This window comes from Lynx canadensis, chromosome D1 (assembly GCF_007474595.2).
Source record: "Lynx canadensis isolate LIC74 chromosome D1, mLynCan4.pri.v2, whole genome shotgun sequence".
Taxonomy (NCBI): domain Eukaryota; kingdom Metazoa; phylum Chordata; class Mammalia; order Carnivora; family Felidae; genus Lynx; species Lynx canadensis.
This window is the reverse complement of record NC_044312.2, coordinates 48,384,635-49,538,067: the sequence shown is the minus strand read 5'-3', so window position 1 is coordinate 49,538,067 and position 1,153,433 is coordinate 48,384,635. Positions and strand designations below refer to the sequence as shown.

The 1,153,433-nt window shown below is 38.1% G+C and overlaps 5 protein-coding genes and 1 long non-coding RNA gene across 13 annotated transcripts; 4 read left to right on the top strand and 2 right to left on the bottom strand.

Annotated features, from left to right (window-relative positions):
* The first annotated feature begins 49,209 nt into the window (after positions 1 to 49,209).
* PCF11 (PCF11 cleavage and polyadenylation factor subunit) lies at positions 49,210 to 73,256 on the top strand. 4 transcript variants are annotated; one of them, XM_030333416.1, is made up of 16 exons: positions 49,210 to 49,710; positions 53,428 to 53,553; positions 55,463 to 55,651; positions 56,005 to 56,199; positions 57,140 to 58,257; positions 58,645 to 58,825; positions 58,932 to 59,415; positions 59,959 to 61,523; positions 63,063 to 63,162; positions 66,409 to 66,528; positions 67,038 to 67,140; positions 69,282 to 69,465; positions 69,982 to 70,137; positions 70,388 to 70,480; positions 70,989 to 71,024; positions 72,139 to 73,256. In XM_030333416.1, exons 1-16 carry the CDS (start codon positions 49,519 to 49,521, stop codon positions 72,352 to 72,354), a joined length of 5,058 nt encoding a protein of 1,685 aa, XP_030189276.1. In that variant the 5' UTR covers positions 49,210 to 49,518; the 3' UTR covers positions 72,355 to 73,256. The 4 variants fall into 4 exon arrangements, with proteins under 4 accessions (XP_030189276.1, XP_030189275.1, XP_030189278.1 ...); XM_030333415.1 differs by having other exon boundaries at positions 67,035 to 67,140; XM_030333418.1 differs by having other exon boundaries at positions 49,211 to 49,710; positions 58,932 to 59,022.
* Positions 73,257 to 80,945: 7,689 nt separating this feature from the next.
* ANKRD42 (ankyrin repeat domain 42) lies at positions 80,946 to 153,444 on the top strand (the record flags this gene model as incomplete). Its single annotated transcript, XM_032595069.1, has 12 exons — positions 80,946 to 81,969; positions 85,287 to 85,450; positions 97,627 to 97,734; positions 100,901 to 101,020; positions 102,359 to 102,494; positions 112,062 to 112,262; positions 116,075 to 116,200; positions 120,262 to 120,367; positions 123,791 to 123,966; positions 146,429 to 146,555; positions 149,617 to 149,758; positions 153,316 to 153,444. Coding segments are annotated over 12 exons (2,529 nt in total), but the record flags the coding sequence as incomplete, so codon positions are not given.
* A 3,931-nt stretch (positions 153,445 to 157,375) lies between these two features.
* Positions 157,376 to 207,372, bottom strand: CCDC90B (coiled-coil domain containing 90B). 4 transcript variants are annotated; one of them, XM_030331796.1, is made up of 9 exons: positions 206,897 to 207,372; positions 200,793 to 200,912; positions 198,536 to 198,639; positions 179,445 to 179,546; positions 178,895 to 178,936; positions 178,731 to 178,802; positions 178,583 to 178,629; positions 177,225 to 177,339; positions 157,376 to 157,886 (listed from the first exon to the last, which is right to left on the bottom strand). In XM_030331796.1, exons 1-8 carry the CDS (start codon positions 206,994 to 206,996, stop codon positions 177,273 to 177,275), a joined length of 654 nt encoding a protein of 217 aa, XP_030187656.1. In that variant the 5' UTR covers positions 206,997 to 207,372; the 3' UTR covers positions 157,376 to 157,886; positions 177,225 to 177,272. The 4 variants fall into 4 exon arrangements, with proteins under 4 accessions (XP_030187656.1, XP_030187655.1, XP_030187657.1 ...); XM_030331795.1 differs by having other exon boundaries at positions 178,583 to 178,636; positions 206,897 to 207,371; XM_030331797.1 differs by lacking the exons at positions 178,731 to 178,802; positions 178,895 to 178,936 and having other exon boundaries at positions 178,583 to 178,636; positions 206,897 to 207,370.
* LOC115524972 lies at positions 166,952 to 175,463 on the top strand. Its single transcript, XR_003972274.1, has 3 exons — positions 166,952 to 169,333; positions 175,017 to 175,030; positions 175,115 to 175,463. It is a non-coding gene; the product is annotated as an uncharacterized LOC115524972 (long non-coding RNA).
* Positions 207,373 to 209,228: 1,856 nt separating the features above from the next.
* On the top strand, positions 209,229 to 237,941 carry LOC115526233. Its single transcript, XM_030333701.1, has 5 exons — positions 209,229 to 209,304; positions 211,203 to 211,332; positions 212,388 to 212,479; positions 214,912 to 215,102; positions 237,278 to 237,941. Exons 1-5 carry the CDS (start codon positions 209,229 to 209,231, stop codon positions 237,902 to 237,904), a joined length of 1,116 nt encoding a protein of 371 aa, XP_030189561.1. The 3' UTR covers positions 237,905 to 237,941.
* Positions 237,942 to 313,356: 75,415 nt separating this feature from the next.
* On the bottom strand, positions 313,357 to 1,094,182 carry DLG2 (discs large MAGUK scaffold protein 2). Of its 2 annotated transcripts, XM_032595102.1 has the most exons (24): positions 1,093,853 to 1,094,182; positions 1,036,562 to 1,036,615; positions 959,901 to 959,951; position 955,191; positions 901,294 to 901,417; positions 867,439 to 867,608; positions 808,596 to 808,732; positions 795,523 to 795,667; positions 793,155 to 793,293; positions 760,610 to 760,765; positions 704,042 to 704,110; positions 663,710 to 663,866; positions 617,877 to 617,979; positions 464,231 to 464,345; positions 380,095 to 380,271; positions 371,231 to 371,306; positions 343,878 to 343,977; positions 339,794 to 339,835; positions 332,400 to 332,450; positions 331,324 to 331,425; positions 328,459 to 328,631; positions 325,968 to 326,077; positions 320,899 to 320,990; positions 313,357 to 318,070 (listed from the first exon to the last, which is right to left on the bottom strand). In XM_032595102.1, exons 1-24 carry the CDS (start codon positions 1,094,159 to 1,094,161, stop codon positions 317,964 to 317,966), a joined length of 2,760 nt encoding a protein of 919 aa, XP_032450993.1. In that variant the 5' UTR covers positions 1,094,162 to 1,094,182; the 3' UTR covers positions 313,357 to 317,963. The 2 variants fall into 2 exon arrangements, with proteins under 2 accessions (XP_032450993.1, XP_032450992.1); XM_032595101.1 differs by lacking the exons at positions 339,794 to 339,835; positions 617,877 to 617,979; positions 663,710 to 663,866; ... (9 more) ...; positions 1,036,562 to 1,036,615; positions 1,093,853 to 1,094,182 and adding an exon at positions 517,594 to 517,814.
* Between the last annotated feature and the right edge of the window lie 59,251 nt (positions 1,094,183 to 1,153,433).

Sequence of the window (1,153,433 nt, the reverse complement as noted above, 5' to 3'; positions counted from 1 at the left end):
GGCAGAGGGAGAGGGAGACACAGAATCCGAAGCAAGCTTCAGGCTCTGAGCTGTCAGCACAGAGCCCGACTCATAGACTGAACTCATAGACTGTGAGATCATGACCTGAGCCGAAGCCGGATGCCCAACCGACTGAGCCACCCAGGTGCCCCTAAGCCCTACTCTTGATCAAGTAATAATAATAAAATATATGGAGAAGTGGGTGGGACACAAGGTGTACTTTGCCTCCCACAAGGAAACCACCCTCCTGTTCCTCTTCCCACATAGCCACCATTGTTTCAAGCACAAACTACTGGATCTCAAAGGCCAGGCATTCCTTAATTGTCCATAACCAAGCATTTCAAGCCATCTCTGATAGGTACATCAAAAAGACCCCATTTTGTGCAGGTGGACTCTTTTTACATTTGTTTTTTATCCTCCAGTATCCAGTCAGACTATTCAGAGGGAGAAAAGGATCTTGTAAAGAAGTTGACTCTAGAGGAATGCTGAGTACGTCATTCTTGGACTCTTGATGCATCAGGACAAATGTCCTTTGTCCTCTGGATAGTGATGGCCCAACTCCTTTATGTCTATTTGAACCCTCTTTAAACACTGAGAAAATTGTTTTCTTCATTTATTTATTTGTTTATTCATTCATTTACTTAATAGACGTTTAGTGACCACCAGCTATGTGCAAGGCCTGTGCTAGATCTTGGGGATATATCAGTGAAAAAGAGACTATACCCCTATCCTCATAAAGCTTGCATTCTACCAGGGTAGACCACCATCAAAAAAAGTCATCAAATAAATTAGGAAAATTGTGATAGATGAGTACTATGAAGGAACTAAACAGACAAATGTCTAAAAGAGTAATTGGATAGAATGGGAGGTGAAAAGTGACCAGAGTTGGCCTTTCTGAGGGGAGAGTATTTAAATTGAGACCTGAGGTGCCAATTATGTGAATAGCCAGGAAAAACTTTCTTTGCAGAGGGAACAGTAAACGCAAAGGTCTCTGAGTGGGGGAAGGGCTTGATATGTGTAGAGAAAATAAAGAGGTATGAAATGAGAGTGGAGAGGCTGTCAGATGACAAATTAAGCAGCGTTTTAGAAGCTAGGATTATAAATTTTACTTTAACTGTAATTCATTAAGTATTCAGCAAATACTGATTGAGTGCCTAATGTATGTCAGGCACTGTTCCAGGCTCTGGGCATGCAGCAATAACATTGAAAGTAACTTTTTTAAATGGAAGTATAATTGACACACAATGTTATATTAGTTTTAGGTATGCCAAAAGTAATTTTTGAAAGTTACATTGTACTGGGAAAGGCAGGCAGGAAACTAAGAAAACAAAATACCATTTTTAGATAGTTCTAGGGAGAATATTTTATTTATTTACTTTTGAAGATTTTATTTTTTTAAGTTTATTTATTTATTTATTATGAGAGAGTCCACGCCTGTGGGGGAAGGGAGGAGATAGGGGGAGAGAGAGAATCCCAAGCATGCTCCACACTGCCAGTGCAGAGCCTGATGCAGGGCTTAAACCCATGAACCATGAGACCATGACCTGAGCTGAAGTCGGATGCTTAACTGACTGAACTACTCAGGTGCCCCTGAAGATTTTATTTTATTGTTATGTTATGTTATGTTATGTTATGTTATGTTATTTGTATTTATTTATTTTGGGGAGAGCACAAGTGGGAAAGGGGCAGAGAGAGGGGAACAGAGGATCAGAAGCAGGCTCTGAGCTAACAGCAGTGAGCCTGAAGTGGAGCTTGAACTCACCAACCACGAGATCAGGACCTGAGCCGAAGTGGATGGATGCTCAACTGCCTGAGCCACCCAGGTGCCCCAAGATTTTATTTTTTAAGTAATCTCTACATCCAACATGGGGCTTGAACCCACAACCCCAAGATCAAGCATCACATGCTTTACTGATTGAGCCAAACAGACACCCCAGGAAGAATATTTTAACAAACTAAGAAAAGGAGTTAAGAAGTGTAGGGTTGCAACTTTAGATAAAAGTGGCCAGACAAGGCCTTGCTTAAAAAAAACTTACATTTAATTAAAGATATGAAGTGTCCATATGTTATCCATGGGCAAAAAGCCCCAGGCCACTTCAATATTTAGAAGTCAGGGAAGATGAAGAAGAAGAAAATAAAGGAGAATGACAAGAAATACCTGGAATAGTAAAAAAAAAAAAAAAAAAAAAAAAAAAGCAGGCAAGTGTCCTGAAAGCTGGAAAATGTGTCAGGAAGGAAAGACATCAATGGTGTAAAAATGCTGCAAGTATATAAAGATGAGGACTGAGACATGATCATTGGATTTAGCAACATGGAGGTCATCGGTGACCTAGAGAAGAGTTTCCTGCTGTAGTGGAAGCAAAACCTTGGTAGAAATACGTTCAAGAGACAGTTGGAGGAAAGCAACTGGAGACCCTGACCTGAGATACTTTCAAGGAGCTTTGCCATAATGTAAGGGGATGAAATGGGGCAGTGACCACAGAGCCACCTAGATTAAAAGAGATTTTCCTCCAATTGTTTTTAGTTTTTATTTTTTAATTTTTTTAATATGAAATTTATTGTCACATCGATTTCCGTACAACACCCAGTGCTCATCCCAACAGGTGCCCTCCTCAATACCCATCACCCACCCTCCCCGCCCTCCCACCCCCCATCAACCCTCAGTTTGTTCTCAGTTTTTAAGAGTCTCTTATGCTTTGGCTCTCTCCCTCTCTAACCTCTTTTTTTTTTTTTCCTTCCCCTCCTCCATAGACTTAATTTTTTTTAAAGTAGGCTTCAAGCACAGCACAGAGTCCAAACTCATGACCTTGGGATCAAGGCCTGAGCCAAGAGCAAGAGTCAGACACTTAACCAACTGAGCCACCTGGGTGCCCCTGTTTTCAAATGTTCAAACCAACAGAAAAGTTGGAAGAATAGTGCAATACTCTTCACCTAGTTGCAGCAATTGTTGACATTTTGCCACATTTGCTTTCTCTCTGGAGAAAGCTTTTTAAAAACTGTATTTCAAATTGTGAAATATAATACATGTACAAAAGAGTCCACAAAGCAACATGTTTTAACTCAGTGAATGATCACAAAACAAACATCCAAGTAACCACCAGTGATGTCAAGAAAATAGAACACTGCTAGCATCCCCAAAGCCTCCTTATGCCCCTTCCCTCCCATCAAGATGTAACCACCATTCTGAATTTTCATGGTGATAACTTCTAGCTTTTCTTTATGGTTTTGTATATTGTCTTTCCTTTTTTAAGCATATATATCTCTAATAACCCAGCACTATTTATTTATTTATTTAAAAAAAGTTTTATTTATTTTAAGAGAGAGTGTGCACCACTGGGGGAGGGGCAGAGAGAGGGAGACAGAGAGAGAATCCCAAGAAGGCTCTGTGCTGTTAGCACAGACAGAGCCTGATGCAGGGCTTAAACCCATGAACTATGAGATCATGACCTAAGCCAAAGTCAGACACTTAACCGATTGAGCCAGCCCCCAACTCCCCCCACCCCCACCCACCCCACCCACCACCAGCTCCATTTATTAAAAAACTGTGTCCCAGTGTTTTCAAGTGCCACATTTGTTATAAATCAGGTGTTCATGTGGCAGTTCATTTCTGGGCTTTATGCTCTATTTTATTGGTCTATTTTCTTTCCTTGCAACATTAATACACTGGCTAATTACTATAGCTTTATAATAAGTCTTTTTTTAAAAAAATGTTTATTTAGTTTTTGAGAAACAGAGCATGAATGGAGGAGGGGCAGAGAGAGGGAGACACAGAATCTGAAACAGACTCTAGGCTCTGAGCTGTCAGCACAGAGCCCGACCCGGAGCTCGAACTTATGGACCCTGAGATCATGACCTGAGCTGAAGTGGGACACTTTACAGACTGAGCCACCCAGGCACTCCTATAATAAGTCTTGATATCTGATAGAACAATAACTCCTACCTTGTTCCTTTTCAAAAATGTCTTAGCTCTTATTGATCCTTTCCATGTCTCTCTAAATTTTAGGATCAGTTTACGGAGTTTATATAAATAAAACAAATCTTCTTGGGATTTGGATTGGAATTGAATTGAATCTACTGATAATAAGGGGCAAATTGACATCTTTAAAATCATGAGTCTTCCAATCCATGAACATAGTAAAGACTTCCCTTTACTTAGTCTTTAATTTCTCTCGATAAAGTATATAGTTTTCTATATAGAGATCTTGCAGATTTGTGTGTGTGGGTGTGTGAATTTATCCCTAAGTATCTGAAGCTTCTAAATGTTATCTTCTAAATATCTGTCTAAAAATTTCATTCCTGTTTGTTGTTGGTATATAGAAATACAGTTGATTTGTTCATTGGCTCTTTATCCAGCAAACTTCTTAAACTCACTTTTTAATTCTAGTAATCTATGTGTAGATTATTTTGGATTTTCTATGTATATAACCATTTCATGTATGAATAATGATAACTTATTTATTGCTTTTCTTCATTCTGAAATTATAAAATACATCCTCTCTCTCTTAGTAATTTTAGAATTATGATTAATTCTTTAATTTACCTGGAATTTATTTTTGGTATACAGTATGACATATACCTTAAACTAATTTTTTCCCAGATGGATATCCTGACTTTTTAGGTAACAATTATTGAATAAGCTATTTTTCTTCAATGATTTGAAATGAGACTTCACTATATATTAAATTCTTACATATATTTGGTTGTATTTTTTTTTTAATTTTTTTTAACGTTTTTATTTTATTTTTGAGTCAGAGAGAGACAGAGCATGAACGGGGGAGGGGCAGAGAGAGAGGGAGACACAGAATCGGAAGCAGGCTCCAGGCTCTGAGCCATCAACCCAGAGCCCGACACGGGGCTCGAACTCACGGAGTTCGAGATCGTGACCTGAGCTGAAGTCGGACGCTTAACCGACTGAGCCACCCAGGCGCCCCTATTTGGTTGTATTTTTAATAGTTTTTCCTTTCAGGGCTCCTGGGTGGCTCAGTCGGTTGGGCGTCCGACTTCGGCTCAGGTCATGATCTCACAGTCTGTGAGTTCGAGCCCTGCTCTGTGCTGACAGCTCGGAGCCTGGAGCCTGCTTCGGATTCTGTGTCTCTCTCTCTCTCTCTCTCTCTCTCTGTCCCTCCCCCACTCACACCCTCTCCGTCACTCTCTGTCTCTCAAAAATGAATAAATGTTAAAAAAAAAAATTAAAAAAAAATCCACTGATTAAAAAAAATCATCACTGATTTCTGTTTTAGTTATTATAACTTTAAAATGTTTTAATATCTGGTAGGAATTTACATTAATTTTTGGAATATTTATTGCCATTCTTATTTATTTTATTCGTATGAATTTGAAAATCAGCTCATCTATTGCAAAAAGAAAGTTCTGTTAGAATTTTTACTAAGTGAGATTTATTTATTTATTTATTTATTTAAAGTAAGATCTATCAACTTGGGGCTCAAACTCACAACCCTGAGATCAAGAATCGTATGTTCTACATACTAAGCCAGGTAGGTATATCAGGTGAGCTTTAAATTATGGATTCTGTTTTTGACCTTGAGTCTTTGGATCCATGAACAGGGGCTGCTTTTCTAATTGTTCAAATCTTTTGTGTTCCTTAGCATTTTAATATAGACCTTGTGCATTTCTTAACAATTTCTTCCTAGACATTTATCCTTTGTGCTGTTATTGTTAATGAAAATATTTATTCCATTGTATTTTCAAACTGGTCATTATTTGTTTGTTTGAAGGTTGTATATTAACTTTTCTATGTGTTAATTTTATAACCTGACCACCAAACTAAATTCTCTTATCTATAAAAGCTACTCAGTTGATTCTCTTGGTTTTCTTTTTCTTTTTTTTTTTTTTTCAACGTTTATTTATTTTTGGGACAGAGAGAGACAGAGCATGAACGGGGGAGGGGCAGAGAGAGAGGGAGACACAGAATCAGAAACAGGCTCCAGGCTCTGAGCCATCAGCCCAGAGCCCGACGCGGGGCTCGAACTCACGGACCGCGAGATCGTGACCTGGCTGAAGTCGGACGTTTAACCGACTGCGCCACCCAGGCGCCCCTCTCTTGGTTTTCCACAGGTAAGCAATTATATCATCTATAAACAACATACAATTTACTTCCTCTTTTCTACTTTTTATTTCTTTTATTTTTTTTCCATCAAGGAGTTTTAAGCAGGAGGGCTATCTAATCAGATTACAATAATAAAGATTACATTGGTTGCAGAAGTGGAGCTAAGGAAATGTTTTAGAAGTTCAGTACAGTAGTCCAGATAGCAAAAGACGGTGCCTCGGCTAAGAGAGTTTCAACAGAGATGGGCAGAAATGGGTAGACTGGAAATATATTTTTAAGTGTGTCAGATAATGGTCTGATTATATTATGGTAATGATTTGTAAAATTCTTGGGAACCTTAGAACATAAGAATCATAGTTAGAAGGGACCATAAATATAATCAATTGTGTACCCTAATCCTACGTTTTCTCGGATTCATTCCAATTTCTTAGCCACGTCCAGTGATGGAGAACTCACGAACTCCCACGATACCCATTCCATTTGTTCATTTCTCTCCCATAAACTCTGGTCTGTCAGGTACTGTACGGGGCCCTAGGAAATAAGAATAATCACCCCTTCCTCCCCTCCCTGGGGAAACTCAGAGAAAGAAACAGCTCTCTTAGAAAGTCTCTTTCCAGGCAGATCTTAATCTCTAGTTTCCTGTCTGAATCCTCATACAGAACAAGGCTGACCTCTCCGTAGGCTGCTTACTCCTCAGGTGTTTGCAAAGATGATCATAGCTTTTGGGGGTTTCTCATCTTCTCTTCCTTGTTTTTTGTTTTTTTGTTGTTTTTTTTTTTAGTCTGATCTGATATCAAATTCCCTCTTTATCTTGGTCCAAATTTGGGAAATTTGCAACTTGTACTTTTGTGCTATTTTTCTGAAGAGTTATTATGTCATTTCTTTACCTTTATAATTCAATACCTGGGAAGTTAATGTTCATTTGTTAGATATCTTTGTTCATATTTTTGGTTTTCCCTTAGTGTTTAATTTTTTTAAAGACTGTCTTCAGGGCACCTAGGTGGCTCAGTCGGTTAAGTGTCCAACTTTGGCTCAGGTCATGATCTCACAGTCCATGAGTTCAAGCCCGACATCAGGCTCTGTGCTGACAGCTTAGAGCTGGAGCCTGCTTTGGATTCTGTGTCTCCCTCTCTGCCCCTACCCCCCTCTGCACTCTCTCTCTCTCTCAAAAATAAATAAACATTAAAAAATTAAAAAAGAAAGACTGTCTTCCTTAAGAACTTAGTGTATGAAGTGTATAATTAGCTTTGGAAATGAAAAACTAAACAGCTGTACAATCATTTACCTTGCTAGGCTCAGCAAACACTAGCTGGTTACAAGGCTGAAGGCATTTATTCAATGGAAAGACTGAAAATAAACTAATAATGCATATGGAAGGAAGCTAGCAAGTTGATCAGTGTTGAGTGAAATATAAACATATGATTTCTTCAAGGCGAGCAGTAACATAGAGTCTACTTTTACAGATACTATATAACATCCAGTTCCAAACAATCAGGCTTTTTTTCCCCCCTCAGCAGCCCATTACTCTTCCAAAGTAATTATGTTAATTATGTGTTCACAATCCCCGTCCAATTTAACGGTCAATATATTTAATGAACATGTTATCTTCTTGGTGAGACATTTTTGTGTAACATTTGAATATGACTATATTTACAGTGTCAAAAGACATAATACAATTTGACAGGGTTTCCCAAATGACTTACAAAGAAATGACAGGGGGGAAGGGAAGAGGTTTTTGTTGTTGTTTTTTTTCTCCTGTAAAGAGGGTAACCCTGGTCAATTCAGAATGGAGACAAGTATGAATTATAATGGGTTCCTCTGAGAATTGTCATATTTAAACTAAACTGATGATATGGTAGCTCAGGAAATAATTCCTGGTGCTTTGCAAGTGTTGTGGGCAGTTTGCTTCCCCGCATGATGCAAGATTATTTTGTCTCCCTAAATTTTGTCTCTAAGCATAGGTAACTTGGGATAGCATAAATAGCATTTGTCTTGCAGTCAGATATGTCTGCCTTTGAATTCTGATATGAATCAGGACAACCCAACAGGTTTTTTAACATTTTGCGTATGTTACTTAACTTTTCTAATTTGGTTTTTTAATATTTAAATGAGTTATAATATTTTCTCTATTAAGGGTACTGTGAAATTGAATAAATGCAATGTGTGTGTATTTTTTTTTAAGATTTTTATTTTTAGCAATCTCTACACTGTTTGTGGGGCCTGAACATACAAACCCAAGATCAAGAGTTGCATGGTTTTTTTTTTAAGTTTTTTTTTTAAATTTTTTTTTTTTCCAACGTTTATTTATTTTTTTTGGGACAGAGAGAGACAGAGCATGAACGGGGGAGGGGCAGAGAGAGAGGGAGACACAGAATCGGAAACAGGCTCCAGGCTCTGAGCCATCAGCCCAGAGCCTGACGCGGGGCTCGAACTCACGGACCGCGAGATCGTGACCTGGCTGAAGTCGGACGCTTAACCGACTGCGCCACCCAGGCGCCCCAAGAGTTGCATGTTTTACCAACTGAGCCAGTCAAGCACCCCCAGTGTGTATGTGTATTATTTTCATTTATTTGATACTCATGTATATATAAATGTATGTATAATAAACAAAACCTTTACTTAGTGTTTCGTAATATCAGAGGCCAAATTCTTAACCACGTACTCCCTTTCTTTGTAGTCCATTCATTTCCCTAAATGGCTTCTTTCTTTCATATCTGAAATTTACTGGGTTATCACAGTTCTTTTGATTCTGCCCCCAAAAGCCTTCTCAAATTGGTTTCATCATCTCCGTTTTTTCTGGCAATGCCTTCGTTCAGGATACTATTGTCTCTTGCTTAGATTATTGCAACAACTTTTTAATTATACCCTTTGCTCCAGTCTTGCTACTTCTAGCATATCTTCTATGCTGTCCAGAGCTCCTCAAAACACACTTCTGATTATGAGTCAACTTTTCTGGCCTAAATGCCTTTTTATTTATTTTTTTATTTTTTTAATGTTTATTTATTTTTGAGACAGAGAGAGACAGAACATGAGCTGGGAAGGGGAAGAGAGAGGGAGACACAATCCGAAGCAGGGTCCAGGCTCCGAGCTGTCAGCACAGAGCCCGATGCGGGGCTCGAACCCATACACGAACTGTGAGAACATGACCTGAGCCTAAGTCGTATGGTTAACAGACTGAGCCACCCAGGAGCTCCCTACTCCACGTGGGGCTCAGACTCTCAACTCCCAGGTCAAGAGTCACATGTTCCACCAACTGGGGCAGCCAGGTGCCCCTTGCCTAAATACTTTTAATGCCCAATCTTTATTGCACAGATTTGTCTCCTTCAACTTTTGTCTTTGATGTCAAACAGGGTTCTATGTTAACCACTGTCTTCTATTATCTTCTTCAATTTTCTGTTTTTGGATTAAGTTATGGCAAACTTTCTAAACAAAAGGATCTCTAGGTGGCTTTTAAACACATGACAAAAATATTCAACTTCACTTAAATTAAGAGATCTGAATATTAAAATTAAGTAAGATATTATTTTTCATCAGTTGGCAAAGATGAAAAAGTTTGACAATACATTATTTTGGCTAGGGTGTGGGGAAATATTCTAATACATTGTTGATAGGAATGTAAAGGAGTATAATCTTAATCTTTTAATTTTTATTTTATTTTATTTTTAAAGTTTATTTATTTTAAGAGAGAGAGAGAGCACAAGCAGAGGAGGGGTAGAGAGAAAGGGAGAGACAGAATCCCAAGAAGGCTCCATGCTCCCAATGCAGAGCCTGATGAGGGGCCCAAACTCACGAAGAGTAAGATCATGACCTGAGCTGAGATGAAGAGTTAGATGCTTAACTGACTGAGCCACCAAGGTGCCCCAAGGAGTACAATCTTTTTAAACAACCAGTTTGACAGTATCTATCAAAAATGACCATAACTTTGACCCAGCATCCCATTTATCCTGCAGAAATACACATGCAAAGATATACATGAGGAATATTCCTTGCACCATTGTAACAGCAAAAGATAGAGCATAACCAAAAGATCTATCAACAGGATAATGGTTATGTAAATTGCAGCATGTCCCTAAAATGTAATTCTACAGAGCCACAAAAAAGGAATGATGTAATCTATGTGCACTCATATAGAAAGATTTTGAAAATTAATAAAAAGTGAAGTGCAGAACAGTGTATATAGGATGCTATCATCTATATGGAATTTTAAAATATATGTATGTGCATATATGTTGTAAGAATTAAAACATCTCTGGGGTGATATAAAAAGGCTGGAAGAGAGTGGTTCCCTCTGAGGAGGTGAATTTGGGACAAGATGTAGAGAGCTTACACTTTATACTCGTCAGTACTGTTTGCATTTTTTTTTTAATCAGGCACACATATTCGTTTTCAAAAATAAAAACAGAGCAGTGGTTAAGCAAATTATGGCCTATCACCTTGATAACATAGGCGACTGCTACTGTACAGCATCTCACAACAGTCCTATGAGATGTTTAGCTCTAACAGAGGAATAAGCTGCTGATTGATGAGAGTAACTGATCAAAGTCTCAGTGTCATTAGGAAGCATAGGGACGTAAGCCCAGGTTTACCTGGCACCAGCACACTTCAACCTTCCTTGAAAATACCTCAGTTGTGAAAAATACTCCATTGTATTCTGAGTATTACTCTGCATATCTATGCTTTTTCTCCACTAGACTAGAGGCTTCCTGAAAGCAGGAGCCATTCATCACTTTATCATCAGCCTGGCACATATTAAGAACTCAATAAAAGTTTATTGACATGAAAGATTTTCTTTAAGCAATGAGATATTTATGGAGAGGTAAATTCTTTTCTGAAAGGTAGACTATCTTTTTAAAAAATATTTATTTATTTTGGGGAGACAGAGAGACAGAGTGCAAATGGGAGGGGCAGAGAGAGAGAGGGAGACACAGAATCCGAAGCATGCCTCAGTTTCTGAGCTCTGATCTGTCAGCACAGAGCCTAACGTGGGGCTTGAACCCATGAAGCGTAGGATCATGACCTGGGCTGAAGTCGGACGCTTAACCAACTGAGCCAGCCAGATGCCACAAAGGTAGACTATTTTGATTTGTGTCTTCATCATACCAAGCAATGTAAGAAGGAAAAAACAAGATGGTGATGGTCAACACTGCAGCCACAGAATTGAAGAGCAAGCTGGGGTTTTTGATGTTTGTTTTCCAGCGCGTAGGAGAATAATTCAAAATATTCTAAAAACATGTGCTTCTCCACATAGCTGACAGGGGCGAGTGTAAGACTGACCCTGTGGTTTATCTCGTGAAACATTTTTACTCACTGCCTCTTGTTTCTAGCTCCATTTGGATTGCTCAGAGCACTGCCTGGCCCCTAGCCTGTTTGTGCCTGGAGAATTCTGTCACACGTCAGTGAAGAAGCCTGTGTCCCCACCAGCCGTAGTGACCTGCCTCTGAGATGTGCATTCACTACACTCACTGCAAAACTTCCAGCCTCTGGGAAACTGAGGTATTTAGAGAATTTCCAAAGCAATCAGCAATGCCTAAACGGCATTTATTTCTTCAAAGCCAAATTCAGAGTTACTGAAAATTTTACAAAATAGTGCTTCAAGAAACGCTTAGTTTCCTGAATCCGTAAGAAAGATTTCTTACAGAAATCTTTTATTGGTCTCCCCTAATTTCCCACCTTCTCTGGAAGTATGAGTCAACCAATGGAAACCAAAGGACAGGGGAGCAATTTGAATGTATCCATTGGGACTTAAACATGGGCTTGCCAACTTAGAATCTCAAAGGATCCTTTCCCATCATCACCTGGGCAAAGCAGGAAGGTATGATGAAAATAGCACACACTGAAAGTAGTCTGACCAGAGTTTGAAACTAGGTTCTGTCAACAAGTGATCATGTGATCTTGGGCAAATTACTTCACTTTGAGGTTCTGCGACCTCATTTTGCAATGTTGTGGCGAGAACTTGATAGATCATCAGCAGCACAGTTCCAAGCAGAAGCAGATGCTCAAGAAATCTTATTGAGCAAAGTGAGTGAATTACATATTTAAGATGACCACATATAGAAGAGTTTAATAAGTATTAATTCCCTTCCCACTCTCTAACTTCTCACTTTTAGTTCAGTCTATGTGTTGCTCTTTGGTGAATTTTTCCCCTTCAGTGTTGCTCCTAAAGATCACCAAAGCCTGTGTTTACCCAGGAAAAAATTAATTAAGGCTAAAAGGGAGCTTGCAGTGGAAATTACTTTAGCTTCCAAGCGCCCAAAGGATGACCTTGTTTTTCTACTTGTTTGATCAAAATAAATCTGTTGAATATTGTTTAACAAAGAAAATGATAGATTTTAATTTTTAAACCTATCCATAGTGTTGCAGAATGTATTAAAGAGAACCAACAGAGAGCAGCCATTGCCAAACCGTGCATTCTAATATTCCTGTACTTTTGTTATGAAAACACCATGGATCACTAGCCGAGTACATAGCTTGAACCTCTGACCAACCTATATTAGAATCCAAACTTTTGTCACTTATTTGTTTATGTGTAAGCTTGGGCAGGTTACTTAACCAGTCTGAGCCTCAGTGTGCTTATCTGTGAAATGTGGCCAAAACGCAAGGACCTACCTCATGGGTTTGGCAAGGGTGGAATGAAATAATTACCACACCTACCATGGTTCCTGGTATGGTGCTCACTCTCAACAAATTGTAGCTATTATTATCATCTCATTTAATATAAACCCGAGAGGTAGCTAACTTTATTGCCTCTGTTTTACAGACAAGGAAACAGAGTTTTAGATGAAGAATATATAACTAGCACATCACCCAGCAAATAGCAAAAGCTCAAAATATGTGAACTTGAAGAAAGAAAAAAAAAACCCATGGTCTCCAACTGGCAGATCAGGATCTGTGATTAGAACTTAAAGTGGGGCACTGATCCTTTATTATAGTCTGCATGCATTTTGTGTAGGAAGAGGAAACCTGAAATGACCTATTAACTTTTCTGTTTACCCCTATGTGCTGGGAGGGTATGGCCAGGGTCCCTATACAGCCAGCACATAGGCATCGTAGGTGCTCAGTATATATTTGTTAATCAACCAAGTAGAAGGGGTGAGCATGCAGGGACTCCATTCTGGATCTTTCTTATCAAGAAGGTACCAGCCCCCATTCCTGCCCCAGACCCTCTCTCTTCTTTGTGACTTCCTCTCTCATCCTGAAGCTTAGAAATCAACACAGGGACCTCCTCAATGAAAGGTAAGAAGACGTATGCCTTAAACAAAAAACCTGGGGCACCTGGGTGGCTCAGTTGGTTAAGCGTCTAACTCTTGATTTGGCTCAGGTCATGATCTCTTGGTTTGTGAGACCAAGCCCTGCCTGTGCTGACAGTGGGGAGCCTGCTTGGGATTCTCTCTCTCCCTGTCTCTCTGCCCCCCCCCCCCGCTCCCTCTCACATGCACACTTTCTCTGTCTTTCAAAATAAATAAATACATTAGAAAACAAACAAGCAAACAAACCTCTGACCCTTCCTTGAAATGACAGTCCTGTAAAGTTCACCCTAAGTTTTTTTTTTAATATTTATTTATTTTTGAGAGAGAGAAAGAGAGAGCATAAATGGGGAAAGGGCAAAGAGAGGGAGACACAGAATCTGAAGCAGGCTCCAGGCTCTGAGTTGTCAGCCTAGGGCCCAATGTGGGCTTCAACCCACAAACCGTAGGATCATGACCTGAGCTGAAGTCGGACACTTAACCAACTGAGCCACCCAGGCACCCCCACCCTAAGTTTAAAAAGTGGGTCATTCACAGGGCGCCTGGGTGGCTCAATCAGTTAAGTGTCTGGCTCTTAGTTTCAGCTCAGGTCATGATCTCACAGTTCCTCAGTTTGAGCTCCCCGAGTTGAGCCCCGCATGGGGTTCTGCACTGACTATATGGAGCCTGCTTGGGATTTTTTCTCTCCCTGTCTGCCCCTCGCCTTCTCACTCTCTCTGTCTCTCTCAAAATAAACAAATAAACTTAAAAAAATTGGGCCATTCATATGTAATTGAGAAACTGTGGTAGAGTCTTTATTAAAGGTAGACTCTTGAAAGACTAGAACATTGCTGGAGACAGAAGGACTCACGTTTTGGAAAAACACGTGGTTAAGCCTGAATAAGTCAATAGTTAAGCTTTGGAGATGTTAAACAAATATTTTTGACACACGGGATAAATATAAACATGACCCTAAAACTGTATTCACGAATGATTGTTCTTTACCAACTAGTAAAATAAAATCCAAATTGAGAGTCCTTTGGGAGATTACAGCTTGTTCTCTTCTTATATCTGTGACAGAATAAACATGTAGAAAAGAAATGTGAAAATTTAAAAATGAAAGCATGTTTGATTGTCACTTTGTGCATTTCAAAGATGAGAACAACAGTCTAGAAAAGGAACGGGAAAGTATATAACATAAAGTCCATGCAATAATAATAAAGTATAAAATGCTAGAATTCTGCCCCACTCAATTACTAGTATGTGAGGTTGAGCAAGTCACACACACACACACACACACACACACAGTGTATATGAGTATACACATATGTGATGGTAGTGGAGATTAAATAAATGGAGACTGTAAACTACTTAGCATGATGAGGTATGGTACACAGAATGTGCTCAGTAAATCTTAGCTTTTATTACCAGAGAGAGAAAGGTGAGAATTAGAGGCAAATCCCTTATAAGTTCTCATATCCAAGGGCTCAAGTCCTCAGAAGATGGGCCCCAGGAACAGGGTTTTACTGGTATGTTTACAAGGAATTGCCTAGAAGACAGGCAGCTGTGATGTGAGCAAAGTGTGAGATTTACCATTAGAAGAACCGACGCCCCAAGTCCCAAGCCTAGCATTTCTCAGCAGCGCACACTTGGACTAATCACCTATTATCTCTGTGATCTGGGTTCCCCATCTGAAAACAAGTAACAAGGAAATGCATGGATTATAGCCCTTTATAAATTGTGAAGTACTCTTAAAAATATTAGACCCTTTGTTGCTGATCCTATACTAGTTGTGCCCTAAGAAAGGAGATGTGGTGCCATCAGTAAGGCGCCAGGTTTCCCTCTTATCTGTATCTGTATCTGTATCTGTATCTGTGCCTGTGCCTGTGCCTGTATCAGGCTGATAGAGGAGGACATGAAAGAGAGCTCTGGCAGAAGGAAAGGCTAGTCAGTTTTTCCAGGTCTGTCAAGCAAGGAATCCCTCACCAATGTTCATCCTCATCAGGAAAACTCATCCACACTCTCAGCTTCCTCACAGAAGAAATTAGTCTCACAGAGAATCCAAGGTCTTGGGAGTAAGGAGGAGGCTGGAGAAGAGTGCTCCTGCTTAGCACTTTCTTCTCAGAAGATATTCCTGTGAGGACAGACTGCTCATCTTCCTGTGGGGACAAACAACTGGCATGTTTCATGAGCTCTTCCTTATAGCAGCAGTGTTGTGTCCTGGAAAGAACTTTAGAGTGACCCAAGACTTGGCTCAGAGCCCCTGTCCTTTAATTAATATGTGACCTTCAGTTGATCGCTATATCCTTTGAACTATGGCCGCCTTTTGAAGCTAACTAAGGAAAGCCCTGAAGATAGAGACCGCACTTCTTAGCTCACCCGGTTGCTCTTAGAAGCCACACATTTAGATGTCAATTAGATTCCGTCTTGAATTGGTCTCCAAATGTTTTTTCCTTATTCTAGTCTCCCTATCGTTGTAAGTTCCAACACTATCTTCCTCATCTGAGAATTTGGTGCCAAGTCCTGAACCCAGCATATAGGTTCTCAATACCTGCTTGTTAAAATGACTAACTCTAGGAACGAATTTAATGTTTATTTTGAGAGACAGAGACAGAGACAGAGCACATGCACAAACACGTGAGTGTGGGAGGGGCAGAGAGAGGGAGACAGAGAATCCTAAGAGGGCTCCATGCAAACAGCAGAGAGCCAGATGTAGGGCTTGAACTCACAAACCACGAGATCAGGACCTGTGCCGGAGTTGGTCACTTAACTGACTGAGCCACCCAAGCACCCTGGGAATTAATTTGAAATTCAAGGGTGCCACAGTGGCTCAGTTGGTTGAGCCTCCGACTTTGGCTCAGGTTATGATCTCACGGTTCACGAGTTGGAGCCCCGAATCAGGCTCTCTGCTGCCAGTGCAGAGCCTGCTTCGTATTCTCTGTACTCCTCTATCTCTGCGCCTCTCCTGCTCACTCTCTCTCTCTCAAAAATAAATAAACATTAAAAAAATAATAATAAAATAAAATTCAGGGGCACCTGGCTGGCTCAGTTGGAGGAGCATGCTACTCTTGATCTCAGAGTTGTGAGTTCGAGCCCCACATTGGATGTAGAGATTACTTAAAAAAAATAACATAATAAAATAAAATAAAATAAAATAAAATAAAATAAAATTCGTTGTAAGCTCCTGAGTGAAGCCCCTGTAGTACCTAGCACACTTCCAAGCAAGTACTCAAGAAACAAGAATCTATTGATTCATCAATTCAGCATTTATCATCCTTACTCCTGCTTGATTGGCATCTTCTCTTCTTTAGGCAGTTGAAATTTCCTGCCATGTTTTCCATTTCCCAGCTGCCAACAACCTCGGGTAAAAATTGCCATATTCTTGGAGGCTTCTGGAATCTCCTCTTATAGGAAGGGTTTCCAGATTTAGTCAATAAAAATACAGGACACCAAGTTAAATTTGAATTTCAGATAAACGGTAAATATTCTGTAATTTTTTTTAATGTTTATTTTTGAGAGAGAGCAAGGCAGAGTGTGAGTGGGGGAGGGGCAGAGAGAGGGGGAGACACAGAATCTGAAACAGGGTCCAGGCTCCAAGCTGTCAGCCCAGAGCCTGACACGGGGCTTGAACCCATGAACTGGAGATCATGACCTGAGCTGAAGTCAGATGCTTAACCAACTGAGTCACCCAGGCACCCCAATAATTCTGTAGATATAACCATCTCCCGTATAACCTTTGGATCATACTTGTACTAAAACATTTTTTACTGTGTATCTGCAATTCAAATGTAACTGAGATCTGTATTTCATCTGGTAACCCTTCTTAGAGGGTCTTACCATAAGCAATGATACCAACATGGATATTGTCATTTCATAAAATTACACCTTTTAGGCTCTGTGCTCATTAATCAGTTGGGTTCCAAACATCCCTAAGGAGACAGAAAGCTGCTTTATCTTCCTTTAAGCAAAGGTCTTACTCATAGTCGTGTGTTGGGGAAGAGAGAACCAAACCCCTGTTTCCTGCTTGACATCAAGCCTCCTTCATTTCACCAGTAAGCCATTGGATAGGTGCTTGCGGATGTGCCATCAGCACCCAGAAGTTACAGCGTCTGTCTTTTGTATGTCTCCTGATGTCCTGGGTTTGTTCTTGTTGCTGTTATGCATTTTTTGTTGTTTTCCCTACAGAAACATTTCTTGGACCTGCCTCTTCCAGTCCACTTCTCCAGCCGGCTGTGCCAATTTAGTATGTCATCACCTGGGGCTTGGATTGCAGCAATTGTCCCAGCCCTTCTGGCTGCCGTATCTGCGCAACTTTCTGCAAATTTATCCTTATTTACTATTCTTTTCCCACTGGGATTCCCCTTTGGGAGAAGCTGGCATGAGTCTCTATTTTCTGTTTAACAAGTCAATACCAGGCTCCACGACCTGGCCTTCAAGGCCCCAAGCCTATAAGTTTCCTTGCCTTGCCTACCTTCCATAGACTGATGCAATCCCATTTCTATTTGCCAATCCCTGGGCCTCATTCCTCCTCCTGCCTGCATCAGCCCCATCATTGCATCTGCCCTGAGTCCTTAAATCCCCTCCTCCTCCTCTGGGTCAATCCATGTCCCTTGCTTCCTTCAAAACCCAGCCCATTAGAAGATAACAAAGTCAACTGTGGGATGGAGAAAGCCTTTCCACAGGGAAGAAGGCAAAAGAGGAAAACACAAATTGTTCAATAGATTTGCTTACACAAGAATGAAAAGCTTCTTTGTGTCAAAACGTCCCACAAACAAAACAAGAGAAACTGGGAAAAATAAAGTTCATATTCTTTGCTACATAAAATAAAGTTCGTATTCTTAGTATAATTTTACAAATCAGTAAGAAACAGACATTCCAAAAGAAAATGAAGAAAAGATGTTTGTGTGTCACACACAGACACAAAGCAGAAGAGGCCAGGAACATAAAAAGCCATAAAACCTCAGTAGTATTAGAGAAATTAAAATTACAGTAAGCTTTCTTTCCCTTTATCAAATGGGTATTTAAAAAAAAGAATGATAGTCAATGTTGATGTGAGTGCAAGAACAGGATCTTTCACACACGTTTTTAGCAGGATGTTTCTTATACTTCTTTTTTTATTTTTTTTAATTTTTTTTAATGTTTATATCTGAGTCAGAGAGAGACAGAGCATGAATGGGGGAGGGGCAGAGAGAGAGACACACACACACACAGAATCCAAAAGAGGCTCCAGGCTCTGAGCTGTCAGCACAGAGCCCGACGTGGGGCTCGAACCCACAAACCGTGAGATCATGACCTGAGTTGAAGTCGGACGCTTAACCGACTGAGCCACCCAGGCACCCCTTTTATACTTCTTTAAAATAGCATGGGTTTAAAAATCTTACTGCCTTTCTATCATATTAACAGTGTTTTCCAGTTTTTCTATAACAAATATGTATCCCTTTTACAAGTAACAATATACACAAATGCGTTTTTAAAAATCCCATAAAAATTAAAGAGAGATGAAGAGAGAGGAGAAGGAAGGTATCTTATCCTTTTTTTAAATGTTCATTTATTTATTTGAAGAAAGGGACAGTGCGAGTGTGTGTGAGCCAGGGGGAGGGACAGAGGAGAGACAGAATCCCAAGCAGGCTCTGTACAGTTAGCACAGGGCCTAACTCAGGGCTCTGTCTCATGAATAGCCATGAGATCATGACCTGAATCTAAATCAAGAGTTGATGCTCAACTGACTGAGCTGCCCAGGCCTGGTTTAGGAATCCACGATTGCCAGTAACTAGCTGTGATTAACGGTTTAAGCCTAGAAACTTCAGCTCACAGGGCAGTTGTTAAGATTAAAACAGGAAAAAAGGGTGTAACTTGTTACCATAGTACTTGATATTTTGTAGACATTCAAAAAATGGTGGTATCTGTTATTATTCTGTTGTGTCCTCAGCAGATAGTTTCAATGTTCTGCATATAGTAGTAGGTGCTAAATTAAAATATGACTGATGGTCTGCTCTTTTTAATCTGTACTTTTAATATTCTTCTCTACTGACCCCATTCTCTTTTTCCCTTCTTCCTTTCATCTTGCCTATTCCACATCTGTTCTCTTAATCTCCTTTCTGCTTCTCATTAAACTCCTTGTCTTATATAACAATCTTTCATAAGTAGTCTGAACAACATTTTTCAAAACCCAACTCCAAAACCCACTGTTGTGTCTGATGTGTCAGTCTTACCTGAAGGTCAGCAGCATTGACAATGGGTCCCAGTCTTCTCTTCACTCCTGCTTCTTATTTTATTAATACCTACCTTGAAACTCAGCTGTCCTTGGAATGCTTCCTATGCTTGACTGCACTTGAGTCGGTTCACATGGGTGCTTCCTGGTGGCCCGTGATATGCTTGTGTGTTGGCTTTTTCTTTCCTCCAGGCAGAGTCTAATTTTATGTTCCTTATGATCCTTCCTGCATGTTTGTGTTCATCCATCTTAGAAATTAAGTTTATAGCATTTATTAGTCAGCAAACTATCCTCCCTCCCTTCCTCTTTTGCCCCCTTTCCATCCCTTCCACTCCTTTAACACTCCCCCCCCCCAACGGGAATATAATTATTATTCTTTTCTTTTTCTCTCACATAAAGTTGTATTTATTTCAGGAAAGCAGGATGAATGCTTTTGTGCTTATGACCTATTGGCCCGTATTGTCTATGTGTCCTTGTGTTTTTTTCAGAAACATACACTAAATGCTGTAGGGCAACTGATATGAGATAATAACAAGAGCAGAATGTGATCATGACAGCAGCACAAGATCCTCCCCTCCATATCCTCGTAACTATTAAGGTGGTGAGCATGGAGTTTGTCATTAGACCAGATTTGAATCTGTTGCCAGTAATGCACTCGCTAAGCTTTAGCTTCTTTGACTGTAAAAAGATGATAACATCTGTCTCAGGAGGTTGGAATTAAATGTGTGTAAAGCATAAGATACAATCTAAGTCAAAGTAGATTTAAGGGCATTCTCTAGCACAAAGGGAAATTTGAATTTCCCCTTCTCTTTCCAAGATTTATTCATTCTGTGGGGATTTATAATTCAGTGGGGAGAAAGCCAAGACATATATAAATAAACATTACACACAATCGAAATGAATTTATCAAACACATAGTACTTACTACATGCCACATAGTCTACTAACACACATTGTAAGCATCACTTCATTTAATCCTCATAGCAGGGGCTATTATAACCCTAATTTTAAGATGAGAAAATTGACCAGGGTGCCTGGGTGGCTCAGTCGGCTAAGCAACCAACTTCGGCTCAGGTCATGATCTCGCGGTCCGTGAGTTCGAGCCCCATGTTAGGCTCTGTGCTGACAGCTCAGAGCCTGGAACTCCTTTGGGTTCTCTGTGTCTCCCTCTCTCTCTGCCCCTCCCCTGCTCGCACTCTGTATCTCTCTCTCTCAAAAATAAATAAATGTTAAAATAAAAAATGAGGAAATTGACATCCCTACAGTCTCACAGTGAGTAAGAGGTGGAGCAGGCAATCTAGTACCAGTGCTCATGCTCATTAACTGCTGCATTGTACGCTTCTCACTCATGCCTTGCACATGTTAGGAACTGGAGAAATCTCTTCACATCTTTCCTTCTAACCCCTTTGACCAAAGCAAAGAGAACCACCACACATTCCCAGGAAAGCAGCCCTTACCTACCTATTCTTTGATCAAAACAGTTGGCTACTTTGCACGTAGGATAAAATTCCAACCCAGTCTGGTGCAAAGGAGCCTTGGGAAAAATGGGGTATTTTTTATTGTCAAAGGTCTATTTCCCCCAGGGCTAGTGACTCTACAATGATAAACACCCCAGGGTGTGAAGAAGATGACATTTAGAGTAGGTCTTCAGGACATCAAGTTAGTAGCTACAACTTAAAGTCATTATAAGGGCCAGGAAGCATTTTGTTCTAGCTAGTCTGTGACTCTATCAATCAAATTAATGATATGAAAATACTTTGAAGATTCAGACTCCTACAGAAAGACTACTTGTAAAAGCCCTGGACTCCAGTTGTATTTAATTCTTATTCATTAATGTTAACATTTCATCTTGCCCAGTAGGTTTTGCTGTGTGTGCATTAAGACATTCAAGAGTGTGGCTAGAATATGGTTGACACCTTTTACTTTGGTATTTCTTGTTGAAATCATTATGGACACTGACTTTTCTTGAAGTAAATGATGTAACCACTAGAAGTTCCACAAATTTATATTTTCAAGCATAACCTACATTCCATTCAAAAAGAAATTTCAAAATGATTCCATTTCAAGGCGTGTTTTTAATGAGAAAGGTGTCAAGTTCCAAGGTGAAGATTGCGTGCTTAGTGTAAGAACAAATGAGTTCTGAACACTCATTAATCTAGATTTCGTCTATTTAGACTCGTGGTAATAATTTTGGCTAGGTTTAGGATAAATTTACCTTAGCTTAGCAAACACTTTTTCCCTAAGACTAACTCACAGTATGGGGTTCCTGGGTACTCAAGGGGTCTGTGAGAGTGGTAACTTTGGGTTTGTAATGGTCAAGTCAGTAGGACAGATCAGCCCTGATGGGCTTAAAACTTAACTATTTAAGAAATAATGAAACAAGTAATTATTGTGAATTAATATAGTTTGGTTAACAATATTTTTCAAAATTTGGGATCCATGATGGCAAGGGGTGAGGTCTATGTGTACTTAAAAAAAAAAAAAAAGGCTTGATAGTGAAAAGTATTATTGTCCCAAAGTATAAATTAATAAAATCAGCAAGACCAAAGAAGATGTTCAAAATATAGTATACTTTTATGTATATAGTAAAACCTTGAATTGTAACTTCTTCTGCGAGTGTTCTGTAAGATGAGCAAACATTTCTAATAAATTTTAACTTGATAAACAAGCGATGTATTGCAATATGGTAGTACGTGACATCAAATGTCACATGATCACAACTGAGCTTATGGTTCTTCTGTCTCTCTCACTCTCCCTCCCTCTTTCTGCAGGATTGTGGATGATCATCTCCCATGCTTAGATGCTCGGTCTGAGGCTATGGTGTTTGACAGAATCTAATTTTTCAGAACGTTGGAAGGTGCCCACAACTGGCACCTGTGTATTTTTTGTCACTTCAAAGCACCCATGGACAATCCTTTGCTTTTCCATACAAGAGTAAGCTTAGGAATGCTTTGCTTCATTTTAGGTCAGGCTGCCTGCAGATATAGACCCCTTCCTCTGCTGCCTTATTGCCAGTTACATTAAATACAGTATATGACAAGAGTTTATTAATACCGTATGGTAGTCAACATTCACATGAGTGTATACAATGGTCCCATGCAGAAACAGGTTGAAAAGAAAGGCGGTAAGAAGAAAGAGATGATTACGGTGGAAGTTAAAAAGGAAATCATTGAGAAGTACAAACGAGGTATGCGAACGGCTGAAATTGCAAGATTTTGTAAGAAGTCTATACCTGCATGGGGCACCTGGGTGGCTCAGTTGGTTGAGCTTCTGACTTCGGCTCAGGTCATGATCCAATGGTCTGTGAGTTCGAGCCCCGCGTCAGGGTCTGTGCTGACAGCTCGGAGCCTGAAGCCTGCTTCAGATTCTGTGTTTCCCTCTTTCTCTGACCTCCCCCATTCATGCTCTCTCTCTCTCAGTCTCAAAAACAAACATTAAAAAAAAATTTTTAAAAGAAGTCTATGCCTGCATATCGTCTGCAGAGGAGGAAGAGAAAAAGGTGGAGGAATCTCTCACTTCAAATGAGATTAGGGAGATGTGTAAAATGTGGGAAACAGTGCAAAGTTTTGTAGAAAAGCACCACTCGAATAAGGCTGTAGCAGTGCGAGTGATGAATCTGTTTAATGACAATTCAATGTCACATTTCTGTGAAATGCTCAAAAGGAGGCAAAAGCAAGTGTCACTGGATAGGTTTTTTGTTAAAGTTGCACAAAAAGAAAATGATTCCATTGAGCCAATAGATAGCAGTGATTTCATTAGTGATAATGGAAGTTGTTCTACACAATAACCTTCCTCTTTCTTGTCTCCCTCACACCAGTCACAAAGGTTTTCAAAGGCAAGTGCAGGTTAATTTGTTTATTTTTCTTTATATTTTATATTTTCTTTATTATTTTTTATTATATGACAGTATTGTAATAATTTTTATATGAATATTTTTGGGTTGTGGAACAAATCATCTGAGTTTCCATTATTTCTTCTGGGGAAATTCACTTTGATATACAAGTGCTATAGATTACGAGCATGTTTCTGGAACAAATTATGCTCGCAAACCAAAGTTTTACTGTATTACCAAAAACAAAAAACAAAATAAAACAAAAAGGATGGAAATGACTGAAATGTAATAGTGGTTCTTTTTGATTTGTAGTTAATGGGAAATTAATAATTTTCTTCTTTTCTGTTTTCCCAAATTGTATTTAATGAGTATGCATTAATTTATAATTGTAACTACATATAATTTTTGTAATTAAAAGGTTTGACCGTTGATTTCTAAGTAATTTTTTAATTTTTTTTATGTTTATTTATTTTTGAGAGAGAGAGAGCATGTGAGTGTGAGACACAGAAAAAGGGAGACAGAGGATCAGAAGCAAGCTCCACACAGTGAGCACAGAGTCCAACACAGGACTTGATACCACGATCCACGAGACCATGACCTGAGCTGAAAACAAGAGTCAGCCACTCAGCTGACTGAACCACCCAGGCATCCCTCTAAAGCCAGTATTTTAGAAAATACTAATCTAATCTATACAGACTTATGCACTATCCTTATGTTTCATTTAATCAGGGCTCTTAAACCTCTACCTTTCCTCTATTTCATTTAGTTTAAACCTACATTCCTCATTTAATGCTTTAATGGTGGGCATTTATGTATCAGGAAGGACATTGGGTTTGAGGTTGATGTTGAGCTTTGGTGAAACCTCAGAGGCGAAGCTTCTTGCCAAGCATCTGCGATTTCATATTGTTGGAACTTTCTCTATATAGCTGAAGGTTGCATCTTTCTATATGTTTGCTATGACCAAACAAAGCAAGAAAGAATATGCAGTTTTCTACAGAAATTATGATTCCACGAAAGATTTTGAGGAGATGAAGGAGGTTGGTATCTTTCAGAGTGCAAAGTGATGTTGGAATGTAAAGAATTTTTCTCGGTTGAGTTCCATGCAAGTTTGTCACTAACCTATGTTCCTGAACTATGACACATGAATATTGGGTTATGGAATAGTTTCTCGTGATAAATAAACAACTAACAATAACAACAAATTAACAATAGAATGAGTGACTGGGACCTAAGCCTTGTGGTATTGACTTGCAACTTTCAGAAAATGCTGTCAAATGTGTCAATTGATTGGGAGTAATCTAAAAGGGGATAGGCCAAATAGTGCACCTCAAGAAGTCTCAAGAAATAACTCAAAGTTTGCTTCAGTACCCAAGAGAATGAGTCAATTAATCCTCTAAACTCTATGCTGGGACATAGCCAAAAGCTATTTTTCCAGGACACAGCCTGGAAGATTTATTTAAAAAAAAAATAAAGTACTAGTTTTCTTTCCCTATTTAAAAAAGCAATACACAGTCAATGTAGAAAAATTAGAAAACAAAGCTATAAAGCAAAATAATTTTTTAAAAAATCACCCCAGAGAAGCTTTTTTTTCTTTTTGGGAATATCTTTTAAAATACAGATTTAAGGGGCACCTCAGTGGCTCAGTCTGTTAAGCGTCTGCCGTCAGCTCAGGTGGTGATCTAGCAGTTCATGAGTTCGAGCCCTGAGTCGGGCTCTGTGCTCACAGCTCAGAGCCTGGAGTCTGTTTCAGATTCTGTGTCTTCCTCTCTCTCTGCCCCTCCCCTGCTTGTGCTCTCTCTCTCTCTCTCTCTCTCTCAAAAATAAATAAACATTTAAAAAAAATTTTAATGCAGATTCAAAAAAATATGTACACAGATTTCAGGGTTTTATCCTCAACTACTTGAATCAGAGTATCTGGAGTGGAACCTAGAAAGCTGCATTTTTAGCCAGGATGCCAGGGGAACCACTGTTCTGGTGAAGACTAGTTAACATGTAGCCCACCTTGGACAAAGCAGCTATGGGGTGTTGGACTCAAATTACTCACAAAACATACACTCAGCTTTCTGATGAATTCTCTTGCTATATAAGGTAATTTAACTTTACCTCCCTTTGTTATGTGTGTCGTTTGGATTTATTAGCTTTTTCTTTTTTTAGATATTCTGGCTCAATATAACTATGGAAGCCATCTGAATAAAAATTTGAGACATCTGATACAGGATTCTATCATCATCGTCGTCATCATCAGCATCATTATTACTAGTACTATTATTTTGATTGGAAGCATCTTATAGTAGTAGGAAAATAGTAAAGTTACATTTATTGAAAAGAAGGAAATTGAAGCAATCCTGACAAATGTTGAACAAATGGCTTTAACACTGTAATAAATTGAAGTATCCTTAGATGAAGTCATAGGATGAAGTTAATTGCAAAGATAAAGTAAGTATACAAATACCACTAAAATAAAATGTAAAACACTATAAATGTCAAAAGAGAAACACAAAGCATATGGAAAGATGCTCCACATCATAAGTCCTCAGGAAAATTCAAGTTAAAGCAACGAGTTTCCAATTCACACCGATGAGAGTGGCCAAAATCCCGAACACTGACAACTCTAAATGCTGATGAGAATATGGAGCAAGAGGGGGCACCTGGGTGGCTCATTTGGTTAAGCATCCGACTTTGACTCAGGTCATGATGTCACAGTTCGTGGGTTCGAGCCCCGCATAGGGCTCTATGCTGACAGTGCAGAGCCTGCTCGGGATTCTCTCTCCCTTTCTCTCTCTCTGTCCCTCCCCCACTCTCACTCTCCCTCACTCTCCCTCTCCCTCACTCTCCCTCTCCCTCTCTCTCTCTCTCTTTCAAAATAAATAAACATAAAAAAAAGGGGGGGGCACCTGAGTGGCTCAGTCAGTTAAGTGTGGGACTTCAGTTCCAGTCATGATCTTGTGGTTCAAGTCTCTCTTTGGGTTCTGCAGTGACAGTGCAGAGCCTGCTTGGGATTCTCACCCTCCCTCTCTGTTCCTCTCTCATTTGTGCTCTCTCTCTTTCAAAATAAATAAATAAACTTAAAAAAAAGGTATATATATATATATATATATATATATACACACATATGTGTGTATATATACATATACATATAAATACACATACTTACCTATGTATGATTGCTGGATTGTAAGGTAAGAGTATGTTTAGTTTCTAAGAAACTGCCAAACTATCTTCTAAAGTAGTGGCACCATTTTGCAAGAACAAGAGGAACTCCATTCCTTGCTGGTGGGAATGCAAAATGGTACCACTACTTGGAAGATAGTTTGGCAGTTTCTTAGAAACTAAACATACTCTTACCTTACAATCCAGCAATCATACTTCTTGGTATTTACTCAAAGGAGTTGAAAATTTATGTCCTCACGAAAACCTACACACATAGCAGCTCTATTCATAATTGCCAAGCCTTGGAAGCAACCAAAATGTCCTTCAGTAGGTGAATGGATAAATAATGTGTGGTATATCCAGACAAGTGGAATGTTACTCAGTGCTAAAAAGAAATGAACGATCAAGCCATGAGAAGACATGGAAGAAACTTAAATGTGTATTTCTAAGTGAAAGAAGCCCATCTGAATCCTGTATGACTCCAGCTATGATTCTGGGAAAGGCAAAACTAAAAAGATGGATTATTGCCAGGGGTTAAGGGGGAAGCAGGGATGGGTAAGCAGAGCACAGAAGATTTTTAGGCATGAAATTACTTTGTATGATACTGTAAGGTAGATACATGTTATCATAAATTCAAACCCACAGTATGTACCACACCAAGAGTGAACCTTAATGTTTACTTTGGATGGATGGACGTTGGGCTTTGGATGACAATGATGTATCAGTGTAGTTCATCAACCATAACAAATGTACTGCTTTGGTGGAGGATGTTGATAATGGGGAGGCTATCAGTACGTGGGGCCAGGAGGTATATAGGAAATCTCTGTACCTTCTCAGTTTTGCTGTGAACCTAAAACTTCTCTAAAACATAAGGTATATTTTTTGGGTGCCTGGGTGGCTCAGTCAGTTAAGAATCTGACTTTGGCTCAGGTCACGATCTTGAGTTTGAGTCCCACATCAGGTTCTGTGCTGACAGCTTAGAACCTGGAGCCTGCTTCAGATTCTTTGTCTCCCTCTCTCTCTCTCCTCCTCCCCTGCTCATGCTCTCTCTCCCTCTCTCTCTGAAAACTAAATAAAACATTACAAAATTTTAAATAAAGTCTATTTTTAAAGATGAGAGAGAAACACAAACAGCATGATACAGGACTTCAAAGAAGAAAGAATTCTGTTATGTATTCATTCATTCAACATTTATTGAATACCTATTATCTGCCAGGTATTGTGTTAGTAAAGAGAAGGAATGTCTGGAAGAATTTTTTTTTACTTGGGGTATAATTGACATATAACAGTGGAAATTTTAAACTTAATATTGTTTGCTAATAAGTTCTTCCAGAATTCAAAGGCTATCTGCCCAGACCTGGTAGGAAGTAGATGTGTTGTAATTACAGAATTTTTTTATCAAATGATAGTGTCATGAAGGATGGAGGAAAAAGAGCTCAGACATTTGTTAAATGCCTACTAAATGTTAAGCATTGTGATGCCAGCTTTACAAACTTTGTCTCACCTAATCCTTATAACCTCCAGGGAGGTAGATGTTTTTATCCTAATTTACAGATAAGGAAACTGAGACTTAGGAACTGAAGTAACTTGCCTGGAGTCACACATGAAGTGGTTGGCACTTTATTGAAACTAATTATACTAATTCTGTTTTGAGTACATTACTACTGAAGTTTTAATGGGGGTTTCTCTATAGAAACAGGATAATTATGATCTAAGGATTTGTTTAAACTTTTTAAAAATAGACTTCTCACAAAAATCAAGCACAAAAGAGGAGACTCCTGGAAATGCTTGATCTTTACTTAACATCCAAGGTTTTTCTCCAGGATTTACAGTTACTTCATACGCCTTGATGCTCCTCTCATAATCAGATATTGTGCCTGGGTTGACTGTCCTGTTTCAGGGTTTAGTTATTAAATTGGTCATCAGTATCTTCATCATAGAACATTAAAACAGTTACTGTGAAGCATGAGGAACTATTCTGTATTTCTATTATTAGCAAACACCTAGATTTAAACTAGCTCAAGCACAGAGACCAGCAGAATAGCCCAGTTAATAGCAGATTAGGAAGAAGATGGTAGGTGCAAAATTGATAACTAAAATTCTGAAATCACCATGTTTGAATTTGCATCATTATTCATGAACTGTCTAGGTTTCAGACTTTGTGTCCTACTCTCAGAACAGAAATAGATTGAAGTGGGAGCATGCCCTATGAGAGTAGTTTCTTAGTAAGAGAGTGTTTAGTGCCATGTGGAGAGGTAATCTAATAAAATGTGGTCTGTTGGAAAGGTAGAACCTTCATCAGGAAGAGTCCAAATAGCATGATTAGAAAAAGGCAGGGAGAAGACCTAGGGGTCACCAGAGAAAAGAATAAAGAGGAAGAAGACCTGTGTGAGAGAAATCGGACTGAATGTAAAACTCATGGTGGAAAGGGAAGTCTGGTGTTTCCAGACTTGCCTCTGTGGCTGGAACTGCCACTGTCTCTTGTGCTTAATGTTTCCTGTTTGTCCCTAGATCTGCTCTTCACTTTCCTTCCCCATTGGCATAAGGAAGCCCTAGGACAAAAGTGGAGGGAGGGCAGCAGGGGAGGGCAGGGCATTTATTCTCTTGGCTTCCTCCCAGCGGAGCCACCTCTATCTGGCTGAGTCCCTCAACCAAGGCCACAGTTCCTCTCTAGGCCATCAGATGTATCCATCCTTATCTCCTTCTGGGTTCTGAAATCCTTCACTTTGTCTCTTTGGACTTTGGGTTGGTACCAACACAGATGCTATTAGCCCCCAGGTTACTGCATTGTACCTTGTGCAGTAGACCTTGATCTTCACATCAAGAGTCTCTCTCTCTCTCTTTTTAAAGTTGTTTATTTTTGAGAGAGAGAGAGAGAGAGAGCATGAGTGGGGAAGGGGCAGAGAGAGAGGGAGACAGAATCTGAAGCAGGCTTCAGGCTCTGAGCTGTCAGCACAGAGCCCTATGTGGGGCTTGAACCCATGAACTGTGAGATCATGACCTGAGCCAAAGTAGGATGCTTAACTGACTGAGCCACCTAATAGTGCCCCTATAATAGTCTCTTTTAGGTGAAAGACTCGTACTCTGAAAACTATAAAACACTGATGAAAAAAATTAAAGATGACACAAACAAATGGAAAAATATTCCATGCTCATGGGTTGGGAGAACAGATATTGTTAACATGTCTATATCACCCAAAGCAATCTACAGATTTAATGCAATTCCTACCAAAATACCAACAGCATATTTTACAGCACTAGCACAAATAACCCTAAAATTCGTATGGAACCACAAAAAACCCTGAATAGTCAAAGCAATCTTGAAAAAGAATAACAAAACTGGGGGTGTCACTCTCTCAGATTTCACGATATACTGCAAAGCTGTAGTAATCAAAACAGTATGGTACTGGCACAAAAACAGACACATAGATAAATCAACAGAACAGAACAGAGAGCCCAGAAATAAAACCATGATTATATGTCCAACTAATCTTCAACAAAGGAGGCAAGAATATGCAATGGGGAAAAGACAATCTTTTCAACAAATGGCATTGAGAAAACTGGACAGCCACGTGCAAAAGAATGAAACTGGACCACTTTCTTATACCATACACAAAATAAACTCAAAATGGATTAAAGGACCTAAATGTGAGATCTGAAACCATAAAAATCCTACAATAGAGCACAGGCAGTAATTTCTCTGACGTTGGCCTTAGCAACATTTTTCTAGATATGTCTCCTAAGGCAAGGGAAACAAAAGCAAAAATAAACTGTTGGGACTATATCAAAATTAAAAGTTTCTGCACAGCAAAGGAAACAATCAACAAAACAAAGACAATGGGAGAAGATATTTGCAAAAGATGTAGCTGATAATGGCTTAGTATCCAAAATATAGAAAGAATGTATGCAACTAAATGCCACAAAAATAAATAATACAATTAAAAACTGGGAAGAAGACATGAACAGACATTTCTCTAAAGAAGACATCCAGATGGCCAAGAGACACATGAAAAGATGCTCAATATCACTCATCATCAGGAAAATGCAAATCAAAACCACAAAGAGATACCACCTCACACCTGTCAGAATGGTTAACCTCAAAAACACAGGAAACAAGTGTTGGTGAGGATGTGGAGAAAAGGGAACCCTTGTGCCCTGTTGGTGGGAATGCAAACTGGTCCAGCCACTGTGAAAAACAATATGTAGATACCTCAAAAAGTTAAAAATAGAAATGCCATATGCTCCAGTAATTCCACTACTGGGTTATTTACCCAAAGAAAATGAAAACACTAATTTGAAAAGATATATGCACCCCTATGTTTATTGCAGCCTAATTACAATAGCCAAGATATGGAAGCAACCCAAGAATCCATGGATAGGTGAATGGTTAAAGAGATGTGATACACACACACATACAGGAATATTACTTGGCTATAAAAAAGAATGAGATCTTGCTATTTTGTACAACATAGATGGATCTAGAGGGTATAATGGTAAGCGAAATAAGTCAGGCAGAAAAAGACAAATACCATGTTTTTTTTTTTTTTAATGTTTAATTAGTTTTGAGAAAGAGACAGAGTGTGAACAGGGGAGGGGCAGAGAGGGAGGGAGACACAGAATCTGAAGCAGGCTCCAAGCTCTGAGCTGTCAGCACAGAGCCTGACATGGGGCTTGAACCCACAAACCATGAGATCATGACCTAAGCCAAACTCAGATGCTTAACCGACTGAGCCATCTAGGCGCCCCTCATATAATTCCACTCATGTGTGGAATTTAAGAAGCAAATGAACAAAGAAAAAGGAGAAAAACAAACAAACAAACAAACAAGCAAACACAGAGTCTTAAATATAGAAGACAAACTGGTTACCACAGAGGAGGTGAATGAGGTGATGGATGAAATAGGTGATGGGGATTAAAAGAAAAGTCTCTGAAAATAAATCAGCCTTATTTTGAGATTAACTCTTCTGTTGGGAACTTGACTGTTAATACTTCCTACTATTAATTTCCCCCCTCTTCAGAAGCAGAATGTCTTTTTAACTGAGTCCATTGCTACTTAGCTAATATATATATTTATATATTTATATATATTATATTTATATATATATTTATAAAATATACATATATATTTCAAGGTTCCTTGTAGCTAGGTAGAACCACAAGTAAGTAGGAGTGATATATTATTATTCTGAATAATATCTTTTGAAAAGGAAGAGAGGCTTCCCTTCTCTATTCCTCCATCCTGCTGTCTAGATGATGATGTGATTCCTGGAGCTCCAGCTCATGTCTGGGAACGTGAAGATTAGAGCCACACCTTAATGATGGTGGAATAGAGAGTTAGAAGGGGCCTTGATCTCTGACAACTTAATAGCTTGAAATAACTGCCATAGATTACCTTTTTTACATGAGAAATGAACTCTATATTGTGTAAGCCTCTATTATATAGGGTTTTTCTGTTATAGATAGCCAAACACATCTTAAATTATGTATTCCTGGAACTGAGAATCTATGCTGTGGTGGCTACCTGTTTACATAACCTTTATTACCCCCCAATATTTTGGTTTTTTTAATTTCCTTTTCCCTCCACTAAAATGTAGGCTCCCTAAGGGCAGATATTTTGCTTGTTTTGTTATATCTCCAGCCCCTAAAACAGAGTCCACCATACAGCAGGGGCTCGTTAAATATTTGCCAAATGAATGAAAAAATGAATGAATGTTACCTGGTGCAAAATGCAGAGATGGGCGCTGCTGATTGAAGGAGTTACACCAGAAAGTATAACTCTTATGCTGAATAGCGTGGTATGATTACACTGAAGCAATATGGTTTCGCACCTCCACACTTTGGCATGAGCTGTTCATTCTGCCAGGAATGCCTTTTTTCCCTTGTCCACAAGGCACACTCCCACTTATATCTTAATTTTAGCTTAATCATTACTTTCTCTGGGACACTGTCTTCCATTTGTAGGCCTCTGATTTCGAATGCATCCTTTCCGCTTGATGTAGCCAGTCCTAGAGATGTACCCATTTCATTTAGGATTAATATTTAAGACAAGACCTTTTCTTGCCCCTACAAAATCCAGCCATAAATAGCAGCCAAAATCCGAGTCCTCCTTGTGCTTGAAACCTGGGCTACCTGGCTTCAGCCTGCCTCAGCCTCTAAAACTTGGGCCTCTTGTTAATACAGCGAGAAAGAGTGTAACTCTCATTTTATTTCTCTCTTGTCCTTTGAGTCTCACCTTGATTTGCTCCAGCAGGCTAAGGAATTTAACAACTCAGCCAATAAGAGGGAGTCATTATGAGTTAGTGGGGAGGGTGGAAGAAGGGCAGGGATGTTTTCGTGGGCCTCACCTAGAGCTGTACTTAAGGATCAAATGGAAAGATGGGATCACTAACTCAGCCCTGGAATGCAGTCTAGCAGCACTGATGAGGTGATAGCTACAGTCTGTTTCCTCTGGGCTGGCCGCATGCAGTGGGTCCGGGTTGTTGTTGGGAGATCACGAGCATTTTGCACGTTTCTCCAGTGCTCCTACTGCTTCTGTTTTCGTGATAGTTGTGACCACCTTTTCCCATTTTCCCTTAAGGTGCCTATAATCTCAGATTAGTTGTTTGGATCGAAAAACTCTTCCTTTCCAGGTCACAGATGCCCTCATGAACACTGGAACAACTATGGAATTTAGTTTCTCAGACTTCTCTGTTTCATTCAGACGACTTCTATCACTCTCGCCATATTCAATTCTACTTCCTCACCCTTGCCCCAATATCACCCCCACTTAGAGTGCTCTTCCCTTGTTACTCTTAAAAAAAATTTTTTTTTAATGTTTATTTATTTTGGGGGCTCCTGGGTGGCTCAGTCAGTTTAGTGTCCAACTTCGGCTCAGGTCATGATCTCATGGATTGTGGGTTCAAGCCCCACGTCAGGCTCTGTGCTGACAGCTCAGAGCCTGAACCCTGCTTCAGATTCTGTGTCTCCCTCTCTTTCTGCCCCTCCCCCATTCATGCTCTGTGTGTGTGTCTCTCTCTCTCAAGAATAAATAAATTTAATTTTTTAATGTTTATTTTTGAGAGAGACAGTCAGGGCATGAGCATGAGCATGTTATTTTTGTGTCACAACAAGATTCAAGCCCTTGGAATTTAAGAACTAAATTCTTTTGTATCTCACTCATGGCACATAACATTAATAGTTATTTGGCTTAATAAATTGGTTTCTTGATTTGGGGTAGAATGGGGCTGGAGAAAGAGCTTAGGTCGGAGAATCAGACCGTGCTTTGGTCTAATTTTAGCAAAGGCATTTGTTAGTGATAGACTTTGGCAAGACATTTAGCCTCTCTGAGTCTCAGTTCTTCTTCTTAAAATGGAGATGAGAACATCTTCCTCTCAAGTTGTTATGATTTAATTAGATAGCTTAAGTGAAGTGCCTGGTTTTAAAATAAAATTCTCTTCCTTCTCTTTCTGAGAGGACTATTGGGAAAGTTTATATGATCCTTTGCACCTCTTCATAGCTAAAGTGACCATGTATTTTTTTTTAATTTTTTAAAAACATTTATTCATTTTTGAGAGTGAAAGAGACAGAGCATGAGTGGGGGAAAGGCAGAGAGAGGGAGACACAGAACCTGAAGCCGGCTCCAGGCTCTGAGCTGTCAGCACAGAGCCCCACGCAGGGCTCGAACTCACAGACCGCGAGATCATGACCTGCGCTAAAGTCAGACGCTTAACTGACTGAGCCACCAAGGCACCCCTAAAGTGACCATATTTTTTAAAATGAAAAATGTAGACACAAGCCTTAAAATTTGTTTTTCTAGTTTGTGAACTTACTCATAGACAAACTTGTATAAAAGCATAAAAATTATACCCTATCTAGTGGTTCGTGTAATTACAAGGTTCTAAGCTCCACGAAGGCAAGGATCCTATCTGTCTTGTTCAATATTGTAACTTGCTTTTCTCATAATAGGTATTCAATAAAAATCTAAAGAAGGAAGGAGTAAATTGGTAATAAATTTATATGAAAAAATATAACAAGTCACAAAATCTTTGGATATTTAAAATTTGGACTGTCTCAAAAATTCTGGATCAAATATCTATACTTTTTGTTATGTTTTATTTTGAAATCTCTGTACTTCTGACCCCAATCTGACTGCGTGTGGCACAAACAATTGGCCTGGTGGAGTCTGATTCAGGATAACTGGCAGTAGGAGTCCACACTGAAGCAGTTGCTCCCGACAGATTAGTGAGGCAACCGGAAGTAGGAGAGGGGAGGAAATGGCAGTTTCACACAGAGTGAGGTCTAAAAATGCCTCTAACTATTGATTTTAAGAATATCAGGAAAAGTGACACCCACTTAGCCAACTATTCTCTGAAAATAAAAAGTGAGGCTTGTGACCAGTCAAGGGTTAGGTAGGTGACAGGTAGCACCACATTTCTACAGTATTTTCTAGTTTTCAAAACACTTTTATACACATCCTGGCACTTTGTCTCTACAACAGCTGTGTAGATTAGGTAATTCAATTCAATAAGCATTTGAGCATTTTCTAGGTCCCATGTACTGTGCTTGGTACTATAAGACATAAGTATGATAGGTCATTATCCTTTCTTTCCAGTAATAGTAATAATTACTCTTTATTGGACTCTCACTACTCACCAGCAATGTCCTAAATTGTTTTTTTAAATGATATCATCTCATTTAATTCTGTGAAATTGGCATTATTTTTTTTTGAAATTTTTGGCTTGTTTTATGTTTTTAAGTTTATGTATTTTGAGAGAGAGAGAGAGGTAGAGAGAGAGAGAGAATGAGTAGGGGAGGGGCAGAGAGAGAGAAGCCTAAGCAGGCTCCATACTGTCAGCACAGAGCCTGATGTGGGGCTTGAACTCACAAACTGTGAGCTCATGACCCAAGACGAAATCAAGAGTCAGATGCTTAACCAACTGAGTCACCTGGGTGCCCCTACTTTAGACATAAAGAAAATGATGCTTAGAGATGTGAATAACTTGTCAAGGTCACATAGTTAACAAGTGAGATTAACAAGTAAGCTAGTAAGTAGATCTGGGACTCCAACCTGGGCTTTCTTGACTCCAAAGCCCTTGTTCTCTTAATAAGCTACCAAAAGATCCTAGTAAATAATTCAGCAAACAGTTGCTCCCTGCTAGAAATGTGTCTCAAATTCTATATGAAATAAAATAGGATATATGTTTTAAAAAATTAAAATTTTAAATGGTCCTTGTTACATAGGAATTCCTTACACCAACTTTTTTGGAGAGCCATTGAGCATTATACATCAAAATTTAAAATGCTCACCCCTTGAGCCAGGAGCCTACCCCTTAAGCCAATTAGTTTAGTAGTTATCAAGTGAATATAAGCAAGCAAATATATGACAATATTTTGGGTTGGGTTCTTCCTGAAATAGTCCCTGAGACAAAGATTTCAGTGTAGTGGCTTCTTTGGACAGTGACCCCAGAATCACTGGTGTGGGCATAGGGAAGTGAGAGGAAAGGGATGGTCACCACACAGGGTGCAAGATTAATTAACAGATGACTACTGCAGCCAACTGGGGCTCAATGGTACTCAGGAGGACTATACAGAATTTGCCTCAGAGGTGTCTTACCCAAGAAGTTGAGGTCATTTTCCACAAATACTCATCACTGGATGGTGGGCTGCTGGGTTGTTAATGCCCTGTCCATGCATGGACAAAACTCTCTCCTCCCACTGAGAAAGCCTAAGGTGGAGGACTCACAGGCACTTGAAATAGAGAACCCCAAGTATAAGGAAACAGGGAAGGCCAAGGGAACATCTTCAGGGCACTTGATAGCATCTGTTGGAGTATACTAATAATGTACAAAGGTGTTAATTGTGTCATTGCATATAATAGTTAAACACAATAAACGACCTGAATATACTTTAGAGGGGATTGGCTAAATTTCCCTGAACAACCTTATGACAAAGAGGTGGTTTCTATTGAGCTTTTTCAAAGGCTTACACCCAGGAGTGCTTAACCTAGTCTGGAGGTCAGAGAAGGCCTCTTTGGGAAAGTCACAGTAGCCAGGCACATCCTCGGGCTAGGGAATACTGAGGGGAGTTATCCAAGCAGATGATGGCATTGTTAAAGCCCTGAGAAAAGAAGAGGCTTGGAGCCTTGTTTTAGTGGCTGGAATATACAGAACCAGGACAGACTGGCTTCCAGTAAACAAGCGCCAGGAGATTAGGGACTTGAACCTGAGGGCAATGGGAAGCTTGGAAGGGTGTAAGTTTTTGCAGCAGATGTTTAGAATGATGGCTCTGGCTGCAGAATAGAGAAAATAGGAACCTACACCATACTGCTTGGCCTCTAAATTCTTTGGCAAAGTGAAGAAAGTCAGGCTGTCAAGAATGTACTGCAAGATTTCTAACAGGCTGATTATTGTGCTATTTAAACAAAAAAATGATATATCCATTTCAAATAATCAGAGATAGTTTTAATTTTTATTACCTAACCTAGTTCAACACATGGCTTTATTAAAGAGAATTTTCAACTGTCCAAGAGTCACTCTATATATAGAAGAGAATTTTCATCAGTATTGAAGTTTTTAAAAATTAATATTCAATATATTAAGATGGCAGTTAAAGAAACGTAGTATTCTTTATGTCTTTAGGTTAAAATAATAAATTTAATTACTTTATTTATACACCTAGAAAATGTTACAAATTGCCTGATTAATGTTCAATCAACTCCACTTGAGTAAATACATTTTCATCAGACAACTAAATCTATTTCCAACATGGTTAGTTGCATTTATTTAAACTTTTAAACTGCATTTGTAAACTCAATACATTCTATTTTCTTTCAAGCACTTTATATGCTTGATCTCATAGGTAACCTTTCCAAGTTCTTGAGTTCTTTTAAATATTGGAGTAATTTATGAATAGTAAAATTGTTTCATAAGTCTAAAATCACTGAGTTACATATTTTGTTTGAAAATTATATGTCTGATTCTTTAAAATACTAAATTCTGTAAAATTATAAATAGTATCTTTTAAAAGTGACTTACTGAAGTGATATAATATTCAATTTATTTGGGGTGCCTGGGTGGCTCAGTTGGTTAAATGTCCGACTTCAGCTCAGGTCATGATCTCATGGTTCATGGTTTCAAGCCCTGCGTAGGGCTCTGTGATGACAGCTCAGAGCCTGGAGCCTGCTACGGATTCTGTGTCTCCCTGTCTCTCTTCCCCTCCCCTGCTTGTGCTTGCTCTCTCTCTCTCTCACACACTCTCTCTCAAAGGTAAATAAACATTAAAAAATTTTTTTTAATATTCAATTTATTTAAATAATACTATTCATCTCAAAACAATGAGAGTTCTATTGTCATGTAGAGTATATTATCTGAGGCATAGTATTACAATTCTGGTTTAGAAGCAGATGTTCTTTTTTTTTTTTTAAGATTTTATTTTTGAGTAATCTCTACACTCATGTGGGTGGAACTCAACCCTAAGATCAAGAGTCACACACTCCACTGACTGAGCCAGCCAGATGCCCCTGGATGCAGATGTTCTTAGAAAAGGCTTTGGTTGTTGAGGCCTTTGATTTGTTGCAGGGAGAGTAAAAATATTTTAAGGATGGTAACAATAAAACCATGTAAAATGTCTTACAGTCAGAATTTTTCTTTGATTTAAGATGAATTGAGGGGCACCTGTGTGGCTCAGACGGATGAGCGTCCGATTTCAGCTCAGGTCATGATCTCACTGTTCGTGAGTTTGAGCCCCACATCAGGCTCTCTGCTGTCAGCCTGTCAGCGCAGGGCCAGCATCAGATCCTCTGTCCCCTTCTCTCTGCCTCTCCCCTCCTGGCGCTCTCTCTCTCAAAAACGAAATAAAACATTAAAAAGAAATGAATTGAGTAAGACGCATGTGAAAATCCTGGCTCCTCTGAGATCGTAGGGCAGCTGAGTTTTCTGGATTAATCTATAAACATAAAAATAATTTTAAAAATAAATACATGTTATTTGTTTGTTTGTAATAGAACTCTCTCTGAAATGTTCTTGGCAGTAAATGTGTGTACGAGGTCATGAGTCCAAAACAGGGTGCATTCACAGAGTTCGGCAAAAAGTAAAATATTCGTTAACATAAAGAGAATGAAACAAATCCTCTGAAGAAATGATTTACTTTAGAGCTGACATGTTGCTGTTGAGATCAAGGTGTTTCTCAAGGCTAGATCAGCTGTCCCAAACTATTTCACAGATTGAATCATGGTGACTAGGAAACAATGGTAGAAATTTACTGAGTAGCATTTGTAACTTCATTTTTTTTCTTTTTTGCTGTAATTTCCTTTTCTTAGAGATTCATTTCTCTGTTAAGACCTTTTATCTTTTATTTCATTCTGTTCATTTCTTACCTCTAAATTTTTTTTTACATATTTATAATAGCTATACAGGCATACCTCGGAGATATTGTGGGGTCGGGTCCAGACCACTATAATAAAGTGAATATTGCAATAAAGCCAGTAAAATGAATTTTTTGGTTTCCCAGAGTGTATAAAAGTTATGTTTATATCATACTGTAGTCCAGTAAGTGTGTGATAGCATGATGTGTAAAAAGAAGTACATACCTTAATTAAAAAAATAATTATATTGCTAAAAAATGCTAACCATCATCTGACCTTCCAATGAGTCATAATTACTGGACACAGATCACAATAACAAGTATAATAATAACAGAAAAGTTTGAAATACTGTAAGAATTACCAAAGTGTGACACAGAGACACAAAGTGAGCAAATGCTGTTAGAAAAACAAAGTTGCTCAACACAGCATTGCCACAAACTTTCAATTTGCGCAAAAGATATCTGTGAAGCAAAATAAAGTGCAATAAAACAAGGTATACCTGTATTAAAATCCTTTTATTGAGGCACCTGGGTGGCTCAGTTGGTTAAGCATCCAACTTGGGCTTAGGTCGTGATCTCGTGGTTTATGAGTTCAAGCCCAGGGTCGGGCTGGGCACTGACAGCTCAGAGCCTGGAGCCTGCTTCAGATTCTATGTTTCCCTCTCTCTCTGGCCCTCCCCTGCTCATGCTCTGTCTCTGTCTCTCTCTCAAAATTAAGAATACATTAAAAAAAAAAAATGAAGTGTGAACATAACTTTGGGATACAATAAAAATTACAAAAAAATCCTTTTATTTTAATTCGATGTCTGGGTCATCTGTTTCCATTGGCTTTTTTTCCCTCTTAATTTTGGGTCACATATTTCTGCTTCTTTTCAAGTCTTTTAGCTTTTAATTGATGTCAGGTAGGCATTGTTTTTAAAAAACCATAGAGATTGGAGTACATATAACCTCCCCACCTTTTCTTTCGTTAGGCCTTTAGGATGAGTTGCTGATCACTTTGGTCCAGTCAATGGTTGAGGTGGTCAGGAATGGGTTACATCTGTAATTAGTTTTGTCTTGAGGGAAAAATAGATTCTGTGTATATTAGAGGACTCTCTTCTAGTAGCATGTTGAGAACTTAGTACCACAACACCCTGTCTTTGCCATTTAGCCCAGCCTTCAATTTCATGCTCTGCCACACACAGCAAATATCCTGCTGCTGGACCTTCTTGTCTTTCATGACAACCCAGGTTGTGATGGCAGAGGCACCTTGAGCTGCTATTCTCAGCAAGGTTGAAAGCTGAGGAACCAGCCTGGGGCCAGAGCAAGGTGGCAGCTCATACTGGCCACAAACTCCTACTACTGCCACTAATTTGGTTCCTTCTTCCCTAAATAAATACCAAACAGGTATAGATTATTCCAAAAGCGTTTGATTTACTTCATTGTCTCTATGTTTACCACCCCAAGGAAACCTAGGTTACCAGTTCAGCAGGGTAAGACTGTTTATGGACCAGAGATGTTGTACCTTGGGCTGCATATACCTAGCCATTATTCTTGAACCATTAAGGAACATATGGAACTCTTTCAAAATGATATGATAGATTGAATCATTATTCCAAATACTTCATGACCTTCCTCTATTGGAATTCTACATTCATGTTTTTATCACATGACTTTTCAGTGTCTCCCACTTGAGATTGCAGAAGACATCTCCCCTCACCCCAACGGATGACATGTTTGGCCTTATAACTTGCTTTGGTCAGTGAGATGTGGACCAAAGAGACAAGCGTGCCAGTTCCAGGCCCAAAACCTCAAGAGGCATCTTATGTTTCTGCCTACTCTCTTGGACTCCAGTAATCCCCCATGAGAAGAACACGTCCCAGGTAGCCACTGGTCCAAGGAGAATGAGGAAATACGTGGAGTGGGCTTGTACCCAACCAGCAGCCTGGAGTCAAGCCTAACTGATTCCAGTCAAGCCTAGCAAAGCTGCATCCAGCCTACAGACCTGTGAGAGAGGAAATCAACATGTGTTGCTAAAAGCCCCTGAGAGTTTATTTTTAATTAAAAAAAATTTTTTTTATTTGAAAGAGAGAGAACAAGAGGAGGAAGGGAAGAAAGAGAAGGGGACAGAGGATCCTGACAGCAGAGAGCCGGATGTGGGGCTGGAACTCACGAACCCACAAGATCATGACCTGAGCCAAAGTCTAACGCTTAACAGACTGAGCCACCCAGGTGCCCCCAAAATTATTTATTTTTTTAAAGTTTATTTATTTATTTATTTATTTACTTATGCATTAGTAATCTCTGTACCTAATGTGTGGCTCAAACTCACGACTAAAAGCCCCAGAGTGTTTAAAATTGATTGATATGCAGGAAAAACTGTTTCAAACCAATGGTTAGTATTAGACATTTACAAAAATTATTTTTAATGTTTATTTATTTATTTTGAGAGAGAGAGAGAGAGAGAGAGAGAGAGAGAGAGAGAGTATGAGCAGGGGAGGGGCAGAGAAAGAGAGAGACAGAATCCCAAGCAGGCTTTGTGCTATCTATCAGCACAAAACCTGACCAGGAGCTCAAACTCAAGAACCTAAGCTGAAATCAAGAGTCAGGTACTTAATCAACTGAGCCACCCAGGTGCCCCAGATATTTTTAAAAAGTTTAATGCTGATTTGTCTCTATGAAGTTTTCTAATTTGTCTGAGGTTTCTCTCTCGTAGGTCATCTATTTGCTGCATGATTGAATTGGATATTATCTTTACATACTTGTTTGCTTATCTCAATGATCATTATGATCATTTTATAACAGATTTTAAATAACCACAATTATCAGGCTGTTTAGATTTTGTGTATTTATTTATTTAAATGTTTGTTTTTGAAACAGAAAGAGAGAGAGAGAAAGCGAAAGCGAGCTTAGCAGGGGAGGGGCAGAGAGAGAGGGGGATAGAATCTGAAGCAGGTTCTAGGCTCTGAGCTGTCAGCACAGGGCCCAACATGGAGTTCAAACTTGTGAACCCTGAGATAATGCCCTGAGCTGAAGTTGGACGCTTAACAGACTGAGCCATCTGGGCGCCCCTAGATTTTGTGTATATAATCTAAGTCAGTTTAATAAGAGTATGTATATCCAGAATAAAATATTTTCAGTTGTTTTATATTTTTTCCTATTGTTGAAAAGCTTTTAAAATAATTGTCTTACCTCAGGGGCACCTGGATGGCTCAGTTGGTTAAGCGGCTGACTTCGGCTCAGGTCTTGATCTTGTGGTTTGTCAGTTCGAGCCCCACGTTGGGCTCTGTGCTGACAGCTTGGAGCCTGCTTCGGATTCTGTGTGTGTCTCTCTCTGTGCCCCTCCCCTGCTCATGCTCTGTCTCTCTCTGTCTCAAAAATAAATAAAATATTAAAAAAAATTATTTTACCTCAGAATAAAAAGGCACTATGTATAATTTATTAAGCATCTGCCAGGCACCGTGGAAAGTATATATATCATCCCCGCTTTTAAAAACAAATTTAATTTTTTGATTAGTTAATACTTTCATAAAGTAGATAGTTCAAAAGACAAATAGGGGAACGAAGTGAAAAGATTCCTTCTCACCCCATTTCCTAGGTTGCAATCTAGAGACAATTAATTTATCAGATTTTTGTATATTCTTTCTGTGATATTACCTGTACATACAAACGTAATACGTATTTATATGTATATAGTTTCCCTGACTTTTTAAAATAAATTCACTGTTAATATACGATTACAGGGTTCTGTACCTTTTTTTTTTTTTTTTTTTTGAGAGAGAGAGTGAGGAAGCACAATTGTGCATGTATGCACACATGAGGTTGGGGAGGGCCAGAGGGAGAGAGAGAGAATGTATTTAAACAAAAAAAATTTTTTTTAATGTTTATTCATTCTTGAGAGAGAAAGAGCATGAGCAGGGGAGAGGCAGAGAGAGAGGGAGACACAGAATCTGAAGCAGGTTCAGACTCTGAGCTGTCAGCACAGTGCCTGATGTGGGGCTCGAACTCACAAACCGTGAGATCATGACCTGAGCTGTAGTCGATGCTTAACCGACTGAGCCACCCAGGTGCCCTTCTTTTTTTTTTTTTTTTTAATGTTTATTTATTTTGAGAGAGAGAGAGAGAGAGAGAGACCGCAAGCAGGGGATGGTCAGAGAGAGAGGGAGAAAGAGAATCCCAAGCAAGCTCCACACTCAGCACTGAGCAGAAATCAAGTCAGATGATTAACCAACTGAGCCACCCAGGTGCCTGAGAGAGAGAGAGAGAGAGAGAGTGAGAGAGAATCTTAGGCAAGCTTCATGCTCAGTGTGGAGCCCAATATGGAATTTGATGCAGGGCTTAATCTTGACTATGAGATCATGACCTGAGCTGAAATCAAGAGTTGGATGCTTAACTGATTGAGCCACCCAGGCACCCCTGTAACTTGCTTTTATTTATGTATATTTTCACTTAACAACATATCTTAGAGCTTGTTCTACAGCAACACATAAAGAGGTTCCTCATTCTTTTAAAAAGCCATGTAATATTCCAGTGCCATGGTTCTCAAAATGATAGGAGTGTGTTGAGGTTGACTTTATTTTTATACGAACACTAAGATATTATTTTTCGTTTTTACTCTCTTTCACCAGAGTAGTTTTCCAGAGCCTATATGTCCTGTGTCATTGCAACAGAATGAATGCAGAAGCAGACCTAAAAATCCAGCTGTCTTCTATTAACCCAGGCATTAAAGAGATTTGCAAAAATATAAACCATACCACTTTTTAAATTGATTTTTCTGTGTGTTGGAAAATAGTTATTTTTTAAAAATATGTTGTTTAAATTCCATGTAAAGGATTTATTATCGTTATTTTTAAATGAATAAATATTTTTATTACTTCTAAGTTCTAATTTCTAAAATGGTAAACAATGATAGATGTAATCCATATTAACTAAAACTATTTGGGGTTCTCAGTCATTTTTAAGAGTGTAACACGGTCCTGAGGCTAAAAGTTTTGAGAACTGCTGTTCTGTTGCCCAGATGTACCTTAATTTAACCTGTTCCCTCTGAATGGACATTTCATTTATTTTCAATTAATCGCAACTTCAAGCCATGCTGAAATGAATAAAGTTTTACACATTTTATTTTTCACATATGTGACTAACTTTGTCTTGTGTTTTTCAAAGTGGAATTGCTGCGTCAAATATACCTTGGTAGACTCTCACAAAAGTGTATATGGTCTCATTTCATCCTTGTAATAACCTTATGAGGTGAGAGTGTCATTAATTCTTTTTTAGATATGAGAAAATGGGGCCTTAAAGAAGTGAGGTAACTGTCTTAGAGTCATCAGGCTAAGAAGCTGTTGCAGAGACAGGAGTGAAACCATTTTAGCAGACTGCACGCTTTGAGCCACTGTTCTGAGCTATGGTTTCTCCAAGCAATACATGTACATATTCAGTTATCTGATAACAGGCTCTATTCTCCTTGGCCCAAGTTATTTCCTGGCATAGAACAGTTTTGGAATTAGATGCACTGGGCCTCTCAAAGCGAAAGTCCATACCAGAAAACTTCTTAAGTGATAAGAAGAATAGAACTTTTTATTTTGACTCACAAGAATTTCAACCACCACACAATCTCGGAAATAAATTTTAGAAGGCAATGCAGTTAATTAAAACTAATTCACATAATTCTGAGTAAACTTTATAAACAAACCTACATGTCAAAACAAAATATTATGATGTATATCCACTTTAACCCCCATGAAACTTATACTGTACTGTTACCTGTAATTAAGCTACATCATCTTCCATTTAAACACACAAAGAAGAGAAACCTAAGTGTTTTTAAAGAAATGTAATTTAATTTTTATCAAATCTGGCACTGCCAGAAATCTTTTTGATACAAAAATCTGGCCACTCCCCATAAAAATCCTTCAGTGGACTCCCATTCCTTGTATTATAAAGCTCATAAGAGGTTACTCATGATTGGTTCTTATCTCATAAACTCTCCTACACACATTTTGATCTCTTTTGAAATACAGATCTCAAAGATCTATTTCCTTTGAACAAGCCTCTTCAAACAAGTGGATATACAATGAAACTTCCCTCACATGAGCCATAAAATTTTATATTTATAATATTGTATTCTTTTTCCCCAAGAATATCTTCCAAATTGTATATGCTTCGAGCCCCCACAAAACCTAGATCTACTTCTGGTTTTTTGTTTTTGTTTTTTGGTCTGGAATACCCTTTTTTCCCTTAATCTAGGTAATCCAATTCATTCCTTTGAAACCTGCCAACTGTCAACAATTCAGGGAAGGTTTAGTTGACCACTCCAGTCTGATTTAGAGGCTTCCTTCATGCTCCCAGTCTATGCTGCTATCTTGTCACATTGTGTGTGGTCTGACTCTTGTCATCCTGTAGGGTAATTGTTGGTTTACTTGTTTATCTCACCCAGCAGACTTGAGCTCCCTGACAGCAGGGTCATGTTGAATGAACTAATGAAAAAATGAACACTTTTTTGTGAGAAAATCTATCTATTTATACTTTGTTATGAAATAATATTTGGGAGGTTTTCTGTTAGTATTAATTCACTGCATGTCTTTCTGCTCTTTCATCCACAACTACAAGGAAATGAAACATGGTTAAGATAAATATATGGGAGCAAAACTTAAATTGAGAAATTATTTTCGCTCAGTCATATTTTTCTGAAAATATGTGAAAAGATTGCTAAGACTAGCACTGCTGGCAAAATAAAAATTTTAAGGCCCCGAACTATGAATTGGTTTTTGGAACATGGTGATTGCATCATTTGAATTGTCAGTCAGCCTCCCTCCCTGATAATCTCTGTCTCTAAACTCTGTAATGTCAAGTCCAATCTTTAGTCTAGGTTCTCGGCTAATCCTGTATTTGTCTATTTGAACTAGAGGAATACAACAGGGACAGGCAAGGTGAAATTGAAATCAGAAGGTCTGGATCAGTCAACAAATATTCATTGAATGTTTACTACAGGACAGTTTTAGAGTCTCCTTTTGAGCTAACACCAGAATGGCCCTATTCTTGTGATAGCTATCTTCCTAAGCCACACACTTGAAAAAAAAAAAAAAAAGATTGAATTATATAGTTTTAGGACTGTTCATGAAAGAATGTCCATGATACCTTGAATTTAAAAAGCAAGTAATAAACTATTATATAATGATCCTGTTTCAGTAAAGATCAAAAACAAAAAGCTATACACACCCTGTTTGTGTGTGTGTGTTCATTGAAAAAGGCACAGAAGGATGCATATTAGACTATGAACTGTAGATACCCTGTTCCCAAGGGCAGAGAGGGAGAACGTTCATTTTTTACTTATGTGCTTGTACTTGAATTTTTTAGAATAAGCACGAATTATTTTGTAATTATAAAATGTGTAAACAATAAAGAATGTTTAAATAGGTAAAATGCTTGTTCATGTTTTAGTAAAAATATATATTATATATAATGTGTAAATATTTTATACATATATACATATACATACATATGTACATGTATACAGTTGGCCCTTGAACAACATGGGTTTGAACTGCCTGGGTCCACTTATTGGTGGATTTTTTTTTATAGTACGATGAATGTATTTTCTCTTATCCATTTCTTAACATTTTTTTCTTCTAGCTTACTTTATTGTAAGAATACAGTATAGAATACATATAACATACAAAAGTGTGTGTTGATCTACTTTATGTTTTGGGTAAGGCTTCTTAGTCAATGTAGATTATTAGTTAAGTATATGGAGAGTTAAAAGTTATATGTAGATTTTCCACCATGCTACTGGTCGGTGCCCCAACCCACCATGTTGTTCATGGGTCAACTGTGTGTGTTTGCAAACTTGTGTGTGTGTGTGTGTACACAGTATATATGTGTGTGCATAGTATAAAAATATAGTATAAATATATATCAATACATGTAAATATTTTTCCTGCATATTATTTACACACATTGGATTCACATATTGAAGGGGAAATACCACCTGCTGGCAGTGCTAATTAATTATTTACATCAGAAGGGTACTTGATTGTCTAGAACAGAGGTTGTTTTGGGAGGAATTAACTCCTCTTGTTAACACTTTGTGAACCAAAGGAGGAATATAGTTATTTTCCTCAAAAAAATGGAAGACTTCACATTTTGTGGAAACACAAGAATCAGTGGGTTTGATTTTTGAAGACAGCTCTGGAAAACCCACTGTCAGATGCAGTACTTTTTCATACTACTCCATGAGATTAGACTGTAAATTTCATGAAGGTCAGTCCATGGGCCTGCCATGCTCACCACTGCACCTAGCATAGAGAGGGCACATAACTGGGGCTTAAGGTTGGTACAAAGAGTGCATTAGCTGCATATTCTGATGAAAGAATTGGCGCTGAAAATCATGGGAGAAGTTTCATTCATTTGTATATTTAAAAATAGTGATGATCTAATTTGTGGTCGGTCCTAAGGATATAAAAAAAGAAAAATTCTTGGGGTATCTGACTGGTTCAGTTGGTAGAGCATGGACTCTTGGTTGTGTGTTCAAGCCCCAGGTTGGGCACAGAGCTCACTTAAAAATAAAATAAATAAGTAAAAAAAATAATAATAAAGGTTCTTGTTGTAGTTTAGCACATGATTTTAAAGAGATTGCTACAGCACTTGAGTTTTTCATGTCTTTTGAGGGTACACAGATTTGTTGATTTAAATCCTAAGCATATATTGTTTGCTCTGCAATGTGTTAGGGATACAATAGAAGCAAAATTAGAGCTTTGAAAACTCTTTTTAAAGTGCACTTGGTTGTTAACAGAACATAAAAAATAACAAAAGGTGGACAGCTTTTATAACTCAAAGTTTAGTAACTAAATTCACTTTTAAAATTACAAGGAAACCTATTGGAGGACTGCTTTACCCGGGACATTACCCTCCAGAAAGCAGGGACTTTCAAAGTTCCTTAATTTTAACTGTGCTTACTATATCTAAATATCACCACTAACAGTGGTATGAAATTACTGAAATCAATAAAACCTATGCAACAATATTTCCTAGCTTCAAATGAGAAAAGACAGGCTTTACTTTACCCAGACTTTACTTCTCATTCATATGTGGTAGCACGTCAAAATAGTCTCATGTCAAAACAATCTTGTACGTTTTACGTATGTGCAGTTTACTATATACCTCAATAAAGCTGCTTTAAAAAACTCAAAAACCGAACAAAAATAAGACATGATAAGGTTACTTTATATGGGACAAATAAAGGAATTCACTTAATTCTTAAGAGCGGTTTCCACTGGAGAACAAGGTATTTCTTCAGGCCCTAGTAGCCTAAGGAGGACAATCGTGAATCAAATTTTACGTAATTAATACCTGTTGTTGTTTTTTTTAACTACATTTAGGTTACCATCTCTTCAATGAAAAAAAACAAAAACAAAAAGCAGTCAACCCTTTTAGTTTATTGTGTTATGATGCAGCTCCAGGGCAGAACTATTTGAATGCTTTGTGTTTCGAGAGCATCACTTCCAGCCTCCAAATAGGATTTTAGAAGTCTGGGAAAAGACGCTCGCACGAAGAGACTCTCTCCTACGTGCCCCAAATAGCGTATTCTAAGGCTGTTTCGAAGTGAAGATTGAGACAGAGGAGATATCAGGCTAGAGGCTGGGTGTGGCTTTTGAGAAACCCTTCCTAGAGATCTGAGTCGGCTCCCCAAAGATCTCCAAATCCCTACGGAAAAGCCTTTCGCACACAACTCTAAATAAAAGCCTTTTCCCGGGGATTCGACTCAAGAAAGCTGGCCTAGGTGTTTTTGTTTGTGGATGTTGGAAGCAGCGTGGAGACCACTTCCCCAGGTTCCGGGTAAATTCGGCGTCTCACTCCCTGTGTCAGTTCCAGGAGGGACAATCTGCCCCGCAGCTGGACCCGCCCAGGCTCTCGGGAGCACCTGAGTCGCCAGTGGCGAGGTGGGGTGTGGCGGGCCGAAAGCCTTCGCTCCCTTCAGCCCCCATCTCCTGGCCGCGGCCGCCAGGCCAGGCGGGAGGGAGGATGATTGACGGAACCGCTCAGTGGCTAGGGGATTGCGGAGGGAGGGACGAGGGGAGGGAACGGCTGAGCTTTCTCCTTAAACTGGTTGGGTTGGGCCTCGGGAACAGGCTCCCCCAAGCCTATTGGCCTCCCTGAATGGGTTGTTATGGTAACAAATGACCGAACAGTCCCTTATGAATCAGCCAATGAGAGGGGCCGTCTTTTTCACCGCACCTCTGAACAGTAGGTGTTGCGAAAGCCCGGGTAGGGCCGGGAGAAGAAGGCGGTGCCAGGACGCCCTGCGGAAGGGCCGAAGGCGGGGCTTGTGACGTTACTGGATGAACCAATCACCCCTGGTTTTCTCAACGGCCCCGCCCTTTTACCGCACATTTCCCCTCCCCTTGCTCATTTCGCACGACGCAGCGGTTGGGAACACAGACATTTTCGGAGCTGGAGCCGCCACTGCCGCCGCCATTTTGTGTCTGTGGAGAAAGAAGCTTCTGTGGCGGCTGGAAGTGGACGGAGATCACCCTTGAGACGGCGGCGTTTCATACCCGAGGTTCCCCCTGTGTCGTCCCCTAACCCCCCTCCGCGGTCAGCATGTGGTGAAGCCGGAGCCGCGAGAGACCCGGGGAGAGGAAGAGGAGTCGGAAGGGAGGCGGGGTATCGAGAGCGGCTTCAGCTTCAGCTGCGGCGGACCTCGGAGGGGGGCCGCGGCGCAATGTCAGAGCAGACGCCGGCCGAGGCCGGTACTGCGGGGGCCCGGGAGGACGCCTGTCGGGATTATCAATCATCACTCGAAGACCTGACCTTCAATAGCAAACCGCACATCAATATGCTGACCATTCTAGCCGAGGAGAACCTGCCCTTCGCCAAGGAGATCGTCTCTCTCATCGAGGCCCAAACCGCCAAGGTTTTTATACACCCCGCAGCCTCCTATTCTTCTAATACTCCCTGATTTTAGTGTCAGCCTCATCCCAGGTCTCGCTTCCATCCAAAGGGGGACAGTGTTCCTCCTCTCCAACCCTCCACCTCCAACTCAGGCTCGGTCTCTGGCCCAGGCTTCGAGCGTGGGCCTCTCTTGGGGGGGAGGGAGTGGGGAGGATAAAGGGTGGAGTCCCACTTCCGCTTACCAACTCCCTATTTAGGCCACCGCATTGTATATCCCGACACACACGTTTTGAATAGAGCCCTTTGGGGAGGGGGGTACTTAAAAGGCAGTTTGTGGTGTGGGGAAGTAAGAGTTAAAACCATTTTAACCCCCGGGAAGGTGGGGAGTGGTGGTTCTCCCATTCCCCGCCCCCACCCCCACCCCCTTACCCTTTTGGGTAATTGTGCTCTGTGGGTTGGAAGGAGGTGAAGGGGGACCTGGGAGCGAGCTGTTGGTGGGTGGGAGTAGGGAATTGGCCCCGAGTGGAGCAGCCGCCTGTTAGGAGCCCAACATGGCGCCTGAAAAGCACATGATGCGAAAGGGAAGAGAGGAGAATCCATTCCCTGCCAGCCAGGCAGCTGCTCACACCCGTCAGCCCCGTTTTGGGGTGGGGGCGGCCAGATCGAACTTTTATTCTCCTATCGGAGGGTCTAATTTGCCCCAAAATACGGGAAATTGGGGGTTCGGGCGGGGTTCGGGTGGGGGGAGGAGATCTTATCCAACCTGTAGGTGGAGAACTGGCCCAGTGGGTAACAAGTACTTGCAGTTTTTTTTTGAAAAGTTCAGTCCCTCCTCCTCTTCCTTTTCTCTTTTTTTCCTCCCTTCCCTGATAGTGAAGACGTGCTTTTCTTCACCCCTTGACAGAAGTGGTCCTCTGCCACCCTATATTTCCCTGTAGTCCTCCTCTTCTGTGGATTCATGTGGGAGCGATGTCATTTAAGTTACTGTTAAACTTCGTTATCATAATGAGTTTTAATAGCTTCCCAGTATTACGTTTTAAGTTATTTTTCAAGCTTGTACTATGGTTCAGTTTTTTCTAGTTGTTAGTGATTGAAATTAACAGGATGAGCCTCCTTTTAGCAGAGTGAACCCCTTTTAAAAGGCCACTTTAACAACAACCACCAATATATTGTTTAGAGGCGGTTTCTGTCTAGTGTACAACTGAGTGGTCTGACTCTTAATAAATGGTTTTGAAATGTGTGACTGGTATTATAAAATTTGTGAATAAAACATATAAAATATGTATTTGTCTTTTTTATTTACCTTTGTAAGGTGTAGAATCTGTTTCCAAGACTTATTTTTATCTACGTGGTTGTGTGTTTTAAACAAAAGTCTTTAAGTGACTTGGGTTCATTCTTTAGGTTCCATCCACTCTTTTGGGTAAATCTGTTCACAAGATACACGGTTTCAGGTGGTCCTTTCATACCTTAATTTAAAGAGGACAAAAAAGTAAAGATGTTTTGTTTTGTTTTTAAGGGCCCAACAAGTTTGTCATGCTCAGTCTGACAGCTAAAATACAAGTCTTCATTCACCTTTTCCTGTGAATGTCTGTGAAACAGCTATTGTTCTTTTTTTAAAGTATGAGACTTAAAAAGGAAGCATTCCTCATACTCAACATCCTTTTTATTGATATCACAAACATGTTGGACGTGAAAACTTAGTTTTTGCCTTGTTGAAGGCTTACCTTGACATTGAATGCCTTTTTTAAAAAACAAAACACTTGCGTTTCTTTCTTTCTTTCTTTTTTTTTTTTAAATAACATTGATTTTTAAAATCTAATTACCTAGTAGTTTGGGGATTACTAATATTCCACAGAGTCTAATATTTAGCAGTTCAGGTTGTCACTCAACAGTTTCCTTGCTGGTTTTTAATGGATCCAGAAGACCTTCGAGAAGTGAAAACTAAATGCTGACGATAGTGACCACATTAAAATTTGTATTTGTGTATGGCGACACAGAGTGGTGAAAATAGATGGACTATTTGCTGATAAAAGCTGAAATTTTTTTGGCACACGTTTCCTGGTTATTTTTGGAAAGCCAGGTTGAGGAAAAGATGTAAAAGTCACTGGGGAAATAATCAGGGTTGGGGTTGAGGGTGAGGGGAGGGATTTTCTGTCATTTGGTAGCAAACTGGCTTGGTTTTGTGTTTCTGGAGGTGAATGTTTGTGTCCTTATTCTCTAGCGTCTCGGCATTACTAAAGGATTCACACCTAATTTGACTCTTCCCATGAGGCAGTAGTAGTGAAAAAATATTACATACAGGATTCACTTGTACAATAAAAAAATTAGCCTACTGAACAGATTTTGGTTTTAAAGAGAGCCTGTCTTCATAAGTACAACAATGACTAAAATGGTATAAAACATGACATGGTAAGATAAAGACACAGCAATAAAGCATTGGACATGTTGGTACTTACTAGTATACCCACATGCAGTGGCCTTGTGAACCCTTTTATTAGGACCCTAAAAGAAATTTTTCATACAAAGTTACTCAAAGGTTTCCTTGGCCAACTTTGGTTGTAAAGGTGTTATCAGAAGCAAGAGCACTTCCACACACTTGTATGGGCAATTGGTTTTGTGAAATATGATGGCGTTGTGTACTGCAGAACTGTGAGCCTACCCTAGCTACAGATAGCTATGGGTAAGTGTTGTTCAGGGTTAAGATTCCGATACACATGGGATGGGTAAATGGGGATAATTTTTTTTTTTATTTTGTCTTTAAATCATGGGTGCTCCTGTGGAGTCGGAGTTAACACTTTTTATGGTGTGTCTTAATGCTCCTCAAGTCTGTGAACCTGCTGATGCTTTCTGGAAACTTGCTGTACATTCTAAAAGCCAGTGGTGGGTTAGGCATTGCAGTTGAACTGGGGGCAAATTTCTTTGCTTTGGAAAGGGCCACCTGTATCAGCATCACCACACTGGCTTTGCACAAATTTAGAAACACTGGTTTGTGCATGTCAGAGGAAAAATATTTCGACGGAGAGTCCATGCTGTGAAGAAAATCTTCAGGACAAATCCTGGTTTCCAGAGTCAAGTTCAACCTGATTTACATGACTCAGCAGCTGCTCCATCCAGTTTTTCTTGTATCAGTAACAACTTGCACCTTCCTGCATGTCCTTGTGCAAGTTTCAGAGTGTTTTTTGCCATTAACTTCATATGTGAAGTGTACTTAATTTCTTTGTTCATTGGATTATAGAAAAGTAATCCTAATGATTTTACAGGTAACAAAAGCGTCATAGAGTCTAACATATAAAATATGCCTATGAAAATTAGGGTTTCTGCCAGAAGTCTGGAAACTTTACTTCGTTGAGTCTAGGCACACTATTCTAAGTTAATGGGAGTCACAAAGCTTACACTTGGGTTACAGAAAATACCCTTTACCCCTTTTTGCTCACTTAAAACACAGGTCTTTTTACCGAATGAACCTGAAATTACATCGAGTGTTAAATGAATGTGCTAAAGATTACGGTTTGTCTTTCTGGTATTTCTGAGCTAATTTTATATGCTCAACTAAAGATCATTGTAAGAGATGACACCTTGATTGAACATTTAAGTTTCATAAAGGTTAATATTAATTCGAAAGTATTTAGCGTCAACAAGAATAGAAATCTGTATTGTATGTTTGAAAACTCACTTTTAAAGTAATTCTTTGGTGACAATTCATTATACTAAACTTCTCAGTTTCTTTTTATCACTTCAGGCTCCTTCCTCAGAGAAGCTTCCTGTTATGTACCTTATGGATTCTATCGTGAAAAACGTTGGAAGAGAGTATCTCACTGCCTTTACTAAAAATCTAGTTGCAACATTTATTTGTGTGTTTGAAAAGGTATATATGCATTTAGAAACATTTGAATTTTTAAAGAATGTGTTCCTGATTAAATAAATACTTGTGTTTGTGTTGGGTTTTCTTGGGTGGTGAAATGTTTTATTCTCTTGGATATTTATCAAGTACCATGCTAAAGTTAGTGTTTTATGTTAGATCTTTAAAGCAGATTCTAGGGCTTTTCCATTATCCATTCAAGAATAGATAGGGTTTGCTTTTAGAATTTTTGTTTTTAATTGAGTTCATTTGATTGAAGGTCTGTTCCATCACTAGAATATGGGCAAAAATATCTGAAGCTATCAAGAATACTTCAAATTTCATTGTTGCAGTTTTTGGTGTTAGGATGTTGACTATTCCTATCTGGAAAAGCATAATCTTCCTGTGTGTCCCAGCCTGTGATTGGTGCCTGAAACTTTTGTGATCCCCCCCCCTCCCCCGCCCCCGGAAATGTTTCCTGTTACTTTGTTCAAGTGTGTTTTCTGTGAATGTAATAGGTATGTGTGAATGGTGGACCAGTTAATTGCTTTAAGTTATTTTGGAAATACTTTTTATCCCCTCTTAGTGTTTAGAAGAAAGGCTTGTTAGTTTCTATACCCAGAGATTGCAACTTCTTCCTTCCATAACATTGTATCTGGTAGTTTGTTTAATACAGTATTAGGCTGAGGAAGACAAGGGATTTGCTGGAGTAATCCATTCTCTTCCTGTCAGACTTGATCTTTCACACTTAGCAAAAGGACATTTATAAGTAATTTAGTTTTAAATCTTGTTACCTAACATAAAAAAAATGGTAGTTCTTACCTTTTATTAGCTGAACCTGTTGTGTTTGGAGAAATCTTACAGTTGTCAGACTTGGAGAATTGGAATTATTTTGAAAGACATACCAGATTTTACTTGTTTGTTAGAACAGATTTTACTTGTTACTTGTTTGTTTTACTCAAGTAGTTGCTACTTGAGTAATTTTTTTCTTCTCAGTTCTTAGAAAAAAATACTGCTAGTAAGTACATGCAGAAGAAATTTGGAAAGCTGGGTTTCAAATTGTATTAAGGGGCTTGTTGATGAATAGTGTATTGTAGACCTTGGCTAAATACTGCTTACCTGAAGCTGTAGTCTAAGAAGCCAACTTTGCATTACAGGAGTTGGGGAGCTAAACCAGCTTCTTGGTTTCAGTTTCATTATGTTCAAATTTAGTTGGGTGTTTGGTAGAATATTACTGAATCTAACAGGGCTTTGACCCTGCAGTTGATGAAAATGACTATAATAAATATAATTCTCTAAAGACTTGAATATAGGCCAGGCTTTATTATCCTAAAGTTAAAATTCTAATTCAGTTTTCCCAAGTACTAGGTGTCTCTGCTAACTAGTTTCTGAGTATCATTGTTATTGTTATTCCTGTCATAGTTAGGTAACACTGAAGCTCAACAGTGGGTAAGATACCTGTGAATTTCAATTTTTATGGTGCCTTCCATACCACAAATAACTTGTTCATAGGTGCCAACCATATTGTATTGCAGAAGATTGGTTAGGGAGACAGATTTGTCTTACAGGTTCAACTAATTTCTAGTTGTTTTATACTTTTGTCCAGAGTAAGAGTAACATAAGGAATACTATATCAAGCCCTAAAATTTGGAAACATTTTGTACTGTTAAAAATAGAATTGCTTAGTTGTTTGCTTTCATAAAGGCCAGGGGACAATGACTTTAATTTTTCTGAATTTTTTTGAAGGAGAAGTTTCTTATTTAACTTTACATTTTCAAACCAAATATACCTTTAATAAGTTATTACTGTTGTACATATTTATGAATGAGTAGTATGTTTGCTGTATTGAGAACAGAGATTTATATAGCTTTAATTCTTAATAATTAAAACATTCTATAGTAACTTAACAAGCCATAGAATTGTTCTGTTGTTCTAGGTGGATGAAAATACTAGAAAAAGTTTATTTAAATTACGTTCCACATGGGATGAAATATTCCCTTTGAAGAAACTTTATGCCCTGGATGTCAGAGTCAATTCGTTAGATCCTGCTTGGCCTATTAAACCTCTGCCCCCCAATGTGAATACATCTAGCATCCATGTGAATCCTAAATTTTTAAATAAATCGGTAAGTTTTAATATGAATGGTATATAATACTTTATCAGCTTTCGATTTACCTAAAATTTCTTGTTTGAAATCTCAAGAATACCCCGTGCTAAATTAGTCTCGTTACAAAAAAACTTTTTTTTCACTCAGGTTCACAGTGCATTTAAAGTACATTCTTCTTGTTGAGGTGTTACATAATATCCTTATTTCGGTTTTTAAATTTTTGGAAGATTTTTTGTGTGCTTTAAACATGACAAGCCATTTATGATTATGGATAATATTTATTAAGAGGTCAGCTGATAATTTTTAGTTCCTCCTTAGCTTCCTTTTTAGCCGTGAAATATATATTTTTAACACATTATTTTCTCTTATAGCCCGAAGAGCCTTCAACACCTGGCACAGTGGTCAGTTCCCCTAGCATCTCCACTCCTCCAATTGTTCCTGATATACAGAAGAATCTTACTCAAGAACAACTAATAAGGCAGCAGTTACTGGCAAAACAAAAACAGTTGTTAGAACTTCAGCAGAAAAAGCTGGAGCTTGAGCTAGAGCAAGCTAAGGCACAACTGGTAAGTAGAGGAGCTTTGGCATTTTAAATATTTTAAACCTGTCTTCAGATAGAGAAGTAATTATTTTGTATTTGAATTGTATTAGCATGTTATTTTTATTAGTGAGTGTATTCTTTTTCCACATTTATTTTGTAAATTATGGTACCTTTATTACACCAAATTTTTATTTCCTTATTGTAAAACTCACTTGAGTATAAACTATACACTAGTTTCTTTCAAGTACTTTTTTCTGTTAAATTGCTATCTTTTAAGATAACACCTTAGTTTAATTAACATTATATCAAGTGGACTTAAGACCTGTCCCAAGATGGTTAGGTGTGTTGTGAATGTTTTTGCGTAGTCTTTAATGTTTTATGAGCTTAGGTTTCAGGAGTAGAAATCCAGTTCCTAAAGCCTATGAAAGAAAAGCCATCACAAAATTAAGGAGGCCAGGAAGATTACCTACTTCCATGCATGAATGACCTTTTACTAAGTTATTTTACTTAGCACTTGAATTTGAGAGTGAGGAAGTGCAGGAAGGCAAGATTTTATCAAGTTCATTATGTGACATTAGGAGGAACTAAATTTTATGACCTAAAATTTAGCTGGAATGACTCTGATTCTTGTGCACCTAGGGTGCAGTGATTTATTTGGTAATTTCTTAGTAGCAGTCTGGCTCAGAATCCTGCATAATTAGGAAGAGGGAGGATGTTTTTTTCGTTCTCTTAAAGATTACATTACAAAAACCCAAAAGTAAAGGACTAGTAAGAAATAACAAGCCCCATAAGTACATGAACTTTCTCTCTTCATTTTAATCTCCACTTAAACACTAGAAGTATACAGTGTAACTGTAGTATTGAATGGATTTATTGAAAAAACATTACATTCTTTATTTTTTGTTTTCCTGACAGATAATCTGCATGTTTTATGTATTAACATAAACGTTTATTTTGTATTTCAGGCAGTTTCTCTTAGCGTTCAGCAGGAGACATCCAACTTAGGTCCTGGATCTGCACCATCCAAATTACATGTTCCACAAATTCCCCCTTTGGCTGTTAAACCTCCCCATCAAGTTCCTGTGCAACCAGAGAAAAGCCGTCCAGGTCCATCCTTACAAATTCAGGATTTGAAAGGAACTAATCGGGATCCCCGTCTTAATAGGATGAGTCAACATTCTTCGCATGGAAAAGATCAGAGTCACAGGAAAGAATTCCTAATGAACACATTGAACCAATCTGATATTAAGACAAGTAAAACTGTACCCTCTGAAAAACTAAATTCATCCAAGCAAGAGAAAAGCAAATCAGGTGAAAAAATAACCAAGAAAGAACTTGACCAATTAGATTCTAAATCTAAATCTAAATCTAAATCACCATCACCTTTGAAAAACAAATTATCCCACACAAAAGACTTGAAAAATCAAGAATCCGAAAGTGCAAGGGTGTCGGATATGAGCAAGAGAGATCCTAGGTTAAAAAAACATCTTCAGGATAAGACTGATAGCAAAGATGATGATGTAAAAGACAAGAGAAAAACTGCAGAAAAAAAGGACAAAGATGAGCACATGAAATCATCTGAACACCGACTCGTTGGAAGTCGAAATAAAATCATCAATGGCATCGTACAAAAGCAGGATACAATAACGGAAGAATCAGAAAAACAAGGGACAAAACCAGGGAGATCAAGTACTAGAAAGCGGTCAAGATCACGATCACCCAAGTCTCGATCACCAATTATACATTCTCCAAAGAGAAGAGATAGGCGGTCACCCAAACGAAGGCAGAGGAGTATGTCTCCAAGTTCCACACCCAAAGCTGGAAAGATTCGCCAATCAGGAGTCAAGCAATCACATATGGAAGAGTTTACGCTACCTTCCAGGGAAGAGCGAAATGCTAAAAGGAGTAATAAACAAGATATTCGAGATCCGAGGCGAATAAAAAAGACTGAAGAGGAACGACCACAAGAAGCTGCGAATCAGCATTCTACAAAATCCGGCACTGAACCAAAGGAGAATATAGAAAATTGGCAAAGTTCCAAGTCTACCAAAAGATGGAAATCTGGTTGGGAAGAAAATAAAAGGTAGGATGTTAACGTTTTTAATTAAGTAAAATAACGTATGTTTTAAAGACAGTCTTAATTTTAAAATTGGGTAATATTTATTGGATGCTGTAATTAGTGCTTTATTTTTCCTTTTATTTTTCAGTAACTGGGTGAAATACCATTAGTATTCCTATTTTACAGATAAGGAAACAAGTTTAGAAAGGTTAACTAGTCTACCTAAAGCTGCACGTCTAGGACATGCAAGAAGTAGAATTCATGTCTGATTTTCCTGACTTCAGACCTTGTGCTCTTAATCATTTAGTTAACTTTTGTAGTTACATGTATTCATTTTTACCAGATCCTTTGGAATATGGTCCTGAGTAATTGAAAAAATTTTCATGAAGTAACATGTTTTTGTGGTTTCAGCTTACAACAGGGTGATGAACATAGTAAATCTCCTCATCTAAGGCATAGGGAGAGCTGGTCAAGCACTAAAGGAATCTTGTCACCTCGAACCCCAAAGCAGCAGCATCGATTAAGTGTAGATGCCAATCTTCAGATTCCTAAAGAGTTAACTCTTGCAAGCAAAAGAGAATTACTTCAAAAGGTAGTTACTATGACCACATGTAGTCATTATTCTCTTTTGTCTAAGTTTTTTTGTAAGTGCTTTTTATCCTTAAAATATTTGATTTCCTTTTATCACCCCTACACAGACGAGTGAACGTTTAGCATCTGGTGAAATTACACAGGATGAGTTCCTTGTTGTTGTGCATCAAATTCGACAGCTATTTCAGTATCAAGAAGGTAAACATAGATGCAATGTACGGGATAGTCCTACAGAAGAAAATAAAGGTGGATTAAAAAAGAAACCTCTCTTATCTGATGCTGAATTAACCTACTATGAACATAAAGCAAAACTGAAAAGGACACAGGTTCAGCATTCATTTCCAAGACTTGATCTCTTAGATCCTGATATTTTTGACTACCCTTTGACCGATGCCTTGTTGTCTGGAATAGAATGTGAGCCATCCAAAAGTAAACATGCAAGTAGGAATAGTGGAGCACAGTTTGACAGAAAAGAACAATTTAGTGAAAGAGCAAGACGTCTTTCTCCTATATCTGGGAGTCGTACTTATGCTGAGAATCTTTCACCCCATGAGGGCCGGAGAAGACATGACGAGCAAGTCTCTGCTAAAGGTAGAAAAAGTTAAATCAGATTATGCCTATTGAATCAGCAGTGAAGGGAAAATGAACAAGCTAAGTGGGGATGGATTTCTGTGACTATTCAGACTACCTTTTGTTTATTTTGTTTCATTTTTTTTCCCCTCAAAGGGAAGGGAAGGGAGCTAATACTTAAGGCCACCCTATGTGTTAGGTACTTGACTTAGGTTCTTTATATATGTAATCTGATTTAATCCTCACAATAACCCAATTAAATATATTTTATCCCATTTTACAGATAGGAAGCAAGACCAGAGAGGTTAAATAACTTGCTCTCAAAGTCAAATAATTAGTTGACAAAATGGGGATTTTTTTTTTTTTTTTTTAAACCCAGGTGTGTCTGACTGTAGAGGGCATCCTCTTTCTTGCTGCTTGATATGCTGTCTTTTCCTTCCCCTCTAATAAAGTGAGATAGTTTTGGATATTTTTGGCTAAACATTTACATGAAAATAAAAAGATTTAAGATAATTTAATAAAAATTCAGATTCAGGGAAAATAACATCTTTTTCTTTTTAAAAGGTGTACGAGAAGAGCAGAGGTCACCATTCAATGATCGTTTTCCACTTAAGCGACCTAGATATGAAGATTCAGATAAACCATTTGTAGATAGCCCAGCATCAAGATTTGCCGGCCTTGATACAAATCAGCGACTTACAGCTTTAGCTGAAGACAGACCATTATTTGACGGACCTAGTAGGCCATCAGTAACAAGAGATGGCCCAACCAAGATGATTTTTGAAGGACCTAATAAATTAAGCCCTAGAATTGATGGACCTCCTACACCAGGTTCTCTTCGGTTTGATGGGTCACCAGGACAAATGGGGGGAGGTGGCCCTTTGAGATTTGAAGGACCACAAGGTCAGCTAGGAGGTGGGTGTCCTTTGAGATTTGAAGGTCCTCCAGGACCAGTAGGGACGCCTCTGCGGTTTGAGGGGCCGATTGGTCAGGCAGGAGGAGGTGGTTTTCGGTTTGAAGGTTCACCTGGTCTGAGGTTTGAGGGATCTGCAGGTGGTTTGCGATTTGAGGGACCAGGGGGCCAGCCTGTGGGTGGTCTCAGGTTTGAGGGACATCGGGGTCAACCTGTGGGTGGTCTACGGTTTGAGGGACCTCATGGTCAGCCTGTGGGTGGACTTAGATTTGATAATCCCCGAGGTCAGCCTGTAGGTGGACTTAGATTTGAAGGGGGTCATGGTCCATCAGGGGCTGCAATTAGGTTTGATGGACCTCATGGTCAGCCAGCAGGTGGGATCAGATTTGAGGGCCCTTTGCTACAGCAGGGAGTTGGAATGAGGTTTGAGGGTCCCCATGGTCAGTCAGTAGCTGGTTTGAGGTTTGAAGGACAACATAATCAACTTGGTGGGAACCTTAGGTTTGAGGGTCCACATGGTCAGCCAGGGGTTGGGATCAGGTTTGAAGGACCGTTAGTCCAACAAGGAGGTGGAATGAGGTTTGAGGGTCCTTCTGTACCAGGAGGTGGCCTGAGAATTGAAGGGCCTCTAGGTCAAGGTGGTCCAAGATTTGAAGGTTGTCATGCTTTAAGGTTTGATGGGCAGCCAGGTCAGCCATCACTCTTGCCAAGATTTGATGGATTACATGGGCAGCCAGGTCCTAGATTTGAAAGAACTGGTCAGCCAGGCCCACAGAGATTTGATGGACCACCTGGACAGCAGGTTCAACCAAGATTTGATGGTGTACCTCAAAGATTTGATGGCCCACAACACCAGCAAGCATCAAGGTTTGATATTCCTCTTGGTCTTCAAAGCACACGATTTGACAATCATCCTTCACAAAGGCTTGAATCAGTATCTTTCAATCAGTCTGGTCCATATAATGATCCACCTGGCAATGCTTTTAATGCCCCATCCCAAGGACTACAGTTCCAAAGACATGAACAAATGTTTGATTCACCTCAAGGACCAAATTTTAATGGACCACATGGCCCTGGAAACCAGAGTTTCTCGAATCCCCTTAACAGAGCTTCTGGACACTATTTTGATGAAAAGAATCTCCAGAGTTCCCAATTTGGAAACTTTGGCAATTTACCTGCTCCAATAACAGTAGGAAATATTCAGGCGTCTCAACAGGTAAGTCTGTTGTAGTTACTCTAAAATGATGTTCTTTGCAGATGTGGACCATTTTAATGTTTCTAGGGTTTGAAGATTTTTAGGAGATAATTTATTCTGTAGATTGACAGTTTGTAAGGTACTCCAAAAGTCCACATGCTAGGCAAGTGGGATGAGAGTCTTGAGCCTTAAATTTGCAATTTAAATCCAAAAGTGATTTTAGCTCTCCCAGGATCTGTAGAAATCTCTCTGTCTCTGTCTCTGTCTCTGTCTCTATCACACACACACACACACACACACACACACACACACACACACACACACAGTGTTTGTTTTTTAATGGACTTTATTGTTTTAGAATAGTTTTAGGTTCACAGCAAAGTTGAGCTGTGAAATACAGAGATTTCCCATATTACCCCTTACACATGCATAGCCTCCCCATTATGTTTTTTCCTTTTTGGTTTCAAAGGTAGTAGAGTATTACACAATTGTGAGTTTGTTTCATAGACTCGTGCTACATTGTAGAACTGTGGAGTCCCTTAAAGTTATAGGGAGCTGGATTTTTAGACTTTTAAGAACTTCCTTAACCTGAGTTAAATAAAATCAAACTGCTCATGCTTTTACAGCCTTTCTTTTTCTTTTCTTCCTACTTTTCACCACCTTTCCAGTGATTCCAGTTGAATACAGTTGTGTGATATTAATGTAAACACAGGAAACTTGTGACATGTCTCCCAAATACATTCAGTGCATCACCTCAACTTGCACAATCATCTGTTGGTATTCTTTTGCTTTTGTTCTGCATATATTTTAAAATGCATATTGAAATAATTATAAAGCAGTGTGCTTACATTGTGTGATTAATGACTACTTTGCTTGCCTGCTGAAATTCTCCTGGGCTAAATTCACTTTTTTTCTAGGCACTGACATTTTCTTACTAGGACAGATTCATTTTATAGTAGTAATGTCTCATGGAAGAAAACGTAAAACAAAAAGATTTTAAAATGTGTTATAAGCATTATTGATAGCAAGCAGTCTGTACAGTAGTTGTTTGTCTTTTACAGTCTACTTTGCAACCCAAAGTATGATGTTCAAGCAGGATGATCAAAAAAGAGTTAAGAGATTGCTGATTAAAGCAGGCTTTTCATATCTGTGGGAAGGAGTCTGGTCAGCAGTTCTGGCCTCAGCTTTGCTGACAGCTAGTCATTATGATTGTGTACAGGTCCTATCTCTAGATATCAGTTCTATTTGTAAAATAAGGGAAAGGATCAGTAAGGTAAAGTGATTTGTGTAAGGTCACACAGACTGTTGGCTATCTTATGTTTGCATGGTATCTTAAACTTCTCATATATCTTATAACCCATGAAACAGGTAAGGGAGTATTGTTTCATTTTTGTAGAAAGTCTAGAAATGAAGTGATCCAGTTAAGTTACACTTGTACATTTTTATTGTAGAAACCAGACCTTATGATATCTGTCGGTATTTTTATATGATCAGAATGTTAAAGTTTTAGTTAAAATACAGAAAGGATGTTCTTTTTTAAAACCAAGGTTTCTCTTAAAGGTTCTTACTGGTGTTGCTCAGCCAGTAGCATTTGGCCAAGGACAACAATTTTTACCAGTTCATCCACAAAATCCTGGAGCATTTGTTCAGAATCCTTCAGGTATGTACTTTCTGAACTTAGCGTTTTTTCAAAAAACAAATACTGTTTTGTTGAGTAGCTATTTTTGTCAGTTTTAGGAAATGACAATTTTGAGAGGGGATATGCAGTTTAGAGAAATTTAATCTGGCTAGAAATTTGTGTTCCCTTTTTGAGTTTGTTTCCACTGTTTATGTGTATTCACTTGGATCCTGTTTATAGCTAGACATGGTCAGCCAGGGTTTTGTAGACCATAAAAAAGAAAGAAACCTGTGGAGGGTGGAGTAAAGGGTGATGTTTGTGTTGAGGTAAAATGAAATAAATGACAAACCTCAGAAATCTCAGTTATTTGATATTTTGAGTTTTTGTTTTGTGTATATGTGATGATCCAGCAAACACGAAGTGAATACTAGGGACTTTGCTTTATAAAGTTGATTCATTCATATGTCTTTATGGGCACTCAAATAATAATTGTACACAACATGTTAAAAAAGTAGAAATAGGGTGCCTGGCTGGTTTAGTTGGTAGAGCATGTGACCCTTGATCTTGGGGTTGTGAGTTCAAGCCCTGGGTTGGGTGTAGAGCCTTCTTAAAAAAAACAAAAAAGAAAAACCTGAGTCCCTAGCCAGGTCCCCTGAGAAGCTCTTTTGTTACTGTGAGATGAGGCATAACAGTATTGTTATGGATACAGTAACTGTATTGGGTATGAGAGCTTTAAAAGCGATTTTTAGTTTTGGGGTGCCTGGGTGTCTTAGTTAAGCATCTGACTCTTGATTTTGGCTCAGGTCATGAGTTTGAGCACTCCATCAGGCTCCATGCTGCAGAGCCTGCTTGGGATTCTCTACCTCTCCATCTCCCTCTGCCCCTCTCCTGCTTGTTCTCTCGCTCTTTCTTTCTCTCTCTCTCTCCTCAAAATAAACGGAAAAAAAAAAGTGAATTTTAAATTTAATTTGAAAACAATGGGAAGTATATAAATTATGGTATTTTATAAAATAACTGCAAAGCTTTAGTGTATTGAGAACTAGCCCAACCAAATTGTAGTGGTACTTGCTTTATTTTTTTAATCATTAAAATAGGCACTTTCAGAAACATGCTGTAGCGTGGCACTATTTAGTTTACAAATTTAGGGAGTTTTCCAAAACTTCTGAAGTAACTAGGGAAAGCCTAGTCAGTCAAGTTCTAGTTTATGCTTTAGTTCTTAAATTGTATCATCACAAGTATTTCATGTAATTAATTTGAAAAACACTTGTGTTTTTAGTTCCTAGATTGACAATTAGGGTAAATTAATATTTTTTAAATGTTTTTTTGTTGTCACCGTATTGAAAAGGGAAGAAAGAACTGGGATGTAAAGTCAGAAGACCAGTATTAGAAGCTATACTTTACTACTTTATAGGTAGGCAGGGTATAAGCAAATATCCTCTCAGGGATTCAGTTGCTTCCTCTTGACAGACAATAAAGTCAGTATTTGCTTGGGAAGTTTGTTTTTTAAGAGTCAAATAAGGTAGTATATGCAAAAGTGCTTCATAACATGTGCTGTATTAACGTATTCTTTTTAGAACTCAGTGTTTTTTTTGTTGAGTAGAGGATTTGTTATGTTGGGGTGAGTAGCACGAGATAGTGTGCAAAAACTGCAAATTTTCTTTTTGTTTTTACAACCTTGGGGTGCATGTGTATACACACAGGGCATAGCAATGTCACAGAGGAAATCACATCTTTTTCCTGTAGGTTGGAGGAATTGAGTGAGATGTTAAGTATGCCTTACTTCAGGTTCTGCTCACTCCTACTAAAGAGGTGTGAAAAGCATCCAGTGTTCTATATTCAGCTTCTCTTAAGGTTTCTTCTTGAAAATGAAAGTAAAAACACCTCCTAGTAGTAAATATTTAAACATATTGATCATTTGCTGTATGCTAGGTATTGTTCTAGGATGACTCTTCTTTACCTATAAAACTGAGGCACAGATATGCAACTTGGTTATGTCACACAACTAGAAAATGGGATTTCCAGTTAGAATCCCAGGAGTCTGTTTCCATAGTTCATGCCCTTGATCACTCAACTCAGCTGCTCACAGGCTTGTGAATAGCTGGTTACAACTCTGAAACATAAATAGCTAATCCCAGTGAAATGTAAATGTTAAACTAGGGTGTGAAATGGTGTTGTAATTGACTGTTAAGGTTAATTTATTCATTCATGTATTCAGACATTTCAACAAATATTAATTAGCCCGCAGTGTACAACGGACTGTGCTAAGGGTACAGTATGCAGTGGTTAAGAGCAGGGATTATGTATATTGTGGATGCAAACTGAATTTCCTGTCATGAAGAGAAATTTTTAGTAGTTCAGAACTTTTTTCTAGAGGTATAGTGAGATGCATAATAGATAATAGTGACATACAAATACATTAAAATACTGTGTTTACAGTTGATTTAAAGAATAGTAATTGGGGCGCCTGGGTGGCTTAGTCGGTTAAGCGTCCGACTTTTGATTCTGGCTCAGGTCATGATACCCTGTCGTGGGTTTATCCCTGCTCAATAAAGTATTTATAAAGTACTTATAAAGTTTCATAAAGTATCAGTGTTTTCAGTGTTAACTTTTAACATTTATTTATTTTTGGGACAGAGAGAGACAGAGCATGAACGGGGGAGGGGCAGAGAGAGAGGGAGACACAGAATCGGAAACAGGCTCCAGGCTCTGAGCCATCAGCCCAGAGCCTGACGCGGGGCTCGAACTCACGGACCGCGAGATCGTGACCTGGCTGAAGTCGGACGCTTAACCGACTGCGCCACCCAGGCGCCCCCAGTGTTAACTTTTAATATTTGTCCTAGAATATATTTTTAAGAGATGAGGACTTGCTGACCTAAATGAAAAGTTCACTTTAGGAGCTTCTGTGATAATTACACTCATCCTGAATAAGATTTTTTCAAATTTATTTTTATTTTTTTATTTTCTTTAATGTTTATTTTTGAGAGAGAGAGAAAGAGAGCGTGCACATGCGCCGCGTGAGCGAGCATGAGTGGGGGAGGGGCAGGGAGAAAGGGAGACACAGAATCTGAAGCAGGCTCCAGGCTCTGAGCTGTCAGCACAGAGCCTTACATGGGACTCAAACTCACTGACCAGACCTGAGCTGAAGTCAGACGCTTAACTGACTGAGCCACCCATGCATTCCCCAAATTTATTATTGATAGGGCATCTTGAAGAAAACTTTGAAAAATGCATAGTATGATTTACATCTTTGAGTTCTACTTTCATTTTAAGAGTGCTATTTTTTTAAAGGAGCCCTTCCAAAGGCATATCCTGATAATCATCTCAGTCAGGTGGATGTAAATGAATTATTTTCAAAACTGCTAAAAACAGGAATTCTCAAATTGTCCCAGCCTGATTCAGCTACAACACGTGAGTATGGTTTTTCTATACTGCATGTACACAAAACTTTATTAAGTTTTAAAGGTGTATGTATGATTTGCTATAATGTTATAAGTTATGATAAAAGTCATTAAAATTTTGCATTTTTAATTTTTTTCTGGAAATGAAATATAATTGGCTTATAATGAAATACTTTAAAAATTTTCTAAGATGGTACTAGTAACTTTATAGTGGGCATTGTTTCATTTAACGTTCGTGCAAATGCCATGTGCAGACTTTTTACTAGTTATTTTATATTGATTTAGTTTTTAAAAATAATTTGAATATTGATGAAATAAAATTTCATGAAAATTGACTTTTAAGAAATCAGACTTAATTTCAGTTATCAAAACAAAGAATTGTATTTGTTTCCTTGGTCAGTAAATACAGTGAATAGACAAGATGGGGTTCTCTGTATGTTTATGACACTTTAGTATTCCTCTATAATGAATGCTTAGAGAACGGTATTGAGAAGTTTGTTTTTTTTTCAATTGAAGAAGTAAATGAAGTTGCTGCTCAGCCTGCCCCTGAAGAGGAGGAAGATCAAAATGAAGATCAAGATGTTCCAGATCTTACCAATTTTACAATTGAAGAACTGAAACAGTATGTAATCTAATTTTCTTTCTAATTTTCCAAGATAAATGGGACAATGACTTTAATTAAACAGTGGATGTTATTATTAGTGCTATTCATTTTACCCCTCTTTCAAGTGTTTATAAAATTTAGGAAGCATGTTTTCTTTTTCTTTAATGTAGTGAAATATACATAACATAAACTTCAAGAAGCCTTTATGTTTTTAAATTTCGTTTTATTTATTTATTTATTTTATTTATTTTTTTTTTTCAACGTTTATTTATTTTTGGGACAGAGAGAGACAGAGCATGAACGGGGGAAGGGCAGAGAGAGAGGGAGACACAGAATTGGAAACAGGCTCCAGGCTCCGAGCCATCAGCCCAGAGCCTGACGCGGGGCTCGAACTCCCGGACCGCGAGATCGTGACCTGGCTGAAGTCGGACGCTTAACCGACTGCGCCACCCAGGCGCCCCTAAATTTCGTTTTAAAATATGTCTGCTGCACAAGTATTTAGGCCAAGAGACCATCCCCAAATTTCAATTTTTTAATATCTGTATTTGGTATAGGAAATATAAGGAGTTACAATAATAGGTATTAATCATCATGTATTCCTTTTATCTCCATTTCTCTTAATCATTTTTTCTGTATTTGATATTCTTGTGCTTTTGAAGATAGGAAAATGAGATTTTTATAGTCTAGTATTTAAGAACTTAAAAAAAATCTATTTCATTTCATAAGTAATGCATATTCATTGTAGGAAGTTAGAAAATTCCTACATGCTCTGTAGAGCATGTGACTCTTGATCTCAGGGTTGTGAGTTTAAGCCCCATGTTGGGCATGGAGCCTACTTAAAAAAAAAAATTTAAGGAAAAAAAAAAGAAAATTAGAAAATTCAGTTAAATCAAGAAAATAAATTTAACCTACAATTCCAACTTTACTGATAACCACTCTTTTAACATTTGGTGCATATTTTTTCCTAATATTTTATTTGTGTGTATTACTCCTATAAAAAAAGTTAAAGGTGCTTTATGGACTTATTATATCCTTATGAATACTTCATAAAAATATAGACACCTAATGGATTACACCTTTTAAAACTCAATTTTTTTTAACTGTAATTCATGGAATTAAAGCTTTATAATGAAAGTCTTCTAATAAAGGCTTATAATAAAAGATAGTATCCCTTTTTCCTGGCTTTACTCTTTACCCAGAAGCATTAAAAATAATTGTTTTTAAGTTTATTTATTTATTTTGAAAGAGAGAGAGGGAGTGTGAGTGGGGAGTGGCAGAGAGAGAATCCCAAGCAGGCTCTACCCTGTCAGCGCAGAGCTGGATGCGGGTCTCGCTCTCAACGAACCCTGAGATGACCTGAGCCAATATCAAGAGTCAGATGCTTAACTGAACCATCCAATACCCCCACCCAGACGCTTTTTTTAAACCATTTTTAACTGTTAGTTATGGTTCCTTGCATTTCTCTATTTCTTAAAAGATACATATTTTTCTTGATTTCTTGATTTATCACATTTAGACAATCTTTTGATTTCCTGAAAATGAAGATTTAGCCAGCTCTTTTACTGTCCTACCAACTCTTCCCCATATAGTTATAAAACCATTTTTATTAAATCATTATTTAGTATTAACAGTTCATAACTGCCCTATTTATTCAGTTAGTTGGTCTGTATACCTATTTCTTTCCAAATAGGAAGCTCAGAATTGTAAGAACTGATGGTGACCTCAGTTTACCATGAGTCTAATTTTTCTTTTTAGTTATGTATACTATTATTTCTTTTGTACTACTTTCACCATTCTTTAGATGAGGGTGGGGTAGTTGAGTCATTCAGAACTCCAAAGATCTGAAGAGGTGAAATCCATTTATTCTGCCATACCCATCTGCCATGTCCACCTTGATGTTGACACTAATCTAAGAGCAGGCCAGCTATTGGCTTATTAGTTAGCAGATGATCATTCCATTTTTAGCTAGAAAGGAAATAAGTGGGCCAGGCCTATCAATAAGAGGATAGACTCCATGTTCTAAAATTCACCAAAGTTGATTTAAAGAGGGTCAGTGACATGATATTAGAGAACAATATTGATCTTAGGTATTGTTTCAGCCAGCTTTTGGCCATTTTTCCACATTATCAGAACTAAAGATGATTTGTTTTTCAAAATAGGCGTTATGATAGCGTTATAAATCGACTGTACACTGGTATTCAGTGTTACTCTTGTGGAATGAGGTTTACAACATCACAGACAGATGTATATGCAGACCACTTGGACTGGCATTATCGGCAAAACAGAACTGAAAAAGATGTTAGCAGAAAAGTCACTCATAGACGTTGGTACTACAGTTTAACAGTAAGTAATCAGTATACCTCTAAACCATCTTTTAACCCTTAAATCTTATCATTCTAAAAAGTGTTATAGTTTAAATAATTGCTGGGAGCTATCTCATCAATTTTCTAAATAGAATTTGATCCCTAGAATATAAAACGTTTTTAAAATAAATTTGAAGAGTATGTATTTGCTTTTTGTTAAGATAAGAGTAGGACGTAAGTTTCTACTAGCTGTAAAATTCCAATTTCCTATGACATTATTTTTTTTGTCAAAAATTTTATGTGAAATTTATCTTGTTTAAATTAGTAGTTGTAACTCTAGAGGTAATGGAAAATGAACATTAAGAACTTAACTGTTCAGTAGTTGCTTTGTATTGTCTCTAAGTTGTGGGGTTCACAGAGAAAGTATAATTTTAAATAATATTAAAGCATATTATAGGTAAATGTACCCTTATCTTTCAATGCTATTATATTGAAGATAAGCAGTAAAAGTTTAGAAACAAATGAAAATATTCCTTTTAAATCAACTCCTTTTAAGGACTGGATAGAATTTGAGGAAATAGCTGATTTGGAAGAACGTGCAAAGAGCCAGTTTTTTGAAAAGGTGCATGAAGAAGTTGTGCTCAAAACTCAGGAGGCTGCAAAAGAAAAGGAGTTCCAAAGTGTACCTGCTGGACCAGCTGGAGCAGTTGAGGTAAGAAAAGAATATTAAATTTTCTACCTCTGGTCATCCCTGACTTCCTTATCAGTGACCAACAACAGCAAAATAAATGTTAACTATTTTTGCATGGAAGAATGCAAAATCCTTAGAACTTATTTTGTATTTATATATTGAACTTCCAGATAACACTTAAGTTTTCTTCCACTTAATAAAATGTTTATATGTTTTTACCTAAGTTGATTGAATGTGTTCTGTAAATTTCATTTTTATGATTCTATTTTAGAGTTGTGAAATCTGTCAAGAACAATTTGAACAATACTGGGATGAAGAAGAGGAGGAATGGCATTTAAAAAATGCTATTAGAGTAGATGGAAAGGTAATTTTCAATTCTTTATAAGTGTTAAGATTAGATTTTTTTTGTAGGGGCTAGCTCACCAGTTGGAAAGAAGAATTTTTGTTTTTTGATTCTTATAAAAAAGGTATAGAGTGTTTGAGTTGGAAGTTATTTTAGCAATTGGTTCTATACTCATTTTATATAAGAAGTTGCAGAATTAGTTAACGATAAACCCAGAGTAGATCTGAATCTAGTCAATCTTCTTTTTACCTAAACCACATCATTTTAATTCTGAATTTATAATTCATCATAAAAAAACTGTTACTATCTTAAAAGTATACCATGTTATCTACTTAAATGTATAAAGCAAGATTATAGAGAAACTGGACGAAATTTTTGTTTTATCCACATATGTGACCAAGTGATTTTTGCCACCTTTCTAAGGTAGCTATTTTTTGGTGTAAATTAAAAAAGACAATCCTATCAGAATAGTCTATTGGAAATGAACACACATGTGAATACCTACTTACTGTTTTTCTTTTTGCTTCAGATTTATCATCCATCATGTTACGAGGATTATCAAAATGTAAGTTCTTTTTGATTACTGTTTTTTCTCATGTACATTAATAAATTCTATTTTCAGTTTTTTTTTTTTTTTTGCATCAGAGCAATATTGTTTAATTTTATTGAGCTGTTTTGTGTTTTGATGTAGCATTTAGGTTGTTCACTAAATATTGGTGCTAGATTGATAGGATCTGATTTAGATTTTGAAATTTCTGTATTCCTTGCATTCTATTCACTTGAGTCTTGATGTTTTTTACTAAAACAGTAGGCCCAGAGAAATGTGAGGGAAACTGAAGAGGATGATCATAATGTGAACAGATTTCTAGAGTTATGGGTAGTGTTTACGGCCCTTTTTTTTTTTTTTAAACTTAGCATATTATAGCATAGGAATAATTTTAAAGTGATCACATGTGAAATGTGAAATCTGAAAGACCTGTCTTGACTTCAGAAGTTCAAATTTTCATATTTGAGAGTAACCATTTCTTAAAACCAAACAATAAACACTAACTGGTTCAAGAGGGAGTTTGAGGGGCACCTGTGTGGCTCAGTCAGTTAAGCGTTAGACTCTTGATTTTGGCTCAGGTAATCTTGCAGTTCATAGGTTTGAGCCCCACTTCAGGCTCTGTGCTGCCAGTGTGGAGTCTGCTTGGGAAATTCTCTCTTCTTCTCTCTGCCCCTCCCCTGCTTATTCTCTCTCAAAACAAATAAACTTAAAAAAAACTAAAAAAATAAATAAAAATTAAAAAGGCAGTTTGGAAGATACATTTAGGTAATCAAAAGAGAGTAGACATTCTAGGACATTTGATGGTTTGTGAGGTCAGAGTATTTGAAATTACGATAGTCACAATTCCATAGTATATGTAGGGGTTACTATCTCTGTGGGGTTAAATATAGAAGTATATCTAATCAACTTCTTTTGGCCTGACAGTGGTTACTGCTTTTCTTAGCTCAGATCACTGCTGAGGATGTATTAAACGCTCAGTATATTTATTTGCCTGCTTTTATAATGTATGGGGAAGCAGGTATTATTTATTTGTTATGTGTATGTTTCTTTGTCCACACAAAGGTCTTATAAATAAAACTAATGTGGTACTTTTGAACTTGAATTAGAACTCACAGGGCTTTTCATTTTGTAGACATCTTCATTTGATTGTACACCATCTCCCAGCAAGACACCAGTTGAAAACCCTTTGAACATTATGTTGAACATTGTCAAAAATGAATTGCAGGAACCCTGTGAAAGTCCCAAAGTTAAGGAAGAACGAATTGATACCCCACCAGCTTGTACAGAGGAAAGCATAGCAACACCCACTGAAATTAAAACAGAAAGTGATACAGTCGAGTCAGTTTAAATAAAATGAGAAAGGTATGTTTTTCTTTTTAAAAAAAAGCTGCTGTTGGATCTAGAAGGTGAAGAATTTTTTATGTATATATAGACATATATCTATATAAATTGTCTAGCTGAGGCAGGGCCTTCAGCTATCATTTGGTTAATAAATACATTTTAGTATTTGCATTTCCTACTGCCTGCACAGTTTCAGGTGCTTGTTGTGTGAAAGTTCTGTAGATGTGTGCAAATTTAACAAAATGAAATTGTATGTGTAAAAATGTACGATTTTCACTTGTGAAACTGTAAATTATAAATAAAAAATATTTTTGCTATCCATGGAGTGTAATATTTATGCACACCATCAAATAAAGACAGTGTTTCTGTACTTTTTATTGGGTGAAAATGGAATTAAACAGCAACCTCAACATAAAAGATTTTTTTTTCTAGTAGCTTCACATGATTAAAGAAGCAAATTCTGGTTAGTTTTATCCTTCAAATGAGGGTTGTGAGAGAGCACTGCAGGACTTTTCTCAAATAGAAAAGCCAGACATGAAAAATTTTTTAAACCGAAATAGGACTTTGCATATATATCTCTCCAGCTATAGAGAACCATCCAGATGTCCATTTTTGAAAAGTATCTAATGAAGCAACTTTTATTGAACTTGGACACTGATACCATCAAGCGATTAACAAATATATTTAAGTACTAAAGGTGATTTTTTTTTTAAGTGACATTTTTCAAATTTGTCAAACAATTTAATGCAGATGAACATATTTCTATTTTAAGTTACAGGGGGATCTGTAAGAATGTTCATTTGAAACATGGTTAACCTTTTTCCTTTGTTGGTTTTGACTGAATTAGATGGATACCATGAGATGTTAATATTCATACATGTAATAAATAGAATGATGAAGAAACTTCAAGTTTGTATCTTTTTTATTTCTTCAATGGCTTTAGAATGGCTTCTTTTTCTTACGTCTTTGTTCATCACTCTGTTCTTTAAAACCTGAGCATGGCACCTGCTATATATAAGGCAGGATCTCTGAGATGCAAGATTAATCTTTCCTGTCATCTATTGGAGATGGGCATACAAAACAGTGAAAGTCAGTTTGTTGAGCACTTGCTATGTGGTAGGCATTGGTAAACTTTTTACATATATTTTCTGTGGTATTTACAGATACTACTACATAGTAGAGTGTGTCCCCCAGTGTACAGATTGAGTCACTAAAAACAGTTGAACAATAATGTAGATCTGGCTTTGCTTCATTTTACTGCGATTACTACTTCATTTCTGCAATTAAAAAAATAAGTAGGTACACTAAACTACCTGAAGTTGGTTAAGGAAGACTTAAAGGTGGTGGTATTTGAGTCTTGGAGGATAACTAGGAGTCCACATATCTATGGAGAATGAACAGCAAACAAAATCTTGAAAACACGTGCTTTCAAATGTTTTTTATGTGGTTAAAACCAAACAACTTTGAAAATTGTAAAGTCTTCTTTGTCATGCTTAGTTGTATTACACTGGGGAGCATGGGAGCCACTAGAAATTGTAAACAGACCCTATCTGCATGTTTTTCTTTTTTTTTAAGATTCAAATGAATACAAGAGATTGTCAAATGCTATTATAGAGAGGTTCAGTCAGAAAACTTAGGTGTCCAGTGGATTTGAGAGGTAACATATTTGTGATAGCTGAACTTAGGAATATACATGAACACTGTCATGGAAGAAAGGCTGGGGTCTGCATCCAAAAACATAGGCAAAATTTTCTGTTGTACCTTCCTTTGGGGAGACCATAACTTTTATCAAAGGCTTAAAGGTATGACAATCAAAAGAAAGGTGACATTCAAACCTACCAGTGTACCAAAAGTATCCATACCAAGGAAGAAGGTCAAGGACAGGTCCCTGGGGAGCAAACATTTAGACTCCTAGGTGGGAAGGTGAGAAAGAAGCCCTATTGAAAAAATAAAACCAGTAATGGTAAAATGGTAAGACAAAACAAAAGTTTAAAGACTGGGTAGTAAACAAGTCAAGAAAATATGGAATGACTGAGAAACAATTGACTGAAGAACAGCTAGGTATGGGTGCCAACACCAGTAGCAATGGGTTGTGTGAGAGGTAACACAATAGTAAGAGCTACTCTTACGAAATTTAACTAGAGATTTAATTGTAGTTAGAATGAGGCAAAAAAGAGATGTTAACATGTATATTAAAAGGAGTTCATTGGAGAGACATGTTGAAGACAGATGATTGACCAATCTCAGAGTTGGAAAGAGATTATCAACAGCACAAAAGGAATTAGCTTTGGAGTGGCAGATGGACAATACTTGATGAGATGATTACAGGTATTTACAGTTGGAATTGAAAATTTAGTTCCTAGTTTTTGACACAGGAGGCTGGATGTTGGATAGTGATTTAGGTGTGTGGCCCTGAAATTTCACTGCATTAGAATCAGTGAATATTAAGAACAGATTGTTTGGAGGGTCTCATTTAGTAGATTCTCATTCATTCAGGTGCCTCTACCATTTAAGAAGCTCCATAGTTATACCTGAAAATAATGTCAATTAAATCTTAATTGAAAGAAACACCATAGTTGATTTTTAATGAACAGCTAGATCTGATAACTTACCTAGAAAGAAGCAACACTGAATTATAGGCCCCCAAAATGGAAAAGTAAGTCAACACATACCCCTGGGAACTAGAACTAGTAAGTAATCTACAATATGAAGTGTAGCAAAGAAAGCCAAAGGAAGCCTCAGGGAAGATGGAATATTGTCTTTTAAAGTAATAGTTGAAGTTTGTGAGAATAAAAGGGTTATTTCCTAAAACTTACAAATTTTTTCTTTACAATGTTCTGATTTTAACATAATTTGCTTACTTAAAACTTTGAATTTCAATGTTCTGGAAAATACTAAAATACAACCTTATTCAGCTAAAAATAAAATAAGCTGGGGCGCCTGGGTGGCGCAGTCGGTTAAGCGTCCGACTTCAGCCAGGTCACGATCTCGCGGTCCGTGAGTTCGAGCCCCGCGTCAGGCTCTGGGCTGATGGCTCGGAGCCTGGAGCCTGTTTCCGATTCTGTGTCTCCCTCTCTCTCTGCCCCTCCCCCGTTCATGCTCTGTCTCTCTCTGTCCCAAAAATAAATAAACGTTGAAAAAAAAAAATTTTAAAAATAAAATAAGCTTTGGCAAAAAAAAAAAAAAAAAGACCTAATTATATAATAAAAATTCTAAGATTTCCATGTAACAGCTTAGCCTAAAATAGAACATTCTAGCTTCCAGTTTTGCTTTCCTGGCTGACTTTGTTTTTACAAACCATTTAGCATCTATTAAATGCTGTAAGAGGTTTATACAGAATATTCAGAAAAAATGTAAGAAGACATCTATCTAATCATTCCTGCAAGTGGAAAGATTTAGCAGACTAAAGAGGAATCTGGACGTAGAAATGGAACGTCAGGTTACTGTCAAGGCCTGAACTTCTGTAGAAGTAGGGTTTGCTCCTAATCCTATACGGGGTCACTTTGCTGTGCAGGTGGGAAAGAGCAAGAACCAAGGCACCCATGGAGTGTCTAGTCAGTTTGCAGGTGTGCACCAAAGGGAGAGCAAGGATGCTGGAGAAGTAAGAGAGTGCCTACACAGAAGGGAGAGGATTACCTGGTGTTGGCTTTACTCCCTCCTCTGGAACTAGATGCAGAGTTTATCTATGGGGGATTAGGCAGACCCCTCTTTGGAAAACCTGAGAGGTGGAACCATAAGCTTCCACTTCTCTGGAATGCTGAGATGCCCACTTCAGTGTTCTGGAATTTCACTTGAGAAATTTCCTTCAGTCAGTCCCTCACTTACCTTGAAATCCTGTGCATTCTGAGTTTTTACATCTTGACTCCTAAGTATTCCCAATGACTCCTTGCCAAAACAAGTGTTTTTCTTAGTCTCTTAATCTCTCCTGGCCCATATACTCCTTAAAAGTACTTTCTTCTGCTTTATACAGCAGTGCATGTTTTCCTACCCTTTTGTACTTTTACTTAGGAAGACATTTTTTTTAATTAAAAAAATCAAATAACAAAGTCTCCTTTCACATCTTTCTTATTCTATAAAGTAACTACTGAATTTATCTTCTGTAGATCCTTTTTTTGAAAAAACTGAGATTGCATGTGCAGTTTGCCTTTTTAAAATTCAGTGTATCTTTTTCCATGTTGATGTAGATCCTCATTTCTACAACTGTGTAATATTTCATATGAATGCAGCCTAATCTACCCATTCTTTCACTGATACTCAAGTGTCTATTCACAACTATAATGTGTCGCAGCGACTATCCTACTGTAACTGATTTCTGAGATTTTTACAACTGGATAAAGTTACCAAGTATGCAGTGTACATTTAGAATTTTGACAATGCCAAATTGTCCTTCTTGGGTCACACCAATTTAATCTCTCACCAGCAGGGTGTTTTGTTTAAACCTCTTCCAATACTCATTATCCATTTTTTTAGTTTTTACTAGCGATGTGCAAAGAGCATTCTTTCTTGTGCATTTGACTATCTTTCAACTTGCTTTTTTTTTCAAATTGATGTCAACTAATACAACATACATTAGTTTCAGGTGTACTTGCTCTTATTTTTAATTACGTTTTTTTGTGCATTACTTCTAGAGTTATTCTTTTTCAGACTTGATAATAAAGCTGGTCTACCTTTGATCTCAACTGCATGTTAACATACCTTGTAGCCTTTTATGTTTATAAATTTTTTCTCTGTGGTCTTCAGGGTTCATATTGCTTAGGAAGGCCTTCGCAATATGCATAAAACCATTAATTCTTAAATTTTTGTATATAGAAATGAAGAGCCTACATTCCTGTATTTGAAATGCTACCTCTATAATGAACATACACATGGGATTATTTCTGAATTCTAGTTCAGAATTCAGTTCAGTTCGACAATTAATCGAATTGTCCAGTCCTATTCCAATACCTCCCTGTTCTAAATACTCTAGCTTTGTACTTGTGATGTGTATTTGGGTTATTGTATTTTTTTAAAAAACATTTTGGTTAATCTTGCACATACATTCTTCCAGAGAAACTTTAAAACCATTTTGTTGGGTGCCTGGATAGCTCAGTCAGTTGAGCATCCTTCAGCTCAGGTCATGATCCATGGTATGTCAGGTTCTGCACTGACAGCACAGAGCCTGCTGGGATTCCTTCTATCCTCTCTCTCTGCCCCTCCCCCATTTGTGCTTTCACTCAAAATAAATGAACTTTAAAAAACCCCTAAAACTTCAGATAATAAAAATCATCTTGTTGATTTCCACTAAAAATTGTTAAGTATTTTTCCTCAAAATGCAAAAAATTTATAATCTGAGGTGAATCTTATCTTTCCATTGCTGAGCCTACTCATGTAGGGGCACAGCATTCTTTCCATTTATTTTGATTTTCTGTAACATACATAAATGAAATTTTATGTTTTGATGTAGGTTTTCCTTTTTTCTTGATAGATTTCACCATTGTTGCTGCTCATGTGAATAGTTCTTTAGAAGTTGATTATTTGGTTTATAAAAAATCTCAATGTTGCTCTGAGAGCTTACCATCTTCCAATGTTTCATAGTTTTTTAGTTGTTTTAGATTTCCAGGTAAACATTATCATATACCTTAATTTCTTCCCTTCCAATTTCATACCTTACCTTACTACAGTGGATCCCTAATTCTCAGAACAATGTTTAATTGTAGGAATGACAGCAGATAACCTAAACAATGCCATTAAGTGTGCTGTTTATCTTTGGTTGATACCCTTCATCCAGTTAAGCAAGCTTCCTTTTATTACTTAATATGAACTGTATTTTTAAGAAATCAGTAATTTTCAGTATCAATTAAGATTATATAGTTTTTCTTCTTCAACGTAGGAAATTTTCATTACATGTCTAATGCTGATCATCCTTGACCATAACCCAACTTGGTTATTATGTTATTTTCTAAATGCACTGGTGGCTTCTTAGTTTCCTTAATTTCTTTGCAGGTATATTCCTAAGCGGCACTGAGCTGGGTTTTTTTTTTCCAGTATCCTTGTTTAGATTCTGTTACAGTTCTGCTACCTTCATATCTGGGATATACTACATTCTTCTCTATGCTTTGTTCCTGGTGACTTTTGTCAGGGGTATGTAGAGCATTCTTTTATGCTTCCTTTATTAAGGTTTTCTAACTCTTCAATTTTTTGAAATCTGTATTTTCCTAGAAAATTATCCAAGTCAATTTTCAAGATTATTAGTATATAAGGCTATGCTAGGGGTGCCTGGGTGGCTTAGTTGGTCAAGCATCTGACTTCAGTTCAGGTCATGATCTCATGGTTAGTGGGTTCAAGCCCCACGTCGGGCTCTGTGCTGACAGCTCATAGCCTGCAGCCTGCTTCAGACTGTATCTCCCTCTCTCTTTCAAAAATGAGTAAACATTATAAAAAAAAAAAAAAAGGCTAGGCTAAATTCACTTCTAATTTTGGAGGTCCCTAATATCCATAATATGTTCCCTTTGTTTCCAAAATTGTTTTCTCCTTTTCTTCTTTAGATTTGCTAAGTGTCTACTCTTTTCAAACAACAGCTATTATTACTAATTTTATTTTCTATTTCATTAATATCTTTTATTTTTAATTCCTTTTATTTTGGGAGATCTTATTTTTTCTGCTTCTTTGCTGTTTCTGTTTTCTTTTCTGATCCTTCCTGCCATGTGTGTATCTTTTAAGGATGTGCTGACCCTCAGTGAGTTTATCCACACAACATAGCAACATATGAAGCCTTTACCATTAGCCTATGTAGCCTATGCAGGCTACAAAGTCTGTATTAATCTGGAGTCAGAGTGGGTTCCAATTCCCCACTTCCTACTTATGAGATCTCGGCCAAATGTGAGCAGTTTCTTCATCTGTAAAACAGAAATAATAATACACATTAAGTTTGAAACTATTTGCAAATCATTTAGCATAGAAACTTGCTCCTATTAGTAACTCAACAGGTGTTTGGCAAGATAAAACACCTCAGTTGCCCTATTTCTAAAAATAAGGGGATTGGGATGACTAATCCCAAATTCCCTCCCAAGTGCGAAAAAGTTTATTTTCAGTCTATCAGTTCATCCACCAGACAATCAACTGATCAAGCCACCCACGAACCCCCACCACAATTACTAAGCCTTCCACTTGAACTAAGTATTCCAAATGTCAGGAACACCAAGATGAATAATGAAAAGGTCTTTACCTTCCAGAAGCTCAGAGTCCTTGGGGAGTAGGGGTGAAGATCAACTATTAAACAGTAATTATAATGTAATATGGTAAGTGGTTTAATAAAGTCTGTGGAAATTCAGACTTTGAAAAGTATGTGCAGCAAAATCAAAGACCTAGGTTGAAAACCTAATTGAGATACTTAATACTAGCTGTGAACCTTCAGGCAAGTAATGTTGATGCTTTATTTCTCTTTCTGTCTCTATACCGTCCTGGTAGGTTAAGGATTGAATAAGAAAACAAATACAAAGTATAAAGTGCCAGAGTCACATGAACTCAGCAAATAGCAGTTGTTAACATTACTAATATTACAAGAGGCTATGGAAGTTAAAGAAAGCCAATTCACTGTACTTCAAGAGAGGAATGATAGGGTCTGGGGAATATCCCAAACGTGTTTACGGAACAAACACTGAGGATGGAAAAAAAAAAAAAAAAAAAAAAAAAGAATGAAAGGGCAATTAAGGTGGGTGATGCTCTTAAAGGGCAGAGAATTCTAATTTTTGTATTCTCTGCTGCTAGCATTATATCCAACCCACATATTCCTTCTCTGTCTCCGTTTTTTAGTAGGCTCCACGCCCAAGGTGGGGCTCGAACTCAAGACCTGGAGATCAAGAGTCCCGTGCTCTACCGACTGAGGTAGCTAGGTGCCCCGTGAACCATGTATTTTCAATAAAGAGTGAATGGAAGAATACCCGTTAAATAATAAGGTTGGAGAAATAAAAGATTTGAGCGAAACTGTTGCAAGTGTCATTTTACATTAAAGGGAACCTAGGAGTTAGAGTCAGGAATCATGGAGCAGTCTTTTGACTACTGACCTGTGTTTATACTGGCTCCACAACTTACCTGCTGTTTGGCTTTAGCAAATTACTGATACCTTGAATCGCCTCACATACAAAACAGGGCTAACACCTACCTTACACAATTATGCTCAGAATTAAGTACCAAGCAATTATCCAAGAGCCTGGCACTAATAAAGCATTCAATAATGAAAGCGGCTGCAGCTAACTTCTCCTTTGGGTCTTTCTCAGTACCTGTGAAATGACAGGATAAGAACAAATTTCCTCCAATGTTCCAACAAGCACTGAAAAATTATACTAGGTTTGCCAAGGACGAAGAAAGGCCCCGCCCGGCCCGCGCCACACAGGTCACCTACGCAAACTGCAGTCCTGGAGCCCGTATCTGCGTCGCTGAGCCATGGAAGGCGTGATCGATGCCAGGCCGTTAGAGAGACGGGGCCTAGACAGGCTGCATGTGAGACCCCGCGGAATCTCAGGAACACCAGCCCACACCACCGTCCGATTTCTCTAGAGGCGAAGCCTCGAAAAAGGTTGAGGGGAGGCCGGAAGTGACGCAAGGTCGTGAGGAACCGGAAATGACCGCAGCACGCCGGAAGTTTACCCGTTTCCAGGGCAACGGCTCCACCGCAACTACAACCGGTTAGCTGTAGTCGGGACGCTGGAAAGCACCTCCGAGGAGAGGGTAGCGGCTGACGGCGGCCGCCGCCAGAGCGACTCTTGGAGAGTAGCAATCGAAGACGGCGGCCGCCTCACTAGTCATCGCGTTTGGAGGACAAACGGCCGACATGGTCAAAGCGGCGGCCAGTTAAGGGAAAGAGTTAGCGAAGACAGGGGAAGTATCCGTGAAGACGGCGGCCACCTCTATAGGGGCTCTAGAAGAGTACGTGAAGACATCGGCTTCTCCCGCAGTGACTCGAGAAGAGTCAATGAAGACCTTGGCAGTGTCCCTCTGGAGAGAGTTAGGGGAGATGGTGGCCGCTGTTACAGCACCTCCTGGGAGACATTAAGGGGAGACCGCGGCTTCAGCAGCAGCGACGTGAATTTAAGTGAAGTCGGTAGTCACCAAACTAGTGACTGTGAGGGACCGGTCCGAGAAGACCGCGGCCTCCGCTTCAGTGATTCTTGGGAGGGGGTCAGAGAAGTCCCCCAAACCAGCGACTCCGGGGAGAGAAGCAGTGACTACCACAGCCGCCGCCTCAGTGACTCTTGGGAGGAAGGGAGTGCCGATGGCGGCCACAGCCTCAATAATTCCTGGGACGGAGTAAGTGAAGATCGCGGCTACGCGGCCAGTGACTCCTCTGCGGTGAGCGTCAGCATAGACGCCAGCCGCCGCCTCAGTGGATTCTGGGAGGGAGAAAGTATAGACGAGGGTTCCCGCTGCGGGAGCTCCTGGGAGGGAACCAGGGAGGACGGCGGCCCCGGTGCTAGCGACGACGAAGGCGGTAGCCGCTGCAGTGGCTCGTGGGTGACAGCAAGTGAAGATCACCGTAGCAGTAGGGGCCTGGACTCGATTCCTCCCCGAAGTCCGCGGGATCGCACCATGCCCGGGGTGTCAGATTCAGGCCCCTCCACTTCCTCTAGGGAGACTGCAACCCCAAGTGAGTCAGACTACTTCTCTTGCCCCTGTCTCTGCCTCTCTTCTCACTTCACCCACATCACCGTTGGCCCTTTCTGGTAGTTTCGTTTCTCAGCTGTTACTCCTAATTTCCCTCTGACATATTTTAAGTGGGTCCCAAGGCTGTTCACCTGTTTCTCATCCTCCCTCCAGGTTTCCTCACTTTCTTTCCACCTGCTATATTCCCGAGACTTCCTACCCAGATTGACATCAACGCTTGTTAAATCTTATGGACCCTTGGCTTCTCTGCAGCATTTGACCCTGTGGAGATGACTTTAGATTTACCTAGTTTTCTTCCAATCTACTGACGCTCCCTTTCCCTTTGATGACTTTTCTACCATCCTCTCCTTAAATGCTGTTCCTCCCCCCGCCCCCGTGGATAGTGCCATCACTGATGCTTTTTTTTTTTCCTGGTCGTGTACTATGACTTCAACCCCTTTGAAATCTTTATTATTCAACCATCCAGTAAATATTTACTGAGGGCTTACTATTTGCTGTGTCTTAAGGATATATCAGTGAAGACGACAGACACATTCCTTACATTTTAGGAGGAAAAATAAATACTGAGCAAATACTGACTAGTGTGATGAATATTATAAAGAAGAGTACAGTGTCTTTGGCTTCAGAATGGGGTGAGGGTAGGTATCAGAAAAAAACTATGTATGAATACTGAGAGACACCTACCACTGAGATCTGCTGCAGACAAGTATATACAGCTCCCTCTGGAACTCTTTGGCACCTCAAGATCAACATGAGAAAAATAGGATTTTGTGTCCATATGCCCTCTCCGTCCTTCTTGGAATTATCCCATTATGCCTTCCTTATTTCACCCACTGTATGCATCCTATTTTCATATTTGTTGAATCTGTCTCCTTTTCTGTTCCTGCTGTTACTCTCAGTTGAGAGTTTCAGCCTCTCTGGTGTGGACCACTGTAGCTTCTTACAAGGTCTTCCTGAGTCTCTAGTCTTACCTGTTTGCTCCCCTTCAGCAATAGGATGGGTTTGTGTGTGTGTGTGTGTGTGTGTGTGTGTGTGTGGTTTCTTGACCACATCCTACAATTCATGCTGTCTAGGATGCCTTTCCCTTGTCCTCATTTTATCTGGCAAACTCCTGTTAATCCTTGAAGATTCATCTTAGAACTCACCTTCCCCAGAAATCCTTTTCTTTCTCATTTCCTTCTATCCTGGCTGACTTAGAAGTCTTCTGTGCTTCCATAAGTTCTTATGAATATTTGTCATTGTTCTTATTGCATTATTTTATAATTTTTTTGTTTGTATCTCTCTGTGAGTTCTTTGAGGATAGAGACCATGTTGCCTTCATCTTTTTATCTTTATGGTAGAGACCAAATTAATGTTGAGTGGATACATGGGTGGATGAATGAATGAATTGGGATGGAATGTGGTGGGGGAGAAAAGGCTGTAAAGTTAGATGTAGCCAAGTTAGTGGAGGGCGTACATTGTCCTACTGAGGGTTTGGGCTTTGTTCTCTAGACTAGCAGTGGATAACCAGATGCAGTTAGTGGAATAGTGGCATGGAGTGATCAGGATAGTGTCCTTGTACATGATGGATTAGAATGTCCTGTATAAAATGGATTAGAGTAGAACATCATTTGTAGATCTTGTATTACTAGTTTAAAGGAGAATAATGAAAGTCTGACCTAGGGGATTACGTCATTAAACATCATTAAGTGGCTTGGTTATTTTTGGTGCCCTCCTTACTCCCTTCCCCATATGCATATTTCTTAATTGTTCTTCAAGATCTTGCTCACATGTTTATTACTCCCAACGTCTTAATTTCACCTATACTCAGGGCAATACTGTCATTTTTTTATTTTATTGAATTTATCCAAATACATTTTAAAGTGTTGGTGGAAATAAAATGCATTAAATCCCTGTTCATTTGCCATCATATTATCTTAGTGCCTGGAACGTGCTAGATGCTCAGAAAGGATTTTGTTTTTTTGTTTTTTTTTAATTTTTTTTTCAACGTTTATTTATTTTTGGGACAGAGAGAGACAGAGCATGAACGGGGGAGGGGCAGAGAGAGAGGGAGACACAGAATCGGAAACAGGCTCCAGGCTCTGAGCCATCAGCCCAGAGCCTGACGCGGGGCTCGAACTCACGGACCGCGAGATCGTGACCTGGCTGAAGTCGGACGCTTAACCGACTGTGCCACCCAGGCGCCCCAGGATTTTGAATAAAATGTTATAGCATTTTGCTAAGGGGTGGCATGAGATGCAATTCCATCCCTCAAAGAAATTAACACTTGAGTTATTGAGAAAGGACATACACATGGATAAGTAGTAGTACAAGGTTGCCTAGATTTTCTACCAGAAATGTTGGTGAGTTCTTTTGAAAACAGTTTGAGGTCAGGAATCATGCCTTTTTGTTTAGGAAATGCTTTGATTAAACTCTGTACTCTTCCTCCCCCAACATCTGTTCATGCTGAGATATCTGTATTGCTTCTGGCTTACAGTACACATTAAATATTTCACAGTCACAATGCAGTCTTGTGATGTTTGGAACATTAAATTATAAAACATAAGACCCCTAGAGTGTATGAAGTAAAAATTGTGACCTGCCATTCCTTTCTTAGTGTAGTAGTATGAGAAAGATAAGAAAAGTATATTGATAGAATGTATCAGCCTATGTGAGGTGAGGCTCTTGTAAAGTCTTTATCACTGGAGAGTAGGCCTTTGTTACAGAGAATGCACTGGGTATATTTCAGAATCATTACTTTCCCCCTTCCCCTGCCGAAGACATGAAAAGAGTCTTCTTGACTTTTCACAGTGATAACCTGGTGGGATTTACCCTAGTGGGGTAAAATCTATGAAAATGTGGGGGCCTTCTAAGACTGTGGCCTCAAGAGTTTCTCACTAGTAGGCTAATGCTTTCCAGACATCTAGCAATTTGTCACAGTTACCATTTCAGTGCTTCTAGGAGTTTATGGCTCCAGTGGCTTCTGCTCCAGGTAAGCTGAACTTGTTTGTGTTTCTGTATTTGTGTGTCTCTCCAGACTTGAGGCAGTTGGCCTTGAGACCTCAGTTCTCTGATAAGTCCAAGAAAAGTAATTGATTTTCTGTCTGACAGCTTTTTTCCTGTATCTATGCGAGTGACAACTTCAATGCTCTTTATGTGTTAGAGCTGAAATGGAAGTCTGATTAAGATGTTAACCACAAATATCTTTGTAATAAATTATTTGGAAAATCAAAGTGATTTTGTGCTTTCTATTGAATCATTGCTTTAGGCTTTTTTTTTTTTTTTTTTTTTTGTAATATATTTTAAGCAATTTTTCAATAGGTGCCCAGAAGAAAGTGCATTTTGGTAACACACATGATGCAGTACGGGCTGGAGATGTAAAGCAGCTTTCAGAAATAATAGAACGTGGAGCCAGCATTAATGAAGTTGACATTCTCCATAAGTTTTCCCCTTTACATTGGGCAGCACATTCTGGAAGTTTGGAGGTAAGAAGCTGTATAAATTATTAAACTGAAGTAAGTTTACAGCTGTTAGCAATTTTGAAGATTTAGCAAATAGGACTGAGACTTTATGCTAGGTATTTGAAATATTTTTCTTTTTCCTCTTTTTTTAAAGTTTATTTATTTATTTATTTATTTATTTATTTATTTATTTATTTATTTATTTTTTTGAGAGAGAGAGAGCGTGAGCCGGGAGGGGCAGAGAGGGAAGGAGAGAGAGAATTCCAAGCAGGCTCTGCACTGTCAGAGCAGAGCCCCAAGGGGGCTCAAACCCACGAACTGTGAGATCACAACCTGGGCTGAGATCAGGAGCTGAATGCTCAGCCGACTTAGCTACCCATGTGCCCCAGAAGTATTTTTCTTTTTCAATTCATCGTGATATTTGTTGTTCTGGTTACTGTACCTTTGTAACAAATTATCCCAAAAGTTAGTGGCATAAAATAAGCATTGATACTCAGAAGCGAATCAGGAATTTGAATCTCATGGATAGCTCGTCTCTTTTTCATGATGTCTGGGGCTTCAGCTAGAAGATTGAAATACTGAGGCTGAAATCTTCTGAAGGCTTGTTCACGCAGATGTCTGGTGGAAGATGCAAGCTACAGGCTGGCTGCCTTAATTCCTCTCCATGTGAACTTTTATGTGAGGCCTCTCCACCTGGGCTAATTTGTGATTCCTCACAATGTGGTGGCTGAGTTCCAAAGGCAAGCCTGGAGGGTAACTTACAGAGGGTAACATATGAATACCTAATTCTATCAAATCTTAATATTTTTGCTATGGTTGCTTTAGATTTTTAGAAAATAAATGGAACCTCACAGATGTATTTGAAGTCCCTTAGCACCCCTCACGGGTGCCATTCCTCCCCTAACAACTCCAGAAGTAACTATTACCCTGCATTTGGTGTTTGATATTCCCATGTAGGGGCACCTGTGTGGCTCAGTCAGTTGAGCGTCCGACTTTTAATTTGGGCTCAGGTCATAATCCTAGGGTCATGGGATTGAGCCCCATTCACTGTGGAGCCTGCTTGGGCTTCTCTCTCTCTCTCTCTCTCTCTCTCTCTCCCTCTCTCCCTCTCTCCCTCTCTCCCTCTCTCCTTTCTCTCTCTCTCTCTCTCTTTCTCTCTCTCCCTCTCCCTCCCCCCTGCCCCCTCCCTTGCCCTTGGGCATGCTCTCCCTTTCTCTCTCTCTCAAAATAAATTAAAAAAAATTCTATGTTTTATGTTGTTATTAAATGATTGTATCATTGTTTTTAATAACATTTTATATAAATGACATTAGACTATGTTCATCATCCTGCAGCTTTTTGTGTTCAACAATGTATTTTTGAGGCTTAACTATGATGGCATTTATGTACTGCATTTCTTTCAGGCATGTTATAATTATTCTTAGACTAATATCCATTTTTCAATGGCTATTTAGTTGGTTTTATTTTTTAGCTAGTACAGGCAGTGCTTACTGGATATTTTTATGCAAAAATTATTCTCAGGTTGTGTACAAGGCCAACTGCACTTTTTCCTCATGATTGGAGATTATGTGTGGAGAACTTATTTTAATTACCACATTTCCCTAGCTGGTAGGCTGCAGGAGGTCTGCTATGAAGTGTTTGTTTTTTCCCCCTACCACACAGAGACTGCTTTCTATGAAAATGGCTTCTCTGTGTGATTTCTTGTTTGTTTGGGTTTCTCTGCTTCTCAAAACTGAATCTGGCCTGGAGAATCTCTCTGCCAGTTGTGTGCCCCACTTGAACTGTTGTAAACAAGGATTTTTTGATTTGGCCTATTAGTGACTTCCTCTCATCTAGGAAGTATGTGCCATGATGGTTCTTTCTCAGTTTGTAGCCCTGGGTGGGTATGTTCTTTGTTTCCTTCCATATCCCTATTGGATCTACACTTTGGCAGCTTTCCCATTTGTTTTGTAGCTTCAGATGTTTCTTAGTTTCATCAAGGATAGAGTTTTATTCCTGTTTTTCTTGCTTTTTTTTTTTTTAATGATTTCAAAGAGAGTGGGGTTTCCTCTCTTTTGTGGTATCCTTTCAGCCTTTCTGATTACTCCCAGTCTTCTTTGGTTAACCTCCTCTGACTACTCTATAAATATAAGTATTTTTTATATTTCTGCTAATAGCCTTTTCTCTCCTACTTTATGTACTCTCTCTAGACAGTCTTTTAGCATTCCTTGGTTTTATCACTACTACATAATTATTGATTTGCTTTCTCTCTTGAACTCTGCTTATGTATCACGTGCACATACACATCTGACTGGATCTCTAATTGGTCTGAAACTAAACTAGTACTCTTTTCCCTCCCTTTCTTAGTTTTCCAGGCTATTGACTTGGCATCATTATTGCATTGTCTCCATTTTTTCCAGAAGTGAAACACAATATCAACATTTGTCTGAAGGTGCACTTGATAATGCAGTGAGAACTGATCATTAGGTCATTGATTTTGTTCCATCTTTGTCTCCTGAGTTTGTCCTCTCCACCCTTTTAGCCACTGCTTTAGGTCTAATTGATTTTCTTCTTTTGAAACCTTTAAGTCTGTGTAGTGACTCTTTATCCCCTATAGGATAAAGTTCAAGCGACTTAATATAAGAGACTTCTCTCTGCAACCTCATCTCCCATCATACTTGTTTTATTCTGTAATACTGGTGACTACTGTCATTTCCCAAACTAGCCTGCTGTTCTTTGTTATCCTAGACTTTACACATACGGTTTTATCTGCCTGGTTTCACTCACCTCTTCCTACTGGTTACTTGGTTGAATTCCAGGTCAGGCAGCACCCACTTGGCAAAGCTTTCTGTGTACCCCCCCCCCCCCAACATCCCTTAGTAACCTACCTAGGAGCTACACCTAAATCTTACACATATTTTTAAAACTATATTTATTTGTATTTATCACATTGAATTGATCACTTTGAATCTCTTTTAGATTTTGAGCTCTTTGAAGGTACCATTTGGGTTTTGTTCCTCTTTTTTTCCACATTTGGCATATTGGATTCTCAATAAATGTTTGCTGTATGGCTGAATTTGCTGAACTAAATATATATACATTAAAAAAAAAAAAAAACAAACCCCACATATATATGTGTGTGTGTGTGTGTGTGTGTGTGTGTGTGTGTTTAAGATTTATTTTTGGGACACGCCTGGGTGGCTCAGTCAGTTGTGTGTCTGACTTTGGTTCAGGTTATGATCTCATGGTTTGTGGGTTCGAGCCCCGTGTTGGGCCGTGTGCTGACAGATTCTGTGTCTCCCTCTCTCTCTGTCCTTCCCTCCACTCATGCTTTGTCTCTCTCAAAAAAAAGTAAATGTTAAAAAAAAAAAAGTAAAAGATTTATTTTTAGAGAGAGAGAGAGAGAGCAAACAAGTGGGGAGAGAGGGAGGGAGAGGGGGAGAGAGAGAATGAGAGAGAGACAGAGAGAGAGAGAGAGAGAGAGAGAGAGAGAATCTCAAGCAGACTCCATGCCCAGCACAGAGATGACATGGAGCTTGATCCCACAACCCTGAGATCATGACCTGAGCCAAAATCAAGAGTCAGATGCTCAACTGACTGAGCCACCCAGGAACCCCTTAAATTTATATTTTAAGTGTTAGCATAGTGCATAACAGATATTCCAGAAATGTTTGTTGAATTTTAACAAAAATAAGTTAAACCAAAACATTTTGGTTCCTGTCTACCTTTCCATTTAAAGATCATCTCCTCATTCTCTACTTGCCTACTACATTAATGCTCTCACATTTTGTTATCCTTTCTGAAATTTCTTAAGACTGTGGTACTTATGTTGGTAATATAATCACTAGATAAACAACTAGTGAAAACTATGCTTCATTAGACTTCATTTTTTTTTTTCTTCGTGAGATGAAATCAGCTCTTGAGCCCCTATGGTAAACTTTTTATTTCAGATATATTTTTTACTTCCAGAATTTCTTTTTCTTCTTTCTTTTTTTAAAAATAACTTGTCTCGGGGCGCCTGGGTGGCTCAGTCGGTTAAGCGTCCGACTTCAGCTCAGGTCATGATCTCACAGTCTGTGAGTTCGAGCCCCGCGTCGGGCTCTGGGCTGATGGTTCAGAGCCTGGAGTCTGTTTCAGATTCTGTGTCTCCTTCTCTCTCTGACCCTCCCCCGTTCATGCTCTGTCTCTCTCTGTCTCAAAAATAAATCGTTAAAAAAAATGTTTTAAAAATAAAAATAACTTGTCTCTTTGTGTATATTTTCTTTTTTTCATTTTCTGCAATTGTATTACTACTTTCACATTTTAAAGTTAACTTGGAAATATAATAGTATTTCATATATTTGGATAGGAATCAATATTTTAATATTCATGGACACAAAATAATTACAATTATTTGAAATTAAAATGAATCTTAATAATCTATAATTGAACAATAGTCTCAAAAACATAGATACTTATAGTTTTATTATAATTCATATAATTCATTTTTATCCACAACTTTGAAATTGAATTGTTTGCCAAACATAGCATGAATTAAGCAAAACTTTAATTCAATTAATACATTTTTATGAGTGTGTATTTATTTCTATTAAAGATTTTATTTAAAAAATTTTTAATGTTTATTTATTTTTGAGAGAGAGAGAGAGAGTGTGAGCTGGGAAGGGACAGAGAGAGGGAGACAATTTGAAGCACGCTCTAGACTCCAAGCTGTCAGGACAGAGCCTGATGTGGGGCTTCAACTCATGAACCACGAGATTATGATCTGAGCCTAACTAAGATGGACACTTAGGCAACTGAGTACACAGGTACCTCCCTCCTTTTTTTTTTTTTTAATAAGTGCACTCTTTTTTTTTTTTTTTTATATGTTTATTTTTGAGATAGAGGCAGAGCATGAGCGGTGAAGAAGCAGAGACAGAGGGAGACACAGAATCCAAAGCAGCCTCCAGGCTCTGAGCTGTCAGCACAGAGTCTGAGGTGGGGCTCTAACCCATGAACTGCAAAATCATGACCTGAGCTGAAATTGGACACTTAATGAACTGAGCCATACAGGGACCCCTTTTATGTTTTTAAGTAATCTCTATACCCAACATGGGACTTGAACTCACAACCCTCACAGGGTCAAGAGTTGTATGCTCCGCTGACTGAGCCAGCCAGGCTCCTATATGTATGTGTGTTAAAAAAAAATTTTTATAAGTATACTCCTTAATCGCTGTTTCAGCCACTCCTCACTCACCTCCTCTCTGATAACTATCAGTTTGTTCTCTATAGTTATGAGTCTGTTTCTTGGTTTGTCTTCTCTCTCTTTTTTTTTTTTAACCTTTGCTCGTTTGTTTTGTTTCTTAAATTCCACATAAAAGAGAGATCATATGTATTTGTCTTTCTCTGACTGACTTATTTCTCTTTGATGAGTCATTGTCATCATACTTTCCTTTAATTTTTTAAAATGTTTATTTATTTTGGGATAAAGAGAGAGCACTAGTGGGGAAGGAGCAGAGAGAGAGAGAGAGAGAGAGAGAATCCCAAGCAGGCTCCACATTGTCAGTTCAGAGCATGACGTGGGGCTCTGTGATTGTGATATCATGAGCTGAAATCAAGAGTCAAATGCTTAACCAGCTGAACCACTCAGGTGCCCCTCCTTTAATTCTTTAAATATAAATTCTTTCATTTTTATTTATTTTTTAAAGTTTATTTATTTTGAGAGAAACAGAGACTGTGTGAGTGGGGGAGGGGCAGAGACAGGAAGGCAGAGAATCTCAAGCAGGCTCTGCCAGTACAGAGCCTGACATGGGGTTTGAAGTCACAAAACCTCGAGATCATGGCCTGAGATGAAACCAAGAGTTGGATGCTTAACTGACTGGGCCACTAGGCGCCCCTAAATATAAATTCTTTGAAAAAAATTCCTTTTAGTTATCCCAAACTGTTTATAATAACTGCCATATTAAGTCCAACCCTGGGCCCTTTCAGATATTGTTTCTGTTGATCATTGTATACATCTCATAATTTTTTTTTGTTTGCCTAGACATTTTGAAAACAGCGCTTTTTTTTTTTTTTTAATTGAGAGAGGTAGAGAGAGTTCGAGTGGGGCAGAGGGTGAGAGAGACTATCTCGAGCAGGTTCCACGCTAGGCCTGGAGCCTAATGTGGGGCGTGATCCCACAACCCTGGGATCAGGACCTGAGCCAAAATCAAGAGTTGGATGCTCAACTGACTGAGCCACCTAGGCGCCCCAGAAAACTGCACGTTTTAGATTATATATTGTAGCAGCTTTGAATTCTGATCTTATTCAGGTGTGCTTGTTGCTATGTGTTTGCTTGTTGACTTACCTGGACTAAGTGTATGGAATCTGTTCCCCACAGTGTGCAGTCGCTGCTTAGTTTTTTTGTTTTTGTTTTTTTAAATGCTTATTTTTTTAAAATTAAAAAAAAATTTGTTTAAATGTAATTTATTGTCAAGTTAGCTAACATACAGTGTGTACAGTGTGCTCTTGGCTTTGGGGGTAGATTCCCATGATTCATTGCTTACATACAATACTCAGTGCTCATCCCAACAAGTGCCCTCCTCAATGCCCATCACCCATTTTCCCCTCTCCCCAGTCTCCTCATCAGCCCTCAGTTTGTTTTCTGTATTTAACAATCTTTTAAGGTTTACCTCCCTCTTGTTTGAAACTATTTATTCCCCTTTCCTTCCCCCATGGTATTCTGTTAAGTTTCTCAAATTCCACATTTGAGTGAAAACATATGATATCTGTCTTTCTCTCTTACACTTAGCATAATACCTTCCAGTTCCATCCATGTTGCTGCAAATGGCAAGATTTCATTCTTTCTCATTGCCAAGTAGTATTCCATTGTGTATATAAACCACATCTTCTTTATCCATTCATCAGTTGATGGACATTTGGGCTCTTTCCATAATTTGGCTATTGTTGAAATCGCTGCTATAAACATTGGGTACATGTGCCCATATGAATCAGCACTCCTGTATCCTTTGGATAAATTCCTAGTAGTGCTATTGCTGGATTGTAGGGTAATTCTATTTTTAATTTTTTGAGGAATCTCCACACTGTTTCCCAGAGTGGCTGCACCAGTTTGCATTCCCACCAACAGTGCAAGATGGTTCCTGTTTCTCCACATCCTTGCCAACATCTGTTGTTTCCTGAGTTGTTAATTTTAGTCACTCTTACTGGTGTGAGGTGGTATCTCAATGTGGTTTTGATTTGTATTTCCCTGATGATGAGTGATATTGAGCATCTTTTCATAAAATATCTAGGAATAAACCTAACCAAAGATATAAAAGATCTGTATGCTGAAAACTATAGAAAACTTACGAAGGAAATTGAAGAAGACGCAAAGAAATGGAAAACCATTCCATGCTTATGGATTGGAAAAACAAATATTGTTAAAATGTCAATACAACTGAAAGCAATCTACGTATTCAATGCAATCCCAGTCAAAATTGCACCAGCATTATTCTTAGAGCTAGAACACACAATCCTAATGTTTGTATGGAACCACAAAAGACCCTGAATAACCAAAGTAATGTTGAAAAAGAAAACCAAAGCGGGAGTCATCACAATCCTGGACTTTAGCCTCTACTACAAAGCTGTAATCATCAAGATAGTATGGTTTTGACACAAAGCAGACACATAGACCATTGGAAGAGACTAGAGGATGCAACCTGGGTGGCTCAGTCAGTTAAGTGTCGGATTTCAGCTCAGGTCATGATCTCATAGATCATGAGTTTGAGTCCTGCATTGTGCTGTGTGCTGATAGCTGAGCCTGGAGCCTGCTTCTGATTCTGTGTCTCCCTCTCTCTCTGCCCCTCTCATGCTCTGTTTGTCTCTCTCAAAAATAAATAAACATGAAAAAAAAATTAAAAAAATAGAGAATGTAGAATTGGACCCACAAATGTATGGCCCACTAATCTTTGGCAAAGCAGGAAAGAATAATATCTAATGGAAAAAAGACAGTCTCTTTACCAAATGGTGCTGGGAGGACTGGACAGCAACATGCAGAAGAATGAAACTGGACCACTTTCTTATTACCATACACAAGATAAACTCAAAATGGGTGAAAGGAAATGTGAGACAGGAAACCATCAAAACCCAAGAGAGGAGGGGCGTCTGGGTGGCTTAGTCGGTTTAGCACCGACTTCAGCTCAGGTCATGATCTTATGGTTTGTGGGTTCGATTCCTGCATTGGGCTCTGTGCTGACAGCTCAGAGCCTGGAGCTTGCTTTGGATTCTGTATCTCTCTCTCTCTGTCCCTCCCCTGCTCGCACTCTGTCTCTGAAACATAAATAAACATTAAAAAAATTAAAAAAAAAAAACCCGAGGGGGGAAAATGCAACAACCTCTTTGACTTCAGCTGCAGCAACTTGTTACTTGACACATTTCTGAAGGCAAGGGAAATAAAAGCAAAAATGAACTATTTGGACCTCATCAAGATAAAAAGCTTCTGCACTGCAAGGGAAACAATCAACAAAACTAAAAGGCAACCAATGGAATGGGAGAAGATATTTGCAAATGACATATCAGATAACGAGTTAGTATCCAAAGCAAACTCAACACCCAAGAAATAACCCAGTGAAGAAATGGGCAGATGACATGAATAGACACTTTTCCAAAGAAGACATCCAGATGGCCAACAGACACATGAAAATAATTCTTATCATTTAAAAAAGATTTTTTTTACTTTTTTAAATAAATTAAAAAAATGTTTTATTTTTGAGAAACAGAGACACAATGTGAGTGGGGCAAGGGCAGAAAGAGAGGGAGACGCAGAATTGGAAGCAGGCTCCAGGTTCTGAGCTGTCAACACAGCGCCTGATGCAGGGCTCGAACCTACAAACCGTGGGATCATGACCTGAGCCGGAGTCAGATGCTTAACTGACTGAGCCACCCGGGCCCCCAAACTTTTTTTTTTTATAATTTTTTTTTTTTTTAAAGAAAATTCTTATTATCTTTAAGCCTGGCTTCCTAGGGGTTACTATTGCATCAGTGACTGATCAGAGGTTGTGCTTAGGTACCTTGAGCCCGTAAGGTTTCTGTCTTTCGCTGATGAGTCTGTGTGTGGCTTGGGGAATGTTTTCCAAGTCCAAGCAGTTTATTATAAGTCAGCTTGACTTTGCTTTTTTTTTTTTTTTAATTTAAATTTTTTAAAATAATGTGTTTAGCCAGGGATATATAGCCAACTTGGGCCCTCTTCAGTCTTTCCTGAGAATAAGCAGCTTTGTATATGTAGATGGCCTTTTAGATTACAAGGGATAAGTGGAATCTTAGCAAGGCCCACTGGCTCTCTAATTTCTTGGGTGTTTCTATTAGTTTTATGGGAGGTCTTTTGTTTTTTTGTCTTACCCAGTATTGTGACTTCAGGTGAGCTCTAATATTGGCTTTCCCAGATTATTGGCCACTTGGGTTTGGAATTGTTTTTGACTATGTGCTTGGGCATGAAATTTTCAGTCCCTCCAGCAAGACAGTGAGCTGTTCAGCTGGGGAGAAATTCTGTACCCTATAGCTGTGGGGTAGGGATAGTTGTAGTCTCAGGCTAATCTGCCACAGATTCCACTTGTTGTTACTGAGATTCAGAAGATTTTCTTGAGTAAATGCTTCTTATTTTGCTATATGCCTCTGATGAATTCCCAGAGTCTTTAAATTGTTGTTTTTGAAAACTTTATCTGGTTTTATCATTGCTTCTTGGGGAGGATTTGCCAAGCTCCTCATTTAGCCATTTCTGAAATCTTATTGATTGGTCAGTTGATTTTTGGCAAAGATACAAATGCAATCCAATGGAGAACAGATGGTATTTTCATTAAATGCTGCTGGCACAATGGAACAGTCGTATGTGAGAAAATGAATCTCAACTTATATTTGGCACCTCATGTAAAAATATACTCAGAATAGATCACAAACAAAGGTAAAACTTAATCTTGTATGACTTCTGGGAGAAAACATAAGTGAAAATATTTGCAAATCATATATCTAAGAACTTGTAGCCAGAATATATGAGACTCTTATAATTTGGTAGTAAGAAAACAAAAAACCCAAATAAAAAATGAGTGCATGACTTCAATAGACACTTCAAAAGTACCAATTGAATGGCAATTGGATGGCAATTGAGCACATGACATGTTCAACATCATTAGCCATTAAGGAAATGCAAATTAAACCCACAGTCAGATGCCACTACATACCTATTAGAATGGCAAAACAAAAACAAAAATGATACTACCAAGTATTGACAAGAATAGGGAGCAACTGGAACTCTTGTACATTGCTAGTAGAAATGTAAAATGGTATAGCCACTTTGGAAAACAGCTTGGTAGTTTCTTATAAAGTTCAACATATGCTTTACTTATGTTCCAGCAATCCTGCTTAAACATATTATCTAGGAGAAATAAAAAACTTATACATGAATGTTTGCAATGATTTTATTCTCCTGTAACTGAATGGTGTTAGCATACAGTAGTCTGTCCCTAAATATTTGTTGATAAATTGATTAGTAGTGCATTAGTAGTGTAATAAGTAAGTAGTGCATTAGTAGTAGTGCATTAGTAGTGTAATAAGTAAATCACTTACTGTGATTAGTAGTGAAGTTGAGCCTTTTTTTTGTCATCATATTTTATTGGCCTTTTATCTCTCTGACAGGCAAATGATACCTAAATGTTTAAGCCTTTTAACAAGTGATGCAGCTATAACTGATGTGACGGTGTATCCCAATGATACAATCAATTCATTCATTCATTCTTTCTTTTCTTTCTTTCTCTCTTTCTTTTTTAAATTTTAAGTAGGTTCCAACCCAGTGTGGTGCTTGAACTAATGACTCTAAGATGGAGAATCTCATGCTTTACCGACTGAGCCAGTCAGGTGCCCCCATACAATAAATTCTTTTTTTTTTTTTAATTAAAAATTTTTTTTTAACATTTATTATTGAGAGACATAAACAGAGCATGAGCATGGGAGGGGCAGAGAAAAGGGGAGACACAGAATCCGAAGCAGGCTCCAGGCTCTGAGCTGTCAGCACAGAGCCCGATGTGGGGCTTGAAGTCACGAACTGTGAAATCATGACTTGAGCTGAAGCCAGTTGTTTAAGCGACTGAGCCACCCAAGTGCCCTGACAATAAATTCTTTAAAAAGAAACTTCTTGCAGATAGAATCTCCAAACTTGAACCTACGAAGACAGTAATACCGTATGTGGCTCAGACCTCTAGTATTGTAATCTATTGAGACTTATGTTAATTAAAATATTAAATGAGGATGCATTTGACCCTTGCCCCATTTTTTTTTCTTTTCTCTTCTTTTCTTTTCCTTCCTTCCTTTCTTTCTTTCTTTCTTTCTTTCTTTCTTTCTTTCTTTCTTTCTTTCTTTCTTTCTTTCTTTCTTTCTCTTTCTTTCTTTCAAGTTTGAGAATGAGAGCCAGAGCGAATCAGTTGGGGGAAGGGCAGAGAGAGGGAGAGAGAGATTTCCAAGCAGGTTCCACACTGTCAGCACAGAGCCTGATGCAGGGCTGGAACTTAGGAACCGTGAGATCATGACCTGAGCTGAAATCAAGAGTTGGATGGTTAACCTACTGAGCTATCTAGGTGCCCCAACCCTTGCCTCAACCATTTTTTAAAGCCACTTGAAAAAAATTTCTTTTGGGGCGCCTGGGTGGCTCAGTCGGTTAAGTGGCCGACTTCGGCTTAGGTCATGATCTCATGGTCTGTGAGTTCGAGCCCCACATTGGGCTCTGTGCTGACAGCTCAGAGCCTGGAGCCTGTTTCAGATTCTGTGTCTCCCTCTCTCTGACCCTCCCCCGTTCATGCTCTGTCTATCTCTGTCTCAAAAATAAATAAACGTTAAAAAAAAATAAAAAAAAATTTTTTTTAGTGTCATCAAAATAACAATGTTTGCTCTGACAGAAGCTTTTGGCCTCCTTTAAAGATCTATGACAGAGGTCGCAAATTGGCAGCCATTGAGTGAAGTTGACTCACAGATGTGTTTTGTTTGGCTTACACAGTATTGGTGAAATAAAAGATTTGGATCAGCATTTCACTTACAGCAACAACTGGCTGGGATTAAGTAGCATCTACATTTTATGGACAAGGAATGTGATCTTCACTTTGCCATAGCTCCCACCATTCCCTAATGTTTACCCCCCAAAAACCCCACAAAAAACAAAGATCTAAAGATTTAAAAAAAACAGTTTTGCCTTATCACTTGTTAACATGATTATCTTCTTAATTTAGTGTCTTCACTGGCTCCTCTGGCATGGAGCTGATATCACCCAAGTAACCATGAGAGGTTGGACAGCAGCTCACATAGCTGCAATCAGAGGCCAAGATGCTTGTATGCAGGTAATAATAACTTTGGTTACTTTTTTAAAAATTGGTAAGTTTAATTACTTTAGCATAGTTTGGTTGGGTTGTTGCTTTTATTCTAATAATTTGATCCATAGATTTAGTTCTTTGTCCTAAACAAGAACTTACTGAATTCTATGACTCAGATATTTTGGTATCAAATACAACTTAAACAAATTACGTGAGACTGGGGATCCTTTTATCTCTGAAGTTATTGGCTATCTGATAGATTGTTTTAAGGGCTGTCATAGACATGCCCAGATTATCTCCTTCATAGCTTGCCACGTCTAAAATTTCTTATTTAATATATTTTTTTTTACCAGAGTTACACATTAATATATGCAGGATCTAGCTTATTAGAGTAACTAGATATAATCAGTGTACTGAAATAAACTGGAATTTGGAGGAATACAAAATTGTATAAGCAAACAGTTCCTGGGTATAAGAAGCCTGAGATTCTATTTGGGAATGGTAAGCATTTACTCAGTGAGTTATAAAACAATACAGAGCACAGTCTATGGTTAAGATTCTAATGATTGGAAGGTGATAGAGGAATCATAAATGGAGGAAATAAAACTTCATCTAAGTCTAAAAGAACAGTTTGATTTCAGAAAGTTAAATAGTGAGGAAGCATTGTAAGTAGAGTTTATATCAGGAGCAAATAAAAATAATGATCATCACTTTTTATGTGTCAATTACAGTTTTCCATGCATCGCATCATTTAATGTAACAATCTTATGTGTTCCCCTTTTTATAGATAAAGAAACAGGTTCAGAGAGTTAAGTACCTTGCCTAAGTAAGTGACAAAGCCAGGACTGGAACCTGAATAGATTCTATTCTAGAATAGATTTTATTCTATTAACCTCTATCTATAATTCTATGTGAAATACTGGAATTGGAAAAATAAGGGTGTTCAGGGGATAAACTATTATATGAGTTTGAATTGTAGATGTTTTGTTGTTATATACTATTATGAATTAAGTGTGCATAGCCAGGTATGCAGAATATCTTAGAAGTAGAATAAAGATTAATTTGTATAAGAGACAGAGTTTTTATATGCATACTAATATATACTCTTACACATACATATAATACATGCATACTTATACACACGTACACATGCACATGAGCGTTAATAGAGGAATGAAGTAATGAAAGCAGTTTTTCAGGAGATTATTCTAACAAGATTTATCAAGGATTACCTAGGATGAGGAGATGATTTGGAGGCAAGAAGACCAGTTAGAGACTTTTGGTGTCATCACTACCCATAGAGGGAGAAATTTTATGGTGGCACTGGGAAAGAAAGAAAATGATTGAAGACATCTTGCAAAGCAGGCATTGATAGAATAGAGTGAAAATTTAAATTTGTTTAAAATTTATTTTAAAAATTAAAATTAAATTTAAATTCATTTAATTTTAAAGACAGAATGACAGATAAGTATGACACTACAGATACATAAATCTGAAAGGCAGGGGAGATATGGGAGCAAAAATGTTGAGTTCAATTTGGCACATGTTGTTTAGGGGCCCTGTAGGTAATTCATGTGCAGAAGGTCCAGGCAGCTGAAAAGTGTGCTGGAGACAAAGATTTCAGGAGTAATAAAGTATAGAGAAGAAAAGGGAGTATTGAGGATTGAATTTTGAAGAATGTTACTAGCAGTGATGGTAGGAAGTGGAGAAATGAGTAAAGAATTCAGAGGAAGAAGTGGGAGATAGGAGAGCCAGGGTTCATTAGGGCTGTGCAAATAGGGAAGGAGGAAGTATAAGAAGTTAGGTAGAGTATCACAGTTACAGGATGAAGCTAAGGAAATGCTGTTGGACTTGAGAGCTCACTATCAGGCGAGATTGCTGTATTTCCATGTAGTGTTAGGGGTGGCACATGGTTTGCAGGGGAATCTGAAGTTGAGGCATTGAGGTATTAGTTTGAGAAGTAGGCAATGGAAGAGCAAATACCGTAGTAACTTCAGGGAACATCAGGGTCGAATGAAGCTTTACTTGTTGCTTTCCTTCCTCTAATCATTAGATGAAACCATTCCCTTTGTTCTCTTCATTCTCAGAGATTTTTCAGTACTTTTTTGGTACTATACTGTGTAGTTGTTGCTTATCAAGGACTTCTTTGTATAGTTGATGATCTTTGTCTCTATGTACGTCCTAATTCCCTAGGTTGACATGTCTTCATATTCTTTGTAGTAATTTTTAAAACACAGCAAATACTCAGAATATGGTTTGTGATGATTATTGACTAGTTTGTTAATTATGGAGACTATTCTTAAAACTTGATAAGAATTATGACTGAGTCTTTTGCTAAGATACTGGTAAATACAGACTGGTTAAAAAAGAAACAAAGTCTGAGGGAGTATAACTAGGGGCACCTGGGTGGCTCAGTTGGTTAAGCATCTGACTTCAGCTCAGGTTGTGATCTTAAGGTTTGTGGGTTTGAGCCCCTTGTTGGGCTGTCTGCTGTCAGCACAGAGCCCGCTTCAGATCCTCTGTCTCCCTCTCTCTCTGTCTCTCTTTCTCTCTCTCTGCCCCTCCCCCACTCATGTTCTCTCTAAAAAATAAACAAACATTAAAGAAATACAATATTAAAAAATATTAACTAATAATTCTTTTAAACCAATCCTTGGTATACTATATAGAGAGATGGGCTATGTATATGATATAACACATATACAGAAACTAGGCCAATTGTAAATTATGATGGGATTTCCTCAGATGCAGTTAGAAATTTTATTTGGAGCTAGAGCTAGTTACTTTAATAAATAATCCTTTTACAGTATTTTGAAACTCAGGTAATAAAAGATACTGCTTTTGAAATAGTGGAAGTTTACTTTTTTAGTTTATTAGCTTAGCATTAACGTATTTAATTTAGTGATTATTAATCTCTGTTCCTGAAAGCGTGCCTTATAAATTATATGTACGTGCTCAAATCAGAGTGTGAAATCAGGTATTATAAATATCTCTTAGGCAAGGTTAAAAAGGATCTCAAGTGTTTTCTTAGTATTAGCTAAGAATTTCTCATACTTTGCCTGTGGCACATGTGTAAGAATTTATATAGTAATCTAGCTATAGATTGGTAAATTGCTTGCCTAATAATCTGAATCTGCATTTATGATTTAGCATATATATATATTTATGTAAACTCTTATATATCTATTTTGAGGCTCTCATAATCAATGGGGCAAATCTGGCAGCTCAAGATGATCATGGATGCACTCCTTTACACCTTGCTGCAACACACGGACATTCTTTCACTTTACAGATAATGCTTCGAAGTGGAGTGGTAAGAGATTCTTGTTAATATGTGAGAATGTATAATCAGATATGTAGAGTAGCATTTGGTATCCTGGTTATCTTTTCCTGACTTTTAAAATCTCTTATATGACTTTGGAGAAGTAATTTGATATATCTCTTTAACTTTTCTGTCTTTAAACATGGGAGCAATAATTTAGATAAAGCTTCAAAAAAACCCAGTTTAGGGGCGCCTGGGTGGCTCAGTCAGTTAAGCTTCTGACTCTTGATTTCGGTTCAGCTCATGATCCCAGGGTCATGGGATCAAGCCCTGCATTGGACTCTATGCTGACAACATGGAGCCTGCTTGGGATTCTCTCTCTCTGTCACTCTCACTCTTCCCCTCTCTTCCTTACGCCCTCTCTCCCTCCTTCCCTCCCTCCCTCTCTCCTTCTCCGACTGTGCATGTGCACTTTCTCTCTCTCAAAATAAAGAAACTTTAAAAAATAGAAACCAACTCCAATTTAGCAGTGCAAAGTATTTCAGAGGCTGTGGGTTCTTCATGTCAGTTCAGAGTTTAACTGGGAAGATTCTGAAGTTTTCAAATACATCTTAACCAGTGATTGTAAATCTTTCTGAATTTCTGTGTGCTTGCCTGTTTGTTTTGTAACTTATTTCATACACTAATTTAGAAAGTGATTTTTAATGTTTGTTTATTTTTGAGAGAGAGAGAGACAGAATGCAAGCGGGGGAGGGGCAGAGAGAGAGGGCGACACAGAATCTGAAGCAGGCTGCAGGCTATGAGCTGTCAGCACAGAGCCCAACGCAAACCACCAAACCACGAGTTCATGATCTGAGGCGAAGTTGGCCGCTTAACCGACAGCCACCCAGGTGCCCCAGAAATTTTCTTTATTGTAATATTTACTTTAATATTTCCCAGTGGTTGTTAAAAAAAAAAAAAAAAAAAAAACTTAAAAGAACTAACCATATTGAAGACATTGTGGTAAGAGTTGAGAAAAAGTTAAAGGACTATTAAGCATTTTTATTTTGTCATTAACTCTTTGTTTATGCTCTCAAAGATATGATTGGATCATTTGAGTACATCCCTTTCATTTTATTGGTCAAGAACACAGGTTCTTTTTAAGTCCCTTTTTAAAAACTATTTTTATGAAACTAGCTATTGTTTTTTTAAAAGACTATTTTATAAAATTTCATTAGTATTTTATTAGCTCATATGTTTAAATCAGTAGTAAATTTTTCTATTAAATTTGTTGTTTGCCTTATATTTTTAAGAACAGCCTCCAATTTTCATTTGCAGAATTAAGCTGCTTGACTTATTGTTTCTTCTACAAATGGAAAAAAACTGAGTTCTTGTGAATGTTACCTCTAGGATCCCAGTGTGACTGATAAGAGAGAATGGAAACCTGTGCACTATGCAGCTTTTCATGGGAGGCTCGGCTGTTTGCAGCTTCTAGTTAAATGGGGATGCGGCATAGAAGATGTGGACTACAATGGAAACCTTCCAGGTATTCTTTACAAAAGCAACTTTTAAATGATTGATTGTGCTTAAGAGATTTAAGCTTGTCATCATTCTAACAGTCCCTCAAAAACCAAAGTAGTAAATACATTGACATGAACATTTTTTACTCTTACACCTATGTTATATACCTGTCATATGATAGATTTTTTTTTTTTTTTCTGGAACCGTATCAGCAAAAGAGAAATTGGCAAAATTAAACTTGGATTTACTCTTCCCACCAGCTGTTTTGTTTATCTGCTGTCTAGGGTTATTATTATTATTTTTAATGTCTATTTATTTGTGAGGGGAGAGAGCAGGGAAGGGGCAGAGAGAGAGGAAGAGAGAGAGAATCCCAAGCAGACTCCACACTGTCAGCTCAGAGCCTGACGCTAGGGTTATTATTTTTTAACTTCATACAGCTTCACTTCCCAGACTACTGTTTATAAAAAAAATCATATAAATAGTAGATACTCATGTATTTGAGTTAATTTTCTAACTGCAGTTGGCTAGCCTGCGATTAACTGGCTATTTGAGACCTGTACCTTAAACACTCTGTCTTCCTCTAAGAGGTGCTGTAGAAATTCAGAAGAGGAATAGGTCACAGAGTGGAGTGCAGGTTACTAAAAACTATACTCGAATTATGTCTTAAAAGAATCTTAAGTAGCAAAACAAGTGAAGGGGGAAGCCTAGGCAAACTTGTTCATATCTGAATAGCTTCACTCAAATCACTTTTTGGCTTAAAAACTTCTTAGATTGCTATGGAGCTCTGATTTCTTAGCGTGGTGTGCTGTATGCTCATAATTTGACTCGTACCTTGGCCTCCTCTTCCACCCCTTTACCCTACTCTCTGGGATTGTTTTGCTTCTTTCCAAAGTACATCCTTTAGTGTTCATATAGAAAAGATCTGTTGGTATGGACTCTCAATTTTTATATATCTGGAAATTGTTTTGCTCTTATTCTTTTTTTTAAATAAATTTTTAAACTGAACTATAAACAGAAGTACCCAATTTCAATGCACAGCTCATTGAATTTTCACAAATGAGTAGTTTTCTGTAACCATTAGCCAGATCAAGAAATAGCCTCTTTCATGTCCTCTTTTTGGTTACCAAGAAAGAGTCTCCAATGTTACTCATCTCACTTCCAACATAAAAATTAGTACTTGTTTCTTTCTGAACTCTATGGGATAAAATAATACACTGGTATTCCTTTTTGTCTGACTTGACTTTCCAAGGTGATTGTTATCAGTTCATACACTGTTGAGTGGTATTTAAGACTTTGAGTTACTCTACTCTCTCATTAATACTTGTCGTTATTACTTTTTTTAGTTTTAATCATTCTTTTGGGTGTAATACTTTATTGTGGTTATAATTTGCATTTTTTTGATTAAAAATGTAGAACAGCATTTTTTTTTTTTCCTGGAAGTCTATACCTCTCTTTAAAATTTTTTTTTCACATTTTTTAAATTGAAGTATGTTTGACATACATGCTGTATTAGTCAGTTGTACAACATAATGATTTGACAGTTCTATATATTACTCAGTGTTGACCATGATGAGTGTAGTCACCGTCACCATACAACATTATTAGAATATTATTGACTATATTCCTTATGCTGTACTTTTAATCTCCATCATTTATTTTGTAACTGGTAGTTTCTATCTCTTAATCTCCTTTACCTGTTTCTCCCATCCCTTCAAGCCTTCCTCATTCTGGCAGCCTTCCGTTTATTCTTTGTATTTATGAATGTCTTTCTCTCTCTCTCTCTCTCTCTACCTCTCTCCTTTTTTTTTTGTTGGTTTGTTTGGTTTTTAGATTCCACATATAAGGGACATCATATGGTATTTGTCTTTCTGTATCTGACTTCAGTCACTTAGCATAATACTCCTTAGTTCCATCCTTGTGGAAAATTACAATATCTCATTCTTTTTATGGCTGAGTAATACTCCATTGTATATATATACCACTTCCTCTTTATCCATTCATCTATGTATGGACACTTAGCTTGCTTCCATATCTGGGCTCTTATAGATAAGGCTGCCATAAACATAGGGTTGCATATATCCCTTTGAATTACTTTTTTTTCCATTTCCTTTGGGTAAATACCAAGTAGTAGAATTACTAGACCTATGGTATTTCTATTTTTAATTTTTTGAGGAAACTCTATACTATTTTTCACAGTAGTTGCACCAGTTTACCTTTACACCAATAGTACATGAGAGTTCCCTTTTGTTCACATCCTCTCCAAAACTTGTGGTTTTGATTTGCATTTCCCTGATGATGAGTGATGTTGAGCATCTTTTCATGCGTCTATTGGGCATCTGTATGTCTTCTTTGGGAAAATGTCTATTGAGATCCTCTGCCATTTTGAATTGGATTATTTCTGTTTTTATTGTTGAGTTCTTTATATATTTTGGATATTAACCCTTTGTTGGATATAATTTGCAAATATCTTCACCCATTCAGTAGGTTACTTTTTGTTTTGTTGATGGTTTCCTTTGCTGTGCAAAAGCTTTTTATTTTAGTATAGTCCCAGTAGTTTATTTTTGCTTTTTTTTTTGGCATGAGAAGATATATCCATAAATATGTTGCTAAGGCCCATGTCCAAGAGATTACTGCCTGTGTTTTCTTTTAGAAATTTTATGATTTCAGGTCTCACATTTAGTTCTTTAATCCATTTTGAGTCTATTTTTGTGTATGGGGTAAGAAAGTGGTCTAATTACATAATTATGTATATAGCTGTCCAGTTTACTCAGTGCCATTTATTGAAGAGATTGTCTTTTTTTCCATTGTGTATTCTTCTTTGTTGTAAATTAGTTGACCAAGTAATTGTGGATTTATTTCAGGACTCTCTATTCTATTTCACTGATATATGTGTCTGTTTTTGTGCTAGTACCATACTGTTTTTATTGCTGTAACTTTGTAGTTATTCTTGAAATCTGAGATTGTGATATCTGTAGCTTTGTCCTTGTTTTCCCAGATTACTTCAGCTCTTTAGAGTCTTTTATGGTTCCATTCAAATTTTAGGATTATTTGTTACAGTTTTGTGAAAAATACTCTTGGTATTTTGATAGGGATTGTGTTAAGTCTGTAGATTATTTTGGGTAGTATGGACATTTTATTAATATTAATTCTTCCAGTCTGTGAGCCTGGTGTCTGTTTTCATATGTGTCATCTTCAATTTCTTTAATGTATGGTTTTCAGAGTACAGGTCTTTCACCTCCTTGGTTAACTTTATTCTTAGGTATTCTTTTTGGTACAATTTTAGATGGAAATTAAAAAAAATTTTTTTAAATGTTTATTTTTGAGAAAATGAGAGACAGAGCAGGGGAGGTTAGAGAGGGAGGCACCGAATCTGAAGCAGGCTCCAGTCTCTGAGTTGTCAGCACAGAGCTCGATGCGGGCCTTGAACTCACGAACTATGAGATCATGACCTGAGCTGAAGTTGGCCACTTAACCAAATGAGCCACCCAGGCACCCCTGGAGTTGATCTCTTAATTTCTCTTTGTGCTGCTTCATTATTGGTATATAGAAACACAACTGATATCTGTATATTAATTTTGTGACCTGCCACTTTACTGACTTCATTTATTACTTATAGTAGTTTTTTGGTGGAATCTTTAGGGTTTTTTTATGCATAGTGTCATGTCATTTGCAAATAGTGATAATTTAACTTTTTCCTTACTGATTTAGATGCCTTTTATTTTTCTTGTCTAATTGCTGTGGCTAGGACTTCCAGTACTATGTTGAATTCAAGTGGTGAGAGTGGACATCCTTGTTTTATTCCTGATCTAGAGGAAAAGCTGTCAGGTTTTCAACATTGAGTATGATGTTAGCTGTAGCTTTGTCTATATGGCTTTTACTATGTTGAGGTATGTTCCCTCTACCCACTTTGTTTAGAATTTTTATCATGAATGGATGTTGTATTTTGTCAAATGATTTTTCTGGATCTAGTGAGATTACCATATGGTTTTTATCCTTCCTCCTGTTAATGTGTTGTATCACACTGATGGATTTTTGAATATTGAACCATCTTTGCTCCCTGGACTAAGTCCCATTTTATTGTGGTGAATGATCTTTTCAGTGAATTATTGAATTCAGTTTCTAATATTTTGTTGAGAATTTTTGTATCTATGTTTATCAGAGATATGGGCCTGTAGTCATTATCATCATTATTGTCATCATCTTTTTTTTTTTTTGTAGTATCTTTGTCTGATTTTAGTATCAGGATAATGCTGGCCTTGAAGAACAAATTTGGAAGTTTTTCTTCCTCTCTGAATTTTTGGAATATTTTGAAAAGAATAGGTGTTAACTTTTCCTTAAATGTTTGGTAGAATTTATTTGTAAATCCTTCATATCCTGGATGTGTTTGTTGAGAGGCTTTTTTTTTTTTTAAATGTTTATTCATTTTTGAGAGACAAAGAGCATGAGTGGGGGAGGGGCAGAGAGAGAGAGGGAGACACAAGATCTAAAACAGGCTCCAGGCTATGAGTTGTCAGCACAGAGCCCAATGCAGGTCTCGAACTCATGAACTGTGAGATCATGACCTGAATTGAAGTCAGATACTTAACCAACTGAGCCACCCAGGCTCCCCTGTTGAGAGTTTTTTTTATTACCAATTCTTTTTTTTTTTTTTTTTTTTTTTTTTTAACTAGTAAACAGTGTGCTCAGTTTTTTAATTTCTTCCTATTTAAGTTTTGGAAGATTTTATGTTTCTAGGAATTTATCCTTCATTTTTAGGTTGTCCAGTTTGTTGGTATATGATCTTTCATAGTCTCTTATATTTCTTGGTATTTCTGTGGTGTCAGTTGTTATTTCTCCTGTTTTATTTCTGATTTTAATTTATTTGAGTTCTATTTTTTTCTTGATAACTCTGGCAAAAGATTTATCAATTTTGTTTTGTTTATTCAAAGAACCAGCCCTTGGTTTCATTAATCTTTTCTTTTACTGTTATTGTTGTTTTTGTTATTGTTTAGTCTCTGTTTCATTCGTTTCCTCTTTGATCTGTATTATTTCCTTCCTTCTGCAATCTTTGGTATTCTTTTTTTTCTTTTTCTAGTTCCTTTAGGTGTAAGGTTAGATTGTTTATTTGAGATTTTTCTTGTTTTTTGAGGTAGGCCTGTATCACCATAAACTTACCTCTTAGAACTGCTTTTGCTGCATTCCAAAGATTTTTGATCAATATGCTTCCATTCTCTTTTGCCTTCATGTATACTTTGATTTCCTCTTTGATTTCTTCATTGACCTGTTGGTTGGTGAGTAGTAGGTTGTTTAGCCTCCACATGTTGTGTTTTTTTCTGTTTTTTTTCTCTTGTGCTTGATTTCTAGTTTTATATTATTGTAATTGGAAAAAATGCTTGATATGATTTCAGTCTTCTTAAATTTATTGAGATTTGTTTTGTGGCCTGACATGATCTGTCCCAGAGAATATTCCATATGCACTTGAAATGAATGAGTATTTTTCTGTTTTGGGGTGGAATATTCTGTATGTATCTGTTAAGTCCATATGGTCTAATCTGTTATTCAAAGCCACTATTTCCTTAGTGATTTTCATCCTGGATAATCTATCCATTGATGTAAGTGGAGTTTTAAAGGCCCTTACTATTATTGTATTACTATCATTTTCTCCATTTATGTCTGTTCATATTTGCTTTATGTATTTAGGTGCTCCAGTGTTGGATGCATAGTTATTTACAGTTGTTAAATTCTCTTTTTGCACAGATCTTTTATCATTATGTAATGTCCTTATTTGTTTGTTGTTACAGTCTTTGTTTTAAAATCATTTTGTCTGATATAAGGATTTTTACTTCAGCTTTTCTTTCTTCTGCTTCCATTTGTTTGTGAAATATCTTTTTTCATCCCTTCCTTTCAGTTTGCATGTGTCTTTAGGTCTGAAATGAGTTTCTTGTAGGCATCATATAGATGGATTGTTCTTTCTTTTCTTTTTTTTTAAGTTTATTTATTTTGAGAGAGAGTGAGAGTGGGGGGAGGGACAAAGAAAGAGGAGAGAGACACAATTCTAAGCAGGCTCTGTGCTGACAGCCCGGACGTGGGGCTCAATCTCAGGAAACCATGAGATCATGACCTGAGCTGAAATCAAGAGTCAGGACATTTAATTGAGCCACCCAGGTGTCTGGATGGGTCTTATTTTTTTTAATTCATATAGTCACACTGTATCTTTTGATTGGAGTATTTAATAGTTTATTTACATTTAAAACAATTATTGATTGGTATTACAGAACATCATTTCATATGTTCAATGGCCATTTGGTTGTTTTTTTTTTTAGTGTTTGCTGTCCTTTTTTAATTTTAAAAATATATTTATTTTAAGTAATCTCCACACCCAACCTTGGGCTTGAACTCACAACCCCGAGATCAAGAGCTGCATGCTTTTCTGACTGAATCAGCCAGGCACCCCTCATTATTTTCTTTTGTGCAGTACCAGTTCAAATGTTTTGACTATTTTTTTTTTTTTAGTTTTCTCTGTGTTTAAAAATTAACTGTATGGGTTCTCTATATAATAGATACAAGCTCTCTGTTATGTGTTGCACATATCTTTTATTTAAATATCTTTTCCATTCTGTCTTGCCTTTTCATTCTTTTAAGATATCTTCTGATGAATAGAAGTTTTCACTCTAATGTAGTCAAGTTTAATAAGCTCTTCCTTTATGGTTATTCCTTTCTGAATCTTGTTAAAAAAAGTCTTTCCCTATGCTTTGGTCATGAAAACATTCTTTTATATTCTAGAAATTTTATTATTTCACTTTCACATGTAGATCACCAGCCCACCTGAAACTGACTTTTCTGTAATACAAGGTAGGGGGTAATTTCATTTTTAGTTGGTTCTTTATTAAATGTGCCTGATCATTTGTTAAAGTCTTTTTGCCTGCTCATTAAAAAATTCCAACTTTTATTTCTTTAAGCATATAAAAACATTTATGACTATATATAGTATATTTTTTAATAGTATAATATAGAGATTAGGAATGTGGCTTTAGTATACACTGCTTGTGTTCAAATCTCTATCTTAAATTGTTATTTGTTTTTGTTTTAAGTTTTTAAAATGTGTATTTATTTTTGGGGGGGGAGGGGCAGAGACAGAGGGAGACACAGAATATGAAGCAGGCTCTGGGGTCTGAGCTGTCAGCACAGAGCCCAGTGCAGGATCATGACCTGAGCCAAAGTCAGATGCTTAACTGACTGAGCCACCCAGGCTCCTCTCTGTCTTAAATTATTAATCCAACATTTATTTCCTGAGCATCTACTATGTGTCAGTCCCTCTTGTGTGTTGGGGATATCACAGCAAACAAAACAGGCAAAAGTCTCTGCCTTCATGTGATGCTGGTCAGAGGGAGACAGGCAATAATCAAAAGAATATAAATTATATTAAGTAGGGATATGTGTATGGATAATCAGAGAAGAGAGTAAAGAGGATGAAGTTTAAAAAAGTGTGGTCAGGGAAGCCTTCACTGAGGGGGTGATAATTGGATAAACACCTGGCAGAGTTGAGGTAGCAGGTCTTATGACTACCGTGGGGAAAGAATATTATAGGAAGAGGTGATAGCAAATATAAAGCTCCTGAGGCAGGAGTGTTCCTAGTGTATTTGAGTAACAGCAAGTAGTAACAGTGAGTCAGTGTGGTTGGAACAGATATCAGAGAGTGAGTAATAGATGATGAGGTCAGAGAGGTAACAGGAGCCATTGAAGAATTTTGAGCACGGCAGTGACATGATCTGAATACATTTAAGAGCATCATTTTGGCTATTTTGTTTATAATAGATTGCATTGTGGGTGTGGGTGTGGGGATGGCAAGGGGAGAAATAGACCACTTGTGAGACTGATATAATAATTTAATGCTGCTCTTTGGTTGGAGCAGTGCAGAGGCAGCAAAGATTGTGAGAAGTAACTGGGGTCTGTGTATTTTGTAAAGATAGAGCCAATAAGATTTGCTGATTGATTGGGGCGCCTGGGTGGCGCAGTCGGTTAAGCGTCTGACTTCAGCCAGGTCACGATCTCGCGGTCCGGGAGTTCGAGCCCCGCGTCAGGCTCTGGGCTGATGGCTCAGAGCCTGGAGCCTGTTTCCCTCTGTGTCTCCCTCTCTCTCTGCCCCTCCCCCGTTCATGCTCTGTCTCTCTCTGTCCCAAAAATAAATAAACGTTGAAAAAAAAATTAAAAAAAAAAAAAAGATTTGCTGATTGATTAGACATAGAGAGTGACAGAAAGAGGAGTCAAGGATGGCTCCGGGGTCTTGGGCATGAACTACATGGAAAAGAGACAGTTCCTATTAAGTGAGATGGGGAAAACTATGTAAGGAAAATGTGTGCAAGAGGGATGAGGAGTTGAGTTTTTGATGTGTTAAGTTAGAAATGCCTGTAAGACATGTATGTGTATATATGATGAGTAAGCTGTTAGAGGATTCTCAAATTTTAGGGGGAGTTTTTTGGTGTTTTTCCTGGAAGGTCAGCTGAGAAAGTGTAGATGGCATGTGCCAGCAACTTCTCTTTTGGGTGTTGTTACATCTTGTTTCTCCTGCATTACACTGGTCATTTCGGTGCTGCCTTACTTCTCCAGTGGTAAGATTTGCGTATTGATTGGGCTGCTGCCCAAATACTTCCTTCTCCAGAGATGTAAAGGCACTCTTGTTCTTCGTAGTCACTGCCCTAAGCTTGTAATCCCCCAGAACCATTCTTATTTTTTTGTGGATTTTGGGTTGTGGCTCCCCTTTAGCCTGCTTCAGTATATTTTCTTTCAGGGATTCCTTAACATTTTTTTGTCTGTTCTTGGAGTTCTTGTTTGTTTTTCTAGATCTTTTTGGCTTCAGAAAGTCTCTTTTCTATTGTTTTCAAGGATTTAGAGTAGAAATGGTGAGGCAGTATGTGCGCTTTGTCTGCAGTTTTGATCCAGTCTTCCTGTTTTTAATAAAAAGAGTAAATGTCTATGGAAAAGTGACAAAATACATAGTGATAAAAATAACATTCGTATTTGCATAGTGACTATTTTTTTTAATGTTTGTTTATTTTTGAGTGTGCAAGCAGGGGAGGGGCAAGAAGAGGGGGACAGAGGATCCAAAGTGGGCTGTGCACTGATAGCAGCAATCACAAACCGTGAGATCATGACCTGAGTCAAAGTCACACGCTCAACAGACTGAGCCACCAGGTGCCCCCATAGTGACTATTTTGGTTTATTTCTTCCTTTTTTTCCAAAACATTAAAATAAATATATCTATCATCTGTCTTACCTAGCAAGTATTTTCTCGTGTAATTATAAGCTGCATAATTGAGATTTCTCTTTTCAAGAAAATGTTCTGGGGCTTGCTCTTTGGTATCTCTCATCTGGCCTTTGCACTCTGACAGTAAGTGTAACTCCACTTAGTCTGTTGCTTTAGCATGACTTGAAGGCTGAGTAAGGACTTGTGGGCTTGCAGAGAAGGTGTTACCATTGCTTACAGTATGTCCCTGTTACATGGGGAAGGGACAGTCATCTCCTGGTGAGGATTAGAGCCAATATTGTTCTTTGTTTCTTCAAGTTATCTTATTGTCAATTTAAAAATTAAATTCTTTTTCTCTCTCACCTACAGTTCACTTAGCAGCCATGGAAGGCCACCTTCACTGTTTTAAATTCCTACTCAGTAGAATGAACAGCACCACACAGGCTCTAAAAGCCTTCAATGATAATGGAGAAAATGTACTGGATTTGGCCCAGAGGTTCTTTAAACAGAACATTTTGCAGTTTATCCAAGGGGCTGAGTATGAACAAAGTGATTCAAAAGATCAGGAAAGTAAGTAATAAACCTGGAGTGTGGTAGCATTTAATAAGTAGATTAAGTGGAAAAAGAAAATAAGTTATAAGGAAAATGTTGTATTTAAATATGTTACTTATAATTGTCTACCCATTCATTCAGTTTGTCTTTGGTATTATAAAATATTTTAGGCAGAAATATATAGAGATTAATGTGATGAACATTCTTTATGCCACTAATTTAAGGATAAAATGTTATACATATAGTTAAAGTTTCTTGGTTCTGTCTCCTTCATATCATTCTTTTTCTTCCTTCTCAGAGGTATATATTGTTTTCAATTTAGAATTCCATTCTACAGGTTTTAATTTTAATTTTTTTAACTAAGTTTATTTATTTTGAGAGAGAGCACAAATTGGGGAGGGGCAGAGAGAGAAGGAGAGAGACAGACAGACAGATAGAATCCCAAGCGGACTCCATGCTGCCAGTGCAGAGTCTGACACAGGGCTTTAACTCATAAAACCACAATATCATGACCTGAGCTGAAACCAAGAGTCGTATGCTTGACTGACTAAGCCACCAGTGTCCCTACATGTTTTATATTTAATGTATATGTACTTACAAAAATATGCACTACTCTGTGTTTTTGGAGTAAGAGACTTAACCTGTTCTAACAAAGAAATCATAAAATTCAGCAGCTTAAGGATTTATATGACAGCCCAGATTGGAGAGTGAATCTATGCTGTGCAGTCATTCAAGAACTGGCTTTCTTTCCAACTAGCTCTCTCTGGTTGTAGCTAATTCAGTAGGAGGTGGGGAGAAGCAAGACTGTAAGGTTAGGACCAGAGATTTTAAAGGTCTAATTTGTATCCATCACTTTTGCTAACAATTCCATTGGCAAAAGTTTAGCCACGTGGGCATACTAGCTGTGAGGAAACCTGGAGAATTCAGTATTTAGCTGAAAAGACTTACTCAGCTACAACTCCCTTAATATTGAAGGAAGGGGATTTTAGTGGATGACTAGTAGTCTTTGAAACTTCTCTTAAAATCTTAAGGAAATGACATAAAACAGTATTCATTCTTCTATTCCTTGCTTTTTTCCAGAAAATACTATGTTTTGGGGTTTTTATTAGGCTGATAGATATACCTATTCTTTTTAAGTGTTTGTATAGTATTGTATTTTATGAAAACCATTATTTATCCATTTTCCAATTTGACATTTAGATTGTTTTTCACTATTATAGTAATGTGGTTGGGAATGTTCTTGTATGTGTCTTCTTATATACACATATAAGAGATTCTGTGGAGAAGTGCTTTTCTACCTTTTTAACACAGAGCCCACATAGAAAATATTTTTATGGCACATTGGGATTGTTGGATGAGGCTGCTGGTGGAACTGCCTGTCTTCTCTGAAGACTGAGAGTTAAGAGCCCTGTTTGGGTAAATAGGTGTGATATTCTACTTTAGGGTTTGCTTGGTGGGATATGCCCTTCGTCAGTATAAACAGGCATTGCTACATTCTTCATCAGGTGCTTGTAGAAGTTTGCACTCTAATCAGCAACGTTTGATGGGAATTTAGAGAAATGATATTCGATATTGTCAGACTTTAAAATGTTTGCCAGCTGATTGGATATGAAAAGGTTTAATTTGTATTTTGATTTGCATTTTCTTGATTGCGAATGAGGTTGAACACCCTTCTGAAGTTATTGGTTCTTCTAGTTTTTTTCTTCTATGAATTGCCTGCCTATACTTTTCTCCCTTTTTAAAAACTGTATTCTTTGCCCTTTTCTAAATAATTTGAGTTCTTTATATAGTCTAGATTCTAATCCTTTATTAATTTTATCAGATATAGATATTTTCTCTCACACTGTGGCTTGTTTTTTCACTTTGATGAGGATATCCTTTATTTATTTATTTACTTATTTAATTTCTTATTTATTATTTATTTATTTATTTTTAAGGGGATATCCTTTTTTTATTAAAACAATTTTTTTTAAATATTTATTTATTTTTGAGAGAGAGACAGAGTGTGAGCAGGGCAGGAGCAGAGAGAGAGGGAGACACACAATCTGAGGCAGGCTCCAGGCCCCGAGCTGTCAGCACAGAGCCCGACGTGGGGCTTGAACTCACAAACCGTGAGATCATGACCTGGGCCGAAGTTGGACTCTCAACCGACTGAGCCACCCAAGCGCCCCCTCCTTTTTTTTAAAATGAATTTTATTTAAGTATGATTTACATGTAATAAACTGTACTCATTTAGTGTGCTGTTAGGTGAGTTTGGATGTATACACTTATGAAACCATCACAATCAAGATAGAAAACATTTCCACCACCTCTGAAGGTTTTTTTTATAATACCCCTTTATATTTCACCCCTCTTTTCACCCTGGCCCACTTAGTTGCTTTCTGTTAGTATAAATTAGTTTGAATTTTCTTTTTTAAATGTTTTATTTTTGAGAGAGAGAGAGAGAGAATGCAAGCTAGGGGAGGGAGAGAGAGAGAGAAGGGGACAGAGGATCCAAAGCAGGCTTTGTGCTGAGAACAGACGGCCTGACGCCAGACTCGAACTCATGAACTGTGAGATCATGACCTGAGCCAAAGTCAGATGTTTAACCTACTGAGTGACCCACGTGCCCTAAGTTTGAATTTTCTAGTAGAACCATTTTAAGATTCATCCCTGTTATGTATATTAATAGTTCATTCCTTTTTATTGTTCAACAGTATTCAACTGTATGGATGTAGGCCCCATACAACCTCTGATTTGCTTTATGTCATTATAGATTAGTTTGAATTTTCTAATGGAACCATTTTGAGAATGATTCCTCTATATTAATAGTTCATTCTTTTTTATTGCTCAATAGTATTCTATTGTATAGATGTACCATATTTGATATATCTGGCAATACTACCTTGATTACTCTAGCTTTATATAGTAAGATTTAGAATCAGGTAGTGTAAGTCTCTAACTTTTTCTTTTAAAAATATTCTTTGGTTGGGGCGCCTGGGTGGCTCAGTCAGTTAAGCATATGACTTCAGCTCAGGTCATGATCTGTTTGTGAGTTCAAACCCCACGTTGGGCTGTGTGCTGACAGCTCAGATTCTGGAGCCTGCTTTGGATTCTGTGTCTCCCTCTCTCTCTGCCCCTCTATGGCTCATATTCTATCTCTCTGTCTCTCTCCAAAGTAAATAAACATTAAACATTTTTTTTTTAATATTCTTTGGCTATTCTGTTTCCTTTTCAGATTTAAAAATGAGAATAGGGACACCTGGGTGACATAGTTGGTTAAGCATCCAACTCTTGATTTTGGCTCAGGTCCTGATCTTGGAGTTGTTATCAGTAAAAACATCTTATCAGGTATTTAATGTGTAGTTAGGAGCTAGGTCAGCCCCTTTTACACAGGCATGTGTATATGTGTATGTGTTTGTATACATACTTATGTATACTTTATCTGCTTCCACTTTATTTTGCTTTCTTCACTTCCTTGCAAACAGAGAGTGAGTGTTCTGTGCAAATGTAGGACTTTAGACCAAAAATGTCTTTATGTGAAGGGTTGAAAATGACCATCGTGTGTTTTGTGGTGGCCTGAGGGAAGAATGGAATATAGCTAAGCATAGTTCTGGTACAATATTACTTGGCATGTTTGAGGTCCTGAGGGGTGGAAGGGCTACACAATTAATAATAATCTTACTTTATGATTGTCCTTTTTATTACTTGTTATTGCATCAATCAAACTAATTCCAATATAACATTATCATAATTGAGTTAATATTGAAATCTGAAATGTGTGACTGCTTGAGTCAAGAAAAATAGAATGAACTCATGTGTTTACTGAAATACTGAATTTCTATTCATAGCCTTAGCATTTCCAGGTCATATGGCTGCCTTTAAGGGTGATTTGGAAATGCTTAAGAAATTAATAGAAGATGGAGTAATCAATATTAATGAACGTGATAATAATGGATCAACTCCTATGCATAAAGGTGAGTTATTCCTGGTTTTGTTTTCAGTTCTGACATAATTACCTTTGAATTATTTACCTTTTAAAATAATTATACTTCAGAAACATGTGAAAATGTAAAACTTTTCCTGATATCCTAGGACATTTAAGTCTTCCTTATATGGTACTCAGAGAGCTTAATTTTCAATTGAAGTGTGATATTCCTTTTATGATGTCAGAAATGGTCACATTTAGGGTAATTCCAATAGAAATTCTCTTGTGATACTGACATGTTTAGATATGAAATTGACTGCTAGAGAAATTTCTTAGGGCTGACATTTTCTTTGGATTAAAAATGGTCTATTAATTCATGCTAAGGCATGAAAAAGGTATACCAGAACTTGAGAAAAAGGTGTAGCAAATTTTTCTTCTGTCTTAGACTCTGAAAAAATGTTTTTACTTCCATAGAAATATCAATGAATGTTTGATTTGAACATATCTTCAAGATGTCTACCACTTTTCTCTGCATTCTCTCCTTCCTTCTATGTGAAATTCTAACATGTTAACTAGCTTTTTGGTTTTTTAATCAGACTGTCAGATTGTCAGTCCTCATTGAGAGTATGTACTCTAGGATTTATTCTTGCCAATCTTCCTTGTATTTATAAAATCAAAAACCAAATCTTTACCCCATCTGAAATTTCCATTCTGCCTCATTTGTGATTTATAAGTTCCTTCAGAATCTAACAGCAGGTAATTCTTGTAAAAGTGTTAAAGGGCCTGCCAAGTAGCTCAGTCAGTGGAGCATGCAACTCTTGATCTTGGGGTCGTGAGTTGTAGCCCCATTTTGGGTATAGAGATTTCTTAAAAAGCCCTTAAAAAATGTTAGAGTAAAAGACAATAAGTAGTCTAGTTAATGCAGTCATGTGTTTTTTAATTTTTTAAAAAGTTGTTTATTTTTGAGAGAGACAGCATGAGTGGGGGTGAGTGTGGGGCAGGGCAGAGAGAGAGGGAGACACAGAATTCCAAGCAGGCTCCACACTGTCAGCACAGAGCCCGATGTGGGGCCCAAACTCATGAACTGTGAGATCATGAGGTGAGTTGAAACCAAGAGTCGGGTGCTTAACCAACTGAGCCACCCTGACACCCCTGCAGTCATGTGTTTGGATTAGGTTTTTATTTTTATAAATAACTTCTGCTGGTCCTGATCACAGACTATGTTCCTGTCGGTTAGGTTCTTAGTTTAATTATTAAAGTTGGTTTAATTCATAAGGAATCTCCAGTATAGAATCTAAGTACCATGTGTACCAGTAGTTTTGGAAGAGAGAGCTTAGGTGGCATAAGAAGAAGGGGAATGCAAAGAGATTTCCCCTACACACAAAGAGGTTTCTACTTTGGCAAACACTCTACCCTAGACTTGGAAAATCTCACTCCTTTGTCTCTACGGGCTGTCTAGGGGTTTAACTCTTCACCATGGGATTTGCGAATGGGGAGGAGACTTAAAATGTGCTCTATATACGGATAGTTTAAAATGTGGTGCCCTGGAGCAAAGCCCTCATTTCATATCCTAGATATAAGCACTTCTTATTACTAATATTATGATAATGTGGAGTATCATTTAGACACTGTAGCAAAAGATAGGCTTGCTCATGATGCTTAATATGCATCTTTCCAGGAACAGTTAAGTTTCATTGAAGGCTGGTTTTCAGCCTTTCTCAGTCACTTCTTCACCACTGGAACTAAGATGGAAATGAGAGATCTGGAAGAAGGTTCTAAAGGGACTGATGTATAACAATAGGGTGTTTGGGATGCAACCATTGTGAGATGGGAGGGTGAAAACTGAGGAGGAACCAGTAGTGTTTGCTCTTCACCCCTCCTCTTGTCAGTCTATCCACTGAGGACACCTAGGGCCAGGAGTGGATCAGGTGGTGTGGTAGAGGGGTGAGAGGTGGCTATAATGGGGAGAAGGGGCATTTTGTGTACATTTGCCTTTCCTGGCAAACATCTGTATGTTTAGATTATAGCCAAATTGGTCAAATAAAAGTTGATGTCTCCTTATGATTTAATTCACCTTTCCCACATTTTATCAATCTTTCTGCTTCTTTTCCTTTATTTTATATATTGATTCAGTAAATAAGCTGCTGTGTTTATTATTGAGGCTTTCTTCTTAATCATTTAATGATTTTTAAATCCACCATGACTGCTCCTTCCTTTCATTTGCTAAGCCATAAGTATTGCAAATAATTTCTTAAAAATTTCTAGCCACTGCATATTTTATCTGTTCTCTTATAAAACATGGATTAAATTCTTAAACATATCCTAACCAGTATACAATAAGGATCTTGGGTAAAAATCCTCTTATTGTAATTCATTTTAGAGAAATTCTTTTGCCTCCCTTTCCCTTTTTTGTAAACAGTATTTGTGTAATAACATGGAAATGTTTGGTTAAGCTCATTCTGTCTTATAAAACTGTTATCCATGATACATAAATACTATTTTGTAAATCTTAAAAACAGAGTATGTTGCCATCTTTGTCTAAAGTGGGGTTATTTCTAAAGGTCTGGGAAATCTTATAGTATTCTTTGTTAACTGGTTTTGAGTTTGCTGTAGGAGACAGGAAGAAGGCCCAGGCTTTTCAGGGGCCAACTCTGAGTTTGGTAGACAGCTCTGAGTGAAGAAGAGAATGGTGGAAGAATTCGTACAGTAGTGATGCGGTTATTCTGTCACTGTTTCTGACTTTCTGTCCTCTTTTCTCTGTTGCCAATATTGGAGGTGAATTCACTTTTTGGGACGCCAAAGATATACCAGACGTTCCTAGTCTTTGATTTATTTTACAGAGGCATTTATATTTAGCACCAACCATATGCTTGCACTGTGTAGACTCTATGAGATCCAGACCTTCCTGTTAAGGAGCCACATACTTACAATATGAACAACTAGAGATTTGTAGAAGTTAGGATGTAATAAATGGCAAAAAGGATTTGGTTGTTAAAATACAGGCAATAAGAATTCAAGAGTAGGAACTGAGGAAAGAAGAATTTGGTAAGGGTTAAATTATTAAAGGAGAGTTCATGGGAATTCAGAAATAATATCTTATGTGATATTTAATGGGATGCAAAACTGTCATCACATTTAATCCTTGTAATTTTATGAAGCAGCAGAGTACCCTCCTTATAAATATGAAATCATCTTTGTAAAAGATAAGGAAATTGGGGTCCAGAGGAATCAGTTTTCTTGACTGAGGTTGTACAGCTAGCTGGTAAGAGCAAAGCTGACATTTTATTAATATTGTCATTCATTTATTCACTCATCAACTTTACAGACTTTATTGAGAGTCTTTATGTGCCAGCCACTTGCTAAGTTCTGTCCTGTCCTCCAGTCTCATTGTTTAGTAGACCTAAAATCAGGTCTTTTAAGTTTATTAAGTTTTTCTCCCAGTTTCCCAGAGTCTTGAGATGAATCTAGAAGGATGGATAGAGGTTAGATGAGCACTGGTTGAGTGCTGAGTACTAGGTGAGAAGACATGTAAACAGAGCTATGGAGGTGAAAATTAGTATTGAGTGCATGTGTTAACAAGATTTTGAAAAAGGTGGTAAATGGTTCTGATAATCAGGGGCCTGCAAATTTTGAGTTTTGAGAGTCAGTAGAACAACCTCTTTACATAAGATGATGCAAGATATCTGAAGTCCTTGTGGGTCCCTGTGGCTGGATTGTGCTCACGTTCTGGTCAGATACAAGATTAGTCAGGACCTATAAATAGCAGCAGGCAAACACTGGATAAGGATTGGGAACACCTAGATTATAGTTTCAAATCCATTCCTTGCTAGCTGTGTGATGTTAAATAAATAACCTTGTTGAGCTTCAGCTTTTATATATGTAGGGAAAGTCCTCTGTATAGAGACTAGCACAGTAGATATTTGATAGAATATTTGTCTAATGAATATGTAAATTAACAGAGAAAGTAACATCTGCCCAACTTACTTTTGTTGTTTATTATAAGGATCAGTATTTGTGAAAATACTCTGTAATGGGATTGTCCAAGATTTTCAGATAATTGTTACTACTAACTTTTTTTGTCTATATTTCCCATTTGTATTTTTGAAACAGCTGCTGGGCAAGGCCACATAGAGTGTTTGCAGTGGATAATTAAAATGGGAGCAGACAGTAATATTACAAACAAAGCAGGGGAGAAACCCAGTGATGTGGCTAAGAGGTATCCCTATCTGCTTTACTACTTTCTTCTGTTTTTAAACTTTTGTATATACTCTATTATACTCAGAAAACTCTGAGGATTTAATGGAATTTTAGGACTCTGTCAAATACTGATGGAATGACAATTTTCAAGCTGAATTGACGTTGGATGAGACATCAACTGTTCTCTCTAAAGTGATGATTTTCAAGTGGGAGATAATATTGTCCCCTTTCCTGGGGGAGGGAGGAGATTTGGAAATGTGTGGAGGAGTGAGTGTCACAATGATTGGAGACCAACACTGATATATAGTGAGGTCAGGTCCAGGAATGCTAAACATTCTACAGTGCTTAAAACAGTGGTACACAATGGAGAGTTGTGTCCCACAAATGCTCATACTGTGTGAAATACTGTGTGATAAAAAGGAATAATCAATTTGGAGTCACATAGGTTTTGAAACAAATTTTGATGTTTATGTTTGAATTAAATATAACACCTAATATTGAACACCCCCTCATTCAGGTCAGGTCCTCAAGGAAAATTCAGTCAATCCATTTGTTCATTTCGTTGTTTTTCATTCAATTTCCTGCATACATAGTGTGTCCCTAGTACTATGGTTAGTGTTAGGATTACAAAGATGAAAAAACATAGTCCTTCCCCTCAAGTTTGCAATCTTGTGAGGAGACAATGTACATAATAATAATTATTAACTATAATCATTATAACATATGTGTAAGATACAGTAAGAACTTAGGAGAAAAAGTACCCAGATCTTCCTATTTGAAAGTTGTGGGAGAGAAATGTTAACACAGATGATGGTAAGAGTTATGAAGGAACCTGAAGGGAGATGGAATTTATATAGAGGTCAGGGAAAAAGCTTTTTTTGGAGGAAGCAATGTTTATGCTGGTGCTTTAAGAAGGCAGAATTGTAAGATAGTACCTTGTGTGTTTGAGGAGCTGTATGTGGTTCAGAACTGCTTGAATCTAAGGTAGAAATGTGGGCTAAAAGTTGCAAATGAGGTTTGACAGGATGCCAGAACGTAATCATTCACTGAATTGCTCTGCAATTTTTGTGAGTTCATGTTCCTTAAAATTTTGAGGGATTTCTTTGAAGTCCCGGAGCATGGTTTTGCAGTTCCACATACCTAGGATCATAATCAACTCAGGCCCACTTTATTTTTATTTTGGAAGATGGCTTTTCCAAGATATAATTGGCATATGACAAAGTATGCATATTTGTATAGTACCAACTGATGAATTCTGATAAACGTATGTACCCGTGAAACCATTACCACCGTCAAGAGAGTGAATATATCCATCATCCTCAAAAGTCTCTTTGTGCTCCCTTTGTATCTCTCTCCTTCCACTGCTTTCTGCTTCCCCTTCCTCCAGCAGATGCAGATCTGCTTTCTGTCACTGTAGTTTAGTTTGCATTTCCTAGAGTACAGTACAAACTCTTATAAATCTGGCGTCTTTCTCTCTGCATCATTATTTTGAGATTCTTTTATGTGTATTGGTAGTTCATTTCTTTCTTATTGCTGAGTAATACTCCATTAGATGTAGAATTCCATGGTATTCTAATAGTTCTATAATCCAGTAGCCTATCGATGGATATCTTGATTATATCCATTTGTTGTTTATTATGCATAAAGCTGCTTTAAACATTCACATACAGGTTTTTGTGTGAACATAAGTTTTTAGCTCACTTGGGTAAATACTTGGGAGTAGGATTGCTGGGTCATGTGCGAAGTTTGTGAGTATGTTTAATTTTATAAGAAGCTGCGAAAGTGCCTTCAAAAGTGATCATACCAATTTGCATTCTCACTAGCAGTGAGTTTCTTTTGTTTTCTTTTTCTTGCAAGCATTTGATACTGTTTATTCACCAGAGGAAAATGTACAAATGGCAAATATGCATTTAAAAAATGCTCAAAATCATTTACATTAGGAGAATGCAAATTAAAACCACAATGAGATTCCACTGTATACCTATTAGAATTTTGTAATTCATGCACCAAAAATTTAGGTGTATGTGTACTATTATAGAAATAACCTTGAATAAATTGTAAAAAAAAAAAAAAAAAAAAAAGTGGGGTGGGCGTGGTTCCTGGGTGGCTCAGTGGGTTAAGCATCTGACTCTTGATTTCAGCACAGGTCATGATCTCACAGTTTGTGAGTTTGAGCTCCACACTGACAGTGCAGAGCCTGCTTGGGATTCTCCCTCTCTCAATCTCTCTCTCTCTCTCTCTCTGTCTCCCTCAACCCCTCCTCTTTCCCAACTTACATGCATGCATGCACGCTCTCTCTCAAAATAAACTTAAAAAAAAAAAAAACAAATACACTTGAATCTGGCATAAAGCAAGTACTCAGTAAGTGATAGCTGTTAAATTGCAACCTAGTAGTAGAGATAATGAATTCTGTTAACCTTACAACTTCCTAAAATATTTGTTAATGTTTGCAGTACCTGGTGAAAGGGGAGGACATATGTGTGCATATGGTTATGTAAGTATGTGGAAAAAAATAGGATTTGAGATTTTGTATTTAATGAGTAGTTCTCCATGTGATAAGAAGAAACATTAAGCACTTCAATTAGCATGACTGAGAAAAATATGCAGATTACATACAATCATGTCAGCTCCAAAACCTAGGGTATATTACTGGAAGCTTCATGGAGATGTGGGCAAGATCAAAGAAAATAGAAAACATGGATAGAAAAAGTCACTGTTTTTCCATTACATTTCAAAACCATGCCAAGTATTTTGGGTTGAGGAAGGATGAAAATTAAGCGGGTAGATATATAGTTACCCTAAAACTGGAAACAGAACTAGTTCTGCAATCTAAATTAGGCCATCAAAAAAGGTAGTAAATATAGGTAACAAATAAGGTGGTTCTGGGCTTTCTATACAGTTGACCAGCTGTGTCTAGGGCACACCACATATTGTCTTGATATTGGGTCTCCTCTCCCATTTGGATTTTTGCCAATACAAATGATGAAATAGCCTGTAATAGGACTGTTTGTCCTTAGTGTCCAGTAACTCGTTGAGCTGGATGTATGTCAAATTGTCACTGACCTTCAGGTACACTTGTGTTTTTTTGTATTTTTTTTAATGTTTATTTATTTTTGAGAGAGAGACAGAGACAGAGCATGAGCGGGGGAGGGGCAGAAAGAGAGGGAGACACAGAATCTAAAGCAGGCTCCAGGCTCTGAGTTGTCAGCACAGAGCCTGATGCAGGGCTTGAACTCATGAATCATGAGATCATGACCTGAACTGAAGTTGGATGCTTAACTGACAGAGCCACCCAGGCACCCCCAGGTACAGTTTTGCTCCTTTACTGGTAGATGGGTTGGTGGCATAATGTACAGAGTGTAATCTGCTAAATTAAGTTCAAACTGTCATTTCAGTTTGAAGAAGATTGTGGATCTTATTAATTTCTGATTCTTTCCCACAGGTTTGCCCATTTAGCGGCTGTAAAGCTATTAGAGGGGCTACAAAAATATGACTTGGATGATGAGAATGAAATTGATGAAAATGATACAAAGTTTTTCTTAAGACATGGTGTTGAGGGAAGCACTGATGCCAAGGATGATCTATGTCTCAGTGAGTTGGATAAGACAAATGCTAGAAGTAAGTGTGCCAACTCTATGTTGATTTATTGTTTAAGAAATATCATAGCCAGTTTTTACCACAAATCTGGAAATTATTCTAATTAACCATCTGCAAACAAAAATACTTTGATATTTTTTGGGGGAAGCCAGACTAGTACAAATGTTTGTGCTACGGGTTTGTGAACACATAGAGTGTAAGAGGGGTGCCTGGGTGGCTAAGTTGGTTAAGCATCCGAATCTTGGTTTTGACTCAGGTCATGATCTCACAATTTGTGGCTCTGTCTGCACTAACAGCATGGAGCCTGCTTGGGATTCTCTCTCTCCCTCTCTCTCTGCTGACCCCCCCCCCCATTCTCTCTCTATCTCTCTCTCTCTCAAAGTAAATAAACGTTTAAAAAAAAGTAAGACATAATCTCTGTCCCTCAGGGAGGAAAAAGTTATAAGGAGGAAAAAATACTTAAGTGGGTCATAGGAAACAGGGAAGTAAACATCTCGAGGATTTCCATGGTTAGTTGGCAAATGATTTTTACAGATTAATAATAGGAAATATTTATTGTCTACTGTGTGCCAGACACTGTTGCACATATCGATGAAACAGTGAACAGCACAAAATCCCTGCCCTGCCAGCAAATTTCATTCTACTGGTGGTGGTGGTTGAGGGAAGGTGATGACTAGCTGATAAGAAAATAAGTACACAAAGAAAATAAGGTATAGTAGTGCCAAAGATAAGATAACCAGTAGAGGAGGCCTCTCTGAGGGGGTGACATTTGAGGAGAGACCTCTGAGTGATGAGGATGAGCCATATGAAGATCTTGGAAGAACATTCTAAGCAGAAGGAGCTGTGTGTTTAAAGGCTATGGGGTGGACTTGAGCTCAATAAGTGTGGCTGGAGTACAATTAGCAAGGAAGTGGTAACAGATAAAGTTGGGGATGTAAGCAGGGGCACAGTCAGATTGTATAGGGCCTAATTAGGATTTTATGGGTTTTTAAATTTTTTAAATTTTTCTTATTTTAAATAGAAGCCACTGGTTGGGTTTGAGATGGGAATGATCTGATCTATGTTTACAAGTAGTATCACTCTAGCTGCTGGGTAGAGAGTAGACTGGGAGGTAGGGGAGAGCATAGCATTTCAGGTGGGTTATGAATGGGCAGGAAGAGAACATACTCACCTGCCAGTCTAAGGTTAGATGAAGTTTTTAATATAATTTAAATTTGCTAAGGACACCAAATTAAAATTGTACAAGAGCAGATGCAGAATGTCTGCACAGATTTCCTGGGCTCCAGGGGTCTCTGATGTGGACCTGGAACTACCAGTGATGCTACAAAGAAAGCTCCATTCTGGTTTTGCAGCCTTTTTTTTTTTTTTTTTTTTAATTTTATTTTTTATTTTTTATTTTTTACATCCAAGTTAGTTAGCATATAGTGCAACAATGATTTCAGGAGTAGATTCCTTAGTGCCTCTTACCCATTTAGCCCATCCCCCTTCCCACAACCCCCCCAGTAACCTTCTGTTTGTTCTCCATATTTAAGAGTCTCTTCTGTTTTGTCTCCCTCCCTGTTTTTATATTATTTTTGTTTCCCTTCCCTTATGTTCATCTGTTTTGTCTCTTAAAGTCTTCATATGAGGGAAGTCATATGATTTTTGTCTTTCTCTGACTAATTTCACTTAGCATAATACCCTCCAGTTCCATCCACGTAGTTGCAAATGGCAAATTTTCATTCTTTTTGATTGCCGAATAATACTCAATTGTGTGTGTGTGTGTGTGTGTGTGTGTGTGTGTGTGTGTGTATATATAAATTGTATATATAATACATATTATACATATATATACATATTATACATATATACAATATATATAAATAAATTGTGTGTGTGTGTGTGTGTATATATATATATATATATATATATATATAAAGATGATGTGGTGTATATATATACCACATCATCTTTATCCATTTATCCATCGATGGACATATGGACATTTGGGCTCTTTCCATACTTTGGCTATTGTTGATAGTGCTATTATAAACATGAGGGTGCATGTGTCCCTTCGAAACAGCACACCTGTATCCCATGGATAAATGCCTAGTAGTGCAATTGCTGGGTGGTAGGGTAGTTCTATTTTTAGTGTTTTGAGGAACCTCCTACTGTTTTCCAGAGTGGCTGCACCAGCTTGCATTCCCATGCAGCCTTTTTTTTTTTTAAAGAATTTTTTTTCTTAAGTTTGTTTATTTTTGATAGAGCATGACTGAGGGAGGGGCAGAGACAGAGGGACACAGAATCTAAAGCAGGCTCCAGGCTCCTTGCTGTCAGCACAGAGCCCTCTGTGGGACCCAAATCCATGAACCATGAGATCATGACCCGAGCTGAAGTCTGACGCTTAACCTACTGAGCCACTCAGGTGCTCCTTAAAGGAATTTCTTTTTTAAGTTTATTTATTTATTTTGAGAGCATGAGAGTGGGGGAGGGGCAGAGAGAAAAGGAAATAGAATCCTAAGTAGGCTCTGTACCATCAGCATGGAGCCCAACAACGGGGCTTGAACCCATGAACCATGGAGCCTGCTTGGCATATTCTCTCTCTCTCTTTCTCCGTCCCACCTTTTCTCTCTCTCAAAAATAAATAAATTTAAAAAAAAGTGAGTAGAGCTTGGGCACTGAATTCAGACATCAGAATTTCACCACTCTTAGCTGTGTTAATCCTTGCACCTCAGTTTCCTCATCTATAAAAATGAGAATGTTATAATGTCATCCCCACAGAGTTAAAAAGATTAATACACTAGAGAATGGAATGTGCCTAGCCCTTAATAGAGGCTCAGTAAATGTCTGTTCCCTTCCTCTTGATCTGTGGAAAGTATTTTTGGTTTGTTGGGCAGGAAGAACTAGTTAGACCAAAACTACATTCTCTAAGGAAAATTTCTAACTCCCGTCTAGATTTTTAAAAATTAAAAATTAAAAAATTCTAATTGAAGTACAGTGGATGTGTAATATTAAATTAGTTTCAGGTGTACAACATAGTAAGTCAACAATTGTATATGTTATGAAATGCTCACCATGATGTGCATTACACTATTATTGACTATATTCCCTCTGCTTTACTTTTCATCCTGGTGACTTATTTACTTTAGAACTGGAACTTTGTGCTTCTTAATCCTAAACACCCATCTTCCCACCCCCCTCCCCTTTGGCCACCACTAGTTCTCTGTATTTATGAGTCTGTTTCTCTCTTTGTTGTTTGTTTGCAGTTTGTGACAATGTGAATATACTTGGAGGGTATTACACTAAGTGAAAATAATCTGGACAGAGAAAGACAAATACCATATGATTTCACTTGTAAGTGGAATCTAAAAAACAAAAGAAATGAACAAAGAAATTAAAAAAATGTTGTTAAGAATTTCCAGAGCATTGTCAGGCAGATCATTACTCTCCAGGGTATGGTGAAAGCCTCTTCCCTGGCAGATGCAAGCAAGTGAAGACCTGAAGATGCTGATATCAGGGGCTCCCCACAAACAGTCCACCTAGATCACCCTGTAGTGAAGCTCAGAGTTAATGATCCCTTCAGAATTTCAGTAGCTTTATTGAGACATAATTCACATACCATTCAATTTACCAACATCTAAGGTACCCAGCTTAATGTTATTTAGTATATTCATAGATTTGTGCAACCATCACTATAGTAAATTTTTAAACATTCCCGTCATGCCCAAAAGAAACCCCACATTTGTTAGTGGGGTCCCTTCCCCCCAGACCCCATCACTAGGTAACTAGTAATCCATTTTCTGTCTGTATAGATTTGCCTATTCAGGGTATTTCATATGAGTGGAATGATACATTATGTGGTCTTTTGAGACTGGCTTCTTACTCTTAGAACAATGTTTTCAAGGTTTATATATCCTGTAACATGGATCAGTACTTCATTACTTTTCATTGCCAAATAGTGTTCTTGTATGGATACACTACATTTTATTATCCGTTCACCAGTTGATGGATGTTAGAGTTGTTTTCATATTTGGGCTATTAAGAATACTGTTGCTGTGAACATTCATGTACATGTTTTTGTGTGTACATATTTTTTCATTTCTCTTGGGTATAAACCTAGGAGTTAGTTGGGACTGCTGAGTCATTTGGTAACTCCATGTTTAACATTCTGAGGAACTTCCAAACTGTTCTCCAAAATGGCTGCATCATTTAACATTCCCATCAACAATGTTTGAGGGTTCCGTTTTCTCTACATCCTAGCCAATACTTGTTATTGTTTGATTGATTAAGGCTAGTCTATGAGTGTGAAGTGGGATCTCATGGTAGTTTCTTTTTTTACATTCTGTAATTGAAGTATAATTAACATACAATGTTTTGTTACTTTCAGGGATACAATATATATACTCGACAATTTTATATATTGCTTACCATGATAAATGTAGTCACCATCTATAACTGTCAAACATTCTTATAATATCATTGATGATATTCCCTATTATACTTGTCACCTCTGTGACTTACTTATTTTATAACTTGAAGTTTGTACCTCTTGGTCCCCTTTATTTATTTCACCTACACACCCACTCGCATACCATCTGGCAAACACCAGTTTGTTCACTGTATTTAAGTATCTGTTTTTGATAGAATCGGGGGGAAGATGGCGGTGTAGGAGGATGCTGGGCTCACCGTGTCCTGCTGATCACTTAGATTCCACCCACACCTGCCTAAATAACCCAGAAAACCGCCAGAAGACTAGCAGAACGGATTCTCTGGAGCCAAGCGCAGATGAGAGGCCCACAAAAGAGGGTAGGAAGGGCGGAGAGGTGGTGCGGGCTACACAGACTGGCGGGAGGGAGCCGGGGCAGAGGGGCAGCCCGCTGGCAAAGCAGAGCCCCCGAGTCTAGTTTGCAAAAGCGGAGGGGCCGGACGGAGTGTGTTCAGACAGCAAGCGGGACTTAACATCTGGAAGGTTATAAGTTAACAGCTCTGCTTGGAGAGCAGGAAGGCTGGAGGACAATGGGAGGGAGAGTTGTTGAGCCCCAGACGACAGAACTCAGCTTGGCGGGGAACAAAGGCACTCGCCAGCGCCATCTCCCTCACTCATCCCCCAGCCAAAATCCCAAAGGGAACAAGTTCCTGCCAGGGAATTCGCTTGCACCATGCAAACACCCAACACTGTGCTTCTGCGGATCTGTCCCTCCGGCAGCAGGTCTGATTCCTTCCCGGTGCCGCAGGGCCCCTCCCGAAGCGGATCTCTGAAGGATAAGCGAGCTGAGCCTGCCCCTCCCGTCCCTGTGCACCTTGCCGATCCACCCCAGCTAATACGCCAGATCCCCAGCACCATAAGCCTGGCAGTGTGCAAGTAGCCCAAACAGGCCACGCCACCCCACAGTGAATCCCGCCCCTAGGAGAGGGGAAGAGAAGGCACACACCAGTCTGTGGCCCCAGTGGTGGGCTGGGGGCAGACATCAGGTCGGACTGCGGCCCCGCCCACCAACGCAAGTTATTCAAGACAGCACAGGGGAAATGCCCTGCAGTTCTGCACCACTCCAGGGACTATCCAAAATGACGAAACGGAAGAATTCCCCTCAAAAGAATTTCCAGGAAATAACAGCTAACGAAGTGATCAAAAAGGATGTAAACAATATAACAGAAAGTGAATTTAGAATAATAGTCATAAAATTAATCATTGGGCTTGAAAACAGTATAGAGGACAGCAGAGAATCTCTTGCTACAGAGATGAAGGGACTAAGGAGCAGCCAGGAGGAGCTAAAAAATGCTAAAAATGAGCTGCAGAATAAAATGGAGACAACCACAGCTCGGATTGAAGAGGCAGAGGAGAGAATAGGTAAACTAGAAGATAAAATTATGGAAAAAGAGGAAGCTGAGAAAAAGATAAAAAAATCCAGGAGTATGAGGTGAAAATTAGAGAACTAAGTGATGCACTGAAGAGAAATAATGTATGCATAATTGATATTCCAGAGGAGGAAGAGAGAGGGAAAGGTGCTGAAGGTGTATTTGAAGAAATAATAGCTGAGAACTTCCCTGATCTGGGGAAGGAAAAAGGCATTGAAATCCAAGAGGCACAGAGAACTCCCTTCAGACGTAACTTGATTCCATCTGCACGACATATCATAGTGAAACTGGCAAAATACAAGGATAAAGAGAAAATTCTTAAAGCAGCTAGAGATAAACTCCCTAACATATAAAGGGAGACCGATAAGACTAGTGACGGATCTCTCTACTGAAACGTGGCAGGCCAGAAAGGAATGGCAGGAAATATTCAATGTGATGAACAGAAAAAATATGCAGCCGAGAATCCTTTATCCAGCAAGTCTGTCATTTAGAATAGAAGAAGAGATAAAGGTCTTCCCAAACAAACAAAAGCTGAAGGAATTCGTCACCACTAAACCAGCCCTACAAGAGATCCTAAGGGGGATCCTGTGAGATAAAGTACCAGAGACATCGCTACAAGCGTGAAACCTACAGACATCACAATGACTCTAAACCCATATCTTTCTATAATAACACTGAACGTAAATGGACTAAATGGACCAACCAAAAGACATAGGGTATCAGAATGGATAAAAAAACAAGACCCATCTATTTGCTGTCTACAAGAGACTCATTTTAGACCTGAGGACACTTTCAGATTGAAAGTGAGAATGGAGAACTATCTATCATGCTACTGGAAGTCAAAAGAAAGCTGGAGTAGCCATACTTATATCAAACAAACTAGACTTTAAATTAAAGGTTGTAACAAGAGATGAAGAAGGGCATTATATAATTACAGGGTCTATCCATCAGGAAGAGCTAACAATTATAAATGTCTATGCACCAAATATGGGAGCCCCCAAATATATAAAACAATTACTCACAAACATAAGCAACCTTATTGATAAGAATGTGGTAATTGCAGGGGACTTTAATACTCCACTTACAGAAATGGATAGATCATCTAGACACACCGTCAATAAAGAAACAAGGGCCCTGAATGATACATTGGATCAGATGGACTTGACAGATATATTTAGAACTCTGCATCCCAAAGCAACAGAATATACTTGCTTCTCGAGTGCACATGGAACATTCTCCCAGATAGATCACATACTGGGTCACAAAACAGCCCTTCATAAGTATACAAGAATTGAGATCATACCATGCATACATTCAGACCACAATGCTATGAAGCTTGAAATCAACCACAGGAAAAAGTCTGGAAAACCTCCAAAAGCATGGAGGTTAAAGAACACCCTACTAAAGAATGAATGGGTCAACCAAGCAATTACAGAAGAAATTAAAAAATACATGGAAACAAACGAAAATGAAAATACAACAATCCAAACGCTTTGGGATGCAGCGAAGGCAGTCCTGAGAGGAAAATACATTGCAATCCAGGCCTATCTCAAGAAACAAGAAAAATCCCAAACACAAAATCTAACAGCACACCTAAAGGAAATAGAAGCAGAACAGCAAAGACAGCCTAAACCCAGCAGAAGAAGAGAAATAATAAAGATCAGAGCAGAAATAAACAATATAGAATCTAAAAAAAACTGTAGAGCAGATCAACGAAACCAAGAGTTGGTTTTTTGAAAAAATAAACAAAATTGACAAACCTCTAGCCAGGCTTCTCAAAAAGAAAAGGGAGATGACCCAAATAGATAAAATCATGAATGAAAATGGAATTATTACAACCAATCCCTCAGAGATACAAGCAATTATCAGGGAATACTATGAAAAATTATATGCCAACAAATTGGACAACCTGGAAGAAATGGACAAATTCCTAAACACCCACACTCTTCCAAACTCAATCAGGAGGAAATAGAAATCTTGAACAGACCCATAACCAGCGAAGAAATTGAATCAGTTATCAAAAATCTCCCAACAAATAAGAGTCCAGGACCAGATGGCTTCCCAGGGGAGTTCTACCAGACGTTTAAAGCAGAGATAATACCTTTCCTTCTCAAGCTATTCCAAAAAATAGAAAGGGAAGGAAAACTTCCAGACTCATTCTATGCAGCCAGTATTACTTTGATTCCTAAACCAGACAGAGACCCAGTAAAAAAAGAGAACTACAGGCCAATATCCCTGATGAATATGGATGCAAAAATTCTCAGTAAGATACTAGCAAATCGAATTCAACAGCATATAAAAAGAACTATTCACCATGATCAAGTGGGATTCATTCCTGGGATGCAGGGCTAGTTCAACATTCGTAAATCAATCAACGTGATACATCACATTAACAAAAGAAAAGATAAGAACCATATGATCCTGTCAATCGATGCAGAAAAGGCATTTGACAAAATTCAGCACCCTTTCTTAATAAAAACCCTCGAGAAAGTTGGGATAGAAGGAACATACTTAAAGATCATAAAAGCCATTTATGAAAAGCCCACAGCTAACATCATCCTCAATGGGGAAAAACTGAGAGCTTTTTCCCTGAGATCAGGAACACGACAGGGATGTCCACTCTCACCGCTGTTGTTTAACATAGTGTTGGAAGTTCTAGCATCAGCAATCAGACAACAAAAGGAAATCAAAGGCATCAAAATTGGCAAAGATGAAGTTAAGCTTTCGCTTTTTGCAGATGACATGATATTATACATGGAAAATCCGATAGACTCCACCAAAAGTCTGCTAGAACTGATACATGAATTTAGCAAAGTTGCAGCATACAAAATCAATGTACAGAAATCAGTTGCATTCTTATACACTAATAATGAAGCAACAGAAAGACAAATAAAGAAACTGATCCCATTCACAATTGCACCAAGAAGCATAAAATACCTAGGAATAAATCTAACCAAAGATGTAAAGGATCTGTATGCTGAAAACTATAGAAAGCTTATGAAGGAAATTGAAGAAGATATAAAGAAATGGAAAAACATTCCGTGCTCATGGATTGGAAGAATAAATATTGTCAAAATGTCAATACTACCCAAAGCTATCTACACATTCAATGCAGTCCCAATCAAAATTGTACCAGCATTCTTCTCGAAGCTAGAACAAGCAATCCTAAAATTTGTGTGGAACCACAAAAGGCCCCGAATAGCCAAAGTAATTTTGAAGAAGACCACCAAAGCAGGAGGCATCACAATCCCAGACTTTAGCCTCTACTACAAAGCTGTAATCATCAAGACAGCATGGTATTGGCACAAAAACAGACACATAGACCAATGGAATAGAATAAAAACCCTAGAACTAGACCCACAAATGTATGGCCAACTCATCTTTGACAAAGCAGGAAAGAATATCCAATGGAAAAAAGACAGTCTCTTTAACAAATGGTGCTGTGAGAACTGGACAGCAACATGCAGAAGGTTGACACTAGACCACTTTCTCACACCATTCACAAAAATAAACTCAAAATGGATAAAGGACCTGAATGTGAGACAGGAAACCATCAAAACCCTAGAGGAGAAAGCAGGAAAAGACCTCTCTGACCTCAGCCGTAGCAATCTCTTACTTGACACATCCCCAAAGGCAAGGGAATTAAAAGCAAAAATGAACTACTGGGACCTCATGAAGATAAAAAGCTTCTGCACAGCAAAGGAAACAACCAACAAAACTAAAAGGCAACCAAAGGAATGGGAAAAGATATTTGCAAATGGCATATCGGACAAAGGGCTAGTATCCAAAATCTGTAAAGAGCTCACCAAACTCCACACCCAAAAATCAAATAATCCAGTGAAGAAATGGGCAGAAAACATGAATAGACACTTCTCTAAAGAAGACATCCAGATGGCCAACAGCCATATGAAAAGATGCTCAACGTCGCTCCTCATCAGGGAAATACAAATCAAAACCACACTCAGATATCACCTCACGCCAGTCAGAGTGGGCAAAATGAACAAATCAGGAGACTATAGATGCTGGAGAGGATGTGGAGAAACGGGAACCTTCTTGCACTGTTGGTGGCAATGCAAATTGGTGCAGCCACTCTGGAAAACAGTGTGGAGGTTCCTCAAAAAATTAAAAATAGACCTACCCTATGACCCAGCAATAGCACTGCTAGGAATTTACCCAAGGGATACAGGAGTACTGATGCATAGGGGCACTTGTACCCCAATGTTTATAGCAGCACTCTCAACAATAGCCAAATTAATGGAAAGAGCCTAAATGTCCATCAACTGATGAGTGGATAAAGAAATTGTGGTTTATATACACAATGGAATACTACGTGGCAATGAGAAAAAATGAAATATGGCCTTTTGTAGCAGCGTGGATGGAACTGGAGAGTGTTATGCTAAGTGAAATAAGCCATACAGAGAAAGACAGATACCATATGTTTTCACTCTTATGTGGATCCTGAGAAACTTAACAGAAACCCATGGGGGAGAGGAAGGAAAAAAAAAAAAAAAAAGAGGTTAGAGTGGGAGAGAGCCAAAGCATAAGAGACTCTTAAAAACTGAGAACAAACTGAGGGTTGATGTGGGGTGGGTGATGGGTATTGAGGAGAGCACCTTTTGGGATGAGCACTGGGTGTTGTATGGAAACCAATTTGACAATAAATTTCATATATTGAAAAAAAATTATGAATGCAAAAAAATGTAAAAAAAAAATCTGGTTTTTTTCCCTCTATATTTAAGAATCTGTTTTTGTTCATTTGTTTTGGTTTTTAGATTTCAAAACTAAGTAAAATCATATGGCATTTGTCTTTGTCTGACTTATTTCACTTAGCATACTACTCTCTAGGTCCATTCATGTCACAAATGGTAAGATCTTACTCCTTTTTATGGCTGAGTAATATCTCATTGTATATGTAAATTATACCTTTATCCATTCATCAGTGGACACTTAGGCTTCCATATCTTGGCTATTTTAAATAAAGCTGCAACATACACAGTGGTGCATATATCTTTTAATTAGTGTTTTTGTTTTCTTTGGGTAAATATCCAGTAGTGGAATTACTAGATTCTATGGTATTTCTATTTTTAAATGTTTATTTATTTTTGACAGAGAGAGAGAGAGAGAGAGAGAGAGAGAGAGCGAGCGCATGAGCGGGGGAGGGTCAGAGAGAGGGAGACACAGAATCTGAAGCAGGCTCGAGGCTCCGAGCTGTCAGCACAGAGCCCGATGGGGGGCTCGAACTCACGGAGTGTGAGATCGTGACCTGAGCCGAAGCCGAACGCTCAACTGACTGAGCCACCCAGGCGCCCCTGGTATTTCTATTTTTAATGTTTTGAGGAACCTCCATACTGTTTTCCACAGTGGGTGCACCAATTCACAGTCCCACCAACAGTGCACAAAGGTTCCCTTTTCTCCACATTCTGTCAACACTTGTTATTATTTGTCTTTTAAGTACTAGTCATTTTGACAGGTATGAGCTGATATCTCATTGTGGTTTTGATTTGCATTTCTCTGATGATTATTGATTTTGAGCTTTGCCAACCATTTGTCTTCTCTTGAAAAATGCCTATTCAGATCTTCTGTGTGTTTTTAAATCAGATTTTTTAACCAGAGCTTTATAAGTTCTTTATATAGTTTAGATATTAACCCTTTATTAGATATATCATTTGTAAATATCCTTTTTACTAGGTTGTCTTTTTATTTTGTTTATGGTTTACTTCACTGTGCAGAGGTTTTTATTTTGATGTAGTCATAATAGTTTATCTTTGCTTTTGTTTCCCTTGCCTTAGGAGACCTATCCATAAATATGTTGCTAAGACTGATGTCAAAGAAATTACTATGCTGCATTTTTTTAGGAGTTTTATGGTTTTATTTAGGTCTTTAATACATTTTGAGTTTTTGTATATGATATACTAAAGTGGTCCAGTTTCATTCTGTTGCATGTAGCTATCCAGTTTTCCCAACACCATTTATTGAAAAGAATGCCTTTTCCCTTATTGTGTATTCTTTATTTCTTTGTTTTAGATTAATTAATTGACCATAAAAACATGGATTTATTTCTGGGCTTTCTATTCTGTTCTATTGATCTGTGTCTATTTTTGTGCCAGTTCTGATTTCTACAGTTTAGTAGTTTATCTTGAAATCTAGGATTCTGATACCTCCAGCTTTGTTCTTGTTTCTCAAGATTGCTTTGGCTACTCAGGATCTTAGGTACTTACATACAAATTTTAGGGGTATTTGTTCTAGTTCTGTGAAGAATACTATTTGTGTTTTGATAGGGATTGCTTTGAGTCTGTGGATTGCTATGGGTAGTATGGGTGTGATAGCCAGATTAATTCTTCTGCTCCATGAGCATGGTATGTCTTAACATTTGTTTGTGTCATCTCAATTTCTTTCATCACATAGTTTTCAGTCTTTTACCTCCTTGGTTAAGTTTATTCCTAGATATTCTTTTTTGGTTGTAAATGGAATTGTTTTCTTAATTTCTCTTGCTGCCACTTTATTGTTAATGTATATGGAACTGATTTCTGGGAATTAATTTTGTATTCTGCAACTTTATTCCTTTTTTTTTTTTTTTTTGAGAGAGACCAGGAGTGTGCACACATGTGGGTGCCTGTACATGTATGCAAGCAGGGAAGGGGTAGAAAGAGGAGAGAGACTCTTAAGCAGGCTCTGTATCCACTGTGGAGCTCAACCCAGGCTGGATCACAGGACTGTGAGATCATGACCTGAGCTCAAATCAAGAGTTGGATGTTTAACCAGCTGAGCCATACAGGCACCCCTGCAACTTTTCTGAATTCATTTATTAATTACAATATTTTTTGATAGTCTTTAGGATTTTCTATGTATGGTATCATGTCATCTGTAAGTAGTGACAGTTTAACTTCTCCCTTAATCAATTTGGATGCCTTTAATTATTTTGTTGTCTGATTTCTCTGGCTAGTACTATGTTGAATTAAAACAGTGAGAATGGACATCCTCATCTTATTCTTGATCTTAGAGGGAAGGCCCTGAGTTTTTCACCATTGACTGGTGAGCTAGGAGTTAGTCATATATGGCTTTTATTGTATTTAGGTTTGTTCCCTCTATACCTATTTTATTGAGAGTTTTTAAAATCATGAACAGATGTTTCAAAATCATGAACATTTTGTCAAATGCTTTTTCTGCATTTATTGAGATGACCATATGGTTTTTATCCCTTGTTTTGTTGATGTGGTGTGTCATGTTGCTTGATTTGCAAATATTGAACCACCCTTGCATCCCAGAATAAATCCCACTTATCATGGTGAATGATACTTTTAATGTATTGTTCAATGTGGCTTGCTAATATTTTGTTAAGAATTTTTGCATCTATGTTTATCAGAGATGTGGGCCTGTAGTTTTTGTTGTTGTTGGTGGTGGTGGTGGTTGTTTGTTTTTTGCAGTGTTTCTTTTTTGTTTTGGTGTCATGGTAATGCTGGCTTTGTTGAATGTGCTTGGAAGTTTTTCTTCCCTCTATTTTTGGGAACAGTTGGAGGAGAATAGGCATTAACTCGTATTTAAATGTTTAGTAGATTTTAACTGTGACTCCATCTGGTACTGGCCTTTTGCTTATTGGGAGTTTTTTGATTACCATTTCAGTTTTATTACTAGTATTTGGTCTGTTCAGATTTTCTGTTTCTTCCTGATTTAGTTTTTTTTTTAATATTTATTTTTATTTTGAGAGAGAGATAGAGATAAAGATATAGAGATGAGAGAAAAAGAGAGAGAGAGAGAGAATGAGCCTAGAAGGGGTTGAGAGAAGGAGAGAGAGAATCCCAAGTAGGCTTCATGCTGTCAGCACAGAGTCCCATGTGGGGCTCGATCTCACCAACCATGAGGTCATGACCTGAGCTGAAATTAAGAGCCGGATCCTTAGCTGACAGAGCCACCCAGGCTGTTTTCTTCCTGATTCAGTTTTGAAAGTTTATATGTTTCTATAAATTTATCCATTTCTTCTAGGTACTTTGCTGGCATGTAATTTTTTGTAGTATTCTATTATATTCCTTTATATTCCTGTGGTGTTGGTTACCGTTATTTCTCCCCTTTCATTTCAAATATTACTTGTGTCCTCTTTTTTTTTTTTTGATGAGTCTGGCTAAAGGTTTATCAATTTTACCTTTTCAGAGAACCAGCTCTTGGTTTCATTAATTTTTTCATTTTTTTTTAACTTTCTGTTTCATTTATTTCTGCACCAATATTTATTATTTCCTTCTGTGTACTAACTTTGGGCTTTGTTCTTTTTCTAGTTCTTTTAGGCACATAGTTAGATTTTTTATTTGTTTTTCCAGTTTCTTGAAGTAGACTTGTTTCACCATGAATCTCCTTTTTAGAATTGCTTTTGCTGCATCCCAAAGATTTTTGACTGTTGTGTTTTCATTTTCATTTGTCTCCTTTTTTTTCTTTTTAAATTTCCTCTTTTATTTGTTGACCTGTTCGTAGTTTTGTAACATACTGTTTAGCCTCCATGTGTTTGTGTTTTTTTCCAGTTTTTTTCTTGGGATTTGTTTTTAGTTTCATAATGTTATGGTTGAAAAAGATGATGTGATTTCAGTCTTCTTAAATGTATTGAGACTTGTTTTGTGGCCTAATATGATCTATCCTGCAAAATGTTCCATGTGCACTTGAAAAGAATGTGTATTCTGTTGTTTTTGGAAAGAATGTTTTGTATAAACCTGCTAAGTCCATTTAGCCTAATGTGTCATTGAAAGACAGTGTTTTCTTACTGATTTTCATCCTGAATGATCTATCTATTGATGTAAGTGGGGTTTTAAAGTCCTCTACTCTTAGGAGTACCTGGCTGGCTCAGTTGGTAGAGTATCCAACTCTTGATCTCAGGGTCATGAGTTCAAGTCCTACGTTGGGCATGGAGGCTACTTAAAAAAATCCTCTGCTCTTACTGTATTACATCTCTCCCTTATATCTGTTAATATTTGCTTTATGTATTTAGCTGCTGAAATGTTGGGTGCCCAGATACTTACATTTATTATATCTTCTTGACCTGTATTGACCTGTGAATTATCATGTAATGCCCTTGTTTTTCTCTTGTTACGGTCTTTATTTTTTGAGAGAGAGCAAGAGAGCATGTGCATCAATGGGGGCGGGGCAGAGAGAGAGGGAGAGAGAATCCCAAGCAGGCTCTGCACTGTCAGCACAGAGCCTAACATGGATTTCATCGTGTGAACTGTGAGATCATGACCTGGGCCGAAATCAAGAGTTGGACGCTTAACTGAGCCACCAAGAAGGCCCAAGAGTCCGTTTCTTGGTTTGTCACTCTCTCTTTTTACCCCCTTTGCTTGTTTGTTTTATAAATTACACATATGAGTGAAACCATATGGTATTTGTCTTTCTCTGATTTACTTCACTTAGCAGTATACTCTAGCTCCATTTATGTTGCAGATGGCAAGATTTCATTGATTTCAATGATTAAATAATATTCCATTGTGTGTGTGTGTGTGTGTGTGTGTGTGTGTGTGTATACATACTACATCATCTTTATCCATTTATCAATTGATGGACACTTGGGCTGTTTCCATAATTTTGCTATTGTATGTAATGCTGCTATAAACATAGGATGGCATGTATCCCTTTGAATTAGTATTTTTCTATTCTTTAGGTAAATATCCAGTAGTCTGATTGCTGGATTGTAGGGTAGTTCTGTTTTTAACTTTTTGAGGAATCACAATACTGTTTTCCACAGTGGCTGTATCAGTGCACATTCCCACTAACAGTGCACGAGGCCTCACCTTTCTCTATATCCTTGCCATCCTTGTTTCTTGTGTTGTTGATTTTAGCCATTCTGACAGGTGTGAGGTGATATCTCATTGTAGTTTTGATTTGTATTACCTTGATCAGTTTCATGTTTCTGTTGGCCATCTGTATGTCTTCTTTGGAACGATGTCTATGCATGTCTTCTGCCATTTAAAAAACAATGTTTATTTATTTATTTTTGAGAGAGAAAGAGAGCAGAAGCCAGGGAGAGGTGGAGAGAGAAGGAGACACAGAATCTGAAGCAGGCTCCAGGCTCTGAGCTGTCAGAACAGAGCCCAATGAGGGGCTCAAACCTACGAACTATGAGATCATGACCTGAGCTGAAGTCAGACTCTTAACCAACTGAGCAGGCACCCCTCTTCTGCCCATTTTTTAAATTGGATTATTCATTTTTTGAGTGTTGAGTTTTATAAGTTCTTTATATATTTTGATACCCTTTATCAGATAGATATGTCGTCTACAGATATCTTCTCCCATTCTGTAGGTTGCTTTTAGTTTTGTTGATTGTTTGCTGTGCAGAAGCTTTTTATCTTGATACAGTCCCCAAAGTTTATTTTTGCTCTGTGAACCTTGCCTCAGGAGACATATTTAGGGAGGTTGCTATGGCTGACGTCAAAGAGTTTACTGCCGGTGTTCTAGGATTTTTATGGTTTCAGGTCTCATATTTAGGTCTTTAATCCATTTTGAATTTATTTTTGTGCATGACGTTAGAAAGTGGCACAGTTTCATTCTTTTGCCTGTTGCTGTCCAGTTTTCCCAGCACCATTTGTTCAAGAGATATTCTTTTTCTCAGTGGATAGTCTTATTTTGTTGAAGATGAATTGACCATATAGTGGGTTCATTTCTCCGTTTTCAATTCTGTTCCATTGATCTGTGTGTCTATTATTGTGCCAGTACCATACTGTTTTGATCCCTATAGCTTTGTAATACAACTTGATGTCCAGAATTATGACGCCTCCAGCTTTACTTTTCTTTTTCAAGATTACTTTGGGTATTCAGGGTCTTTTGTGGTTCCATACAAATTTTAGGATGGTTTGTTCTAGTTCTATGAAAAATACTGTTGGCATTTTGATAGAGATCACATTAAATGTGTAGATTGCTTCAGGTAGTACAGACATTTTAACATATTTTAACAATATTCCATGAACATGGAATGTCTTTTTTTATGTCATCTTCAATTTCCTTCATTAATGTTTTGTAGTTTGCAGAGTACAGGTCTTTCATCTCTTTGGTCAGGTTTATTCCTAGGTATCTTATACTTTTTGTGTGCAATTGTAAATGGGATCCTTTCCTTAATTTCTCTTTCTGATGTTTCATTATTGGTGTAAGAGAAATGCCACAGACTTCTGTACGTTGATTTAGTAACCTGTGACTTTACTAACTTGGGGTATCATTTCTAGTAATTTTTTAGTGGAGTTTTTTGGGTTTTCTATATATATAGTATCATGCCATTTGCAAATAGTGAAAGGTTTACTTATTTCTTACCAAGTTAGATGCCATTTCTTTTTTTTATTATTTTTAGGGTGTACTTATGAATTTATTCAGAATTCAGCACTTATAGACAAAGATAAATGAAAACTAATAATAGAATAACTAGTACTCTATAGCAATACTATCCAGGGTAGTAGTCACTAGACACAGGTGACCATATTGAATAACGCACATAAAGAACATTTTTACATCATCATGAAAAGGTTTTTTTGGACAACACTGCTATACAAATAATAGATGATAAAATGAGACTTTCAAATATCCATAAACCAGAATGGAAAGATTGGTGGAGAAGCAATATTTGAGCAAATGATTCTGAGCCTTTTGTTATCCTCAGTCTTTTTTTTTTTAAGTTTATTTATTTTGAGAGAGCACAAGCAGGGGAGAGGCAGAGAGAGAAGGAAAAAAGAGAGAATCCCTAGTAGGCTCTACACTGTCAGCACAGAGCTTGATGTGGGGCTCAAACTCAGTAACTGCAAGATCATGACCTGAACTGAAATCAAAAGTTAGATGCTTAACCAACTGAGCCACCCAGGTGCCCCTAAATGCTTTTTAGGTTTTGTTGTTGTTGTCTGATTGCTGTGCCTAGGCTTCCAGTACTATATTGAATAAAGGTGGTGAGAGTGGACATTCCTGCCTTGTTTTTGACTTTAGAGGAAAAGCTCTCAGTTTTTCCCCATTTAGGATGATATTAGCTGTGGGTTTTTTCATATATGGCCTTTATTATGTAGAGGTATGTTCTCGCTAAACGTACTTTGTTGAAAGTTTTTATCATGAATTGATGTTGTATTTTGTCAATGGTTTTTTCTGCATCAAAATGATCTTATGGTTCTTATCCTTTCTTTTATTAATCTATCACGCTAACTGATTGTGAATATTGAACCACCGGTGTAACCCAGGAATAAATCCCATGGATTCAGTTTGCTAGTATTTTGTTGAGGTTTTCTATATCTGTGTTCATCAGAGGTATTGGCCTGTAGTTATCTTTTTTTTTGTGGTGTCTTTATCTGGTTTTGGTATCAGGCTAATGCTGGCCTCATAGAATGAATTGAGAAGTTTTCTTCCCTCTTCTGTTTTTTTGAATAGTTTGAGAAGAATAGGCATTAACTCTTCTTTAAATGTTTGGTAGAATTTGCCTCTGAAGCCATCTGGGTCCTGGACTTCATTTTTTGGGAGTTTTTTGACTACTGATTCAATTTCTTTGCTATCAATCTGTCCAAATTATCTATTTCTTCCTGTTTCAGTTTTGATAATGTATTTATTTCTTGGAATTTATTCATTTCTTATAGGTTGTCCAGTTTGTTGGCATATAGTTTTTCATAGTATTCTCGTATAATTGTTTGTAGTTCTGTGGTGTTGGTTGTTATTTTTTTCCTCTCTCATTTGTGATTTTGTTACTTTCTTTCTCTTTTTGCTAAGTCTGGCTAGAGGTTTATCAATTAATTTTTTAAAGAAACAGCTGGTTTTATTGATCTTTTCTATTGTTTTTTTTTTTTAGTTTCTATATCATTTATTTCTGTTTTGATTCTTATTTCTTCCTTCTCTTGGCTTAAGGCATCATTTGTTGTTCTTTTTCTAGCTCCTTTAGGTATAAGGTTAGGTTGTTCATTTGAGATTTTTCTTGCTTCTTGAGGTAGACTTGTATTGCTATACTCCTCCCTCTTAGAACTGCTTTTGCTACATCCCAAAGATTTTGGATCATTGTGTTTCATTTTCATTTGTTTCCATGCATTTTTTAATTTATTCTTTGATGTCCTCATTGACTCATTTATTGTTGAGTAGCATGCTGTTTAGACTTTGGCTGGCTGACTGGAACTTTGGCTGAATGGAGGTCCTGGAGCACTCTGTGCTGGGGCTCTCCTGGTGTCATGGCCAGAGCAGAGGTTGGTGTAGGTGGGGGCATTCTTAGGGCTGTGCATACAGAGGGCACCCTGGCTGGACAGCTGAAGCTGAAGTGAATATGGCTCAGGGCTCTGTGCATTGAAGGCACCTTGGCAGGATAGCTAGAGCTGAAATGGGTACAAATCAGAGTGTCCCAAAGTGCTTAATTCAGAGGGTTCCCTGCTGATTGGCTAGAGCTGGGGTAGTTGCAGGCCGGGGGTTCCTTGTGCTATGCTGGGGATGCTCTGGCAAGTTATCTGGAGCCAATATGGTATGGACCTCAATGTTGCATGGCACTTTGAGCCTGTGTCACCTTGGCAAGATGGCTGGAACTATTGTGAGTGCAGACCAGAGGGTCCCAGTGTGCACCTCACTGAGGCCTGCCTTGGTGGAACTGATGGGGCTATTGTGGGCTAGGGGCCCCAGGATTACTGAGGGGATAGGCTGGCTATGGAAATCAGACCCTGCATCTATCTGTGCTATCAGGGTAGAGTGGGAACATGAACTGTGCAGGTCGCCAGCCCTTCTGATTCAGAGAGAGTTCCAACAGCTCCCCTGTTGTTTGGCAGGGTTCTAATGGTGGTTCCTTTATGTTCTAGTTGCCCCTTTAAACTCTGTTTTTTTTTTTCTGTGCCTCTGGGCAGACGAATCTGTTCATGGTCCCTTCCTACTGTAGTTTACAACATCGGGAGTGGGAATTCCCTTCATTACCATGTCTCTGTTTCTCTTGCTGTTTTCTATGTGGTCTCTCCATCTTTTGTTGTGCAGAAGCTGCTCAGTCAGCCCTCATTTGTTATTCAGAAGCAACTGCTCTATAAATAGGCATAGATTTGATATGTCTGTTGGACTGAAATCTTGCAGAAGCTTTTAATTTTGATAAAGTTCAATTATCTACTTTTTATTTTGTTTGTACTGAAATTAATTTTTGGTGATTCTTTTGGGAAGTAGCATGAACTTAGAGCCTCAGAGAATGAGTAGTTGATTTGTAGACTTTCAATTTACTTCTGAAATTATTTGAGTAAGAGAGATTTGTAAGGGGATCATTGTCAGTGAATCACAACATTTTGAAAAGATGTTTTAGGACAGACCAAGAATGTGACTAGAACCATTTCCTACTGTGGTGTGTTTGATACAAATGCAGTCTTAAACTCTTGCCGTACAGTGAAGCTCACTGGTACCTAGCTGGCGTGCTTGTAGCTAGTGAAGTTATGAAACCATGGGCTTTTTTCTCGTCCTTATTTAATTTTATTCCAGAACAAAACCTGAAGGACAAGACGACCTCTTCTTGGGACACTGCATTTTGCCAGAGCACCTGTAGGGGACTGATTGGATTTCTTGACATAGACAATTCCTGGGACTGAGCCTCAATTTAGAGCATTCTTTAGTAAATTATATTTAGGACTATGGCATCATAGAACCCTATACCCATTTGAAGTTTGGCTCTTGACTCAACATTGCTGTCACATGTCATCCAGCATCCACTGAGTCACCTTCAGTGACAAGACACTCATTGTTTTCCAGGGATCCCATTTTCATCTGACAGCATTCTTGTGAGGATTAAAATGTGTAAGGAACTTAATGTAATGTCTTGCACATCACAGGCACTCCAGAAATACATAATAGCTCTTACTGTTTTTGTTGACAAGTTTCTCCTTGTTGAGTTAAAAATCTCTCTTCCTGGAGCTAATCTCATTTAATCCTAGCTCTTAACTCTGATGACCCCATAGAACAGCTCTTTTAAAACATAGCCTTTGGATATTAAAGAATTCTTATATGAGCTAAATAGCCACAGTTCTTTTGATCTTCTTTAACCTCTCTTTTCTTAAATTCTACTTGTTGCTGCTGGTTATCGTGGTTCCCAAACCTGTCTGCCCATCAACATTGTCTGAGGGGCTTAGTACCAGTACCTGAAGTTGTAAGTCTGGTATGAGGCACAAACACATACATTTTTAAAGAGACCCTGATTCTGATGTATGTAGCTTGGAACCTGCAGCTCTATAACCTATTGAGAGAGAAATCCGCGTGTTAAGTGTTAGGGAGAAGAGGCTGTGACTTGCTAACCTGGTCCCATAAAGCAGGGTTTTTCAACTTCTGCACTATTGATCTTTTGGGCCAGATGCTTATTTGTTGAGGGAGATTTTCCTGTGCATTTTAAGATTTTAGTTTCATCCCATGCCTCTAGCTGCCAACAGTCTGTTACTTTCCAAGTATGACGAGCAAAAATGGCCTTTGGAGGAGACAATCACCCAAGGTTAAGAACCACTGCCACAAGGATAGAAAACTCAGTTTGGGGGGCGTGTGAGTGGCTCAGTTGGTTACGTGTCCAACTTCGGCTCAGGTCATGGTCTTGCGGTTTGTGAGTTGGAGTCCCGCTTTGGGCTCTGTGCTGACAGCAGAGAGCTTGGAGCCTGCTTCAGATTCTGTGTCTCCCTCTCTCTCTGCCCCTCCCCTACTCACACTGTCCCTCTCTCTCTCTCTCTTAAAAATAAACATTAGAAAACAAAATTAAAAAAAAAGTTTTGGTAGTTGGATAATAGCTAAAAGCAGCTTTCAAAACTTCCTTCCCTCAGTATTCTCTTGCTTAAATAGATATTACAAGTGACTAATGATAAAATTAGGGGGCTGGGGCTCCTGGGTGGCTCCGTCTGTTAAGTGCCTGACTCTTGATTTCAGCTCAGGTCATGATCTCATGGTTCATGGGATTGAAACCCACATGAGGCTCCTTGCTGACAGTGTGTACCCTGCTTAGGATTCTCTCTCTCCCTCTCTCTCTCTGCCCCTCCCCTGCTTGTGTGCTCTTGCTCTCTCAAAATAAAGAAATAAACTTAAAAAAAAATTGGGGGGCTGGGTTAGATCTGGTTTATTTTAAATCAAGCATATTTCTGGGGCGCCTGGGTGGCTCAGTCGGTTAGGCGGCCGACTTCAGCTCAGGTCATGATCTTGCGGTCCGTGAGGGCTGTGAGTTCGAGCCCCGCGTCGGGCTCTGTGCTGACAGCTCAGAGCCTGGAGCCTGTTTCAGATTCTGTGTCTCCCTCTCTCTGACCCTCCCCTGTTCATGCTCTGTCTCTCTCTGTCTCAAAAATAAATAAATGTTAAAAAAAATAAAAAAAAAATAAATCAAGCATATTTCAGTTTTTCTAATTTTCTTGCATATAGTAGATTGTGCATGGTCTTCAAATACACCACTAATCCTAAGAAACCAGGGTGTTTTTTAAGCCTTCCTGTTTGTAGTATTAGTAACCATAGCAATTTGATACATCCTCCCATAGCAAGAAAAGGATCCTCAATTCAGGTATTTCACTGCTTGTTCACCCTAATCTTCTGTTACTGATATTTATCCTCTATGTGTATGCCATCTTCCCCTCACCCCCTTCCCCAGAGCGTTGAGGCACTGGCTCTCAAAGAAGCATGTTTCAGGACCAGCATCCTGTGAACACATGAGCTGTTATCTGTCTAAACAAGGTTCCTATTCAACTTTGTCTTGCAGTGAGAGCTTATAAGAAAATTGTTGAATTGAGACACATGCTGGAAATTGCTGAGAGCAACTTTAAACACTTGGGAGGGATAACAGAAGAAGATCTAAAGCAGAAGAAAGAACAGCTTGAGTCAGAAAAGTAATGTCCTCCGAACTATTATGGTTTGCTTTTAGTTACCTTTCTAAATGCTGTGTAAGGGTTTGTTGACCACCTGTTTTTCCATCCTCACCAAAGGGTGTAAGGTTCCAGCCAGTTTTTCTCTTAAGCCCCCAGATGGAGAAGATGTTAAGATGATTTTTGGTTGTGGTAAAATACACATAACATGGAATGTATCATCTTTACCATTTCTAAGGGTACAATTCAGTGGTGTTAAGTACTTTCACAGTTTTGCACAACCGATCTCCTGAACTCTTTTCATCTTGTAAAACTGAAACTCTATTTTTTTGAGACCACACCTACTTTGAGCTTATCAACCAACAGTCTCTACCTGTTCCTGTCAAATTGGACTGATTGCTTGTAAATCTGAGACCCGGTCCTGGGCTCCCCGACTGTCCTGCCCAATCAGAGAATGTGGTCGTGTCCAGGGGCAGTGAGGGGTTCCATAGCTGCCCTCACCTGTCACTGCCTACACCCTGAATCGCCTTGCTGCACATTTGGTGTTGCTGGAAGAGAGGGTGCCTCGTGCTCACTTCCTCCCACCAGATGGGGAACAAGGGGAGACAGGACAAGGGATTCTGGCCTAATCAAAACATGGGTCTGTAAAGAGCAGCCCACATGGACTCTGCTTTCCCTTTCCTTTGCTTGAGTCCCTCACACTCTTAGGACCTGTTTCCTTTTCCTCCACCCTCTTCTCAATGTAGCCTCAGGTACTTGGGAATTTAAACTGAAGTCAAAGCCGTAAGCCAAAATGCCCTCTTAGTGGGATTTTAGACACTAGGAAGCTATGGCAGACCAAAACAAAACAAAACAAAACAAAAAGAAGAATTGCTTTTTAATTAGAGATCTTTTTGGTATCTCAGGTGTTCACTGCCTCTACATTGATTAAAGTGTTTTGAGGTGTAGAATATTTTTAGTATTGGCCTTTGCTTAAGAGCCTGGGTGAAAACCCTTGTGGTCTGGAAAAGTTCTTCACACTGGAGCATTTTTTCCCCTAGATAATGAGCTTTAAACTTTGGTTTTCTTTGCTTTCCTTCTAAGGTAGCTTAGTACTTCTATGGCTGTTTGTATAACTTCTGAGCACTACTGTATGCTGAGCACTAGATAAGCTTCTTAGATACATTATCTCATGCAGCCTTCACGGGGCCAGGAGCTATTGTCTTACTACGTGTATGGGAAACCAAGACTTAATATAGAGGTTAAGTGAGTCTCATGAAATCACAAAGGCAGGAGAAAGGATGGGAAGTGGAGCCAGGATTTGAGCCTGAGTCTATTTGACTCCAAACCTGTTATCTGAGATGATTATGATTTTTAACAGTCCTTAATGGAACTTTTAATGCTAATATTCACATTTCATTGTGAAATGGTTATCCTGTTGATGTGATTTTGAACAGATTCTCCCCCAAAGATTGCTTTAGCCTTTGTGCCGAGTGTAGTTTCATGTCAGCTGAGACTTCAGTGTCTTCTGAGTGAGCTTTAATTCTTCTGTAGCATTTGTTCACCACTTTGTGTTGAGTACATCTTAAGACATTTATTCTTTAGGTACAAACCCGTGCTTTTAGGTCTAATTGGAAAGAAACACTGGATAAGTATTGGTTTGAGGGACGTCCTTTTGATTTTGTTGTTATCACTTAGATCAGAGTCACAATACAGCAAAGCACCAGTGGTGTTACTCTGTCCTAGGAATGAATTTCCCTTCTTGTTTGCTGAATCTTGTTTGCTGAATCAGTTGACATTCTTCTTCCCTATTCCCAGTCTCAACCCCGCTCACTTCCATGAGAGAGCTACTACTGATGCTCTTAGATCGCCCTCACAGGAACCTGACATCCCACCCAGCCTGCTTCGGAAATTCTGTCCCCCCCCCCACTATCCAGCAACAAGGCAGAAAAATATCCCGGTTCAAGTGTCATCATCTCTTGTCTGGATTTATTTTAACATCTCCCTGATGCATTTCCAGCTTCCTGTCCCTGCCCCCTAATTCTCTGTCCCCAAACCCTGAAGTCTTTTTCAACACAGCATCCAGAGTAATCATGTTAAAATCTGGGTCCAGTAAATCTCACATACTGTTGACTGAAGGAAGTCAAGCACACAAAAGTATGTAATATGCAATTTCATTTATAAGCATAGGCAAAACTAATCTAACGTGATAGACATTCAGAATGTGGTTATGTATGAGAAATGAAGATCACTTGGGAAGGACACGAGGAAACTTTCTGAGGCAATGAAAATAGTCTGTATCTTGGCAGTTGTGGTGATTACAAGGTTTACACATTAATCAAAACTCCTTGAATTGTTCAGTTAATATTTGTATTTTACTCAAATTGTAGATCATCAAAAAAATACGAAAGCAAAACAAAAGTCTAAGCTCATGCTGTTTCTCTGCCCAGACCCTCCAATGGCTTCCCCACTTCATTCAGGGTGAAAGCCTAGATTCTTGCTGTGACTTAGAAGGCCCTGTTTATTCTGGCTCTCTTTTGACTCTGTGACCTACTAGTCTTGCTTTTATACTTTACTCCAGCCACGTTGGCTTCTGGTTTTCTTCCAGTTCGCCAGGCATACTTCTGCCTTAGGGCCTTTGCACATGCTATTCCCTCTGGAATGCTCTTCCCCCAGATGTCTACGTCATTACCTCTCTCATTTCCTTTAGGATTTTTTTCAGAAGCCCCCTTCTCAGGAAGGCCTTCCCTGGCCACTGTGTCTGAAGTATTAATCCCCTCCTTGGCGACATTTTATATTACTCTTTCTTGCTTAAATTTTTTCTCCCTTGGCATTCATCACCTTTCCCCATACCATATTATTTACTTGTTTCTTTACTGTCTTCTTCCATAGCTAAGATAAGCCTGAGGAAGGCAGATTTGGCCTGTTTCGTTCCCCAGTGTCTAGATCAGTGCTGGCTCATACTAGACTCTCAGTACCTATTTGTTGAATAAATTATTTCTTTGTTTTATTTGCCTTAAATACAATGCATGTATGCTTTTTGCTATTGCCAAAAATAATTGGTAGCTCATATTGAAGACTGACTGAAAACAACTTTTTTTGATAGGACAATCAAGGAGCTGCAGGGCCAGCTGGAGTATGAACGGCTACGCAGAGAAAAATTAGAAGGTCAGCTGGATGAGTATCGCGCAGAGGTAGATCAACTCAGGAAGACACTGGAAAAGATTCAGGTCTCCAGCTTTGCTGTGGTTGGTGTCCTTCTTAACACATTTATCTCTCTCAAGAAGTAGTATATAAGAGTAGCTAAGAGTCTAAGCTAGGGTTTGAATCTTGGTCATAACCCTTTTTAGTTTGGACAAGTCATTTAACCTCTCTGTGCCTTATTTTTAAGCCATAGTTAATAATTTGTACTTGGTAAAGTGTTGTAAAGATTAAAGGAGTTATGTGTATAACAGTATAAAACTTTATATGTACACACACATACTTACATATACATATATACTGGCTAGTATAGCATCCTCAGAGGTGTGCAGTGTCATTGTTTGTGACACACGAGGAAAAAATGTATTTTTTAATATTTATTTAGAGGGCTTCAGCAGGGGAGGGGCAGACAGAGAGGGAGTCACAGAACCCGAAGCAGGCTCCATGTTCTGAGCTGTCAGCACAGAGCCCAATGCAGAGCTCAAACTCATGAACTGTGAGATCATGACCTGAGCCGAAGCCGGAGGCTTAACTGACTGAGCCACCCAGGTGCCCTGAGGAAAAATATTTTTTTATAAGCAGAGTAATAATAATTCTCAGACAGCTGGAATCTGTATACTTTAACATTCTAAATAGCCAAAATAATGATTCCATGTAATAAAGCTTCAGCTCCTCAAAAGAAATTGTTAGTATATGTGCTGCCGATGCGAGCAGTTGGATGCAAAAGCAGTTGGAAGAGTAGAAAGGAGCCAGCGTGGGAGTGGTCATAGCATCCCTTTGTTCAGATTGCAGAGTAGTAAAAACTAACATCTGTAACGCTTCACCTTCACAAAGTTCTTTCATGTGTTAGCATATGTCATTTGATCTGCCCTCATTTAATGTGAGGAAACCGAGGCTCAGAGACTTTAAGTGACTTGTCTAAATTCACACAGCTAGTAATGGTGAGATCAGTAGTTAATCTCTACTTTTTGATCCCATAGTTTTAGCTCTGCTTATAATTCTCGGCTAGAATTATGAATTTGGAATTCAAAATGTAGCTCTAAAATCTAGAAAAATGCTTTAGAGTGACAAATAAAAAGGACAAATGTGTAGGAGGAAGCTGAAAAGAAATGGATATAAGAGTCAAATACAAAGAACAAATACAGAAAAGCAGGTAGAGTATGGAAAATAGAGTGAAAGTGACAGCAGGTGACCCACAGTGGTGCTCATATCACGGCCCTCTGGTCTCAGAGCAGAGCAGTCAGAATGCAAACTGGGGAGACTCTGTGACCCTCACTCTCTCTTGTGAACGAAGACAGCTTGATGTAGCCCTTGTGGAAGCTCATGTGACACAGGGTAGCGATTCAGGTGCATTTCGTGTTTTCTTTCCGTAGGGAAATGTTTTCTTTGTTCATCGTGGGTGAGTTAATTCTCAACTCTGATTTATAAGAAGAACTTCCTGGCTCCTTTTTATTTTGTACAAACTTATCATTAGTCTCTTTAATAACCACTTTAAAAATATTAACACGTGCTTGTTATAAAATGTTAAAAGCAGGGCAGTCGTTCCTTCCCATACCAAGTCCAACTCTCCAGAGGAAGCTACTGGTAATGGTTTGGTGTGTCTCGTGTCAACAGCATTCTATTCATCTACAAACACGTGTGTGTATTTCTCTGCATGCAGGCATTCACACACTTTCTCTCAGTTTTGGTATCTTACCAGCCCTTACTTTTCCAAGAGACAGAATTAATTATAACCCATTCTCTTCATTTTTGCAGTGCTTACCTTGCACCACTCCTAGCCACTATGGGAAGCTTTTGTGTAGAGAGGCCAGCCTGTGCGGTCACTGGGTATTGGCCGGGGACCTGAGGACACACACATTTCATAAACTACCCCCTACAGTCTGAATCCTGATGTGCCGCCTCAACCTGCGGCAGGAGATCCGCCGCCTCCGCCTCCTGGCAGCACCAGATCCTACATCTTTTGGAGATGACCCAAGCCTCACCATCTTTGAGTCATTCCAAATCGATTTGTCTACCTAGAAAATTTTTATTTTTTAGTAGCTATTTAAAATATTATTTTCTTACCCCAGAACATCTGTTCTCATGGTTGGGCTCGATTCCACATGCTACCGCACATCCCCCCTAAAGCTCTGCTTTCTACCAACCATGTGGTTTTCAGGAGAGCCGACTCAAGCTCACTGTACTCTGGGCTCACCATCTTTTGCAGTCCTACTTTAGGTTAATCGATTTTTCATAAATGAGCAAATGTCACCAACCTTTTTTGGCAGCTGCAGTCCTGCCACTGCTTCTCTTCTGCAAAAGCTTCTGAGTCTTCAGTTCATCTTTGAAATGGGAATAACACCGGTCTCACAAAGTTGTATTGATGTTAAATGAAAGACTAAGTGGCAATACTGAGGTATTTTCTGTCTCGTAGTATTCATAGGAGTACATTCACGCTTTTTCTTTCCTTTTCATTTTCCATGTTCAAGCTGCATAAACATTGTCGGTAGATAAATAAATGTGTGGAGCCCTATACTTGAGAGTAGGAAGAATTAGTTTATTTGGGAGTCTAAATACATAACGTATAAATAAAATGAACTTCCCGTTCAGTGCTCGTTTATACAGATTTAAGAAATTTTGACCAAATCTCCTGCCACCTTCTGGTCAGGACCTATGATTGCATTCAGCTGTGCCTTGAAGACTTTTCTCTGCAACAGTCTGTAATAGTATAATTTTTATCCAGGAAAAAATTCTCAGGGTAGTTTCTTAGGATCGTCTGACATCTGTAATGTACTTAAATAGTTTTTGATAATAGTAACAATAGCAGCAATTGGTTTTGATAATAGTGACCATATTTATAGTGCAAAGGTGTGGGCAGGAACACCTGGTGGAATCCTAACCCCAGCCACGAGCTCTCCCCATGGACATGTATGTGCCTTGTGTGGTTCTTGGAGCCCCTGCATTCAGCTGTGTCCTGACCAGCTGGGTGCAGAGCATTTTTGACTGGGAGAATTACTCATGGATGAGTAGCATCTGCTGAGTGTCACCTTATTTCTAGCTCTCTCTTGCTCCTTGTGGCATTAAGTGGATCTTCTGTGCTAGGTCCTGAGAATACCATGATGGATGAGAAATATTTGGAAACAGTGGTGGCAGGCAGAGTGGAGAGTGAGACAAGGGCAGTAGAAGGATGTTGTATGAACACAGAGGAAGGAATGGAGTGGATGTGGAATGAAGGAATGGAAGGAACTAGATGTGGTTTCTACTACTACCAGGCTTGCAAAGAATCCAGGCGATGACATTCTAACACTGTGTGTGTCATTTAGTAGTATATTGAGAAGTGACAGGCTAAGAAAAAAAAAGCAGAAATAGGGCTGTTCTCTTTTGGGGATGTATCAGGCAGAGCCAGCACTGGTTGGTTTCTCTAGGTGTCTCCTACCTAGTCCATGAATCAGCACAGTATGATGGACTGATACTTCAGATTTGAGAATTTATTTATACAAAAGCCTAAATTTTAACCCAGAGTTGAAAATAACGGTTTGGCTAAATTTCTTCTTTTGGAACAGATCATGTAGAAAGATGAAATTGTGTCTACTGCAGATCTCTCATTTGGCCTTTTTCTTTGTAGAAAGAGGACTCTACTGACTCAAGCAAAGATAAAAGGCGAGTGAAGAAAAAGGTGTCTTCTGGGGGAGTTTTTGTGAGAAGGTATTCATCAATGAAATAACTTTAAATAAACTTGTTTTTCATTTTTAAATTGATATAAAACCTATATAAGTTCTCTTCAGAGTTACTCTTATATATGCTATCCCAGTTATGAAGGCAGAAATATAGACTATCAAAGGGATTGCTAAAGTTGCATGCACTTAGCTATACTCCCTCTCCCAATATACTTTTATATATTTATGTAGGCAAGACTCCACATTTATGAGTAATTAATTTTGCAAGTAATCACACAAACTTTAAAATATAAGGTGGTACAAGTCAGTAATCAAAAGAAATGTAGACATTAAAAATTATTATGAAGCCATAAGAGAATTTTCTTTAACTTTCTAGAGACTATCATTTTTTAACTTTTCAAATGACTTTTAGAAAGCATGTGGATTTAGGAGAAAATGCAGCATCAGACAAGTAAATTTTAGAAAAGGACGTCTTTACAGTAACAACCAAGTATCTCAGGAAAGTTTTATGTAAAGTGAAAATCTGTTCTTGTAAAAGAAAAAAAAATCATAGTATGTGTTTGCTAAGGATACCTATTTAAATAATCTGTTTTAGAATTCAACCATTGCCTTGTCTCACAAGCTTTATAAGAAAGCAACACAGAAATGAGGCAGACTGGACAGGATAAAAGACACATGGTTTTGTTATTCTTTCTTCCTCCTTTCCCCCCTGACATTGCTGACCAAAAAAAGAACCCAGCATTTCATTTCAGTTCGGACTTCATTCCCTCCCTTCCTACCTCTACCTGCTCCCTCCTTGATGTAGCCGATTTGGTCGTGGGGCAGTTGTCTATATCTTGCCTCCTCCTGAAGAGCTGATTGTTGGCTTTGGGCTTCCCAGGGAGCAGCTTTCTCACCATTCACCAGATGCTCACCCTCTGGGTCCTGGCATGTGCTTTATTTACATGGATGCTGAACGCCATTCTGACACAGTGTCATCAGGACCAGTTTGCCCTGACATGGGTGCATCGGAGTGCTAAGATCAGGCTGATCAAGGGTTTGTAAACAGGTGTTAAAAAATGCCTGAACTATCCTTTTGATAACCTTTATAGTCATTAGTGTTAGTTTCTCTGTGGTTTCCAATAGGCCTTCAATCTATAATAAAACATTTATTTGGTACTTACTATGTGTAAGTCCTTTCCACATATTATCTCTTAATTCTCACCACAGCAGTGGGAGACAGGTATATTTTATAGCTGGAAGATTGATTTGCTCAGAATCACACAGCAATGTGGAAGACCCTAACCTTAGTGGGGAAGGGTCAGCATCTGCATTCTTGACCACCACAGGAATTCCCAAATCCATTATTTCTCACCTTCTGGGACTACGTACAGCCTTACTTCTTCCTTCCCGCCCGGTGACCCTAAGTTAATGCTTTATACTCTAGTTTGTTATTCTTGCTCTGGTTTTCTCCAGGCCACATCTCGCGTCTCTCTCTGTAGCAGAGAGGTGGGGAAGAACTAGATGAGTGTGGTCATAGAAACGTGCACCCTTGAGGCAGAGGTTCCCTGGTTGCCCCCCAGTACCTGTTCTCCCTTTTTCCCCCACAGTGTTAGGACTTACCTGGCTTGTGGCTGCTCAGGATAAGGGCTAACTTCCCAATCTCCTTTGCAGCTAAGACACCAAGTTGTGGTCAATAGAGTATGAACCAAAATGGCGTATAAAACCTCAGGGTCTTGCCCTTAAAGGGAAAGGGCTTGCCTACATCTTGCCCTTTTCTACTTCTGGAATGTGGATATGGTGGTGAGTCACAGGACCTTGTGAATGAGGGCAACACCAGGAAGGGTAGAGTAATAAGATGAAAAGGATCTTGTGCCCAGATACCACGGAGCTGGCATATTAGCCCTGGAATGCTTACACTTGGACTGCAGGTAAGTGAGAACTAAACCTCTTTGTTCTTTAAACAACTATTATTTTGGGTCTTAGTAGAGCAGCTAGTTCAAGATTGTAATACCCTCAAATTACATGTATTTAATCATAAATCGCATACATGTATTGTCATGTGTGCTGTTTCCAGCACAACCAGTTCTTGGATTTTCTGACACTATCCGGATGTTCAACGGTCCAGTTCTGACATTACCCAGAGTTGGCATCAGACTCCACAGGTTAAGAGCTCAGTCCCACAAGAATGCCCCCACTTCAGACATCCTTTTGCAAGTCCCAGGTTGTCATTGGTACTTCTGACTAATCAGCGGTACTTTTGGAGGTTTCAGGAACCCTCTCCTCAGGTTCAACAATTTGCTGGAAGGGACTTGGAGAAACACTTTACTATTAGTTTATTAGAAAGGCTACGTCTCAGGAACCACCAAATGAAGGAGAGGCAGGTGGCAAGGTATGGAGTGAGCAGTGCATGAGGCTTCCATGCCTTCTCCCGTTGTGTCACCAGTGGCCTGATGTGTTCCTTGGGTTGGCCAGTAGTGACTGAACTCAGTCAACCTCCAGCTCCTCTCATGTCCTTCTCCCTTCCCCAAAGGTTGAGTTGAGTTGGGAGGTCAGGGAGGCTGAAAGTTTCACCCTCTAATCATGCCTTGGTCTATTTGGCAACCGGTCCCCATTCTGAAGTTATATAAGGGTTCCCAGCCACCAGTCATCTCAGCATACAAAACCCACTCTTATCATTCCAAAGATTTAAAGGATTTCAGGAGCTGTGTGCCAAGAAAACGGAAAGAAGCCTGTAATTACCTCTATCAAGAAATGGTAAGGGTTTTAGGAGATCTGTGCCAGGAACTGGGGACAAAGACCAAATATATTTTTATTATGCCAAATTATGTTAATGAAAAACAAAAATAGAAGTGAAAAAAAGATGTTAGAGATAGAAGTAGAAATATTGTTGTGTTTTTTAAAGTTTATTTACTTTTTGAGAGAGCAAGTGAGCATCTCAAGCAGGCTCTGCACTGTCAGCACAGAGCCCAGCACAGGGCTCGAACCCACACGTGAGATACGATGTGAGCTGAAATCAAGAGTTTCAACCTTTTATTTATTAGTCCATAAAATGACAATCAGTTTAGTGTTGGTGACCATAGCTTTTTCAGTTGCCTCATTTTTTCTTTATATTAAAAAAAAAAATACTGCTAACTTTTATATATCTAAATTCTTAAAGACTGACAAAAGGGGAATTATAAACTTTGATTTGCTTTTTAAATACACTGAAGGGTTTTTACTGACTCTCAACTGATCCTTATAAAACTCTGCCTGATCTACTTTGTCACCAAATGGAAGTTTACTGAATTTAAGGGAATCATAAAAAAAACAAACAAAACCCTTCATTTTATGTAATAAGTTTAAGATGAATTCCTAAAAAGCAGGGATAAATTGGCTTTTGTGAATCAAAAAAAGTGTATGTAATACTCAGAGTTCAAGACATTGGCAACTCTTTAGATTTCATACTGTCATATAATTGCACTAGGGTACACATGATTTTAAAGGTTATTGTTTTAATCCACTACCAAAAAACCCCAAATCTCCAGTTAGATGGTAAGTTGCCTTTAAAATCCAAACAATTTTTTATGACATTTTATTTATTTAATTTTTAAATTAAAAAAAAACTCAGTTCTCAGTTTTTTTATTTATTTTTTATTAAAAATTTTTTTAATGTTTTATTTTATTTTTGAGACAGAGAGAGACAGAGCATGAGCAGGGGAGGGTTAGAGAGAGAGAGGGAGACACAGAATCCAAAGCAGGCTCCAGGCTCTGAGCTGTCAGCACAGAGCCCGACGCGGGGCTCGAACTCACAGACAGTGAGATCGTGACCTGAGTCGAAGTTGGAAGCTCAACCGACTGAGCCACCCAGGTGCCCCTGTTCTCAGTTTTTAAGAGTCTCTTATGTTTTGGCTCCCTCCCTCTCTAACCTCTTTTTTTTTTTTCCTTCCCCTCCCCCATGGTCTTCTGTTAAGTTTCTCAGGATCCACCTAAGAGTGAAAACATATCTTTCTCTGTATGACTTATTTCACTTAGCATAACACTCTCCAGTTCCATCCAGGACAACATTTTATTTTACATGAAAAGGTAATGGTGCAGTAGTTACCAGGAAAGTTGAGTAAAGTAACAAGTATGTAGGCTTAGGAATAGTTTTTAAATTTGCAACAGACATCAAAGAAATCCTATATGATATACAGTTGTTCAAGCAAACACAAGAAAGCTCAGGCTCAGCTTCTATGAACTATTAAAAGGATAAAGACAAAAGGCCTTTTATCTCAATCAGACTTTGAACAGCTTTTCAACATGATAAAATAAAGACACATATAAAATACAAACACAAAATACATCTTCCCATTCTAAAACATTTCTTTTTAGTCCATATGTGCTTTGAATAATCTTGTTTTACTAAGTACCTGCTGCAAATTTCACTCCAAGTAATCTCTCCTAGTGTAGTGTTCTAAGAAGTCAATAGCAGTGGCCAGCAGAAGAATATAGTAGTTTCTCTGCTATTTCCAGATTCTGTAAAATCCCAATGCTATTGCCAGGCATGTGAACACTGAGGCTGTGAAAAGAAACCAGGTTATGGGTCATGCATTTGTGATTATTTTACAGAGACAAACACAACAATGTCATCTTCAATTTAAATGAAGAGCAAAAGACAAAGGAAATCCAATCTTTTTTCTACCTTACGTTTTTTATTCCCAGAAAATTAAGCTAAGGATAAAGGCTATCCTTTAGGGCAGGATTAATACCAATTTTTAAAAGCTTCCTGTATTTAAAACCTCAGTAAGGATGATAGTTTACAAATTATGTCAGATTCTGTGAACAGTGTTTAAAGTCATTATAATTAGCATTAACAATGCTACTTTAATACTTTATTAAATACTTTATTTAATGACTACTTTAAATAATTATGAAATTGAATTTTAGATCTTGTAAGTGGAAAAACTTTCTTATATATGAAAAAATGATGTAAAGCTAATAAAATAGACATCTGTATTATCCATGAAAAAATTTTAATTGCTTTTTCAGTACATTTAAAAACAATTTCATGATTAACAAATTTATAAATGAAATTTTAATGAAAAGCCTATAAAAAAATCTCAGTGAGGTAGATGAAAAGGCAGAAAAGGCATCAGGCTTTTCAAGTAGTTAACATACTACCTATTCTTTGTTACATCATTCTAGGTAGAAAACCTTGTTCTCCTTTAACAAGTTAAATCTAGGTGAGGCTTTTAGTGACTCCTTAGTTTTTCTAGTGTGTTTTAACAGCCTTAACTTTTAAAATAGAGACTCTGAGATGAGTGGCAAACTTTTTTGACTAAAGATGCAAGAAACAGCCTTTCATGATAAAGCTACTGTAATTTTAATATATAATATATATCCATGTGATCCTAAGATTAATTGAAACTTGGTTAACGATAACACACAGGGAGGCTGGATATTTGAAGAGGAAGAATAACACTTAAGTTTCTTGTCTTATTGCCACTGGTCAATTCAATTATACATTCACCTACTGGATCCTGAAACTATTTGCCATGTTCCAGGCAGTGTGCTGAACAATTATAAACATTATCTTATGTAGCCACGATTAAAACCATACAAGATTGGTGGTGTCCCACTGTATAGATAAGCCAATAAGCTCCAAGTTATATTGCTGGCAAGTGGTGGACAAGGAGTCAACATTATGTGTACCTATGTCCAAAGCTGTTTAACGTTTATTTATATTTTGAGAGAGTGAGCATGAGAGAGATAGCACGAGTGGAGGAAGGGGAGAGAGGAGACAGAATACCAAGCAGGCTCTGCATTGTCAGCGCAGAGCCTGATGTGTACAATATACAACATAATGGTTCTGTATTTAAGTTTCTCATTTCTCTTGTCAGCTGTTACTTCCCATTACTGTTACCCTGCCACCCAAATAGCTTTCACATTTGTTATTTTCTATGGCCTGTAAAGAACACATCCCTATACAGGATGCTCAGGTGACCTTGTACCTGGTACCTCTTAAATACTCTGTAAATGTTAGCTCCTGTTATTACTTGTCTGCCTAGAACAGAATCTACCACATTAACTATATAGATCAAATGGAAACTGCCACTGTCTTAACAGTTCTTATCTCCTTGGCAACAGTGATCTGGGTCAAAGGTTGGTGTTTGACCCAAGATGGGCCATAGAGACTCCTCCTGGGGATTTTCTGAATTGGACATAAGGAAAGGGGTAAATTTTCTTGGTTGGTGAAACTGGTACGATAGGAGTCTGGAAGCTATTAGTAGCCATGTTTCCAACCCAGGAAGAAAGATGGATAAGGAAATGAGGCAGATATTCAGGGACAAGATAATGAGTAAACTGTGATTCTAATTATCCTGGAGTTCAAGCTATACCTCTGCCCTTCCAGAATTCAATATGTAAACTAATGAATTTCTTTCAATGCCTAAGCTAGTTCAAGTTGGATGTATGATCATTGAAACTAAGAGTCTTGATTGATACATGATGGGAAACCAAATTATCCAAACTGATTACAATTTATAAGGGTTTCTTCTCTAAGGGAAATCTAACATCTTTAACGCTGGGGCTTTATTAGTATTTTTTTCCTTTTTTTTTCCTTCTGCTCAAGACTGAATTCAGTATGTGAATCTCAGGTAAGTGGAGTATTACTGTTTTATGTGCAACATCTCAGGTATTCTATGCCCAACTGATCTACTCATGACATTATCTCCCCACCTGCTGAGTATGAGATTCTAATTTCCTAAAAGGCTTAACAATAACCTCAGCAATAACATATATTTGAAGGAAAAGGAGGAAAGAAAATGCCTTCAAAGAGGATGATTCCAAATCCTCAGTGAAAAGAAGGAAACGAAGGTAACTTAGATGTATTTTTGTAAACAATGACTAATTTCTTTTTTCTTTTTAATTTTTAAATATTTATCTTTGAGAGAGAGAGAGGGCGAGAGAGCACGTGAGCAGGAAAGGGGGGCAGAGAGAGAGGGAGACACAGAATCCGAAACAGGCTCCAGGCTCTGAGCTGTCAGCAGAGTCCCACGCAGGCCCAGAACTCACAAACCATTAGATCAAGACCCGAGCTGAAGTTGGATTACCAACAGACTGAGCCACCCAGGTGCCCGAATGACTGGCTAATTTCTAAACAATAACTTGTTAATTTCTTTTGTCACTGCCAATAAATCTATACAAGTCTGTCTTATATACAGCCATCACTGAAAGAAAGCTTTCTGGAGATGACCACCATCTTCAAACTGAAGGTAAAAGGGACTTTATTTTTAACTAAGATACTGATCTTTGGATAAATATTCTAGAGGAAGCTGAGTGGAATCTGAAGCTCCTCCTAACCTGGCTTGCTCGGAGATCTGTTTTGAAGGTGGAATTGAATGCTGCAAACTGGGCTATTTTGTAATTTCCCCTGAACATCACCAATGAACTAAAGATGTCTGGTTCCAGAGACTTTGCTCGAAAAGTGGTTTTCAAAACCTGTTTTAGTCTTAGAAGTATTTTTCAAATGAATCTTCAACAGAAGCTCAGTATTTTAAAAAGACAAAACATTGTAAAAGATTCAAATTGAAGAGAGGAAGGGGGTATGTATCAACTGAGGGCAGGGGAGCGGGGCAGGCTCCACTTCTACTCCTGCCAGGTCAACATAATTAGTGGCTGCCCAGAAAACCACTGATGGTATAAATCAGCAATTTGATTTTGGGAAATAATATAAATGATTTTAAATGTGCATTATCTCTTTGACCCCCAATTTTAGATGTTCATAAACAATTTATTATATAGAAATACTAGCATAAAGACACAAAGATGTGTGTCTGTGAATGTAATGTTTACACATACATGGCTGTTGGATGCACTATTTCTCATAATGAAAAACTGGCAGAATGTTAATAGAGGTTTGGAAAAATAAATTATGGCTTTTTCATATAATGGAATACTCTGCTTTTGAGTAAAAAGATACATATGTTTTGCCACGCAAAGATACTTAAAACATTTCGTTAAATTTGAAAAAGTTGTAGTCTGTACAATACAATCTATTGTTTTTAATAATCTGTAATGTTTATATACATAAGAAAAAGCCTAGAAAGAGATCTACTAATAGTAAATATATGTGGGGAGGGAGTGGAAGGCTTTCACTTCAACTATATTGCTTTTGGTTATAGGACACAATTTATGAAAACACATTACTTTTTATAAAAAGAAAGTACTATGAATGTAGGGCATTTTTCTCATTCCTTCGGGCCCTGTAACTGGGTCAGGTCACATGGTACCTGAGCTCAGTATGTGACAGTCTAATTTTTGGGTAGTATCTGTGCTCAGCTGGATTTAAGGTAAAAAGGTAATTTCCCCCCCTATACTTGTTATCATTTTTGCCTGTATCTATTTTAGTGATCGTTCTCTGGAGGTCCACTCAAATCCTTATGGAAGAATGTAGGAATAAAAATAAAATTTTCATTTCTTTCCACTGTGGAGCAACCAATTTATCTTTTTTGCATCATTCTGTACTTGTTTTTATACATTTCTTAGACATCTATATGCTTTTTCCTATTAGTAGGTTGCAGAGTTGCCCGTTAAACTTATATACTAACTGCTTGTTAAACTTCCACTGCAAGTAATAAAGGAAACCTGTTATACTTCCTCCTTTTTTTCTTTTGTGCTCCATAGTTACCCTGGGAGATAGTAGCTAACAGATCTCAAAATCAAATGTCAGCAATTACTTTCTCTGACAAACACAGTATTAAAAAGGAAAAACCACACACCCCAAATGTCACTTAGGCTGGGTCCCCAAACTGAAGCTTATTACCTAATCTAATTGCAGTTTAAACCTGCCCCAGAAGTGTAGTCTTAACCAGTCAGTGGGAATTTTGCGGTCATCCGCAAGGGTTCCCTCCATCCCCTAAAAGAAGATGAAGTAATTTGCATGATAAAACTACCTGCACTCCCACTAAGGGAAAGGGACTTTGCCCGGAACAGTGTGGGGCTCAAACTCAGGGCAAGAGTCAGCATGCTTTCCCAACTGAGCTAGCCAGGTGCCCCCAAACCTTCCATTTTGTACAACTTCTGAGAGTGCGCCTCTACTTGCTAGATGAGATGCTGCCCAATTCATGAACTGTTTAATAAAGCCAATTAGATCTTCAAGTTTACTTAGTTTTGTTTTTTAACACATCCGGTGGCAGCGAACATCTGTTGGCATTTGGGGACAATGAGAAATACAGGTGTGGCACCCAGAAAACCTTAGAGTGTGCTGTCCTTGCCATTTCTGAAGACCACTGGTAAGTCCCTCTCAGTTTCAGCTCCACTTTTTGTGTTCAAGTTGCGGATCTAATTGATTCTCCAGTCCTGGGTTCAGGAGTCAGTTTAGACCTACAGCAGAGGCTCTAATGGAGTGCCCTGGTTCAATCTATAATTCCACATTGGAATCCTTCCCCCAGTTCCAGTCCACAGTCTCCTTGAATCTGCTGGAGTCCACTTTAGGAGTTGCTGGTGGTGTGCATGGCCTTCTTTTGGACAGTCTGCAGGGACATTATTTTGGTTACTACTGGTGTGCTGAGGTGCATGTATGTCTGTCTTGTGTACATAAAGGCTACTGCTAGGATCTCGGAGGCCAAAAAGCTGCAAAAATTGGTGGGCACAGATTGACATTTAAGAGCTATTAGGCTACTTGCCCACCTGACCCAAAGACTCTTGTGTTTGAAAGATGGTCATGGAAGAGGTAGACTGATACTAGGTCAACTGCCAAAGTCAAGAAAACTGTGTAACGAGGCACACTGTAACACATGTATAACCCCCAAAACAGCAGCAAGTCCCTCTTAGGTATTAGTTTGGCTCTGAGAAACCCAAAGGCCTAGCTAAAGAAATGAGATTCTTGGGGCGCCTGGGTGGCGCAGTCGGTTAAGCGTCCGACTTCAGCCAGGTCACGATCTCGCGGTCCGTGAGTTCGAGCCCCGCGTCAGGCTCTGGGCTGATGGCTCGGAGCCTGGAGCCTGTTTCCGATTCTGTGTCTCCCTCTCTCTCTGCCCCTCCCCCGTTCATGCTCTGTCTCTCTCTGTCCCAAAAATAAATAAACGTTGAAAAAAAAAAAAAAACTTTAAAAAAAAAAAAAAGAAATGAGATTCTTTATGTTCAGAGAGTTGAGTGTGCCACCTTCTGGCACAGCTGCTTATTTTGTGTCTAAAAACTTAGTCCTAAAAGATGCAGATAACTAGTAAAATGAATAAATTTTACTGAGAACAATGTGGAATTACAATGGCCATTATGGGGGAACACTCCAATTAGACAACCTCATTCATTTAAGAAGAATACTTGAAAGCAAGGGCTCTCAAATTAAACAGAACAAATGGTCCAATTAGCAAGCAGAATCCTCTAAAAGGTTTTAAAATTCTATAATAGTTTCATTAAAAAAGCTAATGAAAAAGAGAAAAGGTATCTAAAACAAGACTAATAAGATGTGCTGTAACTCCTACTTCTCCCCTCTATCCTTTGAGTACTCATCCCAGTGATACTCTGTCTACATTGCCTTTCCACTCTAAAGAGACTGTGGCAACAATTACCTTTTAAAATAAGACCACCTGAGGTTATAGAGGATCTTTCACCCTTTGGTCAAAGGCCAAATTAAGGGCTGTAGTTAGAGAATTTCTTAAACTCAGGGAGGATCCTTAAGAGTTTCTCTGAACACCTTACCTCCTGAGCTCACTTGAGAGAGGGTAATAAAATTTCACACTGTCACTTCCTTTCCAAATCTAGATCCACTGATTATTGATCTTTTGTGGGAAGAGCTGTTTCCTTCTTGCTTGTTATTTTTACATCCTAAATATGGCTTGGTTTTCTGCCTGCCTAGGACTTGAAGGTTGTTGGTTCTTCTTTTTGCTCTCTTTGGGAGTGACTCTAGACCTTGTGAAGGTAGTACCTTTTACACCCTCTTTGAGGATGCCTGTTGGGTCCCTGAAGTTCTTTAATACTGCCAGAAATATTTACTATTTGTCCCAGATGAAACCTGACAGACTGACTCAATAACCAGGAGTTTAAACTGAAAGCTGACATTGATACTTGACAGAGTACTTTTAGGCCTTCTCCCCTTAGTTATATGTACCAGAGGGAAAGAAGACATTCTCATAGGTGGATGGGTTTGTCAGTCCTTTGGCATCACTGAGGTGGCAACCCAATTCTTGGAGGAATTAAAAATAGCTGTCCTATTTTATATATCTAGTCTTTACAGGATCAGGACCGTGATTCCAAAACCAATTCAAAGACCTCCAATCTTTTTTTACCACCCCCAAAACCTCCCCTATTTATCTCAAAAGTTTTTAAATGTAAAAATTCTGGCCTTAAGGAAACAAAAATTTCTTCTATGAGAAGCTTGTACTTTATTTCCCTGTGCCTTTAAAATGTTCTACCAGGTCTTCTCCAGGAACTCTTACCTAGTCCATCTCATTAAAATGCAAATTTCAGGGAGGTAATTCTTACCAAGTAAAAACAAAAGGGAAGAATCTTGTGGAACTTGACTTGCTAAGGACAAATATAAATCTTAAGTGTCTTCTCCACTCATACTAGAAACAGCTCTAGCCATCTAGACATCTGCCAGATGTCTATTATTCCATCTACCAGAAAAACAAATTCAGACCCAAGTTTTATAACTAGCAAATTTAGTACCTATTTCATGGCAGTAATTTTAAAACAAGCTATAAGATCTCTATAAGCATTGGTATGTTTACATAAGTCTATATATGTGCATTGTAATTATGTGGTTACTTCCTACCTCTGGACAGTATTGCTAAAATTAATTTGTAATAGAGCTCTATTTAGTTGGTTTGAAGGCAAGCACTTACAAAACTGAGGACTCTGAAACTCTCAGATAAAAACGAATCCAAGTATTTTCCAAGTTCATATAATCTGGAAAAATATTTGATAGGAAAGCTAGTTTAAGGTTGATGGTTTAATTAAGACAAACATGTTTTGGGACGCCTGGGTGGCTTACTGGGTTAAGAGTCTGACTTTGGCTCAGATCACGATCTCACAGTTCATGGGTTTAAGCCCAGCGTCGGGCTCTGTGCTGAAGCAGCTTGGAGCCTGCTTCAGATTCTGTGTCTCCCTCTCTCTCTCTCTGCCCCTCCATAATCTGTGCACGTGCGCACGCTCTCTCTCTCTCAGAAAATAAGCATTAAAAAAAAAAAAAAAGACAAACATGTCTTTAGAGTTATCAACATTATATATAAAACTTTTGAATTTACTAGCCAAGTAAGTAAGTACATGTTCTTTTATAAGATCTGTGAATAAAAAATAATAGCTTCAGATAATGGCTGACTTTGCCTAATGTTTCAATGAGGTTTTAGTAAGTAATTTAAATATGATTTTATTTTTTAAGCACTTTTAAATTAAAAAAAAATTTGTGTGTGTGAGAGAGAGACAGACAGACAACATGAGCAGAGGAGGGCAGAGAGAGAGGGAGACACAGAACCCAAAGCAGGCTCCAGGCTCTGAGCTGTCAGCCCAGAGCCCGAAACAGGCCTCAAACTCACAAACTGCAAGATTATGACCTGAGCCAAATTCAGACGCTTGACTGAGTCACTCAGGCAGACACCCCAGTAATTTAAATATAATTTTAAAGAACGAGTAGAGTAAATAGAAAGTTTTAAGGAAACTTTTAAAAAAGTTTCTCCAAATCTTTTTGGTAACTTGAAACCTTAAAGTTTTGCTAAGTTAAATGACTTAAATTCATTAAATATCTAGATTACTTCCAAATAAAACAAAGTACTAAAACATTAATTTACTAAACATAGGTTTATCTACTTTTGGTTTTCTACTACAGGGAAACTAAAAGACATCTGGATGTATTAAAGCTACATTAGAAAATTTTAAATCATTTAAAATGATTCTAGAAAATTTGAAATGTATTCATGAATTTGCAAATTAAAAGCATGCTGGTAAACAGATGTTCACAAATGCTTAGTTTTCACTAGAAATTAAGGTTTCTAAGGGTTAAGAATTATTTTTAAATTTTTTTATTAACAATTTTTTTTAAAGAGTATTTTTTTATTTAGAGAGCATGGTAGAGGGAGAATCTTAAGCAGGCTCCATGCCCAGTGGGGAGCCCAATGCAGGGCTTGATCTCATAACCCTGAGATCCTGACCTGAGCCAAAATCAACAGTTGGACGCTTAAATGACTGAGCCACCCAGGCGGCCAAAAGTTAAGAATTCTAATTAATATATGTAGTTGAAGCTACTAAAAATAATAAGGGAGGGGCGCCTGGGTGGCTCAGTCAGTTGAGTGTCTGACTTCAGCTCAGGTCATGATCTCACAGTTTGTGAGTTCAAGCCCCGTGTCAGGCTCTGTGCTGACAGCTCAGAGCCTGGAGCGTGCTTCAGATTCTGTGTCTCCCTCTCTCTCTCTGCTCCTCCCCTGCTCACATGCTGTCCCTCTCTCAAAAATAAATAAAGATTAAAAAAAATTAAAAAAAATAATAAGGGAAACATCTCCATATGCCAGGAAAACAGGATGTGTTTTCAGCAAAAAAAAAAAAAAAAAAAAAAAGGTATGAAAAACAGAGACGTATTTTGTATTTTTTGTTGAGGTAAAAGAGAGTAATTTTGTCCTAAAGTGAGCCTGGTTGTTTAAAGAGAAAGAACAGGACAAAATCAGAATGCAGGAAAAAAGAAAATGTTGGATAGAAGGTTTGTGAAAAAGCAATCTTTAAAAAGGAGTTTTATGTGTGGTCAAGGTGGTTAAGATAAAAATTATTTAAAATGTTTTAATATCAAAAATAAGCTGGTACAAAATTAGAAAGTAGTGTTCCCTCTGTAAAAAAGGATGAAGTTTTCTTACACTTTTGGTCTGCTTTTGATAAGACTGTAAAAGTTTCTTTACCTTTTATATTTAAATTTCATAATGATCTGTGATCCTTCAGGCAAGTGCTTTAAAAACTTTTTTTGACAGCGCATACACCAAAGGATTTGCTAAACCAATTAGGCTTACTTGATATGCATATTACATGGAAAGCACTGGCAAACAAGTAATACAAAGTCTTGCTTATATTTGTAAGATGTGGCACATGTGGATGAAGTCCATTTGGTTGCTGCAAAAATGGTCCCTTATTGCCAGACTTTTGCCATCCTAATGTCCTTGTAACATGGCAACAATGTACTCAAATCTGAGAAAGTAAGAGGGGATAAGCAATGGCTGTAAATTACAGTTGGGGCAAAAGAAACTGAAGACAGCAGCTTGGTTCTTTCTGGCTCCCTGACAAACCCCATTTCCCATTTTTTGCACACCTTCACCTACTGTACGTTTAAGAGGACTCAAATTATGAAAAGGCATTGGTGTGAGGCTTGTGTAAAATTACAAAAACGGTCTACCAAGACCTGACCTGTCTGGTCCATAATCATGGAAAAACTGTTTGTATTTGGAGGCTTCAGATCTCCTTCTGGACCCTTTTTATACCTGCAGGTGGACTTTATTCAACTCTCACTTCGTATGGGTTATCAGTGTTCTTGTTATTGTATGTGTGTTTTCCAGATGTGCTGAAGCCTTTTCCTGCTGTAAGGCACACTGAAAAAGACAAACTGCTAGAAAATGTGAAATACTCTCTTGGGGTATACCTTCCATGGTCTCTAATAATCAAAGCACTACGTAAATCACACTTCACTGGGCAAATCATATTAGCCTTAATGAAAACCTCACCAACTTCTTGGAATTCTATTAGAATTGAATCCAATTCTATCGTAATTCTACACAACGTTCCACTGAGTCTCTGTTGTCTCACACTGGCATGACCAGCTACAGTAAGTCTCTAATGTCTTATGCTCAAGCCTGTCATCAACAGGTTAGAGAAGCCTTCCTGGATCCTAATTCAAAGGAAACCTTCAGTCACAATCTGTAGCCTGGTGACTGGGTATTTTAAAAATATCACCAGAGGAAGACAACCCTTGAGCCCTACTGGAAGAGACCTTCCTTCCCAAGTGCTCCTGGCACTGTTGCAAATCTAGAAGATGCTAACAACCTCAAAATCAAATTGACAAGAGAAGTAGCTGACATCATAGAATGCTTCTGCCCAAGATGACAGATCAAGACTTCATACTCTAAGTCAACATAAAACCTTCTTCCTCTTTTCCTTTCCTTTATTCTACATTGGCCTGTAAAGATAACACCCTCATCTGTAGCTCCCAGGCCACTGCTAAAGTGGGGTAACCTCTGGAATTTAAACAACCTTTTATTTCAGGGTAGGAGAAAATCTAACAACTGTGCCTCCAACTTTTCACAAGCAAAGTAAGACATTTCATTGTTTTAGCTCCCCTAAATTTAAATTGTTGAGTTAAAAAGGACCTACACTGGATGCTTTTGTGATTTGGGATTCACTCCTTTTGGCAGATCCCTGTATTTCCCTGGTTAGGGATAAAGGTAAATGAGACGGCGATCAAGAACTTCTCCTTAATTCTTAAATTATAAAATTTGCTGCTAAAGAAATAGCAGCCCAGCAAAGATCTTAGATTCTGCAGCCAAAGTTGTCCTTGATAATGGAATACCTCTTACGTTTTAGTTGAGCAAAGAGGTGTCTATGCTGTGGGGGCTATCTGCTATGCCTAGAGTAATACTTACGGGGAAGCAGAAACTCAGTTATATAAGATCGAAGAACAGGTTGCTTAGCTTAAAAAGTGAGTCTTTGAGTTATTTGCTTTTGACTGGTACTAATGGTCTTCCTCTCCTTTGTATCCCCACACCCCTACCCCTCTCCTTAGCGTAGGATGTCACGTACCCTCACATTGCCTATCTTCGTGATTTCATATCTGTAGGGACTCCCTGTGTATATATGAAACTAAATCTGATTTCCTCCCGTTAAACTGTCTCATGTCAATTTGATTCTTAGTCCAGCTAAAAGAACCTTGAAGGGCAGAGGACATTCCTTCTTCCAGACAGCTGGCATAGTTGGTGGGATAACCTGCTGATGGCATTATCCCTGGGTGCTGCTGCAGCAGAGAGCTCCCCAGGAAATCTGAAATGCAGCCCGCAGGAGGTAAGATTTCCTATCTTGTCTGTCTCCTGGAATCTCTATCTTTGAAGTCTGAGAGAGTGACACTGGTGAGAACCCTTTTTCTAAATTTATACGAGCAGGAGAAAATATCTGTGGAATTAGTTCCTTGGCCTTAGTGACTCTTGATAAATTTGTCAGAGAACTTTTTGGTTACTGATCCATTTCATCCTGGGAGTGGTCTTTGTATTCTTGTGTCTTTTATGTCGTTTGTCATACATTAGGTAAAGACTGTTGCTAAGGGACATCTTGGAAGCCAAAGTTGCAAAATTAGTGGGCACAGGTTGGACACTTAAAAGCTGTTAGAGTGCTTGCCACCCAGCTCAAAGACTCCCAGGTTAGGATAAGCTGGTCATGGAACAGGGGAGGCTGGCACTGGGTCACCTGTCAACTTCAAGAAAACTTCTGTGCAACAAGGTACACTGTAAAACACACAGTCCTTAATCCTCACAATCCATAGCATAAGCCTCCTATGTATTAATGTGGCTCCAAGAGACACAGGCTTAGCGAAAAGAAAAACCAGATGGTTTTTTTCCTTTGTCTTACTGTATGTCCTAAGAGCATAGCTTTGTGACCAATGAGTATATCCTTTTTGGTCTCCAGCATCCAGGGTGCACCCTAATGCACCATTAGGTTCTGAGTCTCTCTACCCTGCCATGCCAGCTCAGCACAGGTGTCTTATGAGAGGTCCCAGGCCATAGGGACCTTTGTCATCTCAACCTCTGTTGCTTATTAGTAATTAGAAAGTTCCATTCTAGTAGGGCCTGCCTGGTGTTAAGAGATTAGTGAGTTTGTCGGGGCGCCTGGGTGGCGCAGTCGGTTAAGCGTCCGACTTCAGCCAGGTCACGATCTCGCGGTCCGTGAGTTCGAGCCCCGCGTCGGGCTCTGGGCTGATGGCTCAGAGCCTGGAGCCTGTTTCCGATTCTGTGTCTCCCTCTCTCTCTGTCCCTCCCCCGTTCATGCTCTGTCTCTCTCTGTCCCAAAAATAAATAGACGTTGAAAAAAAAATTAAAAAAAAAAAAAAAAAAAAGAGATTAGTGAGTTTGTGATGGGAAGAGTCTCATTTTTGTGGGAGACCAGAGACACTGTTTTCATTGCATTATCCTCACTACCTGTGCAACAAAGGGCTTTGCTTCCTTCGATTAATTTTGGGAGTGAACCTTTGGATCACAGGGGCTACATTATCTACATGTTCTCTGGGTGCCTCTTGTGGCTTTGGCTAAGCTATTAAAAGGCTTATTGGTTTGAGTTGCTATTAATAGATATTATTTGTCAATGGCCAATTTAAATTGGCTGTATTTTAAAAATGTATATTTTATAGTGAGCTTTTCAATTATCTTATTAGTATAATGACTAGCCTTAGGGACTTCCCTTACAAGATGAACAGAAATCAAACTGAAGACAAAAATCAATGTCCACATCCAACATAATGCCCCTTCTTAAAATCTAGCCTTATCTGCCTCTTTAAACTTCCATTTCCCTATAAGATTTACAGAGAAGTCTGGCATAATCTCTAGGTTAAAAGTATACAGGTTGCTCACGTGAATGCTGAAAGCCAGAAAACGAATGTTAACTAAAGTGCCCAAGACTGTCAGTAAGGCTCTCTTTGCTCCTACCTTCCAGGGCTCTGTAATCGGGCTCCACCAGCTTCAGGCCTTTCTATGCAATGTCCTTTACAAGTATATTCCAGACCACTCACCACAAAAGAAATCACATGAAAGAAATCTGGCCAGCGGAAAAGTCTTTTAAGTTATATAGCCCTTCTACCTCTCAGAGGATCCTACCAAATTTAGAGAATTGAAAAGGTTAATGACTATTCACAAACCCTCTTCAGAGAGAAACAATGACCAAAATTTCTCCTAGACCCTCCTACAAATGGGCTGTGAAGAGCCAATATTCAGGGGCTGATAGGGGATAAAGCCAAGGTTGAATTGTATACCCAGAAAAAAGGCTTTTGTTATAAAGTGCTTTAGAAAGATTTTACCAAGGCATAAAGCTTTTGATTCCAATTTTTGTTAAAAATCTGATATAAAGAAGCAATTTAGTTAAAACAGGCCAAGCCCTTGATATTCAGGCTATAATTCCATTCTTTGGGAATTGGTAACAACTGTCTTTGTCTTAAAAATCTCTAAATGGCTCAGTGGGTCATGATCTCGAGGTCTGTGAATTCGAGCTCCACATCGGGCTCACTGTTGTCAATGCAGAGCCTGCTTTAGATCCTTTGTTTCCCTCTCTCTGCCCCTCCCCTGCTTGCTCTCTCTTATTTATTTTTTTTTTTTTAATTTTTTTTTTTTCAACGTTTATTTATTTTTGGGACAGAGAGAGAGAGAGCATGAACGGGGGAGGGGCAGAGAGAGAGGGAGACACAGAATCAGAAACAGGCTCCAGGCTCTGAGTCATCAGCCCAGAGCCTGACGCGGGGCTCGAACTCACGGACCGCGAGATCGTGACCTGGCTGAAGTCGGACGTTTAACCGACTGCGCCACCCAGGCGCCCCTTGCTCTCTCTCTTAAAAATAAACATTAAAAAAAACTCTATAAAGCCAGAAATGCAAATACAGAAACAAATCCTATCCATTCCTCTCACAACGTCTGTAGGTGTTAGAAAAGATCAGGATATTGGAATGAAATTGTCCTGCTTAAAGAAAGAAAAAAAGCTAAATCTTAAATAGGAGTTACCCTGAAACTGAAAGAAAAAAAATAGTTTTGTATTCTTTCAGTCTCTCGAAATTATAAATCTTACCATGTCTTTAAAATGGAAATATAGTCCATAATTGCCTAAGACTGAAAATTAAAAATGCAAACTTCTAAATGGGCTCTTGTGTCCAGACTCTAGGACCATTGATAATGGAGTAGATATGTCCCATCTCCACCTTGGAGAAAACTTGGATAATATCTCCATACCTTTGGGATATAAAATTTCTACCCCCATCATCTCTAGAATGTCAGAGCCATTCTTTGAAATACAAACATTAGGGAGAAGCTTTTTATCAGGAGAAAAAAGGGGGAAGTATTTGGAAATTGGGACTGTAATGTCCTCTCCACAAATACGAGTAAAAACAGAAGTTAAGAGTTTTCTTTGCATCTTGTCTGGATATATGGGTCTGTATATGTTGTAAGTGTGAGATATCTTCTCTACCTAGGAATGGTAACATTAAAATCTGTAATAGCTCTATTTCAGTTGGTGTGAAGGCAAGTGGTTATAATTGAGTGTTCTAAAACTCAGAAAGCTAGAAACTAACCCTAATTTCAAGTTCATATGATCTGGGAAAAAATTCAGTATTAAGGCCAATTTAAAGTTATTAAAGACACATCTTTAATTAAGAGTTATCAGTATTAAAAAAAAGTCCATGTTATCTCTGTTGGAAAATTTATCAGAAAAAAAAAAAACTTAGAGGACAGTGGGTAACTTTACTGCCTCATGAACTTTTGTGGGTCAACATAATTGTTAAGAACAAGTAAATTTAGATGTAAGTAAGATTAAAAAAAGGTTTGTATGTAAACTTTTGATTTTTTAAAAAATTTGTTTCTTCTGAGAGAGGGGTAACACGAGCTGGGAAGGGGCAGAGAAAGGAATTGAAGCAGTTCCATGCTGTCTGCACAGAGCCTCATGTGGGGCTCGAACTCAGACACCTAGCTGACTGAGCTACCCAGACGCCCCTGCATATAAACTTTTAAATTGCTTCCAGAATCTTTGGTAACCTGAAACTTTAATGTTTTTGCTAAGCTAAACATAAATTTATCTACTTTTGTTTTATTACAGAGAAACTAGAGATAAGTTTAGATGTTAGAAAACATGTTTTGGAATTCATTGTGAAAAAGCACATGTTTCTAGAAATTATGAAATGTACTCACAAAACAGTTCACAATTGTTTACTATTTAGTTTTCACTAGAAATTAAGGTTTCTAAGAGTTAAGGATTCTAATAAATGGTAATAATTAAGACTCCTAGAAATAAAGGAAACAACTGTGTATGCCGGGAAAGTAAGATAGGTGTTTTGGGTGAGACAAAGTACGAGGAATAAAAATTGTGCACTAAAATTGCAGTATGCAACTGATGTCACCCTTCTCTGACTTGAGGTCTCAGGTGACCTTAAGGAGGAATCACACAGGTAGAACTGGCAAATTGGAAGCAAAATTGCAAGCAATATTTTCAAACAATCAGATATGATAGAAACAATGTATTAAGATGACCTAAGGGTCTTTCTTGTGTCTATCAGTAAACCTGAATTTTAAGGACTGTAACAGATTATACCTTGTGACACCCAAGTATTTGGAGAATGCTTACAAGCACATAAACTCCTTCCTTTTTATGTATATAATCTGTAGCTCACAAGTTTTTGAGCAGTTCTTCAGAGCAATCTGAAAGACCGTCTCCCAGACTACAGTCCTCAGTAAGAAAAAAAAAAAAAAAAAGCATTTATTAGCATACTTTGAAGTTGGTTTTCTTTCACTTGACAAAATACAGTTTTGCTAAAGGAAAAGAAAATAATTTTGTCCTAAAGTGAGTAAGGTTATTTAAAGAGGGAAAGTTGTAGAAGGTTTCTGGAACAAGAAATTTGAGAAAAGAATTCTATGTGTGGTCAGTACTGGCTAAGATTAGGATGAAGTTAAGTAAATAATTTTGTCACTTTGTTAAAAGAACAAAATTTTCCTGAACTACTGGTCTGTTCTTAATAAGTAATTGCAAACAAAGTTTTTCTTTACATTTAAAGTTACCTGCCTAGAAAACAAGGATTCTGTGTTTGGTCTTCAATGACTTAAGAAAACTGAGTCTTGATATTAAAAGGGCTAAATTTTGGGGCGCCTGCAAGTGTCTGACTTTGGCTCAGGTCATGATCTTGCAGATGACATGTCAAGCTCTGTCCTTACAGCTCAGAGCCTGGAACTTGCTTCAGATTCTGTCTCCCCCTCTCTCTGCCCCTCCCCCATTCACTCTCCCACTCTAAAAAATAAACAAAAAAGCGCTAAATTTTGCTCACAACTATGTAACTGTCTCTAATTGCCTTTGAAATCTTTTACTGTCACTTTGGCTAAATAAATATGTTTCAAAATAATTTGTGACCCCATTTAATCAAATATACAAACCTTTTAAATATTTTTGATAAACTTCCAAAAATAAAATTCTGAAGTTTTTGGACCATAATCTTAAATGTAAAAGATTTTGTAACAATTTGGTATATTAAATTGCATGGGAAGCACTGCCAACACTAAACCCTCTTAGATTGTTTATATAGATATGTTATTAAAATGGGTGAAACTCCTAAAAATCTGTTATCTTTGAAGTGTTGTATACCACAGAAATAACTAAATTTCCTTATCAACTGTAATCAGATCTAGAACTATGGTCATATTTAAGTCTTGTCATGTTACTGTTTTAGTCTGATGCTATTGCAAATGTCTTTAGTGACTCATGCAAAGAACTCTGAGTACAGGTTTCCAATAATTTTAAGATAACTGAACCAGGTAAGAATTTTTGAACTAGTGAAAAAACCAGATCTAAGCAGAACAAGAATTATTAAACAGGACTGAATGAATGGAGATTTATTTTTAAGACTTTATTTGAAACAATGATTTTTGTTTTTCCAGATATATGGAAACTTTTTTTCTTAAGCTAACTAATAGCAATTTGAAACATTTATCTTTTTATCCCTACCTGATCCCTCCAGCATTCAGAAACCCAGTGAGTATTCTATTTTCATGACAGTATATTTGCATAAGTTAACTAAAAATCTCTTCTCCTTTTGACTAGAATGTTGTATTTTAGACAGATCTGCATAGATTCAGATATGAGCAGACAGCTTTAAGGAACTAAGATGGACTTTATGGGGCCTAAAAAGCCCCTTTGGAAATATCATCCTGATTGATACCTTGCTTACAGAGTACCCAGCAGCTTTACCAGGTGAGTAAAGAAGGTCACTTCCTGGTCAGTGCAGGAACCTTGAGAAGAGAATTCACCCAAATATATAGGTATTGCAGGTGAAGTCTGACCACAAGTATTTGGCTTGGCTTCTGGCCTTGAGATGCTGTTAAAAGTTCAATCTGGAAATCCTGATGAGTAGTTGCAGCAAAGGAGATCTTAAAGAGCCTACAGAGTCAACTGCACTTATGTAAATAATCAGGCCAAATTTTTTTGTTTTGTTTTTTGTTTTTAAATTAAACTTACTTTGCAATACAATTAGTGTCAATTTGGCTATGAAGGTGATTACAGAAAGACACACCTGTGTCTAACACCTGTGTATTAGATTTTAATATTATTCATCAAACTGGAGTAGAGCCTGATTGCCTCTAGTTTCCTCCAATGACTGGCTACAACTGTCTAAACTAGTATTTTCAATTTTTCTCCTACCTTTCTGACTTGGAATCATGTTAAGAACTAAAACTTTTCTTTTCCCTGAAACCCTACAAACTAAACTTCAGAAAAATCACACTAGCTCACACCTAGAGACAACCTTCATGCCTGTCATTCTATGGGTCACTCAAAAGATCAGAGACGGTTGAACTATAAATGAAAATCCGTCAGACTCACTGCTTGCTCTGACTCAGTCTGAAAATGCTTCCAGCCTGACAACTAGAAGTCATGACTACCCTTGACCCAATCATTAACCGTTGTTTTCTTTTGTTCTGACAGAACCAAAACACCCGATTACTTATTTAATACCTGATTACTTAAATCACAAGCCTAGCTTTGAGAATATCCCTACCTCATGGCCTTCTGAAATGAGTTTAACTGAGCTGATCTATTGTCTGATCTATTGTACTAGGTGATCTGTTGTACAGACTGGTTCAATGAGACAGAACAATCTACCAGTGCTCAACTTTCATGTGTGAAACTTCAGGGAAGTTTCCTTCAAGTGCCAAGGGCAGACTGCCCCAAGACAGGTGATTTTGGCATGAATGTTACTTTGAGTTAAAAGCAGTCAAACCTAGCAGATTAGGAAAAGCTTCTTACTCCCATTCAACTGCCTAAATTTACATTTACATAACGGACAGCCTATATACCAGGAACACAACTATTAGTGGAGATTCCTCTTTACCTAAGATATCTAGTATTTGCATAACAGCAACTTTTATTTTCCAAACATCTCCTCTCACCTTCCTGCCAATGGCCATCCTTCTCTATGTATCCTCAGACCCCTAAACCCCTTTCCTTAGCTCAGGATGTCATATAAGCCTTATGTTGCTTGAATGTCTTTGGAATTTCATGTCTGTTTTCTCCTGTTAATCTGTCTGATGTCAACTGCAAAGGACATTCTTCCTCCCTGATAATACCGTAGAAAAGAACAACAAAATAGTGGTAACTGAGAGTAGCACTAATGCTTTAAGTTTTGATCATATTTTTTAGTTAAACTGAGACTTAACAAAGGGGGTGAACTGTTAAACTGAGATTGAAAACCAGGGCTTAATGGCTAATCTAATTGTAGTTTAACTGGTCCAAACTGGTCAGTCAGGAATTTTCCCATTAGTTATAGTGGGTCTGCCACACAGCCCTCTCCCTTTCCTCAAAGTGTAATCTGCGTAAGACTTCTTGTTTTTTACCCTTAAGAGAAAGTGACCTTGCCTGGAACAATCCTTTTCTTTCGCTAGTAACTTTCTTGTCCCACCTTCCCTCTACTTGCTAGATAAGAGGATGCTCAAATCATTCAAAAACAAAAAAAAAAACCCCAAACAATTAGAGGGCACCTGGGTGGTTCAGTCAGTTAGAAGTCTGACTTTGGCTCAGGCCATGATCTTGCAGTTTGTGAGTTCAAGCCCACCATCAGACTCTCTGTTCCTCCCCCACCTGTGCTCTCTCTTGAAATAAACTTCAAAACAATTAGATCTTCAGATGTACCCCACTGATTTTTGTTTTTTAACAAAATATGGAATTACCTTACCTGCAAGGTAACGGATAGTCTCAAGCTTGTTAGACTCCATCAGTGTTTTTAAAGAAGCAATTTCAGTGTCAATTTTATTACAGGTCTCTGAAATAATACTTCTGGTTTTGGTATCCTGCAGTAAATAAGAATGAGAAAATTTTGTCCATATGACATAAATATTTACATTAGAAACCTTTACTTATGGGCTGTGTATTGCAAAAATTTTAGTGGTGATAAAAAAACATTACATGAACATTATAAACTGACAAAAATTCCTTCTATTTTTAATATTTGGAGATTATTTATTAGGATTATCACATTTTGAGTACATTCTATTAAAAGCCTCATTAGGAAGAAATTTGAGACCTAAGAGGGAAAAATTTTAGTCCTAGAACTTAAATTCCTTAGGATATCACAGTTAAAACTTTCAATTGTGTAAAAGAAAAAAACTCAACCAGATTTATAATGTGAACTGGCAGAAATGCTAGCTGGGTAAAAACAAATGCTATGTGTAGAGGGGTTAAGGGGTAGAAGAGCTCAGAAATTAGCCCTGAGAGAATTTGTTGATTTCCTTGTTCATCTCCTCTATCCTGACAAGAAGTAAGAGAATATAACAGAATACATGGAAAGGCAAATGAGACCCTCCCTTCTATTTAAGAACGAGGTCTCTTCTGTTAGAATGTAGACCCAATGGCTTTTATTAAGACGATGGCTGAGTAAAAAAAGCTACGTTTCACTCAAACCATAGAGATTAAGCAATGATTACCATTTAGCATTAGGAGAAAGTAAATAGTAGTGGAGTATGGAGTTTAGAATCCGGGCTCACATTCCAGCTCCACCATTTATTAGCTGTGTGACCTTAACTTCCTGTGTCTCATTTTCCAAACTGGTAAAATGAGAAAAAAGAGGGCCTACTTCAGAGGCTGATAAGGAGAATTAATAGAAGTAAAGCAGGTAGAACTATCTGATGTATAGTAAGCACTCAATAAATATTCACTATTTAAAAATTTTAAAGATAATTTCATTGAACCTGTGCCCTCATTTAAATGTGAATCCAGGTCTTCCAAAAAATAGTTATTTTCTATATAAAAATAAGCTGGGGGGGGGAGGGAGCGGGGTGTGCACCTGGGTGACTTTGTCAGTTAAGCACCTGATTCTTGATTTGGGCTCAGCTCATGATCTCACGGTTTGTGGGTTTGAGCCCTATGTTGGGCTTAGTGCTTGGAATTTTTTTCTTCCTCTCTCTGCCCCTCCCCTGCAGGTGCCTTCTCTGTCTCCCTCAAAATAAATAAATGTAAAAAAAAAAAAAAAAAAAAAAGATACAACACATAAAATACATGAGTGGTATAAAAGAGAATTTTTACATACTAGCTTACATTTTTGGTAAATTCTGTGGTTGCTTCCATAAGTTTCTTTTCTTGATCTGTAAACTAAAGGATATGACAAATCAGGAGGTTAAAAAAAAAAAAAAAGACTAGAAGGAATTAATAAGTTACCAAGAAAGTATATTTAGAAGCACATTACCATATCAGTTACTCTGCTCCTTTCTAGGTTGATGTCCAGTTTATTGTCTGCTCTGATCTGACTGGTTTCATTCTTTACAGAAAATCAAAATATTAAAAAAGCAATCTCATAATGTTTGTTCTGAAATTAATAAAATATTTTAAAGTGAGAAAAGTAAAACTTACTATCAGTTGCTGCTTAACTTGTTCCAATTCAGTTTTCATTTTCTAGGTATAGGAAAAATCACATGCAATTGCCATTAAGCCAAAAGCCCATAGCATGATTTATTCAACAAATCTGAAACCTTGCATTAGCAAAAACTGGAAATTTAAAAATATTTAAAATTAAAAAAAATTAAAACTCCAAATGAATTACAGAAGCAGTTTTCTCTTAACTCACAAAAATTACTGCAGATTCATATAAAATGGCACATTGCTTTCAATTTTGAGAACATTATATTGAGCTATATTAGAAATTTTATATATAATATGAAACATTTTATATATAAAGATTTCCCCTTACATTTGACTTTTACATGTGTAAGATACAACTCTTATTCTTTGGTCTAGACTATGATTGATACATAGAAAGATTAGTTATAGGTTAAACATCTAGCATACTTTGATCAAAAAACTCGTTGAAAGTTACTGAATGACCACATAAAATCATTACTTGGTCCTATTAGAACACATGTGAAATCAGTTATTTTATTAGTAATAAACAAACTAGTATCACCTGGTTCTCTGCTCTCAGATTTGCAAATTCACTTTTCTCTAGGATGACCATGTCTTTCCTGATGGAGTCCAAATGAGCCATTAGTTGTTGTACTGTTATTTCCTGGAAAGCAAAATTGAAATAACCTAGTGATATATGGAATGCTTTCACCTTACACAGAATTGTTTTCATGGAATGTAAAAGAATCTGTTGTTATGCTACAAGGTGTAATGTTGCTTGGCTAACTAAACAAAACCATATGAAACCTATATATAAAAATGAAAAGGAGGTTCCAGTCCAAGGTTGTGACACAGGAGGACCCTGAAGTCACCTCCTCCATGGATACACCAAATCTATACCTATTTATAAAGCATTTCCTCCTGAAGGACACCTCAGGGCTAACCGGCCAGCTTCTGCACAACAAAAAATATACCACAAAGAGAAAGGCAAGAGAGACAGAAGCACAGTAATGAAGGGAATCCCTAATCCTGACACTGAGAACTGCAGACACTGAGAACTGCAGTAAGAGGGACAGTACTGAATGACCATGAGCAGATTCATCTGCCCTGGGATAAAGAAAAAATGCTGAGGTTTAAAAGGGCAACTAGAATATAAAAGATCCAGCCTTCGAACTCTTCCAGAGAGTGCTGCTGGGACTCTCTAGTTCTGAGGGGCTGGTGAGCATCACTGTTTACATTCCCCTTCCATTTTTAGAGCACAGACAGGAGTAGGGTCTGGGCACCATAGCCAGCCTACCACTTCAGCAAACACTAGGCCCCCAGCCCAAACCAGCACAGTGTCGTGGCCCCAGCGTGGAGACACCAGAATACCCCTGGTCAGTGTTCACAACAGCTCACCTTCCGAGGTGAGGCAGGTACAAAGCACCCCAGAACACTCCAGGATCCCAGCACTTAAACTCCAGATGATGTGGCATGACACCCCCAGCTCAGAGCATCCTGTTACCTTTCCAAATTAGCTCGTGGCTAATTTGACTCCAGACAACTCATCAGGGCACACTCTGTGGAGTGTGTCCAGGGATCCAGTGGTCCATACGCTGCAGCAGCTGCAGCAACCTGACCAGGGTGTGTCTTGGGCTTGCACTTACCCCTGGCTTGCGCTCATTTCAGCACCAGGTACTCTCTTATGGTGCTGTCTATGCAGAGAGCCCCTGGACCACCCTGGCTCATGCTCACTTCAGCTTAAACTGTCCTGCCAGGGCACTAATTCCACAGAGAGTCGCAAGACCTCCCAGATTGGAACCTTTTCAGTTTCAGTTATCTTACCAGGGTATGTTCCATAGCAAGAACACTGGGCTTGCCCCCCAAATGATACCCTTTATAGCACCAGTTGTCCTGCCTGGGGGCCCTCTGCACTGAGAGCCTTGGGAACCTCCAGCTTGCACCCACTTCAACTTCAGCTGTCTGGCCAGGATGCACCTCTATGTGGAAAGCCCGAAGACAGTTCTGGCCTGTACCCACTTTGGCTCTGGCCATCCCACCAAAGTGGCCCTAACATGAAGTGCCCCAACACCCATGACAGCCACATATTCAGAAAGCCAGCTAATGTCACCAGACACACATTCTCCACAGGGGATGACTTGACTATACACAAGATCATCCTACTTTGAAAAGGTAGCTGTTGTGTGTAACTCACAAAGTAAAGCAAGAGGAAGAGACAAAAGAATTTGCTTCAAACGAATGAACAAAGCCTAAACCTCAGAAACAGAACTAAATAAAATGGAAATAAGTATGCCTGATAAATACTTCAAAATTATGGACATAAAGATGCCCACTGGACTGGACAGCAGAGTGCATAAACTTGGTGAGAACTTGAACAAAGAGATAGCATATAAAAAAGAACCAAGTTGGGGCGCCTGGGTGGCTCAGTCGGTTGAGCGTCCAACTTCGGCTCAGGTCATGATCTCGTGGTCCGTGAGTTCGAGCCCCGCGTCAGGCTCTGGGCTGATGGCTCAGAGCCTGGAGCCTGCTTCCGATTCTGTGTCTCCCTCTCTCTCTGCCCCTCCCCCGTTCATGCTCTGTCTCTGTCTCAAAAATAAATAAATGTTAAAAAAAAAAATTAAAAAAAAAAAAGAACCAAGTTGAAGAACACAATAAATGAAAAATAAACTGGAGGGAATCAACAGATTAGAGAATGGAAAAGAACAGATTAATGATATGGAAAAGAGGATAATGGAAAGCACCCAAGCTGAACAGTAAAAAGAAAAAAAACACAGGGATAGGTTAAGGACTCTCGTAGACAAAATCAAGCAAGAACATCTGCATTATAGAGGTCCCAGAAGGAGAAAAGACACGGGGTGCGGGGGGAGGCAGAAAACTTATTTGAAGAAATGATAGTTGAAAACCTCCCTTATCTCTGGGAAGAAAACAGGTATCTAGGTTCGATAAGTGCAGAAGTACCAAACAAGATGAAGCCAAGGAGGTCCACACAGTAAGTAATAATTAAAATACCAAAGATTAAAGATAAAGAGAGAAGTTTAAAACCAGAAAGAGAGAAGCAATGAGTTACATACAAGGAAACCCCATAAGACCATGGGCTGATTTCCCTGCAGAAATTATACAGGCCAGAGGAAGGAGTTAAGATGGCAGAGAAGTATAGAGACCCTGAGCTTGTCTCATCCCTGAAACATAGCTAAATCAGCACCAAACCTTTTGCACACCTAGGAAATTGATCTGAGGATTTATGCAACAATCCGTATAACCTGAGCTACGGAACTCGGCAGATGCATGGTGTGCAGAGGTGAACTGGGGGAGAGAAAAGCCACAGAGGGTAGGGAGCTGTTTTTGTGGAGAGAAGACTAAGAAAAAATAAAGGGGTAGAGTGTGGTACATCAGGATTGTGCACAAGAAAAGCACTTGCCCTGAAAGTAGTTTGAGAGAGAAAGAGTAAAAATACTTGCAGGGGACTGAACAAGAAATCTGTTCCCCAAAACCATTGACAGGGAGAAAGGAAAGGGCTTCAATACCACCAGGATTCTATACACAGTGGAGCGCAGAGTCTGAAGATTCAGAGCCCCGTGCCTGGTGGTGCTCTGGTGAGGAAGTAGGGAGAATCCCCAGGAGTAGGCAGTGGGGTTTGAGGGGTCCATATGCCACATAGGGAAAAGTGGTTCCCCTGCATGGAGTGCATTTGGTAGACACCATACGGCCTCCTGGTGGGCAAAGGTCCCAGAGGACCCCAGAGAGCAGCCATGTTTGCTGGTATTGGGACAAAGATGCCAGAGTGCTGTGAAACCTGGCGTCAACTGTGTGTTATGGACTGCCATAATCTCTGAACCTCTGCCACTGTGTGACCACACAAACGTTTTCTGGGGCAAGCTGGCTTCCGGCCAATGCTCAGTGAGACCCTCCCCAGAGAGTCGGTGGGGGTTTCCAAAGTGTGGGGTTTTGAAACACAACCCCATCTGAGATAAATCTCGAGAAGGAGGTTTGTCTCGCAGGCAGACAGCTTAGACAGACAGGGTAGAGGCAGGGAGTGAACAAGACCTGAGACAAAGGAGCGGTGCTTGACTGTGGGTTGGTGAGATTGCAAAGTTCCTGAGCCAGAGATTAGGGAGCTGGGTGAAGTCAATTCCACCTCAACCGCACACGCACAGGTACACAAACACACAGATCCAGCCCAGCAAGCTAAGCAGCACCATCTAGTGGAGAACGGAGCTGTTACACCAAGCCCTGCCCAACTGTGCCCTCCAAGCCATCCCCTAGAAGACCAGCACAAGTCACTCCACCTGCTTAGTATATGGACTATAGAGTGCTTCATAGTTTCAGTTCTAGGGAAAAGTGGATATAAATTCTTTTGGGTTTCATTCTATTTGCTGGCTCATTTATTTGCTCATTTTCTTTACTTTGGTTTTCTTTTATCTCTTGAATACAGAGAAAAAACTTATTTATTTACACTTTTCCCCCCCTTTCCTTTTCCTTTATTTTCTACATTCTATAAAGTTTCTTTCAACAAGGAGATTGAAACAAACCTAGGATCTGGCTTCCTTTGACTTTGTTTTGTTTATAATTTTTATTTTATTAATTTTTATCCTTCCTCCAAAATGAAAAAAAACAAAGGAATTCACCCCAAAAGAAAGAATGGGAAAAAATGACAGCCAGGGATTTAGTCAACACAGACATAAGTAAGATGTCTGTACTAGAATTTAGAACCACGATACTAAGAATACTAACTCAGGTTGAAAAAAGCAAAGACACCATAGAATGCATTTCTACAGAGATAAAAAAATAAAATCTAGTTAGGCCAAAATTAAAAAGCTATAACCGAGATGCAATCTTCAATGGATGCCACAATGGCAACGATGGACAAAGCAGAACAGCGAATCGGCAATATAGATGGTAAAATTATGGAGAATGATGAAGTAGATAAAGAGTGAAACAAAGCAGATAAAAAAAAGAGTGAAACAAAGCAAAAGATCACAATACAGGACTTAGAGAACTCAGGGATTCATTAAAAAGGAATAACATCTAAACCATAGGAGTCCCAGAAGATGAAGAGAGAGCAAAAGGGACAGAAGGTTTATGTGAGCAAATTATAGAGGAAACCTTGCCTAATCTGGGGAAGCACACAGACATCAAAACCCAGGAAGCACAGACAACTCCCATTAGATTCAACAAAAACCCATCACCAAGGCATATCATACTCAAATTCACAAAATACACAAGACAAGGAAAGAATTATGAAAACAGCAAGGGGGAAAAACATCCTTAATCTATAAGGGAAGACAGATCAGGTTCACAGCAGACCTATCCACAGAAACTTGACAGGCCAGAAAGGAATGGCAGGATATATTCAACATGCTGAATTGGAAAAACATGCAGCCACGAATTCTTTATCCAGCAAGACTATCATTCAAAACAGCAGGAGAGAGAAATAATTTCCCAAACAAAAACTAAAGGTGTCCATGACCATTAAACCAGTCCTGCAAGAAATTTTAAGGGGGACACTTTGAGTGGAAAAAAGACAAAGAAGACCAGAAGCAACAAAGACTAGAAAGGACCAGAGAACATCACCAGAAACACCAACTCTACAGGCAACACAATAGCACTAAATGATTATCTTTCAGTACTCACTCTAAATGTCAATGCACTAAATGCTCCAATCAAAAGATGTAAGAGAATGAATAAGAAAACAAGACCCATCTATATGCTGCTTACAAGAGACTCATTTTAGACATAAAGACACCTTCAGATTGAAAATAAGGGGATGGAGAACTGTCTATACTGCTAATGGTCATCAAAAAAAAGCTGCAGTAGCCATACTTCTATCAGACAATCTAGATTTAATGTGTTTTAATGTTTATTTATTTTTAAGAGAGAGCATGAGTGGGGGAGGGGCAGAGAGCGAGAGGGAGACAGAATCTGAAGCAGGCTCCAGGCTCTGAGCCGTCAGCACAGAGCCCGATGTGAGGCTCAAACTCATGAACTGCAAGATCGTGACCTGAGCTGAAGTCAGATGCTTAACCGAATGAGCCACCCAGGTGCCCCCAGACAAACTATATTTTAAACCAAGAGTGTAACAAGAGATGAAGAAGGGCATTATATCATAATAAAGGGGATCTATCCACAAGAAGATATAACAATTGTATTTATTTATGCCCTCAACGTGGAGGCACCCAAATATATAAAGTAATCACAAACATAAACTAATTGATAATAATACTATAATCGTAGGGGACTTCAATACCCCACTGACAACAACGGACAGATCATATAGGCAGAAAATCAACAAGGAAACAATGGCTTTGAGTAACACACTGGACCAGATGAAATTAACAGATATATTCAGAACATTTCATTGTAAAACAACAGAATACACATTTTTCTGGAGTGCACATGGGACATTCTCCAGAATAGATCACATCCTGGATCATAAATCAGCCCTCAACAAGTACACAAAGATCAAGATCATACCTAGCATATTTTCAGACAACATCACTATGAAACTGGAAATCATCCACAAGAAAAAATTTGAAAAGACCATGAATACTTGGAGATTAAAGAACATCCTACTAAGGAATGAATGGGTTAACCAAGAAGTTAAAGAGGAAATTGAAAAGTAAATGGAAGTGAATGAAAATGAAAACACGACTGCCCAAAACCTCTGGGATGCAGCAAAGGCAGTCATAAAAGGGAAGTATATAGCAATCCAGGCCTTCCTAAAGAGGGAAGCAAGGTCTCAAATACACAATCTTATGCCTAAAGGAACTGGAAAAGGAACAGCAAATAAAGCCAAAAACCAGCAGAAGAGAAATAATAAAGATTAGAGCAGAAATCAAGGATATTAAAAAAAAAAACAAAACAAAACAGAACAGGTCAACGAAACCAGGAGCTGGTTCTTTGAAACATTTAACAAAATTGTTAAGCTAGCCAGATGGATCAAAAAGAAAAAGGAAAGGACCCAAATAAGTAAAATCATGAATGAAAGTAGAGAAATCACAACCAATAGCAGAGAAATATAAACAATATTAAGAGAATTTTATGAGCAATTATATGCCAACAAATTGAGCAATCTGGAAGAAATGGACAAATTCCTAAGAACATATAAATTACCAAAACTGAAACAGGAAGAAACAAAAATTTTTTAACAGATCCATACCCAGTAAAGAAATGGAATCGGCAATCAAAAATCTCCCAACAAACAGAAGTCCAGGGCCAGATGGCTTCCCAGGGGAATCTACCAAACATTTAAAGAAGAGTTAAACACCTATTCTTTTGAAGCTGTTCCAAAAATACAAATGGAAGGAAAACTTCCAAACTCATTCTATGAAGCCAGTTTTACCTTGATTCCAAAACCAGACAAAGACCCCACTAAGGAGAAATACAGACCAATTTCTCTGATGAACATGTATACAAAAATTCAACAAAATACTAGCAAACCGGATCTAACAATACATTAAAAGAACTATTTACCACCATCAAGTGGAATTCATTCCTGGGATGCAGGGCTGGTTCAATATCTGCACGTGAATCAATGTGATACATCACATTGATACAAGAAAGGTTAAGAACCACATGATCTCAACAGATGCAGAAAAAGCATCTGACAAAATACAGCATCCTTTCTTGATTAAAACCCTTAAGAAAGTAGGGATAGAAGGAACATACCTCAAGATCATAAACACCATATACAAAAGACCCATTGCTAATATCATCCTCAATGGGAAAAAACTAAGAGCTTTCCCTCTATAGTCAGGAACACGTCAAGGATGTCCACTCTCACCACTGTTATCCAACATAGTGCTGGAAGTCCGGCCTCAGCAATCAGACAACACAAATAAATAAAAAGCATCCAACTCAGCAAGGAGGAAGTCAAACTTTTGCTCTTCGCAGATGACATAATACTCTATGTGGAAAACCTGAAAGACTCCACCAAAAAAACCCCAAAAATAAATAATCCAGTGAAGAGATGGGCAAAAGGCATGAACACTTTTCAAAGGAAGACATCCAGATGACTAACAGACATATGAAAAGATGCTCAGCCTCATGTAAAACTGATACATGAATTCAGCAAAGTAACAGAAATAGGTTGTATTTCTATATACCAATAATGAAACAACAGAAATAGAAATTGACGAATTGATCCCACTTACAACTGTAGTAAGAACCATAAGACACCTAACCAAAAAAGTGAAAGATCTATACACTGAAAACTATAGAAAGCTTATGAAATGGAAAAACATTCCATGCTCATGGATTGGAAAATCAAATATTGTTAAAATGTCTATACTACCCAAAGCAATCTACACATTCAATGCAATCCCTATCAAAGTAACACCAGCCTTATTCACAGAGCTAGAAAAAATAATCCTAAAATTTGTATGGAACCAGAAAAGACCCCGAATAGCCAAAGCAATCCTGGAAAAGAAAACCAAAGCTAGAGGCATCACAATTGCGGACATCAAGCTGTATTACAAAGCTGTAATCATCAAGACAGTATAGTACTGGCACAAGAACAGACCCACAGATCAATGGAACAGAAAAGAGAATCCAGAAATGGACCCACAAACGTATGGCCAACTAATCTTTGACAAAGCAGCGAAGAATATCCAATGGAAAAAAGTCTCTTTAGCAAATGGTGCTGGGAAAACTGGACAGTGACATGTAGAAGAATGAACCTGGACCACTCTCTTATACCATACACAAAAATAAACTCAAAATGGATGAAAAGACCTAAACATAAGACAGGAAGCCATCAAAATCCTAGAGGAGAGAACAGGCAACAACCTCTTTGACCTTAGCTGCAGCAACCTCTTACTTGACCTATCTCTAGAGGCAAAGGTAAACAAAAACAAAAATGAACTATTGGGAGCGCATCAAAATAAAAAGATTCTGCACAGTGAAGGAAACAATAAGCAAAACTAAAAAGCAACCAATGGAATGGGAGAAGACATGTGCAAGTGACACATCTGATAAAGGGCTAGTATCCAAAATCTATAAAGAACTTATCAAACTCAACACCCCAAAAATAAATAATCCAGTGAAGAGATGGGCAAAAGGCATGAACACTTTTCAAAGGAAGACATCCAGATGGCTAACAGACACATGAAAAGATGCTCAACATCACTCATCATCAGAGAAATACAAATCAAAACCACAATGAGATACCACCTCATACTCGTCAGAATGGCTAAAATTAACAGCTCAGGCAACAACAGATGTTGGCGAGGATGTGGAGAAAGGGGAACCTTTTTTTCCTTTTTTTTTTAACATTTATTTATTTTTGAGACAGAGAGACACAGAGCATGAACAGGGGAGGGTCAGAGAAAGAGGCAGACACAGAATCCAAAACAGGCTCCAGGCTCTGAGCTGTCAGCACAGAGCCCAACACGGGGCTCGAACCCACGGACCGTGAGATCATGACCTGAGCCAAAGTCGGACGCTTAACCGACTGAGCCACCCAGGCGACCCTAGAAAGGGGAACCTTTTTGCATTGCTGGTAGGAATGCAAAGTGGTACAGTCACTCTGGAAAATAGTATAGAGGTTCCTCAAAAAATTAAAAATAGAACTAGCCCTAGACCCAGCAATTGTACTACTAGGTATTTATCCAAAGGAGACAGGAGTGGTGGTTTGAAGGGGCACAGGCACCCCAGTGTTTATAGGAGCACTATTGACAATCGCTAAATTATGGAAAGAGTCCAAATGTCCATTGACTGATAAATTGATAAAGATGCGGTATATATATATATATATATATATATATATATATAATTATATACATAATGGAATATTACTTGGTGATCAAGAAAAATGAAATCTTGCCATTTGCAACAATGTGGATGGAACTAGAATATATTATGCTAAGTTAAATAAGTGAGTCAGAAAAAGACAAATATTCTATGATTTCACTCATATGTGGAATTTAACATACATAAGAGATGAACATAGGGGAAGGGAAGCAGAAATAAGATTTTAAAAAGTAGGGGGAGCAAACCATAAGAGACTCATATATAGAGAACAAACAGGGTTGTTGGCAGGGTGTTGGGTGGGAGGTTAACAAAATGCTACTAAACAACAAATTTCTTCAATGAAGAAATCAAAGAGGAAATAAAAAAAAAATATATGGAGACAAATGAAAATGAAACACAATACTCCAAAGTCTGTGGGACACAGTGAAACAGTTCTAAAGAGATGCATAGTGAAACAGGCCTACCTCAAGAAACAAGAAAAATTTCAAATAATCTCACCCTATACCTAAAGGAACTAGAAAAAACAAAACAAAATAAACCCGAAGTTGGTAGAAGGAAGAAAATAATAAAGATGAGAGTAGAAATAAAGGAAATACAGACTAAAAAACAATAGAAAAAGATTAATGAAACAAAAAACTGATTCTATGAAAAGATAAAACTGATAAGCTTTTATCCAGATTCATTGCGAATAAAATAAAGGACACAAAATCAGATGAAACAGAAGTAACAACTGACACCACAGAAATAGAAAAGCGTATAACAGAATACTGCAGAAAGTTACATGCCAGCAAAGTGGACAACCTAGAAGAAATAGATAAATTCCTAGAAACTGATACAAACTTTCAAAACTAAACCAGGAAGAAACAGAAAATCTGAACTAGTAATGACACTGAACACATAATCAAAAAAAACCTCCCAATGAACAAAAGTCCAGAACTAGACAAATTCACAGGTGAATTCTACCAAACATTTAAGGAAGAGTTAACAGCTCTTCTCAAAATATTCCAAAAAATAGATGACAGAAAACGTCCAAATTCATTCTATGAGGCCGGCATTACACTGATACCAAAACCAAACAGACTTTACAAAAAAAAAAAAGACTACAGGCCCAACTCTGATAAACACAGATACAAAATTCTCAACAAATATTACCAAACTTTGAACTGAACAATACATTAAAAGGATCATTTACCACCATTAAGTTGGATTTATTCTAGGGATGCAAGGATGGTTCAGTGTTCATAAACCAATTGGTGTGGTACATCACATTAACAATAGGAAGGGTAAAAACCATATGGTCATCTTAATTGATGCAAAATAAGTATTTGATAAAATACAACATCCAGAGGGAATATAACTCAACATAATAAAAGCCACATATGAGAAACCGACAGCTAATGTCATACTCAATAGTGAAAAACAGAGAGCTCTTCCTCTAATATCAGGAACAAGATGAAGATGCCCACTCTCACCAATTTTATTCAACATAGTACTAGAAGTTCTAGCCACAGCTATTAGGCAAGAAAAAGAAATAAAAGGCATAGAAATTGGTAAGGAAGAAGTACAATGCTCACTGTCTACAGATGACATGATACTATACATAGAACCCTAAGCCCTAAACTCCACCAAAAAAAAAAAAAACCCAAAAAACCCTATAATTCAGTTTTTATGTGAATTCAGAATATAACTGAATTTTTGAATTGAGTGTACTTAACAGTATAGTCTTTCTGCAGTGATCAAGTACAAGGTCCTGAGCCTCAAACCCATCTTTCATGACATCTTTGGGGTGGGGGTGGGGTCAACAATTGGATTAGGCTCAATGACGGAATGAGATGTTAATTTCACACACTAATCATAAAAACACCAAAATTTAGCACTTTGAATGTAGGATTAAATGGTATTGCCAGCATAAAACTTCCTTAAGCCACAATTTTAATTCACTGGTTATAGGTAAACTTAAAAATCTAATTTAAGAATATTATAAAAAATGTCAATAGCTTGGACTTTTGAGGAAGACGGCAGAATAGGCAGCCTTTAAATTTTCCTTGTCCCATGAATACAACTTGGTGACACTCACATCAATGCAAATAACCCAGAAAATGACCCAAGATTAGCAGAACAAACTCCACAAGTAACTGTAGAGAAGAAGCCACATCAAAGAGGGTAGAAAGGCACAGAAATTGTGGGGAGCTGAACCCCATGGGTCTGGCTGTCAGAGGAAGGGAGCTGTGAGGTGCAGAGAGGGGTGAGAAACAGAATATCACATCAGGGAACCTACACAGGGAAGACGAATCTCCACAGGATTTGGCTTTGAAAATGAGAGGGGCTAGATTTGGTGATTTCTTAACCAGGAGGACTTAAAGCCTACAACTTTAAAAATCCCTGAGAGCAGCAGAACGCTGAGTCCCACACTTAAAGAGACACTTAAATAGATAGCCCCCCAAAAGCCCAGGAGATACAGCTTAGAACCATCAGTTTGTTTAAAAAAAAAAAAAAAAAAAACCTAAACACACACAATAAAAAAACTGGCAGCAGTTTGAAAAATGAGAGCATTTGAGAAGGAGAGTTAGTAATCTCAGAGTTCCTTAAGGGACATCTCCAGGGAAAAAGGAGCTGGCATGTACCATTTCCCTCCACCAACCCCAGCACAATCACCCTTCCACTGGTGGGAACCAGCACCTGTGGGCATTCACTGCCTAATTTGCTTGCACTGCACCACCCCAACCTTCTCCAGCTAAACCTGCCTCAATCCAGCTGCTAAAGGTCCTCTCCCCCAGAAGACTAGCACAAACCTTGCCAACAATGTGTTCCGACCACCTGTGGGGGATGTGTGCGCCTTGTTAAAACTGCATCACCCACCCACGTGTGCTTTGTGGAATGTCCTTAAGCCAACTCCAGTACCCACAGCAGCTGCATAAAAGAGGACCAGCCAGCTTGTTAAGAGTGAGCATCCCACCAACTACTCTCAAGAGCAGATGTAGCTGAATTTCCTAACACACAGAAACAGACAGAGTTAGGTAAAGTGAAGAGACCAAACCAAATTAAAGAAAAGGACAAAATCACAGCAAGAGACTCTAGTAAAACAGAGATAAATAATGTGCCTGATAGAGAATTTAAAGTAATGACCATAAAGATACTCATGGGATTTGAGAAGAGTGGAGGACATTCTGTGAGACCCTTAAAGACAAAAAAGAGCCACTCAGGGACGAAGAGAGCAATAAATTTAAAACAAAAATATACTTGACAGGCTAAATAGCAGGCTAGAGGAATTAGAAGAATGAATTCATGGCCTGGAAAACAGAGTAAGAGAGAGTAATCAGGCTGAGCAAATATAAGAGACAAAAAAAAAAAAAAAAAGTGCAAAGTGAGAACAGACTTAGGGATCTCAGTGACTCCAACAAGTGTAATTAATGTTCACAATACAGGGATCCCAGAGGAAGAACAGAGAAAAGGGGGCAGAAAATTTATCTTAAGAAATAATAGTTCAAAACTTCCCTAATCTGGGAAGGAAACAGATATCCAGATCCAGGAGGCACAGGGAACCCCCAACAATATTAACCAAAGAAGGTGCACAAAAATACACATAGTAATTAAAACAACAAAAAGTAGTGATAAAGAATTTTAGGGATGCCTGGGTGGTTCATTCAGTTAAGTGTCTGATTCTTGATTTCAGCTCAGGTCATGATCTCAGGGCTATGGGACTGAGCCCTGCATCAGGCTCTGCATGGAGTATGGAGATTGAGATTCTATCTCCCTCTCTCTCTGTTCCTCTCCTGTGCTCATGTGTGCATGATCCCTCTCTCAAAAAAATTAAAAAAGTTAAAAAAAATAATTTAAACACAGTAAAAGACAGTTACATAAATAGGAAACCCCATAAGGCTATCAGTGCATTTTTCAGCAGAAACTTTACAGGCCAGAAGGGAGTGGCATGATATGTTCAAAGTGCTGAAAAGAAAAAAGTCTGCATCCACGAATATTCTATCCAGCAAGGCAATCGTTTAGAATAGGAGACATGGTTTCTCAAAAAAAAAAAAAAAAAAAAAAAGTAAAGGAGTGAACAATCACTAACCCAGCCCTACAAGAATTATTAAAGGGGACTAAATGAAGGGCTGTATAAAAAGCAGGAAACACAAAAGAAGTGAAAATCAGTGTATCAGTAAAAATCAGTCAAGGAAATCACAAAATAAAAGGATGCAAAATAGGACATCAATACATAAAATGTGGGTGGGCGGGGTTGTAAAGAATGGGTTCAAGCTTATGAGACCATCAACTTCACATGGAGATGTTATATGCAAACCTAATGGTATACAAAGAAATCAAAACCAGTAACAGATATGTAAAGACTAAAGAGAAGGGAGTTCAACTTTACCACTAAAGAAAGCCAGCAAACTGTGAAAGAGAACAAGAAGAGGATAAGAGAAAAAGTACAAAGAACAACCACAGAAAAGTAACAAAATGTCAATAAATACATATTTATCAATAATTACTTTAAATGTAAATGAACTAAATGCTCCAATCAAAAGATATGGGGTGACAAAGTGGATAGAAAAGACCCATTTATATGTTGCCTACACAAGACTTGTTTCAGATCTAAAGACACCTGCAGATTGAAAGTGAGGGACAAAGAAACATTTACCATGTAAAGGATATCAAAAGAATGCTGAAGTAGCAACATTTATACTGGACCAAATAGAATTTAAAACAAAGATGGTAATAAGAAACAAAGAAGAACACAATATTGTAATAAAAGGGACTATCCAACAAGAAAATATAACAACTGTAAATATGGACCCAACATGGTGACACCCAAATACATAAAACAGTTAACAACAAACACATAGGAACTAATCAGTAGTAATAAAATAACAGTAAGGGACTTTAACACCCCACTTCACCCCACTTATATCAATGGTCAGATCATCCATACAGAAAATCAACAAGAAAACAGTGGCTTTGAATGACATAGTGGACCAGATGGATTTAACAGATATATTCAGAACATTCAACCTTAAAATAGAAGAATACACATTCTTTTCAAGTGCACATGAACATTTTCTAGAAGAGATCACATATTAGGCCACACAACAAGTCTCAACAAATTAAAAAAAAATCAAAGTCATTCTATGTATCTTTTCGGACTACAATGCCACAAAACTAGAAATCAACCACAAGAAAAAAATATAGAAAGAGCACAAATACACAGAGGTTAAATAACATGCTACTAAACAATGAATTGATAAACCTAGAAATCAAAGATGAAATAAAAAATTATATGGAAACAAATGCAAATGAAAACACAAAGGTCCAAAATCTTTGGGATGTAGAAAAGTGGTGTTAAGAAGGTAGTTTATAGCAATATAGACCTACCTCATAAAGCAAGAAAAATCTCAAATAAGCAACCTAACCTCATACCTAACGCAGCTAGAAAAAGAACAAAACCTAAAACCAGCAGAAGGAAGGAAATAAAGATTAGAGCAGAAATAAATGACAAAGAATCTAAAAAACAAACAAACAAAAAAAAACCAAACCAAAACAAAAAACCCCAATGAAAGAGATCAATGAAACCAATAGTTGGTTCTTTGAAAAGATCAACAAAACTGATAAGCCTCTAGCCAGACTCATTAAAATAAAAAGACTGAAATAAAATCACCAGTGAAAGAAGAAAATTAACCCACAGAAATACAAACAAATGTAAGAGAATATTGTGAAAAATTATATGCCAACAAACTGGACAACCTACAACAAATGGATAAATTCCTAGAAACAAATCATCACCCAAAACTGAAGCAGGAATAGAAAATCTGAACAGACCAATTACCAGTAATGAAATTGAATCAGTAAGCAAAAACTCCCAACAAAAATCTAGCACCAGATGGCTTCACAGGTGAATTCTACCAAACATTTAAAGGAGAATTAATATCTACTCTTCTTAAACTATTCCAAAAAACAGAAGAGGAAGAAAAACTTCCAGATTTATTCTAGGAGGCTAGCATTACACTGATAACTAAAACTAGATAAAGATATCATAAATAAAGAGAACTAGAGGCCAGTATCTCTGATGAACATAGATACAAAAACCCTCAACAAAAATATTAGCAAACTAAATCCAACAATATATTAAAAATATCACTGACCACAATCAAGTGGGATTGATTCCCAGGATGCAAGGCTAGTTCAATATTTGCAAATCAATCAACATGAAACATCACATTAATAATAAAAAAAAGGATAAAGACCATATGATCATTTTGACAGATGCAGAAAAAGCATTCAAGATGTACAACATCCATTCATGATAAAAACCGTCAAAAAAGTAGGTTTGTTTGTTTGTTTGTTTAGAGAGTGCAAGCAGGGGAGAGGCAGAGGGAAAGAGAATCTTAAGTGGGCTCTGTTGCTGACTTGGGGCTCTGTCTCACAACTGTGGGATCATGACCTTACCTAAAATCATGAGTTGGATGCTTAACCGACTGAGCCACCCAGGTGCCCCAACAAAATAGGTTTAGAGAGAACATAATAAGGGCCTTTATGACAAACCCACAGCCAACTTCATACACAATGGAGAAAAATTGAGAGCTCTTCCCCAAAGGTCAGGAACAAGACAAGAATGTCTACTCTCACCAGTTTTATTCAACACAGTACTGGAAGCTCTAATCACAGCAATCAGACAACAAAAAGAAATAAAAGGCATCCCAATCAGTAAGGTAGAAGGAAAACTTTCCCTATTTGTACATGACATGATACTATATATAGAAAACCCTAAAGATTCCACCAAAACCCACTAGAACTGATAAATGAATTCAGTAAAATTATAGGATACAAAATCAATGTATAGAAATCTGTTGCACTCTATACACTAATAATGAAACAGTAGAAAGAGAAATTAATAATCTCACTTACAATTGCACCAAATATAATAAAATACCTAGAAATAACTTTAATCAAGAAGGTAAAAGACCTGTACTATGAAAACTCCAAAACAATGATAAAAGAAACTGAAGACAACACTAAGAAATGCAAAGATATTCCATGCTCATGGACTGGAAGAACAAATACTGTTAAAATGTCTATACTACCCAAAGCAATCTACAGATTTAATGTAACCCTATCAAAATACCAACAGCATTTTTCACAGAACTAGAACAAACCACCTTAAAATTTGTATGGAATGACAAAAGACCTCGAACGGTCATAGCAGTTTTGAAAAAGAAAAACAGAACTGGAGCTATCACAATTCTGGACTTCAAGTTATATTACAAAGCTGTAGTAATCAAAGCAGTATGGTATTGTCCCCAAAATAGAACAGAATAGAAAGCCCAGAAATAAACCCACAATTATATGGTCAATTAATCTTTCACACAAGAGGAAAAGAATATGCAATGGGAAAAAGACAGCCTCTTCAACAAATGGTGCTGGGAAAACTGGAAAGCTACTTGCAAAATAAAGAAAGTGGACCACTTTCCTACACCATACCAAAAATAAACTCAAAATGAGTTAACCACATAAATATGAGACCTGAAACTGAAAAGTCCTGTAAGAGAGCACAGGCAGTAATTTCTCTGACATTAGCAGTAGCAACATTTTTCTAGATATGTCTTCCAAGTCAAGAGAAATAAAAAAAAACAAAAAACTACTGGGAGTACATAAAAATAAAAAGCTTCTGCAGCACAAAGGAAACAATCAACAAAACTAAAAGGAAACCTATGAAATGGGAGAAGACACTTGCAAATGACACATCTGATAACAGCTTAGTTTCCAAAATATATAAAGAATTTACACAACTCAACACCAAGAAAACAAATAATCCAATTAAAAAATGGGCAGAAGACATGAACAGACATTTCTCCAAAGTAGATATACAGATGGCTAACAGACACATGAAAAGATGCTCAATCAGCATCAGTCCTTGTTAGGGAAATGCAAATTAAAACTACAATGAGATTTTGCCTCACATACTTGTCAGAATGGCTAAAATCAACGACAGAAGAAACAACACATGTTGGCGAGGATGTGGAGAAAAAGAACTCTCCTGCACTGTTGGTGGGAATGCAAACTGGTGTAGCCACTATAAAAGACAGTAGGGAGGGTCCTCAAAAAATGAAAAATAGCCTATAATCTAGTAATTGCACTATTGGGTATTTAACTCAAAAGATACAAAAACACTTATTCAAGGGGCACCTGGGTGGCTCAGCTGGTTAAGCATCCAACTTTGGCTCAGATCACGGTCTCATGGTTTGTGAGTTTGACCCCACATCAGGCTCTGTGCTGACAGCTCAGAGCCCAGAGCCTGCTTTGGCTACTGTGTCTTCCTCTCTCTGCCCCTCCCCTGCTCACACTTTGTCTCTCAAAAATAAACAAACATTAAAAAACAAACAAAAACACTTACTCAAAGGGATGCATACACCTCTATGTTTATTGCAGTATTATATACAATAGTCAAATCATGGAAGCAGCTCAAGTGCTCATCGAATGATGAATGGATATAGATGTGGTATATATACACAATAGAATATTATTCAGCCAAAAAAAAAGAATGAAACCATGCCATTTGCAATAACATGGAGGGAGGCAGAGACTACAATGCTAAGTAAAATAGTTAGAGAAAGACAAATACCTTATGATTTCACTCAGATGTGGAATTTAAGAAACAAATAGGTAAAGGTAAAAAAAGAGAGACACAAACCAAGAAACAGACTCTTATAAAAAAAACTGTATAGTGACAGATAGTGACTACATATATCATGGGGGAGCACTGAGTAATGTATAGAATTGGTGTATCACTACTTTGTACATTAGAAACTAATGCAACGTTGTATTAACAGTGCATCACTTGGGAGAGGAAGAATAAAAAAAGAAGGAAAATCTTAATTCCTAAGTAAAAATGAAGTATTTGTCAAGTCCAAGGGAAAGAAAATATACATGTATGTGTGTGTGTGTATAAAATTACAGAAAGTAAACATTTTTAATCATAGTGATTAATTCACGATTATGAGTTTTATCAATTATATTCCACAGTCAAGCTCATTTAGCTTATTCTATGTTTTATATAAAATTATTCTTTTTCTCCACAGCACCACAATGACAACTGTAAAAAATTAATCTGATTCTCCCCTCAGTGGCAAAGTAGAATAATTCTATCTACTTTGCAAGGTTGTTAGAGGGATTACCTAAGATAATATGTGAGAAATCCACAGCCCTGTGCATCTCTCACTGTAAGTTCTTAGTAAACGGCATTATCTGACTTTAAGAATTTGTGTATCCAAATTTAAAGCATCTTAATGAAATCCTTTCCAGCCATGTTTAATTAAGTCTCTTCCGTTTGTGAAAGTTAATCACAACATACACCTGACTGCAGTTAAATGTTTTTATCTAATAGGTCAGCTTTTCGTTTTTTTTTTTTTTTTTAATTTATTTTTTGTGACAGAGAGAGACAGAGCATGAATGGGGGAGGGGCAGAGAGAGAGGGAGACACAGAATCGGAAACAGGCTCCAGGCTCTGAGCCATCAGCCCAGAGCCTGACGTGGGGCTCGAACTCACAGACCGCGAGATCGAGACCTGGCTGAAGTATAGGTCAGCTTTTCTACTGTGGTAGGTATTCTGTGGGGAAGAAGTTGTTTCACTCATCACCTACCACCACCTCAAATAATTCAAATAATATATAATTATCTCACACAACGAAAGCTTTGACAAAATTTCATTCTCTGTGTGACCATAATTTTATTACGACTCTTCTAACTCCTCAATCTCTTTAGATACTAACTTTACTGAAGAGTTTTGCTTTTGTTCTTTGGTCCCTTTGTAGAGAGAAAGATGCAGGTATGTTTGGCAGGTGGGTGGGTTGACAGAGATGCCATATGAAAAAGATTGTCTAATGAAATGGTCACAATTGATAATAATGAAAATATTACCTGTTGAGCTCGAGTGACCATCTCCTTATAGATACTATCCAGGCTGACATTTGATAAAGTGGTTAATGCTGATACAATTGTTTCTGCTTGTGCTTTGTCAAATCCTGTAGAGAGCAAATACATATGTGTATATATATATATTTTTTTTTTTTTAATTTTTTTTAACGTTTATTTATTTTTGAGAGAGAGACAGAGCATGAACAGGGGAGGGTCAGAGAGAGAGGGAGACATAGAATCTAAAACAGGCTCCAGGCTCGGAGCCGTCAGCACAGAGCCCGACGTGGGGCTCCAACTCACAGACTGCGAGATCACAACCTGAGCCGAAGTGGGACGTGTACCGACTGAGCCACCCAGGCGCCCAACGTATGTTTATATTTTTAAAAAATGATATCCATATCAACATAGACAGCTAGAATAACTTTCCTCATCATTTAAATTTTTTACTTTTTAAAAAAATATTTGTTTATTTTTGAAAGAGGGAGAGATAGAGCATGAGTGGGGAAGGGGGAGAGAGGGGGAGAGAGAGAGAGAGAGAGAGAGGGAGAGAGAGAGAGAGACAGAAATCTGAAGCAGGCTCCAGGCTCTGAAGTGTCAGCACAGAGCCCAACGCGGGGCTCAAACTCACAAACCGTGAGATCATGACCTGATCCAAAGTCAGAGGCTTAACCGACTGAGTCACGCAGGCACCCTTAAATTTTTTACTTTTTAAAAAATGGTTACAATAAAAAATTTCAGATTATGCTAAATTACTCTCTAAAAGCATTCTGCAATTTTAATTCCCACTGATCCATTTCCCCATATTTATATCAACACTGGATACTGCTAGTTTTTTTTTTTTTCAGTTTATAATTGGCATTAAAAAATGAAATGGCATAGCATTGTTATTTATACTTAAAATTTGCATTTCCTTAGTTAAGCACCTTACATATATTTACTGCCTATTTATATTTTTCTGTGTGCTATTTATGGCCTTTACCCATTTTCCTATAAGATACTGAACATTTCCTTATTGGTTCATATGAATTTTGTGTATTAAAGCAATAGGCTCATTATTATGTCTATTCCTAATATTTCTAACTTTACAGATGACACCCTTTGATATACAGATTTAAATATTTCAGTAGTCACACGTCAGTCTTTAGTTCACTGCTTTTGAGTTTTATGTCGTTTCCTCAATCTAAAAGTCTTAAAGTATTCTAGCATTTTTTTTAACTTTTCCCTCATATTTTTACATTTGACTTTTTTTTTTTAATGTTTATTTATTTTTGACAGAGAGACAGCGAGAGAGAGAGAGAGCATGAGTGGGGGAGGGACGGAGAGAAAGGGAGACACAGAATCCAAAGCAAGTTCCAGGCTCTGAGCTGTCAGCATACAGCCCGACATGGGGCTCCAACTCATGGACCGCGAGATCATGACCTGAGCCGAAGTCGGATGCTCAACTGACTGAGCCACCCAGGTAACCCATAGATTTGACTTTTAATCAACCTGGAATTTATTTTTTCAAATGGCTAGTCATGTATCTTATCAATTTATTAAATAGCTCTTCCTTTCCCTAATTTGTAATGCCTTATTGTTAGCTAAAAATATCTATGTTTACCTATCTGAATACAACTCTATTTCATTAATCAACTTTTCTTATTTTTTATTTTTTACAGTGTATTTATTTTTGAGAGAGAGGGTGACAGCATGTGCATGAGCAGGGAAGGGGCAGAGAGAGAGGGGGACAGAAGATCCAAAGCAGACTCTGTGCTGACAGCAGTGAGCCTGACATGGGGCTCGAACTCATGAACTGTGAGATCATGACCTGAGCTGAAGCTGGACACTTAACTGACTGAGTCACCTAGGTGCCCCATTTATCAACTTTTCTATTCCTGTATTATCACACAATTTAAATTATTGTTTTGACAACTGGTTATTTTTTGTGCTTGTTCCTTTTTCTTTTTTGCTATTCCTAAGCAGTCCTTGTACTTACACATGAACTTTAGTATCAGCCTAGAAACTCTGCAGTTTTTTTCTACATAATTGAAATCATACTGCATATGTAATGTTATATGTTAGTTCTCTATCTTGAGTATTTTTCATTATCAGTAAATATTCTTCAAGCAATACCATTTTCATGACTGTAAAATATTCCACTGTATGGATAGCACTTGTATTTCAACGGATTCTTAATTGTCCATTACACTGTCTTGACTAGGTAATTTACTATGACTGTTGTTAAGTTGTTAAGTTCTTTCAAGAGTTATCCGTTTCTTACCATGAGTTTCCAAATCCTGAACCAGTGCATGGGTATCAAACGTTAATTTCCTTTGTTCTAAAGGAGTTAGGTCCACTCGCCTCATATCATATCCTTCCTTGGTTGTGGTGGTGAAAAAGTCTGAAAAGAGAAGACAGGGTTTTTTCCTTGTAGGAACTAACACAAGTGTGCCACTTTAGCTTCTCAAGCATTTCTCTCATCTATTTACAATACAGTTCTAGCTCTTCTGCTTAGGAATTCTGTAATTTCAAGGAAGAAAACGGGTTCCTCTGAGCCTTGGACTCTTCTATCTGAAAAGTGTCTAAAAGTACTCTGTACACGGCAAACATTCAATAAATGCTCCCTTTCCTTCTTTCAGTATGATGTTTTATTTGTTAAGAGTCAGTAAAAAGTTGTAATGTAATATACATCAAAAGCTTTGGAGATCACTGTCATGTCTCTCATTACTGGAAGAGTGGAAACCATCCAACTCTCCTAGGTGCTAAGATGTCTTTCACAGAGCTATGATAATTATTTATACCTACATCCTCACATAAAGTAGCTTTTTGAACTCCCACCCTCCTACATATCCAGCTTATTTCCATCACAGTCCTCAGTTCTAATCTGAACTCGTCTTGTTCGTCTCTCTGAACCAGAGTACAAGCTCTAGGACACTTTGTGTTTTTCATCACTGTATCTTCGGTACCTAGAACGGTACTCGGCAAATAATTGGGTCACAATATTTTGTTGAATCAATCAGTGAATCTGATTTTAAATCCTGGAGTATTTACTAGAGGCAACACAAAAGCCCTAGCAAATTTCTTATCTTTGAAATAAATGTACCATTTCAATAAATTCCCAATTTTTTTTTTTCAACGTTTATTTATTTTTGGGACAGAGAGAGACAGAGCATGAACGGGGGAGGGGCAGAGAGAGAGGGAGACACAGAATCGGAAACAGGCTCCAGGCTCTGAGCCATCAGCCCAGAGCCCGACGCGGGGCTCGAACTCCCGGACCGCGAGATCGTGACCTGGCTGAAGTCGGATGCTTAACCGACTGCGCCACCCAGGTGCCCCAAATTCCCAATTTTTAACCTAGACACAGTATGGTCCTTTTCCATATATTGCTGGTGAATTTCATTAAAAAGTATTCTCTTTCAGCAAGAACTCTGTTTACATTCAACTTCATTACTATTACTATATATTAAGTAAAATAACAGCTAATTAGTATAATTATTAATTGAACACAAGGTACTGTACTAGATGTTTTATATACTACAAAGGCAAGGTGGCATTATCCATTTTAGATAAGGTAAGTGAACCTAAGGTAAAGCATTTTACCTCCAGTCACAGAGTCATTAGTGAATGCAGACTCAGGTCTTCTGACTCCAAAGCTCAGGCTCTGTCACCCTATGCTGTCTCTCTTTTTTATCCCAAACCACTTAATACATGTAGGTACTTAAAAAGACACAGCTGCAATCTCAAGTATTGCTTTTCTGGTAGGTACTGTAGGGAAAATGCAATTCTTTCCTATATCCTTCCAGCAATATCCTTCCAGCCAACAGACACTAGAGCACCAGGTACAGAGGATGATGAGAAAACCAGACAAAACTGATGTCTTTGCTGACTTTGTGGACTAGTAAGTGGGCAGGAAAGATAGGTTTAAAAACAGTATCTATCTAAATATAAACTCTAAATTCAAATGATGAAAAAGTGATGGCCAGTCCTTTAGATCAATTTATTTAAATACTCAGATAAATTGTTTAGAGATAATGGGAATCAGATGTAAAAGTGGATCAATTTTGAACACATACACACACATATTAGCACAGCAGTCAGCAATCTTTTTGGCTTTGAGTGCCATCTAGAAGAGTTCAGCAATGTGCCTGTGTGTCAATATTAGACCTGAGGAGGAAAAGAAAAACTTGGAGGAAAAAGAGGGGCAGGTTTCAGCAATATTTCCAGTAATAATTGTATTAGGATTGATTAGTACCTGAAGTTATCTCTCCTTGATTAGAAGTTTAGTATTTTATTCAAGGTTTACTTGGTGGGGGAGGAGAGAGGGTAATATTTATATGACATGATACTGCTTTCACACCTAATACTTATCCTTAAAATTCTCATGTTATGGATGAGGAAAACAGGCTCAGAAGTGCTAAGTAACTGCCTGAGATGTTATGGTCTCAGAGCTAGGCAGGTTAGTGCACAATTCCTCTGATTTCAGTCAACAAACATTTGAATGCCTTTCACAAAAGGCAGCTTCCTAGTGAATATGGGAGAGACACCAAATACCTAACACAGCCACAATCTGCAGGGTGCAGCTGCAGTCTCCTGTCTCCCCTCTTTGGCTCTCTGCTCTTAAGGATTCTTTTAACTCTTTAATTCTCTGAAAAACTTAAGAAAGCTCTCCTTTTCTTTGCCTGCTCATGTTTATCCTTCTGAGTTCAGTTTGAATGTCTCCTCCTTCAGAAAGCCTGCCCAGACTCTTTTACGTCAGGTGTTGCTTGTTCACAGGATCCTAGAACACTGTTTTGCCACACCTCATGAATTACACATTTATATGACTGTTAACTGCTTACCTTTCCCACTAGGTCAGGAATCACATCAGCAAACTACAGCCTGCAGGTCACCACCACCACCTGTTTTTCTAAATAGCTTTACTGCAACCCAGCCATGCTCATTGATTTACGTATTATCAACGGCGGCTTTCATGTTAACATGACAAGAGTAGTCGCAAGTGACCGTATTGCCCACAATGTCTAAAATGTAACCTGGCTCATTACAGAAAAACTTTGCTGACCACTGCATTAGACTATGAAATCCCTGTAAGCAAGAACCACACCTGTTATTGCTCATCACTGAATCCCCAATGCCTAATACAATTCTGAGTGTTCTGTAGAAAGCTGCTCATTGAAAGGGAACTGTGCTAGGTGTTATGGGTACAATGAAGATAAAGGCTGTGGTTTTAAATCATGTGCTATCAAGGTATATCCATAAGGGAATACAGGGAAGAGACATTTGGCCCTCAATGAGAATAAAGGGTTAAGAATGGCTATCTGGAAAAGATACTAATGATAGTAAATCTTAAAGAGGAGTTATCCAGGCAGGAGGAACAGGATGAGCAAAATTCACCAATGCGTGAATTACCTTTGCTGTTCCTACCTTGGGCACTATTTACTATGGGGATGAGGAGGGCAGAGAATTCAGAAGGATCTGTGGACCATTCATTCCTTTGGTGTACTCAAATAGTCATGTAATCTTTGGTTAAGTCTTCACAATCCTAAGAGGTGGGTGCTGACCCCCTCCTTTGCAGTAGGACTTTAGACAGCACTCTTCTTTAGAGGCAATAAGGAAATGGAAAAGCCATTTGATATCCATAGTAGGGTGTCACAAGTACTTCAACTCATAAGCACTTTTAAGAGTAAGTCTTTGAAAGCACATTAATAGGTAGAGGAGACAAATAACCAGAATCACTGTTCTTAGCTCAGGGTGGGATAACAGGTCCTTAATACCTTAAAAGTTCCCAAAACGTATGCAATTGTACAAAACCCCAAGCCCTTCATTTCATTATTATTTCTTCCGATTCTTTCATATCTTGTAGTTTTCTTTTTTTTTTTTTTTAATAATTAAAATATCAAAGTTTTTTTTTTTTTTTTTATATATGAAATTTATTGACAAATTGGTTTCCATACAACACCCAGTGCTCATCCCAAAAGGTGCCCTCCTCAATACCCATCACCCACCCTCCCCTCCCTCCCACCCCCCATCAACCCTCAGTTTGTTCTCAGTTTTTAACAGTCTCTTATGCTTTGGCTCTCTCCCACTCTAACCTCTTTTTTTTTTTTTTTTTCCTTCCCCTCCCCCATGGGTTCCTGTTAAGTTTCTCAGGATCCACATAAGAGTGAAACCATGTGGTATCTGTCTTTCTCTGTATGGCTTATTTCACTTAGCATTACACTCTCCAGTTCCATCCACGTTGCTACAAAAGGCCATATTTCATTTTTTCTCATTGCCACATAGTACTCCATTGTGTATATATACCACAATTTCTTTATCCATTCATCAGTTGATGGACATTTAGGCTCTTTCCATAATTTGGCTATTGTTGAGAGTGCTGCTATAAACATTGGGGTACAAGTGCCCCTATGCATCAGTACTCCTGTATCCCTTGGATAAATTCCTAGCAGTGCTATTGCTGGGTCATAGGGTAGGTCTATTTTTAATTTTCTGAGGAACCTCCACACTGCTTTCCAGAGCGGCTGCACCAATTTGCATTCCCACCAACAGTGCAAGAGGGTTCCCGTTTCTCCACATCCTCTCCAGCATCTATAGTCTCCTGATTTGTTCATTTTGGCCACTCTGACTGGCGTGAGGTGATACCTGAGTGTGGTTTTGATTTGTATTTCCCTGATAAGGAGCGACGCTGAACATCTTTTCATGTGCCTGTTGGCCATCTGGATGTCTTCTTTAGAGAAGTGTCTATTCATGTTTTCTGCCCATTTCTTCACTGGGTTATTTGTTTTTCGGGTGTGGAGTTTGGTGAGCTCTTTATAGATTTTAGATACTAGCCCTTTGTCCGATATGTCATTTGCAAATATCTTTTCCCATTCCGTTGGTTGCCTCTTGTAGTTTTCTTAAGACTGAGAAAAAACTCACAGTTTAAAGACTTAACCAGCATCACAAAGCTACTAAATTGTATATCTTGGATTAGCACTCTGGCCTACCTTGCACCAAGACTACCAGAAAAGGCCAGATTTTACTTTTGATAACACAAGTAAAATGATGTCTCATTAAATCTAAGCTACAAGTTTTATATTAACTTACTAACATTCAGAGTTGCAACACTTCAGTGACACAGCTGGTTACTAATACATTATTTCTATATGCTGGTCAGATGACATGTGCTTTGCTAGCTACATCAGAATTACCAGAATTAAGTAACACAGAGATCCCTGGGCTCCACCCCTGAAGATTGACTCAGTTATTCTGGAGTGGGACTTAAAATTAAGTATTTTTAAAAAGTACCCCCAGGATTTCTGTTCTGCCTAGTTTGGGAAGTAGTAATGGCCTAGGAATCCAGCACTATTAAAACTTAGACAAACTGCATCACCCTCCCATGCCTTCTCTTATTCATCTTTAAAAAAGAAACTGAATAATAAAGGAGATCCCTCTGTGGGTCAAGGTCAAGGCTTTCAAATTAGTCCATCATAATGTGTATGTATGCTAAACACATTTAGTATATATAAATATATAACCAAATACCTTGTGACAGACCCTGGCAGCTAAACAGCGGTCTCACAGATCCAAGATCAACCACTGCAATCTTACTGTGTGAGTAAAATGAAGCAATTAGCAAAATGGAACAAAGTATAGTGGGTACAGGGTGGCTCATTTCTCATGGCACTGAAGATTTAAGAAGGGGAACAGAGAATGCTAAGGTTAGTCCCAAGTGCCCATTCCGCGGACAACCTTAAAGAGTTTTTAAAGAGTGCGGGGAGACTCTGGAATCATCTTTCAACCTCTCAAGTCAGGTTGTCCTTTAGGACACAATGCTAACAGGGGTGCTAACAAGTTCAACACTTGCAGGTTCCAGTATTCACGTTTTGTTTTGCTTTGAAAGGCTACAATGTGATTGCCGAGTACTGGAAATAACAGCGAAGTACAGCTGGCCTGACCTGAAATGCATGCTGTGTCTACCAAAAACCTGGGTCCGAGACAGCACCCAAATAACAGCTTAAGTCTGAACAAACAACGAAAGAAACCAGAACTCTCAGCACACAGATTACTCCAGACAGACCTCGGAGAGGGCGGGGATTGCCAGCCTCATTTGATAATAAAAAGGAACCAAGCGCTGAGAAAGAAAAGCCCGAGGGACTCTAGTGGTGGAGCCAGGTGGGAGCCCCAGGCTTTCACGGGCTCGCTCTCAAAAGAGGAGAAGCGGTTCTCTACTCAGTCCTAGCCCCTCCCGCCCCAATCTAAGCTGGCGAGATGCAGCGGCGGGGTCACCAGCACCAGGGACTGGGAGGGGCGTGGCACTCTTGTCTACCGCTCGCCGGAGCAGGCACGAACCACCCGCAATATCCCCAAATAGCACGCAGGCATCGACACCAAGCCGTTTCGTCTCACCTCTCCGCAGGGCCGGCGAGAAACGCCCGCCGAGGATGGAAACCCGGCGGCCGGCACGGCCGTCAGAGCACAGGAGCCGCCAAACGCTGCGACTCCACATTTCCTGTTTTCAGGCTGGCGGGTGGAGGTGAGAGGCTGGCTGAATCACGCTCAGGCTTTCGGGCAACGTAGTTCTGGCACCACGAGGATTCTGGGAAGTGTAGTTTTCGGCCTGCAGCGAAAGTCCCTCCCAGCGCAGATTCTAACCTCGGTACCTTTAAGACGGGCCTCTTTACAGACGGACCCACAGTTCGCGAGCATGGTTCACAGAGGCTCCGCTCCTTCCACCGCCCTTTCCCAACCGGCGCACGACGTTACCACTCTAAGAAAGCGGGACCTTGTCTGAGAACCTTCTGGCTCCCGTTTCCTAGCAATGAGGTACAGCTCAACAGCGGAAGTCCCCCGGGAAAACCCAGAGGCCATTACGCCCCTGAGTGTGAGATTGCGTAACACCCTACCGCCCAGCAACCTGGGACCTGAAATCCTCATCCGCTGAGTAGTCCGGGGAATCGCGCAGAAACCTGGGAAACGTAGTCCAGCGAGGTGCTCATTCTTGCTGCTTCATGGCCTACTCCTTTGCCCTCTTGTGTACAGGAGGATGAACTGCAGTTAGTTTAGTTTCGGTCTTGAGGGAAACAATTTCTCCGTTTCCAGAGCGGTGCTGCTTTTCATCACTTACCCTCTGAGACCTGTTACCTCAGACTTTGTTCCACACGGAAAAAATGTTAAAAATAACAACACACAGTAATTCTGGTGTTCAAGTATGTTGATATGGTCTTCGTAAATTCTAAAGTGGTACACAATGGTTGGGTTTTAGTGGCTTAATTATTCTCACAAGGATGTAAACAGTTACTCTAATAAGATTTTTCTAGCTCTTTGTTTTCAAAGCTTTGTCAGCATCAGTTGCATAACAAGCACCATTGTAAGCACTGAGGCACATTAAAGAACAGCACTTGATTCCTGCCAGCAAGGGCTTTAACAGGCAATTTATGGAGAGGGAATATAAATGGTTATTTAAAAATTGAAAAACAAAACAAAACTCAGTTTAATCTCACCAGTTAAATGAAAAAGCAAACATAAAGATATACCAGTTTTACTGATTAAAATTTAAAAAAAATTATCGACGCCAGCAAATATGCAATTACATCAGGTCACTTACACTGCTGGCAAGAATGTAAGTTAGTACCTTTAGAAAGCAATTTAATAATATACATGAAATTCTAATAAAAATGAATAGCCAGAGGTTCACTTCTAACAATCTGTTCTGAGAAAAAATAACCGTAACTGTAGCTAAGATTTTTAAGAATTAAAACCCTGGAATGTTATTTATAATAGTAAAACTTAAGAAATAATTTAAATATTCAAGGTGATTCAGCAACTTGCACAAATGTTCCAAATTGGAATAGTATACAGTCATATAATTGGAATTATTATACAAATGGGAATATTATAGAATCATGGAATATTCTATGAGCGTCACTATAGATGAGGGAGCATGGGGCGGGCTAAGGACAAAGTGCAAGCTAGCATCCCCCCTCCCACCCCCAAGGTGGGATGTGTGTGATATTCCTCAGGCACTTCTGGCTGACCAAGGACAAAGGAAAGGAAAGAAAACAAATGGCCAATTGATAGAGATCACAGTCATACAGACCATGGGTCTCCATCAGTTTGCAAATATCTTAGTAAGTTGCAAGAAAAAGGCAATCTTATCTATTCTGCTAATCTCCAGAAGCCTGTAGACTGTTTCCTGGACCCCCAGCATCACCCCTCCATAGTGATATGGGAAACAAAGGCAAGAAGGAAATGGCAGGTAAAATTAAATTCTCAAATACAGAGTATAATATTTCTCCAGGAACCCCCTACTGTCTTAATGTTAATGCCTTACTAGAGGGACAACAATCTTAGCTTGACAATAGCAAGTTTTTGGGTATTTTAGGAGTCGTCTTTAGCAATATCAAAGTCCCTCTGGAGGCCTCCCTTTTGACTTTACCTTCCCAACTCCATAGTGTAAAACCAGCCATTCTTCACAGCACCGACGTAGCTCTTTCTGCCCACGGGTCGTGTTCTGTGCGTTAATAAAATCACTTTTTTGCACCAAAGATATCTTCAAGAATTCTTTCTTGGTCACCAGCTCCCGAGCCCCCACCATCACCCCAAAACCTCATCGGTATGATATCATTATTTAAAAAAATTCTTTATATATACACACATACATCAAAGTTATGACATATACACATGCATATATGTATACATATGTATACATATATGCACATCATGTATATATATATCCAATATGACTGTAATTCTGCCTAATGTTATGATGATTACTGTTCTGGAGGAGCTTACAGACTACTGGAGGATAAAGACCAGTAAGTGGGACCACAATATTTTTAATTACCTAAAGTAATGATTATGAAAAAAGCTACACCTCTTTATACATTAATATTTATTGGTTACTATTTACATTACTGTAAAACTCCACGACAGAAATGAAATTTTGATTAGTCACGTGACCAAAGCTGCACCAATCATTCTCTTTCATGGAACGAGCAAGCCGAGTCAGGAATTCTTAATCATCTTCTGAAGCTGGTTGGCACTACAGCAATTGAATTTGGGAGCTGGGACAGCCATACTCTGACAGTGGGCAGGAGAAGTGCACAGAAGTAGAAGCAGGAATAGCAGATAGAGCGAGAGTCCAGACAGTATTCAGCTAACAGATCTAACCACTCCCTGAGACCTCCCTGATGTACCTGTGTGTGTTTCCAAACTCTCCATTGTTGCTTTCCATTTGTATGCTGAAAGCCTTAATTTATAAAAATATTTTCACATAGATTTGTTAATATTTCCTCATAAGTTTGTTGGCAGGAATAAAAGACGTAATGCATGTAAAATAATTAGCACAGTGCCTGGCGCATATAAACACCCAATAAGCAAGAGCTACTTTTATTAATAATGCCTGTTGACTTTACTCAATATTGGGAAGTAATTCTCCGTGAGTCTCTCACATTTCTGCATGCCTTGCACACAGAGGCCCTCCCTGCCTTTTGCTATGGACTCTCTTTTTAAAGAATTTTGTATAATGAGGAGCCTTGGGAAATTCAGTGTCCTTCTGGAGCAAAACGTCCCATGCTTACTGCCTATTATAAAAGATTTGGGTTTTTCTGCTCAGAGTTCCTCTCTGTGATGTAGTGCACACTCAGGCACACGCCTGGGCCTGTGTATGTCACCACCATGGGAGTGGGGGCTAGGGGAGCTGCGTAATATGCCGAGGCTCAGGCCGCTGGCCATGCCTTAAGTAATTACATCCTGTCTCTGGCCAAGGAGTCTCGTGTCTTCCGTCAGCATTCATGAAATTGTGGCTGGCTAACTTGTTATTTGCAAATAGGGTAAGATCTCAGACCCTTCACAGTTCTTAACAATCACTGCCTTTCTAGACTTGAAGACAATTTTCATTTTTTCAGTTTCACTCACAGAAATCTCTGAGTGCCAGCTAGCTTTAAGGCTAGATGTTGTGAGGAGTGCAAAGAAACACAGCTCAGGGGCGCCTGGGTGGCTCAGTCGGTTAAGTGACCAACTCTTGACTCCGGCTCAGGTCACAATTTCCTGGATCCTGAGTTTGAGCCCCGCATCAGCCTCTGTGCTGACATTGTGGAGCCTGCTTAGGATTCTCTCTCTTTCACTCTCTCACTCCCTCTGTCTCTCGCTCTCCCTCTGCTCCTCTCTTGTCGTGTGCATACACATGCTCTCTGTCTCTTTCTCGAAATAAAGAATAAATTAAAAAAAAAAACTTAAAAGAAACATAGCTTGATCAATTGCTTGTGTTCCTACTATTTGCAAAGATTTCTGCTCTCTGAGAACTTGTAACCTAGTTGGGAGAATAGAACAAGTATACCAATAACTTCCACACAATGCAGTGATGGACTAGTGCCATCTAAGTGTTATAGAGAAGAAATCCTTCAGTTCAATTGTGGATGATAGTTCTCAGTCATGGTTATCGAGGAGAGAGAAGATTTAAGCCCTGTGTTAATGGCTTTTCTTAGGCACAGATTGTAGGGATAAGATCTAGGAGAAAGGATTGGCATAAACAAGGATAATTTAGTAATCTCAACAGTCCTCACTTCAGGGCTTTTACAAATGGTATTTCCCTCATCTTGGAGCACTTTCTCCTCCTCTTTACCTGGTGAATTCTTTCCTATCCTTCAGACCCTAGTTTAAATGCCAGCTCTTTTGTGCCCCCGGTCACATGTAGACTTTGTGTTTTTGTTAGGAACTCCTGTTGGAACCCGTGTCCCTGCCCGTGCCCCTGCACTTCCTATTTGTATCCTCCATGATGGCCGAGACACATCTGTCACTTTCTCCAACACCTGGCGTCATACCTGGCTCATAATGAGCCTTCGGTAAACGTGCGTTGAATGAACCAATACATGTTCGAAATATAGTCATAATTTGGTGAGGAGATCTGATAGACTGGGGCACAGGATTCATTTGGAAAATTGGGTGGGATGGGTGGAGATAAAACTGAAAACAGGAATAAAAAGACTAAGGAAGTGAGTTTGTACAGTAGACTCTCAGGAGATTTGGATAGTTTTTTAAAAAAAAATCATTTATTTTAAAAACATGCTTATTTATTTATTTTGAGAGAGAAAGAGCACATGGAAGAGCAGGAGAAGGGGAGAGGGAAAGGGGGACGGAGAGAGAAAATCTCAGGCTCCATGCTCACAGTTGGTGAGATCATGAGCTTAGTCGAAATCAAAAGTTGTACACTTAGCTGACAGCACCGCCCAGGTACCTCTAGACCTCAGAGATTTCCAAACAAAAACAGGAAATGAAAGTCTTGAGGACAAAATGTTGATATTGAAACAGGACTCTGGAAGCGTCTCAGAGAAGTTATTACACGAAATGAGATACTCATTTTTATCACTCACAGATATTCTGCAGACCTGAGCTGAAATCAAGAGTCAGGTGCCTAACCTACTGAGCTACCCAGGTGCCCTGATTTTGAGTTTTTAAACCCAAACTGATAAAAGCCGGTTTGAGTACCTTTCCAGGAAACACTTTTTGCCATTCAGTAGTACAGGCTTATGAATCATTGCTCTTCTCAGTGTCTGAAGACGTGGCCTGGCCATGAGAAGTGCTCTCTCTCAAAGAGCAGCCTAGTTTATCCACACCTCAGAGGCCAACAGTGTAGCAGGGGAGTGGGTCTTACCTTTTTCATTGTGAAGGACCACTGTTAATTCTGTTTTTATTCCTATGAATCCCAAATTTAAAGCTATCTTACACTCTTTACCAACTGCATACATGAAGCCATTACTTAATTTCCTATTTTTTATCATTTTAAGACATAGATAACTACCACTTAGTGAGTGGGACATATGTAGTGCTGATCCAACACTTTGCTGATGATGTCCAACTAAAGGCGAAAATACTTGCCTATTTTTTTGGTGGTTTTCAGTTTCATCTCCAGTGATGGTACAATTTCCTCAGGCATTGTGAAATTCCAAGTCCCTCCTGAGGACCCCAATACTTTTCTTCTGAGGCCCAGAGGTCTGGGAACCCAGGCTGGACATAATTGCAAGAGATGACCAGTAGCCTTCCAGTTCTGTGAATGTAGCTCTGGTGACCTCAGGGAGAGAAGATGCAGCTTGGGCCACTCCTTGCATTATCCTTTTCTCTCAGAATAGGTGATCTGAAGGAATCCAAATGCATTTTTTAAAGCAGGTGAATGAGGATTTGAGACACAGATGGGACCCAATGGGCTCCTTTTCCTTCCCTAGTTTACTCTGAGTTTTTGACACTAGAGGGAGTATGTGGACAGAACAGAAGACCATCCTTTGTCTTTATTTCTGCAACTAATTTTACAGTTTTTGTGAATCCTTGAGTCAGAAGAGCCCATTGTCACAAAAGTTGTGTGCTATTTTATATTTCATTTCACACTTTCATGGCTTGAAAGTGACCATCGTCTATCCCCTACAAATCTGGGACCTTTTTTTCCTGATTGTACTAGGGAGCTGGCACTGACACAATGACACCCAATACAAGTTTGCTGATTACAGCAAAGAGAAAGATGAAAAGAAAAGGAAAGAAAAAGAAAACAAAAGAATTGGTAAAACATGATTATATTTTGCAATGTTACATCACACCTGACAGTGTCTCTCATTGATTATTCATTTATTCCTTCAACTAATCCGTATTGAGCACTATTTATGGTATCAGACACTGTGCTAAGCCATGAGAATCCAGACATAAGACACAGTCCTACCCTCACATTGCTATCAGCCTAACTGTAGTCAATACTATGATGAAGGACAAGGGTGCCAAGGGGATGTGTAAGAGAGGCTTATACTACCCAAAGCAGGAAGCAAGCCCTGGGAAGTCTTTCATTTGCAAGGATGAGTAAAAAAATTAGTTAGTTAAGTGGAGTTGGTGGATAGTGGTATGAAGTGTGCAACAAGCAACAGCACTTGCAAAAGCCCAGAAGTACACGTGGGAGAGTCTGATTCTTTTGAGAGAATGGCTGGTGGAGAGAATGGGCTGAGGATAGAGGGATTCAGAGGCTGGGGTTGGAACAGGTGGGGCTGGCCCTCAAGCTCTCTTTGACTCCTTTTGTGGCTATGGAGGATTCGCTGAAGGGTGTTAGGCTGGGGAGTGTCATTAAAAAGAAAGGGTGTTTGCCTGTTCTTTACTCAGTCCTTTCGTCTAGACTTCTGGGAGTCAGGGCCATGCATTTCACCTAGGTCTCTTGTCCTAGACACCAACCTGGAGGATCTCCGAGAGCCAGGATCTTTCCTGGCCAGAGATAAACCCTTGCCTGGCAGAGTCCATAGCTCCAGCCTCAAGGTGCCTGATCAGAGAAACCTTCCTCATGGGATGGCTTGGCTGCCTTGAATCTCAAAGGAACCTGCCTGGGAAAAAGGACTTCAGGGTCTCCTCATCTTCAGGGCCAATTTCTGCACTGGTGTTGGCAAATCTCGCCAAAGCCTCATGTGGCTCATGTCCTCCCTTCCCTAACCATGGAGTGGGACATTCGTCTCCAAAGAACTCCTGATACATTGCTTTATCTCTTCATGGGAGCCCATTCATATACATGAACGCATTTGAGCTCCTTAGCAACTCCATGGGTTGGGGATTATTGCTCCTATTTCACAGATGGGAAAACTGAGGTTCAGAAGACTGAAGTGACCTGTGTCTCAGTTCACAGAGCAAGTAAGGAGTGGAGATCAGAACTGAACGCACTGCACACGGTACAGAGAAGTCGCACCATCACTGTCCCCTCCACCATTTATTTTCATCGGGCACAGGGCACAAACTGTGAAATAATGGCTACTGTTAGGGACACATGACCTCTCATCCTCCAAGAGGCTATTTCACATCTTTTTTCATTCATTCAGTATGTAAACTCTCTAAGACAGGGGTGGCAAATAGGTTTCATCTTCATGACAACTCTTTTCGATGGACCGCTCAGAAGAAAGCATTGGATTGTACAAGGCCACATCCCGGTGCAGTAGGAAAGAACACTACTGTTGATTGGCAATGTCTGCTATGGATCTAGGAGAGGGAAGGGGCAGGACGTATGCCATTTCTAGTAGATAAAGATCATGCTTCCCTTGGGTTTCCACAATCCTGCGCTAGGTCGTGACATGTCCACTGACACCCACCTTCACCCCCAATATTCATTTTGCTCACTTTCCCTTATTCTTTCCCTTCCCTGCAGGACCTGTCCCTGCCCATTTAATACTAGCTTCAATGGACTGAGCAGGTAGGGTGTGAAGCTGTGCACATATTATTGCCAGGCCTCACAACAAGCCTGCAAGGTAGGTAGAGATAAGAACAAGGTTTAGAGAGGTTACATAACTTGTTCAAGGGGCACACTACAAGGAAGTTAGAGTTTGAACCCTGAACCAAAAAGTAAGTGCTGTGTATTTGTGGTGGGCCACGAGTCCCTTCTTATTTACTGTTTGTTCTGACCCCCACAACAGCCCTGGGAGGTAGTTCTCTGGGTTTGCGGCTGAGGGATCCTGAGGCTCCGAGAGAAGTCAAGCTGGCTCGTAAGCTGCGGAGCCCTGACTTCAGACTCTGGGTTCAGGGCTTCACCTGCCTGCTCCGCCAGGCTCTCGAGAGAAGCCCTAGACTCCACACAGCCCTTGCGGAAGCTGATCTCACCACTGTGGTGAGAATTTGGGGGCCCTTGATTAATTTTGCCAAGTCATCCTGACCCTGTTTTCAGCTCTCATCATCAAGAAAGTCATTCTTTTTTTTTTTTTTTTAAATTTTTTTTTTTTCAACGTTTATTTATTTTTTTTGGGACAGAGAGAGACAGAGCATGAACGGGGGAGGGGCAGAGAGAGAGGGAGACACAGAATCGGAAACAGGCTCCAGGCTCCGAGCCATCAGCCCAGAGCCTGACGCGGGGCTCGAACTCACGGACCGCGAGATCGTGACCTGGCTGAAGTCGGACGCTTAACCGACTGCGCCACCCAGGCGCCCCAAGAAAGTCATTCTTTAACTAGTAGCTTCTTCTTCTGTAACTTAGCCTCTTTCCTTTAAAAACAATTATCTTTTTGAGGTGAGATTCACATAACATAAAATTAAGCATTTTATTTTTTAATATTTAAAAAAATTTAAAGTTATTTATTTATTTATTTTGAGAGAGAGAGAGAGTACATAAGTGGGAGGAAGAGCAGAGAGAGAGAGGGAGAGAGAGAATTCCAAGCAGGTCCCACACTGTCAGCATGGAGCCGATGCAGGGCTTAAACACACAAACCACGAAATCACGCCCTGAGCTGAAATCAAGAGTCAGACACAACTGACCTAGCCACCCAGGCACACCCAAATTAAGCATTTTAAAGTGAGCAATTCAGTATCATTTAATACATTCACAATGTTTTACAACCACCGCCTCTATCTAGTTCCAAAATATTTCCATCACTGCAATGTAAAACCCTTTACCTAGTAAGCAGGGTTTCTCTGCCCCCTGCTCTTCAGCCCTTAGTTACCATCACTCTGCATTCTGTCTCTGTGGATTTGTCTATTTTGGGTGTTTCATATGAAATCGATTGAATTATACAACATGCAACCTTTTGTGTTTGGCTTCTTTCACTTAGCATAATGTTTCATTCACGTTGTAGCATGTATCAGTACTCTATTCCTTTTTATGGCTGAATAATTTTCTTTGGATATACATACCACAATTTGTTTATCCATTTATGCACTTTCCACCTTTTGACTATAATGGATAGTGCTGCTGTGAACATGTGTGGGCATGTACTTCTTGAGTATCTGTTTCCAATTCCTTGCTATAAATACCTAGGAGTATTGCAGGGTCATATGGTAATTCTGTTTAATATTTGGACCCAACAAGACCCATTTCTTGTTGAAGTAGATGGGGAAGTCCTTATGAAAGGGAACGTTTGCTTTTGGAAGATCCAGAGATGAAAAAGGGTATCCTCTACAGATGAACAGAACAGGTGTGGCTGGATATGAGAGAACTGGAAGTGGAGAAACTATAGTACCCCAAAGTGCTATGGGCAGGAAGGGATGTTTGTGAGGCATGAAAAGTAGCCTGGGGTAGAAAGCCTGTGGGTGGTGGGCATCTCTTGAAGATGGCCCTTCACCTGGAGGTGGTACTCTTCCCAAGGCACACTTGTGACACTGTTCAGCTCTAAGCAGCTGCAGAAAGCACAGCAGGATTGTGAACCTCTTTAAGTTTGAGCATCTTGTGGATGTTTGTATTGGCATATTAGGAATGATGGCCATAAATGCGAACCAAAAAAATAATGATGTAGTGATTCTATCAGCACTTAAGGCATGAGCTCGGAACTACAGTAAAACTTTGGTTTGCAAGCATGATTTGTTGCAGAAACATGCTTGTAATCCAAAGCACTTCTACATCAAAGCGAATTTCAAGAACCATTGGCTCTGTTGTGATCATGTGACATTCGGCCTCACAAACTACTCATATTGCAAGACATTGTTCGTTTACCAAGTTAAAGTTTGTTAGAAATGTTTGCTCGTCTTGAGGAACACTCACAGAACAAGTTACTTGCAATCTAAGGTTTTACTTGAACTACAGAAAGGGTGACTGATAATTCTCAAAACCTCAACACTAAGAGGTGGACATGAAAGGCAAGTACATGCAGAACATGGGCTGTGTGGGCCTAGAAAAGGATCGTAAGGCAGAATCAGGATGACAAATGAAGACTTTCTGGACAGGAATAGGGAAGAAATATTTCTTTAGATATACCTGGCTCAGGATCAAATGGTTTTGCCATTCCTGAAGATAACTTCCCATCCCACTATGGTGGTTATAATTGATTTCATATATACTTATGCTTTAAAAATTTGCATAGTAATTTCTATGTATTTTATTTGATGGGTTAGGTTTGTTTATTCCCAACTTTTTGTGGCCATGATCAAGGTTTCAAACCTTGAGTCATGCAGATAAGATTCTGATGTCCAGAATGGGCAGATCATTTATGCAACTTACAGGTACAAAATGTGATCTGAATACAGTTTTTTTTCTGTATTCAAGACCTTGATAAAAACACTATTTATGGGGCGCCTGGGTGGCTCAGTCAGGTAAGCATCCAACTTCAGCTCAGGTCATGATCTCACGGTCCATGAGTTTGAGCTCTGCATTGGGCTCTGTGCTGACAGCTCAGAACCTGGAGCCTGCTTCACATTCTGGGTCTCCCTCTCTCTCTGCCCACCTTCCCCCCCCCCAATTGCAGTCTTTTTCTCTCTCTCAAAAATAAATAAAACGTTAAAAAACGCCACTATTTACGTTGCCACCTTGGTCAAATGGATGTTAAGATGTCAGTATGGTGTCTGACAAGACAGCTAACTCTTAAGTTGATGGGCAGATGCAAAGGGTCTAGCCTTTCTGGTTTAAATTATCCAGACAATTGCTTTGGCTCACTCCTAAAATAGCAGCACAGCACCAAAGATAAACATCAGAATTTATGTCCTTTTGGACAGGCAGGCACATTCACATCTGGATCTGAAATATGAAGCCTGTGGCCCTGAAACATAAACAGTTTCTTCACAGAAAGTTCCAACAAGGAGGAGAAAATCTTGGAACTAATCTTGCCTTTGCCTACAAAATGATCAAACTGTAATTATCACATTTAAGGGGTAATTGTTCCAATTGTACCAGAATGGGATGCTCCAGCCCTCTTTCTTCTGCTGACACAAATAGAATTGCTATGAAGATGGAATGGTACTTCCGGAACAGCTTGCTTTGAGCTTGTTCTTTTTATAGTGACTCTAGGGTCAGGGAAAGGTGCTGTGTGGGCAGGCCCTATCGAGTCTGCTGGGGTGTCAGCTTCTGAAGCTCTTCCCTCTGCACAGCTAGGCTGTTTGGTGCCCACCTGCAGCCACAGACCCAGACCCAGAGTAGCACCCACACTGACCTAAAACAATGGGATTTGAACCATTCTTATCAGACACTAGGACTTGGACAGGAGGCCTGATAGTTCTTAGATATGCCACAGGGCAGATGAAGTGGGGAGTCTGGTCTGAGTTGCTTTCACAGGGGCAGGATGAGGACAATAGCCCTTCAATAATAGGGATCTCAGGACATGACGAGAGGAAAAATGAAGGATAATATCACATACTGAGCAACTACTATGTTCTAGGCACTGTGCAGGGCACTTACTCATATGTCATTTTAATTAGGTAGCAAAATCTCAGGCACAGTAGGCAGAAATGTTGACGGGGGGTGCTTGGGTGGTCAGTCGGTTGAGCATCCGACTTCAGCTCAGGTCACAATCTCACAGTTCATGAGTTCAATCCCCGTGTTGGGCTCTGTGCTGACAGCTCAGAGCCTGGAGCCTGCTTCAGATTCTGTGTCTCCCTCTCTCTCTGCCCCTTCTTCACTCACACTTTGTCTCTCTCTCGCTCCCTCAAAAATAAACATTAAAAGAAAGAAAATGTTGAGGGTACAGTGTTTGAAAGTCAGCCAAGGGAGCAGTCCTTTTTTGGGAGTGCAAAGGTCTTGAGCTTCTGTCTTTGGCATTCTGTCCCTGGATAAATGTATAGTAATAGGACAGAGAGCAGACACCAATCCTGCAAACTACTTGTGAGCAACTGAGGTGAGCTTAGATAAAATGGTGGTGGGGTTGGGAGAGGACCCGAGAGCATAGAAACTCATTTTCCTCTTTCTAGTTGTAGATCACCACAGGAAAGGGGCAAGGGCAGGGGACTGGTGAGAGGTGAAGCAGGAGCAAGACCCTGAAGGACCTTGTTTGTTACGTAGAGAACTTTTGACTTTCTTCTGGGGCACTGGAAGGCTGTTTGTAGGTTTTAAAATTATGATTTTATTTGAACTTGGAATCTCACATTGATTGTCCAGTTGAGTGGGAAGAGTAAGATTTAGAGTAAGAAGGTGGTGGACACCATGCTACATGTTGGGGAGACTCTACCTTTTTGTCAGGAATTTTTTGGTTGCTAGAGGCACCAACTCACCTTGACAGCCAATTGCATGTTGGTTGCACATGCTTCCTTCTCTACCCACACAGGGCAGAATGGTTCCAGATGCAGTCTGGAACATCGGGAACAGGGGCTTGAACATGACCAGGCCTCTTGCTATCTCTTATTTTCACTCTCTAATTTTTGCCAGTTCTGCAAGGTAGAGTCGTGGTTATGATGATGGGCTCTGGAGCCAGCTGACCTCAGGCTCTGTTACTTACTAGCTGTGTGATATGAAGCAAGTTACTTAGCCTTGCTTTACCTCAGTTTCCTCATTCATAAACAAGGATAATCATATTATTTACCTCTTGGGGTTGTTGTGAATTAATGCACATAAAGAGCCTGGCATGGTCCCTGGTACATAGAAGGTGTTTAAAAAGCGCTAGCAATTATTACTATTTTTCAACTGCAGTCTGGCTTTTCCTATATGATAGGAAAACAGCATCTGACAGCTCAGAAGTTTTACATCTGACTTTGGCCATCAGAGAGAGACTGACTGAGTTTTCTCTGGTCCCAAGTCCAAACATCCAAAGGGAAAAGATTCGCAGGACAGCTTTAATTTGATTTTGCTCCCGGACCAATCAACATAGTCAAGTGGACAACTGCCATGATTGCCCCACTTTGATCTGTGGTCTCATAGAGATCACAAAAGACCATCAAGATAAAGTCCCTGGCCAGTCTATTGAAGAAGGCTGGATCCCAACCTCCCCCAAGTAGTAGGCACAGTGATGGAAGCAATCACCAAGTCCCACGGACCTTCATATTTCAGAGGGTACCAATGTCTTTGGGGTCTCTGCACTTGAGGAATCCTCGATAGCTTCATATTACACATGGAATTCAGAAAAAATATAACAGAAATATTGTGATCCTATCAGGCTCTATTTGTAGATATGATGAAGGACTATGGAAATACAATTGATGCTAGATTCCTGGGGACTTGGTCAGCTCTCTGGTCCTAAGGCCTTGAGCTTCTCCCTGACATCTGGTGCTTGAGCCCTGATTTACAATCAGCAGTGCCTCAGTTCTCCCCTTGGTCCTTGGCTATCCCTCCTACCCAGCCTTCCCCTTTTCTCTTCTTAGAGAGCCTGGCTTGTATCTCCTGATGCCTCCAGATCCATTTGTTGGGGCTCACAGACTAGATTCTAATCTCTTACCAATCCTCTTATAATTTTTTCTCTAACAGAGTGGGATAAAGGTGATGGTGGAAATAGAAAGCACCACCATTCTCTGCCCTCTTTGTCCTCCAGGGCCTTGTTTATATCAATCTTCTCAACATCCTTTTAGCTCAGTGAAACCTTCCTGTACACTAGCCTTACAGCAGCTGTGATTCAAAATCTTCTTAACAAAATTTCAGAGAAGCCCATGTCTTAGACCTTTAGGGTGGTTTGAAAATGTTCAAAATGGAAAATGTTAAAATCTGTAAATGTCAAGGGTCTACAATACAGACGTGGAAAAGTTCTTCCTGTCTATAGGGATCGATTGAAGTCTTTTTGATGCAGGTGGCACTCAGATGAGCTATGGAGGATGGGTAGGACTTTAAGAGTTAAAGGGGAAAAGGCACAGGGGACAGGGCAGGCCATATTTTGGGGATGGTGAAAGTTGGATGTTCCCAAGCCTCAGGGTGAATGGAGAGGTGGCAGGAAATAAGGTTGAGATGGCACAATGTGGACACTGGAAGCTCCAAGACAAGCAGCATACTTTTTTCCAGCAACCACAGGTGGGTAAAATCTTGAGTGTCCCTTGCACTGTTGTAAACAATGGGCAGGAGCTTATATTATGAAGAAACAGGGTAGAGTTGGTGGGGCACGTGTGTGTGTTGTCCTTATGGAAGTCAGTGTCACTACGGTGAGCAAGTGTTGTTTTCACGTGTTAGATTTAAAAATTCTTCATCCTGTAAAACATTTCCTCATCTTTGTTTCACTTTCCAGAAGATGCTCAGAGTGGTGTGCAGTGAACACTTGTGCATTGGAGATGTGCCGCCTTCCAACTGAACTTTCCAGAACGTACGTATCTCCCATGTAAAACCTTCTTGGAGTCCCTATCTCTGATGATACATATGTGAATACATAATTAGCTGCCTCACTAGACTATAAACACCAGGAGGGCAGTGACTAGGTCCTTGTCATGCTCATAACTCCAGTGTCTAGCCCAGGACCCTTAGCAAAGTAAGTTGTTAATATGGCTTAGGGAAACTGAGTCATGATGAAGCATGTACGAGTCTGAATCTGGGGAATAATCATGGAAGGTGAAAGGCCAGGATCAGTCTGAGAGGGTGTATGGGTAGGTCATAGAAATAACAGACTCTGTTCACCTGGTTAGCAGAAAAGGGTTTGTGAAAAAGCACGTATGGCTCACAGAATTACTGGGAGGGTCAAAGAAACAGAATATAAAACGAGCTTCCAGAAATGACTCCCCCAATCACACTGCAGGGTTCCTCCCTTTGCCAAAATCAGGAAGCTGCTGTCCCGGCTGTGGTCTCTGAACCTAAGGAGGTTCAACAATGTTCTACTCTGAGAACTGATACCTCATACTTTGTCTCTCTCCCCAGAATTTAATTCAAAATTAATTTCTGAATTTAAGTCTCAGGACAGGGCATCTGATTAGGGAAACTAAATCACATTCAGAACCTCAGTGAAAGGAAGTTTGGGCAATTATGTTTTCAGTTTTGAAGCCCCTGTTCAAAGACCCTTGGAGGGGCCTGCACAAACCAGTGCACCACTGTGTCTGCCCTGTGGCTGCTGGGAAGGCTGCCAGATGTGGATGAGGCATCGGGAACTACACAGCCTTATTCATTCAGCAAATATTCTCTGAGAACGCACTGTGTTTAGGGCATGCACTGGAAGAGGTACAGAGGCCTGTTTCCTGCCCCTTGGGCAAGATATTACCCTGTGCGGAGATGTTCAGGATGAAACTCTCAGACCTGCCTTTGGACAGGACCAGCTCTAGAGGCCGGGTGAGGACGGTGATGCAGGCAGGAGTCAAGGAGCACCCCTAGCGCCCATCCACTGGAGGGCCGGGGATACAGATCCTGGCAGTAAATGAGGCTGGGCCTGCTGGCATGAGATTAACCTTCCAGGCAAAAGCCACTCTTCCAAAGATTCTCAGAGCTGGAAGGGTCTTGGTGGTTAGCTGGTCCAACCGTGGTGGTTACACAGGCTTCCTCCTCTCCAGCATCCCTGAAGAGTAGTTAAAATCATTTTCAGCTTTCTCCAGACTCTTGGTTTTATCCTTTAGTTTTTAGGTTCTCATTTTATGGGTCAATATGTGGCAAGCTGCCATCCAGATGAAATATGTGAACAGGTGTAAGAATGGAAAATTAGATAACAGCAAGTTTAAAAATGTTAACGAAATCAGGACACAAAGGAATAGTAAGAGCTTGCTTCCCACTGCAGCTTAGTTACTGCGGCAGATCATTGTGAATACATATGTAAGGCTGTGCTCTTGCATCCTCTCTGAAGGGTAGAGGATGGGAAAATCATGGTCACAGAAAGAGCTGGAGAGGATACTGCTTAGGTCAGAAGAGAATATATATACATGAGCTTCCTTTTAGTAACAGGACCTAAATTGCTCCTATTTCATTTATTTTGTCTCCTTGATAACAGTATGAGGTCTCCTGGCCCAAATCTGAATCCTCATCCTCTCTTCCTTCTGACGGGCTAAGCGCTAAGCTAATGGGGGCTGCAGCAAAGTGCTTTTCTGGCTCTAGGGGCCACCAGCAGTGTGTGGAGGCCTGTCCTCCAGGCTCTTGGGCATTGAAGGTGGTGTGAGGACAACAAAATGGGACATTTATTGAAGAGATATGTAGTAGTGAGGAAAACAGATGTGTGAGCCCAGCACTGGAAAGTTGAAAGACAGGCCTCACCTTGTGGGAGACGAGGTATCCTTAGCACAGTCAGGCATAAGGGAGCCCAAGAGGCACAGGAGGATGCATTATCAACAGGAGGTGCATTAAGAACCCAGGGCCTCAGGAGCAGGACTGTGTAGCTCCTCACTCTATTGCTAGACCATTAGGGTGCTATTTCTTTGTTTCTCTTTGTAAGGCTTTGGATCCGTCCAGGTCCCAGAAGGAGATGGCTGGCATTCCTCAGCTGGAATTTTTGAAACAAGTGTGAAATGAAGGGATTGTTTGTAAAGGTGTAGAGATAAGGATCCCACAAGGAGTCCCTGGAAACTAGCAAGGGAAGGAAGCTATTTAATCACTCCTGGGCTGATAGAAGCAAGGAGAAGAGATGGTGGTCTTGGAGGCTGGATGAGAGTTGCTGCCATTTAAAGACTGTCTCATGGGGAACTGTGGCTGCAGGGGAAGGCAGATGTCACCAGACCTGGGGTGTGCAAAGATTAAATACTGTGACCTTTCTCTCCTCCAGTCTCCAATCTCCTGCCAGTTGCCCCATTGGCTGATCTTCAGGGCCGTTGTTAGGAGGATGGGATGCTGTGTCCAACCATCTGCTTTGCTAGGTTCTTGAAAATGCACACCTTTTCTCATTTATTCCTTATGATACAATGCCTCTGTAACTAAGTATTCTTATTCCCACTCTACAGATGAGAGAACTAAGGTTTAGAGAAGTGAAGTAACTTGCGCAAGGTCTTATTATCTGTCAGCATTGGGGTCAGAGTCCCAAGTGGGATCAGAGGGTCTCTCAGATCCTTTCCACCATAGGCAGCAAATGAAATGGGTAGAGCCAAATGTTCTCAAGGAGCTGTTTGGGAAGTTATTCCTAACAAGATATTACCCTGGCTGTCCTTTTAATATTTTTATCTACTTCTGGTAAAAACAGCACAGATTTATAATTTCAACTGCAAGATCTGTTCCCAAATGAAAATAGCCATGACATTTTTTTTTTATACAAATATATATGCATCCCTCACGAACTGATATGTTTTTTTTTTTTTTTTTTTACCAGCCTCCAGATACTGGAGTAAAGTGGTTTTAGGAAAATTGTTTTTGGAAACACTTGCTTTTGAAATAAATGCATTATTGTGATTTTAAAAATGCTTTTGATAAAATTTCTTAGTCAAAGCAAAGATTCACTGAACTGAATTTTCCTGAAGAGGTGTTAGATATTTTTGCTGGCTCTCAGAGTATACCAGACTACAGTCTCCGTGTATCTCCCGGCTAGAGTGTAAATAAAAAAGTAAAAATAATTCCACTATCTCAATAAAACAATTATCTACATTTTGGTGTATTTATTTAGTCTTTTTTCTTATGAGTTCTTTTCTTTAAAGCATAGTTGCAATAAATAACAGTGCATGTATAACTTTATAGCTTACTTTTAAAAAAACTTAATATTAACTTTTATTAACTGTTTAATATAAGTTGTATATTATTGTCATTTTCTCATGTGGGCACAGAGACTTTTAAACCATTATATTAGACAATGTAGGTTGGATTTTTTTTAAGTTTATTTTATTTATTTTGAGAGAGAGCTTGCATGTGCATGCGCCTGAATGGTGGAAGGGCATAGAGAGAGACAGGATCCCAAGCAGCCTCCATGCTCTATCAGCACAGAGCCCAAGGAGGGGCTCGATCCCATGACCTGAGCCTAAACCAATAGTTGGATACTTAACCGACTGAGCCACTCAGGTGTCCTTGTAGATTGAATTTTTAAAACCAATCTCTTGGTTTTAAACTCTTGGACATTTGAGTCTTCTTTTATAAACAATATACAATATTTTCAATTAAAAAAACATTTTTAATGTTTATTTATTTTTGAAAGAGAGAGACAGGGTGTTAATGGGGGAGGGGCAGAGAGAGAGGGAGACACAGAATCCGAAGCAGGCTCCAGGCTCTGAGCTGTCAGCACAGAGCCAGATGTGGGGCTTGAACTCATGAACTGTGAGATAGTGACCTGAGCTGAAGTCGGACGCTCAATCTACTGAGCCACCCAGGCGCCCCAGAATATTTTCAATTTTTAAGACTGACTTCCAGAATTGACTTTATGGGATAAGAGCATATATATTATTGCTTGTTTTATATATTGTCAAATTGTTTTATAAGCAATTGCATACATTTATCCTGGTATTTGTACTTTTGAATTCATCTGCTTCCCTGTACCCTTAATACCACTGAATGTTATTGTGACAAAAAGTTCTTTTCCTTTATTAATTTCACATATAGGATGGAACCTCATAATCATTTTTAGTCTTTATATTTTTAATTAATGAGGTTGATTATTTCTCTAGATGTTTGTTTACTAGTTGTAAATCCCCTTGTATGAGTTTTGGCCTGATATCTTTTGTCCAGGTATCAATTAGGTTCTTAAATTTTTAAAAATTATATATTGTATATATATGGTATAGATTTTTTTTGGCATTTAAATACTAGAGAAATAGTTATCCTTCCTCTAACATATGCTATGAATATTTTTTCATAATCTGTCATTTTTTTCTATGTTGACACTTTAATAATATGTATATTTTAAAAGAAATAAAGCAGGAAACAGATTCTTAACTATAGAGAACAAACTGATGGTTACCAGAGGGGAGGGAGTGGGGGATGGTTAAACAGGTGAGGGGATTAAGGAGGGCACTTGCTGTGATGAGCACCAGATGCTGTATGGAAGTGTTGAATCACTATATTGTACACCTGAAGCTAATATTACACTGTATTTTAACTGGAATGGAAATAAAAACTTAAAAAACTAAAAGAGAAACATTTTACAAATGGCATTTTCAACAGGATGACTGGGTTCATGAGGTTCCAAAAAATCATGTCACAAAAAAATAGGATTGAAGGGACTGTGCAGTTTAATCTGGGAAAGACTTGGGTGAAGTGCATTCTTCACTTATGTGCAAATCAAACGTAGTCTGCATGGTTCAAGAAGTCATAACCAAGGAAGTAGACAAGATGGAAGTTGCAAGTAGTTAATAATAAATGATATTTCCTGGTTATGTTATTTTTAATATTTATTTATTTATTTTGAGAGGAGAATGAGAGAGAGAGAGAGAGAGAGAGAGAGAGAGAGAGAGAGAGAATTCCAAGCAGACTCCATGCTAATCACGGAGTTGGACTTGGGGCTTGATCATGAGAACATGACCTGAGCTGAAATCAAGAGTTGGTCACTTAATCGACTGAGCCACCCAGATGTCTCTAAATGCTTAAAATTTTTTTTTTTTAACTAAGGAAAGCTGCTTCTCTTTTCAAGTGTTCCCGTTCAGCCTTACCCCAAACTGAGATGTTTGCTTTAAAAGGGAAAGCCCTATTTAGCACCTGAAATAGTCTGAGGGAGGGGTCCAGTCTTTAGGTTCTATGAAACATTAGAATTGCCTTTCAACACAGAGAACCCAGTGCCTAAAACAGTACTGGCCTTTGTGGAGTTAAGTATATTGAATGTTTCTACTTGGAAAAGTGTGGTGCAGTTTTTGTGCACATACTTAATTAAAAATGAATGAACAAGCAAAAAACCAGCTCTAAGTGTGGGATGGGGATGGATGGGGAAACACAATCCACACAGGATGTTTCCAAGCCAGAGCATGGAAGAAATTAATAGAGGGGAAGCGGCTTAAATCTAAATAAACTTCAGTTTTCTTATCTATACCATGGGGATAATAGCATCCTTCAGTGATTTGAAAAACATTTCCTTTTTTGATTTTATTGGCTCTGACATTGGGATGTATAGATGAAATGGTGGAGATTTTTCTTTCTTAGTGATAAATAAAGAAATGGTACTTTCTATAACTGAAGGGGTCTTATAGAGAGATGCATGAATTACATGAGATAATGTAAATCTTTTACATTCACACAGAGGGTAAGGTATATAATAAATATTAAATAGGCTATGTTTATTTTATAAATATAATGAATTTTGTTTCTTCTTTTGCAAAATAGTAGTCCAATGAAGAAACCTAATTGCTTATGGAAATAAAGAGAATATAAGGAAGTGGTGATTTTTAACTAGAAAACACAGGTTTTATAAAGAAAATTACAAGTAAAGGTGATATTTGGATTGAAACGATTAAAGGCTTAAAAAGGGTTTTTAGTGTATTCCTCATTCTTTCCAAATTCTATTAAAAATCCAACTGAAATTATCCTTGGAAAAAGAATTATATTTATAGATCAATTTAGGGAGAATCAATATTTCATAATATCAAGTCTTCCAATTCAGAATATGGTGTGTCAAGACCGATGGTGTCATTCAGTAAGTTTTATTGTTTTTTTCATATTATTAAGCTTATTTCTAGGTATTTGATAGCTCTTTGTTGCTGTTGCCTTTGATTTATTCCTAAAGGTTTGGTAGAACTCTCTAGCAAAACTGTCTGAACTAAGTGTCTTTTGAAAGGGGATATTTTGAAACCCTTCTCAGTATCTTCCTTGGTTATTGGTAGCTTATTCAGAAATTCATCTTTTTTTCTTGAATCATTTTTGGCAATTTATATTTTCTAACAGAGTAGTATTTTTCATCTAGACTTTCAAATGTATCAGAAAAGAATTATTCTCATGATTTTAATAATCTTTGCGTCTATAATATCTCCCTACATTTAGCTTAATATTCATTTTTGGGGTCTTTTCTTTGACTAAACTTGTTAGAGATGCACCGTTTTCCACCATTTAAAGCAGAGACAAGGGACACATCCAAAGAGAAAGTTTAGATTAGGCAATTTACCAAATCATGTAATTCACTCAGGGGTTGTATCCTTTTTCTTTTCAAGGAGCTGTGTCCCTGTCTTCTGCAGGCAGTGCTGGGTGGGCCAGCCTCTGTGTCTACAGAATTCTCTGCCATGGGTGACACTGCCCTGGATGTGAGGGATGAGGGGTGGGGGGTGGGAGATGAAATACCTCTGAAAGTGAAGGTGGAGGATTATTTTTGCAGTTAGTTGATGTACCTGAAGTTCATTTCCTTTCTTATTCTGGTGTAGACAAGGCAGCCTTGAGGGGATAGAGAGGTAGAAGCAGCTTTTGATGTCACAGTTCTCCACCAACCTGCCTCCTGTTCAGTTCCAACCACTCTCCTTCCCTTTGCCCATCCCCCCATGTTTAAGCACAAAAAGGGGGGACTTGATTGGCAACTGGGAGGGAGCATCAGTCCCAGCTGTACCTCCTTCTTGGAGCACCTGCAGAAAAGCTTTTCTGATTTGTGAATAGCCCCAGGCTTATCTTCCAGTCCATCCAGTCTGAAAGCTGGAGAGGAAGTGGGGAGGCTTCTGCTTAAAAAACAAAAAAGGTATGGAAATCTATAGAGTTCAGAATGAAATTGTTCTAAAGATGGAAATGTCTTAAAGATAATCACTGTTCACAGTTTGGGGTATTTTTCTTTCCACGGTGCTGCAACTTGATTTCCTGTCATATCTCAGATGTCTTTCTGAATCAGTACATACAGGTCTATTTCATTCTTTTTAGTAATTGCATAGTGTTACATGGTAAAGGTTAGGCATTATCCTTTTAGCTGCTCTTTCTATTAATGGAACTTAAGTTGTATCTTTTTTTTTCTGATATCAACAAAACTCCACTGAATATTCCTGTAGGTATTTCTTAGTGCATGTATGTGAGAATGTCTATAGGAAGAATTTCTAGAAGTAGAATGGCCTAGTCAGGGTTTGCACATTGAAAATGTTGAAATATATTGTTATATTGTACCCTAAAAGTCTTCACTAATTTGCATACTCTTATGAGGGCATTCCTTAACTTTCAGTAGCTCTTACCAGCCTGTAACAATTGCCTGAATCAATCGTTCCCAAGTTCTCCAGAGATGTGGGCAATCAATAACTCTTTCAGTGTAGGTCAACACACTTTTGTGTGCCTTTTATGAGTACTAAGGTAGGCATGGGGACTTCAAGGATGCCTAGAGGTTGAATAACACTCCATCTTGCAGAAGTTTACAAGCAGAGGAAGAGACAAGTAAATGAAAAGTAAAAGATAATATGCCAGGTATCAGGATATACGTAAGATACTGAGAGAACATGGAGGAGAGAGAAACTGCCTCTTTCTGGGGCCCTTGGGGAAGGCTTCCCAGAAGACCTGGGTCTTGAAAGATGAGTAGGAATTCTAGTAAAGAAGTAAAGAAGGGCATTGTAGGCAGAGGGACTAGCATGAGCAAAGGCCCAGAGGTGAGGCTGCATATCATGTGCTACATCTGGGGCATGGTTCCATTGATCTGTAGGATGATCAAGCAAGGAAAGAACAATGAGAAAATCAAGCAGGAGAGGTGAGCCTCATTGTGAAGGACCTTGAACGCCACACGAGGGAGAAATGTTGAGTCAGGTGCAGAAAGGGCAGAAGACAGAGTGCTTGGAGCCCTAGAGAGTGATTTAGAGACTGTGCATAAGTTCAGGCGGAGTGATAAAAGATGGAATCAGGATGACTGTGCTGGGAACAGAGAGGAGAGGGCTGGAGGTGTAGACAGTATTTACACATGTTCCTTTGGGATCTCAGACTCAGCCTGGATTGAGCCTAGAGGCTGTCATCTGGGTCAAATTTATTACACTAGATGGCTAATAAAACTGTATTGATTTCATTTTGTTTTGCAGCAAGAAATCCCTCTGCTGGGGGAAATGTCAAATCTGATGTGTCTGAGAGGAATGAACAAGAACTGCTGGCTGGTTCAGCTGAAGGCTGCTGTCTCAGGACCAGGGATGCTTGCACTATTTAATAGGCTAAAAGAGCGCAGACACCACCCTGGGCTAGAGAGACTAGGGAGGAAGTGGGTAGAAAACCAAAGCTGATGGCAATGACCTTAAAATAGAAAATCCAGGAGTTATCATGGACATTTTAATCAATCAATCAATCAATCAATCCATTCATCAAACCTGTATAAGAATGTACTCTGTGCTTAGCAGAGTGCTGGCCAGTGGAGACATAAAGTCCCTGTTCCCCAGGAACCTGATCTAGGACCAGAGCCCAAAACGTTTGCAAATGGGTTGGTCTGGCATGGTCAGATCTTGTCTTCAATAAAATGATGGAGTTTGAGATATTGGCTCTAGCAACTCCTCTCTACACCCCCTTTCTACATCCAACCCCACCCCAGGCTTCCTTGTGATAGTAGGTTTGTGTACTATTCTTGTTCTCAGCTAACTGCCAGTTCATCTCCATTAAAGCAGCAAGTGATGATCAGAACATTTCTAACAGTAGCTTAAAGCAGGATCCATCCTGAGCTTTTTTTTTTTTTTTCAATATGTGTGAGAGATAGCCTGGTTCCAGCTAGTTTCAGCCTGATTGCTCACTAGCTTTGTGATTTTGGAAAAATCATTTGGCCTTTCTGAGCCTCATTTTACTCACCTGAAAGTGTGAGGCACCATAATTCTGTTCTGCCCTCCTCATGGGATGGTTGGAAGATTCAAAGGATGTGAATGTGCTTTGAAAATTGTCGGGCGTAATACAAAAGCAAGAGTCTACAATTACTCCCTGTGCTCTCAGTTGCTCAGAGTCAGAAACCCAGATTGTGACTGCAGGGTGTTCACAATTTATAGGCTTCTCCTTTCTTTACCCTAACCCTCAAGGGAGTGAACATATCACACTTTGGTCCACCTGCTCCCATTCAAAGATGGCTGGCTCTGAGGTTAGTGGGATTGAACTACTTTTTCCCAAGAAGATATCTGTGAGAAGGGAAAGGTGAGTGAGACTTAAAAAGGAATTCCTGAAGATTTGTATGTAGGTGGCAGGATAAGATAAATTAGGCTTAGACTACAGAAGAAGAGATTAGGTCAAACACTGGGAAGAATAACCCAGCTTTATGGTTTGGGAGACCCTGGACTGTGCAACTTTGAAATTTTTAAGACCTGAGTGTTGTCCTTTCTAACAACATTGCAACTTTGCAACTTGGGGCAAGTTACCAACATGACTCAGTTACCATTTACTAAGTTATCAAAGGTCTCTGGGACTAAGTTACTTCCTAGGGGTTGTACTGAGGTAATATAGTATGTATGCCAAAATGTGAGCTGATTGAATCTCCTTTTCTGGAACTTGTTCTGATATGAAAAATGGAGGTGGCTCTTTCTATATAATTGGTGGGGCAGGAAAATACATTAAGTAACTGGAATCCTAGTATTCTGCAAAGCCCCTGTGGAGAATCACATTGCAGATAGTATGAAAACTTGGTGAAAATATAGTAATTCTGAACTGAATGTAGCTGTGCAACACCTGAAATGCTATCATTTGTGCTCTATTGAAGGAGATAAAAACGAAGTTAGCAGGCTGCATGTAAACATCTTGAGCTTTTCTGTACACATTTTGAAAAAAAATGTCCTTAGCCAGGACAAAGAGAACTAGTAAGGAGTTAGAGAAGTTTAAATATGAGAAACCTGAGTTTACTTGCCCTTGATGAGTGTATGTTTATGGAAGGAAAATGAAGATTTCAATTCATTATTCACGTCAAAGAGAGACAGGCTCCTGTCCTGAGTGTTTGTGTTGGGACCTCCCCAAGTCACAGTCCTTGGGGGACGTATTAGAAGACACGACTGAAAGATGGTGACAAAGTCGATGATGATGGTGATGGCGGCTGGTTTTCTCTGGGAACAAGCCATGTGCTAGGCTATGTGCCAAGTGCTTCTCGTGGGTTATCTCACTGAATTCTCATCACTACATAACACATTGTTATCCTTGCTTCACAGATGCAGATACTCAAGTGAATGAAGGTAAATTCCTTGCTCCAGGTTGTCTCTCTAGGGAATGAGCCAAGACAGCAGACTACCCCCCCAAACCCAACAACTAAATATATTGTTTCTTAATTTGAATTATTTTCTAGCTCCTACTGTAATCATTACTATAAGCTATAAGAAATTTGAATTAAATTAAAGCAGTGTATCAAGATTTCCTTTATTGTAATGTTGCCAGGTGGCTGAACTTTAAATCTCCTTGAAAAAAATCTAAACTTTTCAATCAAGGCATCTGATGGTTTGCAAATTACCTTACTTATAATTTTTGGAACAATCTCACAAGGTAGGTACTATTATCCCATTTAACAGATGAAGAAATAAATAGAGGTTCAGATAATTTAAGTCCATACTTTTCTAACTTTAATGTGTATGTACATTGCCTGGAGATTTTGTTAAAATAAGATTCTGTTTCATTAGGTCTGGTGTGGGGCTTGAGATTCTGCATTTCCAACAACCTCCCAGATATTGCTAAGGCTGCTGGTATGGAGGTCACACTCTGAAGAGTGAGGTTAATAACCTGCTCACGATTTAGGGGTGCCTGAGTGGCTCAGTCAGTTGGGCAGCTGACTTTGGCTCAGGTCACTATCTCCCACTTCATGGGTTTGAGCCCCACATCAGGCTCTGTGTTGACAGCTCTGAGCCTGGAGCCTGCTTCAGATTCTGTATCTCCCTCTCTCTCTGCCTCTCCTCTGCTCATGGCCTGTCTCTCTCTGTCTCTCAAAAATAATAAAAACGTTAAGAAAATTTATATAAAAAAAATAACCTGCTCAGGATCTCATAGCATGAAAGAAGGAAATCCTTAAAGCTTAGTGTCTTACCATTATCTGTGCTTCTAAGGGGTGGTATTGGTGGCATTGAAAATACATGGTTGCCCTTTTTCTGGTGGGACAGGTGGTTAGATAGGAATCTAGACTTGAATCTAGCTCTAACAGCTCTACTTCTGGTCATGCCCCACTGTCTCTCTGAGCATCAGTTTCTCTCTATACAAAGTTGGAGATGAATTACATGGCTTCCAAGATCTCTGAATACCAGGATAAATCATGAAGTGGTTCCTATATTAAGGTCCCTCTGTTGGAATGCTTAGAGTGGCCAGACCAAACCCAGACAGATACACAGACTGATATAAAAATGGATCTGTAGACACGATCCGGTTTTCTTATTGGTTAGCTGAGAAGAGTAGATCCTTTTGTCTAAAAATTCTTATCATCCTCCTTGTTACGCATCCTCCTGATATAACACATGATTCAGTAAATTTTAGAATGCACAGTTTTTCAGAAAGGCCAGATGGTACCTGATCTGAGAACAAATGGTAGTAAGCAGGGATTTTGACTCCTTTCCCTTACTGTTCATCTTTGGAATCTGGCCCCTAGAAACTGAGGAAATGAACTTCTTCTATATAGTTCCATAGTCTGTTTCATGTGATGAAAACCCAATTCAAATTAGAGTAAGCAAAAAAGAGACACTAGTCCATGTACTGGAAGACAATAGTCCATGTACTGGAAAATCTAAGATCAGAGTTAGCTTTATGTACTGCTAGATTCTGAAGTTCAGACATATTAAGATACAGTTCCTGTAAGTATTGGTTAGATTTCATCTATTGGCTTAATTCTCAGCCAGGGTCTTTCTATGTGGGAGTAAAGATGGCTATCGAGTTTGTTTTTAGAGTCTTATGTCATTCTTAGAGCTTATGATTCCAAAGAAAAGTGAGACTTAATCTCCCATTTTCCATTTCCAAACCTTATAAACATTGAGCTCATTTGTTATACCTGGGCCTTATGCCCATTTATCAATTACTGTGATCAGAAGGAAAGGGTGGGACAATTGACTGGGTCTGGTTATATGCTCATCTACCCCTACATTTGAGGACAAAGAGAGGTGAATGATGCTAATAGCTACTCTTGTTTATCTCATTTAATAAACAAAATTACCCTGCTATGGTCTGAATGTTGTGTTCCTCCAAAATTCATATGTTGAAACCTAATGGCCAATGTGATATTTGGAGGCAGGACTTTAAGGATGGAGTCCTCAGGAATTGTATTAATGTCCTTATAAAAGAGACCTTAGAAAGCTCCCTAGCCCTTCCATCATGCGAGGACACAGCAAGAAGTCTCCATCTGTAAACCATGAAGTAGGTTTTCACCACTGAATCCGCCAGTACCTTGATCTTAGACCCCCCAGCCTTCAGAACTACAAGAAATGTTTGCTGTTTATTAGACACTCAGTTTATGGTATTTTGTTGTAGGGGCCTGAATGGACTAAGATTATCTATGGAGTAGATATTATTAAATCTGCCTTAACCCAAAGCCCCATTCTGATATACCGTTTATCCTATAAAACCGTGTTCAAGGGGGTGACATTGGAGAAGTCATATTTGTTTTTAGGCCTTTCAGGTCTGACCTTGGACTTAAAATAGAAGACACAGTCAAAAGGAATAGAGCAGAAGTGAGGAGTCAAAGTGGGAATGAGATGTGGGAGTTCAAAGTTTTAGCTGTACACGTGGCTGGGATGCCCAGAACTCTGATCAAAGACTCTTGATGTAAAGGGCTTATTACCTCCCGGGTGATGCTTGCCCAAGAGGTACCAGTGAGTTGCTTGGCTCAGGGTGAGCTGTTGCTTTTTGGTTCTAGATAAAGCCACAACTTCATAAAGCTCTGGCTTCAGTTTAGTCCCAAGGTACCTTCTGAAACTCTCTTCTTCTGCAGAGGCTTTCCTCCTTCTGACTCTCCCTGCCCTCATCATCCATTTGAGCATCAGGATGAAATATAATCCTCTTGGAGAGTACAGATGTGTGCCTTTCTGAGACGTGTACAGGTTAATCACAAGAGATATGCACTCCATCTCTCTTGAATAGAGTGGACTTTGTTGGGTAGACTCACTCGGCCTGATTTTCAACAGTTCACTATAACAGGTTCAGGGATAGGTTTTGGTATAGGGAAGCTCTGATTCAGAGAAAAGAATACACAAGAAAGGTGTAAAACTTATTCATCATTTGATCAGAAAGCATCAATTAAATCCGTAGCATGTATCCAACATTCTTCTAGACCTAGGATGGGTAGGGGGAAAGAGGATAAAGAACAACAAAAAAGTAGAAGACTAGTTCATACCAACAAGAGCCTTTCTACCTAGCTGAAGACTTCGGTAAAAGACAAATTGAAAGAATATTTGAGATTGAGATGATGAAATTTAATAGCAAAGGTGCTCATTCATTGGACAAATCTTTATTAGCTGTGTCCTATGAACCAGGCACTATGCCAAAAACATCAGGTAAACCAAACAGACACCATTATTTTTCTCATTTTTTAAGGAGCTTAAGTCTAAAAGGAGATGTTTACAAACAAGTAAAAAGTCCATTGCAAACATTTGTTGGGTGTTTGCTTCATGTTGGGCATTATACTGGGCATTATCTTTGTCTTTTGAACTGTGGGTACAAAGATAAAGACTAAAATCTAATCTTTTAACAAAATCACTGATGACAAGCATATAAGTAGATGTATTATGTGTGTATGAAATGAGATTGATAGAAATATGAACGAAGTACCATGGGAACTCAGGGAAAGGAGAACGTAACTATGCATGGTATGAGGTGTGGGTGGCGAAGGTGGGCATGATCGAGGAAGAAGGAAAATTTGGGACGTGAGCATGGAGGAGTAGGCATTTGCCAGATGAACATGACATTACTAGCAGAGGGAGCAGCATGTGAACTGTCACCACAATGTGAAAAATTCATGGAGTATTTGGCATCTTCAAATAGTTGTCCAGGTTTGGGGTAAGATTAAGAGGTAGGAGATGAAGCAGGAGAAGTAAACAGGGGCCAGATCATGAGGGACCTGTAGGTCATAATTTAGGGAGCTTGGATTTTCTTTAGAAAACAATGAAGAATCACTGAAGCATTTTAAGAAGGGAAAGGAGTCTAATGATTTCAAAATGTAAGAAGAGGAGGACATTTGAGGCAAGAAATCCTATTAGGTGGCCATTTTAATAACTCAGGTAAGATACATGTGTTCAGTGGTAGGCATGGGGTTGAGAAGGAAGAAACTAAGTCTAAAAATATTTGGGAGTTAGTCTTTTTTTTTTTTTTTTTTTTTTTTAATTTTTTTTTTTTTTTTCCACGTTTATTTATTTTTGGGACAGAGAGAGACAGAGCATGAACGGGGGAGGGGCAGAGAGAGAGGGAGACACAGAATCGGAAACAGGCTCCAGGCTCTGAGCCATCAGCCCAGAGCCCGAGGCGGGGCTCGAACTCACGGACCGTGAGATCGTGACCTGGCTGAAGTCGGACGCTTAACCGACTGCGCCACCCAGGCGCCCCAAGGGAGTTAGTCTTTTTAGAACTTGCATATGTGGGGTGAGGGAAGACAAAGGATCTAGAAGATTTCGTGTTTCTTACTTGGGCAGTCAGGTGCATGGTGCTGCCATTTATTGAGATTTGGGATATGGGAGATGTGCTGGCTAATTTTATGTGTTGACTTGGCCAGGCTGTGGCACTCAGTTATTGGGTCAAATGCCAGTCTGGATGTTGCTGTGAAGGTATTTTTTAGTTATGATTAACATTTAAATCAGTAGCCTTTGAGTACAGAAGATTACCCTCCATAACGTGGATGGGCTTCATCAGTCGAAAGCCTTCAGAGAAAAGACAGGTCCAATGAGGAAGGAGGAATTTTGCCTCCAGATGGCCTTCAGACTCAAGACTGCAATATTAATTCTTCCCTCAGTCTCCAGCCTGCCAGCTTGTCCTACAGATTTGGGAGTGCCAGCTCCCACAATTGTGTAAGCCAATTCCTTAAAATAAATGTCTCTTTCTCTCGATATACACCCTATTTGTTCTGTTTCTCTGGACAACCTTGACCATTACAGGAGGGTGTCTTTTTATTCAAGCTTGTGATTCAGAAATGTTTTGCTGAAGTAAATCTTCAGAATTTTTAAAAGAGAAAGTAAAGGCTTATTTTTGTTGTTTATGCCAGGGGATATTGTGGTTCGATATCAATACTGTTTATTTATTCCCTTGAGCTGTTGGACGATGTTCTCTCTGGGATTCTGTTGTTGTACATTGGAGAAAGTGGGATATATTTGTGTAACTCTCACCAGTAATAAAATCCACTGCACACAGTAACTTCTTGATTATTTTATTGAAGCTAGCGTTACCATCTGGTGGTTTCCTTGGAACTTACACAGATTATTTTGTACCTGTAAGGAAGTGATGGAAATGCTTCTCAAAAATGTGCATCACTTAAGAGTGTAAAAGAATACAAGTTTAAAACTATTACTTTATTCTGATTACATTTACACAAGGAGAAGTGGGTCCTTCTCCTGCACAGCCGCTTTGTGGAGCTGAGCGAAGCATACCGAGTGATCAGCCGGGAGGAGAGCCGCCTCAGCTATGATCGCCAGCTCTGCTCAGCCACTTCTCCAAAGTCTCCAGGAAGAACAGCCCGTCCTGGGTCTGCTCAAGCACACAGCAGCTCCTGGGAATCCCCCAATGCCCAATACCGGGCCCAGTTTCACAGTGTGAGGCCTCAGCGACCAGAGTCGAGGCAGCAGCAGCACAAGCACAACCAGCGGGTGCTGGGGTACTGCCTCCTGATCATGTTGGCGGGCATGGGCCTGCACTATGCTGTTTTCAGGAAGCTGGAGCAGATCCACCGCAGCTTCATGGATGAAAAGGATCGGATCATCACAGCCATCTACAATGACACACGGGCCCGGGCCAGGGCCAACAGAGCCAAGCTCCAGGAGCGAGTGCAGAGGCAGCAGCTGCAGCCCCGACCTGGAGGCCCAGAGATCCCAGAGATCCTGCCTCCGGGCACAGGCCCCGCCCCGGCCCCGGCCCCGGAGCGGCCCGCTAGGACGGGGCCTGCTCTGTGTTGTTACCTCCTTGCTACCCCGGGGGACTCCCACTCCCCAAAACGCGTGCAATAAAATGATTCTCAAAAAAAAAAAAAAAAAAAAAAAAAAAGATTAGATTCTCCTACACAATTACAGTTAGAGAGATCCAGAACAGCGAGAGCTTTATATGACTTCTTAAAGCTTTTTACTATTTCTTTCTTAATTCATTTCATTTTCGTCAGGAGCAAAGCCTTGAGATCAAACAAAACTAGTCCTTCCCGTACTATCTCTGTGACTTTGGGCAGGTAAATTTATTGCTTTGAGCCTCAGTTGCAACGTCTATAAAGCACACCACTTGCAGTTTTTGCAAGGGCTCACTGAGATGTTATTTACAAAGTGCCCCATCTAGGGCCTGGGGGCAGAGCGGGCACTAAAGTAATAGAAACTATTTTTATTATTCTTTACATTTATTTGTTCCCACATAGGCTTTCAATTCCAGATTCCCCAGGATAGTTACCTATACTTGGTCTGTTGGACCTTCAGGAATTTTTCCTTGTCCAAATGGAATTTGCAGATTTATAACCTAAAAAATCTTTAACTTAAAATTTCTCAAAAATGAAGGGAACTGACAGGAAGTAGACTTGATATCTTCATGGTCAAATAATTCAAGCTAAAGAACAAACCTTATTTCATGAGGAACAAAACTGTTCCTTCATGCTTCTCTCCCATTTTCCTTCTTTCACATGGCTGGTTGCTACTCATTCTTCAAAACTCAATATCACCTTCTAATGGAGCCTTTCTGTCCTTGCTTAGCACTTCCTTATATTTCAGCAGCACCTTTGGTCCTCTTAATGCATGCCTCCAGAGAGCACAGTTAATTTTATTCCATAAGTAAATAGCAGTCTATTTATTCTATAGAATTGTCCAGTGGTTGGCTTTGTGTTTATTCTGTAATAGCACTTATTATATTGCTTGTAATCGTCTGTTCTCTTGTTTGTATTCATTTTTTTAATGTTTAGTTATTTATTCTGAGAGAGAGAGAGAGAGAGAGAGAAAGAGAGAGCGAGCGAGCGAGATGGGGGGCCAGAGAGAGAGGGACTCCATGCTGTGAGCCCGATGCAGTCTCAGACTCATGAACTGTGAGAACACGACCTGAGCCATAATCAAAAGTCAGACACTTAGCCAACTGAGCCACCCAAGTGCCCCTGTATTCATTTCTAATGGGGAGCATTTTTTAAGAGCATGGGCCATATTCAACTTTCCAACCTGCAGTGTCTGGCACAGTGCCTGGCTAAGGAGAGAATGAATGGATAAATGGATGAATGAAAATCTGCAGTAAGTTACAATGAAGGATATGTGATAAATATTATTCTCTCACATCCACTGTTCCCAATCAGGTTTACATCTTCCCCAAGAACTAGTGAGGGCACTGCCATCTGACTCTAAAGTTTATAACATTTAAGAATTCTACAATTTTATCTCAGGCTCTACTCATCAGTCAGATCCAACGAGGCAGCCTCTGTGTGCAAAAGTAGAATGAGGTAGGGGGACTGTGAGTAGAGATTGTGATTGGTTTTTAATGAGGCTAACTGTTCTAAATATCAAATTGGTTTGCATTCTCATTAGCAATTTTCATAAATTGTTTGAAATGCTCATAACATCAGGAATGCAAACTTAGAGATGAATCAATTATACCTTGGCTTCCTGTTGAGTGGAGATTATTAACTGCATACTTTCTCATCAGAGCTCCCCACACAACTGCAGCCTTTATTTTTATCGTATCCCCTATTGCCAGCTTCTATCTGAACCAACTCCACTTTAGTCTAATCAGGGCATGTGAAGTTAAGACTAGGGCAAAGAGAAAGGAGAGCCTAGAAAAGTGAGTCACTTGTCTGGTTAGGTATGGGTTCAACACAGTAACTTTGCAAAGAAGTCATTGTAGGAGGACTATAACAGCCTCCCATTAGCAGAGCACATAACTCCATCTCACACCCCACTGGCTCTCTTCCTATGCTCTCTGGCCCCAAGTGGGGACCCTGCCTGAATGCCTTCATCAAGCATTTGTGCCAGAATGCTGCCAGTGCACCAACTGCTCTATCACTTTTAAACTGAGGGCCCCTCACAGAGGAACCACCATTCACAATCTGTGTTTATGAGTCCTGTGCTTTTAGTTACAATTTTAAGTACTGGCAAAATATGCATACTCCTAAGCAATATAGTGTTAAGTTTGTTAGGATTTGAACTTTAGCAAACACGTATCATACTGAATGTTTTGTTCTGTGACTTGCTTTCTTTCATTCATCATGTTTTTGGAACTCAATGATGTTATATGTGACTCATTCATTGTCATTGCTGATAGAATCCCACTCTATCAGTACACAGGTCCTCGGGCTTTAGTAAAAATCCCTGGGGCCAAATATGTTTTCACATATAGCCATTCATTCATTCATTCATTCATTTATGTAAGCTATACACCCAGTGTAGGGCTTGAACTCACAACCCCAAGATCAAGAGTCACATGCTCTACCAACTAAGCCAGCCAGGAGTCCCCCAAATACAGCCTTTTTTGCTTGTTTTTATAAAGATAATAGGATATATATTCCATCAATTACATAATGTCCCCAGTAGTGTCTTGAGAGGCATTTGGTAATCAAACACATGAATATTTCTGGTTAAAAGGTAGAGAATGTTCACTTTAAGAGGAATAATACAGATATTAAATAGCTTTGTGTTAGTTCATATCAGGCTCTGCTACCAAGTAAGTTATGAAGTCACTTCCAGTTTCCAAAGTTTAGGGATTATGGGTCTGTTCCATAATTGCTATTTTTTCTTGGAGACATTTAGTTGGTGTCCAGTATTTTGTTAACACAGATAATGCTACCATACCATCTTTATGTGGCTGCCTCCACCCACTGGGCTATTTGAAGCCAGGAGCTATTTCATACTCATCTTCATGGCTTAACACAGGGCATCAATAAGTGGGTTTTGAATGAATGAATAAGTGCTCACTTTGCTCCTCTTGAAAACTGTACAGCTACATCAAAACTGCAAAAATGAGTCCCAAAGAAGGAGCTCAATTCACTAGTGCCATTAAACAAGGGACTGGAATAAATGAATAAAATCCTCAGGCAACTTTGGGAGTATTTCTTCTCTTGCTGGTTAGGTAGAATGCTCACATGTGATCTCTGTATTATGATATCATAATGGGTCTTTCAAAGACATTCTATTAAGTATAGTCTTAGTATAATTCACAGTGGTACATCCAATTCACCTCCCTTCTCCCCCTGAGTTCAGGGGACATATATAAGGTTTGAAGAGTCAAACACAGACCAAAGAATGAGGAAGCGGGAAAGTGGCCTCTCCGAATTTGTTGGACAAAATCCAGCACTCTATCAATTACTATCTCTACCGGTGGTTCATGTGGCTTAAGAGTAACAGCAATGGTAGAGAAGGTGCAGGCTGTGCCTAGGGATTAGTTTGAAAGTTCTTGCTGTATGTATTTCCATTTCTACTCAGGGCCCTTGAAGGAGAAGGACCATGAGAGTATACGGTCTCAGTTTTAAGGGCAGCCATGACATACCCTTTCTTATTCCTGAACAGAGGCTTATTTTTCTCTTAATAGGATTTTTTTTAATTAATTAATTAATTAATTAATTTATTTATATATATATGAAATTTATTGACAAATTGGTTTCCATACAACACCCAGTGCTCATCCCAAAAGGTGCCCTCCTCAATACCCATCACCCACCCTCCCCTCCCTCCCACCCCCCATCAACCCTCAGTTTGTTCTCAGTTTTTAACAGTCTCTTATGCTTTGGCTCTCTCCCACTCTAACCTCTTTTTTTTTTTTTTTTCCTTCCCCTCCCCCATGGGTTCCTGTTAAGTTTCTCAGGATCCACATAAGAGTGAAACCATATGGTATCTGTCTTTCTCTGTATGGCTTATTTCACTTAGCATCACACTCTCCAGTTCCATCCACGTTGCTACAAAAGGCCATATTTCATTTTTTCTCATTGCCACGTAGTATTCCATTGTGTATATAAACCACAATTTCTTTATCCATTCATCAGTTGATGGACATTTAGGCTCTTTCCATAATTTGGCTATTGTTGAGAGTGCTGCTATGAACATTGGGGTACAAGTGCCCCTATGCATCAGTACTCCTGTATCCCTTGGATAAATTCCTAGCAGTGCTATTGCTGGGTCATAGGGTAGGTCTATTTTTAATTTTCTGAGGAACCTCCACACTGCTTTCCAGAGCGGCTGCACCAATTTGCATTCCCACCAACAGTGCAAGAGGGTTCCCGTTTTTCCACATCCTCTCCAGCATCTATAGTCTCCCGATTTGTTCATTTTGGCCACTCTGACTGGCGTGAGGTGATACCTGAGTGTGGTTTTGATTTGTATTTCCCTGATAAGGAGCGACGCTGAACATCTTTTCATGTGCCTGTTGGCCATCTGGATGTCTTCTTTAGAGAAGTGTCTATTCATGTTTTCTGCCCATTTCTTCACTGGGTTATTTGTTTTTCGGGTGTGGAGTTTGGTGAGCTCTTTATAGATTTTAGATACTAGCCCTTTGTCTGATATGTCATTTGCAAATATCTTTTCCCATTCCGTTGGTTGCCTTTTAGTTTTGTTGGTTGTTTCCTTTGCTGTGCAGAAGCTTTTTATCTTCATAAGGTCCCAGTAATTCACTTTTGCTTTTAATTCCCTTGCCTTTGGGGATGTGTCGAGTAAGAGATTGCTACGGCTGAGGTCAGAGAGGTCTTTTCCTGCTTTCTCCTCTAAGGTTTTGATGGTTTCCTGTCTCACATTTAGGTCCTTTATCCATTTTGAGTTTATTTTTGTAAATGGTGTGAGAAAGTGGTCTAGTTTCAACCTTCTGCATGTTGCTGTCCAGTTCTCCCAGCACCATTTGTTAAAGAGGCTGTCTTTTTTCCATTGGATGTTCTTTCCTGCTTTGTCAAAGATGAGTTGGCCATACGTTTGTGGGTCTAGTTCTGGGGTTTCTATTCTATTCCATTGGTCTGTGTGTCTGTTTTTGTGCCACTCTTAATAGGATTTTTTACTAACATTTTTGCCTACAGGTCCAGATTTTCCATCAATTTCTAAATAGAATACTGCTACTTTATAGAGGATATTTTAAAAAATTCTATTGATAAGTCAAAAAGAAATGTGTGGGTCACATTAAACTGGATGTTTCAAGTCTCTGAGAGTTGTTTCTCTAATTATTGGACATCATTCATTCAACAAAAATCCTGTCTATTAAGACTTTGCTGGGTGCTGAGGATGTCAAAGACAAATGAGACAAAGTTCATGCGATATGTTAATTTTATGTGTCAACTTGTCTGGGCCACGGAGCCCAGATATTTGGTTAAACATTATTCTGTGAGAGTGTTTTTGGATGAGACTTACATTTAAACCAATGTGCATAGGGTAAAGCAGAGTGCCATCCCTAATATGGGTGGGCCTCATCCAATCAGTTGAAGGCCTTAATAGAACAAAAGGCTGACCTCCTCCCCTGAGCAAGGGGAATTCTCCAGCAGACTGTTAACATACTTCATCTGCAACATCGCCTCTTTCTGGTTCTATAGCAGACTGCCTTTGGACTTGAACTGCAAATCTTTCCTGAGTGTCCAGCCTGTCACCTACCCTCCTCCCCCATCAGATTTTGAACTAGCCAAGCTTGTACAGTAACATGAACCAATGTCATCGAATAAATTAATTTCTCTTTCTATACACACACACACATTCTGTTGGTTCTATTTCTCTGGAGACCCTAATAGAGTCCCTATTCTCTAGCACCCAGCATCTCTTGAAACAGAGATGCAAACAAGCAGTTGTATTCCAGTGTGAAGATTGCCCTAAAAGTTGCTTTCATGTATAAAATATGATGAGAGCACAAAGAAGCATCTGTACTCTTGTGGGCATACTTAGGGAAGGCTTTCCAGGAGTTGTTTTCTAGGAGGGTAGGGTCTTAGAGAGATCAATGTGAAAATGTCCAAAGGTGTGGGAAAAGTGTGTCCTGAGGACCGTGTGTGCAGGACAAAGTGGTGACAAATAGAAATTCAAAATGTAGCAATTGAACAAAATACTCAAAAGTTAAGAAAAGCAATAATATGCCTGTGTACACCTCTGGACAGACAGACTCTCCTTGGGGAAAAGAGTTCATTGTACACTAGAGTCCAGTGATGGAAACCAGGCAAACAAATGCTGAGATAGCACTCATGTCACGCCCAGAGAAACTGGCCTGCCTTATCCAGAGCTGGAGGGAGCTCTGAGTTCAGAGTGGTCTCCCCATAAGCACCTATGACTAGGACAGTCTTCTGTGTGTGGCACCCCCGGTTTGACCCTCATGGTGAATATGTGCTAAAAAGCACTGACATTTAATATACTTTGCTCCTTGTCTCAAATCCATTGGTGTAGGATTTAGAGAACAAATGGCTTGTGCTTATAGGTATGATTATATAATGTAAGTAAATAGGCTTAAAAACAAGAAAAAAAGCAAGAGAAACAGGAGTCCATTAAGATACAGAGTCAGCTGAGAATTCTGCCCCATTTTCTGAGAGAAGTTGAAGAGAAAAAGCTAAAAATAGAGAAGAAATGAGCAGGAAAGGACAGGAATGTGAATCAAACAATCCACACCTCTATGCTAAAAATTGATTAGGATTGAAAGTAGGTACACTTAACCTAATTGGGACGAAGTAACTGTAATTAGGTTAAGGGAAATTTGGAGTTGAACATTTCAAGGATACCTAGACCTCTATCAATTTTCCAAGTGGAGGTGTTGAGTGGAGAGGGAGTAGGGCTTTGAGAGTCTTATTCATCATAAAGATAGTTGGGAGGTGGGAATGGAGACTGGGAGGGGTGTTCTGATTTACTCTGGTCCCTTCTGAGCACCTTACCCACCCCTCCAGTGCCTGTTAGCCTCCCCACACCCTTATATTCATCCCCTGTTGAAAGGCTCTCCCTGTGCCCAGCTCTCCACCTTGCCCCGTTTCCATCTGTGGCCTAAAACAGTGATAGCCCATCAGCTGCAGCAACAACCAACAGGCCTTTCTCATTTCCAAGGTCTGTACTCTGACAGGAGCAATTTTTAATGACATTTCAAAGTAAATTGAATGGAGCTTGTAACAGCAACATTATGTGATTGTGCCTTGTGTGGTCATGTTTTCAGAGCCTGTGGCATATGGAAAAGGGATGTGCTTGGTAAACGACATCCTATGGAAAAGTCGAGGAGAAAATTCAATTTGCCTTCAACTGTCAGTACCAACAGTATCTGTCCTGCCTACATCACACAGATGAAAGTTCAAGCTGCACAAAAAATCCATGCTGACCTCAGACTAACTCTGTGTGTGCACATGTGTATGTATTTGTGCACGTGTGTAAATATGTGTGTTGGTGAGGCTGAAAACGACTCCAGGTATATGGATATCAACTTCTCCTCAGCAAGGCATCACAGGGGAAGATGGAAGCACTGGCTGTTAAACATAACTATTTGGTCTGTGTGAAGACTGAGACTTACTGACAAAAAGTTTTGCAACTAACTGGCTGTTTGGTCTTAAGCCACTTAATTTCTTGGAGCCTCTGTCCTCCTCTGTAAAATGGGGATACAGGAATTGCCCACCTAATGGGGTTTCTGAGAGGATGAAAAAGGCAGCATTTGTGACAGCATCTAGTCTGGCATTCAAAGTCCATCATGAGCTGGCCGTTAGTGCCCAATCTCAACTTGCATTGCATTGTTCTTCTAAACAAACCTTTTGCACTTCCTTCAAATGGGAAACCTTACACACACGCCATTGCTCACCTGGTTTTCCCTTCCTGCAATGTTAGGTTTTTCCATTTGTCCAAGGAATATAAAATTTTAAAAATTCAGCCTGAATCCCATTGGTTTCAGGAAGCCTTCCTGGATTATTTTTACCTTTGATGATTGTTCCCTCCTTGAACTCCTTTGAACTTTACAGCACCTTATCAAGTGTTTAACACAACCCCCTTGACAGCTTAATGGTGTGTGTCTATGAAACAGAGAAAATATTTTCAAATAACTCCTGTTGCATTTTCCTCTCTTCTTAATTTTATTTTCCCCAAAATATTTTCTCTAATAGGACTAGACCAAAAGACCAGAATGAGGAAAGGAGTCTATGATATAAGGAATGTCCCTTCCTGGAGGGAAGATGAAATCAGAAGACCTTCTGGTGCTGGGTGAAAGAGGGGAGTCAGGAGAGGAGGCAAAATGCAGAAATAAATGATGTCCCCCCCCCACTCTGGGATCAGATATTGGTGAATAAGAAGATAGACATATAAAGATAGAAAACATGTAATCTCCTGGCCTGATGTCCTCACACATGATCCAAAGACAGTGTAAACCCCAAAGAGAAATACGAAATTTAGCATAACATTCCTAACTATGAAGTGCTTAGATGGTAGAGTAGGAATTGCTGAAAGAAGTGCCCAAGAGTTTGGCCTTAGTTTTCTATGGTCTGTTCCCTAGGGGATCCAGAAGTTCTGTGTGGTCTTGGGGCATTGGGATACTTGGGAGATGTTGGGTGACAAACTGAGAAGGTGAAGGGGAGTTGTCCATAGTAGTTAAAAGTGAAGAGATACCACAGCAAAGAGCAGGGCCAGCTACCTGCACTGGTGACCTCAAAGCAGTTGCAGATGTCTTAGAGGACCAGTGGTTCCAGTGAGAACCAGGGTAGGGCCACGCTAGTGAGCAAGACATCAGTCTTTAACTTCAGTGAGAGGCCCACAGGATGCTAGTCAGGGACCAAGGAATAGCAGAGGCAGCAGGAACTGGAAGGAAACAAGGCGAAGAAGCACATCTTCTCTTAGGTTTTATGTTTTCCAACTGTCTCCCTCCCACGTTCTCCCCCATCACATCAGTGGGATGAGTGCTTGAGAGCAAGGTGAAATAAGTGATAGGAAATGAGAGCTACAGGCTCCTTCTCTCTCCCTCCCTCTCCCTCTCCTTCTCTCTCTCCCTCTCCCTCTCCTTCTCCCTCTCTCTCTCTCTCTCTCTCCTCCCTTCCTCCTCTTTTTCCTTTGCACATCTGATAAGTAGTGAGTAGATTCTGGCCTACTTCTGTGTATTTTATCTCCTCAAATAGATTAGAAGTTGCTGATGGGGGCCACCTGGGTGGCTCAGTCGGTTGAGCCTCCGACTTCGGCTCAGGTCATGATCTCATGGTCTGTGAGTTCGAGCCCTGTGTCGGGGCTCTGTGCTGACAGCTCAGAGCCTGGAGCCTGCTTCAGATTCTGTGTCTCCCTCTCTCTCTGACCCTTCCCTGTCCGTGCTCTCTCTCTGTCTCAAAAATAAATAAACATTAAAAATATTAAAAAAAAAAAGAAGCTGCTGACGGGAGTGACAGAGTTCTAGAACTGTTCCTGACATTGTGTTCTGAACACAGTGGGCACTTAGTCAATGTTGTCAGTTTTGTGGAGTTACAACATATACATCTTCATCTGCAGAAGTGGTGGTGGTGACGATAATAAATGCTCCTGTTTGCTATAAGGGAGATATAGGGTAGCAGATGAAAAGAAGGTTCTGGATCCAGACTGTCTTGGTTTGAATCCTGGGTATGCAACTGAACTAGCTGTGGGACCCTGGGGGGAAATCATTCAACTTCTCTGTAACTTAGTTTCTTTAGCTGTAAAATGATCATAGTTCCTAGGACTGTTCTGAGGATTAAAAAAATTTGTACACATATACCTAGAGTGCTTGGGTCATATAAAACACTTGAAAACATTTTTGTCTTATGTGCCAGGCAATTTAAATGCTTCTTGGTCTCCATTTTATTTATTTACTTTTTAAAATTAATTAGTTGTTTTAGCTTATTTTTTGAGAGAGAGAGTGAGCAATCAGGTGAGGGGCAGAGAGAGAGGGAGAGAGAGAATCCCGAGCAAGCTCCTCATTGTCAGTGTCAAGCCTGATGTGGGGCTCGAACTCATGAGCCATGAAATCACGACCAGAGCTGAAATCAAGAGTCAGATGCTTAACTGACTGAGTCACCCAGATGCCTCTATCTATCTTTCTATCTATCTATCATCTATCTATCATCTATCTATTTATCTAGTAGGCTCTACACCCAACGTGAGGCTTGAACTCACAACCCTGGGATTGAGAGTTGCATGCTCTACCAACCGAGCCACCCAGGCACCCCTTGGTCTCCATTTTAGAGATGAGGTGCAGAAACGTTAAGTGACTTGCACAGGAGCACAGAGCTAGCAAGTGATAGAACCCAAATTCCAAGGCAGTCAGCCTGAGCTCACAGGCTGCACACATTCATTACCCTTCTCTGGTAGAGAAGAAGTAGGATGGAAACCACTCACTTTCCTATTAGTCCTCAAGTCCCTCACTCTGTGAGCACTTTCTCCCCTACTAGGGCCATTCTGTTAGTGATTTCTTCTCTTCCACACCCACTTAGATAGTGACAACCCACAGCTCTTAAGAACATCTTACTTGGTGTATTATGGTTAAGAAAAAGAGAAATATAAGGTTTATTTTACTGTACTTATTCTCTCCTATATTTAAAGTTTCTTAAAATTAAAAATTTAAGTTCCTATTATTCTCCCAGGCTATTAATAACTTTATTAGAGTGAAAAATTTGGGGCCATTTCGAAAATTTAGATTTAATAGATTAAGCTGAAACTATCACATTAGATGCCATTTATTAAGTGTATACTGGTGACAAACACTGTATTGTGTCTAGTCTTCATAATAATCTTGAGGGTTTAGTATTGCTATTTAATTTTAAAGGTGAGAAAGCCAAAAGTTTTTAAAATAGGAATCCTCAGGAAAAAAAAATATATATATATATTTACATATAAGTTTATACACATAATACTAGAAATCCTTTGAAAAAATTATAAGCAGATTTAAAAATACTTAATAAGATGGAGCTTATAAATTATGAAAGAATAATGTCCATGACTGTGAATATATGATGACACATTACTCATTTAATTTTCTGGAGGCCACATCAATATGCTGCCTAATTTAGCCTTGAAAAATGCATGGAGTTAACCTGGTTATTTCCTGGAGGGATTCTTTGCAGAACCTTTCTGTAAGGCAAGACAATAAAATTAGGAAGAAAAATCAAATTATACACCTTGAGTTTAGAAGATCAGGGTTCATGAACACATGGAGTAAAAGGGTAGATACCCCAGGGTAAGTGTTTGCTAGAGAAGTTCTATTTGAATTTCCTTTCCTAAAGCTTCAGATGTAGTTTCAGTATCAGATTTTAAGCAGCATTCATACTATTCTGTTAGAAGTAAATGCAGCTGACTTGAGAGCTGCTGGGACTTCCTCAGCTGGGCTAGAAAAGGGGCACAGTCTTGGGAAGATAATGATTTAAGACTCTGTTTCTCAAACTCTGCCTTGTATCAGAATCACCTGGAGGGCTTCTAAAAACAGGTTGCCAGACCTACACCCAGAGTTTGATATAATAGGTCTGCTGTGGGGCCTAAGAATTTGCATTTCTAATAAGTTCCCAGATAATGCAGACTCTAATAAATCCAGGGACCCATTTTTGAGAACCAATGATTTGGGAGAAGCTTGATTGCCTTTATCCATTTTTGGTAAGTTTCCTTCCTTCTTCTTCTTACTCTCTGCCTCTTATTCTTAGGAATGGAGAAACATCACACTTCCCTCTCTGAAATCACTTGGACTCTGGTTTTGGAGACATCATCAAGGTATACTGGAGAGATTACAAAAGATGGAGAAGGAGAGTCCTGGGTATGAGTGTAAGACTTGTCATTCACTACCTGCGTGACGCAGGACAAATCATTGAACTTCTTTGAACTTGAATTTCCTTATTCATGGAATGGGAAAAATGATGAGAGCTCCCTACCTATGTAATGAGATTGCTGTGAGAGTGAATCAAAGGACAGGTATGAAAGCACTTTGTAAATCATAAAGCTGTTTGATATGATACGGCCTCGAACAGACCCGTGTTTGAATATTGGCTTAGTCCAATGTGATGTCTTGGACAAATTTACCCTCTCTGTGCATAAAATAGAGGGATAAAATATGTATCTCATAAGTTTATTGTGAGAATTAAATTAGATAATGTTAATAAAGTACCTAGTATATAGTCTTAATAGGGCTTAATAAAGGCTAATTGCTGCTCCTAACTGTATGAAATTGTACCACTTTCTACCCAACTGCTCAAGCTCCAAATGTAAGAATCAGTCTTGATTAACTTCTTTCCTTCATTCTCCACTTCTGTTTTATCTACTGGCATACCTCTAGCAAATGGTAGACACTAATACTTAATAGACAAAGGAATAAAATTCTGTTAGTTTTGACTTCCAAAATATATCCTGAATGGGTTTATTTTCTCAACAATGCCCTTGAGGCCAGTCTTGTCCAAACATCTCTTACCTGGACTACATCACAGCCTCTTAGCCATTCCTAGTTTACACTTCTGCCAACCAATTCTCATTTTCTTGTAGACTTGAATACTTTTACTTGATCTCTAATCTTCACAAATTTTACTAGACTGTATCTAGTAGTATGTTTTTGAAAAAATCTTGTTTGTCACTTGAACTTTTGAAATGAGAGCACATAGATTTATTAGATTTGGGAAAAATTTCAACCATAATCTTTTTGAAGATTTCCTGTCTCCATTTATTTTAATTTCTTTTTGAATATTCTATTAGATCCATGTGAGACTTTGGTGTGTATTCTCCATGTGTTCTTATTATTTCTTTTATATTACTCATCCTTTTGCCTCTCAGTGCCACATTCTGGGAATTAAAAAATTTGGTTTTCTAGGGACACCTGGCTGGCTCACTTGGAAAAGTTTGTGACTCTTGATCTCAGTGTTTTGAGTTTGAGACCCATGTTGGGTATAGAGATTACTTAAAAAAAAAAAATCTAGGGGCGCCTGGGTGGCGCAGTTGGTTAGGCGTCCGACTTCAGCCAGGTCACGATCTCGCGGTCCGTGAGTTCGAGCCCCGCGTCGGGCTCTGGGCTGATGGCTCAGAGCCTGGAGCCTGCTTCCGATTCTGTGTCTCCCTCTCTCTCTGCCCCTCGCCCGTTCATGCTCTGTCTCTCTCTGTCCCAAAAATAAATAAACGTTGAAAAAAAAAAAATTAAAAAAAAAAAAAAATCTAAAAAAAAATATTCTGTCTTCTAATTTACAAAGTCTCCTTTCATCTGTGTCTAAACTACTTGGTTTTGCTTTTTATTTTTGGTTAAAATTTTTTTTTTAATTTTAAAAATTTCCATTGGATTTTTTTTAGAGTCAGAAGTTATCACTATGTACAATTTAAGTAAAGTTCTCGTTTTCTCCAGAGCAGTGTGGTGGAGGAAAAGATCCTCAGCACTGGAGCTAAACCAACCTGGGTTTTGAATGTTGGCTCTACCCCTTCCTAATTGTGTAGCCTTGGGAAATATTATGAACAATCTCTAAGTTCCTCATCTGAAAAAAGGGAAAAATAATAGTACTTGCTTCTTTTTGGAATCAAGTGGGAGAATACATTGAATGTATTTAGGTATGCAATAAAAGGCAATTTTTTTTTTCTTGGTGGAATGATAATAGTGGTCAACATAAAATAATCTCCAATGGTTAGAATTTGACCTATCACAAATCTTGGGTCTTGAATGTATGTGGTTTTACATAGTGTTTCTTAAACCATCTCCTTGTTAGGCTCACCTGAGTGTGGAGTGTTGGACAATATGATAGGAACCCAGGAGCCTATGTTTACACTAGGGACTATTTTTGCTCACTCCTGAGAGTTTCTATTCATATGACTGCATTTACCTGATAAAATGCATAAATAAGGGAAAGATAAATACTAATACCTCAAAATTCAAGTAGGGGTGGGGTAGGGTGTAAGAAAAGAAAGAAATTGACATTCTTTGGATGGGCTCTTCTAGCATAACAATGCTATAAAATTATGTTGCTTATTTATTTTGTAGATGCTCCACTCTGAAAATAAGGAAGCTCCGGGGAGCCTGGGTGGCTTAGTCGGTTAAGCGTCTGGCTTCAGCTCAGGTCATGATCTCACAGTCCGTGAGTTCAAGCCCCACATTGGGCTCTGTGCTGACAGCTCAGAGCCTGGAGCCTGCTTCAGATTCTGTGTCTCCCTCTCTGTCTGCCCCTCCCCCTCCCCCACTCATGCTCACACGTGCTCTCTCTCTCTCTCAAAAATAAATATTTAAAAAATTTTAAATATTAAAAAAAAGAAAAAAAAAACAAGGAAGCTCCAGGATGCAGGACACTTAGGGATTTCACATGGTGGCTGTAGCAGTGGTGAAGTGGTATAGAACTTGTCCCCATAAACACAGCAGACAGAGCAGGATGGAGCTGAAAATTTAAGGAAGGAGAGAAATAAAGGAAGGGGGGCAAAAGAGAGACTCTTTCTGACACTTTCAGGAGGGAAGATTCTGATCTTTTTTTCTCATGTGATTTGTCTTTTTCTTCTCTTTCCACCTTTAGCTCAGTCAACTCTCATTTAATTTCCCCCATACCCCTTTTATGTTCTTAAGTTTTGTGTTTCTGAATCATGGTGTCTTCCATAGTCTTAAATACTTGTTTGAGAATATTACTTCAGCTTGGAGTTCTGTGTTACAGATTTCTTAAATTTTTAAATTTAAGAAAATTTAAATTTTAATTAAATTTTAATTAATTAAATTAAAATTAAAATTTTAATTAATTTAATTTAGTAAATTAATTTTAATTCAATTGAATTAAAATTAAAATTTTAAAAATTTAAAAAATTTTTTTAAAAATTTTATTTTAAAGAGAATCTGTGAGTGGGGGAGAGGGACAGAGGAAGGGAGGGAGAGGGAGAGAGGAGAGAGGAGAGAGAGAGGGTGAGAGGGAGAGAGAAAGAGAATTCCAAGCAGGCTACACTCTCTGTACAGATTTCTTAAGTTTTGTGATTGGTTTTAGAGTGAATTTTCATCAGTAGAAAGGCTTTGATTTGCATTTTCTCATTTTCATTTTTATGTTAGTTTTGTATGGATGTGTCTGCTTCTATCCCAATTAACTTCATGGACAAAGTTTATAGTGTAGGAGCACCCTCTTCTATGAATTTTATCCTCTTCTATGCAGTTTCTTTTATGGAAAATAGTGTCATCTAATGGTGCTCTGATGGGGGGGATGGGCATGTCTTATATTTTGTTTCTGTAGGATCCTTAACTTTCCTCCATTATTTCTTTCCTATTACTGATGGCCTTGTCTCCAATTAGTCCACCCCTTTTCTTTGTATCTTGTACTTCTCCCCAAAGCAATGTTTCCTGGGGTTACCATTTCTGGTCTCATATAGTTTTAAGCTCCTTCCCTGCAGATTTCTTGCCTCAGGGGGTAGGGGATGCAGTGGGGGGCATATGAGGAAGTTTCAAAATTAGGTAGCCACCATTGTTCTCTAAACCTTGATGATCCTGGGAGACAGATTGTTCTGACAGAAAGTTAACCCAAGGATATCCATCCATCCATCCATCCATCCATCCATCCAAAATATTTGCCCTATCCTCTGAGCTCTGTGTGTATGTCTGATTGGTTCTCAGTTTATTCTGATGATGGACTGAATTCAGCTGTATCAGGATGAAAAGTTAGTCTTATGTCTTCAAGTGTTATGTGTTCAATCTTCCTGTGTTGCCTTTCTACCAAGCAAATAGTTCCCCACTTTGCATTTACTCTTTTTTTAGGTCCTTGTTGAGCTCTCTTCAGATCCTTCCTGCTTCCCTCCTGATGTAATACAATTATCAAAAGCAGGCTATGCTTTTAGAGCTTCGTTGTTACCTGACAACAACTCTAAGTTTTGTCAATCTCACACCCTTACTGAGGACTGTTTCATGGATGAAGATTCTTAGTTGATTGTCAGACTAGTCCAGGGACTTAAACTTATGGTCCTGCTCTGCATTTTATTAATACAGATGTGTTTGTATGTCTGACCTAGGAATGAGTTTTGGCCATTTTTGACACTTTCCCAAGGCCAAGACAAAAATAATAATTTAGAATGACCAGCTTCAAAACACTGTAGACACAAATGGTGGCTTATGACATTATTTACATTTCAATACAACGAATAATGTAGGATGTTCAGCACAATTAAGCCTCTGGGGACACAATCAGCCAGTGCATCCTTTGATTCAAGTAAGTTGAATCAATATACAGTGAGTTCCTGTATTAACATGCAGCTTAGGAGGCATTTATGCTCAGCTAAAAAAAATCTAATTAGTGGTTTCCTGTTTGGGGTATAGTGACTGTTTATTTCATTTCCAGTTCACCTGGGTCTATAATAAGTCCTCATGCTTGATTTCCATTCAGACCTTGACACTTTGCCTTTCACATTCCCAGCCTTTTCACAAAAGACCCAGGAACCCAATGTACCAGAAACAAATGGCAGAGAGGATTAAAAATAAGGACTTTTGATTGAGTTGGTTAGGTCCTCACATCATTAATAGAAAAGAGTTAATAAAATTCATTGTATCAATCAGAAGAGGACAACTGCAACAGACTTTTCTAGAAGCTTTTCTCTTGAGATGCCTGATTTCATTTCTCACCAAGGGCTCAGCTACTTTCTGTGGCTCTGAGCGTCTCCTAAGACTATGAATAATAAACTGCTATTGTTAAATTATGCTTGGGTTCACAGAAAATTAGATGCCACAATTCTTTTGCTGCCTCAACTAAGTCCTGTTAATGTTTGTGGGTTTTAAAATTTCTTTCTTAATCTATTTATCTCTATGAGGTCATTTAAAGCTGAGCTTATCTGCCTAGGGGCAGGGTTAATGGGTATAGGAAGTTGTCCTACAAATGGCTGTGGATACCATGTGGTTACCCAATGGGGGACCCAATAGGTATGGGTTGTTACCTGTAAAGCACCTAAAGGAAGCAAATTGAGATTTCTGGTGTGCTCAAATAACTGGGCCTACAGAATATAGCATATATATTTTTGAATTGTGTAGCTATATGCTACAGGAAAATGATTCAATGTCAATGACTACCTCTTAGGAAAATATTGATAACTCAGTACAAAATAAGCCTAATGGTCTCTCCACATGTTTAAATGCTTAAAATCATATTCTGCCATTCAAAAACTGAAACTTTGTGGCACTCAAGTTTGTGTTAAAAGTTGCAATGGTGACAATAGGATTGTATATTTCTATTTAAAAGCATGTTTGGTCCTGCATACTTCTGTATGACATTAGCAGTCATTGATGATCATTGACAACTTTTATATCAACTCAAGTTACAAAATGGTGATTTCTCATTGTATTATTTATTCTCCATCTATTTATTGGAATTCTTCTATAAAGGAACACTTCTTATCAACTCTTCAGTTACCTTTACATAAGTCACCAAAAGGTGACTAATAAAATTTTTTAATGTGTCATAACTCATGACTTTAAACATATATGAAGTATCCCAATCAATTACAGCTATTCTTTTTTTTTAATTTTATTTTTTATTTTTTAAAATTTACATCCAAATTAAATTTTGGAAAAGTTAGCATATAGTGCAACAATGATTTCAGGAGTAGATTCCTTAGTGCCTCTTACCCATTTAGCCCATCCCTCCCCCACAACCCCTCCAGTAACCTTCAGTGTGTTCTCCATATTTATGAGTCTCTTCCGTTTTGTCCCCCTCCCTGTTTTTGTTTCCCTTCCCTTATGTTCATCTGTTTTGTCTCATAAAGTCCTCATATGAGTGAAGTCATATGATTTTTGTCTTTCCCTGACTGACTAATTTCACTTAGCATAATACCCAGTTCCATCCACGTGGTTGCAAATGGCAAGATTTCATTCTTTTTTTGATTTTGATTGCCGAGTAATACTCCACTGTATATATATATATATACCACATCTTCTTTATCCATTCATCCATAGATGGACATTTGGGCACTTTCCATACTTTGGCTATTGTTGATAGTGCTGCTATAAACATGGGGGTGCATGTGCCCCTTCGAAACAGCACACCTGTATCCTGTGGATAAATGCCTAGTAGTGCAATTGCTGGGTCGTAGGGTAGTTCTAGTTTTAGTTTTTTGAGGAACCTCCATACTGTGTTCCAGAGTGGCTGTACCAGCTTGCATTCCCACCAAGAATTACAGCTATTATTCTTCTTAAGCTTGAGTTGTCCCATTTTTGTCCAGTGGGAGCTGCTTCAAGTTGGCTCCTGATTCCTTTTGTCACAATTTAGAGGAATCTCTCTCATCCCAAGCTGTACAGGATTCTAAGAGCAAAGCCTGGCTGGAGGCAAGCTTAAGATAGCAAACTTTCAAATCCATAAGGAAGCAATGAGCAAAAATGAACAAAAACGAGAGAGCACCAAGAATTTCATAACCAAATGAGAGACTATAAGTATTGCTTAGAGATAGTTAAAGAAGCACAAAAAAGAAATTGAAATTCTAAGAAAAAGGCACTGTGCAAAAAAGAGCAGGTAGATTTGAAAAGTACTAGGTAGGGTTTATAAAACTAAAACAAAAATAAACAAATCATGATTTATACCTCTAAAAAGGAAAGCTACTCCTAAAAACTGAGAACAAACTGAGGGTTTATGGGGAGTGGGAGGGAGAGGTGGGTAGGTGATGGGTATTGAGGAGGGCACCTGTTGGGATGAGCACTGGGTACTGTATGGAAACCAATTTGACAATAAATTTCATATTAAAAAAAAGATGCAAAAAAATAAAAATAAAAATAAAAAGGAAAGCTATAATAATTTTAAAAAGTCAATAGATAGGTAAAGCTGATTCTTTAAATTACTTTTAAAAAATATCCACTAATGGCCAACAGGCACATGAAAAGATGTTCAGCGTCGCTCCTTATCAGGGAAATACAAATCAAAACCACACTCAGGTATCACCTCACGCCAGTCAGAGTGGCCAAAATGAACAAATCAGGAGACTATAGATGCTGGCGAGGATGTGGAAAAACGGGAACCCTCTTGCACTGTTGGTGGGAATGCAAATTGGTGCAGCCGCTCTGGAAAGCAGTGTGGAGGTTCCTCAGAAAATTAAAAATAGACCTACCCTATGACCCAGCAATAGCACTGCTAGGTATTTATCCAAGGGATACAGGAGTACTGATGCATAGGGGCACTTGTACCCCAATGTTCATAGCAGCACTCTCAACAATAGCTAAATTATGGAAAGAGCCTAAATGTCCATCAACTGATGAATGGATAAAGAAATTGTGGTTTATATACACAATGGAATACTACGTGGCAATGAGAAAAAATGAAATATGGCCTTTTGTAGCAACGTGGATGGAACTGGAGAGTGTGATGCTAAGTGAAATAAGCCATACAGAGAAAGACAGATACCATATGGTTTCACTCTTATGTGGATCCTGAGAAACTTAACAGGAACCCATGGGGGAGGGGAAGGAACAAAAAAAAAAAAGAGGTTAGAGTGGGAGAGAGCCAAAGCATAAGAGACTGTTAAAAACTGAGAACAAACTGAGGGTTGATGGGGGGTGGGAGGGAGGGGAGGGTGGGTAATGGGTATTGAAGAGGGCACCTTTTGGGATGAGCACTGGGTGTTGTATGGAAACCAATTTGACAATAAATTTCATATATAAAATAAATAAATAAATAAATAAAAATATCCACTAAATCTAATTTATAGGCACAGAGAAAATGAGCACTGAGAGATAAAGATATGGCAAATTTAGTGAAATATTAATTAAGTGGGGGAGGATAGGAGAAGTTTAATAGGTTTCATAGGAGCTCAAAAAAATAGTTAACATTCAAAAATAATGACTGAGAATTTTCTAGAACTTATGTAAGACATCTTCAGATTTAAGAATCCCAATGAGGGGCGCCTGGGTGGCGCAGTCGGTTAAGCGTCTGACTTCAGCCAGGTCACGATCTCGCGGTCCGTGAGTTCGAGCCCCGCATCAGGCTCTGGGCTGATGGCTTAGAGCCTGGAGCCCATTTCCGATTCTGTGTCTCCCTCTCTCTCTGCCCCTGCCCCGTTCATGCTCTGTCTCTCTCTGTCCCAAAAATAAATAAACGTTGAAAAAAAAAATTAAAAAAAAAAAAGAATTCCAATGAGTCCCAAACAGTATTAAAGATAATAATAACAATTTAAAAATAAATACTGTAGGTAGGCATTTTATAGTGAAAATGTGAAACCCCAAAGATCAAATCTTTTTAACCAAAAATCTTAAATACAGCTAGAAGGAAAAGCAGAGAATCTGCAGACTTTTCTCTGTCAACAATAAAGGCCAGTAGATGATGGAATAAGCATCTTCTAAGCGCTGAGAGATAAAGTAATCCCCAACTACAAATTCTACACATAGTTAACTTTTCATTAGAGAGTGAAGGAAAAATGAAGACAATTTCAGATAAAGGCTGAGAAAATGTATCACTCATAGACTCTTTCTGAAAGAACCTCTAAAGGTTCTGAAACCTTTGGAGTACTGAAATTGAACTCAGGGGAAGGAGTGGGGTGCAAGAAGCAATAGCTAAAAAAGAAACTGGTATGGAAACTAAAAAAAAACCCCACATTATTAAATAATTTATGGATTAAATGAGAAACCATAATAGAAATGAACATTTATAATAGAATTACTGTAATTTTTTTAAGGTTCAGATAAATCAGTAATTAGAAATTTATAAAAATAACTATTATAATAAGGGAGAATTTAATGAATAAGTGCCTGATTTTAGACTCAAAAAAGTACAACAGAAAAGAAATAATTGATGTGAAAGCACTTTGGAAAATGCAGTGGAATGTATGAGGGAGCAGTTATTAGTAGATGCCAGAACTTAAAATACTGTCAAGAAATGATGTTCTATCTCTGTGAGTATGAGATAATGGAAGTTCAGTGATATGGAATAAATGATGTTTCAAGACCCCTACAATCCTCATAGAGAAGCTGAGTCTTGCTTTCTTGACCACTGTCCTTGTCAATATATATGTTTGAGAGCAGAGACGTGGTCAATCTGGAGATTTCTCCCAACTTGTCAGGACTTGAGGTGAGCAGAGCATTGATAGAAAAGTTGACCAACTGCAGCTACTTTTGATGCACAAGGTCATGGCTGGTCATTCTTGAAACAAAGCTTCCACTCAAAAGCCAATCTGTGAATAGGAAAAAGATTCCCAGAAAGTTGAGGAGCTAAGAAGTGACAGAGTGGTTCCTATCAAGTCATCTTCATCTAAGAAGCATGAGTGTCGCAAATCGGTGGCCTAGTTGTTGGCAGATGCGACGTGAAAATGAGGCACTCTAGACACCAGGCGTCACCTACAAGTCCGGCTTTCAGAATTCTGCTCATGGGTCATTGCTAGAGCAAAACAACTGGTGGTGATAGCTGGCAGCTGTTTAAACCCATCTTTGCCATTCCCGTCTCCTGAACCAACCTACAGAATCTTTCAGCTGGTTGAGGACAGAGGGTGGGAAGACAAGGAGAAGTGGCTTGGCAGTGGAGTGAGGAGGGAAGGGAAAGAAGGGATGTAAGGATATACATTTTGTTTGTCCATTCATCAGCTGACTGGCTGTCTCCACTTGTGGCTATTTATGAATAATGCTGTTGTGAACATTCATATACAATTTTTTATGTGAACTTATGTTTTCATTTCTCTTGAGGACATATCTAGGAATGAAGGTAAATGCTAGGTCATGTGGTAACTCTATATTTAAACTTTTGAGGAAATGCCAGACTGTTTTCCAAAGCACTCACACCATTTTACATTCCCACCAGCCAGTGTAGGAAAATTGCAATTTCTCAACACTCTCTGTAACACTTGTCATTTATTATTATTTTTTTTTACTATAGCCATGCTAGTGTATGTGAGGTGGTATCTCCTGATTTTGGTTCACATTTCCCTGATGACTAATGATGTTGAGCATCTTGTGCTTATTGGCCATTTGTATATCTTTTTCTGGAGAACCACTTATTCGAGTCCTTTGCCCATTTTTTTTTTGTTAAAGTTTTTATTCTTTGCAAACACTTTATAGCAACAAACATATGGAAGAAAGTCACCCACAGCCTAACCCAATGTAGCAAATGTTTTTGTGTTTCCAAGTTTCTTCTCTATACACACACTTTTCTTAACCATACTGTATTTTTAAAATTACGATTAAAATATACATAACGTAAAACATATTATTTTACCCATTTTTAAGTGTATAGGTCAGTGTCATTCAGTACATTCACAATACTGTAGAACCGTCACCACTATTCATCTGCAGAACTTCTCCTTCCCAAACTGAAACTTTACATTCACTAAAGATTAATTCCAAATTCTTTGTTTGCATCAATTAGGTCAGAACGTTGGGCAGTTATGGCCTTAGGGCCAAATCTAGCCTGTAGCCTGTTTTTGTAAAGTTTAATTGGAACACAGCCATGCTCTTTCATTTAGCTATTGTTGATGGCTACTTTTACACTACAAAGGCAAAGTTGAATGGTTGCAGTGGAACCATATGTGATCCACAAAGCTTAAAATATTTACTATTGTCTGGTCCCCTACAGAAAAAGTGTGCCACTCCTACATTACATAAAGTTTTTTAATCACCCAGTTACCTCTTCCAGAAAGTTCAAAATGGTTACACATTTTGGGTCTTCTTACACTGGAGATGGGGTACAGAGAGGTGAGGAGGGGGCAAATAGGAACAAATGACCACAGACCATTGCAAGCTGAGAATCAGAGAAGTTTTAAAGGTTTAATAGCAAATTGTTTTTGTAGAGGATTTTATGACTGCAAGCACAAGTGTGGAAACATTGTCTTGTCTTTGAACTTCAGAATTGGAAGGATCCCTAGATATTGCTGATCAGACTCTTTGATTGAAGCTGGACTCTCAGTTCCTATTTCAACCTGCTTTTTTCTCTGGAATGCAGTGTGGGAAATAATGCAATCTGAGGCCTAGGAGACAGCAGGAGATAGTTGGAAAGAATACACAGGCTTCCTTCAAAGCTGAGCAGATCCAAGTTTGTATTCTGGCTCTACTGCTGAGCAGCTGTAGGACCTTGGGCAAGTTAATTTTAAGTTAATTTAATTCCTCCACACCTTAGTTTCCACATCTACAACATGGAGTAATGGTAACACTGTTATGACAGGGCTATTATAAGACTTAGGAGAATACAGAACACCTGGCCCATAATAGGAACCGTCACCATGATTACAATGTCCTGCAAACAGTCATCTGGCTCTGTTGTACCTTCGGAGATGAGAAACCACTTATAGATCCCAGTATCAGGAAGTTATATATGTTCTGCTAAAAGATGCCCAGGGTAATTATTTAGATGAGTTGCCACCTGGGCAATTGTTTAGATAAATTGTCCCATTTGGAGGTGGGGTATTTTTCCAGGCTCTTGTCCCTCATTGGTTGAAGACGGTCCTTGGCTGGTACTTCTGGGCTGCCCTATGGGCTGAACAAATTTTAGGTGCTCCTCCACAGGTGAGGGACTAGAGAAATGCAGAGTCAAAGCTGCAGTGTCCTGGAGATTGTATACTGTAGCTGCTGATGGACCGGACGAAGGGTGTGTGGGCTGGGTCCCGATGGTGGCTATTATAGAGCAGGACCCATATCAGAGCTGCTGTGCTGGGCTGTCTTCCTCTCACCCCTCTGAAACTTTGCAAGCTACTCCTGGCCAAAGCACTGATCATGGGTATTGTTTTCCTGGTATTGGGACAAATATCTGCTAACATGATTTATGTGAGAGGTTGGAGGATAAACTTAATTCTATCTTGTTTTTTTAAGTGAAGAGAAAAGCTGCTAAGACTCCAGAGGAGACAGTTAAACAAAGGAACCTGGTTCCTTTGGATTTAGTGTATCTCTCAGCAGCAGGACCAAAACGGTGTCTGGCACAGCTGGGCAGGTGACTTCTTGGCATCCCTACTCTTGGCACAGTTGACAGCAACACAGGCCCCATGCTGTCTGTTCTCCTGGCCTTTTATCATCGATTCCTTGCCTGTCACTCTGTCAGCACCAGCATCCAGGTCAACTGGACCAGTACCCAGATATGCAGAGAGAGGCTCTGGATGCTGACCAGGACCTTAGGTGGGGCTGAGAAGCGAGGGTCTGGGTTCAAGCCTCCATCCTGCCACTAACCAGTTCTGTCTTGATCTCCCTGCCCACAAAGCCAGGGAGTCAGACCAGAGATCTCTGTCTCCTCTCCCTCATCAGGAGGTGATATTTTCTCATTTTATTTTTCCCTAGGAAGGAAATCTGAGATTAAAGTTCTACTCTGAGTAAAGTCTTTGTCACTTACTCCAGTTGCTCCTTGGGCCTTGCTGAGGTTGCTTTCTCATCTATAAAATGGGGTCAATGAAACCTGCTTTTCCTAATTCACCATGTTTTAGGGAGAAGATCACGTGAGATATTGACTATAAAAATGCTCTATAGGGGCACCTGGGTGGCTCACTCAGTTAAGCAACTGACTTCAGCTCAGGTCATGATCTCATGGTCCGTGGGTTCGAGCCCTGTGTCAGGCTCTGTGCTGACAGCTCAGAGCCTGATGCCTGCTTCAGATTCTGTGTCTTCCTCTCTTTGCCCTTTCCCTGCTCACTCTCTGTCTCTTTCAAAAATAAATAAACATTAATTTTTTTAATGTTATATAAACTGTCATTAATTTTTTCATTCCTTCCTTCATTCACCAAACGATTATAAGCATTTATGTCTGTGTTAGTTCCTGAGAATCTAAGGATGAAGTATACAGTCCCTGATCCTGTGTGGTTTTCAGTTTGATGTGGAGATCAACAAGTAAGCACATAATTAAGTTACTGTGACTCATCCTAATATAGCAGTTATAGGTTACCATGCTATGAGAACACAGAAGACTTGGTGGCCCCCAACGGCAGGCTGACACACACACACACACACACACACACACACACACACACGTAACAAGAGAGGGATATATTTATCCAGTCACCACACATTTATAGAATTCCTGCTCACTCCATGTGTATCTCTCTCCTGGTTGAAGCATGAATCTCCCTGACTTTTATGTCACCATTTGTTCTCTCTGTCCCCTGTCACTTGACATGTCCATTTTTGGCATGCTTTTCTTACCGGGCCGCAGGGACAGACCAGGTCTGCTGTCCTTTCTTGGGCAAGCATCCCATAGAGGGAATGGGGCCAACTTCCCAGGAAATACAGGCTGCTCTTGCATGCACACAGCTTCAGGGACCAGAGGTCTGCCAAGCCTAACATGCTTCTTTATGTATATATTATTTCTGAAGGCATGGCATGCCATGAAAAAAGAGCACAGAGACCCCAATGCTCCCCCTTTCTCCATAAAATGCAAAACTCCCTTCTATCTGCCAGGTATATGCAGAGATGTGCTCTGGCCCAGCTCCATGGCTACCACCACCTCCTACCAGATGGCAGGAAGCAAGCCTGCAGGAGATCAGAAGAACTGTCTCTTTAAGAACCATTGCACTTTGGGAAAGGCCAGATTGGTGGTGACAGGCAGTGGGACTGCCCACTAGTCAAAGGAGTATGTAGAAGAGAGGACCTCCCCTAGAAGCATTCTGTATCTAGCCCTGGTCACTTCTGGCAGTGCTGTGGTATCCAGTGTACCTTTCTTCCAAAGAAATGCATCCCTGTGTCCTTGGTTTTTATAGAAGTTCTTTTAACTAACCTTCACGTTGTTACCTTCCCAAGTTAGCTGGGGCTCTCTGTTTCCTCTGTAAACGTTCTCACTGATGTCTGTGGAAGGCCGAGTTCTTGCAGGTCAGAGGTTACTCTCTTGTTTGTGTGCAGACTTTCAGTCCCACTGAGTTACTAGTTAACAGTGATTGCTTAATGAGAGTCAGTTCTATATGATCTTATTACCACTGTAGTTATTGTTAATATATAATTCACTAAAACATGGTGTAAATTGATGAGATATGAAATAGACTTATTTCCATAAAGTTGAGTTGCATTTTTTTTGGAAATCCTCAACAGAAGTGAGGAATTTATAAAAAGTGTTGTCAAAGGTGTAGGAGAGATGATTGGATGTTGTGTGATGGAAAGTGCAAAGGCCACCTCTGCTCACATGCCCCTGCCTTCGTCCACCTTTTGCCTTCCGCCTAGAATGCTTTCCCCATCTTTTCCTCACACAGAGCCTCTGGCAGATAAGCCTTGCTCTGGGCATGCTTCCCCAACTCTCCCCACAGGACTAACCTACCTCCCTTGCCTTTGGGCTTCCCTAGCATTTATAGACTCCTCTAGAACACCACCTATGACTATGATGGTTACAAAACCATATTTCAAAATGCTTGCCACTCCTGTGGCCACCTTACTGGGACAGGAGTTGCTGGGCTTTGGATTGTGACTTTGCAACTGTGGTCATGACTATGAACTGACTGGGCATGAGACAGGCCAGCAGCTTCTAATGTGACCTGGCTGCAATCTGTGCCTTAGGGAAAGGGAGCCATGAGGGAGAAACTATACCAATCAAGCCCTTTCTGTTGAGGAATTTGAATGCAGGTTACTGTTGTTGAAGAGGCTTAAGGACAGCTGCAAAGTCAGTGACAGAAGCCAGGTGGCTGACAGAGGACAGAGTGGGGAGCGAGGAACAGGGACAGATTCAGAGGTTGGGGGTGCTGTTGGATCTCAGGACAGTTGTGTTGTGAATGACTGTGCCTTTGATGGTTCCCTCTCTTTCTTTACTTCCCACGTGGCAGTTTAGATCATATAGGACCTCTCTGCAATTTAACAGACACTGTTCTAAGCATCTCATAATCCTTATAATATAGGCACTGCCATTATTTCCACTCTCCAGGGGTGGAGCAGAGAAGATAAAATGACTTTGTCAAGTGCACACTAGTAATTGTCAGAGCCCGCATTCAATACTAGGCTGCCTGGATCAGACTCCAGGGACTTAGTTCTTCTACTACAACACTTCTTACAGGCAGCAAGCAGTTTTTGAGCACGTACCACATCCCAACCCCCCACTAGGTACTTTAGTTATTAATTGCAGTTAATCCTGTGTGCATTATCTCATATAATTTTTGCAAAAAACTCTACAAAGTACATATCGATATACCTACTATACAGAAGAGAAAATAGAGGCTCAAAAAAGTTAAACGTGTTGTCCAAGACCAAACAGCTGGCTGGTGGCAGAGCCAACCATGCCTACCTGGAATGGTAAAGAAACAACTCTTGGCAGTTCCGCTCTGAATGATGGAGGCAGCTGAGCCCCCAGCCTTCAGATCTGCCACTCACAGCAACAACCTGTACAATATCTGTCATTTCAGGAACTGTGAAACATGAGACCGAGCTTCAACATGTTAAGAATTCACAGGCATTTCTAGAGGCTGCAGCTAAAGTGGGGTGTGGGGGAAGGGAAGAGGCAGCACAAAGAATATAGCTTGTTTTAGTTTGAAATGAGATATTTTTTTCTCTCTCATCTTTTGTGCTTTCTACTTAATTGCCTATGGAGATAAATAAAGCTGGGGAAAATTACATTTGGCAGCCCTCAATAGGGCTTGAATTCATGGTTCTTTTCTTTCGCTAACGGTAGATTTAACTGAGATTTCCTTCTTCTATACTTGCATTCTTTTTTTTTTTTTTTTTTTTGAAGACAATGATATGCAAGTGATGCCATAGCCCTGGGCAAATAAAAATGCATAAAAACATATGCACAAAAATATGCAAATAGAAAATAGACCTCTGGGCTAACTAGCCTTCTTGTCTGAAACCATTTACTTAACCTGTCTGGGCTTTCGTTGAATCATTCATAAATCGAGAGATAAGAAATCCAGCCAAAAGCAACATGGTTGCTGGAAAGATCCAGTCAGATGATAATACTAATTTGATTTTCTTTAGACTGTTGTGTTTTCAGATTTTCCTCTTAAAGTCCTCTCACTGGGTCAGGGAGGTGGACCGTTTTATCCTCATTTTACACATAAAGAAACAAAGTTCGTAATGTTAGGTGGCTAGACTCTCCCCACCAGCTAGAATATGGCAACATCAGGACTCCAAGTAAGTCCCTGCCCAGGGACAAGGAGTTGTTAAAATTCTTACAAAACAATACTATACCCAGACAAGGTCACATTACTTATCTTTTTATCTCAATTGGTTTTTTTAGTACAAAATTTTTATCAATTCATTGTTTTAAATTCAAACATGATAGAAATACAAATCTAAGAAAGTACCTTTTAATCTCACCTTTTATATATAAACACTGCTAGCAGTTCGCTGTTATCTTTTTCCAGATTTTTTTCCATAACACCACCACTATTAGCAGTAATATAGTAAGTCACATTCTGATGGCATGTTATAGTTGCAAAAAAGCTTTTACATAAATGATCTCAAGGCATGAATCTCTACCATAATTTCCTTTTCTAATGATTAGCAGGGATGTTGAGCCTATGCCTTTGAGGACAATAAAGACCAAGTGAATGAGATTTGTATCTGCCTGAGGTCATAAGAGTAAGCATTCTAACTGAACTGACTGTTCCCTTCAGACTGGGGAATTGGCTGCCCTCCCTTCAATCAGCACTGATGAGCTATTTGACAGAGCTCAATGATTATTTTGACATTTCATAGACATAGCCTCAGCTGCTCCAGACAGAAAGAAATCAGCCATCTACCAAACTCTCAACAGCTGGGATCCACAGGTTTCTAATAAATTAATTTGCAAATATTTGGCTTGAACTGAGCCAAAAAGCTGAATATTCTTTATAAAGTTTATTTATTATGATAGAGCAGGGGAGGGGAAGGAGATGGGGGGGAGAGAGAGAGAGAGAGAGAGAGAGAGAGAGAGAGAGAGAGAGAATTCAAAGCAGGCTCCTCTGTAAGCACGGAACCTGATGTGGGGCTCGAACTCACCAATGCAAGATCATGACCTGAACTGAAATCAAGAGTCTGATGCTTAACTGACTGAGCCACCCAAGTGGCCCTGATTCTTCTAAGAAAGTATGCAAGGTGCATTCAGATTGTTGGCACTAGTGGACCTCAGAAATTACCTGGTCTAGTCTATACCTTTTATTTTATAGTGAAGAAAACAGAGGTCTAAAGCTGAGAAGAGCTTTAACTTCTATATATAATTCCATCTGGTTAGGAAAGTGTTTTCTGAGTACCAATTATGTGCTAGATTCATTCAAGGTGCTTGGGTTAGATCTGATTCCAGCCTTCAAAGAACTTCAAAGAATCTTGCAAGTCCATGATTCACTGTCTAAAATATCACACAAGAGGGGAAATATTCTAAACATTTTCATGAAAGAGGTGAACCCAACCTCTTTCCATAGCTTTGAAGTATATACCAGAATGAAAGAACCAGTTGAATAACTGACATCCCGATATTACCCTCTGTGACCGCCATCCCTCACAAGCCCTCTCCCTGGTGATCTCCCCCAACCTTCCACCCAGACTTTGTAACATATGAACTCGCTACCTCACATCATAGTCCCTTCCTTCACCAGACTGTGGCTAATTTCAGAGTAAAGGTTGTGTCATGCTGGTATTTTTATTCCTAGTGCCTAGCATGCCTATTGAATAAATGCTTGCCAATTAATGAATGAATTTCTGCCTCTTTAAGACACATTGCACTTTTCATGGTGTTATACCTGTCTTCCTACATATAATTATAGGAAGAATATATGTATCTGGAGTGTTAGGTCAGATAAGAATTATAGACTTGGGAATATAAATTCAATATACAGGCACACTGACCTCCACATTACATTCTCCCTTCCAGGATGTAGCCCATATGTTCATGCTCTGATTTTTGGCCATGTCCTTAGTGTTACCTACCAAGATAACACCTGGCACTCTTCTTTGTGGAGTGCCTATAGAAGCAATATTTGGTCTATGGTCTGTTGACCACTGCTAAAATGTGTAGATTAAGTCCCTGTAGTGTATATTTACGACATTCATGCTGCCTCACATCTAAACGCCTAGAGACAAGTCCATGTGAAATCACAGGGAAAATAACCATCCACAAGCTGAGGAGAGAGGCCTCAGAAGAAACTAAGTCATCCAACACCTTGATCTTGGACTTCAATTCTTACACAACTATGAAATGATAAATTTCTGTTGCTTAAGCCACCTAGTCTGTGGTACTTGTTATGGCAACCCTAGCCAAGGAATACAGGGATAATACATTTTATCTCATGGAGATCTTGTCAATATTCAAAGAGATAATGTATGTAAAGCATTTGTCAAATAATAGGTGCTCCAAAAAAATGTTAGCTTTCCTTTTCCTTGATTTTTCACATTTTTTCTTGTTAACAACTTCCATTTCATCCAATCCCATTATATATCTATATTTTAAATGGGTGAGATTTCAAGTTAAGCAAATCTAAGAAGTGTTTTTGCTTTCAGAGATCTGGGTCTTTTCCCTAAGGAAAAGATAAGGAATGTAAGATGAAAACCTGACCTGTTTAAAAACATTGAAAAAAATATGAAATCTTAGAGGAATATCACTAGTGTTCTGAATTTTTTGCTTTATATCTAATGTCTTACTAATGACTTCTCTCCATGTTTCTGAATGTGGAATGTTTTCTCCTGATATTGAATTTCACCCACTGAAAATGACTATTTAAGATATCTCACACTTAGTCTAAGAAGGAGCTTACCCACAGTAAATGGGTTAAAATCCTGCCCTTGAAATTTTTTTGTTGTTGATAATATTATCTCTGTGCCATGGAATATGTGTTGACTTAGAGGTGCAAATCACAGGAGTACCAGAAACATCTAAAGATAAAATGTCTTGAGATACGTGCTGACTAAAAGTGCTCAGGAAAAACCACTGAAAATAAAAGCGTCTGGGCCTGGGTGGCTCACTTGGTTGAGCATCCGACTCTTGATTTCGGTTCAGGTCATGATCTCATATGATCCTGCATGTTTGAGCCCTGCACAGAGCTCTGCACTGACAGTGTGGAACCTACTTGGGATTCTCTCTCCTCCCCCCACCCCTCTATGCCCCTATTGTACTCATGCTAACTAAATAAATGAAACTTTAAAAAATAAAAATTAAAAAAAAAAGCATCTGGTCCACAGCCAACCAAAGCTCTGAGTAATTCCTAGAAAAATACTTTGTGATTTTTACTCATGAGATAGGCAAAAGTTTAAGTTTATTAACACTTAGTGTTGGTGAGGTAGGTTAACAACAAGAACAAAAAACCAACAGGCACTTTTATATACTGACAGTGGAATTGTAAATTGTTTCAATAATTTGAAGAGGAATTTATTAATATATATATTTTTATGTTTATTTCTGAGACACAGAGAGACAGAGGATGAGTGGGAGAGGGGCAGAGAGAGAGGGAGACACAGAATCAGAAGAAGGCTTCAGGCTCTGAGCTGTCAGCACAGAGCCCGACACGGAGCTCAAACTCACAAACTGTGAGATCGTGACCTGAGCCGAAGTCGGTCACTCAACCGACCCAGCCATCCTGGCGCCCTGAATTTATTAATATTCATAAAACTTCAAATGTACATGCTTTTAACTACAATTTCACTGCTAAGAATGTTTCTATAGACTTACTGACATATGCAAGTCATTATAGCACTAGTTTTAAGAGTTTTAAAAAAGAAGGAAAGCAATCTAAAGGTCCAAAAGCAAGGAACTAGAAAAATTATGGTATAACCACAAAACAGACTACAAAATAACCATGAACATAGGTATGCATGGACTGGCAAAGGAAGATCTCCAGGGTGAAAGGGGTCAAAAAATTAACTAACAGTATGAATAGTTTATTTCGATATGTGTACATGGAAAAGCATGTATGTGGTATATGTGTGAGAGATTTACTTCCTAGAAAGATTAAAAATGTGTTAATAGGCATTATTTCTGGAAAGTAATACTAGGACTAGCAGGAAAAATGTCTTTTGCTTTTAATTCTGCACGTTCTCTGTATTTTTAAATCGTTTACTTGTGTTACTTTTATTTAAAAATATATATGCCCTATTTATTTAAAATTTTTTTTTAACATTTACTCATTTTCAAGAGACAGAGAGAGACAGAGCATGAGTGGGAGAGGGGCAGAGAGAGAGGGAGACACAGAATCCAAAGCAGGCTCCAGGCTCTGAGCTGTCAGCACAGAGGTCCACGCAGGGCTCAAATCCACGGACTGCGAGATCATGACCCGAGCTGAAGTTGGACACTTAACTGACTGAGACACCCAGGCGCCCCATATGCCTTATTTATGATGAAATCTTCTCGGACTCAAGATCTCTTTCATATGAGAATCCACCAACATCTCTTTGAGTCACCCTGATCACTAATGGGAGGATGAAAACAGGTAAAGATGTTAAAATCAACATTTGAGATACCTGTTCTAATTCAAAATTAAGTTGAAATATTTGTTTGGCTTTTTTTATATCCAAAATGGGAATAAAATATTAAGGAAGAGAAATTTATTGGTTATCTATGGCTGCATAACAAATCACCCCAAACTTAGTATCTAAAAACAATACTTATTACTTCACAACTTCTGTGGGTCCCTGGCTCCACTGGATGGAGAATTCCTAACAACTTCCAGTTTGGTGCTGCCCAATTAGAATTGACTTTGCCTCAAATAACCTATTAAAATTTTCAATATGTGATGGGGTTCAAGGTAGGCAGTCCCCAAATAAGCAATTTTGGCATACTGATTATTTTGAATTAAGGTTACTTAAGAAATAACCAGTGCAAGAAGAATGCTCTGGGGGCACCTGTGTGGCTCAGTCGGTTGAGTGTCCAGCTCTTGGTTTCAGCTCAGGTCATGATCTTGCAGTTCATGGGATTGGGCCCCGCATTAGGCATTGCACTGACAATGCAGAGCCTGCTTGGGATTCTCTCTCTCCCTCTCTTTCTGCCCTTCCCCTGATCATGCTTTCTGTCTCAAAAAATAAATAACCTTCAAAAGAAAAATTTTTAAAGAAGAATACTCTGTTCTCCTGAGACCAGGAAAAAAATTCCCCATGTGAAGGGTACCCTCCCTGCACCTGGAGGGGTAGAGGCATCCTTATTGCCAGGGAGAGAGAACTCAGGGATGAGAAGGCTGTATAAACAAACCTTCCTACTTCTTGATTAATTTGCTGCCTCAAGCCCAAACATCTTTATCTTGTCAACTCTTCACAAATTTATTGTTTTTTGTCTAAAATGTGTGAAAGTGGCCTGCTTTGATCATTTGAGTCTCATTTTTTTTTAAATTTATTTTTGGGAGAGAGAGTACAAGCAGGGGAGGGACAGAGAGAGAGATGGAGACACATAATCTGAAGCAGGCTCCAGGCTCTGAGCTGTCAGCACAGAGCCTGACACAGGGCTCAAACCCACAAAACATGGGATCATGACCTGGGCCGAAGTCGGATGCTTGAACAACTGAGCCACCCAGGCGCGCCTGAGTCTCATTTTTATGAGTTCACTTACATATGAAATTAAATTTTTCTTCTGTTCATCTGTCTCAGGTCAATTTAATTATTAGGTTGGCCAAAGAACCTAGAAGGGAAGGAGGAAAAAATCTTCCTCCCCTACGTATGCCTCAGTTTATCTTTTAACAATGCTAACGGGAGATAGGAAGGATATTAATGCTTTCTGAGGGCCTTCTTTGTGCAAGAGGTACTACCTTCGTCATCAAGTCTCCCAATAACCCTGTGCAGCCTTATGGATGAAGACAGAGAGACTCACATTAGGTAATTAGAATAACTCCTCACAACTCAAAGCTACAAAGTGATGGAGCCTCGGTGTCCACTGACATCAATTCCACAGCTCTTTCTTATGGAGGTTTATATTAAATGATTTTGGCTTCCCAGCACCTACATAATCCTTTTTCCTGCTTTATTTTTCTTAACAGCCTTTATTACCATCTTATACACTTGTTTTCTGTTCATCTCCTTCTTTAGCATGTAAGCTCCCCGAGAATGAGGGTTTTGCCTATTTTGTTCATTGTTGTATTCTTTTTTTTTTTTTAAATTTTTTTTTCAACGTTTATTTATTTTTGGGACAGAGAGAGACAGAGCATGAACGGGGGAGGGGCAGAGAGAGAGGGAGACACAGAATCGGAAACAGGCTCCAGGCTCCGAGCCATCAGCCCAGAGCCTGACGCGGGGCTCGAACTCACGGACCGCGAGATCGTGACCTGGCTGAAGTCGGACGCTTAACCGACTGCGCCACCCAGGCGCCCCCATTGTTGTATTCTTAATACATAACAACAGTGCCAGGTGCTTACAGGGCACTCAGTAAGCATGTGTTAAATGAATACATTTTTTTAAAGCCTTTAAAACATTTTGTAGTTATTAAGTGAACAGAGACACATTTCCAAACTGTGTCTATATATTATTGTAACTCAATAAGTCTACTTTCCTCTGGAGAAAATGTAGCTGCATTGGCTGCAAAATGTATTTAAATAAATCTAGGATAATTTGCCTTTTCATTAAATTTTCTCAGGCTCAGGTTTTCAGGCCACTGTGTTTTAGCAGACCTGAACCTTGAGTCTGAGAGACCTGGGTTGAAGCACCAATTCTGTGTCTTGCTAACTCTGGATCTTCTGAGTAGGTCACAAACCTTCCCTGACCAACAGTTCCTCACTTGCAAAATGCTGATTAGAATACATCCCAGAGTTCTTGCAAGGAATTAAAAACTATAGTGCCTTAAAAACTGCAAAGTGACTTGTAAACTGTAAGGTGGCTTTGAACTGGGAGGTATACAAAGCCCTTTGGGGGCTTTGCAAAGAGCCCAGACTGTTAATTCTGCATCTGAATAATTTGCCTTTTTGTCCTCTTTATATTCCCCACCAGGAATAGAAATCACCTAATAAAGGATGCCTGAATGACTGACATTGAGAAATCACAGAAGTTGATAAAGGAACAATTGAGTATTCTCTGCGAAGATGGCGTCTCATTTGAAATTCTAAGTGAGGCTGAGCTGGGAACACATAATCCTTCAAGGGTTTATGAAGTTTAATTGGTTTGTCTGAGGTGACTAGAGCTATAAAGAGAAAAATCAAAAGAAAATTGAGAAAGGTTAGGTGTCGCCATATGATTCAAATGAAACGTCTAATTTAATGATTTAACAGTTTCCTGCGTATCTTCCCTCTTCTCCAACTCCCACCCAACATTTTAAGAATCTGACCTTCAGGGACAGATAGAGAGCTACAAAGAAGACGGTGGCACAATTCCTTTTAAAGAATAAATGTGTTTCTGGAACACCCTGGGTAAATTGAATTTTTATATGTTGAACACCCTAAATTAAGTCATATTTAAATGTACTTGGGGTGCTGACTCTGGCAAATTAAAATGAAAACAGTAGAATAACATAGATATCATTTATCAAGGTAACTTTTGTTTTTGAGAGAGAGAGAGAGAGAGAGAGAGAGAGCGAGCGCGAGTGAGAGCATGCATGAGTCAGTGGGGGAAGGGCGGGGAGGATCTTAAGCAGACTCCATGTCCAGCCGAGAACCTGATTTGGGGGTCAGTCTCATGACTGTGAGATCATGACCCAAGCCAAAATTAAGAATAGGTTGCTCAACTGACTGAGCCATACAGGCACCCTTCAAGGTAACTTTTGAACATGCAATCTTTTATATACATTATCCTAATCACACAATAACTCCACAAGTTAGGAAAATTGTCATTATACAGATGATGGAATTGAGGTAGGGAGTTTCAGAAATCTGTCCACTTCCACATATATAGAAAGTGAGAAAGCCAATATTTAAACTAGGTTCAAGTCTAGCCTACTAAAACACAGCTGCCTGGAAAGAGGAAGCTTTTGGAAAAGTGATTAGTTTCCCTCTAAATTTTAAAGAAAAATAACCAAAGTTTTGTTCCTTTCAGGTGACTAGAAATGTCCACAAGTTTGCGTATGATTCGTTTTTATCTTCTCTCTCTCCCACTGAGGTCCATCTCTGAGTGTCAGTAGGATCTACCAGAGAGCAAGTGGATGGATTACTTCCTCACTTACCTGCACTGGCTTCTCACTGCCTATAGGGTTAAGTCTTTTCCAATTTCATCCAAAGCCTTTAGGATCTCCTCCTGACCACCTATCTCTGGTCTTATCTCTTCTACTTCCCTATAAATCCCTAACTAACTGTGGTTTCCAAAATGCTCTAGGCTCTGTCTCACCTCTGCCTGGAATGATTTCTTCCTCTTGTCAGTCTGATAAACTCCTCTGAAGACTTACCTTCAAGATTCAGCTCTAATATCACCTTCTCTGAGAAGCCTTTGTGATCTTCCCACACAGAAGCACCTTCCCTTCCATGACATCTCTGAGTACTCATATCTTTCCTGGGACCATTGTTGTGTCTTCTCTAGACCACAAACAACTTGAAGGGGACAAGTATGGATGTCTCCAGTACCCAGTGTAGTGCTGGATTAACCAGTGATTTAGGAACCCTTTCAGAGCTCACCACCAGCCCTGTAGACTCCATTACCTCAATAAGGTATAGAGAAAAGAAACCTGTGCCTTAGGCCTCATTCTAACCCCCAAGTGTTTTCATTTTTTTTCTTCCCCTCCAGAGGTCTGGCAGGTCTTTTTGTAAATAGTATATCCTCAATGTTCCTTGGATGCAAGGATGAATGACTGGGTTGACCAGATGTTCCAGAATTCTTGAGCTCCCCAGTGTAGATGGACACTTTCCTCAGTCCCTCTTCACTTATGCATTCCTTATCTTTCAAACAAATATATGAGAAAACCAAAGTACACTTTTTGTAGGTATCTCAAATTTGGTCAGTCCCTCACCGCCCTCTTGTTTGATGTTGCCCTGAGCAGCTCTTAACCTTAGAAGAGTCTCCTAACTCTCTGGCCTTTTAGTGACCTCCCAAGATAAAGGTAAAAACCAGCTATTAGGCCGCTAGGTGTTTTACACACAAAAACCTCATTTTATTGTTACCATCTTCCCAGTTTTGCAGATATGGAAACTGGAAGGTTTGGAAAGGTTTTCCTGACTTATAAAGGGTTGAGCTAGAATTTGTCCTCAGGCTCCTTGATTCTCAAATTCATGCTTTCCCCCACTGTATCCATAATATTGTTCTAGTCTCAGGGGCTAATGGTGAAAACTGAGAGAGATAATGACAGTGGAATTGCTCTGGAGAGTGTAAAATGCTATAGAGATGTTAGATTAAAAACAATTCATAAAAACATCAACAATATGTAATATCTTATATAGAGTGTGAATCTTGAGTAAGATCACTCCCTCAAAGATGAAAAAATATGAAGGAAAAATGGTATCTTAGAAAAAACAAATTCAGCAGAGAAAACAAATTAATAACTGACCTGGGACATTTAATGTGCCTTACTTAATCCTCTGTAAATGCCCAGAATTAATCCCAGGTTTATAAAATATGCTTTTGGCTAGAAGAGACCTAAATGGTCAGAGAGCCCAAATTTCTCATTTTATTGAGCTACAATTGAAATGCAAAGAGGGAAAGTGGCTTGTTACATAGCAGTGTCTGGAACTAGAGATCCAGAGTTTTGATATGGAATCTGTGCCTCTTCACATGAAGTACTGCACTTAGAGGACTGTAAAGGGAATCTAGTCTGCACCCCAGCCCATCAGAGCTCAGCAGGAGCGCCCTCCCGCTTCGGTTTTCAGTTACAACGGACTGAGCTTACCTCTTAAGTTTTAGAAATTTGAATGTGGGTGTGCTGAATCTTCCCTTCCCAAGGGCAATTATGTCTCAAAATTGAGTTATTGCTTATGAAAATATCTTGATTCGTAGTGAGAAAGACACTCAAATGGTTTTGTACCTGGAGCAGATGAAGTATGCAGCTTGGAATGCAAAATTTCATCTCCAAGGGAGAGCAGCTTGATGTTTTACGTAGATGCATCTGCTTTTCCTCATTATTCCTCTGCTAGTCAAAAAGGCTGCCTTGAGCTAATTTCTTTCTAAATAAAATCTTTCTAATCTGATTTTCCACCCTATATGGATTTCAGATGGAAATGATCCCTATCCTGAAAATTAAAAATGCTTTTCCCTGTATTTCACTGTGCAGTGGAGCTAATAACCTAGAAGGCCTTTGAACAGAAAGACTGAGAGCTGATTTATTTGAATTTGTTACAGCAGACAATACCAGAAAGCCTATTGTGTATTAGACATGCCAGGGGTGAAAAGAGGCAGGAGACAGGGGTCATGAACTAAGAGCTCAGGATTTGAAATCAGATTTGAGTTTATGTTTCAGAAGTACCCCCACTAGCATTGTTACTAGGCAAGATCTTTAACTTTCTGAGCCTCATTTTCCTCTTTTATAAGTAAGGATGATCAATCTCATAGGGCCATTGTGAGGAATGAAAGAGAAGAAAAGTGGCTAATATTTAATGAGCACTTACTATGCTCCTGGCATAGTGTTAAGTCCTTTACATGCATTATCTTATGAAACCATCACAATTTTATGAGGTAGGTGTAATTATGTCCTTCATTTTATAGATTACAAAATCAAGGCTTATGTTAATTAATGTACAAATTTGCACTAAAATTACAGGTAAAAATAGGACTTGAACTTGGATCTAATTGACTCCAAAGTCCATGCTTTTTCTAAACCACTCCACTACCCATTGAAAGTTTGTATTTATATCTTTATTTATAGCTACATCTAGATTATTCATATCCATACCTATATCCATTTTCATGACCCAGATATGTCTATCCTGCTATCATCCTTCTACCTTTCCTATCTAGCATGATAGCTGGCACATAAATAATACAGAAGCTAATACAGTGCATGCTAAAAACCATATCGGTAAGTGTGATAAGGGTTCAGAGAAGGGTGAAATCACATTACGCTTCAGTGGTCAGAAGAGCTTCAAGGAAGAGATGAAACTAGTGTTGAGTTTTGTAGGATGGTCTGACTAGCACTGTTAGTTTCCACATTTCCCTTCCTCCTTAGTAACAGAATGCCCTGTTGAATGATATGGTTGCCAGCCTCCCTAGCAGATAAGTGTGGAAGCTAGGTATGACTAAGTTTGGCCAGGGATAAGTGAATGCATATGTTATATAGTAATTCCAGAGAGTTTGTTAATGGAAGGCAGTACACTATTGTCCATCCCTTCCTTTATCTTATTGTTTGGAATTTGAGCACGGTGGCTGGAATTCGGACAACCCCTTGGACTCTAAGGGTGAGGAATACATCCTAAGAATGGCAGAGGAGTGTACTGGTTGGGGCATGGGTTCCTGATCATTTTGAAGTTGCCATGCCATCCCTGGGCTGCCAATCTCTGGGACTTTCTTGTGTGAAAGAAAACTAATATCCAATCATTAAGCTATTATTATTTTGGGTCACATGCAGCGAAGACACTGATACAGACAGAGCTTGCTAAACTGAGGAATCTATCAGTGTGAGCAAGGTGGACAGAAAGTAAATTTTTGCCAGTTCCTTACAAGTCTGGGTTCCATCTGGAGGAGACTGAGTTGAAAATCACCTGCTACCAGTTACATTCTATGTGATCTTAGGTAAGTTCTTTCATAGAAAGTTCTGAGCACCCATTTGTGTGTGTGTGCTCACGTGCGTTTCTCACACCAAGTAATTTCTTCAACACCTGCTGGGTGTTCCATAATTCCACTCAATTCTGATACTAATTTGCTGGAGATAACATCAGATTCCACAGGTTAAGGGCTCAGTCCCACAAACCACCCTCTACTTCAGATGTCAGTCACAAACCCAGGTTGTTACCTGTACTTCTGACCAACTGGCTATAAATCACAAGTTTCCATATTCCCCTCTTTGTGTTGGATTAATTTGCTAGAGTGGCTCATGGAACCCAGGAAATGTGTTTACTCACCATTGATTTATTACAAGAGGTATTAAAGGATACAAATCAAAAGCCAAATGGAAAAGATGCATAGGGCAATGTATGGGGGAAGGGTGCAGAACAACGATGCCCTCTTCAGGGGCACCATTCTCCCACAAATCTCCACACGTTTACCAACGTGGAAGCTCTCTGAACCCTGTATTTTGTTTTCTTAGAAGGCATAAACGTGATTGATTAAATCAGTGGTCATTGGTGACTGAACTCAATCTCAAGCCTCTTTTCCTTCCCCAGAGGTCAAATGGTGGGACTGAAAGTTCCAACTTCCTAATCCCTCCTGACAACCAGCCTCCATCCTTAGACATGGTCCCAAAACTCATCTCATCAATGTAATGAAAGACATCTTTATTGTTTTCATTGCTTAGGAGATTCCAAGGGCTTTAGGAGGTTTGTGCCAGAAATAAAGACTAAATAAATATTTCTTATTACAAATCACAATATTATACTTCACCTATCCTCAGTTTCCCAGTCTATAAAGTGGGACAGTCATATCTACCCCCTGGGATTGTTGTGAGAATGGGAGAGAATATTTAACATTAGATGAGTCCATTAACTTTCTAGCCTTTGGGACACATAGTTCTCAATAAATGGTGGCCGTTATCATTATCCTCTAGGCTGATGATGCCTTCTGTGATTAGGGATGTATAGGAGCATTACCAGCACTGGCTGCATCTTTGGCCCTCTATCTTGTCCAGGTCTGTGTAAAGACCTCCGTCAGGGCTACATGTTCCAAGCCCCTTGGAGGTTAGTATGCCCTGATGGGAATGCAGGAAGGCTTGTTCTGGTCTTCTCTTTGGCACACAGACGGCACCACTTTATGTGACTACTGTTTAACCTCACTACAATATCCCTCGCTCTATAAAAGCTGTAGATTAAGGTCTGGGCTTTGTGGAGAATAGCTGCATAGCACCTGGATGTCACCTGCTCCATCCCCTAATGTCAGTAAGTAACCCTGAATAAAATGACTCCTGGTATGGAGTCATTTGCTTCATTTTTCAGTCTTAAAGTGACTTCTCAGTTTGGAGGATACTTTACTGACTCTTCTCCACCTTCTAACAGAATGATTAAAATTCTAGTGCTTTGGACACTGGGATTCTAATCAGAAGATCTAGGATACACTTTCTTTCTTCCTTTCTTTCTTGCACATGCATGGTGCATATGCATGGTGAGGGGCAGAGAGAGAAGGAGAGAGAAAATCTTAAGCAGGCTGCCAGCCAGGTATGGAACCTGATGTAGGGCTTGTTCTTGATCTCACAACCTTGAGATCATGACAGGAACTGAAATCAACAGTCAGATGCTTAACCAAATGAGCCACCCAGGCGCCCCTAGAATAAGCTCTTTAGGTGACTTCCTTGTTATTTAGCTTTGGACAAGTCACTTTTTGAGCTTTACTGTCTCTATCTGTAAAATGGGCACAATAACCTGCCACTCATAGATTTTTTTTGAGAGAATTAAATGAAGTAAAGGTGACACCTAGGGCGTTGGGAAGCTGTGGTTGTCCTCACAATCCTGTAACCTTGCATTCTTCCAGGGTCTGGTATATTCAAGGTTCTGCCTTATCTAGTCAATTGGACATTGAACGAGCTCCAGACAGCCTTAAAGTCTCTTTTATAGTTGGGAGCTTGGACTGCTGGTGAGGCCCTGATATCTCGCCAGTTCCAGGAATCCCATTTTTTGCAAGCATATAGTGCTAAGGTCTCACTGGTACCTGCTTGACTGTGAGGCAGTAACTGCCAGTGGTTAAGAACACAGGGGCACCTGGTGGCTCAGTTGGTTAAGTATCGGGTTCTTGATTTAGACTCAGGTCTTATGCTTTGTGGGTTCAGGCCCCATATTGGGCTCTGTGCTGACAATGCAAAAAACAAAAAGAACACCAATAACAACACAAAAGAACACAGGCTTTCAAATCAGACTTGTCTTTAAATCATTCTTTCCTCAGTCTAACTTTGTGACCTTAGGAAATCCTTTTAATTCTCTGAGCTAAGCTTCGATTTCCTCATTTGTGAAATAGGGATAACAACAATAGCTTTCCCTGGTTGACATGAGACTCAGCTGAGCTGGTGTAAGTGGAAAGCTCTCTACAAATGCCATATGTTATACTTAATGTGATTTCCTGGTTCCCCCCCTTTGAGTCAGCTTTTATTAGGACTCTGTCTCGCATTCAGCAGGAACTAACCTGAATATTCAGCAGTGGTGGGCACAGAGAGGGGAAAAGCTTCCTGCAGGCATGCTGCTTCTATAGCACCTATCTGCTAAATCTCTGGGGGCCTCAGAAACAGACCCCAGATGGAAGGGTCAGCTAAGAGGTGAAGACAGATCATATAATCTGCCTCTGGGTGGCCTCTGGAAGAAGGGAGGACCTCTGAAATCTCCTAGTGTCTAAGGCATTCAGGTAGAAATTCTGCAGATCTGGGCTAATGGAAGCTGCGGTTGCCATAGGAACTGTTTGGCATTTGGTAGCTGTAGAGGCTTCTCCCTTCTACACTATGCAATGATGATGTCTGAGGTCTGGAAGGAACATTACAGATCACTGAGCACAAATGGGGAAACTAAGGCCAAAAGAGGGAAAGTTTTGCCAACGACATAAGGTTGCTCGAGTTCTATAATGTCTAGTCTAGCGCTTCTTCATGAATTTATTCTTAAAACAAATATTCACTGAACACTTACTATGTAGAAAGACATGTCTAGGTACGGAAGATGCAGAGATCAATGACACACAGTCCTTATTATCTAAGTCAGGTCTAGGGGACAAAGACATAGGCCAGGTGAAGGAAAAGACTCCTCTGCTCCTTCTACTCACCAATTAATGGAAAACTCCTGTTTTTCCTCTGCTTCTTTCAACACCTTTGATACCGGATGTATGGATTTGCCACACCAAGGTATTTTCCCATTGTCAGTAGGCCCTGATTCGGTATCCTACAATTTAATTCAATTCTGATGCCACCTTAGCTGCAGTTAGGCTCATATCCCATAGGTTAAGGACTCAGCTTCACAAGACTTCCCCCCTTTCCCCTCAAATACCAGTTACAAATCCCGTTTGTCACCTGTACTTCTGATCGACTGATTATATATTGAGGGTTCCCACAACCCCTCCTTAGGTTTGATAATTTGCTAGAATAGCTCATAGAACTTGGCAAACAGATTACTTACTAGATTACCAGGTTTTTGTTTTGTTTTTTTGTTTTTTGTTTTAATTAATAAAAGCATACAACTCAGGAATAACCAGATGAAAAAGATGCATAGGGCAAGGTATGTGGGAAGGGGTGAGTGAGGAGCTTCCATTATGCCCTCTCCAGGCACACCACCTGTCTAACATCTCCACCTGTTTACAATTCCAGAAGCATTCTGAACACTTTCAGTTAGTTTTTTTTTTTTTTTTTAACAGAGGCTTCATTATGTAAACACGATTAATTAAATCACTGGCCATTAGTGACTGATTCAACCTCTAGCTCCTTTCCCCACCCCAGAAGTCAGGGATGGAGCTGAAAACTCCAACCCTCTAAACCTGGGATTCATTCACCTAGCAACAAGCCTTATTCTGGAGCCCCTAGACCCCAGCCTCATTAGCATACAGACTGGTACTTATCAATTTGGAGATTCCAAGGGTTTTAAGAACTGCATGCCAGGAAAGGGTGGCAGAAACCACTTTTTTTTTTTTTTTTTAATTATGGCACTCCACGTTTTAAGAACTCTGATAGGAGGACCAGGGGAACAATGGTGGAAGCTTCTAAGCACTGGACTTGTCAGGAATACCTGGCAGAAGGGGAAGATACTTACATTCAAATGCAAAGTACAAATAATCTAGATGAAGGCAGGTGGAGGTAAAATGTACCAAGTAAAGTGAACAGCATGTACAAAGATCCAGAGGAAGGAGAAAACTGGATGTGGGTTCTAGAATTTAAAGCAGTTCAGCCTGGCTAGAGAAGAGTATACAGTGAAAGGGCAGGAACAGATAAATCCAAAAAGGAAAGTTAGTAAGATCCAGATCACAAAAGGCCTTGAAAACCTGTATCAGGGATCCGGATTTCATTTCGTAGGCAATAGAATGATCTTTTAAAGAAAAATTTTTAATGTTTTTTAATTTATTTTGAGGGAGAGGGAGAGAGAGAGAGAGAGAGAGAGACAGAGAGAGGGTGGGGGAGGGGCAGAGAGAGAGGGAGAAAGAAAATCCCAAGCAGGCTCCCGGCAGTCAACACAGAGCCAGATGCTGGCTGAAACTCACCAATCCTGAGATCATTACTTGAGCCGAAATTAAGAGTCAGATGCTTAATCCACTGAGCCACCCAGGTGCCCCAATAGAATGATCTTTTAATAGCTTTGCTTTAGATGTTCTATGAAGACTTTCTTTTTATGAAACATGATAGCTATTTTAAAAAATATCTAGAATTTTATAGATATAAGCCAAATATGGCTAGACATTAACGACTGTCAACATTTTGTTACTTAGCTTGTATGTGTAAAGATGTTCATTATACTACTGTTTGGGTAACTTTTCTTCATGTATGAAACTTTTTTATAATAACAAAGTTTAGGGGAAAATGACTATGGTTGTTCCACTATGACCTTGAATGGCTTGGGCCAGGTAGTCAATGCACTGGTAATTTATGCCTAATTTCCATAAACAAGTGGCCAGTTCAGTTATTTTTAAGTTACTGCTGATCTTCTTGGAACCCATGATTTTTAAATCCAATAATGCCTCTATTCCAGGCAATATTTATTGAGCACCTTCTCTGTTCTAGGCATAGAAACTCAAGTGAAAAAGAAGATATGGCTCCCGCTCTCCTGGCTATTTCAGTCTAGGAGGAGAGGTAATTAAGTAAACATATCATTAGAATTCAGTGGAGTAGAACACAGAAAAATGTTCAGACTGGTGTCAGAACACATGTGAAAACCTGACATGACTAGAGCCATTTTAAAATGGAGTCTGAGTGGCCATAGTAGAGAAACCAGCCTACTTACTTTTGTTTGAACTGGGTTGAAATTTTTGCACTGTGCAACACAGTGACTGTTGTAAAAAATTTTTTTTAATATTTATTTATTTTTGAGAGAGACAGAGCACAAGTGGGGGAGGGGCAGAGACAGGGAGAGGTAGAGACAGAATCTGAAGTCTGCTCCAGGCTCTGAGCTATCAGCACAGAGCCTGATGTAGAGCTCGAACCCACGAACCATGAGATAATGACCTGAGCCAAAGTCAGATTCTTAACTGACTGAGTCACCCAGGCGCCCCAAAATAGTGACTGTTCTAAACAGAAATTTGAGAAGTCAGGAGGCAAATACATTTTAATCACAAGACTGATAGTTATGGACTTTCTGAAGATAAAATCAGCTGTTAGCTACCTAGGGTTGCTTAGCTTGTTAACACCCAGAGAAAATTTATTAACACCCATAGAAAAACTATTAATTTCTCTCAACTCATGTAATTGCCCCCTTTATTTTCCTCATAAAAACCTTGTTTTCACCCTATAAGCAGGAACTTTATTTTTTTTAAATTTATTTATTTTGAGAGAGAGAAAGAGAAAGAGAACAAGTATGTGAGCAGGGGAGGGGCAGAGGGAGAAAGAGTATTATTTGGATATTTACCCCAATTTGTGATCCCTGAATTGCAATTCTTTGATTCCAAACAAACTCTCTTTTGTCTCTCATTGTGGCTCTTTTGTTTTGCAGGTTGTCCTATCCAAGGCTGTGCTGATTAAAACAAGAAAACTTGGAGTTCCTGGGTGGCTCAATCAGTTGAGGGTCTGACTCTTGATTTTGGCTCAGGTCATGATCTCAGTTCGTGGAATAGATCCCCAAGCTGACCGTGGAGCCCACCTAATAGTCTCTCTCTCCCACTACTCCTCTTCCCCACTCGCTCTCTTTCTAAAATGAAATAAAATAAAATAAAATAAAATAAAATAAAATAAAATAAAAATAAAACAAGAAAACTTTACCCCTTCTATGATCTGGATGATTGGAAGAGGCACACACATCAAGGGTCATGTCAGTGACTGAAGTTGGGAGTGGTTAAATAGCTCTGAAATTTCTGAGCCTAAATGAGTTAGCATGTATGTCATGAAATGAGATAGTATATTTTACTGATATCCCCACTCCTCACCCAGAAAAAAAAATCCCAAAAAACAAATAGTAAGCTAGCGTCTCTCGCTGTCATTCATCTAATGATTTTTCTGTTTATTATGGGATATAAGTTGTTATGGTGATGCAAGCTGGGACTGAATTGAGAAGGGATTGTAGAAAAATAATGCTGACTGGGGTTCAATTATAAAATATATGTGGTGTTTTAATTCTCTGTATCTGGCCTAAAGTGACACCCCGGATACTCCAATGTGGCTGTTTAGCTTTTTTAGGACAAAATTAAGTTTCCTAACTTGCCACCAGTTAAGAGAAATGGGAACAGAGGCAAAGAAGTGGGTAGGAGAAACAAGGACACATTAAAACATTTCTTTACCTCTACTTGTGATTAACTCTGGTGGCAATGTTAAGTTTCTTGGGAAGTTTTCATTATTATTTAAAAGGGAAGGATAAAAAATGTATTTTATAGTTTAAGAAATCTATTTCCTTAATTCATAAGAAATAAAGGAAATCCCTCAAAGGCCATGTAGATGTAGTCATTTCTGTAGAAATCCTTTGTTGAAAGAGGCCAAGAAGAAGTCAAGAGGACGGAGGGATGTAGCTCCATGGGCGTGCAGCTAGAGGGTGGGGAACGTGAATTGAGCGGAGATAATACAGACCAAATTAACATGACAGCCTTTTGCAAGAGAGGCATCTAAATCAACAGCTGCTGTTTCTGTAAGTGTTAAAGTTTAGAAAAGAAGGCAGGAAAGCTGGGAAGATGGGTTTCACCAAGTGAGAAAGGGTATCCAATGGAGAGCAACACATGTCTGGCTTTGCCTTAGCTTCTTCATGCTGTTGATGCTTCTAGTTGGGTCAGAGACTTTTGCTTTCATTTTTTTTTTTTTTTATGAAATTTATTGACAAATTGGTTTCCATACAACACCCAGTGCTCATCCCAAAAGGTGCCCTCCTCAATACCCATCACCCACCCTCCCCTCCCTCCCACCCCCCATCAACCCTCAGTTTGTTCTCAGTTTTTAACAGTCTCTTATGCTTTGGCTCTCTCCCACTCTAACCTCTTTTTTTTTTTTTTTCCTTCCCCTCCCCCATGGGTTCCTGTTAAGTTTCTCAGGATCCACATAAGAGTGAAACCATATGGTATCTGTCTTTCTCTGTATGGCTTATTTCACTTAGCATTACACTCTCCAGTTCCATCCACGTTGCTACAAAGGGCCATATTTCATTTTTTCTCATTGCCACATAGTACTCCATTGTGTATATATACCACAATTTCTTTATCCATTCATCAGTTGATGGACATTTAGGCTCTTTCCATAATTTGGCTATTGTTGACAGTGCTGCTATGAACATTGGGGTACAAGTGCCCCTATGCATCAGTACTCCTGTATCCCTTGGATAAATTCCTAGCAGTGCTATTGCTGGGTCATAGGGTAGGTCTATTTTTAATTTTCTGAGGAACCTCCACACTGCTTTCCAGAGCGGCTGCACCAATTTGCATTCCCACCAACAGTGCAAGAGGGTTCCCGTTTCTCCACATCCTCTCCAGCATCTATAGTCTCCTGATTTGTTCATTTTGGCCACTCTGACTGGCGTGAGGTGATACCTGAGTGTGGTTTTGATTTGTATTTCCCTGATAAGGAGCGACGCTGAACATCTTTTCATGTGCCTGTTGGCCATCTGGATGTCTTCTTTAGAGAAGTGTCTATTCATGTTTTCTGCCCATTTCTTCACTGGGTTATTTGTTTTTCGGGTGTGGAGTTTGGTGAGCTCTTTATAGATTTTAGATACTAGCCCTTTGTCCGATATGTCATTTGCAAATATCTTTTCCCATTCCGTTGGTTGCCTTTTAGTTTTGTTGGTTGTTTCCTTTGCTGTGCAGAAGCTTTTTATCTTCATAAGGTCCCAGTAATTCACTTTTGCTTTTAATTCCCTTGCCTTTGGGGATGTGTCGAGTAAGAGATTGCTACGGCTGAGGTCAGAGAGGTCTTTTCCTGCTTTCTCCTCTAAGGTTTTGATGGTTTCCTGTCTCACATTTAGGTCCTTTATCCATTTTGAGTTTATTTTTGTAAATGGTGTGAGAAAGTGGTCTAGTTTCAACCTTCTGCATGTTGCTGTCCAGTTCTCCCAGCACCATTTGTTAAAGAGGCTGTCTTTTTTCCATTGGATGTTCTTTCCTGCTTTGTCAAAGATGAGTTGGCCATACGTTTGTGGGTCTAGTTCTGGGGTTTCTATTCTATTCCATTGGTCTGTGTGTCTGTTTTTGTGCCAATACCATGCTGTCTTGATGATGACAGCTTTGTAGTAGAGGCTGAAGTCTGGGATTGTGATGCCTCCTGCTTTGGTCTTCTTCTTCAAAATTCCTTTGGCTATTCGGGGCCTTTTGTGGTTCCATATGAATTTTAGGATTGCTTGTTCTAATTTCGAGAAGAATGCTGGTGCAATTTTGATTGGGATTGCATTGAATGTGTAGATAGCTTTGGGTAGTATTGACATTTTGACAAGATTTATTTTTCCAATCCATGAGCAGGGAATGTCTTTCCATTTCTTTAAGTCTTCTTCAATTACCTTCATAAGCTTTCTATAGTTTTCAGCATACAGATCCTTTACATCTTTGGTTAGATTTATTCCTAGGTATTTTATGCTTCTTGGTGCAATTGTGAATGGGATCATTTTCTTTATTTGTCTTTCTGTTGCTTCATTGTTAGTGTATAAGAATGCAACTGATTTCTGGACATTGATTTTGTATCCTGCAACTTTGCTGAATTCCTGTATCAGTTCTAGCAGACTTTTGGTGGAGTCTATCGGATTTTCCATGTATAATATCATGTCATCTGCAAAAAGCGAAAGCTTGACTTCATCTTTGCCAATTTTGATGCCTTTGATTTCCTTTTGTTGTCTGATTGCTGATGCTAGAACTTCCAGCACTATGTTAAACAACAGCGGTGAGAGTGGGCATCCCTGTCGTGTTCCTGATCTCAGGGAAAAAGCTCTCAGTTTTTCCCCGTTGAGGATGATGTTAGCTGTGGGCTTTTCATAAATGGCTTTTATGATCTTTAAGTATGTTCCTTCTATCCCGACTTTCTCAAGGGTTTTTATTAAGAAAGGGTGCTGGATTTTGTCAAAGGCCTTTTCTGCATCGATTGACAGGATCATATGGTTCTTCTCTTTTTTTTTGTTAATGTGATGTATCACGTTGATTGATTTGTGACTGTTGAACCAGCCCTGCATCCCAGGAATGAATCCCACTTGATCATGGTGAATAATTCTTTTTATATGCTGTTGAATTCGATTTGCTAGTATCTTATTGAGAATTTTTGCATCCATATTCATCAGGGATATTGGCCTGTAGTTCTCTTTTTTTACTGGGTCTCTGTCTGGTTTAAGAATCAAAGTAATACTGGCTTCATAGAATGAGTCTGGAAGTTTTCCTTCCCTTTCTATTTCTTGGAATAGCTTGAGAAGGATAGGTATTATCTCTGCTTTAAATGTCTGGTAGAACTCCCCTGGGAAGCCATCTGGTCCTGGACTCTTATTTGTTGGGAGATTTTTGATAACCGATTCAATTTCTTCGCTGGTTATGGGTCTGTTCAAGCTTTCTATTTCCTCCTGGTTGAGTTTTGGAAGAGTGTGGGTGTTCAGGAATGTGTCCATTTCTTCCAGGTTGTCCAATTTGTTGGCATATAATTTTTCATAGTATTCCCTGATAATTGTTTGTATCTCTGAGGGATTGGTTGTAATAATTCCATTTTCATTCATGATTTTATCTATTTGGGTCATCTCTCTTTTCTTTTTGAGAAGCCTGGCTAGCGGTTTGTCAATTTTGTTTATTTTTTCAAAAAACCAACTCTTGGTTTCGTTGATCTGCTCTACAGTTTTTTTAGATTCTATATTGTTTATTTCTGCTCTGATCTTTATTATTTCTCTTCTTCTGCTGGGTTTAGGCTGCCTTTGCTGTTCTGCTTCTATTTCCTTTAGGTGTGCTGTTAGATTTTGTATTTGGGATTTTTCTTGTTTCTTGAGATAGGCCTGGATTGCAATGTATTTTCCTCTCATGAGTGCCTTCGCTGCGTCCCAAAGCGTTTGGATTGTTGTATTTTCATTTTCGTTTGTTTCCATATATTTTTTGATTTCTTCTCTAATTGCCTGGTTGACCCACTCATTTGTTAGTAGGGTGTTCTTTAATCTCCACGCTTTTGGAGGTTTTCCAGACTTTTTCCTGTGGTTGATTTCAAGCTTCATAGCATTGTGGTCTGAAAGTATGCATGGTATAATTTCAATTCTTGTAAACTTATGAAGGGCTGTTTTGTGACCCAGTATATGATCTATCTTGGAGAATGTTCCATGTGCACTCGAGAAGAAAGTATATTCTGTTGCTTTGGGATGCAGAGTTCTAAATATATCTGTCAAGTCCATCTGATCCAATGTCTCATTCAGGGCCCTTGTTTCTTTATTGACTGTGTGTCTAGATGATCTATCCATTTCTGTAAGTGGGGTGTTAAAGTCCCCTGCAATTACCACATTCTTATCAATAAGGTTGCTTCTGTTTATGAGTAATTGTTTTATATACTTGGGGGCTCCGGTATTCGGCGCATAGACATTTATAATTGTTAGCTCTTCCTGATGGGTAGACCCTGTAACTATTATATAATGTCCTTCTTCATCTCTTGTTACAGCCTTTAATTTAAAGTCTAGTTTGTCTGATATAAGTTGGCTACTCCAGCTTTCTTTTGGCTTCCAGTAGCATGATAAATAGTTCTCCATCCCCTCACTCTGAATCTAAAGGTGTCCTCAGGTCTAAAATGAGTCTCTTGTAGACAGCAAATAGATGGGTCTTGTTTTTTTATCCATTCTGATACCCTATGTCTTTTGGTTGGCGCATTTAATCCATTTACATTCAGTGTTATTATAGAAAGATACGGGTTTAGAGTCATTGTGATGTCTGTATGTTTTATGCTTGTAGTGATGTCTCTGGTACTTTGTCTCACAGGGTCCCCCTTAGGGTCTCTTGTAGGGCTGGTTTAGTGGTGACAAATTCCTTCAGTTTTTGTTTGTTTGGGAAGACCTTTATCTCTCCTTCTATTCTAAATGACAGACTTGCTGGATAAAGGATTCTCGGCTGCATATTTTTGCTGTCTAGCACCCTGAAAATCTCGTGCCAATTCTTTCTGGCCTGCCAAGTTTCAAAAGAGAGATCAGTCACGAGTCTTATAGGTCTCCCTTTATATGTGAGGGCACGTTTACCCCTTGCTGCTTTCAGAATTTTCTCTTTATCCTTGTATTTTGCCAGTTTCACTATGATATGTCGTGCAGAAGATCGATTCAAGTTACGTCTGAAGGGAGTTCTCTGTGCCTCTTGGATTTCAATGCCTTTTTCCTTCCCCAGTTCAGGGAAGTTCTCAGCTATGATTTCTTCAAGTACCCCTTCAGCACCTTTCCCTCTCTCTTCCTCCTCTGGAATACCAATTATGCGTATATTATTTCTTTTTAGTGTATCACTTAGTTCTCTAATTTTCCCCTCATACTCCTGGATTTTTTTATCTCTCTTTTTCTCAGCTTCCTCTTTTTCCATAACTTTATCTTCTAGTTCACCTATTCTCTCCTCTGCCTCTTCCATCCGAGCTGTGGTGGTTTGCATTTTGTTTTGCATTTCCTTTAAAGCGTTTTTCAGCTCCTCGTGACTGTTCCTTAGTCCCTTGATCTCTGTAGCAAGAGATTCTCTGCTGTCCTGTATTCTGTTTTCCAGCCCAGCGATTAATTTTATGACTATTATTCTAAATTCACTTTGTTATATTATTTAAATCCTTTTTGATCAGCTCATTAGCTGTTGTTATTTCCTGGAGATTCTTCTGAGGGGAATTCTTCCGCTTGGTCATTTTGGATAGTCCCTGGTGTGGTGAGGACCTGCAGGGCACTTCCCCTGTGCTGTGGTGTATAACTGGAGTTGGTGGGCGGGGCCGCAGTCAGTCCTGATGTCTGCCCCCAGCCCACCGCTGGGGCCACAGTCAGACTGGTGTGTGCCTTCTCTTCCCCTCTCCTAGGGGCGGGATTCACTGTGGGGTGGCGTGGCCCGTCTGGGCTACTTGCACACTGCCAGGCTTGTGATGCTGGGGATCTGGCGTATTAGCTGGGGTGGGAAGGCAAGGTGCACGGCGGGAGGGGGGGCAGGCTTAGCTCGCTTCTCCTTAGGTGATCCACTTCAGGAGGGGCCCTGTGGCAGCCGGAGGGAGTCAGATCCGCTGCCGGAGGTTTGGCTCCGCAGAAGCACAGAGTTGGGTGTTTGCGCGGAGGGAGCAATTTCCCTGGCCGGAACCGGTTCCCTTTGGGATTTTGGCTGGGGGATGGGGGGGGGGAGATGGCGCTGGCGAGCGCCTTTGTTCCCCGCCAAACTGAGCTCTGTCGTCTGGGGGCTCCGCAGCTCACCCTCCCTTTGTCCTCCAGCCTTCCCGCTTTCCGAGCAGAGCTGTTAACTTATGACCTCCCAGACGCTAAGTCGCGCTTGCTGTCGGAACACAGTCCGTCAGGCCCCTCCGCTTTTGCAAGCCGGACTCGGGGGCTCTGCTTGGCTGGCGAGCCGCCCCTCCGCCCCGGCTCCCTCCCGCCAGTCCATGGAGCGCGCACCGCCTCGCCGCCCTTCCTACCCTCTTCCGTGGGCCTCTTGTCTGCACTTGGGTCCGGTGACTCCGTTCTGCTAATCCTCTGGCGGTTTTCTGGGTTATTTAGGCAGGTGTAGGTGGAATCTAAGTGATCAGCAGGACGCGCGGTGAGCCCAGCGTCCTCCTACGCCGCCATCTTCCTGCGCCTCCCGAGACTTTTGCTTTCAAAGCACAGTTGTGTTGATAGGACAGATCCATTATTCAGAAGAGAAAACTGCCTTCATAGCCATCCCAGTGGATCCTTCTCGATCTGTCATTCTTTATCAACTAGCCCAAGGTCAACAAATAAACGGCTCATTGGGGTTAATTGTGCAGTGAGTGTACCAGGCAATGTGATGGCTGTTTCTCCACTCTACCCTCCAGGAGGCTGCCCCAAACTCAGCCAGATGCTCACTCAGAAGTTTCAGCTGTTCATAACAAGATTCTAAGAATTTGGAATGGTTCTAGATGGGCCCCAAGTGTCCATAGAAGGCTGTCTATATGGAATGGGGGTATTAGACCTCAGACTAGCTGTCAGTTTCCGGCTGGATGGTTGTAAGAATTGTCATATTTTAACACCTCCTTTCTGTTTGTTCTGCCCATCCCATCCCTGTCTGGATACAGACAAGAATGGCAGGTTCTGTCATGCTCAAGGCCTGAACAATCCTGGGTCAGGCTGAAATGTAATAGAAACATCACCAAATGGAAGCAGGAATGGTCTAGAATTGATCCTTTTGTTCAAGCTTGTATCCATTTGGGTGGCTGGGGGCCAGCCATGGGACCTGTGTACCAGCCAAGTAGTTCTATCCGAGCAGTGAGCAGGGCCACGCCCAGGGATCGGATCAATTACTACAGTTTTTAAGCAAAATACCTTCTTGCTCAAAATCAATGCTTATCAAATATTCTGGCTATGATTCAATTCACATCCAGGGGCCTGGAGGGTGAGCTACTGTGATGATCTTGTCCTCTAAGCAGCCAGGATTTTTATCACCACTATCCAATTCCACAACATTTCTACTGACCCACAAAGCCAGCCTGCACCTGCTACCAGTCACTCCCTATTTCTCCCTCCTCCCCACTCCTGACAACCATGAATCTACCTTCTGTCTCTGTGAATCTGCCTGTTCTGGACATTTCACATAAATGGAATCCTACAATATGTGACCTTTTGTGTCTGGCTTCCTTCACTTAGCATAATTTTTTCAAGGTCCATCCATATTGTAGCATTTATCAGCACTTCATTCCTTTTTATCATCCAGTAATATTCCACTATATGGACAGATCACCTTTATTTATCCATTCATCAGCTGATTTGTTTTTCCTTTTGGATTATTATGAATAATGCTGCTATAAACATTCATGTACATATTTTAGTGTGGGTATATACCCAGAAGTGGAATTGCTAGGTCATATGGCCATAACTCTATATTTAATGTTATTTTAATTTTCAATTAATGAGTTGGCTTTCTCATCACCTATCAGTCTCTTATGAGCTTATTTGTTTGAGTTCATATAGGAGAGACGGGGCTATCTGGTGAGCTGACAAAAACAGGCCCTCAACCTCCAAGACTCGAGTCCCCACGTTCTTCTGGCCAGCAGCCATGTTTTCTGGAAACGTTTATAGGCATATTGAAGATGATCATGTTGCCCACAAATTGTGCTTCATTAAAAAGAAGCTTTAAGATAAAGACTGCATTTGTTTCCATGGAGATACAGCAGCCAGATTTAGCTTTGTGTAGAGATGCCCTTGATTGTGTGTCAGAGGAGACTTCTCCAGATGCTGTGCTCTACCTCCTTACAGAGGCAAATGTGACCATGAGCATCTTGCTGTCATTTGCTACATAAAATGAGCCCAGTCACTTGCTTCTTCTCCCTACCTGCCTTGCCCTCTGCATAGCTGCTGCCTACTATAAATACCCCCAAAGTCTACATCTTCCCTGAAGTGCAAGGTGTTGGTAGAGTTAGGACCATGGGAACCAGTGCTGGTCAGAAAGGAGGAAGGGCTGATGGGGTGAGCTGGTGAGGACCCCATGGAGCAGTTCCAGGAGACTGGGGAGTATTTGAGGGCATAGGTGAGTCTGAATGGTGAGGTCCTTGAGCACCTGTGGGCCACTGGAGACATACTCACTGTCTGGATTATGTTTTACTTCTTTTTCTAATTAAAAAAAATGTTTATTTATTTATTTATATATTTATTTTTTAATTTTATTTTTTATTTTTTAAAATTTACATCCAAATTAGTAGCATATAGTGCAACAATGATTTCAGGAGTAGATTCCTTAGTGCCCCTTACCCATTTAGCCCATCCCCCCTCCCACAACGCCTCCAGTAACCCTCAGTTTGTTCTCCATATTTATGCATCTCTTCTGTTTTGTCCCCCTCCCTGTTTTTATATTATTTTTGTTTCCATTCCCTTATGTTCATCTGTTTTGTCTCTTAAATTCCTCATATGAGGGAAGTCATGATTTTTGTCTTTCTCTGGCTGACTAATTTCACTTAGCATAATACCCTCCAGTTCCATCCATGTAGTTGCAAATGGCAAGATTTCATTCTTTTTGATTGCCGAGTAATACTCCATTGTATATATATACTACATCTTCTTTATCCATTCATCCATCGATGGACATTTGGGCTCTTTCCATACTTTGGCTATTGTTGATAGTGCTGCTATAAACATGGGGGTGCATGTGTCCCTTCAAAACAGCACACTTGTATCCCGTGAATAAATGCCTAGAAGTGCAATTGCTGGGTCGTAGGGTAGTTCTATTTTTAGTTTTTTGAGGAACCTTCATACTGTTTTCCAGAGTGGCTGCACCAGCTTGCATTCCCCAAAAAATGTTTATTTATTTTTGAGAGAGACAGAGCGTGAGTGGGGGGAGGGGTAGAAAGAGAGGAAGACAGAGTCCGAAGCAGGCTCCAGGCTCTGAGCTGTCAGCACAGAGCCCCAGGCAGGCTCCAAGTCATGAACCGTGAGATCATGACCTGAGCCGAAGTCAGACGCTTAACTGACTGAGCCACACAGGCCCCCTACTTATTTTTCTTAATTTCTAAAACTTTTACTTAAAATGATAACATATTAGGATATGCAAAGAAGAACAAATAAAAGGAAAAAATCATCTAGCTCCAGAGATAAATGTAGCTAATTTTTTTTTCCAGGTACATACTCTTTCTCTCCAAACAATCAGGATTATGCTTATAACAAGCTACACAATTTGTATCCTACTTATTTTGTTGTGAGCATTTCCCAAGGTTGTTCAATGCTGTTCAAAAACACCATTTTAGGTGGCTGTATATGCAATTTTGTATCCACCATTTTGAGGGTCACCGGTTCAAAAGATTTATTCTCCCTTCCCTGACTGGACCTGTTAGTCCTCCCCCATTATGGTATCAGAAATAAAATTCCAACCTCTTTGTCGGAAGGTGGCGGGGAGGGAGACTTACAGGTTTAACAAAGCAGACACACATAATAGGTGTAAATTGCCACCAAAGTAGTAATCCTGTTTGGCTCTCCTGGCAACCTGACCAGACTTCAGCCTCCTTGCTCCCCCTCCCTCCTTGCTCTGTCCACCCTCCTGGATTGCAGCCAGAGGAGCAAAGTGGAGACTGAGTCTCCTCTGATGTTCAACATGAATCCCTAGTCTTTCAATAAGCAACTCCAAGAGAAACGTAAGCATTCCTGTTCAACAGCATCTGCTAAGAGCTGCTATTCAAAACACCTGCTGGTTTCATCTATTGGCCAAACTAGGTAAGAGTTCTGGTGACTCCACTGATAGATGAGATGCATCTATCAAAGTATGAAAGCTCCCAACTGGTACCCTTCCCATTGAGCAGGTTCTACTTGCCTTACCAGTTGTTGGCCTTTTTTAATGGAGAACCTGGAGGAAAAGGGAAGAGAGGTTCATAGGAAGTATGTGGCAAGGAGGCTGGCTGGAATTCAAAGGAAATGTTGCAAGATATAGAAGGGACCAGTTGCCAGATGGGAGGCAGAGGCTAGGAGAGATGAAAGGGGATTTAAGAAAGGTTCTGACTTTGTGGTCCTTTCATGGTGTTTGAGATATACAAGTAATAGACTTGAGTTTTTTTTGAAATCACGTTTGGTAGCATGGACTGTGCTCTTCACAACATTTTGCTAGAAGTGAACCATGAAATTTTATAAATACAACAGAAGTAAATAAGGAGTGAAAGGAAGTCCATTACCAGTCAGACAAGTAGAGTCCAAAAGCAAGTGAGGTTTGGGGCTGGCTATGTTGATACTTTTGGGGGCCCCGGGAGAAAGGTAATAAAATTGTCAGTATAAGGTACATACACAAGTTTGGCAGATTCACGTACTTAAAAAGTTAGGGCTAAATTCCCATCTCATTGTGTCATCTTGCTAATTGTTTTGTTCCATCGTTCAAATATCCATGAGAGAAAATTTTCTCTTGGTAACTATCACATCATGCATCAGCATACATTAATAAGTGTTTATAATCTCCTTCTTCTTCTGTCTTGTAGGTTTTGCAGTGAAAGGGTAATGGCTTAAGAATCAGAAGAACCAGTTTACATTTGGCTCATTTCTGGTATAATCTTAAAAAAATTTAATTTCTCTGAGTCTTAGTGCTTAGTGGCTAGTGCATAGTGGGTGTGGAGTCAGATAACCAGGGTTCAAATCTTGGTTCTGCTATTTATTATCTGTATGAACTTGAGAATACTTAACTGTTCTGGATCTCGGTTTCCTCATTTGCATATCAGAGATCTGTATTTCATGGGAGGTGTTGTAAGGAGATTATACATATGAAATGTTTAGTACTATGCCAGTTATATAATAAGCGCCAATATATATAAACTTTTTGCTATTTAACATGAGAAAGTAAGGTTACATAAGCTAAAATAATCATCACTTCCAGCTGTAACATTCCAGGATCACAGGCAGAATTAATGTAGAAACAAGGAACAGTGACACTAGGGTCAGAATTGTTTTGAATTCTGGTCTGACCACTTATGGGTTGTCCGATTTGGGCTCTTGTATGAATTTTCATTTGCTCATTTATAAAATGGGGATACTGATACCTCTTATAATCCTTAAATCAAGCAAATGTGGCATATAATCAGATACAACTTAATTTTGTTTTCCATAGTTCCTTTAAAATTTATTCAGTAGATGATATTTTTAGCTTTCCACTGAATGAAATTGGTCAGGTTTCATAAATGCTATGCTTACGTTTAGGTGATAGAAAGTCCGAACGTCATATTAAGCCAAAAAATACAATCTCTATTTGGTAATTAAGAATGTTTACAGTCTTACATAATAATCCATTCTATGAACTTAAGTTAAATCTTCTCCCCTACTTGCAACTCAGTCTGGGGGTGAGGTAGCTGCCTGGCCTGCTTTCTGTTTGTATTCACCGTTTCCCGTTTCCTCTGGCATCTCTTTCAGTCCCTTCCTGGATCAGATGCAGCAGGAGAGGGGATCAAGGGGAAAGGGAACATGGTGGGTGCTACCGCTGTTTCTTTGGCATCTCTGAGTTACAGGTGTGCAATTACTGATTCTTTCTCCTGTGGGCCATTTGTGTATCTTTGGAGGCCCTCCTGCTGACTTCTCTCATCTGCAACTCTGTTTCTCAGACCCTGCACTCCTAGTTTCCTGTTCTTTAGTGGTGCTCCAACAGACTACCTGCTGGGTCCCCTCGTACCCACTAGGAGGTTCTCTTGGACAGAATTTAGAATGCCTCCACAATGGCATCTTCTGTATGTTTGATGTCTGGTACTTAGGAATGCCTACTCATCAAAAATCTCAGGGAATTCAACCTGATCTCAGAAGCTGCAACTTTGCCAGGCGTGTTACCAAAGGAATTGGTCAGCCATTTCTCTTGGCTGCTAGATTCCCTGGATTGGACTCTGATGCCAAATTCCTATGCCTCCAAACTCCAGGAGACAAAGCTTAGGATCTGGATGTAGTCATACTGAAGTGCTCCACATTAAGCTTGAGTTGAGAGAGCAAGAACACTCCCTCTCTGTCCCCACAGAGGGGGCTCCCAGCACTCCATTGAATACAAAATCATCTTCACAAAATCAGTACTCAAAATCTTGTCTCTCTTTCAACAACCTGGTATTTGATATGTGCAGGTTGTCTAACTATTACTTGGCCATCAATTTGAAAACTTCCTTCTCGTGGTGGGGCTAGCACTATTTTGTATCTGATATTTATCATCTTGGCTCTTCACTATCAACTTCAATTTTAACATGCTGTTTTACACTCTTTTATTTTGGTGATGAAATAAGATAATATATGGAAAGTCCTTGGTACATAGAGGCACTCAGAAATTATTAGCTGCCTTCCTACCTGCTTCCTTTAAAAGATTCCATAATAAACAGTACTGGGCACTGAGGAGAAGTGAGAGTACATCTATTCAACAGATATTTATTGATTGTTGATCATAGTTTCTGCTCTGTTGGGGCTTGTCATCTAATGGGAGAGAAAGACTATCTTCATTAATAATAGTACATTGCACACTGATGTATAATTTATTTATATAGCTCTTCACTGGGCTGTGGACTTCTTGAGGGAAGGATGTTCAGCATAACAATACATTTTTGTTGAGTTGAACTGACAATAATAGAGAATGTTCACTGAGCCTCTGTTATGTACCAGATACAGCACTGTTTTACCAGGTAGGATATTCCCCATTTGTCCTTCCATTTGACCGAGTCACTCCTGTACCCCACTCTCTGTTCCAGGATACTGGCCTGTTTGGGCCCCTTTGCCATCTGAGATCTGGTTAGCCCTCATTGGAAGGAGGTGGGAGAATGAAGCAGTAAAGGGAGGAGGAGAGGGAGGTCAGGGATTTATGCCTCTGGCTCTCTTCTTCCCATGTCACTTCTGTTTGGTGGTGTTCCTTGACCAAAGAGGTTATAGTACCTGTTGTAGTACACCTCTCTTCACAACTTACTCTTTCCTAGAATCTGGGTAACTGCTTCTTCTTGTCGTCTTTTTGAATTTAGAGGTGATAAAAGCCAACAGGTAGTGTAAGATCTCTTGTGATTTCCCTATACATGCTCCTGATGATAAATATTTTAACAGCCAGGTCTCTGGGGGCAGGGGAGGTGGGAGGAGAAAGTCCTGATTTGTATAGCATTTGCCACTTTCTCTGATGTGAATATTCCCGCCATGGCTGATTTCAGAGTGCCAATGGCATGTCATTGGGAATGAATTTGGGAAAAGATCCACTGTAGCATACATTATATAATATTCCTACCACACAGATACAACAGATGTTAAATATCCACAAGGGCATTTATGATAGCAAAATGTAATAATTAGGGAGTAATGGATTTTAAGTATTTATTACCTTTGTTCTAAATGTAATTTATTTGAATTTATACAATTTTTAAAATAATGGCCATATTTAACAACTGGCTTGCAAAAAATTCCTGAAAATCTAACTATCTCATCTTATGAGCTGGCACCAACATACTGCTCCCCGCTCTGCCCTCATCTCCCAGAATTATCTTACTATGCTTGTGTGGTCTGGTTATTGCTGGGACCCTGACTAATTCACTTCTGATCACTTTCTTATTTAATCCATACAACAGTCTCTGTGAATCAGGTGCTATTACCTATGTTTCAGAAATGAGGGACCTAAAGTCTAGAGAGATTAAGTAACTTGCCCTAGGTTACATGTGTAATAGATTCTAGAACTGAAATACAAACCAGGGCTAATTCCAGAGTTGGTGGTCTTCACCAGGATAGCAATACAAGGGAGAATATTTTAAAGTGATTTAAGAGTGGGGCGCCTGGGTGGCTTAGCTGGTTAGGCATCCGACTCTTGATTTCAGCTTGGGTCATTATCTCACAATTGGTGAGATGGAGCCTAGTGTAGGGCTCTGAGCTGACAGCACAGAGCCTGCTTGGGATTCTCTCTCTCTCTCTGCCCCTCGTCCAGTCATGTACATGCTCTCTCAAAAAAAAATAAACATAAAAAGAAGAATAATGTGCTTTAAGAGTGTTCAGAGTCAACATGGAAGAAAAAAGGATACAGATACGTGGGACTTGTACAAATGAAGATTGAGGAGGGTTAGAAAAGAAATCAAATACTGGGGGGTGCAGTATGGGCAAAAGCAGGGAGGTGGGAGTTTTCATAGAGATTTAAGCACAGTGGATTGAAGCTATTGATGGATAGCTTTAGAGTGATAGTAATGGAAAGTTAATAACCAAGCCTGTGGAGGCTAACAGGTTATTTTGAAATTGCAGAAAAAAGACTATCAAGTTTAGTCAGAAAAACATCTCTCAAACAAGAAATGCAAAAGACCTTGAAAACAAATGCCAAATCACAAATATCAGAGAGTACTTCACTCTGGCATTTGAGTCCCAAAGGTGGGGGGGAATCTTGTTACTTCCTGAAAAAATGTAGGTATAGGGATATTGATGGGGCAACTTTCATTTAAAAAGGTTATTTTAAGAGGCTGTGGTTGTTAATGGATTTTTTAACCTGCCCTCTTACTGGACACTTAGCAACCAGGCTGTTACTCACCCCTTATCCTTGAGATACTGTCCTCCAAATCCCCTTTACTTGGATAGTACTTACTTATCCTTAAAGATCATCTCTGGTACAAAGAGCAATGGATCCAAATGGCAGACTGATCACATGAATTTATACCTGAAAACTGGGCCATAGATCTGCAGGCTGTCCTTCCACCATCCATGCATATGGGGTTACCTCACTAGGGAGAGTCCTGTGCAGCCCATGGAGGGATGTGAGCCTTTTGGAAGTTGTGGCACCTTTGACAGGGAATTTTGGGGGGAAGGAGGATGTCTATATAATTTTAGAACATCAAAGCTGGAAAGGGTGTTCTCTTGGCCAGTGCTTCTTTAGGGGTCACTGTAAATAACGATAGACCAAATTCTTTCTAGTATCTTCCCAAACCCAGCAAACAGTAACTATTTACCTGCCAAAGTCCACTCAGGTGAACCAAGACATCAATCTTCTTATCTTTTAGCAAAAATTATTTTAGCTCACAGGGGTAACACTGATTATCTATCTCAAGTTCTGATTGGTAGTTTGACTCTGGTTCACAAAAAATGGAAAAAAAAATCAGTAGTAATAAAACAATAGCAGTGGAACAAAATAAAAAGTACTAATAATTAAATAATTGGCAGGCATTTTTATATCCTCATTTGTTGATGAAGAAGTTGAGACTCAGAGGGCTGAATGAACTTTTGTAAGCCAGTAAGTTGTCTAGTGGACAATAAGTGGAGTGAATTGAATTCTGAGTGAATGATACAGAACTTGAGTTCTTTACTACTATTTAGATGTTATCAGGAGGGGAAGAGGGCTTCTATGTAAACCACAAGAATAAGTGGAGACTTCTTAGTGGGAAAAGTTAGGAAAGTAAATAAAACTGCAATAATGAGTCTAGAATGAACTAGACTCAAGTTTCTAAGAGTCTCTAATGACTTAAAATCCCAATGTGTTAACATGAATAGACACTTCTCTAAAGAAGACATCCAGATGGCCAACAGGCACATGAAAAGATGCTCAACGTCACTCCTCATCAGGGAAATACAAATCAAAACCACACTCAGATATCACCTCATGCCAGAGTGGCTAAAATGAACAAATCAGGAGACTACAGATGCTGGCGAGGATGTGGAGAAAGGGGAACCCTCTTGCACTGTTCGTGGGAATGCAAATAGGTGCAGCCACTCTGGAAAACAGTGTGGAGGTTCCTCAAAAAATTAAAAATAGATCTACCCTATGACCCAGCAATAGCACTGCTAGGAATTTACCCAAGGGATACAGGAGTCCTGATGCATAGGGGCACTTGTACCCCAATGTTTATAGCAGCACTTTCAACAATAGCCAAATTATGGAAAGAGCCTAAATGTCCATCAACTGATGAATGGATAAAGAAAGTGTGGTTTAAATACACAATGGAATACTACATGGCAATGGGAAAGAATGAAATATGGCTTTTTGTAGCAACATGGATGGAACTGGAAAGTGTTATGTGAGGTGAAATAAGTCATACAGAGAAAGACAGATACCATACGTTTTCACTCTTATGTGGATCCTGAGAAACTTAACAGAAGACCATTGGGGAGGGGAAGGAAAAAAAAAAAGTTAGAGAGGGAGGGAGGCAAACCATAAGAGAGTCTTAAAAACTGAGAATAAACTGAGGGTTGATGGGGGGGGGGGGGGGGGGAGAGGAAAGTGGGTGATGGGCATTGAGGAGGGCACCTGCTGGGATAAGCACTGGGTGTTGTATGAAACCAATTTGACAATAAATTTCATATTTAAAATAAAAAAAATCCCAATGTGTTGAATTAAACCATCCGTGAGATCAACAACAAGCTCTCTGACAGGCAGATCAGTGGTATCAAACACAGAGCACTGGACAGGGAATCAGGAGAGCTGGATCTGGCCCAGGTAGCTAGGTCATGCTAGGAAAATCATTTCCCAAATGGACTCCTAGCTAGACTTCTCTCTCTAGTCATGTAGATGGGCTTTTTCAGGGTAACAGTTTCCCAGAGAGCAGAAGAATCTGTCATGTCTCTTAAGGGCTAGACCCAGATTTGACACAGCATCACTCTTACCACATTCCATTCAACAAGGTAAATGACAAGGCCAGCTTACATTCAAGGGGAGAGGAGATAGACTATCTATCGATGGAGGGGCACAGCATGTGCATACAGGAATGGAGGAAGTATTGGTGGCCAACTTTGGAGACCATCTACTACACATACTGTGAGCAAGGAGTTCCATGCTGAAGTAAGTTTGGGAAATCTGGATTAAATAGAATTTAAAAACGTTTCTTAACAGTAAGGCTTCTTAGAGTTGTTAACACACTAATTGAAGTGCCCAAAATGATATAAAATTGGTAGCAAGTGTAAAAGGAAGTAAAGGGAGGCATTTAATTGTTACTTTCTAGCCTAGCTTTGCCCTTCCTGACCTTACACAGATCAATATGAATGAGGTGGATAAAAATGTAACCATCTAATGGGAAATATTTGTGGTTAAACTGGCTACCACAGACAACTGCAATCTTTGAGAGATGTAGAATGCCTTTAGAAGTCGCAAAGGACGGGGACCAACTTCCGTATTTTCTCTATCCTTCACAGAAACAGCCACTTTTCTTGGTAATTAAAGCCTCCTTCAGCATAAATTGAGATTCTGGACTTGTTGCTGAGGAGGAAAAGTCTATCTCATTGCTAATTAAAATGATTTCTTCCTGCCTTCAGAATCAGGTTTTTTAATGAGTCCCAATTAGCTGGGGGAAGATCATGAAATCTTGGATGACTTTTCAATTCTTTGCCTCCTATTAAGCAACAAGTGTTGTTTTCTTGACTTTCTGGTCAACTATAAAGCACAAAAATGACCCATTGGGGTGACTGATGGCCTGGAGAGATGTGGAAGCAGCCTAAAACTCTCTGATCCTCAGTTTGCTCATCTATAAAATGGGGATAAAGATACTAAATTACAAGGTTTTTGGGAGAAATTAAATGTAAATGTTGTATGTTTACCTTTTTTGTTTTGACCCATAACTCAACAAACATTTAGTTACGGAGTACCTGACAAGGGGCAGGAAGTTTTACGTATATAAAAGCTCTTATAAAGGGACTGACTGAGCTCTCTCCCATCTTCTGCTTGGATGGCAGACAAGATGATGGGGACTGCAGTGGCCGTATCACAACCAGGAAAAAAAACCTGAGGACAGAAGCCCCTGCTAAGGAGGCAGAACAGAAAGACTGGGCAGTAGACTATAGCATCAAGGGTATTTTTATGATTGTTGAATCAGTATATAGTACATATAGAATTACTATATGGTACATTAGAAACTAGTATAATACTGTATGCTAAACTGGAATTTAAAAAAATTAACTGAAAAAAAGAATATTTTCAGAGAAGAGAGATCCCCGTGTGTCTGCACATTGGTGTGAGCCAGCAGGAGGAGGACAGACTGGTGAGGAAGAGCCAGGGTGTAATGACAGGGCTGCGACCCATGAAAAGGCAAAAGTAGAGAGATCCTGGGTGTCTGCTGATGAGTTGGCCTTTGACAGGGTGCTGCGGAGAGTTAAGAACCCTCGCCAACACCCTTTTCTGGGGAAAACTCCTCCAGCAGATCTGACAGTCCATTGCCCTCTTCATCCTTTGTCCTTTGATCCACGGACTAGAGGCTTCCATCTCTTCCTTCCCAAACCCGCTCCCCACACCGCTGCCGGAGCGAACATTCCAAAACACAGATCTCATCTTAAAAGGTGAAGTAGCTCCCCGTTGCCCGCGGGGCGAAGCCACGCTCTCTTACCTTGCATTCACGACGCTCTCTTTCTGGCCTTTCTTTCCCGCTTCTTCAACATTTCATCAAGCCTTCTGCGTGGCAGCCACGCCTGCCTACTGGCATTTCCCTAATGGTGCATGTGCTTTCCAACTTGTCTGCTTCTCTTCAGGCTTCCTGCCTTTTCCCTACCCTCCTTTCCTCTTTCACTGCTCTGCTTCCTAGGCACAGCTCAGACGCCAGGCTTTCCTGACACCTCCAATGAGAATTCACTGCTCTTTCCTCCCATTATGAGGATGCTCCACCCTCCAGGCAGGTGATAGAGCTCTTCCCACTGGCCGTTCCCACCGGACTGTAAACTCTGGAGGTCAGGGGCCACGGCTGATTCAGTTTTGTAGCCCTGTTCCTCCACTCAGCTCAATACGTATTTGTTGAATGAATGAATGATTGCTTTCTGGACCAGGCCTCCCGTTCACTAACAGGAAAGCCGTGAACATCTGCTGTGTTGCCCGTTTAGCTTCCCTTCCTTCTGTGTCTAGTAAGAGTATCCCTCGTTTCTTGAGGGCCTTTCTCTCTTCCGTTCCCACCAGCTGGAGTTATTTCCCCCCCTCCCCCTCCATCCCAGGCTCCTGCTGCAGCTCCTTTAATTCTGTGAGTTGCCCAGCTGACTTCCATAACACTGGTTGATTAAGTTGGTTGGAGTTTACGGTCAGAGGTGAATGAGACAGGGTGTGGCTCACTGTGTCCTCTTGGCAGCAGGAAGAAAAGGGTTCTTTGGGTTTATGTGATATCTTCTGACCTCCCTGCTTTCCATGATACTAGTCTGTTATCTCCAGGATGTTCCTTGTCCACTACAGCGATGCTTGCCCTGCTGACATTTGTGTCTAAAGTCAAAGCTGGTGTTACTTGCAGTCTGGTCTCTCTAGGCTGGCAGAGGCTGTGGTACTTCTTGGCTGCCAATCCCACCTCTAAAATCTCCACTGCACCTCTGCATATCCTCCATTGGCTACTGGTTGGGGTGGGATGGGGTGTGGGGTAAAGCCCATCATTCTTTGCTGAGTCACCTCTCACTACAGTAGATCTCAGGGTTAGAAACCTGGCTCTCAGACTCAGTTACCTCTACTTCTCCAGCCCAGGGCCCAGTGGGAGTTGCTGGCTTCCAATATATCCATGGAAGAAGAGGGAAGTCTGGGAGAGTTGAGCTTTGGTCATCCTTTTCTGACCATGCTGGACCTCAAGCTTTACTTTGATGTGGCCAGTCCCCAGGTTCTTATGGACACATTGGGGTGACTAGCCCACCAAGTGACCTCCTCTTAGGATTCCAAATAGGGAGTGGGCTGGGACCCCTCTGTCCTAATTGTTTTCTTCATCTTGCCAGGGTTTCATCCCAGGGAGAAGAACAGTGCACAGTCTGATTGTCTACCCCTTCACCTCTTTCTTTTCTCTGCTTCTAACCCACCTTCTGTCTTCAATAGCCTTGGATTATAAGGGGTGGGCTTCTCTTTTACTTCTATTTTATATACTTCCTTTTCTGTCTCTAGTTTTAAGGCCCTCTTATTTATACCATGGGAAAAATTCTATATCAGGCTGATATGTAAAATAAAAACAAAAGAAATGTAGACTTTCAAATCCATTTGCCTGGTTTTAAAATGTCAGCAACTGATTACCACCTTTCTTTCTATTCCTTCTTTAAGAACCCAGTTCCCCCTCTGTCAACCCCATCCCCTACCTTCTGCCAAGAAAGGTGAGTAACTTGGCTATGGAGAGGACCAGGTTATGTGGATGTAAATCTACATTAATATTTTCCAAATATTTTTTCTTACACCTTTGACTAAAGAAGCCTAACTTATACAAGCAGCATAATACACAATTCACAATTCGCTTGTGGATAATTTCATCTTTCCTTTTTGCTAAAGCCTTTTCAAGAATGATCCAAAAGGGAGTTGGGCCAGAGTATAAAGAGAGACAGATGGGACCATCATATTGGCAGTGAGTGGGAGCAGGAGACTCTGGTCAGGTTTGGGGAACAGAAGCTCACCCATCCTCATGATGCCATCAAGTGATGTAAACACTCTGGAACCCAGGTGCCATCTGTGGAGACTGTGGGAAGCAGGGGCAAGAGAGTTGACAATTCTAGATCATTGTATAAATTACTGTATTTGAGTTCATCTAAACATGATTAGGATACAAGGCAAGTCAAAGGCTAAGAATTAATCAGTTGAAATGGTGATAAAGAAAGAAACAATATGAACCCTCAAATTTTTGACTGAAATTCTCTCTCATATGAGGTGGGATTTGTTGCCCTTTAAATCAGTTACTTGCTATTTTTCCATGCTCTGGATGGGAGAGAGTCTAGATGTTTATCAAGTTTGGAAAGAAGTAGCGGGAGCCTGAAATAATCAAGACACTAATAAAAAGCCACAAGGTGAGAGATTAGAAGGTTCTTTATGACTTTCCTGAGCAGAGGTCCTATCCTGGATCAGCTAGTCAGAGTGAAATAAAGAGATGAAAAAATGATTGACATTAGGTTTCTCACTGTTGTGAGTAGGGGAGAAGCAAGGGGAGAAGGCTGGAATAATCCATGTGGTAATGGATAAGAATGGAGACATCAGTATGAACTCATGCTTAGCTTAATATAGATACAGATGGTTACATTTGGAAATATTGTAGGTATGTGTATAAATATAATGTATACACATTTATCCCCTTGCTCTGCCAGCCTGTGAAATGACACCCTAGTAGCTGTGAGCACATTTAGTTCCAAGATTCCAGTTTCTAATATTATTCTCCAATAAAAGGAACCAGGGTACCTTAGAAAAGTGGCTCATTTTAGGATACAGGCAAAAAAATATACAAAATGAGCCTGGACCTCTCATAGAGCCAGAAAATAAGGAAGAATTAAAAAAAAATCCACATTGATGGGGATATGTGAAGGGAACCCAGGAGCCAAATGAAAGCACTCTCAATGGCCAAAGCTGAAACAATTTGAGTAACAAAATAAAGTTGTATTGAGTTATAACCCAAATTATAAAACATTCATAACGGGATAAATGTGACTTTACAGAGAAAAACTTGAAAAAAAATACCTCAACCAGGAGAACATGGTTAATAATATCAACAGTGATCAGGTCATGTACCCTAGATATGATGTGATGAGAATGACATTTCAGCTCTGTAGTTTTCTTTCCCCAAACACATTACCCCAGTCTAATCATGAGAAAACACCAGACAGAGCCCAAGTGAGGGGCATTCTATAAAATACCTGACCAGTACTCCTCTGCACTGTCCAGGTCATCAAGAACAAGGGAAATCTGGGGCGCCTGGGTGGCTCAGTCAGCTGAACTTCTGACTCTTGATTTCTGCTCAGGTCATGATTCCACAGTTCGTGAGATCGAACCCTGAGCTGGGCTCTGCGCTGACAGTGTGGACCCTGCTTGGGATTCTCTCTCTTCCTCTACCTCGGCTCCTCCTCTGCTCATGCTATCTCTCTCTCAAAATAAATAAATAAACTTAAAAACACAAAACAAAACAAGGGAAGTCTGAGAAACTATCATGGCCAAGAGAACTAAGGAGAGTTGATGACTAAATGTAATATGGTATCCTGAATGGAATCCAGGAGGAGAAAAAGGTAAAAATGAAGGAAATCTGAATAAAGTATGGACTTGAGTTAACAACACATTATAAGCATTGCTTCAATTAATCAGGACAAGTAGTTAGCAATACAAGAAACTGGTTGATGGATATATTGTAGCAGGATTCTTGCACAGAGTCCTGACACCGAGGCTTTTCTTTCCAGGAAGCAACTTTATTCCTGCCAGCACCACTCAGTTGGGTTAGTACCGGAAGAATTGAGACCCGAACGTCACGTGGTGTAGTTTTTTATATACTTTTTACTTCTTTGTCTCCCATATATGGTAACATGAACAGGCAGTCTGATTAAGTGGTCTCAAGTTACAAGGTCACCAGGGATGTTGTCACATCCGTGTATAGCCAGGTTGCCTTGAGGTTTTTTTCCCTTTGGGAGGGGACCCTGCCACAACATGGGAATCCTCTGTACTGTTTTTGTACTCTTTCTATTAATCTAAAACTATTCTAAGATACGGAGTTTATTTAAAAATGACTGGCATTGCAGCTTGTGGTGTGGTAGAAAAGACTGATAAATCGGCATCATTTTTTGTCCCTCTCATGTCCCAGGAACCGGGAAGGTTCCTTTACATTTTCAAGCCTGTTTATTTATTGTCTGGGGGACAATAGTGCCTTTGTCACAGAGTTGTGGCAATGATGAAATGAAATAATGCATCTGAGTTTCTACACCCAGCACAGGGAAAATTCTTGATAGCTCCCTTCCCTTCCCTTCCTCTATCCTTCTCCCCCCACGTCCCTTCTTCCCCTTCCTCTTCCCTCTTGCCACAGAAGGCCAGATACAGTGCTCTGTGGCCTTGCTTTAAGTATCACTCATCCACTCTTGTGGTGCCTGGGTGGCTTGGCTGGTTGTCTGACTCTTGGTTTCTGCCCAGGTCATGATCCCACCATGTGTGAGATCAAGGGCCCCTATCCCCTTGGGCTGGGCACTAAGCATCGAGCCTGCTTGGGATTCTCTCTCCCTCTCTACCCCTCCCTACTCATGCTCTTGCTTTAGCTCTCTCTCTCTCTCAAAATAAATACATAAACTTAAAACTAAGAATAGTTTACCCACTCTTAAAAGCCTTCCTTTTCTTGCCTTTTGTCCCTCAGTTCTGGTCATGTCATTTAACAAGCTAATTCCTGCATTCATCCTTTTTAAGAGGTCCTTTCCTGATAATATCTTTGCCTTTTGACAAAGTGACTCATTCCTCATGGGACAGGGGTACAGGTAACCCATGTAGGAGGCAGATGGCTATCTGCTTGTCCATCAGGCTAGCCTTCTGGACCTTTCCTGGTAATCACTGCTCCAAACCAGATCCTTAATTAACGTTCACAGAGCCTGTCTGGTGCAGCCATAATGGACACTGAACAAGAGAAGCTGAAGCCTGAACTTGAGACCCAGCTCTGCTGCCAGTGTGTCAACTTGGGGAAGACTCCCTCCTTCCCTCAACCCTGATTTATTCGCCTCTAAAATGGGGAAGCAACTGGCCTAGTCTCTTTCACAATGTCCAAGAATCAGTGAATACAATAATGACAGCTAACACTTGCTGAATGCCTAAGCTATACCAGGTGATTTCCATGCATTTCTTCCTAACAGTTTTCTCCTCATAGCAGATGCTATTATCACCAAGTTTCAGTGAGAACATTGGCCCTTGGATATAAGGCCCTCATCAAAGGTCATGTGGCAAGTAAAAAGTGGAGTCAGAATTCAAACCCAGGTCTCCTGGATTCTCACTTTACTGCCCTTAGCGGTTCGTGCCAATGATTGCCTCCTTAGTTGTAGTGGAGACAGTCCTGGATTTAAACCTCGATCAAGTACGTGCATAAGGTATTTTGTATGTATGACTTTTGCAATCCCCCTTCCTCCATCCACATGGGGGTAGTAAGAGACTTGGTGGATTCCTATGTTTGAGAAGGATGCCACCAAGTTAATTGCTTATTCCAAGAGGTATCTCTCTACCCTCCTTTTCTGCTATTTGATTTTTTTGTTTTCACCATTGTAGTTAGTAACTCACTTTATTAAAATGAAGTATTTTTTCCCCAATGCTCCTTTCTTCACAGTTGATTTAGTTTTGTAAACTAGTGTGTCATAAACTTTAACTTGCATGCACTCACTGGCAAATCTTATCAAAATGCAGATTCTGACTCAGGAGGTCTAGGATAGTGCCTGAAATTCTGTATTTCCAATAAACTCCTGGCCTTGCCCACAGAGAACCTCCACAGACATTTCTTTTTCTGAACCAATGTTGAGGTTGACTGTTCCTTGTGGTATGATGATTGCAAGATACTGTCAGTGATAACCATCAGGAAACTTTGAAAGGACAAGGTTTAGTACTCACCTATCCTGGAAGGTGTGGGCATGCCATCCGCCACACAGGGAGATTATGAGGAGGGAGGGTGAAAGGGTGGGGTGCCTAGAGTTTTGCAGGTTCACTCTTTATAGATTAATTTAAAACCTAAGAGCAGGAATTAAAGCTCTGGAAGGGAGACACAACTGGTCAAAAGATCAGTTATCTAAGACAATGAGAGATGTCTCAAAGGAAATTTGGGGGGTTGGGCCTGGCTTTTTATCTAGTGGTGTAGCTGGTAATGTGTTTATTGGAGACAGCTGTCTTTTTCTTTTAATATATGAAATTTATTGTCAAATTGGTTTCAAGACAGCTGTCTTTAAGTGGATGCCTTTGCAATCTAAAACCTTAAAGCCACGTACTTGCATTATAACAAAAACAAAACAAAACAAAAACAAAAACAAAACAAAACAAAACAAAACCGAAAACCAAAAAACAACAAAAAAACCCACAACTGTTGTGTGGGGCTTATAGGGGGTGGGGAGGAATGCCAGAGAAGAGACTCAATTTTGCCATACAGTTTCTTTCCAGGGTGTGAGAAATGGGGCAAGTCCTGAGCAGGTGTACATCTGACTCCTAGATGTCAAGGTCACCCTTTCCACACTGAATGGTCTGTTTAAAAGCTTCTCTGCTTTATCTTTTTTTTTTTTTTTTAAGTCTCAGCTACTAAGTTTGCATTCTTTTAGAAGACAGGCTATGCCCTGTACATTTATATTTTTATTCTATCATCTAAATAGAACCTGGCTCCAAGCAGGAGCCTGTGTAAGGAATGATAACTAGATAAATAATACAAGATGCCAGCTTCTTTGAAAAGGTTTTCCTTGTAGGGCATTTTAAATTAAGCAATTGCTAGCCTTTCTTGCATGAAATGTTGGCTTAAATACTCCAAAATTTAATGTGTTTATTGACCCAAGTTTAAAATAAGATATACATTCCTATAACTTTATACTGTGAAGAATTTTTTTTTAAGGTAGCCTCCATGCCCATTGCAGGGCTTGAATTCATGACCCTGAGACCAAGAATCGAGTTGAGATCAAGAGTCTGATGCTGAACCGACTGAGGCACCCACAAGCCCCTGAAGAATTTTAAATAGTCAAAATCAAACCACCAATTATTAAGGAAAACGATTGTGGACTCAAAGTCAGATTTAGTGGCTATAGTTAATTAGGATAAGTAACATTGTAAAGTCCAACATTGTAAAGGAAACTTGTTTGTAAAGTCCAAGGGGAGAGATTTCCTTCATGGGAGGTGGGGAGGGAGCCGGCAGGTTATTTGTACCAGAACCGCCAGATAAAATACCATGGCGGCACAGAATTTCTGCAGAAAGGATACTGTCAGTGAAACAGGTGTGGCCCATGAGAAGTCAAACAATCCATGTAGGATCTAACTTTTTAACTTGCTGTTTTTATAATTTTGTTGAATCAAATCAACTGGTTTTTTTCTGAAGGACTCTAACTCCATTACTAAGAAAAAGTTGGTTGTAATTTGTTATTTAGAGTGACTAGAACTTTGACTTTTTTTTTCTTTTAGAAAGTGAGTGAGATTGAGGGAGAAGGACAGAGGAGGAGAGAGAGAGACAGAGAGAGAGAGAGAGAGAGAGAAACTTAAGCAGGCTCCTCAAGGAGTGTGGAGCTTGATGTAGGACTTGATCCCACGACCCTAGGATTATGACAGCCAAAATCAACAGTTGGATGCTCAACCAACTGAACCATCCAGATGCCCCATGGATTTGACAGTTAAAAAAATACTTTATTTTTGAGAGAGAGAGAGAGCACAAGAGCAGGGGAGGAGCAAAGAGAGAGGGAGACAGAAGATCTGAAGCAGGCTGTGCACTGTCAGTGCAGAGCCCGGCATAGGGCTCAAACCCACAAACTGTGAGATCATGACCTGAGTGGATAGACATTTAACTGAGCCACCCAGATGCCACAACACATATTTATTAATCACTTACTATGCATAATGCAAGTGGCAGGATACCTACTATTCTGCTCTGTGCAAGTCCCATCAATAGGAGAATGTATGAAGAGAAAGTGGAAGTATCTTTAAAACTGAAGTGAGTCAAAGTGGGAGGTACTTATGAGGTCCTAGATTGGTCTGCGGAATATTTACATCGGTAGGGAGCACAGAACCCTGCAGGTATTTGGAGAGAGCTGTTGTATGCCTTGGCCTGAATCTCCTCCTCCTCCTCCTCCTCCTCCTCTTCTTTTCTCCTTGTCCTTCTCCTCCTCCTCCCCTTCCCCCTCCTCCTCCTCCCCCTCCTCCTCCTTCTTCTTCTTTCTTCTCTTCTTCTGGTATTAATATGGTATTTTAATTTTCTTAAATTGAAGTATAGTTGACATAATATTTGTTTCAGGTGTACAGCATAGTGATTCAACAATTATGTACATTATGAAATGCTCACCATGATACATGTAGTCCCCATATGGAGTTATTACAATATTATTGACTATATTCCCTATGCTGTATTTTTCATCCCTGTGATTTCTTTGTTTTACAACTGGAAGTTTATACTTCTTAGCTCTCTTCATCTGTTTTCCTTATCCCCTCATCTCCCTCCCCTTCTGGCAACTACCGGTTTGTCCTCTGTATTTCTCCTAATATGAAACAGTATTTATCCTTACTGTGTCCTTAGAGTGTGTCCTTATCCTTGTGTCCTTAGAGTGACACAAGAGGCACTCTAATTTCTATTTCATTTTTAAAAAGTGCTAGTTTATGACCTTCTGGTGGGTGGTCAGCATGAGTTTGAAAAACAGAGCCTGGCCACTCCAGTATCAGTAGCACTTGGGAGCTTGTTAGAACTGTGTAGGCTCTTGGTGTCTTCCCGCACCTCCAACATCATAATCTTCATCTAAGGTGATTTTACAATTACACAGTAATCAAAGTATTCTAGCGTTGTCCCAGCTGTGCTGAGAGGAACTGGGGACAAAGTAGGGACTTGACATAGGTTGTAACACTGGAAGGGGCAGGGGATCGGTTTCATGAGAGCAGTAGTCTTCTGAGATGTCCCTAAGGGACAGGTGAGTCACAGAAGCTAATGGGATTATGAGACCTGGCATTCTTGATCCATAGACGACATTGTGCCTGACAACTTCGGAGACTCTGGGTCTGGTTGTGCTGGGAAGGGTTGTGGCCCCTCTGCAGATGTTCCTTAGCTTTGTTCCCCACCAAGGCTTTTAAATTCTGTCACTGGATGGTTTAGTCTCAGAATACCTACAAAGACCGTAAATTTGAAGCAAGACCCTCTTAGGTTCAGAGGTGTGCAGTCCACTTTTTTTCTTTAATGTTTATTTTGAGAGAGAGAGAGAGACAGACAGTGAGCAAGCGTGAGTGGGGGAGGGACAGAGAGAGAGGGAGGCAGGCTCCAGGCTCCAAGCTGTCAGCACAGAGCCCAACATGAGGCTTTAACACACCAACTGTGAGATCATGACCTGAGCTGAAGTTGGAAGCTTAACCAATTGAGCCACTCTGGTGCCCCTTAGAATGGTCATTTTTTTTTTTTTAAGATTTTTAAGTAATCTGTATATCCAATGTGAGGCTTGAACTCACAACGCCAAGATCAAGAGTCATGTGCTCCACCAACTGAGCCAGATAGGTATCCCTAGGATGGTCATATTTTTAAAATACTTAGAAACAAAAAGTCATGAGCTCCTTTAGCTTCCCCCACCTGGAATTAACATACCCATCATTGGAGCAAATCTGGCTTTCGTGTAGTGTTACTATGAATACTAAACCTGGTGAGTCTGTGTAAATGTTAAAAATTGAATAATTGTTGACACATGAGGCTTGCACTGGGCTTGCAGCCTCAGTCAATGCCTTCTTATGCTGTCTTCTCACTGCTGCCAAGCCCCAGGGACAGCAACAGGACACCTGCTGGAGACTCGTGTGGGCTCACAGTGATGGCCAGGATGGTAATCCAACAAGTCTGGTTTCCCAAATGACTGACCCAGTTATGTGATAGTTCATTGTGAAGCAAAACACACTTCACAGTGGTGGCTTTAATGGGGAAATTCCACTCTCTGCACAGGAGGACTTTGTTTCGGCCCTTCAGCTGTCAGACCTTTGCTGTCTAAATGTCAATACGACAAGGCATATGTTTAACCTAGCGGGAAGAATTTAGAATATTATCTGGCAGATTCAGGTTCCTAAACCTGACATTTGGGGCATGTTCAGATCTTTGGAGCTGGCATATTTTGTGGCCCAGGGTACATGAATAGTGACATCTCCTTTCCAATCTGTGCCTTTCCTTGCATCATAAGTATTAGATAAGAAAAAAATATATTTTTCTCTATTATTAGCATCTTCTGGAATCTCACAGTTTGGAAACTGGGGAATAAATTCTTTCCACACAAATGTGAGGGTCTTAAAAAAAACCTGTCTTTTTTTTTAAAAGAAATTTAAAAAATATTTATTTATTTTTGAGAGAGAGACAGAGTGCAAGTGGGGGAGAAGCAGAGAGAGAGACGGAGACACAGAATCCGAAGCAGACTCCAGGCTCTGAGCTGTCAGCACAGAGCCCGACATGGGGTTCGAACTCACGGACCCGCAAGATCATGACCTGAGCTTAACTGAGCCACACAGGTATCTCCCAAAAAGCCTATCTTTTTAATTCATTGTTCACTCTTGGTAAAATCCTGATGAAAGCAGGCAAGATAGTAACCACATATTTAAAAATGTGCAAAAGTACCACTTTCAGCTCCTCTCAGCAGTTCCAATGTTTTTCAGAGCAAACCTCCTATAACTATACTTTAGCTCTGAAATCAGATAAATTTGATGACAACAGAAATGATTGATTCTATTCTCTATGAAACAAGACAAATTATGCTTTGGGAGAAAATAATTTGCTATAAAGTATAAAATGTTTTAATATTTATATCTTATAATAAAACCATGACATGTTTATAAACACTCTATCAAGCATTTTTACAATGGGGCCACCGCTGACAACTAGAAATACGCAATAAATATGCACAGACACACTGAGTATGAAATATACATCTCGATTTTATAATTGTGTGTGCTTTATTTTTTACACAAATGGAATGGAAGTGTCGAATATTTACACTTAACAGGAGTGTAAGCTGTGCAGTGTCTCTGTAAACTCCAGCTCAGGCAAGGAGTATTTCCCCCCTCCCTCCCATCCTGCACTACAGCTCGATGGAGAAACACCCTGTCAGAGAGAAGCACAAAACTGTCATTTTGAAAGGATCTAACGGGTACAGCCTGGTGCACTCAGAAGTTAAGACACGCTTAGGAAACACAAATTCAAAAAGGAGAGAAGAAAAGTTTGCCATCCCATTGGGAGTCAACTTTGCCATTTGGTTGTCTGTCCTCATGAGTTGCTAGGGAGATTCTGTGTTCTGTCTCCTAGGTGATCTTTGTCTAAATCATCCACCTGTCTCAGCTCGTCCTCAGCTGCTACAAGAAACTGCACAGCTGTACAAGAAATGATTTCCAAAGCACAGTTTTCAGTGAGGAAGGATATTTACAGACTGGAGTGTGTGTGTGGGTTTCCATCCACATTCATTCATACCCGATGTGGTATGTGTGTAAATGATGTACATACCACATAGACCATACATACACATAAGTAAAATGCATATCCACAGAATTCTGGAGGGAGATCTCTGGCAAATCGGTTGTCAGCATGTCACTCCACATGCTTTAAGAGAAATGTCCCCTTTGCCCCCTAGGAGTGACAAATTACTATGTATGATAAACTTAGGAGCTAGCCTGAGTCCTTGACTTAAATACTTTTGTAGGAATTTAGGCAGGACCAAGACAGGAAAAAAAGAGATGTTAGTTCACCAGCAAGTCCATTCAATCTCACCAGAGCAATCACCAGCTGAAAAGCAGAGGGGGCTTCACATGAAAATGGGGGGAAAAAAAGCTTATGAGTGGGGGAAAAATGTCTCTCTCCAAACCAAGGTGATGGCATGGCTTCAATGAGAAGAAAGAGGTTTGCTGTCAGAATGATTTTGGGGCCAGAGTCTGCCTTTATAGAGAGGAAGTGTCCTCAGAGCCACGGGATGATGCTGGGAGTGGGCTCACTTTGGACCAGCCTTCAGGCAGAGAGGCACCCAGGTGCCGGCAGGGCCCAGAGCTCATGCATCGTCGCTGCCAAGGCAGCGGTGCAGGCTGGCTCAGTGAGGCGTGCTGGAGCTGGCTCCAGTCTGGGACCTCATGCTCAGCTTTGCTTTCTGGGCTGCGCGGGTGAAACGGTGACCCAAAGGAATTGTGTCATCAGTCCAGTGTATGGACTTGCTGTCCGAATCAGCCATGAGCCCTTATAGGACAGAAATATTACGGAGTGAGGTATGGGAGAGATGATCAGAGGTGTGAGGAGAGGAGAAAGGACAGGAAGGGAAAGGGGAATGGGAAGGGGAGAGACTGAAGGAGACGGAGAGATAGGGGAGTGAACGGAGGGAGTAAACGAGAGAACGCAGAAGAAAGGCAATACTCAGGGAAGACAGGCCAGTAGGAGAAAGGGAGAGGTGTACACAAGAAGAGGTGGAATGAGACACGCGTGGAAGAGGGTGGGCAGAGGAGAAGAATGAGGAAAAACCAGAGGCGAGAGCCAGAGGAGCGGAGAGAGTTTCCCTGGCTCAGGGTCCTGAAGGGCTGGCAGTAGGATCTCAGACAGCTCACAGGCACCTGAGTGCGGCTTCAAAAAGGTGGGCTCACTGGGCAGAAGGAGCCACACCGAGAACTCGGGGCTGGGGGTGGGGAGGTGGGAGGAAGGCCGGCAAAGAAATGGCCAACAGATCCTGTGGGAGGAGAGCAAAAAACAAACGCCCCTGCAATTAGCTGACAAATGCGATTTTGATTTTGGTAAAGCTGAGACCCCCGTGGTGCTACACATTGTACCAGAGCATGAAAAATAGCACCAGTGACACGATCTGGCACTTTTCTGAAAGGGCCCAGCATGTGAAGGTGACATTGCGCCCCCAGCAAGCCTTCAGATTGGAGAGAGCTCCGGACAAAGTTTGCAGTGTTAGCACCAGTCTGGCCCCAGGCTCCAAGTGCATTTGCACCAGATGTAATCTGGGTAACTTTCCTGCCGTGTCCATACAAGTCATCAGATTTGCTGCAAAATACACCAGTCGTTGGAGCCATAGAGACCTCAACATTGGGAAGCGCAAGACAACAAAACAAATGGAGGTGTAAATTCTATAGGAAAAGACCCTCTCACCAATTTGCTTGGTGATTCTTCAAGCAAATATATATGTATATATATATTTATATAAATCTACATAAAAAAATCAGTGCAAATGCCGATTCTAATCTGGAAGCATCTACACTAGGAAAATAAATAATTATATTACTACAAAACCAAGGGTTGGTGGATCAATTTGATTGTACTCAGCCACAGCAATACTTAATATTAAATGGAAAGCACATCACACGACCCGCGGAAACATCTACTCATTAAGGACAGTCCTTTAAATAAATGGTTGCATGCTCAGTTGAGAAACCAAAGAAGTTATTATGGTGGCCTAAAAATAGAGCTGGGATCAGGAATGGCATTCTGGTGGCAGAAAACTTCTGGCAGCAATATTGATGAAAGTAGGCCTTGACCTGAAACTGGCGGATCGCAGCCACGGACATATCTCAAACATTTTGAATGCTCTAAGGAAGTCTCCGAAAATTTAACTTTCATCATAGGGAAAATGCATTGCTAGCCCTTCCATTGGCAAAGGCAGCCTCGAGACTATAGGTAGATGCATAATTTTGCATTTTTGTGTTTGGTTTGGTGACTGCAGGGAGGCAGACAGTGGTAGTGTAAGATGAACAACACTGGTTTTTGGAAAGAGACCCTCATCCTGAACTCTGATGTTCTTACTGTGAAGAAGCCCCATCACTGCTGATGGCTCTATCTCTTGCTCTCCTATCCCAGCCTGCATGCTGGTTTGCTGCACAGTGTGGCAGAATCCCTGCCAGGTCTGGATGTACCCCAGAAATAAGGCGATGGGGCTTAGTCTGGGCATGCAAAGAACCCAGAGTTGAGTGGTTATTGAGATCACTGAAAAGTCTCTCTCTAAACACCTTGGGCACAAGCAATGCTGATGTCATCATCAGCTCTAAAGTGGGATATAGGCTTCGGGAGTTTTTTTTTAAGTCATCATTATTATAATTGCTAAAAAATAAACTTGGTCCAGGTGCAGACCCCAAGAAAGGCAGTTCAACTGGTTGAGCTCAAAGTTGTTAATTGTCTTTCCTTGTGTTCTCTTTGCCCCGTACACAGAAACAAAAGTCTGCACCCCTCACCCCCAACCAGATACTTCCCTCTTCCTCAAAGAAATAGTGCTTCTTGGGACAGATCTCTCCATGGCTCTATACCATCTCTGGGTATTACAAAACCCTCAGTTACTTGTGAAACAGACAAAAAGAAAAGTCCTAATTACTCATGGTTGGCTAAAATACTAAATGATCCTTTAAGAATTGCATGTAAGTATCTAGGAACCAAGTTATTCAGCTATCTATTTGCATGGCAGGCCCAGGTTGTTTAACAAGATGAAAACAAAAACTTCCCTTTAGATCATTTGCATGAGTTTGTGTCTGAAAGCCATCAGCTTAAGAATACACTAATCAAATGTCTTCCAAAAATACCCACGAGCGCAACTCATTAAGGGATGTGCTCCATGAGAGTGTGTCACTAATATGGAAGGGAGATCATGGGAGGTAAGTGAGGGAGAAGTCTTTCTCAGACTTTGGAAGGAACTCAGATGCTCTTAATGGATCATTGGCAACAAAAGGGAGAGTGCAACTTTCAATTCTTGAATTTGATCATCTGCTGATAGTGCATACATTTAGTCTTTCAATTAGTCTTTACAAAATATTTCACAAAACTTTTTTTAACCTATAGAAATTCGTTTCTATACATTTGATATATTTTTATTGTATAAATTATTCTCATCTTTAGTGCCTTCTTTCAGCTTATAAATGGCAAAATAGACAATAAACAATCATAAAGCTAACCTCAGGTGGAATCCCCTCCTCTCAGTGAGGTCAGTCCTCCATACACTTGTGAATTTTATGAAATGCTCGTCTTTGTAGATGCCAGTCAGAGAAACTACACACTTATCCTTCCCTGATATTATGCCGTCTCCAAAGGGACTCCTTTCCTTTTTCCTTCTTTCTTTCTTTTGCTTGTTAAGAAATCAAAGGGTGTGCATAGTTATAAAATTCGAAGTGTACCAATTACAGATGTGGGTAATGGGAAGGTTGGTGAAGTTCAAGTGCTGGCAACTTTTCTTTAAAGCAAAAAACACAGAGAGCTCAGCAGCTAAATCAGCTCTGGACATCTGCCGGGGTGAGGAGGCTGCCCATCTCTTGGCCAGAAAGCCCGTCAGAGGTTCATCCCTACACCTGGCACTTTGAGCAAACCAAAGCCTTCCTGCATACTGCAGTGTCTTTTCTGTCCCACCCTTTGGGCCCTCCGTTTCCTTCATGGCTTCACACAGTTTGTGTTGTACATTCATAAGAATTCACATTGACTGCAAAAACATAAATGCAACAAAAACATAAAAGCCTCCAAGTAGTATATTATATATATTTTGTTCTTCTAAATGCTCTTCTGTCATTGTTGGAGGTGCAGTAGCTAATTTATAACTTCTCCTTTGAGGGAATCCAGATGAAAGGCCCAGATTGCTCTTCAATAACAAGCTTGCATTGATTATATATATCTTCTAAGGTGTCTCCTTGGACAATAGCTAGAACAAAAGCAAACACAGCAGAGTCAGGAATCATTCCCCGGTTGGTGAAGAACAGCCATCAATCACACTGCAGAAGCTCGAACCAGTGACAGACAAACTCATCTGGAAGCTTCATATTACCTTTCCTTAGTAAGAAAAAAATGGAAAATTTACTTAAGCAAGATCACATCAGTGATTAAAAGAAAAGAAAATGCTTTCAGTGCATGTCTTAGATCAGGTAACAAGTGTACCACAGTCTTTCTACTTTTCTACGTGTCTGTCTGTAATTCTGGAAAATGAATCATTTATATATTTAAATTTTATGGGCGCCTACACTGGGCTAGGCATTGATCAATTTTCAGACTGATATCTCCCTGCTCATCAAAGAAAGTTGGTCTCATGTTCTGTATGCTGTAATTACTCTGGCAGGTGCAGAAATTTAGACATTTTAGACACAGAGGAAATAATAAGGTTTGGAGGCAACTTTAGTTAAACCCTTGAACCCCAAACCCTTTAATAGGAACCCCCATTCATTCTCCAAGTGATCCGGTAAACTGATATTTCACCATCACAGGGCTGCTTGTATTGAGAATGCCTTATGACAACTACTTATAAGAAACATAAATAAGAGGAAATATAAACACCCTGATTACCTGCATATTACCTAAAACACCAAGTCACCCGACAGTAGATTGAAGTACCTTTCATAATCTCCTTTGAACTAAAGTTATCTTACAGATAGATCTCCAAAACATGTCAGCACTATCTATAGGACATTAGGGATTAAAAATGAATTGATACTGAAAAATAGTTTAGATCTTCAAAAACAACCCTGAGAATATATTGACTATTGTATTTTATTTCTTTTTTTTTAATACTTTATTTTTATTCTATTTTATTTTTTTCTTGGTTAATCTTTTTTTTTTGAATTTTTTTTTCAATATATGAAATTTATTGTCAAATTGGTTTCCATACAACACCCAGTGCTCATCCCAAAAGGTGCCCTCCTCAATACCCATCCCCCACCCTCACCTCCCTCCCACCCATCATCGACCCTCAGTTTGTTCTCAGTTTTTAAGAGTCTCTTATGCTTTGGCTCTCTCCCACTCTAACCTCCTTTTTTTTTTTCCTTCCCCTCCCCCATGGGTTTCTGTTAAGTTTCTCAGGATCCACATAAGAGTGAAACCATATGGTATCTGTCTTTGTACGGCTTATTTCACTTAGCATAACACTCTCCAGTTCTATCCACGTTGCTACAAAGGGCCATATTTCATTCTTTCTCATTGCCACATAGTACTCCATTGTGTATATAAACCACAATTTCTTTACCCATTCATCAGTTGATGGACATTTAGGCTCTTTCCATAATTTTATTGTATTTTATTTCTGATATGAACCACTGCTCAAAATGTGAATAATTTTGATCTGATTTCTATACCTAGATGTTCTTTTAGGGTGACACATAATTAATACTTTTGTTACTGATAGAAATTTTACTTAAGATTACCTGATTCAACATATTTGCAAACTGCTAAGCCACTGGCATTGTCATATTCTGATTAAGATGAAAAATAAATCATGTAACTTCTCACAAGGAAATTCAGGAGGAAATTTCCTGCTTTAATTTTTTTTTTTTTTTTGAGAGAGAGGGAGGGAGAGAGAGTGAGGGAGGGAGAAAGGGAGAGAGAATCTTTTTTTTTTTTAAATTTTTTTTTCAACGTTTTAATTTTTTATTTATTTTTGGGACAGAGAGAGACAGAGCGTGAATGGGGGAGGGGCAGAGAGAGAGGGAGACACAGAATCGGAAACAGGCTCCAGGCTCTGAGCCATCAGCCCAGAGGGGAGAGAGAATCTTAAGCAGGCTCCACGCTCAGGGTAGAGCCCAACTCAGAGTTTAATCTCCAGATGGTGAGATGGTGAACCACCCAAGGAATTTCTTGTTTCTAAGCCATTTGTTGTTGTAAGGCAAACTCCACACAGTTTGATTACTCTTTGGATTCGGTCAGTGTTTCATGAAAGTAAGGATAGAGAACCCAGGATACCTGGGGCAAGAAAATCTTCCTCTATTCCCCAAACTTAATGTTTCTAAGGAAATGTTTAAAAAGAAAAAGGAAAAAGGGGCATGTGGGTGGCTAAGTCACTTAAACATCCAATTCTTAATTTCAGCTCAGGTCGTGATCTTAATGGTTGTGGGAATGAGCCCTGGGTCTGGATCTGCACTGAGCAGGGAGCCTGCTTGGGATTGTCTCTCTCTCCCTCTCTCTCTGCCCCTCCCCTGCTCGTGTACACGTCTCTCTCTCAGAGTAAATAAACATTTAATAAAAAAGTAAAGGAAAAAAGTCTTGCATTGGGACTTGATGTAGAATTAATGGAAACACTGGGAAGTGTTTCATGATCATGTTCAAGTGCTGCTAACGGGAACACAGACCTGCAGGTCACTGAAGCAGAGAATGGAGCCCTGAGACTGCTTCTCATGAGTCACCACTTTGGATGCTGCCTATCTGAGCCCTAAAAGTTTCTTTTTTTTAAAGTTTTCTGTTGATATCAGGGAGATAGTCTAGTGAGGTACCAAATCCCTAAAATCTTCTTAATAGCAGGAGATAGCTCAGTGCCATACGTGACTCATGGTTTTGGGTAGGGCCAGTGGGAACCTGGAAACTGGCTGCAGGTGAATCCAGAGAAGAGAGAACCCAAAGTTCTGGATCAGATAGGTAAAGCAGAGGGAAATTAGGGCTTCTCTGTGGGAAGGTTTTAGGGCCAGGTATACCAAGCCTGGACTCCTCTCTAAATGCCAAACATCAGACCGTTGATTGTTTCTCTCAGAGTACAAGGGTAAATGAACTTACCTGTAAAATATTCTCCAAATTCTTGTTCTAGCTTAATTGCACGATCATAGGTTTTCTTCGCTTGTTCCTCTGTTAGACGTTTATTCATCTCCCTGGGAAAATGAGGTTTTGGTATTAGAACATATGGGGAAGTACCTGACAAATCCTGACAAACTAAAATATGTGGCAAAAATGAATCCTGCAGGAGGCACAGTAATCTTAGCAGCTTCCTAGTCCTCATTTGGGATTCTTCTTTGCGGAAATAATTTCAGCAATGAGGACCCCCTCCCAGAGAGCTCACTCTCTTGGTTCCATCCTGGAACCGAGATTGATGCAGAATCTATCTGTTTATGATTTCCTGTCACTGGTTCCTGTTCTGTTCCTGTTCCTGTTCTGTCCTCTGCAGTCACACAGAGTGGGATGAAACCTCTTCCCCCCATGACAGCCACCGGGTCTTAAAATCAAGTGCTCACGTGTCCTTTGAGGCTACCACTCCTTCAGAATAAACTGTCCTACTTCATTCATCTGTTCTCTCATTGGATGTGATTTCCAAATCCTAACCTTCCTGGTCACTCTTTGGACTCTTTGACTGACTTGATCTGTCTTAAATATGGGACATAGATTCGAATGAAATCTTCCAGGGGTGGTCAGAAGTGGGAGAAGAGATGGAGAGAAGGGAAGGGACATCACAGCATTTTGTACCTCATCACATCTGACAGAACTAGACTTGATTGTTGGCAGGTCCTGCTTTCACAGAAACCTTTGATTTCTCCACTCTCTGTCCTCCCCAAGGGCTGTGGCTCATCATCAGTGTGTAACAGGAAATGTGTGGAGTGGAGAAACAAAGTGCTTCCTGAGAAAATATTACAGGCCCCTTAGGCATGTGTACTTTCAGGCCAAAGAAGCATTCTGCCACTCTCCCTGCTCAACTTCTGCAAAGGGTGAGTCCCCTCTATAGAAACAAGAGCCCTGAACTTCTCTGTTTTTGTAATCAGTTGGCTTTACAAGTATCTGCTGAAGGAGGTGTGAATAAATGGACAGAGAGAGAATGTAACAATCCAATGTGCTGGGAGAAAATATTTTCAAATAGATTATAATCAAGCAACCTACATAGGGAGCCAGGGTAGAGGATCTTGGTAAGAATCTCCAGTGTTGACTTGGTCTTGTTGCTCTTCTGATAGGAGAATGGGCTATAAAGGCATTATGCCTGGGACTCTCTCTCTGTCCCTTTTTTTTCTGTCAGTCTCTCAAAGATGGTGTATATAAGTGATCCTTAATCATTGTGAGATTATTTAAGTCCAACTTAGGCTCAAGGATAAATTCAGTGGGAAGAAAATGGAAAAATAATCCAATCTCCTGATTCCTACTTAGCAGCAGCTTTATCTTTCCATGTCATCTAGGTGTTAAAATTCTTTGCCTACCCAACAAGCTGTACTTCACTAAATAAAAATGATATTGTCTTCCCATTTTTTCTTAATCAAAGACATTTTATTAACCAAAGACTGACCATTCTTTCCTCTGATCATCATATGAATACCAGTGTGGCTGCGCTGGGCTGATAAAAGTCTAGCCAAGAGTGAAGATACCTTGGTTGGCCCACTGGGATGCATCACAGGGGCACATAGAATATTGAAAGCATTGCTGCCTTTGCATGCCACTGAAGAAGCCAGAGATTAGGGTATGGGACAGGTGGATTTAGAGCAAGTAGCTGTGGCCTGAAGTAATAAAGGGACTTGTAAAGGTAAAAGAGGAGATCTGCTGTCTGAACTCAAAGTTTTGGAGTTCTTTTAAAACAATTTTAGTCAAATAGACTTTCCATTATACCAAGACTTTCCTAAGAGGCTTATTTGGAAAAAAAAAATAAAGAACTAAAGTCAGACATTAACATGATTTTAGACATGATCTGATGGCTGCAGTATAAAAAAGTAGCAATTTCCTGAACTCTTGATGTTGAAATAAAGTCATCTCATCCCGAGGGATGGTATCTACAATTCTTCTCCCAAACAGCACGAGCCCCAGAAGCTGAGAGTGCATGTCACCCTTGGGTACAGAAGATGCTGGGCTAATCCCAGGGATACTTTTCATAGAAAGATAGGGTTTTGTTCCAGATGTCAAGAAGTCATGTGGCTCTGGACCTCCTTTGACTTGCCTGCCTCATGCTAGCCTATGTTCTTAAAATTCCCTTTGCACTTACTGTAGCCATGACTGAATTTAGATTTTTATCCTCTAATATATCATCTATTATATACTTTGTCTCCTTGCCTAATTTGCGAGTTCTTTGAGGGCAGAGACCAGGGCTTGTTCATTAGCACGTGTCATGGGGTCTGGCTCAAGACTTATTTGTTGAATGAGTAAGTGAATGGATGAATGGAGAACTGGACAAATAAACATAATTATGATACAGTTGAAGACAGCAGTAAACATGGGTCACTGTGGGAGCAAGAAGGCAAAAACAGATTGGGGGTGGCAAGGTAAAGAGACACAGGAAGCTTCACACTGCCATGGCATGGGGGTGAGGAACAGAAGTGGCACAGCGGCACGCTATAAAAAGAACATCTCTTTTATACACGCCCTTGATTTTATGCTCCTCTGAAGAATCAGCTATGTATGTACTAATAAGCTCTGTGGTTTGATGTGGATGATGTACTTGAGAAATAATGTGTGTGATGATGTGTCAATGCCTAAATGTGACAGCCGCCATGCTTTTGTTCCAGTTGACCTAGCATTCACTCCTCCCCGGGGAATGGGCAATCCATGCTAGCTTTGCTCCTAAAGTAAAACCCATGGAAAAGAGTGAACGGGAAAGTAAACATCCAGCCTTTAATAATAAGATCACATTGGTTTGAATGTCACCATTACTGCACTCGAGATTCATGAATATGGCTGCAGCAAATTATGTCGGATTCACTATCTCATTGTGGAAGCCAGCCTTCAGTATGTTTAATTTTCCTTGGTGATAAGTGTCTGTGACAGCGCCCCAGGCAAAACTAAATAAGTCATCTCATAGTTATGGAAGGAAGTAGACCTTCTCCCACCGAGCACCAGATGGGAATGTCTCCCAATATCACACTAAAGCAAATGTGCCAAGGCTGTTTCTCCCTCAGGCTTCACTTCCCTGGGAAGCCATTTATCTCACTGTGTATTTATGATGTGAAAAATTATTTTTCTGTTTCTGAAACAGGACTTTAAGATGTTATTCCCCAAAGGTGAGGGCCATTTTTCTATTCTTCATAATGTTGGCATTGCTAATAATATTTATGAAGCTCTTTGCAGATTATAAATCATTTTTACATCATGAAATTCATGGTTGCTTAATTTACTTTGTTCACTACCCAACCTGGTATCCCATATGAAGAGAAATGTGATGCAGGTTATCAAGGATAATACTATCAAGAACTAGTATCTTATCATCAACACATGTTTTTCCATGTACCAGCTATGGGCAAAGCTCTTTATGTTATAATTTAACACTTAAATTCTTGGGGCAGAAGGCACTTCAATGACCTCTTGATTTTATTTCTTCATCCTGGGAAGAACTTTTGTCCATCTTTTATTTATGGGAATAAATACGTCTCTGGCGATTTCCCCAGAGGCTGACTGTGTATTTAACTTAATTCTCTTAGGTTGCAATTCTAGCTACTGCAGCTTGCTTTGCTTCTTCACTCTTCGAGAAGACATGGAACAGCTGGCTGATACCTTTTGCAAGTAATTGTTTCACCTCTGGGATTATGTAATTTCCTTTTCTTTGGTCTTTCCACACACCCTGTTTTCCAGTCTCTGGTTCACTTCTGAACCTGGTCAAATGCTCTAAGATCTCGAGGCCCAACTGGAGGCACATTTGAGCAAAATTGTTGCAACAGACACACCGGCATTATCTCTTGTGGCCTCTTGGAAAAGGTAGTTTATGAGTTTTGTAATGATAAAATGGTTTTATTCCTTTTACAATAAAATAACTTAAAATTTTTAACAGTTATAGTAGCTACTATTTATTGAATGCTTACCACATGCTAAAGACCAAATGGAGAACTTTGCATTCATAATCATGTTTAACCTTTGTAGTAGCTGTGAGGTACACATTATTACCTAGTTTAGGTAATAGGTACACATTATGCCTAGTTTAGAGGAGAGGAACTAAATCTGACAGAGGTCAAGCAGCTTGCTGAGGTCACATAACTGATCAGAGGCCAAGGGAAAAAAACCACACCTAGCCTGACCCATTTTCAAGTCCCTGCTCATAGCCTCTTTGCTCTTCTACTTTTTTTGGCTGCCACAGCCTCGCATTTGTTTGAGAGTTGTCTAGAAAGCAAAGCCAACAATTTGTATCAAATTGCCACTGAAAATATGTTACTTTATAGTAAGGTTGTGAGTATTTGCCCAATTTGTTTACTGATTTTTTTGAAGGAAGATATTTTGTCAGTCCTCTGAAAAATAAAAAGAACAACAAAAAAAATCTGAGTCATACAGATTTGCCTGATTCATAAACATGCACTGGTATGGAGCCATTGGTGTGAGTTACAGAAGTGTTACTGCCATGTTGCTAAGAAAACTCCCTTTTAAGGATAGTGGTTTACAGACATGAGGTTTTAAGAAATAAAAGAATTATCTGCTAGAAAAAAATGAAATGTCAATAGAAAGAGTCTAAAATACTGTCTGTTCCCTCTAGAAAAACCCACACATTTAAAAAGATTTACTAATGGAACTGCTTTCAGAAGAAAGAGACAAGCAAAGATGATCACTTCCTCGCATTTGAAAACCAAACTGAACCAACATACCTTTAAAACAACAAAACAAAACAAGCCAAAGAAAAAAAAAATCACACACACACACACACACACACACGCACACACACAACAACTTGTGAAATGAAAATAAAAATCAAGAAGCATTAGGAAAGACATGTTAGGGAATTACTGACGTTATGTCTCTAGAGGTCCAAAAACATTTTAATGTATTTTTTAAAAAGGAAATGCTTTAAAAAATCAACAATGGAACTTCTGACTTATAAGCATTTGTGACAAAGAGCTGTTAGCAATTTGCTGTGTTATGTGGAACAGGCAGCTGGGTGACAGCCTCCTGTGCACTCCACTTACATGAGAGGTTCCAGAGATTTGGGCTTAATGAAGATGGCAATGGGATAGAGCTGGGCAACTTGTAACCGCTTGATAGCATTTCCTGACACATCAAGTATACAGTGTTTGCCCTGGTAGAAAGAGAAGAAAAATATGGAGTTAATCCAGAAAGAATGATCATAATCCAACCAAAACAAACAAACAAACAAACAAACAAACAAAAAAAAAGTAAGTGTGTCTTAGAGGAAGGTAAGGGATACTGAATTCCTAAAGGTTGATAAAAGGTCATTGCAAAGCATAAATGAAAGTTGACATACAGGGTCATCATCGAATACTTTTGATAACTCGTATTTATGATTCCTTTACTAAGCGCCTGCCACTGGGATAGAAATTTTACATGTGTTATCTCAGTTAGCTTAATTTTCTGAAATAAATATCTGATGTTTCACACAAAGAAGATATGTGGCATTATGTAATGTGACTGGGTCCACGCTCATGGAGCTGTCATAATCCGTCTCTGAAGACAACTACCAACAAGAAATTCCCAAATCTATGAGATAGGTATTACCAGCCACATTTTTACAGAAGATAAGACTAAGGCTTAGAAATAATATGTAACTTGCCAAAATCTTAGTGCTAGAAGAAATCAAACCCAAGTCTTGAAGCACTGACAGAATTGTTGGTTGGAATCAATAGATACCTCATTGCTTTACCCTGACCAATGTTGAATCTAAAAGAATGGTAATCACGTGAATTTGGAACAATTCCATAAACATTTGTTGAGCGATTTTATGTGTCCTGCCCTGGATATGCTCAATCTAGTATAGCCAAGGACAGACACCTAAAGAGTTACCTTAACTATTTTATCTTAAGTGCTGAGAGAGAGTGTATGCACTGTGCATATAAATTTCTTGTTTGTTAAATGAAAACCCTATTACATATAGCACACCTCATTTAACTTGGCTTCCACTGCAATGAGTTCCCAGAGCAAGGAGTTGCTTGCTTTATAAAGTATTTCTGGAAAAGTAGATATATTTGCCAAATATGATATTCTAACTCCCGGGGAGAAATGGCCTCATTATGCTGAGGCCAGAAGAACTTTACAAAAGAAGAGAAAAAACATATTGTGCAGATAGGAACAGTCCTAAATCAATAACGGGGGATTAAAAACTGTATAAGAGTTTCACGTGTATTACCCACGTGAAAACAAAGAGACCCCAATGAACACTTGAGCTCTTCTAGGAGAAACATACTAAGATGGTTCAACCCTATATCACTTAAGTAATTGCAAGTTTGCTATTTGTGAAATACAGCAGCTATACAAGATGTCTAAATGCTGTTTGATTATTCACTGGCCAGAACTTTTCAAGTTAACAAAGGTTATAGCTACATTTCAAAGGGGAGAACAGATGTAATAATCAGGAAAATGGTTAGAAACAATATGATGAAGCTCATAGAACCTAATTTTTGAGAGAGAGGAAGAGACACAGCTTTCTTCCTGTATTCTCAGATAGACATTAAAATTTCTTCTTTAATTTTTTATCAGTACGTCAAAAAGTTGTGTCAAATCAAATAAAATCAACCCAACAAGTATGAATTGTATAACAAATGTATTGGTTCTTAACTCTTTTCTTTTCTCTCATAAAATAAATCCTCTGTGTTGACAGATTAGGAACACTCTATAGGCAGTTCTTTTTTTTTTTTTTTTTGATAGAGAAAGAGAGCTTTTGCATAAGTAGGAGAGAAGGAGGAGAGATGGGGGAGGGGCAGAGGGGCAGAGAATCTTAAGCAGGCTCCACACCTAGCACAGAACCCAAAGTGGGGCACAAACTCACAAACCATGAGATAATGACCTGAGCTGAAGTTGAGTTAGATGCTTAATTGACTGAGCCACCCAGACACCCCTCTCTATCTATAGGCAGATCTTAAAGCCACATTCAAGTGCCTTCCTATCCTGTTCTCTCTTGAACATTCTCTTCTTTTCTAAGCCTTCGATATTACCAGCAAGAAGGGAATTACAGTATTCAAACCCCACTAAGTTGAAATTTCTGCCAACAGTAGGCTAGTCCCTAGCCCTCTTCATCTACCTACTCCTCCACCAAGAGAGTGTCAAGTTTTCAGGGAGATAAAATGTAACTCCTGCTAACAAAAAGAATTGAGGTTCCTGATCTAAACAACCAAGAGTAACAAAGCTTCCTCAATAAATTCAAAGCTGTTTACTGGGGCCAAAGATGAGTGAGTCAAGGACAAAGTGAATTTCCATAAACTTCAAGCTGTTAATTGCCTTTAGGTTTATAACACTTTCCTCCCCACAAGTCAGTCAGCATACTTTACTGAGATTAGAACAAAGATTAATGACCTTGTTCTACAGTGATTGTCTGCTTAGAGGTCTTAAAAGGAATATTTAATCAAAAATTTACACCTGCAATCAGGAAAGAGTAATGACCAAACAATGCAGATTGCCACCTGGGAACCTTCTTTAGGGGAGGCATAAGATGATTGGTGAACATACCCTTTCTGCTACAAATCTCACAGACTGCACACTAGTTCCATATAAATTGTCATTGTACTGGCCAGCTTCTATAAACTTGTGCTCTTGGATATCTTTCTCCATTTGTTCTCTGGAAATGACAAAGTGATAGTCTCTGCCATCCACCTCATAGTCCCGCTTTGGCCTCGTAGTATCTATATAAAACAAAAATAATAAAATTAAGGTAATTTATATTCATAAATGTCCTTTACAGTTATTTTCTTTACCATACCCCCAACACAGATACACAAAAATATGTAATATGACATAGTAACAGGTACCAGTTAGCCTCTCACTGTAAGCAACTACAAAATTAGACAAAGTATATGGAACAGCCATTGCCAGGCATCAGACAACAGGCAACACAAGGCTGTGATCTTGAGAGAGGAGAAACCCACAAGGGGAACTCTATATTCATTCCACCTCCATTTCCAAGAGGGAGGTCTAGGGCTTATATAGTGCTAGGAGACACCAGAGTTCACTCAGAACTGGGCATTTGGTTGAGTACCTGAAAAGGCCAAAATTTAGAAGGATACTCTAGATTTATTCTAAACCTATCTTCACAAAGTGTGTAACCAAGTCATAACTGAAGAAGCTGATTTGCCAGTAAATTATTATCAGCCGGAACAAAAACAATATTCTATAAAGAAAGATAACCAAATCTGGACTGTCAGTAATGTAGTGTCACAATGTCCAATACACAATTAAAGATTATAGGACACACAAAACAACAACAACAACAACAACAACAAAAACAAGAAAGTGTGTCGTATAACCAGTAGGGAGAAAAAAATGGATATACAGTAAAAACACATTTAGGGATTTAAAAAGATGTAAAAGGTAAGACTAAAAGTCTTAAGGTAAGACTAAAAGTCATCAACTCTAACCATGGTTAGAGGTGGTTAAACTTCTTGGTAGGAAGAGAAGGGAAAACAACTTAACAGTATAAGTAAAAGTTGTTAAAATATTTCCAATCTTTGATTCAGGTACTCTCTTCCTAGGAATCTATCTTAAAAATTATCAAAGATTCAGGGGCGCCTGGGTGGCGCAGTCGGTTAAGCGTCCGACTTCAGCCAGGTCACGATCTCGCGGTCCGTGAGTTCGAGCCCCGCGTCAGACTCTGGGCTGATGGCTCAGAGCCTGGAGCCTGTTTCCGATTCTGTGTCTCCCTCTCTCTCTGCCCCTCCCCCGTTCATGCTCTGTCTCTCTCTGTCCCAAAAAAAATAAATAAACGTTGAAAAAAAAAATTAAAAAAAAAATAAATAAAAAAAAAATTATCAAAGATTCAGATATAGATTTATCCATATAGATATTCATTATATTAATTTATAAATTACAAATAATAATTACAACATAATTACAACTAGAGAAAAGTAGAGACATCCCCAAATACTCATAAATGAGGAATGATTAATTATTATATAATAATATAAAATATTTATATGAAATTTCAAATACTTTAAAAATACTTTTAAGCCAAAAAAATTGTATACATCCAAAATGTACCCAATCAGAGGAGAAAATGTGTGCATAGAAAGAAGGACTAGGTAAAAATCTATGAAAATATTAACAATGATGTTATCTCTGGATCCTATGTGAAATTCTGTATATTTTTTATTTTCTTGTTTAACTTTCTTTTTGGCATTTTCCAAGTTTTGTACAACGAACACACATTAGTTATCGTAAAAGTGCTATTAAAACAAGAGAAAGAGCACAAGGTAGAGGGAAAAGTAGGAATGGTGTTTAAGGACCATCTGGGTTTTTTTCTTTCCAAAGTGGGGAAACACACTGGAGGCTGCTATGAATGGAGTAGGGTTTGTCTGGATCGTTTATGTCTGGACACCTTCTCAAGATATTCTCTGTGGCAGGATCCTTTCCCAGAGTCCTTGCTGGAGTAGTTTCATGACATACAGCAATCACCCTAGCTCCCCTCTGTGAACTCACACACATGCAACTCCTGCTATTGTTAGGTATTCTGGGTGACATCTGCAGTGCTGAGGTGTTAGAGACACTTCAAAGCATACAAAAAGCTTAAAAATGTGGAATGAGAAAAAATATTTGTTGGAATCAGATTTAAGAGCTCAATTATCTAATAAATTGAAATTACTTGGTGGGGGGAGGTTCCGTTTACACACACACACACACACACACACACACAGAAGGCCTCTACACATATCTATGTGACACAGTGGCAGTAGTGGGTGAATGGGAAGGTGTGGTGCATGGGAGGAAGTAGAGCAGATGGATCCTTAGAGGGCTATAAACAGAGGGACCAGAAGACCTGATGATTGTCCATAAGGACGAGAAAGCAGATTAAAGTCCACAATGGCCTGCAGCATAGATTAAGGTTTTATACACCTTCTTGTCTTCATCCTCTCAATACCTTAGACTGTTATCACACATGTTTTGGGATTGACACATGGCCCTAAGTCATCCTGAGATGATTTTAATATATGGCTTTGTTTCTGATCTCTCTTATTCTATGGGAAAAGATGCTTCCATGGCATTTCAATCAATTTATAAGAACATACTGATGACTATCAATAATCCATGCTATTTAAATGCTATGGGAGTTATAAAGAAAGTATTTATCTTGCCTCCTAGGGACCACAGTCAGTTTGGAGAACATATTATGTTCACTAAATAGAGAACAATATATGGCAGCGCTGATGAAAAGTGTTAAGCAGAGAAAATTAAGTAAGGTGCTCAGATTAAAAAAAGATGCTCAGATAATAGGTAACTGACAGTATTGCATCAGTGGAGAGACCATCAGAGGAACAGAATTATACCTTATCATCTCAAAAGGAGTCGAGCTTTTCTTCTAGCAAGATGAGAAATGATACTTACGAGGCACACAGGAACCAAATTTATCAGGGAATTCAGATATCAAGTCATCATTGATCCGATCCTTCATGGGACCCAGGATAATCACTGGCCGGGTATAGTTTACTGCAAAGAGGAAAGGGAAGAGGCAAATGAGGAGGAAGACTTGGACATGACTGCAAAACTGTTCTGCATGGGTGAGTGCTAAGGCAAAAATGCCAAACAGAACTGGTGAGGGCGTTACTTCATTGGATGAATTGCCCATACAGCCCTGCATGAGAAATTGATGTTCAACATTCAGTATATTGGCTGTGCCTACTTTCTGGAATTTACCAATAGGGAAAAGCAACTGCAGTGTCTGTCAATGAAAAGAAGAATCTGGAAGAGTTTTGCTTACTCTCAGGTTTTGCCTTACAATGTCAAAACAACTACTGAATTTAGTCAGTTGAATGGGTGAAAAAAGATTCCAAAGCAGCTGTTTGGCCATTGTTTAGATAATGACTTTAAGAAGTAATTGTTAGTATAATGACACCTTATGTTTTTATAATTTCTTTTCCTCAGCTCCAAATGCTCTCTATTCTCTTCTGGGGTTTTCCTAATTCCTTTGTATCATGACGTTAGAAAGAACTCTAAAGTCCATCTCCTCCTCGATGCTTGAATCTTCTCAGCAATATGCTTGTCAATAGCCATTAGCCTCCCAGAAAAAGAAATACAGGCTTCTGGAGCAGCCCAGAAGATGGCTTGTATCTTAGGACAGGTCTGCTAGAAAGCCTTTCTCAATTCTAAGTGGACATCAGTCTCCCAGGAGATTTTATCCATTCGTCCTTTAGGTGGGGCTTTTTAGTGATTTGATGGGCTCCTTCCACTTAGGACCACTCATCTGGAAGGTAGCTCCATCCTCGTGGGAGCTGTCACTGCCCATGCTTAGCAGAGAAGTTGTTTATTTGATGATAGAGCCAATGAGAGAGCAGAGACTAGTCTGGGGACAGTGGAGGATTAGGCTGAGTTTATCATCCTTAGTCCTTCACTCTTTGGCTGCTATAATGATGTCACCTGATGTGGCCTGGAAATCAGGAACCAGAGCATGCTGGGAGACTTACTTTCCTGCCTTGTGACAGGCTCATAAGAAAGAATGAAGTCTTCTTGCCCTCCTGAGAAGAGAAGAAAGGAAAATTACAGTGAACTAACAACCAGTCATATACCACACACCACAGCTACAAGCCCTGCTCTGAAACACAGGAAATAGACACAGTTCAGGGGTCATTTTCCTTGCTCTCTCTCCTTGAGCCATCCCCCCAAATCCCTTCATCATCCTCATAAAACTCTTTAGCACTATTATAGTATCAGGTTATTGATGGTCATAACTCTAAGCAATGACTGGAGGCTAACTACCTACAGTTCAGCAGGGCAGTGACCTATGAGACTGCCTTCTTTCTGATGCTGAGAAGTGGAGTCCCTATTACTTATACTTATAATGAAACCATTCAGTTCTAGGAGAGGTCCATCCAATAGTTTGTTTCCACATTATCAGAATTCCTGGACCTGATATTTCATCTTGTATTTAATTTCCCAAAAAAGCACATTGTTCAAAAGCAAGTGTCTGCTTGGTTCATTTATGTTGCAAAAACGTCATCAGCATATACCATGGGACACGGAAGATTTTACTGTAATGGTAATTCATTAAGAAAATGCTGGATCAGTTCAAGGAGATAAAAAATTGAGGAGGCCTCTAAATCACTGATTAGAATCACTGCTAAATCTAGCCTTAAAACTTTGGAAAGAGAACTAAGGAAGACAACGTAATAAAAGTGTCAGCCCCTCCAATGACATTTACTACAGGCCTTCTGATTCACAGTGAGCCTCAAGTCAACAAATAACTATGGAAAGTTAATTGGTTTTAGGCTATTACTTTTTCAAATATGTGTTTCACCCAGTTGATGAACTGGGCATGGGATTAGCCTGATTCAGCTGTGAACCCAGAAGGGTCTACTCTTTTCTCCTCATTAGGCCCAGTACTGATAGCCTTTTGATACAGAAATAGTTTAGAGCTATCGGAAAGGACTTCCTGTATGCTGTTCTGTAGAGGAGTGTTTTAGGAGGTATTTTTTCCTGAGACCAAAGGGCCATGCATCTCATTGCTTTCTCTTCTCAACCCCCTAGATATACATTCCATCTGTCAATATCATGTGCTCCTCCTTCAATAACTACAGAATCAGGAAAAGTGAGTTAATTTCATAAAAGGAATTAATATATACAAACAGTTTTGATGACAACTAATTTAGGAGGTATTAGGCAATATATGGATAAAGCTGTGAAGCATAGACGTCTTCCTTGGAGACTAGGTAGCTGGGATGAGGAAGGGGTTGAGAGTATCTTACTTTTTCAAGTGTGAGAAATGGCACCAGGCCAGAGTCATATCTCTTTTCACCTTCAAGCAAGTTTACCCTGAGAGTGGCACTGCTAGACTAAGCTACTTCCTCATGACATGGAGAATGAGCTTTGATGTTCCTTCTCAGTGACATCTACTCATGGCTGCTCCAGGGATGATCAGGGACTTTTCCACACCTGGTCACAGGTTTAGTATGTGAGGAGTCAGAGTCACAATTATTATTTTTTATTCAGTACAATATGATTCCCTTTTATAAACTAAACAGCTGAAATTTACACAGTCTAGGCCAAAAAATAATGAAAGTGATTGACTTCAGTTGTCTAAAGCCTGAGACAGGTAGAGGTCATAGGAATTCAGAAGGTAACTGTTAAAATGGTTGGGGACAAAGTATAGCTTTGGGGCTAGCAACATGGCAGACTAGTACTGCAGTGTTAGACTGTAACTTTACGGGGAAATCTTTATGGAACGATTAATATGTGAGAGGAGAATCCTGATCACTGGGCAACAAAGATTTTAAACACCAGGAGATACTTAGCCTCTCTACTACTAGACAAGGAACTACATAAAGGCAAGGACTGGGTTTCATTTACCAATGGTGTCCCAGTGTTCATCATAGAAAAAAATGTCAATGAATTTGCATTCTGATTTTAGTGGTAGGAAATGGGATGAGTAATGAGGCCAAAGATAGGTTTTACTTTATGTTTCTGTCTGGATGCTTTCATTTTGGGAAGTGTGGTTTTCTCAAAATAAATATAACACGTCATGTTCCCATAGGAATCTTTTTCCAATGTCCTTACAGATCATTCTGATGGGACAGTCTAAAGGCAAACCTTAAATAAGATATTTGGTGTCAGGATGTTTAATTTGTGATTCAGAAAACTAGGACAAAGCAACACAGCTTTGATTAACTTTGTTCGAGAGTTCTGTAGTTCTTTTGTTTATCCACTGCTTTCTGGTTTACTTTCTAACTTACAAAATGCATTGGTTCTTGTTCACAGCAGGAAGACTGGTGGTAGCATCCTTTTGTCAGGGTCCATCCCACTTCCAAAGACCCTGTACCAATCAAGTACTATGTTAGGAAGCCTGCAGGGAAGCTGTCATGGATGGGATTACATAATAGCTGTGATTACAGCACCTCAAGCCAATTTTTACTTTCATGTGTGGGAACGAAAAGGTCTACAGGGAATGTGAAGGAGACTAAGAGAAGGGGGGATAAGAGTCACAGTAATAAAGGAAAGACAATTCACATCTGTATGGCCATAAAGGGCTTTCACACCCATTGTTTTCTATTTTTCACAGCCATTTCTGTTGAGGTCGGTGTTCTAATGAACCCCATTTTACAGGTGAAGAAGCTGAGGCTTGGAGATGTTAATGGGGCTTGTTTCCTCAGTTATTAAGTAGTGGAGTCAAGATTTAAAACCACACCTTTTTTGACTACTCAAAGGGATGTAGAATTTTCTGTTGGGATGGGGATAAAAGGGACACCTTACCAATGAACGAAGAATGGGTGGCAAACTTAGGAGCTGAACCCAGGTCAGAGTTACTGGGAGGCCATACAGTGCTCCATCTATAAACACCAACTGTTTTCTTTGTTAATGCTGCTGTGTGTCGTCTCTGTACAATAGTCATTCTTAGTAGTTTTTCTATTTTTTTCTCAGGAGGTGTTGGCACTTAGAAATAACAGCTAACAAAAAGGTACAAACTATTACTTGGTCTTGTTTTGGCAAGTGCATGGCTGAAAGTGGGAGAGCAGCACAGTGCTGTGTGCAGAGAGCTGCAACTGTCAGGGAGTCAGCAGAGGCCTCTGTTAACAGTCTCCGTGAGACCTTTGTGTTTAAACTGGAAGCAAGTCACAACTAGAGGGACTCAGAGTAAGACCTTCAGATGTCCTCATGATCTAGAAAAGCAAGTTGGTGTTTGTTAGGAGTTTTTAGAAACTAGAAAAGAGAGAGGAGGGAAGGGAAGACCAGGGGCAGTACACTTAATGTTCTAAATTTAGTGTGTAGCATCTGCATTTGATGATTATTAAAAATAAATTAGGTTCTTAGAGGTATGGAACATCAGTGCCAAGAAAGGGTTTGGAGCTCATGTGATTCATAGATGGCAAGTATGGAGCACACGCTGTCACTCCCCCATTTCGTGCCCTTGATAAGCATCACAGATTGATCTTTGCCCCATTACTGCTGGGCTTCAACTTGGCCTCAGTACTTTTCAATACAATTCTTCTGGTGGCTGTTACCCATGGGTCAGCATTGGGATCTTGGTTAAAATCTGCCTGCCATCTCTGTTGTAACTCAGGCTACTCAATTTATATAAGAGAGAACTGAGGTTCAAAGATGATGGGTGATTTCTTCAAGGTCACATAGTGAATTGGTGGTTCAGTGTCTCCATAGGAGTTCAGAAGATTAAATCAGTTAATGTACACAGAAAGCCAGGCTTAGTGCACAGTTAATGCTACATAAATGTTTCTGCTTGTATTAATTCAGTAGCCGGTATGGAATAGTTGAAATGTACTGTATAAAACATAAAGAGGCTTGGATTACAAACTATATGGCAGAGTGACAATGTATGGAATTCAGAAGTAAAATCTCTTGCAGGTCTTATAATGCCACTATATTATGCAGCCTCTTGAAGCTTTAGCTTCCTCATCTGTAAAATGGAATGTTAATATAAGACATATCTCACTGTTTTATTGCAGAAATCAAGTAAGAAAATATATAATGAAAAATTGCTTTACAAAGTCCAAACAACTAGAGGATTTATAAGGGCAATCCTTGAGCAGAGTGGAGAAAGGAGAAGAATATGGGCTTTTTTTGATGGATTCCAGTGGAAAAGTTTTGGGTCTCCTCATATCAGCACTCAGTTACATTCAGATCATTTTGAAAATCCTACTTAACTGATGAACACCAATAGAATAGAAAGATAATCATCAGTTCCCCTCTACCAGTGATGACATAAAGAACTTTATGAGCTTTGGGGAAGGCAGGTCTCAGCTGTAGAGACTTGCAGTCTTCATTATGCCTACATGGATGGTCTTTATTGCATCCTAATATGAGGACGTTTGAAAGCTAAGATACAAAAACCACCACAGATACAAGCCTTCACTGTACTACTCTGTTGACAGAGAGAAATCTGGAATTAGTCCTTAATTAAGAGAGTTTTGAGGGGGTATTTTGCAGAATTACACAAGGTGTGCTGTAGTTAACTGCATTATAGCTAGTGCTAGTACAGTTGGGCTTTGAAAAATTCTTTTTTTATAATGCTTGAGATGGTGCAGGAAATGTCTGAGCTGTTTATTAGAAATTGAGGTTTGTGTAAGTGTGTGTGCATGTGTGTATATCTCAGGAAATACATGTGGCTTCACTTAAGGTTGTCACAAAACATATGAGTCCCGGATGCAGTGTGAATGGTACCTCTGGGGCTCTGAGACATCCTGGTCTGGGACTTTGTTTTGACCACTGACCTTTTAAAGCCACTGTGTCCCAGAGTGGACACAGAATGGTTCTAAGAGTAAAAAAATAATACCTGGACAACAGTGAACGAGGGTCTTTAGAGTATTTGTCTATACTACTGTTCATAAACATAAAAGTTAGTCATAATTACAGCAAAACCCAGGAATTCAATACAAAAATGCAGTTATTTTGATTTCAAAATGGCAATTTTCTGAAAACAATGTCTGTTCCAACCATGGCATGTTGCAAGTCTCCATGCCTTCTTTCCTGCCACTGCCCTACCTGGAAATTTCTTCCTCAACTTGTCTAGCTGGCAAGCACCTCATCTTTCCAAAACTCAGCTCAAAGGTCACTTCCTTTGAAATCATCTCTGAAGTCTCTCCTATTCTTCAGCAAGACTTTTACCCTAGAAACTGCTGCACTTTGTGTATTTTGTTGTTGTTTGAGTGCTGAGTTCTAGAGTTGGTTGAGATTCATACTGGCTCTCATGGTGCCTGTGAAGAGAGCATGGCATGGTAGATGTTGACTGAATAAATGAATAATCCTCCATAATTCCTCATATTTCCATCCTGGGGAAAGGTGGAAATTTTTCCTCTGAGCTACAACAAAGGCTGTTCTTACTTTTATTCATTTGTGAAGAAAGCAATCTGAGTGGCTGAACTGTAACCTCAGATGAGACCCAGGCCAATATAGATTATTGGACTCTACATTTGCTCTCCTAATGTCACAGAGTCCAGCTCCAATTCTTCTCTCTTCTCATAGATAATTCAAGCTGCTGCAAGTGCTTATTTTATTCACCCAGTAAATATTTATGTGCACGTACTATTTGATAATGAAGACTTATTGATGTCATCTTAGAGCATCACCACCAAAAACTTAAGCAGCTGAAAGCATTGGGCCAATTTTTCTAACTTAATTATTCTGGGAAGAATATTCCTACCCCTGAAAGAGAAAACAGGGGCCTCTAAAATACTCTAAGAAGGATTTACAAAGAAAAGCATAGTTCTTACATCTACTTTCTGTAAAGAGAATTGAAAGGAGAAGGTATGATGTTTCCCCTTTCTATACCTGCGTCTGCAGGATGGAAGCACAACACTTAGAACTGAATATCAGAGAAACTAGGGCCATTGGTCCTGTGAAACCCTACACACAAGTTATATTTTTCCTTATACTAAATTGAGGGTACCTCATGTGTCAGGAAGGCAATTTTTGGTCACTTTTTCTTGGCCTGGTTTCTCTTTGTTTTAAAATTCAATGAAGGGAAGGGGGAGGCAAGTGTTTTGCCAATTTGGGAAAATCATAAAATTTTAAGAGTGGGAAGAAGGGAAAAACATTAAGGCTCATGTTGAGAACAAGAACCCTTTGATACCTTTCACCAATAAGACTTGCCATTCTGTTGTGGAAGAAAATTAGGTAGTTCTAATATTATCTGATTGATCAAAGGTATCTGTTTTCATTTCATCTTCCTCCTCTGGTCCCTCCCTCCATCTGGCACTTTTCTTCTTTTGTGCTTTTTTCTATTTGTTACCAATCTGATTCTATGAAGTCTTTCTCAAAATCCACATTGAATCTGTCACATTCCAAGAATACCAGTGGGTACTCCACCACAAAAAAGGCATGGTTTTATAACATAACCATGCTGTAATGGAAGGAAAAAAATAAAGAGTGTTTTAATTTTAATTAATACACGATTCAAAGGGGAAAAAAACCCAACCAATTTCTCTCTTGGTAGCTGTGGATCATTTGTATTGGGCCTGTAGTTTTCTAATATCCTCAGTAATTGCTTTTGAGTAAACCCATTTTATGAAGGAGGGCAAATAAATATTATAGAAGTTGTGAGGTTCCCAGTAGTATTATGTACCTACGTTGGTCACCAAAAACCAGTAAGAGGTGGTAAGAAACCACAAGAATGCATCACAGGGATTGCTTGGTGTTTGGTGAAAATTTTTATACACTAAGCAAATGGCTTGAGGTGACCCAAAAAAGACCAGAGATAATTTTTATCACCTACCTTTTCAGAAAGTTAAGCTTTCTGATCCAAGATTTGTTAACTTAAAAAAAAAAGTGAGTTCCTTCAACATTAGAGGATGAAACTTTTTCATCACTTCCCAACCATCAAAAAAAATAAAGTTAGATATATCACAGTATCTACCTTAAAATATTAATCAAGGAGAGAAGAGATATAAAAGTTCACACTCAATTTAAAAGGAACACTGTAATTTCTCAAGCTTTCTCTCGCAAAGGGGAGCCAGGAACAGAAAGTAAAGGCAAAATGAGAAGGGAAATCAAACTTTTCATCCCTCCTGCAGGGAGTTTTAATTACGTTAGGGGGCAGAATGTCAAAGTCCACCAGGTTGAACTTTCCCATCTTCTCTGGGAGAAGTGCATCAGCAGGCCGCAGCCAACAGAGGCTGGAATTGTTTACTAGCAAGACTGCTACTGCCTGCACAGATCACAAAAGAGTCCACAGATGGCCCTAGTGTCTTTTGTATCTTTCCACATCAAACGACGATTTCATTTCAAGCCATTTGCTTTGGATGAGGATGATAAAGGGCAGCAATTGGAACACGACAACAGCAAAAATCTGAAGTGACCACCACAGGCAATGGAGCAATTGCAAAGGAAAGAACTACAAACCAAAGCAATAACTTACGGTAGCTACTTTCGCTATCGCTGGCATTAGAAGAAACATGTTCTGCAAGAACAGCACAGCAAATTAAAGAAATACCAAGCATTGGAGAGCAGCCAGAACGCGAAGGAATACATTCATGCATGGCTACTACAAGTGTAAGCAGAAGGCAAGGGAAAGGCTGCAGAAGAGACGGCATTAAGAAAACTCCGTAAGATACAAAAGATGAAAACTTTATCTCCATTTTATAGGAAGCTGCTACTTGATTGCTGGGGCTTCTTTTTAGTAAACAGGAAAGCACCTTTAATCACAAAAAATGTATAATGTCCATCTAAGCACTTTTCTTTTTATAAATACTTTAACCCCATTCATACGGGACTGATTTTCCAGTTTCATGTTACAAAGGTCAATGTGTCTCAGCTGGACCGTTTCCTGACTCTAAGTTCAGAAGCTTCTGGTGTGTAGACATTGTTTTCTTACAAGCTTTTTGTTTCTCTATTTTAGGCTTTAGGTATTTTGCTGGAATATTGCATTTCACATTGCCAGTTGATCCCTTGAAATTTATTTCTACATAGATGCTTCCTAAACTAATTCTCAGGATGAAAAGGGACTATTGAAGACTTTTCCTGCTTCAGTGAGTGAGGAGAAAATCTTGGAGGAAGAAATGAGTCACTGAAAAATGATTTATGAATCAGCTTAATATCTTCTTGATTTTATTTTTAAGATTCTTGCTTGGATAGCTATTAGGTTCTGGAGGAATGAAACAGCCAGGGGATAAATGGTCTGATACCAAACACAGGTCCTGGCATGAAATATGCTTTTAGTTCATGTTAAATAACTTGCTTGTACAGTGATATGCCAAATATTTTTTTTCATGAAAACACAGTTTAGCTGATGTAACAGGGATATATGTGCCATATTTAGAGACTTTATGTCCCCAAATCATTTTATTTGCACTCTGTATTAAGTTATAGAAGATAAATTCATTAACTTATCAAATTCTTTGTATATCAGGTTAATTAAATGAGGAATACGTGACTGACTTCTGATGCTCATCAGCAATAAACTCAGGCTTTTAAAAAGTGGCAACTGTTGTACATTTTTTCAAAAAGGAAAAAAATATATAACATTATTCTCTAACAGTAAAAAAGTGCTTTAAAACGTATTTGTACGTTCTCACAAATTGAATGGATTTTTTTTGTAGCTTTATTGAGGTGTAATTGACAAATAAATTGTAATACACTTAAAGTATACAATGTGATAATGGGATATGTGTATATATTGTGAAAGGATTCTCAAAATTAAGTTAATTAATACATCCTAGAAGGATTAGTTTTAGAGAATGAAATCAAGGAAAACCAAAACATGAGTTAAAATCACAAAATCACATGAATTATTTCTCTTTGTGTTGGTGCATGTATGACCAGGACTACACTGCTAATTTAGGCACACATTTTACAAGTGCAAAGGGGCACCAGGGAAAGAAATGTGAATTTGTTTTCTGTTATTGAAAAAAGTCAAGGTACACACCCAACAATGGTGTATCTTCATGTACATGATTATCTCAAATACCTTGAATTGGGGATGACAGGGGTTTTAGTCTTTTTTTTTTTTTACTTTAAGAATGAAGCTACACTATTCAGTGTTTTGCTTAGCCAATCTCTCTTATTATCAAGATATTGTATAACAGAATTTTTCCACTTTGTATGTAAAGAGAAATTGAAAATATGTTCAAGCTAAAGTGCAAATTATGGCTAATAATAGCATTAACTGGCAAATAAATTTAGTGAAATCTGTTCAATTTTTAAAAAGTAAACAAACATTTGCATATTCTGAATTTAAAAGGTCATCACTCAAATTTTTGACATTCTAATAACAGCTACTTTTTAGTGATGTTCATTTATTAACAATATACCAAAATGCTTCCCCTCCCCCCACCGACCCCAGTTGAAAATCTAGAAACTGGTGGTACTTGATGCTGTCCAGGTAATGTTGAAATCAATACCTGAACTTTAGCCACTAATTCAAGAAAAATTTTATGACATACTCCATATAGAGACTCACAGATAAAGTTTTCATCTTTCAAAAAGATCAGTAGTTACTCTTGATCAGATTTTGTTTTCTACATATATATCTAAAAAAAGAGTCCAAATTAACAATCTGAAGGATGAAGCATATCATTACACAGGGTTATAGAAACAGCTCTTGAAAACAAAGTCCAGCTCAATGCTATTTTGTTTAATACAAATGAAACGAACAGCTTCTAAGAATATTGCCCATAGCTGTTAAATTAAAACAAAACGAAATCAACCAAAAAAATGAACATGTGATACAGCTGCAAAAGACACAATACTGTTCTTATTTCATTGGTGCCTATACAATGGTGTTAGTATTACAGAGAGAAAAATTATAGCATAGTAGATTAACACAGGATTATTATTTTTTACTGCTCAGTGCAATGAGACACAGACTAAGGCATTAATAACTAGAAAATTTAAAGGTTTAATATACTTTATTTTGCACTCTATACTATAGAATGAAGACCTGATGATGTAATACAGCTAATAAATGACTGATAGAAAAACATATTAATACATATCTAAAATTTTATCATACAAACGTGCCAAGCAGGATCACTGCAAGTCGGGGAAAAAAATCAACCGTAGTTAATAACAAAGAATTACCCATGGAAGATCAAATAGCTTAATGTTTATTTTTTGAGAATGCATGTTCCTTTTGACAATAAAGTAGCTCTTTTACTAATAGCAAAGTACACCCCAATTATGGAAGTTGGCAAGGTCATTAAATATTTCTGGGTAAAAAGGCAGAAGAAAGGACATAAAGTACATTTCTGCTTTCTTGTTCTAGACATTTAGCTCGCCCTTTCTTTCAACATGGCTTCTTGCTCTCTGGGAGGTGTTAGGCGGTAGAGCAAGGGATGCCATGTTGGCATCAGGACCATGTTGGCCACATCACACGGTCAGAAAGGGAAGGTGTGAACTGCAACAGAAGTTACAGTGCCTGACACACTTTGCTTTTCAATGCTGACATGCAGAACAAAACGGTTGAAATTACTCTGGAGGAGCATTCACAGCTAGGTAACATAAAACTCGTATCTTGTGCATGCTAGGAGTGAAAGGCCCTCAAGAAAAGGAACAAAAGCCAAACTCAAAAGGAAAGGAAAAGAAAAGAAAAGTTACAGTGACCATTCCTGGGAACTTACTCAGAGTCTTTGTTCCATAACCGTCGTCACCTAATCCGGGGATGTCCTGCATGGAAGTCCCCAGAGAGAGCAATGAGAGAGGAAGAACAGCCACGGAAGAGGAAGGAAGAAGTCAGTGGAGTTGAAATGGATACTACCATGACAGACCATGTTGCCTAAGCAATCTGGATCCCACTCTCTCTTCTTTTGAAACGACTTTCACCCCAAACTCCCCGGGCTGAGACTCAAAGATTTGTAAAGCAACTCAAAAGATTGTTAGTTAAAAAAAAAAAATCAGAAGACTGTTATAAAAAAGAGGAAGATTCGCCAAAAGCCATTTTTGCCCACTGTTCATGTTGCCACAGAAATGTGCCACTTAGAGCAATGGTCCACTCCAAGTTTCAAAACAAATTCTTAGATTTAGTATCCACCAGGACAAGCCCGCTGCTCAGTAAGTGTTTAACACTGGCTGGGAGGAAGAGTGTAAACATGGTGCTAGCAATCAGTAGAGAGAATTTAATCACTCCCAATGAGCTAGAATTCCAAAACATACATGTGGCAATGGAATATGGTATTTCTGTTCAGAAAAGAATTCGTCTCAAGCCCTCAAGAGCTGTATGATAGAAGAGACAAACCCAGCCCTGGTCACAGAAAAATTCTGGTTGGAAGCAAAGTCCAAGCTTCCTGAAGTCCCTCTCCCATGCATTCTGCAAAGAAGAGCCACATCAAGGGAAGGATCCAGACTGCAGCCAAACACTGGTCACAGTAGTAAGCCCTGACCTGCCTGCCTGCCGTGTTTGTTTGCCTAGGCGTGTGGCGTGGGGGGAGCCTACATCATGCGTGTTGCCCGTGAAGAATATTTTTCTCTTGTGTTGCATGTGACATTCTCTTCGAGAATCTACTTACGTTCAGGATCACTGGTTTCCTGCTCACTCTGCTCCTTGTTCTTGTAGAATGGGAATTTTCGTGAAAAGATGAAGCTCTTTTTACGCTTGTCATTGAATGACTGTGAAGGAGAAAAGGCATGGGGCAAAAACAGGGGACGTCTAATTGTTGTCACACTCATGCTGACAAAACAACTAGTTTGTAAAAGCAGAGAGAGCTGTAGTGACGCAAGGGGATAGTCTAAAGAGGTGTCAGAGGGTCCTTAACAGTAGATTTTATTTTCAAGGAGTGTAAATTCTGAATGATGACACTTTGGAAAAACTGCCTCCTAATGAAAAGACTGGTTGCAGGTAAATGATGATGGAGGAAAAGAGCCTTAAATTGGAAGCAGAAGACCAGGAGCCTCTGTCCTGGCTCTGCAATGGGCTAGCCCATCACCTTAGATGGGTAACTGAATCTCTCTAGACCTCAAAATCTTCTTCATCTGTATAATGAGGATAATGATAGCAGCTCTTAGGATGTGAGACTTAAGTAATGCGGGAGAAACAAAAGTGCTATACAAATGAGATCTTTATCGTCATCATTACTATCAGGGAGAAAAGACTTTCTTAGAGATACTAGACACATCAGTGCCTGGACATCATTTCTAATAAGTTGCATTTGAGTTACTTCAGCTTGGACTTAATTGAAAACACACAGACAAGTGTGTGGATTTATGATATATGACAAATATAGTGTTACACATAGATATATGATAATTATTCTTTCAAAAGAGATTTTAAAGACATATGAGCCCCATGCCCTCATTTTGTAGACAGGGGGCTAGAGGCAACAGCAAAGCTGAGTCCCTTGCTGATATCACAGAGCTAGTTGGTGACAACTAGGACACTGTCAACTAAAATCCGATATTGGAAAATAGTAACTTGATATTCACTCAGGCGAGGGAGAAATCATGGTCATTCATCTACATTCTGACATGATAAAAAATACTTTAAGAAGGACCCTTCTTAAAAATGTAAAATGAGGCTGAATTAAAAGTAATACAGATATACATAATAAAATAAATTTGAAGTTATTCATTTGCTTGCCTAGAAAACTCTTTAAGAAAATTTCATTTATTCCCACTCTTGCTGTTATGTAGAAGCTTTGTGGGGTTCTTCTTTGGGACATGTGTTCACCATCATTTTTACAAGCTGTAGGTGATGCAGGTCTTTGTAATTTCACGTTCACATATCATTTAAAAAAAATGTTTCACCAGCTTGATTATCATCCTTATTTGACTGGCTTTGTGAGTCACTCTCCAAAGAGCGAGACTTGTTACCATGTAGGTATTAAAAGGAATGCGCCAAAGACTACAAAGGTAATCTGGCAAGGGGTATTCTAAAATAGTTTTAGCAATGGCAGCTGGTAGTAATAAATGTAGGGACAACAGGGTGACTACTTGGAAGAAAAAGTACGTGTTTGGATGTATGTATTTTGGCCCATTGGTGGGAATTAGTTGCATGCCCTATTGATCTGAAGCTTGACTAAATAGTGTAAATAACTCATCTTCTTTGTATACTAATGCACTCTCAAATATCCATTTTGGTAGTCATGTTTACTTAGGAAACATTAAAGTGCTAAAATTTTGGTGCTGTCATTCAGGAACTTGTTACTTTTTTGGGTGCTGGGAACTTCACCAAAATCAGTGGAGCTTAATTTTATGTTCCATTAAGAGAGCTTTAAGAAAAAACAATAAATCAAATACTTAAGAATTTTTGAAATTAGGGAACATATTTTATACTTATTATGTCAAGTATTAGAAATACATTCTCAGGATAGAAAGAAGTATTGCTTCAGAATTTATTACTCTGCTGACAGCACTTAGGTTCCATATAGTTTTGCCATAATTTGTGTCCAAAGGATTTGTGTCTGAAGACAAGGCTGGGAACTCCCCCCAGATTTTCCCAGCTAAAAAATGGCAAGTCCTTAAAGGAACATTAAACATTCTTGCATCACTCCAGTTTCATGCCACTTTTACATTTCAAGCATATTTAAACTTCAGTAACTGAAAATAAAAGAAAAAAATTATGTAAGAATTAATGACATGTGATATTGCAAGATATGTTAGACATTTAACTTCAACATCATGGATGGCTTGTCATGCAAAAAAAAAATATTTTACAGACTTTCATGCAAATATGAAACAATGCCCAAAGAAGTAAAGCCTGGGGCTAAAATGTAGACACAGATGGACAGTGTGGAGGCGTTTGAGGGCCAAAATGGGGCCACATGCAAACCACATCATTTAGCTTGTCTCATGGGGTCAAAGGAAATGAAAATGTGTTATCTGTGATTAATTCTTTTCTCTTTTCAAAGCAAGGACTGTAATGTGTTAACATTTCCCAAGTATGAAAATGTTGTATATCATGAGTCACCTGATTGGGATATAATAATATTTAGCACCACATCTTAAAAGAACAGAAAAAACATAACAATTCCTCAAAATTAAATTATCTAATGCATTAGTCTTATTACCCACAGTCATTTTGTGTTAGAATTAAAGAGAAGGTAATAGAGTCATCGGTGGTTAAACCGACTTACATTTACGGATACAAAACCAAATCACAATTTCCATTCACACTCAAAGACTTAAAAGTCACACATTTAGGGTCTTAGTTAAACATTTCAAATCCAAGAGGTTATATATGTGGTTTATAATGCTCTAACACTAGTCTTTATTTTTTATTAGACATGTATAATACCATTATATAAACTTTTGTTTCTGTTGATTTTTTTTAACTTAAAAAAGGAAATTCTGTTACATGATTGTTAAGTGAGAATAATAAATTAGCACTTTTACTATTTATAGAACACATGGCTCTAAAGCAGCTGAAGGCTGGTTTGCATCTCTGTATATCATAGTTGGTCAATGCTATTTTTTTCTCTACATTGCAGTATCTTAAATCTCGATCTAATGCTTTCATGGCAGGAAACTTCTTTGAACAGAGACTTTGAAAATACCAATCACATGTGTAAAGTGGCAAGTTGGCATATCTAAGAATTCCATTTTAGAATTTGACCTGTGAAGTATTGAGTTCTTATGAACAAAAGTGATACAACAACAACTACAATTTATGGAGCACTTATTATGCTCCAGGGTTGTTCTAAAAGCTCTGCATGTGCTAATCTCCACACTAACTTCATGAGGTTGGTATCATCATTATTCTCATGTTGCAGAGGAGGAAAATGAAGTTTGCAAGTCTTCTGTTACTTGTCCAGAGTCGCATAGTCAATGAGAGGTAAAGTCAGGATTTGAATTTGCAAATATTACTGATTTCCAAAATTGCTGTTCTTATGAGCCAGAAAACCTTCTGTAACTCAAGCCTGTTTCAAATTGATATTTAAAATTATTACCATTTGACTCTCATAATACTATAATTTGTCATCATTCCTACAGGTTCACTGCTTGGCAGTTATTTATTTAAGCCATCAGGTGCTATTGGATCCAACAATAGTTTCGTGGGTTATTCTGTTACAGTTTTTTTTTTTTTTTTTTGGATACCCATTCATGTTTTGGAGGACTCTATGCTATTGTTCTTGTTCTTATGATAATGTAAAAAATGAAATAAAAGAAGAATTTCAGTGGGACAAGCTATGAATGGCAATTTAAAAGTTGATTGTCCATAACAGGCAAATCTATAGAGACAAAGTAGATTAGTGGTTGGTTAGGGTTGGGGATGGGGTATACAGAGAGTGGGTAGTGAAAGCTGATGAATATGGTGTTAGTTTTAGGGGAGATGCAATGTTCTAAAATTAGATTGTGGTGATAGTTGCATAACCCTATGAATCTACTAAAAAACATTGAATTGTACACTTTAAGTGGGTGAATTGTATACTATGTGAATTATATCTCAATAAAGCCTTTAGAAAAAAGGAACCTCTCCCCAACCCCTACATCATGGAATGGGAGGAAACAAACACAGCATGTTTGAAATTTTATTTGGAGTGAATATTTCTTATCTTGAATTGAATGAGAGGAAAACACACTCCCCCAACCCTTGCAATCAATCTGATACACATGCCTTGTTTATCTGATTCTGCTCTTCCTCTGTTAAATGAATACCTTTCATGTTGTGACAGACATTAGAGCAGCCATACAAGGAGTCAGCATATTATCACTGTCACTTAAATATCTCTGAGTTGTTAGGTCAAGTGGTATGAAACTGCCCAGCATGACCCTAAGTTGTAATGGCATTGCTGAAAGAAAGAAAGGAAAAAAAACCCAAAAAACTCAAATTGCTCCTTCTTCCACTTGAATCCCATGTTCTTACAGGCACATGAGTGAATTGACATATTTTTTATTCTTTTCATCCAGAAAACTTTAAAATGAGGGGCATGTTTCAGTTTCTTTTCTCATCTTCCTGTTCTAATTTTTCAAATCTCAAATGTTTCCTAGCTCTAAAATGTTGCCTTTGTGATATGAATGTTCCCCAGGAAGAATTTAGATTTAAATTTATACGGAGCCCAGATACACACTTTTTGTGGCCTCCTTATCTTTTATAAATGCTTCTTTCCTCTTAATTCATTCTTGTCTTCCCTCCTCTAAGATAACTGTATTCCCTTTGGAAAACTGTTACTATAAATTTGGGCCATCATTTTGTATTACATATATATCCTGGTTTTGTACAGAAATGAGAACTGTATATAACAAAAGAGGCTCAAGAATGAGTAAGAATGAAACAAATAGGCTGTTAAAGGAAAGCCAAGAGTTGGCTTTAGATACAGCTGTTCCCAGAAATGTGTCTATATGGATGTACGCATACATATGTGTGTCTATAATATTGTCCAATTCAAAAAGGGTTCCATTTTCAATCCTAATGAATTAATGGATCTAGGCATTGAGCATCAATAGCTGGTAACATCACACATGTAAATAAAAGACAACCAGATGATATATGCTTCCTGAAGGGAGAACAAAATACTACTACAGAGTAGTTTTATAAACCTCTATTCTCAGAAGAAAAGAAACCAAAACAAAACCCTTCTCTCCCCAGTGAATCTGAATATAATTCAACCTTTCATCCAACTACCAGTTTATAGAAATAAAGAGACAGAGAAACGTGATAGATTACGCTATCAGGAGAATCTGGAACAAATTCTATAAAACAAATGGCCTGGTTTCTTAAACACAGAAATTGAAAGAAAACGAAAAATAATGGAAGGAAAACATATAAATCAGAAGAGACTTAGGATGGATCAACTACAATAGATTTCATTCTGGCTTAAACAAACACATTTTAAAACAAAACAAAACAAAACAAAACAAAACAAAACAAAACAAAACAAAACAACAAAAAAGCAATTATTGTATTTATGAATCAATTTGAGACCTGAAAAAAGACAGGATATTTGTTAATTCAGTAATTGGTAAATTTTATGTGTGATAATGGCATTGTGGTCATGCCATATTGATATATTTACAGTTGAAATGATTTGACACACTGCATTTGCTTCAGAAAATATGAGAGGACCATAATATTGTGAGTACCCTCATAATATATTCTAAAGATAGAATTAAGAGTGAGCTACAACTGTAGGATGGAGGAAGGAGAGGAAGAATCATATGATGGTGAATAGTAATTAAAGGCATCCAATATGAACTTATGATTTTCCAAAAAACTTTATTTCCTCTCTTTGTCCACAAAAGGAGCCTAGATGTAATGATACTCTAGGAGCAAAAAGCACACTTGGTCCTCAGATTTTGATTCCTAAATAAGGAAGTTTTTGTTTCCCCAAAAAAGGAACTAATTTTTTTTTTTTGAAGAAATGGTTTATTCCATCAGCAGGGAAAGTATAAGGTGAGTCTGAAACACTTTGTTGGACTAGAAAGTAAGAAGTACTAAACATAAACACAAAATCAATACAAAGTTTAAAAAACCTAAAACTAATGATGCCATGTCAAAAGGACACCTAAGTCAGTTTAAAAGGATCACACCAGTGAAATCTAGACAATTTGAATATTAAAATGAATAGTAACAGCAATGGAGTACTACACATTGAATTAAAAAAGAAATTCATGAGTCCAGGCAAATTACCAAAAATAACTAAATTAACTAATCCAAAATGAGAAGGAAGAGAAAGTTCTTTGTTATAGTAGAATAGAATGACAGCTATAGAAGGAATGGTAAAGTCAGGAAATCACCATTTTTCAGCTACTGTAATAATTGATTCAGGCAAGAATCATCCACGGTTGACTATTAATTGAAAATTTTTTGAGGAACATGATATTTATCTCCTCACAGGTATTTAATTATGAAAGAGGTGAGTAAAGGTGCCTTTCTAGTAGAGTTATCTGGCAGATATCACCTTAACCAAGTGATCAAACTTAGCATCACCAAAAAGTGAGATAACCTGACACCATGTGCCTCCTGATGGAAAGCACTGAGATGTATGCAATATCACTGATGTAGCATTCCTGCCAATAATGCATTAGAGGGAACTAACCATGAAGAAATAATCCAAAAAATTAAAATTAAGAGACATCCTCTTAAAATGCTAGTATCTTGAAAAACATGTAGAGCTAAGGAACCATTCTAGATTAAAGGACATTAACGAAGTGTGGCCCTGGATTAAATTCTGGATCATAACAATAACTAAAATGATTGTAATTTTACAAATATACATGAGAATATATAAAACAAGACTGTTCATGGTTTGTTAATTGTTGAAGGTGAGTAATAGGTACAAGAGGTTCATAATTATATTCTTCCTATGTATTTATATGGAATAATGAACTTTGATTCATAACTTATGCCACACACAAAAATTCTCTAGAGATGAATTGCAGACCCAGTTCTAAAATCTTAAATTATAAAATTTTTAGAAGAAAATATAGAACATATTTTTAATTTGAGATAGGCAAAAATCCCTTGGATATAACATAAAAGCACAAATGATAACAAAAAAATGATAAATTAGATTTCATCATAGTTAACAACTTCTGCTATTCAAAAGAGGTCATTAAGAAAGTGAAAAGACAATCCACAAATGGGGAAAAAATATTTACAATACATATACCTGACAAAGGATTTTTATTCTGAATATTTAAAAACTCCTACAACTGAACAATAAAAAGAAAAAAACATCCAATAGAAAATGGGCAAAAGACTTGATAGGATACTTAACATAAGGTATACAACTGGTCAAAAACATATGAAAAACATCCTTAGTCATCAGAGCAAAGCAAATTAAAGCCAAAGCAAGATACCATCTCATACACACTAGAGTGGATAATATTAAAAAGACTAACCATATTAAGTGTTGGTAAGGATGTGAAGCAAGTAGAACTCTCTTAAAAATTGTTGGTGGGAATGTAAAATGGTATAGTCACTTTGGAAAATAGTTTGGCAGTTTCTTATAAAGTTAGTCATATAGCTAACCTATGATTCAGAAATTCACCCATAGATATTTACTCAAGAGAAAAACATATGTCCACAAAAGGCATGTACAAGAATATTTATATTGACCCCAAACAAGAAACAATCCTAATATCCACCAACAGGGGAAGTCATAAACTGTGGTATACTCATACACACAATATATTGTTATTGCTACAAAACAATAAAGAAGATTGAACTACTTCACCAATAAAAAGCAACAACATCGATGAATCTCAAAAGCATTATGCTGAGTGATAGAAGGCAGACACAAAAGAGTACTTATGTATGACTTCATTGATAAGAAGTTCCAGAACAGGCAAACTATGACGATAGAATTCGAGTCAGTGGTTGTGGAAGTATGAACTATGTCTTTATCCATCTATCTTTATCATGGTTAGAACCAGAACCACGACACTTACCCAAAATACATTTTTAACCTAGGCTACTCTCTTAAATATATAGAGATATATCAACTATCTCTTGACCCAGGTGGTAGTTATGGGGACACTTTCCCCTTTCCCCTTCTCATGAATAACTGGTCACAGTGAATGCCACTCTGATCTTAGAACACATACCATATCATTTTTGTTTCTGTATCTCCAGGATCTAGCTCATAGTAGGTACCCAAAAAATATTCATCAAATGAATGTATGAACCAAAGTTTTGAGTGATGACTCCCATTGCTAATATGGGGGAAACTTCTGGCAAAAAAAGGAGAGGGAGGAGAAGGAGGAGGAGGAGCAGGAGGAACAACAAATATCTGGAAAAAGTGGGGGGGGGGGGAAATAATGGAAGGATAAGGCCATAGTCAAATGAATGATATTTGAATTTTTTGCATTTCTCTGCAGTTATTATCTCTTAGAATTTGTTTTTCTCATGAATTTCATCACATAATTCTATGCTCTATAATCTGATTTACTTTTATTTGCTGTTTATTACTAGTAATAAAAATGTGGTGGCTCAGCTATTCATATGTTTGCATTTTTGCATAGTATTACATTTTTAGCTCTATGGTCCATAATTGAATAAATAGAAATTTTAAAGGATTTTAGTAGTATTAATACCTTCAATAAAATTTACCATTTGATTTTTCTTTTCTAACTTTTCCCCTTAATTAAGTTTTATTCCTTTTCCTAACTAATAGGCTAGTTTGTTAAAAATACTTTTTCTACCAACAAATTAAGTATGTCTCCTTTAGAAAAATTTAAAAGGAAATAGAGAGAAAAAGTTACTTGTCATCTCATTATGAGAAACAAATCACTTTTAACATTATTGTTTCTTTGTTTTTGAAGAAATTATTCTGCTTAACTTTAGTTGTATGATATGGTCTACAGAATTTTAAATTGATTTGTTTTTATTAACTACGATAACATATAGTAAAGTCTTATGGGAAAGTGTTTTGAAATTTAGCTGTATGACCTTAGCAATGCTATTTAATCTATGGGTCTCAGTTCTGAGTATTTAAATGCGATAATGTGATATGCTCTTATCATAGTGCCTGACACTTAATAAAGCTCACTAAATGGGAGTCAATTATTGTAATGAGGACAGAAGCAACTTCCCATATTGTTAGGGAGTCTTTGGAAGCATCAGCTTTAATGAATGTATAACAATGGAAAGACAGTAGAAATTAATAACAAAAAGAAATTTAGGAAATCCCCAAACATGTGAAAATTAAAAACAAAAGAAAACAGAACAACAGTACTCTTCTAACTAGCCAATAGGTCAAGAAAGAAATTACAAGGGAACTAGAAAATATATTTATTTTTATATTTTTAATTTTCATTTATTTAGGGAGATATATATAGAGAGAGATAGAGAGACAGAGTATGGGGGAGGGGCAGAGAGAGAGGAGAGAGAGATCCCATGCAGGCTCTGAGGAGACAGTGCAGAACCTGAAGCGGGGTTTGATCTCATGAACCATCATGACCTGAGCTGAAATAAGGAGCAGACGCTTAACTGACTGAGCCACTGAGATGCCCCAGAAAATAGTTTTAAATGAATGAGAATAAAGAGACAAGATATGAAAATTTATGGGTTGCCACTAAAGCAGTACTTAAGAGGGAAATTTATAGCTATCCTGAGATCAAGAGTTGCATGCTCTACTGACTAAGCCAGCTAGGCTCCCCATAATAGCATTTTTTAAAAACTAACATTTGTTAAATGCTAACCTACATGGCAGGTACTTCTTTAAAAAAATGTTTTTTAAATGTTTATTTATCTTTGAGAGAGAGGCAGAGTGCCAAGTGGGGGAGGGGTCCGAAACAGGGTCCAGGCTCTGAGCTGTTAGCACCGAGCCTGACAAGGGGCTCTAACTCATGGACTGAAAGATCATGACCTGAGTCGAAGTTGGATGTGCAATCGACTGAGTCACCCAGGCACCCCATGGCAGGTACTTTTATAAGTGATTTACATGGATTCGCATTCTAAGTGCTTTACACATATCATGAACTCCTATTTAGTGGCTTCAAATTGTGTCTACACTTTATATATAAGGAAATTGAAGTATAGAGAGGTTGGCCATTTGCTCCAGGGTTTACACAGCTACGATTGATGAGCAAAGTTTCATTCCCAAGCAGTTAGCTCCAGAGTTGAGTTTTTCACTACTATGTAACACTGCCTTTCCTATCACTGCAAAGATTCCAAGAATTCATTCCACTCTGCTTCAGGATACGGTTACGGTCACGGTCATGGTAAGCATTGCTGAGGACTTCTGCAGGCAAATTATTTTCTGTGGAATTTTATACTTTATTTCTGAAAACAAATCTCTGTTGCTTTATTCTTTTCAAATGGCTCAGGCAATTTCTGTGACGGGTCCACTAGGGGCTTTGATAACAGTGAATGTTTTGTAGTAGTACAAAGTATTATGTTCATTTGCAGGGACCACATCACTCCTCAGTTTTATTTCTTCATTCTCAGGAATGCCAGTTCTTCTGCAACTTCCCCAAGGCTCCTCTCCTTTGTGGTAATCCCTTAGGTCAGTCTTCACTAGCTGGTTCTACACACTTACGCTGAAGGTGATATGATCCCAGGAGGCCAGCAGGGAAGCTGTAAGCTGATTTACCCTACCTGGGTGAGGAGAAACCCCATTTTAGCAGGATGGAGTCACAGGGGGCTGAGGGTTAGAACTCTCACTGGCAGTTAGGTAGTGTGTTAGAGGAATGGAAAGGTGTTTCTGTCTGGGGCACTTTTGTTCGGCCCACACAGAGCCTTCCATCTACACATTTCCTTTGAGGTGCACTTCATATGCTATATGCTAGTGGACTGTTTTCTAAGACAGGTAGCACTCGTGAGGGGAGGGGATCGTAGTTCCAATGTGAGAGATATGTGTGGCCCAAGGATTTCTCAGTAATACATTTTTTTGGGGAAAGAAAAATTGAACACTGCTTGCTACACTTCACATAGTAGCTGATAAAATTGCAGATTTTCACTTGGCGAGGATCTGAATTTCTCTAAGATTTTAGAGTGCACAGATAAAAGCCATGAAACACACACACACACACACACACACACACACCTCAAGGGAATAAAAACACCTTAAAAACCCCCAACACTTCTATTTACACTCTCACACTCTCTCCCTCTCCCTTCCCCCACCCTCCCCACAAACCTTTCCTATTCATGTTCACTGACAGCCAAGCAGGTTCATTGTTATTTCTATAGGAAACACCAGGTGAGTCTGTCACTGTAACTGATTGTCACTTTAAAACCAAAGAGCATGTTTATTGTGCTTAGGGAAGAATTCTTCTCCTCAGCTTTCTCCATAAACTTGGCAATCATCCTTCATTCCTTACTTACACATTTCTGTCACTTCTTCTCCATTCTTCTTGCTACTGTCCTGGCTCAAGGGAAAGAGTATTTTCACCTTGTTTGGACATACCATTCACATAGCAGTTGTGTTCTGCTTGTGAGAAAATGCATTTGCATCACATAGCACAGTGCCAGGAAATAGCATGTAATAAACAACATTCTTAATTATTACCCATTCTCATTTCAGGGGCTGGAGAGTGTCAGTCCTGGTAGGAGATACTACATTTGACAGCAATATCCATTACTTGAAGACTCCAAAGGAGTGGGATACCAATACCTCCACCATGGGCTATTGTAGTGTTGAATACAACCAGGTATGTATGGGCTTAGCCATGGTAAGTGTTCAATAAATGATAATTATTTTTTGTTCCAAAAGCATTTATTGTTTTTGCCAAATACTATATTCAGGCATCCAATGGCAAAAGGGTCTGGGAAAGGGAATTGCAAAAGCTCACTTTATCAGGCTTGCTCTTGCTGAATGGTATGTGGGATGAGTTTTGTCCCCCAGGTGTGTCCCTTCTGTGGCAATATGGCTACAATATGGAATATGGCCATATGTGGCTATAATTGGGAACACAAAATGAAGAGCTCACAGTTTAAGAAAATCATTACCATGTTGTGTTATAATTGCTACCATGGAGGTGTATATAAGAGGGCACTGAGGAGGGAGCTAGGATCACTGGGGAAGCTGGAGAAGGCCCAGGGGCACCGCTTTTAGTGGGATTTAAAGAATGAATAGGAGACTGCAGGTGGAGCTAGATAGCAAAGCTCGGTTCAGGCAGAGGAAAGTCCTGCCCAACAGGGGGCGCAAAAGCCACCTGGTTTCCCCTCCACTCTTCCCTAATCCTATGAAGCTTTCTGGATGGAGTGTAGGATTTAGGGGAGAGTGGGGATCAGACAAATGGTGGGAAAGATGCTCAAGAGGCAGGTCTGGCCTGCACTGTGAACCCCTCAGTTACACTCAGTGCTACTGAATGTTTGCTTGTGTTCAAGAAGTAAGCAAGCAATAATTGATCAGTATAAATCATTCTACAGAAATCACATATAGAGTTCAGAATGATTCTTTTATCACTTTATCAGCAACTTCAAGTATTAGGATTATAAACGTTAAAGAAGGAGAATTTTGCAGCTGACAGAGAAGTTGCAGAATCTCCCCATCAAAGTCTTATGCATTTTCATCACAGGGGAGATCCTACTATTAAATGAAAAAGAAATAAAGAAAGCTTATTCCTTGGGTTTCTCAGTGCACAGTATATTAAAAATAGCATAATTCAGTTTGTATGGGGGATAGAGAGAGGTGTTGCTCTAGGCACATATCTGCACACAATGCCAAGGGAGTACAGCTGAGCATTGCCTAGGGAGGCAGGCAAGGAAAACTGTCGAGACTGAATTCAGCCACAGAGGGCATCTGTCCTGTGGTAACCCAGCTCCATAATCATTCAGTCAGCAACTCCTGGGGGGGTCTGAGTTAGGGGTAGGTAAAAGGTGAGGAGTGAGGGCCAGCCTGAGCCCTCATTGGTTTTGCAGTGGGTATCCCTTAGAGAGACAGTGGTGTGAGAACCGAGTCTTGACCTCACACCCAGCCCAGACAACTCAAAAGAAATGTCCATACAGCAGCCACTACCAGGTTTACACAGCAGGTGAAGATTTAGTGTTACTGAAGCATCACCAACGACATCAACATTATGATTCTGAATTTTGTTGTTGTGATATATAAGTACTAAATATATATAATTTAACATTTTTTAACATTTTTTAATAATTTTAATAATTTTTTAAATTTAATAATTTAATAATTTAATAATTTTAACATTTTTTCTTAATGTTTATTTATTTTTGAGAAAGACAGAGAGAGAGGAGGAGAGAGAGAGAGCAAGCAGGGTAGGGGCAGAGAGAGAGGGAGACACAGAATCCAAATCAGGCTCCAGGCTCTGAGCTGTCAGCACAGAGCCTGACGCAGGGTTCAAACTCACAAATTGCGAGATCATGACCTGAATCAAAGTTGGGCGCTTAACCAACTGAGCCACCCAGGTGCTCTTAAATATATATAATCTAATTTTTAAATTTATTTTAATTATAGATGATAAGAGCTATAAGCATATGGTGTTTTTACTTAATTTTGTTTATATATATTTAGGAAAAATTATCATAAAAAGACTTAGTCAACACTAGGGGAGACCAGAAGGATTATTTTCTTTAAAAGAGGCCCTTTTAGGGGCACCTGGGTGGCTCAGTGGTTTAAGCATCCGATTTTTGAGTTTGGCTCAGATCATGATCTTACAGTTTGTGAGTTCAAGCCCCGTGTCAGGTTCTGTGCTGAGTATGGGATTCTTTCTTTCTCTCCCTCTGCCCCTCCCTCACCTCTCTCTCTCTCAAAATAAATAAACTTAAAAAAAAAAAAGAGGTCCTTATGTAGTCCTCATCTAATAGGGTTGTTGTGAGGAATGAATGAAAAAAGTCCTTACAATTTATTTACCAAAATGCCTGGCTTATAAATAACCTTCAGTAAATGATAGTTATATTGTTTTCACATTTTAGAAATAGTGATCCAATTAAATCCTTTATGTGCTAAATGTGCACTTTGTCCTTTACTAAGAAGGGGGTAAACACAGAAGTTCAATCAGCTCTTGGGGATAAGTTGGGGGAAAGAAGAGCTCCTTACCTTTAACAAAACTACAGTATCCCTTAGTAGCAATCATAAATTGGTGTATTTATTTTCTGACTAATTTGGGCTGTTGTTTCCAGGGCTCCCACCTCTACAGGGGCCTGCGGGTTTAGGCTTGGGGGGCGCTCCCAGAACACTTTCTCCAAGAATGATAAGTGACAGCTGGATCATTCTCGTGGAACACTTGCCCCAAATTCGATAAGGTGTTAATTCTTCATGTCAGGTGAGTACAAGCCAATTATGGGGAGAAACAGTGGCTTCTTGAGGCCTTTCAGGAAAAACCACCATTCACAGCAAGAATGCCCAAATATCAGTTTCAACAAGTGGTAACAAATATTCATAACGCTGTTAAAACATGAAAGGCAAACAGCATATCTTCAAGTTTTTTGCTTCTTTTCAAGGAAGGTAGGCTCAAAGGTACACTGACTCATACCTATAATACATTTGAGACAGCAGCTGGGAGAGCTCTAGCTTCACCCACATGTCACAGAACTCTGGAAACTGCATTCTGTACTATCACAACTAACAAAAGATGTTTCCTCATAGCTTGTCCATTGTCATCTATGGATACAAATTGCCTTTGCTACATGGAAAGACTTATTTTTCCCTTTTCCCCCTCAATGGACCTCAAGTGCACAGAATGTCATACATCTTAATCCTTAGTCATCATATGCTTTTCATTGTCTCATGTCTTCATGTGAGCTGGTAGATTCCTGGTGCCTATTACATTATGATAGATGATTGATAGAGAGATAAGGATTTTTTTCTTGAGACGTATAATTTTGATTTGACTTAATATCCTCTATACTATGTCTCTTTAGGTTAGTTTATCTTACATCTTAAGTAAGTTCAATGCACCTCTTACCCATCCCATTTTACAGAGGAGTAGTTGGCCTGCCTGAGATGACTCGGCTACTTGCATAGCTTCGGGTACAGTATTAGGTCTCTTGACTGCTTGAGAGGAACAGATTACATATCATGAGTGCCATCTTCCTAGGAAATCCAAATCTTTCCCAGACCATTCAATGTTTGCCAAGGGCAAGGGCAAAGCCTCATGCATATTTGTTTCTCCCTAGCCCTAGCACAATGCTGGACGTGAAAGACACCTTGTAAACCTTCATTGAAAAAATGAAATGGTATTTATGTACCTCTAAAGGACAACACTTGGCTATGTAACTGTGGACAGGTCACTCATTTCCCCTGCCCCTGCCTCGTCATCAATGAAATGGGTAATGCACCAAAGTGTGCTACAAATGTAAGGAGTTATTACTAATATTCATGAAGAATTTCTTAATCCCAGAGGAGTGGATCTGTCACAACCACCTTTCTGACTTTAACCTGGAAATCAGTCTAAAATTGGTTTCATCTTGGGGCACCTGTGTGGCTCAGTCAGTTAAGCGTCTGACTTGGTCATAATCTTGCAGTTTGTGAGTGCAAGCCTCACGTTGAGCTCTCTGCTGTCAGCGCAGAGCCTATTTTGGGTCCTCTGTCCCCCTCTCTCTTTGCCCCTCCCCCATTGCACATGCTTTCTCTCTATCTCCAAAATAAGTAAACATTAAAAAAAAATTTTGTTTCAGTTTTAAAAAAAGTTTATTTTAGCAACAGTTTTATTGATTCCGCTCTGGGTTGGTTTTCAGTTCCATTCAGTGGTTATTTTAGTATAATGCATAAATTGGCATTGGTTTCTAACAGCATGTACATGTGTGTGTACACTGGAAGGTAAGCTCTGGGATGACTAAGGTAGGGCCTTATTCATTCATGTCCCCACTCAGTGGCCAGAGCAGTATCTGGTACGTAGGGGAAACACAAAATCTTTTTATTGAAGTGAGAGGGAAATAACACTCAGATATAGAGAACCTTCCTTTCAAGGCAATAATCCATCATTCAGTTCTCTATTTATAAGCCCCAGCAAAAACTGTGTGGGCTATACCTTCTAATTTATGTAACTTTTCTCTAAATACATCACCTTTATTCTCACATTATTTAATTAAATAATTATTGATTGAATGCCAGGAACTATTTCAGGCCCCAAGTAAATCATATTCCCTGCCTTTAAGGAACTTGCAACCTACTCTCCAGTTTTTGTTATTACAACTGACAAATCAGAGTGTCAGAGAAGCTACTAGTTCCAGATCACATAGTTAGAAAAGCCAAATATAGGATCGAGAACAGTAAAATTTTAGACCCCCCCCTTTTTTAATGAAAGGGTAAAGTAATTAGGTATTTTGAATGAATATTAGGAACATACTAGAAGCTGTTGTTGAAATGTTTCAGACAGTACATGGCCTGTCATTGAAAAAAAGAGACTTTTTACCCATGTGTAAACAGCACATAGTTGAAAAGGGGCAAGATATACTATTTTTGCTTGCTAGGAGTTTGGGTATGATTACCGTAGTGAGGAAGTCAGATGACTGGATAGTCACTCCTACATCTTTATGTCGCAGTTTTGATGTTTTAGCTTTTAGTGAGTTAGAATCTTCTTCAAAATGAAACATGCAAGCTTGAAGGTGCGACTCTGGGCCTTTTGCCTTAAAGAGTCAGGTTAAAGGAAGCTCTGTAGTGAATCAGAATTGATTCATGATTACCTTCCAAAGTGGAAATGGGTTTGAGCTAAATTTTCTGAATAATACTTCACATTCTGAATTAATACTGGGGAGACAATTTAACAAAAGCTTAGTGTTCCCATCTGATGAAACTTTACTTGTCATTTATACAACCACAAATTATACATTTCCTATTTATATTACTTTAGTCCTCCTAGCATCACTAATTGAATAGAAAGAATTAGCTATGCTAATAATGTCTAGAATGAGTTCATACATAGAAATTCCTTAAAGAATCAATTATACTGTTTTGCTTACAAAATATGTCATAATGCAGGTCCCAGCTCTACCACCTACTAGCCCTATAAGCTTAAGTTATTTATCTTTTCTAAGCTTCAGTTTTCTCGTGGTAAAATGAGTGTATGAAGAATATATACCTCACAGGATTTTTGTAAACAGCAAATGAGCAATGCCTATTAAAAAAAAAAAACTTGTAGAAAATAAAGGCAATCTACAGATGGTCAGAGTAACTGGTATACTGAATGAAATGCAATGGTTCTCCAGTGCAGTAAGCACTGATCGGGTCTGTTTTAGAATTTCCCATAGGTAGCTACACACTATAGCAGAAGACTCCGAAACAATCCTGACTTGCAGCCAATGGCAGAGGCAGGAGTGGGGGACCGAGTGAGATCAGTCCTACTGTGACCTCCAGACCTTCCTGCTCAACCACAGACTCAGCAAGCACAGAGTCAAAGACGCCCATTGAGCAACAAAATTTGCAGCAACTCACCCTTCCTCTTGTCTGTGCAAAAGGGGATTTAGAACCTAAGGAAATGACTACTTTTAGGAAGTTGCTCATTCTAGTCTTTTAAAAGGGGTGATTTTGAGATGTGTGTGCATGTGGGTAGAGGCAGGAGGTGGGAGGGGAAGAGATGGGCTAATATTTCTAGGTACTTTATATACATTATCTCTTTTAACATAATCTCCAGTTTTACAGAGGAGATAACTGAAGCTCAGACAAGTTATGATAACTCTGGTAGAAGTTGGTCAGTCCATCTGATACCAAACCTTTCCACTATGCTTGTGTATCTCAAATCTAAGCAAGCCTCAAGAAACCCTTGGGGAGCTTGTTAAAATGCAGCTTTCCTATCCACATCCCCAGAGATTCTGATTCCAAAGGACTGGGGTTGAGCCTGTGCATGTTCATGTTCAATAAGAGACCCAGCTGATGCTATGTGGGGGGTCCAGGCTACACATTTTTTTTTTCCTGCTAAATATTTTCTGGTCTCTTCTTTCTTTTCTATAGCTACTCTACGGTCCTAGGACAGCCTTATCCATGTCTCACTTACATTATTGAAATGGACTCTTGCTTTATAGGGGTGCCTTCTTTTGGAAATTCATTCCACATAGTGGGGTGATCTTTGAAAACTCTAATCTAACTTCTGGTAAAATCTTCCAAAGACTCTCCACTGCCTTCATGATCTGGTTCTCAGCTTTCCCTCTGCCTTCTTGGTAGACACTTGGCAGCTTTGCATGGAAGCTTTTACACTTTGGTCAAGATTTTGTTGAGGGGTGCCTGGGTGGCTCAGTTGGTTAAGCAATCGACTTTGGCTCAGGTCATGATCTCACAGTTCATGAGTTTGAGCCCTGCGTCGGGCTCTGTGCTGACAGCTCAGAGCCTGGGGCCTGCTTCCAATTCTGTGTCTCCCTCTCTCTCTGCCCCTCCCCCATTCATGCTCTGTCTCTCTCCCCAAAATGAGTAAATGTTAAAAAAATATTAAAAAAATATTTGGTTGATCCTTCAAGGCTCTTTTTGGACATTATCTCTCCTAGGAACTTTCCTATGAACTCTAAGAGACGTTTAAGTATTCCAGGTCTGAGTTCAAATAGTATCTTGGCCTCACTTCTCACTTAGCACTTATACCATATTCTATTCATTATTGGTTAACATGTTTTTCTCTGGGGAATATTTTATGGTTCCTAAAGGCTGGAACCATGTGTTACTTATGGTATACTTCCACTGCCTAATCACTACCTGGGACATAGTATGGCCTCAACAAATGTCTGGGGGAGCCTGGGTGGCTCAGTCAGTTAAGCTTTTGACTTTGGCTCAAGTCATAATCTCACAGTTTGTGAGTTCAAGCCCTGTCCTGTCAGGCTCTGTGCTGACAGCTCAGAGCCTGGAGCCTGCTTCAGATTCTGTTTCTTCTCTCTGACCTTTCCCTGCTCACACTCTGCATCTGTCTCTCTCTCAAAAATAAGTAAACATTTAAAAAAATGTCTGCAAAAAAACTGAAAACTGAAGATATTAGACAGGAGGGGAGCAGGATGAGCAAGTGAATTTATTATGTTTCACTTTACCATTCCTAAGATTAATACAATGAAAACTTTAGCTTAATTAGGCAATGAAAATAATATTGGATTTCAAAGGTATTTTAAAGATTTTACTTTTGTATTATTTTTCTCCTGGGTTTGAGGTTGACCACACACGTTCAAGTGTCAACATATACAAAATAATAAAAGTATCTTAAAAACAATTAAACTAGAGAAGGGAGAAGAATGCACAAACTAAAACATATCGTAAAAGTAAATATGTGTATCTGTGTAGTGAGCAGATTTTGTCAGTTATAAATTATACTAAATTTAGTATATAAGCTTGCAGATTAACTTGATCATTTCAACAGCAGTACTTTTTAGACCTAGGAAAGAGATGTCTAACAAGAGTAAGTACACATAGAAATACATAAAGAACATGATTTATTCTCCATTTCATTCCACAGATGAGCAATTTCCTTATCAGTAACTTGACTAATAAATACCGTATGGGGAATAAGTGAAATAGGGTATATTTATTCATGATGTTAACTGAATTCAACTGGCTTTCCAGGTTCAGATAGGGACCCTCCTAACGTGTATTAGAGAAGGGAATTCAATTGTAGGCCCCCCTGCAAACCACCTTCAGAGAAGCCACAAGCATTTCTTTATCAAAGACTGATCTGTGTGCTGCTCATATGGTTCTCAGTGGATATGGGAGCTCAAAGTTTGGACAAATGTGATAATCACATAAAAAAATGGGGGTGCTGAGTGGCTCAGTCAGTTGAGTGTCTGACTTCAGCTCAGGTCATGGTCTCACGGTTGGTGAGTTTGAGCCCCACATCAGTCTCTCTGCTGTCAGCACAGAGTCTGCTTCAGATCCTCTGTCCCTCCCCTACTTGTGCTCTCTCTGTCTCTCAAAAATGAATAAACATTAAAAAAACTGGAAAAAAAAAGAGTTAGCAGTTCTCCCCAGGATGGGCTGATGACACTTAAGAATTCTCTGGACATAGCCGTTTCTTTGTTCTTTATGTAAAAATGCTAGTCTTTAAAACCATATTACCTACAGTAAGGGGAAAGAATCAGGGGAGAAAGATTCGAGCCAGAAGACCAATAAAGAACCTGTTAGATGTTCTTGAGTATGGAAATGAAAATAAAAAACCCGAGGAGGAGCCTTTTCTGGGTGGATGAACTTTGAGGAGAATGTTGCTTTCCTGATGCCCCATGGAGTGGGACAGTATGGTGCCCCTTTCACCCTACCTTAATCTTCAGGTTACTCTTGGACATTCAAGCTCTTCATGGGGCTCTATGAAGTCCATGAAGGGGACTAGCTCTTAATATTAAGGAGCTTTCTTTTGAAGGCAGTAATGATTTTTTCCCTTAAAACTCAGAAGTCACTTTGCAGCTGTTACAAAAGCAATCTTTATAACTTATCCTGGTGAAGCAAACACAATTCCTATTTGCTGACAAAACACTGACTGTCAAGTCACTTTTTTGATAAATGATACAATGGCAGGCTCTGCTACTAACTCTCTGTGTGTCCTAGAGAAATGATTCTCAGTGTCTTCATCTGTAAATGACATAGTAGGAATCAATGGCCATATGGAAACTTCCAAGAATGTATGAAGTAGAACTGAGATTTCTCAATGTCAGCTCCAGTTAGACTCAGAGAGACTGCCAAGATCCTATCATCATAGTTGTATCTCTGCCCTATCCCCTCTCTCACAGTTAACATCCCCTCCTAAAGGGAGCTTGAGGGTTTGGAAAAGGAAACAGAATAACATTAGGAACCATTAGGTCAGATGTCCAAGGACAACAGTTCTCTCTGATCTCTTTAGCAATAGTTGCCTATTTTTCTGTTCTTTTGCCATTAAGTTCAGATTTTCAGAATCTCACACCCAGGATACTGGAGTAGCTTTCTCAGACATCTCCTCCTGTAGGTCTTTCTCCCCTCCAATTTGTCTTTCTCACGGTTACCAGATTGGTCTCCTGGAAAACCGCTTGAGATCATTCACTTACTTTTCCTCTAAGAAGAGAGGATTGAGCAGTCAGAATGTGTCTGGTAGACACCTTGCTAGGTGTTAGGGGCACAAAGATGAGTAAGTTTGGACCTTTGCCAGGGAGTGAGTGATATTTGGGCAACAATACAAGTACATTCAGGGTGCAAGCCCAGTGGGAATCACTAGGTTGGGTTTGATTACAACCATTAAAATTCTTCTGTCTACAGGATAAAGTACAAGCCTTCTGGAAAATTTAAGGCACCAGAACCTTTGGGAGTTTAGCTTTCCACTTCTGAGTCCTGTTATTCCCCTTCATAAACTATTACTCGCAATGAAGATAAATAATGTTTTACTTCCTATGTATCCTGTATCCTATTCCTACCTCACTGTTTGCTCCCTTGCAAATTTTACTAATCCTTGAAAGTCTCCCAGGCTCCCCTCCTTCCCCTCATCCCCTGCCTCTATTCAAATTCTTTCAGCTCCAAATCAGAATCTCCATCTCCTCTGAACTTCAGAGAATGCTTCCAGTCCCTCTTTGATGTCAACAATTTCCTCCTTGTGGGAACTCATTCTCTCCCCCAGTATCCCTGCTTCTTCAGGGCAGTGACTATGTCTTATGTGGCTAGGTCCACAATGCCTAGCAAGCTGCTTGTACTGGCATCTAATAAAGGTTTTACATGTCTTTATGCCAAGACGTGTCCTTCTGACAGGCCACGATGGAGGAAATGTGAAACCCCAAGCGAACCTCAGAGAAGTTCTCATCCAGAAAGATGTACATCATCAAGGAAACCAGCTTCCCCCTTTCAGGCTTCAAGCTTAAGCCCAAGTTAATTTTTGACAAGGCTAAATCCATTTGAATATACTTCTTCATTTTTCTTAAGATGTACAGAGTCATGTGGTTTTAATAGGAAGAGGGCATGCTATAGTAAAGAGATTATGGGTGTTGGAATTAGCCAGACATGGGTTCAGATTTTTTTGCTTCCCTAGGTTTTAGTTTCCTTAAATCTGTGAAGAGGGAACAAATGATTTCCTTTCACATTTTGTTGTGGCACTTAAGAGATGTATGTGAGTTGTTTACAATTCCTACTACTACAATTCCTACTACAATTCGAATAATATCTATTATTTCTATTTTGTACCAGCTTGTAGGACTAGTTATTTACTTAACAAACTCCCTTGCTTTAGAAAATGATTTAAAGTGCAGAGGGGGCACTTACATGTTGCACGTGGCTGGCATTTAGTAAGGCTGCTGATACTCTTATACTTTTCCAGACATATATTTTCCTTTCTTAAATTATAGGACTTTTTCAATAAAAGTAATTTTAAAAATAAAACAAATTAAAAAAATTCAGCATAAATCACTAAATACTCATTAATTTTTCAATGGACAACAGCTTGATTGTGAAGACTTTACAGTTTCCTAAATGTATCAATAAGCAACAGAGTGGCTGATTATGAAATTGATGAAAAAAGTTAACAGAACAATGAAAGAAATTAAGGGAGTGATCAAGTTTTCACCAGAGGCTAGTTTGAGTGGAGACTCATTAGGAATTTAACTGATTTCTCAGGGAAGCTTGCCTACAATGAGATCTCAGAAACTGAGGTGGTTCTCAGGAAGACCCATCCTAACAGATGGCCACTGTGAGCTTAGGGGTCTGGGTAGGCTGGAATTATGTGGGTTACTGACACAGTTGTCCACTTGTCTTTGCATATGTAGACACAGACTTTGTGGAGCCACATGGAGTATACAGAAAGCCTGGGCACTTCATTTGTAGCAAAAGAGCACTTTCAAATGGAGAGCCTTGGATTTCCTCATGGATACTCTGAAAATTTAATGAGCTTCAAAGCTCAAACCAGGCTTTCCACACACACTGCTTGACCTTCCAGATCTTCATTGTCAGCCCCATTTGCTGCAACTACCACTACACTATCCACACCATTCATTTGGTGTCCCCAATCTGCTTGGCCTGACTCCAGCATGCCTACAGTTTCCCCTTTTAAGTTCATGCTGGATCCTGTATGTGGCACACTCTTATTTGAACTTCAAGATCTTGTTTGAGTATCACCTTCTCTCAAAAGACTTCTCTCTTACCCAAGGCATGATTACTAACTTTCCTTCTTCTGTCTTCTACCAGAACAAAGTATAGTGTGAAGAAATGTGCATTCTTCTGTCAAAATGATCCGACACTTGCACCTACTAGCTGTGTGAATATAGGTTAATCAGTTAATCTTCTTGAAGCTCAGTCTCCCGATATTTAAAATAAAGATGGTTAATTCTTGGGGTGCCTGGGTGACTCAGTCTGTTGGGCATCCGACTTCGGTTCAGGTCATGATCTCACAGCTCATGGGTTTGAGTCCCACGTCAGGCTCTGTGCTGACAGCTCAGAACCTGGAGCCTGCTTCAGATTCTGTGTCTCCCTCTCTCTCTGCCCCTCTCCTACTTGCTCTCTCTCTCTCTCTCTCAAAAATAAATAAAAACATTAAAAAACGAATTACTTTTCCACATTTATGAGTATCATCGGTGATACTGTATTGCCAGACCTGCTTAGATTTCTCTTTGAGAGCTCCTTGAGATGAGAGACCTTGCCTTTTTGTTATTTTGCTTTCCTATAAGGCTCCTAGCACAATGCCTGGTTTTGCAGCACTCAATATTTATTAATCAATGGATAGTTCTGGAAAAATAGCTCAAGTGCTGATATGTCAATTAAAGCCTAAGTTCTTCTATGAAGTGCTCTCTGGCCGTTCCCACACTCATTAATTTGAATTCTCATAGCTCTTGTACATACTACTAAATACGGCTCTTGTTACAACCTGCTTCATACATACTAATGGATTTTAAGCCACTGCAGGGCAGTAAGCATGGCTTTCACTTTCAACTCCTATTTCACAATGCTGTGTAAATGCCAGCTAATGCAAAGATTATTTAAAATATCCCATTGTCTTTCTCATTCCAAGTAGTTTTCTTCCTCAATTTGTGTTGAATTTACCCCTAGATCCCAGACTGGGGCCTTGGTAACAGTAACTACTTTCTGTAGTCCGCGCCCTTGGCTCAAGGTGCGTGACTTCTCCTGACCTAGCTTCTCAGCTCTCCCCACAGTTGGTCTTTCCTTTCTTAAGCACACTTTCTCTTAATCATCCTTTACTTTCTACTTGTGAGCAAGAATCTTCTCATTGATGTATTGTTCTCATGGGGATTTGGAAAACTTTGATTTTTTGTTTCTTATTTCATAGGCTCATGGAGAATTACTACTGTAAGGCTCCTTAAAAATAATTGAACCCAGGGACCTCAAATAGAGAATAATTCTCAACATTGTGTGAGATATCCATAGTCAATTAATGCCCCCCCTTTTCTTTTTCTGCTGAGGTCATACATGGTCTCAGAGTCATTTTTAATAATATTCCCGGTAAAGACTATCAGTTTACCAGAAACTATCAATCCATCATTATGATCCATCCATTGGAAGTGAAACTTGCCTGACATACTTGATGTTGTTCAAAGCTGTTATTTTGCTAGTGAGGCCCAAAGAGCAGTGGTGACTTAGTCATGAACTAAAACCAGAACCCAAGTTACCTGGCCCTCATGATTGCCCATCCAGGGTTTCCCTTTCCACATAACTAGTCCTCATTCAATAGTCATTCAAGTCTGAGAATTTGTTTTCTATTTTTTGGCACATACCTAATAATATTTTAACAGTATGATTAAAAAGCTCAATACTCATGTCTATGTCTTATCAAAAAGACAGCTGGGCTCTCATAGATGTTATAAACTCTTGAGGAGAAGGAACTTTGATAGGCTTGTGTCTTTCACACATTCAACTACATAAATGAAACAAATAGGAGCTCTATCCTTAAATTCTCCCTAAGAATCAATGAAAAATCCTGCTCCCTTCTTTATAAACAGTATTTATTTGAAAGGATTCCATGTATGATGACACATACCTTTTTAAAAAGAGGTACACCTTATGTTTAAATAAATTCCCATTTCACCCAAATGTTTTAGGGGAAAGTAAATTGTTATGTCAATAACTAGGCTGCTCTGTGATCTTCTACTTAAAAATTCAAGGGACAGTGTTGTGGTTTGGTGCTCAAAAGTCCTAAGAAATGATAGCTTTTCTTCTTTTTTGTTTTTCATGGTGACATCTATTGGCCATAATTTGTGGTTCTGTGTGATGCTGACAAGCCAGAATTATTAGGACAGAAAGGTAAAGGAAAGGAGATGAAAAAGAGCACAGGAAGAAAAAAAGGACAGGTAGGGGGCAGTATTTTATAATACAGCAACGTGATACTGGTTTTAGCACTTAAAAATAGATTTTAAAAGCTGTACAAGCCACAGCTGACATCATACTTAATGGTGAAAGGTTGAATGCCTTTCCCTTAAGGTCAGGAACAGGGCAAGGATGACTGCCCTTGCCACTTCTATCCAACATTGATCTGGAGGTTCTACCAGGGCAATCAGGCATGACAAAGAAATAAAAGTCATCCAGGGTGAAAAGAAAGAAGTAAAATTCTATTTTTACACATGACATGATCTTATACATAGAAAATGCTAAGGAACCCACCAGAAAAACTGTTAGAACTAATAAATGGGTTCAGCAAGGTAGGAGGATATAACATTGATATATAAAATAATTATATTTCTATATACTTGAAATGAACAAAACAAACAATGAAAATGAGAAGATAATTCACATGTTAAAAAGAAATTGGAACCCTACCTCATATCATATACAAAAGCTAACTCAAAATGGATCAAACACCTAAATATAAGAGCTAAAACTATGAAATTTTTAGAAGAATATATGGATGTAAATCTTCATGACATTGGATTAAGTAATGATTTCTTAAATATGACATCAAAAACATAAGTAACAGGGGCTCCTGGGTGGCTTAGTAAGTTGAGTGTCTGGGTTTGAGCCCTGAATCAGGCTCTGTGCTGTCAGTGCAGAGCCTGCTTTGAACCCTCTCTCCTCTTCTCTCTCTGACCCTTCTCTGCTCATGTGTGCACTATCTCTCAAAAATAAAAGCATTAAAAAAACCCACAAGTAACAAAAGACAACATCGATAAATTGGACTTCATCAAAATTAAGAAGTTTTGTGCATCAAAGGACACTAGCAAGAGCATGAAAGGACAATCTACAGACTGGAAGAAAATAAGTGGAAAGCATACAGTTGATAAGAGATTGATATCCAGAATATATAAAAAACTTCTGTACAACTCAACAACAACAAAATCCAATTTAAAAATGGGAAAGGATCTGAAAAGACATTTCTACAAAGAAGATACAGAAATGGCTGACCAGCTCATGAGAAGATGCTCAACACCAATAGTAATTAGGGAAATGCAAATTGAAACCACAATGAGATATGACTTCAGACAGAATAAGCAGAAAGACATATAATAACAAGTGTTGGTGAGAATGTGGAGACATTAGAACCCTCTTACAATGATGATGGGAATGCAAACAGGTACAACCACCTTGGAAAACAGTCTGGAAATTCCTCAAAATGTTAAACATAGAGTTATCACATGACCCAGAAATTCTCCTCTTAGGTATACACACAATGGAAATAAGAATACATGTCCACACAAAAATTTATACACAAATGTTCATTGCAGCATTATCCATACTAGCGGAAAGTGGAAAGAACCCAGATGTCCATCAACTAATGAATGGATAAATTAAATGAGATATATCATTACAATGGGATATTGTTTGGCAACGAAAAGAAATAAAGTACTTATACATGCTACAATATAGATGCACGAGAACATAATGTGAAGTGAAAGAAGCAGTCACAAAAGACCACATGGTGTATAATTCCATTTATGTAAAATATCCAGAATAGGCAAACTATAGACAAAATAGTTTGGTAGTTGCCTTGGGCTGGGTAGGGTGGAGGTGGGGTGAGGCTGGGGGCAATGGGAAGTGACTGCTACAGGATACCTATATGGGGTGATCAAATGTTCTCAAAGTGACTGTAGTGATGATTTCATAACTAAATATACTAAAAAAAAAAAACTTTGGATGGTATACCTTAAATTAGTGAATTGTATGGTAGGGGAATTTTATCATCAAAGCTGTTATTAAAAAAGATACATGTGTGTATAATACTTTAATTTTGAAGATTAAATTTCCCCTGTTAATTCTCTTCTATGTCTGTCACAACAATCCACGTATTCACTTAGATGATCTATCCACATATTTCCATGACCACTGTCTTAGCTTTGTCGTATGTAACAGACTAGACATACTGGTGATGAGCAGGTAGGTGTTTTTTGTGAAACCCATCCTTTTAGAACATTTAATTTAAATGAAAAAAAATAAAGAAATGATAACACTAAACTACCTTTTTTCTCCTTCATTGTAATCATTACATCACCTTCATGAACACATCATTTCTGTGGACCACTAGCAGCTTTATCCCTAGTATTGAATATATTTACCATAAATCTACTTCCTGAGGGAATACACTATTGCTTTCAGTAGTACATTTATAACAGTACTCTACTACAGTACTCTGGTAGCTCCATAATCTCTTTGCTACTGAAAGTCTAAATGTTAATTATAATTAAACCCATGGCAACGGAGAGAACTTAATGTTTCAATTATTTTGTACTTACCCCTTTTGAATCAATCACTCCGGGTTTCGCATTAAACTTCACTGTCTTCAACCGGGCACGCTCCTTTCTTTCCACCCTAAAGAAAATTGAAAATAAAGAGTCTATCACGTGGCAAGGCATTTATGATTAAGTTCCTTATTAAATGAAGAATATCTCTTCTTATCCTAAAGCTCAAATGAAATGTATTCTAAAATATTTCTGTTCCTTTGTTTGGTATAAAAAGTCTTGGTATAATGTCTCTAAGCAGCTAACACATCTCTTGAAACTTTTGTGTTACATGTGCTGAGAGTCATAGTGATTGGGGAGGGGGGACAAAGGGAGAAAAACTAATATTTATTACTTAAATGGCTGAATAAATCAACCAAATATCTATTATAATAAATCACAATCCATAGAGATGGACATGTAAAGTGGAGCCTAAATAAACTTTTCTCTTCTCTGTTCCCCTCCGCAGGCCTTGTCTCTCCTACTCTTTTCTTCTCATTTCCTTTTTCTTCCCTTCCCTTTAGGAATGAACACTAGGGGATTTACCTTCACCTTAAAACCAAACATGTTATAGATAATCTTGAATTTTTCCTTTTCCCCAGTGCCATTTTCCTGTCATCTCTGCACATTTCATCATTGTACCTGCCACTTCATTCATTCATCAAATACTCATTGAGTGCCTATCCATGCATCAAGCAAGGAGCTGGGGAACAAAGGAAAAAAAAAACATCAAAAAGCATGGCTGTAATAAACACACAGGACTGTGCTTCTGGTAGGCACAGAGACATAAAGACAGACTGATAATACTGCACTGTAAGACTGTTGACAGCAGTGGGGCTTGGGGGAGCATCTATCTCACTGGAGGGTGAGAAGGTGGGGTAGAAAGCATTGAGGTGGGCTTCTTGGAGGAGGTGTCAATTTGAAGGATGTCAAACTTGAAGGATGAGAAAGAGCTTGTCAGTAGGAAAAGTTTGGGGAGAATTTCCCAGACAGGAGGAACAACACATAGCATGACCTGAGGGTCTAAAAAAGCTAAAGACTTTGGGGAAGGTTCTGATACAGGCTATATACAGGTTGGGATATGAGACAGTAAGACAGTGAAGCCTCCTTATACAAGATAACCATCTACACTGAGGACTGGGGCTTTAACATTTTTTCAAGTTTATTTATTTATTTTGAGAGAGAAAGCATGAGTGGGTGAAGGACAGAGAGAGGGGGAGAGAGAGAATCCCAAGCAGTCTCTGAGCTGTCAGCACAGAGCCTGATGAGAGGCTCTAACTCACAAATCATGAGATCATGATCTGGGCCAAAACCAGGAGTTGGCAGCTTAACTGTCTGAGCCACCTGGGCGACCCGACTTGGGCTTTTTCCTTGGGGAATCCTCAGGAGTTATTAGAAGATACAATGTGGAGAAGTGATAGAACAGATTAACATTTTAAATAAATAACCCAGGTGGTGGAGGAAGATAGACTGGAAGAGGGAAGGGACTGTGGGAAGCAGGAAGTCCATTTAGAAGCTTTTGGCATTATCCAGGCAAGAAACAATGAGGTGGAAGAGAGGGAAGGGTTTGAGAAATAGTAGTAAAGTAAAATTGGTAAGACTTGTGCCTATTTGAAGGATGGGGTGGAAAAAAGAGGAAAAGAGAAGCTAAGTACTTCCTTGATTTTTTGTTTTTTTGAGCCTCTCCAGTCAGACATGAGTACTCCTTCCTTTAAGATACAACAGTACTTATTTGTATCTTCATGTTGGTATTGTCTCTTGTTCCCTTGTGTTTATTTTCACAGTGTACATACAAAGCTGCATGCTCCTTGAGGGCAAGTCCACATTCTCACTCTACAGCATATTGTAGTAAGACCTCAGTAAACAGCTGTTAACTAAAATAATATGCGGTGCATTGTTTTAACTGGATTTTTTATTTAAATATGGCTGGCTCTAATTTCAAAAATGGGGAAAGAAAAGAGAGAGAGAAGAAAAACCCTGAATCTACAGAAATGAATGGTTTATGAAATCTAAATTATTCGTAGATCAATAATTAACAACATATTGCTTTTTAACTGAGAGCTCTTTTGTGTTTCCAGCTGAAACACAGTGCAGATCAGGGTTTCTATAGTTACAGGGCAGAGTTTCAGAATATATTTCAGTGTGAGAGGAGAATATTTGAGTGGAAACAGCTGAACAAAAAATTTCATATCTAACCTCAGATATTAAAGCAATATGTTTCACTGAGAGTTTCTATTTGCACCCAACAGACAACAGTTGGGAAGAGTACAAGGAAGACTTTGGATAAGGTAAGCTGCCAAGTGGAAAGATGTTCACTGAGAAAATGCCTGTTCTGAGCTACTTCAGCTTTTCTCAGTTTTAATCCAAGAGCAAATGTTAATTCATATTCATCTCTTCGAATCCTTCTAAAACTGTTGTTACAGCCCTGACTTTATCCTGGCTTCTTTGCATTAACCAGGCTGATTATGGAAAACACTAGTACATTAGATGATGCCAAAATGACACACAGAGGATACATGGTTTTGATCAGGCTATGCAAAAAATTCTGTCCAGACCCACAGAACTCACAGGGCTCCAAACATATATTAGGCTGAATTTGGGATTCTATGAACTATTTGGATAGACTATTCTAATTTTTACCCTCTGGATTCCAAGCTCAACCTTTTTTTTTAGATTTCTTAAGAAATGTCTCCATTAGGCCATCTTTAGTGGTTCATCCCTTAAATGGGTTGCAAAGAATGTTATGTCAGATGGACACACACACACACACACACACACACACACACACACCCCTGTTATTTGCTATGGTTTATGATTAATCTTCAAAGAGGCCATAGAAAAAAGTAAAAAACAATTTTTAAAGGTGGCAGGGTTTTGGCTCACTCATGGAAGTGAGGAAGTCGGAAAGTTTTGCTTTCTCTTGGGATTGAAAATTTCATTAGTCATGATAATGAGAATAATATAAGTGGTGGCTGAAGCTTTAACACATAATTATTAGCAAAAAGATTCCTTTACATTTATATCCTCTCATTTGGTTCCCATGATAATCAAGTGATGTAGGTATTACTGACCCCATTTTATGGCTGGGAAAGCTGACACTTGAAGCTTGCCAAGTTTAGAAAGTGGCAGGAATAAGGGCCTGAGCACACAGCTGCTAAAAGCTAACTTGACTGCCTCTCCACATCTACTTAGTTTGAGAAACAGCATTCAAGGATCTTCCACGGCTTTCTCCACAATGGGAATTCTCAACACAAATGAGATTTTGGATGGGTCATACATGGTTTTAAGGTCAATACAGTTCTTCGGAAGTTTTCATTAAGTTTTTCACAAATGATAACCAACCCCCTCCCTTGAATCCCCATATCCCAAATGTCCTGAATTAAATAAACCATAACTGAATGCAAGTGTATAATCATTGAGCTAACACCATACCATAAAAGGCTGGGCTTAAAGTTTAGAATAAATTTTAACACAGAAATTTAGGTTAGCTAAATGACTATGTACAGCATTATAAATATTGAATTACATGATAAATATTGAATTAGTTTCTCTCCTTTGCAGTCTTTCTGCATTCACTGCAGGCCCATCATTGTCTTACTTTCCCTTCACAGAGGGCCATGTTGATTACCTCTTTCAGTGGTAGCAGTGACTGTGGCTTATGTTTTCTCCTAGCTACCACAGGCCCTTCCTCTCTTCTAGTGCTTCTTGAGATGCAAGAGGATACTTTATCGCTCAAATGAGAGGTAGGGCTGGGAAATAGGGTTCTGTATAATGCTGTGTTCTTTCAGGCACTAAAAGCTCAAAATATGAAGAAAGGAAAACACCTATCATTTGAGTATGCACAAAGTATTCAATGTTGTACTTGGCCTATATTATCTATAACTGTACAATGATCCAGGGTCTAAGAAGGAGCTGGGCATAGAGTAGGTGCTTAATAAATCTTTGTTGAATGAATGAATGAATGAATGAATGAATGAAAGCATGAATAAACCCTCAAGGAGCATTCTTGACTTGGATGTGAAAACTAAGGCTCAAGAGTCAGGTGACTTGCCTACACAAATGGTGTTTTTCATAAAAAGTTATTTACCATTGCATGACTTTTTCACTTGGCAAGAGTCCTTATAAAAGTTTAGCATTACCTTCCTTAATTGTGTTACTAAGTAAGATTCCTTTGGTAGATATACATGATATTAAAGTCCTCAGATCTTTACCTAAGGAAATGGTGGACCACTTGTAGAGAAAGACTGAATTGAAATGAGAAGTACTACCTTACTTTTCTCACACTCAAGAGGCAAGCAATTAATTAGATTGTTTAAGCAGAAATAATCCTCTCCACCCTAGTCTGGTCACTGACCAAAATCCTGAAAATATAAACTGGATGGCAAAGTCTGAACAATCAATTCTGACAGCTAGCTTCTCCAGGGAGTTCCGAATAGTCATGCTTCAATGAGCCCAACTGTCTCCCTCTGCCCTCTCACCCATTCCCCATCTGGCATTTTCACGTTCTGGCCAAACACATAATGAGGTCAGGCTTGGAGCCCTGGATGGTGGGAACATCACTTGGTGCTGGGTGTTCCTGTGCTGTGCTCTACAAGGATGGAAATGTCACCCACGTTACTGGCCACAGGCTCACTGTGAAAGCTAGGTGCCTAAACCTTAAGGCAATGCTAGCGACACGCTTGTTATCTGAGAACCCAGGTGGTCATCACTGAGGGGCAATGACTAAAGACTGGGATTAGCAGACTGTAGAAAAGCATCCTATCTTGGCGACTCACAAACTACCTAATCTCAGAAAGCAGTGATTCTATGCTAAGAGTCCAGGTTTTAAAGTCACACAAACCTGGTTTTGAACACTGCATTTGCCACTTACTCTCTGTGTGACTTGGGCAGGTCATTCAGCTTCTTAGGATCTCAGGATTCATGCTGGTAAACTTAGAGTATTGACACAGACTTCAGAAAATTACGGTGAACATTAAATGAGGTAATATGAGAGAATTGGTTAGCACCGTGTCTGATACATATTAAGACCTCCTAATTGACAATTCTAATATACCCTTGGTGTAGTGGAAAGGCGTGTGGTCTTGTTTTCAGAGAGACGTGGGTTCAGCCAGTGGCTGGTTGTGCATCCTTGGGCAAGTTACCTGACTTCTCGGACCCTTGGTTTCCTTACGAGGCTTTTGTGAAGATGAAATGAAATGATGTATTTGAAAGCACCTGGCACAATACATGGCTGGTGCTATCATCCAATGGAATGCATCTCTCTGTCTGGTGTCCTTTCACATCCCTTTGCCCCTGCTATGGACTGAGTGTGTTTGCCCAAAATTCATATGTTGAAGCCCTGATGCCTAGTGTGATGGTATTTGGACGTGGGGCCTTTGCGAGATAATTAGGTGGGAAGGATGGAGCCCTCATGAATGGGGTTAGTGCCGGTATAAGTAGAAACATGAGAAATGATCTCTCTGTTAGCCATGTGAGGGTACAGCAAAACGACCATCTGTACCCAAGGAAGAGGGCCCTCACCAGGAACCCAAACAGCCAGTGCCTTAAATTTGGACTCTCCAGCCTTCAGAACTGTGAGAAATAAATGTCTTATTGTTTAAACCTTCCAGTCTATGATATTTTGTTATGGCGGCCCAAGCTGACTAGGACAAGTACCTTTAGTTACAAATAGCCCTCATTAACCTAATCACACTGTAGCTAGGCACTCTGTGTTGTCCCACAAATGTTGGGCTCCAGAGACAGTGACCTAATGACAGCGCTTGGCACACAGACACTGCTCAAACAATGTTTGCTGAATTAAATTTTGTCGAGTTTTATTTTTGTAACTTTGGGAGGAAGGATTACATATAAGTTAAAAGTATCAATTCTGTAGCCTGGATTCAAATCCTGGTTCTGCCACTTACTAGTTGGACAATTTCAGGCAAGTTAATTAACTTCTTTATGCCTCAACCTCCTGGTTTGTAAAATGGGCACAATCGTAATATAACATCTCTCGTAGGGTTATGATGAGGTTTAAATAAGTTCATTGTAAAGGGTTTAGAACAGTGCCTAGCATGCTCTTGGAGTATTTTGTTAAATAAAATTTCTTTATCATCTTCAAAAAAAAGGAGGAGGAAGGCAATAATTATCATACTCTCCATCTTGGTGTAATTGGGATGATTAAATGGAATCATCAATAGAGAAACATATTTGTAAAGGGTGAAGTCATGCCCTGATGTCACCCATTAAGAGATTTTCCCAGACGAGCTCTACTAGTTGAATTATACTCAGAAAAGGGACTATAAAGGAATTAAAGACTGAAAAATGAACCCCAATCTAATAGTAAATCATATTTGAGCAGCTCCCACTTATTCTGAGCTGTTGTTGTAAGATGCTGAATGTAGTGTGAAATGAGAAAGCCTCATTTAAAAGTAAAATATTAAAGAATAGGCCTAGGACAGGCTCATGACAGATTGTGTGTGTGTGTGTGTGTGTGTGTGTGTGTGTGTGTGTGTGTGTTTTATTTTAGAGGGAGAGAGAGAGAGAGAGCAAGCAGGGGAGAAGGAGAGAGAAAGAGAGAGAGAGAGAGAGAAAGAATGAATCCCAAGCAGGTTCCAGAGCCTGACATGGGCCTTGAACCCATGGCCCTGGGATCATGACCTGAGCTGAAATCAAGAGTTGATGTTCAACTGACTGAACCACCCAGGTGCCCCTCATGATAGATTTTAAAGTCCATGCATAAGAACTCTTTGTGAGGTAGGATTATAAGTGATTTTTACTTCTTTTTTATACTTTTCAAAAATTTCCAATTTTTCTACAATGAAATGTGCTACTTTTATAAACACATAAAACAATGATGATAACATTTTTTAAAAAGATTTAAAATCCTAAGGAGAAAGTTGACAGAAACTCATTTATAGCCATAAGCACACCCACACGTACACACACATGCACACACATGTACACACATACGGAGGGGGAAGCTACGCAGCATTCATGAGATAGAATGCAAATACATGTCAACATTAGAGTCACCAGACAAACTTCTTTTTCAGGCTAGCTGTAGTATGGTTGTTAAGATGGTTTTTATCCAAACTAGGGGAGAAAGCCAACTTAAGAATGACCACCAGCAGGTGGAAAATTACCTCAAGAGGCATAGCACTGGGAATGTTCCTTGTGGGGAAAATGATGTGTAATTGAACAAATGAAGGGCTACTGACAAGACTGGTTAGAATCACAGAACCTCTGGGTTGGAAAGGGCCCAAGAAATCATATAGTTCAACACTCTATCCAAACCTCGCATCCTCGATGCTAGATCTTCTATTACCAGAATCACCTGGATGGATTTACAAACACATACAGATTTCCAGGACCCCCTCCAGATGGACTGAATTAGAATATGTGTGTGTGTGTGTGTGTGTGTGTGTGTGTGTGTGTGCGTATGTGTGTGTGCGTGCACCCACAGGCACACACGGAGGGGAGGGTCAGAGAGGGAGGGAACAGGCACATCTAAGCTATTTTTTAATATAAAAAATTTTTAATGTTTATTTATTTCTGAGGGAGAGAAAGAGAGACAGAGTGTGAGCAGGGGAGGGGCAGAGAGAGAGGGAGACACAGAATCTGAAGCAGGCTCCAGGCTCTGAGCTGTCAGCACAGAGGCTGACCGAGGCTCAGACTCATTAGTTGTGAGATCATGCTGAGCCACCTAGGTGCCCCATATCTAAGTTTTTATAATGCTCCCTTGTTATGAAAACTATTGTTCTAGTTTGCTATCTTCCCAGGTAATCCATACCATCTCTACACAGCTGACTAGTAAAAGAATTTCTTTAAAATAAGCCGAAATCTATTCCTTCCTCGACACCCCACTTTTGTCCTTGGGGCCATATTCAAGAAGATAGCTCTTTCCTCTACAGAGCAGCTTCTCAGACAGCTCTGATGGATTAAATCAAAGCAGACCAAAATGCATGTTGCCTTGACTTTTTTTTTTTTAAGTAAATGGAAATGGAGAAACAGAATATAAACTAGTGCGGAGAGTCCATGCTTTGAATATATAACCTTTGAGAAAACACTACAAGTCATAGTTTAAACTCAGAATGTCCTCTCAAAGCAATGTCAGGCAACTATTCTGTGCCAAAAGGACGCTGGTGGGAAGGAAATTCCTCCATGGTGGTGATGACTGGAAGCTACTGGGACACATGGGAGAGGTGGCTGTTCTGAAGTATATTCCTGCCTTTCAAAAGCATAGTGGAAGAAAGGCTTGGAAGAGAAAGAGCATGGTGCTCTTGACATACAGAACTGATTATCTGAGTGAAAGTGGGAGTCGTGGGGTGGGTGGGGAAAAGGAGTAAGGAAAACAGTAAAAAAGTGATAAACCCAGTCTTAGGCCTCACCCAGATGTTCCACAGCTCATATTCCAAGCATCTGAATTTGGCATGAAGGGTTTTAATTTTTCCCCCATCAGTAGTTGAAGGTAATACATAGCTAGGACCTTTGATTAGTAAATTATACTTTATGTGGCTTTCACCTGACCTTTCTGTAAAGCTATCTGGTAAATCTGAACCTCTGGAATAACACCTCTGAGTGTTTAAGTCCGCATACATGCTGATAAGATAATCTTGAACATGTGGATGCTGGTAAATGTTTTAGGGAGGTGGTGGAAGCAGATCCCCTTTCTTGCTTTATGTCTTATCAGAGTCACCAGCTTTTGTAAATCTCTAATATGAAAAGAACAAGAATACTTAATTCATGTCACCTGTCACCACTGACAATTTCCCTGCAGACTGACTATCCCACTCAAATGGTTATTTTATAAACAGTTTGTCTTATCTTCATCTTCCTTCATTTCCACTCCCTGGATAGCTGAAAAGCATACAGTCTGAAATAGAAAAGGCAATTCTTACCTCCGTTTGCTAGGGATGACCCCCATCTCTTCACTGTCCCCTTCCAGTGTGACTCTTCTGGCTTGCCACCACTCATCATCTGAGGCGTTGATAACATGGAGAATATCTCCATACTTAAAACTAAGTCCTTGACTTGGCAGCCCACTGTCCTTGCTCTTGTCATAGTCAAACATGGCTCTGTAGAAATGACAAGAGAGAACGTTGTTAAGAACCTCTGGAGCACAGATTTCAGATTCATCATTTCGATTACCAAGTCTTGCCCTGAGAATCCATCATCCATTTGATACCAGCTCCGAGGCCTGACTCCCAGGACTGCAGTCCACATTCCCACTGCTGTGGTCACCAGTTAACATTGGTTCCTGCTTCTCCTTGGAGGCTGCAGGGACAGCCTACAGACTCCTAAAGCTGGGGTACTGCTTCCTTTCTTGGGGACCATCATATGTGGCAAGGTGATAATGGGAGATGTGGAAACACCTGAGATGTTTTCCCTCCCACTACAATTGAAATTTAAAAGTCACTAAAAAGAAGGAAATAATGAAGAGAAACATGGGCATCTTTGTGAATGAAACATTTTGTGCTATGAACAAATCCTCTCAGATGTATGTATCAGTTCACAGAACTCTTTCTTTTATAATAGGGAGAAACGGTAACAACTTAAGTGTCCACCCATAGGCGACTGTGATCCTTCCACCCACTGGACTACTGGACCATTACTGAAGTAGAAAGGTTGCAGTTCCATATCTATGTTGTGAACCTGAAACTAATATAACCTGTATGTTCATTGCACAGGAATTAACATTTTTAATAAATAAACTGCAAATTAAAACCACAAAAGCATAAATAAAAAATAAAACAAATTGAATGGTTGTAGAGGTTAATAAAATAACATGAATAAGTGGTCAAAATGCAACAATAAAAATATAATTACTCCTATGTTTATGTGTATGTATACAGATAGATCAAAATTATATGGATAAGACAAACCTTTTTGCTTCCACAGAAGGCTAAGCCTACTTCAGCACTGCATTCATCATTCTGAATTGTAATTCTTGCTTTATGTACCACGTTTCCCTCACTAAAGAACACGTTCCCTTTGCTGAACTGAACACTCTTATATGTATAGATTGGTGGGGCAAGGGAATTGCAAATAGAATTGAAATGATCGCCAAGACCTTAGTAGCTAGGTGTTGCCTTAAGTAGCTGACAGTTTGTCTCAAGTCTTAGATTGCCTACCTCCTCTCATATCCCCCTGCCCTCACAAACCACCACTGCACACATACAATTTCTCAGGAGAAGCAGATTTTGCCACCTCTCTGCTTATTTCCCTTTGATTCCATTCTGAGAATTTCCTTAGAGCATAACCACTATGCAAGCAAAATTAGATAGATCTGGGGAACAGATTTTTCTAAGATCACTGAGGACCAAGTATGGTTCTTTTCCTTTCTTCTTCTTTTCCCCCCCTCTCCTCATGAAAGAAATGTCACATCTGCTGTCATGGCAACCAAAAAGAGCTGAAGACAGCATGTAGAACTCTCAAATACGGTAGAAAAATCTGAATTACTTGCAACACAGCTCTGTCTTCCATGAACTCTGTACCCAAGTAATGGAATAGGAGGAGAGTTTCTCCGTCTAAGTTCCCAGAATGACTCATTTCCACCTTGACCATCTGCATCTTCCCTACTGAAGACTTTGGCAAAGCTCTACCCAGGTGAAAGGGGGTTGAGAGAGGGCAGAGGTCCACTTCTGACACTGTCACTCCTCTGGCTGGGTGGTGTGACATAAATTAATTAACACTCATAAGCCACAGGTTTTTGTAATGCAAAATTAGTCCAATAACTACTTTCAGACAGAGCTGCTATAAGCATTAATAAGACATATGAGGCAGCCAGCTCATGGTGAGTGCACTGTAGCAGCGTGTAGCAGAGCGGTTAAGAATAGACTCAGGGGTCACACTGTCACGGTCATTTCCTAATTCTACTGCTTCTTACCAGTTATATAGCTGGTTTTCGGCATAAGCTACTTAACCTTTCTGAGGCCTCAGATTTCTCATACATAACAGTTATGATGACAACAGCAATGGTAACAGTACCCCCATCATAAAATTGTTGCATGGATGGAATGTCACGTAAGGTAATACATGTGAAATAGAGCACACACAGCAATGCCTGGCACATAGTGACAATCATCAAGTTTCAATTGTTATTATTTTCTTCGCTGTCCCCTTTGAGTGGATATCCATAAAAATCCTTTCTATAGATTCTACTCTGGGTTAACATAGTAAGCTTGAGACTGCTATCCTTAAAAAAATTTTTTTTAAATGTTTATTTATTATTGAGAGACAGAGAGAGACAGAGCGTGAGCAGGGGAGGGGCAGAGAGAGAGGGAGACACAGAATCTGAAGCAGGTTCCAGGCTCTGAGCTGTCAGCACAGAGCCCAACATGGGGCTTGAACTCACAAACTGTGAGATCATGACCTCAGCCGAAATTGGACACTTAACCGACTGAGCCACACAGGCACCCCAAGATTTCTATCCTTAAAAAGACCTTCCTACAAGGGTGGCTCATGGCTGACATCTGGGAAATTAGATTTTGGTTCTATTTCCCATTAAGAATGGCTCACCATGCCCAAACTGTGTATAAACAACATTTAAGGTGAACATTTGTTTTTCTTCTGTGAATCTGGAATTGTGGTATGTGCCAGGCAGTAGGTGACTACATGACCAGTCCCCCATATAAACCCTGGACCGTGAGGGGCGCCTGGTTGGCTCAGTCAGTTAAGCGTCCGACCTCAGCTCATGTCATGATCTCACGGTTCATGAGTTTGAGCCCTGCCTCAGACTCTGCTGTCAGCACAGAGCACACTTTGGATCTGGATCCTCTGTCTCCTTCTCTCTCTGCCCCTCCCCCCTTCTCTCTCTCTCTCTCTCTCTCTCTCTCTCTCCCTCTCTCTTTCTCTTACATACATACACACACACTCTCTCTCTCTCTCACTCTCAAAAATAAACAAACATAAAAAAAGATAATAAAAATAAAACAACAACCCCCCCCCCCCCCACCGAACTTTGAGTCTTTAATAAGCTTCCTTGTAGACAACATTTATACCTGCTGTCACAATTTGTTGCTGGAGGAATTAGGCATGTCCCATGTGACTCCACTGGGAGAAGGCTCTTGGAAGCTTGCGCCCAGTTTCCTCTGGATTTTGTCCCAAGCTCCTTTCCCTTTGCTGATTTTGCTTTGTGTCCTTTTCTGTAATAAATCATAGTCCTGAGTATGTCTATGCTGAGTTCTGTGAGCCTTCCCAGTGAATCATCGACCCTGGGAGTTTTCTTGAGGGTCCCCAACACTCTATAGATTGCAAATCATTTTCATATACACTACCTCATCTGTGACTCAATCCATTCTGATAAAGAATGTATGATGGATACAGCATTATCCCCTTTTTACAGATGAAGGATAGACTAACCTCAGCATACATGGCTTAGGGTCAGCAACTTCAGGCTGCAGCTTGGGTCTCCTGACCCAGAGTCCTGCTACAATGCTCTTCAACTTGTTCTCCATGACCCCCCCCCCCCCCCGAAACCTGAGAGGTGGTGACAAGGTGGCAAGGATAATAACCATGATGGCTACCACTCCTTATGCTCATATTAGGTGCCCTGGCACTTTGTATCCATTGTCTTATTTGACATCATAACAACCTGAAGGTAAAAATTAGTATCCTCATTTTACAGATGAGGAAAGCAAGCTCAGGACGGTAGGGCACCTGCCCAAGGTCACATGTACACATGTGGTGGAGACTGCACCTAGAATATGGTCTGTCTGGCTCCAAAATCCATGTTCTTGGACATTTCATTGTGAGGCTCAGTTTTCCAGCCTGTTATCCTCTGGTCTTGCTCACAATTTAGCAGTACCAGGAGTTTTTATCCTCCCTTCAGGGCTGACCATCCTCTCCCACCCTCCCCCCCAAATCCCCAAAGCTCCCTTACTGATCACTTCTTGTCCCAGTATTTTTTAAAACAAAATTTAAATGTTTTATTTATTTTTGACAGAGCACAAGTGAGGGAGGGGCAGTGAGAGGGGGACAGAGGATCCAGGGCGGGCTCTGCACTGACAACAGCGAGCGATTTGGGACTCGAATTGCAAGACCATGACCTGAGCCTAAGCTGGGCGCTCAGCTGATAGGTGTCCCTATCACAGTGTTTTTTTTTTTTTTTTTTTTTTTTTTTTTCCTAAGGGTCTTTGAACCTCTGGTTTAGCACCAGGCTCTTTCTGGATGTCAAGCCATCAGGAAAACTGGCAGGTGGCTGTCAAGAAGGCAGGCTCTGGGGTGAGACTGCTTGGGTTTGCAACTTTTTGACCATGTGAATTTTAAGCAAGTTACTTGGCTTCTCTGGGCTCCAAGTTTTCTTAACTGTAAAACTGGCACATAATAACAGCACCTACCCCAAAGGGATGTGGTGAGGATTAAGTAAAATAATATATGGAAAGTACTGTAACAGCAGCCTGGCACTAGTGATTGCTCAATAAATGGTAGTTACTATTACTCTCATAATTGTTTTTCTGAAAAATGTGCTGGCCTTGACTCAGGGAATCTGCTGGGACTGTGGCCCTTAGTAGCTGTCTTGTGGACTGTGTACAAAAAACATCTAAAATATCTCTCCAACCTCAGAGTCCAGTTCAGCACTGGGCACAGAGTAGACCCTCAGTGTCAGTCCGTGAAAATGTTTCAGATGAACTTTGAAAGCCCCGCTTCTCTCAAGCCTGTGTCCTCATGTGTAAGGGAGGGGAGTAGAGACTGTTCTGGTGGTCCTCACCGGGCCAGACATTCAATCTACTGTGCTCTGTTCTAATTCCCAAGAATCCTGGAGGGAAGGTTTCCCACTCCTGCCTTCAGCCATAGGTATCCTCGCAGAAGGGGCTCACAACACGTTCTTCCCGAGTTTTGTTTATCTCAGACAATCTGCCGCTCTAGGATTACATGGATTTCAGACTTGTCAGGCCCCTGAAAACAAGCAGCTGATACATTTCAGTGGCTTCTGGCTCCTTTGGATATTAATGGATCTTCATGTCTGGGAAAAATGTTACAGTGCCCCATCACCTAATTTAAAAAGCGGTAAGCTGTTTTTAATTTGTTTTATGTGCTAATTCATCAGAGCAACTTTTATAAAATGCCATTAAGACTCACACTTTCCACCCAGGGTGCTTTTAACAAGTCCATTAGACAAGTAGAATTAGACAGGAATAATGCAATGACTCTCCCATCTCTCCTGCCCCTCCTGCATTTCACCATGCGGTGGCCCTTTGCCAACTGGGGAAGTCTAATAAGGGAAGTGAAGAGCTGCTCATTCTCATGGCTGTGTCACAAGACTGAGACACCTGACAATTGATGGAATTTGTGCTTCTTAAGTAGCCTACAACGTGTGAAAGACTATATTTTTACCTCATCCAATGTACTGGCCAGGCAAGGCAGCATCTGGATTATATGCCAAGGTTTGGAGAGAGAAGAGACCTAGGTTATGTCCCAACTCTGCCATTCCTGCTTGTGAATTTGGGGCATGTTACTTAACTTCCTAGATGATCTCTTCACCAGAGATCATCATTCCATCAACTATGAAATGCAGAGAATGATGGTTTTAAGTCAAAAGATTGTTATGAAAATATCACTCTAGGGTGACGCATGAGAAATGCCCAACACACACACAGAATGAGTTCCACTTTGTTATTATTCTGACAACAATTTTGCCAGGTAAGCCTTTTTTATCTCATAAAGGAAATGAGACCCAAGGAGCTGAAATGAAAAAAAGCTAATAAGTAGCAGAACCAGGATTCAAATATAGATAGATGTGTCTGAATCACAAGCCCATGCTCCTGACTGTAGAATTCAGCCTGGAATTTCTGATAAGGAATGTTGTCCTTAGACCTCATCTCCAGAGATTTCATGATTTGGTGATTGCATTTATAATGACACCATGGACTAGACATGAGGGGAGAGGCATGAGTAGTTTACTGAGTGCACAGTTAGTTCTCACAACTACCTCACAGTACATGGATTAGCCTTGTACTGCAGATGAGGAAATACAGACTTAAGCAATAATGCCCAGTGACATACCAGCTAGCAAGTGATAGGGCAGGACTGAATTCAAGACCTGTTTGCCTCCATCATTTATGTTATTAAAAGCAAGTTGCCGTATTTAAAAGCCTTGAACTAAAGCCTAATTACCAGTTGAAAAATCCAAAACCAAAAACCAAAAACACCCCCAAAAAACCTAACCCTCCCACCCCCAAAAAACCCTGTCTGACTCTAAGGCTTGTGGACTTGCTACACCAACCCATGTGTTGTTTTTGCAAGGAACCCTCTCCAATCAAAACCACCCATATTCTCTATTGGGCTTAGACTGCAGTAATATTTAATAGTCATGGACCATAAGAGCACATGTGTTCTCTGTGTTGTTCAGAGGACTGAATTTTGGCTGACCCACTTTAAGGCTGGTATAGCAAAGAATCACAAGGGTGAAGAGAACCCCCAGGACCATGCCGGTAAGAACTGGAAAAATTACTTGATGTGTCTTGTGGTTATCGAAAATATGGTAGGGAAAATAATTCCCTAACCCCTTCTTTGCAAGGATGTCCACACCTCAATCCCCAGAGCCTGCAAATATGTTACCTTATGTGGCAAAAGGGATTTGCAGATATTATCAAAGTTAAAGGTCTTAATATGGGGAGAGTATCCTTGATTATCTGGGTGGGCCCAATCCAATCACACGAGTCCTTAAAAGTAGAAGAGAAGGCAGAAGAATAGGTCAGAGAGCTGTGACATGAGGGGTACATGACTGCCATTACTAGACTCGAAGATGGAGGAAGGTAATTTGTCATGGCAGCAGTAAAAAACTAATAACAGAGGACAAGGAAGAAGATGGTTTACTAGAAGGCAGGTAGAAGGCAAAGGCTACCAGTTTGATGATCCTGTTGAAGATTCTTTGGAATAAAAACAACTACTCAACAACTATAATAACAGCCCACTAAATGCCTATTATTGGCCAGCCATGTGCAAAGTACCTTTGTTTTACATAATTTTATCTTACTGAATCCGTGTAAATAGCTTATAATAGAAGTATGATGATTTCTACTTTGCAGATAAAAAACGTAAGGCTTTGATTTGTTAACACTTATACTTTATCCAATTATCACAAAAACCCTATGAGATAAATACTATTGTTCTTATGTTCAAATAAGGAGACTGAGGCACAGAAGTGCAGCCTTTTCTTTCTCTGAGGTTGTAAAGCACTTTTCTTGCACCTCTCTTGGGAAGCCTACAATGTCCAGTCTTGAATGGGAATGTGTTTTACCTCCTTTATTGGATTAAAAGCTACTGAAGGTCAGAGGCTCCCAGGTACAGCTTCTGCACAGAGTCTTTGTAGATGCTTTATAAATGAACAAATTGAGGTGCCTGGGTGGTTCAGTTGGTTAAGTGTCTGACTTTGGCCCAGGTCATGGTTTCCTGGCTCGTGAATTTGAGCCCCACGTCAGGCTCTGTGTTGACAGCTCAGAGACTGGAGCCTGCTTCGGATTCCATGTCTCCTTCTCGCTCTGCTCTCCCCAACTTGTGCACACATGCTCGTTCTCTCTCTCTCTCTCTCTCTCTCTCTCTCACAAAAATAAATAAACTTAAAAAAAATAATTGAACAAATCAACCAGTAGGTTACTTCCTTCTGTGGTGTGAACTTGTTTGGGCTACAGAAGACTTTGTTTCCATGACAAATTTAAGACCCACGAAGTGGAGTGCTTTGACCCAATTTCCTTAGTCTTCTGAAGTTGAGGCTTCTGCCTGATTAGAGGAGACTTGGTTCTCACCTCTCTGTGCAGCAGGAGAACGAACAAGAACAGCGGAAGATAAAGTCTGCTCTCTGCTGCATCCCACTGTGCCTGACTTAAGTGGATGTGTTCCGTTGTTGATGTAAGCAGCTGAGGATAGTGTAAAAAGTGTAGACATTGGAGTAAAAAGACACACTCAAGTGAGTCCACCTCTTTCTAGCTGAGTGTCGCTGAGAAAATCTGTGGATCAATCTGAGCCTTTGTTTATCAATGAATGGGTTTAATCTTTCCTAGGTCTCAGCATATTTGGAGAGATTGAATGAGACAACATAGGAAAAGTCTTTAGCACACTAACTGCCAACCAGTAGTTCCTTTACTTCACCCCTTCCCTACTATGAAAATGAGAGAGTTATTTCTACAAGTATTGGCAGGAGATGATAGTATGGTGTTTTTAAAATACAATATAAAAATACACATATAGTAAACTTTCTCAAAACATTTTCCCACTGGGGGGATGTGGGAAAGGGATCTGCACTGGGAGGAGAGGGATCTGTACTTTAGGTGCTATCATTTTTTAAATTCAGCCATTCCCAATAGTTTTTCCTTCTTTTTATTTTTTTTAAGTTTATTTATTTATTTTGAGAGAGAGAGCATTCATGAGGGAGAGGCAGAGAGAGAGAGTAGGAAAGAGAGAATCCCAAGCAGGCTCCGCACTGTGAGCACAGAGCCTGAGTTGGGGCTTGAACCCACGAACAGTGAGATCATTACCTGAGCCAAAATCAAGAGTTGGATGCTTAACCAATTGAGCTACCAGATGCCCCTAGTTTTTCCTTCTTAAAAGCATTCATTTGCCCATTCATGAATCTAATAAATGTTTCAAAAATAGAGATGGCACCCTGCAAGTAGATAGAAGCTTGGATGGAATTAGGAAAGCAGGACTCTGGTTCTGGCTTCAACGTAATCTCACTGTATGATCTTGTGTAAATTTCTTTATCTCTTTGGGCTCCAGCTTCTATGTAATCAACAGGCCAAAAGCACTTCTTGAAGCACGTTCCAGCTATTATATTCTATGCCTTGTCTAGCAAGGCACTGTTGCAGACTCAAGTTAACCTTCCACGTTGCTGGGGGCGCCTGAGTGGTTCAGTCAGTTAAGTGTTCGACTCTTGATTTTGGCTCAGGTCATGACCTCACAGTTTGTGAGTTCGAGCCCTGTGTTGGGCTCTGCTCTGACAGCATGGAATTTGCTTGGGATTCTCTCTCTCCCTCTGCCTCTCCCTGGCTCGTGCTCTCTCTCTCTCTCTCTCTCTCTCTCTCTCTCTCTCTCTCTCAAAATAAATAAATTAACATTAAAAAAATCTTTCCATGTGGCTGATAGTATGTGTGTCTCTGAGGATTGTGTTTGCTTTGTGAAAATCACTACTCTGTGTCATCTCCTCCACCAATCCTAGAACCTCTTTTCCCCTCCCTACACCCTCACTGGGAGGTAAACACCCCTCTCATATGCTCTTATATCACATTGCATTGTGACTTTTAATCTTTGCAAATTCTAATTTGTATATGCATGGGGGGAAGGAGAGGCTCATATTCATCCTATCCCCAGGGTCTACCACAAAGCAGATGTCCAATAAAAGTTATTTTTTGTTATTAAATTTGTCACCTATTCTTCTCATAGGGCAATTCCTGGAATTCAGTTGTTTGCATTCTTTCCTAGAAGGCAGGGACAATTGGCAACAATAGGTAAGAAAAGCCTGTGCAGCATCTGGCATTGGGCTCCCTATCTTTCTTAGGACAATGAAGATCTGTGTAATTTTCCTGTCTCTCAAGTCAGAACACGTTCATCTCAGGGAAGAAGGCAACACACAGCTCTGTATAGACTACTTTTCATGTCTCCTCGAGGAGCCATAACATACATACCCCTGTGGATCAGTTATCATATCCAGACCGACTGAAGTGTACTGTGGCCACTTAATTTCCCATCTATTTCAATAATGAATTAATTGTCCATGGTGAAAAGGGTGGCTGAATCCACCAGTGGAACAGTCTTAGTGGATAACACATTAGCTTCTGTCAGTCCTTGCCAAGAGAGCACTAAGACGCTGTCTTTGAGTGATTACTGAACACAGTAGGACTTACAATGTGCCAGGCACTGCTCTAGGTATTTATTATCCATGATTCATAGATACTCCTTAAAGTGCAGGCATTATTCCATTTTATAGAAGGGTAAAAATGCACTGTGGTATCACATGGGTTATGCCATGTGATCATTAATAACCTTATAAGGCAGGTTTGTCCTCTGGAAAGATACTCTTCTCGGGGTGCCTGAGTGTCTCAGTTGGTTAAGCATCCAACTGTTGATTTTGCCTCAGGTCATGAACTCATAGTTCGTGAGATGGAGCTGCATCAGGCTCTGCACTGACAGCGTGGAGGCTGCTTGGGATTCTTTCTCTCCTTCTCTCTCCATCCACCCCCCTAATATATAAATAAACAAACTTAAAACAAACAAACAAAAAGATGCTGTTCTTATCATGCCAGACTGTTTCCTTCTATGTTTGGAGGATATTGGCAAACTGTCAATTTCTACTGTACCCAATGGGTCAGGCAGTAACTGTCATGACTGGAGATGGAATTAATTGGGCACCAATGAGAGGTCCTTACAGCCTGGGCCTCTCCACAGTTGTGGCAATTTGATGATAATCAGCGAAGAAGCATTACTTCCAGGGGCAACAACTCTCTCTCTCTCTCAGCCTCTCCTGAGTCATCAGTGCTCTCCATGCCTTAGGGACACAGTGTGAGCAGACTTCCTGTGTCCGGAGGCCACTGTGTTGATCATTTCAGACAAGTAATCATTAGAAGCTCCAGGGACGGGTCACACTCCAGCCTGCTTTCTTTCTCAGGGCGTCCTAGCAATCTGTCAGGTTGGTTTACATGGCAGTCCCAACTGACAGGACCTCATCTGAGGGAAGCAGAGGCAAGTCTGAACCTACCCAAAGGCAGGGCTCCACAGACCATGGCGGATGGTACTTCAGATTTCAGGGTTGAGTTGAGGCTGTAAAAATTAATCATCTTAAAACCATTGTCTTTTCCCCCAAATGCCATCAGCCAGCTACTCGGAAATTGAAATATGGGAAAGGGAACATGACCAGGATGAATAGCCCAGGCTTTATGACAGTTCTGAAAGCTTTTATGTTCTGGCCTTGTTTATCAGGCAATCAAAATATATTAATCAAGATATTACATAAAGGCTGACAGAGCCCTGACTGCAGTCTTTTGTTTCTGATCCAAGATAAAAATGTATATCAATCAGATAGTCTTGGGTTCAAAGAGTAGCTCTGCCATTTAACCAGCTGTGTGATTTTCATCTCTGTCCCTGGGTCTCCAAAGATGCAAAAGGAGGGACAAGATCCCTGTCCAATAGAGTCCTTATGAGAATTACACATATAAGACATTTTAGAACCTAGTAGGCTCTCAATATTTGTTAACCAAGTCTAAAGTCTAAATTCCTTTCCTGTAAATTCCATCCCTTTTTTCTAGTGTTGCTCACTAGAGCACAAACAAAGCAAGCCTACCTCTGCTTTCCAATAACACTTTAAGTATTTACTGACTGACAAGTAAGATCAGTTGGCTTGCCACCTGGTTTAGAAGAGATATTGGAAAAAGTTCATTTCTCTCATGAGCATATGGAAAAGGGAAGAAAGACATCCAAGAACATTTGACATGACTACTCCAAATCCTTAGTGGTAGTGTATCAGGGTTGGTAATGAAATTCATATATCACGAAACCAGACGTTTGGACAAACTTCTGAGCTCGCTTTTTTGTCTACCAGTTTTCAGAAAACTGTATGGGAACAACAGGCCTGGATTGAGGGAAAGGATGACCCAGAATTAGGGAAAAAGTCACCTCAAAATCTCTCCTATGTCCATAATGCTCCCATTATCACTTTTTGAATGAGGACACATAAGATAGAAGATGGTTCCATTCTCATCCAGGTAAAAATACTGAGTTCAGGATGTAATTTAACTTCCACTTATGGATATGAGATAATAGTCATTTAATGCACTATCATTTACAGGGTGCCTCCTATATGCCAATCACTGTGTTATTTGCTGAGGACTCAGCAATGAACAAGGGGCTTGCTTCCTGTTCTTACGGATCTTAATGTTGGGTTGAGAATAGAGGTAAGGGCATATTTATTCAGCTACTCACACATTCATTTATTCATTCAGCAAATATTTATCAAGCATGTACCAATGATGATATTAGGAGCTTGGGGTCTATCAGTGAATGAAAACAGAGAAAAATTCTGCCTTCATGGAACTTATATTTTCATGAGAGGCCATGGAAATCACCACACAGCATAACAGGAGTTGATACTTGCTATGGAAAAGGTTAAAAAATAGGGCAGAGTAAGGGGTATCAGGATTTTTAGACAGGGTAGAACTGCGGTAGTGGTGAAGGTTGCATTTTTTGGGTGGGTGGGGGTGATCAAGGTAGGACTCACTGAAAGACAGCTGAGGCAAGGCTTGAAGGAGGTGAGGGAGTTAGTCATGAAGATATGTGAGGACAGTGTTTTAAGAAGAGGGAAAAGTCAGTGCAAAGAACCCAAATATAGTTAGAAGTCAGTGCAATATATGCTATCATATGAATTAGTATGGGAGGCTACAGGATCATAGAGCAGGAACCCCCATCAGGTGCTCAGAAAGAGCTGATGAATGGATAGTTCTCCCAGATCTACTAGCCGAGAGGCAGCAGCACACCTACCCACCCCACCCAGCTGAGCAGGTGTGTCCTTCAGGCATTCTCCTATGGGAACCTCATCTCTAACAACAGTCATCTCACACCTTGGGGATTTTGCTTCTTCCCTCAGTGTTTCCTGCTTCCTGCCTCTCTTTGGAAGCAGGCATGTGAGCGGGGCCATGGAAAACCTTCCCTTCTCTCAGATGCTCTACCACAACTCACACCATGCAGGGGGAGTTTTTCAGCCAAGAATTTTTCTTAACATTGTTTAAAAAGTCAAAGCACTAACTAGATAGAAAAAAGAATTTTGTAAATTTCAATCCTTTCTATGAAACCCATAACTTTCTCTGCAACCCCTGTCTGAGTCTATCCAGAGATAGGCTGAGCCTATTCCTTCTCTGTGCCAGGTTGTTACCTCATACAAGGTCTTGTGTTTGCACTCAGCAGGCTACATTTTAGTTGGTTTGCTGCGGATCTGTTTTCTCTTCTAGACTTCTCAGTTCCTGAGGGTTAGGACAGAGTCTCATTCATCTGTGTATCTCTTGAATGGAGCATGGAGCAGGAGGTGCTCACAACACAAGGCTAAATGGAATTGAACTGAATTCAGAACCCACACTGTGTGACCTTGGGAACATTACTTCATCTCTTCAAGTCTCTTTTGGTTACCTCATCTGTAAAATGGGATTAAAAATACTATATTTTATCAATTTTAAGATGTACCTTTTTTCATTTCCATCTCTCTACAGTTAGGATGCATTGTATCTTACCATCAGTGCCATCTCATAATTTAATTGACAATATCTCTCCTTTCTTGGGATGTGCAGAGTGCATCTTACAATCAATGACAACCTAGATTCACTGGAAAGTGTAGGAACTGTCTCACAGGCTCTTGTGAGGATTAATGAATTATGGATTAAAAAGCCCTCAGATCAGATCATGAGCTGCTCTTATTGTCATACATTATGGGTCACATAGGGTCATCCCAACTTTTACTCTCCTGTGCACATTTTTCTTTTAAATAACCCCCTGTAGTATCCTCTGTTCAGTGACTGTTCAGAAAGTGCTGACAGGCCAAATGCTGGGCTGTAACCTGACTTGCTTACGGAGAGCTCTGTTCAGCATTTTTGCTTAGTTGAATGATGTGCCTGTAGGAAATTCCCCAGCTCTTGTGAGTAGTTTAGGAATTTAGGGAAAGAAGATGGAACTAATGATATCCAGAATATTAATGTCTATGCTTTTAGTCTTTATAGTTTCTGTGAATATTAGTAGCATTTACTCCAATAGCACAACTGTTTAGTGCTAATGTTTTCAAGCTGGGGCATTTTCTGTATGCCTAGTGTAAGTCCATCCATTCATTCATAGTCTATTGAACACCTACTACATGCCAGGTAACAGGACAATGGGAAACTTCCCAGCTCTGCCATTTACTTGTGCTGTGGCTATAGGCAATGTTTAAATTTTGTTTCTTATGAACAGATTCTTGTGTAAATTAAAGACTAATTCCTGCCTGCTATGAACTGAATGTTTGTGTCCCCTCAGAATTCATATGTTGAAACCTTATCATGGAATGTGGGGCCTCTGGGAGGTAATTAGGATTGGGTGTGGTCATGAAGGTGGATTAGTGCCCTTAAGAATCATAAAAGAGTTTGCTTTTTCTTTCTCTCTATCATGGGAGGGTACACTGCCATGGGAGGGTACAATGCCATGGGAGGGTACAATGGCAGTCTGGAACCTGGAAGAGGGTTCACCCCAGAACCCTCCCTGGATCTCAGACATCTAGTGTCCAGAACCATGAGAAATAACTTCTGGTGTTTATAAGCCACCCAATCCATGGTTGTAGCAGCTTGAAATGATTAAAATACTGCCTAATAGACATTGTTGAGATTAAATGAAGTAACACATTTAAAACTCCTGCAACATGGTGCCTGCTGCATAGAGACATGGAAAGCTGCAAGAATAATATGTACTGGCAATGAAAACTATGTTATAACTCAACTTTCATGGAGTGCAGGAATTAGTTAGTACCAATTTGCCTTTATATTAATATTGATCTATCTGTTTAACATTTATGTGGCTCTTACTAAGTGCCAGACCTGGTGCTAGTGTTCTATTGGCAGTAAGTGCTGGGGGAGCTTGGTGTAGAGATATTTTCATGGGCTGGAGTGATGGGCAATGGGCCTTGCTCTCCCTACTGCTGCTGGCGTTCCACTTGGTAAATTGATCAGATAGTCTTGTGGGACTGCTCTAAGGCAGCCAGTACATAAAACTTTTAAGTGTCTGAAACTATGCATTCATTCTTTTAGTCATAGTTAATGGGTGCCTATTGTGTGCCAAGGTATTATACTAGGTATTGGTATTATAGTGATAAACTAAGAAAAACAAGGTCACTTTTGGAATTTAGAGGAAAGACAAATATAGAAGAAATAATTACCAGTATGACACATCTTAAAAAGCACATGGGAAAATAACCCATCAGAGTATGTGGTGGAGAGAAATAGAACATACCCTGGAGAGAATGAGTTAGGGAGGCTTCCAGAGGAGGTGCTGTCTAATCTAAGTCCTGCAAGATGAGCAGATACAGTCAGAGAAGATTTATATGCAGAGGCTCTGAAGGAGGAAATAGCAGGCAGTGAATCTGAAGGAAGACCAATGTCCTGGATGGGCCAAGATGAGACCAGAATGAAGGAGAGGATAGTCCTGGAGGGTCCTGCAGGCTTATGAAACACACTTTCTTCTCCTCACAGCAACGGGAGGCCATTAGAGGATTTTAAACAAGATAGTAAGATGATCAGATTTGCATTGAAAATATCTTTCTGGATATAAAGTAGAAAGTAGATTAGGCAAGAGCTAATGCTGAGACCCCAGATAGTGGGCTGTGGTAGTAATCCAAATGATGAGGACTTGACCAGGCTGGTGGTGGTGGGATAGACAGAAGTTCCAGATATTTCCTTTAGCCAGTGTCTCTCTCACCATAATCTTAAGCAATGCTTTCTAAGTTTTATTACCAGAACAAACCTTTTTTTTTTTCTTTAGAGGAAAGCTTCTAAAAACATAGCAAATATCTGATTGAAAACAGAGAGGAAAACTGGAACTTTTGGCCTCTCTTCCACTCCAAATGTGCAGTAGCCCAAAGGCCCCTAAGAGGAACCCTGGGGCTCCTTAATTCAGAGCATGAGTACCTTTAATCTAGTACATTAGTTACCAAGCACTTTAAAGTGAAGAAACTTCTTTCTTACTGATGTCATGACCCCCCCAAACCCACTTCCAATTCCCACAGGTGTCCATTCACTTTCAAAATGAAATCTTGACATAAATTCTTCTTGGAATATTTTGGGAGAATTTAGCAAAGCCTCTTTGAGATAACTAGAGAAATACCATGGTATTCTGAACTCCAATTACAGAACTCTACAGGATGGAACTGTGATTAGTTCTAGCAAAGAGTAAATAGCACTACTCAACAGAAGTCATTTCTATAGATATTTTTTGCACATGTTTTGAGGAAAAGACTCCTTTCTGTTCTCAGAGTTTGTTTATACCGACAAGCAGGGCATAGTTCCTTAGAAGAAGAGAAATTTTCTTGTTAGAATGTCAACACATTCATAAAGAACAAGAGAAAGCTCCCCAGAGGAAGTCAGCAGCCCACCCAGTGAAGTATGTGTATGGGATGAGAACACTTTGATGGGCAGAGAAACATTTCTTTTAATGAGAGGAGGAAGGAATGAGAAATTGCTGCTTGATACCATTTTTGCATATTAGTCATGGCTGGGGTTTGATAAAGAAGGAAGTGGGAATCCAACTTGAAGTTGGCCAATCAGGCCTGACAGAAGTATGTAAATTGGGCAGGAAAGCATGAGAGGAACTTGGACATGATAGTTATTCCTAGACCAGTGGGCATCCAGTGGAAGGCCAGCTGAGATGATGCTGGGAAAGATGCTGGATGAGGAACTAGAGGTGAGAAGCATGTAGACTGACCCCTGGATATTGGCCCACAGTAGGGTCCACAGCTCCAATCAGTAGCCCATAAGTGAAGCCATGACTGCCCTTTCCCTTCCCACAGTCCCATTTTCAGCAATCATAACATTGTCTGGGAGCCATCTTGGGAATAGCCTCTGTCCTTTATTTGTTCTCGATGCACTCTCTCTTCTCATCTAGGTCCTGTTATTTATTAAAATGCTTCTTCAGTGTCCCAAGTATTGTGCTCAGTGCTGAAGATAAAAGATGAGCAAGTTATAATATCTTTGCCCTCACACAAATGTGTGTCTAGTAGGTGAGACAATAATGTAAGCAAATCAATTAGTTTATTAAATGCAACAGAAGTATTACAATCTATAGAGGAAAGCAAGGGCTGCCCATTCTGAATGGCATGACAGTCCCCCATAACGACCCACTTCTACTGGACAGGCCAGGTCTTGTGCTCTGCAGGATCACAAGCAGCTTCTGATAATTGCCAGGGGTTAAGCCACAGACAAAAGGAAAGGTTTTGTAATCCAAGTTATGGGCAACAACTTTTAAAGCTGGAATTCCATTTGTCTTTAGGAAATTTCTATCACCTCTGATTTCAACAGGGTTGGTTATTTGATATAAGTTTCAAAGAAATATTAATCCTCTAGATTCTGCATCATGGCCATACATTCTTGTGTTGAATCAAAGGTTAGAAACGATAAACAAAATCTTCAAACAGGCTTATGTATTTCATCATTGAGTTTTAGGCATAACAGCAACTGGAAGTGGAATAATTAGGTAAGATGAATGCTTGATTCCCATCAAATTTGCCAAAAGAGAGCAGGTATTAGATTTTGAAAAAATGCCCTCCAGACTGGTAATTTGGGGTAGTGGGGAAAAGGATTTCCTGTTTTACAGATGGATGAACATCCTAAGGGAACCAACTTATTGTGAAGTTAATCTAAGTAGACTCTTTGGCAAGGAAGAGGCTCATTGCCTAGGACAGATTTAGATCAATTCTGGCAGGAAGGAATATCCACAGGGGCTGTTTCAATTTCATTTAATCAGTTAGAGAAGACGGAGTTACCTAACATCAACTGGGGAGGATATGGAATCTATAAAATAGGGAGAAAATATGTATTTGAGTGAGGTAATTTGTTTGATAATTCACAGCGATGTGGGCTTTATAATTTCACAGTAAAGTTGCACAGTTAATGATTTTTCTAAATTGGCTCTATGGTAGTCTCTCACTGCAAGGTTTCTCGCTGTGATTTATGATGTTTCTTTCCTCTCTCTCATTGTTTTCAAAATGATATATTTAATAAATAACTCTTTGGATGGCTTTAAATAGTTTTCAGTAATAATGTTTTGATAAAACTGTTAGAAGTTTCTTTTTAATTTGTATTTTATTTTTGTCTTCTGTCAATCTTTTTTGACATACAACATAAAAATACCAGTTATGTATTTTTTTCCCAGGTAAAGATGCCTTAGTCTGTCTATTATATGATAGTATGGGGTTCAAGAGAGGAGGGAATGAGAAAGGAAACTAATAGTTATTGAACGCTTGCCATTGGTTAGCCGCTAGAGTAGATACTTTTCATATGTCGACACTGAATAATAACAGCACTGTGACTTTGTTATGAATCTCTCCATTTTATAAATTAAAAAAAGCAAAGTTCACAGATACTGACAATAGTTACCTAGCAAGTAAATGGCAGAGTTAGGAATTGAACCCAGATCTGTCCATGTGGCTCTCCCTCCCACAGGCCTTCAGATCGAAGCACTGGCAGCCATTTGTAAGGAGATCTCTCCAAGTTCTACAGATAAAGGGTAATTTTGGTTTTCCTAAAAGGTCACAGCCCTATTATTTGTACTGTAGCTCGGCAGTAAGGGTTTCCTAGATGTACAGGTCTGTTTGTTAATTATTATTTTCAAGAATAACACACTGTGCTGACAGTTATTGACAAAGCACTTTCACATATGTCATTCAGTCCTTATGGTAGCCCTAAAGAATAAGCAATGTCATTCCCTTTGATTTACACAGAGACCCAGAGAAGATGATGAAGATGATAATATAAATAGCTATCATTTACTGAATTACTACTAAGTACAAGGCAGTGTTAGGAACATGACGTAATTTAAAAAAACACACAGAAATTCTGCAAAGTTGGATGTAGTAGTTCCATTCCATAGATAATAAAACTGAGATTCTAAGAGTCGAAGTGAATTAATGGTCCCACAGCTAGAAACTGGTTGAGTCAATATTCAGACTAGGGTCTTCAGGCTGCATATCCTTGGCCCTCTCCTCTACCTCACAATGAACATGACAGCGGGGAGCATTTTTGGTACACTGAGACTCACTCCTTGTCAGCATTTTTCTTCACATAAATATCATGCATGGTTGACCCTGTGATGGCCCCAGGAGGCAGTCATTTATCCTTACCTATCTTGGTGAGTTGTTAGATGGTGAAGCTACTAGGAGAGACATTCAGTTTGCTGAGACCTCTGAAAGAAGCCTGAGCTAGAAACATAGGCTGTAAACTGGCAATCACTACCAAGGCTATCACTATCATTATTTGAATAATGAGAAGAATGTTTAAAGAACAAGACAAATTATGGGATTTAGTTTATTTTTACTATTGTGCCAATAGAATTATTTTACATTGTTTCTATGCAAATAAGCGCACAGCTTAGAACTATCTGTGCTTTCAGTATATTGAAAGAATAAATAAGGAAAACATGTTAGAGGACAACGTGGGGAGGTTTAAGTAGATTTTTCCTTTTCTCCAAAAACTTTGGTGTTCTTCCTTGTTTCTTCTTATTCTAATTAGAAATCAAGGTTAAACTACATGGACCAAACCTGTACAACAAATTCCAGTTCTTCACATTTCCTTTGTATTTTACGAATCTGCATTTGGTCTGTAGGATCCTGCAAGTAGGTCATTCCCTCCAACTGGGGAGTTGGCAGTAACATTTGCTCCCCAATTCTTTACTACTGAATTTAACTGAACTTTTAAATTAAAAGTTCTTTGATCATCTCCTTATTGAAGCTGTGATAGATCTTTTAAATAAAATCAAAAGCAGTTTAGGATGCTTGTGATATAGTTTCTTAATAAAGAAAATCACTTAGAGTATTAACATAACTGTAAGTGAGGATTTTGAAAGTTCTTGCTTTACTTTATCTGCTCTCTATATTCTAAGGATTGCAGAAGAAATTGTAAAAGTACAACCTTTTGTTAACACAATGAGGGTACTGGGGAAGAGGGATTGTACTGAGTTACTTTTGTGTAGCAACTACTATGTGATAGGCTCTCTGCTAAGCAGTTCATAGCGATTATTTCAAGTTCTCACAAGAACCCTACAAGGAAGAAGGCTTTTATAATTATCCTTGTTTTATACAAGCGGAAATTGAAGTCGAGAGAGATTGTTCATCTGATCAAAAATGAAAGCTTATCTTACAGAGTCATTGTGGGAATTAAATGAGATTGTGCTTGGCATGGTGCAAAGCTGCTGTTTAAATTAATACTCATCTTATCTTGATCCCCCTTTCAATATTACTCTCAAGCATTTGCTACCTCTTTAGCATTTGGGTTCTTGAAAGAATTTCAATTTAGCATTTGGGTTCTTGAAAGAAATTTGGGTTCTGAATGAAAACTGACAGTGACATGATTCACTGTTTTGATTTATCAAACAGCAGATACTTGGTCTGTTGGCCAGAATTTGTTGATTGCTCACCATGGACCTGTTCCAGCATATTCTTGGAAATTGTAAGACAGTCCTAATTATTTGCATGTCTGGGGGTTTTCTATGATAAAATCATTGGTAGATATGTCCAAGTTGGTTATGGTAAAGTTAAGATGTCTGATTGTCTTCTTGTGACAAGGTAAGGTATTAGTTGTGATCCTTTCTTTAAACTTCCACCCAATCATTTATTTTAGCAAAATGTGAGGTTCAATAGGTGAAAATTATAGACATTTTCAAGAGTCCTGAGGTACTGGAATGGGGTTCAGAAGGCCTAGATCCCAGTCAAAACTCTCATCCTAATTGCCTGGGTGGCCCTGCTCAGGGCACTCCTCTGCTCCTTGCTTCTCAAGGGTGTTACTTATAAATTGAGGATGTTGTACTCCAGGATCTAAGTTTTCTCTCTCTTTTTTTAACTTGGTATCATGAGTCAGAATCCCTTGGGGGATAGTCTGCTGGTGATATTAGGGAAAGTAAGGAAAGAAGTTTGGTACCTGTACTTCTGGATCTTTATTTATTCAGGGACCTAACTTCCCACCCACTGAAAGAAATCTTTTTAAAAAGTGATATAAGCAAGACTGTTTGCATTAATTATGGGTGTGTTATCTACTTGTTTTGAGAGAATTGATTATTCTTTCACAAGAATTAAAATAGCTCCATTTATCATGTCTTATAGGGCCTTCCCTTCATCATCATCATCATTATGCTAGCCAAGATAGAAGGGCAATTGGTCACAAACAGAAGAACAATTAATTTTCTTCTGAATTGACTGGATGAAGGAAAGGGATTTGACTAAATATGTTTTAGTCACAGTCTACAAGGAATTTCACTTCAAGTGGCCATTGTGCTTCACACATATACTAAGCCAAGGAATTTACACAACTGTATCATAATCGTACAGTTGATTGTCTCTCCCAATGGCTGGTGAGCTCCTTGAGGGCAGGGATTCATCTTAATGACTGTGGCATCACCAGTGATAAGCATAATTTCTGGCACTGATCCCTTGTTATAGAATAATTAAATGAACCATCTCTAACTATTATTTGATTTTGAGACCATGCACCCAGAGGTCACCTTCAGTACTTGGTTACATCCAAAGTTATATTGCAATGATTGTGCTGAGGAATCAGTTCAGACTGTAATCTGGAGCCTTCAGAAGGGCTGATAGCTGCATCCTTAACTCACCACTCAAATTGGCTACTCAGAAAATGAACCAAAGACATTACACCTCCTCTTCTCTCTACCTTACTGGCTTTGGAGCTATATACAACACTTTGATTTGCATCCAGAAAATTGAGAAGAAAAAGGCAGATAGCATAATAAAACAGGGTCTTTATGAAGTCCTTGTGCCATTTTAAAAATATAATAACTTTGGCTGAGAATGTGATAGACACAACCTATAAATCATATTTAAAAACAAAATGAATTTTCTAGAATTGGTAGGGATTTCTGCTCAATGTAGAGTATGTAGTAGCACATTTTCCACAGAGTGTTCTGTCACTAAGTAAGTATTCAAATGCTGGATTAAACGTTGTTTACTACAGGGCCTTTAAGAACCTTTAATACAATCGTTTGCATTGTGAATCTACAAGAAGGGCATATAATAGGCAATTATTTCACAAACATTTGTAACAAATGATTTTGAAGAGTACATCTTAGGAATTATGGGTTTAGTGCAACTCAGACACTTCATAGGTAGGAGTACTATACAATGGTTCACCAAGTAAGGAGACTTCTTCAAGGGTATTCAAATATAGTACCTTTTATAAAGCTGGAAGTAGATTTTTAGGCAGTCTGGTTCCCAGCCAAGAAAAGTATACCTATTTCCACTATGCCACTTTATAGTCCTCCACTGGCCAATGAGAAAACTTTCTGCAGTAGCAAAACTGTCTCTTCTGTTTAAAGAAGCCCTATTTACCCAATAATTATTGGTGTTTTTAATGCAATGGGTTGCAATCACGGAGATTCTTCTTCTTTTAAATTTGAGATACTTTTGATTTCTAGTACAAAATGATTTTCCTAGAAAATATAATTTTTTTGACTAAGATTGTATAAGAGATATGCCTTAAAATTCATCTTTTAGGATAATTGCCCAGCTATTGAGTAGAAACATCTGGTGGGGAAGAAAAAACATAGGTACAATGATAAAGGATGATGGGGATAGAGCAATGAGGTCCATTTTCAAAACTGGTCAGGAGCTTTCTGTCCTGCTTATGGGTGCTTGTCCTCAAGCCTAAGCTCCTGTTGACCCGAACGGAATTCCCTTCTTTCTGCCCATGTGATCCCAATCCTGTTTTTCTTTTTCTTAATTTTAATTTTTTTATTAAAAAACTTTTTAAAAAATCTTTATTTATTTTTGAGAGAGAGACAAAGTGTGAGCAGCTGAGGAGCAGAGAGAGTGGGAGACACAGAATCCAAAGCAGGCTCCAGGCCCCGAGCTGTCAGCACAGAGTCCAACGCGGGGCTCGAACTCGTGAACTGTGAGATCATGACCTGAGCTGAAGTCGGATGCTCAACTGACTGAGCCACCCAGATGCCCCAATTTTAATTTTTTTAATTAAAAAATTTTAACATTTGTTTATTTTTGAGAGAGAGCACAAGTGGGGAGGGGCAGAGAGAGGGAGTCAGAATCTGAAGCAGACTCTGCACTGTCAGTACAGAGCCTGATGTGGGGCTTGAATTCATGAACCGTGAGATCATTACCTGAGCCAAAATCAAGAGTCAGCCGCTTAACTGACTGAGCCACACAGGTGTCCCCCAATCCCATTTTTCAAGGTCCAACTCATGTTTGATTTTCTCCTACCAAGTCTTTCTGACGATTTCAGTGCCTTTCCACTGTCCTCCTCATTTGTTACTGATCTTGGTTGGCTGAAATACCAAGTCATGGAGTTGGAAGAGCGAAGCAGACCAGACATGAATTCTGGCTCTGCCTGTATTTGACAATCTAGGAAACCTCATAGTATTCCTATGAAGAATCTCTGTCTGTCTGTCTCACACACACACACACACACACACACACACACACACACACTTATATATATGCTTAGCATAGTGTCTAGCACAAACATGTTAAAGAAAGAATTATCTTTCTAATTGTTCCTTGGATATTAGACCAATCTGCTCAACTCGATTAAAAGCTAAGGGCAGAGGGTATGGCATGCATATACATTTTTTCTTTCTCTTTCACTCTCCACAATGCTAAGAACATGCTTTCACTCAAAAACAATATGTTAAATGCCTCTTAGTAGCTGATGAACATCTCTCAGTAGATGTTTGCAGTTTATTTTATCTTATGGAAAGGCTTATATGAGAGTAAATGAAATGCAGTATGCAAATTTCTGAAAACAGTGCCTAAGTAACTAGTAAGTGCCATTATTATCACCACTATAAGTACATAAATTTGTTTTATTGCTCTGCTAATACTTGGGAAGAACTATTATATTTTGATTCCATCTCGAAAGCTAGTGATTTTTGCCCAGGAACAGAAAATCCAGTTGGAACATATGACCTTCTAGTAATGGAAACAAGGGAGACAAAAACAGGAAGGAGTCATCTGATTCTTACCTTTTGGGTGACTCATTGCAGGCTTGGAGTAAACAGGTATGACAAAGTTAACCATGTATAACTTCAGATAGGAGGGACAAGGAAAAGTCACATCTTAGTGGAGTCAAAAGTAGAATATTTACTTGACTCCACCAAATTACTGGTTTTCTTTGTAGTGGCCTCATGGACTTAAAGCTAAAATGATTTCATAAGTCCTTTTTTTTAAAGTTTATTTTTATTTGACAGAGAGATAGAGAGCAGGTAAGGGAAGGGCAGAGAGAAAGGGAGACAGAATCCCAAGCAGGCTCCGCGCTGACGGTGCAAAGCCTGATGCATGGCTTGAACTCAGACCAATGAAATCATGACCTCTGCCAAAACTAAGAGTCAGAAACTCAACCAACTGAGCCACCCAGGCACCCCTACATAAATCCTTTTTAACTTCTATTTGAGGCTACTTTTTTCAGAAACAGCAACAGTGAAAGGAATATCGGAGAAAGAATTGGAAGACTGGGAATCTAGTGTGTCTCCATCACCTATTAATGGGAAGAGTCTGACTTTCTGTGTCTTGATTTTCTCAATTATAAGATGTTATTTCATCCAAAGAACAGTAAGGTGCTTTTAAGTGCTAAGTATTCACTGTTCTAGGTGCTGTGGTGCTGGCCTAAGAAGATAAGCAAGGCAGTCTAATGGGAAGACGGAAAAAGTAAACCAATGATTAGAAGACTTAAGAGATTTAAGTAGAAGCCCTGCCTCTATCATCATCTACCTTTCATGCTTCCGTTATTAATGAGAAAATCAAAACAGAATGAATTAAATTACTTGCAATTGTCACAAAGAAATAATGTGGTTTTCACAACATCCCAGTTTTAAGTGTGATCATCAGAGTCATTCAAAGATATGAAACACAGGCTTTTCTTTCTTTGAGAAGCAGCATTCCTGAAAAGTCATTGATAATATCTTAAAAATCTATTTTTAGTTGAGTCAAACAAATTTCTATTTAAAGATTTCTACTTCCTGTTTTTTTCTGTTCTGATTTTGATTTGTTTAAAGAATGAGGTACATCTAAATTTTCAGGACAGTCCCTGAAGGCCATTATAAATCACAGTGCTGTTTCTGTCAGACATATTATAGGAGGGGTTAAATGGCAGTTAGAACAGTACAGAAAATAGAAAGATAATGGGGGCACCTGGGTAGCTCAGTCGATTAAGCCTCTGACTTTGGCTCAGGTCATGGTCTCATAGTTTGTGAGTTTGAGCCCCATGTCAGGCTCTGTGCTGACAATGTGGAGCCTGCTTGGGATTCTCTCCTTGCTCCTCCCCAACTTGTGTGCTCTCTCTCTCTCTCAAAATAAATACATAAACTCAAAAAAACCAGAAAGATTATGGAATAAAAGTATAAACAATAATGACCACCTTATTGAGTGTTTGTTATATGTCAGACTGTTTACATATATGAGCTCATTTTATCTCTTCAACATTTTTATCCCCATTTTACACCTGAGGAAATTAAGGATTAGAGTGGTCAAGTGACCTGCTCAGGTCCACAGCAAGAGACTGTGTGTGAGATGTTGATTTGAGATGCAAACTCTGTTAAATAATGATCTTTCCAGGATATGATGCGATGTGGAGGGTGGAGAGGGTCAAACCAAGGGTACTTCTCTTCACTCTTATGAGTCAGGCAGCAAGAGAGGGGTGAATAAGTAAATATAGGGTACATCACCCCCAAAATGGAGAAAACATTACCTATAGAAGAGACTATCTTAACAAAGTGGGATGTTAGATTGCTTCTAAGGCAGAGGCCACATGGAAGGACTTGGCCAAGTTCATCCCAGAAATTCATTCTGTCTGAAAAATTCTTCAAGCTGCAGGAAAGCAGGGCCATCTGTTTAAACAGGACAGCTCTGTGGGAATAGCTTCATGAGGATATGTTAAATAAAATCCAGACTTTCAAGCCATTCCCCTGTAAAAGCAGAGAGAATGAGCTGAGCTTATTTTCCCTTGTCTATAAAAAGAAGTTAAATCTATGTCTGGTCAGTTCATGTAGTCTTTTGTTCAAGCACTTAGCACAGTGTCTGGAACATGGTGACTGCTACTACCTACTTGCTACTATTATCTAAAAACCTATAACTGTCAAGCACACTGAACATGGGTCCCATCAGTCTTGCACCTCAACCTGCACTGCCTCTAAACCATATATCAATTATAAAAATCCACTGGGTAGCATGAGAAGTCTATACTCATGCTGCACAAGTAGACCTCTCAGATCCACTGTTTATTAACATACAACATGGAGATAAACATTCCCATTAATTCCTAGGATGCCTGTAATGGACCTAACAATATAAGCACTCTGTGAACAGCAAATGGCTATCCAAATGTGAAGGAATGTCCATACTTGCTCCTTAATGCTATTTTTATTTTTTAATAAATTTTTTAAGTGTTTATTTATTTTAGAGAGAGTGAGACAGAATGTGAAAGGGGGAGGGGCAGAGAGAGAAAGGGAGACACAGGATCTGAAGTGGGCTCCAGGCTCTGAGCTGTCAGCACAGAGCCTGATGCGGGGCTTGCACCCACGAACTATGAGATCATGACGTGAGTCAAAGTTGGATGCTTAACTGAGTGAGCCACCCAGGTACCCCTCCTTAACGCTATTTTTAGAATACTTTTCTCATGAAAACACTTTTCTTAATGGTTTAGGTCAATTTTTTAAATCATTTTACTCTAAGGGACTTCTCCCAATAGGCAAATGGTACTGGGGACAATGGGCACATTTATGTTATAGATATTTGCTGATTTTGCTTTTTAAATAAATTTTGTTTGTGTTTATTCAATTATTTAATTTAAGTAATTTTGTCTGTAAACAATTATAAACCAAGTTACCATGCAAGAGGCCACAGAGCAAGATACGAAGAGCAATGGAATTTGAAAACAAAGTTATCTGGCCTGAATTTTATCTCTTTCCCTTAAGAACTTTCAAATCCCTGTCCCCAGCAAGAGTTCCCTAGCCCTGTTAAAAGAATTGTTAAAACAATTTCTGTATCATTCTGAAGCTCCATTTTCTTATCTTTGAAATAGAAATTGCACCACCCTGCCTACTCAAGGGAATTTGTGAGGATTAAATAAAATAACAGACAATGCTAATGTACAATATTGTTATTGGGCAGAAAAGTGTGCATGTTGCATTAATAAACTGGAACGATGCCTTCTTTTTTTTTTAACTGTTTTTTAAATTAATGTTTATTTTTGAGAGAGAGAGACAGAGTGTGAGTGGGGGAGAGGCAGAGAGAGAGGGAGATACAGAATCTGAAGTGGGCTCCAGGCTCCAGGCTGTCAGCACAGAGCCTGACACAGGGCTTGAACCTACGAACTGTGAGATCATGACCTGAGCTGGAGTTGGATGCCCGACCGACTGAGCCACCCAGGCGTCCCTGGAATGATGCTTTCTTATATATAGTGAGAAATATTACTAATGACTGGACAGCCTCAGTCCAGCAAGAGAATGCTGTAGAAAATTCAAAGTGAGAAGTTGATTGTAGTCAGAAGGATGACAGAGATTGTTCTGAGATCAGAGGTGGATTTTAATGGCTACTGTCATCGATATGATTGCCTGATGTATTGATCTTAATGTATTCATTCATATTCCTTATTTAAATTTTATGATATCAAGTACTCATTTAAAAGTCATATTTCTAAAATAAATATAACAATATGGAAAAATTATCACAATATAATGGTATATAAATAAAAGGAATAGTCAGAACTCTATATGGTTGATTCTAATTTTGTTTTAAATACATATATAGAAGCAAAGTGCGTACACCAAGAAACAGCACTTTCTTTTGAGTAGTGGTATTATGAATGAATTTTATCTTTGTCTTTGTAGTTTTCTCTACTTTCCTACTTTTCTATAGTATTTTTACTGTTAAAAACTTACTTCAAATAGGGAATCCTAGAACCTTCACTCTAACTTACTGTCAGATATTCTTTGTATATTGTTTAATATTTGAAAAGCAAAGACCCTTTGAACTTGAAATCATTTATTAGCAACAAGTGATTTGTGGGTGTGTGCATGGCAAATGGAAACTGGGGAATATAATGAGTTAAGATAGAGGGTGAAAGATCAGGGGTGTGAATCAGTGATAGGAGACATAGCATGACCATCTGCATAACTCAAGAATTTAAAGAAGAGGGATGGAAATTGACAAAGTCTCAGATCTAGAAAATCATATAAATCTTTAACCAGACATAAAACCCAGAAACTTTTAAGAAGAAAGTACGATGATACAGACAGGTAGCAAAGCTACCTCCCCTTACTCAAGGCGTTTGTATACACAGCTCAGAACCCCAGAAACTACACATGGAATGAGGGTGTAAGTCCACCCCAAACCAGAGGTTCTCTAGAGAACTCCAGGCCCATGCTCAACCATTGAATGAATTTTTTTTTTTTAGAGAGAGAGAGAGAGAGAGAGGCAGAGGTAGAGAGAAGAGAGAGAGAGAGGAGAGAGAGAGAGAGAGAGAAGAGAGAGGAGAGAGAGAGAGAGAGAGAGAGAGAGAGAGAGAGAGAGAGAGAATTTCAAGCTTGACTGTGGGGCTTGATCCCATGACCCTGGGATCATAACCTGAGTTGAAATCAAGAGTTGGATGCTCAACCGACTAAGCTGCCACCCATGGGTCCCTAGAGGGATTTTTTTTTTTTTTTTTTGCCATGCATGACGGATAGCCATACAGCTTCCACTGGACCATGTGCTGAGGTGAGGAGCCAGCTCATGCGCTGAGGCAACTTAGCTCTTCACTGGAGGGTCTCATGTTTAGAAAAATAGTTTTTCCTTATTTTGAACTAGCATCTTAATTCTGGAAGCATAGAATAAGTGTATTGTCTCTTCTGCATGATAGTCATTCCAATACCTAACAACAGTGACACTAGGGACTTGACTCTTCTGATCTCAAAAGATTACTAATCCCATCACTTCATAGCATCATTACGGCTTTCTGGTTCATTATTCTTCCAGATTAAATGTTTCATGTGCCACCTAGTTCTTTAATAGTTTGTTATGACTTCAGAATGGTATGCTCTTTTACTTCTGTTTTCCAAACTGATTGATTTGTTAGTCTACCCCAATTAATAGGTCAACTTTGTTTGTTGACGTCAGGGGTGCAAAATCTTTCATTGTATTACCAGAACTAATTTGTGATCATAAATTTGTAACATGTGCTTTATCTCAAAATGTGTTTATAAAAGAATAATTCCAAAATAGTGATTACAGCCTCCAAGAGAACCAAGATTCATGTCTTAGGCATTTTTTTGGCATATAAATGCTCAAATTTATTATTATCATTATTATTATTATTATTATTATTATTATTATTATTTTAAATGTTTATTGAAAGAGAGAGAGAGCATGAAAGGGAGAGGGGCAGAGAGAGAGGGAGACAGAGAATCTCAAGCAGGCTCTGTGCTGTCAGTACAGAGGCCATTCTGGAGCTTGAACTCCTGAACCATGAGAACATGACCTGAGCCAAAATTGACAGTCAGACATTCAACTGACTGAGCCACCCATGTGCTGCTAAATGCTCAATTTATTATGACAGCAAGAGATGTGACTACAAGTATTTTATGCTGAGTTCATTAGGAGAGGGGCATAAATACTTATTTGGCATAAATATAATTCATAATATTACTAAAACTGCTCTGATGAATAACACAAGCTTATTCTTTTATAGAACAGACTTATAATACCTTACATCACCTCACAAAAATGCAAAAATCAGTATCTCCCTTTGCAGAAACAAAACTTGCAAAGCTTTAAGAAAATCTAATCTAATAAAGGTAACATTTTCTTTTGAGAAGAAATTCTCAATAAGTGGACATTTTATTATTTATCTGTTTTCTGTCTCCTCTCATTTTAACATCACCATTTTTTTTTTGAGAGAGAAAGACAGTGTGCCCGTGGGTGGGGAAGGGGGAGAGGGAGAGAGAATCTTAAGCAGGATCAACGTGGGATCAAGCCCAGTGTGAAGCCTGATGTGGGGCTTGATGCCACAACTGTGAAATCATGACCTGAGCCCAAATCAAGAGTCAGATGCTTAACTGACTGAGGCACCCAGGGGTACCAACATCACCTTGTGCTGAAATGTAGGTACATTTTATTTGCAATAAGCAAACTGAACCCAGATAGTACATATCATAGGGAACATTTTAACGGACAGTGGATGAAAGTTTTTCCCTTTATATACAATAAATATATACGGTTTGTTGCTGATGAATCATAACTAAATAACAGTGCCTGAAAGTAGTACAGCAAAGTGGAAAGAAAATAAGATTTTAATATGGGTGGATTTTATTTGAATTCTGGTATTATTTCTTATTGGGTTTGTGAACTTTTGAGTTTCAAATTCCTCACATGTAAAATAATGTTAAAACCTACGCGAGTGGTTGTTGTAATAATTAAACATGTTAATATATAAAAACATGCATCATGGCCTGGCTTATGTTAGACATATACATTTCCTTACTTTAAACTCTTCAGCTAAACCTAGAGAAGGTAATTCACTATACTCTCTTTCCTGTATTCTTTTGCAGGCACAAAGTTATGAAATTAGAGATGGAAGAAGTAGAGGCTCTTTTGAAATCAAAAGTGAAATTCAAATGGAGGTATCTTCCTTTTGCATATATAGCTGCTATACTAGCATGCATTGATTTTAAAGATCATGTGGACATATTTCAAGCAATTTAAATGCTCTTTGCAGGTAATACAGAACAGTTTGAAAAGATATTTTTGTATGTATAGGCACTACATTTATTCCGAGTATATTTGATATGTAAAAGTACAAATATTGCCTATAAGACATTTTTTTAAGGTGGGAAATGAATGCTTAAGGGTATCCAACATAGCCATACTCTGATTTTTTTAAAAAGCTTTTTTTAAAAAAAAATTTTATTTGCTGTGATCTGATAGTTTCTCCAGTCACCTTTATAAGCTTATTTTCAGGTGCTCTCTATTCATTGTTATGTTGCTCTGAATAAGCAAACAATCACAGTATTAAAGATTCATTTTACCCTGAACTGAATCAAACTCTTGTGATTCCTAGCTGATAGATAAGCTCCTTCCTCTGCCATAAGAAACCACCACCAGAACTGCTGCCTCCAAGAGCACACCATCTTGGCTGCAGGAATTAGGAGACTGCCACTGAAACTCTCAGCTCCAAGGACCTGATACAACTCCTAGGGGAGCTCACCTGAGCCTTGACTCTTGATACTCATGAAGCTATTTACAAAACCATGGAAATTCTAATAATACAGTTCAAAAACCCAACACATCTCTATAACCAGTATGTTTACCAGAAAAAATACCATATTCAAAAGAAGTAAAACTTCCAACTCATTTCTATACTCCAAGACTTGGTCAGGTGCATATAATTGGCTGCACTGAAATTATATCTGACAGAGCAGCAACATGGCACATGCACGGACATGTGGGATATGGAGTGTGCAGGTTTTAACTTTAAAAGCAGAGGAAAGGACTTTCATTTCCATGCAAGATGGATGAAATAATAGAAATCAGGTTTTACCTCCTGCCTCAAAAAACCTAAAGAAATAACATCAGACAAACTATATAAAATACTAGTTTCCCAGACACTGGACATCAGGCAATGAAGGACATAGATCTTTAATAGATGGGAAACATATGAGGTAAGCCCTATAATTGCCCCAGTTTACTCCCTTGAGAAAGTTTCCAGGCCACCAAGAAAGGAGAGGGAACTCAAAGGGAGAATGCAGACTTCTGAGAAGATCAACATGCTAGAGTTTGCTGGGCAGGGTACTAGAGAGAAGAGAGCTATGTGGAAAGAAAATTCTGGAAAGGTGGAAAAAGTTACCTTTGAGTATTCAGCAGAGTACTGCTTGGCATGTATTTATGAGGAAACTAGCAGAGGCCAGGAAAAGAATCATTTGAAAGGACTGGAGGGATCAGTAAATGGCAATTACAAAGTTCTGAGAACAATGCTGGTACTCGTAAGCCAATTCATGGGGCATTGAACAGGATAATCAGAAAGGTCTTGCCTCAGTAGTGGGACATAATTAGCTCTAGATTAAATGTTGCTCTGGTCCTGCCGACAAACATTAAAAGCAAGACTTAAAAGGATATAATAGTTGAACTGCATCCCATAATGCAGCTCAATATTTATAGGAATACAAAATTATCTGGACCCAAAAAGGTAAAATTCACAATGTCTGGTATCCAGTCAAAGATTACCAAGCATATAAAGATGTAGGAAAATATGATCCACATTGAACAGAAAAATGAACAAACCCAGAACTGATTAAATGTTAGAATTAACAGGACAAAAAATTAAAGCAGAAGTATAGTATAACTGTATTCCAGATCATAAAAAAGTTAAATACAGACATAAAAGATATTTTTTTAAAAAGACCCAAATTGAACATCTAAAGATGAAAACAATAATGTGTGAGATGATAAATACACGTGATAAAATTAACGGTGGATGAGGCATTGCAGAAGAAAAAGTTAATGGACATGTATATAAAGCAGTAGGAACTATCAAAAAGAAACAAGAGAGAGCAAAAGGTTAAACAATAGAGAATATCAGTGAGTTCTGGGACTATTCCCAGTGGCCTAATATATGTGTAATTGGAGTCCCTGAAAAAAAGGGGAGAGGGAGGAAAAGAAAAAAAAATATTTGGAGAAATCATGGCCAATAATTTTCCAAATTTTACTGAAAACTGTAAACCCACAGATTAAAAAAAAACTCAATATGCTACCAGCATGAGAAACATGAAGAGAAATACACCAAAATATATCATAATCAAATAACTCAAACCAGTAATAAGGAGAAAATTTTTATGCTAAAAAAAGACACATTATGTAGAGAGGACAAAGAAAAAAAGATGACAATGGATCTTTCATCAGAAAGAATACAAATATAGCTAAAATTAACAACTCAGGAAACAACAGATGTTGGTGAGGATGTGGAGAAAGAGGAACCCTTTGGCACTGTTGGTGGGAATGCAAATTGCTTCAGCCACTCTGGAAAACAGTATGGAGGTTCCTAAAAAACTAAAAATAGAAGTACCCTTTGACCCAGCAATTGCACTACTAGGTATTTATCCAAAGGATACAAAAATGCTGATTCAAAGGGGCACATGCACTCCAATGTTTATAGCAGCATTATCAATAGCCAAATTATCAAAAGAGCCCAAATGTCCATTGAATGATGAATGGATAAAGATGTGATATATATATATACACATATATATATATATATACATATATATATATGTATGTATATATATATACATATATATATATATATATATATATATACACAATAGAATATAACTCAGTGATCAAAAAGAATGAAATCTTGCCATTTGCAACAACGTGGATGGAACCAGAGTATATTAAGCTAAGCAAAGTAAGTCAGTCAGAGAAAGACAAATATCCTATGATTTCACTCATATGTGTAATTTAAGAGCAAAATAGATAAACATAGGGAAAGGGAAGGAAAAATAAGATAAAAAGGGAGAGGGAGGCAAACCATAAGAGACCCTTAAACACAGAGAACAAACTGAGGGTTGCTGGAGGGGAGGTGGGTGGGGGATGGGCTAAATGGATTCTGGGCATTAAGGAGGGCACTTGCTGGGATGAGCACTGGTGTCATACATAAATGATGAATCACAGGGTTCTATTCCTATGACTGTGTGGCTTAGTCGATTAAACATCCGACTTTCGCTCAGGTCATGATCTTGTGGTTTGTGAGTTTGAGCCCCACATCTGACTCTGTGTTGACAGCTCAGAGCCTGGAGCCTGCTTCAGATTCTGTGTCACTCTCTCTCTCTGCCCCTCCCCTGCTTGCACTCTGTCTTTCTCTCTCTCTCTCTCTCTCTCTGTCTCATTAAAAAATTTAAAAAATATACAAGAGTCAATTTAGAATTCTATAAACAAAGAAGATATCTTCCCAATATAAAGGGAAAATAAAAATATTTCCCAACACAAGAAAGCTGAAAGAATTCATTAGCAGCTGATGTACGCTATAGGAAATGGTTAAAAATAAAATCTTCCCGGCAGAAGGAAAATGAAGTGGAAGCCTGGAACTTCAAAAGAGAAATGCATAGGGAATGGTAACTATGTGTATAGATATGTAAGATTTTTCTTATTATTTAAACCTCTTTAAAACATAATTGACTGGTGAAACTAAATACTAACAATGTATCATGGAGTTTATTTTATATGTATTTATATACATATAAACATAATATATACATGCATACATACAAAATGTATGATGATACTACAAAAGGCAGAGGAAGGAAGGAGAACTATGATTTGTAAGATTCTAATGTTTACATAAAGTAGTATAATACTACTTGATGGTAATACTAAACTGAAATAAATTAAGGACATATAGTATAAACCCTAAAGCAATCACTAGCACAACAACAAAAAGGGTTCTAGCTAATATGTCAACAAAGATATAATAGTTACAATTATTCAACAATCCTCAAAACAGGTGGAAAAAGAGAACAAAGAATAGTACGAAGATGATTAGACTTAAGCCTAATTATATCAATAATTACACCAAATGTAAAAACTCTAAATAATTCAATTAAAATACAGAGATTATCAGAGTAGATACAAAAGCAAAATCCAGCTATATGCTTTTTTATAAGAAACGTACTTTAAAGACACATCAAAGCTAACATTAAAAGGATGGTAAAAGTTATATCATGGTAACACTGAACAAAAAAAAGAGACTGGGGTGGTTATAAGAGCAAAGTATATTACCATCAATAAAGAAGGTAATTTTGTAATGACAAAGGTACAAACTCATAAAGAGGGCATAATAATCCTAAGTGATTATGCATGTAATAACAGAACTTCAAAATACATGAGACAAAAACTTGAACACTACCAACTTGACTCAGTCAGCATTTATAGAATATTCCTCCAACAATGGCATAATACATATGAAGTGCATATGAAACATTTGCCAAACAAGACCATAGTCTGTGTCATAAAACAAGTCTCAAGGATTCAAGTCATACTAAGAACATTCTTTGACCACACACGCAGTTAGTAGTAGAGTTAGCATTCATCAGGTCCTGCCTAGCGTCCAAATCTCTGTTTCTTCCACTGTATTTTCCTCCCTGTTGCCTCCTGTGTGTTTTGATTTTTCTCTAAACTACATGGCTTAGGGATTCTTTGTCTGCGTCAACCATTACAGCTATCTGATAGGAAAGAGGCTTTCATTTCCCTCTTCTACAAAACTTCAAGAATAAGCACTTCCTTAGGATCAGTTAACTGAAACAATCTGTTGTGGCAAGTAAAATTCTTAATATAAACATTGGAGCTTTAGGACAGTACATAACTTGGAAAAAAATGTCATTTTTTCTATACATTAATTTCAGGTCTGGAAATGACTCTACTTGTAGAAGCTGGTGAAATTATATCATATTTCTGCTCTGTTTACTCAGCTTTTCTCACTTGCTATTTGATCTCTGTAAAAACTAGCATATTAGATGACATTCAGAAGCATGCCACATTCCTGTGGCTGTACCCATATTTTGACCAAAAAGAAAAAGAATGAAAACAATACAAATTACGTGCATATTTTGCAGACTTTTATTGCTATGCTATTCATAAAAGCATTTTATAAGAATGTGTAAAGTGGAAGCAGACATTTAAAGATTGAAAAAAGATAACGTAACAAAAAATAATAGTGATTAAAAAGAAAATAAATATGGCATGTGCTACTGAAGGAGAAACACAGCTATAACTTACATACTTTTAAAATGATAATATGTAGAACTTCTCAATGTTTGTTGTTATTTTTGAGTATCATCATTGCAAATTTCACTTGTATCATCTATGACTTTATTTGCCAATTTTTATGTGCACCATTACCGATAGAAATAGTTGCAGCATCATTGTATATATGTACAATGTAGATGGAAGTGGACTGTTTACAATTTTCCCCTACTTGCTTTCTTCCTTATTAAAATATATGCCAGTGGTTAAATTTTAAAAGAAAAGGAGGTTATTATGAAGATAATAATTCTTAATCTCTAAAACAACTACTAAATACCATAGTTATCAGGAAAAACTGCTTACCATAGGCTGAAGCATAACCTTGGATTTATAATTGGCTTAAAAAACATTTATTGAGCACTATTCTCTGCTAGGCATTGGGATGAATAAAGATAGATATGTCTTCTTTTGATGTGAAACTAGAGCCCAAGTCAATACAGCCCTACCATGATGGTTATATACTTACTACTTTTCTCTTCCACTCAAGGGAGCCATGTTGGAGTGCAAGCAAGTGAAGAAATTATCAATAAAAGAGTTATTTTATTTTTTAATTTTCATTTATTTTTTAAATGTTTATTTATTTATTTTGAGAAAGAGATGGAGAGTGGGGGAGGAGCAGAGAGAAAGGGAGAGAGAATTCCAAGTAGCCTCCCCTTGTCAGTGCAGAGCTCCATGTGGGACTCGATCTCACAAACGATGAGATCATGAGATCGTGACCTGAGCCAAAATCAAGAGTCAGATGCTTAACTGACTGAGCCACCTAGGTGCTCTGTTTTCTTTTCTTTTTTTTTTAATTTTTAGAGAGAGATTGAATGCATGCAGGGGAGAGGGCCAAAGTGTGTGTGTGTGTGTGTGTGTGTGTGTGTGTGTGTGTGAGAGAGAGAGAGAGAGAGAGAGAGAGAGAGAGAGAGAGAGAGAAAGGGTGGGGGGGGGGAGAATCTCAAGCAGGCTCCACACTCAGCACAGAGCCTGATGGGGAGGTGTTTGATCCCACAACCCTGGGATCATGACCTGAGCCAAAATCAAGAGTCAGATGCTTAAGTGACTGAGCCACCTAGGTGCTCTGTTTTCTTTCTTTTTTTTTTTTTTTTTAATTTTTAGAGAGAGATTGAATGCATGCAGGGGATAGGGCCAAAGTGTGTGTGTGTGTGTGTGTGTGTGTGTGTGTGTGTGTGTGTGTGTGTGTGTGTGTGTGTGTGTGTGTGAGAGAGAGAGAGAGAGAGAGAGAGAGAGAGAGAAAGGGGGGGGGGAGAATCTCAAGCAGGCTCCACACTCAGCACGGAGCCTGATGGGGAGGGGTTTGATCCCACAACCCTGGGATCATGACCTGAGCCAAAATCAAGAGTCAGATGCTTAACTGACTGAGCCACCTAGGTGCTCTGTTTTTTTTTTTTTTTTTTTTTAATTTTTAGAGAGAGATTGAATGCATGCAGGGGATAGGGCCAAAGTGTGTGTGTGTGTGTGTGTGTGTGTGTGTGTGTGTGTGTGTGTGAGAGAGAGAGAGAGAGAGAGAGAGAGAGAGAGAGAGAGAGAAGGGGGGGAGAATCTCAAGCAGGCTCCACACTCAGCACAGGGCCTGATGGGGAGGGGTTCGATCCCACAACCCTGGGATCATGACCTGAGCTGAAATCAAGAGTCGGATGCTTAAGTGACTGAGCCACCCAGGTGCCCTGTTTTTGTTTCTGTTTTTTAATTTTTAGAGAGAGATTGAATGCAAGCAGGGGAGAGGGGCAAAGCAAGAGAGAGAGGGAGGGGGAGGGGGAGAGGGACAGGGAGAGGGAGAGAGAGAGTGAATCTCAAGCAGGCTCCATGCTCAGCACAGAGCCTGATGGAGGTGGGGGGGAGGGCTCAATCCCACAACCCTGGGATCATGACCAGAGCTGAAATCAGGAGTTGGAGGCTCAAGTGACTGAGCCACCCAGGTACCCAAAAAGAGTCATTGTAAATCTGATCTAATTTATAAAAAAACATAAATCTGCGAAACTTATTTTATCAACAGTAATATATTACATTGTGTGCTATATTTGTCTGGTCAGTACTACTGCCCTTCCTCAAATTTCAACATTAAAATTCTGATAGGAATTGCTGTATTCTTACCTGAATCTACATTCTGGCTTCTGTAGAACAGCACCTAACCCAGGGCAAGGGAATCAAAGACCTCCACCCATACCTCTTTCATTGTGGGAAACACAGTGACCAGCAAACAATTTTGACTTATGGTAGAAAGTTTGAAAGGTACAACTTGGGAACTTTGAGAGACAAGTTCCCTAATTTGTGGACAAATCTGTACCTAGTTAGAGAAATCAAACACCCAAGTGGAGAGAAGCAGAGACACGTGGCTGAAAATGTTTGATGGCACTCAAATGCTCGGTTCCTGTTCCTGAGTCACAGCTCTAATCTTGTTCCTCTGTTTGGTCTATAAGACAATTGCCCCCTTTTTGCCTAAGCTTATTGAACTTTTTCTTTTTGAAATAACTTGCAAACAAAAGGACATAAATCAGTGCATTGTAACTTAGAAGAATCCTTCCCCACTGGAAAGGGTCATTTTTAGACAATAAGGACAGAGATTTACACTGTTAATCAGGAAGTTTACTAATAACTCCATAGGCAAGGTGTTCTATTTTACAATGAAGAATCATCCACCAAATAAATGTTAGAGGAAATAACATTTCAGCTAAAGAAATATATTGTTGCAAGAAGACACAAGAGCTATGCTAAAATTGAATTAAGATGTTCATTTATCAGATAATATTGACTTGCTTTATTACCATAGGGGGAAAAGGTATGATTCTAGAGAGAAAACTTTGCTTTTCCCCAGAAAACCTTGTCCCTAATTCAAATGGAAATAAAAAGTGTCCTATGTGGAAGTTTTGAATCTATATAAAGTTGAATCTGGGTTATGTCTCCATGTAAATAGTAACTCCATGATTCAGAACCAAAGTGCTTCAAGAAAACAGATACTTTTTTTTCGAATGAGCCTCTTTTATTGATCCCAGACTGGCTTTATTTAAAGTTACTAACACCAAATAGAAACCCCAAGAGAGTAAGTGAAACTGGATTTGGGACTATTAAATATTAGGCTCTCCATATTACCTTTCATTTCTCATTTTGAGATGCTTGAATTTGGTATTCTGATTTTGGACTCTACCCTGGAAATCACATGGATTGCCACATTTTTGTGATTTGGTTGCAAAGCTGTCCAGGCCCAGGCTATCAGAATATTACCCAGGCAGACCCCAAACTTTTGGGACCCAAGGATGGTGATCAGATAGTCAAAGGAGAAACCTTTCAATTCACGTCTGTGTATGTCTTCCAGATACCCACCTGCTCCCAGGCACAGTGCTTGGTGCTGGAAATGCAATAATGGATTAAAACACAGTCACTACTCTCAAGGCTCTCACAGGAAAGGAAGGATGTCAAGGCTCATTATTGAAATCACAGGCTGTTTCATAGTTATATGCCTACTCCCATACCCAGCAATATAATCAATAGATAGGTCGCATTTGTTGGATTTGTAAATCTGCTCTAGGCTTTAATACATAAGATTCTGATTATCAAAGAAAATGTAGTAATAATGACAATTTCATAAGGGAAGATTAGGTAAGTAGTAATAAGAAACAGTACCACTATTCTTCAGTGCCAAGCACTCTACTATATGCCTTACTTACATTATGCATCTGTAGAGAAAGACTGTGTGGAAAACACCTAGTTCAGAGACTGGCAGAGAGATACACTATCATAAATGCTACGTATTATAACAATCTAGTCAAAGAGGTCCTTGCTATTTCTATTTAAGAGAGGAAGAAGCTAAGGTTCAAAAAGGCAAAATGATTTATGTTAAGTCGTACAGATAGTGCACAGCAAACATGCTACCGACTCAGCGAGGGTCTAGCGCCGAAGCTCTTGCTCTTTCTACTTCAATGCAGTTGGGTCAGAAAATAGTGCAGAAGCTAATTTGCATGATCTCTCATCTAAGAGTTTCACTTTTTGTTTTGTTTTGTTTTGTTTTGTTTTTTGGCAAGGCACACTAACTAAATAAGAATGAAATGCTCCATTCTGTTCAACTACCGTTTGTTGACACTTTATTTTGCACACAACAAGAAATGCCCTTTGAAAGCTAAATATCCCAAGTTTGAAAGTCAAAAATTGCCTCTTTAACCTTTAACCAGGTCAGACAGGGCAGATCTGTCTCAGAGAGGACTAGCCTGCTCTGCACCGACCTTCAACACATGCTCACGTTCACATATACACATGTCATCAAAGCCTATTTGGGCAAGGGCAGGTTTGGATGCCATTCACTGCACTTGCACTGGACTCCTTTAGCAGGTGCAGTGAGGTGCCACACAGGGAAGAACACCAATGACAAGTCCTAGAAATGGATTTGAGACCCACCTCTACCTATTATTCTCTGGGGCCTGACATTAATTCTTCAAACTTTTGACCCTTGGCTTCTTTATCCATAAAATATACCATTTTGAAGTGGTTTATCTCTAAGGTAACTTGCAGTCTTGATATCTCATGGCTCTCTTTTTGGGCTAAAAATAATCTTAAAAGGGGTGCCTGGGTGGTTTAGTCGGTTAAGTTTCTGACTTCGGCTCAGGTCATGATCTCGTGGTTTGTGGGTTCAAGCTCTGCATGGGGCTCTGTGCTGATAGCTCAGAGCCTGGAATCTGTTTCAGATTCTGTGTCTCCCTCTGTCTCTGCCCATCCTCCACTCTCTCTCTCTCTCAAAAATAAATAAACAGTAAAAAATTTTTTTAAAAGCTTAAATGAGCCAACTGATGTGGTTTATTTTAGGGTTTTAAAGACAAGTCTTGTCTCTTCTTATGAATAGTAAGTTTCTTGAGAACAAAAACCATGTATCTTTGACTATCTTCTTGCAGCCCCTAGCAAAATACCTATCATGTAATAAGTGTTCAGTCGAAATTTTTTATTAATAAAAGAATAACTGACAACTTTATATACTAAAGGAAGGATGAAATTTCTAATGCAAAAGTCAACAGAAATGTGCCTGCAGTGTCTCAGATGTTTTGACATCTACTTCTCAATCTAGTTCAAGAATAACAATTCTGGTTGGCTGGTCAGATGTCTTTGAAACATTAAAAAAAATCTGCATTCCTTTTCTATAGTTGAGTCTTACTGCTAGGAAGTGTTTACAACAAACAGGCTTATTTTTCTGTGTTTGATATTAAATTTTTGGAATACTTGCGAAGGACAGCAGCAAGCCATTTGCACGTTCCTCTGAGAAGCACATAACATGAAATGAACTAGGTCTCTGTTTCTTATCACAAACTTCTGAACTCTGAGTCATTTGTCTTAGGTATTAGGAGATGGGTTAGAATCACAGTAAGTAAGGGTCCATGATGGAAAAGCCTATCTTACTCACTTTTAAATTCCTGGTACCTAAGACAGTGCTAAACGCATTGTAATGATTAAAAACATTTGTTGTATAAATGAACCTATGAATAGATGCCTAATTACGGAACTGAATTTACACTGCTTTCAGAATTAATGTGTTTTATGACATATGCTACATAGTAAATGGGTTGATAACCTAATTCTATCTAACAGCACTCCTAGCATAAGAGAGGGATTACTCTAAACCAAATAGATTTAACCTGAGGAATCTTAATTCTAGATGAATACCTTAATGCCTACATAGTATCTCTGAGAATGCAATGAGTTACTGAAGTTGACCAAAGATCAGGTTATATACTGGAAGTTTACTCAGTTGAAGAGGAGCCATCAAACTGGAATAATGTACACTATGAAATGAGGCTTGTGTTATGACCAATAGAATATGATATAAAACAGAGAGATCTCTGTTGCAAATGGAAGCAGATGTTCAAGAGAATAGAAATGCAAGTATAAAGACAGGCTTTTTTGAGGAATATCCTGTGTGGAAATGAAATTACAGGATGAGCCATCCCAGAGAATGTGTCCTGTCTTAGACTAACCATTGATGGAGGGCAGAAAGTTTGAGAATGGAGGCATGGAAGGTAGGAGATAGTGTCAAAATTAGTAATTTAGAAAAACATCAAGTTATAATAATTTGTTCTTTTGTTTAATCAACAAGAGGTGCTGGGCACAGAACTGGGTGTTTTAAGAAAGAAAATAAAAGTGAATAAAACATGATTCTTGTCTTTAAGTAGTTTATAGTGAAATGGCTCCTTTACTTTTCAGGAATGACATAATAAGCACATATGTATCTGTTTCAAATTTTTCATTTGTTTAAAAAAATTTTTACACATTTATTTATTTTTGAGAGAGACAGAGTGCGAGTGGGGGGAGGGGCAGAGAGAGAGAGAGGGAGACACAGAATCCGAAGCAGACTCCAGGCTCTGAGCTGTCAGCACAGAGCCTGACGCGGGGCTCAAACCCACAAACCGTGAGATCACGACCTGAGCTGAAGTCGGACACTCAACCGACTGAGCCACCCAGGCACCCCAGTCAAATTTTTCATTTGTAAAGTGAAGATATTACTCTCTGGCCAATCCATCAGAGCAGAGTTTGGAGATAAAATGATAACATTATTGTGAAGGTGCTTTATAACCATTTTATATTGTATGGAAACAGAGGATTCTTCTTCTACTACCACCATGATGACAACAGTAGTAAAGAAGAAAGCAAGAATTTTAAAAGATAATATAAATATTGAAACAAGTTTTTATAATAGTACTTGATGAGGGAGCATAAGGCAGGGCGAGGGCAAAGTATGAGCTAGCACCGCACCCCCACATCCCCCCCATCCTCCCCCATCCCCCGCCCCACACACCTCCCATGTGGGATAGGTGTAATATTCCTGAGGCACTCCTGGCTGCCCAAGAACAAAGGAAAGGACAGAAAACAAATGGTTAAACTGATAGTCTCCATCAGTTTACAAATATCTTAGTAAATTACAAGAAAAAGTCAATCTTATCAATAGCCTCCTCCAGAAAGCTATAGACTCAGTTTCCTGAAGTCCTGACATCACTCTTCCATCCACAGTGATGTGGGGAACAAAGGCAAGTAGGAAATGGCAGGTAAAATTAAATTTCCTTCCCATTGACAAATACTTTAGGCAAATACAGAATATAACATTTCTCCAGGAACCCTCTAAATTCCCAATGTTAATGTCTTATTAGAGAGAAAACAAGCTTAGCTTGACAATAGCAAGGCCTTAGGTATTTTAGGAGTTCTTTAGCATATCAAAGTCCTTCCCCAGGCCTTCCTTTTGCTTTTATCTCTCCCAAATCCATAGTATATAACCAATCACTCTTCACAACCCCAGTGCAGCTCTTTCTGTCTATGGGTCCTGTCCCTGGTGATTTAATAAAATCACCTTTTTTTGCACCAAGATGCCTCAAAATTTCTTTCTTGGCCGTCAGCTCCGAACCCCCAACATTCCAAAGCCTCATCAATACTGATTAAGACTGGCTTCCTAACAAGATGGAGATACTGACCTGGGTGTAGCTAACAATCCATGATGAAGGCCAGGGGTGGTACCATCAGGTACCAAAGGAAACCCATTATCCTTTCTGCTACTTTTGGCCTGTTTACAGATAGCTTTCTCAGTTGAAGTCTATACCTGTACCCAGATGCTGCCACATCTTTGTACTTTTTGTGATTTCTCTCTTTCTACATCCCAGCTGGGGAGAGCTTTCCATGTTGTATTAAAAACAGAACAGCAAATATACTTTAATATTTTCTTCCTGTAGCAGCACTGAGATAGACTCCTGGTTTTGCTACTTGTCGGCTGGGTGACTCGGGTAGATTATTTTACTTCTCTGTGCCTCTGGTTTTGCTCCTCTATGCAATGAGGGAAACCCACTTAATAGGGTTGTTGTGAAGATTAAATGAAATAATTGTGTTTATATAATATTGGCATATTAGTTTCTTTAAAAATATTATTTCCTTCCTTCCTTTATTTCACCTATATCCTCAAGATACATGGTCAGAATTCAAAATGAATAGCCAATGTTTATTGAATTATACATATTGTTCTACATACTGTACTTGTAGTGACTACTTAATCTGCACTGCAGCTTTATAAGGCAGATACAACTTTCATTTACAACTTTTAGAGAAGGAAACTGAGGCACAGAGAGGCTAAAAAGCAACATGCCTGGGCTGCCTGGGTGGCTCAGTTGGTTAAGCATCTGACTCCTGATTTCAGCTCAGATTATGAACTCACGGTTCCTGAGATCAAGCCCCGCATTAGACTCTGTGCTGATTCCCCAACTGGGGTTCTCTCTCTCCCTCTCTCTCTGCTCCTCTCCTGCTTGCACTTTCTATTTCTAAATAAATAAATAAACTTAAAAAAGTAAAACAAGTAAAAAGCAACTTGCCCAAGCTGTCATAGTTAGGGAATCGCAGAGCTGGGACTCAAACACACAAGCTCAGGCAACCTAGCTGCAAAGCTGCGCTCTTAACTGTTGTCCTGTAATGCTTCTCCAACCCAAGCTCAGTAATGTAATTATGAGTTCACACCAGGGTTGTGAATATTGACATGTAACACGGCAATGCCCATAGGAGCTATTTTCTTTGCCCTTGGTAAATTGGGCTTTAGAAGAAGATGATTCTCATTTCAGATCCTGGCTCCTCTACCTCTACCTATGTGGCTATGAATGATTATACTTATTCAGCAAAGGTATTGTGAAGATTACATGAAATGATCTCTACAAGTGCCTGACACAGAGCAGCCATTCCAGAATGTAGTTGTCATTACTATCATGCTTTGGGTTTTTCAAAAATTTGCCTCTGGGTTTTTTTTTTTTTTTTTTTCTAATCTTTCTTTTTGTCTGGCTGTAAGCAGTCACTTTAAGCTAATAGTCTCTTGTTCACTATGTTAAATTTGCTACTTTTAATAGGAGAGTGAAATTAGAATTGGTAGCTAATAGAGAGAAATGATCCATAAAAATCAAGTGGAAATCTTATACTGGTATGAAGTTTGAATTTGTAAAAGCACAAACATAAAATTGCCTAGATATAAAGATAAAAATAGAATATTCTTAGGTCATAATGTTCCCATTGTTTAGAAAAGTAATAGTAAAATAGTATTATTTTCTGACAGGAAGCCAGCAATAAATAACCGTTTTCAACATGTGGCATTAAATAAGTCCTTGTTAATACTACTTTACTATATGATCCAGCAATCCCACTTCTGGGTTTTCACCGCAAGGAAATGAAATCACTATCTAGAAGAGGTATCTACATCCCTAGTTCATTGCAGTGTTATTTACAACAGCCACAGTGTAGAAACAAACTAAGTATCCATCAATAGATGAATAGATAGAATGTGGTATATACACACAATGGAATATTATTAAGCCATAAAAAAGAAGAAACTTGTGACATTTGTAACAACATGGATGAGACTTGAGACATTATGCTAGGTAAAATAAGTCAGATAAAGGCAAATACTATATGATCTCACTTATTTGTGAACTCATGTAATCATGTGGATGTTGTTTACTTATATGTGAACTCATATAAGAGTAGATTAGTGGTTGTCAGTGGCAGGGTGAGGAAAATGGGTGAAAGTGGTCAAAGGGTACAAACCTTCAGTTATAGGATGAATACATTCTGGGGATCTAATGTACAGGATACTGACTACAGGTAATAATACTGTATTGTATACTTGAAAGTTCCTAAGAGAGTAGATCTTAAAAGTTCTCACTACACACACAAAGGTAATTATGTATTAACTAATGTTACAGTGATAATCAATTCGTAGTATGTATGTGCACCAACTTATCACGTTGTACCTCTTGACTTACACACTGTTATATGTCATTCTCAACTGGGGAAAAAAGAGGTAAAGACATTGGAAAAAATTAGATGCTTTTCATTAAAAAAAAAGACTACTTAAAAACAAAGTAAACCTAGATAAGCATGCCAGTAATTAAAACATTAAAAAGGAGAGTAAAAGAATATAAGGTTCTTTGCTTCCCTTAGCAAAACACTATAAAAGACATATTTATGGTTCACCAAATATTCATGTGTTCATCAGACTCTGTGCTGATTCCCTCCTATTCCCTCCTATTTACCTCCTATTTCCTGGGCCCCTTACAGTTAGGCAAGGTCCCATGGCTTGATCTGGCCAATGGGCTATGAGTACATGTGTCAGTATGCAACCCTTTCTCTTCTCCTGTCATGACTATCACAGAACTTATTCCCAGTGGTCCAGCTACAAGATTGTGGCAACTCTATCATCCTGGGTAATGAGTGATGACACAGAGCAAAGCTGTGGCTCTAACTCCATTTGAAGCATAGTGTGGGTGAGAAATAAACTTTTGTTGTGTTAAGACAATTTAAGGATTGTTTATCATGATGTCATAGACTGTCTCAGCCTGGTTAAAACAGTCTTCAAACAAGCAATTTCATAAAGCACTGTACAATTTGCTTGGATGTTTCAAATGCATGATCGTTTTAGGCTGACAAAGTCCTAAAGAACATTCTACTGGTCAAAAGAGTGTAAAATTAGACATAACATTGTCTTAGACTGAAGCAATCAAGGTTTATATTAGATAAAGGGGAAACTCCCTAAGAATAGGGTTGTTAAAGAGAAACCATGTGTAAAGGATGCTTGGGGGAGGGTTTACAAATCGGAGGGGAGGAAGGGTCACACTAGAAGAGATGGCCTCAGTTTGCTTCTAACTCTTGAACTGCTACCAAGTGACTTGCTGGATGTCATTCTTGGGAGAGTTGCAATATTTGGACCCAGAAGGTTTATATGGGATTTCTCAGTGAAAGCATGTAGGCTTCTATTGTGATTTTTCATAACTTGTTCCTACTTTAAAGATGGGCCAGATTTCAGGAAATAAATTAGGTGGGCTCTATACAGCTTGGCTGAATTTAAATTAAAAGGTATATCTGCTGATTACTGAACCATAGTAACTAATGAAATTCATAATGCTTTTATATAGTGATAATACTAATCTCCTCAGCTTTTCATGCTGTTCACATATTTAGGAGTATTCCTTTATTGAGGTTATCGTCTAAGGTCTCATCTGACTACAGGCGTTCTCATATAAGTTACTTAATATATTTAAATTATCTCAGAGCAAGAAAACTTGAGAGGCAATAAATCTAATTATTTAGGGAAGCAATCACTTTTCTCTAGGTTCTTTTTTTTTTTTTAATGTTTATTCATTTTTGAGAAAGAGAGAGAGGGACAGAGACAGAGCATGAACAGGGGAGGGGCAGAGAGTGAGGGAGACACAGAATCCGAAGCAGGCTCCAGGCTCTGAGCTGTCAGCAGACAGCCTGACGCGGGGTTCAAACCCACAAACCATGACATCATGACCTGAGATGAAGTCAGATGCTTAACCGACTAAGCCACCCAGGTGACCCTCTCTAGGTTCTTTGATTTGTCAGACGGAAATGCCAGTGTAGATGTTTCCTCCTAGTTCTGTTGTACAAAAATGAGTGAAACATTATTGCACTTGGTTTTCAACTATTAATGAAAGTATTAAGTGATTTTGTACTAGACACCGTATTGAGTGTTTTATGTACCTTTCTCTTAAATTCTCAAAATCCTATTGTATAGGCATTATCATCATTCACATTTTTCAGCTGAGGGAACTGAGGACAATTGTTGATAACCTTCTAAGTTCCAGGCACTAAGATGAACTGGGCTTCTTCCTGATTTTTCTCACTTTAAGAATCCATTTAAGGATCTCAAGTAATGGCTAAAGCAGGCATTTTAATTACTGTTACTGCACAGGTGGCTCTGTGAATATATGAAGTTAAGCTGTTGAGTCTGATTTGCTGTGGCTCTTCTCTACAGCCAGTTTCTCTACAGGGAACTAGTAAGTGCTATTTGTGATGTGGTTGAAGGCTGACCTTCAATTTACTCATAAATTTCCATCTTTATCTGATCCCCATGTTCCTTGGAGACACTCGTTGAAATGCAAGTGCCCATCAACACATAAAATACTGTTGAGAACATTTTGCAGAAGGAACAAAAAATGAATAACAGAAGTTCCAAAAAGCAAACAAAAGTCTGTAATTATCAATTTTCTGGCCCTAAATCTCAGCTACGCCCTTGATGAGGTAGAGATAGTGCTGTAATAGGCACATTATAAGAGAATGTATCAAAATGATATTTGGATGGAAAGAAAGTTGTAGGTATTTAGAAATTTTATGAAACTCTTAGAGTGTATTTGCATATTGACAAGAACACGATCTGATACACACAAGTCTAGTAGCAACTCTGTTAACTCTAAAATTAGCTTAAACTATAAAACAAAGTCAAAGAAAATGTGCATAAGAATAACAAGATTTAAAGGAAGTGTAACTATGGCTTATTGGTTACCATATCAATTACCAAAATTGTCTGTGAAGGTCTGATATGAAAAGAGAATGTCCCTTTCTTCCTCCATATCTCCCTTAAAGTCAACATAATAACAAATAATTTTCCTTCCATCACACCAGTTTCTCTTCATGTATTTTCTTTCCTAGTTAATGGCCCCACCATTTATCCAACTGCCCAGACCAGAAACCTCAGACTCGATACCTTCCTTTCCTTCAAATCTAACATTCTATTAGTGTTGAATCTAATTTAAAATGTTGCTTCACTCTTTCTCACTCATCTCATTGCCCCGCCTTAATCCACTTTCTTTTAAATGTTTGTCTATGTTACTATAATAGTATAAATACTATAATAGTTGTTTTCCCAGCTTCTGGTCTCAGCTACCTATAACCCATCTTCCCCACTGCCTTAGGATAACATCTAAATCACGAATATGATCTCATCACTGCTCTGCACAAATTCCTTACTATTTAAAATCACTCTAAAATTATTTAACAGGACATTCAAGACCTTTCACATATGAATCCAAACTTCCTTTAAAAAATTCTTTAGGGCTTCCATGTTTTAATTGTACTATATTCATTGTTCCCAATCATAACCATTCACTTGAGCAACTCCACATTTTTGTTCATGTTTCTTCTGCTATCTAAAATGGTCTTCCCTCCTTTCCTGTGCTGATTATTGTCTCGAGTCCATTTCAAATGTATTTTCTTCTGGAATACACTCTGAGAATGGACCTTATCTGAAATTAATTGCTCTCCTCTCTTAACACCCATAGCTCTTAGTTTGTACCAATTAGATTTTTTTGGAAGCTCATTCTGAATATACCCGTTTTCTCCATTGAGATAGTGAAGCAATTCTGTGATGATGGAAAGAGAGCTGAGTTTGGGAAGTCAGAAAACCTGGGGTCACATTCAGTTTCTTCCTAGGCTCAAGAGTCCCATCTATAAAATGTGGATGGACAGGGGCGCCTGGGTGGCGCAGTCGGTTAAGCGTCCGACTTCAGCCAGGTCACTATCTCGCGGTCCGTGAGTTCGAGCCCCGCGTCGGGCTCTGGGCTGATGGCTCAGAGCCTGGAGCCTGTTTCCGATTCTGTGTCTCCCTCTCTCTCTGCCCCTCCCCCGTTCATGCTCTGTCTCTCTCTGTCCCAAAAATAAATAAACATTGAAAAAAAAATTAAAAAAAAAAAAATAAAATGTGGATGGACAAATCCCTACCTCAAAAGATAAAATAAAGATTAAATGAGACACCATAAGTGAGAGCATTGTAGACATGTCACATATTGATTGAGCAGCAAGATCATGAGCTTTCTGAATGGAAAACATCCCTCTCCTCCACTGGCACATAATATGTGTTCCTGAATGTTTGCTGAAGAAAATAAAAGGAATAAGATGAAATTTTCCACTTCCATCCAGGAGACTGATAGAATAAAAATAAACTCTGCACTTGTACAGAATAGTTGACCTTTAAAAGCACTGGTATTTTTTATGCTTATCTTTTTAACTTCCTGAAGAAGGCAAGTATTACCATTTTCTTTTTCCATGGAAAATACTAAGTTGGAGAGCAACTAAATGGCTTGCCTAGGCTCACAAAGTTAGTTCAGAGCTCGAGAGAGGCCATAGCCATGGTCGGATGCTCTTTATTTGAGTCTGGAGGACTAGCTTGTCTGGAATGATTTGATATGTGCTCCAGGCAGAGAATTAATTTACATTTCAAAATTATTTCAGAGGATATGTGTTTTGCATGGGCAAGATGGTGCACGTTCAATTCTGCATTTCTGAGAAGGAAAAAAAATTAGATCAACTGTTATTGCAATAATTTTCTCAGCTCCACACATGTGCTGTCTGTTTTCCTTGGCTGTTCTTCCAAAGAAGCTATCACCTTCTATTCAGTCCTATGAAAAACCACTCAGAAAATCCTGAGCACCATCTTAAAGTGAAAGATGGGATAGCAAACTCCAAGTACATATTTGAGTTTGCATGGTATGTATGTAATAGCTTCTCATTTCAATCAGAATATAACTGCTCATTGAATAAGATGTGGCTAGTGACAGCGTGGGAGAAAAGGCGTGGGCTTTGGAATCAAAATGATCCTAACGCTTCCAGGAGTAAAACTCTCAAAAATTTACGTCCTCTATGTGAGCTTTAGATTGTTCATTTGTATTAGGATTCAGCAGTCCTTTCTCCAAAGGGTAATTCTAAAATTTAAATAGGCAATGGACCTACAGAGATCCTCAAATACTGGTTACTCAAAAAATGTTAAATATTTCTATATATTAAAACTCATTTATTAGTCATTGGGAAATCAAACATTAAACATTAATGAACTATTTCTAAAATACATGTTATACTTTCCTACTTCAGCAAAGAGAATGCACTAAACATAACTTAAACTCTTCTGATGACTCATCATTTTCATTCAACCTGTGATTTATGGTACTGTGATATCTTCAGGGTTACTGAGGTGTATAGAGCTGTCTTGCTTTTGTTCTAAATCCACCACCACACACTTTAATCCTGCTGGGTTACCTCCCTGGACTGGTTTGCATCTGCCCCATCTTTGGTTTCACTGTTTCGACCTCAGTTTAGGGCTTGTGATTTCTAGATTATATTCTTGCCACAGCCTAACCGGTTTCTCTATTTCCAATCTCACCAGTCCCGAGTCTTTCCTCTGCACTCAGCAAGAGTAATTTTTCTAAAACCAAATCTGACCACTTCAACTTGCTTGCTTAAAAAACAAAACAAACTGGGATGCCTGAGTGGCTCAGTTGGTTGGGCGTCTGACTCTTGATTTTGTCTCAGGTCATGATTTCATGGTTCATGGTGTCAAGCCCTGCATTGGGTTTTGTGTCGATAGAGTGGAGCCTGCTTGGGATTCTCTCTCTCCATTTCTCTCTGCTCCTTCCCTGCTTACTGACTCTCTCAAAATAAATGAATAAACTTAAAAAAAAACCAAACCAAACCAAACCAAAAATAACCAACCAAACAAACAATACCCTCCCCTCCCCACCCTGCACAAAACCACAAAAGTTGCTCTCTCTCTCTCCCTGGACTACAGTCTAAAGTCCAGAGTCAGCAGGGTGCCTAGGTAAATACCTTTGTGAGCTGGCCTATCATGACCTGTAGCTTCACTTCTGCTCTGTGCCTCACCATCACAACCTAAGTTCCAGTCATGCTGAACTGGGTTATGTGGTAGATTGCTGAGGGAAATGGGCCTTTCCACACCTTCTTGCTTTTTGCCCATGTTGGTCCCTCTGATTGGAAAACTAACACCTCCCTTCCTAACCTGGTTTTCTCATAAACACTTACCAACCTTTCAAAAGATACCTAAAGCATCTAAGGTTTTGCCCTTCCTTCCCTAATTCTCTGACAGGAAGTAGTGACCACTTACCATGTGACACCATGGCATCCTGGACAGATTTTCATAACACCACAGTATTGAGGGGTTACCTGAGGACACCCCAGTCCCACTAGACTTTGTGCTTCCTGAGTACATGATGCTGTCCCATTTAGCAAGCCCCAGACACAGAATAGATCATTGGATGAGTAGTTTTTGAGTCTTACTAATTTCTTCTCTCTCCATTAAGTTAATTTTTACCTGACAAACCTCATTCCTCACATTATTCTACTTGTTATCTACAATGTGTAAACAGCAACAACACAAACAAAAAACTGAATATTAACAGCTTGGAAGAACTAAGGCTGAATAGGTTTTACATGAGAGTCTGTAGAAATCTTTTTGAGGCAAATCTATGACCTTGGAAAATACATGCTCCTATTGACATTTATTTTGCCTGTTAGCTAGTTCTTAGTGGTGTTCTGGATCCTTGAGATTGACAGATAAATTACTGACAGATAAGTGGAGTGTAATATGATGGTGACTGCCATTTATTGAAAACTTTTATGTGCCAGGTTCTGGGTCAGAAACTGAGGATATAAAGGCCTGGTCAGCAAGACATTTAAGAGGCTCATGTGGATTATTTATATAATTTAAAACAAGCTCATGATATAAAGATTATTCACACACACACTGTTCTGTTTTGTTTTGAAGATGAATTCATACAGCTTGCAATGGGCAGGGGAAGGGAATAGCATTGAAGGGGGTGGGGAATGTGCTACTCAAATCCAGATTCTGGCTGAATCTGGCTGTGCTCTCCATTTCACTATCCCCTATTCCTAATGGAACTAACCTCTGGTGACAAGGAAGCAGTGTTTGTCTTGGGAGATTTTCTACATCTCCTTTCTTACCATCTCCCTTCATTCCTGCATGTATAAAATTTAATTGCAAAGTTATGTAGCCTGAAGTAAACGAGACTTTAGAAAACTTGTTCTGATGTTATGACTTACTACAGTAGCTGCATACGGATAATTCAGACAGACAAGAGAGAGAGAGAGAGAGAGTACAGCCTGAATGTCAAAAACCATTCAAGTTCTCAGTCCAGCAAGAGCATGGCCTTCTGGTAGAGGGAGGAGTGTGGAGAGGGGCATGTCTTCTGGGGCTCATCACTGCCCACTGGCTCATCCCACAGGTAAATGCCATGTCTGGAAAATCCTACCTTTCCTAAAGTCTGAGCACAAGTTCAATCATTTCAAGGGGTGGAGGTGGGGGCCACTGGACTGGGCTTCTGCAATGTGGTCTATAACAGAGACTGCAGACAGGCTTTGTCTTGTCTGCCAAAGCAGACAGCATGATAGTGGCCATTGAGAAGGATTCTGAAGTTGCTTCCAGACACAGAGGGAAGAATGCTGGAAACCATGAGCAGGGTCTGTTCTGAGAAAGAGAGAAGCATATCCTGTGTTTATCATTCTTGGTGGAAGTTTCAGTTGTCATTTAGCATAAGCCAGACTGTAGTGCTATTTATTTTAGAAGTTTGTCCCCATTTCTGAACTTAGCTGAGAGCATACAATGATAGAGTAAGATACATTCTCATGTATCTATCAAGTCTGGTACATAGTAGGTGCTCCGTAAGTGTTTACTGAAGGAATGGAAGCAAAATTCCATGGCCTTATGTTGGAAGAAGGATAGAGTCCTTTTTTTCCTGTCAATAACTGGGGGGAGTGGGCACACTGAAGTTACTTTGCAAAGGTCCCTGAATGTCGTGTCAAAGAGTTTAGGATATTACACTATATGAACCAATAGTTCCCAAACATAGCTGAATTTTCTAAGGTGCTATGTATAAATAGAACCTCTGGCTCTACATTGAGATGTTCTGATTTGATAAATTTAGGGTAGGGTCAGGACCCTATGTTTTTTGTTTGTTTGTTTCAAACATTTGCTAGCTTCCCAGGCAATTCGTATGATGAGACAGATTTGGGAACTACACCTGCAAGGTAAGATGGTGCCTGGCATTTCTTAAGGAGAGCAACAACTTACTCCAATCTTTGTTTTTAATTCCCCAAGCTCCAAGGCTTATTTGCCCATTGCAACCAGTCCTGACCCTGCCTTTGCTGACACCTTAGACCTGCTAGACCTTCTTCTAGAGAATCAGATCCCAATCCCAAAGAGCTTTGTCACAGTGCCCTCTCTCTCAGGAAGAAAGATGAGGACGAACTACAACTTTTGCAAAACAGCAGAGATTAATGTGCTACAGTGAGAATAAATCACGGATGGAGAAAATGAATGAACAGCATTTTTCTGGATTTCAAATATCATTTATGGAAATGAATGAGTCTTTTTCTGCTTCCCCAGTTCAATTAGTTTTCTTATGAACTCTCCCTAGCATTTTTCATTGCAGCCAATTATTTAACATGTTCCAGTATGAAAATCTGGTCATTACAAAAAACATAATTGATTGGACCCATGCTCTGACACACTCTGCAAAATACATGTGCCTTCATACTGATTAGTCCTCCTGGGCGATTATTTTTCAGTGAAGCACAGCATCATGCTGGCGGTGAACAGTGTGCTAATATCATGAAAATATGACCTCCTTATTGTGGAAAATTCCATCAAAGAAAGGGTGAATGGAAGTCCAACAAGGACATCATTTGTCCTAAGACTTGGACTAAGAAGCTGTCTCCAACCTGCATTGGAAGATTGGAGGACATGGAATGTCTTCCATGGAAGACAAGGAAAATGCTAAACCAAGAGATGGAATAGGGTACTGTGGAGAGGGCAGAATCTGATTCTGCATTTCAGCTTATCTTAATTATATTCAGCCAAGGAACTGAATCTGCATTTCATGGAGGCAAACTGACACTTTCCAGCTTTCAGACTGGGCCAATTCCTCAACCTTTCTGATTCTGAGTGCACTTCTTGGTAAACGTGGATACATTAGTACCTACCTCACAGTGCGACTGTGAAGAACAGCAAAAATGAAGAGAGTGCCTGAAATATAGTAAGTGCTCAATAGTGGTAAGGATGCAATATTGCTGACAATGTCACAAAATTGGTTTGCCATTTTTTTGGTCCCAACTTTGTTTAGTTATATATAATTCAATCTCACCAGTTAAAGAAAAAAATAAGGTAATATGATGGCACTTTAAATAATATTCTTTATTTTACAGTTTTTTATTTATTTTGAGAGAGAGAGAGCAAGCACAGTGGAGGAGGGGGCAGAGACCAAGGGACAGAGAGAATCTCAAGCAAGCTCCACACTGTCAGCGTGGAGCCCGATGCAGGGCTCAAATTTATGAACTGTGAGATCACAACTTAGCCAAAATCAAGAGTCTGATGCTTAAGTGACTGAGTGCCCAGGTGCCCCAAGAATATTCTTTCCTTCCTGCTTCTATTTTCCATGACCATACAGCCAAGTTAGGCCCATCCTTTGCCTTTTTTTAATGTGTGCATAAACACCAGTGTGTGTGTGTGTGTGTGTGTGTGTGTGTGTATGAGAGAGAAGTATAACATATTCAAAAAATCGTATAAAATCTCTATAGAGTTTAAAGAAAAATAAAATGACTATTACACACACACACACACACACACACACACACACCACTGAGGCAAACCAAGAACACTAATAGTAATTTAGAGTCCCTCTGGATGCCCTTCTTGGTAATAGCATTGCCTCCCTAACCATTCTCCTTCCATAGGTAACTCTTCAGATGATTGGGGCAAATCATCCCCTAATTTTCCTTATAGTGTTATCACATATATGTATGTATCCCTAAGTAATATATAGAAAATGAATACAGATATAGAACCCATAGCCTGATTCTTGGAGACCACATTATGTTGCATGGCTCACCCATGTTGATGTCTGTGGCAATTATTTATCAAGTCTCACTGCTGTGTTCAGTGTATGAATATAACCATGTAGATATCTGTCCTACTGATGGACATTGGGTTATCTTTAGATTTCATTAACAGTATTGGTACAAATATACTTATACGTATATCCAGTGCATATGTACAAAAGTTTCATTAAGGGGTGTGTGTGTGTATGTGTGTGTGTATAAATTCATATATATATATATAAAAGTTTCATTAAGGGGTGTGTGTGTGTGTGTATGTGTGTGTGTATAAATGCATATATATATATATATATATATATATATATATATGCATTTATATAACAAGTGAGTTGTTGGGTTATATTTGCAATTTAACTAATTAATGTTAATCTGTTTTCCAAAGCAGTTGTTCCAGTTGACAGAGTGGAGAAGGTTCCAGTCATTCTATATCCTCTCTAACACCTGGAATTGACTAGACTTCTTAATTTTTGTCATTTCAGTGAATGTAAAATGGCGCCTTACTGCAGTTTAATTTGCAATTCGTTGACTACTAATGATTTTAAGCATCTTTTCATATGTTAATAGGTCATGTGTTTTCTTTGCTTTTTAAAAAAACCTCACACATTTTCTATAGGGCTTTTAGAACCTTTCTCTTTGCTTTGTATTCTCTATGTATGCTATTCTAGATAGTGATCTTTTATCAGCGACACACATCACAAATATCTATTCCCTTTTATTTTCAAATCCTATCACATTTCACCTCAGAAAAGTCAGATACAGGATTCAAAGGTTTTCATTTCTCTAAAACTACTGTTATCAATAGCTACAAATACAGACAGATTTCAAAATAAATAATTCATTAGTGTGCTTTAGCAGAAATATATTCATGAATATCTTTGCTCAGGCTTGCACAAAATGCTTGAAGAGCTTATTAAAATAAACCAAACTAAATTAAAAAAAAGAGGCAGCACCGTGATGATAAAGGCTTTCATGCCAAGACTCCAAATACACCAAAAATTTATCTTCAGCAGTTTACTATATTCACAATGACAATACTTCAAACTGCTTCCTTTACTCATAAGACATTCCATCTATTTCTAGTATATTTATCCCCCAGCCAGCACAGACAAATGTTACCAAGTTTACCACTGAATTTTAAGTGTGGTCTCAGAGTAAAACTTCCAAGAGTAATTTTTTTTCTTTCATACAATTCTCCTGAAGTCATATTTTTGGTTAACTCATCTTTGGGTTTTTGAGGAAATGAAGAATACAGACTATGAAAACTTCAGGATTTTTAGGACAGTGAAATTCCTCTGCATGATAATATAAAGGTGGATACACGTCATTACACATTTGTCAAAACTCATAACGTGTACAAGAGCAAGAATGAACCCTAATGTAAACTGTGGACTTTGAGTAATAATGATGTATTTATATAAGCTCATCAATTCTAACAAATGTACACTCAAGTGGGAGCTTGATAAATGGAGGAGACTGCGCATATTGGGGGGCAGCAGGTACACTGGAAATCTCTGTACTTTTCTGTGAACCTACAAATACTCTAGAAAACAAACTCTAATAAAAAATAATTTAAAAAGAAATCTTAAAATTATTTTTTTAAAATGTTTGTTTATTTTTGAGAGGGAGAGAGACAGAGTGTGAGTGGGGGAGGGACAGAGAGAGAGGGAGCCACAGAATCTGAAGCAGCTCCAGGCTCTGAGCTGTCAGCACAGAGCCTAATGTGGGACACGAACCCATGAGCCATGAGATCATGACCTGAGCTGAAGTCAGACGCTTTACCAACGGAGCCACCTAGGCACTCTAGAAAGAAACCTTTTTTAAATGTGAAGACATGAGATTTTTTAACCCACTCAGAAGGGAAAAAAAGCAAGCAAGCAGAAAAACATACATAAAAGTCCCAACTAGTTTCTGAAGCAACGGCACCAGGGAAATAATACCACAGAAAAGACAATGATGATAACAGCAACAATAAGTGCTGGTCAAGTGCCAGGCGATATTCTAAGGAGTTTTACCCAATAAACTCACAGTTAATTCTCACAAGCCCTCTGTGTGATAAGAACTGATATTGTACACCTTTTAAAGATGAAATAAGGAGGCGCACCTGGATGGCTCACTCAGTTAAGCATCTTACTTTGGCTCAGGTCATGATCTCACAGTTGGGGAATTTGAGCTCTATGTCGGGCTCTGTGCTGACAGTTCCGAGGCTGGAGCCTGCTTCCGACTCTGTGTGTCCCTCTCTCTCTGCCCGTCCCCTGCTTGCTCTCTACCTCTCTATCTCTTTCAAAAACAAATTTAAAAAAAACATTAAAAATTTTTTTAAATAAAAAAAAGATGAAATAATGAGTCTCAGAATTTAAGAAAGTGTTTGGTCACTCAGCCAGTTAAAGGTGGAGCAGCTCTGGTCTGGGTGTTGGGAGATTTTATTGGGCTGTTCTCTGTTGTTCTTACCTTCTATACATCACTCATTTTTTAAAGGAGTGCAGAAGTCAGGTTACTAAATGGATCACAGAGCAGTACACCCAAGGGCACTTTCACAGAGCTGCACTGGTCAGGTACTGAATGTAATAGCACAAAGTTCAGGGTTCCGCTACTGTCTGTAAATGTGAGAACGTCACGTTTCTTGCATTTCATGACAGACGGCATTTTTCTGATATGAAGCCATAAAAGGCAGTAATGAAAACACTCACATCTGTGCTTTGCACAGCACTTACCGCCCTACACCGTCATTATGATCTACTTATCTGCGCGCCTCACTTACCTGGGAGATTCTAGCGGAAGGGGGCACACATTTGTCAAGTATCTTTACTATGCCAGACATTATGCTGCCCTCTGGGAATGTCATTCCTCAGAACCATCAGCATCTCTGTGGTGTTTAACGCCATTTCAAGAAACAGAGAATTGCTGCCCCTTGAAAACATAAGTCAGTTACCTTCATGTACTTAGAGAATTATGCAAAGTGAGGTCCACAGAGGATTTAACCTCTTTGTTAAGAACCAGGTAATTCAGTCAGTAGAGAAATTTAAAAACAACATAATCAAGGGGGAAGAATTAGCTAATCCACATGCACCTATCTGAATCTGTAGGCACTTTCAGTTTTGCTAAGAGGAGAAAGGCCTTAAATGAATACAGCCAGAAGCTAAAAGTGTCACCTTATCAAAAGGCAACCTTGATCAGAGGTGTTGAGAGCCTCTGACATCTCCACTAGCACTTCTCATCAGCTCTGAAATCAAAGAAACTAGTGAAGCTGCCCTTTAGAAACACCAGCTCATCACAGCTGTTTGCGCCTCCAAGGAGTTGAGTTTACCTCCATTTCAAGAAGCAGAACTATCGCTACTTGAAAACATAAGTTCGTGTTTGCATCTCATACTCTGGACATTCGTGGAAGGAACGATCTTGGTTAATGTACTCAAGAAATACAGCCATGAGCTCTGTGGCAGAGGCTGCTTATTGTCCCCCGATATCCATTCTTACCCTCTTCTCTTTCAGGAGCACAAGATCTCCCTTCCTGTCCACCAGGGAGTTTTAGAAGGCATACCCAGGTAAAGACTGGTTGCCTATAATCACTTTACAAAACTGTTTAGCAGTTTAAAGTATCTGCCTATCCTATGACCCTGTAGTTTCACTCCTGTATATATACATGCAAGAGAAGGGAGTGCTTATTGTCTTTAAAAGATTCGCATAAGAATGTTGACAGCAGCTTTATTCATAGTAGCCTCCAAATGAAAACGATCCAAATATCCTTCAACAGAAGAATGGATGCACAAATTATATTATATTCATGTAATGGAATAATACATAAAGTGACAAAACGTGACAGACTACCAAAATACAAAACGATACGGATGACTTTTAAAAACATTATGTTGGGCCAAAGAATCATATGTTAAAGGACACAAACTGCAAGGTTACATTTATATGAAGTTTAAGAATAGGCTAAACTAATCTACGGTGATAGAATTCGGAGTAATCATCTCTCAGGGTTGAGGGTGAGACCTAGTATACTGACTGGAATGGACATGAGGAAACCTAGGGTGTTGGAAAGTTCTGTTCTCAATCTGGGCGGTGGCTGGAGAGATACCTACTTTTATTAAAATTCATTGATTTGTGCATTTCATTGAATAAAATTATACTATCTGAAGTATAGATAGATCAGGAGGGAGAGAGAGAGACAGATAGATAGGCCTTGGGAATGCCAGTCAATCGGTACAACCTGTAACCCTCGCTGAAGTGTTTCAAACCAATACCAAACATGTCATACTTTTCAAGGCAACTGGTTCTTTAAAAAAATTTTTTTTTAATGCTTATTTATTTTTAAGAGACAGAGAGAGAGACAGAGTGTGAATGGAGGAGGGGCAGAGAGAGAGGGAGACACCGAATCTTAAGCAGGCCCCAGGCTCTGAGCTGTCAGTACAGAGTCTGATGTGTGGCTCAAACTCCTAAACCATGACCTGAGCTGAAGCCAGATACTTAACCGACAGAGCCACTCAGGCACCCCTCAAGGTAACTGGTTCTTAAATTACCAAGGTAAGCAGGCAGGATTCATGCTTTCTTCCTGGTTATGATTTGTTTCTTATTTAAATTACTTATTTATTTTTGGCATATACCCCTGGAAATCAGCTAGAAAATGAAGATGTCAATCGAGGGTTAAAATGAACAGTTAATGAGCCCCAGCAATTCAAGTGTTAACGATAACCTTGAATATCTCTAATAGTTTGGAAGAAGAACCAGTGCATTCATGTGAATGGTACAAACTTGGGAATCAGAAGCCCTCGGGTTTAATTCTTTACTCTGCTCATGTGTGAACTTGGGTGAATTTACTGTCTGCATCTGTTTCCTCATCTGAAAAATTAAGCAACACTTACCTCCTAGTGTTCCTAAGAATATTGGCTGAGTGGACGTATCAGGAGGCCTTTAGGAGGTAATACACCCTCAACAAGTTCTATCACCTCTTTCTCTCGGGAGGAAAGTGACTTCGTGTGTACATGTTTGACTTTTGTGCTTAGTTAATTCAGCTGTGTTTTGTCTTGTTTGCAAAAGATTTAAAGTAGTGATTGATATTTAGGGGCACCTGGGTGGCTCAGTCGGTTAAGCGTCTGACTTTGGCTCAGGTCATGATCTCGAGGTCTGTGAGTTCGAGCTCCATGTCAGGCTCTGTGCTGACAGCACAGAGCCTGGAGCCTGTCTCAGATTCTGTGTCTCCCTCTCTCTCTGACCCTCCCCCCGTTCACACTCTGTCTCTCTCTGCCTCAAAAATAAATAAACGTTAAAAAATGTTTTTAAAGTACTGATATTTATTACTAAGTGAAACTACTCTTTTATTCACAGCACCTATGATAACTTCGGTTCAGAGGCAATAGAGAACAAGCAGCAGGCAAGGAACATGGCTGACCTCTCCCAAGTCAGGCAGGTCCACAGGAAGCTGTCTGTCTTTCCACTTTCCTATGTATTTGTATCTAAGCACCTCCTCACATGGAGTCTATAGCATTTTATTTTTTAATTAATTAATTAATTAATTAATTTATATTTATTTATTTATTTTGAGAGAGAGAGAGAAGCAGAGGAGGGTCAGAGAAAGGGAGGGAGATAATCCCAAGCAGTCTCTGGGCCCAGCACACGGAGCCCAATGTGGGGCTCAATCTCACACAGCCCCTGAGTTGAAAGCAAGAGCTGGTAGCTTAACCAACTGAGCCACCCAGGCGCCCTGAGTCTATAGCATTTTGAAAAGCATTGCACATGGCTTGTCTGGCTGAGCAATGACACTGATTTAGTAGAGTCTTGGGGCAACCCTGTATCACACAAATCTTCAGACACTGCAGTGGATTCTAACACAAGAGCTAAGAGCACAGTTGGTTGCGTGGTTTGTTGAAGTGGCAGGCTAATGGACGAAGTGTTTTTCTTTTATTTGTTGCTCTATTATTTTAATTTAAAATCCAACAAACCATGGTGGGGTTCTGTTAAAACAGTCAAGGGTCTCCAATGAGTTCCTTCAACACAACAGACTGTTCACAGAATCACAGACAGGAATTAGGCATACATGCCCATTTTGAACCTCCCGTTGTCCAAGAACCTACTTTCCTGCCAATAAAGTGACAGCAAGCCGCCAGCATATTCAAGTAGAAGCCCCCTTTTAAAATAAAATATTAGGTGGAACCATATGTAACATCGACAATTTCATATGGTTCATCCTAATATTTACCTCAAACCATAGGAGGAGATAAATCACAAAGGAAAGTGACCATCTTCTGCTGGAAGGAGAACAGTATTTCCCCAGGGCACAAACTGCCTATGTCAAAATGAACTTAGAAGATACCCTGAGCTGGGAAATCCCTTGCCCTGGACATGCCCTTTGCAGACTTCATGGGCTTCAGAGCCTTGAGATAACTGTTGTCACGCTTGCACCCAACATGCCCTAGCAGGGTTCTGTATGCCTCATGCTCATAGTCCAACAGGTTTACTGCTAATGAGAAATCTGGCTCTGTGCTTTCTGGCTCTAAGCACAGCTAGGGCAGATGGAGGAGCTCTGGGAGCCAGAGGTGGCAGAATTTTGAAATTTCCCATGAAGCTGGCTTGGTTTTTATACCTATAACACACAAAAGATAGGAGACTCAGATTTCAGTAAATCATCTAACAACTGATTTTAAACCCCGAAATGAAAAAAAATATTTTTCTATTATTGACAGCAACATAGGTTGTTTATCGGAGAAGGCACAGATCTTTGCAGGCACACACCCATCTCCCCACTCCCCATCTTCACTCCCTACTCTCACCCTGAGTTGAAATAAACTGAAATTTGAAATTCATAAAGTGCAGTCCCTTTCCATCCCAAAGCAAAGAAAATTCTACTGGAAAAGTTTGTCTCTAAGGTAGCCATGTTGAAGGCCTATGGTTTTCTATCTGATTTTCCTTATTAATCCAGAATTATCTCTTCATGTGCAATAGAATTAGCCTTTCTAGGGCAAAGGCTGGGTGCACTGTGTAGTAAATGTACCAAATGTAGTAAATTTAAAATGCTTGGTGCTTAAACCCACATGCTTGTATTTGTGGCAACACTAGGGATTATTTTCACACCACTGAATTCGGGGGTGACCTCAGGATCTTAACACTCCTCAAATACCACAGTAGGTCAAGAACTGCAATAACATCACTCAGAGTTTGCTATTTCGTGTCCGATCCTCAAATTCACTGCGAACAGAGGTTCTCTAAGATATGAACCTTTCACTATGTAGCTCTCCCAAAGCCTTTGGTTAAAACAGAATCTGAGAGGGGCGCCTGGGTGGCGCAGTCGGTTAAGCGTCCGACTTCAACCAGGTCACGATCTCGCGGTCCGTGAGTTCGAGCCCCGCATCGGGCTCTGGGCTGATGGCTCAGAGCCTGGAGCCTGTTTCCGATTCTGTGTCTCCGTCTCTCTCTGCCCCTCCCCCGTTCATGCTCTGTCTCTCTCTGTCCCAAAAATAAATAAACGTTGAAAAAAAAAAAAAAAATTTAAAAAAAAAAAAAAAAAAAAAAGAATCTGAGAGTCAAGGTATATCAGATGGGGACAGATCTCAGAGATGATCCTGTTCTACTTCTAAAAATCTGAGACTGAGAGATGAGAGTAATTTGTATTAGGTCATACAGCAACTCATAAGTCCCTCAATTTTCCCCAGGCTGCACTGATCTGTGTATCAAGGCGGGGGAAAAAGCATGTCTCCACCTGTGGGGTGTGACTGGAAAGAAAACAAAAGGAAAATGGGAAGGCAATTAAATATTTATGGAGCCCTGCTATTTGCTTGGCACTGAAGCCAACAAAGCAAAGACAGAAAAGAAAAGAACTTTGGGGAACAGGAGTATATCTACCAACTACACAACAGTCACAGGATAACACATCAATGGTAACCATAATGACAGCTAATGTTTATTAAGCACACCCTATTTGCCTAGAAGTAATGGGTTATCTCACTGAATCCTTACTGTCTAATGAGATAATAACAATCATAGGTGCGGTCATTTATTGAGCATCTTTTCATATGGGCTGAACACTGTGCTAAGCATTTTGTAAACAGTATCTGATTTCATATATGCAACATGATAATGAGGCTGTTCTCCATAGTAGAAAGATGAGCTAACTGAAACCTAAAGAGGTTAAGTAACATGTCCAAGGTCACTCAAGTGGTAAATGGAGGAAGCAAAGTGTAATCCTGGTCATCTGATCAAAGAACTTCAGCTTTTAAGTGTATCACTGTTCTGGTCCTCAAATACAGGTGTACAGGAAATTGATTTTGATTTCAGTGTACTGAAAATTGAGTTTAATGCATGTATATAGAGACTGAGATGAAGATTTGGGGGAGGGGAGAGAGACAAAGGGAGAGAGAGAATGTGATGGAAGGCAGTAATATTTATTCACTGCTTCTAGGATTCTGTAGGAGACCATGCTGTTCAATAATTCCAGCACTACAGTTTTAAAAATCAGTAGCCCTGGTAACCAAGGCTATGATTGAAGCAGGCTATAAAAAAAGAAACATTGTGTGGTAGCTGGTCCTAGACAAACTGACAAGCTTTGTTCTATCCTTTTGAAATCTAAGGCATTATTTACATACACTCAGCTGCAACACAGAATCCCTTCATTAAACGATTTTTACACTTATCTGTAAGTAAAAATAGAAATACTTGAATAAAAGCACATTTTTTTCTTGTGCTAAATTACTGGTTATAAAAGAAAATCGTAGAAATTCACTGAACAGTATTGAGTGATTTACGCTAAAGCTTAACTATGTCTCCTTGAGTGGCATTCACTTGGCCGGCCTCTTCTTTGTACTCCTGAGCAGCAGGGTGCCATGACACTGTGCTGAACATGGGACCCTGACCGGCTTGTTTCCCAGTGGCAATGACAGCTATCAAGGTGATTTAACAGCTATTTCAAGCACTTTTTTTTTTTTTTTTTTTTTTCTGCTTTCCAGTTCTTAAAGAGCTAATCTATCTTTCACTTCTTTGGGGATGGGGCACTGGTTCAAGTGGGAAGGAAACAGGTTTTTCCAGTAGCTCACAAGTATAAACAAAGGTGATAGATGCCTTTATATTCTTGACTTTAGCCACAATCTTGGAGAAACTATGCACTTTAGACTTAAAGGCACAGGAGAGGATTTAATTTTCCATTTGGATTCCCAAAGAGAGAACAGGATTGCTTTTTCCTGGGCAATTTATCATTGATGTATCCATATGTCCACCTATCCCCTCCCAACCCCAGGCAGGCACAGGGCTAGGTGCTTTATGTAAAGACACACAGGCACTAGAGCAGAATAATACAGATTCAGACCTGGGCTTGAATGTTGGCTCCACCGTGTAGAAGCTGTGTGATTCAGGGCCAGTTTCTCAACTCCTGAGTCTTAATTTCCTCACTGTAAAAGGGGATCAACAATATTGCCTTATCTCTCACTGAATTAGTGTGAGGATTAAAGAAGATAAAGTGCTTAACACATACCCAGCATATGATAAGCAGGAGCATCATTCTATTTAAAATTTTTTTTAATGTTTATTTATTTTTGAGACAGAGAAAGAGCATGAACAGGGGAGGGTCAGAGAGAGGGAAATATAGAATCTGAAGCAGGCTCCAGGCTTCCGAGCTGTCAGCACAGAACCCGACGCGGGGCTCAAACTCATGGACTGTGAGATCATGACCTGAGCCAAAGTCGGATGCTTAACCGACTGAGCCACCCAGGCGCCCTGCATCATTCTATCTTAGGTATGAGAAAATTGACGCTTACAATGGGTAAGTGAATTGTGCAAGATCTCCGATCTAATAAGTGATGGAGCCAAGACTCCACCCTAGGAGTGTAAGAAACATACAGACTTCGAGCATGGGCATGCTTCTCCTTTAATGCATTCACAGTCTAGGGAGGAAACAGTCACCTAAGTTTGGAGTTTCGTATAGTCACTACAACTGAAGTGCTAGGATAGGAAGCGTCACAGGTGTGGGCCAAGAAAGCTCCTAGGAAGAACTGATGCCCGAAAGACCTTGGGAAACCACTTAGAATGCAAAGAAAGGGACCAGTGCAAAGGCAGAGAGAAGAAATGAAAGAGCAGGGTGCTCTGTGTGGCTGCGGCCCAGGGCCCGTAGCTGAAGCTGCAGAGGGAAGCAGAGATGCAAGGCAGAGTCTGGATCAAGATAATCTCCTGTACCAAGTAGGTGATCTGCAGCCACGGATAGGTTTTAAATAGATGGATGAACTCAAGAGTTAAAATGGCTGGAAGTGAATCACACTTGAATCTTTTCCATTTTCACTTGGAAACAGAATCTCTCTCCCACCAGGCAGGCTCATCTAATGTTTCCATGCCAACCGATTGCTGAGGCTTGGGAGAGGCTAAGCCCTAAAGTGGGGTGTAGTGTGGGTAAAGGAGAGAGTACAGGGAGAGGCCAAGGTTAAACTGTGGGGAGGGGCTGGAAAGGGAGCAGGGACAGTGCACTACAGAGTGGGGAGGGGGAGAAGTAAGAATCAGAAATGAGATGAGATAACGTTAGTTGTATCTGAGTTTATTGCAAACCTGTACCTGAGTTTATTGCAAGCACACGCACGCATGCACACACCCAGGTACATCATTCAAACCTGGTTTTTTGGACCTCAGCTGTACTCTCTGAACACTTTTTTTTTTTTTTTTTAATTTTTTTTTCAACGTTTATTTATTTTTGGGACAGAGAGACAGAGCATGAATGGGGGAGGGGCAGAGAGAGAGGGAGACACAGAATCGGAAACAGGCTCCAGGCTCTGAGCCATCAGCCCAGAGCCCGACGCGGGGCTCGAACTCCCGGACCGCGAGATCGTGACCTGGCTGAAGTCGGACGCTTAACCGACTGCGCCACCCAGGCGCCCCTCTCTGAACACTTTCAATGAGACCTCATGTAATTTAAGAACTTCCAATCAGCTCATTTCTTAGTCACTGGAAATCAAAATATGAATGTTAGAGCTTTCTGATTCTCCAGAGATCGCTCCAATCTTTGCAGTCTTCTTTCCAAAGTTATTTAGTCTTAAACGAGGAAATTGAATGTTTGCTAAGTGTTAGCAAGTTATAGCATCAGGTTCATGGCTAGTTTCCCAATTCTGAGTATGAATGTGATCAAAATTGAAAGATGTCCCAGGAACTGACCTTACCATTAGCTGCAGATTTGCATTAGACTTCCCTGCCAGAAAGCCGAGACTTTTTAAACAATTTTTCTCAGGTGATAAGGAAATAAGTAAAGCTAAAAACAAAAGAGGCAAAAAGAAAAGATAAATAGTGGTTCTTAATGTTGTTACACACTGGTATCGGTAGAGGAGCTTTAAAAAATATTGATGCTTTGAACACATTCTCAGGAGATTCTGACTCAATATGTTTGGGCTGGGACCTGGGCATCAGGGTTTTAAGAGCACTTGTGACACTATAATTTACTGTAAGATTTGGTCTTTGTGCCATACCGGGCACAGAGCTCCTAAAACCCTTGAAATGTCCTAAGTGATGAGAGCTATAAAACTGTCTTTTGTTATTAACAAACTCTTTTCAACCACAGGTCAGTTTCTGTTAATGAGCTGACTTGTGGAAAGCCTGAGGATGGGGCCTGCTTGCAAGCCCATGTGATCAGAGGGCTGGGGCAGTACAGCCCCAGTCCCGACTTCTGAAGGAGAAAGAGGGACTGGAGGTTGATTTAATCATCAGTGGCCAATGATTTAGTCAATCATGACTCACTAATGAAGCCTCAATAAAACCCCTAAAAGACAGAATTAGGACATAGTTCAGGGAGCTTCTGGATTGCCAAAAACACAGAGATGTGAAGAGGGTGGCCCTCCTGGAGATGACATAGAAGCTCTGTGCCTCTTCCCCTAGATCTTGCCCCATGTATCTTTTCCATCTGACTGTTCCTGAGTTTTACTTTTATAATAAGCTAGCAATCTACTAAGTAAATTGTTTTCCTGAGTCCTATGAGCTGCTCTAAGAAATTATTAAGTGTGAGGAGGGGATTGCAGAGACCTCTGATTCATAGCCAGTCAGCCAGAAGCACAGATGACCTCAAGTAGGAGGCTGAAACTTTTACTTGTGGGATCTGATGCTATCCCCAGGTAGAGAGTGTCAGAATGGAGTTAAATTCTAGGACGCCCAGCTGGCGTTGGAGAATTGGTCAGTGTGGGGGAAAAAAACCACACGTGTGGTGTCAGAAGTGAAGTATGCAGTGAGCAGCATAGAGGAAAACAAGTTTTTTCTCTATAGCTACCCAGGTGATTTTAGCATGCAGTCAAGGTTCAGAGACACTGAGATGAAGCAAAGAGAGGCAGTTAGTAACACCTAATTTAGAGATTCTTCTTGGCTCTTCCCTGGAGTTCTCTCCAGCCCATGTGGACCAGTTACAGTGAGAGAGGCTGGCAACATGACCCACACTGGCTGGACTCCCTATGCTTAGAAATCCCTCTTGTCTTAATGAAGACAAGACAGAGAATGAGTGGGGGAGGGGCAGACAGAGAGGGAGATACAGAATTTGAAGTAGGCTCCGGGCTCTGAGCTGTCCGCACAGAGCCCGATGTGGGGCTCGAATGCACCAACCATGAGATCATGACCTGAGCCGAAGTCAGATGCTTAAGTGGCTGAGCCACCCAGGTGCCCCAGAAACTGTTCATTTTTATTGCTGTACAATATTTTCTTAAGTAAATATGCCACAACTTTTTAACCTATTCTATTGTTGGTAGACATTTGGGTTATTTCCAGGATTAGATTATTACAAACAATGCAGCTATAAATATTCTTGTATGGATTTTTGTTGAACTTATGTAAATATTCCTACTGTGTATATACTTAAGAATGAATCATAGGGTATAATATGTTTAATGACAGTAAATGCTGACAGTATACCAATGTGGTCATACCAATTTATCTCTCATGAGCAGCCCATGAAAGTCTCTACATGCTTTCCAACACTTGGAATGAACAATCATTTTAATTTTAGCCATTCTGGTGGGTGAACAGTGGCATTAATATTTTACTTTACCTGATGACTAATGAAATAAATACCATTTCATATGGGAATTGACACTGATGTACCTCCTCTTTCATGAAATATCTTTACAAGTCTTGTGACCATTTAAAAAGTGTGGTTTCTATCTTTTGCCTAATATATTGTGACAGTTCTTTAGATATTCTGATTATAATTCCTTTTCCAGAACTCTGTATTACAAACCTTTTCCTATGCTCTTACACTTTTATCCTATTCATGGTGTCTTTTGATGAACAGAAGTTTAGTGCATTCTGTGCCTGTATTATCCTTCCTATGGATCACTAGATTCACTGTGTTAATACTTTATTTTGTACTTTTGATTGTATGTTTATGAGAGAGATTGGACTATAAATTTCCTTTCTTATAGTGACCATGTTGTGTTTTGGTGTCAAGGTGATGTTAACATTGAAAAAGTTAGGAAGTGTTTTCCCTTTTCTAATCTCTGGAAGATTTTTTGTAAAATGCTGGGTTGAGTTATAAACATTATTCTTTTTTTTTTTTTTTGTAGTTAACCCTACACAAGTATTTAATTAACCATTCTATAAGACATGCCAATAGACAAATGAAAATCAATATAGAAGCTATTATAAAAATAAAGAGGATGGGGGTAATACAGTGTTTGGGGGTTAATTTAAAATGAAAGGGTTTGAAAGGTAAAAAATTTGGCTAAAGTAGCTTTCATAATAAATCTGTTGCTTAGCTATTACTGAACACAAAAGATACGAAAGTAGTCAGATAATCCTGCAAGAGGAAGACAATGGGTCTCATCTCTTTATTTCAGAGTCCATTTATCTATCATGGCAGTTACCACCTTCTAGTAGGTATTTAAGTATTTATCCTCCCTACTTTGACTAAGGATTTGATTGACTTTTTTTTTTCATTTTCAACTTTTCATCTTTAACACACTCCTTTGTTAATTATTATAATAAATTAGTGTATAAATCTGGATATTTGTTTTTAGTTTTTTTTCAAATTCTAGTTAGTTAACATACAGTAATATTGGTTTCAGGAGTAGAATTTAATGATTCATCACTTACATATAACACCCAGTGCTCATCACAACAAGTGCCCTCCTCAATGCCCATTACCCGTTTAGCCCATCCCCTGCCTACATTCCCTCCAGCAGTTTGTTCTCTATAGTTAAGAGGCTCTTATGGTTTGCCTCCCTCTCTTTTTTTCCCCCCTTCCCTTATATTCATTTGTTTTGTTTCTCTAATTCCACACATGACTGAAATCATATGATGTTTGTCTTTCTCTGACTTTTCATTTAGCATAATACATTCCAGCTCCATCCATGTCATTGCAAATGACAAGATTTCATTCTTTTTGATGGTTGAGTAATATTCCATTGTATATATATACCATATCTTCTTTATGCATTCATCAGTCAATGGACATTTGGGTTCTTTCCAAAATTTGGCTATTGTTTATAATGCTGCTATAAACATTGGGATGCATGTACCCTTAAAATCAGTATTTTTAAACATTTTTTTTTTTGAGAGAGTGTGAATGGGGGAGGGGCAGAGGGGAAAACAGAGATAGGGAGAGAGAGGGATGGGGAGAGAGAGAATCTTAATCTCTTCTGTGCATGGAGCCTGATTAGGGGCTCAATCTCTTGAGTGTGAGATCATGAACTGAGCCGAAATCAAGAGTCAGACCCTTAAACAATGGAGCCACTCAGGTACCCCTAAACATTATTATTTATAAAACCTTTTGAGTTGTATACTTATTATCCCCATTTTTTTTTTTTAACGTTTATTTATTTTTGAGACAGAGACAGAGCATGAACGGGGGAGGGGCAGAGAGAGAGGGAGACACAGAATCGGAAACAGGCTCCAGGCTCTGAGCCATCAGCCCAGAGCCTGACGCGGGGCTCGAACTCACGGACCGCGAGATCGTGACCTGAGCTGAAGTCGGACGCTTAACCGACTGCGCCACCCAGGCGCCCCTTATTATCCCCATTTTATAGAAGAATCTGAGTCTCAGGGGGAGAAGAAGTGAACTGCCAAAGTCAAGACACAAGCAATAAGTGGCGGAGCCAGGATTCAAATCTAAGTACCTTGGCTTTTTGCCTTCTCCATTATGCTGTGAATTCATGAAGGAATGGCTGAGTGAGCTGGTATTCTAGAGGAGTTAGTGTTTCATTCTATGATAACAGTGCCTAATTAACTTCCTTCAGAGAGAAAATACACTGCTAAAGATGACCTCCCCCCAAATACAGCTTTTCTTTGGGAACCTTGCATATTTAGCCTTTTTAATTCCATTTTTTATCCCCTACATGTTCTCAGATCCTGGAGCAGAGTCTGGGTTCAGAATAATAATATTATTATTTTCATCTGTTTTTTCCAACTCACTTTAGCTGCATCCTTAAGGGCATATCTCAACCACTTTTTACCCCTGCCAGCATCCAATAATTTCCTGTAGTTAATAGTTACCTAAGAAAAACTTAAATTCTGGGCACCTAATTATCTCAGTTGGTTAAGCTTCCAACTCTTGATTTTGGCTCAGGTCGTGATCTCATGGTTCTTGAGTTCAAGCCCATGCCAGGCTTTGCACTGACAGTGTTGGATCTGCTTGGGATTCTCTCTCTCTCTCTCTCTCTCTCTCTCTCTCTCTCTGTCTCTCTGTCTCTTCCCTACTTCCACTCTCTCTCTCTCTCTCAAAATAAATAAACTTAAAAAAAAGAAAAAAAAGAAAACCTTAAATTCATGTCCTTTCCACCATACCATACTTGCTATAAGTTAATCAAGGGGACTTGCAATCCTCCCATTCTGTACACAGCAGCCTGCAGCAGGAAAACTCATGCCTCTTTTCTGTGAATGCTTGCTAGATGAAGGGTGTGACCCTATGGTTCAAAGTTGAGCCATCATAACTCCATGTTAAGGATCAACTCAGCAAATATTTCTAAGGTACTTGGTTATTATTGAAGGAGATGCATTATACATTAAATGATTATATTTTCTAAAGTAAAACTTAGAGGACTTTCTACAACAATTACAAGTACCAATATGAATGAGGGAGCATATATGAAGTCAAGTATATCCAAAAAAATGTGGTATTTCTAGAAACCCTGGGCATTAAGAACAGAGAATTTCTTCTCCTTCATCTTTGCTGTGTAACTTTGGCAGTAACAAATTATCTAACCTCAGTTTCATTCACTGTAAAATGGGGTTAATAATGACATTCCCTCACAGATATCATTAGATTTAAATTCTCGTCACCATCTCCTTGTCCTCAGCATACCTGAACCATTATATAATCAAGGACTCATAGGAAGATTGTAGAGTGTTGTGCAGGTGGGAGTAGTGTGGAACATCCATTTAAGAGGGAAGGGGCAGGAACAGGGAGTTTTAGGAAAAAAGACAAATGTCATCATCTTATAAAGAACCAACGGTGGGGTTCATTCAACAAAAGCCTTTCAGAAAGTGCAGAAACTCCTCACTGACCTGGCTTCACAGAAGCCAGAAACATAGAGACACCTTCCTGATGACTCATTCAGAGCTCTCCTTAATAGAAAGAGGAAGATGAAACAGTGCAGAAGCCACTGGAACTGATTTGTGAGCTTTGTCTGGAGAGTTAAAACTACAAAGTTAATTTATATGACAATTTATATTTTTATGGTAGAGGTCACTAGTGCTACCAAATATCCTGATTATCGCAAAGTTCATTTCAGTTACCATCATATTTTCTCGGTATTTTACCCCTTCAATCAGATTGAAAAACAAAACAAAACAAAAAAACAAACAGAAAACAAAAACAAAAACAAAACAGAAGTGTAGGATCCTGCATCTGAAAGGCCAAATCTGTATTTTTAGGAGAACTGAAGTGGGATGGCACATGAAGCAAGCAATCTGGCCTGAAATGATACAGCATAAAAATGTTTTAAAACATAATGGAAGATACTATAATTACAATGATACTTTTTTAAAGAGACTATTTTTTAAAATGAAGAAAGAATGACATAAATGTAAATAAATAAAAGTACAATTTAAAAAGTAATGAAAAATAATTTGATGATGGAAACTTCCTTCTTACCTTTTCATAAGCATCACTAAAAAACATCAGTTTATCAAAAAGCATGGGTTCGGGCTTCCTACTTATCGAGAAAATTATATGGAAGATAAAGAAAATAAATGAGGAAAAAGAAAATTTAAAAGATGGTATTCTTTCTCAAAAAAACCAAAAAACAACAAAAAAAAAACCAATCCAAAGGTCAAAAATGCACCCCAAGCATTTTAGAATCATTTAGAACCAAAAGATCCAGGATTAAGAATTAAACAATGTAGCCATCACGTTTGCCCTAATTTTTTCGGCTATGAGGTAGGATTCATATGGAGAGAGGAAATATGGAGATTCATCTAGTGAGGTTTTAAAACTATAAATTTTAAAACTTGGTATACTTTTCCTGATGCTCTGATTATGTTCTTATTTTTCTTTGGGTATTAAAATGTTCTTTCTCATATAAGCAGATGGCAATAATAAAGAGCAATAAACTAAAAATACATATTACAGTTTGTATGTGTTTATGGCTTTTAAAATTATTTTTTAAAGTTTATTTATTTATTTTGAGGGAAACAGAGACAGCATGAGTGGGGGAGGGACAGAGAGAGAGGGGGAGAGAGAGAATCGCAAGCAGGTTCTGGACTATCAGTGCAGAGTCAGACACAGGGCTCAAACTCATGAAACCAGGAGATCATGACCTGAACCAAAACGAAGAGTTGGATGTTTAACCAACTTAGACACCCAGGTGCCACTAAAATTCTTACTTGGTGAAATCAAGTTGTCAGTCCCATGTCATGTCCCTGATTTAAAAAAAATTTTTTTTAAACATTTATTCATTTTTGAGAGGCGGAGTGAGTGGGAGAGGGGCAGAGAGAGGGAGACACAGAATCTGAACCAGGCTCCAGGCTGTTAGCACAGAGCCCAACATGGGGCTCGAACTCACAGAAGATGAGATCGTGACCCGAGTTGAAGTCGGAAGCTTAACCGACTGAGCCACCCAGGTGCCCCTGATTTTTTAAAGTTTTTATTATTATTTTAATGTCCTTGGTCAGGGAAATCTATGTGTTACAGCCTTTGTGTTTAGAAAATGACACCTGGAAATGACACCGACACCTACAGCTCCAGTAATTTCAGAATCCTCTGAGAGACTTTTGTACATTTTCTTAAAAATTTAGGCCTGAGGAACAAAGGAAGGGGGCAGAAACTTGCAGAACAGGAAGACTAAAACGCACCACTGGTGCTAAATAAATGTGAAATAATGACACTACTTAGCTTTTGAAAGATTTACTTCAGGGGAGAGAGATGACTCAAAGTAGGCTGTTGAAAGCTCAGAACAAGTGGGAATTTAAAGTTTCTCAGGCATTAAGAGGGCTGGCACATAGTGTTTCCACAGATCATAAAATCAGGCATTCAGATAATTTAGATAAAGCACTTTTTCAGATAAGAGACAAAACCTGAATTCTTGAAAATGTTCTTGATGCTGACTTCACATTTCTTCCACTTACTGCACTAGACTAAGAAAAACACACATGCTTTCAGTTTTGAGCTCAATGTCCTGAACCAGGTGTCAGCAGGACTGGCTTCATAGGTGGGGGAACTGGGCCGCAGCACAGGGTGCTGCACTTAGGATCATGCTCTGTTCTTACCACCTTGATATTCTTAATTTCAGAACAAGCTGCACATTTTCATTTTGCAGTGGGCCCTGCAAAGCGTGTAGTTGGTGGTGGGTGTCAGGCTGTGTGTATGTTCCCACCTCTCACGTGTGGGCCATGATGCCTGATAGGTACTGCAGTTGTGTTCCTTGATGTGCTATGCAGGCTGCAGAATTTGTCTTGGCACAAGAGGGGCAGAGACCTTGTTCACACAGTTGTGATGGCCACACCTCAGTGTGGACCTACTCAACTTAATCACAAATCCACACGCTCAAACTAGTGTACAGGATCTAAGGTGACTAGGTTATTCAACTGCCCGCTCAACATTTAATAATGCCTGAGTAGTTCTATAAAAATCAAGTGCAATGTGACATGGCAGTAAATGAAACACAAGGCAAACACTAGAAAAAGGTCCATGTGAGTTGCGTGTTTACACATCTTTAAAGAGAATGGATGAGGCAAAGGCCTGGTACTATATTACACTTGGAAAAAAGAGTAGATAGCTTAATATTCTGAGCCTCAGATTCCTTAGCTGAAAACCATTGGGAAACAATACCTACTTAACAGACATAGTGTATGCAATCAAATCAAATCTTATCAAATCAAATCAAATCAAATCAAATCAAACATATGAAGGTCTTTCAATAAAGTCACATGCTGATGTAGGTAGGGGCACAAGACAACACACACATTCTAGTCCCAGTTTGACCTCTTATGGGTAAGCTTTAAACCTAGCATCTCTTTTCTTAATGGGGATAAAGATAGCATCGATTTTATAGGGTTTTTCTGACAATTAAATAATCCACATAAGGTGTTTATCAAACTGCTTGGCTCACAATATGATGCAATTATAGTTTGTTATTTATTATGATTGTGATTGAGAATTTTAAAAGCATCTTTCCATGTTTGTTATTGTTACTGTTATTATTGATTTATAATAAACAGGAAAATGAATTTGAAGCCTAACCTATATTAAACATAGCATTTGTTTGGCTAAATGTTTTAAAAAAGACCCAACGTAGTCTGAGATGATTATCACTACTTAACAGGGCTGCTTACTCATATGCTCAAGAAGGCTGAAGACCTTTGTCAGGCAAGGAGCCATTTGCAAGCCACAAGGTAATCAAGTAAAATTTTAATTAAAGTTAAACTCTCACCAATCTTGTGACATGCATAATTCATTCATTGGATTGAGTCAGCAGTTACCATATGCCAGACTGTGCTGTAACCAAGAAAATCTCCACCTGAGAGGTGCTCCCATCTAGTCCAGTGGAGGAGACAGGGGGGTCAACAGGCAGGAAGAGGAGAGAGCATGAACGTTAGAAGAGAGAAGTTTACATTGTTCGAAGCAACAAAGAGGAGCAGGTGCTCATTCAACCAGCTATGAGTCGTTGATTGTTTTCCCAATACCTTGTTCTGTTAACCACCATCTTTAATTGCCACTCAAAAAGTTTATTCAATAAGTATTTAAAGAATTCCTATAATGTATTAGGCACTGAGATTGAAGAACAAATAGCTGAGTCTATTCCTTTGCTGCAAATCTAACCTCATGATTTGGGGTAAGTTTCCCTCAATTCTTTTCCCATGCCCTTACTTGTCACCTGTCTCTCCTGTGAGCATTCTGCATCCCACCTTTTAGTGTTCTGCTCTCTTTTGTACCTAAAGCTGTCTGGATTGTTGTAGGAGGTAGCAATTTTGGGTTAAAAAGATAGGTACCTCATCTAGAGATGAGGGGGCAGGGAGCAAAATTTAATTTGTTAGCATGACCTTAAGGACAGGAAAGATGCCCTATTAATCTTTTTATCCCCAGAGCACAGTACAGTATGGGGTGGATGGTTATGGCTCAAAAACAGGTTTTCTGGATGAATGAATGAGTGGGTGAGTGAATGAATTAGGGTGTACCATTAATAAAAATGATACCTGGATTCCATATCTTAGCATAGAGGTAGGGGAAAAACGTAATGGGCACTGGAGGGGCTGCCCATGTACCTTTGTCCTTCTTTCTATAGAAATCTAAAAATGAAAAATCTTTTAAAAATTCAGGGCCAGGCTGTGATCTCAAGGGAAGGAGAAAACTCCCCCAGATCCCCGGTGACTCCTCCTCCTTTCTATTTCTGGCATAAAATTAGCTATCTGAAGACAAAGCCTTTTATTCTACAATTAAGGATGCAATTAAAAATGCAAATGCCTGAAAGAGTGAGCATAATGCTAATGAGTCTCAAAGTATAAATGGAACATCAGATTCTATTCTGCTTCAAAGGAGGCACCAGCTTAGGAGGCAGGCTCTAAGCACTTAAAGGGGTTATAGGACCTCCACTTTACCTACCAGTCCCATATAGCAGGCTCTTTTATAGACTTGGTTTAACTTAATCCTACCAACAAGCCTGTGGACTAGGTGTTATGTGCATTTTATAAATGAAAATTTCATTTTAGCAACTGATAAACTTTGAAGTCTGGACCAGAAACCAGGTCCATCTGGAAGAAGTCAGTATAAGGTATAAACCAAACAGAAGGTCAATCAATCTGAACTTAACCTGTACCCCTATAGGGTCAAGTTCATCTTTACTGTATGGAAGTCCAAAAAGCATGGGCTTCAGTGAGAGATACACCTGGGTAAAGAATATGGCTTGGTCACAGAGCATATTGCGTAAGTGGTTTTTTAAGCCACTTTGGCCTTCTACACTGTTACTCTTCTGTGCAATGGTGATAGTAATCATATCTGGCATAGCACTGTTGTAGGGCTTAAGTGAAGTCAGGAGTGAAATGCAGGCACATAAGCTCTGGCCCCCCAGTGGTACATGCAGGCCACCCAGACACTGCAATACCCTCTCCAGATCTCTTCTGGTTTCCCAAGTCTAGACTTTCTCCACACTTTCTGCTTCATCCTATTAAACTGTTTCAGATAATTGGTCATATCTTTTTCAGTAAGATTTTAATATAGATAAGAAATCTGAATCCAAGCAGTCTTGACTTTCTTTTCATGCTACAATGTATCATATTTCCAAATGAATAAATGATAATTTTGCTAAATAAGAATATATGAGTGAATGAGTGAGAAGTGATAAAAATGTCACTGTCAGCCAGCCTTGTGCTAGTAATGGGCAAGGGGTACATGCAGATGATTATAATATGTCCTCTGGGGATAGCTGTGGAGAGCATGCTGGGTCCAAGTTTGGAGGGAAAAAAGAGAAAAATTCAACTTATAGTAAAATCCACAGATTTCATGGCTTGGCCTTAAATAGCCTTGAGAAATCCATAGCCAGGTGAAGTTAGAAGCAGCTTTGCCCTGGAGTGCAGTCCCCTGACAGAGTACTGACCAGCAGTACAGGGGGGCTGGAAGTGGGGTTGAAGGGCATGCTACCGTTTTAAGAAAAAAAACAAAGACCAGAGTCCCTTACTTATATGATGATATAGCTTTCTCCTCCCAACAAAACCAATCAGGTGAGAACATCCTTCCCCCAGCATAAAAAAAGCATCAGGATAAAGAATCCTGAATGGGATTTGTTTTCTTAAGACTGCCCTTGATACAACTTCCAACAGGAAAACTTATGGATGTTGAGAATGAGACACAGGATGAGGTTCACCCTGGGCCCTTTTCCTACCTTGTCCTCTCACTAAGAAGGCATTGGGTGTATGTGCTTGTCTAAATCTATTATTCAATTAGTCCCCAATTTAAAGGCAGTCACAGAATTCAGCAGGCAAATGAAGCAGCTTGAAAGGCCCTTTAGTGCCAGAGGTTTCCTGGAAATCCCAGTACTGGTATGTAATGCCTGTGTTCTCAGGACATGACCAGACTCCATTTACTTGGTGGCAGCCCAGCTGGTACTGAACTTCCGTAGGACTGGCTGTTCAAAGATCTTGACTTATATTCTAATTTTTTTCTGCCACATCTGTATAGGAAAGAGAGTCTAGGGATTAATTCATTCAACGAATATTTACTAAGGAAACTTCTTTATGCCAAGCCTTGTGGCATAAGGCACTAAGGGTATAATAAAATGAAGACATTAACTGGAATTTGCACATCCAGTATTGAGTGGTATTTCCATTTCAAGGACCTTTACCATGAGAAACTCAATAAAGATTAGACTAAATCGTATTTTAACAGATGAGTTTTAAATACCAGTGGTCTTCTGGGCAGACTTCACTGTAGGAAGCCTTTATAGGCATGCTGTAAAGATTTAAAGAAGATTATAAGCGCAAGGGAGATAACACATGAGGTGTTTGGAAGTAATGATCTGTGCACATTTGAATTGCCTACAGATATGGACTACAAGAATCCTGAGGGAAGGAGGTGTGTGTTCTTATTCATCTCTGTAACCTTAACATCCATCATAGACTGGTACACTGTAGGTAAGTATGTAAACTGTGTTTATTGAATGTAAGAATCAATGCACCGATGAATCAATGTATGAAAGCCTTATGTTAAACAATGGGGCAGGAGGGATAAAAAACAATGAAATCTTGCCATTTGCAATAATGTGGTTGGACCTAGAGTGTATTATGCTAAGCAGAATAAGTCAGTGAGAGAAAGACAAATACCATATGATTTCACTCATATGTGGAATTTAAGAAACAAAACAGATGAACATAGGGGAAGGGAAGCAAAAATAGGAGAGGGAGACAAACCACAAGCAACTCTTAAATACAGAGAGCAAACTGAGGGTTGCTGGCGGGATGGGCTACATGGGCAACGGGCATTAAGGAGAGCACTTGTTGGGATGAGCACTGGGTGTTATAAGTAAGTGATGAATCCTTACATTCTATTCCTGAAATCATTATTACACAATATGTTAACTAATTTGGATTTAAATAAAAAAATACATAAACTGAAAACAACAACAACAATGGGGCAGGAGGCAGACCTAAGAGTATTTGTCATATTATAGCCTTTGAAGCAAAAGCTGTCTTAGGAAGCAGCAGAAGTTGAGCAGAGGGCTTGGAAGGGGTGAAGAATGCAGAAGAGAAGTTGAAGAATCATGGGGTTAGGGACACCGATGACAATCTATGAAGAAGTAGAGGGGCCAGTTGTAAGCACAGTGACACTTCTTATCTGTGGCTCCAGTTGAATATTTTGGATTCTGCTTCTAGGCAGACTCTTAACGGGGTGTGAGAGATGTCTGGTGAGTTGACAGAGCTGGGCATTCTGGAGCCTACAATCCTGGTCCTCCCATTCATCCTTCATGGGGTCTAGATATTTGAAAATGTAAAATGGCGCCAGGAAGTCTGTCCTTTCCTTGCTGAAGAAAAGCAAAGGGACAAGGGTGTCTCATCCCTTTGCTGAGAAAACAGTAGTTTGTTCAGGACCAATTCTACCATCTCTCTGTCTTACAGGGGAAAGGTTGTCTTTATAATAAATGATAAATACCACCAATTAATTTCCCATATGAGAAGTATTTACATTCACTATTTTATTTAGTCCTTACAACCTCTTCATAGTATCCTATTATTACCCTCATTTCAAGCAGATAAAGAAACCAAGCCCACAAAGACTGACTTGTCCAAAATCACTGAGGTGGTAAGTGGCAGAACCAAGTTTCAAATTTTGTTTTTCTGGCAGAATCCAGCAACTGTGTCCTTAAACACTGCTCTATACTGCTTCACACACAGGACCTGAATGTTTATGCTTACATCCAATCTTGCTCTGTGATCTTGGGGCAATTATTCAACTTATTTGAGCCTCAGTTTTCTCATCTGTAAAATGCAGGAAACATTCCTTGACTCTTCTACATGTTGGCATAATATATGTGGAACATTACTAGCATGATGGTTGACCCGCAGGAGGTGCTCGATAAACGTTTTCCTTCACTTCCAACTCCTCATCCATCCAAAATGGCTGGAACACCAAGGGTCCGGGGGTCCCAGAGAGTTGCTAAAGGTCATGCAGTGAAGACGTGCTCTCCTGCCTGTGCAGTGTCCTCTGCCTGGAGTGCTCCTTCTTGTTTACTTCATTTGCAAACTGTACATCATAACCCATTAGTGAGTTATTACACCAAGTTAATGAGTTGTGACCTTCCTTTTTTTCTTAAAAAAGGGAGACAAATAGAATGGAAAATAACAAAGTACACTTTACATAAAAAGTACAATATAATAAAAAAATGTTTTTCAGCTTCATGTGTGTTTGTATTTACTGGGTCATGATGAAGAATGTTTTTCTTACTTCGAGTAAAAAGACTTGAAGATTTGTAAGTTAACTCAAATAAGATCTTTTAAGAATCAATTCAGATATCTGTGGATTAGGAAACAATAAAGGTTCCAGGCCTTTCGAGGACGAATTTTTCACACCATGCTGCACTCTGATGATCTTCCTCTCATCTATTTCTCCCACTAGATGAGAGATTCTTGTGGAGAGGAAACATGACTTTTACTGCTGAGTCCTCAGTGTCCATTATAAGTCCTGGCACAAAATATATTCTCAAAAAAAGCTTGAATGCATAAATAAATCATAGCAACTGACTTTTAAACCCAAATTCACCACAGAGAGGTTATTCACCTGAACGCTCAAAATCGATACCTTTGATAAACAAATGAATGTGGGTTAGGCTTCTCTTTTACATCTCTCCTGTGACTTTTTACTCCCCATTGGTGGACTTAGCTGCTTTTCTTTCCTTCTCTTCCTGTTCTCCAAGTGCTGGGTGCGGTTGCTCTTGTTTATTAAAAGAAAGGATCTTTCCTTAGCTATTTGCACTTTTATGTGATTTTAATCCCCTACATCTCTGACCTTTCTTAGTAGCATCTGGATATAAAGGTCCCTGTTAGTCCCTGGATATACAGGTCCCTGTAGTAGTAGAAAAACCTTGTTCTCTGTCATGGATGCTTTCACCAGCATCCATGGTAGGTAAGAAAGAGGGCACATATTTTAGAGGCAGGGAGAGCTAAATCTGCCCACAGGGAGACCTGCGAAACACATGCAACAAAATCTGGATTCCAGTGGCTCAGGAGCCCAAGTGCATCTCATCTGAAGAAGTCATAATGTACTTGTGGAGCATTTTGAAGCATATTTTATTCGATTTTTTTTTACATTTTATTTACTTTTAAGGTTCTACAGCTATATGTTTCACAATGCAGGAAATGCACAATACAAATAGCCCAGTAAATCAAATATATCCAAATCATTCACATAGAACATTTACAGCGTTATCATAAGCAGCAATCAACTCCATTTGTACAGCACTACCGAAGCACTTCAGGCACCTTACACAAAAGATTCAAAGAAGGAAAATAATTACAAGTAGATTGGAAAATAGAGAGGCTTGGCTCAAGTTTAAAACACCGCCTGGCTCAGATGTGCTAGTTCCCCCACCCTCCTTTCGACACTTTCAGGCAAACAAATTGCTATCACCTGGGAGGATTATTTCCAGTAAGGGAATGAGGCCAGCTTGTGCACTATCCTGAGAAGACGCAGCCTCTCGGACACACCCACGGCTGGGCTACGTTTGGTAGTGTGAGTGTGTGTGTGTGTGTGTGTGTGTGTGTGTGTGTGTATGTGTCTGTGTATATAGGGAAGAGGAGGTGACTTCCAAGGGGAAGGATGGTTTTGTGGTGCAGACAAATATCCTACGAGTCAGCTAAATTGTTTATTACAGAACAAAGGCTGCTAGCTTTCTGGTTTAGGTTTTGGCCTCATGGAAAAATACCAATAAAACTAAAGAAATCCCGTATGTTCTGTAGCGCCATTTCTCCTGTGTAAAAACTCCAAAGAGGTTTATGTTGGAGTTTCACCTCTCGGCTAACCTATTCCTTAATCTAAGAGTCTGGTGCTGTGTTGCCAGAAGCAGTTCGGGAATCATAGCTCAAGTGCATTCGACAACTGATACCAGAGAAGCTAGGCCCCTGGGAGGTGGAGTGAGAAGGGAGGTAGAAGATCCAACTATGCCGCTAAAGAGCTGTGGCAGATCTCTTCCCTTCTCGGGCCTCAGTTTCCTCTTCTGCAAATTAAACAGTGGACTTGATGATAACTAAGATTCCTTCCAGCCCTAGACTTACTTAAAGCTAAGCAGAATAATATTCCAAGCTGTCATTCTCAGATTAAAGAGACATGCTCATCTTCTGGTATTTATATAATTAGAGAAATCCTGCTACTAATGTATTTTGAGAGAGCAACTAGTTGACTTTCTAAAATAAGTACAACCAACTGGCACTGGCCCTATTCAAGCACTCTAGATAAAGCAAGCATCGCTATGAAAATCCCATAGCCAAATTTGGTGCAACCCACCCCCCTCAAAAAAAAAAAAAAAAAGGTACAAAGGTACAAAGTTGCTGGATCATTTTTAGTAAGAATTCCCTTTAAGTCTTGCTAGTTCATTCCATTTGGTTGCCTTTTTGTTGCTGTTATTGGGGTGGGGGTGTCAGTTTTATCACATCACGTGAGAACAAGGCCGGGGGGTCTTGTAAGTTCATTCCTTCTGATTTTACTCTATGGCCCCTATCTCTTCCAATTTTATGCCTCCAAGAGTCATTCAGACGCTAAGGTCAGCCCTCTTGGTACTGAATAAGTATTAATAATTATACCTTTGGAAACCAAAAACCATATTTGTACAGTAGAGAGATCATTTGGAGAATTTCCCATGAAGTGTCAGCTATTTTTGAGCGTCATTTAAGAGAGGTTCCTCCTTTCAATACGACTTCCACCTATTAGAATGTTAACAAGATAACATTCCTTATTACCTTAAGTCTTCATCTCTTTTGTATGCCATACTTTTATTTATCATTTTAGAGCATAAAAGTTTGGGTCAGATTAATACTATTTCAAATAGGTCTATTAGTTTTATATTATATCACTATATCACTTCATTTAATTTTCCTAATCTTCCACAATTCAAAAGACTAAACTATTACCAATATATTTTCAGCAAAGTTCTTCTGGTACATTAACATTTTTATGCATTCTATTTTTTAACAAGGTACCAATAATATGGTAATTTTTCCTTCCAGTGTGATTCTATATAACCATTTCATTTGCATTAACTGATTTATTTCTATCCTATTAACTCAATTGGCTTTTCCCAACATGCTACCCAAGACTAAAACATTTCAAGATTTAAAAATATTTTGTATTATAAGGACCAGCAATATAAAGCAAATAAGGAAAAAAGAAAGTCACTTCCCAGCACATCTGTGACTTTACTACAAGACATGTTCCAGGGTGATTCTTAATAGTTCCTGTCGCAGATTACACTTCACATAATCTTGTGAAATTCAGTTAGTCAAATTTGGAACACTAACTGCCTGTGTTTTGTTTCATCATGTTTTTATTTTAAATCTCAGGGCTTCTGAAGTATTGGAACTCCCTGGAATGAGGAGGGACTTTATGCTTGTCCCAGTGGCCAGCAAATCAAGGCCGTTGAGAACCTGCCACCTTTTGGAATCCTGCTCCTTTCTTGGCCCTGCAGTGCCTACCTGATATACTTAAAAGATAACCTCATAGCCAAAGTGGAATCAAGAGAACAAGTCAATTCACGTACATAATTTAGTATCCATAATACACACTTCATGCTAGGAAAAGACAGTGAAATTTCAGGTGAGGAGGATATGACCTTGGATGGGAGTCAGACCAGATTGTGGGGCTGAGTAGGGTGAGGAGAATGCAGTGAAGATGGGCACATAGATTCATTCTAACAATTTATTAGATATCACTTCCCCCCTTTGGTTGTTAATACTTAACATTATTTTAAAAAGAACAGTCAGCACTAATGAAGTATGTTTTGGAAGGAACATAGGGGGCCTGCACTAAGAAGTACATGTGATAGTTCAGTGATGGTGGATCTTTCTCAAGAATTAACTACAGTGATGAAAGACTGGAAGGCATTTCAAGTTCAATTAGTCATTTTTTATCTGGTAAATTAATGAGTTTTGTCAGGGCATGGAACAACTTTTGTAGCTGAGAAACGACTACTCACAAGATACCATGGAAGAAAATCTTTCCACCGAAACTTGTTGGAAGAAGCATATAAATCTTTAACAGAGTGCTTTTGATTTCCAATCAATACACCAAAGTTCATACAATATATATCAAGCTGGTCAAAAGGTGATATAAGAATTTTTCTTCCTATACAAATGGTAAGAAAATGTTCAAGGCTTTGGTCCATATATTCAATTTAAGATTAAGATTATCAGGAATGAAAATGTTTCTTCTCATTATTCTTACTGCAACCTGTGCTAAGAACTTGACCGTAGACCATAACATTCTCAAAGAATAACATGTTAAAAGCAAGGCTTTTAACTAATTTGACATAATAACATTTCAAAAATTTCTTCAAAGTGGTTAAACTTAAGGTCTCACAGTGGTGTATTGATGAGCATGGGTTAATAAGAACATGTGTTCCGTTCCTACAAGGTGTTGTCTTTATCTCCCCAAGCTGGATTGCACGCAAAGTGCAGATCACAGTAAGAAATGCTCCGTTGCCTACCTGACATAGAGGGAGCGTTTCTGATTGGTTCGCAGGGACCCGGACCCGGAACTCATGCTGTGGTTCATCATCTGCTCTCGTAGGTCATGGATTTTGGCCTCAAATCGAGCGTAATCTGGGAATGGAAACAAAGATGGTAGATTTGGTCCTGTGCCTTCAGAAAAGTAGATATGGTGCACAGCCAAGGCAGCTACTTGCCCCTGATATTGGTCCTTTGCCAAGCATCAGGGAGATGCACAACTCAAAGCAGTGAATACAGAGGGATCACTTGTTTAGTATTATTTATTTGCAGACATTTACACGAAGAAAAGGATAAATCAGTGACTTCCCAAAATGTAACTAGAAAACATACTGCCATCAAATTCCCAACATGTGAAAAGTCCTGGGGGAGGAGGTATGTGCGGTTATAAATGGGCAACACAGGGCATTCTTGTGGTGATGAAATGTGCTGTCTTGACTGTGGTAATGGATACAGGTAACTGCACATGTGAAACAATGACATACAACTAACTACACTCACATATATTCACATGAATGAGTACAAATAAAACTGGGAAAAGCAGAATTAGATTGATGGATTACATCATTGTCAATGTCCTGTTTATGATAATGTGCTATAGTTTTACAAAATGTTGCCATTGGGCAAAACTATGAGTAAAAGGTGTATGGATCTTCCTGTATTATTTCTTACAATTGCATGTAACACAATAATTATCTTAAAATAAAAACTTTACTTTAAAAAAGAGGGCACCCCCCCCCACCACCAAAACCCAAACCAAACAAACAAAAAAACAAGATCCACAAATAAAACAAGGATTCAAGGAATTATCAATGTTATTGGGAGGGGAGGTTGAGTCTACAGTTAACTTTCAGCTTGATAGACCAGAGAATCAAGTGTTTGGTGATGAGTTGTGTAAAAAATTGCCTTTTAATTTGACTAAGTTTTTTTCTGCTATAGGTCGCTAGAAACTGATCATTTGGGGCATACCTCAATTTTGCCCTATAATCTTAATAGAAAAAGTCCATATATCAAACTTCATCCAATTCTAAGATACATAATATAGTTAAATCAGTTTCTAGGAGACTGACATTAGAAATCGGGGTAGAGGACAGTCTTGTTTTAAATATATTTTAGAAACTTTCAAACATATGGGTCTAAAAAAAATCAAGAAAATATAGTTACATATCATACTATTTCTTCGTATGAAAAATATTTTTCCCATATGTCAGTCCAATAAAAATAAAGATAGCACAAATAGGTTTTAAGATACTTATTAACACAATCAGCATGTAAAAAGTAAAAGCTTTTGAAGTTTTGATATTCCTAATCACAATTTGTTCTAGTATCTCCTTGGCACACAGTATCTTGCTTTAGTGAAATCCAATAGGTGAAAAGGCCAATTTACTCATGAGATAAATGTGAAAATGCTAGTTCAAATTATAAATGGTTCTTTTAATTAGAAAGAAATTCATCATAAAGTATTTCCTTAGTACATTTCAAAAAACAATTTGATTTTCAATTTAATTTATTCATAACTTTTCATAAAAACAAGAATGACTAAATGAACATAGTAAAAGATGATCTACTTACAGTGTTTCAACTTCTTTATAATAAAAGTTCCACAAAATTAAATTTAAATTCAATTTACTGACTATTGGTTATTATGGGGTGGGATTTCACAAAAGAAAAGACTTGACCTTGGTTTCCAATGATAAATAGATAACTGGATAATGACCTTTGAATGTTAAATATTTTTAAAGTTTAGTACTCCAAAGATAAAACCATAAAAGTTGACTGGAAATTTCTGGTGCTTAAGCAAAGTCTTGTGTTATCTAGATTTGGAAGGCTTCCTCTTCAAAACTTAGCTTTAAATGATTAAATCCTAAATGATTAAATAAGCAGAACCCATACTTAACCTAAAATCTATTGATCATAATTTATGATATTTATTTCATTCCTTTTTGACAGAGAGAGAAAACATGCATTTATAACCGTTGCTATGACACTGTATGCAGATTGAAATCATTTGGGGTGAGTCACGTTTTCTTGCCATTGTAAGAGTTGATTAGTATTTATTGCCATCACATGGCAGATGCTGTGCTTAGTACTTCATGGGCATTATTTCTTCCTTAAATCGAAAAATGAAGTTCATGAATGTTGTAAAAATGTGGAGTATACAGAAAAACAATAAAAACTGAGAGGACATCTGGCTCTTCTTCCCTCCCCACCTTCTTTCTTCCCTCTCACTGCTGTCCTTCACTACAGCTTATTCTGGAGATACGTATTATGTCCTGGACTTGCACAGGCATTTATCAGCTTATTTCAATATATACACACACATATCCCCACATACATATGAGATCATAAATATATATTATGCTAATACCTTTTTCTCCCTTTTTAACTGTGTAACTTGGATCTTTTCCTGGCTTCTCCCAAATACATAAATATACATATATTTTTAAAGTTTATTTTTATTTATTTATTTTGAGAGAGAAAGTGAGGGAGAGGGAGAAAGTGCGGGGGAGGGGCAGAGAGAGAGAGGGAGAGAGAAAATCCCAAGCAAGCTCCATACTGTCAGCGCGGAGCCCGATGTGGGGTCGGATCTCATGAACCGTGAGATCATGACCTGGACGCCTAATCCACTGAGCCACCCAGGCACCCCTAAATATATTTCTTAATACACCTAATTGCATCACATGATTAAGATTGTAATTTATTTAACAGTTGCTACATCATAAGATAGTTAGGCCCATCCGGCTTTTTGCTGTTATAAACAGGATCTCAGTCTAACGTGAGCACATTTATGGCAGGTTAATAGAGCGCTGTAGTGCAAGTACTGGTCAAAGCTTTGCACAGACGTCAGATAGCCCGCATTAGCATTTCTCAGAGAAGAATGTAATGTGGCCTGGGACACCAAGCAGGATTTTTTAGCGTCCTCTGATCATGCTCCACACCATCACTTTGTAAATATCAGGCATCGCCCCCAAGAACCACTAAATTCCCCATCTGCTTCCAGGACTCCCTCCCCACAACTTTTATGACTTCACTCCTGTGATAAAATCCTAAAATCCCACCTCTGCTCCCCCACTTAAGCATCTTAATTGAGTGCCAGTCCCTGACCCCATTTGGCCACGTTGCTACTTTCTTGTACTTACCACACCAATTTGCAGTTATTTATGCAGTTGCCCATCTTCCCCATTAGACTCAGCTCTCTGAGAACAGAAGCCACAACTCACTCCCCGTGGAGTTCCCTGTTCCTAACACGGTGTCCAGTATGCATGAGGTATTTAATAACAGGGGTTCAATAAACATTTTCTGAGCGAACCATGAATGAGGACGTGAGCAGAATCATTAAATGAGTTCAGTTATAGAATGCCTACAGGTACTGAAATTGCCTCTTTTCAATTTTAAGGTTTTTTAATGAAGAAAGACAACATGCTTCTCCTGTGGGACTTCTTTTTTCAAGGCTAGTCTATCTAATTTCAAGGCTTTATTTCTGTCTAATTACTGCCACTCCCAAATCCCACTAATGTTTTTGTTGTCCAGGAATCTCTGTGCTCTTCCCATCTCAGGCATGTCACATGTTGGAAATACCTCCCTGATACTTAACCTATATCTGATCAGCACTTTGGAAGTCTCTTCTGGATGCCACACTTTATATGTCACAACAGGCTACTTGCTTTCATAGTAAACTGTGTTCTCCTTATTGTATGGCTCATTAGATCCCCCAAATGTTTTCTGCCTTGCTTTTGAAATGTTTGTTTTACACCATATTCTATAGTGTTTGTACTCCCTGCTGTGGATGGGAAAGTGCTGTGCTGTACTATATTGAATTTGTCTTAATTGGAATACATCCTGCCCCCAACTTTTTCACTTTGACAGTTGTGTTAATCACAAATCCTATGTTCCAAAGTGCTTACCCATCTCTTCGCGCCTTTCTATTTTCATTTTATTATTATTTTTTCAAGTAGGTTCCACACCCAATGTGAGGCTTGAACTCATTCATGACCCTGAGATCAAGAGTTGTATACTCCAACAACTTGGCCAGCCAGGTGCCCCTTTTCTCTCCTTTTTAGAAAATAAAACTTGTGGCGCCTGGGTGGCTCAGTTGGTTAAGTGTCTCTTTTTTTTTTTTTAACGTTTTATTTATTTTTGAGACAGGGAGAGACAGAGCATGAACAGGGGAGGGTCAGAGAAAGGCAGACACAGAATCTGAAACAGGCTCCAGGCTCTGAGCTCTCAGCACATAGCCCGACGCGGGGCTCGAACTCACTGACCGCAAGATCATGACCTGAGCCGAAGTCGGCCACTTAACCTACTGAGCCACCCAGGAGCCCCTAAGTGTCTGACTTTTGATTTTGGCTCAGATCATGATCTCGCGGTTTGTGCCCTGCATCAGGCTCTGCGCTGACAGTGTGGAGCCTGGTTGGGATTCTCTCTCCCTCCTCTCTGCCCCTCTCCTGCTTGCACGTTCTCTCTCAGTAAATAAATAAACATTAAAAAAAGGGGCTCCTGAGTGGCTCAGTTGGTTAAGCGTCCGACTTGAACTCAGGTCATGATCTCACAGTTAATGAGTTCGAGCCCCATGTCGGGCTCTGTGCTGACAACTGAGAGCCTGGAGCCTGCTTCAGATTCTGTGTCTCGTTCTCTCTCCCCCCGCCCCCCCCCCGACCCCCCTCATGCTCTGTCTCTCTCTCTCTCTCTCTCTCCCACCAAAAATAAATAAAAACAAAAAAAATTAAAAACATTAAAAAAATTAAAAAAAAAGAAAATGTAAATGCAAGTAATTTCACTAGAGCAGAAGCAATAAGATCTGGATTTATAAATATGTATGTGTGTGTGAGAGACAGACAGACATAGAAGAGGAGTGATGTCTCTAGCTTCTCAAAGATGAGTGAGCTTATGGTTAGAAGTGCTCTAGAAATAAACAAGAAAGCAGGTACGTAAACTCTATGTTTTATAATAGTACTGAAAATCTCACTTTTCAACAAAACAGAAATCTAACACTACCACACCATTTAATCTTAATCTTTATATCATCTAAAGGGGAATTCATGTTTCCTGAGCACCTGCAATGGGCTAGCATCTGTGCTGCAGAATGCAAATATTCTATTATTTCTCCCAACAAAGCTCTGAGGTAGGTATACCGTTTTAGAGATGAGGCAACAGGTTCAGGGAGGTAAACTAACTTCGCCAAAGTCACTGAGTCAACCTTGCATCTCTGTGAGTCCAACTTGTTTCCATTGTATCGTAACATCTATTATAACACCATAATTCTCCTTTAGAACCTAAGGCATCCTCATTTCTCTACTTCTCTCACTTGACATCTTGCTCTCCTTCTTCTCATATACTGTACTGATTATGTGCATGCTGAACTTCTTTATTGCAGTACAAATGCCTTAGAGGGTGGGGATGCTTCACCCATCTCTCATCCCCAAACCTCAGGGCCTATTATTCCTTCTTTCCTAGACTCAGGACTGTGCCAGATGTTTGGCATATAGTTTTTTTTAAATTATTTTTAATGTTTTTGTATTTATTTGTGTGGTGTGTGTGTGTGTGTGTGTGTGTGAGCGAGAGAGAGAGACAGAGAGACAGAGAGAGAGAGAGAGAAAGCATGAGCAGGAGAGGGTTAGAGAGGGAGACACAGAATCCGAAGCAGACTCCAGCCTCTGAGCTGTCAGCACAGAGCCTGAGGTGGGGCTCGATCCCACAAACTGTGATGTGAGATCATGACCTGAATGCCAAGAGTCAGGCACTTAAATGACTGAGCCATCCAGGCGCATCAACGAGTTATCTATTTTGTGCTTCTTGGGTTTGTGTGTGTGTGTGTGTGTGTGTGTGTGTGTGTGTGTGTGTGTGTAACAAGAAGCAAACCACTGAAAACCAACTTCGAGGCAAATGTTTTAGAGGAGTTTCAAGAAACATTACTTCCAGTTAGTTCTTTCTCTCCATTACGTATGATGAACCAATTAAAAAAAAAATCCCCTTTGGTGGGCATCTAAATCCACTTGTTCCTGACTAGACACATTCACACTGGGACTGTGTCCCTTGCTTTCACTTGGTTGGACATGATGGGTGATAACAGTAAACAAGGTACAAAATGTGGTTATACAGACAGGGTCAGAATCCTGGCTCTGCCACTTACTAGTTGTGTACCACTATGAAAGTTATTAACCTTTCTGGGCTCAATTTCCTCATGAGTAGAATGGGAACAAGAATTGTTTCTACTTCAACATGTGTTGGGAAGGTTACAAGAGAGCAGATGGACTTCAAGGGTTGGCTCTTGGTAATGACTAGTAATCCCCCCTGTTAATTTTCACATGTAATTCAACACCTATTCTTGTTCATTGCTTGCAAAAGTCATAACCCCCCTCTATAACAAGTAGAAAGGAAACCTGTGTCTACTCCTAGAGCCCCCTTATTATAGCCTCACTCTGCCTATTATCAGTTTCTTGAGTTTGAACTACTGATGGACACTTGGATGGAGAAAGGCAAGGGTGTGAACACCAGATACTACACAGGAGAAGAGGCTCTGCTATACACTGTCTTCTTCTGCAATTTGTCAAGAGTGAATGAGGAGACCCAGAATGCAAATCCACTCTATCATTGACACTGGAAAGGAGGCATTGCCTCTGTGAGGGGGCTTGTGTTGTTTAATGCAGTAGGATTAATCCGAACTGATTAAAGCTGCCCAGCTGTTCACATTTGCAAGGCTCAGATGGCTAGCCTGTGTCATAGAGATGGAAACGATGAGCTCAGTGGGTTAGACTACAGCATGAAGTTCTGGGCATATCCTTCTCCAAGTGAATTGGTGAGGAGGGCCCTCCTCTGCAGTTATAACCTCATGCTGCTGACTCACAGTTGTGTTATCAGAGGAAGCAGTGAGCAGAGGGTAGGGGAGTTAAGAACTCTGGGTTAGGAGGCCAGCTTTAAATCTTAAGCCTGTCACTTGCTACTTTTGATTTTGGCTACCCATGCTACCCATGGGACCTTGGGTAGTTTCTGAACCTCAGTTTGTTCATCTGCAAAATTGTGATATTCCTCTCAAAAAGTGGTCTTGAGAATCAAAATGAGATCTGACATGAAGCACTTTGCAAATATAAAATAGTTGTTGCTGTTATTACCATGGTGGCTCCCGTCAGAATAAAGGCATATGTAGTCCTTACTGGCACTAAGGACAGTAGCATCCTATTCCTACTTGCTCATTATGGACATTGCACAGCTTTAACAACAACTGGTGAAATCATTGGCTGTAAGTGGGGTTCTGCATATCTAAGCGACACAGGCTGCTTTCCCGCTGAGTTACCATTTCCTCACCACAGGAAAAGTAGTTTGAAGAGGCCACCTACTGCATGCCTAAGAAGTGATGCTTTTAATAGACAAACCTGAGTTAGAAGCTCTTAGTGGTTCATAAGCTAAGGAATTTCAAGCTTTGGGGCACCTTCCAACGGGCTGGGGCAAACGTCAATGGTGTATAGTCTACTGGGGTCACAATATTGTTTACCTGGACATGACCCTCTTTGTCACCAGGGTCCAGAAAGGGTGTATGGGAAAGATGCAAGAAGAATAGTTTACATCAATTTTTAGCACGACATCTAATCACTGCTCAAGGGATGAGGTAACTTTGAGCAATTATAAAAGCTTCCATTTCTTTGGGGGAAACATCCTTCTTTCATTTATTCAGCAAACATTTCTTCAGGGTTTATTACATGCCAGGCACAATGCTAATTGCTAGGGACACCAAATTCACTGGAAAGACCTTTGCCTCAAGGGGCTCACAGGCTGATGCTTTGCTGCCTTTAATTTTCTGGTTTCTTGCTGTGAATAGAAAAAAGAGCATTTTCCATTTAAATATCTGCCCCTTGTGAGTGGTATCAAGTACTTTCCATATGGTAATGGGATATCTCCGTGGTGGGAAGAAGCCAACACAGCCAGACCTGTGTTACAATGGAGAAACTGAGGCAGGTTAAATTTTTGTGAAAGTCTATATGGTTTCTGGTGGAGGGAGAAGAGCAGAAAGGGTCTTAAAGTAGTGCCCTGGGATATCTTTGCTGGATTTGAGTCTTGGCTCTGGGTGATGTTGGGAAAATTCCTAACCCTCTCAGAGATAATGATTTCCTCATACGTTGAGTGGGGAAGTCATCTCTGCCCCTATAAGATGTTGTCCTGAATATCTAATATGGCATAATTCATTTTTATCATTGTAAGCAGTATTGATTTTTAAAAGAGCCATCAATTAATAACAATAATAGCACTCTTTTTTTTTTTGGAGAGGGTGGATACAAGACTCATTCTGATGTCACAAGCTGAAACTTATGGGTAGAAGGAGGAAGATGTGAGCCTCATAATCACTGTAATCTGATAAATAAAGTATTTAAAGCAAGAAACACTAAATACATTACTGCATTCTCCATACTAGGCTCTTAACAAAATAACATATATATGAGGGTCAGGGATAGATGACAGGTTATATATATCTCAAGTCTAAGAAGCAATCCTTTGTCAAAATTCTTCTATATGATAGAAAAATAACCATATTTATTTGGAGCTCAGAAAATAATCAACTGTTCCCATTTCACCACCTCTTCTTTTCTTAGTTGCCTTGGGATTTCAGAGCCAGACAGGCACAGAAAAGTTCCTGCCATGTTATAGTAGGCTTTAAAGGTGCCTTAGAGCTTCTTTACTCTGACTACTTTTCAAGTTGCCATGCTGGGAAGGGTGCTGTTTTTATGGACTATTTTAGAAGACTGGTTTTCTTTCCGTATATACATCAGAATGCCCACCTGCCTTTAAGAGTGCTGACCTCTGGCCACTGGAATTTACTAGCCCTTTACTTCAACCCCTTACTTAACTTATCTTACAGGCTGCCACCTGTGTTAAAGCGATGACATGGAATTTTCCACTGCTAAACATTTACAGATGTCATTTGGCTTACTTCTGACCCAAGCTACTGTGCTAATGTATACATGTGCATGCATGTGTGTGTGTGTGTGTGTGACATACACAGAGACATGCAGAGAAATGGAGAGCAACAGAAAGAGATAAACAGATTAAAAACTGAATTCACTAGAATCGAAAGGTAATCGGGAATCCTAGACAATAGGGTAGGTCTGCTATGTTTCCTGCATTCCACAAAAGAAGGGGATGTATATACCAATCTCTTGTACATCTCTAGCACTGAGCATTAAGAACTCAGTTGTGGACACCATGAGGGCATGACATTGTCATATTTTTTTTCTGTATCTCTAAAACCTAAAACAGAGTTTGACACATAGTTATCAGTTAATAAATCCTAATGTAAATGTTTGTTGAATTGGGTGAGTTAAACAAAAATTTCAGGGAAAGAAAATTGATACTTTAATTGGCCAATTCTACTATGGAGTAGATCAAACCTTTTAGAATAATTTTTAATAACATGTTGAATTAAGGTATGTTGTCTCTCTTTGTCTCTATCTCTCTCAGCAGAATTGGGATCATTTGTTTTGACTTGAACAGTTTTCTATGCAACTTGGCTGGAGACCCTTCAAAGAGGTTTCAGCCAAATGCTTAGGAATACTTTAATGTGGAAAATGAAGTTAGTTTTATAGGCAAACGACAGTCTGAATCCCTAACCAGCTATTTCACACAATAGGCACACAACTCTGAAAATTAGATACATCAAATTTCAATTTGGCTTCATGCAAGCTTTGTTTTATAGATTCACAAAGGCAGAATTTTTTTTAATTATCAGGATTATTGCAAAACAGAGTCAGCAAAGAAACTTTTTGAATTTGGCAAAGCCACTGTCTTCCAGCAATTGACAATAGCCTGATGTAATGTTATTCTTTAAAAAACGATAAAGCAAATATGATTCAACTTTGATTCCTAAGTTTACTACTGACTCTCAATATGGATTTTGTGCAAGTTATTCAGCCTGGGGAAGATTTGTTTTTCTCATCTGTACAATAGTATAACAGTACATACCTTATCAGATCGTTTGAAGATTAAATGCAATGGCATTTGTGAATAGTATACTCAGTGCAGGAATGGAGTAGAATGTTCAATAAATGAAAAAGAAAAAAGACTAAGACCTCTTGAAGCTTTATGTTCCTCATTTACAAAATGGGGATGATATTAATATATCACAAGTTTGTTGTAAGCATCAAGTGAAGAAACAAATATAAACATGTTTGATAAACTGAATAGCCTAGTATGAAGTGATAAGAGAAACAATTCATATAATATAGTCCTTTTTAAAATCCCAATGTCTAGAAGAATATTTCCCTGGTACCTGCAATTTGTCGCAAAAGCTGTGGAATTTGATTTCTATCTTGTTTATGGAAATAAAGCCACATAAGGCATTGTGCGTGAGAGAGGTAACATGAAACTCTGTGGGGAAAATGGAAACTGCTGATATCATTAGGACCTAGCTGCCAATGGTGATTCTCTAAAGATTTTGCTGGTAGGTTGGGTGAAAGGCTCAGAGCTGGGAGGCACAGGCTGTAGTTTAATTGGTGTGATTCGTAGCTAATGATGCATCAGAAGAAGGATCAAGGCACTATGCCTTCTAATTTAAGGCACAGTGCTTGAGACTACATTCAACTAGATAAGAAAGCCTTCCTTGGCAGATACAAATATTAAATCTTTGCTGGATTTGTCTTGTTCCTTTTTTTGTATTAAAATCGTGGAACTAGAAGCTAAAATAATAATGTTCAAGCTTCCTGTGTTCTTCTGCAATAATGATCAGTTAGATCTTGCCCAATGAAAGGGTGATATTTTTGCCTAATTATAGCCCAGGGCAGAGAAAGGAGATAAAGCAGTCTGGCTCTAGAGGTAAGCAGGTTGGCAGTCCCCTTGGGTGTGACTGAAGTGGTACAAATATCTTTCTTGCTTCTACAACATTCCTATCATATTTATCCTTGAATAGTGTTTTGAAAAGTATGTTTACGTATTATCTCAGAGGACAACCCACTATTCCTGGGAAAACAGAAGCACAATGGGAAGAGCACTTCCCACCGAGGCTCAGAGAAGCTTGGCAATTTGCCCAAGGTCACACAGCAGAACTGGGACTTGAATCCATATCTTACAGTCCTGGCCTCATCCAGTGCTTTTTTCACTACACCTCTATAGGTGACTGCTAGTCCTTCTTCTGCTCCAGACATGTTACAAGCTGTCTCAGACTGGCTTGTTCACCCTTAGCAACCACTTAACAACCAACTTCTGCTACAACTATAGAGTCATCTCTTTAGTGAATTCTTATTTATTTTTTATTAATATAATTTATTGTCCAGATGGCTAACATACAGTGTATACAGTGTGCTCTTGGTTTTGGGGGTAGATTCCCATGATTCTATAAGGCAGGTACGTAAGATCAAAATGAAAAGGCTTTGTTTGGTCTTCCCCTACAGGCTTCCCAAATGAAAACTGCTCAATTTATCATGAGTGTGATTCTGGATTTAAGACTCCGAATCAACTGGAAACTATGGCTCAGACAACAATGATAACAGACTGGACACTTATCATGGTTGTGGGGTGGGAGGGCAGGAGATGCTCAGGAGAGACAGCAATCAGCCCTATTCTGCCACTCTTGACTCTGCAACAGTCTGATTCAGGGATTCCTCGCAGGGCCACACCACAGCAGAGAAAAATAAGGCAGAGGGTGGGAGAATTTCATAAATCTAAACTTGTAGAACAGACTGTGGGGGGGTTGTGTCCTTAAAAGTATGCCTTTCTTACTTTCTTGTTGTTAAAATGTCCTTTTTATACTTAAAAGGCCTGACAACCAAATGTAATGTATAGTGTTTGTTTGTATCCTGATTAGGAGAAAGACATTTTTAAGCCATTATAGATTACATATTAGATCATAAAAAGAATTACATTTTTTATTCTGTTGGGTGTGATAATATAGCATTGTGGTAATATAAAAAAATGTTCTCTCCTTTTTCTTTATAGCTTCTGCATACTGAAGGGATTGAAAAGAGATAATGTTGGGATTAGTTTTAAAATACAGAAAAGAAAATATTTTAAGTGACATATGAAGTAAATCTGCAAGTCTAGGCCACCATTGAATCTGTGTGATAAGTACACAAGCATCTTTTGTATAATTCTATTTTTGTATATGTTTGAAAGTGTTCACAACAGAAATATTTTAACTGGATATTTGAAAAGTTTAAAAATACTAATTTGATGAAGTTAAAAAGCTTGTATTATTATGTCAGTTCTGTGAGAGGACGTGGCTCCTCCTGGCCCCTCCACCTGGGTATGTCATCTATCACTTAGTCCTGGTTTTCTTGTAGTAAAATAGATATAGGACACCTATGCCTAGCATCATTTTGAGATTTAATCTGGGTAAGAGCCATGAAAGTGCTATGCTGCTCAAATGCATCTGTTCAATCAGCAGACATTTCCTTGAGCAATGACCATGGCAGGGCTCTGTGATGGACACCACTGATAAGATGATTAAAAAGTAGTCCCTGCCCACAAGGACTTTCCATTACTACTAGCAAAGGTGTATGCAAATTTCCCCAGTGATGACTATTCCAGAACTATCTCAAGCTTCTAGTTAGAAGACTATCTACAATTTTTAATAAAGGCAAGTGGCCCCTGTTTAACTCACTAGCTCATCTCTTTCTTAATGTCCCCTTTTTTTTGGCTCCTTCAGATTCTAGCTTTGGTTATTTTTTCAGTTTCACTCTCTGGCAAAACATCATTGGTGCTGTCCTGCCTGTCTCAAATACCTTTCCCATCAGTCTTCATCTGGCTTCTCTTTCTTCCATTTTGTCTTCAACATCACTTCCTCAGACAGCTCCCTGAACTATGACAGATCCTTCCCTCAAATGCAACTGGTATTATTTCTCCTTTGCAACACTCCACATTATATGAAACTCCTTAATTGTCTATAACTACTCGTTTATTGCTTGTGAGGTACAGAGGAGATGCTTGAGAAATGTTTGGATACTGACAGAGTAGAGTGGCTGATGTGAGGTACTCACATCCTGATGAAAAAGTGATGGAGCCATTTTGAAAATGTTGAGACTTTGATCAATATGCTCTATTCCTCCATGGATCTCCCACTAAAATAGTTTTAATTTTCCAATTGAAATAAAGGGAAGAATCACCAGAGATATGGATTAAGATAATTATTTCTGCTTCAGTTCTTTCTCATCATAATTATATTTTTTAATCCTAGCACCATCTAGGTAGATTCTCTCCAATCCTAAGATTACATTTTACTCCTTGAGATGCTATATGTTTTCCTGTTTATCATCTTAATATTGCCAAGTATTTTATGGCATGCAACCAAAAGAAAAAAAGCACATAATGGGAAATTACCCACCCCCAAACACACAAACAGGAGCTGAATAAAATTTCTTCAGCAAGATTTATGGTAGCAATCTCATGCTCACTTTAGCTATTTTCATGGCTCAGATAGAAGTTATTTTGCTTATTTCACTATTTTTTAATATAAAATTATTCCTTTGATTTTTGGCAAAAGATCCATGAGGAAGTGTAGAACTTGCTAGGTGTACATGAATTTGGAATGGTCATTTAATTAAGGACAAAGTGTAACCCCATACTGTCCTCTACACAGTTATTGCTAAGAAATTAGAACTCTAAAACAAAGATAGTTTGGAACCACTGAGGGACTTCTAAGGGATCTATTATGTTTGTTGCTTAGTCAGTAGCATACTGATGAAGAGACTAAACAGTGCTGGTCGAGAGATCAGAAACCTGGAGGCCATTTAGGGTATCCTTCAATGGTCCAGGGGAGAGATTATAAGGACAGGGTTGGGGGGGGGGGGGGGGGGTGAGGGGGGGATGGAGACGAAGAGCAGGCAAACATTTGGAAGGTGTAAAGAAGAGACTTTGCTGATTAACTCAGTGTCACATATGAGAATGAGAGTGGAAATGTCCAGGGCTCCCTCAGGTTTCCATCTTGGGCAACAGGCTGAGAATAGAAAAAGAAGTGCCACTGAGGGGGGCAAAGGAAATGATGGAGCCCATGTTGGGACTGAATTTGAAGAAACATGATTACAGCCCAGTGTTCTTGTGCCAGACTCCCTTAATTCCAGGACCTGGGAGTATGAAGAGATACCTCTTTCACAACTGACACAATCTATAAATAAGATACTCTCTGGGCCCGTAGAACTGTTCTAGATGAAGCTGCACTGCATCTAAACCCGTGTTAGATGGGGCCGTGTGAAAGACACACTCACCTGATCATTCTAGCCTCTAGATCCAGGGGAAAATGAGGGAATAATAAAAGTAAGTAACCATTAAAATTGACTTTTATGCACAAATAAAAATGAACTATGGGGAAAATTGATCCTTGTGGAACAGAATCAGGCAAATTTATCTTCCCTCTTGATTAATAATTTAAGAAGAAATCCCAAGCATGCTGCCTCTGGAGATGTAGGAGTAGCTCTTATAATTAGACTCGAATCTGAACCATGAGGGTGAGGATCAGAAAGCTGACTCAGAGCCTGGTGTCAATTATTTGCAGCTTGCACAACGAAAGGCTAAAAATTTGGAAGATGTAGGATGAGTGAAGCCCAATTCTGGGGGCTGTTTTAGCACAGTCCCATAAGTTCTTTCAATTATTATTGCTGCCAAATTTATTCTCCATCTCCTTTAGTCCAGGCCTGGAAAATATCTGTGGGACTTGCTTTGGGAGGGGATGTGTGCTTCCAAGTCAAGAGCCAGAAATCAATGCACTCCAACAATTTTCCTCCTTATTTAAACTCAACCAGAGCTGGTTTCTATGGATCAATCCAAGGAATTGCCCTTTTTAATACAACCTAGTTACATTTGCCCTATTTTTGAATGAATTAATGGACCCACAAAAATTCACCAAGCTCTCTCTGCCCAACAGAAAACAGCAACACACCAGTAGGTTTTCAGTTGGCCCATTCTGGATTCATCAGGATGCAAGAGGGGTGAAAAGAAAGCCTTTCACACAGAAGCCCATTTTAAACAGGAGTTCAATAATCTGCCCACATGGATTAGTTTCTTTACCATTTTGAGATGTTATCTAACATCCATCATCTATCTATCTATCTATCTATCTATCTATCTATCTATCTATCTATCATCTATTTCAGATTTATCTCCTAAAACTATATAGAACAAATGCTCTCCCCCTATTTAACTCTTCAGATATGGATAGAAATGAAGGAAGGGAAGGAAAAGAAGGGAGGGGGTGGGGGAAGGAGAGAGGGAGGAAAGGAGGAAGGGAGGAAGGCAAGACAGAAAGTGCTTATTTTCCCTGGTCATCTTGTCTTTACGTAACATACCCCTCCCCTCTCACATTCTTCAGTTGTTCCTCCTAGGACAGTTTCTGGACCTTTCTGCTAGTCTCTGCTCTCCTCTTTCACATTGTTCATCATCAATTTTATTTTTGTATTATTTATCTCATCCTACCCAGCTGCTGGTGGCTCAGCCTCTCCTAACTCATTTCTGGCTCCTTCATTCCCAGAACTGTGTGTCTGGCTGGCTCACAAAGCACATAAGAAATTTTGACCATGTACACATATGCGTGTGTGAATGGACCAAGCCAGGTTCTGACTTCTCAGGACATTCTTGGCTTTCTCAGTGCTTTTCCTACAGGAGGGTCTCCCTAGAAATGAACATGCTACTCCAGGTGTGATCTAATACATTTATGTGTCCAAAAGCTCTTTTTTCTCTAAAGATTCCCTTTTAACTGCTTCCTATACCTTGGAAGATGTTTCATGGATATCTCGTTTCCTTAGGAACATCAACTATAGGTATTTTCAAGTTTTTTTCTCTTCCTTGTATTCTTTTTGGATTCTCATCATTCTTTTTGATTCTATTTTGTTTTAAGGAGGTCTTGATATGCTTGGTGATTCTTGTTTGTAAATCCAAATTAAGATGAGGCACAAAAATGTTGATTGAAAGCTCTGTGTGTGGGGGGCGGGTGGGGTGGGGCAGGTATTGAGGACCAGGGGTCATCATTATCTAGTGATCAACTTGGGAACATATTTATTTTTGAGATACCAAAATATCAGGACCTGGAGGTCTCTATGCTTAGGCCATTTCAGTTTCCCCAAAACCACTGAAAATCTTTTCTTTCAGGTTAAAAGCCTGGTTGTTGAGTTCCAGAAGTGAAGGAAAGAAAGAGGCCTGGGGGCAGTGGTGGGGAGAGGTGCCTCATCATTCACTACATACTTTCCCTATTATCCCTGTTCTCTGTGCAGCATCTTACCCCCTGTCTCCCACCCCAATCCACATCTGATGCTTCAAACTCAAGAGATTTTCTGGGTCACTTTCTAAAGAAGAAATATCCATTTGCTGGGGGTCCTGGTTGGCCAGTAGAAAAGGGGATCTGGATCTCCAATAAGTTCCTTATAAGACTTCTGAACACTATTTACATTTTCAGTCTTTCTCTACATCCCATTCTTCCCTAAATCCTTCCAGGTTCTGTATCTCTCTTTGGCTTCGTAGCCCTTTTAAAAATAAACCAAGCCAAACCAAAACAACCTAGTCTCCCACCTGTGTAGAAAAAAAATCCCAGTTCTTCTGTACTGTGTGTTTCTTCCCTGTGAGGTCCCTTTACTACTCACATGACTACCACACTCACACAGAGCACTATATTCACAACACTTCTGCTCACCTAATGTGTGGAGGTTTCTTCTAACACCAACAAGCAATTCTCAGACACTAGCAGGGTATCTGTAAACTCAACCCAATTCTGACACTATCTATCTGGAGCTAGCATCAGATTCAGTCCTACAAGACTGCCCTCCACCATTTCAGATGCCAGTTGTAAGCCCAGGTTGTCACCTGTGCTTCTGACCAATCAGCTTTAGATCTGAGGTTCCAATGTCCCCCCTCCTCAGGTTCCATTAATTTGCTAGAGTGGCTCACAGAACTCAGAAAAACATTTTATTTACTTTTACCAGTTAATTATAAAATGATATGGTAAAGGTTATAATAGAACATCCAGGTGGAAGAGATGAGTAGGGCAAGGTGTGTGGGAAAGGGTGCAGAGCTTCCGTGACTTGTCCAGATGGATCATTCTGTCAGCACTTCTATGTGTTCCCTAGCCTGGAAGTTCTCAAAGCCCCATCCTGTGGGGATTTTTATGAAGGCTTCATCATGTAGTCATGATTGATCATTAACTCCATTTTCAGCCCTTCACCTTTCTCAAGAGAATGGGGGGCAGGGCTGAAGATTCCAAGCTTCTAATCATGACTTGACTTTTTTAGTGATTAGCTTTCATCCAGGAGCCCACCCAGAGTCACCTTATTAGAACAAAAGATACTCCTATCACCCAGGAAATTACAAGAGTTTCAGGAGCTCTGTGTCAGCAACAGAGTTCAACAACTAATATTAGAACAAAAGATGCTCCTAGCGTTCTTATCACTTAGGAAATTACAAGGGTTTTAAGAGCTCTGTGCCAGGAAATAGGAGCTGAAACCAATATACATATATTTTCTATCATCTCACATCCCTGTAGATACTTGGGTTTATGCTTTTTCAGATCTGCTAAGTCATTTTTCGCTCACTGGTGAATATTTACTGCTTTCAAAATTTTGTTCCTATTTCCTACATGTGTTATTTTGTAATCTTATAGATTTTCACCTGTTTAAATTCCTTTATTGTTACTTTGGTGGAGTTTTGGAAGGGAACGGGGATATATGCAGGTATTCAAGCTGTCACATTTAATTAGGAAGCTCACAATTTACATTCAACTCTATGAAATTTAATCCTGGTGCTTTCTTGCCATCAGTCTATCTTGTTAAAATCTTATGGACCTCAACTCTGTCATTATTACATGTTCTGTATCTCCAGACCTTGCGACATCTGCAAAAAGTACAGGAGACCACAAGAGAAGATAAGCTAGGATTCATCTATTTTCTTATCTTTCACTCAGTTGTTACTAAGGTTTTTCTATATTTCCAGGTTGATACAGGATTATTACATGAGTCCATCTACCCATTCATTTAAAACACGTGCTGGGGATAGAAATAAAGGTTTAAGCAATCTCATCCCTGTCTTCAAAGAACTCACTGTTTATTAGGGGATATGGTCAAGAAAATAGACAATACAAATAGGTTTCTCACAGACATAAACAGGGAGCTGTATCAATGCAGAAGAGAGGTACCTAACCCAGCTTGAGAAGAAGTACAAAGGGCATGGGGTTGAGAGGAGGCAACATTGAGGATTAATCTTAGAGGATGAGGAAGCACTGGGCAGGCAAAGAAGACTAGGTGTAGGGCTGGCAGAGGGCAGATCAAAGCAAGGGGAGCAGCTGTGTAAGGGCAAAAGATCATGCCTCTTCTGCCTCTGAAGATTTTCTGCCTCTGAGAAATTTCTGTCAGTCAATAGAAAGTGCAGGACAAAGGGGGTTGAGTCATCTTTTGATGGGGTAACTTGATGTCAGCGTCCTTCCAGGAGAAAATGGAAAGCAGCCTACTTATAATGAGCTCTTTAGCTTTTGAATTATCAGGTAAAACCAAGGTATCAGCAACCATTGGCAGAGTGAGAAACTTGCTAATAGACCCCCTGCATTAGTGGGAAGGGATAAAAGAGCTTTGAAAGTATAAAAGCACTACAGGAATATACAGGATTATTATTATTACTACACATTGCCAACCACCACCATACCCAGCCCTGAGGCATCCTCTACAACTTATAAAATGAAGCATCTTCTCTGTGGATTGTAGCAATGGCCCTTTCCTGGCTTAGATATTATACTATAGTTATGAAAGATATTAACACTGGTGGGGGGGTTAAGGATGAACAGGACTTCCCTGTGTACTTCTGTGCAACTTCATTTACAACTATTAAAAGTTAAAGGCAAGGTAGGAGGAGGAGGGGGAAGAGGAGGAGGGGGAGGAGGAGGAGGAGGTGACGTGGGGATGAGAGGCTTTTCAAGGCCAAAGATGGGAGGCTCTATTTTGTCTGCATCTGTACTCAGGGCTCTAATGAACTGAACTCAGTGTACTGCTTCAGGCTACTAGGAAATTAAAATTCAATTTGAATGTTGTTGTGAGCCTGGCAAAAGGGTAGATTAGAGGCCTGGCACAACTCGGAGGCTCAGTGGAAGGAGGCTGAGTGGGGAACATAAAACATCAGCCTTCAAGCATGGTAACCATGGTAACAATTTTTAAATGTATTTTGCATAGTAAGCATTTGATTCAAATCTACTGGGAAGAGAGGTGTTTTCTCTTGCTGGACATTCTAACTTCTAGTTCTGCTATCTGGCTCTAACATGAGTGAATACACATCCCACCACCCCCAGTTTCTCCCAGGTTCTATGTGCTCCTAGTGCTGGAAGGTGAATGGTAAAAAATTCTAAGGTATGGTCAGGAAAGCAGTCTTGAAGTCATACACAATGAATAATGCCATCACTAATGACTCAGGGATGGAATAAGAACTTTTCTCATGAAAGGATCTGGATATTTGGACAAAACTAAAGAGACTGAGGCAAGAATAGCCAGCACAAACTTATTTAGCAATAACTAAATAAACTTATTTAGCAGTCTTGGTTTTTCTGAGATTCAGTTTATGTATTGGTCATTTTCTCTCATACCCAATTTCTACATTTCTCCTGCTCTCTTTTATATCAACAGGGCTGATTCCATGCAAATCACATTTCCTAGTCTCTCTTGAAAAATGACTTCCAGCTACGTTCTGTCAATGGGAGACACTGATAGGAGATGGGAAGGTGGCAGGAAAGGACAGGCGAGGATATTTCTCTCTTCAGGTAGCATTTCAGGCACGTCTGTTTTCCTTCATGATTTCTATAGATGTTATTTAATTTTCATGTCTCCATTAGCATAGACTTGAAGGTTTCTCAGTGTGATATTGTTCTGGCTTTCTTTGGTCAGAACAGAGAAGAGTCTTCTGACTTCATTCAAACATGTTAGGGGTTTGCTGAAAAACACATTATTTGGCCCAGTGTTCTTGATTTTGTTAAGGGAGACAGACCTGGACAAGAGTAAGTTAGCACTGCCATTCTAATGACCACTCAATAAATGCTCTCAATAGACAGCACCAGTGCAAGAAGTTTTGACTATAATGCTCTCAGGAGCCTGAAAATAGCCACCCCCCCCCCCAAGGTATCCACATACTAATCCACAGAACCTGTGAATGTTAGCTTATATGGCAAAAAGGACTTTGAAGGGGTGACTGTGTTAAGGATATTGAGATGGGGAGATTATCCTGGATTGTTCTAGGGAGCCCTAAGTGTAAATCATAAGGGTCCATACAATAGGTAGGCAGGATGGTCAAAGGAGGAAGTAGGAGATGAGACAATGGAAGCAAGAGTTGGAGTGATGTGAAAAAGGAGTCACAAACCAAAGAATGTAGGTGCCTTCAGAAGCTAGAGAAGGACATGGATTTCCAGTAGACACAGCAGAGGGAACCAGTCCTGCTGGCACCTTGGCTTCAGCCTAGTATAATTGATTTCAGACTTCTGGCCTCCAGAACTATAAGAGAATAAATCCATATTGTTTTAAGCCACTAAGTTTGTGGTAATTTGTTATAGAAGCAATAGGAAACTAATACAATGCCCTATATATAAACAGATACCTCTTGCTTTAAAAAACCACGATGAGATACCACCTCATACTGGTAAGAATGGTTAAAATTAACAACTCAGGAAACGACAGATGTTGGCGAGAATGTGGAGAAAGAGGAACCCTTTGGCACTGTTGGTGGGAATGCAAACTGGTACAACCACTCGGGAGAACAATATGGAGGTTCCTCAAAAATTAAAAATAGAACTACCCTATGACCCAGCAATTGAACTACTAGGAGTTTATCCAGAGGATACAAAAATGCTTATTTGAAGGGGCCCATGCACCCCAATGTTTATAGCAGCACTATCAGCAATAGCCAAATTATGGAAAGAGCCCAAATGTCCATTGACTAAATAATGGATAAGGAAGATGTGGTGTGTGTGTATACACACACAAACACACACACACACACACACACACACACACACACACACACACTGGAATACTACTCAGTGATGAAAAAGAATGAAATCTTGCCATTTGCAACAAGGTGGATAGAAGTAGAGGGTATTATGCTAAGTGAAATAAGTTAGAGAAAGATATATTATTTCGCTCATATATGGAATTTAAGAAACTCAACAGATGAACAGAGGGGAAGGGAAGGAAAAATAAGATAAAAAGGGAGGCAAACCATAAGAGACTCGAGCTTCTGGAGGGGAGGTAGGTGGGGGATGGGTTAAATGGGTGATGGGCATTAAGGAGGGCACTTTTCGGGGTGAACACTGGGTATCATATGTAAGAGATGAATCACTGGGTTCTACTCCTGAAGTCAAGACTACAGAGTATGTTAACTAACTTGAATATAAATAAAAGTTAAAAAAAAATTCCACATCTAGGCTACCATCAAAATCCATAATGAATTCTGGCCTGCTATAGAATAACCTTTTAGGGAAATATGCAAAATTGCCTTGCCTCAGATATCACAGGAGATGTTGTGATGTACCTCTCAGACCCTCTTCAACACTGAGCACTTACTCCTCTAGTGGCTCACAGATGAAAAAAGTAGCATCCTCCTGAGTCACTCCTCCTCCTGGGGGTAGCCTGCATGTTTTGACTGGTCCACGAAGGGGTGTGAAGGGCCAGCCCCTTTATGCCCACTCAAGACAACTCTAGAAGGCCATTTTTGGCCTTAGAAGTCTTTTGAAATTGCATCAGCACCCAACTTTTCCTTCTGCCCAATTCTACTCTCTTCCCCTGCATTTTGATTCTGAAGCACTCCTCAGTAAATTTCCCATCTGCCAATCTCCACCTGAGTCTGCATTTTCAGGAACCCAATCAGAAAAGGGATTTATCTATATTTAGTCAAAAGTACTACCTACTTGCTTAATTTCTCTTTGTATCTGCTGATAATGATCAACCCACTCTCCTATAATACATCACACTAAGAACCAACATGTGAGAATGCAAGATCCTGTCAAAAGAGAATATGACCATTCATAAACTTGTCCTCAGCTGAGGCCTTAGGTGCAGTGTGAGGAAGAAAGCTGCAAGAAAGGGGTGAACGCCAGAGTGTCAAGGAGTTACGTAAGGAAGAGAGCTGTGCTATTGTTCACTGTGTATTTAATTCTTATTAAGCCCTTTGAGATAGATGTCATCATCTCCATGTTATGGGTGAGGAATCTGAGGCTCAAGGAGGTTAGCCGATCTAGCTGGAGAACTGAAGAATCCAGGATTGTTCAAATACAGTGACCATGTCTTTCCATGCTATCGGGAGTAAGAAGTCTTCTGGGAGAATATGGGAGATGGTATGAAGTGCGCTTCTCTATTAACTGTGGGAAAGGTCACTATTAAGGGAGGTCTGGGACAGGTGAGGACATTGCTGCTGAAAACATAGGACAAAGCATCCCTCTGATTCTATGACAATCACTTGGGGTTTAAACTTCTCCTTCTACATGTTCCCACCCTCCCGGGCTTTCTCTTTTCTCAAATCTGCAAGAAGTTTTCCCACCTCAGTGCTTCTGCTCAGGTACAGTCCATCTACCTGGAACGCCTTTCTTCTAGTTCCATCCCTCCTTCCAGGTCCAGCTTAAATGTGATCTCCTCTTTCTTTGATCACCTCCAACAGAAGCCATCTCTCCTGCCTCCAAATGTCTGCATTTAATGTCTATATTACTTCTGTAAGAGTTATCACATCAGACTCCCGGTGTTGTAGTTACTTATGTATGAATCATATTTTCAGCACTGAACTGAAAACTGAAGGGGCTGGTTTATACGTACTTGCACCTCAAAGAATCAGTATAAAATCATTTGCTGCAATATGTATTTGTTGTCTAAACTACTTTAGAAATGCTGGGTTGCTCACACTTCTGTTCCTTTTAATAGGTAAATGGTCTGTCTCATCATGCATCTTTTATCCTTATCTGCATGGCAAACTCCTTCTTTCTTTAAAATTCTAGAATATGTCCCCTTTAATAGTAAGTATTCTCTGAACTTGCCCTCTTAAATGGAATTAATCAGCCCCCTCTTCATCTGACTTTATATCTCATGCAAAGGTTCATTGTTGTGTTTATGACACTGTTATGCTTGTTTGCATATCTGCTTAATCTGCTTCCTGGGCTAGTGTAAAACTCCATGAAAGAAGGCATTATGCCTTATTTAACCCTGTGTACTCAGCCCTTACGGCAATACCTAGCATGTGATAGGTGTTCAGTAATTATCAATTGAATTAAATAAGAACAACCGAATCTCAGAAAGAATGCCAGATGTATATACTTACTGCCAGGGTGACCAGAAGCATATTACTCAGCCTCTCTGAGTTGGAAATAATGCCACTCATAATTACCAGACTATGGTGAGGATAAACAATATAATACATGTAAAAGAGCTGCACAAAGCGGGGCCCAGGAAATGCCTGTTCTTTTCATATTAAATTGAAAATAAGTTTTTGATCAAAGTGTTCACGTCTTTTATGTACTCGGGGTTTAGCAAGGCCTTCTAAACTAATTTAGAGGGGAGGGTGGGTGATGGGTATTGAAGAGGGCACCTGTTGGGATGAGCACTGGGTGTTGTATGAAACCAATTTGACAATAAATTTCATATTAAAAAAAATAAACTGATTTAGGATAACACAGTGTTTGGAGAAACCCTTTTGTAGAGTTGCTCTGTGATCACTATCTGATAGTGGTGGTGATGATGAAGAAAAAGAAGGAGACGGAATTAGGGAAGAAACAGGAGGAGAAAGAGGAAAAAGAGGAAGGAGGAAGGAGGGCAAGGAGCAAAAAGTAAGCATCCAATATATTCAATTTATTGTGGTTAAATTACTAGCCAGAAGGAGAATGCTCCCGGAAGTCTAATTTATAATGTTGTTTGGTTCTAAATAAAGAGCATCTAATAGAGAGACATGTAATCTTGTTTCCAAAACATACTGGAAGGATCAGATCATGTTTGTAGTTTGCTCCCCACCTAGCTCAGAGTCCCCAAGGTCGTATTGGCAGTCTAAGGACATGTCTTCTGGCTGGAGGAAGCTCTGGTGAGGTATCACAGGATATTAACACCTTTACAGAAAGCAAGAAAACATATTGCTGAAATCTACATATCAGTAAACTCAGCCTGTGTTTGCTCAAATCTGGCCTTTTGGGAGAACTGAATTTTTCATGACAGAAAAGAGCATAGTTTCTCCTCAACTGAAACGGAGAATCATTAATGTCCAACCCCAAATGCTACAAGGTTTCATTACTGGCATTATTATGTTCTTTTTTTGTGATCTTTGCAGTACAATTGCACGCCAGCTTGGAGCCACAAAGTAGGGACTGCAGATGATGTAAGAGGGTATCTATCTGGCAAGAGCCTGAACTTATTTTATTTCTCTGTCTGCTACTGAAGAGGGGGAGGATCAGGATTTAAAAGCTTATTATTTACTTTGGAATAATATTATTAAAATGAATAGTGCTCATATGCACACTTGAAATGTAGTTGTGTGCTTTTTACGTATGTTGTCTTAATTTCGTTGCAGTTGGATTAAAAATTAATGCCACCTGAGGTAAGACCTTCTGTATGTCATGTCATACCATGGGTAGATTGTCACTTCCTTCCAGGCTGGCCTCTACGGATAAGAACTAATAAACTATATTTTAGTTTTCCTTCCTTGGACCTTTTTTTTTTTAATTTCATATCCCACTAAAATTGTATATGACTAGCCCACATCTGTGAGATTTTATATGTGTTCTCTTTTAATGCTTCCAGAAGCTCATGTGCAAGATATTCTTATGCCAATGTACATATTGAAAACCAAGGCTCAGAGAAGTTATGAAATATGCCCAAAGCTACACAACTAGAAAGTGGTGGTGGCAGAAGTGGAATCCCAATCTAATAACTTCCCAGTGGTATACGCTACTTTAGTTCTGGACACAACTAAATGACTGTCAATACGGGAAACTACCTGAACAATAAGGAGAAGACAATAACTCTTCCATCATAGGCCTATTTATTATAATGATTTAGTATTCATTGTGGGCTACATCATATTCCAGTACAGCAACTACAAACTAGCTAACCTGACACGGGGATGGTTAACATCAGTGGGTTTGCAGCAACTCTCACTTATTTGTACCTCCTCCAGAGATAGAAGACACAATTCACAAAGGCGCCATCTTCCGACGCCAGTGATGGCCTCTCCTCTCCGCCTCCCAAGTGTCCATACCCAATTCTCTTAATCAGCATAAATCTTTCATATGTACGTTACTACTACTTTTTCTTGGTCCTGAATTGAATATATTTGCCCATAAATCCAAGCAGGCTACACTGTTGGCCACCTGAGAATTCCTAGATTTGTGACTATCACCCATGCATGTCACAGACACTCATAAAGTCTGGTAAAATATTGGTCACTTCTTTTCATTTCCATCACAGGAGGAATTTCTTTGGTGGAGGGCATTTTCACAGAGAATATTTTATAAAATAATAAATATATTCCATCTGTTAATAAAAGTAACAATGCACATTCAAAAAGCAGGAAAATAAATCACTGAGTTGGGGGGAGGCTCAGTGATTTTAATTGGTGAACATTAAATTTTAGAAGGCTGAATTTATAGTGTTCTGCAGATTAGACTGGGTGCTCACTGGACTGGAGACATCCTGGAACAGTGACTTTTTTTTTTTATTCCACCCTTATTATACCTCTCAACCTTACATGGCTCAATTTTTATGAATCAATTTAAAGGATCATTTTGGACTCTGTCTCTAGGTTAGAACTAGAATATCAGAGAATATACCTCAAATGCCTTAACCCGGCATTCAAGGTTCTTGTGATCTTCCCTTGGCCCCTCCTTCTTCTTAACTCCTAGTGACAACCCTGCCTGACAATATTCCAAGGGTACCAAGTGTTTTCAGAGCGTATTTTGTACATTCTCATTCATATTTCTTTTAATTCTACTTTTTCTTCCCCTTATAATGATGTTTCTCTCTTTGATTATATTCTAACCAATCTTCATGACCCAGAAAACTTACCACTTCCTCATATAAATATTTCTCTATTCCTCTGGTCACAATGAAGAAGCTTTCTTCACTGTATGCTCACAGAGCACTCTGCTATGACACCCATGCCCTGCTTAGTATTTGATGATAATATGTGTGTTCTCTTCCCTCCTCGAGGACACAGCTTGACAAGAATAGGAGACATGTCCTAGCTATTCCTGTAACACCGGATGCCCCAGTACAAAGCTTTGTTTCTAATGGGTGTTTAAAAGTATTTGAAGAAATTGAAATAAGAGAAATCATTTTATTTTAATGGATGGCAGCATTCTCTCAAGATGTTGCTGGTAGCTAGTTAACACATTCAGGAAGCCAAAAGAAGTTGGTCCTAGAATTTGGCTTGTGTGGTCAGCCTGGGAGTCCCTGGAGATGGGAGGCATGGGTGAGATGGCTCAGGGATTGGTCCAGAACAAGGGGAACAATTAACACAGATAACTGCATCTACATTGTGTAGGATGTTGTGAGATCCTAGGCCATGTGAGGGTGGATGGTGGTCTTTAGGCCTAGGTGGCCTGGCATGAATTAGATGCCTAATACATGAGGTATCCTCTGGGCTGCCATACAGACATCCAATGCTTCTCTCCATTTTGGCCCTCCCCACCAAATTGTGTTGTAGTGGGTGACTTCTCTGTCCCTCACCACTAAGGACTGGGGCACTACCATGTAAAAACACGGCTTTAGCACCCAATTCAGTACCCAGCACATTATCAACCCTAGATTAATAGATAAATGTTTTTGAATAAATGAAGGAAAGAATATAGGAAGAAGGAAATAAAAATGCATGTGGATGTTTCTGATTCAGCTTGTCAGAAGTGGTAGAGATCATGAACATGATGGGCTAGACATCGTGATTGGCTTCATCACAATCTGCCCAACATTTCCTGTTCAGAAAAAGCTAAACTGCAGGGGAGAGGCTTTGTGAGAGCAATCAGATGGGGTCAGCTGGGACATACTTTTGGAGCAGATGGATGAGTCTCATTCCCTGCACAGACCTCATGGCAATTGCTCTTTAACCTCAGGGATTATATATGTATGCATCCACTTGAGTGGCTTTAAAAGAAGCTATAATATAAATTCTCAAGAATCTTAGATCTTATTTTCGTATTCACATTCAATCGCTTTAAAGAAAAGAGGAAATTTACAGTGTGTAGGTCAGTTAATCCCCTACCACAGCTCCCCAGTCCCTCATACTCTGGCCTACCATTCCTCCCCCTTCCAGACTGTTAAAGTTTCACTACCCACATTCAAATCCAAAAAGATCTAGTTCATTGCTCCAGTATATACATTTTTTGCTAAATTACTGTTACATACTGTTTTACTGTCTCAGCAGTGAGCTGTTGGCATCATAGTGTTCTGGTGAAGCTGTGCTTATCCAAGTCTTGGCATCTCCTCAAAGACACCTAGGCAATGTCATAGGAATTCTGCAGATGTGACCTGAGCCTTCTAGGAGGGGCTCTGGCACAAGGGCACTCTGATCAGTGCCCAGCTCATCCAGTCATGAAATGCCTGAGACTACAAAAATCAGGGGAATATCTCACAGCATTTACTGGCTATGTAGAGAACTCAGAAATGTTAACAGATGGCATGAAGAACACAACCCTGAATAGTCAGCAGGGTGACACTCATTAAGAGTCACTACTGAAGCTACTTCCAGCAAAATCCCATTCCAGTGAAATATCACTTTCCAAAAACTATCAGTCTGCTTGAACAAAAGAGATTACAGGGTACTGTTATGCCAGGCCTGGTTGAAGCTCTGCAGATGACAGGGACTCTCTCAGAGCCTCAAGGATCCTCTATCCATCATTTCCTCCTGGGTATATGCTGATCAGATCCCCTCTCTAGCCTCCTTAGCTTCTGTAGATGGGACAGGAAGTTGAGTAGCAGGCACAACTTTCCTCCCTAACCTGGCACTCATTCTTCTGCCTCCTTTACCCCCCAGCAGGATAGGGGTAGAGGTGGGGGGGTGGGATCTGGGAAGTAGAGAAGAATGTGTGCAGGAGGGATAGAGGGAACTTGTTATTCTACAGGTCAGAATTTGTTCTATGGTAAAAATTGATTTATATCCTCATTTTTTTTTCAACTATATTACCACTTTCTTTCTTAGGAAAAATCATTTCCTCCTTCCCTACCTCTCCTCCTTCCTAATGGAATGCATTGATCCCAATGCAGATAGTAAGACTACATTTTGTTGTATGTTAGAAGCCATCAGTGAATTAAAATATTGATATGTGACACTAGGGTCAGATGCATACAACATCAACACTAGGTAATGATTCTTAGCTTGTGAACCCCAGACTGCTTTGTACTTAATGACACAGAAGCCCACATCTATCCTCCACTACTTGCCCCCCCCACCCTCACCCCCAAAAGGTAGAATCGCCAATATTCAGAGATTTTCACACCACCCGATATTCTCTCCACAAGGTCCCTCTCCCTGGTTACCCCATTAGTGCCTCCTGAATCCTACCCACACTCCAAGACCCAGGGCAAACGCCACCTCTTCTAGCCAACATTTCATGAAGCCTCAGTCAGCAGGAGTTGCTCTTTCACCTGTGTTCCCATAGCTGTTTATTGTAACATTTAGATCGGGGTTCGTCTCATCCTGTCTGTGATTCCTTTCTGCTACAACTCCAATGGAAAGGTCTTAAACATCATAGTTAGTGCCCAGCCTGGTGATTCACTTAGATAGCTTAAGAAAAGGACAGAGCTCTTGAACTGATTTCCCTAGAGCTCTCTAACTCTATTATTAGAGGGGGAGTGAGCAATCGCTCCAGGGAGGCACCTGACACTGTCAAGATGAAAGGCTGAAATCCACCTCTGCCATTAACATTTTCCCCTAATCTCATACCGTGTTTCACCTTTGGTTTACCAGTTATTTACTTGGTGAATCTCATCAGTAAACTTTGCCTTTGTGACACTGTACACAATAGTATTCATGCTTTCATATATATTCTACTCTTATGATCTTCTCACTACCAAAGACGTTAGGCCAAGACAATACCCATAGTTGATTAAGAAAATAAATCTAGAGTTTTTTCATGAACGCACATATCTGGCTCCAAAGGAATGAGGATGTGACTGCACTGCGTGACCCTCAGCAAGTTACTGAACCTCTGTAAAATAAGAATAATAGCCATACCTGCCTAGATTGCGTGATTATCAGCACATGAAAGCTAAGGTCTGAAAAACACTTAGCAAGAAGTGCCCCCCAAATACTAGCTATTTCTATTACATCTGTGCAATCTAAATTATAGTCTGATTGCATAGTGTTTCCTTACTCTTGTTGATAACAGTGAATCCCCAACAGATTTTAAACTGGATACTTTCTGTGTTTAAAGGGCTTTTTGAAAGATTTTTTATGGTTCTTGTATTCTTAAGAAGGCTAGGGAAAACATATAGGGATCTCATTATTTATGAAAAATGTGGCTTTACTGCAATAATCTAAATCTTCCTGAGATACATGAGAGAAGAAAAAAAAATTCTTGCCAAAAATAATTGGTCCAACCAACTATATAATTCTGTTTAATTCATCCAACTACCAGCAAAGAGATCAAAGGTTAAGTCTGTTCTCAACTTGACAGGATCATAATGATAATAAACATAGCTATTTTTAGTAGCGAAAGTATATTTTGCAATTGTAACTGACACCATTTGACTTTCATTTTTGGTAAGCTAAATGACTGGCAATACATTTTCTGGTTTGAAACAACAGATCCTTTAGCTTGGTAAAATTTGCTTTTGCTCAGGCGACCCACCTTATTCACAATTTGCTCTACTGCTTGAGAACATTGCTTAACAAATATGACAAAGGACTTCAAAAACTATCCTCTCCCTTGGAAAGTCCTGGAATTTTCTTATCTTCTGAGCTCTCCACCTTTTATGCATCTAGTTTCATCATCTCTGTGATGCTTTCTTAAGTCTTTCCAGGACTGAGCATTTATTAGCCTGGAACTATACTGAATGCCTTGTATACAGACTCATCTTATTTCTTCCCTCAACAACCCTGTGGTATGTGTTAGCATCACCCAATTTATGAAAGTAGACACTTGTTCCAGACTACACAGGAGGAAACTAAATAATGCACCCTAGATTTTAAACCAGGTCCATATGTCCAGATGTTGCCTCTTTTTTTTTTTTTTTCAACGTTTTTATTTATTTTTGGGACAGAGAGAGACAGAGCATGAACGGAGGAGGGGCAGAGAGAGAGGGAGACACAGAATCGGAAGCAGGCTCCAGGCTCCGAGCCATCAGCCCAGAGCCTGACGCGGGGCTCGAACTCACGGACCACAAGATCGTGACCTGGCTGAAGTCGGACGCTTAACCGACTGCGCCACCCAGGCGCCCCCAGATGTTGCCTCTTAATTACTATCCTGAATTGCCTTGGTTGTCCATAACTTTCTTCATGTCCACATCTCAGGGCTGGTTATAGCTTGCGATTTATATTAGGAACACAACAAATGATTGGGGGATAATAGTCATAATAGTAGCCAACAGGTTGTGAACAATTATTTGTGTGAGATAACATTCTGAGAGATTTGCATAAACTCATTCAATCTTAACAAATTTATATGGTAGGTACTATTACCTTATTTTACAGATGACAAACTGAGGCATACAGGGATTAATCAATGAGATTCAGCAAGACAGAGAATGAGAAAGTAAACTGCTACTTCCTATTCCTTATCTATTCTTGCTCCACACCCAAACTAGTGGGTCTGCAGGAGCCCAAATATCCTCTCTGCTCAGACATAAAGTGTACGCCCATACCTGACTTCCGTGTGTTTTTTCCTTTACTGTTTTCAAACCTATTCCTGAATCTTTCTCCAGGCAAGTATTTCCCCAGGTGCTTGTAAGGCTATCTGCCTGGCAGGTCAATAGGTTTGGCTTTCTTCTCACAATCTTACTCATTGGGTTTGGCCTGCCAATGAGGCTCTGTCTTTCTTTGTACACAACAACCCTGTTTAATGGGGATTACCCTCACTTCACAGACGAGGAAGCTGGGGAACAGAAAGGCTAAGCAAGAGGTTCATCTGGGATTTGACAGTAGACAATCTGGCTCCAGAGCCTGGTCTTGATTCACATCCTGCAAAACCATGAATGAATCACTTTTCCCCTCCTCAAATTCTCAGTTCCTGCCAAAGGTAATTGTGATCCCATAGTGAACTGTATTGTATTGATCTCATCCTAAATTGTATTGTTATGTAGTTGTTTCCTAAAATGTGGCTTATTTTATTGTAAACTGTTGAGACCATCCCTTTTCCTTTTGGGGTTCCTCAGATGTCCGTCTCAAATGCTGGATTTATTATTATTTGCTCAGTCCTAACTTGGAGGACTGCCCCAGAATGGAATGTCTGTTCAAGCAGAGGCAGAAAATTCCTGTCAGTCCAGGCCATAGTAGGAGTTTTCCAAGGGCTAACAGAAGTCTTCCATTCCGCTCTTCTTTCCTTATTCCCTAAATGCTTCCTTGAGCACTCTGCTCTTCCATTGATCACCTTCTCCACCACCTCACCTAAGTCTGCTACGTGTCTCCTTCTGAACGTCCTTTGGATTTCCCAGCATGGTAAGACCGAACTAGTACTTCCACGTACCTCCACAAACCTGTTCCTCCTCCCGGAAGGCACCATGGACCACCCAGTCTCCTAGGGCAAGAATGTCAGCAGGACCAGCTCTTGCTATTTGTATAAAAGGCCCAATATTCATGATAATAATAGTAATAATAACAATGATAATAATAAATACCAGGACTGTATAAGAAGCATTCACATTCCCCTTTGTTCTTCTAATTTTTGGCCAACGTAATTATCCAAATATGAAAAAGTTTTGTTTCTCCACATGTACTAGATGACTGTTTTTATTTCTGCTTTAGAAAGCAAATAGACAGCCCTAATTCCTATGTACATATAATCAAAGAAGTGAGACCAAGTGAGATGCCCTTTGCCCCCAAAGGATGAACATTTATTTCACTTTTATTGTGTATAAGAGCATGTGTACAGTATTTGATATAACCCTGCAATTATCCTATGTGGTGGGTACTATTATTCCCATTTCACAGATGAGTAAACAGAGGCCCAGACAAATAAAAAGAATTTCCCAAGTTCACATGGCTGACAAATGATAGTGACAGGATTTAAACCTACATTTGCCCCCTAGAACCTATAAACATTCTCCTTACACCATACTGTCTTCAAAGAAACCAAATCTGAAAATAGGACAAAGAAACATGATAATGAGTTTTGCATATTTTTCTTCCATCAGGTAGACTATAAGTTTCTTAAAAGAATTGACTATTAAGTTTCCAAACTAAAATATTTATGCAAGTATTAATTACTACTATTGTGACTTATGAAGACTGATAGTAAGATTTTACAAATAAATGCTGTAGAGCTGAGAAGACTAAGACACAAACATTGTTTCAATGGGTAAACAGAAGCTCACACTTGTAAAAAAAAAAAGGAGATCTACAAAAGCATAGGGGTGTGTGTGTGTGTGTGTGTGTGTGTGTGTATTCTGAGTAACTACTGTGTCCTGGGAACCATGGTAGTCAATGGTCTTGGAGAAATAAGACATAACCTAGCCCTTAAGGAGCTTTTAGCCCAGCGGGGAGAATATACAGAAACTACAACGTGTAATAATATTATTCAGATTCTAGGACAGAAGATGCTTCAAAGCAGGTCACAAACCAGCAGCATGCCAGCCATGTTTGACCCACAACTATGTCTTCTTTAGCCTCATGGTATTTGGGAAAGATGAATCAAGGTTTAACATTTAAAACTGAGAATTTTCACTCAAAATTCACATATGTGGTTACCCCAAAAAGTGAAGTGAGCCCTGATTCCTGTTGGGCTGCCAGCAGCTTAAGCTGCTGCCTTCAAGGGCAGTATGTGTATATATTTGTATTGAAGGCCCCACGTTTCTTTAAACTAACAATTTTTTAAGAGAATCACCTGTGACATTTTCTCCCAGGAGAACATTTAGTACAATCTTTCACCTTGGTAACAGTGCTCACGTGACCGTAGATAAAGTCATGCATGACATTTAAGGTGACATACATAAAAATGATCAAGGCAGTATTGACAGGAGGAGAAAAGATGGAGGTACATGTATGTGGGTGGGTGCAGACAGAAAGGAGTGATGAAGACAGGTGATAAAATTATGTTATTTTACCTCCCTCCCTCCTTCAATCTCTCCTTCCTTTTCTGTCTCTTTCCTTCCATCTCTCCCTATGAGTACACTTGTCATGACTTCTCCAAAGCTTGTGTTCTTCCTGCTATGGCCCAGAACTTGCAACAAGGACAAAGGCAACTGAAAATGCTCTAGAAATCTCCCATCCCAGATTCCAGAGGACACTGCAGAGCTGCCTCAATGGGAGGTTATGTGAATCAACTGCTTCATATATGTTTGGCTCAAGACAGAAGCAAAGCACAATTTTGGAGGCAGCTATAAAGCTGATTAGCAAATCCTCAGGACACAATAAATGAGTCATTTATGTAAATTAACACATTAATGCATGTCCTGATATGTTCATCTCTCAACACCATGCCTACTGTGAGGAGGAATATTAGTATCTCTATGGGACATCTGTATTTCAATATACATGGACTGAGTTAATATATATTTCTACTGATAAATGTCTTTAAAGATGGTCTATACTATCTACTGAATGAATACACGCTTTGAAGCATGTTCAAATGGCCTTCAAAGTTAATACAAATTAAAATGAGACCCTATCTGCAAAAGGCAAGCACTGCCAATTAAAACCTCACTATTTGGTCTCAAAAGGATACCCTCAGCTCTTTCCTCTTTAATCTTTGAATTATCTACATTGTCAGGAATCTCATGGAGAGATGATAGAGTGGGCAAGGATGGGACTTAAAAGAAAGAAACAACTATTTCGAAGCTACCTATCACGTCTCTGCTCTATTAAATATGTTAATATATTAACTCATTTAATCTCTCCCAATCAAATGTGAGCCAAATGTGGGGAATATTTTGTCTTTTTGTTCACTCTTGTGCTTGCAGAACAATTCCTGGCACATAAAAGGTGCTTGTTCTAGCTGTTCTCTATTAGTCCTTAGCACCAATCCTTAACCCCCCACCCTGATGCTCTCCGCTGTATCACAGGGGCTAGAAACCTGCGAACCATCTTTCCAGAATCACCTGTCAGCAGCGTTACAGTTTTGATTCCTTCAATCAGAGTAACTTCCATAAATTTTGGGGTGTGGAAGGGTAAAGGCATACTGGGACAGGATTTTGCATTACTACCACTGCTTTGGCTTCTTACAGTTTCCTAAGACTCTACAGTTAGGGCCGCAAGAAGCTATGAAATGTCTTCTTGAAATTTCCCAATTTGGGTACAGCTGTCCCTATCCCTGACCATCATTCTTCCAAACCTTCCAACAATCACTAAGGACATTAATACACTAAATTATAGCCCTTTCTGCTTAAAATACATAACATGGTGTCTCTTTTCCTAATTGATTTAATGTTCCATAAATACTGGTTAAACTGAGTGAAAAAAACAACCAATTCAAAGGGCAGTATCTACCTAGCAGTTATAGAACTGAGGTTCCTAGAGATGAAATAGTTTAGGATTACAAAGCAGATTATTAAATGTCAGAGTTGAGAGTTGAGCCCTATACTGTCTGATGCCAATGTACTTTTGCTCTTTCCATTCAGACACTGTCCTCAGTGGGCATAGCATGCCATGTTGCTGCCAAAATCTTATCTTAGGGGTTAAGAGCTATTCTTTTCATTGTTCCTCCTGCTGGTGCACCACTGTGGCCTGGAAATCTCCTCATAAGTTGGAATTGTTCCCAAGAAAAGCTGTCTATTAAATATGTATTAGACCTGGAAGGACACCCTATTAAGAAGGTATATTTTATTTGCATTATCAGTGCAGATACAGTGTGTGTGTGTGTGTGTGTGTGTGTGTGTGTGTGGCCAAGTAGAAACTTGCAAAGTACTAATTGAGTAACTAGATGAATGAAAGTTCATGGGTTTCCTTGGCCAGAAGTTCCTTGGAAGATTGCATGCTCTGACTCAGGGGTCACTTGGGTCATGAACCACTTGTAGGTTGGTAATTCCATTAGCCTTAGCGCCAGGATCCCATCCATTGTTCAGCACAGTAACAATGTCTATTAGGCTGTTGATTTTCCTTGGGAAACCTCACGTGTCAACAGCATGGTAATTCTGAGGCAGATAGAGAGAAGAATTCATCCCTACTTTACAAGTGCAATACTGAAAACTATTAGTTTATGTCTGTTGTAATATAGTAGCAAAAGCACTGCATTTGAAACCAAATAGATCTGGGTTTTCATCCTGATTTCTGCTGCTTACTAGAACTTAAACCTTGGGCAAGTTGTTTCTGTGACCTCAGTATTCTCATCTATGTATCTCTAGACTTCTCTGGAGCTACTGGAAGGATGAGCTATAGCAGCATCTGGTATAAATTCAGTGAGTGAAAATAGTAGTGCCATCTTTAATAGTGAGGAAGGGTTTGCTGAAATACAGGCTGTTATCCTGCAGGCTGGTCCATGTTATTCCATGAACTCTTCAGTCCCAAACTGGTAGTGGTGGTGTAGAGGGACACTTAAAAACATGTTTTTCACATTCATAATTATACTACCTAGAGAGGTTATATAATTGCAAAGAATGGAGTGTCTGCATTTAATAACTTTTGTAGGCTTCATGGTGTCTGGTGCTTTTGAGGTGGGGGAGTGGGAATGGCTGGCACAGAGTGGGTGAAGCATAATCATCACACCATACTTTCCCTTCAGATGAGATTCAAGATTAGACTCACTAGAAGATTGTGGGGGTGGACAGGTAGAGTTGGGTGCCTTTTGCATGCTAAGGGGTAGTAGTTAAAGCTGTAGAAATGAATGAGGTCATGGATAGTTTTGGATTAATTGAGGGAAAACCACTCAATTTCAGAAAACTCACAGTATTAGCCTCTGCTTCGCACCCAACAGATTTTTAATGAATATTTGTTGGATTAATAAATAAATACCAGATTGGAAAGTATATCAATCTTGCTTACAATGCCTGTGTCCCCCACTTCTCTTATGATCCAGACTAAATTTTCTTTTAATAGCTAACTGAAGTAAGTGTGCTTTCTGAGTATTCTGAGTCTTTCAGTTTGAAAAAGTCCTCTTCTGAAGACTTAAAGAAATGGAAAGACATTCCCTGCTCATGGATTGGAAAAATAAATATTGTCAAAATGTCAATACTACCCAAAGCTATCTACACATTCAATGCAATCCCAATCAAAATTGCACCAGCATTCTTCTCGAAATTAGAACAAGCAATCCTAAAATTCATATGGAAACACAAAAGGCCCCGAATAGCCAAAGGAATTTTGAAGAAGAAGACCAAAGCAGGAGGCATCACAATCCCAGACTTCAGCCTCTACTACAAAGCTGTAATCATCAAGACAGCATGGTATTGGCACAAAAACAGACACACAGACCAATGGAATAGAATAGAAACCCCAGAACTAGACCCACAAACGTATGGCCAACTCATCTTTGACAAAGCAGGAAAGAACATCCAATGGAAAAAAGACAGCCTCTTTAACAAATGGTGCTGGGAGAACTGGACAGCAACATGCAGAAGGTTGAAACTAGACCACTTTCTCACACCATTTACAAAAATAAACTCAAAATGGATAAAGGACCTAAATGTGAGACAGGAAACCATCAAAACCTTAGAGGAGAAAGCAGGAAAAGACCTCTCTGACCTCAGCCGTAGCAATCTCTTACTCGACACATCCCCAAAGGCAAGGGAATTAAAAGCAAAAGTGAATTACTGGGACCTTATGAAGATAAAAAGCTTCTGCACAGCAAAGGAAACAACCAACAAAACTAAAAGGCAACCAACGGAATGGGAAAAGATATTTGCAAATGACATATCGGACAAAGGGCTAGTATCTAAAATCTATAAAGAGCTCACCAAACTCCACACCCGAAAAACAAATAACCCAGTGAAGAAATGGGCAGAAAACATGAATAGACACTTCTCTAAAGAAGACATCCAGATGGCCAACAGGCACATGAAAAGATGTTCAGCGTCGCTCCTTATCAGGGAAATACAAATCAAAACCACACTCAGGTATCACCTCACGCCAGTCAGAGTGGCCAAAATGAACAAATCAGGAGACTACAGATGCTGGAGAGGATGTGGAGAAACGGGAACCCTCTTGCACTGTTGGTGGGAATGCAAATTGGTGCAGCCGCTCTGGAAAGCAGTGTGGAGGTTCCTCAGAAAATTAAAAATAGACCTACCCTATGACCCAGCAATAGCACTGCTAGGAATTTATCCAAGGGATACAGGAGTACTGATGCATAGGGGCACTTGTACCCCAATGTTCATAGCAGCACTCTCAACAATAGCCAAATTATGGAAAGAGCCTAAATGTCCATCAACTGATGAATGGATAAAGAAATTGTGGTTTATATACACAATGGAATACTATGTGGCAATGAGAAAAAATGAAATATGGCCCTTTGTAGCAACGTGGATGGAACTGGAGAGTGTAATGCTAAGTGAAATAAGCCATACAGAGAAAGACAGATACCATATGGTTTCACTCTTATGTGGATCCTGAGAAACTTAACAGGAACCCATGGGGGAGGGGAAGGAAAAAAAAAAAAAAGAGGTTAGAGTGGGAGAGAGCCAAAGCATAAGAGACTGTTAAAAACTGAGAACAAACTGAGGGTTGAGGGGGGGTGGGAGGGAGGGGAGGGTGCGTGATGGGTATTGAGGAGGGCACCTTTTGGGATGAGCACTGGGTGTTGTATGGAAACCAATTTGTCAATAAATTTCATAAAAAAAAAATAAAAAAATAAAAAAAAAACAAAAAATAAACTGAGTAATGCCACCTGAAAAAAAAAAAAAAAAAGAAAAAGTCCTCTTCTGAAAGCCCATCAATCAGCGTTAATATTTCTTGCTTTATTGAGATATGGCAGGCACGATGAATATCTACTTTTATAGCTTAAGTTGCAACTAGACTTTCAGGGCAGAAAACATGTTTTCTTGCATGGCCAAAAATTCCTCCATCCAGCAGGGTAATTGGCTACAACAAGCTTTTAATAAATAGAAACTTAGTGCTTAGTTTTATTGGTCTATGTTAAATTTTTTTAAAGTTCATTTATTTATTTTGAGAGAAAGGGAGAGCAAGCAGAGAAAGGGCAAAGAGAGGCAGAGAGAGAATCCCAAGCAAGTCCCGCATTGCCACCACAGAGCCCGATGGGGGGCTGGAACTCACAAACCTCAAGGTCATGACCAGAGTTAAAACCAAGAGTCAGATGCTTAACCAACTTAACCACCCAGGTGACCCAGTTTTAAAATGTTGTCAGAGAAGGAAAAAATAAATAAATAGAATTTTGGAACCTTAAAAGTGTTGAAAAATTAAATGTGTGCATATAAATGACTGGTGCTTAGGTTGGAAAAGACAAAACTTTAAGCAACCAGAGGGAGGGCACTGAGTGCTGATAAAACTAGAACTGTAGTGTGAGGGAGAATCTTGTATGGAAGAAGCTGGTAGAGTTGGTTCTAGGAGGGAAGAGATGGGCTCTTCTTCATTCCTCAACAATTCCTGGGTTACCTAACTACATCAAGTACTGTGTTAGGCAATGTGGATACAATAATAAGTAAAGGAGTGAAAAAGACAAGAAGGTGACATACGCAAGGGTGCATGGTGTTGGGAGACAAGACAAGAACTATCACATTCCACTGGGATTTTTCTCAGAGTCCTGCCCAGCTTGACCCACGATCTCCTGCATGCTTTTTATAAACATTTATGTCAATTTTCTGCTTCATGCTTTCATTAGCACTGTTTTTTAGATTAACCTATCCATTGCTAGACAGATCTCATTATCAAAGAGTGCAATCTCTTTCTTTTAATTTCTCCTCTATGAGATCTACTTCTGCCCCTTGCAATTATATAAAATAAGTTTATAATCTCTCATCTCCTTAAGAGGCTCTCTTGTATTTGAATAGTGTGGTCATGGTATTTGCTGTTCTTATTCATAAACCTAAGCATCCATGATTTCTTCAACTAATCTTTATCTGATAAAGTTTCCAGAGTTTTGTTCCCCAAGTGGTTACCTCTAGAACAATTTAATTATAACTCTATAACAAAGTGATCCTTGTGCTGAGCACAAGACTCCATCATGGTCTGAGAAGAACAGATACTCAAGAGAGGATCGTGACTTTCCCAAAGTCACATTGTTGGCAAGTGGGAGGGACACAATTCAAAGCCAGGGCTTCAGCCTACTATGCCAGTTCCCATCCAACCTATAAATATAAATGAAGAATGAAGACCCTTTCATTTCCTCTCCAATCATATTTTAAACAACACAATAATCTCACTGTAGCCTTGTCTACCTATGGTCAATAATCTTCTTCCAAATTCAGACATACATTCGAACTGGCCTGGGCAACCTGGAATGTGTGGTCACCCTTGTATATATCAAAGGCATATCTCCCTTTTGATAATTAAAACTGCATGTATTTATAGGCATATATCAAAAGAATTAAATATAGAAAAACATGAATAAAGGAAATTTCAAGAAAGAATTTCTTAAAGTAAACTTTTGTCTTTTGTCTACATTATAGATCAGATTACCCTTTCTCAGTGGATTCAGAGTTTTCAAGTGCATTTTTCATTCATTTGCCCTTTGAAATAGAATTATTGCCATTTAAAGGTGATATGCAAACTCTGTTCTACCTACACTTATTAGAACTAAAGCTGTCTAAGGATATGCCATTCAGATTGATGTACCCTGCTGGAGGATGGTACACATGGGACTGGTATGATGTTAATACATTCTCTAATTCATTTGTAAACAGAATTCTGTTTTCAGTTTTGTGAATCCTGAGGTTTGGGTTGAATTTTAGTTTCCTAGTCCTCAGCACATAATCTTAAAAGGGGCACTTTCATATGTTTTTCACAAATATTTATTACCAGAAAAATAGAGTGGACAGCATAGTGATTGGTCCAGAAATGCAACTAGCTTATGCAAAAATTTTAGGGTCTATGCTGGAGAAATCACTGATCCTTTCTTCAGGAGTAGCTAATTTCCTTCTAGTTGGTCCAGGGTCCAGTACTAGGCATGTGCAGAAATAAAGACAGGTAAGGATGGTCCCTGTTTCCCATTCACTTTACAATCTCCTGGGGAGATGACATGAAAAAAACAAAAACAAAAGCAAAAAGATGGAGCTCAAGCCGAAATCCATGGAAGAAGAGATTTAAATGGACAGCACTGGTCACATCTGGCATTACAGATGTGGTGGTCATTGAAGCAGGGTAGGATTTTTGAAGGCAGGGTGAAAGTCCTCTGACTCACATAGCAGCATCCAATTGCTAAGGTGTAAAAATTCAGGGATAGAAAATCTATTTTCAACCCTTTTTTTTCTATCCTTGCCTATCACTTTTCTCTGTGCTGACAACCTATTTTATGAGCTTAGAACAAAAACACAAAAAAACAAAAAAAAAAAACAAAAAAAAACTGTACAGAGTCCCAGGACACACCTTGCTGTTTCATATCTCTGTGCCTTTGTATAGGCTACTCCATCCACCTGGGATATTCTTGGTCTTTTAATTCTTTAATATACTGTGGAGACATTCCTTTCAGAGAAGCTTTCCCTAGCCCCTCTAAGTAGAGGTAATCGTTCCTTTCCCTGGGTCACCTCTGTATTTCGTTAACACTAATATAATTGTACTCATACCCTGATATCATAATTTAAATGACAATAAATTAGCAGTAAAATTGTACATTTATTTGTCTTTCTGCTAGATGAGAGTTTCTAAAGCTCAGGGATATGTTTCACTCAGCACTAGATCTCTAGTCCCTGGCAGAACTTAGAAGACAATAAGTGTTTGCGGAGTTTAATTGAAACTTCAGACAGCAACAATCCTTCATTTCCTGAACAAAGAATTTCCTGGCCCATCAAAGTGCTCTATTAGAATATTTTCCCAATCCTGAGCTTGCCTTAATTAATCTGCTTATTCACTGAATGCTTAACATGAGCCAGGCAGAGTGTTAGGTCCTGGGAGTGGTAGACAAAACAGACATGGCCCTGCCTCTCATATACTCCCTCCTCTTGTTCAAACCCAGTCAAATTATTCATTCCTGTTACTTTGCTGTAAAGTAATATTCTTGCCTCCAGGGTAACTTATCAATTCAGAAGGCCACGCATAAAAGCAAATTGGTGTAGAGTAAGCTTCAGCTGAGAAATCTGTAAAGAAGCATTCCATACCTCTGTGTCCTTTGGAAACAGTACTCTTCCCTAAGACATATATGTATATGTATCTCTATGTACATGTACATTCCTATGACAAATGTATGCATATATCATAAATATTCAATATGCAATTAAGGCCCATAGAAGAATACAACCCATTTATAAATAGAATAATCCCCTGGCCCTTCAAACTTAGACCCACTTAATTAAAACCAGAGCATGGTTTGTACTTTTAACATAACAGTTTATGGTTTTCAAGTTTAAATCTTTTAGTTTCGGTCCTTTGTTTCTTTCAACTCCATTGTGAAGGCCCCACAAGTACATTTATGTCCTGAAACTGAAAGAAGATAACTGTCCCAAACTTGAAATTAAAGAAACAAAAAATTAATATCAAACAACTCAAAATGCTTTAATGTATTTTCTGGTACCAGACATGGCTAAACAAAGTAAGAACTAAATAAATATTTCACAAATAAGTGAATACGTGAATGAAAGAACAAATACTTGCAATTTATGGAATTCTTTATTAGGGCAAGCCAGTGGAAGAGGTTATGGGTTTAAAAGAGAAAGACAGTTCAATACCAAGCCTTGACCCAACTGGTGAAAAGAACTCTACCTAGATGACAAAAACAAAAACAAAAAAAACCCAAACTTTATAGCTATTCTTTAAATTATTTATTTTCTCACGTCTTAGGACAATGACATATCTTTGGTGGGTATAATATCCCATCTACCTAACCCAACAAGCTTATCCTGTTGAAGTCAGGTATTTAACACCCAATGAATTCCAATGGAGATTAGAGGTAAGCAGATGTCTGATTAACTTCTCCATTCCCCCAAAGCCTTGCCAGTTATGGTTATTTTTTCAGTTACTGGGTTTTTATCATTTCTGGACTTGCTTTATACATCAAAAAATGAATTGGATGTTTGTGGTGGTGGGTGATAAGGCCCCCTGAAGAAGGTAAAAGCAGAAGGAAATGTCAACATTTACTGAGCCCTTGCTTTTTTTTTTTTCAGGCCCTGTGCTAGATTTTGTACATACAAAAAGAAAAATAACACACTCCACTGAAGGGTCTATATATGGATACTCAGTTCTTATTACTGGGTGTCATAATAGGTCTTGGTATACATATTCCTTATTTGTAATTTAGTTTTAGAAAGAATATGTATACCAGAGAAGGAAACAGATCCCTTTGGGTTTTCTCTCATGCACATATTCATGAAATTCCAAGTTTGTGTTGTCATAGATGAAGAAATTTTATTAAAAAAATAGAAAATCCCATCTGGTCTGTGAAACAGGTTTCTCTAGGGGATATCATGCATGCATATTTTTACAAATTCATCTCATTGGGTTGTTTCTGGGTGGGTAACTAAAAATCTGAGGGACAGATGGATTCCTTTCTATTGTTAACATATATAATACATATTATTTGGGAAAAATTTGGCAATATAAGTAAATTAATATTTCCAATAATAATATACTGCTAGTGATTTACTGATTTGCTTAAAAACTTCTTAAAACAATAGAAATGGGGCTGACTTTTGTTGCTCTTGGCACTTCAGCATAGTCTGGATCAAGGGCAAGAGAGCTGAGTAAATCCTGGCAAAGCCCCCTCCAGACTTTCCATTCTGTGCTTTTTAGAGGTGCAATTTCTACTGGTACAAAATAAGCACCTGCAAAGGACTGAAAGAGTGCTCATAAGAATTGAACAAGGAAGTTGATGAAAGTCTCCTCAGAAGTTTTGTAAATTTACATGCAAAACAGGGTCAGATAACCATAATTTAATTAAAAAATTTTTTTAAATAGAAAGAAAGTGTTTTTCTTTATATTTGCCTTATCTCTATAACAACTAAACAGGTTTGGAACAATGCTATCTTACACTAATTAAGAACATGGCCTCACAACATGGCATTTCATGAATATTAAATGCAAGTGTGTGAATTATCTAGTTTCAATTATGCTGTAACATTCCTGGCTTTCAGTCATGAGCAAACACTGTTTTGTATATAGAACATGCATTGAGATTTGTTTTTTCAGGAATCAGATGAAACTAGGAGAAATGAAGGGGAGCCCACTGCTTGAATCACACACCCTGATGTAGACCTTGGAGGTCTGTATCTACTCACTTATTATTCAACTTTCTATCCAACATTATTGAGCCCCTCCTATGAGCCAGTCGATGGGAGGACAAAGAAAAATCTTGATCCTTACTAATGAGCTCCTTCTGGTGATGGCAACCCACATAAACAGATAATTATAAAACATGCCTAGAGCATTTGGGATCTAGCAAGAAGATGAAACCCACTGGTGGGGAGGGAGGGAGGGAAGAGAAAGGTCTTCTAGGAAGATAAAAAAAAAAGGAATAATGCTTCTTTATTTGTTTATCTGTATCCCTACTCATTTCCCTCTTCTGTATTATTCTGATGAAAATCATTTCATCTGTGAATATGTCAGTGTGTATCTCTATTTTAAAAATCATAATACTATTATCACATCTAAAATATCACCAACAACTTATCACCAAATATCCAGTTGGTATTCAGATCTCCGTCTCAGGAATGTTATGAATATTTTTTATAGCTAGTTTGAATTTGGATCCAATAAGGTTCATGGATTAAAATTAGTTGATGTGCCTTTTAAGTGGCTTCCTATGTCTCTTGTTTTTTTCTTTCTTATTTGTTGAAGAAGTCTAAATTTTAAAAGTAGAGTCAGGAGTAAGACAAAGGGGAGGGGAGGAAGAAAAGAAGTCCAGAAGAATAGGTTGTCAGGAGCAAAAAACCCTGTAAAGGCACTGAGGTCTTCCTCACTTTTCTTAAACATACAACCTTCGTGACCATTCTTATTTTGGAAACACTGCTCAGTATGCACTATCTCCTTACAATGCTCTTATCTTCATATGTAGTAAATTCCTGCATCATCTTCAAGGTTCAGCTTTAGAAATTATTCCTCAACTTCTCAATCCCACATTGTCTTCACCCCCCTGAAGAATATATTACCTGGTATCTATTAGTTAACCATGCTAGTTGCTGGGCACAGAAGGATAAATGAAATCAAATCCCTCTTATCAAGAAACTCACTGTGAGATATTTTGGGAAGAAAGGAAGTGATTCCATACTCGGGTCCATAAATGTACACTTTCCTATACAATTTAGTTGCAGCAAGTGCATGCTCATTGTATGCATTCCATAAATTGGAAAGCAGAATCAGAAAAAAGTTAGATTTGCTGTAAAATAGTTAACAAATAGTCTCGCTCTTTCAGTTTTCATTTAAAGATGGAAAGTAACACTTTGCCAATAGACTAAATATTTAGGCTGTGCTTTATTGCTTTTTCTAATGTTCCTATGCTATGCAAAGATTATAAGAAGATTAATATTGAAAGATTAGATAATCAAATTATAATGAGTTTAGTTCCTATGGCTCACATTTCTCCTTTTTATACTGCTGTTGAAACAACTGAAGAAAGCAGTATAAAAATGTATTATCTAGTCATATTTTTAAATGATGCTCTTGACTGTGGACAATCCAGGAATACTCTTTCATTCACTTAGGGGCGATTTTGATTTTAGCCTTTGCCAAGTTAAAAAAAAAATACATCTTCAAATTTACCACACTAGCACCTAACGCCAAGCCTTGCATATAATGAGCAAGAATGGATAATGCATGGGCTTTCCACCACTTTCTAGTTGTGTTATCAAGCCTTATTTTCTCCTCTCTTCTCATAGTGCTACTATGAGAGGTAAACAAGATAATGTGTGCAAAGTGTTTTGCCCACAGTGGTAGCAAACAAATGGGGAATTTAGTTATGATTGGTTAAATAAATAAATAAATTGAATGTTTTGCTCTTGTCCTTCCTACCCTATCCAAATCCCTGACCAATCTTTCCAGACAATCTAAAAAACTATCTCCTTTATCACTCTTTAAAAAATCATACAGGACTGTCTTAAACATCTTAGCACTTAATTATAAGCTGTTTCTGGGTCTGAATGTTATTCTCAACTGTAGCCATAAGTTCTTAAAAAATAATATGGGTCTTCTACAGCAGTGATGTCAAAATATTTAACAACTAGCTGTGTCAGACATTAACTCTTTAGTGAATCTTCAGTTAATCAATGAGGTCTTTAGCTGCTCTGTCCTGGAGATGCATGAAAGCCCCGCATAAGGGCCTGGAATGGAGAATGGTCTAAAGCAGTTGGGAGGGAGGCACTAACGGGGCCCAGATGAGAAGCTATTTACCAAAAAGAATGTAAATATTCAGTGGTTTAAGAACCAGGAATACTGAAGGCAGCCTGAATATTAGTACTGGTCTCTTCGATACCTCTTTGGCACCCCTTATTTGTCAGAAACTCAAAACACTTACTGATGAGGTAAGAAATTCAGCCAAAATATATTTTCTCTTGCCAGTTCTCGACTTGTATAATTAAAGCTCAAAATAAAACAAAAAAGAGTCTATCTGGTTTGTGCAAACGGGAAGTAAAGTTGTGTCATGGGATAATGACACTTTTTAATACTTGGGCGCCATACATGCTTTTCTTTTTTTTTTAAATTTTTTTTTCAACGTTTTATTTATTTTTGGGACAGAGAGAGACAGAGCATGAACAGGGGAGGGGCAGAGAGAGAGGGAGACACAGAATCTGAAACAGGCTCCAGGCTCCGAGCCATCAGCCCAGAGCCCGACGCGGGGCTCGAACTCACGGACCGCGAGATCGTGACCTGGCTGAAGTCGGACGCTTAACCGACTGCGCCACCCAGGCGCCCCATCATACATGCTTTTCAATCAACATTATCTACCATCCTTCCACTACCTTTAGTTGCTCTTTCTCTGTACTGAAAAGCTGTCTCATTTGAAAAGGAAGAAACCAGTGTCCCGGGGAAGCATTTCCTACATGGTTACTGCAGCCTTCTCTGACTGAAGAATGTTTTCTGAGTATGTCTTAGGTTCCTCACTGACACAGCTGGGTTGGGACCCCTTTCCCAAGACTGGCTGCAATTTTTCTGAACAGATTCACTACACCAGAAGCAAATGGCCCAAGTAAATATACTTGGATTCTGTGTATTGCCATTATTGAGTGTTGTTTGGAAAGAAGCTAGACCAAAGAATAGTTAGGTGCAAGCTCATTAGGTAGGCAGGTTGACAGTATTGAGATAAGCTTCATGGGTAAACAAAAAAAAATTATGATTACATGTGGATGCCATGAACAGTATGAGTGTGCTTCCTATAGAAAGTAATTAAGTCTTGTCACTTCCTCTTCTATGCTGCGAAGGTGGAAAACAACTGAAGCACAGCTAATGGAATTTGGATCCAGCAGGTTTAGTGGAAACTGTTACCAAGTCCATCCACCAAAATCTTATTTAGAAAACTTCTTATTCCCTCAGTGGAAAGAAATGGGTGACAAGTGGAAAGTGGTGAGTATTGCCCGAGGCTAAAGAACTGAAGGATTAATAAATTATACAAACTGTGAATCACAAAGTCACCAAAGTCTAATTTTGCTATAGAGCAATGATATTTGGCTAATGAATATTTTATTCTAGTCTATCTCTTTCTCACTGTGATATATATACATACAACTGGCAAACACATCTAGTCAAAAGTATCCCCATTTTATAGCTTCACAAATATCATGATAGCAATATGCAAATAAATTTGAGGCATTGGGTGAGTCATTATCCTTCCTGAACAAGTTTCAGAAGCAAATAGGGAGAAAAAAGATGACAATGGTATGGTCTAGCGCTAAAGTATTATAATTTTGAGCCAGAGGACATAAACTTTAAGGTTCATACCAAGTTGACCAAATCTGTAGTCACACTGTAAAAAATAAGAACATTTGACTGTGGTTTAGCTTAAAACCCAACTGCTATCAGCAACAACAGGTTTTGGTGAAACTGAGACGTTAGGTTTTCTGTTAATTATACCACTGGACAGATGGCTTCTGGCTGGTAATTTCTGCAGTAGTGCCAATATAAAGATCAGCAGAGTGTTGAACAATTACCTGGTTAGTTTTTGTTACTGTAGAGAGCTTTTATTCTCTACCTTGAAGCCTTTCCCTCTTTCTTATCTCTTGGCAAACCCCTACTCAACATGGAAGTCAGTTTAAGGACATGCACCATCATCTGCTTGGCCTTCTTTCCATTAATTCTAGTGAACATTTGTACATTATGTATTGTACATATCACAAGTTGAAGATGGCTTTGGATGCTGGGCCAGTGTCCATCATCACCACCATCCCCTCCTAATAGTGACAGGTGCTAGAGTTTGTTTAGGAACTCATAAGGTCATGGGGAGGCTGTCTTTATCCTGTTTAAGCTCTAGAATGGGGCTGGTGATTTGGTTTTATGTTTATGGGTAAGCCAGTCCATTCAAAGTGAATTATACTGATGATTCTCAGGATCTCTTTCTGGCTGTATACGACTAAGAAAACAAGTCACTCAGGAGCCACTGACAACTGTCCTGGGACCACGAGGGCAGTTAGTCTTAGGGTGCAGCTAATACCAAAAGAGGAAGCAGGATAAAACCAAAGGAAATGGACTTCTTGACAACCTGGTGACCCATAGGATCAGACTTCTTGCGTTTGGCTTTACTGCTGTACTTTTAGGTTATAATCACCAATACATTCCCTTTATGAAGCAAGTCAGATTGAGTCATGGTTTCTGTTACTTGTACTATAAAGCAACCTTACCTGCTCCTGTTATGGCATAGTAAGAATCACACTATGATAGAACAGTGGGCTCATGTGTTCATTTCTCTTGGATCATAAACTCCTTGAGTTCAAAGATTATTTTTCATTTTTGTAATCTTAGTACCTAGCAGGACATCTGGCACTGGTCTATGCTTAATAAATGATTAATAATAGACAAAAAAAAAACCCCCAAAACTAAACAAGTAAATAAAATAAGGTAATCTGGATTATTTGGGAAACATCTCTTTCCCAAGTATTTTGAATATTTTTAAATATTTGACTTGACTTCCCCATATGGTCAGATATCTTCCACAATCTATCCATAACCATATCTTACTTTAATTCAATTCCCTAAAACTTTTTTTCTCCTTTTTCTTCCTAACCGTATAAACAATGTATGCTCATTACAAAGTTTCAAAAGATACATAAAGTACACAAAAGAAAGTAAAAATCAATGGCATCTATGCCACCCACGGCATATACTGCTAGGAGTTTTCAATGTGGAGGTTAAATGATAATTCTGTTTTGTCCTGTTTTTGTTTATGTTTTATCTCCTGGACCATTCCCAGTACCACCTCTGCTAAGAAAAATAAATGAGGCACACACCTTAGTCATCAGAGAGTCATCAGTTTAACTACTGTATTTTCAGACTGAGTGAACATTTAGTGTAGTCACACTATGTGCTAAGTGTTTACTGTGCCAGATGCCTCCACATGGATGAGGGAATAGCTATTTACTGGGATATGAGTTATCTCATTTACATCCTCCCAACAGCCTTGACACAGGAATGACTATACTTGCTTCATAGCTAAGGAAAGCAAGGTGGTAAGATTTAGCACTAGGGAATACTTCCCAAGATGTACTTTTCCTTTGCATCTAGAAAACTACTTCATGAAGAGTAATGAAGACAAACCCAAAATCACTCTGTTAATTGCATAAGAGCTTTCACGGCATTAAAAATAATTTTTAAAAAACATTAAATCCTCAAGATTCTTAATAATTACAGAGATTTTGCTGCCTGGAACTCGTGGTGGTAAGCTCTTCTTAAGTAGGTCTTTGTGTCTGATACAACAGAAGATGAAAAGGAGCCAGTGGGAGCATTAAGCCTGGACAGAAGAAGGGGTGTGATAATAATGGGAGGCCACACAAAGCCATTCGTTGCCCTAGCTGCTTTTTGAAACAGCCTGTAAGGCAGGGTTCCTCGTGGAACCCTTAGGCAGCCTTCCATTAGTTCATAGCACTAAGGGTTACAACCACAATTTAAAACTGAGCTAAGAGAAGGATTCCTGAAATTAACAACAGTCTCCCTGAGCAACTATACTTTCAAATAGCATAAAAGATAGATGATAGAGAGTTTTAATCCAGCTGACCCTAAAGGTCATCTTCCTAAATCAGTCTATGCCTCTGAACTGGAGGCATAGCCTTGATGGATCACGCTGCTGTCAATTCCAAAATGGAACTTAAAAAGCTTTTAGTCTGAGATCTTCATAGCTTTGATCACTTTCTTGCTCAAGTGACTTCTTTTGGCTTAATGGGAAAAAAGGTCAAAAGCAAAAACAAACCAAATTCCCAGAAAACCAACCCACTGGAATTTCAGCGTCACTATTCTGAAATAGAAATAAACATTCTTCAGCACAGATAGGATTGCCCTAACAGTTTGGGGGCCCAGAACAAGGACACAAGTGGAGGCCCTCAGACCTAGGCCAGACCCTCTTCTTTGCCATTGTTTCTTCCTGCACCACCAAAGGGCTTTCATGTGGATGTGTGACCATCCCAACTCGTGAGTCCAAGCTCTGATCAACAAATTATCGCCCCAGCCTCATCCCCTACTCCCAGGCAAACAGTAGCCTCTTGGTTTTTCTTCATACCCAGGAGTGGGCACACAGTACAACTCCTGCAAGTTGGCTCAGGATTGTTTGGGGAGGAAATTCTGGGACCCTATTTATTCCAAATGTCATCTAGGGAGCAAGATCCAAATGGGCCCACCTCTTGGCAAAACAGACTCCTCTAAAACTAGAGGCACAGAGGAAAGTTGCCCAGGTCAAAGGGCTATGGTGATTCAGGGTAACTTTTAAACCTTACCTTGAATTTAGTAGATTTATGACCTTTTAAATTTTTACATCTTTTTATACTAAGTTTTATATTTTGGTAAGAATTATAAAGAGAGCTTAGGAAAATGTGATCTTGATTGGCGTAGACCAAAAACGAGAGCAAAGGAAAAGGAAATCTTCAACATTATTTTTTTTAAAACCCCTTAAACTGATAGGGGTTAAATATGTGGGGAGAAGAATCAAAACAGATCCAGGGCCAAGATTCCAAAGTGGAACCATGTAGAGCGGGGAAAATCCTATCGGATAATTCCACCATGGTGGGCGCAGGTTAGATTCTAGAGTCAAACAGGTGTGAGTTCAAATTCTGCCATATGCCAATTTAAATTAGAAGTATTTAAATGAGATTTTCTCTCATCTCATTTTCTCATTTGACAATGGGAAGCCAAAAACCTACCTGGTGGGGCTGTGGTAGGATTAAATTGCAAAGTAAATGTAAGACATTCAGTACTCTGCATGGGACTTAATAAACAATATTTACTATAATAATCAGGTACTTTAATGCAGTGTCAGGGCTGGAATTATGACCTAACCCTTGTTTAGCAAAAAACTTAGAAGGCTGTCATATATTATTTGGCATCAGTTTGTTTCCACGCTCCCCATTTGAAATCAAGTTTGTTCTTTGAACAAGGTAAGGACTTTGGATGTCATTCTAAGAATTAGTTAAAAGTAAACTGAAAGGCAATAATAACTCCATCTTTACTAGGTTTCCAAAATAAAAACAGAAATAAATTATCTAGCTGTAAGAACTTTATCTTACTAACAAGAAAAAAATTATAATCTTCCCATTTACTGTGCATAGTTCTTTTAAAACCAACATCAGACTTCGTTAACCTCTTTTACAAAATTCAACTTGTAACAATAATCACTACCTTTTATTGAGTCCCCTTTGTGCCAAACAGCGTACCATTTGCTTTACAAACAACATCTCTCTGGTGTAATCGTGGTAACTTTCCCCTCCCCCATTTGACAGATAAGGAGAGTGAGATGCTCACCATGGCCACACAAACCCCTGCCCGTTTCACTCCCACAAGGCTGGAGCCAGGCTCTGAAAAGCTCCTTTAAACCTTTTCCCCTTCACCCTTCCCAACCTCTCTCAAAGAAAATGATATATGTCACGTAAGCAAAATGTTAATGCCTCTTTGGCTTTTAATCCTTTGTTGAGAGACATGTTTTTGTGTGTATGCGCTCTCTCAGAAGGTTCTTGTCACAGTTCATGTTTGTCTTCCTGCAAATTTAATTGAAAATAACTCATGCTAAATTTTCTTTTGCTGCTATAAATAGATCATATTCTTGGTGGGTGGAGAAGATGAAAAAGCCACCACCAAATAAGAAGAAACTCAGTTTATTGAGATCAGTACATTGGTTTATTTTTTGATAAAACCATTCCAAATCAAAACCCAGATACTGCCACAAAATAAACCACGGGCCCTGGCATATGATTTACAAAAATGTGGTACAATAAAATCCAATGTACAATACATCGCAAAAGTACTTTATAACTGTATTGTTCTTGGCATTAAAATATATTAACATTTTTAGGAACTTTCAGCTGTGTGTCCCAAACTTTACAGAGCCTCATGGGCTGGTCGGACCATAAGATGCAGATGTTTGTTTATACCTGCAATGATTTGCTGAATTTGCTGTCTTAATCATTACTGCTGGAGCCAAAGGGCTTTGAGCTGAACATAAGACGAAAAGACGTTTTACAGACCCCATGTGGGGCAGCCGTTTGTAGATTAGAAACCAAGTCTCAGGTTACACACCCCTAAGTGCCAACCACAATACATCACTCCTCTGCTCTTTTAAACAGAACTTCTTCAGAGAAATGGAAAATATGGAAAAGCTATTTATGGACAAAAGAAATATGCCTGAAAAATGTGTTCCTGGAAAAAGATATATTCCATATTCCTAATCTGCCAAGTTTTGGTGCAATCAGAAACTATACTAGGAAAGGAGAAGTAACTTTATTGGAAGCATAGTGGTACTGATGACCAAAATTTTTATCAGAAAGAAGCAAAGAGCAAGCTAAGTCCCTGGTAAAAAATAAATGCATCCATTCTTCTCAAAGAGATGCTAAAACAAGTTGCTTCCTTGAGGATAAAGATGTTCTTGTCAGATCTACAGATTCTACATCTAAAGAGAAAGTGCAATTATGCATAATAAGGTAAACACTTCGAACAGACAAACAGTTATGCGCTCAGAAGACAGTAGCTCCTTGCTGGTGAGATACAGCAAATGTCAACAAGCCAGACACACTTAAACATTCAGAAAAATGTCTTGCTATTCCTCTCCATATATAATATGCCATATGACACCACAGTTAAATCTGCTACTGCCAAAAAAAAAAAAAAAAAAAAAAAAGTACGTCAAGCTGTTGGTTTCCATGAAATTTGGACAGAGGCAAAAGAACACAGCAGAAAGGAGTCCGGGAAGGTACAGCTTCTGTTTCTTTCCTTCAGAGGAGGAAATGACTTCCTATGGCTAGCTGACCAGGAGTTAGTGCTCACCCTGCCTCTTGCCAGGACCCAGAACGAGGACCTGGAGCATACCCAGATGAGGATCAGAACGCAGCTTCAGGTATTCTTAATGGGGATAGGAAACTAGAGACAACAGTTACAAGTTACACAAATTCAACAGTCATGCCGTGTGCATTTGTTTGTCCTACGGGTGCGTTGTACAGCTCTTTCCATACGAACCAGTCTTTTCTTTCACTCCCTTTCCACATCATCAACAGGCATGCCAAATGCAAATCTCTTCGGATTCTGATCCCATCCCGGCAAAATGCAGGGACTACCACCATACGGAGTTTCACAATAATCTCCGCAATGACAATTATTCACAGCCCCTCAGGTCTGTTTGCACAAAAGATTGCAATTTGAATCCTGTCTTGTACAGGTTCAGCTCTGTTGGAGCTGGTTACCGGGCAAACAGTCTGTTTTAAGATTTACCGATTGCTGGGGAGAGTAAGCTGGGGGGTGGGGATGGACAAACCACCCTGTACATACCTCCTGTTGGCAGCTAAGAAAAACAATTTCATGACAAAGAGACTTGTTCTTTTCAAAGCTCCTCCAACAAATGAAACTGACAGAATGAAACCTGAGAAACTTTAGCAACCAAAGAAAGCAGCCTTCCAAGGATCAAGGTGAATAATTGATTTGTCGGGTTTTGTTTCATCTTTTAAGCTATTTTGCTCATTAAAGGGGAACTGTGGAATTTGTCAGAAGCCCAAACACTGACACACACTTATGACAGCAAGTGCATACATATTCCAAACTACAGATTCATTTGCCAAGCTTATTCAACAACAACGATTAGCTGCAAAGCCAGGGAACTTACCGAGCACAAAATTATTGGAACAAAGCAGGGAGGAGGCAGGAGGCACCACAGGCAGCTTCTCCGTCTCCTTGGTGCCAGGTTCTCCTGTCTGCCGTCCGGTTCACACTTGCCTTTATAACTAAGACTCCGACAGAACTCACTAGCGAAACCTGATGAATTATAAAACAGCCCCTCCTAGACTCTTATATTTTACATCACAGGGGGTGACCATGCAGCATCCTCGTTCCCTGGGTACATATATTTCCTTGTAACTCATCCTGATAAATATATCAGCTTTGGGAGCAGTGACAGTAATTGGTGCTTGGGATGTACCAGCATTAACCAATAAGATGCTTTCCCACCATCAGTATTGCACCCCCATCCTCCACTTGCGTTCCCCCACACCTTGTTAAGGTGGATCCACCCAACCCAGTAGGGGGTAGGCAAAGATGGCAAAATGCAAAAAGCCCCTGCATCTCAAACATAGGCATAGGGAGCCATAGTATTCAGGGTTAATTCTCATCATAGTTCCGTAAAGATCAGCCCTCACGTTTGCATAGCATGTCACAGTGTACCAGACACTTCCACTCTCTCTGAGCCTCCTCTCAGCAACCAGGAGAGGTATACAGTATAAGGGACCTGCCAGGGCTCAGGCAAGTTAAGTGACTTTGTTCAATTGCTCACCAAAATTGAGGGGTTCAAAGAACCCTGGCAATTAGCGAGAACACCTTTTTGCTGTGCACATGAGGAGCCCGTAGCAAGAGAGATAAAGTGACTTGTCCAGAGCCCACAGTTTCCACGTGTGATTTGAGCCTGAACCCAAACCCAGGTCTTCTGATGTCAAGAACAGTGTTGTTCTATCCTACTATGCTACCTCTACAGCATGGAAGCCCTAAAAATGAGAAGGCATGCAGAAATCAGTAACAGTATCATTGATCGGCCCCAAATCATTAATAGGCAGCCTACATGGAGGAGTAGAGCAGTGCCTGACCTGTTCGTTTCCTCTCTGACAAGGTCAGCATTACGTCTTTGTGTTCGTTGAATATCAATGCTAGAAAAAATTGATAATAATAATAGCTACTATTGAGCACATCTAATATGTCAGGCAGTGTTCTAGGTGCTTAGCCTAACTTAATTTTCAAAACATCCCTATGAGGTAGGTATTATCATGAACAACACATGGCACATGAGAAAACTGAATTCAGAGAGGTTAACAAATCTAAGCAGGATCACAGCTGCTAAGTGGCAGGGCTGGAATCAGCTCCAGGCAACCTGGTGTCAGAGCCCACACTCTTGAACAGATCTCCCTTTCCCAGCAGTGACAGATGAGCACTGGGAGCAGATTTATTGACTACGGCCTTTAGTAGAAATCAGAAAAAGATTATAGGATTTGGAACCAAATAGACTTGGGCTTAAACCCTGCTTTTGCCACTTACTTCCTGTAAAATGGGTTGCTTTATCTATAAAATGGGTTTGCTAATTCTTACCTTGTGAGATTAAGTAAACTATATCAAGAAAATACAGTGCCTGACTTACAGTGCATACCCCTAAACTGCTAACTATTTTTCTTATCCTACTTCTTTTTGGAAAATGGATTTCTGTCTCCTTTTCCCTTTAAATTGTCTTTGAAATGTCTGCTGGTGCTGGCCAAGGAGTCTTCCGATCTGCCTGCTGTGAAGAAGGGGTAACAACCCCAGAGACTGCAGACTGTCACCAGGGATACAGGGACTCTCTGCCAGAGAATGGCAGGCCTGGGGCTCTGCTCTGGGTTGCCTGTTCAGCTCTGTAGCTCCTTTCCACTTCACTTCCACTGTTAGTCAACTGAAGTCACCAGCCCAGGGAAGCATATTTATAGCAGTTAGCTGTTCACAGTGAGACCAACTTAGGCTTACTTCACCTGTTACAAACAAGCACCCATCACAAAATTCATAACAACAATGAGTTTTTGCACATAGTTACACATCTACTGCCATTAAGTCAAAGTGTCCCAAGCAAGGAAACAGGTATCTCTTTCTTGAAGGTCCCACTGCAAACTCTTGTCCTAAGTCAGTTTACTCTAGCATTTGGCCATCCATATAAGAAACTGCTATCTTTGATGTGTGCAATCAATATTCCTTGAGAGACATCAGTGGTAGCCTTCTATGGGACAAGGTGCTGCTATAATGTTCCAGGCTATGCAGGTTTAAACATGAGGGATTTTCTTAGCTATGTGTTTCTAGAGAATGGCTCAGTGGCCAAGTTAATTTGTTCACATATTAACTATCCCCTGCTTGTTTGTTTTTCCCTCTATGCATCTTACAAGGGGGTCTGGGATATGCATGGATGAGGCACCCCCTCTTTCATGACCGTACTTAATACTAGGCACTGTAGGAACGGGAGTATGCAACATAATGGGGGGGGGGAGTGGTAGGGGAGAGGTACTTGAGTTTCTAAATGGTTCGAAAGGCCAGGTGTAAACACCATGTGTAGCAAAGAGTAAATAAGTGATAACTATGCTAACAAGATAAATGTTTACTTCCTATATATTGATGTGTGGGTTATTTACCACATGGCCTGACAAGGCTTGGTCTATTCTAAGTCTTTCCATGGAAATCATGGAATCAGCTCCCTGATCTATGATGACCCCCCAAAATTCCCTCCAGAGCCATGTCCTCCCTGTCCATTTCCCCACATTGCCTGACTATTCCACCATGACACAGCCCATGAAAAATTTATATAGACAAGTGTTTATAGTTTTTATATTATAACACACTGCTCTGTTTCCATGTCAAGGATAATCATAACATGTATTCTGTCATAATTATCCCCTCATGCTACCAATTGCTCCCAGACACAACAAACTGCGTGGAGCCTTGAAGCTATATCAGTACTTTGCTGATATTAGTGGAAGTTGTAACATTTACTGAGCACTTAGTATGGGCTGGAAATGTGTTAAACTTTACTTGCAATTGACATTTAACCCTCACAGCATTTTCAAATGGGTTATACTATAATCTCTGCTTTGTAGATGAAGACTCTGTGGCTGGAGAGGTTAGGTGACTTAATAAATGGCACAGTCAGAATAATGACCAAAGTCTAAGACTGCAGAACCTACTCTCTTAACTATTACATCCACTGTGTCTGAAAAGCTGAGGTAGCAGGTAACATAATATATAAGTGCCTCTTCTCACTGTTTTTGCTTCCTCATATCCTATTCTCTCCTTAACTGATTTAATTTACCTTCAAAATCCCACCAGAAGTGCTTTTATTAAGTAATGACAGGCTCACTAATAAGACCAATCACCAGTGTACAATCCCATGTACTCCATTTCTTCCCACCCCTTTGGCAGAATTAGTTACAACTTCCCTGAATCAACCTCCTTCCTTACTTGGTTCCTGAGACCCCCCTTGGTTTCCCTTTTACCTCACCAACCCATCCTTCTAAGTCTTTCCTGCTGGTCCTTCTCCATTTCCAGATATTTCAAATTTATAGTTCCCCAGGGCTCATCATTCGACCTCTCTATTTGTACTCACTTGCTAGGCCATAGCATCCAGTCACGGCTTAGATGCCACCTATAGTTTAAAGACTACCTACACTAGTCCCAACCTGTGCCCTGCACTCCAGACTTTTACACCCAGTTGCATACCACATCTAGGAATCTCCACTCGACTGTCTGATAGGCTTTTCATATTTAAAATGTTGCAAACCAGACTGTGTTTTCTTCTCCCAAATCTGTTGTACTCCCAATATGTTTCAAGAAATGACATAATCATTCACCTCATTGCTCTGGCCAAAAAGCTGGGAGTCATTCTTGACTCTTCTTTTTATCTTATATCCCATGTCTTACTCATCAGCAAATGCTGCTAATTCTGTCTTCCAAATATATTCCAAATCTTTCCTCCATCTCCGCCCCATCCCCAGTCTATACCACCATCATCTCTCACATGGGTCTCTATAATCGCCTCCTAACTGTTTTATTTCGACTCTTGCCTTGCTACAAATTACTGTCCACACAGCAACTGGAGTGATTCTTTTAAAACAAAAATCAGACCCTAGCAAAAATCACCTCCCTTCAGTGGTTCCCCTTTCACTTAGGATTTACTCCTGTTCTGTAGTCAGGAAGGATTCTGCTCACATGTCTCCTCATAGAACTCTTTGACATCCTGCATAGAATGGCATATTCCCTTCCCCTGTTATTTTATACTCACTTGTTGAACTTTATTTTTATTTACAGTAATTACCTCTACTTCAATGTGTGTTATATATTTACTTGATACTCACTTGTTGAACTTTATTTTTATTTACAGTACTTACCTCTACTTCAATGTGTGTTATATATTTACTTGCTTATTTCATTAACGTTTCCTTCCTCCCACTAGAGTATAAGCTCCATGAGGTCAAGGGCCTTGTCTATTTTGTCTAAGGCTGAATCTAGCACTAGCACAGGGCTTGCCACATAATAGGTATTTAATATATGTATTAAAGGATGTGTTCAAAGTCCTATCTTTACTGCTTCTTAGTTATATATCCTTGCATAAATTGCTTACTGTCCCTAAATCATAAAGTCCTCAATTATAAACTTTCTTAACAACAAGAACACCACCCTTACATTGTTCTGGTAATTTATAAAGTATTCAACCTGTCCTGTGACTGACTTTGATACAATTCCATGAGATTGATCAGTGCTATGAGATCACTTGTATTCCCCCAAAACTCATATGTTGGAGTTCTAACCCCCTGATACCTCAGAGTGTGAGGTTATTTGGAAGAAGGATTGTCTCAGTTGTAATCAGTTAAGAAGTCGTCCTACTGGGATAGAGTGGGTCTCTAATTCAATAAGGCAAGTATCCTTATAATAGGGGGAAATTTGGACACAGGTGTGTGCATAGGAAGAACACTACGTGAAGATTGGAGTCATGCTGCTAAAAGCCAAGGGATTCCCAGAAGCTAGAAGAAAAGCCTGAAACAGATCGTTGTCTAGCACCTTCAGTGGGAGGATGGCCGCGTTGATACCTGATTTCAGATTTCTGGGATCCAGAACTGTGAGACGATACATTTGTGTAAACCACCCAGATTGTGGCTAGTAGCCCCAAGAAATTAATACAGTCAGTTAGATATCCTCATCTGACATGTGAGGAAATGCAGCTTAGTAAAGTTGAGAAAGCTGCTCCTGGTACCACAGCTAGGAATTTGTAGGGCCTGAACTTAAACCGGATCTGTGTGACTTCAAACCTATGCAGAGCAGAGGTAAAGGTCCCTAGAGGCTGTCCCTGACCCTCCCCTCCAGAGTAGGGTGAGCAGAGTCAGTAGGGTGTATGACCTTCCTTTATGATAAGATTATGTCTTTCCTACTGTTTGTTTTCTTCCTATTGTTTTTGCTATTAAATTGTCTTTTTATTTCTGAAATGACAGTGAGAATAGATCTTAGTTTTTTTGGGTTTTTTTTTTTTTCTGTGTTTTTCATTTTATTGGCAAGATAAAAAGCTGGTAATTCTGTTGGCCTATAAAAGTTTGTTCTGAAATATTTCTGGTCTATGAATTATAAAAGTCGAGGAACAACTGTTCCAATGCTGTCCCCTTATAACAAATAAGAAAGCCCTTCACATGTAGCAACATTTGGTGGTGGGTAGAAAGCTTTTCTTTCAATCAGTTGAAAGGGCCCCAACGTGCTCTGATAAAAAATCTGTGCTAATGGTCACACTCTCTCATTTTAATACCAATAAATTAATTTTGTATAATCCCATGCAACAAAGTTATATAACTGAATTTAACAATATTCATTTGTTACTGAATTTAATGTAATTCAGACTTTTTCTTAGTCTTCTCTCCCTTCTTCCTGCTTTGTTAGTATTTTCTATTTGAGTAAAATTTTGATTTGATCCATTTTCTTTGGGTTCAGGACCTATGGGTCTGTGCAAACATCTGAGGATTAAATGAGATCACCTCTGTTGAGTATCTATAACATTGCCAAAGCTCTCAGTAAATGCTACGTCCCTTTAAAGAAAGAGGTAAAGCTTTATGTGTCCACGAGGGAAGCAGCTTTATGACTGAAGGAGATTTAAAGCAACTGGATGACTCCGCAGGATCAGCCAACCTGAAGAGTGTTAATGAACTTTATCCTTTTGTTGAGCATGCAGTGATCCAATAGACAGTTTATAAAAATTATGGTAGTCTATTTTTATTAATTCATGCTCATGAATATGTGTGGATTTATATAGGTGCACACCTGTGAACATATATATACGTGTGTGTGTATATATATATTTTAATATAAATTTTAATATTTTAATATTAAAATTTTAATATATTTTAATATAAATGATTTTAATATAAATGAATGACTTAAGTCTTTACATCCTCTTTAGTTTCTAAGAAATACAGAAGGAAAAAGCCTTCATACATACATATGAAGGATTGCTTTCTTCATTTTTCCATTATATGGTTCCCTATAATCTCATTAATATCCACTAATTTGTCCTGTCTTGGGGAACTTCAGTAAAGACAAATTTCAACCCATCTCTTTGCAATGTTATGTCAGACTCCAAATCAATGAAGAAGGAATTCCTTCATTTCATGAGTATTTATGGAGGGCCTAGTATGTTGCAGGTCTGGATTCCAGAAGAACAATATATTCAAGTTCAAATTTTCTGTTCCCTAGACTCTCATTCTAGGGAGTAATGGGCAGATAATGGTTAACTACACAATGCATAGATTATTTAATAAGGTCTTTCATTAAAGTGCTATAGGTGTGTACAGGAAAGGTATCAGACTTAGTTTTGGGATAAAGTCAAGAAGGCTTCCTGGAAGAGGTAATGTCTAAGCTGAATTTTTTTTAAGTTTATTTATTTTGAGAGAGAGAGAGAGAGAGAGAGAGAGAGAGAGAGAGAGAGAGAGGCAGGGGAGGGACAGAAAGAGAATCCCAAGCACGTTCTGTGCTGTCAGCACAGAACCCATACGTGGGGCTCAATCTTATGAACTGTGAGATCATGACCTGAACCAAAATCAAGAGTCAGATGCTTAACTGACTGAGCCACTCAGGTGCCCCTAAGCTGAATCTTGATGGATGACTAGGAGATGTCCAATTATGAAGGAGATATTCAATCAGAGTGAGAAGCACGTGGTAACACAAAGGGCTGTGGTGGGGGTGGGGACAAGAAGTTGATCATGGATCTCTATGGGAGTGGAGTTTTATCCACTTACCACTCCATAACCTAAGAATGTGTAATGGGGAAAAAGCTAGCTTTAGAGTTTAGGAATACCAAAGAATGATCATTCTTTTTTCATGAACTTCTTCAATGCAATGAAGCCTAAAATGGAAAATGTCATGCTTTATAGTTAAACAGACCTGATTCATTCAACCTGACCTTTGCAAGTTGCTTAACTTTTCCAAATTGATTCTTTGTTCATTTTCTATAAAATGGGGACGGTAGGACCTATTTAATATAGATGTTGTGTTATTTTGAAATTAAAAATGTAGGGGTGTCTGGGTGGCTCAGTTGGTTAAGCATGAGACTTCAGCTCAGGTCATGATCTCATAGTTTCTGAGTTCAAGCCTCACGTCGGGCTACGTGCTGACAGCTCGGAGCCTGGAGCCTGTTTCAGGTTCTGTGTCTCCCTCTCTCTCTGCCCCTCCCCTGCTTGCATTCTGTCTGTCTGTCTCTCTCTCTCTCAAAAATAAACATTAAAAAAAGAAATTAAAGATGTAAACTATCTTGCTACCTACCTGCCACAAAATGGACACCAGAGTGAACCTTAATTCGTATCTTAAAAACACTTGTGTCACTCATACCAATTCTTGTTTCCCATTGAATACTTCTGATTTCCTCCTAGACCAGATGTCTTAAACGTTTGATCGCTGAAATCATTTTAAATTTTTTGAGGACATACTCTCATGATATAAATATTTATATAAATTGTCGGATGTACAGCTATAGTGCTATGGCACAATATGTACATTATAAAACCTACATGGGAACAAAAATTTAAGGGCTGAGATGAAAAATTAATATAGAGAGAAGGGCTATTATCTTGCATACTCTTGGGATGTATATACTCATTTTGAAGAATACTAAGAAAATACTAGAAAGAAAAGATCCAAACTCATTTTTCATGGAGCACCTAGCAGCACAGACCAAGTTCTAAAGACACATCTAGAAACTGAAGAGCCAACATTGGGGCATTAGGAAGAATAGAAAAAAGCGAAACACAAAACTCAAAAACTGTGTGGCTGACTAATGCCATTACTTGTCCAACCCAGTTTTTATATTTTTTAATTTTAATATACACTTTAATAAGAATAACAGTTTAATATAGTAGAAATGTGTATAAACAACCAAATGTGACTGCCTCCTTTTCCAAATGTCCATGGCAAGTAGAGAGTAGACAGATTTCTTAACAGGGTAATAGTAATAGTAACTCTTTGCTGAACACTTATAAGGAGCAGATACTATGCTAATCACTTTAGGTATATTTTCTTATTTCATCCTTATAATAATTGGAACACCACACTGCATCTCTCTAGAGGGTAATAAACATATTTTAGGGTATGTTGGGAGTTTGCAAACCATGGCCTGCAGACCAAATCTGGCCCACTGTCTGGTTTTGTATACTGTGTAAGCCAAGAATGGTTTTCACATTTTAATTGGCTGAAAAAAAAAATCAAGGGAAGAATATGGCTTTGAGTCACATGAAAATTATACAGTATTCAGATTTCAGTACCCATAAATAAGGTTTTATTGGAATACAGCCATACCCATTCGTTTATGTACTATCTACGGCTGCTTTTACATGACAATAGCAGAGTTGATTAGTTGCAATAGAGACCATATGGCCCATGAAACCTAAAATATTTAGGATCTGGCCCTTTACATGTTTACAATATGCTGACCCCTAGTTCATGTGAATGGAGGCACCTGAATTACGCAGGTTGCAGCTTGCATGGTTGTCCAGGTAATAATCCTATATGGAAATGGAGGCTCAGAGAGAATAAGTCATTTGTCCATTCCGTGAGGAAATGGCAGGACCAGAGGCTTCTACGGCATATTTTAAAGGCTGAAATATGTCCGTATTCCTGCAGAGAGTTCAGGCCTTTTCTCTCTCATGATCTCTTCTGGCGATATGACCGAGCCAGTTACCACCAATACAACTTCCCCACTGTCTTCTCTGTGCTCTCATGCCTAGATTTTAATATTACGATGGCTAAGGACAGGATAGGGTGGGGAAGGGGTCAATGGAACAAAAGCATAATTCACTCTTTTCTAACTATCTCCTTGAGCCTTTCACATACACACTTGGTCCCTGAGTATGAGGCTTTGCCGTCTCTGGCTGAGCTGAAAGTGATGAAAAGGGCATGTGATGGAAAGCTGGAAACCTCATTACTGGCTCTTTGCCTACAGAAACTCAGCCAGCTTATCTTCTTTCCCAAGGAACTTCAAACTTGCACTGGCTCAGCTGGTTCTTTCCAGGTGCCTAGAACAAGCGGCTCTGCCCAGCTGAGATCAGAAGTTGACAGATGAGACTCTGCACATTGTTTTTCTGTCCTGGAGAATATGTCCCATTTTCCTATCCCTCATTAAGCCAGATCCTCCTAGGGTCCCAGCCACTCCTGGGTTGTAATCTGGATACTATAAAATACAAGGCACAATAACTTCTTCCTGGACAGTATCCTGGAGGCCCAGATACATTAACATAATTTCTTTGGCTGCCCAATTATAGCCAGAATCTCACTTCTGAGCAGGAACTACTAACACTGGCAAGGCATCAACTGTGTAAAGTTGTGGGAACAGCTTTCACATGGGTTAATCTCACTGAGTCCTCCCAGCAAACAGAGATATATTATTCCCGTTTTAGAGATAATATCACTAGGATCCGAGAGGAATTAAGGAGCATAGATTTTTGTATACACTGGTAAAATGGTAGGTCTGGGCTTCAGTCTCGAGCTCTCTGGCTCCTAAATGCCTGTCACTTCAGTAAAGGAGCCATCCATGAAGAAGTCAGAGTTTTGCCATGATAGTCACTGAAAGCAAGCAAACAAACACCCCCTCCACTCTTCCCCTCCAAATCGTGGCATGATTTACACTTGGGATACAGCTCAGTATTATGGCTTTCAGTGAGGCGCAGAGTTTAAACTTATTAGCAACCTGATCCCCTGTTAATCTGTAAAATGGGAATAACAATGTGCCTCTTGTTGGGTTGCTGTGAGGATTATATAAAGAATATAAGTATTCTGCTTATATGAAATGTTTAGAATACAGGCAAGTCTATCCAGACAGGAAGTAAATTGGTAGTTGCCTCAGGTTGGGGAAGGGATTGGGAAGAAATGGGGACTGACTGCTAATGGATATGGGTTTCTTTCTGGGGTGTTGAACATGATTGAAAGTTGATTATGGTGATGGTTGCACAACTCTGTGAATATACAAAAAAAATAATAAAACCCAATGAATTGTGTACTTTAAATAGGCAAATAATATGGTATATGAATTTAAAAACTATGTAGATAAGGTGCTAACACAATGCCTGGCACAGAGCAAATGTTTTATCAATACTAGTTTTTGTCATTATTGTGTGGAGGCAGAAACTGGCTGGTTCACCAAAATCATTTCCTCTTCTCTTGGAGCACAAAATGAGACCCCACCTAGAAGTTAGGTGTGCCCTAGTGTCTGAGTTCTGGCCAAGGGAATGTGAGTTCTGACCAATGACATGGAATGGGCCTGGTCCAATTCCCCTTGAAAGACTTCATGTTCTCTCTCTCTCTTACCAGCTCGATGCAAATTAATCCTTGAACTTGGAAGTCACATTTGAAGATGGAGGAGCCACATACAGCATAAAAAAAGTATCTGAATCATTGCCCTGAGAAAAGTTAAAACAAGTTTTGGACTTGATGAAAAAGAAAACAAACTTCTGTTGTGTTTAAACCATTATTCATTTTGAGATTTTATTGTTACAAGAGCTAGTATTATAACTAATATATTATAGTTATAGTTTTAACTCTTCCAAATTGACTAAAATAAATTGACTATGGATTGGCTGACCATGCTGGGTCCGGAAAGGTCCAGCCATTCCTTCAATACTGTCAAAAAGTCATTGGACAATCTGAGGAGCATATGCAACTTCTAAATAGCTTTCACAACAGGGGATCAGGATCTGAATCCTTGTTCTCCCCTCCAGTCCTCTCAGGAAGGGCCAAATTAACAGCAGGCAACATGCAATCAGACCATGAGCACTGGTAGGGTGTGGAGAAAACTCAGTCAGCCCTGTGACTGTTGCTCTGCACTTCTGTCCTGCTCTCCTTCATGGAGGACAATGTACCCTATTCTCTTATTTGATAAAAAGGGAAAACAGTACAAATCAAATATTGTGATTCAATCAGATTATGTACCACCCTTGCTCAGTGCTTTCTAAAACAGCAGACTTCATTTTGTTAATGTAAGGCAAAGAAGGCAAAGAGAGCTATTAGCTCTCCTGGCGAATAACGCCAAATTATTTGATTGTTATTGTCTCTCATTCAGAAGATTGGTTGTCAGAAGGAAAAGGTCTGAGTCATGCTGTAGAAAAGGTGAACAGAGGATATGCAACCACCACCAAAAGGTGGCAGAGTGGAGAGGGAACAACTACTGTGGAGAGAGGGGATCTTAGGTTTATGAGCCCCTTCCCTCTGTCAAATGGAGCCAACAATGCCTTCCTACCCTTTCTCTCAGGAGGACACTGTGAAGACTTTACCAGTGTAAAGTGAAAGTACATTCAGATATGATAAAAGTAGTTAATGATTCCTGAGTATTTCCAGTGAAGTTCTTACATATTGCTTGTTTAATCTTCTGAACAAGCTTATTACATTAGTGTTATTAAAAACTAGCCCCTCTTATGACATAAGGAAACTGAGGCTCAAAGACATTAAACAAAGCAGCATCTCCATGATCATCTAGGTGGCAAGGAGCAGAGCTGGGACTCTGAGACCTGAGAGTCGCCAAAAGCTCACATCTCTAACCACCATAGCCTTCCCGACTCTGTGCCAATGAAATGCACTCATCACAGTGAATGGCACTTCTGCTGGAGAATCCAGAATGCCCAAAGCCAAGATGCCTACCCTTGGCTCATTTCACAGACAGTGTCCTACAAGGTGGCTTGTACTCAGGCATATGAAGGGCCTGAGAAAATAATGAAACAGATAGGAAAAAGGGAAGAACAAAGACTACTGTCTTGGGCTCCAGAGACTAGGCTGCCTAAACACAATTCATAAAGTCATTCATGGACTCAGACCTCATAGATTTTGCATACCAGATCATTGAATCTGACGTGAACTTCTAGAGAGAAAGCATCCTTTCTTGCTGAAAACAGTTTCCCTTCTCCAGCACAGAATCATAAAGAAGAAAGAATCTGAATTTCTCCCTGCTTCCTGCTTGCCTGAAAGTTTCTTTTTTCCCTCAAACTCACAGTCCCATTGTTTCTCTTATTTCTTCTTAGTATGCTCTATTTAAACCAGATGGAGCAGTAGCATTTTGAAACTAGTCCCGAAGCCCAGGGGGCTTGCATCACAAATAAATAAACAAATGAACAATTCAGCAATTGGTAAATCAGGCAGAATGAGTTTAACAACTGAGCTGGAAAAGTAGCTGAAAATCTATTCCCTGATGAAAGATCTGAATGTGACCCAGGTTCTCTTCACCTAACAGGTAACCACACTGACTTCTTTCAGCAAACCAGGGACTGAAAAGAGAAGCAGTGGGGAGGCAGTTATGAACAGCTCCACAGAGATATTTGGTGGCACTCTGGCCACCCTGTATTACCAGTAGGCTGATACATTATCCCATGGTTGCTATGAAATATTTGTTCACCACCTATAAAGGCAAGACATTTTCAAGTGCTGCTTTTCTTTAAATATATTCTCCTTCCTTTCAGTCTTACATAATTCAACTATCATCCCATGTGAGGCTTAATTTAAAGAAAACCATAAGTTGAGTTAATTCACTGTGAAGGGTTATGGAAGTTATATTTATTCCAGAGAGTCAGCAGCTGTGTAATGGAGTGTCTATTATATGCCTGACCTACTGCCAGGTTCTGGGAACACAAATATGAATAAGACTCAGCCCCTGTCCTTAAGGAGTTCATGGCCTCCTGAGAGAGAGATGTATTAAAAAACTAAGTGAAAGAAGTGTTATAGCCATTAGGGTAGAAGAGTTGTTTAGTGATCAGCTCTGAGGAGTGAGGGAGTATGTGTGGGGGAGGGGCAGAGGACAGGGATGGCAGTTCAGCAAAGGAGCCCTCTGTCTCTGCGTAGAAGATACTAGAAGCTGACGTCTACCAAGAAGACAGGTTGAGATGATGGTCTGGGCAGAGAAAGCAGGAAGAATGGGGGTGGCCATGCACAGTGTCCCTGTAAACACGTGAACGCAGCTGGGAAATAAGGTCCTGGGGAAAGAAACAAGAGGCAGGCCTGGGGGCCAGGAGATGATCCTTCACTGCCCTGTGGGTCATGTGAAAGAGTGTGGTCTCTATCCTAAATGTTGTGGGAACATCTAAAGGACTTTAAACAACAGAGTAAACAAGATCTGATTTGTACTTTAGAAGATCACCGTGGCAACCATGTGGAGGCTGGGCTGGAGGTGTTGAGGCTGGCAGCAGGGAACAGTCAGAAGGCGAGTGCAACAGTCCCAGGAGGGAAGGATGGGGCCTGATCTCGGGCAGCCGCAGTGGGGATGTAAACAAAGAGAAAGAGGGCAGATGCTAAGAAGGCAGAAATTTGGGCTGGAGATAATGAAATCTGGGTTCTAGTTCCAGCTTCGGTATAATCTCTCCACGTAACCCTACATGAGTCCTTCCCTTTTTGGCCCCTGTTTCCCAATTTGTCAGGTCAGAGGGAGACATGTTATGGTTGTATATGAGAAGGCATGTTATTCATGTATTTGGTCATTATTATTCATTCATTGGGTAAGTTAATTGGTCAGGGAAGGCACTCATTCCTTTATGCGTACTTTTGGGAGTCTTGCTCTAAAAAAGCAAAATGGTACTACGAAGAACTCAAAAGAAAGATGAAACTTGAAGTCCACAGCATTTGCTGATCATCCTTTAGGTGCAAAATATGTACCACACTGTCGATACAGGTAAGATGGAAACAGAAATGGCCAAGGTGTGGTCTCTGCTCAATTAGAGGGAATGAAGCAGTCTGTGATTAATTCATTTTAACAAACACTGACTGAGTGTCTATGTGCTGAGTATTGCATCTTCCACAGTAAGGAAAAAGAGTAATATGAGAGGAATAAGTCCCTGTCATGAAGGAGCGCACAGTCACCAATAGATGAAGTAATACTGCTTTTAGAGAGCTGCAAAGCACTGTGAGAGCCAGAGATAGAGAATCTTACCAAATGTCCATCTTTGATCTTTGTCACAGCAAACAGGAGCATGAATGCTCTTTTCTGTGATCTAAGACTGCTAACAGTTCCCTTCACGAAAGCAGATGAAGCAAGGAGTCATTCACTTTTACTTTAAACAAAGACCTTTCTATGGTGAGGTCCTATTATCAGGTGTTCCATATAAGAATAAGGCATGCTCTTTGCCCTCAAAGAAATCACAGGTCAGTGTGCATAACATTTTGTATTGTGGGAGGAGAAATAAGAAAAAGTTCTACTCTTTCTACCAAATAATCCAAAGTACCTTCAACAGCACCTAGCATATAATAGGTGCTCAATAAAGTTCAAATGAGGTGAACACTTTCAAATTTGTTACTACAGAAATTTGTTAAAGAAAGAAAATGAAGTTGACTCTAAAATAATAACACATACCTGACATTTAATTATCCAAAGAATTCACTCAGGAAAAATCACTTTTATGTAAGAAGTCATGAGTAATTAATCAAACAACAGGCAACTGGCTTGTTGTAATATTAATTCAAATATGGTTTCTAAGCAGCAGGTCTACATTCCCAAAGTCTTGAGAAGCAGATGGCATCTAATTTGCTTTAAGAGTTTTTGATTGACCACACTTGGTTCTTTAAGCCAGGGTGAGTTCAGTTTTGGAAGTGTTCATTAAGAGAAATAGCTTCCAACCCCTTAAATAAAACAAGTGGTTTCTAAATGTATAGTCTAGAAAGACCATACTTGGGAATGGTCTTGCTTAGACATAAAATGGAGTGTGTTAGGGGTATGGAAGGAGAATTCCACTAGTAGCCTACTGACAAAGGGTGTTGACTTGACAAATGAGATCACATGAGTAATTAAGCTTTGACAAAAATTAAAGGGGCTAACAGTGCTAGTGAAATTAAAAACAAACAAACATGCATCACATTGTGACATTTTTTTTCCTCAACAGAGAAGCCCAGAGCATTGTGATCCAGCTGGTAAGAATTCTGACATGTAATTTAGAATCTTTAACCAGTAAGAAATGATTCTAAAGGACTTGGCAATAGGCCTGGCTCATGGACTCTGTACCCTGTTACAGATGTGAGGTGGCCACCATATTGCCTACCATTGGGGAGAAGAAGCTATGGTAAAACAGCTGTCTCATACAGGGGCTTTGGTCATAAGCTGGCTTTTGGTCACAGGGTCTGACATCTGGCTTCTGCCACTTACTGAACTGTTAGGATCCTGGACAAGGTGCTTAACTGCACTTAAGCCTCAATCCCCATCTGTAAATGAAAACAGTAGTGCCTATCTCATAGGGTTGTTACAGGGAGAGTACATGAGATAATAGATGTAAACAGCTTGGTATAGTGCCTGGCACATAACAGGTCTGGTAACTATTAGTATTATAATTAGGATTGCTGAAAGGGAATTTTTCTTTCCACAACTGGCTAAAAAACCTTGCTTCAAATACTTCTGAGACAGAAATAAATATATGGATGATGGATTTGCAGAAATGGGAGTGGGTGTTCCATTGTAATATAATTGTAATGTGCTGAAAACCACAGCAGTCTTGTGCCAATCACAAACCCTTTCTCATAGTAAGATTATTTTGTGAGTGAACCTGGAGAGTATCTTATTAATTACGTGCTTTAATGTTCCATTTGGTAATATGAGTCTCTTCTGAATTCTATTTAATGATATAATACAGAGAACTGTACCCTGGAAGGACCTTGGTTTGAATCTCACCTCAGTCACTTAATGGCAATGTGAGCTCTGGCAAAACAAAAACCTTTCTGAGCCTCAGTTTCCACATCTATAAAATAGGGATGATGATGATGATCATCATCACTTTTACTGAGTTTTTGCTTTGTTCCAAGTTCTACCAGCCTTTACTAAATTATCTCACCTTCACTACATACTACGTTGCCTTCTAGAAGTGTGGTTGTAAAGGCAGGGTCTGTAGCCAAGAGCTCAGAACCAGACAGCTGGGATCAATTGAGTTGATAGCAGAGGGCTGCTAAATGATGACCAAAAATATCAAAAAACTCTTGCTGCTTTCGAGACAGTCAGGTCTGTGACAGGTGGACAGCAGGCTGCAGATAGAGGTCTAGCAGGGAAGGGAAAGCTTTGTGAATATACACAAACATCAGAAACTTTGGGACCTGTAGTCAAACCTCAACCTTCAAGGCTTATCACAAATAACTACTTCAAAGATGTCTAGAGGAAACATCTAAAAGGTCACAAGGAGCACCTGGGTGACTCAGTCAGTTGAGTGTCTGACTTCGGCTCAGGTCATGCATGATTTCATGGTTCATGAGTTTGAGCCCTGCAACAGTCTCGCTGCTGTCAGTGCAGAGCCTGCTTCAGATCCTCTGCCTTCCTTTCTCTCTGCCCTCTACCACTTTCCCTCTCTCTCTCTCTTTCTCTCTCAAAAATAAATAAACATTTAAAGGGTCAAAATAAAGGCAGACATGAGGGCCCTAAGTATGTCAAATTGATAGAGCGAAGAAAACAAAGCACACCAAGCTGCTCCACTCCAGGAAGTGCCCACTAGGACTCAGAGCATATAGGGAGTTAGGGAGAAAGTATGGCAGAAGGCAGCACGTGGGGCTGCTGATGAAGGAAGGGGCACTATGGCCTTTATTTATTTGTCAGTTATCTTTAGATTTCTTTGCCCACTGGGGTCAGAGGCTGGAGGTCCTTCTCTTGACTTTAAGAAAGCTATTTAACCTCTGTACCCTGGTTTCATCTTTAAAATTGGGACGATAAAATTATGGCACAATTTGCAGTGTGCTACTATGTGTTTGTAACAAGGAATGGAGAAGCTGCCTATGTACTGGCATAGAAAGATCTCCCAGACACATCAATAAGTGAATAAAGGATAGTGCAGGACAGAGTGTATGGGATTCTCCCTCTGGGGTGGAAGAAAGGTGGTAAAAGAAAAAAAAAAGTATGTATATGTATATGCATATGTGTATGTATATGTATATGTATATGTATATGTATATGTATATGTATATGTATATAGTTTGCTGTACTTGTGCAAAGAAATTCTAGAAAGATGCACAAAAGCCTAAAAGTGGTGGTTAGCTAAGTGAGGAGGATGGGAAGAAGGCAGGAAAAAACTTTTCAATAAATACCTTAGAAAAATCAAATTTTAAATTATTTTAAATAATAACAGGAGGATAGCAATTAGAACGTACCTCATAGGGTTATTTTTTAAGAATAAATGGAATAACCTATTTTAAGAGCTTAGCATGAGGCCTAACCTGTAGCAAGCAATAAATACACATTAGTGGGGACTATTTTTTCTTCTTGAGAAAGAGAGTGGGAAGGAGCCCTTCCTTGGCTTCTACTTGCAGTTCAGGTGCCCAAAGAGCTGAAGACAAGTTGTAGGAGGCTGGCTGCTGGACTTTCACTGAGGTTTTAGAAGCAGAAAGTCCATGATGTCTTGATTTCCTCCTCAATCACCAAGCTGTGTTCCCAGGGATCAAGAGCAAACTGTCCACCCAGAAATATCACTTGAGCCTTCACCCAGGAACCATAACACAGTGGGCTAATGGGTATGGAAAGGTAGAGAACTGCAACTCCCAACACAAACACAATCTGTCCGTGACTCCAAGAATTAGAAGTGATTTAAAAACAGGCATGCCTCAGAACAAAACATGAGAAAAGATGAACAGATGCCAATGAAATGTCACTTTCACTGTGTTGCTAAAAATGCTTTAATGTCCTTAAAGCATACACCTCAGTGGATTAGTTGGAAATGCCACAAAGGGATGAGAATAATAAAAATAAAAAACAGGCTTTGAAGAGAACCCTTTATGTAGTCACAAGATTAATAATCTATGTTTTTTTTTTCCCCATCTGCACTGAAAAAGAAGATTTAATAATCAGATACAAAAGGTAGGAAATTATAGTGAATCACAAATATTCAGATATTGTAACCCAAACAATTGTTCTAGCATTGCCTGTGTTTTACTGGGGGTTATGCTAAGTGGCTGACAAAATAAAGACTCTAATTTTTAGTTCCTTTAGGATTAAAACACACACAGCATTTGGAACACAGAAAAGTACCATTTTAGGCACTTGTTGGGGAAATAGCACACAAGTGATGCCTTGGTTTGGTTAGAGGCTTCCTTTAAGTAGGTTCTATAAAAGGAGCAAGCAGGCAGGGGTCCAGAAGATGGTGATGAGGCACCCCTTGTGTAACTGCCATATTGTTAGCTACAGTGGCTCAGAAAGTAGACAGATTTGAGCACAAACTCTGTGTCAATCAATCATTAGTTGAGTAGCTTCAGGCAAGTTACTTAGCCTAGCTGAACTTTAATTGTCCCATCAGTAAAATAGAGATAATTATAACCCACCTTGTAGGGATATTATGGGGATCCAAAGAGATAATATATTTAAGATGCATAGCATAGTGCCTGGGATATAGTGGATGTTCAGAAAATGTTAGCCTTTATCATTATCATCTATCTTCTCATTCATTCAGCTATTCACAAAACCATCATTGATTAGGGAGCATTTCAGGTCAAACTTTGGGTTGGGCAAAGGAAACCCAAGACACAGTCCTTGTACACAGGAAGTTCTCAGCCTAGCAGGGGAGATGGACAAAGGAAAGCAATATGGCATTGGGAATAGGATAGAAGGATAGAAGTCAGTGCCAGGCACACTGGGGCATAAAGAGGGATACTACAGGGATGAGGAAGGGGCTTCATGGTGGAGGTGATGCTGGGGTGCAGGGCTTAAAACAGGTATACATATAAGGCATTTGGGACAAAAGCAACAGGGGGCCACAGACACTGGAAAGGAGGGGTGAGAAGAATGGTGTGAAGAGGTCCAGGGAACGAATAAGCCAGACAAAGAGGTAAGGCCAGAGAGGGCCAGGAGGTTCATTGTCTTCACAGAGGGCTGAGTACACAAAAAAGTTTTTATAATTTGGTGTGTTTGACAACTCAACTTCTTTAATTAGAAGCTGAAAGATAGTCAGCAATGCCCTGCCAGGGGACTGCCCTCAGACTGCTCCATATTATTATAGTGGAAAGATAATTTTGTACAACATTTGCCAGCCTTGGAAGAAACCCGCTGAAAGGGTGTTTTGCCTGATCTTGCCAGGACCTTATCCTTCTTTGCAAATTCAATGTTGGCTTGGGGTAGGTATGCATCAGTAAATTCCCCACCCCCCGCCCCATTTCTATTTTGCTGACAAATCTTCTCGTAAATACCTAGTTCCCTTCAGCACAAAAAGGATTAGCAGTGTCAGTATTGATTAAAATATGTATTTTTAAAAGGAGGAAGATGTGAGGGTCACCTGGGTGGCTCAGTCAGTTAAGCATCCAACTCTTGGATTTGGCTCAGGTTCGTGAGTTTGAGTCCTGCATCAGGTTCTGTGCTGATGGTGTGGAGCCTGCTTTGGATTCTTTCTCCCTCTCTCTCTGCCCCTCCCCCCTCAAAGTGAATAAACAAACTTAAAAGTATATTAAAAAAAAAGAGGAAGATGTGAACTTGGCGGGGGGAGAATCCAGACACATACAGGTTCAAATATCTTCTGCTACTTAACAGAGGTGGGGATTTTTTTTAACCCTTGTGGATCTCCATTTCTTTATCTATAAAGGAGAATTTGATCTCATGGACTAGAATAATTAATGTCAATTATCTACTACCAAGCCACAAATAGTCGCCATCATTACTTCCTGTAAAAGTAAAGTAGGGGATTTGGACAGCAGCCTTGGGAGACAGAATTCTGAGTCTGCAGGGCAGAAAGATTCCAGGAGGTAGAGGAAGCCCGGTCAACTTGTACTTCTAAATTGTGCCATGATCTGACTGGGCTGGACCCAGTGAAAGCTCTTAATTCCTGTGTGTTGAACTGAGGTTGGAAACACTCTCATCTCTGTCTTTCTCTCCTCAGTATATTGAAAGCTTCCCTTAGCAAGGCTGACCTTCATGGACCAATAAAGGTTAACTAAAGCAGTTCCTTTCACAAGTTTTCAAGTTACTTCAGGTCTGTAGATCTGGCGCAGAAAGAAGAGTTAACAGATGAGGTTTGCTAAATACAAGCAATTTTTCTGTAGTCCATACAGATGTACTTAGGAAAGGATGTGACAGAAAGACAGCAAATGCACTCTGCTGGTAAGATATTGCAGTTCTTATCAAATGCCCTATAAATGATAATATAATGATACCTCAATCCAGCCCCCAGTGAGGAAAATACATTACCCTCTATGGTACATCTGTGCTGCTCAGGCATTTCATAGACAGGACTGAACTCTCATACAGCCCTAGGAAAACCACATGTTCTTGCTTTTTAATCTGGTATCTTTAACTGGTAAAAACTCATTACTCTTTTAAGCTACAAATGTGTTTATAATGAAGCTCACTTATGATGAAATATAAAGAGAATCTTACAGAAATCCCATAATCTGGATCCTGTAAACCCAATGATGAAAAAAGTTAGCAACCAAGAAACGAAATGGTACTTTATTAACCCAGGTACATGTAATATTTAATGCCAAGCATTAATGGAATAATATACATGAAAACCTCAGCCAAAACAAAAAAATTAATTTCAAATAATCTGTTTTTTCCATGCCAACTATCTTGAAAAGGTTTGGTTTTTAAAAAGTTGCAAAAGCTATAGTATAGTCCAGCATAAATGGCCGGGAACAAACTAACCCAAGGCTGATCATAACAATATTACTTACAGTAGTGAAAAAAACAGATACAACTTAAAAGTTTAATAATGACAAACTGACTAAATCAGTAGTGTCACATCCCCATAATGGAATCCAAATGGCTTGGGTAACAAACTAACCCAAGGCTGATCATAACAATATTACTTACAGTAGTGAAAAAAAAGATACAACGTAAAAGTTTAATAATGACAAACTGACTAAATCAGTAGTGTCACATCCCCATAATGCAATCCTAGATCTCTTTAAAATTCACTTTTACAGAAGAAAAGAAAAGAAAAGAAAAGGTAATGACATAAAGAAATGCCCACAAAACATTATTAAATGAAAAAGGTGACTAACTCCTAGACACAGTATGGTACCAATTTTATAGAATTTACAAACAAGTTGTAAAGCTCTAACATAATGAAACTGGTAGGTATCATTTGTTGATTTCCTTTTTTTTTCTAATTAGAAAGTAGTCTTTTAAAATATTTAATTTTGTAAGTAAAACTCTGGAGGTCAGTGGAGGTATGGAGAAGAATGCATTTGAAAGCATGAAAAATTTGGTGAATATTAAAAATAATGTTTATAACATATAACATTGCTAAATGCTGATCTGAACTGAAGTAAAACAGGATAGGAAGGTTTACATATAGTATGACCTGCCCTATATATTTCAGGCACACAAATCAGACTGAAATTAAATAGGCCAAAATGTCAGGGAGTGTTGCCTCTGGCTAGTAGAAATTACAGATCGTTTCTTTTATCCTTTTTTTCTTTCCTATTTTTTTATAGGCCTCAGTATATCCCAAAGTTTTAACAATAAACATGGAATGCCATTATAATGAGGAAAAGTTATTATTTTTTAAAAAATATAACACAGCAGAAAAAAATAAACTTAAAGTCACTCAAATATTGTCATACAGACTAAACTTCTAATTGTCTGACTCCAAATCTCCTTTATTTTCCATACTGCTAACATTTAAAAAATACTATGTAAATCTAAGAAAAAAATTTCTATTACCAATTCAATAAGGTAGAAACATTCACAGTTCCTACTTACTTCCATTATTATTTTTTAAAGTGCATCGTTAAAAGACTTACAGGGGGCGCCTGGGTGGCGCAGTCGGTTAAGCGTCCGACTTCAGCCAGGTCACGATCTCGAGGTCCGGGAGTTCGAGCCCCGCGTCAGGCTCTGGGCTGATGGCTCAGAGCCTGGAACCTGTTTCCGATTCTGTGTCTCCCTCTCTCTCTGCCCCTCCCCCGTTCATGCTCTGTCTCTCTCTGTCCCAAAAATAAATAAACGTTGAAAAAAAAAAATTAAAAAAAAAAAAAGACTTACAGATCCCCTGCCAATGACTTTTCTTTGTGAAAAAGAAACCTGCGTAGATTCAAAATTACATGAAGGCTTTTTTATGTGGAAAACTAGATCTAACGGTTGAAAGGCAAAGGAAGGTAGATCTGCAGTCATTATACAAGCCAACAAAATTTTCTTCATTTAAAAGTTCATTCAACAATCTTTATTAAGCTCTTATTCCATGCCAGGTATTGTTTAAAGTGCCAGGGATATAGAGGTGTCTGCAAATGGGAATGGAGATAGTACATTCCTTTCAAAGGATATATAAAGCATGGCTGACTGACCACTTGGCAAGCATGTTCTAGAGGAGATCCAAATATGTGAGGTGGCAATGACCCATTTCTTAGTCTGGAAACCTCTCATTCTCACTCCCTGCCTTCTCACTCTCTTCCATGTCCACTTCCACAATCCTCTAGAAAGCAGAGCCAGATTCAAAGGCTTGTATGTGATACTTCATTTTGAGCAGTGATCCCAGCAAAGAGGATTGAAGAACCAGGGAGACTAGTCAGAGAAGGAGGGAAAGACAACGTAAGCAAATGTCATTGGGCTACTGAGCACTCTTGTGGGCAACTGGGATTCAATCCCTCCAGGACCTTCTGAGGAGTGTCCATAATGCAATTCAGAACTCTCTCTCTAAAGGATGAGGAGGGGAGCCTCTACCCACCGATTCCCTCCCACCTTCGGACAACAAACTATCAAGAGTTGCCACACAACTTTCAGTTGCACTTCAAATTTTGTGCATGCCAGAGTGGTGAGTGGACTTCTGGACAGAAAGCAGAGAGGGGTGTGGCCGCTGAGGCAAGGTGGTGTCAGGTTACACCTGCATAAAGCTGGTTGCTACATAAATACCTTTAGTTAATGTGGCAGAAAAGATGTAAGACTGAGCATAAAGATGGCACCATCTGTAAGGTTCTTCTAAGCCATATGAGGGAATGATAATAACAGTGGTAACTAATATTTTTTGACCATGCATAGATAGTCTGAATGTGTTTTATCACTTAATCCTCAAAATAAACTCCATGAAGCAGATTACACATTCACCTGATTTTCAAGTACAAGGAAACGGGCTTTAAGAAGCTAAGTGGTCTGCCTGATGTTATCAATAAATGGTAGACTGAAGATGGGCTGAGGGACTGGCTGCAGAGCCCAAGCATGACACTGCCTCTCTCAGTGCCCATGAATATCCAAGTGTCTCCAAAATGGGACAGCAAAAGTGGGAATCAGTTGCCCTTCAGAGTTTTGTTTCTGTATCTGTCTCTAACCACAGTATGAGTTCCTTCAGGGCTGAGATTGTGCCTACCCCATGATTTATGCTATATCTCCAGGACTTAGCAGTGTATGAAATATAACAAAGCACAATGCTTGCTGAGCCCAGCTGAGTATCTCTTCCTCACAGTGAACTAGTGCTTCTTGAGAGCAGAAACTATTTCTTACTCATCTTTATATCCCAGCACATGTTTGTTGACTCTGACAGAATGGCATTTTCCAGAAAGCAGAGTACATTGTGGTTAAGAATGTGGACTTTCTGTCAGAGGGCCTTGGGTTAGAGCCCCACCCTTGATACTTACTAGCTATATGATCTTGAACAAACTAGGCAATAGTCTTTCCAGGCCACAGTTTCCTCATCTGTAAAATGGCATGATACTATTTGTATTTTCATTATAGGGTTGTTGTGAAGCTTACATGAGATAGATACAAAAGCATTCATCATTAGAGCCTGGCACCTGGCAAACATGAAATATTAGCTATAATTATTGTTGGAAATTCTGTACTGTTAGTATTGACAGTATACTTGGAATTCTTAAGCTAGATCCAAGGGCCTTTGGAATGTCCACTGTAGTACATATGGGAAAAGCTCTAGAACACAAAGTATCTTAGTAGATAGACAGCACCTAGCACATAGCTGGCACTCAGTAAATATTCATTGAATGTTACATAAGGCAGTGAGCCACATTTGCTTTTGGTAAGAATCATCAGAACACATGCTGAAAATGAGTAAATGCATTATAGGTTTCTAACTACCGTTGGACAGGAAGAAAGATCAGTGTTTTAAGTGCTGGCTATAATCAGATAGGAGAAACAGCAATATAACCTATGGCAGGTATGACGACCTAAAACCAGGTCAGAAATTTGGGACTCATTTACAAGACATTATGATCACAAACTAATATTTGAGTTTATATATCCCTCCCAAATTAAATATGGACATTATGATCATTTATAAGACATTATGATCACAAACTAATATTTGAGTTTATATATCCCTCCCAGATTAAATATGGACATTATGATCATTTACAAGACATTATGATCACAGACTAATATTTGAATTTATATATCCCTCCCAAATTAAATATTTTGACCACATGAGATACATACAAAAGTATGTATCAAAAATTGCTCACTTTTCAATATTTCCTGTCTTGTTCTTATTATAGAACTATAATAATAGTCAAAAATTGGTCAAAAATTGCTCACTTTGCAATATTTCCTGTCTTGTTCTTATTATAGAACTATATATTTTCTTAACATACTTGTTTGTGTTAATTAATTATAATTTGAGTTTAGAGTCTGAAGACTTTGGGATTTATTTTAATGACATTATTCGAAGAAATGTGAACCCAGATTCTGAGGGAGAAATTGGGTGGCTGGAAGATAATGCCCAAGATGGTGGGCACTTTCTTTGAGTCATGACAGAAAGATCTGGTTTGCATCCCAGTCTTCCATATACTATTTGAATGACCCTGAACAAATTATTTCATGGCAATGAATCTGTTTTTCATAATTTCTAATATGAGGTTCCTGTTGCCCATTTCCCCAAATTCACCTGAAGCTTTGTTTGAAGGACACATACAGAGTGCCTGGTATGTGACACGTATTCAATCATTGTCCATTTCCTTCCTCTCTTAAAGGTAAGAAAAAAAAAAACAAGAGTCCTGGGGTAGCTGACAATAATAATTATTCTTTTAGGCCCTCCTATCAATATAGGTCATGCAATCCTTCATTAAGAAAGTGTCTTCCTCAGAGGAGAAAATAAAAATTTTCAAATCAGAAGTACACGGGACCAAATTTTGCAAAATAATAATAATAATAATAATAATAATAATTTTTTTTTAAACAAGATTCCTCATTAGGCAGCAAACCACATTTTAAGGTTCAGCTCAACCTCAGCATGGTGGCTGGATGGCTAATCTTGGCAAACCTTTATATCACACTGGCTGGAAGATGAATACAGCGTTTTATTCGGCATCATTGTGATTAGCACCCTGGTGCTAGTAATGCTCCTTAGACTGCCCATGATGTGTGGTGGCTGCATTGCAAGTCAGGAGTTTAATTTAGCTTTCTGAGCATCTGCAGGTTTTGTTTTCAACAGGGAACTGCAGATTACATAACTGTCTTGGCTTCTGCTTCAGAAGGTGAACGATTGACTCTCTAAATTAACTGTCGATACAGATGGTCAGGAACAGAGCTTGTCGTACATGGAAGTGATTTCCCCCCAAATCATTTGGAAGGTAATGAGATAGCTCTTGACCTCTCCAGACACTTGGCAGAGAAAACAGGAGAAAGTTACATGCATAGCTAAGTAGATATTGAAAAAAGAGACATAGTCTAAAAAAACCTGGCTAGAATTTCTTTTTAAAAACTTCTTTTCACTGTACCCTATTGTTGACTCCACTGGATTGGTCTGTTCCCCCTTACCAATCATTATTCTGTGGGAATTTTGCCAAGGACTTTTATGGAAGAGTGTTAAACAAAGGGAAATGCAACATGATGAAAATGGGGCTCCTGGGAGCACATGAAAGCAAATGAGAGAGGAATATAAAGTGTATACACTGTCCTGAACTGGTCTAACACATGCTAAATTAGGTCTGAAATAATATCTAACCCCAGCCCTCAAGGTGATTTTTGTCTACTCAAGGGGAATACTCATAAAGCAGATAATTTCAGTACAACATGCCAAATGCTAAGACAGAAAATTTTTAGGAACATAGAGGAGGAGTACTAGAAAGAGCAGGGGATGATTAGACACTAATTAATAATATAAAGTTTATATAACATGTACCTATTTGCAGATATGAGTTATATAATCAAAGCTTGTAATTGCTATAAGGACATCATGTAGTTAGTTAGTGTAATTCAAGGCTTAGTCTTGTATTTAAATTTTCAGACTTCAAATTCTATGTGTTTTTCTAGTAGTGACCGGAAGCTGAGGGCATGTGGAATGAATTCATATCCATATACTGCAGAAATAAAAAGAAAACGTAAGGGACTGGCAGGGAGGTAAGTGGGTATAGTTAGTGTTGAGTGTATTAGTTTTTAGTGGACATAGGATTTCTGTGCTGCAAGATGAAAAAGTTCTAGAGATATGTTGTACAATATGAATATACTTAACATTACTGAATTGTACACTTAAAATGGTTAAGATGGTTACAGTGTTATGTTCTTTTGCCACAATAAAAAGACTAAAATGTAATATTATATTAATAAAGCATTATAACACAAATAAGTGAATAACTGTCATTGATAACATAATAACCATAACTAGTATGTGTGGGGCACTATGCTGGGGCTATGTCAGACATTTAACATGGACAACCTCATGTATTCTAACAGTCCCTTTTGACAAATGTGAAACCCAAGGCTTAGGTACCATGCCTAAAGTCTTCACAACTAGAGTATGAATAGGCCGGACTGTAAAACCATGGCCTCAACAGTCATTTGCCACACCGACACATCTTTTTGAACTATACAGTGAAACTAGGCAATTCCAAATAGATACACATCATTTCTTGCCTTGTACCCACATGAAGAATTAGATAAAGAAGATGACAACTCCTCAAAGGCCAAAATGAAGTCCCCGATAAACTAATTAAAGGGAAGATCATGTGGGCCAGGGTCTGTAGATGCTGTGACCACTCTGGTCAGTGGAGGCTCTGCACTGCTGAGGGGTAATCAGATACTCAGCTTCCCACTGTTTCTCCTCATTTAGACACCTCTGTGGGATCATTAGCTGCATAAGGAGGTCTTTCTAGGTAACAAGATGACGTCTGTCTGTGACTTGACGTCAAGTGACTCATTTCACTACCGTCATGTAGCAGGCACCTCAGTGTAGATCAAGTTCACCCTGTGGGAGCCCTGCAAGTTTCCGGTTGAATTTTATATTTATTCTGAGATAACTGCATTTGACACCCCAGGCTGACTAATAGCTATGTGTGACCAAGATATGTACCAAGCTAGCCAGCTTTTGTAGTTGTTAAGAAAGTTATAAACAGAGAAAGAAACATAATTGGACACTAGGAAGAAGGTCACGGTGCAAATGTCTAGACTGCAGTAAGAGAGGGCAGACTAACAGCATGGGTGTTTCTATCACCTGACTTTGTATTTGGGTTGACCATACTTGTTAATCAAAGAATGGTCCATGAGCAAGCATGCTAGAAACACTGAAGCTCAAGCTCCAGCCCAGAGCCACTGAATCAGAATCTGCATTTTGACAGGATCCCCAGGTGATTCATGTGCACATTACCATTTGAGAAACCATGATATAGAATGTACACATTCTTATTTTTAATAATTGAGTGTTTACTGGAGTGCCTGGGTGGCTTAGTCGGTCAAGTGTCCGGCTTCGGCTCAGGTCATGATCTCACAGCTTGTGGGTTCGAGACCCAGGTCCGGCTCTGCAGTGACATCTCAGAGCTTTGAGCCGGCTTTGGATTCTGTGTCTCCCTCTCTCTCAACCCCTGTCCTGCTCTCACTCACTCTCTCAAAAGTAAACAAACTTTAAAAAAATTTAAAAAAAGAGAATTGAGTGTTTGCTAAATATGTTCAGTTGCAAATTAAATTACCATATAAAAAGGAAACAATAATTGTATATACTAGGCAAGATTATCATGCTAGTTTACACATGCTAGCTTTCACAATAGTTTTTCTGCTTTAATTCTTTTAACAACCTTTAAGTTCTTACCTGTCTTCTTAATGGTAAGGAAATTTGCAAAGAAGACAATGTACTCCAGCTCTAGATCCCCCAAATTTCCCTGGAAATCACACTACCACACTAGAGGTATTCAGAAGGTCACTTGAACTTGAAATGGTTAGAAAAAGTAGGACTTGAACTGAGACTCAGAGAATGGGTGAGGTTTGCATAAAAGAGGGATTGCCAGAGTAGAGAAACAACAGACACAGGAGCACTTGGGGATTGGCATGTGAAAGTATTTTTCGGGGCAAGGCTCAAGGAAATATTTAAATGTGGGGTTCATGTCCCCACAAGAGCAATAAGAAGAAAAAATGAAATGATGATTGAAACCAGAGGATGGAGGGCCTTGAAATCTAGGCCAAAGGGTGTGGTTATCTAGTAACTTGGCGTAAGGAATGTATTTTCAGAAGATAAATTATTCCGGTTTAATTCATTAGGCTTTTACTGGAGATTTTCATATGCAGTGGTAAATTTGCCTTAAGAATAAGAGATGGATAGATTCCAAGAAACACTTTAGAAAAACTGTCTCTACACTACTGTGGTGATTGCATCTTCTGTAATTCTGCACCTGCTTCATCAACTGCTGGCTGACATCACTGTTTTCTGACAGGGGCACACAGTGTTTGCCAGAGCAGTTGAAAATGTGCAAGGATGAAGAGAGCATTAGGTAGGACAACAGATGTCTTTTAACTCGGGCAGTGGGTTGAGGATTCATCTCTAGAGGGTCAAAAGAATGTGGAGTTTAGTAAAGCTGCCAGGGTGGACCTGAAAATACATGAATGGGTCAACCATATGCAAGTGGGAATTGTTTTTCTACTGAGGATCACATATACAGAGCAACTTGATTCCTCAGCAATTATACAAAAACAAATTGTTGGTTGCTCTTTAAAATTAAGGATAGGAAATGCAAATGTAAATGTATACAGGTGCACTAAACCCTAAACAACACTAAAAACAAGAAAAAATCAGTTTAATAAAATCTGAAGATGAAGAAAAAGGAGAAATAAGAAACTTGAGGATGAAAAGAGGGGACTAAAATATAGGCAGATGCAGAGGAAATGGGGAGAAAAAGAGATGAGGAAGGGGTAAAAGGAAAAGAAGGCATGATGGGAAGATAATTTATTAAAATTTATCAGGTTTTGGGGGCACCTGGGTGGTTCAGTTGGTTAAGCATCTGACTTTTGATTTCAGCTCAGGTCATGACTCACAGTTCTTGAGATTGAGCCTGGTGTTGGGCTCTGTGCTGCCAGCGTGGAGCCTGCATGGGATTCTCTCTCTCCCTTTCTGTCCTTCCTCTGCTTTCTCTCTCTCTCTCTCTCTCTCTCTCTCTCTCTCTCTCTCTCTCAAAATAAATAAATACACATTAAAAAATTTATCAGGTTTTTAACATCACTATCTACTTTAATAATCATCTAACTCCATGTGGTAGATATTATACCCAGTTCACAGATAAGGAAACAGATAGTACTAGTGATTAAATAATTTTCCCCAAATCACACTGATGGTAGGTGGTAGAACTGGAATTCAAACATTCAGTCCATTAAACACCAGGAGGTATTAAAGTAATGTCAGTCAGGAGCCAAACCGTGCTATGAATTTCTCTGTTAGTAAAATGAGGCTGTACATGTGAGACTACTGAATACAGTAAGGTCAACAAATAATAGGTATCAATCTCCAGAAGAGGATTAGTTAACATATTAACTACTGATAACTACAATTCTAAATCTTTCTTGCCTCTGGGTTCAAGTTTAAGGATCAAAAACTCATGACAATCCCTAGTGTTTTGACAAAGAATCCTCAAATCCACCAGGCACAGAATATTCCATAGACTGAATCAATGCCTTCTACATATATGTTCTTTTAATGTTAAATGTACATAGGTTACACTGTGACTAAATATGCCTTCGTTAAAATTTAATTCAATATATTATTGTATCATGAAGTATTATCTGTATTGCCAAAATCTAAAAATATAACTACTCTCAGGTAGTTAAGAAGAGAGTCCTTCTATTCAAAAAGCCTGGGAATGACCATGAGTGTAATCCTTACAGTATTTCACACAAAAAAGAGCTGTGACAGTAGCCAGCTGAGACCTACTTCTGACACATTGACCCCTTAGACGAACAATCTTCATACCTGTCTTCTCAAAAAGTATCTTCCCTACTATCCATTCTGCTCACAGCAGAGATAAGTGATTTTTTCTAATGGCAATATTGCTCCTGTCACTTTTCTGCTTCAAATCACTTAACTGGCCCCAGTGCCTTCAGACTAAAGATCAAACCCCAGCTTGGGGATAAAAAACCTTCTGTGATCCGGGTCCTCCTTAGCAATCCAGACTCCATCACACACAGGTCTATGCTCCTGCCAACTGAACTCCTTTCACCTTCTAGGAGAGGCTGAGTATTCCTTCTTGCTGTCCTCCTTTTCTACTTACTATTCTTCCCCCTTTCTTTTCTTCAAAACTAATTTCTCAAAATTGCACAGCTCTGCTTTGACATTTTTTTTCTGCAGGGAGGCTTCTCTGATTGTTTTGTCAAGCTGAGTTACGGGTAGCTTGCAAGACCTCTGTGGCATTGATTGCACTGTATTGTAATTGCCCCATAATTGGAATCTAAGTTCTGTGAAGATGCAGACCGTGTCTGATTTGTCCTCTGATGCCTCATACCGTGCCCAGCACCTAGCAGATGTTCAATGAAGATCTGCTGAATACATTCTAAAACTCCATGAAAAGAATCCTATCTCTAAAGTCAGGAGCACAGTTCTTTGGTTTATTTGCTAGTTTTTGTTTGAATTCTCTGCAGAAGAAAACTGTATGTCAATAAATCTATAACCAGAGCCCCAAGCACAGACACAAGGAAGTGAAGAGAGCAGGGTCATTAAAATTGACTGCAAGGATCCAGCAGCCTTGGTAGCAGGTCCTGGGGTACTTGGCCAGGTCCCTTACCCTCACATCTTGGCTTTCCCTACCTAATCAGTGGAATTAATACTGTTGCTTAGTTTTTTTTTGTTGTTGTTGTTTTTTTTTTTTCTACAAGACCTTCAAGATCCCTCAGTGGGTTTTACATGAAGTTGGTGACAAAATTTAATGAATACTTCAATGACAATTGTTTTACATGTACTATGTTTTAAACAAGGACTTTATGTAACATGTATCCTCAGGGCTGTATAAACAGCTCAGAGTCCTTTCTAATTGCTCTCCAAAATGAATTCTAAAAAGAATTAGGTCACTGGCATGGACTATACCCATTTTGTAGATAGAAACCTGAAGACAGAGGGTCAGGGCTGACTTCCTTTTGAGCACACAGCAGCAGGTTTTGGAAAAGGGATGTTTTCTTTCTCTAATCCCACTTCTTCTCTTTTGCCATTCATTATATGCCCCTTTAATGCTGTATGGTGTTTTTTAAAGTTTATTTATTTATTATCATTATTATTTTTTTAGTAATCTCCACACCCAACATGGGGCTCAAACTTATAACCTCAAGATCAAGAGTCACATCCTCTACCGACTGACCAGTCAGGAGCCCCGGTGTTTGTTATTTTGTGAATCTTTCTTCTTCTACTAGACTTTGAGATCCTTGAAGGCAGGGGTTAGGTCTTACTTTCCATTTTGTCCTTGCCTAGGATCTGGAATTGTGTAGACATGCAAATAATGTTTACTGAAATGTTCATCTAACTCTTAAAAGTTCTCTGCTTAACTGTGTTTCTAAGTTTACTGTCAGGGAAACATCTCTGTCTTGTGGTTTACTGAAGAAAAATCTCAGCTTCAAAAGAAACAAATCTTTTCTGGTATCTATCACCTCTCCTTCCTTAATTCTACTCCTCTGACACTCTGCTTAAACTTCTTTAGTGCAATAGAGCTCCTGTATTTTAAAGGATGCACAGGCTACCCCTCTACATTATAAAGTCTTAAGATTTTTCCTCTGAAGCTACAGAAGACATGATTTGCAGAGCTGGCTGTCAACGACACAAACACCAATACAAATTCACTAAAAGCAATCCTCTGCTTATTTTATTTTATTTAAGTTTATTTATTTATTTTGAGAGACACAGAGACAGTCCAAGTGGTGGAGAGGCAGAGAGAGAGAGAGAGAGAGAGAGAGAGAGAGAGAGAGAGAGAGAGAATCCCAAGCAGGCTCTGCACTTGCCACCACAGCCTGATGTGGGGCTCAATCTCATGAATCATGAAATCATGACCTCAGCCAAAGCCAAGAGTCAGATGCTGAGCCACCCAAGTGCCCCTCTGGGATTTTAAATTTAAATAAATCATCCAATGAGTTAAATGTTTGCTTTTCACTTTAACACCAGAGGACCCACTTCAGTATAATTTTTAAATAAATAACCCTTCATTATTAATGCAGATGTGAAGCTGTCTGGAGATGAATGGGTTACTGCTCCATCGTAAAGAAGGCTGCTAGAGAGAGAGGAGTGGCTGATGGTTTTGTGGGGGGCTTAGTTACATGGTTCAATAGTAACAGGAATGAGCAGAGAGGGAAAACAAAAATAAAAACAAAAGCAACTATTCAATTAGACCAGATGGAGTAAAACAGCCCATAAGCTAATTGATTATAGCTATCATGACAGCTGATTACAGTCTCTGCCTGTAAAAACAGAGGGCTAAGAAAAAAAAAAGGGCGCACACAAAAAATGTACCGCCTTTCATTAGTTTGTTGGTGAAATAGCTTCCTGATAGATGACACAATACAATTCAGCCCTTCTGTGCTAACAAACAAAGTTAACCCATAATGTGGCAGTTGTGGTGGGAGGTCTGGTCTGCTGAGCACTTTGGAACGCCTTGGAAGCCAATGCTACCTCACACTGCTTGTGTAAAGGCAGCACCTTTAGAATGCATCTTTTCTGTACCCAAATGACTTACTAATGATGACACCATTATGGCTACTGATCCACTGTCAAATGAACAATCTGCATCCAGATGTCTCTTTACATTGAAGATGATTTGCCCCCAGACTCACTCCCCAATCCCCCTAGTGGCCCATGACTGCTGGTGGCCCATTCTGCCCAAGGGATTACAGAGACAAATGCAGCCTGTGCCCCTAGGAGGAAGATGGGTCATCAATGGCAAATTACAAAGCAATACCCTGAATTCTTTGATAGTGCTCTAGGGGCACAAAGGAAAGGGCAGTTGCAGGTAGGGGAGTCTTCTCAGAGCAGGTCTTTAGGACTAGGCTTCTAAGGTCACTACGAGTCTATCAGGCATGTGTAGAAAGCACTTAGCACAGGATTATATTTTCAAATAAAGAAAATTTTGTTATTTATGAAAACAATGCTGTTAATATTAATTGGGAGGTAGGGTGTTCCAGCAGGAAAACAAATGCATGAAGGTCTTAAGAAATATCCTGTGCTGAAAACAAAGACCAGTTCTCTGTGGCTAGAAGATGGGGCAGTGACAATGGAATCCTCATTTTAGCTAGATGACTTTGTTGGCAGAGTAGAGAGTGGACTGAGAGGATAAGAGAGTGAGGTAAAGTCAGGAGGCCAGTTAGGTAGCTGTTATAAAAAGTTCAGTCAAGATAAGGGGATGATGCTGACTGAGAACAGTTGCCCTGGAGTAAAAAGAATAAATAGCAACCAAGTTCTGACAGACCATAGGGCCAGCTTGCACCTCCCAGGCCAGGCTAGTCTCTGGGCAAGAGAAGGTCACATTTACAGCCAGACAACCACAGCCAGGGCTAGTTTTGTCCTTAGACTCTCGCACCTATAGGCACTAGAACAGAAGTTCTCAGCTCGGCCTGCATCTCACGTTGGAAACATTTGTATAATGCAGGTGCCTCACCTGTACTCCAGACACACTGAAGCCAAATCCCGGGGAGGATCTACACTTTTTAAATTCCTCACACAGCCACAACCAGGAGCCACCGCCCAGCCAGCATTCAGGCATAACAGTGACTAACTCAGTGCCTTTCTTAAAAAGTCTCCAAGTGTCTGCACATAGTGGTGAGGGCACAGAGCACCGCTCCCCCTGGGGCCTGCCGGTCATTCCAGGAGAGGCTGTACTGTTAGCAGAGAAGCAAGTAGGCCCTGCCACTGTGACTAGAGTGTCTTGTTCTTGAAAGCTTTGAAAATGCTTCTGAACATACTCAAAAGAGGTATTTCAAAAGAATTTACGAGTGTGACTCTACAGAGGCAGAATATAATATAGACGCTCAACCACCAAATGACAGTTGATAAGGGGGCAGGAGACACAGACAGGTTTTAGTCTTTGGTCCCCCACGAACATAGAGCATGTTCGCATAGAGAAACCACAACCCTGCACACCGTGGACAAGACAATCTTGGTGAAAAGAATGACATCCACCTGAATTATGTCTCAGTAACTAAAACTGTTCCTGTTTCCCAAGCTCTTACTCTACAAAAGATACTACTTTAAGTGAATTGCATTCCTTACCATGTTTAAGACTCAAAAACCCTGGGAGATAATTATTACAGTCTACAGATGGAGAAATGAGTTTCTGAGAGCCTAAGTAACTTGGGAAAGATCACTGAGCTAGGAAGTTACAGAACCAATCCTGAACCCATATCAGACAAAACCAGTGCTGGTAACCATCACTATTTTGGCTTCCACGCATGCAGGATTCACAGCCCATGTTGGAATGTAAACTCCTTCAGACCAAGGGCTAAGTCACCCTTGATCTTTGAGTCACCCCCATCTCCCCCAAGGTCTCCTCTACATTTTTAATTATGGATTTAGGGTTTTCTTGATTATTGGCTTTTAGTGAGATAAGAAGGCCAGAGAAGTTCCACCAACACAAGATCCTTCTTCTCTGCTGCTTACAGGTTCTGAGCACCCTTTGTGAAGGCAAGACTCAAGACAGCTCTTTTGCAAAATGCTGATCCCTTTCTTTCAGTGAAAGAGACAAACTACCCTGGGACCTGAGAGTCCTTTCAGTAGTTTGTGAATCTGTTGATCAGATTAGTTTTTTTCACAGGTGAAGCTGGGTACAGAGGGAGAAGTTTGATTAAAAAAAAAAGTAGCTAGGAGCTGGGCCTTTAGCACAAGAGGTGCAAGGCTCAGAGTTCAATGACATATTCAAAGCCAATGTTTAGCTGACATGCATTTTCCTGCTACTGTGGACATATTATATAGAAGGAAGAGAAGGGCAAAGCTGTAGTTAAGGCTATTAGGACACTGCCATTGCAAAATGAAGTCAGTGTGAATGTATAAGCCCATTCATTCATTCAACAGATATTTATTAATGAGCAACTAACAGTAGCTGTGCATGTGCATGGTTTCAAAATGCCCGAATTTCCAACAGTATGGTTTAATTAAATAACACTGGTTCCTCTGACAACATGATTCAAATTTCAGTTACCACAGTGTATCAACTGTGAGTGAATGGATAAAGTACAAACTTGCTACGGGCTCTTGGTCCACAAATCACTACGTAATAACAGATGCATGCCATCATCAGTGACCTACATGCCACTCCTTTCAAAGTATGTCATTATGGGTCACTGCACACATCTTGTTCCATTCACATACAGACAGCAAAGCATGTAGTCATTTTGCTTCCTTGGGTCCTGTGATAAACCCATAGGACACTTCACCAGAATGGTTAATTGAATGAGGGAATTTGCCAAGATGAGAGTGCAGCATAGACAGAAAAAGGGATAATATTGTAAGTGAAATTCACATGGGACAGTGGAATTAACAGAAGATACAGCTGATGGCAGACAGGCATGTTGACAGTGTCCTCCTTTGAGAAACACCGGATATGCAGCCAGAGGAACTTAGTAAAGGCAAACTTCAGAACATAAGTGAGGAGAGTGGTTGGGATGAAAAAGGATAAAGGTGTTTCAGAGGAAATAACACTGGTGAAAAAAACACATCAAAGGAACTCTCAGAGATATTTTATAACATTGAATGTGTGAAGGATAAAAGGTTGAAAGCTGATTCAGACTTAGAAAAAAGTATGGCAATTTGCCAAAGCACAGAAAAGATGCTTGCTCAGTTATTGTGTTCTGTGACCAACGAGAAGAAAAAGGCAAGCACTATTCAAACTACTCTTTTGTTTGTTTGTTTTTTGTTGTTGTTTGTTTGTTTTAGATAGAGCAAGCATGTGAATGGGGCAGAGGGAGAGAGAATCCCAAGCAGGCTCCACACTCAGTGCAGAGCCCAATGTGGGGCTCTATCCCATGACCCTGGCTGGCATCATGACTTGAGCCGAAATCAAGAGTTGGATGCTCAACTGACTGAGCCTCCCAGGTGCCCCGAACTACGCTTTCATAGAAAGAAATAAAACACTTTAATTTTCAACGTTTGTAATTCTTCAAGTTAACAGTGTACTAAACAAACATTTATTTTACTTTCTTTCCCATTTGGTAATCAACAAAAAGAAAGTTTTTAATGTTTGACAAAAGTTTTGGGAGGTCACAGACAAGGGTAGTGTTTATCACTGATCATTAAGATGTCATGTTTATGACATGCATGGTATCACACTACCGTGCAAAGCAAGGACTGCCTGTATTATGTACTGGGTATCAAAAAACACAGTCCTTATTTTCTCGGTGGTCTTACAGCAAACAAATTAATTTTCTAAAAACCTGTGATTAATTGTTCTACATTTAATGGGGGTGCTAGCCTAGCTCTGAACACCCATAAGGATTTAGGGGAATTGTGGAAGGCAGATTTGGTAGGGGGCATGGAGAGAATAAAGTAGCATAGGAGGTGTTGACCAGGGGAGTAGCACATCTGAGGAGAATGCAAATCTCCTAGCCCAGCAAGTCTAGTTCCTCACCCCAGAGGCAGGGTGAGGAGTGACTCTGGGCTGCTTTTTAAACTGGCTGCTAACAGCTCAGGTGTAATGCCAGATACATATTAATTGCCTTCAGAATGCAGACATACAGGTTAAGGTTCCTTCTCAAAAATAACACAGAAACTAGAAATGCTAACGAATACCACTGTCAGCCAACTTGTATGAATACAGTTTCTTAAAACCAGTGCAAAGTGTTTGAATGCAAATCTTTATGTCCCCAAAGTCATGGATATGTAAAGTGGCATCTGTGGCTATAAGTCTGTGTTCGCAAGGAAATCAAGTCATAGTAGTATATGAAATGACACATCTGGCTTTACGCAGTGGCTATGATTAAGTCCAAAATATATGTTGTATTGAGTTTTTTTCCATCAAAAAATGTTTGAATTTTTAATTTATGCCCCCAAGGAAGATGTGGGGTTATGTGATATGCATGTGGATGCAACTAGGAATAAAGAGGTTAAAGAAGTAGCAGTCTCCTTAGGATTCATCTTGTCCAACCTCTGCATTTAAAAGAAGACAAAAAAAAAAAAAAAAAAAAAAAAAGCAGGGGCACCTGAGTAGCTCAGTTGGTTAAGCACCTGACTCTTGGTTTCGGCTCAGGTCATGATCTCATGGTTCGTGAGACCGAGCCTCAAATCAGGTTCCAGGATGATGGCGTGGAGCCTGCTTGGGATTCTCTCTTTCCCTCCCTGCCCCTCCCCCCACTTGCTTGCATGTGCTCTCTCTCTCTCTCTTTCTCAAAATAAATAAACACTAAAAATTTTTTAAAAGAAAACAAAACAAAAAAACTAGAAAAACAAATGAAGTGAATTTCATCTAGGGATGCCAGTTGTCTAGCTCCACAGATTCCTGCATTATAATAACAACAGCTAACATTTACTGAGTATTTTCTGTATGCCGGGCTTTCCATATGAAGCATTATGTCTTTAAATCCTCACAGATCCATGAAATACTACTACTATTACCACTGATTTTACAGATGCAGAAACAGGCTTATGTTACTCAGTTATTCTTAGCTAACCATGAAGGACTTGGATTAGAAATCAGACAGAATGATCTGAACTGACATTCTTAGCTATTAAATGAAGATTGCCAACAAGTTACCTGTACCCCTAAATAAGGTAACCATGGTTTTTGTCCTTTAGAAGATCTTGGAATCTAGCTTTCCATATACAGCTACTAATCTTTAAAAAACCTTACAAAGTTAGTGACACAGTTCCAAATTTATGGATGACAATACTGAAAGCACAAACTTCAGTGGTTTCCCAAGGTTGCATAGCTTATAATTGGTGAAAGGAGGATTCAACTCATGAGTCTATTGGTTCTTTGAGATGCACACCAGCCTACCTCCCTGCATTAGAACTCTGCTATCCCTCAGCAGGCTCTGGATATTTGAACAAAATGTGCATAAATCAAATATCGGATCTGAAATCAACGTGCATCCAGGCATTTCTGGAACCCATTTCAGTCAGCAGCAAGAATTTCATATTCCTAAATCTCTCTGTATGATATACAGCAGCAAGAGTCTGGCAGCTCACAGGAGACAGACATACTATGAAGAGACCAGTGGTGAATGAAGCTCATGAAGTGTGGTTTGGGGGCCGCACTGAGGTGGAGGAAGAGGAATTTCACTGCGTGTGGTTCCTTCAGAACACAGAGAGCAGCAGATATGAAGACAGAGCAGCCTTAGGATGTCTGTGAGCAGTGGGGGCTGGGAATGGCAGGCACTGCTGTTCTAGGAAGGGAAAGGAAGGGGAACTGCCATCCTCTTTTCCTTCTAATGGCCACAATTCCCCACTGGTCTGTCAAGAGAAACGGGTCTGAGAAAAGTAGTATGATTCTCACCGCAGCTCCTTAGCCAGTTTCCAGAGGTTTTCAGCATAGCAGGCGGCTGCTTCCCAAATTCAGCTCTGCTCCCCTCCTCTTGGCTGAGGTGTACTGGTGTATAACCCCGCCTGCCAGCACACACTCCTGAAGCTCTTGAGTTGTGGCCAAAGCCTCTGAGGAGTGAGGCAGGTGGGGCCACCTTCTCAGGCTACTTGCAGAGCTAGTTTGAGATGCTTTACAACACAGAAGGGCCAATTTAAGGCATGGGATTACTTTCTCCATGCCATCCTTTTAGGGCAGTAACAACTCACTTTCCAGATGTTGGCTGTTCCCCTCATCTCTTTCTTTCTATTCTCAGCTAAAAAGACCTTAGCACTGAAAAGACAGAGTAGGTGGAAGCCTGCCTGGGGAGCCTACTGAAGGGAGCCTGGAAGGCCTCTTTACTATTATTTTTTTAAGTTTATTTATTTATTTGAGAGAGACAGAGACAGTGTGAATTTGGGAGGGGCAGAGAGAGAGGGAGAAAGAGAGAATCCCAAGCAGACTCCCTTCTGTCAGCACAGAGCCTGATGAGGGGCTCGAACTCATGAAGCCGTGAGATCGTGACCTGAGCCTGAGCCGAAACCAAGAGTCTGATGTTTAACCAACTGAGCCACCCAGGTGCTCTGAGCCAGGAAGACTTCTTACCTACCAATTCCATCCCACCCTCCAGCTAGCTTCGGGTATTGGAAATGCCAACATACAAGTGTTGGTCTGGTATCTTCTTTTAAAATGTAGAAGGGAGTAAACATAGTTCTTCACAAGGTAGAGTTAATTCTTCAGCTGGCAGGCTAGAATCTGCTGGCTTCCTTAGGCCAGGAAATGCCTGCTTAATCAGCCTTTAGGAAGAAAGAGTATTTAGAAAGAGAGGGTTTAGGGAAACAAATTCACCTTTTTCCTTTTGTGTGGCAAAAACAAGTAAAGAAACTTGGTCCCTCCAATATGAGAAGTCAACCCCTTTTCTCATTTCTGTAGAACTAAAAAAAATATCCTAATGCTAAGCTCAAGATCTTTCTGTTTATGGGCACCTGAGTGGCTCAGTCAGTTACACGTCCAACTCTTGATTTCGGCTCAGGTCATGATCTCACAGTTTGCAAGACCGAGCCCCAAGTCGGGCTCTGTGCTGACAGCATGGAGCCTGCTTGGGATTCTCTCACTCCCTCTCTCTCTCTGCCCTCTCCCACTTGCTGTCTCTCTCACTCTCAAAATAAATATTTTCTTTTAAAAAAGACCTTGCTGGTTAAAGCTTTTCTTGATATTTCAGGATGAATAGCTAAAATTTGGAAATTATGATAATTTTTATTCTAACCCGAAGGTGTTTTTCAAATATGTTTAATGACTCTTAATTTTACATATGCCGCAATTTCCCTTTTGTTTTGATATGTACAGTATATAAATGTGAAGGCATAATATAGATATTCTGTTCATGTATTGACTGATCAGTTTCTAAGTGGAGCCAATACACTTAAATTTCCTTTCTATATTATAATTCCATTTAGTATAGCATTATTTCCCTGCCCTGTCTATTCTTCCTCAAATCAGATGTTGTTGTGGCCATGGTAACCACCTACTCTTTCTCCCTATTATTTTCTATATCAAAGCACATGGGCTAGAAAATCCTATGATTTAAAAAAAAAAAAACTCAAATAAGAATCAATCAGGCTCACCTAAGAAGGGAGTCATTTCTGTGTAAATGTTTAATTTTAAAAAACTAACTGTAAAAGTGTTCATCAGAAACAAATTATCAGTAGGAAAACAGACTAAAGGTTGAATCTGCTCAGTTTCTTGAAGATTTAGAAGATGTTCAGAACTAAACACCTGCAGGTGTGGGAGTGCCTTTTTCCTGTACGGATCTTTCCCCCCTCTGCATACAAAAACATTTGGGAAAAAAGTCAAAAATTTTCTTTAGGAGCAGTACTTTGCTTATTTATTTTACCATTAGTTGTTAAACCTACCAATCATAGTTCTATAGGACAAGGGAACAAGCTGAAATCAGACGAGTCCCTGAAGGCAGGAACTTAGAAGGAAGGCAGATAATCAATGAAACTTCCCAGAAGCATGAAGGCTGTACAATTACAGATTGTGATTCTGTGAAGTACAATTAATTGACCATCATTTAGAAGTCAGTCAGTCACAAGTGGGAGCTGATCGTAGAGCAAGTGGTTATCGCAGACCCTCACAGACATCACATCTGCCTTAAAGAAAACAGTGCTTTAAGGAGTTTTCATTGAGAATTCTCTTGTGTTCTCTCTCTCTCTCTCTCTCTCTCTCTCTCTCTCTCTCTCAGCATCCTGAAACCATTGTCCCTTTTGGCTCCTTGAAAAAGACAATAATGACCCCTGCAGATGAAAATTCTCTTCTTGCCCACAAATGCCAATCTTATCTCAGACCAGTGTTTTATCTCTTCCCAACATGGACAGAAGATAATTGCAAAATGGGTCTCCCACCATTGTGAAATGATTCTACTATTTCTAATAGACAAATTCTGGTTTGCAAGGACCAAGACTCTCCATTTCCTCTGCTCAGTGAAGATTCCATTTTCAAACAGAAAGGCTTATTTTCATAGCTTCTGCATAGATAATCTTATCCAACATGATCAACAAATGTACTGATTCCCTGGTTGAAATTTCTGAGGGACAGATTTTGAGTGTAATGCTGATTAGTAAGCCACACAGGATCCTCTGAACAGACTTGGGGGACTCAGGGACTATCTTAGGTAGAGACCACTGTAATTGCCATTACCAGCTGACCCACCTTCTACTCCCACCACCCAGGGCTAATGTGGAATGCAGGGATGAGGTTTATAGAGACACCAGTATGACAGAATGCCTTTGTACTGTAGCAATACAAACACTGACACGCAGAAGGCCTGGGATGCTCACTGCATTTGCTTCTTTTTGCCCCTCTGCTGGCTGCCTCTTCCTCTCCAGAACTCCTAAGTGTTTTTGTGGCTTTTCCACAGCTCTCTGGTTCCTCTGCTATTCAAAAGTCTTTCTGAATTCTAGTATCTTCCATGCAAAATAGAAAAAAGGGTGAGGGTCACAGGGTAAAGAACTATCAGATTTATATTTTGATTTAAAAATTAAGACTAGGGAGACTAAGACTTAGTTCTTAGTCCCACCTTGGGCAGATTCAGGCAGATGATTTTAGCCAAATCACTTACTTTAGATTGTCATCTGTCAAGTTACATATTTAATGAGATCAAACAAGAGGAAGTGCTCTGGAAAGTGACCAATGTCAGATGCCACAGAACTATTATACAGTTGAAGTCACACAATCATTTTGAGAAGGTTCCAGACAAAAATCATGGATTTTAGAGGGCACGAAGTCTGTTTAATGGCATCACAGTTGTCCTAGTGATCTAAGCTACACGCTTCATCCTCATACCTTGATTTCACATCTAATCAGCCACCAAATCTCATCAATTCTATCTCCAAAATGCCTCTCTAGTCTGTAAGTCTCTCTTTATTGCCACCACCATTGGCATGAATGAAACTCTCTCCAACAGTTTCCTTCCCTCTTTTCTCACCTTCCCTTCATGCATTAGCCACACCAACCATCAAAGAACTCTTCATAAAATAGTAAGCTGATGTTTTCTCTTCCCTTAAGATCTTTTGCTGACTCCTCATCAACTACAACATAAAGCCTATACTCTTAGCCAAGCATATTACCACCTCACAAACTTGCTCTTCTGTTAGCCTCTCTTCTCACTGTCTTCTTCCTGGAAAACTTGGTGACTTTTCACAGAGAGCTCTTTCTTCCTTTTTGTCCACTAACTTCATACATTCTTCTAAAACACCCTCAAACACTGCTGCCTCTGGGAATCTTCCTGAACTTAAGAGATTGAGTTAACGACCATCCCATTCTTTCTGCACATGTCTTATTCCAGAATTTCTCATATCACCTCTAATATTTTAGATCCTTGTTTGGCTGATGGTACCACTGGTATGACCTAGTGTAGCATTTCTGATGGCCTGGCTTTAATGAAGCACAAAAGACTCAGCACAAGTCCCTGGACACATCTGACAGCTCCAGGGCAAGGAGCCAACCCAACCTTACTTTCGGTAACGGCCTATGTCATAATGGCAACACCCTTGGTTTAAGCCTGAATCACAGACTCCTCCTCTACAAAACAGATTCAGCTCCTGGGAACCCATCTGGTTCTTCCACTTTCATGAACTTAAAACCGAAGTGAATGGGAACTTCAGAGCCTATAAACCAGTGATGGCAAAGTAGCACTGCACATCTGACTTGCCCAGGAATAAATTAAGGTTGGTAGAATACTCTTGCCTTTATTTTTGTTCTTTCCTTCTGTAATGCAAGAATGATCACTATGACTTGCTTCTAAGGTACTCTACTGTGAAGATCTCTGCATAAATTCTTTTGAACAATGCTAGGTTAGGAACAGTTCCATCCATGAGAGAGGTATATAAGTTTGTAAAGCACATCTTTTTTGTAGATCAAGTTAGAAGGTTCAAATTCTCCTGATGTTTTGCCCTAGCTTTATCCACTCAGTGCCATAAAGGGTAGCATTAAAAGTTATTTTGTAAATGATGCTAAGTACATAGTCTGGTGCTAGATAGTTTCCACTCAGATCCAAAGTCAAAAAGGGAAAGAGGACCTTAAGAGGCAGAAGTTTCAAGTGGCACTTAAGTGACAATTAATGAATCAACAACAAGGGTGGGTAGAGGTTTCCAAAAACATGTCAAACAATAACAACCTCTGTGTTGGGACAGCCCAGGTCTTCCTAAAAAAGAAACACCCAAACCTCCTCAGGTTAATAATACCCGGTCATACAGGAATTACTCTTCCTCAGCCCCTGAGGGTTGGCACTGACACCCTACGGGCTGGGGACAGCTTATGGGTTTTAGAAGGAATTGCCCAAATTGATTATAAATCATATCACTTAGCCTTAAGTTCTCCAAACCAGCCTAACTAGTCTTCATTATCCTCTGTGAGCTCAAAAATACCAGATTGCAGGGGCACCTGGGTGACTCAGTCTGTTAAGTGTCTGACTCTTGGTTTCGGCTCAAGTCATGATCTCTCCGGTTCGTGGGTTCGAGCCGTGCATCAGGCTCCGCACTCACAGTGAAGAGCCTACTTGGGATTCTCTCTCTCTCCCTCTCTCTCTGCCCCTCCCTAGCTCGTGCTCACTCTCTCTCTCTCTCTCTGTCTCAATAAATAAATGAATAAGCAAACAAACAAATAAATACTTCTCTCAGATGTCTTTAAAACTTAACTCTGGGCAAAATAGAGTCAGCAGATTCTATACATCTTAACAATTAGATGCTTTACAGTAAAGCTGCATTGCCCATTTCTATACAAATCCATTTACTGCTAAATGAACATATGAAAGAGATCTTCATTTAAGAAGACAGAGCATGATACTTTATGTAGCATAATGTCAGATAAGAAACCATGCAACTTGTATGAGAAAATTAAATTGTTTTATAGAACCAAAAATAAAACTTTTTCTTTTAATCATAGAAACAATACAAATTCATCATGGAAAAATAATTTTTAATAAAAAGTATTAGAAAAAAAGTAGATATTATCATCCAGTGCCAAACATTGTGAGTATTTAAGGGATTTACTTCCATGAATTTTTTTTAACAAAGTTGAGGTCATACCACACAAAAAATTTTTGCACTTTACTATTGCATTTTCTGTAATGGCACATATTTTCCTGTGTTTTAATGGCTCTTTGTCAAGATCATTTTAATGATTCTTTAAAACTTTACTGAATAGATGTATTATAAATTAACCATTTTCTCATTGCTAAAAATATATGACATAATATTTTAAACTTTAAGATTGGACACTTAAACTATTATGTTTATGGTATTCCCAAATACTTTAGATGACTAAACAGACACTAGTAAGAGTCATAAACACTTATGTAATAGTCATTATATATATAGATTAGTAGTTACGAGTTTGTTCTCTAGAGTTAGCATATTCTTTGACTTCATAATCTGGTTCTGCCTCATCTGAGTGCTGCCTCAGTTTTCTCACCCATTAAATGAGAATAAGAGTGTACCACCTGATAGGAGTTGTTATTAAATTTGTGTATTTAAAGCACTTAGCCCAGGGGGGCCTGGGTGGCTCAGTTGGTTAAGCTTCTGATTTCTGCTCAGGTCATGATCTTGTGGTTCATGGGTTTGAGCCCTGCCTTGGGATCTGTGCTGACAGCTCAGAGCCTGGAACCTGCTTCAGATTCTGTGTTGTGTCTCCCTCTCTCTCTGCCCTTCTCTGCTCATGCTCTGTCTCCCTCTCTCTCTCAAAAATAAATGAACATTAAAAAGAGATTTAAAAAAAAGCACTGTCCAGCATTTGCCACACAATAGTCAATAAGTTTTAGCTATTTAAAACCAATTATTGATGTTAGTATTACTTTGTTATTATTTGATATTTACTATTAGTAATTATTATTAGTAGTAATTTGTTGCTATTATTTATAATTTGATTTTGCTGGGTGGTGGCATTGTTGTCAGTAGAGACCAAATAGCACTTACTGATTAATTTAGATCTGATTCTTTAAAAATACATTTATTTAAGAAAAAAATGATTTTGTATTTTGGGATGTGATTCCAAAAGGCAGGTTCAGGAAGCTCTTTTCTGGAAAAGAACCCAGTTAATGGCAGGTGAAGTCACTTTTTTAATCAAAGTACATAATTTCAAGGTTGGAAGGGAACTAAAGAGTAATTCTGTGTAACATCTCTCCCTCACTCTACCCAGATGCAACGTGAACTTAGACTATTGTTGAATGTCTCCCACACTGGGAAACTTCTTACCTACCATGGTAGCTTTACACTTAGAAAATTCATTTTCTATTGAACCAAAATCTGTTTCCTATAACTTGAACATGTAATAATAAACTCACAGATCACCCCAAACAAGCTTTAACAATGAATTTTGAATACAGCAAAAGGATGGGGATCACAAGTTCTAATGGATTTAGTTTAGAGTTTTAAAAAGATTGGTGAGAGCCCAAAGGCAGTAAAATCAAGATTGCATTACTCAGACTTTGTGAGATATTGAAAAGATTTATGTATTCATTATCATGAATGCTTTCCTGCAAATGGAATAATCTAAAATACAAGGAAAGCATAATGATTTTTCTCCAGAAAAAAATTGTCTAAAGCTAGAATTCTAAAAAGTCTCCCTTAAAGCTGTAATGGAAGCTTTTTTATATAGTTTCATGTTTCACCTGGGGAGGAAGATACAGGAGAAGCCTCCTTAGGACAAGTTTTGTCTGCATTTGTAAGCTTGCAGCTCATCTTCTGGGGGCATCTGTTTCTCGATAACTGAACCACTTTCTGCACAAAAGTGAGTGCTTAGGCATGTTTAGAAATTGACATCAAATACCTTGAAAAACAAGGGGCCATATGAGTCACTAAAACCACCCAGAAGAACTTAATACTGAGGATCATAAATATAGATTTGCGTAAGCCATCAGGCATCATTGGAAAAATGTTTCTTTGCATAAAGATTACCTGACTGTATTTGCTGTTATTTTTCTAGTGGTAGTCTCTAGCACAGAAGCTGGCAAGTAGCTGGGCCTCAACAAATGCTCAGTAGGCTGACTGACTATCCATCCATAAGGGTCCTAGATAAATGCCTAGTTCTTCCAACATCTGGTTACCCTTGTAGCCACTGAAATATTGGAGGATCACCACTTATTTTCTTGGCTTCTTCCTCCTCTCCACTGCCATCACTTCTTTCCTCCAGGTTGACTATCCCCAGTTCCTGCCATCTTTTCTTGTAACCCACAGCTTCAAAACTATTCATCCAAGGGAATGTGCTTTTATTTGTGTTTAAAGAGGAAAAGATCTAACTTTAGACCTCTAAGGCAGAAGAAGCAGCTCCCATGCTCTCTGTGGAGGTCATAGTGGACACATATCTGGGCAACATTCTTTAAGAGGAGTGTTTTCAAATGGCAAATCACAACCTATAAGAGGATTGTGAAACAAACTTATTATATCATGATCCATATTTTTCTTTTAAAAATCGAGTAGATGGGGTGCCTGGGTGGCTCAGTCGGTTAAGCGTCCAACTTTGGCTCAGGTCATGATTTTATGGCTCCTGAGTTGGGCTCTGTGCTGACAGCTCAGAGCCTGGAGCCTGCTTTGGATTCTGTGTCTCCCCTTCTCTCTCCCCCTCCCCCACTTGTGCTCTGTCTCTCTATCTCTCTCAAAAATAAATAAAGATTAAAAAAAAGAAAAAATCTAGTAGAAAATATCAAAAGGCATTGTACCTAGTAACAGTATTCATGAAATTTTAATTTTAATTTTATAATTGTGTGTACCTGTGAGCGTGCACACACACACACACACACACACATATACACACATATATACACATATACACACATATATACACACATACACATACATATTTGTCACACACACACATGCAGGGCATCACACAATGTGTACCGAATTTGGCTTAGGTATTAGCCTCTACTCACCTGCTTGTCTTGGCGCCTCTGGTTGGGACTCAAACTGTACTGATATAATGGGAGATTTTGTGTATGTGCATCCTGAATTTTAAAGTAAATATATTTCTTATTGTGAGCTGGGGTTTTGCAAAGTTTGATTATTAACATTAGTCAACAGGAGAGAGTTAGGAACAAAAGGTGAGGGCATCACAATCATGCCACATACTCTCTTTGCCTCTTTTAGGTAAAGCACTTGCAACTTCATATTCGTTTTCAATTTGTTTCATATTCGTTTTCAAATGGTACCAAGAACTGCTGACTAGCAACTACTAAGTGAATTGGGGTTTGTTAATTTGGTACTGAAATTGGTATGCTACTAGAGTTTATTAAGGACTTTAATTTGGTATTCCTCTAGGAAGGGTAGCTGCCATATGGTGCTTGGCTATGTCACACAGCTTCTATGGCACAGGCAGAGAGACAGGAATCCTAAAATGGGAGCAAGATGCTTTTCTTTAAGTTTATTTAATTATTTTGAGAGGGAGAGAGAGAGAGAGAGAGAGAGGGCATAAGTGGGGGAGGGGCAGAGACAGAGGGAGAGAGAGAATCCCAAGCAGGTGCTGCTGCACTGCAGAGCCTGACACAGGGCTCAGTCTTACAAACTGTGAAATCATGACCTGAGCTGAAATCAAGAGTTGGACGCTTAACCCACTGAGCCACCCAGGCACCCCAGGAGAAAGATGCTTTTTTAAAGAGCCACTAATCCTCAGTGTTTTCTTAAGTTGGTTGTCATTGTCACTTACTACTGTTGCTTTTGATTATGAATTTAGCTGAGGTTTACCACATCATCCCTTCTATTTGCTATTAATAATTTTGTTAACTCTTAATGATACCTAATTTGCATTAATTAACTATATTTTGGCCTCATATTTTGTAACAATTAGGCTTCAAGACACATGCACACTTAAAGATAAATCATCTGTAAATAGGCATAAATATATCCCTATTGTGAAAGCATATGCAAACATAATCCTCCCTACACCTACGATTTGTTTTTATAGTCGCATTCTTCATTACCAGCTCGTTTGTTTGCCACTAGAAATTGAGAGTGCTTGGGGAAAATGAGACATAGGTTGTTTTATCCTTTCTAAGGGACAGAACTCCAGAAAATTTGAGACCCATTCATGTTACAGATGAAAAGACTGAGGTCCAAGGAGATAAAGTGAATGACTAATCAAGATTAGCAAAAATACTTAGGCAAGTATTCAGATGTCCAGCTTCTCTCTCTGCCATCAATAATCACTTTGACTCCAGCTATATGCCAGAACACAGAACCTGACCCAGAGAAAAGCCTCATCAATGTGTGCTAAGTCACTTGTTTTACTTAATATGAGGTTGAGCAATGTAAACTACAGATTTTTAGGTCAAAAACTATCAAATACTGGCACTATCAAATATGGTTTAACCTAAGTGGTTTTATTTTAATAACTTTGCCAGTGCCACTATGAGATTTTTATTTTCACACAAGGAAAAGCACAATGTATTTACGAACATAGGCTTGAGCCAAATCACTCAAGTTCAAGTCTCAGCCCTTACACTGCTTGGCCATGTACCCTAAGCCAGATTATTTTGATTTTCTGTGTTTTAGTGTCCTCAAAGAGGAATATAATATTATATAAACGTTTGCTTTCATTACTAATTAGCCAAATGCATCTGTTCTGAGAAGTGTTTTCAGGCATGGAGGTCTCTTACAGAGACCGAGATTTTGGAACTCCTTTCTTTGGGGAGATTGGATATTTATTTGTTTGGCATTTGACTTTAATAGTTACCAATGGTACTCTCAAAGGTCCAGTTTCTTTCTGCAGACAGTACAGGTTAATAAATAAATCAGAGAGGCTGACACATCCGAGCAACAAAAATCATATGTGTGTATGATTTGCTCCTGTTTTTTATTTCATCTGGTTTCGAAAATGTGGTTGCTCTCTAAATTGCAGCTTTTTTCTCCCTAGTCAGTTAAAACTAAAGTATTGTGAAGAAGAAGAAGGAGAGAAGGAACAGGAAGAAGAGAAGGAGAAGGGGGGGAGGAGTGATGAGGATAGGAGGAAGAGAAGATATAGTAGGGAGGAGGAGAGGAGGGTATGTGGCAGTCGGTACGATTACTCTCAGCCTCCGCTACACCCTCCCCATCCTTATAAATCCTCAAGAGGGGTCAGATGGGCACCTGTGTGCTCAGTCGGTTAAGCGTCCTACTTCGGCTCAGGTCATGATCTTAGGGTTTGTGAGTTTGAGCCCAGTGTCAGGCTCTGTGCTGACAGCTCAGAGCCTGGAGCCTGCTTTAGGTTGTTTCTCTCTCTATGCCCCTCCCTTGCTCATGCTCTGTCTCTCTCAAAAATAAATAAACATTAAAAAAATTTTTTAAAAAGAAGAGAGGAGAAAGAAGACAAAAAAAACACCCAAACATGAAGAATACCTTTGTCTAGCTCATGATGTAGATTGAAGACAACAATGTAAGGGTAAATCAGAGTGTAGTAAAGTGATTCCAATGCACCCTGATGCTGGCTAATTACTTCTCTATAGATGGTGGTGTTCAATTTACTCAGCATCTGTGCATGACAGAATTTGGGATACTGTGGGTGGTAGAATTTCAAGATACCTACTTAGCTCAGAAAGCAAAAGTCCATCTATAAGTACCATTTTATTAGGTGAAATAAAATATTAGTACGAAATCTCATTAAGTGATGAATCACACTGTAGAGTCCAAAAGACCACACCCGCTTAGAAGAAAGTAAATAAACAGATCAGGTCATGGAAACGGTGGCTCTTCAAGAATAAGATGTACAAGAAAGCTCAGAAGAGAGATGCTACTGTGATTCCAGTTAAGCTTCTTTATCTCCCAGATTTTAGGTGCAGGATGGAATAAAGTTAATATGACTCCTTTAATAGATAAAATAGTCACAGGATTAGTTTTTACTATACTCCTACAATTTCTTACTGAAAATGCAAATTCTCATGAAGAAAAAGTGGATAGAGTGGAAGAAAATCAATTTATCAGACAAAAAAGAATTAGAGGATTTTTTGAGAAATGAAATTTAATGATTCTATTTTTTCAAACCATGATTTTTTTGATTAACGGCAGAAGATTTCTTCCTGTCTTGGATCTATGCTTTCCTCTCCTTTCCTCTTGTATCCAAAAGACTTATTTTCTACTTAAGATGCATTTCAAGTACCAATATATTCAGTGGCAAGGTATTTAAAAGTATACCATCTCAGGAAACAATGAATAGAGAAGGATAAAAGATGGAACTGTATGCTTCCATAGTCAACTCTAGATAACTATTAAATGAATGGTTAATAGAACAATGAATGGATTAATAATCATATTCATAATTAGGAATAAAAGGCTCTTCTCAACAGTACTGCTTTGACTTTGGGATTTTGATTTATATTTGGATCATTCATTTGACATTCAATAATTTATTCAGTACTGTCTTCATAGATGTTGGATCTATGTGATCTGAAGACATTCCGGCAATTTAGTTCAGAAATTTACTAGTTGTCTTTCTCCTATTCTTGGTTCTCTTGGTCTGCTGAATTTTCTCTTCGGCCATTCTACCCAATCTGCCAATTTTCTCATCTATAAAACTAGGACAATAATATCTGCTCTATCTACATTACAGTATTATAAAAATAATTAAACTAGGTTGTGAAATGACTTGGGAAATGCAGTAAAGGTTGTAACTACACAAATACTACAAGTTAGCAAGGGCTCTGGATTGCGGCTGTCTGGATTAGAATCCGAGTTTCTCAGTCACTAGTGTGCTGTCTTGGCTGAGATACTTAACCTCTCATCCCTCAGTCGTCTCAAGTAAAAAAAGAATAATAATAGTATTGACCTGTATTAGTTGGCTTGGGATGCTATACAAAATGCCATCAACTGGGGAGCTTAAATAACAGAAATTTTGGCTAGGAGTTTGTGATCAGGGGGGTTCTGGTGAGAACTCTTTTTTGGCTTGCAGATGGCTGCCTTCTCACTGTGTGCTCACATGCCTTTTCCTCAGTGTGTACATGTGGGAAGAGAAAGCTCTCTGGTGTCTCATCTTATAAAGACACTAATCCCATCATGAAGGCCCTACTCTCATGACTTCATTTAAGTCTAATTATCTCCCAAAGGCTCCATCTCTAAATACTACCACACTGGGGGTAACGACTTCACTATATGATTTTTAGGGGGCACAATTCAGTCCTTAGCATGATCTCATAGGGTTGTTATGAGGATTATATACCTCAACCTGTTTATAGCACTTTAAACAGTGGCTAGCACTTGGTGAGTTCTCAGCAAATTGTTTGCTGTTATTATTTCGGAGCCAAGTGAATAAAGAGGGCAGCCATTTAATTTACAAAGCAGATTGTTTTTTTTTTTTGTTTGTTTTGTTTTTTTCAACGTTTATTTATTTTTGGGACAGAGAGAGACAGAGCATGAATGGGGGAGGGGCAGAGAGAGAGGGAGATACAGAATCGGAAACAGGCTCCAGGCTCTGAGCCATCAGCCCAGAGCCCGACGCGGGGCTCGAACTCACGGACCGCGAGATCGTGACCTGGCTGAAGTCGGACGCTTAACCGACTGCGCCACCCAGGCGCCCCAAAAGCAGATTGTTTAATAACACCATTTGAAGAAAATTTTTAGAAGTCAAATTCAGTAATCTTTAAGTTCTGGGTGTTTTATGTAAAGGCATTCTCAAATATGCCAGCACAACTGAATAAGCAGTTTTGAGTAATTCAAAAGCCCTCAGGGAAGTCTTTCTTTCTCTTTTGTACCCCTGACTTTTCATAATCTTCCTTTGATGACTCCAGTTGGCTCATCTTTGGGAAGTTTCTCCCCTCTCTGGAACATAAAGCATCACCATCTTTGCACCACTTTCTATGCTAATGACATGGGCAAAGGAGAGTAAGGAAAAAGGTCAGGCTAGTGCCTCTAAACTCACCTCCTTAACCATAGAAGCCCAGGGTTATTGAGAGAAGCTTTATTTTAAATGAAGACTGCTCACAGAGTCTTATATTTGAAATGATTACCTAGAGGTCAAATAGTCAACTTGTATCCGGTAAAGGGGTCTCCTCTGAAACAATCTTGTTTTCATACCTAAGATATGGAGATCTCACTATAAAACAGAGCAGTTCTTTTTGTTTTTGAACAATTCCAGAGATGAGAAAATTCTTTTTTACTTTGAGTTGAAATCTACTTCCCTATAACATCTACCCACTGGTCGTAATTATATCTTCTATATTGTACTGTTGGACATATGATAGGTCTCTAAAGGAGTTAGGTGAACTGAATTGGTTCTTGAAGTATTCTTGTGGACCCCCAAACTTCCATCTTCTCTTATTTTTCCAGTGATGCTGTCCTACAAAATACCCGACAGTATTTTATGTGTCCCATGTCCTTCAATGTCCTACAGTGATGCTGACCTTGTTTCTTCTTCACTTCCATGTTTTTCCCTTTGCTTTGTGCTCTCTGGCACCAGCTCCATATTCAGGGCCCCCAGACTGGGGGTGAATAGCTTATGAAAAAGGGTCAGTGATAATACCAATTCTCTTCTACCTGATCCTTCTATCAGAAAAGGAAGTTCAGATCAAGTTCAGATTCCAAAGGGTTTGTTTTCCAAGGGGTTTAAACATACACCATCACAAATTATATACTTCTACTCTTTAACCTCAGCCAGCTACCATTACTATGTTTACCAGAACTCACATTAGCAAACTACTTACTGTCCACATTAATGCTATAATTTACCCTTTTAGGCTGCCTGGAGATGATGTGATGTACAGCACATAGCCAAGACTCCCCGCCCCCAGTTGTTACTTTTTAAAGAGGGCAAGCTTGGCCCTGGAGGTCATTCCCCAAAGGCACACATTAGTTACATAGTCTCATGCGGGACACTGGCATTATTGTCCACATGAAATGTACCTGTCTAGGACAGTACAGCTGGGCTGGCTGTGTTTGACTAAATGCATTAGGAAGAAAAACTTTAAAATAGCGTGAATTTGGTCCCAATTTCCTTCTGTCTCAAAGCAGGAGATACAGTCAGTCTGGGAAGCCATACTCTGTACAAAGAGGGACAGAATTCTAGGTCATGAGCTCTCACTCTTGAAATTTGCTGTCTTTAGAGGTTCTCCATCCCCCCAAATGCCTGGGCATCATATCCTAATTATCAAGTCTTGTCAATCCTACTTCCTCAGTACTTCACCAGCTGTACAGCAACACATCCTCCTTTTCCTTTACCTGGACTGTGACAGTAACCTCCTTGCTCTAATCTGATCCACCTTCCTCATTGTTATCAAGAGGGACTTTCAATACATAAATACTGCTCAAAATCCTTGAAAAGTTTACCCACTATTTATAGTAGTGGTCTCCAAAGTGCTGGGCAGTGGAACACAGCACAGGGAGTGAACAAGATAGGGGACATGTCAGGGAAAAAAGAGCAATGCTTCTATTTATAGTATATATTTTCTCCTAAAAATCAGAAATCAAGCCTTGCTATATTCAATACGTGGACTGCTGCTGGTGTTTTATTTTTTCTTGTGTGTGTGCAGCATTAGTTTCTGTGGTCCCAGTCAAGAGGATCTGAATTGCAGGATCTTTACAGCATTTTGCAAAAAGCTGGAAAGTGGCCATGAGGATCTTTTATAATATAGAGATTCACTTGTTATATTGGTTAAAGTACTTAAGAGGTGTTAAATCTAATAATAAAATATGCATTCTTCTCTTTTTTTTAAGGTTTATTTATTTTTGAGAGAGAGAGACAGAGCATGAGTGAGGGAGGGGCAGAGAGAGAGGGAGACACAGAATCTGACACAGGTTCCAGGCTCTGAGCTGTCAGCACAGAGCCCAACACAGGGCTCAAACTCATGAACAGCAAGATCATGACCTGAGCTGAAGTCAGATGCTTAACCCACTGAGTCACCCAGGCACCCTGAATTTTTATTTTTCATTTAGCACCCGCATTTTGCTTATCTTCTCTGTGAATGATGTTGTTACTAGAAATATGCCACATAGCAGATGATGGGGTTCAGAAAATGGCACTCTATGGACAGAATCAGGAAAGACCTTCTGACCTTCCCCTGAAGCAGGTTTTAAGACCCTCTTATTAGAGGTGCCCTCCCTATACCTGGAGGAAAGAAGCATCCTTTTCTCTGAAGACAGAGGAATATTAATAAACAAGTGTTTCTAAACTTCCCTCAATTTATTAAACCTAGCTTATACATTTTTTGTCATATCACACCTTTTCACAACTTTCCACTTTTCATCAAACCTAGCATAAAATGCTCCTGTTTAGTAAATTCTTCTAGTCTTCATTTCATTAGGAAGGCTCCCATGTTAGATAAAACTTTTAAGTAAATTTTTGTGCTTTTGTTAATCTGTCTTTTGCTACAGGAGCCCCAGCAGAGAATTTGGAACAGTAGAAGGGAAGATAGTTTCCCTCCCCTCACAGAGAATTAAAAAGAAAATTAAACACATTTAACATAGCTAGAGAAAAATATGAACTGACCTCTAAGTCAAATCATTCACAAGGTCTATTTCAAGTGGTTCATAGATCTAAATTTGAAAGGTAAAACAATAAATCTTGAGAATATAATGGCTTTACAATGTTAATGGAGGTAAGTATTTATAGACAAAACCACTAACCATAAAGAAAAAAGTTGACAAATTTGATTGTATTAAGATTAGAAATTTTATTCTCAAAATATATTGCCAAGAGAACGAAAGGGCAAGCCAGAGCAACATATAACCAACAGAAAGCTGATCCAGAATATAGAAAGTACTCCTACAAATCAATAAGAAAAAGATAACTCAATAGAAACAATCAAGGATATTTGAATGATTGATAAACATATGAAAAAGAGTTCTGCCTCAACTCTGTTAGTCATTAGGGAAATGTAATTTAAACCAAAATGAGATTTTCCGAGGAAGATGGTGTAGACGTCTTTTTGCCTTTCCTCCCTGTGATTACAACTAATAATTCTGAATGTTACATATAAAGCAACAGAAGACCTTGAAAGGTAAAAAGAGGCAGACTGGCACAGATCCTAGGGATCCACAGTAGTGTTGAATCCCCCAGGTTCCCTTACTGCCGTGTATATTCTAGGTTGGGTTGTTGGATGCTGGAAAACCTAGCAACCCAGGAAAGCCAACAAAAGCAAGCAAAGAAAAAAAAAAGCCCCTCAAAAGCTTGCACTCACTAGCTAAAGGACCCAAAAAGGAGCCGTCTAGCAAAACAAAACTTTTAGACAATAAAAGCTCTACTCTAATCAAATAGCACCAAAAACCTACAGCCCCATTCCCACCATCAGCAACAAAGGCTGAGTGGGGAGCCAGGATTTTCATCCCCACTGGGTGGTAAGTGGGACTGTGGTGTCATGGAGACCATGTGGCAAGACTGGACTTTCACCCATACTGGGCAGTAATATGGTATCCCAACCCCTCCCTGTTTTGGAGGGAGGTAACAGAGGAGGCCTCTCTTGGAGGCTCTGAGCTTCTATTCCTGCCCAGTAGTAACAGGGAGACCCTCCCCCACCCACTGGGAGGATCTAGTGGAGAGCCAAGACTCCACCCACTCCTGCAAGTAATAAGGATCCCCTTTACCTACTAGAGCAGGGGCAGAGGAAGCTTCCTGAGACAAGATTTAAATAAGATGCAGAGTCTTATAATACTTGAAATGTTTGCTTTCAACAAAAGTCATTTGTCTTATTAAGAATCAGGAAGCTCTCCAACAAATGAGAAAAGACAACAGACATTAACACTGAGATGATACAGATGTCACAGTCTTCTGACCAGGATTTAAAGCAGCCACTGAACTTCATTGAACTTCATTGTTTTAGTGAGCAATTACAAACATGGTTGAAAGAGATGAAAAATAGAAGGTCTCAGCAAAACAAATGATGATAGATGGCAAAACTGAATGGAAATTTTAGAATTAAAAAACACAATGACTTAAATAAAACACTCATTGGATGAGCTCAACAGCAGGATGGAGCGACAGCTAACTTGAAGATAAACTTCAAAGTGAACGTGAAGATAAAATAATAGGAATTCACATTGAGTTGTATACATTAACTACGTACAATTTTTGTATGTCAATTGTACACTGAGAAAGCAGTTAAAAAACAGTAATGAAAACAATAGGAACTATCAAATCTGAACAACAGAGATAAAATAGACTGAAAAAAATGGGGACACCTGGGTGACTCAGTCAATTGAGCATCTGGCTCTTGATTTTAGATGAAGTCATGATCCCAGAGTTGTGGGACCATGCTGAGTGTGGAGCCTGCTTACGGTTCTCTCTTTCTCTCTCTCTTTGCCCCTCTTCCCTGCTCCTGTGCTCTCTCTCTCAAAAAAAAAAAAAAAAAAAATGAACAGCATCTCAAGGATGTGAAGCTGTAACAACAGATCTAACATTCATGGTAGCTGAGTGCCAGGACTAGAGAAAGGGAGTGGGGCTACAAAAGTCCAATGGACTTAGCTTAGATGAATGAACAAGTTCTCTTAAACAGGATATAATGATAAAAGGAAGATCCTGAATGTGGAAAGAGCAAAAGTAACCCCTCCCGAATTTTCTAAATTATATTTGACATTTGAATAAAAATTAAAACAATGTTGTGGTTCTCAATGTATGTTGTGGCAGTAGCTACAACAATTATGTTAGAAATGGGAAGGGTAAAGGGAGATAAAGTTTCTATAGTTAAGTTAGTAAACTGGTGACACTTTTTGATTGAAACCTGGACATTTAGAGTATTTTAAGACTCTGTATATGATCTTATTTAAATCATGTGTTTCAGTAAGTCTCCTCTGACACTGCTCTGCTAGGTGAAGGAAAACCTTTTTCGACTTTGATTGTGTATTTATGACTATATAACTATGTATCTATATCTATCTATCTATCTATCTATCTATCTATCTATACACACAAACATATTATATATAAAATGTAGTATATAGGGAAAACAATAAAAAGCTATATAAAGCAAGACATTCAAAAACTCTATGGCTAAATCAAAACAGAATTCTAAAAATGTTTAAGTAATCCACAGGAAGGCAGGAGCAGGTAAACAGAGAAATGGAAAACAGAGGAAAAAAGCACAGAACAGAAGACAAAACAACAAAATAAATGCAGCTTAATATATCAAAAAGGAAAGAAAAGAAAGCTGGGTTGACAATTTTTCTCATTGGCTATTATTCTTCTTTAAATGAATAGCATTTTGTGAAGAATGCCCACTCTTAAACACTAGAGCCAATGTAATTTTTGAAATGCTAAAATTTTATATCTAGTTGAATAAAACAGATTGTGATTTTATTTAAAAACAGTGTTTTTCTCAACTTGGTATTTAGTGTTAAAACTGTAAAAGAAAACAGAAACAAATAATGAAGACCAATTTAAGTAGATACGGATACTTTTAATGATCAAGATAATTAGGTTGAGTTAAATTTCTGTTAGCTATGGTAGATTAATAGAATTGGTTAATGCCTAAAACTAACTTAGTTTTGTAGACTATTTTCAAATACAAAATAAAACATCAATTCTGTAGACTCCCTCCCTCCTTCCCTCTCTCTTCTCTGTCTGTCTGTGTCTCTCTCAGTCACACCCCCACACATGAAGAAGGATAGGATGAAGAATTCATATGTGTCTGTAAATTCACTTTCACTTTGGAAAACTGTTCAGCAATATCTCTTAAAACTAATAACCATACTCTATATTCTAACAGTTTCATCTTTAAATATATACCTTTTCTTGAAAGAACATGTACAAAAATATTCATGGATTTGTTATCAATAATAGTCAAGTACCAGAAATAACATAAAGATTCATTAATATTGAAATGGATGATTGAATTAATTTCACATAATGAGATACTATACAGCAATAAAAAGAAATGATCTACAGCTATATCCAACAACATATGGACCTCACAAACATCCAGCTGAGTGTAAGAAGTTAGATACAAAAGGATCTATATTATATGATTTAATTATTGGAAGTTCAAACTAGGCAAAAAATATTGAAAGGGGTTAGAAGTTAGGATAGTGGTTACCTCTGGGAAAGAAGCAGAGGATAATAATTGGGAGGGGCAAAAACACATACTGTCTTATTTCTTGATCTGAGTAGTGATTACATGGATGTATTTACTGTATAACAACACGAGTGTACCCTTCTGATTTATATACTTTCCTGTCTGTATGCTATACTTCAATTAACATTTTATAGAAATGGTAAAAATAAATATACTTTCTCTGTCCCTTGTGGTACAAAGTAAAGGTGATATTTCAGTGATGAGTGAGAAAGTAATTGGTTTTTAAAAACTATTGTGCCATGGAGGGATCATTCAAAAACTAAGAACTTGGACATTTTTTCATTGCTATGTGTTGTTGCTGCCCAGAATGATTAGTGTTATAACAGTATGCACACTAAAAACACATGTCGACAGAGCTTTTATCCTGTTCAAAAGTCTTCCAAATGAGAAGATTCAGTAGATTTTGAACCATTATTAATTAACACTCACGCGAATGTTTTTGGCTTACTATGCAGTGATACAGCAGTTGCGTGATGTCTTAGTCTGTTCTGGCTACTATAATAGAACATCATAGAGTGGCTTATAACAACAGAAATTTATTCCCCACAGTTCTGGAGGCTGGAAGTCCAAGAAGAAGGTGCTGGCAGATTCAGTGTCTGGTTCATAGACAACTCTGTCCTTTTCTGCTACCTCCTTACATGATGAAAGGGATGAGGGAGCTTTCTGGTATCTTTTTAATGAAGGCATTAATCCCATTGATGGGGCTCTACCCTCAAATACCATTACAAGGGGGATTAGGCTTTGACATATGAATTTGGGGGACACAAATACTTAGTCTATAGCAAGTAATTATTAAATTAGTAAAATCGCAATAGTAATAACTAGTACCTATTGGTCGCTTTTTAAGTCCCACTTTTTTTTTTTCTAAACATTTTTCATATGTTAAATCACCTAATTTTCACAATAATCCCAGGAGTTAGTCACTATTATTATTACTGTTATAGTCATTATTTTATTTTACAGATGAAGAATTTTCCCTAAGTCAAATTGCAGATTCAACACAGTATATGTGTATGGTAAAACAAACAAACAAACAAACAAACAAAAAAAAAACATGCAAAAGGAGAGTGCCCCAAGGTTATTTATTGATAGAAAAAATTTGGAGACATATCTAGAGCTTAAGATTCAAACTTGACAGTGTATCATGATCTGTCCCCTTTAAAACCTGTTCAGCCTCACCCCTCGCCAGTCTCAGACTCAAATTTGAGGCTCCTTGTGGTTCCCAGAACTGATCACACTCTTGGGTACCTGGGTATTCCTCAATGATGTTCTTTTAAAAGGTCCTCCCTCGATTAATCTGTCAATCAGACAAATTCTTGTTTACCCTGTACATTTCAGTTTACCTCCTCCCTTCCCTGGGAAGTATCTCCCTGACACTCCAGGTTGAGGTACTGGTGCTCTTTCCTCTAGACTCCCACTGAGCTTTGGATGCTTATTCAAAAGACTGGGAATTTCTTGAGGATAGGGGTTATTCACCTTTTAATTTCTGTATCAGGGCCAGACAAAACCTAGAACAGTAGAAACTTGACCTTTTTTTTTTAGTTTTTTTTTTTTACATTTATTCATTTTTGAGAGACAGAGAGAGACAGAGCACAAGCAGGGGAGGGGCAGAGAGAGAGGGAGACACAGAAGCTGAAGCAGGCTCCAGGTTCCCAGCTATCAGCACAGAGCCCGAAGTGGGGCTGGAACTCACAAACCGTGAGATCATGACCTGAGGTGAAGTCGGATGCCACCCAGGCGCACCGACAAACATTTTTTGAATAAACTAATAGGTTATGCAAACTAGAAAAAAATGACTTCTTTTCAGGGAAAGAGCTTTATTTTCCAAAGTTAGATTCCATCATTTGCGTTAGTGGAAAGAGAAAGTTACCGAGTCAGAAGGCCTTGACTCTGATCACACAGTTCGACACCAGCTGGCTTCTTTTTTTTTTTTTAATTTTTTTTTTAACATTTATTTACTTTTGAGACAGAGAGAGACAGAGCATGAACGGGGGAGGGTCAGAGAAAGAGGGAGACACAGAATCCGAAACAGGCTCCAGGCTCTGAGCGGTCAGCACAGAGCCTGAGGCGGGGCTTGAACTCAAGGACGGGACCGTGAGATCACCACCTGAGCCGAAGTCGGACGCTCAACTGACTGAGCCACCCAGGCGCCCCAAGCTGGCTTCTTTTTACAAGTCCCTCTCTTTCTCTGGCCCTTCATTTCTCATTTGAAGGGATTAAACTAACTCAATGCTGGGTTCTTGCTACTTTTAACATTATGTACTTTTATTTCTGGGTGTTCATCTTAAAGCTAGTAAATCAATAATATTTATTGGGCACATACCACATTTAGAGTCTTCCCAAAATATCTTTTATCTTGATAAAAAATTGCCCATGTTGCCATTTTTACAGTAAAATTAGAATTAGAATTTTTCTGTCTTGGAGATTCGAGTCCCTCTATTCTCTGGTCCTAGTCTACCATTGTATCATGAAATTCCATGAAATGTAACATATTTGTCACTGGATACCCAGAAATTAAATAAAGAAGTCTCCATCTCTGCCTTAAAGTACCATATAATCTATTACAAATATAAGACGTCAACACAAATAAAATGTGACTTTGTGAGTTATGTGAACAGGTACTTAATGTGTGTCAATAATTCTATTTCTGGCCGCATTAATAGTGACTAAATATAAATGCATCTGTCCAATCAAGGTTAAAACAATCTTCTTACTTTGGCCAGATGATAGGTAGGGCCTAAGTGCAATTCCACAGTTTATGTTTTAAAAGCAAGCTTGACTGACTCAGAGGAGGATGTGGTTTTTATCCATCTCTGTAGATGGGACTACCATCCGCAGTCTTCCAACCAAGAAGCCTCTACCACTCTTGTGTCTTCTCTTTTCATAACTGCTGCATCAAACAGGTCCCAAATCCTGTCAGTTCAACTTCAAAAATGTCCCTGCATTCCACTGTCTCCTCTGTAACTTAACTATCCTTTTTTATAACAGGTCTTTCTCTCCCTCTCTCTCCCTCTGGCCTGAACTATAGAAATAACCCCCCTCCCCCCACCCACCCGTTACCTCCAGCTTTACTTTTTAAACTCAAATCAGATCAGGCACATTTCTTGCATGAAGTTCTTCATTGGCTTCCAGTTGCCTTCATAATATTGATACTGCTTTATTTGACAACATTCTTTACTAAATGGGCCTCCTCTTTCCTCCATTTCATTTCCCTTTGTCTTCCTCTCCTGTCTTTAATCCTATAGTTACCAGGAGCCCTATGCTGTACCAAGAAGATGTTGTGATCCTTTAGGATTCTGGCAGTTAAAAAAAATTTTTTTTAATATTTATTTATTTTTTGAAAGATAGAAAGAAAGAACGAACAGGGGAGGGGCAGAGAAAGTAGGAGACACAGAATCAGAAACAGGCTCCAGACTCTGAGCTGTCATGACAGCACAGAGCCCGATGCGGGGCTTGAACTCACCAACCAGGAGATCGTGACCTGAGCTGAAGTCAGATGCTTAACTGACTAAGCCACCCAGCACCCCTGGCACTTTTTTCTCATGCTCTTCCTCCTGTGTGGGGTTCCTCATTACCAAGCTTCTCCACCTAACTCCTAATCTTTTTCTCAAATCAATTATTACCTCACACTTGTTGTCCCAGTAGTGAAATGTGTGTGTGTGTGTGTGTGTGTGTGTGTGTGCATGTGTGAGAGAGAAAGAGGGAAAGAAAGAGAAAGAGGAAATGTGTGTGTGGGGGGGGGTCGGTAACAGAGAATGAGAGTAAATGTATATGTGATTTGAAGACCAAGCAGGAATGACTGGTGTGGTGGAGAAACCAGTAGAAAGCTTTGAAAATACACATACCTAGGAGTGGTGTTAGGTTATCAATTAAAGAGCTTTTGCATTTTTGTTTTATATTTTTTGCTCTCATACCCAGGAGCTGATCTTCAGAGTACTTCTTTGCTTAGATCATAGCGTTCTGTCCTTTTATAATGGAGATCCATCCATTTTACATACAATTTCAATCAAGAAACCTCACATTTCTATTTCAAAATGTAACCTAGTTGATTGTATTATTGCCTGACAGTCTGAAGCCCTAGGAAGAGAAGGACCGTGATTTAGAAGGTATATATAAGAAGTAGCCATCCGTAATAAAAATTTGTGGTTAGTGCTTCTGCTACATTCCCTGTTGGCCAACCCACACCCATTTATGATCTCAGAGTAGGCTCACCTATCCAGTAAAGATGAAGTTACCAAGCTATGTCAGATTAATGATGTAAGCTCATATGATAATCTGATTAAATCCTCCTGTTCTAACTCTATGCTCATCCCAGAGCTTTCTGACAATATTCTAGTTTCCTGTGAAGACTTCCCATATGCTTGGGAGACTTTCTTCTTCTTCTTTTTTTTTTTTTTTTGTAAATTATTTTGTGGTTTTAAATCTATAAAACAATACAAAAGTGTTAGATGTTAAATGAAGGGCAAAAATCAGCTATTATATAAATGGCAATTCCATGAAGGGGTAGGTGTTTTGAAACTATATTGCCTGGTTTGAGTCCTGGATCCTCCACTTATAAGGTTTATGACCTTGGGCAGGCTAGCTTAAGTTCTCGTGATTCAGTATCCTCATCTGGAAATCGAGGATAAAAACAGCATTACCTCATACAGTTGCCATAAGGATTATATGAGTGAAAATAGGTAGAGTACCTAGAAAATAATGTTCAATAAAGGTTGGCTGTTTTTATTATGATGTACTAGGTATGGTCAATTGGCCATTGGCATCTATTCCTACTTTTTTTCTGTGGGATTCTCTTACTACAGGGGCCAGAAAGCTAAACACCACATTTCCTAGACTCCCTTCCACTCCAGCTCATAATGGAAATTAAGTTCCCACTGTTAGATTACTATCTGCTGGATTTGGGAGGCTGAAGTAAGAAAGAGGCCATCTTTTTGCTGTCTTTTGGCTGTCAACCAGATCATCCAAAATTGGGTGTTGAGAGGCAGTTCTGTGTGGTGAAGGACATAGCAACTGCTTTCTAAACCTTTTCCCCTTATTTTTAGATTGCAAGTATGGTGGTATATTCTTGACTTCAATCTAGCAACAGCCTCTTCATTCCTATTCTTCCAATCCCTCAGTGATACTCTAAACACTTAACTCCCTGAATTAAATCGCTTTCTCAAGTAACATAGGATACTTTCCATTTCCCCCATGAACTTGGACCAAATCACATGGCAACTTGTGATCTGACACATGAGTAACAGAGCTGGGATACAAACCAAGCACTGTGCTTTATAAGGAATTCTACTTTGTAAGGTATCACTTTTTGGCAAATATGTGAGCTCATTTCTTTTGTTGAATGTGGAAGTCAACATTACCATCCTCTCACATCAAGAAAGGACCAACTCACATATATACATTCCCCCTAGACATTCTCACATAACAGAGAGTGCTTTGTAATATGTTCTGGACCCAGATGGTTTAATCCTGACCAGAGATCTTCTGCTTTTTGAATTCTAGAAATCCTAAGCAGCCTTTCAGTCTCTGGCTGCATTACCACTTTAATTTGATAGTTGAGAATACTGACACAGAAATGCCTCATGAATGTTTATGATTCACCACTGCTGGGAGTCTGGGACACCTGTTTGGCACCCGTCTTTGGTGTAAACAAGGGTTTCAGGAAGTTTTTTATTCCACCTACACAGCAGCTAAAACTATGTTAGGTTAGCTGCCCAGGCCTGCCCTGTAGCCATCAGATTTCATTCTGAACTAAAATGACTAATTTCCAGAACCTTTTATATTGAGGAGAAAAATAATTCACTTCCCTTGCTTAGAATTTTAATCCAGCCTGGGTCCATGCCAGCTGCCTTCCTAGGATGCTCTAATACACATACCTGTCATTAGCAATTAGCATAAACTACTGAAAATACCAATTTCAGTTCCCAAATGCTCTGTATATTGACACTCAAGTCTGCTTCCCATATGCATCCTGATCAACATGTCTACTAATCCTGAAGTTCTTTTCACAGTATTTAACCCACACATATATTCTCAGTGCTTGTGAGACACACTGTAGAATGAAAACCTAACCAGATGCTGTCAAAACACATTTTGTCAGTTGTGTCCATTTACACAGCAAGTGGCCAAACTTGAAATGGGGAGGAAGGTGGAGAAAGATGTGCAGCACTATCTCTAAATTTACAAACTTGCATTGGATTTACTTTCTCCTGTCGTACCTGAATCTTTCCACTTCTGCTTTTGATTCTAAAACCTCCTGTCTCTTCCAAGATCTTACTCTCTCAATTATTCCCTCACTTTATCCCTAACTTCCCCCTTTCCTAGATCCTTGCCCTCACCAATTGAATGTGTTTTAGGCTTTTCTTCCTTAAACATTTTTAACACTACACTCCTTCTTAGATTGGTGCCAGAAGATACATTACTAAGATCCATGAGTTCTTCATAAGAATATTAAAATTTTGTTTTCATGATTATCTTAAATAATGATGTAAACACATTTTAGATCATCTGGATGACTGCCCTTTAACCAAGTATTACCCTGAGATTTTGGTGCCTTTTACCTTTATGGATATCTTGTATATACAAGATACATATATAGAGAGAGACATCTGGGAATAATCAGGGTGTGGCTGATATACATAAACATACCTTGACACCAAGTGGTATTGCTTTAATTGTCTTGAACTGAGGAGAAAAGAACATATTATAAGGTTAAATATTGTCTTGGGGCACTGCACAAAAATGGACAAGTGGTGGTAGGACTGAGTGAGTATGTGAGACATGGAAATTGAAGGATACCAAATGCAAAACAACCTGTAGTCAGCAGCATAATTAATGTTGAGAATGGTTATTTAGTTTCACAGAGTATGCTATTGCATGAAATTAATAGTGTAAGTTTGAATTTATATTTAATCTATAAACATGTTTTAGTTTCGTGGTTGTATTAGTGCTTAAGTATAGATAATTTATATATACTTGATGTATATATTTAAGTAATGTATAGAAAAAATTCAAGCCACCTGGGGGTTACTTAAGAATTCTCTCTCTTCCTTATTTAAAAATTTATGTTATAAGCACTTATATAGAGCTTACTATATCCAGGCATTGTTTTAGGTATTAACTCATGTAATTCTGAAGTCACACAGCTATTTAAAGGTATGGCCAGGATTCAACCAGGCAAGCTGGTTTCAGAATCCCTGCCTTTAACCATATGGAGTGCTGCCTCCCTTCGGATAGAGTCTGTATTTACTCTGTCAAGGTTTGGACAATACCATCTTATAGTATATGGTCTGCCCTCGAACATATTCACTAGGGTTCTGCCTTTGGCTTTCTCTTTTTCTACCTGATGTGTACTCCTAGGACAGCATTATTGATTCCTATGGTTTTAATTACCATACCCTGATTATTTCCAGACCCCTAACTATAATTTAGAGCATTATTATGTTCTCATGATACATATAATCAACTGAACATTTGCACCTGCAAGTCTCAAAGGCACCTCAGCTTCCACCTAAAATGAACTACAAGCATTCCCCTTCCCCCACCCCATCCTTGCTCCAATAAGCTTAGTCTATTATCTCTCTTGTTTAACGGCCCTACTTTCTACTCAGGATGCTCACTGGGCAGCTGGGGAGAGATACAAGCAAACTAATCATTATCTTGACATGTGACACTTACACGGATATTCCCCAAAGGCCGATGAACCCAGAAGGAGATATCACTCTGCCTGAGATGGAAGGGTCAGGGATGGCTTCATTAAGAAGTCAATGTTTAAAATACCTCAAAATAATGACTGCTTGCACCTTTCTTTTTGTCTTTTGTGTACAGTTGAAGGGGCACTATTCATATTGTACTACAAAATGTAGGATAATTTTTCATTTTAGTTCCAAAATGTAATTCCTACAACTTCATTCCCTCTCCATTTCCCCCTAAAATGAGAACTAGCAATTGTGCAGGTTTTTTGGGTTTTTTCCATTTGAACTGAAATAAATGGAAGAAAAATTTTCTCTATCCTTTGAAAAAGCCTGCTTCATTTATCTTTTTTTAAAGTTTACTTATTTTGAAAAGTAAAATATTTTGAAAGAGCGCGCATGGATGCATGAGCAAGTGAGAGAAGGGCAGAGAGAGAGAGAGAGAATGTCCCAAGCAGGTCTGCACTGTCAGTGATGAGCCCCATGTAGAGCTTCATGTCACAATTGTGAGATCACAAGTGTGAGCTAAACTCAAGAGTCAGGTGCTTAATTGACTGAGCCACCCAGGCACCCCCAGATTCATTTGTCTTTAAAACATTTTCTAACAGTCGAATCTTTAATGGAAAAAAAAATGCTACAAAGATTTTGGCCCATCATGTAAGTTTTGACTGGCACTGTGACAGCTTCAGTATGAAGTCCATTGTTCTGGGCTCCACATGTGGCTTCTGTGGGGTTGACCATCACAGGAGGTAAATCCTTCTAGACATGGTCAGCTACTCCATTGAAATTCCAGCAGCACAACACTGGTGAGAGGTTGCGGCTATGATTAGCATGGAAGGCCCCAGAATTGTGTCATAGCTGCTAGCGAGGTAACTTTTTTGCCTTCTTGAAAGTGTTCATCATGATAGTATCTCTTTCAGGAATAATTTTGTTGAAAATAGACATTCATTCTAACTGCTTAAGCTAAAATGGGAATTTTAATGTCAGTAGACAAAAGTCATCTCTAAGATCCCAGGGAAAGATGTGGGGCCTGACCTTGAAAGGATTCTTTGATAGGAATACAGGGAGATCTCAGTTATTGTCTATGCCACTTGTCTCTGTCTCTGGCCATATGGTCTCTTGTTTCTCTCCTGTGTCAACTTCCCTCAGCAGACCCACTTTCTCCACATGCACGCCAGACACAGCAGCTCCAGCTTCTGTCCTCATCCCAGCCTTACGTCATCTTTGAGTTTAATCACTCACACAGAGAGAGGAACGTCTCTAAGACTCAATTTCAAATCCCTGGAAGGAGTCTAAGTTCATTTAGGTAAATGTCTATCTGTGCAGAGGGAGTAGGATCATTTCATACCAGTGTGTACGTAGGGACCCATATGGGGGAAACTGTTAGATACTTTCAAATTATCTTTGAAAGTGTATCTTGTGCTGAAGTTTTATTCCAAACACAGAATGGTCATAAAGCCTGACCTTATGAGATAAAATAAGTGAAGCATTTATTTACTTCCTCGTAAGAATTATGTTGCTATTAATCATAAAAATCTTCCCTACTTACAACCACCTGTGCTATTGAAAAAACATGATTCTCTGGGATCAGATTGTCATGAACAAATTACACCCATGTTCTCTTTCACACTCAGGGAGGGAGAACTCTGACTTGTGCTAAAGAAAAACCATGGACAAAGACCAAAAGGGGTCACCAGAAAGAATGCTCAAGCTGTCTTTGCTTTAGTTTTTAAGTTAAAGCATCAATAGGAACTCAAAGATTTTCATATGATCCTACTCTCTGTACCTAAGATTTAAAGCTAAAACTCATTTAGGAAAAGAATGTGTCATTGCCTAGTTTTCTCTATGTTTCCTATGGAACTATGACTCTATGGGAATCAAATTGGTATTCAGTGAATGGGGGTACTGCACACATGTAATACTATTAACAAATATGAGCATTCCTTAATTCCTTAATTCCTTAACATTCCTAATGCAGTTGTATCATGTACAGTTAGAGAACAGGGTCTTATGGTAAGTTAAATATTCAGACTAATAAGAATTGATATATGTAGAACAATAGGTCTTTTTTTAATAAATGTAGACTCCAGTTACTTTTAAACTCTGCTCTGAGGTGTCATTAGATGCAACTGAGAGAGGCTCTATTCTCTTCTGTACTCTACAATCATATGGTTAATATTCCTTGCTGGTACCAACAAGGACCTGAGGTGTAGATGTGTCTGGTGTATTAGAGGAACAGGAGGAGCCCAGTAAGACTACAGTAGAGACAGAAGAAGAAGAGTAGCTAGGAATGAAACAAGAGAGGTAACAGAAGATTTAGAAGTCAATAGTAAGGATACAGCTTTTGCTCTGAATGGGATAGAAAGGGTTTGAAGCAGAAGAGTGATATTATCTATCTTGCTGAAAACAGACTAAAGGGGGAAGAACATCACCAAAGAGACTATTAGGAGTCAGCTGCATTCAGGTAATGATCGTCATGTACACTAGGAGGGAAAGATGATGATGCTAAGAAATGATCAAGGTCTGGGTATAGATTGAAAGTATGGCTGATGGAAGTTACCTATGGACCAGGTGTGAAGTATGAGAGAGAGAATTCAAGGATGACACCAGATTTTTTGGCCTGAGCAACTGGAAAAATGGAATTGCCACTGAAGTGAGAATGAATGTAAGAGTTGCTGGTAGTAGGCAGTGGAAGATTAAGAGCTCAATTTTGGAGATGTTATGTTTAAGATCTTATTAGACAATCAAGAAGAGAACTCAAATGGGAAGTTGAACATGGATCTGGACCTCCTAGCAGAGTGTCAGTGCCCCAACTTGAGACTGCAATGAGACTCATTAGCACAGACATGGAGTTTAGAACCAGGAGACTGGATGAGACCAACAAGGGGTCAGTCACGAATATAAATGAGAGGACTAAGCCTAGGGACATTCCAAATCAGAGGTCTTGGAAGTGAGGGAAAACCCACAAAAATTACTGAAAACTGGAAACCAAAAAGATAGAAAAATCATGCAAATGTGGGCCATATAAGCCAAGGGATACAAGTATTCCAAGGAGAAAAGAGTAATCAACTATATCAAATTTTGGTTGGAAAATAAAATGATGACTGAGAAGTGATGATGGAGGTAATTTGTGGCACTGGGAATACAAAGTAGTTTTGGGAAGCACTGTAGAGAGGACCTGATAGACTCAAGAGAGAATGAAAGAAGAAAAACTGGACACATAAAGAGAACTTTTCCCATGACCATTGTTGGAAACAAAGTTTGTTTGATTGTTTTAAGATTGGATAAATAGCAGCATGATTTTTTCTTTGAAGAGGTTGATCTAACAGAGAAGGAAATGTGGACAATGCACAAGAGAAGAGAGAGAATTACTAAATCAAAGTCTCCTTCAGTAAAATAAAGGAGAAGACATGGGGAGTCCATCTACAGCACCAGAAGAGAATTCATAGATGCAGATAGGTAGGCAGATAGGTAGATAGGTAAGAACTTGTGGAAATTCTCTTTTGATTACACAAAGGAAAATGGAAAGCAAGCTCATTAGCTGAAATTATGGTAAGGAAGGAGTTCTTAAAGGTATGAAATGGAGAAAAATGAAATAGTCATGTAGGAGACAGAGAATCTACAAAGGAGATATAGTATGATTTCCATGTAGTAGTAACTGAGATTCAGAAAGGGTGAATACCTTGACCAAAATGTTTCATCTAGCGACAGAATAAATAGGAAAATCTAGGTCTCTCAAATCTTGGCCTTTTGACTAGATTATTTTTTCTCTATACTGTACAATATAGATTGTTTGTTCAGGGAGTTTCCAATAGAAATGTGAAATTTCATAACCAAGTACAATTAAGTCTTTTTAATCTTGCACAAATCATCAATGATTTTATATATTTAGAGTCTATTTCACAGCTTTCAGTTATGGAGTCAAATGCAAAGGGAAATAAAGAAGGCAGTAATACAATTCAACTGAATCTTGTCTCTGTCCTTTCTCTCTCTTCCTTGCTCACCCCATGAAAGATGCCTTCATCCTAAACATGGAGCTTATTTAGTTAAAAATGCTAAGTTTATAATTGGAAGAAATATATCCTGAATTTTCCAAATGACTATCTTAATTCTCTACCAGTAGACTATCTTAGAAAAATACTAGCAGCAAAAAACATTTATTAAAATCAATGTTGGGGCATCTGGGTGGCTCAGTCATTTAAGAGTGCAACTCTTGATTTTGGCTCAGGGCATCATCTCGTGGTTCATGAGTTTGAGCCCCGCACTGTTAGTGCAGAGCTTGAGATTCTCTCTCCCTCTCTCTTCGCCCCTCCCCTGCTCATGCATTCTCTCTCTCTCTCTCTCTCTCTCTCAAAATAAATAAATAAACTAAACAAAAATCAATGGTGACTTATTTTAAATGGGAGAGGGGAGAGTTTCTAACATTAACTTTTTAATGAGTGTCTACTGTGTTATAAACACTCATTTATAAATACTCATTGAAAGACAGTGGAGTTCTTGCTTTACATTAAATGTCAAGTATATTTAATGAGAGGATTTGAAATACAAATAATGAATCTGACTTCTGTCTTGCTTAATTATGTTTATTTGCTGTGTTGAAATGTTCTACATTCAGGACGTTATAGAGAAGCAGCACATCTGTTAATTAAAGTTGGCAAATGGCAGGAGTAACGTTTATCATTTGCACTGAAAAGGTAAAGGGCTCTTGTCATGGCTGCTGCTAAATAAAACAAGAGTCTCTTGAGAAAGATCACATTCCTTTCCTCACTTTGGTGTCTGCCCTGCTGGCTCCTGATTTGGTGATTAGAGAATAGGAAGACCAGTGGTTAAGGGCCTTACTTGTGATTGCCAAAATGTGTCAAGGAAGAGATATGAGTGTTTCACTGAAACACAAGACACAAGAGGAAGGATTCACAGGAAAATAGTTCACTCTGGCTAAAAGAAGTAAAGATAGCACAGAGAGTTTGATGTGAGATAGATACAGGGACAGTGTTGACAAAGTCTAGGCCCAGGATGGAAAAGATGCAATTAACACCAGTGATAATTTAATTTGTAATTATTTATTCTTCTAATTATAATAATAGCTTTCAATAAAAAAGGGGAAAAATTAATTTGCTTCCAGACAAATGTAATAATACATTGGGTGAGTACTAGAATATATTTCTAGCTGCTAAAAACTAGGATAGTTTACATGTCAGGTCTGTTTGTTCATGAGAAAATTTAAGTGAATGTTGCCTATGATTAACATTCAAAATGTAAATTATTATATTGTAAGATCTTATCTACTTTTACCTTATTGCAAAGAAGGTAATTTTATATACATAAAACAACATTTATTTAATGTAGCTTGTTAAAATAAATACAGTAAAATTAACTAAAAAAGAATACAATATTTTTTTTTACCAATTAATATATTTAACATACCCAGCATAAATTATGTATTGGATTAGTGACTGTAAAACTGAAACTACTCAAAATTGAGTCTCACTGGATACTGAGAATATGGGATGCTTATCAGAATTCAAGTCAGTCCAGTGGATGAGGTTCATAAGCAAGCAGCAAATACCAGGTATGAAGATGATGACAACTGGGTTTGCAACTGAATATTCTCAAATATATAAATAAAAATGTACACACACACACACACACACACACACACACACACACACACAGCATTGTTAACGTAATAGACTCTATGCATCTAGAAAGCACATTTAGATTTCTAAACAATGGATCTATGTAAGGATAATCTATTACCTTTCCAGACTCAACAAACAAACAAATTCAATGGTCATTGATAAGATAGATTAATGGAGCACATATTAACTGGCTAGGAGACTGTGGCCTTGTAATAAATATGTAAGTGGACATGAAATGGTTAACCACACAAACCCTACAGGTCATTTAGACATTAGAGATAACTCTGCTTCTGAGAGGAAGGGGGAAAGAGAGAGACAGTGAGGCCACAGGAAATGACTGGAGAGAAAATATTCTTCTGGGTAAGGAAGAGCTGTAGAGGAGAGACTCTCCTGCTGGCACACAGAAGGGATCAGGTTCTCTTCCTACATGACGTCAAGGTTATCTATGCAAGTGTTTGCTCCCACGGTCTCAGCAGCAGAAAAAGAAGTGTTTAGTCATGGACAGCTATGATGGAAATTTCAGCACAACGAGAAGAGAGAAGGTCATAACTGCTCAATTCTCTAGACCGCACTGTCTGTGGGACAGCAAACAGATAGTGCTATGCAGACATGGCAGTGAAGTGCAACTCAGTCTACATATCCTTTGAATTTACACATGAAAGCTGAGAATTATGTGTAGTATATGTGTCTGGGAAACAGACTGGCACAGAGACAGAGAAAAGTAGGAAGATATTGGAGAGGCCAGCCCTGGCTCAGAACCAAGGCAAAGGTGACTGATTCCTTCAGCCAATAAAGGCAAGGCACTTCAGCAATCACTAGAAAGGGGGTGCAGTAGTTAACGTCAGAACCTCGCTGCAGTTATAGTTCCAGGGGAGCCGTATATTTTGTACTTTGCTAGACACTGGCAATTCCCCAGACACCGGTCCTCAGATCAGCCAAAGTCTTCAAATTAGCAGGTAACATTTTAGCCTATAAGAGCTGTCCTGCCAACCCTTCCCACTAGAGAAAGGGACAAAAGACAGATTATTTTTCCAATCCTTTCCTTTCTGGCAAAGGACAATTATTTTCCCAATAGCCTTCCATTGTCTTTCCTGCATTCCTCCCGCCCCCCACCAAAGCCATTATTAGTATTTTTTTTTCCCACAGAGAAGCATGGGAGTTACATAATTAAGGATGAGAAGAGAATAAGACTGTCCTAAAATGTGGATTTGGGTGATCAGTAGGCTCTCTTACTAGTTAAAGGTTTATTCCTATACATCCCTTTAACAAAATTACAAATTACTACAAGCCATGGACTTTCACAGTTAGGCTCAAAGAATTGGAAATTAATTTGGAAAATATCAAGGTTCTACTGCATAGATTTTTTGCCTCTGTAAAGATTAAACTGTGTCACTCACTCCTCAGCATGTTTAGTTTTCAACCCATCCTTTGATTAACTTAATAAACTCTAGACACAAAAGAGTACTTCCAAGCATCATTATGGAAAGGCACCATCCACTTAGAGTTAGCTGAGGCACTTTCAGTGCCCAGAGTGAAATCCAGAAAGCACACCATACTTCAGAGCCATGCCTAACAGGGGCCTGTCACTGCCTGTGTGGGCCCATGTTTCTTTTTCAGATGTGAACTTAACAGTGCTTTGTGTGTTAAAGAGGACAAACAGCTATTCACATGTAATTATATAATTGCTAAGTACATAATATTGCCAAATGCATTTATTTTTAATAAATGCTTCAAAAGGCTGAGATATGTGGCTAACTTCATAATTGCTGTGTTAAAGAAAACAAACAAAGCAGCAATAAAAAAATATGAAGAAACATCATAATTTTAAATCCAGGCTCTGAAGCTGGACTTTCTGGTTTGAGTCCTGGGTCTTCCTCTTGTGAGCTGTGAACCTGAGCAGACGGCTTTACATCTTTGTCTCAGATTCCTCATCTGCAAAAGTAGGTAATAACTCATAGGGTTCTGGTGATGATTAAATGAGCTAATATGTACAAAACACTGAGACACCATAGAAAGTACTCAATAAATGTAATGCAAAATAGTTTTGAACATAAACAAATAGAAATATTTCCTATCTCTATAATCTAATACTGGGACCATAATACTGAGTCAGCATCCTAAGGGAGCCTTAGAGTTCATTCTTAACTAGAATGTGTATAACAAAACAATATAATGTGTATAACAAAACAACTGTTATATTTAGCCATTCAGCTTTCTTCAACAAGTATTTATTGAGCATATACTTTGTGTCAGACTATGTCTTAGGCCCTACAGATACATAAAGTACTAGTACAGAAATATAAGTGATATATTCTATATTAAACATAAGGTACATGTGTGGCAAATATACCTATGCTTATAATTATCATCATCTCTCCCATTTACTGAGCATCTATTTTGTGCCTGGTTATCTACCAGGAGGTTCTATCTGTATTATCTTGCTTATATAACTTACTTTTGAGGTATTATATGATCCTCATTTTCATCCTGAGGATAATGAGGCTCTGAAAGTTTAGACATTTTTCCCCAAGATCTGTACAGGAAGTGGGAGAGCTGGAATTCAAACCCAGGTTAGTTTGATTCCAGAGGTGGTGCTCTTGTACTTTCTGACATTTCCTTGGCTCTTCTTGACTGAATTCCTATTAACTTACACATTTCAAACAATTTGGATTGAATGAGACTGTGTTATTCACAGTCTGAAGCTTTTTAAAGCTAGAAAGTCATCACTTAACAAATGATTATTTTATGGTCCAGAGTGGCTCTACGGTACTTCTTACAGAGGTAAGCTAGGGACTCAAAGCAGGATCCAAGATGGCCACTAAAAGCATAATGATAGGGACAACCCATTGTGTTTGAAAGCAGTGTCTTTAAACAGAGGTTGAAATAAGAAAGTGGAGTCTTTCAAATACTGGGGACAAAGGGGCAGGTACCGTAAATAATTTGTGAGTATCAGACCCGGAGATTCTGTGATGGTGTTAACCCTAGAATTTTCTAAGGGAGCTAGTTTCATGAAAGGTTTGCGGGGCTTCTTGGAGAGTTTCTCTGACCACATACATATCCACACTACACACACACACACACACACACACACACACACACACACACACACACCACTCTCACATGTTCTCCATCCTCATCAGACAGAAAAGTTGGAGCCAGGTCATCTGTACTTGAATACTGATCACCATGTCTGCTGTCACTATTGACTTTGATCAATACAAAAGAGAAAGCTAACAACTGTGTCCACCAACGATTACTCAAGGATATAATTAGTATAGAATTTAGGTTAGAAAATGGCTATATGGAGGTAACCATAAAAAGATCCAATTTCAAATAAAATTTTTGCTGATTATAAACTTTTCTTATTTTGGGAGAAAGATTCTGCAGTTCTTAATAAAAAAATTCTGTAGCCTAACTGGTCTCTTTGCTTCCCATCAACTATGCCTATAACTGTTAGACTAATCTTCCAATAGACTAATCTGCTATTTTTGTTGGTTTTCACTAGGATATAGTACAGCCTTCTTAGTCTGTCATTTAATGCTGCCAACTCTTATGCATGATACTCCTTTCCACATTTAAATTCTGGTCACTACTTCCAGTGTGTGTGGGTTTTCCCCATACTACCAAGAAGTTTTCCAACACCAACTGGGTGTCTTACAATTCAATTCAATTCTGACACTCTACCTGGAGATAGCATCAGATTATTGATAATAATTATTAATAATATATTAATAAATCATCAAATACATGTTATTAATTCTATAATTATAATTAATATATTAGTAATTATAATATTAATATATTATGAATTAAATGTTAATGATAATTAACAGTATGACTAAGGGTTCAGTTCTGTCCTCTATTTTAGACACCAATACCAAGTACAGGTTGCTAACTATATTTCTAACAGACTGGCTATAAATAGAAGTTCTCACAACCCCCTCCTTGGGTTTGATTAATTTGCTAAAGCTGCTCAAAGAATTCAAGAAACCAGTTTACTCACTGGATAACTGGTTTAGTACAAGAGACATCAAAGGATTCATATCAACAGTGAGATGAAGGGGTTTCCTTTTTTTTTTAATGTTTATTTATTTTTGAGAGACAAAGCATGAGCAGGGGAGGGGCAGAAATAGAGAGTGACACAAAATCTGAAACAGGCTCCAGGCTCTGAACTGTCAGCATGGAGCCCAATGCGGGGCTTGAACTCGTGAACTCATGATCATGACCTGAAGTTGGACGTGTAACTGACTGAGCCACCCAGGTGCCCCCAGATGAAGGAGTTTCTGTCCTCATGGAATTTGGGACATTGCACTGTGACATTGTGAAACATTCTGGTTTACAAACCTGGAAGCTGTCCCCAGTCCTTTTGGGTTTTTATGAAGGCTTCATTACATAGGAATGATTTCTTAAATCTTTGGCCATTAGGGATTGACCTCAATCTCCAGCCCCTTTTCCCATCCTGGAGATCAGGGATAGGACTGAAAGTTCCAACCCTTGAATCACTTGGTAGGCTCCAGTGGGCAGCCAACCCCCTCAAGCTTGGGCTAAAAGTCACCTCATTAACATAACAAAAGAAAACGTTTTAAGGGTTTTAGGAGCCTTTTGCCAGAAACTGGGAGGAAGACCAATGTATTCCTTCTTATAAATCACAATCACATACAGTGTATTCAATTAGTACCAAAGAAATGCCCTGCTGGTCAGTCCCTCAGTGGACCCGAACCCTTGATCCTTGAGTTTACCAGCCACATCTCCTTTCTACAACTTTACAGATCTAGGCTCAGGCTGTTTCCTCTTATTATTTAATCACATTTATCCAAATCTCGCTGGTTTATAGCACAGTACAGTATGAATGAAATCATACATGAGTCATACATGAAATCCAGCTTTTCCCCTTAATGGCTGGGTGGTCTGGGGTAGATTACTTAGTCTCTCCAAGTCTGTTTTCTAATCCACAGAATGAAGAGAATGCAGGTATGTATCTCAGAGGCCTGTTTGAAGATTAAAGAGAACAATGTATGTATCTGTTTAGCTCAGTGTTTGGAAATATAAGGGCTTAAATAAAAGTAACTTAAAAAAAATAAATATCACAGTTCCAGTTCTACTTCTTATGCTGATCACTCTGATTTTGATTGTATCTTTCTCCTCTTTACTCATAGTATTGCCTGCAATTGTATCATTTATATAGTTTCCTAGGCTGTTTATCATTTTGTAACATTATATACTTTTTAAGTTTATTTATTTATTTCGAGAGAGACAGAGACAGTGTGAGTGGGGGAGGGGCAGAGAGAGGGAGAGAGAGAGAATCACAAATAGGCTCTGTACTGTCAGCACAGAATCTGATGTAGGGCTTGAAGTCACGAGACAATAAAGTCATGACCTGAGTCAAAACTGAAAGTTGGATGCTTGACCAACTGAGTCACCCAGGCACCTCTGCAACATAATATTTTTATGGATACAAGTGCTGACCTTTTGGTGGAGAAGAAACCATAAAATAGATGCTCTCAATGGCCACAGAGAAAATATACTTCACAGGACATGTCCATTTATTTTCATTGATTGATTGAGTGGTTAATTGATTGCTACATTTACTAGTTAAGTACATATGCATTGAGTATCTCATATATTCCAGACACAGAGATAAATCAGAAAGATTCTGGTTTAAAGGAGAGAATAAGAAGTGCATAAATTATTCTTATGCAAAAATCATAGTGCCTATATGGATAAAGCACAAGGATAGTTTCAAAGACAGAAAGACAGCAACTAGGGAGCTGTACCGAGGAAGAAGCCTTGAGTGTATTGAAGGACAGGTTGTATAAGGTGATTGGGAGCTAAGAGGTATGAAGTGGATGGCTGAGTGGCGGAGGGTACATTCTAAAACAAGGCACATGCAGGAGCATGCTCTTGGGGTTGGAGAGAGCAAGTACCCAGGGTGAACAGCAAGGGAACGTCAATCATGTGGGGGCACTGAAAAGCTCTTTTCAAAATTCACATGACCCTCTGGGGCTTCCTTTTAATTAACACAACTGTGACTCTGGAGACTTTAGTAAATGCCTTTGCTTTCCAGCTGTTTTTATTGATTTTTGGTTGTAGGACTTTGATTTTCATGGGTCCTCCCTGGACTCATTCATTGTTCAACAAGTTACATCATGCCCTTGTCCTGACACACTACCTATTTCTTTGAGAAGTGACTGCCCTCTCTTGGAGAGGTTCCTGTTGACACAAAACTATGAAATGTCATATGGGACCTTGGAGCGCTTTGTGCTCATAGTGAACAGTAAAATTTATACCTGTAGCTGAGGTGGACCAGCCAAACTGCTGTTTTTCACTAGGAAGGTTCTCTAAAGGATACCCAGGAACCCAAATTAGTAATGACAATGTTGATAGTAATTACAGGTTAGTCCAGCTCTGTCCCAGATCAGAACCCACAAGCAGGCATTAGAAGGGGAATCCTGAAGTTCCTGAAGATGTTCTATTGAATCATCTCAGCATGGATAATATTGAGATGGTTTGTGATTTTTGGAGGGCAGAGAGGATATACTGACTTTCCATGCAAGTGTGATTTCTGTTCTATCTAAACTCTACAGCATTGACGGCGGTATTACTTAATCAACAAAGTCAGTGCCTTTAAGACCTTGAGGTGGACAAAACCATCAGGATCTTCTTGTAAGTTCCTGAACTTCTGTGGACATGGTCAGTTCCTTTCATGATAATGACAATGGTGAACTTAAATACAGAGATTAAGTATTATTATGTGGCACCTGCTTAGAAATTTTGAAAATCTGGGTCAGGGTCTGTGATATGGTTTAGATCAAGTAGGTTATTTTCCTCTTCCCATCCACCAAACTGACTTTTTGAGCAGCAACCTTCCTGTCAACCCTGAAGGCAAAGCTCCCTAAAAAGGGCTTCCAATAATACCATTTTAGTAGCTTGGGACATCAGTTTTCATGCATGGTGTAATTTATTACCTGCTGATATGTCATTGTTGGTGGTGATATGTATTATAAAATGTTAGTAATTTTTTCAGGGTAGTAACTATATTCAAAGAACTGAAATTTGGTATTGGTTTTTAATAAATATGAATCAAGGTGGTTTTTATAATAACTTCATGCTTACAATCTCTTGCATTCCAGATTGTTTGCTTGATTAGGAATGGATGGAGTGATGTTATCATGAATGCATAGAAAGTCCCACAGAACATACAACCCATCTCACTTATGTCACAGCCCAGGGGGCATCATGTAACTATCCACCATGTGAGTTTCAGGGAAAATGTGAATGATCACCATATTTCATCAATTGTTAGATGTAATTTTTTCACATTTTTACATCTCTGAAAAAGAGATGCATCTTACAGTCAATGTCTATAGTCTTATAATCACAATAGGCAGGTTTTAAAAAAATTAATGAAATATAAAACAACACTGCATCTTATATTGGTTGCATTTTGATTCAAGGTTAATTACTCCAGGACCCACAAATTTCCACTCCTTGCTTGGAAATTTCTCTCCAGTCAGGCTCATTGGTCACTACAATACTGCTTTCAAAGTTAGTCTTCCTCTCTCTCTGGGAGTATATAAGTATATATACTTATATATATTAATAATTATTATTAATTATTTTTGAGAGAGAGGAAGACAGAGCATGAGCAGAGAAGGGGCAGAGAGAGAGGGAGACATAGAATCCAAAGCAGGCTCCAGGCTCTGAGCTGTCAGCGCAGACCCAGACACAGGGCTCGAACCCATGGACCACGAGATCATGACCTGAGCTGAAGTTGGATGCTTAACTGACTGAGCAACTCAGGCACCCCACTAGTCCTTTTATATTAATAACTCATTTTGAAATATATCGAGTGTTTATTTTATATCAGATCTCATATTCTTGTAAAATGTTTCCATTTATAAAATGGATATTATACCTAAGCCCAGAGCATTCAGAACAGAAGATAAGCCAATGCTTGCCAAGCGTTTGAGCAAGAGCCTCTGAAAACTACTTTGGTGGATTTTTAACTGTGGTTAAGTTATTTAGGAATGAGAGGTCATTTCTAAATAAATGGGAGTGTGTCTCACACCAGTTTATCTAAAATCACAATAATATCACAAAGCCAGAAACATACATACAACTAGGCATCCACTACCACACCTTCTAGGACAGTGCAAAGCTGGGAAAACCAGAGTAGGGGGTGATGGTAGTAGGCAGTTTCCTGCCCTACTAACTTCAGCTCCTAGACCTAGAGAGTGCTGATATCTAGTAATTGTTCAATATATGGCCATTGCATGAATGACCACATCTAGTCAGTCAAAATCAGATAGAAGCAATCTGAATGAGTGGAGCTAAAGGGAAATGGAAATCACAAATGTCAGCCGCCCTTGAGGAGTGCATGGGGGAGGTAGAAGTCTAATGTCCCTGACCTTGCGTTGGTTATGAGGTTAAATGGGAGTCACTATCTACCAATAACTAGGATTTATTATCTTCAAGGCACTATTCTACGAGCTTTACAAATATTAATTCATTTCACCTTTATAATAATTTTATAAAATAGCTACTATTATTATCTCCATTTTACTAATGAGGAGAAGCACCAAGAGCTTAAGTACCTTGCCCAAGGTCTCACAGCTGAAAAATGACAGATTTAGAAGTGGAACACAGGGAGGCTGGCTCCAGAATCTGTGCTTAGGCCACTCCACTACAATGCCTCTTTATTTACCCAGCAGGTGCTCTGTAAATATTTTAGCCACTATAATCACAGCTCCTTTGAGGCCAGATGTGTGCAGTCTGCCCCAGCCTTGAAGAAAGACAAAGACCATAAAAAGTTAGGCTAGTGAGCCTGCCCTGTGAGTGTTGGCAGATAGGAAGGCATACATCCTGGATTTTACTTGGACATGATCCAGGTTTCTGGAAAGACCATTGAAAACTTTACCCCAAACTGCCTGTTCCATTATAGTATTAAAATGACATCTCCCTCCCTTCCACACCCCCACTTCCAGGCCAGAAAGAACTGATTGATGTTGGGGAAAATGTGCTGACTTTCTGTTTTTGTTTTGTTCTGTTTTGTTTGGTCCCTGGTGTTCAAAAAATGTAGCCTAAAGATAGCTCTAGGGAAATTTTCATAGTTAGACGTCAACTTAATTCTTGTATCAGAGTGTTTAAAACAATTCTTAGAAAGTCTCTATTTTCTCTCAAATTTTTGGGATTGAAAATTAACACCTTAATAGGACACAGAATCAACAGCAAATATTTTTTTCTAAAATTACTGTTAAATAAAGGTTTAATTAACTGAAACACTTAGAATAGCAGACTTATTTAGTAAATTCTCCTGATGTCTTAGTTTCTGTCTTGAAAAGGAGAAAAGGAGACCTAATAATAACCTTATTATTTTTTTTAATTTTTTTCTTTTGAGATTTAAACTCCATACAAATGCTACTTTAGACATCAAAATACTGACTCCTGCATTGTTGTTTTATATCCAGAGAAGAAAAGGTTTTTAATTTGGGCTTCACTTTGAATAGAAACCACAAAACTGTCCATTTGTGCATGATAGACTCCATCTGGACCCTGGTACCTGCCACTAACAACATGCCTTTAGTTGTAGCAGAGAGGTTAGAAGTTTTCCAAATACAGGATTTAAATTTGGTATGTAGTCAGATTCCTCAGACAAACATGGAAGTCAAATAGATCTTGGTTTTTTCCAGCCTTTGAGAGTGGGATGTCTTTGCTCCCAGTGACTAGCAAAGGGCCAGAACAAAGGAGGAACGATAAATATATTATTGTTTTCCAGCTGGATAGAGATAGGAAAGTATTGCCTGATCCTACCATGGAAAGCAAAGGCAACAGAATTATGATTGAAATACACACTCTGAAGTGATAGAGCAGGTTTGCCTGGGCTGCAGATGTGAGCAATAAATGACAAGTAAGCCCATGTGGAATCTTGAGGCCATTTGGTAGTATATAAAGTCTATTTCGCTTTCCTCAGTATCTGGATGGTGGCAAATGCTATTATCATATTTTCTTTTTATAAACAAAATGGGTATTAGGATTAATCTCAGCAGATTTTACTGAATGTTGTTGTTGGTTTGTTTGTTTGTTTGTTTTTTTTTTTGTTTTTTTTTTTTTGCAATGAATTATGAGGTAATCAATCCTGTTTGTGTCTGGTATTTCTTTGTGTTCCATAGCAATGCTGGATTGTGTTCTTCCTTCTTATCAGTTTGAAAAATGAGGAAAAATGAAACTGTGCCTGTCTTTAATTCTGTTATCAACAATTGAGGGAAAACATATGTGCTATGTATTTTGCCAAGGCTCTATTTTGTAAATAAACTGTCACTGGTAATTTTGGGGAGTGTTTCTGATTCATTACTAGCAATGATGCTGCATATTCTTTTTTAGAACCTTACTTTCTGACACATATTTCCTTTTGACTCTTTCATCATCTTCTATGATTTCCCAACATTCTTCTTTATTAATAGTAAATACAATTATAATTCAATGTGCTATAAATACTATTGTTGAATACCTATTCTGTGCCTAACACTGTTCTGGTTGCTGAAGATAAACTAATAAATAAAGCAGTCAAGGTTCTTATTTTCATGGAGCCTATTTTCAAATGGGAGAATACCATAAGCAAACAAATAAGATTGATAAGTGCTATGGAGAAATTTAAACAAGCTGTTGTTTTAGTAGCGTGCTATCATGGCCAAGAACAGGGACAGTACAGTCAGACCAGGGCTTGAATCACAGCTCCAACACTACCTTGCTGTGTGATCCAAGTCATTTTAGTCTTTCTGTGCCTTGGTTTCTACATCTGTAAAATGGGAACAATCATAGCCCTGACCTCAGAAGCTTGCTTTAGGGATTATATGGTTATATAGGGAAAGCACTTAGAACAGTGCTTGGCATATACTGGGCACTTTACATCATTAGTTTTCATTATTTTAGTAGTTAACATTTACTGAGCACTTTCTATGAGCCAGGAATTATGATTATGATGTATTCATCAAATTACCATATAAAGAATGCATTATTAACTCCTTTTCACAGATGAAGGATCTAAAGGTCAGAGAGGCTAAATAACTTTCACAAGATTAGGTAGCTAGCAAGTACCAGGAACATGTAAGACTTCTGCTCTGCCCTCAAACATCTGTCTGTCTCTCTTTATAAGAAGTAAGTTTTATTTTTTCCAAATATTTATTTTCTAGTGGCTTGGTGATTAAGTCTATTATATCCATAATATCCATATTCATTTTTTCCTTTTATATAATTATGCTTGTTTTGCTGCTACCTAAAACTAAGTTGTTCATTATGTTAACAACATATTTTATACACACTTGGTGTTATTTTATTCAGATAGAATTCATTATCAACCAACTATGTTGCTCTTTAGAGGTTACATATACTTTTCTATGGCATTTGTAGTTTTTACATTAAATGCTTTGTGTAGAGAGCTTTAGAAACTACTTCCATTTGTGATGTCCCAAATTTTATCCATTTAGTTGAAATTCAAAACTGTTACTATTTTTTGTAATGACCTTTTCAGATGTCTTTCTCCTCTTCCTAATCACAGTTCCATTTAAACCAAATGACATGCAGAAATCCTCACTTCAGTGGTAATCTGCTTTCTTTTTATATCCAGTTTTAAACCATAATCACCACTCTCTTCCTTCAATTGCTCAGACACTTGGTGTATTTTATTAAGCAGCCATCTTGCTAGATTTAGGAAAAGTGCTCTTTTAGAGCAAAAGAGAGTTCTAAAGCCCGAGGGCTTAGAACAATGTAGCTCCACAGATTCTAAGACTAAACATATAACACATTTAATGAGGCTTTGAAGAGAAAGTGCTATCAAATTCACGAACTTGGCTTATACTAGTTGTATAACCATGAACTTTTTCTCCTTTCTAAAGAAGTGGGGAAAAGGAGAGGGCAGTAACTGAGATCTGACTGTTGCCCCCCCCCCCAAGATGTGGTTACCTACTGTCTTCATGTTTACCTGTGATTTTCTGAGTCCTTTGAACAAGTTCATTCCTTAACATATGTGAACATTTCAGGATAGTATAAAGCAAGAACCCTCTTTTGCCTCCATCTAACATTTATCATGTATTTTTATTATCATCATTTTATTATCATTCAGAAATAGTATCAGCCTCTCCACATATCCCAACCCATTTTCAGGATTCTCACTAGCACCCAAATCTTTACTGATTGACTGAGTCATTCATCAAACATTTATTGACTGTTTACTATGTTCACTCCCTTCCCCCATGAAACTCATACTCTGTGGAGAGAATGGATGTTTGTTTACTTGAATTACAAGATTGAGGGAAAAAAATGCAACATTAGACACTGAGCTGGCATGGAGGAAGCAGTGGTATTCTACTGGGGATGCAGTGGTGCAGCCAGGAAGGCTTCCTGGAGGAGATGATCTCTAGCTTGTTCTTTGATAGAAGAGTTTGCCAAGTACACAGAGGAAGAAGGGAATTCTGGGAAGACAGAAACTAAGTCACAGAGGATGAAACATCAAGGCCTGTTAGGTGACTTTGCAATTTGGTGTCAGTAGAATATAAAGTATAAGGAGAGGTGTAGCTGGAGACATGATTTTCCTCAGATATTTTATTTGTATCTTATTTGTGGTTTGTTCTAGAGTCTCAGGCTCACTGTAAATTTTTACTTTTTTGCTTTATAATTAGGAAATACAAAGCTATAGCATTGCAATGAGAAAACACAAATTGTGAGAGAAATTTCACATCTCAGAGAAAAGAACTACAATAATGCATACCTAATGTATCAATGTCATCAATAATCACAGAATAATCAAATAAAAGATTGACAAGAAAATTCTCTTTCTTTGCTTCCAATAAGAAGATTAAATATTCCTTCATCAGAAGACTATTTGGGAATGTTTTCTCCTGAATCTGGAAGAGGGTTGAAAATATTTGATTTTCCTTAGCAGTTTTCTCCACACATTCTCCCTGCCATGACCTCCCTGACACCACTCCCCCCAAAAATCTTCACAGCTTCATATCTTTGGACTGAATCCCCTGTGTTTTGATGATGTTTGTGTAGACATTCCACTTTCATTATTTCTCACTAATAGTTCCCCAGAAGAACTATTTCTCTTCAGTTTTATAGATAATTGTGTTTCTTTTAAATACACTTTGTGTTTCTGCTGCTTATTGCTAAGTTATAACATTGGGGGTTGTTACTAGAACTCTAACATTCCTCCATTTTCTTCCCAGAAAAATCTCCCATGATAAATGATACCTGTTTTTAAGAAACGCATGTATGTAAAAGAAAACAAAAATATTTAAAATTTCGATAAAGTAGGGTATGATTATTTATATAACTAAGAAATCAATCACCTTATAAAAGAATCTTCTGAGTGACCTTAAAGAGGAATTTATGTATTCCCTATTACAAAATCAAGAAAGATTACAAATATCTTTATATGAAGATATCTATTATATGAAACTAGGTAATTCTTGCACATAATTCCAAGGCAATAGGGTGGCTTTAACCTTGATTATAGATCCCTTCAGACTCCAGTGACCTCTTTAAAGTATATTAAGTACTCCAAATTTTTCTAGGAAAAAAACATACCAGTTAATAAAGAACAATTGCATGAAGGTTTCTTTTGGAACTTGTGATCCTTGGCAATTTACATAGCACATTGGGTATTACGATAGTCACATTGAAAGAAAATCTAGTATTTATAAAATTATTTCTGTACTGGGAAAATATCTTTTTTTTTTTTTTTTTTTTTTTTTTTACTGGGAAAATATCTTAAGGCGTGAGAAATAGTGGTGCCTGATTGGTTCAGTCTGTAGAGCAGGAGACTCTTACTCTCAGAGTAGTGAGTTCAAGCCCCACATAGAGCTTACTTTAAAAAACATAAATTAATTAAGGCATGAGGAGCAGATATAAATGTTGCCCAACTCAAAAAGAACAATGTTTTGTTCCTTAACTCTTCAGGCTATTATGCATTCTCCTATTAGGAATTTTTTTTTTCTCCTTTAAAACCTGCAAATAGGATTTAACTATATTCCTTTATGGTTTCAGTTTGTTTGTATTTAAAAAAATTGCTCATTAATTAAATGGCTGCCTAGAAGGGCAAGAGGAAATGAGATTGAGTGGTTGAGAGGAAATGAGTAGAAGTAAGACTTCTCAGTGTATACCTTTTAATACTATTTTGATTTTTGAATCCACGTAATTATATTACTATTACAAAACAAAGTTAAAATGACACGCCATCAAACATTCACCCATCACACAAACATGAATATGTTTTCTCAAAATGTGTTTATCAGAAATCCTGATAATTCTAGATTGATTCAAGTATCCTTATTTGGATAAAAGAATTATAAAACAGTATGATGCTAAAGAACATCTGAAGAACACTATGAAGCATGAGAAACAGAATCAGAGGACCTGCGTACAAGTTCAGCGCACTTATGACAAGCATGACCTTGGCAAGTTACTTAAATTCACCAAGCTTCACATTTGTTACCTATGAAATTAGAGTGATGATATTACCAGTCTATTCACCTCTTGGAGTTGTGTAGATTGCATGAGAAACATATGCGAAAGCTCTTTGTAAACAGAAAAGTCTTAAATGTGTGCTGGTTAATATTTTATATTTGATTTTATGTTTCTAAGACTTACAAAAATGCTCAAAACCAGTATGAGATTCATTGGAGTAATGCCTATTTGAGTGCTTAATTTTTTGCTTTCAAATACCAAACAGCCAAAGGAAAAGAGCATTTTTGTCTTGGGCAGCCTGGTCAGCAGCAATGCCAAAATCAATGTTGGGACCACATAATCTACTCTCATAGATCAATTATGTTTTCAGCATGGAAAATCAATGTATGGGAGCTCTAGTTATCTAACGTGACTCCCAACAGGCATCTCAGTGGGAGTGAATTTGCTCTGCCACTGCAGCTCAAGAGCGATTGCAAGGCATGAACATTTGTTCAGCTTATTCGTTCATTCATTCACAAATGTTTACTGAATGCCTACTATATGCCAGGCACCATTCTAGGCCTTGGGGACAAAGCATTAAGCAAAACAGGTAACACTTGATGCTCTGGTGGAGTCTACATTCTAGTGGAAAATTAAGTGAGATTATAGCTCTTCTGGATCCTAACCATACACATACCTTCATTCTAACAGCTTTTTTTGCCTTCTGCTTAAACAGCTTAAAACTGTTTTTTTGGTGACAGATTTCATGTATCCAACACCAAACATGAAAAACAAATAAAGTCTGCTCTGGGTGGAGGGGGATTGAGACCAGGGGCCAGCCTGTTTCTTCTGGTACCCGCCACCCTCTGTTCCTGCCATTTTGTCACTGGACCCCAGGACTCTGCTGAGGACAATTTATTTGACATGCCCACATAGGAAGTTATTTCCATATAAATTTCCACATGAAATCTCTTAAAAACCTGTATTCACAGACTCCCAAGGGCTTTTGAAACTTTCTTTCCCACTCTAGTCCACTTCTCCCTGCGTCTCTCTCTCTCTCTGTCTCTCTGTCTCTCTTTCTCCACATAATAACCATATATTGTAGACTTTCTGGTCTTTCTGATAATTACCATAATAATGATATACCACTCACTGATGATGTGCTATTTGTCAGGAACTGTGCTTAGCATTTTACATGCACTGATTTACTTAATCTGCAAAATTGTGCCAAGAGAAAGGTATGAATTTTTATTTTACAGATAAAGAATGCTATTCCAAGAGGTGAAGTAATTTGTTCAAGGTATAGAGCTGTTAATGGTAGAGCTGGAATTTGAACTATATCTGATTTCAAAATAGGAACTCTTAACAACTACTGCTTACCAAACTCTGTGAAGCTCTTTGATCTTGTCTGTTCTTAGGTAGTTCTAAGTATAATGCAAATGTCTGATTAGAGTCAGGGGTGGGATGTGGGGGGTGGGGGGTGCGGAGAGCACTGTTTATTCAAATAAGCTTGCTGAGGGGTTGTGATACTAGCTGTCATTTATTGACGACCTTATATATTTTAGACGCTCTACATCTATTTTCTCCAATGCTCCCAGAAACTTTGGAAGGTAAATATGATTATCTCTATGTTATAGGTGAAGAATTTCAGGCTCAGAGAGGTTATCACTCACTTAAGGCCTCAAAATGTAGTAAATAGTGAGCCTTCCACCTGCCTTTGTACCAGTTTGGAGCCACACCTATTCTCAGAGCTGAAATGCAGGCACCCAACTGCTCCATATTTTGAAAAGAACAACACCACAAACTTAAAAAAAAGGGAATTCACCCAACTAGCCTTGCTCTGCTCCCGGGCCTATGGCCTATGACAACCCAATATTGGCCTGTCTCCCTTCTTGATCACATCTCATTACTAGAGTCTCTCTGATCTGCCTGTCGGCTGACCTTGCCTAGCTTATCGCTATTTCCCCATCTGACTCTTTTGTCCCTTCTGTACCTCTGTGCTCTCTCTCTCTCTGGGTACATGGCATTTTCCCTTTATTAGATTCTGCATATCCCCTCCATTGCCTCCCTTTTTCTCTCCAATTCTTTTATCACCATGTGACTCGGGTTCCCTTTTCTTTCTCCTTTGAGAAGTAGTCTAGTGCAATGGCTGTTCTGGAATCTTTCTGCCTGAGAATGACTCCTTGCTTTACTCTACTGGTTAGTTGTCTGATCTTGGGAAAACTACTTATGCTTTCTGAGTCCCAGTTTTCTCATCTGTAAATGAGCAAATGGGTGATGCAATGGAACCTATATCATAAGTTTTTGAGAAATCTAAATGTGTAAACATATGCAGAGATTTTAGAATGTCATCAGACATATGGTGACTGCTCCATACTAGTCTTAATTATTCTCTCTCTTGCTACCAACTCCCTGTCTTTCTTTTTCTGACATCTATATTTTGTTCTGCCTTAGCTAAAATAAAAAACGTGAAGAGAGAGTTCCTATAGAATAGATATATTTATTCATTGGCATCATTCTTTTATTTTTTATATTTATGAAAATTTGAAAATTTTTCATATGAAAAAATTTCATATTGAATGCCTACTATGAACTAGGCCCTGTATTAGGGACTAAGGTATAAGCTGAAAAAAACATGCTTTTCCCTGACGGGTTTATTTGTCTTGTAATTGTCAATAATGCTGTGCCATATTTTAATGAAATGGGTGAATTTATATATTTTAATAAGCCAACATGTAAGGCTGTTGACTTTATCACCAACTTTCCCCCCATTTTCCCCCTGAGTGTGTCTGCTCCTCTCCACCAATTCTGCCACTACTTCTAAGCCAACCACCACCATTTTACCCAGATGAGCACTTTTTAACTGGGTCTTTCCCAGCATGTTTGGCACTTTCTGGCCTATTCTCTTTTCAGCAGTCAGAGCTTTTTTTTTTTTTTTTTTTTTTTAGAAGAAAAAATCTGATCCTGCCAGCCTCTGGCTTAATACTTTTCAACACTGTTGCTTTCAGGAGAAAGAACCAAATACCAGTCCTCCATAGTCTGCCTACGCCTCCCTCTTTCACTTCCTTACGCATGGTATTTCTCCCACTTTCTCACATACGTTTCCCTCCTCTTCCTTACAACTGCTTCTTCTGCCCTGCTTTGACAAATTAATGCCTACTTACCCTTCAGATTCATGAAAATATTATTTCCTTGGGATGTCTTCTTAAGCCTCTATCTAGGTCAGAGTTTTTAGTCTGTTTTGGTTTGGTCTGGCTCGGTATACTCTAAGAATATACGTGAATATGTAGACTCTGAGAGTCTAGATCTAAGTCCTTTCTTTTCTTTTTCTAGAGCACTCACCTGAGCTTGTATGAACCACTGGTGTGTGATTTTATTCTGCTAACTGTAGGTATATCAGGGAAAGGGTCATGCATAATTTGTTCATCATTCTATCTCCAATGTCCAGGTCAGCGTGTCACTCACTGGAAGCATTTAATAAATATCAGCTGAATGAAGACTGACTGAAGGAATTTTTCTGCCTTTGCTTTATGTCCCCAACGTGTCAGCAACTCTTATTAAGGAAATAAATTACCCTTAGCTGTGGAAACACGAATATGAGAAAACAGAGTGAAGAAAACAAGATTATCTTGAACCAAAGTACAATTTGAATACTTTTCTTTTATAGCTTAGTCAATGAGTCTACCAGGAATCCTATTGGATTAGGAATCTCTATATATATTCCTAATAGGAATCTATTAGGAATGTATATATACATTAAAGATGTATACTTTGGGGCGCCTGGGTGGCGCAGTCGGTTAAGCGTCCGACTTCAGCCAGGTCACGATCTCGCGGTCCGTGAGTTCGAGCCCCGCGTCGGGCTCTGGGATGATGGCTCAGAGCCTGGAGCCTGTTTCCGATTCTGTGTCTCCTTCTCTCTCTGCCCCTCCCCCGTTCATGCTCTGTCTCTCTCTGTCCCAGAAATAAATAAACGTTGAAAAAAAAAAAATTAAAAAAAAAAAAAAGATGTATACTTTATGTTTCCTGGGTTTGGCTTTCCCATTCTGTAGTTGCTACTACTTGTGATTCTGAGAATTAAATTCAGAATTCAGCTTTTGAATTTATCAAAAATGATTTTTTCTCATATTATTTCTTTTTACCCCCAATAAATCTGTTTCCCAACTAGGTAGTTACATTTACTTTACTTTATGAAACTGATTAAGATTTAGGCTATAATGTGTCTGTAAATGAAGAGGTCATATATAATAAATTGTTAATGTTGAAAGCCCCAACAAGTAACAAGTGTTTCTACTTGAATTGAATTTGAAGCCATTATTGGGGGGGGGGGGTTCAAATTCTTTTAAACACAGAGAGAGAAATTTCCACAGATATAGATCTCTCTCCCCTTCCCACCAAGTGGGTGAAAGCCGAATTTCCATGTGTTTAAAATGTGAGGAATAAAATGAGAACACTCAAAATTACCTGCTTGCAATAATTGTTCCTTAATGACATATTCTAATTTCATAGAATGTCAGCCAGAAAGAGCCTTAAAAATAATCTCTCTAACCATGTTAATTAACAAAACAGAGCATCACTGTTTAGAAAGTGATGTGGCTTGGGCGTGGTTAAAAAGCATTGGCTGTGGAGTCAGGGAAGTAACAAGAAAAATGTCTCATTACTCATTAGTAAATTTGAGGGTTGGCTTATATACTGGGATTTCCAAACAAATGTGGAGGTGCACTACATTCTTTACTGAGAATATGGAGTAAGGTTAGTAGGTATTTTAGATGTTTTAGCCAGTATTCCTCTTCTGCTTGTCTCTGTGGAACATTCTTTAACAGTTCGATGATGTCCTGAAACTCCTTATCAGTGGAGGATCTGTGTTCATCTGGTAATACTTGTATAGTCAAGAATATGATTAGGACCCTTTATTTCCATGTATTTGATCTGGGTGCTGCTAATTCAAGGGATGGATCTAGGAGATCTTTTTGGTTGTCAAAATGTCTCTAGCACAAAGATTTATTTAGCCTCTTTCAGTATTAGTGAGTGAGTGCATTATGTCACTGGATGCCAAGGGTCCTTCAAAATATTATAAAATCACAAGATGAGACACCCAAAGATGAGTATGTTTAATTATGGGCAGAGATGGTATAACAGGAAGGGAAATGACATATATCAGCTTTGTAAATATTTTTAGCCCCTCTGATAAGAGTTTGAAACACTGGATTCCCAGGATAAATAATTAGGTCAAAAGAATTTTTTGAGTCAGGAAGTGATATCTCACTTTGTCCCCATTACATTACTCTATGTCCAAACTGGGGTATAAGCATGGAGAAAGATATGCAGCATCATTAATCACTGAGAGAGAACCTCCCATAAATCTGCAGACTCTGTTTGCATGAATCATCTTTTCTGTTATATTCTGTGATGTTATGTTTTAGTTGGAGGTTGGGGAGTTAAAAAAGCAACTGGGAGAAGGGTAGGAAAAAGATACATAAGTAAAGGGACATCCTGGGAGATTTCTAGTTGCAGGAGGAGGCAGTACGTGTTGGTGGAGCCTGTACCCATATGAGAGAGAGTTGTGGAGAAAGACACAGCTAAGCAATAAAAATTCTAGAGTGATATAAAGTTGTATGTAAGCTTCCTTCCTAATATTTTGGTAAAAATTAGAATATGTGAATCAAATTAATTAAATCAGATTTAATGCAACATATTTGGAGATGATATGTGAATATCATCTAATGTGAATATCATCTAATGTGAATATCACTAAGGATGAACTGATTGATGATGGATGGATGGATGGACACACGGATGAAGGATGCTGCATGAAGAAGTTAGGGTAGGAAAGAGGAAAAGCATAAGATATTAAAAAAAAATTTAATGCTTATTTGTTTTTGAGAGAGAGTGAGAGACAGAGTGTGAGTGAGCGGGGGCGGGGTAGAGAGAGAGGGAGACACAGAATCTGAAGCAGGCTCCAGGCTCTGAGCTGTCAGCACAGAGCCCCATGCAGGGTTCGAACTCACAAACTATGAGATCATGACCTAAGCAGAAGTTGGACACTTAACCGACTGAGCCACCCAGGTGCCCCAAAAGCATAATATATTTGAGCTGTTTCTTGAAGTATCAATACTCCCCGATTGTGGTTATTTTTTAAATTAATAGTAATTGCTTACACTTTGAAACCTCTCTTATATATATCATTCAATTGCGATACATGAGTAAGAACAATTAACAAGAGTAATAAGCTAGCAATGAAAGTGAAATTATGGGCATGAGAAAGCCCTGAGGTTCCATAAGAATTTTTCAAATCTCTTCTGTCATAATAATCTAATTGGATTAGATTCCTTGGGCTAGTTAAGTCATCAGCCATGATGAGCTACTATAGTAAATTAAAAGAATTCAGGAATTTACTAGTTGTTGAGCTAGCCTCAACTTTAGCTAGCCTCAACTTTAGCATCTATGACAAGTTTTAAGATACTGAATTAATTTCCTATGTGGATGTTGACTGAGCCTCAGTTCCCCCATCTGTGAAGCTGGACAAGGTGATCATTAAGGATTTTTTCAACTCTTAATTTCCATTTCTCAGTGATTCTAGGTAAACTGCACAGAATACATCAAGTTAACCAGATTTTGTGTTTTTTCTTAAAGAATGCAAAAAAATGCAAAGAACAAAGGTGCAGTATTAGCAACAAGATCTTCAAATAATGGGATTTATACTTCTATATTACTTGGGGGTCATGTCTTTCATCTAGAATTCAGTAACTGGAGGGTTCTTTCTTTTGAAAATATTTTATTCATCCTAACTTTTTCTTTTCTAAGTGAGAAAATGAAAACTCATAAAGATGAATAACTAGCATGAAGTCACACAGTTAGGGGTAGAGTTGGGGCTAGAATACTGGTCTTCTCTTTCTAGTCCAGAGTCTTACACATTACTTTCCATTCCAAAGCTCATCCTGAATGTTCCCTGATGATACTGATGCAATTTCTGACCAAGACCTCCACCTGGACTTTACGAATATTGCCTGGGTATTTAAGATGCAGTTATTTGCACTGAGAAAATATCTCAACATGCCACAGCTGCTCATTCATATGTATAAACTTATGTAGACATTGATTTTAAGAAAGAAATTTAGGTTGAATTAAGTAAGCTTCTTGGATGTTGTATATACTTTCACTTCTGGGAACCTTTAGGTACAGAAGGTATCTATAGTTTTTCAGAGTAAATTACATATTCATTTTAGGTTTTCACCACATCTTTGACCTTATAGAGAAATAGATGATGGTGTCCAACTATGGTTTAAGCTTGTGACTTCATTTAGAGTAGTAACCCAGAAAAATATCAGAATTTCACTTCATTCTGAAAAGAATGAGTACTTTTCTTTCTGAATTAGTTTCATAATTTAAAAGGAACAAAAAAGATTACTGAAATGAGCTTCTGCTTTAAAATATAATAAGTTCCTTAAAGAAACTTTATAGTGATGCCTTAATAACTTTCTTTTGATCCACAAAGTTGCCCATCAGGATGGAGTTCAATCTTACCTCATCCCAACTCACTGCTTCTTTACTCTCTTGCAGAGAAGCCATAATGAAAGGGAATGAAGCCTGAAAAGGTTCATTGTATCACGAGATGAGGAGTTCTAGCAAGACTTATGAATTTGCTTGATAATCTATACTTAGAGGGGAGGTAGAGGCAAGGTAGAGGTGAATGACACATGAACTTCTTAGATTCCCTGCAGCCTGACCTGTCCCTAGTACAACCACTGATGCATGACCAATCATTGAGTAACACCTGCCAGAAATCAACCTGAGCGATGCAGCCTTATGTGACATTGCCTTGTACTCCAGGTAGAGGGAGTCCAACCCCACAGTAACAAATCACAATTTTTGCAGGGTCCTCAAGTATTCTAGTGCAGTGCTTCTCAAACTAATGTACATACAAATAACTGATGGATCTTGAAAAAATGTAGATTCTCACTTAGTAGACCTGAATTAGAGCTTGAAATTGTGCATTTCTACCAAGCTCTCAGTTTTTATCAATGCTGCTGCTTCACAGACCAGAGTTGGCAGACCAAGACTCTAGAATAATTCATTTCTTCCCCCGATTCCTGTATGGCTTCCTCTCAGATTTCTTTGAGGTCTCTGCTGAAATATAAACTGATTAGCTTGGCCTTCTATATTCACCATACATTTCTCTGTTACTATCATTTTCACGTTTCTTCCTATTTATTTACATTACTTATCACCATCTGACAAATTGACTATTTATTTGAGAAGGACTTATTGGTTCACTGCTTTATCTTTTCCCAAAAACAATGAATAGAGCATAGTAAGTGTTCAGTAAAAATATCTACTAACCAAATTAAAGTTTAAATGAACCACATAGCCACTCAGTCACAATTCCATAAACCAGGCCCTATTTGCAAGTCTCCAGAGAACAGTTAACTCTGTTCTTTGAGTTTTTCTTTCAGGAACTCAAGTATTCTATGAGAGAATAAAAGGTGGATAACCAGGTGTTATATGGAAGTGTTGAATCACAATATTGTATACCAGAAACTAAATTGTATGTTAACTAACTGCAACTTGGATAAAAACTTAAATGATGGAGAACCTCAGCCCCTCTACTGTCTACTCGAATCCCTGCTCACTGATGGGGACCTTGCTGACTGATCATCTCTTTCCTACTTGCAGGTCTTTGTGAAACCCTTTCTGTGTCCAAAACAATGCCCTGAATAGTCAGATTAAAGGCAAAAGGCTATTGGTAGCTTTCATAGGAATATGTTGGTCTCCATTTTGTGCTTTATCCAACAATTTATACTGTTCACTTGGTTCTCCTAGTGAATATCTGGTAGCTAGCTTATGATTTCAGCCCTAGTCAGTGATCCCACAGTAAATCTAGGTATTATTATATAGTGAGAAGGCAACAAATGCTATAAAGATTTGCCCCTATCTGATTTGGGAAATGCTGTGTTAGACCCTTTTTGACCAATGTATAATTAGGATATAATCAATGACTTTTAAAAATTCATCAATGGTGTTAAAGTTGAGTTTCTGAATTTTATTGTTTTTAAAAGAGTTTATTTTTGAGAGAGAGACAGAGAACTCAAGCAGGGGAGGCACAGAGAGAGAGGAAGACACAAAACCTGAAGTAGGCTCCAGGCTCCAAGCTGTCAGCACCGAGCCCAACATGGGGCTCAAACTCACTAACCACGAGATCATGACCTGAACCAAAGGTGGATGCTTAACTGAGCCACCCAGGCACCCCAAGTTTTGGAACTTTAAAAAATGTTGGAGCTTTAATAATTTTTGCTTGTGTTCTATTATAGAAAAATAGCTGTAGTTTTCTGCAATGCAGGAGAAAGGGAGATCATCCAATAGGGTGAATTTTTTTTTAAGAAAAGAACAAAAAGGCATCACATAAAAACTGCATCAATGCCACATGTCCAATCTGGGGATTCATTTACCATTTCTGTAACTAATATAAAAAACCCATGCCATTCATTCAATATTCATTCAACAAATATTTCTTAAGCACTTACTATTATTTGCCAACACAATGAAGATATTATATTGCACCTCTAAAACAAATGGAGATCCATTTGATAACTCTTTAATACAGCATAGTCAAATTCATATTGAGCAAATTCTCACAGGACATAAAATGAGTGATAAATGAATTATCGCCCTCTAGAAGCTTACTTGAGTCGGGAAAAGCACAAATTATGTTAAGAGACACAAAAACTATCTGAATACAGGTCTAAAGAGTTCAGAGACTGAATCAATCAACACTGACTTAGCAGATAAAAGAGGACTTCATAGTGGAATTGACATCTGCAGGCCCTCAAAATGAGTAGGAATCCTATTGGTAGAATGGGCGAAAAGGGAATTCCAGGGAGAGAAACCCACACGAGCAAAGGCACAGAAACTGTTCAGGACCAAGTGTGGGGAGCAGAAAGCAGTCCTGTGTAGCAGTGGGAGGGCTATAAAAGATGATGCTGCTGGGTGATGGCTGGGTTAGTGGGGAGGGAACATGGAGGTTGGCTGGGACTATACTGTGAAGGGCATGGAGTTTGTGCAGAGGCACCTTGGGCTAATATCTTTTTAGAAAAATAATTCTGAAAGCAATGGGGAAGATGGCTATAAAGGGATGGGAAAGGGATATACACGTATATATATGTGGGCCAGGGAGAGGGCAGACACTATGTTTCCTTTTTTGAAGTAGTGATGGGAGTAACTTCACTAACTGAATATAGACAATTGAAGTTTTATACAAGAATTAACTTCCCATATTGCTAAAGTAGGATTATTCTTTAAGTATCAGATAAATGATCCTCTTAAAAAAAGAAATAAAGAAAATAACTTCATTATTTTCTTCCTAATATCAATATAATACATGTTAATTTCCAAGTAAACATGTGATAGAAAATGGATTTTAAAAAAGGCTGGTATAAATGAATCACAATCATACCACCAGAAAGAAACATTGTTTGTATGTGACTCTTCAAATTTGGCTTTAATTCTACTACCTAGGACTAGACATTGGATAAGATTTGATGATGGATAGAGTAATTTAGATAACAGGGATTAAATTACCCCAACTTTGGTCTTACTCTGCACAGTAAAACTTGCCAAGGAAGACATTTATTGTTACATTATGATAATTATAAATTATTTATAATTATTTCAAAAATGTGCTAAGTCTTATGAAAAACAGATTTGGAAATGGTTTTATATTTTGCAACACATCCTGGTTTGGCACATATTTTCTGCTTTGAAGCCAAAATGAAAAAATGCAAGTAGTGAAACTGAATCATTCCTCCAATCTTCAATCATCTTCAGTAGAAACTGAATACTAAAGAAAGGTAAATTTTATTTATCAGCTCAGCAACTCTTTAACAAACACTAATAACAAGTATAACATAGAAAATTGATTTGTCAGTGAACAAAATATAGGTTGTGCGTCTGCACACATGGAGCTCATGATCTTACTTAGTTTAGCAAGATATTTTTTTTTCTTCCTGCTCTTCAGAATAGAAATCTCACCCACTTTTAAGAGTCTGGCTCCATTTCCCTATTTCCTCATTTCCATGAAGTACTCTTGTACTGTTTTGGCTTCTGCAGGTTTAGCCCTTCTCTGACATCCCATAATTCTTAGAGATGGTGTCATTATTATACAATTTTGGTTCTGTGTCATCAGAAAATGATTTCTGTTAAATGTATCTAAGTTCTTTCTCCTCAGTAAGATAAAAAACAAACAATTCTTAAAGACAAAGACTTGGGATATGAGTCTGAAGGGCCAAATTTTCTGAATATCTGGTAACATTGAGCAAGGAATCTAGTATACTCCCGACAAAAGCATTTTTATGTTTTGAACTGAAAAACTTATTTACTGGAAGCCTGGTTCTTGAACCTACCAAAAGAGATGTAAATAAAATTTGTCTTAGCATGGACATCTCATAATCCTGGTGCAAATGAAGGGGATCTGGTAAGAATTTCCTAATGGACTCTGATGGAATACTCTTTTTACTTGTTATTTTAAAGGCAAATTGTTCATTATTTCCTAAAAATGTCATAGAATTTAAATGTTCCTAAATGATCTAAACAATAATCCAATCAGTTTTCCATTTCATATAATAGTTAAATTAAGGCTCAGTTACACATTAAATTTAGAAAGAGGGGAAAATGATTGCTTGATGTTACATTACCCTATTTCCAACTGATTTAAAGCTGTGAAAAATTACAATACAGTTAGACTATTAAAATAGGGAAGTCATTCTGTGAATCCTATCTGCACTTTCGCATTTTGAAATAAGATTGTTTTCATTTGCACATTTCTTTAGAAGCACTTTGAAAATTGGTTTATATGATTTATAAGATTTGCTTTGAATAGACATCTTCACAAAGCACAGCATAGTATCCAAATTAAGTACACTGCTTAAAGGAAACAAAAGCTGTAAGGAAGCTTAAGATGAAGATTAAAGTTGATAGAATGATGACATTCTTATCTTTTACTGTAACCTTTAAACTTAAAAATCACTCTGTTCAAGGTCACTTGAATGGCTGTCTTCACTATCAAAAGCTTCTAATTGTTGTAATTCGTGTTTGAGATGAAATTTTTCAGAAATGGGAAAGCAGCCTGGGTATTTATTGCCATGTGCCAGGTAGTGATGAAGGGCATAAAGTCTGAAACTGAATGAAAACAGCTACAAAGAAAATGGAAAAGTCCCATGTAAAAGTTCTTACTTTATATGAAGTAGAATTTGTTCATCAAATTATGCTAAACCAGATGTTTTTATTTTCTGTTTTACAACTGATACTTCTGGAGCCATTTATTCCTATTAGAAGACACATTTACTAATTTTTAAGTAGAAAGACTTTCAAAGCTGTACAGGAAGAACATTTTCCCTTGGTGGTGTCATCATCCATCTTTGATAATCACAAATCTCCTCTTCCCCCATTCTCTGTCCATATCTGGGCCAGGGCAATTGGAGAAAACATTTAATATATATTTTTATAACTTAATTGCAAATTCTAATTCTAAAGACAGGCAACATAAATGAAACATTCCAAAATACACATAGCACAATGTTTTCTTTATTCTCATATGAAATATGTGGTTGGCCACCATTATGGTAAATAAAATCTAAGGCAAGATACAAACCTCAGTCTTCCAAAGAACAATAGACCAACTGACATTAAGAGAATCACTTTAAAAGGTCAAAGAAGCTCTTTATACCCACAGGCATAAAGGCTCTTCCTTAATGGCATTTTGTACTTCCATGTTTATCTGTTTAATAGTCTTCTCTGAGAGCTATGTGGGCCAAGGCTAATTAACTACATTTCCTAAAGACAGAAAGCACATTCCTCTTTTTTTCTTGTAAAAAGTCTAGCCCACTGTGGTGTGCTTAACTGCATTTCATTAACAAAGGAGCAATCTACATACAAATTTGCTAAAATATCAACCACACAATAGGTAACATCCCGGTTGTCTCATTGAGCCTCACTCTGATCACAGAAACAGATGTTGAAACAAACCAAAAAGCAGGGTATGGCTAATGCAATTTAGGATATCTCATCAGGTCTCAGTTGGCTAAGCCAATTTATGACATCTCACCATGTTTCAGGGTTTACAGTAGCATATTGCAAACAAGCTATACTATAGCTGAGAGTACACACACACAAAAATCTACATCAAGGACAACCAAAAGCCGTGTTAGTGTTAATAAAAGTTAATGCCACAGAGAGAGACTGCTGATCATGGTCTGTTCTCTCTGTCCTCCTTGCTTCTGAAGGGATTCAGGACAACCACTCCCACCCCCTTGCCCCCACTGAATGTGCCACTTTGGTATGTGGATTTTGAGCTGAAGGCAATTGAGACCCTACAGGCTCAAGAGAAACTTTTGTCCCTCCTATAACTACATAGAAGGATCTCACCTGGGGATCTTTCCCAGAACAATGGTTATTAGCAGAGATAAATTTTATCTGAGTGATCCATCTGTATATGTATAGCCAGGAAAAACATCTAATTACCAAATATCAGTTCTTCTCATCGCCCTGTGAAATACAATCCTGTCCTCTAAGGTCACAGACCCCACCCATTTCATAGTTCAGGATGACATATATATGTCATTTTGCCTGTCTTTGGAATTTCCATGCCTGTGTGGATTCCCCTTACATATGCTATTAAATTTTATTTTCTCCTGTTAATCTGTCTCATGTCAGTTTGATTCTTAGTCCATCTTAATGGTTTTTATACTATCTATTGCCGACCAAAGGTGCCTACAGACAAGAATATAAATAAAGTTGAGGATAGTTTTTTTTTTTTTTTTTAATTCATATTTCAAAGAGGACTTTCTAACTGATGTTTTCCTTGGAAGATTAAGGGTAATAAAGCCTCATATTCTCTGGACATGTAACACACATTTTTCAGGATAGGTGAGTTTTAAAAAACCTTGTTGGTATAGACTGGTTAATACAGATTACCAGATGTGGGTATACATTCTCACAGAAACATATCAGAACATTATAAGCTTGGTTTCTCACTGACCTTCAGGTTGGTATTGTGCTATAATCGTCACCGTCTGTCCAGCCCCCTTCAGTGCAGCTGCGGCCTGCTCATGGGATGCTCCGCGGAGGTCAATGCCATTCACCTGGAAGAGGAAGCCAGAGAATTTGGGTATTTCATAAGGCCTATCATTCTGATAGTTGAAAAATGTTTCTCCAAACTGAGAAGCTGTCTAAGATTATGTCACCTACCTCAAAACCCCTAATGTCCTACCAAGGCAGTTGAGTGTTACTTAGCAAGTTTCAGGCTCTTATCAACTTTCATTTAGCAAAGATGTGAAATTTCATCTTGTGGCGTTTATAGAATGGTCTGACTCGGCTGAAACTGTCTATGCATGTCTACAAGAATTTTAGTATGTGCATTTAATATGCCTCTCTGAGTTTCCTAGATTTCTGGGGTGGATATGAGCCTTCAAAATTAGAGGAAAAACACGATAATAAAGAGAGACACATGTAATGCACATAGATGAGTATGTGCTGACAGATTAATATATTCAGATGAAGTTCTGGGTAGATTGTATGAAATGGGGCTGGCTGCCTGCCAAATCCCTCTTTTTGGTCATATGCCTGGTCCTGTCATTCTGAGCTTGGTTAGACAGCCCTGAGCCTTGTTCCAAAATAAACCTGACTGCCCCATTTCTCATGTACAATTCCAGAATGAATTCTGACAAAATGAAATAAAGAATGCCTGGAGTTTATGTTGCTGTTGCTAACTCCCATTTTGGGGCCGACGCCAGAAGAAAAACAGAACATCTGAAAAACAAGCACAAAACTCTGCCGAGAGGGAAAAATCATTCTGAAGTCAAATTTAATGAGAAGTAAAAGCTAAAATCTTTCTCAAATCAATTCAGTCGAAGTCAACATAATATAATTACTGAGTGCTTTCCAACGACAGGGCTCTGTGTCTGCCCCAGGAAAGGGATCATGGGTGGAGAACAAAGGTGAACAAGGCAAGTCCCCAAGAAGCTTTTCTGCTTGAACTGAACACACAGAAAGTCCAGTTTTCTAACATACACAGAGCTATTCTTATGCAGTTGATGCCAGAATTCTGCTTCCTTTTATTTACAGAGAAGTTGGTTACCAACCATAAAAAATAGAAAAAATAAATTAAAAAAAAAAAACCTGACCAGCTTATCTGCATGTAAAACATAACATCTTATTTGGCCTCTCATCAATCCTCTTTGACAATGACACTGGGTGGTGGATAGGGAGTTGCCACTGTTTCCCCATGGGGTCTGGAATATTTGCAATCTTTTTTTTTTATTAGGTTTATTTATTTATTTTTGAAAGAGACAGACAGAGCATGCAAGTGGGGGAGGGGCAGAGAGAAAGGGAAAGAGAGAGAATCCCAAGCAAGCTCTGCACTGTCTATGCGGAGCCTGATGCGGGGCTCAAACTCACAAACTGTGAGATCGTGACGTGAGCCAAAACTGAGAGTCAGATGCTTAATGGAATGAGCCACCCAGGTGCCCCATGGGATATCTGTAATCTTTAATTCCCCATCCCAGCCCTCTCATAATAACTTTGTGGAAGCCTCCTTAACCACTTTTATAATTTTCCATGCCTCTTCCCTGGCTTTCTATTCTGGTGAAATCCTTACCGAAAGCATTGATTACATGGTAACCTAGAGAAGTCCATTGATCTGGGTTTGGCCTGACTGCTACACACCAGCTGAGTGACTATCTTTTCAACTCCTGAGCCTCAATATTCTCCTACCTTGGAGGGAAAGGACTGACAGGCTCTTTGAGTGTAAAGCTCCTTTGAACTATAGAATTTCCAGATTTACTCGTTAGTAGATGACAGTCATTTCAGAGATTGTCTAGGCATGGATGAGTCAGACTATGACTCAGACAGCCGAAAGGACAGGAAAAGTAATTAGATGTAGGCTCCTGCCTACAGGAAGCTGAATGAATAAACTTCCTGGGCCAAATAATCTCTTGTCAAACAATTAGGGCTAACTTCTTATTAAAACATAATATAGGGTCATGGTAAATGAATTCTAATGTTTCAGAAAGGTATCTAAGGAAAAGTAAAAAATTCCCCTTAACATCTGCAGTTCCAGAGGTAACCAATGTTAGCAGTTTCTTGGGTATACTTTTTAGAAGTCTACTATATGTATATGCACACACATGCCTTATCTTTATTTCTTTCTTTATATATGTAATATGTCTTCACATTTTTAGTTAAGTGAGTAGGATCATATCATATATATAAACTGTAAACTGTTTCTGTTTTGCTTTTAACAATGTATCTTGGACATCTTCCATATCAGCTCCTGCTATTTTACCTTTTTAACAGGAGCCCAGCAATACACAGTGTGGATAGACCACCATTTTTTTCAACAGGATCCCTATTGTTGTTGAGACTGTGTCTAGCTTTCTGCTACTGCAAACACTTATGAAGGTGTTTCTGAAGGATGAATTCCCTGGAAACACTTTCTGAGTATATTCCATAGATTGTATATGCATTATTTGTTTCTTTTAATTTGTTCTTAATTTTTCACATGATTATTTATTCACTAAATAAACAGAAACTGATGAAGAAAGCAAAAAAGGGGAGGGGAGAATCTCTTTGCCCAAATAATATATTGATATAAAAAATAATGTATGTATATAATGCACATACATGAAAAAGCAATACAAAAAGCATACAAATAAAGTGGCCCCATCTTTCATTCTAAAGTTATCCATTTTGATGGCTTCTTATATATACTACCAATTATTTTTCTTGTTAATATAAACAGGTTTATAAAGTTATAATTTTAAAATTTTATACAAATAAGGTATTTTACACATAGTTTTATACCTTTATTTTTTCTACTTACTAATATATTATAAAGAACTTTCTTCATTCACATATTCCTATACTTGTCTCATCCCTTTTTATAGTTATAAAGTGTTCTATTATTCATTATAAATTTATTTTACCAGTACAGGGTTGATAGACCCTTAGGTTGTTTCAGTATTTTGCTGTTATAAACAATGCTGCAATAAATATTATGTAACAAAAAGTTCTTGGATAAAGGGTATGAGTGCTAAATTGTAATAGCTATTGCCAAGTTGTGTCCAAAAATTTATACTCCCACAAATAAGATATGATTGACTTTCTTCATAGTCTTGTAAAAATTGCACATATCATAACATTTGGCCTTTGTCATTCTAATATGTAGACAATTGCGTTTTTAAGTTTTGCCTGTCTACAATTATGAAGTTAAGCATCTTTTTATATGTTTGCTGGCTATTTAAATTTGTTTTGGCATAAAATGACCATTTGCTTATTTCAGCTATTTTTTATTTGTGTAGTTTGTTCTTTTAAAAATCTATCTGCCTCTTAAGAATATTAGTGCTTCATCTCAGATAAATATTGCAAATATTCTTTTCAGTTTGGTATTTGTATTTTGTATCATTGCATTGTAACTGTTAACTTTTCCCTGGTATGCTATTTCTTGCCATACAGAAGTTTAAAATGTTTTATACAGTCACATTTATCACTATGCTTTCCTTTTCAGCTTTTGAGTTTCGTATTATATCTACCCCTCTTCAATATATTTAACAAATTACTCAAATATTTTCTTCTAGTACAATGAGTTTAATTTTTAGCCACCTAGACTTTGATCTACTGGAATACATTTTGATGTCTGATGTGAGAACCACCCTTTCTTGGACCTTTCTCGTATAGCATCAAATTCTTACATCTTTTAACATTCTAATTGTCCTCTGGATTTTTCTAAGTGCACTAAAGGGAGCATGGAAAAGTGGGAAGGAAGAGAATATATGGAATCACAGAGAACTGGGTTTGAATTCTGAGTTGACCAGTCATACCTAAGTAACTTGGGAAAGTCACTTACTTCTTCAAATCTCAGCTTTCTTACCTATAGAATGGGTATAATATCTACCTCTCTATCAGGGCTGTTGCATAACATGAGACAATATCTGTAAAGCCCTTAACAGAGACCCTGGTACAAACAAGCATTCAGCAATTAGTATCTATTATTGCTGTCAGTATTTCTTCAGAGCTATGATTATAAGTCATGAAATAAAATCTAATGGAAATTAATTAATACAACATATATGGTTACTTTTTTTTCAATGAACACAGAATTTCAGTATTGGAAATGCCTTAAAAACTTGCTCATCAGCACTTACATATTAGCACATTAAAGATCATTCTGGGGGTACCTGGGTGACTCAGTCAGTCAAATGTCCAACACTTGATTTAGGCTTAGGTCATGATTTCACAATTCACAAGCTCAGGCTCCACATTGGGTTCTGCATTGACAATGTGGAGCCTGCTTGGGATTCTCTCTCTCCTTCTCTCTCTGCCCCTACCTCACTCTTTCTCTCTCTCTCTCAAGTAAATAAACTTAAAAAAAAAATCATTCCCGACAGAGTTAAGATAGAAGAGCAGCATGGAGACGATGAGCTTGTCTTGACCCTGAAATCCATCTAGATCAGCACCAAACCCTTTTGAACACCTAGGACACTGATCTGAGGATTAACACAACAATCTACATAACTTGAGCCACAGAACTTGGCAGAGACGTGGTATGGAGAGGTAAACTGGGGGAGAAAAGCTGCAAAGGGTAGGGAACTGATTTCATGGAGAGAGGACAGAGAAAAAGAAAGGGGGAGAGTGTGGTGTATAAGGATCATGTAAGAAAAGCACTCACCCTGATAGTAGCTGGAGAGAAAGAAAGAGAAAGAATGAAAATGCTAGCAGGGCACTAAACAAGAAATCTGTTTCCTAAAACCATTGACAGGGGGAAAAGAGAGGATTTCAATACCATTAGGATTCTATAAACAGCAGAGCACAGAGTCTGAAATTCTAGACCTCGTGCCTGGCAGTGTTCTGGTGAGGAAGTAGGATGGACCTCCCCGGAGAAGGAAGCAGGGTCTGAGGGATCCATGCGCCACATGGGGAGAAGCAGTTCCCCTACTTAGAATGCATTTGGTAGAGGTCATAAGGCCTCTCCACAGGCCAAGGTCCCAGTGGACCCCAGAGAACAGCCATGTTTGCTGGTATAGGGACAAAGGTGCCAGAGTGCAGTGAAACCTGGCGCCAACTGTGTTGTGGATTGCCATAATCTCTGAAGCTCTGCCACTGCCTGATCACATGAACATTTTTTGAGGGAAGCCAGCACCGGCCCATTGCTCTGCAAGACCCTACGCGCGAGAGTCAGTGTGGGTTCAAGCTGCGGGGGTCTCTGAAGTGTGAGGTTTTGAAACACAACCCCATCTGAGATAAAACTCTAGAGGGAGGTGCTGCCTGGCAGGCACACAGCTTGGATATACGGTAGAGGCGGGGAGTGGATAGAGGCCTGAGAGAAAGGAGACGTACTTGATTGTGAGTCGGTGACAGTGCAGTTCCTGTGCCCGAGACTAGGGAGCTGAGTGAAGCCATTTCCACCTCTCTGGTGTACATGACACACTGATCCACCCCAGTAAGCTAGGAGTGCCACCTAGTGGAGAACGGAGCAGATACACCAAGCCCAGCCCAGCCGCATCCTCCAAGCACATTACCTAGAAGGCCAGCTCAAGTCACTCCACTGGCCTAATGTACAGACTATACAGGGCTTCACAGTTTCAGTTCTAGGGGAAACTGGATGTAACTTAATTCAGGTTTCATTCTGTGTGCTGGCTCATTTATTTGTTCATTTTCTTTGCTTCTGTTTTTGCTTAAATTGTTTGTTTATTTATTTATTTATTTATTTCTCATTCTTGGATACAGAAATAGAAAAAAATGTATTTTTTCTTTAATTTTTTTTATTTTTTAAATTTTACATTCTTTCATTTACTTTCTTTTATTTCATTTGATTCTATTTTATTATATAAATAATTTTTAATTAAATTTTTTTCTTGCCTTTTTTCCCTTTCCTTTTTTTTCTCTATTCTATTTTTTCTCTATTCTTCTGACAACCAGACCAAAACATACCTAGGATCTAGCTTTCTTTATTTGATTTTATGTGTTGTTTTCAATTTTTTGATTTTAATTTTTTATTTTTCCAATTATTCCTCCAAAATGAAAAAATGAAGGAATTCACCCCAAAAGAAAGAACAGGAAGAAATGACAGCCAGGGGCTTACTCAACACAGACATAACCAAGATGTCTGAACTAGAATTTAGGGCCACTATAATAAGAATACTAGCTGAGGTTGAAAAAACCATAGAATCCCTTTATGTGGAGATAAAAGAAATAAAATCTAGTCAGGACTAAATTAAAAATGCTATAACTGAGATGCAATCTCGAATGATGTCACAATGGCAAGGATGGATACAGCACAGCAGCAAATTAGTGATTTAGAAGATAAAATTATGGTGACTAATGAAGCAGTAAAAAGAGGGAAACAAAGGCAAAAAATCACAATGTAAGATTTAGAGAACTCAGTGACTCATTAAAAAGGAATAACATCCAAACCATAGGAGTCCCAGAAGATGCAGAGACAGGAAAGGGGGCAGAAGGTTTATGTGAGCAAATTATAGTAGAAAACTTTCCCACTCTGGGGAAGGACACAGACATCAAAATCCAAGAATCACAGAGATTCAACAAAACCTACCATCACCAAGGCATATCATAGTCAACTTTACAAAATACACAGACAAGGAAATAATGATGAAAGGAGCAATGGAAAAAAAAAGTCCTTAACCTATAAGGGAAGACAGATCAGGTTCACAGCAGACCTATCCACAGAAACTTGGCAAGCCAGAAAAGAGTGGTAGGACATATTCAATGTGCTGAACTGGAAAATATGCAGCCAATAAATATTTATCCAGCAAGGTTGTCATTCATAATAGAAGGAGAAATAAAAAAGAGTTTCCCAGACAAACAAAAACTAAAGGAGTTTGTGATCACTAAACCAGCCCTGCAAGAAATTTTAAGGGGGACCCTTTGAGTGGAAAAAAGACAAAACAAAACAAAAAAGACCAAAGCAACAAAGACTAGAAAGGACCAGTGAACATTACCAGAAACACCAAATCAACAGGCAACACAATGGTGCGAAAATCATATTTTTCAGTACTCATTATAAATGTCAGTGGACTAAATATTCCAATCAAAACACATGAGGTATTAGAATAAATAAGAAAAAAAGACCTATCTATATGCTGCTTACAAGAGACTCATTTTAGACCTAAAGACACCTGAAGATTAAAAGTAAGGGGATGGAGAATCATCTATCATGCTAATGGTAGTCAAAAGACAGCTGGAGTAGCCATCCTTATATCATACAAACTAGATTAAAAAAAAAAAATTAACATTTATTTATTTTTGAGACAGAGAGAGACAGAGCACGAACGGAGGAGAGTCAGAGAGAGAGAGGGAGACACAGAATCTGAAACAGGCTCCAGGCTCTGAGCTGTCAGCACAGAGCCCGACTCGGGGCTTGAACTCACGAACCGCGAGATCATGACCTGAGCCGAAGTCAGACGCCTAACCGACTGAGCCACCCAGGAGCCCCTGGACAAACCAGATTTTAAAACAAAGACTGTAGGGGCACCTGGGTGGCTCAGCCAGTTGAGTGTCTGACTTTGGCTCAGGTCATGATCTCACAGCTTGCAGGTTTGAGCCCCATGTCGGGCTCTGTGCTGACAGCTCAGAGCCTGAAGCTTGCTTCGGATTCTGTGTCTCCCTCTCTCTCAAAAAATAAGTAAACATTAAATAAATAAATAAATAAATAAATAAATAAATAAATAATAAAAACTGTAACAAGAGATGAAGAAGGGCATTATATCATAATTAAGGGATCTATCCACAAGAATATCTAACAATTGTAAATATTTATGCCCCCAATGTGAAAGAACCCAAATCTATAAATCAATAAATCACAAACATAAAGAAACTCACTGATAATAATACCATAATAGTAGGGGACTTCAACATCCCACTTACAACAATGGAAAGATCATCTAAACAGAAAATGAACAAGGAACCAATAGCTTTGAATGACACACTGGACAGGATGGGCTTAACAGGTATATTCAGAACATTTCATCCTAAAGCAGCAGAATACATATTCTTCTCGAGTGCACATGGAACATTCTCCAGAATAGATCACATACTGGGACACAAATCAGCCCTCAACAAGTACAAAAAGAGAATATACCTTGCATATTTTCGGACCACATGGCTATGAAACTCAAAATCAACCACAAGATAAAATTTGGAAAGGCCATGAATACTTGGTGATTAAAGAACATCCTACTAAAGAATGAATGGGCTAACCAATAAATTAAAGAGGAAATTAAAAAGTACATGGAAGCTAATGAAAATGAAAGCACATCAGCCCCAAACCTCTGGAATGCAGCAAAGGCGGTCATAAGAGGGAACTGTATAGCAATCCAGGCCTTCCTAACGAAGGAAAATAGATATCAAATATACAACCTAACATTATACCTAAATGAACTGGAAAAAGAACAGTAAATAAATCCCCAAACCAGCAAAAGAAGGGAAATAATAGGATTAGAGAAGAAATCAATGATATTGAAATAAAAAAAAAACACAAAAAACAGTAGAACAGATCAATGAAAACAGGAGCAGAATCTTTGAAAGAATTAACAAAATTGATAAAGCCCTAGCCAGACTGATCAAAAAGAAAAAGGAAAGGACTCAGATAAATAAAATCATGAATGAAAGAGGAAAGATCATAATCAACACCACAGAAATACAAACAATATTAAGAGAATATTATGAGCAATTATATGCCAACAAATTGGGCAATCTGGAAGAAATGGACACATTCTTAGAAACATATATACTACCAAAACAGGAAGAAATAGAAATTTTGAACAGACCCATAACCAGTAAAGAAATTGAACCAGTAATAAAATATCTCCCAACAAACAAGAGTCCATGGCTGGATGGCTTACCAGGGGAATTCTATCAAACATTTAAAGAGTTAACACCTATTCTTTTGAAGCTGTTCCAAAAATACAAATGGAAGGAAAACTTCCAAACTCATTCTAAAGGCCAGCACTACCTTGATTCCTAAACCAGACAAAGACCTCACTAAAAAGGAGAAATACAGACCAATTTCCTTGATGAACATGTATGGAAAAGTTCTCAACAAAATACTAGCAAACTGGATCCAACAATACATTAAAATAATTATTCACCACAATCAAGTGGGATTTATTTCTGGGATGCAGGGCTGGTTCAGTATACACAAATCAATCAGTGTGATACATCACATTAATAAAAGAAAGGATAAGAACCACATGATTCTCTAAATAGATGCAAAAAAGCATTTAACAAAACACAGCATCTTTGCTTGGTAAAAACTCTTAAGAAAGTAGGGATAGAAGGAACATACCTCAAGATCATAATGGCCATAAATGAAAAACCCACAGCTAATATCATCCTCAATGGGGAAAAACTGAGAGTTTTCCCCCTAAGGCAAGAAACATGACAAAGATGTCCACTCTCACTACTGTTATTCAACATTGCCTAGCCTCAGCATTCAGACAACACAAAGAAATAAAAGGCATCAAAATCCATCCAAAAAAGCAGGAGGACATCATACTTTCACGCTTCACAGATGACATGATACTCTATGTGGAAAACCCAAAGATTCCAACAACAACAACAAAAACCCCGCTAGAACTGATACATGAATTCAACAAAGTTGCATGATATACAATCAATATACAGAAATTGGTTGCATTTCTATACACTAATAATGAAGCTGCAGAAAGAGAAACCAAGGAATCGATTCCATTTACAATTGCACCAAAGACCATAAAATACCTAGGAATAAACCTAACCAAAGATGTGAAAAATGTATATACTAAAAACTATAGAAAGCTTATGAAAGAAACTGAAGAAGACACACACACACACACACACACACACACACACACACACACACAAAAAAAAAAAAAAATGGAAAAAGATTCCATGCTCCTGGATAGGAAGAACAAATATTGTTAAAATGTCAATACTACTCTAAGCAATCTACATATTCAATGCAATCCCTATCAAAATAACACCAGGATTCTTCACAGAGTTAGAACAAACAATCCTAAAATTTGTATGGAACCAGAAAAGACCTCGAATAGCAAAAGCAATCCTGAAAAAGGAAACCAAAGCTGGAGACATCACAGTCCCAGACTTCAAGATGTATTACAAAGTTGTAATCATCAAGACAGTATGGTACTGGAAAAAAAAATAGACACATAGATCAATGGAACAGATTAGAGAACTCAAAAATGGACCCACATTAGATGGCCAACTCATCTTTGACAAAGCAGGAAACAATATCCAATGGAATAAAGACAGTATCTTCAGCAAGTGGTGCTGGGAAAACTGGACAGCTACATGCAGAAGAATGAACCTGGACCACTTTCTTACACTATACACAAAAATAAACTCAAAATGGATGAAAGACCTAAACATAAGACAGGAAGCCATCAAAATCCTCAAGGAGAAACAGGAAAAAACCTCTTTGACCTTGGCCACAGCAACTTCTTACTCAACACATCTCTGGAGGGAAGGGGAAAAAAAGCAAAAATGAACTATTGAGACCTCATAAAAATAAAAAGCTTCTTTCTGCACAGTAAAGGAAACAACCAGCAAAACTAAAGGGCAACCGATGGAATGGGGTATTGAATCTAAATCATTTTCCTGGTACTTTCTACCTCTTGGTTCTGTCTCTTCCTTCTGAGGGCTCACAGAATATTTTTTTCTTTCTTATTACTTCCTCTTTTATATGGTCCTCTTTCTAACACTTGAATACAGTTTTCTCTTTTGTAGGTTAAATGACCTCATTTCCTTCTTCATCTCTCCAGATCATTCTTAGCAAATGACAAATTGACTCTGTTTACATACCTCTAGTGACAGGGAACTCTTTCCTTCCCTAGTCTGTCCATTCCATTTTGGGATGGTTTTTATGAATGTTATTTCTAGAATCTTTATATTATTTAATACTTCATCAGAGACTCAGTTATTCAACTGAGGTTAAGTATGGCAACAGGGATGCTTACTTATGGCTGTTATCCTTGGATGTGCACCTAGTGCAGTATCTACAGCTAAACACAGTGCTGACATAAATTCAGTTTTTAAAAGCTATCCATTTTAGTGATTTACTCTTCTAATTTAAGGGAAGGAGTAAATGAGAGTGACATATAGCCATTATCAAGCAACTCACCATTCAATAGAGGACAATAACAGGGAAACACATAAGCACTGGATGGTAAACACTATGAGAGGAAAAGGTCAGAAAGTTCTAGGACATAAAGTGGGGCGCCCTGCTGAAGGTATAAGGAGGTATGTGAAAGTTTTCTGGAGGAAGTGAGATCAGAGACGAGATCTGAATGAGTTCTCCAGGTGAAGATGGGTGGGAATGCCCGGGGAAAGCAATGCAGGGAATATGGGGAGAGGGGTGGCAAGAATATTCTGGGCAGAGAGGGAGGAACATATGAAGGTCTTGAAGTGAGACAGGGGTTGATACATCTGAAGAAAAAGAAGTAGTTGTTACCAAATGTCAGAGAGGGGAGAAGGGAGAGTGGGAAAGAGGTGAGACATGACCGAGAAGAAATGAAGGTGATGGTGATAATGATGATGTTAGCAGTGGTGGTGATAGCTGACATGCACATAGCACTAACTCCGTGGCAGGCAAAGTTCTAAGCATTTCCTATTATCAATTCTCCTCATCCTCATAATAGCTCCATGAAGTAAAAACACACAATAATACCCATTTTACAGAGGAGATTGAGGCATAGCCATTAAAGAGATTCCTGAAGGGTCCACTGGTAATAAATGGCAAAACCAAGACTTAACCCCAGGCAATCTAAATCTCTCCTTGCTTTGCTTGTGTCTTTTGATTGTTCTTATCCTAGCCGTTGTTAATAAGGCTCGATACTGAGCAAAATTCCTAATCATTCCTAATTATGACATATTAATGCTTTTCAAAGATCTGGCTGTGCAGGGCATGATAAACCATATTAGTGAATCTGGAGTTTATTTTGATGCAGCGGAGAACCATCTCTCAGCTTAGAATTGAGAAATATGTCACCATTATTCCCGTACCCCTAAGAATGCTTACAGCTAAAGAAAGAGCAGGAAGAATGTGCTGCCAGCCCTGCTGGCATTTGCCTGCCGTGAAAACTGCCATGGGGAGAACACTGATATAGAGTTGGAAGGCCAGCATTCAAATCTTCATCCTGCCACTTCTTAAGTCCAAGATGTTGGGTAAGTTACTTTCCAGCTTTGAGCTTCAGTTTCCTCATATGCAACAAAGACATTAATACTTATTTTGCTGGCTAGTTGTCAAGATGATTAGAGATAATGCAAATAAACTACTTAACATAACACTTCACATACTGAGTAGGTAATCAATGGTTGCTATTTCTGTTATAAGGTCTCTATTATCTATGAAACCGGATTTTAAAATGACTTTTATTGTCAATAAGCCAATCAAAGAATAGATTAATATAAGACTGTCTTGGAACAAGAGTAGCTAAAAACTACAAATATAACTGTATTATTAACTGTGAAAAAAATACAAAGGGGTGACCCAGTGGGAAAGGGGGAGATAATTGGCACCAGATTCCAATTAAAATTAGTACAGAACACAGGGGACTGTTTCAAGCACATTATTTCATAGTTGGGGTTCTAGTTGGTATGTGGCAGGGGGCAGCAGGGAAGAAACTGGGGCAGAATCCAAATTATTTCTACTTTATTCAGAGAGACTAGGGATAATAAGATGAGCGGGTGTATTACCAGTGAACTAAATGAATGCAGAAGGCTCCAAAATTTCTCAAGAGGGAAAAAATCTATTTTCATTTTCCTAAAGTGATGTGATGTAGTGAGGTAGAAATTTGGGTTCAGCTGCTAACTCTGCCACTAACTTACTCAGGCCAGCCAATGAGCTGCTGTGGGAAATGAAATGTTCTAGTCTCCACTATCTCTAGGGTCCCCTAATTTGGAAATTGATGATTTCTATGGCTTAAACATAACATCTCAAAAGCATCTTACAGTTAGTAGTAAATTGTTTTCCCACCTCATATTTCTTACCAAACATATAATAAAACTTCCCAGGTATTAGATCCTTATCACATACTTGTGAGAATAGCAGGAAGCTATGAATATCCCATTCAATTTTGAATTGTGAACAGGCTGGAATGGCTAGCATAGAGCGTGGACAGAGAAAAAAAAATGGTGCCAGCAGAAGTGGACCTTGAATGCCAGGTTAAAAAGTGGTCAGTGAGTGGGGGTGGGGATAGGGGGTTAAAGAGGCATTTAACGCAATTTAACGCAATTTGACTCATGGTTGGGTTGGCAAAATATGGCAACAGTGGAAAGCTGGGGTTGAAGGACTAAATGATTAAAAATAGGACAACAGAAGGGGTGCTTGAGTGGCTCAGTCGGTTAAGCGTCCGACTTCGGCTCAGGTCATGATCTCACGGTTTGTGAGTTTGGGCCCCGTGTCAGGCTCTGGGCTGACAGCTCAGAGCCTGGAGTCCGCTTCAGATTCTGTGTCTCCCTCTGTCTGCCCCTCCACTGCTTGCACTCTGTCTCTGATTGTCTCAAAAATAAATAAACATTAAAAAAAATTTTTTTTTTAAATAGGACAACTGGGGGCGCCTGGGTGGCTCAGTTGGTTAAGTGTCCAATTCTTGATCTCAGCTCAGGTCATGATCTCACAGTTCTTGAGATTGAGCCCCCTGTTGGGCTCTTGCATTGGCTGACAGAACAGAGCCTGTTTGGGATTCTCTCTCTCCCTTTCTCTCTCTCTGCCCTTTCCCTGTTTTCTCTCTCTCTCTCTCTCCCTCTCTCTCTCTCCCTCTGTGTACATGTGTGTGTGTGTGTGTGTGTAGGTCTTGCTCTCTCTCAAAAATAAATAAACATTTAAAAGAAATAAATAAAGCTGTTTAAAAAAATAGGATAACCAGATGGGAGAACGTTGCAATAATACAAATGACTGCTGATGAAAGCCTGAATTAGAAAACTGGGAAACTGACATGGAATTGAGGGTGGGAAATGGGGCACAGACCTGACAGAGGACACAGAGGCATGTTCTAGGTAATTACTCTCCTCAAAAACTTCTGGGAAATAGAGTTTACATACTATTTACAATAATGTTGAATGTTTGGACATGGGAGCTGAGAAAGGTAATCAGAGGGGTGACAATATTAGTTCTGCCAGTGAGCACAGGACTGCAGGGTAGAAAGTGGGTTTGGATGAATAGATGATGCATTTTGTTTTGGACATGTTGAGTTTGCTGTGTCTCTTGGACGGCTACAACTTTGCTGGTAGTGGGAAAATATCTATCTGAAGCTTAGATGAGTAGTTACTGTTAATCAATAATTTAGTCTTGGGATTCCTGAGGTCAGTACCCTGATCTGACTAGACCCAGATGTACAAGAGGTTTGTTGTACAAAGGTTAGATTAGCTAACAATGGGGCCTGCTACATAGTGAGGACTGGTAATTATTATCTGTTATTGACCCCTCCCCTGACATACATATAAGAGGATGGCCTGGGCTACTATCAAATTATCTCAATAAAAACTCAGCTGAGTAAGGAGAAGTACTAGGGTTATAGGTTCAGAGAGAGGGGGCATGGCAAGCCGGAAAGCACTGTCCTGGGAGTTAGGATTCCTGAGTTTCAGTCCCATCCTGCTGTTACCTTATTTCACTTTGGGAAGGCCCTTTCCCTCTCTGGGGCTCAGTTTCTCCATCTAGAAAGAGAGCCATATACTAAATCACCAAGGTTCCCTCTAGTGCTTAATCAACAAATATATTCCATGCCCAATATGTATTTTGTTGACAACGTGAGAAAAACAAATAGTTCATTTAGTGCTAAACTTTCCAAACAGCCTCCTGCATGTCTCACAGTGAATAAACTATAAATTGTGTTTGAAGTGGAAATTTCTAATTAAGTTCCTTTCTCTTCCTGGAAGCTGTGGTACTTGGTGCAGAGTGATAACATTTCTGACAGTAGCTGCATGAGAGCTCAAGACCAGAATCCACCTGGAGCAGAGGCAGAATGGAAAACTGATACTGGATATTTATGTGGTTTGGTAAACTTAACATGCCTTTTAAATTTGGCTTGCTGATGCAAAAACAATTGCATATTAACAAAAAATTTTAAATGTTTTGGTTTACCAGGGCATTTATACAAGGCTGATCACTTTGAAATCTTTAACTGAAAATAATCCAAATATTTATCTATTTATATTTATATATATATATAAAACTTTATGATATATATTTACATAGAATTATATATATTTATGTATTTATATTATATATAACCTTTCATATATTATATATATATATATATATATAATTTTCCAAATACAATTTACTATAGGCCAAAACACAGTAAACAACTTAAGATTCATAGGTTTTGAGTAACAAGAATATATTATAAGAATATATAACCAAAATTAGTTGAAACCTTATAACATATGAAACCTTATAACATACAAATACAAGAAGATACTGGTATCTCTAGCTCTGATTCTTCTCTTAACTCCAGACATGTAAATATATGTGCTCACTTGACATTTCCAGCTGGATGCCTAAGATTTTTCAAACTCATCATGCTCAAGATCAAACTTAATTTTCTCCTGAACTTGTGTCTGGGCAATTTTGCCACTTTCAGCAAATGAGTAAAACAATCATCCACCACTCAAACCACTCAACCAAGAACCTACCTGCCAACCTTAATTCTCTTTCCTTCCTACTTCCCCACATAATCCATCAGGATGTCTGTTCACTCCAGCTCCAAGTCATATTGCAAGTCCACTTTTTTCCAGCAACCCCCCCAGCTCCCTTGGCAAAGACACTTCTCCCCGGGATACTGCACTGATGCCCCAATTGAGCTCCCTGCTCTCACGATGGCTTCCCACACCCCCTCTATCTTTTTCTACCCAACAGTCACTGAGATCTTTTCAAAATGTGTATCAGATCATGACTCCCTCTTGCCATATATATAGTTGTTTTTTTTTTCATTGACTTCTTGTTGTACTTTGGGTAAAATCCAAACACTTTGCCTTGACCTTGACCCATCCTTCTGACTCTATCTCATTCCTCTCTGACTCCTTCACTGTTTCATAGGTATGAGGACCTTAGATCTGCTTTATCTAAATCCAATTTCCCTCCAGCCTTGGGTCACTTGTACCAGCTGTCTTTCTGACCACAGTGCTCTTCCTTACCAATTCTCACATCTGATCCCCTATTTTTATAAGTCTCAGCTTATTTATTTATTTATTGTTTCATATAACTTACTGTCAAGTTAGCTAACTTACAGTGTATACAGTATACTCTTGGCTTCAGGAGTAGATTCCCAATTCATCACTTACGTACAACACCCAGTGCTCATCCCAGCAAGTACCCTCTTCTATGCCTGTTACCTTCTTTCTTCTCTCCCCTGCCACGCCCCCCCCCCAACCCTCAGTTTGTTCTCTGTATTTAAGAGTCCCTTATGGTTTGTTTCCCTCTCTGTTTATAACTATTTTTTTCCTTCCCTTCCCCCATGGTCTTCTGTTAAGTTTCTCAAATTCCACATATGAGTGAAAACATACATCTGTCTGTCTCTGACTTATTTCATATAAGTCTCAGCTTAACAGCTAATTCCTCAGAAAGCTATTTGCTGGCTACCCCTTTTAAAGTAGCCTGGTAGGCTTTCTTTAATAGACGTTTTCAATTTCTTATGGAACTTAGGTCCACCACTTAGGTGTTATTATCCTACCCACCTCAAGAAAAGCTTCTTGTGAACAAGGACTTTGTCTCTTTTACCTCCATACTTCTTTTTTTTTTAATTTTTAATACATTTATTTATTTTTGAAAGACAGAGGAGACAGAGCACAAGTGGGGGAGGGGCAGAGAGGGAAGGAAACACAGAATTTGAAGCAGGCTCCAGGCTGAGCTGTAAGCACAGAGTCAAATGTGGGGCTCGAACTCACAATCTGTTAGATCATGACCTGAGCCAAAGTCAGATGCTTAACCGACTGAGCCACCCAGGCACCCCATTTTACCTCCATACTTCTAAGGCCTGCAACACTACACAGATACTTCATAATACTCCTGAATCAATTAATGATTCACATCATTTTACTTAAATCATTAAAAGCTGACAACCTTTTATTGCATATTTATTATGAGCCAGGTACAGATCAGTGTTTTTCAGAAGGAATTTGTCCTGTAGGGGGAGAATGAGTGATTAAACGGGACTGACTGAATCAGGATCTTTAAGGGTGGGGCCCAAGAATCTTTACTTTTGAAAAACTCTAAAACTCTGCTCAGTCAGATGTGGGCATCTCTTATGGAGATGCAGCCCTTTGTCCTCCTATGCACTCCTGATGGTCTTTAATTCGTGTATATACTTGATTTTAATCTCAAATTGTGTTGTGACCTTGAGGCTTTACAAATTCTCTGGCCCTTTGAGGCTATATCACGACTGTAGACTTACATGATAGCAGAATGGTTCTGGAAGCTCCTTTAACATGTACTTTGGGAGAGTACATGTACATGAGAACAGTGACCCATACAATCCGTGACAGACCCATTCTCTTCATTCCAGGGCTCTGCTCCCCATATGGCACTTTGGGCATGGGTCTTTGTCAATACGAGTGTCTCTCAAACTACATAAGGCTGTAGGTATCATGGCAGAGGTATCCTTGAAGTCCCCATGTCTCAGTGCCCTTGAAAACAAAGTTGCTAAGGAATCACACAATTGCATATCACCCAAGCACCAAAACTGCTTGGGCAAAAAGGTAGAACTCAGGGGTGTGAGGCTGAAGTCCTACCCTTTGAGATCTGCTTTGCATCTCACCCTCTAAGCCCTCTGTTCTGGGATGGGATATGTGTGCTTCCAGGCTGACAGATTCCCTTAGGTTAGGGTCAGATTTGAAGCTGAGGCCTTCCTTTGATGGATGGTGGTAATAAAAGCAAGCTTCTGAGTTTTCTCGACATGTTCTCCCTTTTGAAATCAGTGGACTGACTGCAAATGCTCATTTTTTTTAAACTTAGTTTTCTGTGGTTTCTGGGTTTCTGATATTAAACTATCGCTAAATCTAATCTACTGTTAAAATGCTGTCGATAGGGAATTGGTTAGATAAATTATGTAATATCCATACAATGGATTACAACATAGCCATTACAAGCAATGGCATACATGTTTAATATTCTGATACTGACAAATATCTGTGATATATTGCTAAATTAAAGAAAAACAAGTTATAAAACTATACAGATCTATAGATAACACTGCTTATTAAAAGAAAAGAAAGAAAGAAGGAAAAAAGCATACATAATCTTATCAACAGTTCCTGCAAGGTTATACAACCAAATGCTAATAAAGGATTTAGAGGGCTGTGATTTTGAGGCTGTGGTGTTTGGGGCTAATGTTGAAGAGGAGAGACAGGGTTACATTGCATTTTTATAGCCTTTAGTAGCACCTGAATAATTTTTAAGTGAACATGTACTGTCATAAAGATTTTAAAAGTTATATAAATTTTAACTATTGAACTTGAGGTGTGTGTTACTTTGACAGTAAGAAGACAAAAAGGGATGCCAAGGCACATTAAAACACAATGGTGTTTATAGAAAAAGTGAAAAAGTTATAATCAAATATTTACATGTTACATTAAGCCATTGAACAGATATTTACTGAGTATCTGCTTTGTGGCCATCATACTGTTTTGGGAATGGATGGCTGGTTCTGCCCTCAGTAAATTAGACTCTAATAGTAGTTCTCCACTGGGTATGGAAATGTGGAGGGGGGTATTCTCTATTCTTAAAATGTCACAGTTTGCAGTGAGGCATTAACTGTGCAAGGTCCAGGCATAGCAAATTTCTGCAAACTGTGGTATAGTCATGTGCAGTGAAAAACTGTCCGTCCAAAACTGTGATAGCACCTGCAGTAAGAAAATACTGGATCACACAAATACGTTAATTCCAAATGAACCTTATGAGATTATAGTGTCAGTGGAAGAGATTCTTGGTTTCTTTTTCCCAACCCCCCCGACCCGCATTGAAATCAATTTTAAAGGAAGAAAAAAATACCTGTTATACCTGTCAAAGAACCCATTCCTAAAGCATTTGAAAGGCTTCAATAGGAATAAAGTGCTAATAGAATTATCTTGGTCAAAAACCATTAATGCAAAACTCAAACCCTGGGTACTGCACACAGGACTCATCTGATGTTTGTTTCACTATAGTTCCTCAGGATAATGACATTCTCTTTGTGTTTGGGTTTATGCGTGTGTTGGCATCTGACTGTCCATAATTACATTGTAGCATTTCTCCTACTTATTCCTTACCTAAAAATAAGGTCATCATCTCACTGCCTACAAGCTCCCAGGAAACAGTTTTCTGAGTTCAGGCAAACTGTGTCAAGGACTTTCAAATCCTCTTTCAATTGTTTCACTGTCAGATGAGGGGGAGGAGATCTGAACAGACACAAACGCTAAAACTTGAATTGTATTTACCACTATTCTTGAGAAATGATATTCAGTAAATCTGTTATCCCTTCAAAATATCTTTCACTTCTCTTTTTTTTCCTCTACTTTACTACCTTAGCCCTATGTCTCAATCTGAAATATTGCAATAGACCCTCTCCCAACTATTTATTTCGAAAGAAATTTAAACTACAGAAAAAATTGAAGGACTGTACAATAAAAATCCAGACATTTTCATCAAGATTCAACAGTTGCTAATATTTTGGTGCATTGATTCTCTCTCCCTCCATCTCTCTTTCTCTGCCTCTCTCTCTCTCTCTTTCTCTCTCAGAAGACACACACACATAAACACACACACTTATTTTTTTTCTGAACCCTTTGAAATATGTGCTAACTTCACCCTAACATACCAGGAAGGCATCTCCTTAATATAAATAATATTTTCTATATAAAATTACCATTATTAAATAAAAAAAGGTAACAGCAATTCTATACTATCCAATATACTATAACTGTTCACATTTTCTCAGTTGTCCTCAAAGTGTCTTCTATAGATTTTTTTTTTCTTCAATCCAGGATTGAATCAAGGTTTGCTCACTGTATTTGGTTGTTGAAATATCTTTAATCATTATTAACCTTAAAAAACTACCTTCTTTTTTTCTTTTTATGACATTGAGTTTCCCCTTCCTTCCTTGTTTCCTTCCTTCATTCCTTCCTTTGTTCCTTCGTTCCTTCGTTCCTTCCTTCCTTCCTTTCTCCCTTCCTTCCTTCCCTCCCTCTCTCCCTCCCTCTTCTCTCTTTAAAGACTGCTCCACATTCTGGTTTTGTCTAATTGTTTCTTCCCGATCAGAATCAGGTCAAACATTTTTAGCAAAATCTAGTGAGTAATATAGTGTACTTCTTACTGGATCCCATTAGGAGGACTAAAGTGTGAGATTGTTTCACTATTGGTGATGCTAAATTTGGTCACTTGGTTAAGGACCACCAGATCTCTCCATCCTAAAGGAAACTTAGGAATGGCACCTTTGTAAATGGCAAGTCTGTGTGGTGATTCTTTGAGACCATGTGACTATCCTTTTTCCTAAGAAATTTCATCTTCATATGTTTTAGCACCTACTGACTATGCCACTGACTGCTGACTAGCACCTACTGACTACTTACCTGAAACAATTATTTTACTAAGGGTTGGAAATAGGTGATTTTCTACTTCTCTATTTCTTCTAGAATCATTAGCTGGTATTCTTCTGTACAAAAGAACTTTACCTTGATTGTCTCTCAGTATTATTATGAACTCATGTTTTTTTTTTTTTTTTGATTTACCAAGATATAATCTATTACTGTGTAGATTTCTAATTGACCTGAAAATCTTTCTCTAAACTCTCTCTCTCCCTCCCTTACTCCTTGTCTTTTCTCCACTCCTACTACTTTGATAGCCATCCTGTATATCATGGATGGTCTACTTTTCTCTACATACTGCTTTTCATATTTTGCACATGATGCAGATGCTCCTATTCTTCTATGTTCCCCACTGCTTGTAGGTTATCTGAAAATTTCTTATCCTCCTATTTTGGGCTTTGCATAATCTGGCTTTACTACATACACCTCCCTCTAGTCTCATAAGACCATAAAATTCTCTGATGTGAGGGAACATGAGAGTCCACCTTTCAATCCTCGCATTTCACAGGTAAGGAGACTGAGGCCCAGGAAATGAGGTCACTTGGAGGGCCATTCTGTATTTGTGACAGAGGCCAGATGAGAATGCTGTTTGCTCCCTTATGTTATTACACACCTCCTCTCCCAAGCAAACCCTCTACTGCAACCAGAAGCCTCCTGCATATCCCTACCCCAATGGCATTCCTTATGGACCTCTTCCTCCCTGTCCTTTTTCCTGTTGCCTAGGATTTCCTGAAGTGTTGATCTTCCTTCATGTCCATGTCAAGTTCTACTTTCCCAGACCTCCTGTTAATGGTCTGTGCCACTCACCTGGCCAGTGCCCTTCTAACCTGGCAGCATTACATGAATTTTTGTCCCCTTATAGTGCCTTATTATTTTTTAGGGTACAGAATCCAAGATCATTTTAAATAATCAAAATAATACAGAACAGCAAGTAAATTGAGTATCTCTCTTTTTCTACTCTAACCTTCAGGTAACCACTGATAATACATGAATATATAACTTCTATGCATTTTCCCCCAGCTATAATCCTGATGTCTAGAATAGTACCTGATACATGTCAGTGAGTGAATATACAGAAGTGCAAAAATACATATATTTACCTTTGTACGTAGTTATTGTTTTAAAAAATAGATCTTACAACATAGTGTTCTGTAATTTTCTTTCTTTTTCCACTTAAATTACCTTTTCATGAACCAGTGTCAGCAACTGGGCTGTAAGCCCTATGAGGGGAGTCCCAGCCATTGTTTTACTCCTCTTGTATTCCCAGGATATGGCCCCAATTCCCTTCCTCATAAATTATTAGTTAGGGTGATTATAATTACATGTGCCTTATGAATCTCTTTCTCTACTCTGAAGGGGCCTTAAGTTTCACAAAGACTCCTGTTCCTCTAAAGAAGCATCATTAAGCAGCTCATCAAAAATTTGGTGGCCAATTCCAGGAAAAAGAAAAACCCCAAGAATTTGGAGGCGAATTCCAGGAAAGAGACAAACTAGAAAGCAAGTGAAGACAGGAAAACCAACAGAGGAGATACGCATGACGATGAAAAGGAGGCAATCAGCTTTCTTTAAGGGTGGGGTTTTCTATATTGGACCTGACATCTTGAATGTGGCCTCTTTTGTTAAGTGGATCATACAACATATGGCCTTAACTCTAGAAGCCAATGATTGTATGGAAGCTTCTTTGTGGTCAATGGAAAAACCAGAAGGAGCAACAGACAGAGTTCAAAACTCTTCTGAAAGGACAAACTCTATAAAATCAAGAGTGAAGAAGAATGGGTATCCTCTGGAATTATCTCTCCATCACTTCCTTTGTTCTCTCAAGCATGTATCTGGACTTCACAAAAGCAGCCAAGGCTATGTGCAGTATTTTTACCATCAGTCCCAAGTGAATATTGTAAACATTGGAAAAATTTCCATTTACGTAGTTTGGGAGGTATTTTCAGTCATTTAAATTTTTCTAATCACTAACCAATTCCCTCCTTCCAGGCCTCGCAATTTAGCCCGCAGAATGCTGCTCCCCACAGAAAACAATTCTCCAGTGAAGTGAGTTTCCATGGTTAGTTGCCAGAGATCTGGACATGAACAAAGCCAAAAAGCCACTCTCCCTTAGAGGAAACAAACAAACAAAAAAACAAACAAAAAAACAAACAAACAAACAAAAAAAAACATGGCTCCACTGCCATGGTTCAGTTCCTAGCACAAAGTAAATGCTCAGTAAATAATGAGAAGGATGGAAGCCAATTTGAGGAGAACAGGAAAGAAAAGACAGGGAACAAAGAGAGAAGAAATCCAGTGAAATCTGCTTTCTTCAAACTGGGACCAGAAATTTAACTGGGAAGCAAGGAAGTTACAGATAAGGATAATACTAGTAACCAAATACTGGGCAAGAGGGTACTGTGCTGGGCTTGTTAATGCTAATCCTTTCAAGAACTTTTCTGAGGTCAGTTTTTACAAGGGGGAAATTGAGGCACAGGGATGTTAAAAGTTTCCAAACCAGCAGAGGTGGGTTAGAGCTCTGGTCTGTGATATAGACTGTGTTCTTTCTCTCCTATATTTATACTACCCTCTTCTGTCATGTTGGCTGCCTCCAAACCTCGGGTCTGCAGGTGACACTCCTCTGACAGTCACCTATGCCAGGGTGCTGCTGAGATGACACCCTCTACATGTACATCCCTTCACAACAGGCCAAAAAATGACGACTTCTAACAGCCACCTCAGCTTCTATCAGTGCCTGCCATCACCATGGGCCACTCTGCCTTTCCATCTCCATAAAACAGCCCCCTCCAGATGTGTTGTCACAGTCCTGGTCTATCCGGGCTGCTCCTTTTAGCCCAGGTCATCTTAGTGCGGGAGGCTAGCTCCCTTCAGCAGCTCAGACACTTTGGGCTTTGTGGAGAGCTCAAGAACCCCTCAGGGCATCGGAATTAGCATCAAACCCTTTTGTGTTCCCGTGGCCAAGTTCCGGAGCCTCCCCACCCAGGTCACTCCTTGAGCCGTGCTTCCCCCTATGCTGGCTGGGGCCAGCTGTGTGAGAGTGGCTGCAAGCGTTCACCGGCCACTGGCGCTGCCACATCTCAGAGAGGGGCCAGCATTAAGTTCCTAAGTGTAGGGGCAGTAGCCGGCTCAGGAGGAGGAGCACTGGAGTCTGCCCGAAACCAGGACTAGGACTGGGAACTCTCAAACTCCATCCACTACACTCAGGGTCGCCAGCACCAGAATGAAATGCACGCGACCAGCCCTTGCTGTTCTTGGTGCTCAGAGTACCCAGGAACCCAAACATGTAATTCCGAATTCTTTAAAATCCCCTTCCTTTATCTTTTCCCTTTACAATTTGGCATCGCAGGCAGCTTCCTATTTGCATTGTTTCCTCTCTTGCGGAACATCTAGCCAACTAGAAAAGTTACCACGTACACTGCACTATAAGGGTGGGGTCCTTTGATTCTCAGGTGAGGCTTCTCTACCTCCTCCCGCTTTTCCTCCCGCCGCCCCCTCAGGGTCTCACCTCTTTGATCCTCTCCGGATCTCTGCGTCTGCATCTGTGACCACATTCCCTTCTCTTCCCCTTCCTTACCTTTCCTCTGCCGCTGCTTCAGATTCCCTCCTCCTGCCGCTGATCTCTCTTGCCTTTCTCCAACCCCCTCCCTCTGACCCATCTGCCTCCACTTTCTTGCTACATCCTCTTTTCTCTTCTCTGGTTGATTTCTCCTGCTTTGTTGCGAGAACAGCCTAGGACTTACTGTGTTTACCACCTAAGCAGAATATTATTCTCCATTTGAAGTCCAAACTGACTTTCTGTGAAAGCCCTATAATTACGCTAAAAGAAAATTAAAAAGTTTTCTTGTTCTACCATTAACACAACTAAAACACTGGGTTGACTGTCAAATTTAGGCAAACTACAGGACCTTGCTCTCAAACTGAAATAAAATGATCTCTGCTTGCATTTTCAAATGCTAGGCTGTCTTGCTTATATTTAATGCTCTGTGGCTCTAAAGCAAGGACAAGCCTTAAGTTAGGGCTTTTCTACATCAGCCTTTCTAGGCAACTTCCCAGTGATTTACAGGGCCCTGGAGCTGCTGTAAAACATTTCTTAAAAAGCCCACTTGTTCCTGTCTAATGTAGAACACTGCCGCATATCAAGAAAACTGATAGAATGTTTGCCTCCTTGCTAACATTGCTATTACAAGCTGAATATTCTAGATTCCAGGGTTGCCTCCCCATCTGCCCCTAACTCCTTACCTAGAACCGGCCAGTTAACAGCAGCTTAACTTTGGGCTTTAGGGTATGAGCATAACTCAAGGCTTACACATCCATGGTAACTTCCATTTCTTTCTTTTTTTTTTTAATTTTTTTTAATGTTTATTTATTTTTGAGAGAGAGAGAGAGAGAGACAGAGAGAGACAGAGAGAGAGACAGAGCATGGATGGAGGAGGGGCAGGGAGAAAGGGAGACACAGAATCCAAAGCAGGCTCTATGCTGCAGGCTATCAGCACAGAGCCCCATGCAGGGCTCGAACTCAGGAACCATGAGATCATGACCTGAGCTGGAAGTCGGATGCTTAACCAACTGAGCCACCGAGGCACCCCAGTAACTTCCATTTCTTATCCATCCTTCACCAAAAAATCATTCTCTCTTAAAAGCATGAAAACATCACTGTGTTGATATAATTTTAGTATGTACCCCAGATACAAAATATGGGGTTGAAGAAGCACTCGGGAAAAGTTCCATTGAAAACATGTGAAATGGCAGATGAAAACCATGAATATTAGATAACAATAGGTGATAATGCATCCACACTGCCCATTTACAGAGAATACGTTGATTTTAAATATTGCTTCTTCTGAAAACCAGGTATAATGAGAAAGGCAGGTAAACCAGGAAAAATGTGTGGCTTTTTTGATGACTAGAAAACAAAATAAATGTGTGTTAAAAATCATAAGTCACTAAGAAAAATGTGTATAATCATACAATGTGTTTTTTAGGATAACATATGTAAAAGTATTTGTTCTATCTATGAAAATTTACCTTTTTTTTCTTCTTTAAAACTGGCTTATGGGTGTTTGGCCATATAAATTTCCTTTCTGGAGTACAAATACACCCAAGGGTTAGTAAATGGGTGGGGTTCTCAAAGCAAACAACTTGTATTTGACTTTCAGGCATGTAGATATTCCTGGCTAATGCTGATCTTTATCCATGTATACAATAAAAACAATTATCTTTATTATTTCTTTAAAGAAAGCAAGCTGTTTGTGCTTATGTATATGTGTGTGTATGTACAGTCACATACATATTTATCCTATGCATTAAAATATAAGTCCTATGTATTAAAATATAAATAATCATAATTCCCTATTTTGATTAGTGCTTTTATATCCCAATAGGTGACAAAATCCAGAGACTGGTATATTTTCCAGAATGTTCAGTAGATATGACCCTGTCACCAATTAGCTTTGGAATTTTATGCTTTAGTTCCTTCATTTATTAAACAAACATTGTGCAAAGGAGTCTATGAGGTCCCATTCAGAGTTATGTTCTGTGATTCAATCATGAAGTTTAAAAATACATATAGACTGGAAGATGTTTGATTCTCTTTGCAGAGAGCTATGTACCTATTCTGTCTCTCTCCATTATAAAAGTCATTCCTTTGTTTACTCATGCAAATACTCATTCTAGAAGCATTTAATTTAGACTTACTATGTTTCAGGTCCTATGCCATGTGTCAAGGACGCCAAGATTATTTAGACAACCTTTGTTCTTGAGTTCAGGCTCTAAATGAGGATTTCCTATTTTACAGGATTTCATTTCAAAGACTACAATTGTAGAAAGTCAAAGTTTCTATGCAAGAAACTTAACATGTATCCATACTATTAAGTGCTGATGATAATCAACATTTCATTTTGGAGATCTCTCTCTCTCTCTCTCTCTCTTTAAATCAATGAGGGCAGTGTGATAGAGGGGAAAGAGCGTGGGTTTTGTCCAGCAGATTAAGGTTTGGAATTTCGGCACTGCTGTACACCTACTGTATGATTCTGAACAAGTTGCCTGTTCTGAGACTTTATTTTCACATCTATGAAGTGATGATAGGAATATCCCCTCTCAAAGAGGTGTGTAGTTACATTGAGGACCTAATAAGATAAGATGATTCATACAAAAAACTACTCAAGGAAAGATGGCTGCTGTTTTTAATATGGGAAATTGAAAAACATTCCTGCTTTAATATCATATTTAAAAGAGTAAACCAATAAGGGTAACTTTTTTCCCTGAGCCCTATGAAGACTCCTTATATGGTACTGTCTCTAGCTGTAACCTCTACCCAAGAGATGTAGGATTGAGACTTCTGTGAGGATTATAAATCCATATTGACTTGAATCATGCAATTTTGCCAATATTTGACTTGACCTACCAAAGGGACAATTTCGCATGGTTCAGCTTAATACCACTAGTGGATGCTACTACTAAAAGCAAATTTCAATTTTATACTTTTCAATATGAATGGCATATAAGGCTTAAAAAAATTATTCTGGGGGGATTCTTTCCTGGTTTAAAAAGGTTGAATGGGTAAAATTTAGTCATTTGTTTTTTAGATGAAGGAATAAATGGTAAAATAAATCTTCCTGGTCCTTCTCTCCAGAGTAGTGTTAAAAGGTTCAAATTTGAGTTTGATATTGTGGAAATTTCAGCCTCGGGCAACAGGGTAAGTTATTGTTGGCTTTTAAGGGAAGGAGCAATCTCTGACTATTTCAAGGGAACAACATAGGAATATCAGCTAACAAGCTGGAACTTGTTCTGACTATGACATATTACTGAGCAAAAGATTAGAGGAAATTAGTATAAAAGAGAGAGATTTCGTTTATTTTTCTTTTCTTTTTTTTCTTGGCTATGTATGTAGGAGATACAGAGGATTGGGAGTGCGTAGGAGAAGTGTGAGAGGATATGTGGGAGGAGAAGTGTTTAAAATGCTCAAAGGAAACTAAAATGAAGACATGAGAATGTACGCAGGGGTACAGGTTTCCAAAACCAGTGATTCACACAAGCACTTCCAGTGTTGCTGTCAGCATCCTTTCCCAGTAGCTTGTGAACTTCCATCTGTGCTCTCCACTGGGCTGGGAAAGCTCCATCATATTGACAGCCACATGTCATACTGCCATACTTGCCTTGGGAAATCCCAATTTAAATCCTACTTCTATGAAACTCCCCCCAGTAAGTAGAGGGCATTTACTCTCTCCATCCTTAAAACTTAAGCAAATAAAAAATACTTCCATTTCTTCCAACTCCCTCCTTCCAAGTGTTTTGCAAATGGCTGGTATTTGTTTTCAGTGGTGGTGTGTGAGCTAAGAAATACAGCTGTACAGCTGTACATCTGACACGGCCCCTAGAACTTTTTATTGGTGTGCACCTGCTGTGATAATCCCTTAATTGGAGCTTACAGTAATAAGGCAATCTTTGCTGGAAACAATTTTGGCATTTTCATGAAAGGACTGCCATGTTTAAGATCCACTGTCTCACCCTTCAGTTTGCTTTCATCAACATCCACAAAGGCAGCTTCATCACTCAGGCTCTTCTAATAAAATGGTGATAGCCCGGCCCATACCAACCGATCCAGTTCCTGTAATGGAGACCTTATTGAGATGAATTACCTCCATGGAGGTAAAATTCATCATAAGTTAATATTAATGCTTGGCATTGCCATCTTAGACATGAAGGTATGGGGCCAGCTGAGTCCAGGCTGGATGCCCATCTGCTGCAGGAGACACAGAGCCTTCTCCACACCAAGGAAATGCCCTCCTGTAGCACCCACTACCTGGCAGACTTGCAGGACTCCCATGGTCCTGCTCACAGCAGCTCACTCAAGATGAACAAGAGGTGGAGGCTCTCTCACTGAGCAAGGAGGGAAGAAGCCGCTCGCTGCTTTACCTCCCTTTCACCTGGCCACTACAGCCGTGTGAGGCCAGCCCTATCTCCTGCAGGCTTTACAGGGGCCCACAGAAAGGACTTCTCATGTCTGCTCAGACAGAGGAAGTCAAGGGCTTCTTGAGTAAATGAATCCTGAGTTTCACCATTTTACAAATGCATACTGACTTCTGCATTGGAAATGCATAAAGGGCCAACCTAGACTGCTGGATTCATTAGTTTTCTACTTTTAGTGTGTATGCCAGGTTAGAACTACCCTTTATGACTCTAGACCTAACGTGCTTAAGCATCCCCGTCTCTAACTCCATTTCCCTTGAGCCCCCTCTTCAGGGCTTCACAATTTCCCTTTCGCCTTCTAATATATCATGTACATTAATCCTAGTCTGTTGCTTCTTGATTCCTTTATGAGAATGCAGTGACTGGAATGGAACATATAACCCTAGGAAGGTCCTAACTACAGTGGAGTCCACAAGCATGTCTCCTTCCTAGGCACCAGCACTACATTGCTGTAATTAGCTTCTAGGTAGATAATGTGGCAGCAGGATCTGACAGCCACCTGTGGTCACCTAAAACCAAAAGATCTTCTTCAAAGGAGCTGCTGCCCTTTGTCTCCATTCTAAACTGGTGCAATTAATTTTTGGAACTGTGTTTTCCTGGACTGTCTGCCTAGGCAAGAAATTCTGTATGCCTCGTAAGTGTAAGCAGTCAATAAGTACTTACAGAGTTTGTGTCAGTAGTTTGCTTTCTTATGGATACTTACTGGTTTAATACCTCAGAACCTGTTTTTCCATTGGAAAATGGACAAGAATATATTCCCTGCTAGTTTTGTGGGAAATTCAGATGAGATAGTACACAAAATGTGATAGTATTATCACAGATAATCTGGGTTTTAATACCACACCAGAAAGGTAATTATAACTGCTAAAGCTGTAATCACAGAAACTACAGCCTACAGGTCCTATTAACGACCCCAAACATAAGATCATCCTTCTAGATTTTAATCAGAAAAAAAAAATATTACGATTCTGTTTACCCTTCATAAGATATTCAATGTTTGCTTTCATTGCCCTCTAGCGGTTGTTATGCAGAAGACATAACTACATTTTTCACATTTTTATTTTTGAGATGTTAGGCACAATCTTACAAACATTCTTTAACTATTGTAACATACCTTCCTATCATTTGGTAACACTTTAATTGTCAAGCTATAGGGACAGTGCCTACTAGCATTGTGCCCTGCACAACGCAGATGTACAGTGTTGTGCATTATTGGCTATGCATCATTTTATTACCTTCAAAAAGAATCTACTGACTTAAAGTAATAACCTAACGTTATACTCAATTATTAAATATTTAAAGTATATATATTATGTATCATAAGAACAAGACAGACATTTTCCTGGCTTACAATCTATTGAGAAAAATAGAGTATTAAGTATGTCATTGTAAATTGGTGTGGTAAATGTTGTCATAGGAAAGAACTGGGTATATTGCATGCATTAAGAAACTCTAACCTGAATGTGTTTCTGTATGTTGTGAACACTAGGGTGGGATTTGAGAGAAAAGTAGTTAGAAGGCCCTTTGAGAGTGCCTCAAAGTAACCCGAGATCTGAAGGATGAATAGAAGTTATTCAGAAGGATGTGGGGTGTGGAGCGTTTTCCAAGGAAAGAAAAGATGTTAAATAAGGTTAGATAATGGAGAAATGAGGGTTTCAGAGATGAGCCAGACAAATTTTTTGAAAAGCTATGATGGGGAATTTAGACTTTATTCTGATTAATTTAATTCTGATTAATTTATAACCAGTATACTCTGACAAAACATCAATGCATGCCTTCACTGTTTTACTTTCGTTTTTTAAACTCATTATTTAAAGGGAAAGTTCTAGTTATTGATTATCAAGTAATTGTTTAAGAAGATTTCAGTGTGTCCTTTTTCACACCCAAAGTTTCCTCAAATACATACAGTTCTAGAATGTTAGAGCTGAAAGGCCCTTGAGAGGTCATGAGTCTCCCTGGTTTAAGAGGGGGTGGTGGTCAGGGATTTGTTCAGATTGTACTGAGTGGCTGTACCTGGAAGCTACTTTTCCTTGAGCTCAAATTCCTCAGTCTGGGATTCAGACTGTCATAAATGTGTCAGCAAAATAAAAATACATGAAAAAGATAGCCATAATTTCGTGCAGTTTATGTTGCACACAAAACATGAGAGATGTAGGCAATAAATGTTTTTGTAGTTTGGATCACAGCAACATTTCCAGCATGGTCCATCAGGAAAGCTTCCCTCCAAGGTAGATGTGAACATAGAGAAATAACAAGCAATGAAATTATACAGAAGATTAACTACTGGCCCTTCACTGATACCTCTCTTTCCTTCAAGCAGCAGAATCATTGATCAGTTCCTGTTAAGGAAAGGGCAACATTCTCATTCTGAGATTTCTCAAGGAGTTTTGGCTTCCTAGGACTCCTGGCTGATTCTCAGTGCTTTGTTACCTGTAAAAATGGGACTTCCACAATGTTAAGACAAGCAACAAATCCACACATTCTTTAAAATTTTAATTCACTTTTAATTCCTTGAATTATATTTTAAAAGTCTAACAGTTTTAAAATCTAACAGTTTTAGGGGCGCCTGGGTGGCGCAGTCGGTTGAGCGTCCGACTTCAGCCAGGTCACGATCTCGCGGTCTGTGAGTTCGAGCCCCGCGTCAGGCTCTGGGCTGATGGCTCAGAGCCTGGAGCCTGTTTCCGATTCTGTGTTTCCCTCTCTCTCTGCCCCTCCCCCGTTCATGCTCTGTCTCTCTCTGTCCCAAAAATAAAAATAAAACGTTGAAAAAAAAAATCTAACAGTTTTAAAACTGCAATCAAATAGGATTAGTACAAAATCCCAGCAAACAGGTAAGACACCAAGTATACACAGTTCTATGCAAAATCTTTTACTGCCATCTAGTGGCTTCTCAGGAAATAACCTCAGTCGTAATGTGCTATTTACTGTATCTTAGAGTACTAGGTTTCTATGTATATGCAAATATCTGGAAAATGTATTAAAAAAGAACAGTTAAGTATCCAGGGTTCTATTTAATTTGGCTGCTTTTTATGCACTTATTTAACTTCTCCGTGACTTGGTTTCTTCATGAAAAGTATGAACTATGATAACGGTGCATCCCCTGCCTATTACAAGTTTGCTATGAGAATTAACACATAAAATTGCTCTGTAAACTAGAAAGTATCCAGAAACAATGAATTATTATCCTTGTTATCACGTAGCACCACTGGATCAACGATACCCAACGAGATAAATATGGTTCTGACTGAAGAGTCCAGACCTTAGTGCCTGCCTTCGGAGTGATTTATCTTGTCTTCAGGGCTTTTAGGACAAGAGAGTAGATGTTTCCATTGAAAAGAATCCCTGAAGATTACTTTTTCCTGGATCAGATAATAATGTGGGCCTGGGGACTGAGGAAGAGGTTTACTGATGTGTAAGTGGGTCCTGACCTTCCAAGCGCACAGTAAATACGTAGTATGGAGAGCTTCCTCTGCTACCCTTGGGATACCATTCGCTGACCCACACTTCAGTCATTTTCTTGTAAGCTTTTTGGCTTAGTATTTTTTCTCCCAAACAACACTTAAACTGGAAAACTGAGGCAAATATCTTGGATCATAGATGACACAGACAACTTCAAAGTCATGTATGCATTTCAGTGAAAAATTTGGAACAAAAGCCTCAAAGGGTTTTCCTTCCCCAAGGGAAGGTTTCTTCAAGTTCTTTCATTCACTAACTTATTCAACACTCACTAACAGCTCTGTGTGCTTAGCACTTAGGCCCTGGGACACAGTTATGGTCAAGACACACCTCTATCCTCAAGGAACTCAAAGTCTGTTGAGGAGATATTCATGCACACAAACCAAGACCAAAAGGAAAACATGGGGCATTACTGAACTGTGGGGACACAGGATCAGGGGGAGGGGAGAGGCCATCTCCCATATATCTGAACCCTGCTTAGGGCTTAGGGATCTTTTGTATGCCCTTTAATTTGGCCTCCTCTCTGTTCAATAAATTTCTCCCTCCTTTGAACTCTTGAAGGTCTTAACTATAATAACTAGTGCACCCTGGTGATCATCTCAGGTGCTTTGCCTGGTTAGTTTTCACCAAACCAGTCTCCATCATACTTTTCTACCTGCAATTGATCTTAACAATTAAAATCATTTATAACAGGCTATGGCTTCAAACATAATCCTAATTCCTTCCTTCTTGATATGTTTTTATAATTCTAAAAATGTACTAAGTGTCTACTATATGTTAAGAATTTTGTTTTTAGCAATTTTCAGTATTCAATTTTCAGACGCTGTAATTTCAGAACATCAGTAATACCACCCTGACCCCAACCATGGGTATTTCCATGGAGACAAAGATAGGATTTTCTGCAGGGGAACAATTTGATGACCTACAACTACTGTAGCATCTGTCTGCTCTTATTCCTTACTCGTTCTCAATATTCTCTTCATTACCCTTGCACACTATCCTAGTTCCTTATGTCTCTTAATATGGTCTTATTTAAGGGTTTGTCTTCCTTCTCCCTGATCTGATCTGCCATTAGACTCGAGACCCAGGAGGGCAAAGATCCAGCTATTTAACTCTTTGTTCTTAAAGCTTGCCATGTCATCATGATCTTTATGTGGGTCTCATAGGGATCCTATTCCCATTCAGCATGTGTCTCTCCTCTCTTTTCTGTCAGCCTGCATGAGTCATGTGGGTTCCCCAACCTACACACTAGCTCAAAGTTCATACCTCCTGACCCATGATTGCTGTTGCTTCAAGTCCTGCAGTTGCTTAGAACCTGGCCAGAAATTAGGAACCAGAGCAAGGGCCAAAACCACCCTTGGGAATTTGGGGTAGTAGAAAGGGAAGTAGCTCATGCAAGGGGAGAGTGCTGCTGATGGGGGTGCTCATTGACTCTCCTTTCATGTGTCAGTCATTGAGGATGGGCATTCTATGTGGGGAAGTGAGTGCTGCTGGTGGTGGTGGTGAAGAAGAAGGAGGAGGAGGAGAAGAAGGAGAAGAAGGAGAAGAAGGAGAAGGAGGAGGAGGAGAAGGAAGAAGAGGAGGAGAAGGAAGAAGAGGAGGAGAAGGAAGAAGAGGAGGAGGAGGAGGAAAAGGAGGAGGAGGAAGAAGAAGAAGAAAAAAGAAAGAGAGAAAGAAAGAGGTGATAATACCAAGGAACTTATTTATTTTAAACAACAAAATAGTAGGATGAGAAGACTAAAACAATGAGGTTGTTCTTTTCTATCACATCTGCCATGCATTATAACCATACTCATGCTCTATCTCTCTACTAGGTTAGCATCCCATGAAGGAGGGATCAATGCCTGGTTTACCTCTCTCTTCCCTCTAGCACCCAGCATAGTACTTGAGTTGTGCTTCATATTTGACACCTGTGAAGTGTCAGGACCTGTTCAGGCTCTGGGAATATAGCAATAAACACAATAGATCAATAGGAAGTATTTAATAATTGGAGGCATTTAATTCTTAAAGAATTAAAAAATAAGAATTATAGTTATACATATGATGTGCTTTCCATCACATCATATTTAGGTGAACTGATAAATAAATTACCAATTTTCCCCTCTCTATATCAACACATAAACACTGTTTCCATCAACATACAAGACCTGTTATAAAAACAAACTCTACCCTCTCATCCCATTCTATTCCCCTTTTCAGCAAAACTTAAAGATATCTGCAATCACTGTCATTAGTCCTTTCCTTCCATTCTATCAGAAATCTGCTCCATATGTATTCTCACTCAATTACACTATGGACATTGTTTTTTCATTTGAATCAGTAAGTTCCATGTTAAATTCAGCAGTTAATTTCCAGTCTTATGTGACTGACAAATAGCATTTGAAGCAGTTGGTCCCACTCTCTGGAAAGACTTTCTCTTCTTAGCTCCTGGATTCTACCTGATTCCTCCTACTTTCCTTGTTCCTCCTCTTCTTCCTGAGGAGGACCTTTGTGTGCTAGGCTGAGTTTATCTCTACCTGTTACCTGTTCTACCTGGAGAAGTATCTCCATCTCAACCAGTAGAAACTCTGCTTGTCTTATGTTCAGGCAGAAGACTTTGCAGTCACCCTTGACAACTTCCTTTCTCTTTTACCCCACACCAATCTTTCAGGAAATCTGTTAACTCTCCCTCATAAACAAATCCAGAATCACTCCTTACTTCCTCCACTTCTACCATGGTTATCCATTTTTCTACTCTCTCTCAGGCTGATTATTCACGTAGACTCCAAGCTTGCCTCCTGCTTCTATCCTTGTCCCTGGGTCTTGCTGTTAACACAGTGGTCAGAGTGATCCTCTTAAAATGTAAGTGAATTCATATCTTGTCACTTCTCTGCTTATAATCCTCCATGGCTCTTCCCGGTTCCCAGAGTGAAAGCCAAGCTGTTACAGGGGCCTGTGAGGCTGTGCTTTCCATGACCTGCCCATTATTCCTCTGTCCTCACCTACTACTCTTCTCCCTTTCTCCCACCCCAGTCCTGCTAGAGGAGCTTTCTCAATACACCAGCCATGCACCCCACACAGACTTGAGGCTGGCTGTTGCCTCTGTCTGGAACTACCCCAGACACCTGCGTGGCCCACTTTCCCTGCCTTTAAGTCTTTGCTACCATGTCACCTTCTCAGTGAGGCCCACCCTGATGACCTTATTTAAACTTTCAACTCCTCTCTCTGGACTCCAAATTCCCCTTATACTACTCCATTGGTTTTCTACACCTTCTAATAGATTATATAATTTACTTATCCATTACTTAAAAAAATAAATTCTTTGCTTTTCCCGCTAAAATGTAAGAATCATGAGGCAGCAATTTGCCTCTTTTTCTTTTTCTTTTTTTAACTCTTATATTTCTAATACTTATAATAGTTTCTGGAACATAATGGCTCCTGAATAAACTGTTTATGAATGAATGAATGAATGAATGAATGTATGAGTGAATAATTAGTTCTCATTAGGCACTGTGCCAATGGCTTAAATACATTACTTTATTCGATGTTTTCATCACTTAGAAAATTGCAAGGGCTTCAGGAGTTCTGCCAGAAATGGGGATAAGACTAAATACAGCACCTCTTGCAGTGTGGCCTGGTGGTAAGTGGCCAGTGGTGATGACCTTAAAAACAGCATTTTTTAACAGACTGTCTTTCAGCAGGATTTCCTCCCCTGGCCTCTGACCCTGGTTCCCCAGCCTTGCTGAAGATCCAGAGACCAATTTGTTATTTCTCCAACAAATTACTTTTTCATTTAAGTAACCAACAGGTCTGCTGTCTGGAGTCCAGAACTCTTCACACATAATTCACCACCCATGCTCCCATCAGGCACATTCCTAGAGTAGTTAGCATTACAGGTGAGGAAGCTGGTTGCGATAGAAAGCTTTCTCCTGGTGTCTTGGTAATTTTGGGTAAGAAAATCACTGAACTCTTCAGTTTCTTCCCATATAAAGTGGCAAAATGATTACTTTCCAACCCATCCTGAAGGAATGCTATGTGGATCAAATGAAATAATGTCCACAGCAAGGGACTTTGTACCTAGAAATATTGATGCAAATGGAAGAGTTATTAGAGATTAGCTAGTAAAGTAGGTTAGTCAAAGGCAAAAGCATATTGGAGCTAAAAAATCAGTACACTTTCAGTTGAAGATCACTCATTCCTTAAACTAGAGATCTCTCCAAGTTTTCCCCTTTATCAGGGGTCAGCCATGATGAGCATTGTCAATGCTTACATGGAGAAGGCTTAGGATCAAGTGTTCACTCTTGAGGCTTATATAATAACTCTTAATCATCTAAACATCTTTTTGGAAAAGGAGTATATATTATAAACATATTTTAAAGCTAATATCATGTATTTAGCATTTAGCATGTAATAGAATAATTTACCTAATATGTTCCTAATCTATTGGAATTCTTATTAGTCAACTAGGAAAGCGTCTGTCTGATTTGGAAAATATATTCCATTGGCCAGAAAGCTAAAAGCTTTAAGATATGCTGAATCATGAAAAAATGTAGTTGTGTCCTTAGTGAACATACGGGCTTATGTGGGGAGGCACACACATAGATGATGATTTCCAACATAACACGGGAAGTACTGATGGAAAATTCTGGGGCAGCACATGGGCAAAAAGAGGCTGTCATTAGCCCAGCCTGGGAACGTGAGAAGGCTTTCTGCTTTCTGGAGAAGATGTTTCCCAATAAAGACAAAGGAAGAACAGTGGAGAATTGGGGATAAAGTGAATAATATTTATTGAGTATCTGCGTAGTACAAGTATTGTTCTGGGTAATGTACTATGATTTCACCGAATCCTAACAACAACCTTGAACAGAACATGAAATTATTTGCTCAAGATCACACAGATAAGCAGCAATGACAGTGGTATTTGAACCTCTATTACTTCTGATTTCAAAGCTATGCTTTCTATAATGCCAGCCTTCAGAAAGAAAATTGAATTTGTCAGTTTGCTTATGTCTGAGGCTGTCCATACTTTAAGTCCATATAGTGAGAAAAACATAAATGTCTGAAATCATAGAACATTTACAAGATGAATGAGCCACCACAGGAAGCCACTGTCCACATACATTCTAAGACTGAGGTGACTTAGAAGCAACATCTAGATCCTCTGACACTTCTTCAGAGGGCACAGACTATGATTCATCTCTACGCCCCAGTGCTTAACAGAACCTAGCTACTGAGCAAATGTTTAATGAATGAATGAAAGACTCATCCTTGCCTACTTCTCTGAAGGCAGTTGGGAATCCTAGTGTTCCTCTCATTTGTATTTATCCAGACCTGTGTCCCAAAGGGCCCTTTGTGTCCTGAAGATTCAGAATATCTTTTTTTTTTTTAATGTTTATTTATTTTTGAGAGAGAGACAGAGTGTGAGGTGGGGAGGGGGCAGAGAGAGAGGGAGACAAAGAATCTGAAGCAGACTCCAGGCTCTGAGCTGTCAGCGCAGAACCCGATGTGGGGCTTGAACTCACAGACTGCGAGATCATGACCTAAGCTGAAGTCAGATGCTTAACCAGCTGAGACATCCAGATGCCTCTCTCCTGATACTATTCTTGCTGTAGTTCTACAAGTTGTGCTATAGAGAGTATTAGTAACAATACGCAGTACTCAAGAAATGTATCAGAAAATAGCAATTATAATTTTCCTTTGGTACTATGCCCATAAAGTTTATTGGGTTTATTCATTTGATAGGTATCGTTCATTAGCCAGATTCAATGTCAGACAATGGAGATGCTTTCTAAATGAAGTCTAGGACAATCCATGCATTCTCTGGTCCCCTTTTAGGTAATAGAAGGTCCTTGCTCACTCTGAGTTCTTTTGCAGAGAAAATTTAGTACATGTACAGGCACCTGGTCGGAGTTTGCACCATGGAGTTTGCACGGAGTTTGCACCTGGTCGGAGTTTGCACCAAAGGAACATGGCTATTCCTTTTGTTATAATAATGAAACACTTCCATGTGAATTGCCAATAAGTAATTCCCGCCCTGAGCCCTCCCCAAGTGACCCACAACCCTGGCTGACAGAAGACTCCACTTCCCTACCAGCCTGTAGTTTGGCACTATGGCCATTCACTGGATGGGCTGGTGCTGAATTATATGTGTCAAGTTACTAAATATTTTGAGTATTGCCCCTGATTGGAGGAGAAAAGAAGCCGGGGTGACTGGGACACAGTGAGAGTAGGGGAAGTGGTGTATCTGTGGCAGGTGAGGCAGGCAGGAGCTAGATCCTATAAAGCCCTGTAGGCCATGTTAAGAAATTTGGACTTTACCTTAAGAACAACAGAAAGTCACTGAAAACTTTTAAGAAGAGGGGAGAAATGGCATGATAAGATATACTTTTAAAAGGCTTGCTCTTCCCAAAGGTTGAATGTTATATGTGATAGGGGATGTTTTTATGTCCTGGGATATCTATCGTAATAAAGGACTTATGGGGCATAGCTAGGCCTTACTAAATCCCTACTTTTTGGTGGGTGGGCCAGGCATCACCCTGGATGGTGATACTCTGAAGCCAAGGCTGAGGAAAATTGTCTCCCTTAGAGCCTTTTCACTGGCTCCACTGTTTTTACTTGAGGTGATCCCTGAGGAGGGGCGCTGTTGGGCTCTGAGGTGGCCATGAAGACAAGTCCAGTAAGGTGGAGAGAAGTCTGAGTGGGCTCCTGAGAGGCAAAAGCCAGAGACTGAAGAGTCAGTGAGTCTAGAGAAAGTGGGGTTCAGGAGATGCATGGAACAGGCACACAAGTTTTGTGGGAGGCTTCACATGCTTTCTGGGCCAGAAACCTGAATTTAACTGGTCAGGGTTGGGGCAAAAAGTCTTAATCTTTTCAAAAACATCCTCAATTCTGCTTGGTTAGATTTTTCTTCAAAGGTGTTTAGTAGGGTGCCCTGCTGAGAGAGGACCCTGGCATTCCTGATACTTTGATGAGAAAGCACAGGAGGGCACAAAAAACCCAAACAAGCAAACAAACAAACAAACAAAAAACCCAAAACACACCCAAAAAAACCCACTACTATTGTTTAATTTGCCAAAAATATTCATAATTCCCTTCAGCAAATATTGTTTGTTTTTTTTTTTTTGAACAAAATTAGAAGATGGCCTGTCAGTTACAAAGCTGTATACAGAGGATAAATATCTACCCATTTTCTTGGGGAAAGGTGTGAAATTCCCCTTAATCCAAATGCAGATGTTGAGTCATTCCTGTTTGGAAACACATACTGCTGTGTTTAAGCTAATTTTAGTCTCTGACTCTTGTCTGCCTTTTGTTGGGGAAAGGTGGAATGCGTGGAGCTCAGTCAGATAAAGTCCTAGGGGAGGGTGAAGGTTTTGCTGGAGTTTGGGTGACTCAAAGTGTTGAGGATGAGAGGAGAGGAGCTTAAGGTGCGGTTAGGTGGGAGAGGCTTAGTAAAACTGCTAGTCTGAGCTGGTGTGCTTTTGAAACAAGGTGACATAGCACAGAGCTGGGGAGATTGCTCTTGTCCCCACACCTGCATGGGTCTCAGAGCCTCTTTGGTATCTTGAGGGGTGCTGGTTTTAGGAATATAGAGACATAGGCCCTTAAGCAGATGGCCCATACTATATGGTCACTGAAAGGTATGGGTTTGTAAGCTCTTAAGAGGATCACTTCAGGGAATTAAAGAAATAATTTGGGACTTTTTTTGAGGTGGGAGCAGGAGGAGGGCTGGATTTCAGGCATAATACTGAAAGCAATGGAGAATTGTCATGTGAGGTTAACAAGAGAAAGGTGACTTTATCAGTGTCCCAGGATGATGAATAGTGTATATATTGCTCACATTCTATTTGAATAATGTGACAGTAAGGATCTGGCATATGTGCTCTAAACATGAAGGTAGCAAGGTAACCTGAGAATTAATGAAACATCCAGGTGATCTGTGACTTATTTGTACTCTTTCCAAATCCACAATACAATTTCAACTTCAATGTAAAGATGCATGATTATCTATTGTACCTTCACCTCAACAACTGCAGTGTTTCGCTTTTGGCAACACGTATTCCCAGCCATGTATTTTGGAACACAGAGAAATACTTGAAGTCCATCAAGGGTGAGCTTTAGACTTAGCAAGGTCAGCTGAGGTGCTCTTTCTGAGGGTTCTGAGGAATGAAAAAAACTAAAATTGCATGGTGATACAGAAAAGAATCTCATTATAGGGGTATTACTTCTACATGCTCTGCTCCACATTTTTCATAACAAAGCATTGAAACAAATAATAACAGAACCATTTTTATCTTTTCCTCTGCAGGAAGAATGCCTGAGGAAGCTACTGCACTAGTTAATGTGATTGCATGTTGAATGTCCTAAATTCTCCGCCACCAATACCTCAAGAATATGGTTCAATTATCGGATAAGACTCCTTATAAAAAATGCCCAAGAAGTAGAATACATAAAGGAGAAATTAGAAAATATCACTCACAGTATGTGTATAGAATGTAGCCTAAAGATTATTTCTCTTTCAGTTTCTTAGCTACTTTAGTTCTGTAGTTTTGGTGAGGAGGGGGGAGTGGGGGATAATAAAATTCTACAATGGAGCTTTGGAACCCTCCAAATTCAGGCTGCCATGTTTAGACAATGCATGAACACTAGATGGCGCCCATAATCTTAACATAGTAAAAGGCTACTTGGTTTTCTTTACAGTCAAGTAAGGCTACCTTGTTTAGGAAGAGTCAATTAATTACGAGAATTAGAAAAATATCTACTCTGGCATTTCCTGCTACTGTTGTCCTGTGAAGTGCTCCTCACGTAGAGGTTTGATGGTCAAATACGTTTGGGAAAAGATAGATACTTTCTATGCCTCTAAAGGGATTTCCAATACACACTGGTAAACAGATGTTTTTGAAAAGTTCTTTAGTGAAGAAACCTGATACCAGGGAACCCTTTCTCTCATTAGCACCTTAATGCGATTCTGCTCTTTTACTGTCCTGTGAAACACACTTTGGGAAATGCTCTTCAGGTCCAACCTCTTGTCCCAAAGAAGGAATGACTCAAACTCTATAAAAAAAGGTCTTCTTTAGACATAGTTATCTGACCTTTTTTAAAAACACTGAATACATTCTTAAGGCAAAATTGTTAGTAGTAATAGGAGGACTGAGTACTTACGATGTGCTTGATTCAAAGTGTTTTGTCTCCTTTCATCCTCAGTGTGCCACTATACCTATCCTATATCTACATCTATATCCATAACCAGATCTATGTATTCACATATAATAGATATATTGATATATTTGCTTTTAGGCTGTGAACATTTTAAGATCAGGATGTTTATCTCATTCATCTCTTGAGATCTCAAATCCTGCTACAAAAATCTGTCACATAGTACGTCATTAATGAAATGAGTTATCTCTAAAGATTGTATAGTCTGCGAGGGAGAATAGTTCTGGAAAACAGGAATGGACATTCTGCCCCTGATTAGAAAGGTAATTATCTCGTATTCAAATCTTCTCAATGAACACCAATTGAGGACAGAGACCTACTCCAACAGCTCTCCTCCCTGGGGATTCAAGTTTTCTTCTCTGAACTTAACTACATTACTGTTAGCATAAGTTATTTACAAAATAATCTTACATAATCTAGTAATAAGCATTGAGTTTGTATTTAACTCTTGATTGCTATACAGAGTTTTTGTTTTTGTGTTTTCCAGGAAGGTAGAGCTTGTCCTTTTATATATTGTGCCAGCTGTAGAGGCAAAATATCATATCCTCCATATTCCATTGTTAATAATTCCATTCTGCTGTTTCCTTTCCATAGTGTAAAGTTTGAGCTTCTCAAGTTTGTTTATTCTTTTCTTTCAGTGTTAACCAATGAAATTCCAATAGTGGGTCTTGAAACTAGGTGATTTCTAGCCAGAGTTTAAATGTCTTTTTGCAAGGTAAAAAAGGGAAATGTTCCCTCTTCCTTTCAATTGCAAAAAACAGCTAATATTTTTATCATTGAACTGTCTTTGCAAATGTTATACATAAGAAAGGATATGATATCTGAATGTCAGAGACTACTGTAATGTTCTGAAAAATGTAATTTCTAAGAAGACTGTAATTCTGATTGTTGTCTTCTTTTCTTTCCTGGTTCTGGCAGTAATATTTAAATGGATACATCTCCTTTTGAAAACAGAAATAGTTATGAATTTTCTTTGTTGAGCCATAAGATTATTAGCTCATCCCTTTTTCTACCACATGCCTAAAAGTTAAAACAAATAAAACCTACGGTTTCATGCATTTTTCATTTAAACAGAGCCTAATGTCATCTCTCTGACTCCGTTTCTTTACCTGTAAAATGAACATAATAAGGAGGTGACTGGCTGGCACAGTTGGTAGAGCCTGTGACACTTGATCTCAGAGTTGTGAATTCAAGCCCCATGTTGGGCATAGAGCGTACTTAAAAAATGAACATAACAAGGCATTGGGTGGTTATAAGGGTAAACTTGTTATAATAGTGATTGACTCAAAAGTAACATGGAAGTCTTAGCTCTTTATAGTTCTGTGTGCTCCCAGGGTGCCTGGGTGGCTCAGTGGGTTAAGCATCTGACTTCAGCTCAGGTCATGATCTCATAACTCATGAGTTCAAGCCCTGCATCAGGCTCTGTGTTGACACCTCTGAGCCTGGAGCCTGCTTTGGATTCTGTGTTTCCCTCTCTCTGTGCTCCTGCCCTGTTCACACTCTGTCTCTCAAAAAGTGAATAAACATTAAAAAAAAATTTTATAGTTCTGTGTGCTCCTGAGTGCGTGCGCACACAGAGCAGTGCTGAATGAGACAAGAAGGTGTTGAATGAGATCACTGACAGGTTTTGAAGAGAGATTGTGCTATGAGGAGAAAGAACACTGATTTGGGGTCAGGAGACTTGATTTTGAGTCCAACATCATAGTCAGTAGCTATGGAGCTTTGGACAAATCATTCAGCCTTTCTAAATCGCTTTTTCCTGATGTAGAAAGTGAGAGAAATAATAACTTATAGTGACATGTAGAATTGCTTTGAAGACCCCTAGAATTAATGCATGTGAAAGTGCTTTGTGTTGGGGGGAAAGTGCTGTGCCAATGTGAATGCTGGCTGTGGGGAAGTAACAGCGTGGTTTCCGGCTACAGATTTTGATCCAGGGTGAGGAAAATATCTAAGTATGTTTTACACAGAATTTTAGAGTCCACCTGCTAGGCTACAGTGACATTGTAAAGCATCACCATACTTACTCAACACTATTCCATTCAATCAGCATTGTTAGGGAGACTTTAAGGTACCATTCACATGCTAAATGAGATAATTTAAGATATAAGATAATTTACTTTCATGGAGCTTTTGCCACTTAGTAAAGAAAGACAAGTCAACAAAGGTAAGTTACATCTTATACAGATGGTCCTGGAGTTAGTTGTAGTTTGACCTAACAAATTTCAACTTTACGATGGTGCAAAAGTGACACATGTTCACTAGCAACTGTACCTCAAATTTTGGATTTCGATCTTTTCCCAGACTAGCAATATGGGGTACACATTCTTGTGATGCTGGCCAGTGAGCTCCCATTCAGCCACGCCATCACGAGGGTGAACAAGTGATACACTTACAACCATTATGCACCCATACAACCACTCTGTTTTTCCCTTCCAGAACAGTATTCAGTAATTTACATGAGATAGACAACACTTACAAAATATTATAAAATAGGCTTTCTTTTCGGTGATTTTTCCCAAAAGTAGGCTAATTTAAGTGTTGTGAGCATGTTTAAGAAATGCATTTCGACTACAGTATTTTCAGCTTACAAGGGGATTATCAGGATATAACCCCAGTGTAAGTTGAGGAAGACAGATATAAATATAGATATAGATATAGATCTATATAAATACAGATTATATCTATATATCTATATATTATCTATATTTATATAGATCTATATCATTTAAGTGTGGAAGAAATATGCAGAGGGGAGTCGTTGAAGGGGTGATGTTTGGCTCTTGGATGGCAGAATGAGACCCTGCCATGGGACCTTACCCTATTTCTCACATACCCTATCCATCCAGACATCTGCCAGCTAATGAGTAAGCAAAGGCCTTAATGTGTGGGAGAACTACCGGAACATATAAACCAAGGCCATCCATTCAGACCATTGGACACTTTACTCAGACCAATTGACTATATTATACAGGTAAATCGTATGTGTCTGGAGGGGAAAGTGGAGAAGGCATGATGGCTAACAAAAATAAGGTCACTTGGAAAATCCTAGCTATAAATCACAGCTATAAAACAAAGATAAGTTTTTTTAAGCACACAGTAAAACCACAAACTAAGTGCTTCATTGAGTTATGAGCCATAAACTCAGCCATAAGAACTAGCTCCTTAGATTACTTCCCAGTATCATTTGCATGGTTACCAAAATTTCAGTATGGTCATGAACACTCATAATGGACATAACTACCTGTCACAGAGTTTATACCAGAAAGATAGCTTTATCTAGTGGAAAGAGGCAGTTAATAAATATTTCAATAAAAGAAAGGAGAAGAAAGGAGGAGGAAAGACAGATGGAAAGGTGGAAGGGGGAAGGGAAGGAAGGAGGAAAAAGAAAGCACATATGATGGGCATTAAAACTGAATATTTAAGGATGCCTGGCTAGCTCAGTCAGGGGAGCATGCAACTCTTGATATCAGGGTTGTCAGTTCAAGCTCCATGGTGGGTGTAGAGATTACTTAAAAACAAAATCTTAAAAAAACAAACAAACAAACCTGAATATTTAAATCCCAGCTGTTACTGTCTCTAGTTAGGTAAACATTGACTTCACCTCTCTGAACCTTATGTTCTTCAAATATTTTTTTTAAAGTTTGTTTATTTATTTTGAGAGAGAGAGCATGTAAGCAGGGGAGGGGCAGAGAGAGAGAGGAAGAGAGAGAATCCTAAGCAGGCTCCACACTGTCAACACAGAGCCTGTGGCAGGGCTTGAACTCACCCTGGTGATCTCAGGTGAGATCATGACCTGAGCCAAAATCAAGAGTCAGATGCTTAAGCAAATGAGCTATCCAAGTGTCCCTGAACCTTATTTTCATCAAACATGGGGTAATAAATTTCAGGGAGATTGTGAGAATCAAAAATCACTTTTATAAAATGCCTAGTTAACAATAAGTGCTTAACAACTTGTTGCTGGTAATTCTTGTATTTAGGTAGATAGTGTGCTGCTACCAGTTATCAATGGCACCCAACTGCATATTTTACATATTTTCATATATAGTTATATGCAACAAACAATATGCTTATAAAAATGCTGTTTTTAGAGTACAGCCATGGATCTGGAAAAAAGGTCTGCATTAAAAATAAGTAATATACCTTAAAAAGTCATGCTTCTCAGGGTGTCTGGGTGGCTCAGTCAGTTAAGCAACTGACTTTGACTCAGGTCATGGTCTTGCGATTCGTGCGTTTGAGCCCCGTGCTCTGTGGGGACAGCTCAGAGCCTGGAGCCTGCTTTGGATTCTGTGTCTCCCGCTTTCTCTTCCCTTTCCTGCTTGCACTCTCTCTTTCTCTCTCTCAAAACTAAATAAACATTAAAAAGGCATGTTTCTCAATGTTTTATTGGACACAAGTATGTCTCAGGAAACCTAAATGAAAACATGAGCACTTTTACCTATATCTGAGGGAAGTAAGTAATAAGCATAAAACACTTTAACACCATTTATACTGTAACATGTACTGAAAGCCATAATGCTGTCAGCTATTTTTCCTTTTAAATTAAGATGCTTCTGCAGTCATAATTGAAAGTGACTTTTTTCTCAAATGGTGTCAGATATGGAGGGATGAAAATTAAGAAGAAATACTCACGGATAGGATCTGGTCTCCTCTCTGGAGCTCCCCACTCAGATCTGCTGGTCCACCAGCCAGAATGAATGATACAAAAATACCTTCTCCATCTTCCCCGCCCACGATGTTGAAGCCCAGGCCAGTGGAGCCTTTGTGCAGGACAACCTTGCGGGGCTCCCTGAAGAAACAAGTGGAAAACAGAGCTCACGGGGTGACCCACTCAAGATTTAGGTTGCTTTTACTTTCATTGAGATATTTGATGCCAGCAACTCACTACCTATCTTCTCAACGTAAGATACATTAGTACTCCAAGAAAAATGCTAATTTCATGGGAGATGTCTGAGTTCCTCACTACAAAAATGCAATATCATACAAGGTCATCCCTTAATTCCAAAACATTTTCTTAAACTAGCTTTACTTCTACTTTTCCTTTGCTTAGAACATCTGTTCTTGTATTTTTTAAAATTGAGACATAATTGACATATAACATTATATTAGTTTCAGGTGTACAATGTAATGATTCAATATTTGTATATCATGAAATGATCACGAGAAGGAGTCTGAGTAACATCTATCACCACACATAGTTACAATTTTTTCTTCTTGAGATAAGAACTTTTAAGATCTACTCTCAGCAACTTTCAAACATACAATACAGTATTAAGCACCATGTTGTATATGACATCCCCAGGACTTATTTATTTTAAAAGTAGAAGGTTGTATCTTTTGACCACCTTCACCCATTTCACTCCCCCCACTCATTTGTCCTTCTATTGAGCACCATAGTAGCACTCAGTAGGATGAATTCATCCCAAGGGGAGAGAATCTGGGGGACAAAAGACTAGTCTGAATAGGTCCTATCATGAAATATCTTACGTGTTTGTTCGACTATTAATTAAAATTTACTCTGTAGGCAGTGGAGACTCATTGGAAGATTCTGAGGCACCAAGAATATTTAAATCCATTTTAGGAGCATTAACAAATGGTCTTATGTAGGATTGCTGGAGAGGAGAGTGTTGATATGATGGGAGGTAGAAAAATTAGTTAGGATGTTGAGTAAGTAATCCAAATGTGAGAAAGTGAGAGCATGAACAAGGGTGACAGTAGTGATAATGAAATGAAAGGGCAATGTGAGAGAGTAAATCTGAAAGGAGAAACAGTGGGTCCAGAGATTGACTCACACAGTAGAGGAGAGATGGAATGACAGCTAAGTGATTGGCAAAAGGAAGGAGAACTGGAATCCAGGATCATGAGGATGGGTATGATTTGACATGCTCAATTCCAGGTGATGGTGGGTCATCCACGCGGTGTTCAGAAATGATTAGAGACAAAGGTTAGGAATTTGGATCCATAGAGAAGACTGCAAATGCAGATTTGAGGGTCATCAGCAAAAAGATGAGAGACAAAAATCTTGAGCCATTAGTTAGTTGAGTTTGTGTAGAGGGTAGATAACTATGGAATATAGAATTTTAAGGGAGCTAGAAGACATCTAGTTCTATATTCTTATTAGTAGTTAAAAAAAAATGTATTCTCTAAGTCTTGGGTTTGACCAAGGCACTTTTGTATCACCTACCATCCTCTCCCAAATATCCCAGTTTCAGTCATTAAAGTTTCCCTTAATGATGTAAAAATGGCAAAGAGCCTGCCTAGTATAAAAAAAGAGTATTTTTTTATACTAATGACTACACAGAATCTGTTATTTGTTATCACATTCCCATGCACAAAGCAATGCATTATATATCTACGTTTGGCCTAATTTTGAGGAAGGGTGTAAAATGCACATACAGCATGGACTCTAAGTAATGTATTATAATGCAATGCATTAAGTCACAAATAGCTCGACATAGAGTTAATTTATTTTACTCTACAAATACTCTGTAAGCACTACTATACCAGGAACTGTTCCAGGTACTCAGAAAGTTTATACACAAAACAAACATCCCTGCCCCATTTGACTAAATACCTGGGTGCCCTGTGGCCCAGTCAAGATGACATATAAAAAGAGCCATCAAAGAGACCGAGCTCCCTGTTTCCTTGCTGGACACCAGATGGGAGTCTCTCTCAGGCCCCAGAGGCTACTCACATTCCTTGTTAGCTGGCAATGGCACACTGAATCCTTTTCTCATTTGGAATTTCTTTGACTTGCTCTTCCACAACTAGCTAGATTTAACTTTCTGCTTTTCAATGGAATGTGTGATATGGTTAGGCCCACCCAGATAATCTCCTTACTTTAGGATCAAGTGATTAGTAACCTTAACTACACTTGCAAATTCTTTTTCCCATATAAGGTAACTTAACTGTGGGAGTAACATCATGGGGTAGAAATCACGGGGCCATCTTAGAATTTTACCTACCACAGGAAGAGAGACAACAGGGGATAAATCCTGTAGGGCCTTGTATACCATTCTAAAACTTTGATTTTTACTCTGACAGAAATAGGGAACCACTGAGAAGATTACTTGATCTGATTTATATTTTTAAATGGTTACTTTGCCATAAAATATATGCAAGGGGCAACATTTGAAAAAGTGAGATGAGTTATGTGGCTAATTGCTATATGCAGGCAAAAGAGTGACTTGGCTGAGGGTAGTATCAGAGGAAGTGGTAGGCAGTGGGTATATTTCCAGTCAATTTTCTCTCTGTGGCCAGACTGAGTAATTTCTACCCTCCTATCTTCAGATTTAGCTGTTCTTTCTTCTGTTATATTTATTCTGCTCTTGACCCCATTCAATGAGTTTTTTTAATTTTGGTTTTTATATTTTTCAGCTTTAAGATCCATTTGTTATATATATAACAAATGGATCTTAAAGCTGAAAAATCTATCTATCTATCTATCTATCTATCTATCTATCTTCTTTTCTTTTGTGGAGACTTTCATTTTTTTTCTCCATTTATTTCAAGTCTGTGTGGAATTGCCTACTGAAGCATGATGGGTATTTTAAAATCCTTGTCAAATAATTCTAACTCCTATGTTATCTCAGTGTTGGCATCAGTTGGAGATTTTCCTGGTTCTTGGAATAAGAAGTGATTTTATTTTATTATATACTGGACACTTTATATAATATATAAAATTATATATTTTATTTTATTAGATAGATAGATGGATAGATATTTTATTTTATTTTATTACAGTATAAAATACTATATTCTACTTAGTCTTAGTTTTTTTCAGCTTGTAGATCAATTTAGGAATAAGTTGCAGATGCCAGTGAAATGGATATTCAGCTTCTTACTTGTCCCTTACTTGTCCCTGGTGACACCAAGGAGGAAAGTGGGGGTACCAACTGGTATTCCACTCATTCTACCTCATTTCCACTTAGTGGGGGTAGAAACTCAGTTCCCTATGGGCCCACTGACACCAATGGGGGAGTGAAAATAGGGTACTGACTAGCACTGCCTTGAGCCATTTTGTTCTGCCTCCTTGCCTCTGAGTGTGGCTAGAAGTTCAGCTCACTACCCTACTGGGAGAAGTGGTTTGCCAACTAGCACTGCTTCCCTCTTCCCCCTTCTACCTCAATGCCACTGACCAGCAGTAGTTCAGCTCCCTGGTGGTCCCCACCAATACCAGGAGTAGGGTCATGGAATGCTAACGAGCGCTATCTCATTCCAGGCTTGTTGCAGCTGGATGAAGGTGCAAGTTCAGCCCCCAAGTGGGGAGTGGAGGTCAACTGGCATGTCACTTTGTTCTGCCTGTTTGCTGCTGGATAGGGGTGGAAGTTCAGCTTTTATTTGGCCCACTGACATCACCCCAGTGGAGGAAGTCCAGGGTCATCTTAGAACTGCCTCTCCTGGCTTCCCCTAATGGGGCCAGATGTCTAGCTATCTGCACAGTCCACTGGCACTGCAGTGAGGGTTTTGCCTTTGGTGTTTGGATAGAGTTAGGGAAGTATTATCAAAAGGCTCCCTGTTCTATTAATCTATCCTTTTCCCAATCTTTTAGATACAGGTTGCAGGCTTTCTTGAGGCTTTTTTGGTCTGTCCTTATTGGTAGGGGTGCCAGGGTGAAGGCGTCTCCAGGGCTCCATTCAGGACATATAGGAAGTAAAAAGAAAATTTAAGAAACTCACCACAGTATCACTCCTCTCTCAGCTGGTCTTACTGATTTCCAATTTGTAGAGTCTTCCCACGTTTGTTTGTTTTATTATGTCTTAAGCTGTGTGTGCGTATGTGTGTGTGTGTATGTGCATGTGTGTGCGTGTATTTTAATAAGAGGGATGATTAGAGAGAAAGGGGATACTGTATTTTGACTGCAACCAGAAGTCCAGATTCTGGATACATTTTGAAGGTAGGGGCCAACAGGATCTTGAAGAAAAAGTTGTAGAAATATTCCTCTTCACTAAAGTTTAAAACACACACTCTTAGTACAACCAGTGACATTCAAGTTATACATAGTAAACATAGATGGAGAGAAAGGGTTATCTATGTGCTAGATATTATCTTTGATGCTTTATGTGCATCATTCCATTTATTCCTCAAGACAATCTAATGAGAGATGCACAGAGATGTCAACATGCAACTACTTTTAAACTGATCCAAAAAGGAAGATGGACAGATGATTGGATAGATAGATGGATAGATATTTTATAGAATAAGTAAAATGTTAAAAGTGCAATCTAGATGGCAAGTGTATAAGTATTCATTTTATTATTTATTTATTTTTTTTATTTTTAAAAATATTTTTTAATGATTATTTATTTTTGAGACAGAGAGAAACAGAGCATGAGCAAGGGAGGGGCAGAGAGAGAGGGAGACACAGAATCCGAAGCAGGCTCCAGGCTCTGAGCTGTCAGCATAGAACCCAACGTGGGTCTCGAACTCATCAACCACGAGATCATGACCTGAGCCAAAGTTGGAAGCTCAACTGACTGAGCTACCCAAGCACCCTTATTATTTATGTTTAAATGTTTATTTATTTAGGGAGAGAGAGAGAGAGAGATCGATCAGGTAGGGAAGGGGCAGAGAGAGAGGGAAAGAAAACTTTTTACATTATTGAAATGAGACTGCTTTCCAAGTTTTTACTGATTTTAGTAATTAACAAAGGCAGGATTAAGACACAGATTTTTCTCACTCAAAATCCCAGAGTCTAGAGTATGATATATTCCAAAGGTTGCAAATCAGAAAGATAATGGCTTAATGTGACCCAGTGTTTACAAATTTTTGAATTGTTGCTTATGTTTAAAATTGGGAAAATTTGCATTAAATATAGATTTATTACTTTATAGGAAAAAAAAAAAGACATTCTGTGAACACTGGCTCTTAACCTTGTCTCATAGCAACAGTTAGGCAGACATGGCCCTCTTTAGACGGGTTCATTTTCTAGTATGCAAGAGTCTCTCATCTCCCCCTCAGGTTTCTCAGACATAAAAGCTATATGTTGCATCATATTTGCACTTCATACAAAGCCAAGAGGAAAGCAAAAGATTTCTTTTGCTCATGATTTTATCAGAAATGAAAAAATGAAAGCTTTATGGAGAAAGCTTGGTATTTTAATAGTAAAATGGGAGAGAAGATGATTCCTTTGGAAGTAAGGATCGTCCTTACATGTTTAGTATGCTAAGTGACTCTCTTCAGAGAAAATACAGCTTTAAAAGATCTTTATGAAACAAACTCCCCATTACCATTGGGGGGAATTTTGTTAGTCACCCTTGAACACAAAACATAATTCTTGAGTGACTACATTTTATTTATTTTACCTGGACAAGTCTTTTAAACCAAATTATGTGGAAATTTGTCAACTTGTAGGATTTAAATACTGTTTTTAAAATAGAATTTTTATATCACAGTAATTATGATGCCTTTTTGATATTTAGTTTAACAATGAGGGGAAATGACAAAGAAATAAATCTGTAAATAGTGTGCAAATAGAATATCTTTTTTTTTTTAATTTTTTTTTCAACGTTTTTATTTATTTTTGGGACAGAGAGAGACAGAGCATGAACGGGGGAGGGGCAGAGAGAGAGGGAGACACAGAATCGGAAACAGGCTCCAGGCTCCGAGCCATCAGCCCAGAGCCTGATGCGGGGCTCGAACTCACGGACTGCAAGATCATGACCTGGCTGAAGTCGGACGCTTAACCGACTGCGCCACCCAGGCGCCCCTAGAATATCTTAAACAAACTCCAAATGATTTACTTTTTCTAACTTACACTTTTTTTTCTTTTTAAAGTTTTCATTTATTTTTTTGGTAATGTCTATACCCAAAGTGAGGTTCGAACTCATGAACCCAAGACCAAGAGTCATATGCTCTTCCTACTGAGACAGCCAAGCACCCCTAACTGAAACTTCTTACACTAATAACCTGTTACATTAAACTATAGATTTTAAAGTGTTTACATTTTTTTCTGTTAGAGGATGAAAACCTTGTGAAGAATTACAAATTCTATTATACTGATACTTACATAAGTTAACTTGTCTAAGCTAGTTGAGCTTTGGATACACAGCTTATGTTCACACAGGTAGTAAACACCAGAACTCTCTCTTCTTTTTTTTTTAAGACAAATTTTTATTTTATTTACTTTATTTATATTTTTATTTATTTATTTATTTATTTATTTATTTATTTATTTTAATATGAAATTTATTGTCAAATTGGTTTCCATACAATACCCAGTGCTCATCCCAAAAGGTGCCCTCCTCAATACCCATCACCCACCCTCCCCTCCCTCCCATCCCCCATCAACCCTCAGTTTGTTCTCAGTTTTTAAGAGTCTCTTATGTTTTGGCTCCCTCCCTCTCTAACCTCTTTTTTTTTTTTTTCCTTCCCCCCCCCCCATGGGTTTCTGTTAAGTTTCTCAGGATCCACATAAGAGTGAAAACATATGGTATCTGTCTTTCTCTGTATGACTTATTTCACTTAGCATCACACTCTCCAGTTCCATCCACGTTGCTACAAAGGGCCATATTTCATTCTTTCTCATTGCCACGTAGTATTCCATTGTGTATATACACCACAATTTCTTTATCCATTTGTCAGTTGATGGACATTTAGATTCTTTCCAAAATTTGGCTATTGTTGAGAGTGCTGCTATAAACATTGGAGTACAAGTGCCCCTATGCATCAGCACTTCTGTATCCCTTGGGTAAATTCCTAACAGTGCTATTGCTGGGTCATAGGGTCTATTTTTAATTTTTTGAGGAACCTCCACACTGTTTTCCAGAGTGGCTGCACCAGTTTGCATGGCCACCAACAGTGCAAGAGGGTTCCCGTTTCTCCACATCCTCTCCAGCATCTATAGCCTCCTGATTTGTTCATTTTAGCCACTCTGACTGGTGTGAGGTGATATCTGAGTGTAGTTTTGATTTGTGTTTCCCTGATGAGGAGTGACAAGCATCTTTTCATGTGTCCGTTGGCCATCTGGATGTCTTCTTTAGAGAAGTGTCTATTCATGTTTTCTACCCATTTCTTCACCGGATTATTTGTTTTTCGGGTGTGGAGTTTGGTGAGCTCTTTATAGATTTTGGATACTAGCCCTTTGTCCCATATGTCATTTGCAAATATCTTTTCCCATTCTGTTGGTTGCCTTTTAGTTTTGTTGATTGTTTCCTTTGCTGTGCAGAAGCTTTTTATCTTCATGAGGTCCCAATAGTTCATTTTTGCTTTTAATTCCCTTGCCCTTGGGGATGTGTCAAGTAAGAAATTGCTGCGGCTGAGGTCAGAGACGTTTTTTCCTGCTTTCTCTTCTAGGGTTTTGATGGTTTCCTGTCTCACATTCAGGTCCTTTATCCATTTGGAGTTTGTTTTTGTGAATGGTGTAAGAAAGTGGTCTAGTTTCATTCTTCTGCATGTTGCTGTCCAGTTCTCCCAACACCATTTGTTAAAGAGACTGTCTTTTTTCCATTGGATATTCTTTCCTGCTTTGTCAAAGATTAGTTGGCCATACTTTGTGGGTCTAGTTCTGGGGTTTCTATTCTAGTCCATTGGTCTATGTGTCTGTTTTTGTGCTAATACCATGCTGTCTTGATGATTACAGCGTTTGTAGTAGAGGCTAAAGTCTGGGATTGTGATGCCCCCTGCTTTGGTCTTCTTCAAATTTCTTCAAAATTTCTTAAAAATTACTTTGGCTATTCGGGGCCTTTTGTGGTTCCACACAAATTTTAGGATTGCTTGTTCTAGCTTTGAGAAGAATGCTGGTGCAATTTTGATTGGGATTGCATTGAATGTGTAGATAGCTTTGGGTAGTATTGACATTTTAACAATATTTATTCTTCCAATCCATGAGCATGGAATGTTTTTCCATTTCTTTATATCTTCTTCAATTTCCTTCATAAGCTTTCTATAGTTTTCAGCATACAGATCTTGTACATCTTTGGTTAGATTTATTCCTAGGTATTTTATGCTTCTTGGTGCAATTATGAATAGGATCAGTTTATTTGTCCCTCTGTTGCTTCATTATTAGTTTATTAGAATGCAACAGATTTCTATACATTGATTTTGTATCCTGTGACTTTGCTGAATTCATGTATCAGTCAGTTCTAGCAGACTTTTGGTGGAGTCTATCGGATTTTCCATGTATAATATCATGTAATCTGCAAAAAGTGAAAGCTTAACTTCATCTTTGCCAATTTTGATGCCTTTGATTTCCTTTTGTTGTCTGATTGCTGATGCTAGAGCTTCCAACACTATGTTAAACAACAGCGGTGAGAGTGGACATCCCTGTCGTGTTCCTGATCTCAGGGAGAAAGCTCTCAGTTTTTCCCCATTGAGGATGACATTAGCTGTGGGCTTTTCATAAATGGCTTTTATGGTGTTTTAGTATGTTCCTTCTATCCTGACTTTATCAAGGGTTGTTATTTTTTTTTTCAACGTTTTTATTTATTTTTGGGACAGAGAGAGACAGAGCATGAATGGGGGAGGGGCAGAGAGAGAGGGAGACACAGAATTGGAAACAGGCTCCAGGCTCCGAGCCATCAGCTCAGAGCCTGACGCGGGGCTCGAACTCACGGACCGTGAGATCGTGACCTGGCTGAAGTCGGACGCTTAACCGACTGCGCCACCCAGGCGCCCCTCAAGGGTTTTTATTAAGAAAGGATGCTGAATTTTGTCAAATGCTTTTTCTGCATCGATTGACAGGATCATATGGTTCTTATCTTTTCTTTTATTAATGTGATGTATCACATTGATTGATTTTTGAATGTTGAACCAGCCCTGCAGCCCAGGAATGAATCCCACTTGATCATGGTGAATAATTTTTTTTTATATGCAGTTGAATTCAATTTGCTAGTATCTTATTGAGAATTTTTGCATCCATATTCATCAGGGATATTGGCCTGTAGTTTTCATTTTTACTGGGTCTCTGTCTGGTTTAGCAATCAAAGTAATGCTGGCTTCATAGAATGAGTCTGGAAGTTTTCCTTCCCTTTCTATTTTTTGGAATAGCTTGAGAAGGATAGGTATTATTTCCGCTTTAAATGTCTGGTAGAATTCCCCTGGGAAGCCATCTGGTCCTGGACTCTTGTTTGTTGGGAGATTTTTGATAACTGATTCAATTTCTTCACTGGTTATGGGTCTGTTCAAGCTTTCTAGTTCTCCCTGTTTGAGTTTTGGGAGTGTGTGGGTGCTTAGGAATTTGTCCATTTCTTCCAGGTTGCCCAGTTTGTTGGCATATAAGTTTTCATAGTATTCCCTGATAATTGCTTGTATCTCTAAGAGATTGGTTGTAATAATTTCATTTTCATTCATGATTTTATCTATTTGGGTCATCTCCCTTTTCTTTGTGAGAAGCCTGGTTAGAGGTTTATCAATTTTGTTTATTTTTCCAAGAAACCAACCCTTGGTTTCATTGATCTGCTCTACAGTTTTATTTTAGATTCTATATTGTTTATTTCTGCTCTGATCTTTATTGTTTCTCTTCTTCTGCTGGGTTTGGGGTGTCTTTGCTGTTCTGCTTCTATTTCCTTTAGGTGTGCTATTAGATTTTGTATTTGGGATTTTTCTTGTTTCTTGAGATAGGCCTGGATTGCAATGTATTTTCCTCTCAGGAGTGCCTTCGCTGCGTCCCAAAGCGTTTGGATTGTTGTATTTTCATTTTCGTTTGTTTCCATATGTTTTTTAATTTCTTCTCTAATTGCCTGGTTGACCCACTCATTCTTTAGTAGGGTGTTCTTTAACCTCCATGCTTTTGGAGGTTTTCCAGACTTTTTCCTGTGGTTGATTTCAAGCTTCATAGCATTGTGATCTGAAAGTATGCATGGTATGATCTCAATTCCTGTATACTTATGAAGGGCTGATTTGTGATCAGTATGTGATCTATCTTGGAGAATGTTCCATGTGCACTTGAGATTCTGTTGCTTTGCGATGCAGAGTTCTAAATATATCTGTCAAGTCCATCAGATCCAATGTATCATTCAGGGCCTTTGTTTCTTTATTGATCCTGTATCTAGATGATTTATCCATTGTTGTAAGTGGAGTATTAAAGTCCTCTGCAATTACCACATTCTTATCAATAAGGTTGCTTATGTTTGTGATTAATTGTTTTATATATTTGGGGGCTCCCGTATTTGGCGCATAGACATTTATAATTGTTAGCTCTTCCTGATGGATAGACCCTTTAATTATTATATAATGCCCTTCTTCATCTCTTGTTACAGCCTTTAACTTAAAGTCTAGTTTGTCTGATCTAAGCATGGCTACTCCAGCTTTCTTTTGACTTCCAGTAGCATGATAGATAGTTCTCCATCCTCTCACTTTCAATCTGAAGGTGTCCTCAGGTCTAAAATGAGTCTCTTGTAGACAGCAAATAGATGGATCTTGGTTTTTTATCCATTCTGATACCCTATGTCTTTTGGTTGGAGCATTTAGTCCATTTACATTCAGTGTTATTATAGAAAGATATGGATTTACAGTCATTGTGGTGTCTGTAGGTTTCATGCTTGTAGTGATGTCTCTGGTACCTTGTCTCACAGGATCCCCCTTAGCATCTCTTGTAGGGCTGGTTTAGTGGTGACGAATTCCTTCAGTTTTTGTTTGTTTGGGAAGACCTTTATCTCTCCTTCTATTCTAAATGACAGACTTGCTGGATAAAGGATTCTTGGCTGCATATTTTTTCTGTTCATCACATTGAAGATTTCCTGCCATTCCTTTCTGGCCTGCCAAATTTCAGTAGATAAATCTGTCACTAGTCTTATCAGTCTCCCTTTATATGTTAGAGCATGTTTATCCCTAGCTGCTTTCAGAATTTTCTCTTTATCCTTGTATTTTGCCAGTTTCACTATGATATGTCATGCAGAAGATCGATTCAAGTTATGTCTGAAGGGAGTTCTCTGTGCCTTTTGGATTTCAGTGCCTTTTTTCTTACCCAGATCAGGCAAGTTCTCAGCTATGGTTTCTTCAAGTATACCTTCAGCACCTTTCCCTCTCTCTTCCTCCTCTGGAATCCCAATTATGCGTATGTTATTACATTTAATTGTGTCACTTAATTCTCTAATTCTCCCCTCATACTCCTGGATTTTTTTATCTTTCTTTTTCTCAGCTGCCTCTTTTTTCATAATTTTATCTTCTAATTCACCGATTCTCTCCTCTGTCTCTTCAATCTGAGCTGTGGTAGCCTCCATTTTATTTTGCAGCTCATTTATATCATTTTTTAGCTCCTCCTGACTGTTTCTTAGTCCCATGATCTCTGTCGTAATAGATTCTCTGCTGTCCTCTATACTTTTTTCAAGCCCATTGATTAATTTTATGACTATTATTTTAAATTCATTTTCTGCTATATTGCTTAAGTCGTTTTTGATCAGTTCTATAGCTGTCGCTACTTCCTGGAGTTTCTTTTGAGAAGAATATCTCCGTTTTGTCATTTTGGATAGTCCCTGGAGTGGTGCGGGGAACTTCAGGGCTCTTCCTCTGTGCTGTCTGGAGTAACTTGCATTGGTGGGCGAGGCCGCAGTCAGACCTGATGTCTGCCCCCAGCCCACCGCTGGGGCCACAGTCAGACTGGTGTGTACCTTATCTTCCCCTCTCCCAGGGCAGGACTCACTGTGGAGTGGTACGGCCCCTGTCTGGGCTACTTGCACACTGCCAGGCTTGTGGTTCTGCTTCGATGGGATCTGGCGTATTAGCTGGGGTGGATCTGCAAGGTGAACAGGGGTAGGAGGGGCAGACTCAGCTCACTTTGCCTTCGGTGGTCCGCTTTGGGAGGGGCCCTGTGGCACTGGGAGGGAGGCAGACCCATCAGAGGGATGGATCTGCAGAAGCACAGCGTTGGGTGTTTGTGAGGTGCAAGCAAGTTCTGTGAGGAGAACTGGTTCCCTTTGGGATTTTGGCTGGGGGATGGGCGAGGAAGATGGTGCTGGCAAGTGCCTTTGTTCCCTGCCAAGCTGAGCTCTGTCCTCTGGGGCTCAACAACTCTTCTTCCTGTTGTCCTCTATCCCTCCCACTCTTGGAGCAGAGCTGTTGACTTATAACATTCCAGATGTTAAGTCCTGCTGACTGTCACAACACACTCCGCCTAGCCCCTCCGCTTTTGCAAGCCAGACTTGGGGGCTCTGCCTTGCCAGGTGGGCTGCCCCTTCACTGGCCCAGCTCTTTTCCGCCAGTCCATGTAGTGCACACCACCTCTCCCCACTTCCTATCCTCTTCCGTGGGCCTCTCGTCTACACTTGGCTCCAGAGAGTCTGTTCTGCTAGTCTTCTGGTTGTTTTCTGGGTTATTTAGGCAGATGTGGGTGGAATCTAAGTGGTCAGCAGGACGCGGTGAGTCCAGCGTCCTCCTATGCCACCATCTTCCTCCTGGTCCACTCTAAGACAAATTTTTAAAGAGCAATTCTATGTTCATGGCAAAATTGAGGGGAAGGTACAGAGATTTTTCTTAAACCTCTTGTCCCCACACATGAATGGACTCCATCACTATCAAAATCCCCTATCAGAGTAGTAAATTTGCTACAATTGATGAATCTACATTGACACAGCATACCCTTCAGTAGGTGAATAGATACTGTAGTCCATCCAGATCATGGGATTTTATTCATCGTTGAAAAGAAATGAGCTATCAAGCCATGAAAAGACATGGAGGAATCTTAAACGCATATTACTAAGTGAAAGAAGCCAGCCTGGAAAGGCTACATCCTGCACGATTCCCTGCTATATGACATTCTGGAAAAGGCAAAACTATGTAGATGGCACAAAGATCAGTGCTGCCAGGGGTTGTGTGGAGAGGGGGATAAATCGGTGAAACACAGGGGATTTGGGGTAGTGGAACTACTCTGTAGGATACTATAAAGATGGATAGATGTCATTATATATCTGTCCAAACTCATAGAATGGACAACATCAGGAGTGAACCCTAATGTAAACTATGTACACATAACTCTAGTATGGCATTTATCACACTGTGTAGCGATTGCTAATGTATCCTTTTCCCTCAATAGACTGTGAACTCCAGAAATCAAGGCACTTGGGCTACTTCAGCAATAGCAAGATGTAGCAGGGACTCAGGAAACAGTTACTGAATGACAGAATAAATATATGAATGAATGCATGAATGAATGAACTTCCACAGTGCTTTAGATCCCTCTTTACCGTCTAATTCATATTATAATTATTTATGTAAATATCTTTACTTTTTTTCTAGATTTTAATCAGAAATGGCAAAATCTAAAGTCCACAGGGATAGGACAGGTAACACAAATGAGTGCAGCAGACTAAGCAGGGATTTTAGCCAATTGGAGAATACATTCTTTTTAAAGGGATGTTTCTGCTCAACTCTGGACAAGTGCTTGAAGCAGAAACACTGACTAGTACTGCCAGATTCTCTAATTTATAAAGGTAAGTGAATAATCTAGATTTTGATGCAAATTTTCCAGAAATTTAAGTCGATAATGATAAAAAAAAATTAGAAGTATGGTTCAGGTCAAACCATACATGTTTCTTTTTAAAAAATTTTTTTTTCAACGTTTATTTATTTATTTATTTTTTTTTTTTTTTGGGACAGAGAGAGACAGAGCATGAACGGGGGAGGGGCAGAGAGAGAGGGAGACACAGAATCGGAAACAGGCTCCAGGCTCCGAGCCATCAGCCCAGAGCCCGACACGGGGCTCGAACTCACGGACCGCGAGATCGTGACCTGGCTGAAGTCGGACGCTTAACCGACTGCGCCACCCAGGCGCCCCAAACCATACATGTTTCTGTTGTAGCTCCAGCTATGGGCTGCCAATGACACTCTGCACTGTTCACAGTTTCATAGCACATTCAATGTCTCCTTCATGTTTGTCTCTTCTATGGTGCTCAGTGTGGTACTTGGCTCATGGTAACTCTCTATAACTTCATATTGATTTATATTCCACATTCAGCCCCCCCTCTGTCCTCTTTTCAAACTCTCTCATTCTGGATATCTTTTCCTTTTATCTTGTTTTGTTTTCTCTTTGTCTTATTTTTTTTCCTTTTATATTAGATGTGTTAAAAGATCCCTTTCTTCATTTTGAGCTTCAGCTCTCACTTCTGCATGTTTACTGCCTACGCCAATGACTCTGGGTCTGTGAATATAATGCCCTGTGTTTCCATGAAGTATTTTATGTGCAAGGGCACTATGGCTTCCAGTAAGATTATCTCTTGAAGAAATGATGTCATGGTTTACATTTCTACACATCCCAATACACCTAGATGAGTGCTCAATAAACACCTGATGAATGAATAAATGAGACCACAACACCAATATATAAAGACTTGTAATACTCTTCACACTGAAATGATTTGGACTCTAATGTACTCTGTCATTCACCATCCAGAATTCAGATGGCCTAGGCACCCAGTAATAGTCATTATTATACATCATTATATATAATCAGTGGAACAAGATTCTAACTCTCATTCCTCATTCAGGATTGAGCTCAGGGATCATGATCTTCTGGAAGCCATCCCTGATGCTCTCCTCAGCCTCCCCAGCATTCTCCATGTATCTATCATAACACTTATCATACTGGGTTGGTATGCTTGTCTACTTCTCCAGCTAGAGTAATCAACTTGAGAGCAGGGACCATGCCATTTGTTTGTTTATACCCAAAATATGCTAGAGAATAGGCACTCACTATCTACTACTTTCAGGTTTCACATTAGATTTTAGGTCTGGAATATATAGAAGATGAAGGCTGCCTACTCATAATACCAGTTTTTTTTAACTTATTTATCCACTTAAAAATAAATATTTAGTTATTCATCCAACTTTTCAACAAACAGATCTCTATAGAGTACATCATTTGTGTCAGACACTGTGACACAAATATTAAGGACCCTGGCATGGGAGGAGCCCCATGTAACACACAGTTATAAAAAACCAGGAAGGGACATGTGCTAGGCCCGAAATGTGTGCAATGAGCTAGAGCAGCCAAGAGAAAGAACAACCGATCTTCTTCTAAAGAGATTTTGTCCTTTTATCATCACCTGGATGAAATATGCTACATTCATTTATATAGTTTTATTTTTCTTTTAATGTGATGTAAAAAGCCTTTATAATTATAAAAGCTCTGGATGCTGAACAATTGGAGAGATGCCAACCTGATTTGCTTCCAGCTGTGGCAGATCAGCAGCAGCATAATTTTGTTCAGGTCGAGTCTCAGAGGCTGCTAAAAACCAGCTAGGATGTTTTCAGAAGAGGGGAGCAGGGTGCTATGGACTATTTTTTCTTCCTTAAACCAGATAGTTTAAGGGGGTTTAGGATTCAAAAAGGGAAATAACTACTTAAACCTGAAGGCTTTCTTGTGGCCATTGGTGGGATGTTGCTTGAGCTCTGAACCTCTGATGTCTATGGATCACTTCAGTCAACTCTCAAACATCTATGATGAGAGGCTGTGTGGTGTAGGGGGAAGTAAACTATGAAACTGTTTCCAATCATCCTTCTAAGATACAAATCTGACCATGCTATCCTCTTGCTCAAAAGCCTTCCAGGAATCTGTATGCTCTCAGGATAAAGTCTAAACTTCTAAGCATGGCATTCAAAGTCCCCCATCATTTGACCACCTACTTCCTTGATCCCTAACTTAACTGTTAGTGAATGTTCCAGCCAGATACGTTCCAGCCACACAAAACTGTCAACCAGGGCCTGTCACACCAGCTTGTTCCCTGCCTCATCTTTTCCCAAGCTGTTCTTTTGGCTAGAAAATGTCTTCTTTTGCTATCCTCAGCTAATGAACTTCTCCTTGGCCTTCAGACATGAAGCCAGGTGCTATCTCTTTCTCTCTGCTACCTTATCCACCCTCTCCTCTAGAGATACCTGACCACATCTCCTATTTTGAAACCACATTGTCCTTTCATTGATCCATTCACTGCTATTACCCTCACCGCTGTTACTAAAATTACTTTGTTTATCTGTCTAGCTATACTGTGAATCTGCATGGTTCTGAAGAATAAAGACCATGGTTTATTTACTTTTGTGATTTGGGAAAATAGAAGAGGCTGAACATATGAGATACACATGAAAATATACTTCATGAATAAAGAAACAATAAGCAAGACATTGAGAAAAATGATACTGAATTTTATTATCACCTATCTAGAGATTTGTGGGAACCCAGACATGTCCTCTGTGGAACAGGTTCCTTGCTAAGGCCATAACTTGTTTGCTCCATGGAAAAGTAGTAAAATTCAGATATGACAATGAACAAAAAGCATCTAGAAGACAGAAAAGTATTTTAGAAAAATGTATATTGAGATTCTATTTCCAACCATTTAGCAGATTAGATGTCCAGAAAACCCTCTTCATTACAAAGAAACTAAAAATTGTGAATAGAATACTTATAAAATATTTTTAAATGACTGGATAAGCTGGCAAATAGGTAAGAGAAATACTCAGAGGCCAAAAATGGAGGGGGAACACAAGAGAAGGAAGCAGATACTGAGACTGGTAGAGACTCAAGAGCTTGTACAGGTTCCCAAAGAGCCTGTGTTCCAGTGCCCAAGTTGATGGTAGCCTGCAGAATAGGACCATGTGGACCCAGAGATGGGGGTTAGATCAGACACCCCAAAACAAGATCAGGCCCCTGGGAGGCTATACCCTAAACAAAAGGATAAAGCACAAAAGCATTATCACCTCAATGATGTTAAGGATACATAGCTGACCTGACCTTGGCTCAAAGCAAGAAGAAAAGGCCAGGGAAACTAATTAAGGCAAGGCTGAATGTGGAAGAAGTTATACTATAGGGATAGAATTCACAGAACACTCCAAACTTTAGCTCAAAGCAAGAACCTAGGGAACTAATCAAAGTATGTCTGAATGTGGAAAAAGTTATACTATATGAATACAATTCATAAAACTGAATAAATTAGGAAAAGAATAGACGGAAATTCTTCCTGGGTGCTAGGGGAAAAGATGTGGCAATGTAGCTCCAGCATTGTGCCTTAGAGGCATTCTCCAGCTCACTGATATATACGAATATGCTGGTTGGTTGGGGTAACCCACAAGGTGGGTTTATGTGGCCATCGTAGCATAATGACACTAGTAATTAAGGTCATCTGGTTGGCTGATTTCCCTCTCTCAGAGTCCAGGCTCACCAAGACACATGCTCATTAAAAATGGTTTTCTCTAGTACTTTTACTAATGAGAGTAAATGTGTTAATTAGCACATTATAGTATCTTGAACAGATGTATTTCCTATTGTACATTAGTAATTTGAAATAATACCATATAAGCTTGATTGCCTCTGAATACAATGACAAAAACAGTTTCAGAGCATGTAGCTAAGGCACAGATCCAAAAACATGATAATCCAATAAGGGGCTGTTATTCTCTGAGATCATGCATAAAGAGCCAGCTAGTATTCCTGTGCCCTCTCTTCTTTATTTTTCCACAAATGCAACTATATTCATATGAGCAATGTTAAGAAACAGGAGAGTGACAGGAGATCAAAGAGACTTTTCAGCAGGATGGGAAGATGTGTATTAGTATAAGCACAAATAAGGGGCATAGCAAAGGTGTGGCTTGGAGGTCAACCAAAAAGACTTTAAAACTGCAGGTTGATTATGACTGATGTCTTTTATCTAAATGATATAGCTCCTTAGACAACTATAACACAATACATGCTTCACATTCAGATAATTAATTTGGTCAATTGAACAGTCAAGCAGATTAATGGACATCATCTAGACACACAAAGATAAAGGGCTTTTGTTGAACTGCTATTGTGAGGACATGATGTGAAGATAATATACAAGAAATCTCACATTACAGAGGGAGGATCTATGCTATAGACTTAATGATATAGAGGTTAGGCTGACTTTAGCAAAATAGTCACCACAAAGATACTGAGTATGGATGGTACTGTGTGAGATTAAAAAAAAAAGAACTCTGTTAGATGGGGATAGTATGGCATAGTGTGATACTGGAAAAGACTATGGGCAGTGGGGTTAGGTAGATCTAGGCTTGAACAACAGTCCTATCAATTAATAGCTAGGTGACCTTGTTGGCATTTTTTGATCTTATTTTTTTAGCTGTAAATTGTGAATAATATCTATTTTATGGCATTGTGAGGGTAAACTGAAGTAAGATATAAAGTGCTAGGATCACATAGCAAATGCTCACTAAATGCGAACTTACTTCCTTTTCCTCTACAAGTTACAACCTTTAGAAAACAAATAGTCCCACATAAAAATAATAAATCAAAAAGTGCAAGGCCACATGTGTTAAGTCCAAATGAGTGCTGTGGGTAATGAGAAATCTCTGCATTAAAGAAAAAAGATGAAGTCATGGAGAAGATAGAATCAGAGCTAAGCCTTGATGGATGGGTAGAAATTAGTGAGGTGGAAAGGAAAGCAGATGGTATTTCAGTAGATGGCATGAGCCCAGGGCCAGAGGGGAGCAAATGAAAGATGTGTTTGGAGAACAGGGAGTATCACAGCTTGCATGGAGAGCAGAGTCTGTGTCAAAGAAAATGAGAAGACTGGGGCAGGTTGGGAAGAAACATGAATGCCAAGCTAAGGAATTCAGACTTTGCATTTGGATAATATCAAAGTATTGAATGTTTCTGCACCAAGGGGAGTGAATGTAGTAACTTTAGTTTGTAAACCTAAAAGTGTTCATGTCATGTGCTGTTTCTACAACCTCCCAAGTTTGCCTGCGAGAGGCTTAGTTAAACATTCTAAAGGTCTTTAAAGACATCCTGCTGCAAAGGAAGGGGCTTTGGTTGAGGCTATGACCACAGCCTTGGGTTGAACTGCTGATTTCTAGTTCATAGCCTTCATAAAGCTCTCTCTAAGTGCTCCTCTCTAGAGAAAATCTTTGAATTAGTTACACATCTGAGATTGCATGTAAAATTCTTGGTAAAAGGAATCAAACAGACAAATTAAATAACTTTCCACAAACATAAATCAACTATAGATTAGCATCAGTCTAATCTTGATTAGTTTGATTTTGAAATATTTGGAGTTTTTGCTTATTCACATATCACATATGATAATCTAATAACCATGTTTCATCTCAATTTGCTTTTGTGTAAATTTCTCAGAAAGACAAACAAGGAAGCAATTACATTTTGCTCTCACATACGCTCTCACTTTTCGTATTCATACCTTCTAAGGATCATCCCATCTCCAAAGCAAGAGAAAATAAATTATCCCTCTTGATTTATTTCATAATATTTTGGCTGAAAACTTCCTCATTAAATTATATATAGTATCCATAAGGACAGGTATTTGTTTCTGCTTCCTGTTGCATTTTGAATTTTTAAAGAGCAATTCGTTATAAAAGGAATCATTTTAGGAAACTCATCAAAAAAAAACTATAACCACTGTACTTGGTTTTTTAAAGTAGTTACATCATTTGTCCTCAAGATTTCAGAACTTGTGGAATATTGTTTGAAAACATTATGAAATCCAGGATATAAGCAAAACTAATTTGATAATACGACTGGTGGGAGGTGGTGGAAGGTTTGGTGGGAGGGCTCTGAATATTTTTCCTAAAGGCAAAGCATATTTTGTAAAAGATTTTTAAAATTATCTTTCGAGCTAGAGCTCTATGGCATTATGAAATTCCAATTAATTACTAAATATGCTACCCCTCTTTAATTAGTATGCTATGAGGAAAATGATTTGGATTAATTAAAATTCTTTGGATTCAAGGTTTCTAAGTCTTATCTCACCTCTAATTTGGATACAGCCAGATTACTAGATAAGTTCTAGACAGAAACTTGTTTCCTAGTCCTGATTCCAACATTAATCCCTTGAAAAACAGTCTCCCTGATCAACAGTTTCCATACTTTATGATAGAGGGAATGATGAGGACAGTAAATCAGAATTGCTATGATCCCTTCCAATTCTAGCATTACATGTATTTGTTTAATGAAAATCAGAAATAAGAGTTTCCCACTTCTAACACCACAATTCTATTTGATTGTTCGATATACATCTATTTTATTTATTTATTTATTTAAAATGTTTATTAAATACTTATTTAAATGTTTATTTGTTTTTGAGAGACAGAGAGAGACAGAGCATAAGCAGGGAAGGCACAGAGAAGAGGGAGACACAGAATCAGAAGCAGGCTCCAGACTCTGAGATGTCAGCACAGAGCCCGACAGGGTACTTGAACACACAAACTGTGAGATCATGACCTGAGAAGTTGGACACTTAACCAACTGAGCCACCCAGGCACTCCTCAATAGATATTTAGAAGTCATCTTGAGGAGAATAGAGAGGGCATAAATGGCTGTACTTTTAGGTACATAAGCTATTAAGCACTGCTGATGGAATTTTTGATAAGGAAATGTTCCTTGTTTGCATTGTTCAATATGTGACCTCGAGCCACATGTATTTTACATACTTGAAATGTGGCTGATATGACAGAAAAACTTAATTTTCACTTTATTTAATTCTGAGAAATCTGTATTTAAACAGCCACACATGTCTAGTGGCTCCTGTAATGGACAGCACAGTTCTAGAATCTCATTCTTTAGTTAAAGGGAACTCAGTTTTTTGCTTTTGTTTTTTCTCTTACCTCTCCATTACTCCCTAGTCTCCTTGAGGGGTTCCTCTTACCTATTTGCTATTCATAGGTGGTATTTCTAAAAACTTTACCTTTGTCTGCCTTCTCTCACTCTTTCCTTCTATCTCTTCCCTGCAGAGAAACTTTTCTTCCCTCAGGTCTCAGTTTGAGTGGTACTATCTGACCACTCCACTCACTCTTATCTTCTACTCTAGCCTTCTAGCCTTCTGTAGGTCTTCCTCATGATGCTTATCTTACAATGAAGTTATTTGGTTTGCTTGTTGCCTATTTCCCACTGGAATATAATCACCATTGGAACGACACCACCTTGTGCCACTAACACCTAGCATAGTGCCTGGCACATATTAGGGCCTTGATCTTTATTGAGACCAAGAGCTTGGTCGTGGCTTCAGATACACACTTAAATTTGAAACCTGGATTTCCATAGCTTATAAGACTGATCAATTTATTTCATCTTGCTGAGCCTGTTTTTTTTTTATCCTTAAAGTAGGAATATGCAAAACTAAACAAAAATATACAAAATTATAATTTTAATATAAAAACCATAATTAATAACAGAGATACATACAAGGTCCTATGAAGGATTGGAGATAAATAATTTCTGGATGAGGTCCAGAGAAAGTTAGATGAAGGTGACTACATTTAAGTTATACATGAAAATATGGTTAGAATTACTTTGCTTGGCATGAAAGGTGGTATTCTGGGGCAGATGCAGGTTTTATAAAGTCTTAAGACTTTACAATTTGGGGTCCCCTCTTTAAAAAAAGAATATTACATGTGTAACATTATACTTCTTGAGTTTCTCATTCACCCAAAGTGTTAGTGTCTGATATCTAAAAAGTGCTTAATAAATATGAGTTCCCTTTTCCCTCTGTGTCCCCAGCACCCAGCAGAGTGCCTGGCACAAGCACAGGGGCTTGAAGTGGCCCATGCAATTGAGAAATTCTAGAGTGTCAAGGTAAATTCACTCCTGGTGTTGTGCTTGGTGCTGGGAATATAGTTATTCCCATAACTATATTGTTATGGGATATAGTTGAATCTACATCCCATAGATATAGGGATCTAGTATATCTAGTATATCTAGTTGTGTATATCTAGTATATCTAGTATATCTAGATTCACTTCCTGACTTCATGGAGTTTTCATTTTAGTGGGATAGGGAAGAAGATAAAAACAACCAATTATAATATCATTCATTCAACCACAAACAATCGGGGTAAATTTTATAACAGGTAGAGAGCCCTGATTTAACACAGAGATGTGGGGAGTAGGAGGGATAAGGAAAAGTATAAATGAAGGAAGTGAGATAATATGCAGTGTTTGGAGAAAAATAAGTATTCTTGCTTGACTAGAACATGGGGCTCTAGCAGGGCTGCAATGGAGACCTGGAGGCAGAGGCCATATCAGGATGATGTTCTTGAATAGGTAAACAGAGACACAGATCTCAGTTCTCAGGAGAATAGAGTATTTGCACATTTGTTTAATCATTTACAAAAATTTACCCAGCAGTCACTGGGCCAGACACTAGCTGGACCTTGGACATACAAAACTATGAGAGATATAGTCTCTGTCCATGGAGAGGTTTACATTCTGTGTTGTGGGTTGAATTACCATCCCCCCCTCTCCCCATCGTCCCTCTCAGATGTTGAAGTCCTGTTAGTATCTCAGAATGTGACATTATTTGGAAATAGGGTGGTTGCAGAGGTATTGTTAAGATGAGGACATAATGGAGTAGGGTAGGCCATTTCTCTGGGCTGACTGGTCTTCTGATAAAAAGACAGCCATGTGATGACACAGAGAGAATACTATACAAAGATAGAAGCAGAGACAGGAGTTATGTGTGAGCTGTAAACCAAGGAACATCCAACACTGTCAGCAAACCACCAGAAGCCAGGAAAGAGGCAAGGAAGGATTACCTTCCAGGTTTAGAGAAAGGATAGCTCTGCTAACACCTTAATTTCAGACTTCCAACCTCCAGAATTGAGAGACAATAAATTTCTGTTATTTTAATCCACTCGGTTTGTGGTAATTTGTTATAAACAGCTCTCTGAAGCTAATACATCCTGAAGCTAATAACTCCATAAGCCAAAACAGACTATGAGCCCAACCTGTTATGGAAGAAAGGGGATCACTGAGGTTGACCCAGTTCTCATGATGACTTCAATATAGAAAATTGATGTTAAGTAAAAGGCTAGTAATATTAGTAAAGGGTAGCTATCTGCAGAGCCTGGTCAGTGATCTTGGTATTCACATAACAAGACTTACCATAAACCTCATTAACAGAATTTTAAAAAGTTTCTCCATACTTAAGACATCTGTGTAAGAATTACTATAGAAAAAACAGGCCAAACCGCTAACATGAACATCATTCATTACTATTAATGAAATTCATTTTCAAAAATAGTATGTTAGGAATACAAACACCTAACTAACCTTTAGCTACAGTTGGACACTTAAAATTCTTCTCTTAAAAGAACATTTAGCTCTTCTCTTCTCTGTGAGTATTGCAGGTGTTGGCTTGTATAAATATCCCTGTAGCTTTTTCCTGCTACAAGTTATGTTTTCTGCTAATTCCAGGGAAAGCTTTATATCATTATGAGTTGAGCCTTGATGGATTTTCTGATTTATTTTATTTATTTTTATTTATTTATTTTTTTTGTCATCAGGAAAAGAAGTGGAAGATCACTGCTTTACATGCTGGTTTTTCCAACTGGGAAATTTTACTTCTTTTACCAGTCTACTTCTTCCCAGATACCTGCACTTAGAAGTAGAGATTAGTTCAAAGCCTTCTTGGTATGAGATTCTAAAAGTCATTCATTAACTAGTTCCTTTAGCCATAGTGAAATCTGAAAGCCAAATGTGACAGTGACATTAACACAAAGTGATTTTAAAAGAATCATCAATATTTTTTTCCTTGAACAAACATTTGTGGCCTAATCTCCTGGCACACTCTCAAAAATACTCTAAATTTCAATCACGAAGTAACTCTGATTTTCTTTGAATTACCAGCTTTTTCTCAAACACCAGACTTCTTCCCTCCCTTGGTCTTTGTATGCACAGTCTTCTCTGCCTGCAGCTATCTGGCTCCTTCCCTTTGTATGCTTGGGAGGCTCCATTTCTTTCTTCATGACTTTAACCTTTGCTTTCCTTAGCTCTAACACTAGCTCCAATAGAATTGCACTGCACTGGACTCACATATGGACTGTCCTAATCATCATACTTTATCTCTGTATCTGTTTAACAATTATGTGTTTAGAATCCTCTAGACTTTAGTGGAGCTCCATTGGGGCTGGAATTATAACCATAAAGCAGACAGTTTCTGCTTCCCAGGAGTTTACAATATAGTGGTAGATCAGAAGAGTAAACTGGCAATTATTAGGTCAGTAAACTAAGATTGCAATCTTCTATAATGATGACCATTTATTGTACGCTTGCTTTTTCTGCTTGACTCTGAGATTCTTGAGTGTCATGTTCACTTTGTGAGTTAGTGTCTGATATCTAGAAAGTGCCTAAGAGATATGAACTTCCTTTCATTAGTTCTTGTGTCCCTAGTACCTGGTAAAATACCTGGCACAAAGAACATGTTCAATAAATGACTGTGGAATGAAACCTAGAAGAAACCTATATCTCAGTGCAAATGAGGTGGTCCTAAGAAGCTGGTTTTGATTAAAAAAAAAAAAAAGTTGTAACACTGGGAACAAAAAAACGGGAGGGTAGCAAAGGGATAAGAACATTTGGTGTAGAGGAGTGGAGATGGGGAACCAAAAACACCCCATGTGCCCATTTGCAGAGTGTGAGTTCCATCCTACAGTGGTACAAAAGCCCAGTGTAGAATTCTTGCCACACCTGACCTGATACTGAAGGTTATATGAAAGACAAGAAATGGCTTAATGGGAAGTCACAGGATCAGCACTGTACAGGGCAAGATACTTCTGATATTTTACATCTCTTCCCCCCAATTTTCTCCTAAAATCACTCCTGTTTCCCAGTAACTTTTCCCTCTCCAGGCAAAATAACCCTGTAAAAACAAAACAACAATGATCACAACAACAACAAAAAGCTCTAAGTGAATCTGTCTCCTTCATTTTGGTATGTCTACATCTTCAGTAGGGTATTATAATTTCTTAACTCATGAATCCTACAAATGATCCACAATGGTGCCACAATCACCATTTCGATTTGATTTGGGTCTCTTGGTGCTTGGATATGTCACTTAAGCCATAATCTTTACATCTTAGCACCAAAGTCAACACATTTCTAGGAAGCTCAATAAATCTTATCTAATTCTTAGATGAAAGATTAATACAGAGAAAGCATGACGAAGTGAGAAAAGAATAACCAGAGGAAGACTCTTGTTCATCCTCATTCTCCTCTGGAAAGAGGGGTGGCCAGGATATTAGGAGACTGAATTCTGGTCTTGACTTTAGTGTGGCCTTGGAAAATCTCTTGCCTATCTCTAGACTCAGATAGTTCCCCCATATGGAAAGTAGATAGCTGGACATGGTAATAGCTTAGATATTTGGAACTTAATTCTCGTGTTAACTTTTTCCCTCAAATTGAGGATGTCCCCAAATAAATTAAAACTAAGAGAATATTGGAAGTCCACTGTCTACAAACACACAGAACTCAACCTTTGACAGCCATGGTTCTTTCGTCCCAAGGGTGTTTATATAGGGTTAGTTATTTAGATAGATAGAAAGATAGTTCTCCAGCACTCCTGTAACTTTGTAAACCATAACACATTCAACGCACCTAAACAGGCCATGAAATACATAATCCATTTGGTAAGAGGGAATAAACTACTACCATAACCCTTGGTCTTTTTCATACCTGAACATAATACAAATTTATATTTTGGTTAGTGAGGTGAGCTTTAAATTAATTATAATCACCAACATTATGAAGAGTTAAGACTATTTAATCCTTATGGTGTCCCTGTAAGTCAGGTATTATGTTCCTCATTTGAAGATGAGAAAACTGAGGTTGGAAAGGTTAAGTTTCTTGTCTAATATCAGCCAGCTAAAAGTGGTGGCAGCAGCATTCATACTTCTGATTGTCTACAAGAGCCTCTGTGGCTTCCACTATCATACACAACTACACACAGAGAGGAAAAGAATGATGATCAGTTGGCTTATCTCCTCTAGGAAAACAAGGATGAGAAGTGGAGAAAATCAGTCACTCAGGGAGAGTGAATTCCCTATTCCTCAGGTCATAGTAGGAGAAGGAAATGTAACAAATCATCATTGTTAAACATGGTCTGTGTCTGAGAACCTGTTTCATAATACGTAATGAGATGGGACCTAGAAGCAACCTTAGGAGTTGTGAGCCTAGTAGAGAAACTCTTACATATGAAACAAGGGGAAAATTCCAAGCATTAAGTTGTGTGGCAGAGATTTGATCTATGATATAGGCAATCAAGAAGGGATCCTGGGGGATATATATGTAATAGTTGCCTATAAACCACTGAATGTAATGGAAATCACTGGAGAGGAGGTGTATGGAAGGAGTGGACATGTGTGCATGTATGTGAGCTAGTATACATGTGCATGGCTCTGAACTTATTCTGTCATATGTAAAATAAGGAGGTGGGATAAGGTGACACTTTATCCCAAAGTATTCTTTTCTCATCTGCTATACTTTCTGAGAGTCTGCCATTAAGAAATGCTTTTCTTAGGTCTAGAAGGGCTTTTGGACTTAGGGTGTCTGTTTCTAAAAAGGGCCTACTCTCTCCTCTTTGTTTTTCTACCATGTGCTGGGCTGTCTTCCACAATACTGACTGTATCTCCCTGAGGGCACAAGAGAGGTTCACAGGAAATTTTTGTTAAATGAACAATGAATGGAAACTTTATTGATTCTTGGTTTGGGAAAGAGGGAAGAGGTTCTAGCATATCAGAAAGAGAAGGGGCAGATGGAATATAGGGAAGGAGAAAAGAGGAGAACTAACTCCTACTCAGTACCTAGTGCTTGTTAAGAACTATGCTAAGATGCTTACATATTTAAAAAAAATAAATTCTCGAAACAATTTTATGAAGTAGTTATTAGTCTTTACAGATTAAAGAAACAGGCTCAGAGAGGTTCGGTAAGAGCTGAAGGTGATAAAATTAGTAAGAGCCAGTATTTAAATAAAGTAGAGAGAAATCAAAACATCATGTTCTTTAAATTACACCAGGCTGCTATACCACGGAGAGGAAATTGAGGACAAGCAAGCATTTCAGGGTGCAGAAAAAAAATCACCGTAAGTGGAGAGATGTTTGTGTAAACACCTAAATATAGGTTTGTATAAACATTTAAATATCATGTAACATTTTTTTTTTAATTTTTTTTTCAACGTTTATTTATTTTTGGGACAGAGAGAGACAGAGCATGAACGGGGGAGGGGCAGAGAGAGAGGGAGACACAGAATCGGAAACAGGCTCCAGGCTCCGAGCCATCAGTCCAGAGCCTGACACGGGGCTCGAACTCCCGGACCGCGAGATCGTGACCTGGCTGAAGTCGGACGCTTTACCGACTGCGCCACCCAGGCGCCCCAAATATCATGTAACATTGATACTGAAATGCGATTTCCCATCAATGTGCATAATTTTTTTTTTAATTTTTTTTTCAACGTTTATTTATTTTTGGGACAGAGAGAGACAGAGCATGAACGGGGGAGGGGCAGAGAGAGAGGGAGACACAGAATTGGAAACAGGCTCCAGGCTTGACCATCAGCCCAGAGCCCAGACGCGGGGCTCGAACTCACGACCGCTAGATTGTGACCTGGCTGAAGTCGGACGCTTAACCAACTGCGCCACCCAGGCGCCCCATCAATGTGCATAACTGATGCTTGATCACAGGAGAATTTCTATTTTCAGAATTAAAAGGCTGTGACAAGCATGGCTCCCTTCTACCCTTCCGTGTAGCTTTTATAGACCTGTGCTTAAAATTAAAATTCCCGACTCCTACTACCAGCCCACGTGAGTATGGAATTTCCTCAGTCTGGAGACAGTACCTTTTCCCTTTGGGTTTGGTAGTCCCTTGATAAAAACACTCATAACCATGTCCCAACATCACTACTGGTTTTCCCCAAATCAGCTGCTTGTTCTTTTCTTCTAAAACTACAAACATACAAGCTCAGCAAATTATTGCAACTGTCAACATTGTGTCACCCCACTAGAATGTGTGCTCCTCAAAAGCAGGAACTGAACCTTTCTTCTTCTTCATTATATTAAATTCCTCACTACAGTGCCTGGTACCTATTGGGCATTCAGTGAATACTTAGTTGAATGCAGGAATGAATGAAAGGTACATCAGTCAAATCAACCACTAATTGAAAGAATGGATGGGTGGTGCTTGTCTCCTGCACAATTGTCCCTGAGCAGTATGACTTTGTATGTAACCAGCAGGAGACTTTACCAAGTGTGATCCATCAGTCAATAAAGGTTGCTGACTGACATCTTAAAAGCATATTCAGTAGAGTAAACATTTCCAGGACTGGAAATCAGCAGAGAGATTAAATAAAGGATAAAGACCAGTGGCTGCTTTTCTGGTAATAGAGGGGCATCTGGCTTGTGGCATAGGATATGGATGTGCTCTTTCTTTAAACTCTTTATAATTGGCCAGGAAGAGGAAGTAAACAAATACCTTAATGGAATTTGAGAGTCTCTGAGGGATTAGCGATATATGCAGAGAAAAACACCAGATTCAGTTGGATATATAAAGATGGATGTCTCAAGATGAGTAATCCAATGAAGGCTGATAAATGATACTCAAAGCTATCTTTTTCATTCCCTGCTTTCTGCAGCCATCCCATCTCCCAGATCACAGCCAGGCAAGGTAAAAATATAATGAAAATCATTCTTTACAAGGGGTTCAATTCAAGGTCAAATGCAATGTCCAGTAAATATTCAACAGATGAGACTGAGGCTATTCCTGCTCAGGTGATAAATGAGCAACCAGAAAACCTCTCTGACCGCAACTTCTGTCTAGACTCATTTTCGTGAATGATAAAGACAGGGCAAAGAAGGACTGCCTCTGTCAATAAGACTAAAAGACGTGGTTGGGATGTCTTCAACATTTGTTTTCAGGTAGGATGGTCTAGTGATGTCAATGTGGGGCTGAATGATAAGCATCCGGTTTGCGGTCAAAGCTCCTCCTTTTCCCAGATATGCAATCTTGAGGAAGTCACCTATCTCACGACAGATCTGCAAACAGGATAAATGATTCTTACTCAGGATCTCTTATGAAATTGTTGTTGGGGTCAAATAGAATAACATCCATGAGATTTCTTTGTAAATTATAATGCCCTGGACAAACATGAGCCTAGTACCTTCAGGATGGATAGCAGAAGGAAAGAGGGGGAAAAAAAAAAGAAGAAATGGATGCAGAATCAAGACTAAAAGAAAAGGAGGAGGGAGTTTATGGAGAAAAGAGGAGAGGAAAAAACAAAGTAAGAGGGACCAGGGAAAGAAGATAGAAGAAGAGAAGTATAGGAAGCAGCAGGGGCAAGGAAAGATTTTAGAGTTCTGGCACACAGGCAGATAAACAAGCAGACCAACACATCAAACAAAAGCCAAGGCACCAGCAGAAACTGATGAGAGAAGGGATTCAGAAAATCACATCTATGCAGACCATGTAGTTCTGATAAACAACTGCAAGCCTCCATCTGACAGCCTCTCTGGGGGGGACAGTCAACCATGAGTCAGCCTCCTCATTATAAATCTCTAAATGGCAAGCTCTACTGACTTCATGTTGCCCTAGTCAGTGTTCAGCTCAGAAATACATCCAGACATATTTGTAATCACTGCCTGTGCGTCATTAATGATGGTACTTTCTCTTTGCCTGGTTAAGGTCTCTCATTGTTAAGGTGAGAGCCTTCTATGACATCCCTGACCTCCTGGTACCCTATTACAGATCCCCTATTACAGGCACTCAGGGCATCATAGGCCAGTTTTTCACAGTACTTGGCATAGTCACAGATTTACATTCGTTTGTGTGATTATTTGATTAATAGCTGCTTCTCCCTGCCAGACAGGGGGCAGAGGTAGTGTCTGCAGGGCTCATCATCATATTCCCAATTAATTTTATTGATTGGGCACAAACTCATGCAACTTGGTAACAGTAGCCTTAATACTAGAGAGATAGAAGAAAAAGGGCAGCATTCAAAGAGGGATATTAGTATGATAATAAGTTGGTGCCAGGATACAACTGGGAGATTTGTGACTGTTAAGTCTTTCTGCCAGTTTGGGCAGCTAAATCCTGTCATATAATAGGTTTCCTACATTCATTTTTAATAGGTTGACAAACCTATGACTGGGTGCTTTTTTAAAAAATTCCTCCTTGGTTCATTATGTTAAATGTTTATTATTTTTGAGAGAAGAAACAGAGACAGAGAGAAAGAGAGAGAGAGAGAAAGAGTACAGGGGAGGGACAGAGAGAGAGAGGTAGAGGGAGGATCCAAAGCAGGCTCCATGCTGTTGGCAAGAGCCTGGAGTGGGGCTCGAACCCACAAACCATGCTTAACTGACTGAGGCACCCAGACACCCTGTCATTCAGTATGTTAACTAGCTCTTCAATGCCATCTTAATCAACATCATGGATGATCATATTATTATTAGCATAATAATTTATTTATTTATTTATTTTTTTAATGTTTATTTATTTTGAGAGAGAGAGACAGAGTGTGAGTGGGAGAGGAGCAGAGAGAGGGAGACACAGAATCTGAAGCAGGCTCCAGGCTCTGAGCTGTCAGCACAGAGCCCAACGCGGGGCTCGAACTCACAAACTGTGAGATCATGACCGGAGCTGAAGTCGGACGCTTACTGACTGAGCCACCCAGGTGCCCCATAGCATTAATAATTAGGAGTATTGATGAAGATGGGCAATTTTTTAGTTGAATATTCTGTAGCACACTGTTTTTTGAGTATGTTTAATTATACAATAATGAGGAGGAAGTTTATTCATCACTTACTTTGAGCCCTTTATTAAAACACTTTATTAAAAACTAAAAAGGTTTCCAAGGAAAACATGCAGGATAAATAATCACATTGGCATTGAACTATGCACAGAAAAGAAGATTTACTAAAAAACAGACACCCAAACCAAATTCCCTAGTGGATTCTGTGGCGTCCCTCTAAAATAAATTCCAGCTGCTTGGCTATGAATATCTTCCATGTGCAAGGGCACCACAGAGGATAGCCCAGCAGCCCTTGATAACCAGACTCCTGACCTGTCACCCCGGCTTTCTTCCTAGTCCTGCTGGGTAAAACAGATGCCAAGAGTATAGAAATATCATTCCTCCACTTCCAATTCAGCACATTTCAAGATAAGTGAAGTCACCATTAGGTGCTTGTGCTATTTTTGTTTATGTTCTTATATGAAAACTGGATTTTTGACAATGCCTATCATGACAAAAACCTCCCAAACCCCAGGTATCATATTGAATTCCACACTGTATTTCAACAGCTTACTTAGGCCTCAAATTGGCCAATTTGTAATAATAAAACACCTATAATTCTGAGAGGGCAGGGAAAGGTGGTCATTTTAAAATGTGGGTTTAAATCTCAGTTCTGCCACCTACTAGCTCTGTGACCTTGGGCGGCACCCTTAACTCCTCAAAGCCTCATTGTGTCCAACCATAAAGTGGGATAATGTGCCTTAAACAATAACTGTTATCAGAACTAGATGAGATCCACATAAGGCTCCTAAAACATATCACCTACTATTAAATAGGTAATATTTAATGTTATATATTTAGCATTTGAATACAGAAGATATCCTCTTTGGGCTCTGCAGTCTGTGTCTCCAAATGGCCTGCATTTGTGTTGGAGTGCTGTATACTCTTTATGTCTTTCTTATTTCATTGCTTTAAGGGAGACTTTCTCTGATGGAATAGTAATGCTAATAAGTCTTCAGCTGAAAACATATATAAATCTAGATCCTCAAGGTCACCTCCCAAAATCTATGTTGATATTTTACTTGACATTCCAAATTTGAGAAATTTTATCTGTCATATCCAGGGAAGTGGGCATTTTTCTGTTTTTATTTTTTCCCACAGTTTTTATTTCAACAGCAGATGGCATCAGAAACCCAGGCCCTGGGAGAGAGTTAGCATCCCATGAATTGGCAGCCCACATACATGCCCTAGTTCTCTGCAGCCTCAGCATTTTGTCAACACTGATAAATTTTTGGCAATCCTTAGAGTTTGTTGTGATGACACCTTTTATACTTTCAGTTCCACACGTGTAAGGAAGAAAGATTACAAGGCCTGGGAAAGGAATGTCTTATCAAGTAAGGAAATGGAAAAAAGGAGCAGTAGGCTAGTAGAAATGGGGCTAAGGAGAATCAGCTGACAGCTCCACTGGGAGCAGAGGAGGAAACTGCAGGGACATGAGGAGAAATGAAAAGCAAACATATGGTGTGAACTACAGGAAACATACACTCTGGAATTATCCACTGTTCTGATTAATTTCTAATGGGTCCTCTGAGGTTTAAGCTCTGAAGGTCCCTTTTCCCTCTCGAGATGAAAGGAGGGGGTCTGTAAACTCCCTTCTTTCTTCCCCACAGCTAGGATCCCCCAGCAGGTGACCTAGCAACAAAAGTGAGGCTGGCACTCTGACCCAAGAGGCTAGTCTGTCTTTACTGCACTATAAATCACAAGCAAAAATATTTTTGGAGGAGTCAGGAGCAATTTTGATTTCTTCCAAGCATTTCTAAATATCACCTAGTTGCTATATTAAAAAAATTTTTTTTAAGTTTATTTGTTTATTTTGAGACAGAGACAGCACAAGTGGGGAAGGGACAGAGAAAGAGAGAAGGAGAATCCCAAGCAGGCCCCTCAATGCCAGCACGGAGCCCAACATGGGCCTCAAACTCACAAAACCGTGAGATCAGGATCTGAGCCGAAAGCAAGAGTCATACACTTAACCGACTGAGCCACCCAGGTGCCCCTAGTTGCTGTATTTTTAATTTTCCTATATTCTAAGTAAACTCTTCAGCTATCAGGAGAACAAAATAAAGAAGAGGGCAAGAACTATATACGCTCTCTCAATGCATTCTGAACATACACAAAAATTCTCTCCACTTAACCCAACTTGGCCCCCTGTTTGGTGAGGTCAATTACATTTCTGTGGTTAACAAAGGTTTATATTTTTGACCAGGGATCCCAGCAACTAATAACCTGAATAAAGCTTCCCCTTCAAGTCTGAAAGTAGTTCAGTGTACTTCTCAGCATACCAGGCTCCTCTCAGTTACTCTGGGAAACACTGCCTAGTATTGCTTTTGAGGATCAGGGCACGGAAATGTTTTGGACAGACTTCTGTGTAAGGAAGAAATTGACCATTCATATTGATTATGAATCCTGAAGGATGGCTGGATATGTGAGTGTGTGTGGGCAGAGATGACTCAAGCCACTGCCCCTGAGGGCCAGCTATCTAAAGCCCAGTGGTCCTTTAGGTCTCATGTTTGGAAATATTCTTACAAATTCAGAAGCCAAACTTTTCTATCTTCAAAAATCATTAAACTCTATAATGTTAGAGTTGGAAAGTATCTAAGATCTGCTCAAAATCACAGAGTAAGATGTGGCAGAACTGAACCTAGAACCCAGATCTCCTGGTTCTCAGGTCAATGATGCTTACACTTTCTACAGTGACCATGTGTTTTGGAACCACATATCGGGGCACTTAGACCAAGACTATTTTAAGTCAGCATCATCCTGAAAAATCTGAAGCATGTTAGCTGCAAAAAAGCTCCCATAAAGGCAAAAGGAAATGGGTACAGGACAAGAGAACCAATGGTTCCAGCCAAGCTTGTGTTCCCAGAGTGTTCCTTGGAAGCACACCTGTTCAGACCCAACATGGGAATGCCAGAGGCTCTCTGCCTGCAGTGGTGCCAAGGTGCCATGGTCTCAAGAATCCAGAGTGGTCTTAGAGTGTGGCAAGGGGGTCTCTTGTGTCAAACATAGGTTCATGGCTGTTCTTATCAAGACCGGCCAGTCCCTCTAAGAAAGAATGATGATGCTACTAACACCGAACAGTTAACCTGAGAGGATGGTTTTTCTCCTAGATGTATTTGTACACAGACAAGACTGCTTCTTGGTTATCCTTTGGATACTCACAGACCTCTCTATTTGGAGAGATTTTTAGTGAGGGTCTACTAGGCAAACCATCCACTCTGTAAACAATTCCTTCTATAATATTCATGAAGAGGGTCATCTGGTTTCTTGTTGAGTGCTACTTGTAAAGGTGGTCAACACCTCACAGAGCAGCTATTTCATTGAGGTGAAAATGCCAGTTAGTGGAAAAGTACCTCTATGATGTTGCTGGAATGATCTTCTAAAGTAAGATAAAACAAAGTGTATGTCCTCTGGTGGATGAGAGAAAGCTACATGATAGCTGTAGATACTTCCTAGTTTTGGCTGTGTTAGCCAAGTACTTTAGTTTTTTGCACATCATTTCCCTTTTTTAATCTCCACCTTGTTCCAAATACGTTCCTCAAAATTTAACTTGTGTCCCCTTTCCTAAGAATCCTACCTGGTTTCCCAGAGGTAATCACTTGTAACCATTTCACTTTTAATTCCAGTGGTTACTTCCATATTGTTAACAATATGCTTATAAGGAGAGTATTTCTTTAAATTTTATTTTATTACCAGAATGACATGTTTCTTTGAGGATAGTTTTTCTCTATGTATGTGTATTTTATTGTTGTTTTTTTTTTTTTTGTCATTTTATGGGTTTTGTTAAACTGTTCAGTAACTCATGGCTGGCTGTTCATATTTAAGAATGAAGTAGTAGAAAGGCTGTAGGGGCTGCTGCAGATAAGGGCAAGTCTTTTCCACTGAAAGACTTCAGGTTAGGCAAGCAAACCTGAAAGCTGTCCCTATAACTGGCATACCATGAAGGGCTCTGCTGTGTGGTTACATGCAAACTAGCTTAGCTAGGTTCCTCAGAAGAAATTCTATTTCTTTAGAGAAGAGCCTTCATTTTCTGACAGGTGGTAAGTCACTGCCTTGTAGCTGTTCTGTATCAGGAGTGTGTGTGCTGAGTAGGGGTATCCTCAGTCCTATTCTCAGACTCTGCTCTCAGCCCATCTGTTGTCACTGTTCTGAAGTCTCTGAATTTCCTGGGCTTGCTAGGCAGTTCTGCCGCCTCCTGAGCTGTAGGCATCCAATGCTGCTGCACTGTGGTGGGCCTTTTTGTGGGTGGCATCCCTGGAAACAACTTTAGAAGATGGCATTTACATAGAACACAATGGCCCTGCCTCCCTGGGTGATCTAAGTCGGGGCTGCTTTGCTCTATTTCATCCATCTATACCCCACCATCTGCTGTCATCCAGAAGTGTGAGGGAATCTTTTGGCCTCTGATGCCTCTCCCACTTCCTTTACCATTATGGGATTGTCTCTTCCTTATTCTTTTAAGTGTCCTTTTAATGGGGTCTCAGGAGGAAGAAGAGATTCAGGTGTGGGCTGTATCTGTCAACTTGAACCTGAAGCAAGGAGCTCACACTGTTAATGGGGATGTTATTCTGCCTCCTCATGTCTGGCATAGTTAAAGATGATTCAGATATCGATTTAAAAAACAGCAGTAACTCTAGGTAGAGGCTCAATTAGACAGTTTTGTTGTCTTCATGGATCAAATTAAGTGGAAATCTGAAATATCTCCAATTATTTTATGTCAAGTAAATAGCAACTTAGGTGAAAAATATATAAACATATGGACTTTTAAAGTACATTCACTTAAAAAATATCCTAAGTAGTTGCTTTTCACAAAAGCATTAGGAAAGAGAATTTTGAAGCAAGAAAATTTCCAATTTCAGTTGATTGCCTGCACTCAGCAGTATAACACCTTAATGAGAATCCTGTTAAAGACCCATTGGCCTATGCAAAGTGAAAAATTACTTTCCCACTATGGGCTCAGTGACAATGATTGTATGTCACATTATCTCTCTATTTGTTGGCCAGCTGGGCACTTAGAGCATGAATTTTAGTGTTCTGGGCTTTGTGGAGAATTACTGAGGTATCCCCTTCTAAATATTCCTGCAGCACAAAATTATTTCTGCCTCAAATATTTTATATCCAGAAATGCTTTACATAAATACATATATACATATATATACACATATACAGTATATACATATACATACATATATATTTAATAGCAGGTGTTCAACGTGGGTCTTCAAGCTAATCGTGGGTATAAAAATAAAAGTTTTGTTTTTCAGAACACCTGGAATAAGTATATATTCAACTAGTACTTATTGAGGGTCTAATATGTACCTGCTACTTTTGTAGAAAGTTGGTGAGTCCTGTGCTATTCTCCTCTTGGCTGTGGAGAAAACTCATGCTTAGGGTAAGGGTCCTGTTTTGAGAATGACAACAACAGATGGCAAAGAGGGTAGGATTCTAAACCAATTTTTTGATTCCAGACTCTATTTCCTTCCATGATTGCAGGGAAAACAGTATTTTTCATACTGCATGATTCACTAGATATGAAGAAAAATGCTTTATACCAGTTAAAACAATGGAGTATAGCTGAGATTACAAGTTGTGTTTTTTATAAAAGGACTCACTCTTCCATTTATGACGTCAGGGTAAGGCCTTCACATCTTTGATCTCATATTAGCAAAGAATTAGCATTAGTGGTTGTGGTTATCACAGAGGTAATTTCACTCAAGTGGAAAACAGTGCAAAAGGCTAAAACAATATTTATTGGCAAACTGCTAATAAGCTTTTGTGAGTAAGAAGAAATAAGAGATTTGGAAATAGCTTTAGAAGAAAATGCCATTATTTAGAACAGCTGGAGGGAATCCTCTCTGTGTTAATGACCAATATGTGGCATGACAGCCATATTGCACCCTGCCAAGGGAGGCCTTCATAAGGAACAAGGAAGGTGAAGTTGAGACCAGTGGGAAGCTCAGCTCCCCACTCTCACCTGTACCACAAACAACACCTCTGCCATGTAGCATGTACATGGGCTTCCAGATCCACCCCAAATGGTGGGTTATCAGCTCTGTTTAATGGTTTCCAGATTTAGAGTCAGTTCTGGTTCTTTATCATTTGTTAAATAAAAGCCCTAGGAAGTTCTTCACTATGTCTCACTTATCCTGAAAGTGCTTTATGAATGGTGTGACCAGAGCTCTCTGCCTCAATAAAGACTTTTCATGCTGCACTGTTGTACAGCAGACTCCAATTTGATTTCAAATCCAAACTGTGCTACTTTCTATGTAGGTGTCCTTGGGAAAAGTACTTAACCTCCTGAGAATTAAGATTTACAAAAAGGATGCCTATTTCATAAGACTATTTTGGAAAAAATTAGAGAAGATAGATGAATGGATGAGGAGAGAGAGAGAGAGAGAGAGAGAGAGAGAGAGAGAGAATGACAACATATCAGGTGCCTAATAAGCACTTGATAAATAGTTTCTTTTCTCTTCCCTTAAAGGACTATCCATGAATATGTACTATTTTTATTCCCAACAAGTTGCACATTTTGAATGTAATCTCATTAATGATAAGCTCTCTTCTTCCAATCATAGAATCTTGACCCTGTCAATGTTTCCTTGATAAAATGCTGTCCCATCCCTTTGTTAACTCTGGATGTACTTTCCATGCTAGCTCTCCATGTCTGATTTAACATGCAGAATTCAAAACTGATCACAGTCCTTTGGAGAAGGTGATCAGTGAGTTCTGTGGAATAGTTTTTCTAAACTATGGCTCTTTCCAGAAAGGGGAAATCGATGGGGGTGGTATGGAGAGTTCAGTCACAAGTGCTGACTGATGAACATTCTCAAGTCCAACTGGAGACTGTTCACAGGCTGGGGGAGACTATTTCCTCTCATGTGTTTATGTAGTCTCTCTGTCCTAAACTTTCTCAGATGTATATACCAGAAATGTAAGAGCATTTGTTATGCAGGTCCTATATTCTGTCTTTTGGAGCTGAGGATAAACCAATATGTAGAAAAGGCTTACACTATTCTTTAATGTGTTTAACAAGCATTTAAGTATAATCTTGGCAATTAAAATACTTTTGTATATAAATATTAACTCAACAATGAAGCAAACTCAATGATTTGGATTGCTTCCACAAATGAGCATTACCTGTGTATATAGGAATAAGTCTCTCTGAAGTAGCGATGACACCAGTCCCTGACTGTTTTAACGAATCTTTATTTAATATAAATGTGAAACTCTCCCGCCTGATAAATTAAGTATATGTTATGAATAACAATAACAACAGCAATGAACATTATACTATACTATAGCAAATACACATATAATTCCAGTAATATTATAAAAAACAATAAATATAATTTTAATTATTGAGAAAAACTCTGTAAGGAAATACATTTTACAGATGAGGAAATTGAACATATAAAATCAAACAAACAAACAGACAAACAAAAACCAAAAAACAAAAAACAAGCCATTTGCTATCACCCAGCTCATAAGTTCCTGAGCCCAGATTTAAACTCAGTGATTCTGGCTATGATCCAGAATCTAGACCACCTTCAATATTACTACAGAACCAAATGCGGCGAAGTATTGATTGAGTACTTACTTTACCTTTGTTTTTTTGTTTTTTTTTTTTGTTTTTTTTTTCGTGAACTAGAACAAATGTTACAATTAAGACACTGCCCTGTTGAGAAGAAAGTTACTTAAATTCTCCAAAACTAAATTCATATTTAGCAACCACCCCTATCTCTCTGTTTTTGTTTGTTTACTACAGGAACAAAAGTGCTTTGACATTCTTTACCATCACAAACAGAAAAGGCGGGCTACCAGGGGAAGGAGGTGTCCTTTTCAGGGAGTGCAGTGTCTATGTAGAGGCCACATTCCTTTTGCTCACCTTCCTATGGGTTTAGGGACATCCTGAGCTGAGGGCAAGAAAGGGCACTCTGAAAAGTATTTATAGTATTTATACTCTTCCAGGAAGTAAAGAGCAACGTCTCTTTCCTAGGTGGATATCCACTTACCCATGGAATTTGCTGCATTGCCCTGTTGCTACCCAGGTTGGAAAAGAACCCTGGGCAGTGAAGACAAGAAGGTCAGCCAGGGAGAGAAGAGGCAAGGACTGTCCCTGGTAAGCTCAACCTGAGGAGGAGGAAAGATACCTGCTACTCATGCCTGCAAGCCTCATGTTTGAAGTCGCTGAGGATAGATGAGAAAGGGGCACTCTGGGAGGAATGGGAGGGACTGCTAGGGCTCAGGCAGTGGTGCATGCATGGTAAGTCACAGTGTGCCATTGCTAGGAGTTCTGTGGAAGAGACAGCTGAGTCATCCAAGGGACCACATGGCTAGGGGAGCTGTGGGAGTCTCCCAGCATCTGTGCATGGTTGGTTATCCACCCATCCAGGCTACATCACCAGAGATAACCAAGAAAAAGGGACTGGCCACAGTGGAATGATAAGGAAATTCCATTTCCAGTTTCCTTTTTTGCCCCAATACTACCAGAGGAGAAATCTAAGAGAAATGACAATCTAGAGGGTGATGTGAGAAGGAGAAGACAACACCTCTGTCAACTCCACATTCTGGTGGAACTCAAGCCCTAATTAAGTTAGAAGGAGGGACAGAGGTCTGAACAAAACAAACTTTTAAAACAAAAAGGCTTGAATTGAAATGTCATTAAGGAAGCCTACCTGTCAATGAGAAATAGGTTTGAAGCAAATTTGGTAACAGAGATTGGAAAAGTAAAATGATTTAATTTTTATAAGTTAACCAATGAAATGTTCTCAATTAAACCTGTTGTAATTATCAAGCAAGTAGAGGGAAATATTAGCCCCTTCCCTCCATCCTCTCCAGCTTTTACCTGATTGGAGAATTCAGAAATACAAAACACTAAGTCCTCTACAGGTAAGCCTGCTCAGCCAACATCTCCATTCTTATCTCCTGTTCCACTGTCTCACACACTGTAGGCTGCATCACTCGATCACTTAATGGTCTTATGACACCTCGTGCTTGCTCATGTATTCATGTTTTTGCACATGCCCTTTCTTCTGCTCAGAGTACCCTTACTTCCAGTGTCTGTCAGGCAAATATCCACAGATGCTTCAGTTCTCAGCTTGAGAGTTATATAATCTCTGAAACCATCCTGAACTGCTTCCCCCTCCTTTGATGCCCATTTTCATCCATGTGTCCAACCTGGATCCTCCCTTAATCTCTTATATGCCTCTCTTTGTGATGGTTACACAGGATACAAATTTGTGTCTGTATTTCTGCCCCTCCCACCAGACAATAAGAGTTCTGAAGGGAAAGAAGAGATCTTATGTGTCTTGTTAAACATTGTACCTAGCACAGTACTTGGCATATAACATAAGTTTTATAAATATTTGCTAAGGAAAGAAGGAAGGTAGGTAGGGAAGGAGGAAGGAAAGAAGGAAGAAAGAAAGGAAGAAATAAAGAAAATTTCTTTACGTTCAAGTGATGAGGCTGCACGGTTTAGTTTAAGAGAAGGCTCCATATAATTATCTTACCCTTCCAGGGAGATGGCCCGTTGGAGAGTTACGGAAGGCTGGCGGGTTGCCGTGCTGTGCTGAGAATGACTGCAACAAAGAAAGAAAAACAAACACAGATCATTTATTTAAAATGTCTTTGCACATTCTTATCAGTCTTATTGTCAAGTAAAGGGCCCATCTTGAAAGAAATACAGTAGAGATTGAATGGCTATTCTTTGGTGATAAGTAGACTCATCCACAAAATTTAGTACTCTACCAGATAAGGGGTTAATATTTCTTTAAAACTTGATTTCAACATGTATTATTCATTTGAAGTAAACTTCAAATGACAGACATTAATGGAAACAAAATATTTAGAAGAGGTAATTTTTTCCCTTTGGAATGAGACAACAAAGAGCATAGAAATATAAACTTCATCATAATGTAGTGTCTTACTTTTTTAATGCAGAACATTTTTTATAACAAAGTTTAAAACAGTGAATTTGAACATCAGAAGTATTTAATTAGTATAAGTTTTCATTTTAGTTCACAATTGTAACACCTGTAAAATTAGTAACAATTCAGCTGCTGGATGAACACAAAAACTTGAAAAAATGAGACTTATGGTTGCATACCAACCTTAGAATTTAATGTAATTCCACATCTTGTTTTGGTCACGTGGTAATAAGACCTATCTTATGGATAAGCAGTTGCAGTAAGAATTATAATGTTTATTCTTCCTTAGGCACTTATATTGCCTGAGTCATTTTTCTAAGTTTGTATGTTTATATCTTTTACTTCTCTCAATCCTATGAGGTATGCACTGTCTCCATTAACAGATGAAGAAACTAAGCTAAAGAGAGGTTTAGAAACTTGTCCAAGTCATGTGGTAAATACCTGTGCTTGAGATGGCATCTACACTGATTTTAAAGCCATTATTCTTAACCATCATGTTGTCTCATCTCCCAATTAGTGACAATTTTTCAAGTTTGTAAGAATGTGCTTTGCAATCTCAGAATACTCTTCGATTAGAGAGAGGTTCGTCTAAGATATGCACAATAACAAAAGCAAGAAGCAATGCTTTGTGGATTTCCTATGTGTTAAAATGTATTATAAAATGTGTTTCAGTGTGTAATGTTAGTTTGCAGTATTGATTTACTATCTTAGTTGTAATGTTAGTTACATATACATATAGGGTATGAAGGTGTATATACAAATATATGAATAAAGAGAACCCGAGTCCACTGTTTGTAGAACAGTTAGACACCTTTACATAGACAGCTCCACCATTTCTCAGCATATACTTCTGAAAACACGAACATTGTCAGAGAGCCAAGCTGTAGCCTACAGATTTTCATCCAGAACTTCGGTCATTAAGGACGAGAAGCAGTATCTCTCTGTGAATAGTTTTTAGTTGTGACATGGATGACAGTTATGTGAGGTTGAGGGAGCAAAATTTGGGACAGTAGCTAAAAGCTAGAGAATGTTTTTTTTAAGTTAAGGATTGTGTCCTAAGTTTGCTGGCATCCTTCACAGTGTCAAGCACTATATATGTTCACTGAACATGTTTTGATTGACCAGTTGAAAAGCAGCAGAGCATTCAGGAGCTGGACCATGTAGCCAGACTTCCTGAGTTCAAATCCCAGCTCCACCACATGGACCAATGTGACCTTGCTCATTATCTACCGGTATCTGTGTATCAGTTTCTTACCTGTGAGATTGGGATAGTAATAGTACTTTCCTCCAGGGATTGTTACAAGGATTCAGGGAATACAATATTCAGAACAGTGTCTGTTACATGGTAAAACTACATAAGTGTTTGTTAAGTAGATGAACTAATATGATTTAGCAGTGTGTCTACTTTAACATATTTAGTACTAAATAAGAATTACTTAGATCACTTCTTTCAGCTATCTAGTCACTGCCCCAAAGTGTATATTTGTGAATATAAGTTTGGTGACAAATATCAAATTAAAATACATTTTCTATTGTAAAAATACTATAAAATTAATGAAAATCAAAATAAGGAAAAGCTTTAAAAACTCACATATAATTCCATTACCTTGTATCATATGTTACAGAATTATCTAATTTAAATACTGCAGCTGTCCTATAGGTATGTATGAGTATCCACATTTTATATATTAAAAAAGACACACAGAACTTTAATGACTTATCAGAAATCAACAGCCAGAATTCAAACTAAAGCCTGTCTTGTTGCCAAGTGTGTGTACTTTCCACACTATGCTATTGACTTTCTATACGTCCACATGTGCTTGATGTAATTTTATATATACATGGACCATATAAAAGATTACATCCTGCATTTGTTCCTCACATTATAATTTAAGCATTTTTATAGGGATTCCATAATTATTATTTTGGTGTTATATAATGTTACTTCCTCTCAACATATAATAATAATTTACTATTATAATATAATGCATATTATATAATAATTTATAATTATAATTATATAATAATTTATTTAATTATCCTTTTATGGTTAGGTATTTGGGTTTTTTTCTACTGTTTTAATATCATTAACAATGCTGCAGGGACATATTGATACCAATTACTTTTTCTTATTTGACAATTTCCTTTGACTATATTCCCCAAATGCAAACATTTACTAGGTTCTTTTTGTTGGTGTTTTTAAGCTTATTTAGTTATTTTGAGAGAGACAGAGATAACGTGAGCGAGGGAGGGGCAGAGAGAGAGTTTCTGTGCTGTGAGCGCAGAGCCAGATGTGGGGCTCGAACTCCCAAAACTGTGAGGTCATGACCTGAGCCGAAATGAAGAGTCTGATGCTTAACTGACTGAGCCACCCAGGCATCCCAACATTTACTAGGTTCTTGATTTATGTTATTAATTACTTTTCAAAAGTTTTGTACCATTTTATTACCTCTTCTCTACCTATTATATTTAATATTTTCAAATAAAAAATATAAAATATAAACATCACTTTCACCACAATCTTAGAGGCACTGATATTATAATTAAAAAAACTGTTAAGTATAAAATGATACTTCAGATTTATGAGTACTTCTGTGTTCATTAGTGAAAACGACCATTTTTTCTATATGCTTAATTGCTAATGCTATTTCTTTGTTTAAACTGTTTAATCCCTTCCTTTACTGTATATATTCCACTAGTTTAGGAAGTGCCAACAGTCATTCTTGGGTAAAGATCAATGATGCTTGCTAACCAAGTTAATGAGTAACTAGAATTCTTGATAGCTTCCTCACCATTAGCCTAGCCCATATAATTAAAACAAAGAAATATTCAGTAATCTCATTTTACTTATCACTACTTTAAACTAATTACTTTATTATTCTCCTTTAAATTATTCTAGTAATGTCTCTTTTAAAGTTTTAGTGACACTTAAATTACATGTGGAAGACACCTTGAAGTACTCACAGAATTTGAGTCCTTTTACATTACACATGCAAAGTCAGCCAGTTTCTCAGTCTGTGAATTTCGAACAGAGCCTTTTACACATGTAATTATCCTTTTACTTTACTAAGACAAATACAGTGAATTATCTGTTAGTCAAGACCTACAGACACAAGGGAATTTTTGTTATTCCCTGATGGAAATATGTAAGCAGGACTTGAATGGGGAATGGTTGCAAAGCATATTAGGAGCTACATGATAGTGATAATAACTGGTATTTTTATAAAAAAAATGTTTATTTTGAGAGAGAAAGAGTGTGCACATGAGTGGGGGAGGGGAAGGCAGAGAGAGAGAGAGAGAGAGTGAGAGAGAGAAAGAGAGTGAGAGAGGGAGAAGGAGAGAATGCCAAGCAGGTTCCACATTGTCAGTGCAGAGCCTGACATAGGGCTCACTCCCACAAACTGTGAGATCATGATCTGAGCCGAAATCAAGAGTAAGATGCTTAACCCACTGAGCCACCTAGGTGGTCCAACTGATATTTTTACTCCCCCGCCCCCGAATATCTTCTCCTTGGGACCAAGCAGGTTCTGTGCATTTCATACTGTTGAGTACAAAGACAGTGTGTGGCTAATTTTACCATGACTAACAAATTCCCAGTGACCACTGCCTAGCCCTTTTCAGCGCCTCAGGCAGTGGCCAGCCAGATGGAATTCCAGACAGAGAACTGACATAGGAAGAATCACAGCAGGAAAGAACAGCTAAAATTTAAAGCTTTTTAACACTGGAGAGCTAAGTTTTCAGAATGTCTTTGTCTTATGGTCATCATTTTCCTATCATTTTTCTAGATACTTTGAAACATCTATTCAGAAAAGCATTCTATGATATGCCTCCCTCACCTCCCCAACACAGTTGACACAGTGCTCTATGCACCATCCCATTTTTATCACACAGCCAAAATAGCCCCCAGGACTGACAATCACCACCATTTATTTTCATGTCTTTTTTTTTTTTCTTTCTGCTAAGTCATGTATGTTTTCAGAGCAAGGAGTGGGAATTATCCATTTGTACATTCTCATCTCAGGGCTGACTCACAGAATGTGCTTCATAAATGCCTTTTCAAATGATGAAAACCATGGGTTGGGTTCCATCTATCTGTAAGACCCCATTCCCTCTTTCAAACTTTATAACAACATTGAGACTAGCCATTATGCTAATTTTTGAAGGAAGTTAAAGACCAAGGTCTCACAGCTAGTAGGTAGCAAGAGTAGAACCCATGTTTGCTGGCTCTAAAGTGCTTGCTCTTTAAGAAAAATCATGTTGCCTTACAGAAAGATGAAAGCAAAGCTCTGTGGATAGTTCAGACAGAGGATCCAACATATTTTGTCAAGAAATGCTGAATCTCACTGAAGATCACTGACAGTTTTGTTTGCATAAAATAACACCCAATATTTTCTCTATAAATGTCCAACATGCATGTCAGTGGTGTTTGAAGATAATTTAATACAGGAACTTCTCTGTCCTATCCACACCACCTTATTAGTGAGCCCCAGACATTTGTGAGCATTTGAGTGATAGTGGCTGAGTAGGATGAGAATGAGGAAGGTTCAGCAGCATGTCAGCACCCATACTGGGGAAGAAGTCCTGTCATGTGGCAGGAAACATATGGCATCCCTTGGTACGTAGTAGCTTGGTTGACATGACAAGTCAGGCAACTGTGGAGGTAAATATTACCAAGACTTTTTAGGATTTAGAGAGAGATAACAGTCTTATTGCCTTTCTAAAAATTATGCTGTCATTTGAATAAAACAGCCAGAGAACAGTAGAATCTCTTTTCCAGGAACCCTCTGATTTTCCAAGTAAAAGACTGGCTGTCGCTTAAGAAAATGAAATTGAAATGATGCTGAAAGATTCATTCTTGTTGCTGCATTAACTTTAAATTTTTCTGAGCATCTGAATTGAAGCTGTTTTATTACACACACAACACAGAGGGCCTAGATGGCGGTGAGTAATGGGTTTTTAATTTTCTCCCACTCTAAAGCAGGAATGGACAGGATAACCAGTCTTTCAAAAATGTTGTAACATTAAAACTATGTCATTTTATGGAGAACAGAAAAAGGCTTTTGGGTCTTCTATTAACAAACTGGTAACAGTAAACTTATTTAATGTGCCTTGCTTGTAAAGTCCCATCCAACTAAAATACTTCCTGATGTGTTTTCAATAGTCTGCTCCATTCTTCACTCATATTTTTGAAGAACTGTCATCTTTCCTTGTCATATTTAACTCTTCACCAATCTCTTGAATGCCTGTATCTATCATTTATCTCATCTCTCTTAATATTATTTTCTTTTATATTTCTACTTTCCCTTTCTTCATATACATGCATTAAGTTGCCACTATTCTTAAAAAGAAGAGTATGGGGGCGCCTGGGTGGCGCAGTCGGTTAAGCGTCCGACTTCAGCCAGGTCACGATCTCGCGGTCCGTGAGTTCGAGCCCCGCGTCAGGCTCTGGGCTGATGGCTCGGAGCCTGGAGCCTGTTTCCGATTCTGTGTCTCCCTTTCTCTCTGCCCCTCCCCCGTTCATGCTCTGTCTCTCTCTGTCCCAAAAATAAATAAACGTTGAAAAAAAAAAATTAAAAAAAAAAAAAAAGAAGAGTATGTCTTCTTGAGTATTCAATCAGTACCTCAAATGCAACATAACCAAAACACCATTACCTTCCCCCATGAAGCTGGATATCTCCCCTGTTGCTTCATTGACACTTATATAATTATTTATATCTTCTGGTAACATCTAACAAATGTTAACTGGGAAGTGCTTTAGATCCCTCTTTGATTCCTTAATAGTATAGCACTCAATAAATACCTGATAATAAAAAAGATGGTAAAATCAAATAACCATTTGGGCCCTTTGCTATAGATAACATTTTTCAATAAATCTCTAGGTATATTTGATAGGAAAACCATCTAGGGTGGATTGGGAAGGATATATACATATTTTAAATGGTGTAGAAGGGAAAGAAGATTTTCTGAGAAACTAGAAGAGCATGATCAAAATCATGGAAGGCCGAGAGTATGTGTTGTGCTCTGGAAACCTTGAGTGGTTTGGCTTGGACAGAGCAGAATAGCCAGAGATGAGTAATGACTTGGGGTGGGTCAAGAGGGGCAATGAAGACCATGCCAAGAGGTCTGGAGTTTATCTTGATGGCAGTGGTGAGCTCTCTAAAGTTAGGGATCAATATGATAATATCTATGATTCAGAAGAGTAAACCTAAAAATACTCTGCATGGTGGAAGGAAGAGGTGGGAATCTACAGTCAGGGAGACCAATGGAAAATAGTCATGAGAGATAAAATTAATAAATGTCTAAACTTGGGCAATGGCAGAAGGAATTTTAAAGGAAGATACATTTAAGATATCTGGAGATTAGGGGCGCCTGGGTGGCTCAGTCGGTTGAACGTCCGACTTCAGCTCAGGTCACGACCTCACAGTTCGTGAGTTCGAGCCCCGTGTCAGGCTCTGGGCTGATGGCTCAGAGCCTGGAGCCTGCTTGTGTCTCCCTCTCTCTCTGTCCCTCCCCCATTCATGCTCTGTCTCTCTCTGTCTCAAAAGTAAATAAACGTTAAAAAAAATTTAAAAAGATATCTGGAGATTAAATATCCAGGACAAATAAAAGGAAATTATAGTGAGGGCAATTTGATCTCCAGAATTGATCTAGTGATCTGGGGGAGGGGGTATTTCTTTTAAAGTTAAATCCCCTAGATAGAAGGGGCTTGCTCTTCCCAGGGTACAACAATAGGTGTTCTTTCTTCTAGAACTTCCAAACAAGGCTTAAAAAGTAAACAGACTTCGGTGTCACAAGGGTGAAGTGGTAGTGAGGAAGAATGTACTAAGGGATGTGTTACTGACTAAGAGGATGATGGCACTGTTAACAGAACCAAAAATTGCATGTTTGGGTAGGAAAATATAATTGAGTTTGGTTTTGTACACACTTAGCTTAATGTACCTGTTACATCTTTGGGAAATATAATCTGCAGTGTAACAGCTCTACCTATTGAAAATTTCTTCCTTCTCTGGGTGTAACCCCCATTATGTCCAGAGTGGGCACCAAATGACAGATATTCTTGCATGTTTTACTCTTTCTAATAAACATTCCTAACACTTCTGGTTCTTTATGAGATAATTTCAAGACTCCTAGCTATCTTTCTGTCTATACTCCTACATTTTTTTCTTTTTTTAAAATTTTATTTTTAAGTAATCTCTACACCCAAAGTGGGGTTTGAATCCACAACCCTGAAATTAAGAGTCACACACTCCACTGACTGAGCCAGCCAGGCACCCCATATTTCTTCTGATTTTTACTTAAATTTTAGAACCTAGAAATGAATTCAGAGTTCCAGATGTGTTCAGACCAGGGTTGAATGCCATGAGATGATGACTTTCCTCCATCTGCATTCCATACTCCCGCCAGAAGAGCCCAAGATAACACAGAATTTTAAAGTTTGCTTAATTGTATTGTTAAGTTTAGGGTCGAGCTAACTTCTCATGTATTTTTGACATCAAATGACTCAAAATCAATTCTATCACATAATTGTAAATTGGGTTTTTGGAAACTCAATATAGTTAATTAATAACCACTATTATCAAATTTATTGGTATTAATTTTGATCTAGTTTCATAGTTAGGCTAACATTAGATCATCAATTTAACTCAATAAATATATATTGATATGCTACCCATTACAGAACTTCACTTTTTCATCTAGTTTGTATCATTTTCAAATATAAGATACCTTTCACATTTTCATGCAAAATTTTAATTACAATAAGAGAAAAGGACCATGCACTATAGCAGATCATCACAGATCCTCTTCCAGTTTAACAGTTAGCACAAGTTTTACTACTGAGCTGTCTTAATCAACATTTTTATAGATTAACCAATCCTCTCCATCCCCTCAGTGACCAGCTGACCAGTGTCCACAGCAAGTGGGATGTTCATGGCCCATATATTCTCATTCTTTCCATGTGACTTGTACATTTACCAAGAATCAGTTGTAATTATTCTCAAATCTGTTTATTTTTATTGTATTCACTTATATATGTATGTATATACATTTTATATATGTATGTATATGTAATTTATTTAAATATTACAAAAATGAAATATGAGCAAATTAAAAGAATTGTTTCTATCAATCATAAGTTTACTGATCTAGAAAGACTTAATCACATGTAGTTCAAAACATCAAAGCTTTTGCACAGTAAAGAAAGCAAAGCAATGAAGGCAACCTAGCAAATGGGAGGAAAATATTTGCAAATGATATATCTAATAAGGGGTTAATATTCAAAATATATAGAAAACTTATACAACTCAACACACAAAAAGCAAATAATATAATTAAAAATTGTCAGAGGACCTGAATAGATGTTTTTCCAAGGAGACATACAGATGGCCAACAGATACATGAAAAGATGCTCAACATGACTAATCATCAGGGAAAAGGAATCAAAACCATGATGAGGTATCATTGTACACCTGTCAGAGTGGCTAAAATCAAAAACACAAGATAGAACAAGTGTTGGCATGAGAATATGGGAAAAAGGAACCCTCATGCACTGTTGGTAGGAATGTAAAATGGTAGAAAACAATATGAAGGTTCTTAGAGAATTAAAAATCAAAATACCATTTGGTCCAGTAATTCCACTATTGGGTATTTACCTAAATAAAGTGAAAACACTTAAAAGGTATATTTACTCCTATTTTATTGCAGCATTATTTGCAATAGCCAATATATGGAAACAACCCAAGCATCCATTGATAGATGAATGGATAAATGTGGAGTGTGTACACACACACGTGCACACACACACACACACACACACACACACTGGAATATTACTCAGCCATTAAAAAATTGAGATATTGTCATTTGCAACGACATAGATGGACCTAAAGGGTGTAATGCTAAGTGAAATAAATTAGTCAGAGAAAGACAAATATCATATGATTTCACTCATAGATAGGATTTAAGAAATAAAACAAATGAATAAAAAAATTAAAAGAGAGGCAAAAGAAGATTCTTAAATACAGAGAATAAACTGGTGAATGCCAGAGGGGAGGTGGGTGAGGGGGTAGGTGAAATAGATAAAGGGGATTAAGAGTACGTTTATGTTGATGAGCACTAAAAAATGTATAAAATTGTTGAATCCTTATACTGTACATCTGAAACTGATACAATGATGTATGATAACTATATTTCAATAAACAAATTTTAAAAAATTAAAAGGCCAAATTACCTGAAAAAAAGGAAGTTTACTGATCTAGAAAGACTTAATAATATGTAGCTCAAACCATTGCTGCCAAGTTAGGTGACAACTGTAAAAGTCAGAAAATAATTGTAAAGTTATTTCATTTAGTTTTCATTTGATTTTCATTCTAATTTAAAGAAATACAGAGAACTGAGGGTTGATGGGGGCAGGGAGTTGGGGAAAATGGGTGATGGGCATTGAGGAGGGCACTTGTTGGGATGAGCACTGAGTGTTATATGTAAGTGATGAATCACAGGAATCTACTTCTGAAGCCAAGACTACACTGTATACACTGTATGTTAATTTGACAATAAATAAAAAAATTTAAAAAATAAATAAATCTAAATTGAAAGCCATGGATAATGAATTAAGGGTAAACTTTATGCAAGAAAAATGAAGTAGAACTTCATAAAAAACGAGCCCTAGATTTTTGGCTTTCCTAATCAATTTGGTGTACCAAACATTTTAAAGCAATTACTAGACAATTCAGATCCTGGAAAATAACATAAAAACTGTGGCCAGAGGTTGACGATACTAGAGAAAATCTTAAACTTCACATAAAAAATAATGAAGAACACAATTTGTTAAGCGATATCAGACAAATTTAAAGTTGTGATGATTTATAGAAAGACAGTGTGTGACACTGGACTAATGAAGATGATCTCTTGAAAACTGAAATTAGGGACAATAAAGAAAGCATGCATTCTGGGACAAACAGATGGATCTAAAAATGAGAAAAAAATTAGATCAAATTCAGGGCCCCAGGTTTCTCATGCCATAGTCAAAGATGCTACAAATGTGTTTTTACTTTATGTTGAACAGCTTCAATCAAGTCAGTAATAACATGGTGACTCAAAAAAAATGGATGAGGTTTATTAGAAGTCCCATTTCTTCTTTTAAATATCACCACACCACTAATTTTATTGCGCTGCCATACAGTTATGTTTTTTAAATTTAAGGTGAAGTAATTAAGGCATGCATGTATCTTTTCGTTATCATTCCAAATGGTGACTGCTGTGTCCAATCTTTTGACCAACAGATTAAAAACTGGTGTTGGTTGTGTGGGTGATGAGAAGTTCCATCTTATGAATGCCTAGCAGGATTATCACCCAGATTTCAGTTTTCTCCTTATCTTCTTTTAAAAATGGTTGTTTCTTGAAAATACCTTTCAGTGTACACCTGTTTATTAGTTTTTTAATGTTTATTTTTGAAAGAGAAAGTGAGTGTGAGCGGGGAGGGGCAAAGAGAGGGGGGCAGAGGATCTGAAACAGGCTCTGTGCTGACAGCAGAGAACCTGATCAGGGGCTTGAACTCATGAACCTTGAGATCATGACCTGAGCCAAAGTCAGACACCCAACTGACTGAGCCACCCATGCACCCCAGTTTTCTTCTTGTCCTTAAAGAATATTATGGGAGACTTCACAGTCTGCTTACAGGGGAGACCTAAAGAGGTTATACTGTATGACCAGAATGTGGTTAAGGGGAGATCAGAACATAGATCCAACTCCTAGCCCATGGTTTCTCTGTCCTATTCCACTGTGACTTCATCAAATTCTTCTCTGTGACAGAAGTTTAATGATAAAAATGACTGGCCCAAACACTGGCCAGTCTAAAAATCCTGGTCATCACTGTTAAGTCATGTAAAACTCTGAGAGTACAATTCAAATGCTGTTTCCCAGTATTTTCCCCTCAGGACTGAACTGATATATGAATGGTCTCAAAGCCTGAAACATCAGGAGAAAAATGTAGTATTTTAATACAGCAGGCATATTCCTGTGTTTATTCATTTTATTTTTGGATGGCAGACTGCACATCATTCTCCTTGGCTTCTGTAGCATGCAAGCTGCATCCCAGGAGGTCATGTATGAACATGTATCAAAAAGCTCCTTCCCACATAGACTATTCTTCACAAGGAAAGTAAAAAAACTGAATATAGTAGAGTGCAAATCAAGTCTTAGCTAGCTCCACCAACACAGAAAAAAGGAAAACAAATTTCCTTTCAAAAAAGGAAAACAGATTTCAATTTGGAATTTTACATAAAATATAGACAAGTACTGCAGAATGCACCAACAATTAAAAAACTTGGAATGGGAAGATTTTTGTATACCAGTTGTGATTTTAGTCATTTAATGGATATGGCCCTGGGTATCCCTTTATTTCACACCAGAAACATATCTTTCAGGAAACAATTCTTTTATTCTTTGACAATATCTGGGAAGCAGAATTTTATGGAAAAAAGAACAGAAGTCTAGAAGTCATAAATGTAGGTTTTCCCACTGTGCTCCTAATGAGAGCTCAAAGGTCTTAGATAAGTCATCCCAATTGACTTGTTATGGTTTTTTATTCTTCAGTTTGAATAGGAAACCATTGTTCCTGCTCTCCCCATCTACTTTATGGGGTATAGATGGAGAGAAGAACTGTTATGGGGAAAGGAACATGATCTTGGGAGTTGATGGCCTTGGATTAAGGATTTCTTATCCTTTTCTTAGGTTCTTGACCATCTTAAAAACCACTCCTAGATATGTTCCTGTCATCAGTATAATGCAGATAATAGCGCCTTCTCATAGATGGCTCTGGGGGAAAAAAGGGCAATATAGTGAAAGAAATTTTGTAAGCATGAAGCATGGGGAATAGTAAATGGAAATTAGTTTCTAGAGAGGCAGTATGATTTGGTCACAGGTGTCTAACACTAGTGACTAGAACTTGAACTAGCCAATGGATCTAAACAATAACAACAACAAACAACTAGATCTAAAAAACATCAGGGACATGGGATCTATAGGATTTGGCAGTTGTGTGTGGTAGGTGAGTGAGGAGTCTAGGACAACATCCATGTATGAGGTTGGAGTTGTTGGATCATGGTAGCACCTCATACTGAAAAAGGACTATGGGAGTAACAGATTTTGGGGGAATATAATTATTATAATATTGTATATGATGAGTTTGGGGAACCTGTGTGGCACCAAGGTAGAAATGGCTCATAAGATAGTTAGAGATCAATCTTAGTAGACAGATCTGTTGTAAAGAAATACATTTTGGAATTAACATTTGAAGTATATTTGAAGCCATGGATATTGTTAGAAATACTGTGATCAAAAAGACTGAAAGTTTTGGGGCGCCTGGGTGGCGCAGTCGGTTAAGCGTCCGACTTCAGCCAGGTCACGATCTCGCGGTCCGGGAGTTCGAGCCCCGCGTCAGGCTCTGGGCTGATGGCTCAGAGCCTGGAGCCTGTTTCCGATTCTGTGTCTCCCTCTTTCTCTGCCCCTCCCCCGTTCATGCTCTGTCTCTCTCTGTCCCAAGAATAAATAAAAAAAAAACGTTGGAAAAGAAAAAAAAAATTAAAAAAAAAAAAAAAAGACTGAAAGTTTTGGAGACCTGGAGATAACCAACAATGTAACATTTGTAGAGGAAGATAAATCTGGAAAGAAGACTAGGAAGGAGTGAGTGGAGAAGAAGGAGGAAAAGCAAGAAAATATGAGGTAATATCAACTAACAATGGGAGCAGGGAGATAGTTTCAAGAAGGAGAGTTTGGTCGACAGCTGGCAAAGACTTTAAAAAGTTTAAATATGAAACACAGGGGAAACTGGTCCCTAGAATTTGAATTACATTCTGCAGGCAAATAGGAGGTCATGAGGAATTTTAAACAATATTAAAATATAGTCACTTATGAAGTTTACAAAGAGCTCTCTGTAATCCCTAGGTATATAAAACAGCTGCAGACAGCCAAGAGCTGTAAGAGGAACTTGATCTTATTAAGACTAGGTGAATACCAAAGCTTTCTGTCCTAGCTTATCAGGGACCAGTCTGCTATACCTTTCTGTATAGCAAATGGAATAATTTTCTTTCCCCTGGCAAACCAGTGTAGGTGCCAAGGGAAAAAAAGAAATGGAGACCTTTGACTCTCACCATACTGCTGGGTTCTATTTGCAATGAAGAATTGCTCTTATTCTACAACAGTTTCCTTATTGATTTTCATGTAGACAGTGAGAACCTCCAAATAAACAAAAGCTGCTTGGTTTGGTGGAATGTATTAGTTTGCATGTATGAGTTTATGGAAAACTCCAGATGTTTAGCCAAAGGATAGTTGTTCTGCTCGACATCTGTAGTCTGAACATTCCTCACAAAGGCCACCATAGAGAAGTCATCACCATCAGTGTACTAACAAGTGAAATGTGAAAGAGGCTAATTGTCCATTTCCCTCTGCTCTTCACTATTCACATTTCCAAGGTAAGAATTGCCCCCTCTGGGATTCTCCCTTGGTGGAATAGGTTCAAAGTAGTCATGTGGTCATTTGTTCAGCTAAGCTGCTACTCATTACCAGAACTAAAAATCTGAGGTAAAACCCAACATAAAAAAGTACAGTGCTTTCTAAGTCTCCTTGTATCGATTTCTAATTTAGTCCCATGAAGTGACAGTAGGTTCCAGCAGCAATCCCTTTCTGTTTAAACAAATTCTTGTTTCCCCTGGGGATTAATTTTCCAACACAGAGCAACTTTTTTGTGTGTGTGCAACAATGAAAAGCTTGACAATATATAGCATTCATAGCGATTGGGCTATCAATGTAAAGAAAATATCAAATGTAAAATATCAATGTAAGTAAACCATCAAAACACTAAAATGCTTTGTCTTTGAATCTTAATGACAAACTTCCAAATGAAGGACACTTAATATTTATCCTCATTAATGAAAATGACTCCCTCTTAGCAACCAATTTGAAAACAAGTTACAATTCTGTGAAGATCCAAGTGAGAGGATTTGAAAAGGCATAGAATAAAAATTTTAAACCTAGGCTAGTTTTCTTCTCCACATTTCTTAATATTTCCAAAGAATTTTAAAAATGATCTCTTTAAGAAATCAAAAGTTTAGTACAATGAAACATACTGGAAGGCTAGACATTGATAGACCTCAATTTCCCAATCGCTTCATCAGCCAATATCTAATCATTAGCACCCACAGTATACAAAGCACTGTGCCTGATGTAATGAAGAAAACAATAAAAGCTAACGCAAGAGCTATTATGTCCAAGCATTTATAATACAATCAATACTCATTTGATCATTCCAATTATTCTTTCTCATTTTAAAAATAAACAACAGCACTGTCCACTGGTTGTTCAGTACAACAACCTAGGCATTTTTATTGATTCTCCACTTGCAGCTATCATACTCCACAACCAATGCATTAACAAACTCTTTTCTACCAAAAATGGCTCCCACCTCCCCAGTGCTGCCACCCTAATGGAAACATCACCTTCTCTTGGTGGAATGTTCCAACAGCCTTCCAACTGGCTTTTCTCCTGTACTTCTAACAGCTACTTCTCATAGCAGCCTGTGAGGAGACTCTCTTAAAGGATGAAATCAGATCATGCTGTTCCCCTGCCTATAGAAAACTTCCCAAAGATTTCCTCTTTGAGTTTGAATAAAATTCATGGTCACTTCCAGGGCTATAAGATCCTGCGGTCACTGTCTACTTTTCAGTGTACACTGCTCACCACTCTGTCCATCATTTCCCAAGACCCAGCCATCTCTGCCTTCTTCCTGACTCTCAGATATCCTTGCTAGTTCCTCTGTAAGGGCATCTGCATTCACCACTTGCTATTCATCAGGTCTTCTCTTGAGCATCTCCCTCTTATTCAGGTTACAACCTCCCCAGGGTAGGCCTTTTCTGATCTTCCAACTAAAGGCACTTCACTCTCATCTCAGGAAATACACAGCCTCTACACTACTTTCTTTCATAGCACTTATAACTCCCTGAAATCATCTATTTTTTGATAATTACATTCATTGACAACCTTTCAAGAATATTGCTTCCATGAGTAGGAATTGCATTCGTGGTGTGTGTATACATACAGTACATACATACATACATATGCCATGAACACACGCACACTTAGCCCAGCTCTACCTGGATAGGGTAAACTCATGAATTCATTTAGGATTCTTTAATGCCATGATTTAAATAAAATGTCTTATTTAATACCACTTGATTCATTCTGTGTATCTTGCTGAAGGTAATGCTTTCCTAGATTCCATTTTTTCCCCCTGTCTTGGTTCTCTGAGATACCTGAGAATAATGTATTGACCTGATTTCAGAGGGACCATCCAGTTAAACCCTGTTGGGGATTACTATGTTCTCCAACTTCATGTTATGTCTTAATGTGAGCAGTCATTGGTTTGTAAATGCTCCAAATCCTTTGTATACCTCCGTTTTTATCAAGGCAATCCTCATTCATTTGTACACTCATTCAAACCAACATTGGTTGTGTACCATATATGGGCCAGGCAATAAACCCATAACACAGTTCACTTAATCGTATCATCTCATATTTTACTAAATTATTCTACTTGTTGTTTTATTGTAACATCCTACATTCAGTTGTCAATGTTTCTGTGTCTATTAAAAGTCAGGTACTGTGTTAGGTATTATGAGAGACCAAATAGGAAGGAAGCCCAGTTCCTTCCATTAAGGATGTGATAGTTTACATGGGAAGATGGGTAAGTGATCAATTGATCAAAAAAAGGAAAAAGGAAAGAAGGAGAAATACATTGAGCACTATAATGGGGGATGTCGACCCTAGTCTTTAAGTTCATAGAAGAGGGAAGTAAAAGGGAAACAAGAATTTCTTTTTAAGATTGTGTGTGTGTGTGTGTGTGTGTGTGGTGTTTACCCTAAAAATTTGAGAAAGCATTTCCCTGAATTTTTTTGCATTTTTCTTGTGGGGTTTCAAAATGTTAAATACTGCAACAGGATCATTTTGGGGAATAAGTCAAGTTAAAAACTAATGCAAAACATATCTGTATTAGGACATATTATGCTATTAAGTACTAGTGTCCATTTTAAGCAGAGTGGAAATATTTATTAGGGAAGTGGAATTTCAGAGCAAGGGGACATTTCCAAATGGCTTTTATTTGAGAAAACTTCAGGCCATTTTCTTTGTACAGGGCTATTTATGTATTATTTATTTATTTATTATTTTGAGTATAGTTGGCACACAGTTTTGCAGTAGTTTTCAGGTATACAACATAGTGATGTCGAGAAGTTCACACATTATGCTACCCTTACCATAAATGTAGCTACCATCTGTCATATAGAATAGTATTACAATATCATTGATGATATTTCTCATGCTGTAGCTTTATTCCTGTGATTTATTCATTCTGTAACTGGAAACCTATATCTCCTACTCCCCTTCACTTATTTTGCTCATCCCCCTCCTCCCAAACCTCACCCTCCATAATCATCAGTTTGTCTCTGTATTTAAAGGTTGTACAAGGCCTTTTAAACATGATGTTGATAACTAAGAATATAAAGGAATCATCCTAAAGTGATTTCAAGAGCCATAGTCCCTGCCATTGCTCTTTGCCCAACCTGCTACTATTATTCTTTGGGACTTAGTCTCATGCACAGCCAAACTGGAAAACTCTCTAACCTCTCAGCTTTGTTTCCCTTGTACCTGGCATACACTTATCAAGGCATTCCCACACTACAGTAAAGGACTATTTTAAAAATGGCTGTTTCCCCAGCTAGACCATGAGCTCCCTGAAGGCTGCAACCATGGGGAACTAACCACTGTACCCTCTCACTCCATGGCAGTTGGATTCTTTGTTATGCTGTTTGCACTGGGATCCTAAAGCAAAATATTCAATTGTGTCAAGAAAACCATTAATGATTGCATTTAATGAAACCAAATAAATATACCAGGAATTTGTCTATGTATAGAAGACCATTGACAAGGTAGAAAATGAAACTATACTCTTTAGTAGACCATCTCAAATTCAAGGGAATGGACAATGCAAATAAGGAAGGAATCTGTTACCACTTAAGAGCCACAGTAGTGAATCTTAACATTGGAATAAAATGTGGTGGAGTTTAATATATGACAATGACAATAAATGAATACTATTCTGCTCCCGTAAACTCATGACTTATGGAACATGGAGTTGAATGACAGTCATTAAGTTACAGAGATACAGGATTTAAGCAAATCAGCCATGGCAAGGTTTACATGGTGTCCATTGTCAGTGCTGCTTAAGTGATGTTGAAAGTCATCAATGCACCTAGGCATAAAATCACAGAATCCTAATCTTCCCACACAGAGATACTCACTGTGATTATAGTCAAATGTCCATGTTTAAAGTTAGTTTTGTGAAAGATGGAACAGCCATATTTTTTTTTTTTTTGGTAAAAAAAAAAAATGAGGCAAATAGTTTTACCCCATAAACAAGTATTTTTAACACATCTCTAGCTATTGGTAGTTTTTTATGGATTAAGAAATATTAAAAAATACAAAGTATCCAGAAAAGGTGAACTTATAGACAGAAATAGATTAGTGGTTATCTAATGGGAATGGGGATTAACTGTAAATGGGAGGTGAGGGATCTTATTGGGGGCATGAAAATGTTCTAAAACTGATTTATAGTGATGGTTACATGACTGGATAAAGTTACTAAAATTACTGAATTATATACTTGAAATGGGCACAGTTATAACATATAAAGTACACATCATGAATCATTAAAAAAAACTAGGGCAAAATACAAAGCTTGAAAAGTGTAACATAAGAATTTTTTTTTTTAATTATGTGTCACTAAGGACTTGTTGCATTTTTTATTTTTTTAATGTTTATTTTTGAGAGAGAGACAGAGACAGAGCATGAGCAGGGGAGGAGCAGAGAGGGAGACACAGAATATGAAACAGGCTACAGGCTCTGAGCTGTCAGCACAGAGCCCGAAGCAAGGCTTGAACTCACAAACTGTGAGATCATGACCTGAGCTGAAGCTGGACGCTCAACCGACTAAGCCACCCAGGCACCCCGGACTTGTTGCATTTTTAAGCTCTAAATTTCTAGGATATTTACCAAATTTTCCCTCTGATCCCACACAGCAGAAAGCATCATTATGTAGAAGGGTGGCCACCTGACAATGACATTCATGTTTAGTCATGCTTTCCTCCCTGACCTTAAAATAAGATAAGTCATTTGTTTAGAGGCTTCACAAAGTGCAAGCCTCTAGGGCTAACTGAGTTCAATGTGATGGGGTATCCACCAGTATGTGGTGATTTTAGCTGCTGACATTTGGTTTATTCTTTATATTTGGACCACAGATGACATACCATTATTGTATTTGGAGCTTTGTGGCATGGGAATATACTGACAGACAAGCAAGTGAGACAAAACTAAAAGCATACATTTAAAGGGAAGGACATAAACTGCCCCAGGGAATGATGTTTTGTTTTTTCAATTCCTTTAACCCCCTCTGACTATAACTAATATTTAAGTGAAACTACCAGGACCTGACCCGTGTTTTCAATAAAAAACACTCATACTTAAAATGTTAATTGTGGCATTTAACTTCTATTTAAGTCTCTACTCTCCAAATCAGCCTTTAAAATTTACCATAATATAAGATACTATTTATCATTAGAGAGAGCAAAAGAAGTAACTTGTTTCTCCAGCCATCTTGGATGAAGCAGAGGCCAAATTATTCATTAAACTGTTCACCCAATGATCTCACAATATCACTGCATGCCTAATATGAGCCAAATACTTTCTGAAACCTAGAGGTAAAGCACATAAAATAAAAGAAATCCTCTTCCTCATTCAGGTTACATTCTTATGGTGGGAGTACATAGGGGGTAAAAAACAAAACAGTAATAAAAATAGCTACCATTTATTTAGAACTTACTATGTCTAAGACACTTTGTTAATTGCTTTTGCATACATTACCTCATTTGATCTTCTTGAAGGTTGCTTTGTCATCATTTTGCAGATGAAGAAACAGGCTCACAGAGGTAAAAGCTTTCTCTCCAGCTACAAAAACTTGTAAGAGATAGGATTCTCTGCCAGACTCTGAAGGTTCAAAATCTACTTTTAGCTACTACAAATGTTGCCTGTACAAAGGGCTTTAAGGATCAGTAGTTGGGGTGCCTGGGTGGCTCCGTCAGTTGAGTATACACTCATGATCTTGCAGTTCGTGAGTTTGTGGGTTCAAACCATGTGTCGGGCTCTGTGCTGACTGACAGTTCAGAGCTTGGACACTGCTTTGAATCCTGTGTCTCCCTCTCTCTCTGCCCCTCCTCTGCTTACGCTCTGTCTCTCTCTCAAAAATAAATAAACATTAAAAAAAAAAAAAAGGCTCAATAGGCCATTGCTCCGTGAGACCCTCCAGCAGAGGGGCAGAGCCGGTCAAAGCCCCAGTTCTTCGGAAGTAAGGGGCGGGAGAAAACAGCCGCATCTGAGACAAAACTCACGAGAGAGGTACTGCCTGGGGCCTGGTCACGGACAGTGAAAAAAATGGGGAGTGGATGAAAACTGAAGACAGAGGATGGGTGCACGATCCAGGAGAACAGACTGGGTAACTGGGTGACTCCATTTTCACCCCTCCCACGCATGTGCATACGCACCTACCAGCGCTACAACAAACCACCCAGTAGGCTAGCCGCGCCATCTAGCGGAGAACGGAGCGGTTACAATGAGTCCCGCCCAACTTCACTCTTAAGAACACAAGTCTCACCGCCAGCTTAGTTAAGGGACTATAAAGCGCTACATAGATTGACTTCTAGGGAAAACCGAAGTAATTTCAGTCCTACTTCAATCTATTCAATTTTCTTTCTTTCTTTCTTTTTTTTTGCTCTTTTACACTTCTTTTCTTTTCTTGAATACAGAAAGAGAAACACTCATTTTATTTTCAATTTTTATAAAAAAATATTTTTCTTTAATTTTTATGACTATATTTTTACTTTTGTGTAAATTTTTTCAAATTCTATTTTACTTCCATCATTTTATTTTAGTCTACTTCAGTGTATTCACCTTTTTCAAATTTTCAAAACATTTACTTTTTTTCCTTCTTTTTCTTTTTTTCTCTTTTTCGTTTCTTTTCTTTCCTTGAATGCAAAGAGAGAAAAACTTCATTTTTTACTTTCAATTTCTATTAAAAGTATTTTTGTTTAATTTTTTACTATAGTTTTTGCTTTTATATAATTTTTTTTCAAATTCTATGTACTTCCATCATTTCATTTTAGTCTACTACAGTGTATTCACTTTTTCAAAATTTTAAATGATTTCCTTTTTTTTAATCTTTTTTTCTCTTTTTTAACCTTTTTTTTTCTCTTTTTTGATTCTTTTCTTTTTCTTGAGTACAGAAAAAGAAAATATTCATATTTATTTTTGCTTTTTATTAATTTTCTTTAATTTTTTTCTACTTTATTCTTTACTTTTGGGTATATTTTTTCAATTCTATTTACTCCCATCATCTCATTTTAGTCTACTTCGGTGTATTCATTTTTTCAAATTCTCAAAATGATTTCCTTTTTTTTTCTTCCCCACTTTTTCTCTCTTATCTGTCAAACTGCTTTCAACACCCAGACCAAAACATACCTAGAATCTAGCATCATTTATTCGATTTGTGTGTGGGGTGTGTGTTTAATTTTTTAATTTATTTTTTTAATTTTAATTTTCTACCTCATTAATTCCTTTTCTCCCTTCAAAACGACAAACGAAGGAATTCACCCCAAAAGAATGAGCACAAAGAAATGACAGCCAGGGATTTAACCAACACGGATTCAAGCAAGATGTCTGAACCAGAATTCAGAATCATGATAATAAGAATACTAGCTGGAGTCGAAAATAGATTAGAATCCCATTCTGCAGAGATAAAAGAAGTAAAAATAGCCAGAATGAAATTAAAATGCTATAACTGAGCTGAAATCATGGATGGATGCAGCGGCGGCAAGGATGGATGAGGCAGAACAGGGAGTCAGCAATATAGAGGACAAACTTATAGAGAATAATGAAACAGAAAACAAGAGGGGGATTAAGGCAAAATAGCACAATTTAAGAATTAGAGAAATCAGTGACTCATTAAAAAGGAACAACATCAGGGGCGCCTGGGTGGCTCAGTCGGTTAAGCGTCCGACTTTAGCTCAGGTCACGATCTCGCGGTCAGTGAGTTCAAGCCCCGCGTCGGGCTCTGGGCTGATGGCTCAGAGCCTGGAGCCTGCTTCCCATTCTGTGTCTCCCTCTCTCTCTGTCCCTCCCCCATTCATATTCTGTCTCTGTCTCAAAAATAAATGAACGTTAAAAAAAAAAAAAAATTAAAAAAAAAAAAAAGGAACAACATCAGAATCACAGGAGTCCCAGAAGAGGAAGAGAGAGAAATAGGGGTAGAAGGGTTATGTGAGCAAATCATAGTAGAAAACTTTCTAACCTAGGGAAGGTCACAGACATTAAATCCAGGAAACACAGAGGACCCCCATTAGATTCAACAAAAACCAGCCATCAACAAGGCATATCATAGTCAAATTCACAAAATATTCAGGCAAGGAGAGAATCATGAAAGCAGCAAGGGAAAAAATGTCCCTAACCTACAAGGGAAGACAGATCAGGTTTGCAACAGACCTATCCACAGAAACTTGGCAGGCCAGAAAGGAGTGGCAGGATATATTCAGTGTGCTGAATCAGAAAAATATGCAGCCAAGGATTCTTTATCCAGCAAGGCTATCATTCAAAATAGAAGGATAGATAAAAAGTTTCCCAGACAAAAATTAAAGGAGTTTGTGACCACTAAACCAGTCCTGCAAGAAATTTTAAGGGGGACTCTCTGAGGGGAGTGTGTGTATACACACACACACACACACACACACACACATATATATACCAAATATGTATATATATACATATATATACTAATATATATACCAATATATATATATATTGTATATATATATATATATACATACAATATATGTGTGTGTGTGTATATATATATATATATATATATGTATATATATATATACACATACCAAAAGCAACAAAGATGAGAAAGGACAAGAGAACACCACCAGACATTCCAACTCTACAAGCATCATAATGGCAATAAATTCATATCTTTCAATACTGACTCTAAACGTCAATGGGCTCAGTGCTCCAATCAAAAGACATAGGGTAACAGAATGGATAAGAAAACAAGATCCATCTATATGCTGTTTACAAGAGACCCACTTTAGACCTAAAGACACCCTCAGATTGAAAATAAGGGGATGGAGAACCATCTATCATGCTAATTTTCAACAAAAGAAAGCCAGAGTAGCCATACTTATATCAGACAATCTAGATTTTAAAATAAAGACTGTATCAAGAGATGCAGAAGGGCATTATATCATAATCAAGGGGTCTATCCACCAAGAAAACCTAACGATTGTCAACATTTATGTGCCAAATGTGGAGAACCCAAATATATAAATCAATTAATCACAAACATAAAGAAACTCCTTGATAGTAATACCATAATAGTAGGAGACTTCAACACCCCGCTCACAGCAATGGACAGATCATCAAATCAAAAAAATCAACAGGAAAACAATGACTTTGAATGACACACTGGACAGATGGACTTAACAGATATAATCAGAACACTTCATCCTAAAGCAGCAGAATATACATTCTTCTCCAGTGCACATGGAACATTCTCCAGAGTAGACCATATACTGGGACACAAATCAGCCCTAAGTAAGTACAAAAAGATCGAGGTCATACTATGCATATTTTCAGACCACAACTCTATGAAACTTGAAATCAACCACAAGAAAAAATTTGGAAAGGTAACAAATACTTGGAGACTGAAGAACATCCTACTAAATAATGAATGGGCTAACCAAGAAGTTAAGAGGAAATTAAAAACTATATGGAAGCCAATGAAAATGATAACACCACAACCCAAAACCTCTGGGATGCAGCAAAGGCGGTCATAAGAAGAGAGTATATAGCAATCCAGGCCTTCCTAAAGAAGGAAGAAAGATCTCAGATACACCACCTAACCTTACACCTTAAGGAGCTGGAAAAAGAACAAATAAAACCCCAAACCAGCAGAAGACAGGAAATAATAAAGATTAGAGCAGAAATTAATGCTGTTGAAATAAAAAAAAACACAAACACAAACAAAAACAAAAAACAGTAGAACAGATCAATGAAACCAGAAGCTGGTTCTTTGAAAGAATTAACAAAACTGATAAACCACTAGCCAGTTTGATCAAAAGAAAAAGGAAAGGACCCAAATAAATAAAATCAAGAATGAAAGAGGAGAGATCACAACCAACACAGCAGAAATAAAAACAATAATAAGAGAATATGATGAGCAATTATATACCAATAAAATGGGCAATCTGAAAGAAATGGATAAATTCCTAGAAACATATACACTACCAAAACCGAAACACGAGGAAATAGAAAATTTGAACAGACCCATAACCATCAAGGAAATCGAATTAGTCATCAAAAATCTGCCAAAACACAAGAGTCAAGGGCCAGATGGCTTTCCAGGGGAATTATACCAAACATTTAAGGAAGAGTTAACACCTATTCTCTTGAAGCTGTTCCAAAAAACAGAAATGGAAGGAAAACTCTTTCTATGAAGCCAGCATGACCTTGATTCAGAAACCAGAGAGAGATCCCACTAAAAAGGAGAACTATAGACCAATTTCCCTGATGAACATGGATACAAAAATCCTCAACAAGATATTAGCCAACCGGCTCCAACAATACATTAAAAAAATTATTCACCACAACCAAGCTGGATTTATACCTGGGATGCAGGGCTGGTTCAATATCCACAAAACAATTAACGTGAGGGGCGCCTGGGTGGCGCAGTCGGTTAAGCGTCCGACTTCAGCCAGGTCACGATCTCGCGGTCTGTGAGTTCGAGCCCCGCGTCAGGCTCTGGGCTGATGGCTCAGAGCCTGGAGCCTGTTTCCGATTCTGTGTTTCCTTCTCTCTCTGCCCCTCCCCCGTTCATGCTCTGTCTCTCTCTGTCCCAAAAATAAATAAACGTTGAAAAAAAAAATTAAAAAAAAAAAAAAAAACAATTAACGTGATTCATCACATCAATAAAACAAAGGACAAGAACCACATGATCCTCTCAATAGATGCAGAGAAAGCATTTGACAAAATACAACATCCTTTCTTGATAAAATCCCTCAAGAAAGTAGGGATAGAAGGAGCATACCTCGAGATCATAAAAGTCATATATGAACGACCCAACGCTAATATCATCCTTAATAGGGAAAAACTGAGAGTTTTCCCCCTAAGGTCAGGAACAAGACAGGGATGTCCACTCTCACCACTGTTATTCAACATAGTATTGGAAGTCTTAGCCTCTGCAATAAGACAACACAAAGAAATAAAAGGCATCCAAATTGGCCAGGAGGAGGTCAAACTTTCACTTTTCGCAGATGACATGATAATCTATATGGAAACCCAAAAGATTCCACCAAAAACTGATAGAATTGATTCATGAATTCAGCAAAGTTGCAGGATATAAAATCAATGCACATTAATTGGTTGCATTCCTATACACCAACCATGAAGCGACAGAAAGAGAAATCAAGGAATCAATCCCATTTACAGTTGCACAAAAAAACATAAATACCTAGGAATAAATCTAACCAAAGAGGTCAAAAATCTATATACTGAAAACTATAGAAAGCGTATGAAAGAAATTGAAGAAGACACAAAAATGGAAAAAGATTCCATGCTCCTGGATAGGAAGAACAAATATTGTTAAAATGTTGTTGCTACCCAAATAAATCTACATATTCAATGCAATCCCTATCAAAGTAACACCAGCCTTATTCACAGAGCTAGAAAAAATAATCCTAAAATTTGTATGGAACCAGAAAAGACCCTGAATAGCCAAAGCGATCTTGAAAAAGAAAACCAAAGCAGGAGGCATCACAATCCCAAACTTCAAGCCATACTACAAAGCTGTAATCATCAAGACAGTATGGTACTGGCACAAGAACAGACACTCAGATCAATGGAACAGAATAGGGAACCCAGAAATGGACCCACAAACATATGGCTAACTAATCTTTGACCAAGCAGGAAAGAATATCCAATGGAATAAAGACAGTCTCTTCAGCAAGTGGTGCTGGGAAAACTGGACAGCAACATGCAGAAGAATGAACCTGGACCACTTTCTTACACCATACACAAAAATAAACTCAAAATGGATGAAAGAACTCAATGTAAGACAGGAAGCCATCAAAATCATCCATGAGAGAGCAGGCAAAAACCTCTTTGATCTTGGCCACAGCAATTTCTTACTCAACATGTCTCCAGAGGCAAGGGAAACAAAAGCAAAAATGAACTACTGGGACCTCATCAAAATAAAAAGCTTCTGCACAGCGAAGGAAACAATCAGCAAAACTAAAAGGCAACTGACAGAATGGGAGAAGACATTTGCAAATGACATATCAGATAAAGGGTTAGTATCCAAAATCTATAAAGAACTTATCAAACTCAACACCCAAAAAACAAATAATCCAGTGAAGAAATGGGCAAAAGACATGAATAGACACTTCTGCAAAGAAGACATCCAGATAGCCAATTGACATGAAAAATGCTCAACATCACTCATCATCAGGGAAATACAAATCAAAACCACAATGAGATACCACCTCACACCTGTCAGAATGGCTAACATGAACAACTCAGGGAACAACAGATGTTGGCGAGGATGCGGAGAAAGAGGATCTCTTTTGCATTGTTGGTGGGAATGCAAGCTGGTGCAGCCACTCTAGAAAACAGTATGGAAGTTCCTCAAAAAACTAAAAATATAACTACCCTATGACCCAGCAATTGCACTACTAGACATTTATCCAAGGGATACAGGTATGCTGTTTTGAAGGGACATATGCACCCCCATGTTTATAGCAGCACTATCAACAATAGCCAAAGTATGGAAAGAGCTCAAATGCCCATCAATGGATGAATAGATAAAGAAGAAGATGTGATACACACACACACACACACACACACACACACACACACACACACACAAAGGAGTATTACTCAGCAATCAAAAATAATGATATCTTGCCATTTGGAACTACATGGATTGAACTGGAGGGTATTATGCTAAGTGAAATTAGTTGGTCAGAGAAAGACAAAAATCATATGACTTCACTCATATGAGGACTTTAAGAGACAAAACAGGTGAACATAAGGGAAGGGAAACAAAAATAATATAAAAACAGGGAGGGGGACAAAACAGAAGAGACTCAAATATGGAGAACAAACTGAGGGTTATGGGAGGGGTTGGGGGAGGGCAGGTGGGATAAATGGGTAAGGGGCACTAAGGAATCTATTCCTGAAATAATTGTTGCACTACATGCTAACTAATTTGGATGTAAATTTATAAAAATAAAAAATAAATTAAAAAATTAAAAAATAGGAAAAAAAAAGATTAGTAGTTGATGACTCTTCCTCAGAATTTGCAGATTTAAGTACTCTTTAGGAACTCTAAGAAATAGTGGTGATCTGTGCTTAAACTTGGAAATTTTTGGTTGAATTATGATCTCAAATTATAAATTATATATAATATATATTTATTTCCATTTATATATTTGCATACATATATACATCTATGCATACACATATGCATGCATATATATGTAAACATATATACTGTATAAATATAAAAATATCTTTTTTTATGAAAATCTAAATTTCTATCTTCTCATGAAAGCTATACATAAGTGATTTTGTCAGACTATCGAGCTTCAGTTAATATTTTGTACCTAAAATGGTAAATTGTGATTTTGTTTTATGCATAAACATAAGATAGAGTCATAAAGACATTCTGTGTCATTCATTATAAGCCTACTGATGATGGTGAGTTTTCTTTTAAAAATTTTCAGGACCTTATGCCAATATTGATCAAAAGAAATGAGGAACAGTCTTTTGTTCTCTTTTTATTTTTTTCTTACTACCACTTTCCATCAGATACAGTTTTAAAAAATAAATTTCACAGGCAAGAATATTTTTCTCTATAATCAACTTCAATTTTCTCTGACCTAATTTTCTCCAATTATTTCTACATTCTTGTATTTAGCCATATCTACTTTGGCTAAATAAATCTTGTCTTTCCTCAATGTTAACACCTTTGAAATATTTACAGACTAATAACAAGGTCTTATCAATTTTGCTATTTCATCTACCAACTTCTTTTCATAGCTCTGTATATGTCAGAAGATACAAGATTATAGCATAATATTGATAATTTGGTGTAAATTTTTATTTTAAAAACCTTATCAAGTCTAATAAATACATGAGGGAGCATTTGTGTTCTGATAGATGATGATTAAACAGCATGGCTCCCATTGCCAATTGTCAGACTGTTGAATTTAGGCACTGAATGGAGTACTTTTTATATGGAATGAATGAGGGTATTTTCAAGTTGAATTGTATGATAAAGTGACAAATGCAATATTTTTTGAAAACATGGCTGACTCTTATTGCCAACTCTGGGCTAAAGAAAATGGTCAGCAAAGGCATATCCATCATGCCTCATACTTTTCTTGGGAATTTTGTACTCCTGGCTGGAGTCACCAGTTTCATTTCCTGAAAAGTGACTGTTCTGGCAATGATTAGTGCTTTTTACTCTTTCTTAGACCACTCAGCACTATCCTATCCTCTTGGTCTCCTAGGCTGGAAAGGTCATTTGTGCTGTATTCCCCTCTCCTCATCATTTCCTGAGTTGTGAATTGATATTAGTTCTACCTCTAGAATATTCTACATTGGTCTGTATCTCAGAGTACACCTGCTATGATTGTAGTGTAGCAAAGAACAAAGTCAGAAGACCTGTATTTGATTGAGGCTCCACCACCAAATAGCTGAGTTACCTTGGGAAGTCCACCTAACTAAGTCTCAAGGTCTTTATCCATAAAATGGGAATAACAATACTTCACAGAATTTTGTGATATCAAAGGGTATATATGTAGAATATATTATTCAGGGCAAGTAAGTAAGCAATTCAATTAATTGCTAAATATTATTATTATTTTCATCACTGCTAAGTAACTTTCCACTCCAAGGTTTTTCCTGCAATTAATTCTTTAAGCTTTTATTAAAGTAATTTTAAAAAACACTAATTCAATGATGTAATTAAAAAACCCTTTATCACCCTAAGGGACCTTTTTAGCCCCATCTTTCTCTGCATACTCTGTGATGTATTAACTCTGGGCTACTCGGCATTTGTCAAACATATCATGTCCTTTCATGTCACTAGACATTTATATAAGGTTCCCCTCATCCTGTAATGTATTCTTCTCATCTTATATTTTTTGCCATAGGTATTACTTTCATTCTGTAGTACCCCCCATAAATCACCAGCATGCATTAGAAAAACAACAGTTTAAAAGTTTCATTTAATTATAAGCTTGTAATGAATCAAGACTGTTATGTAGATATAAAAAAATGATCTTGGAATACATTAATAAAGGTAGTATCAAGAGTGGGTGGGGGGGTAGTTACCCTTTTTTTGTGTCACCAATCAGGCCACATTAGTAGTGCTTTTTTGGATTTGGAAACCACATTTAAAAGAAACAGAGACAAGGGCACTGGGTGGCTCAGTCGGTTAAGCGTCTGACTCAGTTTTGGCTCGGGTCATGATCTCACGGTTCGTGAGTTGGAGCACCACTTCTAGCTCTGCACTAACAGTGAGGAGTCTGCTTGGGATTCTTTCTCTCTCCCTCTGTCTCGGTCCCTCCCCTGCTCACATAGGCTCTCTCTTTCAGAATAATAAATATTTAAAAATGTTTGAAAAGAAACAGAGACAAAATGAACTTTTCAATCTGAAAAGAACCAGGATGATAAGTGTTTTTAAATCATGCCACGTGAGAAGCTACAGAAGGCACTGTCAATGTTTAATCTGGAGAAAAGAAGGCTCTGAACGAATTATAAGCATGTGCAATCCCCTCATATGGAATGGGGAGGGCACTTCCATGGAGTGGATGCAAAGGGTAGCACGGAAGCCAATAGGCAAAGTTATTAAAGAATCAAAGAGGAATGCATTCCAAAGAAGCCCTTTCTAAGCCCCCAGAATATTGGAAGGCAGATTGGACTACATGAAGAGAATGAGTTTCCTGCCCCTGAGGATAATAAAAAAAGGCCTGAGGAACTAGAAGAGACATTGAAGAAGGCCTTAGAGCTCCAAATAGGTAATACACAAGATGAGCTGTGATGCCCTGCAGTGCTGTGAGTTGAGAGCCCCATCTTCATGAGGTTTTTCCTTGCCCTCCCAGTCAGGATGATTCACATACATTTCTTACTTTCCATTGCAGTTGTTACCATTATCACAGCACTTCCTACATAACAAATTGTATCTCTACTTTACGCACTGTAATGGGAACTATTTCGGGATGGGAAATGTGCCATCAGCTTCTTATTCCTCATAGTGCCAACCCAGCTCCTTTAACACAGAAGATGCTTAATAACGGGAATTGATTTAATTTTATGTCCATGGGCAATCCATTCATCTTTTTTAATGAGTTTCCTTAGCAGCAAACAAGAGTTTTAAATTTGATGATTTAGCATTCTAACTAATGCTATACAGTAAACTTCCTAATAATTAAAAATACAAAGATTAGTTCCTAATAAATATATCAATATTAATCTGAGCATTGATGTTTTAAATGAGTTGGAAAAAAACTCACTGAGTTGATTTTATGTGGAAAATATTTGGAGGTGGAGATGTACAAAGCCTCACCTAACATAGTACTCTTGTCCCCAACTCCCTCTCTGGGTAAAAATTTTGTAGGAGGAAGTTCTTATGGTTTTATAAATAGTATTCATTGATTGTCAGTCTCAGAAGATGTTTCTAGTGGAAGTAAAATCCACTATGTACATATTGAACATTTTATTGACACAGATTAGAAACCTTTGCAATCAGGCTGAAGATGTTCCATTATTAGCACCAACCCTTATTGGAAATTGTGGGCTTAGGCCAATTGGCAACATCAGCTTTAAGCCTTTTACAATACTTCCTGTCATCTATACTGTCACTTCAGCAAAGAATGTAGTGAAAATGCCTTACATTTTCAATTATTCCATGTCTTAAAATAAATGTTCCTTGATAACTGCCAAAAATTAGAAGCAAACTAAATCTCCTGCATTAGGAGAATAACTGAACAAATTATGGATTGTATTATTGACATATTGTGCAATCATTAAAAATTAGTGTTATAGGGGCGCCTGGGTGGCGTAGTCGGTTAAGCATCCGACTTCAGCCAGGTCACGATCTCGCGGTCCGTGAGTTCGAGCCCCGCGTCGGGCTCTGGGCTGATGGCTCAGAGCCTGGAGCCTGTTTCCGATTCTGTGTCTCCCTCTCTCTCTGCCCCTCCCCCGTTCATGCTCTGTCTCTCTCTGTCCCCAAAATAAATAAACATTGAAAAAAAAAATTAAAAAAAAAAATTAGTGTTATAAACGTGATAACGGCAGTGTGAAAAAAATGCTTATGATATAAAAGATGAAGTTATGGATATCAAATTGTATGGATACTTATAAGTTCATCAGCTGCCTGGATAGTTTTATAAAAAATCAGATCTGATTACATAATTCTTGGGAGACAGTGCTCTAAGTCTCTTGCATTTCTGCACACCTTCCTAATAGAAACACTGACTGCCTTTGTTTTGGACTGTCTTTTCAGGGTTATTTGAATAGTGAACAGCTTGCAAAGATAAAGACAGTTTCTCTCTCTAGAGCATACAGTAGGTCTGTTTACTGTCCAGCATAATAAAGATGACGTCTTTCTCTGTGGCAAAGGCCAGGCAGGCTACTGCTCATTATAAAAGATTCAGGTTCCCTAGGCTTGGGGTTCCTCTCCTGTAATGCAACCCACCATATTAGGCATCACCTGGTGAAAATGCTGATACTCTGGCTACACTGTTATGAGTAATAAAACCAAATCTCCCATTTTCTGTCAGTATCCATGATGGTGCATAAGTATCCATAATCTAACTGGTTAGGTTGCAAATAAGAAAAAAATCTCAGACCTTTCACATTTTTTGACACTTATTCCCTTAATTAAACCCGTGCAACCTTCTTGCAGTGGCATCCCATTGCATTTAGGATCAAATTTCTGGCAACAACAACAAGAACAGCAATAACAGCTAATACTCAATGAATGCCCAACATTGCAATAAGCATGTTACATGTCATATAATCCTCACAACAATTCTAGGGGGGAAATATTACTTCTTAATAGCTGATACTTTGGTATTACTGCTTAAGAAGTGAAGAAACTGATGTGTACTTTTGGCTGTTCAGAAGAACCAAGGGGTCACTAATCACCTACCTGTAAAACAACTTCTCTCTTTTGATCTGGTTCTTACCCTCTCCTTTGGGTCTCTGCCTAAATGGGAATTAGAAAAGGCTTTCTCTTGACCATTCCTCCAGTTTTATTTCCTCATGGAACTCTGTTTCTTTCCTTTGTAGCACTTACCACAGTTTGTGTTAACTGTATGATTAATTAAGGGACTCTGTGATTGCTTATGTACTGTCTGTCTGCCACCTGATACATTCCTATGGGCAGAGGGATGAAGTATACTTTGTTCTCTAAAGCTTTTCTATGACAGGTGCTCAATGTATGTGCTGAATGAATGAATGGGTTAATTGTATATAATAAGGGACTGCAAATAACCTAATATTTCTTTTGCACTGCAGTGATTTATTTTTGAGAGAGTGTGTGCACCAGCAGGGGAGGAGAAGAGAGAGAAGGAGACAGAGAATCCCAAGCAGGCTCTGTGCTATCAGCAGAGTCCCATGTGGGGCTTGAACCAATGAACCCATGAGATCATAACCTGAGCTGAAATCAAGAGTTGGACCCTTAACCGATTGAGCCACCCAGAAGTCCTTAAACAACATTGATTATTTCTCAAATATCCTATAATGCAGCTATTTTTCCTTTACTGTAAAAATAGTAAATTTATATTATTGAAATAAGTGAAACTCAAGGGCCTTGTCCCATGAGAAATTTCAGAGGCATTTTTAGACTCCATGGAATGCAGGCAGAATTGCAGAAAACACAGTATAGAGTGTGTAATAAAAGAACGTAGTAATAAGCAGATATGTTTACCATGGATATTCCTGGTCATATACATATTTTATGGACCACTTATTGAGAGCTACATCATTTGAAATATTTTATCCTAATTGATTGTTAAGCACTACTACTCAATGTCTTAAATGCCCCATTGAGCTTTCATTATCATCTTCTGAGGGGTTGTTGCTTTTTACATTTTAATGGTCTAATTCATCTTTTCCATAAGCCATTTGTACATTATCAACATTCTGTTATTCAGCTGTATAATAGGTGGGGTGGGCCAAATAATTCTGAGATGCAAATTTCCCCTTCAAAGAGCAATTTTAATACAATTAATATTGTTTTACATTTTAAGAGCTCACAAAATAGAAACTGAGAGGAATTTCATGAATAGCTGTATTCTGTTAGAAGTAAATTCAAGTTTCCAGGTTACTAATGGGAAGGTTGCTATATTCAAAGATAATGTTTGATACCCTGTACACAATTTGGAAAAGAGTAGAGCAGAGGAAAAATGCAATAGGACTGTTTATAATATTGTTGAGGGGGTGATCCTCATTAAAAAAGTTGAACATTCATTCATGCAAATATATTATTGGCTTGTACTTTTGGAGAAGCAGTGTGGTATGGATAGAACACAAATGGTAACAACAGTGGATTACACATATTGAGTGCTTACTATGCCAGCAATGCCAGGCATTTTGCATATTGCTCCTTAATCCTCCAGACAGTCTTTTTTTTTTAATGTTTATTTACTTTTGAGAGACAGAGAGAGACATGGCACGAGTGGGGGAGGGGCAGAAAGAGAGACACAGAATCCAAAGCAGGCTCCAGGCTCCAAGCTGTCAGCACAGAGCCCGACACAGGGCTTGAACCCATGAGCTGCGAGATCATGACCTGAGCTGAAGTCGGACGCTCAGCTGACTGAGCCAGGTGCCCCAATCCTCCAGACAGTCTTAAAGGGACTTAAAGGGACATTATTCCCTCCATTTTGCACATGAATCTCACTGATGTTAAGAAACTTGTCTAACATCGTTGAGTCAATGAGCAGAAATGCTGTAACAAACAGAGAAACCAAAACCAACCAGGCCAAATCAAAACTAGACTCAAAGACAAACAAAAAAAATTCCAGTTCAGTCTGACTCCAAAATTTAACCACTTAATAACTACACCATCAGGATATCACTCCTAAAAGGGGTTTTAAAATATAGAGGATAGAAGATGGAAAGTGCAACAGCAGAGGTACAGCAAAAATGCTATGAAATTGCCAGGAAGGAAGAGCCTGTTTCCCTCAAGGTCTGCAGAAGAAAAACCAGAAAAGGCTACATAGAGGAGATGGCATTTGAAGATCTCAGACTGAGATTTTAGATGTAGAGACTGTGAGGGAACATTTAATGTGGGAGAAACAGCTTCAGAAACAAGGCATGAAAGGTAGGAAGATCATTCCAGAAAAGTAGAAAATATAGCCATTCACCAAACACACTATATCCTAGACACTTGGGAATAAAATATGAATAAAACACAGCATAGTGGGGGATACAAGAAAACAAATTATTATTCAGTGTGATAACAGAAGCATATAAAAGATATGCAAGTAAGAGGATAGAATACAGAATGTGGGGGGGTGCCTGGGTGGCTCAGTGGGCTAACCATCTGACTCTTAATTTTGGCTCAGATCATGACTTCGAATTCTGTGTCAAGCTCCACCCTGTCAGTGCAGGGATTCTCTCTCTCCGTCTCTCTGCCCCTCCCCTGCTTGCTCTCTCTCTCCAAATATAAGTAAATAAACTGTATAAAAAATAATATAGAATGTGTGATCACAGGGCTTTCTTTGTTTTACAATGTAGTAATTAGGATGATGGCTGCCCTGGAGTAGATAAGAATTACCTCAAAATACCTAGATATCTTTTCTAATTCTTAAAAAGAAGGATAAGAGCATCTATTTCATAGGGTGCTTGTGAGGATCAAATGAATTAATAATATAATATATTTAGTATAGTGCTGGCCCATTATAAGTGCTCAATAATTATCAGTTGTTATCATTAATATTACCCACATCACCCATAACTACTAATAAAAGAAAGAAAACCATGCTCAGGAGCAGTCGTAAAAAGTTCATAAGGAAGTTTTGAATTCCTTCCTGCTCCTGCATTCAAGGCCCTACATTTTATAGTTGGTTCCAGACTCATTTACTCAGGCCATGCACATGGTCCACTCTCTAAGCTCATTGAGACAACTGCTGCCAGCATCTCCACTCCTGTGCTCTCAAGGCAACCTGGACTTGTTGCTCTGTTACAGCAACTGTCATATTAGATTATAATGCTCTCTATCTAATCAAGTTTACTGCCACTTAAAGTGTAGTTCAAGTACCAGCAGCATCAGTACCTACCTCGTGCTTGTCAGAAATGGTGATTATTATTCCCAGTTACGTTTGAGAAATGTTAAAGTTTGAAAAGTTTGTCCTAGAATATGAATTCTCTGAGTTCAGGAGACACAGTTTTTATCTGTGTATCCCATCTGGCAAAGAGTAGTACTGAACAAATGATCATGTAATGAATGAATGAATGAATGAATGAGTAAATTCATATATGCTTTCTCATCTCCAACCTTTTTATTCAAGTCATCTAACCTTTCTTTCTTTTCATCATCATTGGACACCCCTTTGCCCTCCCATTGTGTTTACTTTTCCACAGAAACTGCTCCTGAACTTCTAACCAGTTGAGATCTTTTTCCTTAGAACCTTAGGGCACCATGTGTTGACTAAATGTCTGTCTCTCTTCTTTATTTCTCTTCCTTCTGAACAACATGCACATATGAATACACACACTCATTAAAAAAAAAAACACAGAGGGGCGCCTGGGTGGCGCAGACGGTTAAAGCGTCCGACTTCAGCCAGGTCACGATCTCGTGGTCCGTGAGTTCGAGCCCCGCGTCAGGCTCTAGGCTGATGGCTCAGAGCCTGGAGCCTGTTTCTGATTCTGTGTCTCCCTCTCTCTCTGCCCCTCCCCCGTTCATGCTCTGTCTCTCTCTGTCCCAAAAATAAATAAGCATTGAAAAAAAAAATTAAAAAAAAAACAAAAAAACAAAAAAAAACACAGAGTATATTTTTTTCTGCCTCATCCTCATCATGAGAATTTGTCTTGGAAGTCAAAGATAGTGTCCTTTATTATCTTCCCATAATCACCCAACTGAGGCATTCCTAGCACAGTAATGTTTGCCCAGTTTGTTGAATGAAAGATAATTGCACACAACTGTTAGGAGTAGGCCACTGGCCAGAGGACAGGACCCAATATGAACCTTCTCAGCCTCTATAGACTTTACTTTCTAGCCTCACTCAAGTTATCAACATAAATAAACTAAAGAAAATATAGGGTTTTTAGGTTACATAACATTTAGGAGATTCAGTGTAGAGTCCTAGAATGACAAGTGGAGTAAAAACAAGACCTTTCTTCTAGTAGGTCATTTGTTACTAGGTTGTTATGCAACATTAGGGAAGCCATTTTCCCTTTCCTGGGACTATTCTCCCATTTATACAAGCGGAAGTATTGAAACATAATTTCTGGAACTCCTTTTAGTGTTAACATCTATGATTCTATCTAGCTGCAAAGTACTCAGAAATAGTAATTAACTAGAGGAATGAGTAAAATAACTCCTGATGGTAAATTGAGTACCATCTCAAGCCAGACTGGTAGCACTGAGATTAACAATATGAACAATTGTCCAAGGCCTCAGTTACATTAATTCTGGTGAATAGTAAGGAAGCAAAGTCCTTTTGGGAAAAGCTATAAGGTCACATTATGGGGAAGTAAAAAGTGAAAAAGAGAATTTTTATAAATTATGGGTTGTTGTAAAACAAATAAGTTCAACTAAGCTTTCAAATTTGCTGATGTCAATTTCAAATTTATGGTGAAAAGAAACAAGAAGATATTAAATATGTGAGCGAGGAGAAACCAATGCTGGACCAAATGAGAAACTACAAGGGTCATTAGTTTTTATGCTTCATCAAAAGATTACTAGTTGAGGAAAAAAAGACTTTGACCCCTGGAGATAATATTGTATAGGGTTTTTGGATGTATCTCAGGTTTATCTTCTAGTCCAACCTTCCTCTGAAACATTTGATACAGGTCAATACCAAGTAAGCCTGGGAAGACTCTTTGCTGTTTCAGGGAAGCAACCTCAATGTCTCCATGTCCCACTCATGCCCTAGAAAGTGATCCACTAGAGATTCTAATTAAATTTGCTATCTGAAGATGTGGGAGATGTAACTAATTATGCTAGGCTTTAAAAACGGGACAAAGAATTTTATCTGAGTCCTTTGTTAGTCATTAAATTAAATGAACAGTTTAGTAATAAACCCAACAGAGTAAGTCAACCGAGTGAAGTGGGATGCACACTACACTGAAGAGCTGGAGTGAAAAGGTGTCAAACCTGTGGGAAGACTGCAGCTGTTGAGCACTATAATGGACTATTTGAGCAGGTAATGTGCATTGAAAAAGAGCACGCACACACTGTGCTGTGACACAAGAAGAGAAGTCTGGTTTTAAGGAAGAAAGGTTTTAGAGCTCTCCACTGACAACCTCAAAGCCAACAACTTTGGAACTAAGAAAATATTTGGTTCATAGCTAGTGGTTTTACTAAGGTTTAATTCTTTTCCTGCTAAAAGTGTCAAGATCCTGTGAGACATTAACATCAACTGGGCAGCTCCTGGAAGCACCATGGGGAACTAATTTTCCCTGTTGTTTCAATTAGTGCTACAAAAGACTACTCAGGGGGAAAAGTACAGTGATGTTAACTTACAGCAAATGGTGGTTTTCATACAGATACTTTAACGGTACATCCCAGTTGGTGTTGAAGCCCCTGCCAGCTGTCATTCCAGCAAAGATTACTGAAAGTAAAACACTGAGTATTTGAGTCCCTACTATGTTTGCCACTCTTCTAGGATTTAGGAACCAGGTAAAAATGAATACCAAAGACCTCTATATTCAAGAGGTTTACAATACAGTTAGTGAGACAAGAGTACAGAAGTGAATGATTTGTGAATAACACAAGACAATCTTTACTCAAGCGATAACTTGACCCAGAGCGGGGGATAACATGATATAACTTCAGAGAAGGTAGGAAGCCACACCGGGAGTTTTCAGGGAAAGGTCCATGGAAGTAGTAAATCCTTGGGCTAGATTTTGGTATAATAGAATTGGAAAAATCAGAGGAGAATGGAGAAAGCAGCTCAGTTTAGGGAAGGAAAGTGACACTAGAGAGAGCTGCCTGACTTGAGAAGTCAGTTAATGAGAATTCAAAACAAAGATGCAGGCTTGGTGTGAGAAAAAGAAATTCTCTTATGTTATATTGCTGTCACCATGGTTATTTTTGTCTCCAGGTTACAGCTTCATATTAGCAGAATTAAGAAGCTAAACCTACAATTTTCTACTCCTCATCATCTTCTCTTCAAGAGCATGTTTTTGTGAACTAAGGTCTTTCATTTTTTTTAAATGTGTGGGATTTTTCCTTTCTATTTCAGACCAGCTCCTCTGCATATACAGTGCTAATGCGTGACATTTAAGAATGCTGGTTTTACAGCACAGTTATCCTATCCATGTGTTACTGCTGGCCTCTGTTGCCACTGTAATTCTCCACTGCACTTTCTAACATGTTAGCCTCATGATATTTAATGATATAGACCTATAAAGTCACTTGACTTTTCTACCTAACAGAATCAAAGCTGCAAAAGAAAGTTCTTTCATAAGGCTAGCATTTTGTAACGGATCAACTAAAATATGGAGGGATCGATTTAGAGCAAAAAACCTTAGGGAACAAAATGACACTTTTTCTGCCTGTCTCTAAGTGAAAAGCAAAAGGTTTCTTTGGATGGTGCAATTATACAGTGTGTCTCCTTATTTTGGTGTTTTGAAAGTTATATAGAGAACTTTTTAACTTCTACCCCAAAGGTTATAATATAAGCAGTGTAGAGTAGTAGAAAGAAGAATTATTAAAACAGCAACAAACAAAGCATAAAAGCAAAAATAGCAATCATACATTGCATTTATGTAATGTGACTTGCTGGGGTGGGGCTGCTGACAGCAGATGAAAGCACTACAGCTATACTTAAAAAAAGAAAAAAGAAAAAAGCCATTGAACTATATATGAATTTTACTTTGTTAAACTGAGAGATGTGAAAAGTTATCGACAAATCCCAAAACCCAAAAATGTACATTAGAGTAACATTGTTTAACATACATACATTTATTTATTTATTTATTTATGTTTGAGAGAGAGTGAATAGGTTAGAGGCAGAGAGAGAGGGAGACAGTAAATCCAAAGCAGGCTCCAGCTTCAAGCTGTCAGTGCAGAACCTGACATGGGTCTCAAACTCACAAACTGTGAGATCATGACCTGAGCCGAAGTAGGACGCTTAACCAAATAAGCCCCCCAGAAACCCCTAAAGTTATGTTGTTGATGATTTCTATGATCAAATTTATGACTGAGTTGTCTTATTCAAGATCTATCTTGTTTGGGCATTCAATGTGTCAGGCCTATACTCTGCAAAGCTTAGACCCAAAGGCTTTTGGAAAGAGAGAGTCCACAGTCAAAACTGCAAGTTGGAACCAACCAGATATTTAAAAACAGAGTCTACTAAAGGTTGTGGATGGGACAGCAAAAAAAAAGAACACCAAAAAGAGTGCTAACTGATTTAAGAGGGTGACTGCTGTGCCAGGAGCACACGGTGACAGGAATGATTTAAATACACAATTCCGGAGACAATCCCACATGGAAGTTTCTCAAGTTAAGGATAAGAATACAATAACTATAATCTATTATCACCATAGTTTCACAAAGTAAAATATATTTAGCACTAGAGTTAGAGGAGGTTCATACTCTTAGGAAGGATTCTTCCCAAGGAAGGGTAGAAGGCAATCTAATACTGATATATGTATACAATGCAAAGTCCTTTTCCTGTATTTTGCTTCAGACCAGTAGAAATTAGACAATGAACCAGCACCAGCCTATGGACTTGAATTTGAGAAAACTCTAACTTCAAGAATTTCCAAAAGTATTGGAATTGTGTAGAAGAGAATGTTTTATTGTATGTCTATACCTTTATCAATGGTTAGGAAACAGCTTAACAAAGCAATTTAAGTAGTGGAACGAATAAGGTAAAGAGGGCTCTAATTATATTCAAGAAAGACCTATTTCATTTCAAATTAAATGTAATAATTGATCCCATTATTAATATCCTGTGCCCTCTGCAGCACCTACTGTATGAGATTCTATTGTTTTCCTGTCTGCTGTGGGCTCTTCTGTAAGATTGAATCCCTTTTGGGAAAGGGCTATGTCTAATTTATCTTTATATTCCCAATGAACAGCACAAAGCCTATCACAGGCTCATTAAATATAGGGCTCTGTAAATATTTATCAGATACATAAATTCATAATGATTTAAATAATTTTTATTGTCTTTTTTTTTTAATCAAGAGTTAATACTTGTTAGGTATATTTCTGGACACCAAGAATACTGGAAATAATTAACACATGGTGCCTGAACTCAAGGTGTCTGATAAGACAGACAAGGAAATCAAATAGTCCTAACAGTAATAATTTAGACTGAATTCTATAGCTTTAGAAAGATGGAGGAGGACTCCCCTACCCAGGCTGAGAGCATCAAAAAGAGGCTTCCAGTGGTACCACACAGGATGTGTTTTCTGGGCTTGTAGTTCCCCAGGTCAAGAGATCTATGAGTGGTGGCTGGCACTGAGATGTCGAGGTGAACACTATATGTGCTTGTTCAGAGAGAAGGAGTTTAAGAATGGGAGAAACATGAGTCAGGACCTGAAGATATGGAGACACTATTATCTTTTTTTTTTTTTTTTTTCTTTTGGGAACAGCAAAAGGAATGGATCTGAATGAAAGGCAGGTATGTGAGAGGATTAGTCAGGGCAGGGACAAAATCAGATGTGTAGTATAGAAGGCTCCACATGGGCTACAGTGTGGTGAATAGCTCAAAAGTACAGACAGCTTGTGGTGGAGGCTAGTTGGCAATTCAGATGAGCAATGATTCTAGATGGATCTTGAGTGGAGGCAACAGGGAAAGACTGTGGAGCAATTATTCAAGAATTCAAGGCATAAATCATTCAAGAATTAAAGATATATTGATAGGACCCTTAGAGATCAACTTACGGTAAAGCAGTAGGAGGAAGCTAGGAAAATGTCTTGGTGCTAGAACCATATAAGTACTGAGTTTATTACTTGGCAGGCACTTTTCATGTATAAGCTCATTAATCCCTCATAACAACTCTGTGAGATAAATACTTTTATTATCCTCTTGTTACGGATCCAAAAACTAAGGCATAGAGAGATCACATAGCTAGTGAGGAGTAGAGCCAGAATTTGAACCTAAGCACATGCTCTTAACTACTATTCCAGATTATTAATAGTCATTATACAGTGGATATAACCACAGACAACAATCAAAAATAAAGATAAGTGATTTTTGAGGTGTCTTAGGGCATTTGAGGATACATATCTAGTAGGTACAGAGATGGATGAGGATGGAATCAATGAAAGATCTGGCTGCAGATACAGAGATGGGAGAAACAAGCACATATTGGGAACCCCATCTGTGGACATGAAAGTATTGTGTCAGGAAGGGTATACTGAATCGAAGGAGAAGGCATCGCTGGTGGAATGGACAAATAAGTGGTGAGGAGAAGAGATGATGTCTAAGGACAGGGATGAGAGAAAGTTGGAAATGTAAGAAGAATCACGAGTCTGGAAGTGGAATTACAGAAGTTAATAATAATAAAAAAAGTTTCCATGAAGAAGTAAGTAATAGAGAAAGTGTACAGAAGATACAACATGATAAGGACTAAGAAGTTTCCATTGGATTTAGAAACAGTTTTAGTGATGTTGGTGAAAATAATTTCAGTGGAGGTCTAGGTGACACTTGGCTACAGAGCTCAGAGGGTTAGTGGATGAAAGAGAAACAGAGTGTAGACAATTCCTCTAGTTGGGAAGGAGAGTTTTAGGGATTGTTTTTTGTTTTTTGTTTTTGTACAATGGGATGAGGGCTGAGGTCTAGTAAAAGCATATGGAACTGGGTTCAGATGTCAGCTCTGCTAGCTATTAGTTTCATCAGTAAAGTAGGGATAAAAATACTTACTTTGCAGATTTATTTTGATTATGCTTATAGAACACCTAACACACAAAATTTGTACTTAGTAAATAAGAGCTATAGACCTATTAAAAATGTGAAAAGTCTAGAGGTGCCTTGGTGGCTCAGTTGGTTAAGTGCCTGACTTCAGCTCAGGGCATGATTTTGCAGTTCATGAGTTCGAGCCCCACGTCAGGCTCTGTGCTGACATCTCGAAGCCTGGAGCCTGCTTTGGATTCTGTGTCTCCCTCTCTCTCTCTGTCCTTCCTGCTCATGCTCTTGTCTCTATCTCTCTCTCAAAAATGAATAAACTTAAGAAAATAAACTTTAAAAAATGTGAAAAGTCTAAAGACCTCTAAAAATCCTCTGGATAAATACTGAGTTATCTGTCACAGGGTAGGAAAACCACCTAAATTTTTAAGTGTGCTTTCTGTTATTTTTGTCTGAATATTTGATGTCATAAGGACATAATCTTAGTTTCATGTTGCTATATGAATTTTTTAACTTTTAAATGGGAATTTTGACAGCATTATTGAGATATAATTCACATACCATAAATTTACCCGTTAAAGTGAATCGTTCAGATTTTGGTATATTAACAGAGTTGTGCAACCATCATTACAATCTAATTAAATTAAAAAAAATTAACATTTATTTATTTATTTTGAGAGAGAAAGAAAGAGAGAGCAGGGGAGGGGCAGAGACAGAGGAAGAGAGAGAATCCCAAGCAGATTCCTCCTGTCAGCGCAGAGTCCAACACAGGGCTCGATCTCACAAACCATAAGATCATGACCTGAGCTGAAATCAAGTCAGACACTTAACTGACTGAGCTACCCAGGTACCCCTTAAAACATTTAACTTCCAAAAGGAATTCCATACCTGTACCAGGCACTCAGTTCCTGCTGCTCCCCATCCAGCTCCACACAACCACTAATCCACTTCCTGATTCTGTAGGTGAGCCCATTGTAGTCAGTTTATATAAATGGAATCACAGAATGTGTGGTCCTCTGTTATTGGCTTTTTTCATTTTACATGTCTTCAAGGTTCATCCATGCTATAGCATATGTCAGTACTTCATTCTTTTTGTTTAAAATTTTTAATGTTTAGTTTTGAGAGAGAGACAGAGCATGTGTGGGGGAAGGGCAGAGAGAATCTGAAGCAGGCTCCAGGCTCTGAGCTATCAGCACAGAGCCCAATGTGGGGCTTGAATCCACGGACCACGAGATCTTGACCTGAGCTGAAGTCAGATGCTTAGCTGACTGAGCCATTCAGGCACCCTAGTACTTAATTCTTTTTTCTGGTTGAATAAAATTCTGGTGTATGGATATATCAAATGCTATTTCTCCATTTGGATTGTTTCCACCTTCTGGTTATTATGAATAATGCTGTTATGAACATTGTTTACAAGTTTTTTGTAGACATATGTTTTCATTTCTCTTGGGTTTACACCTAGCAGCAGAACTGCTAAGTCTGAATGGTGGATTCTTAAATTTAGGTTTTTACTGACAAAATTTAAAAATGATTATAAACAATAAAAACAATTTAGAGTTGTATGAAGTAAAAGGCAACAAATTGCTTTCCTCATTCCAATCATACTGCCCCATGGTAAATACTGTTATCGTGAAGTTACAGTTCTGTTTCCTTCTAGGCTTGGTATATGATATGTAATATTTCTTAGCCTGAAACATTCTGGAAGACTGTGTTATAATTACATGCTGGCAGGGGAGAAAAAGCACTGGCTCCTGACGTCTCTGATCAAAGTCCTGGATCCACTACAAAGTATTTGTGTGACTCTGAGACCTTGGGCAAGTCTCTTAATTTTGCTGGATGTATTTTCTCAAAAAAACTAAGTATTTGGATGCAATCTTCTCTAACCCTTTCCTTCAATAAAGCATTCTATGATTTAATGATACCGAGGGCTGTGAGGATATACTATTAGCTTTGAGTTTATTCACAACACGTGTTGCTTTCAATTTCTTTTTCTTTAGAGTCATTATAAGAAATATTGGAGGAAGGGAATGGCGATTACCCTCACCTTGCCAAGCACTGACATTTACACAGCATGCTAAGCAAACTTTCAGAGTGACTGGTGCTGAAAATAAAGTTCTTTTGCAAGTCTTAATCTGTGCCTTTTCCATCTTCTAAGTTTGTTGAATTGATTTTTGTTTTATTACCTTTCACAGGGTCAATCAGACTTGTTGAGAGGTTTGCTTACTAGGACTTTGATCCCATTTATGAAAGTCTAGCAGTGCACGTTTCAATGACCCAACCCGTCTAAGACATGTTTGAGGCATCCACATATGATGTGCCTCTCCAAAGCATCTGGAATCGACATATGTAGAGTACAAATGAAACAGACCTTAACAAAAAGTAGACAATACCTGGTACAGTGCACAAGAGGTGGGACAAAGAAAATCTGTTGCTGTGGCTTAACTCAGAAATCTCAGGGGAAAAAAAAAACTGCATGCATCACCTTTTCCTGAGACAATAAATGTGAAATATGATCTAGAGGTTCTTCTCCAACTACCAACTCTTCCATGCATTGCCCTCAGCCTATAGAAGAGCTTTCACTACATGTGAATTCCCCCTTTGAAATGTGAGTCATTGTTCTAGGTGAACACCCACCATTTGTCATTCCAATGAATGTATACTAAGTGATCTTGTGTCACATGGACAATACACAACATGGTTCTTACCCAAAAAGAAGTCACAGAGAGACACCTTGTTTTCATGTTACACAGAGTTACTACTAGAGGACATGTGTGAATTGACTTGGAATGTTCTTGAGGTTCATTAATCCCCTGGCCATCATGGGATGGAGGTGAATGAAGAATAATTAAAGATCATTTGCAAGCTCCTCATTTAGTAGCTGACTTTGGATGTAGCAAGAAGAAAGGAGGGGTCTGAAGACTGCAACAACTTGAGAGGGTAGATGTGGGATTAGAAAGAGCCTGAGTCTTGGACATATGTAGATTTCCACTTGTTGACCCTGGGAAACAGAGGGGACCCCTTGGTTCTCCACAAGAGAGGTCTCATTGAGCAGTTTTTGAAGGACATGAAATACATTAAAAGGTAGTTTAGAAACAAGGGAGAGAAGAAGCCAACACTATATGCCTAGATGGAGATTCAGGAAAGACAACTGGTAATGTAGAGTTGTGGTTTACAGGAGGTCTTTGACCAGAGGTTTAAGGAAGCCTTGGACAATTAGATGCTAGCAGATGCCTGACACATCACTGGAGAAGGCATCCATCCCCCTCCCCATCCTGATTCCCCACAGTCACTAACCCCATCCCTCCTAGTATACTTTTTTAACTTTGGGGTTTTAAAAAGTAGATCATCTTCTGAAAAAAAGTTTGGTGTTCCAGAAATGGAATATTAAAGCTCCTCAACCAAGAAAAGTCTGTCTTTTTGGGTCTGTGCTGGGGAGAGTCTGGATTAGAGGTCATTTTTATGGGCTGCAACGGTCTCGGAAAAAAAGGTTCCAATATGAAAACCAGGTCAGGGAATCTCACTGGGACAGGAACAGAGCTGCTATGAATGACAGGAGGAGAAACAGGGATGGCAACAGTGCCTGCCACACACTGCCCAGTGGCTACAAGTCTGACCTAGGCAGAAAGAGCCAATGTGGACAACAGTGGAAACGGAAGGGTGAAGACAGCGATAAAGGTGAAGAGACTAAATTGCTTAGGAGTAATGGGAGTTCTGAGGGGAAACTGTGGGAAGAGGTTGTATTGTAAAAGTATGGAAATGGTTGTTCAGGATGACTCATGAGTCACCAAGAGACTGCAAAGAAGGAGAGGAGAGTCTCACAATTCTGGCATTTATACTGTTGGGAAGACAGTCAGAGACTTTTTTTTTTTCAGTCACAAAACCCCTTCCCTCATGCCCAATGTAGCCTAAGGCTTCCTTACAAGGACCACAGATTCCAGTGATAGCAAGATGTAAGAACTTATCAAGTAACCTATCATGTGAGAATGGGGAGAGCTGGAAGGAAATCTGAGCTGTCACTTGACTTTCAGATTTCACTTGAGAAAGGTCTGAATGCCTGAAAACCTATAAATACAAACCTGTAACTGGAGAAATAAGGATGAAATAAAAGGAGAAATAAGGATGGGTCCAAAATAAATAAGGTCCAAGTCTAACTAAAATTCACATAGATTTGAAAAATGCAATCCATGATAAATTTCTAGGCTTTTTTTTTAACATTACCATTGGCTGTGAGTTATATCCACAAAAGAAACCCACTGGGCCCAGTGGTCCCTAAATCTGAGAGTAGGGTTGAACTATGTTGGATTATCTATCCCCACAAGTACCAACTGTATAATAGGCACTTAATACATATTTGTGGTCTGAGTCACAGTTTCCTCATTTGGAACACAGAAAGGTTGGAAAGAACAAGATCCTTGTAATTATGGCAGAGGCATAAGAAAGGAAGCAGAACATTAGAACGAATTTGTGAGAGACGGAAATAACAAAGATAAATTAGATTCTCCTTTTTTAGCCCCATTCCCATCCTCAGCCTTGGCCAATCCTTCTGTTGGTCAGGTTGTTCACTATAACACTTGGACACGGGAAGGAGCAAGGGTTGAAATTTCACCAGAACTCTGTTTATCATGTCACATTTGGGTCCTGGAACATTTTGTCCTTCCTTCTGAAGAAGGGGAGACTTTTTAACATTTTGCTTTACATGAACTCTTTTTTTTAATATGAAATTTATCATCAAATTGGTTTCTATACAACACCCAGTGCTCATCCCAACAGGTGCCCTCCTCAATGCCCATCACCCACTTTCCCCTCCCTCCCACCCCCCATCAACCCTCAGTTTATTCTCAGTTTTTAAGAGTCTCTTATGGTTTGACATTTGAACAAAGGCTCTGCCTTGATTAGAGAGGCTTAGTATACCCTCCTCCCTTTTCAAGCAAACCATAAAAATCCTCTTTACCCTCTGATGTATTCATTTTCTCCGGAAGAGAGTGATTTTAGGTTTTAGTATTCAATTTGGAACACACATCCCTGCTGACTTAAAAAACCCTGTTCAAGAGATCCTTTAAACTTCATATGAGCTTAAGGTCTACAAAACTGAATTAAAGAGTTGAAATGGAAGATTTACTTTCTCTGCTCTGAGAGGTAAATTTTGATCCCTTAATCAAAACAAAATTCTGCATTCTAAAATACTTAGATCTCTATACAAATATAAGTAGTCTTCCACAGCCCTTCCTCCCATAGGGCCAACCCTAAAATTTCATCTCCCTTCACAAGTTGCTGGACTCAACATCAGGCTATGAATGAGAACAGTTTTTTATAATAGTCCCTTAATAAGAATTCATTCGCCTTTTAGCCTAAGGTATCTACTTAGGGTCACATAATATATCTATGTGTTTAACACACACACACACACACACATGTTAACAATGGTAATGTTAATGGGGACACTTATATTTATTTGGCATTGCTTTTAGCACTTTACATGCAACCTCATTAAATCCTTACAGAAACCCCATGAAATGGATACTACAATTACTGTTATTATATAGATGAGGATACAAAAACCCAGAGTAGTTGTCATTTTCTCCAGTTTATACAACTGGGGAGTTAAGGAGGCAGGATAACCCTAACACTAATTCTACAGTGCACATTCTTAACTATATAGTTATCTATCTATCACCTTATCTGTCTATCCGATTTTGACTATATTTAAGTGAGGTGTACTTTTTTTATTTCTCAAACAGAATATATTGAAATTTGACTACAGTTAAATGAGGAGTACTTTTTTCTCAAACAGAATTTAATACTTGAGGAATGTTATGTGTGATAAGAACAACATTCAGTGAATATTGATTGAGTACCTTTGAAAGCCCTGATTCTGGTACCAGCCTGCTTAAATTCAAATTCTATCTATGTGAACTTAGGTCACTCAATCTCTCTAGACCAAATTTCTTGACTTGCAGAATGGGGATGATAACAACACAGTCTTCCAGGATTGCCATGAGGACTAATGGGCTAACGTGTATAAAGTGCATCCCGGCAGGTAATAAGATTATATAAATAACAGTGACTATTTTTTTCTTCTTCTTCTTCTTTTTCTTCATCACCATCATCATCATCATCACCATCACCACTATTACTACTAATAATACATGCCAGGAACCATTTTTGGCACAGGGAATGCAAAAGTAAATGAAAAAAACAAAAAATCTCATCTAATAAAATTAACGTTCTAAGTGTTAGGTCCTGATGTGCTTAGTTGCAACTAACTCATCCCACTATTTGCATTTGCCAAAATATGCACCATAATTTTTCTATAAAATTGGAATAATCACACCTACTTCACAGGCTTTTGTGAAGATAAAATGAGTTAGTACATACAAAAATATGAAATAGTGTCTAGCACATAAAAGTACTCACTACATGTTAGTGGTTTTAATTAACATCTCTACCATGGGTGTTAAGGCTTAATGTTACTCTCTTGATTCTTTCTGAGTTCCTATAATCTGTTGCTATAGTGATTTTGCACAGCATTTTCTCACAGCTACTTTGCCTCCAGAGAGGATTGCTTTAGAAATTATGCGTATTCTTCAACCTCTTATTGCTACTCAATAACATAATGGTTACAAAAGAAAATATAAAGACTGCTCCCCAAACACAAAAAATACATACTTAAACTAAGGGGAAATATTCATAGCATCTCAGATAAATAATCTGGCTTTTTTTTTTTATAAAGCAACTAGATTGTTTCAATGCAGAGTTATTTGAATATCACAGAATAGGAATTTTGGAATCAAACCAATCTGGGTTCATTTTCCAGCTCTTCTGATCCTCCTACTCTCAACCGACCGGGTGTGTTATAAAGAGTAAATGAGAGCTTTTGGAACAGGGTGAGTTCTCTGCTTTCCTCCCTCATTTACACTTATAATGTAATTTTAAATGCACTTTAAAAACTTTTCTTTTGAATTCTTAATGAAAGAACGTCTCTTCCCTGACAATAATAATGAAAAAAAAAAAGAGTGAAGGGCGACAATAAATGGCATGTTTTTAAAAAATGTATCTACATACAGAATGCTTTAAATTCAAAGCAAGGGGTGCTTTTTTCCAGTGTGAACCCATGCATATATCACTTCGTGGAAAGAAGAAGCTATAACATGAAATGTGGGAAGAGCAGCCTCTGTAACTTTGTGGGAGTCAATTAACCTCCCCTTATTTTCCTTAATTCAAATTGGACTTAGTGATCACCTACTTCAAAAAGGCAGTGGAGGCCTTTGAAGAAGCTGCTGCATAAACCGGGAAGGGGCTGTGCCTTATGAGCCATGCCCCAGAGGGTTTCCTCTCCAGGTTTTAATTAAAAATGAAGTTAAGAATTCTTTAAGATTATATCAGCCTTTTAAGGGCATAAGAAGGTCAATGATTTGTTAAGTGTCTTTTTTTTTATGGTGCTATTTCCCAGATTAAATTTTTTTTGCATAAAAAATTTTATTTTATTTTTAAAAATTTTGCATATATGTGTACACACACACACACACACACACACACACATATATAATTTATTGTCAAATTGGTTTCCATACAACACCCAGTACTCATTCCAACAGGTGCCCTCCTTGATGCCCATCACCCACTTTCCCCTCTCCCCCACTACTACATCAACCCTCAGTTTGTTCTCAGTATTTAAGAGTCTCTTAAGGTTTTGCTCATTCAATTCTCTTTCAGGATCTGCAGATTGGTGGTGGAGTGCATAGGCAATGTGGAGGACCGAGTGTGAAGCCACAGTGTGCGTGTGAGAGAGGGAGTAAGCCTCCGTGGGAGCGTAAATTTGGGTGTGGGCATGCCCTGGTTAGAGTCCTGGCCCCTCCTCGAACTAGATCAAAACCCACACTCTGCAAGATTGTTGGGGTTCTTAGAAACAATGAGATGGGGTGCCTGGGTGGCTCAGGCAGTTGAGCATCCGACTTCATCTCAGGTCATGATCTCACAGTTTGTGGGTTCGAGCCCAGCATCAGGCTCTGTGCTGACTGCTTGCTCAGAGCCTGGGGCCTGCTATGGATTCTGTGTCTCCTTCTCTCTCTGCCCCTCCCCCACTCACGCTTTGTCTCACTCTGTTTCTCAAAAATAAATAAATGTAAAAAATTAAAAAAAAAAGAAACAATAAGGTATATCTGTAAAGTGTCTAGTTACTAATCTGTTTCAGAGAGGGTTATTTTGTCTATATTCCTGAAAAGGCACATGCAGGATAGATACTGCTACCTGAGTAGATAAAAAGGAAAATTATCTCACAGAAGCATGAAGTCACATATAGCTTTAGACATATGCCACATTTTACAGGGAGCCTATACATGTATTAATAAAAGGAAAAATATGTGACTTTGCCTATGGTAACAAGAAGGATTGCTGCTAAGAGTGATAAAATCAACATCAACAGCTTTCTTATGGTCTCAGGGGATTTACCTATGCCAACAAATATTTTTCACCTCATTTGTGATAGCACTAAACATAAATATAGATGAGCAAAAGGCTTGAAAACAGAATGAGCATATGGAAACAATTAATAATGACTAATGTAGATAGTGCCTAGATGAAAATTCACTTGCTCCATTTACCTTGATCCTTACAATAATCCTATGATGAGAACAGCACAGATAGAATTATCCTCCCCTTTCTGATGAGTGAAATGGGGTTCTGAGAAAGATGAAGGGGTTAGCTACATCCAAGTGACTAGTATGGCCAAAGGAAGGCCTCAAACCTAGACAGTCCGGACATATTTCCCCAGCTCCCCAATGCCATCAGGTTGCCACCACCTCAAAGAAGAGACCTTCTAGAATGTTTTGCCCCTCTTTCCTTCCATTGAGTTTCCTTCTACAGAGAAGAGACCTTCTAGAATATGTTGCCTTCCTTTCCTCCCATTGAGTTTCTTTCCACAGAGTTTTACGTTTAAATACATTTATTGTGAAAAAAAATACATTTATTGAGCACAAGAGTGCTCACTGTCTGAGAAGAGGTGATATAATCAGCTAGTGAATAACCCAAGCCAGAAAATTCTTGCCCTTGCAACAGTCAATCACTAAGTACCACCTATTTCATTTGTTAAATAATTGTGAATCCATTTATGTTTCTCTCTACAGATTCAGGTTAGTTCTTCATGATTTCAACTGTGGTGGATATGCTAACTAATCTCACTGCCTTCAGACACAGCTGACTGAGTGATTTTTCTAAAAACACAAATCAAATTATGTCCTTGCTCAGTTTTAAGTCTCTTCAACCAGCTCCTCACTGCTTGCAGGATAAAGTCAAAAATCTTCAGCTTGGCAAGTAAGGCCCTCTACAAACTGCAGCAGCCAGTGAACTGTAAAACTTCAAGACCCATCCAACAGCCCTCAGCCACATGGTAACACCATGAGTCCCAGAGTGCAGTGTACTTTTATACACTGTGGGGCTTAACTCTGGGCTGCACTTCTACTTTGAACACACTTCTTCCCTCGCTGACTGAGGAGCTCAGTATCTTTCCGAAGACTTTAAGAAAATCAGAGCCAAAGTTAGATAGTTCCTACCCTTTTTATCTTTAGAGACTCGTGTACTTCTATTATAGCATTATTATATCTAGAAGTTATATCTGATTTTGGATTTACAGACTTCGAGACAGTTAAAAGATTAAAGGCCCACATAAATTTTCTATGATTTTGCAAGGAGAGAAAGCTTGCCAAAGACAGGCCACCATAACATATGGCTGAGGTCTTGAGACACAAAGATACTGCTCTATGTTCCAAGGCTGGGAATGGCTTGAGGCTGCCAACTTTTTCTACAAAGGGAGTGACTTATACATGCATTCCAAGCTCTGTAGAAAGTAGTTATAAGCTAGATTTGCAAATGGACCACTGAGAAGGTAATGGTAAGTTTCCCATAAATAGCTTCTTACAAATATCAGGAATTGATAAAACAAGGTATGAGTGGAGAACATTTCTGTGTGTATGTGCACCTTGTGCAGAAGGGACAGTGTAAGATCATGCTTGTTCTATCACTACCTCTTACTCTAGTCTGATTTTAGTTACTTTAAGATTAGGAACACTACAGAAACTGAGAGCCTTTAGCCTATATACATCATAATGCACAGCAATTACTTCTTCATTTACATGTCTTTGAACTGTTTGAGGAAAAGGATGGATGGTATCTTATTCACCTTTGAGTCCCCAGCATCCAGGATAATGCCTGGAACCTAGTAGAAATCCCATGAATATATAATCTTCAATGAGTGAAGATGTGTTATGATCATATAATATCTCAGAGTCCACTTCCTACCCCAAATCTGCCAATATACTTTAGTCTTCATCTGTTCTATCTCAGTATCTGTATATCAACTACAAAACAACAATAATTAGGACCACCTGTGTGAAAGGACAAATGAAAATGTGCCATATGTATTGAGAAAACAAAAATAGTATTCTCCTTGCCCTAGGAATATCAAAAGCTGAATAATTTACCATTCTCCCAAGTAGAAAAACCAATTACAACATCAAAAACTTTTTTTTTTTAAGAGAAAGATGTACTGGATAAGCAGAAGCCCCACAGCAATCCCATTTGTGTTTCATAGAGCTCCAAATTTTAGTTTGATTCCAGGCTCTGGCTGTTTCTTGCTTTCATAAGGTCTGAAAAGTCAATTACTCTAAATATAATCTGCAGCCTTAGGAGCTGACACTTTGCCAAGTTGTTTATAGACTTTTCCTTTTCAACTTCTCTGTCTTCTTTTATATGATGTTACAGAAGTAATTGTGTATACAATTAATTCATTCCTGGATGTTTGCTATCAAATCAAAGTGCTGAAAATTTGGGTATTCTTATTGAAATGCACAGAATAGAGATGATTGGCTCCCCTTGCTTCTGCTGACTGGCCTCTGTTCTTCTGAATGCTGATTAGGGATTAAGCTGGTGCACATAATAAGGGTGGTTTCACATGCTAACTTCCACAGGGCTAGCTCACATTCTAATCTATGATAGTAACATACATTCTAATCTACGTAGAGAAGATATACATTCATGAAGATACTGGTTTGAGTTCCTTATCATTACAGAGTTGAATAAGAGCTTGTCTATCTAATTCTAAGTATTCATGTACCTCTGAGATTCTACAGATTATTAAGGTCACAGAGGAAAAAGCAAGCGATGGTGTCATAAATGGAACTAGAATCCTTGAACTTTTCCCTTGAATTAAAGGCTGCATTTCAAGAAACATGTGCTCAGAGTGCTGTTTTCCATTGGAGAGGAAGTCTATAATCTCTGAAAGGAATTACTCAGTTTTCAAGAAGAACAGTTACCTAATGAATTAATAATATACTGACCATTGAGATAATTTAAGATGAAAGTGCTCATACAAAGTGAGCTCTACTCTGCTCTTATTTGTGCTCATGCATAGATTCATTCACTCCTGGGGTTGTTTTATGTATCCAGTAAGACCTGAGTAAAGCACAGCTTTAACCATGATGTGTTCCCAAAACAGGGATCTGTCTGCTTGTCTGCAGATCTTGTTTCCATGTTTATTTAGTTGCTCGATAGCTTTGAGCTGCTGCTGTGTCAGACACTGTGCTAAGTGTTAGGGGGATAGCAGTGCACAAAACAGATATAATTCCACTCAGTGAGCTTGTAGCACAGAGTGTGAGATGGGAGTTTGGTTTTAAAATCATACAAATAAATGTATAATTATAAATTGCTTGAGTCTTATGAATAAAAAAAAAAAAGGAAGACAATATAATAGGGACCAGATTTTCTCTTTCAGGGAGCTTCTCTGAGGAAGTGCAATTGAAGCTTCCATCTAAGATGACCAGAAGTTAACAAGGCAAAGTGTAAGAAGAGCTTTTCAGTTTGGGGAAAGAGCATTTGTGAAGCACTTGAAATAAAAAGAGATTTAGTGCATTTTGTGAATGTGAATAGTGTGATCAGCAAAGGGAAGAGTGAAATGAGATGTTTAAGAGGCAGGCAAGGGCTAGGTCATGCAGAGCTTGGATGCTGTGATAGTGACTTTGCATTTTAGACTAATGCAAAAGAAGAGAAAGAGATGTGATCTGTATTTTTAACAGATCACCTGGGCTGCACTGAGCATAAATCAGGAGGACAACAGCAGCAATGGTGAGACCAATTAGGAGGCTATTTATTGTATGTAGGTGGGAGATAATAGAGGCTTGGGTTCAAGTGGTGGAAATAGACGTAGAGGAATGTGAATAGATTGGAGATACATTTGGAGGTAGAATCAATAGGACTTGAAGACAGATTGGTGGGTGAGAGGGAGAAAAGGTTTAGGTATGAATCTCAAGTTTTGGCTTGAATAATGAGATGGGTAAACGTGCCATTTGCTGAGTTGGGCAAGTGTGAAAGGGGAGCAAAGTGGGGTGAAGTCAAGAATTTCAGTGTCAGTGTATTGATGACAATGCCACTAAAATGGGTGCATATATGTATATATATGTAGATGATTATATATGTAAATGCGTGTGACTTTTTTTTTTTAAATGAAGGATAAACTATGAAAAAAAAAAGAAGGAAGAGGAAAAAGAAGGGGACAGAATTAGACTAGAAAATAGAATTCCCAGTGGGGTGATAGAGGGTGAGGGTTGGAGACTGGTATATAGGATTACTGCAGGTATGTAATTTGAAAAAGACATATTCCACATTATACCATAATTTATCTCAATTTGGGAAAAACACAAAAAGAAACCCCATAGTCTTCATAATATAAATTACAGAAAGTAAACTGAACAAGAATTATATCTGGTAGATCTACATAAAAGGTGGATTCTACAATTTGCTTATTGGTGAGTTTTAAGAGAGGGATGCATCAAAATTTCCAGTAGGATGCAAGAAATGCAACTTTTAGGGTTATCAAAAAAAAAGCATGGATTAAAAAAAAAGATCCATTGACACTGAGTCAGAAGGGAGATGAGAAGGCAGGATAAAAATAGAGAAAGGAGAGAAAAAGTTAAATGGGTGGAGAATTTTTCCAGCAAGCAACAATGTCTCTGCCATCAGGCCTATGCTGATGCAGGTGCTAATGAACCCCTGGGTTTGAATGCCAGCCCTGCCACTTAGTCCTAGATGATCTGGGGCATGTCAGGTGATTTCCAAGCCTCGATTTCCCTACTTGTAAAATGAAGATATTGATAACATCTGTCTCATAAGATGACTATCAGGGTTAGGGGCGCCTGGGTGGCGCAGTCGGTTAAACGTCCGACTTCAGCCAGGTCACGATCTCGCGGTGGGCTGATGGCTCAGAGCCTGGAGCCTGCTTTCGATTCTGTGTCTCCCTCTCTCTCTGCCCCTCCCCCGTTCATGCTCTGTCTCTCTCTGTCCCAAAAATAAATAAACGTTGAAAAAAAAAATTTTAAAAGATGACTATCAGGGTTACAAGAAACAAATCTTAAGAAGTACTTAACAAAATGCCTGGCACAGAGGAGAGCTCAGTAAGTGGTAGCAGACTTTGCATAGCTGATTACAGATGCCTAAATACCAGGAAGTCATTATTGTCGGTGTGTGTGCGTACCTTCTCACTTCCCTATGGCTATAGTATCTTGGCCCTCTTCGTATCAAAATTGTCTGGTTCAATGTATCAAGAAGTAGTGTTTATAATTTGTTAAAAATATAAGAAGATTTAATTAATATTTATAAAGCATTTTTAAATGCTGTTAGGCTTTAATTGTTACAAATTAGTGAAAATGCCCGGCTGATTATGTAGCCAAAAATATCTTTTCTCATGTATGTCTAGAGATGTTATGTATAATTAAATTTGTTATTTAACTGCTCTAGAAAGACCAATAATTGACTTTTAACTTTTTCTTTGGAAAACAACAAAAACCAAAAACCAGAGATGATGTTCTAAGGAGACCCTCTTGACCTATCCATTTGCACTTTGAATTACTCCAAAATGCATATTTTCACAGTCCTAATTTTATTATGAAGACATATAAAGGTATTCTGAGAACATAAGTAGATAAGCACCTCATTATATGTAGGAACATCATGATTGAGATCTCCTGATTTAAACAGAATTGGAAGTACCTTATGGAACACCAGATTCTCCTTTTATTATTGTCCTCTCTCTGGGAATTTGACAATTGTGTAAAGATGAGGTTTTCTTATTTAGCATACATATACTTTAGAATACTGATGCAGACTCATACTCTACCTTTAGACTTAGGATGGTTTGTTTACAAAGTTGTGGAAAGACTCAAAACATTCTAAGTCAAATCTGAACTCAGCATTTATTTGCAAAATCATACTGAGGGCAACGAGTTAACTTCTTTAAACTTTTGTTTTCTTATATAAAATGGTAGTAACTAAATAAAGAGAATGTGGTAAATACCTACTGTAACATATCATAAAGGTTAAAATTCTTTGTGGTTAGATAGAACCAGCTAATTCTGTAGTTTGGGGCAAGATGTTTAATGCCTTAAGGAGTCAACTGAGTAGTGGTATTAATTTAATATTTTTGTTAAAATATTAAATGGCAATAACAGTACCTACTTCTTGGGCTTTGTTATGCCTGGAGCATAGTAAGTGCTTATTAAACATTATTAAAAAATGCACTGCGTACATGCTCTTTTATGCTTCTGTATGAGGAAAATAGAACTAATTAAATTCCAAAATTAATTCTTCTGGAAAAATATAGTTAATACCTTTTTAAAAATGCATGGGAACCAAGAACATTTGGAATATCATGTGATCATGTCTGAGTGCTCTGTGATCACACCGGGGGGGGGGAAAGGCAATGTTCTTAATTTCTCCCATTGCACCAAAGGAGCAGAACATCTCTCCACCGAGGAAGATGTCACGCGCAAGAGAAGTGAGCAGAGGTGGATTCTACCCATTCATCCTTGTGGAAGCACATGCAATTCGAGAAGATGAAGTGAGGAAGCGCATGCAGTACCTGGTCATCTCAGAGTCAGGGAGCAGGCCTAGGTGGTAGTGGGGGTAGGGAGCTGAGAGAAGGAAGCTTTTGTCACACTCAACAGGGGAATAGTGCCTGGGAGAAGCAGGCTTATCACACAGTTTGTTCACAGTGCTGTAAACAGGTTCCGGAGGCCTGGTAATACAAGAGGAAGAGAAAGAGATGCACGGTTAGCACACGCACTGAACAACTGTGCAGTTAGCAGCATTTCGCCATATGCAAAAAGGAACACCCCAGAGGGAGCCTTAGGTTTTGTTAGCCTTGGAGAAAAAGTATTTTTAAGAAACAGTATCTCTGCTTAGAAATCAAAACTTTGGCTGACATTGGGCATGATGAAAGTTCATATGCCAGATACGTCAATGGAGTCAAAGCCAATTTATAAATGCCATACCGTTTCGGATAATGCAGTCTGAAATAACAAACTTTGGGATTCTCTAACATGGCTCCTTTTAAAACTTGGGTTTCATCCTAATTGTAAACTTATAGAGACCTTCCTGAACCCATTCATTGGTCAGGATATCCTGTTATTTGTCACGGCACCCTGTTCATACTTCATAATATTTTTTCTGAGCATGAACTAATCTTGTTTGTTGCATTTAATTTATTATTTTCACTCTCACTACACTAAATTTTATGAGAATGGAGGCTACATTTATTTTGTTAACCACTTAAAATAGAGTCAGTCCACATTTCATAATATTTCTTGTATTCATATACAAATGAATAAACGGACAAAACTTGGCATACTTATATTGCAGTTTTGGGGGTGTGGAGCTTGGCTTTACCTAGAAATCTAACTGCTTACATGATCTCAGTGATTCCTCTATATATTTATTCATAAATTGCCCCCAACAATTTCAGAGTTTTCTACCAAAAGGATAATCACTTTGGTAAAATTTCTACTAAATGAATTAATCTAGGGACACTAAAACATTATCTAAAATTGGAACATCTTTTAGTTGTTACAAACATGCATAGTAAGATCAGATAAATTTCAGCTATAACTTTAGCCAAACATGCATGTACTACATGCATAAAGTGCTTGGTTATTAAAAAAAAAATCTGATAACTCCATACTCCACTCTTTTTAAAATATTTGTTTAAGTTTATTTATTTGAGAGAGACGACAGTATTAGTGCGGGAGGGGCAGAGAGAGGGAGAGAGAGAGAATCCCAAGCAGGCTCCACAGTGTCAGTGTGGAGCCCAACATGGGGCTCAAAGCCACAAAACCAGGAGATCATGATGTGAGCCCATGACATGAGCCAATCAAGGGTTAGATACTCAACTAACTGAGCCACTCAGGCGTCCCTATACCACACTCTCACACATGGTCTGATATTGCCACCAATATCTTCCATTTAAGGTAAGAATTAAAAGATCCAAATGTAAATGGAAGAACTATCCAGAAGTCTGAGTGGGGAGGTAAGGAGGAGGATAGGAAACAGGGCAATGTCCACAGGGCCAGACCCAGGTGAAGGAGAGAGTAGCCCGTTGGGACCATGAGACATCAGAGACAACAAGTGGTGGCCCTATCCCTGAGCAAAGGTATGGGAAGTGTATGTGGTGAACTCAGCGAAGGCACAGTCCATGTTTCTGGAGATCCAGACCTCAAACTGGTCCCTAATATCTTATAGTTGCTCAGTCAATACTTCCTGAACAGAACAGGGGAGAAAAGAGGACAAGCAAAGCATTAAGAACAAACTTTACCTAATTTATAGCATTACTGTGGGCCAGTCATGGCTTAGATGCACTATCTAGAGAATTAATTTCTTCCCTAACACAATGCCTTCCATGACATACAGGAGATGCCTTGACCTGTAGAAGGGCTGAGGAGTGGACAGGAGTAATCCAGAAGCTTATTTTGTCATTCAGAATAACTATATCCCAGTGGTAACATCAGGTGCTTTATAATGAAGTTGGCTTGTTCTATCCCAGTGACTAATAAAATTACATTTACGGAAGCTAGTATGTATTCTTGTTCAGGCAAGTGTTCCATTTTCAGAAAAACCTAGTTTGTCAATTTATGTTTATCAATTATATAGAGTTCACACAATTCACAATGACAAACACCAGCACTTTAAAAAAAGCAGCTGCAAGATCATTCTTAAAAAGTGGGTTTTTTTAAATCAGTTTTTATAAGTAATTTACACTATGTGAAGTGCTGTAAAAGGAAAGATACTTATCCACTGAAATATGTATTTTAAAACAGTCAGATCTGATACTGTTCTTGAATTTTGAGAAGGATCTGTTTTGCTTTGTTAATATGCTCAGCTTTATGAAGATTTATGTATGTTTCTGAGGGTTTTAGAGACAGAGAGACCCATGATGCCAGTCAGATAAAGAAAATTGGTTTGAGGGCCCCTGGATGGCTCCATTTTCAGCTTAGGTAATGATCTCACTGCTTGTGAGTTCGAGCCCCATGTAGCGCTCTGTGTTGACAGCTTGGAACCTGGAGCCTTTTTCGGATTCTGTGTCTCCCTCTCTCTCTCTCTGCCCTTCCCTGCTTGTGCTTTGTTTTTGTCTATCTCAAAAATAATAAACATAAAAAAAAAAAAGAAAATTGGCTTGAGGGATCACAGTTTTGTCTGAACCAAAAATGTGGTTATCCACACAAAACCTCATCTTGAAAAGACTTTGTATTAATAAAATGCATAAATATCAATTAAATAAGATAGGAGGAGGAGTGTATGAGCTCTCCGGGAATTATATTGTGTAAGTTAGCACAAGAAGACCTGACACTCTCCAAATTTTCCACTCTACAATAAGAGTTGCTGTGGCAGAGATGGCTGGATTGTCTCCCAAACATCCATTTACTCTTTTTTTTTCTTATTAAGTGAAAGCCAATTTTCCACTAGTCACTTTTCCTGTAGTAAAACTTTATTTCTCAGCCTTCCTTGTAAATAAATGTGGCCCAGGGAAAATGTTCAGCCCAAGGTAACTGGAGCAGAAGTGTTGTGTGGGATTCTGCTGATAGCTGCCTAAAGAGGAGCTGACTTAGCTAGGACCCCTGTGATTTTGCTCTTTCCCATTTCCTCCCTCTACTGACCTAGAGCCTAAATATAATAGCTGGAGCATCAATGGTCATCTTGGACCATGAAGCAACCTGAGGACAAAAAGAAACAACATAGACAGTGGAGCATAATGGTCACTGTGTCACTCACTGATGATAGTGAGCAATAACCTACCACTTCTGGACTTCCTACCCTGGATTTCTTTTATGTGAGATAAAATATGTTTATGCTCGTGTCGTATTTTTGTTATATAAACAGGATTTCATGTTAACAGATATACTCCTGAAAAATGTAAGAATGATAATCTAAAACAAGGAGATAACTATAGATAGGGTCTACCATAAGGGCCTGATACATTCAATTATGTCAGAGGTACATCTGTCACCTTTTGTATACACAGAAAAATATACAGAACTCTATTTTCTGGCTTTGTTTAAAGGCTGTGACTGTTTAGAGAACTCACTGTGTCCTTACTAAAAAATATTATATGTAGGGGCACCTGGGTGGCTCAGTCCATTAAGCATCTGACTCTTGATTTCATCTCAGGTCATGATCTCATGGTTTGTGAAATCAAGCTCCACATTGGGCTCTGTGCTGTCCGTGGAGCCTCCTTGGGATTCTCTCTCTCTCTCTCTCTCTCTCTCTCTCTCTCTCTCTCTCTCTCTCCCCCCTTACTTATAAATGCACATGTGTGCTCTCTGTCTCTCTCAATATACATATATATATATATGTATATACATATACATGTATATATATGTGTATATATATATATATATGTATGTATATGTATGTATGTATATTGAGAGAGACAGAGAGAGAGCACACCTGTGACTATAGATGCTGGAGAGGATGTGGAGAAACGGGAACCCTCTTGCACTGTTGGTGGGAATGCAAATTGGTGCAGCCACTCTGGAAAACAGTGTGGAGGTTCCTCAAAAAATTAAAAATAGACCTACCCTATGACCCAGCAATAGCACTGCTAGGAATTTCCCCAAGGGATACAGGAGTACTGATGCATAGGGGCACTTGCACCCCAATGTTTATAGCAGCATTCTCAACAATAGCCAAATTATGGAAAGAGCCTAAATGTCCATCAACTGATGAATGGATAATGAAATTGTGGTTTATATATACAATGGAGTACTACTTGGCAATGAGAAAGAATGAAATATGGCCCTTTGTAGCAACATGGATGGAACTGGAGAGTGTGATGCTAAGTGAAATAAGCCATACAGAGAAAGACAGATAGCATATGGTTTCACTCTTATGTGGATCCTGAGAAACTTAACAGAAACCCATGCGGGAGGGGAAGAAAAAAAAAAGAGGTTAGAGTGGAAGAGAGCCAAAGCATAAGAGACTCTTAAAATCTGAGAACAAACTGAGGGTTGATGGGGGGTGGGAGGGAGGGGAGGGTGGGTGATGGGTATTGAGGAGGGCACCTTTTGGGATGAGCACTGGGTGTTGTACGGAAACCAATCTGACAATAAACTTCATATATTGAAAAAATAAAAATAAATAAATAAATACATAAGAATAAGGGAACTGATGACTTCTTTTAGGTCATAAAATATTTTCATGATGATGTCATTTCAGTTAACATTGTGCCTAGGAGGGCTGATTTAATGTTCTCAGTCTGCTGTTGACTTGACAGATCAAGAAAATGATGTTACCAGTTTTCTCTAGTCCTTTCACCTCAGTAGAACTATATTTTGAAACAAATTATCAGAATCAAAGCTGGCTAAATATATGTATTAAGGAAAAAATCCTACCTGTATTATACTCAAGTAAATTAAGAGGAAAAAATTTACTCCCTAAACACTACAATAAATTCAAGACAAGGTCCTGTACCTTGTCCAGTGTTGAACTCTTAAGACCTTTACCTATATACTTCTGGAATCATTTTATAGTCATAATATTATTTCATGACTCACATATTTAGTAGATTTGGTGTCGGGGGAAGGCTTAGATAACTTGAATTTTCAAAAAAGGACCTCTTATCTTTGCCTGCAGTCACTTCCAGAATTTTTTTGTGGTGGATTGATTCCTTGCCCAGGCTTAATTACTCATGATTCAAAGTCTGATCAAAGCAGAGATACAGCTACTGATAATGCAGGCTCATTTATACCTATCGTTCAGTCTTTCATCCTTTATGTATTTACATGTTTTGTTCAGTCACTGGCTATCAAGTAGACATTTCAAATCCAGTTTAATTGTGAGAAGACTTGGTATCTCAGAAGATGGGTAGATGAAAAACGTCAAAACATAACAAAACACTTGACAAACCTGACAGAACCTTCTTGCAATATTCACAATGTTCTCTTGCAACCACACAATCAGATTAAAAATAGCAGTGAGAATGTCCTTTCGAGTGGCCTAAAGATTGAGTTCATATTGGAAGATTTCTGCCTATAGATTCATTACTGTCCTAAGATTCTACCATGTGTTATGTACTATATAGGCCACAGTACATACCCAGTAAGTGCTATAAGCTATAGTCTAAGCATAGGAAATGGCACACAGTAGGTACTTGAGAAATCTTTCTTTGAATAAATGGATTTTTTTAAACCATTCTCCATTGAGAGAAATGAAAAAAAAGTATTTCTGGCTCTTTCAAGGAAGTCCTAAGTTATTCTGAATCTTCTACGTACATTTAAAATCTTGGGCCATCATTAATTCTCACAGGTTATCCAGAAGGACAGAAACCCCTATGGTGTCAGAAACTGGCAGCTTTAAGTGCTTGGTGTACATGGTTCACTCCATCTCCAGGGACAGGTTTTGTACACCTGCAAGCCTGGTCACAGCAATGCCTACCTGCTGTTCCCACAAGAGTCACCTCACAGGCACAGAGCTCCAGGAAGACTTCTCAGGACTGGGGTCCAGAAGTCTTAATGCCAGCAGTCAACATTCTTAGCATTTCCCTGCAGTGCATATTCTCTGTGACCTCTCCACCAGACAGACAAGAAACACCAGGTTATGAGCTGTTATTGGAATAGATGCCACCATCACTTCACATTTATTCAGTGAAGAAGTGCCATGGCGAAATGACCTCAGGCAGTGTGACTTATTCAGTCACAAATTGAAAGAGCCTGTTTATCCTACTATAAACCTCAAAGTTGCCTAGGTCAGAAGGTAATGAATATGAAAATCCAATCTGAGGCACCTCCTGTTTCTCTTCTTTCTGTTAATGCCCCCAGAAAAGGGGAAAAGTAGTTAGAGATATTAGTGTAATCTCTAAGTGAATTTATAAACAAATCATTTATCTTGCTGTCCACTTATCGGGGCCATAGATAAATGGCTTTGTAGTCTCCAGTGTTCAGCCATCAGCATTTATTTGCATATCTATGGGTTTATAATTGCAGGCTCTTATAGCATATAATTAGCACCCCTGGCCCTTGGCAACCTCTCTTCTCTGAAGTCCATTAGCACTTGCTATGTGTTCAGCTTCCTTGGCATTTTCAATTGTTAATCCACAATGATGGTATAGACAGAGGTGCTTCATCTAACCCTCTTCTAAGAAAAACTACCCTGTCTGCAACTGCCTCTTCCCATTTGCCCCATTGACTCCAACCCGATTCAGTCCCTTACTTAGCCAAAGCGCTTAGACCTGGAGTGTAACTCTGCCTTTGCATCTAGAGCCTGTAGGACCTGCAGGGTTAGGGTTGGGGAGGAAAAAAAAAAAAAAGCCTAGGCCCATTGGATTCTGCTATTAAATGTGAATAAAGGGGCAGAAAAAGAAATTATCAGCTGGTAGCGTGTAGAGGGTAGCTGCAGCTGCGTCCACTATTTATAGCGAGCCAGACTGAAGCTTCCCAAATTTTGTTGCCAAAGCGTCTAGAGGTTCCTTGAATCTAGAAAACAATCTGGGTTTACTGTCTAAGGGGCTTATTAGGGCTCATGCTATTGAATTTCTCTGTTGGCTCCCATATGATATTACTTGTATGATGAAAATCAACTACCACCTCCCACCATATTCCTTTATGGGAGCTTAGGTCATATCTCTTGCTTATAATCAAAAGAGTAAAAATAAAACAGACACTCTGTTTGTTTGTTTTTACTGTCCTTTTCAGATCACCTCAAATTATGCCACTCAAAGACAAAGATAAAACCTTTACCCCATATGTGATTCCAGAGTACCTGAGACCAATACCTAACTGATCCTGTCTTTAAAATTTTATTCATTATGAATTCTTTTGCATTAATTTTATTTCCTAAAATATTGCATAAAATTATTTTTTTTAAGTTTATGTATTTATTTTGAGAGAGACAGAGACAATGTGAGCAAGGGAGGGGCAGAGAGGGAGTGAGAGAGTGAATCCCAAGCAGGCTCTGCGCTGTCAGCACAGAGCTGGACTTTGGGCTCCAACTCACAAAATCATGAGATCAAGACCTGAGCTGAAACCAAGAGTTAGATACTTAACTGACAGAATTACCCAGGCACCCTAGCATTAAAATATTATCTTAATTACAGAGTTTTTTGGTGCCCCCTTAAATTTTGTGCCTGATGTGGTACTTTACTTGCTTCACCCTAGTCAGAACTCCGTATCAGAGACAATAAATGTTTAACACAGTGATGGCAGTGATTGTGAATACTCCTCTGTATAGCACCTGAAGGTATTTCAAATGGATACGACTTCGTTCCCTTAGAAATAACAGTAACAGTGACTCACTTTATTGAGTTTTCCAGTCTCCATTAAAGAGACTGCTTTCAAAACCCAATAGCCGTCTCAGGCATGGCCTTTCCCTCATTATACTGTTATATTTGGTGCACAGGGCTGCCTCCTTCTCTAGACTATTAGCTCTCAGAGGATCAGGGCCAAATCTCATTTATCTTTGTTTCTATATAGCTTTCCTGATTGTAAGAATGTATGAGTGAGGTACTGTCATAGGAATGAAACAAATCTGTGGGGGGGAGGGGTGGGGAAAAGGACTGGTACTTTTTATTCTCTTTTCCTGAGCTAGAGTTAAAAGGAAGAGTCTAAGGGGTACATAGGTGGTTCAGTTGGTTGAGTGGCCAACTTAGATTCAGGTCATGATCTCACTGTTCATGAGTTCAAGCCCCACATCAGGCTCACGGCAGTGATCCTCTGTCCTCCCATCTTTCTCTGCCCCTCTCCCTCTTGTGCACACACTCTCTCTCTCTCAAAAAAAAAGTGTCTAAAATTGCAGTAGGAAGGATTTGGGTTATATATCTGAATGCTTTTGACCATAAATCTGTCATATAGAGTGATATAGATGAATCTGAAAACTGCTTAGATTTTCCAACCCTTATCCTGCTGTGGCCTTCCCTGGCAGTTCTAAATGGAAAGGTAGCATCCAGGCTTATATTCTATACAGGTCACAGAACCACACCATATAATGATGGCTGCTGGAATGCTAAGGGCTTGGGTGCTCAAGCATCTGGTATATTACTTGGGATAATTTGGAGGCAATTTTTTTTTTAAACCATACAAGGGTGCCCCATGTCCCCTTTTACATACAATACAGTATTTTGGGGCCAAGGAATTGGAGAAGCAAAAAAAAAAAAAAAAAAAAAAAAAAGGATTGAATTCTAGGCCTGGGATAATTGGTTTTAAGGACAAAATTGTGGGGAGCCTAAAATTAGGGGATAAAAGAGAATACAGAACCAGGCTGTGAACTACATGGCCCAGCAGGTAAACTGGACATTATAATGAGAAGGATTAAAGAAGAGGCTGACTTCTCTTACACTGAGCAGCAAGAAGAAGAATATTAGCCATTTGGTGAAGGTGCTACCACAGCTTAAAGAATAAAATAGAGAGATACAGGGAATGAATTGGTCTAGATCGTTTGTAAGAGCCCCTTCATCCACCTAATTCTAAGTACCATCAGGACTTCTGCCTCTGAGTAGATGCCTATTTGCATTATACTTCCTTAACTTTTCTAAAACATAGCTTCTTTATTTTAATGATATTAAAAAGCCTTCTCTGTATACCAACAAAGTTGTAAGGTGTAAAATTATACATAGATGTAAGTTATTACAAAACAGTGTGGTGAGTGGAAAGAAACAGAGCTAGGTTTCACCATGGCTTTTCCAATTTTACCTTCAGTGGTCTGTAATTTCTTTTTTTTTTTTTTAATTTTTTTTCAGCCTTTATTTTGAGAGACAGAGTGTGATCAGGGGAGGGGCAAAGAGAGAGGGAGACACAGAATCCAAAGCAGGCTCTAGGCTCTGAGCTGTCAGCACAGAGCCTGACATGGGGCTTGAACCCATAAACTGTGAGATCATGACTTGAACCAAAGTCAGATGCTTAACTGACTGAGTCACCCAGGTGGCCCAATGTAGTTTCTTAACTTCCCTGACCCTCACTCAGCATTTTCATCTGTAAAGTGGGGAGAGTAATGCTGGCTTGAGCCGGGTATGAGAAACAAAGAATGAACATAAAGCACCCAGCTCAGTGCATGGGACTCACTGTGAGTTTACCAAATAGTAGCCAATATTATCTTTATTGTTGTTTATTTTTTAAAATAAATTTGACATGTAACATTTTGCACAATGTGTTACTCTGATACATTGATATACTGTAATGTGATTACTGATGTAGTGATTTTTATCACATTATGTAATTATAGTACACTATTACTGTCTATACTCGTTATACCTTGCATTAGGTCTCTACGGCTTATTTACCACTCATTACAGGGTTGTACCCTTAAATACTATCACTCTTATTCACCCTCCCCAACTCCTGGTAACCACCATTTTACTCTCTGTTTTTGTCTCAATTATTACTTTCAGGCACTTATGTGCACAGGACTGCCTAGCCTCTGAGAATGAGGCTCTCCTATCAGGTAGTCCACCAATTAGCTGGTTAATGTCTTGTGGATTCTCTACAAGAGAGTAAAACAAAATAGTAGCAATCTGTGGTTGCTATCAGTAGCAATCAGTACCACCAAAGGCACTGCATAATTTTGCCTTCTAAAGACTCATTTTGCTCCTGATATTGGAAAGGTAATTGATCCTCAATCATAGCCCTTCAGGTTGATGCACTCTTCACCTGAACTTCTCAATTATTTTCATTGTCTCTAACAAGATATCATCTCCAACTCTAACTTGTAGCTGCACCTTCATAGTGAACTGTTTTCCTGTATGATTCATGGCTGTGGTATCATGTCAAATCATTGGGACATAAGTAATTTGTTATTAGCAATAGTCTATGTACCATAATCTATAAATATATACCTTTAAAAACAGAAAGTAGGATCACTTCATGATTTTCTCTATATTAACATCACTCTCAGTTATATTTTATTATGTTTGCTTACTGAGGAGAGAAATGGGAGAGCCCAACCTGCACCATTTAAAGTCATTTTGAAAGTTTTCAATTATTAAGGTGTTTTATTCCTTCAAAAGATTGTTGGGTTTCAACAAAGTTGGGCTCTCTCATGACTGTGGATTATAAATTGTTCATTCAATGTTTTATTGAAATAAGAAGTTGAAAGTTGATGACCTTGACGATGGCGTGTATAACAAGTACAATTCCAAAGAGGACAGGACTCACCATATCTTGGTATTGGGTGAGTGTGTCCAGCTACAGTAGTATTTTTGTGTCATTCTGAAAGATTTTGAAACAAATACTATCTAAGATGCACACAGTCAGTGTCATGGCTAGACCAAAGGCTTTTGAGATTTGAATTATTTAAGGTTCATTACGTCCTACCACAGTGCTTATATTCTTATATTTTTGTAAATCTAGTTTTAAAGATTTTTTTCTTTTTAATTGAATTCATATGATAAAATGTATCTATGATAGTTATCTAGCATCCTGATGGAAAAGAATTTTCTAAGCATAAAATCGATGGAAGAAATTGCATAAAAGATGAGAGAGTAGACTACATAAAAATTTAAAACCACTGAAGTAAAATAAGATGTTATAAACAAGGAATAAGCTGGGAGAGCATCTTCTCAAGTACATTTATCAGTATTTTTAAGATGCTCCTACAATTCAGTAAGATAAATCCTAAATTTTCAATAGAAAATAGACAAAGGCATTTAACATCCAATCACTAAAACAATACAAATGACAAACAGACATACAAACATAAATGTTTAACCTCACTAGGAATAAGAGTAATGCAAATTAAATGCTATGCACCCCTGGGCTTGTTTAAAAATAATAAAGGATTTTAAAATCGGTAAGTCACAATTTAGTTGTGGCATGGCGAGACAGACACTCATATTGCCGGTGCTATGGAGTGTTAAACTCCCTTACAACATTTCAAGAAAGCAATTTGGGGGGCGCCTGGGTGGCGCAGTCGGTTAAGCGTCCGACTTCAGCCAGGTCACGATCTCGCGGTCCGTGAGTTCGAGCCCCGCGTCGGGCTCTGGGCTGATGGCTCGGAGCCTGGAGCCTGTTTCTGATTCTGTGTCTCCCTCTCTCTCTGCCCCTCCCCCGTTCATGCTCTGTCTCTCTCTGTCCCAAAAATAAATAAACGTTGAAAAAAAAAAAAAAAGAAAGCAATTTGGCAACATATTTCAGAAGTTTTAGAAGTAATCCTGCCCTTTGGTTAAGCAATTCTACTTGTAGTGTGCAATCCCAATAAGAAAATAAAAATGTGGACACATGGTTCCACAGAGAGAAACTCATTGTGGTTTGTTATAAGAAAAAATCAGAACAAAAGTAAATAATCAAAATGTTCAAAAAGGAGACAAAAGATGTAAAATGTAAGATATACCCACAAGACAGTTTCTTGTTTAGCCATTAAAGATTCACGAAAAATTCTAATGATATAGGAAAATGCTTTCTTTTACAATGTTGAATAAAGTGTGGTGCAAAATTGTAAATGGGACTGTGGACACAGTGGACTTGAAAACACCAAATCCTCCTAAACTAAGAAAACATGAAAGAAACTGCCTTATAGAGTAGGGATTGGGGCGGGTTAAAAGAGGGTTTCTAGGAAGTGGTAATAAGTACATAGCACATGCAACGTTAAAGGGAATCTAAAAACATGTCCCATTCAGGAAGTTTATAAAAGGCTTGAGTAGGAGACAAATTTGAGAAGGTATATAGGTCTTGAGTACAAGTGTAATATCCACTGGTGATGGGAAGTCATGGAAGTTACTGCTCTTCCCACTGAATGCAATGGAATTTCAATCATTTTTACTGTTCCTTTGTACATTCATTCATTTCATTTGATAAATATTTACCAAAAACCTACTCTGTACCAGGCCCAGAGAGAGGTATTGTATGTATATGTATACACACACACACACACACACATATGTATAGTATATACACACACACATATATATGGTTGCGAATAAGATAAAATGTTCCCTCTGCTAATTGAGCAAAATCTTGTTGGCAAGGAAATTTGATTGCAAGGAGCAGAGAGACTTATTTGAGCTACTGCAGGTGACATGTGCATGGAAACTCAGGAAAAGCTGAAATGGCAGAGCTCTGGAAGAGTGAGATATAGTGAACTGTTATCTAGAGCATCCCCATCAAGATGACACCTTTTCTCTTTGTGCTACTTCCTTCTCCTTTTTCTGGCCATGACCTTCTCTAACTGGCATTTTATAAATGAGACACTCTCCATCACACTGTTCCTGCTGCTCTGAGTTTCTGCTTCCTAATAACATCAACTTGCACACAACTCATGATAGACCCTGTGGCCTCCTTTTCATCATTACCTATTAGCTTCATTTTTCACTGATAGGTGTGCATTCAGGCTGCCTTTCAATTAAAAATCGCTGAGAGAGAATCTGATAGATTCAGTTCACTTTTTTTTTTTTTTTTTTTTTTTTTTTTCAATCATGTTGCTGGTCACTGGCTACCCTTGGGATTGGTATACTTTGGGTCAAGTACACACCCTGTCCATTCGCTGGGGGAGGAGCCACCTGACCCTTTTGTTTCTGCCCTTTCAATAGAGATTCAGGCAGGGCACAGTGGTCTGAGGTGAGCTGGGCATTCCATTCTGCTGGTGTCCTTAGATTTGGCCTGATGTCTAAGTAAACACACCTTCATATTTCCAGCTAGTACTGTTCAAAAATGGTACAGAGAAAAAAGTAAGGCTATTCTTTGGATGCAAATTTGTAAACAAAAAAGTCTGAATAATAAAAAAATATGGAAAACATCACAAAGGTGCCCAAAATAAGGTCCAAAGCTGAATTATCTCCCTAGGGTTTCTTTCTATTAATCATGGTATTAAAACATAATCTTACAGAACTAAATATTTACCTCTACAATAATCATTTTCTTTCCTCAGAGGCTTCCAGATTATTTATATTTGTAACATCTAAACCAAAGGTTTCTGGATCTGATAAGATCTTGAGTTTTTAAATTCACACCTACATAAAAAATTCTGAATATGTTTAGCCAAATCTTATCTTCTAAAATAGAATGCAAAATGTTAATTTCACTATATATTTCTGTATGCTGATTTTACATTATTAATACAGACTCTGTAGGGGAGAAAATACTTTACACCTTTAACTGGAAGAAAGCTCAGCTTGAGTAAAACAGTAGCTCCTAGAAGGAAAAATAATGTTCAGATATAATCCTGTACTTATCAACGGGAAGGATGATGTGGCTTTAACCAAATCACTTAGATGGATTTCTTTCCCATCCCTTTGCAATGGTACATTATCCTCTATCTCATGCAGCTGTTACCATTTACTCTTCTGGGCCTCTTATTGCAAGCAGGTTATAAAGATTGTCTTGTGGCCACGGAGGAAGGATAAGACATCCATAAGAACAAGAGATTGCTGTAGCATTGCCTTGCTGTCTTTAGAGAGGACTGCCTTCTCAGAAGCACTTCTACCGGGATTTCAGACCAAGACATACATAGACTGAGGTCATAAATACCCTTGAGTTGATGCTTCACATTACTTCAAAATTTACATATATTGGTCCCTTCTACCAACCTTATATTTGCATATGTAATACATCAGTCGTTCCTGGTTCCTAAGAAGCGGCTCACTCCTATTTTCTCCACAACACCTTTTGACGCACAACTAATTGTAGATTTTTCTCTTTTCTAAACTCCCATACAGTATGGGAGTTTTTTTTTTAATTTTTTAAAGCTTTTAAACTTTTTTTTTTAAGTTTATTCATTTGTTTTGAAAGGAGAAAGAAAGAGAGCTCACTAGCAGGGGAGGGGCAGAGAGAGGGGAGAGAGAAGGAATCCTAAGCAGGCCCTGTGCCATTAGCACAGCACCCGAGAAGGGGATCCAAATCATAAACCACAAGATCATGACATGAGCCCAAATCAAGAGCCAGATGCTTAACCAACGGAGTCACCCAGCACCCCTCCCATACAGTATATTTTTAATGGTTACCACTTGGTTTTGCACTCTGATGTATTTTAAATGACAAAAATACTATTTACATATATCTCGGGAACTTACTAGGAGGCAGGCCCTGTGTCACATATGCTGTATATATATATATATTCTATATCATGTCATCCTCTCAAGAACCCTAAGACATTTATAATACTATTGTCTGCAAGGCTTAGCACTGCCTGTGTGTCCTCACGTAGCTGACTTGGTGGTTGGGCCGGGCTTTGAACCTAGGTTGTCTGGCTGCAAAATGTGGGCGTGTACCATTATGTTTTGTTTTGTTTTGTTTTTTAACTTTTTTTTTCTAGCAAATACTCTCCCCCCCAGGGGCTAATGATATTCTTGGTCATCTTGGCAATTCCAGCTCCTATTTTAAAGGCAATAGACAATAGAACAAAGGGAGCAAGCTGAGTCTGATTGTCTAGATTCAAGTTCAGGCCCCATCACTTTTACAAGCCATGTGATCTTGGGCATCTTGTTTACCTCTATGCCTCAGTTTCTCCCCCTGTGGGCAAGAATCGTGCCTACCTCTTAGGGCCTTCTGAGTATTTGATGAAATGAGACTTAAATGGCACTTATCACAGTGCCTCACAGGTACTCAGTAAATGACCATCACTGGTATTTGAACAGGAAATCTGTCAGTGACCTGGTTTACAGGTCCATTTCTAGTCACTTTTGTGGATGTAAATTAATTCTTAAGAGAGGATTTCCTCTTGGGTTGATAAAATCATGTTTAAGGTCATGCCCAGGGTTGTTGGATACAGTGAATAAAAATACAGGATGCTCAGTTAAATCTGAATTTTGAGCAAGCAATGAACAATTTTTAATATAAATGCTAATACTGCATGGGAAATATTTATACTAAAGAGCTATTCATTATTTATCATTGTTTAAATTCAGTTTAAATTCACATTTAACTGGCCATCATTATTTTATCTGACGACCAGCTGGCCCCTTTGCCTTTGAGGTCCCTTACATTGCCAATATTCTGCCTTGAAACATACACATTCACACTGTGGTACATTCACACACATTTACTTGTTCACTTGGACTCTCCTTTTGGCTTACTGAATTCATTTGAATCAGCAAGTGTGCTTAATTTATTTTTGTACTCCCAGTGCTCAACATTATAGGTCTGTAACTATGCCTTAATTTATATCTATGCCCAAAACTATATGCAGATATATAATGTTAGATACTAATTCGATCTAGATCATATTATACATATTATTATGCTATTGCTTTTATTTTTTTAGATTTGCATCAAATTAGACATCCTTCCAAGTTAGTACAGATAAGCACTATCTATATTTTCTCTAATAAATGCAAAGTGGTGGTTGTATAAACTGCTGAACCTATGACCCAGAACTCCCATTAACAGGAATCCCTCCTATAAAATTGAGTACAGGGACACCTGGGTGGCTCGTCAGTTGAGCATCTGACCTCGGCTCAGGTCATGATCTCATGGCTGGGGAGTTTCCAGCCCCATATCAGGCTCACTGCTATCAGCATGGAGCCTGCTTCGGATTCTCAGTCTCCGTCTCTCTCTGCCCCTCCTCTGCTCACACTTTCTCTCTCAAAAATAAGTAAACATCAAAAACAATGTAAAACTGAATACAATAGGTGTACATAGATTATCACTGTCACAAAATTTGTGAAAGCAAAACACTGGAAAAAACATGTATGCTCATTAGTATTGAATAGCCATGTAGGCATTAAAAATATTGCTGTAGAAGATTTGATGACATGGAAACACATTCACAACATATAATTAACTGAAGAAGGCAGGTTAAAATAGTATATAAACTTCATCCAGTTTTTGTAAACAATAAATAAGATAAAGTATGATTCTAATTTTATATAATAGGTAATGAGGAAAAAAATTAGAAGCATATGCCAGAGAATTTGCTGAATATCATTTTTGGGAAATATGGTCACATAAAATTTTTATTTTCTCTCAATATTACATGTTTTCTAAAAGGTTTTTAAATGACATTAAAATTTATTCATCACTGAAGCTGAGAATCTGCATATGAATCGGCCATGAATCTATATACGTAGCATAATGCCAATTTTATGAGACGCATATCTGTGTGTCTATCTGTATGTTTGGAAAAGTCACTGGAATGTTAGTGGTGCTTTCTCTTAGTGGTGGAATTATAGGTAATTTTGATTTCCTTAATTATATTTTCCTATATTTAAAAATTATTATTTTTTCTATTCCAGAGGACTATGAGGGGTTTATGTTGGGTCTTACTCGTTTCAGTCTCAAAGAGCTACACATTCACAAACAACTCAAATGAAAACAAATTTCCCCACTTGAGGGCTAATTTTTCTTTAATTATGAGCAACTTTTATTTCTATGGCATATGGCGGTACTAACAAGGTATTATAAGTGTGGTAATGCAGCAATACAAGTCATTGGTTGTGACTAACAGGGTGGCTTAACTGGCATCACCATATTTATCATATGTAAATTGGTCAGAATCTCAAATGCCTTCAGTTATGCAAATATATATTCATTTATTAAGAAGATTCCAGTTAAGATTGAGTTGGCTTCAAGGAAATTATGTATTATCCAGGATCCTTTTATAGAAATGATGACAATTAAAACAAATTAATAGCAACTGTAGTTTTTGGTTTTGTTATTCATCTAACATCTATTTATGTACTTATATACAGAGAGGCTGTGAACATGGTGGAAAGAGCAGGAGACTTCAGGCAATAAGACTGCTCTGCCGCTTACTCAGCTGTGTGGCTGGGGAAGTTAAAACTTAAGTTGTCTGTATCTTGGCTGCCTTATCTAGAAAATGCCTTAAGACCTACCTTATAGGATTGCTATGAGGTTAAATGAGATACTCTGTGCAAAGCCTTAACAAATCACTGCCATTTGGTAGATGCTCAGTAAATAACTATTTTTATGTACTAATGTAGGTGATGTGGATGATAAAATTCTGGTCTAGAAATAGATTGTTTCCCCAAGTATCACTTTCCTTTAGAGAGAGGGTGTGTGTGTGTGTGTGTGTGTGTGTGTGTGTGTGTGATCAAACAGGCCAAAACCGGTTAGCGGTGATGGGAGGAAAAGATAGACTGTCTTGGGAATTCCAATTAAGTGGAAATGATACCCAGCAGGGAGAATCTTCTCAGGAGTTATTGGAGCTGGGCCATGAAAAGTGGACTAGGATTGAAATATGTGAAAATGGAGATGGACGTGGCTGAGGGAAGCATGTTTGGTCAAGAATGTTGCAAGAGCAGGCAGGGAGGCTGGTGAAGCCTAGTTACCTACCTAGTTAAGCTGACTGGAACACGGAGACATGAAGGGGGAAAGTGGAAGACATTCTGAAAACGTAACAATGCACAATGTATGGACCCATTTATAGGAGAGCTTCTATTTTAATCAACAAAATAAACTCCCTCAAATCTTGGGGACATTAAGTGGATTATGTGTATTTGAAGAGTTGTACACATATTCAATCTCCTATGTGGTAACACATTTTAGTGAAACACAGACCAAGTTTGAGTCCTAACTCTACTACCTATTAGTTGTGCAGATTTAGACAAGCTACTTAATCTTTCTGACTTTCAGCCTAGTGCAATTGTGAGAAATAGCACATGACAACCCTACTGTGAAGATAAAGAGGAAAAAAATATTCAAATGACTTATCAGAATGCTTGGCATTGGTAGAACTTAGACAACATTAACCATACTCCTCAGCATTACCAGACTATTCTCATCATTACCTAAACCTCTTCTCCCTCCCTGTCAAACACAGTTTCAAGACAATCTTGTCTGTTGAATTCCTGTTCATGCTCTGAGGACTTTTAAGAGAGTTCCCCTTGTACACTCTTGGCCAAAGTATATCCAGTGTGTTGAGTAAGAGAACAAGTTACACAGAGCAGTGAAGTGACTGGCATTGAGGTCCACTGGGGATAGACCTCTGGGCTTATCTGGAGGAATCTAGAGATATCCTAACTGGACTAGTATATCCAGTGAAAGTAAGAAGTGTTTGTAAATGAACTACTGGAACGAATGAAGATACAGCAACAATGAAAACAGATGGAGGAGATTTTTCTTTTTCTTTTTTAAACTATCAGTAATACTGAACCTTCCATCTACTATATCTAACCAACTCAGGAAAGATTCAGCAGATGGGAGAAATTTAGATCGATACATTTTGATCAAGATCAAGATATATTTGGCATGTGGATAGATCTGAGACGATGAACAGCTACTCCTAACCCTGATGTGCATCTAGTCATAGGACATTGTCTATTGTGCTGTAACGTGGCAGATAGATGTGAATTTAAATAACCTAGAAGTATCTAACATTCTTTTATAACAAAATTTGTTTTGCAGAAAAGGGAGATTAGGGAACAGAGTGTTTCAGAACTGCACTAACGTAAGCTTTTTTTTTCTGAAGCAGTGTAAATAATAAAGGAGGAAGGAAGGATAATTGATTGAAATACTAATTTGTGTTTTGAATTTATTATGCTTTTTCCTCCCCATGTCTGCAGCAGATACTCAGACCTCTGTGCTCTCTTGTCTCAATGGAGATAGGTGATATAAAAGGTAACGCAGAATTTCCCAGAGAAACACTCTTCCCAGTTTTTGTTCTTCAAAAGTCTGAGCTCCTAAAATATTGATATTTTAGGAGGAAATTAAGAAGAAAAGCAGCAAGATAGAGGCCTATTATGAGATGTAATTTGCTTTAAAGGAAATAAAATCATGTGCCATTTTTCAAAAAATGTGCTTATAGGGGGGCGCCTGGGTGGCTGAGTTGGTTAAGCCTCCTACTTTGGCTCAGGTCATGATCTTGTGGTTTGAAAGCCCCATGTTGGGCTCTCTGCCAACAGCATGGAGCCCACTTTGGATTTTCTATCTCCCTCTGCCCTTCTCCGACTCACACATGCATGCACACTCTCTCAAAAATAAATAAACATAAAAAAATTTTTCTAAATGTGTTTATAGAGTAAAATGCATACCTACAATAGGTGGTTTTTAAAGAGCTGCCATTTTTAATTGCAAAATCTGAACAAATTCTGCTTTTGGTAACTCTTGCTTAACCAAAGAGCAATACCTTTTCTTTGCAGATTGTCACTAATACTGTCAGTGATTTAGGGTCATCCAATGTTTTTATCAAAATCTACCCTAAGGGAAAAAGGCCTGGCCAAGTTTTCTTCCAATATGCTCCATTTTGCTTTTACTCCTGGTCACCTGATTTTTCTGAAGTCAAAGACATAATGAATTCAAGCCAGTGATCTCCAAACCTGCCCGTGAATCAGAATCACCTGTGAGGATTTTGGTTCTGTTTTTAATACTAACATCTGAGCTCTATCCCTGGATACAGTCAGATTCAGTATATCTGGGGTAGAGCTCAGGGCTCTGTAGTTACAAAAATTTCTCAGGTGTCAGAGTTTGGAACTATAATTTTAGATAGTAGACCTGCTCTTTCTGAGAAAGGTATGAGCTAGTCACATTTCTCAACTGCATTATCTCTTTCAATACTGCAGAATACAAATATTGCTCTAACATTTTTTGACATGACAACATTTATATATATATATATATTTAATTTAATTTCTGTTATCAGTTCAACTTAACTTTTTTGTTAGCAATTTAATTTAACCAAGTATTTTTGTCTAAGCTACAGAAGACAGTGGTTCTGGCAAAGATCTTACTTTGCGTTAGCTGGGTAGATCACCTTCTCACTATGGGCTTCACACCCAGTTGCAACTTCTACATATCTCTCCCTGGTGCTCATAAATTTAAAATCAGCCTTACTTTATCAGAGTTACACTCAGCATTTTAATTGTATGTAAAACTTTATCCAACCATACATGGTGCCATCTCATACGATACAGAGAAGCCATGGAGTTAATACTAGCCCTGGGAACTGGGAAACAACATAATAGGTGTTATTGCATATGCTTGGTTTCCGTGCTCAAGTCATGAAAGTATGTACAAGTAAATAATGCATTTATTTAAAAAGTTTTATGGTGTCTGCGCAGTAAATCTGAGTACTTGGGTAGGTATATATTTATGTTTAGTGAACATTTTAGAATTTTTAAATTAAGAGGGCTTAAATTAAAACACAGTTTAATATTTAGGCTTTTCTTTTTTATAGGACTTTAATACATAGGTTTTGTTTTGAATAGATTATTTTTAATGGGGATTAATACTTATTTTTAAAAGACACCGAAATATAAAGGAAACATCACCAAATCAACATAAAGTTTCAAAATCTACCCCTTAAGGCCAGTGTAAAGATAGTGTACATCTATGTTTTGTCAGGCTGGCTGGAATCTTATTTCCCCTTCCTTCACTCCTGAACCTCATCTACCATCCCCAACCAGCAATGCTACCAGCATAACAGTAACCAGCCCTATAATCACCACGTTACCACGGTGTCCAGGGCTGAAAGTCAATGCTAATAATAAAAATACTAATATAATAATAGTAATAATTATAGTAACAATAATAATAACAATAATAACTAACCCGAATGCAGCTTATTTTAGGCCAACCTCTATTCAAAGTGTTTTACATAGATTAGTTAATTAATCCCGATAATAACCCATAATACAGGCATTGATGGGGAAACAGACACAGAGAGGTTACATAACTCACCCAAGGTCAAATTGCTAGTAAGTGGTGAACCCAGAGTTATTTCGACTCCAAAATCTGAGCTCTTAACCAAGGTGCTACCTAGCTCCTGGATTCTGGATTTGTCACTTACTTTCAGAGCAAGGCCTTCCATAATTGGCTCTGAAATCTCTGGCTACCACATTTATTTCAGCTGTTTCATTCTGCCTTCATCCTGTCTCAAGATGGCAAATGAGACTTTAGAAAAAGATTATGGGGGGAAAAACATAAAGCAAAATAGCAGATGCCAATGGATCAGGTGACAGCATTTCTATTAGGACACAGTCTACATGAGAATGGATTTAGATCGTTCTACTTCAGGTGAATCTAATCTGTAAACATCGAGGAGGAGGCTGACATCTAAATCTTTACACAGAGACACATACAGGGCCTCCAAAGCTCTTTCAGTGAGGACTTAAAATGCTCATTTAAGACAACCATATGGGGTCTCCTGTTATAGCCAGAATAATAGGCATTACAGACTGAACCCCTGCTTGGAATCACACAATCCAGGAGACCTCACTTCTTCCTGAGAAACTGATTACCTTCCCCAAATAGGTTGTAAGTGTTGCCGGGTGGGGGCCGCAATAGAAAACTTTAGTTCTATCCTCATGGACAAAAACAACAAAGACTAACTTGAAACACAGAGATTCAAGAAATCTTAAAGCTAATAATGCTACCCACGTAGTGCAGCAAAAAGAACCAGGCTTTGGAGTTAGTGTGAATCCTGATCCTGTTATACACCGGCTGCATGACCTTTAATAGTGTAAAGATATAGACTCTGGAACCAGACTGATCATGCTCACACTACAGCTTTGCTAATTAACAGATCCCCACTGCCTCATCAGCATCTTGCTTGGTTGCCTTATAGACATTGCACATTTAACACTTCCCAGAACAACTCTTGAGGTTTGTCCCCAATCTTGATGTTTTGTTTTTTCAAGGCTTCCTATTCTCAGTAATGAAAGTTCTACTCTGCTACTGCTGAGGCTACAAACCCTGGGGTCAGCACTCCTGGAGGTGGAAAGATGCTCTACTTTCTTCTGGCTTGCATCAGTTCTGATAAGAAATCTATTTTTATTATGTTCTCTCTTCATAATATCTTTCGGCTAGATTGAGAGTCTTAGGCCAATATGCTTATAAGTTTAATCAAATGTCAAAAACTTTTGACTATTTGGTACCTCAATGTCTGCTTTTCCTGGTGCCACAAGTCACTAGTTTGTCTCTCTCTCTCTCCCGCATTTTATTTAAATAGGCTCTGTTGCTATGCCTTAAAGTTCACAGTTCTTTCTTCCACAGTATGTATGCTGACATTTTCACTTCAGATACTATTTTTTCATCAATGTGTAACATGGGTTTATTTCATATCTTCCATTCCTCTCTTCTTCATTCACATTTCTTTACCTCCTTTTTTGAGAGATTGGCGATACTTATAACTTTTTTAATCTCCTTGTCTGCCATTTCCATCATCTCTGTCATTTCTGGGTCTGTTTCTGTTGGTTGAATTTTCTCTTGATTATGGGTCACATTCTGCCATGGGATGGCAGGTTGGAGACAAACACCAAGAGTTTGCTTTTGGAAATGTTAAAAGTGTGATGTCTATAAGGCAACCAAGTGAGGTGCTAACTAGGTGGTGAGGAACTAGGTATCTATCTTTTCTTTTTCTATTTTAGAGTTTATTCATTTATTTTGAGAGGGGTAGGGACAGGAGTAAAGAGAGAGGGAGAGAAAGAATCTCTAGCAAGCTCCATGCTGTTAGCACAGAGCTCAACACAGGGCTTGATCTCACAAATCATGAGATCATGGCCTGAACTGAAAGAGCCTCGAGTCAGAGGCTAAACCAACTGAGCCACCCAGGAGCCCCTGGGCATTTATTTTAAAGAACTATGTAATTAAGAGATGTGGTCAGAAAGATTATACAAGCATTATATGTAATAAGAAAAATCCCAGAAGCAATCTAAAGGTCCAACAACAGGAAACATTTATGGTTTCTCTATACTACATAGCTGCTAAAAATATGTTTTTAAAGACTATTTAAAAACTTGAGAAAATGCTCAAGATATGGTGTTAAATGAAAACAGAAAAAAAACCCACTGTACACAGTCTTATCCAAATTTTATAAACAAACATACAGTTATAGAAAACAAAAGCTTAAAGAAAATATATTAAATATTAATTATCCTTCTGTGTTAATATAGTATTTTTTTAAATTTTTTTAATGTTTATTTTTGAGACAGAGAGAGACAGAGCATGAACAGGGGAGGGTCAGAAAGAGGGAGACACAGAATCTGAAACAGGCTCCAGGCTCTGAGCTGTCAGCACAGAGCCCGATGCGGGGCTTGAACTCACTGACCGCGAAATCATGACCTGAGCCAAAGTCGGACGCTTAACCGACTGAGCCACCCAGGCACCCCTATAGTATTTTTTATTAGTTTTTCTTTCTATTTCTTTTATTTTACATTTGTCTTACAAATATATACATACATACATATATATATATATATATATATATATGTATAACTTTTATAATTAGGGAAACTAATAAGAATTTATTGGGAAAAGAAAGAGTAGTATGAGGTAGTAAAAGGGGCAAGGAATAGATATAAAGACTGAGAAGGATATCTGGGGAAAATGTATGAAAGCAGTATTTTTAAAATGTTTTTTTCCCTTTATACTCAGATTTAGCTTGCTTTACTATTAAGATTAATTTAGATTACCTAGTAGCAAAAAGTGAATGATGCATCCCCCAAATTCAGGAAATTGTTTTAGTCTATGATATATAAGAATATAAATCTATGGAATTCAAGAATTGCATCCCATAAGTTTCTTGTATTTTGCTAAGGCAATCATTAATATTAACTGGTAACCTTACTGACAGCAGCATATGATATATGAGATGGCAGGAAACCACTCAGGGATTACAATACTGGCGTGGATAATTTGCAAAGTATACACCCAGATGTGGACAATTAGGGATCATCTGTCTTCTGTCTACTATTACTATTACTGACACGTGAACGTAGAAATACTCTTAGAGGAAGAGGCCATGTCTACTTGTCTTGAGTCATAATACACACCTTTTTTCAATATCATAAAGATAAAGGCCAGAAATAAGTAGCCATTGTGTTTGTGATAGTAGTTTCCTACAACATGAAAGGACTGAAGTCAACTAATAGGTGGTTGCCTGTACAGTAGTCTCTCCAAAATTCTTCATTGTCCATCATTAATCATTTTTTGGTCTCAACTAGATCTGAAGGCCAAGGATATTAAAATGTAATGCGGCATTGATTAAATAACGATCTACTTGCATTTTACATTTATAACAACAATAGCTATAGATATGCAATAACCATCTTCCATAAAATTATAAGGCCTAGAACTGTGTATTTATGCCTGGCTGATTTATTAGGTACCCAGGAAATGATGAAATTCTAAAAAAGACAAGTTTAAAATCCTCATTACTGTTTCATTTTTCCTAATATTAAAGCCATTTCCCTGACAGCAAAAGGCAGCTTAACAGGTTTTCCAATACATATTTGGAACCTCCTTTAATTAAGATTTGTCATCTTCCTCATTAGCATACCCACTCATTGTATTTCTAACAGGACAGCACTATCAATCATGCCTCATGGTTTATGTAAGTAAACCTAAAATGGTTATGTGGAGCCACCATCAATAAAGAGAAAACTCCCCTTGAGGCTCCACTTGATGGTTTATCTTATCCTCCATCTGTCTCACTAGTTTTGCCTCACTCTCTCCTTCCCATCACTATATTTGGCTTCAAAGAGACATTATAATAGCAGGCTCTACATCAGAGGAGTCATGCACAGGCACAAGGCACAGAACAAAAGAGATTACTCAGAGACACTGCTGATGAATCTTTGATTTGGTTAAGTTTCATAATGTACTTTATAAAGCCTGTGAGGAGTTTGATGCTGTCCATGTTCCACAGAATTTCTTTTAAGGGAAAAAGCTACATGATGTTGGTTGTTGAGAGCTACCATGAATAAAAAAAGGCCAAGTCAATAAATTATCCAGAGGATAATTGTATTTAGCCACAGAGGTCAGATTGATAGGTTGGTTTCTGTTTGCTGTTGTTTGTTTTTTCTTTATCATATTGGGTTCCACTGAATCCTATATTAGATTTTCAGGGCTGGTGGGGCAGCCAGAAAAATGAAGATCCATAATAAAGCATTCAGACTACATGACTTTCTGTAATAAAATGTTCTGCATCATAAATTGAGAAAAAAGTATACATAGATAACTTTTGAACAGCTACAGACCATTGTTGGCCACATTTTCAGTTCATGGAGGATGTTTACCAAAAATGATTTTATTTGTGGTGTTCATCTGAAAATCCTTGTTTTTTACTACTGATAATACCCAACTAGGCAATTGAAAGCTTTTTTTTTTTTTAATTGAGAGGTATTATTCTGCTCCTTTCATAAATGAGAAAACTGAAGCAAAGGGTGATTGCATAATTTGCCCAAGGTCACAGAGCTAGGAAGTGGTCAAGGTGGGACCCTGCACAGCATGGCTCCAGAGCTAGTGCAGCTAATCTCTCTGCTATATAGCTGTTAATTCTAGAGCAGGATCAGTTGTCTGCACAGGGCACAGCCAGTTCTTTGTATTATACGTGGTTAAAGATGAGTAAGAAGAGATTTCTATGAGAAGAAAAACTTTCCAGTTCATCCAGAAATGGTTTCAAGACATTAATTTTAAGTTGAAAAGAAGAGAGGCTAGAACATGCCCAGATTTGCTCTGAGGCAAACTTTTGTCTGATCATTTAAGAGGCTGTCCTTAATGGAGACCACAAACCTTGAGCCATTATTTTTTTTTTTAACATTTATTTATTTTTGAGAGACAGAGACTGGACAGGGAAGGGGCAGAGAGAGAGAGAGACAAAGAATCCGAAGCAGGCTCAGGCTCTGAGCTGTCAGCACAGAGCCTGGTGCGGGGCTTGAACCCATGACCGTGAGATCATGACCTCAGCTGAAGTTAGATGCTCAACTGACTGAGCCCCAAACCTTGAGCCGTTATTAAAGGGCTGTTTCTATGACACAGAATTAATAACTGACAAGTCTATATAAGTTAGGCCTGTGCTTCTCAAACCAGGCTACTCATATGTACCTTAGGGTTTGTTGTACTTGTCAGGGACTGAGTATCCCCAGAAAAAATAGTTTTCTGGTGGGTCAATTTCACTTTAAGACTTTGGACAAAATCATTTCATTTGTAATCAAAATACTTCTACATTAAAGCAAACAAGGATATTTCCCAAGCTTTTAGGAGAAAATACAAGATTTTATGTGTTTCATGCTTGACACAAAGCTTCATTCATGTTCTACCCCAGATCCTGAGGAGAACAAGTTCCTATTTCAAAGCCTAAGGGCATGTGGATTTGAGAAACAGTAGTTTAGTCTCTATCCATTTCTGATCTACAAAGGTAAACAGCAAGCGAAAAAAAAGAATCAATGACAGTGGCAAACACTTAGGCTGCTCCTGAACAATTACTCTATAGGTGATAAACACTGTAGAAATGGTCAGTAGTAAATTAGCCTGGCTAAAGCAGACCTGCTCCTCATGCAGAATACTGGCTATTGAATCTAGCTCTGAAACAGAGCTCAGGGGGGGTTCCTCTTCACTGCTTCCTCTTTCCTTAATCCCAGCTGCCATAACCTCTCCCCTCATTTCTTCATTGGCACTTCTACTTCTCCACCCAGCAGAGAGGTTTTCTTCTAATAGAAATCAGATAATTTCATTCTCCTGGTTAGTATTCTTTAATGGATTCTGAATGCACTCAAAATCAGACCTATGCTTCTTTATCATTACCTACAGAGTCCTATGTCATTTGGCTCCTGACTCCTTCTCCAACCTAATTTTTGGCCATCTTCCCATTAGCTCATTTCTTTCCAGCCAACCTGGACTTCCTTACATTCCTGGAACATGCTAAACTTATTTCTGCCTCAGTGACTGGCCTTGACATTCCCTTTTCCTGGAACGTACTTTGTTTAATCTTTAGATCACCACTTTCTCCTTTTATTCAGGTCTCACCTCATCCTATCTCCTCAGAGAGGCATCCCCTGGTTACCCCACTTGATACTGTTCCCTTCCCCAAACCCTGTCTATCACATTATTCTAGTTTTTCTTTAAAGTACTTACCAATAACTGAACTTAACTCATTTATCTATTTGTCTCTTATTTGATGCCCTAGAATGTACATTCCACGGGGACAAGAGACTTGTCTTATTTGCTCATCACTGAAACTTTGTTGCTGATAACCATGTTTGACACATGGTAGAAGCTGATTATTCAATGAATGAATGAATGAATGAACGAACAAACAAATGAATGAATGCAGGAAAAGGACAACTGGAATACATTTTAGGTACCATATCCCATAAGCTATTGTTCTATAATTTGGGGAGAAAGAGTAGAGACAGACTCTAGCCTGATGGGCTCATAGGTATTTAGCCAATAAAAAAGTCAAACTGGTGAATATCAAAACTGGATTCATTCTTGAAAGTTTCTGGAGACAAGAAATCTTTCTTGAGATTTCATTTAGTTTATGTTTTTTTGAGCAATCAAATTATGTGAGGCAACATTATGTAGAGCCAATCAGAAAGACACCTGGGTATACTAAGATCAAGGCCAGGTGAAGTTGGTTTCTATCACTGGGAAATATATTGCTCATAGCTATAATTTAGATCCCTGGCTTTCGTAATGAAATTTATCACATTCATAACTTGGTAAATTAAGTCACCACTTCTTGAAAGAGCAGTTATACACTGCATTTCAAAGTTTTTTGGTTTTATTTTAGTATCAATGATTTGCTTGTGTATCCTAATAATATCCAGCCAGATGGTAAAGGTCTGTGCTTTGCACCTCTTCTGGGTAACCAGGTTAACACTTGGCCCAGTAGAGGCAGAATCCTTGGTTGCAAGTATTGAACAAAGTGGACATTGCTCACAGGTGATCATTGATTGTTTGTAGTTTTCATAATTGTTACCTTCTTACCCCATTCAGAAACAACAACAACAACGAAAGTGAACACCAGCTTAAGGAAAAAGAGTAAGCACTAGTTTCGGCATTTGAAGACACAGGTTCTATATCTGATTCTAATACTCACAGTTATGGACATAGGGACAGCCAACCAATCATTCTGGGCTTGTGTTCCTTACCCATCAGAAGGAGGAAGATTAGACTTTAGATTCATTGATGGCCCTTCCAAGTCTGAGAGCCTATAATTCTCTGAGCCAAGAATACATCTCAGCATCACAGTGATAGCTTTCCAAATTAGGTTTACCAAAAATCTATGACCAGACATCTACATCACAATTAATACTGATTTATAGAAGACTCAACAGACTTTCTACTAAGAAAATTTTATCCAGGGCCTTTTTGTTTGTGCTTTCTCTAAATCAACAGAAAAACAAAATTTCCCAGTTTACTCATGTTTCCATAAATAGTAAGAAATAATTTTGAAAAATCTAGCTAAGATAGTAAGCATTTTTCTATTCAAAAATCCTTTAAAAAGTTCTTAACTATATCCAACTCTGCCCCCCCCCCAAATGTAAATATGATTCAGGAAAACAGAAATGTTTCTTACGATAGAGTAAGATATCACAAGCATATGGAATAAAAAGCTGACAATTTGATGACTATTATTGATGATGATAATAATCACACATTTGCAACCAAAAACTTCAAAGAAATGTTTCCCTATTAGCTTAAGTCCCATCATTAGAGATCAATTCTAGGAATTGATTTCTATTTTAGGAAAATTCAATGTAGGCCTCAAATATAAGCTACCATAACACCTTAGGATCATAATAAATTTATCTAGTCCTTTAAAAATGACAACTTTCACACATATTATCACAAGTCCATTAGGAACGTACCTTTTCCCCCTAAATTTATAGATGAGAAAATCAAGACTCAAAGAGATTAAATGTTCAGAGTCATCTAGGTGTTTAGTTGGTAGGAACGGGACCAGAAACCAGTCTCCTGACACAAGCCCAATCTTCTTTAACATTTCTCCATGGAAACTGAATGCATAGGATGGGATGTGGGGTCTGAGGCTGAGGCATTGGAACACAGACAGACCTGAATTCAAATTCTGATTCTGCTATTTGCTTGCTTTATGAAATGAGGCAATGACTTAAACTCCTTGAGCATTTTTGTTATTTATAAAAATGAAGAAAAAGAATATAATGTAAATAAGGGCAATAGTACATATTAAAGGATTTTGTGTTAACAGTACATGGTAGTGATCTTTTCGTTTTTACTACCTTATGTATTTTAAGTTTTACAAGGAGGTTGCGTACAACAGAAAGGGTAGGGATTGAAAGACAACTTAAAGGTAGGAACGATACTCTTTTCTGAGTCTTCTTTTTCAAGCTCTAACAGTTGCTTTATTTTATTCTATTTCACATTCTTCTATGAATCTGCATGTACTACCCCTGCCATGGATACCCTCACTGATCCCTTGGTTTTCCAATCAAGGCCTACATAGTTTTTTCAAACTCAAACTCAAACTCAAACTTATCTCCTCTTGAAAACTTTCTTTGATTCCATCGGCTTTTCCTTGGGCATTCATATAAACCTCAAATTCATTTACAAATCTTTACTAAGTAAAGCCTGTGGTGTTAGTAAACTCTGCTAGGGCAGCACCAAAGCACTTCCTAATGCTCTAGTTTTGTTTGTTATAGTTAGTAGTTCCCACACTTTGACATTTTACAGACCTTTTTCTTTTAAAAAATGAGAACTGATACAAGGTTGTGCACATTTCGTTTTCTAAGTAAGGAAATGGTAAAGTAATATCTGCCATTTACTACCACAAAAAATATGACATTTTGATACCAACACACATAATCTCAGAATTTAAATAAAAAATAATAAATTAGGCTTTATGGGCACTTTCACAAAGAGGGTCTGCATAATCAGGGAATAGGCATTGAGGGATCCACTGGTTTACCTCTATTTTTGTAACAATTTGAGATTTCTTGGAGATGCTGTTTTTTACTCAATTTTGCATTCCTAGTATAGTGCCTACTGTCTGGTAGGAAGTATCCAATAAATATTTATGAACAAGGCAATGAATTTGCCTTTGAGCAAATACCTCTGAGATCCATGGTAGTGTCTCTAGCACAGGCCCTTGTGAGAGGTCAAAGCAATGGGGAGAGTGGAGGAGGGTTATATGTGCATGTGTGTGTGTAAACTGATATAATTTACTTCACAAGTTTGCCAGGCACCAGTCATTTGGATGATTCTATGCAGAGTTATTAGTGAGATTGTCCTGCCAAGGAATAAAGGAAGAGATGGGACAAGAACTACAATACTGAGGCATAACACTATAGGAAGAGGTGGACTCTATTCCTATGATGCCATCAGTAAAAACATTCCATGCAGCATGTTAGGTAGGGTAAGAATTGTAACAAGTAGAGTTACTGTAAATAGACAATATTCATTTAATATTCATGATGTGTCAGGCCCTGTTATAAGTTCTTTGCATGCATTAAGTGATTAAATCATTACCACAGTCTGTTGAGAAAAATTTGATTACTATTCCCATTATACAGATGAAGATACAGGCTTTCAGTGGTTGAATAATTTTCTGGCAGTCACATAGTTCAACAGTGGTAGATATGGGTCTCAACTCTGATCTAGTTGCCTTTAGAACTTACCGAAACTCTTGGGATCCTTTAGAGCTACATGTTTCTATGGTGAACGGTTTTATTCAAATTGGTTTTCATTTTCAAAATAAGGAGGAAATTAAAATATTTCTTCCTGGTCAGGATTTTGTAGCTGGCAGGGCACTCAGTTTTTCTACCTAAAAGCTGTGTGACTATATAAGGAAGTTCTTTAACATCTTTAAACCACAACTTCTACATCTATAAAATGAGGGTGAAAGACCTTCTCTCTGTGTTTTGGGGAGAATTAAATGAGTAGCATATGTAAAACAGCTAGCAAAGGGCCTGGATTATGAAGGGGATTTAATCAATTTTAATTCCGTATGGGGCCTCGCAAGATAAAACGACATTTTCAAATTAAAATCATATCAAATATTAGTGATAGAATGAAAGCAAATAGATCATTGCTCTGGTGAATAAAGGTGCCTATATTTACACAATTCTTTAGAGAGCCATGAGGATTATCTTTGCTGCAGCCCTCATTTTAATTAAGAGCACAGAGATTAGATGTTTCAGCATAGGAAGAAGTTTATATTTGATTTATACCACAGATGCACATTTGCATCATCTAAACATTCCATTCCTTGGCTAAAGATGTAACAAGCTACTTCAGCAAACCTGAAATTGCAAAATAAATGGAAAATGCTTAATCATTTAAAAAGAAATAGCAAAGGAATGAAAAAATCCAAGCATGCACGGGTACCGGTGAGGAAAGTTAAGCAGCAGGAAGTCTCTGTTTTTTTAAAGGCTGATAAATGGCTTCATTAGACAGGCAGGATATTAAACCAAAAGGGTCCATCTCTGTCCTTTTTATACACAAATACTTTCAGAAAAAAAGTGTGTACATATTTATATGTAATCTCATTTTGGGTAAAAGTATTATTCAGTGAGAAAAGCAAGTTGCAGAGCAATTTCTAAAATATGAATTTACTTTATAAAAACAATGTCAAGCCCCATCTATATCTGACTCTGAATTTGTATAGGTTTTTATGAATGTGCAGAAGGTATGAAAGGTTCAGGCCAGGATGTTACATTGGGAACCTCAAGATGGTTGCTGTGGCAGGAATTTGGGAGAGAGTTTTTTTCTTGAACATTTTTGCATTTACCAAATGCAATGAGCATATATTACTTTGGAATAAAAACATTTAAAGATAAAAAAATGTACATTTATTACTATTTACCCACTTATTCATTTGGTGACCTATTAATTATCTAATATTTATTGAATACTTAAAGACGACAATTAAATCAACCAAGTTGGTCTACTCTGTGAACTGTCACACCCAACTTTTTCAGAGGCATGCTGCCTAAACTTAGTTTTATCCCATGGCATTAGCAATGCCTAACAGCATTGCTGATAGCTCTGAGAGCTCCTATGCTTTAGGGACTTGCGGGTGACTTTGCTCCTTTTCTTTCTATGTGTGGCTATTGCACTAAAGGAAAGGTTGACCCTCTTTCCAATTCCACTGAAATGTGAGTATCCAGTGGCATCAAAAACATGGAATTTAGAGTTAAAAGACCAAGTTTCCTTTTTTTTTTTTGAACTGCAACAATACCTTTTCTCAAGTAACAATACTTATCTTACAAAATGGCTGTCAAGCTGAAATGACATCATGTGTGAGAATGTTAATAAATTGCAAAGTGATGAATAAGTGTATATAACTAATTCTTACAAAGAACTAGTAATTTTGATTCCAATTGGAGGACAATGTCAAATGTTTACAAGAATTTGCACATTTCCACTGGAGACAAGTCTATAATACGGTTGAATAGTGCTCAGAAAATTTACTTAGCCCCCAAAGCTATGGCTGACATGTTAGGCAAATGCAGTTTTCTTTCTGGTAATGATCACAAACCCAATTAACCAATAAGCATATCTGACCTGGTATAATCATCTTCAACAAGCATGTGCTTTGGAATCGGTGAGTACCTTCCTGGAGAGATGGGCGGCAGGGAAGTTTTATATTCTAAAGTTCCATTGTTGCCAGAAAGTAGATGGTTTTCCATCGGTGGAGAATAAGCTAAGGGGTGAAAAAAAATAAAAGAGAAAAAACCTGTTATGTGGGTGATTCAATGTGTCATGCTACAGTTCTGCTAAAAATAGGAAAATTTTGCTACATGCAGAGGATTTTCTTGTCTCCCAAGAGGGAGGAGTTACTGTTTGTTTGCATTTAATATGCACAAGCCCATGGTGACCTTTAAGACTGGAAAGATGTAATAACATTCATTTCTATAAAACCAGTTCATATAATTTTAGGTGAAGAGAAGAATTGGAGGAGAGAGCCAGAACACACATTTTCATAAGGATGATTAATTTTCTATTGAAATAAAAATGTTAGCTTTCTAATTGCAGAGCATTCTTTTCACATAATTAATACCCAATCATCAAATCTAGAAGGCTCCTCGGAGGAAGTTCTTGCATAAGACCTTAATTCTCAGATATGCTGTGCTCCCTTCCCAGAAAAGCCAAGAACTCTGGCCTTTATTTTCTATTCCTCCACAGTAATTCATTTCCCTTCTGAATGACTGAAAACCCCTTCTGGATGGGTCTTTTGCCTCCCATTCCTCTCTAGAAATCCATTTTATACATTTAGAAACACAGCTCTGATAATGTTTAAGTACTCTCCATTGCCACTATTGTATTAAATATAAATGCTTGCTTTTGTCAGTCTTACAAGATTGATCCACTTTAATATCCCACTTACACATATCCTACAGTTCTCAAACAAAGGCTAGTTTTTACAACATATGTACTTTTATCAGTAATCCACAATTTCTGTCTCCCAACACATCTCTGATTTTGAAATTTAATCCATTCTTTAAGATACAATTTAAATGCCACCCTTTGCATAAAGCATTTTATGATCCTTCCAAAGACAGAAAGTCCTTTATTTTTACCATTCATATGGCATGTACATCCCTCTTATATTGCCAAATATTTCTACTCTTCATATGTTTGAATTAGCCATCCTTCCAATGAAGGCCATGATTGCATCTCCTTTGTATCCCACATATTACATTGCAAGGTGTCTTACACTATTAAAGTTACTCAATATATTTATTTTTTTTAAATTGAATAGCAAAGTTTTGTTTTATCGCTTTCACCTCTTTCACATTGACCTTACATTCCCTTCATGAAGCAGCTCAGAGTCTCAAGGCTGAGTTTTCTAAATTCATCCAGTTTGAAAACCTTTGAAAGTTAAAATTCTTTCATATCCTAAGGTAAGGCTGATCTCAGTTTACTGCATGCTTGAGAAAAAGACATATTTGGGGGGTAAGTCATTTTCGAATCATTGTTAAGAAAAGCAACAGCTAACATAATGCGCAGGTAACAAAATTATTCAGCCTTTAAATTTCTCTCAAGAGAAACATATAAATCTAAGAGAGGTTAAATGAGTTGCTAAGACCATAGTACTAATTAATGTCAGGTCCTGAAGATATTCTGTGTTTCCAAATCTCACGACTGGTTTCTCAACATTTCAGAATGAGCAAGCTTACTGATGTTGATAAAACCGTTTCTTAGACTCACATCAAAAAAATAAATTGCTTCTAAATCTAGTCTCCAAAGACAGCACCTTAGATAAGGTTCTAACTGACATATTAAGAAGTGAAGACAACTTGGGGCTTATGTAGCAGTGGACTTTATTAGGATTCAACACAGCATCTCATAGTGAGTTGTTGCCCTAAAAAACCCCACCCACAATCCATCTCTACTGCCAGAGTGACTAAGAGTTTTCCCTGGCTTCCCTGCCAATGTAATATATTCAGGTAAAGGTAAGAGCCATGATGATGTTGACAGAGGGTCATAATTCCACCATTCAAGTGCAAGAGCCTCTCCCCAGGAAGGAGCACAGTGCTATCTCGTGTCTATTTTGCCAGTCTCTCTTTCCTGCTTTGCTACTTTATAGATTTCAACTAGGAAGGGGGAATGCTATCGCCTGAGAGCTATCATGCTTTAGGGCCTTGAGAAATAACCTTTAAAAATGTGTTGTTCCTATTGTTATCACACTGTCCACCACATATACCATAAGCCTTTCTTAAATGGTGGGCTTCCTAACCCACTAGGGAGTCCTACCTTCAAAACACTAATTAAGGCCTTATAAGGCAACCCAGGGAGTAAAACACAGCATCCCTCAGAACTATTTCCACAAGCTAAACAAGAGTGAAGATGCAAGCAGAGGAATTTGCCAAGTTTTGCAGAATTTTAATTTTATAAACTTGGCAAAGGTGACAGTGAGTGTGGTGCTTACAGTGAGTAATGTCAGGTGGACCATAAGGATCAGTCATATAAATGGTGGTGGGTTTGCCAACTTTTAGATAAACGACATCAGATGTGTTCTTCAATATTGCTACCGCCTCTTCATGAGTCACTTCTTCTAAACTGTAGTTGTTCACCTGAAAGGAAAATAATATTCAATAGTAGAGTCAAACCTATACAGGTGAAAAGAAATAGTTAGGCAAAAAGATACGTAGAGTTATGACCTTATTTAAAGATTAAATTGCAATCATTATAAGACAGTACCTACATTAAACTTTGATAGAAAAGATGGATTAGTGGCATTAGCCAAAGCAGATAAGGTACATTTGTTGATGTCAAAAAAAAAAAAACAACGAAGTTGCTTCTGTCTTTTTCTATGAGAAAGGAACGTATCATAATGGAAATAAGAATACTATATATAGAGAAAAGAAAAGAGGAGTCAAATGTCTCTCTTCTTATGCTATAGTTTTTCCAATTACAAAAGTAATACATACTTATTGAACTAAAAAAAAAAAAGTAACCATTAACCAAAGTCTCCTTATTTGGGGTATGTTTCTTTAAATAATTGTGACCATATTGTACATATTGTTTTGGGACCTGCTTTTTAAATATAGACTGACCATTGGTCCATATTATAGATGTACTTCCACAACATGACTTTGTTTCTATACAGCATTGTGTTGTATAGCGGTAACATAATGCTTTAACCAATCTTACTAAAACATGTTCAGTTTGCTTCTAATCTTTTTCTACCATAAATAATGTTGCAGTAAAACTTTTTTTTCTATTTTTGTGCACAACATTGATGATTTATTCAGGATAAATCATACAAGTGGAATTGTTGGACCAAACTGTAATATTCATATAGTTTCATTACATTATATAATATTATATTAACATAACATTCATTACAGTGGATCTCTGCAGCACTTCTCTTAAATGGTGTAAAAATATTTATGAAATATTTTAAATACCTAGTATTTAAATATCTTATTTGGCTACTATTTTTTAATCAAGAGATTAGTTAATTTCTGCTGAAATGATGCAGATTAAAATAAAAATGCCAAAGAACATTAGATTGGATCCCTTACATATTCTCTGTACTATTTAATTAGCATGTTAGTCATAGAATGCCTTGCAATATTGCATTTGTTTTCTTTTTGCCTTATGTTGTCATATAAATTAAATGTGCCAATTCTTTTTTTTTTTTAAATTTAAATCCAAGGTAGTTAACATGTAGTGTAATAACGATTTCGGGAATACAATTTAGTGATTCATCATTTACATATAACACTCAGTGCTCATCCCAACAAGGGTTGTCCTTAATGCCCCTTCCCCATTTAGCCAATCCCTCCAACCAACACCCCTCCAGCAACCTTCAGTTTGTTCTCTATATTTAAGAGTCTTTTCTGGTTTATCTCCCTCTCTGTTTTTATATTATTTTCACTTCCCTTCCCTTGTTTCATCTGTTTTGTATCTTAAATTCCTCATATGAGTAAAATCATATGACATTTGTCTTTCTCTGACTGGTTATATCACTTAGCCTCTAGTTCTATCCATGTTGTTGTAAATTCTATATGCCAATAAATTCTTGATGGTGTAGCCCATCAGGGACCCCAGGACTGGAGGGAACTGAACTTGATTGATGTGTATGAATACTAACCATGAATTCTCCATTAAGCTATAAGCTTTTTCACTGGTTCCTATAGTTCTCTTCTCGACAAATGACAGTCTCTTAAATCCTTTTGTATTTCTACTTGTCTATCCCTTTTTCATCCATTGGTCAAATGCATACCTATAATATGTCAGTCATGGTTCTACACATTAGAGATGTAGTAATGAATATTAAGAATGAAAATCCTAATCATAGCACTTATATACTCTGTATTAAACATGAGGCACTATTCCAAATTATTTACACATATGAATACAATCAAACCTCACAAGAACCTGTGTGGTAGCTATTATAATTTCTTTTCATTTTACAGATTAAAAAAGCATGTATCCAAGAGGTTAAGAAACTTGGGCCAAAGCCATTGATCTAATGACCAATTAGATCATGGTAGATAGTGGTAGAAGCAGATTAAAAGCCAAGGAGTTTGGATCCAGAGGCCAGGCTTTTAACCATTCATTGCTATTACTCTCCCAGATAGATAAGGTCCCCAGCTACCTAGAATCTCATATTCTAGTAAGACACAGTTCAAACTTCAAGCATGTTTACTGAGAATGACTTTGCATGTAGACTCTTAGACTACCAGAGTAGTCTTTACGCCAGAAGGTAGAAGTTGAGCAAAGGGTGGAGGTGAGAAGTGGGGATAATAGTGGTTTACAATAGTGGGATTTTAGACTCACTATTTGGTGACTATAAAGAGTTGGAACATTTACACAGATTTTAGTCATGGAACAGGTGGTATGATCCTGGCAACAGAACACAGTGGTTAAGAGCATATGCATTTGAGTCATGCAGACCAGGATCTGAGTCCTGGTCCTGGATTTTACCGGCTGTGTGACTTTGGACAAGTTACTTAACCTTATTAGCCTTAGTTTTTGACATCTATAAAATAGGTATGATCATAACTGTTGCCTCAAAGGGTTATTTATTTAAATGTATTGACCTATGTAAAATGGTAGGAACATTAAAATGCTTATTAATGTTAGCTATTATTTCTATTACTATTACTATTGTCATCATACATCTCTCTTCTCAGGAAACAGGAACTCTTGGTTGAAATTTTTGCTGAGCATTTTCCTGTAAACATCTGTGAACTGATGAGTTTAATTAGGGGACTGTTGATGAGGCCTCTGTGCGGTCTTTTTAAAAATTCAGAATAGTACAGGATCTGGACCAAAAAGTGCTCTTTTGTGCTGAAGTCTTCAAAATGTTTTTCATGAAAGTGGGTTTATTTGGGTTAATTATGTGTGTGCATTATCCTATGAACTCTCAAGATAAAGGGCCTACAGCTGGAGCTGATTGTACTCAGAGAAGGGACATTATACTGATTGGCTAGTTGCTCCTGTCATTGTTTTTTATTGTCTTTTTTCTTTTTTTCTTTTGCATCAAGTATCTGCTTATAATGGTGAACACTGAACAACTGGCCTGATTTCAGAAAAAAAAATATGTGCATTTGAATGCAGTGTTTCTGTGGGTACACTAGACAGAAAGGGACATGTGTACAGCCTGGCTGTATGTATGCAACAGGACAAGGACTGAGACCAAGCAGAGAGGCTGGAGGTGAGAGGACTCACTTCCTCTAAAAGAAAAGGGAGGACTCAATATGACCACGATGCAGAGAAAAAAGGAGGGCAAACTAGCTAAAGAAAGAGGTGACAAAAAACTTGCAAGAGAGCATGGTCAGTGTTGCAGGAATCAAACATAGGTATGTGATGGTACAAAGGTAGGAGGTGTGGGGCAGGAGAGGGGTCACAAAGAGGAATGGGCAATGTACAGACGGTGAGATGCTGACTTTTCCATATTTATTCAGGAATACCAGCATGGTGTTCCTAGGAGGAAGTAGGAGGTGGATCCACACATTATCATAAACAAAGTACAAGGAAATGTCAGAACTCTAGAAACACTGTAAAAAAAAAATCACAAACTCCAAAGTTCACTTTTGAAAAAGGGGACAAAATTGCTGGTCATTAGATAAGAGAGACATTGCAAGGAGCAATGAGTAATGGATTGAATTGTTGAATCACAATATTGTACATCTGAAACCAATGCTGTATGTTAACTATACTGGAATTAAAATAAAAACAACTTAATAAAATTAAAAAGATAAAAACTAAATTTAAAAAGGAGACTAATCTAATGTGCTAATGTCAACAATATGAAAATAAATATGCATAAAGACTAAAATCTCTGTAGTACATTGCAATTCACTGCTATAATAAAATTTATTTTAAAAATAGTACTATGAATAAATAGGAAACAATAATAGCTATCTTTGGAAAATATTTTCTTACTTTTTCATCTTTTCAGTAAGATCATGCATTAGTTTTGGTTCGAATCAAATTAACTCTATATTTATTTATTTATTTATGTTTTTATTTTATTTTTGAGAAATAGACAGAGTGTGAGTAGGGGAGGGGCAGAGAGAGAGAAGGCTCCAGGCTCCAAGCTGCCGGCACAGAGCCTGATGTGGGGCTCAAACTCATTAACTGCGAGATCATGCCCTGAGCTGAAGTCGAACTCTTAACCTACTGAGCCACCCAGGCGCCCCGAATTAACTCTATATTTTCAGTGAACAACAAAAAAAGCTTCAAATAAGAACAGAAACAAAGTACAGTGGTTTCATTATGAAGCACACATAACAAGATCTCATGAGTGTTAAAACAAATTGGAATAGAAAAGAAGGAAGTTGGTTTCTCATGCCCAGTGAATTGAAATGACTTAATTTAAGAATAGCCATATTTTAAACCTAGAGGTTTCTAGAAATGAAGGTAATTTGGCATAATGAGAGTGAATTTTAAATGTAGCATAACATCTAGTTTTAATCCCTAGATGCGTGAATTTTGGTCAGTTAACATATTTATTGAGCCTTCATTTTCTTATATGCAAAATGGGGATAATACTAATTCATTTGTTGATTTACTTGCATTTTGGAGAAAGAAGGGATACTATGATTGGGAAAATACACTGTGTAAGATAAAGCAGTATACAATCACCAAACATCACAATCATACACAGTGCTTTTGCTAACCCTGCTGCTGAAAACAGTTTCTTCGTGTGCAGGGCTCCTTGTGTGAAAATCATCACCCCCTACCTTCTACAACGCTTACTTTTGCAATGCCTCTTCCCTGCTTAAGACTAATCTTCTCAAGGGCAATGATTAGCTTGTTCTTCTTCTTATTATTATTTGTTACACAATGTGACAGCAGTTTCAGGTGTACAACATAGTGATTCAACAGGTTTCTACACTATGCTTTGCTCACCACAAGTGTAGCTACCATCTGTCACCATGCAACACACTTACTGCAACACAATTACACTATCATTGACTATATTCTCTATGGTATACCTTTTATTCCCCTAACTTATTCACTCCATAATGGAAGCCTGTATCTCCCACTCTCCTTCACAGATTTTGCTTATCCCCCATCTCTCTAATTAGAGTGTTTTTGTCTTTGTACTCCCCAACTGATGCACTATAAATAATGGGCACTTAATAAATGTTGAAACAATTAGCTAAGTTAAAAATAACAATGTGGTATTCGAAAGGAAGAGCTATCACAATTGCCTATTTTATAGGAAGAATGAAACATTCATATTGAGTCAGAGAGGAAAGGGTAAGAAAAGAAGGTCATTCAACAAACAGCACATATTTATGGGACACTCACTCTGTGGCAGGTATGAGACATAAGGATGAAAGCCGGTACAGAATGTGAACACTGGGTCACATCACATTATAAGGGACACAAGCTCCAGCAGTGTTAATTTCTTCCTCCTCCATAATTGTTGATGCATTTCTTAACTTTTTATTCCGTATATAGACAGAACAAGCAACAATGATGTTTTGACTGACTCCAGCTTCCTCTACAGCAGTAATCACCAAAATGAACAGTATGATATGAACCCCAAGGCAACCCACTGGATACATGAAGAAGTATCTGAACTTCTATTAATATTTATCACACTGATTTTCATCTTTCTATTTTTATGTACATTTTAAAATGTGCATCATGTATTAGCAGTGTGATATATGTGTGCAATTTAAAGTAGAGAAATATACATATATTAGAGGCAACTTTTTGTGTTTTACTGATGGAATGTGCTATTAAAATAATTTTAAAACTATTGCTCTATAGTAGGTACCAATATATGTTACCTAGAGAGCAAATTCTATAAACAGTTATTAAACCAAATATAAGCAAAATAAATAAAAAATAGTATAATGGCTTTAATACTTACGTAAAATAGGTCACTACATTTGCAGTGAATTGTTACTTTATTACATTTGAGAAAAGTTAGAACACAGTCCAAGAAATAATTCTCCAGATTGTTTCTCCTGGTGTTTCAGAAAGTACCCTAACTGCAGAGGACAAAATTTGAAGTGTAAACTATTTCTAAATGCCTTTTAGTCCATTGTTGGAAAATTCTAAATGATGCTGTACCTACCAGCTTGACAGAATGAGTGTTACCACCAAAGTCACCCTCGGGAGAAGCACTGGAACAGCAGCAGAGCAGGCTAGAATGTGAAGAGGATCAAGGAAGGACTGTGGTACTTAACCTGGCTATACCCTGGAATCACAGGGAAAACTTAAAAAAATAAAGTAAAATGAAGTACAGCGCCTACCTCGGAGATTCTGATTGATTATGCAGGGTTGACTGAGGCCTGGGCCTCCATAGTGATCTTAGCATGAGATTCAAATATGAAAGCAAGATTAAAAGCCAGAAGGGCTGACTAAACTTTTGGAAGGAATGTGGCTTTGGGACATTGAAATCTAGGTCTGAATCTGATTTCCCAATTTATTAGTTATGTCATATTGGGAATCCCATTGTCATTTCTGAGCTCCAAATTTCTCTTCTGGAAAATAAGAATAACAGAAATGACTGCCCTATCCATCTCTTAGGTGTTAGAGAGAGGGCTGTGTGGGTGCTGCAGGTGAAAGGCTCTTTCGTGTGCCGGTGGCAGGAAAGAGCCACATGGAGAGACTGTTACAGGTCTTTGTTCTTATCTAAGGTTCATCTTACAAATGAAAGTGTTTTAAAATCCTGTTCATTATTCAGAAATTTCTACATATTGCAGCATCTGGGTGGCTCAGTTCGTTGAGTGAGCGCCCAAATCTTGAGTTCTGCTCAGGTAATGATCCTAGGATCATGGGATTAAGCCCTACCTCAGACTCTGAACTGAGCATGGACCCTGCTTGGGATTCTCTCTCTCTCTCTCTCTCTCTCTCTCTCTCTCTGCCCATCTCCATTAGTGATCTCTCTCTCTAAAAAAATAAATAAATAAAAATTCTACATATTTGCATTGTCTTCAAGATGATTTTCTTATTAATATTTGGGTGAAACTAGGTGATTTTGTGAATCACCAAAAAGAATAATTAAATCGTTCAGAAAATTGTATTGTTTCCACTCACATTCTCTAAATTCACTCAATGTCCTTACATAGGATATTAATTTTGAAATAAGAATAAGATGTGCTCACACACAGCACATCCAGAGTGTACTCTATTGAACACTACTAGTTCTAAGTGTTCCATGAACTTCATTTTAAGAAAAGGGTTCCCTAATAAAATAGGTTGGAAAATTATAGTGTTCAAGTGAAGTTAGTTCCTTGACTATAGGACTTCACCAACCTTTCAATGTACTTAAGTTCATTGAGAATATGTAAGAGAGGTGAGATACAGGTTGTAGAATTCCCCAAACTTATATGACCACTGATCCTTTTTGTGGGACATGGTAATGAGATCGATATTTAAAAGACATTAGGAAACAATGATCCAAGGCACTGCTGCCATGGTATAGAGGCCAAAACAGAAGCGCAAAGATGTACGTGACTTGTCCAAGGTCAATTGGGTCAGTTAATTCTAGCTGCCTGGGACTTGAAGTCAATTATCCTGTCTCTGAGTCCACTGTCTTTCCACTTGACTTCAGTGCCTCTGTTACTTTCGCCTTGTCTACAGCTTCCCTTTAAGGAAAGAAAACATAGACTTATTCTCTGCAAATAAAGTAAAAGTTCTCTGACTGACAACTTTTTTTTCTTTGTATGTCAAGCAAAGGTTATGGAAACAAGCGACTAAGACTATATATAAAGTTTCAATCACTGTGTGATGAGGGTTTTGACAATTAACAGCTCACGTTATACCTGTAAAGAAGAGTCAGATGACCCTGGATTCGAAGTTTCTGGTATCGTGTAGAAAAACAATGAAGATGATCACATTTCTGTAATAAATGTGGCCCTATGCATCATATTGATAGAGCTTAATAAAAACCAGTGTGCATAAATATGTGAATGAATTTAAAAATTATCAATACTGTTAATCTCTAACCATCCGTTCCAAGAAATAAAGGCCAACAGCTAATCTATTTAGTCTACAATTACAACACTAAACTACAGGTACAATCAGTAAAAATCAGATGTCATTGTCATTTAACAAAATAAAAAACAAAATCTAGTGAATGATAATAAGGGCCAAGCAGCAAGGGAATTTAAAAAAATATATTATTTTGATAAAGGGAACATACACCATTCCGGGTGTCCCATGAAACATCAGAGGCCTGACATTAAAAAAAGTCATTTTACTTGGGTGCTTGGGTGGCTCAGTCAGTTAAGCATGTGGCTTTGGCTCAGGTCATGATCTCACAGTTTGTGAGTTTGGGCTCCCCTTCAGGTGAGCTCAAGGCCCACTTTGGGTGAGTTCCACTTCTCTTTCTCCCTCTCTTCTCTCTGCCTCTCCCTCACTTGCACTCAAAAAATAAAAAGTCATCTTACTTGAAACACTAAAAGTCTTATTGCAAAGGTGATAAGCAGGGTAATTTTTTCTTTATAGTAGAATAAATGTAAAGGTCAGACGCGACAGGGACACCTGGGTGGCTCAGGAGATCAACTTTGGCTCAGGTCATGATCTTGTGATTCCTGGGTTCAAACCCCATGTCAAGCTCTGGGCTGATAGCTCAGAGCCTGAAGCCTCCTTCTGGTTCTGTGTCTCCCTCTTTCTGCCTCTCCCCCGCTTACAGTCTGTCTCTCTCACAAAAATAAATGAACATTAAAAAAATAATTAAAAAACAAAGGTCAGATGCTACAATATTGTCTGTGGTTTTCAAAGTGGGGCGATAACATTCTGAGGAATTAAAAGTTTTGTAAAAGGGTAATCTATTTATTGAAGATAAATGGATATGTGGTAAAATTTAGTGCAAAGTGAGAGAAACTGTGTAAAGCATCTTAAAAGACTGAGTGAGGGAGAAGTGGCAAGACCTAACTTTTCAAACAAATACAGAAGAGGAATTCGTCTTTACCTTTCTGTCTCCAAGGGACAGAGCTATGAATAAAACAAGAAATGCACAGAGAAATGTATTTTGATATAATTTTAAGAAAACAAAATCTAATGATGGCTGGTATTTAATGGATAGCTTCCAAAAAGCATTAAGTTCTCAACTCTTCATCTGTTCTAGCAGAGGTGAGGGACTACTTCGCATCTCCATTTTGTAGCTTCTGATGTATCAAATGAGTTGGAATAAGATAACATCTAAGACAAACACTTTTCAATTATGACATATATGAAGTACTTAAGGGGGAAAAAAGTACCCACCATTGATGGTATGAGGGAATTCATGGAATTTCACTTTAGACCAGTTTGCTTACAGAACTATGAATGAATAACATACAGGGGAAGTTTTCCTAAGAAGTGAGAGGAGGGAGTGGTGCAAATTGCTTTACAAAGAATATCTATTTATAGAAAAATATGGGGCGCCTGGGTGGCGCAGTCGGTTAAGCGTCCGACTTCAGCCAGGTCACGATCTCACGGTCCGTGAGTTCGAGCCCCGCATCGGGCTCTGGGCTGATGGCCCAGAGCCTGGAGCCTGTTTCCGGTTCTGTGTCTCCCTCTCTCTCTCTGCCCCTCCCCCGTTCATGCTCTGTCTCTCTCTGTCCCAAAAATAAATAAACGTTGAAAAAAAAAATTAAAAAAAAAAAAAGAAAAATATACAGAGTGTGGTACAGCTGGTAAATCATGGAATCCAAATTATTTGTACTTCCTTTGGGGGAGGGGAGTGGAAAAGGACAAAGGTAAAGATGATACGAATGTGGGTAATAAAGAGAAAAGGTGGTGGAAAGGATTGACAGAAGGAGAGCATTAATAAATATTTTTGGGTTGAAGCAAGATAATTGGTCCTTTGGGAGCACTTCTGGGATTTTTTTTTATTCTTTTCCTCAGCATTATTTTTCTTTCAGAATATTATAAAATGAATCATTTTCTTTCACTTCTAGATTCTGTTTTGCAGTTGCCTTGGAAGTACTAATTATGTTTTCCTTACATAAGAGAGGAGAGGCCTATTATTGTTGAAAGTTCATTTTTTTAAAAAAAAATATGCTTTAAAACTCAAAATAGTTAAAGATTATGTCTCAGCTATTTTTGAAATCATTACATGTATGATGAATATCAAGAAAATGGTAATGGAAAAATAGCATGGTGCCTGGAAAATCCTTTGTCAGAATTATTTAGACTTTGAGGGATTTTTTGTTTTTTAAGGATTTTAAAGTAAAGCTAGACATTTAAACAGAACTTCAGGAAATCAGCACACAGCATCTAGCATGATATTATCATAGCAGCAGCTGAAGAAATACCGAAAGAGTTGTCTACAACCAAACTCTTACAGAATAATGGGTCTAAGGTCAAATGTGTCATTAATGAGTCATTAATTTAGAATGAAACTGTTCTCTCCATTTCTCAAAGTTAGTGCTGTATAAAAGATGGATATCGTGGCTTATTTTATTCATGAGTCAATAAACAATAAAGTTCATATTCTTGAGAGAAGTTGTTAGGTCTTATACCTCGAAAATACTTTTCTGGTTCAGAAGATATAACATCATGAAAAATAACTTTTACATTAAAGGCAAAAACAAAAACAAGAATAAAACAAAACGAAACAAAACAAAAAACATCTAACAACCAGCAAACCAAAAAATGCAGAATGTCTCAAGAATAAAAATAGTAGTTCTACTGTACAGTATAGTGGCTACTGCTAAACAATAATGTATTCCATACTTAAAATTTACCAAGAGGGTAGATCTTACATTAATTGTTCTCACCACATACGAGCACAAAAGAATAATAGTAGGAGTGAAAAAAAGCTTTGAGAAATGGTGAATATATTTATGGCCTTGATAATGATGATGGTTTCTTGGGTATATAATTAACACCCAAATTCATGGACCTGTATACAGTAAGTATGTAAAGCTTTTTATATGTCAGCCATACAACAACAGCAACAAAAAGGTTTAAAAAAAAAGAAAATGATAGTGACCAGGTGGTAAAGAAGCCAAAACTCCTAGTTGCAACTTTGAAGTCATTAATGCCACATTTTTTGCCCATCCACTTTGCCCATACATTTTCTCCTTCCTATGTTCCTTCCTATGTAGTGGCTATTGCCTGGGACGTGGTAAAGTATTCAACATATTACTTGTTAAATAAAGGAATTAATGAATGACTGAATGAAAGATAAAAAAAGGAAGGAAAGAATTGACTGACAAATTCTAGAAAACAAATCACAGCCCATGCTTAGTGGTGACAAGCCAGAGTGCCTGGATTTGAAATCCAGTTCTGTCCATTGTTAACTATATGACCATGGACAAGTTAAGAAACATCTCCGTACCTCAGTTCCTTTTTGTTTAAATAGAATAGGTTGCTGTGATAAACATATATTACAAAAAATGACTTTTAAAGACATGGAACATGCCAAATAAATACTAGTTATCAAGATTATTATAAAGGTCTTATTCAGAAAATTCAACACCAAGGTCACTGACAACTACGAAACTAGACAAATGGGGCTAAAGACAAGCTGTCTAAAGCCCAGGGAAGTGGGCATAATGCACTGTGAAGTTCAACCTCCAAAACTTGCACATCACAGAAACCGCAGTTCTGTCAAGAATATAGGTTGATCTTTTCCAAATGTGTGTTGGAGATAACGGCTCCTTGCAGTGATTAGAGGCCATGTTTTACAAGGGCAGACATATGACTAGAAATGAATATACTTATCTTACTTGAGAACTCTCTTCTATTAATTTTCTGTATTTGATGATTATCTTGTAGATTTTGTATAAAACAGTAAATGGAGATAAAGAAGTTTTATTAAGTGCAATCCCAAATTTTTACTGCTTATATGCTGCCTTAATTTTGCTTTTATTTATCATATAACTCTATGACTTAGAAAGGGCAGCCATGTGTTAGTGTCAGTCATTGCTCAAGGCTCCTGAAGCATGTAGGCAGCTGGCAAATAAAATAGCTGTAAAAATTCTGTCTGAGGGGAGAGGAGGAAGGGATCCATTTACACATGTGACAGAAGTCATATATTTTAACTTTATTTTTTATTTTTTAAAATTTACATCCAAATTAGTATATAGTGAAGCAATGATTTCAGGAGTAGATTCCTTAATGCCCCTTACCCATTTAGCCCATCCCCCCTCCCACAACCCCTCCAGCAACCCTCAGTGTTCTCCATATTTGTGAGTTTCTTTTGTTTTGTCCCCCTCCCTATTTTTATATTATTTTTGTTTCCCTTCCCTTATGTTCATCTGTTTTGTCTCTTAAAGTCCTCATATGAGAGACAGAAGTCATATAATGAATTGTGGGAAATCAGGGACTGCTTATACTGTCTACACTGTTGAATAAGGGACCACAGGGAGACACTGAAATGTATCTAACAATAAACCAGATAGTGGAGTCCCCTTTGTTATGTAAAGCCCACCTCTCTAGCAGTTTGAATGTAACACTCTCTGGCTAATGGGTTACATTGGAAAAAAAAAAAACCATAATCTCTGTGTCTTGCTGTATCTACAAAAACTAGTGAAAATTCAGATTTGTTTTGAAAATGTCAATAAAGCAGATACAATTGAAATCTCCCACCACAAAATCTACTCTCCCTTCTGTCCTATTTCTGCCAGCAATCACTGTTATGAATTAAATGTGGCCGTTCTCCCGAATTCATATGTTGAAGTTCTAACCCCCAATATGACTATACTTGGAGATAGAGTCTTTAGACAGTAATTAAGGTTATTAATTAAATGAGGTAAGGGTGTAGTCCTAACCCGATAGGACTGGGGGCCTCGTAAGAAGAGAAAGAGAGATCTCTCTCTCAGCATAAGCACAGAGAAAGGCCATCTGAGGATGCAACAAGAAGATGGTTGTCTGCAAGCAGGAAGAGAGATCTCACCAGGAACTGAATGGGCCAGAACCTTGACCTTGAACTTCCCAGCTTCCAGAACTCTGAGTAAAATAAATTTTTTGTTGTGGAAGTCACCTTGTCTATGGTATTTTGTTATGACAGCCTGAACTAACACAGTCATACATTGGGAAACAAGAGCTTTATAAATACACACATAGTTTTGCATGAGTCACACTTACCATTAGCAGTCTATCTCCCACTTGCAACCTTCCATCTTTCTGTGCAGCTCCCCCATCTATAATTTTAGTTACATAAATGCTGTTGTCTCCGGGAATGTGTTGGTTCCCCACACCTCCTGCAATACTGAAGCCTAAACCTATGGGAAAGAAACAGAAAAAACAAAAGCGTTTTTTTTTTTTTAAGAAAATACAATTAGCCATATTAAAACAGTCTAAAAAAATTAATCCTCAGTTTACTACAACAGTAATAAATGACAGTAAGGATTCTACTTCAATTGATTTTGGTCTTTAAATATTTGAAAGTTTATTGATTAATGCTAAGGAGGCAAAGCTTTTTTTAGTCAAGCCCACGTGGTCATTAGTTTTGTTCTATTCCAAGACTGTACACCTAACTGCTGTTGCCTAGATAATTAGGTCATAATGGGTGACTGGCCAGAATAGGGATCAGGCAAAAGGATGTGGAAGAATCCTGGGTGAGCTGGGCAAAGCCCAAGTACAGTCCTGTACTGTTGAGTTTATGAGCTCTTCATTGTTGTTGTTGTTACTCTAGCACAGAGAACAGAAGTATTGCCAATCATCTGGGTAGAGACCTAGATACTCTTGATATTTCAAGATTAAAAGCACAGCTATTAGAAAATTCCACAAATTCTGAGACAAGAGCCACAAGGAAGATACATTAGATATTTATGTAATAATTTCAGAGAGAAGGTAAGGCAAAAAGAAATGAGATGCTTGTCTTTTGTATTTTCTTCTGCGTCCACCCTGTCATACTTTCATACTTCCTGGCACTTATTAACTGATAGTAAGACTTGTAACACACAAGAAATTAATCATTCCTGTACAAAGTCTAAAGAAGCAAAAATAGATCATATAGTGTGACTCTATTATAACAAATTACAGAATATCAGATCATTTTAAACATGGCTGTTTCCAATTTTGAGAGATAAATGTATACTGTAATATAGCTGACAAAACTTTTATTTATATTAAACTATGGAATGATAAAAATAGTTATTTTAAAAATCTTTATGGAGCCATTTTCAAAGAATGATAGACTTTTTAAAGTGTAAAAATAAAAAAAAATCCTTTTCAGAATATGATTGACTACAATTCAGTGCAATACTCGTAGCATATTTATTCATTACATTTCAAATTATAATAATTACCACGCAAATTACTCATAAAGATATAAATCAAAGGATTTGTTACTAAAGGCATAGGAAATTTCTATAACTTACTTGGTTTAAGAATTTTTTTTTTTTAACAAACCATCCACCTAGCTATCTTGTTTAAAAAAGAAACATACCCATTTTACAATAAAACAATCATAAAATTTTTTGGCACTTTATATGACAACAAAGAAACTACTTAAATAAACTCCATTTCCACTACACTTTTATTGAATAAATGTTGAATAGGGTTCTTAATGGCATAAATGATTAGATAATGGAGAAATAATGGCATAGTAAATTATAAAGTAACACCTCTGAAATTACATTTGAAATGAAATAATTTTTTGTTAAATTAACTATAATAGTTGTTGAAATAAATGGAAAATGGATTTAAATTGATAGGGCAATTAAAATAACTATTACCTAATTTCCTACTTAAAGAGGGTAATTATTCTTTATTGATGCTTTGACATCTCATAGATCTATACATATATTTACCTCAGATTTAAAGAATTTGTTTTTGAGCAAAAGATGACCAAGAGCAAGTAAAATGCTCCCAATTAGCTTTTCCTATGAAATTTAAAATACATTTCACCTCATATTTTCAAAACGGTTATTTTGCATTTCTATATTATTATAGATTAATTAAAAAATAAATTTATAAAAGTTTTATACCTGCATGCTAGGATCAATCTACTGCATTTGTAATTGTACAGAAGTCATTTCAAACTGTCAAGAAAAGGTTGAGATATATTTGGGGACTCTGATTTACATCCACTATAATAATAGTAAATGCCACAGGCTGACTGAGTTACAGAAAAGCTAAGGAAACAAATTACCACCATAAATAAGGTTAAGTCCAACAAAGGGAGTAACTATGCAGTTGACATGTGAAGCTGAAGATTGTACCAAGGCAATAAAATCACTATACTGTAGACATAAACATATCAGCTAAAAAAGGAAATATTTTTTCCCTTGAAATTAGGTTTAAATACTTCTTTTTAACTGGTGACTCTGCTCAAGGTGAAACAAGCTATTTTTATTAAGAACAAGAAAATGTTTCTGAGGGTACAGAATTGGAAATTTTCCTTGATTTCTCTGACTTTGATGGAACATGGATACATTGAAAAGTAATCAGCATTTAATCAACACTCAGCCATATACTTGATATTTAATTCAACATAAGTAAATATGTAGCTTATGTCTACAACCAGAACACAAATTTATTTACTGGTGGGGGTATCCATCTGTGTTATAAGATTGAACCTGTCCCCATTCATTCAACAAACATCTCCTGAGTACCTGCTATGAGTTGTATAAGCAGTTTCTATCAAGTGTGGTCAATATAATGTAAAGGAAGGAATTGACCAAAACACTATAGAGACAGACATCCATATGAGTGAGTGTGGTTGAACCTGGCTGAAGCAATATTCTAAGCCTAGATGGTACCAATGATTTTTGGAGGAATACTTGATGAAGACAAATATGGGCTAAAACCACTGAGCAATCCAAACTTATCAGTTCGGAGGCACTGGGTGTTTCTTGCATATACAGTGTTAAAGCAGGGTCAGATGCCTATGTTATAGGACCATTCTATTCCCTCATGAGGTAATATACGCTTCCTTTATTCCAGTCTAGACACACTTGTAGCCTTGATACTTCTCCAACACAGTGGACATACTCCTACCTTACAGCATTTGCTCTAGCTGTTTCCTCTGCCTGGAATATACTTCCTTCAGGGTTTTGTTCAAATCTTGATTTCTCTAGAATCTTGAACCTCACTTCCTATTTAATACTGTCTTCTAACCATATACCCCACTTTTTCATACTGATCTACTTTTCATTTTTCCTTAGCACTTATCACCTTGTAACATATGTCACCCATGTAGTTTATTTTTTTATGTCAGTCTCCTTGATGAAAATATAAAATCCATTAAAACAGGGATTTTTGTCATTTTATTTTATGCAATAGAACAAGGCCAGTTATATAGTGACCTAATAATTATGTATTAAAGGAATGAATGAGGGGCGCTTGGATGGCTCAGTCGGTTAAGCGTCCTTCTTCAGCTCTGGTCATGTTCTCATGGTTTGTGAGTTTGAGCCTCATGTAGGGCTCAGTGCTGACAGCTCAGAGCCTGGAGCCTGCTTCGGATTCTGTGTTCTCTCTTTCTCTGTGCCTCCCCTGCTTGTGCTCTCTCTCAAAAATAAATAAACATTAGAAAAAATTTAAAAAAATAAAAAAGGAATGAATAATGAACAATGAATAAACATATTAATATAAGACAAGGAAGAAAGCCTCCCCTAAGAGATGAAGCTTGTGGCCTTAATGAACAAGGAACAGCTAAAAAAGTGGACACTGTTGGTTGGAGTGGATAATTGTATGAGGCACTACATGCCTCAGGTGAACTCTGATCTCTGTCCCGAGTCTGCACAGAGTTTATGCCAACCGCTGAGCAGGCAATGGGGCAACAGCAGACCCAGCTTCACATCCTGATTCCTTCATCAACTGACTATATAAATTGGAGCCACAATGGTCTCGTCTGTGATAAAGGAGTAAGTATATCCATGTTCCATAGTAGTTAGCACATAAAAGATGCTTGATTAATAAAAATTCTCTGCTCTCAATAAGCTCTCAGGTTGTCTTGAGAAAAAGATATTTAAACACCTTGACATGATTTAACTGGCTAGAACAAGTTCTATAATGTCACTAGTGTTATGTGAGCCCAGAGGAGAACATGACTTACTTAGAGGAAGAGAAGAATCAACAAGAGGTTTAGGAATTGGGCTGAGCTTTGAAGGTTAATTTAAAATCAATAACAGAGAACACACCTTTCAAACCAACACATCCTCTGGATTCCCGGCTGACAAAAGGACTAACAAGTCAGCTGCCCTAACTTACATTACACAATGCTCATAAAATCCTGGCGTTTGGGGCTGGAAATTGAGACAGAAATGCCTGGCAAACACTCAACATATGTACTTAAAATAAGCCAGAAAGGTTTCTAACAAGATAAATACAGTGAGGATTATGAAGATGTAAGTAAAGAGCATTACAAATAGCAAAAACATTGATTTTACAGAGGTGACCAATTTATAGAATTGATCATCATTTTGAAAATTAGCATCCATGATGAAGAAATGGCCCTGGACCATCAGGTAATGACAAACTAATCATTTATAAAACAGTGAAAACAGTTGGTAGGTCTCACCAAAAACACTGACCTTAACATAATCTACTATGGAATGTTTGGCTATTAAGAATAGTACTAAACATGCCTATGCATGTGCCAGTAATAAACAAAGCTGACACAGAAATATGTAAATATTAAAATCACAAAGGGAAGTAAAATTAGTGGATGTTTCTGAATGCGAGTAAAGAAAACAAACAGGTGAAACTTAAACACCTAATTCCCGAGGCAATTAAAAACCGATGTGTTTGACAAACCCGTGATGTGCAAACAGAAATCCGGGATTACACCTATCTTCTACAGCTGGGTTCCTCTTTCCATATTTCTTGCATATCCCCACCAAAGTGAAACTCCTCAGGTTAAAAAAGCATGAAAAGACCTCTCTGACCTCAGCCGTAGCAATTTCTTACTTGACATATCCCCAAAGGCAAGGGAATTAAAAGCAAAAATGAACTACTGGGACCTTATGAAGATAAAAAGTTTCTGCACAGCAAAGGAAACAACCAACAAAACTAAAAGGCAACCAACGGAATGGGAAAAGATATTTTCAAATGACATATCAGACAAAGGGCCAGTATCCAAAATCTATAAAGAGCTCATCAAACTCCACACCCAAAAAACAAATAACCCAGCGAAGAAATGGGCAGAAAACATGAATAGACACTTCTCTAAAGAAGACATCCGGATGGCCAACAGGCACATGAAAAGATGCTCAACGTCGCTCCTCATTAGGAAAATACAAATCAAAGCCACACCCAGATATCACCTCACGCCAGTCAGAGTGGGCAAAATGAACAAATCAGGAGACTATAGATGCTGGAGAGGATGTGGAGAAACGGGAACCGTCTTGCACTGTTGGTGGGAATGCAAATTGGTGCAGCCACTCTGGAAAACAGTGTGGAGGTTCCTCAAAAAATTAAAAATAGACCTACCCTATGACCCAGCAATAGCACTGCTAGGAATTTCCCCAAGGGATACAGGAGTACTGATGCATAGGGGCACTTGTACCCCAATGTTTACAGCAGCACTCTCAACAATAGCCAAATTATGGAAAGAGCCTAAATGTCCATCAACTGATGAATGGATAAAGAAACGGTGGTTTATATACACAATGGAGTACTACGTGGCAATGAGAAAGAATGAAATATGGCCCTTTGTAGCAACGTGGATGGAACTGGAGAGTGTGATGCTAAGTGAAATAAGCCATACAGAGAAAGACAGATAGCGTATGTTTTCACTCTTAGGTGGATCCTGAGAAACTTAACAGAAACTCATGGGAGAGGGAAAGGAAAAAAAAAAAAAGAGGTTAGAGTGGAAGAGAGCCAAAGCATAAGGGACTCTTAAAAACTGAGGACAAACTGAGGGTTGATGGGGGGTGGGAGGGAGGGGAGGGTGGGTGATGGGTATTGAGGAGGGCACCTTTTGGGATGAGCACTGGGTGTTGTATCGAAACCAATTTGACAACAAACTTCATATATCAAGAAAAAAAAAAAAGAGAAACTCCTCAGGTTAGCATAGGACATTCAGGCATAGGAAAAGGAATGTCTGAATCTTGTTAAAACCTTTAATTTAACCTTGTTCCACACAAAACCTTTTCTTCATGCTATAAAGTAGAGCAAGAGGAGGAACAGATCATGGTTCACCCTTTTCCGTTGTTGCCTGCCTACACTGGAGAGCAGGTGTTAACGAGGGGTGGGGAACTGAAAGCAAAATTCTTGGCAGCAGAGACCGATGCATTGTGCTTGAGAAGCTCAGAATAAAAACTCAAATGTTTCAAAGAGTTGTACCATTACAGTGTTCCCAGATATTCGTTGTGGGCGTAAAGAATTAATCCCCATGATATCTTATAACCATTCAATAACTTGGTTCAACTTCATTTTATGTGACTTTACCAGAAGAACACTCTTGGGACTTCTCCAAACAACTAAATATTATTAAGCAGTCTGTTTCTTCAGAGTTTATCTAGGACCTGCTAGGTAAGGTGTTTACTGCTTTACAGAAAACATTCTGTACATTCTGACTACATGTTTTTATTAAAGGAAACAGAATCTATCCTGAACCCTGGCTTAGAAAAGACCTGTTTTAGAAAACACCCACCCATGAAGTCATTTTAGCTTCGAAATGTGCAAGCATTTCAGTTAAAAAACAACACACAAAACTTTACCTGTGAATCTGGTCCACACAGATAACCGACTATTTGACATCTCTTCCCCTCCAGAAAGATAACTTTGCTTAGATAAATACCAAAAATGCACATTTCATTTTAATTTGAAAGACTAATTAATCTCACTGGGCACTGTTGGCATGGTTAATTAAAAGCTAAAGCTTTATTTACTCACTTTCTGGATTCTCCCTGTGTCCAAAAGACAAAATTTAGGGTTGAATGAAGTGGCTCTGTTTAAAATTCCACGACACTGGCTAAGCATGCTCAATTCTGCTTAAAGAATCTCTCACAGATCACCCAAGTAACTTAATAGAGTCAATTTTCCAAACTTTTTCTCTATGTACCTCAAAATTCCCACTCATTCTTTTAGCACATCACTTTGACTATTTTATTGTGAAAAGTCCCGTGTTTTACTGTTTTTCTCATTCATTTTTTTCTAAACCTAAACCTTCCCTTCTACTCTGGAACTTTACTCATTATTTCTCCCCCCAGCACCCAATATTAAACTTTTTACCGTGATGTTTTTCTTCTTTGGCTTTGACCCTGCCTCTGTCCTAGCCTGAGAACATCTAACCTTGAACTTCCCCCAGCCTCCTCACTGTTAAGCACTGAAGCTTTTACACGGTTACCTACAGTTAATGTTAACCTTAAAAACAAATCTGCCAGTTATTTTACCAGCAAAAAATGAGTTTATGTGGCAATAGAAGAGAAATGCAATTCAGAACAAACAAGCTATAGCAAAACCATAGGCAAATCTGGGGAACAAAGGAGAGAAGCACTCTTTTGTAGAGGAAAGGAGAAATTTGGAAGGGCTGTTATAAACAAAAAGCTTATTGGAGTAAACTGGGAGTATAGTGACTTTTCATTGGCTGAGTTGAGAGTCTCTCAGCGATTGGGCTGTTGCCAGGGGAAAAGGAAAAGCTTTATTCCTTCTGCTGGGATACAAAAGTAGCAGCTAAAGTCCAAAGGCCTTACAAGGCATATCTTTCCTTTTGGGTCTGCAATTGACCACAAGCGTTAGGCATGAGAGCTCCCCCTTCTGGCCTCTCGAGTCTATTTTAGTGGTTTTTCTTTTCTAATTTTCACCTTGCTGTTTTCTTCTTTTTTCTTAAATATTTATTTTTACTTTTGAGATAGAGATAGAGATAGAGAGAGAGAGAGAGAGAGAGAGAAACAGAGTGTGAGCAGGGGACGGGAAGAGAGAGGGGAGACACAGAATCCAAAGCAGGCTCCAGGTTCTTAGCTGTTAGCACAGAGCTGGGCTCAGGACTTGAACCCACAAACCTTGAGATCATGACCTGAGCTGAAGTCGGATGCTTAACTGACTAAGCCACCCAGACGTGCCAGCACCACATTACTGTTTTCTTATCAGAAACATTCTTCTCAATCTTTATCCATCTTGCTCAATACATCACAACTGACTCAAGTGGCATCTGCTGAGTTGAACTATGTCCCATCAAAAAATATGTTACAGTCCTAGGTAACTGGTGACTTTGAATGTGACTTTATTTGGAAACAGGGTCTTTGCAGATGTAATCAATTTACGATGAGTTTATGCTGACTATACTTTCTTAGTAAGAAGACGAAAATTTAGACACAGAAACAGACACACAGGAAACAGTGCAGGTGATGACAAAGGCAGAGGTTGTGGTGATGTATCTATAAACCTAAAAGTGCCAAGGACTGCAAGCAACCACCGAAAAAGAGACATGGAACAAACTCTCTCAGGGCTCCCCAGAGGAATAAATCTTGCTGATACCTTGATCTCAGATCTAGGCTCCAGAATGTTGAGAAGATAACTTTCTGTTGTTTGAAGTCACCCAGTTTGTGGTAATTTGTTACAGTAGTCCCAGTAAACTAAGACAGCATCTAATCTTTATGGTCTGAGTTGTTGTGCATATCTATCTCCTTTCTTTCCAATGGAAATCTTACTTATTATTTATTTATTTTTATTTTTTGTTTTAGTGTCATTCTCTCCTGTGATGAAGATGACTGAGGTAACTACGAACCAGTTCCAGCAGGCAAAGAGCCCAGCCAGTAATACAGAATTTTCTTCCAAAAGGCCAGAAAAATTTTGATGGGCCTTTGCTCTTTCTGCATTACATAAAACATTACCTATTGCTTTTTCATTCCTATACTTACAACATGAGACTGCCCTGTTTCTTCTCTATTTCTCTTACTACTTCTCTCCTCATTTTATTTATCTTCATTTTATTGCTGTAAAACAGTGATTCTCAGAATGTGATCCTCATACCAGTGGCATTAGCATCATGTAGGAGCTTGTTGGATTTGCAAAATTGAGGGCCCATGCCAGATATCCTGAATCAGAAACCCCAGGGATGCATGCTAAATTTGATGACCATCACTCTAAAATAATATTCTCCAAAGTATATTCCACAAAATCTCATTCTCTCTATACTCTCTTTCTTGTCTCATTTACCATGGCTAGGTGTCCAAACTTCCTGTACCTCCATCACTCTTTCAGGCTTGATTTCTCGCCTTAAACTCCTAAGCTTGAAAGAATGCACCCATAACTTCCCTTCAAAACTGACCTCCTTTCCTGTCTTCTGTGTTTTCCAATTAAATTAATATTTCAGATTGAACTGGAAGCTGTTTAATGTTTGACATCACACTTATTCACCAGTAGATCCCAGAGACTATTATAATATCTGGCAGACAGTTACTGGGCAATATTTATTGTAATAAAGTATAATACAGTAGTTATTATGTTTTGTCAGAAGCCTCAGTGAATATAAATATAAATGTGAATGTAAAACTCCTCTCTCTACGACTATTTCAATAAACCAAGTATTTATCCAATCATGCCTGTTTTCTTGTAAAAGCCTCATGACCACATTCCCTGATTCCAATCTTTCCCTGCCTGATTCTCTGATCTATTCTGCAAATATTTTCCAGGTTATTTTTTTTTCCAAATTCTTTTTTCGTCATGTTGCTCTATTACTTGAAATTGTCTATCACTGTTGACTTTCTGTAGGAACTCTGCATACCCTTTCTCACTATTCCTTATTTCCTGCTACTAAGCTTCCCCCAGGCAAGCTGACCTTGCTGTAGTGTTTTGATTTAGCTTGTGTTGTTACCCTTGTTCTCCGCATTTGAAATACCTTCACCAACTTAATTTTCTTTTTTTTTTTTTTAATTTTTTTTTCAATGTTTTTATTTATTTTTGGGACAGAGAGAGACAGAGCATGAACGGGAGAGGAGCAGAGAGAGAGGGAGACACAGAATCAGAAACAGGCTCCAGGCTCTGAGCCATCAGCCCAGAGCCTGACGCGGGGCTCGAACTCCCGGACCGCGATATCATGACCTGGCTGAAGTCGGATGCCTAACCGACTGCGCCACCCAGGTGCCCCTCACCAACTTAATTTTCAAGAACACTCAGGTCTTTGCCAACTCAAACTCACAAGGGTACTTCATTTCTAAGTTGAACTCTAGTAGAACCAATGATATATATCAGCCTTTTCACTTCTATTTCAATAGAATGAGTTAACCAATTCAACAAACGTTTATTGATGACTAGCCTAAACAATGTGATTATATCAGTGAATCAGAGATCTATGGTTCTTTTCTAGTGGAGGGTAGGACAAGAAATGAGAAAAACCAAACAACCTTAGTGTGGTAAGTGTTGGTAGGAGAGGAACAGGGGCTACGGGCACACAGAGGTGGGTTGCCTATCTTGAGTGTCAGAGAAGGCTGACTGGAGGTCCTAATATCCAATCTGAGACCTGGAAGATGAAAGTGACCCAGGATAAAAAGGAGGAATTGGGGAGAGAACATCCTGCAGAGGGAAAAATGCATTAAAAGACCCACAGTTTGACAAAATGAAAATAATTCAGGGGAAAGCAACAAATAGTCTTTAGCAAAATACTAGCTCCAAGAGAAGAAACTAACTTTTGTACTCACCAATGTACACTTAGTCCCTGGACTGAACCTAAGAAATAGTTTGGGATAAATGAATGACTGGGGACAGGAAGACACTTTCTTCACTGAATTAGAAGGGAAGACAAAAGGATGACACAGATAAAGGTTAGGATAATAGGTTTAATGTCAGGACACTAAAGGAGTTCTCATCTTCAATTTACTCTGATAATAAGAAATTATGCTTGTTTGAAATTAAGCCAAGAATGAGGGAATTAGTGAGGTTAGAGATTTGAAGAAAGTGCGGAAGTTTGAAAGAGCTATTATAGAAAATAGAAGGGATAATTGATTACAGAAATTCAGAACAAATGTAAGGAATTGTTGATTGTCTAATTAATGACTATGAATTAATGATTGCACTATTCTGATATGTATTTTTTTTTTCCTTTAGCAATTGTCTGGGTATAAGCATAGAAAGTGTAAGTAGTTAGATTAAGTAACTTTAAAAAATAATCTTTTTTGTGCTTTGATTTTCTCCAACTAAACTATATGATCCTGGAAAGCAGGAGTTGCATAAAATAGACCATATTTAGCATGGCACTCGCATATAGTAATTTCTCAATAAATAGTTTAATGATTGAATTGTTAAGAGACCAAATGACCATATGGCATAGGTATTCTTTTAAATTTAAAGCATATCACATTAACAGAGATGTGTACACTTCAGCTGAGTACTTTACTCAATAAAAAAAATGCACCAGAATAACTCATAATGAATATTTTTAATGTGCCAATAACTATGTTGAATGCCTAAGAATTAATGGAGAGTACATCAGTGTCTATTTTGTTTAAAGGAACAATAGAAAAATATAAAAATATTCACTCTGTTAACTCCAAGAATGATCAACATAACTTGCTTTCATCCTTACAAATGAAATACCGGTTCCAATCATAGTTGACTGCTCACGGGACCATATGACAGAATGTAATTAGATGCTTTCTTACTGTTTTACAGTCTGTTTTATTGTACTTGAAATGGAATATCCTCCATGCTTCCAGCATTGAAATATAACCTAAGTGATAGACACTGCCTCTACCTATCAACTGCATCTGTCTATGTGGTTTTCCCAGGTCAATTCTAGCTGCCAGTGCAAACCAAGGTCATTAATGTTCACCTCTGAATAAAAGCCATCAAAGTAAACGATGATTTAAAAGATGTAAAAATTATCTCACATGTTGAAGATTGATGGGAATGTCCTAGCTGGCAGGGTTGTTGCTGGGGAAAGCAGACTGGAAAACGTGAAGGGTTAATTGAATAGGTCTCTGCAAAGTCTTTCCTAATCCCCACCCTTTTAAATTTAAAGTAATCTCTCTCCATGACCACATAGAATGCTATCTTCTAATGACACATCATTTTCTACATTTAATTATAGTTATTTAAAGGAAGTTTTGATATTTAGAACAGGTAATAGCTGGTGTAGTATGGACACCAACTAACCAGAAAAGGTACCTGCATAAACAATTGCTATGGTATATACCATCTAACTGCCAGCTGTGCCATAAAAAAATTTCATCCCCCCTCTATGCTGACAGTTATCATTCTGAAGGTAGAGGGAATAATAATGCTTTTATTTATGTTCCCCAGGCATGTTATAAATGAAGTAGATATTTCAAAATTAATTTTTAAAATCAATTAATGAATTAAATAAAGATCACTGAATACTTTTTTCATGAGCATGCCTTAATTGTGCAGGGAAAGGGTTCAGGTTAGTAAAATAAAGTGGTAGGTTATTTCATTCATTCACTAAAAACACTCAGTTCTACTCGCTATTAGTTTTCTAGGGCTGCCAGAACAAAGTGCCACAAACTGGAATCCTTAACAGAAATTTTTCGTCTGAGAATTCTGAAGATCAGAAGTGCAGATCAAGGCATCAGCAGGGGCAGTTCCTTCTGAGGACTGTGGAGGAAAATCTGCTTCCTGTCTCTCTCCTAGTTTATGGTGGATTGCTGGACATCTTTGGAATTCCTTGGGTTATAGGAATATGCCCCCCCCAAATTCTGCCTTCATCTTCACATGATGTCCCCTGTGTGTGTGTGACCCTGTGTCCAACTTTCCTCTTTTTATAAGGATACCAGTCGTATCAGATTAGGGCCCACCATAATGACCTCATTCTAACTTGATCATCAGCAAAAACGCTATTTTCAGTTAAGAATATATATACACAGGTACTATGATTTAAGAATTCAAAATATTTTGGGAGGACTCAATTCAATACATGACACCAGCACTGGGAAAGATAAACATGAAGAGGACACAGTTCCTGTCCTCAAGGAGCTCATAAACCAGTGCTTTAGAGGAATGGCAGACAGTAAGGTCAGGGAAAAGTTTTTGGAGACAGTGATAGTGGAGCTGAATCCTGTTAAATGGCTAGAAGAAGAGAGACAGGGAGAGCAATTCCAAGCAGTAAGAGGAATTCTAGGCATTGAGAGGAATTCTAAGCAGAACTTCTAGAAAAGTATACACAGCCTTGATCATTACAGTCAAAGGAGCCAAGCCAATGGGTTAGGAGGAGATAATAAGAAGAGAAGCTAAGTGAAATAGAGGCTCATTAGGTTCCAGAGGTGCTGTGTTAAGAAGTCTGGACACTGTATTAGAGGCAATGGGAAGCCTTTGAAGAGTTTTAAGGAGGGGGATGACATGACCAGGTTTGATCTCTTAATTCTCCTCATTAGTGGTGGCTGTTGTTTGAAAATACATTAAATTGTAATCTGTGTGGTCAAGACGATGTTCTATTTTTTATAATAAAGCATAATTTACTTCTTTCTCACATTTTGGTGTTTTATTCTTCACTATATTCAGTTATCACTCATTAAAACACATTTTGGAGAAACTTTTTTTTCTCAATCCTATGTTCATGATCTAGTTTGAAACATATTAGCTTTTTCTGGTCCCCCCTCCCCATTCCTTCTTTGTCACAGCCTATTCATAAAACTAAACTTTGAAATTTAAAAATATAACATCCACAGGCAGTTGTAATCTGCTAAGAATCTAAACAGTTAACCCTAAATTCATAAATTCATTTATCAGCATATTGTAATTTGTCAGTTTCAAATGGGCATTTTCAGCAGATATCTGGTCTCAGTGTTTCATTTGATTATCCTTATGGGTCTCTTTGCAAAGGAGATAATTGGAAAATCTAGATTCAGCTTGGGTCCTATGAAAGAGTGAGAATTACGTAATTGAAATAATTACACAAGTACCTCTTTTTGCAAGGACATTTTACTCACCATCAAACAATGACGAACTTACTATCGGACAGATTTATAAAGTGGTTCACCAATATTTCCAGAATTTATTGTATGATTTCAGACATGCCAAAGAAAATGTTTGGAACCACTAAGTAACAGAGATTCCCTTATTACATTACCTATGACAAGTGCTAATGTCTTCAATTGTACAACAACTGAAGTAACATAACTTTGCTTTGCCATAAAATCTGTTTAATTAAAGACGAAATATATTTATATCAAGTCCTCTGATCTTTATAAAAATCTATTCTATGTTACATAACTAGTTGCACAAAACATGCAGCATGTGCCTTTGGCTTTAATCTTATACTTTCATCCAAGTAGGTTTAATTTTCACAAAGATATACTGTTATATATTTGCATCTTTTTAAGGATTGAGTAACAATGCTGAGAGAGAAGAACAAAGCAGGAGCCATCACACTTCCTGATTTCAAGCTATACTATATAGCTGTAGTAACCAAAACAGTATGGTATTGGCATTAAAACAGACAAATAGGTTAGTGGATCAGAATCGAAATACTAGAGGTAAATCCAAGCATTGTCACCTAATGCTTGACAATGAGTCAAGAATACTTAATGGAGAAAAGACAGTGTAATAAATGGTGCTGGAAAAAATATGGATATTCACATTAAAAAGAATGAAACTTTGACCATTATCTTATATCACTCACAAAATTTATTTTGAAATTGACTAAAGGCTTAAAAGTAAGACTTGAAACCATGAACTCCTAGAAGAAAGCACAGAGAAAAAAGTTTCTTGACTTGTGTCTTGACAATAATTTTTTGGAGATGACACTTAAAGCACAAGCAACAAATTAAAAAATAAAAAGGTGAGACTATATCAAACTAAAAAGTTTTTTCACAAAAAGAAACAATCAAGAAAGTGAAAAGACAATGTATAGAATGGGAAAAAAATATTTGCGAACTATCTATCTGATAAGGGGTTGATACCCAAAATATACAAAAATCTCAGAAAACTCAATAGAGAAAAAAAACCACACAAACAAATGGGTAAAAGACTTGAATAGATATTTTTCCAAAGAAGATATACAAATGACCAAAAGATACATGTAAAGATGCTCAACATCACTGTTCATTAGGGAAATGCAAACCAAAACCACAATGAGATATCATCTCTCACCTTTTAGAATGGCCATCACCAAAAGATAAGAGATAACAAATGCTGGCAAGGATGTGCACTCTTGGTGGAATTGTATATCAGTATAGCCACTATGAAAAATAGTATGGAGAATCCTCAAAAAAAAAATAAATACTGTATGGTCCAGTAATTCCACTTCTGGGAATATATCATAAAAACAACACTAACTCAGGGTGTTTGGGTGGCTCAGTCAGTTCAGCATCTGACTCGTGATTTCAGCTCAGGTCATGACTCATGGTTTGTGGATTCAAGCCCTGCATCGAGCTCTGCACTGGCAGAGTGAATTGCAATTCTCTCACTCCCTCTCTCTCTGCCCCTTCCCTGCTCTCTCTCTCTCAAAATAAACTTTAAAAAGAAGACAAAACTAACTCAAAATGTAGTTGCCACCCCCATGTTCATAGCATCATTATTTACAATAGCTAAGACATGGAAATAATCTAAATGTCTATTGATGATGAATGGATAAAGAAGTTGCTTTATACACACACACACACACACACACACACACACACACACACTGGAATATTATCACAGCCATGAAATATCATTCATCCATGAAAAATAATGAAATCCTGTTATTTGCAACAACATGGATGAATCTTAAGAATATTATGCTAAGTGAAATAAGTTGAAGAAAAATATTATCTCACTTTTATGTGAAATCTAAAAAAAAATTTAAAAAAACACATAGAGAAAGAGATCAGATTTATGGTTACTAGAGGCAGGGGAGTTTCTGGAGGTGGGCTTGGAGGAAGGTAGTCAAAAGATACAAACTTCCAATTATAAGGTAAATAAGTACTAGGGATGAAATTTACATCACAATGATTATAGTTAACACTGCAGTATCATATATAGGAAAACTCATAAGACAGTAAATCCTGGGGCACCTGGGTGGCTCAGTTGGTTAAGCATTTGACTCTTGGTTTAGGTTAAGGTCATGATCTCATGGTTCATGGGTTCAAGTCCCACAATGAGCTCTGGGCTGGCAGTGTGCAGTCTGCTTGGGATTCTCTTTATCTACCTCTCTCTGCCCCTCCTCCCTTGCTCATGTACATGTACATGCATGCACTCTCAAAATAAATAAATAAACTTAAAAAAAAGAGAGTTTTCACTACAAGGGAAAATAAGTTTTGCTTTGTTTCTGTTTTTATTGTATCTAAATACGATGATAAGTGTTAACTAAACATATTCCAGTAATCACTTCACAATATGTGTAGGTCAAACCACTATGCTGCAAACCTTAAATTTTTACAGTGATGTATGTCAACACCATCCCAATAAAACTGGAAAAAAAGACATGCCATGATAAAACAGCAAATGGATTTTTGGGAAGAATTCACTTACTTTCATCAGGTCTGTTTCCTAATATGTAAGATTGATATAATAATATATGCCATGGATAGTGTGTGGTATAGTAGAAAGATTACTGGCACAAACTTTGGTTCTACCATTTAAAAGCTGTATGACTTTGTAACAAGTTGTTAAGCTACTCTCAGCATCAGTTTTATCAGGGGGATAATAGTTATCTCATAGTATTATAATGAAAATTAATTATAATGTACAAGAAGAAACCACACAGTGTAAGTATTAGTATTCAAAGAATATCCATTCCCTTTCCCTCTCAAAATTGTAATGAGAGTCAAATGTGATGATATTTTTTTAAAAAATGTAAATCACATATGCTTATAGAGACTTTATGTATTATTAATGTATAAAGAATAAAATACTAAAATATAAAATTAGCTATCAGACACAAAGCTATGAGATCATCTGTCACATCAATGTGTATTTTATTTTAAAAACTCTCTTAAAATACTGTCATTCACCATGAGAATTGGGTTTACCCACGGAAGAAAATGAAGTTACAGATCTGGGTTCTAATACTTTGCTCTTACATTATATTCTTAGTGAATCCTCTCCAGTTACTCTACACCTGGGTAAGTTGGAGTTCTTTAACTTTATCAGGATTCCACAAATACATAATGTGAAATTTAATTAATAATGTCTGTACATTTGGAACTGTGCTGGAATTGGCAGAAAAATTCCAAAGGTACAGAAACTATAAATATATCTCAATGACTGACACAACTAACTCATAACTTTTAAATTTTTTTTTTCAACGTTTATTTATTTTTGGGACAGAGAGAGACAGAGCATGAAGGGGGGAGGGGCAGAGAGAGAGAGGGAGACACAGAACCGGAAACAGGCTCCAGGCTCTGGGCCATCAGCCCAGAGCCCGACGCGGGGCTCGAACTCACGGGCCGCGAGATCGTGACCTGGCTGAAGTCGGACGCTTAACCGACTGCGCCACCCAGGCGCCCCTAACTCATAACTTTTAAAGTTATAGGTTCATGCTATCTGAGGCAGTGTGGGCAGATGGAGATTTAATAAGGGTTTGGCTTAATCACTGCTCTAGAACAGCCTTCACTCTCAAAAGGATCATCAAATACTTTTTATAAGTGTATTGGAGAAAATTAGAGAAATAGCAACTTAATAATAAGTATGGTACAATCAATAATGTGATCAGAGCTTTCTGTGTGTGTGTGTGTGTGTGTGTGTGTGTGTGTAAGAGCTTTAACTTTTTTAAGACAAATGGAAGAGAAAAAAAAAAGTTGACAAATCAAATCAGGTGAAATCAGACCATACTATAAAAAATAAATTTGTATGCTGGTTCTTTCTTCCAGCATTAAGTTTAAACTCTGTGTCGGGGCACACTAATACAGATCTAAGAGGGATGGGGATCATTTAAAATCCTAGGATGAAAAGGGTGCTGCTGAGGTGGATCACTGTTTTTGTATTGAGCCTCATCTATTGGTCCTGTCTCCATTCAGAGTTCTGCCCACAGAGGGAATCAAATAGACATTACCCAAATTACCTCTCTTCATAATGCTTTTTCACTAGAAAATATTAGGCACTCAATAAATATTTGTTGACTGAATAAACAAACAGAACAGGGTTGTTAATTTCTTATTGAACAAATTGTCTTAAAAGATTTCAGATTCTTATACTCCTTAACTATAGTTTCTTATAACCTACTCCACGTTAATGGGAAATGTACTACATCCTATTGGCTCTGACTTGGGGATTTTGAAGTAAACTATGCATAGAAAATCAGAAATGTTAAGATGCAAGCATTTGTTAAGATTTTGGAAAGTATGCCCATTTGCATCATGGTGATTCTTCATTTTATTTCAACCTCTCCTTCTACCTTTGCCATGATACTTTGGCATTAAAGATGCATAACAAAAACCAAAAAAACATTATCTACAAGCAATGATTCTAGAGGTGAAAGTATATATGTATGTATATCCATAAAAATGCTAACTCAAGCTCCTAAATCTCCCATCCTAAAATGAGCACACTGGGGGCTTCCAATTCTATTATTTGTATAGTATATTTTTCTTTTTAATCTATTCTTCAATTTTTGGGCTGTATAACTTGAAGGACTGATTTAGCAAGGGAAAGCTAAGCTGCCTGTTAGTTTCATCAAGTGTGAGTTTCACTTGATTCCAAAGAGGTCAACAGAGAACAACTAAAGTGGATGATCTTTTAGTAGGAGAAAAGTTAGTGGTGCTATCCAGATGAACACCAAATAGTTCAGAGTTTCTGGGGGTTTTCCTTCAGCAAATGAATGTTAAATGACATAAATCTGTGAGGAACAATAATATTTCTATTTATTATTTACTATATGCCAGGCACTATAGTAAACATATTTTATATATTATGCCTCATTTCATTTAACCTCATTATTTTTAAAAAAAGAATGAAGCAGGTATATCACTGTGCAAGCAAGAAAATAAAGATTAAAGAGGTTATATAATTTTCTCAATTTCAGCAATTTAAAAACCAATGGGCCAGGACATGAACTCAAGATTGTCTGGCAGCAAAGCCTTTGCTTTTTTTTTTTTTTGAACTTTTTTTTAAAACATAATTTATTGTCAAATTGGCTTACATACAGCACCCAGTGCTCATCCCAACAAGTGCCCTCCTCCATGCTCATCACCCACTTTCCCCTCTCCCCCAACCCCATCAACCCTCAGTTTGTTCTCTGTTTTTAAGAATCTCTTAGGGTTTGCCTCACCGCCCCCCCGTTTGTAACTATTTTTTCCCTCTTCCCTTTCCCCATGGTATTCTGTTAAGTTTCTCAAGAGCCACATATGAATGAAAACATGATATCTGTCTTTCTCTGACTGATTTATTTCACTTAGCATAATACCCTCCATTTCCTCCTCCAGTTCCATCCATGTTGCTGCAAATGGCATGATTTTACTCTTTCTTATTGCCAAGTAGTATTCCATTGTGTATATAAACCACAATTTCTTTATCCATTCATCAGTTGATGGACATTTAGGCTCTTTCCAAAATTTGGCTATTGTTGAGAGTGCTGCTATAAACATTGGGGCACATGTAACCCCTATGAATCAGCACTCCTGTATCCTGTGGGTTAATTCCTAGCAGGGCTATTGCTGGATCATAGGGAGTTCTATTTTTAATTTTTTGAGGAACCTCCACATTGTTTTCCAGAGCAGATGTACCAGTTTGTATTCCCACCAGCAGGGCAAGAAGGTTCCCATTTCTCCACATCCTCGCCAGCATCTATAGTTTCCTATTTGTTCATTTTAGACACTCTGACAGGCGTGAGGTGGTATCTCAGTGTGGCTATGATTTGTATTTCCCTGACGAGGAGAGATGTTGAGCATCATTTTATGTGTCTGTTAGCCATCTGGATATCTTCTTTGGAAAAGTGTCTTTTCATGTCTTCTGCCCATTTCTTCAATGGTTTATTTGTTTTTTGGGTGTGGGGTTTGGTGAGTTCTTTATAGATTTTGGATACTAGCCCTTTGTCTGATATGTCATTTACAAATATCTTTTCCCATTCCATTGGTTGCCTTTTAGTTTTGTTGATTATTTCCTTTGCAGTGCAGAAGCTGTTTAGCTTGATGAGGTCCCAATAGTTCATTTTTGGTTTTAATTCCCTTGCCATTGGAGATGTGTTGAGTAAGAAATTGCTGTGGCTAAAGTCAAAGAAATTAGCACCTTCTTTCCTCTCTAGGGTTTTGATGGCTTCCTATCTCATATTTAGGTCTTTGTCCATTTTGAGATTATTTTTGTGTACGGTGTAAGAAGGTGGTCTAATTTCATTCTTCTACATGTTTCTGTCCAGTTCTCCCAGCACCATTTCCTGAAGAGACTGCCTTTTTTCCACTGGATACTCTTCCCTGCTTTGTCAAAGATTAGTTGGCCATACATTTGTGGGTCCAATTCTAGGTTCTCTAGTCTATTCCATTGGTCCATGTGTCGATTTTTGTGCCAATATCATACTGTCTTGATGGCCAAATTCCTAAACCCACACACTACCAAAAGTCAAACTGGAAGAAAGAGAAAATTTGAGCAGACACATAACTAGTAAAGAAATTGCATCAGTTATCAAAAATCTCCCAACAAATAAAAGTCCTGGACCAGATGGTTTCTCTGGAGAATTCTAGCAGACATTTAAAGCAGAGTTAATACCTATTCTTCTCAAGCTGTTACAAAAAAATAGAAATGGAAAGAAAATTTCCAGACTCATTCTATGAAGCCAGCATTACTTTGATTCCCAAATCAGACAGAGACCCCACAAAAAAGAACTACAGGCCAATATTCCTGAGGAATATGGATGTAAAAATTCTCAACAAGATACTAGAAAATTGAATTCAACAACATATGAAAAGATTTATTCACTATGATCAAGTGGGATTCATTCCTGGGCTGCAGGGCTGGTTCAATACTTGCAAATCAATCAATATGATACATCACATTAACAAAAGAAAGGATAAGAACTATATGATCCTGTCAATAGATGCAGAAAAAGCATTTGACAAAATACAGCATCGTTTCTTAATAAAAACCCTCAAGAAAGTCGGGATAGAAGGGACATACTTAAACCTCATAAAAGACATATATGAAAAGCCCACAGCTAATATTATCCTCAACAGGGAAAAACTGAGAGCTTTCCCCTTGAGATCAGGAACACGACAGGGATGTTCACTCTCACCAACAGTGTTGGTTGCCTTTGCTTTTAACTACTGTTCAGTTCTGCCTCCCCGTCTTTGTGTTGAGTTCCGGTTTGGCAAACTGTAAAGCATTCTACAAATCCACACTACCCTTAGCAGTAGTAGCACTAAAAACAAGTTAAAAAAATTTTTTAGGAAAAGAAATCTGAACAGGAAGGGATGAAAGTACTAATGTTTATCATATTGGACATTAGCTAGAACTCAGCTTTAATGGTAATAAATGTTGTTAAATTTTAGATTTATTTGAAGATTTCAATGACATCAATGATTATTACCACTGACACTTATTCCATATGATGACACTGGTGATGTGTACATTTCAATAAAACTAAAAGTTGATGTGCTAGGTGAGTCCTTTCTCCTTTCTTAAGTATTGTAGCAAATGAACTATGCCAACCTAAATTTCAAGTAGTTTCTTTATTTTTTAATTTGACATGAATTACAAAATGAGAGAAATCAAAACATCTACCATTGAGTGTAAACACTTGAATGCCATTGCTATCAATTATACGCTTGTGTTTTTGTGCTTAGTGGTTGCTAAAATTGATTCAATCAATTTTAATGTGTAGCTAGGTATACAACTCTTGTGTTACCAAGTCTTATACTTGAACACATTAAAGATAGACTTTAAATGCCAAGTAATTACATTCCTGTATTTCAAATTATTGCTAATCATAAAACAATATAATCTTTCTGTTTGTCTCATAAATTATATTCTTTCACTATTTTCCTTTGAGAAGCATGAAAAGTCTTTATGATCACTATAGCAAATTAAAAAAAAATAGTTGAGTAGGGTGAACTTAAAAGTGTTTCATTTTGGTAATATTTTTTAAAATATACATTTAGAGAATACAGGAAGCCAATTAAACAAAACAACTTTGACTCTTCTGCTCTGAAGGTACACCTTTTGAGGAGATTCTTCATTGCATTTAGTATTTTTAGCCATGTGAATCAGTAATACCTCAGGGAACTTCCCAGGGTGAGGTCAAGGCATGACATATAAGGATGAAAACAATTTGAATCCACACTTTTGAGAGTGAAGAAAACCCTCAGTCCCTCAGTGACAGCACAGCCCACTGCAAATGAAGCAATGACTATTGTCAAATACATTTGGACATGTTCTATGAAGGCAAGAGTAGTTAATATATTCAAATTTTGGCATTAAAAAATACTTCCAACCATTAGTGTTAATATTTTCTTATTATCAAATAAATGTGCATATCCATAGCACATGTTTTAATAAAATAAGTAAAATATAACAAATATTGTATTTTCACCAAATGATTCAATTAATTGGATTTTGAAGCAGTAATTTGCTAGATTGAGCTTATTCTTTATCCTAATTAAAATCTAAGGAAAAGATATTTTCTGCAAGACTTATAAATATAGGAAACAACTAAACACATTGTCTAGCTTTTAAATGAACAGTTCTCTTACTTTTCATGGCTAACAAAATCTGCTAAGGGCATATTTTGAAGGTGATCAATTTGCATCTAAGAATAAATAAGCTCCCCAACATAGTAGTTGCCATGAAACAATTTAGTTATTCTTTGTCCTCATCCATCTGCAGATATCTTCACATATTCCAGCCATTGTGCAATAGCTGTAAGACAGCAGAAACACAGACTCTTTTACCACAGAACAGTAAGGAATCAGGTAGTCAAGCTATTCTTAGGTTCCTGTTCACTCTGGAAAACTTGATGAGACTTCCAGTATCCATGACCTTGACTGCTGCTGATTCATTCAATGGCTGCAGTTTGTGGCATTTATATATTGCATGTAAGCATTAGTAAATTTAAAATTACTCTCGGCAGTACAGTTCATGTGAAGAAAGGGAAAGAAAGCAGAATAAGTCAGAAAAATTCAACAAAAAGGAATTGACAGCTCTTGCTTCATTTGGCCCTTTGATCTATACAATCAAAGAATATTAAAAAAAAAAAAAAGGTTAGAGAGGGAGGGAACCAAAACATAAGAGACTCTTAAAAACTGAGAACAGAGGGTTGATGGGGGGTGGGAGGAAGGGGAGGGTGGGTGATGGGTATCGAGGAGGGCATCCGTTGGGATGAGTACTGGGTGTTGCATGGAAACCAATGTGACAATAAATGTCATATTAAAAAAAAAACAAAATAAAAAAAAGAATATTATCATTGGAAAGGACCCTGAGTTAATCTAATCAAATCCCACTCTAGGTCCATGCCTATGGTCATTTAAGCATTTCCTTGAACACTTTGCAACCAAAATGGAATCACTGAATCTTTTTTTATATGTCAATTGAATAGCTATGTTATTACAGTTTCTACCTACTGATCCCAGTTCTGTCTTCTGAGGGGAAAGAGAATAGGTTAGAGCACTTATGAACATGAATGATAGCCCTTCAAATAAGAGGAAAAACTAACTTAGAAGGGATTCCCCAGATCTCTGTTCTTCCTCCCCAATTTTTACAGTTTAGGAAACCAAGATCTCTAAAGATGAAGTGATTTTCCAGAGTTACAAAGCTTTTTAAATGCAGAACTTGAACTTGAAGTCAGACTTGGTTCTTCAAAACCAGAGGTTTTGAAGCCAGCCATCATAGCCATCCTTTTTCATCTTTGTTTTAATTTCAGCAAATCCAAATTCTTCTAATTTTTTTCATGGGGCATGGCTGTTAGACTTCAATCTATTCTGGACATCTCCTAGTACCTGCTCTGGGTTGGAAAGGATGAGCAAAGAGGACAAGTACTTAATATTGCAGGATTCAGAGTCTGGAATGGAAGATAATTATAACATGAGGTATGAAGTAAAAATCTAAGAAGTATATCTAAATTTCTATAGGGAACATGGATGTCAGAGTGATTGCCGATGTTACCAAAGTGATATTTCAGTAAATGGAACTAATCTAACCTCTTCAACAGCAGCAATAGTATAGAAGTCTCCTTCCTTTAGTTAATGACTTGCTGAGTTAATCAAAAACTCATCATTGTCTTGACCAGGCCAGAGAAAGCTAGATATATATGGCTAGGAAGTTACTTTTGAGTATATCTTCACTGTGCTCCTCAAACAAATGGAGCTGTCCACTTACCAAGTGGCACTGTATACCTGTTTCGTAGACTGTGTATTTAACAAAATTCATCTGAGTTTGTTACCAAGCCCATTTAGTCTGAAAGAATTGTTTCTATAAAATGTAAGGTGAATGTTTTAGAAAGACTTTTTAAAAGTATATATATATATATTTTTTAATTTTTTTAACGTTTATTTATTTTTGAGACAGAGAGAGACAGAGCATGAACAGGGGAGGGGCAGAAAGAAAGGGAGACACAGAATCTGAAACAGGCTCCAGGCTCTGAGCGGTCAACACAGAGCCCGACGCGGGGCTTGAACTCACGGACCGTGAGATCATGACCTGAGCCGAAGTCACACGCTTAACTGACCAAGCCACCCAGGCACCCCAAAAGTATGCATATTTTTAAATGCTATCAAATTAATATGGGCAACTGTGAAGACTGAGAAAAAAAATACAAAGTCTAGAAATATTCAGGCACTTAGGTTATATCCCTAATGTTTTTGATTATTGGCGTATTTTATACATTAAAAATAGCAAGGACCTCTAAAAATGAGGGCCACTTTAAAGAAAAATCAGCAATTTCATATGTATTCATGTTTTAAATGAAAATAAAATGTTTAAAGAATTTTTCAATAATTGGCCAAGCAGTGTTTTTTTTTCCCCATTAGATAAGTAGGTTCTTACTGTGTACCATGTGTGAGGCATTGTTAGAGAGCTTTGCATACATTATTTTATTTAATTCTTAGGCCAACTATTACTCTAACTTAACAAATTAGGAGTTTTACACATGTTTTATAATATGTTCACATTCCCAAAGCTGATAAATGGGGAAGATGACACTCCAATAAGGTCATACAAAATACACAATTGTACAATGCACTTTTTCTTCCACTATCCATTGTAAAATCAATCATATTTTTGGGATATGTGAACCCTAATCCTGACACAGTCTTCCTTGTGTTTAATTAATTTTGAGTTGAGAAAGGCCAACATCTTCTGTACCATCTATTTCCATGTTCACAAATGCTATTTCCCATTCTGGAAGCACAGCCATCCCCACCCTTCAACTTCCTCTGTTTGCCCATTTGAATACATCTGCTTTCAGGAATAGCTCTTCATTAATTTTTCCTAAGAAGTTAGTTGTTCTCAAGTAAACTAAATGACATCAATTTCCTTATACTTTTAACTTTTATAGATTAGCATTCAATATTGAATTTCATTCATTTAATCATTCACCTACTTATTCATCTATTTAAGAAATAACTTAGCATCATTCCATGCTCTAGGTACTCAATAAATACTAATTAGACTGATTTTACACAAAATGATCAGAATCAGTGGCTGCCATGGGTCTAGGCATTCATACAATAATTATTGATCACTTAATATGTAAAGTATATGTCAAGAAGATTATTCAATATGAAAATTCTATTAGTATTATTAATTTAGTTTGCCATATGCCAAACACTGCTCAAAGAACTTTGTGTATATTAACTTTCTAAAAATTGTCACATCACCCTATGAGATAGGTATAATTATTATCCTCATTTTGTTGATGAGGAAATGGAGGCATCAGAGGTCAAGTAAAACATATCCAAAGTCATACAGCAAGAATGCAGTGGAGCCAAGATCCATACTTAAATAATTGAATCTAGAGCCTGGAATCTTACTGATTCTATGCTTACTGATACTATGCTGCCTAAATAAGCAAATGGATTCATAGGGAAACACCATACTCTGAAAACAGACAGGAGGGTATTCCTCAACAGAAGTAATTTTTTCTACTGGGTTCTGAAGGAAAAGGAGGAATTAACCAGGTAAGAGTATTTAGAAGGAGTCCAGGCAAAAAAAAACACCAAAAAACAAAAAACAAAAAACTACTGTATGCAAAGGTCTCAAGGAGAGAAAGAGACAGAATGGCACTTAAAAGAAAAAAGTATGTCAACTCAGCATTGTAGATAATTACGATTTCAAATGGGAAGGCACCCACAAATGAATTTAAAAGGAGGAATTTATGGAAGCATAGCTTTCTCAAATACTATTCTATTTGAATAATGCATTAATTTAATAAAGCACAGTCTTATCTCCTACAAGTTCACAGATTATAAACAAAGGAAATAAACAGGAACAATTAACTCACCAGGGATTTTAAAGCCATGTTACATATAAATTAAACCAGGCACAATTAGAAAGAGTTTCTTTAGTATACTTTTAAGTAAAATCCATTTATTTTTCTCTTTTCTAATTATTAGTCTGAGGTCAAATATTTGAAATATGTCTTACATATTATATATCTAATAAAAGTAGAGGTTCTAAATCCATGCCTTGAATAAAAAGAACAGCAAATCTTATAAAGATCTTTCAGTTTTATTTATCCAACTAGGTATTTTAAAATAATGTCAATGAGGTAACAACCATGGCATTATATTTTCTGTAAGAAAGTAACTCTTTAAAATGTTCCTTTAGGTACTGAACAAAGGATACTGCATTCATTCAGTGGTCTCTACCACCTTAAAGAAGAAAATTAATAATAAAGGTAGTAATAACAATAACAACAAAAATAACAAAATTTATTTAATCCTTACTATGTGTTAGGCATGATCCAAACACTGAAGCACCTTACATATTATTTTTTAGTCCTTTAAGAATGCCATTCCATTGGCCTCTGACCTCTATTATTTCTGATGAGAAGTCAGTAGTAATTCTTATCATCATTCTCCTGGTTGTAATGTGGACATAATGCTTTCTCCTGCTGCTTTTATTACTTTATCTTTGGTTTCCTACAACGGCTCTGTGTCCCTGAAATCTGTTGTTGTTATAGTAGTCTATTTTATATGTTTGTATTTATTCTGCTTGGAATTTACTGAGCTTCTGAATCTGTGTGTTGATGTTTCAATTAAATTTGGAAAAAATTTAGCAATATATATATAATTTTTCCATACTCATTTCTCCTTCCTCTCCTTATGGGACTCCAGTTACACAAATGTTAAACTGCTTAACATTGTTTTACAGGTTACTGAGGCTCTGTTAATACACTGTTTATTTGTCTTTTTTCTCTTTGTTTCAGTTGTGTTTAAATCCACAATTTCATAATACCAATAGTAACAATAAAATTATAATAATACAACTAATTGGTCACCTTTTTCAGGGATCCAATTCATTATCTTGTGAACTGGAGAAATAAAAGGAAAAATCAATCACTTATCCTGCCTGTTATATATGATCTCTATAACTCTGATAGATGAGGGAAAGTGGCTCTTATTAAAATAATTCCAGATAATAAATGAAAACAAATTGATCTAATTCAGTATTACCATTTTTCACCTCTAAAGAAACAACATACTTAAGAATTGAACACCAATAGCTGTTAACATTAAATAAGAATGAAAATTAGTATTACTTGCTCCCTTATAAAAGAGCATACCACCACTTACAGTCTTGCCAAACATGGGTTTAACTGTACCTCTGGATTCACCTGCCAATTTGTGGAAACTACAGAGGAGAGAGAGACATGTTGAACTACATCAAAAGTATAGCAGAGATGTGCAGACAAGGAAACTCCACAAATGACTTGTGTTCTTCAGCAGGTAAAGTATAGGGAAAAGAAAATTATGGGATGGGATTCTATAGATTAGAAAAGACGTAAAAGACATTTTGATCTAAAAAAATTGCACAAGACTAAAATAAGAATATCTAGGGATGCATAAATACATAAGGAAATGGGTTATAAAACAAAGAAAGGCAGGGACATGATTACTGTAAAAGTCAGGTAGGGGTTACTTTCAGAAAGAGGGAAGGACCTGTGCTTATAATAGGTGCCCAGAGAGGCCGTGCTGGCTGGCAACATTCTCTTCTTGTTTCACTTGGTGGTTCTAGTATGTTTGCCTTATAATAATTTTATAGAAATAACTCTGCAAGCTATACATTTACTGTATGTGCTTTTCTGTATCTGTGTCTTATTTCACAATAATATGGTACAAGACACACAATACAGTGTTCACTATTCTCTATGTGCATATGTATTTGTAGAGATCATATACAAGTTAGGAAAGGGTAAGAAAAAAATGTCTTTTGAAGGGTGACTTTAGTTTGAGCTGGCTGTTTTATTAAAGAAATGTAAAAATTCCTGTTAAGTCAATGTTTTTGATTAGAGAAAACACTGGGGTAGACTTTTAATTTTGTCAAAATAGTCCTCAAGAGTGAACTAGCTGGGAGAGATGAAACAAAAAGAGAGGTCCATTTTTCTACAAAATAAGAGATTAGGAATTTTGGAATGTTTCCCTGGTAGGTGTGGAGAGAAAAGATGTAAGAATTTTTTTTTGAGGGAGGGGGTATTATGGGTTGCATTTTGCACCCCCCTCAAAAGATGTTTAAATCCTAACCCCAGTATCTGTGATCTTATTAGGAAACATAGACTTTGCAGATGATTGTGTTAAGATGGCATCATTAGGGTGTGCTCTAAGCCAACTTAACTGTGTTTTTATAAAAAGGGGACACTGACACAGACACGCACAGGGAGAACACCATGTGAAGACAAAGGCAGAGAGTGGGGAGGGGTACATCTATAAAGACAAGGAACACCGAAATTTGCCAGCAAACCACCAGAGGTGAGGAGAAAGGCAGGAAACTGACTCTCCCTCACAGCCCTCAGAAGGAAGCAACCTTGCCAACACCTTGATCTTAAACTTGTAGTCTTCAGAACTGTGAGACAATAAATTTCTGTTGTTTAAGTTACCCAGTCTGTGGTATTTGGTTATGGCAGCCCTCGTAAACTAACTGAGAGTAGACTTGGCAAAATTATGACAGTGTTTGGACTAAGGAGAAAGGCACAGGAGAGAAGTTCCTGTGGTTTAGACCGCTGAGAAGGCTAGAGATGGCCAGGATTCTCAAATGCTTGTGGAGGGTATGGGACTTTTCTCAGCATGCAGGCTGATGGCCTGAATTCTAATGGAATACTAAAGGAAAGGGGGATTCCAGAGGGCAGAGAAGTCTGACATCCAGGCTGTACATAAATCTAGGCATATGTTGAGGATGGTGTGTGCGTAGGTATTATTTACATTTATTAATATATACATGAGAGACAACTGTATTTATACAGAAGAATCTGTACTTATTACTAAAGAAATATATATGTTAACAGAAATATCAAAATAATGTTATAACAGAAATCTATATATTAGTTGACCATATAATAAACTTATTTTTTATGTGTATACCTGTGTATATACAAATGTGTATATACTGAGAAAAGGAAAAAAAACCTCTTAATTCAGAGGCTTCTATCTCTCACAGCTGGAAATAAAACAAGCTGAAAGGCAACTAAAAAGATGAAATCACTGTCAAGGACAGGCACACAAGGAAAGCGGTTTTATTTTTAATGTTTTGAAGTCACAGGAGTTATTTCTGCAACTGTACTGCTTGGCTATTTTTCTTTTTTTCATTTTCAGTACTTGTCTTTCATGCCTTGTGGGCAAGGGCATTTGTATTGCTATCTGCACAGCCCCTCCACAATGTCTCCCATTTCAAAGCTCTCTGAGAACCTTCTCTGAATATAAAGACCATCAATTATAACTACTGCCATTAAATGACTGTGTGGGCAGCTCTGTTGGTTACAACATTTTCAAAGCTTTAACATGCTAGAGCCAATTACAGAGGCAATTAGAGGGGGACTTCTCACTGTGGGTACTACTTCAAGGGCCCCCAATGCCAAGAGAGCTGAGCCTCTGCAATTTCTTCCTAAATCAGTAGTCCTTGGACAGTGTGGGTCCCAAGTCAGCAAATGGTATGGAGAGTCACTTTACAAACAGGATGGAGCACTGTTAAGAGATGGATGCTAAGTCCTAAAACACAAATAATACGAGCTGCCATTGTCTATATGTGCCAGGTATGTACTCGCTACCTCCTTCACGTGTGCTCTTACCTTAACCTAGAAAACTACACTTTGACACCGGTATTATTATTTTCAATTTACAGAAAATGTAGTTGAGACTCAGGGAATGTCCGTGATTATGGACTTCCACTACCAAGAATCATGTCTAGGAACTGAGCATAGTCTGACATCCCAGCCTGTGTCTTTCCAATGTGCCATGCTGACAAAGCAAAAATGATTGCCGTCCATTATGAGACACAGTCTTTTCTCTCCGAGAGTTCATGTTTCAACCTATTTGTGACATAAGAGCTGACCCTGGTTGTGTTACTGCAGTAGATCTCAAGAGAAAGAGCTGACAGGTTTAGAACTTCCACCAGTCTGGTCCCTAAGCAGCTGCTAATGGGAGGATATTCTTCTCTAAGGCTGTCAGCAGCAACTGCTTATGAGGTCTGAGTCTGTGATTGCACCTGTAGGTGGAACTCCAGGTACAGAAGCCACTGCCATTCCTGTACCTTTGACACCTAGTAAGATCAGTTTGGAGGAATAAATGTTTGGGTAAAAAAAATTTTACCTATAAATATGTAATTCCATTTTCTTTCTATTTTTTGCTCCTAACTATATACACACGCACTTCTTACTGACACATCACGGCTAGGTAACGTTGAATGGAGGCAAAATTTCAGGTTAAATATACTTCCAAGTTTCATCACTACTGAATCTAGGGATGCTTGTCTCTCGAATAACAGATATTTGTCAGAAATAGCAACACTCACAGGTAAATCTTGTTAAAAATACCACGGCATCCTTTTCTCTCATTCCAAACCACCAAAATTAAACAAGCAACCAAAGCAGCCAGTACATCCACTCTTTAGCAACAGAATTAAGTCCCTGTCGTGAAAGATTTGGAGGGGGAACAATATCATAAAACACACCCAAACTCAACAACTCTTAATCTTTTTGACATTAACTCCTGCAAAATATGCTGGGTGAGCAGAACCACAGGAAGGATTGTTGTACACAAAAGCCTTTGAAAAATAACTGGGCTCTCTGAGATAGAAACAAAGCCCCACTGGGCCAGGCAAATAAAAAGACTCAGCTGCTAGCAGAAGAGCAAAAACCTCCTCTTCATTCTCCTATTCTCCAAAGGAAACAAAGAGATCTAAGTGAAGCAGAAATCATTTTGCATTATCTTCTGACTTCTGAGCTAAAGCAGAAGTATCTCTTTAATCCTGAAATGATGGTCCTTGTTGAAATAATATTTTACTTTAGACAATGAAAAAGTAGAATAACAAGTTGAAGAGGAAACATCAAAAATGTGTTCTTTAGAGGGATGGATGGTGGGACATAGGCTGTCCGCTTTTAAAAAACACATCTGGCAGTTAAAGATAGTTTGTTGGACAAGCAACTTTCAAAAGTGGTAACCAAAATGTTATACACATCCCCAAGGAGCAATAATAAGTCTCTAGTTGGTTTTGGTTGGGGCAACTCACCATGTGTTGGAGGGAAATCTGATGACACAAAAGCAAAAGCTGTTATTTGAAGGGGCACCTTCTCCATCTTTAAAATGAAGTTGGTTTGAGAATTAAAGGAGCTGATATATATAAGCAGTGGACACACAACAAAAAATGTATTTTCTTTATCTTTCTCTGTCTTTAAACTACTGCAAATGTAATCTACAGGTACCCATGTTCTTTAAGGGGCAAAGCTAGAAGATTCAATAAGTTACTTCACCACCAGTAAGATTGTCAAGAGTCTGCTGAAAACTAAGTAAAATGCTTTAAAATACTGACCGACCAGGAAAAAATATGGCTTCCTAAATTTAGTGTTCAACCAGTTACTTCCTGACCATTTTTCTAAAGGATATTAACTGTTAAACTTTCTTAGCCACCATAATCAAAGGTCCCCCAAGTCATTATGATGTTTTTTGGTAATAACAGCTTCATTTAATCCTCACCGCAAACAACTAAGTAAAGTCGCTTGTATTATCTCTAATTATAAAAGAGAAAACTGAGGCTTAGTGACATTTAAGGACTTCATGTAAGTTTATACACTCACGAGTAGAAAAGCCAGGATTTGAATCCAGATGCATTTGACTCCAGGGCCTGTGCTTTCCACTTCTATGGGATGTGAATGCTTTTCTACAAAGGGAAAAATTCTAGAGATTTTAAGTCAAAATAGAGATCTATATTTATAACTCTCTTAAATGCTAAAAATGAATCAACCTCTCTAAACTGTAGTTTAAAATTTTGGGAATACAAGTCTAAATGAAAGTCCTTATTCAACTTTAGCTCAGACTGAGGGGCAAAAGAAATGATACAGCCCTTCCAGCCTAGCAGCATCACAAGCAAATGAGTTAAAGACCTTCAACTGATCTGTTTGTCATTCACATTGCCTTTTAGATGTAGACTTCTTGGTAGGGTGCTGGTAGTTGCAAATTAAGCTTCTATGGGTGAGCCCTCTTGGTTCAACAGCAACTTTTAAAGGGAAGACAGGGAAGAGGATTGGGTTAGAAAAGAAACAAAAAATGAAGTAGCTAAGGTCAGCATTTTTTTCTATTTCTTAAACTTAATAAAGGATTTCCAGGATCAACTGAAATGAGAGATTGGTTCAAGAAGTGAGCTACACAAATGTCTGAAGATCTACTGGCAGCAAGAAGCCTGGAAAGAAAAGACACAAGGCAGGGATGTCACAAGGTAAAAGGAATGAGTCCTGTCAAGGTTGATTTTATGGATAGTACAGTAAAGCTAAAGGGAGCAAAGGCTTTTATCTCCCAGAACTTTCTCCCATCTTCTGACCCAGGTTTACCTGGGCAACCATGACCTTTTGCAACTTCTTCAATACTCGCTACATTCTGGACTGTGTTCTGTTCTTTACCTACCAGGCTCTTTTGTACCTTAAGACTTCTGTATTTGCTAGTCTTTCTGCATAGAATGTTCTTATGCTTCATAAGGAAACTATGTCCTTAAGGAAACCTTATACCTCATGACTCAGTTTAATGATTACCTCTTGAAAGGCCTTCTCTGATTCACCTGGTAATTGTCATCTTTGTACACTGTTCTCATCCTTCACACCACTTGATAATTTTTATGCATGAGTGTATGAATATAGATGCATTTGTTTTCTTATACATTAGCTTACCTTATATCTCCCCCAAAGAAATATGTGCTTTGAGAACAGAGACAGTGTCTTTTCTACTCACCAGTGTAGGTTGTATGATCTTAGATAAGTAACTTGAACTTTTGGAGACTTAATTTTTTGAATTATAAAATAAGGCAATAATAGTTATCTACCTTATAGAATTGCTTGGAAAAAAATAAATATGAAATGGACTCCTAAATACAATTTCCCGTTGCTTTGGAAGAACTCCCAGAAAAGTCCCATATTCAGAATTAAGGTACCAGACTATTCACATAGGATTTGAAAAGGGGGTGATCCCAAATGAGTTTTGCCAGTCTTAGAAAAGCTTTCCTCTTAACTTAAGTTTAAAGATGGGATTTTTATGAGTTGACTCAGAGTTCCTGAGTATATTTCCTGAATTGTGAGGATCAAAAATCTGTATAGTTGCTGCCACCTGAAAAGGAGTTGCTCTACATGGGAGCAGAGTGAAAAGTGGATGCTGCAATGGGGCAGAGCTAAAATTCCCTGAACAACATGGGCAAGTGCATATCTCCCATGGACTAGACGTGCGTCTGGAGGTAGAAAGCTGGTCAAGTTTCTATCAAGATGACTGGTCAAGATGACTATCTGTGTCTCAATAGAGGGGTGGACCACTGGATGCCCAGAGGTGAGGGAGAGAGTTAAATGTGGCCATCCAGACAAAGTCCTGCTTCTATCCCCAGAACCAGAGTCTTGTGTTTGTCTGCAAGAGGAGCTCAGGGGAACCCACAAAAGCCCCAGAAAGGGGAAAGCACAAGAGATTACACATGTGTCATCCTAAGGGTATTGAAACCAGATTATAATAATATCACCCTGTAAAACCATGTCCTTTTCCCATGATTGCCTGCTCTGTTCCAGAAAGGTAAAGAAAAATGCAGATAGAAGACAAAGATATTGAGCAATATCCTCATTGCAGTGTTTGCTCTCAACTAAGATGGAGCTGGGGAAATGGAGACATTTTAAATCAGGTAAGAGCTTGGACATTTTATTTTCTATTTAACCATGCTTAAGTTATAAAATTGTTATATTGGAGTAGACTTTTAATTATTATTATAAGTGATTTGCCTGAGATTGAACCAAAGACAGTGGTGAATTTATTCTCAAAGGGGTTTGTGGGAGAGCAGAGGGAGAAACAATACAGTTGGTTTCTAGTTTTACCTAACTAAATTCAGTTCATTCAACAAAGCAGGTATGAGAGTTTACAAAATACTTCACACAGCATTGACGTTCAATGAATGGTGAAGATCTAAACATTTGGTACACAGTTGATGCTTGATATATATTATTTTTCTACTCCCTCTTTACAATGACAAATTCTTCCAAAAACAACATAAACTTTTGAATAATTTTGAAGCTCTTCCTTGAATATTCTACTGAACATATCACACCATAATAACTTTCCCTGAATTCTTTACAGACTAACACAGATGGGGGTCAATCTCTCCTCAAAGTGATTTAGGATGGAAGAGCAATAAGGTTCTGGAAACTTCCTCATTTAAATGCTAACATGCAGGAGAATGTAAATTTGCACCTAGTGGCTATATCGACCATCTGACAGGAGACAGCAAGTAGCTAGGACAGCCATAAGAGGGCAGTGGCTTGGTGCCCTCTTTATATCAGAAAGGCTCCTTATACACATAATGACAAGCCTGTCTGGTATCCTCAAATAGATCATGGATGTCTTTTCCAGGGAACTTTTGCAGTGTTATCTAAAGTATTTGTATTATAAATAAATTGCCTCATGCTTACATTCTTCAACTAATCAAATGCAAGCTTTACTTTCTCTCTCTACCAACCTGGACTCCTAGAAGTGAAGAGGTCTTAACAGATGACCTAGTTGGAGCTCCCCTCCAGAGCAAGATCCCTCCAGCCTCTGGTTGAACACTTGTGATAACAGAGCCCACCACATTTGTTATGAGGCTCTGTGCTCTAGTGTCTGGGAGTTCTTATTGTTTTCAAGGGTTTCTTTTCATTAAGCCAAGATCTGCTACCCCATAACATACTCTGCCTACTTCTACCGTTGAGATGAACATAATTCTTTTGTATTACAACTCTTTAAGTATTTTTCTCACTTATTCACCAAGCGTTTATTGAATACTTTATGAGAGCTGCTGTTATAGGTACTTGGAGGTATAGCAATGAACAAAACAAAATTTTCTGCCCTCCTGGGGCTTATATTCTAGTATAAAGAAATGAATAGAATTTTGATATAATGCCTGGTGGAAGTACATGTTCAGGGAGACACAATAAAACCCTGAAAAAAGGAAGGGAAAAAATACATGAATATCATGGGGGCAGAGTGTTCCAGGAAGAAAGTGCAAGTGCAAAAGCCCTAGGCAGAAACCTGCTTAGAACTTTGGAGCAGCAGCAAGAAAGCCAGCGTGATCCTATTAGCCTCACAGGGAAAGGGAGACTGACAGATGAAGTCAAAGAGGTAGCCAGAGGAGTGTGGACTACTGTAAAGTCTTAGATTTAAGTGGGAAGAGAAACTACTGGACAGTTTGAGGCAGCAGGTTGAGTTGATACAATCTAAGCCTTAAAAAAAAATCACTTGGGCTGTTCTATGGAGAATATATTGTAGAAGAGGCAAAGTAGAAAAAGAGACTAGTTTGAACACCATTAGAGTAGTCTAGGCAAGAGGAGATGGTGGTCTGGATTATCACAGCAAGAGCAGAGTTGATAAAAAGAAAAGTGAGAGTGACTCAATTTAAGATTTATTTTAAAGGTTGAGTTGGCAGGACTTGTTAATGTATTGAATACTGGGTGTGGGTAAGAAAGAAAAATCAAGGATAACTTCTAATACATTTTTGTCCTAATCAACAAAGGAAGACTCCCGGAGGGACTCGTTATGAAAAATAAAATTAAGAGTTACGTTTTGTATATGTTAACCTTGAAATGTCTATTAGATATATATCATGAAGATAACTATACTAAATATATAGTGTAAGGATGGAAATTAAAACCATAGGACCAGATGAGAATACATAGGAGGAGAGGTAGCTAGAGAAATAAGGAGGTACCAACACTGAGTCCTAGGGAACTCTAGGCTTTAGAGGTTATAGAAAGAAAATGTTTAAAAACCTCTAGGGGCGCCTGGGTGGCTCTGTCGGTTAAGCGTCCGACTTCGGCTCAGGTCACGATCTCGCGGTCCATGAGTTCGAGCCCCGCGTCGGGCTCTGGGCTGATGGCTCAGAGCCTGGAGCCTGCTTCCGATTCTGTGTCTCCCTCTCTCTCTGACCCTCCCCATTCATGCTCTGTCTCTCTCTGTCTCAAAAATAAATAAACGTTAAAAAAATTAAAAAAAAATAAAAACCTCTATAATTTCCTTTCCTAAATTTATATTATTGTATAGCTTCACAGATTAAATTTTGAGAGCACATTATTGAAAAGCCAAAGTAGATTTTTCCTGATAAAGTATCTGATATCCTTCATGAAAATGAAATGTTAGTGCTAGCATTTGAGAATCAGGGTAGAAAAAATTAGGCAGTAGTCTCAATCTGTTTTTAAAAATATTGTCTAATGGATCAAATGCTTCACTCTATGAGATGTCTTATCTAATCCTGTCACTGCTATTAACTCAAAGGCATCATGAATACAAATAGCCAGAGCACAGCTGAAGCTTTTCCCAATTAAGTATTCCTTATTTTTTCTGGTACTATCCTTAACAGTTATGTTTTACTCTCAAGAAATTGTATTGAATTTATAACAAATGTCCACAATGAGTTTTGTTTAACTTTTTGAAAACTGCAAGAGTTTTCTTTTCTTAAAGTGTTTATTTATTTTTGAGAGAAAGAAAGAGAGAGCGTGAGTGGGGGAGTGGTAGAGAGACAGGGACAGAGGATCTGAAGTGGGCTCTGAGTCTGGGTCTTTGGGCTGTAAGCACCATTCAGGGCTCAAACTCACTGAGATCATGACCTGAGCTGAAGTAGGATGCTTAACTGACTGAGCCACCCAGGTGCCCCAAAACTACAACAGTTTTCTTAAGAAAAGTTATAAGAGAAAGGCCCAGGTAAAAGTTTTAGAAGTTGTGATTTATAACATTGAGGAACTATACCAGCTAAGTTAATGAGCAAAGTAACCAGGAACAACTCCCCATTGATTGGGTCATGGTGCCTCCTGTGAATGAATGGAGACTAATTTCCAAGTGCTGAAGGAAAGATTTAGAAGGGAGCAATTCAATTTCATCAGACAATTGGTAAGCTGCCAAACACTCATCTGTCATATTTGGCTTGCCAGCACTCATCCAAAGTATAACCCTTCTTAAGTCTGACCTAAAGAAGCCATCAGGAAATGATCACTACCAATCTTGCTGGGGCCATCTAAAATGCTTATTGCCAGTAACAATGCAGGATAGAAATGTGAATGACAGATAATTAAGCAAACGAACACACTGCTGTACTATTTAGAGCAGTGAAGAAATCCACGATAGTAGACCAAAAAGAATCTTTTATTAGTTAATATAAATGCAGAGACTCAGAGAGTTAGCTTTCTAAAAAACAAATAAGAAAAATATCAATTTTATTGTAAATTTTAAGCATAGAGAGAAGACTTTTAAAAATTAAGCCCCTTTTGTTCTAACATCTAAAGTTTTAAAGAAGATCCACACACTACTTCAATTCATCAGAAAATCAAAGTGCAAACACCTGGGAAAGAATAGAGAGCGCATCAAAGGAAAAAACAGTTGATGTGTCTGAAGACAAGATCCATCAAAAAAAGGCTGGTTTCTTTTCATGAGAGAGAAGCAGCCTTGACAGGGAAAACAATAGTTTTGATCCATCTCGGTTCAAATGAGAGTCTTCAGACTGTTTAGATAGCATAATGATTTCAGTGTACAAAACCATAGTTCAAGACAGTTCTGATGGAAGGATTGTACTTTTAAAGACCCAAATAATTATATCACAGACATTGAAGGCGAGAGAAATGTCTTACTAATTTTTATATTCCATGGTGCATGCAAAAGATAGTAAACTAGATGTCTGTTGAATGAAGCTAAATCCATTTAGCATTTCCCTTCCTAATCAAACATCTTTCAAGTTACAATATCATGTGGTATTTCTTTTCATTTCTTCATGAATTTTTAATGATTTTAGTTTAGTTTTTTTTTTTTTTTTTTTTAATTCCAGGGCAGTTAGCACACACTGTTATATTCATTTCAGGTGCACAATACAGTGATTCAACTATTCTATATATTACTCAGTGCTCATCAAAATAAGTGTACACTTAATTCCTTTCACCTATTTCGCCCATACCCTCCTCCCACCTCCCCACTGGAAACCATCTGTTTGTTCTCTATAGTTAATAGTTTGTTTTTTTGGTTTGTTTCCTTTTTTTTTCTCCCTTTGTTCATTTGCTTTGTTTCTTAAATTTTAAATATGCATGAAATCAGATGGTATCTGTCTTTCTCTGACTGGCTTATTTTGCTTAGCATTATACTCTCTAAATCCATCCATGTTGGTGTAAATAGCATTATTTCATTCTTTTTTATGACTGAATAACATTCCATATATATACACCACATCTCCTTCATCCATTCATCTCTTGATGGAAACTTAGGTTGCTTCCATATCTTGGCTAATGTAAATAATGCTGCTATAAACATAGGGGTGCATGTATCCCTTTAAATAAGTGCTTTTGCATTCTTTGGGTAAATACCCAGTAGTGTGATTGCTGGATCATAGGGTAGTTCTATTTTTAATGTTGGGGGGGGCGGAAACTTCATACTGTTTTCCACAATGGCTGTACCAGTTTACATTCCCACCAACAGTGCATTAGGGTTCCTATTTCTGCACATTCTCACCAACATCTGTTGTTTCTCAGGTTTTTTATTTTAGCCATTCTGATAGGTGTGAGGTAATATCTCATTGTAGTTTTTATTTGCATTTCCTTGATGACGAGTGATGTTGAGCATCTTTCATGTATCTGTTTCATGTGTCTGTGAGATGTCTTCTTTGGAAGATACCTGTACATGTTTTTGCCCATTTTAAAATTGGATTATTTGGGTTTTTTGATGTTGAGTTCTGTAAGTTCGTTACATATTTTGGATACTAATATTTTATCTGATATATTATTTGCAAATGTCTACTCCCATTCAGCAGGGTATTGTTTAGTTTTGTTGGTTGTTTCCTTTGCTGTGCAGAAGCTTTTTATTTTAATGTAGTCCCAATAGTTTATTTATTTTTTTGTTGTTTCCCTTATCTCAGGAGACATATCTAGAAAGATGTTATGACCAATGTTAGAAAAAATTACTGCCTGTGCTCTCTTCTAGGATTTTTATGGTTTTAGGTTTTCACATTTAGATTCTTATTCCATTTTGAGTTTATTTTTGTGCATGGTGCAAGAAAGTGGTCCACTTTCATTCTTTTGCATGTAGCTGTCCATTTTTCCCAACACCATTTGTTGAAGAGATTGTCTTTTTCCCATTGCACATTCTTGCCTCCTTTGTTGAGGATTAACTGACCATGTAATTGTGGGTTTATTTCTGGGCTTTCTATTCTGTTCTATTGGTCCATGTGTCTATTTTTGTGACAGTACCATACTGTTTTGATTACTACAGCTTTGTAATGTAACTTGAAATCTGGATACATCCACTTTTGTTTTTCTTTTTCAAGATTGATTTGGCTATTTGGGGTCTTTTGTGGTTCCATACAAATTTTAGGATTGTTTGTTTTAGTTCTGTGAAAAACGCTGTTGGTATTTTGATAGGGACTGCATTAAATCTGTAGATGGCTTTGGATATTATAGACATTTTAACAATATTTGTTCTTCCAATCCATGAGCATGGAATGCCTTTCCCTTTCTTTCATTAATGTTTTAGAGTTTTCAGAGACAGGTCTTTTACCTCTTTGGTTGTTTATTCCTAGGTATTTTATTCTTTCTGGTGCAACTGCAAATTGGAATGCTTTCTTAATTTCTTTCTGCTGCTTTGTTATTATTGTATAGAAGTGTTACACATTGTTGTACATTATTTTTGTATCCTACAACTTTACTGAATTCATTTTTCAGTTCCAGTAGTTTCTTGGTGAAGTCTTTAGGGTTCAAACTAAAGTGACCATCAACTTATACTATACTATACTATACTATACTATACTATACTATACTATACTATACTATACTATATATAGTATCATGCCATCTTCAGTTAGTGAAAGTTTTACTTCTTCCTAACCAATTTGGATGCCTTTTATTTCTTTCTTCTGTCTGATTGCTGTGGCTAGGACTTCAAGTTGAATAAAAGTGGTGAGGATAGACATCCTTGTTTTATTCCTGACCTTCAGGGAAAAGCTCTCAGTTTCTCCCCACTGAAGATGATATTAGCTATGGGTTTTCATATATGGCCTTTATCATGTTGAGGTATATTCCCTCTGAACCTACTTTGCTGAGGGTTTTTATCATGAATGGATGCTGTACTTTGTCAAATGCTTTTTCGGAATTATTAAAATGATCACATGTTTTTTATCCTTTCTCTTGTTGATGTGATGTATCATGCTGATTGATTTGTGAATATTGAATCACTCTTGCATCCCTGGAATAAATCCCATTTGATCATGGTAAATGATTCTTTAATGTATTGTTGGATTCAGTTTGCTAATATTTTGTTGAAGATTTTTGCATCTATGTTCATCAGAGATATTGACCTATAGTTCTTGTTTTTTGTTGTCTTTTTTCTGGTTTTAAAATCAGGGTAATTCTGGCCTCATAGAATGAATTTGGATGTTGTTGTTGTTGTTCTTGTTCTTCTTCTTTTGAAAAAGTTTGAAAAGAATAGGCATTAATTCTTCTTTAAATGTTTGAAAGAATTCACCTGTGAAGCCATCTGGTCCTGGACCTTTGTTTGCTGGGAGTTTTTTGATTACTGATTTAATCTCCTGGCCAGTAATCAGTCTGTTCACATTTTCTATTTCTTCCTGATTCAGTTTTGGTTGGTTGTGTTTTTAGAAATTTATCCATTTCTTCTAGGTTGTTGACTTTATTTTATTATTTTTCATAATATTCTCTTATAATCCTTTGTATTTCTGTGATGTTGATTGCTATTTCTCCATTTTTGTTTCTGATTTTGAGTACCCCTTCCACTTTTTTCTTTTTTCTTTCCTTTTCTTTCTTTCTTTCTTTCTTTCTTTCTTTCTTTCTTTCTTTCTTTCTTTCTTTCATGAGTCTGGCTAAATAGAGGCTTATCAATTTTATTGACTTTTTCAAAGAATCAACTTCTTGTTTCATTGATCTTTGCTATTGTTTTTTTCCCCAGTGTCTATATCATTTATTTCTGCCTAATCTTGTTCATTTTCTTCCTTCTGCTGGATTTGAGTTTTGTTTATTCTTCTTTTTCTAGCTCCTTTAGGTTTAAGGTTAGTATGTTTATTTGAGATTTTTCTTGCTTCATGATGTAGGCCTGTATTGCTGTAAACGTTCCTCTTAGAACAACCTTTTCTGCACCCCAAAGATTTTGGGTCACTGTGTTTTCATTTTCATTTGTTTCCATGTACTTTTTGATTTCCTCTTTGATTTCTTGGTTGACCCATTCATTGTTTAGTAGCATGTTATTTAACCTTCATGTACTTGTGGTCTTCCCAGATTTCTTCTTGCGGTTGATTTCCAGTTTCATTTTGTTGTGGTCAGAAAAGAAGCATAGTATGACTTTGATCTTTTTTAATTCCTTGAGACTTGTTTTGTGACCTAATATGTGATCTTTTCTGGACAATGTTTCATGTGCACTTGAAAATAATGTGTTTTTTGCTGTTGTGGGATGGAATATTTTGAATATATCTATTAAATCCATCTAGTCCAGTATATCATTCAAAGCTGCTGCTGCCTTGTTGGTTTTCTGTGTGGATGATCTGTCTATTGATGTAAGTGGGGTATTAAAGTCCCCTACTATTATATTACTATTGATTATTTCCTTTTTATTTGTTAGTAACTGTTTTATATACTCAGATGCTTCTGTTTTGGGTGCATAAATATTTACAATTGTTATGTCTTCTTGCTGGATTGTCCCCTTAATAACTATATAGTGTCTTTCTTTGTCTCTTGTTATAGTCTTTGTTTTAAAGGCAATTTTGTCTAACATAAATATTCTAAGTGGCTTTCTTTTCACATCCATTTGCATGATAAATATTTGTCCATTCCCCTCACTTTCAATCTGCATATGTCCTTAGATCTGAAGTGATTCTCTTGTAGGCAGCATAAGTCTTGTTTGTTTTGTTTTGTTTTTATCCATTCTGTTACCCTATGTCTTTTGACTGGAGCACTTAGTCCCTTTATATTCAAAGTAATTATTGATAGGTATGTATTTATTGCCTTTTTGTTTGGTTTTGTATTTGTTTTTGTGGGTCTTCTCTGTTCCCTTCTTCCCTTCTCTCTTCTTTCTCCATAAGATGGCTTTCTTTAGTGATATAAATGGATTCCTTTCTCTTTATTTTTTGCATATCTATTACTGGTTTTTTATTTATGGTTACTGTTAGGTTTGTATGTAACATCTTATGCAGATAGCAGTTTATCTTAAGTTGACAATCACTTAAGTTTGAACCCATTCTTTACTCCTCTCCATGTTTTAGCTATATGGTGTCATACTTTATGCTTTTAGTTTTATAAATGTTAATGGTACTTCTTATGACTGGTTATAATTTCATTACACATAGTGATTTTTACTTTTTATAACTAGAAAATAAATAAGCAGTTTAAGATAAAAAAACCCCTGAATTCTGTATTTCTGGTATTAATATTGCCATGCCTATTTCTCTTGGTGTATCTGCTCATCCTTCCATTTCTAAACTTTGTTTTTCCCTTACAATTTATGTTTTTATTATTTTAAAGTATATAATATATGCACATAATAGAAAGTTCTAAAGGTAAAAAATGTAAGTTTTCCTCCCACATAGTTTTTCTGTAGGGGTGACTGCTATTACCAGTTATTTTTCTAGATGTCTTCTATGTATACACAAGCATATTGTTTATATTCATTTTTCTTTTGCATAAATGGTAAAACATATATATTGCCTGCACCATGTATGTGGTAACAATATATGTGGGATTTTGTTCCTTAAGTGTACATACAGAGCTCCTCATGTTTTAAACAGATATTTGGCATTATATATAGGGATGTATTGTAATTGTTGTAGCCATTCTTCTTTTGTTAGGTTGTTTTGTTAGGTTGTTTTGTTAGGTTGTTAGGTTGTTTCCATTTTTTGATACTAGAGCTATTGTTGCAATTACATTTATGTCCCACATATGCAAGTTCATTTATAGGATGAATTCCTAAAAGTGCAATCACTAATCACAACACCAAATGGTTTGAGCATTTAAAAAGCTGAAGGTATTTTAACACTGCTTTTCAAGATAATGGAACAGTTTATACTTCACCAACAATGAGAATCAGTTTCCTTCTCCATACATGTCAACACAGTGCATTGTCACAGTTTTTGGAATGTGGACAGTTTGACAGATAAAAACTGGTATCTTGTACTTTAAGTCACAGTTTTTCATTATGAGTAAGATTGACTATTGTACACAAGTGTGATAGCTTTATTGGGAACATTTTCTCCACTCTGTAGCTTTTCTTTTTCACTCTCTTTTATTTATTTATTATCATTATTTTAAATTTATTTATTCATTTTGAGAGAGACAGAGAGAGCAAGTGGGGGAGGGGCAGAGAGAGAGAGAATCCCAAGCAGGCTTTGCACTATTAGCACAGAGCCCAATGTGCGGCTTGAACTCATGAAATGTGAGTCCATGACCTGAGCTAAAACCAAGAGTTAGACGCTTAACCGACTGAGTCATGCAGGTGCCCCACTTTTTCACTCTCTTTTAGTCAACAAAAGTTCCTAATTTTACTTCAGTTCAATTTACCCATCTCTACCATCTCTATGCTTTCATTTTTAAGGATAAACATTTGATTGAGTGACAGTTTACTTGGGTTTTATTTTCCTGAATTTTCTTCACTATTCCTGCAAATTGATTTTGCCATATAAGCTTTAGAATAAGTTTTTCTGGTTCAAATTTTTTCATTGGTATTTTTGCTTTAAATTTTTAGTATGAAACTGAAATCTGACATTTTTAATGGTGCATCTTCCTTTCCAATGATGTATAACGGTGTTCCCTTCTTGTACATTTCCTAGTAACATTTTAAAGTTACCTTTACATAAATCATACGTTTCTCAAAAAGTTTATTCTTAAGTATTTATCATTTTTGTTGCTATTGAAAATGGTATATTTTCTTCCATTATGTCTTTTAATTGGTTACTTTATATATGTGCCTATATTTATATGCTGAATGATTTTTGTATATGAGTTTTATACCTGGCTACCTTACTGAATTCTTTCATCACAATGGTTTACCATCACAAATAAAAATATTTTTTCACTTTTTCAGTTCATAATAAAACTTATATCTGGAACAACGCAAACAATGTCTGTGATAAAGGGCATATTTAAGCAAATTTGCATGGCTGACGATGTATCTTTTCAACCCTTGGCTCGTCTGGACACCTTAGGCCACCAGCTCTTTTTCTCAAAGCTCTGCAGTGCCTGTTTGATGTAGCGTTAGAGTATTCTTTTCTTCCTTTATTATTTTTTTAAGTTTATGCTCACTATGATTATCTCAAGCTTTGTTCTTTGTCACTAACTTAAGTGACATCTATTTTTTTCTTACTGTTTATGATATATTCATGAGTTCTGTAAAGATGCTATTTAGGTCCTTTATTGGATTCCTCAGGTGTGCAATTTTTCTTTGCAGTTCAATCTGTAGTTTTATCATTTTGTCTTTTAGTGCTTATTTTATTGAATTTATTTCCTTAAGTTCTTCTATAGCATGAATCATGAGTAATTTATTTCTGTTCCTTGAATTACAGTTTGAGCTATTTGTCTTATTTCTTTCTTCCTTTTATTTGCATGTTATAAAGACTAAGATCACCTAGGGGTAATAGCACAAGTTCTGGAGCCAGACAATTTATACTGTCCCTGTCACTATATAATTTTTGGGAAATTATTGAATCTCATATCTGCATATGTATTAAAAGTAGCACACAGGAATTCTTACAAGGATGAATATATATATAACACTTAGAACATATAAGAAGTGCTATCCATATATAAGTACCTAACATATAATAAGTGCTTAATAAATTAGATTGTAATGATGATGCTTCTTTTTCATTTTGATTATAGTATCTTTACAGAGTTATTAAAATGTTTGCATTCTGCTCATGATTGGGTAGTTCAATTAGACACTATTTGTTCTGATATATGTGACGAGTTTACTTTTTTCATTTATGCCTATGAACATTTTGTTTTTCCTTCTGAGTTACAGTGGGGGATCTAGATATTTTGTGTTCTAATTGCTTCTGCACCTGGAGCAACAAATGGGGAAGCAGTTGGGGGAGGGCTCAGTAGAGGCTGTACTCAAGTGTGTCATTTTTCTTAGAACACCCAAATTCTCCTATCTTGGAGATTCTTGTTCAATGTTCTACACCAATGTAATGTACTTGGGTAATTTCTCTAATTCAGGGCGTGTTTACAGAACTTCCACTTCCAGCAGAGAATATCAGCTCTACTGCTCACTTTCCCCACTTTAGATACTCCCAGTGGCAAATTTCAACTACTCTTTGAAAAAGGCAAGGCTCAATGTGCTCTTCTCCAGATTTACTGGTATCAGCAAGAAGTCTCAGGATTTTGTCAGTCACCAACCTAGTTTCAGGAGGGGAATGGGAGTGGGGAAGGAGAATGGGAGCCTTTCTAAGCCTCTATGCTACTGTTTCTGCCCTTTATCAGTTTTTTAAGAGTATCATATTAAGCTGTGCTTCATTCCTTCTTTCGTCACTGTTAGAAAATAATTTTTTTGTTGTTAGTGATTTTCCTTACGTGTTATTCATTTTGTGAGTTACTGGAGGATAGAATTTCTGAGAACAAATAACATTAATCTGGTCTCATAACCTGGAAACTAGTTCTTTAATAATACATATATTCTGCTGCATGGAAAACTGTGCCTACAGATATTATTATTATTATTATTATTATTATTATTATCATTTTGAAGCATAATTAAAATACAGTGTAATGTTAGGTTCAGATGTAAAATATAATGATTAAAAAACAGGCATTACTTATATTTTTATCTTTTTGTTATTTTTATTCTCAGTCTTTTCTTATATATGTGGGATTCACTTTCATATTTAGGTGAGCTGGGCAATACGTGTCCCTGCCAAATTCCATCCTGTTTCTAATTATCCTTCTATCCATCTATCTACCTTTAGGTCACCTATAATGGACACAAATGAGAAAAGGATGGCTAATATAAGGGATGGTTAAATTACTGTCAAGAATGATATCAACAGGTCTGGATGCTAGGCTCAGTCCAACAATTTTACATTTAATAAAGATAAATCTAAATTTATAAACTTATATAAAAATCAATTATTCTAAAATATAAAATTATATATATATATATATATATATATATATAAGCCAGTAGTTCATATAAAATACTTACATACCCAAATATATAATTTGGATAGAGCCAAAAAAAGAGTCTTAAAAACGAAGTTAATACAACTTTATATTATATTAAATAAACAGAGTATAGAGCTCACATATTAAAACTCTATTCACCATGGGCTGTACATACAAACATATCAACGGATCTCTATATAAATTCTATATATTGTCACTTAGGTGGGATATTGAAAAACTTGAGAAAATTTGTAGGATGCAAACAATAAAATAGAGGGTCTGAAAATCATGATGTATCAAGAATGGTTAATAAGTGAAGGTTCCTTAGTCTAAAGGAAAGAGGCCTAAATTGAGATTTGACAGTGGCCTACAAATAAATGAAGGGGTCTCCTTTGAAGAGTTGTCTGTCATAGCTGGAGAGGGTAGAAATAAGATTAATAGACAATTTCAAAGGAATTACAGATTTCAGCTCAATTTTAGGAGGGGAGGGAAATCCAGTGAATGGGGTAGTCTCCCAAGTAAATAGCTATCACCAGTGTTGGAAGGCTGTTTTTTTCCCAGAGCATTAAAGCAAAAGTTGAAGTCTTGGTCAAGGCTTCCTTGTAAAAACCTGTGTATATATTTATCCGGTGGTACTATAATTATTATATATATGTATATTTCACACACTATACTGGGACCACTGTCTCCCTTGAGGGCATACCATGTCTCTATTTGCAACTTGTAGTCACATAATTAAAAGGTGTTCAATTACTGTCTTGCTAAATACATAAATGAATATATGTTCATTTTGAGAGATTAGAATATTTGACACTTAAGAATTCTTACACATCAATATTATGATTTTTAAAAACTGGTAGGTGCCACATTCAGTTTATTCAAATAAATGGATCTATGAAGGCTAAAATTTCCCATATGACTCAGCTACTCATGAATATTCACAAAATATTTTTGGGTTCCTGTGAAGCACCTGTTGAAGTCTTTCTTCTTAAGATTAATGGCCTATACCAAAGAAATTATATATACTTTCTTCATTCATTACTATAAGGGACTGACTCACTGAGTTAATGTGCCTCATTTGTTTCTTTCTTAGTTTTACTTTTTCCTTCTTCCTAACTTCTCTCTTTTTAGCCTTGACTGATAATTCTCAACTTTTCCTAATATCATCCTTATTGTGCAAATTTCCAACTTTCAGTGGATCCTTGCTAGGATATCAGAACTGGACAAACAATATATATTTCATGTTTACAAATCCCTAAGTTGGCATTTTTTACGGAGTTTAAAAGCAGGGATTTTATTTTTTTATTTTCTATCAACTTTTCTGTAAGGGATAAAGTGTCCAAGGCATCTAGCTGCAATCGAATTATGCTCAGAGATAAAGTCCATGTAGTACAGGCTTTGGCTCACAGCTAATGGCACTTGGAGTCATGGTTCATGAATAAAAAATACCACAATCTTTAATTTTATTGAATCTCAATGTTCCATAGGAGGAGGAGATTTTAATGTATGCTGGTTGATGAGTTAGGGAACCAAAATGGGGACTAGGGGACTAGTCCCCTAGTCAAAATTAGTTAGGGGACTGTGATGAATTTAGCATGAAGCTACTCCCAGACAAAAGAGGACTGTGTTATTGCAATCTAGTCTTGGAATCTGAGAAGGTATTTGGGAGAAAAGCCAAAAACTTCTTTATTTACAGACATTCTTTTGATTCACCATTTTGAACTGCCTAGCTTAACAAATGTTTTTGAAATAAAGTATTGATTGAATGGAGATTATTTTCTTCATGTATTTGCTTCTTAAAAAAGTAAATAAGGAAGAAGAACACTTAAACTTTTTGGGCACTAAGATGTACCCAGGATCTCATTAAATTCTCACAATAACCAAGGCAGCTACTTAATATTCCCATTTAAGAGTTAGATAAAGAAAGGGTTTAAACTAAGGTGCTGTTCAATCCTAATAAAATTGCTTTGCTACTGATCATAAATTGGAAAGATTTATGGTCACATTATTTGCCATGGCAATGCATTTCCTTTGAAAACCTTAAAAAGTGCTATATAGGTAAATATTTACCTCAGCAAATATTCACAGCTAGGTAAACAGTGTGTGCTGTGTGAGTTATAAAACTTTTGAATGTCAAAAAATCAAAGCTACATCTAGTACAATGCATTTTTGAAATCTGCAATTTTCAGGGTAAAATAATTTTGACTTTAAAGATTTTTTAAAGAGCCATTAATCATAAGTATCATTAAACATTCTGAGCTAGATCTAAACAGCAAAGAAGTAAACTAAGAAAAGAACCAGAGGCCACATGTTAGCTTCAAAGGGCAAATGAGAAGAGGGGCATAATTCCTTAATTTCCAAAAGAATTTAGCAAAAGTAATCAATTGTTTTACTCTCCTATAATATCAGAATATACACGACAAAAGTATTATAGTGGCAATATCTGTAGTTTGTTTTTTTCATGAAGAGGTCATTTGCTAGAAGATTTCAGGAGAGAGCTTTTTTACAGATATCATTATGAAGACTGACTAAATACTACCTTAGAGAGACTTCCCAATGCTCAAGGACATACCTTTTATCCAGAAATACGTACAGACTCAAGAAATTCTACAGTAGGTGCTTGGGAACAAGGTGAGCTCATTAAATGTTATTGTCCTTTGTCCAATTAAAAAAAAAGGATTTGTTCTTTTGGGAGACAAAGTGGTAATTTAGGCACAATATATTTCCAAGAAGACTATTTCTCTGGCTTAACACAAATAGGCATTTTTCTCTTTGACTCTGAACATTATATTTCAATAAGAGGTTTCACTACACATACAGTCAAGCAAATCTCCCGGTGTACTCAAGGGAACAATTTTGGTAATTCAAAAGCACTGAAAAAATTTAGCAACAAAAGGAAAATGTAGTGTTTTGAGACCTCATGCCAAACATCTGAATTTGCTATTTGTGTTTATTAAGAATCAAACCATTATTCAGAATAGTCCTTCACCACAGATTGGTCTACCTGCCACTTAGCTCTCAGAGTCCAAGACATTGGCCTAAGTAAAGAGTAAACTTCATTTTGCATTCAGAGATATAACTTGCATATGCATTAAAAATGAATATACATTATAATATATCCCATGGTAAGAAAGGGGGGAATGTATGGTATCCCTTGATGCAATGTATGGTTGGGTGCCAGTCCTCAAAGCAGCTGCATAACCTTTGTGTTCAGTTTTTATCCAGTGGTCTGGTGAACTGCTTGGGTATGAACAGCTCCATTCTGGACATCTGAAAACTTTGCTATCTTAATCATTTCTGAGTTATTGCGGTCAGGTGATAGTAGTCCAAGTTGGTAGAAAACACCATGAGCAAAACTATCCATGGACAGAGGGAATAAAAAGAATGATTTCAGTGTAGGCAATTTCTGTACTATGTGTAAGGATGATGCATTTATTTTCAACTAAAGTCTTAGCTCATTTAAATATTCGATGGAACACTTATTGTATGCACAATACCTGCAGCTCTATGCCTATATACCAAATTCAAGTTATAGAATAATTTACCAAGTAACCATCTCTGAAAACTGTCAGAGAAGTTTCTCACATCAACTCTGAGGAGGTTCACTCCAGCCATATTAGTGTCAGAGAAAGAAGAGACAAGAGCAGATGGAGGAACAAGGACAGATTAGATAAAAATATATTGAGTATGCAGATAAGAGACATGCCAAAAACTTTATTCAGGTTAGATATTTGAGAAATTGTCTGTAATATCAGGTGCGTGCCACATTAATGTTTAACCAAGCTGGACAATAAATCTGTCAAGTAGGCTATTAAGAAAAAATAAAATAAAAATCATCAATAATTTGGAAACTGGTTTTCAATTAATCAGACTCTTAAGCAAAGTGCTAGATGCTTCAAATACTGTTTTGTCCCAATCTCTTGAACAGATCATTACTGTAAAGTATGAAAAAATGGGCCAATGCAAGGGTTTTATTCATAAGGGACTCCTCCTGGCAATAAAATTATTCATCTTCCATCTTGGCCATTCCCTTTTCCGCTTGACATAGTGCTGCGACAGTCATGATCTGTTTTGGACTCCCCTCTGTCTCTCCACCCCAATTCTTCCCACTTACTGCTCAGAGTTTGGTCACAGACTAACTCTAGGGCTTGTACTTTCCTTTTCAGTGTTCACTGAATGCTTTCAATTTGACACAATTTGGGGCAGAAATCATAACTAAGTGTCTTAAGTATTAGAATTAGCAGTTCACTTATCTCCTTAATTTAGGTTGCTGATGTCTATCCTTTCTATACCCTATGGGCTACTTGGATAGCCTGGTAACAAAAGAATGAACACAGAGAAAGGAATAAGGCATTTATTTTAAAGTTTATTTATTTTGACAGAGAGAGAGAGAGAGAGAGAGAGAGAGAGAGCGCTCATGTGTGTGTGTGTGGGGAGGGGTGGGAGTGAAGAGAGAGGGATAGAGAGAATCCCAAGCAGGCTCCATACTGTCAGCCCAGAGTGATGTAGGGCTCAATTCTACGAACCATGAGATCATGACCTGAGCTGAAATAAAGAGTCAGACGCTCAACTGATTGAGCCACAAGGCACCCCAGGAATAAAGCATTTTTGAAGTTCTTAGAAGTGAAAAATTGCTTCTAATTGGATCAATATGGGATAATTTCATGAGTAGGCAAAACTGAACTGGCTTGACTCTTGGGGAATGGCTATGATTTTGACAAGCAATGGTCATAGTGGCAAGGAAAGGCATTCCAAAGGTGGAAATGGGATGAGCAAAGCCCTAAAGGCAGGAGAGTATGGCATGTGTTTAAGAAATTGTACAGAATCTAGCTTCCTTGGATGTGGAGATGCATGAATGACAGAAGTCAGAAGAGAAGGATGAAATGTAATTCTGTCCCTGGAAGAGAGGGAGGACATAGGGGCATGAAGTGCTATGGAAAAAAAATTTAGATTTTTTATCTAGTGGCAATGAACAACTACTAGAAACTTCCAAGCAGGAGAAAGCAATGACTAGAGCTGTGATTTTTATAAGATTTATTTAGGAAGGGAATGTAGCAGGGAGGGAGGGATTGACAATGAAATCTATTGCAGTAGATCAGATAAGGAATAACGAAGATATGAACACCACAATAATGGCAGTGGAGATTTTTAAGGAATAGACATTTCTCTAAAGAAGACATCCAGATGGCCAACAGGCACATGAAAAGATGCTCAACATCACTCCTCATCAGGGAAATACAAATCAAAATGAAACTGAGATATCACCTCACGCCAATAAAAGTGGCTAAAATGAACAAATCAGGAGGCTATAGATGCTGGAGAGGATGTGGAGAAACAGGAACCCTCTTGCACTGTTGGTGGGAATGCAAACTGGTGCAGCCACTCTGGAAAACAGTTTGGAGGTTCCTCAAAAAATTAAAAACAGATCTACGCTATGACCCAGCAATAGCACTGCTAGGAATTTACCCAAGGGGTAAAGGACAAGACTAGCTGTATTGGTGGAAACTTCCAAAGGACACAGTTACTGATTTAATAAAAGTAGTGAAGAGAGAAGAATCAAAATAAAAGGACTCTTAGCTCTTTAAATTGGTGATGAGGATAACCTTTAACTTAGCTGGAGAGGTCAGAAGCTAGAGACGATTGCACTGGTGAAGGGCATGTGGTGAAGTTGGTGCTAAGGAGACATTACGAGGTCAGTTTCAACATGCTTGAAGATATTTCTACACATGGAGTCTACTGAAATATATGCCCATGCTAGGAAAACTAAGGGAAAATATATACATATAAACATATATGGATATGCCACATCATTAACTCAGACCCATTAGAAATAAATTTGTATAGAACTAGAGAGAACACAGCTGCATATACAATATATGTGCATATATATGCTAACACCAATACTTTTGTGTGTGTGAAAGCATATGCATGCAGAAATCTGAGTTATCACACACAAAAAATATATATTGGCTCCATCTGGAATTGCTGAATATTAAGAACTTTTAATTAACTTTTTGAAAATGTTTTTATTTATTTATTTTGAGAGAGAGAGAGAGAGAGGGAGGGAGGGAGAGAGAGAGAGAGAGAGAGAGAGAGAGAGAGAGAGAGAGAGAGAGACAATGAGTGGGGGAGGGGCAGAAAGAGAGAGGGAGAGAGAGAATCCCAAACAGGCTCTGTGCTGTCAGATGTGGGGCTTGATCTCACAAGCTGAAACCATGACCTAAGCTGAGATCAAGAGTGGGATGCTTAACTGACTGAGCCACCCAGGTTCCCCTAATTAACTTTTAATTTATTAAGCCAACAGATAATACTTACTAAAAAACAAGGCTGAATAAAATACTAGAAGAGGCTCTTTTAAAGCACTGGGATGAGTATGTGCTTTGCTTTAATTCAAATTTGGGCCAATTATGATAATAAAGAGTAAAAATAGTATAAACATGTATTTAAAATTTACAATTGTTATGCTGAAAATAACATTATAAATTAGACATTAGAATTGTATCTATTTGCAGATGAATAAGGTGGGGCACAAAGCAGTTAAGACACTTGCTACTTAGAGGTGCCCAGGAGCCTCACAATGCCTATGTGGCTTTTCTAATGACTGAAGTATACACATTATAAATGGTCATTAGTATAATGACTTTTGTAGTCAGGGTATTTAATACTTAATTTTACTTCTTATACAAGACTGAGAGGTACAATCTTCACTGCATTTTTAGTTTATTAGACACCTATATAACTGCTATATATGCATATATGTGTGTGAAAGAAAATAAAACGTATTTTAAAATACTTTTTAAAATAATAAAGAATTATAGAATTTTTTTCACTAGACTCTTTCAGTTTTTATTGAAAAATAAAATGGCTAAAATAAGCAAGCAAATGTACTTTTGGATATTAACAAAGTTATGGCCTTAACATTTTCAGTCTTAGAACTTGGCCTTAAACTAACTGTATAATCCTTAAGCAATAAGAACATCTTAAAAGAAGACATTTCATTTCTTATATAGGTTTAGGCTTCCTTGGCTTAGGCCATAGAAGCAAATAAGTCTGCACATGTTTAATTATACAGCTCGTTAGAAATTACAATTTAGAATGTTCTTGGGAAAGTCACTAGAAAGACTTTTATTGTAAATTGATTTCCTGGGAAACCATATGCCCACTTCAGATTTTGTTCCTTGAATATTTTTGGTTGCTTGACAAATTTAAATGAATTTGCTAATCGCTACTTCCTATACATGATTACCCATTTTTTTTTTTTTCTAAACTGTCCACAAACAGATACCCCAGCTGCTTGCAGTGACCAAATCTATAACTGAGGTTAGGGAAATTATTACATATTGTTTTTTTTAAAATTTTTTTAGCATTTATTCATCTTTGAGAGACAAGAGTGTGAGCAGGGGAGGAACAGAGAGAGAGGGAGACACAGAATCTGAAGCAGGCTCCAGGCTCTGAGCTGTCAGCACAGAGCCTGATGCGGGGCTCGAACTCACAAACTGCGAGATCATGACCTAAGCTGAAGTCGGATGCTCAACCGACCGAGCCACCCAGGTGCCCCAAATTTTTACATATTGTTAATAAAAGACATTCTAAATTATTAGTGCATATTACCCAAATGTTAATTACTAAAATAAATGGCCATAAATCACCCAGTCAGATGATTCTAGTTGTATATTGGGAAGATCAGCACCGCTGAGACAGAATCACATACATCAAAGGTCATTTCAGTATTAGTAATTTGTACAATTATGGAATAAACATAAGGATATGGAATTAGAAAACTATACATTTAACTCTATCACTAATTAGTTTTCAAGGATCCCTTAACATTGCATCGATATACAAAGAAGAAAAAAAAACAAGAAAACCTCAAAAAACATAAACAAACCAAAACCAAAACCAGAACCAATCCCAAAACACTAAGAACCTCTATAAAATATATTATTTTCATTATAACTGTTCAAAAAATAGCTAATGTAGTACCATATTTATGATTTTTATATTAAAGATTATTGATGAAAAGGGAAAAGTGAAGTATTCAGATATTTCCCCAACTCCAGATATTTGACAAGACATAGGGTAAATACAGAATATTAACCTGACAGAGATTTCAGACAGATATTTTCCAGTTCTGCCTCCGTGATCTCCTTTCCAAATGTATCACAAGCATCTCAACATGTCCAAAAGTGAATTCCTGATCTCCCCACAAGGGTTCCTCCCTAGTCTTCCCAATCTCACAAATGGCACCCGAATCCATTCAACTGCTCAATTAGAAAACTGGGCCTCATCCTCAGACATGCCCCACATCTAAGTGCCACTTATCAGTAAGTAGCATCAAGTATACCTCCAACATATAGCTTAACTCCATCCACTGTTCTTTACCTTCACCAAGTAACATCTAACTGATCTCTGCTCCCACTCCTGCTCCTTCAATGCATTTTTTTCACAGCAGCCAAATGATCTTCTCAAAATGACTAATTTGATCATATCACTCCCAAGCTGAAAATTTTGTAATAACTTCTCATTGCACTTGAAATAAAATAACAAATCTTAAAATACAGTCAACAAGGCTGTGCATGATCTGGCCCTCCTAACCTTGACAACATCATTTCATGTCACTCATTATCCTATCATTAAACACCAGTCATGATTGACTTCTTACAGTTCCTAAAAGGTATCAAGATCTTTCCTATTTTAGAACCTTCATACACACATTTTACTTTTGTCTGGAGGCTCTTGTCCACTCTTTTTGTGTCTCTTATTTTTCTTTTTCTTTCAAGGTTTATCTTAAGTGGCACTTCCTTAAAGAAGTCTTCTTTGACCCTTTATTTAACTGGCCACTTTACAATCTTTTACATTCACATTAGCATATTTCCCAATTTACATTATAGGTGTTTTCTAAATCAGGCTTTCATCTCTTTGAGCAAGAACTATTCCTACTTTTTTTATGAATCTCCATTTTCACCCTCTGTGCCAGGAACATAACAAATACTTAATATTCTTTGAATTATTGAAAGACTAATGAAAATATCTAGTTAGCTCTGTATTACACAAACATAATCAAGGCTAGTTAGCCCAGTTGGCAAGAGAGCTGATGCTGACTGTAGAGTGCCTACATGCTCAACGAAGGACAGATAAGGACCTGTGAGCACGTGTCAAATTTTAAATGATCTGGGGTGCCTGGGTGGCTCAGTCAATTAAGCATCCAACTCTTGATTTCGGCTCAGGTCATGATCTCATTGTTTGTGAGATCCAGCCCCGAGTTGTGCTCATGATGACAGCATTGACCCTGCTTGTGATTCTCTCTCTTTCTCCCTCTCTCTCTCCCCCTTTCCTGATCTCTCTCTCTCTCTCTCTCTCAAAATAAATAAATAAACTTAAAAAAAATGTATGCTGTGGTGCCTGGGTGGCTTAGTTGGTTAAGCATCTGACTTCAGCTCACATCATGATCTCGCAGTTTGTGAGTTTAAAACACTTAAAAAAATAAATTTTTAAATGTTCTGGAGCATTTTGGCTCTCCTAGTCAAGTTGAATCATGACACAAGCTCAATAACAGGGCTGATTTCATTTTGCCTTGCATTAAAGTTACTTGAGTTTATGTCTTTTTCTCCTGTGAGAACTTTCTGATTCTTTCATCAGAATCACATCTGATTCATCTTCGTCTTCCCTTTCCACAGTATGAGTCAAACACTGGTAGAAATTAATTTTAAATACATCATCATTCAAAAGGAAAGGACTATAAGGTGCCAAGTGAAGTTAACATGGCAAAGTATCATCACCTTTAGTGCAGAACCTAATTTAATTATTCCATTTGCTGATTCAGCACTTCCAGTATTTTAGGCATTGGGAAAGGCATTAGGAATTTAAACACTGACTAAAACCATGTCTTTTTTTGTATGTCAGTAAATTTTGTATAGAAAAACAAATCTCCATCAGTGACCTCTGTATGGTGACAGTACAAAAATGTATGAGTGACTCAACATAATTTGCACAGGAACAACAGGCCCACAACCCTCTATAGGGATGTGGCAGAAGTCTGCTTTCTGGGATGTAAGGTTAGTTCTAATAGTTTCCTGGTTCTCCACGTCTGAGTAAACCAAACCTATCATTCATATGCCATGCACCTTTGGGTTATTGCCTGGGTATTCTTGGTGGATTATGCTCACCTGTCCCCATTTCCACCTTTCTATGTCCCAGGGCAATCCCTGCCCTACTCCGGGCTCACAGAAGAAAACAATTCAGACTGAGGAAGCCCGCCAGAGGGATTCCTAGTACCAAAGGTAAAGACCCCCAAAATCTGTTCCTGATAAAATTTAAGAGTTTTGGCCATGGATTCCCTAGAACCTTGAACTGCTCTGCTGAGCAGCTGGAGGTCATCTAGTGACTGGGCTAGCAGGAGGCCAGTTAATGGATGCTAATACTTTGCTGAGTGCTTCAAACCGGTATTGGCTTTAGGGCTGTGCTAAATAATTGCTGTTAATTGAATTGTAGAAATACCTACCTGTTACTCATAAATAGTATATATTTTTAATAGAAATAGTGTAATGCTGAAATCATTTATCTTCAAAGCACCTTGCAAATATGATGTTAGTAAATGTGTAGGTTACAAAGTCTTTTCTTTCATACTGTTAGGATGTCCTTGGAACTACAGTAGAGGGGACGCCCATCTTGCCAGCTCAACCCAAAGAAAAGCCCCTAGTAGCGTGCCAGAACGAATGGAGGTCAACCAATCACCAAGCGACAGCACGACCTGATGGGAAAAAGGCCCATCTGGACCTAAACCCGGAACCACTGCAGCTTAAAAACCCCACCCCACCACACCTGGGCGCGACTTCCCTGACTCCTCTCTCTCTCTCTCCCTGAGTCACAGAACCTCGCCTGAGACCTTAGTTCCCGATAAAGCCTTTGACTCCTAAAATTTTTTAGCCTCTGACTCTTATCTTTACCCTGCCTTACGCCTGACCCTAACACATACCACCAGACATTATGGTAAGCAAATGCCTTACTTCCCCCCCACCCCCAGATTTAATTATATGATTTTAACGAATTTGAATTTAGCCCAAGAGTGATCTTTATTTTCATTACATTATCAAGCAATTATAGCAAAGTCTGAGGCCATCTGTAGTAAAGAATACTACAAATAGCATGTATTTATATAGGTAATATTTGTTTGGCAGTCAATGTGGGCCAGCCACTATTCTAAATATTTTACATGCAATGGTTCATCTAATCCTCACATTTCTAGGGGCAAGTACTATTACTATCTGCATTTTGTAGATGAGAAAATTAAGGCTTAGAGAGGTTAAGTGATTTGCTTAAGGTCAAACAACTAGTGAGGTGCTTTGGTAGGTCCTAACCTAGACACTTTGACTCTGCAGGCTGTACTCCACCAGCAAGGTTTAGTTAAATGTTAGATTCTCATAAACCCTGTGGGAACGATACTACCATTATGATCCCAATTTAATAATGAGGGGATTGTTCCAATCAATATCACTCTGCTAGTAAGTGGCTGAACCAGGCTTTTACACTCAGTCCCGTCTGATTCTTGGGTTTGAGATCTTAAATACCACCCACCAGTGCCGTTACTTATTTCCTTTTTAATCCCATTTAAAATTAGAGATTAAGTAGATTTTAAGGGAAATAGAAATAATTACTCAAATAATATACTAACTATCCAGTCATAATATTCTAAAAATATTTAAAATACTGTTAAGCCAATTATTGGATTTTTATAAAATATTTGAAATACTATTAAGCTAATATTAAATGTCATCATTCTGAAGAGAACCCAAATGACTATTCTTAAAAAAAAATTAATATAATGATTCATCTCACTGTTTATGTGATTCCCCAGGGTAACTACAATTACCTCAGGAGATTTGGGAGCCTTTAAAAAAATAAATTTTAACTTACTTTGACTATTTCAAAGATAAAATGTTATGTAGTATTTTTTGAGTATAACACATGAGAGTATTATAAATCAAAACAAATCACAACAGTATTATAAAAATATAATAACTTATTTCAGGATAGACCAGTTTAATCATTACCATTCATATTACTATTTTACTAAATGAAGAGTCACCATTTATATCTTAAAAATTAGAAAGAATTTATATGCCAGCCGAATCATGATGATTCAATAAGATTAAAAATTTATAGAAAAATATAAATGGTTTATATTTATAAGGCCATTGCTTATAAGGACATTCCTACATAAATCTGCCCTTTCTTTCTCTGAGTTCATATTAAGTGTATTGATTTCCTTGACCTTCTGTAAAAACCACTATTGCAGGACTTCAAATGTCTAGGTAAGCACTGAATGTCAGAACATAAAAGAAGAGACTACATCATAGGTGGATTATGGCATAAATTTTAGTCAAATGGTGTCATATTGTGAGTCATTTATGTTTTTATTACCTTTAGGTCCTTTGAACAATTTGATTTCCACGACAGTCTCCAGAATGGGGCGTCTTCTACGCACATACAGCCGGACAATAGAGCCCGCTTCTTTGAGGGCTTCCACGGCCTTACTGTGGGAAACCTCTGACACATCGACCTCGTTCACCCGCAAGATACAATCATTGACCCTGAAAGAAAGGGAAAGAGGCAAAAGTTAGGGGTGGCTAGGAGGATTTCTTTTTTTTTTTTTTAATTTTTTTTTCAACGTTTTTTATTTATTTTTGGGACAGAGAGAGACAGAGCATGAACGGGGGAGGGGCAGAGAGAGAGGGAGACACAGAATCGGAAACAGGCTCCAGGTTCCGAGCCATCAGCCCAGAGCCTGACGCGGGGCTCGAACTCCCGGACCGCGAGATCGTGACCTGGCTGAAGTCAGACGCTTAACCGACTGCGCCACCCAGGCGCCCCAAATTTCTTAAAGAATATTGTCATTGTTAGCTACCCTTAAGAAGTGGGGGAGTGATTTAAGCAATTTTAAAATTTTATATTCAGAAGAAACAACTCAAATGAAATGAAGAACTCCCCAGCCTTCCAGGCATTTCCGAATGGACTGCACTATTGGTCAAACCCCATCTGGGATTCCAGTCCATTGGGACAGGGAGTGCATTGCACATGGTACAGTGAGAAGGGCACATTTGAAGGCCTCTGTCAGTCATGTAATTATTTTGATTGGTTTTAACTGCTTAAAGTGAGGGTTATGATTGCCGTGGTTCTCAGAACTTACTATGGACTATACAGACATAGCAAATGTAACCTTATAGATTAATTTTTCTTGAACTTTTAATTTGCTAGTTATACAGGTAATATGTAGTCATTTCTGAAAATTTGTAAAATGTAACAATGTAGAAAGAAGAAAATATATACATGACCCGATCATCTAAAACAAAAGTGTTAGCTTTCTGGTAAATTATATTCCGGTGTTTTTTCTTTCCCCCTCTAGTTTATAAAGCAGTATTATAGATATTAAAGTTCAAATTTCACAACATTCAAAGAAAATCTCAGATAATCTTTACCTTAGGTATTTACTTTGAAAACCAAGCATTATGGTAAGTTCTGCACTAAACTCTCCTTTTTGCCATTTTCTCTTGGGAGGAATAATTTGACTCTTCTATAAAACTGTCCAATGTTTTATATTTACATGCCCATGGACTTCAAATCTCTTTTATAGTTATGATAATTAGTTTAAATTTTAATAATAGTTAAAAGTGTGAGGTTTGAGACTAGAAAGACTTCCTTCCTTTGTTCTGAATATCCATTCTAGCATTTCCCATCTCACTTTACCACGTTGCTAAGAGTAAAAAATATGGGCCTGCTCTTGCTTGACTTCCCTATCCTGTAACCACCACACATTCAGGTCTCCCTGCAAGGTATACCTGCATTGCATTCAGGTTTCTTCATCTGTACTGTTACCATCCCGGTTGAAGTCAACATCATCTCTCACCAAGATTATTTGTATGGCCTTCTACCTACTCTCCCTGGATCCTCTCTTCTCAATTTTTAATGCATTCTCTACATGGTAGCCAGGGTAAAGCGAACATGATTGGTTGCTTACCAACCTTCCATTCCCATTTCCTTCTTCCCCACAGTGCTTGATGTCTCAGGACATCTATTGCTTAGCAAATAGTTGTTAAAGCAATAAAATAAGAAGCCTAAGTTCATTATTAGGCCTTCCATACCCTAAGTTTGTAAACACTGATAATTAGCCTCTCAGCCTCTATGTTCACATCTATAAATAAATACACTAGTAATATCTACAATAAAGACTTTGGGGGTGATTAAATGAGATAATTTACATGTAAGTCTTTAGCACAGACTATGGTATGTAACCAGCACCTAATAAATGGTTATTGGTAGCACTGAAAATTTTGATTTGTAATATTTTAATTATTAGATACTTTTCATAAACTTGTAGAATAAGACTTACCATCCACATTATAGAAATGAGAATTGTTCCAAGCGGATCAAGTTCTTTGTCTAAAGCTGTCAGCAATTTGGGTAGACATTGGATATGATCTGAGGTATTCCTATTTCAAAAGTTGGGCTCTCTCCTCTCAGGATCACATTCACCTAATGTGATGAACAGTTTCATGTATACTGTGCACATCAATTCAAAATTATAACACGGTAGTGAAAATATGTAAAAAGCATGGGAAGAATTTTTCTATCATTTTTTCCCATAACTCTTCTATATGTGTTTGGGGAGCTGAGTTATAGAGACTCTTGTCTCAATGACAACCCTGATTAACCCCAAAATTCTGAGGTGTAACATTGCACTTATTAAGATTCAGTCATGTCATTTCATCATAACAGATGCTATGGCTTTAATAGGTTTGCACATACATTTCCTCTCTGCCAAAAAAAAAAAAAAAGGAAAAAAGGAAAATTACCAATTAAAATAGTTTTGAGAATGTAGGCAACACGGGTGCCAGCCGCCCTACAGCAGCTGGTCCTTTGAGAGTGGATAATTTTGTCATCTCATGATAATGCAAACACATAGTGTTTACCATCATCCTATGCTCAGAATATTAATCGTATCTTAAAACACTGCTTTCCATAGGAGGGAGGGGCTGGCATTTAAAAAAAATTCTAGATGCTCTATCTATTCAAACTGTACTAAATTTTTCCTTTTGTATATAGTGGAATCCTTAATTGTCAATTGCTGGGGTGAGGAAATCATAGCCTAAATTAGATGTTTTTTTTTTCCTGAACATGTGGAGGAAGTAGGCAACTTTAGTGCAGTGAAAAGAGCATCAGAGTAGCCTTCAGAACACTTGGATTTGAGTCCCAGCTGGGTGACCATGGTCAAGTCGCTTCATCTCTTTGAACCTCAGTCTCCATGAAAAGAAAGTAAGTGTGCCCAGAGTTAATGGTAGAGTAAACAGACAGACAGTGCACATGGGCGTATGTGTGACCTGTAGTATACAGTACATATGAGAGCTGCCGCTATTGATCAGTGAGTCAACGATGCTGTGCTCAAGGACTTACTGAAAGGTGAACAAGATGGATATGGAAATTTTTTAGAGAGAGGCCCTGCTATGTGCCATATCATTCTAGTCACTTCATTTATTTACTGGTACTTAACCCCAACCACTTATGAAATATTGATTCTCATTTTACAGACAATGAAATTTACTGACAAGGTCACAGTGTTGTTGAGGGCAGGGACATCATTCCCAACCTGGTTTTGCCCTTTTCTGAAGCCTATGCTGATACCAAGTTCCCAGAATTGATTGTTGTAAATTAAAAAAAAACAAAAAGTGTGTGAGGGGCAGAGTTTATATATTCAAATTCTCAAAATATAGAGGAATGAATATCAAGGAAAACTAGGGCACCCAACTTCCCTTCTTCCCCAGCATTTGAAATAGCATCTGGCTAGAGAGTCATAGCTATTTAAAATTAATTTGCTTTTACTACTAGTAGATAACCTTTGTGAGTAAAGCCACCACTTGCATTCATTTTGAAACATACACATATCATTAACTTCAAATTCAAGTAATGCTTTGTCCAAATAAAAAGTACAGTTTTTATCACATTTCTGGTATGTGTTAGAAAACATTTCCTCCCCACTCTACTCATGTAAATGAGTTGATGGTTTCATTTTTTCAGCGCTTGTTGTTTCAAATATAAGTCTACAATATTCATTTCGTGAAATGAAACTGTCCAAGATTGAAAGGCTAATTTTAATATTTTTCCTGTCTCATTTTCTTTGGAATTCTGGTGCATATCCTTGCAGAAAATGTCTTAGAAATAAACAGAACATTTCATCATTAACATGTCAACAGAATCACACCTAAATTTTCCATTAAGCAATTAAGTATTCTGGAATATGATATAGGATCACTGAAAAGCAAACTAATACCTGAAAAATTACGTTCCAGTTTAAGGATACAATTGAAATAACATGTGTTACTTACTCTTTCATAGGTATTAAAATGATGTTCTGTTGTAAAATGAGCTTAGTGACTTTATACATTTGTTTTAGAATGTCAGTTCCTTAACAATGGTCACCAAATGCTTGTGTTAAAAGTAAAAATTCCTGTTCATTATGCATTTAAAAATACTGAAAGGAAAGATAAGTTTTTAGCTCTTGTTCCTTGTGGATGTAGATAGAGATTAAAGATTTTTTTTAATGTTTATTTATTTGTTTTTGAAAGAGACAGAGTGTGAGTGGGGGAGGGGCAGAGAGAGAGAGAGGATCCAAAGCTGGCTCCTGTGTTGCAGACACAAAGCCTGATGCAGGGCTCCATGTAGGGCTCAAACTCATGAACTGTGAGATCATGACCTGATCAAGTCAGATGCTTAACCAACTGAGCCACCCAGGTGCACCGAGATTACTGATGTTTTAAAAAGCATATTTCTACTTTTGTGTTTCTTCCCAAGTTCTATAATGGACATATATCACAGCAGAGAATCTATGAGCAATGGGCTTGGGGGCCTTGCCACACTCTGATCCACCTGGGTCATGTCCCAGCTCTAGAACTTAGGAGCTATGTGGCTTTGGGCAAGTCACATGACATCTCAAAGGCTCAATTTCTTCATCTGGAAATAGGGATAATAAGATTGCTGCATGGATTTAGATGAATAGTACTGTGAATTGTACAGCGCCTGACAAACAGTAAGGTATTATACTCATGAAAAAGGGATAAGCGATTTGCCTAAGAAATGTAAGAAGTGATTATAGTGGAGGAAAGAAGCTACAAAAGGTAGAGGAAGGGACAGAACTACAGTCAAGATACTGAAAATGTTTTTGAAAATTTTTATGAGAAAGGGAGGAAGAAATAAGATGAATAGGGTTTGGGGGGATGAAAAATGTGAAACTAACAGTTTTCAGTAAGTCTTATTTTATGAAATGTAATGTAATTCCCCTTTAATTTTACTCCTCAGCTGCCCCCAAGAAAATAGTTGTTTTGATACAACCTATATCTTTATGGAAACTGTGGTGAAAGCTTCTAAAGATCAGCACTTGGCAGATTTCCCACCACCTTGTGCCTCTCTGTCCTTGCCCCACTCCACACGTCTAATGATACCCAGTCATACACAGACCCTCGCAAGACTTGATTCAAAAGTATGTTTTAAGTCACAGAGTCTGAAACTTAACTTTGCAGCAGCTATTTTTTTTTTAAGTTTATTTTGAGGGAGAGAGAGCATGCACACACATGAGTGGGGGTGGTGGGGTGGGGGACAGGGAGAGAGAAAGAGAAAGAGAGAGAGAGAGGGAGAGAGAAAGAATCCCAAGCAGGTTCTGCACTGTCATTGAGGAGCCTGACTTGGGGCTTGAACTCAGGAAACGTGAGATCATGACCTGAGTCAAAATTGAGTTGTAAGCTTAACCAGCTGAGCCACCCCGGTTCCCCAGCTATTGGTTTTCAAGGGGTATTACTGAATTGGCTTATTCTTTATTGTCTCCACTTACTATTACCTTTTTTGGTCTAATAGATAAATTAATTACAGACCAAAGGGCCACACCATGAAGGAACCTGATCAATGTTTAATGTGTTGAAGGAAATATAATAAAACACTATCAAATGGAGAACCCTAGCTAGGGAACTATACTATATACACCTAAAGAGGACAATTGATTACTTAAACTCAGAATCTGTTTAAAAGGGATGACTCCACAGATTTCATGTAAACTATAAGGAAACCAGAAAAGCTCTGAAGGTTAAGGTAACAAAAAGGTCTTATTTTTCTTTTATTCCTAGAATCATTAAAGGTAGGTTAAGAACAAAATAATACTCAAAACTTTACTTTAAAAAAGACGGGAACTTTATGCCAGCAAAAAGAAAAATAAATACCACACACACACACACACACACACACACACACACACACACACACCCAGGCTGATCTGAATGGCTTCAAATCATTATGACCTTTCCTGAATTTACTTAGTTGTATCTGTCTGCTCTCCTCCTGCACCCTTTTATGAAGTGCACATGAGTGCCTGCTGAAAATCCTAAAAATCCACCATCAACTAAAATTAATGAAATTCTCACCTTAAAAATTCAACTATTGGGGTGCCTGGGTGGTTCAGTTGGTTAATCAACTGACTCTTGATTTTGGCACAGGTCATGATCTCACGGTTTGTGGGTTTGAGCCCCATGTTGGGCTCTATGCTAAAAGCCTGGAGCCTGGTTCAGATTCTCTCTCTCTCTCTCTCTCTCTCTCTCTTTCTCTCTTTCTCTCCCTCTCTCTCTTTCCCTCCTCCCTCTCTCCAGCCCTCCCTCTCATGCTCTCTCTCTCTCTCTCAAAAATAAATAAATGTTAAAAAAATTCACCTATTATATTGACCTCATTAGGTGCTATTAGTCCATTATAACTGAGAATAAAGAAATAAAAATCAGCTTATTTTTTTTTTCAACGTTTATTTATTTTTGGGACAGAGAGAGACAGAGCACGAATGGGGGAGGGGCAGAGAGAGAGGGAGACACAGAATCGGAAACAGGCTCCAGGCTCTGAGCCATCAGCCCAGAGCCTGACGCGGGGCTCGAACTCACGGACCGCGAGATCGTGACCTGGCTGAAGTCGGACGCTTAACCGACTGCGCCACCCAGGCGCCCCAAAAAACCAGCTTATTTTTTATAGTTTTCCAGGAAAGGAAAAGGATTAGTGTTTCAGAAGCATCAGCTATGTGACAATGTGGTAATATCTGTTGGTAGTTTTTCTCCAACAAATATCCACATGGTTGCAAAAGTGTTAAGTTCATGTAGCTTGGATCATGGATCACTTGTCAGGTTTGGCCAGTTCCTCTTTTGGGGAATTTGGAATTGAAACCATGAGATTCAGATTTTATCTGAATAGAAAACAATAGTAGCCTGAGAGTTTAACATTGGGCAGCATTTTCTCCCATGTTGACTGAAATGGCAAAAGAAGATGGAGAATAAAGCAGATGTATGGACAGAAGCAAGAGCTTCAGACAGTTGGAGGGATCCTCCTGGGCTCCCCCACGATGCTTCTGTCCATGGATGTCCTTCCCAGGGCTTTGTTGTCCAATTCATCCTGGAATCTGAAAAGATGCTTCATGTGTCTTTCAAATTCATTCCTTTTGAATTAAGTTAGTTCAGGTGGATGTGCACTACCTGCCAACAAAAATTTCTAATATAGACAGACTTTGTGACCAGCGCTTAACATGCATTATCTCTTTTAGATGTTCCCTATTTTCTTTTTGTTTTTATTATTTTATTATTTTTTCTTTTTTGAGAGGGGGTGGTAAAGAGAAAGAGAGAGAGGGAAAGTGGGGGAGGGGCAGAGAGAGAGAGAGAGAGAGAGAGAGAGAAGGAGAGAAAGTGGGGGAGGGGCAGACAGAGAGGGAGAGTGAATCTTAAAAAGGCTTGAGACAGGGCTCAATCTCAGGACCAACTTGTGAAATCATGACCTGAGACAAACCAAGAGTCAGACACTTAACCGACTGAGTCCCCCAGGTGCCCACCTATTTTCTTTTCAATACTTAACTCAAGTTCATCTTATATTCTGGGAAGTCATCCCTGGCTCACTTGGCTGGTCCAGTGTCCCTCCATAAGTTGCCAGTGCAACATATTAATAGGGTTAGCAGATTTAGCAAATAAAGAGTATAAAAGATCTCGTTAAATTTGGCTTTGAGATAAAACAATAATATTATTCAGAAAAACAAACACTTTTTTTTTTATTTTTATTTATTTTTTTTTTAAATTTTTTTTTTCAACGTTTATTTATTTTTGGGACAGAGAGAGACAGAGCATGAACGGGGGAGGGGCAGAGAGAGAAGGAGACACAGAATCGGAAACAGGCTCCAGGCTCCGAGCCATCAGCCCAGAGCCTGACGCGGGGCTCGAACTCACAGACCGCGAGATCGTGACCTGGCTGAAGTCGGACGCTTAACCGACTGCGCCACCCAGGCGCCCCAAAACACTGTTTTTTTTTAGTGTAAGTATGTTCTATACCATGTTTGAGACTTACTAAAAGTTACTAGTATTTGTCTGATATTCAGATTTAACTGGGTATACTGTAGTTATAAAAATACAGTATTTATAAAAGCACTGAACTATGCTTATATATATGCTTATATATTTTACAACATAGATTGAAACTCAAACAGGTTTATAGTAACAGTAAGTCATGTCTAAATAATCTCAAAGGTCATGCACTCTATTGTTCACATTTCTCTGGTTTGCTAAAAATAATTTTGGGACTGTTTTAAGGATGAATCCCAACTATTGACTGGCCATAAGTGGGGTCAAGGATCATACTGGCAAGCAGAAAAGCCAAGTAAAATCAAAATCTAGATCAATGGTTCTTAAACTTTGTTATGCATTAGTTATGTGGAGAGCTTGTTAAACCACAGATTTCTGGGCTCCACCCTGAGTCTGTGATTCAATAGGTCTGGAGTAGGAGAGAGGATTTGGGTTTCTAACAAAGTTCTAGGTGATGCTGGCCATGCTGGCCTGGGACCATACTCTGAATACCACTGTACTAGGTTTTGAGGGGTTACTCACTTGGCTTATATGCAGTTCATTCTAAAATGAACAGGAACATTCAATTTTATATAGACCAAATTGACTGCGGTAAAAGTCCTGAGCTGAATCTGGACCCAATCCCCTCAGTGTTGCAGCTTTTCGTTCTCTGGAATGAAGTCTCTGAGGGAATTTGGGCCAGGAGACCTCAGCTGCCACACTGTGTGTCTGTGCAATATGTAAGCCATTTTCCAGCCCTCATTTTATATTTATTGGTCTTTCCCTGACTCTTTTCCTTCAGCAAAGACCAAGTGATAGCCACTTCATTCTACATTTTAAAAATAGGTTTTCTGTTCTTGTCTCTAATTCTGGGTGAGAGTAACTCAGGTTTATGATGCATAGAAGCCATCCCCTACAGTGAATGTACTGTTTTTCTCTATTTGCCACTCATTTCCCTTATATAAAATGTTTGCAGGATTCTCTGCAGCTGTCATCTGGGAAAGAGCAGAGCTTTACACAATGGGAGAAGAAATTGGCTATTTCAACATCGGTGATTGGTCTTTTTCGGCACTTTCCCAGAAAACCAGAGAGGCCAGCAACAAATCTTGAGCCAGGTAACTTAGTGAGCGAACATGGAAAAGAGGCATGAAATGGGAATTTCAAAAGGAAAAGATCATAGGACTGGAGACCACTCAGACCAATAATCTGCCTGCAGACAAAAGTGCATGTCAATTTTCATGAAATGAGGTCCTGGTACCTCCCATCTGGATCACTACAGTAGCTTCCTAGCTGTTTTTCCCAATTGCCAGGTTAAGTAATCCCCTTCCACTTCATCCTAACACACAAGCCCAGCTTCAACTTTTTAAAGCATCTCTATCATCATTTCTTCTCCCTCAAAATTCAACATCAATCAATCAAAGTTACTTAACCCATATAAAATAAAAACCATTTATCTTTGCATTACTAATGTCTGGCACACAGTTATCACTTACAAACAAATGAACATCATTGAAAGAATTCTAACTCTGACCCCTCTTCAATCCCATTCTAGCTAATTCTTATGGGCATTGCTCTGAGAACATAAGGAGCTCATTCATTGCTTCTGCATTTTATTTCATGATACTTTTTTCCTCGCAAAGACCTAGTCAAGACCAAACTCATTCAAGGACAAGCTCATAATCCATAGCTTCATAAAATGTTTCCTAATCACTCAAATCCTCATTGTGCATATTGCTGAAAGTGTAAATACATGATAGATTCTCATTAAAGAGCTACAGATTGACTTGGTACCCCCCCACAGAACCTAAAGCAAGTATACACATTAGGAAATATATTTTAAATGTTAGATTGATTTCCTGTTTTCCTCTACTCAAACCTGTTCCAATCCCAGAAGTTGATATGAATCAACTTATATGAACTTCATAATTATACATCTCATTCTAATTAGATGGGGTTTAATGATATTGATGATAATTTCAGTGAAAAGTTGAGAACTACAAAAAAACATGGTATTTTGGGAAGAATATTGAGTTATAAATCAGATGTGAATTCTAATCGTGGTTCTGCCACTTTCCAGTTAAGTAAGTCATTTCCCACCCCCCCCCCCACTCTCATTTAAATTGGGTTCAGTGATGCTACAATTCTCTTTTGGCTTGGGTTCTATAAATCTAGGTTCAAGGTCAGCTCATCCTGGCATCTATCTCTACTTGGAAGTCTGGAGTTCATCTCCAAATGGAGAGGAATGACAAATTATCCTCATCTTTTCCCAACAAACGACTCTGTATGTCATTTTTAATCTCTATCAAGGTAAATTATGCCATCACCAAAAGTGGGAAGCTCTGCTGTCTTAATCACACATCCAATATGTCACTTTTTGTTTGTTTGTTTAAGGTTTTCTCTTTATCTTCAGTTATCCTATCTAAGATCTGGCCCTTATTGTTAATCACCAGATTCTGGGGGAAAAAATCAACTAGTCTTCTTTCCAGACTTGCTCCCATAATCCATCTTCCAGTTTATTGACAGAATGGTGTTATTCTGATTGCTTTATTCTATTTATTAGTCTTTAATTGCCCTCCATTCCCCACAGATTTTCAAATATTTTGAAAATCAAAGCAAAGAGGCCCTTTTTTCAAATGAAATCTTACTAAGTAGCCATATAATGTATACTTAAGTTTTTTGTATGTAACAAAAGCAGTTTCTGTAACTTCTGCATTGGGGAGGGATAGGTGTCAAGTGCAGCTTGATGAAAGGCCCTCATTTGTTACCTCTCAGAGGTCTCTGAGGAATCCAGAGTCAGGGTACTGTATATGATTGAGCTAGTTAGTACTGAGAGAAATCCAGGGGAAGCCCTTTGTTCAAGTCAAGTGAGTGCCCTGGTGCTGGTCTGGGTCTGCTAAAGTGGGTATTTTTTTTCCTAATTTACATAAAGGCTTCCTGTGGGCCAGGGGTAGTACTACTCCTGGAACTCTGTGAAACATAAATTGAGTCCACCTGCCTTTTTGGATAAAGCCCAAAGACCTTCACATAATAAACAGGTCTTTCTACAGTCTGGTTTCTATTCACCTACTCAGCACGGTCTGTTGTATCATTAATAGTTTCTTCAAACATCATGCAAGTTCATAGTTCAGGACTGTCCATCTGCCTGAATAGGCACCTTCAGACTTTACATTTGTCTGAAAACCTTACCCATTCTAAGACTAATGCCAATTCTGAAGCAGCTTTATGGTTTAAGAGGGAATATAGAAAAACAAGCTATTAAATTTCAGTATGTTAAGTGCTATGGCAACAGCAACAGAGGATGCTGGAGGGGCACATAATGAGAGAACATTATCTGGTGTTGGGAGGCCAAGGAAAACTTCTTGGAGCAACTGAGGTAGGTGAGACCTGAAGGCCAAATAGAAGTTAGCCAGGTGAATAGAGAGAGATTTGTTCCTGGAATAGCTTAGTGGCTAGTGAGTTGAGGAGCACAGATGGAGTCTTGAAAGCCTCATAAAGCATGCTAAGGAACTGGACTTGAACCTAAAGGCAATGAAAGCCGTTGTAGTGCTTAGCTAGAATAGTGTTCTAGAACAATCTCTCCAGGTACAGTGTGGAGATTATGGAGACTTGATTATATTTTGGAGGTGGAGTTGGGGTAGAATAAAGCAAGGATTGTTTTAAGATGCTATTGTATAATCCTGATAAAGTTATGGTGGCCTGGATTAAACCAGTAGCAGAGGCAATCAGGATAGAGCTAAGAGAAGAGATGAGAGGGCTATTTCAAACCTACTAAGCACGCTGATGGGTTGGATGAGGGAGGTAAGGAAAAGGAGGAAGTGTTTTATTTAAACTTTTATCTCTAACTATAAATCATGAGTCACTTGAGGAGAGTAATTCTACCTTAAATTCATTTTTATAACTTTAGTATCTAGTATTGTGCCTGGCACAGAGCTGGCAGTGAATATATGTTTGATAAATAAATGAATGAATTTTAAAATCGGGGAAGTTAGTCAATGACATCTTTGCTGCCAGTATCCATACTTTTCCTCATCCTTTCCAGTGACCTTGTCCCATGAGAATGCTGTGTCTTATGTCCTCTTGTTTCTCCTCTATAAATATAATCAACTGAAATATAATCACTGTAAGAAACAAGCTATCATTCACAAGCATATTTGCATTTAAGAAAGAACTCTGGCAAGAGGGCAAGATACAAACAAATAAAAAAAAGCAAGTAATCAATGATAAGATCTCAAATATTAGTTGAGAGATGTAATATAATATGCACAAACATGCACGTTCATTCAACACTTACTGAGCATCTGCTACATAGGGCCAGGTATTGTGCAGGCACTAAGGACACAGTGGTGAATGAGAAAGGTATGGATGGCCCGTGACATGGGCGTGGAGAGAAGGAGACTGACAAGGAAACCCTAAATCACATCACAAGGACAACAGCCTGTATCTCTTAAATACAAGACTAGTTCTAGCTTAAGCATGTCTTCCAAACTTTAGGGTTGAAGTTTTAATTTCAAGTTTTTGTTTACTATTCTTTTTAAAAATATTTTTAATGTTTATTTATTATTTGAGAGAGAGAGGAGAGAGAGACAGAAAGAGAGAGAGAGAGAGGAGAGAGAGAGAGAGAGGAATGGGCAGGGGAGGCGCAGAGAGAGAGAGGGAGACACAGAATCTGAAGCAGGCTCCAGGCTCTTAGCTGTCAGCACAGAACTGGACATGGGGCTCGAACTCACCCACCATGAGATCATGACCTGAGCAGAAGTCAGATGCTTTACCTACTGTGCCACCCAGGTGCCCACTATCTTATGATTATTATAATTCCTGGAGCTTAATTGATGGAATGAGGAGAATGAACCCTAAGCAAGAATTCAAGTACATTATGTGGCAAACTGCTTGCAGTCTTGCCCCTTGTTTTGAACAGCTCTTCACTTACCATGAACATAAAGCTGTGCCTTGATGTTCCCCCATGGGGTGTGCAGTAACTTATGAACCAGTTGATGTTCTATATACTACTACTTACACAGAGCAAATAGACATTATCTGATGGTAAGTGATTTTGGCAGTTTATAAGATGCATAAAATATTTAAGAGGAATTGTCAGGATCTTTAAAGATTCTTAAAACTGTAAATATTAATCTCACAGTGAGTAAATTCATTCATTGTTAAAAAGAAACAATTTTTCAGCATTTGTGCAGTTCAATAACAAATAAGATACATGTCTAACTTAATTCATTTGTTTTCTTATCTATTAGATTTCTCCCCACTAGAACCAAGCTCTAGTAATGAAGAACTCTGTGTCTACTCTTCTCTTTTTTTATCACCAGTGGCTGGCATTGCCCCTCACACAATAAGCCTCTACTATCCACTCAGTTTTCCTTGTTCCTTTCTCTCCTCACCTCTAACTCCAATCCATCAGTAGAATCAATCTAACTCCAAAATAGATCCCAACTTACCCTTTTGTCTACATTTCCACTACTACTACCCAGTCCAAGTCACCACCATTTCTACCTGGACATATTAGCTCACTGGTTCTACTCCTGTCTTTAGAATATGTTCTCTACATAGAAGACCAGAGTAGCTGGACTTTTAAATTTAGATCAGATGCTATCACTCACCCTTGCTTAAGCCCTCCAACCTCTTCCTACATCCTGTAAATAAAATCCAAACCCCTTGCTGTCTTACATGCCTTACCTGGCTCCCATTTCTTCCTGTGCTCTCATCTTTTTCCCTCCCTCCACCTCGTCCCCCTTCACTCTAGCCACACTGATTATATATATATATATATATATATATATATATATATATATAAATTTTTTTTTCAACGTTTATTATTTTTGGGACAGAGAGAGACAGGGCATGATCGGGGGAGGGGCAGAGAGAGAGGGAGACACAGAATCAGAAACAGGCTCCAGGCTCTGAGCCATCAGCCCAGAGCCTGACGCGGGGCTCGAACTCACGGACCGCGAGATCGTGACCTGGCTGAAGACGGACGCTTAACTGACTGCGCCACCCAGGCGCCCATATATATATATATATATATATATATATATATTTTTTTTTTTTTTTTTTTTTTTTTTTTTTAGTATGTGCTTAGCTTAACTCTGCCTTGGGACACTTGATCTTATTGTTCCTTCAACTTTGAAAGTCTTGCCTCATAGTTGCTTAGATAGCTTCTTTTTGTCATTAAGATCTTACCTTAAGTGCCATCTTCTTAGAGAAGACTTCATTGAGCACCCAATCTAAGTAGCCACGTAGTACTCATTCTACATCACTCTGCTTTAGTCCTTCTCATAGCACTTATTACTTGTGATACTTTGTATATTTATTTATTTTCTGCCCAACAGACAAAAATGTAAGTTCCTTAGAACAGGAACCTTGTCTTGTTGACCATTTTATTCTTAATGCTTAGGACAGTGCCAAGCCCTAGCAGTCACTCAAAAAATAGTTGAATAACAAATAAATTAATGAAGGGATGAATGAATAAACAGTAGTTCTACCTAACTTGGATTGGGTTTGTCAACAATAAAATATGTATAATCTTGCTATCCAGATTTGAACTCTAGCTCAAAGACCTTCTTAAATTCAAACCCATAATTATCAGAATTATTTAGTACTGGCAAAGGCTATGAGCAATTTTCTATACAGCACATAATGCTAAATTGCTCAGAGGTAGTAATTTTTGAGGGTAGATGATTAGTGATGCTGTTTTGACCTTTTCTAAGTTGCAATAATCAGCTGTTATTGTTTATATGATTTCATAATACCCATACCCCTCATCTCTTCCTAGGATAAATCATATTTCATAAAGTAAATTCAAATTAATTTTTTGATGAAAACTAATGACACATTTTGAGACTGGTATTATTCTGTGATCCCATAAACCAGAAATAGCACTCCCTGATTTAATGGTTGAATTGGTATGTTTGCAAATGGTATGCTTAGTCCTTATACTTGTTCTCAACTACGAAGGTCAAACTCAGAGGCTTGGGATGGCAACCAGAAGGGCTAAGGGCACCGAGTAGGGTACCTTTGCTGGCAGATATCTTCTCTCTTTCAGTAAGTGGGTTTCATTTGAATTCATAATTTTCTCTTTTAAAATACAAGTAAACCAACTGCTATCTATCATTATGCATGACTCTCCATGCAGAAAATGGGACTTATTTTAGAGCACAGGAAAACTAGGGGACTCTATGAGGGGTAATTTCATGGAAGAATTTATTGAAGGAGACCATAGCCACCAGGGCAGCATAGAAGAGGAGCTTCCAGAAGATGAAGGAGACCAGAAAGAGACCTAAAAGCAAAACTACACATTTTCTGGGACTCCTATGACAACAGATGTAGTAACCTCCAGAAACAGTGTTTATAAAGCACTTCAACAATATTACCTGTTTTTATTCTTAAAGCCTGGAAATATGCCATGCAAATATTTCTACATTTTCAAGTGGAAAAGCTAAGGCTTGGGCAAGTTAAGTAACCTTACTCAAATTCACACAGTAGATAAAATATGGAAATAAAAATTATACATTCATCTTATGGCTGCTGGTCTTATTTCCTTGCTAGTGATCACTCCTGTTTATGCTGCTGTCACTTGGTCCTTCTGTTACAACTGTCTGGCAAAACTCCAATCCTGATTGAACCCAACCCTCCATCTCCCTCATTGCCTCTTCCAGAACAGCTGAACATGGAAGTGCTGAAGAAAATCAATGAATGACATGAATCACTATACCTTCATGATTTCCAAACACCCTGGTCAGCTTGCTATCCCTTGTTGTGTAATGATCATCCCCGAACTTTTTTTTTTCTCCTCTGTCACTTCCAGCACCTAAGTTTGTTTGATACTTCAAGAGAGAAAAAGAAACTATCTGATGAAAGTTCCTCAATTTATGATTCCGAATTTTCCTGCTTTACTACATGCAAGGCCATGTCTTCCTGTCTCTTCCTATTACAGTGGAGAAGTTCCTTTCTGATACCAAAGGTCCATCAATTCACTTGTTTTTTTTAAAGATCTCACCTGATCATTTAATCTCTTTATATCCTGTATCCTTAAAACCCTATCTCTATATCTAACCCATTCTCTGAACATTCAAAATGTTCTGGTATCTCCTATCTTTTGAAAATGTTTTCATTAACTTGATATCTTAACTTGGCTACTCTCCTCTTTCCTCTTTACAAACCAAATTTATTAAATAAGCTGTTTACATATATTCTCTATTTCTTCCTTCCCATTCTTTCTTTATTCCCATTCTTTCTTTATTCCCATTCTTTCTTTATTCAAATCTAGTCTCCTTGCAATGCCCTTACCAAGAAAAACAGAAATATTCCTACTAAATTCACAAGTCATCTGTTTTTTGGCCAAATGTAATACAATCTCTTTAGTCCTGATTTTAGTTGATCTTACACCAGTGTTGAAGCCAGTTGCTTACTCCTTCCTTGAAATATTCTTCTCCTGTTTTCTGTGACCCTGCTGCTTATTTCCCTGCCACTCTGATCACCCCTTTTTACATCCTCATTTTAGTTCTCTTCCAATCTATAGATCTGTATACATGGAAAACAAAAGCAAAAACATAATTATGCTCGTTTTGCATGCTTTAAGTTGATATCTAATTTTTTCATCATAAGTTTAAATAATAGCAAATGATTTAATTTCTGGCCTATTTTGAATTGTAAAATTTATTTTCAACTGTGACATCATTACTTCAAATTTATATAGTGGATTGTAAATAATACTAATTTGAGATCCATGATCACAAATTTAAAATATAAATTTATGCACTTTTGGAGAAGTTGTACATTTTCTTCCTTTTTTCCCCTTGAACTGATGCTTTCATTTCACGTCTCCCAAATTTTATCCTATTATATTCTATGTTAGAACATTATGTGGATCACCTAACATACTTATATAAAACAAAATGCATGTACACATATAAATCCTATGTTTTTTCAAACTTCTTGTGATATAAACCTCTACATGTTAAAAAATTCTGAGTTTATAATGATAATTATTAATAATAAACAATTGATAAAAAATAACCTAAATATAGGGGCTCCTGGATGGCTCAGTTGTTTGAATGTCTAATTCCTGATTGTGGCTCAGGTCACGATCCCAGCGTCATGGGATCGAGCCCCTCATTGGGCTCCACATTGAACATGGAGCCTGCTTGAGATTGTCTCTGTCTCCCTCGCCTCTTGTGTGTTCTCACTCTAAAATAAAATAGCTATGCTTCCCTCGCCTCTTGTGTGTTCTCACTCTAAAATAAAATAGTAACAACAACAACAACAACAACAAGTAAACCAAAATAGATTCTGAAATTTCAATGTACAAATCTAAAACTGATAAAAATGCAATTGTACTTGGGATTCATTTCTTGATGGAGTAAATGAAGCACTTTAAAATTACCTCATGTTTCCATTGATGAATATAAATTAATGGTAGAATAAGACAAGATTCAGTTTTCCTATTTTTCATTGCTAAGAATTTAAGTGCTGAGAAAACTTGCTCACAAAAACAAGTAGATGGGAATGGAATGAGAACTTTGAATTCCTTTCAAGTAAAATACCTCAAATCCCTTAATCTATCATTAAAACTATTTTAATAATCTGTCAGATAACAATCCCCTTTCAATTTCATTAAGAGAAAAAAATGGGAAACCACATACCTTACATAATTAATGAACCAATTATTAACTTCATTGATTAAAGTCATTGATTTCCTCATCCTGAGCAACAATATTTCAGATTGTTTCTTTATATCTAGCAGTAAAATAATACTGTTAAATTAGTAGTGAAATAGTACTAAATAGTAAATAGAGCCAAAGTAGGATTGGCGATGGGTAAGACATACACCTTTCTTTTGTAAAATAGGAAAAGAGCAATTATAAATGGAAAGGTGGTAACAAAGAATCAGTATGAAGTGGCAGGCTACTTCCTAGGTGGTTACATTTTGTCATTCTGTACATATTCAAGGCAATCTCTTAATTCCTTGGTCTCAAAGATTCACAGTTAATGTTCCCAGCCAGATCTCTCAGAGTTTCCAATCTGTATGTTCAACTGTCTATGTGATATGTCGACTGGAATTCCCCGTAGGCATCTTAAATGTAATACTGTTCAAAATGGAACTATTAAACGTATCTTCCAACTTTGCCTCTCCACTAGTCTTTACCAATTCTCGTGTTCCCTACCTCAAAGTCATTCCAATAATTCTACTAGATGGTAAACTTAATGAAAATAAGGATGCTGTTCACACAGCACATGATATGGGGTCCCAGACAGAGAAGGCACTTTTGATTTATTTTGAAGGAATACAGTTTTTTCTCACATCCAACTCCAATTAGTCATTAAGCTTTATCAAATTTACTCCTTAAGTATATTTCAGAATCTGTCTACTTTGCTCTTTTTGTGAGCATCTTAGTCCAAACTCTTACCATTCATCACCTGAATTACTGTAATAGCTTCCTAAGCTGTTCTCCCTGCATGTACTCTTGTCAGCCGAGCCAGACCTCCAGAGCAATCAGAGTAATGGTTATAGCTAACAATTTAGTTCAGCCAGTTCTCATCAAACATTCAAAGTTTCATGATGCTTTTAGAAGGATAAGAACAAATTACTAAGGCATCAAGGCTCTATCTGCCTGATTTCTCATGTGCACTTCTTTATTTTCATCTTGGGCCTGTCTTCCCTCTCTCAACAGCTCTAGTGCCAGTGGCCTCTACCCTGTTCCCCTTCAGGCCTTTGGACATGGACCTGTTCTCTCTGCCTGAAGACTCTACTCCTTCTATCTTGGCTAGCACTCACTTGTCAAGTCTCGGATTACATACCTCGTCTCTGCAAGGCTTCCACTGGATACCCTAGACTATGTTAAGTCATATGCCACTACAGCCTTTCAAGCTTATGAACGTCCCTATAATAACACTTAATTTTGGCTCTATGTTTACTGTGATAGAGTACCGAAAGCACAAATCCTGCTTTTCTTGTTTCCTGCTTTATCCCAGCTCCAAGTGTCTGATATATAGCAGAATACTCAGTAAATACTTATAAGGACAAGCAGATAACAAAAGCCTGGGAGTAAAATGGAAGGCTCAGTGTCAGTGTAATAAATATTTGCTTTACTCCTTACATTAGTCACTTCACTCAATTTCCCAACTTCAGTGAGTGTCATTGGAGTTGATGACAGTGGTTAGCAGCTCACTCAAGATCCCTTACTCCCCTACACTGAAAATCTGGAGGCTACCTCCTCCCATTCCCCACATTCATACAAAAATGGCTCTGCCCACCTTCTTTTCTAACTCAGATCTGCATGTTGGGTGGCCCAATCTGAATGTCAGAGAACTGGGAATGCAAGGACATGAGTTTATGGCACATGAATCAACTATGCTGTTCTCACACCTAGCACAACAGATTAGTCACTAGGGTACCTTCCAATGAAGCTTGAAAATATATGTAATTTTATAATAATACATACCTGGGATAATGAATATTAAAGTTCATTTATGTTTTAGCAAAGACATAAACAAAGGAACCAACTAACAATTCCTTCTTTAATTTATTGTTTTCTGAAAGGAAGAATTGACTTTTTTTTTTTTTTGCCCCCTAATGGTCCTGCCTTTCTCTTTAGTAATTTACTACTAAATTACACTGTAATATTTAAAGGAGTTAATGGGGGTAGGATAAAAGGGAAATAATACCAACATTTTAATTAGTAACAGGGTATTATAGATTATAAATTATGTCTCTGATGTCTGTGTTCTAAATACCAGACTAACTTGCATAATTCAAAATGATTTGGGCCCAAATCCTGGGTCTTTACCAATCAATTCAAGGTCACCTGAGGTAGACTTGTAAATTGTCTTAGCTCAGAGTATTACAGTGATACTGAAGCTGGATGTTAATACCTCTCCAGAAGCTTGGTTTTACCCAGTAAAAACTGTTGTTCCTAACTCACTCAGCTATAATGTAAAAGAAAACTTCTGGTCTATGATTTAAAACAAAAAAACAAAACAAAACAAAACTATAATAAGGAATACTAGAGCCAGTTTTCAAACATTTCAAACCCAGAAATGTGTGATAACTATGAACCTAAGAATAGTTAACCTGTTTTTTTCTAATATCTGCCAGATTTTTAACTCCCTTCTACAAGGATGTTCATTACAATGTAATAAACAATTTAAATATCCAAAACAGGGTAAAAATAAAATAATATTACACGTATATGGCATGAACTATGCACCTATTTAAAATAATGTTTGTAAAGTATTTTTTCATGCAAGGAAATGCCTATGCTATGATAGTAAATGAAAAAGGAGGGATAAAAGTTCAACTATATAAAAGTATGTACTGAATATGAAGGAATATAAAAATTGATCCTTTTGGTGATAGGATTATGAATAATTCTAATTTATTTATAAATATCTATATTTCCCAAATTTTCTATGTAAGCATGCATTATTTCCAAATCAGAGAACTACATTATCTTCAAAATAAAAATTATTTCGTCTTTACCATGTTCCTTTTATAAAGAATTGCATAATGACTAGACCTCCGATCCAATCCAATCAGCCATTTTCTGAAGAGCCTAAAGAATCTGGGTGTCACTTAGGTATGTTTGCACTTTTAACTTTTGACACTATAACTAATAGGATATTGAATGGCTCTGTGTTCATAAACTCTTAACGATATGTTCAGTTTTTCATCTGCAGATAATTGCAGTCATGTGCTGTGGAAGGAAGAACATGGATTTTGGAGGACAGACTGTTAGAATTTTGGCTTGGCCACTTGTAACTTAATCTCTTTGAGCCTACATAAGCTCATGGAATAGGCTTAATAAATGGCAGCCCTTATTAGTTCCAAGTGTTTATTATGGGTAAGGGATAGTGTTAGATGTAATAGGAAACTGAACATTGAATAGGTAACATGAGATTTCAGACATATAGAAGGGTGGGATTTTTAAGGTGGTTTAGAGATTCCCATGTTTTCTTTTTTCAAATCTAGTTATCAAGAAAATAACTAAGTCATCTAAAGCAAATAAATGTGCTATCATTAAGACAAAGCAAAACATATTATCTGTAAAATGGGGTGGTGGCAACAGTCACTTCTAAAAAACTTAATATGAGATATCCTAAAAGCCAAGAACTCTACCAATATACATATCCTGTTCATTTTATTTTTACTGGGCCCCAAAATTCAGTAACATGTTTCCATTATTGTATCTGCCAACTAACTTTTAAGAAATTAACATCCACTAATGATCACCTCATGGGGAGTTCATAAGGCCTAGGGAAGGCGACCACTTAGGATAGACTCCCCTTCTCCCACAAGAGACATACCCTAGAATTCCTTGACTCCAGCCCACTTTAGAGTGGCTGCAGAAATCGCTTTCCAAGTTCAAGTTCCTAAGGACTGATGGTATAGGCTTTGTGCACAACCTTAGACCGAAAAGCGGTGGAAGGATGACTATTTGCAGGAGATGTGGATGAAGCTTGGATGTGCAGTGTAGTGTCACAGACATATCCCCACCTTCCTTTTGGTACAGCAGGAGCTGGTAGCAGGAAGAGAAAAGGCCAGTGAGGGGCTTCAAACTGGGGCCTGCTTGCCCTATGTGGATTTCCTGGGGCAGAACTCTGAGTCTTACATTCTAAACTCTAACCTGGTTTCCCAGCTTCCTCTGGGAAACTAAAATGTGCAGAGGGGGTAGATGGGGGGGTGGGAACATGGAGGGATATCTTGTCAGTATATGTTACCCAGCGTGGACCGCAGAGCTGGAGAAATAAACCTCACTCGGGTGACGATACATACATCTCCATTTGACTGTTACCATATTTCCTGCATAGGAGCTGAATGAATATTAAGCAGCTCTAACATCTTAATGACTTTAGCATCTAATTGTTAATCTAATGTGTAATAACTTGATGCTTGCAAAAGCTTACCACATTATTAGGCCTTTCCAAATAATGTAATTTGTAACTGTTCAGAAAAACTATTCTTGAAAATTACTGCTGTACTAGGAACGAGGGGTTAGTTGGAGTGCCTTGCCCACCTTACCCTATTTTGTTTTGGTCTAGATCCCAAATAGCTATTTACTAAAATCAATATCAAATATAGTTTCCGAATATTAGAATGACAACACGCCTTCTTGGGAGACTATGAGGGATAAATAATAACAAGTACTTTATCAGCATTTACAGTTGTGACCAGCTCTTTGCTTTCAGAATGTAATAAAGATTGCATGTTCTCGGATCTACAGATTTAATCAAAACAAAGGGTTGATTTTCTGACCATTATAACAGCATTTTGAATGTCTCAGTCAACAAAAGTCAAACGATAAGAATTTGACTTTGAAACAGAAAATTCCCAAAGAGCTTCTATTATACTAGTTTAAGGGAGAAAGATGCTCAGATCATGAAGATTATGAACCATTCTCAAGGTCTCCCAGCAAGTTAGTGGCAGAGATCCCCAGGTCTGTCTCTGTCCTTCACTAGAGCAGTGCATCTTGTTAACTTTCAGTCTGAACTGGGAGTTTGAGTCTAGATCTACAAACAGTGCCAGAAATTGCTTTCTATAAACAAAGCAGGGACTAGAATTACATCAGAATATTTAGAGCCTCATGGAGCTAGTCTTTTTTTTTTTTTTTCAACGTTTTTTATTTATTTTTGGGACAGAGAGAGACAGAGCATGAACGGGGGAGGGGCAGAGAGAGAGGGAGACACAGAATGGGAAACAGGCTCCAGGCTCTGAGCCATCAGCCCAGAGCCCGACGCGGGGCTCGAACTCACGGACCGCGAGATCGTGACCTGGCTGAAGTCGGACGCTTAACCGACTGCGCCACCCAGGCGCCCCTCATGGAGCTAGTCTTAAGGGATGTGAACCATCACATCTATGTTTTAACAATCCTATTGTTCCTTTGCCAGGATCAATAAGGTTTTTTCTTCCAAAAGTATATTTGGATAACTGAACTTTATAAAACTCAGTCTAAATTAATCCTCCTAAATTTTAAAGCACTTCGTGATTTGTTTGTGGCTTCTGAAAATAAAACCTTTATTTGTCACATAATTTTTCGGAAGTGTTGATGTTTTAGCAGCTGGCACATAAGGTCAAATATCGGTTAGTTTTGTTAGGAAATGGAAACATGGTGTGATATTTGCCTATTTTAGAGATTACTTTGACCATACAGGCATGGAGCCCAAACCACAGGTACTTCTCTTTGGTGAAGAGATTATTTCCTAAAAGAACTTTCCTAAATCATGGAACCTCAAATGAATTATTTCTGTATCTTGATAGCAATATGAAGAAGTTGTGAGCTTGCTAAAACTAGAAGAAAAAAACTTCATATTTGTAAATAATAGATATTTATGCTAGAAAATAAGGACTGGATATTTTAAGTAAAAGCTTTATTGAGATATAATCCCATATTTTAAAATATGGCTTTTTAAAGTGTACAATTCACTGATTTTTAGTATAATCATATAGTTGTACAATTATTAGCACTATCTAATTTTAAACATTTTCATCATGCCCCAAAAATCCATATCAACCCCTGGAAATCATTAATCTACTTTCTACCTATATCAATTTCTCTATTCTCTACACTTCATAGAAATAAAAAGTGTCCAATATGTGGCCTTTGGTATCAGGCTTCCTTCACACAGAATACTGTTTTCAAGTTTCATCTATGATATGGTATGTAACAGTACTTTATTCCTTCTCATGGCAGAATAATATCCCTTGCATGGGTATACCGAACTTATTTCTCTATCATTTAGTACTAGATATTTGAGTTTATACTTTATGAATAATAAAAAAGGTTTTGTGTGGACATAAATTTCAATTCTTTTCAGATATATACTTAGGAGTAGAATTGCCATTCATGTGGGAACTGTTAACTTTTGAGGAACTGACAGACTATTTTCCAAAGTGGCGGTACCATTTTGCCTTCTTACCCACAGTGCATGGGGTTCTGATTTCTCTGTATCCTGGCTAACATGTGTTATTATCTATCTTTTTGATATAGCCATTCTACTGGGTGTAAAGTGGTATCTCACTGTAGTTCTGGTTTGCAGTTCCCTAATGAATAATGTTTCACATCTTTTTATCTTCATTTGCCTTTGTATATCTTCTTTAAAGGAATAATCTGTTCAAATTTATGGTAGGCAGAATAATCCCTCCCCATTCCCCATAAAAAAGTTCAAGACCTAATATCTTAACTGGGAATGCATTGTTATAGATCAAAGAAATTTACAGATTTGATTCAGTTAAGGATCTTAAGACAGGGAGATTATGTTGGATTATCTGGGTGAATCGAATGTGATCACAAGAGTTCTTATACGAAGGAGGCAGTAGTGTTAGACAAGAGATATATGATGACAAAAGCAAAGACTGGACTGATGCTCTTGGAAGATGGAGGAACGTGTTAAGAGCCATGGACCTTAAAAAGGTGGGAAAAGACAAGAAAATGGATTCTCCCAATTATCCTCTGGAGCTTCCCTGCAACACCCTGAGTTTATTTCAGTGAGTCTGATTTTGGATATCTGACCTCCAGCACTGTAATATAGTAAATTTGCGTTATTTTAAGATACTAAGTTTATGATAATCTGTTAGAGCAGAAATAGGAGGGGGCACCTGGGTGGCTCAGTGGGTTAAGCATCTGACTTTGGCTCAGGTCATGATCTCGCAGTCAGTGAGTTTGAGCCCCACATCGGGCTCTGTGCTGACAGCTCAGAGACTGAAGCCTGCTTCAGATTCTGTCTCCTTCTCTCCCTGCCCCTCCTCCACTCATGCTCTGTCTCTCTCTCTCAAAAATAAATAAACATTAAAAAAAAAAGGAATGGGAAACTAACACAAAATTCTTTACTGATTTTTTAATTAGGTTATTTGTCTATTGTTGACATAAAACTTCATATATTCTGGATACAAATCCCTTATCAAATGTACTACTACAAATATTTTTCATTCTATGGGTTTTTTGATGATGTTCTTTGAAGCACAAAAGTTTTTAATATTGATGAAATCCAACTCATCTGTTTTTTAAGTTGCTTTTGTTATCATATTAAGAAACCACTGCCTAATTCAAGGTCACCCATTAATATTTACTCTTGTGATCCACATAGTGTTAATTTTTATGTGTGGTATAAGGTAGGGGTCCAACTTAATTCTTTGCTTGTGGATAGCTAGAAGACTTGGCACAATTTGTTTAAAAAAAAAAGTGGGGGAGGTATGTTTACCATAAAACCATTTCATTTAGCCAATTGAAGGATTTCTCTTATTAGATTACATAACAGTTGACCAAAACAGGAAAATTGTTGGAGATGCTGTTCCAGCTATGAAAGACTATATATGGGTACCTGGTATTCAACCAATTATGTAGCTAAAATTATTCTTGCTTAGAAATGTTCCTGTGTAGTTCTAAATTGTTGGGGACTTGTCATTACCAGTCACCATGGAACCATTTGCTAGGTGATTTTTTTTTTATTGTCTAAGCAGGTTGTCAAAACACATTCAGGGCTGATAATATTGATAAAGTCAAAGGACACAGGGATGTTGCATCTCACACCTATTTATTCCTACAGGAAGATATGAAAGGAAATAATCCATAAAAATGAGTCCACTGAGGTCTTCTTCCCCCCATATTTCTTTCTAAGGAGGGTGCTGGTGTCATTTGGACTAAATAATGATGCTTTTCTTCTGATGAAGATGTTCACAGTAACAGTTGGATTTATGTCCTGCTTTACCCCCAAAGCAATAATGAAAGAAGAGTTTATATAGTTTTGAAGACACTGAGAATCTTTGTCTTTGAAAAATGTAGCTTCGTCATAGTCATTGCATGCGATAATCAATTGGGTTATGTGGTGGTGGGAATTGATGGTGGACTTGCATGAGGTCTTAATCTGCAATCATCCAAAATCTTGAAAGTTCACTGGTACTCTAAAAATTTAGCAATCTCTTACGCAGTTTTACTCACTGGAAGTCTTCTATTTCCTTAATCTAAAAGTGGGTCTTGGGTGTAATTATGCTTGGAGGTTGCTCTCTTTCTGCTTGGTGTTTTTCAATTGCACAGAAATCAAGCTTAGCTTTGTCTTTTCCACTTACAGGGTTATATGTTGTCCTCAGCTCCTGGTGATCACCATTTTTTTTTCTTTTTCTTTTTTTTCCTTCCCTTTGCTCCTTTCTTCCCTTTCCTCTCTCTTTCTCATTTTCTTATTTTAAAATCACCAGTGAGTTAATGGATATGAATTAATGAAAAAAATCAGAGAGTAAATTACCAAATGACAGCCAAAAGGACAATGCTGTAGTTTATACACAGGAGTTGTATTCTTGAAACACTGATCCTCAACCTCTGAACTTTGGTCAATATAGTCGAACCTCAATGTGATCAATATTATTCTTTCTTGAAATCAGCACATATGTTGTCTTGGATTTTATAAAGACAAAGCCAACCTTAGCAAAAAACAGACATGGAAGGAACAAATGAAGAAATGATTTAAAGAAAACTTTTTTTTTTCATCTTGTCTGGGAATAGGAATTATTGTGCTAAGGGCTGAGAGATTAAATTGTGTCACTTGTCAGGAAACTGGCAAGCAGCCATCCTTTCTGCCTGCTACTACATGCTGCTTTTGTGCTGTAGATGGGTTTAATAAATGCACTGTTGTGTAAAATGTCATTGCTGCATCGCCAAACGGTGGCTGTCACGTGATAGTTCTTCCCTAGGATGACAGATCAATATTGGTCTGCAGCAATCCAGGGACTTGAAGCCACACAAAGGGCATATTTATGGTTCAGAAACAAAAGTAGAAATAAAAATCATTCTCCAAAGCATGGAGATATATTTATTTTTCTCTGGAAGAAAACTTAATGTTCTTTCTAAAATATTCTTACTTTAAAGATAAGTAATGTTATCCAATTTGAATCACTACTTCTAGAAGAAAAAATACAAATGACTAATAACATTTTTGAAAAGTTCAATCTTACTGTTAACTGTCAAATAAAGGCAAAGTAAAGCAAGCAAATATACCATTGTTTGCCTTGGCAAACAGCCCAGAATTATATATGTGTAAGCGCATACAATACCAACAACATATCATAAAATAGGCCTTCTTCAACGTTGCTGGTAGAAGTAAAATTTAGTACAATCTCTCTGGAAAGAAATTTAGCAATGTGTGTCAAAATTCTTTAAAATGCTCATAAGTTTTTGGTCCTGAAATTCTACTAGAAATACATCCTAAGGAAAGTATAAAAAACAAGGTCATCAATGTCTTCTAAAAGATTTCCAGTTGTTTAAAATGCTGAGAAACTGAAAATCAATTCTTAATAATGTGCATGGTAAATATATATTAAATAGAAATTAAAATATTTGTAAAGGTGTTTAAAAATTATCTAGGGAGAGGTTTATGAAAGAAGGTTATGTGAAGTTAAATGCTAAATATATAGAGCATGATCTGAACAAAATTAAAAAAAAAAACCACAAAAAAAAAACCCAGAAATAAATGTATAAAACATGTTAACAGTAATTGACTTTGTGTTGTGTAAAAGTGAGTGTGCTGTTTTAATTTTTGTCTACTCTTCTGCATTTTATACATATTCCACAAAGGACAGCTATCTTATCCATAAACACATATACACTATAAGTTATATTTAAAAAGAAATTGCATGGGGAAAAGATCATTGTCCACAGAAATTAATCTAAACCACTACGTGCTCTCTTGCATTGCCTCTTAGCTCTCATTCCCCATTTTCCCCATAGCTCTGACTCTCTCCCTCTCACTCCAGCTCAGAGGCACATCTCCAGCCATCAGAGGAAACAGATTTCTGCTGTCTCTTCCCTTGGGGGACTGGTTTCTTTCCCATTTCTGATCTCCATTCATCCCTTGTTTCTCATTGTGCCTTTTGCCTCTTGCCTCCAGGGATGGGAAGAGCCTGAGGCAAGCTATGAGGCCTGATCAGTGTTTCTGGAGTTCAGAGTGGGGTCGTGCTGGCAGAGGCCTGCCATGGGCAAGCCACTCTGCAGCCCTGCCACAAGGGAATTTCAGAGTCCAGAATTCCATAGAATTCCTATCAGTTTTCTATTGCTGTGTAATAAATTACCACAACTTTTGAAGTTGAAAACAACATACATTTATTATCTCAGGCTCCAGTGGGTCAGGAGTCTGAGTACAGCTTAGTGAAGTCATTGGCTCTGGGTCCCCCAAGGTTGCAGTCAAGGTGTCAAGGTCTGCTTTGTTTATTTTGTCATCTGGATGTCATCCCTTTCAGGACCATGGGGTTCTCTTCCAGGCTCATGTATCTATTGCCAGAATTCAGCCATATTCCTGAAATCGTCCCTTTTGCTAGCTATAGGCCGGGGACCACTCTCAACTCCTATCAGCTGCCCTCAGTTACTTGCCACATGACCTCTTCCAAAGATCCTCTTACAACATGGAATTTTCTTTGTCCAGGTGGCAGTACAGTCTCTTGGCTTTTAAAGTACTCATATAATGAGGTCAGGCAGACATGATATAATCTCTCTTTTGATTACTTCAAAGTCAACTGATTAGGGGCCTCAATTACATTTGTGAAATCTCTTCTGTCACATACAGCAGTATTATCATGGAAGTGAAATCCCATCATACTTACAGATTCTGCCCACACTCAAGGGGAAGCGACTACATAGGATGCGGGTCACTGGGAGTTATTTTAGACTTCTACCAAAAGTGTTCCTTCCTGGATGTCACAGACTTATGGCTCAAGTTCAGGATGCTGTTAAATGGCTGGCTCGGCAGAACGAGCTGTGTTGAGGACCTTGAATTTTACATGATTCCTTCACATTCAATGTTTCATTTAATCCTTACCACAGCTTCCTGAGATCTATGTTCCTATCTCCAATTTATCAGTAAGGGAACTGGAGCCCAGAGAGCTTAAAAAGATTCCCGCGGTCACACAGCTAGAAAGGCAGAACTTGAAATCCAGGTCCTCCAACTCCAAATAGTATGTTCTTTCTCCTACATCTCTCTTCTGGGGTAACCCCTGAGACCTGAGCTCAATTTGGAGTCTAATCTCACGAGGCAGAGAATCACCTCTTATTTCATCTGTGTCTCAAGCCTGCACACTCACTTCATATTGAGTGTGACTGAGCTCATGCAGGAAGATTTTGTAACCATGAACCTAGAATTCCTAGAATGATGTATATGTTAGTGTTCCATTGCTCCTTAGATGATTACCAAAAATTTAACAGCATAAAACAACATGCATTTATTAGCTCACTCTTTTCATGGATCAAAAGTCTGGTGCAGTGTGGCTGGAATGCTCAGGTTCTCACAGGCTGAAATCCAGATATCAGCCCACCAACAGTGTCATCTGGGGGCTTAGGGACTTTTTTCAAGCTCACATGGTCGTTGTAGGACTCCGTTCCTTGCAAGTGTGGGACAGAAGTCCCTGCTTCCTTGTTGGCTGTCCACTTGAAGACCCTCTGCTTCTAGAGGCCACTCACATTCTTTCTCACATGGCCTCCTCCCTCTGTCTTCCAACCGGCAACAGTCTCAAGTACGTCACCCATTTTGAATCTCTGACTTTTGCCAATGGTCAGAGAAAGTTCTCCACTTTTAAAACTCATGATTAGATCAGGCTCACTTGAATAGTCTCCCTATATTAAGGTCAACTGTGCCATATAACATAACATAATGACAGGAGTGATATGATAGTCACAGGCTCTATGGATTACGGTGTGGAATGCTGAGGAGTGGCATTTTCAGAACGTTACCTCCTACAGTGTATCTTTAAGTGTCTCCCCTTTCCCCTGAGAATAACTTAGAATGTAAAGCCATGGACATTGGAACCAGACTTCCTGGGTTCAAATTCTGGCTCCAACATTTCCTAGTCATGCAATATTGTGCAAGTTACTCAATCTCTCAGTTCTTTGATTTAATTCTCTGAAAAATGGAGGTAATAAAAGTGGGGGTTTCAATGAGTTGTTGTACACTTTAAATGAGTTAATGTGCCAGAAGAGTACTTAGCACACTGAAGCACTATGTGGGTCTTTGCTATTATTATTGTTGATATGATTATAATATATCCACTAATGTAGACTCTAGATTTCTACCCTTCGAGGAGCAGACCCATTACTGCACTTTTCTCTATGCCACCTTCTCTATAAGTTTTAGTGTTATTTGTTAAAAATATAATTCATAATATGGAAAAACACACTTAAAAATAGTGTTTAACTCACATAAAAGAACAAAGATTTTTCAAATAAAAGATAACCACGTTTAGTTTGTAAACTTATTTTTTAAGTGAGGGAAACATAGCAGATTCAGTTGACTATATTATAAACTCAAGAACAGAAACATAGAAACTTTTTGGTACCATACCTGTTTCTAAATGGGCTCTAATTCCATGTAATAACTAGGAACAAAAGGAGTACAAGCAGATGGGAATAGGAAGTTTAGGGAAAGATGTGGAAGCTGAAAAGAGACTGAAAGAAATATAGAAGGAATGAGATGAAAGGTAATAGAAAACCAATGAGAAAGAGAAAAAAACAGGCAAGAGCAGAGGAAAGACCACTGAGAGATAGAGAGGGCAGGTAAGGAAAAAGGGAAGACACTGATAAAATTTATTGGGCATCTAATACATGTCTGATTTAGCTAGGGACATAGGTTTTCTCACTGAATCCACAGAACAACTCAATGGAGTCAGTATTATTGTCATCATTTTACAGAAAAGAAAACAGTGACTGAAAGAGTCTAATTTTCCAAGACCAATTATGTTAGTATACAGATTAGAACCTACATCTTCCCAGAGCTCATTGTAACATGCTGCTCTCTTGTCCAAAGGACTAATGGTGAGATTGAAAGTATTCATCACAGCTTGTTGGTCCATCTCTGAACAGTGTGCCTGTTAGGTGGGCTTGGGTGTTACTATCCCTTAACACTACCTTATGGTGTTAATTACTTGAGTCAAAACATTTGGATTTTATTTAAAGTAGAGCTTCCAAAGATTTATACCTCAGGATAAGTCATCCTACTGAGCCTCAGTTTCCTCTGTAAAATAAAGGCTTTGAAATAAATAGATTGCCAAATTCTAAAAATCTACACTTAATGTCATGCTGCCAGGTTTCAACCAATTATTCTTGATCTCTTAGATGTCTCCCGGCCATTCCAGTTCAGGGCAGGAAGCAGTAAGGGGGGAAACAATCTCCGTGGGAGTAGCAAGGATTTATCGCAGTGAAATAGAGATCCAATCAATAGCTGTCTTTACATAGCAAAAGGCTGCAATGTGGATTGGAGAGTAGGTATTTTTAGTTGCTCAAGTTAGGACCACTATTCAGTTACCACTACACAACCTTAAGAGGCAGTATTTACATATGCAGTCATAGGCTGTAGCCCTGGCTCCAGGAAGCCAGAACAAGACCCATGGGTAGAGGACAGAATAAAAAAAAAATGTGACTCAATAGAAAAATAACAAACTTTGTAATGTTTAGAGTTGCCCCTTAACATTGTGAAAAATTTTGCCTTTAGGAGTTTTTATGAAGGAACCACATGAGGTAGAAGATTCTACTCTTGAATTAGAACTTAAGAGAGTACATAAGTGATATTCAGGATTAATTTTTGGATGTATTCAAAGCTAGTTTGATGATCATCCGAGTTGTGAAGCCTTAATTTCATGAGTTGATATTATGGCCAAATAATGGTATCTACCTCATATGGCTGCTGCAAGTATAAAGATGACTGCATAATTCTATTCCTTCCTTCCTTCCTTCCTTCCTTCCTTCCTTCCTTCCTTCCTTCCTTCCTTCCTTCCTTTCTTTTCCTTTCCTTCTTTCTTTCATCTATCTATTTTGATCTATCATCTATTTATCTAAGCACAATTCCCCACACATAATAAAATCTCAAATTTTAGCTGGCATTATGATTATTCTATTTACAATTATTCAATGCTGCTTCTAGCAGAATTTCCTTTTACCTCTGCAGGCATGAGATTGTTCCCTATATTTGCAGTCAATCAGTGGTAGCACGGTCACTTTTCATTCCTAACAGTGGGGATAGGCACTCAACATAAAGTCTATTGTATCCCAAACCTTAGAGTCAGAATTTGGCTAAGAGATGGAAATTCCCCTATTTCTAGGCAAAGTAGTATGAGATAATGATTGTGGGCTATCAATTTCAGAACCATCTTCCAACAACTCTGTTCTTAAACTTTGAAAATGGCACTTCACCAGCATCCAGTATTAGCAAACCCAGTCCCCACTATGACTCATGAGAATTACACAGTATCTATTTCAAATTGTTCACTCTGTAGCATGGATATTTCTGTACTCTGAAATTAATCTCATCAATTCAGCCTGAAAATTCTATTGTCAAAAAGCATGTGTTTCCTGAGGGAGTGTCACTCATGTTTTTTGGTCTTGAAAGGAGATGCAGATGCACCTGAAAAAAAAAAAAAAGCCTGTGATTCTCTTCCACAAGCTGTCGTAAGTAATCACTGCATTGAAACAAGCGGATAGGGAACAGAGTGTCCTTGGCTGCTTTATAAGAAAAATAGTAAACTAGCTTACTTATGTTTAATGAAAAAAACAGACAAGGAAAGGCTACATGGCTTACATGTATGATACTTAGGTCACAGTCCTCATTGTGGCCCCATGCAAGCTAAAGTCATTCTTTTTTTTTTTTAATTTTTTCAACATTTATTTATTTTTGAGAGAAAGAGACAGAGTGGGTGTGGGAAAGGAGCAGAGAGAGAGGGAGATAGAGAATCCAAAGCAGGCTCCAGGCTCCAAGCTGTCAGCACAGAGCCCGATGTGGGGTTCGAACCCACAAACTATGAGATCATGACCTGAACCGAAATTGGACGCTTAACTGACTGAGCCACCACCCAGGTGCCCCATAAGCTAAAGTCGTTCTTACCGATAAGACTTTGCTTGTGCTACCTTCTCTCCCCTACTCATTAGTTTAACTTCTTTTTCCATCTCCTTTAATGAATTCATAAATTCAAAAACTCACTCATTCATTCAGCAAGAATTTGTTGGTTCACTTCTATATGTAACTTCTTGGCCTGAGGGGATTCACAGTCTAGTAGAAGCATGAAATTAACACTGGGATATGTTTTTCTCCCCAGGGAAATCTCTTTTAATTGTTCCAGTCTACAATGCCTGTTAGCTAGTGCTTTGATCTCTGATAGAATTTTATATTATTTACTGATTGTCCTGTGTACCTCTTAGTTGCCCAAATAATCTTCGGTTCTTTAAAGAGCAAGGGTCCTGATTCAAACAGCTATTAGTCTATCCTGTGCATTATGTGACTCCATTCCATCTGCCTACTCAAGCTCACCTTGTAGTCCTCATCCAGTCAACCTCATCCAGTTGGTTTCTCTCTTGGTTGGGATAACTTGTTCTTTCTCCTTCTATGTTCTAATTCAGATTTGTTGGGTTAGTGAAATCTTAATTATTTTTAGACCCAGAATAGAATCTTCCTATGGAATAGTTTTTAGATTCTCTGTTCAAACTCCTACAGAAAGCCCTTATAAATGGACTAAAAAAAAAATAAATCTATGGATACATACAGTGTCTATACCATTGCCCTATCTGCTAATACTACTTACAGTATATTGTTTTCTATACATTTTATTATTTGCTCATCAGCTCTGAGTATTCTTCCTTCCAACTAGACTGAAGGCCCCATGGAACAAGAGATTTATCTGCATACCCTCCTCATGGTGCCACGCTGAATGTTGAATGTAGTGCCCTTCAACAAACACAAATTAAATACTACTTGAAATTTAGTAAGTAATAAGAAATCTGCAAAGTCATTACAGAAAGCTTGGTTTGACAGCTGTGTCTTTCAAGTACAGCCTTGTAAAATTATTATTCTGCAAAGGTATAAATGTGTCTCATTGATGTGGCAGATTTACTTTCCAAATAATTCTAACGTTTCAGAGCTTTACCTGAGTCTGCCATCCTCTGCTGCAGCACCACCTGGTATAATCTTCGTAATAAATATGCCAGGGTCATCTCCAATGTGGGGATTATCTGTCCCTCCAGCAATACTGAATCCCAGGCCAGAATTCCCTGGAGAAACAATAAGTAGACATTAAATGATATGGCTGTCATCTAAACCTAGTTCCCCTTGCATCCTGTGTTATCATCTTACTACTCAAATGGAAATCAGGTGATAACAGTCTTCTATGCAAAGCTATAAAGTGCACTGTCAGCAGACAAAGGAAGGTCAGGAAAAACACTCAAGTTTGTCTCTGCATTGCAAGAGGTCTAAGGGGTCTTATATTTTTGTTTCTACAAAGGACCTCGTATTTTCGCTTTTAAGAAATGTTTCTGTTACATAGCAATTAAAATGATCATTACACAGTAGGAAATACAAGCTTACAAATTGTGTTATATGCAAAACTGCAAAAACATTAGTGTCAGTTGTAAAAATTATACATACATATGGAAAAGAATGGAAGGAAACCAGTTACATGAAAATTGATTTGGTAGAGTAGTGAATTTGGCTGTTTTAATTTTGTTATTTCCAGCACCGTTATGCATCAAATAAATGTGTTCCTATGTAACAGGAAATGTTGACTTCAGAAGGCAGGTCTCTCTTCTACAGTTATAATAAATGTGAGATACTTTCTAGTAATAAACAGGTTTTAATTTGCAATAGACATAGGCAAGGAATGCATTACTACTGCAGAATATAAATTTGATAATTTATATTCTAATAAAGCTTTCATACTTATTCATGCAGATTATAGCAATTGACATCCAATATACATGTAACTTTCTAAAATCTGTATGTAAGACGTAATTAAAAGTCTTCCCCAAATTCACAAACCATCTTACTTATTATTATTTTTAATAATTTTTAATCTCCATCTCCCTGGCTACATTATATTTTAATATTATGTTTTCACATTATTTTAAGCCATATTCATATACGTAGGTAGTGTTTATAATTATCCATTTTAAATGGCTACATATTTCATCAAGGTCATATATTAGCATGTATTTAACCAGTCCTCTGTCACTGGATATTTAATTTCTCTACAACCAATACAGCTTCCTAAAGTTACTGTTACTTGATTAATTTCTGCTCTTGGATAAAAAATGATGAGGACTAAGAATTTAGTAGTTATCCAGAAAAATTAATTAGGACATTCAATTAGTCAGAAAAGTTCAATGTCAAGATAAGATCAGCTGTAACCTGACTGTTATATCACTGCAAATGTCAAGGTAATGTTTAGCAATTTTTATTGACTTAAATAATAAAAATTCCAGAAGGTTGTTTACACAATTGTACATTTATGTTGAAAGGCAGAAATTAATAATTCAACCATAACAACTGAAATCCCATGTCTTTATACTTCTGGCAGTTCTCTAATTCTGGTTTTCTTCAAAAAAATCCAAATCTCATTTAACAGAGATAGTACTCAGTAGCAGTCATGTGGTCATAAATTTACTTAATATTCTTTAAACACCAGCTCTGTGTCTGGCATTGGACTAAGTCCTGGAACTATAGCAGTGAACATCTCAGTTTATGAGGCACACGAAGCATAAGTTCAGGGTGTAGAAGTGGCTAACAAAAGAACAAAACACAGGAACTTTCCCTGAAGGTGAAGAGCAGTTAGCAACTTTTGAAGGGGTCAGAATGGGAACTGGGGATGAGGACAGAAGGTTCTAGGCAAAGGAAGAACATATGTAAAATCTCTGAGGTGAGAAATGGTACACTAGTTCCAAGACACAGACAAGAATTCTCAAATGAAGATAGCAAAATGAACCGGATGAGGTAAGTATTTACCATGAATGCAAGTGACTCTATTCTTGATTTTAGGTACCTATTGATGCCAGATGAGTCTATCAGTTTTGTTAGAGTACGTATTATGTGACTTTAAGGCTACAGGGAAACTAAGGCTGCAGGGAAAAAACCAGAAGATTTCTCCCTTCATGGAATTCAAGGAAGAACAGAAAAGGTGGTGATAAGCTGGCATCTGGTAATCAATACATTTTCACTGCAATGTCAACTACATTGTCATGTATATGGTTACCAGGACAGCATTTAGATGACTTATGAGGCAGTTTCTCTAAGATCTTGGGGTTTGGGAAGAAAAGAAAGGGAGATGAGTATCTTCATTGCAATGTGGGTCTAGTTCCAAGAACATCAGTTGGGGTGTATTGGTTTTACAAGAGTTGGCACCTCAGAGATAATTTCTTGAGTAAGGGGATAGGGAAAGAGGCAAGCACAGACTTGGAGGTACTCAAATGCTTACTCCTAAGAGTATACATATTTTTGGAGAGGGCATTCAAAACTTTGTCGTTTGAGAAAAAATATTCACTATCTGGCTCTTAACCTAATCTTCTTTATTTCTAGCTTTACACTTTTACCGCCAGGAATGCTGAACTGAGCTGCAGGCTCTTTCCTGCAGAGTCCACACTATGACTTGTCTCCTGACCTTTACTCATGCTGTTTTCTCTACCAGAAATTTTCTATCTCCCTGGCCCAATTCTTTCCATTATCTAAGATAAGGCTCACATGCACCCCAATGTTTATAGTAGCACTATCAACCTTAGCCAAATGATGGAAAGAGCCCAAATGTCCATCGACTGGATAAAGAAGATGTGGTATATACATAAAATGCAATACTACTTGGTGATCAAAAAGAATGAAATCTTGCCATTTGCAACAATGTGGATAAAACTAGAATGTATATGCTAAGCAAAATAAGTCAATCAGAGAAAGACAAATATCATAAGATTTCACTCATATGTAGAATTTAAGAAACACAACAGATGAAAAGGAAAAGATAAGACTGAGAACGCAAGTGCATAGAAAATATTAAATGGTCATCCCAAATCCATGTCTCTGGGTAATTTAGTACTCTTTTGAGTTTTCTGTGCTTATCTACACCATGCATTATGTTATTTTGATGTATATACTTATGAGTCTATCCTTTTTTCAAACTAAGCTTGTAGAAGACAGGAACTGTGTAGCACTCATCTTTGTTTCTTGGTTCTTTCTCTGGCACATAGTATTATTCAATAAATAATTGATGAATGAATCAACAAATAAACTTACTGAGCGTATTCAAGAGTTAAAGGGAAGACTCAGAAAAGACACGGTGAAAGTCCACACTGTGTTAAGAAATACAATATAGAAGTATAAGCCATTTTATTCCATGTAGCTACAAGAATAAAAATGGAAACTCAGGTATTCAAATTGTGGCTTAGCTGAAGGACAAATGATGAGACAAAACTGTCCAAACTTTGTCAAAACCGAGCAGGGGATAAAAAATAAAATTATTTATTTTATTGGAAGGGAGGTAGGGGCCTTCTCCTACAGAGCAGCTGCTTAGTCACTGACCATGAGGGACCTGAGCATCTTCTGAGAGGTTAAACTGAATGACTTTAAAGGATTCTTCTGGATCTTTGGCTAGATTTGTAGGAAAACTACTCTTGGCAACAAAGAAAAAGGAATACTTTAGAGGTGAAAGTTGATCACTGTTGCATTTTTAAAACTTCCATTATTAATCAATAGATCTTTGAAGTAATAGCTATGATGACAATCTAGAAACATTTAACTACTGTTTTTGGAATTGACTCTAATATGGAGAATATGGTGGCTTTGGCATCTATTAATATACATTTTCCTGCCCTCAAATCTACTTTGAGGAAAAGAATGGGTCAGGGAATCCACCATGAAAAGAGGTAGGTAGAGGCAGAGTATAACTGGACCTGTGTACCCAGTCTCAAGGATTTCCAAAAGCAAATTTTGTGTTTCAGTTAAAACCAGTCTGCCAGCTGGGCCTGGCCAGTCCCCTTGGTTTTTTAGAGGATGTTCATCTGAATTCAGCTAAGGAAATTATTTAAAGTGTTTTCCATCTCCCCTTATTGTTCTCTCCCAGCCGTCCTTTTCAGGCCTTTGCCACCAGTCAGCATTGAGTGGAGAGAGGGACAGATAAAAAGCAGCAGTGAAATTACTGCCTGCTGTTCTCCATGGCTGAATCACTCCAGCCCCCTGATAATCATCACAGAGCCAGCCAGCTGCAGGGGCAGACCCCAGAACCTCTCTTTTCTGAGCAGCAATCTCTCCACGTGAACAGGCAGACCCCTGGCTGACATCCTTAGATCCTGAGAATTGTGGCTAATTAACCGAGTGTTGATACTTGACCCAGTCAATGGCAACCGTGAGGTGCCATGCTGGTGAGGGCAGTCCCTATATAGGACTCTGGGTGGGCTACTGTTCCCTTTCATTGCACAGATTCCATGATTGATGAATGTGGTTGGCACAAACCTTTCTTTCTCCTGGTTCCCAAACCTCCACATTTGTTGACTCTCCCCCAAGAGCACAAGCCCTTTGCCTAGCCAAATGGCACTTCCTCCATCATGTACTATACTCCATCTCCTCTCAGAAAAAGAATCAACAAAGAGGAAAGACATTTTATCAATTAACTGATGGTTGCAAATATAAATACTATACCCTTAGAAAAGCTCCTCTTTCATTTGAAGTTATTCTTTACATGAAAATTACTCCCAAAATGAGGTTACAAAAAAGAGAAAAATAAAATTATATCGTAATCAAATGCATTTACAGAATGTTCTATTTACAAAGAATTACTTTGATTTTTTAGAAGTTCCTACTTTACAGTATTGTGCGATCTGGTAATTCAATTCTAGGCATTCATCCTAAAGGAATAATCAGAGATGTGTGCAAAGATTTGTATTCAAAGCTTCATGACAGTATTATGTTTTTAATGTTAAAAACAAACAAAACAAAGAACAACTCACAACTGGAAACAAACATCCAAACAATAGAGAAATGGTTAAAAATACTGGGGTATATATCTGAATGTGGGACTATTTTGGAGCCATTAAAATTGTGATAATGAAAACAGGAAATGCTCAGTATATAAATGTGAGAGGAAACAAAACGTTTATGGAATTTTAATTATACTATGATCACCACTGAAAATATTCAAAGAAAATGACTTGTTTTTAACAAGAAATTAATTACTAATTAGCAATAGTAAACGTACTTAATAATTCAAACTACCTAAGAAGGAGACTTTAAAAAAATTATAAACTCCTAATAATATACAAAACTTACATAAATACTAAAAATTCCCTCAAGGGAACTGATATTTATTGCATATTTATTTGGTGCTACACACTGACCTAGGTGTTTTATAATTCCCCATTCAGTACATACCATTTCCCTCTTTTTATACATTAAAAAACAACAACAACAAAAAAAACAAACAAATGAAAAACCCTGAGGCTAAGAAGAGTGAGATAACATTCTAAACACAGAAAACAAGTCAACAGTAGAATTCAGATTCAAGTCATTTGTTAGGCTCCAAATCTGATTTTCTTTCCATTATATCACATTGCCTTTCCTGGGTTAAAAAAAAAAATTAATTTGATGGTAGGTAAGTAATAAAAAATGATAATAATAATAAACAATTTTCTAGATTTTTTAAAAAGTCTAAACCACTCTTCTTTTGGTAAAGATAATTTAGCTAAAAATTCTGAATGTGGGGAAAGGGATGCTTAGGTTGCAGTAGTCAAAATTGTGAGATAAATAAAAACTAGATAAAGACTCAAACTCTTTTAACTTTTATTTTCTATTTAATTTTTTAAATGTTTATTTTTTTTATATTTGAAATTTACTTTTTAATGTTTATTTTATTTTTGCACAGAGCACAAGTGGGGAAGGGGCAGAGAGAGAAGGAGACACAGAATCCAAAACAGGCTCTAGGCCCTGCACTGTCAGCACAGACTCTGACTCAGGGCTCAAACTCACAAACTGTGAGATCATGACCTGAGTGGAAGTCAGATGCTTAACTGACAGAGCCATGCAGGTGCCCTGTAAAACTCTTTTAACCTTTAAAAACCATGTCCTGTGTTGAATAATACTGAAATTTTACATAATCTCTTACCAACTCCAAGAGTCCTGTACATCCCCTTCATTCTAGGAAGAATCTATATGTTCTTTTAACTCTCTGTCCAGAATCACCAATATCCAAGTCTATTTTCTGCACAGTTACTCCAGCAAAGACATTTGTTTTTTTTATTTAATATCAGTTATACAGCAAAATTATATATATATATATATATATATATATATATATATATATGTGTGTGTGTATTGTTTTTGGATATAATCATACCTCAGCCTCTAATCTGCAAATTTCTGATATACATCTAGATTGAAAATTCCTAGTGCAAAAATTGACTAGTGATTAACATATAGATTAGTGAACATATAAGTAGATGGAGCACAGATATAAAAAAGGCTAAAACAGACAATAGCAAATTAAAATAATCCTCAAGCTAGATACCAGAAGTAAAAATGTCACTTGATAGAAAGATACATGAGTTAGCAAATATCTTCTAAATTGTCCTGGATGATATTTATTTTAGGCAGTAAATCTGAAATGGCACAAGGAATAAAAAGATGTCTTTTTCTCATAGACATTACTTGTTGAAAATCATTCAAAGTCTTTCTCATTTCCACAGGCCTATTCTTAGGGTATAAAGATATAAGTGTAATTCAGACATTTCTAACTATTGTTGCTTACAGTTAGCTACATAAAGATCTCCCACCAAAAAAAATCTTTTTAAACATGTCACCCAACAATCCATGTGTTTTTGAATATCATTCTTAGTCTAGGAATAAGAGATTCCTGTTTTCACTTACTTAAAACTTCTAAGAGTTGCATTTAGTATTTGCTGCCAAGGAGCTACCAGAGGTCTGTGTTTGGGGACTGGTAACTGTAGGAAAGTGTTTTCAGGGGTTGGGGGACTGTAGAGAGAAAGTGGTTTCAATAAATAGGTATAAAGAAAATGCCAGTTTAAAATAGGCCCAAGAACTCGTCTTAAGTTAAAGGGTGATTACTATTTTTGTGAAAGAGTTTTGTTCTTAGGAGAGACATGTGGTAGAGTCTCATGAGAAGGAGGCAGGGAAGAGGCAAGGTTTTAGAGGATGACAGGGAGAGGACTCAAGCACCTCTGGGAGCTAAGGGGATGAAGCCCCTGGAACTGGAGATTGAAGGTATGAAAGAGAAAGGGAGTCCATGGGAAGCAAAATCCTGATGAAGGAAGAGAATAGGGTCTAGAGTCCAGATTCTTGAGTCCCTACCATAGATACTGGTTAAATACATGTGGTAAAACCACAGCAAGGAATACAATGGTATCATGAGATGAATATATATTTACAATACATATTCAGGTAAAGTAGAATACAATATAAGATTTACATTTTATGGGGTGTCTGGGTGGCTCCGTTGGCTAGGCATCCGACTTCAGCTCAGGTCATGATCTCACAGTTTGTGGGTTTGAGCCCTGCATTGGGCTCTGTGCTGACAGCTTAGAGCCTGGAGCCTGCTTCAGATTCTGTGTCTCCCTCTCTGTCTGCCCCTCCCCCATGCACACACACACTCTCTCTCTCAAATAAATAAATGAACATTAAAAAAGATTTACATTTTATAATATATATGCATAGAAAAGTTTGAAAGTATATTCACCAATATATTAAAGTTTTCAATGATGTCAGAATTATAGATCTTTGGACTTTGACATTTTGAGCAATTCCATCTTTAATTTTCCTTATAAATATATCTTACTATAAACAAAAACACACACACTCACACACGCACTTTTATACTCACAAAACGTGATTAACCAAAGAACAGATGAGTTTGTTTTTTGAGATAGCATACCTCAGCCTTGGGTAGGGGGAGGGATAATTTTCTATCTGGGATAAGAAGGACTAAATTCTTACAAAGTATTATTTTAAGGCAGAAGAGTTATAGGGTTATTTTAAGGTGGAGGAGTAAAAAGCTGAAGGTGGTCTTAACTGATGTCTTTGCTGATACATTTATATGTCAGGATACCAAAGGGAAAGTCTAGAATGAATTTGATGACTTACATAAAACAGTAAAGGGTTGGAATTGCACCTGTAAGGCAGGAGAAACACCTTAGGATGAGTAGAGGTCTGCTGAGCAGCACTGAGGTGGGGCATCATCAGCATGATTATGGGATTTTCTCCCACAGCGATTAGTAATCATGAACAGTGAAAAGGAAAGGTTTGGTTGCTTTAGGGCTTAGATTTGAAAAGCAAATGTAGTTAACTCTCAAAGGAATGAGGAATGCAAATCAGAAAAGATAGAAAAGGAAGAGAATCAAGGAATACATTCAGCCTGGAAGAAGAGAAGTGGGTAAAAAAGAATGAGATCATGACAAGGTCAAAGTACAGATTTATGAGAACAGAGGATAGAAAAGGGAAGAGCAGTCTGTGGACACTGGGATTTCAGGACTCAAGATTTCAGAGATCAACTGGCACTCCCTGATAGTCATGTCAGTGTGGTAAAGGTCCCATGAATGAATTAAAGTGATGATCAAGTCAGAGTACTTTGTGGCTGATACTGAAGTCTCCTTGGAATACAAAAAGAGACAAGGAGAGAGAAGAAAAAAAAATGGCCAAAAATGTTCAGTGAAAGTGAGCAAAGACCTAAGGTAGAGATAAGAAGACAGGTAGAATGTGAAGCAGTATGGCAGTTACAAGAATTACAAGTAGAAGAACGAGATGCACCAAGTCCGAAGAAGAAGAAAGTGCTTAACTTGTTCAAGGAACTAAAATGAAATAGCTGTAAACTGATTAGGTAAGAAAGGGGGAGAAGAGGTTAGAGAGGGTAGCAGGGGTCAGACACAGGGGGCTCAATAGGATGGTGTAGGTTTTGTGGGTCATGAAAATTTAAAACAGTGGAGTAACATGGTCTTATTTAGTCAAAGATTACATTAATTGCTGTTTGAAAACTTTGGAGAGAGCAAAAGGTGGTGACAGAAAGACCAGTTAAAACAGCCCAGGTCATAAATTGATGGTGGCTAGATAGGCTGGAAGCAGTAGGGATGGCAAGATTTGAGACATGATCTGGAGGTAGAATTGACAGGATTTACTGTTGGTTGGAATATTCAAGGAAAGAGAAGAATCAAAGATTCTGGACAGAGATGCCATATATGAGATGTAGAGACTGTGATGTGGCTAGGGGAACTAGATTGCAAGAGGTAAATCAAGAGTTCAATTTGGATCCTTGTAAGTTTGAGAGATCTGTTGATGTCACTGAAGTGGCAGAAAAAAAATACTGAGGTCTGGAGAAAGAATGATGGTAATTGTTAGCACTCACTGAGTGCTTTCTACATGTCAGGCACTGTACTAGACCTTACAACTCCCCTTTTATGGATAGTTAAGATACTGGGAAGAAAATAAGGGAAGTAACTATAGGAATATCAGGAATAAGTTCCAGGCACAGTTAATTCCCTTGGTCCCCATAACAACTCTTTAAGGGTATATGCATATGTTTTGTGAATGCCAGACCTAGGAGTATGGGCTTTCTTAGAGAAAGCAGGTATTTTTAATAAGGAATGACCAGATAAATATGATATTTTACCATGATTAATTCAAGGACGGTGAATAGGCTAAGTTAAAAATAGGCTTGGTAGAATGAGTCAGAAAGCAAGGAGAGTAATTTGGGATCAAATACAATATTTAAGCTATGAATTCTTAAGATATGATTTAGAATGTTGTCAGTTACACTCACCTACAAAACTGCCAAGTATCATGTCTCTTGTGCCCTGCAATCATATCTAGCTGAAATGCCATTAGAAGCTAATATGCACTCCTCAACAGCTGCCAGAAAGAAATGTAGCTCACGAGTCACTTGTTTACCACGTCAAGGAATCTGAGAGTCATCCTTGACTCCTGCCTGCTCATCAGTCCTTATATTTTATTAAATATCATATCTTGTTGATTCTACCCCTAAAATATCCTCAAATCCATCCAGTTCCTCCCAGTTTCTATTATCACTGTCCCAGCTTAGAATTTCATTTGTTGTCCTCATTGCTCTTCTGTTTTCCAGGCCTAACTAATTTCACACTATTTTCATGGTAAAATGTGCTCAAAATAGCAGATCTCAAATTCAAATAGCTATTAAGGCAGACAACATATATAGGAGAGTGAAATGGGCCCAGGAGAGGTAAAACAAGAGAGCAAGAGTGTGGTTAAATGGCAACTGATCTCCATACTGGGAATAAAATAAGAAGTGGGGAATGAGCATATATTTTACCTAAAGGGAAGAGGTTCTCTTTAGCTCTTGAATTTCTGCCATTCTAGAATGGGGGTCTAATGTTGAAAGATTGTTCTCCCCTCCTTACAGAAATCAGGAATCAAATTTTCTTAAGTGAAATATCAATTTTTAAATGTTAGAGAATTATTAAATTGAAATACATATATATAGGTCTGGGTCAATTATGCTCCCTATAATTGGCAGTTCGTGAGGCACATTCCATAGTTGTCACACAGTTCAACCCAGTGACTAAAGGAATATATACACAAATGAGAGAGATGATCTAAGGGTAACTGCTTTTTAAATTGTTCACTACTTGTTTCTATATAGTCTTATATACCCCTTGGAAGCATATAAAGCAAAATGCCTGGAAGTAGGTCCCCACTATCCTCTTCATCCTCCTCTGTATTATTCTGTGCCTGGGTCACAATTTTATTATTACACATAGCACACTATATTATACTTGTTTACATGTTTACCTTCCTGGTTCTACTTTGAGCACCAATTCAAAGTATTAAAACTAAGTTATTCAATTCCTGTGCCAGAATAATATAGTACCTATATGTGAAAAGAATTGAATAAATTTTTGCATGAACTAAACTGACCTGCTTCCTCTGCCAAGAACACTTCTCTTCTTCTCTTGTTGAATTGCCATTGAAACATCAAAATTCATCTCAAATCCTATCTGATATTTTCTCCAATTGCTTCAGGCAGATGTGATTGCCCTTTCCTCTGTGATTCCACATGACTTCATTCAAATTGTGAGTAAGACCATAGAGTTATTTATATATGTGTCTATCTTCCTCTAAATTCTTAGCATCTGGAGGACAGGGGCCACACTATATTTGCATCTAGCTCTTAATCCAATTCCTGGTGACAGCAAATGCTCAATAAATGACACTGAGTTAAACAAAATGTCAGAATACTTAAAATAATTTGTATGAATGAGCTAATAAGGAAAGGTTAGACAAAAGGGGTTATTTGGTTTTTTGTTTTTTTTTTTTAATTTTTTTTTCCAACGTTTATTTACTTTTGGGACAGAGAGAGACAGAGCATGAACGGGGGAGGGGCAGAGAGAGAGGGAGACACAGAATCAGAAACAGGCTCCAGGCTCTGAGCCATCAGCCCAGAGCCTGACGCGGGGCTCGAACTCCCGGACCGCGAGATCGTGACCTGGCCGAAGTCGGACGCTTAACCGACTGCGCCACCCAGGCGCCCCAGGGGTTATTTGGTTTTAATGTAAGAGGGCTAAATGTTGAGTGGCCTGATTAACTCTGGTATTTGAATGCCTACAATGTGCTCAACATTGTGTCAGATTGTGATAACAACAACAACAACAACAACAAAGATGCAATCCTTGTTTTCAAAGAGCTTACAGTCGAGTTGGGGAGATGTGCCACATACACCAAGAACAGTGTGAGTGGGGCACAATATTTCAAATTTGTCTTTGTCTCTTTTCACCCTGAACGTTGTCAACAATCATTTCACGTTCTGTTGATTCTATCTCTTGAGTCTCTTTTATTTTCATCTTTTATTTTCTAGTCCACTGCATCTATCCTAGTTAATTTCCTCATTTCCTATTTTCCAGATATTGCAAATGCCATGAATGATCACTTTATACACCATTCTTTTGACTCATTGTACTTCAAAAGTGTAATTTTCCCATTTTCTCTGAAATCAACAATTTTGCATGTTTCTACGTTTTTTCTATTCCACATCTTTGAAAACAATCTTATTCTTTTCATTCTTTACTGAATCATGAGCATTTTTTGTTAAAATGTTAAAGGCTGATATATATCAATTATATATAGATAGATATAGATATATAGAGAGTGATATATAGTGATATATATACATAGGAGTGATATATAATATATATAACATATATATATATCATATATATATATATATAATATATATATATAACATATATATATAGTGTCTAGTATTTCCTGGCAGTATGGTAGGTGCTCACTTGTTACAGCCATATAACTCTCCTTTGAAATAATCTTGGAAATAACTGATTGGAACTCTGACAAAACAAGCCTTCAACCTATACCCTACCTCTACCTGTACCAATCTGACGAGGTCAAGAGGGATGGAAATGAGCACTTGCTATCATCTATGGGCATCACTGGTCTTGCAATAGATTAGAAAAACAAGCTCTAGAATCATTCCTGATATGTTTAGATCCTAGTTCTGCCACTTCTTTACTGTCATCTGAGCAATTCTCTGAAGTTCTTCTCATTTTATTATTCACTAGAAAAAAGGAATAATAATACCTTTGGACTGGTTATAAACTAGGAATACCTCCAATGTTCTCAAGATTAAAAACATTTTTACAATAATAAAATGTTATTTCCTTTCTCCATGTGTTCACTTTGCACTGATGGTGCAAAAGTAATGGGGTAAACTATTCATGCCTTAGCACAAATTCAGGCAGTGGCACCAAAATGTACTAGTAATCATTGAATTCCTTTCTTAACTGTACGCTCATAACAAAAATTGTTAGTTTTTAATTAAGAATATCTTTGATGAAACAGTGCAAATTATATTATTATTACTTTATTTTAAAGATCTTGACTTTTGAGTGCATCCCGTTGTGATATTCTGCATGATGAAATGAGAGAGTGCCTCTGTGGGTGTTGCATATAGTTTTCCCAGGGGAAAAAAAAAGATGTATGATGTATTAAGTTGCAAGTAAGCTAACCACATTTTCATGATGACCATGTTTACTTGAGAGAATAACTGATAAACAAGCTATGATTATTTAGTCTTGGATATTTGGCAAAATGTTTTGAAAACTAAGGAAGTGACCTTGTTTCTTCAGGGAAACATCTGATGGTATTTGTTGTCAACAATAAAATTCAACTTTTCAAGCAAATATTAGAATTTGGAAACCTTGCGTCCATCACCATGAGCATGACAACTTTCCAAACATCAAAGACTTTTCTGATGAGATGGATGTTAATATTAACAAATATGATTCTTTTGATATTGCATAATGAAAAAAGTCAACATTTGGAGGGTCTGTATGAATATGACATTATAAACCCATATTTGTGGTAAAAGGTCTATTGAAAGTATAAGACAGATGAATAAATTTCAGAACAACATTGTACAAAAAGTTTATCAAAATGGTTTCAGATTCCACATTGAAATTAACCTTTAAAAAGTTTTCCTTTGCCAAGTCTTAGTGTAGTGTCAAAGAATATCCACAATTATTTGAAAAGGCTATAAAAACATTTCACTTTTCTCCATTCATATATCTGTGAAATCACATTTTCCTCATTTACTTCAACTAAAACAATATGCATATCGATTAAACACAGATGAAAGATAACAGAATATAGATGTTAGATTAAGCCAGATATAAAAGAAACTTGAAAAGTGTAAAATAATGCTAATCTTCCTGATAATTCTTTTTGCTTTGAAAAACATGGCTATTTTTAATTAAAAGCTACTATGTTTACATGTAACAGGTTATTACTTATAAATTACCTAATATATATTTAAAAATTTTCAGTTTTAATGTCTAATATAATACATATTGATAGTTAAAATGCATATAAACAATATAGGAGTCACCAACTCCAGTGAAAGGGGTCATAAAACAAAACGTTTATTAAGAACTGCTGTTGTACACTGTTGGTGGGAATGCAAACTGGTGCAGCCACTCCAGAAAACAGTGTGGAGGTTCCTCAAAAAATTAAAAATGGATCTACCCTACGACTCAGCAATAGCACTACTAGGAATTTATCCAAAGGATACAGGAGTGCTGATTCATAGGGGCACATGTACCCCAATGTCTATAGCAGCACTTTCAACAGTAGCCAAATTATGGAAAGAGCCTAAATGTCCATCAACTGATGAATGGATAAAGAAGATGTGGTTTACATATGCAATGGAATACCAGTTGGTAATGAGAAAGAATGAAATACTGCCATTTGTAACTATGTGGATGGAAATGGAGGGTATTATGCTAAGTGAAATAAGTCAGTCAGAGAAAGACAGTATCGTATGTTTTCGTCATATGTAAAACTTGAGAAACTTAACAGACCATGGGGGAAGGGAAGGGGGAAAAAGAGTTTCAAACAGAGATGGAGGCAAACCATAAAAACTCTTAAATACAGAGAACAAACTGAGGGTCATGGAAGGGCTTGGGGGAGAGGGGGAAATGGGTGATAGGCATTGAGGTGGGCACTTGTTGGGAAGAGCACTGGGTGTTGGATGTAAGTGATGAATCACGGGAATCTACCCCCAAAAGAACACACTATATACAATGTATGTTAGCCAACTTGGCAATAAATTATATTTTTTTAAAAAAGAACTGCTGTTGTAAACAGTCCATGAGATAATTCTCACAAAGAACTTAACATGGTACACTATAAGGGCTCCAAAATTGCCAATAAGCCTATCAGACACTGGGTGCTCAGTAAGTATTAGCCAGGTTAATATCTAAATACTATAGCTTTTGTAGGGGGCAAAATAATCTTAAGTCATGAATACTTGTTTCCTCTTGATACACTCTTTTACTTTCATTCTCCCAACCATAAAGGTTCAAATTCAATTTCGTTTCTTCCTTGGGGGTTTTGTGTTTGCTTTCATATTTCCTTCCAGGATTCTTACATCTTTGTTATTCTTCAGAAGTCAGTTTACATGTTACTACCTCAAAGGAGCCTTCCTTGACCACTAATAAACTCCTCGCCACCACCACTATATAGCACTCTCCAGCTATCACCCTGCTTTCTTCATACCATTTACCACCATCTGAATTTATTTTATTTGTTATTTATTAATTGTTTGGCTTGCCAACTAGATTGTAAGTTGTAGAAGGCAGGGACTCTTCCGTTGTGTTCACCACTATTCTGTATTCTCAGTTCCTAGAATAGGGCCAGGCACATACACAACCATTCAAGAAATATATGTTCAAGAAACGAGTAACTGGGGCACTGGGGTGACTCAGTTGGTTAAGTGTCAGACTCTTGATTCAGATCAGGTCATAGTCTCATGGTCTGTGAGCTAGTGCCCTGTGTCAGGCTCTGTGTTGACAGCTCAGAGCCTGCTTTGGATTCTTTCTCTCTGTCCCTCCCCCTGCTCACATGTGTGCTTTTCCTGTCTTTCTCTCAAAAACAAACAAACAAATAAACACACTTAAAAAAAAAAGAAATGAGTAATTCAAACAAACAATCAAACATTGTAATACAGTGGGAAGAGTACAAGTTTTAGAGCTGATAGACCTGGTTGATCTCCTGACTTTATTTACTAAGTGTGCAACTTTGGGCTAGTTCTGTAATTCCTCTGGGTTTTAGTTTCCTCATTTCAAAACAGTGACTGTTAGACTGGTGCAAAGAATGTTTTCATGTGTAAAGGCATCCACTATTGTTTGATACATAAAGTGTACTCAATAAAAATTATATCCCTTCCCACCCAATCTGGATACTTGCTACGTGCAAGACAAGTAATGTTTAAGTCCTTGACACCACAGATTTTACAGTCTTGTGGGGAAATAGGATATACAGACATAAAATGACACTGAATGTCAGTGTAGGTTAAGTAGCAAAGGAATACCAGAGGGAAAAAAGCAACTTCCATTGGCTCCCTACTGCCTGGACAATAAAGGCCAACTTCGTTTAGCATAGCATTCATGGCATTTCATGACTGGACTCTATCTTGCTTTTCAACCCTCATTTCTCACTATTGTCTTCCAGTTAGGAACCATCCTGATCAACTCTATTGCTCACTTTGCTTTGTATGGATGGTCGTGAGAAACCTTGTAGCTTTGCCTGCTGGCTCTCCCTGTCCTTATATTTAAATTCTGCCAACCCAGGGTCTGGAGCAATTGCTACTTGCTCTGGGACTGATCTCACACCAATCCACTCCTCACAATTGGAAGCAACTGTTCCCTCTTCTAAGGTCCCAGAGCAGGTGGTTACCCCCTCCTTAGGCACTTTCCACTCCCTACTTTGAGTTTGCAATGTGTGTACGTGTGTATGTGTGTGTGTGTACATATTTGTTATATATATATATATATATATCACATATATATGTGTGATATATATATGTATGTTATATATATACATACATATACTTGTTAGCCTCACCTTCATGAACATGAGGTCAGCACTTGTTTCTAGTTTATCTTTGTCATCCCACATCATAAATGCCTCCAAAATAGTTAGAGATAGTGAGATAAATGAACGATTGAATTTAAAATGAAAAAAAATAAGTGGAAGACTCTGTTTTCTACTGGGGTCCTTCATTTTAAGACTGTGCTCTTCCACTTAGATTATGTCTGTTTTACAGTGCTATAGATTAGCGATGGCAAATTGTTTTTATATCTTGTGCCAATCCCAATGGACTATGAAGCCTTCCTGGAGCACTGAGTTGAAAAAGCTCTTAAGGTATAATACTCATGCTGGCATGGAAAAGTCCACTAAAATTACACAAAAGTACACTATTTGCATGGTGTAATCACACATTACCTTTTATTGGCCAGGTTGTTTAATAATTTTTACTCTTTGTTTTTAAAGTTTATTTATTTTGAGAGAGAGAGAGAGAGAGAGAGAGAGAGAGAGAGAGAGAGAGAAGGGGAGGGGAGCCCAACTTGGGGCGTGAACTCACAAATTGTGAGATCACGACCTGAGACGAAATCAGGAGTGGGATATTTAACAGACTGAGCCACCCAGGCATCCCTCATAACTTTTACTGTAACAATATTGCTTTGATCAGAGCTTTTTGAGAACCAAGTCCTGTATTATAAAGTGCTGAACATAATGGTTCTCCTTAGCTTTTGAATAATGTTTAACCTTCTTTACTCTGCCCACAGAAACCCTTTATGAACTGTCCTTAATTTCTTCTCGTCCCATCTCCCTCCATTCCTCTCTCCCTTTATTCTTATACTCTCCCAAATACAACCATGTCTTTTCCATCTCCATGCCTTCCTCTGGCCCCTATTCATCTAAACTCAGCTCAAGCATCATCCTTCCTGTAAATCTTGTGTGACTCACCAGTTGGGTTTAGGTGGTAGGCTTTTCTTGTGCTCCCAGAGCACATTAATCTTATTTCTGCTGCCACAGTTATAACACTGTATCATAAACACTGGGTTCATAGGGAGGAAACTACACTAATTTTACTCATGGACACGAGGTAAATATGCAGTAAGTATTTGTTGAATAAGTGAATGAATAAGAGCTTTATTTTTATTGATCATTACTATGTTAAGCACTTTATGAGCTTTATCTTAGTTATGCCTTAAATAGACTATTTAAATATCTGTTTATTTTATGTATTATACCAGTCACAAAAGATTAGGCAGTTTACCTTTTGAAGAAGAAGAAGAAAAAACTCATTCAGCCTCCTGCTGTATCGAGATGTGCAATAGAATAATAGTTTGCACAACAGAAGCCTGAAGGAACTAATTCACCTCCCTGGTTTCCCCATAACTCCCTAATCACAGGCAGAATCCAATCAGACTTTAAAAGAAAATGAGGCTTGAAATCTACTTCATATTCCTCTTAGAGTCTCTTCTCATCTATTAGAGTGAAGTTCTGCCTAAATCATTTTTCTCTAAAGAGCTCATATTTGACTAATAATTTAAGAACACAATATAAAATATTTAATTCTCAGTATCAGTTCTAGAATATATCTACATCTGAAGGTAAAGTAAATAAATTGGAGTGCAACAGGGAGGTATATATTTCTTTTAGAAGGTACTTAACTAGAATATAAAACAATCTCTTTGGTTCTTATTCTTTTAAAAGCAGAAGCCGAAAGATAGGGTGTTTACTTTCTCCTATTTTGCAGTGGAAATAAATTTTAATTTTATGATTTGGCAACAAAAAGTTACTTTCCATTCACTTCTCTGATTCCCCAAAAATATTTTTCAGAAACTAAAGTCCAAGGATAAGTAGAGCTGACAAAAAAACAAACAAACAAACAAACATTGGTCTATCGTACTTTGGGCAGATTAATAATTCTCATTGAGGCATAAATATTACTTGTCACATTCTGCTACGTTCAATACTTTGTGAATATACTTCAAAAGCACAACGTGTTTATAAAGTCCTCTAATATCTGCCACATCACAATAAATGATGAACCAACTTCCAGAATATTGGCTTTGACCTCAAGCAAATTATGCAATAATGCTTCCTTGAAAGTTTGTGTGCACACAGCTCCTGTCTCCCAGAAGATACATCTAGCAGATGGCAAAAGTGACAACCTCAGAAAAAAATGAAAGCTGAGTTGAAAACAGCAGCTTCTTTAGAAGGTCAGGGCACAAATCTCTGATAACAAAGCACAGCACAGCATTTTAGAGAGAACCTTATTATCCAAATGCCATCATTTCACAGCATTTAATGTTGGATGGGTGGTATGCCTGTCTGCCTAAGGGTATATTGCTCTCATCCTAGGATGAGGAAAATGATTTTAACTACCATGGCAGAGCAGGGGCAGTTAAGGCCATATGCATAAAAGTTTTAGGATGTTACTACCAAATTATATAGGTAATGTATGAATTCATATTCATTTCATGAATTTCACATAAACACATATATATTCACATATAGTATGCATGTATATGTATTATACCCACGCATGTACACAAGTCACAGTGAAATACAGTCTCATGAATAACCCATTGAAATGCCACCTTGGGACATCTTAGAAGACTTCCCCCAAAAGGCACTAGTGGAGTTTTTTTACATAAGTGAAACATTTTCCTATAATCACTTCTCATGGCAAGTCTGGACGGTTCCCATTTGTAGGCCACAGTGTCCAGGACAACATCTGTATGAAAAACAGATTCTCAATTGTAGGCTAGAACATTCATTCATTCTTCCATTTGCTCATTTAAAAATACTGAACTTTGACTATAAAGCAGGGTTGTATTTGGTATTTAGCTGATGGTCATATCTAGAATTAATTTAAGAACTATTAAAGAAGTTACACACAAAAAAATCTTTTTTTTGAAGATACGCTCTATTTCTACTTAATTTTTACCCAGCTCAAACAAACGCATATAACAAGTTTAATAAAATAATTTTACTAGAACAAACTATAAGCCTTTCACTTCTTAAAAATGCTCAGGAGCAGTATATGAATCTTTTTACATTTTGCTTAAAACATCTTAGAAGTTCACCTTTTAACAAGGCTTTACTTAGAACCTAAAGGATCATTTATTGAAAACTGTGGGTGTGGTTATGGACAAATCCAAGTGCAATGAAAGAAAAGAGAATTCATCTGGTATCAAAAACCTCCTACTGACTTTGTACTGGAACATTTGTTTCCTTTTGTGAGTAGGATACAGGCAGCATAATTTCCACTAACTGCTTTTTTTTTTTTGGCTGGCAGCGGGGGACTAGGAAGAGAATTGGCTTGATGCCTGAATTCATTTCAATTTCAATTCATCTAAAGACAAAGGCAAGAATTGCCCAGTCTTTGGGTGAGGTGGATTCCTTTTTACTCCTTGAAAAAGTAAATAATTTTCAAATGTGCCTAATATCTACAGGCTTACCTGACTATCTCTCTGCTATTTGTAAACTATAAAACCTTCTCCACTGCCCATAAATTTCACTATGTTAAAAGATTTTCACACTCACATATCAGAATGCAACTTGAAAATAGGTAAACTGAGTATTACCAAATGAAATAGGAGTGGACACTTCAATGACTCCAGAAAGCTGCTAATTTTGTATAATCATTTATTTCCTTTAATCCTATGAGGGAAAAAAAGATAGAGAGTATTTGATTATGTGACTAGGGATATGTAGGTAATAACTTAAGACCCATTCTTTAAAGTAGTTCCTCATAATGGCTCTGAGAAATGTTTGTACCATATCTCTACATCAAAGATAAGGGAAAAAAAAAGGTCCAGTTAAATTAATTGGTGGTATAAACAGGCTCACAAGGCAGGTCCACAAGAGAGGTGGGTAAGAATGCTGGATGACAGATACTGAGCCTGAAACCTTTTAGGCTACAAAGATCAAATATGTTTCCTTCATTAACAATTAATTGAAGAGTCCAGACTGGGTGGCTGGTATTAGGTCAGTATTTTGCACTTAGCTGGCAAGTTTTTATTATGGACAGTCATTAAAATAGAGCTAAAGGCATAAAAAGGAAGTTAAGATAGTCATGCTATGCAGATGCCGAATTAAAAATTTCGCACTGTGTTTAAAAGCGTAACATACATTCTTTATTAGTATGCAGTTCCCAGTCTTCCAAATAATTACATCATCACATTTGGTTGCTACCTGTGTGGTGCTGGTGGTCAGTTAGGGATGCACATGGCAACAATGAATTTCAATTATCAATATTCCTCTGGCTTCTTATGTTTGCTTCTACTCCACCTGAACTCTTGTTCATTCATTTATTCACTTACTAACTTACTTGTTTAACAAATACTGAGTATCTACTCTTTGGCAAAAGGTGATGTGCTAGATGTATAGGAACATTCCAACTTCATGGGGCCCTCATCAATCAAAAAAAATTTATGGGTGAAAGTGATTCACAGCTATAATCTTAGGGAAGTTACTTAACTTCTCTGAGTCACAGTTTCCTTCTCCCTAGGGTGGGTTTAATGATATCTTCCTTGTAGGGCTATTGTGTTTGTGTCTTACTCAAAGTTGCATACCCTAACTGCTTGGCATATAGTGGGCACTATATGTTCCTTACAGAGTCAGTGTATGCAGCAAAGGATGAAGATACTGATCACTTAAACAGTGGGGCACATTCAATGGTAGCTAATATTATGAATATTGTTTCTCCTCCTGTTGTAGATGTTTTCAGCAGTAAGTGTGACAACTTCTGTTTATCTGGCCTCCCACTCTTCTGCCCTTATTTTTTTAAGACCACTTGTGCAAATTTTCCATATTATATCTTTAAATAATACTGAGATATAGAGTGGGACTTATTAGCTCCATTTTCCAATGAAGATGTTAGAAACTTAGAGAGGTTGACTTTATTCAAACTAAAATAGTCAATCGGTAGTAAAAATAACTCTTGAGCCAAAATTTTCTCATTGGAAATTTGGTACAAGAAGAACATCTAAAGATGAGGACATTGCAATGTCCTGTAAAGCTAGAGGACTCATAATCAACTGATGGACTAGGGATGCTTCTGTTCACTGAGATTTTTGCTCCTAATTTTTTTTGCTCCTAATTTTGTCCAAAGAACCATGTGATCCAAGAGTTCACAACTCTAAATCCCACTGTATACCAGACAGTATACATTGAAACCCTGTGATACCAGGACAACTACAATAGATTTCAAGACTGTATTCTGGGACATACAGAACTAATTTTAAGCACATATTAGGCGCTTGTTTGTGAGCAAAAAATAACGGACTCTTCTTTTCACCAAAGCAGTTCTCTGATGTATTGCTTAAATGAGGTAGCATTAACCCTAAATTAAATTGAGGGTATTTATAATTTTGTGGGAGACACAGAGACTAAACACACCCACACACATGTTAATTTGTAAGGAGGAGAGAGAAAGCAATTAATTTATGTACGTAAGGAGAGAAGAAGAATTATGGTTGTCAAGTATAGGCACTTTGAAAAGGTTATAAAAAAAAGACAATGATGAAAAAAGAAAGAAATGGGATATTGAAAGGAAAAGGTAACATTTTCTGGGATAAGACTATGGGACATGGATTGTATTAGGTGCTCTCTGTAATAAAGAATATGATTTTTGGTGTCAGACTTTGCACTCTTTTTTACTTCTTACTAAATGTATCATTAAGTAAGATATTTACTTGCTCCTGAGTCAGTTTTGACATGTGTAAAATGGCTATATGTAATAGTACCTATCTCACAGAGTTTTTGTAATGATTAAAAATAGTTAAAATACATAAAGTATCTGCAACAGGCACTTCACACAGTAGGCATGCAATAAATATACCTGTTTTATATTAATAACTTCATACAGTAAGTGAAAGAAACATTGCCTTGAGTTCTCAGATCTTGGTATAAGATGTTCTTCTACACGTGTTTTTCTCCATAGAACACTAGGGTAAAAGTTCATTTTAAGTCTTTGTCTACGTTGCTCTGGACAATCCCACACGATCAATTGTGATCCCTTATCAACCCTGGGTTCGTCCAGGAGCTAGACCCTGGAATCATGCTATAAGGCTTCTCCTGGCAGATTAAGCCACTTTAAATTTAGTCCTTTTAGCAAGTTTGGGGCCCTAAGGTCCTGAATTTGGGGTACAGTAAGGACCCTGCTTAGAATCAATCCAACCGTGCAGTTACTAGGTGTTCCAGAGGCTCCGGTATGAATGCTGGCCTCCTATTTCAGGTAAGTCTAAAATGTATTAAGCTACCAATATCTAAAGCTCTTCTCTTGCCTGAAATAGAGGCCCAAGAGGGAACTAAGTGGATACAGAGAAAGAGGCTAATTTACATCTTACTATATTTTTCCTGATTATTACTGTGAACACTCCCTAAGCGGTTTACTTACTACATCATTAGATATTTGAGAAATTATTTTCTGAAGTTGAGGCATGCATTCTAATTAGTGTAAAGTTCACAACATGGTTCTGAAAATGTATTCTACTCACTGAAAAGCAAGCCAGGAATTGCCAACATTATGTTTTGGACTCATGATATAAAAAGAAATTCTACTTTAGAATTATTTCACAATATTGAATTTAGCAAACTATCATTCAAAAGAACTCTCTCCTAAAAATTCGTTTAATGAAAAATATTTCACTGTGAACCTCAGATGATATACAGTATGGTTAGTGCTCCAAAGCATGTCTGGGTGGCTTGGTTCCGGAGGATATCTTCAAAACATACTAACCATTCTTAGTGCATGTTATGTCTCCTTTGTTATAGTTTAGCCAGAAAGGCTGTTTTTGTTCAAGAATGGCATATAGAGGAGAGGATATAAAATATAACTTCCATGTCCTCTGATGAATAGGTCTCCCTATGAGTTGTCATTTTCCCCTGGCAATGAAGAAGAACAGGCTAGGGAAAGTCCTCAAATGTGTTATCTTCCAGGAAGATCCCCTTAACTCACAGGTTGTAAGACTGCCTCCACTGAGATTCTACAGAAACTCATTCAGATACTTTTATCCTATTGGTAGCTACATGAGAAAATAACTTATTTGTTGAATGTGTTACCTCATTATATCTCTAGTAAGGTAGAAAATAATTTTTATTCATCTCTAGATTCTTATTGTGAACAAAGGTTTCTGCATGGTAGGTACTTAACAAATATTAAGGAAGATCTTTTTCCTTTCATCTTCTCCCTAGCTCTACCATAAACCTGACAGTAGCAGGCCCAAGGGAATATCCATTGAAAAGGTCCTAGACTTTCATGGCCAAGGAACTCCTTGATTACTTAGCCTCTGAAGGATGTCCTATTTTGAAAGATTCAATGTTCCAAACAAACAACCTTGATTCGTCTAGAAATGGTACCTAATACACTTGATGTTCCTCCTATGAAATATTATTTATTGAAAAATAATTTATTTTCACTTTCAATTAGTACAATATGTATAAGTGCCAATCGAGGCTTCTGGTTAGCCTAAGATAACCAGTGTGATCACAATGGGTTGGCAGAATTAGAGGCAGAAACAAAGGAAATTGATGTTTGAGTTAGTTGTGTGGTTTATATCTCCAATGAAATTTTAATTTTGTTAGGCTTCTAGAAATATGTATATGTATGTGTATACATATATATTATGTATACACATACATATACATACATAGGCATATACACAGACATACACGTGGTATGTATATATGCTTTTATGTACACTTGGGAATCAGTACACTAAAAGAATAATATACCCTTACCCAAGTAGAACTTATTCTAAGAATATAAAGTTAGATCAATATTAATATACTTTATCATATCGGGGCGCCTGGGTGGCGCAGTCGGTTGAGTGTCCGCCTTCAGCCAGGTCACGATCTTGCGGTCCGTGAGTTTGAGCCCGCGTCAGGCTCTGGGCTGATGGCTCAGAGCCTGGAGCCTGTTTCCAATTCTGTGTTTCCCTCTCTCTCTGCCCCCTCCCCCGTTCATGCTCTGTCTCTCTCTGTCCCAAAAATAAATAAATGTTGAAAAAAAAAAATTTTTTTAAATAAAAAAAAATATACTTTATCATATCAACTAAATGACCATCTTGAAAAATCATATGAAGGCTAACAAAATTTGGCAACCATTCCTAATTAAAAAACAGATTTCATAAATATTGTATATAATACACTTCACAGTCTAAAGCTAACACAAAACTCACTCTACCATATACAATTATTTACCATTATTCAAAATTTTCTAACAAAGCAGTATGACAAAACAAGTAATTACAGGTATTGAGGAAACAATAGAGTTGCAGATAATTTATCTGTGAGGCTGAAACAGAAATAACTGAGTTAGGAAAAAAAAAAAAAAGAATCCATGGCAGAGCTGAGTAAACTGAATAAAATACATTAAAAAAAAAAAAAAAACCTTCCTATGTATCAATTGTGACCAGTTTAGAAAACATTTAACACGATCCTATCCACAGTACCAGCTTAAGTTTAAATAGGGACCAAGAAATAATAGGAAACAAGTAGGATTTACATGAATATAAAAGCTATTAAGTTTTCTATGATATTCACTACACTTGATTATTCAATAAATATTTATTGAATACCTACTATGTGCAAAAAATTATGCTAAATTCTAGGAAAATAATGATAAACAAAATAGGGCAAGTCCCTACACTCATATCTTCTAGTGGCAGAAACCAGGAACAGATATTAACCAACTAGTTACATAGCAAATTATTTGACTTACCATGCTCTAGGTGCTACAAAGGAGAAGAGAATATATGGGGAAACAGCAAGAAGCCCTGGTAGTCAAGAAAGTCCTCTTTGAGAAAATGATATATCAAGTAGCAGAAACTGACTAGTTTGAGTATGAGGGCAAGCATCCTGAGCAGAGGGAACAGTGTGTGTGGTCTTTGAGGCAGGAAGGAGTCAGCATGATGAAAGAACCAAAGGAGTAGCCCAGTGTCCTTGAGCACAGTGAGTGAAGCAGACTTTGGCAATGGATAAGACTAGAGAGGTAGGCAGGGGTCAGATCATGCTGGGCCTTATAGGCCATGCTAAGAGTTTTGAACTCAATTCAAAACATTATAAGAAACCATGGAAAATTTTTAAATAAAATAGTTTTTTATAATAAGGATGATCATGATCATGATAATGGCAAATTCTTATATAGTTTTACTATGTGCCAAGCAATGTTCTATGTTACATGTGCTAACTCATTTAATTCTTTTTTTTGTTGTTTAAAAAAAATTTTAAGTGTATTTATTCATTTTGAGAGAGTCAGAGACAGCATGAGCAGGGGAGGGGCAGAGACAGAGCGAGAGACAGAGAATCCCAAGCAGGCCCCGTGCTACCAGCAGAGAACTAGACACAGGACCTGAACTTATGAAATGGTTAGATCATCACCTAAGCCAAAACCAAGAATCAAATGCTCAATGGACTAAGTCACGCAGGTTCCCCTCATTTAATTCTTACATGAAGTAGGAATTGTTATTATCCCTATTTTACAGAAAAGGGAATTGAAGTATAGAAAGATTAAGTAAGTCAAAGGATTGCAGTGACTCTGGCTACAATGGGAAGGAAAGGTTAATTGAGCAAAAGGGAAAGTAACAAGACTGATCAGGCGGCTACTATGTTAATGCCTAGTAGAAAATGAGGCAGCTTAGCTTAATTTGTTGGCAATTCAGATATAGGGAGTGAGTAGATTTGAGAGATGCTAAAAGGTAAAAATAAATAGGATTAGGTCATTGTTTGGATACAGCAATGAAGGAATCCAGCCTATAAAATTGTATGGTCTATGTATTGAGATAGAGAATTCTGAGAAAAGTGAGTTTAGAGGATCAGATTAAGAGATCAATTCTGGATATGTTGAATTTGAGTCCCTGTAAGACATGCTAATGGAAATGTTGAGTAGTCAATTAGATATACAAGACTGGAGCACAAGAAAATGTCTGGTCTAAAGATATATATTTGCAAATTAATTGCTTACAGATGGATTTAAAGCTATAAGAATGCTTAAGATGATCTATGGAGAGAGAGGAGAATAAAAAGACTCAGGACTAAGGCTGAAGCATCTCAGTTATTGGAAGTTGGGTAAGAGGAACAGATAAGGTCGACTAAGAAAACTGACCAAATAGATTCATGTAAACCAAGAAAGGCTACTATCAAGAGAGACAAAATACATTATTTCAAGATAGGGGAAGTAATAAGCAGTGTAAGAGACCAAAAAAAAATGTCGATGACAAGCGTAATATATTTAAAAATATTAAACTGATATAGTTTTTATTTTTCTTAAGAATGCTGACCTGAGACTTCTTGTCCATTGGATCAGTAATTCAGGGAAAGGTAATGACTCAAACAAGATATCCTTAAAGGAAGGAAGAAATCAAGATTCAAATGAGGGAAGATCCTGTCAAACAGGAATGGAAAGTACAAAGAGGAGGAGGGAAGGGCAAAGGATCAAACAGGTATTACCCTGATCCTTTCTCTAGGTCAAAATCCCAGGTGCTTGAGGTGGTAGTGAGTGGGGATATGTTGGAAACAACTGCATAGGTTTTGGGGAAAATCTCAGAACAATGGGGATTGTGTCTCATTAGCCTTTTGGTACTCTGAGAAAGGTTCTTCTTGAAGGACTCTTATACAAGAGAGTTGGAAGTGGTTGTATGGAGGACAGAGGGGGAGTGGAGCAGAGACAGTACTTATCCTACATATCCACAGTACTTATCCTCCCACCCACAGTTTCCTGGTTATGGCTTTCACGTGGTGGGGGAAATAACCAGAAGTTTCCATGTGCTTCTAATGGAATTTCAAAGGAAAGCAATGGAGAGCCAGTGGACTTCTTATGGCACTGTCGTGCTGAAGAATGAGGTGACCCCAAGCAGGCATTTCTAAATAAACAACCTAAGCCAAGATCATTTAGAAGATGTGGTTATGATGCTGAGGATCTCTGGAGTCAGCAAGCTCTAAGATGGGGGCAAGTACACCACAGAGGATTAGTGGGCTCTCACAATACCCGAAACATAGACCACAAGTTCTTCAGCTGCAGGCACAGATGCCAGCAGGATCTCCAATGGCCAGGAGACACAGCAAAACAGCCACAGCATTCAGCAAAGGCTCAGAGGACAGCACAAGTAACCACATGTAAAGTAGCTACAAGTTCTCATCACCATGAGCACATGTAAAATTTCTACTTCCAGGTGGTCTTCCCAAAGGGCCATGGAGATACATTGATATTAAGAAATAGCTCTGATAACAAGTTTGCACTGTGAAATCAATTATTTATCCCATATGCTTATTAAATAATATACTGAAAATGACTGCTTTGAAGTAGAACAGACTGAGATACCTTTAATGGAAAGAATAAGATTTTCCTTTTTTTCAATAAACAGAATAAAGTCATCTGCTTAAATAAAGAATACTGTGTTTTAACTTTTCCATCTTCTGTGGATGTACAAATCCATTTTAATAAATGATGTGGAGGGAGATGTCACCAAGAGTTTCAGTGTGACTCCCTAGGCATAGAAACCATAGTAGGGGGCGTTGACAAGAAGATGAGGTAATGGAGGCAGCAGCAAAATGTGGCCATGAGGGATCTGTAGAGTTAGGATGGTTACATGGCTATATGGATAAAAGCATTCCAGTATGTTGGTAAATAACCAACTATGTTTAAACATTAATGGGAGAGATCAAGAAGAGAATGAAAATTCAAACAAAAGAAGGAAATTGATAGGGCATGTACAAGAGAAATACAAAAGGATAAAAATACAGGGCCACATCTGATTTCAGGGAGAAGATGGCCTTTATAAACATACTATAAAAGGAAGGCAAGTATATGAGAAATACAGAGCTGACCACTTGAATGCATCAGATATCATCTGATACAAAATTTAAAAGATAAAATATACATGGTTTTAATATATAACAGGATTTAAAAACTCAATAAGAAAATGTGTCAGCATGTGAGTTAAAAAATGGGCCAGAGACACACTGATAATTCAGAAAAAAATGCATTTCAATCAATAGACTTATAACACTATGTACAACCTCCCTGGTAATCAAATGTAAATTAAAACAATAAGAAACAATCATGCCTATTAAATTGGCAAACACAAAAATGAGACCGTCTGTTTATTTCCTTAATAACACTTAAAACAGTTTATAACAATTTAATAAACTAGTCTGGTCATTTAGTCTCTTACTGGCCTACTAAACTGGATACTTAAAAAGGTGGTAAAAAGTGTGTCTAGCTAACTTTTGTATTTTCAATTTTTTTGTACAACATTGGGCACATGATAGGTCCTCAATGAACAAATATTGAATGAATGAATGAATGTTGGTGAGGCAGCAAGACCCTTACATATTATGCTGAAGGGAGCAGAGAGTGGTACAAACTACCTGGAGAGAACCTTGAATATATCTATCAAAGGTCAATGTTTTATATTCTTCAAATTAGCAATTATTTTTTAAGGATTTATCTATAATAAATAATCAATATGTTACATAATTTAGGATGAAGATACTCACCAAAGAGTTATCTATATTGTGACTATAAGTTAATGGTTTAAATGCCCAGTGATAAATACCCGATTAAATAAATAATGGTTACATAAAAATAATTATATACTAAATAACCATTAGGATTAATATTTTAGAAACATTTTAAGGCCTTGAAAAATGCTCAAATATACCACTAAATAAGAAAATTACATTTAAAATAATACACAGATATAACCTATTAAAAACAACTTTAGATGCATAAAATGAAAATAATATATGGACTTTATTTTCTTTGTTTTTTTCATGTTTTTCAAAATTTCTACATAGAACATGAAAAAATATTTTGAAATAGCTTAAGAATTCTTTCCAGAACTCTTTTGAACTTAAAAAAAAAAAAAAACCTAAATTTCTTCTCACCATGTTTGGAGGAAAGATAGCTGATGCTCTATTTTTATAAATCTCAATCATTCCTAATTACTCTGATTTTAATTCCCACCTTAGCAACATTTGCACACATAGAGCTTTCTTATATTTACAGAAATATACACATTTTTTACCTATTCTTTAAAAATTTGTTTTTAGAATTATCTTTCAAAGCTACTTAAGGCCTAACAGTATATTTAAGCCAAGCTTAAAACTGATTAGATCTCATCTAAAGGATTTTAAGGCATATATAAAAACGTAATATACTCATATTGATACAGAACTTAATTACAGTCTCAAAATAGAATTGTGTATTTTTATTGCCTCCTGTGGCATTTATTAGTTAATAGAGTAATTTTGGTTTTGTAGTAAGTCATTTGTGCTATTTGCATTAGAATAAGCCTCTCTGTTTACAAAGTTTCCCTTTTCAGAAGATAAACCACTTTTATTTCTGTTTCCAGTTCTAGACAAGTGACCTAGTGCATACCCACAGGTGTTTTAATTCATATTTCTAGCGTGGCAGTGATAGCGCTGATTTAAGTGGCAATAACGTTGTAAGCAGGGCTTGGATATTTTGTTTCGAGAACACCATTTTCCCACTAAATGCATGGCAGGTTGCATTTTTCTGCTGCTCTAATCCTGACATCATTTCCTCCACAAAATCCACAGCTTTTCTCATTTTGTCTTATGGTTCACAAGGGCAGCAAGACTAGTTCAAATCATTCTCTTATTTGTGCCTAATCTACCTGTGGTGACGATGAGGCAATGTAACCAACCAAATATGCATACTGTAGATCAGATAATGACAGGGAACACAGCCTCTGGTTAGTTAATTACTGATGGAACTGTAAGAGTCTAGTCTGAACACTGAGCAACATATGGTACAAATAGGGACAATGGTAAACATTTGCTCAGTTCATGGATGATGGAGTAAATGAATAGCAGTGGATGGTTCTAGGAAGTGGAAAATGAGTGATGGAAAGGCATGGGTCTCAAAACTCTAAAAGATTCTCATATTTTCCCCTGGGTCTCAGTAGGGCTGCACCAGGCCCATGTTAGAGCTTGGTGTTAACAATTTTACATGAATGATTCCTATGCTTTTCATAAGAACTCTGGAGTGGGCATCATTATTCTCCCCATTTAGACATGTGAAACTGAGGCACAGAGAGGATGAGTCAGTGGCTGCTGAAACTTGAACCTAGACTGCCCTGACTCCAGGGAGTATGCAAACCATGACACTGATGGCTTACAGAGGAGCTCCAAATGATGAAGCCAGTTTTTAAGTCTAGGATTGAACACAGGAGGGTACCCACTTCTGATACAGATTCCTGTATTCCCTAGTGACCAAAGGTTCCCATTCACATTTAGCTCTGAACTACTAACCCTTTTCAATCCTGCTTCTGCTAAAGCTCTATGTGATTGGGGCACCTGGGTGCTCAGTCGGTTAAGCGTCTGGCTTCAGCTCAGGTCATGGTCTCACGGTTCATGCGTTTGAGCCCCATGTTGGGCTCTATGCTGACAGATCAGAACTTAGATCCTACTTCAGACTCTGCGTCTCCCTCTCCTTCTGCCCCTCCCCCAATCGCGCTTTGTCTCTTTCTCAAAAATAAATAAACATAAAAAAAGCCCTAGGTTATCTTTTATCCCTCAAATAATTGTTTTATTTACTATTACTTGAATATAACAGAACTGACCAGTCTTGATGGTTTTACTCCTGTCAGTGGTCTGAAATGCCTTCCTTTGTTCTGACAACTTACCCCATTTATACAATAGAGCAAATTCCATTGCCACCGAAAAGCCTTACTGTAATTCCCTAATCCTGTGCAACAGTTCCCTTTTCTGAACACCTAAAATTCTATACCTGCCACTTATTTTGAAATTGACATCTGCCATCTTGTGTTATCTCGCAGAAATATAAATATGTACATAATATAAGTTAGAGACACAGTACAATGGTATAGAGAATTAACATAAAACACTACTTTACATATCTGTGCTTTCAGATTAGATCATGGGCACCTGGAAAGCAAGTGCCAATCAGCTATCTCTTCTCCTCCCAACAACCCAGGGCAGTGGCCGGCACTTAGTATGTGCCCAATGTCCTCATTGTTTCACTATTACATTAATTATAAACAACAATAACAAAGGCCACAAAGTGATAGGCAATGCTATGGCACTCTATACATGCTATATGTCACACTTAGTGTTTTGTCTGCATTATCTCATTGATTCCTCACAATAATCCTATGAGCTACTAACAGATGAGGACACAAAGACACAGAAGGTTAAGTAAGTTGTCCCAAGGTCATACATCTTAGATAGGTAAGCTGTTCTCACTAACTTTGTTTTAGAAAAATAAAGCTTTTTTTTCCCCATAAAAGTGCAATAATGTAACATATGGTAGGCTTTCATCACTGTTTTTATATGGATAATGCGTAGTTTTTAAGTTTCTAGTTTTAATTTCCAAGTGGGAAATGTCAATAGACATATGCTACATAAGCAAAAACTCTTTAGTGTCTTCAATAATTTTAAGCAGTCCTGTGACCCAAGTATTGAGAAGTACTACTTGTCCAAGACAATCTGACCTCCTAATTTCTCTCTTGTCCCATTTTATACCACTTGCCACCTTGCATAGTCTCTGACCACTCCTCTCTTCTTAGAAAATGCTGGTCTCCCTTGACCCTCAGTTATTTCACACGTGCTATTCTTTCTGATCATTTGCAGGGCTTATCTCTTTCAAGTCTTTGCTCAAATGGCATCTTTCAGGGATGTCTGACTACTGCACTTAAAAATTTCAACTTCTCCCATTCTGTACCTCCCCCCTTCCCTACTTTACTTTTCTCCTAAACACTAGTTTGCTAAGGCTGCTATAACAAAGCACCACAAATTGGATGACTTAACCGAAATTATTATCTCATAGTTCTGGAGGCTGGAAATTGGAGATCAAGGTATTGGCAAGGTGGATTCCCTCTGAGGACTGAGAGGGAAAAATCTATTCCATACTTACCTCTTAGCTTCACATTCCTTGTTTTGTAGAGGCATCACCCTAATCTCTGTCTTTATCTACACACGGTATTCTTTGTATGTGTTTGTGTGTGTATAAGTGTGTGTATCTAAATTTCCTGTTTTTATAAGGACACCATTCATATTGAATTAGGGCCTATCTTAATGACCTCATATTAACGTGATCATCTATAGAGACCTTATTTTCAAATGAGGTCACATTCACAATTATTGAGGTTTAGGACTCCATCATCATTTTTGGGGAAAGAGGGAGACACAGTTCAAGCCAAAATAACCCTTAACATATTCTAACATACTGTAACACTTCTGTTTGCTTGTTTATTGTGATGTTTGTTCCATGGAACATGAATATTTTGCTTATTCACTATTATATCCCCAGGGCAGGAAACTATGCCAGCACACTGTAGGTACTTTAAAAAATGTGTGCAATGAATGAACTACAGTCCATTTGGTGGGAGCAGAGAACTGGATAGGCAGGAGGAGGGTTTAAGATAATGTTAGGCCAGTAGTTGAGATCCAGATCAAAGAAGGACCTTGTGTTATTGATACACTTAGAAATCTATCTAGTTAGTTATAGCTGTGTCTGCTTATAAAAAAGCTATCCTGCTTTACTGTGTGCTAAATGCTGTCAACATATATTTTATTATTGGAACATCTCTCCTGCTAATTCACTGCATTTTAGTAATAGGGCACTTTTACCATTATTGATTTCTCATACAATTCTATATTTTACCCTCAGTCTATGCATTTATTACCACTTACAGATTTCAAAACAGCTGTACCATTTAGGGGTTTACTAGTACCAAAAACACTCTTCCTGCCAGAGATATAGATAATTATATATGACCAGATGAATCCAACTGTTCTCATTTTCTCTTTCTCCATCAGATTCCTTCTTAATTTTATCAGTCTGCACTGGAATGACTCTAATATATTCAAGTTTTCCCCCCTTAGTTGCACCATGAGTTAAGAAATTTTAGTTTTCGGCTAACTGGATCAATCAGGCATGGAAGGGCAATATCCATTTGAAATCATCAGCTGAGGCTGTTGCAGCTAGTAAACCATAAACCATGAGGGGGAAAAAATTCAAGCAGCAGTATTTTAAGTTGGACCAACGTGTGTGGGTTTTAGAAGTACTTCTCCCAACTTCAGAGTTCCACATATGATTTGGAAAATCATTCACCTCCTTTTGGCATGTTCTGCTAGAGACTTCTAAAGCTGTCAATTAGTGTTCTTAAAAGCAGTCTTTTATTTTAGCTTAATGACCTGAACTCAACCAGTCATTCAGTCTCTGGAAGGATGACAATGAAGTGAGAACATATACCCTCTGGGTCATGAGGAAGTGTTTCAGACACCTGAATATCAGGTTTTCTTTAACGGATTTTTTCCCCCAAAATGTCTGAAGAGAAAATATTTAGGTATGATAAAACAGACTCAGTCCTTCAGGACCAGAAGAAACTTTTACATCTGGGAAGTACTAAGAGGTCGTGTAACTGAACCTCTACCCATTAACAGACTAAGACATCCAGGCCCAGAGAGTGAAGTGATTTCTCTAAGGTCCTTTGGCTTTGAGGATGGCAAAAGGAAGAAACTCTGGTACCTGGGAGGGCATTTGTGAGAGGCTTTAGCCTGCAATCTGAATTTTCCAAGATAGTCTCAATTTCAATGATGTAAGCTGTCCAGATCCCAAACTCCAATCCTGAGCTATATGTCTCAATACCTTTTGAATTTGAATGCTACACACTATTTCACTGTCAAATGATGTATTTACAAAGAAAGAGTGCATGATGGGAGTGAGCCTGCCATCCTGACTCAGAGCAGTCATGGCAGGTAGATGGGCATATGGTAGGACATGGAGTTTAGAGTTGCTCTTCCTGAGAAGGTAAACTCTGTGCTCCAAAGTTCATTTGTCCTACAATTATTTGTGGTCTTTTCACATTCTGCTACAGAAACACTGAGGGGATAATTCCAACCTTAAGTGTAAGGATTAAAGGGAATAAGAGCTATACTTTGTGACCATAGAGTCTTAAATATGAGTTTTATGCATTCTTTCTGTACTGTTCCCCAAAAGAAATTTCTTCAATTGAGTAACCAGTGAATTATGTCTCAAAAATAAGCATATTCCCAGAAACATCTTTCTCCATCCCAAGCTTAGAACTTTCATAAAATTATTAACATACAGAATACAGAACTTAGTACTATATTAAATATTTAACAACTCTCACAAGTACTAACAAAAAGTACTAATATAATATTAGTACTATACTAAGTACTTCATAATTTCACAAAAGTTCTAGCTTACAAAGCGTTTACCCAGCTCTATAATACCAAAAACTGTTCTGGAAATAGCACAGAATGAGTACATTCCATGATACACAAAACAGCAGGACTAGACTGACATATCACAATCTCAAGGAAGGGGAGTATGAATCCAAAACTCTCTTCTAAACAAAAGTTAAATTTTTAAAATATTTCAAAATGAGTCAACCTATGACAGTCTTAAAAATATCATTGCAACATTTTTGTTTACATAGGAAGACAAGTTAAATACTCACTAATCCCCTAGGAAACAAGAGAAAATCACACGTTCACGAACACCTACAATAGGCAAAGATTTATTTTAGGCATTGCCAAGGATAAAAAGAAATACAGGGCATAGTTGTTATACAGGGCAATCTCTACTCGTGTAATAGCTTATCAGATATGTACAAGTAAAAATATCATTACTATATTTACTAGAATGATCACTCTTAAGCAACTACTAGGGTAAAACAACCATGCACCATAGCTTCTTTAGTATTCCATTTGTGTCCGGCTTTGACATAAATGGCTATAACAGCAGAAAAAAAACACTCTCTTTGGAAATGGAGAAAACCCCCCAAAGCTAGAGTATAAAATGCATGAAATTTGTAAACTTAGAATGGGCCCAACTGATCTTCTCTTCAATTTGCTTTTAGGGAAGTGTCTCTGATTTCAAGTGGAACTATATGTTCTGAGAAGTAAAATCACACAGAGAAGAGGAAAAGCTAAGGGGAGGGTCATCATTCAGAAGACAAACATATCAGAAAATTACTGGGTCAAGATGGTGCAATCTGATGTTGAAATCAGAAAACGCTGCATATACATGTACTTTTGTAAATAGGCAGGATGTGTTGTAGTACAACACATGTCCCCGATTATGGTAGCCTGAACCTGGGATGTCTTCTTTGACTTAGGCTGGAAAGATATCATGGAGAAGATAAGTGGCAAGCTTAGTTTGAAAGAGGAAAGGATGAAGTTCCCATAGAGAAAGAAGGAAGCAATGGGGGGAGCATGGGTGTATTGAGGAATGGAGGAACAGTTGCCTAACACAGAGAAGCAGGAAAGACAGAGGCGAATGAAGAGGGAAATAACCCAGCTTATATTATTGAACCTAGATAAAGTTCCAATCTTTATGATAAATATGCTTTAGTATTCCCCAAAGTAGATCTGAGCCCTTTAAGTAGATTTGTGTGTGTATGTGTGTATGTATGTGTGTGTGTGTGTGTGTGTGTACATACAATAGATACTCATGCACACACACATACAAAGATAAATGGGGTCTAGTTTTTCACATGGTTACTCTAAGCACTGAGGTTTGACTCTCTTCTTTTGGGTTCCATAAAATTTCCTTCATTCAGCTATCTCAATGTTAAATCAGAAAAACCCTGCATATACATGTATTTGTAAATGGGTAAGCATATATGTGGTGGTATTTATGTATTATTTGCCACGTGTCTGCTCTCACAAGTACTGAGCACTAGTATTATAATAATGAATCATATTTGGACGTAACCCAGCAGGTGTGAGGTAGAGGAGTCATGCACGCAGATGGAAAGGTGAGTCAGGCATGATCACACTGGGCCATCTAGGCAAAGGTAAGGAGAAGGATTAGGGTTGAGAGACACATTATCAAGAAACAAAAAGAAGAAAAAAAAGTAATTATTCTGACATATACCAGTATTACTTCTTTAATTGATATTTCATGTAGAGTTTCCAATTCTTTCTGCATTCTAGATGCTGGTGTATATCAAACACAGGTCATGAACTGCTTCTGTCTTGGCTGTAACCCCTGGTCAAGGCTGTTAGTTACATGGATGGAGGTGATTATCAAAGAGCTTAGCATAAGCACAGACTCTGCTAAGTGTTGGGATTTCGCACTGAATTACTCATGTAGGCAGAGAAGATTCACCAAGGTGTTATCAGGATATCTGATGTTTAGTGGTTTTGAGCTTGTACTTGCAGAATTCTGCCATGTGAAGGGGCGGTGATGGAGACGTTCTTAGAAAAGAACACAGGAAGCAAGATAAATTACTTGACTCCCTCCTGTATGCTTCTTCCTCTCCCAGTTGGCAATGATTCCTGAACACACACATTGCTTATAAGAGCGAGCACCAAATAGTGGTACATTAGAAAGATAGAATTTTCATCTCTCCCTACTTATAAAAAGTTTTCTTTTAATTATGCCCCTTAATTTACCGAGAACCTGCCATGTATAAGGCACTGTGCTGTATGCCAAATAGTCACTGGTGAACAAAACGAAGATGCTATCTGCTTTCACATAGTCTAATATGTAATGGTAGAGGCAGATGTTTAAAAAGAGAAATAAGTAAGTACAAATAAATTCACATCTATTATGGGATAAAATAATAACAGGGGCTGGATAATTTAGATTTGAAGGTCAGAGGACAATACCTTGAAGGAAGCAATAGTTAAATCATGACCTGAAGGACATCTGGCAGTGCTAGGCAAAAAATGAGTGACACAGCATTTCAGCTGATGAATTAGCATTTTTTAAATCTTGGATTTTTTAGGCTTGAAAGTATCTGTGAGTCTTAAATAGGAAGTGGGGAAATAAATCAAAATTATCAGGAGGAAACAACCAGAATTATCTTTAAGGAAAGCTATATTTACAGAAGTTAGGTCAGAAGATTATTGCCCTTGACCAAAGGTTATTGCAAATATATTGAAAAGCTGTAAAAATAAATAAATAAAATTTAAACAGTTTAGCTAAGGTTGACATGCTGTCATACAGACAACCAAGAAAGCAATTTGAAGGAATATTTTTACCTCAAATGTTTCTCCTGTGAAGTAGTGATAATATGAAGTCATGAGAAGCATTTATATATCTCTATATAGATATATATAAAATGTAAATACAAGAGAAATTCAAAAGTCAACTATCTTCAAAGGAACAGAATGAGCATTCCAATGCAAATAAGGGAGGAAAATACTCAATTTTCTATTCTTGATGTTTTCAGTTCTGGAGGCATCACTGATGCCACATGATTTCTTAGGGTAGGGACAAAGAAATTGGTGAAAGTATCATCACTGAATAGCTATTTTGGCTACTGCAGATTGTACCTGCTGAATATTTTAAGCACTTTTAATTTCAAGCATCTCTTTTACATTGTAGTTGGGCCCAAAACACATGAAAAATACTGTGTTGCAAAATGCATACAGATAAACTGGAGGTGATACTTTCTTATTTAAAAAGTACCTCACATTTTTATTCATTTTATTCATCATGTTAGGTTTTGAATGCTCAAAAGAGCATATGACTTATCAGTTATATCATAATAAAAAATTTTCTCTCAGAGGAAGAACAATACAGGTTGTATTTTTTTTTCCTAATAGTTTATTGTGTTGCTTTGGGTAAATCCTTACACCTCTGTGACACTCCATTTTCCTCATCTATCAAATCAATTATAGGGCTGAATTAGCTGTAACCTTCTCTGGCTCCAATATTTTCTTATTCTACGATATAAATTCCCTATTTTGATAGAAACCTATTTTTCCTTTCTTCCATCATGTATTTCTTACTAAGTACCTACACTCTGCTAGATACTTGGAATTCAGCAATGAATAAAACTGCCCTCACAGAAGATTAGCTCAGCAGAGGGATGAGGGATGGGATGAGGACTGACCAGGAAAGAGGGATTCATGATATAGTGTGATATGTACCTGGGTGTATAATAGCATCTAGAGTTCCTAGAGTTCCTGATCTAATCAAGGAAGTAGATAGATGAATCTTCCTGAGGAGGAAGAGATTCCTTTAGCAATTATAGCTTTACAACAACTACACAGTACACTTCCTTGAACTATTCTCTTAGTTCCATAGAAAAGAGGCAGCTTTAATATGGGTTGAGATGTGCTAGGAAGTTTAGCTTGGGGAATGGTGGGGACTCCAACCCCAAGTATACCAGGTCTTATTTCAGGCCTTGACAATGCTCAGCAGCACATTCATATTCAAAGATTAGCTTCTTATCTTCTGAATACCCACCAGGACACACCCACAATGCCTTTTGCCTGTTACAGTCATAGTCAACAGTGAAATAGGTCTGATTCCCAGCAACAAATATTTGAAGGTAGCATCTGTTAGATAGAAATAGAGCTTTATCACATATAGTCTTATCCAAAACAACCTTTCCTGTTAGGTGTGTGTGTGTGTGTGTGTGTGTGTGTGTGTGGTAGAGGCAGAGAGGAGAGAGACAGAGGTAGAGAGAGAAAGAACACAATGTGAGACAGTGACTCTTTTTAAGTCTGTTCCACTGATATATTTGTGGAATGCCCTTGATTCTTCTATAAGAGCAGTATCTGCTAACTCCATACTTAAACTTTTCCAAAGGTGTCTGAAGTCCAACCAAGTAGGGAGGAAGGGGTTACCATACCACTCACCCATGTTAGTCAAGGGATGAAGGCAATGACCATTTTGAACAGAAATTGCTATTTAGGGGGAAACATGAAATAACTTTCATGTGTTTTGGTAACTAAGGTCAATACAAATCTGTTCTATCTTCTCCACAGAAATTCCTACCATCTAATATACTCTTCCTTTTACTTGTTTAGTTTATTTGAGCTCTCCTCCAGTAGAATATAAGCTCTCCAAGGGTTAGAGATTATTTGTTTAGTTTACTGCTATATGCCCCGAAGCTAAAACAGAACATAACATGTAGTAGGCAATCAAAAATCTTTAATGACTGGCTGAATGAATGAATGCTGCTAAACCAACATCAAATCTTGAGTCTACCTCATAAACTCAACATCTTGAGTGTATCTCTAGGTAGATTCTGGTAGGATGGAAAATTTGCATTTATGAATGGCTACGTAATTGTGGCAGAGGAGGCAACTAGGACACATTACTTGTTTTCTTCTTAATCAAATACAGTAAACCTTGGATTGTGAGTAACTGTTCTGTGAGTGTTCTGCAAGAGGCACAAACATTTCTAATAAATTTTAACTTGATAAATGAGCGATGTCTTGCTATATGAGTAGGATGTGATACTGAAAGTCACATGATCCCAACTAAACCAATGGTTCTTGAATTTTGCGTTGATATAGGAGTGCTTTGGATTATAAGCGTTTTTCCAGAATGAATTATGCTTGCAAACCAAGGTTTTATTTTGTATGTACTCTTTTTTCAGCAGCTACCAAGGGAAGTCAACTCCTAAGTTCTGGAAAAGGGGCCCATTAGTGTTCTTGACACAGGGATTCAAATGGCTGATAGAGGAGATAGTTATGGGGTGTGTCAGAGAAGGCTCCTAGAAGGAGAGAATGCCTAAGCTTACACAGGGAGTTTGAGTAAGCATTAATTAGGCAAAGGGGGTAGAGCAGGGAGAAGTATACTCACAGAAAAGAGGTGAGAAAAAGAATCCTATGAATTTGAGGAATTCTAAGTCATGTCATGTGGGTGGAGTCCAGATACAAGAAGGGAATAGTAAGGGATAAGCTGGAGGCTTAAGGGAGAGGTATAGAACATAAAGATCTTAGGTGTTGAGCCAAGAAGTTTGGATTTTACCTAAAAGCCAATGAGGAGTAAAGACTATCATAGTCTTGATTGATCTTGAGGAAGACCACAGTGGCCATGGTGTGAGTAACGTGCTGAAAGGGACTAAGCCTGGGGCATGAAGACTAGTTAGGGGGGCTGCTATAATCCTGGTGAGAAGTGATGGTGACCTGTAGAACAGAGTGTGTCTGGGGGAAAAACAGGTGGATTTGAGGGGGATTAGAGATGTGGAATTGATTCAGTGACTGGTTAGGTGTGAACAGTTAGGGCTATTCTCTGATTAAGCAGATGATGATGTCAAGGTGAGAATATCAGAGGAGGAAGAATGCTCTAGAGATATACAGTTGCATTACTTCCCTCTCCCCCTGGCTTTTCACATATGGTTTATACACTGGGTAAGTTACTGAACTATCTAGCCTCAGAGTCTCCATCTGAATAAGGGTTTTAATAACATCCACATTATAAGTTTATAGCAAGAAACAGGACTGGACAGATGTAATCAAAATAGCCAGGACTGAATTCTGGTCCCACTGTTTAATGGAAATACGATTTTATTTTATTTTTTAAAGTTTATTTATCTTGAGAGAAAAGGAGAGAGAGAGAGAGAGAGAGAGAGAGAGGCTGTATGGGAGGGGCAGAGAGAGGGGAGAGAGAGAGAGAATCTCAAGCAGGCTCCATACTCTCAGTGCAGAGCCCAATGTGGGGCTCGAACTCATGAACTGTGAGATCATGATCTGAGCCAAAATCAAGAGTCGGATGCTTAACTGGCTGAGCCACCCAGGTGCCCCAGAAATATGATTTTAAATCTAAGTTACTTAAGTACTAGAGTCTTCAGTTTTCCTATCTCCCAAATGAGGATAACTAAAGCTAAATGGTTGTTTGTTGTAGAGCTTAAATAAAACAATGGAGGCCTCAGCAGCACATCTCAGGTATTCAGGAACTATCGTTACTATTATCATGGCATTTGTGTTTAAAGGAAGTGGAATATTATAAACTCTTCTGTTCATTTAGTGGACCTTTTTCTAAGAAGCAAAGGAAGTGGTATGCAGTCTTGGAAAGGACAATGAACAACATTTTCACAGTGAGCTCATGAAGCAAAGAGAACTAGAAAACAATTGGCTAGAACTGAGATTTTCAGCAATGTATATTAAGAAACATTGGGTCGGGATCTTCTCAGTTGGCTAAAAGTTAATTTGTGTTTGCAGTCAAGGCCAGGTCTCTGGAGAGTTCTACGTGGCAAGGGAAGTGGGTACTAACACTTGTTAAAACTTAGTGTGTTTCCATTGAGGCCCAGTAAAACAGTAGATTTCAAATTTCTGGGAGCTAAAAGTTCTAAAGCATGTATTACATTCATACAAAGCAGGAGGTGGAAATGTTTCACTGCATTCTTCTTTTGGAAATTCTACTAAGGATTCTGGTCTGTCCAAGGGAACCTCATGCCAATGGCAGAACTGAAGGAGGACAGCAGAAATAAAAACACTACAAAATATTCCATGGGCTCCTTCTAACCAGACTGTGGTCCCAGGCCATGCAAGGCAGGGGACTGTGATGAGAATCACAGATTTTCCAGTATGGAGTATGTTTTTGGCTACAACTGTGAGTCCGTGGCAATTTACCAGACAGCAGGAAATTCTGTGGTGGTTTGGGGCCTGGCAATTCATTGGTAGCTTATAAAAGCTCAGAAGGTTCAATTTTCTCCTGAGGTTTTGAAACTATGCAGCTTTGACATGCTTCATATGAAACTGCCTAACTATGGTTATTTAATCTCCTTCTGTAGACTTTTTAAGAACTCACAACCATTGTAACTATTAAAAAAATAGCCCCACATATTCACAGTGAAGCTGAGTTTCTGTGAATGAGGTTACAGCAGTGTTGGAGGACATAACTTTTGAGGTGACGTGACCATACTGTGTGTGTTTGCGTGTGTGTGTGTGTGTGTGTGTGTGTGTTTAAAATACTGTCTCCACATCTTGTATTCCTTATTACAATAGACATTTTATAGCTCAAGCAAGTTTGGGAAGCACCAATTTGTTCTCAAGGTTATTGTCAACAGATGTTTTATTATTTTGATCATATACGACAAGTCGGTTAAAAGACCTGCTGTATGTGGGGCACCCAACATAAAATAATCTGAAAGAATGAAAGAATGTTTCCACCATATGGTTTAGTCTGCATGTGGCTATAAATTGTGCATTATGGATGTGAACTGCGTTAATATTCAATTTCCTTTCTCAGGATTCTAAGAATGATACACAGCCTTCTAAGACTAATTCATTAATTCAATAACCCTGAGATTTAAAAGGTAACTGATTTCACAGTCAGTGCTGCCTTCATTTAATGTCATTACTCTTCCTTCCCCACTGAGCACAAATGCAGACTCTACGCTCAAGTTAAGAAATATCCTTTGGGAACCAGAGGCTAAGAATTCTTCTATCAGCTGTTCAAATGCCAAGCTTTCCAAAGAGAAAATCCCCTCGCTATGTGAAACACCACAGTCAGCCCTGACAATGCGTGGAAAGAAAGACCCTGAAACTATAGCGCAAGTGGTTCTTTGTGGAATTTTAGATTTGAACAGTTTCAGTTCAGATTTTTACTCCACATGCAACCTTGGGCATGTCAATTTATCACCCAGTGTCTCAGTTTGAAAGATAGTATGATAATTACTTCAGAGAGTTGGAGCAAGGAGGATTATAAAATGTAATGCAATTAATAAATGTAATCACAAAGTTCAGATGTCCTTAATATTTTCCCTTATATTTGAAAAAAAATCCTCTTCTTATCAGAAGAACAGACAGTTCGGAAGTGATGCATAGGTTGTCCAGAGAGAGCAGAATACTGCATTTCAACTGCATTGTCAAGTGTTGGCAAAGGATTTGGTCAGTTCACCTAAGAACATCCTTGTAGGCTTAGCCAAATATGACAGACCACTCTGAAAAGCATGTATCATAGTTTCTGTCAAAACATCCCAGGCTCAAGACCACCTGTCCCTAAAGTAACATGCTTTAAGAGAAGGTGGTTAAATAACACTGACATGAGTTTAATTTTGAAGCAATAATAACAAGCCCTCACAAAATATTTAGTTGCCTGTATATTTTATCACTGAATGCAGACACAGAAAAACATACCATAGACTAAGAAAAAGTCGCCAATGCAAAAGCCCAGGCTTTCCTTTTACCATAGCAAAATGAATAGGAGAGCATCTTTCTTTTCCTTTTTTTTTTTTTTTTTCAGGTTTATGTCACGGAACAAGAAGATGACAAGCCTGAATGACACTGTATGATAGTAGATCTCCCTGAAATAATGACTTATTCAGCAAGTCTGTCTTTCCTACTAGCCACTCAGCTCTGAGAGAAGAGGCTATCTCATTCACTGCCTATTGACAATATCTAATACACCCGTCACAGAAGAGGCGATCAATTCATGATTGTGGAGTGAACAAAACATGGACTCAGGCACCATGGTGGGAAGTCGATGCATATCTGCTGAATATTTTAGCAAGAAAGGTAATACTCATTAGGAGCACTGCCAAAGGAAGGGCACCATATGAGGAATAATTAAAGGAATAGGGGAGTAGTAGTAATTCTTCAGGAGAAAAGTTTTAAGGGAGAAAGTGAACTCTGATTTCTTTTTGTAATAATTCAAGGCCTGTCACATGAGGAGCTAGACCAGTAATAATAATGACTAACTCTTGTATAGGACTCACTGGGGACAGGCACTGTTTCAAGCACTTTATTTTATTATGAACTCATTTAGTCCTCATAATAACCTTATGAGGCAGGTATTATTATCACCCCTAGTTTTGAGATGAGCATAGTGAGGGGCAGACAGATTAAGTGACTCGCTCACATTCACAAAGTTCATAAGTGTTAAAGCCACAATTTACCCTCAGGCTAAATAGCCATAAAATCCACACTTGAAATACTTTGCTCTACTGGTAGCAATAGTGTAGTAGAAATTGCTAGAAGATCATTCAAATCAATGTAGGAAATGTTTCCATAATCTTCAAAATTTAGAAGGTGAAAGCCTTCCTGCCTTGGAGGTAAAACATAAAAACTTGGTATGTAGAAATGCTTCTCAAGAGCCTAAACTTTTATGCTTGTTGCTTTAAGAAAGCCAACTTTAGGGGTGCCTTGGTGGCTCAGTGGATTAAGCATCTGACTCTTGATGACTCTTGATTTTGGCTCATGACATGATGTCATGGTTCGAGAGATCAAGCCCCATTTGGGCTCTGCACTGACTGTGGAGCCTGCTTGGGATCCTCTCGCTCCTGCTCTCTACCCCTCCCATGCTCATTCTCCCTCCCTTCCTCTCTCTCTCTCTCTCTCAGGATAAATAAATACACATGAAAAAAATAAATGTTTAAAAGAATAAAAACGAGGCACCTGGGTGGCTTAGTTGGTTAACCATCCAACTTCGGCTCAGGTCATGATCTTGCAGTTCATGGGTTTGAGCCCCGCATCAGGCTCTGTGCTGACAGCTCAGAGCCTGGAGCCTGCTTCAGATTCTGTCTGTCTCTCTCTCTCTCTGCCCCTCCCCTGCTCATGCTCTGTCAAAAATAAATAAATGTCAAAAAAAATTTTTTAATATAAAAAAACAAAAGCAAGTGTTTTTTTGTTTTTTTTTAATTTTTTTTTCAACGTTTATTTATTTTTGGGACAGAGAGAGACAGAGCATGAACGGGGGAGGGGCAGAGAGAGAGAGGGAGACACAGAATCGGAAACAGCCTCCAGGCTCTGAGCCATCAGCCCAGAGCCCGACGCGGGGCTCGAACTCGTGGACCGCGAGATCGTGACCTGGCTGAAGTCGGACGCTTAACCGACTGCGCCACCCAGGCGCCCCAAAAACAAAAGCAAGTTTAAATGATTTGGGGTGACTTAAAATCTAATTTGGTATGAGAAAAAGTTTTATTTTGATTTCAGCTTAGTTTGAGAAATCAATGACCACATTGTAATATTTTCAGTTTGTTCTACCTGAAGAAGAGGGTGATCATTTGGATTTGATATTAAAACAAACCCAAAAACAAAAAGTAAGATATGGAAGAAAAGGAGTGGGGCTGGAAGTTAAAGATGTGAAGTTAGATTGGCCTTTGCTCTGCAGTGAGTGACTCTAAGGAACCTATGAAAACACTCTCTGAGCCTTTGTTTCCTCATTTGCAAATGAGGAGTGTCATGTTTTCTTTTTCTATTTCACAGAGAAGTATGAAGGATGAAATGAAATATCTGAAAAATATTCTGAAAATAACAGTGATATTAAGATATGATAAAATATATTCATTATATCATACCATATGCATTAAACGCATTATAATATATACATTATATCACATGACGAAGCATGAATACTACATGTATAGTAGAGCTAACAACCTCATCAATTTTAGCTTCAGAAAACATGGGTATATTTTCATGAGGAAGATTTCAAAAACACAAGTGGAGCACTGGTTGAACTGGATTTCCTTTTTTTGAATTAGAAGAAGGCTAAATATGCAAGACGTGATGTCATTTTTGTTGCTGTTTTTCCCCAGAATTGAGTTGCATTACCGAGGTTTGAGCAGTTTAAGCAGATGCAGGGAGTGGGTGGAGGGATGAGCCTGGTTTATTTCTCAAATATTAAGATATAATCCTAAAGAAAAATAAATACATCTCTATTCACTGACTTTGTTTTCTGTTTTGTCTTTGTCTTTCTCTTGAAGCTGCTTTCAGAGCTAACCTGAGATCTTTTGCCTTTTGGCTAAACGTTTCCTTTTGATAAATGTATAAGCCTTAAAGGCAGTCTGAATATATTACTGCTGGTCAGAGAATATGTGTTTTACTCCAGAAAACCTTCCATATTTTTCATGCTATGTGGTAGCACCACATATCACGGCAGAAATATCAACCAGCTCTGCCAAATGCTAGCTTTGTGACCATGGACAAATGTCTTAACTTCTTTGAACTACAATCTGCTTGTTACAAAATGGAAGCTCTAAAACTTATGTAATGACCTAATTGTTAGGATATGACATAACCACCACATAGAGACTAGCACGTAAGGTTCAAACTTTAATAAATGATAGAAATTGATATATTTTTTTGTAGCAGCTATTGCTACAAGCACCAGAAAGAGCATTGAGCATTGGCCTCAGCTTACAAAGAGGATGCTATTTATCTACCTACAGACAAACATAAACACATAAATACATGAAAGAAATATATGTAATGTATATTATAAAGTATATAATGTAAAATATAAAATATATATAAAAATCTGTACACATACAAGGTTTTTGTATATATATGTATATATATATATATATATATACACACACACATGTACATATATATACAAAAACCTTGTATGTGTACAGATTTTTATATATATTTGTATATATATATATATATATATATACATACACACATAAAAAAACCATGTATGTGTACATGTATATATACACAAAAAAACCATGTATATATATATATATATATATATATATATATATATATATATACAAAAAAAAAGGATACATATCCTTATCCTCTATCTCTTGTCAGAAGACTAAATAATTCTTCTAATGATTCAACTAGTGGTCTAGTAGTTCTTTCTAGTGATTCAAAACAGCCAGATTCCAAATAAAGAGGATTAAACCAAGAAACATTACAGCATTTGAGGGCCTTGAAATTTACAAAGAAGGCAGACACAATATGAGCACAGGTGATAACGAGAAAGCCCTGAGGTGATAAAAAGGTTGGGTAGGCTAACTATAACTGAGAGAATCTGACAAAGCTTTTCAGAGGAGGTAATACATGAACTGGGTTTTTAGGAAGAGCTTGTCAAGCAAAAACGGTAAGGGAGTGAAGAACAAGTTTAGGATCAGTAAAGCCTGATTGGTGATCCTGAATTAAATGCAAGGCAACATTCTTCTCAATGACTAAATGTGCATTGTTCAATTTATGCAGAGTCTATACAGCCTGAACATTTTAAGCTTAAAAACTAGATAATACACTGCAGAGGTTCTGATGCCTATGAATATTTTTATAACATATGCATCCCTTTTCTCCAAGGGATAGATCATTTGAAAGTTTAAAAATGTATCAAGCTCACTAAGCTAAGTAGATAAATATATACTTTTAAACCCACTGGTTATAATCATTTCTCAAATTTTTCAACTACCAGTTTTTCTCCTGTGCATCTATGTTTTGAGATATTACTAGTGTTTTTGTTTCTTCTCCCTGTATTTTTCCTTTTGCTTTCTCTCCATTAAAACAAGTTTCATTGTAGGGTGAGGTAAAGAGATGGAGGGTTGAAATCAGAAGGGGTGCCTCAAAGGTGGTTTGACTCAAGATGTTGCCAATACTGATACTTACCCATTTATCAACTCTGCCATCTAAAATCCTCTTTCAATCTGAAGCTGGAATCTTCTCATAGCCATAAATGGCTCCATGCTACTATCTGATCTACAGACTTCCTCACTTCATGCCCATAGAATAGGGTGGGTTTCTGTCTCAGAATCCTAAGTAAGAATCATGGAATTCACTTCGCACTGGATCATCAAGCTGCATATCACCCAATGGAGGCCAGGGCAGTAGGATGTGCTAACACACTTACATCAGTAAGAATCCACCCCTGGAGTTAAGGTTCACCTTAGCTTCCATCAAACCACATGCACTGTGTGGCAGAGGTAGATATCTGAACTAAAATCTGGACATTTAGCAAAATGGAAAAGGTAAAGAGAATGAAATGGACAGCAACAAATGTCCAACCAACATTGGAAAGGTATAGCAGAAAAGGGTAATGAATGTTGTAGCAGTTACTTGTGCAGAAAACTGACTAATGTAGTTAAAGGTTGTCTTGTCACTGTATAAGGACATAGAACTGTGGGGTAATTCTGGAGATGGCTGAAGTGGCTGGGAAGAGAAGCACTAAGAATGACTGAGGTTATTGTTGCTGCTAGCCTAACAGTTGACCTACTGATACTTTATTTGTTGCTGCCCTAGCTACATCAGTTAGGGTTTGTTCAGTTGTGAGTACCATGAGACCTAGTTTTTTTTACCATTTCTCAAGATCTGTTATTTAGTGACCCATGTGTGATTTCTGGTAGCCTGTATTGCTCCTTTGCTTTCCAGTACCTCCACCATACTCCTGAACAGTTGGGGCACCCCAAGAGAGAGCTTTCCTTGCAAAATTTTCTTAACCATCCATATCTTGTTGATACAAGTCTTGGAGATGGATCTACTCTGGTTAGAAAACTAAACTTGGGAATAATAGAGTTTTGTCATTTCTGTGTAAGTCTTTCCATTGTGGATTCGGTGTAAAACATGTTAGGCTTAGAAGTACCATTACACTAGCATTAAATGTGCTTATAATAATCAGGGGCCATGTCAAAGAAAGATTGGGGGGGGGGTAATAATAGCATAACAAGTGGTTCACAGAAGAAAATATATTGGCCACTTTAGACAATGTGAGGGCACCGAGGCCAGACTAATGAACTAGAAGGGAGCACTTGTTAATACTTTGGTCACAGAAGGTTTGTGAGGTGAAAGAAGGGAGATAACTCAGCTGGGAGTTTATAAAGAAAAATGGAGATGGTTGGAGTCAGCAGCTGAATTTCAGCTAAATGTAGTTTGTGCCGATTCATCTAAATCAGTCCTTTGAGGTATGTTTACCAGGAGCTCCTCAATCCCAAGACTTTGGTGCTTACATTTAAAGAAAAGTTAGATTAATGACCCCTCAAACGTCTGTAAACTATATTTCTAGCAGTTTTTTTTCTGACATCTGAGTCCAGTAGTTAATACTGCAAACCACTTTCCACATGTACTGAAGCTTACTCATTCCCAAATCAGAAAAGTTTCTAGACAGTAGAAACCTAAATTCATAGACCTGTCACTGGCCATTCTTTTTACCTGCCACTTTTTTTATTGCTTTTTTATTTCTGGTAGTTGGAACACAGTAATGGGTTACTTTAAAGGAGATGGTATGTGCAAGCTTTGGAGTATTAAGGTTTACTGCAACCTGCCAGCACTATTTGAGTAGAGAGCTTTGCTTTATGACTCTACCTTAGTGGTGAGAGACGGGACTAGAATTTAGAAAAGGTAAAGAATGAAAGCAAGGCAATATTTATTTTGAGAATGGGCTATGGCCAGAGGAGCCTAGGCCATGACCTATGACCTACTCAATAACTTGAGCACAGTGATAGCTGAACTATAAGTGAAGACTCAGTTAGCCATTGGATAGGGAATGGAGTCTTTGTCTTTAGGACCGACCTAAATTGGAGGCTACCAGTTTATTTGTCTCTCTCTATCCTCCTTCATTCATGCCTTCCTCCTTACGTACTTCCGGGCATTTCCTTCCTCTCAGCAATCACTCAACCTTCCTTCTGTCCTGTAGTCATTACTTTACTTCCGTCCTTCCGTACTTATCCAAGCTATTTGTTCCCATCTCAACTCTTCCTCTCTTCTTCTTACCCTCCTTCTCTCTCTCCCTTTCTTCTATCTCTAGCTTTCTCTCAGGAATCCTCCTTTTCTCAGATAAGCCTACTCTACATGGCAGGAAGCCCAGAGGGCAACTGGCCACTCTCCTGCCTCTTATCTCCCAGCTTTAGTCCACAGTTGTACTGCAGCACACCCCTCCATACTCCACACTTTAGTGTGAAAAATCCTGAGGAGCACATTTATTGGCTCAGTTTGGTTCAGGTGTCAACCCCTCAACTGTGCATGAAATTACTCAGAATGTTTTCAAAATAAAGATGTCCCATGTTCTACCCTCCCAAGGTTCTTACTCATTTAGCCTAGGGTAGGGCTCAGGTACCAGTATTGTTTTTTTACTGGCTCACCAGGTAATTCCAATTCATAGCTCTAGACCAATCAACTGTGTGGTAGTTGTCCCCAGACAACTGGCAGTTGTGCCCAGAACAACATGGTTAGAATGGGGAAAGGAGCCGTTTCCCTAAAGGAAGATGTTCCTTCTGTCAGCTCTTTTGGATGCAACAATAGCTGCCCACTTTATCACATGTAGAGATTGGAAGTAGGGGATTATGGGAATGCAAGATTTTGTGGAGGTATCAAAACATCTGTAGCAAATATCATAATCTGAAGATATTGAAAACAAAAGAATACACTGTAACTGCTTGTCTAGCCTGGACTAAATTCTTGTTAGTTAACAAAGAACTGAGCTACAAACAGTACTGTGTTATTCTACAGGAAGCTATGGCTGCAAACTTAAAGGCAGGCTCCATTTATGTGCTTGATATGCTTGAAAAATACATGGATAATTGGATATATGTACATTTAGGGGATCACTTAAGAAGCTTATCATTTACCATAAATGCAGTCACACACATACAGGGGAAAGAGGAAGCATGCGTTTGTCACTTGACCTAGCCTCAGAATCATAGCCTGAACTTACATGAACAGTGACATCTTAGAAAAAAAAATGGGGGCATCTGGGTGGCTCACTTGGTTAAGCATCCAAATTTGGCTCAGGCCATGATCTCACAGTTCATGAATTCAAGCCCTGCATTCGGGCTTTCTACTGTTAGCACAGAGCCCACTTCAGATCCTCTGTCTCCCTTTCCCTCTGCCTCTCTCTCTCTCTCTCAAAAATAAACAAACAATTTAGAAAAAAAAATGAAGCCTACATAAGTGTGTATGTGTGCATGTCACATTTTATAATAGCAAATAATATTGAACACCTATGATGTTCCATTAACTCTTTTATGCATTATACATATATTATTTCTATTTTTCACCACATGCTATATGATAGATATTAGTATCTTACTCATTAGGGAGAAAACTGAGGCTTTAATAGGTTAAGTAACTTGCTTAAGGTCACATAGAAAGTGGCTGATCCTGGATTCAAAGTAAGGTCTGAGTACAAAGACTGTGTTCCTTTCCAGTGCTTATATAAACCTACTCTGTTCCATAAATCTTGTGATATTTTCCACTAAGCCAATAAAGGTCTGATCAAAATTCATACATATTAAGTAAATATTTTTGTTTATAACTAAATACACATTTATGTTTGAATGGTTTCTATGCACATACTATTTGTATACACTGTGCCTTATATTTCAAACACACTTAAAATATACACTGATAATTGAATATATAAAATTTGTAATTCATTTAAGAAATGTACCTATTATTAAAAATTATTTAACTAGACTAGAATAAGACTGTGCTACAGATGACTATATATATACAGATGACAAATATCATTGGGACTCTGGCTTTTTATTCCTGTTATGTTAAATTGGAGAAAGTTTCAGAGACACAGAAAAAAATCAGGAATTTAGAAACCCACAGCTTCCATGTTATTTGAAGTAATTAGATCCTTAATTCTATTTGAATTTGGTATTCTTCATCTTCATTAAAATTCAAAAATTTGAGAGAAATTTATTTGGCCTAAGTGATTCAGACATCCAATGATTTTCCAATTCATTTGATACCTGGATGAATCTAGAGGGTCCATCAGTTGTTGTCCATTAGACAACTCTTAATGGGTTTTACCCAGCAGTTCACAAATACTGTTTTCAGAATCCCCATGTTATCCACCTTATACCCAAATTATAAAGGAATTTGGAGGGTACAATAAATCAGTCACTTTACTCTGCCCTACAAATTGCTGTACATTTAGGAAGACAGCTCAGATCTTTTGATTTCTTTTTAATTGCAAAAGAATATCCCTGACTCATCAGATGGAACATTCAAATAATATCCCATGATCATACATCCTGCGGCTGTCAGGACAGTACTCCAAATGATATTGTTATTGTTTTTGTTTTTGTTTTTGGAGGCTGGGGGCATGGGTCAGAGGAGATGGCAGATAGTCATATAGTCACTTCAATATCTCTGCTAAATTGTAGTCATGCATGATGGTTAGGGTTATAAAGCCATGATGAATCTATTATCCATGCCGGGTAAACTAGCCTCTCTTGATATAAGTCATACTGGGGGTACATAACCTATTAACTTCATGCATGAATAATGGATAAATCACTTAGAGGCATAGACTTTATACTCAGCTACTTTTATAGCTGAGTATACTGTCGTAAGAGCCCATGGTGTCAGAAAGATATGAAATATCACAGGTGGCCAATGCTGAGAAACCCAGATTGTACTACTGAAAGGAATTTGTTGGATTATAATCTAGGTATCCTTGATTTTTCTGCTCTTTCTGGCATTTCCCATATTAAAAAGCATTAGAATATGTTCTTTTAACATCCTTAACATATTTTTTAAAAATTTTAAATGTTTATTTATCTTTGGGAGAGAGAGAGAGAACACAGGCGGGGAAGGGGCAGAGAGAGAGGGAGACACAGAATCTGAAGAAGGCTCCAGGGTTCAAGCTGTCAGCACAGAGCCCAACATGGGCTCAAACTCAAGGACCACGAGATCATGACCTGAGTTGAAGTTGGACGCTTAATTGACTGAACCACCCAGGTGCTTCTTCACATATTTTGAATATGTTAATCACCATATTCATCACCATTGGCAGAATTTAGCCGTTAAATTATATGTCTTAAATGGCACTATCTCCTGAATTATCTCCTGCATCCTATGAAATGTACACCCAACAACACAGCCAAAGTAATCTTTTTAAAACACAAATATGATTTTGTTACTTCTCTGTTTAAAATTATTCAAACGTTCTCCAGTGCCTTTGGGATAAAATTTAAAGCCCTCTGTATATTATCTAAAGTATCTATGTTCTCAGCCTGTCCCACACTCCAGCCTGGTCTCTCCCTCTAAGCCCTACCTCAAGGTGAGTGCCTTGAGGACTCAACTGGACTACTGGACTGGACTACTTGCAGTGCCTTGAGGATGTTATTTTTCCAGGGGTCCTTGAACATTTGCATCTGCTGTTCCCTGTCTGAGAGACCTTCTTCTTCCATTCCCTTTTCCATGGCTTGCTTCTTCTCCTCTTTCCTAAGTAAGCTCAGGTATAAAGCCTCAAGGAAGTACTCCATTCTGGGCCAGGTATCCACAGCACTCTGCTATTCTTCATGGTTTTTGGCTATTTACTTCTTTGTGTTTTCTACCAGGCTGTAAAATTCTATGAAACAAGGACAATGCCCAGGACTGTGCTTGACAAATAAATGAACATTAGACATTTGTGGAATTCACTATGCGTAGCAAGTGGCCAATGCACTGAACAATGATGCTGTAGAGGAAGAGGAGTCATCAACTTGTCCCGAAATTGTTCAGTAACTTCCCTTTTACTTTTTAAATCATCATGCTAATATAAAGAACACTATAATGAAATTCCTCCTATCAAGGAATTCATAGGTCAGTGGAAAAGACATATTTTATTCATCATTTAGTGTGAGAAGTTCTCTACTTGTATTAATTTATAATAAGGGGACCTTGCCCAAGAGGGAAAGTCAAGAAATGCTTCTTGGAGGAAATGACACTTGAACTTAATTTTGAGGGCAATCTAACTCAGTGGCAATGAGTTTAGGTTCTGGTATCTGTTGGGCACAGGTCTGAATCCTACCTCCATCCCTTACTAACATTGTGACTTTTAACAAGTTATTTAATTTCGGAGCGTTGGTGTCCTAATATGTAAAATGGAGTTGGCAATATCCACTTCATAGAGATGTATGTATCCACTTCATAGAGGTGTCACATAAATGTGACTAGTTTGTTACTAAATTAAATGTTTGATTTAAATGAAGAAAAAGTAGAAGCTGTAAGTTCTTATAGCAAGATCCATAACTTCTTAATCATTGGATGTCTGATATTTAACAAAGTAACTGGAAAAAAACTGATATGAGAGAAATTCTTATTAATGAGACTTGCTAGATCACTGAGACTAGTAGGCTATGTTTTTATTAAGCTTCTTTCCTGATCCTAATAAATAACATTTATGAGAACTACCATATTAGCACAAAGGAAATGCTAAGAATAGCATCTATACATGCTGTCCTAAACCTTTATATTAACTCATTTAATCATCACAAAGACCCTAGGAGAAAATTATAAACACTTTAGTTTCATTTTCAGGTATGAATATTAAAGCCCAGAAAGGTTAAGTATTCAGCTCAAAGTAACTCAACCAGTAAGTGATAGAGCCAAGATTCAAATGCAGGCCATGTGTCTTTACTTCACTGCATTTGCAGTGCTAGAGCATTGGCGTAATCCATTCATACATCAAATATTCAGAGTACATACTATATTCCAGACAGTGTTCTAGGCAAATTGGATACAGAAATGACTATGTATTTGCATACAGCATATATTTAGGAAGGGGGATAGATATTAACAAAGTGAGCAATAAAGTAATAACATAAATCTCAGATTGGTAAGTGCAATTAAAAAAGTAATAAAGCGGGCACGTGGGTGGCTCAGTTGGTTAAGCATCCAACTCTTGATTTCATCTCAGGTCATGATCTTACAGTTAGAACCTCACGTCTGACTCTGCACTTCATAGTGCCAAGTCTGTTTGGAATTCTCTCTCTCTCTCTCTCTCTCTCTCTCTCTTTGCCCCTACCCCACCTGCACATGTGCTCACTCGCTCTCTCTCTCTCTCTCACACACACACACAATAAATAAATAAACATTTAAAAAAGTAATAAAGCTATGAAAATGGGAAAAAAAGTGTAAGGGGGATGCTGGTACTAACTTAAATGGGGTGTGCAAGGAAGACTTTTCTGAGACATTTGAGCACATATTTAAATGGTGAAAAAAGCAAGTCATGTAAAGATCCAAGGGGAGGTTATTTCAAGAAGACAGAATAACATATTTAAAGACCTTGAGGTAGGAAAAGCCTGACTTTGGGGAGGAATGACAAGAAAGTACATATGGCTACAGTGAAATGTTATAGGAGTTGGTGGTGAGGGCATAATGTCAGAGAGAGAAGCAGGGGTCAGAGTGTATAAGGTTTTGCAGGTGATGATAATGAGTGGAATTTTAAGAATAAAAGTGGTATATCTGGCTTATTTTTTTGAAAAAGATTACTCTGGCTGCTTTGAGGAGGAGTGGGCAAAAGTGGAAACTACTGAAGTGGTCCAGGCATGGGATGATATTAGTTTGGACTTGAATTCAGCAGGGTCAATGGTACAATTTGATTGATTTTGAAATATATTTTTATGGTAGCACTGGTAGGATTTGCTCTGGATGCCAAGGGAAAAAGAGCAATTAAGCAAGACTCCTAGAGGATTGGGGGGGGCTGAATAATAAGAAAAATGATAGAGCCAATTAGCTAAGATGAGGAATATTAGTTTAGAAGTCGTTTTTGCCCCAAGGGTAGGGAGTGCAGGGAAATCATGAATTCTGTTAGGAATATACTAAATTTAGAAGACCTTCTTGATATTCAGCAGAGATGCCAACTGGACAGTTAGCTGTTTACATTTGGAATGCAGGAGAGAGGTCATGACTCAGATTTGGGAATCATCAGTTGACAATTGGTATTTAAAGCCATGCATGTGGATGAGATCACTAGGGAATGAGGAGAGATTGAGAAGAGGCCTGTCCACTGGGTTTCTGGAATGCTCCAATATTTATAGGAGGAGCTAACAAGGAGACTAAGGGTACCAATGAGATGGTGAATAAGTAGGAGAAATGTTTTATTCTGCAAGGCAAGAAATTATCATCTTGAGGGAAGGAGGCAGTGACAGCTGCATCAGATGCTACTGAGAACTCAGGAAAGAGAACTGCTGCTTGCATTTAACAAGATGGAACCTGTCAAGACTTTGATAAAGATGGTTTTAGGGCCACTGAGGGGATGAAAACATGAACTAGTTTAAAATAGGAAAATGAAGTAATGAATTGGAGTTATTGAAAACAGACAACTTTCCTCTATTTTTGGTAAAGAAAAATAAAATCATGAAACAATAGAAGGAGAACATTGGGGAAAGTGACATTTTGTTTTGTTTTGCTTTTTCTTTTAGGACTCCATTGCTAGAGGACTCTTCTCTTTTAATGAGAGAGATTACATCATGTCTGTATTATGTATATCCAGGAAAACATGAGAGAGCATCGGATATTGCAGGAGAGAGAGAGGAGAAAACTATAGAAGCAAAGTCCTTCAATGGACAAGAGGTTATGGAGTGCAGGTCACAAGCGAAGGGCTGGCCTAGTAAAGGAGCAGGGGACATTCTCCCATTGTAACAGGGAGAGCACACTAACAGACCTGGTGGTAGGAAAGTAAGGTGGTCTTCTTTGATTGCTTGGATTTTCTCAAGGACACAGGGAGAGAGGTCAACAGCTGAGACTGAGTATGAGGGAGAGGTGTTTGAGATTTGAGGAGACCAAGTAAGTTGTGAACCTATTGTCCCAGAGAATGAGAAAGTGATTTTTCTAAAAATGTATAGGAATTATTAGGATGCTTTGAAGGTTCACTTGAAATCAATAGCTGTATGTTTCAAGTGAGATGAAGGAGTGCTTCTGTGGACCCATTCTTTGCCCAGGTGCTGAGAATGGAGGACTGAGGCTTTGCTGGGTGAACACAGAAAGGGAGAGAGGAGATGAAATGTTAAAAGTGTGTGACAGGAAGACTTGGAGTATGGTAGGTGGGGTAGGGGTGGGCATACAAAAGATGAAAACTGGAGAAAACTGGAGAGGAAAGGTAAAATCTATGATTCGAGGTCCCAATGGAGTTGGAAGAAGTTCTGAGGTGGGGGTATTGGAATAGATGATAAGAACAGAGAGGAGGTGGTGTTCAACGAAGACAGTGCTTGACAGAGCTTTTTGGGAGGGAGTGCTGTTAATGGCAGTGACAAGGTTCAGAGTGACTGAGATGAGATGACACACTAGGTCATGAAGCAAGGAAGTGTCAAAATGTAGACTAGAACACACAGCTGTCTGACTCCCACTGAATGTTCTACCTCACACCAAAGTTAGGTTTGATTTTCTAACCTATAAAACCAGGGTAACAAAATGATGTCATATTTAGTGTCGGGGTGTGGTGAGAGAGAAGGGTTGATTCTGTGAGTGAGAGATCTTTGCAAACAGGGTCCTGCATTTAAGAAGGGTCACATGGCATTTAATGTTGGACTCTTACTATCTTTTTTGATTCTTAATAATTTTTAAACAAGGGCTCCACATTTACATTTTACACTGTGCTTTGCAAATTATATAGCCAGTCCTAGGGAGAAGATTAGTGATTTAGTAGGAGAAATGTGTTCTTTTTTTTCATTTGGGTTAATTTTCCTTAAGCCTCATTTTTCTTCATTTAGCATGTCATTAAAATTTAACCAAAGTTCATAATGGAAGTTTTAAAGAACACATCTGTCAAACACTTAACTTTTAATGTAAATTTCCTTTTGAAACCACTCATGCTCAATAAAAATTAGGCTAAGAATGAAAAATTCCCTGACTCAGGAAACTGCATAATCAGTAAACTTAAAAGAAGATATAAATTTAAGTGCAGGTCTAGAGTCTGAATTGATACTTGAATGATAAAGCTTAGAAAAATACTTACATTTTTATTTTTTATTATAAGCAAATTATATGTTTATTGTGGAATGTGTAGGAAAAAATATAAACAAGAGGAAGAAACTAAAAATTATCCAAAATCCTTAATAAGAGTTAACATTTTGGCAAATATCCTTCCAGGCTTTATGTATATTCTTATGAACACAAATTATTCATGTTAGTGCTTATAGGATTATACTTTAAACACCATTATGAAATGTAATTTTTTTAAATTTAATAAGATAACCTAGTTAGGCTTTCCATTCTTGTAGTTAAATAGTCTTAAAAAATACTATTATAATGTAATTTAATATAATTTTCTATTATTTGGACACACAATAATGTATTACTAAACACTTGTCTTTTTCAATCTGCAATGTTATAAACAATACCAATATGAATATTCTTTGTGTCTTTCTGCATTCTTATAATTTCTCAGTCAAAAAGGGTGCTCATTTTAAAGCTTTTGATCCATTTGTCCAAATAGCTTTTTTTAATGGTTGTAACAATTTCCAGGCCCACTCCGTGACAATGAGTATTAACCTTCCTTTAAAATTTTGCCAGTTGGACAGACAAAAATCATTTAGCATCATTGTTTTCTTTGTTTATTAATAAGTTTGAACAAGTTTCATATGTTATTGGTCTTTTCTTTTTTGATGAATGTCCTATTAATGCTTTTGGTCATTTTTTTTCTCGGCGGTTTTAGGCCTTCTTACTGTTTTGTTAACTATCTTTATATATTAGGGTTGTTACACAGAATTTTGCTTATTTGTCAAATCCTGCCAAGGACCTAATAACAAACTTGCAGAGGTCTGAAGGATTGCTGCATTTTTTTCCATGGGGGAGGTGGTTTTAAAATGCACTGCTTGTTTTTTTAAACTAAAAAATGCATGGTAATGGTAGTTATGAGATAGCATTACTAATGTATAAATGAAAATTTTTGTAATGTATCTAAAAATGTATAGCAAAACATTAATAATGGAAACAATAGGAAAAAGTGCTATACTAGCTCACTGAATATTTCTGTCATTCTCATTAATTTCTCCATATCTTGGCAATGCCATTTACATATGGAACATTCTGGTGATGTGGTCTGTCCCTGTGCCCTCCACTGCAAGCATTTCATTAATATTTTTGTTTTGAGTCCTGTTGGAAACTTCCAAGGTAAAATACACAATTGTGTGATTTCACAAAACAATCCATTAGGATGCAGAATGTTGAATGCAAGACTGAGGTTTTCAATTATTGGATTTTTCTTACCCTTTCCAATGTAATTTCTTCAAACTCATATTCAATTTCTGTCCCATTGACCTGTAAATAAGAAAAAAAGAAAGAATGTTAAATACATGTTGAGGGGGAGATGGCTGCATTTTTATAATGTTTGGGGTTAAGTTTCATACTGGCTAAGAATAAACCACACTTTCTTAATGTCTGTGATTTTATGTTTTCATCCAAATAAAATATAGTCTAAGCTATTATAAAATATATGAGCGAAACTACAAAAATAATCAAAGCTTATTGCATTCCTTAGAATTTGTGATATTTACGGCAGAGGGAACAATACAAAATAGGCATTGTGAGGTTACAAAGAATAAACAACCTAGGGGCAATGTTACAGTTACAAGAAAATAATTCCCTAATACCTTTTAAAATTTCCATGAATGAACACTAAAATACTACCTTAAAAAGTCAGTGGAGAAGGCAGTATAACAATATATCATATTTTGCCAAAGAAAAACATTAAGAATAACCATATCAGATAAGAAATACTTTTTTTTTTTTACTGGCTCAAGCTCAGGTAATTCATCCCCATTATCCTCATTATATTTATTAGGAAGCCCTGGACCATGTAATTATGCCCATATACCTTAGTAGCAGTAAGAAAAGAATGAAGTAGGAAATGTGTGAAATTCCTAGTGAGAAAGTTTAACAACATCTAAACTCTTACATTGACATGAATTTACAAAGAAAAATACTTAAACATAGCAATGTATAATATATGCCTTATGCATCAACAGGTGTGTATAAACAATAGATGAAGAGTTGCTTTAAAATAATCTAACAGATATTCAATTGCCATTGTTATCACAGAATCCTTTTCAGCCAGGCAAAAACCTCTGCATGAGAAAATTCTCAGCTGGCTGTGTCTTTTTTCTTACATGCGTCTTGGCAACATCATTAGTATTTAGGGATTGTCTAGAAAGACTAATTTTTAACTACCATGATTTTAAACCATCATTTTGGCAGGGTTTTAACCAGTTGACTTTCCTTCCTTAGAAGAGTTTAACATAGTTCTTGCAGACTGAGAGCTCTATAAAGATAAGGACCAGAAGCACTATTGGTTAACAGAGCCTGGAAAGAAAGAATTGATGAAGGGGGAAAACAAACAAACAAAAAAAAAGGAGTGACAGAATGACCGACTGAACTAAGTATTAATTTATTTAATCTTATTTGTAAACACAGATATTTGTGGATTCTTTTCCATAAGGAATTTGGATGCAGTGTCATCAATTGAAGGTGTGGTTATAATCAGCAACTATAAAGAACGACAATAGACTTTACTTATGTGTGTCCACCAGCCACTTAGAGCATGTTGTTGATTTTCTAATTACATGAGCTAATTGGTGAATCACATTTTACTGTGTTACTACATTATCAAACAGCCTTAAACCAAATTTGATTTTCTGGGCTTCAGCAAGTTAATGACTCATTGAAGAGGACTTGATGATGCTAGAAAGCTTTCGCAGCTTTATGGAGGTTTTTGTTCTTCATGTGCAAAAGTATAAAACAAAACTCCAGCTCCCTATATGTGTGTGTTTCCGTATTAATTCTTTTTTTGTTTGTTTTTATAACTTTCTTTATTTGATGGAAGACAGAAAGGAAGGATGAATTAATGTGATATGTTTTAATTCTCTCAGTATGGCTCTGTGAAGCTTTTCTTTGCTTCAGTGACTTCTCTAGAGTGAAGCCCTTCACATTATCAAAGTGCTGCAAAGTGAGGAGAAAAAAAAAAACTTCAAAGAAAGGAAAACAAGTCTCTGATAATACAATCTAAAGGCTCAGGCTGAAAGAAATTCTGTTAGGAAGTACTTAAAAGACAAAAATCCTTTAGTGGCATAACAGTGACTAGTCATTCATAGTCTACCAGAATATTTGCCTAACAATTCTGTGATCATGTATGCTGATTTTAGTTCCAACATTCACTATAGATACATATCCTAATTGCTATTCAAAAGATCCCTGGTCAGCTAGATGAACTTTTGGAGGCTTAAAGACTCTATGGGTCTTCAGTTTTCAACCCAAGAAAGTAATGTAATTTGCTTAATTCACTAGTATCCATAATGTCTTCATAAGAAGAGATGATGCCATCTAGATTGGGATGTCAACTTGCTTTTAAAAGAATACCATATGATTTCACTCATATGTGAAATCTAAAAATCAAAACAAATGAACAAACAAAAAGAAGAATGAAAGCTATAAATACAGACAATAGACTGATGGCTGCCAGAGAGAAAGGGAGGGGAAAGGATGGGCCAAGTGCATGAAGGGAAGTGGGAGATACAAGCTTCCAGTTATGAAATGAATACATTATGGGGATAAAAGGTACAGCACAGAGAATACAGTCAAAGGTATTATAATAGCACTGTATGGTGACAGATGGTAGCTACACCTGTGGCGAGCATAGCATAACAGAGAGTTGTTGAATTATTATGTTGTACACCTGAAACGAATGTAACATTGTGTTTCAACTATTTTCAAAAAAAGCAAAGAAACATCTTATGACTCTAACAGGATTTGGTAAAATTATAAAGGAATGAAAGGTTTTTGGAAGAGCTGAGGCTGTATTTCCACCATGAATGGAGAACATTTAAGACATGTTATCATAAGAGCCAGTGTGGGGAGTTCAGGAAAGCCATTAAGAGGTGTCTATTTTCTCATCACTAGAAGAGTGTGATCTATATTCTGCTTCAAGACCCCTGAGACAAGAAATCCCACAATTTCACTTGACAAAGACCTTGGGGTAAAGGATAGAAGGCACAACTAAGTATACTTCCATTTTAATCAAAGGTACGTAAGAGTGGGTTGTGACATTCGTGAAAATTTAGCAACTTTTCAAATGCGTGCACCAATACAGTATTTTTAAACATTTTTTTCCACATTTATTTAGAGGAGTGGTTGCTTGCTAAAGAGACAAGAAGTATAAACAGTAATTTCTCCCATCCATAATTTTATGTATTCCCAGGAAAAAACAAAACAAATGAACAAAAAACTATGCTGTGAATGGGCTTCCATTATCCTCTGGAGGAGCTTAAAGACAATTTATTGTCGGAACTTGCGTTGGTGGTCTCCCTCTCTGCCCAGTCAGTTTACCAATATATGTCTTTCAATTCATAAAACTCTCTTCCTGGAAAGAATTCTGTTACATGCATTTTTTTGTTGTTGCTATTCTTGACCGGTAATACTTCCTGTGATATTTAAGCACCCAGGTTATGTTTTATGTACCTGATAGTTCAGGGCCTGGACAGCTACATAGATTGGGTTCTGGCACTGACCATCACTTAAAGTCTCCTCTCACCTTGAAGACTAGGAAAGGGAGAGGATTGGCACTTTTGTAGATATAGAGGCAATTTCGCTATTTTGAAAAATCTGTTTTGTTTTTTTTTCAGATATTTCATTTTCCTGAACCTAATGGTTCTGTGGTGACAGCTGGTAGGTTTCTATGGGGGCTAGAAAATCAAATTGATGCCACACATTGTCCTGACTGATCCGGGCATGTAGCCTTCTTGGCATCACACAGAAGAGAGTGACCCGTTCAAATTCAAACTTGGTATTTAAACTTATAATTTCATAAACTTTGAATGCTCTCTCACTGCCCTTTTCCCCCTTCAGTGCTACTTCAACTAACTGCCCACATGATCAGATAATTTAAATGAGGTGTTTTTTAATCTTCTGAAAAGAGGTCTTTCATGAATAACACACATGAACTATTCCACATTTTAATGCGATTTGATTTGTATCTTAAGAAATGATTTCTCCAATTATTTTGTTCCTTGCCACATGTGTAATTTAATTAAAGCTAACAACATATTAAAATCTGGGATAAGTAAAGTTTTATACAACCCCATATCACATATTATAAAAAGTGCTTACAGAATAATATCAAAGTGTTGGCTTCTTAAAAACTAAACATAATTCCACATAATAAAAAATACTTGAGCATGTGTCATGTGCCAAGTGCTGTGACAGGTATTGAAAAAAATAGAGATTTAAAATATGATCCCTATTCTCAATAAACACACGGTCCTTAAATTGGCACCAAACATACTTAGGCCCCAGAGAAGTGTGATATCCAATATATGAAACATAAAGGTGGACTAGAACCACAGCTCCACTCTTGCCACATGTGAGGGCTGTTTGCTGTTTATATAGATTTGATTTCTTAGTAGGATATAATGTGATGGATGATGAACTAATTCTGCCCTTTATTAAAAGTAATTATGACATAGTAAGCAAGACATATCTAAGTATTATGGTTTTGCATATAAAGCTGTTGCTTTGGGAGAGGATGTGATGATCATGGAGACTAGGGCAGCTGGTTTTCATCCCTCTTGCCATTCCCAGAGCAAGACAGAGCCCCAGTCACTTTGCTTCATCTGCAGCTGCAGCAAACATGTCACAATGCTTTATGGCTCCTTACACTTGAATCTCCTATGTACCTTCTATTATTTTCAGTAGGTAAGATCATGATTTCAAGAGTGGGGGAAGAAAAAGACACCTCTTTGAATCCTAGTTCCAGTATTAATGAGATATGTGAATATAGCCAATTTCCTTGATCTCTCTAACCCTTAATACCCCCGTGTAGAATGGTATGAACAAGTACTTCCCTAATATGATTATTGTGAATATTAAATTAGGTAATTAATGTAAAATGCTTGACACATATCTTAAGTGATAAAGAAATTATACTTAGCTATAATACCATACAATTGTCTTCATGAAGTTGTTGGGAGCAATAAATAAGATTACACACGTTAATGGTAGGTCTTTGGTAGGTATTCAGTAGTGAGAGTTATTTTACCTAGCTGTGGATTAATAATCTACAAGATTCACAAGATTTATATGATCAATTATTGAATGTTTGTTAATTTCCCCAAGTAATATAAAATATAATTTAATAAGCAAATAAACGTGTTTTCTTCTACAAAATCCACTAAAAGCTTTTTTAACGTAAACATCTCTTTCCTGAACCCATCTAAGATGTACTGTCTTGAGGAGAAGAATCATCTTAGCTTTCTCTCTCAGATCAGGTCATTGCAGCCTTCACTCAGAATATTACCTGAACTGGACTTTCTTCCAATCTGTGTCTGCTCCCTCTTGCATTTTCTTTTTAACATTGTCTTGCTCAGTCTTGATCTTTACATTACTCTGCTGTTGGCATTCACTTTCCTAAGGCTTTCCCATGGTATCTCTTACAGAGCCATGTTCATTAGGATACCAATGATATCTTACTCATGATTGCACCACTGTAGCTTCTGGCATCATGCCTTATTCATAGTTGGTCTCCAGAAAACTCTAGAACCAAGTCACCTGAGAACTCTGAAAACTGAACAGTCATTGAACGCTTCTCCATCTTTAAGTAAATATAGGGAGCCCTTAACACATACTTTATTTTCCTATAAAATATGGCTTTCATTTACCTCTCTATCTCAGGAAATTTTTAATACACATGCATTGCTAATTTCTAATTTAAATACTGTACACATGAATTAAAACATAATCTGACACAACCCATTGTGTGCTGGGCATGATGATATGCCCTAGAAATACAAAGATGGATGATACATGGCTCCTGCCTCAAAGACCTCTCTCTGGTAGAGGGAGATGAATACTAACATGCAACACAGTGATATGGCTGCTGTGTAGATGCCAGTAGACCATAGCAGCAGAGGTGGCATAGAGGAGGGACCAGGCAATTGCACCTGGAGGGAATCAGAAAAGACTTCATAGAGGAGGTGGTATAAACTGAATGTGTTAACAGGTAAGTGTCATGAGAATGAATAGGGAAGAGATGGGTTTACCAAGGAAGAGGGAGCAAGATGGACCACTTCTTCAGAGTGCTCTTCTGGAGACTGCACTGTCCTCAGAGTCAAAAGACCTGTATTACAGTCTTGATTCTGTGATTTAACATGCTGAGTAACCCTGAGCAGGTCATGGTGCTTGAATTTTCTCATGCAGACAAATGATCCCTGAGGTTCCTCCCTGCTCTGACCTCCTAGCATCAGGACTTTACTCTCTAGTCATATTCCTTTCTGTCACTTTGGGCAAGGTGTACCTGACAAACTTTAATATGGGTTTTTCGATTACTCTCTACTTTGAAGATCCCAACTGGCAACCTATAATCCTACCAGCTGATTGCTGTCTGACCTCCATGTATCCCTGCCATGTCCTTTCTCCTTAACCTGTAAGGTTCCCCATCAGGGAGGAAACTAAATGGTAGTATCATCAGCTCTACTTAGATCTATTCAAGACTGTTACCATCATAACCTTCCCATTTCTTCTCCTCAAAGACCCTGAGACTTTTGGAAGAAATAAAACATAGCTTTTACTCTTTGAAAAAGGGGGTACAAGATGAAGGAGTTTTGTTCCACCTCAATCTAAAATAAAGATCCATCTTCATATTTTCATCATATTTGACTTTAAGTGTCTCTGCTGAATGGATGAAAAACAATCAAGTACTGAAAAAGTGAGAGTCCATCTACCAACATGGAAGCTCTAACCAGAATAAGAACATCATTAGACACAGTGGCACACAACTAAACTGTCCATTACTTCCTTTAACTAATATTCCTTCTCCTATACTATCTCCACTGTTTCAAATTGTGCCCTCCATTTATATTAAGAGGAATTATCACATAGAAATAAAAAGCTCTGATTCTGGGATCCAAAAGACTTGAATTCTAACCAGTTTTGCCACTTACAAGCTGTTAGAATTCATCTTTTTTCGTGTTATACACACTTGTGTAAGTGTCAATATCGGTTAAAAACTCAGTAAGCAATTTTTTAAGCTATGTAGAGCATCTGTTTTAATCTAAGGTGTGGGCCTGGTTATTTTAGAAATACTATTCAATTATAATGAGAACAGTTTAAAAAACACATTTTGAAAAGAGGCGAATCATAGTACTTCTTACTTTTAATAAACATAGGCTGTAAAAATAATTATTGATATTCTTAGTCAAGATTCTAATTTTGGTAAGACCACTATTCCTATTAGTTACCTGAATGTATTCTATCAGTTAACCGTGTTTTCATGTTAAAACTTCTAATCTTAATTAAATTTATGAGCTCAGTGAACTGCTAAATCATAACATCCACCAAATAGAAAAAAAATCAGTATCCTATAATATGTTCCATTCTTAAAAATTTTTTCCTTTGTTTTTGTTATCTCCTCTGCCTTTTTTATTAATCTTTTATAATACAGAACTTTGAGTCTAGAAAAGTGATCTTACATTCAATAATTACTGTGTGTTTTTCATTTAATTAGAAACCACAGGTTTTTGAAAATTATTATTATTAAATACCTTATGATCTGTAAAAAAATGTTATAAACTTTCCCGGTATTTTTGTGAAGAGAAGTTAAGGAAAATATCTAGGGTTCTTACATTTATGAAAAGTATATATATGTGTGTATGTGTGTGTATGTGCATGCATCTATATCTATATATATATCTATATCTATCTATATCTATATCTATAAAACGTTGTCTTCTGTAATGAAGGAAATGAAGGAAAAATAGTACTTAGTAAGTTCAGAACTGGATTTACCTCTGATTTGGAAATGGCACATTTCTTCTCAGCTTTGCTCCCTTGCTTTGCACCATATGCTGAATGGAGTAGCAATAGGTGATTTTAATGCTTTCACTTTGCTCCAGTTTAATGGATACTGTTTTGTTTTGGGAGGTTTAAATATCCTATAAGTTAAAACATGCTCTTTGAGAGCAGTAAATGGTGTTAAGAACACAATCGATCAATGGTTATAAAGTCATTATGATATACCAGGTTTTTGTTCCATCAGGCTCACTTTATTATCCCCATATACAAACCACTTGGTCAACTATAAGCAATGTCCAAGAGAATCAAGAGCTCAAAGCATATGCCAAAAGATTTAGAGAAACAAAAAGAGAGTCCTGAACTGTAAGTTGAGACTTCACAAAGCTGATAATGTGAGCAGATAGCAAAGACTATTTTCTCTTTCTCTTAGGTATAATCCAACTATAGTAAAAGGCAGAATACCAATTCACCCAGTTCTTTATCCTCAATTTCTCTCCTCAATCTTGCCATCTTCTATGTATTCTACCATCATACAAAAGTAGAGAATCCACAAACACTTTCCCACATTTGAATACAATTATCTTTTCCCAGTCTTCATCCTCCCTGCTTTGCTGCAATATTTGACACTCTGGAGTGACCACCACTTGAAACTCCCCTTTTCTTGTGTCAAGTGGTTGATATCCTTCCTGGTTTCCTCACTACTGCTCTGTCCACTCCATTTATCTGTTTGCTTTCTTTTTGCCAGATATGAGCATTTGCCAAGGTCTGTCCCTTTTTGTTACACAATCTCACTCAACTTTTATTTCCTAAGTAAATGCCCTAGTGTCACCCTAGTCTTAATAAGTTTGAGACAGGACTAATCATGCCTAATTATAATCATCATTTCCTCCAGTATATTCTCTGTATCTTTAAGGGAATTCTCTTTTTCATATATGTCCCTTATATTTGTTATCAATACCTAACCAACATCCCATTTCAAGTCATAAACTATTACTTTCTTATGATCAACAACATAATTTCCTAAAAATATTTCTGCCTGTATCATATTTCAGTATCAATTGATTCTTCATATCCTTTGAGAGTTATCTTTCTAAAAAACAATGTTTTTATCATGTAATTATGCTGTACAAGTAGCTTTAAATAATTTTTCTTTATCCTTAAAGAACACTTCAGAACATCCACCAGCTGTTCTCAATCTACTTTTCTAGATACAAACTTCTTATCTCTGAAAACATTTTTGAGTCAAGTAATTGTGCTGAAGCTTATATAGTCATCTCTTTTCTTGATGTTTATTTATTTTGAGAGAGACAGAGTGTGCACAATGAGCAGGGAAGGGACAGAGAGAGACATGGGGAGAGAGAATCCAAGTTCTGGGCTGACAGAACAGAGCCCAATGCAAGGCTTGATCCCATGAACTGGGAGATCATGACCTGAGCCCAAACCAAGAGGTGGATGCTCAACCAACTGTGCTACCCAGGTGCCTCTGTGCTGAAGCTTATATAAAGCAACTTTTCTCTTTGGTATCTTCATTAATGTCATATAGTACACACTAAATGTCTTTATTTTAATCTATGCTTATTAAAATCCCAATTACTTGGGAAATATATATTTGAATGACTAAAATTTCCCAGTTACTATGGTAGTGTGTTCTTCGGTCCTAGGAATACGATAGCAAAGTAAACAAAGCCTCTGCCCTCATAGAGCTACATTCTACGTGGGGATGTGGGAAGTTTCTATTACTGTCAACATAAAGCTGTTCCACAAAGTCAAAAATATTTTTCTTAACCATCTCCTGGAAATTATCACCCTAGTCTCTAAATTACCCCCTCAAAAAGGCTAATAACACTAATTACTACTACTATTATCCTCCTCCACCACCACCACCACCTTCTGTTAAGTATCTACTACATGCCAGGCACTACCATAAGTTGATCTAAAAATTAAAATAACCCTGGGAGTGAGACATTTTAATGTTAATTATAATATTAAGGAAGATAGGTTTTTGTGGTACCTGGGTGGCTTAATCAGTTAAGTGTCAGACTCTTGATTTCAGTTCAGGTCCTGATCTTGCGGTTTGTGAGGTCAAGCCCTGTGTTTTGTCCTGCGCTAATGGTGCAGAGACTGGGATTTTCTTGCTCTCTCTCTTTCCCCTCCCCATCCTTTCTCTCAAAATAAATGAACAAACTTTAAAACAAAAAAGAAAGCCAAGTTTTTAAAGTTAAGTGATTTCTCCAAAGTTATACAACTGGAAATAACATGAAATGAGGACTGTCTTGTTCATCCTTCTCATCACTTAGTGATGGGAAGTATATGCTCAATACAAATTTGTTGAACAAAATTAAAGAATGAGTGCCTATAAGGAGGAAGGCAAGAATGCAAGTATCTAACACTTGAAAAAGGGAAGTCTAATAGTAAAACACTAATCCTTCTCCCTAATCATACATAACATAGTCCCTCTCATACCGTAGTTGTGGTCTTCCTCAAGGTCGGCTCCTTATATTGTATTTTATCTTTCTTGATACACAGTTCTCTTACATGAGACGTTATCTTTTGGCTTTTTCTCTTGTAGCACCTACATAATGACTTGCCATAGAGACATTCTGTGAATAGCTACTGAAGAAATAAATCAATTGAACCTTGTGTTAAGGGATTTTTATTTGCTGTTAATCTTTCAAATCCCCCTGTATTCAAAAGTCCTCCTCCCAACTGCCAGTTTCCAAATGAGTGAACTGCCTTAATTTCCTTCTCATCATTTTACTTCAATTCTTGCTAACAATAAACTGTGTCCCTTTTCATCTGAATTTATGTCACCTTTTCAGCAGCCTTCAAGATCAATCCGTCAATCAACAAATATTTATTGACAATCTCCACCTTCTTTTCTAGCTCGTATGATCTTTTTTTTTTTTTATTCTGGTTTTAAAAGCACATCACTATCTTCACAACCTTAGAAATGAGCTATAGAGGTATATTGCCCTGCTAATTCATCTGCTATTTCATCAGGATCACATGAAGAAGTTTTTTAAGTTGTGTGATTCTGGAAAAATGCTTTGATCTGCTTGTTACAACAAAGGTCAGATCAACCTTTCCAGATCAGATGCTAAAGAAAGCATTCTGCTACTTATTTTACCTTTATTGAAGTACCATAGCATCATGGCAAGGAACAAAATTAATTCTGTTTCCAACCCTTCCTCTCGCCAGTTGATAAAATATGGAAATTGTAAGGTTTCAAGGTGTTTTTATATGTATCTTTTTTCAGATTATACTAGCAACAATATTTATCACTTACATACTGTTTCTAGATTATTTTATTGCTCTTCATAACAATTCCATTCGGGTAGATAATATTGTTACTCAATTTTACATATGAGTAAAGAACTCAGAGATGGTAAATTATTTGCTCAAAATTGCTCAGCTAATGTTTTGTGCTTTGATTTGAATCTAGATTGTTTGGACTTTAAATTTAGAGCTGCTCCCACTACATTTTGCTGCACATGTATGTTATTCTTAAACATAAGAGATAGTCTACGATTGGATTGTATAAAAATTACTGATATTTAACTGTTTTGACTTACAAAATGGCAATTCTGCATGGTTCAATCTGATAGTATAAAATAACTGAGCATGATGGTTAGGAGGTAGGATTCTGGATTCAGATTGCCTGAGTTTACAACATGATTCTCCCATTTTCTAGTTACAGAAATTTGGGTAAGTTACTTAATTTCTCTGAAACTTGTCTTTATTTACAAAATGGATTATAATAGTATTGGGTGGTATAAGGATTGAATGATATAGTTTTGTTGCGGTCTAGTGTTCAGCACCTAGTGAATCTTTAAAAAATTAACTACAATTGTTTTAAAATTTTTCCTTGGTATAACATTCGCATATTTAAATTCTGCCTATTCATCTTTCTAAGGAGAAACCAGTGTGTGCATGTGTGCATGGAGGGTGTGAGTAATGGTGGGTGGGAGATTAATGGCTAATGTTTGTAGGAATTTTATAAGAATCAACATGCAGTGTGTTCCATATTCCTACAGAAGACTTGAGTTACCTCCATTTTCTACCATTAGATTCAATTAACTTATATCAAATACAAATCTACAGTGAAAAAAATACAAACTATATTTTTCAAAGAAATAATAAAAGCTCAAGCTTCTTTATTATATCAGTGCTTATGAGACTATATTCTGAAGTTTAAAAAGGGTCATGCATACTAAGTTGTGGCCATGACAACAGCTAGTCATACCAGAGAGCTCTGGGCTACAAATTAGATGTACTAAATCTCTTTATCTCTGGACACCTGTCTGCCAAGCCTTTAAGTCTTTCAAGTGTGGTAGTATAAGCTCCAAAAATTTCATGATTAACCATAGATCAATCTAGTTTTAGTATCCTCTTGTAAGAGGAAGACAGATTCAAAAGGTGTTGGCATGAACTCTCGGTCACATTAAATTTAAAAAATTCCATGAATACTTTAAGAAGAGTTAACAAATATTAATCAGACAATAAATCTTGGGTGCAAAGCATGAAGAATCAAAGTCGGTAGGTAAGGGAGAAGATGCAAAATGAAATTAAAATCACATTTCACCATACTATCACTTTTCTTAGTGACCCTACCTAGAATGTCCTTGCTTGCCACGTCTTCTCTGTGTAATTTCTATTTATCCTTCTAAAAAGCCTTCTAAAAAACCTTCCATGATTCTTCTCCCTTTCCATGAATCTAATGCCACACAATCAGCAGCTTTGCTGCCACTGGAGAGGGCCAACTTCATTTGGAGCAGCACATGTGAAAACCTCATGCTCAGAGATGTTGAACATGACAGTGACTTTGGTGGTAAATATCAGGAAAACTGAACACTGCAGTAGCCCACAGTAGCAATACTGGCTGTTGAAAAATACAGAATATCTAGACTAGCTAGAAATTTAACAGGGGAACTTGTGGAATTAGTCATGACAGGTCTTGATAGTTCTAACATATCACTGCCAAACTGGAAAACTGAGTGAATGTGCAAGGTCATTCATAAACTCTGTAGAAACTGAAGAAAATCCCAGTCATCTGCATATTCCTGGCTGAATGTGAGACCTTCACATATACAGAGGAGTTATAAAGGTCTATTGAAAAATAAAAGTTCAGACAGATTTGTATATTGCTTGGATTTGAACACACTTCCCAACCCACATGCAAATCCACTGGCAACTGTGCCTCCTTGACACAAAGTGTTTAAATATAACCCCTGACCAAAACTTGGCTCACCAGTAAGCTATGCTGATCTAGAGTCAATCGTAGGAAGCCAGGATTGAAAGGAAGGAAGGAAGGAAGGAAGGAAGGAAGGAAGGAAGGAAGGAAGGAAGAAAGAAAGAAAGAAAGAAAGAAAGAAAGAAAGAAGAAAGAAAGAAAAAGAAAACTAAGAAAATTCAAGAGAAACATCAGCAGCTTAACAATTCAGGGAAGACAGGCTCCACGATCAAGCCCGGATACATGATTAAATGTACACAAAAAAATAAATAAATAAAGAGAAACACGAATTTGAGATAGGGGGACAGGAGGGAATAATTCCAAATTAACAGTCATTTTAACATATTATCATATGGCTTATTTTCAAAAGGAAATTATATAAAATCCAGAGAAAGAAAAATATGACCATACACTAGAAAAAAAGTGGTAAACAGAAGATATATCTGAGGGATCTCAGAGTTTGGAATTAGCAGAAAAAACTTCAAAGAGGAAGCTGAGCTCTCCCTGTCCCATGTTTACAACTAGATATCATACACATCCAATTCTGTAAACCAGACAGAGACCTGAGGACTGACTGAACAAGTTCCAAAATTAAATATATATAAGAAGCTGCATCTAAAAGACTGGAATGGTCAGAAAGGTGGAGGGAGGCTGCCTGCAGGAGGGAGGAAGCTGCATGCAGGGAAAGAACAGAGAAACAGGCCCTCATACCAGGGAGCTCACATGAGGAAGATTAATCCCCATAATGTTTGGTTTTAAAAACCAGAAAGGCTGGGGCACTTGGGTAGCTAAGTCGGTTAAGTGACCGACTTTGGTTCAGGTCATGATCTCACGGTTCATGGGTTCAAGCCCCACATCGGGCTCTGTGCTATTAGCCCAGAGCCTGGAGCCTGCTCTTGATTCTCTGTCCCCCTCTCTGCCCCTCCCATGCTCAAGCTCTGTCTCTTTCTCTCTCTCAAAAATAAATAAACATTAAAAAAAAATTAAAAACCAAAGGGGCTGAATTCTGTGAATTTTTAAAACCAGTGGACTTAGAGCCTGGACCTTTAAACATCATTTGACTCAGAACTGGGTGAGCCTAGAGGGTGAGTGATGGCTGGGTTGACACCTTAAAGAGACTGCAGCCTGCATGGGAAGACAACATAAAAATGGCAGTTTGCACAATGTGTGTGTGTGTGTGTGTGTGTGTGTGTGTGTGGAGAAACAGCAGACAGATCTATTCATACTGACTTTGGGGTGTGTTGGGAGACCTCTCCAAAAACAAAACAGCTGAAAGTTACCATGTTCCTCCCCTACCCTCACCATAAACAGAGCCACCTGCAAGAATGGGGCTGCACAGACACTTGTTATACCCTGCTAGTAGTGCACCTTCCCTATGAGTTCTCCTGAGGATTCACCCACTCCAAGCCTGTCAGCCTTGGCCCTGGGCTCAGAGCAAATTTGGTTAACACACCCACTCCACCCAGCTGTCAGGTGCATGGTTACGACCATGTGCCATGACCGGCCACACCCCACCAGACACTGAGGCACTCCATGCTCAGCCTTGCACCCCTGAATGCCTGCCAACAGGAGTGCTTTGGAGATCTGTCATAGGACTAATTGCACAGCATCAATTTTGCTAACACTACTGCCCTGCTCCCAAGTTTCCCCACAGGCATGCCCCCTCAGAACTGGCCTGCCTGTGTCCCACTAACACCACAGAAAGCAAGCACAGCCCATGACAGGCAGAGAGTTCGTGCAGACAAATGCACCAAAAAGAAAAGTGACTCAGACACAACAGCAGAATGTAAAGAACACACATAGGATATTCTCCTGAAGTGCCAAGTTCTGGAAAACAGGGAGCACTGGATTGCAGGGTACTCCAGGACCTCTTGTTCATAAAGTCAGTACTTTCAAGAGCAGAAGACATAGCTCATTTTGTTAACACAAAGAACGAGACACAGAGAGGCAGACAAAATGAGACAGAGAAATTTATTCCAAATGAAAAAAGGACAAAGCCATAGCCAGAGATCTAAGTGAAACAGATGTAAGTTACATGACTGCTAGAGAATTTAAAGGAACAGTCATAAGGATACTCACTGGACTTGAGAAAAGAGTATAAGACAAAGTGAGAACCTTAACATAGAGATAAGGAATAACAGCAGAGATAAAGGGTGAAATAAATGAAATAAGAAACATGCTTGATGGAATGAACAGCATGATGGAAGAAGCAGAAGAAGAAATTAGTAACCTAGAAGACAGAGTAATGAAACTTAATGCAGTTGAACAAAAGAGAGAAAAAAGAATTATGCAAAACAACAATAGACATGGCAAACTCCGTGATTCCATATTAGAGGAGTCTCAAAAGAAGAAGAGAGAGAAAAGGGGAAAGAAAATTTATCTGAAGAAATAAAAGCTGAAAACTTTCCTAATCTGTGGAAAGGAAACAGATATCCAGATCCAGGAGGCACAGAGAACTCCCATCAAAAGCAACAAAAGCAAACCCACACCAAGACATATTGTATTTAAATTGGCAAAATATAGTGATAAACAAAAAATCTTAAAAGCAGTAAGACAATATAAGTCCTTAATTTACAAGGGAAAACCCATAAGGTGAGCAGGAAATTTTTCAGCAGAAACTTTTCAAGCCAGAAGTGAGTGGCATGATATATTCAGAGTGCTAGATGGGAAAAATCTGCAGCCAAGAATATTCTATCCAGCAAGGCTATCATTCAGAATAGAAGGAAAGATAGTTTCCTGATGAACAAAAACTAAAGGAGTTCATGACCACTAAACCAGCTCTGCAAGAAATATTAAAAGGGACTCTTTGAGTGGAAGAGAGAGACCAAAAGTAATAGTATAAAAGTAGTAAACACAAAAGCAGTAAAAATGAATATTTTTGTAAAAGATTAGTCAAAGAATTCAACAAAAAAGGACATAAAATATAATAACAGATACGAAAAATGTGGTAGGAAGAGGAAAAAAATGGGTTCAAACTTAAATGACTACCAACTTAATATAGACTGCTATATGCAGGGGAAGTTATATATAAATCTAATGGTAACCATATATCAAAAACTACTAATAAATATGCAAAGAATAAGGAGGGAGAAATGCAAATATGTCACTAAACAAAACAGCAAGACATTAAACAGAGAAAGAGAAGAAAGAATCAGAGAAAGTCTTCAGAAACAAACACAGAACAAGTTTTAAAATGGCAATAAATACATATCTATCAAATAATAACTTTGAATGTATAAGGACTAAATGCTCCAATCAAAAGACATCAGCGAAAGAATATATACAAAAAAGACCAATCTATATGTTGCCTACAAGAGATTCATTTTAGATCTAAAGATACCTACAAATTAAAAGTGAGGGGATGGAGAAATGTCTATCATGCAAATGTATCTCAAAAGAAATTTAGAGTAGTAATACTTATATAGGAAAAATGGACTTTCAAACAAAGATGGTAATAAGAGATAAAGAAAAACACTATATAATAAAGGAGACAATTCAAAAAGAAGATATCATAATTTAAAATATTTATGCACCCAACATAGGACCACCCAAATACATAAAACACGTAATAACAAACATAAAGGAACTAAGGTATGATAATACAATGATAGTTAGGGACTTTAACACCCCACTTACATCAATGGACAGATATCTAAACAGAAAATCAATAAGGAAACAATGGTTTTGAATGACACACTGGAAGAGATGGATTTACAGATATATTCAGAATATTCCATTCTAAAATAGAAGAAGACACATTCTTTTCAAGTGCACAGGGAACTTATCCAGAATAGATTATATATTAGCTCTTAAAACAAGCCTCAAGAAACTGAAGAAGATCAAACTCATAGAATGCATTTCTGAACACGACACTATGAAACTAGAAGTCAACCAAAACAAAAAAATCTGGAAAGACCACAAATGCATGGGTGATAAATAACATGCTACTAAACAGTGAATGGGTCAACCAGAAATAAAGGAAAAAATATGAAAGTACATGAAAACAAAATACATGAAAATACAAAGTACATGAAAATAAAAACACAATGATCCAAAACCTGTTGGATGCAGCAAAAGCAGTCCTAAGAGGGAAGCTATTCACAATACAGACCTACCTCAAGAAGAAAAATCTCAAATAAACAACCTAACCTATACCAAAAAGAGCAAGAAAAATAACGACAAACAAAACCTAAAACCAGAAGAAGGAGGGAAATAATAAAATTAGAGCAGAAATAGATGATGTAGAAACTAAAAATACAATAGAACACATCAATGAAACCAGGAGCTGATCCTTTGAAAAACTCAATAACATTGATAAATCTCTATCCAGACTTATTAAAAGAGATAGAGAGAGAAAGAGAGAGAGAGGAGAGAGAGGTAGGTGCTGGGTGGCTCAGTCAGTTAAGATCTGACTCTTGATCTCAGCTCAGATGTTGATCTCAGGGTCATGTGTTCAAGCCCTTCATTGGGCTCTGTATTGGGTGTGGAGCCTCCTTCAAACAGAGAGACAGAGAGAGAGAGACAGATAAGAGAGATGAGAGGGATGAAAGGGATGAGAGAGAGAGAGAGAGAGAGAGAGAGAGAGAAAGGACTCAAATAAATAAAATCACAAATAAGAGAGAAATAACCAAGACCACAGACATACAAACCATTCTCAGAGAATGTTGTGAAAAAATATATGTCAATAAAGTGGAAAATCTAGAAGAAATGGATAGTTTCCTAGAAACAAGTTAGCAAAACTGAAACAGGAAGAAATAGAAAATTTGGACAGACTGATGACCAGCAAAGAAAATGAATCAGTAAAAACTCCCAATTAACAAAAGTGCAGGACCAGATGGCTTCACAGGTGAATTCTACCAAACATTTAAAGAAGAGTTATACCTATTCTTCTCAAACTATTCCAAAACATAGAAGTGGAAGTTAAACTTCCAAATTCATCCTATGAGGCCAGCATTATCCTGATACCAAAACCAGATAAAGACACCAATAAAAAAAGAACTATAGGCCAATATCCCTGATGAACATAGATGCAAAAATCCTCAATAAAATACTAGCAAACTGAATTCAACAATGCATTTTACAAAATCATTAACCACAGTCAAATTGGATTTATTCGTGAGTTGAAAAGGGGGTTCAATATCTGCAAATAAATCACCGTGATACATCGCATCAATAAGAGAAACAATAAAAAAACATATGACCATTTCGATAGACGCAGAAAAAGCATCTGACAAAATATAACACCCATTTTTATAAAAACCCTCAACAAAGTAGGTTTATATAAATCCATGTGTGAAAAACCCATAGCTAGTATCACTGCCAATGGAGAAAAACTGAGAGCTTTTTCCTTAAGGTCAGGAATAAGACAAGGATGTCCACTGTCACCACTTTTATTCAACATAATACTAGAAGTCCTAGCCGCAGCAATCAAATAAGAAAGAAATAAAAGGCATCCAAATTGATAAGGAAGAAGTAAAACTTTCATTATTTGCAGATTACATGATACTATATATAGAAAACCTGAAAGACTACACACACACACACACACACACACACACACACACACACACAAAACCTGATCAACGAATTCACTAAAGGTGCAGAATACAAAATCAATGTACAGAAATTCACTGCATTTCTATACCATAATAATGAAGCAGCAGAAAGTATAATTAAGAAAAAAATCCCATTTCCAATTGCACCAAAAACAGAAAAAAAAACTTAGGAATAAAGCTAATGAAAGAGGTGGAAACTATAAAACACTGATGAAAGAAACTGAAGACAGCACAAAGAAATGGAAAGACATTCCATGCTAATGGATTAGAAGAACAAATATTGTTGAAACATCTATACTATCCAAAGCCACCTATAGATTTAATGCAAGCCCTATCAAAAAATCAACAGCATTTTTCACAGAACTCGCAAAAACAAGTGTAAAATTTGGAAGGAACCACAAAAAACTCTGAATAGCCAAAGCAATCTTGAAAAGCTGTAAAGAGGTGAATATAGAGAATCACAAGTTACCAGAGCAGAAATCTCCACAGGAACCAGTGTTGGGGTATAAAATCTTGACCTGTAATTGATGAATTGTGGAGGCTCAGTATGGACACTGAGAGTTAAAAACTCCAGAGGGGTTCAGTCTTCACGGTCACACCAACACTTTTGTGAGTTTTACCTCCAGTAAATTTACCAGACTCTCACAGTGAAGATAGGAGAAAAATCCTTCAAGCATCCAGCAGGGAGAGGGGAAAAAGAACATTTGAAACATCCCAGAGTATCCTGTTCCAAACAAGGCCTGCCCTGAGGAGAAACAATTTTACTAGAATTTAACACTACTGAGTTTTACCAGAGCCTAACCTACATAGGGAAAGGAAATACCAACTCCAGCATCCCTCTTGACATTCTGTACCACCTAAAGGGGTAAAAATTGAGAAGTACTGGTGGTATTTACAGTCCAGAGTCACAAGCTCACCAAAATACTGAGACTATATCTTAGAAGTATAGATCAGCACCCTTTCCCTGATATCTTACCATTACATTGCTAAAGGCCTATTTGCTGCAGTTCCTTTTACCTAGTACATCATGTTCACCTTTTAACAAAAAATTATGAAGCATAATAAAAAGAAAAACACACATTTTAAGGACATGGGACAAGTATAATAACCAAAGTCAGATAAGGACAGGAATGTTGTAATATCAGACCAGAAATTCTTTAAAAAAATTAACATCCTAAGAGGTTAATGGGAAAAGCAGACATTTAAGGACAGATGGATAATCTAAGTAGAAATATAGAAATTCTAGAAAAGAGCTAAAAATAAATGCTAGAGATAAAAACATTGTAACAGAAATAAAGAATGTCTTTGGTGATTTCATTAGCAGACTGGGGATGGCTGAGGAAAGAATCTCTGTGTCTTAGGATATGGTAACAGAAACTTCTAAAACTGAAAGAAAAAGAAAGAAAAACAAACAAACAAACACAGAAAAAAACCACAAAATATCACAAAACTGAGATATCTATAAAAGATGTAACATACATACAATGGGAGCACCAGGAGAAGAAACAGGAAAAAAGAACAGAAGCAATATATAAAACAATAATGACTGATAATTTCCCCAAATTAATGTCAAGCATCAAGCCTCAGATCCAGGAAGCTCTGAGAAAACCAAGAAGTACACTTGGGCATATCATATTAAAAACTTCAGAATTTTAAAGAAAAGGAAAAAAAAAACAATGAAGGAAACCAGAGGGACAAAAGTGCTTTATCTATAGAAGAGCAAAGACAGGGATTACATCCAACTTTTCAGAAAAGATGCAAAGAAGAAGAAAATGGATTGAAATGTTTTAATGTAAAAGAAAACAAAAACAAAAATGCCAAATTCTGTACTCTGAGGAATTATCCTTCAAAAGTGAAGGAAATACAAACACCTTCACAGACAAAAAAGAAAAATTGAGGAAATGTATTAATGCCAGTAGACTTGCCGTGCAAGAAATGTTAAAAGAAATTCTCCAGAGAGAAAAAAAATGTATATGTGTATACACATATCTGATGTATATGTGAAACCAATGACAGAAATGATACAAGGGATGGGAAAAAAGGAATTAGAACTATTTTGTTATTATTAGATACTTGCACTACCCATGAAACAGAACAGTGTTACTTGAAAGTATAGTGAATTTGTAAATATAAAGTACAAACTCTAGGGCAGCCACTAAAAAACGTAAAAGAATGAGTATAATTGATATGCCAAGAAGCCAGGAAGCAAGAGACAATGGAACCAAATAAAATGCTACATTAAAAACCAAAAAAGGCATGAAAAATTTGGAAGTCTAAAGTAGGAACAAATAACAAGGGCAAGAAATAGAAACTAGGAAAAAAAAATAGTAGATATTAATCCAAGTTATCCAAACTTATCGATTTAAATGTTAATGGTCTAAATACATTAATTAAAAGACAGAGACTGTCAGAGTGGATTAGAAAAACAAGACTCACCTATATACTGCCTATAAGAAACCCACTTTAACAATAAAGATACACATCCATTAAAAGTAGAGGTGGGAGCACCTGGGTGACTTGGTCGATTAAGCCTATGACTCTCGATTTTGGCTTAGGTCATGATCTCAGGTTGTGAGTGCAAGTTCTGCATTGGGCTCCATGCCCAGCATGCTTAAGATTCTCTCTCCCTCTCCCTCTGCCCCTCCTCTGATGAAGCACTCTCTCTCTCTCTCTTTCCCTCTCTCTCTTTTTTTCAAAAGAAAAAAAAAGTAGAGCAATATAGCATGCTAACTAATCAAAAGAAAGTGGGAGTAGCTATATTAATTTCAGACAGAGAAGACCTCAGAGTAAGGAAAATCATTAGGAATAAATAGGAACATTATATAATAATAAAGAAGTCAGTAGATCAAGAAGATATAATGATCTTTAGTGTGTATGTGCCTAGCAACTGAGAGAAAATATTCATAAGGCAAAAAAAAAATGATAGAAAACAAAACGAAACAAATAAACCCACTATTATAGTTGGATGCTTTGACACCCATCTATCAAAATGGACAGATCCAGCAAGGAGGAAATAGTAAGGACATAGTTGAACTCAACAGCACCATTAATCAGCTGGATACAATTAACATCTATACTTCATCCTCAAAAGCAGATTATATATTCTTTTCAAGCTCACATAAATAATTTACCAAAATAGACCATATTATGGGTCATAAACCACACCTTAACAAGTTTATAAAACAGAAATTATACAATGTCTGCTCTCAGACCACAATGGAATTAAACTAGAAATCAATAACAGAAAGACGTTTTGGAAAATCTCCCAAATACTTGAACATTAAATAACACCCTTCTTAATAGCACATGAAGAAATCTCAAGAGAAATTTGTCAATACTTTAAAGTAAAAGAAAATGAAAATACTACTTAACAAAATTTGTGGAAGGTAGTGAAAGCAGTGCTTAGAGGGACATCTGTAGTACTGAATGCATATATAAGAAAAAAGATCTAAGTTGAATACTCTAGCAGAGTGTAAGAAACCACACAGAGAGTGCAGTGTGAGCCATAACATGGTGTTGCAAGGGTTCCTAAGCCCAAAGCAGTGAGATGGTTACCAGAACACAAGGAGAGTTCTGCATGGACCACCATTTCCTCTCTCTGTTTCCTCCCATTGTTGAACCCAGATACTGAGAACAAGTGAGACTGTTGCCATAACTATACAGGTCAGCCTCTCCAGCCCACAGCAGAAAGTCAACTTAGGGAAGGAAGTGGAGGAAAAAGAAGATACCAGCAAAGTAGGCCAGGGCAGTGCCAACTAAGAGGATGCAGAAACGTGACAGTATCTGCCCACTCTTTCTAGCACATCACCCAGAGGTGGAGAAGGCCTCTCGTCTTTATCCTTTTGAAGTGTCCTCCTGCAAGCTCCTTCCTTCCTGAGCCCACTCACCTTCTGGTTGCTCTTATAGTCCTTCTTCACTCCATCATTTCCCAGTATCTCTCCCCAGCTCCCTGAGACTCCCCACCCTCCCTGACCTAGAAAGCATCCAAGCCCTTTGCACCTTCTTTAGTAATACAAACACTGCTCTTTGGCATTAGCACCTAAGACTAAAGTGGAATTAACAGGCCAGCTAAATCAGGCTGAAGCAGAAACATTCTTATGCCTGGGTTTGCTGGCTCTGAAGTGGAGGCCAAGCTCTGGCCACGTGAGTGAGGAAGGTGGGCACTCTGGATCCAGCTCATCTTCCCAATCAGCAAGGAGCCACAAAAGAGCTTGCTCCAAAGAACAAGCACCCTTTGGAAGAATTTTGGAATCAAGATAATTCTTTTTTTTTTTTTTTTTTTTTATTTTTGGGACAGAGACAGACAGAGCATGAACGGGGGAGGGGCAGAGAGAGAGGGAGACACAGAATCGGAAACAGGCTCCAGGCGCTGAGCCATCAGCCCAGAGCCCGACGCGGGGCTCGAACTCACGGACCGCGAGATCGTGACCTGGCTGAAGTCGGACGCTTAACCGACTGCGCCACCCAGGCGCCCCAAGAATCAAGATAATTCTTGATTAAACAACAGGGGAGGTTTTCTATGCCTGAGAACATACAAAAGGTATCAGAATCATCTCTCTCTCAAAGGTTTGATAGAACTTGCCTACAAATCTATTCTGGGTCCATCTTTATTTTGGCTTGTGTGAAGGCAAACAGATGCCCTTGTCCAGAAATCTGAGTCTGGAGAAGTTGACCCAGAGATGTGGAAGCAGACAGAAAATATTCTGGATTGGTTGAATATCTATCCCCAAAAGACTCAAGTAAATGAGACTGAGTTTCCTTTAATGACCAAGTTTAAGTTTCTACTATCAGTGGAATTTGGGCTTGATCTATACAGAGAAACAAAGACCTTTTTTACATATCTAAATTGTGACTGGGAAATGTCACACACACATGAATCTATGACTTTTAAAGAGTGCTGTAATTTCATGTAATCTAAAAAAAATCATTTCAGATAGGTATTACTATCTTTATCACAAGCACCTTATCAGAATCAGTCAGCTTGCAGCAGAGCCAGAATTTGGACGAGGGCCACAGGAATTCACTCCTCTGCCCTATGCTCTTAACCATTACAAGTTGTATTCTAATTATCATTCATCTCTGAACATCTGCTATGATTTTGCCTTTCAGTGCTCTAGGAGGGATTTTTAAAAAATTTATAAATGGTTCAAAAATTTTCAGTTAAACTTTTGTTAGTAAGTTTTAGTTTTATTACATCATGTTTAGAAAATTTGGCTAAATGGTTCTACTTTCAGGAATTTATCATGGTTTACTTTAAGGCCTAATATAGGGGTCAACTTTTGTATTTGTTCCCTAGAAATTTGGAAAAAAGTGTTATCAAGTTTAAGTGGTCTTAACATAAATTAAAAGGCAGAAATTGTTAGAACAGATAAAAAGACCCAGGTACACCTTGTCAACTACAAGCTGCCCATTTTTACTGTAATGAAAATGATTCATTAAAAGTTTAAAGATAGGGTGGTAGTTAACATTTCTATAGTTTTTATTCTGTGTCAAGAACTGTTCTAAGTATTTATATGTATTATCTAATTTATCTTCACAACCAATGTATGAGGGAGATACTATTATAATACTCATTTTAGAGAGAAGAAAACTGAGTAAACTTATCCACGGATGCACATTGTTCACATGAAGTCTGTATTTTTATATTTACAAAGCTTTCAGTTATAAAGGACTTAGTGTGACCAAAGTTGCAATAAAGCAAAACGTATACATTTTCTGAGTATGTGTATAAATTTTGTCATACATTTCTGTACCACTCAATATACATAACCTTCTAAATACATCAAAATCAAGTTTTATGCCAATAAAGCTATAATTCTACAATGCATAAAAGCACAATGGCATTTTGCTATGTAAAATAGTAGTCTTCTAAGTTGCTGAAACAAGGAAAAGAAGTTAAAGGGTGGAAATTAGATGAACCTAATACTAATTAAAAGACAGATGTAATAATTTTATTAGTATGAAAGTAGATTTCATAGGAAGGAATATTATCAGAGATACAGTCCTTTCAGAATGATGAGTTAGTTTATCAAAATGACATAAGAGGGGCGCCTGGGTGGCTCGTCGGTTAAGCGGCCGACTTGGGCTCAGGTCATGATTTCGTGGTCCGTGAGTTCGAGCCCCGCGTCGGGCTCTGTGCTGACAGCTCAGAGCCTGGAGCCTGTTTCAGATTCTGTGTCTCCCTCTCTCTGACCCTCCCCCGTTCATGCTCTGTCTCTCTCTGTCTCAAAAATAAATAAACGTTTAAAAAAAATGACATAAGAATTATCAATGTTTATGCTCCAAATAAAAAGGTTCAAAGTACATGATGCAGAACTGATTAGACTATCAGGATTTCTCCTGATAAATCCACAATTATAGCTGAAGATTTCAACATCCCTCCCTCTCTTAATATTTGATAGAATCAGTAGACAGACAATCAGTAAGGATTTAAAAAACTTGAAAAACACTATCAGTCAACTTTATCTAATAGGCAATTATGGAACATTCTACCCAGTAACAACAGAACACGCAGTCTTTTCAAGTATACATAGAATGTTTACCAAGATAAAGCCACATTCTGGACCATAAAACAATTCTCAGTAAATGTAAGAAAGGATTAAAGTCCTACAAAGTATATTCTCTGTCCATACAGAATTAAAATGGGAATCAATAACAGGAAGAAAAAAATTAATAAATAATCTAAGCCTTCACCTTAGGAAATTAGAAAAAGAAGAGCTAATTAAATCCAAAGTAAGCAGAAGCAAAGAAATAAGAAAACAATAGAACAGAAATCAATGAAAGAGAGAAAAAAAGAGGAAATCAATAGAAAAAATCAACAAAACCAAAAGATAATTCTTTGAAAAGATCATTAAATTGATGTCTTTAACCAGACTAAATAAGAGAAAAAGAGAGTTGATACAAATTACTAATATCAGACAGGAAAAAATGGGGCATCACTATGGATCCCATGGATATTAAAAGGATAATAAAGGAATAGAATGAACAACTCTATGTACCTATCAAATTTGATAATCTAGATGAAATGGACCATTTCCTTGAGAGGCAAAATCAACCAAAACTCACAAAAGAGTTAACAGGCAGTTTGAATAAACATATTTCTTTTAAATAAATTTAATCAATAATTAATAACCTCGTAAAAATAGAAAACACCAGGGGAGCCTGGATGGTTCCATTGGTTAAGTGTCCAACTTCAGCTCAGGTCATGATCTCACTGTTGGTGAGTTCAAGCCCTGTGTCAGGCTCTGTGCTGACAGCCCAGAGCCTGGAGCCTGCTTCAGTTTCTGTCTCTCTCTCTCTCTCTCTCTCTCTCTCTCTCTGCCCCTCTCCCACTCACACTCTGTCTCTCTCTCTTAAAAATAAATAAACATTAAAAATAGAAAACACCAGATCCAGATGGGTTTACTAGTGAATTCTACCAAACATTTAAGTAATAAGTTATACCACTTCTCTACAATCTCTTCTATAAGTTAGAAGTGGAGAGAACACTTCCTAACTCATTCTACAAGGCCAATATTGCCTTAATACCAAACCAGACAAAGAAATTACAAGAAAATCACAGACCAACAGCTCTGACAAACATGGATGTAAAAACACTATTTATATCTTCAGCATTGTCATCTGCATAGCATTTATTATAATTATACTATATGTTGTCTATATTTTCCTATTCTGTTAGATTTCAAGCTCTTTAAGGACAGGAATCATATCTTACTCATATTTCTATATGCAGTATTCACCATAGTATCTGGCACATAGTAGATATTCAATAAATATATGTTAAATTGAACTTTGTCAGCAGGCCTGGGTAGCTAAGTCAGGTAAGGGCTCACCTTCAGCTCATGTCATGATCTTACAGTTCATGGGTTGGAGCTTTGCATTAGGCTCTGTGCTGACAGCTCAGAGCATGGAGTCTGTTTTGGATTTTGTATCTCCCTTTCCCTGTGCTCCTCCCCTGATTGTGCTCTCTCTCTCTCTCAAAATTAAACAATGAAATAAAATAAATTGAACTTTGTCAGACCCAAAACTTCCAGTTTGGGAGAAATCCTTGGGGTCCTTAAAATCAACTTCAGAAGCTCATAAAATTCTACATATTAAGTAAGTGAGTATATGTTTTCTAGGGACACTCTTCCTACCTAAATGCCCAGAGTTACAGGCTACAAATAAAACCAAAATGATAGAGAATGGATCTTTTCAAGTATATTTGTATAATCAATTGCTAATAACATCAGCTTCATTAAAATAGCAGTGTTATTCTGAATGCTGCAGTAAGGCTGAAACTATTTTTGAAGAAAAAATAAGATTAAGTAAATTAGTGATAGCTAAAAGTTACCTGCTAGTAGCAGAAATGTATGAATAGTAATTACAGATAAATATCTTTCTGGAAAAAAACTTCAGTACCACTCTGTTCATTTCAACTTGTTTTTATCCTTAGAAATAGAGAGTAGTATGGTGAGTGTTATGGACATTCATTGGCTTCACTTGACACTGATGTTTAAAGATTTTCTAAAGGTATCCTTGGGGATATATGTGTGTGTATATATATGTTCATATATATTTATATATACATATATAAATTATATATGTGTATATACATTCATATATATATATATATATATATATATATATATTAGTCTTAATATGTAGATGTTTCCATCTGAAATAAAGTGATCATACAATAACATTCTTTCTTACTAAAAATTGATAAGAACACACAATGAGATATCACCACATGCTTGTTAAAATGGCCATTATCAAAAAAACAAGAGATAATAAATGTTGGCCTGTATGTGGAAAAAAAGGAAGCTTTTGTGCATCATTGGTGGGATTACAAACTGGTACATCCACTATGGAAACCGGAATGAAAGATCCTCAAAAAATCAGAAATATAACCACCATATGATCCAGCAATTTCACTTCTGGGAATATATCCAAAAGTGACAAAATCACTGACTCAGGAAGATATCGGTACCACCATGTTCACAGCAGCATGATTTACAATAGCTAAGACATGGAATAAATAAGTTGTGTGTGTGCATGTGTGTGTGTGTAATGGAATACTACTGACAACATGGATGGACTTTAAATGCATTATTCTTAGTGAAATAAGTCAGACAAATAGTGTATGATCTCACTTCCATGTAGAACCGAAGAAGAAGAAGAAGAAGAAGAAGAAGAAGAAGAAGAAGAAGAAAGAGAGAGAGAGAGAGAGAGAGAGAGAGAGAGAGAGAGAGAAAGAAAGAAAGAAAGAAAGAAAGAAAGAAAGAAAGAAAGAAAGAAAATAATACTACTCATTAAAAAAAAATTAGACTTGTGGTTTCCAGAGGCAGGGGTTAAGGATGCGGAATTGGAGAAAGGTGGTCTAAAAGGTACAAACTTCCTGTTATAAGACACGTAAGTACTATAGATGTAATTTTCAACATGATGACTATACTGAAAGTGCTGTGTGATATACAGGAAATTTAAGAGAGTAGATCCTAAGAGTTCTCTTCACGATAAGATGTGTTTCCCCTTTATTCCTTATTCTCTTTCTATATCTATATGAGAAGATGGTTAGCTAAATCTATTGTGGTAATCATGTCACAATATATGTAAATCAAACCATCATGCTATATGCCTTAATCTTATACAGTGAGTATATGCTAATTATTTCTCAATAAAAATGCGGGAAAAGTAAAAAAAAAATGGTAAGAACAGAGTTGATATATCCTTATTATATTCATTAACTTTATAACACTTTGCTAGATATCTAGGCTTACAAAAAAAGACCGATAAAATGCAGTTCCCATTTTCAGAGCACAAATTCAGTTTCAAAGACCACTTGAGGGTGATTTGTCAATTTTCTTTGAAATCACAGGGCTTATAAAGATTCAGAGGCAGTATACTTGTATGGATTTTATCCCTTGTCAACACAAGGAACAAAAGAAGCCTCCCTCTTGTTTGAGCTATGAATCAAATATCACCAGGGACTATTTCACCCAATTGCTGTTTTGAATTTGGGCATTCTAAAGCCAAAGGGGAAAATACATTCTAAAATAACAAGTACCCATTTTCTCTATGTCTAGATTTAAGGGAATTTTTCTACTGCTGTTGCTAAGTATTCCTGGTATTGTCATCAGCAGAATTTACCCAAATGAACATTATTCCAGGTAAAAAGAACTGCTTTATACCTCTTGTCTGTTAGAATCCATGAAGAGCATCTTTTTAAGAGGGTTCATGGTAAAGGCTTTCAAACTACTTGAACTATTAATTGATGTAACAAGAAGATTCCCTTCATAGTATATATGACTGCTTTACACACAGATTAAAAGATAGAAAATATTCAACATAAATTGCCTTGGCAACGTGGCATCTTTTCTTTAGAAGAAATCTTTAGAAAGATTCTAAAATGTAACCACTACTGCCTAAAATCTTTGCAGAATGCCCACAGCTTTCAGCTTTCACAATATCAAATAGGATACAATTACTGTTGCTGGTTTCTAGTCAACATTCAAATTCATTTTAAATGCAGATTCTTATAGACTTGCCAGTATCCAAATATGCAAGTGGTCTTGTGAGAATAATGTTTTTGACCAAGGATTCAGTTACTAGAGCAGGAAAAATGTTTTGGGACCTTGAGGGAGCCACTTAGACTAAAAATTAAGGCAGTTAAATGCTTTGTGTATATATGTTTATATGAGAATATGTACAGGGGAAAACATTTGAATAATCAATATATTTGTCCACTTAAAATGTGAATTTTAGAAAACTATTTAGAATTATTTTTAATCCTTCAATTACAGATATATTTTTAAGTGATGAATCATTAGATTTCATAATAATATCTCAAGGTATTCTCATATAATTATCTTATTATGAGATAAATTATGGCTTCATCCTCATTTTAAATATGAAGAAACTGAAGCTTAGACAAAGTTTAGCTAACAGGTTATTGAGTTGAAAATAATATTCATATTTTTTTGACTCTTGGTTTAAGACTCCTTTTGAGAACCTGGGAACTTCAAGGAATTTTCACAAACTTTGCAAGAAAATGTTTTCCCACTGAGCTAATATTGGAATGAAGATTTTAAACAAGACTCATTCCTTATAAAAAACTATCTTCAAAATTGCAACCCCAAAGCCACAGCTCTCCCTAAATATTCCCTTCTGCTCCTCCTACTTTTCCAGTAAAAAAGTGTTGGCAAAGAATTGCTTATAGTTTTTATCCAAAAAACACCCTTAAAGGAGTAACCCACTAATCCAAAGAGTAGTGATTATTAGTGGGGGGAAAAGGCAGTTTATGAAAAGGCCTTCAGGGCGTCTGCAATAATAATCCATAGTCCCCTTGAAAGATTTTTGAGGCATCACTGAATTATTTGTTTTACCAGATTCAAAGTTGCACCAAAGAGTAGTAAGATGTGCAATGAAGCCCATTAACTAATACAATTCATCATTCATTCATTCATTCATTCATATGCGTGGGTGCCTACCATGTCCTAGAAATGTGCAATACTATAGATTCAAAGAGGGTCAATGTTAATGTTAGGACCAATAAAGGGTCAATGCTGTCTTAGTGCTTAAGCAACTTTCAAGAATCATGGAAACTAGTGTGAAAAAGAGCACAATAAGGCTAGTGTCATGATAAAGGTGGAAAGATAGTGCTGTGGGAGTCCACAGAAAATGCACAGGGCCCTGACTGGAGGAGGTATCCAGGAAAAAGTTTTGCAGTGATAGGATGCTTCATTCTTCAGACTTGAAGGATTTAAAGGCAATAAAACAATGAATTAAGAGAGGGGAAGTATACCCTAGAGGTCTAGATAAATGGCTCAAGACATTTGAGAAAGAGAAAGCATCCTTGGACAAGGAGTTTACCAGGATTAGAAAATGTTGCAGGGGAGCCTGAATGGCTCAGTTGGTTAAGTCCAACACCTCATTTTGGCTCAGGTCATGATCTGATGGTTTGTGGGATGGAGCCCTACATGTCAGCTCTATGCTGACAGTGTGAAGCCTGCTTGAGATTCTCTCTCTCCCTCTCTCTCTGTCCCTCCCCTGCTCGCACGCTCTCTCTCTCTCCTTAAAAATAAACATTAAAAAATTATAGAAAATGTCGCAAAGTTGAAATTTGTAGTTTCCAAATTACATCTTATTTAATATACCCTATTGTTAGGCAGTTGTATTTGAAACCAAAGCCAACTCAAATCATGCATGTAAGGGACATAATTTTGCTGAAAAATTCAGGTTGTAAATTTTTATACACTATCCTCTAATGTTGCTAGAATATGATCCTGTTTCAGAAAAGAAAATATTCAGTGGAATAGCAATTGCCTGGGCTTCTTTTAGAGGCCCATAAGGGATTCCCTATTGGGAGATTTACCATGATCTGCAATATTCTGGGACTAAAAGGAAAGGACAGTTAGGGTGGCCTTTTCTTCCTACTCAAACATTTCTTCCAACTCAAAATGGCTTCCTTCCTCTTCGCTCACTTCTTTTTCAGTTAGTATATTCAGGTAAGATTTCAGACAAGTAGGAAATAAGTGTATACTACAAAAACTAGCTGGAGACACTGGTTCATTAAGAGAGACATAGAAAAATATGCAATTATTATTGTGTTACTAAAATAAGGATAATGTTCATTAAATATGTACTGAGTAGTCTTTGATTTAATTTTAAGGGAAGGACAAAAAACACCAGACCTCCCCCCGAAAAAAAGGATAAAAATTAAAACTTTGTCCATTTAAATTGCAGTCTACTTTGTGTTATAGGAATCAGAAAACCTGGAGTATCTAATCCTGACCCTATTGCCAACCAAATGTGTGATCCAAAGAAAGTCCAATTTTCTACTTTGTCTCAGTTTCTGAATGATTTTAGTAGTTGAATTATGATCTCTAAAGTTTTGTTTTGTTTTTATTTCTATTTTTTTTACATCCAAAATATTCACAAACATCAAGAATTTGAATTGTAAGACTAAAAGAAAATGGTTATTTATGTAAGCTTTGCCAGATAGGACTCCACACAACATTATTCAAGTGGCCTAGCTTAATCTTTCCTTTCTGGTCCTACTGTATCTGATTTTAGCTGAAAATCAAAGAGAGAAAAATAATTTGGGTATGGTTACCTAGTAAAGAAAAGATCACCAAATCTTTGGCAAGGATGGGTTCTTACTCATTGAAGAATTAGAGTGTAAACTACAGTAGAATGTCCCATTTCCTAAGGAAACTTTAGCCAAACTTCCTCAAAGTTAAAGGGCCATTTAAGTGGGAACTAGAAAAGCCAGGTTGTTAACAAATTGTTATTAATATCCAAAGTGACCACTTTCTGATACTTTATCATACAAATCCTGACGCTTTCTTTTTTAAAAAAAAATTTTTTTTCAACGTTTATTTATTTTTGGGACAGAGAGAGACAGAGCATGAACGGGGGAGGGGCAGAGAGAGAGGGAGACACAGAATCTGAAACAGGCTCCAGGCTCTGAGCCATCAGCCCAGAGCCTGACGCGGGGCTCGAACTCACGGACCGCGAGATCGTGACCTGGCTGAAGTCGGACGCTTAACCGACTGCGCCACCCAGGCGCCCCCAAATCCTGACGCTTTCTTAAAGAAAAGCCTTAGCTGGAAGAAATAGCTTAAATACTTTTTTGCAGAGATCCTTGAACAGGTGGTTATTATTAGTTAATAAATCATAATTGACAAGTAAATACAGTCTGTTACTTGAACCTACAAAGTGGGTAGCAAGAATGGTGGTAGTGGGAAAAAGAGATGTGGACATTTAGTTCAGCTTTAAATTCTGGCAGCCAGCTCAAGAACAAACTGTAATTTGTGCATTGAACCATCTGTTAAATCTGCCACTGAAAACTTAAAAAAAAAAAAAAAAGCTGAGGATAGAGAAACACAAGCATGGAGTAACATCTTAGAATTTCTCTGGGCTATTATCAACTAGCCTTATTTCTGTTATGGAAATGAGCTGCTCTAATAACACTGGGTGGATTTGTTAGAACATAAATGAAAATTTAATGGGACGCAAAATGTTAGGGTAGTTCAAAGTGTGCCATCAAGATACTACAGCTTTCCATGGGATCCTGAGTTAAGGAAAATCTGGAATGCTTTGTATTAGTAGTTTACAAGTAGAAAAACCATATGATTCAGAAGACAGGAAAGAGAAAACACGTATCTCCCATCCCTCAGTAAAAATAGAAGTATGTTACAAGGAGGAAATATTTTAAGTTAGCAGCAGCTGATGAGTATTATAAATATGACATTGCTCTTCAATATAACTTTAAAAATCTGGTCTCCATATAATGGTAAGATAATTTAGGGGCTTGCCAAGCAAGAGGATGATCTAAAACTCTTTTTGAATAAAGTTAACAGTATCTAATGTCTGTCCTTTAAAACAAGGACACACATATGAAAATCATATGGATCCTCCCTATAAAGAGGTATTTTATTTTTTAATCAGAAAAGATTGGGAAGGAAAGATCATTTTAATTAAAAAATTCCTTATGAATGAGACTTCATTGTCATTCCAGAGGACCCCAGTGTTAACAGGCAACATGTGCATGTGCATCATGACAAATGCAACATACACTGCTATTTAGGTTATGTCTACTTTTCTGAAAATGTTTGGGAAAAGAAATTTCTCATATTATATCAGAATTGATTTTACATTATAAATTACTTCATTGAAATGTTTCCTGTAAAATAATGATTTATAATTCACTGTAGTGATTTTTCTATCTACTTCATAAGTGGCTAACAATGAAGGCAGTTGACTAACAGAATTTATTAAGCACTTATGGTATAGGACAGTGGCAGAGAGTGGCATCTATATGATAATTAATGGAACCTAGTGAAAAAGTTATATCTAAAGAACAATTAAGACAACATTCCATGCCCTAAATATTGGCAGGAGCATAAGAGGGGAACACTTGATATAGCCGTGGATCTAAAAAGTGACTCAGGGAGACTAATTTTAGGAAAAGACAACCCGTCCCATCTCCTACTGTTAGAGATGTTAAATTAATAAATAAGCAGCCCAGAGAAAAGACACCTGGAGCGTAAGTTAATGGTGGTGATTAAAACCAGGACCCTGGACCAGACCATGAGGGGAAAATGAGTCAACATGTGACAAGAGTGCTTAAAACAGTGGCTGACATATAATAAATAATGAATACATGTCCAAAGTTATTATACAGTGAACCATCCTGCCTCAGAGCAAAGTGAATACAATTAACTGTCTGTCCTCTATGGAATATTTTGGGACTTTTTTCCCCTTCTATATTAAACCCATATATTTGATTTTAGAATTTAATCTTGTAAAGAAACACACAATTTCCTTGGGGTCCTATGCTCAACAGGGAATAGCATACTATCACTAACTGGTCAAATTAGACTATTCTGACAAGTTTAGTTGAAATTATGGTTAGGACTTCATTAGAAATGTCCTCCTTTGTTCCATGGTGCCCACATTGGAGAGGAGACAGGAAATTCTAGGCAAGGAGAACTACATGAAAAAGTGTTCAGATGCTGGAATGACTCTTAAAAGGGTATGAATAACAATTATGAGACCTATCTCAGATGTAAAAGAACAGTTCCATTGAGGAATAATGGAAACTAATACTGGGGAAAGGCTTCAAAGTATTATTCCAAAGTTAGTTTGGGAAAATAGAGTTTTATCTTGAGGTCGGGAAACTACTGAACAATTTTGAATATAATCAACCACTGTTTCAGGAAGAATGGCTTCTGGTATATTTGCCAGTATAATTTATCATAAATTAAAGGAAAAGAGTCATTTCTGTCATTTAAACTTATTTCTGTACATAGAGTGTTTCCCAAATAAACCAGATGAGAAATAAAAATAATGATCAAGTGAATATTTTTAAATAGAAGAATTTGGAGCATATGTTGAATAATTTTATATTAACTGATGACTTCTGGCATATTAAATATACAGGAAAAATGAGGATTGATTTCCAAATTATCTCCAGGCACACCTGGCTCATACACTCATTTCCCTCTAAATGGATCCCTAATGACTTATATTATGCTATTTTTCAAAAGGAAGGCTCCATGATGGGTGAAGTGATCTAAGTAAAAAATCAAAATATAACAAAAGAAATCTCCCATTCATAAAATTATGATAGTCTAGTTAAAACATGATGAAGTTACATTGTCATTTTGTATTCTACAGAAAAATAATAAGGATCTCTCATTATTTAATCCAGGACCAGGGCAGTAAAACTCATGTCATCCAGGAAAAAGAATCAAACTCAAATCTTTAAAAAGACTCCAAAAAATCAAGAAACTACTACATTAAAAAAATTTTTAATGTTTATTTATTTTTGAGAGAGAGAAAGAGAGACAGAGCATGAGTGGGGGAGGGGCAGAGAGAGAGAGGCAGAGACACAGAATCTGAAGCAGGTTCCAAACTCTGAGCTTTCAGCACAGAACCCAATACAGGGCTCAACCTCATGAGCTGTGAGATCATGACCTAAGCCGAAGTCAGATGCTTAACTGACTGAGCCACCCAGGGTGCCCCAAAACTACTACATTTATAAAAAAAAAAAAAAAAAAAAAAAAAGAAAAGAAAAGAAAAAATGACAAAGACAAAGACAAAGAAAAGGTATACCCTAAATGGGGAATATTTCAAACTATGGGCCTTAAAGAAGCTTTTAAAAAATTTAATAAACTGTCCTATATCAAAGGTAAAATAAAATGACCTCAATGTCAACAACAGAAGGAAGGCACATTATTGACTAAAAGAATTTCTAATTTTTTAAAAAAAATATTTATTTATTTTTGAGAGAGAGCATGAGCAAAGGAGGGGCAGATATAGAGAGGGAGACACAATATTCAAAGCAGGTTCCAGGCTCTGAGCTGTCTACACAGAGCCTACTGTGGGGCTCAAACTCACCAACCATGAGATCATGACCTGAGCTGAAGTCAGAGGCTCAACCAACTGAGCCACCTAGACTCCCCACTAAAAGAATTTCTAAAGCTAAGTTATGTCCCAAATGTCTATTCAGTTAAATGACTAAAATAACAGCCAATATTTTGTTAGCACCTGCTGTGGGCCAAGCAATTCAGGATGCTTTTCATGGGTCAGCCTAGAGATTCCAAAATATTTTCACTAAAATGTGTAATGGCTACAAAATAATTGAATTTGGGGATGTAGAATTTGGAAATGTAGCTTCCACATTGCTTCCCCAACTGTTAACCCAAAGTTAATTCTTGTTTCATAATTCATCTTTAAAAAATACATATTTTCCAAATATAGTACTAATTTACTTCTTGAGACCAATGAGTCATGTTTTTCCTTTGCTTTGAGTACCTTCTGGACCATTTCTGTTTACCCATAGGTATAAATATTCTGATTTGTTAACTGATTTTAAATTCACATGTACTCTATGAAGTAAATATTACTCCCATGTTATCACTAAGGATATGACTAGCCCAAGGTTACACAGCTACCAAATGGTAGAGACATATTAACATCATTCTTCAGAAACTAAAGCTTTTGGTATTCTTTCTACAATGCCATATGCTTTTAATGCAAAATGCAGGAAGTAACAAAGTCTCCACTTACTGAATTTTTTCTGAATTTTTCTAATTCCTAATAGAAAAAAATTCTCAGACAGAACAATAGCTTTAAGCAAATGTGTTTGATAAAAGGAAAACAGATTATTTTCTTGATTTTATTTTTAAATAATTTGAAATGTACTGAATGACCTCTAGCTGACAGTTTACTCTATTTGTGGGAGAATACAGTTAAGTGAATAGTAAATAGTATCACAATAGTTTTATTTTATAGATAATGTAACATCAAACAATCAGAATAAAACTGGGATACATTTGTAAATAAATGCACATATTCTAAAAAAAAAAACAGCCATAAAACTGTGACAGTTATCCACAAATATTGAGATAAATGGTATATCAGAATTAGGGGTAAGAAAGATAAAGTGCTAACACTTTATCACTATTGGAGAAACAAGAACTTCTACAAGAGCAGAGGAAAGTCAGGTAGGAAATAGCTGCATGTGGTTTAGAATACGGAGAAGTGTAGATAAATGGTGCTAGATCAACTATACATATGCATGGACAAAATCAAACCCTGATAACCATCTCACGTAATAAATAGAAATTACTTTGTGAGAGGTTAAAGACCTGTATGTATAAGCTAAAACTATAAAATTCATTGAATAAAACATTTTTAAGAGATTTAAAAAGAATTTTGTGACCTAGAGATAAGCAAAGGTATTTCAGAATGCAAAAAGCACTAACCATGAAAGAAAATTTGAGGAAACTGAGCCTCATAAAAATTTGAACTTCTTTTTGTCAAAAGTCACTGTAAGAATATGAAAATGCACCTGGGTGCCTCAGTCACTTAAACATGTGCTTCTTGATTTTGGCTTGGGTCATGATCTCACGGTTCATGGGATCAAGCCCCGCAATTGTTAGTGTAGACCCTGCTTGGGATGCTCTCTCTCCCTCTCTGTCCTTCTCCTGCTCGCTCTCTCTAAAAATGAATAACCATTAAAAAAAAAAGAATATAAAAATGTAAGTGACAGTCAAGGAAAAAGTTTGTAACGCAAATACTTAAAAAAATTGCATCTTTAATATACATATATTCACAAATATAAAATGAAGCAAGACACATTTTTTTTTAATGGGAACATAGAAGCTGACCTAAGTAACTTTGGAAAATAATGTTTTGACTAGAAACTGTATGGTTGAAGATAAAATGATATGTACACTGTACATAAACACTACACTCCAACTGGTAAATTTGTTTCTCACAGGGATTCAGGTAAAAAAAAATTGAAACCACTTCATATATACACTGGTATTAAATAAGTAACTTGATGGCAGATGGCAGGTGGTGGGCTTCTCACTGTGAGAGAGGGAAATTACAGATAAACAAGAAAAGAAATGTGGAATGAACCCTATGGTACTGCATAAGTCCGACACACCAATATGAACTTACATTCATATATAGATTCAATGGGTGGATATAAAAATTTAAGATAATGTGCATATACATGGGTTAATATGCACAAACACAGTACCTAGTTCTGTCCCTTGAAAGAGCCTAAAAATACTACTTTAACCAAATGATAAAGGTTAACATCACCAGAAATTTTTTATGGAGATCACATATCCTCTTATATTATGGGATGAGAACACGGGAACTCTGCAGTATTCTTTCCAACAATCCATAACTTCAGTTTAATCACTAAAGAAAAAAATCAGACAAATATAGACTGGGGATATCCTACAGGTCATAAGAAATAAAGAAAGACTGAAAAATTGTCAGACTAGAGGACCTGGAGTCACAATGGAAAATAAATCCAACATGGAACCTTGGAATAATCTTGGAAGAAAATGTGTACATTCATGGAAAATCTGGTAAAATCCAAATAAAGCCTGGAGTTCAGTTAATAGTAATATACTAATGTTGGTTTCTTCGTATTGACAAATATACCATGGTAATGTAAGATGTTATCAACAGGAAAAAATGGCTGAGAGGTATAAAAGAAGCCTCTATATTACACTTTAAAGTTCTCCATAAATCTAAAATTATTCCAAAATAAAATGGTTCAGTCAGTGGAGTATCTGACTTAAGCGCAGTTCATAGCCTTGCAGTTTATAGGTTTGAGCCCCATGTTGGGCTTTGCACTGACAGCGCAGAGCCTGCTTCATGTTTTCTCCCCTTCTCTCTGCCCCTCCTCTGCTTATGCTATCTTTCTCAAAAATAAACATTAAAAAAATGAGCAAATATTTGAACTGACACTTTACATGTTAGGATATATGAATGAGCAATACATACATGAAAAGATGCTCAAAATCGTTAGTCACAAAGGAAATACAAATTAAAACCACAATGAGATGACACTATACACTTACTGGAGTGGCTAAAGTTAAAACAACTAACAGTACAAAATATTAGAGAGAGTGCAGAATGCTCTCTCATGCATTGCTGGTTTAAGCGTAAAATGAAACAACTGATATGGAAAAACTGTTTGGCAGGCCCTTATTAAACTGGTAGTTTCTCATTGAAGTTACACATAAACCTACCTAATGATCCAGAAATTTTACTTTCAGGTATGCCTACTCAAAGATGTATGCAAAATCTTCATTGTCAGTTTATTCACAATAGCAAAAATGGGAAATTGAAATGTCTATTAACAGCAAAATGGATAAACAACTTGTGATATACTCAGATAAAAGAATACTGTTTAGAAATAAAAAGCACAAGTTCCAGATAAACGAAACAATATGGATGAATCTGAAAAACATTATGCTGAGTAAAAAAGAAACTAGACACAAACAAGTACATACTGTCTGATTCAACTTATGTGAGTATAAAGACAGGCAAAACTAATTTATGGAGAGAGAAATCAGAAAACTGGTTGTTTCTGGGAGGGCATAGACTGAAAAAGATACAAGAGTATTTTCTTGGGAATAGCCAGTACTCTATATCTTGATTTGGAGTGCATTTGTCAAAACTCAGTAAGCTGTGTACTTTGGGATCTGTATACTTTTCTATATAATAATTATACATCAATTTTAAAATTTAGGTAAGGGATAGAAAGTTTCTGACTGAAATCTTAAATCAGGCTGGCAAAGTATACCTTTGGATGAAGCAAGAACAGCTATAGATACAGAATTAATGGAAAGTATGTGTCTGTTAACTCTCATTGGAGAACAAACTAAAAAAGATGAATATATCCTTCTCAAAATCTCTGTATTTTCTTAAATAATTAAGCCCTCCCATTTTGTTTCTGTATTCCTCTTATGTCATTTCCATTATAGAGTGGAGATGGATGCAAAAGACAATCTACTTCTGCCTAAGAATTGAACATTATTCTATTTGCAATTCACTCCTCCCCTACCCCAGACTAAGACCAGTGCCGTATCTTGCCCCAGAGAAGCCTATAAAAAAATTACTTGAATAATCTTAACAGACAAAAAAAGAAAAAGAAGAAGAAAAAAGAAAGCCTATAGGTAATAATAAGAGTAGCCTATGTCCCAAATTTTCCCAACTGTTTTAGGCAAAAACACCACTAATAATAATAATAATAATAATAATAATAATAATAATAATAAAGAAGAGGAAGAACAGGAAGAAGAAGAGGAAGAAGAAGAGGAAGAAGAAGAGGAAGAAGAAGAAGAAGAAGAGGAGGAGGAGGAGGAGGAGGAGGAGGAGGAGGAGGAGGAGGAGGAGGAGGAGGAGGAGGAATAGAAGACAAAATTTTCAACCAGGAGAAAATAGACCTCATATTGTAACTGTATCTAAAATGATTTTATCTAGTGTTATTACCTCCAAGAAACTCAAGCTATAAGAATTAAATTTAATTCTGTAGAAAATCCTTTTTTTTGTTACAGGGGGGGAAAGACTAATTACATTAAGGCATTTGTTCATTATGGAGATTAAGACATATTTATCAAAATTAAACAAAGTAGATGGCTTCAACATTTCCAAATTTAGCATATATACTATCCTTCCACTCCATATAAAGGTAAGAGGCTTCAAGTGAAAGACAAAGGGGCTCAGTGCATCACACATGAACAGTTAGGCCAAGATGCTGGATTCATTATGACCCATCTACAAGAAGCACTATTCACTTCATATAGGCTGTTCTGTTTCTCTATTACTTTCAAATGAAGTCATCCATCTGTAGAGAATGAGCAAGTGGAATATTCATGAGTTAAAAGATAATTTTTATCATCCCTGGAGACTTTATTTCTTTGGGTTGTTTATTTCCTGCAGAGCTCAACTGTATTAAAATTGATTAAATATCATTTTCCAATTATAGTGACTCCAGAACATATTCCTCAAAGAAAACACTAAACATATAATAATTCTTACAATAGAAAAATATGCTTTCAGGAGCGCATCCAGATTTTGCAGAATCTGAATCTTACACAATTTTGGGAGATTTTTTAAAAAAGAAAAATGACACAAAATTATAAAACCAAAATTACTAAGACCTGGAAGCTTCATTAGCTTAAAGGTAAATCTACCTTTGCAAGCATTTTTTGGAGGTAGTAGTAATAGATCAAAGGATTCGTTTTTTGAAACTTACTTAGAAACTATTGTGTAAGCATTTGGAATTTCTTAAACTGACTTGAAAATAAGTGTTAGTGACTGACCTCAACTACCATACTTGCTTTTACTTTTTTACTTTTTAATTTTTTAAAAATATTTTTTGGTGGCAGGGAGAGGTAGATAGCTCCCATCTAAAAGTTGCTGTCAGGTTGTGAGCCACAGGGTTAGTATTCTTTACTTCCAGGAGGAGCTGCTCACATTGTTCACCAATTCCTCAAGGCTTGTTCCAATAAAGATAAATTCCTCAAAATGAAAGAACTCCTAGTCCTGAAGTCTTAGGTTAAAGGCAGTCCTCCATTTCTCCCCCCAGCCCCTTGCCACACTAAAAGAAGAATTAATCACTCCCCATCTGACCTTCTATAGCCTTGGTAGTCATCCCAATCACATTACTTTCCTCTTTTCATTAATTATCTGTGTATGAGCCTGACATTATAGAATGGGAGCTCCTTAAGAGCGAGGAAATGTTATTTTTGAACCTAAAAGGCCTAGCTCATATTAGGGGCTCAATCAGTGTCCACGGATAGAATGAGTGAATGAATGAATAAATGAATAAGTACTTTAGCAGTGAGTTACTCAAAGTATGGCCGAAACTATGGATCAGAAACATCAGCATCATCACAGAGTTTATTAAAAATCCAAATTTCTAGTATTATCCCAAACCTACTGAATCAGAATGTGCACTTTGACTAGATCCTTAGCTGATTCCTGTGCACATTAAAGTTTGAAAAATATGGTGGTTAGTATTCCTCTAGCTTTATTTTTTTATGTTTATTTATTTATTTTGAGAGAGAAAGAGAGAGAGTGAATGAGAGGGGGGGTACAGAGAGAGAAGGAGAGAGAGAGAGAGAGAGAGAGGGAGAGAGAGAGAATCCTAAGCAGGCTCCACACTGTCAGCGCAGAGCCTGGTGCAGGGCTTGAACTCACAAACTGTGAGATCATGACCTGAGCTGAAACCAAGAGCCAGACACTTAACTGACTGAGTCACCCAGGCATCCCATTACTCCTCTAGCTTTAAAGGAGGACTTTACCCAGAAAAATATAGTTTTGTACTTCACAGCAAGTGTTCTTTCATTTGTTCTTAATATGTTTAGCTACATTGATCATACCCAAAAAGGTCAAATGAGCCAATGGATTATTATCCCACTTATTCTGTCTTCTCCCTAACAAAAGGAAATGGTAATTTATAAACCATAAACTTAGTAGAATTGGTGGAAAGAAGATGATGATGAATAAAACAAATACTAACATGAAACTTGAGTTATCAATTCAAATCTGTAACCAGGGTCTTTTCATATATACATGTGTGTGAATATATTTTAATATATATAAACTAATATATAATTATATATTATAATATACATAAAAATAAATATATATATTTTAATAAACACACCATCTAAAATCGCAAACTCTGTTGACCAGAGATTTTGTAGATCACTATTTTCAGTCCTTGGGAGTTCAAAATGGAGACATAATCTTGGAAAATTAGATAAAATTAAAGATTGCATTCCTACTCCAGCTTTTAAAAAGTATATGCCAGGTGCCTGGGTGGCTCAGTTGGTTAAGCGTCCGACTTCGGCTCAGGTCATGATCTGACGGCTTGTGAGTTCGAGCCCCACATTGGGCTCTGTGCTGACAGCTCAGAGCCTGGAGCCTGCTTCAGATTCTGTCTCTCCCTCTCTTTGCGCCCCTCCCCTGATCATGTTCTGTCTGTCTGTCTGTCTCTCTCTCTCTCTCTCTCAAAAATAAATAAAAACATTAAGAATTTTTTTTTAAAAAGTATGTGCCAATGAAACCTCAGATTGGAAATTAAATCTCAGCTAGTTTCAATTTCATGAGAATGACAAAACTAATACATTCAGTTCATAGCCCTGTCTTCACCCCCCTTATTGAGCAGATTATCAAGTGTCTGGACTTTTTCCAGCTCAAGTATGAGAGTAAATCATTGTGATTCTACTTTAAGATTGGCTATCTTTTCAGGCACTTAGGTAATCTACCAAAAAGAGTTATCTTATATTATAAATGCGATTAAGTCTGGATAGGTATAAACATACCCATTTGAAGAAGATACATTTCAATACAAATCTTGAGGAAGAATAGAAAGAGAAATTAAAGATTGCAAAGAACTGTCACCTATGGCAGAAGCTATTAATCATGTCATGGTGAAGAAATAATGACTGTCTTAGAGTTGCTCAGTTCTTCAAGGTGAACTTCAAAAGTATGAAACAAATTCAAAGAAAATCACAGAAAAAGAGTATGAATCACAGTAGAGAATTTGTTGGGAGAATTATGCATGTGTCTGTTTAATCAATACATATGACAAAACTTATTTTTGCTTTTAAAACATTATACTCTTAATTTTCATCCAAATACAAACTAAGTTACAAACCAAACTTCCATATGACTGTAGGCATGGTATCTTTTTTTGACTTCTATATAATCAATAACAATCTGGAAATATAATAAAATATTGTCACTGGGCAGAATTTGTCTATGTTCCTGCCTGCATTACTCAGAACAGGTTAGGTTACACTGTTGAACAAAATTAATCCCTAAATCTCAGTGCCTTAATACTACAAATGTTTGTTTCTGACACAGATCTTCTACAAGTTGAGTAGTTCTCTAGGCTGAAACGTGAAGATGGGGCTTTTCACTACCTCAGCTCATAGTCCATTGGTGATAATTAATCATAAGACCCTATGTAATTTGGGAGATATAGTCTTCTATATTCCCACAAAGGAAAGGAGAACCAGATATTGGGGGTTGCTAGTAATCTTAAAGCCTGATAAGTTAGATGATACCAACAGAAATGGTAGTGTATGTAGAAACAAAATTCTCTGAGGAAGGGAGATAAATAGGGCATAATTTGGGGTAAAGAGAAAGAAGACACTATCATTGGTCATGAACAGGTTTACTTTCTTTGTAGTGTAGAAATAATGTAGAATAAATGGTATACTGGGCAGTACCTTGAATCAACTTATAACTTGAATGTACTACAAATGCTCGCTGCTCAAAAGAATACCAGGTATAGTAGTTGTGGAAAGGAAAGAATTGACCTGTTCTATGTTGTAGTTTTCTATTACTGAATAACAAGTTACCACAAATTCAATGGCTTAAAACAATAGCTTTTTATTATCTGATATCTCTCTAGGTCAGAAATCTGACATGGCAAGCCTGGATTCTGGACTAAATGAAAGGATCACCAAGGGTTGTGTTCTCCTGAAGCTTGGGGTTCAGGGTCACTGGTTGAACTTACCTTTCTCTCACACTTTCCATGTGGCCCCCTACCTCTTCAGGCAGCAATGACAAGTCCTTCTTATTTCTTCAAATCTCTCTGACTTCCTCTTCTAATTTTAAGGAATGCTGTGATTATATTAGGCCTACCCATAGAATCCAGGATAATCTATCTTAAAGTTAGCTGGTTAGAAACCTTAGTAATATCTGCAAATTTCTTTTTGCCATGAAATGTAATGCACTATGACCACAGGAATAACACTAACTGGCCAAGATCATGGGGATTGAAACTCTATCTTCCACACTATAATAGGAATCTGTATCCTTAATATTTCTGTTTTATATGTAAGGATTTTGTTTGTCAATAGATTATCACTAAACAGACGTATTTGCAATGCATCTACATTGGAATGAGTGAGGAGTAAGAAACAGAAAAATATAGAGAATAAACTATTTTAATTTTTAGGGATGAGGGGAAATGAAGACCAAGAAGAAGGAATAGGGCAAGCTATGATATATGTTGAAAGTGTACACAAATGAAAGAATAAAAGAAACAGGGGTGAGCAACTGGAAGCATGGAGGAGACAATATAGCTGATACTGGCATTCGGTGGAGATTTGACAGTGGGTTGCAATGCAGATTGTTAATAGCAAAGAGAATGTTCTATTGCCTGTATTAATAAGCTTAAATATGGCAAGAATATTATGATTCTCTGCTACATAAATTAATTATAATGAATAAAGTGGTTTTGTTTTCCAGCATTCAACAGCTGGCATTGTGGAATTATGAAAGTAGAGAAACACTGAGGGAAACAGTATGTAGATGAGTGATGAGCTTACAGTCAGCTTCTAAAAACAAGTGAGTTAATGGTAGAAAAGAGTCCAATCATTTTTTTAAAAAAAAGATCATCATTAGCTATATCAAATCAATATATAGGACTAGAAAAATATCCCCTAAAACTAACTGGTCAATGAATACACTCAAATTGTGCATCACACATGTGCACTTCTTCCTGTCCATTATCTGGTTGAGGTGCTAATACTTTTGAAATGAACCAGAAATTAAGTGGCAGAGAAAACAGGAAAAATAGGGGACACAATGGCCATTTTCCAGCATGCAGAATAGTGATGTTAGCTCAAAAAAAAAGTGAGAAAACAGAGATTTTGTGGTCATATGCATTTGAGGTAAGTTGAGTTAAACAAAGTTTACCAGATGTATTTCATTTTGGACTATTCTGAGACTTTACAGTGTTAATGTGTATTTTGAATCTTTAAGGGGGAAATATATTCTGAACACTTTCCAAACTTTTGTGATTAGGGAAATTTCTTCTGATTCAGACTATGGTAGAGAGGACTAGTTGTCCAATGAAGTCCATGCTTTCCTCTCCATGGTGAAAAGCAGATCCTGGGAAGCAGCTTCCAGCTAAGGAGTGTATTTCCTGGTTCCTCTTACAACTAGGTATTTGCCACATGACTGATTCATGCCAAAGGGATTTGAGGGAAAATCATGTGAGTAATTTCCTGAAGCAAGGCTTTTAAGAAGTATGTATTCTTTCTCCATGGTTTCTTTACTCCTCTGTCGGCTGGTTGAGACGACAATGGCAGATCCTTATGATGAAAGGAGCCTGGGTTTTCATACCATTGTGTGGAGGAAAGTTCTGTGACCAGAATACATATATATTGTCTTCCAGGAGACATCTGGAAATATCTGGAAATATTTCTGGTTATCACAATAGAGAAGGGGGTAATAGTGGCATTAATGGATACAACCTAAGAATGCTATTATTCTACGATGCACTGGCAGGACCCACGACAAAGAATTATCGTAGTCTGAAAAGTCAAGGGGAGAAACCCTTGACTACACTGTGAATGAGAGAAGAAAGTAAGTATTTTTATGTTTATTTATTTATTTTGAGAGAGAGGGAGAGCAAGCATAAGCAGGGGAGGGATAGAGAGAGAGAGGGAGAGGGAGAGGGAGGGATGGAGGGAGGGAGGGAGAGAGCGAATCCCAGGCAGACTCCATGCTGTCAGTGCAGAATCTGACACCAGGATAGAACTCACAAACTGTGAGATAATGACCTGAGCCAAAATCAAGAGTCAGGTGCTTAATTGACTGAGCCACCCAGGTGCCCCAAAAGTAAATATTTCAACTGTACTAAGCCCTTGAAATATCAGGTTTTTTTTTTTATGTAACAGCTACTGTTACCTTAACTTTTATGCAGTTTCTTCCAGAGCTAGTGTTCGAAAGAACATACTTCAGGAAAAATAGGCTATCTAATTGATATTGTAAATACCAAGATAATAGATTACACTGGTTGCCAAGACAGGTTGAATCTACCTTCAGAAAATTTCTGAAACTCATTCCACTCTATTTTCATTGGTAATATCCTATTCATGTATATATTTCCTCTTTCTGGTCTATGATAACAGTTTCCCAAATGGGCTCTTTGTCTCTAGCCGTCTTAGTTATTGTCACAACAATAAGTAGTGGCAGAAACAGAACTTGAATTGAAGATTTTGCTTCTAAATTCTTTGTACATTTTCACTGAAGACTGAGAGACAGCCTAATGCACAGAGAACCTGGACTTAAGGATTAAAAAGACCTATTTAAAATTTTAGCTTTGATATTTACTAAATTATAATTTTGAAAAACACTACGTACCTGTCTTTGGGATTTTTACCTCTTTGGTAAAATAGAAATAAAAATTTTAAGGTTAGAGTTTTTTTTTTTTTAATAATTGGTATACTACTTGGAATGTGGTCAGTATGCATTAATTCATAATAAATTATTAAGAAAAAAGAAATACACAGTCCCCCAGGACACTGAACTATTTGCTGTTCTCCCTCTAGGTAGATGTTTGGTTACTGAGTTTATTTAGGATATTGGGAAATCTTTTTTTTTTTTTTTTAATTTTTTTAGTGTTTATTTTTGAGAGAGACAGAGACAGAATGTAAGTGGGGGAGGGGCAGAGAGAGAGGGAGACACAGAATCCAAAGCAGACTCCAGGCTCTGAGCTGTCAGCACAGAACCCGATGTGGGGCTCAAACTCATGAACCACAAGATGATGACCTGAGCCAAAGTCAGACGCTCAACAAACTGAGACACCCAGGTACCCCTAGGATAGTGGGAAATCTTTAAGACTGTTCAAGCACTGTCCTTCTACCCAGAGTTACATACATGGGTCTGCACAGAGTACTCAGCTTTGTGGCTAGCCTTTTGTTTTTGTGATACTCATACTGGGCAGTCAGTTCACATACGGGCTTTTTTTGGTAACCATTCAGTCTTTTGACTGTTTTGGTTTTAAAGTTGTTCCTTTGTGTTTTATACATGTACTGTAACTAGTTCGTATTTTCAGTCATTTGTTTACCATAATTTACTCTCCAAAACAACTGGGGGAACAAACAAGAAAAACCTAGGCAAAACCTCATATTGTTTCTCCTTTCTGGAATTCTTTTCATCTCCACATTCTACCACTCTACCAAATGCCTCGCTTTTACCATGATAACTGCCCCGACACATCTCCTAAAAATAATCTTAGTATCTTTCTTCACTTGTTCATTCATGTGTTTATTTATTTCATTGATTTAGCCATTCCACAATAATCAGTCAGCACCAGGCTCGGTGCTGAGATTTCTCATTTTGTGCCTTAAATCCTGGTTATATCATTCCTTATCTCTCCTACTAGGCTGAATTCCTTAAGGGAGTAGGCCACAGATTATTGATTTATATACATCACCTAGACCTGCACAAAATAAGTGCTTAGTATCTCTAATGGTCATTGCTTCACACAAAAGCTAGGTGTTATTAGTATTCTTTACCATGTTTTCCAAATTCTTCAGTGACTCCAAGGAGAGGATTCACAAATCCAAAACATACACACAAACTTAATTCCATTGGTTTCTATGTTTCACCTGTGGTGCTAACAAAATCAAAAATTAAGACGGGGATGCATAAAACAAAACAGAATGTGGGCAATGCCAATCTATAAATTAGCATACTCAGGGAATAAAAGGAATCTTCTAACACTCGTACAACAATTACAGTCTGAAGAAGGTTTGCTGAGGAAAGAGGAATGAAAGCCCAAAAATGTATAAAAATTACTCCACCAAATGAGTTTAGGGGATTGAGAATACTGACTGTTTATATTATGAAGAATTTATATTAGCTAAAACAGTATCACATGCAGTCTCTTAAGCATCCTGATTATGCAAAATAAACAAACAACTCACCAGGCCTATATCTGTACAACCATTAACATTTACTATTAAGAAGCAAATATTCCCAAGTAGTGCTATTCATGTAAAGTGCTGAACAGCAAAGTTTCTTTAAGTTTGCTCCAGGCCATTTTCTTTTTGATTTAAATATTTTTAAGTTTATTTATTTAATTTGAGACAGGGAGTGAGTATGAGCAGGGAGGGACTGAGAGAAAGGGAGAGAGAGAATCCCAAGCAAGCTCCCTACTGTTATGGCAGAGGCCGAAGTGAAGGCTGGAAGTCAAGAATCCTGAGAACATGACCTAAGCTGATGTCAAGAGTCAGATGCTTAACTGACTGAGCCACCCAGGCACCCTTTCGCCTCTCTATTTTCTATCAAAAGTTTTATATTTTATTTTATTTTTTATTTTGTTTTGTTTTATATGTAGCTGTTAAGTGTGATACCCATACACTACATTTTAAGAAAATTTCCGTTACATGTGACACCTTGTTATTGCTAAGAAAATTACTTTCAATTTTTCTAAGAAATAATCAAAGACTATTTTCTTTTAAGGGAATTGAGAATTAGGGCCAGCTTAATCATTTGAAAGCAGGGACTCTCTCTTTTCATTCATTTATCCCTAGGAACTGGTGCCATGTTTGCTTCATGTCAGGAGCTTAGCAAAATGCTTTCTGACTTAGTGAATGATGTATAAGTTTGACTCTCTTATAACATTAAAATTTAAATATATAGAAAAATTATGTTCATTTTTTTACTTCTCCTAAACATTTGCAGTTATTATTCTGCTAATATTAAATAAATGGCCAAAGAACTAACAGTAATACTAGCATATTGATACTATGTTAATATTAACAGAGCAATATATTCCAATATTTTTAAGTGCTGGTGTTTATAATAAATTAATATTTGATGACATTTCACAGACATATCATACTAGAGAAACTCTTTTGCTTTTTAGTTTAAACACACTTACAAGCATAATTTAGATTTCAACTATAAGATATATTTCAAAAAAGACACAAATGAAAGGAAAGTTCTATAAAGCACCAAATTTTCCTTCCTTCGATACTTAATAACATTTGTAATAATATACAAAATCTCATGCATATTAAAGCTTATAAAATACTTTTCACATACATCATCTAACCTAACCTCAGCCTTAGGAGATGGGTATTAGTATTCTGGTCCCATAGCTGCAAATCCTAGGCTCACTCAGAGATCGGTGGGCATGCACAAAGTCTCACACTGTGATTTCTACCTACTCCACTCTGATCACTTTGTAGAAAATCCACTCTAGAGCTTAATGATGGATGCAGAAACATATATTTAAAGCTAATTAAATGACTATCAAAAATCACTCCTAATTCTTATTAATGGGAAAGATATCAAGAACACATCATCAGTTTGGTGAAATTGCCAATGAACAAAAATGTGATAAAGTCCTTGGCTGATGCATGGCTTAATGAAGAAGTTAATGAGTTTAATATTTTGTGAAGCTCATCTTGTCTGTGTAATGGGAATCCTCAGCATGTCTCTCTACTATTAAAACTTTCCTCCAGTGTAGTGGGAATATAGCCAGGTCAGAGTCCTGAACAGGCCAAAATGTTGTAAGATGTTATTGTTCAGCTCCCAGGTAATATTGACATAAGTATGAATAGAACTTATAAGGAATAATTCAATACAAAGATGGGATGTCAAGAGAAAGGCCAGGTTACACTGTAAAAATAAGACACATGATCCAAGAGTGAGGAGGGATTCAGTGGTGGTCAGACCAAGAAGCACCATGGAATTGAATGAAACGCTGTTGTCCTAAATGAGAAATTGCCTGAGGTAGAATACGGCATGGAATAATGTACTTTTCTGGATGAATGAAACTAAAAAGCTTATTTTCTAGGACCTTAACCACTCTAAGATATTTTCCTGTATATTCTAGCCACTAATATCTATTTTTATTATCCTATTTTATTATTATCATGCACATTATCACTGTGCATGTTCAGTGGGTAATGTTATGTGTGTGTGGGCCAGTGCCAGCCCTTCTGCTCCTACCCCAGGCTTTGGAGCCACACAGGTCTTTCTTTTAAGGATGTTAATTGGGAAAAAGTTAAAAACTTTCATCACAGATGGATATAGAGATCCCATCCTCTCTTCAATCTTCCACTCTCTCTCCAACACATAAATTAATAGTAGCCCACCAGGATGGCCAGATGAAGGGAGAGCTCTCTCCTCCCTTCATGGAAGCCTGCCTTTCTCTTCAAGGGTCAAGGTCCTTGTCACAAAGAACTAGAAGATAGAAGATAGATGGCTTTCCTACCCATGCAACACCTAATTCCCCAACTTCTCTTACATGCCCATCCCCGCTGCTCCCCAGATATAAGTGGCTTTATTTTGATAGATTACAAAGACTTTGAGAAAGGATGTGGCACAGAACTCTGACCTAGGCTAGAGGAAGTTAAGAGTGGTTATTTCAGATAGTTGAGAGTACAGGTATTTAGCCATAAATAATGGTATTTTCAGAATGAAGAATAATGGAGCAGCCATCTGAGTCAGGCAACCCCATTGAATCCAGCCCACCTTAGCCTGCCTTTATCTCACTGATCAAGCATGACAAATCTAAAATCTTAAGAGGGTTGTGTGCGCTTTGCTTCACATTTTTGTTGGCTATTCTTGAACAAAATGATAAATGGGGAAATGAGACTAAAGGATCAATGGCTATGAAGAGGCTGGGGAAAATCATGATAATAATTACAGCTAAGACATATACTCCATACTATGCACCAGGCACTCTTCTCAGTGCTATATATATATATATATATATATATATATATATATGTGTGTGTATGCGCCATATATATATATATGTATATATATATATATATATGTATATAAAATTAACTGATGCAGTCCTGAAGCAACCTTATGAGATAGGTACTATTATTACCCCCATCTCACAGATAAGAAAGCTAAGGCACTGTTTAAGGTCATCCAGGCCAGAGAATAGGAATTCAAACCCCAGAAGTGTGTGGTTGAGCCACCACTCTTAACCACTGTACCATGGTGTACTGCTACAGTAACAGCCTCCTGTTCTGTACCTTCTCTTACCACTCTTCATCCTATAAACCTTACTCCTGCTATACCAAATTAGAAAGTTACTGGACTTGTCAGGATTTTTCTTTTTTCTGGGTTTGCTTTTATACATTATTGTTCTTTCGCTATGGATTGCCTTTCCCCAAACCTCATTGCCCTTGGGGTCTCCTTCCAAAACTTTAAGACTTAGTTTACAAAAGACATTTGCCTCTACTAACCTCAATAATATTAATTACTTCCTTGTTTGTATACCACTGTACTTATTTCCTCTTTACTGTGATCATATTGAGTTTCATTTGTCTGTTTACTTATCTTTATCACCTACAAGCCTAAGCCTTCCTTGAAAACATGGGTTCTGCCTCTTCCACTGTTGGTGGGAATGCAAATTGGTGCAGCCGCTCTGGAAAGCAGTGTGGAGGTTCCTCAGAAAATTAAAAATAGACCTACCCTATTACCCAGCAATAGCACTGCTAGGAATTTACCCAAGGGATACAGGAGTACTGATGCATAGGGGCACTTGTACCCCAATGTTCATAGCAGCACTCTCAACAATAGCCAAATTATGGAAAGAGCCTAAATGTCCATCAACTGATGAATGGATAAAGAAATTGTGGTTTATATACACAATGGAGTACTACACATGGCAATAAGAACGAAATATGGCCCTTTGTAGCAACGTGGATGGAACTGGAGAGTGTAATGCTAAGTGAAATAAGCCATACAGAGAAAGACAGATACCATATGGTTTCACTCTTATGTGGATCCTGAGAAACTTAACAGAAACCCATGGAGGAGGGGAAGGAAAAAGAAAAAAAGAGGTTAGAGTGGGAGAGAGCCAAAGCATAAGAGACTCTTCAGAACTGAGAACAAACTGAGGGTTGATGGGGGGTGGGAGGGAGAGGAGGGTGGGTGATGGGTATTGAGGAGGGCACCTTTTGGGATGAGCACTGGGTGTTGTATGGAAACCAATTTGACAATAAATTTCATATATTGAAAATAAATAAATAAATAAATAAATAAATAAATAAATAAATGAAAGAAAACATGGGTTCTGTATCTCTTTCTTCTTTGCTGCATCACTAAATTACATAAGTAATATGTAACATAGATAGTAAATGTACTTAGTAAATATTTCTGTAATAAATGAATGAATTGATTATCAATAACAATACATGAATAGCACCTAAAAGTTTATGATATGCTTTTTAGGCAGTCTCTTATTTATCTATGTGGATACACATGCACATATAACAAATGCACATAGAAACTAGAAAGTGGGGATCATTAACCTCATTTGACAACTAAAAAATCTAGGTTCAGGGGCACCTAGGTGGCTCAGTCAGTTAAGCATCTGACTCTTGATTTCGACTCAAGTCATGATCTCATGGTTCGTGGGCTTGAGACCCGCCTCAGGCTCCGCATTGACAGTACAAAGCCAGCTTGGAATTCTCTCTTTCTCTTACTCTCTCTGCCTCTTCCCAGCTCAAGCTGGGCAGTGAGGTTTGGGGAAGGGCAATCCATGTTCATGCTGTCTCTCTCTCTAAACAAACAAACAAACAAACAAACAAACTCCTATTAAAAATTAAAAAGCTAGGTGCACAGAAATTAGTCTCAGTTTCTCCTATTTTAAATCCTCTGAGGATCTAGAGATGGCAATTTTTTTCTAACACCAGGAAGGTCTTATGTCAGGCCTTCTAATGTCCTGAATGACTTATCCATTTTTATGCAGGATGTTCTATTATGGATCCTATTCCTCTAGAATATGATTCACAGGTGATCCTCTCCTTTGTGGGCTTTCTTGCCATCAGTTCTGTGCTACTGCCATGAAACACACACAGTGACACTGACGCTCACAATCTTCCTTACCTTGTCCTTTTCCCCCTTATATATTCCTTGAAGAATGAAGTATCTATATTTTTCATCTTTATGTTTTTCATAGCATGAATCATACTCTTTTACATGTATGTAAACTTAAATAATCTCTGTGGATAGTTATTTTATTGTTTAACTTTTACTTAAAATTTTGTAAGAATTCTAACCAATCTTCACCCTAGGATAGTGACATGTTTTTAGCCCTAACAGAAATATTGTTGTGATATTAGGTGACTGAATTACTAGGACAGTATTTGTCTAATTTTTACTTACTGATTTTGAATTGTTTAGGATAGCAGATTACAAGTTCTTTAATGTAGATTTTCAGAGCTGCCTGCTACCATGTCTGAGTGTTTCTACACACTCAGCTAGCTTGAAAAGGCACCTCTTGAAATCAGGCATAATGTTTAAGAAAGTTCACACAAACAGGACTAGTCTTGATACCCTTCATTCTAATTCAGGAATAAGAAATGTCATATAAAACCCTAATAATGTGAAAGATCAAATATAAACTTCATACTTAAATAGGATTTTAACCCCAATTAGGTCAACATAGAATCAATCAGAAATACTACTTCCCAGGCACTGGGGTGGCTCAGTTGGTTAAGTGTCCAACTTTGACTCAGGTCATGATCTCATGGTTCATGGGTTTGAGCCCTGAATCCAGCTCTGCACTGACAGCACAGAGCCTGGAGCCTGCTTCAGATTCTGTGTTTCCCTCTCTCTCTGCCCCTGCCCTATTTGTGTTCTCTCTCTCTCTCTCTCTCTCTCTCTCTCTCTCTCTCAAAAAGTTAACAAAAACTTAAAAAAAAAAAAGAAATACTACTTCCAATGGCACCTATTTTGTAATACATGTAAACTGACTATCCACATCATGGGACAGAAGAGGAAACAGGTTCAAGAAAGGGTTAAATCAACTTATGTATCAAAAACAAACAGAACACTTACTGCAAGCCCAACACACATCAGGCACTCTGTTAAATCTTGGGGCAGATATAAAAACAGAACCTCTGTCTCAAGGAGCTACAGATACATAACCAAGTCTCATGTAATACGTACTACAACAGAGTTAAGTTTAAGGTTTGCTGGAACACTGAGGAGCATGCACTTAACAGGAGGAGGGGAGAGGCTTCACAGAGGAGGTGGCATTTCAGAAGGTTTCATTCTAAAGGTAAGTCAAATTTTGTCAGATGGAGATAAAAGTAAAAGACATTCCAGGCACAGAGAAGAACGAGTGCAAAAGCATGCAGGTTAGGAAGATCATCGAATGATTGGAAGACTGAATTCTGTAGGGCCAGAGGGAATGAGGCCTAGAGAGAGAAATGTACAGTGGATATAGATAGAAAGGAAGCCAGGCAATGGACGAGATTTCTCTAAGGTCATGGTAGTTATGAAAACTGCAAAGAGAATTGAACATTCCTGTGTCCTCACTGAATCTTTTATCTGCTTTTGTCACAGTACCTATAACAAATTGTAGTTATTTTTTTGCAATAGGTTAGTCTTCTATTAAACTATAAACTGCTTGAGGGCAGAAGTCATCTCTTATACAACAGTATTACTGACAGCTAACTGTGCCAAACAGCATTGGTGTTTTAAAAAAATATGTTCCATAAGTAAATTATATCTTCTCACACCACAAAATCTGGACTCAGAACCTTGGATCTATGGTACTATATATAAAATCTTGTGTTCATTTTAAATAAAACCAAGATGACAATTTCATGATTGGTTTTCTCTAAGTATGGGACTCGATTTCTAGTTGTCTCATGGGTATGATGGCCTTTCTTATTCCTCTTGTTGATTACCACCCTGTGACTCCACCTCCAGCCTCCACTGAGCTTCACTATTTGGGAACATCTTCGAGAATTCTTCTGTTGCTTTTTTAGTCAAATCCAATCGTGCTTGTTTTAATTGCACTGGTCATAGATTTACTATGATTCAGAGAGATTTAGAGACTAATTGTTTTTGGCACATTAGCCCTTGACACATTCATCCTGACCCTCATTGGCACTTACTCAATTAGTGCTCCTTGGCAACTGCTCAATTGCTAGTTGTTACCTATAGGGAACCAGACTTTAGAGTTTTACTCTTCACTATGAATTGCTAATTTATATGTGGTTGATGCCAGCAAATTCAGGGGAAAAGAATGCCAAATAGATCTTAAGAGTTTTGGCCAAGTGATCTTCAAACTCGATGACCATACAATTCTAATTCAATGTTATATATACATTCTGATGCAATATGATATATCAAAGAAAGGCGAATTGTTTGAACAATAAGATGTTTGAAATATCTGTCATTTAAAAAGTGTAATTTTCTCAGACTAAACATATAATTCAGAAACACAAGTAAGTGTGTTATATCCTTTCAGGATCCACAAAAAATATACTCTACTACTATCTATGCTCATTTCTATCCTTACTGCTTGTAATGAAGTCATGGCTGGCTGTTATAGTACCTTGGTAAAGCAGGTGGGCCCTAGAGTCAGATTGCCTGGGTTGAACTTCAGTTTCAACATTTATAAGCAATGAGACTTGGGTGTATTTCTAAACTTTCTAGGCCTTAGTTTCCTTATGTGTTAAATGAAGATCACAAGCACATCTCCATTACAAAGTTGTGGTGGGAATCAAATGAGTTATCTGAGGAAACACAAACTACTTGGCACTGTTCCTGGTTTATCACACACATTCTTTAGATGCTGGGGAATGTAATGATACCCTGCTAGGCACTCAAATAACTGAGACAAAATGATAAAGTGCTATAAGAAAGGTACAGATAAAATTCTCTGGCCATACTGTCTTTCAAATTACTTTTTAATGGAAAAGTTATAAACCAAAGAAAAAAGAAAATGACGCTGGCAGGTATCCCTGCAATAGGAAAGAGCAAACACAGAGAAAGAAAATCAATGGAGGATTTAAAATGTTCTTTTTGCTTTGACATCTAACCTCCTGATTCCAAATTTTTTCAATATCATAGTATAAGCACTTTTAATGATGAGATGATACCACATTTATCTTAATCTACATGACCCAAGTGGTTCACAGAAATGGAGGTCAGTGGTGTCAACATTCCTGACTAATATTTTAATTAAATCTCAACAAGCAGACAGATTCCCAGAGTGGATGTAGCATTGTGATAAAGAACAGAAGAAATGAAAGTACATATTCTCTGAGCGAACACTTCTATGGCCTAGAGCATTTCACATCTTAGTTTTTGCTAAGGCTACAGGAAGACCCAAGTGTCCGCCGTGTGGTAATGGGAACTAAATAAACATTTGGCATTTGAAAGCAACCCCCATTTTAAGCTCCTCTAAGGCAGTATAGAGTAGTGGTTTAGGGCGGTGCTTCTCCAATTTTGATATGCATTTGAATCATCTAGGGATCTGGTTAAAATGCAGATTCAAATTCAGTAGGGCGGGGTGGGCTTGAGAGTCTACCTTTTTAACAAGCTGCCCAGTGATACTGATTTTGCTATCTGAGGACTACATTATTTTTTAAGTTTATCTGTTTATTTATTTTGAGAGAGAACCCTCATGTGCTCAGGGCAGGGGGAGAGAGAGAAAGAGAGAAGAGAATCCAAAGCAGACTCTGCATTGCCAGCACAGAGCTTGATGTAGGGCTTGATCCCATGAACCATGAGATCATAACCACAGCCAAAGTCTGATGCTTAACCAACTGAGCCACCCAGGCACCCCTGAGGACTACCTTTCTGAGTAGCAAGGGTATAGAGAACGGACCCTGCTTGAGTTTTAGTGCTGGCTATTTGTCTTAGTAACTACATGACTGTGGCCACATAAATAAACCTTTCTTTCTTTCAGTCAGTTTTTTTAATATGTAAATGAGGATAAGATCAATATTAAACTAAAATGGGTGATATGACAACTCAATTAATTAATGCATATAAAACATTTAAAATGGCACCCAGTACTGAGCAAGCACTCAATATAATTTTTTTTTATGAACAACTAAAAGTTTCTCATTATAAACATTTAGCCAGTCAACAGAGATGAACATTCTACAAATTTTAATTGAGTTTAATTCACCACCATAATTTATTTTAAACCATTAATGTCAACAGTCACATTAATCTCCATTCCACATCCCAAGCTTGGCATGTTATAATTTTTCAAGTCATTGAACTTAAGAAAGCAGCTAATTAACAATTCTCTTGGTGGTAGCTATACTCAAAGGCACGAACTTGCCATGGTATAGTAACAAATTTCTTCATCTATTTTTTTCAGGAGGAATACAACAAAAATAAGAACCCAATATGTTTATAAATAACTGAAATGTATCCTGCTGGTAGCCCCACAATATTACAGATAGTTGGCTTCCTCCCCCCTTTGTATTAATCTCTTTCACAATTAAAATTATTCTGTTTGTTGTCTATCACCCTCATCATGAGTTTAAACTCCATGAAGGAGGGACAATGTTTATCTTATTCACTGCTATATCTCAGCATCCAACTTGCAACTTGATATTTGATATAACAATAATAAAGAAATGTTTGTAAAAATATGAAATAAATGAATATGTACCTCAGTTGTACATTTCATTCATTTACTCAAGAATGTATTAAGAGTCTGTGATTTTTTTTCTGGTCATTTTCTAGGTACTGGAAATTTACCAATGAATAAGATATAGTATTTATGTTTAATGAACTCATGCTCTAGTTGGAAACAGATATGTGAGCAAAAAATTGAATACAAGATCAATTCCAGATGGGTAAGGGATGCATAAGGAGAGCACTTATAGACTAGAAGTAGGACTGAAAGAGAACATTCCAATTATAGGAAAAATTCATGCAGTTTCCCAGAAGTGTGAAACAGTCAGACAAACTGGAAACTTTCAATAGAATGGATAATGAGTAGAGGAGTAGTCTGAAAATTAACAGTAGAGACAAAGGCAAGGTCCAGATCATAGAAGGTGACAAAAATGTCTTATAGTCTATAGCATGTCTGAGTCAGGATGGAAGGATGAGAATTTGAAAGATTAAAAAAAAAAGAAAAAGAAAAGGGGCACTTGGGTGGTTCAGTTGGTTAAGAATACAACTCTTGATTTTGGCTCAGGTCATGATTTCACAGTTTGTGGGATTGAGACCCATGGTGGGCATTGTGCTGACTGCACAGAGCCTGCTTGGGATACTTTCTCTTTCTCTCTCTCTCATTCTATTTCTGCCTCTCTCTGCGTCTCCTCCACTCACACACATTCTCTTTCTCAAAATAAATAAATACAAATTAAAAAAAAAACTAAAAGAATAAACCTCCTTATAAGGAATACTAATAATGCTACACAGAGAGTGACTGTAGCAAAGACTGTTAACTACCCCTGAATATCTACTCTTTTCTTCTTAGAAATTGTTACCCAGTGAAAAAGTTAAATACCCTACGCTCCTCAGATAAGTGTAGCCACATGACCATTTTTAATCAATGAATAAGTAGATTCTTGTATGTAATTTCTGGAAGTGTCCTTAAAAATAAGAAACACACTCTTCTTCATGTCCCTTCCTGCTGCTTTAAATGTGACGCAACGGATGGAGCTACAGTTCCATTCAAACCATGGAGTGATTGAGAAACATGGATCCTTGTGCTACAATGCTAGAAGAGTTAAGACAGAAGGACTTTAAATCTCTTAGACTATAGAGCACCATGCCTCGCTTTTGACTTCATTTATGCAAAAGAAAAATGATTTTTCTCCATGATTTTGCCGCTCTTATTTCGGGATTGGTATTCCACTTTTCCTAATTATCAGTGTTACATGTTCAGAAATATGCAAAGACTTCAAGAAGAATGTGACATTCAAAGTAGTTACTGAATGAAAGGAAAGAGATCATAAGGAGACAGGGCATCAATTAAAGAGAAGCATGTGCATAAAAATCACTCACAATACAGTATGTTCAGGAAACTGGGAGAACTTTTGCGCAGTGGGAAAAGAGGGTATATTCTAGGAAAGGGCTGGGAGGATGGAGGGCAAAAGATAAGAGGCATCTGTAAAAAGCATGAACTATCACACTACAAAGTTTAGATTTTGTGAGGCAATTCAGGGTCATTAAAGGTTTTTACGTAGTTAAATGACAAGAGTATAACTGGCTTTTAGAATAACTCAGAGAACTATGTGAACTCAAAGATAGAAAAGCAAGAAAAAGAGAGACAAATTCAGAGGCAACTTCAAGAGCCCTGGAGAGAAAGGAGGCAGGGCCTAAGGGCCTTGACAATGGGGTCATGGGACAGAGAAGAGACACTTTTACTATGTAAGAATTAGTACCTACTACATAAAAATTAGTAACCACATACATGCAGGAACATGAAGAAGAAGAAGTCAGGATATAGCAGAAGCAAAAATGCATTACAGCTTGGACAGCTGACTTCATAGTGCCATTACTGACCAAGACAGAGAATGAAGGAAGAAGGAAGATAAATTTAAAAAATGCAAATGGAAGTCAGGCTTTGTGAAATAGGGAGGGGAAAGACAGAAAAGAAGAAATAGCAACACTGGCAGATTTTTCATGTTTGGCTCTTTCTCATATTTGATTGCAACTTAAATAAATATCACTTTCTCCAAGAAGCCTTCTCTAAATCCTCTTTCTAAAGAAGACACTGCCCTCTCCACATCCAATAGCACTATCCTAGCACTTTGCTGTGTTTTCTTCAGACCACTTATTATTTTATAGCTTCCTTTTTGTTTACTGTGTACTTTGACTAGAATGTAAGCTCCATAGGAGTGAAAATTTTGTTTTTCTCTCATTAATTGAACTAAAGTCTGCCTGACACACATTGGGCACTCAAAAACTTTTGTTATATGAATGAATCACACAGTACCTAATACCAGCATGGAACTCAAAGATCATGAATAAAAGTAAAAGTGAAAATAAAAATAAAAAATTAATTAAAGGGACCAAAGTCATCACATAAGAGAGCTTCCTCAGTAGTAGATACCAAGGAAGATGAGCTCCAGCAATGCCCATAAAGACCTGTCAGAAATGACACAGCCAATTAGTTAGGAGGAGCCAGAAGACCTGACTGAAGTCCAATTTGTCATTTATTAGTGATATAATCTTCATAAATCTCATGGCCTCAAAACACCTTTAAGTTTCCTTACTACAAAAAAGACTACTTCACTCACAAATATTTTGAGAATTAAATGAAACAACACACATGAAAGCATGTTGTTTGTCATTTTCATCCGATCTGCCCCAATCATTCATTCTAAATTCCTACTTAGGGCGCCTGGGTGGCGCAGTCGGTTAAGCGTCCGACTTCAGCCAGGTCACGATCTCGCGGTCCGGGAGTTCGAGCCCCGCGTCAGGCTCTGGGCTGATGGCTCAGAGCCTGGAGCCTGTTTCCGATTCTGTGTCTCCCTCTCTCTCTGCCCCTCCCCCGTTCATGCTCTGTCTCTCTCTGTCCCAAAAATAAATAAACGTTGAAAAAAAAAATAAATTCCTACTTATTATTTATTACACACAGTGGCATGACTAAGATCTCTTCCCAGCTTGGGTTTTAGCTTTTAACAGCAACATGTTGGGTATACTTGCAAATTTCCCATTTACCACATTCTGGAACAACTTCCTTCTATTTGAAGCTCTTTGACCTTTTATTAATGAGGTGTGTAACAGTACTGTGTTTGACCTTAGTTCCTCTAAGTGTCTTCTTCAGTCTTTTAAGTGAGTAACTCAGCAAATTAAATTTTATTACAACTACTAAGAGGCAGGGTAGCATAACACTATTCTTACTAAATGTCCCTCACCACAGGCAGTGTAACCTTGGGCAAGTTAAGATCTCTTTTTTTGCCTTAGATTCCTCACCTGTGAAGTGGAGATAACAATATATTTCTTAGAGTTATTGAGAGGACAGCACAAATTAACATATGTAAAGAATTTTTAATAGTGCCTAGCATATAATTCAACAATTATTAACTACTGTTATTCTTACCATTTGCTAAACCATGTATGAAATTACTCAGATAATTCTCTTATCAGTACCATGAGCTATTTCCAGTTTTTCCTACTTTACCAATAAGAAATTAAAGCTCTTCGAGTTTAAGTAACTTCAAGTTACTTACTCCACATCTAGTGGAGTGGCAGTGCTGATATTAATTCAAGAGCCACTTTTGGACACCAAACCTGTGCTCTTGGCCCTGCCAACATAATGCTTGATGTAGAAGAAACCAGATCATCTCATTATTAAAGCAGACATTTATTAACTCAAATTGCCATCAAATAAAATGGCATTAAATATACTTTTAACTGTGTGCTTTTTAAAGTAGGAGCAGTAGGCATTCAGAGAAGGGGAGAGTTCAGTGAGACGGGTTGTCAGGGAAAGCTTCTGAATGACTTGAAGAGAGCCTAGATATTTGATTGTTTCTAATTACACTGAGCCTTAGGTTACTACAGTGACCCACCTAAAGGTCAACCCCAGACCAGCTTTAAGCAGTAGTCTGGCCTGCAAATTTCTTTTCCCAGTTTTGTTGGGGGCCTATAGGGACACTGATCAAGCACAGACCATGCCTTTATTGTTCATTAACCCAATTACAACTCATAAATGGTGACATGTGTCAGCAGAACAACCCTTGGAGGGGTGTTTCATTAACTTGATCATGTCTGAACCTGGGGGTATGTGTCTTGAAAAGACAGTTTTTTTAAGCCATGGCTGTGTCTGTTTCCAAGTCAACAGGGGGCAAGCTCAGTTTGTTACCTATAATGAGTCCACTAAACCAACCACCTTCATTGGAAGGTCTTTTCAGACTCACAATGGATTAGAAAGATTACATGTTTTAACATTCTTGATGATTTATGACAGAGCCCACACTATGGTTAGTGGATTTTTTTTCCTCCTCAAAATAATAAGCAGTGTAAGTGCTGGTGCCTAATTTTATAATTTCAGATCAACTAGATCAAACTCTCTTCATTTTATAGCTCTAAGTCAATGGTTCTCCAACTCAGCTTCACAAGACAATCACCTGGGGAGGTTTTAAACACACCAATGTCTACACCCAGGCTACAGTCAGGCATACTAAGAAGGAATTTTTGTTCCTGGAGTCCAGGCATCAGTATTTTTAAAACACACAAGAGAAAAAATGTGCAGCTAAGGTTGAGGACTACTGTTTCAGGGTATCAGGAAAACTATTAGCAACGTCTTAAAAAATAAATAAAAAGATCCCGAGATTGTCTTTAAAGAGATAGTGATTATAAACGGCTATTGTTTGCACTCAGCAATCTGTTCAACTTATCTGACTTTATTCTTTTTCATGATGAATTTTCCTTCATATGGTACCTCATTAGATAGATATTCTTTGGGTTTATACTCCTGAATTTTCAAAATAATACACCTCTGGGCAAAACATCATTTGGAGCACTTGGTAGAAATCAGGATAATCAAAATATATTGCTATTATAGCTGTTGGTGAAGCAGCAACTATGCTTTTAAACCAAAGTAAAAGCTCATGAAAGTTCATTTTGCTATTCAAATATTCAATCAAAACTGGAATTTGTAAGTCACAAGTTAAGGAAAACAATTCAGAGGTTGAGATATGGTACACTTAGAAAAAAGAAGACACTAGGGGACGCCAACCACTGAAAGCCACATGGTAGAGAGCTCCCCGTATGAATCAGTGTGGGACAATACCTCTTTGTCTTAGATCCTGTTGCTATAGACAAGGGAGACTGATTCACTTGGATCTTTTGAAAACAAAATCAAGAATTTTTTTTTCAAAATGTGATTTATTTTATTATTTTATTTTATTTTATTTTATTTTATTTTATTTTATTTTATATTTTAGAGAGAGAAAGTGAGATCATGAATGGGGGAGAGGGATAGAGGGGAAGAGAGAGCGAGAACCTTAAGCAGGCTCCATGCTCATTGTGTAGTCTGATGTGAGGCTCAATCCCACAACCCAGAGCTGAAATCAAGAGTTAGATGCTCAACTGACTGAGTCACTCAGGTGCCCCAAAATGTGATTATTATTTTAAAGATGAATTTCTTGTACAAAAAAATCAGAGATCAAAGGTAATTGATTGCTATATACCAGGTTCTATATTAAGTGCTTCATATTCAATAATTCATTTAATACATGAACCCATGAGGTAGGTGATGTTATCCCATCTTATATGTGAGGAAACGGAGTCACAGAACCCTCAGGAATTTGCCCAGTGTCACAGGACTAGTAGGTGGACCAGGAGAAACATAAATTTATGACTGCCAGACAATAAAGCCAAGCTCTATAGCTAATATCACATACTTCTCAGAAAGAAAGATAATTAGCCACTAAGAGAAAGACAGTTTTTTTTTTGAGTCTGTACCCTGAAGATGAACTCAAAAAGGATGAATAGCAATGGAAGAAGGCTTTGAATGACTTCAAATAGTGGTGTGTGTGTACCAAAGGAAGGATTTATTTTGGAATAGTCACAAAAGAGACAAAGTGTCTGTCCAATTGCCCAGAGAATAAGTAGCTATAGCTACCACTGAGAATTGATAACTGAAAATTATCAGTGTAGAAAGCCAATTTAAAAATCCAACAAAATTTAACAAGGAAGAGACAAGATTATAAAATACTTTGAACGTCACATAAAATTCCTGAGGCCCTAGGAAAATGTTTTAGTATTGCTGCTTTTTTTTTGAAAAGGTGTTTAGCTTCATTTCAATAATACTCTTAATATTGAGGGAAGATCATATGAAGATTTTAAGCCATTTCTCCTTATTACTCTACTCTCATTTCATTTACTGATTTTGCTTTTTACTAAATGATCACTCTTCTTTTTTCTTTCTTCTGTTTGATCTCACCCACGTAATCATGATCTCCTTTATCATATATGCTGCCTACATTTTCTTTCAAAGAAATGTGAGAAGGAAAAATCATTAAAAAAATAGCAAAAAATACTAACACATTTAATGGGCTCTCCAACTCACTAGAGTCCTACGGTATTTGGCACAAAGTAAGAAACAAGATTAGAATGATCCATGAGAATTTGGTCTCTGCAGAAAAGGAACTACGGAGTGAGGCAGATAACTGATTACCCTGATCTACACAGTTTTAAGACTAGATAGCACAAAAGTTATCTTTTGCTTTTGTAAACCTTTTTTTATAAAATATTTATTATTGGAGTATTGTTGACATACAATGCTATACTCCTTTCAGGTGCACAAGATAGTGATTCAACTATTCCATATATTACTCCAAACTCAGTAGGCATGATAAGTAAAGTCACCTTCTATCACCATACAATAGTATTGCTGTATTTTTGACTATATTCCCTACGCTGTGCTTTTTATTCCATGACATGTATTTTATAACTAGAAGTTTGTACCTCTTAATCCCCGTCACCTATTTTGTCCATTCTCTCCCCTACCACCCCTCTGGTAACCACCAGTTTGTTCTCTTTGTAAGTCTGTTTCTGTTCTTGTTCTTTTACTGGTTGTTTGGTTTTTTGTTTTGTTTTGTTTCGTTTTTTAGATACCACATATAAGTGACATCATATGGTATTTTTCTTATTCTGACTTATTTCACTTAGCATAATACATTAAAGTATATTCATGTTGCTATAAATGACAATATTTCATTCTTTTTTATGGCTAATATTACAGTGTGTGTGTGTGTGTGTGTGTGTGTGTGTGTGTGTGTGTGTGTATACACCACATCTTTATCCATTCATCTATCAATGAATACCTCGGTTGCTTCCATATCTGGGCTATTGTAAATAACGCTGCAATAAACATAGGGGTACATATGTCTTTTTGAATTAGTATTTTCATTTCATTTGGGTGAATGTTCTGTATGGAATTACATGTAATAATTATTACATGTATCTTTTTACCATTGAAGCTAAGTATGGTTTTATACCTAAACTATAATTCTTGGGATATATATAAGGGGGAATCACGTTTTAAATGAGAAACAATGGTCATCCCTCTGTACTTCTTTTAACTGTTCCTTGGCATGTCATCATGGTGACTATGCACCCAAGGGCATCATCCAAGGGTGGAAGAGCAAGAAGATAAGGTTTTTGGGTCCCATCTTTTTAAGACCTTGTGGAGCAGAACAGATATCCCAGTTTTGAACCACCCATTTATGGACTGTTATATGTGATATACATTTCTATCTTGCAAGAGCACTGTTATTTTGCTCTTTGTTGTATGTAACTGAACATATATACTAAATAATGCACCATGCAAGATAGCTATTACTCTCTCTATTAACAGATGAGGGAAGAGGGTCAGAAAAGTTAATTTTCTAAGGTTACCCAATAAGTATATGGTAGAATCAAAAAAGACCAGAGTCCACCCTCTTTTCACTAAAGCAGGCAATCTCCTATGAGTTATATACTATGGAATCAAGGAGGAGTGAGACGTTAATTTTGCCTGGAGGAATTAACGAGGGCTTCCTGATGGAGGTGGAAGTTTAATGAGATCTTTTTTTTAATGTTTATTTATTTTTGAGAGAGGGGGAGAGAGACAGAGTGTGAGTGGGGGAGGGGCAGACAGAGAGAGAGGGAGACACAGAATCTGAAGCAGGTTCCAGGCTCTGAGCTGTTAGCACAGAGCCTGATGTGGGCTTGAACTCACGGACCATGAGATCATGACCTGAGCCAAGTTGGATTCTTAACCGACTGAGTCACCCAGGCGTCCCAAAGTTTAATGAGATCTTAAAAGATGGGTATGGATAAAAAAGTTATTCCTTTGGAACAGAGTGAACAAAGGCAAGGAGATAAAGAAATATATAAAAGACTCAAGAAAAGCTTGTAAATTATTGCTATTAAATTGACCTCTATTGTTCTTTGGCTTTATTTATTTAACATGTATTTCAGTGTATCTACTACATAGCCAGATACAAACAAGGTCCTAGAGGTAAAGTGGTAAAAGATAAAAAAGATGTCTATAAATTCCCAAATATATGAGAAGATGATACTACTGGCAATGCCTACAGGATAAAGTCCAAATCCCATATCAGCGAAACAAGGCCTTCATAGTCAGACTGAACCATACCTTACCAACCTCACATTCTGTTACTGCTGTGCTCCAGCTTCACAGAATGCAGTGTATATGAGTTTCCAGGCCTCTGACATTTGCACATATTGTTTCCTTTTCCTGGAATGCCTTTTCCCTTCTCTGCCTAAAAACATCTTACTTTTTCTTTAACAGCCAGCTAAAATTATACCTTTCTTTGACTTCCTCAAGGGGGATGGTTCTTTATACCATATTCCCTTAAAACAATTTCTTCACATCTTCATTTACTTTTCATTAGGCCAGCCAACCAATCTAGCCAAAATGTGCCAGGTTATGGAGGTAAGAAAATGGCAAAAATAGAGCAATTTTTCCCTATGCTTTTGGAGTTTACAACCTAGAAAGAAATATCGAGCATTGAACAGTTACAATGCAGTATGACAACTTCTTTGGAAGGGAAGAGTGTCAAGTGGAAGCACACAACAGAAGCATCAGAACTAACCTCAGCTTCCAAGAAGAAGCATTATTTAAACTGAATCCTTCAGAATGCAAAGGCGTCAGGTAGGCAGAGAATGGCAAGGCATGAACCAGAATGAAGCATTGTCCACTAGACTCCATTAGACTGTGATGCTTTTAAAGAAGCATCCCAAGTGATTTAACACCACCACCACCACCACCACCAAGATTAAATGCTGGCTCAGGTTAATACTAAACGTGTTACTACTATACTTTAGTGAATCCCTATACTTATATTTTGTCTTTCCTCTATATAGTATTTCCTATCCCATCTTTTTACCCCCACTTCAGTCCATTATCCAGAAACTTCCTGGGATCCCACTAGCATCTCTCAAACTTCAGTGTGCATAAGATTCACTGGTATGCTTGTGAAAACATAGATTTTTTGAGGCCCTCCCCCCAGAGATTTTGATTCTATAGATCTTAGGGTAGAGCTGGAGATTCTGTAATTCTAATAACCTGCTTGGTAAGATCTGATGCTACCAGTTCACAGACCACATCTTGAATAGCAGTTCTGTAGGAAATTATACAAATACTTCTCAGAATTATTTCCCCTTGTTCCTAAACCTGCTATGCCAGGTTGAGCTCCTTGGAACAAAAGTGGAATTTATGCTTGGGTATATGGGTCATGTGCTTTCAGAGGGACCATTCCTAGAAAGAAGGACCTATGTGGTGATTCTCACCCAGCAATCACGTTCTCCACCTGGATGACTGTTATATTTTCTCATTTCCTCCTGCTCTCCAACAACTATTATGTTTTCTCACTATCACCTTCCATACCAGCCTGTGTAGATAGATGTTTCCCAGTGGACGAGGAGACACCAGTAGGGCTGCCAGCAAACTGCATTCTCTAAGGGCAGCCCAGGGAAAAAGGATGGAAGTAGCTTCGTGAATGAGTAAATAGGTCAGGTCTTCTACTCATTTCATGATTTTAGAAGATTCATTTAAGTCTAAATAAGGGCTTTATAATTTCAGAAAAGGAAAATGATGGGAGAATTGCTGAATTTTTAAGAAGGCTTTCAGCAATTGCTTCCACTTGCCTCAACGTGCATCATGTATGAGAGTCTGGAGAGTTAATATGCTTTTAAGAGCCATGAGGACAGGGACCATGTCTTCCCCATGAACATACTCCACAATTCCCTGCAAGAATTATAACTTTTTAGAAAATTTGAAAATACTTAACTCTAAAAAGGAGGAAATGAAACCAACTGAAAAAAGCTGAAAGGATCATTTTGATAATTAATTAGATAATACACATAAAGCACCTAGAATATAGTGGTTCCTTGATAAACATTAGTTCACCCCTTCTATTTATATTTTATTATTTATTATTTAGAACAGCTTTGTTCCATAGAAGTCTGAAATGATGGACACATTCTATAACTGCACTGTTGAATACGTTACCCACTAACCACAATGGCTATGAACACTTGAAAGGTAGCTAGTACAACTGAGAAATTGACTTTTTGATTTTATAGTATTTTAATTAAATTTAAATAATGACACGAGGCTTGTAGCTGTTGTCTTGGAAAACACAGGTTTAGTAGCAAGTACAACATAGTAGTTTGTAATTAGGCCTGTAGATGTGTTGAACTGAATTGACTTGATCCTTTATCATACAGGTAGGAATGTTTAAGGTGAAGAGTGAAAAGGGCAGCTGTCCAAAGACAGGCCAAAAGCTGCAGTTAAAGAGCAAAGGCAGTAGGATCCAAGCCAAAAAAAAGTTTCGGTCATATTGACCAATGCTTTTCAAACTTTAATATGCATACAAATCACTGAGGTTCTTATTAAAAACACAGATTCTGGGGCGCCTGGGTGGCGCAGTCGGTTAAGCGTCCGACTTCAGCCAGGTCACGATCTCGCGGTCCGGGAGTTCGAGCCCCGCGTCAGGCTCTGGGCTGATGGCTCGGAGCCTGGAGCCTGTTTCCGATTCTGTGTCTCCCTCTCTCTCTGCCCCTCCCCCGTTCATGCTCTGTCTCTCTCTGTCCCAAAAATAAATAAAAACGTTGAAAAAGAAAAAAAAAAAAAACAAAAAAAAAACACAGATTCTGATTTAATAGAACTTGAATGGGACCCTAGATTCTAGGGTCTACAAGGTCCCAGGTAATGAGTGTTGCCAGTCAATGAGTCCCTTTCAAGAAGCAAACATCTAGATATAGTTAGGGTGATGGACCAGCATAACTGCTATTGGATCTACCTCTGAACAAACTATGGCGTCTGAATTCTAGATCAAATTACAGGAATGCTCTATTTTATTAAAGGCACACTATCCCTCTCAATCTCATGATGAACATTATTAAGCACCTTCTATATACTAGGAAGAGTACTCATAACACCCCCTAAAGGGCATATATTATTATTCCCATTTACAAATAATACAACAGTGGTTTAGACAGAGAATTTGACTTAATCAAAACTCACGCAAGTACCTTCAGAAGTGGGATCATAACCCAAGTTGCTCCTGAATCTAAATCCTAGCCGTTCTCTTTATACAATCTTGTTATTCAAAGTGTGTACACGGGGCGCCTGGGTGGCGCAGTCGGTTAAGCGTCCGACTTCAGCCAGGTCACGATCTCGCGGTCCGGGAGTTCGAGCCCCGCGTCAGGCTCTGGGCTGATGGCTCAGAGCCTGGAGCCTGTTTCCGATTCTGTGTCTCCCTCTCTCTCTGCCCCTCGCCCGTTCATGCTCTGTCTCTCTCTGTCCCAAAAATAAATAAACGTTGAAAAAAAAAATTAAAAAAAAAAAAAAAGTGTGTGCAAATGGACATCATCCTCACTGGGAGGCTTATTAGCAATGCAGACTCTCAGGCCTCATCCCAGGTCTACTCAATAAGAATCTGCATTTTAAGATCTCCAGGTTATTTTTATTATGCACATCAATATTTGAAAAGCACTATTATGTTCCATCTCTACCTTTATAGATCAAAGTAACAAGTGCAACAGTAGGGGATCTGTTGATTGTGGCAGCTGAGAAATGGATTTAGACTGGCTAGATTTGACTGTGACTCTAGAATAAGTATTTTTATAAGAAATTTATATTACTACTATTATTTTTATTTTTATTTTTGGGAAAGCATAAGCAGGGGAGGGACAGAGAATCCAAAAAGGTCTCTGACAAGCTGACAGCAGCAAGTCTGATGTGAGGCTCAAACTCACAAACCGCAAGATTAAGACCTGAGCCCAAGTTGGATGCTCAACCACTGAGACACCCAGGTGCCCCTAGAATGAATATTGAGTTTTGCTTCTCTTGCTAAATTCTTATTGTCTCATGGACACAGTTTAAGTCAAAATTAAGCTATTTTCTGGTAGGTAAGGATTTTCTAGTTTTTTTTTTAGTTTGTAGATAATACTACATCCTCAACATATAAAAACATTGACAATTTTAATAGTGTTCAAGGGGGAAAAAACTAAAAAGAAACAAATGTGTTTGCTGAAAGATAAATGTACTAAAATCAGCAAAGTTTTCGAAAATAACATTATTAATCACTACCATGATGGTTCAAAGAAACAAGCAAAATTCTGCTTCCTCTGCCTTCATGGGTAATTCTGGAAAACTATCCAATTAAAAGTGAATAGCAGCCTGAATCACAAGGGTCTGTTACTGTACAAAGTGACTCAGAGGAATTCACTGTCCTGCTCTGTGACCAAGCGCTTGGTCATTCCCCTTCTGCAAATATAGCAACTTCCTCCTCTGAGAGCTCTTACCCTAAGCTTCCTGCTGCTGGAATCAATCAGAAATGCCATTTAAACCTTGCTTAAAAACTTCTCTTAGTTTCAAGCCCATTCTTTGGCTCCTTGAATGAATCTCACTGCTAATTTGATTGTTTCTCTCCATCTCTGAACCCATGTCAACCTTTATCTTCTCTCATCCTCCACTCTTCTCAACACTCTTTACTACACTGTACTTTTCCTTGGGCCATTTTATTCCCTTGAAACAACTTTCTGGTCCTTTGTCCCAGAAGCATAGCTGTGTCTTCATGCAATGACCTGTCACACTTAAAGTTCTCTACAAACATCTCACTGATAATACTGTAAGGATATTACGATTGCTTTCAAATAAATTTTACATAAATGATCTTGGAGGTCGAATACTGTGGGTGATACTGATGAGAGAGCATAAGGTAAGCTGATACCCCACAAGCCCCGTACCCTCCCTAGGTGAGATATCTGTGACATTCCTTAGGCACTCCTGGCTGCCAAAGAACAAGGGGAAGGGGAAAACAAATGGTTAGCTGATAGAGATCACAGTCACAGTCATGCAGGAGACATGTCTCTATCAGTTTACAAATGTCTTAGTAAATTACAAGAAAAAGATGATCTTATCAATAGCCTAGCCTCCAGACACCTATAGACCCGACTCAGTTTCATGGAGCCCTAACACCACCCTCCCCTCCATGATGATGTAGGGAACAAAGGCAAGATGAAAATATAAATAAAATTAAACTTCCTTTTTTAATATACATTTTTCTTTTTATTTTTTTAATGTTTCTTTATTTTTGAGGGGGAGAGAGAGCAAGCGAGTGAGTGACCAGAGAGAGAGAGGGAAATGGAGGGTCTGAAGTGGGCTCCACTCTGACAGCACACAGACTGAAGCGGGGCTTTAACTCAAGAACTGGAAGATCATAACCTGAGCTGAAGTCCAATGCTTAACCGACTGAGCCACCCAGGGGCCCGAACATTAAATTTCTTTATAACCTGTAGCCCATTGACAAATATTTGAGATAGGGACAGTAAAACATTCCTCCAATAAACTTCTGTCTTGTCTTACTGTTAATGCCTTACTGGAGGGAAAACCGCCTTAGCTTGACAATAGCAAAGACTCTGGTTTCCTCTGAGTCCTCTTTAGCATATGAAAGTCCTTTATGGAAACTTTCCTTTTTGCCTGTACCTCCCACAACTGCAAGGTGTAAAATCAGTTGCTCCTCACAATTCTAGGGCAGCTCTTTCTGCCCATGGGTCCTGTCCCCTTGGTTTAATAAAATCACTGTTTTGCACCAAAGAAGTCTCAAGAATTCTTACTTACCCATTGGCTCTGGACCCTACCACTCCAAACTGCATCAATACTATTAAGGACCTTCTCATATTTTTTTGTAACTTAATCCCTCTTTCTTCTTTTCTCTCCTCTACTTCTCTTACTCCTTCAATTTCTTGGGATGTTTTCCAAGCCACAGTCCTGGAACTTCTGGAACAAATCCCTTGTCTCCATTATTATTTCTACCTCTGGAAACAACGTTTCAGACAACAAAGTGTCTCAAAGAAAACTAAGGTCAATGCACTGTCAATACTTGATAGATGTTTCTTTTATTTCTCCATAGTTTCCATTAAACATCCTTAATAATCTAGACACTCACTTACCATATCAGTTGAACCAGTGTCCTTTGACACTGTAATTATTTATTGCCACTGACCTATTAATATATTTAAAAAAAAAACTTTTAACAGTTATTTTTGAGAGACAGAGAGACAAAGCACAAGCAGGGGAGGGGCAGAGAGAGAGGGAGATACAGCAGGCTCTAGGCTCTGAGCTCTACGCGGGGCTTGAACCCATAAACTGTGAGATCATGACCTGAGTCGAAGTCAGATGCTTAACCAGCTGAGCCACCCAGGAGCCCTGACCTACCAATATTTTAAAAGTGTAAGTTTCTTTCTTTTGTACTCGTTTTTCTTATAAAGGGCATTTACAAATTCTTAGCCCTTTTATTTAAGACTTTGGCATAGTAAACTAGTTTGTTGTTTAGCAAATATTCACTCCTTCTTCTACTTTGAGCTTGGCAATATGACTTGCTTTGGCCAGTGGGGTGTTAGTGACGTCATGTGAACATAGCCTTCAACTGTGTTTGTGTCCTGGGCTTTCCTCTTGTGTTTTGGCCATTACAATTAAAATAACATACTCTGGGTAGTACTGTCCCACTCCCTGGGCCCCAGAATCAAACACTTGAAGCCAACCTGGTAATCTACAGTCTACAGCAGTTGGCCCAACCAACCAGCAAACACTTACGGGAAGAATAAATGCTTATTGTTATATGCCACTGATTATGTGGTTATTGGTTGCACACCAAAAACTGTTATGTAGAGTGAAAGTAAATGATAGACCAAGCTCTACCATTTACTAGTTGAGCTAGAATGTCTGTATCTGTAAAATGAGAGGTTTGCATTCATTGGATCCTAAGTTACTTAACAACATTTAAAACTCATGATTCTTGAGTATACTATTTATTACAGTATATTTCCAGAAAACAAGTCAAAATATAACCAGTATATAATGAACTCTAGAGAAGGATGGATAAAAAGGAATCCTAGAATTTCTCTGATTCATTTTATTTTTTTTAAAGCAGAAAGAATGGGGTTTCGTTGGATGGTGTTCAATATACGACTCTGGTCAGCTACAAAAGCCAAAAGTATGTCCGGAGAGGAGGCTTCCGGACTGACTTCCATGTCAGTTGGTTGCAGAGTACTTAGAGGGTAACATGGTATCTTTTCACTAAGTCAGCCTTCAGGGATGTAGACTTACAGATCATATGCAGGCTCTACTCACTGTGAACTCTCTAAGAACACAGTATATTCATCAACTGCCATAAGACAATATTTAACATATAATGGAGAAGAATAACATGATTGAGTGAAAAATGTAAACTACAGAGTGCTGAAATGGCAATTTGCTTTTTCTCTTTGCTTTTCCTTGAGGGATTTTAACCTTCACATAGGGGATTCCTGCTTTGCAGGAGAGGTGGGGCTATACCATATGTAACATCATACCCAACCTTAAAATATCATGACATCATGAAAGAACGAGATTATTTGAAGCATTTGTATGTAAGAACCTCAGTGATTCCCCCCCCCCATTTGTTAATGGTAGATACTTTCAGAGCTCTAAAAACCCCTAACTTCCTGCCTAAAAAAGGCAGAAATCTCTTTAAATATTTTTTGTGCCTTATTAGATACTTAATTTAAAAATTTCCTTTGACCACAGATTTCCTCTAGTTATTCAATTGCTGTTTATATGCATGCCAAGGAATTGTTTCCACAAGGACAACATATTTCTAAAATCAAACTTGTTCACTGGCAAAATTAATATTTATTTGTAATGAAATTATTTGTGAGAAGGACAATAATACACATTAAAATTTGTCATTTAAGTAATATTTTTGAAGAAGGAAATGCTCTTATGCAATATGACTGAAATGCTCTGGGGAGCTCTGAGATCGTTTTTTCATTAAATAGATCTGAAATTATGTGAACAACTAGAACATGAGAAAGGAAAGAGGAAAACAAAGTTTAGAACACTAGGGAGCGAGAAAATAGACTGCAAACGGAACAGCGATTTGTTCAAGGTTACCTAGTGAATCAGGAACAAAGAGGAAGGTTGGACTTATGCCAAAAGCCAAAGTATATCTACATTAATGGCTGTGTGCTAAATCTGCATTTTCAATAGTGATGATGTACTCATGTTTATATGGGGGAAGATAGTCATATTTACCATCCTCTCAGGGCCTAGCATGTGTTACTACATACGTTTTTATTATTTACATAAAATGATAAACACTTAGAAGCCAGAAGTTAACAAAGCATGATTTCATGGTTCCTGGGAGGCTCAGTCAGTTAAGTGTCCCACTCTTGATTTCAACTCAGGTCATGATCTCATGGTTTGTGAGATCAAGCCCCAAGTCTGGCTCAGTGCTGACACTGTGGAGCCTGCTTGAGATTGTCTATCTCCCTCTCTCTCTCTCTCTGACCCTCCCCTACTCTCTCTTTCTCTCTCTCAATATAAATAAATGAACTTTAAAAAAAAAAGCATTATTTCGCATACGTAATTTCATTTCATCCCCACAATCACCTCTGAGGTAGGTATTATAATTCCTGTCTTAAAGATAAATTTAGATCCAGAAAAATTAAATGACTTGCTGAACAACACATTGTCACGAAACACATTGGGATATTTTCACCACAGGAAACGGGTCAGCAACCCTCTCTAAAGATACTACTTAAGGAAGCTCAAAGAGGTTTTGCATTAAGTACAAAAAAGTTGAAGATTAAAAAAAAAAAGACCCCTTGAAGAACTCAAATTTGTATACAAAGTTGATATTTAGGGAATAGAAAGCAATTTGATTAATTTGTTATATGTAGCAGATTTTACTAGCTAATTAGCTGTGATATCAGTCAAGTAGGTCTGCATAAAATCTTTAAATTCTGTCGATAAATTATTTGTACATGAGGGCATCTGGCCATTCAGGCATGAGAATCCTAAGAGACGGCTTTGAAATAATACAGATCTACCAAAGAAAGCAGTCCTACTTACAAAATCAAGTCTGTGCTCCATGTCTACTTCAAAGCACTGTTCATCTGCCTTGCCTATGAATATAGCAAATAATTTTTCTAGAGTAAAAACACAGAATTCCTTAAAATATACATGAATCTCTGTCCCAAAGCTATTGGGGCCTCTGTGACAAGTTGTCTTCCACCCAAATCCACGTGTAGCAGAGGAGAAAGCAAAGTTTTTCCCAAGCGGAGAGAAAACAAGTGAGAAAAGGTGGGAATATAAGAGGTTGTATGATAAAGAGTTAAGTGAGATCTAGAATTCCTTACCCAGTCTATCTACATTCATTCTTGGCTCTGCTCCTAACTGTGCAACCTTGAAAAAGTTACTTAATCTCTTTATGATTCAGTTTTCGGATCTGTAATATAAAGAAAGGAATAGAACCTATCTTACAGGGTTGTTTTAAGGATTGAGTTAATATTTGTTAAGTACTTAGTGTCAGGTATACAGTAATACTAATATAAATGTTTGATTAGTGAAGGAAGATGGGGAGAGTGAGAGACAGAATAGTGGACACTATGTGTCTTTAATGTATTACTTTGCTTCCTACTAACAGGATCCTTGTCTTTCCAGAACTGGGGCCACTGATTCCTACCAGTAAGCTTTTAACCCCATTTCTTGTCTGACCCCAAACGACTCTTGTTCAGAAAGATTTAGGAAGCCCTAGCTCAGTAGTTCAGGTGAGTCAGCACTAAGTCAAGCTTGTTGTTATTCTTATCCTGACCCTGTGTCCCAGTTTCAGTCACTTGTTCCTGTAATCAAGTCCCAACCTTGTATTCCAATTCTAGCATTATGCTCCCCTGTGGCGGAGTCCTGGCTTGGAGGATCAGCTCAGGATCTCCAGTTCTTTTGAGGCAGAAGCCACCCAAAGGGTAGCCTCTGGACTACTGGCACACAGTGCATGAACTTTGGAAAATCAGTTGTCTATATTTAAAAATTCCAAACCTTTACATAAAAATTCAAATTTTCAACTTCTCTAGAAAAGTTAGATGATTTGGTAACACTTGGTCCCCATCTCTTTTTGGTACCAATCCACTGGAGCCAAGTGGCAGCTGCCCCCTTTGGAACGCCATGTACTCTCGATTCCCTGCTGTCCCCATGCCTTTTCCTTCATTTATTTCTGGGAGTTACTTTGTCTTTGTAGGCATTTAAGGTTGGGTCTAAGAGTTAGAATAGCAATACTTACCAAGCATTTACATTGCGCCAGGTAATTTTTCAAGTGCTTCATGAGTTTTATTCATTTAATCAAAGACCAGGCATCTGTTCTTATCCAACCTCCCTGCAGTCCGTCTCCTTGCTTCAGATCCTCTGTCTGTACACACACCTGTGTTTGTCCCATCTTCCCCAATCACTACTGTCTATCCATTAGCTAGGGTCACACATAAAGCCTTGTCACACCTCCAAAATGTCAACTGCTCACCCACACTGTGGTCTGCTGCCACCCTCCAATCTCCCCTGCTGAGTCAAACTTTGTTGTTCAAGAATTTTGGCCATTATAGTGGTTGTACTTAATCCCAGGCTTTACCCATTTGTCTGATTCTAGTATCTATCTCATGCTCCAGGCTTTCATAAAACCATGCCTTTCATTATACATAGAAAGACTACACCCTTAAAAAATGTGTTCCAACTCTTGTTAGAAACCCAGCAAAATCCATCAAATATTTGATAGCTTACTTATGTTGTATGTGCTACCACAGAAATTTGATTTGATTATTCCTTTACTAAGAAACCCAAAGAAGTTTATCCATCTCTTCTATAAGCAATTCAGTATCTTTTCAGGGAACCACCCAGGAAACTAACATTTTTTTTAATACAATGGGCTTTTTTCCCTTATGATAGGCCCTTATGTTTTCCAAAACAATGAATGAAAGAGAAAACTATTTGCATAACTAAGCTGAGATTTAGCAAATATCAAAACAGAACTCACAAAACTCTTTCTACACATTTCATAAGATTATCTGGACTGGGTAGAATTGAATATGTATTGAATTTTAAATTTAGCTCATTAAATTCTAACATAATTTTTAAAGAAAGTCTTAATAAAAATGTTACTTACATAAGGAATCGTGTCCAAAGTATCTGTGTTGACAATTATAGGAGCAGGGCTGGCCTAAAAAAGAGACACAAGAAAAAAAATTAAATAACAGGTAATCTATTCTGAGATAGGATCTGTTAAACTTATTTAACAGAGTTCAACAGTATTTCTTGAGAACCTGTAAAGGCACTATGTCAGGGTTTCAAGGGATAAATGAAATGTCTTGGAATTCCCTGAAACCACCTTCCTTCAAGTATTTGCTATATTGACTACATAATGAAATGAAGTAAGCAGTTAAATTTGTACTCATTTTCCCTTTAATTCTACCCAACAGTAGGAGGTGAGGATTTGAGCTGTATATGAGGTAAGAATTTCTAATAAATTGGGTGAGTAAAAATGTATAGCATTTCTTTATAAAATGGCTATACAAAATAAATTTAATTTCTCTCTCATGGAAGCAAAATTTAACCTAAAGCAATATTTGTAACCCTCCTCTTTAAACTGCCTTTTGAGAATATGTTGAAATAGAAAGATTCACTTATTGACATCTTATATGTATATTTACCTATTATATATTCTGTACCATATCTTTCATCATTTGTGCTTTTCTGATCATGTACCTTAGAAATCCTTAGCTAGAAAATTACAAATTAGTCAAAGGTGGCATAAAATCATTATGAGTATGCTAAACTTCCTTTTTTAAAAAAAAATGTACAACCTGCAGTCATTCCCTTTAAAGCTGGGTAGGAATCTGTGTAACACTGATACAGAAGTGCTACAAGTCAAGTCATTAGAAAATGAGAGATTGCAATCTCTATTTGCAACAACCAATCTGACTTCATGAATATTGAGTAGATCTATCTTTATTTTCTAGTTTCTAGAATTTTCATAGCATCTTTTCCTTCATCCCCTGCAGGATCTTTAATCTCCTTCCCAAATTGCAGATTTCATTTAGATAGAAAAAATACTCTCATCATGGTAAATCCAGAGCTGTTCTATAAGACATGGTAGTTTTGGCAAGTGCTCAACTTTTGGGACATTTCATTAGCTGTGCCCTCTGGAGTTAACAGAGTCAACAGCTTTTAAATGTCAATCCGTTAATCAAATGATTAAAAAAATGTCAATCCAGCAGATTTTACAAAACAAAATTCCATGTTTCAACATAACACACCAGGCATTAAAAACATGACCCTGGTCTATATGTGTCCATAGTGAGCCAACTAGATGTTCACAGTTTATTCATTAACTCCTAATAGCAAGTACCTTTAGGGTGAATAGGGGCTTTGGAGAAAGACAGTTTTCACAGGATCCCAACAAAACAAACAAACAAACAAACAAACAAACAAACAGACCCTAAACACCTGCATACAAAAAGGCAGTTCTTATTAAGAGGCATGTGGTGGTGTAGGGAGAAGAACAAGAGGTTTGGAGTTAGAGAACCTGGGCTCAAGTTTGGTTTAGCAACTTTCTGATTATACGTTTTGGGGCTGAGCAACTTTCTGATGGTGAGATCTGGAGGCAATTACACTAACTCCCTTTGTCTCATTTTCTTTCTCTGTAGAATGGGAATAGAAATAATCATCTTCTGAAAGAGTCATTTGAAGAATAAGTGAGATGATATATTTGAATGTGCTTTATAAACTTACATTTCAGAATCAATATTAAATATTATTATTAGCATCCCTAAAGACAGACCACTGTAAGAATATATTATTGACTGGTTTGTGAATTGTTTACACCCCAGAGATTTCAAAGCCATGATAGTGGCTACAATCACACTAAAGAAAACTAAAGATTAGACCATGTGACTTACTATTTATTAAATATATATTACTTGCCCAGGTATAAGAAAATGCACATATATCCTCATTTAATCTCCACAAAACCATAGTGATAAAGCATTATTATCACTATCCACATATTATAGATGAGAAAATGGAGGCTCAGGGAAAATAAGAGCTGAGATTTAACACTGGCCTTTCTGACCTCAAAATCCATTTTTTTTCCACACCAAGTTGCTCCATGATCTGAGTATCTAGGAGGCTCAGTTGCAAGAGTCCTGCAGTGATTGCACATCTCGAGGTAGAGCAGCATAGAAGATTCTGGCAAACCAAAGACCACCTTGGAGGCAAGAGCTGCCTTAAGTCTTACATATCAGATATTGAAAGCAATCTGGTGATGCCTGAATGGTTACTGTTGTTGTCTTCCTCTTCTGTTTTTTAGTTTTTACTTCCTCTCTTCTATGCTTTCTAATTGGTTCCCAGGACTCTTCTAAAACATTGTGCCTTGCCCCCTTGACCAGACTGAAAGCTTTCCAAGTATTACACCCAAGACTTATATTTAGTACAATTTGATCAATAAATATGTATTGATTTGATTCAACCCATCTTACTTTTGTTTTTCCTCTTACAGATTATATTAACATGATCTAGGAATAAATTTTGTATGCAAGCCCATTTCCTTTATGATGCCATTTATCCCTTTCATATGTTTATGCTGCTATTTTCCTTTTCATATACATAAATTCAGGTTTTCTAATCAGACTCTGTTTAAAAAATGACAAGGATTTTATATTTTCCTAGAATTCTTCACAGCACTTGGTTACACCAAAGGAGCTCAGCAACAACTTAGGAATTACTGGCTAAATGTTGATATAAAGTATAGGTGAGGGTATAAAGGAAAGTAATAGCTCTTTGTAAGCTCGTAAGCTCATGAGAGTATTTCTAGGATAACTCCAAAATCTCCCATGTTACCAACAAAACTGTGACTACTTTTCCAGATTATCCACTGTCACTATCTTTCCTTAATCAGTCCCTATTGCTTAACTATCCAGCTTTTATGAAATATTGATTATTTCATAACTGTAAGCTGAAAAGTTTGTGAAGTATAATCTATGTTATGTGGAAAGCTCCTTATTGAGTAAAAAAAATTCAGAAGCCCCCATTAATGCCTGCATCTTTTAATGTCATTAAAAATGCATGAACGAACAAAATGTATAGATTGTTTGAATATACACATACAGCACATACATCTGACACTGACAAATCCCAGGCATGAATGCCAAGATGTCATGGTTGGCTGTTCTGTATCCCACTGCTGCTATATCTGGCTCTCTGAAGATCAGATCTCCCATTGCTTTGTTCCAGGACCCTCATGACCCTCCCCAGACTGTTTTCACAGAAGCTTCTTGAAGGTACTCAATGATACAAATCAGCAGAGAATAAAAATCCCAAGTGGTGACAGAGTATAGTTGAATTCTAAGTATGGCCCATGAGTGTGCTTCTGTAACCAGTTGTGAATTTCAGATCTCCCCATGGCTCATCCTGGCTTCTGTTTCTTTTCTCGCTTTTGAAATCATGTGAGTCCATGCCTAGTTTGATCAGGTCTGGTTTTAGATTCTTAAAACCAGTTCCCTAGTTGCTTTGATGGTTCCCACTAAGCTTTATCTCCACAATTCTTACTGCCCTGCTGTGCACATAGTCTCTTTAATTGGGTATTGGGTATTCTCTTTAATTGAACTCCTAAATCAAACTGGTGACTTAGCAGATTTCAGTGTCCAACTTCAATATGCTGATTTCCATTAAATGGAAAGAAATTTTTAACAAATATGAAAAAATCATTTTTTAATTTATTTTTATTATTTATTTATTTTTACTTTTAGCAAGAGAGATAAATAAGCAGGGAAAGAGAATGAGAGAGAGAGAGAGAGAGAGACAGAGACAGAGACAGAGAGAGAGAATCTTAAGCAGGTTCCATGCTCAGCACAGAGCTGGGTGTGGGGCTCGATCCCACAACCCTGGGATCACGACCTGAACAGAAATCAAGAGTCCGATGCTCAGCTGACTGAGCCACCAGGTGCCCCTGAAAAAAAATCTTTTAATGAGAAGTTTCAAGGCTTGTCTTTATATAAATATAGCCAAGGATTTTTGAAACTATAAAGGCTTAAGAAACCAATCTCTCTTAGGTGACCCAAACTATGAGATATACATGGTTTGCATTTTATATTACATTCTTCATATGTGCAGAAGCTAGTTTACAGCAAGAGGGAAGTATAAAGTTAATTGTAGAAAAGCGAAAAGCAAACAGAGAGAATACTGAAAAATTGAAGTTGTTAGATCAAGTTATTCATGAATTCCCGCCACTTTCCTCTTTGAGCTCCACAGGATACCCAAATACCTTTACATTACATCAATAACTTTGTTCATCCCAGTAAAAGATAAACCACTGCTCTTTGCCACAAAGAAAATAGTGACATAGATTTACTAAAGATCTGCAATTGCCCCTGATCATCATCACTACCTGAAATCTTATGGGACCATGACCAAGCCACAGCCAGATCTTCGGTGTATTAACACTGGGGTGGGTAAGAAGAAAGTCAAGCATTTATATATCACTTATTTATATAATTAACTTATTTAATCTTCACATAACCCAATGAGTCAAGTACCATTATTCTCTATTCACAAGTGAGGAAGTAGAGTTTCAGTAATTTTCCCAAAGTCAGACATATGGTAAATATACCATCTTCAAACCTAGACAGTCTAGTTCAGAATCCATACTCTTGACAATTATACTCTACTGTCTCTCAGAATGGAATTGGAATTTACAAGAACTCTTTGGATTCTAACTACCGTTGTTCACTAACAGGTCAGAAGCCAGCTCAAAGCAAAGTTAGATATATACACCTTGATCCTGGCTGGTGGCAGAGCCTTCCCCTCCTCACTCTGGCCCAGTTACAGGGGTCCAGATATATCATGTGAACAGGCCTGCAGGAGGCATGGCTTAGGAGAAGGTAATAAGTGTCAGTCTAATGGCAGAATTCTAGCAAGATGCTTGCCTTGTTTATCACTGCAAAGATTAAATGCTTTTGGGGGCTGCTCTCCCAGCCAATCTAGTGAAAACCAAAGGTGATTTGAATGTTAACGTTAGTTTGGGAAGATATAGTCAGGCATAGCCAGGCTGACTAAGTCTGGATGTTTTAAGTAAGCTCCAAGAAAATTCCTGGTAAATGACTGATTAAAGACATATTGATGGCTGTGTGAGAGAGAAACAAAATAAAAGAAACACACCCACTTTAGAATTACAAAACTTTACAGCTGGGACCTTAAGGATCATTTAATTCTATCCTTTCACTCTATAAATATGGAAATGGACACATGGCCTAGTGGCATGTCCCAGATCTCACAATTATTTAGTATGGAAACTAAAGATAGGGTAACAACAGCAATAACAAGAATAAACTGTTAAGCATTTATTAAATGCCTATTATGTTCCAAGGGCTGTGGTAAATACTTAAGATGCATCAATGTATTTACTTCTCAAAATGTTTTAAGGAAAACATCACTGTTCCCATTTATTTTTTAATTATTTTTTAAATGTTCATTTATTTTTGAAGCATCTTTTTTAATGTTTATTCATTTTTCAGAGAGAGAGAGAGAGAGAGAGAGAGAAAGAAAGAAAGAAAGAAAGAAAGAAAGAAAGAAAGAGAGAGAGACAGTGTGAGTGGGGGAAGAACAGAGAGAGTGAGACACAGAATCCCAAGCAGGCTCCAGGCTCTGAGCTGTCATCAGAGAGCCCAATGCAGGGTTCAAATTCATGAGCTGTGAGATCATGACCTGAGCCAAAGTTAGACACCTAATTGACTCAGCACCCCCAGGCACCCCATTAAATGTTCATTTATTTTTGAGAGAGAGAAAGAGAGGTGGGGGTAGAGAGAGAGGGAGATAACAGTCAGCATAGAGCTTGATGCAGGGCTCAGACCTGATCATGACCTGAGCCAAAGTCAGATCATGACCTGAGCCAAAGTCAGACACTGCTCAACCAGCTGAGCCACCCAGGATCCCCTCATTGTTCCCATTTAAAGGAAAGAAGGAGGGAAGGAAGGAAAAAAAAGGGGGGGGGGGGAGAAAGGGAGGAAGGAAGGAAGGAAGGAAGGAAGGAAGGAAGGCAGGCAGGCAGGCAGGCAGGCTCAAAGTGGCTAAGTCACCTGTCTAAGGCCTCAAACCTAAAAGGACTACAACCAGGTTTCAGACCCATGTCTTTATAGCCCCAGAACTCATGCTGATAACCACTAACATTTCCTGATTCCCTCTACTGAATTTTTCCAGGCTACATATTGAAAATTCAGTTATTTCCTGCCCTGTATGTTGCTAGTCACTCCTTCACTGTCTGAAGAGAAATTTCTCACTGTACTGACTCAGATTCAATTCCCCAATTCTCAGAGGGTTTCTAAGTCCCTTAATCTCTTTTAAACCCCCACTTAAAAAAAATGGGACAACTCTATTTTCCAGTTAACCTATTTCCCAAGAAGTTAGCTGAAGAAATAATGCATGTTAAGTGAAAAGAGAGGAACTCTATAAATGTAAGTTTATATTATTTATTAGTGTGGTTATTTTTTGCTTTCCTGAATTTTCTTCTCCTTTTCCTATTTCCTTTCCACAAGACAAGCCAGGGGCATGCAGTTTAATCCAGTATAGCTCTGAGTCATCACCAATAGTAGTACCAATAGTATCAGGTCTGTACTCTGGCTTGCCCTTACCCTCCAGTGACATACACACACATACACACACACACACACACACAAGTGAGGACACTGAGGCAATATCACGAGGGTGGGTAACTGAACAGTATGAGGGCCTGAGGCGTAGCTAGGCAAGGCTTAACTTGCAGGTTAATGACTATGGCAGGGTATCTCCGGGAGCAACCTTGGAGGAAGTAAAAAACCTTGGCCCCTCTGCCTAACACTTTACAAAATGCAGAGATGGCTACCTACCTAGCTTACCATCAGCGTAGCTCAGAATATTGGAAAAAAAAATGGCGGACTCATGTTTGGCCTGAATTCAGTTTAACTCTGCTTTCCTGAACTCTCTCAATAATAAAAAATAATATTATCCTTACTTTACCGAAAACTGAGGCACAGAGATGTTAACTAACTTGCCCAAGGTCATTCAGCTCGTGATAGCAAGGCCAAGAATCAAATCTGAAAGTCCAGCTCCTATGTGGGTAATTCTTAACAACTGCAAAACATGTGCTTTTGTTCCCTGTTAAAATTTGATAAGTCTCCAGAAGTCTGTTCTAGTTAACACAACTTCCCTCACTGATCCTTGAAAATTCACCATTAGTCTTTCATCCCTTTGAATTTTTTTTTTTTCAACGTTTATTTATTTTTGGGACAGAGAGAGACAGAGCATGAACGGGGGAGGGGCAGAGAGAGAGGGAGACACAGAATCGGAAACAGGCTCCAGGCTCTGAGCCATCAGCCCAGAGCCCGACGCAGGGCTCGAACTCACGGACCGCGAGATCGTGACCTGGCTGAAGTCGGACGCTTAACCGACTGCGCCACCCAGGCGTCCCTAGTCTTTCATCCTTTTGGATTGAAGTGTTAACATGCCTGCTCCATCCTCCTTTAAAATACAAGGTAGTGTGTAATACTCTGCAGAAAACAGATGATATCCTAACGACCTCAGTTAAGCTGAGTTATGTGCCTCCAACTCTAGTACAGAAAAGCTGGGGTAGCCTGCAGAATGACACAGAGTGGAGATCTCAGAACCAAAGAGACTTTTCTTTATGTTTTCTCTAGAATTAAGTCCACTTGGGATAAGAGATAAAAATTGCTTGAACTACTAATTATGAGGACTCTAAATTCCCATGCAGCAACCCAGCCACATATCTCTCATATCTCTTTGCACTTAGTATAAAAGGCAAAAATAAATGACTCACCAAAACTTCAGATCATCACTGAAACTCAAATGGATAATTATATTATACTGGCCGCTAATACTATGCTTTATCATTTATAGAGTATATTTATATACATTAGATCATTTAATTTCCACAGAAAGAAGGAAGGGAACTAACACTGAGCAAATAACCATTGTGTGGCAGGCGAACATGATAAGTTTTTATCTGTGTTTTCTTGTGTACTCCTCACAGAACCCAGAGGGACTGGTGGAATTTTCCTTTGTTTATAGTTAAGTAAACTGAGGTGTAGGGTGATTCAGTGAAATTCCCAACATCAGACAGCTAGAGGGGAGCAAAGCTGGAATTCAAACCCAGGTCCTTTGACTCCAAATCTCTTGCTTTTGTACATTAGTCCATGATGCCACAAATCCCATGGGCTCACAGTGAGCATTTACAAAACTAACTGCTTTATTTATATAAATGCTCTCTGGAGATTGCATGAAAAATGGAGTCATTAGCTCAGATCTCAAATGTGGTTTAGTCAATGTGCCCCATGCCATATAACCATACATACTTAATTCACTGATTCACTCCATGTGGTGCTATTCCTGGAAAGATCCATGTGGATACCATCTGCTCCTTTTTGCTAAGCTACCAAAGAGCTATAGTCTTAGCAGCACAGTTATATTTTCAACACATAGATACCAGAATTCTAAGCAAGCTGTTAATCTGGTTCATCAGGCTAAGGTGGGGCTAATTTCTTCTGTAGCACATGGATCAAGGTCTTGCATACAGTAGGTGATCAATAAATGGATACTATTTACTCCCTTCCCTCTCCTTTCTTTCCATCAAGCCAAGATTCTCACTACTTCAAGCACACACCTTGCTTAGGTCTACCATAAGATACTGTTTACATTTCTTCCTTCTCTTATGTCATGAATCAATCATGGTTCCCTCTCTTATTTATCTAACCAAATTATATCTATCCTTCAAGGACAGTCTAAAGCCCCCTAGACTCTCTATGAAAGTTTCCTCAATCTTGACTGCAGGTTTCAATCTATCTCCATTCTGCACCCCCCCCCCATTTTAAAGCATTCATTAGTTGTTACTTCAGTTTACACTGAATTATAAATGTTAAAGGAACTATGTGAAAGCACTAAACCCTGACATTCTTTTTTTTTTAAATGTTTTATTATTTTTAAGAGAGAGAGAGAGAGAGAATGTGAGAGGGGTACGGCCAGTGATAGAGGAGGAAAGAAAATCCAAAGCAGGCTCTGCGTTGACAGCAGCAAGTGGATTTGGGGCTCAAACTCATAAACCATGAGAGCATGACTTGAGTCAGAGCTGAACGCTCACCAAACTGAGCCACCCAGGCGCCCCTAAACCCTGATGTTCTTAATGAATATTAAGATGCGATATTTTCATCTCCTTGCTGAAACTGCAATTGTTTTGAGGAAAGGACTCTTATTTCATTTCTTTACCAGCCTCTTCCACCTACATTCCCATCAATGTTTTACATACAATATACTCAAAGATGTTTGTTAATGGGCACTTAGACCTTTGAAACTAGAGTTGCAGTAACAAGAGACGGGACTCATGAGAAACCCTGAGGTAACAGATTATGTAAAATGGGTGGAAAGGGGTAACTGCACAAAGCCCACTGGTGACTACTCTTGTACCACACTGATGGTGTGGATATGAGCATCTGGAACTTGTCATTCTATAGACTATGTTTTTCGGAAGCACAATATGTAAATTAAGGAAAGTAATAAACAGAAAGACTCTTCTATACCTAACATATGCTGGTCATTTATATTCATTCTTTTCTAATGCTCATAACACACCTATGAGTTACATACTATAATTATGCTCATTATACAGATAAAGAAAGCGAGGCATGAGCCTGTAATGCAATGCATTCAAGGTCACTAGACTAATAGCTAGTGGAGCCAAGACTCATTCTTCTTTTTCTTTTAAGTTTTAATTTTAATTCCAGTTAGTTAACATACAGTCATACAGTGTTATATAGTAATTAAACAATTCCACACATACAATTCTCTGTGCTCATCATGACAAGCGCACTTGTGAATCCCCATCACCTATTTCACCTTACCTCCACTCCCCTCCCCTCTGGTGACCATCAATTTGTTCACTATAATTAGTAGCATCTGTTGGGGTACCTGGGGGCTTAGTCAGTTAAGCATCTGACTCTTGATTTTGGCTTCAGGTCCTGATCTCACAATTTTCAAGATCAAGCCCCTTGTCAGGCTCTGTGTTGATAACTCAGAGTCCACTTGAGATTCTCTCTCTCCCTCTGTCTCTGCCCCTCCCCAACTTGCACACATACACACTCTCTCTCTTTCTCAAAATAAAAATAATAAACTTTAAAAAAGAGCCCATTTCTTGCTTTGTCCCTATCTCTCTTTTTTCCCCTTTGCTTGCTTGTTTTGTTCCTTAAATTCCACATACAAATGAAATCATAGGATATTTGTCTTTGACTTATTTTGCTTAGCATTATACTTTTAGTTCCATCCATGCTATTGCAAATGGCAAGATTCCATTCTTTTTTTATGGCTTAATAATATAGCTGGTATATATATGCCATATCTTCTTTATCTATTCATCAATTGATGGATACTTAGGCTGCCTCCATATATTGACTATTGTAAATAATGCCACTATTAACATAGGGGTGCATGTATCCCTTTGAATTAGTGTTCCAGTATTCTTTGTGTTAAGGTCCAGTAGGACAATTGTTGGATCATAAGGTAGTTCTATTTTTAACTTTTTGAGGAACCTCCATACTATCTTTCACAGTGGCTGCACCAGTTCACATTCTCACCAACAGTGTATGAGTATTCCTTTTTCTCCACATTCCCATCAACACCTCTTGTTTCTTGTGTTTTTGATTCTAGCCATTCTGACAAGTGTGAGGTGATACTTCATTGTAGTTTTAATTTGTATTTCTCTGATGATAAGTGATGATAAACATCTTTTCATGTGTCTGTTAGCTATCTGGATATTTTCTTTGGAGAAATGACTGTTCATGTCTTCTGACCATTTTTAATTGGATTATTTGTTTTGAGGGGTGTTGAGTTGTATCAGTTCCTCATATATTTTGGATAGTAATCCTTTATCGGATTTGCAAATATCTTCTCTTACCCTGTAGGTTGCCTTTTAGTTTTGTTGATTGTTTCCTTTCCTATGCAGAAGCTTTTTATTTTGCTGTAGTCCCATTAGTTCATTTTTGCCTTTGTCTCCCTTGCCTCCAGAGACATACTACAAAGAAGTTGCTATGGCTGATGTCAAAGATGTTACTGCCTGTGCTCTCTTCTAGGATTTTTATGATTTAAGGTCTCACATTTATGTCTTTAATTCATTTTAAATTGATTTTTGTGTATGGTGTAAGAGAGTGGTCCATTTTTTCCAAAAGGTCACTCTTCTTGACTCCAAATCCATGTGTTTGTTGTAATGCCACTCTGTGTTGGGTAAGGAAGGTGGTACTGGAAGTGTTTCATGCTCTAACTTATATCCAACTGTACATTTCAGAAGTTGGAAAGGCAGAAGGAAGCATAGGATTTTATGAAAAGCTAAACACTCAAAGATCATGAAAAAAACAAAAAGGCATTCCAAGAATTTGCTAAATTTTTCAGATGAATATGAAGATCTAGTTCAAAAGATTCACCCAAGGAGTTCCTGGGTGGCTCAGACAGTTAAGCATACAGCTCTTGATTTCGGTTCAGGTCATGATCTCACAGTTTGTGGGTTCGTGACCTGTGTCAGGTTCTGCGTTGACAGCATGGAGATTTTTCTCTCTGCACTCTCTCTCTCTCTCTCTCAAAATAAATAAGCTTAAAAAAATATTCACCCAAACTAAACATTCACTTGAAGTCTCATGTTTCATCTTAGAAAAGTTCATGTAGTTTTAATATTTTACTTCATAACTCTCTATTTTTTAAATATAAGAATGTGAAGCAAAGAAGTATCACCAAGCTCTTTCTTCTATCCTTGCCTTTCTCTATTTTCTAAACACCAATTTAGATTTTTGTTTGTTTTAGAGGAAATGTTAGAGAGAGAGAGAGAGAGAGAGAGAGAGAGAGAGGAGATATGAGTTTGGTTTACTGTTTTACCATTAGTAATCTATAATGTGCTCATGTCCATGTTAGATTGGAAGATATTTCAGTACTTGCCTCTGAAACAGGGCACTTGGGTTGTGTTGCAGAAAGAACACAGTAGACACATTTTACTTCAATTTCTCTTATTTTCAATTCTGATAACATCTATAAGTCTATCAATTTCCCCTTTACTTATTTTGTCTTCAAAATTAATATTATATTTGGAATAATTTTCATTGGGGAAAAACACAGAGAAAGAATAGATTTTTAAAAAAGAAGTGAATGGGGACTAGAAAAATAGAAGCTGGCTAACTAATGCTAGCATTTTCTGATGCCAAAGAATATATTCTGCAGATGCGTTTGTATATTGTCATCGACCAGGCAATGAACTCTTTGTTCCATGGCAAAAGCCTACAAATCTCTAGGTCTAAAATGCCAACCAGTTCCTAGCCCCACAGCTGTCCTAGCTTCCCAGAGTGGCAATGGCTATGTCACTCTTGGTTTCTCAGTTTTCCTATGGCTCCCTTACCCCCAGTTATTCTGTAAAGCAAGGGTCCTGCTTGCCAGTTTACCTCCTTCTGGGATCTGGATAATGCTACAGTTGTTTCAGAGTGAACATGGAGGAATGTTATCTGGTAATGTGGGCTAGAGGAGAGAGAGGGAAACAGAGAGAAAAATAAAAGTAAGAGAAATAAGGCATAGAGCAGGTTGTTTTATGGTGTATGAGGACTCTGTCACCAAGTGGAGAATAAAATGGTGGTTCCCAGGCTGACTCTCCTCTTTACTCCCAGACCACTTTATCCATGAAACTGTAAACTAAGACACTCTAGAACTTCATTTGTTTTATAAAAGGTTTCATTTGTTTTATAAAAGGTTTCCTTAACCAACTGAAAAAGTAATGGTAACTTCCTTATGAATATAATGTTTGCAACCTTGCAATTTATGACCCCCTCCTTGCCCACTCTAACTCAACAAAAACATTTGCATGGTATGTTTTTAAGTTATAGGATGAGCATCTGCTAGTCTTGTACTTGGAGTCAGCAGATGAGGTGCCTAGGGCTGTTGTGTCACTGTAGAACTTGGTCAGGTCACTTAACTCTTTAAATTATGTCTAAGGTTATATCCAGCTATAAATAAGGATTGGATAATTCCTGATTTTAATATTAACCTAACTTTGAATATCAAAAGAAGAGTAATAAAAGCAGTTTAGGGTTTGGGTCATCTGACTGAGATTTAAGAACTTTCCTCTCACCTATAGTATGATTTTAGCCAATTCATTTAACCTCTCTCAAATGTTCTAATCATATATAAATGGAGATTGTAACTTATTATTTATCTACCTAATGTGTTTCTTTGAGAAGAAAATGGGATCATATATAAAAACCCTATGCAATTTGTAAAAGGATTTATTAAGAAAATATTAAAACTCAGCAACATTTATAATGGCAACCCTGCTTTGATTAGACATTGTGCTAAGGGTTTAACTCACATTATCTCATTTGAACCACAAAAAAGCTTTAAAAGATCTGTATAATATCTAATTTTACAGAGGATGAATCTGAGGTCAAAAGTTAAGCCAGGACTCCAAACCTAGGTTTTTCAAAGCAGCTAAGAGTCTGAATTTCAACAAAAGTGCACTAGATTGAGCTTCTAGTCCTGCTAGGTTAGGTCTTACTGCTTAGTCACTTCTGATTCCAGCCATTTCAACTCTTTCACTTTTAACTTCCTTATAAATAATATGGAGATGTTAACATCTGTCTTGCCTACCTTGCTAAGGTATAAAGACCAAGAATATAATTTGCAATGCTTTGAAAATTACAACAAGATAAAGCAATATAAGGAAGATAGTAGTAGCAGAGTAACAGGAGTTTCAGCAGCAGCAAGAGTAAAAGCAGTATATTTTCAAGATAAAAATTAGTAACTCCTTTGTTGTTAAGCATCTCCCTAAGTAAAAATATCTAAATGAAGTTTAAAGAAGTACAACATATTTAGTATTAGATCATTAAAGTTTTCAAGAATTCGATATGTGTGTGTTTTAATTTTGTTTTGCTACTTGGAGGAGGACTGCTATTATTAGCTCTGAACAAATGCCTAGTTTTCTATTCTGTAACAAAAATGTTTTGGGTCCTATTTTTGCAATTTTTGGAGTGGGTGAGGAAAGTGGGAGTGGCAGAGGATGGGCTTTACATTGTTGTACAGTAACATATCTGCACTGATACTCATTGTGATGAATCCACATAAACATTTTACAATCAGCAACAATGGGATAATGAGAAAGCATCCTGTACCTGGCATTACTTTTTCATGAACTCAAAATGCCTATGCACAGGAATCACAAGGCCAGCAGTCAAAGAAAATGCAAATAGCATAAAAGAGGAGGATAAAAAGATAGCAAGTTCTTGCCTTTTGTTCAAAAACAAAAGTGGCTATTCTATTCCATTTTACCAGAAATCTGCAAATGTTCATGCAGTCCCAGGTTGTTGCAATTATCCAGGTCGCTTCTGATGTAGTTATTTTCCCTCCCTTAGGTTGAATATCTCTATAGATTAAGTTTCATCTTTGTTCCTTTACTAATAGGAATTCCATTAATAGCCTTGTTCATATTCTTCAGGAGGAAATAGACTAAAAACTGGGGTATTACTAGACAGAAATGTGAAGTGAGGCTAAGAGGAATGAAATAGAGAAATGAATCCGACATGATTGAGGATGATGAGTCAAGCAATATTTAGAATCCAGAAAGGACAAAACACACTTGGAACACCATGAACTAGGACTGAAACTCATCATTGAGCAAATCCTATTTAGATCTGACCTAAGCTTATGATGGCTCAAAGTCAACATCCAGGGACCAGAGGCAAGGTCTGTAGAAGTGATACTGGAACCAAAAAGATAGGCTTTGAGGAGGTATTTCAGACAAGAAGGATTATTCTATCATTATTATCCCATTGCTGCTAGGTTCTCACATTTTAAGTATTAATAAGCGCTTACAGATTTATTTAACAAACATCATAGTTAAGGCACTGTACTTGGAGCTGCAGAAAGTAGGAAGAAGAAGCACGTGGTTTTGCTCTATAAGGAGTTTATGGTGTCATGTAAAAATAAGAGAAATCCCTCAAATTTCTGTAATACAAAGCAGAACAATATCACAAGAGAAATAGGAGCAAAGTACCATGGTGGGTGAGGAGATGGGATTAGGTTGAGAAGGCCTGGGTTCTCTCCTAGTCTTACCGCCTATAGGATCTTAAACAAGATACCTGACCCCACTGATCTAAAATGGAGGTGATAATATTAGGATCATTTCATGTTGGTATTGTGATGATTCAATAACAAAGAAAAGATTAAATCAGTGTATGAGTACATTCTCTACTCTTATTTTTCTTCAGGGGGTGTATTATCAGGGTTGAAATAATAAGGGAGAAGGCATATAATCCGGTTATAAGATATGAGAGAAGTCTTGTGGAAGGTCATGTAAGTTAAGTCTTGAATGATGGACCTTCACCTTTCAAGCCCAGTGTACTCAGCTGATTTGCTCACCTTCCCTCCAGTTCTTGTCCTATCCTTTCTTGTACGGCTGGATCCTGTCCCTGGAACACTAGGCACTAACTGGCCCCTGTCTTAGCTAAGGTTCTTTGGTTGCAGGGAATAGAAAGCCACATACAGTAGCTTAAGCAAAATCTGAACTATTAGGTTGAAAGGGCAGGAAGCACAGCAGGTTAGCCATCTGATGAACAGGAACTAAGAACTGGGAATTCTGAGGGACCCAGGAAGCCACAGGCAAGTCTCTGCCAGCTTCTCTCTGTTCCTGTCAGGCTCATCTCTTTCAGCATCTTTCTTAGGGACCATATGGTTTCTCATCTCCTTTTCTCTTTCTATCTTTGTTTCATTCTATTATACCTGTGCATAAGCTTTCTCTGCTTCTCTAGGCACATGTTCTCACTTGCAGGCACAGACAGGTGTTAACCTGTAGTCTAGGCCACAGGTAGCAGCGGTAATGAAGCCAGGTGTCTGAAAATTATCTCTTTTTCCACTGAAGATTCTCTTCAGACTCCAGTGCCTTAGTATGAGCCTGACTTAATCACTGATTCTTCTCTGACTGACTTGAAGGATTCCTGACTTTAAACAAATGACCCAACTCTTACCCTTTTTGTTTCTGACCTTGTTGTCACTGATGCTCAAAGAGGAAGATCAGGGCTTGGGAAAGTTGATAACTATCCCTCACTTCATACTGCTTTTTTATGCCTTGGGGCCTTTGTACCTACTGTTTCATCCTTTCTTATCTCCTTCTCTTGTTTTAAAACCATCTCAAGACCTCTCTCTTCTTTGCAATCATCCTTCATCTTTCCCCTCCATTCCAGGCAGATGGATCACTCCCACCTTCCTACATCTACTGTGGTCTGTACATCCCTAGATTGCTGCTTCTACTGCAACTGTTTTAGTCTCAGTGGTTTTCTCCTTATTCTAGTGAACCCATTACGAAAATTAGTTCTGGAGCCACATAACTAGTTTAAAGGTCTGGTCTTTCCATTCACTAGCTATGTGATTATGGGAAAGTCACTTAATAGCTGTAAACTTTGTAAAATGGAGAGGATAGTGCCCATATCAGAGAGCTGTTGACAGAATTTAGTGAAATAATATGTGGCATGCTTAGAACAGTACCCAACATAAAAGAGGTACTCAATACATATGGTCACTTTTACACTACAAGTACCAATCTCAGGTACCATGTGTCAGACAGGACATACTAATTGTTTGCTAGGGAAATTAACATGTATATTAAGACTATGATATGCTTGGGAAAGAATATTTTATTCCATTTGCCTTATATGTAGAGGCTTTGCAAAACTATCTGCAGTTGCTATACTGGTAATAGTTGTGTATCTGTGTGCACATATGTGCAATACTCAATTGCAAGTGTGAGAAATGCTATGAACCACACAGGATAGCATTAAAGTGTACAATACAGATATATACATAATTGTTTATTTCATGTTTGTCTCCTCCCCTAAGAATGTAAGTGCCTCAGGGCAGACTTAAGCTTGTCCTATTTATTGCTATATGCTCAGCCCTATTACATAATTTTCCGATAAGGTAGTTAATAAATATTGGTTGAATGAATGATCAGGTGAAAAAATGAACCATGTTTATGCAATTAGTAAGTGCTTTTATTGTTCCCTCCACTTCAATGTCCTCTTCCTCCATCATCACTGCATGTCTATATTCTACTTAACCTTCAAAACCTAGCTGATACCCTTCTGTGAAACTCGCCCCTTTCCTTAATTCTTAGGGTAATTCATGGGTACTTAGGACACTCAACACTTAGTATCCGGTGTTAGAATCATCTGTGTATCCATTTGAAAATATTTCTCATGAGCAAAATTCCATGAAGGTTTCATCAGGGTTCTCCTAATTGAATCATCTCAGCATCTCTCCCACTGCTTGGTAAGCTGCATGACATTCACATTAGACAAAATTCAAACCTGGTGACTAGTAGTAGAAAGAAAATCAACTTTGTACATTGCAGCAAGAAACAGTGGGGCACCTTTTGGGCAAGGGATAATGAAGTGTCTCTTCCAAAGTGACTGGGTGTCATAAAAGTTAAAGTGCACATTCAGGTCTTTATCCTGTGCCTAGGACCATGACGAAACATAGTAGGATCTCAATAAAATATGAGTGAAGTGAATGAACTAATAGTGAATGGAAACACAGGTCAGTCTCTCTGAAAAGAACTACTAATCATGGGACTGTTTTTACAAGCATATCCATTCATTTGAATAACAAAACAGCAAAACCTTGATTTGCCTGAACCCCAAAGATACTGAATGTCTATAAAGATGCACTTATAGTTCCAATGATGGAACCAATTTATGGGACTCAAAAGAGAGCTTTTTATCCTTCAGCCATCTAATAAATACTTACAACTTACATTGGCTGGCACTTATGCTAAAGATACAGGGAATTCTGTGTTGCTGTTTTATACCCAGGGTTCTTGGGTCAAGTAGAAGAATTCACCTGAGATTCCAGATTTGATCTCCACCTCACCATTACAAGGCATGATCTATTATGTGAGACCAAAAAGTTGAGCTGTGAAAAACTTCATAGGTTGGCTTCCCTGTTTGTGTAGTCCATTTGGGACAGTTACACTATCCAGGTATCAGCTGCTTTAGGTTTCTTTCACCAAGATAAACTTTAGGCTGAATGGGCAGATTCTCTGGGGTTGATTATATTATAACTTGAGGCTGTATGTCAGGTTTATTATTAGTTCATAGAAGTGCAGTGACTGAAAAACTCTTTGCTTTCTATAGCTTATTGTGTGTCTGAGAAATTGTACAGACATTCTAGGTAGCTCTGAACTCTAATGATGTGCTAGAAATACACATTTATAGGACATAGGACACGTACAAACAACATTTACCTGCGAGTGAAACACCAGGTCAGGTTTCCTAAGATAGCTATATAGTATGTGCCTATATTTCCTATACATTATTCATTTCCAGTATTTTATTTTAAAAGAAAATCAGGTTTATTTTAAAGGAGGTAATTGATTAAATCAATATAGGTTGTCATTTCCTGAATAGGTTTAAAACATCATGGCCAATATAGGTATTTTTAGAATTTATTTGTATATTCCAAATAATGAAGGGCCAGAATGCCATATATCCATGTATGTACATGTGTGTGTAAATATGTGTGTATCTTTGTATGTATGAAATACATTATTACTGTGCTTAAACAGTGCATAAAGTATGAAATAAATAAAGACCTTTTTCTGAGATCTAAATTACATGTTCTGATAAAAAAATTGAGGCTCAATTTAAACAGATTTACCTCCAGCTGATAGTAATATTTTAATAGCCATGTTTTCTAAAAGTAATCCTCATAAAATTATGATATAATGATATATTTAATGTAAGACTCGGAAAAAAATTGAGAATATTTGAGAGATTGGCAAATTCTTAATGTCTTCTAAAAGGACTTAGAGGACTCAAAATGAAGCTAACCTGAAAAAAAAAAAACTGGAAATTTCTGTGTATGGTGCAGTGGAGGGAATTGGGAACAGGCACTAGAATGGAAGAAAGAGTGGCCCATGGACTATGGAAACTAAATCCAAGGCTATTTTTTTCCAATAAGGGTCTATCCCCTACATCAAAACACTGCCACTCCCAACATAACCCCATTTTGATGCTTTAGTCAAGTTTTAATGTTTTCTCCAGATAGTTTTAAATAGAGATAATTTTATGAGGTCAGCATAGACAAAGCTGTTGATGAAAACTGCCATGTACTAACTGGAAATGCTAGAATTGGAGATCTGCTATTTGGTTTCATTTCTTAAGTGCTCAACAAGCACTCTTTGCTGTGCTACACACTTCTAGAACCTGGAGATAGATGCATCCTATATTCAGGGAGTTCAAGACAGGACAATAAGAAAACAAATAAATAAGTGTTAGTTTCTTCCTTAAACTTACTTTAATTTTCTCTTTCACTCCAATAAATGACAATATAAGAGACAGAGAAGAAAACACATGCAACAAAATATGTTAGGTGATAAATGGGAGGTGCATGCAAGGAGCAGAAAAGGGAGAAAATAACTGCCTGGCCAGAGAAAGCTCCAAAACGAGGTGATACTAACTTCAAAAAGAGTCATATTCTCCCTGATAAAACAAAGGAAGAAAAGCTTAATAAAGACAGGAGAAGCAAACTATACACATCAGGTCTCAGTTCAATGTAGAATCATTATAACTTATTCCGTTGTGGAGAGATTTTCACCATTAAATTCCTTGCAAAAATTATGTTTTATGTCTTTAACTATCAAGATTAATTTACAGAGGTCCAACTAGAAAATAGTACTCCGTGAGAAGAACTTTAAAGGTATCACAGTCTTTGAAACATTTAGGTGATTCCCAAGTTACAGACAAAAATACAATATAACCTAACTTCAGTCAGTTGAAAATAACTTGAACTTCAAAGAAGATTTATTCCAACTATTGACAGAGGTATGTCTCTTGAGTTTCTACATCAGAAATAATGCTTTTCATAAGCTACTCCACATACATTTTTAGCAGAGACTAATTGTTAAGAGTTTCCTTTATTCTTAATTATTTTATTCTTGATCCTTCAAAACAGATTCAATTAAAGAATCAAAGGTTTTAAAACTCTTATTCCACCTCATCTCAGCCTATCTAATGTAGCCACCCTCATTCTTCCTGTTAAATAATTATAAGCACAAACATTATTTCTGTAATATATAACACAATGACACTGACTTATTAATTCATTTTATATATCTATATACTTCTACCAGCTACATTTACAAATTTCTAAAGAGTGCATCACTGCTTTACTAAAGGAACAGTCACGCTTTCAAGAGAGATTTTATGGTGGATTTCATTTGAATAAATAACCAAAATGTAAGAGCTAACTTTTGGAATCTTGATCTATGTATCAAACCCACTGCAAAAAGATATTCAAGCCATTCTAAGGAGTTCTGAGAGAATAAGCCAAGAAATACATACTGCAAGTTGTATCAAATATTAATATGAGAAATATCAATCTTGCTCCCTTTCTTTAGTACATGTTACTGTTAGACACTACTATTTTCAAGAGGATGAGTTTGCTTGGACCACTATTTACTCTTTCTCATTGATCAACGTCTGGCCATATTAAGAATTCAGACTTCATACAGAGCAAGACAGAGATATATTTATCCCAAACAAAAGCTACAGAGAAGATACCACATCTTTAAATGCATATAATACATGCCATTTATCTATAGCTATAAAAGGAAAAAGAAGAAGAAAAAAAATTTAGGAAAATAAAAGGAAATTTTCCTTACCGGAATGAATGCATGTTGCATAGCTTGCTCACATTGTTTTAAGGAAGCAATAGTATCCCACAAAAGCTGATAATTTTCAGCCCGGGAAGCACTTGGCCGTTGCATAGCGAAAGCTAGTAACACTCAAACTGAGCTCAAAGAACCCAGTTGAAGAAGGAAAAAACCCTGCAGATCTGTTACATAAACTTCTTAATTAGATCTGCTACACAAACTGCTATCTTAAGACTTAAAAAAAAAGTTAATCAGAACATTTCTTTTGGGGGATAACTGGGCATGACTTGAACAGAGACAGATGTTTTCATTGGGAAGGATTTTCGTTCCCACACTTGTGAAAAGCAATCCCATCAATGTTCCCCTGTCTTCACACGGGTCTGGCGAAACTGCACATACCATAAGTGTGTGGGGGGAAAGAAGTAGGAGGGAAGGAGATGTGAAAAAATTTCTACCAGAAGATTTGGGTGGCAGGCCATGAAGGTAAAATTTGAGTAGCTTGTGAAAAGTAGTAAAATTAATGGCAGTGGGTTACATACACCCATGTATGTTTATATGCAGGTGTCTATACTTGTCTGCTGTGAGAGAAATGCAACCATATACATTCATTCTCAAAGTGTTATTTAATATGTCCAACTCTCTTCTCACTTTAGTTAAGAACTAAACATGACATATTTTTTCATCTATGGAGCACCATTGCCTTTATTAACTACAGAGTTGTGTCCCTGGAACTATCCCTAAAGACCAGCCAGAAGGTTCTTAAGTATAAAATGTAGTCAATTATTCATCTTAAAATATAAAAGCAGTTAGAAGACCTTTCTGTTGCTTTATGTCGTAGAGAAAAGTCACATTTATTTGCTATTCTAAGTAGAATTTTCATAAATAATGCCAGGAGAATTGAGCCTTTAAACAGTCTTGGGACCAGAGAGTTGTCTTCCCAGAATTTGAACATGTTAATTCCAAAGAAATTGGTTGCACACTTTAACAGCAGTAAGGCTAGTATAAAGTACTAAATAAATATAGTACATATTCTCAGGCCTTCTTCACCTAATCAGGAGCTCACAAAGTAAAGTCAGGCTCCTCCACTAGCCCCTAGTCTTTGTGGGATTGGTGACTTGGGGGAAATGCATTTTGAAAGAAAAGACTGAGCACTCACAAGTTCCAAAGGAATCTGTACTCTCAGAGCTAGTCATGTAGCCAACAGGAGGACATTTATTCAAGTATTTCTAGAGGTAAGGGGTAAACTGAGGGCAATACATAATATAATGAATAAATTGTGCTTTTAATTGACCCAAAAAATCTAAGGAGTACAAAACAAGGCACAAATTATGGGAAACAGTTTGATGACATAAATGAAGGATTTTTGCTGTATATTTTTAGAAGAGCTGCATGATTTGGGTTACCTAGTTTTTCTGCATTTATGTCATGGCAATGGCAGATTAGTTCATGATAATGACCTTGTACTATGAAAATCTCAAAGGCTGAAAGGTTTCCTCCTATCTCAATTATTTTTCAAATTTAATGAAGGAATTGGAAGTAGAATTGATCTTTCAAAATTTCTACCTGGGCTAATTTGTAGGAAGATTATTTTTCCTTAATATCTCATGAGTACACACCATAAGGCTATTGCCATTAGTTTGTTTTTCAATACGAATTCAACCAACCTTCTCTTTTTCTCATTCATGGTGTTCTGTTCAGCTCACACCCACAGTCCCTCCTCTGCCTTCATTCCTGCCCTTATACTCTCCCATCTGCCCCAGCCACATGCTTCTTCCTTACACATTGTGGACCAGCCAGCCCACAACTTTCAGAAAATATTCCTTCCCTAGTAAATGCTCAGTATTTCTTTGCAAACAACAGGAAAATATAAAGTTGTTTTCTATGTTATCCTCCAAAATTTCAGCCATCCTTTCTGAATCCTTTGAGCAAATATTCACCATTATTCCAGCCCCCAGCTGAATCTTCTGTCCTACCATGCATTTCTTCTACCTCTTGTCTGCCAGCTCCCTTCCTTCTTTCGTTTAAGCAGCATGTCCAAAAAGATCCTACTGTCCTTACTCTTTAGAAACAGGGTGGATAATCTGCAGTCTACATGTAGAAACTCTACATAAAAAAATGACCTTGGAATCATTTATTCTTCAATAAGCATATTAAGCATCTCTCATGTGTTATACTTTTTTATTGTACTATACACAGATGCACAAATCAGATGGTGAGGCTCTCTTTAAGGAGCTTAAAGACTAATTGAAGGGACAATATCCGGGCATGAAAAACAAAAGCCAATTTAGAAAAAGGGTTATAAAAGAGGCAGCACAAACTATTCACAAAACAATGAAAAAGAAAAAAATATATCCATTGGGAAAATTAGGGCAGCCTCATGGAAGATTTAGTACTTTGCTAGAGCTTAAGTTAGGGTAAAATGTGAACATGCAAAGATAGAAAAGGGATATTCCTGAGGAAAGAAAAGTAAAACAAAGGCAGAGGGTGGGGAATTAGAGGCCATTACTGATTGGTTTGGAAGGAATATGACACTAAGAGAGTTTAATAGTAAAATTTACACTGGAACTAAAGCTACTCTTAAATGCAAACTCAATAGCTTCTTATTCCTAATGCTAACCAATCTTAGCTCTGACCAATTTTTAGAGCATCCATATGCATAAATTCAGTGAAACTCTTCTTAAACCTCATGAGGTGGTAAATTAATTCCATAGATTTATCCTCCACTTTTAAAAATATTTAGTTATTTTGAGAGAGAGAGACAGCATGCGGGAGCAGGAGAAGGAGAGAGAGAGAAACCCAAGCAGCCTTGGTGCTGCTAGTGCTGAGCCTGATAAGGGGCTGAGGGCTCCATGTCATGAACCATGAGATCATGACCTGAGCTGAAACCAAAAGTGGGGTGTTAAACTTGACTGAGCCACCCAGGTGCCCCTCCCCCACTTTTTAAATAGGTGCATTGCTATACTTTTGGAGGCTTTAGGTGGCTCAGTGATTTAGGTCATGTTACCTACTTAATTATTTAGTTTTTATTAAACACAAACAACATATTTTATACTCAAGCCCAATCGGTCTTTTTTTTTTTTTTTTTTTTAGGAGAGAGAGTGCGCAAGCATGGATTCGGGGTGGGGGTGTAAGAGGGTGTAAGGTTGGAGTGGAGGGAGAGGGACAGGAAGAGAGACTCTTACACAGCTCCATGCCCAGCTCAGAGCCCCACATGGGGTTCAATCTCATGACCCTGAGATCACGACCTGAGCTGAAACAAAGAAATCAAGAATCTGACACTTAACTGGCTGAATCACCCAGGCACCTCTAATCTTGTAAATTCTATAATCTATTACCTTCAACATTCAAGTGGAGTACACCATGAATCTTACTTGACCAAATATTTGACTTAGTGCAACTTGGCTAAGTTTAATAAACATTTATTGAGCTCTACTATAATCTCAGCATGGTGCTGGAAACAATGCAAAGGTAAATATATTTCAATCCTCTGTTTCTTTTCAACTACTTTTCATTGTGCATTTGCCCCTGCCCACAAAGTTAGAGTGCACATATTTTCATCCTGTTAGCATAATGCCTGATATGTAATGGCTACCAAATTTCTGTTTAACACTCAGTGATTAGGCCATATGTACCTCATATTTAAATACATTGCCATGTTATAAATTAGATTACAGAGCTAAGAATGTCTAAAAATACTTTTTGTATGGTGGTATTGCCATGCCCAGGCAATTCTGCATTTGAATGCTTTCTACTGGTGATTTGTTTAAATATAACTTTATGGCAATTGTACTTCTAGTAAGAATGGAGTAACAGGGCTTGGATTTATAGTCCAGTCTGAAGAAACCAAAAAACAGGACAAAATACATGAAACAATGAATTTCAAGTACGGACACCAGCCAACAAAGAACAGTGAACTCTGAGAGACAGGAAACAAGCAAGGTAAGTCCTATAACTACCCCATCTACAACCTTGAATATCCATGCCACAATGAAGGGAGGGAGAATCCAAATGAAACCCAATGAACTTGCTGAGTTGATGAGACAGGGCTGTTTTTCTGAAGAGACCAAAGTGACAAGTAAAAACAGAGACATCTATAATTATAATTGGAGATTTTAATACTCTAAATAATTAATAGAATTCACAGAAAGAAATCTATAAAGTTATAGAAGACCTTTACAAAACCATCCACGAATTTGAACTAATGTACCTTTAGAGAACACTCCACCCAGCAATGGCAAAATGCACGTATTATTTTCAAATGCTCACGAAACATTTACCAAGATAGAACATATTTTGAACCATAAGTCAAATTTTAATAAATTTAAAAGGAGTCATGTTAAAAAAAAGTATATTCTCGGACCATAGTGAAATTAAGTTAGAAATCAAGGTAAAACAATCTCTGGACAGTCCTAAAATGTTTGGAAATTAAATAAAAACACTTATAAATAACCCACTGGCTAAAGAAAAAAATAAAAAAGAAATTAGAATGTATTTTGAACTGAATGAAAATAAACCATAAAATATCAAAATTTGTTGGATATCCTTAAAGCCAAAGTTAAAAGAACATACATAGCACTAAACACCTATTTTAAAAAGAATAAGAAAAAAAAAAGAGCTCAAATTAGTGATCTCAGCTTGCACTCTTCACAACCAAAAAATATAGCAAGAACACAATAAAAGAAGCAAAAGAAAGGAAATAAAAAGGATCAGAAGAGAAAGGAAAGAAAATCAATAAAACTAAGAGCTAGTTCTTTGATAATATCAATAAAATTATAATCCTCTAGGAAGACTAATGAGGGAAAAATGAGGAAAGAAATAAATCATCAAAATCATGAATGAGAGAGGTAGTAGCATCACTATAGATCTTATAGCCTCCATGAAAGGTTCAATAAGAAAATCTCATAAAAAACTTTATGTCAACAAGTTTGACACCTTAGATGAAGTGGATACTTTTCTTGAGAAATATAAAATACTAATTCTCACTCAAGAGAGTAAGTAACATAAATAGCTAATCCATATATTTATCAAAGATAGTGAGGGGTGCCTGGGTGGTTCAGTTGGTTAAGTGTCTGTCTTCGGCTCAGGTCATGATCTTGCAGTTCGTTGGCCAGAGCCCTGCATTGGGCTATGTGCTGACAGCTCAGAGCCTGGAGCCTGCCTCAGATTCCATGTCTACCTCTCTCTGACCCTCCCTGGCTTGCACTCTGTCTCTCAAAAATGAATAAACATTAAAAAATTTCAAAGGTATTGAATTTGTAATTAAAAACCTATCACCGAGAAACTCCATGCCCAGATGCCTTCACTAATGAATTCTACCAAGTATTTAAGGAAGAAATAATAATGCTATACAAATTCTATCAGAGAACTAAAGAGGAAACAATACTTTCCAACTTGTTTTTTGGGGGCCAGATTACCCTAGTACTAAGCCAGATGAGGATATTACCAGCAAGGCAAATACCCATATGCCCTTATATATGCAAAAATTCTAAACAAACTTTAAGTAAATCGATTCCAACAATATATAAAAAAGGTAGTGAATCATGACCAAGTAGGTTTAACTTTTGAAAACAATCCAATATGATTCATGATATTATTTTTTTTTAATAATACAAAAAACAAAGATCAATTGTATTTCTCTGTATTAGCAGTAAATAAATGTTAACTGAAATAAAAATAATACCATTTATAATAAGATAAAAATATAAAATACTTAGGGATAAACTGTATAAAACATGTGCAAGCCATGTACACTGAAAAAACACATACATTTCCTGAGAGAAATTAAAGACATATAAGTAGAGAGATATACCATGTTTCTGGGTAAGAATAGTCAATATTGTTAAGATATCATTTTTTGAAAATTGATTTATAGATTCAATGCAATGTAATCCCAATCAAAAACTCTGCAATGCTATTTGCTTGTTAGCTTATTTGTTTGTCCTGGAAAAACTGCTAAGCTGATCCTAAAATTATATAGAAATTCAAAGAATATAGAATAGCCAAAACAACTTTGAGATGGAAAAACAGAATTGGAGAAATAAATCTTACCTGTTTTCTAGTCCTATTATAAAGTTAAGGTAATCAAAGCAGTGTGGCACTGGCATAAAGATAAATAGACATACCAAGAGAACAGAATAGAGACTCCACACATCTATAGATAACTGATTTTCAATATAAATGCAAAGGGAATTCAATGGGGAAAAGGTAATCTTTTCAAGAAATGATGTTGGAACAATTGGATATCCAAATGCAAAACAGCAAATTTTGAATTATGTCTCTCTTTACAAATTTTTTTTAATGTTTTATTTATTTTTGAGACAGAGAGAGATGGAGCATGAATGGGGGAGGGGCAGAGAGAGAGGGAGACACAGAATCTGAAGCAGGCTCCAGGCTCTGAGCTGTCAGCACAGAGCCCGACGCGGGGCTCGAACTCACGGACCGTGAGATCATGACCTGAGCCGAAGTCGGACGCTTAACCGACTGAACCACCCAGGCGCCCCATACAAATTAATTCAAATTAAATTATAGACCTAAATGTCTAGAGTTTAGACATTTTTATAAATTAAACTAGAAAAAGAAAAAAAGTAGAAGAAAATCTTTGTGACTTTTGGTTAGATATATTGGTATGTATATTGTAACAGATGAGTGAAAAGGAATGAACTATTGGTACATACAACAACTGAATGAATTTCAAAATAACCAAGCTGAATCAAAGAAAACATTAAAAGTACATATTGTTTATCCCATGTATATAAAATCCTAGAAAATGCAAACTAATCTATAGTGACAGAAAGGAAAATCTGGGAATAAGGGTAAGGAAGGTCAGGGGAGGAAGTTGGATGGAGAGATTACAAAGGTACATGATGAAACTTTTGAGGGTGATATAGATACATTCATTACCTTAAATGGATGGTATCATAGGTCAAAACTTATCAAATTATACATCTTAAATATCTTCAGTTCATTGGATATTAATTATACCTCATTGAAGCTATTTTTAAAAAGTTCTCTAAAAGTTCATAGAAAAACCATCAGAAAGTATCACTCTCCTGGGTTTTATCCCAAGTGATAAATTCTGTCACCCTTTGTTACAAACTTATAGTTTGATCCATCTCCCATAGGAAGGGAGAGGATTAGAAAACAATGACTTTCTAGCAAGAAGGGAAACAAAATATACACGTAAGTTTAACAAGAGGAAAGGACCAAAATTTCATATCTGGGGGCCTTACTCTTAGTTATGATTCTTGCCCTAATTATCTCTAAGATTTTGGTTCAGTTATTTTGCTTTGACAAGCTAAAATTACTCATCTATAAAATGAAGATCTTAGATTCAACCATCTCTTGTTTCTTTCAGTTAGAATTCAGTGATTTGTGAATATATTTTAATCCTCAATAATTCCATTTTCCTCTCAAAGTAAGCACTTACAGACAAGACCTTAAGTTTAGCAAAGATATCCCAAGTAATTCTGAATTATGCATTATGTCATACATGTTGACAATCTCTCTCTAGTAATACAGTAAATTCTCTTGAGGGTAGGATCCTCCATCGTAAAAACTCTGGTTTCCCTGTCATATTTGAAGTTCAGAGCTTACATAATTGTAGCAGTGACATTATAACATATTAAAATTGTAAGAATAGAAATTTACCATTTTACTTTGTTAAAAACTACTTTACCCTGCAGCATCAAGGTGCTTTTCTCAATATACAGATAGAGAAATAGGTCCATAGAGGCTAATGTAACTTGCTTTGCCACTTACTAGCTATGCTACCTTGGACAGGTCCTTAGTTTCTCTGCTTCAGTTTGTCATCTGCAAAGTGGAGATTAACAGAACTCACCTCTTAGGTAGTATTTGTACAATTTCATCTGTCTATCTATCTATATATCTATCTATCATCTATCTCTCTTTTTTATGTTTAATTTGTAGATAGAGTACGAGCAGGAGGGGGCGGGGGAGGGGGGCAGAGACTCACTGACAGAAGAGAGCCTGATACGGGGCTGGAACTCATGAATCATGTGATCATGACCTGAGTCAAAGTGGGATGCTTAACCCACTGAGCCACCCAGGCACCCTAATATTTGTAAAACTCTAGAGAAGAGCCAGGCACACAGTACGCACTAGTAGCATTTATGAAATTAATCCATTTCATTTTAATTTGTTAATATATTTAATAAATAAGTACTAATAAGTAGGTAATAAGTAAAATCTATAATAAATTCATATCTTATGGTTCCATTTGACTAATGATCAAGAAATATTTAGGTAGTTGCAGACTGACCTTCCCTGACCACTACCACACCCTACTCTAAAGTATGTATCCTCCTAATGTTCTTTCTCCCAGAACCTTGTTTGTTTCCTTCAGAGTTCCCATCTTAACTTGAAATATATTTGTTTATTCACTTTTTACTTTTAGTCTCTTCCACTAAACTATAGTTTCAGAGAAGAGAAGCAAATGTACACTCAGCATCAGCACAATGCCTGGGACATGATGGGCTCTTTCAGTGTTTGCTTGATATTACTGCTATTAATGAGGCCTAGAATAGATAAAAGCTTAATAAAACTTGGATAAACTTATGTTAGTATGCTTATTATGGTGTGTGTGTGTGTGTGTGTGTGTGTGTGTGTGTGTGTGTGTGTATTTTTCAAGATACAGGGTGAATTTGGCCACGGTTCGTATCAAAAATTCACATCTGACCCATTTTCTCCTATTTAAGAGAGAATGACATGTCTTTTTCGATGGGGGCAAAACTCATGTGAGTGTACCAGGGTAAAGGGGGGCATGAACTTTTACTGTATGCAGCAGTGCTCCAGAGGGCATGAAATGTCCTATTGTATATAAAAAATCATACAAAAGAGAAGTGTGCTATATATTTAATCAGTCAGTCATACTTCAAACATGCTTAAGAGATGCAAGTCATTGCAAAAGTGTGCTATTCCCTGTTCTCTGCACAGTCTGGATTCCTAAACACATAACTATCAAGGAAAGAAAGAGAGTGATCCCAAGCAAGCAGACTGAAGCAGTCAGGACACTAGTTCTGCTTTGAACATAGTTCTACCTACCAGTAGATGACAGCAACATTAACCCTCAGGGTAGTTAAGGTCAGAGCTAACCTGGATAAAACTAGGAGGCAGATCAAATGTGTCTTCCTCATCTTCTTCCCCTTCAAGAGTCCTCTGCTCTTCTCCTTGGACTCTCCTGACAGAAGAAAAGCTACAAGAACTCACAGATAAGACAGTAATAAGAATCTGGGGTGCCTGGGTGGCTCAGTCCATTAAGCATCCGACTTTGGCTCAGGTCATGATTTCAAGGTTCATGATTTTGAGCCCCGTGTCAGGCTCTGTGCTGACAGCTAAGAGTCTGGAGCCTGCTTCAGATTCTGTTTCCCTCTCTCTCTCTGACCCTTCCCTGCTCACATTCTGTCTCTTTCTCAAAAATAAATATTAAAAAAAAGAATTTAATATCTGCCCCCTACTTGCTTTCTGGACTCTTTTTGAGGGTAGGTGTGATTCTTATTCATCTGTTTATCCCCAGGCCCTAGCATGCTGCCTAGCATATAGTGAGGATGGGCAAAGGTTTGTTATAGAAACAGATGAATGTGAAAAGTATTTCATTTAATGTTGATAATGACAGAAATTCCTTATATTTATAGACTACATTTTGCTGACAAAGCACATTCACAACGAGGAATTCTCTTCCTTTCCACCCTCTGTCTATTCACTCATTCACATACTAAACATCAGGGGTGCCTGGCTAGCTCAGTTGTAGAGCATGCAACTTGATCTCAGGGTGGTGAGTTCAAGGCCCACCTTGGACCTAGAGCTTATTAAAAACAAACAAACAAAAACAAAAAAAAAACAAAACCAAAAACCAAATATTAGTAAATCAATGCCTTCTTCATTTAATACAGTACACAGATTTCTTTCCTGAATTGCGTATTTGGCTGCATGCTGGTCATCTCCACTCAAGTATCTCACAGACATCTCAGACTTACTGCCTTGAAAATCTGAACTCTTATCCTCTTTCATTCCCCTCAAATCTGCTATTCTTTCATTTCTTTATCCAGTAAATCCCAGCTCCTTCCACTTGGTCATTTAAGCCATATGCATTCATCACAGGAACTCCCAATATCTACTTCATCATGAACAATGGAATCTGCTCTAACCTTGCCCATCACCAATGTCATCATGTGCCCTTCTCCCCCACTCCATGATGCAGCCCCACAGCCTGCTTCCAGTATGTAGGATATGATGAAGCTCATACTTGTGTCAGTTCCTATGCAAATGCTACTTTGCTTCAAATCTTCTCCCACCTTTTCTCCAGAATTCTCTTCCACTTATCCTTCAAATCTCAGTTCCACTATGCACTGTAGGAGGCTTCAAAGCATCTCTGTCCTGTCCTCACTAGATGTCAGTAGCATTCCCTTCCCCCAGCTTTAACAACCAAAAAAATCTCCAGCCATTGCCAAATGTCCCCCGGAGGGATGAAATCCCATCCAGTTGAGAACCACTACTCTAGACTCTGTCAGGGCCCCTGTCACAGCTTTTCATGGAACCTAGTTTATAAACCTCTTTTTTTGTGACTTTCGGATTATTGCTGAACTCCTCATTGGACTACCCTCCCATGGACAGAAAAGAGTCCCTTTGTTTATCATTACATCCCTGTATGTACACAATCTCTAGCATGAGATTGGTGCTCACTGAACATTTGTTGAATAAATGAATGGATTGGATTATCACAAAAACTACATGGAGTGTGTACAGCCACAGTGAGCACTCCCATTTCTAAACTGAAGTAACAGATAGACTGAATGATTAAATGATAGGCACGTGAATTGCACCAGGAATAAATGGTAGATATAAGACTTGAACTTAGGTTTTTCCACTCTCAGTTCTTTTTGGCAGCATATATTATTCGATTGACATTCCCATGTTTTAACCTTCTCAGATTACTTTATTTCCCTGGCTTCCACATTTCCCATTGCATTTTGTCTTTGCCATCTATGCAAGAGTATTATACTCCTAACTGTATTTCAAGGGCTGAGATGCCCAGGTCCTCACAGTAGCTTCCAATAAGGCTGCACTCTGATGCTTTTGAAACCTCACAACATATTAAATATAGGAGGGGGGTGATTAGGGCTTTTCATGTTGTAATAGGAATGCAAGATGGAAAAAAAATCAATAACTCCCCTGAGTGAATTTGCTTTTATGGTATTCTTAGCCCTGTGGCCCACTCTAGTAAAAAGCCTGGAGAGAAGTAATCATATGACATGTAAGATAATCTGATTTTAATGTAGGCATTGTAGAACTGCTAACTTGAACATAAAAGAACTTATAAAGATGCCTCACTAAAATTTCTTTTATTTCTGTGCTGCCTAAGTATGGCCAAACAGAAACATCTCAACTGGAAATAGAAAAAAATATATATATTAATGGCACTTTCCATATGCCTATTGCACTTCTATTTTCCAGAGGTTTGACATGCAAGATCTATACAGCATAACTACTCATTTTTTTTTCCAAACAAGTATTTTTGAATGGCCTAAGTGTTTTGATGGCCAGTGAGGAGGTGGCTGAGAGGGCAGGGCACACTGTTAAGAGGTAAACCTGGCATGGAGAGGAACTGATGTTAGAATTTCCTTACTGGCAGCTAAGCCTGGGGGTTGAAGTCCTTTCTCCTCCATAAGCAATGCCTATTCTTTCCTATCTCTACACGGAGGCAGAGAGCACAATTAAGGGTAGATGATCTGGAGTCAGATTTCCTGGGTTAGAATCCTAGTCAGACTGTGTTTTAATTATTTGACCTCGATCAGGATTCTCTACAGCCTGGGCTTCAGTTTCCTCATCTATAAAATAGGCTTGATAATGGCATTTATGTTATATGGTTGTTGTGAGGATTAAACAGGTCAGCCCATGTGACCAGTATAAAATAAATGCCCAGTAAATAGTCATTAGCTGTTATCTTTATTTAAATATACATATTTCTTTTGCTATGTAACACAAAGTTCTATCCATATGTCCTATGTTTATAATCTCACTAGTTCATAAGCACCTCAAGAACCTAACCTTCATTGCATTTTCATCATTGTATAAGTATCTCACTTGATTCTTAAAAAAAATCCTAGGAAGCTAGAATGGTTTTATCTATTTTATAGACAGGAAACTGAGACCCAGACTGACTGGAATGTGCCAAGGATTATGCAGTTAGGCAGTGGTAGGGCCAGGACTAGAGCATTGGTCTTCTTAGGAAGACTCTTTTGAGCAGTTGATACCATAAAAATTTCATAGATTCACTTCTTGTCTCAACTCGGGATATCAAAATGGCCCTAAAAAGAAGTTCGCTGAGTGTCTTTCTTCCCTTTTCCTCACTCTTATCAGTATGTCTCCACTAGGTCGCAACTACATGTTTTAATCAGTATTTGAATAATACTCTGTATCTCTCTTGCCTTCCCTACCTCTGCCTGCTCCCTCCATCTCTTTCCTTTCTTTTTCTCTCCCTTACCTCCACTTCTATCCTTTCTTTCTCTATCCCTTCCCCTGCACTCCTACACACACACACACACACACACACACACACAGAAATATCTTATTGGTCTATTTCACACAGAGGAGAGGGTGATGACTTTGATGTTTCCAACATATATGATGAGAAAATGGGGATCAGGTGAGAGCGAGGAAAGGAATGGAGTTTGAATTAAAGGTAGATAGATGTATAGGTGTATAGATATATAGATACATAGATGGATGGATGGATAGATAGATAATATGGAAAAGAGAAAGAGACAGTCCTTGATCCTAATAAAGCTTGTAGCCAGGGGAACAACAATTAATAAAAAATCTTGCTGGGAGATGATGAATGGGTCTGAGTGTCTGCTCCATTAATTATTTACTGTGTGAATTTGGGAAATTCGGTTAACCTTACCAAGTCTCAGCTTCCTGCTGTGTAAATAATGAATAATAATAATGTTTTCAATCTTCCGGGAATATTGTGAGGATGAGTGAATTGCTTAACATTTCTTAGAACATAAAAGAGTACTAAATAAATAATAATAAATAAATGTTGGCTATCATCAATAGTATTATCATTACAATTAATATTATTAATGCTACCAAGAAGGAGAAAGTATAGAAGGACTCTGAGGTGAGGGTGATAAATTTCTGTTTGGCACTTCAGGCAATAAAGAGCTATGAGGGGAAAGTATTATTCAAAGAAAATTTATAGTTATTGGTTAAATGACTGGTAGGTTAAGTACTACAAATGCAGGGAATTCAGCTAGGATTTATTTTCAAGAGCCAAGTGGTTCTGGGTTAGAACAAAAGCTAAATCCCTGTCTTAGAGTCATCCCAAACATTTATCCCTAGCACTCATGAAGTCCAGGCCTATTCACCCCAAAATGAAGTTTCATGTAGAATGTTACTATATCACTAGCAAAACCCCAGATTAAACAAACTAAATCATTTGAGATTATACTATGGAGTCAAGACAGTGACATGTAAACTACTCGAAAGGCTAGTCATAAGCATAAATAATGGATTTCACCAAAATAAACCTTGCGAATTTGATTTCACTGAACTGTGCTGATGGGATCAAAGGTTAGTTAACATTGGGCTCACAAACATTTATACCAGGAGGAAGCTTTTTTAAGGCACTGAGACTAAATATTACTCAGGCACAGAAATATAATGTTTTGTTGGCTTTATAATTCCTTTAAATCAGCAGTCTCTCCCCATAAAAATATAAAAAAAGCATATGCTTTTTGATATCCTTTTACCCAGCAATAATTTCATTTCAAAAACATTTCAGTGAACACTAATTGAACAGAAACTGTCAATTTTCCTTTTACAATGAAAGGAAAATTGCTGGGATGAAAAGTTTCTAATCATTATATCTAATTAAAAAGTTAATCCTTAGGTTCCTCATCTTTAAGTTCCTCCAAATATAACAAAAGAGTTTCCTTTTCAAAAATGGTAGACAAAAGCAGTCATTAGGTAATGTTACTTCCACAGTAAAGCCACAAACTTGGAAATAATATTGGCCCAAGCTATTGTGAGAGAATTAGAAAAATTACAGGAATCAACAAAAATCTCGGCCTGTAGTGACCTATGTTTTTCAATGCAGAAAAAACCCATTTGAGAACCAACAGTGGGGGATCAAATAAGTAATTATGATCTAAGCCTTTTGTGCTTTGGAGACAGAAAAATGGGCTCTATATCTCAGCTATGGAGAAATGCGATGTGACTCACTCTCTTAATATGAGTAAGAGGAAGCTTTACAGGTTCAAAAAGAGAGAGCGAGCCAGAAGCAAGCTATCCTTTTAAATAGGTGAGGCTTTAGACCAAGATCCAACTTACAACCCATCTTCTAATGTCACCCTCCCCACAACAACCTCCTGATGCCTAGAGGAGAAGGAGAAGAGCCTAGATGAATATGGGACATAATCCATCTACATATGATTGTCTCACATGGATCATGAGAAAGGGGTGGGGAATAGTTCTGAGAGGCTCAATGCAAATTGCAGGATTATGAGCAGGTTGTATTGACTATTTCTACTTCTTGCTTAGTGTTTTAGGTATTTTAGGGGATTGTATGGTGATAAAAGCAAGAAAGTCTCCTTCTAGGTGCCCTTTGCTAGAGGGAGTAGTAAACAGATCCATAATATAGCAATGCATATATAAGCATTTTATAAGAGTAATGCTCCATGTGGAGCATCTGACTTCGGCTCAGGTCATGATACCGTGATTCACGAGTTTGAACCCCACGTTAGGTTCTGTGCTTACAGCTCAGAGCCTGGAGCCTGTTTCAGATTCTGTGTCTCCCTCTCTCTCTGTCCCTTCCCCACTCATGCTCTGTCTCTCTCTCTCTGAAAAATAAATAAACATTAAAAATTTTAAAGAGGGTTTCCTGATTTTCATTAACCAGAACCAGCAAGATCATTCTCAGTAACTAAGCCTACTCATTCTGATAATACTCAGTGCAACTTCTAACCCATTACAAAAGTCCTCACTAAAGGCTGAATATCTGCAGCTCTGAAATAAGCAAATACAATTAGATGTCAACTCAGATCATGGCCTTCACAGAGCAAAAGCGCAATCTTCCTAATGGATTTTTCTCTTCCTTCCAGACAAAATTCTTTCTACTTTTTGCCTCTCAGGGAAAGGAGGGATAAAGATTGAGCAAATATTTTTTTTTTGCACAATGTTTTTCCCTATAAGGGCCTTTTAGAGTTCACTGACATCCTCTGTTTTCTGCCTTTACTTTACTTTCTTTCTGAGAAGCAAATACTGTGTACTAAAGAGGAGTGAAAAATACGAAGCCCTTGCTCTTCTCCCTACAAGGTGTGTATGGCTGAAACTAAGCTTTTTGACATTTTTGAACCTTTATTTTCTCTACTGTAAAACAGGGATAATAATCCCTGACATGGCAGGGGTCTTGGGGGATCAAAGAATGTGAAAACGCTTTGGAAATCACAAGGGGTGATTATTTTTCTATGTAAGGGAAAGAAAAAGGTATTTAGCCTTTATTGGACATCTACCAAATACAAGGTAAGGCACTAAGCCCCTTATGTACTAGGTCTTTTAATAAAGTAACCCAATGGTATGGACATGATGCCCACAGAATAGGCAAGCAAAGGAAATAGTAGAGAGACTGAGTAATGTATCTAGGCTCTCAAAGCTTGTTAATTGTACAGGCAAAATTAAAATCAATCTTGTTTCTCTCCAAAGACAATGCTCAGCTTCCAGAAAGTAGGAAATTATGCTTTTGGTGCACAGTGGTAAAAATGCAAGGTTTGAGAATGAATCAGCAAAGGCTTGAATGCTATTGCTGCCACTCACTTGGTGTTGCCACGGGTAAGTTGTTTAAATTCTCTCTGAAGTTTTGTTGTCTCATCTAAAAATGAGAAAGACTAGTGACTTTACCCACATAGTTGTGAAGATTTCTTGAAAAAATGCATACATAGCACTTAGCAGGATAGTTGGCGCACAGTTAACATTCAATACACATCAGTTATTGCTGTTTCATCACTGAAAAACATTTGTTAGCAGCCAGTTCAGGAAATGCTTCAGAAAAATGGAATAGTTCCTTATAGTTTATTCTGAATAATTTGAAGATAAGGTAGATTTTATCATATACAACTAAAAACTGAATAAAATCATTGGAAGTCAGCTGAGTGAGCTAAAATACATGAGATTGAAGAAATCCAATCAGATATGAGGTGAAAGTTATGGTCAAGATAACGCAGAAAGAGTAAAGTCAGGAAGAAAAGAATGAAAATTGCCAAATTTGACTAAGTGGGCAATGCACAAATCTTTCAGTATTTTGACTGACAGCTAACCTGGAGTCTAAGTTCTTGGCTACCCATTCACATGCATGGTATACTTTACATTATGTATTCTAAATGATATAGGGCATATGGTCCCTTCATTGAAAACATTAAAAAGTCAAAGTTAAAATGCTAACCTCTAAAGTTAGATTCCCTCTTATCTATTTAAAAACTTATTTAACAAGGCTAAAAAAAAATTTAAGTGTGAGGTTTCTCCTCACGCAATGACCTTTATCTCTGATTTATGCTCTGAAAAACAATCTATAGATGATGCAAAGATCTAGGAGATACAAGGGCCCATCTAAGAACAACAAGTCAACTTGGGTTTAAACATTGACTCCACTGATAGTTGGGCAACCTTGTATGAATGCTTCTCTTTAACTGTGAAATGGGAGTAATGTCCTTAGTCTTTTAGGGTGATTGTGCAGGTTACAGAAGTTGATATGGCTCCATTTACAACCTAGTTCCTAGCACCTAGGAGGCAATAAGTTATCTTCACTTAGTTTCCTTTTTCTTAAGTATTTTGGAAAACATCTAATCTGTTTATTAAGTGCCCATAGGTTCTAAATTCATCCTTAGGTATTGGTGAAACAGAACACTGCTCCTGCCCTTGAGGATTTCACAGACTAGCTAATCATTTCATGGAACTGACACCATACACTATGATGGAATTAATATGGAGTGGAATGGAAAAACAACATGTTTAAATTGGTTGGGGGTCTAGGAGAGGGTGGGGAATAAGTAGACCAAGAAAAACTACAGACAAAAAGAAATGCTACATGTTCAAAGGTAGCCAGATTCTGCAGAAAAACAACAGAGGAAAGGATTTCCCAGGCTCAGAATAAAAGCACTTGAGGTAGGTTATTCTTCACTCCTGCAGTTTAGAGTAGGGACGACTTCTCCAGTGAAATGCTCTGGGTCTCTTACGCCATTCCCAGAAGGAGAAAGAAGCTTTATACTGGGTAAGTTTGAAGAAACAAACTGGGCATGCTCAGCTCACTCTTTCCTTTTCTAAGACAGCCAGCCAGCCGGAGCTTTGCGATCTCTTTCCGCTGTGAGATAAGCTTAGCAAGGCAGGCTGTGCCTCTGCAGAAGCTGGCAGTTTGGGGCAGGGAGTAAATCTAGTTCAAAAGATCTTGGCAAACCCGTCTGACTGCCTACTATAGCCATTTCCTCCAATATAGCTTTTATCAGTAATAAATCTGTATTTCAAAAAAATCTCTATCAGAATCTGGCACCTTTATCTTATCTGGTTTTGTTTTAAGGTGAAAAAAAAAAAAGACATTCTATTTATTGAGCTCCTCAGACTAGATAAAGCATCAGCGTTTAGAAAGAAGAGAGTGCATAGTGTATTCAAAATGTGACACTTCTTTTTTTCTTTTTTCTTCAGAAGACTAATGTACTTAGTACAGGGAAGAAAGAACTAGTTTTAAGGTTTCAAGTTGGTCAGTAAGTGGGTTGTGGGGGCTTTTCTGTCACCCTAAAGGATTTGCACAATATCCCATAAGCAGTGTGAAGCCAAGGAAAGATTTGAAGTTGGAGAGATAAGAAGGCATTCTGTGGGAGGAAGGAATGTTGGAATATTCTGGCAGCTTGAGGTGCATGGGTTTGTGGTGCACTAGTGGCAAAAAGCCATTTTAAAGGCTGTTCCAACAGTCTAGGTAAGATCTTTGTGGGTAGATTTAATCATTGATCCAATATTGATCTCTAAAGTCTCTTAGAATCTAATAAATGTAAGACAGAAAGACAACATGCCTTACTGTGAAATTGCAGTTTTAAAATACCTTAAAGGCCAAGGGGAGGGGTGAGGGAAGCTGCAGATACAGACAGTTCCCGACTTAGGTACCTTGACTTACAATTTTTGTCTTTACAGTACTGTGAAAACAATATACATTCAATAAAAACCATACTTTGACTATTGAATTTTGATCTTTTTCTGGGCTAGCGATATGCAGGATGATCGTCTCTTATGATGCTGGGCAGCAGCAGCAGGATGGAGCTCCCAGTCAGCCACAGGACCCTGAGGGTAAACAAGCAAAGCACTTGCAACCATTCTGTGCTTCACTTTAAGTGCCATATTCAACAAATTACACGAGATACTCAACACTTTACTATACAATAGCCTTTGTGTTAGACAATTTTGGCCCAACTATAGGCTAACACAAGTGCTCTGAACAGGTGTACGTGAAGCAAGGCTAAGCTATGATGCTCAGTAGGTTAGGTGTATTTGATGCGTTTTCCAATCATATTTTCAATTTATGACAGGTTTATCAGGACTTAAACTCATTGTCAGTTGAGGAATATCCTTAATGAGGGTTCCAATAAGAGGGACTAAGCTCAGCTGTTGCTGAAATGAAGAGGTGATTACATGGACAATCTAGAGCTCATCAGAAATAATCACACCTAATTTAAAAGCCATTGTCTAAAAGACAAGCCAAATTTCACCAATCATGCAATAGGTTGATGTTTTGTGGGGGAGGGGGGAAGAGAGAGCATACAAGTCTCTTGCACCACCATTACCACCACCAGAAAAAGAATAGGCATGGAACAGTACTAATGTAACAGACTAGAGCATAAAGGGTATTGGAAATATAATGTGTAACATGATTCATCTCATGATGTGACATGTAAACAAACAGGAGGGAATTTCTAGTGGATAGAGAGGAGAACTGCAAATCACAGCTGTCTGACTAATCACACTCTGGTCCTGGTCCCTCTTGTTATACAAGCACTCTGTTTTGAAGTAACTAAATATTATGAATTTATATCTTCAAGCTGTTATGCATACATTGAAGAGGTTAAATTGAGCTAGCTTTTTGAAGAATATCCCTTGTTTTCTACTGCAAAAATGAGAGATAAAACTTAGGGATGCAATACCATATTTATTTAGCAAAACTTTGTTAAGGACTTATTGGATGTTATCTATTGTGTTGGTTAAGTGACAGATCTGTCCCTTGGATAGAACAACGGCAGCAGCCACACTGGACCCTGAGCTTGGAGGGGGAGATATCCTTAAATTATCAATCATCTTTCAAATTTCAAAGGAATTTAGAAAGCTTTTCTCATTCCAGTTTTTGACGAATTTATCTCTATTCCAAAATGAAGTTCCAAGAAAATAAATATTTAAATAGAATTTCCAAAAGAGCTGTGAGTACATTATTTTTTTAAAAAACTGTATTTTTCCTACTTCGTTCCTAAACTTACTAAATTTGGCCTCATTCCTAATCATCATTTTTTGAGCTGTATTGTGACCTAAATAAGTTTAGTTTTTTGATCACTTAATGCTTATCAGCTTCTTATAAATCAAGTCAACATCAACAAATGCGGGGTACTGTATGAATTAGTCCAGCACAAAGAAAAGAGTGACCCTCTGAGATCAGACCTGAGCTCCAAACATAAATCTGATCCTTAGTGGTATAAATTAGGGCAAGTTACTTTGTTTCTAAAAGTCCATTTGCTCATCTATAAAATGGGGAGAAGATGACCTATATCCCCATGCTATTTTGAAGGTTATAATAAATTAATATATAAGAAATGCTTCACATATGACAGCAATTATTGTGATTTATAATTATGCCATTCACATAAAGTACATAGCATCATTGAATGCAAGGGCTATAAAGAAACTAGAGATCTAAGCTGCCATGTCTTTCCTTATTATTCATGGCTAACTGTGCTAATTTTCAGTTCTCTTTTCTGAGAGGTCCAAATGTAGCTTCACTGTCTTTCTTAGCATCACTGTCCATTCAGCCATCATGAATCAATCAGGGTCCACACAATGAAACATATTAATAATATTTTGCATCTAGTCTAGTTCCCTCCAGTTGACATGCACTAAAATTCTGACACTTGGTTTGGGTGGTTCAGAGTCCAGAGTTAGCCCAGCTAAATTTTCTGATTTCCAGTTCTGTATATTTCCATTGGAACACACTCACTCACCTTCCTCTGAGTTGTGAAATTCAATATGAGTCCAAGCTGGGAGAGACAGATCACTTAACAGCCTTAATTCTGCTGAGGCATGAATTAAAGCATGACCCTTGCAATCTACAGTTACAGACTGATTTGAAACAAGGAACTGTTTAGGAGACAATTCATGCACTCTGTCAAGGCCAAAGCTATAATGGGGTCGACAATACAGTAATTTTAGTGATGGGATAATGGACATTATACCAAACTGCTGCCATGTTAGCCACAGGCATCACATGATAAGAGGACACTTTAAGATTCTACAAAATATGATTTATCAATTTTGACATCAATTTAGTCAACTGGGTCTGGAATGTACAAAGGGAATATGTTTCCAGTCACTGGTTTATTCCTAAAAAATACAACTTACTCATTACTGTTTTAAAGTCACATTGAAGTTTAAAGGAGGAATAACTCTTAGAAAAATGTTTGTTTATGTTCCAAAAATCCTCTTGGAGGATTTCTAATGAACTTAATAAATGGTGTTCGAGGGATGTACTCAAGATTTCATAGTTCAACCAAAAAGAAATGAATGGAGGAAGAGAGATGGGAGACCGTATGCTCTAAATAATACTAATACTACTACTACTACTAATTTTCAGTAAAGTTAAATGATTACTTTATTTCCTTATTAGCATCCACCCAAACTCTATGTAGTGACTTTCCTAGATAGAGATTATCCATCATCGAATGTATTTAAACAAGTTATTAAAAATATCTTTCTCATGAAGGTATCAGAGGGAGGACTCAATGCTGGAGCTGCAGAGGAAGGGAAGGTCAACATCGCATATTTGGTGGGTCATGATCTATTGCCTTGGGCTTGGTATTTGAGGGCTTTATTAAGACACCTTCCCAATTTCCAACTTACAAATGTAGTAAATTATAATTGCTCTCAGGTGATTGAAAACTCATCCATGCAAGTTAACCATAAAGAAATGAAAGAACACTTAGGCCAGCAGGACTTTTGAAAATATCCTCCCTAAAGAAAAAACTGTATCAATCTGAAGTTTGGAAAGATGTTAGAGTAAAGAAGGAAAGCAAAGAAAAGGGGAAATCAGAAAGGCAAGCATTGCCAACCAATTAGGAACACACTAGGTGGGAAGGAGTGGGAACATTTGGGTTCAAATAATTAACAGATTCTGAAGATGTTTTGACTCCACAGAGAGAGATCCAATAGCTGGAAATTACCCTTCACTTCTTTCATTTTTCTTATCTGCTTCATTTTGTTATATTTTGCCTCAAAGAAACTCACACTATTTAATCGATCTTATTGTTCTACATCCAGAATACAGCTCAATCCATACAATGGATCTCCATCACCATTGCTGCTACCTGAATCCAGTCAACATTTTCCCTCCCTTGGAAGGGCATTCCAACTACATTCCCTCCTTCCATCATTGCCTCCCCACAGCTCATTCTTACTATGTACATCAAGACCATTTCACATCCAATGGCTTCTTGTTGAACTTTGAATACAATTCAGACTCCCTACCACAGTCTTCAAAGTCTCCATGACCTGCAATCTCCATTCCTGACTTTCTTCCACATACTCTCTCTTTTCCATACTAGCCTTTTTTCTGTTGCAAAAGATAAAATTTGTCCTTACCCTAGGGTCCTTGAACATGCTATTCTATTATTTATAACATCACCTGAAGACTGTTGTAAGGCTGTCCCCTTTTCACCTTTCATCCTTCAAATATCAACTCAATGGTCTCCTCCCCATTAAGGCCTTCCCTTACTTTAGTGTCTATCCAAAGAAGCACCCGCTCCCCACCGCCTCCACCAAGTTATTCTCCATATCACAGTGCCCTTGTTTATTTTACAGTCATAAGTCAGTATTTGAAGTAATCTTATTTATTTGTTTACTTGTTAATTGTCTGTAATTCTCAACTAACTCTTGCCTGTTGTATTTATTGCTATATTTTCAAATTTCTAGGACAGGACTTGGCATAAATAGATAATTAATAAATACTTATGAGTGACTAGGCAACTGCATTATATGTACATGGATATATCATTTCTTCTAATTGTAATTTTCACTGAAATTTACATTTACATAATTTGATATCATGTACATTTAAGCCAGTCTGAGTTAGTTTCTTGGTCCCAGTTCCTTCTGGATACTTATCAGATACTGGATACTTATCTGGGCTTTCAAAGAGACAAAAGGGATCCAGGAACCAGAAACCTAATCATAGTATTAACATGCTTCACATAGTACAACATTATTCCCTCCCTACCAATTTTTAAAGATACTATTCTTTCACTCATTTATGAATGAGTCAGGCCCTATCCCCACACTAAAAATACAGAAATAAATAAGGCACATTTGCATTCTCTCAAATCTTCTAATACGGTAGATGAAGCAGACATGTAAGCAATCACAATACTAAGTGAAATAAGTGATGTACAACATTCTGTGAGAACACAGAAAAGGAAGGTTTAAAGAAGGTAATATTTGGGATGATACTTGAGTGATGGATATGTTATCAAACAGAGGAACAGGGAGAATCTTAATAAAAAGGGGTGTGTGAAAAAATATTTAGCAGGAGACTGAATGCATGGTGGCTTCAGAGAATCAGGGAACAAATGGTTGGCTGTTGCTAGACATAAGAGAAGTGGCTGGAGATGGGGTTGGAGAATACGTTGAGGCTAAAATGAAGATAATCTTAAAGTTCTGCTATGGAAATCAAGTTTTATTTTTTAAACTAGTGTTTGGAATCTTGTGTTTCATGAAATACTGGTAAATATTTCATCACACACATTTAGTCCATGTTGCACATAATTGACCTGCCTTGGAAAGATGTAAAACCCCGAGGACTTTGAAAAAAATCCCATAATAATAAATTAACAACTATTTAACATCTTTGATCCTACACAGACCACCCATTAGTATTTCCAGACATATCTGTCTTCTCCAGAGGTCAGAGTACTCTTAAAGTGAAACACTACTATAAATGATTTGGATTTGCTAAATCATTTAAATTGGTGAGTGATATGAACAGAATTGAATGTTAAGATAAATTTGGCAACAAAAACATTTGGAATGGATGAAGGAGTCTGGGAGACCAGTGGCTACTGCAAATAACTTATGTTAATGATAATGCACATCTATAGTCAGAAATTGAGAGTGGGAATGAAAAAAGGGAAAATGTTTGAGATACTCTGAGATATAATTCTCTATTAACTATTCATCAATTAATTAGTGAAGACTCTGGGAGTAGAGAAGTGATAGGAGTAGAGGGGGTGATGACTTCCTGATTTTTTGGCATGGTAAACTGAGTGGATTATAAAACAGGTTCAGGAGCAGCATAGAGTAGGAGGAAAAAAACAACAAAAAACAAAAAACAAACAGGCTGAATGCTGCGAGTGAACTCCCCCAAAAAAGGATGGGGATCATAATATCAACTGTTATCTACCTTTTCTTGACTCAATTATTAGAAAAGTGAATAATTAGAGTGGATTATAAAACAGGTTCAGGAGCAGCATAGAGTAGGAGGAAAAAAAAAAAAAAACAACAAAAAACAAAAAAACAGGCTGAATGCTCCGAGTGAACTGCCCCCAAAAAGGATGGGGATCATAATATCAATTGTTATCTACATTTTCTTGACTCAATTATTAGAAAAGTGAATAATTATAAGTCTTCAAAGAACTACCAATTGCTCTAAGCTCTTTAATAAACTTAAAAGATTTTCTGTCCTTAATCTATGTATAGTCCTAAACCCATTTAACAGTCACCTTTCTATTCAGTCCTTCGAAAATGATGTTCTTTCCTATGCTAAAAAACAGTCACCCTCACATCATTGATGGATGGGCTTCACATTTTGTTTAGGACAGCCAGACAGTGCCCAGCTTTGATAAGAGGAGTCCATAGAATTATTCTATACATAAATTTAATTCTAAATATTGGCATCAGCATTATAATAAGTGTTTTTAAGGGATAACACTCATACAATCATCTTAAGATATGTTTTTGACTTTTAGGGAAAGCCTGCCTGCATTTTAAGACATGTGGACCCCAGATCATCTTTGATTATGTCTGTCTACAAATTTCATGAAATTCTTATCCATATATAAGCATACTATAAAACAGGCAGGATATTTCCAGAATATTTCCCTTCCCCATCTCATCAGTTAGATCAATTTTTCTCTTCAGGTTTCCTGACTGTCAATTTAGTGCCCACACTGCACTCCTCAGCAAACTCTCTATCAACACAGTCAGATAGCCTGTCTATATCTGCCTGTTGTACTAATTACCTCTTCATCTGTCACTCAATTCAATCTTGCTCACCTACATCAGTGTGAAAAGAAGAGCATTCAGCTCTTTTCCTTCCAGAGAACAGACTTAAGAAGCTATAGTGACAGAAGAGGCAGGGGCATAGATCACTCAAAAGATTGTTATAGAACTACTCTTCTATATTTAGGATAGGGAGAAATTTCTCTCATCAGGACTTTCAAGCAGAAACTACTCACCTATTTGTATACCCTTCCTTCCTTCCTTCCTTCCTTCCTTCCTTCCTTCCTTCCTTCCTTCCTTCCTTCCTACCATTCACACAGTCAACAAATTAAGCATGTATTAAATTGTCACCTGGATATTATTATTGTGCTAGGGATTATAGATGATGCCATAATAGTATCACAACTGGCTACAACCACAGGAAAAATAACTCATCTTTATTAAGAAAAAAAAGCAAATTAAAATAGTAATGGCATACAATTTTTTAGCTTACTGAATTCATGAGCACAGGAGGAAAGACATGTTTATACATTCCTGAAATCGAAAGACTGTAAATTGGTAAAGTCTTCTTACAAGAAATTTGGCAATTAGCTCTAAGCTGTAAGAGGCAGGAATCAATCTCTTTTGTTCTCCTTGATATCTCCATTATTCAACACAGTGTTTTGGCATATGGGAACTGTTCAATCATTAACTGTTGAATAAAAATTGACTGAATTACTAGATAAATACTATGAGCCTTAAAAATTTGCATAATTGATTTAGTGATTCCTTTCCTGCAAATATATCCCTATGAGAAATGTGGTCAAAAGTCCTTGTATACCAATGCTTAACTTTGGTATTGTTTCTATTAATTATAAAAAAAGATAACCTAAACTCTATCAACTTGAATTTTTATGGAAAGATGAATATTATGTAGTCATTATAAAATTACGTCAATAAGAAAAATAGTTTATTGACTTAGGAAAATGTTCACAATATGATGCTAAGTTTAAAAAGCAATATGGTTTTATATTATTAAATTCCCACAGACAGACACATACAAACAATATATTTAGGTACATCTATGAGCATGTGATAATACAAAATTATTTCTGAAGATATATATATATACAGAGACAATTAAAAACATTAAAAGGGTATAAAAACATTAACTGTAGTTTTTGTACTTTTATAGGTGTTTTAAATTATTTTAAACTTATCTTTAGCTTATAACATTTACCAGAAATGTGTTACTTTTATATCAAAACCCAATAACAAAACTATTTTTAAAAGTAGTATATATGCTTACCTTTAAACTAAGAAGATTTATAATTATCTACTTAGTTTTTATTTTTATTAAAAAATTTTAAATTGAAAATAGAATAAAAAATATTGTAAGTCTTCCTCCTAATCTTTCTGTGAACCTAAAACTGTTCTAAAAAATACCTGAAAAATAAGCCATAAAATGCTGCAGATAAGAGCAGTAATATGTGTAACAAAGAACAAGTAAAGTAGATCAGAAAAATGAATAAACAGTATAAAACCAGAATCAAAGATTTTGTATAACTGTCTTTCCAGATTGTCAGGAGCAGATATATTTAAAAAAAAAATTTTTTTTTACATTTCATTTATTTTTGAGAGAGAGACGGAGAGAGAGAGAGAGAGAGAGAGAGAGAGAGAGAGAGAGGGAGAGAGAGAACATGCACACAAGTAGGGGAGAGGCAGAGACAGAGGGAGACACACAATCCAAAGCAGGCTCCAGGCTCTGAGCTGTCAGCACAGAGCCTGACGTGGGGCTTGGAACTCACAAACTGTGAGATCATGACCTGAGCCGAAGTCGGACGCTTAACCGACTGAGCCACCCAGGCACCCCAGGAGCAGATATATTTATTAATCATTCTGAAATGTAATGAAAATATCTGAATTATTTACATAGTTCTAAAGCTAATTCATTTCTTAAAGAAAACAGTAGTACTGAAAAACCATATCAGTCAATGTTGACTACTAACTAAATAGCACAGCCTATCAGAATAAAGTACAAAGGTCTTCAATTATGGATGTTTAATGTGCTGGTGTCAACTCCTGGACTCTGAGCACTTACATTTAATGATGAAAATGATGGAAAATAAAGGTCATGCAGCCCACAGTAGATTGTATGGAAACTAATTATAAAATAATATTTCATGACAGTATTTCAACCTTCTAGAGAACAGGTGACTCCTAAATTGGACAAAGAAACTGTGAAGAATCGATTTTTTTTCTGGCTGTCCTCTCAAAGTACAGCACTGTTCCTTTCATCATTGAACACCATGACCCACTTGAATCCAGAACCTAATTTCTGAACAGTGATACCAATATTTTTACAGCATCACAATAGAATAAGAATCTGAGTGAAACTAAAAACAAAAGAAACAAACAATAAATGCATGTTAACTTTTTATTATAATCTGTTATTAAATAGAGCTACTATAAGGGTAAAAGTGGTCACTCTCAATCTTAAGGCATTTGCATAATTCATAACAATAATACTTAAACTCAAAACTAATTAAGTACTTTATATACACTTATATGTACTGTACTAAGTACTGATTAAGTACTTTTATATTCTGTGCTGATATTCATTCAGAAACCAAGAACACTTTATTGAACTATTGCTACTTTCTGGGTACTAGGGAAACAAAGGTAAATAGGTTGTACTCTAATGGAATTCAGTTCAGTGAAGCATATAGATAAGCACTCATAACTGTGATACAATGTGATAGGTAAATCACGCACAGTAACCAACTAGACATAAAAGTATAGATGACATAGTCTCTCCTCTCCACAGCCAGGGATACCATTGAGAAGTCTGGGCCCAAATGTATAACTTAATAATGATACTACAAGAATTGTCACAAAAGTAAATGGACAACTAGCACTGGGAGTTGGACTCAAAATGGGCATATGAGGACTCTCTCATCAGGAGACTGAGAAGGACACTAACCACAGTGCAAGGTAATGTGATAATTGTGCAGGATGCCATGTTAAGTAGAGGTTTTGTGAGCTAAGATGGGCTAGCTAGATAGGATTAATGAGAAGGATGTTCTTGAACCAGGTCTTTAAAGGATGAATAGACTCTGTTAGGCAGAACAGGATATTCTATCACAATTAAATGGAAAAATAATAGTGTAGTGCAGAATTTTGCAAACTTTTTCTATACAGGGCCAGATTCTCAATTCTATTGGACCCAACATTTCCATTTTATAATATTTGTTTTGTAATACTCTCCTTTCTCCATCTGAAATTCATAGATAATGCAACTGTCTACACATATTTTTCTATACTAAGTAAAAAGAAAAATACAAGAGTATTTTATATTTAAAAAATGTTTTCAATATGTAAATCTGGGAGGCCAAATATACTGAACAGTGTAATGAAGTAGTTAAATGCTTACATACACTTCTAATTAATAAATATATATTTAAATGGAATAAAGAGACCAGATACCAGTTCTTACAAGAAGTACAGGAAGAGAGGGGCGCCTGGGTGGCTCAGTCGGTTGAGCGTCCGACTTCAGCCAGGTCACGATCTCGCGGTCCGTGAGTTCGAGCCCCGCGTCGGGCTCTGGGCTGATGGCTCGGGGCCTGGAGCCTGCTTCCGATTCTGTGTCTCCCTCTCTCTCTCTGCCCCTCCCCCATTCATGCTCTGTCTCTCTCTGTCTCAAAAATAAATAAACGTTAAAAAAAATTTAAAAAAAAAAAAAAAAAAAAAAAAAAAGAAGTACAGGAAGAGAAAAAACTCATATATGATGGATTCCAGATTTAAACATTAGTGTTGGTAGAAGTAATAACAGATTAGTTGTATATAATAAGAGATTAAAGGAAATAACCTCAATTGAAATATAGAAAATCTAACATAAGTGTCAATGGTTCAAACAGAGAAAGCTAATAAAAGTGATATTTTTGAAAATAAATTGGCCCTTATTTATAACTTTGGTGTCAAAATAATTCCCTGTTTTATATACCACAGGCCACTGAGGAAGTTTATCTATCATTTCTCTATCCCTATCTCTTTATCTCTGTTTGGAATTCTCTCCAATGACAAGGTATGCATTTGATTTCTAGTGCTTCAAAAGACTGTGGAACTCTAACCTTTAAGAAATGGGGAATGGGTTGAAAAAAACAAGCAACAACAACAACAACAAAAACAGCAACACAACAACTCAGCAACCTAAGAGCTTACAGGGAAGTTGAGTGTAGATGACCTCTGGGATAATTTCAGAGTAGTATTGAAAACAAGAGAAAACTAAAAAATAAATAATTTCAGTTACTTTTCAAAAAATATATTTATTATTGGATGCTAAAATATTTTAAAAATTAATATATGGTATGTCAGTCAAATTAAATGTTTTTAAAATACCCTATAAATTAAATCTGTGAGATCTATTTTATGTGTTTCTAAGTCTATTAAAAGAAGTCTCAAGGGGCGCCTGGGTGGCGCAGTCGGTTAAGCGTCCGACTTCAGCCAGGTCACGATCTCGCGGTCCGTGAGTTCGAGCCCCGCATCAGGCTCTGGGCTGATGGCTCGGAGCCTGGAGCCTGTTTCCGATTCTGTGTCTCCCTCTCTCTCTGCCCCTCCCCCGTTCATGCTCTGTCTCTCTCTGTCCCAAAAATAAATAAACGTTGAAAAAAAAAAAAAAAAAGTCTCAAGTCTCTTTGATTACATATTTGCAGGTGATATTTACAAATGTAGACTAATACAGGAGAGGTATATCTGTGACACCAATATAGAAGCAGCAGAATTAGGATGGGGTTTTCCAAAATGGGTGTCAACTTCTGCCAAATTCCTAACAAAATAAAATGCAATGATTCCTTGATTTACAGAGGAGTTACATTCCTAGAAATTTAATGCTTATTAAATTTCTGCAGAAAATACTTCATATCTGTTTGTAAAACTGAATTTGACTTTAGACTTAGAAAATCATAAACTTAAAAAAATGTTCATGAATGTCCAGTGGAATGTTAAAAATTGTGGAGTACATGGGGTGATTCTTTGTTGTACAGAACTTCTTTGCACATTACAGTGCATCTAGCATCCCTGACTCCCTTCTCCAAGATGCCAGTATTACCTCCCAATCATTATCAATACATAAGTATCTCCATACAATTCTAAAATTATTTCTAGTGGCTCTTATTTCTATCTCCTTGGGGACTGCTGTTCTGAATTATGAAGTAGTAGAAATAAGATATAATATAAATTTTGTATAATGTCCAACACTGCATTACCAAACAAGTTGCATGCTTAATAATGTTCTTCCAATAATTAACTTCATAAAGAGGAGGGTAGGGCTTAGAGAAGGAGGGCAGCTTGACACCATACAAAGGTAACTCAATTCTGAGTTCAAAGACATGGACCAAGTCTACCACAATCTGAATGAGCCTGAGGAAATCTTTTAACTTTTTTAGGCTTCATATACATACATACATATACATACATATATATACATACATACATACATACATACATACATATACATACATATATATACATACACATACACATACATATCTATACACACATACATATACATATATACACACATATACATATATACATATACATATATATACATATATATGAATATATGTGTGTGTGTATACACACACACACACACACATATGCCTTTGGGAGATTAAAAGAATGTAACAAAGTAGTCTAGAGAATTGAGGAGAATAAAATCAGGTGGGGCTACATTTGTAACAGATCAAACAATGTCAAGAAAAGGAAGAGGATGGATGATGGAGATGGTAGTATTAAGGAAAGATATTTGCTTCTTGGCATGATAAATACACAAGTAGATAATGTGTGAGATTTACAACATTCAGCAATGTACAATAATGCTTTTGGGTGTAAGATAATGTCTACATGTACTTTGTTATGTATGTGTATTAAGTTTAAAATACATGGTTCTCAATTCCTCACTATAGAGGTTGTAAGACTGAATCTAATTTGCAAATAACCACAGATCACAAGGTATTTCTAAGAGCAAGTATCAGTGCTGTGAGAATCAACAACAGCTCCTTCAGATCAGCACAATTCTTAACCTTGATCAGACAGAGGAGACATCTTTAGAGGTCCAATCAGCTCAGGGTTCCCATGACCAGAAAATGAAACAGAATGGGGAAACCTAGGGTTCTACTAGGGAGTGCCAGTTCTCCCAACACTACAATTCTTTAAGGAAATTTCCTGTTAAATTAGAGAGTTCAAAAGGTCTCTTGGGGTGTTCTACCTCCCATTATTCCTCAAAGAGGCCTTTCTGTAAGATATGGTGGAATGGGGAAGGTGGTCATATAGACCTACATTTGAAACAAATTCTACCTTTTCAGATGTGCCATCATGAGAAAGTTACTCCTAGCTTTAATTCCCATATCTATAAAGTGGGGATTTTAATACCACTCTTAATTTTGTTGGGAGAATTTAAAAAATAAGTAACATAAAGCCTTAGCATAGTGCTTCATACATTATGGGTATTGTGAGTATTCAACAAATATTATCATCTTTGCTCTTTCCTTTCCCAACCTCAGTACTTTGTCTCTACTTGTCCAGCCCTAGAGAAAATGCTCTGCTCACATCAGCATCCAGAAGAAGTAGGGACGTAAGTGTTGACCATGTAGCTTCAGGTCTGTTTAAAAAATGCCTAGAACTTTAATTTCTCCTGTATTATCTCTTATTCTCTTCTGTTTCTTTTGCCTGGGGGCAAATGGTATTTTCCAGAGACTAAAAAGCCTTATTATTCCTTGGTAAGGGGTTCTCTTTCTGGGAGGAATCAGTAGAAACAGCTATAGAGTTAAAACAAGTTGTTAGATCTTTCTGGCTGGGCATAAGCTGAGCCTGAGATTTCAGCCTAGGGCAACTCTACTTCTTGGACAAAAAGGTTCTCCGCACTCAAGTTGCTGCAAATTGCTATTTCTGGAGGAGTTGCAGAAGGACACTTAGGGAAGATTTACAGAGTTTGAATAAGTGCTTCAAATACAGTTGTTCTGGCAGAATGTTTCTGAGAAAATCTAATATACACATATACACACACAATTTATATATATATATATATATATATATTATATACAATTATATACATATAATATATACTATATATATTATATACATGTATATATCTATACACATACATACACACATATATATGCCATATATATATGACAGATATATAAACATTTTTTGGTAGTGTGCATTTTGTGAATCTCTGAGAACACTGAAGGGTAAAATGTCATCCCATCATCATGTGGTACTGTGCCAAATGTTTCTGGACAGTTGCCTAACCTAACCTTCATCATTATAAGACATCAAAAAATTTACTGAACAAAGGAGAAATTCTAATAAAGGACTACAATACTGATAATAAATTTGATGGACTATAAGTTCTTCAGGTTAGAAAAGCATAATTTAGATATCATTAGTAATAATAAATACCACTTATTGAACAATTCCTACGTTCTAAGCACCATGCTGGGCTCCTTTATATAGAGTACAGTATTTTCTTTTTTTTTTTTTTTAATTTTTTTTTCAACGTTTATTTATTTTTGGGACAGAGAGAGACAGAGCATGAACGGGGGAGAGGCAGAGAGAGAGGGAGACACAGAATCGGAAACAGGCTCCAGGCTCTGAGCCATCAGCCCAGAGCCCGACGCGGGGCTCGAACTCACGGACCGCGAGATCGTGACCTGGCTGAAGTCGGACGCTTAACCGACTGCGCCACCCAGGCGCCCCTAGAGTACAGTATTTTCAATTCTTAGTACATTTCCCATAATATAATTTTATTATCCTAAGTTTTACAGAAGGAGACAAATGAGTCTTAAAGAGGTTAAGGAAGTGAGGTCACACAGAGCTAGGAAATTTAAACTTAGGCTTGTCTGGCTTTAAAGCATAAATCTTTTCCAAAGTGCTTCCCATTAATTAATGGGTGTCAGTTGACAGAGAGTAGTATTGGAAGAGATATAGGAGTTAATTTGGGGAAAATTAGTTTTCTTAGAAACAGACAACCTGAGGCCCAGAAAGTTTCAATGACCATGCAGTCTAACACATGGAGAGTAGCAGTACCAGTTACACTGGGATCCTGCAGTGACTGACTCCGTGCTGCCAGTTCAGTGAAGTCCTCATCAAAGCCCACCAGACTCTCTGTGTGTCCAAACCCTGTTCATGTCTCTAGCCTCAGCTCTTGAAGAACCTACTCTCTAGTGCCCAACATTCTGGGCAAACAGAACTATGAGCATCTATGAGTAGTTCTACACAGCAACCAGAGTGTTACAGGTGTTTCTGTTTTTGTTATTTTTACTCCAAAAGCTTCTCTCTCTTTGCTCACTTGATAAACACATGTACATTACTTCAAGGTTCAGTTCGATTCAGCCCAAGCATCACTACCTCTTGAAGTCTTTACTAATTCACTTACTTTCTCTTCCCAGACAATCAGAAAAAATGAAGTAAGGAGTAAGTTAATAATAGCCAACTTTTATTCCACGCTTATTCATTCATTCTACAAATATTTATTGAACCCATACGACTTATAAGCACTGTTCTAAGTGCCTTACACTTATTATGTTAATCATTCCTCACTACAAATTCTGAGTTAGGCTCTATTTTTATGCTCATTTTATAAAATAGAAAATCTAGGCTTAAAGATATACTGTATCTTTTCATAAAAATAAAATAAAATAAGTAAATAAATGAATACTTAAAAGTTATCTTGCTCTCTTCCTCTTCTGTGGTTCCTCTGGTTCCTGAATATATGTCCACTATGGAATTTGCAGAACTCCATGGAACTTGTTTCACTTCCAATTCATGATTTACGATTATATAATTCTGTATATATAATGATATATTTACTACAGATTATATATGGCTGTAGGCCATTAGCATCACAATGGTAGGGGTAGGATTTCCTTCTTACTATTTATATTTACTTTTTTTTTTTTTTTTTTTTTACTATTTACTATTTACTATTTTACTGTTTACTATTATATCCACAGCCCTGATAGAGAAGCACATACTAAGCAGTCAGGAAATGATAGTTGAATAAACAAATGAAGACTGAATGAATGAAGTACAAATGCATAGAACTCTGGCCTTTGAGTCTCCACTGTTCTGTGCTGCCTTCCCAGATCAATCTGAATTGGGGAGAAATGCCACATATGCAATGATGGACAGTTTCTCCCCACTCCTCACCCAAGACCAACATTATTATCCTAGATGTACATTCTAGAACTCACTTCTGGACACTATAATTTTCCATTTTCTTACCTATTATTAGGGTTATATTAATTCTACAGATTTAAATGGAATGAAAACTTATTTGAGAAAGGACAGAAGCTGTTTTTTAGTCTTGCTGAGGAACAACATAATGACAGTGTCCTGTTAGCACACAACACCCCAAATAACAGGAGTTTGGCAAAGAGCCTTGGGAGGAACTCAAGTCATTACCATGGCCCTCTATTATAGCAGCCGGAAATCACACTGCTGATTTCCACGTAATACAGCAAATATCTCTGAGAGCAGGATCTCAGTTCCAAGACACTCAACAGCCCTCAGGCACGTTCTGTACCATATGTGGGTCCCCAGGTTATTCTAAAGCACGCATTCTTCTCCTTTCTACTTTATCAAGAATTGTAATGTTTAGTATAATTAACCTCCATCCTTTGTTTCACAGTATTTCACAGGATATCTTTAGTTAATTTAAGGGGTGAGAACAGTATCATATCATAAAATTCTCAAAACAGACTAGGCTTTTAATGGACACATATGCATACACATACACACACATATGCTCTTACTTTTGTTAGAGTATATAAGGGTGTATAGTACTTACACATATCTGTATATTTTAAATATTAGACATATTCTATAGATGCATATGTAAATGAGTACACACATATACACATGTACACATATATATGTACACACGTATACATATACACACATACACATAAATCAGCATTTTAGAACACCTACAGGAAGTAAAGGAAATGTACTTCATATGAAGAGAATAAAACATCCTTTGGAAGAACAAGTTAGTATTTTCTGGGTAAGAAAATAATAATATAGAACTTTAATTTTTATATGTATATATGTATATACATGCCTACATGTATATGTGTATATAGATACATATATAGAGACCTATAAATACATGAAAATATGTTAATATGTACAAGTATTTAGGTATTATAGAGATATTTTAAAACATATATTAAAATCTATGCATAGCACTCTCATAGGACTGAGGTGGTAAAAAGGAGGAAGGGTCAGGTGACAGAAGAGTGTCACAACACTAAAGGCCCTAAAAGATATGGTATTTTAATTCCAATATTTGGACGACTGTTCTTCCTAGCCAACAATAAAATATATGTGAATAAGAGAAAATGTATAGAAATAAGTATGAAAAAGAATGGGAGATGGTAGCTGTCTTAATTCATTGCCTTCTCATATGTCACTAGATCCTTAATTATCAGTGCAGAGAGTCTATTTCAATCCTTTAAAGCATTAAATGGCTATAAATTTAAGGCAAGTAGGAGGCTGACTTTGTTAAAAAGCAAGAAAGGGAAAAGTTTCCCTTGATGGATGAAAAATGTATCAAGATTTTTAGAGCATGGTTATTATAATGTACTGTTTTGGGGCTGAGAAATTATCAGTTATGAAATGAAAATCTTATTACACCTTGGATAAAAAGAATTATGACAATAAATCAAGTTGCTTTTTCTACTTTAATGTCAGTTGGCTAATTTTACTCTGTGCAAAAACCATAAGCTAGATGTGTGTTTGTCTTCTTTGCCTTGAGAATTTAACATAATCAACACAAGAGATATAATTTAAAGACATTTAAACCATATGTATTTGTTAAAGAATATATAGAGACTTCAAAATTGTCAAGACTGTTTTTTTTTTTCAGTTTGAAATTCATGTTAACTTTGAAAAATAATTGAGTTTCCAAATGTCAGTCTTCATTTCAGGCTGAACCAGTTTAATGCTAAAATGACAATATATTCTTCATTTAAAGCAAGATTCTGAGATGAATGATATTAATTCATCAAAAGCCACATATATGTAACTCAATCATTAAGACCTAGTGATATATGATATTCTTAGAAGTACTTTTTAAAAAACTAATATTAAAATTAGAATGTTCTCTACACCTTTCCGATCATACCATTTCACTTGTAATCAATAGCCACTCCTCAATTATAGTAAAATCACATTAAAATCAAGAAAATACTTTTTTTTTTCCTGAAAAGAGCTTTTCTCCTTCTCAATGGATATTTAAGAACTATCACTGTCCTATATTTATGACAGTGATTACAGGTGCACTTTATTTAAATTTTACAGCATTTACAGGAAGTTGTCTTACCTCTTCTGGATGGGAACAGGAGAAAAATGAACCAATTTCATTTCTGATAAAATGCCAGTAGTTTGGGGCAAGAATAAGCTAGGAATTAAATTAAGGCAATCTGCACATCTGCTTCAGAACTAGATTACAGAAGAAAGAGAATTATAGTTTTTAATATAAATAACTTTATTGCTACTCTATGAATAAATAAAATGTTTCATTATTGTATTCTGAGTGTAATCATCCTGTAGTCTGCACCCAATTATTCCCTTTGTGTGTAAAATGAATTATTTCATATAAACAAATTTTCTTCTCCATTACTGAAAAGGTATACAGTATTATGAGAGTAAAATTAGAAAAGCATAATTTAAATCACTACTTTCCATAGCTGAAGAAATAAATGCCTTTTTATCATTAAAGAGGTGGAAAGTATTTGATTAAAATTCATTTTTTTCTCTCCCTTAAAAACAAAAACAAGAACAATGAGGCTAGGCAGTACAGAAAAGTTAACAATGATTAGAAGTTAAATTGCTGCTAAAAGCCAATGATGCAGCACAGTAAAATCATCTGAGGACTACAGAAGTTGAACTTGGGAAAAAGTCACTGAAAGAAACTGAGCACAGCATCTTCGGACTTTCACAGGCCACCCAGAGGTGAGCCCACAAACACCTGTGAAAATGACAGGTTTTCCAGGCCTACCGTTTTCCAAACAGGCGCTCCCAGTCAGCAAGGAGGACTCAGCAAAGTTTCCAAACCATGCTACCCTTACACAACTTGTTCTCAGTTTCTTCCGATAGTCAAGGGAAAGTCAGAAGGAAAAGGCTCACCTGTGCTGGGCTGAACCAACCATGTGGGCAGGCGCAACGCTCCCCACAAGTCCCTTTGCCTTTAGCGCTCGTCTTGTGGGGGCTTTTCCGCACACTGTCCCACAAAGTGACCAGCTTGGTCCTGTTTGAAGCTGGGCCCCCTGGTCCTGAGGAGGGCATGGTCTGAGAATTGTACCCAAGCCCATGAGGGTTCCTCTGCCAGCCACAAGCGCAGTGGGCATCCCTGATCAGTGTGGGTGCACTCCTGCCGGCATCCATCCCATCGGACCCCCGGCTGCAGCCGTGTTGCTTGGTGAGGTATGCATTCATACTGCCCTGATGCCTACTCTTTCCTTTGGTCAGCTCTGCACAGGAATGTCTCCTCCCTCACACCCCTTTTCTTCCAGGCAGTTGTAAAAGTCTTTTTTTTTTTTTTTTTTCCTCCCGTGGATCCCTCAGTATCTTTGACAGCTGCTATAAGCAGTGCATCGTGGGAGCAGCGAGAGCAGCTCCGCACAGCATTATCTGCGGGCTGGTAGCTCTTTGTCAATAGATGACTCAACTCACAGAGCAACTTGACAGTATCCCTGCTCTAGGCAGAAGCAATCAATGCTCCACACAGCTGGGCTACAAGACTGTACAGTGTGTTACAAACCCTTTTTGGATGGAGCCCCACAGTAAAGAATACTCTTTGCAATTTGGCATTCTGGCTTTTCCGTCTCCTAGATGAGCCCTACACAAAATACAGACCTCAGGAAAGAGAGCTTCTTATCAGACTAGCAGGACCCTTCGTTCTGGAAAGGATGCATATAGACTGAAATAACACAGCATGGACAATTTAAAATGATGGGAAAGTTAACCTGTAAAGGAATTTCTAACATTTACAGGAATCACTTACCTAGAGAGATATTTGCCAAGACACAGAGCAAATCATGAGGTAACTATATAAGGGCATCAATATTAACTCTAAACAATATTAATTCATTCAGAAAAATCACTGAGATCACAGCATTATACTAGGGTCCTTTAAAATTTGGAGGTTTAATTTGTTTTAGATCATGATTATGTATTATATTCCAAACATACATTTTTTATGCTATGAATGATTATTAATTCTTTCTGGTTCAAAATAAAGCAATTTTCAAAGTTCAAAACTTATGGGTTGGCTTATTTTAACATAGTGTTTTTCCTTCCCCCAAATTATTCTGAGGATTTCCTTTCAAATACTTTACCACAACAAATACATTCACCACAGAGAGAGTCTGCATTTTAAAGTGAAAGACACATCCAACTCTGCCATCCAGTATTTTGGTTTCCACAGACAGAATTTTCAAATTCTTTTACTGGAAAATGAGTGAAATCTATCCAATTTAAAGCAATTGCCTTCCAGAGAGGACATGATTGTTCTAAAATTTTAGTATGATTGCAAAAGCCATACATAGTATGGCTTAGTAAAGAGAAAGGCTAATTACTACGACAGTTAGAATTTTTATTATGTTTGAAACTTTCCATATTTGTTGCCAAAATGTCTATCCTTATCACATATCCCTGAGGGAACCATTTTGGTTTGACTGGGATACAAGCTGCCATCTATACAGCACCAAAAAAAAAAAAATGCTACAATCCCAAGATATAATTTTTATCTATAGACCAACAGATCCGCCTTCTCACTGCTGGAGCAGTATAGACCTCATTTCTGACTGGATTGGCAAGGTTCTAATTTCAAGGGCTAGGATTATAACATATACAATTTTCAACACTAGAACTCCCTGGACAAAGCATTTTTATACACAAAAACTGAAAGGAAGATGTAGGATCTACTCTTCCTCTGTATCTCCACAAAATGGTCCTTTTCCAAACTCTTATAGCATCAGGGGCTGCTATAAGTAACTTGCCTGGCAATCTAAGCATTCAAGACACCTTTGCTAAGTAATGATGACCCATATGTGGAAGTTCAAAGGGCAGGCCCTGGTTTGCTTTTTGTTTTTACCCCAGGCACCTAGCACGCTTCCTGCCCAGCACGTACCAGACTTCTAATAAATATGTATTTTTTGTTTTTACCCCAGGCACCTAGCACGCTTCCTGCCCAGCACGTACCAGACTTCTAATAAATACATATTTTTTGTATGGATGAATGAATGGTTGGGTGAATGTTTATATAGAAGGAAGAGACATGCAGGAGCTAACATGTTTTGAAAATAATATTTAGTTCAGCAATGCTCCAAAAACATAAATTATTCCTTTAAGGTTAGCTGTAGTGTTGGTTTTGAGGTGTTAAGGAAATTTGCCAAAAAAAAAAAAAAAAAAAATGAAGACTTGAATTGTTAGGTGGAAATAACAATGGTATTAATGGTCTTTCTTCCTGAAAGAGAATCCAGGAGTTAAGATCAATATCTAAGAACAGTAAAATGGAGGCAAATAAATCATCATGTGATGCTCTATGGGGAAAAGGGCAGAGTACCATCCACATATCTTCCCTTCCCTTCTCTCTCCTCTCTCTGTCTTCTCCCTCTCACTCTCTTCTCTCTCCCTCTATATCTCTTCTCACTCCTCTCTCTCTTTCTCTCTCTCTTTCATTTTTTATGCTGGGTTGTTTGGAATGAGCCTGAAAGAACTTCTAGGTCAAATAAAGCCCCAGAGAACCTTGTATTTGTCTAGTGTCACCATGATGCATGGCTATACAATAGGGCTTGATGTGATATGGCAGTACTATCACCCCCAAATGAGAATGTCAAGAAGTGATAAGTTTGGCTCTCTCCCATCTTATCTAACCATAGATGCTTCTCTAGTTTTTCAGGCAGATATAAGTGCTCAAAGGCCCATTGCCATCTTTAGGGAAAACATGCCCTGTTCTCACCCATTTGCCTCTCAGGTATGAGAATCAATCTGTGTAGGAGTCAGCGTGAATCCATTAAAATTTTGTAATGGTGGGTGCAGTTCGCAGCAATACAGAAAACCTCCTGGCTGGGCACTACACAAAGATATTATAAATCTTTATAGGGACCTAACGCTGTTATAAATGGGTTGTTTGGAATAAGCTATTTCTTCTCATTACAAGGAAAATAGATATTTTATTTTATTTTATTTTATTTTATTTTATTTTATTTTATTTTATTTTATTTTATTTTATTTTATTTGACAGAGAGAGCATGTGCATGAGCAGGGGAGAGGCAGTGAGCGGGGAGGAGAGAGAAAGAGGGAAAGAGGATCTTAAACAGGCTCCACACTCAGCATGGAACACAAAGTGGGGCTCGATCCCAGGACCTTGGGATCATGACCTGAGCCTAAACCAAGAGTCGGATACTTAACCAACTGAGCCACCCAGGCGCCCCTAGAATTTTTGTTTTAATAACCTCACTATGCCATTTCTGTACAGAGAAATAAACATCATGAATTGCATAACTAATGCTACTTCCTCCAAAGATCTCAAAGACCATAGAAAACTTTCATTAAACTTATTGCAAGACTATACTGAAATTATTTTTTCACTTTAATACACGTAAAATATATCCAGCCTCTTGTCTTCCCCTGTTCTCCCCAGTTATTTCTTTTTTGAACATGACATTTGGCTTTCACAGTCTGATGACAGACCACTTAAATAGATAAATATGTCCAACTAGCCCACTGTACTATGAGACAGACCTACTGATTAAAGATAATTCAATTTGATCAACTGTAATTGGACTATTGTAATGACCATGAGATGACATGATATTCTGGCCAAACAAGAATTAGTGGTGCACAAGTACACATCCTACTTATCATTGTGATTTAACATGGGCAGATGGTGCACAACACAATGCCTAGATGAGATATATCTTATTGACCTCCCTTTGACCTGACATTGACTCCAGAGAACAACCACTAGCTTTGAAGCAGGGGCTTAAAACGAATATCTGGCTTGATTTGTTTAATAAAAAAATAATTGGCAAAGATGAATTACTAAATAAATTGTGCCGTACCAAAGCACTATGCAGACTTTGTTTCCAGAAAAAATTTCCTTCAGGCATTCTATGCATATGGGAAATGAAAATATTAATTATGAAAGAAGAGCTGAGGGTTTGCTAAAGGAAGACTGGGTACCATAAGCCCTGTAGAGCTATAAGTAATGTGTTAAATAATCACAAAATAGTATAAGGTATTAGATACAATTTTTCTTGATTTGAAAACTGTGCACAGTCCATTCCTGTGGCTGCAGACTGGAGATGTTATAAATGCTAGCTAATATTCTTCTACATCTAATAACCTTCAGCCTAGACAATCTCTAGACCCAACCATGTTCGCCTTTCAAAGCAAAAGAGAAGCCAGAATATTTAAAGTATTTCAGGCTCTAAAATTATTTCCAAAATACTTAAGTCAATTTAATTATAATTCTTACAAGGCAGAAACAAACAAGAATTAACAGTGTGGAAAGGCACACACCAAATTGCTATAGAGATTTAACATGGACTGAGGATTTAGTAAGTAGAATAAAGTTTCAATATGTCCCAAATTTTCACTAATATACTTGGATTTGTATGGGTGTTGATGAAGAGGGAATCAGTCTTAATTGACAATAAGGCTAAATTAGAAAACTGTTTTTAGGAAATGCAGACTTATTATATTCTAACACATGCAGGAACACTATTAGAGAAATAAGAACACAAGTTATGTGACATTTCTTAGAGAATCTGAAAGGAATACTAAAAAAAACTAATGATCATTTATAATTTACATATTTTAGCAATTGAATCTAACTGACAGACTATAGGAATTTGTTCTCATCCTTCAAGATTAAACTGGTGTCACTTCTCTGAAGCTTTCCAAATCCCTCTGGCCTATTCAGTTGTGCTCTACTCTGTTCATACATGTGTCTGTGCAAATATCTTTCACATTTGTCTATTTCTCTCAATCACCATGATGACCACCCCCATCCAAGCTAGCATCAGTTTTCTGTACACCTGGTGAAACAGCTTCCTAACTGGGCTCTGACATCCACCCTTACTCCTATACATTCTCACACAGTGGCAAGAGAGACTTCTAAATTGTGAAAATGATCAAGTCCTACCCTACTTGACAGCTGTCAATAAAGTCCCATTCTCTCGGATCTTTATCCCCACAGAGAGCACAATCTTTAAAGTAGCTTATAAGGTCCTTAATCATGCCCTGTGTGACCTGGCCTCTGCTGCTTTCACCTGTCTAACCTGTGCCTCACCCCTTCTTCTACCATTCAACAACACGGGCCTTGAATACCTACCCTTGGTCCCACCTTGTGGCCACTGCACATGCTCCCTTCCCCTCACCACAGTTTTATGGTAATTCATTCCTGCTTACCTTTCCAAGGTGCATGAAGAGACAACCTCCCAAAAGCTACCCAAGTAAACAAATAGCACAGTCTAAAAGTGGGCTTACTATGCAACACAGCCCCAAAAGAAGGCTCCTAGACCCTTCCATCCTACTAGCTTGCCATCCATAAGCCTCTTCTATTCAGAAATTCTGGAGTCCTCCCTACTCTCTAGGGCTCAACTTAAATGTCACCTTTTCAAGAGGCATTCCCAGGACACTGTCCTCACCTGTTCGAGAACATATCAGATCATCTTCCCACCAAGCACTCATCTGTCACCCTGTACTTGTTTACTACAACACTTACAACAATTATATTAAAAACAATAATTATACTATTATTTGTTTTGTGCCCTTTTTCCCCCCAAAATGTAAGTAATGCCCATTAGGGAAGGGAGAGGGATGTCTTTTGTGCATCTGTATCCTCTGAGCCAAGCACAAAGTAAATGTTTAGTATTTATTAAAATAAACAAGAAAGAAGATAGAATTATCTTTTAGTGGTCATCAACATAGGCATCTTGGTCCGGGTTCTACTTCCCAATTTATTTTTTTTAATTTTTTTAACGTTTTTTATTTATTTTTTGAGACAGAGAGACAGAGCATGAACGGGGGAGGGGCAGAGAGAGAGGGAGACACAGAATCGGAAGCAGGCTCCAGGCTCTGAGCCATCAGCCCAGAGCCCGACGCGGGGCTCGAACTCACGGACCGCGAGATCGTGACCTGAGCTGAAGTCGGACGCTTAACCGACTGAGCCACCCAGGCGCCCCTCTACTTCCCAATTTAAAGTGAATAAACATTTTGGACCTAAAAACAAACAAACAAATAGAAATATAGTGTGCTCTTTAGGTCAGCATTTAAGTGAAACATTCACTGTGGCTGAGTAGCCTAATTATATTAACACATTTTTTTAAAGAAATTCGTAGTGGTCTTCTAATGCTAAGAAATTCAAACAGCTTGTTTTGTTTAAGAATATTTTTTAAGCTTATAGATTTATTTTTGAGAGGGAGAGAAAGAGAGAAAATGAATGGGGAAGGGGCAGAGAAAGAGGGAATCCAAGCAGGCGCCACGCCATGAGTGCAGAGCCCACAAGGGCTCTGAACTCATGAACCATGAGATCACGACCTGAGCCCAAATCAAGAGGTGGAGGTTTAACTGACTGAGCCACTCAGGTGCCTTGAAACAGCTTCTGATTTATTTTAGCAAGATATCCATTCATAAAAGCTGTACTTCCAGGGGTGCTTGGGTGGCTCAATCTGTTAAGCTTCTGACTTCAGCTCAGGTCATGATTTCCCAGAGTTCGAGCTCCACATTGGGCCCCATGCTGACAGTTCAGAGCCAGGAGCCTGCTTCAGATTCTGTATCTCCTTCTCTCTCCCCAACTCCTGTGTCTCCTTCTGCCCCTCCCCCACTCATGCTCTGTCTCTCAAAAATGAATAAACGTTAAAAAAGAAAAAAAAAGCTGTACTTCCTGACAGCTGGGCTTTTCTCTCAGGTCTTTTCAAATTGTTCTCCCTTTAGAGAGAGAGAGTGCAAAAGATAGAGGAGTTCTCCAAGTCAAAGGCCAGCCAGTGGTAAAGCAGGGAGAGGATTCTAAACTCCAACCACCAAAGTCATGTTCCTCTTAAAATGATATAGTCCAGGGGCATCTGGGTGGCCTGCTTTGGGCTCTGTGCTGACAACTTGGAGCTTGCTTGGGGATTCTCTGTCTCCCTCTCTCTCTGCCCCTCCCCTGCTCTCTCTCTCTTTCTCAAAATAAATAAGCATTAAACATGTTAAAAATGTTATAGTTCAAAAGGTAAAGTGATTTCAGAAGATACTAAAAGTGTGTATCAGAGAGCAAAAAGGCAAGATGACATCTCCTCTTCCTCCCACCAATCAAATTAGAAAGTTAAAAAATCAACAGCACTAGTATTCGTAACAAGTATCCTTTTTAGTTCTTTTTTTAATTGTGGTAAAAATACACAATATGAGATCTATCCTTCTAACAAATTTTTGAGTATATAGTATAGTATTGTTACCTCTAAGCATACTGTAGAGCTCTCTAGAACTTTTTCATTTTGTAAGACTAAAATTCTATGCTCACTGAACAATTCCTCCCACCTCCTCCCAAGCCCCTGGCAACCACCACTCTGTTTTCTACATCTATGAATTTCACTACTTTAGATACCTCATATAATATGCAAACATGCAGTATTTATCCTTCTGTGACTAACATATTTCATTTGGCATAATGCCCTCAAGTTTTATCCATGTTGTCACATAATGATAGGAGCTCCTTCCTTTTTACAGCAGAATAATATTCCATTGAATGTATATACCACAATTTGTTTGTACATTCATCTGTCAATTTTTATTTAGGTTGTTTCTACCATTTGCCAAATGTGACTATGGCTTCAATATCTCTTTGAGATTATAATTTAATTTTTTGTATAAATAGCCATAAATGGGGCAGTTCAATATATGGTATATATGTTATATCATATATGATATGTGGTACTTTTATTTTTAATTTTTTGAGAAACCTCAATACTATTTTCCAAGGTAGCTGAGCCATTTTACATTCTCACCAACAGTGCCCAAGGGTTCCAATTTCTCCACACCATCACCAACACTGATTTTCTGTTTTTTTTGTTTGTTTGTTTGTTTCATTGGTTTGATAATGGTCATATTAACAGGTGTGGTCTTTGTTCTTTCTTGAGACTGTTTTGGCTAGTTGAGAGGTTTTTGTTGTATTTCCATATAAATTTTAGTATTTTTTTTCTATTTCCATAAATATATTTACAGATATTGCATTTAATCCATAGGTCTCTTTGAGTAGTATGAACATTTTAAAACTCTGTCTTCCAGCACAGAAAGTAATTTCCCTGACACTGGCCATAGTAACATTTTTCTAGGTGTGTCTCCTGAGGCAAAGAAAAGCAAAAATAAACTACTGGTACTACATCAAAATAAAAAGCTTCTTCAAAGAAAAGGAAACAATAAACAAAACTAAAAAGTATTGTAATGAATGGGAGGGGATATTGGTAAATGACATATCCAATAAAGGGTTAGCATCCAAAATATATAAAGAATTGATACAATTATTACACACCAAAATACCAAGTAACCCAATTAAAAATGGGCAGAAGACATGAACAGATGTTTATCTAAAGAAGACATCCAGATGGCCAACAGACACAAAGATGCTCATGCAAATCAAAACTGCAGTGAGATATCACCTCACACCTGTCAAAATGGCTAAAATCAAAAACACAAGAAACAAGTGTTGATGAGGATGTGAAGAAAAAGGAACCCTCTTACACTGTTGGTGGAAATGCAAACTGGTGCAACCACACTGGAAAATATTAGGGAGATTCCTCAAAAAAGTTAAAAGTAGAACTACTCTATGATCCAGTAAATACACTACTGGGTATTTATCCCCAAAATACAAAAACACTAATACAAAGAGATACATGCCCCCCATACTTATAGCAGCATTAATTACAATAGCCAAATTATGGAAGTAGACTAAGTTTCCATTGATAGATGAATGGACAAAGAAGATGTGGAATATACATACAATTAAATATTATTCAGCCACAAAAATGAATGAAATTTTGCCATTTGCAATGACATGATGGAGCTAAAGAGTGTAACGCTAAGCAAAATAAGTCAGAGAGAGACAAATACCATATGATTTCAGTCATGTGGAATTTAAGAAACAAACACACAAAGGAAAAGAGAGAGAAAGAGAGAATGCAAGAAATAGACTCTTAACCAAAGAGAACAAATGGATGATTATCAAAGGGAAGGTAGTTGTGGGGTGGGGGTGGGGGGTGAAATAAGAAGTGCACCTGTTATGATGAGCACTGGGTGATATATGGAATTGTTGAACCACTATATTGTACACCTGAAACTAATATAATGCTGTATGTTAACTGTTTTAGAATTAAAATAAAATCTTAATAAATAAAAAAAGTTAAGTGTTCTGATCTATACACATATTTGTGTCTTCTTCAATTTCTTTCAACAGTGTTTTGTAGTTTTCATTGTACAAATCTTTCAATCCTTTCATTAAGTTTATTCCTAGTTATTTTATTCTTTTTGACGCTGCTTAAATGATATTGTCTTTTTATTTTTTTTTAATTTTTAATGTTTATTTTTGAGAGAGAAGAGGGGCGGGGAGGGGCAGGAAGAGGGAGACATAGGATCTGAAGCCAGCTCTGCACTGACAGCAGAGAGCCAGATGAGAAGCTGGGACTCACAAACCATGAGATCATGACCTGAGCTGGGTTCAGACGCTTAACAGACTGAACCACCCAGGCACCCCAAATGACACTGTGTTCTAAATTTCCTATTCAAATTTCTAATTGTTAATGTACAGAAACACTAATTTTATATATTGATTTTATATCTTGCAACTCTGCTAAATTTATTAGGTCTAACAGTTTGTGTGTGTGTGTGTGTGTGTGATCTTTGGGGTTTTCTACATATAAAATTATATTATCTGTGGACAGAGATAATTTTGCTTATTTCTTATTTGTTTTTCTGGCCTTTTGCTTGGTTATGACTCCCAGTACAACATTATGTAGAAACGTTGAGAATGAACATTCTTATCTTTTTCCTGAACTTAAAATATTTTAGCTTTCCCCAATTGAGTAAGATGTTCGTAATGAATTTTTCATATACAGCTTTCGTTATGTTGAGGTTACTTCCTTCTATCCCTTGTTTGTTAAGTTATTTTATCATGAAAAAGTGATGAAATTTGTCAGTGTTCTTTCTGCATCTCTTGAGATAATCATGTGATTTTTATCCTTTGTTCTGTCAATGTGGTATATCACATTCAATGTGCTTCAATTACCTTTGCATCGCAGGGATAAATTCTACTTACTTACGGTGTATGACCCTTTTAATGTATGTTGAGATCAATTTGCTGGTATTTTATGGAGAATTTCTACATGTACATATCAAGGATATTGGCCTAAAATTTTCTTTTCTTGTGGTATCTCTTCCTGGCTTTGATATCGAAGTAATGCTGGCCTCATAAGATCAGTCTGAAAGTGTTCCATCCTTTTCAATTTTTTGGAAGAATTTTAGATAGATAGGCATTGATTCCTCCTCAAATGCTTGTTAGATTTCACTAGTAAAGCCATCTCGTCCTGGGTTTTTTGTTGTTGTTGGGAAGTTTTAATTATTGATTCAATCTCCTTACTAGTTATAGCATCTGTTCAGATTTTCCATTTCTTCATGACTCAGTCTTTGTGAGTTGTATGTTCCTACGAATTCATTTATACTTGGTTATCCAATTTGTTGTTGTGTAACTGTTCATCACAGTCCCTATACTTTTAACTTTTGTGGCATCACTTATAAAATCTCTTTTATTTTTTATTTTATTTGAGTCATCTCTGTCTCTTTCTTAGTTAATATAACTAAAAGGTTTGTCAAATTTGTTTACTCTTACAAAGAACCAGTTCTTAGTTTTATTGATTGTTTTCTATTGTTTCTTGATTTTCTATTTTGCTTATTATTGTTCTAATCTTCACACTTTCTTCCTTATGTTAACTTTGAGTTCAGTTTGATCTTTTTTTTTTATTTGCATGAGGTATAAAATTAGGTTGTTTATTTGAGAACTTTTTTTTTTTTCATTTTTTAAATGTAAAAGTTTATCACTATAAACTTTCTGCTTAGAACTGATTTTTCTGTAGCCCATTTATGGTATGTTGTGTCTTCATTTTAACCTTAAGATATTTTCAAATTTCCAATTTGCTTTCTTCTTTGATCCATTGGTTGGTCAAGAATGCAGTGTTTAATTTACTTGTGAATTTTCCAGTTTTCCTTGTGTGCCACTGTATTCTAGTTTCATTCTGCTATAGTTTGGAAATATATTTGGTATAATTTTAATCTTTTTAAATGTGTTAAGACTTATTTTGTGACCTAACATGTGGTCTATCTTGTAGAATGTTCTTTGTGTACTTGACAAGAATGCATATTCTGCTGCTATTGGATGGAATTCTCTGTTATATGTCAGATAAGTCCCTTTGGTCTATGATGTTGTTCAACTCCTCTGTTTCCTCATTGATATTCTGTCTGGATGTTCTATGCATTGTTGAAAGTGTGGTACTGACACCCCCTACTATTATTGTGTTGTTGTGTATTTTTCCTTTCAGTTGTATAAAAGTTTGCTTGCTATACTTGAATGCTCTGATCTGGGGTGCATATATATATTTATGATTGCTATCTCTTCCTGATGATGCTTTTATCACTATATTAGGTATTTCTTTGTTTCTCTTGATAGTTTTTGACTTAGTGTATTTTGTCCAGTATAAGTATGGCCACTTCTGTCCCTATTGGTTATCATTTGCATGGAATATCTTTTTTTATCCTTTTACTTTTAGCCTATTATGTCCTTAAATCTAAAATGAGTCTCTTTTAGGCAGCATACAGTTTAGCCTTATTTTAATCCATTAAACCACTCTGTTTTTTGATTGTACAGTTTAACCCACTTACTTTTAAAGTAAATTATTGATAGAGAAGGACTTACTATTGCCATTTTGCTAACTGTTTTCTGCTTGTTTTTAACTTTTTTGCACCCCGTTTCTTATAGTCTTCTTTTCTGTTTCAGTGATTTTTTTTTTTTTTGGTGGTGTCATGTGCTGTTTTTCCTTTCTCATTTTCTCTTGTGTATCCTCTATAGGTATTTTCTCTGTGGTTATTATGGGGCTTACATAAAACATCTTGTAGTTATAATCATGTACTTAAAAGTGATAAGGTAATAACAATTTAACTTCAACTGTATACAAATCCCTACACTTTTACTTCTTCCACACAGTCGTTGATACAAATCACATCTTTTTATATTATGCATTCATTAACACAGCTATAGTTATAGTTAATCTTTATACTTTTGTCTTTTAACTAAAGAACCTTTAGTTCTTATATAGAAACTATTGCACTGAACACTGAACTTAGTACATATAAGGCATCAATCAATATGACCAGGTTCAAGCATTAATTAACTTGAAAGTTAATTTAAATATTTAAAGTCTATTGATTTAAATTAGGGGGAGGACTATTGCCTCTCAATCATATTCTTGGGAACCTAACATGTGTAACATCCTGGCTGTGTTTTTTCCAAGGGCTGGTCTCTCCCACTCTTCCAATACTGGATGCTCTACAGACTCTTTTCTGATTTCTAGGAGCATACAAGGTAATGTGGGAAGAGTGTGGAGTCCCTAGGCTAGGCAAAGGCACATGTCATCCCCTGTGCTGAGTTTCATGAGGGAGGAAAAGCATGATTAATGAAATCTTCAAAAATAATGTTATGGCAGTGACTCATAACTGAAGAAACGAGAGACAGAGGAAGGGGAGGAATAAAAAAGAAGGAAGGAAGCAAGCAACAAAGGAAGGAAATTAAAAAGGGAAAACAAAGAAGAAAGAAAAGGAGGGAGCCAACAGTCACAAACTGAGGAAAGAAATCTCTCAAGAAAGATAAAACAGAGTCAGGTTGAGTAATGCTATGCACAGAATCAAACTGGAATACATAGAAAAGACCCTTCCTCTGACTGGACAGTTGGACACACACCACTGAGCTCCCCTTGAGGCAGGCTACCTGAATTTTGGAGCTGTCACACCCAGAATTTTAAGGAGAACCATGAGCTAGATTCTTTCTTTGTCTAAGTTATACGTGCTCTTATTTTTCTGATAAATGATTTGTAATAGATAGTTTCTAAATTTATCAAAAGGTCTAAAAAACCTTCTGCATTAAAAATAAGCCAGATTCTGACTTGTCAGAGGTAATTCATCTGTGGATTGGCCTAAAGGCAGGGGTATGGATTAATAGAAATGACAGGCCTTCTTCCAGCTGAATGATTTCCTCTCATTGAAGACTTGACATTTTAGCAAAGTTTTACCTAATTGGCTTTGCTTGGGCCTGTCTATCTCAAATTCACATTTAATTAATCCTCTCTTCCTCTCTGATTCTACATTATTTTGCTTTTGTGTTTTTTTTCCATTTAATTCAATAAATATTTATTGAATGCCTATTCTGTACCAAGAACTAACATGGAGATAAAGTACTCAACTGTAGAAAGGGCAGCAATTTAGCAGAGCAGAAAGACCTTGAAAGAACAGATGTGCTGAGTGATGAAAGGGAGACATGGAGGGACAACATGTGGGGTCACTCCTGCTATTGAACTTGCCCCATTGTGGTGAGTTTTATAATTATATGTGTATATAATTATAAATTATATTATAATTTATAATATATAAAATATATATTATATTATATATTTGTCTTTCTTAGTAGATTATAGTCTTCTCAAGAGCAAAGATTATCTTGTATTTGTACATTTGCACCCTCTTGGTATTGCCTCATAATATAATTAGTATTGTCCTGTAAAAAGTTCTTGATTAAACTTGGAAAATATGGGACTTGGGTTTAGGAAATATGGTCTAGCTCCAGTTCTGTCACTAACTAGCAATCTCATCTTAGACATGTTACTGTAACTTGTTAAATTTTAATGACCCCATTTGTAAAATTGATGGTGGACTAAAAAGTCCACAAGACCATCCTTGGTTCTGCCCAAAGCATAGCTGATCAGTGATGCCCTGTCACCATCTTTAGGTTTAATCACAATACCTCCGAAATGACAATTAAATACAAATTTAATATATTATTATTATACACATGTAGGTTTATTACCATTTTTAACCCCAACAAGATAGAGCGTGGCATGGCGATCTTTGGGGCTTATTTCCTCAATTATGTATTCTTTCAATAATTCTTTGCCAAATAGAGAGTAATCAGAAGCCTGGCCTCTAAAGGCAGACTGTTATATTAATTCTATTTCCACTACCTATTCAAAGGCTGGGACAAGCACCTTCTTCCTTTCCCTAAGAGCTCTTTTCGGTGACCACCTAGGAGCTGAGCACATTTCATTGCTGCATAAATTATGAAGTCTGATGGAATTTCCCCCTCATTTAGAAAATTTTTTTCCTTATTGTTGAATGATGTGACAAAGCTTTGTATAGCATTTATGCACTATTTTTCTCCCATTCATAATAGATGAGGTATGGGCTCTGGAGCCAGATTTCTGAGAACATATCTCAACTGTGACCATTACTTGCTCTGGATTTGAGCAAGTTCCTTAACCTGTGTCTTGGTTTCTTCATATATAAAATAAGGTTGATAAAAGTTCCTATCTCATAGGATTGATATGAGGTAACATGAATTAATCTCTGAAAAGTATATAGTAAAGTGTCTGGCACATAATGCATAACAAGCTTTACCTTTATCATCTTCTTCCTCCTCTTCTTCCTCCTCCTCATCTTCCTCTTCACTCAAATTATAAGTTCCAGAGGCTGACATTTAAAAATTCTGCAGTGCCTATGTACAGGCAGTTAATAAAGGTCAATTGATTTTACTTAAATGTCAAGATTCCCTATTGGGCCTAAACTTCACTCCTATTTTTGGGCAGGGCATTCTGCTCCTGGGCCAGGTACTAAATAACATCATCACTAGTAACAGCATATCAATCACTTATTCAGTACATACAGTATATCCCAAATATAGGTATTTCATTTGATCTTAATGGCCATAATTTCTGCATGGCCATAGCATTAGTAAGGAGCAGACCAGGAATGAAACCAAGGTTTGTACAACACTGTAGCATGTATATGAAAAGCTGTGTAAAATAGCATCTCGTTTTTTTGTGTCAGAGTTTGGTTTTTGAAAAAAAAATATCCTTTTTTTATCTTCACTCTCAAAATAGCCCCTTATGGTACCCAGGTGAGGGGAAAAAAATTGAAGTCATTGCTATGAAATAATGTGTGTAGGGTCAGACAGCTGAGAAGCAATGTTGTTAGAACCAGAATCCAAAGCTCTGTGTTCAGTCCAAAATCTCCCCACTACCCCATCTTGTCTTCACATAAATCACATTTCCTTTTTAGGGATGAACACATGACATCTTGCCACTCCCTCTGCATTCAAAATAAGTAAAAGATGAGAAACATTTATTTCTTTTAATGTTTGTTTATTTTATTTTTGAGAGAGCAAGTGAGTGAGAGTCAGGGAAGGGAAGAGAGAGAGGGAGACACAGAATCCGAAGCAGGCTCCAGGTTCCAAGCTGTCAACACAGAGCCTGATGCAGGGCTTGAACTCACGAACCTTGAGATCATGACCTGGGCTGAAGTTGGACGCTCAACTGACCGAGCCACCCAGGCATCCCAATTTTAAATTTTTTTAATGTTTATTTTTGAGAGAGACAGAGTGTGAGTAGGGGAGGGGAAGAGAGAGAGGGAGACACAGAATTTGAAGCAGGCTTCAGGCTCCTTGCTGTCAGCACAGAACCCAATGCAGGGCTCAAACTCACAAACCGTGAGATCATGACCTGAGCCAAAGTCAGACACTTAACCAACTGAGCCACCCAGGCACCCCAGGACAGCTTTAATCATAGCAGCTGCAGCTACCATTTATTGATCATATACTGTAAGTGTGCCAAGAAATATACAGCTTTAGAGCTAATTATTTCAACAGCCCTGAAAGGCAAATGTCATTATTCCCATTTCTAGATGAAAAAAAAAATGAGGTTTAGAGAAGTTAAGTGACTGCTCAATGTCACACAGCTATTAAATGACAAAGTCATGATTCGAACCCCAGATCAGTCTGATTCTACATCCTGATGCTTACTACTCATCATGTTGCTTGTCTCAGAAAAAAAAAAAAAAAAGCGAACAAAAGTGGTAAGAGTCTTCTACCTTTCTTTGTCTGATGTAAATACTTCAAAAGTTAAACTTTGAGTCAAGTTGTGAGGGCTTTGAGAAAACAAATCAAACTCTAAATATATAAAATCCATATTGGTAATAAGTCCAAGCAGAAATGAGTTATCAGCTACTTTGGGGTCGAGTTCTTTGCCACCTGACAGTGAATATTCATCTAAACCTGCTGGGCTAAATGGAATGTGGTATTGTATACCCAAGTGCCAAAGTGCCCACTGTGAGACTTTTTAAGCAAATCTTTATTCTAGATCTTACTCATAAGCCTACAAAGCAAGCATGATATGCAGATTATCTGTAGGTTGGGTTCTGCAAAATTGATACTGGGCTTGAGGCACCCCACTTGGAGCCCAGGAACTGACACTAAAAATATATTTGAGAAGATTCACCTGGTACAAATGTATTACCATGCAGTTAACAATAAAATACTATCTTTTCTGCAGAAAGGTCATTTATTTCATCCTTAGAGTATGTTCTTTTGGTATAATTTGTACAGCAAGAATTGTACATCACTTTACATGTAATTTCCTTAATAATCATCTGCTAGCAAAGAAAAGTATAAAATCAATTATCTGATATTTCTCCTTCCTTATTTTTACAATTCCCATTAAATGCAGCAGTATTGCTTGCACTCTTTTTAGCAGGTAATGTGTAGCTTGCCTGGAGGGCAATGGGAGAACTTACTGCCTATTTGCATCTATCCTGCTAGGTGGTCTTTTTCAATTAGGCAGACAGCACATCAGAAACAGCACCTCATTCCACCTGGAACAAATTACCAGTCAACCTAAGGAGGACCTTGACATGAATATTCATATCCTTTTCCATGATATGGTTACCATGGCATGGTGGGCAGGTCCCCTTTCAGCGCCAGAAAGCCCCAGACCACTCAGGATAGAAAATGAATTAGTGGCAGTAAAAGAAGTCTTTCCAGGAGGGAGCATCTAATAGGAAGTTCCTATTCTACAACTGCATTGTAGGCTCTCGATAACACCCAGTAGTGCCCAGGTGAATAGCTAAATAGGAATTTTGCACATGTGAACACCATTTAAGTGTACCATTTGCATTCCTGCACCCTTTTCAGACATGTCCGTGACTGTCCCTATCCACTGCCTTTTGGCCATTCATGTGAAAAGCCCCTGTTGCTTTATAAAGAATATTAGAAGGATAAATGGGAAGGACTGATACTCCTCTGCTGCCTTGTTCAAGGAAAGGTCTTTTGAAAATTGCCCACAGTGTTTCTAAAATTAAATTGTGCTATTAAGCATTTGCATTCCAAATGGTTTCCCAGCTAGTGAAAACACAATTGCTTTTGCTTTAAATTAGCCTCTATCTAAAGTATGTTCTCTAATGATCTAGGGCCTTGTCAACTGTTGGGTTTGGTCCACAACTGACTTGGCATTCAGACAACAGTTTCTTCTTTGTGACACTGCTGATCTCTGCTATATCCTTCTACTGGACCAGAAAGGAGCTGGCCCCTTTTCAAAGGTAATCTAACACAATCACTGCTGGTTCCTAATAACTTTGGCAGTATAATTAAGTAATAGGAAAGTAAAAGGCTGATTACACTTTTTTCTTAAAGCCAAGCTCTTTAACTGAGAATGCTCTTTAACCTACAAAGAGCAGCATTCACAAAACAAATGTTTCTAAACAAAAAATGGCCATAGTAATGTTACCACCATTGGCTTAACACTAAAAATCATAATGCTTAGCTTTACATTTCAATTCTCTGAAAATTAGTTCTATGAACCTGTTTCAATCTCTAACCCACATAGTCACACACATTTGGAGAATTACCTTAGTCTGTGCATATGAGGTCTTAGATATATCATTTAAAGCTTAAAAGTGCCTGAGGATGGGGGCACCTGGGTGGCTCAGTTGGTTGAGCTTCAGACTTCGGCTCAGGTCATGATCTCACGGTTCATGAGTTTGAGCCCCGCATCGGGCTCTGTGCTGACAGCTTAGAGCCTGGAGCCTGCTTCAAATTCTGTGTCTCCCTCTCTCTCTGACCCTCCCCCGTTCATGTTCTCTGTCTCAAAAATAAATAAACATTAAAAGCATTTTTTAAATGCCTGAGGATCTTATTACAAATACAGTGACACTTTAATAAAAATAGTGGGGTTCAGAGAAACACAGCTGAGTTGTGTATGTGAGCAAGTGTGTGGTGCGGGTAGAGGTGGGTATGGAGAAGGAGGTGATGGCCAGAGGTATTTGCTACCGAACTATAAGGTATGCCTACAGATGGGATACTTGCACATGCCCTTCAGGTGGCATGTCCTCATAACACCTGAATATTAAACAGTTTCCCAGAGCAAAAGACTCTGGGACATTCACTCAATCAATATTTAAATTAAAAATTATTCTCACAGCCTCCTTCCTTAAGATTATGCCAATCTTACATTTCAGTCTCCTAGAATCTCACACAAAGTCAGGATAAAGATTTTATTGTTGAGATCCTAGAATCCTTGGCTTTTACACAAGCAACACTCATATTTTTTCCAGAGATAAATTCTAGAACCTCTGAGTTCTGATCTGCACTAGTGACCACACAAGTATGGACATCCGAGGGGACACTCTGACACATTCTGCTAGTTCTTCCACATGATTTAATTGCTATTCTTACCCACTAGGAGATATAGGGATGTTAATTGACCAGAAAGAAGTGACACATGACATAGTTTTCTTGGTCTCCATTAGCTTTCAAGCATAGTGTTGCCTGTTGACATTTTCAATGCTCAAATGCAGTGAACTATTAAAATAGTTGAAATCTATTTGTCCACAACATTAAGAACCAAACATAAGAAATAGGGATGGAGAATTTTATTCATTCATTCATTCATTCATTCAATAAATATTAATCGCATGCCTACTATAACTCAACACTGACTGATATTCAGTTTACAGCCGTGTATAAGACAGACATTGAATAAATAACTACGCATATCATTTATGTATAACTTTGGTAATAGTGATAACGGAGATGTTCAAAGGCTATCAGAATATGTAAGACAGACTATTGGGACAACTTTCCTGAGTAAAAGACATTTCAACCGAGAAAGCTGCTGTATATTACAGTCAAATTCATCCTACTCTTGATCAACTTGGCAAAAAAAAAAGTTCAGAGTGTGTTAAATTAATTTACAATCTTAAATGTATATAGCTCGACATGAAAAAAAAATGTATTCTAAAATGCAAATAGCTAAAAACTACAATCCCAAATGCAGGTTTCCTTATTATTTAAAGTTGATACTAGCTACAACCAAGTCACAGTCTTATATTTTAGTTGCTTTACTACAAAAAATAAGAATAAAGCAAAAAAATCAAGCAAGAAAGAGAGAGAAAAAGGCAGGAAAGAAAAAGAAAAGAAAAGAAGGGAAGGAGAAAAAGGTGAACAACAGTTTTACATGGCTTCAAAAATAATACAAAAGTTTATACCACTGCTGGCCACTGCACTGGTGGCTCCACTGTACTGCTTGGATAAACTGAAACACAAAGCAAACAAAGAGCAAAATGAAAACAAAAAAAACCTCACAAAAATAAAAAAAACCCACAGATTTCTTTTATTTTGATAATAAGGGTATGTGCCAGCTGGGAATTTCTGAAGTATTTGCTGAATAAGAGCATGGCACTACTGACAGATCTCTGAGGAATTCTGGACCAAACATCTGTGCTGAGATGACCCTTCTAAAGTAGCTGAGTTATGCCTAAGATTTACGTTTTCCATGTGTTTCAAACTCTATCAACCTGGACTTGTATATGATTTCTAACTCCCTCCCTCGATTGCTAATAATGACCTTTGACTCCCAGAGTACTTAAAAGTTCCAGAAGAGGGAGAACTGGATTTGAATTCTCAGTTCCATCATATATCAGCTGTGGGACCTCAGGCAAGTCACTTAACCTTTCTCAGCCTCAGACATCTTACCTGGGATATGAAAACGATGCTTACCTCTTAGGATTGTTGTGAGGAGTAAATAAAGAAATGCATGTGATGAACTTAACATCATGCCCATCCAGTGCATTGCAAGGGATCAAAATTTAGGGTTTTTCTGGGGGTGTTGATGATGATGGTGATGATGGTGATGATGGTGATGGTGATGATGATGATGATGATGATGATGATAAAGGTGAAGGAGGAAGAGGAGGAGGAGGAGGAAAGTGACTATAAAAAAGCCTCCTGCAATGCCAAGGCTGGATTAAGAAATTTGATAACCCCAAGACCCGAAAATATTACTAGCCTTACCAATGTAATTAAAAATATGTTTTATTCTTTTAATTAATGTGGCACATATTTATGTTGCAATTAAAGTAGCTTCTTTCCAGATGTTTCTGATTGCAAATTTGGAGCTTGTTTACCAAAGGTCTGTCTTCAATCCTTGGTGCCCATGCTTTGCTAGTTCTCTAAGCACACACTTTGTTTGCCTAGCTGGTAATTCAACACTGCACAACATAATGAATGTGAGGTGTCAGAAAGTAAAATCAAAGAAGGTGATTTCTGTGATTAAATGCTATAGCAATTGGAGAATAGGTGTTATAGCCTCTTAATGAAAAACTATTTGACTTCTTGAGCTCCATCTATTCCTGTTCCCCAATCTTTTACCATAAATCCAGGGTCTTCTGTGCCTGATTCCATTCAGTTTCTCCCAGTCATTTTCAACCCGCACTTAATCCCATGCCTGCTTGTCATACAACAAAACAGTGCCCATCCAGGAAGTGACCAGTGACTCATTAAGTTTGCTCCCTTACTTCCACCAACAGTTTGGCCTCATAGATTCCTCTTACCAAGAATTTACTGAGCCCCATGATATTCACATGGATCAACTTCCTCTCCTAGCTTCTGATTTTTGGTCCATTTTATTGGCTGTCTTCAGCTCCCTCCCTCAGGTTGGTCATCATCTTTAGTGCTAAGCCCCAAGTCAGCAACCACATTAAATGACCAGTATGGCTCACCAGGAGCCAAGACTGGCCAGTCTTCCCACCCTGAAGCAAGCCTATGTCTATGCAGCATTTCTGGTTTGGAGAGATACAGAAAACAGATAACTGTAGCAAGAGGGAAGGAGGAGACTACAAGCTTGATGAAGTTGCTGAGTGGAGGTATAACTGAGTATCCTCAAATTGAATATTCTTCCTCACACCTTTCAATTTCCAAACTCATCGAAAGGAAAACAAGCATATGTCCCCCTCCATGTATGTATACTATATATACATATATAATCTATGTATTTTTAACTTTTTGTGATCTTGATAAAAATTCATTTGTTTCAATATAATTAACATGATTGAATCTGACATACTTTTATAAGGATGATTTTCTTTCACTTTTATTCTAGCATTTTATTTTTTAATGTTTATTTATTTATTTTGAGAGAGACAGAGACAGAGAGAGACAAAGTCAGAAAGAGAGGGAGAGAGAGAATCCCAAGCAGCCTCCATGCTGTCAGTGCAGAGCCCCATGCAGGGCTGTATAACCCAACCATGGTATCACGACCTGAGCCCAAATCAAGAGTCGGACATTTAACCAAGCCACTCAGGTCCTATCCAGCATTTTAATACATGCACATTTTATGTTAACATGTGTAACTGTATTAAACTCCATAAATTTTAGTTTTCTTACACATAATTAGGCTTTATCTACCCTATAGCAATATTGTGAGACAACACATATGAGATACATATCAATACAGTTAATAAAAGGAGAACACAGGATCCAAACCCATGTGGTCTCATCTCAGAGCAGAGCCTATGGCTAGCTCACTATAAAGAGTACTCAAGAAAAGTTGACTATCATTGCTACTATTATTGTAACTATCACATTCATGTGGAAAATTAGAAAATTCAGACAAGCCAAGAGAAGAGTTACCCTCAGTCCCTTCCTTAGAAACCACAATTTTTAATATATTGGTACTGTTTTCCCAGACCCTTTTTCTACATAATATTTTCTCCAAAAAGTGTTATACTATGCTTACTATTTTTAACCTGCCTTTATATTTAATATATTGCTGATACTTTTTCATTTCAATAAATATTCTCAGATTTTATAGATTAAAAGAAAAAAATTGTATAGGTGACTAGACATTTTGGTACCTTTGACCAGGTTTCCTATCTTTGATAATGGTTTTAAAGCCTATATTCCTTTATTTTATTAGCCTTGCTCATAGCCTCTGAGGCTCAGAGGAAAGTTCTCCAGTTTACTGACTCCCAGGAGGACTTACTTAACAGAAGCCACAGCAGACATAAGGCCTTAGAAATACAAGGGATTTTCTCTCCATCACACACATTTTAAAGAAGAAACAGCACTTCATAAAATATTCTTATAGCACAGTTAACCATGGGTTTGACTAAGAGCTTGCAACTTAGCCCTCACCTGGCTTAAAACCCATATGGGAGTCCCTCGTGGATGAGAGAGAAATAGCTCAAGCAGGAAGGGAGATAAATTTCACCAGGACACTTGGAAATACAAAATTATGAAGGCAAGAGGGCAACTCACTGGAAGCTTAGGTCTACTGAAGCACCACAACATCACATATGCATCTTGGTACCAAATGTAAATAAGAAGGGTGCTCATTCATTTGTTCATTCATGAATCATTTTTTAAAAACACAGTTTGAGCCAGACATCAAATGTGTACATGCCAAAGCTCCTCATGCACATGGATCTTTATCTTCACCTTAGGGTAATTGTCCTTGGTGCGCGCACGCACACACACACACACACACACACACACACGTATGCATATGTACAGGTATGTGTGTGTGTGTGTGTGTGTAAGCTATCACACTCCATACAATAGTAATCATTTTATTAGTTATTAAAGTGGATTTGCTAGCCACAGTCATTCATTACAAATATGTATCATTGTAATGGATTACAGTACAGTGTTGTCTACACAGGCTCTAGTGCTTATTTCCCTTTATGCTAAATATCCAAAAGTTGCTAAGACATCTTGAGCAAACGTGTCCACATAATATAGAGGACTGTAGTATTTCTTTTCCCTTATTTATCACAGCACTGTTTCAGGTACCACTTACTTCCCCAACTTTCTCTCCCCACTTCAATTAATCCAAAGGGAGGGAGGGTTATAAGATGATAAACCATATGATAAAACTTATTGCACCTGTGTTAAAAGCAAGATGAGTAAGAACATCAAAGAAACCTACGCTTACGGAGCATTAATGTGCCCACCACTATAGGACCATTATTTCATTAAATCCTCAACAAACTTTTTGAAGTGAACCTTGTCCATTATTTTCATTTTAAAATCCAAGCTGAGATCTAGAAAATCTAATCGCTTGCCATTTTTTATCCTCTATAGTGGACACAGTGAACATCCAATAAAGACGTGCTGATCTGTTCTATTTTTTTTTTTATTTTTAAGAAAATTCTGGGGCAGAGAATTTTAAAGATGATCTCTCCTGTTTTCAGCTGACTGCACAGGTCTTACCATCATCTCTCCCACCTCCATATGATGCAATGATACACAGTTTTTTTCCAATTTAGGGAGATTCTGGACTCTAGTGTGATGTCCTTTGCTTGGTCTCTCCACCAAGAGCACCCCTTAGGAAGCAGAGCTGAACTCTGGACCCTGGAGTTCCAGCATCTCCCTAAGGAAAAAGCCTTCATTAAAATAATCTCCTATAGGGGAGAGTCTTATTTTTATGCATTTGCCATTGTTGGTACATGTGCTTCCTACAGCTGAAGGTGAGACCAATTTGACCAATATGTGAGTAGTTTGCTTTTTCTCTCCAGAAAATGAAATATAGAAAAATAATCATGGGGAATTTAATTTCTTCAGTATCAGTAAATCTCCTGACCATACATTCATCTTAAAGCCACAGTGGTTACTTAGAGATTAGGTTCATGTGTGCATGGGGACTAGTATGTTTACTGAGCTGTTTGAACCCAATTACAGAAAGACTCCCAGTAAGCACAGCCAGAAATATGGTCATAGGAAAAGGAAAGAAAATAATGAGGTATCTCTTAGGAGAATATGGTTTATTTTCTGATTGGTAGTTTAAAAAAATGGGGAGGGTATTGAAAAATACTGGCACACAAGCAGTATTTCTCAGCCAGTAATCTAAAATCGTTTTTAACAAAAAAATCTCACCAGTTGCCTTAATCTCTCAAAATTGCACTGTCCACACTACCTCAGGAGAGAATCAGTCTTCTACTGGACAGACACATAAAGCCTTGATCTTCATGCACTGTATATTTATATTAAGTTCAAAGATCCTCTAAGAAAATAAGTGGACTAGACACATATTAGTGGCTCTACAGCACCTCAGCAAGTTTGCTGTGGTTGTTAATTGCTACTACTCAGACAGGAATGTAAGAAGGAGAAAGGAGAGGAAAAAGTAAATAAATACAATGTGGAGCATACTATAAATCAGGTCATATACTAGAAAATATACAAAGTGTCTCCAGGAAAACAGAGAGTATGATCTATATTACTAATAAGGACACCAGCTCAGAGAAATTAAATAATATCACAAGGGCACTGAGCTGGCAAATAGAACAGGGATGTGAACAGGCACTTCCTGATTCTGATGTCTGTTTCACTTTCTGTCTTCCCCAAGGAAGCAAAATCACTGATGCTTGGCCATGACATAACTTTTGGGTAATTGGCATATATAAAAGGTAGATGCAAGACCAAAAGAAGAAGAAGAAAAAGTTGTGGGGCTGGTATCAAAGGAACAGCTCTTGGAATGAGGTGGAGAGCATCATGGCTGACTGAGGGAGATGGGAGACAGAGAACAGTTTGGAATGAGAGCAGGGGTATCTGCAAGACTGCAGTAAATAAAACTGGCCAGAGGAACATTGTATACTGACCAGATGAACTGGTAAGAGAAGGGGACCTTCTCTTATTATCAAACATTTTCCTACAGGCCAGTAGAACTAAGGCTAAGTTCAGCAATTGCTTCACCATGTCTCCAACTTTAAGGAACACACAGCTGGGAAGGAAGGTGCATAGTGGGGCTCAGGTTTTGAGGTCCCCACTCCATTGCCCATTAACTATGGGGTTATTTTCTAACTTCCTGTAGTTTAAAATCTCCTCATTATAAAGTAGATATCATAATACCATTCGTGAAGAGTTGTTAGTCCTTGACATATATATTAAAAACTGGCTTGCAGCACAGGTGCCTAATATATGATTTGATGATGGTGGTGATAGTTGTGCTCTTTGGGGTACTCAAAAAAAAGTGAAAAGTGGTGAGACAAAAGAGGTAATAAGCTGAAATAAATAAGCATGTCTCTTTTTGTTGGCATTCAGTTCTTACAAGTCAAATAAGTCTCAATCCTGACTGCACATCAGAATTAAATATATCACATTATATTAAGTATATAATATACACATTATTATATAATGTGGTATATTTAATATCATATCACATAATACATACATATTCCACTACATACATACATACATACATACATACATACATACATACATATGTATATGTAATGCTCCACTTACTTCCCCAGAGATTTTGGTTTAATTATTCTGGGGAGGTGCCTAGATTTCTGTTTCATTTAAAACTGCTCAGTAAATTCAATTTGCAAAAAAGTTTGAGCATCACCATTTAACAGGACAACTCTGTGCAAGGATGAATCCACCTGAAGTCTTCTAAGCCATGGTGAACCCACCTGCTAGAGATAAAAGATGAAACAAACATCCATTTCCATATGGTCTCATATTTTGATCTGGGCAGGGTAGGAGAATATTGATCAGCAGAGTCTGGAGTCATACAACCACACAGAATCTCTGTGCTCCCTTTTTAATAAGGGCTAGTGACTGCCTTACGAACCCACGTTCATATCTACTGTAGTAAAGCACCAAAACAGATTAGCAAGTTTTTATGAGTTACATGCTACGATTCTGAAGAAACATTTTAATGGAGGAGATGTGATATTTGGAGCACAAAGACCCGGATTCATATCCATTCATTTAGTCACTTAGTTCACTCCAACTCTGCTAAATTCTACCACATACAGATGTTCCAGCCTTAACTTCAGCATGAGCACACCTGGGCTGGAGGCCTGGTGCCACCATGGTGGGCTGGTTGCCTGTTCTGTTATTTGGGGCACACTGAGCAGGCCGTTAACTCTGAAGCCAACACCCTGAGAGCTCTGAGAATCACTAAATATCAAGCTTCAGACCCAAATCAAGGAAGAATGCAGATTCTACCAGCTAGCTTCTCCAATTTTATCACAGGCAGAATGGGATGTTCACTGCATTTTTTAAAATTAAGCAATAATACAACAGAAATATGATCTAGGATCCCTGTTGCTAGAAGTGATGGTGTGGAGCTGTACTTTTTTTTAAACAACTCTTGTTTTAACCCTTTACAGAATATGGATATTAGAGTTTTAAGAATCTGTGAACCAGACAGAGGTGGGGGTGGGAGGGTAGAGGAAATATCAAATATCTTTTAAGATATTTTAAAGATATCAAATATCTTTAAAGATATAAAATATCTTTTAAGTACCAGTTAATTGAAATGGTCAGTGGGATATTCATCATTTGGTCCAAAGTGAAGACTTCCATATCTGCCTTGGCATAAATAATATTCACTTCTTAGGTTTATTGTGAAGACTAAATGTGAAAAAATATATAAATTACTTAGCAGAATACATGACTCCAAACCATAACTATCAGTGTACGTGTATAATAGTATTTTTAAGCAAATATTGAAAATCTTACTTCTCAAACTTCACTCACATACAGGCAACAGGATCAAGGAAAAGAAGCTGTTTTGTACCAAGTGGGTATGTTTATCACTATTTTATGCCAATGGATATGTTTATCACTGTTTTATACCAAGTGTATATGTTTATCATTATTTTATACCAAGTGGATATTTATTTACTTGGTATAAAATAGTAAAGAGGACTTGGCACCACTGATGACAATGCCACATATTAATAACAAAGCCATGCAAGCTTAACCTGAGCCTATCCTGTGAATTGGAATGTATACTCATTCGGGTAGAATTTGATGCTTCAACTACCTTCCTGCTAACACATGTAGCACGTAATGCACCAGGTGGATGCAATGCTCTGCCCTGCAGTATCTTTTAATCTAGTGAGGAAGACATATTTACCAAGAAAAAACAACAATACAGTGCAACAAAGCAATGAAAAAGGTGAGTGGAAAGTGATGTGGGAATGCAGATAAAGAGGAACAAACTGGAAAAAAGAAAGCTCTGCAGAGATGGCAACCAATCTGGGGATTTGAGGGATTAACAGGAGTTCATCAGGAAAAGAAGTGCTGAGGCAAAATGTTAGGATGAAGATGTTGATCACATTTAATATATATAAAGAAGCTTTCAAGCTTATTTATGTTTATTATTAAGATTTTTTAATAGTCCCAGCCTGAGGAAAAGCTCTAGATTATGCCATGTGAGCTGTTTTCATCAAAACCATGTCAGTAGCCTTTTATGTTATTTACTGGTTGAACATATAGATGTTAAATAATCTGATATATGTCAGGCTCTATGCAGGAAACTGAGGATGCAGTCAAAGAAAAGAGAAGCACACTCTGTCTTTTTGAAGACTGATATCTAATGGAAACATCAGATGTTTAAAGAGTACTTAGTATTTGGAGGAGCAGTACGGGGTACAGAGATTGTTCCATAGGTGAAGGGCAGGGGATGCTTTTATATATAACTTCATTGTGCCTCAGAAAAAAATGGGAATAATAATCATCATCTTACCTAATTCCTAGCATGATCTGTATAAGTTATAACACACTGGAGAGTCTAAAGTGTATAAAGATATAAGGTGACAATATTATTTTTGTCACTCTCCCTATTTAACTATTTAAAAGACCCAACAATTAAATTGTTTCTCTTAAATATAGACAGATATTTATCAATGGAAAACTATGTCTTGAAATATCACCCCATCCACAAGAAGTGTTTCGCATCAACTACTTACATTGTTTGTGAGCAATCAGTACAGTGATTATGCTTAGTGTCATCTAGTTTTCTCTTTTCAGAGGAAATATAAATAAATGCCACCTGCTATGCAATGTGCCTGCACTCATGGAGAATGAGGACAGGACTCAGAGATCTCTATTTTATGTCCTGAAAACTGCACTTACTAAAGATTTCTCCAGCAAGGCCATAAAATAATGAAGTAATAAAGAACAGCAACAATCCCAGTGTAAGCAACAAATATGGACAGAGTCCAGCCTGAAGTCTCTTTGAAAAGTGATTCAGAAGAGCAAAGGGGCAAAGTCAGTAGATTCTGGAGCAAGACTGTTTGAGTTCCCAGCATGCCTGCACTGCTTACTGGGTTACTACTTCAATTGTCTATACTCATCTTTACTTGTCCCTAAAAATTGGAACGATAATAGTACCTACTTTGAGAGCTTTTGGAAATATTCATTTAAATGCATATAGGCAAAGTTTTTAGTTAGTGCCTGGTATGTACTAAGTGGTTCTATCTATCTATCTATCTATCTATCTATCTATCTATCATTATCACTCTTAACTCATAACTCACGATTACACTTTTAAACCTACCTCTCTCCTAATGGAAAGCAACTAAAGGAAGTGCAAGTAGCTCAGAGCTCTTGTTTCTTGTTGGAAATGGCGGAATGCTGCATGAAGTACAATTGGGCATTGACAACCTTTTTCCACTTATTAAAGGGAACACTTAATCAATTTCAAACTCTCTTCTACCTGAAAAAAAGTTCTCATTTCAAAATTTAATCACAATAACTTCTCCAAAGTCCTCCCCAGACAACCTCAATGACTCCTTTCCACCTGAGGTTGTCTGTCTAAAGAATGTAGTTACTTAGGTTAGTAAAATTCCATAGCTAAAAATGACTTGGCTGAAAGGCAGTATCACATGTTGCTGTATTTTTCATTCTCATTCATTATTTCTTCTACTTCCTGAAAGGTAAGGATGGGGGTGTTACTTTTCATTTGGATTATAGACTATGTATATAGATTTTATATGTTTGCAAATATATAAAATTCCAATATTGCAAATTTAATAAAAGTCAAAATGGGAAAAAAAGATGAGCCAAGCCTCATCCTATTAGTTTTCAATCCTTTGCAAAGCAATCCTAATGCTACGTATATATTTGAGATTCCCTAACCAGAATTCACTTTGGCTGAAGCAGCCAATTGCATTAGAAACTGCCTTGAAGGGGCGCCTGGGTGGCTCAGTCGGTTAAGCGGCCGACTTCGGCTCAGGTCATGATCTCGCGGTCCGTGAGTTCGAGCCCCGTGTCGGGCTCTGTGCTGACAGCTGACAGCTCGGAGCCTGGAGCCTGTTTCAGATTCTGTGTCTCCTTCTCTCTCTGACCCTCCCCCGTTCATGCTCTGTCTCTCTGTCTCAAAAATAAATAAACGTTAAAAAAAAAAAAATTAAAAAAAAAAAGAAAGAAACTGCCTTGAAGGAGGCTAGAAATGCAACCTCATGCAATTAAAGGAAAGGAAAGTACCAGAAATGTCTGCCAGATCATTTATTTTCCCATAGATTATCTTTCCAAATGTGGATTAGCAGGAACATTTTTATGCTGACCTTGCAAAATTACTGCAGCAAATCATATGTGAAACATGAATTTGAAATTTTAAAACCAGTGTACTTGGAGAACGTGAAAGTAAGATTTTGGAACAAAGGAACAGTTCTATACATGAGTAACTTACTAAGTCTCAACAAAGCACATTCAAACCCAATTTTAAAATTGCTATAAAAAGTTGTGATGCTTAAGCTTTGTAGGCCAGTGATCCTATTTCTGAGCTCTTAAACTATTAATCATTTTCTATTCTCTTAGATTTTGGAAGAAAGGTTATTCCAGCTACAGAATTGTAAAAAACCTTCTTTTCTTGAAGAAAGAAAGAAAGAAAGAAAGAAAGAAAGAAAGAAAGAAAGAAAAGAAAAGAAAGAACTAGCCATAATTGTGTAATGTCTCAAGAGAAAGACTCACAGAAAGACTCTTTATCTCCCAGAAAGAGAATCACATGTTAAAAATGGAGATGGTGGCACAATCTGTATTTGTGTTCATTTTTACCCCCTCTAGGTTTCCTAGTCCTTCTCTAGTACTTTATGATAAGAAACACACCCACATACCTAGCAGAGCTAGACAGACAGGAAGGCTTCATAGGATAGAGCAGGAGTTGACAAACTTCAACATGTGGGCCAGATCCTGCTCACCTCCCATTCTTGTAAGTAAAGATTTATTGAAACAGCCATGCTATTTATTTATTGCCAATGACTGCTTTTGTGCTACAACAGTAGCTGTGAGTAGTTATAACAGACAGTGTGGCCTACAAAGCCAAAAAATATTTATTATCTGAACCTTTATAGGAAGTTTGCTGACCGCTGATTATAAAGGAAAAAAATAGTGTGTTAAGAAGAAGGGAGGAGCACCTGGGTGGCTCAGTCGGTTGAGAGTCCTACTTCAGCTCAGGTCATGATCTCCTGCACGGAGCATACGTGGGTCCTCTGTCCCCTGTCTCTCTGCCCCTCCCTGCTTGTGCTCTCTTGCTCTCAAATATGAATAAAATTTAAAAAAAACATTAAAAAGTAGGGAAGAAAATGATATTTCTGGAGGTATCTCATCTATTAATCACAATCATTGGAAATCTTGGTGTTCTCTCTCTTCTAATGTTTTTATTTATTTTTGAGGGAGAGAGAGACAGCATGAGCAGGGGAGGAGCAGAGTGAGATGGAGACACAGAATTTGAAGCAGGCTCGAGGCTCTAAGCTGTCAGCACAGAGCCCGATGCGGGGCTCAAACTCACGAACCGTGAGATCATGACCTGAGCCGTAGTCTGACGCTCAACCGACTGAGCCACCCAGGTTCCCTCGTGTTCTCTTTTTATAAATTAAAATGTGTGTTTTTATATATATTCTTCTCAGCTTGGGCTATTGTCCCTGAAAATGATCACCAAGGTGAGTTCCAATATTTCTTTCTTCAAGGTTCTCAATTCAGTCATATACTATTCTGCGAAGCCTTCTTTAATACTAACAAATGGGTCTTCCACTTCTTTCTCTGTCTCACTCACATTTATTCCTGTATTTTTGTTTATTTTTGTTTATATTTTGTTTATTTATTTACATGTCTGCCCTTCTCCCTAAGCTTTAAGCACCTCTAAATTAAGCATGGTGTTTTAATCATCTTTGTATCTCATCTCTTACATGCTGCCTAATGTAGGTGCCCAGTGAATGTCTGTTGAAGTGCGCTGAAAAAGTAGTAAGCAGAAGTGTTAAGAAATTAACTTACCTAAGGTTACACAGCCAGCAAATGATGAAGCTGGGATTTGAAGCTATATGTGAAAACAAGTCAAGCGATCTATCCGTTTATTTTACTGCCTCTAGTTAGCCCAGTGGAGTTTCCATTTTGGTTCTGCTATTGATAATGTGGATTTTAGTGTCCTTACTGTAAAATAAAGATATTGTGCTATAAGATGTCTTTCAAGATCACTTCTCTAATATTCTATGTGTTCTAGGAGACTCATTTCACTAAATCATCTCAGACACTACTAAAAAGAATCAATTACAATAAATGGATATTTTGTGGTTCACATTAAGGCCACTTAAGATCATCTAATAAAAACACTTTTTCAAAGAAGGCACCAATCACCCCCCTGATAGAAGGCTGTCAACCAATTTCAAATGACATGAGGTCTTACCTGGTTGTGCACCAGCAGAGGCAAGGTGGTTGGTGTTGTGAGTACTCCTGAAGAAATACATTCAGTGATAGAAGAGGAAGGTGGATTGAATGACCTCTTAGGTATGTCCCCGCCTTCAGAATATTATGGTGTGTAACTCATTCTTATTGATATTCCTATCATTCCACAAAGTGAGCCATCTACTTGGAGCTGACAAGTGGGCATGCCTTTGCTGAACAGTTCTGCTTGTAATTCATGCTAAGTCAATAGCACCTACCGAGTTACTTCTGTCCATTGTGTTTGCTTTACCTTCTAGAACAAGAAATCAATCCAATCAATGGGAGGGAGTATGTGCTATTTTAGATTGGCAAAGCCAACATCCATTCTCTACCTATTTCCTTCATTATCTCCACTATAGATTTTGAAAAAGCTAAAGACTTGTATTGCTTGACTTCCCATCTGGAAAGGGTGACCATATGATTGAATCTTGGCCTATAATCTGTGGATGGGATGGAAAGGAAGTCTGCAAAAGCTTCTGTGGACATGACAAACAGGATAGATTATTAGTGCCTTGTGTCCTCTTCTCCCCATCCTGTGAAGAAAAAGTACATGATGCCCAGATATGTAGAGGCTATCTTGTGACAATGAGACAAAGGCAAAATTTACAGAGACGTCAGCCCTAATAGCATGTAAGCTTACCTCCATGATAAGCTTGATATGTGAGAAAAATAACTTACTTTTGTTTGTACTACTAGGTACATTTCTGCTTGCAGCCTAGATCATTCCTATCTGGTAGAGACTGCATGGGTTTTATAAAATTTGGAGCCAGACACACCTGGATTTCAATCACCATCCTGACACTGTGTGACCTTGGGTAAGTAACCATCTCTCTCTAAAATGCAGTATTTTCATTGAAAAAATAGAAAGAACAACAACACTCAAAGTCTTGTTATAAGCATCAAAACAGATAACACAGGTTATAGCACTGTGGAAAGTATGTGGCACATAGTAAATGCTCAACAAATATTATATGTTGTTGTCACTATTGTTATTAGTTGTAATATTTCTCCATGTGCCAAGTATTACACATACTGAGGTAAATAATTGGTTCAATGTATGTTTTCTTTTTTAGGATTCCTTTAAAAAATACTTACTAAGTAGGAATAATTACATCAATTCAACTGATAAGAAAACAGAAACTCAAAGAGCTTAAATAATTTGCCAAAGATCAGATAGCTAGGAAATGACAGAATTCGAATTTTATCATATATCTTACTCAAAACCCTATACTTCTCCTTCCATGTCTGTGCTTTTCTTTCATCCAAATATTTCCTTCCATAGGAAGTTCATAGGTATGCTGGGGAGGGTAAGATTTAGAAAACTCTAGGATGAACGAAGTTAATTCAGATTTAACACAGTACTTCTCAGAACCTTTAATATGCTAATACATGGAGTGGATGACCAAGAGAGGAGCCCAATAATAAATGTTGCCCATTTTTACTTACACATAGTGTTATGAGTTGAATTATATCTTCCCAAAAGATATGTTGACCCCCAATACTTTAGAAAGTGAACTTATATGGAAATAGTGTTTCTGTAAAAGTAGTCAAGTTAAGATGAGGTCATCAGGGTAGGCTCTCATCTAATTTGACTGGTATTCCTACAAAAAGGGGAGATTTAGGCACAGAGACAGATACACACACAAGGATAATTTCATGTGAAGGTGACATAAATTGAAGTAATATATCTACAAGCCAAGAAATGCCAAAGATTGCCAGCAAATCATCCAGCAAAGAAGCCAGAAGAGAAATGTAGAATAGATTGTCCCTTACAGCTTGCTCAGAATGAACCAACCCTGCAGACCCCTTGGTCTTAAACTCCCAGCTTCCAAAACTGGGAGACAATGAATTACTGTTGCTTGATCCACCCAATTTGTCATACCTCACTATGGCAGCCTTACCAAACTAATATACCTGAGAAAACACTTTTTGGGAAAAGCTTCTCGATTATATCACCTCTCAGCTTTTCTTCTCCAGGTTGACCAGCTCAAGTTCCTTCAATCATTCCTCATGTGGTATGAACCAAATGCATGAGCTCACTACAAGCCTTAAATTAGTAATATGTAAATAAGATCTTCACTTTATTAACAAAGCTAGAATCAGGATACAGGAAACAGAATATTGATGGATCAGGAAATCATTTCCAAGGGGGATGGTTTACAAAACCACATGTATTATGAATCCTCTTCTTTTTGACTCGAACTTTAGTGACCAGGTAAAGTTCTGTATATGTAAGGTCCAGGAGAATTACTTCACATAAAGTGTTTTTGTGAAATTTGAAAAAGTTACTCTTTCTTTTACATTTTATTTCCATCCTTGGGAAAATTATCTTAGTACTCAGATTTTATTAGAAAAGGAAATTTCACTGCTCAAAGTCAGACAAAAAAAATATATATATAGATAATATATCTAGACAAGAAATATTAAAGGAGCTCATGAGTGGCCCAGTCGGTTAAGCGTTTGGCTCTTGATTTTGGCTCAGGTCAATGATCTCATGATTCTCTGCACTGACAGTGTGGAGCCTGCTTCATATTCTCCCTCTCCCTCTCCCTCTCTCTGTGCTCCTCTCCTTCTTCTGCTGTATCTCTCTAAAAATAAATAAACATTTAAAAAAAGAATTTTTAAAAAACTATGCTATCTATATTGTGAGTGATGCGCCCTGCAATATGGAGCTCTAGTGCAGTGTTCAACCTGCCCAACCATGAACAGCAGTTCTAATGTGGCCCACACTAGGGTAATCTTGTTTTATCTTCATGAATTCTGAGCAGCCTTACATAACAAAAGGCCTAACTGCTGTAGAAGGAATTCATACTGACAAATATACGCCAGTATGGCCGTGGTGGAGATCCTCCAACATTTACTGGATTAGAAGCCAAGTAAAAACTATACACAATGTCTTATTTATTTTATCAGGTATGATTTTCCCATTCAGTTTATCTCAATGAGTATACACATTTTCCTTGAAGTAACTTAAATTCCATGGATGCCTAAAAAAAACAATGAGGCCAAGATAAATCTTTGATTATTCAGGCTTTGAAAAAAACGCAAACCAAAATTACCAAGGCCATGCTCTTCAAGAGCTTTTTAACCTGAAGTGTTAATGGATATGTTCCAGGGGGCTTCATAAACCTTTTGAAATCACATGTAAAATGTTTGTGTATATTTGCATTTTTCCAGGGATGGTCTCTATAGCATCCATTGGATAGGCAAAGGGTAACAAAATGAGTTTAAAACCACATGTTATTTAGTATAGAACCTTGAGGCTTTTCTCACCAATATCTACGTGGAAGAGTATGTCCAGGCAGACCTCTTGAGAACTTGCCCCTGACCACAGATGCTGCGATAGCCAACTCTGTAAGATACTCATACTTCAGGTATAATCTTTCATTCAATTCCATTTTGTACTTATCAAAATTTGTTTCAATCAAATAGTATTTATGGAATATATTTGCTCCTCACTTGGTCTTTTTTTTTTTTTTTTTTTTTTTTTTTGAGAGAGAGAGAGGGGCGGGTAGGGGAAGACAGAGAAAGAGAGAGAATCCAAATCAGGCTCTGCACCATCAGCACAGACCCCAAAGTAGGGCTCGAACTCATGAATTATGAGATCATGACCTGAGCCGAAACCAAGAGTCAGATACTTAACCATCTGAGGCACCCAGGCGCCTGTCCTCATTTGGTTTTTTCAATAGTCTAAAACATAACTGAAATAATGTAGGCTACCAGTGAGCAATACATCTAGACCAAATCAATGTTTTCCTATTCCCATCTTTAAATACAAGAATTTTTTTTAGACTCATAGTGTTGTATCAGCCCATCTACATCTATTGAAGAATTTTATTTTTTCTAAGCCCTAGAGATTTCATTTTTATAAAGATTTTCTGAGGACACAGTACACTCCATTATACAGAGCTCTTTTTGTCAGAACCAATAGGAAATAATTCTCTGCTTTGAGTTCCAGGAAAAATTATGTTTCTCCAGAAAAAAAAAATCGTTTCAAATCTTAGAGTATTGTAAATAATAACTCTTACCATCTTTCCTCCCTTTCATCGGCTGCTAAAGGACACAGAGTCAGGTTTTATATTTTCTTTGAGCAGATATACAGGATCTCTGTGGCATACATTCTATATATTATCTTACTGATTACATCATCTATTTAAACTCATATTATGTTATATATATTTCTGATTATTTCTCCTAACTGTATTCTTATTTTACCTTACTATATTATATTCAGATTTATAAAACAATTTCAAATTGTACCTAAATTAGACTGGTAATACACATACATACATAAAATATATGTAAGTAACTAATACATGGAACTCATCTACTGTGGTCAGGTATCTGACCTCTCTGAACTTTATTTTTTTCTACACTTAAAACTACTAATGGTACATATTTCATGGGACTATAATGTGTATAGTAACATTTGATTTATTAATATATTTTAACTGAAAGTTTGGAACAGAGTAGGAACTCCATCAATATTTGTTCTTTTACTGTCCTTCTAAAGAACTTGCAATTTCAATAAATTAGTAGTCAGCAGAAATATTAATTTGCCAGTAATCCTAGGAAAGTGGCGATTCTGATCCTTGGCATGAGGTGAATACTTAAAAGGATCTTGCCTCAGCAGATTTAAGTTGAAACACTAATTAGAACAGACTATAACAATGGGGGAGAAGTGGAATAGACAAACTGTGTCATATATAAATCCATATAGTTATTTAAATGCAATCATAGTTGTCAGTAACAACAGCTCCTAGGCAAGAAGTTTTTAGGGCCGAAATATCAGGATCACTGAATTCAGATGAAGGTTTATTAAATTGCTTGGGGCAAACAGGGCACATCTTTGTACCTAAGGCACTCAACATATTCCCGTAAACTTTACCTTTACAAATGTGTATTGATTTCTAAACAAATGGGCCAATACACGATGGAAGAGGGGGTTCCAACAAACCAAAGGAAGACCTCTCCTTTTTTTCTATAGCATGAAGTACAAGTGTTTTTCTTCTATCAATTTATAAAGCATCAAACTAGAAGTCCTAAAACCTGATTCCAATTACAGTTCTAACATCTTCTAGCTCAAGAGCCTTGGGGAAGACAGGTAGTTTCCTCCTCTATAAATAGGAGTAATAATATACATACCTCACAGGGTAGCTAGCTGTAAAGATTAAACGAAGTGATATATATCAGGCACTTGGCAAAATGCATGACATATAGTACTCAAAAGACTCTGTGTGTAGAAGAGGGAAATGATGGAAAGAATACACCATAATGAAACCAAGTGAAATTATGAAGTTGTTTTGGTCACTTGGTGATGTGTCAACTTGGCTAGACTGAACTGCAGCTCCCAGAATTCCATCTCTTGTATATTTCCATTAGAGTGAGACACAGGAGAGACTCTTGTGGAGACTGTGGGTGCAACTGAAGCAGCAACCATTTTGTCACACACAGATTTGCTGGCTCACCTCACTGGCATAGGCTGTGGCTAGACCAAGGCATTAAGATATATTTAATGTCTTAAAATAACTTTGTGGTCATCATATTTCAGATATTCCCTGAAATGCTGGGAAGGGGTAATATGCCACCTGGCAAATGTTCATTAAAACAGATTATGTGAAATTTTATGAAAGAGGAAGGCAAAGGGCTCATAAAAATTACTGGTAGATAATAGGTTATCAAATAATTTTATTTTTGTTTTAAAGTTCTGAATCTCAAGGATGACTAACGAGAAAACACAGAAGAGTTTTACTCCTTTCTCCTGTACCCAGGATCCTTTCCTCTTCCTTATAATACACATTGTTCTTCCTTCTTGCTTCAGAATATTCAGGTTCTCCCATCATACTATGTGTTTTTCATGGGCACTTAAATATGTTCAACTCTTGGCCACATCTTTAAAAAAAATCTCTCTCCACTTAACACTATGTTTCTCTCCCTCTGTTTACAACCTAACTTCTCAAAAACAGTTATCTCTACGCTGTCCATTATGTCACCTCCCACCTACTTCTCAACTTACTTCAAACTGGTTTTTGCCACTTGTCTTAGGGTTATCGAAAATTTCCAAGGTCCTTAAACTCAATGGAAAGTTTTAGTTTTACTTAGCAATACAATTTGAAAACCATAGAGATATCTCACACTCCAAATATCCGAAACTGTACTGACATTCTTCTCCCCAAATCTGGTCTCCCCAGTGTTCCTTCCCATGGTGAACAAACAGCACTGCTGTTCCCCCAGCTGCACAAACAGAAATCTGGAAGTCACTCTTAACAATTCTCCCTCACCCTCACACATGCATCAGTCATCACGTTCTGTTGTCTAGTTACAAAATATCCTTTGAATTCATCTTCATCTCCCTATTTCTAACAAGACCATCTCCATTCAAGTCATAATAATGGTTTTTAACTTTTTTATCTCCTTCCGTTCAATTCTACTCTCCTCTCAATAATTTTTAGTGCTGTTGTCAGGATGTTTTGAAAAAGGAAAAAGGGAAGAAAGAAAGGAATGAAGGAAGGGAAATGACAAGGGGGGGAGAGAGAAAGAGAGAGAGAAGGAGCGAAGGAGTAAGAAAGGAAGAAAGAAATCTGTTTTTCCATTTCTTTGCCTCTACAATGGTTTCTAGTCAAAATCAAAGGCCTCCTGTTCTATGGGTCATATTCTTTCCTCCTCAGACCATGGGGCTTACTCTTCCTCCAAACCAGTCTCCACAGAGCAATCGTAATTTTATGAAACACAATGTGCTTGATAACCTTCAAATGCTGATCACTGCTCTCTGAATAAAATCTGAAATCCTCAAGGTTGTGTACGATATTTCTGTCTTCATTTTTTCTCCTCTTTTCTTGGCTCTCTGCTCTCCCGCCACCCTGGCCATGCTCCATCCTGTCTCAGAATGCTTGCAAAGGCCGATTCCTCTGTTCCTAACAGTATTCTTCCAAAACTCTATCATTCCATTTACTAACCAATTCCCACTACTCCTCTAGCTCTCAGATTTAACTTCTGTTAAGTCTCCCCCAACCTCCCTGACATCCTAGGTATAAGGTCGATCAGACATCCCTGGTATAAGAACCTCAGCACCCATTGCACTCTTATTTATAGCACTTCCCATAACTGCAACCCATTAAATGCTCACATAGAGCTTCTGGGAGGTCAGAGGCTGTGTCCAGCTTGTTCTCCACTGTATACTTAGCATCCGGCACAACATAACGTGTAGTTCTCAATAAATTTTGAATGAAAATGCCAATTCAATCATTATTCTAAGTCCTCAGTGAAGTGTTTACATAGAAATATCTTCCTCTTTAATATATGAGTAAAACTGTAACATCAAAGAAATTCCACTAGGTAAAAAATGTAGTGAAAGATTTTAGTAGCTAAGTCTTTGCATTAAAATCAAGTGTTCATTGCATTATAGATATTCAATTAATATTAAATATGTGAATTATAAAGGTGTATTAGACTGGCTATAATTTTTTAAGCAATGCAATTACGTTAGTAAATTGAAACTCAAATCATGCTTGCATACTGTTCTCCTTTTCTCCTCTTACATTTTGTTTATTTCCCTAATTTGGAGAAGGAAAATGTACCTTTTTTTCCCCTAAAAACATTTTCTTCCTGACAGAATAACTTTGCTTTCAGGGATGAGAAAAATGCTATTTGCTGGAAATAGGAAGAAAGATTTCTTATTAAAGTGAATCAACTTTGGAAAATTGTTCTCACTGACACCTTAGAAGTGTTGTCTTTAGAGGAACAGGAGCAAAGAATTAATCTCCAGACCTTATAACCAACTGTCAGTCCCCAAATTTACCACATGTCATGTTACTCACATTTGCAAACTGGAGGCAGCCACAGAGCCAGCAGACCAGCCATCAGTAAGTAGAGTTCCAGACTCTCTGAAAACTTCTATTCCTACCAACCTCACTGAAGCTGGTAACTATACAATTAGGTTTACTATGTCAACTTGATTCAAACAGCTTTTACTTTCTTTTCGTTCTTTTAACAAATAATTTAGGGGCATGTGCTACAAAGCAAGCATGAGTTCTGCCCTACGCAGGGTAACATTTCATGGGAATAAGTGATAAACACATTAAGCCCTGCTTTAATTCACAATCTACAGGGTCCTCTGGCGAACAGGATGGTATAAGCACCAGCGGGATTTTCTGGCAGCCAAGTCTCTTTGGAGGTAGTGACAGCTGAACTAGGAGATGAAGAAGTAAGTGACCCAGTGATACAAGAGCACAACAAGGGACAGAAGGGGTTATATGACAGTACAAAAGGCAGTCGTGATGGTAGACAATTCAGAGACTCTCTAGTGTAATTGGAGCATGAGAGAAGGTAGGATGAGGAAACAGGAAAAAAAAAAAAAAAAAAGACCACACAGGGCCTTTTCCTTGAAACCATTAAAACTGTGAAGCAAATGTGACATTTCTGAGAATCACGCTTGGGGATAGATGAGAAGAGGTAGGATCCCCTGAAGAGGAGGAATATAATTTTCACCCTATTTCTTCAGCATCCTGCACAGTGTCCCAAACATCAGTCTGTGTTTGATAAATATTTTTTGAATATTCTTTGGGAACGATATCAGTTAGAAACGTGCTGCATCGAGGGATCACCGAATCATCACTCAGTTATCTATAACTCACGTGGAAGAGTTCAGATCATTTCCAAGGAGAAAGATAATAGAGCACAGGGCCTAAACACTCCACAGTGGAACCAAAAGCAGGGAAACTAAATTAAGAGGGTGAGGGTAACTAAGATAGAGGTTTCAGACTCAGTAGTAACTTAATAGTTACTCCCATCTCCACAAGTCAATTTCTACAGCATGAAATGCAATTACCATAAATGTACATAATAAAGACCACCTTTGCTAGGCATTGCACTAAGTGCTTTTGGTTGGGCATTGCTTTTCATTCACAAACGTTTACTGAGTATTCACAGCCTGTGAGGAAGTGTGCTGGCCCTGAATGTACAGTCCCTGTCATGGAGCTTATACAGCAGCCAGAAAACAAAGAACAAGGAAGGTGGGGGGAATGACAGTATAGCACACTCCCAAGCTGAGAGATAGCAGAGCTTAATTGTCAAGAGCATAACATTTGGAATCAATACTGCCTGGCCCTGAATTCTTCCTTGACCACTTGTCTGTGGCTGTGTGACCTTGGGTAAGTTACATAACTGCTCTGTTTTATTCCTTTACCTACACAATGAGGTTAATAGTACTTATCTATCTCTCTGGGTTATATGGAGTATTAAATGAGTTAATGGCTATGAAGAGCTTAGAAGAGAGCCTGGCAAATATTAAATATTATTATTAGCAAATATTCTTATTGTTGATATATTATAACAGTGTTATCAATAAGTGCTACGAAGAAAACTCAAAGCACGGTAATGGAAAAGAGAACCAGACAATTCCAGAGTAGGAAATATGGGTGGGAGGAGATAATTTCGGTAAAGGTATGAGGATGCATCATTTCTGAGGAAATGACATTTTGGCAAGAGACCTCAAATAAATGAGACATTGAGTGATGTGAACACTTGGAGGGAGCATTCCAGAGACAGAAGAATGAATACAGGACATGCAAGGGCCACTGGTTGGGCACCCACTTGATTTGATGGGATTAAGGAGAAAGAGAAAGAAAGAAGAAAGAAAGAAAGAAAGAAGAAAGAAGAAAGAAGAAAAAAAAAAGAAAAAAAAAAAAAGAAAGGGAGAGAGAAAGAAAGAAAGAAAAAAGGAAGAGAAAGAAAGAAAAGAAAAGAAGAAAAGAAAAGAAAAGAAAAAAAAGAAAAAGAAAGAAAAGAAAAGAAAATTCTGTGACCAGAAATGGGTGAGCCAGGCAGAGAATGAGGTGAGGTAGGAGAGGTGAGCAAGTGTTAATTCATTTCAGGCCTTGTGGGCCACTGGAAACATTTTAGATTTTTCCTGAGATGAGAGAATGCTACTAAGAGGCTGTGAATCAAGATGCAGCATATCTGGATGTCTTTTAAAAAGACCGTTCTGGGGTACCTGGGTGATTTCAGTCAGTTAAGCATCCACTCTTGTTTCAGCTCTGGTCATGGTCTCACAGTTCGTGAGTTCAAGCCCCATGTTGCACCCTGCACTGACAGCACGGAACCTGCTTGAGATTTCTCTCTCTCCCTCTCTCTGTCCCTCCCTGGCTTCACTCATTCGCTCTCTCTCTCAAAAATAAATAAATAAACATAAAAACTTTAAAAAATAAAAATAAAAATTAAATTAAATTAAATTAAATTAATTAAATTAAATTAAGAAGAATGTTCTGACTACACACAGAGAATGTACTAGCACAGGTAAGGGTGGTAGCAGGCAATTCCTGTTGTACATTTAATCCACACAATCAAGCAAGTGAGATAAACATTATTGCTCCCATTTTACAGTAAACAGCAGGAGGCTCCAAAACAATTTATCAAAAGGCACACAGGTAGTTTGACGCTGGATCCATCGGTGTTTTCTACTCCATAGGAAAACCCTCCTGGCCTCCCTGACGAGGTCAGATGTTCATGTTCTCACTGCTGCATGTTCTCCTTTATAGCACCTATCAAGTTTAATGTTAGACTAGTTGGGTGACTCCTTGTCTCACATCTAAGAGCAGTAGCAGTGCTTACCAGCGTGTCCTCAGGGTCTTTCTAGCACATACAGCACGTCTCAGGAATTACTTGTTAAATAAATGAATAAATTGTATTGCTAAAGCAGAGGGGGTAGAATACGGAGTATATAAATAAACATGGCAGCAAAATGAAGAAATGGGAAGTGAAATTTAACATATGAACAAGAGAATTCAATATCTATTATTTTTTTATGTTTATTTATTTTCGAGACAGAAACAGAGCATGAGTGGGGGAGGGCAGAGAGAGAGGGAGACACAGAATCTGAAGCAGGCTCCAAGCCCTGAGCTGTCAGCACAGAGCCCGATGTAGGGCTCGAACCCATGAACCATGAGTTCATGACCTGAGCTGAAGTTGGACACTTAACCAACTGATCCACCCAGGCACCCCTCAATATCCATTATTTTTAAGTCTTGGCATTATTTTTCAAATGATAATTAGTAAAAATAAGAAAATGTATTTTTAAATGTTTATTTATTTTGAGAGAGAGAGAGAGAGAGAACGCCAGCGAGGGAGAGGCAGAGAGGGAGAGAGAGAGAGAGAAGAGAGACAGGGAGAATCTCAAGCAGGCTCCACACCCAGTGTAGAGCCCGACATGGGGCTCAATTTCATTAACCATAAGATCATGACCTGAGCCGCAGTCAAGAGTCAGATGTTCAAGTGACTGAGCCACCAAGGTACCCCGAGAAAAAATATTTTGTAATCAAGACAAATGAAAAATCTGGCTGGAAATCATTTAAAATCATTAAAAAAACAAAGAAAAAAAAAACAAGGCATTAAAGCACAACAGATATTTTCCCAAATTTCTTATTGTATAAGATAATTATTTTAATGATTTTCTAAAAGTTGGCCATGCCAAAGAATTGCCGTTATAATATTGCAATGACAAGTGATTATATTTGCACAGTGCTTTCCAATCTACAATGAAATGTTGCATATATTACTTCATTGCTCATTCAGTAGGTACTCAACATTTTATCCATTTAAACACACACACACACACACACACACACACACACACACAGTTTCTGGATCATTTCTTCAGAGATCTCCTTTTCAGTGGCCTTGATAAAAGCTGACTGTGAAATTTTATTAAATTCAGTCCCCATTAAGACTTGGCATTGTTTGAAGCACTATCAGATGATGCTGAGCCCAGAAAGGGCACCTGCTCTTATACCTTCTGTCTTCATCAAACAGCACTCCCAGTCTTTCTTTTTAGAGGTGGAACTGATAACAAGCTTCTCTTTTCATTGGTATGTGAAACCAATTTCCATGCCTTCATTTTCTTTTTTGTGCCAGATACTAAATAGATGAAAATGATTCCCTGTTCTCAACCCTAACACCTCTGAAATTAGCCCTGGGAAGCTGGTGGTAACTTCCTAGGCTGTTTGGAAAAATAACTCTACTGATTCTACAGGAACAAAGATTTGGCTATTGTTACACCATAGCACATACACAGCTGCTAGGACATGGTGAAGAGATGAGGCACAGTGTTGCCAAATGTGCCATTATAGTTGTGACAAATAAGATATACTCAACTTGATGATTTATATTTAATATTATTAAGACAAAAAATTGTCACTTATTGACAACTATTATACATCAGAGCCACTGGCTTTTATTCCTAAGAACAACCCATAAGATATATAATATTATCCCCTAAATCCCATTTGTATATACATAGATTAAGGATCACATAGATCATCCAACTTATTCAAGGCCACACAGCTGGAAAACAGCAGAGCTGGTATTTGAACCCAAGTTATTTCTCTTACATTATTCTTTCTGCCTTATCAGTTCAATGTGGGAGAGATACAGAAGGGTTTGATGACGGGACATTGGTATATAAGTATATACGATAAAAAAAAGTACAAGATTTGGAAGTTAGACCCAGGTGTGTCTGACTCCAAACTGTAAGTTCCTTCCACTGCTACCAAAGTGATCCCCTTTTCAGACAAGATCAGGTGTGTTCAGGGTGGTATGGCTGTAGACCAAAATAATCCTCTTTTTAATACAACAATACATTTCCCTAGAGTGAATGAACCTTTGAAAATATTCTTTTTTGGAGAATTATTTTTTCTAAATTAATTTGAGATAATGTATTCAAAAACAATGGTGAAACTTACAAGTGAACGAGTATGCATTGTTTTAACCTGTTAACTACCAGACTGTGCCACATTGCTTAGTAAATATCAATAATGGAAACCAGTTCTTAACAGGAGACTCAAGGAGTATGCCTTCACGCACTATCTCTGCTAGGTGTGTTAACTCTTTTAGTCTACTACAGAATCATTGAGAAACGTGTTGACTTAAACTTCATTAAGGATGCTATGGAGATCTGCAAGAATTAATACATTTCCAAACATATTTATTGTCATTAGTAAGGGTTATACTGTCTGAAAATTATTGTCTAGGGCATCTGAAATTTACTTTTTTAAGTGAGAGAACGTCTAGTGACTTCTGAAGAATATATAGATCAAAGAAAAAAGAAATTTCATCTTTTATGAAATCCCCAACAACCCTTAAGGAGTACTCTTTTTAAAAAGGTGTTAAAGTAATGCTTATTAAACTTTGGTCTCCTCCTGTAATTTCTCTAAGTTTGAATAAGGAATAAAATGTTACCTTTTCTTCGTAGGTCTGTTAGGGCTTCCTACGGCTCCCCACACCAATCAAGATAATAGGCCCTATTCTGCTTCCTCTACTAAACACTTCATTTTAATCTATTCATTTGGGTCTATCAAAGTCTGTTATTTGTATTTTATGATAAATTTCCTACTACATTTGATTAGTTAATTCTAAGGAATAAATGGGGTTTCTAAATTCATATTCAAAGAAAATATAACTGTTAACCTAGGAATATAATCCATTCTAGTTTCTAAGTGTATTATAATTACCCTAAACCATTAATAAGATGGAATCAATGCTACAGGTGAAAAGGTAAGCTTTCAACAGGAGGAAAGAGGGCAAACATGCCTGTGAAGGGGAATAATTTATTAAGGAAAGTTGAGAATATGAGGGACAATATGTCCTATAAGTCAAATTATTTCAATATTTTAAGGAAGGCCAAATTTTAAGAATAAGGTGTGATTGTTTTGATAAAGGCTTGGAAAATAAAGGGCTGCAGTAATCAATGAAAGGAACAGAAAATAAAATTGGATAAATTCAAATAAATGAACAAATCAGTTTCAAGGGCCCAATTCCTACCTAAACTTTCAAGCCTCAACTCAATGTTACATATTCCTTGTAAATTCTTGCCCAACTTTTCTAGGTAATGAGTAGTTCCTGCCTCTGGAAACCTAAATAAGTATTTTACAATTATACATTATATCTCACAATTCATTTACGATAATTGTGACTTTCTACTTCTACCAATGAAGAGTTAGCCACTAGGGAAATTATACTCCAACCATAAGTAACTAGATAACTAGAAAAAAATATATGAACCAACTATCTTCAGTTATTTGGTAATAAATATCCCAACGGTCTCTGAGAAGAAGAAAATAGAGTGAGCTTGACAGTTGCCCAGGTTACCACCCGAAGGAGTTTACAGGAGAGAGCAAGAAATATGGAACCCAAACAGAGCCCAGTTTCCTCAATACATTGAGATGACAGAAAATGTAGTTTAGGATGGCTGAGGCAAGTAGAATTTGCAGGCAAAGTCTGAAAGACAGACAGAGAGAGAGAAAGTATGGACAGAGAGAGAGAGAGAGAGGGAGAGAGAGAGAGAAACAGCAAGGGAAAGAATAAAAGGGAGAAAAGAAGAGAGGGTAAATATACAAAGCAAATAGCAAGATAGCTGTTTGAAGCTCTAGTTTGTGAATAATTACATCAAATGTAAACAGTCTAAACTGCTCAATTACAAGGAAGAGATTGATGCATTGGATAATAAAGCAAGATCCAGCTATATGGTATCTATAAACTGAACTTAAATAAAAAGATACAGGGGTGCCTGGGTGGCTCAGTCGGTTAAGCATCCAACTCTTGATATCAGCTCAGGTCATGGTGGAGAATTGTGCCCCACCCTGAGCAGGGAGCCTGCTTGGGATTCTCTCTCTCCCTTTCTCTCTGTCCCTCCCTCACTCATGCTCAGACTCTCTCTCTCTCAAAATAAATAAATAAACTTTAATAAAAAATAAAAATGAAAAGATACAGTGTAAACTTCCGTGAATCTTTAAGGACATGGGCTATAACTATTCAACTTCATTTCTACTTTGAGTTCAGTACTAATACACTAATCCACTCAGTATATTTGTTAAAAGGATGACTATGCTTAAAACTTATTTTATAACCATGCAAGGTAAATTCTAGGAAAGCCTTGATGAAATAATCACTTTCTGAAAATTAACAGGTTTACCAAAAGGGAAAAATACTTAAAAATAAAATTTTTCTTTTCTTAATCAAAGACATTGAATGCTTTGTATTTGTTTTCTGCTAACTTACCCACTTTATTTGAAAACTCCAGAATTTAGATCTTTTAAGTCAGGTGTCAGCAACATTTTTCTGCAAAGGGCCAGATGGTAAATATTTCAGGCTTTGAGAGCCATAGAGTCTCTTTAGCAACTACTCAGTTCTGCCATGGTAGCATAAGAGCAGCCATAGACAATGTCTAAATGAATGGCATGGTTGTGTTTCAATAAAACTTTATTTACAAAAAAACAGCAGTAGTCAAAATGTGATCCATGAACTGCAGTTTGCTAAGCCCCATTCTAAGAATAGGATGATTATTCAAACTCTTAGTGATTGTATGTTATCTATCCTTGGAATTGTGCATTTATCACTAGCCTAGAAAGCTTTGATCAGAGGCCAGTAGTAGATTCAATATCTTTTTATTCATATTTACCCCATATCTACTTTTCTTGGTTAATACAAACAGAAAAGACAAGATCTCAGACACTGACAGGTAATTTGCTTCCTACATCCAAGCTCTTTGATGCCATTTTGTGCTCTCATTGTATTGTCATAGCTCATACAGCTGGTAACTTTGAAAACAACCTTAAACTGTTAAAGTACCCACTGTCACCATTGTCAGCTCTTATTGTCAGTGGGAGCAAAGGTTGGATAAGTTCTATTCAGGACATGCGATACACACTATAATAATCTGGTCCATCAGCTTTTCCAAAATACCTATATTAGCCTTTTGCTCAGCATGTCACAACTCTGTTTCTCATTTTCTAAAATAATTTTATCATCATCTTAATAATTACTAACAAAAGTGTATTTTGTCTATCTATTCTTCATGGCAAAAAGCCATGTACAAAAAGTATGTACATTTTTACATAAAAAATGTAAATACTCTTCCAAAAAAAGGACTTGAACTTCCAAAATAAAGGGTCAATAAAAAAACATCCATTTATAACATGAATTCTACTAAGATAAATTATTCATTCAGGGAAATGGTGCAACTCATAAAGGAAAATCATGTGTTCAATGTTAATAGGCCTGTTTAAAGGAACGGTAGGAATTCAGGATTTAGATTGTGATTCTGTCTACTAGTTGCAATATAATCCTAGATGAGTTATTTAAGACTTGTTTTCTCATGTGTTAAATGTGAAAACAAGGTATACCTCATTAAGAACTGATGTGAGATTGAAAGAAATAATGCACGAAAAACTTAGCACAGAGTTTCATAATAAAACTTAATAATGAGCATTCAACAAATGTTTAATATTTTTATTTCATGTGTTTGAAACATAGTAAATGTTTAACAAGTGACAGATAGAAAATATATATATTTGGGGTGTCTGGGTGGTTCAGTCAGTTAAGTGTCCAAATTCCACTCAGGTCATGATCTCGTGGTTTTTGAGTTCAAGCCCCGTGTCGGGTTCTGTGCTGACAGCTCAGAGCCTGGAGCCTGCTTTCGAATTCTCTGTCTCCCTCTCTCTCTGCCCCTTCCCTGCTCATGTTCTGTCTCTCTATCAAAAATAAATAAATATTTTTTTAAAAAAGAAAACATATATATCTGCATATAATCTATAACTAATGTCTCACCAATTTTTTTTCTATCTCCAGAGGTCAGCATAGTGCCTGATAACTACTAGGCACTCAAATAATGTTGGGTGAAATTGAAGTGAAGTAAGTCTTAGATATATGGACACCTTTTCCCACATAATGATCACTGTGCATTGTCATTAAATCATTTATTGCTCCCATTACCCAAGAGGGTCATTTGAAATCTTGAACTTGGTTCCCATCCAAATTTAAATTTTTATACTATGACATATATTTTATATATAAACTTAGATAAATTTTAATAAGTACTCAAACCTGTGAGTTTTGGTACTATTATTCTAACTTAGAAATGAAAAACAAACAAACAAACAAACAAACAATAAGAGTTCCAGAGAAGTTATCCCAGGCAACATGCAGGAGAATTAGGTTGAAAATTAGGTTTCCTAACTTTTGGAATTCATTTTGTAAACCACTATGCTATTGTGTCTCTCCTAAGAAGTGTAAGTCCCTACAAATTGTCAATGACCTCAAGAAGAAAAAGAAGTTCATATTACTTATGTACCTAAAACATCTCCTTTATTATGTTCTTACGATAACATTTTGAAGCAGATATGATAATTCTATTTTTCAGATAAGAAAAGTGAAATTCAGAGAGGATAAGTAACTTGCCTAAGGTCATACATTGCCTTTTATGAATAAACAATGAATAAACACAAAGAAGAGCTTCATTCACTTTAAGCATTCATTCTATTGAAAGTTGACCCCTGAACCAAGTTGGTTCCTGATTCAATCAGGCATTTAGCCAAGGCAGTAAAGGGCTTCATGCCACAGATATGGTTGAAGCATTAGAAACATGCCTTTTTCCAATTGTATAATGTCACATAACGAATGCTGGAAGGAACAGCTGTACACAGTCCTGCACTGAGCAATCTCGGAGCCAGACATTCTAACAGTCTGAGGATCTTAAGAAGGGAAATAGAACATTTATTGAGTCTTTGCCATGTGCCACGTTAGGTACATTGCTTTTTCACAATATATAAGGCAAACTTTATCTGTTCACTTTAGTTCTGTGGAACTGAAATTTTGAAAAACTATCCCACCTACTCTGTCTAGTTCCTTTAGCTAGTGAACAATAAAGCAAGTTGTGAATCCATGCTTTCATTAAAACACCATTAGCAAAATTCTAAATGGGCAATATAAATAACTATGATAATGCTTAAGAGAGTGGGTTTTATTTTAAATGTTTATTTATTTTGAGAAAGAGAGAGAGGCAGCCCATGTGTACATGCACAGGAGAGGGGCTGTGCTGTCAGTGCAGAACTGGCCTTGGAGCTCAATTCCACAAACCATGAGATCATGACCAAACTGAAATCAAGAGTCACATGCTTAATTGACTGAGCCACCCAGGTGCTCCGAGAGAGAGTTTTTACCTCCTCCCCTCAAGAAAAGAATATAAACTCTTCCTGGGAAGAGGACACTCCTCTTTCCTGCCCAGAAAACATTGCCTCTAATGCATATTGCAGCTGCTTGCTATACAATCCATTCACAGACTTTAATAATTAACAATTTCACAGGCCTGAACTGCTTCTCACCTACATAAGAGGGACATTGGTGGAAAGGTATTTTTTGAACTTTATTAGGTACTTAGACTCCCTATGAAAACTTGAAGTGTTACTCGTTTAAAAAAGAAAAAAATAAGATAAGCCATGTAATTACATCTTTATAATCTATCCTCTCAGAGGAACCTTCCCACTTTCCCCAGATTACAAATAAAGGAAGTATCAAGGTAGAGTCAGACAGGCAGACAGGGAGACCTGGGTCTAAGCCATACTAGTGGCTACTTAAGTGATTTTGGAATCCCTTATCTACACATGGGATCATTCGGAGAATTGAGTATGATAATGAAAGCAAAGTGCCTCTACTGTCAGTGTGTGGCCCACATAGGGTCCTTAGACAACAATTCCTTTTCCTTTGTAACACTCTGATAAACAAATGGCAGAATTCTTTTTTATCAGCACTTACATGTATCCATCCTCCTTCACAAAAGGAAAGCAGCATTGAAATCTTAGGCACCTATTAAGTTTCAACATTATAGGTTCATTGTAGGTTTTCAAAGAATTATTGGTGAAGTGAAATCATAGCCTTTTGGGCCAGAATGAAGGAACCAAAGGCCAATGCCAAATACTGTACTCTGATGGAGGTAGAAAGTGCTAATGAAGCCTGCTTTAATCATATGTGTGTGAGCAGGTGGTGGGAGAAGAGTTATCTAGGAGTCTATCTTACGGAAGGCTAGCTGATGGACAAGTGTGCCCAATGCAAACTCCACCTCCGCATTCTCCATTCTGGCTGTTCTACAAACCCATTTGCCCACTTATTCCTAAAGGAGTAAAGTCTGTATCTCTAGACTAAGGGGCCTTCTGAGGTGGACTAATTAATTTCTACTGGCCCTTGGTTTGCATCAATTAAAAGAAAAATGTCATGTTGCATTTTATAACATGACACTATTGTATTAATTATAGATACAAAATTTCTTCCAGACCTAAACAAAAACAAAAAAGCCTGCATGCAGCATACAAAATCTTTTTTGCCAGCATAGAAACCTTGACTATTAGTTGGTGAAAACTGATATACCTCAAATACCAATGAATGGTTTTTATTTATGGTTAGAACATGTTCTGTCAACAACCCCTTCCAAAAAAAAAATAATAATAAGCAACACTCCTACATTTCTTATGGTGAGCTCAACGGGTTATCTAATATAGAAGTTCTGATAGTCTCTATTAAAATTCTGTTATTAAATGGAACACTGTTGCAAGTGCACTCTAAATTTATATGAGAATCCCTGCTGCATGATATATGACTAAGATTTATTTCATTTCTTCTTGGCTTGTCTTTGATTTTACGTTGTTAAATAGAAACCCTACTTTATGGAAAAAAGGAAGTCCTTTTGAGAAATAATATTCTGAAATAAAGTTATTTAATTCTTTTTTTAAAACTTTTAAAAATATTATTCATTTTTAAAGCTATTTAATTCTAAGCAGAATTAAATAGAATTGTAAATTCTATTCTAAAATGGCTTTATTTTAGAATATGATAAGATAGTCTGTACTTTTCTGTCTTCTTGCTAAATGGCAGACCTTTGAGATTTACCTTCAAGGATTTTAAGACGTAATTTGTATAAACTATATTTACATTTAAATTAATTTGATAAAACGCAAATAGGGACACAGCAAAAACAGAAAAATTAATGGCTTACATTTAGATTCATATTGTAAAAAGGTACACTGAAGTGTTGTTTGATAATGACTGGATTCAATCCAATTAAAATTTGTAAGTTCAGTAAATATCTGAAGTATGTTAGCAAATTCATAGCTTTATAACAATAATACTATGGTAGCAGTGTTGCTTTACATTTCATAAAATAATTATGCTGGACTACATATGCAGATTATACATAACAAAGAAATTTAAGGTCTTAAACTGGACCTCCTGAAAAGATCCATTTGCTCACAAAAAGCTGTGGATTATATGATATCACACTAAATTTGTATTTAATATATAAAGATGAAATATATAAATTAGTTTTCAGTGTTTTTGCTCTACAGAGATCCAAAATTGTAAAAATCTACAAATTATAGCTTTACCTCCCCATGAACTATCCTTGCATTGCTCCCATTTGTGGTTGCTTAGAAACATTAGAGGCAAAGGGACTGATTCTTTCCAGATGCTACTAGTCAAACCACACTTCATGCTTTTCATTTAAGGCTAGTCTGTTTAATAGTGTTATAAATACATGTTTCTCTAAAAAGTCACAAACACACAAATCAAGTTTTGTTAGTGGTGCATCTTGGGAATCTGTTCCTTACTAACATGTAAAAACTCCTTTTACTGTGTTCAGCTTCCATTGGCATAAGTAAAGGCAAGCTTAATGCTGGGTGACTTGTGCTATTATGGTCATTTATCTACAAGATTTAGTTCACTAGCTTTCAACTTAGTTCCTGACTCAGTACTTTTGATAGCACTAACTCATTCACAGTTATTTATGAATTTCTTCTTGAGACAGGCACTTTGGCCTTTTACTAATCAGAAATTTTATGTTTGTGAATACTCAAATATACAGCAAGAAATGAAACCCCATGGAATTATTGGCATATTTTTTTAGCTAATAACTATAGATTCCACTTGGGTGGATACTTTAGAAAACAGCTGAAGAGAGAGAGAGAGAGAGAGACAGACAGACAGAGACTGACTGACTCTCTGAAGCAACTGAAGCCTCAGTTGCTGAAGTTTTATTAGTTGTGGAAGAGACTCATAAAAGACTAACACTCAAATTCTGAATTGCTGACTATTCTCACCCATGTCAATTAATTTCTCTGAACTTTGTTTCAATTAAGAAACAAGAAAAGAAAGAAAAAAACAATTGAGGTGCTTGGGAGAAAACTCAGAACTAATGAATAGAGGGGGGAAAAACTTGTTTGTCAAATACTATCAGGAAGTAAATGATACTTGAATTAATACATTGTCAATAAATTAAAAAAAACTTTTTCTTTAACCTTTATTTTCTAAGCATTGTTCATTATTTTAAAAAGTCCTTGAAATCTCCAATCCCTGAAATTCCTTACAACAACCTTCTATCTCTAAAGTTTGAATAAAATTTGTATACCTTTTATTAAATCTCTTTCAATCAAGATTAAAGGTAACGCTGGGCCTAATCTCACAATATGGATCTAAAATGGAAACACAAGGATGATCATTTTTTCAAATCTGCATTATGAAAATATATATCAAAAGGTCCTTTCAGCTTTTTGATGCTTTAGACAAACACATTTGTTCCATATTCATAAGTTTTGCCTGCTTTTTTTTTCAATGCTAGAAAAATGATCCTTTGCTTTAATGAAAATCCACTAAGCTGAAGTGAATCCCAACTGGATAGCTTGTTGCTTCCCTTCTAAAATTGTTTCATGGTGAGGAATATATCTTTAGGCCTCCATCCCTCATAGTCCTTCAGTTCCTAATATGCCTAAAGCCAAGATCAGGGAACTTTTCCCTAAAACCTGTCTCTCCAATGGTTCTTGATTCACTACCATTGTAATCTACTCAGTTTATCCATTTCAGAATAATTCTGGATTCTCTCTGTAACCCATGATATTAAAATGTTCCTCTAGTTTAATTGATTCTATATTTTAAGAACTGAAACTGTCATCTGTTTAAACCCTCTTACTACCACTACTTTGGTTCGTAATCCATCAACTTTGACAATATCCTCCAAAATCATCTTTCTGCCAACAATTTCTCCTCATCTTCCTCTTCTCTCCCACAAACTAGAGAACTGGTAACTACATAATACTATATCAAAGCCTATGCTGGATATGTGTAAGCACTGGAATATATAAGGCCAAGCTTCTCATGGCATCCAGTCTTCCCCATCTTCACCAACATTGCATGGAGTCTCATCCCCTGCCATTCTCTTTCATGCACTCTCTATTCCAATCACACAGACATACATGTTACTGTGAACACGACCTGCCATTTTAAAACTTCCTGTATGTAAAACATACAGTACCTGTATGGTACTGGCACAAAAGCAGACACATATATTAATGGAACAGAATAGAGGACCCACAAATGGACCCACAAATGTATGGCCAACTAATCTTTGACAAAGCAGGAAAGAATATCCAATGGAATAAAGACAGTCTCTTCAGCAAGTGGTGCTGGGAAAACTGGACCAGCAACATGGCAGAAAAATGAACCTGGACCACTTTCTTACACCAGACACAAAAATAAACTCAAAATGGATGAAAAACCTAAATGTAAAACAGGAAACTATCAAAATCCTAGAGGATAAAATAGGCAGCAACCATTACTACACATGACCTCAGCAGCAGCAACTTCTTACTAAATGTGTCTCTGGAGGCAAGGTAAAAGAAAACAAAAATGAACTATTGGGACCTCATAAAGATAAAAAGCTTCTGCACAGTGAAGGAAACAATCAACAAAATAAAAAGCCAACCGATGGAATGGGAGACGATATTTGCAAATGACACATTGGGTAAAGGGTTAGTATCCCAAGTCTATAAAGAACTTACCAAACTTAACACCCAAAAAAACAAATAATCCAGTAAAGAAATGGACAAAAGACATAAATAGACATTTTTCCAAAGAAGACATCCAGATGGTTAACAGACACATTGAAAAGGTGTTCAACATCACTCATTATCAGGAAAATACAAATCAAAATCATAATGAGATACCACCTCACACCTGTCATATGGCTGAAATTAACAACTCAGTAAACAACGGGTGTTGGTAAGGATGCAGAGAAGGTAAACACTATTGCAGGGTTGGTGAGAATGCAAACTGGTGCAGCCACTCTGGAAAACTGTATGAAGGTTCCTCAAAAAATTAAAAATATAACTACCCCATGACCCAGCAATTGTACTACCAGGTACTTACTCAAAGGCTATAAAAATGCTGATTTGAAGGGGCACATGCACTCCAATATTTATAGCAGCACAACAATAGCTAAAGTATGGAAAGAGCCCAAATGTCCACTGATTGATGAATGGATAAAGAAGATGTGCTATGTATATACACATACATACAATGGAATATTACTTGCTGATCAGAAAGAATGACTTGCCATTTGCAACAATGTGGATGGAACTAGAGTGTATCCTGCTAAGCAAAATAAGTCAGAGAAAGACAGATATGTGATTTCACTCATATGTGGAATTTAAGAAACACAATGGTTAAACATAGGGGAAGGGAAGAAAACATAAGATAGAAACAGAGAGGGAGGCAAACCATAAGAGAGTCTTTTTTTGAATGTTTGTTTTATTTATGAGAGAGACAGAGCATGAGCAGGGGGTACAGGGGACATAGAGGAAGACACAGAATCTGAAACAAGCTGAGGCTCTGAGCTGGGGCTTGAACCCCCAAACTGTAAGATCATGACTAGAGCAGAAGTCAGACACTTAACCCACTGAGCTACCCAGGCACCCCCATAGGAGGCTCTTAAATACAGAGAACAAACTGAGAGTTACTGGATGGGAGGGGGTGAAAGGATGGGCTACATGGGTGATGGGCATTAAGGAGGGCACTTGTTGGGATGAGCACTGGGTGTTGTATGTAAGTGATGAACCACTGGGTTTCCTGAAACCAACACTACACTATATGTTAACTAACTTGAAGTTAAATAAATAAAATAAGAAGAAAAACATAAAACTTCCTGTCTTTACAAATTTGCTTGATTCTTGGGGCACCTGGGTGGCTCAGTCGGTTAAGCATCTGACTTCAGCTCAGGTCATGATCTCACGGTTCGTGGGTTCGAGCCCTGCATTGGGCTCTGTCCTGACAGCTCAGCGTCTAGAGCCTGTTTCAGATTTTGTGTCTCCCTCTCTCTCTGCCCCTCCCCCACCTCTCTGTCTCTCTCCGTCTCAAAAATAAATAAACAATAAAAAAATGTTTTTAAACAAATGTGCTTGATTCTCTAATTTTAAATTGCTATTCTCCATTTCTCTAGTTGGTGGACTAGTATTCAACATTCAACAACTAAATCTAAACTTACCTCCTTGGAAAAGCTCTTCCCAACATCACAGACCAAAAAAACCAAACAAACAAGCAAACAAAAAAACCCAAAAAAACCCCATGTCACTCATCACACATATTCTATATTTCTACTATAACATTTTTTATAGTGAATGACTGTTAACTGCTTCTGTGCATAATTCTCCAAAGAGATTATGAGCACCTTACATGAAGTGTTCTAGTCTTACTAATTTTTTTTAAGCACTTGGAACCATATCTGGCACATGATATTTGACATATGATTGCTAAGTAAAAAATGAATAAATACGATAATTAGTAAGATGCTTTGCTCCACAAATTAGTTATTTGAAAATAGTATATAGAAAAGTTATCAAATGACAATGCTGCTTGGTCTGATGAATGGTACGCTGTGTTATCCTCATCTTACAATACTCACTTTATATTTAATTTTTTAGATCTCCATTTGTCCTATAAACAAGAGGATATTTATTTCTTACTCATTTTAAAGAGGATTTTTAAATAAAGTATTTAAAATTAGAAGTTCTTTTATGTACATGTCTATATTTCTATGTACATGTATATTCATGTACATGTATATTTATGTACATGCATATTTCTATCTATATATGGAATATTAAAATTTTTGTTACATGGCTTTATCCTGTTTATTATTAAACTATCAGTTGCCTTTAGAAGAGCTAGTAGATCTTTTTTGTTTTTAATTATACACTTAGCTACCCACATTTTAATACTAATAATTATTAAAGCCACATCCTTGCTACCTAAAACAACATCTCTGCTCCTAGTTTCTCATTTACATAATATTTTTACCTTTCCATTACTTATATTTATTACAGATTACCAAACATGGTATGTGACCAGAATGTGGCCTTCTTGGTTGTTAAACACATTAAGCAGAACCTTTCTTTGGGTATAATCTAATTAATTAAATCTTGTTCAGTCACTTGTTTGTGATTATTTTCATAATTGCTATTTCATACAAACTTGACCCATTTGCCTTTTAAGTAAGGTTTTTGTACTACGTTGATGTCTCCATTTTCTCCACACAATAAGGTATTGATTAAATATAAGGTAGAAAAAGAAACAGTCATATGAATGAATGGTTTCACAAAGTATTAATTCTAAGTTTATGTAAAGTGCCTTTTATCTTTTCTTTGCATGCTAAGAAATTCACTCCTATAAGCTTTAATTCTCTCTTGCTCTCTTTCTCTCTCATTCTTACTAGGATGAATTAAAAAAGAAATCACTGTTTGACTGTTTTATTACCCATTATTAATCCTTTGCTGAGGAAAACAGATTAAGAATAGGCTTGTTATTTATCTCAACCAAATTCTATGGATGAAGGAAGGGAGTGTGGGGAGAAATAAGATATTAGAAAAAATTAGGAAAACTATTATTGAAATGTAGGATCACAATGACCTTAAAGGATAACAGGAATGACAATGCTTATTAGCACTGGTTTTAAAGGACTAGGAAATTTAATTTTGAATGCTCATCAAATTAAGAACTACTATTGTGTCAATATGAAGGTATTTACTTATATCCTAGCAAATGGCATGTTCAACAACTTTTCATGAATTCAAGAAATACTAATCAAAAATGTAGTGGGTTGGTCAGTATCTTGATCATTTTCTGTTTATATTCTCTCTTCTTATAAAAACAATTGGAAGCACTGCATTATAAAAGACATAAACCTGAAACAAAACAAAACAAAACTCATTGGACAGCCCTGGAGGCACTAAGGTAGAAACAATTTACTATGATCATTGGTAATTAAATAGAAAGAATTACACATTTATCCTCTCTTCTGTTCAAACCAAAGTTCAGGGACATCTAATAACCGTAGTCTCTGAGAAAAATTCTTCTTAGAAAATTTCCATGTAATAAATATAAATATAGAATTGGAAAATCACCAATGGGCAGTCTCTGTTAAAGAAAACTGAAGAAGGTAACAATCATTGTAAAAGTAATAGTAAAAGTAATAGGTAAAAAGGTTAAAAAGGGACTTCACAAAGGGAAGTTCTGATGGACAAAACCTATACTACTGACCAATCTAAACATCACTAAAATTATGATTACCAGATGCATATGTGCCTTATGGATTAATGCAATATAAAGTACACAGCACTACCTATGAAATATCCATGCCAAGGGTATTGAATCCCAGTATAATCCAGGCTTTATATCTATTTTCTAATTCATAGGACATAGGAAGACTAGAGAAATATTCTATAAGTCACTGACTTAATTTTCAATTACTCTTTGGAATTAAAAAACAAAAAGGGGGACTACTTTAGATTAAAGAGAATTTAAAATAAAAACAAGACAAAAACAAAAAAGAGCAAATAACAAATCGTGTAACATGATTAGATCCAGACTTGAACATGCCAACTATAAAATGACATTTTTGAAACTTTAAGGGACATTATATAGACCAAATACTGGATGATAATAATGATTTACTGATAACCTTCTAGGTAATTATGTAGAAAATATCTTTATTTGTAGAATTACATACATCGGTTTTATAAGGTGGAATAATGCAATATTAGAGCTTTAAATTACTATACTAAGTTTGACAAAATTTTGACTGCTGGATTATGGTTGCATCCAATGGATAGGTATATTAGAGCTTGTTATATCTTCTCTAATATTTTATCTACTTCTGTATATAACAAAAGTGAAAATTTTTATAATAAAGTTTTAAAATATAGGGTAAATACATATATAAATATTCTATAGTTTCATATATTAATCTTCCTGTCCTATTATCTCTATTCTATTCCCTCCAACCTCATTTCTTCTCTCCGTCTTGCTTCTCTCCTTCTCTCTTCCTTCTCTCTTCCTCTTCCTTGTCCCCTTCTTTCTCTTCCTTCTCCCCTCCTCTTCTCTCTTCCTCCCTCTCTCTTCTCTCTCCCTTTTGTCTGCCTCTTCTCTCTTCTTTTTTCCGGTTGCCTGGGTGGCTCAGTCGGTTAAACGGCCGACTTCGGCTCAGGTCATGATCTCTCGCAGCCTGTGAGTTCAAGCCCCGCGTCGGGCTCTGTGCTGACAGCTCAGAGCCTGGAACCTGTTTCAGATTCTGTGTCTCCCTCTCTCTGACCCTCCCCCGTTCATGCTCCGTCTCTCTGTGTCTCAAAAATAAATAAAGGTTAAAAAAAAATGTAAAAATTAAGTTTATTTATTTTGAGAGAGAGAGAGGCAGGGAGGGGCAGAGACAGAGAGGGAAAGAGAAAGCGAATCCCAAGAAGGCCCGAGTTGGGGCTTAAACTCACAAACCGTGAGATCATGACCTGAGCCAAAATCGTTGGACGCTTAACTGAGTGAGTCACCCAAGCGTCCCTATAAATACATGTATTTTAAATGTATAACTAATATGAACAGAAGCTACAGAAAATTCTCAGGAGCCAAAAATAAATCCAGTGGTACAAGTACTAAAGACATTGGTTTCCCTGGGGACATTCTGTCATTTCTAATTGCCTAAATAGTAGTTATATAATGAATCACAGAAAGGAGACTTACTCTAAGGTTCAAACAAGGTGAGGAGTCAGGACAAAGATCCCTGTATAAAATTGGGAGCCCAAATCCTCATATCTTTAGTTAAAGGCTCTACTAGGAAAGTAACTATCCAATTGTTACAGATCGAATATTTGTATTCCTTCAAAATTTATATGTACAATCCCCAAACCCCTAGTGGGGCTATATTTGGAAATGGGCATTTTA

Bases quoted from the DNA above. Each gene is read 5' to 3' on its own strand.
- PCF11 (XM_030333415.1), top strand. From the start codon at position 49,519: ATGTCAGAGCAGACGCCGGCCGAGGCCGGTACTGCGGGGGCCCGGGAG. The intron at 59,416-59,958 runs GTAGAAAAAGTT...TCTTTTTAAAAG, and splicing joins CGAGCAAGTCTCTGCTAAAG to GTGTACGAGAAGAGCAGAGG. The intron at 69,466-69,981 runs GTAAGTAATCAG...ACTCCTTTTAAG, and splicing joins GTTGGTACTACAGTTTAACA to GACTGGATAGAATTTGAGGA.
- CCDC90B (XM_030331795.1), bottom strand. From the start codon at position 206,996: ATGTGGAGTCGCAGCGTTTGGCGGCTCCTGTGCTCTGACGGCCGTGCC. The intron at 179,547-198,535 runs GTAATATTTTCA...TTTGCTTTCCAG, and splicing joins TGGTCACTCGAGCTCAACAG to GAAATAACAGTACAACAACT. The intron at 178,937-179,444 runs GTGATACTAGTT...TCCTATACCTAG, and splicing joins ATCTGAGAGCAGAGAACCAG to AAAATGAAAACTGAATTGGA.
- LOC115526233 (XM_030333701.1), top strand. From the start codon at position 209,229: ATGACTGTAATTCTGCCTAATGTTATGATGATTACTGTTCTGGAGGAG. The intron at 211,333-212,387 runs GTAAACGTGCGT...GGTGGTTTTCAG, and splicing joins TGGCTCATAATGAGCCTTCG to TTTCATCTCCAGTGATGGTA. The intron at 215,103-237,277 runs GTGAGAATTTGG...CATTTACACAAG, and splicing joins AAGCTGATCTCACCACTGTG to GAGAAGTGGGTCCTTCTCCT.
- DLG2 (XM_032595102.1), bottom strand. From the start codon at position 1,094,161: ATGAATGCATACCTCACCAAGCAACACGGCTGCAGCCGGGGGTCCGAT. The intron at 808,733-867,438 runs GTAATAAAAACA...TCTTTCCCATAG, and splicing joins ATTGTTCAAAGGACCTAAAG to GTTTAGGCTTCAGTATTGCA. The intron at 343,978-371,230 runs GTAAGTACAAAA...TCTCCTTCACAG, and splicing joins GAGTGATTGATTCAAAAGGG to TCATTCAATGACAAGCGTAA.